This window comes from Copidosoma floridanum, unplaced genomic scaffold, assembly GCF_036245765.1.
Source record: "Copidosoma floridanum isolate Cflo_tuat_1 unplaced genomic scaffold, Cflo_Japanese_pri ptg000016l, whole genome shotgun sequence".
NCBI classification, from domain to species: Eukaryota; Metazoa; Arthropoda; class Insecta; order Hymenoptera; family Encyrtidae; genus Copidosoma; species Copidosoma floridanum.
Window position 1 is genome coordinate 4126530 of NW_028321893.1, and position 987630 is coordinate 5114159.

The window sequence follows — 987630 nt, forward strand, 5'->3', positions numbered from 1 at the left end:
GTTTTGCTCGGCTATCGAATAATTGCATGCCTTTATTAACACATTATCCTCTATCTTATACCACTGTAAGCTATGGCTTTGGTAACATTGATACGCCCTAGTGACCCCCTTTTTTCTTATCTTCTCACGTGCAAAGACAAACCTCTGCTCATCAATCAGTTTATTTACCTCCACCGCTGGCAAATACTTACACCAAAACCAAGTTGGTTTAATAACTAAATGTAAATTCTATGAAAGTGCATGCAATCGTATTATGATACGTTTCGTTCATAATGGTCTGAATAAACCGAACATGTGATACCCAACATAAATGTTTTCCCTCATATAACTCATGAATTTAATTGACTAACATTTTCATGACATCCCCGGGTATTTAAACTTTCACTGAAGAACCAAATTTTTTTTATACATTATTATTGTGAATCTCGTAGCCATTCATGATGCTCTTTTGTACGTTAGTTTCAAACAACGCGATTTTAAGATCCAAATCCTGTATATTCTCTGGTTTTGAGAAGACTTGAATTATTCCAAAATTGCGTCTTTATAAATTTTCAAATATATTCAAACCGTTTTTCTAATTAATTTTCTACGTCTATTGACTTAGACCATCTGCCCCTTCGTTGTCACTGCCATTTATATAAGTAATCTTTAAATGGTAATTCTGAATAGCAAGCATCCAACGCTCCAAACGGTCACTGAGTATTACGCATGAAAATAATTATGACAGTGCTTAATGGTCTGACTTCACCACTACCTTTGCTCCTTATACAAAAGATCAAAATTTTTCTAAAGCCCAAACTATTGCTAATAACTCTAATTCGGTTGTGAAGTAGTTAACCTCTCCCCCTTTCGAAGTCTGACTTGCCATGCAAGCAACCCGTTCTTCACTCATTTTGTTCTCTTGACATAAAATAGCGCTTAAACCCAAGCTACTTGTATCTATATATTAAATAAAAGGCTTATTTAATTTTGGGTGGGTCAGAATTATTTCCTCAACGAATATAGATTTCACTTTTTGAAAGGCTTCTTTTTTTTGGCACCCCAAGACTATATAGTTACTGGATTAAGGAGTGACAATAACTGCTGCATTTTCTTTATAATGTTGGTGGAGTTATTTGAACAAAAGTTAATTAAGCCATGAAATGTCTGTCATTATTTAGTATTATTAGGTTTAGGGAAATCACGAACCGCTGCGACTTTGTCCGGGTAGATTCGGATACCCTTCGGTAACGTCTTCTTCTTGAAGTTAATAAAAAAGTCAGTCTGAATGAGCAATATGTTCTTTAAAAATTTTTGAATTACGTATCCAGTCATTTACAAAGTCGTGAACAGATCCCGTGACTTGGTTAAGAATATTTTCGGCTGCCCAGGATAATGCTGCACGGCTCATTTTTAATCTAAACGGCATTCATGTGTAATGATATATTTTTTCCTCATGTAAAAAAGCAGTAAACTTTCTTGATTTTTTATCTAGAATGACCTGCCAAAAACTAGCTATCAAATCGATACTTGACAGTGTCCCAATGTTTTGACATTCCTAAAACAGGTTCTCAACGTCAAGGCAACTATTATGGTTATCTTATACACGTTTATTTAGCATCTAGACAGAGGTGAAAAGTCCCGTTGCTTTTATTAACTGGTCGTAATGGGTTGATAAGCTAGCAATTTGAGCATTTGATTTTGCCTAACGCAAATTAAACGCAAGCATGCGTTTAACATCGTCACAAACTTGACCCCTTAGACGTATTGGAAACGGGTACAAATTTTTGTTTTTTGAAATGTATCGTCATTCATGACAAGACTGTTACTATGAACAAAAAATTCTAGAATTTTTATTTAAGGTAAGGCAATATTTTATAAGTAAGGTCCAGAAAGAATCGTTATCTTCCCTAAATAATCCCCGAACATCCCTTGATTTCTCTTGAATTCCGATTTTTGACCATTCTGTATCTTTAAATTTTGTTATAACAATATGTAGGATACTATCTACTTCATTGTTTAAGGATTAATTAAAAAATTGCACTATTCTAATGTAATGTCCTTTGTAAGAGTATTATTTCCCATATCAATAGTTAATTTCTATGGAGCAATCACGTATAAATTGTGGGAAAAAAAATAGAATTAAACGTAAATTCATAATTCCTGACTAGAACAGTGCTGTGGAGTTGTTGATTCATTCAGGCTTATTTTTGTCTGACAAAACCAACTGTCTGTATACCAACCGTGGAAAAAGATAAATAATTCTCAAATACTCCCTCATACTTTCCGAAAAAATTGTGTTGATATACACGTCACCTTACAACCTGTGTCAATTAAAACTTCAACCGGTATATTTGCTACTTTTATTTCGCTTTCTGGGCATTTTGATAATATTTGACGCGTATTGCAGTTAAGTAAAAGTGACGAAAACTGACTTTCATTAAGCAGTTTATCACGTGTTGCCAAGGAAAATAAGTTAATTACAACATTATCGAATGGCCCCCTTATTCCCTTATTAAGACGGAGAGGCTGAGCAGAATAATTAATCTTAACCCCATGACTTTGCGTTGTAGAGTGGAAACATACATCCTTGACAACACCGTTTAGTTTTCCGAACTAACAATTTTAATTTCCTGTATTTGATGCCGATTTCTCCAATTTGCGCTATGGCCTTATCTAAAAATAAAACATTATTTAAGACCCTTCTACCATGTATTTAAAGATCATAGTTTTAGTACACTGAGAGTAAAAGGTCTCACAATAACTATTAATCGTATGAAAAAAAAATTTCGTACTTTCAGTTCATGTATAACAGCTCACGACTTTAATAGTGATACTCGAAACTTATTTTACAAGTCCATGTTCAATTACCACGAAACGTCACTTTTAAACAAAAAAGTCACACTTACTAAAGTATAAGTATATTTTTTTTCAACACTAAATCACTGTTTGTACATAAAAATAAGAGGTTAAATGGTATGACATCAAAATTGGCATAGATGAAGTTAAATTTATAATTAAAAATCATTTAAAAGATGGTTGAGAAGAGCTTCTCATTATCACAAAAAATTAAAGTAATAAGGCCATTAAAAAAATAGTTGTTTGTTCGTTTATAAAGCTTTTTTGTGACAAATAATTGTTTGTAGGGCTGTAGATTGTCAAAATTTCATAAATTTTATGTTCAATGGTCGAAAGTCTTTTAAAAGTGCTAATTAAAATAAGTTTTTTTTTACAAGATTATTTCTGGACTTTATTTATTAATTACATGTATGGAAGAATAACTGTGGTATATTATTAATACATCGTTGGAGATACCAAAACTATCGAACTCTTCCTGATGGAGAACGAAGATGTGATTTAATGTATCCAGTTCTATAATCTATAACATCTCTTGAGTCAGCTCCTGATATACCATGTCTATGTCTCTGGCTCCATCTGTAAGAAAACATCCAGTTGTTACAAGTGGCAATAAATCTTGTATTAATAAGTTCAGATCAGAAAAAGACTTTTCTCGCTTGTAGATAAATTAAGATATAAGAAGTCTTATTTTTATTTTACCAATGGTAACAAGCAATAATTATGATACGTCTGTATTATCAAATTTATAGGCTCATAGATAGATTGAAATATTGCTCTAAGCACTCTTATCCCATACATGTCATTTCATGATGGTAAATAATTTTTCAACTGAATCTTGAAAAGTTGAAATATACAAATGTGATAAAAATTTCAGCTATTTGCTAGAACTAAAGAAATCTTTCCCTGTATGTAGATCGAACACACAACCTCATATATTCTAGACAGTTGGTCTACCACTCAAGCTACCGAGAAGTCGTGCACTCTCACACACTGTAGGTGATGATATACTTCATTCTTGGTTTTAATCTGCTTTAACCATGGCTAAAAAATTTTAACTCAATGAGGTATGATGGAAGAATAATTTTTCGCACTTGTAGATAAATTAGTTATGGTTAAAACAGCTCAAAACTAAGAATGAAATCTATCAGAACCTACACAGTGAGAGTGCAGAACTCTTCAGTAGCTCAAGTGACAGAGCAACTGTCTAGAATACATAAGATTATGAGCTTGATCCTTACCTGGGGAAAGATTTTTTTTCATTTTTGCGGATAGTTCAAAGTTTCGTCAAACTTATATCTTTTGACTTTTAAAGATTGGATTAAAGAATCATTTACCATCATAACAGAACATTAGTGGGCTGGAAGTGCTTGGAGCAGTACCTCTATTAATATAAGAGCCCATAAATTTGATAATAAACACGAATCACAAATATAGCTTGTTATACCAGTAATAAAGTCACAGTGAAACTTCTCATATTTGAATGTATCTACAAGCAAGGATAATTATTTTCCCATTATACCCTCTTAAGATAAGAATTTGAGCTATGATTTAAACAGCTTAAAACCACGAATATAATCTATCAAAACGTACAGTGTGTGAGAGTGCACAACTCCTTAGTAGCTCAAGTGGTAGAGCAATTGTCTAGAAAACAGTAAGTTGTGTGTTTGATCTACATCCGGGAAAGATTTCTTTTGCTCTAGTATGTAGTTTGAACCTTTGTCGAACTTATATCTTGCAACTTTTCAAGATTAAGTTGAAAAATTATGTACTATTATAAAAGAAGATGGATGGACTAAAAGTGCTTGGAGCAATACCTCTATCTATCCATGAGCCTATAAATTTGATAATGCAGAAGTATCATAAATTTTGCTTTTTACCAGTGATAAAGTCACACTAAAACTTCTTATAAATGTTGTAGTTGCCCTTATTTTATTACCCCCCTTAAATATGAATGAAGCAAACATAAATGTACTGTATATAATCTATAGTCTTATTCTAAATATTTTATAAAAAATTTAACTAATTAATAGATGAAATATAACAAACAAAGCGTGTAGGACTCGAAGTCCCCTGGTAGCAACGAAATTCTCGCATATATATATAGAAGTCACATATGTACTATGAAATATAAGGTTCGTAAATAGATGTGAATTTAATAATTTTTTTTTTGTAGGTTACGGTGGCATATGTCTTTCAATATATTTGTCATGAATAAAAGGCTCGGGAATCCATCAGCCAAAGTGCATTGCTTTTTAATTTTTAAACTAAGTTATAATTCTAATTACTTTAAATCAATGAAGTAAACCGTTTACTAAAATGAGTTCCCTGGTAGTACTCGTTTCTTTGCGAGCAAGTGCGTAAGAATATACGCACACTGCATTGTAACGTTTACGCAGCAAACAAACATTCACATGTTCAGTCTCCTGGAACAAGTTTTTGCGGGTCATTTGGTGTGTGCGTGCACGCATATTCAATGTTTGCTCTCTCTATAATATTTTTAAGTGTTGAAATTTTAATTTGACAGTAATTTCTTACTGGTTATGTGGTTGTGGCGTCTGGGCTTAGATGGTTATGAGGGGCATGTGAGAGGCTTTCATTTATTCGTATAACATTGGTATGAAAAAAACTTTCGTTGCAGTCGATTCGTTATCAAATTCTATTTTATGAAGCTTTTTTTTTTTTTTTTTTTTTTCTCTTTTGAAGCCAGTGAAAATGGTAGTGCACGCTTCTTTCTTACGTTTTCTGTCTGATAGGTCCCTGTGCTGACTGGCTGGTTTTTTCTACTCTCTCACTACGACTCCAAAGCTACTCTGTCCTCTTCTTTCTCCCTAAAGTTCACGGCTTTTTTTCACACTTCTTGGCTGATGGGAAACGATACGCGTCAGGCACTTCTAATTGATTAGGAAGCCCAGTCAAATTGCCGAAAGAATTTTATCATCAACACAAGAAAGACCTATCGATCAACTATCAACCTTTGATTTGAAGAATAAGATGGAACTTCTTCTAGGTTATTCAACCAAATAACAATCAACCTTACATTAAGAACAACATGCTCCGAAAAACCCTTGCAGCGATTATGGATGACCTGGCTCATCCTTAAGAAAACTCAGTATGCCTTAAAAATCCTGCACCCACATAGATCTGCAAGAATACAGGGCTGTTTTTTACTCACAGCTGGAGAAAGTGAAGTTCCCCTCTTTCAACAGGGATCAACGAGACTGATAAAGTTTTTTCAATAAGTTCATGGCCCTGGTGATCTATTTATTTAACTATCTTACGAACTCACTCACTAGCAAACCAGCAAGCATTTGATGCAGCATTAGGATAGAAGGCGATAATTTCAACACCACTTGGTAAAGACTACTAAAGCTCTATGATATCAAATTTCTGCATTGTAATACTCACTCTAAAGCAGTATACAGATGCCAGTGGCTAACGAAGCATCCATGACCCATCTTAATAAGCAGTTGACAACCACTAACAAGAGTCTGAACGTCTTCAGCGCTCTCGTTTCTACAGTAAACAACTAAGATGTTTGCTTGGTGTACTGTATCACCAGTAATTTGCTTCCAGATACTTAACTCGGCTAGGTCAAGGAGTGTGAATTAAAACAGACCAAGTTTTCCGTAAATCAAGCTCTCCAGATCTTTTTTAAGATCAGAATCCAAGCTCTGGACCGTCTCTAAGGCAACGTAAGGGAAGCTAGTAGTATCTTATCAACTACGAGCAGCCAAGCCAAAGACCAGGATACATCTCAGGGGAAGCAGCTCACATCCTTTCCTCTTCTGACATAACAGCAGCCAATATACATACAGCAATGTATCGAGGGTACTAAGGTTAATAATACTAAGGTACATTATACTAATTTCTGAAAGCAGCATATAAAAAAATAAGTACCAGAGCAACGAGCCTTTATTCAAAGCCACATACTCTTTCTCAACTGCTTGGTATTGTCTTATCTCAAGAACAATTACCTTTCTAAATACTTGTGTACTACAAATCAGGAGACGCACTGCACCGTCCTTTATAGAGAATAAGCAGAGCAGCCAGTATCTTTAAAATCTGGAAGACTAACAGCAATCTACATTAGTGATCAGCACTAATCCATTGTCCACGGCTATTGTATTATTAAAATCGAGTCCTGGCACGAATTTCTAAGTCAGGGCACTTTTGGACTCATGTTCAAAAGAGTCTTACGTGTCTTACCGTATTGTCCATGCACTTGCTCTAAGGGTCACCCTGACCTAGGCAGTCAATAGTCTGGCTGACTCAATTTTAATAGCCAGGAGTTGGATAACTTTCTATGTCTTTCTCCCTCTCTCTCTCTCTCTCTCTCTCTCTCTCTCTTGCTGTTTCTCTGTTTTTCATGGGTCAAAGTCAACCAAAGCAGCTGGAACCATCTAAGAGACTGAAATTTGGACAATTCTTTCTGCGGCCTCCAAGGTCTCAGTGATTGCTGCGCTCTAAAGTCTTCGCAGCTGTTCAATGTACTGGTCTTACCTTAGAACCGTCTTGAATGCCTTTAGCAATCTTCATGGTATTTTGTTGGATTCTTTCTAGAAATTTAAAGCTGTTTACCAAGTAAAAATGAACTCCACTCAGTTGTTCACTTTGGTTGTCGACCAACAATTGTTTGTGGCACTACAAAAATTCTGGGACGTTGAACAGTCTTTAGAAGTTGATTATAAGATCCCAGATGATAGAGTATGCTACGTACGTGTATATAAGAATTTTAAGTGAGATAATTTAAGCCATTTTGTTAATAGTGTTCCGTTTTGCAATAAAAAGTCTATTTTAGGTAACCAAGAAGCAGCCGTGGGTTCCTTCAGAAGGATGGAGTGATGGTTGGTGGATAACCTTGCTTTTTGTAATTCCCATTCTCGTTTCAGTCTTTCAACCCAGACTAGAACAGGTAGCCTACGTAATCCTATGGTTTATAATAATTCCTCTAAGAAAATAACTATTGTCTTTAATACATCAAGCATGGATTGTGATAGTCACTCGCTCAATCGCTTCATGCTCCTCAGCCCTAACTATCGTTACGCGTTTTGATGTGACAAATTAAGGAGGTTTTGCCAATTTCTTGTAGATTACAACGATTATGATTAGGAAAGAATCTTGTGACGCAGGTCCCTAGACGTCTTAATAAATTCCAGTTGGCTAAATACTGCTAGTTCTGGCACTGTTTCGGCCCTGTTTCTTGCAAATGTTCCATACTTGAACTTTGTATGCTAAAACATTTACATTTTTCTCTCGTAGCTCCAATAATTTAAACCAGTCAATATGATCACAATTTTTTTATTGGAGCTAAAATGGAATCAGATCCCTGTTAAAGAGTTCAAGAACTCTAGAGTGTTTTATTGTTAGCAGCCATGGAATAAAAGTGCTGGATGTCTAACTTATTTTTGCTTTTGAGCCAATTTAGCACCAAGTCTATACCATCTGTTGAACTTGTTACGCTTGTGGATACATTTGCATTAGCTTCAGGCATACTCTGGGCTTCTGTTTTGGATACTATGCTGTCTCAAGTCCCAGTTTATGATAGCGAGAAGCTTGTCCCCAAGCACCACGTGTATGAAGTGTTGCTGGGCTCTATAATACTTTTGGATATCTTACAATACAATTAGATCTATGATACAATTGGATTAGCCATTATCTCTGACCATTACGCTACTCTGATATGAGTTCTAGTCAGTAGTTTTAGGAGTTAGCCTGACACCTATTTCACTATGGCTCTAAAGTCTCTTCATCCCAGCTACATAGATTTTGTGATTCTAAAAAAGCTTAAGCAGCTACAGTTTTTGCCATTGTGTACCACGAGTCCTCCTCCCATTTGAACGTTACTATCACAAAATCACGTGTCCTACCCCTTAAGACTCTGAGCATACCATGTCTAGAGTTTGGCGCAGCTTACTTTCTAGCACAACTTATCCAATTTTTTAAAAAGAGCATTGAGAGATCTCCTTTGCCCCTACATTCCTAGTCCAATTCAGAGATCATCTTGGTATGGCTTTGTAGCCACCTATTGAGTTGGAAAACCTATGCTACCAACCACACTAGGGACAGTCATAAATCGGCGTCTCAGGTGACCTGGCATTACGTTGTATTAAAGGATAACTTAGCTAATTCGGCTCTTAGACATATCTTAATGGAGATGCTTTGGCAGTCTGCTGGAATGGTCCTTACTGGATTACAGGGCCGCCCATAGACATATAAAAAATAGACTGTTTGTTCTCATGTACGGCGTTAAAGGACAAGTAGAAAGAGACACAACATGCAACGCATATATTTGTCTCGCTTGCACGTTGCTAACGGTGAAGGGGCCACTGGCAAAGAAGATTTTTGCATACACGGAAAATTTTTGTTACCAGAAAACCAGGTTCTGTATGTTAGTACAAGTATTTTCGATATTCTGTACAAGAAAAATGTGTACTGGTACAGCTATATTTGGTACGGTAGTATACTTTAAAGTACCTTATTGAGTGTAGCTAAACCTTATGCTTATTACGTCAAAATCCGATACGTGGTACGGGTTTTACCTGTACCAGTACAGAAAGTTAGTCAGCCAGTGGGAGCATTCAGAATGTCAGTATATATATATATACATACGTAGCTGTATACTTTTTTTTTGTCGTCATTGCCCCTTACAAGGGGCTCAGACAAATTCCACTCAGAAAAAAACCTTATTTATTAATACATATTTTTGTCCAGAGTGGGATTTAAACTCTGGCCATCAAGATCTATAGACAGACACGCTATCAACAGAGCCATCATGTGGCTGGGAGCTGTATATACAAAAGTATACTTGTAACGAATATTCATCAACATGTTCAGATATATTAATGCATGCATATAATTTTTCACTCGCAAAGAACAATTTACATATTGAGCCAAAATAACAATGACAATCCTATCCATGTATGCATGTATATACATACATATCTCCATTACACATAAGCGCACGGTCTATGCACCGTACAGTAGAAGGCCATGCGCAGTATACAAATTTAATAGACTATCCATGGTACAGAAAAATCCTCCACCAAAGCTATTGAAAAACTTGTACTAGTATAGTTACAAGACCGATTATTCACAGGTTTTTTGGTGATCTAGATAAGTATGCAAAAATGTAAGACTGGTTGCAAAAATCTCAAGACCTGTACGTTATTTTTCTATGCTCATCACTTTTGGTATAGCTTATTCTGGTAACAACAATTTTCCGTGTACCCCCACCGCTATCGGAACTTTTGGTTAGAAAAGTTCCAAAGCCAATCAGAGCAGAGCTACAGCAGAAGTGTCGGGGAATACTTATTTTTCCCGTGAGTAATAACGCAAGCACCTATTCCCACACAACCCAGGACGCTTACTGGCTGCTTTAATTATTTACGATTAATAAAATAATAACGCAAGCGCATATCCCTACATAACCAGGGGTGCTTTTTGGCTGCTTTGAATATTTATAATAAAGAGAATAACCAAGGCGCCCCAGAAAGTGTTGGGGTTTGCGCTTGCGTTATTATTTTACCTATTATAAATAATCAAGGTAACCAGTAAGTTCTTTGGGTTATGTGGGGCTATTGGGTTATTAGGTATTAATAATGTATCTGTCTTCCTAATTATCTAGACATGTAGCTGGCTATGCCCTACAGTTACCTACATAATTAAATAAAAGAAGTTCTGAAACGTTTTGCGTAATGAAGGTTGAAGATTAAGTTAACCAAAATAAGGAGCTTAGTCAATTTTTTTTATCCATACTCACATCCGTATTTCTTTATACATGCTTTAACTTAAAACAAACACCCATTAAGATCACAACTGGCTATGGATGTTTGAGACATTTAGTTTAAAGACTTAGTTTTCTCGACAAAAATATATATCTGTGAGAGGTGTAAACGAGGCAAAATCATCAAGTTGTTTAAGAAAATTCTACAACTTCCTAAACATAGATAGTTAAATTATAGTACGTAATGGTCTTCATAGGACCATTCTGACAGAAACAAAGAAACACCTCATTGCGCTACCTGCAACTCATCAAGTTGTTCACCCGCTCGTCCAACATACTTCTCGTCAGATTCTTTATGGAGATCTTTTACAAGCATATAACACTGAGCCATTAGTGTTGGATCATGTATGTAAGGAATATAGTTGAAAAAATAGGTCAGGCCTGTTATGCACGTGCTCACTTTAAGGAGCAAGCTCTATTGCAATACATGGGTGCCCTTCTTGCGTCTTGATCATAATCTTGATGACCTTGATGCACATGAGCGTTAACTATGCCAGACTGCGTTGCCATCGTTAATTTGACACGTTTTTTAAATAAATATTTGTTAATAAAATAGGTATGACATTTGTTAAAAGAGATAATAAAATTTTTTAATATTTTATTAAAAAAATTTTTTTTCTTAAAACCGTATTATAAACATGTTTTATTTTTGTTAAGCGCTCCTTTCACACTTTCTTATGTCGTGGATGATAAAGAGATTCTAGCTATGGCTGAGGACACTGGGCTTACGTAAGTAAAACAACGAAACAATGGGATGCACAAAATAGATAGAAGTCAACAATAGTTTTGTTATTTTTGTAATAAAAATATTATGACATGGTGATTGTTTTCTGCCACTACCTAAATGTAAAAAAGCCACGCTATCGGGAGCCATCTTCGAACTTCTTAGCTTCTGAACAAAGAAAAAGAAAAAGCGTCAGAGCCGCTTACGCAGCTTAAAAAGAAAATACGAAAATTTGACAATACTAATGATGTGTAAAAAATCTTATGTATTGACTGCTCCGTAAAATAAACAAGAGAGACAAAGAGAGCACTAAAAAAAAGAACAAGAAAGCACAAAAACAACAACAACAGTAATTTTTTTTATTTTGTAATCAAAAAAATAATAGTTATACTTTAAAGAGGGGTGACATCAAAATTCTGATAAAGAGTTAAATTATAGAAACTGTTAATATCAAGGATGCTACATATAGTTTCTAACAGTCACAACATCAATAAGATATAGGAAATCTGCAACTAAAGATATATGTACAAAAGATATTGAAATGCTTACATTGGTGGTAACGTGCATGTTATTACTTGTGTAATTAAATTTGGGTCATTGTACTGAGGCCAAAATGATTGTACGTGCTTGTATCTGACAATTTCTTAAAAACAGAGCACAATGCAGATGCTCTTGCAAATTCATCGTAAGTGTATAAAAGCTGTTTGATACGTGTATTATTAACTTATTTACATATGACGCTTTTGAATGTATTACAGGATTTTCGGATAATTGTACTACGTTTCAGTTGTGTGCTCCTACATATACTAATAATTTACAAAATAGCATATTGATGGTGTGACATCCAATGTCCTGTACATTATATTTATTACTCCAAAACACCTAGCTCCATCGTAAGATTATAAAATTCAAATACTTAGCAGATATTAAACATCAAGCTGTATGCCTGCTTTTCAAATTGCGTGATATGTCACTCACTTTACTTGAAAAGAGCTACCGTCGCAAAACAGACTCTTGGTGCAATCTCCATTAATCTTTTGAATTCATCATTTTATATCATTAATTTACTCCGATGCTCGCAAAAATGTAAACAACTAACAATTTCATACCTACACCTGACGTGTCCTTCTTAAATGTTCGAGCTTAATAGGTCCTTGTATGTACTGATGTTTGCCTTTTATCTTTTACTAAGTGCTCTAAAGGTACTATCAAAGTCGGAGATTTAGTTTAACTGCGTCGTTAAAGTGAATGGAAGACTTAATTTTATAATTAATCTGCGTATTGAGAGCATGCATTTCAAGCAAATCTCAAACGCAGTTCATTGACTAAGATGTGTAAAGAAAGCTCAAGTAAAGTAGGTTGCTGTAGATTCATCTTAAAATCAAATATAGAGGCTTAAGAAACAAAGAACTGCTGATGTGGATTCTGATTCAAAAAGCAGCACCCAAGTTATCATTATCACTACAAGTAATTTTGCGAAGGATCAAAATCATCATTGCAGATGAACTTATGAGGTCTTACAATTGCGATCACGGTTTCAGGGATAACTAACCATCATAGAGGTTGGTTAGGTTGAGAAAAATTAAAACTATTTAAAACATTGTTAGTGCAGGGTTAAAAATTTATAATTTATATTCTTGTAAATTCCAATATTATGTTCTGTACTATTAAACCAACAGATGAAACATAACTTAGTTGTTGACTAAGACCCATTTCATTATACCTTGGTCGTAAGTACTTACTTTCTGCATTGACACCAATGCCGAGGCTTGGAGATTTTAACGTTGATAGACCAACAAGCACACCCTCTATAATATAGGGACTAGAAAAAATCTTGAGCATTGCTAGATTTGCATGCAGACAGTTAAGTATATTAAAAAACTACACTCATTATTTTAATTATGCATTTCTCTTCAAGTAACAATAAAAACACAAATAACTTTTATTTTTACATTAAAAAACAATTCCATTGCTTATTTTTATTTTTAAGATTGTCAACTACAATAATAATAGAAGTTGTTAGTAATATTCCTGTTAAACACAATTTCTAAAAATAGTGAATCCTCATCAATACTTTGAAAGTTTAATTTTTCATTTTCAGACTCATCAGATGAAGCCTATAGCTTTACGTTAAATGCAGTTGATAAAATAATAATTAATTGATTTACAAACATTTATTCACTTAGACCAAAAAGAGGCAATACGTGATTATGAACCAGAGACTTCGTTAAAAAAGAAGTGAACACTGATAAAATAAAACTGATGTGCTAAGTAAAAACTAAATGTCTCATCGGTAAGAGAACAAGCGTTGGGGTGTACATTAAACAAAAGAACAAGTTTTTTTCTACCTATAAAAGAGCGAGAGATACATATGAAACCACAGAGCTTTACGAGTCTTCATCATCTCTATAGATGAAGCCTTAGGGAGGATGAAATTAAAACATAGTCGCAGCTGACCTCATCTAATAAAACTCACTTCAATTGTTAACATTATAAAATAAACGAGAATTTGGAATGTAAAGAGCCGTTCAGAAGGGTCGCGGGTAACACTCGAAAAAGGTGAAAACATACTCAAGGTATGACTGATATCTTATGCACACTGATGAGCTAATATTTTAACCTTGAAAATAAAAATGAAAATGATCATCTGTAGCAATTATAATAAGCACTTGCACAAGCTTAATGGTTGTGCCTATATATAAAGCCCTATATTCAAGAACTCACAAACAAGAAGAAAAATTGCTCTAACAGCTCAGGTTTTGACATCAGGGCTAGAAGTTATAAAACTGTTAAGTATTAGATGCTACCTTGATAACCTATTTTAAAAATCCTCCAATGATTAAGAACACCTGTTGCCGATGCTAATAAAGCCGGTGATATATATAAAATCAAACTGTTAACTGTTAGCTCAAATCCAGAACGAAACAGGTAATAAAAAAAAGAAAAAGGCTCTAAAGTTTCTCTTCTTACTACACGGCTTGTAACGTAAGAAGGGCAAGGTGATCTCGCTAAAATTTCAATAGCCCAAAGGTTACTTTAGCGTCAAATTCAAGAAAAACGAAGTTTGCCCACTCCCGACAGGAGCAACCTTAAACGCTCACGTTGCAGAAATTTTGGAGACATCGGAAGAGGAAGAAAATTAGCAGGCACATATACTCTAAAGAACTATATCTCAACTTTCTAGCCTCTAAAATATTAAACTAGATTTTCACTCTACCTTAAACCCATCAGATACTGAACTCAAACAAGGAGCTACAACTCAAACTAGTGATTAGGAAGGAAAACTCAACGTTCCAGCCCAATAACAAACTGCCAGAATTTTTACAAATGAGATAATCGAAACTGTATCTTGTAAATCAGTAGGATTTAGGTTAGACAGTGAGTCATCAAGTTGATCAGAAGATAAAATGATTGCTAACATCAAACAAAGTCCTAAACTGCAATCCACTGCCTGCAGATCAACGCATTAACATACTATGAAAGGCAGTCTCGATAAGAATGATGATGAAAAATTTTCTTCCACTTATAGTTTGCAAACTTTAAATTTTAACTGTTCTCTCTCTATACAAGACATAGTATAAGCAACCTAAAATAATAAATACAGTGCAAAAACAGAAATATGTAAGCCAGAGCTGGACAAAGTCAATTTTTGAAATTCTTAAACTCCATCTTATTTTTTACTCAACCATTCTGAAAATTTTGAAGAAGGCATGTACCAATTTTGCAGAAGCTTACCGACAAGATCAAAATCACCCATATGACGCTCGAAGGCTTCATCTACGTAGTAACGAGGCAAAATAGCCTCTATATTCTAAAATGCTCTCGCTGATGCAACGTGTATACAAAGAGCATTAATTGGACGCTTCTCCAAACTGTTTGTTTTTCGGGAGCTGTATACATGCTGAGAGGAGGGGACGAGGACACCAACGGATAAACAGTTGAGATGCAGAGACACAGCAGCGCCAGCAGAAAATGACAAGGAAAGTGCGAACGCGACTACCGAGACACAGCAGCTGCTAAGTATGAGAGTGACTGCGAGAGGAGATACGTGGTGGCAGCAGTGGTGGTGGCCATTGCTTGAGCAAGAGATAGTGAGTGAGTCGGGAGTAGAGACTCGAGCTGCACGCTTGAGCGCGAGCAGCGAGAGTTTCAGTGACTTGACGGGTTTTCGTGGCAAGAGTTGAGAGAGAGAGAGAGAGAGAGAGAGAGAGAGAGAGAGAGACAGAGAGAGAGAGAGAGTTTTCGAGAAGGTGCGTTGAGTGTTGAGAGAAGAGAGAGGAGTGGACGTGCGAGACGAGAAGCTGCTGTGTTCTCCCAGGACGACAAGGTCTCCAGGTTGAGAGAGAGAAGAGAAAGGGTGAAGCCGCAGGACGAACGACCCGCTCGAGGACGCCGGACGACATCACGCCGGGTTGGACTCGCGGACGTTTGGACCAGGAGGTGAGGCTAGAGAAAGAGAGAGAGAGATATTGAGAGAGAGAGAGAAGTAGTGAGTAGCGTAGACAGTGTGTGAGAGAGATTATAGTGTAGACACTGCGAGAGAGAGAGAGAGAGAGTTTGGGTTGACGAGACGAGGTGTACGAGAGACCGCGAGGTGCATGGGAGGGCTGCCATTTTTCATGCGTGTTGTCGTGTATTAGGGTAGAAAGTGGAGTAGAGAGAGAAAAAGAGAGTGTGTATAGTTAAGTAGAGAGAGAGAGAGAGAGAGAGAGTGTACAGCAGTGTGAGAGATTGGGACGGAGCATGAGTGTGCGTAGTAGCGTGGGTCGAGGACGAGTAGGAGCCTCTCCTGGTCCCGGACCAGCAGGACGTGGTGGACGAGCGCTCGCGGCTTACAGGTTGTGAGGCGGAGTCGCTGTAGCGCCGTCCAGTGGACGAGGTGAAGCATTGTGTCGTGTATTGCGAAGAGAGGGAGACGTGTATTAGTGTTAAGTGTTTAATAAAAGAAACAGTGAAAGGTATTTGTTGTGTGTAAATTAATAGTTCTTCCCGTAGAACGGGAGAACTCCCACGCCAATCCTCCTTTTTCAGGAGCTGAAACCCAAGAGGTGAGAGGGATAACGGTGACGAACGCGATCGAGATTTGCTAACGCTGCGTGAGCGCCTCTTTTCGTTTTAGGTCAAGAAGCAGTGTTACAACGTAAAAAACGATAATGTCGATTCAACATAAGTAGAGTCTACTGTTTATACTATTCAACAAAAAGATAATGAGAAAGCCAAAAACAAAAGAAAAATGCATGCTATATTATTAGATACATCTCCTTGTTTACGTGCTAGCCAGCATATGCGTATTTAAATCAGTATTACACTTTGAAGCAGAGTAACATGATGCCGTCTACTCAATCTTAGTCTTCAAAACGTTAGAACAACCATGAAACACTCAACGTGATGAAATATTGACCCGTAAAAATAGCATGATCATAAAATCTACAATACGAATAAATACGAATCACTTTGAAATATCGAGTATACAAGAATGTTCAACATAAACAAAAGACAAAGTTGCAACGTATATTACGGCTGGCTAAACACAAAATTCTGTTAACAGTAAATTGTTGTTAAATCAGAATAGTATTTTTAATTATGAATGGAATAAGACACAACTATAACCAACAGGTGAAACGCTAGAATTAGCTAAAAAATAAGATATCTACTGAAGGCACTACCATCATTTAACAAATACATTAGAAATTTAGTAGGTATTTTGTCAGAAAAACAAAGGGCTATAGATTATGAGAAACTACGAATATAAGGAGAAGAATAATTTTATATAAGTAAGCAAGAAAAAAATTAATTAGTACGTTCTCTGCAAAAATCAAAGGCAATATTATACCTGTGGGAAAACTGGACGTAAGGCAACATTATTGGTAAAGCCACTCATCCAAAAAAAGGCAAGCAGGACAATACTTAAGCAAGAATAGCACAACGAAGCAGATGTCAAGAAAAAATACAACATATGGGCAGCAGCAAAGGCATGGGCTGAGGCAGTTATCAAAACAAACTGAGGAAAGCTTCGAGCGAATATAAACAGTTAAGGTTAACTTAGAAGTAAGTATTACGTAAAAAAAATGATGTAAACAAAATAAATAATTGCAACACTTAAAAGATGTTAAATAAATTATAAGATAGTGGTTGTACGGATAATATTATAAATATGGATAGTTACTTTAAAGGATTAATTGTTTTGAAAAAGTCAGGAAAAATAGGTCTGCTTAATAGTAGTAAAGTGAAATTGTCAAAATTAGAGAAATTAAATTAATATTTTCTGACTTATTAAAACGAAGTTCAAGAAGAACTAAATAATGTTTATTGTGTCAAAAACATTGATTGGAGTTTCCATGGTTTTTTGAAAACAATCAGAATAAGTTTAAGAGTATCAGTTAATGAATCAGTGAAAATAAATAATAAAGCTACTTATGCATGTAGACTAGTCAATAGAGCAAGTTCGATAGTGGTATACAAAAAATGTTTAAAAAAGTTTGACTACTCTAATTTTTAATCTTTTATACGAACATTGAATGTTTTAACTTTCCAACAAAAGTGATTTGTTTTTGTTTCTTGGTCGTGCAGTTTTCATCAAAAGTGTTACGACAGTATTTTTATAAATAAGTCAAAGGTATTGTAAATATCTAGTCAATAAGCCACAAAAACAATAAATTGATTGTTTGGTTGTTTACAAAAATCTAAAAAGCTGCAAAAAACGCAGTTTTTAAGTGGATCAAGAAATTTGAAAAGTAAGAACTCTAAAGATTTCTAACTTTCTCTTAATTCTGATTTAGTAGCAAAAAAACGTCAGGTGAAAAATTGTTTATTTCAAAATAATAGAAAAAAGACTTAAAAACTATAAGATGTTATCCACACTGATTTAAGTAGACTGCATAGTACAAAACGTATTCATACTGATACAGGCGTAGGGAAAGAATAACCTTTTAAGTTAAAATAAAAGAAAAAAAATTCAATATAAACTTAGATAACTTTCAGAACAGGTCCACTGTTTTGAGTGCAGTTATTTGCTCAGAAATCTGCCAAGAAAAAGAGAGCCAATCAGGAGGCAGCATTTATAAATCGTGTAGCTCAAGATCCCACTACTACTAGCTACCCGAGGTAAAATGCGCTAAAGATGCCCGAGATAAGGTATATGGTCTCTACTGAGAGTTACTACTGTATTGATTCTATATAAATGCGTATACAACCATTACAATTTTTCATTTCTCATTAAATTGTTAAAAATAAATAATTCGGTAGTTTGAAGAACGTTCGATTGTTTCACAACATTCGTTCAAGGAAAATTGTAGTAGTCACTAAAAGAACCTTGTTTCAGTACACATTCAGTGTTCAGATACAGGAATTATAAATCAAGATCTGCAGCTTAAAAAAAAATTTCATTCATTCGAGTAAATACCCAGAAAACTGTAAGCACGTGATATCTTAAGATTTATTATTCTTGAACACAAGTATTATATTTGATTTTCAAAGGAACAGAAAATTATATATCAGTTACAATTGATAACATACATCATGAAACTCAAGTGCTCTCTAAGGTACCAATGAGTTTAGACGTGTTCCTGTAAGTTCTGTTAAACAAGTGTAACTCATTTAGATAGTGACTGCAAGTTCCAATGATTTTTATCTAGGTGCGTGGGCTTGGGATGGCTTAATTCTAGTACTCGTCATAATGAGCTCACTTTTCTCAAGAAGCTCTGTGCCCGTATTTTCTGTAGGTGACAACTTTGTTCTCAAAGCAATGATCTGTACAGTAAAATGTCGTCTCTTGTAGATGTCACTGTCAATAACGACTTGCCTAATCACATAAGTAGCTCGTCACGAAATTAATTCTATACAGGCACAACACAAAATGCAACCAGACTCAGTGACGTCCAAACACTGTTTCACAAATAAAAAACGTATGCTTCAATGGCTTCCGATGATATAAACTACACTGTACATATGGCTGTTATAGTTGATGTAATTAAGGGTGTTCCTTACTTGGATTTTGTTTGTAAAATTTAAAATCATGTAGATCCACTAAAAATGAAGTTCGCTTCTTGCATATCCAATTATCAAATTCTTGTGTATCTCAACAGTGTTCAGTCAGTCAAATATCTGTGTAAAAAAGTCAAATCAGTTAAAGTAGCGAATTAAGAAAACAGTATACAGCCTTGAAGATGAAAAAACAAATAGTTATTGTCTCTAACATTGGCCCTGTCATTTCAAGCGCTATCCTTAATAAAAAACTAAAAAAGAGGGCAGAAAGTCAGTCTTTTACATCAATTACCTAAGAATTAGTAACAGCAAACCTAAATTTGGTTACTTCAAAAGTTTTATATAACAGATTTAGATCAGAGACGAGAACGAAATCAAGCTTGCTTAATCATTGCAATAATGTTTATCATGTATATTTTTCGACAAGTAAGCCACTCGTTGTTTGTGTAGAAAAAAATAGTTGATTTGAAAAAAAATAGCAAATAGCATAAGATTATTATTTGGCAGGAAAACTTTTCTCCCTCACAAGACTTTGTAAGACTTTCTTTTAATTATTAACGCTTTCCATGGTACGAAAACTAATCTAGCAAATAAAGTTTATGTATACAACCCTAACAATCTGAAAAATATGCGCTTTTGAGCTACTTCCACTGATGGAAAAAGAAACTTGTTGAGTCCAACTTCATTTAAGAAACGGGTATCTGAAATTAAATGTATCTAATATTGTCACTCTACGAAATTGTAGTGAATGTAATACAGACAAATCTCTTCTAATAGAAAAAAAGTATACTCAATGAGAACAATCTAATTCACTGAAAGTTTCAATCTAAGTCAATGAATCTCTAGAAGAAAAAACAAATTAATTCAACCCTTCTTGATACTAATTTAGGCTTCACTTGTAATAAGTAAGGCTTGTGTAAGGAGCTTGGCTAATTTTTAATTTATCCATGCAAATTTTTTTGTTCATTACATAAAAAAATTAAAAAAAACTTTTCAATTCTCTAAAGCTTGATGTAAAAATTGTTTATTAAAATTGTGGAAGTCTCAGGAACAACGTAAAAGTCTTTAAATATGTCTATAAAAAACGTGAAATTTTTATTTTTATTAAATCTTCGTTACCTAAAAGTGACAGCATTATTTTTTACTGATATTTAACCCATTAAAAGACGGAACCCGTTGTACAAAAGACAGAATCATCTTTGTTATACATAAGAACGTGTGCTACAAGCAAAACATGGTTATTGCCTTGTTTGTAAAACCAACAAAGACTTTTGGTATTACTATAATTAATACTAATCCAAATTTTAATGAAATTTTTAGTTGATATAGAGTTATGTAAATTGCTTTAATACAAAGATTATGGAATGTTATCTTATCTTGTGTGAACGAAGTCAATAAGGTGATTTTAATGTGCATACTAAAGACTTAAATAACATCTGTCCCTATTGTAACATTGGTAGAATAAAATTACTTATATCTTTTTTCCCCCGCTCGTTTTTTCGGATATTTCCATATTGATTTAAAAGTACTTTTAAGCAGAGACTAACGTACATCTGAAAAGAGACGAATCACCTTCAAGCTCTAGTCATAGCTGCAGCACATTGACAAACTATGATTGATGCAAACGCACGTTGGCCCTTACTGACCGGAAACGAAATGCAAATAAGATAGTAAAATACTCTTCAGTGCAGAGAAACGAAACAACTTCAAAAACTAAAAGAGGCAAAGAGCTCAACTGGTAATAGCTGAACTGGAGTGCAATACTAAATACTGGCACAACTTAATACGATGTTAATAATCAGAATAACGTAGAGTTAGTACGTATAGACAAATAAAAATGCATACTACACTCCTAGCAAAGCAATATCATTAACTTTTCATTTGGTTCTTATAGATGCATAAATCACCGAGCTATCCTTTTTTCTATTACATTCCCGAATTTTTTCATGTACTATTCGCAATAGCCTAAATTTTTGAACTCATTTAACATGTAAAAGAAAACGGTAAAACCGAGCTAATCATTAACAATAGCTCTTTCCCCTTTTGTTGACTCGTATGTGTTGGAAGGGAGTCCATGCGGCTGCTCTAATATAGGTAACGGAATTTCGAAATTCCCAGAGCACTACGTGCCATTTGCCTCTCGAATGACTAGAAGCAAAAAATATATAAACTTAAATTCTACCGAAATTCCGAATTATTTTTGCAGTATCATAATCAGTCAAAACTATCTGTGAGTTTAATTATGTTAACTCACGAAAGGCGAAGTACTTCTAGTGTTACCACTTTCCTTACTTTCATAACTATAATTACTGTTACAACAAGTATAATTGTTATTATTACTATTGTTATTATTATCATACTGTTGCACTTATGTTATTAATACAAGTTGTTATTACAACGGTCATCATTATTTCTCTTTAAGTATTTGTTGATGTACCGTAACATACTGATTGTTTATTCATTCAAGCATTAATTCGAATAGTAAGCGATTCTCTCTGCCCTTTGTGCAACAAGTTAAGTTGAATAAATGAACAGTATCTAGCATTAGTAAATACTTATAATACTATATCTTAATATTAATATTAATTTGAATTGAAGTTTCAAAAAAATTGGATGTAAAACAGAAAGGAAGGGCAGGAGTGAATAAATCACTTTTCCTTCTCTTGACGCATAAAAGAGAATGAGCTAAATGTGGGATCTGCCAATTTTTAAGTGGCTAAACTAGAGCATCTCTAGCCAATTAGATCTTTGGCTTTTGTCTTCCCCCTTCAAGATTTTTCCAGCAAATTTTCCCGCGTCGTCTCAAACCAGCACATCGCAGAGGTCCGCTACTCCTTATAAAAAGGCCTGGAGGCCCCGAGAAAGAAACTTGACAATAGCCCTTCCAGATAAACTGAGTAGTAAGAGTTCGCCTCTGCTACCTCCCAGTCTAACATGAGGTGAGGACACAGTACAGTTTGAATTTCACCCTCGAACGGTCAACTGGATGGTTAGAGTCTACCTCTGCTATCTTACGGTTCTCCACAAGTGCGGTTTGTAAACTTTAACATCGGACACTTCGCATTCGTTTGGCACTTGTACGCTCAAATATCCAGAAATAAAAGTAAGTCGATTTGAAATAGTAAAGTGATTAACTCTGCCTTCCCACTCTGTTTCAACGCAAACGTGTTCTTGGAGCTCATATTACGGTGTTGATTAAAGACCACACTACGATGATAAATAACAGAATTCTTCATTATGTAAAGTCTAGATTAATTACCTTTACTTCGGATGGTATTAATGGCTCCTATACTGGTGGCAAATTTAAACCATTTTACCCTTTGTGTAACTTCTACAGCGTAACTACCTTTACTCGTTACGGTATTGGTAACCTCTAGATCGCGGACGGAATACTACTTTGACACGTAGCACCAGATATTTTTAACAAATCAGAGGTGCACTGCAAACGAGTGTCTCACACTACTGCTCGAAAACCGCTTTAATTCGATCAGAACAGTTGGGCTCTCCCCCTTCTGAGCACCTGGTCAAGGAATTTAGCTACTTTTTTATCTCACGTTCCACCTACGTGCCCAGTACCAATCCCAAGTTATGAAGCGCAAGCTTGGACTCGAATAATACGTCATGCCGACGTAATACTATGTTAGTAGAAATTTTTTATTAAAATGTATTAAGTTACATACTTTACAAATTCACAATACTTCAACTGTTTCTCATGTAAATTCCCAGACAATAAAAAATGTCAAATCGATCACATGCTAACCTCCCTTAGTTTCTCAGGTAAAGTACACTTTACGGTAAATAACAAGACCTGTGGTACAGGTCACCCTACCTTTTATATACATATAAGCGTAAAAAAGTAGGAAGACCAACAGCAGCCTTTAAATTTAAATCTAAAAAACTGACTGAAAGTTCCTTATTGAAAAGGTAAAAGATACTTTCTCGAAGTTCTTCACAACTTACTGTGACTGTGTTTCCCGTAGAGACAAGTATGATCTTTTCTTTTAAAGTATTGCTAACGCACTTAAATTCTCTTCTCCTCAATCCAACTTAAATAATAAATTTAACAAAAACAGAGAATATGCACATTACCCTCATTCTGCAAGTGCAATAAATTTGAGAAAAGTGACTATAAAAAAAGTTGTGCCATAGCCAAAACAATCCTCAAGCAAAAGTATAGTACATTCATTGAACGATGAACAAAATCTTTTAATTTTGACACGTATTCTATCTGTGTATGAATAAAATCACGATTTGCACAAGTCGTCAGATTCCAATTAAACCTAAACATGTCAAACCAAACTTCAATCGTCAGGATCTAGTCAACAAAGCTCTTAAGGAGCTTACTCTTCTAGTTAGTAAATTATTATAATTTTTCTCCCAAATTGGTAATAATAATTAGTTTCTTTAAGCTCTCTTTAGACTTTAGAGGTGGATAGGATAAAATAATTTTATGTCTCCTTTACAAAATATTTTCCACAAAGAAAAATCCTGTCTAGACTATGTAACCTAACTTCTGTTAAAAGTTGATAAGACCTTTACGGAAAAAAAAGTTCTAGTTGTTTTTCTAGATATCAAAGAAGCTTTTGACAACAATTATGTTGCCTTTTTTTGCAGCAAGCTATCAGAATTGGGCTATCCATCCAACCTAGTCTGTTTTATAAATTTTGTCTCCCAATTCACCAATGATTTTGTCATATACATTTTTTTCTCGTCTTTAACATTTAACATGGTCTCTTAAATTATAAAAAACTTTTAAAAAAGTGTAAAAAATAACATACTTAAAATTGGGCTACTCCTTTCTCCTCTTAACACTAGTCCTCTTCACTACAATAGACAAATGATTACTTCTGGAAATGCACAATTCAGAATATAAAATATTTTGATTCTTTTTAGCTCCTCAGCTCGATTTTTGGGTATCATTTTGCATTACAGACTCTTATTTCTCTTGACTATTGGAAAAAAAAACGTGAAAAAACTGCTTCAAAGCTATTAACATACTCAAATATCTTTGTGTAACTAGGTAGGGTACAGAGCCACTCCTAACTTTGTACAAAAGTATGATCAAGCCCATTATTGACTACGGTAGTGTTATAAATCATTTTTCGTTCCCTACAGTAATTAAGGACATTAGAAAACATCAGTATCCAGCTACTCATTTATCTCATGTCTATTGCAGGTTCACCCCAACTAATTTTTTGCTAGCTCAATCTTATTTAACTAGCATTAAGGATTATTTTGTCTAGTTGGGCTACCATTTTATAAAAAAATCTTATTTACGTCAAACTTTTCTTATAGTTGCCCTAATAAGAAGTCACAACAAAATCTTTCAAAAAATTACAAGTTTAGAATGTATGAAACAACATTCTAAGTTTTAACAATCTCTGCTTATATGAATATGATTATCAAACTCTTTTCACATCGATTAAATATAACTTAAACTTTAGAAAAACTCTTGAAAACTCAGATTCCTCTTACAAACTGTTTATCAAATTCCATTGTAATAACCAAACCCTCACGGTTTTACTAATGTCTGCAAGTTTTAAACGAACAATAGTTTAGTCTGTGTCTGACATAGCCTTATTCTATGAACCAGTCCTAAACTTCATCCTCAAACCTTAATTTTTTTATCCAAAGATATTCTTATCAACAATGTTCCGCATGTTTCTCTTCATCACTTAGATAACAACACTTTTATTTCAAATGACTCTGAATAGTTTTTTCCAATCAGTGTAAGTGCGTGGAGAACGTATATTTTTTTATCTTTGAGATAAGACACATAAGCTATGCTTGCTAACTTATTTTTAGCACTATTGATAGCGTAAATAACTAAAGTTAAGTTTTTCCAAGTCTTGTAAGGGAGACTTGTTCCCCCGTGAAACATTTGTCTATTGCTGGTTGCTATCTTTTGCCAAATAAATACTGTTTTGTTAACAACAAGCAAGCAACTCTGTTTATCAAATAATATTCATGGTAAACAATGTTGCCATTGTGAACTGGAGCATAGGGAGCCAGCCAGTTTTATCCTTGTCTCTTTTATGAATATTTTCTCAGAAACTGTTTAAGTGACTAAATTTAAGTTGGTTGCTACTTATTGTTAAGTAGTTAATGTAAAAACCGGGCTCATGCTTATTTTTCAAGTTCTTATATTAGGGTAGCGTTAGAAATAACAGAGCTAGTGTTAGAGATGATAATTGTTATGTTTCTTGATCCTTAAGGTCATGTACTAAATTCTTGATTTGCTTCTTTTACTAACTTAAATTTTTGACAAAAACATTTAACTGGCGTAATACTATCAAGATACGCACAAATTTCTTGGTTGGATATGTGAGAAGCAAATTTCATTTTAAGTTGATCTGTATGATTTCTAATGACTCGAACAAAATCAACATGAGGGACACCTGTACTCACATGTTCATCATACCCTGATTAGGCAACGAATATTAGTTAAATGTTGAGCTACGCGTGCTGCCTTGTTGCTGCCTTAATACTTATTTCAAAGTATGCCTTGAAATAGATCCCATCTGTCACTAACAGAGTTGTTAAAATTCAATCCTTATTACCAGGCAAATATTGGTACCATGTTCTATCTGCTTGAAAAACTATTAACGCTACTACTGATGGCATAACACCAGTGCAGTTAAAAAATCGAGAACTATGGTAGCAAAGTACTACCTGGTTTATAAGTCCAACACTTGACTTATCGTCGTTTGTTTTAGAATTTTCTGATTTTCTTCCAGAAACCTACACAAAAATGACAGTGCCAATCTCTAAACTAGATATTTAACTTGATTTACTTCTGAAATTAACCATTTTTTAATGGTAAGTTAAAGTTACGGATTCTATTCTTAAATTTTATCAAAGAATTTAAAATCCTGTCTTTTGTTGCACTAGCAGTCTGTATGCCCTAGAACTTGATGGAGTTAAGAATGTTATAATTGTACGTTTTTAACTACGGATTTTCCTCAGAAGATTCCTGATTAAATACCTGGATAGAGTTTAGAAATATACTCTAACCTACTGACTTTCAAACTTTTTTGAGCTGAGGGCGAAGTACTTGTTTTAGGCAGATGCATATACAATACTCTATTACTTTCTTATAGCTAACAACACCTATTTTTATTAAATAGAGCTTATCTAATATTTACTTTGCTTGTTACTTAGGCTTACTATCAGACACTTCATAAAGGTCCGTTACAAACTTGAAACTTCTTGGATTCTAAGCTTTATATTATTCACTCGCAAGGACTTGTCTATGGAATCGTTAAAAAATGTATGCACTGTTCTTAATATGCTGCTACACCTGTGCACTTTGTAATAAGTGCTTTACTAACATACAGAGTGACACATGTTAGGCCTTTTTAACTGATGGTATAGACTACGCAAGACCTATCCACGTACAAGCATATTAAGGGTGCTATCAAAAATCACATAAATCTTACATTTGCTTATCTGTATGCACATCAACTAAAGCACTCCACCGGAAATTGATCTTTGATCTTACTTGTTTGCCTTTGGCTGTGGCCTTGACATAATTTGTTACGTGAAGGGGGTTACTACCAGATCATTTCGAGTGATAATGGTACTTACTTTTACGGTGCTGACAAGAAACTCCACTAGAAAATTACTAAGGCCTTAAATGTAAACTTACAAACAGGTTAATTTCTGGCTAATAATGAAGTCGAATGCTTATTTATATCTCCATCTGCACCTAACTTCGGTAGTCTGTTGAAAGCTACACTGAAAAAAAGTTGAAAGTGCTAGCTTCTCAAAACCGACATGTGCAGCGCTCCTAATGCGTTGGTGCAATTGCTCTCTTATTTTAGGTGGCCAAGCTCCCCAAAGTAGGAAAATAGCGGCACCAAGCATTAGGGAGATTTTTATAAAAAGAGATGAATAGATTAGTACAATATGAATGTTGCGGTTACAGCAGAGGAATCTACTAAAGGTGAATGCAAATGTTAATATACTTATTGTAAGAGGTACAGTCATGTGTATGAGTTACACTGGTCATTGTTTCCTCGATCAGATTTATGCATGCAGTATAACCTCAAAATTTAAAATGTGTCTTAATGGATATTGTTACCATACAGTCGTTGATGTGTGTTCTATTATTTAAGCTTATTTACATTCACATTTACATTTGCACTCACCTTTAGTAGTTTTCCCTGCTGTAACCACAAGATCCATTTTGTACTAATCTATTTATTTCTTTACATAAAAAAACTTCATTTATTACAGTATCAGGATGTCTTATTATAAGCTGGTTCGCAAGCCTACACCTACTGAGAGTATCAAGCTCTGAACGTGCTGCCGTCCCATATAATCAGACGGCAGATCTCCCTAACTCTTGGTGCTGCTATTTTCCTACTTTGGGGATCCTGGACACCCTAAATAAGAGAGCAACCACACCATTGCATTGGGAGCACTACACGTATCACTTTGGAGATGCTAGCCCTCCCAACTTTTTTTCAGTGTAGGGTGTGACCTGTAAAACACCATATTTGTCGTACCATAGAAGATACAACGCTTACAATCAAAGTATTGAGATCTTTGCTTTGCTAAATGAAGTCCAGCTTGAACTTGCGGCCTCTAACTTATTTAAGCTATTAATAAAATGATTCAATACCGGTTTTACTTTGTCATTTCTTAAGAAGGTTAAGAAGAAAAACTTAAAATGTATAATCTTGCCAAAAAAAATGTGTGTTATATTTGATCATATCAGAAGTGTACATAAACTTTTTCAGACTTCTCACCAGGGAAATTTTCGAGAAAGAAATTATTAATTATTATCAGTCCAACACGGTCTTTTATGAAAAACAAGGTTGGGTAGCCTTTTCGTTAAAAATTACGGTACATTATAAATGTGTTAAATTTAATACAACGTTTTTATAGGTACCGTATCACAAGAGAAAGATGCTTAAGGTAGTTCATCCACACAAGTGTCTCTCATTCTTTTCATGTGGCTCTCTGTATGAGAACATTCACAACCGAAAATCTAAACTTTGAGCACTACTGGCTATCACACAGGTTAAGATGTGTGCATGTGTACACTAACATAGTCTCATAAGAAGTACTGGAATGGTTTGGCAAGATTGTAAGTATGCGCGTATATTGAGTAATACTACTATCCTAAAGTAGACGTCTACAAGGTTATGTTTTTGTGATGCCAAAGGCAAAGATGCAATAATTGATCTTCTATCAGAACAGTCCTTTAATTGTTAGCCAAAAGTCACCAAAGACAAAAAAGTATTGAAAAAAATTATTGCAGCATTGTAAATGTGTTATTTATTAATAAATTTTCTATTTATAATTATTTGTCAATGTAGTATTCATTGTATATATCACAATAAAAATTGTATGTACCAAACAGAAAGTAAATTCGAGCTCGATAACATAGGTCACAGCTGCAGGGAAATTATCGACATAGTGGGCTGTGGCCACTCTCCTATTCTTTATTTCAGCTTATTATGTATTTCATACAAAATTAATTACTTTGCTTTATGATTACTCAAAAACGGTACGTCAGATTTGAAAATTCTTGGTTTTATTTTGATCGGCAAGACATTACCTTCTGAATTAATACTAGTTTTCAATATTCTGTAGATAGAATTTTTTTTAATCAGTAGGAGAGTTTGTTTACCTATGCTACACGTTCTAAAAAGGATACTTTTGAAGCAGTACAGTTATAAAACGGAACGTCAAAAATAAATAAAATTTTAGCTACGTATCAACTCAATCATTAGGTACCATTTAGGCATAAATTTCAATTTTTCTGTCGACATCGCGTTTTTGGATGAACTACCTTAACAAAAAAAATCACGACTCACCCGGCATTTTTCAAAAATATAACCAATTACATTCGTACATACGTTTAAGTTTGTAGAGTGCAAGAGGAGATGCACGGTAAAGGGGATACATCTGCGAGGGAAAGGGGGACTCCCCGTTCCTCGCCTCTCTAAGAGATACTCCCAAACCTTCTGAATTGTTGAGCTGCTTTTTTCAGTTTCAGGGCCAAACATTACGCGAAAACACCTATCTCCCACTGCCCACTTAAAACTGCTATCCCAGTGAGAAGGCCACTTCTAAAATTACTTCTGGGACTGATGGTGAACCAAGTACTTTCGCTCTCTACAACTGAGAATAAAATGTCGTCTTTCCGAAGCCATTCTGGAGGTTACGTTCCATATTTTAAGTGTTTTTTATTTTGAATAGTCTTCTGCGGTCTGTGTTTATTTAGCTATTTCGAACATTTTAATTTACACTGTTATTGAGTAGAACATTTTTACATACTCAAACTGTATGTTTTTTTTTTTAAAGACATAAGTACACCATACTTGAGCATTCATTATATTATTTTTCTTGTTATAATAGCTAAAAGAAAGTTTTTCAATTGATTTGATAAAAGAGATCAGATTATTGCCGAAGCATAGAATACGTTTCTTTCTTCACTTTTATATTGAGACTAAATTTTTATTCCGAATGTGGCCTTATAACTGAAGAAAAAAATTTTTTGATCCTTCGTTCATGGCTCACACATCTCTGACAGGATCAGTGGTATGTATGCGCATTCATACAGAATCCGTATGTTCGTAACTCTCAGTGTAGTATGCCCTATATACCTTAGCTCGTGCACCTTCGGCCCGAGTTACCTCAAGTAGATAGTACTAGTAGTAGATTCTTGCTCTACACGAAAAAGAGACTGGCACCACAGTGTGCCCCGCAGGAACACTGTCCCGCCCAAACACACTGAACGCAGTACGCCTGTTGCTTGAGTGCGCCACTCACCACTTCAGGGCTCACAGCGAGCCCTGACAAGGCGAGCTGACTGGCTCAGCTGACTGCCAAGTCTGCCACTACTATTATTAGTGGTGTATACATATATACATAGATCAGCTCCCGCTCACTTATTCAGAGATTACTGTGAGCCCTGAGCTTGGATGAGCAGCGATCCAATCGAAAGGGTGCGCTGTCTTCTTTCTCAATGGCAAGCCACTGTGCAAGTCTTTTTTCCGTATACGCATGCTATGCATGCCACCTGATCATCAGCTTACTCTTTCTTGCTACAATCGCTAAATGAATAATTACACACGACACAATGGATCAGTACTCGATGCAATCCGAGTATTCATTAAATTTCAACCTTTTTTTCTAGTTTAGTTTTATTTTTTTCCCTACGCCTGTTTTTCGACATCGTTTGCATCTTAAAAAGAAATTGCAAACAGTTAGTATAGATAAAAATATGTTACAAAAGTATTCAGTGATAAAAATCAACGATAGTTCTTAGGTTCATGACCTAATTTTTTAAGAAGTAAGAAAATTAATTATTTTATCAATAAATATTAGCATACCTCCTGTAAGGTATTGATGTGGTGCGCTAGGTTTCTCTTTATTTTAAGTTTTTATTATTGAAAAGAAAATTATTTACAAAAAAATAAGACTCAATTTTTTTTCGGTCGCACATTTGTGCTTCCTTTTTTATTATTAAAAAAGTCCAATGTCAATATTCTAAGTCACAAACTTTTATTTTAAAAGCTCTTGGAGTAACTTCGGAATAAATTTAACGAAGGAACTTTTTTGCATATATTTTTAACACAGAGTAAGTAGAAAAAATTACTAAGTTATATGTAATAGTATATGTTATTGAAATAATAAATTTTAAAGGTAAAAATTAAAGTATAAAACTTAAACTGCTTAGCTCATAACCTAATTCCAAATTGAGAGAGCATCTGAGTTCAAATCATAATTTCATATAATTTCAGAAGACTGAAAAAGTTTTTTTTAATGTCTTTTTAATATTAATGCTTGCAACATAATCACAAGCAGCTTCAAAAACCACAATGCAGATGATCTGATAATTTAGAATGTAAAAAATGAGCAACAAAGAAAAGAAAACATTTGTTTAAAAAAAATATTTAAAAAAAATATTGTTAAATTTCTGCAAGTTATAAATGATGTGATAATACAGAACCTTCTTTTACAATATATTAACTTGTTATTAATTTGTAACTTCTATTAAAATAAATACTGTTATTAAACTTTTTAACAACTAGATAGTGTAACACATAGTTGTCCAGAGCCAAAAAAAATTTATATTTAAAAAGTATAGTTTTACAGATTTAAAACTTGGATGTCAGTATTTGTTAATAGTTATTTGATAAGCTGAATTAAATATTTATCATATTCTATACAAAACAGAAGGTAACAATGTTAAGTAACCTGTGTTTAATATTTTTCTATTAAATGAAAACCATGTCTGCTATTGAGCAGTGCTAATATCTGCCTTTAAAGTTCTACCTAAGTAATTTTGTAGTTTCTAAGTGTATATTTATGTGATCTTATAATTGAGACGTAACTAAATTGACCCAAACATATAATAAAAAGTAAAAGGCGGAAAAAGCGTCATTTATCAATAAATAAAATGTCTAATAATAAACAAAATTTAACGAAAATCGTCGTAGTGTGAAGTGTGTACAAACAAATTAAATTTTACAGACGAAGTAAATCTAATATATTATGTGTTAGGATCCTTCCCTTCAGACAAAATCTTTGGAACTACTCATACTGCACTCTGTATCACATTGACACTTTTCTGCAGAAGATAATTCAGATTAATTTGATAACACACTAAGAAGGCTCCATGCTCTACTCGCAAATAAGCTGCTTATGGCTAAAATTGAGCTTCTCTTAAACAAATCCACTTATCAAGAAGTCGAACCTTTTAAATTTAACACATCAATTTCTAATAATTCACGCTGAGCAATGTCAACCAAAGAAAAAAATATTTTGGATAAGTTGTTAGTAATAAAAGTTTAAACTCACGGGCGATCTTCGCATCGGTCAAAATAATATAACCCAAGTATAAAATAAATCTAACTCTCTTTAAGTCACTCCAAAAACCTTCCCGTTCCCTCTCGTGATTATAGACTATTTTTTACGCTCAATTGATCCAACTCATCGCCTTGATACCCCTGGATAAATAAACTTTTCTGAAATTCGCTTGTATTAGCTATTTAATCATTCGATACAAAAATTAAGCTATAGTCGCAAGATAAAAGTAATTTGTATCGGTATAGCCCTAGTGAACTTAAAATTAAAGAGTTGACCTAAGATGTGGCTTAGCATTTGGAGTGAAAAATCAAGATGACCACAACGTTTGGAGTACCCTAAAAGCACAAAAAAATACAATTTAAAACTTGCTAGAGTTCTCCATGAAAATTAAGAAGTGATATAGGTAATCTTGCATTTTTATCCCCAGATTAAGTTAAATTTGACACTAATTTTTAATTAGCAACAATTATAAAATCGCCAGTGATAAAGCGATTCTGGATTGTTGGGTACTGTAGATTTATGTTGAACTCCAAAAGTAAAGAAAACTTAAAAAATAAATATTTAAAAAGTACTTATTTCTAATGACGAATGATTTAATAATTTTTAATTATATATAAAAATGCTGTTTGGACTTAGATACCAATAATAATAAATCTAGTGCACTACTTATCAGCCTATGAAATATTTTGAGTTATAAATTAAACCTAATGCAAAGAAAATTATACTGAATCTCTTAAAAAATGCCATGAGAAATGTATCTTAAAAAAACGGGGTTCTTTGAATATCACATGCTAAAGAAGCAAGAACTTCAAGAATAATCCAAATATGTTTGAACTGATAGAAAGAGTAAGAGTTTGTAAATAAGAATGTAAAGGGGTTAGAAGATATCCATGTTTATAAACCTGTTTGTTGATGTTGTTTGCTCTTGCTTGTCCAGATAGTGTACAGTTGTAATACTGGCCATAAGGGCTTAGTTTTCTGGTAAGTACACAGATGTAATGCTTATTAGAAATAAAATCGCTTCATTAATTGTACATATCTATCATGCCATTAGCTATTTTGTATTTTTTAAATAGTTTTTAAAGGTACGTTTGGTAAAAAAACAGGAACATATATTTAACATGTGTGTAATAACTTTACAAACATGCTTTAACTTTTTTGTAAATATTTCCCTTTGTTTTTAAACAGAAATATCCAAGACACTGAAATTTGAGGTAATGTTTTTACGAAACTCAACACCTCTTAATGAAAGTGCTGCAAAGTTTATCCCTTTTGGACGGACGTAAAAATTGATGTTTTTAGTCCATCTTGCTTTTTTTAAAGATATGGCGCATTTTTCGTATTTAGAGGTTTTGTGCATACATAACAATAACAAACTGTTTTTGTTCTTTTGTTACTCTGTACTAAAAATAATTTCTTTTTTTCTAAACAAGTCCCTCTTTATTCTATAAAGCTACATTATAAACTAAGGTTATGTTTTAACATAATTTTATGCCTCTGTTTTTGTATGCCATATTGTTTTTTTCCTTTCTAGAAAACTGATAAGGATCATAATTTTTTATCTATCTTGCTTTTTTTTAACGTATGGAAAGTGTATTCATATTTAGGGGTTACGTTACGTTATAAAAACCCATTAAATCAGTGTTGGCTGTCTAAATCAACCTACTACGCATACAAATTTTTTTGGGTGAAGTAATTTATTTAAATAAATACACTAATGATCGTAGGTATGTATAATGTACAAAATGTCTTAAAGCTGAATTTAGACGTATATCATAGCAAGGTATTGTATGTCGTCTGCTCAAACTTGTATGTACTGTGACCATGCTTTTTAATAAATAACAACTCAAACATCTTCTAAGCAATTTTGTTTTTTTTATATTACAGTATGATTCTTTGGGAGAAGTTATTTCAGTTGTGTACTGTTACACAAACTATCCAATGACATTAATTTTGTGTAACTGTACACAACTGGAATAACTTAACTATATACATATCATATAGAAGAAGATATGATTTTTTTAGAGTTACTATATCACCTTCGATATTATATTAATATAGTTAAGTAAATATTTCTAGTTTATAATTAGTGGATGAGATGGTAAGCCTTCATTGTTATTTTTCAGAATTTTCACTGTATAATTTGAATATTTTGTTGGTCAATAGACAATTTAGATGGTTTGCTAACTTTCTAGACTGTTGATCCACATACTCAGTTGTCTTAATATTTATTATGCATGTATTTCAAGTTCTAAACTATTTATGTCGAAACCTTTTTTATCATCTTATATCATTTCACATTCAATAGCAAATCATACATTTACTTTCAACTTTTCATAACCTTTAAGGTATTCTTAGTGATATTTAAAAAACCGTTCTTCATTAACTTTCCGAAATTTCTGACTAATTCATGTTTAAAGTTTATATTTGATGCAGTCCTTCTTTAATTTGCAAAAACAATTTTCACGTCTTTCCAACTAAGAGATACATTTTTATCAGAATTACTTTTTTCTAATTCCAGAATTTTGTTTGTTTTTACATAATATTATCTTGATTCCTGTACCTTAAACTATTTTAATGATGTTTTGTTCATTTTTAATCAAATCTTAAAGGTAGAGCACAGTTGACTGAGACTATTAGTTTTAGTAAGAAGTACGTTCTCTATCTATTATCTTTTTAACCAGCGTCTTATCTTTTGTTTCTGAAATATGTGTATTAAAATAGTATGCGAATACCAAATTTTCTTAGCTGTATCTTAGGAGTGAAAGACCTGAACTGTTAAAATAGGAGATTTTTGCATAGTGGTGGAACACTTCAAGCAATGCGTGTAGATTAAAAAATGACTCACTTAATTAATAAAGAAAAAAAAATGCTTTCTTCTATTGAGATCGATGGGTAAGGCTTGCTTTTTATTTATTTTGACAGTGTACTAACACTGACAGTGCGCAGTGAAATAGCTCATGTGAAGGTTCACAGAGGTACTTGCACGAAAAAAATGCACTGACCAGGATTCGAGCCACAGTTCCCCGTATACTATTCCACAACTTAGCCGTCTGAGAAACCACGTGCTTAACAACAATATACATACATATAATGTAAATTTTAGGTTGTTTCTAAAGTCTGCATTTCAGTTCTTAACTTATCAAATAAATCAAAATTTGAAACACACACTTAGAAAAGTAGTGTTCGAAAAAGTGTTACAACTCTCATAAAAACTACTATGTTTCATAGGAAAGCTGAGATGTACTCGTCATATTATAAAAATTACTATGCTTTATAAAAACACCAGATTATATTTAAATTAGCTATTTTGACGTAGTAATTTTTTCTTTTATTCAGAAAGAATTTTGATATTCAAGTAAGAGAAGAGAAATGTATTATATGTATGTAAAGAGTGGGAATAAAGTACATGTGAGAACGTGTACTATTTATTATTTACAAACAAAGTTAATAAATCAAAGGGTTTTATATAGACCAAGGTGTCAATAACGGATAATTAGTCGATTTAAAATTAATTGTCAGCACGTATTAATTTTTAATACTGATAAACAAAATAACATGTTTCTCTTAATATTTACATTTGTCAAACCTCTTATTTGAAACTCAATAGGCATATATACCTATGGGCATATTACGAAAATACTTTCGAACACAGTAATTCTTACTATACTGAATAGCAATCCAGTAGAACGATAAATTTTAGTACGTCACATAGCAAATTCTACTTTAGATTGTGGTACGTTTTAAAATGATTACAATAAAACTTACTATGTTGTGTAGCAAAAACTCTACTATCACGATTCTTACTATGTTAGACTGAGTAATTTTAATTATGCCGTGAAATAGTTTTTGGAGGGCTACTGCATGATTAAAATTACTTAGAATATAATAAAAATTATTTTAAACGTCATAATTTTGCGTCATCAGGTGAGTACAGCTCAGCTTTCCTAACAATATAGTAATCTTTAGTACAGTTATAATAATTTTTTTAACACTACTTTTCTAAGTGCAAATTACCACTCTACTTAAAGCGTCCTTAACACGTCAACGTTCTTTTTTAGGCCCACTAGATTTTCAGTTGTGTTATTCAATTAAATTTTAAATAATAGTACTTTGTTGGCCATAATTAAAGTACCGTCTAAAAAAACATTTCTTTGTAAAATCATTTTACTGTTGAGTACCAGGTACCTTTAAAAAGAATCACTTTTTTCTGATCTGGAAAAGTAATTAGTTTCGAAATAATCCGATCAAGTACAGTGCAAATATGTATATTAGATTTTATCCTATCTGTTAATATAAAGTTAGACACCTTAAAATATCATGTATAGATTTTTGCAATATTTAAAGTCTGCCTGCTGTATGTATTAAATTTCTTAGGTTAGATAGGTGATAATTTATCGTTTTTATTATATCGTGTATCGAGCATCTAAGAATAGAAATTTTCTCTGATAAGCGTATATTAAAATTAACTAACATTAAAATTTTTTAAATGTCAAGATCTTCGTCAGCAAAACAGTCTTCTTGTTAAAAGCCATGTATAAAACGATTAACGATTAAAGTCCTGGAGTAGGTAAACTTGGCCAGGTCTGGCTTAAACGTAAAGGGGCGACTACGTGAAGCGCATACCGAATAGGTGGCTTTTTTTTCTTTGTTTTTTTACAGAAAAATAAAAGTATCCATAAAAATACTCATCATTTCGTTTGTGGACGCTGCTCACAATAAAAAATGGATGGCACGTACTTTGTGTCGTCTGCCATTCCAAGATTTTTTTTTTAAAAAAGTCATATTTTGCTTTGTATGGGAATCAGGCTCCTAACCACTCCCGTTTGACGAGCTATGTGGCAAAAAGTCTCCCAGAACCAGTAACCAGAGTATTGAGGAGATATTCTACAACCGTTGCATACTAAGCGTTCTTCTAAATGTTGTTTTGGAAAGAATGAAAATAATTTGTCTTTCTTTCTCACTTAAACATTACTTTTTCTTTAAAAATTTGTGGTGAGCGATCTACTACCAACATCTACTCACATACTAAATAGAGTGGACTGTACTAAATGAAAAGAAGTCTTATAATTTTTCTATATATATTTGACTCATAAGATTTGTCTGTATAAACAGCATGTACTTTTCTTTCTCTACTAAATACATATGATGAGACCCCTATGACAGTTCGGACACATGCTGTAGATACATTGAGAATCAGATATACTAATTATAAATAGATGAATTGTTTGGACTTTTTTGATCTTACAGAGTGAAACAAGAACTTTATATGAAGTAAAAACGAGAAAAATAAAAAATAAAGCTAGATGTAAGAACAGCTAACATAAGGAGCAACAACTTATCCAATCTATGGTGTGAGTAAATGTACGGTTCCGCGGTAGCTCAAGTTGTAGAGCAACTGTCTAATAAACAGAAAGTTGTGCGTTCAATCCGCACTTAATGAGAATATTTTTCTCGTATTCACTTAATATTTAATTTTGTTTCAACCTATAAAATCAACGAAGTACAAACAATTTATTTATTTAAGTTCATGATACATGATAAAAGTTTAATTGATGTAAGTAAAAAGCCGCTGTAATAAATATATTTATTTCTAACTTTAAAAGAAAATGTTTGATTAAAAAAATTAGTAAATTACTCAATGATGAATTATTTTTCCATTAATATCTTTTCTCATCAATCCAAATTAATTAATAAACAGTCAAATCAAACTTACACTTAAAATATGTAATGAATCACACCATAAAAAGAAGGAATCGGATTTCTAGTATTGGGACCGCTACTAATAGAGTGAGTAAGGTACTTAGCTCGTTTGTAAGACATCGAGGGTTCGAATCTCTCTGTAAACTGTTTTTCTTTTTTTTTTTTTTTTTAGAATTGGTGTAAAGAAATAAAATTTAAAACTGTGTAATATGGTGGCGTTGTGTGATGTACCAGGGAGCAGAAGTACATCAAGTGGGTGGGGAGAAGAGTAAAAAATCAAGCAAAATCTACTTTTGTTACATTTTTTCGCAGTCACCAATCTGAAATCGTTTATTTATTCTGTAAAGCAGAACGCACCTATTAAAGTAAGACTTTTAAAACTTATGTATGCGTTTTGCAAAAAAATTTTAGTGCACTGTCAAAATAAATAAAAAGCAAGCCTTACCCATCAATCTCAATGGAAGAAAGCATTTTCTTTTTTCTTTATTAATTAAGTGAGTCATTTTTTAATCCACACGCATTGCTTGAAGTGTTCCACCACTATGCAAAAATCTCCTATTTTAACAGTTCAGGTCTTTCACTCCTAAAATACAGCTAAGAAAATTTGGTATTCGCATACTATTTTAATACACATATTTCAGAAACAAAAGATAAGACGCTGGTTAAAAAGATAATAGATAGAGAACGTACTTCTTACTAAAACTAATAGTCTCAAGTTTGGGCAGATGACATACAATACCTTGCTATGATATACGTCTAAGTTAAGCTTTAAGACATTTTGTACATTATACATACATACGATCATTAGTGTAATTATTTAAATGAATTACTTTTCCCAAAAAAATTTGTATACGTAGTAGGATGATTTAGACAGCCAACACTGATTTAATGGGTTTTTAAAACGTAACGTAACCCCTAAATATGAATACACTTTTCATACGTTAAAAAAAAGCAAGATAGATAAAAAATTATGATCCTTATCAGTTTTCTAGAAAGGAAAAAAACAATATGGCATACAAAAACAAAGGCATAAAATTATGTTAAAACATAATCTCAGTTTATAATGTAGCTTTATAGAATAAAGAGGGACTTGTTTAGAAAAAAAGAAATTGTTTTTAGTACAGAGTAACAAAAGAACAGAAACAGTTTGTTGTAGTCATGTATGCACAAAACCTCTAAATACAGAAAAATACGCCATATCTTCAAAAAAAGCAAGATGGACTAAAAACAACAATTTTTACGTCTGTCCAAAAGGGATAAACTTTGCAGCACTTAAATTGAGAGGTGTTGAGTTTCGTAAAAAAATTACCTCAAATTTCAGTGTCTTGGATATTTCTGTTTAACAACAAAGGGAAAGATTTACAAAAAAGTTATAGCATGTTTGTGAAATCATTACACACATGTTAAATATATGTTCCATTTCTTTTCCCAAACGTACCCTTAAAAACTATTTAAAAAATACAAAATAGCTAATGGCATGATACATATGTACAATTGATGAAGCAATTTTATTTCTAATGATCATTATGTCTGTGTACTTACCAGAAAACTAAGCCCTTATGGCCAGTATTAGAATTATACACTATCTGGACAAGCAAGAGCAAACAACATCAACAAACAGGTTTATAAGCATGCATATCTTCTAAGCCCTTTACATTCTTATTCACAAACTCCTAATCTCTATATCAATTCATACATATTTAGATTCTTTTAAAGTTCTTGCTTCTTCAGTATGTGATATTCAAAGAACCTCGTTTTTTTATTTTACATTTCTCATGGCATGTTGTACGAGATTCAATATAATTATTTTTGCATAAGGTTCAATTTATAATTCAATAAAATTTCATAGGCTGATAAGTAGTGCACTAGATTTATTATTATTGGTATCTAAGTCCAAACAGTATTTTCATAAATAATTGAAAATTATTAAATCATTTTTTTTTAGAAATTAGTACTTTTTTATTATTTATTTTTAAAGTTTACTTTACTTTTGGAGTTCAACATAAATCTACAGTACCCTACAATTCGGAATCACTTTATTACTGGCGATTTCATAATTGTTGCTAATTAAAATTTAGTGTTAAATGTAACCTAATCTGGGGATAAAAATGCAAGATTACCTATATTACTTTTTAATTTTCACGGAGAACTCTAGCAAGTTTTAAAATGCATTTTTTTGTGCTTTTAGGGTACTCCAAACGTTGTGGTCATCTTGATTTCTCACTTCAAATGCTAAGCCACATCTTAGGTCAAATTGTCAATTTTAAGTGCACTTGGACAACACTGATATACAATATGTTTATTTTGTGACCATAGTTTTATCTTGTACCTAAAGATTAAGTAGCTTATATAAGCGAATTTCATCAAATTTTTTAGAATAAAATAACTTTACAGTAACATTAAATGATACCTTATATCGAAGAAGTTTTTTATTGCTGCGGATCGATCAAAAACTGGTTTTTAAGGTAATTCAGATCTTACAGTAAAAGATTAAGAGTACTAACAAGTAAAGGGAATTTGAATACACCTTGTAAGTTTATGTTGACACCTCCAAAAGCAAGATGTTCAAAGAGTTCCTATCCTTAGTAGTTGCGTATGGGCAAATTTTTTTTAATTCACAAATTTTTATCGTCACTTAGTTATTTCTTACCTTACATCGTATTTTATACTAAATTTATTACTTTTTGAAATGTATACCAAAAATACAAAAATTATACTGTGAAATTAGTATAGATATACGTGTCGAAAGAAAGAAATGATTCTCCACCTTAGTTTAACATGAAAGATTACCAAATTGTGATTAACAAAAGTAGCCAGCCAGTTCACCGCTATTGAGATTGGAGAAACTAAAAGACTTGATACTGAAAGTTTTAACAAGTATGAATATAAATTCGCCAAATTTATTTAAATCTTCTGAGTTTAAGCGTAGTCTAATTTTTTTTTTTTTTTTTTTTTTTTTTTACTAGGTCACACTTGAGGTGATATCTTTTCACCTGAAGAAATTATTAGATAAGTAGCAAAAAGTGATTCCTGAACATTTAGTTCTATAGCTTGATTTAACACTTAAAAAAAAATAAAAATTGTTGAAATAAGTCATTTTAAATGAGTTAACAATTGTTTAGTCGCGATCTTTTTGAAAAATCGGCAGCAAAAACAAAAAAACTATCGTGTAAAGGGGTTTAAGAATAAAAAACAAGCACTATTTGCATAGGGACAAGAAAAGAGAAAAACGATTCAGTAAAAATGAAATGCAGATGCAGAGCTTGTTAAATTGAACTGATAGCAGAAGCAATTGGTGGAAATCACTAGTTTCTGACTTTTAGATGACAATAAAAAGCTCTCACGATCACATGATATTGATTAAAAAACGAAGAAAAAACTTGCCGCACAATATAAACAGAAATAAATAAACACGTTGACATTGCTTCTGTGAAAAGTGGAAATAAAAACAAGGCAAACCAATGATTAAACACTACCTGTGAAGATGTGCGCATGCCTTGGTGTTGTTAGTTTATTCCTCAGTATTGCAAAAACAAAATGTTTTTATCACTGCACATAACATATATTTATTTCTTATGATAAAAAGACTCATGTAGATGGAGAGTTGTGCAATGTCTGTCCATGTTAATTTGAATTTTTCTCATTTTTCTGATACTGATGGCTAAGCACATGATACTGATATTGTAAAAGATATGTGGAGTTAAGTAAATGTTTTGAACATTTTAGCAAAACAGTATGTTTTACAGAATCATCTTAAAGAAATAGTTATATAATAATAATGGAGTGTCATGTATAATTCTTGGCTTTATAATTTAACTTCCTTGATAATTGTCTTCGAGGTAAGACGCAACTACTTGTGTCAAAGAGTCTGTGCAAAATAAATAAAGGGAGCAAAGTTAAAAGTAAAACCTGTACTATTTGACTTGTTTAAAAGCGCCAATTTAGCGCCATTGTTTAATGTGAAACAGTATCATGCGACAATAACGCATACTAAAACCTATCATATGAGTATTACCTCGAATAGTTAAATGCTTTTCGGAAGTTTCATCATTCGTTAAAGTTTGTGTAATAGAACTAAGTTGTTACTTTTAAAACTACGTAGTAATGTAGCAAATTATGAGTTTTCAATCGATGACCAAACAGTATTGAGTGTATTTTGCAATTAAATTCTAATACATTTCTAAGAAACTGTTTTGTTAAAAAAAAACCGATTTTAGTTAACTTGGCTTTTACGATTCAAAAAAAAAATATGCAAGGAGAGACTTTTTATGAAATTGGTCTTGACAAGGGCTTTCGGTAATTTAGCAAGAGCTTATACCTCATCCACAGCTTGACAACAGTGCCTTTTTACGACTTATTATTTCTTTAGCTTATTTTGTGTGAAATAATGGAAACAGGCCAGCTAAATCATGATATTTAAGGAATAACACTTTAGCCTAAATTTATCAGAATCCAGTAAAAAATGAAGCTTAATAGTTTCAGTATACGATTATTAAAGTGAGACATCTTACTCTATCTAAAGAAAATAAGTATTGAAATACATCCTAAATAACATCTTTACGTACATCTTTAAAGAACGTGACCTTAATTTTGACATTCACAAGGATAAAAAATTTTTAAAAATACCAAGATATTGAAAATAACCTAAACATAAGTTAAATAATTATTGTTTTATTATTTAGTGAGAAAAATTTTAAGGTATGTTGTAGTTAATTTTGTACAATGCCAACATCAAATAGAAGTAAGATATTAAGTTTTTTGGGTGCAAGAAGAGGTACATAGTAAAGGGGTCTAAGCAGCGTGGGCAGAAGAAAATCCCCTTTCTGGACCTCTTTAAATGATTCTCCTGAACCTCCTTAAGTTTGTTTAGTACTTTTGAGGGAGCAAGACTCCCAAAGTCAGGCATGAGCCTGCACATGTATACGTTAAGGTAGGCTTAACCTACAAGCAAAATAATTTTTAAGGTTTTTGCACTTAGCGTATACTTACATACCTTACAATTATATAACCAGGAAGTAATGTATCAGCTAGATACAGTGGACTTTTAATAGATACAAAGAAATTAAGGGCAAGCTAGCGTGGCGTTAAAATGAACGTTCGAAGACAACCTGCTGGACTCTTCAACAGGTCAAGGAAAATCTTATGTTGTTAGATTAGAAAAGACGGGCAGCAAATAAGGAGCAAAAAAATACTTGCCTGCACGTTGTCATCCAATAGATGTCTACTTCGTCAGTGTATCGAGTCTTTTGGCTGGTGTATCTTTGTTACCTAGTGAATGTCAGGCCTACTAATATGGAAATAGAACTTCTGCAGTAGCTAAATAATATAAATTAATAGTATTTACGATGCTGTATTTGTTCATCAATAAATTATTACGAAAAGGTCAAAATGCAAGGAAACTGTTTAGCTCAAACAAAAATTTAAAATTCATTATTTAGAACAGAGAATTACAATGTGCCTAATAATCACAAGTTACACATTTATTGCTTGAAAGTCGTTTGTACAAGTAATAAGCTCTAACTGGTAAATTCAATTCAGCTGAATCAAAATTATAGCATCAAAGAAGGAAAGCCCTTTTTTGTTAAGGAAAAGAGATCCACTGCAAGAAAATAATTTTTTTTTAATTTGAAATTGTTGATCTTCGAAACGAATAAATAGTCACCTAGTTTCTAATATAAAAAATTCTGAAAATTGTTAAAAAGGGATTATTTCTGTTAAAATCTTATGACTAAAAAAAATGAAGAATACACTTTACCAAATAAGAGTTCAGTTATGAAGAGTGAATGATATGAAAAATTGTAAAGAACATAATAGAGAGTTTTCAAGAATAAGTTTCTTCCAAATAACATCTTCTTGACTCTTACCTTGGCTTGTCACTTAACAATTTTAGAGATCTCAGAGAAGCGTTATCTAAACAATTGTATTAGAATTTTCAAGGGATGAAGAGATTTTATCAAGGAAAATATAATTATTAACCTTAACTAGACATAAAAAAAATATACATACTAAACTAGACGTATAAAACCTAAGGGGAATTTTATACGTAGCTCTTTTGAGAATAAAACTATACACAAACAGGCACAAAATAAAATAGAATGTTTATAAATGCTGTAATATAGTGAGTCCTACTCACCTGGCTGTAAACAGCCGGGCACAATATATAAAGTTATATTACCAAGAAAATAAAGGGATAACGTAGGTAGTAACCGGCATTACATCCATTATTAATAGGCACTATTATTTTCTTATATGAGTGCCACTCACATTATTATATCATAAGAAATAAAAATTATAGGGTTACATACAACGATGCTATCTGACTCTGTATAAATTGACCAGGTTAACCTTCAGTCCTGTGGCTGTTGGTCAGGCAATCGATCATCTGGGCATCACATCAGGGATGCAACATAAGAAAGTAGGCCTACCATGTTAATGTAGCCGTGCAAATTAGTTGTGGTAGTTGAGTGGAGAACCTGGAGATCTGATGGGCCAATAGTTAGCACCTGGACGTAGTAGTCCTATATGGTGATCGAATACGGACCGATACAGAAGCCACATACGTCTACAGATAGGTGTTTCTTACTCTCCTGTAGTTGCTCTATGTTGTACGCACTCTACCGACTTTTACAGACGCAAGCGCGCACAAAGGACACTATTCTTTGAGAAATTTGTCATGACAGCAAGCAGAAAAAATTAAGAGTGCTTCCTTTGCCAGCTCCCTTATCCCTGTTTTCCCAGTGCCCTAACTACACGTGCATTAGTACGTATCTATAATAGCTGCAGCGCACGGTCAAGTATTAGCTATACTGTCAATAGTAGAAATGGGTGTGAATGTATACGTATAAGATAAAGTAGGGCTCGTAGGCATTGTAGTGCCTTTATTTTGACCTGCAAGAATAGAGATAATATAATAAAGGGAGCGAACTGTATACTCTTATGTAAGTGGTAGCGTACGGCTCGTAGACAAAGAAAGAAAATTGTTCTGGTCTTTTATCTCTGTTTGCTCTGTGTACTGATTAGCTGTTGCTTTACCCTGTATATATGGTTGTAGTTTGTATACACAGAAATGATTAGTTAGAAAGATGTAAGCAGGGTTGCGGTGCAAAAGACGTCTGATTTATTTTAAGAGAAATAAGAAGCGTTATGTATTATTCTAACATAAATTCTAGCTTAACAAAAAAGATTAAGAACAAAACATTGGGTAAGTTTTACTAATACAATGAATAATATGTCTTGGAATACATTTGATGAACTATATATGGCAATATAAACGTAAAGGAAAGAAATTTTTGTATTCAAATATTTACACAATACTGAAGTATAAGTGCAAAGTAAACGCATGATGAGATATATTCACCTTTAAATAGGATTATTTTTGTGTGATGCGTTTGGATGCAGTTTTTCACATCACGAAATGTTTTACTTTCATGTTTTATCTTTTTATTAACATAATTTTGCACTATGAGGTTCATAAGTTGCTGATGATGATCATTTAAAGGTTCCTGCTCATAATAGTAATTATTTTTTTGAATAATTGTTCTTGGTAAAATTTGGAGGGTTTCTGTGACAAGAATAAAATTGATATTTGGTTTGAAAAGTACCTCCTTGTGCTACCGCAAAATTTTCCCTGTACAGACATATCGTGAAAATGTCGTCAGAACCAAACTGCAAGTTACCCATATTTTTAAGTATTGTCAACTTTTACTTTTAAGACAAATTATTCTCTATTATTTAAAAATGTGTAGCACAATGAATTTTTTTCTTTACATTGAGTAGACTGTAGCTCCAGCCGAAGGCCCGATTACGTCGTACAACTACTTCGATGTCATCCAGGCGTCTTGATGTGCCTAATCATGATTCAGCCAATTAAAGTTTGTATGTAGGAAAGTTCCAACCAGAAACCATGAAGTAAAATTAAATTTTGCATTTTTTTTTCTGATGACGATTTAACAGAAGCACTGGCTCTTGTTTCTGTCTAGAAAAATTCTCTTCAGTTTTAGGGATAAATATTTTGTCAGTACTATCAGATACTAATGACGTCTGATATTTTTAAGTACAATTACCTGACGTAAGAACTGTAACAGTAGTGTTGTTCAATAGTCAGATTATTGCAAAAACCGTTTATTCTCCTTATTAATGCGAATAGCATTTCGACATGATCTTGTAACAGCTTTTAGAATAAAAGATAAAAAATGTAATTCTTACTAAAGAGTTCTTCACACAAATCCATCCCATAAATATATGTTGTCCATTTGGTTCTGATCATTAGAACAAAAACCTCTAATCTTTTGATGTATTCTATCCAACCATTAATTTTCGATTGTAGTTCTAATAAATTCTCTATTGTAACGGCCTTACATCCCAGCGTTTCACAAAAAATATTCATAGTATGAAGAATGTCAAAAATATCATTAAATAATTTGCAAAACTGTGTGGTTGGCGAGGCTCCAAGAAAATTTGAATTTTGTCAATCTTTTCCAAGATGTTGCAATGCTAAGGACTTAAAACTTGTGCTGCCAAGAACACCTTAATTTTCTTGTTCTAGAATTCAATATGTCTATATTTAATTATACATGCACAGTGCATTTCCTCAGAATATTGAAAGTCATTTAATTTTTTTACGTAATGCCATTAGATGTATTTTTATAAATTCTTGGACTCTTTGCAGTAAAACCATTTTGGAGTAGTTTAAGCAGGTAGCAGGGGTAAAAAAAACATAAACGTTGTCACAAGTAGTAGGGTGTAAAAAAATGGCCTTAAAATTTGATTGTTAGAGTAATTAAATAAAGCTCCTAATACTTTGCATGAACTCTGATTTGAGTCATTACCACCAAAAGTTACACTAACAACTTCAATAAAATACTTATCAAGTTCTACTTACATGTTTTGTAAAAGAATACATTATTATACATTTTTCTGAACCTGATAATGAGTTGGTAGGATAGTACACCATTAGCATTTTAAAATGTTCATTAATGTCTACAAGCATAAATACCAAAGCTTTACTGGCTCAGATTTCTGTTTTTTACCGACTTCCTCCAATTGACCACCTAAATCTACCAAGCTCCTCCATTTCCGCCTATTTTTACAAAATAAATCCACGTGTTGATGTATATTTCATTAAAGGTTATATTAGAGATGAGCTGTTGGCCATTATCTGAGTTGTCGTTGACCCATTATTGAAATAAAATCGACTACTCCGTGACGTATTCCAGGGGTATAGTTTTTGAAGCAGTTCTAACTGTTCAATGTCTGAACGTAGAGTAAACATTCTATAAAACAACCTCTTACCATCTTGTATGCTTCAGGAAAATGAGAATGCAAATTTCTTGTAAAGTTTTTTAGATTGATGGGAAAAGTAGCTGTGAGATGATTATTTTTCATTCCAGTTATCAACTCCTTTACATGACCAGGTAAGCTCTAGTACAACAAAAAAAGAAAGATAATATATAGTAAAAGATTAGCTCATCAAAATTTGAATGACTTATTTAAAATTTTTCATGAGATTTTAAACATTTTTGAAAAATTCTTACAAAGCAAATAACATATTGCTGACCAGGTATATACATTTATAAAAATGACATTTTACAGAATCAGTTCCTAAAAATGCGTAGAAATGTATTGAAAAAGCAGTAAACATGAATACATAAATTATTTGACAATCGGTCTATACTCTAAGTACCAGATAACTTGTTATTGAAAATTATCCAGACAGTAGTTCATCAAAAAATTAAAAAAAATTTAAAACAAAAATTAACATAAGCTCATGCATTAATATCGGAAATAATATGTAAAAAATCACTTCACATGCAAAAATTATGTAACTTATTTCACAATTAATACATTGACGTATTTCCTTTAAAAAAAAATGTTACTAAAAAAGTATTAATGTTAAACCTCTAAGTACTCTGCTGCAGCGTGTGTCTTTTCTTCTTTTAAAATCATAGCTATTTCCAGAAAGTTGTTTATTTCTTTCTGGAATCTAATTTTCTGTTGACGAACTGCCTCATTCCTTAAGTTACTGCATGTTTTGAGCCTTAGAAATCGTTGCCAAGCTTCATGAGATTTAAGCTCCTCTACTAATTTTTTTTTTTATAAAGCCATCCATAAAATCTATTCTACTTTATCCTTCTTCTGAATCTGGTTCCTCTTTCATTTTTTGACATGGCACCTCAAGACTTGTTTCAGCTGACAAACGTTTTCTGAAATGATTTTGTGAACTTTATTTCTTAATAACATTTTTATAAACGTTAAATAAAAGAAATTCACGTATCTGTTGCAGTTATCTTCACTATCATCGTAATATATACATTTATTTTCATTTAGAATCATCGATTGCAAACATACATTTTCTGTATGCATGATAAGCAGTATTGAAGATTTTGCATGTACGTTATTTGAATTTTAATTTCTTTCACCCACATTTATATCAATTAGACCAGTGATAGTGGGATTGGTAACAAGATCAAGAGAGTAGACTATCGAGTTGTGAGAATCAATTCCACTATACACCTTTGTAATGTTTTTATCATCGTCTTGGATTGTATCGAATGCTTTTTTTCCTGCACAAAGAAATACTTTTTTCGATGTTGATGGAACAGCCTTTGTAAATGATAACTGTACTCTTGTGCATTCATCTGTCTAATTAAATGATTTCTCATCGAAGGAATCTACTCTTGTGCATTCATCTGTCTAATTAAATGATTTCTCGTCGAAACGATCACTGCACAACGTAGCAGTTTTTAAAATTTCCAGAAAACTTAATACAGAAATCCATTTTTGTCGTAAAATACTGTCACAAAAAACCTACAAAAGTAATACAACGCTATCACTTTGGTACAATATAAACATATACAAATATAAACATTCATACAAAAAACGTCTTATTCTTAGATAGACGTACGTACACATGTATTTAGCTTAACTTACTTCAGAAAACTCTGGATGTTAATGCCAGTGATGGCCAACTTGTTACAGACTACACATGTAACCATCATTTAAAAAAAAATTTTTCTCACATGACTAAAATTCAGATGAAAATAGTTTTTTTACAAGTACCTTTTCCTCCATAGGTTATGTATGTACATCGTAGTTTTTATCCGTGACTATGTATCTGATATATTCTTTTTCTCTCTTTTTTATGGTTCTTCTGATCTTCGTACAACATCATAACTTTAAAATTTAACAACACCATACACCGTTAACCGTAAATAAGTTATTTTATATCCCAATGACTGTGAGGAGCATATGCCTGTAATTCTTAAAATGTGATTTGGATGAGCAGATTGATAGAATCTAGGCTGTCATATTTAACTATCAGTATCTTATTGATATATCTTCGAAAAAATATTTCTTGGCTTACGTGCGCCTGCCATGACGGCATTGAAGCCATGATCCATGGACTCAGCCAGATAACGGGCATACTCCGTCGCCCACCGCCACCGCGTGGAGGTGCCCTGGATGCAGACGCACGAAAAAATAGCTGTGTTATTTATTTTTTACCATATATCAGAGCCTATTTAAAACAGTGTTCTTTCGTGATGATCTGTTGTATGCGGCTCGCGGCCATGAGCTTATTTTGTTGAGAGGGACTAGAGTCTTGTAAAAAGGGAAGTCATGATGTACTTTAAATCTGACAGTACTGCTAAAATTTTTTGAATAAATGGCATCTGAGTCTGAGTCATGATGTTTTGCTTATCTGAAAATACCACCCAAGTTATCAAAATTTTTGACAGACGAGACTCAATGGGTCTCCAAGTTAAGGAGGTATATGATTAATGAGTTAAAAAAATAAAGACAAAATAATTTCTGGCTTTTTTTAATTTATAGAGAAATGAGAGACTGTAGAGATAACTATAGTTGGTGGACTAAATGTTTGTGATTATGTACATTTCTAAAGAATTGGAGCTAAATAGACCTCAGGTTTGGATTCAGTGACTTTAAAAATATGTGATAAGTATAGTTATACTTTAGATCAAATTAGTTGGATTGATTGGATTGATGATTGTTAGTTAATTGATGATGAAGTTAAAAAGACCTTGGATTCGGATCAAATGACCTCAAAAACATATAGTAGGTATGGTCAGATGTCAGATGAAATTTTTTCGATCTATTTTGTGGATTATTCATACTTTTATGCTAAAATTTTGAGATTTAAAAAAGTACTGACGTGATAGAGTTAAAGAGACCTTGAATTTGGATTAAGTGACCTTAAAAACATATAGTAGATATGGTCACAAGTCAGATCAAGTTTTTTCAATTTTTTAAATAGCTGACTTCTTTACCACTAGTGTTGGAAGTGTAATCAATATTCATTGATGTATCTCGAGGAAAAAGGCCAAGTAATCCAAACACAACGATAAGTCCCATGTTTTATCTTAACACAACAGGGTAAGAGTTTCGTAAAGTTTTGATAAATAGCTAGGAAGAAAGACAGTTTTACCACTCAGGGGTACAGAAATAATAGGTACCGAAGTAACCCTTTATGCTTTAGAGTACTATTGCAGCTCATAGACGTAACAGAAGTGGTCTTTTGCTAACAAAACAGCTGTTTTTAATAATTAGTATAAGAAAAAAAGAATTTTTCTTACCTGTATGAGTAACAGAGCGTTATCACCAGGGAGGGACAAAAGTGACAAAAACTTTTGTACACACGAAAATTCAAAATTAAAATATGTGACAATTGAAGAGATGAAAATTTTTTATGGCTTTGGCGTGTGCATTTGTCTTGTCACAATGTAAAAGTAGAAAAGTAAATACTAAAAGGTTTGCTAAAACACAAAAGTGCGGTTTTCAACGTGATTTCCACCATAACCAATATTTTCGATGGAATCGTGGGACATTTAAAATTTAATGGAAACTTGCTTAAAGATTAAAAATAAATGTCATTATGGCATGAATACAACATACAATATCCATACTTAACAATGTATGTTTAAGGGCATGGCAAACAGATCTCTTTTTTCCTAGTAGGAGCTTTTAGATTCGAAATTAAGATTAGCACAGAGTACCGAGTAACTTCACGCAATTTAAACAATCAACTGTATTTTCTTCTAGTATCATGGGCTATGGACATGAAATAGGCTACTTACGGCCGAATCACTCATATATATGTAATTAATAACTGTGTGAGTAAAATATACTTTTGTTTGTTTTCCTTTTACAGATAGCAGCATTTTATTCTGTCCGTATAGTTGTTAAACATTTTTCCATTTTCTCATTTTAATAAGACGTTATTGTTGCTATGTATTTCTATAATTCTAAAAATTTCATTATGAAATCTATCTCATTTTATTTTCCAGAATTCTTTGAGCACATAGACCGTCATTGCAACTTTCTAGTTTTGTAGCTTTGACTTATCGTTGTAACGTAATTTTGTATTTTTTTTTGATATTTAAAGTCTGCCACAAGCCATATTTTAGATTTTATGTAGGCAAAGGGCAAGGTCGCTAGCATAGGAACTGTCGGCTTCTAGTTGGAATTTGTCTGGAAGTGGATCTGTGGAATGTGCCTGTTTACCAAAGATACCTACAAAAGCTGTAATACCTACTGCTAAATTAACTAAGGGATTTTACTTATGCATAGCAAAGGGAAGCATTTTATCCTGATCATTTTCATTTTTAGCGTGAGGTCTCCAGAAATCGTTTAACATAGCGTGATTTCTCTGTATTAAACCGTTTCGTTGTGGGTGGTATACACTTGTGAGAGCGAAATGGAATCTTAAAACGTTTAAGAATTCTGTCAATACTTGATTAATAAGACTTTTCGATCTGTTGCTGAAAGTAGTTCTAGGAATGTTAAAAGTTAAAATTAAATATCTTGACATAATATTGGCAATAGTTATTGCCTGTATAAGAAATTGGTAAGTAAGCACTGCATTATTAAAATGTGATGATTTTCATGTCTTCTTAGGCTTGATAAGAACATGTGCCGAAACAAGTTTTTACTGTAAAAGAAAAGTAATATCATTCTTCATATAAAAATAATAGCATTTTCACTCTAGGGAGATTATCTGTGAGTTGACCTTATCTAGAAGAATGTGCAGTGCTAACTTTCTTTCCTGATATTCAATCTGTGCATAACTAGCAAAAGTTGGAGCATCGACACCATACGTACATTCAAAATACGTCTATATGTCACCACTAGCACCAAACTTACGGATGTTTTCCGGTTGTGCTCAGACTGAAAAGCATTTGTAAGATTTTTAGAGCATGCTCGTGAAATGCTAGGATTTATTTCGTATTTAAACTTTTTACTCATGACTAGTAAAAGAATGCATGAACAGTTAGATTTAGTGTGACTTATTGTAGTTATATATGTAATAACTCTTCTTTTGAAATTAGTCCTATTTATGTAAGTCATTTATAGTTTATTAATTCTAAATTTACAGTTTCTGATGTAAAATAAGTGTAACTGTTCTTAGTGTTAGTAAAATTTTCCCGGGTACTTAAAAATGTTAGTTTATTTGCTGTATAAGTTGTACGAGATGAATTTTGAACTCAGCTTATTAATCTTGTTATCTTTACACTCTGAGCAAAGTTGATATTTCGGTGTATGGGTTCTAGGGCTTCTATATGGCTTGATTGGGCTAAAATATTTTAATTGAAAGCTTTCTTGGTTTGGTAGATATTTTTGTTTTCTGTGTTTTCTAATTAAGGTTGGCAATCGTACCTATCTTCACTACTTTTTTATTAAATAGATGATAAGGTTTTTCTGCAGTATTTTGCTTTCATGTGGTTTTCGTTTGCCATAAAATTTCTTATTGCTTCATCAATCGAATTATTGACTACAGTAGGTCATGTTGGAACTTAAAGAGACGATAGAAATAAATTTATTTATTTTTGATTTAAGTAAATCCCATTACGATGTTCTGAAAAAGATCCCAGTCCCATATATAGTCCCATTATAGTAATAGATTTGTTACCTTATTCATTTTATCGTAATTGTCCCACCATAATAAGTTTAGATTGCATTCATCAATAAAACTCTTTTTGTTGCAATCTTTGTTACTCTTAATATAAATTTTTGTGTCAGGTAACTGCTCTTTATTTTTTTTAACTTCATATTGTACGAAACATCAAAAAGTTAATAAGAATTTTGGTTTCATTGTAATAAAACTAAAAAATTTTTTATCTTGAAATGTATAAACTCCATTTTTTAAAATATAACGGATTTTTCATTGACCTCAGATTCCGTATCAGATCTTAGTATCAGATAATTGATTGACGATGAGACCCAGGTACTGCCAAGTAACCTGATTTGATGTGGCTGCATACCTAGTTAACAAAAAAACGTGGTGGGCCGACTGATCTAGGCTTAATACAGGCGTAAGAAGGCTACATGGTGGCACTTTTCAGTGCATTGTTTACGCCAGTTCGTTCAAGTGGGTCTTCTGATCCGTTTAGGTGTTTGTATGCCTATATCTAGTCCTTCTGAAGTACTTATGATTTGCCTGCAAAGACATTCACTACACATAATCACTACTTTTACACTTTGTATTTATCGCTAGGGCAGTCTTCGCCAGTCTACGCCAGTCTTCACCCTCTAGGGGCTGCAAGACCTTGTCGTTAGTGAGGGTTCCTGGCTTTTGTCAAGACTTTGAGACTGAATAGCCAAGAGCCAAAAGTAGCTCTCTAAGACCTTAATATCAGAGGACAGAGGCTGGCAATAGTAACGGTAGACGAAGCAACTGCTATACAAGTAGAGAGTGAAGGCAGGTTAAATGCCAGCTTCGTAAGCTGCTAAATCTGAGGAAGAATTGAAGTAACAAGATGTTATCAATACCTGGAATATAAATATGTCTCAGGCAGCTGTAACAAAGAAAGTTGGTCCAAGCTTTGCTTTCAGTGTGAAAGCTGCAAACAACTGTAAGAAAGAGTGTATAGGCCTAGCACGGTGCTTTCTCTGTCTAACGATGAACAACACCCTTAAAGCTGGCAGTGAAAGCTGCCCTCTATTTAGACGAGTGCTAGAAGAGGCCAAGAAAAATCCCCAAACAAAACCCAAATGAGACAAAAAGGCCTTGAGTTGGAAGGCAGGCTAATGTGAACCAACGCTGTGCTAGGTACTTTTTACCTATCAGCAAGAAAAAGCATCAATCTTGTTGTGGTGCTTGTTAAGTAAGTAGCCTACTATTAAACGCTAGACATAGTGCTGGTCCTCAGGGACTCCGAGTCTTTTTTGGGACTTGAGAGGATTGGCACCTCTAGCTAATGGTGGTGAGCGTGCTCGTTGATGCTGTGAGATGCGATGGTCTTCCTGGTAGCAGCATCCTGAAGTAATGCTAACGCGGTTCCAGGGTAGTTCTAAGGCTAAGCAGCATGGGAGGGGAGGTTTTAGTGAGTGTGGGTAATATGATAAAAAAAACTTACTGAGTCTAACACTAACGCTGTTTCTGCGGTAAGCCGCAATACATTCTCCCTTTCTCCAAAAAAAAATAACTACTACTAACACTATTACTTTAACTACTACTATCTCCACTACTAATACTACTACTACTACTACTACTACTACCCCGGGTGGGAATTTTGCTAGTTTCTCCATACCGGGCGCTTCCCCGGGAGGCGAATAGGGGCATCCTCTTAAAATATGAGGTAACGATGGGCAGCTGGGGTGGCTCTCTGTGGTGGTGGTTGGGGGCATGGATTGGAAGGCGTGTGTGGTATTGGCGTGTGGATCTGCATCGATGTGGACGGGGGACGAGTGCCCCATGCCTCTATCGGTGTGGATCCATGGGCCAGCTCTGCTTGTGCTCCTTGTTCTTCGCTTTTTGCTGCTTCCGTGGAAGGCACTCCATTGCTTGATGCGGGCCAACATAAACTAGCACCCATTGTGTATAGGAGTAAGTGGCGGTTGAAACATTTTTTTCAGATACATTCATCACACACTCTCACTAAAAAAACACAGGGACACTTACAGATTGTTCTGAGTTGCGTGTGGCAGGTCCTTTTCCGGGCTTGCGTTTGAGGCCTGGTGACAGGTAAAGCAGGACAATAAGGCCCAGGCACGTCTGATTGAACCACATCTAATATGGCTGTACGCCTCATGAACAAAAAAGACGTGGTGGGCCGACTAATCTAGGCTTACTACCACTGAGGAGGCTAAATGGCGGCACCTTATTGCCTTACGCTAGCCCGTTTTGTAAGGTTGTCTGCGTGGTCTTGGGACTGTACACCAGCCGCTCGTCTCACTCGAATGACCGTTGTGTACCAACAAATACATACATTACACACGAACACCATTCTTACACTTGTTACTCAACGCCAGGGCAGTCTCCAGGGCTGGGACTGAGGGAGAGTGGCGATTCCCAGCTAGCCCGAGCAAGTAGCAGTTCTCTCTGGTAACAGAGAGGGCTGCTGCCTTGGTTTAAACTCTTTCTAAATACTTATTCCTAGAAAAAAGGATAATGCTGGCCTTCGCAGGTCAGTACGACACTAAAATGATGCAAAAATAAAAAACGTTGAAAAAAAACTAGTTTCCTTAGGCGGTAACCTCTCTGAGGGAATCCACCGGCAGTTCCAATCAGGTGAAAGCCCGTGTGACTGACGCAGGCCCCACGGATTCTAGGGAGGGGCCACAAAGACGTGTCTTATGGCCAACAGGGACTGCTAAATGTTCCATGGCCTTTCCTTAGAGACAAAAGACGAAGAGAAAGCCTGTTAAGTATAGGCACTAACGACACCGAGGACAGCAACGTGTCGGTATTTAGCCACCAGACCCAGGAGGAGCTTGCCTCTTTAGAAGAAAGTGTCACTAGGCTCGGAGTGAGGCGACAGCAAGTTGCCGATAAAGTCCAATCAGCAACGAATGACATTACAGAGACACTACAACTGATTAACGATAAGTATGGCAACACAGCAAACGCTGTTAAAAATGGGCTTAAAGGGGCGCTTAAGTATTTTCAAGAGGCAGAGGTGCTAAGAAAAGGCTGTCTTCCTGAAAAAGATTTGTGTATCAACACTTGAAAGTCGTCATTTGAATCCCTGCAGTGGAGGGAAAAAAGGCGAGATAATTTCTGATGGCATGTACAGAAACGAACCCTTAATACTGCCTTAAAGAAAATAGATCGTAGTAAAAGAAACAGGAGCCTATTAGACAGCCCTGAGAAACGCCAGAAAATCATGCCTTTAAAGAAAAAGAAAACAGGCAGTGGCAAACAAGAAGAAATTCTCCTGAACGAAAAAACAAGCCAGAAGAAAAAAGTGAATGCGACAACAACAGTAGTAGTGAAGATGGCCGAAGGGCTGACCTTTGCAAAGGTGCTAAGGACGGTGAAGGCGAACTTTGACCCTGATAAGGGTAATGTAGCAGTCCAAAGTTTGTCACTACAAGAAAAAGAGATATACTTATTAAGGCCAAAGGTGTGGAGAATGCTTCTGCATTCTCACAGCAAATTGAAAAGTCCGTAGCCGGACAGGGTACTGTCATAATTAGCAACAGAAAAATTAAATTAGAGGTCTGAAACCTAAATGCCATTGTAGATGAGATCAAAGAGGCTTTCACTAGAACTTTTAAACATAAGAGCCGGGAGCCAGAAGTAGCTCTCTTAAAGCCAAATGCCAGGGGACAGAGGCTTGTGTTGATAAAGCTGGACGAAGCAACTGCCAGACAAGTAGAAAAGGAAGGTAGGTTATGAGTTGGTTTTGTAAGCTGCCGAATTCGAAGAAGAATTGAAGTAACAAGATGTTTTGAATGCCTGGGATATGGACACGTCTAAGGCAACTGTAGAGAAAAAAACAGATCCAAGCTTTGCTTCCGGTGTGGAAGCTCAAACCACCAGAAGAAAGAGTGCCCAGGCCCATCACGGTGCTTCCTTTGCCCAACAACGGACAACAAGCACGAAGCAGGCAGCGGGAGCTGCCTTTTATCAAGAAGAGCCCTGAAAGAGGCCAGGGATAAGGCCTTAGCAGGATCAGAATAAGGCAAAAAGGCCTTGTGTTAAAAGACAGGCTTATGTGGACCCACGCTGCTATGTACTTTTTACCTATCAGCAAAAGAAAGCATTAAGCTTATAGTGGTGCTGGCTGAGTAGGCAGCCTACTATAAAGCGCTAGACAAGGTGCTGGTCTTCAGAGACCCCAAGTCCCTTTTAGGACTCAAGAGCATTAGCACCTCTAGCAAATGGTGGCGAGTTAGCTTGTTAATGCTGTGAGACGCGATTGTCTCCCTGGTGGCTCCACCCTGAAGTAATGCTAACACGGTTTCGGGTTTGATCAAAAGCCATGCGTCATGGGGGAGGTTTTTTGGGTATGGGTAGTCTAATAAAAAAAATCCACCGAGTCCGACACTACCACTTTCCCTGCGGTGTGCCTCAATGCATTTCCCCTCCCTCCACAAAAAAAAAAAAAAAAACTACTACTACTATTACTACTACTACTACTACTACTGCTACTACTACTACTACTACTACTACTACTACTACTACTACTACTACTACTACTACTACTACTACTACTACTACTACTACTACTACTACTACTACTACTACTACTACTACTACATCTACTACTACTACTACTACAAGTACCACTACTTCCGGGTGGGGTTTTCGCTAGTTTCTCCATACTGGGCGCTTTCCAGGGTGGCGGATAGGGGCATCCCCTAAAGACATGAGGTGACCATGGGCAGCTGGGGTTCCTCTCTGTGGTGATGGTCGGGGTCGTGGGTGGGGGGGGCACGTGTGGCGTTGGCACGTGTATCTGTGGTGGTGTGGACAGGAGACTAGTGCCCTTTGTCTTAACCGGTGTGGATGCATGGGCTGGCTTTGCTTGTGCTTCTCGTTCTTCACTTTCTGCTGCCGCCGTGAGTGGCACTCCATTGCTTGATGCGGGTCATCAAAAACTAGCACCCGTCGTGTATAGAAGTAAGCGGCGGTTAAAACCTTCTTCTAAGATACATGCACCACACTCTTACCTAACAAACACAGGGTTACTTACAGATTGTTCCAGGTTGCGTCTGGTGGGTCCTTTCCTGGGCTTGCGTTGGAGACCCGGCGACGGGTGAAGCCAGATGATGAGGCCCGGGTAAGTCTGGGTAACCACATCTGATATGGCTGTACGCCTTATGAACAAAAAAGACGTGGTGGGCCGACTAATCTAGGCTTACTACCACTGAGGAGGCTATATGGCGGCACCTAAGTGCCTTACGCCAGCCCGTTTTGTTGGGTTGTCTGCAGGTCGTGGGGCTGTACACCTGCCGCTCATCTCACTGGGATGACCGTTGTGTACCAACATATACATACATTACACATGAACACCATTCTTAGACTTGTTACTTAACGCCAGGACAGTCTCCGTTGGTGGGACTGAGGGAGAGTGGCGACACCCAGCCAGCCCGAGCAAGTAGCGGTCCTGTCTGGTAACGAATAGGGCCGCTGCCCCGGTTTAAACTCTTTTCAAATACTTATTTCTAGAAAAAAAGGTAGTGCTGGCTTTTGTCAGTTAGTATGACACTTAGAAAGATGCCAAAATGAAAAACATCGATGCAAAACTTGTACCCCAGGTAGTAACCTCTTTGAGGGAATCTGCTGGCTGTTTCGATGCGGTGAAAGCCTGGGTGACTGTCGCAGGCCCCATAAATCCTGGGGTGGGGGCCACAAAGACGTGTCTTATGGCCATCAGGGACTGCTTGATGTTCCATGGCCCTTCCTAACAGACAAAGGTCGAAAAGGAAGCCTGTTGAGCATAGGCACCAACGACGCTAAGGACAGCAACGTGTCAGTATTTAGCAACCAGATCCAGAAGGAGCTTGCCTCTTTCGAAGAAAGTGGTGCTAAGCTTAGAGTTACAGCAAGTGGCTGATAAAGTCCAATCAGTAACGAAAGATTCTACAGAGACGCTACAATTAATTAACGATTAGTATGGCAACACAGCGAACGTTATTAAAAATAGGCCTAAAGCCGCTCTTAAGCACCTTCAAGAGGCAGAGGTGCTAAGAAAAGACTATCTTTGTGAAGAAGAAGTGTATGCAAACATTTGAAAGTTGTCATTCAAATCCCTGCAGTGGAGGGAACTAAGGTGAGATAATTTCTGACGGCATGTACAGAAAAGAACCCTGAACACTGCCCTAAAGGAAATAGAACAAAGTAAAAGAAAAAGGAGTCCATCGGACAGCCCTGAGAAACGCCAGCAAACCATGCTATTAAAGAAAAAGAAGACAGGCAGTGGCAAACAAGAAAAAATTCTCCTGAATGAAAAAACAAACCAGAAGAAAAAAGTGAATGTGACAACAACAGTAGTAGTGAAGATGGCTGAAGGGGAGACCTTTGCAAACGTGCTGAGGGCGATGAAGGCGACTCTTGACCCTGATAAGGCTTATGTGTCAGTCCAAAGGGTTGGAGGGCATGGGGGGGTTTTAGTGGGTATGGGTGGTCTAATAAACAAAATTTACTGAGTCCAACATTACCGCTGTGTGCCTCAATGCATTTTTCCTCCCTCCACAAAAAAAAAAAAAAAAAAACTACCACTTGCTCTGCCCAATGCCAAAAAAAGCATAAAGTCAACAGGGGACACTGCCTAACACAAGGCCTACAAAATTATTAAATTTTGTGCTTTCTACGAAAACTTATACAATGAAAGCGTTTTTGAACTCATTTCGTTCGTAAAATAATAACCTAACAAATTACAATTCTTGAAAACGTACAACGATTTCGTAAACATATTCAGGTTAAGTACATATTGAATAAATTTAGATAGTCAACATACTATGGATTTATAATACGTTAGTCAAGTGTACCAAATGTAAAAAATTGTGTACATTTTTTGTAAAAAAAATTGTGGGATTTTTTAACTCACGGATCATGAGTGTGTGGTCAAATAATCTAATTTCAAGAGTGTAGATTTGAAATGGCGACCAAAACTTACAAAAACTAACTGATTTTCTTTAACTTTCTATCTTAATTTTTTGGGTCACTGATCACGAATCTGAAGTCAGATTCAAAAATCAATATATAGCGAAAATAAGATAACAAATAACATTATTTAAAATCAGTTGATCTGCACCACCTTTGCCATATACATAGTTTTGGGTCACTGATTACTAATAAACGATGGGATTTACTAGTTTTAACATGGCCAATCTAAGATGGCCGCCAAAAACTTGGAGAATTCTTCGATTGGCTTCAAATTAAATTCACGGTTTTTTATCACTGATTACAAATCAGAGGTCAGATTTCTTGATATCGAAATGGCTGATGCCAGATGGTGTACACAATTATTAAAAACTAACCAACTTGTACCAAGCTTTATTTGCGGGCAGCTAAATGGAAAAAAGGCCTAAGACTTGTGCACTTTCTGAGTTTTTACTCATAGTGAATAATTTTTGGATTATTTTGTTCGTAAGATAACTACTCACAAAAATCTGAGTTTTTTATACAAATAGTAATATGCTGTGATTTTGTATCTACATGATCAATTTTACAAAAAATTTAATTTTCTAAGTATCAAACTAAAACACAAATAAAAATGATACAACTCGAATAAGAAACATGTGAGTTACTCGTTTTCATCTTGAATGATAAAAATATGTTTGTGTCATTCATATTTAAGTTAGAAAGAATGTCAACAAATGAAATATGTATATTAATACAGGCACATATCTATACATACACAATACATGTTGACAAATATAAAGAATCCTAAATCCCACTTATCTATTTTCAACGTCATCTTAAATGTATTAATCTTAATTTTTTTTAACCTCTAGTAATAATTTTGTTTTATACCTTGTAAACGTTGTATATGCACATATATGTTAACGTATACATATCTATCCATACACGTATTTTCGTAAATATACAAAACCATATTTATTCATTTACATATGTATGGTTGACTTTACGTTAAAGTAACTAGTCAGGTGTATCTCAAGTCATTTTATTAATATATCATACACACACACATGCCCACACATGCATATTTTTAATTTATATGTATGTATGTGTAAGTGCATGTATGTATGTGAATGTAAAGTATTGCACGATTTACTAACCAGTCAAAAACTTTTGTTTAAACTATTTCTACAGTATAAGTCAACTTTTATTATTTATTCAAAGTTTTTCAGAATACTATATAAATGTTTGCTTATACATTTAGTATGTTTTTATATACATATTTAATTCGCATATGCATACATATATACACATATAAATGTATATATATATGTACACATATATATATATGTACAAATTCATAAAGTAATTTTGATTAAATTAGTCAATAATTTTATGAAGAAAATTTGTTCTACATCATAATTTCAATTCTAGAAATCATTCTGTGACATACTTACTATACATATTAATGTGTGTGTGTATAAGTGGGGCTTCACCCTCCTGCTCGCTTTGCACGCTAATCCTCCATTTTAAATGAGGTTTGCCTAGAGTTTAACAAATTCCCAGGTGGTCTATCTCAGGGTCAGTTGGTTGAAGTCTATTATGATTTGACTTCTTTCTTTGATCCAATCCGCAATTTGCAGATTTTTCACTGCTTTTCTACAATCGTATGATTGCAGCATGAGAAAAAGTCCTCGATTTGTTGCTGTCATACCAGTTCAAGAATAGCAGATAAGAGATTGTATGTCCTGTGACGTTTTTTTCAAATATTTATGGTTAAGTTTTAGATAACATTTTTTCCTGAAGCTGAGCATTTTAAAACTTTTTAAGCAGAGGTGGCACATTGGTGCTGTTACAAGCGGTTGTGATTGTTGTTTTGTGGTTGCGTAAAAAAATTATTTAGCTAACTTTACCTGATTTGGATAATGCTAGATAACAAGTCTGTATTTCTAAATGAAAATTAATTATTATGTAAGAAGTCTGATATAACACGCAATTTTCTGTGATTGTTGTATTATAAAATTTTTACGCTAAAACGTAGATATTGAGGTACTATTCAAAGCAGAAAAAGCGTGTTGTGAGTCCAAAAGAAAAATAAAACATACATAATTTAGGAATTTACCAATGTATTTTAATACTATAAGAATTTTACGGCATACATTTAAATTTCGTATGATTAAAGGATAAATGACGCTACTAGTAAAGAAACGTCTCGTTACAATATAACTTACAATGCAGAAGGATGTGCACAGATATAATATGCTTTTAAAAATTTTGAGTGTTTATGAAAGAGGACTGAATAAAAATGAAACTATAAGGCAACATAATATTTATATAGTTAATTAAATTATCCAAGCAATATTTATTAACGTTTTAAATAAAACACGAAAATCGTTATCAACATAATACGAAATCATCTTAAAAGTACTTCATGTAGATTACGTGCTCCAGAATGATCTTAAAAGATTTGTTTGATTTTTAATACTTATTTACAGCTCATAGATCGGCAGAAAATATAAAGCATGCCAACGGAATATTAAACATTTATTATTAACTAATGAAATATACACACTTTAACGTTAAGAGTCATTAATTTTAGTATCAAATAGATGTGACTTAGTTATTTGTAAGCTAGATAGGACTAAAAGTGGTTATTATGGTCTGTCAGCTGTCAGATACAAACTAACGACAGATGGACGGCATAATTTAAATAGTATAAGATTGTGCTACTTTGCAGTCTCGTAATAACCTAAAGATGCTGTTAGTTTTTCTTACTTAAGGGGGTAGTGTCACAAAATCCAAAAATTTAAGAGCGCCTTGAAAAAATTTGTACAAGGAAGCAATTATATGTAGTCTAATGAATTAAAATTTTAGACCCCCTTGTTTCACTATTTTCGAGAAATAAATTATTTATTTAACAAGTACTTTTATCGGAAAAAAATTATTTTACAGATTGCGATTTGAAAAAATTTTAGACTTTGCTGAAATTAAAGTATCATGTAAAGAAGTATGTTTTTAACATTATTTTGAAAAAACAGCACCCGTGCTCTACTGTTGTTTCGTTATAATAAATTAAAAGTGTGTATTTAAGGATCCGTGAAGATGTTGCAACAGAGATTTCACCACCAACTTAATGTTGACTTACAATATAACCTTCGAACTTATCTATACTTATACGTATAGATATACAAAAGATTTTCGCCTCATGCGACGTTGTCACATTTATTTTTACTTTTCTGTTTCGGAACACATAAAATATTTCAGAACTTGCATTGACGATACATTGTGACACTACCCCCTAAAGTGAAAAAACTGTTATGTACAATGTACTACAAAAATATTAGTTTATTTAAGCTGAGCCATCAAAAATAAATTAAGACATTTAACATATGGAATATGTTGTTATGGAGCTGAAGACGAAAGAAAGACGTAACTATCCTCGTCAAAAATTTGACCCTGCGAAAGTGCAACCTCACGCTAGTAAAAACAAAGGTTATAGGTACAAATTTACTATTGTATATGTCCTTTCTAAGTGTGCATGGGATATACCAATAAGAAATTAAAAAAAACTGGTTAAATAGTGTTAACAGCGATGCAATCTATATAAAACGACATAAGTATACCAGTAAATTTTCAAACTGACTAGGGCAAGAAATTTTATAATTTGAAATTTCGAAATCTTATGCAATAATACAAAATAAACTCTTATCCAACTTACAGCAACTTCAAAGCATTTATATTGCAAGGTGTAGGTGCGTACCCGCACGGGCTGAATCACGTGGGACCTCTTGCTCTATTTTTCCTTTTTTTTAAAAAGGGGAATTGTGCATTTTGTAAGTGCGCAGGTTGGCCGCAGGTACACCACCAAAAAGAAAAGAGAGGCAAAGGGGGAAGCAAAAGAAAAGGGGTTGAGGCGGAGCCGGAAACAGTTAGGTAGTCACGGGACCCCCGAGCGGAACCAAGTAGAATCGGGAGCCAAGCATCGGATAGGAGTGAGTAGGAGCTACCCATCGGAGAGCGAGGCAGTGAGTCCAGCACTCACATGATCGAAGGGGTAATCCTTGGCCCATGGTTGTCTAATGATCAACCAAGTGGTGCCCTTCGATCTGCTTAGCTCGAACGACGGAGCCTTCCTTGGTTTTTTTATCACGTCTTGTCTGTTGTTTTCTTTTTTAAAGTTACGGGCTTGCAATTGTTTCTTTCTCTGCGTTCTTTCGGTGCGATTCTTGCCCCGTGTCTAGTTTTTTCGTCGACGCGCTTGTTAACTGTGTGTCTCTACGCCCGTGTGGTTCCGATCTGGCGATTATTTTGTGTGCGCTCCTTAATTTAGCTAGTCTACTTGATTTATTTTATTCTAAGGGCCGCCCTGCTTTGTAATTGTGTTATAACAATTTATTTTTTTTTTGCATTGCCAAAACGGCCAAGAATTTAATTTTTTGTTAAGACCTTATGTGATCTTCCTTTTGTTTGTTTACGAATATATAAAAGGCACTGACGCGCCAGAGCGCCGGGTTATTCTATAAGGATCGAATTCCCATGAGTTAAGACGTAAATGCGGCGCGTATTGGGTTTGATTTTTTTTTTGTTTTGGTATCGCGTAGACGTCGTTACGCATTTTTTCATCATTTTCTTTTAGTTGATTTAAGAGCTGCGGCGCTGACCTTGTACGTATTACTTTGGTATACGCCAGATCATAACAGTTGTTGTCATACGCGAGCGGTGATACTTAAATTCTCGGAATTTACCTCCAACGGTTGTTATTATTTTCTTTTGCGTTCGGCCATGCGACTTACTCGAAACTAGTCCCATGCCGTATTAACTATAATATTTTGCATTCAACATATTCTTCTTTCCTTTTGCGTGTAGGTACATTTTTTACCACACTTTATTATGCGTTACCGGCCATATGCCGCTTGTTTTTCACCAGCGCGGCAATTTTGTTAATTATTCATCTCATGTCGATATTTGTAAGCGATTTACCCAATTGACGGATTAATACACATTGTTGCCATTATTTTTGTATTTTTATAATAAATCATATTTTAACAGCATTTATTCCTTGTTGTTGTGATACTGTATGTTAACCTCTGTCCTTACCACCCACACTACTTTTTGATATATAAAAAAACCCCTTTTAATATACATACATATCATTCATACAAACGACTCAATCGTACTTTCAAAGACCTGATGTGAAGACAGTTTAAATTACAAGGCAATTATAAATAGTGCAATGTATTAAAAAGTTAATTAAATTATATTATTACCAAAAATATCAAACAATTGATATTAGGCCAATAGATGTTACTGCTGAAAACGAAATTCAAGTCCTGACAAAAAGTTTTAAAAAATGTGAGCTTAGCAGCAAATCAAAACAAAAATCATAAGCTGGTTATAAGTAACTTGTAAACAAGATGAAACAATCAGTTACAAAAGGTTATACTCCTAATCAGCTAACAGGATTATTTAAAAACACTTATGTAGCAGAAACAAATCTAACTACGTATCATTGAAATATTTTTTAAATATGATCTATGAAATTGAATGATCTATTTAATGTTATAAGAAGTGTATTTGAGAAATAAATGCTTAAAATTTAAAAGAAATTGTGATTATTTTTACTTATTCTCAGTCACAAGAAAACACATTATGTCTTTTACTCTTCATCAAAAATAATTGAAGCTTATTGAAGGCTTCCAATAGTTATTTGTCATAGCTATTATTATCATACAGAGCTACGCATATTTTAAATGATAAGAAAATTTTGAAACCATCTGCCAATTAAGCTACTACCTATGACTCAAACCTAGTGTTGACCCTCCTCAGTTAGGTCACCATGCATTCTTTGTACGGAATCATCTCAGAAATTTTTTTCATTGGCAGAAAGCCTTTGCTAGCGATATTCATGTGTTTGGAAAAATCCATGCGTAACTTTTAGCATAAATAATAGGTTTTCCAGCTTCTTAATTTTCTTCTTTTTTTTTTAATGTAAGAAAAATCTTGCAAACCTGCGAAAACTCAAGACCTTTCACTCAGTGTAAAATTGTTATAAATGACTACTAATAACAATAGAAGCTCTTGTTGTCTCTTTAGTCCAGTCCTTAGGACAATTTTTTGCTTTCGAGTTATACTGGTATTTTAGCATAGGCACTTGATGTAATCATCAAAGTTTGTCGTAGCCTTAACTATTGAGCTCTTGACACCTTTGGCCTTCTTAAATGGATTTTGGTCTGGAATCTTTACACTATACATTTGGCTTCTTAACCCTACAAATTGCAAAGCTCCATGAATTTTTGTTATGCGAAGACCATGGCTAATGGATAGCTTGAGCGTATGATAGTGAATCACATAGAGTTGCTTATTTTTAGTGTAGTCATCAATTATTTTAGCTTGGACGCTGGAAATGCAATGTGCTCAGCACACAAAGGTAAACCATTATGGACGTCGTGAAGAGTCTTAGGATAGTTAAAATTCATTTGAAGCATGTAACCTATTTCTCTGTTACCTACCACGTTTAAAATACCTATTGGACTAATATTTTTAATCCATTTACAGTTTGCATAAGGCCACAATTTTATTCAAACCCAACCATACAAATTATTAACATTATATATCATAATACGTTAAAGGATTATCACTTTCATTAGCTTTATAGCCTTCTGTTATAAATGGATAGATAGATTATTGGCCTATGCATATCAACTGCAACATTGGAATATACAACCACAAATTCTACACTTGCTAAACATTACTATATCTATTTGAGTCAACAATTCTAATTTTACTTGTCAGTTTACGTATGAAAATCTATATTTATTCACATATTATACTCATATGTACATATTTACGAGTATTACATATATTTCTTTATTCTATAAATAGTTTTACTAAACCATAAGATTTGCTTCCCCACTTTGCCTCATTTTTTCTTATTCTGCCCTACCCTTTTCCATAATGACCCCTCCCTACCACAAATAACGTTTTATTTCTTCAATTTTTTACCTTAGTCTAAACGTTAAAAACTTCTCCACCCTGCCCAATTCTTCCTCACTCCTTTCTTACCTTATACATCGCACTCATATCTGAACAAACTATTGTAACTCGTTACATATTTCTTTTTTTTTAATACCAAATAATAACATGAAACAGTTTTCTGATCCTAAATTATTTTTGATTTTTAATAATTTATTTTTGAAATTGGGACAATGAACTATGAAAGTTAAATAGCAACAATGAGATTTTAGGGAATACAGGTATGTAGATTTTTTAAGAGTGCTTTTATAAATATCGACGGTTTTTCTACAGAAAAAAAAAATAGCAAGTGAGTTCTATAATGAAACAAATTGAGCTATTTTAAGAAAATGTATTTATCAAATAACTAAATTGTATTGTTTAATAATCAGTTTTTTAAATGTGTGGGTTCTAATGTCATTGCAGAACATTTGTTCTGAATAATATTCTTTCGCATTATCGACAAATACTTTCGTTGATGAGTTTTGTTAATGAGTTTTTTATGTATAAAGTAGCATTTTTAAAAGTGACGAATTCTTTTGCAACTGATGTTGCTTGTATTCAATAAAACATATTTTTCCTAGTTTTTGCTTGTTTAAGTGTTCCGTAAAACTTTCCATATGTTTTACTATTTTTTTACAATAGTGAGGAGTATAACTTTCTTCTGTATTGATTTTGATGTGTTCAATTATAAAAAAGTAGTTTTTGTATATTAAAATGCAGTATAGCAATTAAAACCTTCATTTCTTAAAAATAAAGTAGTTTGAAATATTCAAAGGCTACAATATATTCTAATAAACATATTTTTATGTTAATAATACTTTTTTTTATAAGTTTACGATTACAATAAAGATATAATGACAACGTTAGAATTGATTTTCAATATTGTTTAATTTAAGAATATGCTGACCAGACAATATTTTTCATTTTTAATTCAGCTTCCCAATCATTGTAAATAAAAATGTTTTGTTCAAATGGGAAAAACAAATGTTTTCTTAAATACAATCTTATAAAATTAAAACTTGGCCTCTGTAATTTATTTATTGCTATATGAAATCTAAGATCAATGGAAATTGTTTTCTAGGTAACATAAACAGTAAAAAATTATCCCTGGTATTAAAAGTAAAGTTATGTATCAGTACTATTTGTCCTTTATTTTCAGCTGTAATAATTTCAGTTTTAACGTTGTATTTAAGTAATTAATTCTATTACATGATTTGTCAAGTATACTTAAATTCCTGATCAAAACTATTGTTAAATAATCAATTGTAATTGTTCAACTTCATTATCCAGTGAAAGCTGGATGTTTGTAGACTCAAGTCTCACGCTCCCTGATGGGCTGTGGAATCAGCAGTATGTCCATCGTTTGCATATAAGCAAAAAGAAAAAAAAAGTATTATTTTTAGTGAAATGTATACTTCTAAACATACCCTTTCTGTTTTCAGGCAAGTTTCGACATGTTCCTTTAGCACCGCTTGCATTTGTAATCTTCTTAATTTTATTTAGATTCAATTAATAAAATTTTTTAACATTGATGTGAATTTATTCTCTGTATTTAATTCACAATAATTCACTAAAGATTTATAAAAAAATTGTAACAACGTTGATCAAAATATTTAACTTCTTAATGGAATTCCCGAATAAAACTAATAATGAGGGACCACGCTCGATAAGCAGTGGCAGGCTACTAACTAAAACGCCACGTAAAAAAATGCACTCTTCACGAAGTTTTGGTTAAAACTTCCTTATCTTACTTACTATGGAGATGGTACTTGCTGACTTTATGTGCTTAGGCTTAATGGCTCGCTTTAGTTGTCATTTGACTCTTCCGAGAGCCACGAAGTACACAGATAGCTCTGTTAGTTGATGACTTTTATTCAATACGGCTCTTCTAAGAGTCTTAAAATTTTATTATGGAGGGTATAAATATATTATAAAATTAAATCAAAAATAGAAAATTTTCTCATTTATGCAGTAGATCATGGTAAACTGAAAACTTGAAGAAAACAATTTTCGACTTTTGACTTTTTTTCTTATTTAAGCCTTACAAATAAAAATTAATCAGTAACAATCTTACACATGTTAGCATATGAAGAAAAAAAAAGTAACGATTTATACATCTTATCGTGCAGCTTATCGTGCCTATCGTATTTTACTAGATTGATGTCTTTCTAGCATGATGGACAAAATTTTTTCAACTTCAATTTGCAATTTGTACAAAAGGTTGTGCACTTTTAAGTCGCTTTCACATATTAAATCCCCACACGGTAAGTGTGTAGTTATTTTGCGATTTTTTGACAGTCTTTGTGGGAACATCTCGCCCCATTCATTTCAAGTCCATCGAAGGCTTTTTTTGTTGATACTTTGTTACAGATTGTAGTAAAGCTTAGGTACAGTTGTATTCTATTATCGGACACGATATCTAATGGATGGCAGTTCAGATGGTTTAGGAGTCCAAAAGTCATTAGCAACTTGGTGTACTCATCCAGTCTTATAATGTCCGTCACCTTAGATACAACTTTCCACCGTGGAAGGGTTACGGTCTTTCAGAAAAATTATTTTCATCGTCTGTGTTTTTGTTCTTTGTACTTTTAACCTTTACTTGTTTTGGCTGCTGGGTTATAAAATATACTATTGTACGGTGCATGTCTTCTGCCAACTCAGCTGTTCCATATATTATATGAATGGGAATTACATCTTCCCATGTCTGATTCTTAGTGAAAAAATGTATAGTCTTGAAAGTAATCATAGAGATAGTTAGCTTTGTAGAGTTTCCGATAAGGACGCTTATTTTAGTCCTGGTGCGACTCACTCTCACAAATTGTAATTTTGGAGTATTACTTTCTTCGCTATCTATTGTAGGAGTCTCCGTTATTACAGGCAGTCTTATTTTCCCACTTGGTATTGTAGTTTTGACATCCATTGGCGTTGGTACGTTCTGTGCTAGTGATTTATTTACTTCGTCTATTTCAAAGGTCAGTGCTGCATTTAGTATTAATGCCACAACTGCTGCATCACATATTTTATAGTACTCAGTATTGTACATAGTGTACAGTGTGATGCACGGCTGTTCCTTTTGAGAAGCCACCAGACCAAAACTATTTAGGAATTTCTTCATTTTATCCTCCTCGACCAGATCTTCAATCATTACATCTAGCCAACGCTCATTCTCCGATATGTTACGAATTCTAATCAATTTTTATTGATGAGGGATTTAGGTGCCGTTGACGTTGCCTGATCCTCACATTATCCGATGAATTAAATAGTAAAACCAGTACCAGTAACTCCTGTAGTGTTGGCACTGCATTTGAACTGCCAGCCACCATTTCTACCTCTGGTGGTATACGAAGCACCACCTCATAGCTTGAACAATCCATTTATACCTACCTATTCACCTTTAGTCCACCTACCTATCCTTTCAACAGTTTTTTTATGTATTTTTAGTGTCATTTTTTAATATACTTGGTCAAGATGTAGATGATGTCTGTGGTTGTGAAAATATTTTTGTTTTAGTTCTTTGAGCGATTGCACAATGATCTTACATTAGCTGTTTCTTATTTGTTTTTAAGCTAAGGGGTTATCCAGGGACCCTAGCCAGTTTAGGTTAATTTGCTTATGATTTAGTCATACTTCTAGATTTTGTTACTTTTACTGTCTCCTTTAACTTTGATGGCAATGCTTTAGGTTTGATCGTCGTTAAATTGAATGTTTTTGCTATTCCTTTTGTCTGACTTTGTAATTTTGTTTTCTTCTTTTCCTTATTTTTTTTTTTTATCCATCATCATAACTCTTGGTAATGGTAATTCGTGTTCATATTCTGTTTTGCATGAAAAAATGGCCCTACTAGATTTCTAGACAACACATTGGTATCGAGTGTTCTTGGTGTGCATTTATAAGCGTATTTATAATCGGTCAATTTAAACATCCACCGCACTTATCACTGTCTCCCATTTTTTCTTGTATGCATACAGTTTCTTGTATACAGTTCAATGGCTCATAATCAGCTACGAAAACAAACTATTTTTCTAATAAATACGAACAAAAACGATGCATTGCGTATAGTGCAGCTGAGCATTCTTTTTTAGTCGTATCATAATTTATTTCGGCTTTACTTGAAGTTTTTGAAAGATAGGCTACAGGATAGTCAAGCCCAACTTTTTCTTGACTTAATACTGCTCCAATAGCGTAGTCAGATGCATCTATTATTAACTTGAATAATTAACCAAAGTCAGAAAACTGTTAAATAGGGTTTTGACATAGATGATCTTTTAGTATTTGAAAACTTTGTTCTTGCTCCTCAGTCTATTTAAATTTTTCTTCCTTTTTTGAATAAATCTGACAATGGCTTAGCTGATTTAAAAATGTCTTTAATTAAGCGTCTATTGTATCCTAGTGCTTTAACTTTTCTAAAAATTTTTATAGGTTTTGATTGGTGAAATTCTCTAACGACCTGTATTTTTTAGGGTCTGGTCAAATTCCCCTTTGACTTACATTATGCTCAAGAAATATTACTTCTTTTCACGAAACTTCAACTGTATCTGACTGGAGTTCTATATTTGCTGATTTTAAACGGTTGAAAAATAACCTTACTCTACGATCATAATCTGCTAGATCTTTTGCGAAAAATAATAATATCATCTTAATTTACTAACATTTTAACATTTAATAAATCGCTCAATATTAAATCCATTGGTCACTGGAGCGTGGCAAGTGCATTTTTCAAACCTTTAGGCACCTGCATGTATTGGTAAAGTTCACAGGGTATCGTAAATGTTGTTTTATGCTAATTATGTTGAGCCATGGGAATTTATCGAGATCTACTCGCCAAATCAAACGAAAAATGTATACGGATCCTCCTAACTGGCCCATAACATCTGCGATATTAGGCAATGGATATGCATCACCAATGATTTTTTATTGAGTTCTCGAAAATCGATCACAACCTTCCATCTTGGGTTTCCATGGCCATTAGGTTTCTCAGGAATGGTCTAGAGGGATAAATTATACGGTGATGACAATGATTTAGTTATTTTATCTTTAAGTTTTTTGGCTACATGTTGTTTTAAAACTTTTCTATGTATCGGTGGGTGACGTCATTGCTTAGTGTTAATAGGGATATTATTTTCCGTCAAAATTGCGTGTGCAACAAAATTAGTACAAGGTATTGGATCTCCCAACAACAAAAAAATTTCTGGAAACTCAAAATTCAATCGATAAACTCGGTCTCGTTCTATCACGTTCAAGTGACTAGTACGCATAGTTCCTTTTAGGTCTCTTCTTCCATCTTCTGTATTTTTATTAGCTGGTTGCTTATATTTGGTACTATTATCAAGGTCAAGTTCAGATGCAATGTATTTAAAGAGTAGAATTTCTCTTGGATCTATGTCGTAACATCATCTTCATTGGTCTTTATCGACATAATGTTAGATTAACGGTTCTTATTTTTCACTATTTTTTCTCCTAAATATACGTAATCTCACCCTACGTCAACTCACAGTAAGTATTCTGTAGTTGAATTAGTATTACTCAAATTAATTCTTACTACCTGACGTGTTTGAGCCTTGATCATATATTTAGTTGGCTTATTAGTATTTTTTTGTTCCTTATTAAGGCAAGGTTATTTTATACTAGGAGTATTTTTACTTTGTTTGATGGAATCGGGTTAGAGTGTCGTTTAATTTATAATTTTTACTGTATATCCCACTTTTATCAGTTTTATTATTAGTAGGCTTTATAAAATTATAACTCCTTTCTGATACAATCAATTGGTCAAATTTATCTCAAAAATAAAAATCAGCTTTTATGTCTTCAAATTCTCCGTACTTAGAAGTATTTGGCCTTTCAGACAGACCTAGCATGTATTTGTCATCAAATTGTTGTAAGTCATCTTCATCCTTAAGGCACTCTGTCTTTTTGTTAGTATTGAGGATGGTAGCTGAAACTTGACTTTCCTGTGCTTGTTTCTTAAGTTTTATTGCTTTTTTGCTCTTTTTCATCTCTTTCCAATCACTCTATTTCTTCAAGAGTTCTTAACGAAATAATAAGGCTTATTAAGTTATCATTTAAAACTATAGCATCGTGATAAAACGATAATGTGGCTTGTCGTTCTTTACAAAATTTTGGATTTAGTAAACCAACGTCTTTAATCAAAAAATTGTTATGGATCACATAAAAAATTGTAAATTTTTCTTGTACAGTCATTTTAATTGCTTTTTTAGTTAAAATTGGGTCTGGTATAATTCCGGTGACATTAATAATTTCACTAGTCTCTACACGTTAATATGGGTGCATCTGATCAAATTTAATTAGTAATATGGTGGCGCCATTACTGAGCATAAGTGTGATAAAGTGATCTTCCTCTTCTGGGATTGCCACTGTTATGCTTGTAGGTTCATCATCTACGCCAAGTTTCTGGCACGTACCGATGAAGACGGTTTTAATGATGTTGCCATGTTCATTACTTGCGCTGGAACATTCAGTGTAGAGGTTGAGTTCTGTTTTTGGGGCTCACCTCTGAACGTTGATCGGGGTGAGTTGCCTATGGGCTGAAATGATGTGGCAAACAGTAATTTCTTGGTTAGTACTGATTTTGAGAATTCTAGTTCTGATAATTAGGATTAGGACTTCATAGGTTATAATTATAATAATTATTATTTTGGGGGTATCTATCATGATTCTAACCTCTGCCCGGTATCTTTGATTATTCTTTGGGTTGAAATTAGCATTTATTTGAGTGTTGTAATCGTTAGAATTTTTGTTACTTTATCGTCCAAAATTATTATGATAATAAGTAGTGTTCCTCGACTGATATTAGAAACTCTTGATTCCTCCCCTGATTTTGATAATTTTCACGGTAATTATGTCCAGTACCATATTTTTGATATTGTCTTTTATTATTTTAATCATTATTATACAGCCTATTAGCGTGATTATTCTAATTGTCGATCTGTTGTCCTTGTGCTATTTATTGTGATGAAAATAGCTGATTAGGGTACCTATTTTACTTTTAATATGAGTTATTTAAATTATTTCTAAAATAACTACGAGGTTGTCCTTTGCATCGTGTATCCAGGATAATACCCACTCTCATTCAGCTCTACAATCTCAACGCATATTCGAAGGCTTTGGCTAGAAAAGCAAGTTCTTACGCATCTATCTACTGGCTTATCATAGGTGCTAGTTCTTTTTTGAACATGTTTAATGCCATGTCTTTTATAGAGGTTATCATATGCACGTTGTATAAATTGGCGATATTTTCCGTCAAGGCCTTTTCAGCACCGCTCAGCAGTAGGCTTATATAATCATAATATTTACCAACCGATTAGCCTTGTTGGGGACACACTTTCTGGAGCTGAGTTTGATAATAAACAACGATTTTTCCCGTCATATGTTTTGTTTTTAAATGGGTTATAAATGCTTCGAAGTTTTTGAAATCTTGGCCGCTTACGCTTATGCATGTGGCATCTTGTAAATTCTGCAATACTGCTCTTTTATGTAAATCTTTTTAATCATCTCTGACCCAGATTACTCCGTTTCTAACATCTTGTATGTAATTCTTGAGTGAAATACTTTCCTCATTAAATAAAGGAATGGATTTAATCGCATGCCAAAATAAGAAGTTGCCCTGAGAGACTCTATCAACGCTTCAGCTACTGTCATAACAGCATCATCTTTCTCATCGACCGTTTTCTCAGTAGTGTAATTTGCTTGACGTACGTTTTTTTCGTTTCCTTTTTATTCATTTTCAGCCTATATTCTATATGTATGTGTAATAAAAAAAAGGAATTATACTATCGTTTTGTTTTGTTTATTAGTTTCTTAAAAATATTCTATTAAACCCTTTACATTCATTGCAGAAGACATAAGTAATGAGAAAATAATTCTCTGTGTACATATGTGTGTGTGCTTATGTATATGTCTCTAGTATGCGCGTTTATAAATTTGCTTTGATTTTTTACAGGTATACGTCTACCGATGGAACGATAAGTGTACTATGTATGTGCCCAGAAACTAAAGTGGAAGAGTGTAGACAAGCGTGCTTATATGATATCATCTCCTTTAAGCAAAGGAATACACGGCACAGGGATCTTTTATATCGCTTGCGCAGCTATATATCCTAATTGCTACGACACCGTGATGTAGGGCGTGATTTTAAACTCTCTCTCTCTCTGCGTTAAATGAAAGTATTTACCTTCTGGCGCGCTTAACTATGCTATCGCTGTATCTACTGTCAGCCACTGACTATTATACGTACTGTTAACAGTGTATGAACCTTCGTTTGTATTTCTACGCATTTATGCAAGTATGTAACAAATGACACAATGCTAATTATGCTGTTTGTATCAACATAGTACTTATATGCTTGCTCATATAAGACGTTTGGTCCTGTTTGTTTACTCTGCCTGGGTCTTATATGAATTTATTATATGTACATGCGCTAGGGGCGCAGATTTTGTGTATCATGTATAAAAGTACATATACTTAATAGTCCGTTATAGCCAAGAGTGGGTGCTTGAATAGCGGGCAGAGTATAAATGCTGCGCACTAAAACTATATTTACTGCTACGTGCAGTCCGTTGCATACAACGACTCTAATCCTACAGCTACAGTTTCTCTGACTTAATTAAGGAGTGAGAGTTTTTTTCCAACACTGAATACTGACGCACACCTGTATCTCTGGGAATCTGGAAGTGATCCGACAGACCCAACACTGATTTTCCTGAAGTACAGTTGTCTGTACCTTGTTTTTTTCCGTTTTCTATGGTTATAAATTCCTAAGATTATATGCACTGCAACCTTATACGATGAATAATATTACTATACCCATGTGAGTGTTCTATATGTGCAACTCACAATTTATGTGCCTATGAATTATGAACAAGGCAAGGGAAGATAATAATAAGTTTCAAATTATTAGTAAATTTTTGAGTTGTTTATTTGTAAATTTTAAGACTTTTAATGATTATTTTTTTTCTTTGAATTTTAAGAGTTGCCTTTCCGTGAAGCTGACCAAACTGTCAAATTGTTTGTTAATTTCTGCTTTAAAATTATTGATTTCATTTTCAGATAATCTAGTATTTAGCTCGTGCAAGTTAAAGCAGTTTTATATTTGATCATTAATCAATTCCAATCTTTTTTCTAAGATGTTTGTCATTTTTATAAGCTTCTGTACAAACAATTTCTTACCACTTCTTTAACTTTTCTTATTAGTCGCAAAATTATGTGTCAATGGTTTTATTAAATATCATTTTATGAATAAGTGTGTGTATAAAAGTGTTATTGTTAGATCTTATCAAATCACTACTTTATTTCTAAGAATTCTTCATCTACAACTCACAATATTAATTGCGGATATGCTTGTGTATGTATTTTTGTTATTTTGATAGATAGCTTTCAGTAGAAGATTAAGGGTAAAGAGTGTCCACTATTTTAGCAGGACTAATGGGGATGAACCGCTCTGGTAAGCAGATTCAGGGTAGGAATAAAAAGACCCCTCTGGTTAGCAGATCTTAGGTATAGAATATCCACTACTCAAGTGAGACTAAAGTGAAGAATTACTGTGATGAGTAGGTTCTGGATAGAAATAGTGTATTTGTTATGTCTCGTAAGTGTGTATCTGTGTGTGTAATATAAGAAATTACCAATTTTCAATTTTCTACTGTTATTTAAAACACAGTATTATGTTATTTTGCACCCTTTTCATTTTTATTTTATAACAGTAAGCTTTTTCTGTTTATTTTATTGTTATTTTATTAATGCATTATTATTTATTATTATTTATTTACTTCCATTTTTTTCCACTGTCACAAAGTACTGCATATACCATGCTCTACACAAAGGCACAGTATGTACGTGTCAACGTACACTGCACTATATTACACAATATGAGTTCCCTGATGGACCATGGAACAGTATGTCCAACTATTTGTCTGTATATCAGCGAAACAAAATTGAAACTGTTATTATTTGTAAAATATATATGTGTAAACTTACCTTTTCTGTTTTCCAGCTAGATCCTACATGCTTCTTTAGCACTGCTTCCTTTTGTAATCTTCTTAATTCTAGTTGGATATAATTTATGAAATATTTGCTACTATTATGTAGATTTATTCTTTCCATTTTATTCACGATGGTTCACTCCAGATTCACAAAAAAATTATAACAACGTAGGTTAACATAGTAATCTTAATAACGGAATTTCAGAATTAAGTTAATAATGAGGGACCACACTTGATGAGCGGAGGAAGGATACTAACTAAAACTACGCCCAAAAAAGTGCTTCTTGGATGATGTTGTGGCTAAAACTTTATTGTTTTACTTGCTATGGGGCTGATACTTGACTTAATGTGTTTGGGCCTAGCAGCTCGCTTCGTTTGTCGGTTGACACTTAGTCTGAGAGCTACGAAGTACACAGTCAGCTTTGTTAGGTGACAACTTTTTTTTAGTACAACTCTTTAAAGAGTCTTAGAGTTTTATCAGGGAGGAAATAAATATAATATAAAATAGAATAAAAATAGCTCATTTATTTATGTATGCAAGTCGTCACTTATTAATAACTATTGAATTTATTTTTAACTTTAGGTGATAAGGTGGTGAGCTTTCACAAATCGTATCTAATACTTCAACTTGAAAATTCCACTTAATACTTTTATCAGTTTTATCTGTTAATTTAACTAATGCATAATAAGTACTATAGTAGGATGTAGCAGCTTCTCTGTGAAAAAAGGGTTTGTTTTAAAAATGCTAGAAATTATAAATCAGCAGCATGCTTTAAAGATGAATGCAGTTTTTAAAGCAAAATTTATCTTCGTGAAAATTGACACAGAGACCATTAAATTTAAGTGCTTTGACACGATATTATAATGTCTCTTTTATACAACTGATTTGCATGAATGGTTTAAAAGTAATTTTTAGAAACCTATTGCCACTAAAATTGATGAGTTTCAGAAACGACATTCTGGGTAGGCTCTGGCCTTTATCTTAAATCTAGTAGTAAATACGATGAATAGTGGTTTTTACATAGAACTACCCAGTTTGTTCAATTTTAAAGTGAACTTGTGCTTAAATGTACGGTACATTTTATTGCTATGCGAAATTGCTGTAATATTTAAATGTCTGTTTCTTCTTCACGAGCTTCTTAGAATTGAATATCTTATGTTTCATACCTTACTACTTGGATTAAAACAATACTTTAGAGACTGTGCTACATTTATACTTTTTTACGTTGTAATATATTCAATAGTTGTTATCTGCAGAACGAAATATTCTCAAACATTCACATATAAGCATATAAATACACCGTGCTCTGCGTAGCACTAGTCAGTCCAAGCAAGCGCCGTGGCTGAGTTGAACGCTTCACTCAGTTCGCACCTGTACATAGTATACCAATTGATTGAAAATAAATGTTGCTGTTAGTTTACAATTACAAGTCTCGCGTTAATCCTTTTTCCTGTATCTGTCTTCGACGTGGTCTGGGCTTTAGCCCACGACGGTAACGGCCCTTCCACAAACAGTTCTTTTATTGAAAAAAAGCTCACACTACTGTTAAAAATTCAAATCACTAATCTGTTAAACGGGCCATTTTGTCGGCACTACATCCTACATGTAAAAATATAAATCGAGTAACAAATTATAAAAAATGTACGAACTATGACTACTTCACTGGAATGACATTTTCAATACAAATCCAAGCAAGTATCAAACTTTGAAAAACAAAGTGGTATTTAGGTTAATGTATATGTTTATAAAAAAGTAAAATATGTTAGTATGTTACTTATAGAAAGTAAGTATATAAAGATAAACGATAAGGGAAAAACAAATTAAAAAAAAAAAAATTAATAACAAAGATAATACTGATGATGATTTTAATGATTCTCAAACGAGACGATATGTAGAAGTAAAAGAAAAAAGTGACGATAGTGTAGAAAGAGATGATATGAAAGAGAGTGAGGAGACAGGTTATGATCTCAACCTTGCTCATAAGTAGATTATAGACGAGATATAGGAAGAAAAAGAGGCATTCAAAGAAGAAGATGGTAAGTCAGAATAAAGCTAGCGCAGGGTCAGTCGTACGCATGATGATGGACATTTTTGTAAGTAGTTGGTGGTTACAGATTTGTCTGAGCTTTTGAGAAAGCTCCCTACTAAATTTAAACATAATATACACATATACGATCGTTATTTGCATCACTTCAGAACTAATACAAAGCTTACAATACACAAAGTTGATTGTGTTAAAGCCAATAAATGTAAAGTTATCTTGCCAGTATGTGGTGAAAATATTTTGAAACTTAAAGATTATAAGAACAAGAAATGAGGTGCTATTAAAAGTATATTCCAACCTTGAGTATTTATTAAAACCTATACACAATAGTGAGCCAGTAATACAACACCATGAAGCTTTAAGTGTGGGTTACTACGTAAAATACAGTTTTATCGATACTGAATCACGATACGTTTGCTAAACAAAAGAAACTAAAAGCTGTGATAATCTAGGCACCTAGTTTGTTAAAGACATGCGAGATTTTGTCAAAAATTTGTAAAGTGTTTCCATCCGATGACAAGATGATGAGATTATCAACTGAAGAAGAGGGCCTTAATTTTTTTAACGCTGACCAATATTATGTATGTAAGAAGTATATTGCAAACGATAAAAAAAACTGAGAATTACTGCTATTTTACTGGGAAAGAAATATTTTTCACAACACTCCTCTAATAAATCTTATTTTCACATCAAACTCATTTATAAATATTTTTTATAGTCTTAGCTATCTCGACCCTGCACATTATGAACGTAATCTTAAATACTGTAACTCAAAAACGTTATCATAGTTTTCCTGAACCTAAGTAATTCATATGCCTATTTATTTATACAAAGTATTGTTACTTGCCCTCCTACAATAGTTGAAATAATACCATAGACACAATAGAAGAAAATTTCTGTGAAAAAATTTATTAATTAAACGAGAATCAAGTTACGCTTTATAGACTCTTATCAATTTTTGCCTTTATTGCTTGAGGAGTTGGCATCCTATTAAGAAGAGTATAATATTTTAGAGACTACTTTTAGTCAAGACGATGCATACACCATTGATCAAATTGAATTGTTAAGAAAAATGGTATTTGCGTATGATTTTGTAATATCATTTAAAAAACTCTAAAAACCTGTGCTTTCATCAAAAACCGATATTTATAGCAAATTATATAATGCCTACATAAGTACTGAGGATTAAACACATGCTTAAACTATATGAAAAATATTTAATATAGCAAGTTTTGAACAGTATTCAGATTTATACTTCAAGATAGATGTGCTTCTAATAGGAGAAGTTTTTTGAAAACCTGAGAAGTAAGTGTCTTGAGGTATACAAACTAGATGCTGCGCACATTTTACAATACCAGGTTTTACTTGGAATGCTATGTTAAAAAAACCGAAGACAGTTAAAATATGCAGACACGCAAAGAGTTTTACTAGAAAATAAAAAAGTAAATTTGTGCTTTTTTTTACAGATCTCACCAAAACTTATTTTCGATATTAGCATGCTTACGTTTATTAAAAAAGGCATAAAAAAGAAGCAAGTCAATGGCGCAACAGCTATCCTGAAGCCAATAATCCCTATATAAATGATAACAGAAAAATGATTTAAAAAAATATATTTTCTATTTGGACGTGAACTATTAATATGGTTGGGGCTATAACTTAATGACTTTTGTATGGTAGACTTGGTGTGTTAGGAACTTTGACAAGCAATCTCACGATTTTCATTCATTTTTAATAAAAACGATTATAGATATATTTTAAAAAAAAGATTGGAATATTCAAAGGTGCTTCATGATTCTCATAAAGAGTTACCACTCTGCACTGAACACACTTTAACTTCAAAAAGTGTCTCGACAAAGTTGTAAAAACCACCATTCATTTCAATGACCACATTTATTGCTAACGTGATCAGAACATAATTATAAATTAAGAGCCAATTGATATTTAATCTCATCTGCACAAGACTTAAATGGAAAAATCAACAAAAATAGCTTTTAGCTCTCATGATGATAAGCAATACATTTTTCCCAACGCCACTGACACAGTACCTTAGGGCCATTATGGAGTAAATCACAAACGGCCAGATAGAGTGGTAGAGGAAGTAAAAGCTAAGGAGGATGCAGGAAACGTAACAAGTTCAAGAAATAAAGGTCTTGCTGATATACCACCGAGGGACCAGAAAATAACAAATAGGACACTAAGATTTACAACTGATAAAGACGAAAAACACAAAAATGACAAGGATGTACGTCAAACAGCTTGTATACGAGAAAGAATGCGTAACATGATTAACATGGTGACATCACGAAAATGAATAAAAGAATGTTATATAAATTATGGGCTTTGAGGTCTCACTAATTTGTTTTTTAAAGCTTTCTTTCCTAATTTTAACAATTAATGCTTACGTTTAATAGCTTCTCTTGCCTTTCTTGTTTGTTGAAGAACGTATTTTTCCTTATAAAATGCATGCTTGCTAACCGGTTGATACTTAACAAAAGATTGATGCATACTAAATGAAAATAAGTAATATTTGTTGCTTAAAATTTTTCTCTGTGTACATTTGGCGTAAGAAAGTTCTTTAAAGATATATCTGGTAATTTTCTAGTAAAACTGTACATACTACGTCATTAGTATTGTGAATTAGGCAATAAGCTATCTAAAAGATTAGCCTGTAAGGATCCAGGCATTCACCTATTGGATAATGCTTGTAAGCATTATAATGTAGATTATTCTTAAATTCCTGATAACATTACAGCTAGAAACGCAACAAATAAGATTCGTTCAGAAAAGGCATGACAACGCTCAAAAGTTTATGATTTAATAATTGGTGAAAAAGCTTTTACTTTTGCTGTGAGCAGTGCAATAGAAGTAAAATTAAAATCAGGAATGGGTTTATCAAAGTATAAGAAGTTAAAAGATTCGAAAAATAAGCTAGAAAGATAGTGACCCTTAAAATCCCTAATAAAACTGCTAAAAAGTCTATGGTTACAAGTAACTGTGGTCACAAAGTTGTGAGTCCGGCTTTAAAGGAAGCTCGAGGGGCCAAGAAAAAAGGTAAAAAAAATAATAGAACACTACGCATGTTATGCACACCTCTGGAGATTAGAGATTTTTTACCATACATAATACCCGCATTTACAGATATAGGCGCTATGGGGGTTGTTGCTTATGGTGTGGCTATTACATATCAAATGATAAATGAAGCAAACAAAGCCAAGAAGCCTCTTCAAGAAAATGCGAGACATAATAAAAAAATTGATGCTATTTTACTCAGTAAAGGCGTTTTTTTAAAACCCTATGAAAAAGATGAAAGTCTATACTTGAAATCAGGAAGGGGATTGAAAAATAACAGTTTAAAGTAATAGTGACGAGAGTAATAATCAATTTTACGTGGGTAAAGAGGCAGTAGCTTTACCAACAGGCAGCTATGAAATTTAAGATATAAAACAATTTACTATCGACGTATAACACCTAAAGATATTTCGATAAGTATATAGCCAAACAATTACACGCTTTGTATTGTAACTCCGTATGGCCATCTTATTGTTTCTGACCAGAAAGCTCGTTGGGTTCAGTAATGAATACTCAGATCAAACGTGACTCATTAGTGGTATAAACCTGTAGCAGTACATTAAATCAATACATTCTAAGTATAATCCAACATAGCTATTAAAGCATTTATAAATTAACATAAAGTTTATAAGATTCATGAATCTTTTTTCTTAGCAGTTCCACCAGGCTTTAAAATATTTGAAGGTTTAGCACAGATAATTAACTTATCTCTTGCAGTGAAGACAAGAAATCATATCCAAGCTCAGATTATGGATGAGGAAGGAAAATTAATAAATTTTTGAGGAGAAGTCGTAGCAATAAGGGTCACGTGCAAAAATAAAATTGAAGGAATAGGCATTTTATACATTGAGAATAAAAGACGAAAAATTTGCTAGAAGATACGTATGTTAACCGACATAAGGAAGACAAATCAGTTATCAACGAGTAACCACAGCACTGATACGTCAGAACGTACAGTTTTTAAAAAGCCTAGGCCTTAAAGTAATTGCTGGTTTAAGTTTGTTTGCATATTTCCTGCTATTTAATAGATAGAAGAAATCACATGAATATAGTAAGGTGTCACATTTGACGAATTAATGGGCCACTAAAAAGTAAAATAGACTCAATGATTCTTAAATTGAGGCACTTCTACTTTTACTACATCAAATTCATAGATCGATTAAGAACTGTTTTCTTTACTGCTATTTCTGTTCTGGATAACGTTTATATGTTGTGTTTTTTCTTAAAATAAATTTTTTGTTTTCTGTGTTCCTCCTTAGACTTATTGGTTTTTTAATGCTGTTATAGAAGTTAGTAAGCATTAAGAAAATTGAAATCATAATTTGATTACAACTACACACAAGTATGAATTAGGTAGAAGTATTTTAAATACCCGGTGCAATTTTCCTTCTATTGTGAATTTATCCTCAAACATGTTCTAATTAGAGCAAATTGCAGCTTCCCTTACTCAAGAATTTCTACTCGCATAATGGTATTTGTATTTAAAAAGGGTTATAGAAGCAGTCATTATTGTATGATTCCTAATACAATTCTCCTATTTCTGGATTTCTGCTTAGTAATGGTCTTATAGATGCAAAACGCAGTTTTTTTTCCAGGCATAGTAGCAGTTATGTTACTCATATATAAGGCAAAGTTGCTAAGCCTATTGTAATCACTAACCACGAAGATTACTTAACCGATTATGCTGAAATTTTGCATACTGACTCTTGACACTTCCTAGATGGTTTTATTGTAGTTGTTATCTTAAAAAAATTAATAGTTATAGCAAAAAATAAGCTGAAAATTTTGTAAAAAAAATGCTAGATTTTCACTTTAGTTTAGTAGGGTCCACTAGATGGCGTAGAAGTAGAATCAATGTGGGGACCCTCACTACCACATGGTCACTACTGCTCTCCGTCTTTCTCCAACCATCCGCTAGGTGTCCAACCATTGAAGTTAACCTACTCGCAAGTGCCCGGATTTTCATGTTGGTTAATATATAAGGGCGTTTAAGATTGAGCTAGGGTATCCCAATCGATATAGGTGTCTAAGGCAGGGAGCACGTCATCAGCCTTACTGATGAGTCCTGGCGTGCTCCCAGGACGAAACATCAAATAATCTTTTCTCTCTTATCATGGCATCACTTGATCGCCATATCAAAGCTACCTGTAATGAAATTAATGAATTCTGGTTGGTATATGCCCAAACAAAGTACCGAATACCAGTGGTGCTTTACCAAGCGTATTACGTGCATGGCTTATGACTGAAGAATCAGAGCACCACGCAACTGCAGCATCAGTGTTAGCGTAAAAACTTTATGAGTTACTGCCGTTATCATAACGTAATAAGTAATTTCTGATAAAAATTGCTTAACAAATATATTCATGTAATAATAAATTAATAAAAAATTTTTTTTTAAATAGTTTTTGACATTATCATTGCGCATACGCTGACACTACCATTGCACGGCACTTTAGTTTTTTAACCATAGGCATGGGCGTGATACACTTGGCAAAAGAACGCTGCCAAATACCACAGTCGATCATCGAAAGGGCATGCAGCATACAGCTGGGAGTGGTGCAGCTGGATATCCTGGCTACCAACTACACTGTTCTCTATAATAGACAAGCAAGTTAAGCCATAATCTATCCCAAACCACCATGACGGATGAGTGCCATCAATAAAATGGTTAAAAGTGCAAACGTCTCTGGTGAAATATCAGGAGACGTGTCTAACAAGAGCACAACTTGCCTTATAGCATTTTGGGGTTTCGTAGCCTTTTTTCCAACCATCCTGGGGCTATCGAAACAGGTTTTACTACAAAAACAAGCCAGGAAAAGTAGACCTAAGAAGTTCGGGCAGCTACAACAGCCTCCTTCTCAGAGGTCGTCTCAACAGCATACATACGAAGAAGGGAATTTTCAAGCCCACTTTCCCGACTAACGATTAGTGGTTGGTTATCTGGGGAAGAATCTCAAGATAAGATGCTCTTTGGTCAACGGCAAACCTCTCTCTTGCACGGTCTTCGTACGCAGGGTCTCGGAAGGTAAGAGTAAAGCTACTTGTACCTGGCTCTATCATCAAGAATAATAATAAGAATGGTAAGGAGTATTATTACTGACCCTTAGGGCCATTATAATATAATAACTATTTTCGTAATATAATTAACCATCAATCTTATTAGTTCTCTTTAGGGTCATCTAACGTTAAAATACCTTGCCAACAAATGCACTTCTACTACCACTTCTAAAAACGATTTGTTGACAAAAAACTATATAAATATAAGGCCAGCCACTATTAAACCAAGTTAGTCATTCACTAGCAGACATCATAAGTAGAGTCGTTAATCGTGAGGCTGGGAGCCCCGGAGATCTATGACCCTATGTCACCCTCTTGACTCTAAACATTCAACCAAAAATCACTGATCCTCTCCAAAATCTGTGCTGGGCCAACTTAACAGCTATGAAGAAAAAATAAACTTCATAAAACGAGACAGTCTCCAATGGGCAAGCATCACGAACCAATCTTCTTATCTTAGATCACCAAAACTACTGAGCTCTGCAAAAAAGAAGGAGCTTCAGACAATAATGTCTCTGACGTAACACCACAAATTATTGAGAAAGAGCTCTACAACGAGCTCCAACGTCTTAAATGTTTAACTTTTCTCCTGATCAGAGTGATGCTACAAGAACAGTCTAGAGAATATTATTGTAGTCTTATTTATATTATTAACCTGAGGTATATAGGCAATCACGTTTGCTAGAAGCTTCAATCAAAAAAGAGTCTACTTAAGGAGCTCACTGGTCTTTTTTAGGGCCATCAGCTGTCAAACTACTTTGCCTTCAGGGCTCTTAAAAGTTATAACCATGCCGAAAATTGCAAGAGAGCAAATCAGAAGAAAAACTTTAAATGTATCTATTGCTTACATTTTTAGGCTTTCAGGAACTAACGTAGATTATTTATTGAAATTGAAGCAGCAGCACTAAAATTGACAAACAAAGAATTTATTGAGTAAAAGATAATCTCTCTATTTCACTCCTTACAGTCATCTCTTAAATCTTTCAGATTTTTCGATGGATAAAGTATGTCTTTGTATTGTTATGGCGATAAAAATGTAGAGGTACAGCTTCAGGACTTTGTTGTTCTGGCAATAGAGTTGTGAAATAGGAAAAAGAAACTTATTTTATTATATATTTTTTGTTAGTTTTGAATTCTTATAGCTTTAAAAAAAGCCCTTTTCGTAGGTTACACGAAAAAAACTGCAAATCATGGCCTGTCAGTGCCATCAATTATTTTATTGCATTAAGAATGCACGGTACTTTGCAGCATAGTTATATTTTCTAGTTTTTTAGCTTACTATTCGACAAAGCTGACTGCATTGATTCTAAACAAATATGTTTTTAATAATAAGACTTTTGCTTTGAAAAGTTTAACTGAAAACGTTTCACATTACATGTCAACAAATTATGGTGTTTCATTTAGTGAGTCTCAGGCGAGATGGGTAGGCTGCTAGTAATTACATATTTTTATAATACTACAATTTTTTTGTGTAGCTGTTTGACTACCTTCAATGACTTAATTCATTAACTTAGATTCACGCGAAGTATCTCATACACTGACAGAGCGTTTGAAAATGCACATCTGCAAGCGGTCGTGTGACTTTTTGTCAGTCACTAGCATTCAGGGTGTAGGTCAACTCGTCGCCGACCATCTATTGCCACTACCACTATATAATTCTCAGGATACGGGGCCACTTACCACTGACTGCTTTCTGCCACTGCTGCCAGTTGTAAAAGAGCTCGATAAGTAATTTAAATATTTTTGAGGTAGTGACAAAAACGATGATAATGTGTTTTGTGAGACGTTGACCACTCATTTTATACCACATTAATTACTTGGGAAACCTTTTCTGGCGATAACATCATGAAGTCCTTCACACCACCCACTGCAGTGCGTCCTATAATAGATTTCACATAGTTATACATTCAGCGATATCAGAGGCAATATCATCTATAGGGCCAAGCAAGGTGCTATATGCTAAAGTTTTGTCAACGAAAAATCTTCATTAAAAGGATGATATGCTATTGCTACTAATGAAACATAGAAGCTTGATAATCGTCAACAAAAAATAAAAACGGAAGAGTGGCATTAATGGATGAAATTTTTTCTTATAGAACTTGAGCGTTTCTATCATACTTTTTTATACCATTGGTAGTGAAAGGGTATCGCATCGTATGTCAGTACTCACATTAATGTAAATGAGCATGTAAATGTGTATACATATTAGCTTGGAGACCAAACACTTATTCATCATGCTTCACATCAATACAACATATCAACGTTTGGTTAAGGCTGTCATCTACGAATAAGAAGACCACCTTTTTACTGGCTGACTTAAAAGAAAACAGCCATGTACAACTCCTGAGCGTTTCATGTAGTGCCGTCGCTTTCCGTGTACAGTTGGGTACGGGTGGAGAGGTGGAATAGTGCTGCATTTGGCGTGTACTGCTTCTAGCCTAGTTTATCTACTACCATCGAAAAAAAAGATGTTATATACAACAACAAAGTGTGAACATTTATTTTCAGACTTGTTCACAGGCTTTATATACTCCAAATTTACTATACAACCATCTATGATCACACGTATATGACTAGTCGGTTTACGAAATATATGGAGTGGCTTACAAGCTGCGGCTGCACTTCAATAGAATTATAATCGATTTGAATAATTTATTTCAATGATATTTTGTAGATTAATATTTGCAGATATTTGCTTATTGAGCTCGCAACATTACCATAGTTATTTTTATACCTTTTTAAAGTTTACCAGGTCTTTTACAGCTCTGAACTTTTAGTATTTCAAATGTGTATTGATACCCACTTTTCAAAAAGCCCTTTATAGTTATCTTTAGTAAAACACCTTCTTTATACGTAGCAAAATAAGCGACGTTTTCTATTAGAAATAATTCTGCTGGATATAAGTGCATGATTAGAGAAATGTTGCAATAAAAGCGTTCCTTAGCTGTGATAATTCATGAGATTTAAAATGACTTATAAGGAAAAACACTAGACAAAGGGGATCACCATATAGCAGGTCATCTTTTTCATTTACTAGAAGGCTTAGGGTTTAAATCATTGGTTCACGCTAAAACTTGTAACTTAATCTCCTATGATGCATCAACTAACTTAACAATAATTATCACCTGAATTACTTTAATTAAAAAATTCTTGCCATCATCTTTTTCCTTAGCCCATAACCTTCGTACGGTTTGAATTTTACATAGGTGTTTTAAAGACCTAAGAAAAAAAAAATAAAGAAAAAAAAAGTAATAAAACAAAATCAGTGATACAAAATTATAGTTCTATCACGCATGATCTTAGAAGCTTGTTCACCTTAGAAGTAGCAGGTGCTAGTATTCTGACAAGGCGAGTGTTATCATATTCCTTTTATATGCTTTAAAGGAAACTTACACACTAACATTAATTTCTTTGTGTCTCAAAGCAACGGCTAATAAATGTGTAGCCCTTTAAGTGTCAGTTTCCCCACTGCCTACTTTTCCACCAGCTTAAGCCTACGAGCCGAGTGCTCTGCTCGAGCTCGGCCTACTCCTTACTCGGCCGCAAACTAGTACGTAGCTCTTCGCAGCACCAATTCCACGACGCGTCGACGTCGACAAGTAGCACATCTCAAGGCCCTTTCGCCATTTTCTTCTCGCCTCGTCAAAGTCCACCTGCGACTTATGTTTCTTCAACAGTCAGGTTTTACTTTTGTATTAGTTTCATTTAATTTAAATTCTTTCTTTTGTTTTTATTTTCGACAGTCATTATACAGTTTAGCTGTCAGATTCAAAGTTTATAATTTTATATCCTTTCAAAGCAATTCTTTAATAGTTTTATTCGCACATTACATATTGCTCACGTGGTTTTACTTTCCTCGTTTAAATATTAAACTCTGCATTACTGTTATTTTACCGTTTTATTTAATAAAATACTCAAGTCTGTTTAAGCACTTTTATTACTCGTTTTGTTTTAATTAATTAACTCCAAGAAATCGTTTATCAAATATTATTGTTTATGTATGCACAACAATTTAATATTTGTTACATGACTAATTTGGCATTTTAAACATCATACAAATTTATCCACGTAATAATATAAGTTTTATTTTTTTTAAACTCTACGTAAACTCGAGGCTCAAAATTGAAAATAATTACAATTTTTTGAGCGAGTTAAGTAGAAATAATCATTGGTAGCAGAGCGTGGTTTAGAAAGCCAAGAGGTCGTTGAATGGGCAACGTGTCATTGGTGACGTCACAGTCAGCGATTGCCGATCAGCATTGAGGAAGGGAGAGAGATAATCGCCGAGCAAGGAAGCTATCGGTCTCTTCTTTGTGCGGTGCTTCGCAACAAGGAGCCGAGCCGTAGGCTGGGCCCTTCTTCTCCTTCTTAGCCCCGCGGAACTCGTAACTCAAGCCATTGTCTTCGGCTAAAATTACATCGAGAGCGGGAGGAGAGACAGGTATTCTCAGATCTACTGGTAAGCTAACATACATCACTCTCTCTTCTTTTTCTTTTTCTCACATTTGCTTACGAGCTCGCTGGGTGACACGCACGTTGATAGCCGTTTCGTTAATTTTGCAGCACATTAGTATAGTGATTGATTTTATACTTGGATTTTCTTTTCATCTTTTTTTTTCTTTTCTTCTCTTTTTTTCTTTTCTTCTTTGAATTTATTGATATTTGTATCCATTTCGCATTTATATAATTTAAATATTCCAATATAGATAAATTACTGAAATCTCAGATTAAATTATCGCAAATGGTGACAAATTTTTATATTAATTCCACCGATAAGGTTAATGTAGAAAGTCAAACATTATTACATTTTAAGACGAGATTAGACTTACTCGAACAATATTGGAAATCTTTTAACCAACGTCATGATGAGTTGCTTGAATTTGAGGACGATTTAAAGAAATATGATTACTTTAAAAACGATGCTCATACGAGAATTGAGGCTGAGTATGTTAAAACAAAGGTGCTTATCATAACAAAAATTTAAACTTTACAAGGCCCGGCCCCACCTCCCCGCGATGATCCGCGTCCCATACCTATTATTCAAGATAGCCAAGCTTCTCTTCCCCCTCTGTCATTGCCAACATTTTCGGGCAAACAGGACGAGTGGGAGAGCTTTAAACAGCGTTTCACTTCGCTTATAATAAATAAGCCTTTTATTCCCCGTATCACAAAAATGCAGCATTTATTTAGTGCAGTTCAAGGTGTTGCAGCACAACGGCTACAAGGTTTGGAATTAAGGGAGGATAATTTTGATGTCGCGTGGGATAAATTGGTAAGACGTTATGATAACAAAAGGAGAAGATTAAACAACGCTTTAGATAACCCTTTAAATCTTGCGGTAGTTCGCGCTCGCAACGTACAAGACTTTAATGATATTCTTGATCGCGCTGAAGCTTCAGTCCGCACACTTGAAGATCTTGAATGCCCCATTGATCAAACTAATTATCTTATAGTTTTTCACGTTGTACGTAAGCTCGATGCAGCTACTCAAGAAGCTTGGGAGATTGCAGAAGAAAATACGGAGGGATTTTCCGTGTATAAAAATTTAGTTAGATTCCTTGAGCGTCGCATACACTCTTTACAGCAAGCGCGAACGTCGGGAGATTCGAGTGACCATCGCTTAAAACCTCAATCTACCCAAAATTCACGCGTGAATACTAAAGTAGTTTCAGTTAATACTACTTAAACCAGTTGCGACCCAATATCTCCAACTATTTGCATACTTTGCAACGGTAAGCATCCACTTAACCGTGGCTATAAATTTAAAAGGATGAGCCAAGCTCAATGCTGGGTTGCTTAGTTATGCAAGCGTGAAAAGATCTGCGTGAATTGCCTAAAAAATACACATTTTGCAGATAAATGCCCTTCGACTAATCGATGTTTTACGTGTCAAGGTATGCACCATACACGTTTACACTATGATAGTGCTCGACCTAAAACTCCTCAAAATAATTCAACTAAGCCACAATTGATCCTAGACGCTAACGTTGGTTCAGCTGTCAGTAGTCATTCGCAAACCCATCCTCAGGAGATAATACATTCACACTGTGCTTCGGTAGGCTCTTCGATCTTATTAGCGACAGCTTCAATTAAAATATATAACGATCATGGTGATTCTCTGATTATAAGAGCCTTAATCGATCCAGCTTCAGAGAGATCGTTTATATCTCAACGCGTCGTATCACAGTTGAGTCTTGTTACAAGGAGGGTTGATTTATTGGTCACGGGAGTAGGAGGTGCAGTAGGATCGAAGGCTCGTAGCGAGGCTAGTTTCATTATTGGGTCGAATAAACTAGATAACTTTCAACATGCAATTTCCGCTTTGATTTTATCGGAGCTTAGCCAGTTTTTGCCGAAAAATAAAGTGACCAATACTAATTGGCCCCATGGCTGATCCTCGCTTCTCTGAGCCAACACGAGTAGATTGCATATTGGGGGCTGATGTGTATCCTTTGATCATACTCAGTGGATTAATTAATGGCCCAGCCGGCACTCCGTTAGCACAACACTTAGTTTTTTGTTGGTTGTTGACGGGCCCTATTGCAGTTACTCAATGTTCCAATAGTAATTTTATTTAAACTTTCCATACTTATACTGAACATTCGGTCTAGGATCCTTTATTGAAATTTTGGGAAATTGAGGAAGTTCCCCGCAAGTCTCTTTTTAATCAGGATGAACAACTTTGCGAGGATCACTTCTGTCAAACACACTCTCGAAACTCAGAAGGCAGATTCGTTGTTCGTTTACCTATGAAAGATAACCCAAATTTTAAAAACACTCGTGAAATATCTGCTGCTTGCTTATTGCGCTCCGAGAGAAGGCTAAAACGCAACCCGGACCTTGCAGCAGCTTATGATAATTTTATGCGAGAATATGTTGATTTAGGTCGTATGCAACTTGTACCTTATGATCAGTTACATCGATCTGCATATTATATGCCGCATCATGCTGTCACGAAACCCGATAATCCTAGAAAGGTGCGCGTAGTCTTCAACGCGTCGCAAAGGGACTCTAATGATATTTCTTTGAATGATTCGCTGTTGCCAGGACCCAAACTGCATTCTGATATTCTGATGGTCTTGACTAGGTGGCGATTTAATAAATATGTATTTACCACAGATGTGAAAGAAATTAGACAGATACTTGTAAGCCTTGAAGACTGTGACTGGCAGAGGATCCTATGGCGCTACAGTGACGATCAACCAATCATAGATTACAAATGCCTTACCGTGACCTACGGTACAGCAGCTGCTCCTTTCCTGGCACTTCGTGTTATGCAGCAGCTGGCAACACACGGCGCGGCCTCATATCCACTTGCTGCAGAGATAGTAAATAATCAGCTTTATGTTAATGATTTTTTCTCTGGAGGGGATACCATCGAGCTCGCTTTGGAGCGCCGAAATCAGCTGATCGGCCTGCTAGCTACAGCTGGAATGTCATTGGGAAAGTGGGCAGCTAACGCGACCGAGCTTTTGGAAGGTATAGGGCTGTCGGACTCCGACGAGTTTGAATTAAGATTAAACGAGGTAGTATCAACTCTAGGCATCAAGTGGCTCCCTGCTGACGATATATTTATTTTTAAGTTTTTAAATAAAGAGTCAGAAATTGACTATACGAAAAGATCAGTCCTTTCAGAAATTGCTCGGTTGTTTGACCTGCTTGGCTGGATTGTCCCTGTCATTATTACTGCAAAAATTTTATTACAGGACATCTGGCTTCTCGACTTGGGTTGGGACTCAACGTTACCAACTGAGCTGTCACAACGCTGGTCGCAGTTTCAACATGACATGAAAGATATCTCGATACTTCGAATTCCAAGGTGGATTGGCTTTAAAGAGCATGATGATTGGTACCTGCACGGTTTCTCTGACGCTTAAAAAAGGGCATACGCTGCGGCTGTCTACGTGGTAAAACCAGGTACCTCAGTGTCTCTCATATTGTCCAAATCGAAACTCTCTCCGACGAAAGTGTAAACGCTACCCAGGCTGGAGCTTTGTGGCGCAACATTATTGGTTCGATTAATTAAGCACGTCGTCAAGAGCATAGGACACCAACCTGCCACGATCAACTGCTGGACTGACTCCAACGTGGTGCTTGAGTGGCTGAAAAGTCATCCATCGCGATGGCAAACTTTCATCGCCAATCGGACGAGTGAGATCATGTCTACAGTTCCTACGGCAAAGTGGCGACATGTTCGATCCGCTGATAATTCAGCCGACTGCGCTACGAGGGGATTGTCACCGTCGGAGCTGTCTAAACATGACCTGTGGTGGCATGGACCTCCCTGGTTGATGTTAGAAGAGCAAAATTGGCCTTCAAATTCTTTGCTTAAATCCACCGAGGAGGAACAAGTACAAGCCTTTGTCTGTCAGGAGGAGCAAGCATCAATTGGCAAGGATAAGGCATCTCGATCTAGTTGCCTTCCAGCTCTAGAAAAACATTCAAGTTACGCTAAGATTCTCTGAATATTGGGTTACTGTTATCAGTGGCGTTTATTAGTTTCAAAAAAGACCATGGAAAGACAAGGTAACTCTTTAAATATTCTAGAATGGAGAATGTCGCGAATTGTATGTTTCAGAGCAATTCAGAGTTATCATTTTGCAGTGGAGATGAAGAACTTGCTTGATGGCAGGGCTATACAAGCTTGCAGTCCACTCAAGCGTCTCAACCCGTTCATTGACAATCAGGGACTTTTACGTGTGGGTGGTAGACTCGAGCACTCATACCTGCCATATAACGAACGTCATCCAATAATCCTCCCCGGTCGCTGCATATTCGTTAAACGTTTATTGAAAGAAACGCACAAGCTTACAATGCACGGGGGAGTGCAGCTCATGCTTTCGCACCTACGTCGATATGCTTGGATTATACGGGAACAAAGAGTAGCTTCAAGTGTCTTTCATCGCTGCGTAACTTGTCAGAGATTTAATTCAAAGAGTTCAACTCAGTTGATGGGACAGCTGCCAGCTATCAGGTTAAATCCAATTTGTCCTTTTACGCATACAGGTCTGGACTACGCTGGCTCTGTACCTATTTTATTTTCGAAGGGCAGTGGTGCAAAAACCACAAAAGGATATATAGTTATATTTATTTGTATGGTCGTTAAAGCTGTACATATTAAAATTGCGTCAGATTTAAGTACCGAGGTTTTTTTGGCTGCTTTTGCTCGATTTTCAGCTCGACGGGGACTACCTACCGTGATGTATTCTGATAACGCGACTAACTTCAAAGGCGCCGCCACTGAGCTGAAAGGGCTGTTCAATCAAACATCAAAATCCGCAAAAACCATCGCTGACACTATTGCTATGCAGGGAGTAGAATGGTCATTTATTCCCCCGCGAGCCCCTCACTTTGAAGGGCTCTGGGAGTCAGCTGTTCGTTGCTTTAAATATCATTTTTACAGAGTCATCGGACAGGCTAAGCTTACCTACGAAGAAATGTCAACTCTCGCAGCAAAGATTGAGGCCTGTCTAAACTCTAGACCTCTTTGCCCTATCACCAATGAGGCGAGTGGAGACTTGGTGTTGACACCAGCGCACTTTCTGGTGGGATCGTCGCTATTAACGCATCTTGAACCGTACGACGAAACCAAGCAGATGGTTAACTTGAGCAACCGCTGGAGGCTACTCACAGGTCTACGCAACTCTTTCTGGTCCAGGTGGAGAAAAGAAGTCCTACACCATCATTTACAACTCAATAAATGGTTAAAGCCTCAATCAAATATACAAAAGGGTGACGTAGTTTTGCTGAAGGACGAAGCAACTCCGCCAGCTACCTGGCCTCTCGGATTAATCGTTGACACGCATCCGGGTTCCGATGGGCTAGTAAGAGTTGTGTCCGTCAAGACTGCCACCTCCACATTTAAGAAACCCATTGTAAAGGTCATTAAGTTGCTCACTGAACCCGAGCTCGAACAGTGTTATAAGAATCAGTGTAAAAAGGACTCGAATCAATCCGATGTAATAGTGAAAGGCAATTAGTGGCTTATTGACATTTATTTTATTGCGAATTTTATCTTTTGATAATTCAATTTAATTGTTCTAAGCTTATTAATTATTATGTTACTAATTAAAGACATTATACTTGTGTTCAGATTTCGGTTTAGATACCACGAGTAAAAAAAAAAAAAAAAAAAAAAAGGATGGAATTAGTTTGTTTGTAAAAGGATAAGCGATCCTTCTAGATTATAAGTGTAATACAGTCTCAAGTTAAAGAACTGTTAGGATAGACTCTAATCGAAGTTAGGCTTTTCTATCTTTTGATTTTGATGCCATTGCATCAAAGTGAGCGGTATGTTCACCTTAGAAGTAGCAGGTGCTAGTATTCTGACGAGGCGAGCGTTATCATATTCCTTTTATATGCTTTGAAGGAAACATACACACTTACATTAATTTCTTTGTGTCTCAAAGCAACGGCTAATAAATGTGTAGCCCTTTAAGTGTCAGTTTCCCCACTGCCTACTTTTCCACCAGCTTAAGCCTACGAGCCGAGTGCTCTGCTCGAGCTCGGCCTACTCCTTACTCGGCCGCAAACTAGTACGTAGCTCTTCGCAGCACCAATTCCACGACGCGTCGACGTCGACAAGTAGCACATCTCAAGGCCCTTTCGCCATTTTCTTCTCGCCTCGTCAAAGTCCACCTGCGACTTATGTTTCTTCAACAGTCAGGTTTTACTTTTGTATTAGTTTCATTTAATTTAAATTCTTTCTTTTGTTTTTATTTTCGACAGTCATTATACAGTTTAGTAGTCAGATTCAAAGTTTATAATTTTATATCCTTTCAGAGCAATTCTTTAATAGTTTCATTCGCACATTACATATTGCTCACGTGGTTTTACTTTCCTCGTTTAAATATTAAACTCTGCATTACTGTTATTTTACCGTTTTATTTAATAAAATACTCAAGTCTTTTTAAGCACTATTATTACTCGTTTTGTTTTAGTTAATCAACTCCAAGAAATCGTTTATCAAATATCATTGTTTATGTATGCACAACAATTTAATATTTGTTATATGACTAATTTGGCATTCTAAACATCATACAAATTTATATCCACGTAATAATATAAGTTTTTTTTTTTTTAAACTCTACGTAAATTCGAGGCTCGAAATTGAAAATAATTACAATTTTTTGAGCGTGTTAAGTAGAAATAATCAAACCTATTGAACTATTTCTTAGCGCTGCAGCCACTAAACATACTGAAGCTTCTAACTTACTGACAACTCCTGGATACTCTGGTGCTCACGTTTGATAGGCACCTGCTGTTGACGAAAGAATCACTAGAATTATATCAGAGAAAAATCAAAGCGATTTGATCCTTGAGCAAACCATGATTTAGTGCTTTTAACAAAGTTTTTTTTTTATACATTTTTCACAGATAGAAGTGTATGGCACCGTATCTTCTTTACAGAAATAAATTCTTACGAATTCAATAGATTTACAACTTTTAGCAAATTGATATACCTTCTGTACTTCAACAGTGAGTTAAAATCAGACGCAACTCTTAGGTGTACTTCTTTACATTTATTTTCCACGTGCTAAAGTCTTGTAACTGTTTTTGTTACATTCGTGCTTTCTAGAAATTGTCTGTCCTCTCCCGAATAGATTTTTGTTATACAACTAACAGCAAGTAGCTTTGGATTATTAGAGTTGAATGAGGTCCTATCATCATTATGTGGGTATTGATGTAAAAAGGTTGTCCTGGACAACAATGCAAAGTTTTCTACCCTAAATTCTTAGTGTTGCATTATTAATGCTTGGTTTGTATTGGCTTCTTTTTGCCGTCATCCAATGTTTCTGCGAACATCTTTAGAGTAAACTTGCTTATATATGTAGTATTACAAGTACATACTTCCAAAATCAATTTTCAGCGAACACCCAGTAAAATCAGACTGAAGATTATACTGCTTATAATAGAAAAAACACAGTTAACTTAAACTGTGGTCTGTATCTGCAAAACAAAAAAAAAATAACTTTAAAACATATTATTTAACAAAGACAGTCTTTAACTTCTTATAAGCCACTAATTTTATACTTTTAAAGTTTAAAAACCTACTAGTGTTTTTATACATAAGAGAAATTTATAGATGCATGCATTTCATAGGCATATCCTGATAGTGGAATTGCTTATAATTGATTTTTCTTCCCCACTTTACCAAGGGCTGTCTCAGTGGCTCTGTAAAACCACCCAACATAAATCGTTTTATCACCCACCTTATTTTCCCGTATACATTAAATACAATAGGTATAGGTGCTGCTAAATACATTGGTTCGATGAAAACAAAACAATTTGTACAAAATTTTTCATCTTGTAATCTAAGAGCATGAAAAAATCTTTCCATATGTTGTGTTGAGTCAGCGTGACATACTATTTAAGTCTAAGCTTTCACTTAATAACTCGGGACACACGCTAGGCACGTTAATGAGACACGGAGCTAAGGGGACAGTTGTAACTAACGACACGATATTTGCATAGGAGCTACGACTGTTTTAACACAACTTGAAGCGATTATTATGCAAGGAATATCCTGATGCACTTAACATGCACGCGGTACGCCTAAGGTTAGTCGATTTTATCTAGAGCGGTGTACCGAAGGGTATCTCATCCACGATCTAGACGATGCTGGCACTGTTACGGGAAGAAGTTTTGTTTTTCGCAAGTGGGCTCGAATGTATTAATACCGTCGCGAGTACAGATTTTCGCTTAAATTCTGTTAGTTGTTGCTCCGATAGTACCAATACCCTGGCAGATAGAGGCGTGTACGAAAAACAAGTTAACAATTTTGAAGGGGCCACGGATACCAATACCGTGGTGGATATTGGTGCGCGCGTAAACTGACTTTAATAATTTTCAAGGATCCTCGGGTACTAACACCGTAGTGGATATTGGTGTGCGCGTAAACAGCTTTAGTAATGGACTCGGACGAAAAAGATTACAAGCGGAAAAAAAAAAAAAGTACTAAAAAATTATGACTTTTACACTTACATTTATTTAAGTATAACTGGAGTACATGGCGAGCCAGTACGAGCCGAGGTAAGTAAAGAGGTTTCTGCTACGCGCTCGTGGAGGACAGAGTGATAGTAGAGTCAGCCTCTAACTATTCAGTCAACCGTTTGAGGGTTAAAAACAATAATTTACAGGGTCCTTACCTCGTGGTAGACTGGGAGGGGGTAAAAGCGAACTCTTACTTCTCAGTTTACCGCTCGAGGGGTCCGAGTTAGGAGAGTCTCTGGGCCTTTTTATAAGAAGTAGCAGACGTCGGTGACGCGCTGGTTCGATAACAACGCAGGAGAGCTTGCCGGGGAAAAATCTTGCAAAAATGACGATAGCCAAAAATCCTATTGGCTAGAACTGCTCTAGTATAGCCACTCAAAAATTGGCACTTTCCACATCCAGTTCACTCTGCTCTTTGCGCTAAGAGAAGAGAAGGAGATTCACTTGCTCATGCCCTTCCTTGCTCTTTTACATACAAAGTTAACAGGATATTAATATAATTTAACGTTAACAATATGACAGCATTTTATTAACATTCACTAATGCTAAACGCTGGTCGTTTGTGGAACGAAACTCGTTGCTAAAAGAGCGGCAAAAATTGCTTAACAATTTGGTCGATGCTTGGGTGAACAAACGATTGGTGATTTATTAATTAATACTACCACTTAACGCCAAAACGGTGGCTACTGCCGTAAAAACTTATAATTATAATATTAGTGGTGTTATTTATAATAATAATAGTAATAATAATGATTATAATAATAGTAATAATAATAATAATAATGATAATTGTAATAATAATTGTAATAATAATAATAAGAATAGTGGTTGTTAGAATAATAGTGCTTTGCCTGTCGTTAGTTAACACAATTTGTTTCACCGATAGTTTGAATGTTTATAATGTTCCAAAAATAATACAGAATTTTGGTAGAATTTTAGTCAACATGTTTTTCTGCTGCTAGTAGTTGGAGAGAAAGTCATATTGTGGTACCCTTGAAAATCAGAAACTTTTTTACCCCTATTGGAGGCAGGCGTACGGACTTTCTTTCCGGGTCAAGAAAAGGGAAAGGGTTACTTTCCGTTTTCCTTTACACTTGGGAAAAAGTGTTAGCAATCAACTAGATGACAAATTAGACTATTGCAGTATGCTTATGAAATGATTATTGCGATGCAAAAAGGGTTACTCTGTAAATCATGAGCTTGTGACCTTGAATGGTAAAAATCGGGTTACCCCTTGAAGGTTACTAATGTTGTGTATCAGGCTTGTTATGGTTAATATGTAATGTAGCGTTTGTTAGTGGTGTAGTGTGTACTACTGGTTGTTTGTGACGATTCTGGCTTTTACTAATGTTTTCGCTTATTTCTATGTATTAATTCTAAGCTATCCTAATGTTTAACTTTATACTAATCTAAAAATATATTTGCATTTAGTATTTCAGCTTAACTGTTTACAGTTAAACTTTTGCATCTATGGTTGTCAAATAATATTTTGTTCGTCATTTCTGGTCAGCATAGGCCAGCGTGCATGTACATCATTGTCATTGTACCGCAGGTATTAGTAACTTGCAGTTGATTCACCTCTTTTTAGATGCACGGTGGTCCTTGCTCAAGTGCTTTTAAAACAACATTCCTAGGGAATGAGCAGGGTAAAAATTATTGGTAATTATTAGTTCACCAACGTTACAGTTGAATGGAAAATGGGTCAATCCACTACATACAAGCAACACTTTAATTCCAGACCATTAATCACAAATGCTTATAACTTTAGGTTATGTCTGTTGAGCTATTTTCTTGACTGGACTTTTAATAACTGATGGTAAACGATTGTATACAAATAATTATATTTTCACATATAATACTACATTGTTTATAAAATCACTGACACTACTGTAGACATTTTAAAAAATTCATAAAAATGTGAAAAAAGCTTTATGAAATAGGTCCTGCACCAATTAAGTGCATGTTACGTTGGCCTTACTTCATGCAGAATCCAAGTGCAGTTGAGACTTTATTAATTTACCTTAAGCTTTAATAAATATTTATGATGAAGGTAGTATTATTTGAATAGCTGGAATTACAATGGCAACTGAACAATAAACAAAATCAGAATTTTTGTAAACACGTAATTGTATATTTCTACAATAACCTTGCACATTGCATCTTTTGCTAATGAAGATTCTAGAATATAATTTTCACTACACTCATCACTTTGCTGCTAAACGTACATTTTTGTTTGTCGAAGAGACGCTTATGTTTCAAACTACAATCATTATTATGACTATACTCATCATTATATTGTTTATATTAGCTGCATTTATATTTACTGGAAACGCACACTTCTAACACATAGCTTAATCACAGATCATAATAGATCATAATTATTAATCATCATTTTTACATCTACTTAAAAATAGCCACAGATCTCACTCTCCAATCTTTATAGTAACTTTAGAGCTTTTGGTCAAAGAAAAAAGGCTTATTTTATTATGAGTCAGAGCAACAGAGCAAAAAATCCAGAAAAATGGCGGTCCTTCATGAAAATATAAAGTTTAAGAAAAAAATGTAACATAACACTTTAGGTAGTTGGCTTCGATAAATCAACAAGTTATTGTTCTTTTTTCTGCAAAATAATTGAAAAGAGGCTTTTTTTCAGTTTCTATTAAATATCATGAAAAATGTTGGTTTTGGAGAAAAATGTAACGTACAAAAAATGTTTATCTGATTATTTAAGATAAAGGCTGAGTATAAGAAGAAATTAGAAAATTATTTCTATTGTTTTAACAAGCAAGAAAGCTAAAACGCAGAAAAATTAAAGTGCATAAAAGTGCATGCTGCAATATTAAAAATTAAAAAAAGTCAAATAATTTAGAGCGATTAGTATGGTTTTTCTTGCACCCCATATCTCATCGCAAAATTTCCAAAGAGCGGACTGCTGGAGAATTGTGACTTAAAAACTTTGATTGTGTACAAAATGTGTAACGAGCATGGCATCGGTGTTTAACTTTTTGGAATCAGTGAGTAATAACATTATCCATACATCCTTAGAAAGAAGATTTCTGAATAAACAAATAAAAATGTTATTAACAAAAGACAAAAAACACAAGGCCACATTTTCTTTAATTTTTAACTTAGATAACAATAACTTATTGCAATTGATTACGCTTATTGTTACACGAATTTAAAGGAAAAAGTTGCTGTAGGACTAATACAAGCCAAGACACAATGCTCTTTATTTTTACGCATTTCAGCAGTTATATTCAAATAAATTGTGTATATACCCTTGCGGATTAATGCACTTTAATATGAAAAAAAGGCATTTTAAGTTAAAATTTGTATTACAATTCGTTTTGTTCAAATTCAAACTAACTATGTAAAAAAAGATACAGTGAAACTATATGCAATTTTTTTTGGGTATTTGTCAAAAAAATCTATGTGTGATGAACATCCTGAAAGGACGTTCACTGGCATGTAATACTATGTCCTTGAAAAAAGCAGTACTATAGGATGGTTTGTCTTAATTTTTTGAATACAATTAGATCTTACGTATAAAGTATTGAGTAGGAATAAGTATGTGAGCGTAAAGTTAGAGATGTAATCAGAGTAGGTGGTAGGAGGTTGTTTTTAAATCATCAGAAGATTTGATCAAATTTTATAATATTACACTGGACCTTCTTTATATTGTTTATTAAGTATTAAGATATTTATTGAAACCACACTTTAACTAACGTAGGTATAAACGATAATGTTTTATAAACGATATATTTATATGTATAATTACATTATTTGCCATATAATTTGATAGAAGCAGAACTTTTAACTTGGGTACCTAAGCATCCACTGTCCACTGGTTTATTCCTAATCCTTAAATCAGTTAGCTTAAGGGTAGTAATAAGTGGCCGACCCAGTACGAGATGTGGACAAAAGTTACACTTTCATGACCACGGGAAAATGCAGGCAGAAAAAAACCACAGAAATTTTCACTGTAAAAAACAACTGTAATTCTGAGATAATTTAACCTTATGTACATTTTTAATGCAATGGTATATAGATTTAAACCATAGTTGGCACTAATTTTTATGGTAAATGGAAAAATTTTTCCAAATTCAATATTATTTTTACCATACGGCCACAGTGACATTTTCACCAAAAGAGTACATATAGCTATAGGTAACTCTTCACGTGGGCTGAAGGAAAAAGCCGACCACCTGACTAGTTATCTGCTGCAGCATGGACTAACCTACAAATTTTGAACCTGTGTGGATATTTGCATTACTAGAACTGGTACTTGACGCATTATTAAAAACATGATGTAGTCCTCTTTTACTCTATAAGCTACCCAAATAAGATACCCTTACTTTCATCTATACGTGTACTGATTTCTGTAATAAAGATGTTACGTCTATTCCTATCTCTCAGCAGATATCTGGCTAGTCCTTCCCTTCAGCTCACGTACGACCCTACAATTTATAGCTATGTGCTCTTTCAAGGGAAATTTTACCGTTACCGTACAGTAAAAATTATACTGAATTTAGGATAAATCTTACAGTTATCATAAAAAATTGTCGTTTATTACGGTAGATGTTAATGTACCATTATGGTACAAATTTGCGTAATGATAAATAATATCAGGATTTCTGTTGCTTGTATGGTAAGAACTCCTGTGGCTCTTTTTTGCAAGAATAATACTCAGAATGTTTTAATTGAATAAGCAAGTGTACCATTTAACCCATGATTGCAGGTGAATACAAATTTATTACCAAATAGCCTATCTACAGGAGGAAAAGATTTGTGCAAAGTACTTAGAATATCTGTTTTTACGAATAGCATTAAACTCAAAAACAAAGCATTGTCACAGTTTGTCTGAAATTAAAGTGATTTTATTTTTAAACTTAAAAATAAAGTGTAGTACCTGGTACAAAATACCTGTCTGACCATATGAAAAATACATGAAATGCGTAAATTCGATGAGCAAGTGTACCGTTTACATGCACAATTTCAGGTTTCTAAAAAATATATATGTCAAAATTACTTATCCAAAGAAATAAATTTTTTGTGTATAATCATAAAAACATACGTTTTTATAGATGGCATGAAAAGAAAATCATGTATTAATATTTTACATATGAAATTAAAATATTCTTTTAAAGAAGAAGAACGAGCCATTAGTTACTTGTACAAGATACCTGTCTGACTGTGTGTCAATTGAATATTTTAAATCACAGTAAAAGTACCTAAATTAAATGAGCGAGCTTAGAGTTTGAACACATGATTGCAGGTCAGTAGAAATTTAGATTTAATAAGTCAAAGAAAAGAGTTAAAATTGCTCAAACAATTACAAATGTATTGGAAAAAATTAGTATGCATTTTTCTTATACTCTTTATTTATAGTTAATGGTTAAAGTACAAAGATTTCATGTGTTCTTTAATCCAAGAGGCTTTGAGGTCTTTTTTAGTAATGTTTTCCAAGGTTTTAAGATATTTTCTAAGACTCTCACAAATTTAAGAAATTCAACAATTAATTTGCAATGTCTTTTTAGTACGTGGGGATAGTAACGAACATCGTTAATCAATCATTGTAACTCTTCGATATTTGATATTACGGTGGCTATAAGCGCTTATTCTTAATACAGATGGACGTATTTTTAATTAGAAAAACTCAAGATCACACCCAGAAAAGCTGTTATGCGTCTGTTTTTTGATTTAATTGTTTTTTAGAACATAGTTTCTTTTTCGCGCTATGACTGTTGGGCGAATGGGGGCTCGACTGAAATAAGTGTAACAAGACTCTTTTTCAACCTCACTATAGTATGACAGTCGTCCATAAGGCTATATACATTCCCACACACAGCTCTTTTTCTCTCTCTTTCTCTTCATGCACTCTTACTGGAGGACCTGACGGCTCTGTTTTGTTAGGCCTCCGTCGGTTGTACTCGGCCGGTATCTCCTCCCCCCCGCGTCACGTACCGTCAGCATTACCAAAAAACTTACAGCGGCCACTGTAAGTATATAAGTATAGTTTGACTTGACATACAAAGTATTAGTCTCTTCCCACTTTCCACACCTTACGCTATTGCACATGTTACACTGGCTCTAAGACTAGCTGTTTAGTTCATTGGCCGGAAATAAAAATACGATACAATCTTACATTTTTTAGTTGATGAAAATTGAACATTTCCCGACAAAATTTCCCCAAAAATATAGGAAAAACAGTTTTTTCCAAATCAGAAATTGACTTCATTTATTTACTTGAAAATTTATGGTGAATTGCAAACTTTTTATTTGAGTTTTGTTTTTATCTCCACTTCTATTACTCATAGAGTAATTTTATAACTGTCAATCTTGTTGTCACCAAGTTTCCGATAAAACTGTCTTTGTCAAGAATTCATTATTTATTGTTATAACAACTAATGATAACAAAGGATGAAAAAAAAACCAGTGAACAGTTGTTGCTTTGGTACTCAAGTAAGAAGTTATACTTTTTATTATTATAAGGCAAATAATGTGATTATAAATATAAGTATACCTCGTATGAAACGATATTTTGTACAAACGTAGTGCAACTATCGTTGGAATGTGTATACCTGCGTTAGTTTGGTGTGATTTCCATATATATTTTAATGTGCAATAACAGAACAGTTACAAACAATATTTTGTGGCACAATACAAAATAAACAAAATGGCAGCTGGCCAGTACAAGACTGTGATCTTTTATCAAGTCTTACGATGGTTTCAAAACAACTTTCTAAGAAAATAAGAAATACCCCTGTAAAATAACAGATCGTTTAACTGTACTTTTTTTCACATGTTTAATTTAAAAAATTTGCAATTTAACATGTAACCTTAAGCGAAAATCCCTTTAAATTGGATCTTAAAAATCTATTTTTGTTTGTATGAAAGATTACTATTGGATAAACCTGTTTCATTATCGAATGGATCTGTAATTTTTAATTTATTTTTTTTTAAATAACACAAAACAAGAAGGGTTCAAGTATGCGTTAAAGCATGAGTTCATCCTTATGAAAAAATGACTTCAAACGTTGTAGCATATTTATATTTGCGCTCCTCCCACCTCTCTGAATTTTGTTATCAATTACAAAGGAAGAACTGCTATAGAAGATTATGTAATAAACACTAATTATTGTATTCATACAATACGGAATCTTTTTATTTTGTTTCTGAAAATTCTGCAAAAACGTCAAAAAAGTTGTATAAATAATAATTCAATTATCTTAAAAGTAACAAATTACTGATAAGTAAATAAATCTTCTTAATTAAAAAAAAGCATGTACGAAAAAAAATCATTTTATTAAATAACTTATTTATTTAATGCATAATAAAACTAAGTGAATAAAAACACAACAAATGAGAACTTAGACTGAAAATAATTTACATTGAAAATAATAAACACTGAAATTGAGTTACAAACTGTAAAATAAAGTGACGTAATCAATTTTTTTATGTTGGGCTCTTGGTTAAAAGAAAATATCATTAAAATTAGGAATGTGTCATGCAATGATGTTTTGTGGCGTGATGTGGTGCTATGACATTGTGTGGTGTACTGGAGACCAGAAGTACGTCAACAGGGGCTAGGCAAAGGGGGAGAATCAAGAAAAATCCACTTCTGTCACACTTTTTTTTCAAGGTCACTAAACTGAAATCGGTTATTTACTCTGTGGAGTAGAACGCATTTGTAGAAATATAACTTTAAAAATTTTCAAACCAAAAAACTTTTTATCGGGGTAGAAAAAAAACTACCATGTCAATTAGAATGTAACATGGATATAAGGTTGCACAATAAGCTATTTTTATAGGTTATTGTAATTAATTTTTTGTAGTGATATTTTTAAGTATTAATGCGAGCTTAATTGTTTGTTTACAAGAATAATTGTGCTAATATGTTGACACAGTCACAATTTATTTTTTTCTGATCCCGGAGGACAGGTGCAAACACCAAACAAAATTTGTAACTGTACTCGAACCTAATACATACTCAAACTACCAATTTACTTGGTCAGTTTACTCTTAATGAAATGTTGTTTTTTTTTTTTTTAAATGTTTCTGTAAGGTACTGTTAATCATTATATACATTATAATTATATTTTATCATTGGTTTTTTAATTGTATTAACTTGGTATTGTATTCTATACATTATGACTCCATATAGCCAACGTCTACAAAAAAGCATATGGATTCACGTTCTAACCAGGGGTTCGTAGACCCTTCAAAACTGGTTTTTTTTTTTGTGTAACTTTATCAGTTTTTTGAATAAAAGACTGAAAAGTATTTTAATTTAATCGTTTCATTGAGCGTATCAGCTATGGTAGGTATGATATAAATAAAGTCACATATCACGTCATAAACTTTTATAATGTACATACTTTCATACTTCATACATGTAGTATTCCTAAAATTTGTGTTATTCCTAGTCATTCTTTTTTAAATATCTTACTATGGATTCTTACTTAACTAAAATTTTCTGGATTTTTCACTTTGTAAGGCTATATGCTCTGATACGTAGGAAAACTCCTTTTATGTTATGTGATCTGAAAAAGCTCCTATAGCTTTGTATGATATTTTTTTTCGGAATTTTTTTTAAAACGCTTTGAGGTACAAAATAATTATCATGTTAATCATATAGTTGATAGGATGAGGTGCAATACACCCTTAGAGTTATTTTTTATCTTAACAACTACAAATAAAACTCTTATTCACCGCTAATACATGACTTATGAATATAATGTCCAACAGAAGAAATATGTTGGCAAATTACTGTTTAAAATACGTATATAGTATGTTGTTGTGGTAATGTTTCATGATTCATTGAACATCGTTTTATTATATGATTGTTAAAATTTTTCTTACCGTAAGAATCTTGTAATATAATCTGGCCAATTGTTTGGAAACATTACTAAAAAAAATCCGTTGGCAATTAAAATCATTCCTGCAAGCTTCATACCTACGAAATGGGCTCCATAAAGGATTACATCTAACGCTAAAAAACGTCATTTCAGAATAAAAAAGTTGTACTTCAGTACAATCTTTGATAAAAGTCAAATTCAAAATTTATTTGTCAAAATATTTTTTTAAGATAAAATGTCTTTGAGGACACTCTTCGATAACTTTAAAAGGAATATTATGTGGTTATATGTAGCAATGCTTTACAATATTAATTGTTAAATAATTCAAGCTAATTTGTTAAAGTAGGCTTGTGGTATTGTAGTTTTTGATATCATTACTCCGTATTTAGCAAAAGTTTGATACCTTGAAAGTGATAATATACATTAGGAAAAGCTTGTTGGAAGGTGTCAGATTATTATAAATTGAGTACATTTTCTTAAAAACAATGAAATTATTAGGGAGTGTCAAAGAACTACTGTTGATAAACACAGAATTGAATAAATTAGTATTAAAAACTAAAAAGTCTACAATAGTTCTAGAATTTCTTAAAATATGTATGTTTTAATCCGGAATGTTTTCTTATACACTTTTTCTCTTAAACATAAATCATCAGTGTTACTTTACTGCATATATAAATGCATTTTTGCACTGTATTCAACTACAAATTTTCAAAATTAGCGAGTACAATATGTGCTTACGTATTTAGAATAGCATTCATCAAAAAAGTATTAAATGGCATAAGTACTTAATGCAAAGAACTAACGAAAGCATGGTATAAGACGATAAAGAATTTTATGACACAAGTATGTGTCACGTCCAGTGACGGCTACCCATAGTTGGTAGCAAATACTATATGGCATCTCTTGGCTTAAGAGCCACACCCCTGGATCAATACCATTGCACGATCGTTAGATCACCTGCTCACTAACAATTCCCGTTCCCCAACTCCATGCCCACCAAATTCTACATCTGGCCTAGGCCTTTAGCTGCACTTTCTTTTAGGAATAGGTTAATAAAATTTATCTCTACTCCTTGACTTACCCTAGGTGTTACCCCCGATTATTGATCCGATTGAATGTTTAAACAGGACCGTGTCCTGCGGGTTTGCTTGCTTTCTTTGAAAAGTAGCTGATCGGTAAGCAAGTAGCTGGTAATAATAAAGCAAGTTATGTTATTTAACGTTCGTCTTATTGTTTTATTTATTGTTATAATGTTTATGATTAAGCAAAACAATTTTGACTAAGTACTTATTTCTTATAATAAATTACTGACTTAACACGCAATATACTTCATCGGCCATCGCAGGAGAACTGTTAACTTCTGATCGTCCATTATTCGTAAAGGTACTGGTAAATTTCTTTTAATATTTAAGTTGGATAACAACACTGTTAAAGACAAATACATTTGCTGTGCGCTGCATGCTACATTTAAATACTGGTGCGCTAAAGTTACGTCAAAGAGCCATGACGTAACAATTAAAGGCTCGTCCTAAAAAAACTACAACTTTTTACATAGTTACAATGGACAAACACTGTCTTGATGAATTCAAAACTTTAATAACTCACATCAGTAGAGTTAAACCTTTTTTCACACCAAAAAACCAGCCAATTTTACGAGAATGTTTGACTTAGTCACAAATGAGGCAAAAAAAAAAAAAAAACTTACCTGACACTATAAAACTCATAAACGCTCACAAGATCAAGAAAATAGTTGCATTTTTATCAAACTTAAACACAAAAGTCATTACAAGTGTTTGTCAAAACACAATACTACTTGACATTTTAAAAGATTTGCTAATTTAAAACATAAGTTCCTTAGAAATAATGACTACAATTCAGAAAAAAGAAGCCATCGCCAACTTTAACGAAGAAACTAGTAAATTGTTATCAAATCACATTGAAATGACTGAAAATTTTTCAAAATTAGACCTCAACACCCCACTTAATTCAAACATGAAAGCACAGCTTATCAACCCTAATGAAACAAATTATGATTTTACAGGACAATAATGCAACCAAATCGATTAAAACAAAATGACTAACACTTTAAGTACTGGTACAATATCCAACATTATCAAAACACCTAGAGTCAACTCAGTTTTCAACACAATAATCACTCCAGTTTTCATAAAAAAAAAACCTCCAGCACCCCTTTCCAAGCAATTAACAGCTTGTTTAACATAAATAATTGAACTGTGGCAGCCATTTGCAATCCTTCTATAAAAAACGATTAAAAATGATACCCACATACAATTGATCAAACATCCCTTTATCAACCTTTCAAAACGGGTGCAGAGAATCATACCACATAATTCCAAGAAAAAATGAATCTGATTTAGCAAAATTAATTAAAATGCAACTCTGAAAAAAAGCAGTCTTCTTCACAAAAAATAAGACTTTTGACAGCATCTAAGAAATAGCAATAATTTGTACAAACATTTTTGAATCCGCAAAAACATGGCATAATAGAGTTAAAGGCACTGCGTAAAAGTTTGTTGAAGCAACTGTCCACAACAGTTGAGTAAATTAATTAGGAATCCTGTACTAAATTAGAACAAAATGAAGTTAAATATTTCATCAGAGGGCTACACTGGGTACTTAAAGCACAGATATGCCACGCGAACAACCATAAAACTGCCACACCTTAAGCTATAGAGATCGAAAGCGACTTCACGTGCTACGAACCCAAAAATTAACAAGAATCAGTGAAAATCAAAACTAATAGACAAAGTCAAGATGCACGAATAAACTTAATCTCAACTCCAGAAAAGTGCCAAATGTGTGAAAGACGAGGGCACTCAGCAGGCAATGGCTAGTATCGCTATAATACTAGTAAAGCTGACTTACGCCAAGTCACGCCTATGTACAACTCTACACCAACCATAACTGAACGTCATTTAAGCCACTTCCATACATAAATATACACACAGTAACCAAAAAAGGTTTGGTCATAGAATCAATCATAACATAAAAATATTGTACCAACATTTTAAGCTAACAACCATGCACCAAACAAATTTACACAACAACAAACTTCAAACTCTATTAAAAACGATTGAAACAATTAATAAGCATACAACTATTGCAAAAAAATTACGTCACTAAAAAAGTAGACGTAAAAAAGGCCTACAACGATAAAATTAAGCAAGAGGCATCAGGAAATGATTCAGGTTTCTTTTAGAGAGGAAGCTTGAAGGAACGCAACGATGTAACACAAACATCTTCCCAAAACAGACAATAGTCAACAAACCTATATTACTAAATATTAAAACACAAAAAGCTTTGGTGATAGCTAAATGTTGTGAGATCAATGGCCCTTCGTCACTGATTCTCGACACCACTGCAGAGGCGCCACTTATTAAAAAATCCATTATCCTACCTACCATCATAATTTTTTTAGATACCATGCTGCACCTAAAAGTCATCATGAATGGAAAAATTAAAAGCGAAGAGTATATCAGTTGAAGCTTTTATCAATGCTTCTTCGAATTTCACATCATAACAGATGATTTTTCTATAGAAACAAACGGCCTTACAGGGAACAAGATATTTTATACTTATTAACTACAAATTAATTACTATAAAAACTATTAAAAAATACGAAACAATATGATACCTATCGGAACCAGAATAAATAACAATAAGCCTTAACAAAAACACCGTAAAAATTTCGTTATACATGCAAAGATTTCATACAACTACGTACTCGTTAAAAAAACAGAGCACTCTTACTCAGAACCTCTAAAAACTGAAAAACCTGAACTCAGTAGTAATTAAGTAAACAAAAATCCTGAATTATCAAACATCTTTGAAATCCAAAATCACGAAACAAATAGCTGTTTTACAAACAACAAAATAAAAAATCAAAAAACAAAAAGTTGTTCTGCAAACTTCCAAATCCGAAATCAAGATATAAAAACTCTTGTTACAAACTCCAATACCTAAAATCCAAAAAATCAGAAAACAAACAACCATGGAACAAAAATCCAGAACCTTAAACTTATGAATAATTAAGTATCCGTAATCGAAAATCGAAAAATTTAAACTTTAATAAAAATATTACAAATTGCCAATGTGGTTGAAACAACACCGTCCCAAGACCCAAATTAAAAATCATAACTACAATCCATCTCAAAAACCACTTATAGCTGTATACGTGCAGTATTGTAATAGAAATGAAAGTGGGATAAAAAAAGAACTACTTAAAAAGCTTAAAAGTGGAAAATAATCCTCAAAACACCAAAATATAGATTTCGACTATACCTAATAATTAAAACTATCTCAAAAATATTCCAACACTAAATAGCAAAAAGGTCTGTAAATATTGCACAAATGGATGGAAACATATTTAAAAAAAAGAACTTCTCAGAACATTATACAAGCGAAGGAATACACCAACAATTGCATAAAAAATCTTAAATTACAAACAGAAGAAAAATATTCTCTAAACATTAAAATTTAAAGATCTTGAACAAATAAGTGCACTTGAAAATAACACCATGTGAGATAAGGATTCTAGACTTATCACACCTTGAACACATTAAGCATAAAAACACAGAAAAGAAATAATAATAGAACATGCCAACTAATTTTACCTTGAAGGTGAAAGTCTACCTGTGACGGACCTTATGAAGCTGAATATCCCGACAGTAACTAGTACCCTCATTAAAACTAAATCTTCCCAGCAACCTTCCGTTTTACGAGAAGAAATAAACAAACAAGTCAAAGAATTGCTTGACAACAAAGTAATTGAGCTTTCCATTAGCCCTTACGTAGTGCCTGTTTTCTGCGGGCCAAAAAAGCCAAGACCAGACGGACAAAAAAGTTGCAGAGTCATAATGGACTTTACAAAACGCAATGACGTAAAAATTCTAATTTATTGACACATAATTCTTACCTTAATAAATAAATTAAATATTCAGGAAAAATAAAATAGACACTGTATGACAAAGATCGTTACAAGGACGCGAGATAAAAAGACGAATAAGATACGCTACTACCGTGTCACATGAGACATAAGCTCTAACAGTAAGTCAACGACAGTTCAGCGTATACCGCTCCATATATATCACTCGGTGAACTTAACACTGCAACGCCGAGGCAACAATTTCAAAGAAAAATATACTGTAAGTAAAATACTTTGGGCCGATGGCTGACGAATAAAAGTTAAATTTATTTGTTCGTAGAACGAATCTATGAGTTCCGCCCTTCAAATATAGAAGTTCGGACGTAACAAATTAGCATTGCTTCGAGAACTAAGCATTTTGTTTCACTTGGAGTATGCTTCAACCAAATCGAAATTTTTTTTTTTATTCATTTTTCTAAATTACTTTATTGTCTTTCTTTAACTATTTTCAAAATTTTTTTTTTTGATATATATAATGGATCAGACACTTAAGAACGCAAACAAAATAACAGATGTAGCTACAAGGGTACAGTTACTTGAACAATATCATAGGGAAGGAGGCTAAATAATCACTGGAATTTGTTGAGTTATAACGCAACGTAGCCCTAAATAATTTAGCTTTACGTATAAGTCAAGCTGCCTTACACATACTAATATATAGTGGTTAAAAATTACCTCTTAGAGATTTTTTATAAGATGTTGAAAATAGTAAGTCCCTTATCTCATATGCGGAAGATCCTATATTTTTAAAAATAGTCATTTCCAGACTAAAGGAAAGAGCAAGAAGTTGTCGAGATGGATTTACAATAAATACATTAGACGATCGTATACGCTATTTAAAGGCATACTTTGCTCCTTCTAAAACTTACAATCAATACATTACCAACATTAATAATATTCAATTAAAATAGGAGAAAAGGGCTCACGATTTTCCCGAGAAAATTTCCCAACTCACTGATCAAGGCACTAGAGCAGCTAAAATAGGCCGATGGATTCAAGGCCAACATGATATCAAACCTACTAAAAATGATGGCCAGTGTTTTATAAGTAGTCTTAGAAGCAGAAGTTGGAAAAATATTATACCCCAATACTCAGGCTACCATGTACCATCAGAATTCACATATGTACCTTGCTCAGCAGTTACACCCTACAGTAAGACAGAATTTGTTAGTATACCAACAAAATAGACAAGGAAATTTTTCATATTTTTAGTCTAATCAAAACGATATACAACAAGTTGACTATAACGATCCCAACATGTACAATCGCGGTAATATATTTTATTACTACAACCCTAATGACACAAAAATTTTCCCGACTACGTTTAATTCAGACGGGAGTACACTACCAGAGCCAGTTCCTTAATATTAAAATAATGACTCAAACAATCAATCAGGAAAATTTTTGCAAAAATCCAATAAAACGCATTTCTATCAGCCTTAGAACGATTCCTGGAAAAACCATTAAAATTTTGATCCCACACAACCAACGGAGCACCAAAATCAACTATTAGCCTACTTAAATTGCCTCTTTCACACAAGCTTACTACAGTGTGTATTTAGTAAATCGTCTACTTTTCCAATAAAAAATCACTCCTCCACTTGCAATAACGTTCAGATACCACTTGAATTGCAAAACAACACATGTTTTCGCTCAAGGTCGAACTCTTTTAATAATCAGCAAAATTTCAGACCCAGTTTCCCTAATCCAGGCCATTCTTGGAACATGAATGGTGCTCGACAGCCAGACGCAGTGGCAAGCAAAAACCTGAATCAGCGTTTACTGACGAGCCAATTTGTGCAATCGTCCGAGTGTCCGTCGCAAAAAACATTGGCAATGCACCAACAAAATTTTACAATTAAATAAAAGTAAGGCCACTTTTATAATAGATACAAAAGCTGACGTCAATGCTATAAAAATACTTTCATTGCAACCAAATATTATAATAAATACTGATACAAAAAATGCTCTTGTTAGATTAACTTCTTAAAATATCATAACATTAGGAACAGTACCGTTGAAAATATTTCATAAAAATTACGTTTTTCACGTCTTAGCACAAGAAACACTCCTCAGTAAGACAGGAATATTAGGCAATTCATTTCTAGCTGAAGAATGGGCCAGGCATTGTTATGATACAAGAGCTTTGATACTTAAAAGAAGACCTAAAAGTCCCATTCCATTTATAGGGTGAGTTATAACAATAAGCAACGAAGAACGTGGACTCAGATTGCTTGATACACTGACAGAATATATAAAGAATAAAAATTATTTTTACGAAATTATAGATGATATTAGCATGAATAAAGAAAACTCGAAATCTCTTTCAACTTCTTAACGTTTTAAACCTACACGAGTAACCTTTAGTTAAAACCGTGTACGTAAAATACCAGCAAGAATGAGAGTTTCCATGAAGATTCGTGTAACGCAAACTAACAGCCACGGACAAGCATACTTGTGCTTGATAAAAACTATTCCTGGTATATTAGTACGGACATTACGAGTATACTGGTGAGGCATTTCACGTCAAATCGCACAGGCTGCGCGCGAGACCACTTTTTATGCTTTGATTACAGTATCAAATTAATGAGGAAGATAAGTCGGAGTCAGCATTTCCGACGTATTTTAACCTCAGCTTTTCAATGAAATTATTAAAATTACAAAAAAAAGTCAACATAACCTCAAAAAATATAAAACATGTTATATCTTCAAAAGGGTGTCTCAAATCTTTTTTTTTATTATCTAAAACAAAAGAGGAGGTTTTTTTTACGTTGGTATAGTGATTTTCAGAGTGTCAACTATTATATTATTCGAGAAATCTAACGTCAAAGTCTATGCTCTCGTACCGCCGCGACGGACGGCCTGGCGGCGGACGTAGCGCCGCATTTGTACCATATCTTACGTTTGAAAACAACGCAATATTCCTAATAAATGTTTTATAATAAAATAAAGTATTAACATGTTTACATAATAATAAATAATTTGTATTTATTTAAACTTTAATTCAAACTTTAATACTGTGCACTATGCAATATATTATTGTATCGTATAAAAACAATTAAATATTTTTCTTTACCTTTGCAGTTTTCTTGAGAGTAGATTTTTTAATTTTTATAATGTAAACAAACAAACTAACCTTAAAATCAAATAAGTTACTTTTTATTAAAAAGACAACTTCTGAACCTTCAGTTGTACTTACCAAATTTTTTCGAAATTCAATAAACTCTACAAAGAATAGCAAATTCACAAAATACATTATTTAAGCAAACAAATCTCAGAATTATTCGATGCCGTAACCTTTATCACGATTAATAGAGTAATAAAATTTTGCTACTGTAAATGAACTCAGAGGAAGAGAACCATGCCTGATATCAACACTATTATTGATATGTCTAAATAATTATTGTAAAAAATAATACTGTATCAACATCAACTAATAATTTAAGGCTAAAGAAGCAGACTTCTCGGTTCGGTGGGTCACAAATTGCTCTATATAGCACACATGCAGCGCCGCACCGCGCCCCACCGGCCAGGCCATCCGTCGCGGCGGCACGAGAGTATAGACTTTGACGTTAGATTTCTCGAATAATATAATAGTGGACACTCTGAAAATCACTATACCAACGTAAAAAAACCTCCTCTTTCGTTTTAGATAATAAAAAAAAAGATTCGAGATACCATTCTGAAGATATAACATGTTTTATATTTTTTTGAGGTTATGTTGACTTTTTCTTGTAATTTTAATAATTTTATTAAAAAGCTTAGGTTAAAATACGTCGGAAATGCTTACTCCAATTTATCTTCCTCATTAATTTGATACTGTAATCAAAGCATGAAAAGTGGTCTCGCGCGCAGCCTGTGCGATTTGACGTGAAATGCCTCTAGTATGTCATTTAGATTATGCAAGGTACCAGCTGCACTCAAAAAACTCATGGATTCTGTATTATTGGGATAGCAAGGCACAAGACTATTTATATTTTTAGATGATATTCTAATGTGTGCCAAAAATTTAGAAACACATGAAATAAAGTAAGAAAATTATTTGATAGACCATCAGATGCTACGTTAGAATTACAGCTATGTGAATGCGAGTTTTGTACTCCTAACGTCATATATTGAGGACATAAAATAGGTGGTTATGGAGTAAAATCCGATCCCAAGAAACTTTAAGCAGTTAAAAATTTCCCAACACCAACAAATTGTACGAAAATTCGAGAATTTTTAGATCTCACAGGATATTATAGACAATTAATTCAAAATTATGCTAAAATGACAGAGCCGTTAACCCTATGATAATGAAAAAATCAAAATTTTGATTGGACTGAGACTCAGGAAGAGAGCTTTGAAAGATTGAAATCAGCCCTGTACGAGGCCCTGGTACTTGTATGTGTCGATCTCAACACACCATTTATTCTAACTACCAACGCATCCAACTAAGCTCTCGGCGCTTTTTTAAGTCAAGGAAAACCAGGAGAAGACCATCCCATAGCGTACATACCTCGCACTCTTAATAAATGCGAAAGAAATTACTCTACTACTAAAAAATAGTGTTAAGCAGTAATAGCCGCCGTACAACATCTTTGACACTATTTATATGGACGAAAATTAACAGTTTACGGTGACCATGACCCTTTGACATGAATTGAATCAATAAAAGATCCCATACGTTGCCTTAATCGATGGAGAGCAAAACTCCGTGGGTACAACTACGCTTATAAGTATAAACTTGGACGGTTAAATTCAAATTCTGACGCTTTATTGCGTAACCCTGCGGATTCTTATAAAATAAATATTGTTTAAAATAATATAGGCTTGAAGGGGAAGCGTAAAAGGGTCAGAAAAATTGTAACATCGAGCAGTCATAAAAGCAGTAGTCGCTCTAACAGTTTGAGCTCTGGCAGCGAGTCTAGTAATCATGGAACATTACAGTCCCGTATGTTACCCTTAAAACCTGATTTAAAAATCCCTCGACAAACAAAAACATCTATTGCATGTGCTAATAGAGCCTGTGATATAGACAGTCAAAGCTCAGGTAAGCTTGAAACTACTACTACAGTAAAGCAAGCAATGAAAGGAAGAAATAAAGGCTCTAAAAATTATCCTCTCATTATACTGCCAGAAATTAAAGGAGGGCAAGGAGAGCTCACTGAACCATCAATAGCTTAAAGGTTACTTGAGCACTGAGCTCAAGAAAAATGAAGTTCACCTTCTCCTGACAGACCCACGGCCACCTCAGACTCTGATGCTGCAGAAATTCTAGATAAATCAGAAGATAAAGAGAACCAGCAAGCACCGATACCCCAAAGAGATAAATCTCTACTTCATAGTCTCTTAAACACTAAACCTGATTCATCATCCATTTCAACCCCAATAGATACTGAGTCACAACAAAAAGCTGTTACTGGAGCTGGTGACTACGAAAAAATATTGAACCCTTCAGCACAACCGTCAATTTCTACGACTTCTACAAATAAAGGAATCGAGACTGCACATCGATGATCAGTAGGATTTAAGTTTAACACTGACTCATCAAGTTCATCAGAAGATGAAATGGTTGCTGAAACAAAACACAATCCACCGTCTGCAGATCAACGCATGAAGGTGCTTCGGGAAGCAGTTTGGATACAAATAATGATAAATCATATCTTTTAACTAATAGTTTGCAAAATGTAAATTTTGATGATTCATCTTTATATTGGGATTATTACATACTATCAGGAACAACGAAAAAAAACGAGCCAGCATTAACCAAAACAAATTTTTAGAATTTAATAACTTCATTTTATAATGCACAAGACTATTTCGATGACTCTAAAAATTCTATAGAAGAAGGAAGATTTCTTATAAGATTAAAATGACCTGTAAGACGCTTCAAAGCTGCATCTATAGTAATAGGAGCAATGTCGATACTGTATGGAAAAAGCATGATGTTTCTACCATCTAACAAGAAGATAGCAAAGAAACTAGAGAGAAAGAAAAAACATATGGTAGTATACCCAATACACCTTCTTATTCAAGAGCTAAACAGCAAGACACATTCATAAAACAGCAGTATGCCTTGATGCAGAGTAACTTGACACCATCTACTTATCTTACAGCCAAATTCGAAATGTTAAAGCAGCAAAAAAATGCCAAGCGCAATGACCAAGTCACTCGTTAAAAAAGCGCTATAATTAGACCTTTGATAAGAACAAAAATGGATCACCTTGAAATATGAGGTACACGAAAATTTTTAACATATACAAAAGACAACATTGCAATGTAATAACAATAAATTATTATTAAATTTAAATTATTTTTCAAATCTAAATGAGATAAGACGCAACCACAAGTAGGTGATTTGATAATAACCAATTATAAAAATAAACAAGTATTCTGTTTGGTTATCGAAGAAAGAGTAGAAGATGAAACATTGCTTCAAGGTCTTTACTCATGCTTAGCAGGTTTAGCCAAAGCAATAAAAAATAAAAATATAGAAACATTGGGAATATCTAGAGAAGTTGAAATAACCGATAATTTATCCTGAGAAATATTGCCTAAAGCAATTCATCAAGAACTGAGTCATGTAAACATTAAAATAATTGTATGTTTTGGTGAATGTGTTTAGTTATCAAATCGAATGAGACAACAAAAATCGATAGAATGCCACAGCAGTCTCTTCGATGGGCAAAGACGCACGAATAAAACCTCCAGAATAGTACGAGAATTGTATTACTGAGGAGGTATGCGAAAATATATTAAAAATTTTGTACAAAAATGAAAAAATTGCCAAGAATAGAAACTAACACGTATAAAAACAAAAAACCTATGATCATAACTGATACTCCAGCTTAAGTTTCATCAAAAATAGCCATCGATTATGTAGGACCGTTAATAACAACATCATCTGGTAAAAAACGTGTATTAACTATACTATGTTTATTTTAAAAATACTGTGTAGCAGTAGCTATACCCGACATCTGAGCTATCACAGTCGCAGACGCTGTGGCAAGACACTTCATAGCGTCGTATGGAGTGCCTAAAATAGTACTCAGCGATAATGGAAAGAGTTTTCAGAATAATATATTAACAAATTCAGCTCAAATTTACGGTTTTAGCCTTAAAACCACTACACCTTACTATAGACAATTTAACGGTTTACTATAATGTAGTCATGCCATGCTTGCAAGCTTTTTAATAACAAAAGCTATAACTTAATAGGACTGGAAAGAAATTTTACCTCTTGCTATACATAAATACAATATATCACTGCATACAGCTACCTTACTTACACCATATGAATTAGTATACGGCAGTAAAACTCGTCCACCACATTCATTTCTAACCGAAAATCAAACGCAGCCTCATGATAATTATCTCATTGATTTAATTCGTTATTTAAGAGATATGCATTAAAAAGCCCACGGTGAACTTATCAAATGTTAACATAAAAGTAAGTTAAATTATGATCAGAATTTAGAAGTTGGTGTGAAAGTTTACGCGATAAAAGAACTTTGGAGAGGAAAAATAAGATAAAAATTTTATCAGAATTCTTAAAATTACGAGTATAAATAAATATAATAAGTACTTAACACTTAAAGCAAAGATTAAAAAATTATTATCAAACATTAGGATAGAGTAAAGGGTTGTTACGAATAAGACTTTGCCAACGAGACTTACTTCAATTTAAGTACAGATAAGACAAAAATAAGGATTTCTTTCTTTTAACACTTGCAACTGACTATTTGTGCGTTTAAAGTTATTTTTATACAGTTTGTTTTTAATTAACAGCCAAGTTTTGCTAATACAATCCATTGATATTTCACACTTTATTTTAAACTTTGTTCAAAATTTACATTTGCTCATAAGTTTGTAATATATGATGAATTAGAATTAAGATTCATGACAAGATCAAACCTTAATAGTTTTGTAAGGTAATAATTTTAGTAGTTAAAATATACATATCTAAGTTTCAGGTTATTAGTTTCCAAACTGAAATTCTTTCCCAAATATATTAATGTAAGCAACGTCCAAAATATATTACCAATAATACCCGAAAGTTTAAACCATAAGAAAAAGAAAAAAAAAAAAAAAAAAGAAAAAAATTGAGAATATTTTTTAATCAAATAAGATTTCACAAAATTTTTTTCTTACAAGTTAACGTTTACTACTTGTTCAAATTATCCTTTTTTATTGCACTACGTACAACTTGTAAACATAAAACAAATTATGTGCACGTGCAAAACCATCTACGGAAAATTTCAGGTTCTGAAGATGTATTTACAACTACTGACCTGCAACAACATTTTGTTTAACACTAATGCATTGTAAAATTTTAACAAAAATCTATAGTAGATTTTATGTCTTGTAGATTGCAAAAAGCTTTCTAAATATGTAAAACATCAATAAAAATGAACCTCATAGTGTTATAACACATTTTAACGCAGGATTAAAAACGATGTAATAAAGGCTTGACAGCAACACTGCAGTATCTCCTATCACTCAATTGGAATCGAGCAATGGAGCAAGATTAGTAGAGCATTACGGATCCCACGGAAATCTTGCGTAAAAAATCAACACTATTAGTATACTTCGTAAATTGCAAAACATCCACGCCTACTGCATATCACTACTAATTAAAGCTGCAATCAAGAAATAAGAGATATTAACCAACCTTATCTTATGTTACAGTTACAGTACACTACAATACCATATAATGACTTAAGAAAAGAGAAAAGTAAAGAGAAAAAAAAGAAGAACTGACCAACAACTTCAAATCCCCTTGTTCATTAAACAAGTGCAAACATCAAGCAAATTGTGACCATCAAGCTACCATTTCTTAATGACAATCCATTCTACAATCATAACTGTAGCATAACATCACCTACAATGAAATGAACATGGAAGACTTGCAACAACAAAATCTCAAAAAATAATGATTCATCTTATCAATGACATTAATTCATATGTGAAACATAGTTCTCATGTCTTCTTTGTTTAATTTGATATTTTATACTACAAGAAATACGTAAACATGTTTTAATTGTAATTCAATACGTCCAATAGGTATACAAGCGAACGTCGATACACTTTAATCATTGTATCAATAGGCGCATATGTATAGATGGCGGTACTCTTCATACAAGCACTCTCTATTACCATCCATACATGCCCTTTCTCAATATATAAGATATAGAAATTACTTGACAATACAAATCCACATAATTTCTTTTTCAAGAAATTTTCCTTTGGAGAAAATAATTCAGAACGAGAAAAAATCCTCACCGGGTGCGGATCGAACACACAACCTCCTGTTTACTAGACAGTTGCTCTACCACTTGAGCTACCGAGGAGCTGTGCATTCACTCGCACCGTAAGTTTAGATAAGCTCTCGTTTTCCATTCTTAAGCTGTCTTTCACCTAAGCTCGATAATGTAGGCATGTGACTCTAATGCTTGTTGGTAAATTAGAATTCAATACGTCCAATAGGTATACAAGTGAACGTCGATACACTTTAATCATTGTATCAATAGGCGCATATGTATAGATGGCGGTACTCTTCATACAAGCACTCTCTAATACCATCCATACATGCCCTTTCTCAATATATAAGATATAGAAATTACTTGACAATACAAATCCACATAACTTATTTTTCAAGAAATTTTCCTTTGGAGAAAATAATTCAAAACGAGAAAAAATCCTCCCCGGGTGCGGATCGAACACACAACCTCCTGTTTACTAGACAGTTGCTCTACCACTTGAGCTACCAATGTTTTAATTGTGTTTGTATTTTAAGTGCTTGACATGAGTTCAACCATTTTCACTCTTATGATTGCCAGAAACAGCAATCAGCTAAGAGATGGTGTGTGACATCCCATGTCTTATACTTAATTTTTATAACTTCAAAGCACAGGGTTTCATTTTAAATTATAAAAAACATAAGCTCAACGATCTCAAACCACCAAGTGGTATACCTGCTTCTGCAATCTCGTGACATATAACTTATTTCTTTTGAAACAAGCAACCGTCGCAAAACTCGAGCTACGCGTGCAACCACAAACAATTTTATCAAACGCTCATTTTATAACATCAATTCGCAGTGGTACATTTAAGAATGTAAATGCTCAATAATTTTTATATTCTTTACTACAAAGGTCCACAAAAAACTTCATACACAACAGCTGATCAGTCACTTTGTTACATCCAAACTTTTATAAATGAAGTTTGGAGCTCGTAGATTTGTTTTACAAACAAATAAAGTTAATTATTGTTCGTCAGGAACCAGCCATCGGCACTACGGCCTTATTTGCTTTTACTTCCAGTATACCTATCTTATCTATACGTAGACTGAAAGCATTTCCTATCCTTATTAAGATGTCACTTATCCACAGCAAATTTATTTAATACGACCTATTGTATGGTAGTGCACCCTCCTTAAGCTTACAATGGAAATACTTGAATGGGCCTGACAGAGTTTACCAATTCTTTCTTATTTATGAGTAAGTTGCATTATGCAATTAGAAATTATTTCATCGTAGCATGGAATTAAAACAAAAATATTTTTTATTTTTCAATACAAAAGCTCATTCAATCATTACTTTTTTTAAGTCAATATTAAGCCAGTATAATTTTAATTATTTATTTTTCGGCGTTAAACCAACTTATCAACTTGTCAGCAAGAAGTCACATTTATTTTGTATAAGCCAGTACGAAATCACTTTCACTGTATGTTACTCAGATTCAATGCCATATTATTAGGAAATAACTGTCAACAAAATTTCTTCTTCTTAATTAATTCTCAGTGAAAAATATGTAAACTGATCAACATAAGATTCAATAGGCTTACAGTTTCTGAATCAACTTTCATATTAAAAAGAATTTTTCCCAATTATAACTTAATTGTATAGTTACTCAGTAGTGCTTATTTGGGAATTCGTAGTTTGTCAGGGTTAAACTGAATAATTTAATAATCAATTTTTTGGCAGTAAATTAAGGCTTTTAAAAAATATTGAGCAATTACAATAACTCTAAAGAAACATATAATTCCTAAGTCTCAAGGTAATTGTTGCGTGAATTCTTTTTTTTATAAAGTGTTCAGAATACGTCGCTGATGTGGAAGCTTAAGCAGTTCACATAGGAGGCTAAAGAAAAAAATTTCTGGGTAAGCATTAGCCTCAAGTGATAAGATAAGCAGCTGTTTGAGAATACAAATTCTTGTGGACCTTCTAACGCCCTAAATGCCATCAATATAGTCCATGATCATAAAAGTCTAGTTTCTTGACTAGCTCGTTGTCAACTAAGCTTGCCAGCTGTAGCAGACTCTTATATTTACTCCTTCTACACTTTTTCTAAATGACTTTTCCTCTTTATCCCCAACACCTATATAGGGTAGTGGTAAGAAACCTAGAGGATTCAGTCATTGTCTCACATGTGCGCAACGCACATAACTCGAGACAGGGACTGGTATGTTTATTTACTTAACCAACTTGCTGTTGACTGAGCTCTTTGCCTTCTTCCAAGTTTCTTATATTCTCTTTATTCCCCACTTATGGTGAATAAAAGGCACATAGAATCGGCTAAGAGCATAATTTCTTACTTTGCTGTGTTAAATGGCTCTCGTTAGTTCAAACTCTCAACGCTTGCTGTTAAGAACTTTGTATGTACACTTTACCTTTTATATTTGAATTTACATTTTATTTTAATCTTAATAATCTATCATGATTTTAGGGTAACAGTGGGGAAAAAGCTTCCACGTAATCCATGGTGAAAATGATAATGAAGTTTTGTTTAATGCTCGTCAACTCCCCCCCCTCCTCCAGTTCAGAAGGACTGTAAGAGGGAAATTTCACTATGGAACAAGGAGTTTCTTAACACCATGTTCCTAAGGGGATTGTCACAACCACCACTTTCATCACCACCAGTATGATCACCAACAGTCACACCCCCCCCCCCCAAGGCTCCCGCTCGTTCTACCTCAACTTTGACTTCTTTAAATAGAGTAAGACGTCGTCTTTCTTATGAAGAAGAGGAGGAGAAAGAAGATGACATATAGTATGGTGCTCACTCACTTCAATCTCTCTTGGATGGCACATCTGCTTGATTTATAAAGCTGAAAAAGGGATAGAGGAGCAGAAGAAGGTTTGTGTGGAAGAAGTGAAAGAGAGGGAAAAAGTAAATGTAGAGTTTCAACAATAGCTATACCCCCTCGAAAATATATGAATTTTAATACATATAACACGTGTAATACGTCGATGAAAAAAAAAAAAAAGTTAATGGGGCAGTTGAAAACTATGGTTGGACTGCACAGTATGAGAAGTGATGTTTAAAATCGCCCACTAACTTAAAAAAAAAAATATTTTATTGAATAAGATATGACCTCATTATTACTATATATTTTTATTTAGTAGCTTTCCCCACCTCTATGACTTAATTATAGTTTGAAAGCAAAAATTGCATACAAAGAGCACTAACAGTACATTCGAAGTATTCAGTGTTTTGAACTCGAAGAGTAAACATTGAATAGTGTATTGTTTATATAATACTTTAAACACGCCACAGATTTATGCAAAAAGCTCTCAAGCAGATTACACTCAAGCGTATGATGATCTACGAAGAACGTTAGAACTGACAACCCAGTCTTTTGAAATGCTTAAGAAATGCGTCATATTATCAGCAATATTATCCGGAGGAGAGATGCAATCCTATGAGTCCATCTTGGCTACTTTGCTATGCATTAAAGAGAAGTTTAGCAGTTGACTGAGAAAGATTGAAGGGGAATTATATTCCTAGTGCATCGAACAATGTTAATAGGCAAAATATTGCAAATGATCCTAACAGTATTCATAGGCAAAATAATGTAAATAGTCCCAGTGTGTAGAAGTAAAGAAATTTTCCATCAGAATTTAAAAATCGCATAGCAACTGGTGTGATAATCAATGGTGGATACATAAATGTTGCTTCTTTTCTAGATGATGCTAAAGTTTTTATTGTGTCAAAAGTTAAAAGTTATCTACAACAATACAATACTTGAAGAATTAGTTTTGAGCTTGCCGCAGTGTACATGTTAAAAAAAATGATGCAGAAGTCATTGATCAAAAGCATTTGAATACTAAAAATCTTCAAGAGTTAAGATCAACGAACGTGAATGACGATGGGTTTAATTTAAATATGAAACAGCTTTTAATACAATAGATAAGGTCATACATTCCATTGCCAGATAAAGGAAGAAAGATGCTTCTGTTAATAAGTTAAACAATGATGACGAGTGTTTTAAGTGAGCAGTTTTATTTACTTTGCATCCCGTTTCAAATTGCAAATTCATAGATTTAAGAAGAAAAATTATGTTCTTATTAACGTATTTTTATCTAAAAAATGTGGTAAGAATACAGTTTCACTCTGCTACATAACCTTTATGAAGAAAAAAATTCACATTACTTTTACCACAAAATTTTTACACCGTCAAAATAAAAATGAAGATCAGAATGCTCCAAAGTTGAAAAACCAATATAAATCAATTAAAAATCTGTCAAGATTAGTGGCAAGCCAGGTATCAAAAAAAAAATGAGGTGTTGTGTTTGTAACAGCCGTTTGCACTTTTTTTACTCCAAAGATAAGCTCAAGACGCATGAACTGGATTGTGCTAACGTGAACAAGTGTCGGATAAAGTTATCAAGTGAAGAAAATAGTATTATAAAGCTTAAAAACTTAAATTTAGATAAACAAATCCCTTACGTCATCTATGTGGACTTCAAGTGCTTACTTCAGCCTGTAGAAAATGACGTACGTGCATTTCAAAAGCATCTAGCCTACAGTATGAGCTATTACATGAAGTACAGCTTCAACAACAGCCAATCAGTTTACAAGAGTTATCAAAGAAAAAATGATGAAATGGAGACTCCAGCAGAGTAATTAACTCGAGAACTAAAAGCTATCGCAGAACATCTGCTACAGTTATATGAAAGTCAAAAGCTTATTAGTTTGACTAATGCAGAAGAGAATAATTTAGAAAATCTCAAACTTGTTATATTTGTGGTGACTCATTGAAAAAATTATTGAAAAATAGTATGGGATCATTGTCACTGACTAAAAAGTTCAGAGGTGCTGCTCACGACAGTTGCAACATCAGTTATCGGAATTCAAGATTCATTCCAGGAATATTCCATAGTTTTACTGACTATGTCTTATACTTTATCACTAAAGTGAAGGTTTAGAGAAAAAAGTCAATCTTAAAGCTTAGAATAAGTAAAAGTACATTTCATTTACGAACCATGTGGAAGGTAGTGACATTAACTTTTAATGTATTGATTCCTTTTGATTTATGCCCTTCTTGTCAGAAAAATGAGCGTCATATCTATACATGTGTAATATCACTAGCAGTGAATTTCAACGTGTATATTGTGAGAAGCAGACAAGACTTTTTCTGAGAAAAGTGGGCATTACCTTATGACTATGTAAGTTCTCTAGAGAAGTTAAAAGAAAAAGTGCTGCCGTCTAAAGGGAAATTTCACAGCAAGTTACATGATTGCGAAACTTCTGATGCAAACTATGAGCATGCACAGAACGTTTGGAGAACATTCAAGCTTTAAAAACTAGGAAGTACTTTAGTCTGTACTTGAAAAACAGCGTTTTGCTCTCCGCAGACCTCTTTGAGAACGATCACTCTACATGCTTGATGGAGCCACATCCTCCAGCAGAGCTCATTCTATCGCCTAATAAGCTTAAAAGCTTAATCACCCCCTAGGAGTATACCTTCAAGCAAGAACGCAAGCATTTTTTGAGGTACGCTAGAACTTTTTTACTCTTGTTTGTTATATACCAATATTTATTTATTTATGTCTCAAAGAAATAAACTTTGCTACTTTGAATCTTATCACCAACAATAACTACCTTCCAACTATGATGTATACAATCAGTTAGGAGAGAAATTTAAAAAATATGGTTTATTTAGTGTACATCATGGTGATAATAAGTTTAAATTTGGTAATTTGTAAATAAATAAAAGAGAAAATTTGGTGACAGTGATGATTCATGAAAGGTTCTTCATTACAGGATTGGGCTATTAACGTGGCCCCCTCCAATGTATCTCTCTTTCTTAAATGTCTGACTTGGCAATCCATTTGTTATGTGGTTCATCGAACTCTTACCACTTAATATAAACCATGATACCACGTTTTTTCATGACTTTTACCACAAGATATATTTGGATGTGTCTGGATTTTTAGATTTTAGAAGGTCTTGTTCGTAAAATCTACCAGAGACTCGCTGATCCAGATAATATTTTAAATAATAAGGAACGGGATTGACTTTAAATACTTGACGAACTGTGAATGTTTTAGTTATTGAGCTTGGTGAGTAGCCATATAATATTTAACTTTTCTCACACGCACTTTACCGTGAACTCTGAATTTCAGTTTTTTTATCATTTCGCTACTAACCATGAATTTTCGTAATACTTGAGCTCAATTGCCGGCTGTGACATCGATAGGCTTTATACCGATTGTTCAATGCTTGCAAGCGTTGTGACTTTTAATTAAAACTGGTCAGATATTAGGCTGTTTGTCATTTTCACCAAGACTAAACTTTGTTTACATTTTGTTTTTCAAAGTGCGATTAAATTGTTCTTATATTGATGCCTTGTAATTACTGTGTATTAAATAGGGTTGATGTTATGTTGTCACACAAGTTCTTAAAAACTTTTTTTTTTAATTCTTGACCACTGTCAGTATGCTAAGTTTTCGATACTCGACCATCTCGTAATTCAAACTTAATTGCTACTATAACATCTTCTCCAGGTTCTCTTTTCACAGGTGCAGTTCATGCATACTTTGAAAATACATCTATTACAGTTATTATGTACCTTTGACCTTTGTTTCAACAAGTATAGGGTATGATTTCTTTAAGTTCAGTTTGCCATGTCTCATGCAAACCTTGGGTATCATTTATTCATCGTGTATAGTTAAGACGAGCTGATTTGTGGAGCACTTCCACAACCAGTTTCTTCATACAATTTATCCTGATTGACGGCTGGTAAGCAAATAATACTCAAATCTTTCGATCATTGGTTTTATGAATCTAGTTTAATTATTTTCTGGAGTAATATAAAAGATCTGAGACAATACATTATTTTTTGTATTTACTTTCCACTCTAAGTTTGCAATTTTTTTTTATAGTACGCACTTCACTGTAATTGCTTAAGTCTTTATTTTGCTCATCCTAAATGATTTTTATTTCTTTTTGAAAAGTGTTGAGATTTACTGGATTATTTGAGTAGATAGCTACTACAATACTGCATAGTCTTTTATGTTTAATATCATATTGTGCATCTGTAGTGAGTGTTTAGCCAACACTTGAAGGATGAGGAGGACCTTGGCTACCGCCTCCACTCTTACGTCAATGCGTTGATGCTCATTTTGCTAGTAACGTGAATGATGACCAGCTGTAGTATATATACCCAGCTTTATGCAACTAGTTAATAATTGATATTACCTAATTTTCATGGCTAGGGTTCCCTGCAGGTGTTTTTGCTATGAGAATTCGAAGACAATCGACAAGCTTATTCGGATCATCTCAGTATACACAATCTACTTTCTGCTGCACTGTTTTAGCAATTTTGCAATAAAGTAATAATGATCCTTGATTTTTGCTAGGAATACAACCAAACATAATAGCTCTGATTTTTCTAAATTTATCACTTAAATACGTTCAAATGGGTTTATTCTTTTCGAACTCTTTTGGTGCGCACTTAAAATTCCGAAGTAATGTAATATTTTTTCATATCATCCTTAACTATTAAAATTATGTCAGGATGTTTTATCAGCAATAGTTGAATCAATCATACAATAAGAATCGAACGATTTTATTTATTTTGATCAACTTTTTGTAGATATGTTTCTTTTAAGGACTCTTATTAGTGTAATTTTTAAAGATAACATTTATTTCATTTTCATTATTTTGACTAACAGCAGATTTAAACGTTGACTTCTTATCATTGTAATTTTCTCCTTTAATTTGTTTGATTCAAAGTGGATCTTGATTTTTCGAAGAAGATAAGTAATTAGTTTACAAGTATTGTTAAGTACTTTTTTAACCTTATCCTTTCCAAATTTCAATATTTGATATTTTTTTTTGATGGCTTTTCTAGCCTTCCACAGCTAAAAAGGAGCATTCTTTTATCCTTTGTACATGTTGCTACTTCAATGTCTCAGAGTAGACTAAATGTAGTATACTATTAGTACTGTACTAATATTACCCCATATGCAATGTATATTTATGGATAAATTTTCAAGACTTTTGTGTTATCTACCACTGCTTAACTGTCTGTCCTTTTCAATTACAACGAATCGATACTTATTATATAATGTTAGATATAGTTTGAACAGAATGATCAGAAATCCTCGAACTGAGTAAACGGCATCTTAGATATCACGTGATCATCGTAGAGATGCTTTAAGTTCTGCTTATCTTGACAAAAAGGTGTTAAAAGATTACCATTGTCTCTCACAAGGTGTTTTGGTACTTGTGCGTATGACTGGCATGGATAGAAACAACCCAAATTTTTATGTTTTTCTATACAGTAGAAAGCTCCTACATTATCCTGCTCTCCACAAGCTATGTCATCAAAAATCATAATAGAGTTGAGTAGTGCATTATCTGGAGATACTACTGCTTAATGTAAGCAATTATATGTCATCTATGGGCTCCAACAGATATTTCGAAAAATAATACTTTTGCTGATTAGGCATTTTTGAATACAAATAGACGTTTTTAAACCTTAGTCAATTCAGGTCTACAATGAGTGCTAGACTGTTTGTTTCTTAACGCTTGGATTGGCCACAGAATATGGATTTAATACTATCTGAGAGTAATTACCCATGTTGAGTAGAACGCTTTTCTTGTCTTGTAACAGCGTAAAATCTTGGAACTTGCAAATTTAAATTTACCCTTTTAAACTGCATGTCTGCAGGGTATAATGGCTAGATAGGAACTAATGTGATAATGAAATGCGTAGTGCTTTTATACCCTATAAATACCATGATTTCAGACGAAGATGCTCAGTTATGGTTTAACCACAGTAAAGTGATAATCATTCATGGTGCAAGAGAACGTGATCTTTTGTATAGGGTTATAAAAACTTCACCTGTACAATTACATATACCAGACTACCAGTACTGCAGTCCAGGTACTAAGCTTGATAAATATCTGGCAAGAGGTAATAAGGGGATAAATCCACTAGATGCAGAGTGCAAAAAACAGGATATAGCTTATTCTCAGAATCGAAAAACCATCTAGGCTAAAAACTTAGTAGATTGAGCCTTATCCAAAAAAGCTTGGCAAAAAGTCAAGGCTAGATATTTAAATATTAGGGAAAAAGCTGCTGTTCTAGCAATAGCAAGTACCATCGAGCTTAAAAGTTAATTAGATGTGGGTGTGAAAACTGAGAGGAGACCGTGCACTTTTTTGAGTACAGTCATTAAGCATAGAAAATAAATAGCAAAGACGCCCCCAATGTTATTCTTAAGCTAAAGAGAGCACGTTGTACAGTTAAGGAAGCAGATGGTAATACAAAAGTGAGAACACCACGTATCTCACCGCTCGCTGCTTAAACTGGCAGGGCTCTACTTTTACTAACCTTATTTGCTGGCTTAAGTGCAACTGTTGCACTTGCTAATGGTGTGGCAAGAATATGGAAAAGTATTAGTGCAAGTGAGGCTGCTATGCAGTAGCTTCAAGAAAGCTAAAGACTTAATAAAACTATAGCTATTGCTCTTAAGAAACGTCTTAGATTTCAATCGTATAAAACTGGATTAAGTGTCTACTTAAAGCCATACACAGAAACAGGTTTGAAAAATAGCTTAAAGTAAGACTACCTGCTAAGGCTCTGACAAATTTTGATTTATTAAAATACGCTAAGAAATTAGAAATCTCCGAATATCAGGGGGTATTCATGCAAAGTGGCTTACCTGTTGATGGACCTTGTTATTGTAAAACTGCTGTAGTTAATCTGAATGATGAAGATGGCCCTGGAACACACCAGGTGGTGTAGTAATAATGCTTTCTATTTTGATGGATTTGGTTATATACAACTATTCATCGATTTAATTCCGTATTTGGAAGTTCCCCATACCAAATATAACTATATAAAATATCAATAATACAATTTTCATACTTTTAGTTATTCATGCTTAAAATTTTTCTTAAAAAGTATATAAGATAATGTCATAGCGAAAAACCATTAATTCGCTTTTAAGTAGTCATGTAAGAAGCATTGACACTAAGTTTGTCTGGAACTTCTTCTGTATTGGAAGCATAATATTTTCCACCCATCGAGTTATCATCAAAATATAACTACGTTCTTGGCTTAGTAGAGCTCCTAACATTTAATTCGATGACAAATACTGATGAAGGTAATAATAAATTTCACATTGCCAATCAAGTGGTTATTTTTCTTACAGGTAGCTACAAAATTTGAGATTTTAAGTCATTTTTAGTGGACGTAATGCAGTCCATCGACAGAACTATTGATATGAAACCTAATAACAATACACTTCGTAGTGTCATCACTTGTAGACATCCAATTGATTGTAGACCGAAAGATTCTATAGGCCGTCTTTTAGGTTTATTTGAACGCGTTTTTAAAAATAGTATAACTCACAGCTCAGATTTATCTGTAGCTATTCTTAAAGTTAACTCACTGAGAGTTAAGTGTAATATTACTACTAGAGCCTATAAAAATGGGGAAAAAGCTCATATCGTACTATTCACGAATTTCTTTCATCTATATTACTATGTTGTAAAATCATCGAAGTACCATCACAAATTATCTACTTGCGAATTGTTTCATGTATCATTGGCTACATTGACTACATACAACCACGCATTGTCAATCAGGATGGTAATCTAGTCAACTCTTATGAAGAAGCCATAATCGTGAGGTAACATATAAAACCTTTATCAGAATAAGGATAGCATATAACACTAAAAACTATGTAAATAGTTTAACATGCACTCCAGCAGTTGGACTACAATCAACAGTCAAACTGTTAATATGTCAAAGAGAACTAATACATTAAACATTCAGTTTTCCAAAAGTTCAGGATTAAAAATAAAGACCGTGGTGAAAACTAACTTAAATATTCTTATTTTGTTGCGTAAGACATGAAAAGAATTCTAAGCGTTTAGTCTCCCGGACACTTTAATGAGTACATAGCGCACTATAAGATTCATATTCGTCAGCCACACGCATTTACAACTTACGGTAACAGCAATTAAATCCGTATATCGTTTAACATCAGGATCTATATCTGCTACCATCTCGCAACTCGTTACATATTCATGAAAAACTAGTAAAATCTGATGAAAATACAGTTACTACAAGTACTGAGTTGGTAAAGAACGCCATCTGCCACCTATTCAAAGAAATTAGTTATGAGATCATTGGTAATTGAGATGGATGAATGTATAAAAGTGGGTCTAACAATCCTCATAAGAAATTGGTCAACATTCAGTTCAAATCAAGACGTATTGAGTCAGAATGCAGGATGGAAGGGAACTCATGCCTTAAGTCTAACAGAGAGCAGTTGCTTTGATGTCTTGATTCCCATCAGCATAGTTTTAGGTTTTGCTAAATATTAGAGAAAGATAATTGTCAATGTGAAACATGTGCTCACACTTACGAGATCGAAAAATTATTTAAGGGAGCTGGAACGCAATGCACTTAACAATAAAAACATTTTTTTTTTAATGTGTTGTAAAGAAACATTGCATAAACGTTGTCACCAAATTTGAGCACAATTGCATCTACCCATTACGAGAAAAAAATTCATAAAGTTTCCCTTTTTTGTCATTTTTATCATATGCTCAAATGTAAGTTGTCAAAAAAGTCGTAGAAAAATACCTATTACGTTTGACGTAGCAATGAGAATATTTTGAAAAACTCATATGTTATTTGTGACAACTTCATTGATACACTAACAAAGTTTCAACAAAACATTCCTGTGGGAGACAAGGACGCACTCAGTACACTTTCTGCCGTCAGCTTAACTTTTGACGTAGCACGATGATTTTCTACGAAATCACTTTAAGCCTTTAATTAAAAATCATGATCTAAAACTTAGTATAGGCCTTAATAAGACGCTTTAATGCTATATTATTAAATTTTCTTATTTCAAAAATTCATAGCACACTTTTATAAAAAAAAAAATTAGATCGACTATAAAATTTTCTCCTTATTATGTAGCTCCCATACAAAAAGAACTTAATCTTTCCAATTTACTCCATAAGAAACTGCATACCTTGAAAAATAATCTTTTTTTTAATAGTACAATTTTTTTTAAGTGTACTATCAATACAATAACAAGTACTAGTAAGTTAAACACAAATGCATCTCCCGTAATCAAGAGAGCGGACTTTTTTGTGCTTAGGTTTGGACAACAGAGTTTGTTATGGCGCCTTATGTACATACACGTTATATTCTTTACCTTCTCACGGGAGTGACCACATTCCCTTAAATGCAGTTATTCAAGGCACTATTTTTGCTATGAATGCTACCAACAACCGACTTGGGAAAAATTTAAAATAGTGATACTGAAGCTTAAATGGCTCATGATGTATGTAATAATGTCAGATTCTCATTAATTTCTTTTGCTCAATTATTTGCAAATAGACAAATTAATATTTATAAAATTTTCGTACTTAAGAGCTCTATAAATATCTACTTTTGCCCACAACATCAAAGAATATTTGGACAGTGAAGACGTCTAATTAGTGGAAAAAGCCACGTTATGTTATAGTGGTTTTCTAAACAAACCGTAAGAATCAGAAAGCTGCTAGTACTAGTAAGTTTGATCACTGTAATATAAGAAATGTAAGACTTTATTTAAATTTAGAATAGTATCCTTATGATGTTCTTAATCTTGATATGACAAACAATCAGTATGCACTGTTGCATGACATGTAGGCTCATTTTTAGTATTATTATTATAGTTAAGCTAATTTTTTCGTCAATATGTCAGTCTTTTACTCGATTTCACAGAATCGTATTGTTCAATACAGTTGAATGAGCGAGAACGTAAAAAAAATTCATGTAAAACTATAAAAGCCGTGCGCACGGCTCTATCAATATCATTCGTCTTTTAACTGTTATAAAGAAAAGTCAGAGCAGCATCTGGAGCAGAGAAAAGAACAAGTGAAGACAAAAAGAGGGGGATGAAATACTTAGGAAAAAATCTGAGTGGGTAGAAGAAAAAGAATCTGTAAAAACATCTATTGAAAAGGACAAGAAAAATTTTTTCCATTAATTATTATGTCGCATAAGCCAACTAAAAAAAAAATTTACTAAAGACGTAAAGTGAGAAATTCAAGGTGATCAGTGATCCGTTGGGGGCAAGATGTGAGAAATAAATAAATACAACTAAAGTGTGTGTAAATTTTTTTCTTACTTTGCGTTTGACGTAGCAATGAGAATGTTTTGAAAAACATGTATGTTATTTGTGACAACTCCATTGATAAACTAACAAAGTTTTAACAAAAAATTCATGGGGGAGACAAGGACGCACTCAGTACACTGTCTGCCGTCAGCTTAATTTTTGTAGCACGATGATTTTCTACGAAATCACTCGACGTGAGAATTCGTAAGTGTATTAACTTACGTGTGCCTGCGCCTGATGAGGCTGACACATATGTCAGTGAAACGTTGCGCATTATTAAAACAAAGTGAGGAAAAATTTTAAATACACTCTAGTTGTGTTTATTTGTTTCTCACATCTAGTCCCCAACGGATCACTGATTACCTTGAATTTCCAATTTCTTTGGAGGGCACTGATAAAATTTTAACAAACCAAAGACGTGAAGTATCAAAACTTTTAGCCAAAGATGGTGATGAAGAAAGATCTTGGTTGAAAAATGTAAGAGAAAAATTTTGAACTAATTGATTATCGTTTTATCAACGTTAAGCTTACAAGTGATTGTAATCAACTAATTACATAGTTAATATTATGTTGGTAGAGGTAAAGCTATAATGGTTACAGCACAATTTTGCTTACATCATTCGCCTTCTAATCGTCATGGGACAAAGTCAGAGTACAAAGAATAAAGAGTAGGATAGTAGATACAAAGAGCGTAAAAAATTCATTGACGGGAATGTCAAGTGAACTGAATAGAAAAAAAAAGAATCAAAAAAAAGTCTTAAAAATAGTGATGCAATAGGGAAAAGACTATCTGACGGTAAGATAGTGAGAAAGTTGTAAGTAATTATTGGATTACACAGTTAATATGAGAAGCTTTCAACAGCCTGTCAACGATTTAGCTCTCAAAGAATAAGCTGTACTACTCCATTCTGATAATGAAGCTATAATATCTCTCTCCAAAGAGCAACTTCCATGATAACGACTCTCAGACAAATACAGAAGATACATTTTAAGGTTTGAATGCTGTTTTTGCTGTATACCATGATAGTCAAAAAGTTTTCGTACAATACTATAGGAACAATTATTTGAGAACACCTACACAACGCAAGAAAAGTGCATGTGTTTGGCTCATTGAAAAAACAATTGTTGAAGAGTTTAAAATTTGAAGTTCACGATGTTGCAGATTCAGGCTGTACTTCGACTGATAAAATAAAACTAGCCACTTTTTGTTTTTTAAATTTACGAACGCTACCTAGCAGTCAACAGGCAAACTTAAATGTTTGGCTACACTTGTTTTAAAGAGGTAAGATTCAATTGCTATACCTCACAGATAAGAGCGCTTGGTTAGGGCTCTTATCAAGCGTACGGGTATAAGCATGAACAATTTCATTAAATCACCTTACAGGCATAAACTGAGTAGTCTCTAAGTTATTTTTAAGTAACTTTCAAGTCAAATTTTAGTTATCTTTAATAAACTTTAAGCTATCTTTATGTCATCTTTAAAGTGGTGACAAATACCCTAAAAAGTTCTCTTTAAATTATGTTCATGATAATGTTAGATAATCCTGAGCTCATCTTTAAGTTATTCTTGAGGCATTTCCCCTTTATGTCAATAAACCAGGGTGGTACTATCTTTTAAACATATCTGTATTAGTACAGGCAATTTTCACCTCTTTAATAGCACAGGTGGTGGCGTATATTTTTATAATCCTTGAGACTGCGGTTTAAATCCACGTGAAGTGAAAATTTTTATTTTTTAGTTTATTTTGTTATACTACAAATAATTTTAAGATACATTTTAAAATGCGTTCTTATTCAAATGGGGTACTAATCTGGGCACGAGAGTGGGACGAGCACATGGGCGAATAAGGCAACCATGGGCGCTATGGGCACACCCTGTGTTCATAGCCAAGTGGGAACAAGCTCATGCTTTATAATTAATATAAATACTTTTTACGTCAATTAGGTTTTAGTTATTTTAATAAGATAAGTTTTTTCGTTATATAACAAAGTATAACATAACCATGGTGATTTACTCTTTACCTATAAAATACTCGTTATTCTAAAAAACATGACTACACAGTCGACAAAATAAGTCTCAACTACGCTGTAGCCTATATACTAAAAACAATAAAATTTTTTTAGCAAGAAGCACAAGCATAATAACACAGTAGTGCTAAAAGCTTTAGTAATGTTTATACCACAAATATTACACTTTCTATTTAAAAGCAAAGTTGAGTACTGATTATAAAAATAAGTAAAACAGCTCGTACATAAATTTAAATAGACTTTTTTATTTTATTATTAGTCACAATTTATACATTAAGCCAAACAGTACTTTATTAATATGCTTTGATATTTCTTAACGTTAACGTATTCACTTATATTTTGTCAGAACTATTACTAAAGCCAGTAGTCGTATAGTTGATTTCCAGGCTAAGTTTTCTTTGTAACATATAGAAATGATAATAATTTTAAAATTACAAAATCATACTATGATATTTTTTCTGTAGGTAATTAAATGGTTCATATTTAACAGGTTTCTTGTGTTTTGCTAAAATAAACAAAATTTTTAAGACATAAAGCTTATGACGTACAAAATAAAAGTTTTTTTTTTTTTGTGTAAAAATACTTGTAATATGAGTCTACTTATAAAATAACGCACTATCTGTTGACATAAAAAACGTTCCCTAGCTTATCATTTGTATGACTCTTTATCAAATATAGTGGTTATATATAGTGGATGTTTTATCAAACATCATCTTCCACGTGTAACTAGCTCCTAAAAATCTACGGCTCCCATGTTAAGTTGGCTCTCAAGAATCATTGGCTTCCATGTTAAATTGGCTCCCAAGATTTATTGGCTCCCATGAGTAACTAGCTCCCAAAATCTACAGCTCCCATGTTGAATTGACCCCCAAGAATCATTGGCTCCCATGTGTAACTAGCTCCCAAAAAAATATGGCTTGTATGTTAAGTTGTCTCCCAAGAAACATAGGCTCGCATGTGTATTTAGCTCCCAAAAATCTACGACTCCCATGTTAAGTTGGCTCCCAAAAATCATTGGCTCCCATGTGTAACTAGCTCCCAAGAATTATTGGCTCCCATGTGTAACTAGCTCCCAAAATCTACGGCTCACATGTTAAGTTGGCTCCCAAGAATCATTCGCTCCCATGTGTAACTAGCTCAAAAAAATCGACGGCTCTCATGTTAAATTGGCTCCCAAGAATCATTGGCTCCCATGTGTAACTAGCTTCCAAAATCTACGGCTGCCATGTTTAATTGGCTTCCAAAAATCATTGGCTCACATGTGTAAATAGCTACGAAAAATCGACGGCTCCCATGTTAAATTGAATCCCAACAATTATTGGCTCCCATGTGTAACTAGCTCCCAAAATCTACGGCTCTCATGTTAAGTTGGCTTCCAAGCATAATTGGCTCCCATGTGTAACAAGCTCAAAAAAATCGACGGCTCTCATGTTAAATTGCCTCCCAAGAATTATTGGCTCCCATGTTTAACTAGCTGCTAAAATTCACGGCTTCAATGTTAAAATGGCTTTCAAGAATCATTGGCTCGACTTGGACTTTATTCAATTGTAATTTGAAAATACTACTTAAAGATAAATCAAAAGCACGTTACCAATATCACACATTTACGTCTTAAAAGTTCTATGTTTATCGTTGTATGTACATACAATTTTAAGTTGGTTTCTAGCTTTCAGCAAGATAAACTCAAGTTAGTTTTTTTTTAATAGTCATCAAACAGTTAACGTTCAAAATCAACCTAGTTATTATATCAAGCTAGTTACTCATCAGATATATCAAATCAGTATCAATAACATACTGTTCAAGTTGATATATTCATAGAGTAAGTTTCATACAAAAACTATTCAAGTAAAGCACGTGCTGTAAGGTTAACATAACCTAATAATAACAGAAAGTCTCATAACACAGTGGATAAGGCTCAATCAGAAGCAGTTATGTTTTGTTTGTACCTTTGTTGCAACAGTGTTGTAATGAAGTGTTGTACTATTTAAGAAGTTTAAATTCAATGAACCTCTTCCTTAGTTCAAGCTCTTTCACACAGATACACTCTCTACACTTATACACACACGCACACGCGTGCGCTCGCACAATCAAGTGCACACAGACAATTTCACTACTACATTTGCTCTTGTGTGTACAGTCATACTCAGTAGTTGTAAATTCATTAGAGATACTCAGTGACAACTGACATATTATTACTCTATTATCATTTTTTTATAGATTTAGTGTAACTATTTACTTGAAGTTGATTGAATATATTGTTTTGCATGAGTTTATAGATTATTCATGATTTTTATTATTTTGTTAAAAACTCCATGTAAATATTGTGTACAAAATTAGAGATTCCTTTGGTATTTAAAATATACTAGTTCTTATTCAAGTTTCTTATTATTATCAGCATTTTATTGCTCATTTGCGTTGGATGCTCACACATACCTGATCTATCATCTTAGTAGTGCATTAACGTCAGCACTCAATAATCCAACATTTTGGTCCATTGAGCCGCATTAGGTAATGATTTGGGTGTGCACACAGTGAACAGTGGCACTCTTTAGAAGCTCAATAGTTGCTTGTGTAATGTATGGTGCTATTAACAATGCCTTTAAACTCAGCACAAGATAGAGAGGCTTCTAACGTGGCCCTTGACGAGCAGCAATTACTGGACACTGCGGGCTTTGGTCTTGTGGGGCCTGATGTTGTGGAAGTGCCAGTGTGTAAAAGTGTGGAAGTGTCAGATGGTATGTCCGCCAGATTTTCAAGATTAGCTGCTGCGGTTATCCCAGTTGGGCTGCTTGCTAAAGTGACTTCTTAACGAGCAAAAAGCACTAGCATAACAGAGCTGAGACAGATAGCTATGCAGAATGAAAAAGAAGCTTTGCAGTATGAGGTGCAGCAGTGGAACAAGGACTATGACTCAATGTATAAGGCCTTCAAGAAGAAACACAGCATTATTGAGGCCTCATGTCCTGCAATTATGCTCACACACGAGTATTTTACTACTAGTGCATATTTGTCAGCATATTAGGCTTATTTTAAGTCAATAAATTGCATCAACTGTCAGCTCATTCCTGTTGATCCGGATCAGTCAGGCTAAACTAGTAACGCTCAATTTATCCAAGCTAAGCTACCAGAACTCAAGTTACTGGACTTTAGTGGTGACTATACTGACTTGATGGGTCTCACAGATGTACATAGGCCTTATTACCTTCGCACTTCCTTCACTGGCAAAGCTGCCAGATTAATAGAAGGCTACTCGTTATCAGGTGATCTTTTGCGGTGTTATGGAATGCCTTGTTGGAGAGGTTTAACAGCAAACATTTTGTGCTGGCTCATGATTTTGAGTCTATGAAATTTCTTCAGCTTGCTCAGCCTCACGATGCTGGCTCATTATTGAGTTTGACAACTGAGCGAAGAATTTTTAATAACGTACAAACTTTCCCTCTAAATGGGCCACATAGTTCAACTTCGTACGCATATTCAACTGTTGAAATTATAGATGACTCTACAAAGCCCTTAGAAACAGACAATACTTCTTATTATATTCCTATAATTTACAAAGGTTTGTAATACTAATTTTTTTACGCACAATTTTTATTTATTTTTGTTTTTCAAACTTTTTTTCCAACAGTTTTGTTAACTATTCTTGGATAGTTCAACGTATATTCTCACGAACTTTTGTATACTAAAAGGCACAATTTATAATGGATTGAAGCTATCTTTTATTTTGTAGGCCATGATGATATATATATATAATTTGATAACTAATTATTAAGTACTAAGTAAAAGCTGTGATAGAGTATTGATTTTGGAATGCTTTGAGAATAATGAAAGAAAGTTGAATAAAGCAAAAGAAAATAACTCTGATGGGCGTATGAAAGTCACTTTTAATCGAAATTTAGTAATTTTTTGTGCATAAATATAAGTTATATTTATTATAATTTTTCTAAAAAAACTTATAATAATCAATAATTTAAATATGAAGACGATATTATCTAAAAGATGGCTCTTTTTTTTACCGAAAATATGCTTGAATTCTTTTGAAGTAGCAACAAATCTTCTTTAATTTAGCAATAGCGACAAATAAATATATGAATAAATAAGAATAAAATCGAAGTCATACATTTTTGTCGCTTTTTATAAATTCCAAAATAGATGGTACAGTATAGTCTCATAAAAATGAAACATTGAAATAAAATTTGAAAGCTTGATGGCTGAATTTATCATATAAAGTTTTTCTCAGAATTTTGTATAGAATACGTATAGTAATTTCGTAAAATGATCGTGGTAGAACTTACTTACATAATAAATAATACAAAATTCTTGTTAAAAATGATGACTGTAAAACGAGTATTACAAAGCCAAATTGAAACAAAAATCAACGTTAATGGTTTGTTAGGATATATCAGTGCCCTCCGGTGAATTTGGAAATTCAAAGTGAACAGTGATCTGTTGGGGGCGAAATGTGAGAAAATTATGGCGCGTTGGGCACTTTTTTGGGTGAGCATTTTTAGGTGCGCTCGTGACATAAGAAATTCTACCTAAGAAATCAAGTTTATCAAAGCAATGTGGGCACTTTTTGAATGGACATGGAGTATAATAATATAGAAACTATATTCGAAGGAAGTGGTTTTATTTAAATGAGTAAATGTTAGTAAATAGTAAATACAAAATATATCAATTTTTTTAACACAATACCATAGCAGCAACACAAGTCAAATGAAATATTTAAATAAATAAATTTTCCGTTTAATATTCATTTATAAAAAAAATATAAAAAAACTCTCAATCTCGTCTGTCGAGAGGGCACGAACAAATGCCCATGCAAAGACTGCGTATCAGCGTTGGTCTAAGCATTATTCCACGCTCACAATTAATGCTTGATCGCCTTTAGCGCCGCTGACTGCATCTCACTGAGAACTACTTCGCGCAAGAATTTGAATTCAAAATCGTATGATTTTTTCAACAGACAGTAGGCGCGGAAATTCGAATTCGAAAGAATTCTTGGTATACTATTTATGTATGTAATCATGTGGCGTCTCACATTTCTCGTGCTTCAGGCTCTACTCGCCAGGTGGCCAAGCCCCTGATATTCGCTCCCGTCAAGCGGCGAAATTCTCGCACGATTAATATATAAGCGCGATCGAGTCACTCTAAGCCCACACCTCTTCTGTGTCTAAGGCAGGGAGCACGTCATCAGCCTTACTGATGAGTCCTGGCGTGCTTTCGGGAAGAAACACCTTTTTTCTTTCTTATAGACGACCTCTTGATCTCTATAATCATACAACATTATCCAATATTTTCAGGCATTAATTAACCAATACATACAAAGATTTCTTTCGAATTTGAATTTCTGCGCCTACTGTCTGCTGAAAAAATCATACGATTTTGAATTTGAATGTTCGCGCCAAGTAGTTCGCAGTAAGATCCAGGCAGTGGCGCTATGTGCAATCAAGCATGAACTGTGAGCGTGGAATAAGGAATAATGCCCAGAGTGCCCAGACCAAAGACCAACGCTGCTGCGTATAGCATGCAGCGCACTCGCACACCTATACACTCTGAGTATACATATAGGTATGTAATCTCGTCTGTCGCAAGAGCACGAACAAATGCCCATGCAAAGAGCGCGTACAGTATACATATACACGCGGAGTATATCTGTGTAAAATCTCGTCTGTCACGAAAACGGCTGAAAATGCTCACCCACAAAAGTGCCCAACGCGCCATAAGAAGTTTTCACTTCAATAAATAAATACAAGTAAAGTGTATTTAAATTTTCTTGCATTGATTTATTAATGCGCAACGTTTCGCTGACAATATGCGTCAGCCTCATAGCACGACAGGTGACAAGTAAGTAAACCAAACTTACGAATTCTTGCGTACCTGCCCCTGATGAGGCTGACGCATATTGTCAGCGAAACGTTGCGCATTAATAAATCAACGCAAGAAAATTTAAATACACTTCACTTGTATTTATTTATTTTCTCACATTTTGCCCCCAACAGATCACTGATCACTTTGAATTTCCAAAAATCAACGTTAATATAAATTCAAAGTTAAATGACGATAAAAAGAAACGCTCCATGTATTACTTTTTAGGATCGACAATGAAAGGTTCCACTGTTTGGTTTAAAGCATCGTAGAATTATTACCTAATAAAATTGAGTGTTATTGGTACTCTGAGAGTTGTAGAGATTCAAGCGGTATAAAAAGTGCGACTGAAGCTCTTTACTATCAGTTTAAAAAAATTCAAGAAGAAGCAAGAGACGTAGGTCGTGACATTGGTCGCAAAACAGCAAGTAAAAGAAAATTTGTTGATACAGGTCAATTGGCATCTTTATTTCATACGACTCGTGCAATTTTTCTTTTCCCTCAAGTAAATATATAATTTCAATATTATTTATGTGATAAATAATTTTGTTCATATTAAAGTTCAGTGCATAATTTTGTTTCAATTATTACAAAGATCGTTTAAATATTATTAGCTTTCTGTATCAAATAGTATCTGCTTTGTACAAAACCGAAAATTTTATTTCTAACGCATTACTGTAGGTCTAGTAGATGAACTTCAACAATTGAACAGTAATTTTTAATTGATTGATAAAGAATATTTGATCAACTAGACGAGATTGTACATTAAGAGAAAAAAGATATGGCATAAATCAACAGTAGAGAAATGGGTTATAAATTTGTAAGCAATTATTTGATTTATAAGAATTATAATTTTGATGTCAGTATGTGTTACCATTTCATACAGAATTACCAAATTACCAAAACAATTATTACGTACTATGAAATGTTTCAGATTGAGTCAGATTTTAAAACGTTATACGCGAGTCATGTTGATAAGCTTACCACCAAGAGGCCAGTTTTTGCAGAGAAGATTATTAAAGTTGGTGTACTGAGAAAAAAATACGCTGCTTTAGCAAATTTTTTAGAGGAGAATCCAAGTGAAGCTACCTCAAAAATTGTAGATACAAATTAGAGTGGAACAATTTCACAAGTTGTAGATAACAATCAACTATAAATCACTACAAAACTTACAGAGGAAGACGTTACTAAGACTACTAAAGGCAAGAATATCATATAATTAATTATAATTGTAAATCGTATTGCTTCTTACGATAGCATGGCTATAAGTTCGTGCATCCTCCTTTCTTTTGTCTCTTGAAACCATTACTGTTTGTTGGAAAAGAGGAAGGTTATGCACATATTAAGCGTCTTACTGTTACAAATAAATTTTTGTTAGTGAATTAGATAACACACGCTTTTACGAAGATTCAATTTCAAAATTATGTCCTATAAATATTTAAGTGAGATAGTTACAGAAATGAAATAATCATTTATTGTCGATAAATTAACGTACAAGATTTTTCTGTAATAGTTAGACGGGTTACTATAAAATAGAGGTTTTCGTTACAGAAGCGCCATCGCCACTGGATCCATAAACTAGCCCTGGTTAAATGGCGCTTATATGCCGAACATCATTTATCCTACCAAGGGCACAGTCAAAAATTGGACGTTGACTGCGCCATCGGTAGGAAAAATAGTGTTCGGTACATAAGCGCCATCCAACCAAGGCTCCCCTACAGAATTTCGGGTCCTGCTTCGCAAGTCCATTGGGCCGCAAAATAGCCCTGGTGGCAATGACGCTTCTGTGACGAAAACTACTAATAATTTCGTGCCCATTCCCAAAAAGTTTTTATTTTTTATAATATTATTTACAGTTAAAGATTATCAAGAAGCTCTTGCGTCATTATAATTACCCAAAATTCTGGCTTCTTTAACAAAAAGTAGATCGACAGTTGGTGATGGATGGATACCTACTGTTGACGAAATTGGACGAAATTTTATTTTGCATATCAAGATAAGGTGTAATTAAAATGTACGAAACGAAGAGATTTTTCCTAAGTTCGTAATTTACATTCAAATTTTATTGGATAATTTCAAAGTACCGTATAACCCTGGTGGTTCCCCAGAGATAAACTTAGGAAAAATCACTCTGCATTAGGTATAAGCTTATACCTACACTGATATCCATCCAACCGATTCTACGTCGTAGTATGGAAAGATCTCAGTGTAGGCAAGTGTACTTATAATTCTCATCATAATGCTATTTTTAAGAGTAAGTTTAACTGTTTAACACTAAAAAATAATTTTGCAGAATGAATCCATGTTGGAACAAAGTATACAAGCGATGAAAGCTACATCAGCGTTGCATAAAATTAATCTTCAACCGCATGCTGTAATTGGTGGGAAACTAGAAACAATGGCTGCTGCTTCAGCTGTGATTGATAACACAAGTAACAAATTTGATTCTGTTCTACAAGCCATGGATATTTGTTTTCAAAGTGTCAAAGTATTTAACACTCATTTTTCTAAACTATTTTCTAGTACTTGACAGTACATGGAGCAACAAGCTTATCAATTTGATATTAAGAGTGTTAATATGTGTGTGAGCACATGAGATAGAGAATTAAACAAATTATAACTTATCGATACTACGTTACATCAAAAAGCTTTAATGTTAGATAACTTCGAAATTCGAAAGATTCGAATAAATATTTTTGTCAAAAATATTTAAGTTGTATTACAAACATCAAAATCAACTGTGTAGATAATTATAAATTTGGAGACATAATTAATCGACCTAAGTTGGAAAAAGAAAAGTTGATATTTATATTAAAACTTTACAACACTGCAAATCTTGAAAGTTCAGCGCAAAAATTAATCGAAAAAGTTAATTCTTATGTCTGATGTATTATTACCACATTTAAACACCGAAATAAGATTCCATATAAAAGATAATCAAGTTTTACGGTTGATATGTACAATTTTTAAAGAAAATAAAAAACAATTTAAAAATTACAGTACGGAACATCGCAGATTTAAAATGTTTAGAAAACACAGCACATATGTTGATCCTATTGAATTCAAAATTGGAGAGATTAGCTTGGAGAAAATAGAAAAATATGTGGTTTTAGACTTACAAACAAAACCAAGCACATGCTGTACCAACTAAGCCAGTATTTGCTGTGCAAATTCTGATAGCTCACACCTAAAAAACTTACATTGAACAACCAGGAATGTTCGACGCGATACAAAAATACGTGACATAACTTAAAAGCGAAAAAAAAAATTATTTTGGGGTTATAGAGATATGATTCCAGTGGGAAATATATTTTGGAGCTTATTGTACATTTTAGAAAATTATTTGCTATTATAATATCTCCTAGAATGGTCAAGTGCAAAGCTTACATTTTACAAGAACACATCCATCAACACAACTCTTCATACATAAAGTTACACGGAACGTTAAAAGTTGAAATGAACATCCTTATCCACCATCCCAGATTATTGTTGGAAAATGGGCCTACAACTAATTTTTGGTGTATGTCAAGAAAATCACAAGTTGAAAGAAATAGCGGTTGCAATTAAATCACTCAAGAACTAACCGTTAACAATAGGTATAAATAATCAGTTAAATTTATGTTACTTAAAAAAATGCATAAGAAAAATAAAAAATGATTATAAAGTAGGACCAGTTTAAATGGAAAATGTCGATGATGAAGTGCAACGTTTAAATCCAGCTTTAGAGGGGCAACGGGATTTGAAAAGTCTAAAATTTATTTAAATACTTGCAAAGAAATACAGTAAGGGTACTTTTATTGAGTTAATATTGAAGGTATAAAAGATTTTACATTTGGAATGGTGTGTAACATATGTAACGTTAAAAAAATATATACATTTTAGCAACCCTTTTCACAGTTAATAAGTTTAATGACCATTTGCATACTTACCAAGTGTCTGAAACGTGTGATAAGTTTGGTAATAGTAAAAAGTCGTTAATACATATCAATAAAATTCCCAGATTTAGTCTATTTTTGTCATTAGAAAAAGAAAACAACTATTACGTTATAACTCGTCATGAGTTGTAAGTGTATAATAAATTTGTATGTCATATAAATATTGTAAGAAATGTGTATGTAATAAAAGGTATTCTAGAACTTTTAGTTGTTGAAGACTTTTGAACGTTTTGTCAAAAATGAATCATTATTATACAACCAATGATTTTAATTTTTTATATTTTGATGTACAAATGATGTAAAATTAAACATATAACTAAACTATACTGTCTTTCTAATCTTACCAATATTTCAATGCCTCAATCCAAATTTTTAAAGATCCAATTTTTAGTTTTCCCATTTTTTCTTTTCTATCGTCGTAAAAAACTTCAACGGCATTGATTTTAAAGCATTTTTTAATCTTTTTTTGAAATCTTAAGCTCAAAATTATAATTATAAAATTATAAATTATATATATATATGTATATATATGTATATATATATATATATATATATACACTACGGTACCACGGATGGTGCAGTAAACAGCTCACTGCGATTTGTTAGCCAATAGTGGTCGAGATTCGGGACCACGGTGGTTCTACTTTCAATAACTCAGCTGCGTGATGTCTACTATGCACCACCTGTGGCGCCACTAGTGAGCCAGGCGTAAGCATAAATGCGCCTCATCAAACTATGATACCTCCAGCAGACCGAATTTTTTTCAGTGTGCCTGTAATGTATTAGAGGATTTTTATTTGAAAAGAGCATAGGCCCTTGAGTTGATAGGTCAACACAAGGTACAGCAAGCAAATAAATGTCATAACAAGTCAGCAAGGGCTCACACTGTATCCAGCAGGCAGAATTCAAGTCAGACTCAACAAGCTCGACAAGTTCAAGCCCAACAGAAACCATAACCTAAGAATTCTGCAAGAGTTCACTCTTGCACTTACTGTGTACAATCTTATTTTGTTGTTGCGTGTCCAGGCTTTACTTTATTAACAGTGGATCAAACGTATGAATTTGTTGATGAAAAAACCATTGTGTTTTAATTGCCTGGGACGTCATCTTGCATCAAGGTGTTTGAAAACTAATAAATTTTTAAATTGTGGTTGGATTCACCCTACAATTATTTATGGTGCGAAGTTGTTGTAGCCTGAGTCTCGGTAGGCTTCTCAACCAGATTAAAATCGATTTTAATAAGTAGTCAGCGCAGTTATCAAGAAATCGAAGTCAATTTAATCATACTCGGTATCAAAAAATAGTCATACTCATCAAACTTTGTTACCAATTGCCGTTGCCAAAGTGCAGTCTTCAACATTTGCTTACAATTTTTAAATTTTAATAGACCAAGGGTCAGAGATATTATTTATTTTAAAAAAATTAGTGTCTCTTTTACAGCTAAAACACAAACAATTAAAACTAAACATCAAGGGCATCGGTGGTAGCACAATTAGTCAAACTTAAGGCTAAGTGTCAGTCACATAGTTTTAGATACAGAAGAAGTTACCTTATAAGTCAAGTTTACACTTAACACCAGATTAAAGGGAGTGTAAGCCGTATTTTAGATCTACTTACTTAAAAACCAGCTCTGGCAGACATGGGGTTAGGATTCTTCTTAATCAATCAGCCTTAGTTCCTAACAATTTAGTTATCAAGGCTTAAAAGTGCTCTGCAAGCACGCTAACTAAGATTTAGAGGACTAAATAATTTGGCTAACTTTACATGGAATTCCTGCAAGAGTACTTTGACCTAGGACAAATGAGGCAGATTCCTCAGTATAAGCCCCATTCTCAACCACATTATTATTAACCTCATCATGGAGTTTTCAAACATCATGATGGCACCTCTACGATCCGAGTTGTACTCAACGGATCATCAACTAATTTATCAGGTCACTCAATCAACAGTATAACTTATTCAGGACCGAATCTTTTACTCAACATCACAGATGTCTTACTTTGGTTACGATCTTTTAAATATGAATTCTCAACAGACAAATCAAAGATGTATAGGCAAATGAATATGCATCCAGATCATTGGGATTTACAACGAATTATCTGGCAGAATAATTCTCGTTAAGAATAGCATTTTTATCTAACTACTGTCACTTATGGCACTCGCTTAGCTCCTTTTTTAGCCACACGTGTCTTGTTGCAACTAATTAAGGATAGAGGTGATAAGTTTCCTCAAGCTATAAAATAACTTAAAAAGGAACGATGCGTGGGTGATATATTTGGAATGTCAGAGGATCTGGACTTACTCAACATTTATCAGATCTCTGCATGGAAGGCAGTATGTCGCTGGCTAAGTGGCAATCAAACTCTTCAGATTCTTATTTTTTAACTGCAAGTAATACTTGGCAAAATTCACTTGATATCTGCAATGTTCAGTTTCTTGGTTTGGACTAGACACCCAGAGTCGATTGTTTAACATTTTATTGTTTTTTGACTCCAGTCTACCACCATCCAACAAAAAAAATCATACTGTTAGAAATTTCTTAAATGTTGAATCGGCTAGGCATCATTCCACCAGTAATTATCTAAGTAAAAATTGTCCTTCAGTATCTTTGGTTATTTAAAATTTATTAGGATTAGCCAGTGCCTGATATGATTGCCAACAAGTGGCTTTGAATCAGACAGAATCTAGAAAATCTCGACAAGATATCCTTGCCACGATGAATTGGAATACAGGAAGACTTAATAGTACAGTTACATAGATTTTCAGACGCATCTCAACATGTTATAGGTGCAGTAATTCATTTATTGATAATCTCAGGTTTAACATCAAAGACGGTATCATTCATTTGCTCAAAAACAAAAGTGGTGCCACTCAAGAGAATGTCAATAGTCAATACCGAGGTGAAGGTTAACATCATCACTTGTCTTACCTAAATTAACAAGCTACGTAGTTTAACTGCTGAGTTTCATTAGTAAAATTCACTTATGGACAGATTCGTTAGTCAAACTTTGTTAGATTTCTTTACACCCAAGCAAATAAAAAGAATTTGTGCGAAACTAAGTGGCTGCTATTCAGGATTTGGTTCCGAAGGTTCAATAAAGACACGTTCCTAGAAAAAGTAATCCTGTTGATTGTGCTTCTAGATGTATGGTAATGTCACAACTTATTGATTTTAAGGTCTGGTGGCATGGTCCTAGCTAGTTGGTATTGGATGAGCTGGACTGGCCTGCGCAGCCTAACATTTTGGAAATGGATGATTAGTTAGTAGTAAGACCCGTCCATCTGTAGCAATGGTTGCTGTACCTTATGAGGTTGGGTTTGCAAGTTGACTTTAGAGTTTGTGCTCAACGTTGTCAAAGTTATACAAACTCACAGCTACACTCCTGTTTGTTTGTGCTTAATTCAGGGCTTTGTCTAGGACTCAAGAATCACTTAAGTAAACTCATCCAATTTTATTTACAAGCCAAGTTCTCTTAAGTTTAAAGCACTCAACAGCAATTTTTCAAAGAAAAAATACATCAATTTAAGAATTACGCATGACCAAAGGGTCATGTTTAATGATTTTGATTGATCATAAAGGCATTTGAAGAGGAGTCAGCCGATTTCGCAACGCTAAAATTGGACTACACTTAACTTATTTAGCAATATTACCTCGTTAATTATATTTTACTACACTAATTAATAGTTATGCTCACCGTCAAACTTTTTATAAAGGAAATCAACTAACGCTCAGCAAAACTCGTCAAAAATTTTGGATCATCGGCAAAAGAGCTCTTATTTGATCTTTAATCCTCCGTTGTGTTACTTGTGCTGGACATCGAGCACAGAGAGCACAACAAATGATAGGTCAGTTTCCAGAGGCCAGGGTAACAATCTAGACGATTTTTCCATGTTGGTGTGGGTTATACTGGTCTTCTCCTTATTAATTCATGGAACGGTCTAGGTTCGAAGATTCACAAAGACTGGACTTGTGTTTTCGTTTGCTTTTTAACTTCAGTAACTTATCTTGAGGTAGTAACAGATTATGCAAGAGATGGATTTTTGGCCACTTATAGACATTTTATTTTTTGACGTGGACTTCCATCTAAGTTATATTTAGATTCTAACACCAACTTTATTGATGCAGACAAGGCTCTTCAACAGTTATTTTTACAAGCCCAACGTGAAAACTTAAGTCTTTTAACTATACTAACACAGGATAGTGCTACTTAGCATTTTAATTCACATAGGAGGTTCATGGGAGTCAGTAGTAAAATCAATAAAATTTATTTGTGACGTACCATTGGTAAGACTCTATATAAACTTGAAATGCTTTCATTTTTACTTACTAAGATTAAAACAATCTTTAACTTACCACCACAAGAACCACTTACCAACGATCCAGAAGATTTGGATGTTCTTACTCTATTACATTTTTAACAGGTTCAGTCCTTACAGCTTTTTCACCAGAGCTGAATTAGCTTCATATTCCTATGAAAAAACTCGTAACTCTTAAGGTGGCAGCTAATATAAGCTCAATCTCATAAAATTTGAAAACTCAGTATATTTAACGTCTGCAATAAATATCAAAGTGTAAATCCAGTAAAACTCTTTCTTAGTTCAAACTCTTTCACACAGATACACCCTCTACACTAACACACACATACAAAATCAAGTGCTTGCAAACAATTTCACTGTTATATTTACTCTTGTAAGTATAAGTGTACTCCAGTGGTTGTAAACTCAATAGTGATACTCAGTGACAACTGACTTCTTGTGACTGTGTTATAATTTTTATATAGATTTAGTGTTACTATTTCATTTGGGTTAATTAAATATCATATTTTACACAAGCTTACAGAGTATTTAAAATTCTTAGTATTTTGGTAAAAACTCCGTATTAATATTGTGTATAAGAATAAAGATTTCTTAGTTATTTTTAATACACCAGCTGTAGTTATAGTTTCTTATTATTATAAACATTTTATGGTTTATTTGTGTTGCATGGTCACATCCACCTCACCTAGCATCTTTGCAGTGTATAAACATCATTACTTAATAACCAAACACCAACGTTATTAAGACTCGACATATTCTATTGTTTGTGCAATCATGTTTAACAAAACAGAATATGCTTTGTCAATTAACGATAAACTACCACGCGATAACATAACTTCTAACTAAATAAAAAAAGAATGAATAAATTTTACAATACAATAGAACTCTACATGCCTAAAACACAATTTCCGTTTTTGTTAATGGTATACCAACAGTGTGAAACAAGCGATTGCATTTTCTTTATCTACTAAAACGACTCTTGACTAATATTTCATAATCACTTTAGACAAATTATGTCTTTCTTGGTATTGGGTATCGAACTCTGAAGTTAAAATAATAAAGCTTCTGATACAAGACACTCATAGAGATTATTTCGTTTTTTTATGTTGATACAGCTACCCTGGTGAGAATTAACTACAATTTTTGGCCAGCATTTCACAGTATTATGGGCAATTTACGAGATACTAACTGTAATCGTGGCATATTTTATTACACTATATCTCGACATATTGGCGATAAACTTGACAACAAGCTTGACAAGGAACGGTACTGTCATCTGCTTGCTTGTTCTTAATGTATGTCTCACTACCTCCCTCGATCAATAGCTCTACAGCTGCAACAGTGCAGTAACAAAAAGCTTACAAGCAGAGTACACATATTCACTGATTTTGTAAACTGAAGTTTAATTGCTTTTGAGAACCACTTCTTCATGTATGTAAGATCATAATATAAACATATTTTGCTTTACTCAAGCAAATACATCTCTGAGCATTACAACGAGAACTTTTAAGAAGGACTTAATAATCTTTGATTCAAGGGGTAATTACTTACTTTACTGGATAACATTAATTAAATCTTTAAGTTAAACATCTCTTATCCTGCAAGTTAAAATAATGTTATCTTCTTACCATGAGAAATTGTTAAATTAACGTATTTTGTTCCTCTTTATGGCAATCAAGGAATGACTATGAATAACAAATATTCAATTCCACTACACTAAATACATCCCTTAGTATTACCTCTGAGAGTTAATAAGACGGTTTTAATGAACTTTTATTTAAGGGGTTATTTTGTACAATACAAAATAATCCTAACAACATCTTTAAAATAGCTATCCTCACTTTTGGTAACTAAAAGCAAAAGTGTATTGGAAATCTTGTAATGTTGGTTTTATTTGTGTCTCTAGTAATGACTGAGCTTTACTTTTAGAGAAAAAGCCATACATTGATAGTATGGACGTTGCTGATATTTTCAACAGCTGCACCTTATAAATGTTTCTAGGCGTTCTTCTGTAGTAATGTTAATCTTTGTAGTTGACAAGCTAAAGCGATGTAAGAACTCATTTTTACGTTAGTATAGTCATGTTTGAGAAGACAACATATGTTCCAGAATTAAAAAAATTGATAATCGCATAAGACATATTCATGTAACCTTGTGTAAGTCTCAGTTATAGTATCTTTAACAATGTAATCAAGATAATTAAACGGGTTATACAATATGTACTTTGGCAAGTTATTAAAGAAAAAAAACTATTTACAAAATGCCGAAAGTTTTAAATTGTTAATAAAATTACTATTCGATGTAACCATAAGGCACACGAACTTTTTAAAAAAGAAACTTTTTGTACCCTCTGATGTATCAGTAAGTGTTAATTATTTACAATTCATAAGTTGATTTTCCTTAGCTCAAAAAATTTTAAGTGGTTAAGTGAGTATAAACTCAAATTTTATTCAAACAACTTTGTCTAATACTTCTAAGTCATTTCAAAATTAAACATTTTGCATGATGTAATGACAACAGATTTTTTTTACTAAGACCAGTAGAAAATTGTATGGCAAGTTAATCTAAAGTCATTTAGGGTTCAATTTTATTTTTTTATTATCTTCAAGTGATAAAACCCTTATAAATAATAAAATCATAAAGATTAAAACTTTTTTTTCTGTTGATACATCATTTACCAAATATTAAATATAATACATTCAACAAAACAAAATTTTACTAATATAATGATATCTACGAGTGTAACAAATAGTTATTGACGTAACAAGTGCGGAAAAAACAATTTCCCGCCCGAGTTGTAATTGACTCGCATGAGTGGCCGAAGTTGACGAGAACGAGTGCCAGTTGAGCACACAAGTGCGTAGCACGTCATATTTCTTAGTAACGATTTTTAAACATGCATTATACATTGTAACAATAGATTTCTAGCCTCGTTATAAACAGACACAACATTTTATTTTGTTTGGTTTATAGATTTAAAGTATGATTTTACTATTATTTTGCTAGAACATCAACGAAACCGTCATTATAAGTATTGAGAAAAAACAAAAGAAATAAAACTGTCCACCACTTGATTTTGTTCATACCATAAACAAAATTTTGTACGATAGAGTATATTTTGCTTATAAAATGATCTTACATTAAATGTCTAGAATCCAATTTTATTCAAGTTACAAGTTAGCCTAAGCATAAATAAAACTGCAATAAAAGGTCCTAAGAGATGAGAAACATTAAATCGTTTGTTTTCACATCGTTTTTAAATCACTAACAAGTGGTGTTGCAATCCACATCTAGCGTGGTTTATCGTGTTAATCCATCCACAAGCTCGCTGAAAAATCTTATGTCGCATAATTTTTTGGAAATTGCACCCATTATTATGTGGTTCTACGAATACTCATGAGACCTGTCTAATACATTGTTAGGACACAACAAGAGTATGTCCAAATAATAGTGATATAATTTTCTTTATTTTATATATATATATATATTTTGTTTTATAAGCAGTCTTATATCATCCATATCACGATAACAGTTCAGATTTTTTTCAATTGTTCGTAGTTGTACAGACAATTTTGGATCTGACGTCAAAATCAAACGTATCACGAGATCCTCGTCAGTATCAGTTCTGTGAAGAAAAGTAATAAAGGCAAATACATTCTTGCAATGTTAACAACTTATTTTTGAATTAGATTATGTAACTGACCATTACAGAAAAATAACTTATGCAATTAGATAATTTTATGACAAATAGTCTAATTATTTCGAAATGTAGCTATTTAGAATAAATGTTTAAACTTTTCTTCAACAATTTTAGAAAGAAAATATACGTTTTTGGGTATATTGTTAATATAAACCCACTCAAGAAAGAAGTTTCGATCTTAAATCTATGTATACATATATATGTGACAAGGCATAATGAGTCACATTGAACTGGATACAATATTTTCCTAAGTAATGTCGTATAGAATTTATAAATTTTTCATTTACTAACTTTTAGATTTTGGAATATGATAAGATACCCCATTTTGGACCCACAATTTTTAATTTCACATGCCATAATCATAAACAATAATTTAAAATTTCAGAGAACATTAATTAAGCACCGTAAGTGCATATATTATTTGGACTAATACATACTATTATTATAACATAACTTAAAGATACTTTTCCGCAGCTTATGACTTTCATGAATTTTTTTGGAAAACTCAGCATCGTAGCAAAAATTGACAAGATAATTTTTTAACTTTCTTTTTCACTTATAATATCAAGAAAATTCTTCCTCTCCAAGATTTTTTATTTTCTTACTTGGCATACGCCATTTTAAATTACCCACTTTTAATTTTCGAAAGTAAACGTCAGATTCGTAATCAGTGATCTCAAATATCCCTTAGCCACCATAAAATTGTCCATGATATGTCACAATTATTTATACTTTTACAAAAGGTTGACCTTATCCCTAAATTGGGGTGGTTGAGAGTTTCCAATTTTCCGATCGCAGCATCGAATTAAATAATATGGGTAACAAGGAGTAATTTTCATCCAAAATAGTCTATATTGCGCTTAAATTGGAGTGAAGTTTTCAGATAAGATTTTTTTCTATGTTTTCAACCACTGGGGCAGCCGTGATCACTAGACCATGGCCTCTCTTGCATTTGGCAATAAGAACTGGGGAGGAATATATTGTGTGCACATTCTCTATATAGCTATAGAAAGTTCATGTAATTACCAACCTATATTTGTAACTTGCGTGTACCTATTTTACTTGTGTACATGTAGAAAATGTATAACAATGTAGTAGTAAGGCTGGTACCTTAATGCCAACTGCAAGGGAGGCCATGGTCTGAAGACAAAGGCTGCCTTGCGATTTATCCATGGTGATGTGTCATGCAATGAATGTATGGAACGCTCGAGCTTAGCGCACAACCTTCGGGCTATGTAGCCAATAAATGTTTTCGTAGGCTATTCGCACGAAGAATTCTGAGCGTGAAGTCCATGATCTACCTCTCCATGTTGGCGCACATATGGGGTGGCACGCAAAAGGGGTGAAACAAATGTGCGCTTCAGAGAAGATAAGTTGTAATATTGGCTATAGCTATATATCCGAGCACATAAGAAAAGCAAACTGTGACGATTACAACGAGTCTTATTTCATACTCATACTTAAACTAAGTAAGTATGAGTATAATATAATATTAAACTGATTTGCTTTAACCTTATAATTCAGCATTTTAAAAATGAAGGTGGCGTATTTTGTAAACAACAAGATTTGGCAGATTGACAGAAGAAAAGCACATTATTTTTCTTGAAAATTTCTAAGAACATATGGAAATGTTAAAGAAGCTAGCCAAATAATTAACGAAAATAAGCTTGTAAAATTAGGTACTAATACTTAAATATTAGTATTTAATACGCACAAGCATTTCTTTTTAAGACAATCCTTTTTTATTTCTTAAAAACATTTAATAGTCTCAAATCAAGTAATACTATAACAAAAAAATATTAAACTTTTACTGTTTGTTAAGGCTATAGTATAACTGCAACCATTAATTTATTACTTTTACTTACCGTAACTGCTATAAACTGTAGGAGAAGCTCCGAAGGATATCAATGAATATATGTGACTTCAAATAATATAGCCTATATCTTTTGGATAGCTAAGATAATAAGGATTTGTGCTTATTCGTGTATTGTTTTGCAGTCTTAAATTTGATTCCGTATCCCCACAGATTTTTTTGTTTTGTTTTTAACTTTAGTTATTATTTTAAGAATTTTTTTACTCATACTTTGTTAAAAAATATAAGTGTCATCAACATTTCTTCTTTGGATACGTGAAAATGAATATTTTTTTAATATTTATGCTATAAAGTAAGTTGTTACTTTTATACTACTTGTTAGCAAGGCCATTTCATCATTTTACAGTACTCAAAGAACTTTTAAGGATATAAACATAACTTATACGTTTAAAAGCTTTTAAATATTATTATTATCCTATTACTATTAGAAACAAACTAAAGACAGAAAAAGAGCATTTAAGTAGGATCAGCCAAGTTCACCTTATGTCCAATTATACTTTAATATTTATCTTCATACATACACTATACTTTTTGGTATATATTTACATTCCTAATTAATACCATGTGCTTATTACTTGACAAAATTATACATACTTATACAAAAAATAATTCAGCTTTTCTAGTCTTTTCAAACAGTGCATATTTCAGACTAAAGATTCTTACAGCGACTGCATAAAACTTTTTTTGTTTAATACACAGTAGCCTACTACTAATGTAGCATAGTAGCACCTATACATAGTAGCATTACTACTTAAATTGTACTACAACATTTTTCCGAAATGTTTTTACAGCATAGGAACTATACAAACATAAAAACGTGTTAAACAAATTATTCGTAAGCTCAGACATAACTTTGATTTATTAATTAAAAATAAACTGTTCTAAGCAAGGGTATTTTTATTTTATTGTACAATGCTTATAATTTTTTGATTTACGGTCACATTTTGTAGCTATATATCTTAATCGTTGAAAACACACATTTGTAAACATTAAGAAATAAAAGTCCAAACAGTAATTAAGTATAATTGTTTGAGATTGGTTCACCATTGCTCAGTTGAAGTTATGCTTGTTTCTTTCTCAGTGGTCTAGATAACAGCTGCTTATCTACACTTTAAAGATAACCTAAGCTTATTATTGGTCCTGATTAGAGTCAAATCATCAGCAACTGATTACTGCACATTAATAAATATTAAAATTCTTATTAGTAACAGGTTCTTATATGCAAAATATGGAGCAGCTTAATAAAAATGAAAAATCGATATTTAATTAGAACATTAAAGTTTCATATCTTATTATAATTGACATAATTTTCTAATTTTGAATTAATATTTTTCTTTATACATGATTTTATTTTATACAGCACAAAAAGGCTACAGTTACTTCTAACCTTGCCTTACGAGAGCATTCTTGTGTTCTTTGATAAATCCAATGACGTTTGTTAAAATAAAAAGTACAATAAATTGACAGGAATATTTGCAATTGTTTAAGTTGCAAAATGTAATTTTTTCTGGCAAAACTTCAAAATTTACAAAAATCGATTTCTTAAAATTTTTTACTATTATGAACACTATAAACAGTGTTTTTATTGAAATGAAATGTTAGTACGCCAATCATAAAGTTTTTAATATCACTTTAAAGTTTTACTTTAAAAAATTAATAACCAAAAAATGAACATTTATTTTGCAATTTAACAAATAGCTATTGTTATGCAACTTGATGTCTATATTTTCTTACCGTTGTGTTTGAATTAACATTATAGTTTTTTTCACATCGTTCTCAAGTTTTTTGGCATAAAAAACTTTTCCGCACTTTTTTGCCCATCAAATTTATTATAAATTTTATAACAGAAACATTAATGGTTGAAAATTTTCTCCAAGAGCAAGAGAAGTGGAGATATAAGCAAAAAAACTAAATAAAAAATGGGCATTTTTTTTATAAATTGTAAAACCAATAGATAAAGCCTACATTAAATCTGGACAAAACTTTTCCTGGGAAAATTCTGAAGAAAAAAAAAACAATTTTTTTTCTACGAGAAACCATGTGATTAAATCATATTTTTTTGTCTCTGGGCAATGGATGATAAAAAAATTTTCTTGTACGTATTCTTATCTAGCCCTAGAGGACATACGAGAATACTGAATTAAATGTCATACAAGATTATTTGGTGGTCATAAAAAAGTAATAAGAACTTATAGACAAAAGAAAAAACAATATTACTCGACGGAAATGCGCAATGACATTGCTTAATACGTACAAAAATATAAAAGTTCTCAGAAATGAAAATAAGCCGGCACAAAAATCACAGAACCCATGGTACTAATAGACACAACATCAGAAGTATCATACAAAGTCCCTACAGTTACAGTAAGACCTTTTTGTTCAAGTTCATTTGGAAGTAACTATATTTTTGCAAAGCAATGCTTACTTACATAATTTTTATTACAGTTCCTGTTAGTTATATACATGAAATAACTATTGCCGATGTATTGTCAAAATGTTTTATTTTAACCTTCGACATTCCTAGAATTATTCTCCACAAGAAATCAATAAGATTTAATAATCAAGTATTGACAAAAATTTGAAGCATTTTTGGATTTCCTTTAGCATTCACTGGTGCATACCAACCCTAATCAAGTAGTTTGTTAGAGAGGAAACACGCTAAGTTTAACGATTTTCTAATAATTAACGCTGGAAATGAAAATGATTGGGATGAAATCGTTCTCTTTGCAAAGTATAAGTACAACACTTGTGTTTATTTTGCTGCAGGCTTTATAACTTTTAAACTTGTCTTTAGTGACCCACCACGTTCTCCAAATCCACTTCCAGAGGAACTCTAACTAGAAACCTACAACTCATATGGTAGTGACCTTGCCTTTTATCTACGTATAATCCCAGAAGAAGCTCGTAATAGAATTTAAATATTTAAAAAAAATACAAAATCACGTTACAAAAATGAATTTAAGCTACATAACTTAAAAGTTAAAATAAAAGCATATGTACTTTAAGAACCCCAAAAAAGAAGATCGAATAAATTTTGTAACAGAACTTTCTAAAATTGAAGAAATACGTTACAATATTTACGTCATACATAGAAGAGTGGCGTTGGCTCAGAGGTAAGCATGCTTGTTACTGATACAACATAGTTCTAGGGGTCGTGGGTTCAATTCCCGGTGAATGCAGATTTGTTTAAAAACTGTTTTCATCGGAAAAAGTTCCTATGTAACCTCAGCTATTTCAGGGCGGGTTTTTCCGTAGAATTTTCCTTCAGAGTAATTCCAGGGTTTTTTCCTTGCCCCACAGGTTTTCGGACCTGGGTGAATGCGAAACATTGTTAGGGCTATAGGTAGGGATTAGCGGACCCGATGCCAGACGGGTAGGGATCGCCAGCCTTACCGGTGAGGAGTGGTCTTTGAAACATGGGACTTCTCTGGGGATGCCAATTAGCCTGGATCCGATGCTTCGGCAGAGAGCGCTGGCTTAACCAGGCGAGGAGTGGAGGTCCTGGAATTATGGAGTCTTCTCCGAGAAAAGGCTACACAGTGGCGAGTGGACCCGATGTACCATTAGTGATTTAGCAAAACCACTGCGAAGCATGTTCTACGTTGTAGCTTTGGTAAGGGCCTAACCTGATGTCTCCGCGTGATGCTGAATAGTAACGTCACGAGTTCCAGCAGTGAAGGGACTCGCAATGGCGTCGAAATCAGAATTAGCTTTACCTAGTTTAAGCCTGAGTGACCCTGAGCCAGGAAAAATGAGCGCCGTTTTCTCTTAATGGCGGTGATTAAACCTCATGCTTCAACGACTTCAGCTAAGGCGTGAACAGGAGAATGTTGCATGAAAGGAGACCCGAAACCAGAATTTGACCACCTGGTTGAGAGTCTAAGGCTCTTCAACCTTTCCAAAAAGAAACGAAGCGCATGAAAAACACTGCGATTGGGGGCAGCGGGTTGTTCTGGTAAAACACCCGATACTTCGCGCGACTCTTGCTTCCATGAGAGGAGATAAATAAAGATCTGCCAGTGGTAACAAGCAGGAGCGAGCGGCAAATAAAAATGAGAAAGCGCAAGGAGCAGCTGACTGACTCTCGCATGGACCCCAACGAGAGTAGCATTGCCCTTCGCAAGACTAGAAGAGCGGATGACCCTCCTGATGACAAATAAGGACCACAGTCCAATGGCGATCAGAGCTGGGCTTGTCTCAGCTCAAGACCTGAAGCGCAGAAGCGCCAGGCAAAGGCATGTGTCGCCTTAAGTACACCACGGCCAGTCAAGTTACTTCGTCAAGATTGCTTCGAAAGCGGATGATACGAAAAGCCTCTCTCCACTGAGATTGGTTGACCTGACAACGAGTCCAAAGTAAGGGATCGAACACGGGGCAAAACTTGACCAGCAGGCTGAGTGCCAAAATTTTGAAAGCTCGGTGAATGGATGTGTAACGTATTCGTTTATCAAAAATATCAAAGACCGACTTGATACGAGGTGGTTAGAATTAAACCACGCAAGCGCTCAGGTGCTTACTGTCCATAGAAATTTTAAAGCAAAGGTGTACTGGTTTAGCTTAACGGACAGTGATGCCTGCGGTTGTGGGGAAGAGGATACCTCTGACCATATACATATGAGCTGCTCCAAAACGCATGATAATCCAAAGCAATTCATGCAAAAGGTAGGACTCGACAAGTGGCTGGAGAGCAACGAATACTTCGTATCAAGTCAAGAAATCTTTTCCTCTTTCTCGGAGCTCAGCAAATTTTTTGTGAAGAATACAAGCCCTGCGTGAGTGGAGAGAGAAAATCAATCAAAACGAAACTATTAAAAGACGAGTATGAGAGACCAAATGAAAATTGGCCTTAGAGATTTGCGCCACTACTCACTCATAGCAGACGATGCGGCTCCGGGCGGGAGCCGATGGACACGCCGCCTCGAGGTGTCCCCATGGATGTAGCCATCATCAAAGCTGTCTGCAAACGGTTGGATCTGGAATGACTAATCAAGAGTCGGGGCAGCTGATGGCTGTAACGAAAGTGTCTATCCCAGACTCCAGCTGTATCGATCATTGAGACTCGATAATATTTACCTTCGGGTCTCCTTGGAGATACAGCTGGTACAAACCAACGGGCATCTAGATTTTTCCGAAGTCAGACCCAAGGTGGGTCTCACGCAATTGCGGATGGGTAGTCTTTCAGATTCCTTGAGTACTTCTCAAGAGACTGCGAACCCTAATTGGTGGCGATCAGTTGGAAAAAGGGAGCAGCGCCAGCCAAATGTTCGGAGAACATCGCTGTACACTACTTCGTGTGTCGCTAATCCTTCTATACTATTCGTGCAGAGAGTGTCAGCTTAACTGACAAGGTGCTCCATCAGACATACTCACACTGTGCCCATGAATTCAGGTACGATATGAGGAAAAAGATTTGGAAATGGGTGTGGCAAAACCCCCACACATAGGTGGTAGGGAGGGGGCATCCACGACTAAGCCAGTAGGCTGTACCCGGTAGAAAAAAAAAACCTGATACATAAATCAAAAGATAAGAAAATAATAAACAAATATATGGACAAAATAACAATGGTACTAAAAAAAAGTTCACCCTTATATTCAGAAATTATGTATATATATATATATATATATATATATATATATATATATATATTTCTTATGTAACATTTGATTTTGAGGATTGTTTCACATTTTTGATACTAAGCCATAAAAACTTACAAGAAAAGTGGCAAGAAAAAACTTCATAACATCCATTCTCTTCTATTTCTTTACTTTTTCTTTAGTAGTGGTGCATGAACCACAACCCAACGGTATAAGCAAAAGTTATAAACACTTTATTGACTGCATATCACTGGAAATAATTCTAATTAAACCAGAATTTAAAACTTTAATCACTAAACTAACAGTTACAAAAAGTAAACAGAAAAAACACGCCACGTAATTAATATGTAACGCATGAATTTTTACTTAACGACTATATCTCTGTATGTAATTGTTTAACTATACTGCTTTACAATAAAAGCAGGAGTAAAACAATTTATCAATTATTTTCCCGAAATTGAAGAAGAAAAAAGAAGATTACGTCTAAAATAATCTCGTAATAGCTTGTTCCCTCTACTTGCATAAATTCGCGTTCAATCTATGGTTGCCGATGGCAGCAACATTCTAAGTAGGGGGTGATATATCCCAAGTTGATACAGACAAATTATACTATGAATAAAACCACAATTAATTTGTCAAATTTATACAAGATACAATGTGTATATACACAAGCTTATATGCCGAGTAGGGATTATACATATACATATCTATGCATAAATTGTGTTATATGTATGAATAAATGAATAATTTGTGCTCTGATTGTCTTTTTTAAATAATGTACACCCATTAAAAAATTAAAATTAACAAATTTTTATTATGCTTAAAATTAATTATAAAACTTCTAAGAAAATTATTTTTACAAGGACTTTATAAACGTATGGCATAACATGTTAGCTAAGGTCACTTGGGTGTGAGTACTTTCACAGTTGTAAGAACACTACGATCTAATGAGAAACCGCGTAAAAACTTCGTGTGTATGCCACACTGTGGTAAAGAAGCTAGTATCGAACAAAAAATCCATTTTATGAGATATAAGAGATTATTTAATAGAATTTTTTCAGCTCTAGGACGATTTATCAAACTCTATTTCTGTTACTAACTGCCAATTATAGCAGTCCCAAACTTAAAAAACGTTAAAGTTTGATTGAGATCCCTAAGCTTACAGAAATATCATTGTAAAATGTAGTTAATAGTTTAAGACTCGCTCAAACATGATCTGACTGGCGGTGCCTAATATAAATACGTATGTGAACAGTATACTATATACTATTAAGCAGCAATAAAGTGTTGACGACAGTTGAGTGTGAGATAGAAGCAAGATCTATACAGGAAGACTCGAGTGCTCGTATTGATATTGTGCAACAAAGTAGCCACTACGGCTGCATTGCGCTGTACACTGGTCCCCAAGCCAAGCGCCAAGCATTTGCAGGCTATAGTGTTATCATGCTAGGCTATGTGATGGTAGCCCAACTCCCCTGCACTGCGCAGTGCACCAGTCCTCAAGTCGAGTTCTAAGCATATAGCGGCTACGCTGCAATGCCAGTTAATTTTCCGTCCCTATCGTGGTCGTGGGACGCTATGCGGCACTCGACTATGCTGCTACGCCACGCAGTGCATTGGTTTCCGAGAAAAACAATTATTAAATTATTTCTCGTAAGCTTTTTCCTTCTTTCAATTACTAGAGAGGGACCAAAAAGCTTAACTATATTGTCAATTGACAACCTGTTTTCTTTTGTTACTGTTGGGCTTTTTTCGTGACTCACGCAAATCTGAAAGCCCTGAATGAAAAAACTTAAGGGTAAATTTCGAGTCATTTTATAGACTTAATAAATGACACTTTCGTAAAATAAATCGTTTGTGTTAACGCCGAAAATAATTTCCTGCTCAATAATAAACTTAAGAAGAATTCATACTTATATCAATTTTTAAACTAATTAGGTATTTATTTACCAAAAAAAAAAATATGCAAAAAAAAAATATCCAATGAAAATTCGCGAAAAGAAAAAAAATATAACTATTTCGTAATAACAAAATCAAAACTGAACAAATGCCAAGTCTAGTACGATACGATGACTCATTATGTTGCTCGTACAGAGGATCAATTGTGACTTGAAAAAAAGAGTGTGTTGAAGCTTTAGAATATAATTTAAAGTAAGTCAACACTCTTGCGAAACTCCAGCGAGAGGCAAACTTTTCTGCTAAACTGCTTTTGAGGACATGTCTTTAACGCCAACGAACAACAAAATGGCTACAGCTAAATTATTGCTAATTAGACTTGAGCAGCGAAGAAACGACCACTGCGCGAGTGCTCTTTACTGCTGCAAAGGTCGAAAGCTAGAGAGCTAGCTGGTGGCTGACACTGGGTGCAGGAGCAACGAAAGAAAAAAAAGCTAAAGGATTATGCGAAGAGGGGGAACTGAACACGAATGCCAAAGAGTTTATAACGCTTTATGCGTGCGTGCGAGTATCTCCGCCCTCCCAGCAGTCCATTCCTACCGCAAATTAAAAGGCCAGCAGCCAGTGTGCAGAAAAGTTCGCTTTACACATTTACACTCAAGTAAACATAACCCTTGGAACCCTTTTAAATACATCCCAATAATTCATACAACTTATGTAATATTATATTCATTACAGTTTCTTCCAATATCTCGTTATGGTTTAAATAAGAATCCAATAAATCGCAAAATAAAGTTACGTAAAACAATTTGCGTACAAAAAATTGTGAAATTGAATTTTAATTGGTTGCAAAAGCAGTACGAGTGCACTATATGAGCCGCTTAATTTCAAGACATTTTCTGGTCTAACTTATAAGGTATATGATCTCATAAAAAAAGTAGTAGTCATTTTTGTTTTGAGAAATTTGCTTGAAAATAGTGCATAGTTTAATGAGAGTAGTTAAACAACATTTTGTGACTTTTCTTGGCGCAACCGCACTTGATCTCTGAATAAGAATAGTTAAAATAAAAATATTAATGACCAGCCAGAACATAATAATACAAGTTCACGTTCTCAAACTACATGGTGCTGTTAAATTTACGATAGTATTATTTTTTATTAATAACTTTTATGTTTCTTTAAAGTTACTAAGATACTGGCCTGCTAAAGGAATTTGTAGGTCTAAATATGGTTTACGAAACAAAAAACAACAAAATTTACGTGAAAAAAAGCTAAAAGCAGTGTAAAACTGTTTTTCAGTTATATATTAATACAGTCACTTGAATTTATCTACAGCTCACAAATTCATATTATGTTTACAATAATACACAAATAAACATGTATACGTTAATCCTTAACTTTTTTTTACATTTTTTGCATTGCAAAAGTTATATTAAAAAACTTTTTTCTAATCACTTTATATACAAGTAGTATTTAATAAACGAAAAGATCGCATGATATAAAACATATAATAAAAATTGAAAAAATATTTTCATTTTTAACTATTTAAGCTCCGTTTAGTTTTATACACAAAATGTATGAATAGTATTATCATATTTCTAATAATTTTTGCCCTTCCAGAAAATAAAAATAATAGATCATTATTTAAAAAACATAAATAACCATTTCTGGAATCCACTCCAGGGCTCTGAATCTTTTATCAGTCCATATTATCAATACATATCCGTATATTTAACCGTAATTATTGCGACTAACTTTCTTTCAATTTGCCATTACGATCTTAAATAGTACAGTATAAAAGTATTGAAGTAATATCTTTTATTTTTTAACCTTACATACATTTTTAATTAACATTAATTAAATTATTCATAAAAGTACGTATTAGAGAGGATTGTAAAAACAGTGAAATACGTATTTTCTTTCTTAAATAAATAATAAAGAATAGATCTGATTAAATTTTGGTTTACTATAACATAAGTTAACGGATACAGTGATTAAAATATAAGAAATTTTTATAATAAGTTATATAGGTTATTGAAAATTAAAATATAATAAAAATTTTAAGAATTTTGCGCACATCTTACATCCCCAGTAAGTACAGACGAAACATGTTATGAGTAAGAACTTAATGCATCTATTGAATTCATACAAGACATGTGGTGTTTATATACAAGCTAATATGGCAAGCTCGTACGTCACTTATATGCGTATGTGTGAATTAGCTTCAAGGTGAATATTTAATAAAGTGCTGCCTTATAATACGACTAGCCTTGTAATAAGAATGCATGTATGTGTTAAAATCGTACGTTACGTGTATGAATCAATAGATTAGATTGTATACATAAGCAGGGAGTTTACTTGTGCATTAATTGTCTATTTAGAATACTGCATACTAACTTAAAAATTGTAATGAACATATTATTTAATAGAATTTACAACTGGTTGTGAAATCTCCAAAAAGATTAATTGCAGTATTTAGAAACTTATTGCAACTTGTATTTGGCGTTTCTTTCATTGCTGATGCTTTCATCATCACTGATTCCAAAATTTTAATCGCACCTGTCAGAAAAATGTGATTGGTACTGTTGCATTATTATTTCCTAATACATATAATAATAACATGAAAAATCATCGTAAGAGCCTACTGTTGTGCTATCAACGCAGTCTGCAAGAAAATTGCTGATTTGTCAACCTTATTTACCTCAAGATCCCTTTTACTTGCTCTGATACTATAAAAACGTACCATCGAGAGAAAAAACCACTTTTTCACGTCTGTCACCTTTTCTTTAAAGGCTCAGCCTACTTTTGACTCCCGTGATTGACGAGTACCTTATACACGTAAGGCAAATCGTTTTGGCTGAGGCAACTTGGGTGTATTTAGAAAATATTAATAGTATCGGACTACGCTAAGAAGCAAGGTACAACGGAGGAGGCCCACTTAAAATGGTTTCATCGATAGCAAAGAAAGCAAAAACCGCAATACCTTACCAGCCACGAACTCATTAGTGTATTTTAAGAAAACACTGAAAATTACTGCACGACGCATCAGGAAACTCTGAAACAGCCGTAATAGAAATCAGTGACTAATGTGAGTCATTAATCAGTAATATAATTACCACAAAAACCTTGTTAAGGTGATCTAAGTAGATTTTATAGGTATAACAGAATAACTATTTTAAATTATTTAAAGAAGGGAATCGAACATTAAAAATCAAATAAAATTATCCATATTATCTAAATAAAGATTTTCACTGTACTAAAAAAAAACAATCTAAGCTCGTAAGCTGAATTCTAAGAGACCCACTTATGACACGAAAATGAAATGGTGAAGACCTGACTTTAAACAAGTGTGGTCATAACATACACAAACTGCACAATCTTTCATATTTGTATAATTAAAGGTTGGATGGTCGTTTTAATGATAGACTCAATAATAGGACAATCTACTCCTATGAATATACATATAATACACCTTAAACAGACTTGATAATAGAACTATCTATCTCTCTAAATATACGTTTAATACACCTTAAGGGGCTTGATAATAGTATCATCAAACCTTACAAATATCTACATAATTCACCTAAAACAAACTTGACAATGAAATTATCCACCCCTATAAATATACATATAATGCTCCTAAAACAAGCATTACGTACCCTCCCTGGAGGTGTCTGTATCGCCAAACAGATCCTTCTAATACTTCACACATCTAAAAAGAATTCTGACACGTCTCCGGTTACAAACTATAAATACGCATAATTTTAAATACATTTATTTAAGAAATAATATACATATTACTTTAAATCGTTTAAGAAAAGCACTCGTTTGGTGACATTGGAACGTCCAAATTTTTATCAGTAAAGGGAAAAACTCGTAGATTTTTTCCATAAACAAACAAATTTAATTTTTCTTCGTCAGGAACCAGCCGTCAGCCCAAAGGCCTTATTTGCTTTAACTTACAGAATACTTTTTTTTTAAGTCATTGACTTGGCCTTGTCGTGTTAGGTTTCAACGAGCGATATGTACGGAGTGGTGTTTGCTGAGCTGGCGTTGACCTGCTGTTTAAATTTACATATTATGTCATACAGTAGAAGCATATCTTATTCATCTTTTTATCTCACGTCCTTGTGAAAGTTTTTGTCATACGTTATCTATTTGAATATTCCTTAACATTCAATTTATTCATTAGGGTAAGAATTGTGTGTCAATCAATTAATATTTCGTGTTTTTAAATGTTTCGTATAATTGAGTGAATAAAATGATGTTGAATTAGGAAGTTAATTAAATCAACAACAATATTTTAATTCTTATCTGATAATTTAATAAATTTTTAAAAGTCGAAAACAGTCGATTTTATAAGTAATATAAATTATCAAGTTTTAGATTTCCATTTACAATGTTCATACAATTTATAGTTTCCTTAACTTAACTTACTTCTATGATCGTTGATGAGCTGTAGCTTGCATGCACGCAGTCACAAGATCTTACTAGGTTGACCGCAACGATGATCCTAATCCTACAAGAGAGTACTAGTGGCGATGTCGATAATTAGGCTGCTGATTTTAACGTTGGAACACAAGTTAACCATCTTTTCTCTCTGGTTCATCCTTGATGATTCTTGGCTGAGCTTTTGGTTTTTGTAATTTAAAAGTGAAACTCTGTGTTTTGAAGTAATAAATATTAAGTTTATTACATGGGATGTCACAGACCCCTTTATTTGATTGCCGCCTTAGTAATCATAAGAGCGAAAACAGTCGAACCCATGTCAAGTTCTTAATATATTATATTGATTTACATATATTTATATGTTCATATATTCCTAGTGATATAAAGTTTTAACTTAAAAGAATAAGACATAAAAGTCATATTTTACACAGGAATCAAGGCAATGTCTATTATAAATCATTTCCTTAGGGTTTAATGTTGCAAATCTTTCGTGTTGAATTCATTGTAGGTGGTATTGTGCTACCATTATGATTGTACAATAGTTCCCTGTTTAGGAATGGCAGCATAACGGTCACAATTTTTGCGTTTGGTAGTAATGATTTTCGCACTTTAATGTATCGTATCTATGAGTAAGGTAATTTTGAATTGTTGGTCAGTTCTTTCTTTTTTATTTTTTCTTTTCTTTTTCTAAGTCATAACATGGTATAGTGGTGCGCCTATACTGTAACTGGAGTATATAATAAGGTTTACATACATCTCTTATCTTGAGCGAATTGCTACAAATTGGTCACTGGGTGTCTTGATTAAAGTCATTAGAGAGGTTTCGGGTCCTCAACTTCTTGATAGGAGTTTTAATTGATACTGTTATGCAGTAGACGTGGATAATTTCACTTTCATTAAGTATCCTAATAGCGTTGCTGTTTTATGTGACGCTTCTGTTGGATCCGTAACGCTTCATCGAAATGAAGTGAGAGGAGATACTGTAGTATTCTTGTCATACTTTTGGTATATCATGTTTATCTTGCGTAAGATCGTGTTGTAACACTATAAGGTTTATTGTCATTGGTGTTTAACATGTTGATAGAATTTTTAAAAGCTATTAGACATTGTTTTTACTGTAGATTTTCGTTACAACCTTACATTGCACTAGTCTGAAGCTAAACATTGTTGAAAATCAGTAGCTGGAAGTACATCTTCAACATAAAATCTTCCAATGATGGTCTTGTATGCAGGTATCATTCATTTAATACTTATACGTTAAATAAAATACAATCAAAGAATACGACCTTAGTGATAATTGTACATAAGAAAAAAAAAATTTGCTAAAATTTAATTGATGATTTATATAGATTGTTATAAATGTAGATCAACAAGAAAAATTTGGATTTTAATTAGTTATAAGTTTGGACACTTTTTATATTCAACTGTTGAAAAAAGAATTTTAAATTTTGAAGCCCATTCATCAAAGTGTGTTCATTTATATTTTGTCTTCTTAGGTTCTCCTCTTAAAAAAATATCATCAAGGTTGTTATGATTTGATCTTATTATTGATTTTATGTCTAATTAGTCGTATACTATGAATTAATAAACAAACATAAATTTCTAACGGAGATCATATTGTAGTAATAAACACCAATTAATTGTGTTGGCCAAACTCGGCTGTTGAGTCAGAAAAAAATTATATGAAAATAACTCCTCAATTTCGAGCAGTAAATCGCAAGTGTTAAAAAAAAGGAATTCTTATGTTAATGTCTCATGCGGACTCGAATTGGGGTTAGTCTCGTTGGGGATTTCTGGTTCGTAATAGAGCTTTACTTCATTAAAAAATTAGATTTTTTTTTATTGTCTGCTTTAAGTGATATCTTGTTATCATATCTTACTAGTGTATAAAGCAAAGTTGCTAAGACCGTTGTAATCGCTAACCGCGAAAAGTACTGAACCGATTTTGCTGAAATTTTGCACACTAATTCATGATACTTCTTAGATAGTTTTAGTATAGTTTTTATCTTACAAAATTTGATAACATTAGCAATAAATGAGCTCAAAGTTTTGCAAAAATATGCCAGCTTTTCACTTTAGTTTAGTATAATCCGCTAGGTGGCGTTGACATTAAATCAAAGCTATCTGCAACATAATTAAATAAGTGTGGTTATAACACGCCAGAGCGTCTCGATAGTTATGTAGTCGAGCTTCGGCAGTTCAATGAGCTGTATAGATAATGCTGATGATAGTCTTGCAGCTGGGTATCCCAGTTACGGACGACACTCTTCTTTAAGGGGGAACGGACCTAGGTGTCTATTCACCCTGAATCTCAACGAGTGCGATAAAAAAAAAAAAAAATTAATTCCCACCGATGCCGTCTCTGCCACAATACCAGGAGACATATCTAGCCAGAGCACAATCTGCACCAACTCTTCAGAGTTGTGTGGTAGTCCCACCATTTCACCTGGTGCAGTTAGAGAATTTGTGGCTACAACTATAGACAAGGAAAAACAGCTCTGAGGGATACGGGCAGCCACAACGGCTACCTTCATGGTCGTCGCATCCCCAACGCGCTTACCCACATGTTCCCGTCTAACGATAAGCGGTTGGTTATCCGGGGAATGACCCGAGACGAGATATTCTTTGGTCAGCGGCGTACCTCCCTCCATCACAGTCTCCGTACATCGAGACTCCCAGGGTAAGAATCAAGCAACCTGTAGCCAGCTTTTTATCATCAGGAATAATAATAAAGAAAAGCCTGGAAGTTTCACCACTGGCGCTTTTTATGGCTATTATAAGTATTTTCGTTCCCTACTTAACCATCGATTTCATCGGTTTTTTTAGGATCCACCTAAGTGTAAACTACCTTGCGAAAAAATACATTTTTATTACCATTTCCGGAAGCGATTCGTCATCTAAAAGACTATATTAACTGTAGACGGGCACTATTAAACCAAGTCAGCCATTCACTAGCAGACGTCACCTGCGGAGTTGTTCTTCGCAAGGCTGGAAAACCCGGTGACCGACGACCCTATTTCACCCTCTCGACGCTAAGCATTCAACCAGGAACTACTGATCCTCTCCAAGGTCTGCGTTGGGCAAACCTATAACAACTATGAAGGAAAAAAAACTTGAGCCAACGGGACAGCCTCCACTGAACAAGTATCACTAACCAATCTCCCCATCTAAGATCACCAAAACAACTAAATCTGCAAATAAATAAGGTGCTTTAGACACCAACGTCTTCAACGTTATACCGGGATACGTTGGGAAAGAGCACTACAACTAGCCCCAAAGCTTCAGACTTTAGACTTAGTATTTTTTCTCCTGATCAGTCTGGGTCTTCAACAGCAAGCCAGAGAAGATCACCCTGATGTATCCAGGCAGTCACAATTTATGTTAACTGCAGTCAAGAAAGAGTTAAATTTAGAAGCTCACTGGTGTTTTTTAGAGTCATTGGACGTCAAACTACCTTGCCAACAAATATATTAGAACTTAACAAAGTTGAGAGAAAACGGCTTTTAGAGGTCACAAAAATTCTAAGCTTGCCAAAAGTCGTAAGAGGGTGAATTGAAAGAAAAACTTCAAGTGTATCTAATAAATAAAATTTTACTCAGGCGTCAAGAATCTGACGCAGAAAATTTATCGAAATTGAAACAGCAGCGTCAAAATCGACAACTGAAGAGTCCATTACGTGAGAGATCAGCTTTTCATTGTACCCTCACAGCAATCTCTAAAATCTTTAAAGATCCTACTTCAGATTTTTTAATGAGTAGAAAATGTATTTGTGTTTTTGTGGCACTAAAAATGTAGGGTTTAAGGTCCAGGACTTTGTTGCTCTGGTAATAAAGTTGTGAGATATGAGATAAAAAATTTTTTTTTAATATAAATTTTTTGGGGGTTGAAAATCTTAACAGCTTAAAAAAATAGCCCTTTTCCTGAATTATACAGAAGAAACTGTCAATCAACAACTTCTTATAGCCTTCGGTTATTTTATGCCATAAACAATGCACGGTACTTTTTAGCATAGTTATTTTTTTAAATTTTTACACCTTATTATTTGACCAAATAAACTATATGGATTCTGAAAAAGTATGTTTTCAATAAAAAGATTTTTGTTCTGAGATGTATCCGGAATATGTGTAAAATTTCTAACTAACAATGTTTCACATTACATGTCAACACACTACGGTGTTTTATTTAGTAAGTCTCGGGCAAAGCCGAGACGGGGGGCTGCTAGTTTATTTATATTAGTGATTTTGAAAATTTCATTGTAATATGTAACTTATTTTTCTCTTAAAGGCTCTTTCATTGCGTACACTTTCATACCAATTTCTAAATTCTCAGATCTGACATGTTTATCATAATTTGTTTACTTTTATGTTTTTACTGATAAGCTCATTATAAACTTTTTCATGCATGTCTCTTAAACAACGGATCAAATCAATAAAATAATTATTTTACGACTATATTTGTTTTTCAGTTGGATATGAATTTAGTGACGAGCTTTTCTGCTGTATACTAATTAATATAGTGTGCATTGGATAGCTATATTCAGTGATGTATTATATCTATGTGTAACATTGGGTAACATTTTGTTGTAGTCCTGTTAAATTGTAGCTTTTGTTTTTAAAACGCTTCTTGCAAGCATGGCATGACTCTGTTCCAGTAAAATGTTAGATTGGGGATGGTACGGTGTAGTGGTCTTATGGTTGAAGCTGAAAATTTGGGCTGAATTTGTTAGTATATTATTTAGAAAACTCTTTCCATCATCGTTGAGTACTATTTTAGGCACTCCGTACAACGCTAGAAAGTGTATTGCCAGAGCGTTTGCAACTTTGATAGCTCGGATGTCGGGTATAGCTACTGCTACACAGTATTTTAAAAATAAACATTGTATAGTTAATATATGTCTATTACAAGATGATGTTGTTAACGGTCCTAGTATCAGTTATGATCATAGGTTTTTTTGTTTTTATACGTGTTCGTTCCTATTCTTGGCAAGTTTTTCATTTTCGTACAAAATTTTTAATATCTATTTGCATACCTCCTCAGTATTACAATTCTCGTACTATTCTAGAGGTTTTATTCATGCGTCTTTGCCCATCGAAGAGACTGCTGTGGCATTCTATCGATTTTTGTTGTCTCATTTGATTTGATAAATAAACACATTCACTAAGGCATACAATTTTTTTAATGCTTACACGATTGAGTTTTTCATAAATTGCTTTTGGCAATATTCCTCTGGGCAAATTGTCGGTTATTTTACCCTTTTCGGATATTGACAATGTTTCTATTTTTTTTTTTTTTCTATTTCTTTTTCTAAACCTGCTAACCACAAGTGATCATTTTAGAGTATTATTTTTTTTTTCTCTTTCTTTTATAACCAAGTAGAAAACTATCTTATTTTGATAAATGGGTATTATTGCGTCACTTACTTAAAGTTTTATTGTGTTCAATTCGTTTTTTAAAACATAGTTTAAATCTAATTCCAATTCATTGCTTGTAGAGTCAAGTGTCAAATCGGCTAAAATAAGCGTTGCAATGTTGTTTTTTGTATATGTTAAACATTCTCGTGTGCCTAATATTTCGAAGTAATTGGTTTCTATTCTTATCAAAGGTCTAATTATAGTTCTTTTTAACGAGCAACTTAGTCATCGGATTTCGCATTCTATTGCTGCTCTAACATTTCGAATGCAGCTGTAGGACAAGTCGATGGTATAAACTTACTTTGCTTCGTGGTGTTATGCTGTCTTATGAATGTGTCTTGCTGCTTAGCACTTGAACAAAAAGGTGTATGAAGTATACTACCATGCGTTTTTTCTTTTTCTCTGGTTTCTTTACTATCTTGTTGTTCAATAGTAGAAACATTAGACTCGTTCCATGTAGTATAAACATCGTCTCTGATTTCTGTAGACAATGCTTTAAAGCGTCTTATAGGTGATTTTGTTCTTTTTGGAAAACTTTTTTTTATGTAGAATTCTCAAAATCTTTGGAATAGTCTAGCGAAATATTAGATGAAGTTTTTAAATTTTAGAAATTTGCTTTAGTTGACCCTAGTTCACTATTTTCTGTTGTTCCTATTGTGTTTATCAGTTCTGTTGGTATGTAATAATCTCAATACAAAGATGGGTCAGCGAAATTTATATTTTTTAAACTTTTAGTTGAAGTGTATTGTTTATCATAATTTTCATCGGAACTGATTTTCAAGCATCTTTACAATCTGATCTGCAAGCAGTGAATAGCAGCTTCAGTTTTTGTTCTATTTTAGCAAGCATTTTATTTTCTGATGTAGTTGATGAGTCAGTGTCAAACTTGAATCCTACTGATTTTCGAGGTGCAGTTTCGATTTTTTCATTTGCTGAAGTCATGGCAGTTGGTGGTTGCGCTAGTGGGTTAAATACACATTTTAAGTCACTGGCTCTAGTAATAGTTTCCGATGTATCTCCAATTTCTGTGTCATCAGAGTCTGAAGTGTTCGTTAGTCTGTCAGCAGGAGGTGAACTCCAATTTTCCTGAGCTTGGCACCTAGTAACCTTTAAGGTATTGGTAGTCCAGTAAGATCTTTTTGCCCATCTTCTGTTTCCTGGTGATATAGTGAAAGGAGAATTTTAAGAGACCTTATTTCTTTCTCTCGTTATCTGCTTCGCTGTAATACTGGATTTAAGCTTATTTAAGCTTCAACCATTTGTATCACTAGCTTGATTAGCACGTGCAATAGATGTTCTTATCTTTTGGGGGATTAAAAAAAAAGATTTTAAAGGTAGCATACAGGACTGTAATGTTTTATGATTACTAGACTCACTGTCGTAGCTCAAGCTATTAAAGCGACTACTACATTTGTTACTGCTAGATGTTAAAATTTTTTTAGGTCTTTCACATCCCCTCTCAAAATCTATGTAATTTTTTACGGTATTTATTTCATGAGAATTTGCGAGGTTACACGATAAAGCGTCATCATTTAAGTTTAAACGTCCAGTTTTGTACTCATAGGTGTAGTTGTACCTGCAGAGTTCCGCTCTCTGTGGATGTAGGCGACTCATAGGGTCCTTTTTAATCTATCTGAGTTAAAGGCTCGTGGATTCCGTAAACTGTAAATTTTCGTTCGTATAAATAGTGTCGAAGATGTTGTACGGCGGATTTTACTTCTAAACACTTTTTTACAGTAGTGGAGTTGTTTCTTTCGCATTTATTAGGAGTGCAAGGTATTTGGGTTATAGGATGATCTTCTCCATGCTTTCTTTGACTTAAAGCAGCACTGAGAGCTCAGTTAGATGCGGTGGTAGTTAGAATAAATGGCTTATCAAGATCGGTACATGCAAGATCTGGGGCCACAGGACTGGTTTACATTTTTAAAAGCTCTTTTTCTGAAGCTTAGTCCAATCACTATGTATGGATATGTGTGAGACAGCTTGGTTTATATGTAAAGTAGAATTACTTAGGGCTTAGTTTCGTGATAATTCAAGGAATTTGTGTATCTGTATGTGATTTTTGGGCTTCCCTTGTCCTATGGTATTATTTGATAAACTGCACCCTTGAACCTAAGTCTGCTACCTTACTTACATCGTTAACTGTCTGATCCACTATAAAAAAAATTGTTTAAAAAAGATTAAGGTAGACAGAAAAGAAATTAAAAAAACTAAAACAAAAATGATTTAAAATAATGAAAAAAGTAAATGAATAATAATTTTAATTTGGTCAAAACATACTCTAAGTGAAACAAAAGGCTTTAAAATATGACAATTTGTTTCGTCCGAACTTCTATAAGTAAAGCACGGAACCTAAAGATTCGCTCTATAAACAAATGAATTTAATTTTTGTTCGTCAGAAACCACCTGTGGGCCTAGAGGTCTTCTGTTTTTTTAATTACTGAAAACTTTTCTTTTAAATTGTTGACTTGGTGTTATGGTGTTAGGTTTCACCAAGTGATATGTATGGAGAGGTGTACGCTGAGCTGGCGTCTACTTACTGTTAGAGTTCATGTCTTATGTCATACAATAGTCGTGTATCTTATTCGTCTTTTTGTCTTACTTTTGTGTAAAAATTATTGGCATAGTTATGTATTTAAGTATTCCTTGACATTTAATTCATTTAATTCATTTATCAAGGTAAGTATTATGTGTCAAAAAATTGGAATAATGAGTTTTGAAATGTTTTATACAATTTAGTAAATAGAATATTGTTGAATTAAGAATGTAAATTTAATCAACAACCAAGTTAGGTCTTATCTTATGATGTAATAAATTCTGACATGCCAGAAATAGTTGGTTTATAAATAATATGAATCATGAGGTTTTAAATTTGCATTCACAATGTTCATGCAATTTATAGTTTTCTTAACTTAACTTACTTCTATAATCGTTGATAAGCTGTAGCTTGCACGCACGCAGTCACAAGATCTTACAAGGTTGACCGCGACGATGATCCTAATCCTATAGAAAATTACTATTGGCGATGACGATTATTAGGCTACTGATTTTGACGTTGGAACCCAAGTTGACCATCCTTTCTTTCTTATTTCACCTTGATTCACTTTTAAGGCGAGTCTGCAGTGGTCTGGTTTGCTCGAAATTTTCTCACGGAGCTTAGTCACTGAACTAAGTTTTACATTTGCTTGAAATGCACGCTTTTAACAGGTAGCTTAATCACGGAACAAGGTCTTCCATTCGATTAAAAGACGCAACAAATTCTATTCTCCAACCTCTATAGTAACTTTGGAGCACTTGATCAAAGAAAAAAGGTAAAAATTCTTATGTGACAGTTTTTATGCTCTTGAACTTAAGTAAGACGCGTCAGATTGAAGATCAAAACAACCAATCAGGGCTCAACCTAATTACTGTCGATTGACATAAGCATCGTTGTGGTGCAATAATTACACAGTAATTGTTGGTTAAAACTGCTGAATTCTGGGATTTTACATTAAGTACAAGTTGCTGTTGAAATTGTGTATGATCTTTTTTTGTGGACGTACGCAGTAAAGAAAATTGAATTTGTTGATTATTCACATTCTTAGATATAGCACTGCAAATTGATGTTGTAAGATAAGTGCTTTAAAGAATTGTTGGAGATTGCATGCGTAGTTTAAGTTTTACGATGGTAGCTTTAGAATTTGTCACGTAATTATGAAAATATGTATACTTCTCAATGGTTTGAGATCGCTGAGCTTTTGCTTTTTACAATTAAAAAACAAAACCATGTATTTCGGAGCAATAAATGTTAAGTATATGAGATGTGATGTCACAACATTAAAAAATCAAGAGTTTCTGAAAAATTCGGAAATATAACGTAAAGGAAAGAATCTCTAAAAAAATCTTACGGTCCTTTTTACTCAGGCAATATAAGCTTAGAAAATATATATTTCTTCGATCCTTTGTACATTTTAGTAGCAGCTGTATGTTATGAGAATAGTTTCCATTTAATTTTAAGGGTACTTGAAAAGCAATATGTGCGTAAAAAACTGTATTTGAAATATTCATGTTTTTTTTTGTTTCTGGTTCAGATAATGTTTTATTTATCGAGCTTAAGGGCTCTGTGTTGTTCTGGAAATTAATAGTCATAGTTATAGGTATACGAACGATAAACTTGCTAAATAAGGTATGTTTCATCAAAATATTTGTTGATGCATATGTTCAGGGGGGAGGAGGGCTATTAAGTGGTCTTTGTTCCTTGTGAGATTATACTTAGCCTTCTGGAAATATGTATAACTTTAACAAAAAATTAGAATTTTAACATTTTCCACAGTAAGCAACTTACGATTATTAGTTTTCATATTTTTTTGTCTCTGCTTTCCGTTTCCAATTTTTTCTAGAGTAGTTTTGAAAACTTTCACTATCAACAAAATGTTTAAAGCTTCTACTTAATTTTCGTAATACGTACTACTTTTTTCACACCACTGAGGAAAGTTGTTATTTGTTTGTTTTTCTGCCACATTTGTTAAACATCTTATTAGTTTTTTTTTATGCCAAATACTTGTATAATATATTTGAGAACCTTGCAAGTAACAAGAAATGATTTTCGAAAAAAATTTAGTTGGTCTTCTTAAATAAGCTATTTTTATTTAAATCGTCTTTTCTGGCAGCATCGTCAGCAGTTCTCATCGCTACAGCCATTCACCCAGTCAAAAGTATGTAAATTTTAACTTATTTCCATACCGTCACAATTGTTTGGGTTATTATAAGTATCACTAAAAAATACGCGTAAATTTAAGGTATGGTTTCTTTAAACTTTTTTTTTACACGCCATATATTTGAATAACTTACGAACAAATAAAAAAATTTTTTGTTTTTTTACCTGCCCTTATTAATATTACAATAACGTGTAAAATCGAAGTGACCGCCAGGTTGGAAATTGGGGCAACCGGGGCAGTTTGCATGGGATATTAGAAGCAGTTTTATAGTTAATTTTTTTTTCTACTACCTCAAAAGAAATCCTTTATTACTGAATCACAAATAATTTGGTGAATAAATAATACAGACACAATTTTTATAAGTAAGAAATGAGTTGTTTTGTATCACAGCTGCATTCCTTCTTTCTGACGATAAAGCAGTCAAATTAACTTGTTTCCATTGGAAAAACATGGTTGCCTGTTGTTATATTCGAATGTAAAAAAGGGGTTAGTGTGAGAACTTAACACTTTTGTTTAACTTACCAGTACTTATTAGTGTATTAACAATGAGCCTTAAAAATATTGTAGAAAATTTTTCAAGATATGTAGTTTTATGCATTATAAATTAAATAGCAGAAATATTTTTGTATGGGAGACAAAAGTAAGGAGTTAACGGTATAGTCAATCTGGCTTTTTTTGTAAAAAAGTGTGCTTTAAAGTTTTAAATTAAGAGAACTTAATGTAACAGTTAATATGGCAATAAAGCACCAGGTTTCATAAAAAGCTACACCAAGTTTTGGATTATAATTTAGAGAAGAACGACTTCTAGGAGTAATTTTGCGAAAAGCCATCGCGCTTCATAAACAGTCAAGCTAACGGCTGATAGTGTACTAAGTGCGTTCTGTACCCCACATAAATATAGCATACGAGCCAGAAACAAATTTTCTTACGTTTATGCAAATATCTCTATAAGTACAGACGCGATTTTCTTAAAACTCTGCACGCACATCAACTTGTCATAAACAACGTATCACTTTTTCAAAACATTAATATTACTACGTCAAACGAAGCAACATTTTTTCGTCACCTAAAAGCCCTTAACTCTACAGAATGTCTCGTATCTTTTTGAAGCATTAGACTGTCGACTTATAAAAAGTTTGTTGAAAATTTTAGCTGTTTTTGTGTTTTTTCAGTGTAGTAGTGAGGTTTAATTTTTATTCAGTAAGTTTCAATCTCGATTTTCAGACACATGTTAAAAAGCCACTAGTGCCCCTTTTTTTGAACTATAGTAAGAAATTCGTTGTGCAAACTTTTTTTGTACAAATTTAGCAGGGCCCCAAAAAAAATGTAACTTATTTACGGTTTTTTAAGCAGGTGAAATTAGGTGTATAACGCTATATTGACACTGATCAGAACTTTTTTGACTACGTTTTTCTCAATGCATTTATGTTGAAATAACAGATATCAATTTTTATAATAAACTTTGTCAGCTAAAAAACAAAACAAAATTGAGGTTATAAATACCGCGACTTTTGAACATATTTTTCTCTAACTCTACCAAAATAATTTTTTTAAACCAACTTCATAGTAAACATAAGTTGATTTACACTTACCCGTATGTAAAACCAACGTGTTATGATGATCTTTTTGGTTAGTGGAATCTGGATATCTGTAGAACTTATTACCAAAAAGCTTAGACTTTGTGCAGCCCCTGTATTGACAGAAGTTGCTCGATCTTCTTGCTGCTTTGACATAAATGCTAAATAAAACAGTAAAGACTATGTAGCACTCGCCGTCAAATAGCCAAGCCAATATATCAATGACGAGAAAGCGTTACTTCTTACCAAAGGACTCTGTGTAAAAAAACTGTAGCAGGAAGCTGCCACAACAGCGAATTTAAACTTGCTAATGTAACCTCTGACCAAAAAAACATCTCTGTATATTCTCTGAAAAAAAATTTACATTCAAAAAACCTATTTGCTGTTACTCATTTTTATTTTGCTTAGCCACAGAGTTTTATTGAGGTTCAACTTAATCAGGCATAACATCATTCTTACTTGAACGAACATTATAAGCAATTTTATAATTTAAATAGACCTCATTTAATTAACTTTTTTTAATTTTCAATAATACATCTTTTCCAGAAGGGCATGATGACTCATTAAAATGTTTCATCACACTAAACGATGCATTGTTTTCAACAACATTGTAATCATTGCATTGCATTACATTGCGTGCGCTTCATTACATTGTTCTGTGATGGTTTCAACCGATACGCTCTTACAATCTGTAATCTCTTGCTATCCTCCAAAATCACTTTTCATTTTTGGCTCTTGTGCATTGGCGACTGGTTTTTTTTGACTTTGACTTTCTTGAAGTTTGTTGTTTTCTGTAGGATCCGTAACACATACTAATGTGGTTTGCTAAGGTGTTTGTTAAATAATCTGAGGTTTAGCTGATCGCCCAACAATTGGAACAGTGGTTGCACGCAAGTGAATTATTTCATCGATGTTTTGTACGAAATCATCATTTGCGAAATGACTTGCACACAGCTTAGCATATAGTATTAAAGATGCCACCCAATCCAAAAGATTGTTGTTACCTATATACGCAAATAATATCTTACATTATTTGCGTATAAAAAACAAACTAAAGTGTTAAGAAACCACTGCCAAATTATTTTCAAAATGTTTTTGCAAAATTTACTTTCTGGTTTTGTGTTAACTATAATCATTTTGAAATAAATTAAACATTTCACAAGCTTACTATTACCATATTTTTCTTATGCGCCTCCAAAATGAGCACCTACATGCAAATTTCTACTAAAATTTGTAAGCGCACACTTGGCGTGCGTCTTTAAAGTGTATGCCAACACGCACATTTCTATGCGAATCCGTTGACACAAACTTGTCGTACCCCCTCCATGCTTCTCAAATAACAAAAAAAAATTCGCTCCTGGATAGGCTGCTTAGCTGTAATAGGACGTTTGAAATAGTAGCAAAAAGCAAACTCCCATCGTAGCATTAAAGTCAGCAATCTCTCTACAAATCTGTGATGATATATTTACCAAAAACCGTTAAACATAATCTCTACTTACTACGTCCCCGTTTATAACTTTATTAAGGCTTTAAAAACCAATTTCATACTCTACAATTTGATAATCTCGTTGCTGTACCTTCATATTAAAAATAAAAAAAAAATTATTCTCACGTTTCACGAATCGTGTGAAACTGGATACCTGTGGATAATGCCTTAATTTTGCTTTTCCGTATAGTTATTTTTTATAACACGTTAAAGCGTAACACTTTTCCTTGCCCCCTTTGTCCCTGTTAGTCTCCTCACCACTGCATGCTGTCTCTACAGCGAGTAGTACAATATACCGTACAATACATGCATGCAGTGGCGCAAGCACGATCTCATTGTCTCTCTTTTTCTTTCTTTCTTTTTCTCTCTTTCCAATATTATTGTTTCTCAATCATAAATAAATAGTAGTTCGTAATTGTCATAAGATATTTAAAAAATTTAGTATAAATTGAGTGACGTAACTGGAGTTCGAAAATTTGAAAGTAAAACCAAACTCAAGAAGCTCTAAAATCAAAAACGGGTCAAGTAGAAATTTTCAAGGTAAAACATCGAAAAAATATATGCCACCGTGTGAGTTGTTACCAAATGGTACAAAAATTTAAACAGTTGAAAAATTTACGCATTTCAAATATATCAAGTATTCATGTTGGTGAGAGTTCGATAGGAGAAATTTGTCAATGTAAATGCCTTGTACAATGAGACAATGACATAATTGTTATTGCTGTTTATACATCACTTAATACTTTTGTTAACATAAAAAAAATCCAGCATAAGGGGTCTATTGACCTCCAGTTGGAACAAAGTTCCATTCGCTTTTATTCGCTTTTTTGTAGACGTTTGATACATACAGCGATTATGTGTAGGATAAAATGTCAAGTTTAGAAAATAAAAAACTTTATGATAAAATGTATTTATCACGTACATAATAAATAACAATAATTTACAAGAACAGTTAAAAGCGAGTACGGTATTAAGAGTGAATCAACTTAGTAAATCAGTAAATAATAAAACAAAGAATTCACAAAGACGTTTATTGAGTAAAAAATTTAATTATAAAAAGAAACTGGTGGTAAAATTTCTCCACGAGCAATGAAAGAAGAGATAAAAGTGAAAATTCAAACAAAAAATTGGCAACTCATTATAAATTTTTAAATGAATAAATAAAGTTAACTTCTAATTTGGACAGAACTGTTTGTCTTATACTCCTGGGGAAATTCTGTAGGTAAATAACTGATTTCTTCTTTACAATAAAATATGAGATTAAATTTTGTTTTTTTGTTTTCGGGCAATAAACAAAACAGCCATTTTTAGAGCCAGTGAAATCAGTGCAATAGCACGGGGTGCGGAATACGGGAAGAGACTAATAAATTATGTCGATTTAAGTTATACATGTATACCTACAGCAGCCGCTGTAAATATGTAGAAAGTACTGACAGTACGCGGTGCAGGGAGAAGAAGCTACTGGCAGAGCACAATCAAATACACCAGAGAGCCTTCAGGGCGCGTGCATCAAGAGAAAGAGAGAGAGAGAGAGAGAGAAAGAAAGAGAGCCGCGTGTGGCAATGCATATAGCTTCACACACGGCTGTATTTCTATAGCGGGGTTGGAAAAAAGTCTTGTAACATTTTTTTCGGTCGAGCACCCATGGACCTTAAATTTAGAATGCGAGAAAAGGAGCTTCGTTCCAATAATTGAATTCATTAACGAACAACTATTAATAAATATGGACAAGGGTTTTGCAATACTTAAAAAAGATTATAATAAGATGTCTTTCGTGGTAAGCGGAGATTATAATGATCACTTTTCTTTTGAAGCTGCTGTACCATTAGTTTAATTTTTGAAAGAAAAATTCAACTTTAATATAATCAACCACTAAATATAAAAAAATCATACCGTCTTTGCTTTCTCGTTAGATAAAGTCAAATCATTGACTTATATTTTATATTTTTAGTACCACAAGCCTATGGTTACTATTGTTAAAAGACAATATGAGTTTTCAATGTCAGTAACAGAATGTAATGATGAATAAACATAAGTCAATCTTGTATTTATCAAGTAAAATAATGTAAACAAACAATTACCAAAAATTATGTAATTAAAATGAAGAGCTGCTCAATAAAGAAACTCAATGAGGCTTTGCTTCTTCTATAGATCTTGCGACCCATAGTTTTTTTTAAGTCCATCCCACTGACCAGACTCTCTATTAACCTGATGAAGTAATAATATCAAAAAGAGCTAGTAAACGTAACTCATATCTTCCAACATCATGAAAATAATTATTTTTTGTACTTGGCAAAAGCTTCTGTTTTGTTTCATGTAGACGTTAATCAGTTTAAGTTATTTAACTGGAGAATAATCAGAAATACCACAGATAAGTTGAGCTATCATTTTATGAGCTCATTTGAATGAACAAGATTCCTTCTAAGATTTTACTGTGAGGGTTAACTTGTACCTTACAATTTTTTGTGTGCTTCATTTATAGCTTTCATTCTTTGTTCATCAAGCAACACTGCTTTCTATTGTTATGTACATTATAAACATTTTATCATAACTCATTTTATACTCATCATGTGTACCTTTCTTTTCATTGTAGAAAAAATTTGACAAACAAGTTGAAAGTCATTGGTGAGGCATTGGCAAAAAGAGTGTCATAAAACAGAAGCAGCTAAATCTGGGGACGGATTAGAAGAATGCTTGGTTCCAGAGTGAAGACATTGGAGCTATCTAAGTTTTTCTACTTGCGTTTACCTGCCTGCGAAATTGTTTAGAAATAAAATTAGTCTCCTTGCTACGTTTGACAGCGACGATCACCTTATTTCATCTTCTTTATACAGTCAATTTTCGAAAATAGTTGCAATGGCTTAAGAAACTAAAAAAACAGATACTGGTACTCCTGACAAGTGAGGTCCATCATTTACGTCACCCAATATCACTCCACCTTCTAATGCAATTGCAGAAGACATGTCAACGTTAAATAGTAAATACAATAAAGATATGCTATACTTCAAAAATCTTCTACTGTTCGTAAAAATGTTCGATACACCGAAGAAGCTAACTTTTTAAAATGTTGACAACAAAATTGTTTATAAATATGCTTTTCCTCTTGGTGACTGTAAGCCATTCGATGTTTCTCGAGAAACTTAAAATTTTGGTAGTAAGCATCAAAAATAAGATGACATTGACTAGGAGTAAGATGGTAACAAATTATTACTCTTTATTTATTTAATCAGGCTTTAGATAATCCTAAATTTTCTTGATTCTTAGACTGCACCGTTACAAGTGCTTATTTTCCTAATTGTTAAGCAACTAAGAAAAAGCTTGATTGCTGTTAAAATTGAACAAATCAACAAAGAGATAGTTGATTAAAAAGAAATGGGTGATAATACTTGTATATGTGCTACATTCCGCAAAAGTAAGTAATATCTTAGATAATGAGATATCCGTAGTGCTTAAGTAGTTTCGCAGAAGTAAAAATAGAATGTCAACTTTTTCAAAATAATTTGATACTTTGAAGTTTTACTTAGCACATCTTATAAAATAAATATGTTTTATACAATGATGGTTTATTTAGTGAATAGCCCAGTGCAAGCTTACTTAAGTAGCAGTCAGCAGCAGTTCTCTAATTTCAGTAAGGATATTACGACGAACATATCGTAGATACAGCAACAAAACTGCAATATCTCGTACTAAAAAACTGAACAACGTAAAGTAGATATTAAAAACAGTTCTCAATATGGAGTTGCTCCATAACATTTAACACCTTAAGGAAGCTCCTTCATAAATGTTCCTAAAAAGAGATATACCATTTCTAATAGAAAAAATTGGTTGAATTTAATGCTAGCCTCATTTGTACCATACATGAATCAAACCAATAAGATAATAAAGCTCAAAGTTGTAAGTATATTTATAGGGCTGCGTGAAAAACGAGTTGTTTTACGTTTACAATAAGTGAAAATAAACTGTCCAAGGAGAATGAGTACATACGTTTTGTAGATGAAGTCTCTATTCTTCATGTGCCCTAATAGCCTAGACATTTAGGGGAATTGAACAATTTAGCGATAAATTTATAATAGAAATACATAAATAATCGTGTCCAGAATTTCATGAGGTTACATGAGTAGCAGACATACTGACTCTCTTTCACGCACAATATTTGAAAAAGTTAAAATTCGTACGGATTAAAGTTTGTACCTGTTATTATTTTTAATGAAGGAGTATGTAATTAGAAAAATTATATGATAGCAATTTTTGTTGTTGCAGGATTTTCATGGCATGCTGAAAGACTGTACATCCGAGGTACAGCAGGAACGTGATATGTAAGCAAGACACATACATAGTTACTGCTATATTGACCGACACACTGCTGTATTTATCTGCACTGAACTGATGAAAACAGAAATTCTTTTTTCATAAAAAGTAAAACTAAATATTAGCAAAAATATTATTCTTCTACTTTATATTTCATACAATATAGCATAACATTTTGGACACATGAAAAACAAAACTTGATTTTTTGTTTGCATTTGATCTCAGTGGTAGTTCACAGGAGCCCCCTTAAGTTAGAATCCTCGTACTGAAAATGTCCCCATAAATAGCATTTGTATAAGTGGTCCCATTGATAAAACTTGCATTAATTCTTTCATGAATATTACTCGTTTGCTGTTCATGTAGTATAACAATGAGCCAGAAGATCTTCACGTAGATGAAAGCAACTATGGTGATTTCCAAGCAAGCATTTGAATTGTTCCAAATTTTACGGAAAACCAAAAAATGTAGTATCATATTGTTTGATTTTTGTACAGGTCCACGTAAACACAAAGTTTTCAACTTCCACGAGTATCCTTATTCCCACGAAAGAGCAAAGAAAGAACATGTCTACATTTATGCTTTTCTATGCTTTTCACTCGTTCAATTAGGCTTACGTCTACTCATAAAGGTTTAAGGCTCCACGTACATTTTTTCAGTTTCATTAATTTAAAGTACATATAATATCTTATTTGTTCCGTTTTTAATATGCATACTTATTTTGGTCTCATATTCAAGCACTTAATTTATTTTTCCAAAATTATTTGATATTACTTCCGTGTCTCAAGATGGTTAGGTTTTTATCATACTAATAAGATACTTGTGAGACCGTTATACTATTCATTTCATTTAAAAACCACCTTGCGTATATGTGGTAGTATCTTGTTTGTAAGACTATTTGTGGATGCATAAAGCATATAAGTAGGTAAACAGAAATTTTTTTTAATTCACACGAAGTATTCCTGCTATAATAAAATCATATTATTATTATTATGATGATTATTATTATTGTTATTATTATAATTATTATTATTATTATTATTATTATTATTACTATTATTATTAATCTTAGAATTAAAAAGAAAAACTATTAACACTTATTACTTATTACGTTTTGCTTCAGATTGTCAAGTTTAAAAGACTTATGATCAGTAACTGTTAACATCTGTTACAACAGTTTGAATGGTAATCTAAATTAGTCTCTTGTTTCAATGACTTTTTTAACATTTAACCATGCTGTTATCAGAGCTTTTTATGTAATTAACGTATAGTTGGTGATTATTATAAGCTGCTCTTTAATTGTCCCTGAACCTGCCGGAAGCCAATAACGTTAAAGCCAACACGGTATTTGTATCAGCATCACACTTATCCACGCTACTGCATCCATAGCTAGTCACGAACTCTGTTATGAGGCACTGCTACTCTCAAACTTGCTTAGAGCTCTCCATTTGCATAGAGCATATATTATGTACTCTTTCGGGTACCCAAGCATTTCATTATACTTGACCCTTGCTCGTAGCTTGACTATGAAGGTTCTAGGCACACCCTAGCTCTCATGGAGGAGGGGGTACAATAAGACGAGATATTTTACGGAGTCCGAGCTTTACATATAGTGCTTCTGAAGTGCTCTCTCTTTCACTTTGTGCTATAAGACGAGAGTACGTACGATATCTTTCTCTCTTTCTCTTTCTCTCTTACTCTCTCTCTCTCTTTCCGGATATTTAATATTCCGGGTTATACCCTCGTTCGTCATGGATGGATGATTTTAAGCGTAACCTTATGTCGGTTGACTGGCATTTTACTGCTCGTATGAGTCATGTTGACGAGAAAGTTGAATTTTTTATGACTACTCTTACAAACCTCTTTAACATCCATGCTCCTTTCCGTGCTTTCATTCCTCGGCACTGCCCTTGCCCATGGATGACGGAAGAAAATTCATTCTCTCATTTAAGAGCGTAATAGGGAGGGGAGATTGTATAGGAGAACCAGGCATGATATACATGGGGTGGCTTTTTGTCGTCTGCGTAACAGGGTGCAAGTGTTTTCTGGAAATGCTCTCTACGCTTATAATAGAGATAGGCTTTTGTTCTGTAGGCATCCTGCGGACATGTGAAAATTTCTTCGTAATATTGGAGCATCTTTGAGTGCGAGTGCATCACCTGCTATCGTATTCGATGGTGACGCCCTTAATCGACATTTTGCGGGAGCTCCGTTGGTGACTGGTTCCTTTGCTGGCCGATCATGTGATGTGCCATTTGAGGATAGATTTTTTTTCGGCCATATTAATTAGTTGAGTTTGCTTGAGGCTTTTAGTGGATCAAAGACCAATGCCTGTGGAGTAGATGGGATCACGTTGCAGATGTTGAGGCTCGCCAAGCCATTCATGACGTCCATCCTTTTAAACATATTTGATTGTTCCCTTCAGTCAGGTATATCTCCGACTGTTTGGAAGAAAGCACTTATGACCCCTTTACCTTCTCTTGGTTTTTCCGATTCTGCTTGCAGCTAGATCAAGTCTTTTCTTTCTGGGCGTTCACAGGCGGTTAAGATGCGGGGTGGTTTGACCTCTGGTTGGCTTGATCATTGTTCGAGTGCTCTTACGGGTACTTTATGTGGACCCCTACTATTTTCTTTATATATTAATGATTTGCCCTCAGCTCTTACATCTTGCTCGTGCCATCTCTACGCTGATGACTTCGTCCTAAAAGTCTCCGGCCCAGTTGGCTGGATTCGCCGTATTGTTGCGGTCGTGAACGATGATCTGGACCATGTTTTGGGTTTGGGTAGTGACAATTGTCTTTCTCCTTACTGGCGCAAATCTTTTGCCATGTAATTTGCTTCTAGAGTTAATTTGTCCACTATTCTCAGTGAGGCTAACCATGTCCCTACCCTTGACGGCCAACTACTCCAGATCAGTGATACAATAAGGCTGCTTGGTGTCACTCTTGACTCTACCCTTTTTTGGGGCCCTTTTGCTACTGAAACCTTTCGAAAGAGTTATGCTGCCCTCGCTCGTCTTTGGAGATGCCGCGATGCCTTGCCCCGATTAATTCGCCTGAATATAGTTAGTGCCCTCGTGTTCCCCTATTTTGATTTCTGTTTCGGCATTTGCGTTGGACCTATCAGGTGTTTTGGTCACTAAGTTGTCTCGTTGCAGAAATGCTGCTTTAAAATTTGTCACCGATGTTGGTCGTTCTGCACACATCACCCCTGTATATAGAGCACTTCGTATATTGCCTTTCACTGAGCGACGAGTGTACCTCTCGTTATGCCTCTTGGTCTCAGTCTTGCGGAATGGTCTACCTGAGTACCTTGCTTATCAACTCCAGTTTAGTCCTCTTGGAGAGGGTGGCTCTCTTTGTCACTCCCAATTTGATTTGGTGATTCCATATGCTAGCACCTCTTACTATCGAAATTCGTTCCGCGTAGCTGGTCCACGACTATGGAATACTCTTCCGCATGATCTACGCCGATGCTATGATCGGCCCTGTTTTAGGGTGCTCTTTTACAGTTACTTTATTGATAAGACGTTTGGTCACCTATAGTTTGCAAGTGTTCTGCTTATAACGCGTTACTATGTACTAAATTGTCATGTATTTGTATTTGATTTTTTTCGCTTCCTTTTCTTATATATATATATATATATATATATATATATATATATATATATATATATATATATATATATATATATATATATATTATTTTAGGATGTATATATGTGTGTATGCATATGTATGTGTGGGCGTATGTATGTATAAATATATGTATATTTTCTTCCTTTTAAGTTTGTTTCTTTATTTTTGTTATATCTTTTTTTATGATTTATTAATGCGAATTTTGTTAGGCTGATGCCATTGTATTAGCTCAGTCATTTTGTTCTTTTTATAATATATACTCTATGCCTCGGCGTTGTAGGACCTTGAGTCTATTGTCAACTAAATGAATTTAACTCAACTCAACTCAACTCTCTCTCTCTAACACTCTCATCATGGTAGTGGGGAGCGCCAGTGTTGGAGAGGGTACTTAAAGACAAAATATTAGATGAGTTCCAAGTAATATATGAATATCCTGCTTCCTGCGTGCTCCCCCTTTCTCCTTGTGCAAGTACAAAAGTGTCCATGCCTTATCTCTCACTCTTTCCCTCTCTCTCTCTCTTATCTCTCTCTCTCTCTCTCTCTCTTTAATACTCCCAGCATAGTAGGGGGGATAGTGCGATACTTCATCAATGGTGGAGCCTTGTGCCATAAGACGGGGCTTATGCGTTGTTTGTGTACGTTGTATATATATAAACATAAAAGGCTTTACCACTGACGCAGTATCGCACTATCCCCACTACAATGCTGAGAGTATTAGAGAAAGAGAGATAGAGAGAGAAATAACACATGGATTTATATGAACTTACACACACACACACACACACATAATGGGTGTGTCATCTTTTGTTTAGTATGCTATTATTTTATTTTATTTGAACTAGTTCATGAAAAATGTATGGGGAGATGCGTGGGGTTTCGGAAAAAAATAGAATGTGTCGAAATTCGAGAAAACATAACGGGTTTTTGCCTTATTTTGTGAGGGGAACAGTGGGGGGCAGTAGAGTGAGTGGGTGTCTGTAAGGGGTTCTGTGAAATTTTTCACTAAGATAACTATATAACGACATAGATTTACATCTTGCTCCACAGAATGCTCTTTTTTTTCCTCCTGATAAATGCAAGGGTTACGCTACTCTATTTTTAAGTATATACCTATATATATACTAGTGGGGCTCCACCCTGCGCTCTCCCCCTGAACTCAGTCATGATCAACGTCAAACTTTTCAAGAAATAATAAAATTTAAAAAAAAAAATTTTTTATCGATGGTCCTGGTGACTCTGGAAAAAGTTTTCTATACAAAACTTTAATTTATTGTTTCATATCAATTAAAAAAAATTCTAACAATGGCTTAAACAGGTATTGCTTCTATTCTGCTCTTAAAGGGAATGACCACTTAGAGAACTTTCCGACTTGCTTTAGACTTTAGCACTATAGTAAGTGCATTCTTTCAGTTTGAGCCAGATAAACAAAAATTACGTAATGTAGAAATAATTATTTAGGATGAAGCTTCTATGATACCGAAAAAAGCGTTGGAAATTGTTAATAGGACTTTAAAAGATTTATCCAGTAGTAATGAGCCTTTTGGAAACAAAATAATAACTTTAGGTGGAGACTTTCGTCAAATTCTCCTAGTAGTAAAAAACGGAAGCAAATTTACTATTGTTCAAAAAATCATAAAGTTTTCCAATTTTTGACTTTTATTTAATATTTTTTATTTAAAAAATAATATACGTTCAATTCATAAAAAATTTTCTTCATTGCTACTGGATATACGAGAAGGCAAAATTAAAACTATTATAATTCCTCAGACATGGAGAACAAATAATATATGTTCTAAAATTTTTGATAATGATGATGATTCTTTTATAAGTACAGCTATATTAACATCTCACAATAAATACACTCACTTTTTGAACAATAACATTTTAAATAATGTAGTAGGAACATTAGTAACGTACTATATATAATGTATTGATAAAGCAACTGAAAAAGGAGTAGACAAATCAGACGATAATATTTCTACTAATTTCTCTACAGAACATTTAAATAGTAGTTAAGAAGGTGTTTTTTCACACGAATTAGATTTAAAAATCAACGCTATTGTTATGTTGATGCGCAACTAAAACATTTCTGAAGGACTTTGCAATGGTACAAGATTACGAATTACAAAATTATTTAAATACAATATCGAAGCTGAAATAATCACAGGTGAAAAATAAGGAAATAAAGTCTTTTTTCCAAGAATAATACTACAAACAACCAATTCTTCTTCGCTACCATTTATATTTTACAGAAAACAAATTCCATTTACCTTAACTTTTTCTATGACTATCAATAAATCTCAAAGTCAAAGTTTTGCTGCCTCAGGAGAATACCTTAGAAAACTATTATTCTCTTATGGGTAATTATATGTTGCATTGTCTAGATGTAGAAAACCAAAAAAATTTGTATCCAAATTGAATCAGAAAACAAATTTGAAATTAAAAATGTTGTTTGGAATTAAATTTTAGAGTAACAAAAAAACTATTTTATAGTTTATTACTATTTTTATACTTTCTTGCACGAGTTACATATACTATTCTTTGAAATAGTGTGTGAGAAGATCGACTTAATCTAATCAAAATATTTTTATAGCGTCTTCATCTATTTTTTGTTGTCATTATCGATGTTTATTGTAACATGACAATTTATAAAATTCATTTTAATTTTCTTATTTTTGTTTGAGATTTCCATTGTTTTACAATTTTCCTTTTCATTACTTCTCTTTCTTTTCTTCAATGGCAGTCTAAATGTAGCATTTTGCGTTATAGTTGGAACGTAGTCCACCCTTTGATATTGTGAATTGTCCTTCGACTTATCATCGACATTATTTATCTCTATAGTTGCGTTGTCAGATCTTATAATAGACGTAGAAGGAATTTGACTTTCAACTGCATGGGAGTTGGCAAGCGGTGTTGTTAAGTTGATTACATCTGTAATATTTTTACTGATTTTTTTTTGGTTGTAAAGTGACTTTTCGACGTAGCTTCTAGCTACTGTCACCAATTTTCAACCTCCGTGCCTCATTAGATCCTTTTCATTACCTCCGCCGTCTGCAACCAACGTTGCCGAAGTCCTTCTCAAACTATGGCTTGTATATAGTTTAGGATCTGGTAACTTAAACCATGTGGCTACCATTTTCGGAACTTTACCAATTTAATTCAGTTTGACTGGCTGACGCTTACTTTTTTCTTTATCGTAGAACAAAAGAGAAACGATCGTGTGACACATCTTTAGGCCTTAAGATTGTGTACATTTTGCAGTTTTTATAATACTCTTTGGCAATAGTGAATGGCCGGTCGATGTCATTCTTCGTCTCTTTGATATTGACAATAAAGCTGTCTAAGGTGTCTTTAACATCGTTTGAAGTTAGACTTGCTAGCTCGCTTCGTCGACATGCACCACTAATACCAAAAATAAGAATAACTTGAAAATAAAATTATTATGATCGTATTACTTAAAAAGCGTAATTACAAGTAGGAAAAAAAGCCAAATTCAATAATTTACTTTCTTACATAAATACACTTCATTTGGAGCTTCATTGATGAATTTACGGATTTCACCAGGCTCGAAATTCTTGGCTTTTTCTTCTTGTATCTCGCATTTTTTTTCTTTATAAAAGCAATCAAGGTTTGACAATAGCTCAGATCGATGTGATCAAAATTTTTGACGCACGTTTTAATCATAGAATATTGTGTCCATAAAGTTGGTGGAGCATGTTTTTCAGAGAGCTCTTTGGAATACGCTATAAATACTTCTTCAAGGAACGATGTTGTCTTGTTTTCTGATTACCATTTCTTGAATGCTTTGTAAGTTGCAGTATACTACCGTTTTAATTTTTCAGGCAACAAATTCATAGCCACTTTTTTAACCACTTTAACAATACCAGTCGGTTACTCATCTCCATAATCAGTATCATTTGATTCACTGTCCGAGCTCATGTTAAAAATTAATATTGTTAACACACAATCATAAAGCACTAATAATGCATATAAGCTAGTATAACGCAGCACAAGAATAAATTTGATAAGCAGAGGTGTAGGGTTATGCTAAATAATTGATGCGCTATTGCAAGTCACTGCTATTTGTTATAGCTAGGTTACGAAATTTTCTCGCGCACCGGTGCCGATTTCTTCGTGTACGACTTGAAGCTGTGCGCGAATGACGATTCTTGCGAACTCTATAAGTGCATGCAAAGTTGATCTTTGCACACACTATTTTAAAAACAATTTTTACAGTGTCCGAAAAATTTTTTTGATAAAGTGATTTTGAAGTAAAACTAACTATGTCATACAAATCTGTAAGAATGGATGGTGTTGAAAAATGCACTTTTTACAGCGTGATAGCGGTAAACCTTCAGCAGATTTCACTAGTCATATGAAAAATTTGAAAGACAATAAAAGTGGTAAACATCCAGCAGATTTTATTAATCTTACGAAAAATTAAAAAGAGAATAAAAGCGGTATAATATCTACTGCAAAGGTATGGCTGCATTCGTATCCATTCAACAAGACGGATACAAAAAATTGTTGTTAGGCTTTATTATAATGTCAATCGCCAGTGTCTTAAGCCTCCGTTGCAGCTTACCATATGACACTTACCAGGAGGTGTAATCGATACACATGTATGGAGCGAGCTTGAAGACAATTTTGCTTCTATAAATGATTAGTTTAACGATGAAATGATTATATATTCACATCAACTTACAAAACAAAATAAGTAATTTTTGATGAAAATGAAATTATCAACAGACAACAGGGAAATAGGAAGAAGAAAAAAAAATGAAAACGTACAGTTCAACCAGTGTCATGCAACACCGTACCTTTTTAGGACTCACTTAAGCTGTCATATGTGTCAAGAGACTACATCATATTGAGTGTGCAGCAACGCTAGTTAATGTGTGCAAAGAATTTATAGTGAATGAGTTAACTGTTTTATTGCAAAGTATTACTCTAGTGATTAAAAACAATGTAACGAATTCCGAAAAGCTGATTAAAGAACATTACTTAACTATATGAAAAAAATGTTAAAGAAAATATTTATTCTGCAATGGATGATTTCTTTTTAGAGCAAAATTTTAACATTGTATTATTAGAGTTAACTAAGAACTGCTTAGAAATACTTTTAAATGACATAAATTTTTAATTGAAGAATGAATAATATTGTAGAATATTAAAACATTGTGTTTGACGTTTCATTCCAAAATATTGCTTGTTTTACGATATTGTTTTGCTAATTATTTTCTCAATTCTCAAATCACCTCTAAGACTTACACATATTGTTAGGCAGTGCGAGTTGTACGACTCCTTTATTTTCACCTACGCTCTTAGCTTAATGGTTAATCCACCTTAATAACGCTAGAGCCTAATAAGTAATAAACTGTTTTTAAAATTGTCGACACATTTAAAAATTTAATTTAATTTTCTTTAACATTATTTCCTCGACCCTAGGGCTCAGCCTTACTTCGACCCAGCCAGTGTTCAGTTATGTAAAAAATGTATTTTAATACTGATTCTACACACTTATATTTTGCTAGTTTTTTAATCGGAATAACGAAATTTTGTAACTGTTAGTTGGACAAATGTTTTAAGCACAAGGACGTAGAGAGTGTCGATTTACGCAAGTGCATGCTTGTAGAAGAGAGAATTCGGAAAAAGAAGTGTAATAATTTCATAAATAATAAAATTAAGATTAGGAAAGTGTTTTGTGCAATTTTCGTGATATAATGTGGAGTCCCACCCAACAGTGTAACAACTTCGCTACATTCTGCAAACTGTATGTTAAACACAGATAATTCATTAGATAATCAAAGGGAAATATGGGCCACCTTTATAAAATTGGCGAGAATACAGAAGAATTCACGCTAAGACATAAAAGTATTCTAGTCTTTTTTGAACTACTGTTATGGAAACAGTTTTTATTTATGTTCACATTATCAACAAATATTGGACGTACAGTTTAAGAGGCTATTTTTAAAGTTTCAGCCACCACTTCCGTCTTCATAACGGAAATATACTGGAAGTGAATTATGAATTAAAGGGGTGTGAAGAAAAGTGTCACGAACCTTAAGAGTACTTGACGGCAGATAGTGAACTTTTTAGGTTTCCAAAAATGTGTTAGAAGTATGACTTTTTTTAGTAAAATAAGTAAGCTTAGGAGTGGATATAAAATAACACATTTCTAAAATTTAATTATGCTAGTGTAATTCTTTTTTTTTCAAATGCAAAAACTATTCTTAGGCATTGTTCAACATGCTCTTTTGTTACCTTCATAATAATAATTGATGAAAAAAATTGTTACAGGCCAAGCAACGTCAGTAATTATATTTGAATTACGCAGGACGCCTCATCACGCTTCATCTGTGCACCGCTTATTGGATTACTGGCTCGCCAGGTTACGTAATGTCTACGCAAAAAAAATCATTGTTACTGACCAAGCTTCGTTGGTTACTATATTAAAATTACACACTAAACCTGTCACCACTATTTCCGAATTCTTAACGTTATTGGGTTAATGGTTTGAATCCCCCACCTCTCCGGTTACGTGACGTCTGCGAAAAAGGGGCCCCAGGCCACGCCTCTGGCACCAGCCATATGACATATACCTATGAAAGTGTCTGAAAAATGCTTTATTGAGGACTTGCATATTACAGAGCAAGAATGTCATCTATATTTCGCAACAACGGCATGTATATACCCAAATTTTTTTTACGTTAAGCTAGGTCGCTGTCTGTTTCATAATTCACGATTATTAATACAAGAATCTAACTTCATGTGAAAGCTCATGTGATTGTGCGTGCATGCGTACGCTCACGCATGTGCGCATGTGCTTGTACAAAAGTAATGTGTAAACATACACGCTGTTCCATATCAGTGTGCAGGATTATGCGCAAGCGTGTGCATGAGAGGTCGAACATATGTACCTTCATACACATGCATAGAGCGCTTGAATCCTTGTCTAATGGGAGGAGAAAAAAAAAGAGCACTCTGCAGAGCAAGATATACGTATATACTAGTGGAGATTCCCCCTTGCGTGCTCCGCGAGCCAACCCCCCAGTTTTTGAGTTAACAAATATTTTTTTATAAATTCACAAGACAATTTTTTCCTTCTTTCTAACTACGGAAGATATCTAAGAAGATAAACATCCAAGCATGAGCTTCATTTAAAAGTTAGAGCAACTGTTACGTTGATACGAAATTTAAGTATAGTTGATGGCTTATGTAACGGTACAAGATTACTTATTAAAAATAACTTAAATATAATATTGAAGCAAAAATTATAACTGGTGAAAACATAGAAAAAAGAATTTTTTTATTTAAAATAACTCTTAATAGCGTAAATTCGTTATTGTTACCTTTTATTTTATACAAAATAAATTATTTTCAGTCTTTGCGCTTTTAGTGATTATCAATTAGTTTTTATAATAATAAATTATTTTTTTTAAAACCACCGTTTTTACATGGTCAATTATACTACTCGTTATCTTTATGCAAAAATTAAAATGGTATTTATATTCAAATAGAACGTGATAATAATTTAAGTATAGCAAATATTGTTAAGGAACAAACTTTTGACGTTAACTAATCTCAAGTCAATACAAAAAAGTTTGATTTCTTTACTGTAGCAAAAGTATGAAGTTGTACGAAGTATTCTTGTCCAATTTATTTGAATCATAAATAAATGTATTATGTCAAAGAAATTATTATTTAAATACTTTTCCATAACGATGCGCATTATTCAACATATTTTAATAAATGTGGTTTCTATGGTTTTGTGGTAAATAGGGCTATGAGCAAGGTCTACGGTTTGAATATTCCATCACTTTATATGTTGTTATTATCCAAGTATGAAAATATAATGTCATATTCTTAAGCATATTCAATAATGCACTTAATAAGCTTTTAAAGAATTGAAGGAAAAAAATCAGAGCGCCGTGGCACAACCTCAATAGTGGTGTTTAATGGGCTAATGTGCTAGAAATAAAGGGCTTTCTTTAAACTGTAAGCAGAGCTGAGACAGAAGGTGCAAACAGTCACTTAACTAAGAATGACATGAAAACTGATACGATCTTACCTCATTTAAGGATGCGGCTAAACATTGACTCGAAGAAGTTCTTTAAAATGAGGTTGGATTATCCGCTTTTTAGGTTACAAAATCCTAAGAAAAGGCAGGAAGGAACTAAACAAAAATTAAACTTAATAATAATAAGGTAGAAACTGACAGTACGAAAATGTGCAAATAAATTATACAGCTAAAATAATTATTACATTTGAATGAAAAATAATAAAATAAAGCTAAGAAGTGGTAACTAGTTAATGTATAGAAATTTCAAAAAGTTTGACAGGTTTCCTTAAAAAAAGTTAGGAAAGTTGAGAGTAGGGGTACAAAAAAAAATAAAACTAAAAGTTATATAATTACCAATATAATTGTACTACATTTAGAGATGCTGTTGATGGAAAGCTAAAGAGAGGTCTTCTCAATTATTAGAAAGGCTGATTGGGTTATCCAGTTATTAGCTTGAATAATTATCCGGGAGGGCTCGGGGGAGGGTAAAGAAGAGACTAAAGAGAGGCTTAAGAGGGGTTGAAGAGTGGTGGAGGGGCATCAACTAACTAAGAAATTTTATTCAAGGAAAACTACGTTGAGTCTGCTTAAATTTTACGTTTTCAAAAGGGTGACTGAGGGGTGGCCAGGAAGAGTAAAGGGGCGTCGTGTAATTACCCTCTTAAATCACTTTATAATGTAAAAAGATATACACATATATTTATATATATATGTATCTCTTTATATACCATTTAGTTATCTTGGGGAGCCATTTTTCACAACCCTCTACAGACCCCCCACACCCTACTATTCACCCCTAACCACCCCCCACAAAATTGGGTAAGAACTTATCATTTTCTCTCTTATTGAGACCCATCACAGTTTTTTCTAAGACCCTCACAGACCCCCCATATTCACACACGTAATTTTTCGTGACCCCCCACCACCTCCCCACCACCCCTCATGCTACTGTTGGGGAATCTGACAGGAATCCGCACCGTGGAAGTTTCGCATTAAGATTACTAATAATATGTGTCAACTTATAAAGCCCTATTAAACCATGGAGACTTAGGTTTCTTCCTATTATGTTTTAAATTAATGTTAAAATAGTTACAATAAATAAACGAAATAAGCATTTACGAGATATGTTGTAAAAAAACACATTTTGTCTTTGCATGTAAGAATATTAAGATGATGTTTTTATTATGAGAAACGTTGTAACTTTTAACTAAAAATTTATTCAACTATATTTCCAATATTTAAAATGCTTTCTCTATTCATTTGAACAGAAATTCCATTTTTTTGCATCTTGGTAAATCCACGTACAATTGAGATAGTTAGAAATAAAGCAAATTTAAAAAAAGTTTTCTTAAGGTACCACTCCGAATGATATACTGAATATAACTGTTAAAGTATTCCATACAAAATTGAAATTCATTTTAGACGATTTAACTAAGCACAATATTTTCGGAAAAGTTATTGCTTACGTTTATACCACTATATTTAAAAAAAAAGGATTACCTCATTGTCATATTATAGTAATGTTGTTACTTATCAATAAATTATTTACTACTACAGACATAGACAAATATATTCAAGCAAAAATTTCACTTAATTTACAAATATAAAAATTAGTTACTAAAGACATGCTTCATAGACCTCATGGTAAAGATATTTGATGCCTCACCAGCCATCAAAAAACTTGTACAAAAAAAATTTACAAAAAAGATTACTAATGATACTTCTTCCACACAAATGGATACCCAAGTTACGAAAGAAGTAACAATCGATGTGATAATCACATATGTACAATAAAAAATACCAAACAAAAAGTTTTACATGATCGTTTTAAGGTAGAACTATACAATCCATTTTTGTTAACCAAATATAATTGCCACATTTGAAATGAGTACCATGTGTCAATTCAAAGTACGAAGTATATTTTTGATTATATTTTATGAAAAGGAGATAGAGCATCACATTAAATAACGAGAACAGATACGAGTGATGAAAGAGACAATGCAGAAATTTTTGATAAAACATCAAAGTATGTAGATGGCCACTATTTAAGTTTCATGGAAGCAGCCTGGTGATTGTAAGAGCTCCCTCTCTGTAGACGTATGCATTCTGTATGTAATTTACCAGTAATATTGAAAATTAAAAAAAAACAGGTTCTCAAGAAAATAAAATATTAAAACTCTTGCACGGCTTGGTTTCAATAGAATAAAATGAATAGTCTCGCAAAAAAGTTAGGGACGTAAATATTCCAGAATATAACTGTTTTAACTCGATGGTAGGAACTTTGGTTAGAAGAAAAAGAGTCAGACGTAATTTTACAACAGGGTGACTAAAAAAAGTATGACATAAAGACTTAGAGCTTTTTTTTTAAATTAATTTGAAATCGGATGAGTAGAGCTTAATTTTTTTAAAGTTAAAAAACAGTTAATAACATACATTACAGTACGTTTAGAGTGACAGTCAAAATAAGTTGATTACGACTCTCAAATATATAAAATATTTGAAGAAGATTGTAACGTTGTGCTGCCATATAAACTGAACAATATTTTCATATGTTTTTTGATATCTGAAGACGTTTGTGGTAAGTCTATTTGGAAATTACTCTAAAAAATTTTTTATTGAAAACTTAAAAAATGATAATCAAAACATTGCTTTATTAAACTTAAATGAAATCTTAAAATTTAAAGAAAAATCATGTAAACATTATAAACTACCAGAATCAAATGGAACAGTAAGATCTAAAAATATTGAACTTAGTTAAACTGCAATTGATTTAGAAACAAATTTTAAGAATGTATTTGTTAAATTTAATAGTGATTAAAAAGATTTTTTAATGAAATTATTAACAGTGATACAAAATTATTATATATTGATGGTTCCGAAAAGTTCCAGAAAGGTAAAAAACTTTTTTATAAATAGCTGCTAAACGAAGTAATTCTAACAACTCATGACAAAATTTAGTACATTTAAAATAATAAAATTTTGAATTATACTGAAGAAAAACAACATACTTATTACAGCATAGATTATGCAAAATATAAGGGTAGTGATCGCACTAATGAAAATATACACATAAATTTTTCTATTGAAACTCTAAAAAATGTATCAACAGGATTACCGCCACATTTTCTAAATTCAAGAGAAGATGCCATTATTACGTTAGTAAAAAACTTGAGTACATTCCATGGATTGTGCAAAGGTACTAGACAACGTATACTAAATTACTTAAACATAACTTATAAGCAGGAATAAAAATTAGTGAAAAATCTGGTATTAAAGCTCTTATTCCAAGAATTACGTTAAATTTCAGTAATAATTCATCTTTACCATTTATTACATACAGAAAACAGTTTTCAGAGGTTCTTGCTTTTTCGATAACAATTTATAAATCGCACGGTTGAATATTTAATTAATCAGGATTTCAGTATAAAAGATCTTTGTTTCCTCATAGTGAACTACAAGTAAATGTAGTTCACTATGAGTAGTGAACACGTATTCGTATCAAGATGTGAAAATCCTGAGAATATATTCCTACAAAATAATTTGGAGAATTATGTAGGCAGTGGAAACATTGTATGGCTAGAGACTTTTGATCGTTAACAATTTTATGATTTGTTTGTCAAAGATAATTTCTTATAATTTTTTGTTTTTTCATCTAAGAAACTTGGTTTTTTAAATATATAGAATACATCCTGAAAATAGACTTTTAACAAGTTAAAACATAATAAAACCTTGTACATTAAGACACAGTATTTTCTAATTCTTACATTAAAAAAAAAGAAATGCTTGCATTACGAAACTTTTCATGCGTATAATAACTCTGACAATAATCTTTAAATTTTTTATTTCGGTAAAAAATTAATTTTACGAAATTTATAAAGAGGACAACTTTTAGTTTCGTACTAGAATTTGTGTAATTACAAAAATTGTCGTATATTTTATAACGCCAATTTTGTGATCTTGAAAATTTCATACTTTCATTTTTGGTGCCAAATACCATACTGCTGCTACGTTTTAATAATTTTAAATATTTGTTACAAAATATTTTAATATATACGATTACACAGAAATGTATATTTTTTTGTTCTTACAAAAAAGCCCTTACAATAAAGCTTCCATCTCTGAATACTTCAATTCTAAATACAAATTGTATTTGTCGCAAAAAAATTTTGTAATACGAAGCTATATGTTGTATGTATATTGTAAGTACATTAAAATATTAGAAACATCATTAAGAAAAGAAAGCAAACTAAGTAACAATTAATCATGCTTTTAACAAGTCTATTATTTTGTAGATTTTAATTTTAAATCATATTAGGTTATTGAATTTTTCAGTTTTCAATTCTTGACCACTGACGCAGTATCGCACTGTCCACACTACCATGCTAGAAGTGTTAGAGAGAGAGATGAAGAGAGAAAGAGAGAAATGACGATTAACCCTTGTCTCATAGCACGAGAAGAAGCAGAGGTCACACCAGAAACAGAATACATACATAAAATTTGGACCACATGTAATAGCTTGTTTTATAGTATCACCTCCACCACTGGTGCAATGTCACTTTTCCCTACCATCATGGCCTGATACTCCCATACAACAACGTGAGCAGAGCTCTCCCAGCCACCCTGGGGAGAGCTAGGGTTGGTTCAGAAACCTTATAGTCTAACTGCTCCTACTTGACAGGAGCTGCTTGCTTTGAGCCCACGTTAGCAATTACCATTATTTGAGCATTTCTCACTACAGAAAGAGATAAATATGCTGTTTAGTGCGTCTACCACTGCCCACTAACGCATAGTAAAATGTAAATTGCTGTATATTAACTGATTTAATAAATCTTATATTATTTTCAGTATTTGAATACTGTGTCAAATTGATTACCCGGTACACTGTGATGAATTTCAGTATCTAACATAAACTTAACACAGGTTGTTAATGTTTTGGTGCCCTGCGTAAGGATTTCATTCCTTAAGAACGTACTGACTTTTTAAAGTGTACCGGGCACGTGCAAGCAAATTTCCTTGACGAGGTAAGCTGGCTGACAAAACGAAGTTCGTTCTTTCCTCACCTTTCGAGGCTATACAGTTTAAATTGAAGCCCAATGCATTACTGACAGTTGCTTCGTAAGCTACGATTAAGATTTTCCAAGGCCATTTACCGATGTTGACATAACGGTGCCTTTTGCATCAAAAATGCTGCTCCTGCTACAGGATGCCTGATTTTCCCAAATCAATCAAATAAGAAAGTGATACAAAGCAGTTAACCGAGAGTCTTTTAAAAAAAAATATGATCTCTCCGTGTATTACGACTATTGAGCGCGTATGGGATGAAGCTTAATTGGCCAATGGGGACATAATCGTCCGTGATGATGTACAGTCAGACCAGTCTATTGTCAACAAAGTATTTGCGTACTCTCTGTGAAGAGTTTGTCGATGACCTCTTGACTATGCTCACCGAGCTGGAAGCACCTGAAGCACGCGACCGCTCTTTATTAAATGATTCTAATGTATCGATTAACATACATCACCAACTAGCAAAACTGCTTAAGTTAGCTCTCCCTAACTTTTTAGGAAAATATGAAGAGTAGAAAAGTGTTTAAGAACTGTTTGTATTCCTCGTACATGATGTTTTTTCTACACCTGATGTTAATAAGCTACAATACCTTAAATTGTGACTCACAGGGGTGGCTGCAGATCTTGTAAAGGACGTATCGCATAAAGGAGATAACTACGCCTTGACTTGGACGGCTTTGCAGAAACGCTTTTGTAACCCTCGACTAACCATAAGCAATCGTTTGAATGCCTTAAACACACTGCCATATTTGACGCATAAGTCTGCCACCAGCTTCCGCTCCTTTATCTACGAAGCCTAACACATTACCGAAGCCTTGGAAAACTTAATGCCTCATGGCAAGCCTCCGAAGATCAAATCCTTTTGTGGCCCTTGATACAGTTTACGTGCTTGTAACCGGCTCTTTAGGACACACCTCGAAAGCAAGAGCCATATTAGTTCAAGGGGCTGAGACCTCTTTCATCACGAAGTCTTTGGCTCAGTTGTTTAATTTACCGAGACCTCTGATTAAAGTGACACTTCAAGGGATCACAGCATCTTGAGCTGCAGTGGCCAGAGCGTTTGTGACAATTAAAGTGAAGTTTATCATTTTTTCCTGATTTTCAGATTGAGACCACGGCCTCATTCCTCCCTTATCTCCTATCTTATCTCCTGAAACAAGATCTTCCCAATCATCCTTCACAGAGTTTTAACGGGCTGGATCTGGCAGATCCAGAACTTATGCGTAGACAAATAATAGATCTCATTATTCGAGCTGATGTCTACGACCGTTTGCTTGGATCAGATCTAAAGCAACCCCGTGTCACACATCTGACAGCTCAGAATACTGGTCAAGGATGGATCATTTAAGTACCATTACAGCCTGAGTTGGTAACGTGGGCAGTATCCCCCTTTGTTTACCACATCCAAGTGTTATACGCTTCTTATAAGTTACAACTGTTACAACTCGAGATGTAATACTGCCAGCAGCTCTACAGCAATAACGCAACTTTTTTCCATGAGGCGGACATTGACTTGAAGGCCATGTTTTATGGAGATTCGGATTTCTACTGGACGTATATGAAGACATTAGCCAATCTCTCCATCCTAGTCCCTAACAAGGATCATTTAAATCTACCAGAAAATTGTCACAGTTGGTTTCAGCTGATTTAACGGCTTAATAATATCTTCTAATGACGCTGGTCTAATAAGTATTAACAACAACTGCAGGAACGCCATAAGTAAAGATCTCCCGCTGACAATGTAGCCATGGACAGTATGGTCCTGTAGGGGTAAGAGAAAGAGAGAAGCAAAGAGTGGTGGAGGTGAGATGGAAGGTAGGAGAAAAATAGTTGAAGCGGAGAGAGTGGACAAGACCCAAAGGCAAACTCGTTTTGATCGCGCTAGGAGGCAAAGCTACTGAACGCAATTGCGTTTTTAGGACTCGAGCAGTCATCTTAGTGCTTTCATACCGTTGTCACGTACAAGAAAAAGTGAAAGTGATGATCGTAGATTGGGAGCTGACCTCCTTGCCAAATCCACGATGGCATTTTTCATTATACACGCATTTTTTACTACAGAATGACAATGGTATGTTGCTTGTTGAGTCCACCACTGTGCATTGAAATATAGTAGAGTGTGATTCACCGTAATGATGAAGCCCAATGTCTAAGCTCACAGTAGGTCTTCAGAGTACAGTATATATGAACCGTTCTTTAAAAATTAAATAAATCAAATTATGCATAACAAAGATTGTCAGAAGTAAAGACTGAATTGGCTTAAACATAGAAAACAGCAAAAATTAGTTAATAATAAGCATTTTCGAATGAAAAGTAAATTGTTTTCATTTTTTCATATTTATTTTTAATGACTTCTTTTGGTGGTTCATTCTTATTCTTAACAAATTTATTTGTCGCTTTAGGCAAAGATAAGACTCTTGTACATTAACATCTAATTTTTTTTTTATCTAAATCAATTGATTAAATAATTGTTAACTAAACATTGATAAAAAAAGTAAAATTTTTTTATCAATTGATTTGTAAACTAAATAGCAAAATCAACTTACAATTAAATTCTCAAATAAGTTTTAAATAAAAGTAGAACTTACAATGACCTATGGATTAGCGAATTTAAGTAAAGAAGTACACTTGATTCGTTTATTTCTTCAATTTTTTCAATTTTATTACAATAAAAGAATTGCGTTTAATTACAACAGCGTTCACGTATGGTTATTTAGATGACAAGCACAATTTCAAACTAGTGAACGATTTTATCGACTTTAATTTCCACCAAACTCTGAATAAAGGAATCTTAAACTTTTGTCCACATAAACTTTCTTCTACGCGTACGTGTTTAAGCTAGGGTCAAATATTAAGACAATCGTAAAGAGTTAGTCATAAATGCTATGCCTATTCTAAAAAAGTTACTTAGGGCTAGGTTGTCCTCAGTGCCCCTGAATGTCTTGAGAACAGCTCTAATAATCAACCCAGGTACTTTGCCAATGGAGTGTCGTCGTTATTCCTAGTATCTCTACTACTCAGTCGTTCACTATTTTTGCTCGTGTAAATCACGGTTAGTACCAGTACACGGGAGAGTTACAAGTCTGGGTAGGCAGTGGATATCCGTGTCCCAGGCTCGCTAGGAAAGAAAAATGTTTCCTTGCACGTCAGCGCCTTTCATAGCTAGTTTGCAGATCATTCGCAGTTTTAATCTGCACTGTCTATCTGCGCACTATCAATTATACATATTTGCTGATAGTTCTTGCGCATATGTTATCTTGCTTTCTGCACATAATTGCCAGTGCATTTTGTATCTTTCACGCCAAGTTTTTAAATTTCAACTTGTCGAATTTCATATATTTATTAGTTATTTTAGAAAAAGGTAAAAAATGTAAAACAATAATAACATAAATGAAAAGTGTGAATTACAAGTTTCTAGGTAATAAAGAGTGCCCCTTTATAAAAGATAAGTTTCCATTCTTCTTGATCTTACTGCAGCCATAAAAATTAAGGTAGATACTGATTTTTCTTCAGTTATAACAAGTTCAGAAATTTAGCACAAGAGAAGCTAGTAGTTAGCGCTTACGTAAGCTTTTTTTCCCAAAACTTCAAAAAAACCCAGCTATAATTTTGGTACATTATAAAAATATTTTTACTGAGTTCACCTAAATTTCTTAAGAATTTCAATTCATCCGGAACAAAAATAAATGTTATTCATAGCGTGCAGATAAAGGTGAGCCAGATAACGGTTTTTCAAATCCCACTTGAGTAAATCCTAAAATATCCAGAAATGGTTTTAGTATTTTATTAAATTTTTTTAGTGAGTTTGCATGAATCCTTTAAGAATTAAAAATCATCCAGAACCGAGGTAAATGTTGATAAAATCATGTAGGTAAAAGTGATATGGGAAACGATTTTTTTGGTTGCCATTTGAGCAAATCCTGAGAATCTCGTCTTTAATATGAGTGTGTTGAAAAGATGTTTATAGTTAGTTGATCTGAGCTTTTTTAAGAATCTAAAATCATCTAAAATTCAGATAAATGTTAACAAAACCATGTAGGTGTATTGAAAAAAATTATTTAAATAGCGTGTTTTTTGTCTTCTTGGCAAGTGGGTTGACTTTTGGTCTTAAAAGTCAAAAACTTTGAGTGAAAAAATTAATAAGACTTGTGAGACCAATCCGACAATTTTAAATTTTAAATGTATTTTTGTTTTCGCTTTTCACAGGTAACATGCACTTTAATATCAATTGAACATCCATCGAGTGATACTTTGGAGAGTGGGACAATACTTTGACATAGATTCCAATGTGGGTGCGATAGCTCGACCTTCAAGAAAGTGACGACACACCTTATTGTCTCATATTTTAGATGCTTACATAACCCGCAATTGACTCAAAAATAAAATTAGTTTAATTAAATTAGACGTCCAATGACAGTTGATTAATAATTTAAAGTAACGTTTGATTGTGGTACTATAAAATTTTGTATTTATTGCAAAACAAGACGACGTTTTGGCCATTTCGACAATGTCCCGACCGTCATCAGGTACACAAATCTCTGACTCTTACGAAAGGGATGTAATATCGATATGATTTTACATCCCTTTTGTGATTTTACATCACTTTCGTAAGAGTCAGAGATTTTTGTACCTGATGAGGGCTGGGACATTGTCCAAACGGCCAAATCGTCATTTTGTTTCTTAATAAGAACAAAATTTAACATTACCACTATTGGACGTTATTTTAAATTCAAAAAATAGTTTAACTGGATTTAAAAAAAACGCCTATTAAGCACCATTTCATAATGTATGATAGCACTATACAGCGGTAACTGAAACTAGAACCTTAGCCATGCGTCTCACCTTGAATATAGTTAGCTCTACTAGGAATTAGCATAAAAAAAGGTTCTTAGCGTAGGCCTAGTAATCGAAGACTGTGCCAGGGTTACAGACAGTCTTACGCCACAGCAGAAGTTTTGTGACAAGCAATTCACCAAGGCTCTATATTCTACGCACTCAGACCTTATAGTTTACTTGCAAAGCAGGGCTACTCCACAATACAGAAGAATGCTAGGAACAAGAGATTAACTGGTGTGTTATAGTAGGAGGTGAGCTCGTCAATTTACTCGGAAACCAGTGTATAGCGTGGCATAGCAGCATCGTCGAGCACCGCATAGCGTCGCACGACTGTGCTATAGACGGGCAACTAACTGTCACCACAGCGTAGCCCTTATATGCTTGACACTTGACTTTAGGACCAGCGTACTGCACAGCACAGAAGTATTGCACCAGCGCCACGTAGCGTAGCACGATAGCGCTATAGCCTGTGTGTGCTTGGTACTGGACTTGGGGACCAGTGTATGGTGCAACACAGCCACATCGGCTACATCGTGACGCAATAACAATGCAAGTACTTAGGTCTCTCTGTACAGATCTTGCCCTCATCTCATGCTAAACTATCATCAACACCTTTTTGCTGCTTAAGAGTAAATAGTTCTATACTGTTCACCTAAGTATTCATATTAGGCACAGCCAGTCAGTTTATAATTGAGCATGTCTCAAAGTATTCACATGATATTTATTCAAAATAACGCTGCAAAACAAGCATCATACAGCTTAAACACGTAAAAAAGATAATCAAAACACGTGCTCAAACGCAGCACTGCCGAAAAAGTTTTCACTAAGTTACTTCCTTAATTTTTTTTTTTTTTTAATACTCCATTCTGCAATTTTGTATACACATTTTGTAAAGGCTCGTTAATTATTTAGTACTTTAATTTTTCATAATTCATATTATACTCATGGTGTATGCATATAGCCTCATTGTTAATGTGCACGTGTCATTTCTGTAAGTAAACGTAGGCTTAGCACAATATTAATTCTACTTAAAGTTTAATAATAAAAAAAAAGTTTGTGTGAATAAATATTAAAAGAAAGTATACAAAGCTTAGTTTTTTATTCCACAGTGCATATACGAAAGGTATTTCTAAATCTCTATATTATGCTAGACTCTATCTTCCTGTAGGTATACGTCTATTACAAAAACAAAAGTTTTATAAATTTTTTTTCTCGACAATGGTGTTACGTACAGTATGGAACATACTGCGTGGGATAGCGCTTAGATAATAGTAGAAGGAAAAAGGATGAGTAGGGATGGAGAGAGCATAAAAAGGCCTACAGCAGTGAGAACAGGGTTCTAGAATGCTGAGACTAGAAAGAGAAAAGTTGGAATAAGTAACTCAGGATCGTCAAGCGCCTTCCTTCAGAGAATAGCGATAAAGTGACTGACTAAACTTAACTGCCATTTTGTTAAGCACTCCAAGCCTTTGGAGTCCCACATAATAGTTCTCGTGATACGTGTGGGGTAGGCTTTGTCGCGAAAATAAATTCTTTTTCTTATCTTTAACCATGTCACAAGGCATAAAACTCTATCGATAATAAAAGAAAAAAAATTATAATAATTTCTGACTAAGGGGAAGAAATAGACAACGCAGGGAATGGCTTAAGCAATAAGATTTAGATACAATGACAGTTATGCTTGAACATGACCCCGAATCGTATGCACTCTGGAGAAAGATGAATAAAAAAAAACAAGCCCTTATGCTAACGATATTTTAAAATATAAAATAAAAAATTTTTTTAAGAAAAATCTTAATACGAAATCAGGAGAGGCAAAAAATAAAATAGCAGAGATAGAGGTGTTGGAAACTAAACTAGAAAAGTTAAAACCGAAAGAGAATGCAATTTAAAAAAAATGGTTGTAGAAAAGAGACGCGATCAAGTTCATATGGAAGAGCTAGGCAATACAAATTAGCAGGAAAAATATAACAAAGCGCTAGAACAAGAAAATACAAATGGTGAACAACTTTTTGTCCCATTCTGCAACTGGTAACCTTTGCATCCAAATGAAAAAAAATATCACTGCCATACATCAAACAGTAGGACAGATGAGCTCAGGTTAGCATACGAAGAAAATCATCATAACATGAGCGCAAATAGAGAATACTTTTTCCTTTGTTTGATCTACTAACCGAGTCACCGATAGATAAACAGTTAGAACTTTTTCATAGGATACAGGGTAATATACGGGATGACCCTCAGCATCAAACTATGAAATTTTCTTCTAGTACTAGGCAGCAAGCAGATTTACCGTTGGCTTCTGGCACGAATTCAAACATGTAAAACTAACTAAACAACGCAGTAAACAGCATACTGCTGTTTAAGGCAGACCCAGTGAAATGTCAACAGGAATGACGTAGAAGCATTACAGAGAGCCTTTATACGAACATTTAAAGGGGCTGGAAACCTTGGAGAAAATGTAAAGCTAGGTGATGAACATGTGCGAGGGCTTATAGAAGTTAACCCGTATGTTTTTAGACTTGACGGGGAACAACTAAAAGCGACAAATCTTCTAAAACATAGGATAAATACAATTAGAGATAAGACCACAAAAAAAAATGGTACAGATATTTGCCAGCTGTGAGAGAGAAAATAAAAGTTGAGATTAAAAAGTTTTTCGAACAAGGCATAATAGAGATCCTTCAGAAGAGCCTTCAGAAATGCCATACAGCTTGAACATGTGGATGATACCAAAAAACGTAGGAGCAGACGGCAAAAAACGCTGCCAGGTTGTAACGAATTTTAGGCAACTCGACAAGGTGACAGTAAGTAGTTGTCACCCACTTTTTTTCCAGAGTGATATACTGGAACATCTGGTGACAGCATGTTAAATTACAGTGGTGGACTTAAAGCAGGAAGTTTTTCAGATAAAAATACATGAAAACAATGCCCATAAAACATCGTTTTCTGGATTGAATGGGCACTACCAGTAAAAAAGAATGCCTATGGGTTGCACAGACTCACCGAACTCGTTTTTACAATCAGTAACTCTAGCACTGGCAGGGCTGCAAGGCCATGAGGTAGAGGTATATCTAGACGATGTAATAGTGTTTGCATCAAGTTTCAACGAGCATTGCAAATGATTCATAAAATTGTTAGAGCGATTGTCTAGAGCAAACCTTACAATTGTGCCAAAGAAGTGCCAATTCTTTAAACGTGAGACAAAAGTGTTAGGCCATATTGTAGGATATGGTAAAATAAAAACAGATCGAAAGAAAATCAAAGCTGCAAGAAAATATCCAACGCTTACAAACGCCAAAAAAGTCAAACAATTTCTTGGACTCTTTACAGGACATTAATTAAGGGTTATTCATAAATCGCACAACTGCTGTCTAAACTCCTAAAGAAGTGTACAGAGTTTAAATGGGAAGAGCAGCACGAACAGACAGTCAAAACGCTCGTAGACGTACTTTGCTGTACACCTGTACTTAAAACACCTAACCTAGGAAAACCAATTGTAGTGACGACGAATACATTGGACTATGGTATTGAGGCAATTTTGAGTCAGGGAAAAATAGGGAAAGATAGCCCATGCAAGTTTGCCTCTAGATGTTTAAAGAGCAGCGAACTTCGAGACCCCACGTATGATAAAGAATTGCTCGCCCAAAAAATGGCTCCAACCCTATGAATTCATCCGAAAGTTTACGGTGTTTACAGACCATGAGCCCCTTATACATTTTCACTAATTAAGAAAACTATCTATAAGTTTTAACAAGCTCAAATCTGAATTAAGGGGCTATGAGTTTGATGTTGTTTATAGACCAGGAATAACTAATAAGGCACTGGACGCACTGTCCAAAAATCCTATTATAGAGAATGAAGAGAAAACTCTGAACTGCCATGACAAGAGCTATATGAACTTGCAAGAGTGCAGGAGAAGGATGCTTGTGGTGACATAAATGCGCCACCCACACGAATATTCAAGGTCAGGACAAGAAGAGAGAAAAACATAATAAGAAAGAATAAGAAATGGCAGATAAGAACATCTGATTCAAACGAGACAAACAAAAGAGTAGAGAGAAATTAGCCACGCGAGATGGTAAATTCAGAGAAGTTAACAGTCAGTGAGCACAGTGATACAGATTTAGAGTCAGAATGGCTGGTGGTGAGTAAAACTATAAAGAATTAAAAATTCGAACCACGTTAGGAACAGGAGAAAAGAGACAGGCCTCGTGAACGAATTGTGCAGATTAAAAAAGAAAATTAGAGGGAAAATATTTAAATAGGACCTTTAAGAGGTGACTAGATACGTTGTTTTGATGCCTGCCAAATCGTTCAGTAACACCGCAAAAAGGTAGTGTGTCAGAGGAAATTGTCATAGCAAACTGTGACTTACTGGTGGTCTCGAACGGAATTTTGAGCCAGCAAAACATTTGAAATTTTAACTAGCCATAGCTAGCATAGTTAACGAGAACGGTAAAGTATGCCAAAAGTAGCAAATACAGATATCACAAAAGTAAACTAGAATAATGATAAACACTGGGGTCACCTGTGTAAAAGAGAGAAAGAATCCTTGATTCTGTAGGTACCAGAGAAAAGATGTGTTTGGACGCAGATATGTCAAACAAGAATGATACTAAAAGAGAGAAGGGTAACGACTGATGAGCAAAAGCTCACGTGCAAGGTGTGCTCCAAGAAAATAACAAGCAACAACTAAAAATACCAAATATGGTCAAGGGGAGCCAACCGACGCTGAAGAGAAGAAATAAATGAATCATGACAACAAACACAGACAAAAAAAAGTTCAGGAAAAGGCACGGGATTAAACAAAAAGATTAGAGCAATACTTGGTGACTCTACAGATAGCTTCTTAGTGAAAGTTAGACTAGATGTCAAGCACTGAGACTATGAAGGTAAGTCGGGTATCAAAATAGATGCTTGGAATTCCAATACTACCATTTATCGACCTCTGAGTGATCCAAAGAAAAGTATGGATAATGTCACAAACATACCTCGACAGCCATTGAAGGAGAGAATACGCTCAAGAGATAGAAATAAATATATAAGCAAGGAAGATACTCCACGTGGGTCACCACAGATAATTGAAAACCCATTAGAAAATGAAAGAACAATAAAAAAGATAATAAGCGATTGTGCTTATAAAGATAATAAAAGTAAAAATCAAACAGGAAGCAGAAATATAACCAAAAATAGTTTAGAATAAAACTGCAGAGAGCCAAATAAAATATTAAAACTTATGGAGGACCTCCCGATAGAAATACCAGGTAACTGCCTATTTGACTAACTTATTTTTTTCTGTAAGTTGCAATTGACAGAACAGAAGCTATGTAAGATACTACAGCGTTTAAAGTGGAAGAATATGTGTTTTGAGTCAAAAAAAGTAGAAGAAATCCTGCGATCTGATACAGAATATGGTAATAACGACTGCGTATTTTTGTTTGTACAAGAATTCAGGAAGAACGTTTGTATACAACTACAGGGCACTAAAAAGGAAATAAAGAGTGAAATTTTCGTAACTTTCACGATAAAAGACAATGAGGAGTATATACATGCATCTTGTTAATAACCACTGCAGGCTACTCGTTGCGGTAAACCATCAAAATTAAAAAGAACAAAACTGAGTAAAAAAGGGGCCACTGGTCAGTGACGAATCAAATGCTGATATCAATTAGACAAATTAGGTAAGCGAGTCATTGGGGAAAAAGAAAAATGGGATAGAGGAACGGAGCATGATAAAAATGAATCCATAACTGAAGGACTCATTCATGATGATAGGGACACGCCCCCACCCGATCTACCACCACCCCCCGATACTTCACGTACCTCAGACTCGCCAAATAATGAGAGTGAAGACTTATGAATACTATAATCATAGACGAATAAGGGGAGAAACAGACGTCAAAATAATCACTTCTTCTCTCAAAAACTTTTTTTTTTCGTGACCCCTAGATACGCTACGTAAAATACAAGAAGGTCAATTAAAATTAAAATATGCTTATTATACACATAGGAAACGTGTAAATAAAAATTGATAATTTTTATACGGAAAAATTTAATATTATAGCTTCGCACATCAGAAAAAAAGAAAAAAAAAAATTTTTAGTCAAAATTTGTGTACGGCAAATGGCTATACACCCAACTTTTGGGAAAACAAATCATTGTATAAATAAGAAGTTTATTTTATTTTGCAACCCTTAGGAATAAATTGTCAGAAACAATTAAGAATACTATTTATACGAGGCGTATGCGTTAGCACACACTAGGCCCTAAAAGGGTGATTAGGAAGACACAATAAAACACAACAAAATTAAACAGCATAAAAATAACAACTTTCAATGTCACTCAAAGGCCAAGAAAACACAGTTAGTATTCACAAAAATTGTGAAGGTCAAAATTATACAGGAGAAAATAAATACTGTCTATAGTCTTAAAGCAACGAACTATTGAAATATATAAAGGTGAAGAATATAGAAAGAAAAGAGTCAAGTTGAATAACACAATATGTAAACACGCACTGGCCTTGAGCTCGCAAGAGAGTTTGAAAGTTACACGAAATAAATGTGAAAATAAAAGCACTGATAAAGTATAACTGATTGAAATATTGGTTAACTATAAACCACTGTCTGTTAAAAAATGCACAATTACTGTCTGTGGAAATACACAAGAGTTTTACTGAGTCTTGCTGTTGATAATCACTGGTAGTTCGATGAGATTAACTATTTAAGCTGGTCTGCAAATTATGCAATGAGCAACTTAAACAAAGCACTAAGTGCACTGCACTGCACAACTGAGTTTTGTCCACTGTATTGCGAGAGTTAATCAGAAGATTTACAGTATCATTTAAGGTGATGTATGCACCTTTGAATTCTAGAGTTTGGCAACGTAAATTAAGAGAGTCCTTCTTCGACGAGAGCTAAGTATAATCTCGCTTACAGTATACAAAACTTGCCACGTGAATACGCACACACACACCTGCAGCGCGCCAAGTCGACCAAGCGCACACGCATAGAACGTTGAGCCGACAGAGACTACAGATGTACACAATTTATACAGAAGCCGGGCCTACTGTCGGTCGCTCTCATTTCCAACACTATTCATAATAACAAAATTATGTGTTACATTTAAAGCTGTAGGCAAAAAAACTATTGTGTTTTTATGTAAACAAAAAAATGACATGTTGGAGAACATAACGAAAAAAAGATAAAAAGGTAAGTAATAATAGAAGAAAAATTGAGCAACATATTAACAAATACACTCACGGGTAAGTTTAACCCACCTTAGGTCTGTGTAATTAGTAGATTTTGAATGATGGAAAATATGTGAATTAAAAATAAATAAATGAATATTTTTATTTTAACTTAAAAGATGAAGAAATACAGTTCCAATTTAAAATCTTTATCGATTGGTCACTCAGCTGTGATTCTTAAGTCACTTTATAAACATTACTATACTTCTTACCTACTAATAAAATCAATGAAAGAAATAAATGAGTTGTTGTTAAACTTAAGCAATCGTCTGACTTGCAGTCACAGAGTAAAAGTTATGGTTGTGAATATGATCACAATATTAAACTGAAGGGTGATCAACGAATAACATGTACTGATATTTTTGGAAAAAAAACTCGTTTCATGCAATAGAACTTCAGTACATTAAAACAATAAATATATTTGCACACATACATACGTATCTGTGTGATTAAAAACAGCACTCAAAAAAACAGAACATCTGTCTCATAACCGAATTTAGAACAACCTAAGCAGATATGCCTGAGGTATGATTCATAAGAATCCACTACAGTCATAAGACATAAGTTGCTAAAATAATTAAGCAACCTGCAACTGAAACAGCAAATTCTGTTACAGGGAAATTTTAGCCCTACTATGTCAGAAAAAATAAACTCACTAGTAAAAGACCAAAAAGTTTTCGACTGAAAATTCTAACGAACTTTTTATGAATTCCCCGTCCAAAAGTTTACACAGTCTTAAAAAAAAAGTGTTTGAAATAGCTGTAAGGGTACCATCAATTTATATCTAGAAAAAAAAACGAATGTGACTTTATTACTCATGCAACTAAGGCATTCTTTATGGTCTGGTAGACTTTGGTAAAGTAAGTAACGCAAAAAATGGTGTTACAATAATGTAAAATGAGAAAGCTAGTATAATCATTGGGAGAAGTCAGTGATAGAAATATAAGAATTTAATACATGTAAAGAAAAAATATGTGTACCAGAAGATTAAATATGATTATTTAATAAGAGACATTAAATGACATAATAAAAAATTAATAGATCATTTTAACCCTGGTATGTTAAGTGTAAGGATTCAAGTATAGTTACTCTACACACCTTCTGTTTCTTCATTACAACGTTTCGTATCAAGATGTCCTTTAAAAACGGAGGGCCCCACTAATACTGAATTTGTCTAAACTGTTTGCAGGAGGAAGAAGCAGGAACAACGGCATGAGAAATAAGAATACAGGAAATCCTATGGCACTGCAACCGATACTAATTCAAGGACGGGGTTAGCGGTGACAGGGAGATCAACCGACCACCAGTAGCAAACAATTATCTTAAGAAATAGAGATACGTTAGCTGGGTTACACATAGGACCTTAACACCTTAGCATAAATAAGGCTTTGATAAAAGAAAATAAAAAAAAAATTAATAAAGAAAAAGCCCTTTTTAAAAGAAATATACATTCATGAGTAGAAAAAAGAAATAAGTAGGAAACAAAAACTAGTCAGTAAATACGTCAAAAATAACTGTTGACATACCTTTCGTTTGTTAGGTGATGGGTTAAATGGATTAACACTTGAAAAATAATCCGTATGTAATGATAATCATCAAACAAGAGAGATTTTTATTACGTTGTGTGAAAGATGCTGCATCCAATGTAATGAATAGAGTAGTATAAAAAAAAAAAAAAATACCAATAAAGTAATCCAAAAAAACAATACGTGAGTAAATATGAAGGTAAAATAAAAACAAACGTGGTATTAAGAAAGTTATAAAAAAAAGTTAAGACCCACAAAGATATATTTTTGAAGTCATTACGTTACAGGAAAAAGTGCCAAAACGAACAATATGTGTAATAACTTATAATAAACTTGCAGAAAACTAACCAGAACCTGCAAAAGGAAAAGAAACGGGAATGTCCTAAGAACACCTTTTTAATTTTTTTTTAGTGACTAGTATACATTAAATCACAAATAACATGATACAGACATTAATCAAACAATCAAAGCTGAGCTGAAAAAGAAAAGAACGCCATCAAGGATGACGACATAGCGGCATCGGACGTGTCACGTACAGTATGAAACATACTGCCTTGGATGGGCCCCAGCTATAAGAAGAACAGAAAAGGACAGCTAGGGGAGGAGAGAGTAGAAAAAGGTCAGCAGCAGTGGCCAGAGGGCTCCAAAGCACCAAGACTGGAAAGAGAGTAATCGCAACAAGAAATAGTAATAAAGTAAATGACTGAATTTAACTGCCACTTTAATATTAAGCACCCTGAGCCTTTGAAATTCCATGTACCAGTGTTGACTTTAAAAAATGTCCTTTAAAAATATTTCTTATTTAAAATTCAGTATAGATTATATTTTTTTCTTCATCCAACAAAGCAAGGGCTTGAAAGGAAATGGATGTATATCCCATTAAAATTGTATTGCCTATGCTTTCTTTTCTCTACTGGGCCCATAATTATTTAAAAATTTTTTTTTTTTATATGTTATAAACTTATAATCTTGGCGTAAATTACAATAGTATTCTTAAACTTTCATAAGTACTCAGTTTTAAATGAAAAAGTCACCATTTAAGATCTGTTATTTTGTTTTTTGAAAATCTAACACTAGATTTGTAATCAGCAACCTTAAAAACTGTTAACAAGATTATTAGTTTTTATAATAAATACTTTTAGCCTCTCTGACAATGAATAAAGCTGATCAACCTATACTTATAAGTGTATCGTAACATGAAAATTTCATAAATTCTTTTTCTTAATGATGCTAGCTTGAAAAAAATTTTTTAAGTATGTTTTTGACGTTAAACTTTTCGTAAAACAAGATGAAAATTTTTAGATTCGTAAATTCAAGCATCTGTAAAGAAATGGTCACCATATTGCGTAAGCCATTTTTTTTTTAGAAATCCAACTTCAAAGTCGTAATTAGTGACCTCAAAAACACACAAATTTATTATAAACTCGTTTTTTCATTTTTTGCACGGAGATATAAGAGTGGTTTTATAAATTTTCTACTTTAACTCTCATTTTGGGCAAGTAACCGGGTGATACCCATAATGAGACTTTTACTAATTGAAAGTGGATGAAAAAAGCCAGATAATTTTAAAAAAAAGTTGGTAGAACCGCTAAAAGTCACCGTTTTCAGCTCATTTTCTTGGCCTCATTTCTATCCCCAGAAGTTGTTGCAAACAGCATTTTCGATGTATTTATTAGTCAGCTTCCCGATGATATGGTTTAATTTCTGAAAAAATTTATTTTCACTGAAGAAAAACACAAAACATGCTGTATCTCGCAAAAGAAATTAAAAAATGTTTTTTGTTAGGCTACATGAAAAGCTAAAGGTTTTGTTATAACTAGAACGTGTTTTTGCACAGGGTGTTTTCATTGAAAAATATGAGTAAAACAGTACCAAAGAGTACCGTTTGGCCGTCTGAACGCGCTCCAAGGCCTGGTGCGGCACCGCACCGCGCTTAAGTTAACTATGAAAATTTTTAATTTAGAAATAATTTCTAAATAAATATTGTCTATTATTTTTTAGTTTTAGATGAAGTTTGAGATGTAGACTTTTTGGTTTTATTATTTTGTCTTGGAAAAAATTGATGCTCAGAGCTCATAGACGTTTTTTTATATTTCAATGTTTTATCATCGATCGGAATGACAGCATGGAATTGCAAGTATCTGGTACTAATTTTGCTGTATCAAATCGAGATTCAAATTTAATTTTATATTTCTTATACGAAGCCTTACTTAAATAAAAAAATTTTATTTCCTTGCAATAGTTCTTTGCCTAGTCGTACAAGTTTTCTGCTGTTAAAATTCAGTTATTAGAGGAAACTTCAAGACTGGCACGTCTTGCACCTCTCTTTGAGTTGGCTCAAATACCATCACACGCTCATTTTCCATGAGCAGTAGCAAAAAATATTAATTCACGATCAATTTTAAAATCCCTTGTGTGGAAAAGTAGGTTTCTACAATTGCTCTTACTTTTGTGAAATGTTGACTGGCCCCATTAGTTATGTAAACAATTTCCTTTACTACAAACTTGGATTTCAAATAATTTATTATAACTTTTTGATACTTATATACAGCAATTGTATCAGGATTTAGGCTATCAGAAATAACAGCAATATTTATGTGTTTAAGCTCATCTTCTTCTTTATAATAAATTTTTTCTTTATAAAAGTTATTGTTTCGTAGCAAAGTAATCATGAGTTTTGAGTTTTAATAATTTTTCTCCTAGAAAGTCGACGATAAGAAGAATTCAGAATTTGTGTAGCAATGGTACATCTGTCTCACTGAAACCACAATTTATATTTGATTTCAAAAATAATATGTTTTTCGAAACAATCAAAAAAATGTGGACATAACGTTAATATATTGAAACAATCTAGACATTCTGCACCTAAAAAGCATAGAGTTACTGCTCACTTCTGCTTTAATACAGTCATGGTAGTTTTTAAGAGGCAGTTCAGTATTCTGCATTAAATGTTCCAGATCTATAGGTTTAAAAATTAGTTGAAAATTTTAATGATGTACACATACGCATACATTATGTGTACCACTAGTTCCATCTAAAACGCAGTGTGATGGCCTTAAGTGTGAGAATTTAGTACACCTTACTTTATAATTACTATACTCTTTTTAGAATAAACAATAAATTTCATAAATGTTTCTAAGCAGTAATTTTTTCTGAACATGTTTTCGTTCACCGTTTTCCTGCTTGACCGATACGAAATCTTTCATACCTGGTAATTATCGACTTATATCGTCCCTTTTATAAGAATTCTTAACTAAAACTATCAGTTCTTCCAACAATGAATTGCCTTTTTGTTTAGGTGGTATCAAGAGTACGCAGCTTTTTTCTTCTTATATTCTCGCTGCTCGAGCTTCTCTCTTACTGCAACCATACTCTATCATCAAATCGTTACGACTCCAAAAATCAGGAGCAAGAGTGAGTAGCTATATTTTTTCTTGCTTCTCTATAGACTCTGAAAACTTTTTTTTTATTTTTTCGAGAACTACTTACAACTACTGCTTTATGATAATCATCCCCATGTTTAAATTTAAATTTTTTCCCATCATCATTACCTGAATCAGATTTCTACTTATCAATTAAACGATGACAACTCGCCCACATTTTTAAAATTTCTTGGACAAACAGATAAATATTTCTTATAGAGTTTAAGAAAGAAATTAAATCTTTAGAAGATGAGTAATTGATAAGTCTTGAAGGATTAATACATTTTTTAGCAATCATAAACAGATACATACACTAGTGGGACATCCACGCCTGCGTGCTCCACGCGCCAAATAACCATTTTTAAGAATCAGATAAGTACTTCGTTTTTTCAGTTTGCCTTTTAAAGTTAAATAGATACAAAAATCATGCATGTTTACATACAAATGAAATGAGAAGACAAATCATGTAAAAATTTAAATTTACAAACCCCAACAAAAACAAATACTAAAAAAATAGTACCATGGAAAAAAACATTTTTTGTACTTTAATGCTTAATTCAATGTATTATTATTCAAATACGGATCAAATCACGATTATATATATATAAATATATATATATATATATATATATATATATATATATATATATATATTCTTTCACTTTAAAAATGATTAGCTTTTTTTTCAATCACTTTTTTACTTCGATTACTTATGACATTGGCATTGAATAATATTCGCTATGCGCCTATGTCAGGTGGTGTCATTAAGTGAGAGAAATTGTCCTTTGCTAAGATTGCCAGAATGCATGGAGTCTTATAGGAAAGTTTTTAAATAAATTAAAAAGAAGGTCATTAAGAGTAAATGGACCAAATGAATCAGTGATTTGAGTGTGTCTTATGTCAGTGTACAGTAATAAATTTTGTTTGGTGTTGTCATGTGTACTACAAGATTGGAAGAAATGAAAATATGCATTGCGACTATGAGAACACAGCATATTTGAGTGCATATGCATGCTCACACTTGTGTAAAGCTAAAAAAACACAAGTAATCCATGGAAACGTAGTATAAATGTGTAAAAGTTAACCTAACCTGTCATTAGTATTAATTTTTATTGTACACTGTGTTGTGAGAAATAGATAAATGTAAGCAGTACTTATGTTTCTCAAGCTCCATACAAGTAAAAGCATGTGTACACACATATATATGTTGTGTTAGCACAGTAGCAATCCATGTTTTTATTTTTTCCAATCTTGTAGTACATATGACAACACCAACCAAAACTTATTACTGTCCATTAACATAATACACACTTAAATAACTGATTTATTTGGTCTATTTATTTTTAATAAACTTTTTTTTAACTTATTAAAAAGTTTTCCTATAAGGCTTCATGCATTCTGGGGATTTTAGCGAGGGACAATTTCTCTCACTCGACGGCGCCACCTGACATAGGCGCATGGCGAATAAAAGAGAGAAGATTCTCGTTATATAAAATAATACATCTAAAATTATTATCGTTTAAATAGTTGCTTATATTTATTATAATACTAACTGAAAGTTTGTAAGAATATTCCAAAATTCAACTTTATAAAAATAAGGAATAACCCGGTAAAATTTTATCTCATAAGGGGGGTGCTAGATGGAGTCAGTGGGGGTTTGAGGTAAAACTTTTAAAATCGATTGGGAGGCTGAGTGAATAAAGGGGGATTAACATAATTATACCTAACTAAAATAAGATAAAACCAATAGAATTCTTCCTCTTTCAGAGGAGCAGTGAAGGGGGGCGGGGGTGGTTGAGAGGGATAGAGAGGGGTTGGTAGGAGGTTTGTGTGGAATGACCCTCTTACATTACTATAGAATATAGAACGGTATGTGTCTTTTTTGACGTACAAGGACAATATTTTTTCAGCCCCCATTAAGCAATATTGTAGCAAAAAGTAACCTTAGTTATTTTATCATGACAGTTGCTAAACTTGCTTGATTTACAGCACCTTATAATTCAAAGAAAAATAGTCTTTATCCATTTTTTCATATCAATTTTAATTTTTTAATTCGAATTTTACATCATTTCCCATTAATATTTGTTTGTCTTTCGAGAAAACTTTGTCACAAACAATATTCTAAATTGTATTTTTATAATTTGGCTGTAACTAGTTAAACATATTATTTGTACTTTTGTATGGGGACAACGCTACACGTCATAATTCGTAAAAAAATTACAGTTTACATTAGTAAATATCAATTTTTAAGAACTGAGTCCTTAGGATTTACATATTATTATTCAGAATACTAAGAATACTCTAGAAAAATAATTTATTGAAAAGAATCAAAAGAACAATGAATATTTGATCAGAAATTTGAAAACCTTAGGTCCAATTTTTCTACTCATTCATTAAAAACAATCGGTTTTTTTTTAAATTAAGTTTGTGAGAAGGATGATCTTATCTATCGTTATTTATAACTTTCATTCGAAAATGCATATAATTTTATCTGAATATTCATTAATTAGCTTACGTAAATACGTAAAGCCTTGTTAATACTGTTATAAATTACATTTTTTTCATTTAAATAAAAACTTTGTACTAAAAAAAAAAAGAATGTTTTTCTCATACATGGTAAATATCGCTTTTTTTCAAAAAATAAAAATTTTTCCAAATTTAAAACAAAGAATTAAATTTGACTCACTAATCGAATAGAAGTGTAATATTTAAAAATACATAATAATACTTATGAATGTAATGATTATTGCGGTTTAATAACTGGTTATATATGACACAAATCTTTTCCTAAATCTGTTTATTTTTTTCCAAAAGATTTGGCATCATTACGTAAATCTTGTAAAGTTTCATCAGCTACTTCTTATACTTTTCAAGGAATTATGAAAACTTGTTGCCATGTAATAATATCAATTTGTTTTAACAATTTCTATTTAATTTAAAATATAAAAATGAACTTTTGATGTTGTTGTATTCAATCGTAAATTGAAATACTTAAGAAAAACTCACGCAGATTTGTCTTTTACTCTAAATATGCATTTATGTAATTCACTAGATATTAAAAAGCTATCCATTTCAATAAACTAATTTTAAAGCTTATAAGCACTTCATTTTTTAGATGGTTTTTTAAATTTATAACAGAACTTTTATCATAATATAAAGATATTAGACACGATAGTTGTGTTGTCAAATGCCGAAAAAAATTTTTATTTTCAAGTTACATTTTTGGTGAGTAAGAATTTTTAGGTCAGATAAATTTTGTGGTTTTTTTTTCGGTTAAGGAAATTGTTAATCTTAGCTCTTTCATAACTACTTACCTTGGAGTTACAAAGTTAAAATAAACATGTATTCATAATTACTTGAATGATTTGGTATTTCACACTGTAAGTCTTCAACTGTTACTCATAAGTAATTTGAATGAGGCATTGATGAAAAATTTTTAATAATAAATACCATTTTTCTGCCCTTTTCTCTATTCGCTAGAGAATCAAGTTTCATTAGATAAAGGAGGGTTGAAGATACTTACAGTGGGGGATAAGTAAGTAAGCATAAAAGTAACCTGTATTGCATGTACGACACAAAATAGAATGTACTTTAACTCTATTTTGTAAGACAAAGAAATTACTACAGAGACTCTAGCTCCCTGTATACCACGTGCGTCGTTCCCCTAAGAATAAATATTGTAATTTCCGAAATGAGGCGCAAATAAGTTCTGTTTCTATGTGGTACTTACGGGCAAGTTGGTTTTTTTACTAGCATAAAAAGATGCCCTGCGTAGGAAATACAAAAAAATTTTACAGAAAATATACTAACTATTAAAACCATGTACGTGTACACGTTAAATTAATTTTTATCTTACTTATATATAAAGCAGAGTCACAGAAACCTTCATAATCGCTAACCACGAAAACTTCTGAACCGATTCTGCTGAAATTTTGCATACCGATTCTTAATATTTCCTAGATGATTTTAGTAAAGTTTTTATCTTGAAAAATTTAATAACAATAGCAATAAATAAGCTCAAAGTTTTTGCAAAAATACGAGAACTTTTTACTTTAGTTCAGTAGAATCCACTAGGTGGCGTCGACTTAAAATTGAAGCTACCTGCAACAGAATTCAAAAAGTGTGATTATAATAGGCTGGAGCGTCTCAAAAATCTCTTTTCTCATCAACCGGCAGTTCATCGAGCTGCATCGAGAGAGTAGATGATAGTCGTGCAGCTGGGCATGCCGGTTACTGTCGACACTCTTCTCCAATGGACAAGTGACCTTAGTCTACTTCCACCCTGAACCTCCAGGATTGATGGTTGCAACCAATAAATAATGAGTAAAACCGATAATGTCTCCGGCGAAATACCAAAAGACGTGTCTATCCAGAGCACAACACATCAGAGTCATGTGACCGTCACCATCTGGTCTGGTACAGTCAGAGAATATTTTACTACAAATGTAAGCCAGGGGAGATGGCCCTGAGGAGCACGGGTCACAGCTTCCTTCTCAGTGGTTCTTCCTACGGCATACCCACAGAGAAGGTATTCTCTATACCCACTTTCCTGACTAACGATGAGTGGTTGGTTATCCAAAAAACGACCCGAAGACGAGATTTTCTCTGGTCAGCAGTGTACTTTCCGCCATCATGGTCCCCGTACACAGAGACTTTAAGGGTAAGAGTCAAGCTACCCATAGCCAGCTCTTCATCATCAAAAATAATAATAAGGAATAGCTGGAAGTTTCACCACTGGCCCTTTTCAGGGCCACTATAAGTATTTATGTTCCCTACTTCACCATCAATCTCATCAGTTCTTCTGAGGGCCACCTAAGTTTTAACTATCTTGCGGACAAATACATTCCTACTACCATTTACGGAAGTGATGCGTCGACTAAAATTCTATGTTAACTAAAGACGGCCACTATTAAACCAAGTCAGTCATTTACTGGCAGTCGTCACGAGTAGAGTTCTTCTCCGCAAGGCTGGGAACCACAGTGATTGATGACCCTACATTATATTACTCTTCATGTTAGCATTTTAGCAGGAATCACCGATCCTCTCTAAGGTCTGCGTTGGGTAAAACCAACAGTTATAAAAAGAAAAAAAAACTGAGCCAACGGGATAGTCTTCAACGGGCAAGCATCACGAATCAATCTCCATACCAGGAGACGTTGGGAAAAAGCTCTACAACTAGCTCCAAAGCTTCGGACTTTGTAATTTTTCTCCTGATCAGCCTGGAACTTTGACAGCAGGCAAGAGAAGATCACCGTGAGGGGGTGATCATCTAGGCAGTCACAATTGCTGTAAACTTCAGTCAAGGAAGAATTTACTTAAGAAGCTCACCGGTCTTTTTTAGGGCAATCGGACGTCAAACTGCCTTGCCAACAAATATATTAAAACTTCAAAAAGTTGACAGAAAACAGCCTTCAGGGATCACAAAAGTCTGAAGCGTGCCAAAAGTCTTAATAGGGTGAATAAAAAAAAAACTTCAAATTTATCTAATAAATTAATTTTTAGGCGTCAAGAAACTGACGCAGAAAATGTATCGAGATTGAAACAGCAGCATCTAAATCGACAAATAAAGAATTTATTACGTGAGAGATCAGCTTTTGATAATATTCTTACAGTAACCTCTTAAATAATTTAGATTCTTAAATAAGAAGGAAATGTAATTGTGTTTTTAAGCCCATAAAAAAGGTAGAGATTTAGCTCCAGGACTTTGTTGCTCTGGTAATTAATTTGTGAGATAAGAGAAAAAAAACTTTTTTTTCAACACATATTTTTTGGGAGTTTCAAATTCTAACAGCTTCAAAGAATAGCTCTTTTCGTTAACTATACGGGAGAAACTGCAAATCAACGGTCCCTGATGGCCAACGATTATTTTATGGCATAAGGAACGCATGGTACTGTTTAGCATGATTATTTTGTTTTTTAATTTTTAAAGCTTATTATTTGACCAAATAAACTGTATGGATTTCGAACAAATATGTTTTTAATAAGAAGGTTTTTGTTCTGAGAAGTGTCAGTAATAGATATAAAATTTCTCACTGAAAACGTTTCAAATTACATGTTAACACCCTACGGTGTTCCATTTAGTAAGTCTCGAGCGAAGCCGAGACGGGGGGCTTCTGGTAGTGTATATAATAAAGTTTTTGTAAATTTTTGAAGAGAGTTGTATTATGTTCTTACAATAACTTTTAAGGCTTTTGAAGGGGGCCAGTAAGAACCTAAAAATTTTTAAAATTTTGAGGGAGAATGATAGAGGGCTAAATTTATCGCAGAAAATTTTATAAGTTTTAGAAGGGTCAACTGAAAAATTTGACTCTGAATGAATTATCATTTACAGACTTCCTTTTGTCTTAACTTGATGCTTATAAAATTTGCAAAGCTAGGATGATTACCATAAAATCAACAAGCATTCTTAAATTTTTAGTATTAAATAGAACGATTATTCAGTTTTTGTCAGACCTACGTAAGGGACTTATCCGAATTTTTTCATAATAACAAATCGATTTAACTTTTATTATTCTAAGACACTGCTTAATACATCTGACATTTATAATTTATTTAACTAAAGTTGGATGGTCTTAAGACTAATTTTTATTTCTTTTGCTTCCAAAATTAACAGTCCATCAAATAGCAAAAAGTTAAGTTGCGTTAAAATAATGCCCAAGCTGTATTGTGTGCATGAATGAATTGTGAGATGCATAAATTGTATTGTATGTATATAAATAAATAAATAAGTGATTTGTGCATTGATTGTTTATTTCTAATTATGTATACAAATTCAAAAATTGTAATTATCCAATTTCGCTATGATATTTAAAATTAATTGTAATGTTCCCTAAGAGATTCATTGCAAAATTTGCAAACTTAGTTGTCACACTTTTTTTGTTGCTGATGCAAGCTTGCATCACCACTGATCTAAAAATTGCAATCGCACCTGTCAGAAAAATGTGACTGAAACTGTTGTATTGTTATTTTTTGATACATGAAACATCATCGTACATCCCTATTATTTTTTTGTCTCTGTCTTTTGCATTAATATCACTTATTAGTTGACCTCATTCGACCAAAGGCCTCTGATGCTATAAAAAAGAAGAAAATTGCTCTTTTCAAATCTGTCACCTGTCCTTTAAGGTCTTAGTCAACTCTTGACTCCTACATCTTGCGAGTACCTTACACACATAAGGCATAGGGTGTTGGCTAAGGGCATTTAGGTGCCTTTGGAGGACATCAATAGTTTTGAACTATAAGCCGAGGAAAGGGTACAGCAATAGAGGCCTGCTAAAAGTGATTCTGGGGGTAGCAGAGAAAGTAGAAATCGCCACATCTTCTTACCGGCCACAAACTCATTCGTATAGTTTAATGGACCACTGAGAAATACTGCACGAAGTATTCAGGAACTTTAGAGCAGCAGTAACAACCATTAGTGATAAGTGTTAGTTAGTTTTAAGTAATATAATTAATACCAAACCTTTTTAGAGTGACCCGAATGAGTTCTGTTTGAAAGAACTGTCTCAATAAAAGAAATACAGTAACTAAAATGGTCCATGTCGTTTACATAAAACATTTCATTTAACTTAAAGAAACAAATAAGGCTCACGAGCTCAATTCTAAGAGAACCACGAACAACACTAAAACAAGACGGTTAAGACTTAACTCTAAACAAGTCTGGTCGTAACAGTCTCAAAGGTGCTCTGAGTATAACCTGGGGTATATACAGGTGTATGGGCCCTACATTTGTGTGGAGGGCAGTAGCGAGGGCAGGAAGCCTACAAAAAGTTGGAGAATATTATTGGACTGAAATAATGGAAAAAATAACGGAATTTTTTTTATATGCCGTGAAGGTAAAGGAAATCAACTGGAGGGCTTATAGAATCGTGTCGGGTGCCAGGAAGACTTGGCTAAATCCTGATATTGTATTATTTGATTAAATAAGTATTAGTAGCAATAAAATTTTTTGGTTTTTGATGGGATGGTTAAGTGAAAGCAGGGGCTCAAGGTTAGTCATAACGCTGTAATACAGAAATGTGTGTGTGTTTGCGTATAAGAGAAAGTGTGTATGAGATAGAATGTTTGTGCTTGTGCATGTATGCTTTACCATGTATGTGTATGTGCACATCCACACAAGTAAGGGGTAAAAGAGTTAAAGTAATGTTCGTTTACGATAACGTTTCGTTGCCACATGTATGAAGCAGTGTCACTTCTGTCAGAATGTCCGAGACCCCTCACGATTGTCTTATTCATACTCTCTGCTAGTGCCAACGGTAAATACTCTTGGCTGGAGATTTTATTGATTTTTGAAGATTTGACATCTGGTTGATCTTAGAAACCTTCCTGGATACGATGTATATGAAGCCACATCACTTTTTTAGCTTGGATGTTTATCCCTTATTGCGCTGTTTTATAGTATTAATTTTATCATCGCATCGCTTTCGTAACATTTTTGAGTTGAGGTTGTATAGGACACCCATTTTATGCTAGAGTGCTCGTTTTCAACAAATTTTCTTATCAAACCTTTTTAATACGTAACGATAACATTGTTAATAAATTATACATATATAGTGTAGGTAAATAAAGAAAGAAATTTGTTTGAACAAATTGTTTAACTATTTATAACAATAAGGCCATTAACAAATAATCTACTTGTCGCTTGTTAACTTATATCACTGTTATCTGATTTTAATCTACAACCTCTTAGTCTCTTACAAAATGGCTTATCTATAGTCGTAACTTTTTTAGTTGTAAAATAATGATTATTTATAATAAAAAGATCATTGTTTATGATAATTTTTCTAAAAACTTTTCTTTTGACATAAATAATCATTATTTTAGAATAGAAAAAGGTACGATTATAGACAACTCATTTTTAAGAGGCAGAGAGGTTATGGATTGGAATCAGAAAGCAATTATTAAGTTAACAAGTATTAATATTTTTTTTAAGAGGTTATATTGTTTTCAAGAACTAAGCAATTTGTTCAAACAAATTTATTTTTTTATTTAGCTACACTATATGTGTATAATTTATTAACAATGTTATCGTTAGGTATTAAAAAGGTTTGATAAGAAAATTTGTTTAAAACGTGCACTCTAGCGTAAAATAGGTGTCCTATACAATCTTAAAGCCAGTCAATGTGTTAGAGGTATATCAGCTATTGAAGTACTATTATTGTATATCTAGGAGTTATAGCAGTGATAATCTACTAATAGGTTTTATTACGAGAGTATTTAGTAAGCTGGCTCATTATATAGTCAAGTTCTTTAATTGGACCTAAATAATTTTTGTTCACCCCTTGATGAAAAACTTGTTACCATAGCAGCCATATTTAATGTGCTAGAATCTCAAAGCTGACAAATATTAGGTTTATAAAAGGAGTTGATGCTTTGTAACAAAAAGATTCATATTGAGAAAAGTATTTTTAAAAGAATAATTAGCAAAGAACTAACTACAACAGGGCCTTAGCATTGCAAAATCCATTTGTGCGTATAGTACTTAACAAGCACTTCTTTTCTCTTTTGTTGCCTACACTGAGAAGCTCGTTCCCATTTTATACCAGAATGATAAAAAATAGAATAAGTGTTTGAAGATGCTCTTTAGGAACACTTAAACACTAAGTCATAGCTTAAGTCATGGTTTGCACGATGATGTGAGGTGGTGGTGTTACAAACTATAGACATAATAACTCTTAATTGCTGTGTTATTTTGCATGTATACGATATCGTTATTAGAATTTGAAAAATATTGTGGCAATCAATAACTTGCTACCAAGCTTCTGAGCTACAAGAACTGAAGTTTTAGGCACTGTGCTACTGTTCCTGCTAGTTTTCAATTATCTATGTATCTATCTAACTTTTTCATCTAAGATTACAAACTGATAACTAGAAAACGTGTGTGCAAACATTTTATGATCTTGTTATAAAATTTTTTTATTGTATAAAGATGTTCGAATATCTTTATTTTGATCTGTATGTTCTTACTATTTAGGTAACATTTTATTATTTACTTATTGTAAAGTAAGTACTTATCATATATGTCGATCACTTTCAATTGATTTAATTCTTAAACATCGCTTGCAGTTTCTGCTCTCAACTTCACTCTTAATGATACTGTCTCCAAGTCGCTAGGTTGTCAACGCTCAGTACAACCTTTTAGTATATAAAAGGTACTGCGTGACTACTTGAAAGCATTCTACTGGATCGCCGTACATTAAAACAATATCCTCGATGTATACTTTCGTTTCTGCCCTAATGACATCATATTATCGCATTACGTCTAAGAGCTATTAAGGTGCTTTTCACTTGCACTCATAACGCTTACTTTGATCTGCGTGGCGACCGCTTACTATCATGGTAAGATTAAAGATTAAATGGACTGTCATTTGCAGGCTTCCCTGAGTCCTCCACTTTTTTTATGCCGCTCTTGACAAACCTACTTAACTTATTACTCCAAACGTGCACCTACGCTATGTTTTGAAAAAAGCCCGTAATTCTAAAATGCCATGCTGAAGTGCTCATTTAGATATTCTTCCCGTAGCAAACCTCTTCTATTTTGCCAAGGTGCTTAATTTGATGATCGCACAAGTGTATATAAGTATCTAGAAACCAATCACTTGCCCTCATCCATACAATAGGGTTCTGAGACTAGCAACAACATACTGGCAGCGCTATTGCAGATTATAGAATATGTGCGTTTGGGCATGGAGTATAAGTTGGTAACGATCAAGGTTTGTTTGATTTCTGTTAAGCTTGCTACTCAATTTCTCATGAAATTTCACTACGAGTATAAATTGGATCAGGATTTTAGCCAAAACTTTCAAGCTATTTCATTTGTATTTATTAGGTCAATTTCAGGCAGTGCCCACAGTTCGAGGAGGACAAGGCACTGAATTTTTGCCAACTATATCAGAGGTGAAACAACTAGGAGACTGGGTACTGCATCTTCAAGTGGTGGCATCAGTTCTGATATAAACTTAAGTAATAAACCTACACAAGTTAGTGACATAAATAATCGTAAACGTACTGCTGTTACCACCTTGGATGTTAAGCTTGGCGATGAAAGTGTTCCTGTAGGTTCAGATTCGGTTCTGATGTTGGAACAGTTTAATGTGCTTTTTAAGACTATTAGTAGATCAAAGATAATAACTAAAGAGCATCTGTTAAATGTTAAGAGAATTGTCAATTTGCACGTAGAACTTCTAATGCTAAACTGGAGTGGATTAGAGACTTGCAGATTACAGGCGTAATGTACCACTGGTTACTTGGCGCTGTGATGACCAATGACCTTACATGTAGCACGCACATCTCTGAGATCTGTTCGTGGATTTATTGGGTATCATATCAACTAAGATACAAGGGCTACTGTCTGAAGTAAACTTAAGACTAGACTTAATTCGTTTTATTCTACAGTATTTTGACTATACGTGCCTGGTCTATGCTGAACCCTCAGGTTACTTATAATTAAAGCTGAATCTCCTATTTTGCACTATTATTTTATTTATCTCTTATCTGTGGAGTGACGTGTCCATTTTACCTTAATACACAAAATTAGGTTGTTTGCGGCTTTTCTAATTTTTATCATGCTAAGACCAAGTTTCTGAAAATAATAAGGTGCAAGTTTTTGACTGTTAATAAGCCAGAGTACTCATTCGTCCTGTGTTTTGCAGTCTTGGAGAAGTTGCACAGATTGACGCATCATACACTGCTGTCATTTGCGGTCCCATAGGTTAGTCTCTCATGTTATGCCATTTCTCTTTCTTTTCTGCTATCAAATTTTGAGCAACTATAACAGGGGCAAAATAACTTAACTATTTTCTTAACTGATTTAAAGCTGCATTCTACGATTACTTGCTTTTACGACTATGATTCACCGCTTAACCTCACTATATAATACATTATCATAACACTGATTTAAAAAAATGCATATAGTGTAAATACATTATTTTATCACTCATTGGTGCCTAAAACGTGTTAAATGTTCTCATACTTTTTCAGTATAAGCGTTTGTAATATTTTTTTCTCAAATCTGTAAATTGGTATTAAATTTCATTTTTGTAACATATTCATATATTTCATGATAAGTTGATATCCCATATATATTGTAAATTTAACGTTTTACTGTTACTTAGATGCCACGTCCTTGCGACATATAATTTTCGTTTAAAATTTTAACTCTCTCTTGTTGAAGTTAAGGTTGGTTTGAGTTAAGGTTGCTCTTAGTTAAGGTTGGTTTTAGTTAAGATTAGTAAGCTTGAATCACTATTTTTCTTACTTTGTTTTTTGAACCCTTAACGTCACTGGCTGCTTAAGAATATTTTTGTTGCAAACTGGTTGTACGCCACTAGCAACTTTTTGCGTTGGTGTTGTCTCTTACACGGATTAATACTTTCTGCATATTATTTCTTCTATTATCATGTGGTATTCTCCATGATATTTGTAGGCTTTTGTGTGTTCAAGAGGAACTGCGTTGATACCCACTATTTATTAATATTGGTAGACTATGATTGACAGCTACGAATGGAGAGCTCATAACTGTTTTCTAAACAGTTCAGCTAATATTAGTGTTCACCTAATAGTGAAAAGTCTTAGATATACGTTAACTTGTAAAGATAAATGTATAAGCATATTTCCATATTAACAACAGCTCTCAGAGAATAACATAATTTTCTAATGTATTTTTCTTGAGATCTAAAATGATTGCGTGTTAGTAACAATTTGACAGCATGCAACATAGAAGTATTCCTTTTAATTTAGAAAAATTATTTACAGTGGTCAAAAAAAAGTTTTCGATGATAAAAGAAAATTCTCTATACAATTATTTTAATATCAAATTATTTTATAAGAGAGTTTAAATGTGGCTTGTAGCATACCATAACTTTAAAATTTATTACATTTTAGAGTATAAATTTTCATAAATGACGTAAATATTAAATACGGTATATTATTAAAAATTAAAAAATGGAAAGTAAATATAACTATACACTGGTGTGTTTGGATTTAGTTGTAAGATTTAAACTTATTGATAACTGTTCTGTAAAAGGACTTATCGTATTATCTAAAAAGTGAGTTATAGTTAGCGGTACTAGGGTTCTTATAATCGACAAGCGATTATTATGGGCATGATACCCCCATCACACGTGTGTTTACACTTTGTATATTTAATTTGCGTTAGTTATACAATGGCATTATGTTAGTATAACTTACATATAAAAAGTGAATAGCTGCATAATACTCACTTGGTTAACATTTATCAACATCAACCATCAAGTTTTTACCATGCAGTGTAATTTCCTGTGATGTATATGGCAAATAGCAACGTACGATTGAAAAACATTTTTGATGAGCTATATGAGCTGTATATGTTTTTTTGTCACCGAATGAAAATTCATAACTTACTTGACTCTATTACCTGACAATTTCTTGTAACCTTAAAGAAACTAATATTATGACACAAAAGAAAAGATTTTCAGGCCTACTTGGAAGAGAATGTTTCTTAAATGTTTTTGGATCACTGAATAAGAGTCGAAGTTCTATTTAGTGATAGCACACAATTTAAACTTTCAAGACTGTATTTGGCTTCCTAAATACATACATAGTAATGATATTTGAACGTGATAAGACCATGAACTATACCATTTTTAACTCCATTAAACCATAAATTCATATCTACTAGTGTAGGAGATGTTTTTTTACTAATTGAGGACCTGCATCGAATAACTCGCCCGACGCTTGAAACGGAATTTAAGTTCGCGACCGAGGGGCCGATTTTCAAAAGTCCTTAAATCGCTTTTAAAAAAATACTAGCTTATAGACAGTAAAAAGCCGCATCTTTTTTGTTTATATAAATTTTTTATCACGTTAATACTTTGCGAGAAAAAAAATAAATACCGTACTTTCTGAAAACTCAAATCCAATGGATTTTAAAAACATATATCGCTGTTTCTCAGCCAATTATTATCGAAATCGTTTGAAACTTGGTATGGGATCGGGGAATACCTTATCGTTGCTGATAAGCTGATTAGAATTTGTTTTACTTGTCATGAATTATAAATATCTAATCTAATGACAACGTGGTAGTGCAATAATTTCCAAACTTGTAAACTTTAATGAAAAAAAGTATGCGGGGAAGTTTCAGCTTGACAAAACTTCCAGCGACAAAGTTGTTCCTTAAGACTCGAAGAAGTTTTCCTCAAAGTTTCAACTCGATTATTCAAGAAACAGCTGAGATACGGAACTTTTTGTACCTACGTGGACAGCTGGTAGTAACTGCGCCACGTCGGCTGTGGACCAGCTCCTGCATCAGGTTAGGTCGTCTGCTGCATACTGGTGACAGCTTTTCGCCTGCCGTCTGTCATACATGCATTGTTTACACTTTATCCATGAGACAGGGGCAGGATATTTATATTGAATTAATATTAAATAGTTTTGTAGTATCACTTTATATTTACACAATTCGAAGTACGTATATACATGTGATGCATATAAAACATTTCTTAAATCAAACTTATACATTTTTCTATTTGGAATCCGTTTATTGCAATGAACATTTTTTTTTTTTTTTTTACTACCTATAAACACGATATTCATGAAAGAGTTAACAGAAAAGCTCACTTCATTCCTTGCACGTTTCCTTTTATTAAACTCCCAATCACTTTCGTTTCTTTTTCTTTTCCTACTTCCTTCAGAATACTGATTGCTCGACATTTTTCACTTGTACAATAATCTCAACGTTTCTAGATAGTGAATAGCAATCCTCTTACAAGCTCAATCGACACATCCAGCTCCTGTCTCATGGATAAAGTGTAAACAATGCACGTATGACCGACAGCAGGCGAAAAGCTGTCACCAGTATGCAACAGACGACCTAACCTGATGCAGGAGCTGGTCCACAGCCGACGTGGCGCAGTTACTACCAGCTTCGCACGTAGTTACAAAAAGTTCCGTATCTCAGCTGTTTCTTGAATAATCGAGTTGAAAATTTGAGGAATACTTCTTCGAGTCTTAAGGAACAACTTTGTCGCTGGAAGTTTCGTAAAGCTGAAACTTCCCCGCATACTTTTTTTCGTTAAAGTTTACAAGTTTGGAAATTATTGCACTACCACGTTGTCATCAAATATTTATAATTCATCACAAGTAAAACAAATTCTAATCGGCTTATCAGCAACGCTAAGGTATTCCCCGATCCCATACCAAGTTTCAAACGATTTTAATAATAATTGGCTGAGAAACAGCGATATATGTTTTTAAAATCTATTGGATTTGACTTTTCAGAAAGTTCGGTATTTATTTTTTTTCTCGCAAAGTATTAACCGGATAAAAAATTTATGTAAACAAAAAAGATGCGGTTTTTTACTGTCTATAAGCTAGTATTTTTTTAAAAGCAATTTAAGGACTTTTGAAAATCGGCCCCTCGGTCGCGAACTTAAATTCCATTTCGAGCGTCGGGCGAGTTATTCGATCCGGGTCCTCAACTATTAACTATTTAAACAACAACAATTTATAAATTTCAATCTTTTTACAAAAATTTAATTTTTAACATTGTGCGCAGTTTAAATTCCAAACTTTGTACCTAGCAGTACCACCTTCTGATCTCTAGTTGGTGACAACTAGTTATTAAAGAACATGACAAGTATTATTACGACTTATTATACAAGATGGATTGCGTGACAACTTAACGTCATTCACCTGGATTACTCTATCCTTCGCAAAGTACAGATGCTTGCTCGCTCGATGTTACCTACGCTGTGGCAGTGATAATGACGCAAGAGCATTAATTACATGCTATAAGCACCACCACATAATACCTCTCAAAATTTACTGTGGTAACATTTTTTGATCCACTCTCGTCTACGATCGTCTACACTCCATAACTCTACTGTTCAAATACCGAGAAAATCAGGCATCAAGCACATAAGCTACGGGCTCATCTTGAATGATTTACATTACCATCCAACCATCCACCAGCAGCACTAGCTCCAGTAGCAGGTTGAAATTCAGTGGAAGAGCTGTCTCATCATACCTAGAGCCTCCTGCACAGGGTGCTTATTGTTGGTCAATGTCAAAAATCGATTCAACATCCTTGAAGGCGACTCATGCCTACCCCCTACTTATTCTTTTTGTTTTAAGCCGTTCACCCCAACTGGTTAGTTTTAATAAGAGTTTTAAAAGACAGCCAATTTATATCCATAAGAAAACATTTTAAAGCTGAGAATATTTTTGATTTAAAGTTCTAAGACCCCAGATATCTCATTACCTAAGAACTCTAAAAGCTAATATTCTTATAATATCATGACTCTTTAACTGAGACAAAAAAAGCACTGAAAATGTATTAATTTAAACTTCAACACAAATTTGAATTCCACAAGAACCTGTGTGATCAAACCATACCAATTGTATAGGTCTATAAATCCATAACACTGGAACCGGGAAAAAATTTTATAGTTATTCTGTCGTACTAGACCAAGTTTTAATTATCAAGTGAACCCCATTTGCAAGTGTCTGAATGAAGGCCACAATCTAGTGGTAACAGTGGGCAATAGTTAATAGTAGCAAGATCAACAAAATAGTTAATTAGCAGTTTATGTAGAAAGATCCAAGTACATTTGAAAAATTGCACGTGATCAGAATAATTGTTACTATTGTACACACAAAGATTCTTTCCCTTTACAAACATGGTGTACGTTCGGCCTTCACTCGCGTGGTGGAGCGCGCGGTGGCTCGGTCGGCTAGGTCGGGGATTGGCACGCGGGAGACCGTGGTTCAATTCCCGGCCAGTGCGACTTTTTTGGGCAAGTACCTCTGTGTCTTTCACATGTGCTTTTTCACCACGCAATGCTCCTCGAGGAGGGTTTAGGCGACCTTCTCGCAGCATCATTGCCTAATTCCCCCTACCCCCCTCCCAGTAATGGGAGGCCTCCCATCCCTTTCCTTGTCCCTTTCCCAAGTGCTAAGTGCCCATAGTAGTGCCCTTATTAAAAAGGAGCCGGACGTAGAGCACTATAATATAAAAAAAAAAAAAAAAAAAAAAAAACTCGCGTGGTGGCGTGACATCACTCGCTTAGCCGAGTGAACTTCGAGCGTTCATCGAAAATTCGGGGGAAGAAACTATGTTCTCTGGGATTTTCTAGTGAACGCACTCGTACAGCCGAGTGAACTTCGAGCGTTCATCTAGAATTAGGAGGAATGAATTGCGTTCACTAAGATTTCCAGTGAACGCATTCGTAGAGTCAAGTGACAGCCTAACCTTCACTGAAATCATCGATGTTTGTATTATTATAGCTCACTCATGACTACATTGTTGTGTAGCTATAGCGATCATGGGAGATTAGAATTTGTAGCTAGGAAGTAAAATTTTATGTCCTTTCTTATGATGACAGTAACTGTCATACTATTTTGATAGTTGGGATAAGGTAAAAAGAATTCGAGTGTAAAAATTAAGTCACAAAATTTCAATTTTTTTCAAGTCCTTGATCCGAGAGTCCTGCAAAATATCACAGTGACCAAATACATGTATTCCATGGGAGTGATCACAACAGCTACATCCAGTGCGGCTAAAATTTTGTGCAGGCAAGTTGACAAAAAGTTTTAAAGTGCTTAATTAACTTGTGGTACCCAGATAAGAGTACACAAAATGATTTTAGAGCTGCCAAAATCAGTTTGCGAGACCACCCACAACCTCCCTCATCACTGTATTAGCCAGTTGTAGGCATCTGAATATTTATACCCATGCATCACACCAAACTGGTTACTGCAATTTTTTCTAGCATTATCTTTAGGAAAGCAGTGTTAATGCATTTTCAATTCATGACAATGTAGGTTTTGGACCAGTAAAGTTAATTAAATAGTTGCTGTATTCAGTTTGGTTTTGTATTCTAGGGTCTAGATGAGTATGACATTCAGATACCTACAACTGGCTTATACGGTGATTAGTGAGATTGTGGATAGTCCCACAAACCAATGTTGACAGCTCTAAAATCCTTTTGTGCACTCTTGTCTGGGTACCACAAGTTAATTGAGCACTTAAAAACTTTTTGTCAACTTACCTGCACAAAATTTCAGCCACACTGGCTGTAGTAGTTGTAATCATTCTCATCGAGTACCTGTATTTGGTCACTGTGATATTTTGCTCTTAGGCCAAGGACTAAAAAAAAATTTTAAATGTCATGACTTTTTACACTCAAGTTCTCTTTGCCTTGTAATAGCAATAATGTAGTTAGTCAAATAAAATATTAAAATTTTTTATAAATAAACATTTTTCACTGCTGACCCAAAATTGTATTTTTAAATAGTGCTTATTGTTCTGAAATAATAAATGTATTTGTATTAAGCTGATCCAATCTTTAATAAACTACTATTTATTTAGTACCATGATTATTTCATTTATTGACATTTTACCCAATAATGTTGTATTAGTACTTTCTCCATTAGTAGAATAGTAATAAATATTATATATACGAGATAAAACTTTTTCATAACTAGTATATTATTAAGTAGCTGTTAACCTCAAAATATTTATACCATGCAAGTTCAACATTCTTACTTATATACCCACATAAATACACACATACCAATATCTAATTAGGTATCACTCGGCTCTACGAGTGCGTTCACTAGAAAATCCCAGTGAACGTAGTTCCTTCCCCCGAATTTTCGATGAACGCTCGAAGTTCGCTCGGCTAAGCGAGTGATGTCACGCCACCACGCGAGTGAAGGCCGAACGTACACCATGTTTGTAAAGGGAAAGAATCTTTGTGTGTATGAATGATATCTCTGGCCAGAGTTCTAAGAATAAGCACAAGTTGAATCGTAAAAGTGTTTGTACGATTATAGCTTCTATTTCAACTGAATGCAACATAGGCAACTTAAGGTTTGCACTTTAAAAAATTTTTTAACTGCCTGATGGTAGTGAACTGTCATGTAATAAAAACAGTTTTTATAAATAAGAAAGTAATTTATACAAAACATAATTTACAGTTTCATTATGAGTATGTCAAACTAAGTTGAATTGTCTCTTGACAGAAAGTGGTTCAGAATTTTTAGCATCGTTTTATGAGGAAAAAATATTTCAATCAACTTTTATTTGTGTTACAAAGTATTAAATAGTATCGGTGTGGATGTCAAATGCTACAGACTTTTGTCTATTAACTTAAAATGTGTGTAATTTATGAGGAGTGCTTTAACGTAAGTTTAAGTCATGAGAAATTATTATAACTCTTTTGTTATGAATGATTGCAAAGCTTTACTTACTACTTTATCATGCTTGCACATGCAAAAATAAATAAGTTTAGCTACCTGTTATTTGAAACAAGATGGTTAGGTTTTCATGATGTTATAAGATAATATTTTACATTGATGTTATAAGTTCGGTACTTTTTTTTAGTTATAGATTCATGTAATTTAACTCGCAACGACTTGTTTTTGCATTTATTATAAAATAATAGAAAAATTTTTTTAGGTGCTTTAAGACTTTTTGAACAGTTTTATTTTTTATTGACTAGACCTAACTGTTCTTCTCTGATCTACTTTTTTCAAAAATCCAGTCCAGCTCAAGTAGCCACTTAAAACTTGAAATTGTACTGTCAGTTGCTTGATCATACATATGTACATGTTCCATAGTTATGCTCATATTATTTTAAAATTAACCATATTTTATTGTTAACTAAAAATTCAAGTTACGCAAGGATCAAATACAAGATTTTGAAATCTTACAATGTTTTCTGTTTACAATTTTATTTAATGTTTAGTAAAAGAAAAAAGTAAGAATAATACATTCATAAAAAAAAGTAACAGTATCTCAAGTATACAGAACAGTAAAAGTGTCTAGAATAATTATTTTAAAACAATCGCTTTGTAACATCCCATATCCTATACTTACTATTTATCACTTCGTAATATTAAGTTTTGTTTCAAAATTTTAAAAAGCAAAAGCTCAGCAAACTCTGAACATCGTATGGTACACCTGCTTCTGCAATTGTATCATTCTTTACTACGTACATACACAAGAAATGTTATACATAATTTTGACAGCAATTTGTACCTAATGTTAAATCCAAGAGATTAGCAGTTATAACCATCAATTACTGTGTAATTATTGTAACACAACTGTGTTCATGTCAATCGAGAGGAATTAGGGTTAACTCTGATTGGTCGTTTGGATCCCTAACGTGACGTGCTCTCCTAAAATGCAGGAGTATAAAAACTCCTTGCTCACACCAATATTTGCCTTTTCTCTTGCATCAAGTTCTCTTAGGGAACTGCAAAGGTTGGAGAGTAAGTTCTATTGAGTCTTTTATACGAATGTTGAGTGACTAAGCTACGCGTGAAAAGCGTGCATTTTAAACGAATGTAAGACTTACTTTGGCGACTAAGCTATGAAAGAAAGTTTAAGAAAATCATGCCACTGTAGACTCACCTAAAAAGATCAAAGCGAATCAACAAAGGAAGGACCGTTGACTTGGGTTCTGACGTTAAAAAAAGCAATTACATTGCCACAAGTACTTTTATGTACGGTTAGGATCATTGTTGTGGTCAACCTTGTAAGATCTTGTGACTGCCTTGAGGCAAGCAGTGGCTAACTAACGATTATAGAAGTGAATTAAGTTAACAAAAACAATAAATTACGAAATCATTGTAAATGTGAATCTGAAATTTTGTTATTTATATTGTTCGTAAAATCAGTTATTTCCGGTCTTACAAAATCTCTTAAACTATCAGATAAGACTCATCTGGGCTAATAATTTAATTTATTTTTCTTATTCAAACATTTTAATTACTTGAACATATAAAATACGTTAGGATTCAGATTCTTATTAATAGGAACATAATTCTTACTTTGATGAATAAATTGAATACCAAAAAAATTTTAAGCAGATAACGTATGACAAACACTTTTAAAAGAACATGAGATAAGAAGACAAAGAAGATATGCTTCTTCTGTTTTACATAATGTATGAATCGAAACAGAAGGTCAACGCCAGTTTGGTGTACTACACATTAACTCTACTGTATCCTCATCGCTCGGTGATACCTAACACCGCAATGCCGAGTCAACTATTTAAAGAAAAAGTATATTGTTAGTATGAGTTAGTAAAGCTTTTTGGCCAACAGCTGGTTACTATCGAACAAAATTTAAACTTATTTATTTGTAGAATGAATTTAGGATTTCCACCCTTTACTTACAGAAATTCAGACGTAACAGCTTTGATTACTAAAATAATGACGTGACTGTTTTAAAGATACTTTTTAAATTTCTTGTTAATCAACATCTCTATTCTATTTCTAGTCAAAACAAGTGTTAGACATAAAGTAAATGTATTTTTACGTTTTTTTTGTAAGATTTTTCTTCTTTCTAACCATTATCGTGCACGCTAGGACACCTACAGCACCATATTATCGTAACTATCAAAGCAAATAAGTGGCTTTTCACACTAGCTGCATTGTGATGGCTACTACAAGAAACTTAAAACTTTACATAAAAATTGGCCTTGTCATTGTACGATAGTACATTAAGAGCTACAGTAGAATTAATTTTTAAAGCGTGCGGGTTTTCTTGCTTGTATATATATTTATATGTGTTGGTATGTGTGATGGGAGATGTCCATGAGAAAGGTTGCTTAGCGTACTAGTAGTTTTTTTCCAAATAAGAATGTAAAATAACCAAATTGTTTATTTTACAGTGACGTATTTCTTTGACATGGAAGTACAGCAAACAAAAAACTTCTACGTACGTAACAGAAACATCTTTTACAGGGAAATGTTAGTATTTTTATTTTTTTAATAATGTCAATCAAGTAAGGGTGACTGATCATTATTGTGATCATTGAGCTGCCCATTTATATTAGAAGAGAAGTTATTTTGGCATTAAGTAACATCTTATTACTAACAATAAGTAATGGGTGAAAAGTAAAGCGTGATGCTGATAAGATGATGTACATAAAGAGGACACAGTCTACAACAAAGAAATGCAAAAAACTTTTATTCTACTCAAGATAGCTAAGCACCCACAATGGTTTGTCAGTTGTTTTACTATGGAAGCTGATTGTTCAGTGGTCTAGGGGTGTGAGCCTATGTAAAATTAGGTGACACATAAGGTTTCATCTCACTTTCTGCACAATAAAGTATATACATATGTGTATTATCTACTAACACATTTTAAGTGGTGCTGAAAGAAACTTTTTAAGTCTTTTTGGATATCATTGCTTGTTAAATTAATATAGTTGTATTATGAAAAAAGTAAACACTATTAATACAATATTGTACCTGCTGAAACAGGAACAGCTGTTATCAACCCTAAAGTAGTGAAAAGGTTGTACGTCAGAGCAATACTGAAGTTTCCTAACATGTTAGCAACTAAAATAAAAAATATTCCTTAAAAAACAATAATAATAAACAAGTACAAAATAAAAAATATATTACCTAAATGAAGAATGCTTGCTGTTAGTAGGACGATCCAGGGTATTTTCTCTAATCTTATGAATTCCACTCCCGAAAAGTACAGAATGAGGCCTATTGGCCATAACAAGGTGGCATTACATACACCAATCATTGATAGAAAAAGAGATATCTGTCCAAATGTTGTATCACCAACAACTTTCTTATAAAGTACCTAAGATTAGAACAAAAAAGAACTCTTATCATTAGTTTTAAATGATTTAATTGTCAGGAAATAAGCTTTAAAAAATGTAATTTAATATAAACATGCTTACGAAAACAACAGTGACTATTATTACAATTTTCATGAAAACAATTTTTTACTCCTTAGACTGCTGCTACTCTTAATAGACAAAAGCAGAAAAGAGCTTAACACTTATTATAGTTGTCCTAGAAACTATTCGGCGTGTCAAAAATGATTAGGAAAGCTGAGACTTAAGCTTTATAATTCTTGCTTTATACCAGTCCTAAAAATGTAAGTTATCTTACATGCTTTTAGAAGGCAAGACAAATTTAAAAAAAAAGTGAGAACAATGTCAGCCCTCGACAAAATTATATAAATTATCTTGGACAACAAAAAAGTGCCATTATCCGTGACCACTTATTTTTTGTGTTAACTTATATGTGAAAGCTACTATTGTGTAAGATAGTTTTTTATCTATAACTGTTAAATGAGTGGTATGTATTAATGCATTAATATTGGTGTTATGGAGCAGTGTAGCCTTCAAAATTATCTTTTAAATATTAATTATTAGTCCTAATTCATGTTTCTGTTACAGAATATGTATTTCTCTTTCAATATAAGACATGATTCTTATTAAGTGATCCCAGAAACTTAAAAATGAAGATTTTGTTTTGCCCATGACAATTTTTACTTATTTGATCTTAGAGTAACTTCAACCCTGAACTGGTAGTACTTGACAAACTCTAGATTTAGGTTTTGTAACTTCAAAAATATATAGGTTTAATGAGCCAGTCTGCCAGACCCAAATTTTGTTGTAGGGTTGTGTAATGGTTATAGCCTTTACCTAGATTTTGTCAAATTTTTTAGAATAAATGCCACTATCATATGAACTACTTTGCCTTATATACTTCAGATGCAGTAATGTATAATTTAAATGACAACTTTTAAAAAAAAGTTCAAAAAAGAGGATTAGTATAACTTTGATATGCGTACGATCTACAAAATCCCATACTTAATGATAACAGAGGTCATGTACGTAAACCACTGACGGATAAAAGATGCACTACATAAAGCAGAAAGTAAGGAATGACCTATCTTAAAAAACTGCTTGTGATTTTATTTAAATGCACCCATAATAAACTTGCTAAATAAAAAAAAAAAGAGAGTAAAAGTGAATGTTAACAAAAAAAAAAAAAAAAAGGAATTTTACTAGAAAACGACTTAAAGATATTTAATTCTTTTTTCTTCATTGTTAGGAAAATAATTAGTATCTTCGTGTTAACTATGACATATTTAGTGTGATATTCAAATGAAATTAGAATTTACTGTGAAATCAAGATAAAAAGGATCACATTGGTGAACGGAAGTGCGTTATTTTTCATACAAATACAAAAAAAAATTACTGTAAAATTAAAAAAAAAATCCCTTAAAGTTAATTTAGCGTTGTCCTCTAGTCTTACTCTGTAAGATAAAATATTCTCTGAATAAGTTTATTTTTTATTCAAAGAAAAGTCACAAAAAAACAACACAAAAAAAAATTATTTATACGCATATAATGTTTTTCTTATATTTAAAAAAATGTACGTTTTAAAAATATTCGAAATATACAGCCAATAACTTATATCATAGTGTATGGTGACACAAATGTCTTTATTGTATGAAAAGTACAAATCTGATGACAAATTAAAGTTGTATGAACATTTTTTATGCAGACTATAAATTACACAATAGGAAAAGTAGAAACATTACAGATAAGTATTATCTGATTATATCCAACCTTCAAAATCGAAAAAAGACTAGGGATTTCATCTCAAAAACTCAATATTTCTTGTAATGCTTTTATAATTTAACAAGCTGAAGTTTAAAATATTTTCAGTTTAAAAATCCACAGATTATCATATTGTTAGTAAAATATTTATTACTAAAGATATGAGGTGACAGTCCTTCGAATCGTTATTACCGGCAGAACTTTAATTTTTATGTGGTTACACGTACAATAATTCTCAGCATATAAGTAACATAAGCAATAAAAACTATCTACAACTCAAAAATTTCTTATCATTTGCATTAGAAACTGGGCCAAATTATTATCAAGCATTTCTAGTAACTTCGTCGTCTCCAGAAATTAGTGAAATAATTAATTTTCCTCTAAGTTTCCATGTTTCTCGTTGGGCTTTTCATGAAAAACATACGCTTATAGCTTAAAAAATCGTTATTGACTGATAAAACTGATTTTAACATGTTGAGAATTAAATACTTGTATAAAAATAAGATGAATAAAACATCTAGAACTTGAAAGTCACCAAAACCAAAACAATATCTTCATTAAAAAATGAAGTTTTATCTGAAGTAAAAGGTTAGGCAAGTCTAATGTGATTTAGATATCTATGCAAGAAAAGGACAGCAAAACTACATTCAAATACAGTGATGTCTACTGCAGCAGTTATTTAAGTAACAGAAGCTAGAAAAATTTAAAGTGCTTTTTATCAAACATGTATAGTAGTGCTAATGCTACTCGTTCCAAAGAATTAAACGAAATCAAAAATTTTCTAAGTTAATAGATCAACAAAAAAAGGTCAAGTTTGTCGCTTTATCAAACATCTGTTATTTTACATAAGTAATTAAATAATAAGATGAATGTCTTTGTTACACTATGAAAGGAAAAAAAGTTAAGAGAAGGAGCATAAAGGTTGAAAAAGTTATAAAATAAATTATTAACTGTCGAAGAATCTTCGATATCTTCATCAAAATATCAAAGAAATGAGAAATTTTCTATTAAAACGTCAGAGACTTACAATATGATGAGATCAACAAAAAAATTTACGTTTTTGAAAATCATTGTAAATCTACAAATAAATACTGCAATACTTTGTTACGATGCATATTTTATTAGCTTTATCCAGTGTAATTTTAACAGCTTTCGTGTTTTTTTAAGGATGAGAAAAACTTTTTATGCTTTTGACAAAAGACAGCTAATATTTGTTTATTTTAACTAAACTAGGGCATTTATTCATACAATTTGTATTCCAGATTATCAATTAATTATTTTAAACTTAAAAGATTTTAATAATTGTATGATATTGATTATTGATTTTCATAGTAATAAATAAAAAATTTTTCCTTTTTTCACAAAATAATTACTTCTGAAGATTTGAGTTTGTACAGTTAAACAGTTCAAAAATTGGTCTAAATGCAGTCAGAATTTTCTCACTATTTGCAGTAGATGTCAAAGCAGTATAAAACAAGTTAAGAAAGTTACACAAAACAGCTTTACAATGAACATGTTACTATGATTCCACTATATGTAGGACAACATATTTGTATATTTATTAGCAGGGTAATTAGCACATAATAATAGCAGTACTTTTTTAAATAGGCACCCTTAGACCAATCTATATCCTTATTATGTAACAAATTTAGAAACTGTAATAAAAAACTTAATCGTGTTTATTTAAATAAATGTTTAACAGTAAATAATATTGAAAAAAATGTCTTCCCTAGGTGCATTTTTAATCCACAACCTCCTATTTACTAGACAGTTGATCTACCAACTGAGCCATCGGGGTATCCTGCAAGTATGTGGAAAGTAGGCTCAGATAGAGTCCTATTCTTAGTCTTTAACCAATCTTTTACCTAAACCTTAATGTTTAATAAGTACAACGGAAGTGATAATAATGCTTGTTGATACTTACATAACTCCATGGAACATACAAGAAAATATTCATGTATTTATCGCTATATAAATTGGCACATCAAAATGGTGGTACTTTTTATAAACTAGCACTATCAGAATAATCTATGACCAAATATTAAAAAAGTAAATAATAACAATTAGAAAAGTTTCTTCCACAGGTGCTGAATAATTAAACAACTTTCTGATTGCTTAATAGTGGCTCTACTAATGGAGCTATTGAAGCGTTTTGTAATTACCCGTAAAGTTAGTTCAAATTTATTTTTATTCTAAGGTTGTCAGCTAGTTTTTACCTAAATCTACAACTTATATACCTACAATGAAAATTGATTTTAACACTAGTTCTAAATACTAGATATTAATCTGATTCTACTGGATGTATAAACAAATATTGCCATGTATTCATCATCATATTGAGTAGCAAATGGACATGGTGTTACTTTTTTCAAATAAGCACTCTCGGAACCATTGACGTCTGCTCTGATAGCGAATATTTTGGAATCTTAAACTAAAAATTTAATTATATTTATGTAATTTTCATAGAATACAGAGGAGTTAGAAAAACATTTTATCTAGGTACTGACTTATCACATAATCTTGTATTTACAAGAGAGTAGCTTCGCCCATGAAGCTACCCAGGAAATTCTATTGGCATTTCCTACATCTCTGACGTAGCTATCTACATTTGATAAACGTATGTTCATTCTAATCTAACGGGCTTTTTTTTCTACAAATGTAAAAGAATTTATTTCTTATTTTTGTATGGTTTGCTTAGTACAACAATTCATTATAAAAATGATAAAATAGGGAACATTACTTATATTAATCTAACCAAATGTCAGTGATTTTTGTCCTACTACTAAGACTGTCAACTTTGTTAAATAATTGCTCTTAAGATTCATAATAATTAACGAAAACGGAACTATTGCTGTAAACAAGTTTGTACATCTTTCATGTCTTTTTAACAAAATTTTAATAAGAATAATTATTATGACGTATGACCTTTATTACTACATAATAGCTCTCTAACGTATCAATAAATAAGAAGAGATTACATAACAAATGATATTGCTTTTTAAATCTTTATTTTTTTTTCTTACAATTTTATTTAAACTCACATTCCGTAGTCAAGCTATATTTTTTATTATTAAATTAGTTATGGAGGATAATAGCTTTTTAACGTAGCAACAAACTTGACCTTTTTTTGTTTATCTTATAACTTTCAAAATGTTAATGTTGCCGAATTCTTTGAAGTAAATAGCATTAAGAAGGTCGTGTATGGTTAAAAAAAAACAACCTAAAATTATTATACTTTTCTCCATTTAAATAACCATCGTAGGAGATACCAGTTTAACAGGATATAAGTTTCTACTTTGATATCATCGATATTGAACCACTGATTTTGCTGATGTATGAGAATTGTGTAATGACCTCTTGATGTATTACCATGATCTTAACGCTTTATTAAAAATCTGATACTTTTTTCCATTAGTTTTTTTATATTTTTGTATGCCATTTATTCTGAAATGGATAATTTTAATGATACCCTGATCAGTACTTTCAGATATTATTAACTTCACCCGAGCTACATCAATAACGGAGATTTAAGCCGGTTTTTTATTTTTTTAATCAAAAATAGTTATTAACAGAAATTTTAGTTCCTTGCTAATTTTTAATATCATTATCTATTATTTCATAAGCTGTACAGCTTCTAGAATTTTCCTTGCAGGTAATTAGTAACAGTATTTTTATCTACATTATGAAGCTTTAGCTCTTTGCAACCAGAATATCTAGTTTATACTTTAAGTTAATTTTCAAAACGAGTCTATTTTGATTTGGCCTCAAAATACTTACAACATAAGGAACAAAATTTTTAATCTACAAAAGTGTTAACAAAGCCTTTTTTTTTTTTTTTTTTTTGCATAAGTGGCTGGACTGGTAATACAGCTTTATATGGTAACATTGATCACTGTTATAAGCAAGATAACAAAGTATGTATATTAAGAAAGCTTTTTTACATCCACTACAATATCAATCGTCTGCGTCACACCATCAAATTTCTTATTTTGTTTTTAGGTCATGGTGGCGCAGTGATAAAGCTTCAGTTCCTTCGATCTCTGGAGTTAAGTAGCATTTTATGCGGTTCGGACTCAAATGGGTGACCGTTAAAGTTTTCCAGTTTTACCTGTACTGTCGATTTTTGAGAGTCTATTAACTATTCCTCCTTAGTCTCATCAACATCACGATAAGTATAATTGAATAAGTCCTGGTGCTTACCGAAGTTTATATTGGTCATGGATTAAGTTTGCTCCAGAGAATTTAAGAATTTCGGTTGAAACGTTTTATACTTTGCAAATGTCAAGAATGTTGCTAGAGTTTTCCTGATTCTTCCATTACGCCAAGCAGTGACACAAGTTAACAAATTTGTGAATTCAGTCTTCCCAAATAAAAAATAAGAGCCTTCAATGCTAACCAATCTTGCGTAACTTTGTGAGTTGTTAGAATGTCTATTTAAAAGGTAGTAAACTGAAGTATAATAGTTTTGTATTTAATATAAGTGCAGTGGCTAGATTTAATATTTATTTGAGTAAAAATTATTTAGGTTAAAATTAGTATAAAACTATTTAGGTTCAAATATAAAACTACCTGCCATATATCAGTAAAGGACTATTGGTTTATGTACCTATGATTATTTCGAGTAGAAGCTGTTTATGCAGTCTTCAAATAATAATACACTTTCTAAGCTTATGCACAATCTTAGAAATAAAAAGGTTAAGGACGCATAAAAAATGGTGTAAACAATTATTGCTGAAACATTAAGAATAAATTAGGACACCAAAAATAAATTTAAAAAACCGCTTATCTCAAGACTTCTATGTCAATATTTTTCATCTTTTCTACAAGTACCTTAGTGTCAATAAAGAATTTCAACTTTATCCCATCACAGGTTATATGCTTTTTATATGCTTTTTATATGCATTACATATTATATGCTTACAAGTGCTTTGATGATACTCATAGAAAATATTTTTTATAGTTTAAATTTTATACTATTTTTCAATGTAAATTAAACGACGCACAGTGGGCGATTTTAATTTTTTTTCCTCAAATCAAAATATCTCGTGAACATCAATAGATATATAAAAAATTTTATTTTTATTCTCTTTGTTTAATGATAAGGAATAAAGAAAAAGTATAGAGAGGTCAGTAAAATTTAAATCCAACCAACAAACTTGTGGTAAACTTTAATTTTTCATCATTTTCTGTCTGTTTGTTTGTTTTTAACTCTAATTGGAATGAATTTTCGCTGATTCATGACTAACTTTAATGATTCTATTTTTTATTCAATATATACTTTATAATGATATTAAAATTTATTTATTCCTGTGTGTATGTATACAGATGTATGTAAACTTAGTACAAATTATTAATGTATACAATTATCATTATACTCACAATGATAAAAGGACAAAATTTCTTATTCCGTACAAAAAATCATACGGAGCAGAGTTATACGGATATATTTTGTTTTACTTGTGTGTATATGTATATATACTTACAAAGTGACAATTTACAATTTTTCACCCATTTTTTTCTCGTCCTAAGCTGTGTAACGGTTCGAGAGTTGCATCCAGTAGGTAAAATTTTACAAGGTTTTTATTGGTGCTGTTAAATTGATTGTAGGATAAACCGTATTCAAGATAACTTTTTGTTCTTACCGAAATCAAATTTTTTGGTTAGATTTGACGTAACGTAGCTGTTTTGCGTTTTTTTTTTATAGCCACTGACACTATATCAAATGGATTTTATCAATATATTTGGTCTCAAATATCGATTTAAAATTGAGTTAATTTGTATTTCCACCCTGTATAGTGATCATCGTTCTTGGATCACTCACAAGATCACTAATGATAACTTCACTCGATTACTAGCGATAATGCTCACAAGGACTATTTTATCAAAGTTTACCGTATGGTAAACTTGGATGTTAGCTTGCTGAATCAAGTTTGTGAAGATATCTACTTGCGTGTTGAAGACTCGTTATACTCGTCAATTTTGCTCATAACTTTGAACAGTAATGCTCACATAGATATTTTATCAATGATTACCGTATGGCCAATGTTGATAATGGTCTGCCAAATCATGATTGTCAATAAATCTGTTGGCGTGTACATGATTTATTATCCTTGTCACTTTTTCCCAAGACATACAGCGGTGTTGCTTACAAAAATTGTTTTATCAAAGTTGACCGCGCAGTAAGCTTGGATAATTGTCTGCCGATTCGAGCTTGTGAGGAAATTCCCTTGCGTTTTTATAATTACATGTACTAGACATTCTTTTGCCAAATACATTGATGGGTGTTGCTTATAAAAAAAAAAAAAAAATTTATCATAGTTTACCGTGTGGTAAACTTAGACAATGATCTGCCGAATCGAGCTTGTAAATAAATCTACTTGCATCTGCATAATTTCTTGTTCCTATCATTTTTCCCCAAGACATACAGCGGTGTTGCTTACAAAAATTGCTTCATCAAAGTTTACCGCGTGGTAAACTTAGATAATGGTCTGCTGATTTGAGATTGTGAAGAAATATTCTCGCATGTTTATTATCTCTTTTGTTGGTCATTCATTTGTGCAAAACATTAAGAAGAGTTGCTCACCATAAATATTGCATCATAGTTTACCACGTGGTAAATTTAGATAATAGGCTGTCGATTTAAGCTTGTGAGGAAATTAACTTGCGTTTTTATAATTTTTTTTTCCTTGACATTCTTTTGGCAAATACATTCATGAGTGTTGTTTATGATAAGAGAAAGTATTTTATTATAGTTTACCGTTTGGTAAAGTTAAATAATGATCTGCCGAATAGAGCTTTTAAATAAATCTACTTGCGTCTGCATAATTTCTTGTTCCTATCATTTTTTCCTCAAATCATTCATTCATTTGCGCAAGACTTTTAAAAGAGTTGCTCACCATGAATATTTTATCATAGTTCACTGCATTGTAAACTTAGATAATGCTCCGTTGGATGGAGCTTGTAAATAAATCTAAGGTCAGTGTCTCTATTTTCGATCGCTTAAGTCCTATTTTTGTTCGTCTTTTTTTATGCTAAAATAGCGGAATGTGTTATTTTTTGTATACATGCAATACATTTAAATACATTTTAAAATTATTTTTTCTTGTTTTTTTTTTTAAAGTTGGATATATTTTAAGATTATGAAACCTAGTAAAATATGAAGTGAACGAATATAGGGACTCTAAAAAAAAAGGGACACTGACATTACTTGCGCCTGCATAATTTCTTATCCCTATCATTTTTTTTTTTACACTGAAAAAAAAATCAAGCAGCTGTAGCATGAGAATCTATACTGCGTTAGTATGACTATCGATTCATGCGTGCAATGCTTGGATTTCAAGTATAGATCGTATGAGATGCGCTCAAAGTAATATAGTATGGTCTGCTAGCGTATACACTATGACACACATCGGGCCAGCGCGTGAAGCCCACGCGCAAAGTGTTTCGCGTGTACGCACGCTGAATTCGAGTGGGAGCTATAGGCATACCCTATACATAACATACGCAGTCTGCAATACGCATCCATTACAGCTGATATACTGATGTGATATGTGTGATGCTCGTGTGATTTTAAGTGTATAATGATGAATAACCAAGGTAATAGTTATTTCTTTAATGAGTACTAAATTAATGTGGCGGTTGTTCATCATTAATTACTAATATTTTGTTCAAGTGTACTACATGTGAATTGTGCTCAACTTTATTTGTCAACACCCTGCGCTGAGTGCATTATATATATATATATAGAGAGAGAGAGCGGAGACAATCACCGAAACAACATCAGTATACATTACAATTTTGAAGGTTATACGGCAAAAGGTAAATTAATAAACAATAAGTTCTTGGTTATGCAGCATGAACTATGATTCCACTCAGTTCATTTTTGTATAAGTAGAGGTAACAAGTGTTGTGTTTGTGTTACCTATTGAACTACACTAATAGTAGTAAAAGTTAGGAATGAAGTAGCATGAAATCAGTGGATTAACTGTCTCACTCATTTACTGCATGTTTATTTCCATTTATTTGTAACTACTAATTTATACTAAAGCATTAATGGTTCAAATGAAGCATGTACAACATTTATAAATCGACAGATTAAACATGTACAGGATATTCATAATTTTTAAAACCCTTTTTTATGTACTATGTTCATTCGGCGAAAACAGGCCTCATCGATTATTTTTACCCATATGTGGTATCTCAACTTTTATAAGATTTAGAGTGCTCAAAATCAATACTTAGTTTTGCTTAGTAAAGTTGGAAAATTGTACAGAGTTTCAGCTCTTTAGCTATAACAGAACTGAGTAAGCTTGAGTAGTATTCATTGTTGATACTCGAAAAGTGCGAACAGCCCTAATTTTTGAATTTAGTTTACATTCCAACTTTTTAGTTCTGTTACAGCTAAAGAGTTTAAACTTTGTACAATTTCCTGACTTTATTAAACAAAATTAAATATCGATTTTCAATATTTCTACTCTTACAAAAGCTGAGATACAACATTTGGGTAAAAATCACCGATGAGGCCTTTTTGTCAAATGAAGAGTTTGCGTCTTAAATGTTGCTGATCTGTTCACTCAGAATGTAGATTATTAAGTTTTGATGTTTAAGAATAATTTCAAGCAAAATATAAGGATTTGAGTACATTTTTTTCTGTGATTCAAATGTCTCATGTAGCTCTATTGTTAGTATGTGTAGGTCTTAATATGACAGTCTCAGTTTTTAAATTTTATTGATGTTTGGGTAACTTGATAACATTATTGTGATATATATTAAATCTTGTATTCACCCAGAAATTATTTTTAACATTATTTTACATTGATAAAGCATTATTACCAACCATTTGATACCTTCTTTTTTTTTAACATAGCATATTGTCATCGTCTATACTAAAAAAATGAATCACACACATTTTGGAATGAGCCAAAATGCTTCGTCCGCAACATCAGAACAGTATGAAAATAACGAAGTTTTGAAATTTGTTTCGACAGCTGATGGTGAGACATTTCTTACACATTTTCCCAAATACCTACTAATAAATTTTTTAAATAACAGCAATTGAACAAAACGTATATATAAGTTATTGCTCTCAAGTTTCTATTCATAATGAGAGATACACAATTCTAGTCCATACTCTTAATGTGATTGAACCATACTCTCTCTCGCGAATACTGGCTCCACTTAGATATTCCCATTTGGTTCTTTAGTAATTAAAATTTTATAATATTACAGTAAAGGGGCAAATCTGAGTTGTGCTACTATTCATGTGATTAACCAGAAATTTTTTCTATCTTTTACGAATAAATTACCTTTTATTACGATAAAGATTTTTGCTACTTGAATTTGATTGTATCTGAGGTGGAAATAAAAATCTAAATTATTTTTATCGTAGGTACATCAAGAGCTATACAATATTATAATAGTCCGGTTACTGATGCGGCCGTTGAAATAATCAATGTTCCTTATTTAACGGAGCACTCTAAAATCAGTAAATTACCATCAGCAGTCTCAGAAGCTATTATAATTGATCCTCAAGGTTTTTTAATTGGAAATAGTTGTATTGAAGAAGTTAGAAACGGAGAAAAAGGTTTATTTATAAGCATCTTTATAATATCTATGGGAAACTAAAATGTTGCTAACGGTCAAACTAAAATACGTTTGTTTAGATACTAAAAACTATGGCGAAAATTACGTCTATCAGATTTTAAGAGAGTGCTGTGTTGGAGATTTTTTACTGAAAAATTATAACTATGAAAAGATACATGAAAATCGGGAGTCACTGAAGCTTTCCAAAAAAAGCGAATATTGCACACCGAGTAGAATCGCTTATCACATCATTCAACATGAGCACAACAGGACTGATTCATTCGAGTATTAATATTTTTTTTTCGTAAAATTTTTTTCATTTTATAGACTTGTATACTCATAACATACTTATACATTCTCTCCACACTGTTTGTTTTGGTAGACTACGATACAAGTGCGCAAAGTAGGTCGTTCCCACACGAGCGAAGCAAGTGTGGGATTACCTACGTGCGCACTTGTATCGTATACTATTTTTCCTATTAGTGCGCAAAGTTCGACATGTTTGGATAGTGTTGGGTAAGTGTGAGATCGTTCAAACACACCACCTGAACGTATATGTTTATGTGAGTAACAGCAACGCACTGTCTTCTGCTACTCGTACATTCCCGCACGCTAAGTTACTTTCAGGCACGCTCAGTTTAGCATACGGAAAAGTGATACCTTGCGCACGTAAATAGGAAAACTAAGTTAAACGTTATGTGCGAACATTTTTTCTTCATACAATTTTTTTACTTTAGAAATCCAAACTTTATATCGATTTATTCGATACTTGAATAATTACTACTAAATTAATTATAACTGTCTTTTTTTTTTTTTGCAGCATTACTTCTGATCGTTTAGATTACTTAGCACAAAGTGCACACGAATTATTCCCAAGGTTTCTAAGAGAAAGTTTTTATTCAAAAGCATCTTCAAATAAAAACGCTCACGGAGCCTTACAAAATCATTACAATACTCTTCGGGAACGAGGACTTTTGACCGGATATCTCAAAGCAACTCCTTCACGAAAAAGAAAGTTAGATGAAGGTAATATTATCTAATATACTATGATTGAAGCATTATGATTATACGTCTGTGCGCATAATTATTGGGTTTTTTTTTTTTTTTTTTTAAAGACACGACTGGTGCGTTACCTGATTTTGAAAATATCCCCACTGTCATTGACAACGAATACCGACTAAAATGGACTAGTAATGGAAGAAACCACGCAATTATCTTCTGTTTAGTGGCACTTTCTTATCTTTTTAAAAGGATAACTAAACAAACAGCAAGATCGCAAGCAAAAAAAAGTTGGGCCCTCAGTGAAGCGGACATAGCCAAGTCCTTTGTGTATCATATACAGGTAATTTCAATATTGATTATTTTTACATAGTCATGCCTTACGTCGGGTGGAAACAATTGTTACTCTTGCGTTTCGAAATTAATTGTTTCGTTATTACTTTCTTATAAACATATTTTCAAGAAACCTTATCAATTTTTACTTTTTTTTCTTTTTGATCTTACTAGTATGAAAAGTGCTTATTAGTAATATTAAAATGTTACACTACTTGGAAGATATGCAAGTACATTATACGACGTATAAAAATTTTTTTATTTTAGGAGCGTAAAAATGTCCAAGAAGTTCTAAAGCAATTGAGTCTTGATATTCAATCTATTCATGCAGAATTCCAACGGTTATTTTCCTATCCTTACGTAGTTTTTCAGGGCGATAGCCTGACAACAATAAAATGCGCTTATGTTGTATTGCATGACTTTACGTATCAAATCGCATCTGTGACCGATGCTGTAAACGCATGTTTTATGATAGGTACCGTTTTGAGAAATGCTGCCCCAATAATTAATAACCATATTTGGAATCTCATTGAAAAACTTATTTTCAATTTCAATGTACCTGACAAAAACTCTGCCGTCACAACTTTGCGTCAAGAATTAATAGACTTGGAATCTGGAGAGCAAGAAAAAAAAAGAAAATAAAAAAACAAACAATTTTTTCTCCAAATTTAATAATGGGTGTTTTTACGGTTATTCTTTAGATATAAATTATAAATTTTCTATTTATTCGTGTTGTTAAAGTATTGTGACTGACACAATATTTGTTAAACCATTTATTAATCGTTGATTACTAATCTGTGATTAATATTGTCATGAAAATCATTCCAATGGTTAAAGCTACAGTTGTCTAGAATTTAAAACGGAAATAAGTGTCTTGACTATTAAAAAATTAAGATAAGAATTTTTTAAGTGAGATCTCATAGATTAGATATAATAAGTTGGTTGTTTTGAACGTTGAGCATACTAATAAGCTTATTAATAAAACATTTTTTTTGTCAGCATTTCTGGTTATATAATAATTAATTTAAATCCCTTATGCCCCTTTTATTTTATTGTATTGTATTGTATAACGAATTTATTACATAAAAGAATACAATTTTTGTTCATCGTGAGTATGATTTTTTACAGATTTTGATAAATAAAACTCAGAAAAATGGACTTTTCGCAAATACTTGGAGGTCAGATAACCATTGAGTCCATGCAAAAGGCAACGATGGAGTTTACCCTATTTTTATACAGCAATCCACTCATTTCTCGAAAGGCCGTAGATGAAATATTAAACCACATCAATACTTCCATAACAGCAGCTTTTATACCATTTATTCTACAACAAATGCAAAACGAGTTACTTCTATCAACGACGGACACGACAAATTCGGTTATTGCAAAAGTTAGATTTATTTTAGAAAAAAATAAAAATCTGTTTACAGAATATTCAACAGAAAGTCGTAGGTTTAAAAAGTATGAGTTGGAGAGTTTATACGTACCCCCCGAAACAGTAAAAATCGGTAGATCGTATGAAATTGTGCAAGCCGTCTCTGGAGTTAATAGTCTATCTGAAAAGCCTGCCTACATTGTCAGAACATCTTTAAAAAGATGTTTCAAATCATTCTTAGAGAAGCCAGGAGTATTTAATAAAATGCTAAGTTACGTACAGAAGCTGTCAGTAGAAAACACTCTAATTTCAAATATAATTCAAGGAGATTTATGGAAAGAAAAATATGTAGATCAAAGCAAACTCGTTTTTCCAGTATTTCTTTTTTTTGATGAATTTGAAACTGGAAATGCCCTAGGGAGCCATGCTGGATGTCAGAAATTGGGTGGGGTGTATGCTTCTATAGCTACTGTGCCTCCTGAATTAATTGCAAAGTTAGAAAATGTTTTTATTGCTAGTGTTTTTTATTCAAAGCATTTGAAACGATTTGGAAATAAGGCAGTGTTTTCAAATATTATAGAGGAACTTAACGATTTATCAAAGAATGGAATAAATATTTGCATTGATGACAAAGATTACAAAATACATTTTGAATGTGTTTTAATTTTAGGTGATAACTTAGGCCTTAACTGTATTTGTGGGTTTTCCGAAAGTTTCTCTGCCAAAATCTACTGTAGATTTTGTGTTGCTAATAAAGATCAATGTTAAATAATGAGTGCTGAGAATTAACAACTTCTTAGAACAAGAAATATTTATGATACCGCGAAAATGAATGGTAATTTGTCAAGCATTGGGATGAAAGAGCCATGCGTTTTCGATGAACTCGATAAATTTAATATCACTGAAAATTTAACAGTTGATATTATGCATGATTTATGCGAGGGGGTAGTATGTTATACATTAGCCAAAGTTCTCGAAGGTTTGATGAATACTGGAGTCATCAGTCTAGATGTTATAAATAGTAGAATAAAAAATTTCGAGTATGGTGAAATCGAGTCTAGAAATAAACCTCAGGAATAACGCCTCGTTACTAGCAAGAAAGGTGCTCAGAAATTGAAAATAAAACAATCAGCTTCTGAATCTCTTTGCTTAGCTAGAAATTTGACATTAATAATAGGAGATCTTATCCCTGAAAATAACGAACATTGAAAGCTGTATATCTATTTAAAAAGAATAGTTTCAATTTTAACATCTCCAGTTTTAACAAGAGGTCAAATAAAGAAAGTAGAAAAACTTATTACGAAACATAATGATCTTTATCATAAAATATATGGAAAATTAAAGCCTAAAATGCATTTACTACTACATTATGCAACAATTATGTTAAAATATGGTCCGCCGGTACATTACTCCGCAATGAAATTCGAAAGGAAAAATAAAAAGTTAAAGGAGATTGCTGCAGGAACTTCATCAAACATAAACTTGCCATTAACTATCGCGATTAGACACCAACTGCAATTATGCCACGCATGGGAATTTAAAAATTACAATGACAACGACGTTGAATATGGTACTATTTATCTTGTAAATGCGTACGACTTGTTAACAAGTATATTTCCTGGTGTTAAAAAGGAACTATCGGTTAATACATTAAATTATATGTATATTAGTGTAAAGCCGTTTAGGCGCAGAACTGTTTTTATATTTTGTATTTCGGATATTGGTCCACATTTTGGAATTATACAAAATATTTTTAAATGCGAAAAAAAAATTTATTTTCATGCTCTCAAACTTGAAACTCTTTATTTTGATACTCACTATTATACATATTGTGTTAGTTATAGTAATAAAGATTCTATTTTAGTTGATGTTGATAAAGTACTTCGAACTTCTCCCTGTTTAAAAGTAAGAAAAGATAATAGAGATCTGATTGCAATGCGATTTGATTTGTAAGACAATTTATTGTGAATATCGGGATTGTAACCTTGAAAAAATTTGAGATATAAGTGATAATGCTAATTTTTTAAAAATAAAAAAGTTACAATACAAAACTTATTACTGTTACATAAATAGTTCCCTATTATTTATGACCTTTCAAATCCCAAAAAATTATGTAAGTATTTTCATTGAATCCTGCCACAAAAAAATTCTATTTGGCCTATTAGATATATTATTACACAATTTAGTCATTATTTTAACTATTTTGATTATTTTATTAACTTTGTACCCTCCTAATCACTTTCTGCCCACGGGAAAAATACTTTTGGCGGGCCGAAAGTAAGTAGCGAGCACAAAGTGCGCCCACGGACATAAAACTGCACTTTCGGCCCTCAGTTCGATTAACAATTTTCGGGACTCGGGCAGAAACATACAATAACCTGAAGGGCGCGGTAGTTGTACTCTCTGCCTTAGTGTCGAAATGTATTATGTATATCTATTAAAGTATGCGTAATAATCGAAATAAACACCTGTGCCAGCGTGAAAAGATTAAACAGTATGACAATGCCAATAGAAATATTCCTCATAGTTTTTGTAAAGATTTTTAAAATTACTTTAGGTAAATACAAAGATCATTTTTTGTTACCACTATGTGTTAAAATGATGGATTTAACTAATTATGTACTATGATGTCAATCACATCGGTTAATATCAGTAGAAGTTGAAACTACGTATTTATATCCAAAAAACTGTCTATTATTGAGTCTTAATTATATTAAATTATTAGGATTTTTCTGCCATATAAATATATAAAAAAATTTTTTTTACATAATATTTCATCATAGGACAGCCCTTGAATTTACAGTAATGTGTATTCTAATAGATTAAGTATACCTTAGTAAGCACAGTGAAAAAGACCAACCCCATGATATAGGCACGTAGAATACCTGAGATGCCTGTGCATCTCATGCATGTCTCTCATTCAAAATCAGTATGAGTACACACGAAACACTTTGCGCGTGGGCTCCACGCGCTACGACCGTGTGTGTCACAGTGCATACGCTAGCAGACCATACTACATTCGTTTGAGCGCATCTTATACCGTCTATACCTGTATCGCACAGTGTTGCTATGTGAACCGATGCGTTTAACCCAATGCTTCTCTCACACTGTCGATATATGGATGGTATTCATGCTACAGATGCTTAATTTCTTTTTCCGTGTACACATACAGCCGTGTTGCTAAAAAAATTTATTTTATCAATGTTTACCGCGTGGTAATCTTGGATTATGGTCTGCCGAATCGAGTTTGTAAAAGAATTATACTTGCATGTTGTTTAAGTCATATGCTGGTAATTCTTTTGCTTAAGACTTCAAGAAGAGTTGCTCATCATAAATATTTTATCATAGTTCACCGCTAGGTAAACTTAGATAAAAGGCTGCCGATTTGAGCTTGTGAAGAAATTCACTTGCGTTTTTATAATTTTTTGTCCTTGACATACTTTCGCCAAATACATTGATGGGTGTTGTTCATGATGAAAAAAATATTTCATCAAATATAACCGTGTGATAAACTTTAATGTTATCTTGCAAAACGAGTCTGTAAAAAATGCCACTTAGGTGCCTGTGATTTTGTATACTTTTGATTTTTTGTACAAGAAAACGGTGTTGCTTACGAGAATTGTTTTATCAATGTTTACCACGTGGTAAGCTTAGGTGATTATCTGCTGAATCAAGCTTGTAAATAAATTTACTTGCGTGTTTATGATTCCTTATCCATGTCATTTTTTTTCGTAGGACATGCTGCGTTGTTCCTTACAAAAATTGCTTTATCAAAGTTTACCACGTGATAAACTTAGATAATGGTCAGCCTATGCGAGCTTGTGAAAAGAAATTCTCTTGTGTTTATTAACTCTTATGTCGGTCATTTTTTTGTGCAAGACTTTTAGATGAGTTACTCACCATATATATTTTATTATTGCTTACCGTGTGTTAAACTTAGAGAATGGTACACCGAATCGAGCTTGTGAACCAATCTATTGGCTTGTATGTGATTTCTTATTCTTTGTCATTTTTTTTGTCCTAGACTTACAGTGGCGTTGCTTACAAAAAATATTTAATCAATGTTTACCGCATGGTAAACTTGGATAATTGTCTGCCGTTTCAAGCTTGTGAGGGAATTTCCTTGCGTTTTTATAATTTTTTGTCCTTGACATTCTTTAGCTAAATACATTGATGGGTGTAGTTTATGATAAAAAAAAATATTTTATCATAGTTTACCGTAAGGTAAACTTAGATAATGGTTTGCCAAATCGAGCTTGTAAATCATGAGTACCTGAAGACGGCGGAGGGGTTAAGTTGAGATTTCACAAAGGGAGCTGGCTACGTTATAAAACACCAGCTCGTAAAATCTCTCAACGAACTCGTGGGCACAGCCGATGCACCGGAGATAAAAAAAAATATTTAGGTTAAGTGACTTGATAAAAAATATAGAGTAGCAGAAGATAAAGTCGGCAACGCTATACCATACTGATAACACGTGTGCAATCGAGTGAAGTTGTCATTAGTGATCTTGTTAGTAGTCCAAGAACGATGATCACTACACAGGGTGGAAATACAAATAAACTTAATTTTTAATCGACATTTGAGACTTAATCTATTGATAAAATCCATTTGATATAGTATTAGTGGCTATGAAAAGCAACGCAAAACAGCTATGTTACGTCAAATCTAACCAAAAAATTTGATTTCGGTAAAAACAAAAATTTATCTTGAATACGGGTAATCCTACAATCAATTTAACAGCACTAATAAAAACTTTGTAAAATTTTACCTACTGGATGCAACTCTCGAACCGTTACACAGCTTAGGACGAGAAAAAAATGGGTGAATAATTATAAATTGTCACTTGGTATATAAATATATATATATATATATATATATATATGCTTTGCGATCCAATATCTTAGATTACAGTGTATCGTATAGTTTTTATAAATATTATTTATTAAAAACTGCTGATAGAACACGTAACGTGTCTATATAAATGAAAATATATGAACGTATATTTTGGTAAATATTCAAATGTATATATGTGTGTATATGTATATCATATATATGTAACTCTTTACTTTTGGTTATTTGGCTTTTAAACATAGCAAGTTTTATGTACGTTCAGTTTCTCTTGTACAGAAAGTCCTCACTTATTATATATATGCTTGTAATCCTTCACTTTGAAATACTCGGCTTTAAACATAGTAAGTTTTTATACACGGTAGGTTTCTTTTACACAGAGTCCTCTTTTCTTAAATATATATATATATATATATATATATATATATATATATATGCATATATTTACAGATAATTTGCTACGAGAATATTTTTTTTTGTGACAAGCTAGTTATGACTAATTCCCATTAAGTAATATCTTATTTATCTACTTTATCCTGGTCTCCTAATAAAGATGACCATGTATACATTGGTACAAGTCAGATATATATACAGTTCTATAGTCAAATTAAGTAAATGAAATATGAATAAATTTTCAATAAAAGACAATAGTTAGACTCATAACCTGTTAGTGGGAGGTTGGTGCACGGAGCGCGCAGGAAGCGAAGCCTAACTAGTGTACACAAATACATACATGTTTATGAGTGTATGTATTTATACTTGTGGGATACATGTATGTGAGTAATCATGTGATTTTTTTTAATTAGGGTACCAGGATAAAAAAAATATATAAAATTTTACCTAATGAGCATTAGTTATAACTAGCTTGTCACAAAAGAAACATGCTAGTAACAAAACCTCTGTAAATATATCTTAAAACATACACACACATATATATAAATGTATACTTATAAGAAGTCAGGACTCTCTGCATAAGAGAAATTAAGTGTTCATAAAACTTGTTATGCTTAAAGCCAAGTTACCCAAAGTAAAGGGTTATATACATGTATATTGAGAGGAATATACGTACGTATATTTTTATTTATGTAGAAACGTTATGTGTTCTGTCAACTGTTTTTAATGAATAATATTTATAAAAACGATATGATATACTGTAACCTGGCATATTGGATCGCAAAGCATATAAATATATACATATACATACAAGTATAACAAAATACTTCCGTATACCTCTGCTCCATATGATTTCTTGTCTGGAAGAAGAAAGATTGTTCTTTTATCATTGTGAGTATAATAATACTTGTATATATTAATAATTTGTACTAAGTTTACATACATGTATACATATATATATATATATATATATATATATATATATATATATATATATATATATATATGCAAATGAAAAAATTTTAACGGTAGTATGAAGTATATACTAAATAGAAAATAAAATTATCAAAGTTAGTCATGAATCAGTGAAAGTTCATTCCAATTGGAGTTAAAAACAAAAAAACAGACGGAAAAACATGAAATATTGATGTTTACCATGAATTTGTAGGTTAGATTTAAATTTTACTGACCTTTCTATAGTTTTTCTTCATTTATTATTTTTAAAGGAAGAAAATAAAAAAAAAAATTTCTATATATCTATTGATGCTCGCGAGATATTAGGTTCTGAGGAAAAAAAGTCACCTACTGTGTGACGTAGTTATTTTTTTTTTAATTAAACTATTTTAATGTAATATTCAACCAAGAACTTAACAAGACTTTTTAGAAAAAGAGAATGAATATTTTATTTCGATACTATAATAGCTAGGAATTTTTCGATACTATTAGAATCGCTTCACATAAAGATCTGCAGAAAAACTCTTCACTTACTTGAGAAAAAGAGAACTTTTTCGTCTTTACTGTCATAAAAACAAAGTTTTTTACGCTTGAAAATGTACAATCACCCGTGAAATTCTAATGACAAAAGGCACTTGAATAATTTCCATGATGATAGAAACAATAGGAGAATCACTGTTTACCATCAAGTTTTTTCATTCAAAGAACTTACTCTCGGCCCACCGTTGACAAGAAGGCCCCTCTGCACTTTTGTTCCATACTCTTTATTTTTATCGAACTATCAGTATGTTGAGTAAGGGAAAATAAATGCCCCTGACTAGCCTTTATTCTTCTGGCTGTAGAATGGCCTTTCCAGATAACTAGCTTTATGCTAGAGCAGCTTCTAAGATAAGAAAACCAAAACTAATTTCTTAGCTGTCAAACGTACTACAAAATAAGAATAGTTTATTGTAACGATAACTTTATGCAAATTTTTTTTTTGTAAAAGTATATACAGAGATTTTGTTATTTAGTGAAATATTACAATCTGGGCACAGTTCAATAAAATCAGTGGCGGTTTTGGTATAGCTCGTACTATTAGACAAGTTGTATCTTGTGCTACTGGATGACATTTCTGGCACAGTTGACGCTACAGGATGAGCTATATAGTATACTATTAGGTGGTAGTTCTGGTACACTCTCTTGCTATCAAATGAGCCCCTCTGACGCTGTTAAATGGCATTTTTAGGATACTCTTGTGTTATTTAAAGATGGCAACCGATGGCAACTGACCGTATAGATAATTCTGCCCTCTCCCCCTTACTATGCTGGAACGAGATTACGTTAGCAGAAACACCTTCGACCTGACTATCACACTATAACTTTTATCTGGATCATCCGGTTCAGATAAATGTTCAATTACATGGTACTCTTCAAAGTCTTTTTTGTTTTATGAAGATAAATAGAGAGGGAGAATTTTAAATTCAACCAATTTTTTTCTTCTGACCAAATTCCAATCTTATTCACCAAGTTTATAGTTAAGTGCCATGCTGAATGTGATATCAGGGAACAGGGATGCACTTGTGTTAATACAGATATGTTTAAAAAAATTGTGACACAGTAGTATATTGTCTCATGAGTAATTACCGCTTTTCTTTGGCTTATATTGTATCATGCTACTTTATTTTGTGTGGCTACACTATTTGCGCAGTTGTTATGTACGCTCAAGTGCCGATAAAAATAGAATTTGCAGCTATAGTTTGTCAGTATAAAACATTAAAATGTAGTTTACGATTGAATACTTATGACTCTAAAATAATCTGGTTGGATTTTAACCAACTTATTTCAAGAAAGGCTTCTTGATAAAAGAAGGTCTTTGATTTTTGAGACTGTGTAGCAATCGTGCATCGTGGCAGCATTCGAACGTCAATAGCCACCTATGGAGCACCACCTGACGTTGAGCTTGGAGACCAGGTCAAAATCTATTAAACTAGCATTCTTAGGTAATGAGCTCTTACTAAGAGAGAAAGATATTCTCTTTTTTAATAAAGTTATTAATCTAATATATCTATACTTGTTAACTTCTTTACCATTTAGTTTGTATCGAATTTTTTCAAATAAATGGCAGATGCTGTACACTTATCAATTTTTTTACTGCTGCTCACTCTCTCTATGTTTCTCTTTCAAACAAACAAAAAATAGGAAGTAGCAAGGCACCCTACAGTAGCATTCAAAGTAGCGTCTAATTAACATTGGCTACATGGAGCAATACATAAAACCTTTATAACTCAACAGCATCCATAAATAATAAATTAATAAGTCAGCCCATAGCTGCTTAAACCAATAACCCAACGTGCCCATTAAAGCTTACTAATTATTTTATTTATTGATAAAATAAATAAAATAAGGCAAGCGCTTACCACCACACAACCCAGGGCGTTTACTGATCGCTTTGTTTATGAATTAAATTAATTTAATAATGTCACAAGCGCCAATCAACTTACTGGTCACGTGAGAAACTTAAAAAGGGCAAAAGGGAGCATTAACTGTAAATAAACACTATCACTTCTCTTAATTTTCACGGCACGTCCACGCTATTTATTGGCCTTCGTACTCACTCTCCACAATTTCACGCCTCTCTCACTCTTTTACTCTCCCTACATATATAGGTATACTAGGGACTATGTATTTATACGTATATATTTATTGGCACACTGCTCTCGAGCTAAGTATCCTGTTATGGACGCCTTCTGGTCTTCCTCCATTGGTCTTCACCTCGGCTTGGTTGACAGTGGCTCATAACTAGGTCTCCCATCCATACGCCCACTCATACACACGATCTCATGTACAGCTCGTATCCCTTACCCTCTGCAAACGCAATCTTGGCCCCAAAACTCTGTCAACACCTCTTTTCGTGCCTATACCACTTGTTGCGTCCTCACACACTTACTTGCGCTCACTCGGATCATCCTAACACTTTATCTCGTATACCACCTAGTGCACTGTTCATATCACACCTATCTCCTTGTTATACTCGCTGTTGTACGCGTTACCTGGAATCGTATAAGTAATTTGCGTGTGAGTGGTCTATTTAAGATTCGTGCAGACCATCAACGCTCCAGTAGTGTGTATTTAAAAGTGAAGAGTAGCATTTCTTGATTAATGCACAAAACATATACGAAGAGATCACAGTTAGAAAGTCACTCGCATGGTGATAGTAAAGTGGGTGAACTAACTGTTTGTTGTTGCTACAATGGTCAGGGACATACAAAACTAAACGTCATGTTTACTAAAGCTTCTGCATGATGAGGTTACGTGAGATTACTTTTTTAAGATCGTGTTACTTATGCAAGCAGAGAAATTCGTTAGTATATCGAACCATGTGGAATGTTTACATTATGTTACAGTTCTCATAATAATTTTTGATAAAAAGTTTATATTAATATTTTTTAGGTTGAATCTTCTGGGTATCGAGAATTGCTTTGCTTATATTGCAAGAAAATCCCTTCTTAGCTCTTATGGTCTTCACGCTCTCAGCGAACATTGTATAAAAAATAAACTATTACATTTGTAAATGTATTTGATAACAAGAAGAGGGTTCTTAAGTGTACGCAAAACTGTAGGAAAATTGTGATGGCAATTTATGTCGGTTGCAATACTTATAATGTAGTTATGTTATCCCGTTTTATTGATCGATACAATTATTTATGTTGCTAAACATACAAAGGGATCAATAAAGTGCTGCTTAGATAATAATGAAGCACACGTTTTGATGAAAATAATAAAACTAGTATACGTAGCTATGAATCAATTTTGATATTTTATCTTATTGCCATCTAAAGATTATTAGAGAATTACAAATTGGACCGATATGGTTCGGTGGTATAGCAATAAAGTTGCAATCTAATTGCTTTCTAATTATAAGCACCGCTTGGCTAAGTAAGTTCTAAGTGATCACATTTGCTCAACTTTCACTGTTTTTGCTTTTGCTGCTTTTTTCAAGGAATACATATTTACTTGTAAGCTATTTTGCACTATGTAAGGCACTTATAGTATTAATTTCAGCACTTTGCGTTATCTAAAAAGACGTAAGTGGCACCTGGTAGGGGTTTTGGCAATACACTGGATCGTTCCAGGTCAGGTTTGAAAAAATTTTGTCTTAAGAGAAGTTCCTTAAAGTTTCCCTGGATAACAGAAAATTATGTCTGTGGTCAATGCAAAGTAGTTTCTAGATATATGTAATTAGTTACACCTTTAACTCAACCAATGTTAATTTAACATTTTATCGCGGGGCTATGCTCTCATAGTTTCTGACATTAGGACGGTAGTGCCACTTAATAACGGCCAGGAGCCGAGCTATACAGTATCGTGATGGCACTTTTTTTGTTGTTTTTAAGCGGTACCACCATTCTTACATCATGAACTATGAGAGAGTAGCCACAGGGTAAAATTAACACTGAACTGAACCCAACACAATTTTCTTTAATTTTCTCAGTTTTTTATGTAGTATTGTTAAGTACGAGATGCATAGCTCTACGATATAAAAAAAATTATACATATGCCTATATACATTTGACGAAAAAAGTGCGCAACTTTGGAGCCTCTATGCCATTATAAATGACGTATAAATTCATGTGACTTAAAAATATGTAGTACATAATGGTAAGGCCTTATAATGGTATGATAAGTACTTAGTGTGCTTGTAACTGTAAAAAACGAGGAACATTAATACTGTAAATAAAATAGTGGACAAATCTTGTAAGCAGTTATACTACAAATTAAAATAAAGAAGGCTTACAAATCTCAAAAATATATATCCATATTGTACTTGTGTCTCGTAATACGCGTTACACGAGATAGTGATAATAATTTTTTTTTATACCTTAATTCCAATATACCTTTTATACTATTTGAATAAAAAATTTCTTTGCACGGCGAAGCGCTTGAGAGTAAAACAAACAAGTGCCAACACTATGTTACAGATGACGTTGAAACTGTCATCGTGAAAATTAGAAAAGGTAACATTCGTTTACAACTAATTTATTGTATTATTATAATTGTTTAAAAATAAGTTTTCTTACAGAGAATAAAAAAATCACCAAGTCAAAAGTCACGTTGTAAAATAAAAATAAAAGAACTCAAAAAATTGAAAGTCTGGACATAACAATTTTGTATTTTACGTTAAACAACGATTATAAGGAGAATGAGCATGATTTTGTAGTAAAGCGTTTGTCAATAAATTTTTTTTTACAACATTATTAGGCTATTTCTGTTAAATACTATCAAAATATTAAATTAAAAATTTTTCTTATGCTTTGTATTTATAACAATCCCACAGGGCTCTATTAACTAATTTAAGCACGTACTCATTTTAGTTCGTCGTTTGTCTGATTTAAAAACATGAGATCATAACAACAAAATTGTAACCTAATTCGTATCTGATACAGCACCTGATTCGTAACTGCTAATAATCAGCTTTTTTCAACGAATTTTTAACCTCAACAAGCTCATTACCATGTGATTTTCTCAGTTTTCAAACACAATTCACAGTGGAAAAGTATACTTGTTAATAATATTGAGTTATCATTATTATTATTATTATAATTATTATTATTATTATCATGATTATTATTCTTATTACTATCATCACTTTTTGAGGACTGCTACTCAAAAGTTTTAAAGTGTCTTAAATCCCGTACACGCATTCCTCATCCAAGCCTTGAAAATTCCCATGCACGTAATGCCTAGTGTTGGTTTTGAAATTCTTTTATTCTTATTCTAGTGGCTTCTACATTTGCGTAGTTAATAGTTATGATGTGTACTCCCACCATCATGTGGCTCATGCAAAAATGAGTTCAAGTCAAATCAGCAAAAATTAATACAAATAATATACACATAATCCACATGATGGTGGCACTGTAAGTCACAACCATGAACTAAGCAAACGTATGAGAAGAATCCTAAGACAAACAATGGTAATACCGATGCAATTTGAATTGGGGTTACCAACTAATTATACTTTTATGCTATCCAAAACTTCAAGCAAAGATTCATATACCAGACCTTATCCTATTTTTAGCCTATTTTTGTCCAACAGCCTGTTCTATTTTAGCGTTTTGTACGAAATAAGAAATTGCCAGGTTCTCTCGAGTAGTTTATTTATATTAAGACTTTGATACACATAATAATGAACGTATGTACTTTTCAAGCCGATGTATGATCTTAATTTAGAATTGACATATAAATTGACATAGACAATTACATAGATATAATAGAAGATGGTGGTGCATCCACTGAATTTGTATCAGAAATGGCTAAAAAACCACCATTATTAACCAAAAATTCTCGTCCATCAGCTGGAGAATCCAGTTAGCCCAGACAAAAAGTTCATCTCGATAGACTAGTTATCCAGCTGTAAATAAATGGAAGATCCAGCTAGATTGCTCTGCTGATCCATCCCAAGTGGGTAAAAATTTTAAGTAGATCTTCTGGAAAGTCTATCTGCACTAGCTAGGTAATTCATGTAGAGCGGCTGAAAATCAACTTTAACTGGCTCGATAGTATAAGTGGTTTGACTGAATAACTCCTGCAAATTGGCAGGGAGAGACTTATTGATTGGCTAGAAAATTCACATGGATTAGCTATTTGCATGCAAGTGAAAAAATTCGCATGCATCAACAGTAACATTACATATATTGACCTAAGATATCCACATGAACTGACTGAAAAAGCTTACTGGATCACCTAAAATGTCAAGACAGTCTGACAAAAAAATCACATCGAAAAGCGAGAAAAACTAAATGGACTTGCTGGAAAAGCTACGTTAATCTGTCAGAATATGTATGTGAACTGGCTGGGAAATGAACTTATGTCAGATGGAATATACACGTGAATTGGATAGAAAATCTAACTAAGTGACTAGAAAATCAACTCGTATGAACTTGAAAGAAGATCTACTTAGACTGGTTAAATACGCTCTCACCTTACGTGATAAATCCATTTGTTAAACCTGCTAAATCTACGCAAATTATCTGGAAAAGTCACAAAAAGAAGCTAAAGTATCATAATAGTTAGTTACAACTAAAATATCTACACAGAGTATCTAGAAAAGTCTAGAAAATTGACCTGTGTGTGTGAGAAAATCAACTTAAGCTTGCTAAATTGTATATCTGGATTAATTGAAGGATCTTCCTAGACCAGCTAAAAAATTATATCCTCAAAAGGCTGAAAAATCCACAAAAATTACCTGAAAAATCATAAATCAGCTTAAATATCTACTAAACCCGGCTAAAAATTAACTCCAATTCCCAAAAACATCCGCCTAAATAAAATTAAAAATTCACCTAAATTAATTCTCAGATTAACATATCTTAAACTGAAAATCCATGTGAATTTAATCTGTCTGCGTCAAATCGAGAAACGACATAGTTAACTGGAAGATCCACCTGGATCATCTAGAAAATCAGTCTGGAGCAATGAAAAAGTCTACCTAGATAAATCTCAAATTCAACCTGGATTAAGTAGAAAATGCACTTGGATTGCAGAAAATCCACAAGAATTTACTGTAAAATCGACTTAGATTGATAAAGAATCAACTTGGATAAACTAAAAAATCTATCTGTACAAATTGGAAATTTCTCCTGAATTGACTGAAAGTTCCAGCTGGTATCACTGAAAAATCCACCTAGATTGACTATAATTTCAAGCTTCATTTAAGTAATTTAGCCAGAATTAACAACGTGTTCTCCCTCAATCAACTGAAATCTTTAGCTGGATTCACTGAAAGTTCTAGCTAGATTGACTAGGAAATCCACCGATATTGACTGTAAATTTAAACTAGATTAACTAAAAATTTGACCTGGATTGACTGGTAATTCCACTTCAAATGACTGGAAATTTAACCTGGATTGACTGGAAACTTTACCTGGATCGACTAAGAATTCCACTTTAATGGACAAGAAAATGCACGTGGATGAATTAAAAATTGCACCTGGATTGACTAGAAATTCAACATGGATTGACTGGGAATTCCACCCGAATTAGCTGGACAATTAATAAAAATGAACTGTAAATTACACATAAATAAATGTGAAATTCTACGAGGATTGACTGAATAATTTCACATGGATCAACTAGAAAATTCACTTGGATCAAAACAATCTACAAAGATTAAGTGTAAAATTCACCTAGATAAATGAAAGATCGACTTTACTAAACTAGAAATTCTACCTGCACAAACTAAGAATTTTACCTAAATTAACAGAAGGTTCAAGCTAGAATCACTGGATAATCCACCAAGATTGACTATTAATTCCGCTTTAACTATCTAGTAATTTATCTAGAATTAACAGGATATTTCACCTCATATTGGCTGGAATATTTACCCAAATAGTCTGAAAAATCTAACTGGATCGACTAATACTTTCACCTAGATTAACTACGAAATTCCCCTGGATTAACTGAAAAATTGACCTAGGTTAACTAAAAATTCCCCTTGAATTAAATGCAAAATCCACCTTGACTGACTGAAAAATTTACCTGGATTAACTAGAAAATCTACTTAGATCGAATGTAAATTCTACCTGAATTCATTAAAAATTCCACGTGGATTGACACAAAATGTTGCCCAGGTTTACTTGAAAATTAACCTGGATTAACTTAAAATTTTACCTTGATTAAAAAGAAAATTTACCTAGATTAACTGAAAAATTAACCTGGATCAACTGGATATTTCACCTAGATCAACTGGAATTTCTACCTGAGTAAACAAGATATTTTACATGCATTGACTGGAAATTTCACATTAATAAACTAGAAAACTCTTTTGGATTGACTGGAACACTAACCTGGATTGACTAAAAATTCCTCCTGGATTGAATGATAAATTCACCAGGTTTGACAAGACAATCTACCTTAACACACTGCAAATTACACATGGATTAATAAAAAATGCAACCTGGATTGTCTGAATTTTTCACCTGGATTTCCTAAAAATTCACTTGGATCACAAAAAAACGACGAAGATGACTGTAAAATCCACCTACATTGATAAGAAATCCACTTTGATAAACTTGAAATTGTACCTGTACAAGCTGAAAATTTCACCTAAATTAAGAGCAAGTTTAAGCTAAAACGACTGGAGAATCCACCTACATTGACGATATTCCATTTAAAATTTTAAGTAATTTATTTAGGACTAACAGGATATTTCACCTTATATTAACTGAAATATTTACCTAAATCGTCTGAAACATCTACTTGGATTGACTGATGCTTTTATCTGGATTGACTGGAAAATTCACCTGGATTGACTGAAAAAATGACGTAGATTGACTGGATATTCCAATCAGATTAACTGAAAATTTCACCTGGATTGACAACAAAATTTGCCTTGATTAACTAGAAAATTGTCCGGGATTGACTGGATATTCCACCTGGGTTGACTGGAATTTCTACCTGAGTGAACTAGACATTTCACCTGTGTGAACTAGAAATTTCACCTAGATTGACTGAAAAATCCACCCGGTTTGACAGGAAAATTTATCTGGATCAACTGAGAATTCAATCTGGATTGACTGGTAAATTTACCTGGATTCACTGAAAATATTGTCTGAAAATTTCACCTAGATTGACTAGATAGTCTTTCTTAACGGAATTGTCGTTCCACGTAAATCAGCTTGAAATCCACCTGGAAACAACTAAATTTTTTTGTAGTAGTCCATCTGCAACTAGAAATTTAAATGAATCTTCTTATTGGGCTAAAAAACACGTTGAAACATGGTGGAATTAACTTTGTTTATGTAAGAGAACTTTTTCAATGTTTTCAAAACACACGATCCAGAAAAAATCCATCATACGTTTTCATATGTAAACAATATGGTCCATGAAAATAAGTCTGCAAAGGTGTGAAAAATTTATGAGAATGCCTCACAGTTAAAATTATCTTTCCCTGTACTGTAGTTATGGATCTTTCTTTGAGGTATCAAGTTTGAATGCAGTTTCAGAGTACAGTGGTGGTTTAAAGTGAAAAACTGCATGAGCAAGGCAATAATGCTAAATGATGATGATTATTACGGCAACGATGACGACAACGATGATGATATTGATAATTATATTGATAGCAATAGAGGTAATAGCTGTTTTAAGAGACTGCAAGTGCATTATAGTAAGTCTGTCGGCTATTTTTTTTAAGGAATGATATGCATAAGGAAACAAATAATAATTACTCAGAAGACGACATACTCTTACTACTGCAAGAGCGTCTTGTAAGTACTACTAAAACTTCTTTAAGTTAAGTGATTGCTCGAGAATTTTTTTTCCTGATTTTAAATACCGATTTAAATGGTAAAAATACGTTGAAAGGTTCATGAGTATAGGAAACACGAACCAAATACCTTTTTTATTAGGCTGAAACTTATAGCGATGCATGCTTAAAAATGAATTTAAATGTTTTCAACCAACAAATGTAAGAAAAATATGTACCTGCAAAAAAATTTATAATTGTTTAATCTTACACAATAATTAATTTGATACTTTACAAATATAACACACAGTTTAAAATTGATATAAGAACGTTTGTTAGGACTCTGATGTATCGTGTTGTTACATGAATCAAATATCGATCAAGTAAAAGGCAAATTAGATAACAATGATGGCTCAAAGGCACAGCAGCAAAATTTCCAAAAAAATTTCTTATCGAAGGAGAGTAATAATTGTATTGTGAAAGCATCGTTTGCCGTAAGTAGATGTGAAATACTACTTTGTATACTGAAGTATTCAATAAAACATGTACTGTCAGTAAGTGCTATAAGAGATTTATCTAAAATATCAAATAGTTTTGTAGATGGCCCAATCATCCCGGATACAACATATTGTTTTGGTAAACTGTTCAACTATTTTAATTATGTTTGATTTTATGCTGTGTGCATTAATTGTAAGATTTACCTCAATGAATTTATTAAAAAAGAAGTGCCCGTCAAATGTTTATTGTGTGACAAGAATGTTCAACTAAAGAAGTCAAATACAAAATTTTCTTGTTACGTTTGACATCAGCAATGAAGTAAAGTTCTTACTATAAATAAATCAAGAATATTATCATAATGTGGTACATAACAGCAAAACAGTCATACTTAAATGAACGACACTTATGATGGCAAGGCCTGGAGCATATTACATTTATTAATAAGCTTACGTTACCAGCTGATGAGTTGCATGCTACATGCATATTCAACAGTGATGGCTCACCAGTCTTCAAAAGCTTAAAATATTCCATTTGGCCAATGCGAATTATAATTAATAAATTATCTGAACATATACAAGCTTCAAACCCAATAACGTAGGCCTTATGGTTTGGCAAAAATAAGCTAATCATGCACGTGTATCGTTGAACATTAGTAAATAATATAAATAGTATATCGAACATGAGGCTTACATGCAGCATTCAAAATCAGACTTACAAGGGAAAACTGAATGCATTACTTTTATGTGTTGACTTAGTTGTCAGATTTCTCATGCAGGGAATGCATTAATACAACGGAAGGTATGAATATTCCTGGTGCCTTCACCAAGATGAGTTTGTAATGTCTAACAGTCAAATAAGTATAAAGTATCTGTTAGTTATTTATCTTCCTGACCAGAGAAATAAGTTGACAAGAATGTCTCAGATAGTTTAAGCTGTAGAAGCTGGTACTCCAGTGCAGAGTACCAAGATTTACTCCTCTTTAGTTGAAATAGATGGTTTTTATATTGTTGTCAATTTCCCTCCAGATGATCTTCGTAACTTATGTCTTGGAGTTTGCAGATAGTTTGCTAACTATTAGTTCTTAACAACTCACCAAGCAGTTTCTAGTAGAAAAGATCATATTTAATTACTATACATAGTGCTGGGGACTTTTTGCAAGTGCCAACTTAAATAGCTCACCTTACTGATCTTATATCAGACCATAAGTATTCGAAGAGTAAGGAAAATAACAACTGGTTACTTTATCATAGTTCAGTGGTCTCACAACTCATACAAGATTTTAAAATATACAGTAAGCACTGGGAACTTCTTGTGGAAGCCTCCCCGTACTTTTTCAAAACACACTTTTGGCCATGAAAATTCTATTTTAGCTACTTAAATTATAAAATAGTTTTGTTGTAATGAAGAATTATTTTATGGTAAAAAACCAATGAGTAGCTGTTTGCATCAAATGCTACACCAACCCCAAAGTATAGCTAAGTGGGGACCATTAGTTTATCATAATGGGTAAGTTTACCATAATTGCAGGTCTGTCGATTTCTAAGCTACAAGTATAGTAATCCAATTTTAGAGACACATGTTAAAAAAAACTGATTCTCCAGCGATAGCTTTTCTAGAGACTATTAGTAGGCAGAATACTAAAAAATCGGTTACAATTTTATCAAATGGATACTTAAGTAAACTATATTACAAATATATTACAGATATATTGATTTAAGTTTATTTACACAACCACAACTTTTCTCTAGATTTCTAAAAGACTCAGTGTTAGTCATATCATTTAAAAGGTCCACTGTAAGATCTAGAAATTTATTTGCGACTATAAAAAGTGGTAAATTTATTTATATTTTAGCATTCGCTGTAGCTGATAATAAAAATTAAGAGGATACATTTTCTGAAAGTTTCTTATACAAGATGTATTTAAAATATGCACATCTATTAAAAAAATTGTTTTTATTCAAATCATTATTCATAATCTTGAAACATCATGTCTGAAAAATATTTCTGTTTATTTCAAAATTAACCAAGAATGTAAGATTATTGAGGTTCCTTAGATAATTCATAACTCATAAGGTTAAATTTATGCTTATCGTATACCTAGTGTAACCAAATCGTGTATTCTGTTATGAATGCCGATAGTTGTATGAATTATAGTTTTCGTAAAAATCATGTAAATAACGATACTTGACATACAAGTCCATAAGAAGCGTCTAAACGACTCAACAACCATAGAAATACTGATTTTAATATATGCTATTGTTGCGACGCGAAGTTTTAATAACATTGCTTCACTTTGTACTCATGCGTAAATAGTTCTAATAAGATTTATTGTAAAAACAAAGCCAATCAAATACAGTGACGTGGCAGAATCAATACGAAATCAAAAATATTTTCATTCTGATTTAATACAGAATTCATATTGGATCAAAACTAAAAGTTCGTCCACTGCTGAATCAACACTGACTCAGCACTAATTCAACTTTGAGATATTTTGCAGAAAATTTTATCAGCCTATGTTTATATTAAATTTACCATTTTTTTTGTCTTGACTCACTAGAAGAAAAGATGAAACTGTTTCATAGCTATTACGAAAAAAATTTTGCTTAACTATAGCATACCTTTTGTTATCCTTATATTTACGATTAAAATACCTAATGAATAAGTTTGCCGTTTGGTTAAATGGCAAACTTTTGTATGTAGTTCATTGAATTTGCACTCTGTAAGATCCAAGTGCGTTAAAAAGTATGTTAAAGTAAACTTATTTATGTATACACATATGTATCAGTAAGTGAAAGAGTGGTTTCCGTTTCTGGTAGTGCATGTCGCCAGCGCAAGGCACTATGCAGGTCCTTGTTCTTGCCCTGGCTAAATGCGCACTAGGTGTGAGCTCTATTTTTTGTACTGACCCAGTCAGAAATTTTTTTAGTGATGAAGTAACAAAAAAACAGTTGTAACAATTTTTTTATAAGGTCCACATTCAGGACTATAAAAAAGTATACTGTGTATTTAAACCACAAAAATAGACAGGGGAAAGGCCTATGCATGTAGACCAAAAAATCCCAACACCCAAACCCTAAACAGGCCAAATGCCTGTGCATCAGAACCACAGAATTTCAAATCCCTTATCCCCAGAAAATCTGGAGGACTGTGCATATAAACCGCAAAATCACAAGCCCTAAAGCCTCAGACTGTTCAGAGATGTGTGTTTCTTAGTTGATGCATCCCAAACCCCAGAACTTCAGACGGGCCAAAGGCCTTCGTTCCTTAAATGATAAGTCCCAAACACCTTAGCCTTAAACAGGCCATAGTTCTGTATATTTAAACCACAAAAAGTCCTAAGCTCTAGACAGGCTAGAGGCCTATACATTTTAACTGCAAATTTCCAACCTCCAAAGCCCCAAAGTGGCTAGAAGACTATGTATGTAAGCCGCAATATTTAAAATTCCTAAGCCCAAGACAGTCTGGAGGCCTGTGTTCCTTAATGAATAGATTCCAAATCATTAAAAACTAGGTAAGTCACAGGCCTGTGTATTTAGGCTGCAAAATCCCAAAATCCTAAGCCCCAGACAAGCCAGATGCCAGTGCATGTAAACCGTGAGATTTCAAACACCTAGTCCTCAGACAGGCCATAAATCTATCTATTTAAGCTGCAATCTCCCTAATTCTTTAACTTAAGACGTACTATTGGCTTCTGTATTCAAAGCACAGAATCTCTAGCTCCTAAATGCCAGACATTCTGGACCCCTGTGCACATGAACCGCAAAATCGCGAACCCCAAAGCCCCAGAAAAGCCAGGGGTCTGTGCTCCTTAATTATTAAATCCCGTATTCATAATTTCTGGACAGGTCAAAGGGCTTTGTTCCTCAATTTATAAATCTCAAGCCATTAAAGCCTAGGCAGGCCATAAACTTGTACATTTAAAGTGCAAAATTCCAAACTTTAAGACCCTAGACAGGCTTGTGTATGTTAACCGCAAGATTCCAAACTTTTTAATCTCAGACAGGCTGGAGAACTGTGCAATGTGCATGTAATCCGCATAATCCTAAGCTCCTAAGCCACTTACAGTCCAAAGATCTGTGTTTCTCTATTAATGAATACCAAACCATTAAACCCCATAGGCCTGTGTATTTAGAACATAAGATCCGGAATAGGCTAAAAGCCTGTACTCTCGAGTAAATCAATTCCAGACAATAAAACCCTATGTATTAAAACTGCAAAATTCCAAATCCCCAATCCCCTGTTGGGCAAAGGCCTGTGTCTCTCAAATAATAATAAATAAATTTCCTCACAGTGCTGGTGACCGACATTCTAACTATATTTTGAGCTTTTAATGGACAGAAAAGGCAGGAGTAGTTTAGTATGGAATAAATTTGATTTGTGAAAATTTTTGTAGTCGCTCAAAATCTAAGTTTATTACGCAATACTGCAAAAACAGTTGTACAAACGATGAAGATGTATTTAATATTAGGAGCAGTTCTTGCATTGAGACAAATACTGCAACACATCATTACATGCATACATAGTTTGGTTGACGCAAAAAGTAAGCTGTAATACTTATAACGACAGTGTAGTAAGTTCTGGGCATATTTCTTTTTTTAATTTACACTATTTATGATCTAATTTGATTCCGTAATAGTTGTTTTAGTCTTTGCCAAAGTGCAATAGTTTTCCATTAATTACACAGACTTATAAAAAAAAAAAAATTTGTATGATTTATATGTCATATTGTCTGATTTGGAGCGCTGAAATCGAATCTGCCGTCTGAATCCTTACACTACGATTTTTTTTAGTTATACTATGACCAATGTTTAAACAGCAGTTTATAAGTTTTTTTTTAGAGCTGATGCGTTATCTCAAGCTTTTTACATTAATTTTACAGTACCACCGTTTGTGGAACATATTACCAACAATATTTAATTTTCAGTTACAATTTTTTTTCTACTGAGTTATGCAGGTATAAACCTTTTAATAGACTTACATGTAAAATAATTATTTCACTTGTAACAGTCTGAAAATGCTCGTATCCTAAGCAACTCAGCAAGACTGGATTTTACTCTAAAAAATGTATATTATGTCATAATTATGAGCTATCCTAACCTTTATCTTGACCTACGATAATACGAATAAGAGAAATATTCAGCTTTTGCTGGCTATTGTCCTACGCTGAGAGAAAAGTGGAACGCTATCTGTTATAGCATGGTTCGTAAGAGTACCAATGTAAAGAGTGGTTTTTACCCTCAGAATTGCGTAGGGACCGATAAAAACGAACGCGTGCCTCATTTTTTTTCATACTTCACCATGTATCAAGATGTCCTCAAAGTCGTCGCCAGACAACTCGGATACTCTATGTGTGGACTTGTAAACTAAAATATTCAATAATTTGGTGCCTATTATTTATTTTGATCAGTTATTGTGCTAATACATGTTAATACGTCAGTGCGTTAGGTTGGTGCATGGTGACAATTAAAATTCATTCATTTTTCGTATAAGCGGAAATACCATCGTAAAAAAAATAACAAATGAATTTAAAAAACTGCACGAAAATTTAATCCCTTGATTTTTGCTACCATACCAGATAACTTAGCACTGAGAGCTGTGAACACTTGAAGGTTATTCGAAAACTATACTATACAGGTTTATTAGCGTACACCTACTCTTATTTTACTTTTTTGGGCCTACTTTGATTAAAGCAATTAATTATCAAAATTTTTCAAACTTTACTGATAAAATAAGTTTCAAGGAAATTTACTTATAAAATGTGTTATGTATACTTCTGCATGATTATTTTATTTTGTCTTATTTTCAGTAGTTTATCCATAGTATTCTTTAGATATTATTATTATGCCCTTGAAAAACCAGTAACAAATTATTACACTTAAAAAATTTTTTACCAAGTTACCATACGTAAGACAGCCAAAGCCTCAAAATTTATCATAAATTAAAAAAATATTAGTTGTAACAAACAAGCAACAGTTGGAATGTGATTTAATATTGTTAAATGACATATCTTAAACATTCGAAGAATTAGGTTGTTACTAAAAGAAAAAGTTTCTGTGGCTGAAGCTTCAACAGCTTACTCTAAAAGCAATAATTCAAACTAACTCAATACTACATGCCAGTAGTTGCTAAATTTGGTGCAGTGATAGACTTTCCTGTATTCATCAATTAATTGCTATACTTTTTCTGTAAGAAGGTACATATTTTTAGTCCTGTACTCTCTATGTCATAAGCCGTTTGGTTATTGTTTTTATGCTGAATACTTGGTCTCAAAGCTAGAATAATCTGCTTGCTGCAATTTTGCAACGCTGCAATAGTTAACAAAATCTTTAGTAACACTTTTGGAACTCTTTTTAGTGGATTTTTTAAGTCCACTTCATTTGTATAACTTTATTTTCTGAATTCTTTTACATTACAAAATAATTTTTACTGATCTCTGATATAAAATGAAAATAAAGTATTGCAATAAATGTTTAGAAGAAAAAAAGTTAATTTTGAGATTTCTTAGACTGGAAGCCATCTTAGAACGACGGGGGTGAGAGACAAGTGTGATGAGCCAAGGGGTAGTAAGGGGATGGCTTTATCAAAATTTTATGGGGCTATTTTTACAAGAAAACGAAGCAAATTTTTTTTTTTTTTAAGAGTAGAAGTGGGTATGGACAGGCCCTTCTAAGTAACTGTGTAGTTAATGAATGCATATAAACTTTACGATATTATTTATTATAAAAAATTAAACAAATTGTTGTGTGAATTTGAAAAAAAAGTTTATACAAAATTGCATAAAAATTATCTTTCTATTTTGAAAATAAATGAAATAAAAATACAATTAATAATGATTTACACAAAAATGTAATTATAAATTGCTAAAACATTTTGTGACAGGATCATTTATCATTGTGAATATAACTGACTAGAACTTCGTTTGAAAGCAAACTTTAATACATGGTCGAAAAACAAAGTATACTCTCGATAGGAATTCAATAATTTTTTTATAAACTTTTGAAATTATTTAAATTTAATTGTGGCTTGAACTACAAGAAAAAAAATTAAAATTTTTAACGCTCTGTTAACAAGATACAGTTTTATCATATTAAATGTAATGACTGAAGTGGTAATGCTATCAAATATTTATTAATATAGATAACTTTCAGTTTTATCATTGACTTATCTACATTTAAATTGTTTTATGTCTTCTGGAAGTATTGTACTCAATTTAGAAAACATAAGAACGTTTATAGCGTTTTAGGTAAAATCTTCCAAAAATTTTAACAGGGTTTTTATAATGATGTTACAAAGTCACATCTTAAATTTCAGACCATTAAAAAATACCTTTTTTTAGATATTTAATGTTAAAAAAACTTCAATTTAACGTGTAACTTTGAAATTCATCAGAAACTGGTTGGTGGAATTCGTCCAATCCTTATTGTATGACGCAATGCCATAATACTTGTATTATATTCAATTTTCAGAGGGATTTAATAGTTATTATTGCAATTAAATAAAGAAAAACAGTGTCAGGTGCCTATACATAGCTATACAAATGCATGTAAAACAGTTGCCGGTGTTGCGGCATACTTGTTCTCCGCTCATTGCACTCTCTACATTTCCTTTCTTTCTATAATAAACGTCCTTAAATTAATTTCAATGCCACCAAGTTTATAGTTACAGTCTCCCTCATTAGGGATGTATAAAACAATTTTAATGTTTCATAAAAGACAAGATTGCTATCAAAGCTCCACTTGAATTTAAATAATTGCAAAAATTCACATTAAATTAGTTAAATTATGAAATGTATCAAAGCTTATTTTCTGACAATATCATAACTGTATTGAATATTGAAATTAAAGTCATGTTTATAAATTTAAGTAAAGCTTGTGCGAAACTTTTTTAACTATTTTCAAAACTCTTACTTTGATATTTTGCATGAAGAATACATGTGTTGTGATGAAAACATGTTTTGAAAACTCTATCATACAAGGAATTAACAAGATTATTACTTTTCAGATTAGTCTCAATATGTTTAAAAATGTATATATTAATATACAATGAGTTAAATGTTCAGTTTCGTTTAATCCAAACTATTTAACACTAAAAACTTGATGTATCTCATTTTACATATTTATGACACATTTCTACTAGTTAATGGAAAATATCTAAGAAAGAAGTATTTCATTCGTAATGTTAAATGAAAAAAATGGCAAAAGGTTTTTTCAATAATTAGACGATATGTTGGATAGACCATTTCTTTAATAGTTATTTTATTCTATTATTATTTCAAATAATTGAAAATCTTAATAAACTTTTTATTACTAGATAAAATATTTTAGCTTTTCTGTTATAGAAATCACTAACAAGATTGTGGACTATCAAAACGTATCTTTATGCATATTTATAAATGTGTAGGAAATAAACTTTACGTATTCCTCCGCAGAATTTAATTCCTGACAAATTTTGGTACGAAATTATAAACAGCTTATTATTTAACAGTGTATTAACGTTGGTCAAAGAATATTAATAAATTTTATTCTATTTTTATAAAATAAAAAGGCTGTATAAGAAGACTATAAAAGAAGGCTGTGGAGAGTCAAACATATTTCTCGTGGATTTTACACACTATTAGCATGTTAATTAAACTTGTTGACCACTTCGTGCACAATTCATTTAGTGACTCTTTAAATTCGTATCCACGCTACCACTGTGTATTTTATAAATAACAAAAATTTCAACTACACATTTAAAGCATGTACTATAAAACGGACTTTGATTCACATTGCCTTTTTTTTATCGATTTAATATCATTGAAGCACTCAAAACACTTTTATAACTCATTATGTCAGGTTTTTTCTCCCTCATAAAAAAGGTTTATTATAGACGAAATGTTACACATAAAGAAAACATACTAGAAAAGTGTTTTCTGAAAATTGGAATTAAAATTTACTTTTCTGGTAAAAATGTTAATTAGTCTCTGTGTGTGAACTCAGTTTTATATAAAGACTCATTTTACGGGTCTTAAAACCCTACAAACCCTTTTTTTTCTTTTATGACCTTGACCATGTCTCAAAAAATTTTTTTGTTTTACTGTCATTATTTTTTGCATGTCAACTTTATCGATTTAAAAAAAAATTGTGGGCATAAATTGATGTACGCACAAAAATAATCATAACTAATCATCCCTTCCACCCATTTAAATTAAACAAAGCTCTTTCCCAAAAGTCTCATTACCACTAAAAAACGTAATTCAAAAAAGTGGGTAATCTGGGCCGGTTCTGCCTTAAATGTGACGGTAAAAACCACGTAGAGCGTATAGCGGGTAAGTGATTTTTTTTTTTTTTTTTTAATTGAAGAAGGTGTGGAAATACTTCTTTCTTCTATCTGCGCGCACTGCTTGCTCTCACGAATGTAGAGCACATACTTTGTTTCGTATTGTTACGTAGGATTCTAAAGGTTCGGGGTGCTTAATAACAACGCGGCAGTTAAACTCAATCAATCACTTTATTGCTATATTCCTTGAGGGAAGGCGCTTTGCGGTCCCGGGTGACTTATCGTGACTATCCTCCTTCTAGTCCCGACGTTCAAGAGCCCTGTGGCCACTGCTGCGGGCCTTTTTATGCTCTCTCTCTCCCCACTTGTGCTCCTTTCTAATACTAATAGCTGAAGCTCATCCCACGTAGTATGATCCATACATACTGTACGTGACACGTCCGAGGCCGCTTCGTTTTCGCCCTCGACAACGTTCTTTTCTGTACCACCTCGGGAAAGATTGTTTAATTAGTGTTTGTACCATAATGTTCGTGTTGTAATGTATACTAATCATATAAGAAAAATTAATGAGGTGTTCCTATGAACAACCTCGTTAATTTCTCTTTTACACGCTTTGATTAGTTTTCCGCAAGTTTATAATTGTGTTATTACATATATTGTTCGTGTTTGCGCTCTTCCCTCTTACATAATAAATTCATAAATATGCCCTTGTGGGTCTTACTTTCATTGATGATTATTCAATTACCATTTATTGCTTATTACCTAATTTAATATTTACTTATTTACTTACATATTTTTTTTTCTGAGTTGTTTCATACATATTTATTATTCTCATTATGATTATTGTTGTCCTTCTTTCGGTTTTATTTTACTTACAACTTTTGTTTTGTGTATTCATTTTCCTTTTTTTTTATTTCCTTTTTTTTGTGTTATACTATATTCATTACATTTAACGCAGCGTCTTCCACACAACATGACAAAAATCTTTTTATTTTTTATTTTATTATCATCATTATTACGTACGTATTTTTTTTTTTTTTTTTTTTTTTTTTTTTTTTTTTTTTTTTTTTACTAGACATCGTCAATGCTGAGGTATTAAGGCTCTACTTTTAACTTAGCTAAGGTTTGTTTGTTTCTTACGGTAACTGTTTGTTACTGCCCGTCGGTTGATCTTCTTGTCGCCGCTCACCCCATACTTGGATAAGTATTGGCTGTAGTGCCCTAGAATTCCCCGGATTTTCATTTCTTGCGACGTTGTTTCTGGTTCTTTTTTCTGCAAACATTCTATATAGATTAAGTATAAGTGGGGCCCCCCATTTTAAAATATCGACCGATCCTGCAGCCGCCCCCAACGCTATTTCACCCCTAAAACATGAAATAGTTATCTTTTTTTCCCGTTTTCACTCCTATTTATCGTAAGCTCCTAGGTTCCAAGGTTACCCTTGATTAAGAAAAGAGAGAACAACTACGAGAGAGAGAGAAAATTTTCACCTTCCTTCTTATTTTATTTTTATTTCTTTATTTTTATTTTGTTTTAACGTTCTGTGTAAATACAAATGCCTATGCCATACAATTCATTATACATATTTTCCTAATAATCATTAAATGCAATCTAGTATTAGGGCTTGACTGGTTATTACGGTAAGTAGCGAGTGTGGCTCCGTCTTTACATTCAGGGTATATCGTTGCATATAATATTCATGTTATACTTATGTACATCTATATTTGTTACACTATGTATGTGTATGCTATAAACATAAGGTACAAAATTCTGTTTTCTTTCCCACGTCGCGGGTTAGGTATATGCGTGTCTGTATGTTTACAGCGTTGTTTTCACCGATTCTTGCGACATTTGTGTATGTATTTGTTTATTGTACCTTTAGAAGGTACCGCTTTGTATTACAGTCTGTCCCTATTTTATTTATTTATGAATTTACGGGACCAAGTCCCATAACATATAATTGTATAACTTAAACAATAAAGTAATGTAAGGCGAGAGATCAATATTAAAATAAGTGCTATGATGGACAGTGCTCGGGTATCGCAGTATGAATAGTACAAAACAGTCAACATAATATACCACTGTCATCAGGCAACATAAAAACGCCATTTCAATAGAGAAAATGAAAAATGAGAACTTAAAATTATTTTGGTTGGGATGAGCCTGGAGGAGTAGATGATTTTATGATCGCGCCTTTCCGTAGTGAGCAGTATGTCATGTTGGTACCAATACTTCACTCATTTTCCCTAATTATACCTTATCTCCTTTCGTCTCTTTTTTTTTTTTTTTTTTTTTCTTTTTTTTCGTGTGACACAATTCAAGGAGGGAATGTCTAAGGGATTCTGTTGGGTTTTCCTTTTTTCATTGCTGCTCTCCCGGCTGTATACTCGCTGATTTTTTCCGGTACTCTTCCTTGTTGTTTCCACACAACGCAAAAAAATTTTACTATGACTGGTGCAAGTGCGACTTTTGATATTTTTGTGCGGTTGCCCGAGTTTTTAAAGTTTAAGAAAAAATTTGTTTTAGTTGGGTACACGGCTCGTTGTTGATCCGTACGCTTATTTCGGCATACCGAGGCCTCTGTGTGAGCAAGGGTGGTCTTACAACGTGGCCCCTTTGCCCTTGCGGCGGTACCCATATTGTGGAGGTGTTGGAACCTGTGAGGTTCGGTGCCCCTTAGGGGTACCGTTTCTCCTTGTTTTCCAGGACCACGAGAAAGCGGTGGCGTGCACGTCATTCGACGGCCACGTGCTGAAAAAATACTGTCAGGTCTTGAGTCCGGGGCGACTTATACTATTGTTATCGGGTGTACTTGCCACTGGGCCTTCATGGTGGTGGTAGTCGACGTGCAGTTCAACGCTGCTTCCTATCCTCTCGACAGCTGACTGATAATCCAGGTGCGCTATCAGTTGATTTACTTCTCGTCATAGTTGCCAGTTAAATACTTTTGTAAAGAAAAATTACCTTAGGTGGACGGTCCAGTGGACGGTCTGTTCGTCGCCAAGGACGTGACCGCCGATCCAGTGTTGTCTCATGACGACTGCGTGCGCCGTTCACGGGCGCTGTTATTATCCAAGAGTGACTATGGCGGGGGCAGGATAGTCCCTGACGGCGGGCGAAAGAAGAAGAGAGAAAGAGGGAAGAGGAAGATCTGTCCTAGTTCGCGAACTTGTGGCCCACGATAAAAGTGTGATAAAAAATTTTTTTTTGCGGTTACCCCCCATTATTTTTATTTACCGTTTCTCCATGCTCCTCCCGGCCGTACAAATATGTAACTCAAAAAGGTTTTTTTTTTATACATATATATATGCCTATATTCTGCACATGTCTCCTTAGTGTATACTTATGTGATAATTGTATTGACATGGTTTTAACGCTAGTTAGATGGAGCCACACGCACTTTTTACCCACCGCAATCATCGTTTATAAAAAGAGTAACAAAGAAAATAAAAATAGAATATCGCTTTATTATACAAGTTATTTATTCATTCCCTATCATTATTATGATTGTTATTATTATTCTTATATTGCATATTTCTCTCTTCTCTTTAATTCCTCAGTCTGTGCTAATTTTGAACGTAATATATTTCCCTTCCTTCTGTGTCTTCTCCCGTATGCCTGTATTTAATGAATCTTCGCGGCGCGTCCGGGGGCCGCTAAAGAAAAGGAGTTCCCGAGAAAAGTGGTATTTATTTTCACGTCTATTTCTACCCCCTATTCGTCTATAATGCTATTATTCGTAAGTAACTATTGGGGTGGGGAGCAAGTTGCCGCTTGGTCCCTTTCATTTTTCTTCTTCTCCTCTTCTTATCATATCATCCTTTGGACACGGAGATTTCAATACACAAGCTTTTTTTATTTTGTCCACATGTGAGACCTGTATTTCTTCATTTCTCTGTAACTTCATATTATGGTTCCTGTAATCTTTGTCAACTATTTCGTAAGGGCCCTCGTATTGGTCATCAAATTTCTCTTTAGATGGCTCTTTTAGTACATACACCATCTCACCTTCCATAAAAAAATTCGTGCTCAGCGCCCTATCATAATAGTACTTTGATCTGTATTTGTTTTGTGTTTGGGTCATTGCTGCCTACGATCGTAATTACGCGAGTGTCCCCGTTATTTGCAGCAGTAACTCTGTATATGTTTGACCCACCTCTGGCCTCTTGAAGCTTGACGGGAGATTTGCCTGTTGACCAAATATAAGCTCGTAGGGTGTGTAGCCTCGCTAATGTAGGCTTTTAAGTATTCTGTTAAAACGTGGTGCATGCGTTCAATTGCCCTGCTGCTCTGAGGATGAAATGCCGTGCTCCCAAGTTTTTTAATTTTGAATAATCGCGTAAACTCGTCCATCGTTTTGTTCATAAAATGCGTTCCTCGTTCTGACAATAATTTTTCTGGCGCTCTTTTTTTCATTATTTAGAGCTATTGGATCATGCATTTGTAGGCTTTGGATATTTTCTAGCAGCCTCTATTTTCTTTGGATCCGTTTTTATTTCACCATTCCCTACAATATGGCCTAACACTTTTGCTTCACGTTTTAAGAATTGGCACTTCTTTGGCTCAATTGTAAGATTTGCCCTTGACAATCGCTCTAACAATCTTGTAAAGCGTTTGCGATGTTCTTTAAGATTCGACGCGAACACCATTATATCGTCTAAATATACCTCTTCCTCATGGCCCTGCAGCCCTGCCAGTGCAAGAGTTATTGCTCTTAGAAACGTGTTCGGAGAATGCGTGCAACCCATTGGCATTCTTTTGTACTGGTAATGCCCATCTGGTCCCGAAAACGCTAATTTATGAGCATCGTCTTCATGTATTTCGACTTGAAAAAATCCCTGCTTCAAGTCTACCACTGTAATATAGCGTGCTGTCGCCAAATGTTCCAGTATATCGCTCTGGAAGGGAAATGGATGACAACTGCCCATTGTTATCTCGTTGAGTTGCCTGAAATCCGTTACTACCCGCCAGCGCTTTTCGCCATCTGGTCCTGCGTTTTTAGGTACAATCCACATGTTTGAGCTGTACGGTGACTCTGAAGGCTCTATTATACCTTGTTCGAGTAATTTCTTAATTTCAACTTTCATTTGCTCTCTCACAGCTGGCGGATATCTATACCGTTTCGTTACTATCGGTTTATCCGTAGTCGTGTTTATTTTATGTTTTAAAAGATTTTTCGCTTTCAGTTGTTCCCTGTCGAGTCCAAAAACGTACAGGTCAATCTCTATAAGCCCTCGCACATGTTTGTTCTCTTCTTCGTTGCACCCCGATATGTCAACTAACTCCATTATTTTGTCGACTCGCTCTTTCCTGCAACTTAGGACGTCTGTTTTAATGTTGTCCTCAAGTATTTGAGTATTCTCGTTGTCCCGGCCATCTTTATCACAACCCACGTTTCCCACGATATTTTTCTTCGAACATGTGCAGCTGGCGTCGTTTCTTATCTCATTGCCTAGTTTTTCATTCTCTTCAGGGTTTCCAGTTTTTCTAAACATCCGTACAAAGGCTCTTTCTAATGCTTCTACGTCATCCCCATTGACGTCCGATGAGTCAGCTTTCTTCGTCGTCTCACACTCTAAAAGGTCCACGACTGGGACTGGTACATTTATTATTTCATTTGATATATTTAGACATTCAGCATACACCCTACCATTATTGTTCGCTGCGATAAAATAACCGAACAAAATACCCTCTGTAAGCTTTTGTAGTGGGACCCAGCCCACTTTAATTTTCCTGTGCGACTCTTTTATATACGCATATATAACTTGCCTCGTTTTCGGCACTATTTCAAAACTTTTTGATTCTCGTAGCGGAATTCTCCTTCCATTCAACTTAAGTGTGTTGTCTTCAGCATTTATCTGACCGTTATACAACTCAAAAATATCCCATCCTATGATTCCTTCCACCTCTATGGGAAAGTCATGGGGGACTACGTGTAGGGTACACATAAAGTTTTCTAGGGGTAATCTTATATATCCCAAAGTTTTGCAAGCTCCATGCGTTGCGCCTTTTATTTTTAATTTTTCCCTACTATTTACCGCTACTCCAATATCGAGACAATTTTCTTTAATTATTGAAATTTCCGCCCCCGTATCGGCATAAAATGTCGCACCTTCGTTTATATAAGGGCTTTTTAGAATTACTGTGGGTGGTGTGTATCCTATTTTCGATAAATTTATTTTCACTGTGCGAGATAGCTGCTGCTCATCTTTTCCTTCAGTTTTAGAATTTTCACGCGTCGTGGCATAAGTCTCCGATACCTTATGCTTTTTATTATCCATACCCTCCTTTAACACTCCTATTTTCCACTCATAAATTTCTTTATTTATTGCTTTGTCATGCCCGACGATTGGGGATCGCGTCAAACATCCTGCGAGTTTAAATGCCCGGTTTTCGAGCTGTTTACCCTCGCACTTTGACTATTAAGATTATCTCTCCTATAATCATCCCTGCGATTATCCTGATTGGAGTATTGGTTATTTTGCCTGTCACGATAGTCGTCCTTTCTGTGGTCATATCTATTATAATTATGACCTACTTTTCTGTAATTGTAACTATTTCCATCATAATTATTACTGTTATTATTATTGTTATTATAACTATTGCTATCGTAGTTATATTTTCTTCCCTGGTAGCGATTCCCTTGTTTGTAAGGCCTTTTACCATTATGCCCTTGTTGTCTATCAAAAATCCTATCGTTTTCATACCGACGGTGATAATCATTATACGCCACCTTCCTATCATACCATCCTTCTTCTTCTTTTGTTTTTTTTTTGGTTCTTCATGAACGTTAGGATTTTTTAGTATTTCTTTTTTTGCATCTTGCCACAATTTTTCACATCCCCTAGTATAATGGGTGCCGTGCTCTCGACAATACGAACAGTACTTTACATCAGCCACACCGTCCCACTCGTCCGTATCTGACTTCCCCACGGGTGCGTCGCTACCGATAAGGCCCACCATGGCGTCATACCGTCTCTTGGCGTTATTTGCTCTCAATCTGCTCTTTTGCACTATCATTGAGCGGCGGAGGCTTAATTTATTATCTACAGTAATGGCAGCTTTAATAGCCTCCTCTAGCGTTTTTGGTTGGAACCCTGCGACGTTCCAGTTATACGGTGCCTTTAATCCGTACAGAAACTGCCTCACTGCTTCACCGTCTGATCTCTTTTTTGACGCGTCTTTCTCGGCCCACGTCAAGTATGGGTTCGCCTCATGTGCCATCATGATACCATTGTGTAGTCGCTGGACTCGCCCGCAAAATTCCATAATTAATTCGTTATTCCATTGCGTGACAGTTTTAAGCTCCACTGCAAGTGTCTCTATTCCTCCTATTTTATTGAATCTTCGTGATAGCGCCAACAGAAGCTCGTCAATCGAATTAAATAACGATAATCTCGTGCAGAATTGATCGTCCGCTATGCCTCGCAATTTATTTCCCAAAAGTCCTATGAAATATTTTTCATACTGGGCAGGTATTGTTCCCTTTTCATCCTTACCATTTGCTCAAATAAGGGGAACTGCACGAAGTCTCCATTATACAGTGGTAAACCATTTACTGCGTTCTTTAGATAGCCTAATATATTAAGATTCGAGCCTAAGGCTAACGGTACCCCTGTTTGTTGCTTATAACTAGGAAAAAATTGCATGGTTTGATAATGAGGATTATCGCGTATGTTACTTTGTGTCTTTTGAAAAGATTCTGCCTGATTATTTATTGGCAGCTCTATTGGTCGGTCACATGCAGGGAAAAGGTATTCTGTATTTGTATACACGTCATTATGATTTTCTTCGTATCCAAACCTTAGTCTATCTGTCCTATTGTTTGATGTATAGTAGTTATAATTTTTGTCATTTGAATGCAGAGGTGGCCAATCGCAGAATGGTATAAAAGGTTGTTCACTGTTTGTATTTTCATAGAGTGCATACGATTCGGGGTCGTGTTCAAGCATAACCGTTATTGTATCTGAATCTTCCTGTGTCATGGAAAAAGCTTCGTTTAAACCATCCCTACCGTTATCAATCTTTTCCCCGTAGTTGGACATCATTATTTCCTTCCCCTTTTTTTTTTATATTAGAGTGATGTGAGCCTAATTATATTAGTTGATTTCAGTCCACGCACGAAGAAATAATAGAGAAAAAAGGATTCCTAATTTATTTCCGATTCTGTATTTCTATTTTACTGGCTTCTAAATCGAGCAGAGCTAGCCGTATTCGGGTTAAGTATTATTTTTTGTACGTCGTTTCCTTAGCTAAACAACAATAAGTATATATATTTGGGAGGATAAAAAGAATTATTACTTACTTTGACAGAAGGCACAAGACGATGAGCGCCAATATACTCCAAGTCATCCTCTTTACGATGGTTCCTTTTGAAACTGGATGTTGACTCTTGTCCTTTCTTACTCGAAAGCAGCTGCAGGTGACTGCCTTGAATTTTCTGCGCCTGTTGTTGCACTGCACTATGTGTGCTTCCCGATTGTTGCCTGAAAATTCCGAAATATTACGTGTGAAAAAAATTTTATTTCGCGACAAAACCTACCCCATACCTAGCACCAAAACTGTTACGTAGGATTCTAAAGGTTCGGGGTGCTTAATAACAACGCGGCAGTTAAACTCAATCAATCACTTTATTGCTATATTCTTTGAGGGAAGGCGCTTTGCGGTCCTGGGTGACTTATCGCGACTATCCTCCTTCTAGTCCCGACGTTCAAGAGCCCTGTGGCTACTGCTGCGGGCCTTTTTATGCTCTCTCTTTCCCCACTTGTGCTCCTTCCTAATACTAATAGCTGAAGCTCATCCCACGTAGTATGTTCCATACATACTGTACGTGACAGTATGCAAGTTTGCTTTTTTTTTTTTTTTTTTACTCATGCTTGACAAGCTCATCTAATACTCTTACTTAACAAGCTGTGCAGCAAATAGTCCCTCAGAGCCAGTAACCGGAGTTTTAAAGGACTGAGTCTTCAGTATAGCATACTAGGAGTTTACCAGTCTTTTTGTTAAAAAAATTTTTTAAAAATTTACACAAATCATAACGAGTTTCTTACTAGTCTAGTATAAAAGGCTGACTATACACACTGTTATAAAATAATTTTTCAAAATTTAAATTATAACTAAAAATTTAAATATACAGTATAAAATACAACAAACCGTGTATTTTATGCATACATTCTACTTTTGGTGCGGAAATAATTTTAAATTATTTGATAAGCTTATCTTTTTTATCGAACAGTGAATGAGGAAAAACTTTGAAAAAGTGGTTGAGATAAAAGCAGAAGTCTTAATAAAAAATTGGCAACTTATCATAAATTTTTAAGTAAATAAATGGAGTTAACTACTCATTCAGACAAAACAATTTTTTCTGTATTCCTGGGAAAATTCTGAAGGAAAGTAAGAAATTTTTTTTTACTGAAAAACATGAGATTGAATCGTATTTTTCGATTTCAAGCCATAAACTATGCAGCAACTTCTACCACCTGTGAAATCGCGCGCAGTGCAACAACGTAGGATGCGGGATGCTGGAAAAAAATAATACAGTATATTTTGATTTAAGCTATACGTGAACATTTTTTTTATGTATATATTACTACACCTTACGTCCGGCTCTCTGGTAGAGGTACTACTGAGGGCAATTAGCACTTGGGATTGGGGAGAAATTGGGATGGAATTGGAAGGGCGAAAGGGCTCTAACAAGTGCTCTGCATTCGCTCATGACGATGGTCATGTAGATCAGGAAGCTAAGCTGCAGATTTAGACAACGGGGCAGAAATTTGGCACACCTCCTGCTTACGATGTTGAAGAGACAGAAAAACAGTCACTTTATCCATGAAGTGAACAGCAGAAGCTAAACAGCGAAACTTGAATGGTCACCAATTTTAGTACTAACAACGCCTAATGCTGCTCAACCTCAGTGATGAACGGGACTGCAACTCTATCGCTGAGCCATATCGTGTTGGTGAAACGTATATACTTACATTGGATGCTATAAATATGTAGGTAGCTCTGACGATACGTGACGTGAGAAGAAGTGATTAAGTACAACCAAAGGAGGCTGAACAAAAGAGAACCGTCGGGTCCTTTGGTGCATACGCATGAAGGAAGAGAGAGAGAGGGACCTGCCAGAAGCAATCTATGTAGCTTCATATATGGCTATATTACTATAGCGGGGTAAGAAAAAAAGTCTTGTTACCTTTTTTTGGTCTAGCCCCTACGCACCCAAAACTCATGACGCGAAAAAAGGAGCTTCTTTCAAAAAATCTGCTTATGTCCAGACTGCGTATTTGTGCGTACAGGTAAGAGATGAAGAATAGATATTCAGTAACCAGTGGTATGCGTCTGCGTGTATGTATTTTAGTATGCGTGTGTCTGCGGATGGCTAAGAATGTAAAGGTTCTTATACTATATTGGACACAAAGATCCACGTAAAAGAGAATGGACTGCTGACAGTGCTGGCTGCTGGTATACTGACCAATTACATCACGACACACCTGTTGCTATTAAGATATACATAGCATGATGCAATGTATGATGTGATGAAAGCCACAAAATTATTCGTATATAAAATCGCCAAAGGTGGCTAGGGAAGTTTTTACATAAAAAAACACAGTGTGGCTGGGTAAAGCTTTACAAATATTATAGCCTTCAAAATAGTGAAATTTATTGAATTCTCGTATCAGAGAGAGATAGAGGGAGATTTGATTTAATTTGAAAGCTATTTATTTATGCCAAGGGCATTACACCCGAATGGTAATTAATTATGTACAAAGATTTTATAACATTGATATTTTCTATAGTATTAAACAATGGTTGCAGAAATTTTACAGATTTTAATTTAATTTAGACGGCGACAGTTTAACATAGCAATCTATACATATATATATATATGTTCGTTAAATTACATTAGATTGCACTTAATTTTAGTTTCATTTATAGTATGCCCTAGATTTAAGAAAGACAAGTAATAATTAATAACAATAAAATATTTTCAGTCTTGCCATAATGACTTAATAGAGCTTACAATCATAAACATAAGCGTGCTTCGTAGTCAGTCCCCCTGTTTTTCTAAATAAAAACGGTAAAGAGTCGTCTTAAAAACGTTCAGCGAATCAACCTGCCTAATACTTAGTGGGACAGTATCCCACAACCGCATAAGTCTCTGTGAAAAGGCTGATGTGTATGACGATAGCGATGCAGTGGGAATCATAAATGTCAGCCAATCACGACGCGTGGAACGACGGAGCCCATCCGCAAATCGGGGGAGTAAGTTGAACAAGTACGAAGGCTCACCCGAGGCCAATAGTTTATAGCCAAACACAGCAAGAAAGTACTCCCTTCTAAAACTTAGCCGTAACCAACCCAACCTTTTATAGTACTGAGAGAGTGATGCATCCCTCTTCAACCAAAAGATGGACCTAACAACAGTATTAGACAGACGATCGAGCTTGGTGGCCAGGTACCCTGAAAGACCCATGTAGACTAAGCAGGCATAATCGAAGTGGGGAACAACAAGACTCACAGCAAGAGCAGCTCTAAGTTGAGGTGACAGGGTGCCACCCCGATACTGGAGACAATACAAGACACCACGCACCCTTGAGCATATTGTTGCAACGTGGGCGTTCAAAGAAAGGTCACTCGACAACGTCACCCCTAAGTCCTTAACCGAACTAACAAGTGGGATCACCTTCCCATCAGCCAGCAAGGGAGGTATGGCGTCAACGTCGATTCGCATAAAATTCTGACAAGTGGTCAGAAGCATAGCACGCAACTTTCCAAAATGAAGCTGAAGACCAAACTCAGACGCCCAGGCTACAACCCTACCGATATCCTCATTGAACCTGCCCACAGCTCCAGCAATCTCCAAAGGCCTGCACTGCATGTACACCTGCAAATCATCTGCAAAAAGTATTCTAGTACTATATGACAGTACCACCCAAATAGAATCTATCACAATTAAAAACAGAATTGGTCCCAGAGAAGAGCCCTGAGGCACACCCGACGTACACGGCAGAAAATCAGTCTGCACCCCATCCAGTATGACCCAGGAAGAATATAGTTGATCGAACTCTACTTCCCCTGCTGCCCCAGTTCATGATTTTGTATAGTATGGCCCTCTGATGGGTGGTTTTCTACAAAGTTGTATGATTTTAAAGCAATAACTAGCTATTTTCTTGAGTAAAGGAATTTCCTTATTTTCATCGATTAAACTTTATATGTATAATTTAATATATATGTTTTAAATGAATAAATTTAAATAGATGTAATAGAGTTTTGGGAGTGCTTCGATCAATTATTTTTAATATAGTTTATAAGCCCTGCATTCATAAGTGGTTACACTAGCACCTATTAAGTACGAATCATACGCAGGTACAATGTTAGATTTTAATAATTTAATTAAATCTACGAATGAAACCTTAAAAAATGTGCAGACTGCGATTTCAACCACGTAAATATATTATCACTTCTCAACATAATTAATGTTAGATGCAGTATAAAAATAAAGAATGATACATACGTAAAAACTTTTATTTCTATTTGCTTTATATACTATGGCTGCAGGCATGTGGATAAATTTTAACGTAGTTTAAAGGAGTTGGGAAGGAAACCAGTTAACGATAAAAATGTCTTTAAAAAATTAATGTTACAGTTTAACTTCTTGTTAATGCGTTGACTAACTTTGAACAGAATTATGTCTACTGGCTGCCCACAATGCAAATGTTAAATCAGAGTCATAATAGTCACCTACTCACTGAGCGTTATTATTTAGATACATAAAGATACATTGCTTTCATGCAAGGAATTTAAATACATGTTATATGCACCTTGTTTGTCGATTAGCCTGGAATTTTTTTTGTAACTCAGATACTTTCAAAAACCTTTAAAAGTAATAGTTCTAATCCAAGTGCTAATTTTTTTACAAAAATATCTTCTTATAAATTAAAAGTTGTTGCCTTTTAAGCTTGTCCGTAGATCATTTCTTTTGGAACAATTCATTTTAAAGTGCGAACTTAAGTTTTGCTCGTTATTGCAGATACTAAATTTTTTTAAACTCTTAAGAAACATACTTATGCACAGATTTTGTATGTCAATAATATGCCAATACTCCATAACCAAAAAGGTTAATGTTTCTGGTGCATTTTCTTACTTTATTTGTTCTGCCTCGTTCATATTCATATTTCTCTAAGATTCACGTTGCTATTATCTTAAATAAAAATTTACTGCGAGACATCGTAATCCCCGTATTAATGGATTTTTTGTTGAACCAAATTAATTTTCTACCGAAATCTTTCTTGAATAATAACAAAGTATTTGCGCATGCTGCACATACTGCTACACAGACAAACTCATACATATGTCAATCAGATCCACCAACAACTTCGACTTGAAAAAAGTACATCACAGCGTTGCAAGACTACCTGACGTCAATAAGCTCTGGGTAAATCATGAAATAACAAGCTTATTAAATGAAAAATAAGCATTTATAAGAGTATAATTACTATCATCTACATACTATTGCACATTTTTTATCTTTTATTCTTTACAAGTATGTGACAAACACTTTTATCAATGTGTTCTTCTACATTTGGTGCTAGCAGACGATTAGTATAAGACAGCTTCTGCTTCCCTTATCATGGCAAGAGTCACATAACTACCTTAATTTATGGACGGCTGAAAGCAACGGTTGAAAGATAAGGAGATTTGTTTACTGAACAAACTCATTTCTGAACTGTCTATAGACTGCTAGTACCGTTTAAAAATATAAAAATTGAATTAAAACCATAAGAAAGATAAAAAAACTAAATTACAGTCCATGCAAACGAAGTTAATCAAACGAAAGAGTCAACAAAGTATAGACAACAAACAAACTTTATATGTACACTCTGCTAAATGTTATTACCTTGTGCTGTTAACAATAAAGCCCTATTCACGTTATTGTATTGTTGCATAATTTGACCCATGAACATAATGTAAAGCCAATAGAAAACCAGGTACGCCCTTGACAATGACCATGGGCATATAAAGGATGGACTACTAATTCTAGACAGGCTTGCTTAATCACAAAGAAGGTAGAAGGCCGATTTATTTTTCTACATGAGCTTTACTATCTATATTTAGAACAAGCAATCTGCCCTTTATATGTGTCTAAGAGCAGCACCGTAATCTTATCTCAGTCCTTAATACGGATGATCACTCTCCAATTATTTCCAAAAAAGACTGTAGTTTTAATTTTGTTAGATTCACTTTACCATAGTTTTTAGTACACAAAACAATCATGGCGAAAATTTTCTAGATTTAGTAAAAAAATGCAATCTTGTATGCAAAAGATTTGTAACGTTGCATTTTCGGCCCCGAATCGACGTTTTCACGTCGACGCAAAACCGTCCCGATACAACGCACTAAAACACATTATATCACGTACAACACCTAAGACAACAAAACTCTGCGACCCAATACTCTCTCGAACGCCTTGACTTGGCTCAGCTCTGCTCTCTCGATGTAGACTCCTTACTTAGAGGAGGCCCCGCCGTGGACTGTCCGTTGGGAGGCAGACAGTTCCCGAGGGAAATGATCAGGATGTGGCGTACTATTATTTTTTTATTTTCAGTTATCATAGGCTGGCGTGCAGGTGCGTAAATTATAGTTCGTTATTGTGCCGCAGCTACAAGCAAATTGCAGGTGATTTTTTTTTTCAAATGCACGTTGGTCCCTGCTTTATATACATTCGAATCAACACAAGAAATTTGGAAGGAATGAGCAGAAAAAAATATTGATAATTGTTGTTTACTGACATTACACTTACATGTATGCATGTAAGTATTAGTTTATTTTTAAAGCTGATGTCTCATTGAAGTTTGCTAGTAACGGAAGTTTAAAATAAAATAATATAAACTTATATGTGTGCGTATAGGTAGGTATTGAAGTAGTGTTTATTAGTGTGTTAGTAGGATTCTACAAAAATGGTGGGGGAGTGCGTTGAGGTATTAAAAATAATTCCGCAGGGGATGTGACGGCATTATTAAGAGCTTGCTAGGGTAAAAGATGATATTCTTGAAGGTTAAAGTGAAATGCCGCTCACACACAATTTAATGTAAGAAGATATCTATACGTTCAGGAGTAAATAATTTCAACGATAAATTGCTGTTGATTTATTATGTAAAATGACTTTTTTTTCATATTTATAGATGTTCACCAATAACATAGCATTTGCTCACACCAACACAAACTTCTTGTTCATTAACTAAATATGATTTTAGCGAAAAAACTTGAACAACCTTGTAGAGTGAGCGTAAACACAGAGTGCACACATGTGGTGTAGAGTCATGATGGCTAGACTGTTGCTGCTGCGCGTCAGCGAAAATTTTTGTTTAATAAAATTGGTCTCGATGTTCATGTCTACCGTATTCGCTTACATGTGTTCATATATGTATGCATATCGTATTTGTATCGTCCATTCTAGAATACGTACATAACATAATAAGTATTTATGTACAAATATGATTATTAGGACATTCCTTAACAACTAATCGAAAGTTTTTCATGGTCAACCCTATGAAATCTCTTCATTGTATCCCAAAATAAGAATTTCCACGATAAATGGCACAAATGATTGAGTTAATACGTATCCAGACACAAAATTATAACCCATTTAAAGAACATTAGATCTTCAAATTTTATCTTTCTTTAATTTTTTTTAGAAACTGTTAGTATTTTTTCTGGATTTTTAAATAATGTTGTTCAATTTCATATGAACCTAAACTTCATGAAGCAGTTTTTCTTTAGTTCAAACTAAGTAAGTTAAAAAAAAATTGGTTTATGAAGTCAAAGTCATATAACGTTAAGTATTATTTATTATTACTTGTAAATCCGGAAAAATACTTAAAACTTTTAAGAAATTAAACAATAATAATTATCAAATACAATACTATTCGAAAGGAAAATTGGAGATTACACTTTTTTTTTATTCGTATTCAAGTATTACTTAGTGAAAAATATGTTTAACTAGAATTTTTTTGATAGCAATCTGAGTTATAATTTACTCCAGTAACTAATAAAAAGTTGGCTTCGTATATCAAAGAATACTTATCATTTATATTGATAGTAGTATTTTGCTTTCATACGTTTTTACTTATTTATCAATAACTTATTCTTCTTTATTAAATACAAAGCTATTTTGAAAAATCTTCTGACCTCAATAATTTTCACGAACAGTATACTACTATTTTTTTAAATCATAGTTCATAGTTTCATTACTGTAAAAAAATGACAAATGGAAAAAATTAAATCACATCAATATTAACTTTGGCTACCTGAAAAATAATGATTTAAAAAAATACAAATGCTGCTTCCAAACTTTTTCAAGTTGATAGTAAAAAAAACGTCAAAGGACTTCAGAGATTTCAATATTTTTACACGTAACACAAGCTGTTAACTACACAAAATCTACATTTTTAATATAAAATCTGCTATGAAAAAGCACAAAGAAAATTTTTTATTAAAAATATTTTAATAATTGATTAATACACCTTATTTGATTAAAGGCGTGAAACCTCAATTCATGTAAGCACTTTTCATTATGTAGGAGCATTCCAAAATTTGGGAATATTTGCACTCATGCGTTAGTTTACATATTAGCCTGTACCTATCACACCCCTATCAAAAAAGTCATAGCTGCTACCCGGCATGCTGGCACAGACACGCTACCGCCCATGACTGTTATGCTCCAAAAATTATTAGACTGCGTGCACCACAGTGTAACTCCAGTATACTGCTGCTGCTATTATTAATGCAGCTGTACCGACGCACAGTGAGCCCAAACTGACTTTTTTGGTTCAAAATTATTTAAAGACCACAAATTTTTAACAATTTGGATAGTTTGTTTTTATTTTTTAAGGTTAAGTTATTTACAAGACATCTGTCAAGGCCAATTTTTTATTTCCAAAATTAAATTCGATTGACATAACCTCAAATGTTAAAAATAAGCAAAACCTGCTAAAAAACATAATTATTTTAATGAACAAGTCATTCATTTTACAGAAAGAAATGAGGCAATAATAATTTTATATTTTACTATAAGAAATTTTATGACAAATGCGTTATCATAATAATTAAATTCAAGATGGCGGATCCAATATAGTGGATAGAAATCTAATCAAGTGCTTAAATCTAAACCAAAATCTCACTGAGGAATATTTGAGGTCACTAATTACAAATCGAAAATTTATAAACTATATTACATTAAATAAATACTTAGTGATTGAGATAATATGATCTATATTTAGGCTCTTAAGTACGTAAAAACACATAAGATAAATGTAAAGATAGTCTAGTCATAGGCAAGCCACGAAAAAAGGCAGGTTTAATATGTTTTTTATTTTTACAAATGATTATTTTAGATTTCAATAAAGTATTTTTTTTTTACTAAAAATATGTTTGAATTTTAAAATAGTGTATTAATCGAATTTCCCAAAAGATTTGAGTTCTAGTCAGACATCAAAACTCATTTTTTTTTAAATATTAAATTTTCAGTCACGTATATTAATTAGCTGACCGTATAATTACAGGTAAAATATTTGAGTATGATCATGCGTGAAACATAATAAGCACGTTCTATAACATCATATCACACGTATCGTAATAATTTAGTGGATCCTGATAAATAATTTGGTACTGTAATTAATCTTATACGACATGATACAATTTTGTATCAGCTCTATCCTCTCCCTAAAAAAACCTATAAACAGATGTAAGTCGTATATTTGAATCGGAAAAAATTTATATATCTTACAATATTGTTTAAAACTTGTATAATCCTATACAGTTGATATAAAATTATCCTGGGATATTCATATGAAAACACTGATCAATATATCAGGTTTTGGTGCAAAGACACACATCTATCCTGATATAATTTTTTTTATCGTGTTTTATCGGAACCATTCAACAGGGTAAGTTTCTTAAACGTTGAGAGTATACAATTAATTGAAACAATACTTCAAAGATGAAAATACGTTACATGAAATTGTTACTCTTACTACTCTTACAAAAAACAATTTTTAAAAATATCTTATTCCGTTTCAACTAAAGTGGAATTAAAATGTATGTCAGAATATATATTTGTAATTTAACAATGCCATTCATACCCACATCGTACGGAAAAAAAGCAGTACGGTCGTCTGAAAAGATGAAAAAATAATAAAACAAATCTTAGTAGAACTGAGGGTTTTAGATAAAATTATAAGAGTATTGCTTATATGAATGCTCCACGCAAGGCATGACTCACATAATAAGTAGTTTAAATATGTTAATGTAATACCTTGTACACGGCAGATCCAGCTGCTGCTGAGGCAGCTAAAACTACACCACCTAATGTTGGACTACCTGTTATACCATCCATATATGCCAAAAGTGCTATGCCAGTATCACATAATATAACAGCAACAATCTACAACAATATAAATATACATAACTTTTAAGTCACATTAATGTTTCTTACTTAGTTGTGACTAGATTATACTTGTATAAGATAGTTAGAGCACACATTACAATATAGAACTTTTTCTTATTCTTCATTCATAAGGATACATTTTTTTTTATTCGGAAGAGACATAATTATTAAGCCTAGATAAATGTAAATATAAGTATAAATATAATAGTAACAATTAGATCAGTTATAATAATAACAACAATAATAATATATTTGATAATAATTAACAATAAGAATACTAATAATAAGACTAAAAAGAGTGATAACTGAACTTAAACGGTGGAGAATGTCTTTTACCTAAGAGGGTCGAAATTTATTTGGTTTCACTAATCAATATCGGTTATTCTCTAGAAACTTTTAACAGAAATAGCATTTATGTTAATAAACTAATAAAAAAACTCTTCCTGGATACAGTTCTGGGCATCACGTTACGTTTGTTTATCGATACGGCACGATAGTTAAACCAAATGTCAAAATAGGAAGGGTTGTACCTTACATTTTAAAACTTTTTCAGACTATTATACCGTATTCTGATTTGCATTTTAGAATGTTCTGTGGATACCTGTATACATACATACATACATACATACACACATACATACACATATATATACATAGAACCGGCAGCTTGAGGATTTTCATACATTATGATATGTAGAGAATTCGATAATGTATAGGAAAATCGTGTAAATATATTGCAGTAGAGATGCGCTTTATATCCTTAAAAGTATAAAAATAATTAATATTATAAAATAGGTTGAGAAATTGTGATTTCGTATCGACCGCTGAAAACATGTATTAACACATTATAAGGTTTCAAAACATACTAAGATTTAAGTTCAGAACTTTTTTTATGTAGACGAAATTTTAAAGTTTTCATTTGGTTTCATTAGTGTACATAAAAGTTAAAGAATGTTCAGTGTGACTACACATGGTAGGTTACATACACTTTTTGTAATTTTAAAAATTTTTAGATAAGTGGTGTCATAACAAGACTTTAATCGTTAAATTATTTGCGAAATTTTTCAATATTATTGTTAACTTATAATTCAAGTCCAATAATATGTTGTTACTTATTGCTTCAAAAATTTTTGAGTTTTACCCATGTATTAGAAAGATAAGTGCAAGAGATCTGAAAAACAACGTACGTCGATAAGTAATGTAAGCGTTAAGAAACAGATTTTCAAAATAACTTTTATGTTTTGAATTGCAATTTTTAAGCAAAATTATAGTTAATGTTGCAAATGTTTCTACAAGAATAAAAGTTTTTGCTTGATGAGATTCTGGTAACCGTATACTGAAAATTAAAAAGAAGACGCAACCATTTTTATTTTATATGTTTTTGATGAATATTGTGAGAATAATGCAGTATATAGATGATAGTTTGTTGTCATATAGAAAACTTGTTCGGTTATGAATTGTCTGCAAACAATTTTCTTGAATATAAAACCATACTGAGATGTAAGTTTGGGGCTTATCCTATATAGATATAGTTTTATGGGATATACCTAAATTTATGAAAAAAATATTAAAGCTTAGAATTATTTCGTATAGTTTTAAAAGTTTAAAGATGATTTTTGTAATTTTATGCATTTCAAGAAAATAGATACACTAACATAGAATTATAAATCCCAACGAAATTTGTAGAATAGTATTACAATAGTGTTAAATTTTAATTCGAAAACAAACATATCTAGTTATTTATCGTATTCATATAAGTATTTGTTTTACCCTTCTCTCAAGATACAGTGTGACAGAAATCTAAAATGCAACATACCTGATTGAGTTATGTGAATCTTTAAGCAATAAAAACGTAAGAGAAACACGTTAAAGACACTTATTGCAATTCTTTGGAAAAATTATCAGTGACAACGCAAATGTTACAAGAATAAATTTCACTGGCTCTTGAGATTGCGGCAACCATCTGTTAAAAATTTAAACGGGAAATTTTTTTTTTTCTTTTTTTTTTAAATTATATATACTTTTCACTCTCTTTTTACCTTCTCATTTGTTAGTAAAACAAATTGGTTTTGAGTTATGTTGTTAAGAATACAACTGTACTGGAATGTAAGTTTGACAATTTTTTATATAGATGAAGGTTTGAGGATTATATTTGAAATAATTGATCAAAATAAAGGCTTAAGCATGTACAGTGGGATTTAGTAGATATTTGTAACTTTGTCTTGAGGATATGAGGGCAAGGTATCTAAAAGATTGGTAAAAAGGTGGAAAAAGTATTGGTTTTACTCGTGTCTTAAGATGATCAGCGCTAAAATTATGGAAGACAGCATATCTTTCAAATAATAAATAAGATTGCAAATATTACAAAAAGAAATTTCTACTGGTTCTTTAGACTAAGACGACCGTCGAGCAAAATTTAAAAACGATCCTGATTATTTTTCATTTAACATATTTTTTAAAACACAGTGAAATTATTACATTATAATAATAAGAATGTATTCGTATACCCATAAATTTGTTAGTTAACTAAATGTTTGCAAATCACAATATTAAGTATAGTACTATACTGGAATGTATAATAACAAACATAGAAGTTTGAAAATATTTGATGTGATTATAAAAATTATAAGTAGCTTAAAAAACATGTAAAACATTTCCACAATACTGTTAAATTTCACTTTGACTTGACAAATGACTAGTGAATTATTGTATTTTGATAAGTATTAGTTTTCTCATCTTAAAACGATGAGGGCAAAATATCAAGTGACCGGCATCTGTTAACGAGGACTGTAAGCTTTAAAGATGATCTCCGGGAATTAATGTAAGTTGAGAATCTCTTTTTTGTTGCATGAGGAGACGATGCGCAGATACATAACAAACTTGGCGACATTGCAATATATCGCCACCGATCTTACTATATATGTGTACTCTAGCCGTTAGGGTTAAGTGCCGCGAGGCGAGTATAGAGACTTTCTGCTTGTGTTTACATTTACAATCAAGTTATGTATACGACAACAGAAATGCCGAATAAAGTAAGAAATTTAAAAAACGGTAAATTTGTGGAAAAAAAACAGCAATAAATAACGCTAAAGCTTATCAAACAATGCTCCTCTCTCAGTGGAGGCCAGATGAGGTATTATTAAAATTATTGTTACTCAATAATTAATATGCAAAGGCCTATAAGACTTGAACTGATTTTTTTCCTTAGAAATTTATTTATTACATCAATTTTTTTGGGGAAAATATTGCGAAAATTCGTTGCGAAAGTTGTGCTCGAAAATGTGCGTTTTTTTTCGCCAAAATTATAGCTATAGATATACTGCACTGTTAAATCGACAACCTTTAAAACTGAATAGTTCGCAATTTAGTAAGGAAACACCTGTTAAAATTTTGCACATGTGTAAATAACACTTTTATTTCACACACATTTCAATTTTAGCAAATTCTTACGAAACTACTATACCCGGAGATCGTCCTTAAAAAAATGAGAATGTGAAAATATACCAGTAAGTATTTTATAAGAATTCTGAAACAAATTTATAAGTAAAATTCTGAATATTACTACAAAAAGAATTTTTTGTGATTATTAAGATGACAGCAACCACCGATCTGAAATCAAAAAAAGACAAAAGCTCTTTATTTTACATGTTTTTTTACACATACTGCAGAATTGATTTAATTAGTTGATAACGATGTACAATTCATAACTATGTATGTTTTAGTTCATAAATTTTCTGAAATCTATGTTTTTAAATATCTAACCAAACAGAGATGTAAGCTTACGTAATTTTTTTACGTAATCAAAGGTTTAAGGAATAAACACGGATTTGTATGTTAATTCTTTTTCTTTTCCATACTTAGAAAAAAAAAATTTTAGATTAACACAATATAGAGACTGAAATGATTTTTTGTATCCCTATATTTGTTAGTTAGTTAATTGTTTGAAAATTATATTATCAAGTATCGAATCATACTGAGATGTAAGTGTAAACGAAGGTTGAAAAGTAACATTCGAATTTACAGGTGAATATAGAAGCTTGAGGAGATTCTTGTAATTTTGGGAGTTTAGAGAATTTGTGTGCTAACAAAGAATAATAAATCGCTAGAAGCTTGTGAAATATATCTACAATATTATCAAATGAAAATTTAGGTACATAAACCTCTAGTTACCTAGTGCATTGAAATAAGTGTATATTTTACCCATCTCATAGGACAAAGAATGAGAAAATCTTAAATAACACACGCTTATGAGTTACGTGAAAGTTTGAATATAAATAACATGATTTTCTGTTTAAATGTTTACGTTTTTTAAGAAAACCATACGATTATTATAATACATATATGATAATGTTATCCCGATTACTTAACATTAGTTAGTTAATGAATGATCTGTAAGTTAGAAAATAAAGTATTAATCCAAACTAAAATGTAAGATTTACAAATTAATGTGAATATTTAGAAAAGTTCTTTGTGATTTTATACGTTTAAAGATAATTTTAGTAATGTAAGTAATTTTAAAATAATTAATAAACTCACACCAAACTACAACTTGCTACAAAATTCCTGAATAATTTCTACAATACTGTTAAACTTTTATTCAAACACAGAACCGCTAAATTACTTATCGTTAACCAAAGAGTATTGGTTGAGCCTTTGTTTTAAAACAATGAGTGCTAAAAATCTTACATGCAAGATAACTTTATGATAAACCTCTGCGTTTTAATAATAAAGAAAGCAAGTAAAATACCTTTATGTCGCTCTTTGCAATTATTAAGCGTAATAATTAGTAATGTGGCAAATATCACAAAAAAAGTTCTGACTTATTCTTGTAATTACGTTAACCATGAACTGAAAGTTAAAAAAGAAACTAAATTTTTTTTATTTTATGTAATTTTTTAAACCACTGTAGAATTGTTATACTATACAGCTCAAAATGTAATAACATACGTATATACTCGTATTTGTTATTAGTTATCTGTACGCAAACTATATTATTAAGTATATCATACTGAAATGAAAGTTTCAGACTTTTTTTATATAGATGAAGGTTTAAATGTTATAATTAGATTTATTGGTGAATATAAAAATTTGAGGACATTCGGTGTCATTTTTAAAGTTTAAAGATAATTCTTAAAATTTTGGCAATTTTAAAAAGATTCGTCCACTAACATGAGATTACAAGGTTTTAAACACTGTACAAAAATTTTTTACAATTATGTCAAACTTTTTTTCAAGTAAAAAAATGTCTGGTTCCTTATTGTGTTTGAATTTGTGTTGCTTTCACCCTTGCCTTGGAATGCTTGGTGTGCCAGAAATCTTCAAAACAACATACATTAATGAGTTCTGAGAGCGTTTAAATAATAAGAATGCAAGAAAATGTTTTCTATTCATTTAATTTGGCAAATTCTCAGGCAAGAATATACGTAAAGCTGCAAATATTAGGACAAAAAAATTTTTGGTTACACTCAAAATAACAGTGACAGTCTGTCAGAGATTTAAAACGATACTAAGTTTTTAGATTTCACATATTTTTACAAAAACTATAAGATTAAATAAATGTTAAGATAAAAATTCTACTTATATACCTGTTTGTATTCACGAGTTAATGAATTGTTTGCAAATGAAATTATTAAGTATCAAACCATACTAAGATTTAAATTTAAAAATTATTTTATGTAGACAGAGGCTTCGAGACTATAATAAAATTTTTGAGTGAATATAATGAATTTGAAATTTACAGTATAACTTTACATCCTTAAAGATATTTTGTGTAATTATAAAATTTTTAACAATAATGGTGTAATAAAAAAAAATTGTAAGTATTTAATATACTTACAATATTGTTACCTTTTGGATTATAACTTTCACTATGATCATACTTTTTTTATACCCATACGTTTGTTAGTTAATTAATTGTTTGCAAATTATATTATTTAGTATAAAACTATACTCAGATGCAAGTTTAATAATTTTCTTATGTAGACGGAGGTTTGAAATTTAAATTTAAATTTGTGGGTTAATATAGAAATGTGAGAATATTCTATGTGATTTAAAAGAGTTTAAAAATAATTCTTAGAGTTCGAGAAATTTTAGAAGAATGAGTCTGCTAACATAAGACTTTAAATTTTTAGACTCTTGTAAAATTTTTTTACAATTTCATCCAATTTCACTAAGGGTAGAAGAATGTATGTAACATTGTATACAAATGTGCGTTGGTTTTCCCCTTGTTTTAAAACGATGAGTGCTAGAAATCTAAAAGACAACAAAATTCCATGAGTAGCAAGAGAGCTCTTAAAATAAAGATGTAAGAAAACTACTCGTGCGTCCCATATTGCAAATTTAATGTGGAAGTCTAAGGAACGTTGCAATTATTACTACGAGAAGAACGTTTTAAAGGTCCTTAAAATTTTGGCAACCGTGTACTAAAAATATACAACAACACTGAACATTTTAAATATCTCTAAAAAAGACTGTAAATAGATTAGTTATAATGATCTTAACTTTTTTTTATCTATGTGTTTGTCACTCGATTAATTGTTTGCAATGTATAATATTAGGTATCAAACCATACTCAAACGTGAGTGTAAGGTTTTTTTTTATACACACGGAAGTTTGAGGGTTTTATTTCAATTGAGAGGTGAAAATAAAACCTTCAGAAAATTCTAAGTGTTTTAAAAAGTTTAGAGATAGTTTTCGGAATCAACAAGATTGTATGTAGATTTTTCTGCTATCATAGGATTATGAATTTCCTAAGGTCTGGTTTAGTTATGTCACAATAATGTCGAATTTTACTACTAGTAGAGAAACATCTAGTTGATTATTGTACTTAAAAGTGTTGGTTTTATTCTTGCCGAGAAGTGATGAGAGCTATAAATCTTAATGACAACATAGTTTTATGAGTAATGTGAGAGATTAGTAAATGAAGACGTAAGAAAAGTACTCCTGCGTCGTGATGAAGTTTTGAACCAGGAGTATAACCAATATTTCATACACACACATTACTCAATAAGACACTCTTAACGGTTCCTAAAATTATGATGACCCTTGGTCAAAATAAAAAAAAACCAAACTAAATTTGGTTTATGTTACATATTTCTTAATATAACTAAAAAGTTAAGTTTTTTAATGGAGAACAATAATTCAATAAACCTGTATATGTTTCTGTTAATTGATTGTTTGCAAATTGTATTATTAAATATCACACTATACTAAAATGAAAGATTAAGGTTTCTCTCATATACACAGAGGTTTAAGAGCTATATGTCATTTGGTAGACGAATATAGAAGTTTGAGGATATTCTATGCAATTACGAAAGTTTGAAGATGATTTTTATTATTTGGAGAATTTTTTGAAGTTTCCTACTAACGTAAAATAACAAATTTTCTGAAATCTTGAAAAATTTTGGACTACATTTTCAAATTTTACTTGGAGTAAAAAAAATGTATATAATACATATAGATGATTGCATATAGATATGTGGCATCCCAGCCTTGCGCACAAGCAGCGCGTTCGAGGCGCAAACAGACGCTTGTCCCGCGCGTTGTGTTTTAACCACGAGCTCTGCTGATTTCGTCCAATCAGCGAGCCTCGCGCCCCTCTCGAGCCTACCAATCCACGAGCTGCCACAGCTGTAGCGGGACGACAAGGAGAAGAAGCTAGAGTCTCTCTTAAGTACTGCCGAGTCAGGCAGTTATGTTTTGCCTCTTGTAACTAATAAAAGCTAAATGTACAGTTCATGCGTTGAGCATCATTTCTCGCTCCCGTGCTCCGTGTCCTTGTCCTGTCGTTGAGGCGCCTTGTTGTTTCGCCGAGCCTCACCTTCGCGATCCCCAAAGTGGTGACCCTGAACTAAAAATTTTGTGGGGACGTGAACAAACAGTAAGCACACGGTAAGCACGTGGTGCAGTACACAGCACTCACGCTAACGGCCATCTTGGGCCGGGCATGTTCAACGGGCAAAAGACAAGCCGAGGTCGCTCAACGTCGAGAAGTGACGAACATCGGAGACAATCTGAAAGGCTCCAAGGTATACCCGGGCGCTCTTTCGAGGACAGTGCAGCCATTCTCGCAGCAGCTTCATCTCTGCAACATCCCTTCTCTGCACCTACATCGAGCGTCGGTTTCTTCACGCCGACATCAACATCGTCCTCCGGCTTTTCTCTCGACTCAGAGCAGCCCGAACACAACAACACAACCTCGCCGGACGACTCCGACCTCGAGGTCGACAAAACAATCGTGAGTACAAACCACGACACTTCTATCGACACACCTGCCCCACCTACAAGCATGAACAACACAAAATGCGATTTGCCGCGTTTTTGGCGAAATGCAGCCAAAGCGTGGTTCACTCAGGCAGAGTGTCTAATGGCAACGAGCAACCTCGCCGACGACAATGCAAAATTCAACGTGCTTGTCGGCGCGCTCGATCAAACGACGGCCATGGAGGTGATGGACGTCATCGACCCGCCTCCTGTTAACGATAAATATAAAACGCTCAAGGAAGCCATTTTGAGTCGCACTACAGACTCAACGGAGGAAATGCTACATACGCTGCTTACAGGTATTTCTCTTGGAGACGACAAACCGTCAACCTTATGGCGTAGAATGAAGGCTCTAGCAGGCAATAAAGTCACTGAGGACGCACTCAAGGTCAAGTGGCTCGATACCTTACCCCAAGCCGCGGCAATGTTTTTAAGCATCCTAAAAACAGCCTCCATGAACGAGCTCACCGAGGCAGCCGACAAGCTTGTCGAAACAAGCGGCTCAGTGATGGCTGTTTCCAAGCCGTACACCCCTCCGCCTGCAGCCGCGCATCAGGATCTCGTCCAAGAGTTGGCAGCTCTCAGAGCAGCCATAACCCAGCTCACGACGCAGCACCCACCAGCCGCTCAAAATCAACAAAGAGGCCGCAGCCGAGGGCGCGGCAGAGCCAACAACCGCCAGCGCAGCCGCTCAGCCACCCCTACCGCCCCAGGCATCTGCTGGTACCATAGGAAATACGGCACTGAAGCTGAGCACTGCACATCCCCGTGCAATTTCGTCCCACAACAACAGGGAAACCGCTAACCCCCCCTCTGGAGCAGGCGCCAGAGGCCCGGCTGGGTTTGGATGCACGCCTGCATATTTACGATACGCGCTCCCGTATCAAATTTTTAATTGACTCTGGTTCCTCAGTCTCTTTGCTGCCTAAGGCCAACTCCACGGAGCCGCTCACGCTGCAGCCACTCACGCTGCATGCCGCAAACCACGCTCCTATCGCCACCTTCGGCAAACGCCAGATGACCCTCAACCTCGGACTTCGTCGGGACCTACCATGCGACTTCATCCTGGCTGAAGTACCTCTCGCCATCCTAGGCGCCGATTTTCTCGCACGGCACGAACTCCTTCCCGACTGCAGGCACCATCGAATCATCGACTCACTTACCGGCCTATCCTCCAATGGTTTCAAGGAGAAGGCGCCGCTGCACTCGGTGTCCACCCTATCGCCTCTGCTAGACAACCCGACCGCAGAGCGATACATGGCCCTTCTAGAGGAGTTCGCCGACCTTTTCGAAACCTCCGGCAGCCCAGTGCAGATCCCAGGCCTGCCAGTGAAGCACAGCATAATCACCACTGGCCCACCAGTCGCAGAACGCCCTCGAAGGTTAACCGGCGATCGCCTTGCAGCAGCTAAACAAGCATTTGATGACCTCCTAGACAAGGGCATCATTCGACCGTCCAACAGTCAATGAGCAAGCCCTTTGCATCTTGTGCCCAAGAAGGACGGCGCTTGGAGAGTCACAGGGGATTACAGGCGACTAAACGCATGCACTACGCCCGATATGTATCCCTTACCGCTCATCGAAGATTTGTTACAGGAGAGCCCAGGCAATGTTTTCTCAACTGTAGATCTACAAAAGGCCTTTTATCAAATTCCTGTGGCGAAAGAAGACGTCGAAAAAACGGCAGTCACTACTCCTTTTGGTCTCTTTGAGTTTCTTGGCACATCTTTAGGACTCAGAAACTCAGCCCAATCAATGCAACGAACGATGAACCACCTACTTCGAAAACTTCCGTTTGCCAAGGCATATATAGACGACATTTTCGTCGCTTCATCGAACCATGAAGAACATCTGGCACAGTTAAGGCAACTTTTCTCAACCTTCAGAGAAGCCAACCTCAAAATCAACAGGAAAAAGTGCACCTTTGGTAAACCGCAGGTCCTATATTTAGGCTACGAAGTTTCTAGCGAAGGTTTTAGGCCTCCAGAAACCAAAAGCACCGCTATTAAAGAGTTTCCAACGCCGACCAACGTCACGGAATTACGCCGTTTCCTCGGCATGCTAAACTACTACCGGCCCTGCATTCCGCAAGCAGCTGACATCCAGGCGCCGCTTCACGAGTTGCTTCGAGGCCAACCAAAGAAAAAGAAAAAACTCGCCTGGACGCCAACAGCCAACGAAGCTTTCCAACGCTGCAAAAACTCAATCATCGAAGCAGTCGGTGCCACCTTCCTCAAACCAAACGCTCCACTTGCGCTTCGAACAGACGCATCGAACGAGGCCATTGGCGCGGTGTTAGAGCAACAGGAACCGGACGGCACCTGGCGCCCGCTAGGTTTTTTCTCACGAAAGCTCAGCCTTACCCAACGTCGCTACAGCACGTACGACCGAGAGCTCTTGGCCATTAGCTCTGCAATCAAGCACTTTCAAAGGATCCTAGAGGGGCGCAGCTTCACAACGTACACAGATCATCGCCCGCTCATTTTCGCCTCACGCCAACGATCGGATAAAGCCTCTCCCAGGCAAGTCCGCTGCCTGGAGTTCATAGCTCGTTTCAACACGACACTCAAGCATTCCCGAGGCAAGGAAAACGTCGTCGCTGACGCCCTCTCGCGCACGGACACTAAAGATGAGGACCTTCCAGAGCCCAACACGCAAAACGATGCCGCACCAGCTCACAAGGACCTTTCTTCTCCAGACGTGTCCACAATCTCGATGCCATGTAAGCTCAATGCAGCTGCAATCGCCGCAGCGCAAACACTTGACGAACAGCTACCGGATGTACTCAACCACCCAAGCCTCGATCTACAACACCTAGTGCTCGACGGCCATGCAGTTTGGTGTGACGTGTCACACAACGTCGTGCGGCCATACCTTCCGTCACAGCTGCGCAGAACAGCCTTCGAAGCAGCACACAATCTGTCGCACCCAAGCATCAAAACAACCACTCGCTCAGTCGCCCAAAAATACGTCTGGCCCGGTATGCGAAAGGAAGTTGCCTCTTGGTCCAAGTGCTGCGCACCGTGCCAAACAGCAAAGGTCAGCAGGCACAACAGGTCAGCTCTCGGTCGTTTCACCGAACCTGACAACAGATTCGAGCACATACACATCGATCTCATCAAACTACCACTTTTACAAGGGATGCAATACTGCCTCACAATCATCGACCGTTTCTCTCGCTGGCCAATGGCAGTCCCTTTACCCAACATACAAGCCAACACAGTCGCCAAGGCGATGCTTCACTGGATCAGCGCTCATGGCACTCCAATTTTCATCACTTCAGACAGAGGTGCACAGTTTAAATCTGCACTGTTTCAAGAACTGGCTAAGATGTTCGGAGTGACCCACGTCAAAACGACGTCGTACCACCCGCAGTCTAACGGTATCGTCGAACGCCTCCACCGAACACTAAAAGCCGCACTCAAGTGCACTCCTCAGCCTTGGGTAGACGCTTTGCCCTCAGTCTTACTTGGCCTCAGGACAACTTTTAAGGACGACCTCAAAGCTTCACCAGCAGAAATGGTATACGGCACTACACTCCGTATCCCAGGAGAATTTTTCACGTCGTCAACGCCTGTAGCCGACAAATCGACCTTCGTCAGAAGCCTCCGTCACCTGTTCAAAGCTCTTCAAGCAGTGCCAGCCTCCCGTCATACCATGCAACGACCTTTCGTTTTCAAGGATCTGTCAACATGCACACATGTTTTCAAGCGGGTAGACAGCATCAAAAAACCGCTGGAACCTCCTTACACGGGACCACACCGAGTGCTCAACAGGAACGACCCAAGGACCTTCACAATCGAAGTCGAAGGAGAAGCCAAAGTTGTTTCAACCGATCAACTAAAACCAGCACACTTGGAGGAATTGGAGACGGTCCAGGAATTTTCCCAGCAACTATCTTCCAGGGCACCTCCAACCAAATCCGATTCAGCAACTCCTCCTCGAGTTTAACCAACGCCTCCACCGGTAAGCCGAGCTCGCCACGTCACGTTTGCAGATTCCCCCAAGCTGCTCACTGGCGGGGGAGTGGATGTGGCGTCCCAGCCTTGCGCACAAGCAGCGCGTTCGAGGCACAAACAGACGCTTGTCCCGCGCGTTGTGTTTTAACCGCGAGCTCTGCTGATTTCGTCCAATCAGCGAGCCTCGCGCCCCTCTCGAGCCTACCAATCCACGAGCTGCCACAGCTGTAGCGGGACGACAAGGAGAAGAAGCTAGAGTCTCTCTTAAGTACTGCCGAGTCAGGCAGTTATGTTTTGCCTCTTGTAACTAATAAAAGCTAAATGTACAGTTCATGCGTTGAGCATCATTTCTCGCTCCCGTGCTCCGTGTCCTTGTCCTGTCGTTGAGGCGCCTTGTTGTTTCGCCGAGCCTCACCTTCGCGATCCCCAAAGATAGGCGTTGGTTCTTTCCTTGTTTTGAGACGATAAGTGCTAGTAAAATTTATGATAACATACTCTCATGATTGATGGAAGGGCTTATAAAATAAAGATATTAGAAAAGTCTTTGTGCGTTTAATATTGCAATTGTTAATCGGAAGTATAAGTATTAATGCAATAGTAAGTAAAAAAAAAGTTTGAGGATCCTCAAGATAATGACGATTGTCTACTAAAAATGTTAGATGATACTTAGTATTTAAAATAATCTTAGAAAGGACTGTTAAATAAACTGGTTATAGTGAAATCAACTTACATGAATCTATGTATTTGTAAGTTGATCGATTGTTTGCAATGTTTAACCTTAAGTATCTAACCATACTCAAACGTAAGTTTATGTTGTTTTTATATAAACAGAGGTTTGAGGTATTTATTTTCATTGACAGGTAAGTATAGAAGTTTGAGGATATTCTATGTAATTTGAAAAGTTTAGAGATAGATTTTGGAATTAACAAGATTGTATGTAGATTTTTCCGCTTTCATAGGATTATAAATTTCCTAAGGTCTTGTTAAGGAGGCTCCATCGCCTACTGTGGTAGTCAATTCAGTGACGATCGATGCGATGTCACAAGACGAAAGCTTCCTTTTATACTAGTAGTATGTTTTCCAAATTTTCCATGGCCAATGCCTATAAAGTCACCCAGTTTCTTAAAGATGATAGTGTCAGGCTTACGGTAAGTATATTTTTTTGCTTGTACATTCCATTTTGGTAGTTTAGTTAATAGTCAAAAGTTTACCTCAGACCTTCAGCTATAAGTGACTGTGTTAAGCGAGCTTGAAAAAGGCTGATTTTGAATTGAATTATCTCTGGATTTTGATCGTCAACCCATCAAAATAAAGATACTATTAGATTCAGCGTGATCTCAACTTTAATAATATATCAGTCAAAGTTTTTGTACATTTGGTAACGGAGCCTTCTTAAGTTGTGTCACAGTAATGTTGAATTTTACTACTAGCAGAGAAACATCTAGTTAATTATTTTACTCAAAAGAGTTTTATTCTTGCCAAGAGGTGATGAGTGCCGAAAATGTCAGAGGCAACATACCTTCATAAATAGTGAGAGAGCTTAATAAATATAGAAGTAAAAAAGTACTCCTGTGTTCTATTGCAGTTCTGAAGTGGAAGTATGAGTAACGTTTTATACACATATATAATTCAAGAAGATACTTTCGACGATTGCTGAAATCATAGTGACTGTCTGCCAAAATAAGAAAATAAAACTAAATTCTGTTTATGTAACATATTTTTAAATTCAACTATACGGTTTATTTTGAGTAACGATAATAATCATCTCATGAAGCTGTTAATTTGTCTGTTAGTTAACTGTTTGCATATTGTATTTTCAATAATGAAACCGTTCTTTCACAAAAATTGAAGGTTTTTTCTGTGTACAAGAAGGTTTGTAGTTTATTTTTAAACTTAACGATAAATTTCCAAGGTTACGGATGTATAGAGCGATTTCTGAATTTCAAACATAACCTTTGTTGACCGAGGAACTTTAAAAAAATTAGTCGACTATAATGAATTTATAAATTTCTAAAATGCTTGTTAGGTTTTTAACGATAATGCTAAATTTTACTACAAGTAGAGAAATGTTTTCTTAATTATCGTATTCAAATGAGTGCTGGTTTACGTTTGTCTTGAGACGATAAGTGCTAGAAGTGTTAAAGACAACTTCTCACAATGAGTTAAAAGAGAGCTTGCAAAATTAAAACATAAGAACAATACTCATACGTCTTATCCGGAAACTCTAAAGTAGATTCATAAGCAACGCTGCAAAGATAACAACGATGAGAAAGTTTCAAAGTACCTTGAGATTATTACGACTGTCTCGCAAAAACGTAACATGACACTAAATTTTGTATTTTTTCGAATTTCTAGATGGTACTGTAAAAATAATTTCTTATAAAAATTATAATTGTTCTTTGTTACCATGTATTTGTTACTTTATTAATTTTTTTCAAATTGGAACACTAAGTATCACACCATACAAGATCCTACGTTTGAGGTTTTTCTTATGTACACGGAGGTTAGAGGTTTATATTTAAATACATAAACGAATAAAGAAGTTTAAGGATATTTTATACAATTATACAAGATCAAGATAATAAGAGTTTCCAAAAGATTCGTCTGCTTTTGAGAGATTATGAATTTTTGAAAATCTTCTAAAATTATTTCAAAAAATTTCTGATTTTTCCCTTGGTTAGAAACATATATATATATATATAAATAAATATATATATATATATATATATATATATATATTGTAGGATAATAAACGTTGGTTTTGTCCTTGCCTGAAGATGATAAGTGCTAGAAATCTTAAAAACAACGTACCTTTATAAGTAATAAGAGAGTTTAATAAATGTAGACATAAAAAAAGTACTCCTGCGTCCTATTGCAGTTCTAAAGTTGGAGTATGAGTAATGTTCCATACACATACATTACTCGAAAAGATAGTTACAACGGTTTCTAAATTTACGGTGACCATCTGCCCAACTAAAAGAACAAAACTAAATTTGAATCAGTTAACATATTGTTGAATACCACTATACGGTTAATTTTTAAAGTAGAGATCAATAATTTCGTAGAGCCGTCAATTTGTCCGTTAATTAATTGTTTGCAAATTATGTTATTACGTATTTAACTATACTTGAATGAAAATTTGAGGTTTCTCTTGTATACATGGAGGTTTGGAGTTCATTTTCGAATTTATACGTAAATTATCAAGTTTAAAGATAAATGGAGCGGTTTTTAAATTTTAAACATTACCTTTTTTATCCAGGAAAACTTAAAAGAATTAGTCAACTATAATAAATTTAAAATTTTTTAAAAGCTTGTTAGATTTTTAATGATAATACCAACTTTTACTACGAGAAAAGAAATGTTTATAGTATCATCGTATTTAAATGAGTATTGGTCTTACCTTTCTCTGGAGACGATGAGTGCAAGAAGTATTAAAGCCAATTTAACGCAATAAGTTATTAAAGATCTTAAAAATAAAAACGTAAGATAAATACTCCTTTATCCTATCTTGCAAGTCTAGAGTGGAATTATAGCAATTGTGGAATTTGAATTGCTTGTTGTTACCATATATTTGTTAGTTTATGAATTCTTCTTTTAAATTATAATAATTAGTATCAAACTACATAAAATCCTATGTTCAAGGTTTTTTTGATGTACACGAAGGTTTAAGGATCATATGTCATTTCTTAGACAAATATAGAAATTTAAGGATATTCTATATAATTACGGAAGTTCAAAAATAATGTTTGTTACTTGGGGTATTTTTTGAAGTTTTCTGCTAACATCAGATGATAAATTTTTAAAAATCTTGTAACGTTTCTTACAATTTTTTCAAATATTACTTAAGTAACAAAATGTATATTATATTGCGTATAAAGTGGAGCTGGTTTTTTTCTTGTTTTGAGACGATGAGTGCAAGTAATGTAAATGACAACATACTTTCATGAGTAATAAAGAAGCTTATAGAATGAAGATGTCAGAAAAGTCTTTATGCGCTCAATTTTGCAATTTTTAATCGTAAGTATATGTATTGATGCAATAGTAACTACAAGAAAAAAGTTTTAAGGGTCCTTAAGATAATGACAACTCTCTACAAAAATTGTCAAACAATACTTAATATTAAACATATTCTTAGAAAGGACTGTAAGATAAACTGGTTAGAATGGAATCAACTTTCTTGTATCTATGTGTTTGTTACTCGATTAATTGTTTGCAATGTATAAATATTCCCTGTTGTTGCGGTCCAATAAAAACCAATAAAATTTTACAATGGGATTTTTCTATTAGTTTCTTATCGGTATTTGCACCCGTAAATCTAAATAAAATCCGAAATGGTTAAAAATAGATTTTCTATATCATTTATTATAACTAGGACATGATTGAACGAAAATAAATTGACAAATTCATGTCATACCATCCGGATGGTAACATCAAAACGGGGGGATTAGAGTATTTTATATGTAAATTGAAAGAAAAGTTAGTTATTAATTTTTATTAGAATTTTGTAAAAAATACTTTAGTCCCCCCGTTTTGGTGTTACCATCCGGATGGTATGACATAAATTTGTCAATTTATTTTTGTTCAATCATGTCCTAGTTATAATAAATGATACAGAAAATCTATTTTTGACCATTTTGGATTTTATTTGGATTTACGGGTGCAAATACCGATAACAAACCAATAGAAAAATCCTATGGTAAAATCAATGAATTTTTTATTGGTTTTTATTGGACCGCAACAATAGGGTTAGGTATCAAACTATACTTGAACGTGAGTGTAAGGCTTTTTTTTATACACATGGAGGTTTGAGGGTTTTACTTTAATTTTTACGTGAATATAGAAGTTTGAGGATATTTTATGTAACATCAGATCAGCAACAGACAGACAGTCCACAGTCAATGTCTATGACTATACATTAAAGGGTGGGTTCGCTGCACAGTGTAGGAGAGCAAAGTTGCTCGGATTACCAATTCTATGAACAAAAAATATCTCAAGATAGCTGTTTTTGATTGTTGCATTATTAATGCTCCTTTTTTTTAAGTTAGTTAAACTATTTTTTTAAATTTCTTTTCAAATAATTTGATGTAACTACTTTTTTTTCCAAAAAATTTATTTACGTTTTCTTTCGGCAAAGATAAAATTCTTATACACTAAAACTTTACTTTTTATATGAATCAATTTCTTAGCTATTATAAAGTAAAGCTGCACAACAAAAAATAGAAATATTCAAATAAGTTGTTTTTTTGAACTTAAAATAACATGACAACTTGAAAAATGTCTAATAAACAACAACTTAGGGATGTGTCGTTGCCACGCTTTAAGCGGTCAAGCACTGAAAGTCTAAGTTGACACTAGTTAGTATTAGTTATACTCACGAGTAATGTTTAAACTAATTTTTACCATCTTGCCCTTCGTACTGAATCTTTTTCTCTATCAATTTGTGTGCGTTGCAGTTAGTACCGGTACACAGAAATATTCCCACTCTGAGTAGGCAGTGGATTTCCACGTCCCAGATTGGCTGGAGAAAGATGTATTTCCTTACACGGAAGCACCTTTTATAGCTGATTCGCAGATAATTCACCAGCGTTATCTATGCTATCTTTCTGCGTATTATCGTTAAAAAAAGGTGATTTTTTATCCTTTATATTATAAAGAATACCTCCTCACATTTGCCCCCTCTATTTCATGAAAGTGAACTTATTTTGAATAAATTATTATAAAGTAATAGTCTTTTATTTATTATTATTATTATCTCTTATTTTTAAGTGTCTACCAATTTTTTTTATTTAGCAGGATTCTTTTTACAGAAGTGATGAATTCCTTTGCAAAGCATGTTGGTCAAAGAATTTTCTTTCTATGATTACATAATTGGTTGAGGTTTTTTTTTTAGCTTATAAGTATATTTATCTTCAGTTTTCGTATTTTGTTTGATAATGAGTAATTTTTTATCCTTTGGTTGTAAGCTTGATATCTCTTTTAATTGATTGAATATGCTGTTATTTGGTTTTCTTTATATTTTAGTAAGTATTTTAAAATCTTCTGTACGACCTTTGTCTTCTTTAAAGACGTATCGCCTTTCTAAATCGGTTGCCATATTTTCGCACTTTTTAATGTAAGTTATTTCAAAAGTACAATCTTGAATTAAAAGCATCTCTATCATTAGTTGTTCATTAAAAAATTGACATGACATTGAATATATTGAATATATATGTGTAATATGAATGGTTTAAATTTGGGTGATTTAAGCATAAATCATTGTAAAACAACTCTTTAACGAGGTTCAAAAAGCCTCTAAATGACTGTTATCCCACTTTCATCCCTTCCAGATTCAGACTAATTAAAGCAGTTGTTCTATTTTGTCTCACATGTTATGTGAGAATCTTACGCAAAAAGTGACTAACACTTAAAAACCTATTATTTCTACGGATCAGAAAATTTTTGATTTTTTTGATTTTTTTAGGTTCATTTTAATACCGTGTGGAGAAAATGTATGACCTTGAAATTTAATTTCTTCCTGACAAAATTTAACTTTTTGAAAGTTAATTGTCATGTTATACATTAAAATTTTTTAAAAAGCATTTTTAAATGGTTGAAATGTTTAGAGAATGTCTTGGACACGCATAGGTTATCCTTAATGGAATCTGTTCACAAAGTTTTAGATACCATTAAGTAAAAAATTGGATATTCTAAGAAAATCGGCACTATTTGTTTTTAATCTTAACGGTTCTACCCTAGAATAGTATGTCCTTTTTTTATGTAAGAGTACCATGTACTTTCGTGACTCCTCATGTAACGGTATTTGCCAAAAACTAATCGTTAAATCTACCGTTGTCATGACACTAATGTCACTATATTGTTTTAACACCTCATCCATTTCGTCAGCTCTGTCGTGATCACTAAATAATCGTTCGTTTAACTTTTGTGCATCAAGGTATATCTGTACCAAACCATCGAATTTTGAAACTATAGTCAGTGGATTGACATACTGTGACATACAGTATAATACACACTGTCTGAACCTTTGATTATAATTAAGTTTAAGCATTTTCTTGATTCCGTTATCGATTTTTTTTTTTTAAAGTTTTGCGGATATTGGATATAGATATAAAAAGTAAGGTAACTCGTTAGTAAATTTTAAATTGTCAGTATATAACCTAAATTATCCTGGTTCTTTACGAGAAATATGTCTCTTATTTTTGTTAAACACTCAGGCTTGTTTTTTTGTGTATTACTAAACATTTTTTAAACTTTCATAGTTTCTTATTAAACTTTCATAGTTTCTTAAATATCTGATTATCATATATTTGTAAATCTGTGACTACAATCTCATCATTTGTTAAGCGGATAAATCAACTTCACTCGCCCTTGTGTCTTTTTTTTTCTAAAGTCAGTTTATTTAATTTGGTACAAGTAGAGTATCAAGTGAAAGAACACTGTGTAGACGAGACAAAAGGTAGGAGAGGAAAAAACGATGATGCCGAGTTGACTCTTCAAAGACGACTCACTCCAGACGCGCCTACCGCTCGGAGGGTGCCACACACCCTGCTCCCGCTAGAGACCTCTCCAAATGCAGGACGGGCGATTGGTTGGTGAGAGCGGGCAATTCAAATACCAGCGAAGACAGTGGTCCAGACGGGGGTCAAACATCTCGCCCGCCTTGTTCCTGAAACAAAACAGTAGTCCCGCCCGCCATACATGTGTCATCTGAAGCACTGAGGATGGGTGATAAAGGACGCCCACTCGTGGTCTCGACCGGCAGAAGTGCGAGCTTGATGACTGGCCTAAGGTACTCGCCAGTAAAGGTTCTGATGACGGCAGCTCAAATTAGCCCGTCGTGGCCCGGGTGCACACGGAGGATCCATCCAAGAGGCCAGCGGCCAACCACGGAAAGGAGGGTAGGAGCGATGACAGCTACGACGTCTCCAACGGCGAAATTTTAGTGTGGCGTGGCCCACTAAGGGTGCTGCTGGAAGGTGTTAAGGTATTCCCGGCTCCAGCGCGTCCGAAACTGAGCTCGAAGGCTGCGCACAAGCCAGTGTTAAAGTATAGTCCCAGCCAGACTTGAAATTCTCTAGGACCCAACCTATCTGACGTGGGAAATCACTAGATCGAAAAGAAAAATAGTACCAAAGGCGACGCGCAAGATTCAAATAAGGTCCAATAACACGAGCATCCATCACCTGATAAACCAGTGTGCTGACTGGCCAATCTGTTCAAAAATTAATTTTTAATAACACAAGCGCCTATCACCCAATGACACGGAGCGCTTACTGGAAACTCGAATAGATAAATAATTATTAACAACACAAGCGCCTATCACCCGATAACCCGGGGCGCTTACTGGCCACTCTGTTGAATAAATAATTTTTAATAACATAAGCGCCTATCACCCAAAGACCCAAGGCACTTGCTGAAAACTCCGTTAAATAAATAATTAATAAAATAGCACAAGCACCTATCAACTCGTGACCCGAGGCGCTTACTGGCCACTCTGTTATATAAATAATTTTTAAAATAACACAAGCGCCTATCACCCAAAGACCAGGAAAGCTTACTGGCCATTTTGTTCAATGAATAATTTTTAAAATAAGACAAGCGCTCACCACCTGAAGACCCGGGGCGCTTACTGGCCACTCTGTTATATGGATAATTTTTAATAACACAAGCACCTATCACCCAAAGACCCAAGGCGCTTGCTGAAAACTCCGTTAAATGAATAATTAATAAAATGGCAAAAGCACCTATCGACTCATGACCCAAAGCGCTTACTAGCCACTCTGTTGTATAAATAATTTTTGAAATAACACAAGTGCCTATCACCCAATGACCAGGAAAGCTTACTGGCCATTTTGTTCAATGAATAATTTTTAAAATAAGACAAGCGCCCACCACCTAAAGACCCGGGGCGCTTACTGGCCACTCTGTTATATAAATAATTTTTAAAATAACACAAGTGCCTACCACCCCATGACCCGGGGTTATTACTGGAAACGCCGTTAAATAAATAATTATAAAAATAACACTAGCACCTATCTTATCATGACCCATAGCACTTACTGGCCACTCTGTTATATAAATAATTTTTAAGATAACAAAAGCGCCTATCACCCAATGACCAGAAATGCTTACTGGCCATTTTGTTCAATAAATGATTTTGAAATAAACACAAGCGCCCAACACCTGATGACCCGGGGCGCTGACTGGCCACTCTGTTATATAAATAATTTTCGAAATAACACAAGTGCCTATCACCCAATAATCTGGAGCGCTTACTAGCCACTCTGTTAAATAAATAATTATTAAAAATAACAGAAGCACCTATCATCTCATGACCACAGGCGCTTACTGGCTACTGTGTTCAATAAATAATTTTTGAAATAACTAACGTGCGTATCACCCAATGATCCAGTGCGCTTACTGGTCACTCTATTATATTAATAATTTTTTAAATAACACAAGTGCCTATCACCCAATAATTCAAAGCGCTTACTGGCCACCCTGTTCAATAAATAATTTGTAAAATAACACAAGCACCTATCACCTCATGACCTGGGGCACTTACTAGCCACTCTGTCGTATTAATAATTTTAAAAATAACACAAGCGCCTATCACCCAATGACCTGGAGCACTTACTGGCCACTCTGTTTAATGAATAATTTTCAAAATAACACAAGCACCTATCACCCTATCACCCAGGGCGCTTACTGGCCACTCTATTATATAAAAAATTTTTAAAATAACAAAAGCGCTTATCACCCAATAATCCGAAGCGCTTACTAGCCACTTTGTTAAATAAATAATTATTAATAAATAACACAAGCACCTATCATCTTATGACCACAGGCGCTTGCTGGCCACTTTATTATATAAATAATTTTTAAAATAACAAAAGCGCCTATCACCCAATAACCAGGGGTGCTTACTGGCCATTTAGTTCAATAAATTATTTTTAAATTAACACAAGCGCCCATCACCTGATGACCCGGGGCACTGACTGGCCACTCTGTTGTATTAATAATTTTCAAAATAACACAAGTGCCTATCACCCAATAATCCGGAGCGCTTACTAGCCACTTTGTTAAATAAATAATTATTAATAAATTACACAAGCACCTATCATCTTATGACCACAGGCGCTTACTGGCCACTGTGTACAATAAATAGATTTTGAAATAACACAAGCACCTATCACCTCATGACCTGGGGCGCTTACTAGCAACTGTGTTATATAAATAATTATTAGAATAACACGAGCGCCTATCACTTTATGATCCGAAGCGCTGACTAGCCACTCTGTTATATAAATAATTTTTAAAATAACGCTAGCGCCTATCACCCAATGACCAGGGGTGCTTACTGGCCATTTAGTTTAATAAATTATTTTTAAATTAACGCAAGCGCCCATCACCTGATGACCCGGGGCACTGACTGCCCACTCTGATATATAAATGATTTTTAAAATAACACAAGCGCCTATCACCCAATGACCTGGACCACTTACTGGCCACTCTGTTCGATAAATAATTTTTAAAATAACACAAGCACCTATTATTTCATGACCTAAGGCGCTAACTGGCCACTCTGTTGAATCAATAATTATTAATAAATAACACATGCACCTATCATCTCATGACCACAGGTGCTAACTGGCCACTCTGTTCAATAAATAATTTTTTAAATTACACAACACCTATTATTTCATGACCTTAAGCCCTTACTGGCAGCTCTGTTGAATAAATAATTATTAATGAATAACAGAAGCACCTATAATCTCATGACCACAGGCGCTAACTGGCCACTGTGTTCAATAAATAATTTTTTAAATAACAAAACACCTTTTACCTCATGACCTAGGGCGCTTACAAATGACTCTGTTATATAAATATTTAATAAAGTAACACGAGCACCATTACCTCATGACTTGGGGCGCTTACTGGCCACTCTGTTATATACATATTTTTAATAAAATTTAGGTGCCTATCACCCAATGATCTAGAGCGCTTACTGGCTACTCTGTTAAAAAAATAATTTTTAAAATAATACAAGCGCCTATTACCTAAAGATCCGGGGCACTTACTGAAAACTCCGTATAATGAATAATTATTAAAATAACGCTAGCGCCTTTCACCCAATGATCCGGGGCGCTTACTGAAAACTCCGTTAAATAAATAAGTAATAATAAATAACACAAGCACTTATCACAAAATGATCCAGAGCGCTCACTGGTTACTTAGTTAAATAAATAATATTTAAACTAACACAAGCGCTTTTTAACCAATGACCAGGGTCGCTTACTTGCCACTCTGTTCATCAAATAATTTCTAGAATAACAGAAGTGCCTACCACCAAATGATTCAAAGTGCTAACTGGCCAATCTGTTTAATAAATAATTTGTAAAATAACACAAAAACCTATCACGTTATGACCTGGGGCGCTTACTAGCCACTCTGTTATATAAATAATTTTTAAAATAAAACAAGTGCCTATAACCCAATAATTCGAAGCGCTAACTGGCCACTCTGTTCAATAAAGAATTTGTAGAATAACACAAAAACCTATCACCTTATGACCCGGGGCGCTTACTGGCCTTTCTGTTATAAAAATATTTATTAAAATAACGCTCCCTTCTATCACCTGATAACCCAGGGAGTGCACTGTCTACTCTGTTTGATAAATAATTTTTAAAACAACACAAGCGCTTATCACCTTATAACCTGGGGTGCTTACGGGCCACTCTGATATAGAAACAATTATTAAAATAACACAAGCACCTATCACCTGATGACCCGGAGCGCTTACTAGCCACTCTGTTAAATAAATAATTTTTATAATAACACAAGTGCCTATCACCTGATGACCCGGGGCGCTTACTGGCCACTCTGTTATATAAATAATTTTTAAAATAACACAAGCGCCTATTATTTTATGACCCGGCGCGCTTACTGGCCACTCTGTTATATAAATAATTGTTTAAATAACACGAGTGCCTATCACCTGATGACCTGGGGCGCTTACTGGCCACTCTGTTCAATAAATAATTATTAGAATAACACAAGCGCCTATTACCTGATGATTTGGGGCGCTTACTGGCCATTCTGTTAAATTAATTTATATTGATTAATAACACTAGCACTTATCACCTCATGACCCTAGGCGCTTACTGGCCACTTTGTTTAATACATAGTTTTTAATTACACAAGCGCCTATCACCTCAATAACCCAGAGCACTGACTGGCCACTCTGTTAAATAAATAATTATCAACAACACAACACTTTTAACCGTATAATCTGGGGCACTTATTGCAAATCTTGTACATAAACAATTATTAATAAATATTCCATGCACCTTTTTCTGATGATTCAGGACATTTATTTGCAACACTATTAAATAATAAAAATTTGATCGATAACATATGCAAACATATCACAATTCTAATCGCTTATCTAGTACGACAAAGATTTTCTTAATTGGCGCTCTTGTGAATACTAGATATTTTATTATTGAAGAGTAGCCAGCAAGTATCTTGGGTCACAAGGTGATAAGCGCTTGTGTTATTAAAAACTATTTATTGAACAAAGTGGCCAGTAAGCACCCCATGTCATTGATTGATAGGCACTTGTGTTATTTGAATAATTATTTAAATAACAGAGTGGCTATTAGGCGCCATGGGTCATCAGGTGATAGGCACTTGTGTTATTTTAAAAATTATTCATTGAACAGAGTGGCCAGTCAGCACCCCGTGTCATTGGGTGATAGGCACTTGTGTTATCCTAATAATTATTTATATAACAGAGTGGCCAGTAAGCGCCCCGGGTCATAAGGTTATAGGTTCTTGAGTTATTTATCAATAATTATTTATTTACCAGAGTGGCCAGTAAGTGCTCCGGATCATTGGGTAATAGGCGCTAGTGTTATTAATAATTATTTATCCATCCGAATTGCCAGTAAGTGCCTCGTGTCATTAGGTGATAGGCGCTTGTGTTATAAAAAATTATTTTTTTAACAGAGTGGCCAGTAAGCGCTTCGGGTCATCAGGTGATAGGCGCTTGTGTTATTTCAAAAATTATTTATCGAACAGAGTGGCCAGTCAGCGCCCCGTGGCATTGGGTGATGGGCACTTGTGTTATTTTGATAATTATCTATATAACAGAGTGGCCAGTAAGCACCCCGGTTCATGGGGTGATAGGTGTTTGTGTTATAAATGAATAATTATTTATTGATCAGAGTGGCTAGTAAGTGCCCTGGGTCATCAGGTGATAGGCGCTCGTGTTAATAATAATTATTTATTCATCTGAGTTGCCAGTAAGCGCCCCGTGTCATTGGTTGATAGGCGCTTGTGTTATTAAAAATTATTTATGTAACAGAGTGGCCAGTAAGCACACTGGGTCATTAGGTGATTTATGCTCGTGTTATTGGACCTCATTCGAATTTTGCGCATCGCCTTCGGTACTATATTTTTTTTTGATCTAGTTATTTCCTACGTCAGATAGGTTGGGCCCAAGAGAATTCCCAAGTCTGGCCGGAACTATATCCTAACACTGGCACAAGCTCCCAATGGGCAAGCTTGTCGGGGCACTGCTCTGCAGGAGGGGCCTTGATGATAGAGTTTAGAGGGGCTTCGATAATGAAATGTTGGGGCGTAAGCACTTCGAGGTCATCGACCTCTCCAGAGAGTGGGACCAAGGGTCGACTATTGAGCACCATTTTGATGCTAACTAACACTGTTGAGAGCTCCTTGTTAGTGAGGTGTTGGCTGCCAATGACACGTCGGAGGTGTCCCTTGACGGACTTAACGCCGGCTTCTCAGAGACCACCAAAGTGAGGAGCTCTAGGCGGAATGAAGCGCCAATCGATACCTTGGTTAGCCAGGGTCCCAGCGATGAGCTCGCCCCCCAGCTTGACCTGCTGCATTGCTTTCCGGAGTTCGTGGTCAGCTTGACGAAAACAGGTAGCGTTGTCGCTCCATAGCTTGGACGGACGGCCTCGGCGACCAGAGAAGCGCGTGAAAGCAGCCAAGAACGAGGGAGCAGAGAGAACTTCAACTAGTTCGAGGTGCACGGCCTTCGTGGTCAAGCACACAACGAGGGTGATGTACCCCTTTGAAGTGCGGATCCCTCGTCCTCTGGTGGCGAGTATGTCAAAGGGGACTGCATATTAAACACCAGTACGACCGAAGCCGCGAAAGGGTGTGACCCTGAACCGAGGAAGGGGGGCCATCTGTTGAGACACAGGTCGTGCTTGCAAGCGAGCGCACAGGAGACTATGCCGCCAAAAAGTCTTGATTCGACGGGTACCACCAATGATCCAGGCGCATCTTGCAAAGTAAGCGCTGGTGACCCTGAAACCTCCATGCAACGAGCGAGAATGCGCCCAGGACAAGACGAGGCGAGATAGGTTGCAGGAGCTGTGGATGATCGGAGGATGCTGTTTGTCGTAGGTCAGCGCAGAGTGCTGAATCCGCCCCACAACCCGGAGGACTCCATGAGTGTGGATAAACGCAGCAACGGAAGCTATTGGATGATTCTTTGGTAGGGGACGCCCGAGTCGAAGGAGCGAAAGCTTCCTTGCGAAGGCGCGCTCTTGACTTAGACGAACACAGGCCAGGAACGCATTTCTCAGCTCGATCGCGGTCACTGGCCAGTCACGTGTCCGACCGAGGCAAGCACGAACCCATCGGCGCAAATGGGCAAGAACCCGGAGCAAGGTGCCAAGGTCGGAGAATCGATCGAACAGATGGGCTTCGGGCCACTGGACGACGCAGCAGGTTACAGGAGTTGATGGCTGTGCAACCAAATGCTCGTGCAGCCAGCACTCCGGGCCATTCGACAGCCAGGCTGGACCATGCCACCACAAGCTCTGTAGATGAAGTTGGCCGGCATCAGCGCCACGGGACGCGACATCAGCTGGATTTGATGAGGTTGGCACGTAGCGCCAGATGTTAGACGGTAGTAGCTCCTGGATGTGGGCAACATAGTTGTCGACCAAGGCATTCCCTGTGGGCTCCACAGAACGAATCCAGCGCAGGACAATTTGAGAGTCAGTCCACGCACGGCAGTTTTCGATAGGGACACCAAGCTCCGTTGATGTTAATTGAAGCAGCTTGGCTGCGAGCAGTGCGGCTCGGAGCTCAAGACGAGGTATCGTCATCCGAGGCTGGGGCGAAGAAGCTGGCTTTAGAGTTCGGATTGGAACAAGCTTGGTTTTAGCCAAAAGAATGTGGCAGTGCACTAAGCCTGTAGAGTCAGTAAGTCGAGAAAAAGTTACAGCTGCCATGGCACGGTGGCTTGCATTGGAGATGGCGTGAAGCTGCTGATCCAAATCGGGTGACCATCCAATCCAGCGTGGGATATTATGCCATGGCAAACCCATGGATGGACCATGGACCCAGTGAAGTTCAGCGCGCCATAAATCCTGGAGCAGAAACTTGGCGTTCAGGATGGTAGGGGCCAGCCAGCCACACGGATCAAAAAGCCGTGCCAAAGCCGCGAGAATTGTCCGCTTCGTGTCTTGAGCCTGAACTTGGGGAGGAGTAAGACGGAAATGGTCTGAGGCTGGATCCCAGCTAATAACGAGTTCACTTACAAAACCATCAGTGGCTAGCTCTTGCCAAGTGGAGCGAAGGCGCTCTTCTTCTGGGAGGTCGTCTAAAAGCTCAGGCACGTTTGCAACCCATTTCCTCAACGGAAACCCTCCAGCTTGCAACAGGCAGATAAGCTGGTTTCGGAGTTTACGTGCGGCATCGAGGTTGTCAGCGCCGGATAGAATGTCATCTGCATAGTGATCACGCATGGCAGCAGTTGCAGCTCCAGGCCACCTGTGGCCTTCATCCTCACACAATTGCTGGATGACCCACAGTAACAAATAAGGCTAGCAAGAAACGCCGTAAGTGACTGTGAGCAGCTGATGGTGTGTAGGCGGAATGCTTGGGTCGGGACTCCACACAATGCGTTGCAGGTCAACGTCCTGAGGGTTAACTTGAATTTGGCAAGACATCATGCGGGCGTCGGTGCAGAACGTGAAGCGATGTCGACGCCAGCGTAGCAGGACCGTTGGCAAGGCTGCCTGGAGCCTCGGCCCGGTGTGCAGGACATTGTTGAGACTGTAGCCACTCGAGGTCGCGTGCGAGGCATTAAAGACGACGCGCAGCCTTGATCCTTGATCCCCGCGCTGCCAGATTCCATGATGCGGGATGTAGTACACGGGACGAGTCGGCGCGGAGACCAGAGCATCGGACAATGGCCTCATTTGGCCCAGCGCGACGTACTCATCCATGAATCGAGAGTACTCGATGGCCATATCTGGGTTCCGATGAAGGCGAGCTTGCAGGGACCTCAAGGATGCTCGGGCACTCTGTAGACTGTCACCGAGGAGATGGAGGGCGTCCTGCTTCGAGGGAAGCCTCACTATGTAGTGACCATCCTCATCGCGCCGATGGTCGGAGAAAGTCCGCTCGCATTCAATGTCAGCGGGCGCCTGACGGCGTGCCTGTGGGAGGTCTTCGAGCTCCCAAAAGCGTTGCAGCAGGGAGACAAGTTCCTTAAGCCAGGCTGGGGCAGCTTCGTCTCGTAGGGTTGAGCAGGAGAGGACGGAGCTTGATGAGCGTCTGGGCGCCCGGCCCGTGAGAATCCAGCCCACGACTGTACGCTGACCAAAGATCTCACCATGCTGCATGGACGCGGGTTTGAGCAGACGAGGATAGACGTCAGTGCCGAGGAGAAGTTCAACCTCGCTCGGCTGATCGAAGGTGGGATCTGCGAGGTCAATGGATTCCCAAAGCTGCCGGACTGATGGATCCAAAGACATTGCAGGGGTGTAGAGCCCGAGGCGTTTCAGACACAGGGCTGACAGCGTGATCAAAGTAGTGTTGTCTCGTGGCACGAGGTTGAGCTGCACTCTCGCCGTTGACCGGGCAACAGGATGGCCCCCGAGTCCGGAAAGGCTGATGGTAGACGCCTCTATTGGCGCCTCAAGTCGGCGGGACACTCGCGCTGACACTACGGTGACCTCAGAACACGGATCAAGGAGCGCTCTGACAATTACTGTGCACCCGGTGGGGCCACTGAGCTAAACAAGGGCGGTTGGGAGCACCGCTAGTCATTGTTGGGGCTTCAGGTTGCCATCGCCGGCTTCGGAGCAAGCCTTGTCCTCGCGTTTGGCGTGCTTCGCTGGGGTAGTATCGTTTTTGCGCTCCGCGTGACGCTTCTGCCCGTCATGCAGAAGGCTGTGGTGGGTGGCACGGCAGTGTTGGCAGACGGATTTGGACGGACAATCTTTGACGGAATGCCTCCACTTCAATCAAATAAAACAGAGCCTTTCGCGGAACACGACGTTTTTCTTGGCAGTCGCGTTTAAGCCCTGGAACTCGATGCAGTGGCCTAGATAGTGAGCACCATGACAGGTAGGGTAGCGAGCTTTCTTGAGTTGCAAGGGTGCGGAAGCTCCGGGTGGCTTACGAGGGTGCCGTAGTACGTGAGCTGGAGGGCACAGGAGCGTGTGTTACGCGAGAGGCTTCAACAGAGCGGAGAGCGCAACACTCGCGACGAAGGAAAGACGCCAAGACAGAAAACGTGGCTATGTTAACTTCAAGCTCCGGGCTGGATGCCTCAAGCTTCTCCAACTTATCCTCCCAGGCCCGTCTAGTCGATGGATCCAAGCTCGTGGCGGCGAGTGAGACGAACCAATCGTCCCAGTGGTCCACAGAGCGATCTAGAGCGCAGAGTTGGTCTCGATGGTGCTCGAGGGTGTCCAGCAGTGTCTGTAGACCTTCAGCGGACTCTTCCCGCATGGGTTTAATGCTGCACAACGCCGAGAGATGATCGTGCACAAGCAACCGGCGGTGCTCATACCACGTCTCGAGGAGGCTCCATGCAAATGCTGTAGTTGGTACCAACAGTCTGAACGGTGTCGAGAGCAGCCTTGGCGTCCCCTTGCACGAGCGACTTCAAATAGTAGAGGCGCTCGACGTCGGTCAGTTGAGGCTCGTTGTGGACCAGGGCTTTGAACAGGTAGCGGGAGGACTCCCAGTCCTCCCGCTGACCAGAAAACTGAGGGATGCTGATGGATGGCAGTATTGGCCCACGACGCTGAGTGAGATCGGTTGAAAGAGCCGGGAAATTAGGCGGCTTCGGCTGTAGACGGCTGCGGTGGTCGTGGATGCGAGACCGTGCAGCAATATAGTCGGTCTCAGCTGAGGCGTACATGTTACCCGCAGCATCGGCCGTGGTGGATGTGGCCGCTTCCAGCAGGGCTACATGGTTAGCCTGGAAGTCACGCCAATACTCGTCAAGAAGCTCGAGCCAAGCTTCGACAAGACCTAGGGTCCACTGATTATCCTGGGTGTCAATGGCGGTCTGCGAGAATTGGGCGATGACGGTCCTGAGTGATCGCTGCGTCGCAAGCAAAGACGTAGTGCGGTCGTCCCTGTAAACGACAGAGAGTTCGATATATACTCCGTTTAACGTATATGGCGCGTACCAATACAGAGTGGCATGCGGCGCGGGCACGTGGCGGTCGCGGCAGTTCATGACCTACACAGCGTGCCTTGACGCGAGCCTGGTATGCGACGCGGGCTCATGGCGGCCGCAGCATCCCCTAACCAACATACACGGTTCTGTGCATGAGGTGTGGGCACACGGCGACCATGGCCACTACATAGAGAGGACTCTCTCGAGTTTATGGGTGATACGACCTCGACGAGATCATAACCCAGCAGCACCTGGCACACGCCGCTTCCCGAGCAATCATCAACCTCGTGGCATCACTTGCTGCCAAGAGCTTCTTGCTCCCAAGGCAATGGTGGAGAGGTGCGCCCTAATGCTAATGCATACATGTACTCACATGATAACGATCAGCGTTGCACCCAGACGATCCTCGCACTGTTGTGACGCGCGATCCAGCGCGAAGGACCAGATGTTGGGCGGATAAATCAACTTCACTTGCCCTTGTGTCTTTTCTTTTCTAAAGTCAGTTTATTCAATTTGGTACAAGTAGAGTATCAAGTAAAATAACACTGTGTAGACGAGACAAGACGTAGGAGAGGAAAAAACGATGATGCCGTGTTGACTCTTCAAAGACGACTCACTCCAGACGCGCCCACCGCTCGGAGGGTGCCAAACACCCTGCTCCCGCTAGAGACCTCTCCAAATGCAGGACGGGCGATTGGTTGTTGAGACCGGGCAATTCAAATACCGGCCAAGACAGTGATCCGGACGGGGGTCAAACATCATTAAAATAACTAAGCTTTAACTCGTTTATGATACTTTAAATCAATTTTTTTATGCCACATGTTTAGGCATGTGTTAAGTTTTATTACTTTGAGTCCATGTTTATAAGACAAAATAATTTTAATGTGGTTTAGGTGAATATTTACCTTACTTTTTAAAAAAAAAAAAATTCCTTGTATATAATTATTACTAAGTTTTGGTATTACAAGGAAATTAATCTTAAAATTAGTATGATCTATTTTTACTCTGGTCCTAAATGGTTTCTTGACCTTAAATTGTGTACTCAAAAATTTACATACTTAATCCAATTACTAAAAAGGTAGGTAACTTTACTCATTCATAATATTTTGTATGAATGTACTTGGATACCCATGTTAATTTACTCTCCGTATTTATTAATGCTTCTAGTGTGACACGTTTTTTTAAATACTTATTTTTAGACATAAAAAAAGGTAATTAATTAAAAAATAACCGTTAGTTGGTTCTTCCAGCAGTGTCTATCTTAAGTTCGTTAATACTGTATTTAATTCTAGATTTGTTAAGGAAAAATTTTTGATTTGATTTTCATGGAAAATAGGATATTTTAATTTGCATTTATCTACGTTAAAATCAGAATTATCACAAGCCACTTTCTCCTTCAACGGATTTTTAAACGAAAGCACTACTGGATATGCCATCGGTATTACATACTCTTGGGCCTTGACAGGTAATTCCCTTCAGACATCTATGCAACTGTTTTGTTCAAGTTTGGTTTGACGATGCTTTGATTGATTGGTGTTTGTAATGTTCCCTCCTGTCATTGTATTATTTCGTAAGATATCTGCTTCGGAATCTCTTGGGGTTTTGAATACAACGCTTATTCGTTTTTCTAATTTATGACTTCTTCGGTTGAGTTGATCTTAGCTCTCTAATTTCCTCGATTATATGAGTTAGTTTATGGTCTCTCGACAATCGGCTTATTAAAAGTATTATTGCTGCTATGAGTATTTTGGCCTAAGTCCGTATTACAGTTAGCATTACTAATGGTGTTATTATACTTCGGGTTGTTTCCGCTGTCACGCCAGTTTACATTTGGAGGGTTAAGTATTAAATCCTAAAAGTTACTAAAATTTTACGTAGGGCTAGAGTTTACTTGTCTTCTGTTATCTACGTATGAGCTTTCTTTGATCGTGATAAAACTATTTAATGTGCCCACTGCATCCATTGAACGAAAAAGTTTGAAAGGTCATCGATTTTGCTGATTCTTCGAAGAATAATGAATTTTTGTATTACTCTTTTGAAATGATTCGCGAATTTTTCAACGGCTTCTGTCTTGGTTGGCAGTCCTGTCAAAATTTTTACATAGCTGTGTAGATTAAAGCGCGCGGTGGCTCAGTCAGCTAGGTCGTGGATTGGCACGCCAGAGACCGTGGTTTGATTCCCGGCCAGTGCGACTTATCGGGCAACTACCTCTGTGATTTTTCATATGTGCTTTTTCACCACGCAATGCTCCTCGAGGAGGGCTTAGGCGACCTCTTCGCAGCATAATTGCTTAATTTCCCCCTACCCGCCTCCCAGTAATGGATGGCCTCCCATCCCTCTTCCCTTTCTTCTCCAAAGTGCTAAGTGCCCATAGTAGTGCCTTTATTAAAGGAGCCGGACGTAGAGCACTATAATATTAAAAAAAAAGCTGTATAGATTAATTACGTATTCGCTACAACTTATGTTATTTCTGTCATCATACATATTCCGTCCAAGGGCCCGATGAACCGTAGCTTGTACCATAGCGTTATTGTCAAGTTTGTTCAAATTCGTCCTACATCTGTTCAAAAAGTTTTAAAATTATAAATCAAATGTTTTTTTTTTTCTTTCATGGACTTAAACCAACCAAGGACCGGTCCTTTTAATGCTTCAGATAAAATAAGTTTGATAGTATGTAATTTGATGGAGGTAATTTTAATATATGTTTAAAGAGCTTTCGAAACTTTATGGGTTCATCACTTGTTGCTGCGCTAAAGATTGGCAAATCTATCTTTCAGTTGGATGATTCCCTTTTCTGTACAGTATGAATTTTTTGTACTATTAAAGATTCTACTTTTTGCTTATGTTTAGCAATAGCTGAATATATTGGGTCATCTTCTTGTTCAAAATCTACAATTGCTTGCGTTTGCACCATGACCGTTTGACTTAGTTTTTTAAAGGTTTGTGTTGTGTTTCTGATGTTAAGTTCTAATTGGTCCAATTGTTTTTTTTAATTATCAAGTATATCAGATTGTTTAATAAGTTCAGATTGGCATTGTGTTGCGGCCGTTCCCATAGGATTTTGTGTTCGTGTGTCATTTAATGTATGTATCTAATGCATCTTACGTGTACGTGAGCTTATTCGATTTCTCTTTCAACGTGTTAGTGTTTGTTATAATTTAATTAACTATTTTTATTACTGGTTAATTATTGTTTTTAGAGGTAATTGGTACGATCTCAGCTATCAGCTGCTTTTAAATTCCTATTACGTCAAGAACGTTCTTATTACTTCTATGCGGTGAATTCTGCTTGGGTGTATCATTTAATGGTAAAATTTCATTCATATTCTCATTATATTTTCCGTGGATTTGTGCTGTTAATTGTTTATTATTAGTACCCCCTCGTCATGTTTCAACCACTTTTCATGAAAAGATCAATAGTCTGACAATGTATTTATTTACTATATTATACAAAGTGACACTAAACTTTCTTACGACTTTATGCTCGCTCTTTAAGTTTTCTGCACATTTAAAGTTGTTTGGTAAATCTATCAATGCTCGATATTTCGGGAGGCTTTTTTAAATTTGTGTGATATACGAATCGAGAAAAGTAAAGAAGCAGTTATAATTACAATTAGTTAAACAAAGCTTATTAAATTCACGATTTATCTTTCTTGGATCAATTTTTCAAAGTGAGATACGTTAGTTAATTTATCCGTTAGTTTAAACTATCAATAAATCGTTCTAGGAAATGTATATGTGTAACTTTTGCCTTAAGTTGAATTAGACTTTTTTGAAGTTATACCTGTATAGGTGCATTATGCATAAGAGAAAATAAACGATTTCTGATTGATTACCTTGAGAAAAAGTGTGACGGAAGTGGATTTTGCAGGTTACTCTTCCATTACCCCACTTTCCTTGCTATACTTTCAGTCCCCTCCATACTGCAAAACGCCACCACACCACCCATAACATTTTCAATTTTATGAATTGTATTTTTTTTTTAATTTAACTAATTCTAAACTTAAAAAAATGAAAACAGTTTCCAAAGAGATTTAAACCCTCAAGCTTCTGCATACTAGCCAAGGCATTTATCCACTCATTGAATCAAATGTTTTTACTGTATACATACAGTAATTGATTTTTATTGCATTTTATTTTTTTACAATATTGTTATTCGTAGTGAAGGAAATTCTTCGACTTAAGAACGTTCTTCACATAGTTACCCCGGAAAAAAATTCCAAGACGTGTGAGGAGCGCAAATATATGCGGCAACGCCAGCAATTGCTTTTCTTTCGTGAATGTGCTTACGTGTATGGTTTTACACATGCTTGATCCTCTCTTCTTAAGTTTATTTTAAAATCAATTTGTGAATCTATTGAAAGATTAAATATTTTTATCTAAAAGTAATAGCTTATACTAAAAAAGTTGAGAGATTTCTACATAAGATATAAATACAATTTTACGTTATTTTTTCTTAAGGTTACACATGAAATTGGAATTATTAAAATTTAATTATATAAAAACAGGTACAGTTTAACAATCTACTGTTTTTTGGGGTATTTTCATGCTATTCTGAATTTATGTTTGATGTGAATAATATATATCTAAAAAGTCTACATGTGGTAAGTGTCTTAAAGAACATTCACTGGCATGTAATACTACCCTTTTAAAAAAGGGCTACCATAGGATGGTTTTTCATAATTTTTTGGATACAATTACATTTTCGATATTTAATATGGACTGGAAATGGGTGTGTGAGGATATGTGCCAAATTTGAGCGTGACATTAGAGATGTAATCAGCGTAGGCAGTAGGAAGTTGTTATAAATTCATCGGTAGATTTGATGGAAGTGCACAGGCTTGTACTGGCCAGCCTATATGTCATTTACATTGTATTGTGCCATTATATATTATTAATTATCTTTGATGTAATAACTATTATAATTTCTATTCAAACCATACCCTATTATAGTTGCTATGGTCAATTCTACTGCTTTTGCACTACTTTCATACAGATGATTATTTTACAAAAAGTATTTTTAGTCTCATAACTATATTGTTTGACATATAGTTTTATAAAAGAAGGTGTGTAGTTAGCTTGTCATTTTCTTTTAGCTTCGGCATCTATGAAACACCCCATGGTTTGACAACATAATTTAATGTAAATTTATGTCAGATATCACTATAAATAACCCCTCTCATCATTGTGGGTCCCACCAATGGTACTATTTACGACTTCCCTTACTTTTTGTATAACCTCAATGAATTAAAGATAGTCAAAAATAGTTAAGAATTTTGTCCATACCAAGGAAACTCAAAGATCGAGAACCAATACACAGTCAACGGCTGTGGCTATATGTTAGAAGGTGGGCTCGTTGCCCAGTGCAAAAGAGCGAAGTTGGATGAGTTGAGACTGATATAATTATCAAAATTTTAGTTGACTTGTGAAATAATATCTTACTCCTGCAGTATCTACAGCGATTATTCTTAATCGTTGCTTTAATAATTTTTTTTTTTTTTTTCAATGTTTTTTCAGAGTAAATAACATTAATTTTCTTACACTTTTAAAAATGATTTGCTGTAGTAGTTCTTTTTCATAGTAAACAAATTTATTTATATTGTGTTGGAAGAGGTATAATTATTTAAATAAGTACAAACTTGGTAAAAACGAAGCATTGTTATTTATTGTTTAATATCTGACGTTTTGTCCAACCACGTCGATGTCTTTAGATAACAATAACTAGTATTAACAAGGAACATTTCTCATAATATAAAGCTGTGCTAATCAACAAACATAGTCACAAATACGCATGCACGCATATAAATTTTGTTATAAGAAGCGCCTTTCCAACCACTTCATGACAATAACAAAGTTGTATATAAACTTACAAATGAAATTTATCAAGTAGAAGCAAAGAGTATTCAATCAAAATAAACATCGTCAGACCTCTTACTTAGAACGCAGACCAAAAAATAAGTAAGAAAAAGGGAGGGTCACTAAGCATACAGTTATACATATACTTGTATTGATTCTCAGCAATAGACTGGGAAAACTATATAGTAGTGAGAAGAGATAAATTGGGTCGGGAAAACAAAATAAAATGGATGAAGGGAACGGTGATTAAATCTTGAAACCCAAGATATGACGTATACAAAAAAAACTTGAGAAATAAGACATCCTTATTAGGGTTATTAACGAAATTTCCTACAGGCATGTTAATTGAAGTCTGTATAAAAACATTAAATTCATTAATGTCCGTTTTTTATTTAATGTAAGTTTTATACTAAATTATATCTAGCATCTTGGAAAATTTTCGTTTGAACGTATTTTTCCTGTCTAAAATTCTAACTTTTTAAAAATTAAAAGTGTAAAAAACGCGAGGTTTCGCAGCAGAGTCTAGTCAAAACCGATTGTAATCTTTTTTTCTCTTCTATGTCCTATTCACGTTTCCTTATTCAAGTTACTAAATAAGTTCATATAATATACAAGTTCCACATTCAACTTCCTATCCTGTTAGTCTTTACGTAACCCAATAAAAGCTGAAAATTTGTTAATATTAGAAATAATTGTTTGAAAATGAAATTTTTTTAAAATTCTATTCGACACACCCGCAGAAACAAAGTGGTATGGTAGAATTGCCAATGTTACAATGCCTTATTATGTTAAAACAGAAAGTCCTTTAAAACGTTTGTTAGAGCTTGACATTGAATTAAGAAAAGATAGCCTGGATTTTTATACCTTATTTGTTAAAGATTCTGGATATCCATTCGTTTCTGATAGATTTTTTACAAATTTTAAATTCTTAGGTTGAAATTGTATGTCGTGTTGTGAAAAATTTAATAAACTTATAAGTGATCGGAAATGTGCTACAAAATCAGAAAAATATTTTAATGTTTACAGAAGTGCAGATAGGTTAACTATAAGATTTTTTATTTTGTAAGAATTCTAATCCAGTAAAGATTCAAATCCAGTAAGGATTCTTATCCAGTCAGGATTTTTATCCAGTCAGGATTTTTATCCAGTAAGAGTTCTAATCTACTAACGTTGGTTATTCTTTTTATTAGATTACAATCCTTACCAGATTTAAATCCTTACTGGATTAGGTTCCTAATAGGGGTTTTTGGCTTGGTGACCGCAATGCTACTGGGTTAAAAGTGCTACAGCGTTGAGACCCATTACCCTACTATCTTCACTCCTTACTGCCCACGTTACTGTGCAGTGGGGGTCCCTACTACCTCTCACTGGGGCACTCTAATACCTCCACTCTTTTTTGAGCATATTACTGCGCAGTAGCCGAAAACAGCTCGTAGATGCTGTTGTTATACAGCAGTTCCGCTACTAAACTTGCTGTTCTCGGTTGTCCGCCTATTCGCTTTTGCCCGTTGTAGTCGTGCTGCCATCAAGTGTGTGCATTGCTGTTATACTGCTACTATTTCCGTCAGTGCTGCTCTTGGAAGTTCTTGGGGCTACTTTTAATTGCTGCTGCTGCTGCTGTTGTTGGCCTCGATCGCTACTCCACTCGAACACATCATCAGCCTGGTATCAAGTACGAGCATCATCCTCAAGTATGGGTATTTTCATTTAGTTTTTAGTATAGAGTTACAATGAACGTAATACATACGTTTATTTCTCTCTCTCTCTCTCTTTCTCCCTGCTCATGATGGTTGAGTGACGAAGTGGTACGCTCTCCACTGCAGCCAATGACGCTGCTTTCTACTCTCGGTGACGACGTGGTTCTCTCTCTGAAGTCAGCGATGATGATGATGTGGTGCTCTCTGCTCTTGATGATGATGTTGTGCTTCCTCTGCTTTTAATGATGATGCTGCTCTCTGCTCTCAATAATGACGCTGCTATCGTAGAAGTAATAGATGGTTTAATGAAGTGGGTATTGTAGAGAACTAAGTGTATATGAATGGATTATATAGTTATTTAAAAAAATATAAGTAGTAAGAGCTCTATTAAACGCCCTCACTTGTGAAAACAACCTTGTATCATTTTCTCCCCATAAATTCTGTCTCTTTTCATTAGTTATCAGTTTATTAGAAATGAATTATAAAATCACTCATAAGAATCGGTGCTATCTTCTCCTTTTATATGATAATATAGTAGTAATCGGTAGTTTACAAGCTATTTTTTCAGTGTGAATACATTTTTTTTCGCTTTCACTGGATTTTTCTTTAGTGAATGATTTTAGCAAAAACTTTTTCACCATTGTTCAAGCTTTTTATTAAAGAACATTTCATCTCATCAATATTGAAGATCACTTGGAGACGTAAGCTGTCATGTGAATTAGGTTAAAAGCATCATAAATGTATACTTACTTATCATACACAATTTCTTTAAGCCACTTTTTCTTCTTCAATCTTTTTACAAATATCTTTCTAGTGTTTTTCATAAGACTTTGTAGGGTAAAGATCACCTTATTATTAGAGATGGAACCGGATACCCATGGAATCCCACGATAGTGGAATTCTAATTGTTGATTAGACCAGCATCCACCAGGTAATAGCTTTGACCACTTGCAAGGTGCTTGAAATTGGTAAACTATTGGTGTAGCACCTTCTTTATATGCTATGATTGCTGCCTCCTCAAAAATAAAAATATTGTAACACTTTTTAAGACCCTGCAGATCAAGAACTCAGTCCATCAGGCTCCGATCATCTCTTGTCATGTTAACGACTTGATAATTAAGCTGTTCTTTATACGTTATATTGAAGGTCAACACGGTGCTCTCAAGCGAATATGTGCTACAAGAAAATGACTCTGAGAGTAGTGAAGTCGAATACTTAGTGGGTGGTTTCATTACCGTGTGAGTGAGCCTTTGAAATAATAGATGAAAAAATTTAAAGAAAGAGACTCTGGTTAGTCATGGCAACTGATTTTACATTTAATGATAAATATTGATAAGCTTAATCAAATGAAAGGGAGTTCATTTATTGAACTACCGCATGTTGATTAGAATAAGAGAACTTGTGTTAATGTGAAAAAGGATAGTAATAAACGTGTTATGTGAGTAGTATTGTCTATTGCTATTCATCCAGCAGAAGCATACACCGAACATATTACTCCATACATGCAGTATGTAAATGACGTTAACTTTAGTAGTATAAGGTTTCCAGAATAAGTGAAAGATATTGTAAGATTTGAAAAACTAAATCCTGTATCCATGAACCTATACATCTTTAAAAAAAATTGGTAATAATTACTAAGTTGCTCTATGCCATGGGGAAGAAAGAAAAGCATGCTAATTTATTACTCGTTAAGAATTACTATACTGATGGAGATGAGAAAAAAATAGAAGAACTTAATGAGGCTGCTATAGAAATAAGTGTTCCAGAACTTAAGATCTACTATATGTGGATCACAACTTTATCATGTTTCGTAAAAAGTCAATTAACAAGTCATTAACGTAAGTGCTTTATGTATGATAGATGCTTGAATTTCTTTGACACTGAATATAAACTATAAAAACACAAAATTAGCTGTGTAGTGGTTATTAGGTATAAACTAAGACTTCCAACTAAAGTTCACAGTTGGATCAAAATAAATAATTTTATTTATAAAAAAGAATAACCTTATGTTATGTATGCTAATTTTAAGTGCCTTTTGACACCAGCAGAAAAAATGATTCGGAAATTTAAAAAATGCCAAGCTCACAGTATTGAATATTATGTTTAGTGTATTTTTCATGGTTCACGCTTAATTTATCATAGCTACAGGCAAGAGGAAGATATTGATGGAGCTAAGACTCCTGTAGAGGGGTTTGTAGATAACCTCAAAGCACTTGCAGATGAACTAGATACCAACTACCAAATGTATAGGGAGTTGAAGCCAATCAATATTACGAATGGAGAAATCCTAAGCTTTGCATTATCAAAATCAAACATTTGTAGAAAACCTTTAACAAAAAAAACAAAAAAAATTAATACAATTTATTAGAAAAATTTAGAGGAGCTGCTCATAAATGATGTTACATTAACTATCAAAATTAAAAATACATACCTGTTTTATTTCATAATCTGACTGGATATGACTCTTATTTTATAATAAAGGAAATAGCGACAGCTGCAGACTTCAGAGGTCATGTCACACAAATTGCTTAGAATAAAGGAAAGTACATATCTTTACCAAATATATTCGTCAGAGTGATATTGACTTCAGGTTTATCGATTCATTCAGATTTATGCTGTCATCGTTGAAAAAGCTAGCATTTTACTTGGACCCCTATGATATAACTTAGAGCGCATTTCTGCAACATTGTTTGCCCTCAAAATCAAATAAAGTTATTATTAGGGAAAGGCGTTTTTCCACATGACTATGTCAGTTCTTTTAAGAAGCTCAAAGATGCTCAATTTCTGAGTAAAGAAGACTTTTATAGCAAACCTACCAAGAGCGACATCTCTGATAACGACTATTATCAATCTTTAAACGTATGGAAAATAGTATTGGTTGCGGATGTTTTCAAAAATTTACATACAACTTGTATTAACGTGTACAGACTGCACACTCCTACACGGCACCTGATTCAACATGGTATGCCATGTTGAAATATATGCAAGTTGAATCGGAGTTTCTTGCCGATATAAAAATGTTATTATTTATCAAGAGAGGTATTAGAGAAGGTACCATGGGATTCAGCGGGATCTCAACTTCAACAATATATCATTTAAAGTTCTTGTACATACCGTCATGGGGCCTCCTTAAACCAAGTCAGTCACTCACTGACAGACGTCAAGAGCGGAGTTGTTCGTCAGAAGGCTGAGAATCCCGACAAACAAAAATCCTATATTACCCTCGCGATTCTAAGCATTCAACCAGGCATTGCCGATCCTGTCCAAGGTCTGCGCTGGGTGAACCTTACAGCTATGAAGAATACATAAATTTTAGCAAATAGGACAGTTTCCAACGGGCAAGCATTACCAACCAATCTTCCAAACTTAGATCACCAAAACAACTGAGTCTGCAAAAAAAAAAGGTACCTTAGACACCAACGTCTCCAGCGTCATACCAAAAGACGTGAGAAAAGAGCTCTACAACTAGCTTTAACGCTTTAGACGATATGATTTACCTCCTGACCAGTCTGATGCTACAACAACAGGTCAGAAAAGATTATCCTGAGGTATAGAGACAGTCTCGTTCACTGGAAACTTTACTGAAGAAAGAGTTCAGCTCATCGGTTCTTTTTAGGAGCATTGGACATTCAGCTACCTCACCAACAAATACATAAGAACCTAACAAAGTTGATGAAAAACGGCATTTAAGGCTCATCAAAATCCTCATCATGCTAAAAGTCGCAAAAAGGAAGAATTTGATGGAAAAATTCAAACGCATCGAATCCATACAATTTTAGGTATCAAGAAACTGACGCAGGATATTTATTGAGATTGAAACAGTAGCATAAAAATCGACAAGTAAAGAATATATAACGTGAAAAATCAGTTTTATAACCCTGTTTGTCATTACTTAATCCTACCAGAGTTCTTAGTAGTAAGAATAATATGTATTTTTATTTATTGTGGTGATCAACAATGTTGATTTTAACCTCCAGGACCTTGTTGCTTTGATTATAATGTTGTGAAATTAGAACAAAAATTTTGAATGATGTATTTTTTGTGAGTTTTAAAACTTTACAGCTTTGAAAAATAGCCCTTTTCGTTTATCATACGGGAGAAACTGCAAATCAACGGCCTTTAAGAGCCAGTAATTATTTAATGGCATAAGGGATGCACGGTATTTTTCAGCAAAATTCCATTTTTTTCACGTTATACAGCTTACTGTTTGACTAAATATACTGTATGGATTTCTAATAAATATAATTTTAATAATAATATTTGTATTTTAATAAGTGTCAGAAGTAGATGTAGAATTTTTAACTGAAAACGTTTTACATCACATGTCAACACACTACGGTGTTTCATTTAGTAAGTCTCGAGCGAAGTCAAGACTGGGGGGGGCTCTATCTCTAAAAACAGCAAGAACTGAAAAATATGACTTGGAATAGGGGAACATTGGGTAAAATAGGCACCTTTCGTAATTTAAATTATAGTGAAGTATAATATATGTGCAAAACGGTATTTTGTTAACAAAAGCCCTAACTGTACTTTATTATTGGTAAGACGCCGCAAACTTAACCTAATTTTTTTTATCAAATAACAAACGAGTGCATCCATAAAAATTCACTTGTACCCCACTGAAGGGACTGAACAGGGGATAGGGCACAATGATCACGGGGAGCCTGCCTAAAAACACTTTGTAAGCAGAGAAGTAGGTATGCATAAGAAAAAAAATTATTTTTTATAAATTTTAAGCAAAGTATTCAAAATACATTTCTCATTCGTAAGCTTACAGTTTGATAATCTTATTTACAAATTCTTATCACAGTGCATTTAACTTGTTTGAACAATACGATTATAACACTAAATAATTCCTGGAACTCTTACTTTTATTAGCTAATTTGGTCATTTTTAATCTCATATAATTTTATAACTTAAAATAGTATTACAAGTTTTTTTAAAAAAGAGGAATTCAATATAATCATTTTTGAAAAAAATAGGCAGGCTTTCTATCGATAGATTATTTTTCTCCATACAATCATCAATGTTGTTGAAACTTGATATAACTTCTTTAATGGTAAATCCAATACTATCATCCTTATTAATCATAAGATTAACTTGATATGTCTACTTTTCTTTTTGGAGGGAGTTAGCTGACTTCATCGGTATAGATAATTTAACAGTAGACTTTAGTCTCACTTTGAATGCTTCTTTTCAGAAGATTCGTTATTCTTTTTTTTAATTTTGGAAGCAATTAATTGTTTGGTGTAGTCATCAGATGTAATTACAGCAGATCTTCCTGTCCCTAATTTGGCCATAGTAAGTGGCGTTTTATTTATTAGTATCTTACTATTCTCATACTGATTAGTCAAATCAACTAGATAGTTCATCTATGAACTTCCTGGAGGTTGAATAAAGTCTGTCAGTATTAACTGACCTCCCAGCACTAAATTAGTAGATGAAATGCCATTCGTTGACAAATCGTTACGTGTATGAACAACATCCATGGGCTCGATGGATGATTCTTGTATGCACTGCGCTGCAAGAGTAAACATTGTTTTGACTGTTTTGCGGAAAAACATTAAAAGCACTTACTGTTAAGTTACTGGTCAGCAGGAGTCCTGCAGAGGGAAAAATTAAAAGCACCGAAAATTTTAATCAGTATGATTATAAATCAAGAGAGATAGATTTTTATTAGAAATTAAATAATGGTGCTGCACTTTTGATGTATGAAAGCGGGATAATGACAGTTTTCTCTTTAGTTTTCTTCGGTGGTCGCATCATGAGCTCATTACGTTTGCTTAGATTCATATCATATAGCTAGTAATTTTCCAAACCATTCACCAACGATTGAATTACTTCGAAATACTGTAATATACCTGTGAGAAATTTATTTTTTAATTATGTAAGTACAAAATTCAGGAATTGACGCAACATATGTTTGAAAGATTTAACTCTGTAAAATGTTTAAAAACTCATAAAATGAGAGTGCAGTGTACCTTCATTACTTGCAGCTGATGTTTCGAAGCTTGATGAACTACTTTCATGATTTGATAGAGCAAAATCGGAAGGAGTAAGCGCAGACAAATTATACGAGTATATACCTGTTTTGCAGAATGCATTAACAGCCGTCTTTATTTTAGCTGCTTTGAAAAATGCTTTTCCAAACAAATAGAAATTTTTTTTTAACGTTACTTTGTGGCCTTTTCTTTAGAACGAATTTACTTCATCAGTATAATTCTGACTTAAAGGCTTCATGAAGCCAACGTTGAGAGGTTGCAATCGATGGGTACAGTGTGGAAAAAAACAAATAATAACACCTTTTTGATGTGCCAGACTTACTATTTCCAAATTCCTTACGTGAAAAAAATGTTTATCGAGAAGAAGAAGTACTGAATTATCCTTTAAAGCATGAGAAAAATTGACGAATTTCTGGTACCAGTGGTACCAGCGAGTGAAGATATTTAGCTGCATCCATTCACTTTTCTGGGACTCATTCCAAGCTCCTGTAGGCTTTTTTCCGAAATTCTGGATTTTTCTTCACTCTGGGGAAGACTAACATTAGAGGCATGAACACACATGTGGCTGACATATATATCTCTGCAGTAACCATTCCGCCTCTTTCTGCAGCAACAGCAAATCAGGTCACTGTAAAATCACCTAAAAAGTAAATCAAAGAGAATCAAGAAAGGAAGGACAGTCGCCTTGTGTTTCATTGTTAAAGGCAGCAGTCTAATTATTATCAACGCCTTGAGTACTCTCGTCTAGAATTAGAATAATCGTTGTGATTAAAGTTACAAGGTCTTGCGACTGCGTGCGCGTAAGAAGTGGCTAACCATTGATAATAGAATTAAGTTAAGTTAGCAATGAGTACAAACTATTCAAATACTGTAAGCGCAAACTGATAATTTATATTATTTGTACAAATTCATTAATTCTGGCTTTACTTAATGCATCAAATTATCAGGTACGACATAACTTGGTTCTTCATTGAATTAATTTTCTTAATTTAAATGTTTCGAGGTTTGAAATTCCAATTAACAGAACCATCATTTTTAGCTTTGATAAATGAATAAAATATTAAGCAAAAAATTAACAGATAATGTAAAACCTTTACAAAGACGTACGATAAAAAGACAAATAAAAATGCTACTACTGCATTACATAAGATATAAATTTAACGGCGTACAACACACTAACACCACTTCCTATATATCATTCAGTGAAACCTAACATCACAACGCCGAGTCAATGATTTAAAAGAAAACTGTGCTGTTAATAAGAGCAAATGAGGCCTCTGGGCCAACGTCTGGTTTCTGACCAACAAAAATAAAATTTATCTGTTTGTCAAACAAGCGTACCTATGCTGCTCTTCACTTAAATTTTTGGGCATAGTAGTTATATGCATTAGATTAAACATAAATAAGTTATCTTGTATTGATAAAGGTTACTATCATAGATCAGATTACTTGCTTAAATAAACAGTAACTTTTCATGCTTTACGCAATAAATAAAACAATGATTGCATCATTGTTACATCATAACGGTAGGGTATTAATTTGTGATGATAAGCGATTGTATTTCTTAAAGTATCTTACAGAATGGGGGATGAGCCAGAGAGTATAGGTAAATTTAATTAAGATATACCTAGAATAAAGGTGCAGCTTAAAGGCCTAGACTGGACGTTGAATTAGATGGAAGTAAAGTTAGGAAAGGAAATTGCTGGTGAGTAGGTAACTGATCGATCGTGAGATGGTATTGATCCGTGAGTGTGGACACTAGAAAATAGGTTCGTGTACATAAGCCCCTTGTAAAGTTTAAATTTTCTAACTTAATTAAAGTTAATGCTATGTACCCTATCAATTAAAAAAAAAATTTTTCCATTTAGTGCCTTTGTTCTAAAGTTATATATGTTTAAAGAAGATTCATAAAAATTACTAAAATCAGATTTCGTAAATTTTTCCAGAAATTCTTAATTTTTTCAAAAACTCCTATAACTTTCGATTGCTGGCATCAAATTAGAATGATTTTCAACAATCGATAAAGCTCCATTTTGGCAGTCATTTGAGCGTATTTAGGATGACCTAAAAAAGTGACTCCTTTGTCACTAGTATTAAAGAGTCGAATCAATATTCAGTAAAAAAGGCCAATGAGACTAAACACTGAGACACGCGTCTCATGTCTTATCTTAACATTACTGGAGAAAACCAAGTACAAGTTGCACTCCGGGAGTGCAGGCAGAAGTGAAAACTTGAACGTATGGCGCATTAGGCACTTTTTTGGGTGAGCATTCTTAGGTGCGCTCGCGACATAAGAAATTGTACATAAAAAATCAAGTTTATCAAAGCAACGTGGGCACTTTTTGAATGGACATGAAGTATAATAATATAGAAACTATATTTGAAGGAAGTGGTTTCATTTAAATGAGTAAATATTAGTAAATAGTAAATACATAATTTATCAATTTTTTTAACACAATACCATAGCAGCAACACAAGTTAAATGAAATATTTAAATGAATAAATTTTCCGTTCAATATTCATTTATAAAATAAATATAAAAAACTCTCAATCTCGTCTGTCGCGAGGGCACGAACGGATGCCCATGCAAAGACTGCATATTTGCGTTGGTCTGAGCATTATTCCACGATCACAATTCATGCTTGATCGCATATAGCGCCGCTGACTGGATCCCACCGAGAACTATTTCGCACGAGAATTCGAATTCAAAATCATATGATTTTTTCAACAGACAGTAGGCGCGGAAATTCAAATACAAAAGAATTCTTAATATACTATTTATGTATGTAATCATACAACATTATCCAATATTTTTAGGCATTAATTAGCCAATACATACAAAGATTTCTTTCGAATTTGAATTTCTGCGCCTACTGTCTGCCGAAAAAATCTTACGATTTTGAATTTGAATTCTCGTGCCAAGTAGTTCGTGGTGAGATCCAGGCAGCGGCGCTATGTGCGATCAAGCATGAACTGTGAGCGTGGAATAATGCTCAGACCAACGCTGCTGCGTATAGCATGCAGCGCTCTCGCATACCTATACACTCTGAGTATACATAAAGGTATGTTATCTCGTCTGTCGCGAGAGCACGAACGAATGCCCATGCAAAGAGCGCGTAAAGTATACATATATTATAAAAATACACGCGGAGTATATCTGTGTAAAATCTCGTCTGTCGCGAGAACGGCTGAAAATGCTTACCCACAAAAGTGCCCAACGCGCCATGAGAAGTTTTCACTTCAAAAATTTAGAAAGCTTTGATGTATGAAAGCTATTTTTTGTTTGGTTAAAACTCTTGCTGATGAATTAAAAATAAATGTATCAATGGCATGAATGTAACATACAACATCGATACTCGACAATGTATATAAGGGCATGATAGAAAAGCTAATTTTTTGCTAGTGGTAGCTTTTCTGTGTGAATTTTAATTGTAACTGGGTGCGGAAGTGACAATTTGATCATATAGTTATCTGATTAAGGAGTCCATGTACCAACTTGAATACTTTTTTCAAGGAAGTTTAACATTTTTAACATAACACGCAACTATATACTCAATTTTTGTTTCGTGTAGTATATGGTCGTAGCATCATCTTAGGACTCAAAATTGACCACTTACGGTAGTATCACCCATATATATTTTTACATAATTTGAATACCATTGTGTCTTTTTTTCTAAAGGTCTAACAAGGCAAGTATTGTATAAAGACATGCTCGTATTTCATAATAAATATACGAGAGCTATGTAATTTCTGAGCCTTATACTGTTATTTATTAAAAATTTACCTATTTTTTGAGAAAAAGATGAGCCAATGCTAACTCTCGAAATTTTTAAGAATAATTCAGGCCTTACACTCAGCGAGATTTATTAAACATTGGATGAGAAAGACGTAAAATTAGATGTCAAAAGAACGACACATGATTTAATCATTCATCTTTTGTTACCAAATCATAATTAATCTCATTATAATCTGGCTTCATTCATTCTGTAGAGCATAAAAAATGTCTGATAACTCTCTTTTTTCTAACAAACTGTAGTAAAAAAATTGTAATGAAAATAACGTGATTTCCTGCTAAATTCTCCTATTATTTTACAGTACATGTATCGGCTTTTTACCCTACCAATCTTTAACTAATTACTTTTACTTAGTGTAATAATATTTTTCTTCTTATTTTTACCTTAACAAAAGGCTGGATGCATATTCTTTTTATATTGTAGCATGATTCTAAATTAATATTAGTACAATTCACCAAAGTTTAAGGAAGAAATAAGAAAAATCAGATCAAGCATAGTTCGCTTGATATCTGTATAATAATCATAATCATAACGTCTTTCTCTTCCAATTTTTTGTAAATTTTGCCAAGTTTAGATTTCAATTCTTGTTTGAAATGGCTAGAGTGTGCGTCAATCATTTTCTTTCAAAAAAATAGCTAGGTATTTGATAAATAATGTTATTAGCTAAGCAATGACATTAACCCTATTGATAAGCTAGGAAGCTTCAATTTTTCTTAGACCACCCTCTAAAATGATATCTAAGCGTTCTATTCACTTTCTTGGAAGAAAGACTTACACTGTGTCCTGGAAGCTTATGCTTTTTTTTAATCGATGGATTAATAATAATTCATAAAAATGCTAGGTTATTGAGATAGTTAAGTGCTAACTATGACTTTTGGGTAGTAATTTAGATAGGATCGTAGTAAAGAAAAAAAAGAAAAATAATTACCACTGGACTACCATATGAAAGTCAAAATTGCTTGAAGTTGATTCACAATGACGGCAAATACTACTACATGTGGTCTGAAAATGAACCAGGTTGTGGCACTTAAGCTGGCACCTTATGGTTATATCATCTCCATTATCTTGGAAATAGTAAACGGTCCATGAACAGCAATTTTTACACATTTTAATGTCTAGGAGACAAAATTTTTATCGATAAAAAAATAAGTGTCATTCAGAACCTTTTTTTCCTAATGGCAATCGCTACAAAAGATTGGCATATAAAATGCCAGCTGTACTAAATCAGAATTACTGTCGTTCGCAAATTTTAGCTTCATCTGATTTAAAATGGTTTATTAACTTTCTTACTTCTCAATGCTAAAGATCATTGCTAAGGTTTCTAAGGGTTACCTTAAAAGCTCACGTTGCTTGGTGTTTGGTTGTGATTTGAGAAATAAATTCGGAATTGTCTTGTAGCATATTATCACCACGTCTTCGATCAAGCTGTCCAAGTAGCAATTGCGAGTGCTGGCTGATGTATGTAGATGTCAAACATTGTTGGTATAGAAAGCTAATTCAAAAGAGATCTGTCTCACTTCCAGCTTTTGTGCGAAGGTTGGTTTCGTACTTGCATGTGAGTGGGATTGTTTGCGTATGGGTTGGTACATGATAAACAATAACAGATAGCCCCCTTTGGTTAAGAAAGTTATCCTAGGTGTAAACATCTTTTTAATCATATTTTTGGCGTGTTTTCTGAATAAATACCTAAAACTTCGCATTAATGTTCTGGTGCAATTATCTATAGATGCCATTCTAATTGGATCAAGAGATTGAGTTTGGTTATCGATAAGTCGATAATCAGTTTAAAGTGGTGTATAAAAAGAAGTGTCTTAGCAACTGTAAAAAGGTTATATAGTTTATTGGTGTTCATAATTCTAGCATGCTCATTTTATAATTTTCAAGTCTGAAATTTGCAATAGTGTTATAAAAAAGTCATGATATACTTCATGTAAGTTAATAATGTTAATTTATTTGTATTTAGGTTTTTTGTTGAGGTTTTCCTTATGTGTTAAGACTTTTCTGTTTTTGTTTTTTTTGTGCTATTTGAGTTTTAATTTTTTAATTTTGTAAGTGTATGTACTTTTTGTTTTTTTCATTTTGATTGTTGTTTTTTTTGTTTTAGTTACATTGCATGAATTTCATAATTATGTGTTTTATTGTATTTTTTTCTTGTCTTAGTACTTTTTGTGTTTGCATGTGTGTTGTTTGTCTTTCACTTCATATAAAAAAAGGAGAGGCGTCCATTTTAGTCAAGTTCTAGTGGAATTCTAATCATTGCGTAGTAAGGTAGACTAGTGATGTTGTATTTTGACCCAAAATTGAGTCTTTCTAGAAGTTAGGCGTCAGTCACCTCACATATGTCTGCTGCAGTTTTCTGGTGAAAACAAAGTTCATAGGCATTGTTTCTAGGATGGCTAAATAACGCATCAATCTTGTGCTGTAGTTCCTAAATATTCTGACCTTTCCACATTGCCTCGTGAAGTGCTAGGTCTCAGCTGGCTTACTGGATGTTGTATTGGAAATACTCGTTTTCTAACAGTCTTTCATTTATAATGAAACGCATGCTGTTTTTGAATGCTTCTCATGGCAGCTTTCATTGTCCACGGTGTAAACGAGCCAAACCGTAGTTAAGCACCCAAAGTAATTTTTCTCCAGAATACTTCTTTTTAGTCTTCTTAACTTTAGTTAGAGCGGTACTTTATAACTTGCCAACTTTCTTGTTCACTTTTGGCATTTTTTTAGTTCCGTTACATGTGTAAAAAACAAAAATACTAATACTGACTGGGTGAGACTTTTTTGTTCATAAACGATTGGAGCCATCCTTTTCTGTACGGAAAATATTCAAGGTGAGAAAAAAAATGTGCGTTTAAGAGGCTCGAAAATAATAAGAAAAATTTGCTGCGCTCGCGTTTTAATACCATTAGTTATTTCCATGTTGAGATGTTGAAAAATATCAACAGGCGTGACAAGCTATGATTTCTTTCTTTCAATTGGAGCTGTGCAAAAAATTGGTCTTGGATTCAAGAAAATTTGAGATGAATGGCTTTGTAGCTTAAAAATTTAATAAAACGATGAGGTTATTGGGTATGCTTTTGACATCTTGTGTTGATAATATTATTATAGAGTTACTAGATCGTCTTAAGGAACGTTTCAATATTGCACCACATTTCTTGTACTTGCTTCTGTAACTGTGAATCATTTTCTGTCGCTATTTATCGATATATATACATTGATCCTACGCTGTAAGATACTATTATTGGAAAATGTTCAGGACAACATAAATTTGCTTAGTCCTTGTGGCTGCAGGGTTCACATTGTTTTCTGGAGTGAGCATCTGGCCTTTGAAATTGCAATAAACATCACGGTCAATACTACTGATATGTGTATAGCTGATGCTGGCTTGGTCTACGTTTGTTATTAGGATGAATATGTATAAGTATCGTTCAGAATTTTTTTTTATTGGTATATCATGAGAGTTAGAGGTTAGACGATTATATTGCTCCTTACGTATTTATTAGCTTCAGGGACAAAGCTTTTTTCTGCGTCTCCTATCGTACATCTCAAATCTTCTTTCATGATGCCGTATACAATGGATGGTGGATATTATTTACTTTCTCTGCCAAGGACTGTAATACTGGATATATTTTTTGTTGAAAAAAGCTAATAATAAAAGCTAATAGATCTAGTAATGTATGACAGCTTACTGTTTAGTACGTTTAGATTACATTTTTAGGGAGATTGATATTTTTAGGGTTTTGAAATATTTCCACTTTGCAAGAGTTCGGTTTGATATTAAATGTGTTACGTGGGATTCTCGGTGCGGGAATGAATAGGAGCATGACTTGTTGTTACTTATGCTTTATTAGAATTACTTATCATTGAGGGAAGTTGTGCATGTATTATCGTTTCGCGGACTTCGTCCTTACCCTCTCGCGTCTCTAGCTGATCTCCCCTCTTCTCTCTTCCTTTCCTATCACCTAACTTCTCTATTCCCCTACCTTTCAGGCCCAAGCCAGCAGAGGCGCACGCACGCATAGCTATATGCTATCGTACGTAACACGTCCGAGGCCGCGACGCCGACGTCCTCGGCGGCGATTTTCTTTTTGATGTGTACTTATGTCTGTGTTATGTTGTTTGTGTTGTAAAGCATTTTCCGGTTAGAGGAAAGAGGGTGGTTTGAAGCGCTCTATCCCTATTTCCTCTACTGGTTTAATTCACTGTATTTTATGTGTATACATTTTTTTGTTTATTGTTTGCACGCTTCCCTTGTACAAAAAATTTATCCTAGAATTCGCTTAGTTACTTGTATTATATAATCGCTTACTTACAGTTTTTTTGCTTATTATTTATGTACATATATGCACTATACAAGGTAATTAAACAGTTTTTTCTCGCATTGGATAAAAATTAATATAATGGTAAGTTTCAAATTTTTTTTTTTTTTTTTTTTTTGTATCAAGGATGTCGAGGGTCAAGGTCTTACTGCGTTCATTAATTTTATTAATAATGCATTTTTTCTTCGTTTTGGTTGATTAGACAATTATTGCCCTTGTATTAGTACGCCACTTAGATTTGTTTTGATACCTTTCTGTAAAACTAATTCTGGTTTCAATGCCAAACTATTGTCCAGTGACGTTTCGTTGGCTCTCTGACTGGTGTTCTTTCGCTTGTAACCTGAAATCATTCTACAACAAGTAAATAGCGGGGCCTCCCGTGGGAATGGCACTTAAATTTGACTATTGCTATAAGAAAGAGAAGGCAAGCTGAGTCAATATGCTGAATCTTTGCACCTAACGTAACAGGATAAAAACGATTTGTCTATTACTTATTATGTGCTAATAGATTTTTCTATTAGGTACTTATTTGTTTTGCACCCCTTTTACACATTATATTTTTCTGGCCTCATGTTCAATTCTTATGTTTATGTTTTTTGTGTACAAAATGCTTATTCTAAATTTTTTTTTATTAAATATAACAATTTTTTTTTTTTTTTTTTTTTTTTTTTTTTTTTTTTTTTTTTTCTTTTTTTCGCTTACATTAGTGGACTCTGAAGGATGTGTTAATTGCAGACGCGATTCAACTATATGTGAAATGTGTTTTTTTTTTTTTTGGTCCGATGTCAATTTAAAATATTTCTCAGCTATAATACATGTTTGTTTCTTTCTTTGATTGGTGACCATGAACGTTGTTGGAAGGGAAATTTATAGGAAATTCGTTGGTATTTTGGCGGTAATTTGTTGGTTTTTTTTTTTTTTCATTTTCGTATGATTCGCGAATGTTGATTTTTTTTTTTCTGGATACATGTATCTGGGTCAGACAATACGAGGGTTTTTGACTTTCCTTTACGTTGTCATAATTGAGTTGTTGTTTTTTTTTTTCTCTGGTGTGTGTCTCTTCTGCCCTGGTAGTACTAGAATTCACTAATAGTATTGTGTAGTGTTTCTGTAGCAGGGTTGCTCCATTGTTCTGGCAATTAATGTTTTATGTTTACTGTGGGTTTTAAAGAATTTTCATCACAGGTGTCCGCTTAGAATGTTCTGGCTTCGTTTATGAGACTAATAACTTGTATTATAGGGTTTTTCCCATATAACACGTATGTGTATACACATGTAAAGTATGTATATATTTTTTTTTTTGTTATTTTGTTGAGAACTACCCCCTGTAGGCTCTGCTATGTTGTATGACCATGCATGTAGATGCCACTGTTATTGTCATGGTGAAATGCTGTTTCAGATTTAATTGTAATTTTGATCCCTTATACAGTGGCGAAAATCTTATCTTATCTGACTTCCAACTAAATGTGTGTGACTATTTCCCTTGTTCAGTTTTATTTTAGTCTTGTTATGTAACCGAATTTCCAGAATTTTCAGTAGTTGTTGTCATCCTCTGATAACCGTTGATTTTGATAGTAGGTAAGGAATCTCAGGATTGACTATGAATAGAGTACTTGACGGATTATAGCTGAGTGCGCAATTGGTAAAAATTTTTCAATTGCAGATGTATTTCTTGATAATTAAAATCAAAACAATTTGAAAATGATACTTTTTTTTTTGTTAAAACTTTGCATGTCTCACGTCCTTTAAAATCCACTTATAACACTGTTCTGAAGTGCGTCACATGTAATCGTAATTGTACTTGTAATTATTTTGTTATTAAATCCCTTTTTTTTTGTTGTATTGTTAACAATGTTTTACTTTTGATTGTTTCTTTTCTTATGGGAAACAATAATAATTAATATTATTTACCTATTTATTATTATTCTTATTATATTTTTTCTATGGTTTCGAGTATAAACACATAATATTCTTATTATTAACAATATTTCATATACGTTTTTTTTTTGACAATGCCTGTTATTTTTAAGGGTTGCAAAATACAATAACTCTATCTTTTATCCTATTACTCATTTTTCTATAAGTTGGATGTTGTACAGCAAAAAATTTTACATAAGTATACTCTTCTCTTTCTTAATTTTTTTTTTCTTCGCCTTTATTTTGCGCGTGCATCCGAAGGTCATAACGAAAAAAAGTTTTTTATTTTATTTACTTATTTATTTTTTTTAATTTATCGATATTATTCCTTAAGATAAGGGGGGTGCTAAATGTCTAAATGTCCGTTGGTTACGTAGTTATTAGTTATTTTATATTATCTCTTTATATAATTTGTCGCTTTCTCTCGCGGCTCGTCCGAGGGCTACGAATAAATAAAAATCAACGCTTTTCCCTATATATATTTATACATGTACGTTTCTGTGTATCCTGTCTTCCTATAAAATATACTATAAAGGTATACTATCTTTATTACTCTTATACTCAGTATTGCTTCTGACATTATTATAATTAGTATATTACTATTATTATTATTATTAAAATTATTGATATTGTTATAACTATCGTCGTTGTATTCTCTTTAGTTAATGGCTCACAGTCGCTTTAAGGTCTAGTGGGGGTGGTGGTTCAGGTAGGGGCCTTGTGCGCTTTTTTTTGGGCTCCCACACTCCTACTTGCTCCCTCTCACTCTTTTTCTCACTCTCTGTATCCCATACACCCTCTTCATCGTTCTCTTCGTTTTGTTCGTTTACGGCGTGGTCGTTGCTATCTCCTTCAAAATTTCCCTTTATGTTATCTCGAGGTTCCTGAGTATCGGAATCGTCGTTTTGACTCTCATTATTATATTTGGGTAAGTGATCGCCGCTAGTTCCTTCTACGAGGGCTTGATAGTGTTGGTTTCTAAGATGCATGTGTTTAAATCCTTCGTCTTTCCCCCCCATGAATTGTTGGTATACTATCTTATCGGGTGATACTTGTAGGTGTATACATATGTTTGCTTCATATTCTTGTGAAAATATAAAAGCACATTCTCCGTCGCTGAATTCATGGCTGCTGTTTACTATTTGTTTGGTTCCTTTTGAGTCCTTACATTTATTTATTCATTCTGACCCGCGTAGAATTTTTCTGAACTCGTCTGTTGATTCTGTCAATCCCTATGGAAGTTTTAGGCAATAGAACAGACAACTTCCGTCTCTTGGGACATCGATCATTATTAGCTGTATGTAAGGTTCTGCGCATTGGGTCCCCGATACTCGAATCTTTGCATCCTCTTCTTCGTTCATTGCGGTTGGTGTGCTATCGCTTTCCCATACATCGATTCTTATGCCCTCTTTTCCTTTGATGTCTTTCTTCTCAACGTCGATTGAGACCTTTGCTCGGAATCGATTGGTTGATTCATTAAATATTGACCTTAAATTGGTAATTTGATCTTTGTTATTATTATCCTTATCGTTTCCGCCGTTGGGTACCTGTGTATCTGGTGGTTGTTGGCTTTCATGTTTGTTCGGTGCCGTTCAGCTTCGTTCGGTCATTTCCGTCCCCCGCTTATTTACTTGCTGTCTACCTTTGGCTCTACTCTCTCTCTGGTCATGTACCTCTCCTTTATTTTCCGATTTCCCTTCGCTTTTTTTGTCTCTGTCAGGTGTTTTTGCTGCTTCCCCTATTGCTTTCCTAGCTTTCCACTCTCTCTCTTTCTTCGCTCTTTCTGCTGCCTCGCTATTCCGCGCTAGTTGGTAACCCCAATGTTTTTCTTGCTTGTAATCCCTCTGCGTTACTGCTGGTGTTTCACAATGCGCGATAATAATTTCCTTTGAGTTGTGCGATTGCTCGGCAGTGATACAAAAATCTGCGATTTTCCTATGTAAAGTATCTAACTGTCGTTTACGGGTTCTGTGTTGTGTTTTCTCTGTTACACCCTTGTTAATAAATGGTGTGCTCGTTGTTTTTACCCCTTTTTCCATATTTTTTTCTTTGCACATGTACGCCAGTTTATCGTCCGCTGGTCCTTGCGACAGAATTTTTTCTTTATCGTTTACCTTTGTAAGGGTGTTTTTATCTGCCTTATCTATTAGTTTTTCCGTCCTTTCCCGTTCTGATCCTGTGTCTGTACTACTGTAGTTGTGGGTACCTGATACCTGTTCACTTTCTCTAAGTTTTCTGGGCTTCTTTTTAATTGCCTTCTCGTCTGACTCGTCTGAGTCAGACGTTTCGATTTTTACTTTCCTGTTCTTTCGTATTAGATTCCTCTGTCTCTTTGTACGCATTTTGTATATTCAAGCTGGTGGTGCATTTGTGTCTTCGTATTTGTCCCTTTCCTGTTTTTCCGCAAGCTCATACAGCTCCCGGCGTGGTAGTTCTGGGTTTTCTTCCCCTTCTTTGAGTACTGGATTGCGACAAAGAGCATCCGGTGCTTTATTTTTCTGTCTAGGTCTATAAACAATATCGAACTCATATGCACGGAGTTCTGCCTTAAATCTTGTGAATCTTAAGTCCGGTTTCTTTGATGTGTGGAAATGTTTGAGTGGTTCATGGTCAGTTATGACTGTAAATTTACGACCGAACAAATATGGCCTGAATTGCTCCTTGGCGTACACTATCGCCAATAATTCCTTGTCGTATGTCGGATATAGTAATTCACTGCCCTTCAAGCATCTGAATGCATATTCGCAAGGGTGATCTTTGCCTATCTCTCCCTGGCTTGAAATTGCTCCGATAGCGTAGTCGGATGCGTCGGTTGTTACGATAAAGGGTTCGTTTATGTCTGAAGCTCTCAGCACTGGCTCACTGCACAGAGCGTTTTTAAGTTTTGTAAATGCATGTTCTTGTTCCTCTTCCCATTTAAATTCGGCTGTTTTTCTTGTAAGCTTTGAGAGAGGTTGGGCTATCTTTGCGTAATCCTTGATGAAGCCCCGATAGTACCCCGCCAACCAGAAAAATTGTTTCATTTTCCTCACATTTGTTGGTTTAGGAAAACTTTTTACTGCTTCAATTTTTTCCGGATTTGTTTTGATCTGGCCGTTGCCTACAATATGACCGAGCACTTTCGCTTCTTTTCTAAGGAATTGGCATTTTCTTGGCTCTATTGTGAGGTTTGCATCGGCTAGCCGTTTTAAGAGCCTTTTGAATCTTATCTCGTGTTGTTCCAAGTTTTCTGCGAATACCATGATGTCATCCAAATATACCTCTATCTTCCGTCCTTGTAAGCCTGCTAGTGCCAGTGTTATCACTCGCATGAATGTACTTGGCGAGTCTATGCATCCCATCGGCATTCGTTTATATTAGTAATGTCCGTTTGGTCCTGAGAACGCAGTTTTATGAGCGTCCTCCTCGTGAATCTCTACTTGGAAAAACCCGCTCTTCAGATCTACCACGGTTATATATTTTGCAGCCGCTAAATTTTCCAAAATTTCATTCTGGAATAGCAGTGGATAGCACGTACCGACTGTTATTTCGTTCAATAGCCGGAAATCTGTTACGACCCTCCAGCGTTTTTCTTCGTTTGGTCCCACGTTTTTCGGGACAATCCACATATTTGAGTTATATGGGGATGTCGATGGCTCAATTATTTGTTGCTGCAGTAGTTTATCTATTTCTACTTGCATCCGTTCTTTTATTTTTATTGAAAAGCGTACCCTTTTGGCGACTATTGGCTTTTCTGTTGCTGTTGTTATTCGATGCTTAAGTAAGTTTGTAGCTTTTAGTGGCTTACCGTCGAGGCCAAATACGAATGGATTGTACTCTATGAGGCTCCAAATGTGGTTTAATTCTTCCATGTTACAGCCAGATGTATCGACGATTTCCATTATTTTGCTTACTCGAGCCGCTATATCCGATTTCTTAATATCTTTGAAATTTCCGCTGTTGTGCTTTATATCCTCATTATTTCTACCGCTTACGGCATTTCTTTCTTTTATAATTTCATTATTTTGTACCTTTCCATCTGAATTCTTAGCGTTAGAAAGCCCAATCATGGCTTTGTTTAACTCTTCAGCGTCGTCCCCAGCGATGCTGAATGGTTCCGCCTTTCGTCTGGTTTCACATTCGGAAACATTTACTTCTGGTACTGGAACGTCAATTTTTTTGTCTGATATGTTTATAATTTCCGCATATATCTTTAAGTTTTTAATATCTCCTATAAAATTTCCGAATAAGATTCCCTCCTTTATATTTTGTAGAGGGACCCAGCCGACTTGTACGTGGCTGCTCTCATCTTTTATACGCGCAAATATTATTTTCCTCGATTTTGCGGGGATTTTAAAATATTATGGTTTTAGTAATGGGATTCTGATGCCTTTTGATTCTAAATAATTTTCTTTGGCACTTATGAGGCCATTATACAACTTAAAAGCGTCCCAGCTAATAATGCCTTCCATTTCTATCGGAAAGGTATCGGAGACTTCGTGCAGATTCATTATTATACCGTTAAAAGGTATTTTAGTCGTCCCTAACGTGCAGCGTGCTCCGTGTGTGACGCCAGTTATTAGGACTTTTTCTCTGCTCTCTATATGCGTGTCTGTAGTGAGACAGCATTCTTTTATAATTGATACTTCAGCACCAGTATCCGCGTAAAATTTTGCGCTATAAGATTGCAGCTGATTGCTGTTTAATATTACTGATGGTGTGCTTCCAGTACTCGATATATTTACCCTGCGGAGAGGTAGGTTCATGTTTTCATGGATTTTTTCTTTACCAGCTAAAAGGCTACTAGTTATAAATTCTGTTTCAATTTTTTTTTCTTTGTGAGAATTCTCAGCCTTTTGAGGAGCCTGTTCGGAGTCTGTTTCTAACGATACTTTAATTGTTTGATTTTTCATATACTTTTCTTTGCGTGATGTCTCGCTATCTTTACCTCCGATGTGTATTTTATTTGACTCTGTTTTCTCCTCTACTTCAGCTGACTTCGTTTCGTTTTTATACTCTATCTCCTTCTCTATTCTCGGGGCCCGTTTGGCGCTTGGGGAGCACGACGAGCGTCCTGCGAGTTTAAATGTTCCGTACTACGCGTGGATATTTTTTCATCAAGTGCATCATTTGTTCCATTCGGAGGTCCTCTGTCGTTATAATTTTTATCCCTATTATAATTTCTGTTATAATTATAATTTCCTCTATAATTTTTGTTGTTACCGTACTGGTTGTTGTAATTGTTATTATTATTTCTTAAGTAATCAGCGTTTCTGTTGTAGTTATTATATCTGTTGTAGCCTGTATTCGTAAAGGGGTTCCTTCTATAATCGCTGTTATAGTTTTGGCTATACGTGTTAGGGGAGTAATTATAATTATTCTGGTAGTTTAAATTTCCTTCCGTATTTTCCTTGTTATTATTGTTAAATTGTTCGCGTCCGTCGCTCCAATTTATTCTCCCATTCTCTGCGTCTTTTACTAGTGTACGGCATTCGCTTGTATAGTGCCCCCTGCGTTTGCAGTAAGCGCAATTTTTATCCCTTACGTTTTGTTTATCCTGAGATACCTGCACTGGTGAATCATTTGTTTTTATGTCTGGGTTTTGAATTCTCTTATTCGCTGCGTCTGCTACTAATTTCATACATACTTTTGTAGCATGCTCCCCGTATTTATTGCAATATGAGCAATATTGATAGTCCCCTGTTATTTTATTTTTATCTGTTGTGTCGCGTATTTCTGCCTGCTCGTGGCTGCTCACACGATCGTCCGTATCTCTTGTTTCTGCTCTCGCTTGGTATATTTGGGCCTCGATTCGTGCCGGCATTATTTCTCGTAGGCTTAAGTCGCTATCCATTTTCAGCGCGGCTACTATAGCTTTGCCTAACGTTTTCGGGTTAAGGCATGTTACCCTGTAGTGGTAAGGTGATTGTATCCCGTACGTATATTGCTTTATAGCTTCTTTTTCAGCGCTCTCCTTTAATGCGTGTCGTTGCCCGGGTGATAGTGTCGTGTCCGAATCGTATAGAGTTGTTATTCTATCGTATAATTTTTGAACGTGCCTGCTGTATTTCTCTACTAATTTCCCTCTGTACTGTTTCACTACTTTTAATTTTGCTAATAACGTGTCAACGCTTCCGATGCTTTTGTACCTATTTTTCAATTCTACCAAGAGTTCATCTACAGATGAGAACTGTGCCAGGCGCGGTATAAATTTGGCGGCTGCTTCTTTTAGCTTATTCGCTAGTGAGCCTATAAAAAATTTTTCACATACGGGGCTTACCGTCCACGATACCACTCTTACCATTTGTTCGAAAAGGGGTAGTTTAACGGAATCGCCGTCAAATATCGGTATGTTTGCTGCTAGGTGACTTAGTGACGACAGTGTGTTCTGAATTGGGCGTTCGTAATTAGGATTTCCTGTGTAATGTGGGGGTACTGTAAATCGGTCTTGGGCATTTAAGTAATCTCTATTTGCCCAACCTAACTCGTCCTCTCCTGCAGGATAAAGTGGTGCCGCTGTGTTCTGTCTATAATAATTATTGTCGTGGTTTGTATTGTGGGTGATGCCGTAGTTCCCGATTTTTTGCTCACCTTGAGCTACTGGGGTTTGCATTTGTGTTTGACGCCGTGTAACTTCTCCGTACGTCTGTTGTGATGATTAATGTTTTGGTTGTGTAGAAGTAGGTATTCGATTTGTATATTGTTGCACCGCTTGTGCCGCTGCTTCTCTTATTATATCGTGTAAATTAGTGTCGTGTTTGGCTTGTGTTTTATTGCTATGTGGATTAGTGACTCGTCGATTCATGTCAGTTGTCACGTTTTCACGTTCGGTAAATGAAGTTAATTTTTCAAATACGGGGGGTCTATGTGTTTCTGTGTGGGATGGCGCATCAGTTTCGTTATCGCTTATGTCCTGTCTATGAGATAACTGTCCGCGTTTAATGCTTGGCGTTACTTTCCTTAACATTTTCATCATAAAAAGTCTCTGTTTTTTGCTGGCCTTCTGCCACTCTGTCTATGTTTCCGGATCATCTTCTAAATAAATCTGTATTACTTCGTCATCTGTGTCAATTGGTCCTGTTTCGTGTATATCTGTGCACCTCACGGCTTCTTGTACTCCCCTTCCCAGTGTACCGTTTGTTTCTACGTCACTCATATTGTTGCTCTTAAGTCTTTTTTTTCTGTAGTTTGTCTTGTGCTTTTTTAGTTCATATTTATATTTTTCTAATCGTAAAATGCCGTCTTTTCTGTGTACTTTGTGTTAACCTGATAGATACGCGCGCTCTATCGAGTGTTAGCCGATAGTCTTTTTTTTTCGTTTTTGTTTTCGATTGGCTCCTTGTATTTATTAACTAATTTAAAAGATTTTGTATGGGGTGTTTGTCGTTTGTATCGGTTATATGCTTGTGCATGCAATTATGGGTTGCCACTAAGGTCTGAGGATATTGCGATTTAGAAATAATATCGATATTTAAGTTTTTTCTTTTAGGTGCGTATTTCCCTCGGGGGTTATGGGTAAAGTATATACGAGTAGTGAAAATTCACTTACCAGATCGCCGTGACGATGGTCAGCATGACGATGATCCCGTGGGTACTTATGGGTTCCTTCTTTGATCCTTCCTGAAGTTGCTCAGCTTCTGCCTTCGCTCGTTGTTCCCTTTTCCTGTGCCGTGTATCCCGTGTTCTGTGGCTGTAGTCCGGGCTTGGCGTACCGTGCTTTCTTCTCTTTGTCTGTATTTTTTCGGGTTGAGTGAATAGTAGCTGCCTCTAGTGTCCTGGTATGTTGGTCCACTGGCTTGATATGCAGTTTTTCCTTGTCTGGTATCCTTGCAGTATCGAAGATTTTTACGATTATATCTTCTGTTCTCCCTTACTTTTCCAATTTCCTTATATTGTGGCACTTGACACACTAAATTTGGCGTCTGGCACTTTTGACACTTTTTTTTTGCGGCGAGAGATATATTATTTTTCTTTCTTTTATTTATTACGTTAATTAAGACAAGAAAAAATTAATTAGAAAAATTTTTTTTTGTTTCGCGAGACTAAGTGATTTCCGCACACGCGACAAACCGTAAAAAATTTTATCTCTATCCCACTTCTGACACCAGCTGTTACGTGGGATTCTTGGTGCGGGAATAAATAGAAGCGTGACTTGTTGTTACTTATGCTTTATTAGAATACCTTATCATTGAGGGAAGTTATGCATGTATTCGTTTCGCGGACTTCGTCCTTACCCTCTCGCGTCTCTAGCTGATCTCCCCCCTTTCTCTCTTCTTTTCCTATCACCTCTCTTCTCTATTCCCCTACCTTTCAGGCCCAAGCCAGCAGAGGCGCACGCATGCATAGCTATATGCTATCGTACGTAACATATGTTAGTGATTGGTACAAATACACGCGAATAAAAACTTTTTTTTTAATTCTGACTGGTTAAAAATATAATGTTTGAAATTGCCATCTGATAGCGTTAAGCAATCTACGGTGAGTATTATGCAAGCAGCGATAGTGTTATTAGGTTTACTTGTTTTTTGATACACGGGCCACTTGAAAAGCTTAAAATTCATATGCTGTACGAATAAGAACATAAATTGTTTCATGATTTAACTATAAATTGTATTAAATCATAGTTGACTGTATTTGTATAAAAATTTGGTATTCATTGCATCAACTAGAATTGGCCTTTCCTATTTACAAATAGGATTAATGGAAAAACATACATAATAGGTTAGACTTACTAAAAGTATGAATTTGTTTTGGTATTTTGTTTCTGTTGCTTTTTTTGGCTTGCTATATAAATTTTTGTTTTTCGATTTTGTGTGTGTCTGTGTATCTTATTCTTTGTCTTGTTATTTTGATTGTTTTTTTTTTGTTACGGTAACATTTTGTAAATTTTGTAATTATGTGTTCTGTTGTAATGTTTTCTTATCTCAGTACTTATTGCGTTAGTATGTGTGCTGTTTTTTAGGTCTTTTTTTGTAGATTTTATGATTCTGTCTTTTATTGTATTGTTTTTTTTGTAGCTGTATATTTGTTGTTTGGTTTGGGGTCATCCACTTAAGTCAAGTTCTAGTAGAATTATGATCATTGCGTAGTAGAATAGATAAGTGAGGTAGTGTTTTGATCCACAATTGGATCTTGCTAGAAATTAGGTGTAAGTCACCTCACATATGTCGGCTGCCGCTTTCTGGTGGAAACAGAGTTCTTAGGCGCTGCTTTTAGATTCATATGGAGAGGAGGTATCAAAATTTTGGACGGATTCACGAGAGGTTCCTTAAAAATATTCTGTTTTCCAAGTTCTAATGATTTTCTTGGTGGCCACATTTTTTTATATAGTGATTTGTTCTTTCTCTACTATCAAACATATACAAATAACATGGATACTTTGTGAGTCCAGATTAATGTCCAAGTATCATAGATAGAACTTTTAAGTCCCTACATATTTTCCAGTTGTGGTCCTCATATTTTATTTTTGTCAAGGGCAATTTAAGATCACAATTTTTCTCTTTTAGTACAGTTAAATGTGCTAATGGGATAGGGGCATACTTGTTTGTGATGTAAAGAAGAACATCTTTAAGGCTGCGCTCTGATGAATCAATAAATAGTCACCAATTCTCAGATTTGTAAATGTTTGGTTTAAATTTATCTATAAGTCCTTTTCCATTAGTGCAGTATACTAGATTTGAATCTTCCTTAAAATTTTTACGGAAGTTTTCCTCTCGATTACGGTATGAGCTTACTTTTGTACCCTTTGTGAACATATTTTATCTCTTGAACTCTGATGCTAGTAGTTCTGACTGTTCTTTGCATAAACCAATCTTTCTTATTAGATTATCGAGACTCTTTTAATCAAATTTTTCAGCAGCTTGCTATTTACTAACAGGAACATACTTTTCATCGCTGTCTAAGGAATCCTTATCATCGGTTGCGTTATTATTGTTACCAGATTCTTTTTCGTTAATTTGATTTATCAAATTAACAAATAGGCATGTATTCTATGTCTCTAGACTTTTTTCAAGCTTCTTTTGAATATATTGTTCCAATAAACTTTTTCAAAATCTTATTTTATTAAACAAAGAAGTCAATAGCTTTAATTTTTTTGTTCTTTCTATGTTGTTAGAGTCGTAAAATTTAATTATTGCCAAATATGCTACCTCATTATTATGAGCCCAACCTATGCTTGAATTTGGGTGTGAAAAACCTAATCACCATTGTCACTTGCATTTGGGGCATTTTGTCTGAAGGAAGTATTAGTACTCTTTTGTGGTAGTTATAAAAACCTGCTGCTACGAATTATGTTGGCCACGATGATAGCTGCCCTGAAAATGGGATGTGTAGAATGATTCGCTTGGTCCAACTATTTGTAGTAACAAAACCAGTGATGGCGCACTGCCTTGCAAGGAGCGCGAGGATCTGAGGATGATGCCCTAGTATGTCTGCCAACGAGTTGACATTGTCCTCGTCAAAGTCAGAAAGCTCTCATATTTAGGCCTTGGGAGGTATGAGTCATCATATGGCACATGACAATATTCAACCTTCAATAAACTCTGCTAGTACGTCTGGCAAACAATTAAGTTGTAGGTGCGCAGGAAATCCAGATAACTTCTGTTACGTATGTTCTTTATACATCAAGATCAAATGCAGAAAAAAAATTACAGAGTCAATAAAACATTTCTGTAGGATATGCTTTGATAGTGACATTTCACAGCAAGACAAAACATGGGTCCCTCATGTTTTTTGTGGTCCATATGACATGATGATGAATCGAGTAAGTTTAAATCAGAGCAAGGCTAGATAAAAGTTTACGGTACCTACAAATTACAAAGAAACAGAAGATAAAAGCGATTGCTACTTTTCTTTAACAAATAAAGAAGGTATTAGTAAAATTAAGAAAAAAAACTACAGTTTATTCTAGTCTTCGGAGCGTTGAGATTCCACAAAAAGTATTCCTGGAAGCCTACGAGAATGAAGAGTCATGAGATATTTTACAAAAGGTTTAGGCGCTTTAAATGTAGATGAAGACTCGTCAAACCGAATAAAAGTATAAGAATCTGGCAATAATGGTAACGCAACAAATGAGAAGGTTTCGTAAGAACCCAAGTAAAGAAAATCTTTCGTTAAACAGCAATGAAGAGTATGTTCCTGTTGGTAAGGAGTGAGCTGTTAAAACATTCGATCAAAAAAGTCTCAATGATTTAATTAGAAAAATTGGTTTATCCAAAGAACAGTCAGAACTACCATCATCAGAACTCTAGAGATGAAATATGTTGACAAAGGGTACAAAAGTAAGCGCATACCGTAATCGAAAGGAAAACTTCCGTAAATATTTTAAAGAAGATTCAAATCTAGTATACTGCACTGATGTAAAAGGACTTATGGATAAATTTAAACCAAACGTTCACAAATCTGAGAATTAGTGACTATTCATTGATTCATCAAAGCGCTGCCTTAAAGATGTTCTTCTTCACATCACAAACAAGTATGCCCCTATTCCATTAGCACATTCAACTGTACTGAAAGAGGAATATTGTAATCTTAAATTGCTCTTGACGAAAATAAAGTCCGAGGACCACAACTGGAAAATATGTAGGGACTTGAAAATTCTATCTATGATACTTGGACAACAATCTGGATGCATAAAGTATCCATGTTATTTGTATATGTTTGATAGTAGAGATAGAACAAATCACTATAGAAAAAAATGTAGCCACCAACAAAATCATTAGAACCCGGAAAACAGAATATTTTTAATGAACTTCTCGTGGATCCGTCCAAAATTTCGATACCTCCTCTCCATATAAAACTTGTTTTGATGGAACAATTAGTCAAGGCATTAGATAAAGATGGCCAATGTTTAAAATACGTAAAAAAAGTATTTCATCAGAAATCAGATGCTAAGTAAAAGGAAAGAATTTTTGACGATCCTGAAATTCGTACTTCATTTAGAGATGAAAACTTTGACTCAACTATGAATGATATCGAGAAAACGGCATGATCAAGCTTAAAAGAGGTGTAAACATAAGTTTTGAGCAACACAAATTACGTGGATTACATAAATATTGCGAAAAAAATGGTACGTAACCTCCAAAGATTAGGCTGCCTAATGAACTTAGAACTTTATTTTTTGATTAACATATTGATAAATTTCCTAAATATAACGGTGACTTTAGTGAAGAGTAAGGTGAAAGGTTTTACCAAGACTTACAAGGATTCGAACGCAGATTTCAAGGAAAGAGGGAAATGAATATGTTAGCAGATTACTGCTGGATAATGAAAAGAAGTGTCACTCCAAGAAGGAGACAAGTACGTGGCAGAAACCCTTTATATCGAAGCTTTGATGAAAAACACGTACGTAAACGAAAATCAATTTAATATGACAATATCTTAATAATAACCAAAATGACTTACTGCGGGCTTGTTCGAGTCACTGATGTTTAATTTCAAGCTTAATTTATACTTTACATTTGAAGTTAATCTTGTTTTTATATCTCAAGTGGTGAAAAAACTTCAAAACGATATTTGAAACAAAAATTTTTACGAAAATCACTAAATTTATTCCATACCTTTCTCATTAACGTTTTCTAGGAGTAATTTTTGAAAAATCTGACATAAAATTTGTGATTACCCACCACGAAATCTTTTCGTATAGTATTTTTAATAAATATGAACTCATTTAAAAGCATAAGACTAAATTTTAATGTCATGTTAACCAAATTTAAAGCCACTTGTTACTTTTTACGGTTTTTTAGACGTATCAACGCTGGATGGTGTACTGAAATTTGATGAAAAAAAAACCATAACATAATTTTCAATGTATTTTTTTCTGTAGAATTTAATTCTAAAGTCGAAATAGTTGTATTTTCACTTTGTTTATTTTTAAATTTCGAAAAACCCTCAAAAAATTAGGTTCTTTTTTCATAAACCTAAAGATATCTTGCGGAAGGCTTTTTTTATTGCATATTCGGATTTAGTGTCCAAAAATACGTCAGACAAAGTGTGTCTAGTCAAAAGTACTGACATTCTTTTTTGTGGGCCTGTTTAATTTGTAGAATATAAAGTTAAGATGACCCTTTTTCTTGAACTTTTATTGTTAATTATTACATTATGTAGAACAAAGTGTTATTATTAATGTTACTTTCTTGTGAAGTCATGTTAAGGTTCGTTCATATTTCTGTTTAGTCATAGTGAGCTTTTTTTAAAATGTCTGGTATTAATGTGAGATATTATTGACTAATATTTGCAAATTTTTCTCAGATCTTGTGTTTGTTCAACAGCAATTTGTTGGTGAAAATTGGATTAAGGAAATCCCGGTATTTCCTTTTTACTTGCGCAGGTCGTTATCAGCCACAATTATTGTGATGGTGCATTTGATACGATTAAAGAATGTTGCCAATGCCCTCTTTAAGAGTTGACTAATATACGAGTGGACGCGTGTATATATCTACTAAGGTTTCAAACTCTCTCACGAAGCGAGCTATTGCTAGTTTTTCGAGCTCTTAAAAGTCCATCTTATTTTCGAATAGTTGTATTGGGCTATTCTAGCAGCTCTAATATATAACTGTAGAACACAAACATTTCTTTAGGAGTAATGTATTGTAGATTTGTTGTTTTCTCTTAATTATTATGTCATTTATGTCAATAAAGTAGTTAAGAAAACTTCGTAATAGTGTTGAGGTTAAGCAATTGTTTATCTCTTGTTACACGTTGAAAAATTTTTTTAAAAATGTTAATGAGATTCCTGGTGTTAATAAAGTTTTTTGCCTCATTTGCAAGTAAGTCTAATATTTCAATAAAAATGGTTGTCTTCTGCTTTAATAGTAGGTTTAATTCTGCAAATGTGGGTCAGTAGAATTTTAAGTGTGTCAGCGTTGCAGTTGTTTATTGTGATGATCTAAAAGGTAGTGGTTTTTTAGGACAAGCCACCAATTTTTACGTGGTAGCTCTGCAACGCAACTTTTACACACAAATATTGAATAATAGTGGAAAACATTTGAAAAGTAAATACGTTTGTGCTTAGCAGTATTTTAATGCAACAAAAATATTAAATAAAATTTACCGCTATCTTTACGTATAATGAACGATCCAACATCAACAGCTCTCCTGCAGTGGCAGATGTAGTAGATTAAGTTGTTGTAAACTAATTTATTTCACAAGATCACAAGAAAAAAAGCATGAGTTCAATAATTAGTGAACCATTATTGTGATTAGTTACAAATATGCAGGGCACAGTCCTGTTTAAACCTTAAATCATATCAATAATCAAAGGTGACTGAGGGGGGGGGGGTCAGGCAGTGGAGGTCAATTTAATTTACATCTTGCTGGTAACAAGTGCAGCTTGCAGGCCTAGATAAGATATTAAATTTAGTGAGGGTAAAGCTAGAAAACGAACATTGTTAAATCAGGTGAGCAGGCAATCGATCGATCGTGCGTTGACATTTGTCAGTGGGTGCAGCCACTAGACGAAAGATGCTATAATATGGTATTTGTTACTAACAGTGGATGATGGCACTAGACATGACATATAATCGTGATACATAATTGACCACTTGATCTTTTCCCAATTTGAAAAATGAAGAGTACTTGTCTATATATTAAAAAACAATCATATAATTATTTTTTCCCGCTGTTCCTTGATCATCATAATTAAATGTTATGGAAGATGGCAAAACGATTAAATAATTGTTAATTACTACTAGATTAAAGGCTTGTTGATCAATTATTTTATTTTATGTTTTATTTATGTATTTATAAAAACAGTAAGATGGGTAGCTGTTAGATGATAAGAATTTCTTTGTGGTTTGTAAATGTTTATACTGGAATTTACTGTAACGTAGTTTAATGCTATAATCTACTAACGTCTATATCATAACTACTTTGTGATATGAGGGGTGGTCTGAATCATACTTTACATACCTCCTTAAATAAAGAGGTATTATGAGCTAGTAAGTTATTATGGAATTGTTATTTTAAATTTTTGTCATAACTATTAAAAGTTCTCAATGCTTTTTCAATTAAATGTATTATAACATACATTTATGTATTGTCAACATATTGCACATATAAAGAAACGTCAAACTTTCCAAAAGTCTTGTTGCAAAACTACACAAAACTGGACTTGAAGAACTATTACTTACAGAACTAGTTTTCTTTAAATTAAAAAAAATGAAATTTAGTACAATGTTAATGCCATCGTTAAACTAATTACAAGACAAATTAATTTTTTTGCGTAAATATTTTTAGTTGTTCTCTATGGGCTTGAAAATTATCTCTTCACTGGTATTGACAAATGAACAGATGACATCTGAACTTTTTAAGGTTAAACCTGGTAGTATAGTGGATTAATTATTTTTTTTTTAATAAAACTATTTCTTACGAATAAATAAGTTTCCCGAATAATATCATTTAAGAATTTTGTTAAGAACTTTTATATATTATCGGTAGAAGAATTAATAGCAAAAATTATAATACACAATGGGTCACTTACCTTGTGTATCTTGACCAAGCCACAACACCTTGCCAGACTCATCTGGCTCACGTCTTGAGAATTTAAATTAAATTTCCAATTTGGTTTTAGAAATTTGTGAGTTAGTACAATCTTGAGAATTTAAATTAAATTTTTAATTTGGTTTTAGAAATTCGTGAGTTAGTACATTTTTTTTTATAATTATCTAGTCATCAAATCTTTGTTTGGCAGTAACATTTTTTCAAAGGTTTTTTAGAATTCTTCTCTCAATTTTATAAGCATTGGAAAGAAAAAAACATGGTCCAGCGTCTAGTAGTTCAAAAAACTCAAATTTTGATTTAAATTTAATGTTACTTGTTAAATTAAATATTTACCTTATTTTAAAATATCAATGGCTTCTGAAATATTCACTTGAGTATGGTTATGAAGTCTTTTTTTCTAATTTTACAATACAACTTGTAACAGTTGTCTAATTTATTATTATTTTTGAAAAAATGTGATTTTTAAAAACTGTAATTGTGTTCCAAGTGACATAACTTCTAATAAGCATATTTCAAAATTTCGTTATTGTATTAGCTAAACAACGTACGTGGGCATTTGCAACAGCAGTTGCATTATTAATAATGGCTTTATTAATAATAAGTTTAATTTTGTAACTCTTGGATATTGCAGATTCACTTTTAAATAGTGATAGTTTAGAAATGTGTCATGATGTTTTTTTTGAATAAGAAACTTACACTGTGAACTGATTTTTTTTATTTTCGTTGAATAGTATAAAATTTAAGAAACAGACTTTTAACATAACCTCCCAAGAAATGGTGTATTAAGCGTAAAATAAAGCGATCAAGTGGTCTTTCCTTGTTTAAAGAGTATGAGTCAGGCAAGTTGTGGCAGACTCCAATCCAGTGACTATATGCAGCAAGCAAGATGGTAAGGTGGTTGAAAAATTTACGTTCTTATACAACAGCAATATATTTCCTTAGTTATTATAGATTGATTGGTTATGTTAAGAAAATAGAATAATGTGCAGTCTGCCACACCTCACCTAATCCATATTCTTCAAACAAAGAAGATTCCAAAATCAGACTCATTACTATGAAAACCAGTCTTTCTAATGAAATTTATGATGCGAATCCCCATGCATACACGTTATTAAACTAATACGGATTGTATAAGCTGTACAAGATTCCACTTCATTCATGTTTCTCAACTTGTACAAGCCCAAAAGAGACAATTAAAAATATTTACGTTAAAAAAACCAATTTTTTTTGTAATGAGTTTTGGGATGGCATAAACTTATTTTACTTTTTTTTTAATTTGATGAAAATTTTCTAAACAAATTTACGGTTGATAAATGGATAGTTCTGTAAGTCCAGTTTTTTGTGATTGAGCCATGAAACTTTTAGAAGAGTCTTATCTCTGAAAACTAAGGTTTAACGTTACTTTATATGTGCGATATGTTGTTGATGTATTGATGTATGTTTCTTTAAGTTCAATTGATGAAATGGTGAAGGCTTCAAATAGCTATGATGAAAATTTAAAATTGACGTTTGAAAAAGGAAATGAAAAAAAAATCTATTTACTTGATTTGAAACTCATCATTTAAGATAATAATTTCATAATAACTAACTGGTTCAGAGAACCTATTCATTGTAGAAGGCTTGTTACTTTTGATTCAGACGACCCCTCATATCCTCAAATAGTCCTGATGTATGTGTTAATAGATTATAGTATAAAATTATGTCGCAGTAAATTGCATGATAAATATTTACAAATCACAAAGAAATTCTTATTATCTAACAGCTACCTTCCTAACTAAAATAATAAATACATCGATAAAAGATTACGTAAAATTAACAATAACTAAGTACCAAATCCAGTAGTTAATAACAAGTATTTTATCGTTTTGCCGTTTTTTAAGACATTTGATCATGCAGTTAAAAGAAATGCGTGAAAAAATAATTATAAGTTTGTTTTTAAATGTATAGACAAGTACTCTGCGTTTTTTAAACTAGGAATAGATCGAAAGATTACTTATGCTAAATGAAATGTTTTTTAAAATGTAATACATCGATGTAAACTCCAACAATATTAACAGAATATTAGATATGAATAGGTTGATTTTTTTTTTAAATCTTATGATCATGATTTTTTAATATACTTGAATTTTTATTTTATAATCTCACGTTATAAGTTTTAAGCTTTTAAGGTGAGTTGCGGTATTGTTATTATTTTATTCAAATGTTAAGAGCATTCAGTATATTGGCTAGAGTTTCTACTTTTACTGATCTCCCTATTTGGAGACATTATGGCTAATAAATAAGTACTTAGCTATTTAACTCTAAAATAACAAGAACAGACACTTTGCTGGTTCGTTAAGAAATTAATCAAGCTTCAATTTAATGCAGTCTGCTATGAATTAAGAGAGAAAAGTAACATTGCGTGATTATGAAAGAGCTTTATCGTGTGTATAATATAAAATGCACCTTTTTTCAAACAGTATTGCATTTATTTCCCTGGAATTTTTTTAAGACCTCTTAAATAAAAAAACAAATGCGACTTTTTTCATAGTTTCGCACTAATTCAATTGAAAAAATTCATTTTTATCTTTGATAGTACTGCATAACCCATAAATCTGCACGCTTTAAGTACGTACATATTTTTAATTGTATATTCTCAAAAACTATGAGGGGACCTGTGTTTGCCTTTTTATTTAAGAAGCCCTGTCCGAATTTTGGGTAATGTAATGCATTATTCTTTAAAAAAAGTTACATTTTAAATTTTGCACACTAAAACACATTTTCATGATCACGAAATGTAACTCTTCTCTCTTAATTTGCAACGGGTTGTATTATATTTGGGCTTGATTTATTTCTCAAAGTATTAGCTTAAGGATTTTACTTGTTATTTTAAGTTCAAGCAGCTAGATAATTAGTTATGACCAATAATTTTTTTAAAAAGGAAAATCGCTCAAGTAAAAGCTTCATCCCATGTACTGAATGACCTGATAAGCACCTTGTTATCTGTATAACTATACGGTTCGTAACGTAAAAAGTTGTTTATTTCAATTCTCCTTGGAATTTCATTCAAGTATTAAAAATTTGATGTATTAAATAGATGATTATAACAAAAATTGCAATAATGCTGAAACGTTGTTTTAATTTAAACGTTACCTCCAATAAGTGAGGGTACGATGGGTGAAAAAAACAATGGAGAATTTTGTTAGAATAAAATAACGAACAAATTAATGGAATCTTCTCTTATTTTGCAAAGTAACGTCAGGGGCCGGAAGAAGGCGGAAAAAACGCGTGGAGGTATAGTAAAAGTTGCGATCCTAATAACTACGTAGCAAATAAGTATGTGTGTGTGTTTGTGTGTGTGTGTGTGTGTGTGTGTGTGTGTGAGTGTGTGTATGTTAGCTTTAAGGTGCATTTTAACGTGTGCATTCATTCATACATCTAGTGGCTCGTTAATATCATAACCGTATAAGTTTGACGGCGTCTCTACTTGAAGTTGCCGCATATTATGCTACCATGTAATGCATCTAGCTTTGTTGTTAAATACATGTTTGTTCTATGCATGGATGTAAAATTAAATTGTCTTGTATGTTTAAATGAATAAATTTATTTTCTCATTACTTATAAAATTTGAAGAACGTATACCACTATTAAAACTGTGACCAACAAATCGGTTTATTTTATCACGAATCAGCTCGTATGCTTTTCAAAAGACTGAATTTGTAAATTTATTAACTAATAAGACACACTTAAATTTCTATTTGACATTTTTTGCTAAGGCAGGCCTACATCATCACTGATTCAAAATCTTCATCGCACTCGTCAGAATAATGGAAACGATTCTATTGTATTACTGTTTTTTTAACTTGCTAAGTCTTAGTATGAACCATTATTATTACAACCCACTGTATAATTGTCAACACAGTTAGACAAAAATACCACTTGTTGGTGGACTTAATTTCTCGTTTACTTGCTCCGATGCTATAAAAATGCTCCGTTAGAGAAAAATCACTCTTTTTACACCTGTCACCTATCCTCTAAAATTTTAGTCAACTCTTGGCTCTCTCATTCTGCGAGAGCATTACACACGTAAGGCCTAACGTTTTCGCTAAAGCCAATTAGGTGCATTTTACGGACCTTAATTTCCTAGGACTACGATAAGAAGTGAGAGGTAACCAAACAGGCCTACCAAAAGTGAGGCCCGGGACAGCAAGGAGAACAGAAACGGCAACATTTTTTTTCTGGCCAGTAATTTACTTTTGTGGTTTTAAAAAGCTTCACGAAGTACTGCGCAGAGCACTAAGAAACTTTAAAGCAACAGTAGAAGTCATCAGTAATAGATATCAGTCAGTTTTAAGTAACACAATGAATATCTAACCTTGTTAGTCTATCTTAACGGATTGTGTTAAAACCAATACAGCTTATTTAAATCACGATCTTCCATTAAAATAGAAGAAATAAATGAAGCTCATGGTCTTCATATTAGGAGACCACCAAACGTTATTACTTAAAAATATTAAAATACCTTAAATTAATGTTCAATGATGACTTGCATAAATAAATTTACTTTTTTCTTTTTCAATAATACAATTTGAAGGCTCTTAAAACAGCCATTATTAAAGAAAATCAACCCCAACAAAGCTGGCTGTGTGCTTCATGCTCCTAAGAAGTGTTAAGTGACAACCAAAGCAAGCTTCTAAGTCTAAACACATCAAGTCAGCAAGTGCCAACCCAATAATATATAATACAAAGAAGTTTTTGCCTAAAATTTCGTGCAAAATGTATTTCTTTATACGACGTTTAAGTTGGAAGCCTGCTGCTGCTCATCGAGTGCAGTACTTAACTACTCAAGTAACTTGCTAAAGAGTGACTTACTGTTTTGTTAAAGTTATACTTCTATAAGTCCGTTATGCATGAGATCAAATCAATGATTTCAGATTGGTGGCCTTAAGAAAAAGTGAGACAGAAATGGATTTTGCATATTACTTCCTCTTCGCCCCACCCCCTTTATCCTACTTCTAGTTCCCTATACACAACACAGCACTACAACACCACACTACATCGCATCATACAATTTAAATTTTATGAACTGTATCTCTTTTTCTTTTAATCAATGCTTTAAAACAAAAAAAAAAGTTTCCAAAGAAATTAGAACCCCCGACCTTTACTACACTAGTCGTGGCCCCTATCCACTCTGCTATAAGCAGCCCCGAGATTGGAATTCAATTAATGCATGTTATCGTATGGTTGGTAACTAATTTTAAATATAAATTTGTATTTACTGTGTACTCATTCATTTGATTCAATGGCAAATTAAATTATTGAATAAACTATAGCAAACTAACTTTATAAATTAAAGGTTTTTTTCAAAAACTCACAAATTAGTATATTGTAGCAGTGCAGCTTTCCTATGTATTTTTTTTTATTCCTATATAATTAATTTGTCACTTTAACAGTAGAGAAATAATAGTTTATACAATTTTTTAATGTTTTTTCAAAATTCTCAAAGATTAAATAAAAATTTTTTAGTATTGTACAAACACAACAATTGATTTTTATTGTGTTTCATTCTTTATAATTTATAATTTTTCAATTTCTGATTAAGGTGATTTATTTAATTAAAGACATTCTCCACGTAGTTAGTGGGAAAAAGGTTCAGAGAGAAACACTTATGTGTGCAGCAAATCAAGTAATTGTTTTTCTAACGTGGATGTACTCACATAAACGCTCTTACACATACTTAACCCCGTCTTTCTTAAGTTATTTAAAGACCGACTTGTAAATTTATTTTAACACTCAACAGATTTGTCTCAGAGTAATCTTTGCAACCAAAAAAATTGGGAGATCTCTACAGATCATATAGCTGTAATTTTACGTGATTTTTGCATGAGGCTACATGCAATTTTTTAAAACTAAACATACATAAAATAGTAGTATAGTGTAACGAGCTGCAGTTTTTGTGGGTATTCTATATGCCATTTTAAATACACAATTGAGATTTAAATTATATCTGTCAAAAAAATCTGTGTGATAAGCGTCCTGATGGGACGTGCACTGACATGCAATACTAACCTATTCAAGAAAGCAATAATGCAGGATAGTTTTTCTCAATTTTCTAGATACAATTATATTTTGGGTATAAAATATAGACTTAAAATAAATGTGTTAGCGTATGTGATAGATGTAAGCGTGATCTTACAGATGTAGTCAGCGTAGGAAGTAGAAAGCTGTTTTGTAACCATCGTAAGATTCGAGGAAAGCATTCAGTTTTGTACTGGTCAGCCTGTATATTATTTTTAATGTATTGCGCCGAAATAACTTTTTTTTTTATAATCGTTAAGCCATTGAATATTAATTAAAATCATACAAAATTAACGTAGGTATAGTTTTTCCCACGATAATTGCAGAACCTCAATATTATTTGATAGAAGGTATTTTTATGCTCACAATTGTATTGTTTCCCATATAGTTTCTTAGAAGCATAACTTTACCCTTGCGTACTCAGAGAGAAACTAATAACTCCATTTCATTTTTAGATATATTAATCACACGTATTTCTGATTCTCCATGTGTAATATGTGTGCATAATATATGTAATATAATAAATGTGCAATAAATAGACTTATATAAAAAACCATCTTTCTTTGGACACCTGTTACATGTTTTTTTGCAGAATCCAAAAAAGAGCAATTATTAATTATTTAACTGATAAAGTTTTTGAGCTGGTGGATCCTAAGTTGAGGTCACAAAACATCCAGAAAGATAAAAGGATTTTTGCCAATAACGCATACTCCTGTTATTTTGTTGAAAAATGTATCAAAGCAAGAATCAGCTTACCTAATAGACTTAATCGTAAATTAAACAGCACAACACTTGATGAGGCCTGTTACTGTTCCAAAAAACGTAACTACAGTCCTAAAACTCCATTTATTGTACTCCCGTACTTCCAGCCTTTAGAAAGTTCTTTACGTAAGATTTTTTCTAAATTTAACATTAAGGTAATTTTTTTTAATTCATATAAGTTTACGGATATTATAAAATTGGATGAAGATAAAATTCCTACACTTAAAAAGGGGGCCATAGTTTACTTAATTTTTTGTGAATGTGGTATTTGCTATGTGGGTCAGAGTAAGAGAGTTCTTGACATTCGTATGAGTAAGCACTTACGGATGATTAAAAAACAAGATAATAAATCTGCCATTGCTCTCTATCCACAAAAATTTAAACATACTTTTAATTTTGATAATGTTAAAATTTTAGACCAGGAAAAGAACAAGTTTAAACGCAAATTTTCTGAAATGGTTTAAATTTCTGTTTATGATAACAATGTAAATAGAAAACTAGATACTAGTAAAGTAGTTGTATCTTATACAAATTTCTTGCGCGATATTAACTAAAAAATCAGTCGTTATTACTTTTAATTAATTTCTTACATGTATATTATACATTTTTATGCGTCTTTTCTGTGTCGTAACGTCGTATACGTTATATACAGTTTAATATGTTTCTTGGTTTTTCAACATCCTCGAATGTTTTGCCTAATTTCTATGTACACACACCTTTGTGATACTTAGTTTTATTTTCCGTTTACTTTATTATATACAGTCTTTTGCTTTTAACCTATGGACATTTTACAATGTTACTTTTGAATGAAAAAAAAAAAAAATTTTACTAAACAATTATTTTTGTAAATTTGTACTTATGCAATAAGTTTTCATCGCTCCACTTGCAGTGTTATGTTGTATTCTAACACTTGCATTAGTATTCGTTCATAACTTATTATATTAAGCTATTTGTTACTTTTAATGTTGTAATTTATTTCTTTGTGCATTGTTATTAGTTGCCCTGAGAATGGCATTAGCATGACGTCCAAATGTTGGCAGTTTTATGAATTATTGAAATAAAGTAATGCTAAAACTACCACTTCGTATACTGTCTCATTATTAATTTAATAGTTGGACTGTCTGCTGGTTCCACAGCCCGTTAAAGAGCGTAAGACTCCAGTCCACAATCCTTAATTCTATATTAAAGGCAGGGTTGAACGATAATCATAATTATTTAACATAAATAATAGCAGACCACATTTATTGATCTTTAGTTACTTGTTAGTTTATTCTATGTTCCATGATTATTATTCAAAAAAAGCAATAAGCAAACGCCCTGTACAATGCATTGTACGTGAACGCATTGTACGTGAACGCATATGTACTGTGCCACGACAAAAAAAATAGTTTATGCAGTATTTTGTTATAATTATAAAATAGAAAAAATTTTACAATTTTAAGCAAACAAAAAAATAAACAAAAAATGTGTCTTACTGTCATAAAAAAAAAAAACAATATACAAGGTAACATTGTGTATCAAATAACAGTAGAGACATTAAAATTAGAAACCTCTTATACTACACATACCGGTGTACTTTTTAACGTAAAATGTACTAGCTAAACTGATCCATCAAATCCTTCTACCTTAAATCTGCTCGTCAAAGCAATTCTTTTCCTTTAATAGCAAACATTCTACATCCAGGATTTGTTTATTAGAGTGATCTTTTCCTAATTTACAATTACTTTGCTATCAACTGGTCCTTTTGTGATCTTTGCGTTCCACTTCTGAGATAAGATTCCTCGCAACATATGTTAGATCAACTCACTGTCAGGCTTTGAGGAGGCTATATATAATTACTTATTTTTGCGTGACTAAATACTAGTTTAATTGAGGTTTAGTAGTGTTACTCAATTGTTTTTATTTTTGCAGTTGTGTAAATTTTTGCATGTACCATTCTTCTATTATACTCTATTTAATGTCAACTTATTTTAATTGAGTGCACGAAGAGCGAGCACCAAGCACTAAGCATTAAGCGTTCAAACATTCCAAAAATTGTAAGTGGTAAATATTTAAGACTAATTAATCTTATATGTTTTTTATTGTAATAATATTAGAAATGTACACATTGCAATTCGCCATATGGATTTTGGTCTTTGGCGTAAAATAAACTAATATCTGTCTAGCTATCTCTTTTTGCACAAAGAGCATTTAATCGTACACCGCGCCCTAGATGATGCTTGCGTAGCAATTCAGGTGCATAGCCGTCCATGCTATGTGAGAGATCCCCGCACCGTGTACTCTCTTTCTCACTTCAAGTGAAGGTTATATGAAAAACGATTTGGCACTAAATCAACCCGAGTGATTAAAGTATTCAAGTTAAACCACATACAAGGAAGCCAAGCCCTTCGAATATGCTGGAATGGTCCAATTACTTGAACTCGTGGGTTTTCCTCCTTTAGGTCCTGAACGTTCAGTGCTACCACTGAACTGTAGAGAGCCTACCATAAAAGTTTAGTGGCGCCAACGATTGACATGTCATCGTTCCATGCTGCATTTAACGCATGCAGCATAACTTCTGCCTGTGAAAAGTCAAGCTTAAAACTCGTATACTTTCAAAATGTGGTTGAACTCAAATACTTTAATCACCTAGATTGTTTCCGTGCCAAACCGTTTTCCATGTATCATATGCGTATGCTTGGTTGTGCTCTTTCACTTTAATTTCCAAAAATAACGCATAAAACACCTACGGTTTCGTCGGCAAGCGTACACCTATAAAATGTATTGCACACTTACGGCACATGCATGCGCCAAATAAAGATTCACACTAGACCATGTTTCTAGTTGTGTGTGGCATGTCATTTGCACTATTATCGTTATTATTTATACGTATTGTATGTGTAGTCATGTAAATATCTTTTTGTCCCTTGTATATTCTAAAACGCATGTTAAGAATCTAATGCAACATTTTTTCGGAACAAATAAACAAGGTAAAATAAAAATAAAATAAAAAATTCTTATTGTTCACTTGAACATAATTTAATCTTGTTTTGAAAAAAAAGTCGTTAAACTTTTCGAAATTGTATTAAAACAGTTCATATGCAGATAGAATATAGCATAAAAATAAGTAAGAAGACAAAGAGAAAAAAACACACAAAATGAATTATGCAAAAAAGATAATAATAAAATGGTGATAATGGTAAATGAGCATGATAGTCCAGATGATGACAGTAGCTGAAGCACTGATAAAGTCCCTTAACGCAAACTTCTTTTTTCAACATACAATTAAGTCTATTCCCATATATAATGAAAAATGTATTTGATTTAAGGACTATATTCAAGATATAAGGAACAGAGAGATTTTAAATGAAGGTTTGTAATGGAATAAGCCGTCATTGACTGTGAAGACCTCGTCCTAGCAGACTAGAAAGTAGGGAAAGTCGGCCCTCTCCTATTGGACAGCGTTCGCTTGCTACTGCACCGATAGTCAGTTAACCTGCTCGTGTCCTGCATGACACCTTGTACAAAGTACCATATTGTGTAAAACACGTAGCAGTACTGGGACTGCTGCGCAAAGCAGATACTTAGAAACAGACCTTTCGGTACACCTAACCCCATGTTACTTTAAAACTGGGCGGCAGAAAGTGCATTAATGACAAGGCCAATGGGTTGGCAAATATTGTAATTATATAAATCTACTGCTGAGCAGTGCTTAACAGACTCTGATTTAAGATAATTTCAATGCATACAATGTGTGTATCATGACCCAAATAAGAAACATGGTGCTAGACATGTTTGTAAAAGGACTAGCACCTATGATAAACCAGCTGGTAGATGCAAAAGAACCTACTACTCTAGCAGATGCCGTCGATTATGCGTTGAGATTGGAGAACATAATGAGAACAGGTATAATCCTGGATGTATGATACTAAGGACTACGTGCCAGGGATCTTAGAAATAATTAAAATAATTTACATCAACTACAGACTGGAGAACCTAATAAGCGATTCTCATCGCATCCAGTGGGACAAGTTAATGAGCACAAAATCAACCATCCGAATCACAATGCTAATAGGCAATATAATCATTATCAGATTATCAATTATGATAATAATAGTAATAATAATGATGGACTATATAAACATTATAGTAATGGACGGAATGAGCAAAAAAAATTTCAGAGCCAGAGAAATGATCGAAACTTTTATGACTAGTCAAGGAACTTAGGGTATTATTAGAACAATTTCAGACGATATAATAACAAAAATCATCACAATTACTATCCTCGAAGGAATGCTAATTATAATCCTAGGAATAATAATCAAGGATGTCAGAGAAAAAGTCAGAATTATAACAAATACTCCTGAGATCATAATCATAACCAACAGAGTTTACACCTAATGATTACAATCAGAGTTTTCAAAATCAGTACCACTCAGCAGATGACCATTTGCCACATTATTGAAACTATTAGACGGCTCACCCCAATCATCGTTCGAAGGTGAGCTTCCAAAGAAAAAAATTTAACCTACAAGATAGAAAACATAAATAAAACTGTCAATATCGGTACATGCCAGGCACTTGGCATGAACAGAGTAAAAATAATAATCCTTGTGAAACAATGTAACCTCAATAAGAAGTAAAAAAACACAAAAAAACTTACTAAATATACGATTGTGGCTGGAACGTGTCAAATTATAAGCATTAATTTAAATAATACCAATTCAATTGGAAAATGCCTGCCACTTGTCAACTTACGACGTAATGATAAAGACAAACAAATTAAAACAAGAGACCTCTAAGAATTTGGGCGGACCGGTCACCTAAACCTAGAAAAATGAGACCAAATTAATTGACGGATTTCCAAAATCCAATTTTGGAAACTTTATTAATACAGATGAACGCCTGAAAAATTGAAAAACACGCTTCTCTAGTAGGACCATTTTGCATGCAAGAAACAATATTAATAATGGATTAAAATTCTTTAATATGATAATGAGGAGTCAGAAAAACATAAAGAAAAAAAAAAGAATAACAAAGTCAGATAAAACAAACAGTGAGAACATCTAATTTAACAAATATTATATCTTAAACATTGCCAACAACATTGAAGAAGGCAGTAGGAGTAAAAAAACTCAAAAGCACGAACAATTTAGAAACAGATGTACCTTAATTGCCCAGGGCTTCTGGACGACTCCTTGGTTCAAAAACAAAAAAAAAACATTTAAAGTTGCATCATAGTTTGATTGGTCAAAGGACACGGACAAAAACATTTTCACAGCCACAGATGTCATCTGCAGAGATGAGTGGAGAGATTGCCAACGCCAATGCTACGATGCAAGATGACTTTTTGGCACTGATCGGAGCGCCCAGCCGCAGCGCGCCGTCGAACCAGGCGCACATCTCAGTACTCGTATAAGATAGCATACGCCTACGAGAATAGTAGTGGATTTGCGTGGAAATGGTCATATAGGCGCACAGTTACGAGAGACGTGGAAGGGGTACACTGAATGTGTGTCTACGAGGAGAGGAGTGGAAATGTTGACTATAGCTATATATCTGAACGCACAGCCAAGGCAAGCGATGACACGAGTTTTTTTCTTTTGACTGCGACCGAGAGTATCGTATATATATTAAACTAATTTCCGCTCTCGCTCTTTTTTCTTTTTCCCCTACTGTTTATGCTTATTTTGAAATTCAGTATTATTTTAAAAAAATATTTAGCTATTTTTTTAAGGATGGCAGTTATAATTCCTAATTTCTCATTTTTTCTCTTAATTGTTATGAACTGTAGGACCGAAGTTTTGGGAGCTAAGTTGCATGATGTTTATGCTGCCGCTTGAATTGTTTTGCTATCACGGGATCGATTCCAACTTTCTGCAGATTTTTTTTTTTTTTCTAATGCAGCTCATCGTTTTGTTTTGATTTCTTTCATTTATGTTTTATTTAAATTTATAAATAATGTTGACTACCTTTTTTTTTTTTTTTTGATACGTTAAAATAAATATATTTTTTATACTCAATCTATTTAATAATTAAGTAAGTTGATACTTCTCGTTAAAAAGGCCATTTCGCAATTTCATAATAACAAAAAAAAATTCTTAAGATGTAAGTGTAATTCATACATCTTAAAACGTAAAAGACATTATAAACATTTAATATATTAGGAGAGAAAAAATTCGAAGGCACAAGAAAACTTACACAAAAATGCCTAAACATTTTGATTTGCGTCTTTTGTTGTAAAATGTAATAAATCACATCAGCAGTCATCTACTGCAATTACTGCAGGTTGAAATTTTAATCGGTGAAAACATGCAATAAACAAATAAGAGAATAAATCCGAAGGCACAAAAAACTGCTCCGATCACTAATATTTTATACGATGATTTATTATGTATGAAAATCGTTTAAAATACGTAATAACCAAAAAACACCAATCTTAACGTTTTAATTGAAAAAATAAAATCTTCATTATTCTGCATTACCCTGATAAGTTATAGTTTCTTTTTTTCATTAACTAATTAATAATATATTTTAAAAAATTCGTTAAGTCTTAGAAGCATGCCAAATTATTTTTTTAAATTATTGTTTATTAAAATTTACATTAGATGTTTATAATGTCTTTTAAGTTTAAAGGTGTAAGAATCACACTTACATCTTAAGAATTGTATTTTATTATTACGAAATATCAAAATCGCCTTGCCAACGAAAAGTATTAACTTTCTAAGTTATTAAATAGATTTAGTATAAAAAATATATTTATTTCAACGTATCAAAAAAAAAAAAAAAGAAAAAGTGGTCAACATTACTTAAAAATTCAAATAAAAAAAAATTAAAGAAATCCAAACCAAACGATGAACTGCATTAAAAAAAAAAAAAATCTGCAGAAAGTTGGAATCCATCCCGTGATAGCAAAACTATTCGAGCAGCAGCATAAGCATCATGCAACTAAGCTACCGAAACTTCGGTTTTTAGACATCTGAAAACCACTTATATTCATTAATAACTTTCGGAGCTTGTCCTACAGTTCATAACAGTTATGAGAAAAAATAATAAATTGGGGATTATAACTGCCATCCTTAAAAAAATAGATAAACATTTTTTCAAAATAATACTGAATTTTTAAATAAGTATTAAAAAAAGGGGAAAAGGAAAAAAAAGTGGGAGCAAAAATCAGTTGAATATTTATACGATGTACTCGGTTGCAGTCAAAACAGAAAAACTCGTGTCGTTGCTTGCTTTGGCTGTGCGTATAGATATATAGCTATAGTTAACATTTCCACTCCTCTCCTTGTAGACAGACATTCGGTATACCCCTCCCACGTCTCTCCAAAATGTGTGCCTATATGACCATTTCCACGCGAATCCACTACTCTTCTTGTAGGCGCATGCTGTCCGATACGAGTAGTAAGATGTGCGCCCGGTTCGACGGCTGGCCACGGTGGGGCGCTCCAATCAGTGCTAAAAAGTCGTCTCGCATCGTAGCATTGGCGTTAGCAATCTCTCCACTCATCTTTATCACCCGTACCTCTGTCAAGTATATGTAGAAGTGTTACTAAAAATACATAAAAATAATGGTTTATGAAATGTAAATTTTTTTAAATCCATAGCCTCATCGTGCCTCAAGCAACACACGATAGATATAGAAATACAACAATCAACAGAATACAATCAAATTGTTCTGAAAACGCTTATAAAAACATTTGAAATACTCTTAGTTAAGCGAACCATTTGATAAAATGTAAACATATTTACAATAAAAATTTTAAAAATTCACAAACATGTTATTAGAATATAAAATTAAATTTATTCAAAGCAGTAGATATTATTGGATTAAAAAATTTAGGCATATTATTAAATAATATGTTAAATGTTATTAATTAACCATTATTAAATTTATATTGTATGTAATTGCACCTACTATTTTCCGTTGTTGTGGAACTTAACCGATAAGTGCATATATTTTAAATATATACGTAGTAGCTTATTAAGTCTTGTTATACACACGTAAGAAGAAGGTGATGTGATACCAAAAGAGCCATATCGTTTCTAAAAAACGAATAAAGTAAAGATCAATTAATTTATTGACAGCCTTTTTATTTAATCAACCTGACATGGATCTTGATCGAGTAGCGACCACTACTATCATAAATAGTTAATTTTGTCAGCAAAGATTGTCAACCAGTCACATTTGTCTCAAGACTGTTGAGATAGATAGTTGCACTGGACTTCAATTATTCAAAATCGCAGGAACTAAAAGTTGCCAAAAATTATTAATACCTTACGGATACCAAATTAAACTGACATTTATTATTCGTGGAATCCCTACCAGTTTGATGATTTTAGAAAATCTAACGAAAACTTTAAAATTTCCAAGAAAAATATTATGGAGTCAAAGTCTTAACCCTTCTTAAATTTCAAGAAAAAGATATGTTACAGACAAATATGAACCTAAATTAAAAATAATAATGTTATTAAAATCACTTGATAAAACATCTACTGCCAGTTAAGGTGAGGTTAATTTACCAAAAATTTAAAAACACAACAGAAAAATACAAATGCTACATCACAGCTCTTAAAAAGAATATTAGGGAATAATCCATACTTATTGGAAAATAAGAAAACGGTTGTATTGGCCAGGTATAAAAAATTACATTTTTAATCACATCTGGGAATGCAGTAAATCATAAAAAAAAAATATTAAACTGAGAAAAACAAAATAACCCTTAGTACTTACAGATACACTCATTAAAGCTTTTGATATAGTTTCTAATGCAAATTGCAGTAGAAAATTAACTTATAAAATTTTAAAAAATGAAAAACTAAGATAGGGTATGATAGAAAAATAAAGCTTTCACCTGTGGATAAAGAAAAAAGGCCGTTTTTTGTATATAAACGTAGTAGCTTATTAAGTCTTGTTATACACACGTTAGAAGAAGGTGATGTGATACCAAAAAGGCCATATCGTTTCTAAAAAATGAATAAAGTGAAGATCAATTAATTTATTGACAGTCTTTTTATTAAATTAACCTGACATGGATCTTGATCAAGTAGCAACCACTACTATCATAAATAGTTAATTTTGTCAGCAAAGATTGTCAACCAGTCACATTTGTCTCAAGACTGTTGAGATAGATAGTTGCACTGGACTTCAATTATTCGAAATCGCAGGAACTAAAAGTTGCCAAATATTATTAATACCTGACGGATACCAAATTATACTGTCATTTATTATTCGTAAAATCCCTACCAGTTTGCTGATTTTAGAAGTTCTAACAAAAACTTTAAAATTTCCAAGAAAAATATTATGAAGTCGAAGTCTTAACCATTCTTGAATTTCTAGAAAAAAATATGTTACAGACAAATATGAACCTAAATTAATAATAATAATGTAATTAACATCCTTTGGTAAAACATCTACTGCCAGTTAAGGTGAGGTTAATTTACCAAAAATTTAAGATAACAACGGAAAAATACAAATGCTACATCACAGCTCTTAAAGAGAATATTAGGGATTAATCCATACTTATCGGAAAATAAGAAAACGGTTGTATTGGCCAGGTATGAAAGATTACATTTTAAATCACATCTGGAAATGCAGTAAATCATAAGAAAAGAATATTAAACTGAGAAAAACAAAAGAACCCTTAGTAGTTACAGATACACTCATTGAAGCTTTTGATAAATTTTCTAATGCAAATTGCAGTAGAAAATAAACTTATAAAAATTTAAAAAATGAAAAACTAAGATAGGGTATGATAGAAAAATAAAGCTTTCACCTGTGGATTAAGAAAAAAGGCCGTTTCTTGTATATAAACGTAGAAGCTTATTAAGTCTTGTTATACAAACGTTAGAAGAAGGTGATGTGATACCAAAAAGGCCATATCGTTTCTCAAAAACGAATAAAGTGAAGATCGATTAATTGATTGACAGCCTTTTTATTTAATCAACCTGACATGGATCTTGATCAAGTAGCGACCACTACTATCATAAATAGTTAATTTTGTCAGCAAAGATTGTCAACCAGTCACATTTGTCTCAAGACTGTTGAGATAGATAGTTGCACTGGACTTCAATTATTCGAAATCGCAGGAACTAAAAGTTGCCAAATATTATTAATACCTGACGGATACCAAATTATACTGTTATTTATTATTCGTAGAATCCCTACCAGTTTGATGATTTTAGAAAATCTAACAAAAACTTTAAAATTTCCAAGAAAAATATTATGGAGTCAAAGTCTTAACCCTTCTTAAATTTCAAGAAAAAGATATGTTACAGACAAATATGAACCTAAATTATAAATAATAATGTTATTAAAATCACTTGATAAAACATCTACTGCCAGTTAAGGTGAGGTTAATTTACCAAAAATTTAAAAACACAACAGAAAAATACAAATGCTACATCACAGCTCTTAAAAAGAATATTAGGGAATAATCCATACTTACTGGAAAAAAAGAAAACGGTTGTATTGGCCAGGTATAAAAGATTACATTTTTAATCACATTTGGGAATGCAGTAAATCATAAAAAAAAAATATTAAACTGAGAAAAACAAAATAACCCTGAGTACTTACAGATACACTCATTAAAGCTTTTGATATAGTTTCTAATGCAAATTGCAGTAGAAAATTAACTTATAAAAATTTAAAAAATGAAAAACTAAGATAGGGTATGATAGAAAAATAAAGCTTTCACCTGTGGATAAAGAAAAAAGGCCGTTTTTTGTATATAAACGTAGTAGCTTATTAAGTCTTGTTATACACACGTTAGAAGAAGGTGATGTGATACCAAAAAGGCCATATCGTTTCTAAAAAATGAATAAAGTGAAGATCAATTAATTTATTGACAGTCTTTTTATTAAATTAACCTGACATGGATCTTGATCAAGTAGCAACCACTACTATCATAAATAGTTAATTTTGTCAGCAAAGATTGTCAACCAGTCACATTTGTCTCAAGACTGTTGAGATAGATAGTTGCACTGGACTTCAATTATTCGAAATCGCAGGAACTAAAAGTTGCCAAATATTATTAATACCTGACGGATACCAAATTATACTGTCATTTATTATTCGTAAAATCCCTACCAGTTTGCTGATTTTAGAAGTTCTAACAAAAACTTTAAAATTTCCAAGAAAAATATTATGAAGTCGAAGTCTTAACCATTCTTGAATTTCTAGAAAAAAATATGTTACAGACAAATATGAACCTAAATTAATAATAATAATGTAATTAACATCCTTTGATATAACATCTACTGCCAGTTAAGGTGAGGTTAATTTACCAAAAATTTAAGATAACAACGGAAAAATACAAATGCTACATCACAGCTCTTAAAGAGAATATTAGGGATTAATCCATACTTATCGGAAAATAAGAAAACGGTTGTATTGGCCAGGTATGAAAGATTACATTTTAAATCACATCTGGGAATGCAGTAAATCATAAGAAAAGAATATTAAACTGAGAAAAACAAAAGAACCCTTAGTACTTACAGATACACTCATTGAAGCTTTTGATAAATTTTCTAATGCAAATTGCAGTAGAAAATAAACTTATAAAAATTTAAAAAATGAAAAACTAAGATAGGGTATGATAGAAAAATAAAGCTTTCACCTGTGGATTAAGAAAAAAGGCCGTTTCTTGTATATAAACGTAGTAGCTTATTAAGTCTTGTTATACAAACGTTAGAAGAAGGTGATGTGATACCAAAAAGGCCATATCGTTTCTCAAAAACGAATAAAGTGAAGATCGATTAATTGATTGACAGTCTTTTTATTTAATCAACCTGACATGGATCTTGATCAAGTAGCGACCACTACTATCATAAATAGTTAATTTTGTCAGCAAAGATTGTCAACCAGTCACATTTGTCTCAAGACTGTTGAGATAGATAGTTGCACTGGACTTCAATTATTCGAAACCGCAGGAACTAAAAGTTGCCAAATATTATTAATACCTGACGGATACCAAAGTATACTGTTATTTATTATTCGTAGAATCCCTACCAGTTTGATGATTTTAGAAGTTCTAACAAAAACTTTAAGATTTCCAAGAAAAATATCATGGAGTCGAAGTCTTAACCCTTCTTGAATTTCTAGAAAAAAATATGTTACAGACAAATATGCACCTAAATTCATAATAATAATGTTATTAATATCACTTGATAAAACATCTACTGCCAGTTAAGGTGAGGTTAATTTACCGAAAATTTAAAAACACAACAGAGAAATACAAATGCTACATCACAGCTCTTAAAGAGAATATTAGGGAATAATCCATACTTATCGGAAAATAAGAAAACGGTTGTATTGGCAAGGTATAAAAGATTACATTTTTAATCACATCTGGAAATGCAGTAAATCATAAGATAAAAATATTAAACTGAGAAAAACAAAAGAACCCTTAGTACTTACAGACACACTCATTGAAGTTTTTGATATAGTTTCTAATGCAAATTGCAGTAGAAAATCAACTTATAAAAATTTAAAAAATGAAAAACTAAGATAGGGTATGATAGAAAAATAAAGCTTTTACCTTTGAATAGAAAAAAAAGGCCGTTTTTTGTATATAAACGTAGTAGCTTATTAAGTCTTGTTATACACACGTTAGAAGAAGGTGATGTGATACCAAAAAGGCCATATCGTTTCTAAAAAACGAATAAAGTGAAGATCAATTAATTTATTGACAGTCTTTGAATTTAATTAACCTGACATGGATCTTGATCAAGTAGCAACCACTACTATCATAAATAGTTAATTTTGTCAGCAAAGATTGTCAACCAGTCACATTTGTCTCAAGACTGTTGAGATAGATAGTTGCACTGGACTTCAATTATTCAAAATCGCAGGAACTAAAAGTTGCCAAATATTATTAATACGTGATGGATACCAACTTATACTGTCATTTATTATTCGTAAAATCTCTACCAGTTTGATGATTTTAGAAGTTCTAACAAAAACTTTAAAATTTCCAAGAAAAATATTATGGAGTCGAAGTCTTAACCCTTCTTGAATTTCTAGAAAAAAATATGTTACAGACAAATATGAACCTAAATTAATAATAATAATGTTATTAACATCACTTGATAAAACATCTACTGCCAGTTAAGGTGAGGTTAATTTCCCAAAAATTTAAGAACACAACGGAGAAATACAAATGCTACATTACAGCTCTGAAAGAGAATATTAGGGAATAGTCCATACTTATCAGAAAATAAGAAAACGGTTGTATTGGCCAGGTATAAAAGATTACATTTTTAATCACATCTGGAAATGAAGTTAATTTTAAAAAAAAAATATTAATTTGACAAAAACAAAAGAACCCTTAGTACTTACAGATACACTCATTGAAGCTTTTTATATAGTTTCTAATGCAAATTGCAGTAGAAAATCAACTTATAAGAATTTAAAAAATGAAAAACTAAGATAGGGTATGATAGAAAAATAAAGCTTTCACTCGTGGATAAAGAAAAAAGGGCGTTTCCGTGAAGTTGATCTTTACTGTAATAAGTCCCTAAAACTAAGAACAGTTCTATTTTATATTGCAACACATACCTACTGAAAAATTGAAGAAAACCCTTTGGTATTGTATTGTACAATTTTGTTATTAGATTTTTTTAATCATATTAAAATAGATCTTTTAAATTGAAAGATAATGCGATTGAAATATCTTGAAGCAGTATTCATTGGACTCGATAAATACTGCGGGATCCTATGTAGGAGATATTATTCAAGCTCCCAGCATAATAATAAAAAAGTTGACACTCTTTAAAACTATTAAAAGTATTTCCTGAAGGACTTTCCAGCTTAGTCACAGAAGACGATGTACATATTATGAACACTACATCAACAATACGTATACCTATCAAAAAGAATATATTAAATGGTATAAACGAAATAGCCATATTTTTGCTGCTGCATTCAAAATACTATAGAACAATACATAACGCTATAAGTATATTTGAGAACAAGTCACTTACATAGTAATGTCAGGTTAAGATCTTACTCTTGACAGATATCTAATAAATTCTTTATTAACTCACCTTAGAAAAATTAAGGCTACCTAATTTTACATTACTTTTTCCAAGAAGATCTGATTGACATCTTAAATAATTTACAAAGGTGTCAAGCGTATCCAAAGTTATTATCCTTCAAACTATGTAGAATTGTAGTCCAGGATGTATAAAACCTAGCAAAAAAACTGTTATTTGTAGCAGCAAAAGAGAATTTTGTGTAAATAGATGAAAAAATTGCTCTTGCTTTTTCTCGTGGCTCTAATTTTCTAAGTCACAAATCAAAATCAGCAGTTTTTTTTCATATCTCTTTTTTTATCCTTTGAGGATCTTTTACTCACATGAGGAAATGTTTCTTCTTCGAGAATTATAATTTCCCTGTTTTTTTTTTTTTTTTTTAAACAAAGGAGATTGAAAATAAATATCAATGACAGTATTTTTAACGAACCAAAATTGTTTATTAGTCAGAATATAACTTTAAATTACCAAGAGAATGTCTCGAGGAAATTTGAGACGCGTATGCGAATGAAAACAATAAACAGCTAACTGCCACGAAACAAAGATTGAAAGCGTTGTTCGAGGAGTATATGCTTTAAATAACAAATAACAAAATATTACCTCAAACAAAGAGGACAATTGAAAAGATCTTACTAAATTCACTCTAGTGGGGGAGAGGATTCCCTGCTCGATGGAGAGTTTGATTAACAAGCTTCCTTGATAAAGTAGGGAACGGAAACTGTTGACAAAATGCCGTCTGCGTGAAAAGATCTAGTTTTGCTTGTTCTGTGTTCAATGGTCGACTTTTTAACTGAACTACGAGAGCCTGGCTGCCACGCGGGAGCTTTCCGACCTTCTTTAAGAGCACACGAAAGCCGACAAAAAACCTGGTGCGAGCTCAGCGGAGCGATTGCAAGAGAGCCCCGAAGATTGGGAATTAATAGGAGTGGGGGTCGAGCACACCAATACAAGCTCAGATGGAGCAGTTTACACTACCTTACTTGTGTGCGTGAGCCCCTTTCACGTTTACCAGCCAGTCTTTAGTATAAGGTAATATAGTTTGTGCACTGATCAGTAAGTCCCCTACAAATATTAACTTATAAGTGAAAATTCCGCCCACTATGATGCATTTGCGTCAACAAAACAATCATGCACTACTAAGGAATAGGAAAGCCTAATAAGCTATTAGAAACTGTTCCTAGACTACCAACGCTGGTTAGGTATTTTTACAACAATATTTAAAATCCTGTATAATTGAATAACAGGCACATTGTTTCAAAGAAAATAAATTAAATCATAAAATTTCAAAACTAAATTAAGATTAATTAGAATGAATAGAAAAATATACTTTTAGCTACCCTATCAAAGCTACCGAACTCTTGGATTTTTCTTTTAACAAAATCTTACAATGGTTTACTTAATGCAACTAGACTTTTAGTTGCTGATAGAGCTGCTTCAATTCAGGCTCGGTAGGGAGTTTAATCAACTTTACGATGGGGCGCTTGAATGACGAATTTGCAGTTTTTACTGTGACGACCCGTACGAGTCCATCATCACCTGGATGGGTCTCAGTCACCAGACCAAGTCGCCACTGGGTCGGGAGGGAGAGTTCATTAGTCAGCAGTACTACGTCACCTTGCCGCAAATTAGGCTTTGGGTTTAGCCATTTGTTGTGACGTTGTAGATGATGAAGCACTTCTTTCCTCCATGGTGCTCAGAATGACTCCCGTAGAAGGCTGAGCAACCTCCAGCGACTGTTGAGGGATGCTGGTTGTTTTGTATCATCGTAGGGCTCGGGATGGGCGAGCAATGAGGTGCCCACCAGAAAGTGCAACGGTGTCAGTGCAACTGCTTCGTTGGTATCGGTGCTGAGTGGACAGAGTGACCTGGAATTCAGGCAGGCTTCGATCTTAGTGGCCAATGTAGTAAGCTCTACGAAGGTTAGCTTGAGCTCTCCAATCACTCTATGGAAATGATGTTCAAAGCTCCGAATGGCAGCCTCCCACAGATCACCAAAGTGAGGAGCTCGTGGAGGGATAAAGGACCACTTGGTGCCACGACTAGCCAGTGTAGAGGCAATGATTCGAAGAAAGGCGACGCCGAGTTGAACAGAGCTTTTAGCTCCTTCGCTGCTTTTGTGAACGTGGTGGCGTTGTCTGAATAAATGGTGTGGCACACACTTTGACGAGCTGTGAAATGAGTAAAAGCTGCAATGAAACAATCAGTGGAAAGGTCAGACACCACTTCAATATGTACTGCTTGAGTAACAAGACAAATAAATATAGCGATGTAGCGCTTTGTCGTTTTTGCTCCTCTGCCTCTTGAGAACAGCACAGGAAACGGACCAGCATGGTCCAACCTAGTAACCGTGGAGGCACGAGAAGGCGTTGTGCGTGTAATCGGCAACGGTCCCATCTGCTGGGTCAGGCGTGGTACGTTGAAATGAGCACATCGTACGCAGCGTCGACAAACTCCTATGGCCACAGCAGATTCCCTTGTTATTAACAGGGATTGGTACAAGTGCGACAGCATGAGTTGGATGCCACCGTGGAGTGTCAATTCATGGGTCTCTTCTACTAGGCGTTTCACGAAGATACACGCACCAGGTAGAATTACAGGGTACTTCTCGTTGTAAGGAAGTGCTGAGAGGTGTAAACGTCCTCCAACCTGAATGAGACCTTGACTGCGTACAAACGGGCTGAGACGTGCGAGCAGGCTTCGCTTGGAGAGTGGCTTCCCAGAGAGTAACTGAGCGTGCTCTTCTTTGAAATGTTGGAGTTGAATGGCTCTGAAACAGTAGATACGAGCCATGGCCCAGTCTCTTTGAGACAACATTCGATTTGAGTCTTGGGTTTTTGCAGTGGCTTTAAAACGCCAAGCACAGCAGTAAGCTAAAATATGGATTATCTTGCTAAAATTTAAGAACTGCTGAAGGGATGGTAAGCAGTTACATCCAGAAGTTGTTTTGTCATCGTCGGTTTTCACTTCCGTGGCTGCAAAAACGTGAACCTCTTCATCTATCTGGGGTTTAAAGGGGCCTAAAGTCGGCCAAGCAGACTCTGGCAGTGGCAGTCAAGCTGGTTCATGCCACCACAACTGATAATCGGCGAGTACGGATGGAGTGAGGCCTCTAGTCACGCAGTCTGCTGCATTATTGGTGGACCTCACGTGCCTCCAAGTCGCAGTTGGCAACCAAGTTCTTATTTCGCTAGTCCGGTTGGCCACGAAGGTCTGCCACCTTGATGGATGACTCTTTAGCCATTCCAAAACAACCCTAGAGTTCGACCAAGCATGGATGTTAACAGGCAGTTTTAGCGGCGATTCAAGCAGATGATTGATAAGTCGTGCCAGAAGGGCAGCAGCGCAGAGCTCCAACCTCGGCAGTGACTGAACCTTCGTTGGTGCGGCCTTAGTCTTCACCAATAGAAGCATAGGCTGACGACCTGATACGACAGAGTAAAGAGCAGCTGCATATTCTCTCTGCGATGCGTCAGCAAACCCATGGAGATGCCACTCTTCCTTCGCAGTTGTGTTAAGCCACCTTGGGATCCGAATGAGAGAGATATTTGGAAGCTCAGCCCTGAACTGCAGCCACCTTTCCTGTAAAGATTTCAGCTCTGGCGTGTCCCAATCGAGGTTATTAAGCCATAAGTCTTGCATTAAAACTTAAACTACAATAACTGTGCCAGCCAGCCAAGTAGGTCAAAGAATCTGGCTATTTAAGATAAAACCAAACGCTTAGTGATCTGTAGAGCTTGAGATGCAGTATGAACTGAAAAAGTAAAGGTATCCCCGCCTGGCAACCATTAAAGACCCAAAGTTGAGATTACCTCGGTGTTTTTTACCGTTACCTCCGTCTTGTAAGCATTGGATTGTAAGCCTGACAATAATTGATCCTTGTTAGCCGCCCACTTGCTAAGTGCCATGCCAGCCGTTCCGAGTAACGCCACCAGCTGATCTTGCTTACGAAGAGCATCGTCCACGGAGTCTGCGTCGGCGAAAATGTCAACAACATACAGCATCTGTTAAAGGATGACAGCTGCCTTAGGATAATCATGGGCACCGTCGAGCGAAAGCTGCTCTATGACCTGAAGCGAGATATATGGGGCTGAATCAGTGCCGTAGGTCACCGTGACATACCGATAATCTTACATTGTTTGCGATTCATCCTGCCTCCACAGAACTCTTTGCCAGTTGGAATCAGCTGGATGAATCCCTATCTGTCGAAACATCTTGATCATGTCAGCTGTAAACACAAACTTGAACCGTCACCAAAGCGTTAATACGATTAAGATATTAGCCTGCAATTTCGGTCCAGGCAAGAGTACATCATTCAAGGAAAGACCATTTTTAGCCTTCTGAGAAGCTTTGAAAACGACACGTAATTTTTCAAGATTGTCTGGCTTAACAACTGCATGATGGGGCAGGTAATACAAATGGTTCGGAACTTGCTGAGGAGAAACTAACTCCATGTGCCCTAACTTGATGTACTCGAGCATAAATGCTTGATAACAAGCAGCGAGTTAAGGATTCTTCTGCAATCGTCACTCAAAATGACGCAAACAGGCTGCAGCTAGGTCGCGGGAACCAACCAAATTAGGACGCTTGGCAAATGGCAAACGGACCACAAAACGCCCGTTCTCATCGCGAAAATGCGTGTTCGAAAAATGCATCTCACAAAAGACCTCGTCTGGGGATAAAGGAACCTTGCGAGGCACCTCTTCAATCTCCCAAAACGTTGCAAGCTGCTGTAAAAGTGATGGTTCCGCAACCACATGAAATGAGCGAACCAACTTGGACGAATCTTTTGCAGGCGAAGGTGATACGGCTCCAGTCAATAACCAGCCGAAGAGAGACTGTTGAGCTAGTGGTGAACCGATCGGACCCCTTTTCATGCCATCCAGAATCAAAGTGGAATATACGTCGGCTCCTAAAATACGATCTACTCTCGCGGGCACTGCGAATTGGGGATCGGCTAAAGTCAGACCATTAATATGAGGCCAATGCCCTTGAGTAAATTTCTCCTTAGGTAAACAACCCGTTAGCTCATTCAGGACTAGAGCGGAAAACCCCATCGCAAAATTCTGATCTGAACTAGATTCCAAAATACCCTGCGCAACCGTGTTGCATCTGGCCGGTGCCTCAGTTCCGACGCCAATTACTGAAAATGAGGTTTTTTCAGTATCTTAACTTAAATGCTGCACGGTACGTCACGTGATGAAACATCTCTCTGCGCAAGGATCAATCAAAGCACGAACCGTTAGCGATTTTCCAAATGAATTAGAGATTTTTATGCGAGCAGTCGCTAATAAGACTGAAGCACCGACAAAAACACTATGCGAAGTTACCTGAGAACCTTCACCGTCTAAATTAACATCAAGACCGGATGTGTTCGGACCATTGTCTCTGGATTTATTTTCGCAGTTGCTTGACGATTTATTCGATGAGCTGCCAACGATATGCAATTTTGTATAGTGCGCGGCGTGGCAAGTAAAACAGCAGTTAGGTTAAGAACATTTACTTGAAAAATGCCCCTTCCTCAAACAATTCAAACAGAGCTTCAAACTTTTACATAATTCACATCTCTGAGCTGGGGTTTTTGCGTTGAATTGACGGCAACGATTCAACCAATGATTACCTTGGCAAAGGTCACATGACGGTGTAGCTTTTGAGCTCAATGAATCAACCATTTGCGTGTTATGAGCCGTGACACGATTAGAAGAACGAGACGACAAACCCCGCTTATTCTACGACCCCTTATTGTTGTTTGAAGAATAAGCCTGCTCTAAGGTTTGAATCCGTTTGTCTAAAAATTTTAAAATTGAATCATAAGTCGAAAACCCTTCGATGGCTCCCTGAGATATCTCCCTAGCCTCTTGTGTGTTAACGTCTAGCTTGCGGACTATGCAATGCACTATCCAATTGTCGTTCTGATCGATAGGACAATTCAAATCACGCAACGCGCGAACAGCTTCCTCGGTTCGGTCTATGATCTCATTAAGATCCTGTACATTACGAGATTTAACCTCCGGGAGTTTCATTAAATTCTCTAGCGTGGACGAGAGACAGATACGCGGATTATCGTAACGGCGTAAGAGTTTTCCCCACGCAACGTCAAAGTTGGTCTCGGTCACGTCAAGTCCCTTTAATCGTTGAGCGGCCGGACCCTGTACCACGGTTAGTAAGTGTTGTAACTTCTCTACGGGAGATATACTGGCCTTATCTTTAATAAGGAAGCAAAAACGCACTTTAGTCCCTGTACTCCTCTACCTCGTGCGAACGCCGAAGAACTGGCCTGCATGTAAACAAGTTGAGTCGAACGGGTGATGACAACGCATAGGTCGTAGGGATTGAAGCCTCTCTGCCCTTCGAAGAACCGCACAAGGAAGAAGCGGCGATAACTGAGGCGATAACAGAAGAGACCACCACTGCTATTGTCGACGCTCCCTTCCACACTCGATCGTTTCCTCTTCTTCACTCTCGCATCTCACTTCACTCCGGGTGGCTGATGTTGTGTTTGAATTCATGAACTCACTCTATGAAAATATTTTTCAAAAGGAAAACTGTTTCTTATAATGAGAAACCACGCTCTGCAACCATGTAAATAGTTGAAAAATTGCTCTAGCTTTTTCTCGTGGCTCTAATTTTCCAAGTCACGAATGGAAATCACCAGTTTTTTTTTATGTCTTTTTTTGTATCCTTTGAGGATCTTCTACTCACATCAGGAAATGTTTCTCCTTCGAAAATTATAATTTCCCTGTTTTTTTTTTTATACAAAGGAAATTAAAACTAAATATCAACGATAATATTTTAAACGAACCAAAATTGTTTATTAGTCAGAATATAACTTACAATCACCAAGAGAATGACTCGAGGAAATTTGAGACGCGTATGCGAATGAAATTAATAAACAGCTAACTGCCACAAAACAACGATTGAAAGCCTATATTCAAGGAGTTTAAGCTTTTCATAACAAATAACAAAATACTACCTCAAATAAACAGGACAATTGAGAAGATCTTACTGAATTCACTCTTGTGGGAGAGAGAATTCACTGCTCGATGACGAGTTCGATTAACAAGCTTCCTTGATCCAGCAGGGAACGGAAACTGTTGACAAAATTCCGTCTGCGTGGAAAGATTTTAAACTGAACTATGAGAGCCTGGCTGCCACGCGGGGGCTTTCCGACCTTCTTCGAGAGCACACGAAAGTCGACTTTTCAACTGAACTACGAGAGCCTGGCTGCCATGCGGGAGCTTTCTGACCTTTTTCGAGAGCACACGAAAGCCGACAAAAAACCCGGCGCGAGCTCAGTGAAGCGATCGCAAGAGAGCCCCGAAGATTGGGAATTAATAGGAGCAGGGGTCGAGCACACCAATACAAGCTCAGACAGAGCAGTTTACACTACCTTACTTGTGTGCGCGAGCCCCTTCCACTTTTACCAGCCAGTCTCTAGTATAAGGTGATACAGTTCGTGCACCAAGCAGTAAGTCCCCTACAAATATTTACTTATAAGTGAACACTTTGTGCTGGCAGAACAAGCGCTTCAGGAAAATTAGATGTTGCATGCAACATAATAGAACAATGGTTATAGAACATCTGCCATTCTAGGATCAAACGGCTCATTATTCCCATAGAATACATCTAGTAATGATACCTTAACCTTGACAAAATGGATCTGCCAACATTAAATCATTGTATCCTCACTCAGCAGTAGCAGCAGACCATAATTCGTACGTACGGTTAAATGAAGTGATGTTTAATTACTTTAATAAAACGGTATATCCTTATACATGCTTAACTATAGAACCATTAATAGAATCCTCTTCTATAAATGAAAGTTAAACTTTTATGCTATTACAACATGTATTAGAATTATTGAAACACTGTAAAATTAAATTTACACAGAAAACGGAAAGTTAATGGATTTATTTACCAGGTCATAATTCATGATTATCTTTGACACCTAACGAAGAAAAAATAAGCATTTTTTGTCGAAGTATTTTACAAATAAAGGATGAGTGCACGAAAAAAGTACACAAACTAAGCTAAGCTAGTTATCATAAGATCATCATTAAAACACAACATACCTATAAAGTAGAAGTAACCCTGAACTCATCTGTATTACATGAACTCTTAAAAGACACTTATGCTTTCTAGAACTCTATAAAATTAATTTGAGAACTGAATTTCCATCAACAAGCATGGAAACAACAAAATTGAATGTACAAAACATTATAAACCAAATGGAGAAAATACGAACCCGCAAATGAGAGGAAAAATGAGCTTCTGATTTTATTTCAATCAACAAAGCAAGAAGTTGTGTTAAGGAGAAAATGAAAGGCAATGTGTTGGAAATGTCTATAAAATGCATCGTTAATTCACTGAACCCCAAATTTCAAGTAATTATAAAACAAAAATCAAAAGAACACAAACCAACTGAGCTTTATGTCAAAATTGATGAGAAACTAAAAATACCATAATCATTTAGTAAGTGACTTATAATGCAGACACCAAGTTTGATACTCAAACGCCATACATCCCAAAAATTGGAAGAAGACTTTCAAATCAGTATTTATTTGAAACTAGAAATGGGAGCTTATAAACGATCACTTGAGAACTAAATAAATAGCGATCACAAGATTTATTTAGAAATGCTACGTTTCACTGGCCAGGGGTTTGCCAGCCATTAGGAAAATTTAATTTTCTGTCTAGTTACCTACTATTGCTAAAAAAAATTAATTTATAATTTAGTTGATAGCACAATATTACTGTCACACAAATATTTCTATAGTGAAATTCTTTTAATTGTGAGACAGTCCCTGAATGATAATGACTATTCTATTTATTGTATTATGAAACATATTAAATCTAGGATCTCAATTTGATCTAACAAATTATCTTCAAGACGATTGCCTAATTATAAGTCAACATTCAATACTTTACGTGTTAATTTCTTTTATCATAAAAATTTTTTTATAAAGAATTAAAAATAGTTTAAAACCGTATAATATAATACGTCCATTTTACCATGGATTGAAAGACCCCTCAACAAAATTGTAAAATAAGGTAAAGATAAAGCTCATACTTTTAACAATACCAAGACAGTATACAAGTTCTTATGCAGGGACTGTTCATATATATATATGTCGGCGTAACTAAACGTTTCTTAATTCATCGCATCAGAAAGCGCAATAATATGCATGATAAAAGTTACCTAACATCTCAACGTACATTAAATTTAAAAAATAACTTCGATAGGACATAAGTTAAAATATGTGATAAGGAACCTAATTTTACAAAAAGAATCACTTCTAAAATCGCTTTTACCAATTTACGTAAGAATAAACTACATAGAAAGGAAGACCTTGATTTGCTCAGTAAATTTTATTCATCTTTTAGGCCAGTTTTGAAATTTTGAAATTTCATAAAAAGTTTTGAATCATTGACTGTCCCACATGATACACATATGTACACTTTATCATTAGAAGCGTTTTGACCATCGTACTATCCAAATTTACAAGATTGATATGAGTGCCCTTTCCACTCTAAAATTCTATTGCGTTTCTTTTCTGCTAATTTAGGTTTTAGAGTTATAGTTGTAAAAATTTTTTTCTTGTTTTTTTTTGTTTTTTATGTTATGCAGTAATGCTGTAGTGGTTTTAAAACTAGATAAATTTGCCTTATTAGCCTGGCAAGCCCATGGCCAGGGAAACGTTGCATTTATAAGTAGATCCTGTATTAGCTTTTAATTTAGTCCTCAAGTAAATGTATGTAAAATCTCACTTTTTGTAAAATATCGAGAGCATTTATCACTCCTTTTATTCAAAGTAATTTGATACTATTTCTCTTCCAGGCCTTATGATGGACTCCAACAATGAAATACCAAATACAGGCTGAAGTAAACATGGATCATTCTTAACATAAAGTTATTGAACAGTTAGAGAATGCAAGAAAAATCAGAGAAATTTACGTACGAGAGACTTCTTTAACCATTTCTTTCAATTTGGAACCGTAGAATATTGTTATGCCATTAGAGATCGACGAAGAAAACCATTCCATGGATAGATACAATATATAGATCCTAAAAGTGCTAGTTTAGCATTGCAGAATGACGAACCCAAATATCAAACGAAATATACCAAACCCATTAAAAAAAGCACAAAATACAGAAGGAATACGAAATTAATTTACTCTTTTTTGTCAGCAATAAGTTGAGTTAATAACATATCAGAGACATTTTGTCACATGCAAAAGACAACGATGTATACGAATCTTAGAAACAAGGCTGACTTATAAAAAAATCATCGATTTACGAGAGAAAATCAACAATAGGAAAAAAGGAGCCCAACAAATAAATCGTAACAGTAAACAAGCTACATTTTACGTCCAGAGAGTAAATTACTTTATTTGAAGATTTTATTTGAAGCTTTATAAAAATAATGAGCAAATATATTTAAAAAACCATCATTAACATCACGTACTAAAAACAAAAACAATGGAAACACATGATATCACATATCTAGATTCTATAATATTTGGAAGTCCTAATTTTGTTTGAATTACTTTAAATATTCAAAGTAACAACGAAAGCTTAAATTACGTATACATCGTACATTTTATCAAAAATTACACATATAAAAGAAAAACATGTATCCATATGTACCAACCCAAGCATGACTTTTATTTAGTAGCATGTATGTACGGAATAAGCTTGAATGGCATGATCTTACGTATTAAAAGTATACGTACACACTCTCACAATCAAACCCATAAGATAGTCTACTGTTACACTTGCAGATTAAATATAGATAGCCAATCATGAATACTTGAAGTTATGAATGAAAGACACTGTCTTAGCGTACTCATACAGGGATTGTATACTAGGTTAACGTTAAAGAATATTCTGCAGGCCTATATAACAGTGCAAGCTGGGCAGGAAGAACCTTGTGCATTAGATTTTCTAGTTATGAGGTAGTAGTCAGTTTACCACAGGAGGCCAAAGTTGCAGCAAACAGCTTGAAATTAGCACCAACATTTCAGGTGCTAATTGATTCGCAAATTCCAACACCAGATAATATGGTTAATCAAGCAACACCACAAAGGTTCACAATGCACGTAAAGCAAGCAACACTTAAAAATAACAAAGAATGTATTTTTCGAAAATCCATTGGAATCAAGAAAACAAAAAACCTGTTCATACATTGTATAAGTATATAGATTTTGCAGAAGATATGAAACAAACAGTAATATAATGCATGGACGAACAGACTCCAGAAGTGAGAGATTTGGGGGTAGTTTGAAATAGGAATATCAATGACAATAAAATTCTTGAAGACTCACTTCCTTGAAAAAAGTATCAAAGGTGCTGGCTGTCATAAATCTGGATTAGAACACACGGTTATAAATAGCGTTTGGTCCTTTCAGCCATTTTAACTATGGTCCACTATGTATTGTGCGTGATAATGAGAAAAAACTATATCTAAATTTTTACACTTTTTGTTAAAAAAATATACAGCTAGAGCCCTTGGTAGACTTCAAATTTATGCAGCAAGACTTTTCAATAAGAATACTCCAGAAAAATGTTGACACAATAGCTTATTCATTGTGTAAGAACTTTTTTGCTTAAGTCTTGTGTGCAAAACACACATAAATTTAAAAAAAAGGCCCACTATGCAAAAAGAATGCCAGTCTAGTAAAGTACGATTGGCACTATAAGCTATGCCTTGAGACAGGCTTTATAACTCATCTTGAAGCCCTTAACAAACTAACCATTAACAGAAAAAAAATTAAGGAGTGAGGAAAGATTAAAAACAGAAGAAAGGGGACATCAACCAATAATTAACTATCATTCATTCTACTATCCTTTCCTCTTGCACAATTCTAAATTAGTGTAATAATTTTATCGATTAATTTTAACTTACCTAACAACATTACATTATGCTACTTTTTTTCAATAATACTTCAATGCTACAAAAAAAGCCATAACTATTGCAAAAAAAGCCAAAAGCTATTGTAACATGTTTATTTTTGTATTACTAACAAGTAAAAGCAGGATTATTTTACACATATTCCTACGTATAAGGTGAGAATGGTTTACAGAAAGAAAGGGTTGAAAGTGGAAACTTTTAAAAAAATTTTTAAAGTAGTCGATTCACCATGATCTACTTCTTACCTTAAAACAGATTGCTTCAATACATATATATTAACCGAGGATGGCAACAGTTTTAAAAAGCGAAAACTGTTTAGTAACGACTTGCACGAATAGAATTATGTTTCTCTTTTTCAATATTAAAGTTGCAAGGCTCTCAAAACAGTCGTCCATAACGAAATTCGTCCCCTAATAAAGCTGGCTGTATACTCTATTGGCGATCCTCTGTGACTAAGCATATAAAATCAGCAAATGTTGACCCCATAGCACGTAATACAAAGAAGTTTTGACTAAAACTTCGTGCAAGATGCATTTCTTCCCACGGCGTTTTAGTCAGGAGCCTGCTACCACTCGTCGAGTGCAGTATTTATTAACACATTAACTTGCTAAAAAGTGACTTACTGTTTTTTTCTCTTCTTGGTCTTTTTGTCCAAGTAATTTGAAATAAATAAATTGAAGACAAGTCAAGAAAATAAAAAGCTATTGTAACTATCAAACCAACTTGCGCAAAGCTGCTAGAAAAAAGACTGGTACGTTAACATGCATATTTTATAAACTTTTTTTTTCTTTTTTATAAACAAATAAATGAATAGGTTAACTGTCTACTCTTCTGACAGCCTGTAAAAAAGCGTGAGACTGCAGTCCACAGCCTTAAGTTGTGAATTGAAGGCAGTATTAAATGATAATCATAATCAGTTAACAATTAGTTAAAGCCAGAACTTTTTCAATATGATACACGTATCTACAGTCATTTGCATAAATATTGATGTTTCTCATTGAATGTCGAGAACCTTAACTCAGGCTTATGGAAGAAAATTAAATTAAAAATTAATAAGAATCCGCATGCACTTGAACAAAAATTAACTTTGCTGCTGCATTAGTACTAGATTTTTACCAGTTACTTTTTGACTAGTTACCATCCATATCATTCACCTAACCGTTTGCAATCACATACTGTACTTTTTTGGTAGTAGAAAATACTGCATTTTCTCAGGTTATTAACTTTCAAATTGGAGCACCCTAAATGTAATTGCATTAATTGGGGGAGAAATCTTTCGTAGGAGAGTTAACTTGTTGTGATACTATAGTTATACGTAAATAGCATAGAAGTATTACAATAAACTACCTCTAGTTTTCAAATATATTTACAAATAACTATTACGTTAAGAACTTCACGATTTTATGTTATAAAAAAAGAAGCCTTATATTGCTTCTAGCCACCACAAGAAATCAAAATTTTGTACTTATAATTAGTATCTCATAAAATTTATCGTTATGTGTATGTGTACCATCAAATCTCTGATTGTGTTCGAAATTGTAGCCTGATGAAGCTGACACAAATGGTCAGCGAAAGGTTGCAACAGTTAACCAACACGTAAAAAAATATAAATACACCTAGTACTTATTTATTTCTCATACCTCGCCCCCAACGGATGCCTGAGCATTTTCGATTTATAATTAGTACTGTATCTTTAATGCATGTACATAAAAAAATTGTTATTTATCTTTACAAACTAGATGACTTTAAAAGACTACTTACCCTTACGCCAACGAATTGTTCATGTAAAATCACCCAAGAAAGTAAATAAACACAAGCAACATTTGTAGCAAAAAGAATCATTACATCTGTGGCCAATAATATTCGAAGCGAGTGAATATACATATAGTTTGTTGCTACCCACAGTGCACAAAAAAGGCTGCACTTCATTAAAAATCTTCCTCCTGTAAGGCCTTTTTCTCGGAAACCTCTTAAACATTCAGCTAGAATTTCTGACGGTGTTAAACATTTGGTTCTTATACTTTGGCTGATGAAATATAAAGGAAAGTACAAAACCATCCAGTTAGTACAAAACCACGTAGTAAAAAATGGTGCATTATACAACATTATTTGCTGTAAATCATATAAAAATTATTTCCAATAAAAAGAGGAGAAAATAAATATGGACTTGGTTTTTATTATAAGATATAATGTTAGTCATATTAATATTTATATGAATGATTATATTAGTATTTGTAGCAGTGACTGTATGCTATCGGATCTTTTTTTGTTAACTATTCAATGGGCATACAAACCGTGCCTTGAATTTGAAAAATACACTGAGAAAGATTTGGCACCGTGAGAGTACCACCAGTAGTACAGTGCTAGTTCGAAAGTTTAGTGCGTCAGTGATACCAGTTGAGACGAGAGCTGCACAATACCTGTACATGCGGTGCACCTAACCTATGATACATACGTCGAACCACACTATAGGTAACGCTACTATACGTGGGCTTGTACGTACGCTGTTCCGACTGGGATACTTGCTATACCAGTAGTCAGAGACAGCAGACTAATCGTGATTTGCTAAAGCTACTGTAGGGGGTGGGACAACTGCAACACCAAATCTTTCTTAGGGTAGAACCTTAACTATTCATATAATTATCAAGAAAAAATAATGTTATTGTATGAGTATAGAAGTTTGTATCAAACTTTTAAATTACAAGTTTTTTCAACTGATGATAATATAAATTCGATGAAAATTGGCTCTAGAACTTACTAGTATTATAACATAACATAATTCGCCTTACTACCAACCTTTTATCAAATGCAATTCTACTGGTCACGTACGTATACTTTATTTACATAAATACGTTGAAAATGACGAAAAAAGGAGCTGTTTCAATCTTCTTTGAGGTTTAGCTAGAAGGATCTTCAAGGTCTCTAAAATTAAGTACCCATACCATGCAGCATATACTTACTTTGGAAATAATGAAATTCTTAAGGCGCATATAAGTTACGAAAACGTAGGAATTTCCGACCTATTATCACAAGAATTCGGACTTAAATCAATGCACCTCTACCAGAATTCTTATCACTTCAGTATCGTTTTCTCTCTTAACATTGTGCAAGCTGCAAATGGCTTAGTAGTACAGTAAATTTGAATCTGACTTCTTATCTTAATAAAATAAAATCCTTATTATTCAATCGCTACGTTCCGTATTAACTTCAATCTTTTAAGTATTTGTGTCTATGATTTTCTAGTTTTGACTTAAAAAATATGTACCTTTTCAGTTAACTTACGCTTTGTAAGACCTGTACTTGTTTTGAATTCTTATGTACAGGTATTACCTTGAATTTTTTTTTGTTTAATATTAATTAACATGATTTTCTATTCGACTATAAATCTAAAAGCTTTCAACCACAAATTAAAATGTATTCGTTGTCTTTTATATTTTTTAAACTTTATTTGCCTAATTTTCGCTAAGAACGCATTATAGATTAGTATTATAATCTGTCTTTTTATTGGAACATTTTTCAACATTCAAATGCTCACAAATGTTTAAAATATTTATTAAGACCTTTTTACTATTGGAATCTCCAGCAAGTTTGATTAGATCTGATTTATCTATTGATCCTACGCAATACATTCTCATATTTTTTTTTTAGTTTTAATAAAGTTACTTAAAAAATAAAGCTCATAATTAATACAAGCCTTGGGAAAGATAATTATTGGCCTTATAGAATAGTCTTACCATAGCAAATAGAATATAATTAGACTTACGTCGCTTGCCCCTTACAGAAGAATGTCGTCGGTATCCGGGATACCCAGCTGCTCAACTACGACTGTACGCTTAATGTACTGCTAGTAGACGACTATAGAAATTCCTCAGATGCCCTAGCTTATTGTAACCACACTTATTTAATTCTATTTTAGGTAGCTTTAATTTTATGTCCACGCCACGTAGCGGATTATATTGAACTAACATGACAAACTAGCGTATTTTTGCAAAACTTTGAGCTTATTGATTGCTATTGTTATTTACTTTTTCAAAATAAAAACTGTACTCAAACAATCTGGAAAATATCAATAATCATTATCCGAAATTTTAGCCAGTGTGGTTAAGTAGTTTTTTTAATTAGCGATTACAGTGGCTTTAGCAGCTTTGCTTTATATGTTAGTGAGACATAGTGTAACGGGGTGCAGCCAATGCAAATTAACAAGAAAGAATGATTGACATTGACTGGGCTTGTGTTGTCTAATTACCCGTGGCAAAAATCTCCGTAAATGTTGTACCCTTCACTCAAGCATAATATAGCGGTAACCTGGGTTGGCACCACTTATCGCGACTATCGGAAACATGGCTCAAGTGGATGTGGAGTTCACTCACAATAAACACTTGCGAGGATTATTTTATAATTTAATAAATATATATTTAATAAAATATAATAAGATACAGTAAGTTTTTACAAGCTTAGGAGAATGTGTATGTGTGTTTGATGGCTCGTCGAGCGCGATTGCTCGACGTGCTCGTGATAAAAAGTAGCGAAACAAGCAGATTACGTAAGCTGTCAAGAGCTGCTACTCTTTACAAAGGCCTACTGTCTGGCAGATACTTACGATAACGCTGATTCTACGTTGCTGTTATTAGGACGCTCTTTTCTTTGGTGCAGTGCGGTATTGTCTGGAAGCACCAGCTTGAATCAGCAGGCGTCCCTGCTGACAAGCATATAGAGCGGCTGTTCGTGGCTCGTTGCCTTAGTGACCTTTAGTTCGTCGTCACATTCTCTGTTAGCACGCTAACAAGAACAGAATCAAAACACCTGTACTGCACCAGGACATCACATCAAGCAAAATATCGAGAACCGTCAACCAACATGAAATACAAGGAAAAACTCTTTCCACATAAAAACACCGATTTATTCCTAGACATTCAGAGGCTTAAGCTAATCTAAGCTCTCTTTACTTTCCTCTCACTATTTTTTCTCCTTAGCCTCCTTATGCCTTTAACTCCTTTCTCCTCTTTTCCTACCTGTCCTAGACTACATACAATAGCCTATTGGTATCCTACCACCACAACGATTAGGCATTGGGTGCTAAATACGATAAATTTTTGTATCTACATAGCAGCTTGCGTTAAAGTATCTCATACTTCGCTTCGTATACAAATCTAGATTTATTTATATTTTTTTTTTCCTCAAAAAATTAAATGTGGCTTCACATGCGAATCGGGATGCTAACCACTTTTACTTGACAACGTGCAGCGAATAGTCCATCAGTGCCAGTAACCAGAGTATTAAGAGACTGATTTTTTATTTGAAAAAACTTTTGAGAAACTTCATCCTTTTGACTTAAAAATTACACTATCTCTTAAAATAAGATAGATCATCTACTACCAACAACAGAAAATGATATGCCTTGCTCATTATTTACCTGCATGTGCATGTCATACGTACTGTACAGGATGGATTAAAATTTCAAATCCGTATTAAACAATTACTGCCAATCACTTATAAATATATGCCAGATACATTTAACTCTTATTGATAAGTCAAAATAGTTCAGTCGTAGCAAAAATTATTTGTTAGAATGCTTTAGATTAGACTCTGCATGCTAAGCCCTTTAGTACAACGTACATGTAAAATGCATTTCGATTTTTACGAAGCTTGGACACTTGCGCATACATTAATTTTTTAAGTTTTGTGTTTTTAAAAAATGCAAGCCTCAAACTTCTGAGTTTAATATTCATCTTATTGGTAGAAAAAAGTTGGTTTAATCTGAAAATCTTGAAAACTTGCGCTTTCATTTTAATTATGATTTTTTATGCGCAATAATGTAATCTTGTAAGTCAGTAAAAATAAATAGTTTTAAATTAAAAAAAAAAAAACTCATTTTTACTAATCAAGCAGTGTTGATAATTAAATTGAAACTACGCATGAAACCTTACTCCATTACTACAAATTTTTAAGCTGAACAGTTATTGGCCTAATGGGTTAAATCACTACTTCGCCGAGTTATGTGCCGTTTTTGGAAAAGCGGACCCGAGCCATGCCTCTCATGCCAGCCGTATAACACACGTATGTATACGTACTCACGTGCAGACACGCATGCACGTGTGTGTGTGGGTGTGTATGTGTGTGTGTGTGAGTGTCTATGTGTATCTGAAAAACACTGATAGTTTAAAAAATTGACTGATACCTTGTATAGAGGATGCATTGTTAGATAACATGGAAATTTAGTTAGAAAAACAGTACAAGTACCAAGCAGACGTTGTCAACTTCTCTCGTCAACTATGGAGTCATCTAGATCATTGGCAGTCATAGTGCTGCTATCATTACATAGTAAGTTTCCAATTATTTTTAGCTAAATTCTTACATAATGGCAAAAATGAAAAAAGTATTTTATGTGTAATGTTGCACCCTCATATACTTCAAATTTTGATCACATTAAAAACTTTAATTTTTTAAAAATCAAATACAGAGAAAAATATAAAAAAGTCTTTTGACTATGTCTATCTGTTGTTAAAGCATGTTGCCTCTTATTATTTTTAAACTAAATGAGTTATTACAATTATCTATAAACTTTCAGCTTTTGCTACTGCATAAATTTTGTATTCTGAATATAGCCCATGTACATAACAATATGAAAAGTCGATATTTATATTTTTTTGAAGTAAAACTTCTTATGGCACGTTGTGAATTTTTTCGAGCCACACGAAATTTCTGTCGAAATAAAAAAAATCGTCATATCTCGACGGAGAAGCAAAATAGGCCAAAAATACCGGTTTCTTCCGGGTATTCTAAAGGGGAAATAAAGTATCAAGACGCACAAGTAGAGGTGTCATTTGTTGTGATTACATAACCTCAAATTAGTATTTTCGCTCTATCTTTATGAAATTGTAGGTCAATCTTAACTCGTAGCTATAACACATATGATTGCTTCTCATATAATTTTCTGTATAAAATGAGTTCAATATTTGATACTTGAAGTTTCACTTCTATCGTGGGTCCCACGACCCAAAGGGACTAAAAGTGTGCATGTATATAATCTGTTGTACTTTCTACACTTTGATAATGAAAGTCTTTTCACTTAGGCATAAAAATGCATCTCAAAGCTTTTTAATATACGTATTTAAAAAAGACTTTTTAACTTCGTTTTTAATTTTTTTCTTCTAAATCTTAAATTATTGGAGTTAATTCTAATTAATCTATTACTTTATTTGCAAATATATCTGGCATATAAGTGGTTGAAACGTTTCAAGATATTGTATACAGATTTTTGACTACAATATTGAGTGGAGCAAGCTTAACAACTAACAATAGCAGCGAAATCACAGTAACAGAAAGAAAAAAAAGGAAAAAAAAGCTGCAACGGCTCTCACACTACCACGTTGCACTGCAGGTAAATGCAATTTTTCACTATCAGCAGCAACAGCAGCAGCACCGCCTTTAATAGCAGGAGGGGTGCTACCACTGATCGCAGCACCACAGATTGCAGCAGGGCCACCACCAATAGTAGCAGTGATTACAGCAGTACTATCACAAACAGCAATAGCAGCACCTTTAGCAGCAGCAGTGACAATGGCAGCACCACAACTTAAAGCTGTACCACTGCCTCCATAATCACTGCTGCCATAATCACTGCTACTATTGGTGGTAGCCCTGCTGATATCTGTGCTGCTGCAATTAGTGGTAGCGCTTGTGCTGCTATTGGCTGCAGCGCTGCTGCTGTTGCTGCTGATAGTCAATAAAAGTAGATTACGCACTAAGGGAGCCAAGTATAGCATTCCCTCTCGAAAGTTAATGTTAATCTTTGTTCCTGGGGCCAGTATACGATTTTTTTTCTTCTTTCGCTGAAAATACGACGTTTTTCCGTGATTTGACGGAGAAAAGTGCAACGTAACCTCTCAGATAAAAATTGAATTTCCTGCTTACTAGACAAAGTATTTATACATCTTCTGCAAGGAAATTACCTCACGAGCTGTGGGCAAGGGTGGCAACCACGCAGAGGATGGCCCAATGATTTTTTTGTGAGCAGTAAATGCAATTTTTTACCTGGGAGGAATGTGGCACTTTGCTCCACGATATCGAAGAACAAAGTCTTACTTTCAGTGAGGGTATGAAAAAAATTATCTTTACGTGCGGTGCATTGCAGTAGTGTAGATTTTATCTTAAAAGCGTAGTAAGTACAACAGCTTACATGTGTGCACATCTTTAGTCTAGATTAACAAAAAAAAATTTTGACTTTTTATATTGTTATGTACATGGGCTATATTCAAAATAAACAATTTACACAGAAGCAAGCGCCAGGAGTTCATAAATATTTATTATAAGTTATCTAGTTAAAAAATGATTAGAAAAAACATTTTTGGACAATGGATAAACATAGTCAAGAGACCTTCTTATATTTTTTTTGTTTTTAATTTTTATATAATTGGAGTTTTTAATGTGATCAGAATTCATAGTATAGAAAGGTGTAACTTTACACATAAAATACTGTTCTCGTTTTTGCCATAATGCAAAAATTAAGGCGCCTTGTCAGTCACGTTCTAGGATCCCACGTGGTGTTGATACATGGTTTGAGGACATCCAATTATCTTTACCACGGGTATTTCATCTTACGTATTCTTATGCTCAGAGATTGAGTTATGATACGGCTATTTTTGAAGATGGGGAAAGATCGAAGGAAAATGGTTGTTTATCGAGAAGTACAGCTTGTGATTGGTATAATTATTGTCATGAAGTTGTGGTCTTGTACCAAATCGATAAACAAGAGAAAATTAGACAAATTGGTAGACCTGGAAAAATTTTACAGATAGACGAGAGCAAGTTTGGAATAAGATAGTAAAACAAAGGTAATTATAAAGTAAACAAATTATATACATAGTTTGGTACTGTATACTGCTGGCAACTCTACTGTGAGTACTTATAGGGTCCAAGTTTATTTCTTTTCCGAGCGAGCGTAGTGAGCAAGGCACGCCTTATTTTAAGTTAGATGATGTGATATCATTTGACTTAATTTCAAAAATGTTTCTTTATTTTTTACTGGCCGTAGAATCGAAGAGCATTGGGTATTAGGGACGATCAAGGATGGCAGTGAGGATCTTCGTCTAGAGGTTTGTCCAGAAAATATTAGGGATGCTGATGTCTTGATACTCTTAATAAAGAAGCATGTAGCAGAAAGTTCTTTAATACATACTGACTACTGGCGTGCATGTGATTGCTTACAAGATCATGAATACATCCATAAGAAAGTTAATCATTCTCATCCAGGAAATCCCTTTGTGGCCAGTGACGGAATACATACACAGCAAATCGAATCACAATGGCGAGTAGTAGAATCTTTTTTCCTGAAAGATAATCTTTAAGCTCCTAGAAATTTTGCTGACTTTATTTTTGAATAAACGTGGAGACGCTCTGTTGCTGCATTAAAAAAGATCCTTTTTTTGCACTTGTTGAAGCAATCCAACATGTTTACAAACTTAAATAATAATCTTATTTCATTTTACTTTTTTATTTGTACTTTTATTTCTGCTTACATTCGCGTGGATAGTAATTAAAAACTTCAATGCTGAATCAACGCTGAATCAACGCTGAATGACGGAACACTGAAATCAGTCGTAATTTACATAGTTGATTCAACACTGATTCAACATTGAATCAGCGTTGATTCAGCGTTGATTAAAACGTTAAAATGAAATTTTTAAATATTAAAAAGTAGTATAATAACATTTTGAGCATACATATTGACGTATAAAGAGGTACTATCTGTATGCTAGCACCAGAACAGGGGGGCTCAGTTATTTTATGTAAAACTAAATTGAATACGCATAACATTTTTCTTATATTAAATTTACGTTTAAATCAACGCTGATTCAACGCTGATTCAACGCTGATTCAACGTTGAATCAGTGTTCATTTAACGTTGAATCATTATTGAATTAACAATGTAAATTACGACTGATTTCGGTGTTCCGTCATTCATGGAATCAACGTTGATTCAACGTTGGTTCAGCGTTGATTTATCGCTGAAATCAAAGTTGATTCAGCATTAAGGTTTTTGATTATTTCACGTGACATAAGGGTCTATTACACAATGTTCTGTACAAAAATTAATAATTAGATTTTTTTTTAATTTTACATTTTTGCACCCCTACAATCCATAGGGATGTCATTTAATAACATTCCCCCTTCCCCCTCGACAATTGTGCGGTCGAATACTGAACCGTAACCTGTTTTGATACCTTGCAGTATTGATTTTCGAAGAATAATTCTTCTGGCGTGACAATAGTGATTTATAAAGTGGGTTGTAATCGACGCTGAAGAAAAAAAAAAAAAACGTTAAAAGTAGTAACATTTGTCAATGCTGATTAATCTGGTCAGCCTTCAGTGATTCATAGTGACTTATATACTTTATTTAAGATCCCAGCAATACGTACAAGTGGTCCAGAATGGCTTGTGCTATGCAAGGCAGCTGCAGTGCATGAGTAAACAAAAACATGGTTTTATTATTAGGTGATCTTATACAATACATATCTTTACAAATAATAACTTATGCAGACATTACTATGTAAAAAAGGTTATTATAAGGACAAAATCGTACTTATGTGGACCCTTATTAAGTCCTCATAAGTCACCCTATATATGAGACGTTCCAGGTCAACTAAAACACTGCTCTAGACATTTTTGTTAGTTATGAAAAAAAACGGCTGAGGGCTTAAGCTTTTCGTTTTTACAAGAGCTTTTGAAAGCCGTGTAGCAGATTACAAAATTTCTAAATGGTGACCCCAAAATGGCCGCTGTTTTGTTAAAATCGTAGAACAAACTATGCAATGTATCTGCAAATACAAATTTAAGATTTAAAATTAAGCTTTCTTGGGCCTTAAATGTCGGCCATAATATGTTGTTTAAAATGCCGTGTGATGCTTAATTTTCTTTCAAAATATAGGCTTGGAAATATGGAAAATGGCATTTTTTTCTGCAATTTCGCGATATTTTGCACTTGTTTTCGCAGCTAACACAAATTCAAGATCTGAAAATACGCATTCAGAGGCATAAAATGTTAGTAATAATATATTATATATATATATATTATATATGGTGCTAAGAATGCCGTAAAGTACTCAATTTTTTTTTTCAAAATGGCAGCTTAGAAATATGAAAAATGGCGCTTTATGTCTGCAATTTCAAAATATTTCAGGCTTATTTTTGCAGCTAATCATACAGTGAAATTTATTTTTCATAATGTTTTATTGTTACAACAATTGAATCCTGATTAGATACTTTCGCATAACATTTATTCACAAAATTCAATGTCATATGTGCATGAATAATATAGTAATGTTAGAAATACTTGATAAGTATATCACATCCAACAGCTGTACAAACTTCTCTAAGAGGATCCAAAAGTAGATTTCAAATTCAAATTTTGCGCCATTGGCCTCTGTCGGTAACTATACAGTTTTTCATTTTTTATTGAAACACGGATGCAAAATCAGCAAAACCGAAGATCATATGCCTTAGATACCATTATTATTATATTTTTGCTAATTGTGCATCCATTTTTAAAAAAAAATAAAAAAATGTATAGTTACCGACAGAGGCCGATGGCATGAAATTAAAATTTGAAATCTGCTTCTGGATCCCCTTAAAATTTAAAATTCGAATAAGAGAAATTTTGTAAAATTTGATCTTACTCTGTTAGCGTGGAGTCAGTTCAGGTACATGGTTCTTGATGAAAGTAAAAATAATTATACCTTATCTAATGTTTAATGGACTTCATCCGTCTATTATTTTTTTTTGTGTGTATTCATACTTATAATAAAAATTGTAAAATATTGGTTCAAGTAAAAAATTTTTTTTTCTCATCAAGAACCATGTACCTGAACTGACACCAGGCTTACAGAGTAAAATTCAATTTTACAAAGTTTTTAGGTTTTCTAATTGACTTGGATAGTCGTGCTTGTTATTAATTAGCACTTTTCCGTTTGCGGCATCTATTATCAAAGTTTAATGTCTTACATATATTATCAGAATAAGTACATTCTAAATACATACTCATTTGTGTGTAATAGCGATACTGTTATAACGTAAGTTGAAGTAACCATTTACCGGCGTAAACAAAATCCGAAAGATGTGCATTACTCATTTTTGTAACCAAGTGATTTCTTTTAGATATTAACTAAGAGCAATTTTTGCACACAAAAATGAGTCTATTGTTATTTTTTTGGTTATCAAATTTGTAAATAATTATCTTTACTAGGCATACTTAACATCATATTATATCATCTGTTCAGGAGAAATTTGCGCAACAACAACAACAACAACATTACTCAGACAGATGCTCAAATCCTTATGGAATTAGTAGTCATGTCGCCAAAAGTTTGAGAAAAATTACTTAGAATATGCTAATTATACTCCCACATTGCTCTCACATGTCTTTGATTTGTTCAAGTTGCAGAAATAGGTATTATAAAAATAGTAGTAAATTTGAGTGTGAGAACAGTATGAATTCTGAAATAACAGATAACTTTATGAAAATTGTTTCAGAACAAGGATGTGATATAGATTCTGATGACTGTCCAGCAAAAATAAAATGCGTTTTGAGAGAATCTGAGTGAAAAGAGTTACTTGATGGACTAAAAATAAAACTTGAAAGTTTACCGTCAAATGTTCTCTTACGTTTAACAATACTCACTATAGCACCAGATTTTCGGTCTGCTCGAAAAGTTGCAGAAGAGTTCAAAACTCCTATACATATGGATTGTCAAGCCAAAACAATAAAAAAAGAGGCAGGTATTTTAGCCACACCTACATTTAAAGCGGGTAAAAAATTGTTTGAAGACACAGCTAACAAAGTCATAAGTTTTCATGAATCAGATGTAAATAGTCGTATAATGCCAAACAGAAAAGATTTCGTGATAATAAGAAGAAATGGGGATAAAGAAAAAAAGCAGAAACGCTTACTCTAAGCTGATGTGTGCAATTTCTGTCAGCAATTTTAAGAAAAAAATCCGGTGAATCCAATCGGCTGAAGTAAATTTGCTGAGCTCTGACCAGCGTGGTGTGTACTTGCAGGTGCCAAAGGCACTCATAGTGTATGCGTCTATACAATACATGAAAACTTAAAAAATATGATCGATCATTCAAACTTACATAAATTTACCGATGGTACCAAAATCGTTTTACAAAATTCTAATGATTCTTTTAAATTCTTTATCGGCAAAAATCCACAGACAAAGTGTTTTTTTAAAAAATGCCAAGGGTGTCCTAAAAATAAACATTTTACTGATAATTTTTCCAGAATTTTTGAATATCGAGGTGTCACAAAAAAATTTTTTTAACTTGGAAATTACTTGGTGACACAAATAAATAACGCACATCTATTGGATTTTGTTGACACTGGTAAATGGTTACTTTGACTTACGTTATAACAGTATCGCTATTACACACAAAGTAAGTATGTATTTATAATGTACTTATTCTCGTAATATAGGTTTTTTTTTTTTATTATAGTGCTCTACGTCCAGCTCCTTTAATAACGGATCTACTATGGGCACTTAGCACTTAGGAAAAAGACATGAAAAGGGATAGGAGGCCACGCATAACTGGAAGGGGGAGGGGGAAATTAGGCAATTTTTTGCTGCGAGAAGGTTGCCTCGACCCTCCTCGAGGAGCATTGCATGGTGAAAAAGCACATGTGAGACTCAAAGAGGTACTTGCCTGAAAGTCGCACTGGCCAGGAATTAAACCTCGGTCTCCCGCATGCCAATCCACGACCTAGCCAACCGAGCCACCACGCACTCTCTTATAATATATGTAAAACATGAAACTTTGATAAAAGTTGCCGCAAACGGAAAAGTGCGAATTAATAACAAGCACGACTATCCAAGTCAATTAGAAAACCTAGAAACTTTGTAAAATTGAATTTTACTCTGTAAGCGTGGTGTCAGTTTAGGTACATGGTTCTTGATAAAAGAAAAAAAATTTTTACTTGACCCAATATTTTATAATTTTAATTATTAGTATGAATACACACAAAAAAAAATAATAGACGGATAAAGTCAATTAATTATTAGGTAAGGTATAATAATCTTTATTTTCTTCAAGAACCATGTACCTGAACTGACTCCACACTAACAGAGTAAAATCAAATTTTATAAAATTTCTCTTTTTCGAATTTTAAATTTTAAGGGGATCCAGAAGCAGATTTCAAATTAAAATTTCACGCCATCGGCCTCTGTCGGTAACAATACAGTTTTTTATTTTTTATTAAAAAACGGATGCACAATTAACAAAACCCAAGATCATGTGCCCTAGATAACATCATTATCTATTACCATAAACAATTTGGAGTGAATTCGTAAATGACAACTTGAAGAATTTTTGCACCGAAAAAAAGGTAGGTGCAAAAATTTTTTAAGCTGTTGTTTATGTATTAATTTAAAATTTTGCACAGTTATAAATAATACTAGTATATAAAACCTGTATAGTTACCGACAGAGGCTAATAGCGCGAAATTTAAATTTGAAATCTACTTTTGGATCCTCTTAGAGAAGTTTGTACAGCTGTTGGATGTGATATACTTATCAAGTATTTCTAACATTACTATATTATTCATGTACATATGGCATTGAATTTTGTGAATAAATGTCATACGAAAGTATCTAATCAGGATTCAATTGTTTTAACAACAAAACATTTCAAAACATATAAATTATACTATATGGTTAGCTGCAAAAATAAGCCTAAAATATCTCGAAATTGCAGAAATGAAGCGCCATTTTCCATATTTCTAAGCTGCCATTTTAAAAAAAAAAATTGAGTCCTTTACAGCATTTTAAGCATCATATTATTACAAACATTTTATGCCTCTGAATGCGTATTTTCAGATCTTGAATTTGTGTTGGCTGCAAAAACAAGCGCAAAATATCGCGAAATTGCAGAAAAAAACGTCATTTTCCATATTTTCAAACCGACATTTTGAAAGAAAATTAAGCACTACACGGCATTAATAACAACATATAATGACTAACATTTCATGCCTATGAATGCTTATTTTCAGATCCCAAACTTGTGTTGGCTGCAAAAACAAGCCTAAAATATCGCGAAATCGCAGAAAAAAGCGCCCTTTCTCATATTTTTAAGCCGCCATTTCGAAAAAAATAAATCACTACACGGCATTTTAAAAAACATATCATGGCCGACATTTAAGGCCCAAAAAAGCCTAATTTTAAATCTTAAATTTGTGTTTGTAGATACGTTGCATAGTTTGTTCTACGATTTCAACAAAAACAGCAGCCATTTTGGGGTCACCATTTAGCAATTTTTTAACTCACTACACGGCTTCCGAAAGCTCTTGTAAAAACGAAAAGTTTAAGCCCATAGCCGTTTGTTATCGTAACTATAAAAAATGTCTAGAGCAGTGTTTCAGTTGACATGAAACGTCTCATATATATACGAGTATATCAAGAGAAGACTTGTGCAGACAATCACATGTATGTAAGGGTTTTTATGAAGACAAAAGTATAATTATGTGAACTTTCCCATAATAATACCTATACAGTCAACTATAAAGTCACTATTTAATATCTTTATTTTGACGCTGGATATATTATGCATCTGTAACGTGAACGAATCGTTATTTTGCTTCTGGGATGAATGATAACGACCACCTTGTATGATAAGGGGTTTTGGGTGTAAGCGTAGGCATCGGTTTCATAGTTGGTGGAACTACTTAGGTGTTTTTTGTCGTGTTTATGTTTGTTAGCAAGTTACATTTAGTACTACTACAAAAGGTATCTATACTTGCTATAAGTATTTACAAGATTTTGTAATTGTTTGGTGACTTTATCGAGGTCTTGATTCATAGTTGTATAGCTCATCTTAAGATTGGATTCTATTCTACGTTTGGGTTAGCATCGACACTTACATAGACACATTACATATCTTCTGATTTTTTAGGTGTTGGATTGGCACTTTTGCTTGAATCCGTAGTAGTTGATCATTTCGAGGCGCCGAAGCAACACGTGACGATAAAAAAAATGGGTCACGGGACCCACGATAGAAGTGAAACTTCAAGTATCAAATATTAAATTCATTTTACACCGAAAATTATATGAGAAGCAATCATATGTGTTATTGCTACGAGTTAAATAAGTGAATTTCTTTCAATAACATTCAACAAGTTAACGAAATTTCGTATTTGAAATGGCTGAAAATCATATTTTCATCAAACCGAATTGTACGCTTCGATTATTTTTTCCCCTTTAGTAAGCCCATGAAAATTGGTATTTTCAACTTATGTTGCTTCTCCTTCGAAATATTGTGTTTTTTCTAATTTTTTGAGGTTATGTTGTCATGTAAACACTTTAAATTTCTTCGCGCACATCTGCATTAATGTTTAAAGTATACTGCAAGTTTTTCATAATTTATAACTCTAATTTCATAAAGATAGGCCGCAAATACGAATTTGAGGTCTTGTAATCATAACAAATGACACCTCAATTTGTGCGTCTCAATATTTTATTTCCCTTTTAGGATACCCATACTTGCTTGGTATTTTTGGCCTGTATTGCTTCTCTGTCGAGATGTGACGATTTTTCTTATTTTATGAGGCTATGGTGTCATGAAAACACTTCAACCGGCCCAGTCAACGTCGATCATTCTGCTCGTAAATCCGCATTAGCTGCACTATGTTACATAATTTCTTACCAATATATAAAACAAAGTTGCTGAAACTGTTGTAATCAGTAATTACAAAAACTACTCAGCCACTCTGGCTAAAGTTTTGCATACTGATTATTAATACTACCTAGATAGTTTGACTATAGTTTCTATCTTTAAAAAGTTAATAACAGTAGTAATCAATGAGCTTAAAGTTTTGCAAAAATACGCTAGTTTTTAACGATGGTTCAGGATAATCCACTAGGCAGCGTAGACATAAAATTTAAGTTACCTGCAGTAGAACTAAATAAGTATGATTATAATAAACCGGTGCATCTCAGAGATTTGAATAGTCGTCTACTGTCAGTACATGAAGCACACAGTCGTAGTTAAGCAGCTTGACATCTTGGCTACCGACAACACTCTTATACATGAGGCACGTGACGTACGTCTAATTATTTTCTGAATCACCAGAATTGACGAGTGCTACCAATAATAAAACTTGCTTATTGATAACGTCCCCAGCGTAATACTAGTAAAAGTGTCTAACAAGCTGCTCTTAGACTTTAAAGTTGGGTGGACGTTCAACCATCTGACCTTGTACCATCAGAGAATTTATTTCTACAAATGCAAGCCAGAAAATACAGCCCTAAGAAATTTGGGAAAACACAACGGCTTTTTTTAAGTTGTTTATCGGCAAACCAACAAAGAAGGTATTCTCCAGGCCCACTTTCTCGACTGACGATAAGTGATTAGTTATTCGGGGAACGACTCAAAGATGAGATATCCTCTAGTTAGTGGCTTACCTATCTCTAGCACGGTCTCCGTACACAGAGACTCTGAGGGTGAAAGTAAAGCTACCTGCTGCTAGCTCTCTATCATCAGAAATAATGATAATGATAAGGATTAGCTGAAAGTATCACCACTGGCCTTTTTTAGGCCGTCATTAGTATTTATGTTCTCTACTTAACCACGAATCTCATAAGTTATTTTAAGGACCATCTATGTTTCAACTATCTTGCCATTAAAAACAGTAATATTACCATTTTTAGAAAAATTTGCCAAGTATTCGATTGTATGAAGCCAGCCACTATTAAATCAAGTCAGTCATTTACTGGCAGACGTCACGAAAGTCGTTGTTCGTTGCAAGGCTTGGAATCCTCTTGACTGACGATCCTTTATTACTCTCTTGTGTTACATCGGCGCAACGTATTATTTGAACCTAAGCTTTCGCTGAATAGCTCGGGATTCACACTGGGCGCGTAGGTGGGACGCGGGGTTAAAAAAGGGTAATTCGGCTTAAAGACGCGTTACTCAAAAAGGGGTACAATTGCTTTCACACGACTAGGACTGACTGCTGTGCAATATTCCGATGCACTTGCTCACGGCCTTTTTTTGTCAAGAGCGGTGTACACCTCGTTCACGATCTAAAAACTGTTAACACCGTCACGAGTAAGGATATCGTACGTTATTTGACCTTGACACACTAATATCACAGTAGGTATTTGCCTTAATCCGATCGTTCGTTGTTATTCTGGTAGTATTATTACCACGGAGGGCAACGGATTGTCCGTGGCTAATTTGCTATTACCGGTGACCGAAGGGTGCCAATACTGTGGCGAGTAATGGCGTTCGCGAAAAACACTTTATACTGGAGATTAATTTGCTATTACCGGTGACCGAAGGGTGCCAATACTGTGGCGAGTAGTGGCATTCGCGAAAAACACTTTATACTTCCCGATGATCCGCGGGTATTAATATGGCATTCGCGCAAACAAAACACTTTATACTTCCCGGTGATCCACGGGTGCCAATACTATAGCGAGTAATGGCGTTCGCGCAAACAATCACGTTATACTTCCCAGTGATCCACGGGTGCCAATACTATAGCGAGTAATGGCGTTCGCGCAAACAAAAACACTTTATACTTCCTGGTGATCCGCGGGTATTAATATGGCGTTCGCGCAAACAAAAAGACTTTACACTTCCCGGTGATCCATGGGTACCAATACTATGGCGAGTAATGGTATTCGCGCAAAAGGAAACACTTGATCAAAAGAAAGAATATGATATTTGGTCACTTACTTTTATTTAAACGTGAAAGTTGCTACAGACGTTGAACCAGCGTGGATGTAAGTCGCTCTCGAAGAAGATCAAGTGGCAGTAGAGACGGACTCTGGCAACCAGTTGATCCTTCGAGGGTGGTAGCAAAATTCAACTGTGTCCTCACTTCCCAGGAGACTGGGTTGTAGCAGAGTCGGGCTCTCACTTCTCAGTCTACTTTAAAGGGTATCGTCGAATTCCGCGTGCCGAACTGAATTGCTTTACCTCGCTTCGCAGTAGACTGGGTTGTAGCAGAGGCGGACTCTTACTACTCAGTCCACTTTGAAGGGCTATCGTCGAGCCGAGTCGAGTCGAGTCAAACTCTGAACTACGAACTGCAAAACTGATTTTCCTCTGGGCCTACGGACCTTTTTATTGCGAGAAGCGGACCTCGGTCACGCGCTGGCTCAAAAAACGCAGGAAAACTTGCCGGGGGAAAATTTTGAAGAAAAGACAATAGCCGAAAATCTAATTGGCTAGAACTGCTCTAGTTTAGCCACTCAGAAATTGGCACATCCCACATCCTGCTTGTTCTCCTCTGTGCGTCAAGAGAAGGGAAGGTGATTTACTTACTCATGCCCTTCTTTTCTCTTTTACATCAAAAGTTGACAGAATTTCAATATATTTTAATCTTAACATTACGACCAGGTATTGTTAATATTTACTAATTCTACACATTGGTTGTCCGTTCAGCTAAGTTCATTGCAAAAAGAGCGGTGAAAATCGCTTAACAATTCGGTTGATGCTAGGGTGAACAAACGATCGGTGAGTTGTTAGTTAATACTACTACTTAAGCGCCAAAACGGTGGCTGCGGCCGTACTAACTTATAATTAGCGGTGGTAATTATAATAATAGTAATAACGATAATAACAACAATAATAACAACAATATTAATAATAATAATAATAATAATAATAATCATAATAATGATTATAAGAATAGCAGTTGTTAGAATACTAGTGCTTTGCTTGTTGTGAGTTAACATAATTTGTTTTACCGGTAGTTTGAATGTTTATAATGTTACGAAAATAATGCGGAATTTTGGTATAATTTTGGTAAACATGTTTTTCTGCTGCTAGTAGTTGGAGAGGGAGTCGTCTCGTGGTACCCTGGGGAATCAGAACTCTGTTACCCCTATTGGAGGCAGGCATACGGACTCTCTCTCCGAGTCAAGAAAAAGGGAAGGGTTATTTTTCGTTTTTCCTTTAAATTCAGGAAAAAGTGTTAGCAATAAACTAGATTACAAATTAGAGTATTGCAGTATGTTAATAAAATTATTAATTCGATGAAAAAAATGGTCACTCTGTAAATTATGAGTTTGCTAACTTGAATGGTAAAAATTGGATAGTTCTTTGAAGGTTACTAAAGTTGTGTACCAAATTTGTTATAGTTAATATGTAATGTAGTTGTTTGCTAGTGGTGTAGTACGTACTGGTTGTTTGTGACGATTCTGGCTTGTAATAATATTTCCACTTATTTCTATGCATTAATTTAAAGCTATCTTAATGTTTAACCTTATGTTTATCTAACATTATATCTGCATTTAATATTTCAGGGGGAACAGTTAAACTTTTGTATCTATGGTTGTAGAAAAATATTTTATTTTGCATTTCCGGTCAGCGTGGGCCAGCGTGCATATAAGTGAGTTATGTATGGTCGTAGTACCTGAGCTACGAGCATTCTTGTAGGTGATTCACCTCTTTGCAGATGCACATTGGCTCCTGCGTTTTGTCTTTTAAAATCGGCACCGAAAGATTTGAAGCAAGAGGGAAAAAAATTAATGTGGATACACCGATGTTACACTTGACTCTAAGCATTTAACCAGAAATCACCGATCGTTCCCAAGGTCTGTGCTGGGAGAACCTTTGGCCATAAAGAAAAAATAAACTTTAGCAAACGGGACTGTTGTTAACGGGCAAGCATTACAAACCAATCTTCCTATATTAGATCACCAAAATAACTGAGTCTGCGAAAACAAGAGGTGATTTAGAGACCAACATTTTCAGCATAACACTGGGAAACGGTGGAAAAGAGCTCTACAACTAGCTCCAAAGCTCCAAACGTGGTAGGTTATGTTTTAATGAGTGTGGTGCTACAGTAATAACTCAGAGAATATCACCGCGAGGTAAAAAAGCAATCACGGTTGCCGGAAACTTTAGTCAAAAAAGAGTTTAGCCCACTGGTCCTTTTTATGGCCATCAGATGTCTAGTTATCTTGACAACAAATACATTAGAACCTAACAAACTTTAAAAAAAGAAGCCTTTAAGGCTTACAAAGTCCTCACCATGCCAAAAATCGTAATAAAAACTTTAAATGCATCTAATCAATACGATTTGAGGGGTTAAGAAACTGAAAAATTTGTTGAGATTGGGCGAGAAATCAGATTTTTACTGTACCCTCACGGTCATCTCCTTAACTTGCCAGACTTGTAACAAGGTAAAACATGTATTTGTATTTTCGTGGCCATAAAAAATGTAGAAATTCAACTCCAGCACCTTGTTCCTTTAGTAATAAAGTTGCGACATAGTAGAAAACTAATATTTTATTTGTATATTTTTGTAAGATTCAAATCCTTACAGCTTCTAAAACTAGCCTTTTGTCGTAACTGCAAATTAATGGCCCTTTAGAGACAACGATTATTTTGTGGCACATGGAACGCACGGTACTTCTCAGCATGATTATATTATTTGAACTTTCGACCAAACAAAATGTATGAATTACGATTAAATATGTTCCTAGTAAAAAGATTTTTAAGTTAAAACTACAGTTTGAAAAAACTTTGTCATACGTAGCAATTGAAAAAAAGTGCCACCTCGACCAGGACTTGAACCAGGAACTTTTTTTTTGCCGAGGCAGTTTGTTACCAATTTCGCCATCAAGCTCTTGGCGACTTTTTTTATTAATTGCCACACTTCATACTTTTTCGGCGATTTATTCAGTCCGACGCCTTGCTCATATGGTTTGTAAGAATATCAGAATTTACTTTAATTTATGGATGGGTAAGATTTAATTGCTACGTATGACAATGTATCTACAAACTGTAGTTTTAGCCAAAAAATTCAAATTGCCTTGGCAACCGTGTGTTAGATGAAAAATATCAATAAATTCAATTACTAGCATTCAATACTTAACCATCGATAAAAAGGAGTAAAATCTAATATTCTTACAAACCACATCGCAAGGTGTCAAACTAAAAAAATCGGTGAAAAAGTATAAAGTGTAGCAATTGAGAAGAAGAGTCACTAAGACCTCAATGGCCAAATTGGTAACGCACTTTCATGGCAAGAAAAGAGTTCTAAGTTTAAGTCCTGGTCGAGCTGGCACTTTTTTTTTATTGCTACGTATAAGAATGTTTCTACAAACTGTAGTTTTAACTTAAAAATTTAAGTTGCCTTGGCAATCGTGTATTAGACGGAAAATATTAATAATCACAATTACTTGCATTTTATACTTACCCATCGATAAATAGGAGTAAAATCTAGTATTCTTACAAAACACGTGGCAAGGTATCAAACTAAAAGAATCGCTAGAAAAGTATAAAGTGCAGCAATTGAGAAGAAGAGTCGCTGAGACCTTGATGGCCAAATTGGTAACGCACTTTAGTGGCAAGAAAAGAGTTCTAGTTTCAAGTCCTGGTCGAGGTGGCACTTTTTTGAATTGCTACGTATAAGAATGTTTCTACAAACTGTAGTTTTAACTTAAAAATTTAAGTTGCCTTGGCAATCGTGTGTTAGACGGGAAATATGAATAATCTTAATTACTTGCATTTTATACTTACCCATCGATAAATAGGAGTAAAATCTAATATTCTTACAAACCACATGGCAAGTCGTCAAACTAAAAAAATTGCTGAAAAAGTATAAAGTGTAGCAATTGAGAAAAGGAGTCACTCAGACCTTGATGGCCAAATTGGTAACGCACTTTCATGGCAAGAAAAGAGTTCCAGGTTTGAGTCCATGTCAAGGTGGCACTTTCTTTTAATAGTAACGTATTTCTATAAACTGTAGTTTAAACTGAAAAATTTAAGTTGCTTTGGCAAGCGCGTGTTGGATGGAAAATGTCGATTAATTCAATTGCTTACATTTAATATTTACACATCGATAAATTGGAGTTAATACTTATATTCTTACAAACCATAAGAAGATTTTTATTTTAAGAAGTGTCAAAAATAGATAGAAAACTTTTGACTGAAAACATTTTACATTATACGTCAACACACTACAGTGTTTCATTTAGTAAGTCTCAGGAACAGCCGTGACGCAAGGGGCCGCTAGTTTGATGATAAATTTAAAGATTGTAACTAATTTGTATTAAAAATTTATAGAAAACAAGTGTTATTAAGTGTAATTTTTTGCAAATATCTAAGTTATAAGTTAAAAAATTTACGATGGAAAATACCACGTATGTTAAAACTAATTTTTTAACATTTTTATGTAAAGTTAACACCCGACGATTCCAGCAATATAGATCAAGGTTAGGAACAATCGTGATTATAACTTACTAATTTTTTAATAGGTTGTCATACTTCATTATAATATGGATCTTGGTACTTTATCATGATGTGGATTATCTCGCAAAGTCAGCTAAGGTTAAGTCGTCATTTTTGATTACGTAAATGTTGAATTGTTAAGTTTGGGTTGGATTCAACTGACTTTTCTGTATAGTGCATGTCATGATCAGACTTTTAAGGCATTTATAAAAGACCACATAACACTTTAATTTTACTTAATTTGATGCACGTACCGCAGATTAAAACCCTGCAAGTATCATTATTTTCTTGTACTTTAAAACTTTTTTTGTGATCTTTTCAACATTTTATTTTAATGTTCAGCTCATATGGTAACTGTGGGTATTGATGAGACTGTTCTAATTACTGGCAGTCAATAGAAATAAATACGTACAAAATTATCTTACAATGATGAATATGCAAAAGAAATTTTGGCGTAAAGTAGATAACTGCACAAATATTATTTAATCGCGTATCAGTACGGAACATAAATTTGAATTATTTTATGAATGATAACACAGACAGGTGAGTGATTTTTTCTCGAAAAATTAAATTTTACAGCAAAAAGCGTGAAACTTGCTTTCAATGTTATTTTTATTAATAAATATGTCAAAATTACACAAGAAATAGTTATTGGAATTAAGAAAAACCTCAATTTTTCGATACATTCAAAGAAAATTAATTTTGAACGTTTTTTCTTTTTAAAATTTTGATGCTAATGTTTGGTATAATATTTGTTGCTACTATCAAATTACTGGTAGTAATTCAGTAAGGTACATCCATTTAACCTAACAAAATCATCAACCACTAAAGCCTCTTGCTCATTATTTTTGTCTTGGCCTTCTGAAAATATTTTTCAATTAGTAAACAAAAAGAAGAGTGTAACTGAAACTCCATCAGTTATGTCAGGTCCTCTGTGGCAAAAAATCAGTAATTAAAAAAAAAAAAATAAAGTTGCTAAATTGGAAACAGCAGCAGAAAAAAGAATGAGATCAGAGAAAAAAAAAATCTTACAAAAAAAAAAAAGAAAACGACAAATTGATGAAGCAAGAAAAAAATTCTACAAAACAACAAACTAGAATCGAAAAAGAAAAGGCCAAATTTTTTGCACACCAAAAAAAAATGAAATCAAACAAAAAATAAGTCCCAAGAAGAAATTTTCGTAAAGATAAAATTAGAAAAAAATTTGAAGAAGCAAATAAGCGAATCGCAAACAAAATTAAAGCACATTGATAGCTAAATCATAAATTTTTTTTTAATCATCATATATTTTTCATTAAATTAGGAAGATTTTATTGTGATATTACGTGATAAGGGTTAACAAACTATATTTGGCAGTAATACACGGCCATAATTCGAATTCAGACACTATTGGGGGGGGGGGGCAGTAATACGTGCAAGGTGTCAGTCATAGAAGAATGTTGACTATGTGTAGAAATACTTATTATTAATAATATAATCTTAATTATGTCTATTTTAAAAATCGTTTTTTGTTTTTTATTAAATAAAGTTAGAGATAAAAAAAATCTATTAGATTGATACATTTTTTTTCATACCATACATTAAAGTAGCCTAAGTCAAAAAGTGTCATTAATATCCAGTTACCCTATGCATCATTATTACCCGAATAACTCTTACTTATAACATTTTTTTTCATACAGAACTTTTAAAAATATCAAAGAAAAGCCAAAATAAAACATTTTGCTATAAAACTATAATTATTTCGTTTACTTCTTGCCAAGACTTTTAGATGGAATTACATAACATTTGACATTTATACCCCTCTTACAATTTTATACTTAATTTTGTAACGATGGAGCAGTTCTCGATGTTTGACTATTGATACTTTGACTATCGATCTTCAAGGTGACATCGAAAATCCCAGCAAGGTCAACTAGATCCTAAAAGCTTACGGCTCTGACATTACCCTCCTTCAACGCTCTAAACTTCGATGAAGCCAGCGTACCCACTGCACCTACGACGTCAGGGCGATACCACCTTCATCGTTTGTCCACGAGGGGACCATTTGGCTCTCTTGAAGTGACAGTAGTTGCATTTAACTACACCCCCCTTGATCAAAGTTGCCCACCCCCAAAGGCCTCTTTTAACAATTTGGCGCTCGACGTGGGGCCTCCTCTAAGGAATTCTCTGCTGCTGCAGGGAGGTATCTGCGAGCCTCTGAGTCAATCATCACCACCGACTGACACACGCCTATCAGCAACCAACAACACTTTTTCTAGGTGGGGAGAAACACCTACTGGCGCTTGACACACCTAACCTACAAACCCAGCATCAAGCACGGGGAGAATATGAACCTGAATGACCAACCAACTTAGAAACTCGTGAGCATCAGTTACACAGCAGATTCTTACATCTTGCAACGAGCCTCCGTAGAAGATGGAAACAGGTATCAGCCTTTGTAGTAATCGGTGGTAACATTGCCACTGAAGTCTCTCGGGCCCAACTTAGGTTGGAAAGCAACTTCTTTACTCAAGAAGCAGAAAGTCGACAGAGGGCATGGTCATCCTTTGAGAAATAGGCAGAGGCCATTATCCGCCCAGGTCAACGAACTCTTCAGACACTTCGGTCCACAAGCCGAACTGACTTAAAACTCCACCACCTCTACCTAAGCTTGCCCAGGTAGAGGTCACCGTTTATGCTCGAAATCCCGCTTCGACATCAAGCCGATGCTTCTCTACGGGCCTTACGCTCCATCTCCACCTCAGACAACACACCACCTAGATGTGCCCGAAACGGAGGAGATTGATCGATGTCCACCCTCGAACAGCTACTTCGACACACCGGCCCCAGTACTACGCATCACGTCGATACTTCTCTTCGGGATTCAAGCTCCAACCACACGTCAGACGCTACACCGCCCTGGAAAGCCAGGACTGAAGAGATTGATCGCTGTCTATGCTTAAACCCCGTTTCGATACACTGGCATCAGTACTTCGCATCACGCTGATGCTTTTCTTCGGGCCTCACGCCCCAACCGCACATCGGACATTACACCATTTACGCTTGCTTGAACTGAGAAGACTGACTGCCAACAATGGTTAAACACCTGCTTCAACCCCCAGCATCAGTACTTCACATCATGCCAGTGCTCTTCTTCAGAACACATGCTGGAAATCAACACCATCTAAGCTCGCCCACACAGAGAAAACTGATCGCCATCCACGCTCGAACACTCACTTCGACTCACCGGCATCAGTGCTTCGCACCACGTCAATGCTCCTTTTCAGGACTTTCGCAGCAACTCCATGCAAAGACGCACCACCCAAGCTCGCCCAAACAGAGAACATGGATCGTCATCTGTGCTCGAACACCCGACTCGTCACACCAGCATCAGTGCTTCGCATCACGCCGATGCTCCTCTTCGAGACTCACGTTTCAACTACACGCCAGACGTCATGTCACTTAAGCTTGCCCGCTCGGAGGAGACTGATCGTCGTCCGTGCTCGAACACCCGCTTTGACTCACCAGCATCAATGTCTCGCATCACCCCGATGCTCCTCTTCAGGATTCGCGCTCCGATTTCACGTTAGATTATAGTACAAAAAAAAAGAAAAAAAAAAAAAAAAAAAAAAAAAATTAGATTAGATTAGAAGATTAATTCCACCATTACGCAATTATCAGAATGCTGCTACCAGGATATCTCCGGCTCAACTTCTGTTGGGTCACAAACAATACCTCTCAACCAAGGGAATGGAGAATCCATAGCCAGTAACTCAACTCCTACCAAAGGAATACATTCAGGTTTTGGATCATCAAGCACGATGCCAGAAACAACACCACTCGACTGGTCAACCCAGCCCTACCTACCTACCAACCTCCACGGGCCGAGCCACCACGAAAACTCTACGTTTCCAAACTCGCCCACACGGAGGCAATCGATCGCCGCTGACGTCCGAATGCACACTTCGACCTGCCGGCATCGACAACTTCACAGCACACCGCAGGCCCATAGCCCTCTACAAGGTCCAATCAGAAGATCGTGACAACCAATGCTAACGAAATAAGCAGAGCGGATAAGTCCACTAGACCGTTCCGAAACAATTCAGAAGAATTAGGTGACGTCTCAGTACCACCAACCAGAGGTCCTGATGGGCCAAGCCAACGTTACGATTTGCGTCCACAAAATAATAAGTGAAGTGTAGTGAAAATAGATGTACCTAATGAAAAGACACTGAATAAAGTAGTATGAATGTGAGTGTGCATGAAACCGCGGACCTTTGTCAATCGAGAATGAATGAATGAATGACCGTGAGCATGTATATCGAGAGTGATAACTTCTCCGACTCCTGTAGCTCTGCCACTGCTTTCTCAAATTTATTATAAACTCTTTAAAACGGGGGGTTTGTTACCGTCTAGGGTATTGATTTAATAATTATTATATATTAAAATAACTATTTTTCTTTAAATTCGATTGTTTTACATAAATTTGAAATTTTGAAATATCGCGCGCAGCTCCGACTTCAAACTTTACACTTTATAGTACAGTCTACCGCTTGTCAGGTGGCAACTACTGATCTTTAGTGAACATCGCAAGTAAAAAGGCAACGTAAAGTATATAAGAAGGACTGCGTGACGACCATCAACATCGCCTCAGATCATGAATATACGTGCAATGCATGAATCACTCACTTAGTATAATTTAAATATACGAAGCAGTGGTAGTAGAAAAGGACATATTCAATAAAAATCACTGTACACTAAACCACTCTATTACTTTCTTTAAACCTCACCATGTGCCCCTCCTATCTCTCTCTCACGCCTCATAAGTATATATGTACATATATTTATATTGCCTTCGGTCCAAGACCCTCCCAATCTTTCAACATCGGGACGATCTTCAAGGTGACATCGAAAACCCCAGCAAGGTCAACTAGATCGTCAAAGATTATGGCTCTGACATAACCCTCCTTCAACGCTCTAAGCTTCGATGAAGCCAGCGTACCCACTGCACCTACGACGTCAGGGCGATACCACCTTCATTGTTTGTCCGCGAGGAGACGACTTGGCTCTCCCGAAGTAACAGCGGTTGCATTGAACTACACCCCCCTTGATCAAAGTCGCCCACCTCCAAAGGCTACTTTTAACAAGTTGTCCGGATGTTGTAGACTGTGGCAGATGGTACTATCTTATACTACTAATTTCGAAAGTAAAAAAATATTAATTGTTTCATAAAATCCTACGAGTTCATATAGTTGGCTTTTATATAAAAATGGCTCTACTTGATACAAACTAAATAAACTGTTCTCCATTACTGGAAAATAATTGAACACAGTCAAATCCAGAAAAACTTATTAAAAATCAACCAGATAATAATGTAATATCTAGTATGAAGTTAATATATCTTATCTAGTTGCTGAACAAGTTGGCTACAAAAAAATCACAATAGGGCTGCACTACAGTACTAGCCACATATGTTTTAAACCTTTATTCCAGATTTCTAAAAGGTATCTTTGAAAATAAAATTTTTTTTAAACTAACATGCATGGAGTTGACTAAATAATTAGTCCAATTCAATAAATAATTGTTTACAATGGGCTAGACGTATACATGGAAGAATTTGACATATTGAGCATCTAACCATATTAGTCGATAAATGCAAAAATTGTATTGTGGACGAGTTTTTAATATTGACAAAGCTGACTGTTGAAAATAAAATTGAAGTTTTAAGTGTAGAAAAAATACTTAGAGAAAATTTGTATTCCATACAAAAAAAAGTCGAAGAAAATCTTTCTTCTTTCATCACTAACGTATTTTTAAATGAATATTTCGATACCGTTATATTAATATTAACTACTTTTTGCTTAGAAATATTTGTTAAAAAATTTTACATGAAATTAAGAAGGAAAAATAAATTAACTTAAGTATGGATTCTCAAGAACTTGGAAATATATCGTTTGTAGCACTTTTTAAAACATTTCCTTCCATTTAATGTGAAATATATTACAAATAGCTACATCCACGTAAAACAAAGACGGAAAAATAATATACTTATACTAGCGGCCCCCCGTCTCGGCTTTGCCAAAAACTTACTAAATATATAATGTGAAACGTTTTCTGTAAGATATTTTAAACATATTCCTAACACATCTCAGAACAAAAATCTTCTTATTGAAAACATAATTTTTCGGAATCAATTGAGTTTATTTAGTCAAATAATAAGTTGTAAGAATTTAAAAAAAAAATAATTATGCTAAAAAGCACCGTACGTTCTTTATGCCATAAAATAATCGTTAGCCATAAGAAGCCGTTGATTTGCAGTTTTCCCCGAATAATTCACAAAAAGGACTACTTTTTAAAGCTGTTATAAATTTAAACTCCCCAAGATACATATTTAAAAAAAAATTTTTTTCTCTTATCTCACAACTTCATTACCGGAGCAACAAAGTCCTGGACCTCAAACCATACATTTTTTTGCCACAAAAACACAAATACATTTTCTACTTATTTAAAAATCTGAATAAGGATCTTTAAAGATTTCAGAGATCGATGTGAGGGTACAATGAAAAGCTAATCTCTCACGCAATGAATTCTTTATTTGTCGATTTTGACGCTGCTGTTCCAATCTCAATAAATTTTTTGCGTTAGTTTCTTGACGCCTAAAGTTGTATTTATTAGATGCATTAAAAGTTTTTTTTCCAACTCCTCTTCTTGTGACTTTTGGCATGCTTGAAATTTTTTGACCCCTAAAGGCTGTTTTCTGTCAACTTTGTTAAGTTCTAATATATTTGTTGGCGAGGCAGTTCGACGTCCGATGGCCCTAAAAAAAAACGGTGAGATTATTGAGTAAACTCTTTCTTGACTTCAGTTAACAGCAATTGTGACTGCCTGGATACCTCAGGATGATCTTCTCTGGCCTGCTGTTGAAGCCCCAGACTGATCGGGAGAAAAATTACAAAGTCCGAAGCTTTGGAGCTAGTTGCAAGAATCTTTCTTAACATCTCCTGGTATAACGTCGAAGAAGGTAGTGTCTAAAGCACCTTTTTTATTTCCAGATTCAGTTGTTTTGGTGATCTGAGATGAGGAGATTGGTTAGTAAAACTTGCCCGGTGGAGACTGTCCCATTGGCTCAAGTTTTTCTTTCTTTCTTAGCTGTTATAGGTTTGCCCAGCGCAGACCTTGGAGAGGATCAGTGATTCCTGGTTGAATGCTTAAAGTCGAGAGGGTAATATAGGGTCGTCGGTCACCGGGTTTCCCAGCCTTGCGAAGAACAACTCCACAGGTGACGTCTGCTAGTGAATGACTGACTTGGTTTAGTAGTGCCCGTCTTTAGTTTATATAGTCTTTTAGTCGACGAATCGCTTCCGGAAATAATAGTGAAAATTTATTTGCTGGCAAGGTAGTTTACACTCAAGTGGCTCCTAAAAAGAACCGATGAAATTGATGGTTAAGTAGGACACGTAAGTAATTGTAATGGCCCTAAAACGCGACAGTGGTGAAACTTCCAGCTATTCTTTATTATTATTCCTGATAATGAAGAGCTGGCTACGGGTAGTTTGACTCTTACCCTGGAAGTCTCTATGTACGGAGACTATAATGAAGGGAGGTATGCCGCTGACCAAAGAATATCTCATCGTCATTCCCCGGATAACCAACCGCTCATCGTCAGACGGGAACATGTGGGTATGCACGTTGGGGATTCGACCACTAAGAAGGTAGCCGTTGTGGCTGTCCGAGCCCCTCAGAGCTGTGTTCCCTGGCTTACGTTTGTAGCCAAAAATTCTCTGACTGCACCAGGCGGGATGGTGGGACTGCCACACAACTCTGAAGGGTTGGAGCAGGTCGTGCTCTGGCTATATATGTCTCCTGGTATTTCGCCAAAGACGTCATTGGCTAAAATAATTTTTTATTGGTGGCACTCATGGAGATTGAGAGTGAATGTAGATCTAGGTCCCTTCCCCCTTAGAGAAGAGTGTCGTCCGTAACTGATATATCCAGCTGCACGACTATCATCTACATTCTCTATGCAGCTTGATGAACTGCCAGAGGACGACTGCATCAATTCTCGAGACACTCACTCGTATTATAACCACACCTATTTTATTCTGTTGCAGGTAGCCTTGATTTTCTGTCGACGCAACCTAGCAGATTCTACTTAACTAAAGTAAAAAGCTTGCGTATTTTTGCAAAACTTTAAGCTTATTTATCGCTATTGTTATTAAATTTTTCAGGATTAAAACTACACTAAAGCCATCTAGGAAGTGACATGAATGAGTATGCAAAATTTCAGCAAAATCAGTTTTAGCGACATTGCTATATATTAGTAAGATATATGAGACGTTGTTTTAGAAACCGAATAGATTTGGACAAAAATTTACCGACACATTTTCGATTTAACTGAAACTTTTTTTTCGGGTTCTATATCAAAAATAAAAAGATACGTGTAAGAGGATTTCTTTTTAATTTAGATACTTTGAAAAATAAACAACATCAAAAATTCGTCAATTTGATGATTCATCGATAGTAGCCTATTTTTTAAAAATTCATAACTCCGGTTCTATTAGAGCTAAAAAATTTATTTTCTTTTATTTTTAAGGTAGAAATACAAGCTTCAAGAAAAAAGTACTTACAAAATAAATTGTCAAAAAATTCAAATTATAATTAACAATTTATTTGTTTAAATTGGTTTTTAACAGTGGCACCACCCATTAGTCCACTTTTTACTATTTTTATCATACTCTACGTCGAATTTTTTTATTGAAAACGCTTTTAAACATGATGAGGAAGTTATTTTTACTATGAGAAAAAAATTAATTAATTTAGCGTGGTACGTCACATCGACACGTGGGTCACATTTTACGGCTCATATTTTTGTTTTACAACGTTTATCTCTTAAATACAAATAATTTTTTTATTTTTTAAATTAAAAAACATATTTTATCAGCTAAGAAGATAGAAAAAATAGAAAAATTACATAAATAACAATAAATAAAAAATATTGTTGAAAATAAAACTTTTTTATTAAGATTTCGATAGTGCATTAGTTAATACAAACAATATTTAGAACATAATTATAAGTAAAATATTTAAAAGTAAAACGATGTTTGCATTTTCAGTTCAAAAATTTTTAAAATATCTTTTGTTTCGCTCGATGAAAACCGTTTCGCTTCCAATTGCTGTAAAGAAATCGGATTAATACAATGACGCCTTAAAGTTTCTTTTAATATTAAAGCTTTTTGAAAACGTTCGGACAATTGTTTTTTTTCAAAATAAATGTTCATTAACTGTCGAACAACAATACGTTATATTTGGCAATGCTTCAGTAGCCCAGTCGAATATTTCTTTTGGTGTTCGGATAGGGTTATTAACCCTTTGCATGCTAGTTCTAGCTGCAAGTCTTTTTAAAGTACCCCCAAGTCCATTACATGGCCCTTTTTCATGTGAAGTCGGAAAAAAGTGCCACTCAGCTGGTAATTTAAAATCTCTTTGGTGGTGTGAAACGTTAATAAAATTTTTCTTATTTTTGTATTGCGCACTGGCACTGTCCAAAAAATGTATTATTTTGTTAACCCTCTTTAGATTTAATTTTATACATCTTACTAATTTTTTTTTTGAAAAATATAGACTGCAGAAGTATCATGTCATAAACAATAAGACATACTTACTAAACTTTTTAGCTGCAATTTGTTTTCATCATCTTTGTAATAAGTAGGAAATGGATGTATCGTCACTTGATCGTTATCCCAGTGAATACCTTGTACAGAATTTTGAATAATAAAAGAAAAATTCTCAGAAAAATTACAAATGATAATCCATTCATTTTTGAGTAATTTATTGTTCATTTTTTTTCATTCAAAAACTGTCTCTATTTATTTACTAGAAATGAATGTATGAATAATTTGAACAAACCGTTACTTAAGTTTTGTAAAAATTCATCAACAGATGATATTAGTTTTTGTAAAATTGTTCTTTCGGTTGTAATGCACTGTCTGTATGTAATATTTTTAACTATTTTGTCTTAAAAAGTTTGTTCGAGTTGATAAATAATATTAGTTATGCCAGGACATTTACCACATTCTCCTAAAAAGCAATTAGTAGATTTACTAGGACAAATCATGCGATCCAAACAATCATGGTAATTATTTATAGGTTGCGGCAAATCATCAGTGATTGATTTTAAATTTTCTCCGTCAATCAATAATTTAACATTTTCATGTATTGCACACACACAGACAGAATGAGTACCAAAAGCTCCAGCTAACACGCAATGTTTGGGACTAAAACTAGCAAACTTTGAAAAACCACATTTAGTTGTTGGATGTTTAATTTTGAAATGATCATATAATTCTTTTAAGTTATTTAAGATTCGTCTTTTTTGCATATAAATTTGCGTTTCACCTACTTCAACAGAAACGTAATCTTTTTGGCCTGGCATCAGTTGAGTATAATCATCAGACTGATAAAACATGAATATAGTACTAACAACATCTGCTTCTGAAGATAGATGATATGTAGGGTTTGGATCATTTAAAATACCTTTTTCTTTAGCAATTGTTTTTGCAATAGAAATCATGTGACGAGTTGCTGTTGGAAAATTAATTAATATTTTGTCGTAAGACCAATGTCTGAAAATGGTTAAAATCTCTATTTTGTGAACTCGGTCTTGCGAAGTATATAAAAGTATATAAAGTATATAAAACTTTCTTGTAAAGTTCTTAAAATTGTAATGTCATCATCCTCGTCATCAAGATCATCTGGACCATCGTCTGTCACGTTAAACACTTTTTTCTAAATTACTTCTGTAATTTTTTTAATTTTTTCGTCGGAGTACCTTTTTCGCGTCATTTTTTTTTTTTTAATTGGTGAGGATCCTAAGGCAGTTAATCCTTTATTCAAGTATTAAATACGATCGTTCAGCAACGCTGTATTTTCTCCAGCCACCCCAGAGGTAGATCTACTTCCACTTTTATTGTCAGATTCTTCACTGCTTAATGCTTCCTTGTTTTCCTGCTGTAAATAATGTAAAAACTTATTATTTATATTATTTAAAATAGTGGAAGTCTAATAAATTCTATTGAATTGAAATACAATTAAATGAATTTTAGTAATTTATTTTAACATTTAATTTAAAATATAATAATCTTCCAAGAAATTGATTTGATTGACTTGAAGAAGTTAACGGCCTAAAAGAATTAAGGGCACATACTACACTGTTTGAAGCTGTACGTAAGAGTTAGATTCCAGTAAAAATTATTAATATTATAATACAGTGACATGCAATATCAATACACTGATACATACCATTTTGACTTGATAGTTTCCAATATCTTCATTTTTTTTTTCTTTGATACTTTTGAAACGCAGACGACACAAATCGCCAATCCTTTGTTGCAGTGTCTCAGCAGTAATTGACACATTTAAGGTTTAAAGCTGGCTTTCTTTTACTTTTCGTAAATTCAACACATTTTTTTTTGGATGACTAATTTTTTTAAATGAATTAAAACATACATCAGTATGAACGTTTACAGATAATGATTTTTTTAACACTGTTTTAAGCATTGTTGTATGTTTTCAGCTACAATTTGCTTTTAATTTCTTACTGTACTCAAACAACGAAAGGCCACTTTCACTAATAGATAAAGAACAAGATGGTGCAAACTGTTTAAAGTAGTAAAATTTGAAATGTTAGACAGAAGCTATTAACAAACACGTGGAGCACTGAATGCGTAAGCGTCAAACGGTCACTGCACAGCTGATACACATAATAATAGTTTACTGTTTCTCCCTTCTACTGTCCCTACTCCTTAGAATTGAATCCCTGTCAGTGCTGCCACAGCTACCAACAGTATTTACCAAACGTGTAAGAAATATGAGATCTTTAAGAAATATAAGATAATATTTTCATTGCTTGAAATAATATTAAACATTAAAATTCTATACTATTTGATTCAAAATATTTTGTCATTATTAATTTATTTATTTTTATTTATGTATTATTTCTATTTTTTTCCTCCTTCTTGGCTTATATATTAATGTTTAAAAAAAAAAATAAATAAACAATTTTTTGTATTTAAGAGATAAACGGTGTAGAACAAGAATATGAGCCATAAAATATGACCCACGTGTTGATGTGACGTACCACGTTAAATTAATTAATTTTTTTCTCACAGTAAAAATAACTTCTTCATCGTTTTTAAAAGCGTTTTCAATAAAAAATTCGACGCGAAATATGATAAAAATAGTAAAAAGTTGATTCATGGGTTGTGCCACTGTTAAAAATTAATTTAAACATGTGAATTGTTAATTATAATTTGAATTTCTTGACAATTTGTTTTGTAAGTTTTTTTTCTCAAAGCTTGTCTTTTTACCTTGAAAATAAAAAAAAATCAATTTTTTAGCTTGCATAGAACCAGAGTTATGAATTTTAAAAAAATAGGCTACCATCAATAAATCATCAAATTTACGAATTTTCGATGCTGCTTATTTTTCAAAATATCAAAAATTAAGAAAAATCCTCTTATATGTATCTTTTTTTTTCGATATAGAACCCAAAAAAAAAAGTTTCAGTTAAATCCAAAATGTGTCGGTCAATTTTTGTCCAAATCTGTTCGGTTTGTAAAAGAACGTCCTATGTATGGGTTATTGGGAGCATGATCGCATGGCACGAGTTTCCGTCACCGGCCACTCATGCGAGTCAATCACGACTCGTGTGGGAAATCGTCTCTTTCGCATTTGTTGCGTAAATGACTATTATTCGTAAATAAACTTACTCTTCGATTAAAAAAACTTTTTTATGCTGATAATACATGATTGTGCAGCGAATGATATGATACTGTTTTTACTACACCTTGCTGTAAGTATCTCTGGGCATTAAAAAAAAAAAAAATTAAAATCCCTTAACAATATTTCAATAAAAAAAAAACTTAATATTGTTACTAGAACTTATTGAAATTTGATAGAAATTATGTGTAGCACTACTACAGTAGCTACCTTTTTTGTGTGCCGTGTCTGTTAGTCACATACGTAATTAGTTACATACATAATAGTAGTTACATGAATAACGAAAAATGTTAAGTCTAAAAAATGAAATGAAATGAAGACAAAATTATTAAATTTGTTTTGTAAGGTCTTATTATTCAACTCGAGTCAGTACAGCTTTAAATTTTAAAATATCTAAAAATCAACTTCATTTGTTTAACTCAAAAAGTGTATAAGGATAAGTCCCGAATTACTTCAAAGTTTAGTCTCAGAGTACTTAACGACCTATGTATTTGCATTGTAAAGTATGATAGATGTTATTTGCTTTTTACATATAAACAATTATTATTATGCACATGTTTGTATTCAAATACAAAATACTGCAACCATGTTCATGAGCTAGTCCCTTACTCGTTAGCAATTCTTTTGATTTATTAATTTATTAACTAAGTAACACAGACATTATGTGTGAATTAATAGTGAGCTTAGAATGACTTGACTTTTTAATCTTTTTCATTTACAGTAAACTTAAAAAAAATTCATAAATATTTTTACTTTAAATTAGTCTTCTTTAGTAATAAACATAATTATCTTATAAATAATTGACTCTAGCATTACGAGTGGAATAGGCCAACGTGGGAATCCACTCGCAGAAAAAGCTATATAAGTAAAAATAATTATATTACTAAGTAACTTTCTATTAAATTGTACTAAATTCTAGTCACATTATCTAGTTTTTTTTTTTTTTAATATTGTTGAGAGATTTTAACTTTTTCTTAAAAAAAAATGCACTAAAATACTTACCACGAGGTGTTGCAGAACCAGTATTATATTATTTGCGTCACAATCATGTAAGTACATTATATAAAAGTTTTTTTTACTTTTAAAGTAAAACAATGCAACAGCTTAATATATTAACAGAGTTTGCCTCAACAGATTAGCAATTTTATTTAATACTGATCTGAGATTATTTTTGATTGTGATTGATTTTTATTTTTGTTTTTTGTACATTTATTAAGGTTTTTATTTAATACTTTTATGATTGGAATTTAATTTCTTTTATTATATGAAAGTTAGGTACAACACTATGCTATAAATTCATAATTCACACAACTTCAACTACTTATTCAAATATGATATACCATGTATGATACTATTAAATTTAAATGTTCACATTTTTTATTTTACAGCTGAGCTACAAGAACATATTAGATCAGAATCCAACTCACAACCATTGCAATTGACACCACCTGTAAAGAGGAGAGGCACCTTATTAGTATTGACTTTAAGACTCCCATCAGCGCTTGATAAGTGCAAAATAAGCAAAAGATATGTTATTCATATAGTAATGGTTGCTACAGAAGCATTTGAGGTTGATACTACTAATTCAATTTTTAATGCGACTTTAATACGTGATTCTCGCCAGAAATTACAAAAAGACAAGTAGATAACTGCACAAATATTATTCAATCGCGTATCACTACGATACATAAATTTGGATTATTTTATCAATAAAAACACGACTTTTTCATACCATACATTAAAGTAGCCTCAGTCAAAAAAGTGCCAGAAATACCCACAGTTACGCTTTTCACATTACATTTACGAGCTTATTTTACAAGGTGCTTTCGAAGTGAAGTTTGGAAAAATGTATGTACCTGAAGTAGGACTTTTTAAAGAATTTGACATTTTTTGGAAATCTGCTGATCAAAATATATATGATCCAGACATAACTGATGATTTAATATCTGAGTTTCTGCTAGATAAAAAAAATACACTTTAGAACTTCTGTTTGAAAAAATTAGAAAAAAACACATTTATGTTGATTATAAGAAATTTATTGAGGATTTTATAATTTTTCTGGGAGGACGATCTCGAGATGAAGTAAAATGTTACAGATCCGATGCTCTTTATCAAGCAGATTTTTGTAATTCGTCAAAATTTTTTTTTTCTTAGATAAATGAGAGTACTGTAACAATTATTGGTATATTTGTATACTTATAGTTAAAATTTGCGTTCAAGCGTGGTTCCGACTTCTGTAGCAGAAGGGCCGTAATAAAATTTATACATTTTAAAAAATCAATATGACTACAAAATAATTGATAAGGAAATATCAGAGGATACAGTGTCTTTATAATAATTTAAGATAACGGATAAACTAATCCAACCTCGTGTGAGAGTTCATACGCTTGTGCGTGCATGCTTACGCTCACCTGTGGTGCAAACGTATGCTCGCTCATGGTGCACACGCACGAGCGTACGTGTGCATAAGAGGTTTAACATATATACATACATACATGCACACATGTAAGACGTTTGAACACTTGTATAAAAGCAGGAGGAAGAAAGAGAGAGAGCACTATGGAGAGCAAGATATATATTAGTGGGGCTAACGTCCCCCTGCACGCTCCACGCACTAATCCCCCACTAACAAATTGAGTAAACAAAATAACGACATTACTCACTTTTAACATGATAAAATATTTGTAAATAACTTTAAATTTATTGCTATAAATATTGCCGATATATCTTTACAAAGTATTAAGTAACGTCAATAAATTATGTAAAAATCTCATTTCAAACAATATGTACTATGTTTGTATTTTTTTGCTTTCCAATTAAATAAATAAATTATTTTTATCTTTGCATATTAATGAGGCTACATATAATTGACCATGAGGAAAAGAGGGTTTTTTTTTAATACAAACCTACATTTTTGAAACTTTGACCTTGGGATTTGTTTATTGTCAGAGCAAATCCCACAACAATTGATAATTGTTTACGATACGAAATGAAAAGTAATGTTCAGGAGTTTTCTGTGTCTAAAATTATTCTTAGGATAAAACTCTATTTCCAATTTTTTCTCCAGTTACATATTTCAAATATTTATTTCCAACGATAAAATTATTATAAAAAATCTATTATCTTATGACATTTGTAACTATTATTAATCTTGTTTTGTAATAAAAAAAAAAAAACAATTCAAAAACTCACTAGATAATAGTTCATGTCAAACAGATGTAAATGGATTGTTCAAAATTTTTCCTTTTTTTTGTATAAGAAAGACTAACTTTAAGTTATCATAAGACTTTTTTTTTCATGTTCAACGTATAACTTATTAAATTTTCATCATTTATCATTATTACGATGGATTTCTTTTTGTTTTTCGAATGACTTTCGTAGAATATCATCAATTAAATGTTTTGAAGGATTCTGAAAATCTAATATATTATAATGACCAGAATCAATGTTTCAAAAAAATAGTAAATTTAGTTTAAGATTACTATTTGAATTTGCACATGTTTGAATATCATTTGTCAAGAAATGAACTATAACGTGAACATTCAATAAGTCTGAGAAGCTTTTAATTTTAATACTTGTACCATGAGTCCCATTTTTTGACATTATGTTAATATATTTATTAATACTTTTTACATTTTAATAAGACCGTGTCCTACTATAAGTTAATAATAATTTTACTAATTATTTACAATATTTTTAATAAGTAGAGAACGAGCTCTCATATAAAACTCTTCATCATTATACTCAAATTATTCCAGAATTCTTACGAAATCAATTTTTTTTTTTAAATGAAACCACAAGCAGATTTTGTAATATTTTTTGAAATTTATAAATAATGATATTACATGTGCATAACAATTTTAAATATTTATTACTGTACATAGTGAGCAATACGGAAATAAATTAATTTTTAGCCTTGCAGTTTTTTAATATTCTTAAAAAAATAAGATAAAAGTAATACGGATAAATTTTAAGTAATTTAAGATTAACAAAAAAAACTTACAAAATTTTATACCAGGGATGGCGCGCGAAGTGCGCAGAGGAGTGCAGCTACTAGGAAATATATAACCTGTAAGCCCCATCTTACGGCACAAGGCTTTACCACTAACGCAGTATTGGAATACTCTCTCTACCATGCTGGAAGTGTTGGAGGGACAGAATGAGAGAGAGAGAGAGAGAGCGAGAGAGAAAGAACTAACATGTAGACCTTTGTCTTATAACACAAGGAGAAAGAGAAAGCATTTGAGAGGTAATATATAGCTCTTGGACCCCGTTTCGTACTTTGTCTTATAGCCCCCTTTCCCCTGATGCAGTATCGTATTATTCCTACCTTCAACCTATGGCAGATGGAGGGGGGGGGGCGAGCCGCCATAGTTTATCTACTTACGTGCACGGAAGAAACCTTAGTAAACGATTGCAGCAACAATAAAATTAAGTTTTTATCCCCCGAAAACATCTGCACAGTACCTCCATCCTTTAAGAACTTCTTAAATTTCTCTGAAATAAAAGTTCTACCATCATCTGAGAAAAAAGAATTTTGGATTCCCAAACTGTGCAAAAATCTCGTTGGATTTTTTTATAACCATGTCCACTAGGAAATCATTCACTATATGTCTTTTGGGCTATTTAGAATACGCATTGATTATTACGAAGAAATATTTTACCTATAAATAGGCCCGAAAAATCAACGTGTACCCTCTCAAACGGTTCTATCACTGGCTTCTCAACGTGTGTAGGTAACTTTACAGGATTATTTTTACAGGCAAACAATTCTTACACAAGTTTAACATGTTCTCTATATCTCTATTAATTCTAGGCTACCAGCAATAGCCCGACGCCAAACTCTCCATTTTAACAATGCCAAGGTTTCCCATATGCTCGCAACGTTTCTGAAATTACGACTTGATGTGAATGAATTGAAACATCGTTATAAATTGAAAACTCTCTTGGATCTATATTCCATATTATTTTATTTTTTAAGACCTGACCAGCTGACAGATTATTCCTAATAAATCTTATTTTTGCATCATTGTATTCTAATTTACGCAGGCTAAAAAATCGATATTCCATAATCGAATATCTCGGTATAGAAAACATCAATTACATTTTAAGTAGTATTACACACATTCAACGGCAATCTAAAAAGACAGTCAGCATTACAACTTTCTTCAGGTCGTCGGTATTTGATAGTATAGTTAAAACCGCGTAAAAATAAAGTGTAGTGCTGTATATGCATAGGACTTTAAGTTGGTAATGATTAATCTGGGTTAAAAATTTGAACAAAAGTTTGATTATAACATAAAAGTGTGTATCTATGACCGTCAAAATATTGATGAAGTTTTTTTTACAGCAAATATTATGTCATATGCTTCCCGATCAGTCTGACTGTATTTCTGTCTCACTTGACCCAATTTTTGCGAAATAAAGCAAATAGGTATCTCTGTACCATCCTTATACATCTGTGATAATACAGCACCTAAACTGGGATAGCATCAGTTGCTAATATAAGAGGTCATTTTGAATCAAAGAAAGCCAAACATTTATCTTATGTAAATAAGCTTTTAACGGAGTTGAAAGCATGTTGACATTCTTTAGACCACAAAAATTTAACTTTTTTACTCAAAAGCTGATGCAATAGATTGAACACTGTACAAATATCTCGCATGAAATGATTAAAATTCGTAATCATTCTAATAAATGAATGCAACTCACTGACAATTGTAGGTGTCTGCATATTCTTATCTGCTTCCAATTTTGCAGCATCTTTATAAAAACCATCTGAATCAAAAATAAATGTATAGTACGTTATCTTGTTGTCAAAGAAAATAAAATTTTCGCAATGGATTTTAATATTAATAATATTTAAAACTTTCAAAACCGTATGTAATAATTTAATGAAACCTTTTTTTGTATCTGCCAACAATCTCAAATCATCTTGAAAAACAGGAACTTTCTTAATTTTACCAAATAATGAGATCATCTTTTCTCCCCAAATATCAAATGCAGCTGCTGTACTAAACATTGAATGCCACACTTGAAATAAGCTGCACTGCGTTTTAATCGTGAGTAAATCGGCTATCTTCTCATCAACAGGGAGTTGTAAATACGCCTGAGTACAATCAATCTTAGCAAAAAAATTTCAGCCAGCCAACTTCACTAAGAGTTCATCTATAGTTGGCAACGGGTACTTGTTTACTATAAGCTGCAAATTTATCGTCGCGCTTTAATCACCGCAGACACAGATAGTGCGATCCTTTTCAAGCACTTGTACGATAGGTGTAGCATATTGTGGTAAGTCCACCCACTCTAAAATGCTTTGCTTCTCCAAAGATTCCAAAGTTTGGTTGACCAAAGGTGTAACTCAGAACGGTACCCAACGTGACCTGACGAAAACAGGTCTAGTGTATGGCTTCAATGTTAAGACTACAGCACCAAAAGTCGTAATCGATAAAAGAACTTGCCAAATTAAATTTTTGTATCTTTTAGTTAGTTTTCGTACTTGTCAATCTTTATCAAACGTCTTGCATTTACAAACATCGACCACTAAAACCGAAGTAAACAAACCGTGAGCACCATTGCTCTATATAAAGTATCTAATCCATTTACAACCACATAAAGGTGAGCGGTTTATATCAGTTACAAACAAATTCAAATTAAATTCTATATTTTAGTACAAAATAATAAGTTATCAACTGCATTCGTTTTACAATAAATTATCAACTGCAAAGACAAACGCCGCAATCTTGTTTCTGGAAAAAGCTTCTTAGCCAAGTCGATCCACATGATTACAACAGCTGCTCCCATATCCACTTCAAAAACCACCTTTTTATAGTTTACAATGTACTCCTTAAACGAATTTTTCACGGTATTGCATTCTCTCCAACGAATCAATGTTCAAAATTTCAGTCACTTCCACACTGCCAGTGACTTTTTTCGTGTCCTCTTTTAACTGATATATTTTTCTCTTTTTCGTGCACATCTTCACAAGGTATTCAGGCTTACTGTAGGTATTACAAACAATAGTTTTAGGCAACTTACAATCATTTACCTTGTGGCTTATATTACCACACATATAACAGTGTGTCTTACTGCTCAACTGAACACTAACTTGCTGGTTCTTGAAGACTATCCTTACTTTTCAAGCACGATCCATTAAGTCATGAACATAAATTGCAATGCCATATAGATACATTAACATTTTAACATTAAAGAATCCTTTAATTATGAAATTCAATAACCGCTGGAAAGTAGCAGGCATTTTTTCAACTTTCTGCCGTACGATAATATTGGTAGTGTCTTTGTGGTGTTGTAGATCTTATTTAGAATGAACCATACTAGGTCATAGAAACTTTTGAAAATCCACTAGCTAAAACAAACATTGAAAATCATACGGGTACGCCTCATGGATTCATAATATTAGCTGTATTAGGCAATTGATATATGCATCACCAATAGATTTTATAATATCTCAAGAATCAATAATACTCTGAACCTTAGATTTTTGTGACTACCTGGATCTTCTAGTGCAACGAGAAGTAGTAAATTATATGCCAATGACGATGGTTCAATAATTTTTAATAATAAGTGATTCTCTAACACTTTTCAATATTTGCAAATGGCGATATTATTTGGTGTTACTAGGAATATTATTATCCGTTAGTATTTCATGTGCAATAGTATTCGTGCATTTTGAGTAGTCTTCTGGAAATAAGAGAATATTTAAAAATTTTCTTACTAGTTGATGTATGATGTTTATTCTTTAAGGTTTTTTGTGCGTAATTAAATTTTTTTTTCTTTTTTTAATTACCACTAAGTGCCATTTTTTTTGGATCTCCTTTAATAGTCACATTCTTATTTTTTGTGTGAAGTGATATTAAATATTAATAACTATAATTTGTTATTTCCCTTTTTATTTCGTACTTCTTGTTCTTAATTAAACAATATCGTTCTCTAAAATTACTCATTGTTAATAACCTTTAGTTTAATCGGTATCCATGAATTTATTTTTACTACTTAATTTGTTTGGGTTTTACTCTTGTACTAAATAAGATTGTTACTATGTTGCTTTAGATGAGATACCTGTTGGTTCTTATTAGAAATAGTTTTATTATTCTCTGCTCTGTCATATAAGGATATATTTCTTAGAGTTTCACTATGCTCCTAATGCTCATTCATTTTATTATTATTATTACCAAAGCCATTTTTAAATTTACATTATTTGCATTAGTTACGAAAATGTATTTAGCCTTATTACTTGGCTCTGTTTTTTAGGGCTTAATTCCCAATGATAACTGAAATGAGTTTTTTGAGTTTAATTGGCGCAGCGTATAATCTTTAAGCTGCAATCACTGTGTGTTAATAAGAAATAGCACGGTGAAGTACGCAGAATGTATAACTTCCTGCATTATGAAGTTTATTAGGTAAAACTTTTTACATCCCCCCACCAAATTTCCTTAGCCCCTTCATCACCCCTTTACGAAGTAAGGAAAACTTTTTTCATACTTTCCTTAAGTTATGTAGACTGTAATTTATTTTAAGACCGACTAATCCTCCCAACAAATTTCCAGGAGCCCCCTCACCCCCTCTGTTTTTTTTAATGCACCCTTAATCATGACCAGAAATTAGTAAAGAGATTCTTAATGCTATTTTGAACATACGTGCCGACTTGACGCCACTGATTCGAGCGTCCGGTCATGGCCAGCTGTCGAAGCAGGAACACATTTTTAGAAAGAGCGAGAGTCGTACCAGAGAACGTGTGCCTGTGAAAAGAGTAGCAGATTCACGTGGAAATGTTCACAACATAGGTACACATTAAAGAGATGTGTGGGAAGGATGTACAGAATGTGCACCTACGAAGAGAAAAGAAGAAATGTTAACTTCTCATAGCAAGAATGATCGATATGATCGCTATTTTAATGTTTCGGATTTTTTCTAAACATAAGATTTTGCAAACTAGTAATTCCTTATCAAAGAGTGCCTAACGCGCTTAACGTTTGCTTAATTCTTTCATTATATATACATTTTTTTGTGTTGAACTTATACGTTTGCTTTTTTTTGTATAAGGTGAATCATAGTATTATCAATGAATTATATTTGCTTGCTTTAACTGTGCCTTAAACTTATGTTACTAAATATCCAAAAATATTTTAAAAATTCGTAAAAGATCACAAAATTCAAGAAATATAAATACTATCTAGCCATGCTGGAATCATTGTAATTTTACAAAAAGCACGGTATTTAAAGATCATAAGTCGGATTAATTTGAAGTATTAATGATTGCAATACTTCTTATGGTGTGTTCAGGGGCTACGAAAATTAGACAAAACCCTTATTATATTTGTTTATTTGTTACAACAACACTAACATTTTAACTTATTTTCTCCTTACTAATCTACACGTAGTGATACGCCAACGCTAAGTTGCATATTTGCCTGTAGGTAACTGCATAATTATACACTATATAAGTCCCGTCCCTTATGGTACAACTATACTTTCGTATTGAACATATGCTTAGACTTTGGCATTTGCGTGAGTCCCACTTACGAATAGGCCTGGTTGCTATTTATTTATTTCTTAATTCCCTCCGTCTTCGCTTCTTGCACTTTATATTTTTAATTTAGGCATGTATCCTGTACTTTTATGCTCGGATGTATTATGTGCGAGCATGCCTCAAGATATTAACTCGTCCTATAAATAGTTTTTTTAACATACACCTTTAAATATTCACACAAAACATGGTAAATTATCTCGATTGCCTCGTTTCTCTGTGGATGAAATGCTGTGCTGCCAATTGTATTAATGCTAAATAATTCTGCGAATTCTTCCATTAATTTATTCGTAAGAAACGTTTCTTTGTCATAAAGTAATTTTTTTGGGGCGCCAAAGCATGCGATAAATCTATCCAATAATGATCTTACAGTCTCTTGTGCCGTTGTGCGTTGTATTAGTGCTAATACAAAGTATTTTGTCAACTTGTCTTGAGTTGACACAATATGCGTATATACGTGATCCAATGGATTGTTTAGGGGTCCATAAAAATCTACAGATATCTTCTTAAATAGCCTACTCAGTGTATTGGTATTAACCATTGCTTATTAAGTTTTAACTCGAACGATTTTCTTTATTTGACATGAGTCACATCTAAGAACAAACTGCCTGACCTCTGGCCTCATGGTTTTCCTCTAGTTAAAATCTTTCTAGATTCTATCGTACATTTTGTTGATTTCTCTATGGCCTTCTACTGTAGACTTATGGTACTCTGGGTCCTTGAACTTGTATATCTATCCCGAAGTGAGAAGCGTTTTCTTCAGCCTGTTTTGTGACATGTTCAGATTATATAAATTATATAGCAGTGAGAGAGACAGCCTCCGTCTTAAGGTACATTGGATAATATGATCTGCTTATGTGACTCTAAGCAATAATGTCCAACTTAACGAGTCTTCATATCTTTCTCTTTGTTTATTTTGCTCACTGTTGTACTGTCTCTTAAATCATCAGTCAGAATAGAATTATCCCCAATAAATTTTGTATCTCCATTTTCTTCTTGGTTTCCTCTATCTACTGAATTTTTTATTTTTTCTAAGCTAGATACGTCATTTTTATCTTCCCATAAATCAATTCCTTATGTTTTTTTCCCTTCAACTTCTCATTTTTCCATATCGATTAGAACTTTTCCTCGAAATCTATCAGTAAGACCGTCTGGGAAGTCGTAAACGTATGCGTTATGTCGGATTTTCTCGTTTGTATATTCAATATTAATATATCTATTGGTACCATCAGTGAAGGGCTTGCTTAGTATATGCTCATTCCATAGTGGCTTTTCTTCGCCCTCTTGTTCCTTTGATCTATTTCGTGCTTGATCAGCTCTCTCTGGTGCTTTGAGGTCCTTAAATTTGAAAACACGTTTTCCAGAAGTCTTGGTACTTCCTGCTACCTCGTCTGCTTCTGTCAATTATCGAACATTTTTAATTTTTTTATTACCTTCCTCTTTCTTTGCCACTTTGTCCACTAAGATTACTTGTATCAGCTGCCAACCAAAATTATCGAGTCTTGAATCATGATCTTCTAACTAACCATTTATTATAACTGGTGTCCCAAGATTCGTACTAATAATATCCTTTGGCGGATTTTCGTCGTGTTCTGTAGTAGAGAACAGTACTTGCTTTTTTCTTAGTGTCTATAACTGACCCTTACGAGTTCTCCATCCTTTTCGCACAACCTAATTTTTCTCGATCACTGGTGTGCTTGTAGATTTCATTTCATGCTGTAGTCAGTCCTTCCTTTATATATAGGCTAATTCATCGTTCACTAGCCCCTGTGAAATAATTTCGTCTATTTCTTTCATGTCTGTCTTCGTTTTTAGGTTGCTAACTATTATATTCTCCTTTGGGGGATCTTGTTCTCTTACAATTTTTCTCATTTTTAAAGCCGCTCATTCTAAAAACGCGTGCTGCAGGTTCATTGCTATCAGCCAGTCTTTGTTTCTTCTGTTTGTCCACCAGCTGATACAATTCCAAGCATAATAGTGTTTTAGCGGCTCATGATCTGTAATGATCGAAAATTCTTAACACAGGGTTGACTTATTCTTGCATCTTGAGAATCTAAAGTGCGTGATCTCATTTCTTCGTTGTTGGCCCTGGTTATCATAACCCATTTGATACACCTTTTTTTTAACACACAAACACACACATGCATGCGCGCGTGCACATATGTATCTTCCTATATTATGCAACTGTTTGTGTGTAGAATGCTATAAGAACCGCCATCACCACCACAACCACTATATCCTCCTATAGATCTCCATTGAGGCCCTAAGACATTTCCCATCTGCTATCTCCTAATAAAAGTAAAATTCTATGTTTTTCTCCTTATTTCAGCTCATATAACTTTTTTTCTAGGCCCCTCACAGCTTCTAAGTGTCCCACTACATACGTTTTATTGCCCACCGCAAAATTTTTCTTAATCCCTTACGGCCCCTCACACCTTCTTCGTGGAATCTTACTGACACCCTGTAAACCATTACTGACCCTGGAACCTGCCCACTTACATATATCTAAATATACCATATAATTTTTAAAACTTCCTTTATTATAAATCTATTATCACCACCCTACTTTAAGCTCATACGCGCCTAAAAATTTACTTTAAAATAAATATTTTCATACATTTTTTCCGGCAGCCTAGGATGCAGATGACTACTTATTAAGCCATGTGTAACAAAGAAAAATAATGTCATTCATAACTTCCTATACTTATACATGTATATATACACATAGAAGTTTGTACTAGTTTGTGTGTAACTATAAAATTCTTGGTGTGGTACTGTGTTAAGCATTTTTTGGTAATATTGGTTATAAACCACGTAAAAAAGTGTTGATTTTCCATTGGTCTTTGTATGATATACTAATACGCGCATGAATCAAAATGGTAACTATAAAATAATAGCAACCATGGAAGTAAAGCCCTTTTCAAAAAGTTAACTTAAACAACTGGTCATGGTATTTGGATAAAATTGATTGTTCTGTAACATGTAAACAAATTCATAAATCAATTCTTTGTAGTTGATTATATTTTACGGAAAAGGTAATTGAATTGAAATAGTCTTCAAAGGTTTTAAATTTAAAAAAACATGTAGATAAGGTATGGAGCAGTAGGTTTATTTAAAAACATTTTGCTATTCTTCTTCAGAATTATATCTAGGGGAAAATAATTCTTTGTACTGGGTACATTATTAAATTTGAAAATAGAATGGAATTAAAGAATGCTTCTTAAACTGTTGTGAAAAAAATATCAGGATCTAATAAAATACAAAAATGGTAGATCCACGGAATAAGATTCATATTATTGCACATATTCCGAGAAAGGAGTCTCCCATATTGCAGAAATATACTTTTTAAGTAAATGTATTTTTACTGCCCTAAACAAGTACGAAATAACAAATCAATGTATTAATTGGTATCTGAATCGAAGAGGGGGAGGTAAGGCTACACTAGTGTGTATGTATACTCCTAGCAGCTCTAACGTCTCTTCTATTTTTTGCCTGCTGCTCTACGAAAGCCTTCGGATTAAAACAAGCACAAAATTAACGGCCTCACCTGGGACTCATTAAAAGGAGCACCACAGTATGTTGATACGTAACGTAAAATTTTTTCAGTTAACAATTTTAAAAACTATTCCTAACACTTCTTAAAACAAAAAACTACTTCGTGAAGACATTTTTAATCAGAATCCATGCAAATTATTCGGTCAAATAATGACCTGTAAAAAGTAAAAATAATGTAATTGTGCTGATAAGTACCATGCATTCTTTACGCCGCAAAACGATTGTTGACCCTTAAGAGCCGTTACTTTGCACTTTCTTACGTTACAATAAATGAAAAAATGTATTTGTTAAAACCGTCAAAATTTATAACTGACGAGAAATACGTAGTTTGAAAATGGTTTTTCAGATCTCACAATTTTGTCACCATAGCAACAAAGTCCTGGAGCTTGATCTCTTTCTTTTATCACCACAATAAGTACAAATACATGGTATTCTACCAGTTGGGAAGTCTAAAATATTTGAAAGCTTACTGTCAGAGTTATAATGAAAAGCTGATCTTTCACATAATAGATTATATATTTGACAATTTTGATGCTACTGTTTCAATCTTAATGATTGTCCTGAGTCAGTTTCTTGATGCCTATAATTATTTGAATTTAAGGTACTTAATATTATCTTTTTAATTCACCCTCTTGGGAATATAGGCATACTTAAAATTTTTGAAAGTTCTATAGGCTGTTTTTTTAACTCCGTTAATTCGTTTGATGGCCCTAAAAACGACCGATGAACTAAGCTCGTTTTTGACTGTAGTTTTCAGTATACATAACTGCCTGAAGACGTTATGGTGGTCTTCTCTAGCCTGCTATGGTAGCAACAGACCGATTGGGAGGAAAATCACAACGTCTAAAGTGTTGGAGCTAGTTATAGAGCTCTTTTTTATCGTTTCCTGTCGTCACACCAGGAACCTTAATGTCTAAGGCACTTTTTTTTTGAATGCTTAGTCATTTTGGTGATCTAAGGTAGAATGATAAGTTTGTAATACTTGCCCATTAGAGACTGTCCCGTTTGCTCAAATTTATTTTTCCTTTGTAGCTTAACTCTTAAGTTTGTCTATGCAGACCTGCAGACCTTGAAAAGGATTAGTGATTCCTGGTTAATCACTTAGAATTAAGAGGGTAATTTTGGGTCGTCAGTGGCCCGACTTCCACGCCTCATGATAAACAACTCCACTTGCGATGTTTGTCAGTAAATAATAACTGGATTTAATAGTGATTAAATTTACACAGCATAATAATAGACGCATTATTGCAAAAAATGGTTGTAAGAATGTATTTGTTGTCAGTAGATGAACTAGGCCGACACCAGCGCCCGTCCCCCCCCCCCTTCCCACGTGTGGGACCATGCGCAGACAGCCATGACTCTACTTGAAGCGCTAGGGGTTGTGCACAGCTTCCTTTTCTCTGGTTAGCCTGTAGGAGAGAGTATTGTTCTGTATGTATGGATAAGAGTTCCAACCACACGCTCATGTCTGTGAGGTATGACGAATAAGTGTTACCTCTCCAAGGTAATATATATTCTTATGTTACACATCTACATGTTCATCTACATATATAGATAAATACTCACGTACAATGCGTGTATGTATGTGTTTTTATACAGATTTTTAATTTAAAATGTATAATGTATGATAACAGTTGGTAGGATAGGAGTGGATTTTTTTTTCAGGAAAATAATATTAAATCTTGAAACATTCATCTTATTTTTTAGAAAATTTTTTTTTGAACCACAACTTACAAATAATGAATTACATTGTTCTTCAATATTTATGTGTACAGCTTCTTATTATCATCAGTATCATCTTATTAGTCTGTATATAAGTAGAACTTTTTCATGCGCTTGACATTGTGAAGAGCACACATGGTTTTGTAAGCTCCATTATGATGAGGGCAACTGGTAACCTGTTATGGGAACTCAAACAAAAGATAATCTGTCATATCAGTAACTTTGAATGCAATCCTTTCAAGCCATTTTTGCTTTAGCTTTGCATTCAGAAAAATTTTGGTGGCATCTGTAAGGTTCTCTCGTAGAATATTCCCAATCTCAATGTGCTTTATATTGCCTGAATTCCCGGCTAGTCCATGACAGTTAAGTTTAAGGTATAAATTTTGATCTTTATATATTTGTAATAATTCACGCTAAGCAAAGGGTGCTTTGAAAAGATACATTTGTGCTTTAGCATCGTCCGGATGGAGCGGTAAAATAGCTTATTTTTTAAGCACGTAACAATTATCAGGCTGTTTAAAGTCTTGCAAGTCTACGATATATTTGATTTTATCCTTTTTAATACAAAAACCTTAAATTATTGTTTGAATTGTTCTTAATTTTGACATTAATAAAATGATGATTTATTAGTTAAGAACTTTTTTGTTAAATTTTTCAGCCAAGATCTTTTTTTCTGTCATCATTATCATCTTTGGTTAAAAGTTTTTAATATTTAACATCAGTAGTAAATTTGCTAATGGTTGGCTTATAAGACATGTTGGTTAATAAATATCTTTTTCAGCAATTTGATTTTTTTTTTTATTTTAAAGGATTTTACAACATGTATGATCTTTTAATTTTTGCCTAGCTTCTCTTTCTTTCCATTCCTCAGCGTGTCTCTTCTCAAATTTTCTCCACTCTTCTTGCCGTCACCTATTCTCTTCTTTTTCTCTTGTTCAACTGCTCTGACCTTTTTCAATGGTGGTTAACAGAATAATAATGTTTGTAGTGTTATGCATCGGGTTTTATAGCCTCAAATAAGTTTTTTGATATCCCCACTCAGAGGACTGTACTGAACGATACGATCATGTAAAATTAAGCAGAAAGCTGATGTATTATTAGGAAAATTTTCGTGAGATTCAAATTCTAATCGCACATCTACGGGAGCATTCTTTAACGACTCATTTTGTTTAGAACAGTCAAGAACAATCAAAGGTACAACATGTTAAAATTGATATTTTCTTAACGAAGGTGCACCATTTTTACCATAAAATTAATTTTGAAAGCTTGCATACATGTCATATAACAGTGTAAAATGATTGTTTATTATATTGATATTCAGATCTCCATAAGGATAACATTGTAAATTCAAATACAGTTTTACATTTCTTATATAACAGTGATCAAACTGGCTAGCATTATTAATAATAATACCTCTCTGATTGTTACAATTAGTCTGAAAGGGTAGTATAACATAGCGTGGCTTTCCAACTGGTTGAACGTCTTGACCATCCACATATGTTTCAGTTGCAGTTAAATGAATAAATTACCATCTTGATCAACTACGCGTAGTTGTAAGTGATCTATGACTTGTCCAATGACAGATAAGTAGATTATTTGTGATGGAACTTCAATTATTCTATATCCTGGTGGTACTGCAGGAGAAAATTCATGAATTGTACGAACTTTTTTTCCGTTTCTATAAGCTCCACTAGTGATGCTGCACTCAACTCGTTATGCGTTAATCTTGAGAACAGATACAGGTAAGTCAGAGTCATGAGTTAAGTTATCTTGTAGTAATCGTTCAGTAAAACGTAGTATTCACCCTATAGAATGTTTTGGTCTGAAATCAATAGTATGACTTTACCTAACCATACTCCGTAGTGTATTATAATTTGGCTAGATACTGATACTTGTATTTTTCGGTTGTAACGCATTGACTAAAAATGACTCAATATCTTCAATTCCATAACTGAGAGTTAGAATAACTACTTCTTGATCACGCACGTAAAATTTATCGTTATTAACGTCAATATTAGAAATTCAATTAAACGTTAGGAGTTCTACTAAACCAAGAACATATTTGTGTTTTGGTAATAATTCAATTGGTTAGAATAATAATTCATTAAATTCATATTTTCGATACGCCACCCAGTGAGTTCCAGGTCCATTCTTGTCGTCAAGATTTACTATAGCAGTTTCACGATACCATGGCCCATCACTTAGTAAGTCATTTCGCATTAACACTCCACGAAAAAAAAAAGTTTTTTAACTCTTAGAGAATTTTATAAAATCTACGTTTGTTAAGGCTCTTAAAAGAAATTTTACTTTCTTAGAAATTTGTTTTTTTTCAGATCTTTACCATATGGCTTTAAATAAACTCCCAATTCAGTTTTTTGAGGCTAAGGATGGAAACTTTTTCTTAACGCAATAGCTTTCATAGTTTTATTATGTCTTCGATTTTCTTCTAGTTGTTTTTTTGCAGACTTTGCCGCGTTAACGCTCGTTATCATTCCTGCAATACCATTTGTCAAAGCACCAGCTGCACTGAAGCCAGCAAATAAAGGAATCAGAGATAAAACTCCACGAATTTGAGCAGAAATGCATATAATACGAGTAATTTTAATACTTTTTTTACCTCCACACATTTTAACTGCACTGCAAGCACCTTTTAAAGCATAACTGATTACTTAATATTCATTTGATGCGAAGCAGCCTGAATAACTGCGTTCATACTAGTTTTTAGTTTCTTTTTCATCCTGCATTTCTTTTTTCAACCTCTTCTCTTTTTCTTTTTCTGTTCCAAACCCATACTTAATTTACTCTTAATCTTCACTGCACTTGTTACTGGAACAGCAGCTGTTTTTGTACCAATACTTGAATCTGAAGCCTTAACTCTTTGCCAAGCTCGCTCAGCTGAAATCTTATCTGCTTCGTTTCTAGTCTCAAGATCGTATCGATTTTTCGAATAAGCTATATCATGCTGTTTCCATCCTACATCCAGAGCATTTACTCCAAGATCACCTTTAGCAAGGCATTCCGTAAATTTAGTATCTGGACCACAGTACTGATAACCTGGCAAATGAATTTCTACGGGTAAAAATTAATGATTTTATTTACAAGACCATATTCTTGCTTACGATATATGATCATTTCACTTTGAAGGTTGGGCTGTGACTGAGTATTGCAAAAAAAATATGTATGCTTATGGTCATCAGATCAGTTGCAATGTAGCCATAGTACACCATAAAAATGCAAGAGTATAAAGGGCGGTATCATTTTATCTCACAGTTAAGTTGTAACTACAACGTTATACAGTACATATATGAAATTTGAAGAACAGTCTGTTACATTGCAAGTACCAAATTTTAATACTATTGTAAAAAAAAGCGTGTAAATCTACATGGCAAGCTCCTTCCAGATAGTACTCGTACTATAAATTGTTGTCCATCTAACTGTGGTAAAACTAATAGCTTATTAACAATTAAAGGACATCCTAACAAACTAGAATTGGAAAATGTATACGTATATTCAAAGTCATTAAATTAACCTAAATACAAATTTTTAAAAGAGCTACTAGAACCTATAGATAAAGTGAAATACTTACCTTTCAGTGAACTCAAAGCAGTAGTCTCACCACATTATGACTTACCAAATTCTATTATGATTTTCGATGATACAGCTTGTAAAAAATAAGATAATGTAAAAGCCTTTTTTTGCATGGAAAGGCATAAAAATGTAGACTATCTCTATCTTTGTCAGTCACATGCTCAAGTACCAAAACATCTTGTAAGAGACAACGTAAATTTTTTATTTTTATTTTGTCAGGATGAAGTTGATTTGAGACACGTGTACAATTATCATGTAAATTCAGATATGCCATATACTAAATTAAAAGAATTATGCTGTAGGTGTTAAAATGATAATCAGTATGGATATAATATGGATATAAACAAGAATATACAGATAAAAATTAATCGATACATAAAAGGTTTCGACAATTTTGCTTTAAATATAAAAGATACGTAGCAAAAATCTATAGTCCAAGTAAAGGCTGTACCCAAGGTCCTCTTGGCATCGGATACAAATTTACTGCAAATTGACAGTATCACTTAGATGATAAAAGATTGTGCAAAGTTGTAGCACCGAAACAACCTTGAGACGCTGTAAATCGTGCTTACTTTACTCAAAGAATTATAAGTATTAAAAAAGAAATCGATAGCATTCAAATTTTGATATTAAATTTACCAAAAAAATTTTCATTCATTTAAGCTAATATAACAAAAAAAAATTTTAACATTTAACGCATGGAATGAGTTGTCGAGGAACTTCAGAAGGCAGCAAGACATAATTATCCCTTATCGAAAATTTGACGTGCGTGGCTTAGATAGCACTTAGCAAGCAGACCTTGTTGAGATGCAGCCTTAAGCTAGTAAAAATAAAGGTTATAGGTATATACTTACTGTAATAGATGTTTTTCAAAGTATACATGGGCTGTACCAATAAAAAAAAAAAGGTGAAATGGTGTCAACAGCGATGCAGTCTATATTAAAGGACGGAAGGGTGTCAGTAAACTTGCAAACTGACAATGGCAAGGAATTTTATAATTCAAAGTTTTAAAATCTAATGCAAAAATATATAATAAACTTACAGTCAACTATTAGCAACTTCAAAGCATCTATATGCAAACGATTCAATCGTACTTTAAAAGACCTTATGTGAAAATAATTTAGCTTACAAGGCAATAACAAATGGTTTAATGTTTTACAAATGCTGAGTTAATTATATAATAATAGAAAACATCAAACAATTGGTATGAAACCAAAAGATGTAAACTACTGAAAATGAAATTCAAGTCCTGACAAAATTAAAAAAAAGATGCAAACATAGCAGCAAATTAAAACCAAAGTTCAAAGTTGGTGATAAAGTACGCGTGAGCAGAATAAAACAAGTATTTAAAAAAGGCTATACTCTTAATTGGTCGACAGAATTATTTACAATCTTTCATTTAGCAGGAACAAATCCAACTATGTATCGTTTCAAAAAATATCGAGATCAACTTATCCTCAGAGGTTTTTATGAGCAGGAACTGCAAAAACTAAAAATCCTGATATGTACCTGGTGGAAGAAATTTTTTGACGACGTGGACAACAAGTTTTTGTAAGTTGGTTGGGTTTCAACAACACTTACAATAGTTGAATTGATAAGCGAACATTATAAGAAATTCTTTTTCCTGTTTTCCACAATAAGTAAGAAAATATTTTTTGTATATAAATGATTTCATAAATTATTAATATAAAACTTTTTCATTTAAAAAAAAAAATTTGCTAACGTAACTTTGTTCAATATGATGTAATTAATTAAATGTTATATTAAGAAGAAAATTTCTCTAAATGTAATAGGAAGTGTATTTAAGAAATAAATACGTTAAATTTAAAAAAAATCGTCATTTTATTTATTTATTCTTAATCATAAGAAAATACAATATGTTTTCCGTTGTACATTCAAAATAATCGGAACTCATTAACAGCATCCAGCAGTTAAATATAAAAATCATTATTATCATATAGAGCTATTTATATTTTAAGCGGTAGAAATATTTGAAGATCGCCAACTCAGCTACTACTGTTGGCCCAAATCTAGTGTTGACCTTCCTCAGTTTGGTCACCATATATTTCTTATGTGACATATCGGAAATCTTTTCCATTATTAGCGATGTTACTAAGCTCTGCAAGATCCATCTGTAACATTTTTCATGAATAATTTTTATTGTAGCTGTTAAAGAACTTTTTTTCTTTTTTGAAGAAAAAAATTTCAAAAAACTATGCTAACCTGTGTGAAGTCTAGGCTTTTTACTTGAAGTAACCTTGTCAGAAACGATTACTGATGGTGATAGGGGCTCTTGTTGTCTTTTCAGTCCAGTCCTGTTTGAACCTCTGGCTTGTAGTATAATGAGCTCTGCTGACTGTGACACTTCCTTATATGGAGCTAGCCCCTCCACTGTGGCTTGCCCCTCCACTACAACTTCCCCCTCTAGTTTAGATGGCTTTAGATGAGCAGTATTCTCTCTTCCTGTTTCTTTATTCTGATTTGCTGTTTCGATCCCTACTTCTTCATTTTCGATCAGATTAGCTGTCTTTCCCCCTTCTAGCTTTTTACCCTGGTTTACTAATCCCCTCTCCACTATGCTGTAATGACCCCATGGTAGGGTGTCAGTAGAACCAGATTGAAAATAGCGTTTGTCATCATGTGCACTGAGCGCAATTTTTATTTCTTTTTCAGTAAAGAGCTGATGATGTCGTGACCTGATACTTTTTTGCTCTCGAGTCATACTAGAATTTTCGCATAAGCACTTGATGTAATCATCAAAGTCTATCGTAGCATTTACTACTGAGCTCTTCACACCCTTGGCTTTCTTCAATGGCTTTTGGTCTTGAATCCTTACACTATACATTTTGCTCCTCAATCCTACGAATTCCAACATGACTTTTCCATTGCACTCATCCTTCATAAGGCCAACAATTTTTTTTATTACTACGAGGCATGTTAAAATCTTTATTGATAGGATAGTCCCATGTGTCGAATTCTATGATATTTTCACGCATCACATTGTAGATATTGTTATTTGATATTTCATACAGAAGACTGTCGGTGTCTGTGTATAAAAGTTTGCGTTAATCTGCCATTTGAATTTGCATAAAGTCATAATGAAATTGATATACAAGTGTCTTAGATAGGTCCAAGACACTCAATCCAACATATATTGGCTTCTTGATGGTGATTTCAGTGCGTAATAATTGTATAGCCACTAACTGATCATCAAATATGTCACAGCTGTGGAAATTTGGTCGAGCGATATAACTCTCTGCACCGTGACGTCCTTCCCATTTGTTAATAAGCTTGACATCAATACGTTTGCGCTCATTCTCCATCGTTTTTCCACACACAGCATTATTAAATAATTTATATAACATTTTCTCAAAGTCATTCGTTGCATTCTTACGCTTTTCACTCTTAAAGTCTATATATTCCTTTAACCATGAACTTTGGTTAAACTGTAAAACTCTATGAACTTTTTTTATGCGAAGACCATGGCTCACGGCTTGTTTGAGCGCGCGATAGTGGATCACATATCGTTGTTTATCGTATAGTGTAGTCATCAATTTTTTTTGCTTGGACGCTGGAGGTGCGATGTGCTCAGCACAGAAAGGTAGATCCTTATGGGCATCGTGAAGAGTCTTAGGATATTCAAGGTCCACTTCAAGTATGTAACCTATTTCTCCATCATCTGCCACGTTCAAAATACCAACTGGACTAACATTTTGAATCCATTTAAAGCCTCCATAAGGCAATGGTTTGGTCATAGCCCATCCATACAAATTATTAACATCATAATACATCAAATATTTATCACTTTTATTAGCTTCAAAGCCTTCTTTCATGTACGAATTATTGGCCTTGGCATACCGATTGCAACATTGGCTTATACCACTACGAATTCCACGCTCGATGAACATAACCATATCCATGTCAGTCAGCAGTTCCAATTATATTTGTAATTATAATTTTATTTATATAAATTATATATGCGTAACGATCTTAATACTTTGCACATATTACGCACATTTGTAAATTTCAACATCGCGTCCCATGTTAGGCCAGGCGTTGTGTAATAATGAGCTGGATCTAAATAATATGCCTCAAGACAATTATTTCTAAAGTTTTTTAATATTTTAACTAGTAACAATACATCTGTCTTTAAATATAAGTCGGAATACTGCCAAAGTGTTTGTATGTTCAAAGTATTCCAAATATTTATAGCATGTTCATATTCTTCATCACTGATATGGGCTTCGAGTAAGCTGCTGTAGAAACTTTCTTTTGATGGCAGCCTACGTTCCTTAAGTTTTTGAAAAGAAGATGTATAATCGTAAGGGTACACACCTTTTTTTTAAATAAATTTATTTGATCTGTAGTGTAATGATCATCATTTGAAAATACTGTTTCCAATATTTTTAATTCCTTTAAATAAGATGACAATTTATCAAGAGATGAAGTCATAAACTTGAAGGAATCAATAAATCGAAGACTGACATCAGTCCCTTCCACATACTTTGTAAATGAAATGTTTTTTTCTTTTGTTTGTGGTAGAAGTTGGATTCTTCCCGAGAAGCATGTAGCAAGTTCTTTTACAAACAAATGTGAATCATATCCGCTCAAGTTGTGAAAAATTACGGGTATCATTTTTGAGTCTTGATAATTAAGATTGCATTTGTTATGAGCGGGACCATGGTATCTAAAATAAAAAAATATTGTACGCTTTATGATATAATATGTTAAAAAAGTACACTTACTTTCCAGTGAGATGACAGTGATCTCTAACTCTTATATCATCCAAGCTAAATGGTTGGTTGCATATGTGACACAAAGAAGCTTCATTATATTTAAACTGTTCTTCAAGTGTCAAATTTGTCATTTTTATAGGGTTTTTATCTAATTCTTCTAGTTTTAGAGCAAAAAGATAAAAGGAACGAATAAACCACTTAGCAGATGTTTCATCATTGTTTTCTTCACTTTTTCTACAACTCTTATATTCTTATTTGTTATCATCGTGAGAGCACTTAACAAAGTAACTAATACCGAATGCTCTATGACTTTGATAGGCACGACTGCTTTTCGTAGGTTTTAGCAAACACTTAAAGTCTGCATATACAGCGAAACGTACTTTGTTTTTATACGTAAAATTTTTGAATTGTAGTATATCATCTTCCTGATTTCTATGGGGCAGTATAATTTTACACTTATTTAGAATTTTGCAGTCAACTTGATCCTTTTCTAACTTTTATTTTAACGAAAAATCGTAAAAACAACGATCACATATATGTACTGCATGTCCAAGTTTAGATAATTGTTTACATACCAAGTAGGATAAATTTTTTATCCAAACGTAATGATACTTGTATTCTTCGTTTAAATGATTATTATTGTTATTTAAACTATCATCTTTTTCATGATCTACATAGAACCTTTCACGTAGTAAAAAATTCACATAGACTTTTATTTATTTATTGTTAAGGAACTGGAAAAACATTATATACATCATTCCTCCTTTAAAAAAAATATAAATTTACCGATACTTTGTTTTGGTTCTCGAAATTTCTAATTTGCTTTGGCTTAACAGGAAAATCAATTCCATCAAAGTTTAACTCGTTTTCATACTGAGCATAGTTCGGGACCCGATTTTGATTTCTGTTTGTTAGATGTATTGCTGACAGAATAGCCCATTTAAAATACTGAACATCTCTGTTCACTACATTTACTCAAGTATTTTTGTTTTTTATGTAACCTGGAAAATCTTTAAAAGAACTATCTCGCATATTATTCAGTTTATTAATATTCACAACTAAATTCAAAATTGAAAGTAAAGACCAGCCTGATTCTTTGTCACTAAAATCATCCATATTTCTTTCTATTGGTTATTGTATATTCACATCAAACCACTCATTCGAGTTTGTTGTCTAGAATATAGCTTGTGATTTTGTATAAAAGTATTTTCAATCTACATTTTTAAAGTTATCTTTAACTATAATATATTCAGCAGCCAACACTGTATTTACTTTTAACGCTTCATATTCACAAAGAGATCGATGGATCCGTTTTATAAACTGATGATTTGACAAACTTTAGCGTCTTATAGAAACTTTTTCAGATCTAGGTGATTTCAATTTACGATCAAAGCTGTCGTGGTGTATTTTTCAAATGCACTATGAACGTCATTTAAATTTACTGATCTATCATTCTAAAGAGCTGGAGCTGCTGTCACTTCTATCATACCTTCATCTTGAATGCTTGTTGTAGGGTCCGTTTCTGTCACACCTTTACCTTGGACGCTTATTGCAATACCTGTTTCCATCATACTTTCTAGTATAAGGATTGCAGGTTTATTTTCAAATGCCTTGACTGCTGTTATCACTTCTTGGTCTTTGTCTGCCACAAAAACTTAAGGTTCATCTGTAAAAATTCTCTCTGACTCTACTATTTCCAAATGGTCATAAAAAAATTGTCCGGTAGTTTTGAGTAAGGCCACAGCTGCCTGAAATTTTGGTTTTTTAGAGGTTGTTAACTTACAACTCTTACTAAAAGTATCAGCATCCTTCAATGTTACAAGACTAAAATCTTACAGTCTTTAAATTTGAGTATCATTAACTTTACTTTCAACAACTTGTTGGTATGATTTCCGCAGGCAGGTAGCTGAATCCTTGAAATGCTGTACAGTAACCATGACTTCTTGCAGGGGTAACCTTAGTAATTGAGTAACTGGGTTATAATAAAATGCTCTGTCAACGTTAACTCTCTTAAATACCTTCAGAGTTTAGCAAAGAGCATATTTACATAGGGGTGGTAAGCATGTGTGTATGTATGTGCGTATGCATGTGTGTGAATTAGAGTAAGAGATGATTTAGGGTCGTGGTAAGTACCTTAAAAGGAGTCAGTATTACATGTATGATAATATAAAAAATAACAAAAAGATATCAGTTAAAGTTAATTATAACGAAACAACAAAAAGTTAATTAATTATTGTGGTAAAACTTTAAAAGAAGAAAAACAATATTTGTAAAAGATTTTTTTCTCATCTTAAAAAAAAGTTTAACATTATGTTATAATGAAAGACTTGATAATAAGAAATACAAATAACGTTTATTATATGTAATAATACAGTTGTATTCTTACACATGTTAACATTGTACTTACAAAATTACGAATACACTGTTCATTATTTAACTATAACTTTTTTTTAACATTTAAATTTTTTTCCTCATTTTCAAGAGTTTCTCTTTCCATTTCATCGCTTTTTTTTAGCTGGGCAGCTTGACACTTCTCTTTTTTATCCAATTTTTTTCAATTATTTTTAATTATTTTTAACTGTTTCTTCATCATTTTTATAATTTAACCTGCCCTCATTTTTAACTTCTGCTGCTTTGGCAAGATTTGGACTTTTATATCCAGTTCTTGTTTATCATCTTCTGCCCATTCCTCAATATTCTCTGACAGCGATCGAATCGACAAAGGTGATTGCTGCTGCTGCTGCTGATATGATGATATAGGTGGTAATATTAGTGATAATGGTAGTGGTAGCGATTCTTTTAATGGTGATGATAGTGTCGGAGCTTGTGGTAATGGCGGTGTTAATGATGAAAGAGGTGGCAGTGGTTGCTTGTATAGCTCCATCCACTCGCTCTATGATGTAGGAGATGGTAGTGCTATATCTCTTACTTCTATTTTTTCCATTGTAGGTAGTGTTAAAGGTGCATCCACATCTTTCATTGCTGCAGATGCTGGCACTACTAATTTTTCTGATTATATTAGATTCTGATGAATTAATTCGTCGTCTTCCTCTTCATCACAGAGCCACTATGAAGGACCATCTAATTAAATCGGTAAAACTGGTGGTGGCAGTGGGATGAAATTTTTGCATATTTGGTCGAAGACATCTTCAAATAATACTGGCATTGGCTCTGTAAAACATTTTTTGAGTTTGTAAGTGATGTTACATTATGAACAAATAAAATTGGAACAACTAAAAAATATCTAAAGATATTTTTTTTTATCTTTTTTATTCTTTTTTCTTGTGCTGATGCATCTTGTGCTGAGCGATCTTAAGACCTTGATGTTGAATTTTGCTTCGGCAGCTGATATTGTTCCGAATGATAATTCGATATTGTCTTGACCCTCATAATGCTTAAAAAAACTGGAGTACGTTAGTTAACACTATGTTATCAATAGTAACTTAGTATATTATGCATTATTTGGAAAACTAAAATACTGTTTTTCTATATGAAAAAAGGTTAAAATTTATAGTAAGAAGATCATTACCGCAGTAGAAAGTGAAAACATTCTTTCACGGTACGACGCAAAAAAAGAAAATGAAAGAAATCATTGTAATACAAATAACTTACCTTTGATGCTGCTAGATAGATCTCGTAAAATACTTTAGTACTTCTAAATAAATGGCACACTGCCTGCTACTACTTATTGTCATAGCTATTTCTTTTCTAATGCTGATACAGGTAAAAGAGTTGTGCTGAGCTAAAACGAAAAAAAATTATTTAATTTAAAAAATTTTCAATGGTGGTACTGTGAAATTTTGTATTTTTTAAAAAACAAAACGACGTTTCGGCGGTTTGGACAAAGTCCCAACCCTCATCAGGTACAAAAATCTATGAGTAATAAAAAATTCTTTACAATACGAGTTTTGATAAATACAATTAACGCAAATGAAGTAAAGTGTATTATATACCTCTGACTTTAAAAAAGGAGATGTGAAATCGTAATGTAGTCAGAGTTGCAAGTTTTGTTGCTTTCATACCCTGCACATATAAAAATGACACAATATACGAAAACCATACAATCAAATAAAAATCACGAGCAGTTCCTTGTGAGACATACAAAACCAGATCATCTTTTTCTAATACCGTAAATGAAAGAAGCCCTCAAATTATGCACATAGAGTAAGCCTCCTCTCTTAATTGACTTAACGAGAGGCTTGTAACAATTTTTTTATTTTTCTGTACTTTCTCATCTACTAATATTATTATTGAAATAATGTATATTTAGCATTTCGGAAAACAGGCTCTTCTTATAATTTTGTTCAGTGTCTATAATTTTTATTTTATCAAAATTGAAGTTGTGTGTAAATTCAATGCTATGTTGTGATAGTACAGATGTATCTTTTTTTTTTCTTCATGTCTCGTTTATGTTCTGCCATTTTTAATTTTAGGGCTCTTGATGTTAGACCAACATAACAGCAGTTGCAATTTGCACACGATACGTGGTAAACGACATTATTTTGATCGAGTGGCTTGGTTACATATTTTCCAAGTGAAAAGATTGAGCTCAACTTATTGTTTAAACGGTACACAAGACCAAGGTGAAGCTTCTTACAAAAATATTTGATAGGACCGTGCAAGCGGGGAATATACGGTAATGACAATATTACCTTATAACTATTATTGTTTCTATTGCAAATGTCAATCATGTTTATGTTTTTAAAGGTATTTATTCTTTTGTTTAAATATATATCAATAAAACTTTAAGGGTAGCTGTTAGCTAGTAAAAAATTATTGATTTATTTCAAATTATCGTTATGAACTTAAGTGTCTGCTAACTTAATGGAAAAGTCTACTAATGTGTAAATGATACCTATTTTATGTTGTATTGGATGGGTGGGAGAGAAAATTTAAGTATCAGCCAGCATGTGTGAATTTTTTGGTACCAATTAGTAAGCACTGTGTTATTTTGTCAAGTGATAATTTTTGAATCTAAGAAACTAACGCAGTTGCTTTTGCATGTCTCAGCAGTGGATTGTAATTCCGGACAATGGCTTTTAAAAATGTTTTTACTATAGTTAATATATTTAGTAGGCACACATATAAGAATATTATTCACATACCGCACATACAGTGCAACATCAAAACATAACTTCTCTAAGCATGAAATTTCAAGTAAACTCATCACAAGATCACACAGAACTGGACTACAGGGACTGCCTATGGGAAAGCCGAAAATTTGTTTATAAAATTTGTTGTTGAAATGAAAAAGAGTAGAATTCAAAATCATAGATACATTTGTGCAATATTTATTTAGAGAAACATTAATTTTTCCATTCAAGAATTTTCCAAAGTGTCTTATTGCATTTATAATTAAGGTTTCTCTAGTATTTTTAAACAAACTAACAACATCTAGACTAATAAGAGTATAACTAGGTAAAATGATAATATCTCTTAATTCATTCTTCAACCCATAACTATTTTTTACGTGTGATTTTGCAAGTCAAATATTCTTAATTGTTAAATAAGCAAGAAATTTTGGGAAAATATAAGTAGGTGAATTCAGTGTCAAGATCATGATACGGATAGCAAAAATTTTTTTGTGTATTTTTATTAGTCCGTAGAATTTAGATAAGTTTTTTTTATAAATATCTCCATGAGACTTATTTAATTCATTAAAAAAACCGTATTAATACTATTTGCTCACAATCACACGTGAAAAATAGATATGAGTTAAAGAATTAATTTAAAGACAATATCTTTTTACCTAGTTATACTCTTATCAGTCTGGTTGTTGGTTTGTTTACAAATACTAGTGAAACCTTCATCATCATGAATGCCGTTGATATCACCATTAAGCCTAACTCCTTCATTTACAGAGGAGTTCGAAAAGCAGCATACTAGTCATCGGGTAACATTACCGTCACCGCCACATGCATCGCCACCAATAATTGGTTTTACATGGTCACTGATCAAACAATTGGTATTGTCTGAGGCAACGTTGCAAATAGTTTGTAGCCTCTGGATTTATCAACTAAAAAGCTCAGTCGGCAGGATAATATGCCATCATCACTACCACCACCACCAGTTGAAATCAAAAACTCGACAACCGTCAATAAAAAAGGAAAAGGCAGAGTAGCATAAATGGAGGAAAGAAGAAAAAAAGATTATGTCGAAGTATTATATGAAAAAAATATGTCGAAGTATTATAAAGAAATTTAATTATAACAAAATGCTGTGAAACAAATATTTTTATTACTTAAAAAATAAATAGTAAAAAAGTTGAATAAATAAAATTTGTTTCAACGAAACTTATTACCTAATAATTTAGAGATTTCATTATATATACATATAATTCTGACATAATTAGCAATTGTATATATGCTGACAGTACAGGAATTATTTTAACAGTCAGCATAATTTTTTCATGTTTCTTGTGTGTAGCCTTAAAGCATGTAATGTCAGCATAAGCTCTATTCTGTGAATACGAAAATTTTTTTTTTTTTTTAATAAATACCTACTAACGTATTTTATTTTATTTTACACTGTATTTTGAGCAAGTACATACAGCCTGGTTTCATTAAGGATAATTGTCACAGTATTAGTAGCATTATACATTATTGGTAAAACATTTTTACATCGTTGATACAGTATTTAATATGTTGGTACTGTAATGATGTAACAGAACACCTCAAAATTTAAGGACCTAAGTGGTAGGCAATTTTGCTTTGGAAGGTCACCAATTTTCTTTTCGGGGAGCATTACGTGGTGAAAAAGCACATGTGAAAACTCACAGAGGTACTTGCTCAAAAGAGCTGCACTTGGCTGGGATCGAGCCGCGGTCTCCCACGTTTTAATGTGCAACCAAGCTGACGAAGCGACCATGAGCCCCCTAAATAAATATATAAATGTATATACATATATACATGTCTGCACATCTCTTTCTTATGTATGTGTGCTTGGTGCATGCATGTTTTATAATTTAAAAACAAAATATAGATTCATGACCAAAAGCGCTATTAATGTGGTGTTTAAAAATGTATGCGATGCTCCGTGCTTTTTCATACGCCTACCATTGGATAAACGTATGAAGTCTGGTACATAAATCAAAAGTAACTGAACGCGATTGTCGTATGCTTATTTGTATAATATTTGCCATACTATGGACTACACGACTTTTTCAGCTCCCACCTAGTATGTCGTAAGGCCTGGTGGTTTCCCTATAAATGCGGGCGCTATAACTGTATGTACGCCTACCCGTGAGATAATACTAGTGACACGTGGATAAACAAATACTCTGCAGCATATAAAACGTAGCAACTGTGGTATATTTGCTTTTGTCTGTACAAAGATAATTCACATATGTATTACTTCAGTATGCGGGTTACTGTTCCAACGACAAGGCAGACACACGCTTGTCTCGCCTCTTTGGATCGCACAAGTGCCCGAAACCTTTTCGTCTTCCCTTTTTTTTTGTTCGTCTCTTTATTGTGTGTGTCAGATGTTTTTTGGGATAGCATTGCTCAAGTGTCACGTAATTTTTTAAAATGTTAATTAGGAGTCTCTCAGTAGCTTTATATTAACGGTAACAAACGACAAGTTGGTGTTTTAACCGATTTTCTCTCTCTACGTATAACGAATTGGTTGAAAATCTTTGAGCAGCCCATTCCATGTTTTGTATCAATGCATTCGTGAATGTAGAAACCACGAGTGTTATCTGATAAAATTAGCTTCAATACTTCCCGTAGTTACTTCATCCAACAAACCCCTCAATTTAAAGGAAAACTCATGATTTCAAGAATTGGAAAAGAATTTCTAACAACTCTGCCATCCAAAAGAAGTTAATAAGAATTTAGAAAAGAAAAATGACTCTTAATATAATTAGCAGTGAATAATAATACGAAGGACTCTTAAAATATATGAGAGAGAGAGAGAACAACCATCGAGAAAATCGATTTTGCACGACGTGACCTCGATTCTGGTCCTCTTGGCTCTCTTGAGTACTTCTCTCGAGTTCTTACTTTAATTTTCCGATATCTCCGAATCGATAACCCTTTTCCTTTGCCAATTCCCACCTCCTCTTCCCGTCTCTCTAACGTTTTACTCACCACAACTGGTTGCTTCGTACTTTTCATATGTTTACCCACACAACAATTTTCTTCTTTTTGCGTGTTTCTTCCTCTATATTGCTGGATCGAAGATCCGATACATAATGATAAATTTACAATTAATTCACAATAACTCAATCAAAACAGCTGATACCATCACTTCTTTCATCGTTATAAATCGGGAGCATCCCAATAAATTTTGGGACAAGCCCATCACACCCCCACTGGAATAGAATTGATTAAAAGGATAGATGATAAGGGAGCCTGTGATAAGTATATACACTAAAGATAGTAAAAAATCACTGTCTGTCATGAGATTGATGAGTAAAACTGTTTTCTCATAATGTAAGATATTACGCAAAAGAAATCCACAATTTCAGCTATTTATTTGATAATTTCAGGTCAATGAGCTTACTTACATGTTAACGTTGCCCATATCTTTTTGGAATTACAAAAAAATTAAGAATTTATAAAAAAACATAACAAATTTTTTGTATGAAGTGTTTGCGATGTATAAGAAAAACCACTACTCCATGTAAAAGAACGTGCGTACGGTAAAATTATACGTTGGCTTATCTGTGACCAAAAATTTAAAAGGCAACACATTAACGGCTTTATCAACATGTAGATAACCCAGAGCACAATGAAATTTGTTAATATTGCGGAAAAAATTATTACAAAAAGATGCATTCAAAAAGCATTACAATGAAATCGATAGAAGAGTACGTAAAGAATTTTTATAGTACGTGAATGATTTTCTTACTTTTTTCAGAATACAGATCAAACTAATTTGAATGGAAGATTACATATCCATGTGGACTCATCAATGTATTGATGTTTGATTGGTGAGTTACAAGTTGATTGGTTCCATTAAAGTCAGAGATCTAAAGAAATAGATTTTCTCTTTTTTTCTATGTACATGTGGTATAAAAAATTATGACATATTGTACTACGATTCCTAGTATACCAGCAGAGTTCTTACGTATCCTTTGTCCCTAATCTCTACCTTCCTTATTTGTTTTCCGTAATGACCATCCTATTTTCCCAAAAATCCGAGTCTTTCGTGCGGTGACCTTGCAAAGTTCCCCTCAGACAACTCGGTCATCCATCCCACTGGATACTATTTATAGGATGCAGCAATTGTCTCAAACACACCCTGGCTATTGTTAAGTTAAATGGAAAAATAATTTTCAATAAGCTATCTAACTCGCTGTACTGAAACTTTTTATAACCAATAGTGACTTTACTCGATGAGCTGGCCAGGTGTTGGCTTTCCTTCGGAAAAAAGCCCCTGGAGGTCTAGACATTACTAGAAAAGTTGAATCTTTCTTTTGATAATAAAATTAAAATATGTGCACCTTAATAGTTATAAGAGCACAAAATAACTATAGACCAAAATTCAACAGATAAGATTAAGATATTTTGACATATTGTAGTCTACATTTATATCCCAGGAATGTAGATGTACTAAGTAAGGTCTAAAAGTTTCTGGCCTGAACCATATAATTAAGGAAAAATTTCTAATCACTTACATTATTTCTTAACATCATCACCTTTTAACTTACCACATACGTGTTAATAGTGCATACATGGAGTGGGGCTTAAAGCGCATATTGAAATTAAGTTTCACATGTATGCGTTATCCCTTTGCAGAATAAAAAATTTAATACAAAATCACATAACTTTTGTACAAGCTGCAGATTCTTCATCCACAGACAAAATAATTAACACAGTGAAAATAACAATTAAAGGGGAAGAAAGTATGTGAACAAAATAACTAAGGTCATGTTAATACAACAGTGCCTAAGACGCTAATTGAGTCACTCGACACAAATTTTTCTTGTAAACATGCTGTAACGTCTAGTGATGTCCTTTTACTGTCTAATATCCCACGGATTAATACTACTGCTTGATTGATAGGTTGCCTACTCACCAACAACTTCTGCTCCCTAAGCTTTACCCCCAGACCTACCTACAGTTATTTAATTGATTTAGAGCTTCAATAGAATAGCGCCCTACGGGCTTGGCCTTTTTTCTGGAGAAGCAGCCAATCAGTGGGCAAGTAGCCTATAATAAGCAAGTTAATCGTATTCATAAGGTTTCATCTAAGTATCTAAATTTTAGTATAATATTTTAAATTAAATAAATTAAGTTCTTTTAACTATACAATAAAAAATTTTCTTCTCACAAAATTCATTACCAACGTAACACTTTATATACTTTACTGGTCACAGCAGCAAAATTGTTGGTGTTAAATCATTTGTTGTACATCAAAGTACCAGAAAATTACTTTAACTGTTAAATTCTGCTTTACAGAAACATACTTGTTATTCACGTACTGCACGCCGCATTTAAATATCAGTGCACAAAAGTTGCATTGCTGAGCCATGAAGTAATAATTAAGGCCTCATCCTGAAAAATCAGAAGCTTTCACATAAATACAATAAACAGATGTAGCATTGACGCACTAAAAATTCTACTAACGCGAATAGACAAGATAAAACTATTTAACAAGGCGATTACAAGTATTTACCAAGGCGAAGTAATGCTGAAAAATTTAAAAGATTTATTAACTCATAAAATGAATCCTTCTGATACAAAACTATCATCCAGTAAAATAAAGCCATAGCCGACTTCTACCAAAAAACAAATAAGCTTTTAACTGACAACATAAAAATAACCAAAGACTTTTTCCACATCCCACCTCCGCCCTACTTATACATAAGAGCACGAAATTTACCCAATGCTTATAAAACAACTTACAAATTACAATTTTAACACAACAATAACACAAACAAATTAACTGAAAACAAAAACATGTACACTCTGGCACTGGTTAAATACCAAAAACGAGACAGATTACCAAAATATCTGAATATCACAACTCCAACAACTCCACACATAATGACTACTTCTATTTTTTTTAAAAACCCTTTTCTTGTACTCCTTTTAGAACTATAAGCAGCCTGTATTACAAAAAAAATTTAACTTTGGCACCTATGCAAAATTTTCTTATAAAAGATGAAATTAAAGTGATACCTGTCTACAACAGTTCAAACATTTCACTTTACACCTTTCAAGGGGGCTCATCACCTTTTTGAAAGTCAAGCCACTGCACCCAAATGGAAATTCATAGTAATGAATTACTTAACAGACATACAGTTCAAATTTTAGAGCACGTTGCTGATAAAAAAAAAAAAAATACGTTTAAAACATGAAATTTTAGCATTGGTCTTACAAGGTATTTGATTATTTTACCAAAAGTTTTAGCATTTTAAGGCCGAAAGTTGAGCCATTTGTTACAAAAACTTGAAGCAAGTTGTTTAAATCTCAGAAAGAATCAGAAAACAAAAAATCACGAAATTTCAAAAATCAACAAAAATTCAAAATCAAGACATAAAAAATTTTGGCAACAGACTTTAAAATCCACTGGTCCACAATATAAGAAGACAAACAATCACGAAAAAAAATCTGAAACTCGAAAATCAGTGATTACAAATTATCTGTATTTAAAAATCAAAAACATTCGAACTTTGGTAGGAAAAATCGCGAAACTACCAACAATTGCCATTACAGTTAAATAAAAAATTAACGATTCTGTATCCAAAACATATGCATAGAATTAAATTGACACAATATTAAAACACAAATGTCAATGGTACAGAAAACTAGCTCCTCAAGAGCCTTAAAAGTTTTTAAAAACTTAAAAATTAAATTCAAGCACACTCAATATTTAGATGACTCTTAAATATTTTCTCACACTTGGTACCACAAGGACTTCTAATTATGCAACAAAACATATATATATATAAAGAACGAAACTTTGAAAAACGCTCACAAGTAAAGGATGCACTAGCCACTATATTTTAGCATCGGTTAACTAAAATTACTAATAATTTTTTTCCGCTTATTCTTTAGGAATTTTTCATATTGTTTTAAAAGTATTTTAAGCAAGGAACAACGTGAGTCTAGAAAGAAGTGAATCACTGGCAAGTTACTTACATCTGCAGTACAATGATGATTTATGTCCATGCACGCTGGCCTATACTAACCGAGGATGAAAAATAAACAAAATATTTTTCGATGCATTGAAATGAAGTAACCATTGATGCAAAAGTTTAACTGGAAACAGTTAAACTGAGGGGTAATATTACATGCAAATTCAATTTTAGATTGGAAGTAAACAACATGAAGCTAAATATTAGAATAACTCAGAGTTAATACATATAAATAAGCGAAAATGCCAAAATTGTCACATACAGTTAGAAGCAACCCGTACACCCTACACTGTCAGCAAGCAACAAAATTACACATTAACTATGGTAAACTTAGTGAAGCAACCTTATTAAATTTCAAAGAATTATCAAATTTTTACCATTCATGTTCACAGGTTCAAGATTTAGCGAGTAATCCTTTTGTATCACATCAACAACCTTATAAACATACTGCAATAGTCTAGTTTGTAACTTAGTTAAATTCCATCACTTTTTTAAATGTAAGGGTGAACTGCTTCTGTATGGTTTTCGTACAGAAAAATCAGCAGATAGAACCGACTATAGGCTTAAAAATCATGGAATCCGAAATTTCAATAAAACTAGAATGGGTTAAAACGTCATCGTCCACCATAGTTGCGACAACACTATATACCGTGAAGATCAGGAAGTACACAATTTTTTGAGATAAATACAAACTTATATTGTTAGAATGTGCCAAAATTTTCAAACAAATATTAGCCTAGTTAATTACAACTGGCACCACAAACTATGTCATAAAATACCGTAGATCTCAAGGTGAAAAGTGAATTAACAATAAGCCAGCAAAGGATCAAGAAGTATTAAACAAACTCACCATCATCATCCACAGAAAACACAAACTAAAAAGGGTTCTTTAGTATATACAATAAAACATTAATCTACATGATTCAATTTATTTGTTTGGTTTTGTTTTTTCTTATAACAACTCTACAAATATGTATATACATGTGGGAAATTACATGTCAACTTCCCTAAAAAGAGAAGATTTTTCTGAAACTTTGCACACACGTAGCTCGTGGTCAGACAAACTTATCATTTAAGTTCTAGAGCCTAAGTTACATTGCGCTTTTGTCACATACAGTCACAAAATATAGATTTTTCAAAAATGCCAACACTATGGACTTTGCAAGAAATTATAAATAGAAAAAGCCGTAAATATGGTTTTGTTAGTTTTTTTCCCGTTGATTATAATTAAAATATTTTTTAACTTTTTGAGGGTTGTTTTCACCGTTCTTAAGGCGTTGGAAGTTTGAAAAATAAAACTTGCAAAGTATGAACTTCTTACTAATGCTTTTTTCCAATCATATGTCTGATACTCTCAAAAAATGTATCTTTTATAACGAGATAAACATGGGTCTAATCACTAGAAAGCTCTAGCTGTTAAAATTTTTATTTATCAAACAACATAATAATAAAACGACAACTTTATGCATGTATAATGAAATACAGTAGAAAATAGCCATTCCTCAAAAATCCACTATTAGACTTGTACAAGTGCTAGACATGTCTTTTAACATGTACCAAAAGCTAAAAATGTAGGGTTCTGAGTCCACTGCCATTAGTTTTTTTTTTTTCTCACACCTGAAACCTTTTCAAGAAAAGTTATAAGGTGTATCAATAGGTGCAGTAGAAAAATGTTTGCCAATAGACGAAAATTAATCGTATAAATGTTTAAACATCAGTGTAATAAGGAATATTCACTCTAAAATCTGTTAAAAAATTTGATTGGCAATATCATTCAATATCATTAAATAAACTTTTTATAAAAGCATCTAAAACATCCTTCATGTTTCATCTAGGTCCGTTTGGGGACTAAGCGTTGTAAAACGATACTATGGTAAACGTAAAACATTACACTATTAGCCAAGAACTGAGTACGGCTTGTTTTTATTTGAAAATAATGCGTCTTATATAAAATAAAGAGTTTTAAGATTAAAAAATTGTAAAACTTAAAATAAAAATCAACCATCTTGAACCCCTCGTTTTAAAGATCATTGTTCTAACTTTACAGAAAAATATAGTGAGCATATTTATCCCTTCATACAAAGTTTTTTTTACAAATTTATATGAACCTGTCAGACAAAACGTTTAAATATTCCATTTCCATAGTTAGAGAACTCTAGTGACCAGATTTTTTCTCATTCTATTCTTCAACAAAATTTTTTTTGAAATTATAGGACACGTTAAGAAAAAAGCATAGAAAAAACGTCATGTTTTACAAAATTTTATTTTTTGAAGTGGAGTTACTACTAGTTCATGGGTGCTGTTAAAGGCATTGATCCAAAAAAAGACATTAAAGAAGGAGGTATTATAATATATACATTTCACAGACATAACATTATCATTCTCTTTAAATATACGCATGTTACTAGTATGTAAAACTGTCTGTAAGTTAAATTGTCTCCTGGTTCCACGGCCTGGAAAGAAGCGTGAGAGAAGAATCCACAACTAAGATTAGTTTTAAGTTAAGGTAAAATTACATAATTGCTTCAGAAGTTACTTAACACATTAATTTGTATAATTCCCTACTACAAAATATAAAAGTTTATCTAAAGTGTGGACCCTGATGAGATATACGCCTACAGTAAGAAATGAGTTATAATTACTATAACTAAGCTTAATGCGGTTAGCCGGCTTTTCAAAGGTTTCCTAATATAATAAATCTCTGATTTAATGCAGGGTTTACAAAAATTAGTTGCACGGTAAACTCTGACTATAAAAAACTATCTCTAATAAAAACTAGTCCTATTCCATTAAAATTTATCTTTTTTTTTATGTATTCTTATTAAAAATCAAGTCTCGTCACCGGCTACTACAAAAAACTCTGGGAGGCTTATGCTTTTTAAACTTGCAATGTTATACATTGTCTATAAAATTAACGATTTAGATAACTCTTGGCATTCTGACAATTAGGTCACAAGGAACATTAAAAATATTTTTTACTGCCCTTACGGTACACATAAATTAAAGACAAAAGTATCCCTTTATTTTCTCGTTACAATACGTGAGAGAATTAATGCTATTCATGAGGCTCAATAAAATTAGCTAGGTCATAGTATACACAGTAAGGCACAGTACTTGCCAAGGTCACATTAACTCACATGCATCTAAGATATATTCTGCGTAAACCAAGTCTGAAGCTTCCCAAATATAAGTTCTTACCATAGTAAGGATCAACTTGTTTAATTAATAGAACTATGCTTTCAATATTGGTTTATCTAATGCCTTTCAACTAGTAAAACTCACAGAAAATGAAATTATCTTAACATTGCTACTTCCTAAGATTATCTTCACAAAATTTTATCTGCCAAAAGTCAGTAATTCTGACAGCATATTTATCACAATGCTTGTCAACTAAAAAATTTGAATCTGAGTGAAAGTACCACAGCTAATACCACAATGATAGTACAGTAAAAAAGTACGACAGATATTCTTACTAACAGTCGACGTACTAATATTCGTCGTGAAATAGTTTACATAAAATTTAAAACTACCTATAAGAAAAATTGAACGATAAGAAAAGTTTTTTTAACCTAATACCTTAAAATATGTAGTTCTAAAAATTGTTTTTGCGCACGTGCGTTTAAACGTTTATGTATATTTGTAAGCTAGCTTTTTGTTGAGTGAAACATGTCTTTTTTTAGGAATATCGATTTTAAAAAACTTTTTGCTGTATGATTGATGTATCACCGTGTTTTAATAAGAGACTTTGACGTTGCCGTGAACATTCATGGCTTAAAATTAGGTTTTTGTAACGATTAAACAATTCATTATTTTTCTTCTTTATTTTTTATCATTATTTTCTTAACGATAAAACTGTTTTGTGAGTAAGATATTCAATTACAAGACAAAATCAATAAAATAAGACAATCCGAGCCCCCTTTACTATAAGTAACAGTAAATATTTAGTTCTGACTACTTTAGAATTTAAAAAAGTTATTTTTTTATTTTCTACAAGATACTTTCTTGAAATGACAAGGACTTGGACATTTTCTGTATGCAACGGCTCATTTTTGCTTTATTTACACTAGAACTTTTTTTATAACTTTAACTTCTTTAAAAAACCTGTAAACTTATTTATTATTAACTTTCATTCTTGTCCTATTTTATAACTAGTAGGAAAACAACTAAATGTAAAATTCCTTCCTAAGATGAAATCACACGTATATTACTGGTAATTTATTTTAAAACCATACAAATAGATACTTCATGTGTATACTGTATTTTCTGATCGTAGCATAATTATTTTTACAGATATGGTTATCAAATACATCGTAAAAAACTACTTTGGTAATAAAAGCTTTGTTGTGCTTCAAAACCATAATATAACAAATATCTTCATGAAATTTTTCTCACAAACAAGTATCACTAGTAGTAAAGTTTCTGTTTCATCAAAGTTACTTTTATAACACATGTTCTTAAGATTATGACTATCATTCGTGCAGCTCAAGCATTAGATTTTTTATGAAAATAACATTATTTTTGACTTGCTTCAAAATATTTGTACTTGAGTTATGCACAAAAGTAATTTTAAGGAGTTATTAAAATGTACGAAATCTGTTTTAAATTAAACAAACTCCAACACACTAAACAAATTAATCAATAAGTTTTAATATTTTTCTAACAATTTATTTTTAAGCCAGCGGATGTTTAAGTAACCGTTAGGATCATAAACCAACTATTTAAGTTATAGAAAAGAAAGTGCTTTATTGTCTAGGGTTTTATGTTCTCAAAGTGGAACTTGTGGCCTAAAATAACATTATTATAGGACCTTATTATTAACTATAAAAATGTTTCTAACAAGCAATAGTAGTAATTTTAATTACATGAATACTAAAATGATTGCAGGTAAAGTTACGATAAAGACTAAAATAGAAGCAGAGCTTATTCTTCTTAACGTAATTAACAAAAAAAAAGTATATACTTGATGAGAATACCTGTTTTTGAGAGCGCTCGATCGTTGTATAGTTATTACTTGCATTAATTACTGTAAAGTCTTTTTCAAAGTATAAATATTTAATGCAATGTGTAGCACCAACCCAAGAAGCAGTCAGGCAGATTGTCACGCAAATGCCAAAATAAATCTACAAAAAGTAAGGTTATTATTTATTAAGTTTCGAAATAAGATTATCTTAAGAACACAAAAGAAAACATTTAACAATATAAGTTTCCTTTATAGCTTTCATTTTGTTATCCTTTTCTTTTATGATTCATGAAAAGAAAAACTTCTTCTAACAAAGCAGCTAAGAGATTAAAAATAATTCCATACAAAGAACAATAAAGTATAAATAAAACTTTATCTGAAACAAAAAAAGTAGTAACTTGTGCTTTTTCTCTTTAACTCTACAGGGTATGGTATAACTTAACATTTAGATTACCATGCGTTTCGGGCTGGTAAGAGACAACTGAGATATTTAATGTATAGAAGAATCATTTTTAAGCAGCAATAAAATACTTACAGAAATTTATTTTGCACTTGATGAAATACATTCAATACATACAATCATATACATTTTATGAATCATTTAACAACTCAAAAACTTTTAACTTTACTGTAAACAACATTCAATTAAACGAAATAAAAATAATAGTCCTTTGGTAAGTCCAAAAATATTTGTCTTAAGATAATTTGATTGGATGTACAACAATTACTTGTTTACTTACTTTTACTAACTTAGTTACTGCCATCAGACTTTTTTTGGGTCACTCAAATAGAGCGCTTTGTAAAGGAAAAGAAGTTACTTATCAAAGAAATTTGCCAGAAATGTTATTTCTTAAAATTTCATGAATTAAAAATTCACTACGCTGCCAAAAAAGCAATATTTCAGGATTCTTTCAACTAGTTTTCTTTAGCCAAGATTTTTTTCTTCTACAGTGCTTAGGACCACTAAAACGATTTTGGTATGCATGTGGGTGAGTATATTTTTATAAGCGTATGCACATCAAGTCTTATCTCACAATCAAGGGCTCATTCTCTGTTAAAATTTCTTACTAACTTAGATAGAGAGTGTAATTATTTACGATCCTACTCTCGTTATGTTGACAATGTATAAAGTAAAGTCGCAAAAACCGTTGCAACCACTAACCACTAAAACTGCTCAACCAATCTTGCTAAAATTTTGCATACTGATTCTTGACACTTCCTAAATAGTTTTGGAAAAGTTTTTATCTTAAAAAAATTAATAACAATAGAAAAAAAGTTAAGTAAGCCTGCTTATAACATGCTCGAAAAAATTGCCGAATATTACAGACGTTCACTGCACCAACAACACTATTATCTAATGGACAAGCAACGAATGCCAACAAAAAATAAACGTTCTTATTACTAACATCTCCAGCATAATAATAGGAGACATCTAGGTAGAGCACAATCTGCTCTAGCTATTGAGGATTTCATGGCCATTCTTCTAATCTACCTGGTACCACTAAAGCAGATTGTGGTACGTTACCATGGCAGGGAGAACAACCCTTGAGGAGTTTGGGCAGCCATAACGGCTTGTTTCTAAAGTCCTCAGTGGTTCGTTGCAACAGCAAACCCACACAGAAGGTATATTCTTCAGGCCCACTTCTTCGACTAACGATGAGCGAGTGGTTATAAGAGGAATGACCCAAAGACGAGATAGTTTTTAGCCAACGGAGTACATCCCTCCAGCACGGTCTTTGCACCCAGAGACTCTACGAGTGAGAGTTAAACTACCCACAGCTGGCCTTGAACTACTTGAACCAACTTTCTGGCTCTTAATCATCCAGAATGATATTAAGAAATGACTGGAAGTATTACTACTAGTGCTTTTCAGGGCCGTTATAAGTATTAACATTTCCTAACTAAACATTATTATCACGGTTCTTCTTAAGGCCATGTGACGTTCAACTACCTTGCCAAAAACACATTTTTACCACCATTTCTAGCAACGATTCGTTAACTGAATGATTACATAAAGCTGGCCACTATAAAATCAAATTAGTTATTCACTGGTGGACATCACAAATGGAGTTCTTCGTCACGAGGCTAAGAACCCTGGCCATCGATGATGCTGCATTATCCTCTTGACTCTAAGTATTAAACCAGGAATCACCGATTCTCTCCGAGGTCTGCGCTGGGCAAAACTAACAGCTATGAAGAAAAAAAGAAACTTGAGCAAACAGAACAGTCTATAACGAGCAAATATTACGAACGAATATTTCCAACTTTAATCACCAAAACGTTTGAGCTCTGCAAAAAAAGAAGGTGCTTTGGACACCAACGTCTTCAACGTTATATTAGGGGATATTGGGAGAGATCTATACGACTAGAACGCTTCAGACGTTGTTTTTTTACCGATCAGCCTGGTGCTACAGCAGCAGGCCAGAAAAGATCACTTGGAGGTATCTAGGCAGTCACGTTTGATGGAAACTTCAGTCAAAAAAGAGCTTAGCTTACCAATCCTTTTTAGGGCCGTCAGACATTGAACTATCTTGTCAACAAATATGTTACAACTCAATAAAATTAAAAAAAAAAACAGTCTTTTCATATCCTAAAAGTTTTAACCATGCCTATAGTCGCAAGAAAGAGAACTTCAAAAGCATCTCATGTATCCAATTTAAGGTGTTAAGAAACTCACGCAGAACATTTATTGAGATTGAATCAGCAGCATCAAAATTATAACATTATATAACAAATAAAGAATTTATTAAGTGAAAGATCAGCTTTCCATTAAAACCTTTACAGTAATCCCTTATATTTTCTAGATTTTTTAGTAGCTAAAATAGTATGTATTTGTAGTGGCGATAAAAAAACATAGAGATTTAGCTCCGGCACTTTGTTGCTCTCGTAGCAAAGTTGTAAGATTGGAAAAAACAACCTTTTCACTCATATATTTTTGTCAGTTTGAAATCTTAACAGTTTGAACAAAAAGACCAATTCATCTATTATAACGTGAGAAAGTGAAAATCAATGACCCTTTAGGGCCGATTACTATTTTATGGCGTAATCAGCGCACGGTACTTTTCACCATTATTATATTTTTTTTATTTTTTATAGCTTATAATTTTACCAAATAAACTACATGAACATATAAAAGAAATGTTTTTGATAAAAAGTTTTAGGTTCTGAGAAGTGTCAGGAATAGATGTAAAATTTTTTACTAAATTTTTTACTTTACGTGTCAACTCACTGCAGTGTTCTCTTCAGTAAGTCTCGGACAAAGATAAGACAGGTTTGCCGCTAGTATTTAATAAAATCAATTTAACAAAGCCCATTTTCTCTCAAATATAGTGTTATCCAGAAGACTGGCTTTGGGGTGCTCACAAAATAAATACAAGGAACTTTATATTTAGTCGTTTTATAATTAATCATTCGTGGTAAAAGCGTCATCGTACATGGCTGTCGTTCTTATCAGTTTTATATCCCTTCTTACATTGTCTATGTATATATTCCTAATTATACTATTTTTATATTCAGAGTTTGACAATTATTTTCCATTATTTGAGTCGTTTCTCGATCGGAATTGCATAAGTTTTAACAAGGACTGTTCCAATGCTGGTTTCTTATTAACATATCCCTTGAAATTGTAATCATTAAGTGTAGTATAATTTTTTTATGTTTGAGAAACTTCTTGCTAATGCATTTATAAGTGTATCAATATTAATTGTTATTCTATATTTCTGTCATATAATTGTTGCTTCTACTTGTGCATATATGTGTTGACATTATTGGAAAAAAAATTACAATAGTTACTATCAGGACAAATTCGGAATTGTGCTGATAGTTCACATAATTTTCTGATGTTATAAGTGCATATCTTAAATAAACGTAGAATCTGCATAAGGCACATTTCATTAACTATAAATATAGATATACTTTTTTTAGATCTTATTAATACATCAAAATCTGTTAAATTTTGAACAATTAATATATTCCTCGAGTATTTTCAATTCATCATTTTAGTAATTTTTCTACAAAAAGCTATTTCGTTTATTCTAGATGTTAAAGATAGACAATATGAAAACAGTTTTTTACAAAAAAATTAACTTAAAGCAAAGCAAGCTCTTTTCTTACAAAATTTCTAATTTACAAATAATTTTATGACTCTAAACAAACGGAAGCATTGTTTCAATGTTTACAATCTAAAAAAAAGCTGCTTGAAAATGATTATAAAGGAATTAAGGATTTTTAACAAAAAAGACGAGAATAGTAAGAACGTTCAATTATACATGTCAATAGTGTTGTACGTGTTTTTTATGTACAATTATGTATAGTTTTCCTGATTTCTTATCAGTTGTAAGTAATGCTTAAATGTTTTACTTTGATAATAATGTCGTTTCTACCTTTGTTTTATCACACACCCTATTTACTTTTCTGACTAACTTCACTACTGATGAAATTTTTAAACGTAGTCCTTGAGGTGAGGATCTTTACAAATACTATGTAAGACTTGTAGTGTCAAATAAAGAAAAAATTTCATTATCAATAAGAACGTTTTTCTTTATTGCTTTATTCATACTACACTGAGTAACAATACCTCTTTTAAAAAAAGGCAAAATTTGATTCTTTCAATAGTTGGTGAATTTATGATGTGACAAAAAATTCCTCTATCGCACTTTGAATTCGACTAATCATAAAATTTTTTGAAGCATATAATATCTGTTCATAACTTCTTTGGATCAATGAAGCCTTTTACATTTTCGTACTCTTTTTTTTATAATTTTTCAAATTTAGCTTAATTTAAACGAAAACTTTCATTTAATCTTAACATTTTAAGTAATAACCATAGGTACAAAAATTTTATTTTTTTTTAAATAATATTCTGCTTCTGTTACTCTTTAATAATATACGAAATTTTTCAGAAATCAACACCTAAAAAAATTTACATGATTCCAGATGGTTCATAACTATTGATTAGGGATTTAAATAACTGTTTCCAAATCTATTTTGAGGACCATTTAAGCCTTATCCTGATTAGTTTAATTAACTTTTTTCAACTTCTTATTTCAAAATCAGAGTTCTAAGGATACACTACACGTAGCTGTGTAACTCTCATAGTTATCTGAATGTTTGATGACACGCCATTTGCTTAAGGAGTTAAATAAAGAAAATACTAGTCTACGGCATAAATACATTTTTTTAAATTAGAACATAGTTTTTATGACTTTATTTATTTCAGGCTTATAAAAAAATGTCTATGACATAATACTTATATTCAAGCACATATACATTTGAATTAAAAATAATTCATTTAAGAAGCTGACTTATTTTTTATGTAACTCTTCGAGTCATATGTGCAATACAGCAACCTGTTAAAAATTTTTTTTTGTATCAAATAAGTATAGAAATATATTAAGTACGTTAAATGAAAGTTTCATGAAAGTTACATTTAAACATATTTTTACAATAGGTCTTCTAAATAATCTTATAAAATTTTAATTATGTTAAAAACGAATTTGTAATTATTCATAGTAAATTACTACACCCCATGTTATGTATTTAATATTTATTACTTTGAAACACATAGTTGCTTTCTGAAATTATGAAAAGCGAATACTCAACGGTCTTCTTCTATAACAAGCTGCTGTCAAAAAACCTAAACTAGGCGTTTAATCTCCAAACAATATTAGAAAGCGCTCATCTTTCAACATCCACTCGCACTACTACATCCAAGATAAAGGACAATCTACAATTTCTTATATTCTTTACTACGTATATTCACCGTATATTCTTACGTATAGTCAACCTTGTGAGATAGTATGACTGCGTACACACAAGCATCAAGTAATAGATAACATGGATGTTGCTTAAATTTATTTCGGTAACTTAAATATTTTAACATTTAACACTCCAATTAATAGAAACAAAATTTTAGCTTTAGGAAATAAATTAAATACTAAGTAAAAATCAAGCAGTTTATTTATGACATAGACCTTAACAAGAATGTGAGATAAAGAGATTAAAAGTGCAATACGACACTACTGCATTATACATAAGATATAAATTGAAACAGTAGATCAATGCCAGCTCGGCATATGACAAACTAATGCCACTCCATACATACCGTTTCTGAAATCTAACACCAAAGCGCCAAGTCAACGATTTTAAAGAACAGTAACCGCTACGTGTAATTATTTTTGCAGTAACCCTATTGGAAACCTGTGGGAGTAACTTAATGTATGTAAACAAAGCAAAGTTATATTGCAGAGGTAGAGGCAAAATTATTTGAATAAAATATTACTTAGTGTGTATTTACGTAAGAGCGATGAAACTGATAATACTATAGAGAAAATTGTATGGTAAATGAAAAAGAAGTATTATTTTTCTCAATTGTATCTTATAATTAAGATAAAAATAAAATATCTTCGTTTTATTAGGATTGTATGTTTTCATGTCTAAGCTAAATAAGATGAAAATTATATAAACCATGTAAAAAATTCCAAGAAATGACTTCTTGTATATGCATACAAACCTTTTTCACAATATAACGGTAATCTACATCGTATTCAGCTTAGCACTAAGAGCATGCAACCTCCAAAAAAAGGCAAAACTATACTTCTATTTCATTGCACATACAATTTCCTTTACCGTAATATAAGTGTAATAGCTCATTACGTTATACGCTTTTTATATAAATACACAATAATTAATCTCATTTAAATAATCTTGCTCCTACCTCTACAACATGACTTGGCTTTGTTTACATAAACTCAGTCATCTTCGCAGGTAGCCACATTGGTGGTGACACATAGCAGATAGTGTAAGAGTAAATAAAGCCCTAGAGCTGACGGCTGGTTCCTGACGAACAAAAATTGAATTTATTCGTTTGTCGAACGAATCTACGAGTTCTGCTCTTCACCTTAAAGTCTGGACGAAACATAACTATTTACTATAATAGTCGTTATAACTAAATGAAACAGTCTTTTTATCATGATAATTCGCATAGTTGTAATTTCCTGACAAAGTTAGGGCATTATAAGAAAATACTACATCATATTATGTATTGAATCAAGTATAAAATATTGTATTAATATGGTAACTAGGAGTATACTATTATGGCACTTATAAATGAGATTAATAAATTGTCATTGACAATTCGTCAACAACAAATTTTATTAAAAAATCTTTTTTGTAAGATAGTCCGTGTGGGCAGTGAATGAGCTGATGAAGGTTTGATTTAACAGTAACTGGGTTCAAGTAACATAGAAATAACACAAATTTTTCTTTTAATTTGCAGGAAAGTAGTAAGAAGTATTTTTCAGTTTCAGAAAAGTTATGTGGAGTGCTCCACACATTGAAGTATGGAGCATAGAAAGATTCACATTTTTTACTATCCAAAAATTGACATTACTACAATTATGTATATGATTATTACAGAAATATTTAATTATGCCTTATTCGTATGCAATATATGTATTCCTATGTCATATAGTTGTTTGTATGGATAATTTCACACAACCTAACACCATCCCCAATCATCTCTATAAAAAAATGAAAAATTTAGTCATTTTTTCTGTTATTTCGTCTCATAAAATTTTTTACCCAGACTCTTCACAATAGGCACCCACAGGTCCCTCCCAGTTTTTGAGATTCCCCACCATCCTTCGAAATCACTTTTTGTTTTGAAAGACTACAATTCATAACTAATTTTTATAACTTGTTGATTTATCTCAAAGGAATATAATTTGTGAAACATCTGTAAAGGTTAATTTTCAAATTTACTTTACCGTACTTCAAAAGTTAAAAGATAGTTAAACCTACTAGTTTAAACATGAATATAATTTATTAAGTAACTAAGAAAGCAACAAAATTGTTAAATATTCTAGATATAGTATATATAGTAATATCTGTTGATAATTAGTATACTATAAGAAAATAAATCTAGATATCTGATCCAACAGTTGTACAACATTCAAAGAGTTATCGAATCTTGGGAAGCATTTCTTCTGAAGGCTTTTTGAAATCGCTTATTACGAATCTGTCATAAAAATTGTAAGCTTTATGTGGCTGGTCCAATATGGCAAAAAAAATGAAGAAAGTACTAGAATATACGGAAAAATGCCTACTAGGAATTTTTAGGGTCAATGATTGACTTAAGATGATTGACTTTAAATTAGTGGTATTTTAAAAAATTTGCGAAATTGTTACATGGTAATTCCAATGAGAATTTTTTTTACTGAACTACAATTTAACGTCTTTATTTTCTCTTACTATCAGTATTGAACTGGTAATATCTAGGTCAATAAAAAAGTGCTTTCGTGAAAAGTAGCAGTACATTAATATTTTGAGACATTCTGATTTATATAGAAAAGATTCTTCATTCCATTTTTTTCTATTATACATAAACAGAACTGCTCCTTTTAAGTCAAATGCAAGAAAGCTATGTCTAAATTTCTTATATTTCTAATTATTACACATTTTTTGTTTACGTGACATTCTAAAAAATATAGAACTTAGTACTAAGATGGTACAATTATGTATAAAAAACCATGAAAACTGTAAGAATAAAGTATTTATGTAAGTTTTTTCGAGTTGGCACAAAATTACGTAGATTTCACAAATAGCTCTGCCACACCTGGGTAAAGTTCATGTTTTTTATTACTAATTTAATTCCAAATACCAAAATTATAAGGATTTGTTAAGTGATAAGCATAAAATATTAAATGAAAAATGTATAAATTAAAACATACACATTTTTCCAGTTAACAATTCTCTCTTCTGATCCATGCAAAACCTACTTAATGTAAAAATTATTGTGCTTCTTATTTATTTACAAAAAGCCAACGTGATTGACGTAATATGTGGTACTTGAGTTATATAATACGGATGTTTACCCAATCAAGTAAAAGTTCTTCTTGAACTTCTACAGTGATCATACAATTCGATAGCTGTAAATAGCTGTAAAGAGCCTTAGTAAAAAGAAGGTATCTTAAGTATTCATGACATCTTTAACTAAGATTTTTAGTTTCTTAGAAGGAAAAACAACCAGGAACTTAAGTAAGATTAATTTTAACTGAAAATCTATTCATCTACAAATGTAAGCAGAAAACTTAACAATAGTAACTACTGCAATCATTGAAAATTAAGATAAACTAACATCAACGCGACGGAAATGTACCATCTGCTCTTTGTGAAAATCAAGAGTTTAAGGGCTTTGTGCTTATAATCATCCTTAATGCTCACAACATATTCTTTTTTAAAAGCCATAAAGTCACTCATTAATGAGTAGCATCAAGTAAATGGATTCCAATTAATTTTTTTTTGTATGAGTATTGAATTAAATACTTAAGGTCACTCTACACATGAGGCTATGTCAAACTAAATATTTTATGATATAATAATAATAATAAGTAACTTTAAAAGGCATTGAAGAGAAACGATTTCAAAGATGAAAAAACTTTTTAAATGTTTGTCCACCATATTAAATTTATCCTTTTAAATATACATGTGGTAATGACAGGTTCGTGATCAGTGACCCTCAGAACCCCTACTCCTAATTAGTTTTAATTATAATTTTATCTAAATCACACACAAGTAGATAAGCTATGGCGATTCCAGCCCAGGTGGGCTCGAGTTACCAGGCAATTTCGGCCCACTCCTTCTCCATGTAGAGCGGCTCCTCTTTTCGGGTGGAGTAGTCGCTGCTGCAGCCAATGGGCGAGCAGGAGCTGAGGTTTTCTCGCATTTCTTGAGCGTGTGCTGCTTGAGGTTGCGTACGCCACCTGCTGGGCTGCTTGAGTTTCCGCGCGATGCAATGTGCATAAGTTGTCTGCAGCGCTGATTTGTGCGTGCTGTTTGAATGTGTGGAATCATGTGCAGCTTGTGCACGTGGTAGTTATATGCATACAAAAACTTTTTTGTGTTAGCGAGAGCGTTACATACTAATGTAAGATGTGAAGTGGTAGGAAAATAATTGTCAAACATTTTTTGTTTGATTTTTAAAATCAGTTTATATTAAATAAAAAATGTACATGATTTACAAAACGATTTTGTAACAAATGTTGTTCTGAAAATACAATACAACGCATTCTTACAGCTCTATATTATTATTATTACCATCATCTTCATCAACATTGACCCATTTTATATTGAAGTAAAATTTTTTCATTAACTTCACATTATGAAGAGCACACATGGTTTTGTAGGCTCCGTTGTGATGTGTGCAACTAGTAACCAATCTTGGAAGTTTGAACGGTGGATAGTCTGTCATATCAGTGACCTTAAAGCCAAATCTTTCAGCATTTTCCAATGACTTGTTTTGTTGGGAACAATCGGAAACGATTAAAGGTATTCGATTGAGAAAATGGTGTTTGCCCAGTGAAGGTGTTCAATTAATGCCATAGTATGAATTTTGAAAATAAGCATACATATGATATAGCAATGCTTACTGATTACGCGATTTTTCAGATAATTTAATAAACAAGTTTTATGAGAATGTGACATTACCACATAGAGCATAAGCCACTTAAGCTTCAATATTCCTATTTTGAAGTCTTCTTAAGTTGATACGGCTGTGGGATCAGCAGCATTAGCATGACCTGGAGTTTGCAACACGGCATTTATATCATTTCTTGCTCTTGTAAGCATAAGCTTATGTTTTAAATTAACAACTATCTTACGATAGTCTTCAGCAAAACCCGAAATCATATTCAGTGGAAGCATGATATCAAAGTAGCCGTTATCATTAGTGAGATCATCAGCTTCTTCTCCAACACCAAGCCAACTGGCGTTTATCATAAATGCTTGGTCAGGAAAAAGTGATAAGCAATTTTTATTAGAGTTGTTAATCCAACATTTTTGTACTTGTTGACCTCTATGGCATTTATCTCATAACTTATTTATTTAAATAAGTGGCAGATTGCATTTTTTATCAAAGCAGTATTTGTTACTGCTGTATTTTCATCTGATTTGACCAATCTTCGATAAGCGTGTAAAGAACTTCTGGATGGTAAAAGACACAAATCTTGATGTTGAATTAAAATTAAAATTTCATCGCTGTTACCAGATGTTGAAAATGCATACGGCTGATAAGCATAAATCTCGTAGTGCGCAATAGATTCATCAAATGCGACTGGAGACTTGTTACCATCCAGGGCATTATTTTATTGATTATTGTATATTAAAATAATCATTTTTCTTAAATAAAATCGTTTCTACATAAATTTGAATTTTGAAACTTCGCGTGCAGCACCGACTTCCAACTAGTACTTGATAGTACCACCTATCGCTCGCCAGGTGGCAACCACTAGTCATTAACGAAAATCGCAAGTAAGAAAGCGACGTAAAGTATATAAGAAGGACTGTGTGACGACTGATTGATATCGATCCAAGTTATGCAAATACGTGTAATGCATACCTCTTAAGCCACTCAATTGCTTAAACGTATATATTTAATAAATATCACTGTACTAATATAAGACAATCATCTACACCTTCTTCTCCCTCAAAAGCCCCTTCCTAAGTCCTATCGACGGCTCTGGGTGCTCATGACCTCCCCCCCTGTAACTCAGGAATGGAGACAGTTGACCCTGGGCCAACAAATAGAAGATTGTAACACCAAGGAATATGCAATTGTCACCTCCATAGAGTTCCAACCCAGGAAGGCAACTCGGGATGTGGCGATCCAATTCCCGGAGGATTTTTTCGAAGGTATAACCCTTCCTTCCGACGGTCAGCATAGAAGTGATCCCACCCAGAGGATTCGGACCACCCCGCTAAAGCCGAGTACCTTTGTTCTTCGACGACCACCTCCACCCAGTACACCCTCGCCTGCTACGAGCCTGGAGGTTGTGGAGGACTCCAAATCACTTATCCGGAGGGTCGCTCAGGTTTTACCCCCACTTCAAAACCCCGAGACCTCTCGATCTAGAGAAGATCACCGAGGCGATTCCAAGAGACCTCGGCGAGGGTAGGAGAGATGGTGACATGTTATGTGTTAAATTTGTAATATAAAAAAAAAAAAAAAAAAAAAAAAAAAAAAATACCCATTGATCAACCTGGTGACCGATCCATCGAGGCCTCTACGCATCACTGCTTAAACGACACATCTCTCCGATGAGTTGGATTCCGAGGAATCAAACGGAGCCACTACACCAACAACATCGGACATGGTACCACCATCGTTGTTTAACCTAAAGGGAAGGCTTGAGACACTTGAGAGTGACTCCGATCTCTTCCCACCACACTTCCCTACACAAGGTTGTCCAACCCCAACCTCCACTTTTAACAATTTGGCACTCGACGTGGGGCCATCTCCTAAGAACTCTAAGCTGCTGCTGGGGGGTACCCGCGAGCAGTGTGCCCACGAGACACCGAGTCCAACAGCACCGCTGACTGATAAAAGCCTAACTCGCCATCAAGCAAAACTCCTTCTAGGTGGGAAGAAACACCAAGTGGCGCTCGAAAATAAAAAAACAAAAAAGAAAAGAACACACTATACAATGCCTGCCACAGATACTACCGGCCTCGAGGAACTACTAGCTAAACTCCTGCAAAGGACTCAGGAGCAGTTACCCGAGCTACCTTTATATGGAGCTTGCAACCATAAAGACCCGGAGGACTTTCTCGCCCAATGTGAACTCTATTTTAAGGCTCATCAGGAACCCTGGATACCCAAAAGACTTTGCTAGCAACAAAGGGGCTTCGAGGCGATGCCGAAAAATGGTGGCAGGTTTATAAATATCTGTCTTTGACCTTCAAACAATTTGGGGAGCTTCTTCGGGCACGTTTCGACAGTCCGGCGATCCAGGAAAAACTACATTCCAAGCTATATTCCAAACATCAAACCGAGAAGGAACCAGTAGCAGCATTTCTGCAGGAGAAGAATCTTCTGTATAAAAGAATGAACCCTACAGCCGAGGAAGAAGTAATAATCACCACGGTCGTCGAGCTCATTCGTCCATCTATTCGTCAGTTTCTCCGAAGCCACACATTCAAGACCTACGCGGATCTTCTCACTATGGCAGTCCAGTTGGAAAAAGACGAAGAAGACCTCACGAAGACACGGGGCAAGAAGTCTGGTACAGACGCCAAGCAAGCCCCAGTGACTAAAAGAGCCAACCTAAACCGTTGGCCACCCAAGTGCCACTTCTGTCCCGATTACCACCTTCGCAAGGACTGTTCCATTCGAATTGCTCGAGCTTCAACTATCCCCGGAAACGAAATCGGAGTGTCAGGAGAACCGTCAACAGGCGCTCTGGAGGGACGCTGGCAATAAATGTCACCAGCATGCCCCACCAACCACTACAAAAAATTATGGTTGGACTGGGTCAGCGCGAAGTAGCTGCCCTGGTCGACCAAGCGTCTACCGACAATTTTGTACATCCCTCACTACTTTCGGGACAAAAGAAGATTACACCCGATACTCAACAGTGTGACTTGGCCTGTGGTAGCACAACTCTCACGACCTCCGGCAGTGTTTGTCTTGACCTACGGATTCAGGAAAAGTCATTCAAATTCAGCTTCCTCGTAAGCACCAGACCTACGACATCAAATGGTCCTGGGCCTAACAATACTGAACGCAGAGAAATCTATCTTGGATTTGACGAGGGGAGTGCTATACTTCGGAAGTAGCCAGCGAATAACGATCCCATTGGTGTCACATCCATCTCGGGAGAGTTAGCAAACAGCTCTAAACTTAGATCAAGTTCAACATGGATTCACTGGAGAAGAACGTACTGGCCTCTTAAAATTGTTGCAGGGACATGCCGAAGTCTTTGGACCTTTAACGGAAAAGTTACGTCAAACCCGCACCATACAACATGAGATCCGGGTCAGACCACACCAACCTTTCCGGTTAGCACCATATCCTTGCTCAGACAAGCGCAGGGAACTCATTGAGGAGCAAGTTCAAGAGATGCTAGCTGGTGGCATTATCGAGACATCTTTCTCATCATATAGCTCCCCTGTCGTCTTGACATCCAAAAAAGATGGTACCATGCGATTCTGTGTGGATTGTAGTCGGCTAAATTCGATTACCGAAGACACCTCTCAACGGGTACCCCACATACATCATGCCTTAAAGGATATAGGTGGAGCGATCTGGTTCTCAAAGTTGGATCTCAAAAGCGGCTACTAGCAAACAGCGATGGCACCCGAGTCTATGCAATACACAACTTTCTCTACGCACACCGGCAGTTGCTACTAATTCCAAGTTATGCCATTCGGGCTGAAAGGGGCACCTGGAACCTTTCAAAGGCTAATGAGTCAGGAAGTCCTAACCAGATACCTGGGAAAGTTCTGTCTTGTCTACCTAGACGATATCATCATCTATTCCAACACACAGGAAGAACACCTCAGATATATCGCTCTTGTCTTGGAGAGGTTGCAAATCCATGGACTCACACTAGCCATCGGAAAACGTGTCTTTGGGGTGTCAGAGTTGACATACCTAGGACATCAAGTCACTGCCGAGGGGAACAAAGCCTTACCCAAGCATGTCGAGAAGCTATGCAGTTTACCAGTACCAAAAACTCGAAAACAGCTTCAGTCCTTCCTTGGCACAAGTGGATGGCTCCGGGAATACGTGCCTCGTTATTCCGAAAGAACAGCGCCTCTCTTGGACCTCATTAGAAAAAAATGGCCATACAAATGGACACCAGAAGCTCAAGAAGCCGTGGAGCGGCTCGAAAAAAAACTCTCAAAACCTCTACATTTGGCTCGACCACATGAGGGTTGGCCATATGTCTTGCACAGTACAATCCCATCATCGTCACTGTCCAGGTTGAGGAGATCAGCTGGCGGACTTCCTCTCACGGAATCCAGTAAAAGAGGAGCCGGATAACCTAGATGATGTGGACCAGATACTGCCTCCAACAAATTCTCGGGAAACGCCAACTATACCTGTCTGTTGCGCGATCGAAACACCTTTGTTACTGAATAAAATTAAAAATGCACAGCTCCAGGACCCATCAAGATCATCCAGGCAGCAGAGAGCCCGACTCTCTCACCATCAGATACCCAGTTTTTGTCTTGTCATGGACTCGTCAACGACTTGATATGGCAGCGACCAACGAAGGACTCAAGTTGGAAGGTCTATGTGCCCCAAAGCATGGTACCCCTAATGCTCTATGAGTTCCACGACACTCACCACGCGGGACATCCAGGAATGGAGGAAACGGCTCGCAGTATTAAAGGTTACCACTATTGGGCTGGGATGAACGTCGAAATCAAGAAATATGTCCAGGACTGTAGGCTGTGCGCATACTATAAAAAGGCAATCACTACTCCAAGTACCATGCGACCACATCAGCCCAAACACCCATGGGAGATCATAGCCATTGATCTAATGGGTCCATATCCAAAGAGCTCTAGGGGACGGCATTCCATACTGGTTGTCACGGATCTCTTCAGTCGATGGGTCAAGGCCTTTCCTCTGGGTTTATTAGAGGCCCCCAGGCTCACCCAGCTCCTGGAAGATGAAGTTTTCGGTCGGTGGGGATATCCTCGAATCATCCTAACGGACAATGGTCGACAATTAATCGGTAAATTTTGGCAAGATGCTTGTATGCGTTGGGAAATTCAACATTGGACTACTCCCATTTATCATCCTCGAGCAAACCCTACGGAGCGCCGAAACCAGGAGATAAAGAAGGGCCTTCGTCTACATTTGCACGGGCAATCCCACAACAAATGGGACGTATACATACCAAAAATATTATACTAATTAAGAAATCGCCGCAACGCCGCCACCGGGGCATCTCTGGCTCAACTGCTGTTGGGTCATGATACCTCTCAACCAGGGGAATGGAGAACCCGTCAAATGGCAGAACAGTGCCCACAAAATAAGCATATTGGTGCCATAGAACATCAGAAGCAGTACCAGAAGCAACACTACCCGACTGGTCAACCCAGTCCTATCTACCCACCAGGTACCTTGGTCTACATACGTAACCACCCACTCTCAAGGGCTCCAGAACAGTTTTGTGCCGGCTTCGCACAGAAATGGAAAGGTCCCTGTCCTATCACGGCTCATATGGCAGGGGATGTCTACCTCATCTCTACGGGTCGAGCTACTACGAAACTTCACGTTTCTCAACTCAAACTCGCCCACACGGAGGCCATCGATCGCCGCCAACGTCTGAATACACACTTCGACCTGCTAGCATCGACAACTCCACAGCACACCACAGGCCCAGAGCCCTCTACAAGGTCCGATCAGAAGATCGTGACAACCAAGGCTAGCGAAACAAGTAGAGCAGATAGGTCCACAAGGCTGTTCCAAAACAATTCAGAAGAATTAGGTGACGTCTCAGTGCCACCACCCGGAGGTCCTAAAGGGCCAAACCAACATTACAATTTGCATCCACGAAATAATAAGTGAAGTGAAGTGAAACATGTGTACATACTGAAAAGACACTGAATAAAGCAGTATGAGTGTGAGTGTGTATGAAACCGCGGACATTTGTCAATCGAGAATGGATAACTGACTGACCGTGAAAACTTATATCGAGAGTGATAACTTCTCCAATTCCTATAACTCTACCACTGCTTTCTCAAATTTATTATAAACTCTTCTAGACAGTGGGGGTTTCTTACCATCCAGGGCATTATTTTATTAATTATTGTATATTAAAATAATCATTTTTCTTAAATTAGATCGTTTCTACATAAATTTGAACTTTGAAACTTCGCATGCAGCACCGACTTTCAACTAGTACTTGATAGTACCACCTATCGCTCGCCAGGTGGCAACCACTAGTCTTAAACGAAAATTGCAAGTGAGAAAGCGATGTAAAGTATATAAGAAGGACTGTGTGACGACTGATTGATATCGATCCGACTTATGCAAATACGTGTAATGCATACCTCTTAAGCCACTCAATTGCTTAAACGTACATATTCAGTAAATATCACTGTACCAATATAAGACAATTATCTACACCGTCTTTTCCCTCAAAAGTCTCTTCCTAAGTCCTATCTCCGGCTCTGGGTGCTCATGACCTCCCCCCCTGTAACTCAGGAGTGGAGACAGTTGACCCCGGGCCAACAAATAGACGATTGTATCACCCAGGCATATGCAGTTGTCACCTCCATAGAGTTCCAATCCAGGAAGGCAACTCAGGATGTGGCGATCCAGTTCCTGGAGGATTTCTTCAAAGGTATAACCCTCCCATCCACCAGTCAGCATAGAAGTGATCCCACCCAGAGGATTCAGACCACCCCGCTAAAGCCAAGTATCTTTGTTCTTCGACGACCACCTCCACCCAGTACACCCTCGCCTGCTACGAGCCTGGAGGTTGTGGAGGACTCCAAATCACTTATCCGGAGGGTCGTTCAGGTTTTACCCCCACTTCAAAACCCCGAGACCTCTCGATCTAGAGAAGATCACCGAGGCGATTCCAAGAGACCTCGGCGAGGGTAGGAGAGATGGTGACATGTTATGTGTTAAATTTGTAATATAAAAAAAAAAAAAAAAAAAAAAAAAAAAAAAAATACCCATTGATCAACCTGGTGACCGATCCATCGAGGCCTCTACGCATCACTGCTTAAACGACACATCTCTCCGATGAGTTGGATTCCGAGGAATCAAACGGAGCCACTACACCAACAACATCGGACATGGTACCACCATCGTTGTTTATTCTAAAGGGAAGGCTTGAGACACTTGAGAGTGACTCTGATCTCTTTCCATCACACTTCCCTTCACAAGGTCGTCCAGCCCCAACCTCCACCTGTAACAGACTGAATACTTAGAATCTCTTCCATTTTGTATACAACAAAAAAGTATTCAACTTTTTTTCCACCAGTGTTTCTTATTTTTAAACCGAGACTTGTTTTAAGCTGTATGATTTGATGAGTTAGTTTTTGACGTGTTGGCTGTTTTCTTAGATGTCTTTACGCTTTAATGGACTATTTTTTCTGACGTCTCAACAGTTTGACAGCTCGTTGTTGGCTGAGTGCTGGAGTGCATATTGAACTACCTATATAATTTGTTTAATTATAAACGGTACCCGTTATAAAGAGGGTTTTATATCTAATCTTATAGTTTTGACTCCACCACGAAAATTAACTAAATCACCGTCGTGATGTACCATACGCAGTTTAATATGATCAATAATACCTCCAATAATCGGTAAATAAATTTTTTGTGAAGGAACTTTAATAATTTTATATCCTGGTGGTACAGCTGGAAAAAAATTATGAATCATGTACAGTTTGTTGCTATATATGTAAGCTCCTCCCGTAATGTTACATTTATTTCTTGATGCATTTATCTTTAGAATTGATACAATTAAGTCTGAAGTATGAGTGGTGTTACTGTTTAGAACTCGCTAAGTGAAACATACTAAACATACTAGATGACCTATAGAATCCTTAAGTCTAGGGTCAATCGTATGGCTGAACTTGATAACACTTCGAAGTGTATTATTGTTCGGCGTAATGTCAAGAGTTATATTGCGAGGTTGTAATACTTCAATTAAAAATGACTTAATATCTTTGATCTCATAACTACCGGTTGGTAATACAATAACTTGATTGTTGACGTAAAATTTATTACAATTTTCATCAATATTTGGAATTGAGTTAAATGACAAAAGTTCTACTAAGCTAAGAACGTAGCTGTGCTTTGGCGATAATTCAAGAGATAAAAAATACTGTGCTTCTGAAACAGAAGAAGTACCAAAAAGGCTTAGTGTTAATGTTTCTCTTATTGTTGTCAAAGCATGTTTAAGAAATTTCTCTTAACGTAAGAAGGTTATATTCGTTTTGAAAGAAGCTTTAAGCACAAATGACCGGATTTTTAAGAGTTAAATTTTTGATAACGCTTATGATTGTATCTCACCTTATTAACTACCTCATGGTATAACGCAAAAAAGACAGCTTGTTATTACCTCATTATAAAACTGATCAAATAACGCAACCAGTGGATTATGTACATTGGGATGATCCTAATAAGTTAGTATACCGTTTACGATTATTAAAAATTGAAAAAAGCAGGAAATACAAGTCTTGACAATAGAATTTCATCTATCATTGAAGAGCTTCGTGTGATATATATATATATATATATATATATATATATATATATATACATACATATCTATGCGAAAAATTTTCGCTTTAGTATCAAAATGAGTGTCCATGTATTCGGTCGAAAACTAGGTAAAACCGAAGGTGGCAGCCAAGGCCCTCCTGATATTAAATATAAACTTTCAATAGATGGGCAGGATGACTTCAATAACAAAAGACTATGCAATGTTGGAACACTGAAACAGCCTCAAGATGCAATAAATTATGCTTACTTGATTGAAGTATTTAAAAAGCTTGAAAAAGAAATAGATAGCTTTCAAATTCTTATATTCAACTTACAAAGAAAATTCCCATTTATTCAAGCTGATTCAGAAAACTTAAACTTAGACAATTAATACATGGAGCAAATCGTTCAGAAACTGCATAAGGCAGCAAGGCGTAATTATCCTCGCCAAAAATTAAACATACGTGGTTAACATGAGATTTGGCAAGCAGACCTTGTAGAGATGTAGCCTTACGCTTACGAAAACAAAGGATATCGGTATGTGCTCACTGTAATAGATATTTTCTCCAAGTACACACGGGCTGTACCCATCAAGAAAAAACTGATAAAGAAGTAACTGCAGCAATGCATTCGATATTGAAAAAAGGATGGGTGCCAGTAAACATGCAAGCTAATCGTGGCAAAGAATTCTATAATGCAAACTTCCAAAATCTCATGCAAAAATGTAAAATAAATTTATACTCAACTTACAGCAATCTTAAAGCTTTAATATGCGAGCGATTCAATCGTACTTTAAAAGATTTGATGTGAAAAAAGTTTAGTTTGCAAGACAATCATAAGTGGTTGAATTTGATACAAACGTTAGTTAAATTATATAACAATAGGAAGCATCAAACCATTGGTTTAAAACCGAAAGACGTAACTGCTGAAAATGAAGTTCAAGTCTTAAAAAAATTTTTAAAAAAATGTTAAAATAGCTGTGAGCCAAAATTCAAAATTGGTGATAAAGTATGCGTGAGCAAGACGAAACAAACATTTAAAAAAGGTTATACACCGAATAGGTCGACAGAAATGTTTACAATCACACGAGTAGCAGCAACAAATCCAACGACGTATCATCTGAAAGATTATCAAAATGAACCTATTTCTGAAGGTTTCTACGATCATAAACTGCAAAAAACAAAACGTCCTAATATATACCTCGTAGAGAAGGTTCTTCAAAGGCGTGGCAATCGAGTTTTTGTTAAATGGTTGGGTTTTGACAGTATTCACAATAGTTGAACGAATGAATAACTAAGATAATCGAATTACTTTAACGAACATAATCATAAGATTATAATATGTATCAAGTAACAATGAAAACGTTAAATAGAAAGAATGTTTTAAATAAACAGTCAAATTTTAGAATCAATTTTAATTTAGTGTTTCACTTTTTTTTATATTACACATAAAAAAAATTATGTTTTTTCCCTTGTATACTATAAATAATTTGAATTTATTTACAGCATCCAATAATTTATTATAAAATCATAACTTAATAACCTTTGTTTTTAAACAGATTAAACAAACCTGCACTTACTTTAGTCTGCGGAGAAATTTGAAAGTAATCGTTGAGTTCTGCAACTATCTTGGGTCTGAATTAAGTATAAACTTTTCTTAGTTTTGACACTATGTTGCTTTGTTATTCCGTTCTGCCGTTGGCAGAAAATCACGGTCAGCCATTTTGTTGAGTGTTGCAAGATCCATATTTAATAAAACAAAAAAAAAAAAAAAGTGAAAAGCATAAATTATTTATATACTACGTATGCTGTGGGAATATGCACAGATATTTACTATAAAAAAAATAATACCTTGACTGTATTTAGATTTTTTACGAGGTGGTTCACTTAAAGGTGATGTCAGCTTCTGCTGGGTTACACCTTACTTGAACCTCTGCTGGAGTGTAAAATGAGCTTGCCTAGTCGAAACAACTCCTTATATAGTACCAACCCCCCCACTGTAGGCTCATGTGCTAGTTTTCTGTCTATTTTTGAGGGATCTAATACAGGAACAGTCCTTACAGCTTCTCCTACTTGATTGGCTACTCCTTCTATCGATCCTTCCCTATTATTGGATGATTAATCTCCCACTATGCTATAATGACCCCATGTAGAGTATCTATACAACCAGGTTGCAAAAATCGTTTGTTGTCGCCTGCACTTAAAGCAATTCTCGTATCTTTTTCAGTGAATAGTTAATGATGACGCGATTTAATAATTTTCTGTTCTCGAGTGATGCTAGAACTTTCAGTCAGATACTTAATGTAATCTTTAAAGGTGATTGTAGCTCTTATAATAAAACTTATTATACCTTTAGCTTTTTTAAAAGGTTTTCCATTTTAAATTTTCACGCTATACGTTTTACTTCGCAATCCTACAAATTCCAACATAGCATTACCATTGCATTCATTTTTCATATGACCAACAATTTTTTTGTTTGCATATTAAAGTCATTGTTGATAAAATAGTCCCACGTGTCAAATCCTCTGATATTCTCACGCATTATATTACAGATATTTTAATTTGTTATTTTATATATAAGACTATCAGTGTCGGTATACAACAGTTTGCACTGATCCTCAATTTAATTTTTCATAAAATCATAATGAAATTGATACACAAGTATTTTGGACAGGTCCAAGATACTTAATCCTATATATATTGGTTTTTTAATAAACATGTCGGTGCGCATAAATTGGATAGTAACAAGCTGCTCGTCAGATATGTCCCATTTATAAAAATTGGGACGTGCAATATATGCTTCTACCCCGAATCTTCGAGCCCACTTGTTGATAAGCTTAACGTCAATTTAGTTATACTCATTTTCCATTATTTTTCCATATACTGCATTATTAAATAATTTGTACAACATATTATCAAAGTCATTTTTTGCATTTGGATGTTTTTGACTGTCTAAGTCGATGTATGTTTTTAACCAGGAACTTTGATTAAACTGTGTGGCTCTATAGATTTTTGTTATACAGAGACCATGACTCACAGCTTGTTTGAGTGCCCGATAGTGTATTACATATCGTTTTTTGTCGTACACGGTAGTCACTAACTTTTTTGTTTGGATCCTGGAGATATCATGTGCCCAGCACAGAATGGCAAATCCTTGTCTGTGTTATGGAAAGTTTCGCGGTAAGCAAGATCTATGAGTATATACCTGATTTCAGCATCATATCTCTACATTTGAAATACCTGTTGTGGTAATATTCTTAATCCATTTGAAACCAGCGTAAGGCAACAGTTGGGTCATGGCCTAACCGTAAAAATTATTGACATCATAATACATGAGACATTTTTCATCCATATCATTGCGTTTGCCTTCTTCCATGTATGCATGATTTGCTTTAGCATAGCGATTACAACATTAACTGATGCCACCTCATATGCCACGCTCTATAAACATAAGCATGTCAACATCAGTTAACAAGTCATGTTTTATCTTACAACCATTAACATCATTAATACTATTATTTCATAATAAATTATAATTTGAAAAAATATTTTTAAACCTTTGTATGCTTCAACATAGCATCCTAAGTTAAACCAGGTGTTGTATACTAATGAGCCGTGTCTAACTCATATCCTTCGCGACAATTGTTTCGAAAATTTGTGAAAACTTTGGCAAGTAGTAGCACATCAGTCTTCAAGTGTAAATCTGAGTACTGCCCAAGTGTTGGAATGTCAAAAGTATTCCAGATACTTTAAGCATGCTTGTACTCTTCATCAGTTATATGATTAGATGAGCTTCGTATAAGCTACCATAAAAATCTTGTTTTGTTGGTATCTTTTTTTCCTCTAGTTTTTTAAGTGAAAAAACATAATCATACAGAAATATGCCTCTTCTTTTTAATAAATTTATTTAATTTATATCGTAGTTATCGTCATTTGAGAACCTACTTTCGATAATTTTCATGTCATCTAAATATGATGACAGTTTATCGAGTGATGAAGACATAAATTTGAAGGTATCCATGAATCGTAGATTCATATCAGTTCTTTAACATATTTTGTAAAGGAACTGTACTTTTCTTTTCTCTGAAATAAAAGTTAGGCTCTTCCTGGAAAATTAATAGCAGGTTCTTTTATAAACACATGAAAATCATAACCACTTATGTTATGAAAAATTATTAGTATCATTCGTGAGTCATGATAATTATATGAAACTTGCTATGCGTTGAACCTCGAACCTCGTTTTTGTTTGGTTTATGAAATAAAAATAATTATTATTACGGGAAAAAAATGCGTACTTTCCAGTCAGATAACAATGATCTATTACTTTTTTATCAACTAAACTACAGGGATGTTTAAATATATTATGTAAAGAAGCTTGATCATACATGACTTTTTATGCTGTTGTCAAATCAGTCATCTTGATAGAATTATTATACAATTCTTCTAGTTTTAAAGCAAGAACGTAAAGAATATTAACAAACCATTTAGCAGGTGTCTCATCATTATTTATATCATTTTGCCTATAACTTTTATACTCTTATTTACTATTATCATAACTGTATTTGATAATATATACAATAGTATATGCTACATGATGTTGGTCCTAACGTTTATTTTCAACAGATTCCAATAAACATTCAAAGTCCACATAAACAGCAAAATGCACTCGGTTCTTGTATGTAGAATTTTTCAATTAAAGTATGTGCTAATTCTTCTCTTTTTTAGGTAGAATAATTTTGCAACCATTGATATTTTTGCAATCTTCTCCATGGGCTTTCAATTTATCTTTAGACCAAAAGTAATGAAGGCATCGGTCACACATGTTGGCGGCATGCTGATGTTCAGATAACTATTTGCGTATAAAACGTGAAAATGTTTTAATCCAAACATAATGATGTATATATTTGGTATTCGAATCGTTCTCAATATTTATTTTATTATCATCCTCCTCATCAATAATATAAGAACTTTCAACAAGTAAAAGGTTAACATGATTTTCTTTTTTGTTTTCTGATTAATGACTAGGACAAACATTGTAAGTATTACCTTTCTTTTTTAAAAAATAAAAATTAACTAAAACGTTATTCCGTTTTCCAAATTTCGAAATTTTTATAGGCGTAACCAAGAACTCAATATCATTAAAATTCAACTCGTTTTCATATCTTCTGTAATTCGAAACACATTAATTGTCCGTATTCACAATATTTACACAAGCTTTTTTTTAAATAGTCTGGTAAATTTATAAATGAACTATCTCACATAGGATTTAATTTATTTATGTTAATGATTTAATTTAATATTAAACGTAAAAACCAGCCAGAACCGGCATCTTCAATGTCATACATACTTTGCTCAATTGGTTGTTGCACATTCTTATCCAACCAATCGTCTAAATCAGTTGCTCGAAAAATGGATTGTGACTTTGTGTTAAAGAATTTTATATCGGTACTTTCAATGTTATCTTTTACTATAACATATTCAGATGACAACACTGTGTTAACTTTTAGTGCTTCATGCTTGCTAAGAGATTGTTGTATTCAGTTAAAAAACTGCTTCTTTACGTCTTTAAAAAAATTTCTCAAATTTAAATGTTTTAAGTTAATAATGAATGCTGTCATGATTCGTCTTTCGAAAGCACTATTAACATCTTTGAGACTTACTGTTTTATTGTTCTCAGCAACTAAAGGTGTTGTTGACGGTATTACTGCTGCTGTAGATACCCCTTTACCTTGAACGTATTTTGTGGAGTTATTTTCAAATTTGCTCCTTGGCGCAAATTCTATATTATTTTCCGGTTCAAACACTTCAGGCTCATTTTCATATGCTTTAACTGCTGCCTCAACTTTACGACCACTGTCTGATACAAAAACTTTGGACTCATTAACAAATATTTTCGCTGCTTCCACTATTTCTAAGCGATCATAAAGCAGTTGTATTAAAGTAACTCAAAACTGTAAGTTTACTTACTCATAGACTGCATAAAAATGAGTTGTTTAAGCAGCTCCAATTTTATTACAATACAAAATTTTTTGGAAAATAGTGGGAGATACTGTGGAAGAGGGCGAGGGGGGGGGGTTAATTTGTTGGGTATTTAGTATACTGCGCTTTACTGTAAAATTTATTCGTTAGCATACCCTCAACTGAACAACATATATTTCTTCTTTTAATGATGGAGTATATTGTAGATATTGAAGGTTTTAAGAGCGCACATAAAATTATTTTCAAAGAAATTTCTTATGTTAAACTTGGAAAAAATAAGGATTCCATGGCAGTTGTAATAGTGCTCAAGCCACCTTACGAGTGGGAAAATTCATCACATGCGGACACAAAACAAAATCGTTGGTTGATAACCAATTTCCATGGTATAAGCTGAAATGTTGGAAACATGTCCTATGAAAGAGCACTTAATATATTTAAAACTGAGCTTGTTGACGCGGAAACGGTTTTTGTCCAGGGTCTTGAAAAAAAAAAATACCTGGAAGAAATACTAACTTGTAAGTATGAACATATGCACACATCTGATAAAATATAATAAAGGTGAAAGTCATTCATGCTTTCTACACTTTTGGAGTTGTAAATATTGAGAAGTATAAGCAGAGAAAGCTGGGCAGTCATTGCCCAGCGCTTGCAAGACTCAACAAAGCCCATTTGCCATGCAAATACCATGCCTCGCTCAGCTAAATCACACTTTATTAGAAAAATCAAAGTTCTTATAAGTTTTTCTGCCTTAAAAAGTTTTCTATAGCAATTTTCATTGTCTTCATCTATTTTGCATTTAAGTGTCTTAAAAAAAAAAAAAAATACATTGAGACATCTTATTTCTTAATCTTATTTCCTTAAAGAGTTATTGATTTTTTAAAAAAATCCATAATCTGACACTTATTAAGTTAACTCGAAAAAATATTTTGAGGTTATGCTCACACTCTTTAGTGGAAAAATATATTTTTGATTTATATTTAACGAGGATGCGTGGCAACATAGATAAAATACTGTTTTATTTATAAAAATCCTAATTTGAAAATGTAATTTTATCCTTTGGACCCTTAGACGCTTACTATTAGTAAAGGTCATCGTGACATTACGAATACAGGAACAGCCTTTTATTAGCCTCGAAGGGACACAAAAAATGTAACTTTTTAACTAACATTTTCTGTATTCTTGGAATCTTTTTTCCAAAACTTGATTGCGAGTTCAAAATACTTATCAGATGTGTATCCCTTTTTTTGGCAAGTTTCCGGTATAAAGACTAGTCTGACTATTTTGAGCCTCATGTTAAGCCTCATTTTAATAACTTACTTCTAAAAGCAAGTACTTAAAAATATGTGAAATTGTCTGAAGTATTTGATGCTCTATGACCACATCGAAAATAAAGGCTTAAGTTGCAAATTTTTTTTTTTTTTGGTTAAATAAAAGAAAAACATTTTATTAAGAAAAGTATTATTTTAAAGTTGTAAAATATTAATAACTAATCGATCTAGTCACGTAAGAATTTAAAATATAAACACACAGGTTCAATGTAAAACTGAGTTTTTGTAAAAGAAGATGATTTTTTCAACCTGGATGGCTCAGACACCCTTTAGTTTTTCTGAAAGATCTAGAACTTCAAACTTTTTAAAAAGATTACTTCAACGTGCAGATGTACTGCAGGCTTTTTAAGTTGTAATTTCTCCTAACAAAAAAATTTTTTGCCAACAATAATAAAGAACTGTTAGAATATTTAAATTATAATTCAAGAATAAGATTTAAAAATGATTTTTAAATGTAAAGTTGTGCTTCTAAGCTATTCACTCGGAGAGAAGAAAAGCTGCATCTAATACTCGCTCATACAGAGAGAGAGATTACGCAATCTTACGCAGTGCTAAGGGTAGGCAGATGTCACTAGCTCTGATAAAGAAAAGTTATAAATATAGGTTGTATATTATTATTGACTCAGTTGTACCCATGTGACACAAGTAGTAACAGCAACGGTGAAAAAGAGAGCCTTGTCAAATAAAGAATACATTAGGAAAAATAATTTTTAACTTTAATATTCACAATTTTAAAATACTCATTGAGCACATCATGTATTTTATCATTAGTATCCACGGCTTTTATAATGCTGACAGATACTTCATGCCGAAAGAAGTTTCCGAATTTTTCGTGGTTTCCTTGCAAAGAAACGTTGTTGATCATTAGATAATCTAGCCACCTTGCAATTTCAATGATTTACCGCCAGATATAAAAAAGCATAATTGTCATCAGACAGTAGAAGTCCACGGAATCGAATGGTTTGAGGGTGATGTTACTTTAAATGACTTAAAATATCATATAATAACTATTGCCAAGAACCTCAAAAGAATTTATACTGACGGAAACGATGAAGCTAAGTTCATAAGCTCAATCCTGACGCGTGAAGTACACGATTTGTCCCAAATGCATCGTTCTTTCAAAGACTTTGAAGACAAAGTCTCTTCTCCAATATGCCTTACACACAGACAAAACCTGTTTTCTGACTAGCATTTCATATTTTGTGAATTATGTACATTTTTATTTAATATAAACTGATTTTAAAAATGAAACAAAAAATGTTTAACAACTATTTCCCTACCACTCCACATACTACATTATCATGCAACGCGCTTGCTAACACAAAAAAGTTTTTGTATGCATATAACTACCACGTGCACAAGCTACACACGATTTCGCACATTTAAACAGCGCGCGCAAATCAGCGCTGCAGACGACTTATGCACATTGTATCGCACGCAAACTCAAACTGCGTTGCACGTCACCAGCTGGCGCACGTGGAGCTACAGGCGCTAATGCACATTCCGCATAAACTCTAACAGCATGCGCAGACTCAAGCAGCGCTGCAGGTGACGCACGCAACCTCAAGCAGCTCACGCACAAAAAATGCAAGGAAGCCACAGCTCCTGCTCGCCCATTGGCTGCAGCAAGGACTACTCCACCCAAAAAAAGGGGCCGCTCGCCGTGAAGTGAGAGTGGGCTGAAATCGCCTGGCGACTCGAGCCCATCTGGGCTGTAATCACCTTAGCGTATCTATGTACACTAGTAGGGCTCCAACTCCCTGAGCACTTTGCATGCCAATCCCCTAGACGTCGATTATGACATTAAGTTCTTAAAAACTTTTCAAAAAAATTCTTTTTTTGATGGATGTGGATGACCTTTTCACAATTTCTTAAGTGTTCTAATAATAATAATTATTAATTATACATTTATAGAATTGGATGAGAATAAAATGTTTAGCTATACACTCCTCTTTTAAGATTAAAATGCATCTGAGCTTTATTACTTTTAATTATACTAAATCTTATATCTTGATACGTGCTGTATTTTCCTGGTAAAAGTCTCAAAGTAGTAAATCCAGCACTAAGCCGTGAAAATAAGAAAAAATTAATAGTCGAAAGATATGATTTAAAAAAAAAACTAAGAAGTAGCTATCACTGTAAGTATCTAAAATTATTTGGTGTTTCAAAAACTATACTTCAATAATAACCTTAAAATAAAAGATAAAAAAACGTGGAAAAGAGTACGTAAATAGCAGATTATATTTATTATATCCTGAAGACCATAAGAAATTTAACTTTAAACAAGTTATTAGTAAGTCTTAAGCTTTAACGAATAAAAAAACATTGTACAAAAATGAAATTTCAAACAATTTTTTATTCAGAAAATGGTGATGATTTTTAAAAAAAATATGACTTCTTTTACAAACAACTTTATTAATAGTAAAAAAACTATACTCTTCTAAACATGAATCAAATTTTATGAATCCGACGACAGTTGGGGCTCCTAGTATTAATTTACCCATTCTAAAAAATTTAAACCAAACCGAAGACACTCAAATATTTACGCTCCGTAAACACACGAATATATCAATGTATCTTTAGTTGGATGACAATAAGGAGGAACAGGAAAAGTTCTTCGTATACAAAACAGATCTATTAGCTTATTTTTTGAGGTAGAACAATTTTAGCAATGGCTTGAATAAACGGTAATATGTAAATGTTGTTTTTAAATAGAATTACGATTCACTGAACCTTTCGTTTACCATTGTACTTAAGGAAGCTCCCTTGTGACAGCTTCTGAACCAAGACCAGATGAATGAATAGTTAAAAATCTACTGAAGCCAATGATATAATTATTCATATTGCTTACCCTGCCAAATTTCGAGATATTATTAATTCAATGTAGTGCTTTCTAACACGTATTCTTATGGTGGAGCTCGCACACACGATAAAAAGAACTGAAAAACTTGAATAAATCAACAGTTTCTGTAATAAGAACGCACACGTTTTGTAGAAAAAAACCTCCTTTTTAAAATGACGCCTAGCAAAGTAAGTGTTACCCCGAAAAATTTCAACACATTCTATTAAACATTAATTAACTCATTGTATTTCCACAGGTTAGTCTGTCTTCCCTTGCACCAGTGATGCCAACTGTACCTGAGTTTGCGAGCAAATTCGAGACCTACGACGAGGGTTGGCATTTCTGTACGAGGGAGTCTCCTTAAACAATACGGAAAGGGTATTCTTTCTGGAATCTGAGTAAAGTTATCACGCAAAATTAAATCAATAATTCAGGAGGCCTTGAGTATCTTACAAAGCATTAAAAATTGTGAGCAAGAATTTGCATAATGAATGTAATACAAACACTTGCTCCAGAAACAAATAAATTGTGTTAGAAAAGAATTTTCGCATATGATGCCAGTCATACAAAATTATAATAGAAGTATGGTAGTAGCTCAAACTGTGTAGTAATTTTTTTATACACAAACTTTTTCATACATTATAACAATCTATAATATACGTTTGACTAACATAAATTTTGGTAGATTATTACTAGAGATAAGAAAAGGGAGAAGTGGTTTTTGGTGTAAGAATTTTAGTTCTTAGTTTTCACATACTTATTGTTTATGCTTCAATATCTAGATATTTTATTAATTTCTGCCAGTGGACAGGTACATTGACTCAACTTGGTGACCAAGTTTCGCAATTTAAGGTCAAATTACTGATTTTTTCTTTTCTGTCAATTATATTTCCAAATAAGGCGAGCGGTGATTTTCCGGCGATTTTCTAAATCATAATTAACGATGCAGGCCATTTTACTTATGTAAAATAAAGTTTCTATATACGGTATATTCGTGATATATAATTCTATATTTTATATGTTTTATTATCTCAAAACAAGCTCATATAAATATGTTGTTAACGTATGTGTATACATAGATACATTCGAGAGTGCGTCGAAGCACGTTGGCCTGGTCTGACATATATAGTTAGGTTCATATGGCGATACTATACATATGCGCCCTTGATTGGGTACTCTCGCTGCTTGAGGTACGATATACAGTCACTCCGAGCTTGTCTATGCTAACACGTGCATTTACTCTGTTGTACATTCCTGTCAACTTTAATTTTGTCTTAACTATAATGTAAATAAACATTTAAACAGAAAGTCATTTCGATAAAATTTATTTGCCTGCCACTAACCTCTGCAACAAAGAAATATTGACAGGTTATGGGCCTAGCACGCTTCTACTGCGCATTTTTCTTCGGTGGCAGAACTTTTAGTTGTTTTTTAGTATTATCTTGTGTGTGCTCGCCCGTTCAGTTGTTCGGTGTTCTCTTGTCCGTGAGCGTAAACAAAAATGACTGAGGAGCAGTAGCAGGGAGAGGCCATTAAGATAATGTTTCTGAACGAGAACAAGAAGGCGCCGGCTACTGCTGACTAGCGATCAAGGATGAGATCAATGACGGGCCTATCTGCGAGCACCAGGAGGCACAGACAGCAGAGCTGGCCGAAAGTGCCACAAGTGATCGAGACAATCGTACATTCAACATATTCATCAAATACGTCAACACAACGTTTCACATGAGTGAAGTACATAAGGACGAAGTCGTAAGGATTTCCGAAGAGAATGATAAAATCTTTCTGCAGACACAGTGCGAAGCCATTTACAAATTACGTTCGTTGCATGGTTTGTGTTTCCGTAAATTTTATTTTGTGTTCAACCAAATTCCAAATTTCAATGTAAAATCCATAGATAACAGCCGCGTTTTCTGTCTGCATTGTGTTTATGCATTGAGGAGACGCATGCTGCCTGTATGTGTGGGCATGCATTGCGTTCGTGTCTGCTCACACGTGCCGGTTTCTCGGAAAGAGAAAAAAAAAATATGCAGACATATCCTTGGCCAACCAAAAAGTTTTTGTTTTTCTGCTTTCTTCCTTATAAGTTACTTTCCATTTCCAGGATTAAAGTCAGGAATGACAGCAGATGAATTTCGAGTGATGTCCAGCATCGTTGGACATGCAAACCAAAAATTACCTGTTGTTTTTAACAAAATGGTTGATAAAATTAACATGTCCAGTTTGGTAAGTAAAGCCTTGCCTGTGCAGATGGTAGAGGAAAAACGTTCGTTGATCGATAAGAGTCTTTTTTGTTTGGAGGCTGAAAACAAAACCTGGAAGAAAAGTTCGAAAAAATGGAAAATCTTGGTTTTAAATCCATTGATGCTCTTTGTGAGAGCAACACAGAAAACCAGCAACTCAGAGAAGAACTCAAAAGAAAGTAGGAGAAGCATTACAAATATGTTCGTGGTACTATTGCTAGTCTGAGGAGTCAATCGAAAGATATTCAGTCTCTATCTAATGATCAGGATGAGTTTTTGAGAGAAACCCAAGAGCGACAGAAAAAATTTCTGAAAAATATTAGTGATGAGATGTTTGGCTCGAGATATAACATACGTTCGCCCCTTCCTCCTTCTCCTCAACAGTTGGCTGCAACATTTAAGGTAAGCTCGGAACGTAAAAACTTACTTAGCTTGACCCGCATTCATGAAACTGAAAATAACCGTAGACATTCTAAATTTTGTTCGGGTGATCGAGATAAATTTTCTGGAGGATTTTCAAACAACATTAATTCGTGAGCTGATAGTAGAGTGGTAGTAGAAAATTAATTATTCGTGCGAAAATTTCTTGATTAAGACTTTAATGTTCATTTGGATAATAAAAAAATAGATATCTTAGAACCCGGCTCAAACGAGTCAATTACACCGGGGTATACAAAGGGCCGTTTTGGTTAATCGTCTTAGAAATTAATAAAAATACAAGATCACGAGATATAAGTCCAATTTCGACGAAAGAAACAATATGTTGTCTGACTTCGGCTGCCCAAGGTTCGAACCCGAGATACTTGACCCATCGGGCCACAGCAAGCCTGGATCTGAATACACAGATAAGTCCCAAAACTTCAAATAAAAACTCAAATAGTCCAAACGTTAGAGTTAGCTGTGATCGCGAGAAATCTGATATTCCAAATTTTGAGTCTACTGTATGTGATCGCAAAATCAGTCAAAGTGAGGAATTAGAAATTTCAGATACTCCCTTTGGCTCTGGAGAAAAATAGTCCTAAACCAAATGCAGCTATGCTCTGGAACTATAGATTAGAACACGCCTCTCTCTTTTATTTGATAGCTTTTCAAAAACGTTTTCCTGAAAATAAAAGTCTGACGAATGCTATGTTCGATAGTTCGATACTTGATCGTAAAATTTGTAACATCTCAAAAATGACTAAGCTACCTTTTAGATCGATCCAAACTCGTGCCACAAATCCGTTACAGATTATACATTCGGACTTAATAGAAAAAATAAATCTAAAATCGTATCCTAAGGGATACAGATTTATCTTAGTTTTTATCGACGACTTCTCGCGACTAGTATTGGCATACCCGATGAAATCTAAAAGTGAAACCGGCAAGTATCTAGAAACGCTTGTAAAATTCGCCCGTAAAATTTTAGGTTATGATGCCAAAGTTTACTATCTGTGTTCGGACCAAGGTACAAAATTTACTGGTGGTCATACGCCCGTAATATTTTAGGTTATGATGCCAAAGTTTATTATCTGTGTTTGGACCAAGGTACAGAATTTACTGGTGGTCATACGTTAAAAGACTTAGTTAGCTTAGAAGCTAAACTACAGTTGGTAGCTCCTGATACCCCTGAGCTTAATGGAGGATCAGAGCAACGTAATCGAACTGTCCAAGACAAAACTCGATCACTCATGTTCGATTCTGGTTTACCAGAAAATATATGGGATTTGGCACTGAGAGCGGCTGTATATGCATACAATAGAACCCCTCATGCATAAAACAATATGATCACTCCTCTAGAAATTTTTGCTCCAGGTTATAGTTTCAATATAAATCAAATTAAGAGATTCTGTTCGATCGCATACATTAAAGTTCAAAGAAAAACAGGACCTAAGTTCGGATGCATAGGGAAAAGAGTAGTTTTGATAGGATATACAAGAACAGGTTATACTTTCCTAAGACCAGAAGAAGGGAAATATTACGAGAGTCGTGATGTTCGCTTTAATGCAAACCTGGTTTATAGAGATGTATACACAAAATCTGGGATCGATAACTGAGATAATTCTTTTGATCCCGTAAACAAGAATAAATGTTCGATCGAGTTTAAAAAAGAATCTCCAGATGAAACAACACTGTTAAAAATGGATGGAGTAAAACTGAAACGAGGTAGACCGAGGAAAAATGCTGTAGCAAAAGTAGGTGACTTGAATCTTGTAAATATTGAACTTGGATCGAATTGTGAAAATTATTATGCTCTGCTGGCAAAAATAAACTGTGACCCCTTATCATACAAAGAAGCTATGACTTCTGGAGATAAAGATCGATGGCATGAAGTCGTTCGGCAGGTGCTGAATTCTATGGACAAAAATGATGTTTCGACCATAGGCAAAAGACCACTAAGCTCAGAAAAAGGTCAAAGACCAAACATCATTGATTTGCGATGGAATCTTAAACGTAAAGTTAATCAAGAAGGGGAAATTGAATTTAAAGCTTGGTTAGTAATAAGGGGATTCAAGGACAGAAACGTGTATGACCTGATCGCCACTTATGCACCGGTGTCGTGATTGGCTTTAGTTCGTGCGGTACTTACAATGATAAATCAGTACGATTTAGAAACATGTCATCTCAATGTGAATACTGCGTTCTCAAACAGAAACATTACTGATGACATATACATGGAGATGCCAGATGGTACTGATTATTCAAATGAATTCAAGAAAGGTAATGTTTGCAAACTAAACAGATCGCTTTACGGTTTAAAAATCAGTCCAAAGAAATGGAACAAACGATTTACAGAACCAAATCTGAAGATCGAGCTGACATCGCACTCATCGGAACCTTGATTGTTTACCTGGCGTACCAACGAGAGATTCTTAGTTCTTTTGCTGTATGTTAATGACATAATAAGAGCTAGTAACTATTGTTTGAAGCTAAAAAAAGTTGAAACTAAACTGACAAATGAGCTCGAAATGACAGACCTTCGAGAAGTTAAAACTTTGCTGGATATTAACATAAAAAGAGATAGAATAAAAGGAACCATGATTCTCTCGCAAACCAAATACATTGAATTCTCGATAGGATTGGCTTATCGAACCTAAGCCCACAAAGATCACCTATGATGACAAATCAAGTGGCTGTTAAAAATTAAAAGGATCGTGAAGAATCAGCTGATGATTCAAAAATAAGTTCACCTGTATCTAAGCTAGACACCCCGTACAGAGAAGCTATAGGAAGTTTGTTATATTTCGCTTATACTATTGGTCCAGACATCACCAATGCAGTGAATGTCTTGAGCCGACATCAAATCAATCCTACTGGTGATGATTGGCACGTGGTCGAAAGAGTCTTTCGCTACTTGAAGGGCACTAAAGACGTGCTACTCACATTCAAACTAAACTTAGACGTGCTTGAAACTTTCTCTGACTCTAGCTTTGCCGACTGCAAAGGATCGTTGACCACCAGTAGTTATGATATTCGTTTGTTTGGAAATACAATTACGTGGCAAACACATAAACAAACTTACGTTGCTCTTTTGACCTGTTAGGCTGAGTATGTAGCTATGAGTGAGGCCTGTCAGGAGCTTGTTGGATTAAATAATTCAATCAGTTTAATTTTGAATAGATCGTTGGCTCCTATGACTCTCTGGTGTGACAACCAAGCAGCTATATCAGCTACTGAGACCGGAGGGGGAAACAAATTATACCACATGACTGAGGCTCGAGAGCACTATGTTCAAGAGTGCATGAATAGTTTGTTAGTCAATATTAATTGTATTAAGTCAAGGCTGCAGATTGCAGACATCTTTATAAAACCCTTGTTTTTCGAACTCCATAAATCATTGGCAAACTCCATTATGAATAATCACTAAAATAATCTATAATAAGTATTAACATTTCTATTCCATTTGTTAAGGAAACTGATCGACCTGTTCCTTCCAGATGTGGGATCGAGTTCGAGAAAGTCCGAGACTGAAGTTCAAAAGTCTCATGAAGCTGTCTACTTGTTTTACTCTTGATTCTCTAATGAACATTATTAACGATTTCATCTGTTACCCAGTCCATAAATTGTACCATCCTTCAATGGGAGAGAGTGCTAACGTAGGCGTATATATAGATACATTAGAGAGTGTGTCGAAGCACGTTGGCCTGGTCTGGCATATATAGTTAGGTTCGTGTGGCAAGACTATACCTATGCGCGCCTTGATCGCGTACTCTCGCTGCTTGGCAGTACGATATGCACTTACTTCGAGTTTGTCTGTACTAACGCGCACATCTGCTCTGTTGTACGTTCCCGTCAACCTTTGTTTTGTCTTCACTGTAACGTAAATAAGCATTTAAACAAAAAGTCAGTTTGATAAAATTTATTTGCCTGCCACCATGTGCTAACCGTAGAAACATTGTGTATCAACAAATTTCCACTAATGGTATTGTAGATTTATGTTTTAAGGGTAATGTTTTAATTACCAACAAACCTATTGCCTTTTAGAAATCGACTTTTTTGAACTTGGTGCTTTAAGATTGCAAGCTTTTGCTTGTTTTGATCACGGTTGACATGATTTGTTTTTTAATACAAATTCACTGTATCAGCCAGCATCATCTATCAAGTTGATTTAATCCATTTTCTTGTGACGTGCGTTTTTGTTCACTTTTACGTGTGTATTATTCAACCTACCAAGTTATAAAATGTTGAGTACATTACAAAAAAGAAGCTGCAGAAGAAAAAAAGTGAGAATGTATAAATGTAAACTTTAATGGGAAAAAGGACCTTGGGTAAACGGTAAGTTTTAGCATAGTTTAATAACTGCTGTCAAGTAAAAATTTCTGCAGCTGTTGTTTTCAGTAACTTTTTTTTTTTTTAATACTGCTGCTATTATATGTCTAAATACGATACGTATTTTATATAAAGTTACCATTCATGAGACGAAGGATGATAAGAGAAGTACCGGTGGAAGCGCACTAGGCAGCAATGGCCTCTTTAAGAGCCTGCGTGTTTTTGCTGTTAAACTGTTTATCATGTACGCAAAATTTTAATGTGTAGTTTCAAAACTAATTGAAAAACGGCCCTGCACTTTGAGTAAGTTTTACTTCACCTCTTATGGTGCAAAAAGCAGAAATTTCTCTCGCAGAAACGACTGCTCCTCAGCTCACTGAAAACATAACGTCACCAACACGTGGCAACCAACTTTACTCTGCTGTAGCAGATCAAAACCACTTTTCCACCAAAGAAAATGCTATTATACTCGACTCTATCGATGGAACTTCGATTTACTTATATAAAGTAGCTATAGGTCAATTAGTTGAACCAAAAAATGTTAAATTTTCGTCTCGTAAATCACAAAATCGAGTGTGTTTATACCTCAGCTCTAAAAGTATCGTTAATGAGTTAACTGGTAAAAAAGTAAATGTTGAAGGGCATGATCTTATAGTGAGGCTCCTAGTGTCTCAGGCGCGACGCATCTGGATCTCAAATGTCTGTCCGATAATAACTCACAGTGTAGTGATTCAACAATTCATCAAACTCGATATCAGCCCTGCATCTCAACTGACTTTATTAAAAGCTGGCGATAAGCAGCCTGGGTACGATCACGTTTGTTGTTTCAGACGACAGGTATATATGAAACCGTAAGATTTTAACAAGCTCCCCCCAATCTTCCAATTCGCTTCGACGACGCCAATTATTAAATATGTTTCACTACTGGAAAATGAATTTGTTTTAAATGCAAAGAAGAAGGGCATATAGCTTAATATTGTAAGTCTGAGCTCTCTCTACCTGCTTTTGCAAATTTATCAGATCACATAGCCTCTGCGGGTAACTCAAAAGTTACCGGCAACCAGTCTGCTGATATCGACAAAAATGAAGATGTTAGTTCAGAAAATACTGTAAATAATGAATCTCCAGGTGCAGTTGGCTTAAACTTTACCACTTTTCCTGTACCAATATACAAGAAAAGACCCGCTCATACCTTTGATACGTCATTGCAAATTAATAAAAAGAAATTTTCATTAGATATGAATAACATTACATTTAAACCTACAAAAAAAAAACTAAAATCACCGTTCAACAAGCTAACGTTACTTAAATTCAGAAACAACTGGAGCCTACTAGGATCTACGTTGAAACGAGTAATGCAGAGTACCCAATAAACATCTCAGAGTTATCTGAGTTTTTGGTAAAATGCTATGGTTCCAGTAAACCTTGTGATGTCGCTTTCCAGCTCACTAATAACATTCCAGGCCTTATTCACATGCTTTTGGATGTTAAGAAAAACATCCTAGGAAATAATCTGAAGTCACTCATTTTTAGAATTCTTAAAAAATTATCTAACCAAGACGAGAAATGCAGTGAAAGTTCTTGTTTTTGTGAAGAAGACTTTTAATTTCTTTTCTTATTAAGAGAAAAGAGAGAGAGAAAAAAAAAGAAGAAGCTTATTCGTTTGTTCCTTATTGTAAACTGTTAATGTGTACAACAATTTTGAAAATATTATATTGGAACACCAAAAGTATTACACGAAGACAGTGAAACATTCTATATATCTCGAGGAAATTCGATATTATTATTTGTGTTGAATCCTGGCTCAATCCAAAGGACCGTATCCACGTACCTGGTTTTCTGACTCCCAAAAAAGACCAGCTTACGGACAAAGGAGGAGGCATCATATTTTTCATACGCAAGAACATCAAGTACTTCAAGCTATGCGACTTGGTCTCCCCTGATCCATCAGTTGAACTCTGTGGCATTCATCTTGGTGATCTACAACCCCTGCTTGACATTTTAGCGTGTTACAGATCACGTACTACTCTGACTCAAACTCAATGGGACAGTATTTTTAATAATATTTCAAATACACACTGCCTTGTTGTTGGTCATTTTAACTCACATAATATTTAGTGGAATTTTGACAAAACTTACTGTAATAGTCAGTTCTTAGAAAATTCTATGGATAAATTTGATTTATTTCTACATAACAAAAATACTTATACGTACATTGATATTCACCGAAACTATAAATCCAACTTCGACTTAATTTTGTCCACTTTGATTTAAATTGACAGAGTAAATTTAAAAGTTTTGGATGAGACTTATGGTTCTGATCATTATCCGAAATCTATTTCTTACTCAACTGAAAAGTACGAGTACTCAAGAAAAACTTCTAAAGCTTACACTAAGCGTACAAATTGGGATAAATTTACTAAAGTACTAAAAGAATCTATTGTCAATTTTTAACACAACTCATTATTCAATGCTAGTCCTACTGAAAAGTATTTTTTTTTTTAGTTGTACAATTTTGGATTCAATTAAGGACTGTACACCTATTTCTTCCAAAAATTCTATGGTAAATAAAAATCGTAAAACAAATCCCGTTCTGTGGTGCGATAATGAATGCGACAAACTCGGAAGCTTAAGACAAGCTGCTTTTAAAAAATAGGAAATTACAAGTGACCTCGAAGATCTTCCTTAGGAATTAAGCTACCCATTCAAACTTTTTCCTTATCATAAATACATCGTTTGCCTCATAATTTGTGCAACAAAGGCTGAATAAGCACTGTTTTATATTAGAGCAATGTTAGATAATGTGATTTTGGGAACTTGTTTCTCAGAGATTTGGTTGGTAAAAAATTTTGAAAAAATTAATGTGTACTTTAAGCAAGTTGAAGTACAACATTATTGTTTTTCAAGTAGTGAATACATCTTAATCAATAATTTATTTTTAATTTTGTTTATTGTAGGGAATTTTCCATTTTTTCCTGGATAAAACGCTCACTATTCGTTCAAAACATTAAAAAATATCTCACAAAAAAATATTTATAAATTAAATAAGAAAAGCTATTAATCGAAAAAAGTCGCGTTGATGCTGCAAGAAGAAAGAGATATGTACCTCAGATAAGAACAAAAGGAAAAATAACCCAGAATCTTGTTGAATAAATAAAAAAAGGCAAACGAAAAAGTATTATCTAAAGATTGACTGAATAAAGGTAAAATTAAAAGTGTGAGTTTGCAGACAGAAAAAAAGTAAAGATGTTAATTAATTTTCAAAACTTAAAAAAAAAAAACAAATACAATTAAATGACTGCTTTTCTAGTAAAGACATTGCACAACCACTACAGAAGTAACAGAAAGCTAAAACACAGATAAAAAAAGTTGTTTTCTTAGTATGGCCAAGATAACTCTTCATTTTTTAAATGAAACACTCTGCTACAAGACAAATCAAAGTAACATGAAAAAATGTTGAAAACCTTCATAAATGTCTTAAAATAATAATTTTTAATTTGGGTATGCTTTGTCACAGATATAAAATATAATACAAAAGGAAATTAATAATGTTGATAATGAAATATTTTTAGCTAACTTTTGAGTGTTAAAAAAATTTTTTTCCGGAAATTGACTTTTAGTGAATTGCTTAGTTTAAGAAGAACGTAACATTAAATAAAATATGTACATGTATAACATTTGCTTAGCTGCGAGAGTTTTCTTCCTCAGCTTTCTTCTACTATCCTACTACAACAAAAAATCACAAAATTACAAATACTTCATCAGTAATTGCTAAAATAAACTTACAGTATAATATTATACAATAATCATATAAAAATCTTAGAGTAATATTTGGTTATACGTATGAGTATATAAAAAGAGTATTCCAATAATTGTCGATAGTAATGTTTCGATAACAAAATTCCATAAGAAATCCATAATTTCTGCAACTGACTGTCCCATTAAAAATTTTGAAAACTTAGCAGTTATAAACAATTAAATCAATGAAAAAATAAGTTGTCTTATCCCGTGACTTCTTTAAAGATAAACCATTGATTTTTTCATTTCAAATGTGGTTAAAAAATTGATAATATATGATTAATTTTATGAGCATTTGACTCACAGTAGAGTAATGACTTCATTGAACGAGTACGAAAAAGTAATTGTTTAACAAAAGAAATGTTTTAAGCTATTTAGTTATAAATTAAATGTACCTTCTTTGCTGACGCAGCACAGCATGACTCACAAAATGAAGATAAAGATTGTCGATAAATCTGGGTATGACAGTTTTGATTATTTCTTGTATGACAGTTTGGTTGATTTTGTACAATGCATTGCGTCATGTTCATTACATTTTCTGATGGCATAGCATTTGATGTATTTGATACACTAGCTATGAAATTTGATGAAGAGAAACCATTTTTCTCAATAATCCTTGGATTATTTAGGCAGTCATCACATTCAGAGCTTGAGTTGCACTCTCTGATGTCATCTGAAATAAAAGTCAGTTGTGTATTCATGCATATAGAATAATTACCATCCTATAAATTGATATTACATTATACTATCTATTTAATCAGCGTGGTGAGAATAACTAAATGGTACACCGAAATGTATTGACACGTAACGTAAAAAATTTTTAGTTGGAAATATTACATTTGTTTATGACACTTCTCAGAAAAAAAAAATCTTCTTATTAAAAACATATTTTTTCAGAATCCACGCAGTTTATTTTGTCACATAAAAAGCTATAGAAAGTTTTAAAAAAAATAACTACGCTGAGAAGTGATGTGCGTTCCTTACGCCATTAAAAAATTGCAGGTTCTGAAAAGCCGTTGATTGGCACTTCCTTATATTCATAAATAAAAAGGGCTATTTGTTAAAACTATTAATATATACCACTGACAAAAAATAAATGATAAAAAAATTGTGTTTTCTAAACTTACAACTTTGTTACCAGAGAAAAAAAATTCTGAAGCTTAATCCCTTTATTTTTTACTGCCACAATACATACAAACATACATCATTCTACCTATTTAAAAATCTGGAGGATTTAGGTGATTACTGTCAGAGTTATAATATGAAACTGATCTCTCACGTAATGAATTTGTTATTTATCGTTTTTGACGCTGCTGTTTCAATCTCAATAAATTTTCTGCGACAGTTTCTTGATGCTTAAAATTGTATACACTTAAAACATTTAAGATTTTTTTTCTTATTCATTCTCTTGCGACTATTGGCACAGTTGAGACTTTTGTGAGCCCTAAAGGCTGTTTTTCGTCAACTTTGTTAAGTTGTAATATATTTGTTGGAGAGGTAGTTTGACGTTCAATGGCCCTAAAAAAGACCATTGAGCTAAACACTTTTTTTACTTAAGTTTACAACAAACGTGACTGCCTGTTAACCTTAGGGTGAGATTTTTAGTCTAATGTTGTAGCACCAGACAGACCCTTTTTCTCAAGTTAATTTTTTCTTCATTGTTGTAAAGTTTGTCTAGTGCAGACCTCATAGATAGTAGGTGATTCCTGATTGGATGTTTAGAGTCAAGAGGATAATGGAGAGTAGCTGGTGATTGATATGCCCAACCTGATGGCACACAACTTTGTTCGTGACGTCTGCCAGTGAATAACTGACTAAGTTTTACTGTGGCTGGCTTTATGTAGTCTTTTAGTCAACGAATCGTTGCCAGAAGTAATAGTCAAAATATTTCTGTTGACAAGGTAGTTTAACGTTTTATGGCCCTAAAAAAAAAACCAATAAAATTGATGGTTAATTAGAAAGTGTCAATACTTATGATGATCCTGAAAAGGGCCAGTGGTGATTTTTAGCCGTTACTTATTATTGCAGCAAATAGCTTGAGTCTTACCCTTGGAATCTCTGCGTAAGGATACTGTTCTGGAAGGAGGTACGCCGCTGACCAAAAAATATCTCGTCCTTAGGTCGCTTCTCTGAATAACCAACTACTCATCGTTAGTTGGAAAATTGGGCTGGGAGAATACCTTTTATATCAGCATGCTGTAGGGACGAACCGCTGAGGAGGAAGCCGTTATGGCCGCTTGAAGTCCTCATGGTTATTTTCCCTTGCTTGAGAGTGTAGTAAAATCTTCTCTAATAGCACTAGGTCAATAGAAAAATTACCATGAAACCCTTAACTTGCTAGTTCAGACTGTGCTCTGGCTAGACATTTCCTGGTATTTCACTGGAGACGTTAGCGGTCAGAATGCCGTTTTGTCGGTGGTACTTGTCAATTTTGGTGGTTTAAAAAGAAGATTGACGTTAGTCGCTTGTCCATTAGAGAGCCATATTGTCAGTGGATGGAATATCCAGCTGCACGACTCCCAGCTCAATGCTTTGTATACTGCCGGTGAACGACTGTGGTATTCGGTACTTTGCTCAGGAATATCTTATAACTCTTGTTTGTTAAAAGTTCATCTATACAATCTCCAAATGCCGCTTCATTTAACGAATACTTTATAGATGAACCCTTGACGAACAAGAGCTTTTTAAAAAAATGAAGCTACGTGACGCCAAAACTTTTTTATGACCGTTTAACAAAAGGACCTTTTTTTAATTTTCTTAACGGTTTGCGAAATGTTTACAACTGATCCTTCTAATATATGGTGTATATGTCGAGATTATTAATACCTACCTTGTGTATAAATTTTAGCTCTTAGTATTCATTAGAACGCGAGTTCTTGAATTTTTAAAAATGGCCGAAAATGACAAGTTTTTGAAATTTTTGAGAAAATGGCTAAACTGATAAGAGCTCAACGTTACTTAATCTTTTTGTCTTAGAATTATGCAATTTTTTTGTATGATACGTTTTTTTAACGATTTTTTTTTTTTTCTAGGCATGAAAAAACTGTTTTGGCTACTTTTACCATTTTTTGTGACCCTTTCCTGAACTCTTTGAGTGTTTGAAAAAAGCAAAATTTGTTATAAATTCAAAAAACTGGCGATGATAATTTTTTCATGCTACTATTAATTTTCCGAAATTTCAATAAATTTGAAGCTAATTCTATTACATTGTAGACAAAATTCTCAGATCCACGTGTGCTTAAGAACAAACCCCCTTTTTAGAACGTAACGTGAGTCGACAGAAGTAGTCAGAAAAAGCTTTTTCTAGACACTTTCACAGATATATATCATACGGCTGACGCCAGAGGCGTGTCCCACAAACCCTTTTTTCGCAGACGTCACGTAACCAGAGAGGTGGGGGTGCCAAACCAAAAACACAATAACCTTGAGAATTTGTTGGTACCAGGTTTCATGCGTAATTTAAATATAACTACCGACATTGTTCGGCCAGTAACAATAGGTTTTTTTAAATTAGAGTGAAAAGATTAAACTCAATTTATTGTTTAAATTGCATACAAGACCAATGTGGAGCTCCTTACAATAATATTAAATAGGACCGTGCAAGTGAGGAAAATACGGTAATGATAATATCAGCTTATAATTATTATTGTTTCTAATGCCAATGTCAATTATATTCATGTTTTTTTAAGGTATTTATTTTTTTGTTTAAAAATTTATTAATTAGTTTTTGAGGACAGTTGTAAGCTAGTAAAAATTTATTGAATAATTTCAAATTTCTGTTATGGAATTGAACGTCTGTTAATTTAGTGGAAAAGTCTACTAATTTGTAAATGATACTTTTTTTATGTTGTATTGGATGGTGAGAGAGAAAATTCTAGTATTAACCTGAGTGTGTGAGTTTTTGGTACTAATAAGTCAGTGCTATGTTATTTTCTTGAATGATAATTTCTAAATCTAGGAAACTAATGCTGTTGTTATTAAATGCCTCAACAGTGAATTTTAATTCCGGACAACAGCTATTAAAAATGTTTTAAGTGTAGTTAATGTATTAAGTAGGCACACATATGAGAATATCATCAACATACCGCACATACAATGGAACATCAAAACATAACTTCTCTAAGCATGAAATTTCAAGCAAATGCATAACAAGATCACACAGTACTGGACTACAGGGACTGCCCATTAGAGAGCCAAATACTTCTTTATAAAATTTGTTGTTAAAATGGAGAGAAGTTGAATTAAAAATTAAAGATACACTTGTGCAAAATTCAGTGAGAAAAACATTCATTTTACCATTCAAGAATTTCCAAAAATGTCTTATTGCATTTATGATTAAGGCTTCACTAGTATTAGTAAATAAACTAACAACATCTAGACTAATAAAAGTGTAACCAGGTAAAATAATAATATCTTTTAATTTATTTTTCAACTCATAACTATTTTTAACGTGCAATTTCACCAGCACAACATTTTTAATCAAAAACTTAGAAAGAAATTTTGAAAAAATATAAGTAGGTAAATTCAGTGTCTAAATAATGATACGGATAGGTATGTCTTTCTTGTGTATTTTTGTAAGTCTGTAGCATTTAGATAAGATTTTGTAATGAATATCTTTATCAAGCTTATTTATTTTATCAAAAATACCGTATAAAATACTTATAAAACATGAATATGATTGACATTGGCATTAGAAACAATAATAATTATAAACTGACATTATCTCTACCGTATTTTCCTCACTTGCATGGTCCTATTTAATATTATTGTAAGGAGCTCCACATTGGTCTTGTATGCAGTTCAAACAATAAATTAAGTTTAATCTTTTTACTTGGAAAATATGTAACCGAGCCACTCGTTAAAAATAATGTCGTTTACCACATTCCATGTGCGAATTGCAACTGCTGTTATGTGGATCAATCATCGAGAGCTGTTAAATTAAGAGTGGCAGAACATAAAAGATATATAGAGAAAAAAGGGATATATTTGTATTATTACAACATAGCATTGAATCTACAAACAATTTTAAAATTGATAAAATAGAAATTTTAGACACAGAAAAAAATTATAAAAAGCGCCTGTTTTCTGAAATGTTAAATGTACATTATTTCAATAATAATATTAATAGACAACACGATAGACAGAAATTGAAAAATTGTTACAAGCCTCTTGTTAAGTCAATTAAGAAAGGAGGCTACCTTGATGTACATGATTTGAGGGCCCCTTTTATTTATGGTATTAGGAAAACATGATCTGTTTACGTATGTCTTACAAGGAACTGCTTGCAATCCTTATTTGATTGTATTGTGTGCGTATATTGTGTCATTTTTATATGCGCAGAGTATGAAAGCAACAAAACTTGTAACTCTGACTACATTTCGATTTTACATCTCCTTCGTAAGAGTCAGAGGTATATTATACACTTTACTTAATTTGCGTTTATTGCATTCACGAAAATTTGTATTGTAAAGAATTTTTTTATTACTCATAGATTTTTGTACCTGATGAGGGCCGGGACATTGTCCAAATAGCCCAAACTTCGTTTTGTTTTTTAATAAATACAAAATTTCACAGTACCATGATTGGACGTTATTTTAATTAAAAAGAAAAGTATTTAGTTCTGTGTAAATACAATGATTTTTTTTAATTGCATTTTCTTTTCTTATAAGATTCAGAGAGGTGGGAGAAATGTAAGCAGCAATGCTGGAAATTCTTTGCTCATATGGATAAGCTTACATACAAGCTTTCAAACATACTTAATTCCTTTTTTCTAGTATTATTTAAGAAAAAATATTTGTAGATGTATTTAAAAATGTTACAGGTTCATCTAAAAGTTAAATTTTATACAAACAAAAATTGGGGGGCTTATACAGATCTAATAAATGTAATTTTAAGTGATTTTTTATAAGGTTACAAGTTAAATTACAAATTTTTAAAATTAAACATATGAAAGAGGGTACAGTTGAATGATCTGTAACTTTTTTTTGGATATTTCTTATGGTATTTTTAGTATACTTTTGATGCTTGAATAATATTGGTCAAAAAACCTATGTGTGATAAACGTCCTGAAGGGACATTTACTGGCATATACTACGTTGCTATTGAAAAATGTTATCAAAATGTTATGAATGTGAGCGTAATGTTACAGATGCAATTAGCGTAGGCAGTATAGAAGATTGTTTTGAAACCATCGGACGATACGATAAAAGTGCTAAGTATTGTTTTGGCCAGCTACCATTTTGTTTATATTGTATGGTGCTACAATATGTTGTTAAAAACTTTTCAGGGGACAAATATTAAAGCATTTATTAAAACCACACCCAACTAACGTAGGTATACGCACTCCAACGATAATCGCACCACCTTCGTACATAGTATCGTTTCATGGAAGGTATATTTCTATTTATAATTATATTATTTGCCATATAATTTTAAAGAAGTATAACTTCTTACTTGGGTACCCAAGTACTCACTGTCCACTGGTTGAGTTGCCCAAATATGTTTTGAAGATTCCGATACTCTTCCAAACATTGATGATACACTAAAAAGGAAGCAAGAGGACCCCTTGAACGATGATATGCCTGGGCCGTCAAGGGTGGAACTTTCATCCAAGAAAAAAAATCATCTTTAAGTAAATGAAAATTCTTTCGTACATGTTTCTTTTTCTATCATTTATTTTCAAATTGTATTTATTTAAAAATATTACGTAGAAACACAGTCTGACTACCCACTGGAAGAGGTATCCGAACCAACACCAAGTCCGTCGGGAGTAACTATGACGTGCTACACCAACACAGGTAACTAATAAATTTTATATTAATATTTTTCAAAAGCCTTAGATTACATTTTAATATAAACTGCTTTTCAATTTCACAAGAAGAGTTGATAAGATTGAGAGTCCATTTGTTTGGGATTGAAAACCCAATGATTGTGGACTGTATGATTTGATTTACCGGTTGTAAGGGAAAAGAGTGGGAGCCAAATTGCTTGGGTTTATTGAAAGATTAACACTCTCACCTTTTTAAAAATAACAAAATAATACAGTATATTAACAGCTAAAATTACAACACTTGATGAGAAAAAATTGAAAAACTGTGGTAAATAACAAAATTACGTTTTATGTGCACTAGTTTAAGGATATTGAACGAAGTTGAAGAACAGTTATTTTACTAATATAATTAACTAAAAATGATGTTGTTTGAGTCACGCGAGTAAATTGAACAAGACATTTTCTTTTTCTATTTAAAATGATTTACTCGAGAAAATGTCTACTTTGTTAGTGTACACAGTGACCACACTGTGGTTCACTGGACGAGCGATCGGTGCGGACTGACTAAATGCTCACAGGCGAGCAGTCGTAAGCAGCCAAAATAACTTAAACGTGGAGCGCTATGATTGGTGGTCACGCAGGACCATCGTACGCACGCTATAGGTCACAAAATACTAAAGTTAATTGCTAGCGCGCGAATATATAAATTCTGTATAGTTAATGTTTGTAATACTAATTTGATGTTGAACACTATTTATTAAACAATCCCAGGAGCATCCCCCGTGCCATCACGGGCATCTAGATGGAGGAGACGTTGCAAGCATCACTGTGCAAACCGAGGATGGACCGGACATATCAAGACCTACAAAATATATTATTCAAGAAAGCGAAAAAAAAAAATCATGAAACCATTCAAAACAACTTTTCGCGCGACAAAATTTAAAATTACCAAGCAAATAAATACAGCGAATATTTTGGAATGGCTTAAGAACGCTTTTTGGGAATTTGTTACAGTTATTAAAAAAAATTACACTACGAGAAATTATCTTGCGGGGATAAAATTGCTCTTAAAAGCGTTAACTAAAGGATCAGCAAGTATCTATTTTAAATTATTAAATCAAATACATTTTCAACATATCTAGGATCCATGCAAAAAAAATTAAACAAAGTTAACGAATTATTTAAATCGCGAGAACTTTAGTAGTTTAGGTTACATATGTCAAAGTTCCTGACATATGTCAACTTAAAGGGTGAAGTGCATGGGAAGATGTATTGAATGATTTAAGTAGAAAAGACATTTTAGTAATAGGTAATAAAGATACTCTTTACTTAGCTTTGGTACTTATATGTGGTAAAGTTTTGGCCGCAAAAAATTGGTGCGTGATTGGTCCCAACAATGGAAGAAATAAAAACTGAGAGTAAGAAAAATTAAGAGGCTGTAAAACTAATGCAAAAGTGTGACATCGAAGTAAATTATAAACAAACGTATGGATGTGTAGAGTTTTCTAAATTTCAACGATATTTCAAACAACATAACATACGTATTCGGGTATTTGATTACGACACTTTTGGCGATGAATCTTCTTTAATTTATGATGGTAATGACGATGTGGCAGATAGTGTTTCTTTATAGATAAATGTTATGTATTACGATAATATAGGTCACTCTTATCTAATTAAAAATATACAAGCTGTAAAGTTAAGTTGTTTTTGCAGTAGATGTAACAAATCATATAATTATGTAGGATGTCATGAATGTGTTTCTGTCTATTTTGCGTGCAATGTTAATCTCAATTGCAGTATTATAAATTGTTTTAAAAAAATACTCTGTACAGATTGTGGGAAAAAGTTTTATGGTCAGAAATGTTTTAATAGTCATAAAGCTTAAGGTTCTCGTTCGAGAACGTAATCTCCTAAACACGAAATAAAAATCATTTGGGAGACAACAAAAATATGAAATACCTGTAACAAATTTATAAATTTGTCAAATATTCGCATGATTGTGAAAAAAATATTGCAGAGAGTGTAAAAGTGTTTATAAGCTTAACATGTTATTTAGTATGCAACCTATTACATAAAAGTATAATTTAAATATTAAAATGAATTGTTTTAATTTTTATGACTTTGAAAAGGGCGTCAAAATGTAGAATAACATGATACTGTCATCACGTGTGTACACAAACCGATCTCTTGCATAGTGCAAGTACGATACGATGAATGTATAGACGAGATATAAGAAAATTTCCACGCAATTTGTCTCCTGTGTAAACTTGAACAGCTTATTTTCAACGGTGAGGAGTGCCATAAAATTTTGTTGATTTTGTAGTGAGATTTGAAAGTAAGACTTTTATTTTTTTTACATGTAGATCATATAACTCTAAGACTTTTGATGGTCAGTTTATATTAATATATACTGTAAAAAATGCATCCATTTGCTTTTGTGGGAAAAAAAAGTAAGATATGTAGAGATCATACATGCAGGTAGATCGCAATAATATCATTTAATAGATAGCCCTCTTGTTGATGTTTATTTAAAACGTCAAGTAGAAAAAAACTAGTGGACATTGGGTGCTCAGGTACCCAATAAGAAGTAATACTTCTATAAAACTGTATGTCATAATATATAATGATAAATATAAGCATACCTCGTATGAAACGATATTATGTACAAAGGTGGTGCAATTATAGTTGGAATGAGCAACTAACCTACGTTAGTTGGGTGTGGTTTCAGTAAACACTACAATGTCTTATAATAGAACAATTATAAGTAAAATTTCATGGCACAAGACAATATAAAGAATATAGCGGCTGGCCAGTTCAAGACTGTGCTTTTTTATAAAATCTTCCAATGGATTCAAAACAACTTCCTAAGTAAATAAGAAACACCCTTATAGAATAGCAGATCATTCAACTGTACCCTTTTTTACATGTTGAATTTAAAAAATTTGCTATTTAACATATAAACATATAGGAAAATCATATTAAATTGGATTTATAAGATCTATATAAAACTCTCATTTTTTGTTTGTGTAAAAGATTACTATGAGATAAACCTGTTTTTTTCAAATACATCTACAATTTTTCTTTCTAATAACACAAAAAAAAGGGGTTACGTATGCGTAAAATCGTGTTTGTAAATTCATCCTGATGACAAAAATAATTTCCAGTAATGCAGCATATACTTGCACTTCTCCCACCTCTCTGAATTTTGCTCTCAGTCGCAAAGGAAAAATTGTGAAAGCAAAAAATGCTATAAAAATTAATTATTGTATTTATACAGTACAAACATTTTTTTTTTCATTCATGTAAATTCTGAAAAAATGTAAGAAATTGTATAAACAATAATTTATTTATTTTAAAAGTAACAAATTAGTAACAAATAAATGAATGCTTCAAAGTTTATAAAAAAACATGTACCAAAAAAATTTATTTTATGAAATAACTTATTTATTTAATGTAAAATAAAACCAGATAAATAAATACACAATAAATACAAATTTACATTAAAAATAATTTATATTAAAAATAAGTTTCGAACTATGAGATAAAATAAAGTAATCGTTTTTCCATTGTCTCATAGCAGAGTGGGTAGGGAGCTCGCCCTGTGTGCAAGAGGATGGGGGTTCCAACCTCTTTGAGAACTATTGTTTGTTTTTTTTTTTAAGAAATCGGTTGAAAGAAAAAAATAAGTGGAATTCAAAATGTGTGGTGTAGTGTAGTGCAATGATGTTGGATGTTGGGTGGTGTAGGGGGACCGTAAATACGTCAAGAGGGACGGAGCGAAGACGGAGAATCAATCAAAATCCACTCCCGTTACACTTTTTCTCAAGGTCACCAATCTGAAACCGTTGATTTACTCTATAGGATAGAACGCGCTAAAATAAGTATAACTTTAAAAATTCCAAAAAAATCATGTTTCAGTTTTATGGGTGTTAATTTTATGGTTGTATCTGCTATTTCTCTAACGATCAATCTCAAAAATTGAATAATAACAAATTTTTCACTAAACAATACGAAAATACAGTGAAAAAAAGTTAAAAAATAAAAGAACACGTCCATAAAGTAATTCAGTTGTGGAAGTATCATTATGATGAATTTATAAGTAATAAAAATAATGAGTAATTAGAATATAGTAAAAATTACCAAATTGCTAAAATCTGTGCGTTGAACCCTCGAGATGCTTTTTACGGTGGTCGTACGAAAAATATTGTTACTCATCACATGGTCGAAGATAGCAAAGGGTCAACTATTTAGATGTTTGCTCACTATACCCTTATATTTGTGAGACAGGTACATTTCCACTTAGACATTTAAAAATTTATACCGGTAATGACTATTTATAATTATCAAGAAAAAAACTTAGAAAATTTTTCAGAAAAACTTGAGGGCCTTGAAAAATTCACAATTATACTGCCGCGAAATTTATTTCAACCTATACTTCCAATAAAAATGAATAGTCGTTTACTTTTTGAATTCTGCCACATGTGTATGGTAGTATCCTCTTAGGGAGAATGTATCTACGAATCAGTATCACATAGGGCTTAATCAGGTACGCATAGGTATTCGTCGAAATAAAGAAAGCTCTAGAACTTGGGGATAAGGTATTAAAAATTGATGTCATTTGGCAATATTAGGTAGCTAAATACGATCCTGTTTCCCAAAGCAATTGGTTATTTACAGAGTATATAGACACTTCTTTAAAAACTAAACAAGAAGCGAATTGATGGCCCAGTACAGCTAAGACGGAAGAAGACAAGTTACAATACATTAATAATTATAAACATAAACAAGGTATTAAGTTGGATATCCACAAAATTAAAAAAAATTTGGGTGTGTGTTCTGTCGCAAAACTATGTTTAAATTCGTTTTGAAGAGAATTCGGTCAAAGGAGAAATTTATCTTAAACTTGTATAGTTAATGATTATAAGGAGTTCCTAAAAGTATCATGAGATGGTGAAAAGTCTGTAGAAAATTTTCTACTAGCGAATGATATTGTTATGTATGTAAAGTGGTGATATAAAGAGGAAGTGGCACTTTCTCCCCCGTGTACAAACGTTGCTGTAGCTGCATATTCGCTATTTGCAAATCCTTAAAGGAGGTAAAAAAAAGCAATCAAAGGGCCCATGGTGAGAGAAATGTTCAAAATTTCAGGACTCATGAGGACTCATAACATTGTTGACTGTGCCTTATTGAGTTTTTCAACATTTCTAATCAACGAAGGTAAATATAATTATAACCATGATAAACTCATGGCTCACATTCTTTTTACTGAAAAGATATTGAATGTAATTTACATCTACATCTAATAGTGATAATGAGTGGGACAAAAATGCCGATTTAACTATTGATAGTGCTTGTATCAAAATAAAAATAGTGTCATTTCTGTCAGAAATGACGAATTCGTCATCTATGGTGATTTTGATTATGTGGTGCATATAAATAATGTGTCTAGTAATAATAAAAATGATTTCATTCCGTCTGTGATTTCCGTTGGTAGAGAAATACCTTACAATAGTGAAGAGTACGGTAGTGACAGTGACAGGGACAGTCAAAATAATTCTAAAGGATTTAGCAATGCTCGATATGATTGTGAAATATGTGAACAAAACTTAATCTCAGTTATATACGAATGTTCGGAAAAAATTAAAGTTAGATGTGGTGACAAGTGTATGTGGTGTTATAAAATTAATTACAGAGAGAACAAAAAAGGTAAATATGTGTGGGGATTCTATAAAAGTGTTAATGGTTGGTTGTGACAAAAATGCCAATCCAAGTTGAATGACCATTAAAACCATGTATTTGCTTCGCATTGCAGCTACCAATCGTCGTCATCATGGATAAAGGTACGTATTTGATAACTTTTTTGTGGCATAAGAATTTTCGATCAAGTAAAAGCTAAGCCAGAAATATGACGAGAACTCTTATACTTTTTCTTTCTCTCACTCCATCTTCATACGGTAATTTCTACTACCTCCAATCAATTTAATAGAATAAAACACATACATGTATGCAAACAGGACTCCTGTAATCTTAGCAGAGGTGGGAAAAGGCAGGTGAAAGAAGGGGGTCGTTGTAATCCCTCCTAGTAAGTGTACAGTGATACAGTGCTTCGTTAGCAAAGTCTCTAGGTGGTGGGGGTTTGTTGTGACGGGCCACTGTGTCGCAATAACTACTACGATTACTTCTAGAATTCTTATGCCTAGTGATACGATTAAACACGTTACAGCTATTTTATTGTTCCTGAGAGTATCTGATAAAAAAAGTTACAAAATATGTCTAAAGAATAGTTGTTTCACATAAAAAATATAAAATCGACACAGTAGTTGTTGCAAACGCTAGACTTCATATTTTGAAGCTGTTATAAATTCCAATGGTAAGTAACACAATTTTATTTGAGTCCATGGATATGATGTGATACTATGGGGGCAGACACTCAAAGTACACTCCATGAACTTCTATATTAACATATACAGCTACCCAATGTAAATTTAGCCTAAAACTTTCATTGGTACTCACTATAAGAGCACACAGCCTTGCCTTCATAAAAGGTAACTGTTCTGCAGGGAATACGCCGGCCGTCTTTGCAGGTATATTGCAAAAAGTTTTATCGAGCCCACAATAAAAGATGTGCGGACTTTTATGGGTTGAAATCTACAATTACTTAATGATTTAAGTCTGTTTCCAATATGGTGTCAAATTCAGCACATAAAATGCAATTTAGTTTCCGTGAGAGCTGCTTTGAAGCGTACTTTTATTCATAGTGTACCATTATTAACAAAATTTCAATGGATTTATCTTTTGATTCTCATTTAAGGCTTTGTTATCAGCAAAACCTCAAATGATTCTTTTCGAAAGTTGTCTCAGGATAACACTATCTAAGCAGTAATGGCTTATACTACTATGTAGGGTAAAAGATTTGACTTTAACGAGCGTTATTGGATATTTTGCCGTAGTATTTGCAAGAGTTTTTGCGTGGGTGATCAAAACTGTATGGCTAACTTTCCCTTACTGAATGAAAAGCGTAGCCTCGGTAATGCTGACAGAGTAATTTTTTGCTAAAGCATCCATAAGAAAAAAAGCATATTTTGAGCGTTCTAGACGTAAACAAACTTTGACGGCATTTAATAATAATTTATTCTGATTGAATATGTCACAGTGTAAATGACCTATGAAGTCTGTGACTTTCCGTTCGTTGTGGTCTTTCCGTCTTTTAAATATTCTTGACACTTCGTAAGAGCTAATTTTTTTCCGGATAATTTGTTCATTTTACCAGTGGCATCTGTTTCCCACAGATTTGTTGACAAATGCGATGATTTAGCAGCAGGTCCGTAATTTAAAAGAGTTTTAGTATATGCTCTGTATCAGTAAGCATTATTTTAAGGAGTCTCGAGTTATTAATTCAAATATACTTCAATCTGGTTAAATATCGAGTGAAAAAAATTGTTTATTGGACCTAAAAGTGCATCCCCATCCTTGCCGTAAGGTGTCAATTTGACATTCACTCCAAGCATCGCATGCGTTAAGTCAATGTAATCCTTGGTTTGAGAACTGATAACGAATTCTATGGAACTCTAGTTGCTTGATGACAAAACAGGTTTGTGATGCAACGATCAGTTAGTTTCTAGTGCTGTCTGTGTGAGAGGAACAGAAAATAAATCCAATTCGCCTTCAGGCAAGGGTTCGTGCGACTATGTAGGAAAGACATTACTATCTAAAAATTTCTACAGGTCTTGATGTTTTATTTCTTATCCCCTTTTTCTTTGTTTTACGACCAACTTTCTTACTTTTTTTGTTAGGATTTTTCTTCTTACTATTTTTTTCATTTTTCTCACGCGTACCTATTTTTCACTTGGCTACTCTTGATCAACGTTTTTTTTTTTTTTTCAAGTTTTTTGACGAGATATTTACACCACTACGTCTACGCTTGGACTGTGCTCTTCTTTTAAATGGTGAAACATTATATCCTGAGCTTTCTATCAACTTTACAGTTTTTTGTGTAGCTTTACATTTTGAATTTTTACCAGATTCGCTTATCGGATTCTTGAATACGTCCTTACACAGAATATTACTCTCTCCATTATCGCCAATTATATTGACCCCTGCTCATAACCATCTCACTGGTCTCCTGTGTTTATATCAATCGTATGAAATCTATTATTTTGCAATCCCCCCTTATTTCAGCATGGTCGCGTTCAATCTCTATCAACCCTTCCTTAAACCCAATAACGCGTTTTACTGTAGTTGATATAGCAGGAGTATGTCCAAATGTTTTTGTATGTCCTGGTCATGTTATTGGAAAACCAATAAATGTAAATTTACCTCGATGATCATAAATTAGCTACTGACATTTCTTATCGTTATGATAATATTCCAACCATTTTCTGTTTATTTCCTTACATAAGTGATGTACGAGGTCGTAGGTAGTGTGCTAAATACAACAGTCTTTCTTCACTCGGTTCGCTTATCACTGCCTCTTCTCATTGAATATGTAAAATAGTAAATGGTACGTGAATGATGGAAATTCCAACCTTCCGTTTCCCGCTTGGCTCGATTTCCTTCGTTAACTGAGTAAAAAAATTTGTTGTAGTGTTTTTCGGAAAAAACTATATATACTACTCCTTGGTAGAGTTACCGTCAAGTCGTTATGATACATTTTTTTTTAAATCTCTTGAGTTTACCCATAAGTTTAAATTTTCAGGGTATCTTACCCAACTAACGAAGTGTTGTTTATTTTTTCCTTCTCCTTTGGTTTTTAAGATCTTATCAGCTTTATACTCCTGCTCTGAAACACGCTCTTTGTAAACAGGGTTAAGTTCTTAAGAGTAAAAAAAATCCGTCAGTTTTTTCACTATCTAAATTATTAGGCTCATGCACATATAAATTTAATCTTTTCGAAGTACGTGTAACTTTAAATATCTCTTCATTCCAGGTTTTTATTGCACTTTTTTCAAACACATTTTTCATCGTGGCTTATGCGTATATAATCACCTACTTTATATTTATCTTTACTTTGGCTGTGGCCTTGTTTTCTTCGAGGTTGTCTCAAATTTACTAAATTTTGTCTTGCTACATGTGCATTCTATATTGTTAGACATCTTGGTGCTAACGCGATTGTAGAGGGGAAGAATTAGTTTTATAATTACCAATTAAATTTTGTATAATGTCTACGTAACAGTACGTATTTTTGTATGTAAAATATCTGTACAAACGATCTTTCAACGTTCGAATGACACGCTCTACTAAGACAGCTTTACCATTAGGATTTTTGGCAACTTGAAATTTTATAGCATTGTTTTTCAAAAAACATTGAAGTCCACTGCCTAAGAATTCCGTTCCTCAGTTAATTTGTAAGATAAAAGGAGAACGAGGTTTAATATTTTAACTAATTTTTTTTAAATCTATTGTTATACTATGACAGCTTTTATCTTTTAAAAGTTGCAACCATATAAACTTGCTTAATACTTCAATTACTATTAAAATAAACAACACTCCATTGTTGTAGTTTTTTAATGACGTCAGTTGAATTAGATCAGCAATTTTTAACACTGCTTGACTTTGGAGCAGGTAATTGTAGCTCATCATCATTAGATTTGTTATTGTATACAGTTTTTTTTCAAAAGTGATGAATAACTCTCGTTTTCGAATGTCTCTTCGTTTTCATTGAGCGATTTTATATTACTGGTCCCGTCCAACAGCAAACTTGAACTGTCGTGGTCTATGATTTTTAAGAGGTCAGTGTTTCCCTCAAGTTCTTAAAGAGTGTTAATCTCTTGAAATACTGTAGCAAATGTCCTTCTATCCACTGATTTAACATTTTTCCTACGCCTTGCAGCGTCATTAATTAAATTGATAGTATTCGACCCTCCAACGTTTTAGTGTACGATTGTACGATCCCACTTAATATTATTTTTGTATACTTTTTAATGTTTAAACATTAACACAGATTTTTGTTGGTTTACTTTAGGTACAGTACTAATAATTATTTCATCATTTATTTCATAATCGTCTGTAGTGTTTATATTTTCAATCTTGTTTTCTGCAATATGTAATGGTTCACGGTTTTCATCGAAAAATATAAATGCCTGTGTTGAACTCTTAAGTTTTTCTTAATTTATCGTATTTATTACTATAGGATCTTGGATCTAAAATTTTTTTCTTATGCGTCTAATCACTTCAAGTTATTTCCAACTGTCAGCGTAGTTTGTGAAACAGGTTTTGTTAAAAAATTATTTGCGGCTGCAGGGGTAGAAGAACCGTCCTTGCACTTATAAGAGCGCTTTCTCTTTTCATTCTTTTGAGCTGGTCTTTATAGAGAAAAGTTATTTTATTTCCTCTTTCTATTTTATTATTCTTTACAATATCCTTGATAATAATTCACTTAGAATAGGTGGCAATATGAATGGTAAAAAAACCGTTGCTTTTTGAAACTATAACTTTCCCTTTTCTTCCACGAATTTTAACCTCTACTTTTTGCAATCAATTATCTTAAAATACTTTTGAATTTTTTAAAACTTTTTTTTTCGACTGTTTTTTCGAGAAGCAACTCTTTTAAAAATGTTAAAAACACACTCGTACTAGCAGTCGATTAATTTTTTGTCTCCTTTTAACAATGCAGCTCTCTGTTCTCTGTTATGATAAGCAAAAGCTTCTAGAATTGTAATGTACTTTCTATCAAACAGAGCTTTGCAAAATTTGTCTACGCGACAAGGGGCTTGATTAACACGCTCGTTTTTCGATTTTGGTGGGTTCATAGTAAGAAAAAAAAAAGTAAGAGCTGAAAGTTACCACTAACTATTTTATCTGTTAATTTAACTCACTAGTGCGAATGTACTCGTAGCATATTTTAGCAGGTAAACGTACTGATACTCGTCGTCGGAAAATATACCTGCATGGAATCATAGCTCGTCCAAAGTTTCTTGCTTGCAATCAATCATTGGATAAACATGACCTTTAGCCGTTGCGTCTTGATACGCCTCTTACACAAATTTTGGATATTTTAGATGTATCTGTCTCACCAAACGTTGTATTTACGCACGATCGTTAAAGTTTTTCAATTCCACGATACACGAAGCGTTTAAAAATAACCAATTAACAAACATTACACCAATATTTTTATGGTGCCTCCCTTTTGTAAAAAGATCTACCACCACATGATTCAACGACTCACACATCACATTGTCAATGATTGAAATTTTTTAATGATGAGGATCGTTTGAATAATCCGAAGGTTTTGGCAACCCTCGTAAAATTTAATTTGCTATCCGTTTTTGAAAAAATTTTCCCTTTTATAACTATCCTACCACTCTGCGTAGTAAAATAAAATACGGTTAAATGTAACGTTACAAATTAGGTCCAAATTATTCAAAAATCTTTTAACAAAAATTATTTTTCCACAGACAATTGAACCGCAAATCAAACTTGTCCATGGGTGTTCCCAGTGGGTATCTATTATGACAATATTTTTCATACTAATTATATTTTAAACAGCTTGTAAGTTACACACTTTTCCTAAATGCATACCTACAAGGCAGTGCAGATTGCGGAAGGCAATCTGCACGTGTAGCCATGCGTAGGGAAAATCGATTAATAAACGCGTGCATTGAACACGTGTGAAAGTTCTTACTACTAAGTAAACCTTACACATAAAAAGGATTCTACATCTGAAGGTAAGTTCAATACTTAAAAAAATTTCTGCTTATAAAATACTAAATAGTAAATTGTCAAAAAAACATATGCCAAGACTGTTTTATTATTTTTTTTTTTTTTTGTTATCTACGTAGTCGTGTGAAAACTTTTTTATCTTGATAGATCCTGCTCTCTAAGTAATTGAAAGTTGTTCATTATATTAGTATGTATCAAAAGAAAAAAAAAAATTAGCTGCCTGTAGCTGCCCGTTGAGATTTTTTTGTATATTTATTCACAAGAATGAGCAAGTTAGATGGCGCATATATGCACCTGAAACTTTCTAATATAACTGTTATGTGCGTGTGCATACGTGTTACGACTTCCCTTTCTTTGAGTATAACCCCGGTTAATTGGTGGTGGTAACAATCGGCTAAGAATATTATCTGTACCGAGGAAACTCTAAGATTAGAAACCAACACACAAACAATAATAGTGTTTATATGTCGGAGGGCGGGTTCGTTGCCCTGTGAAAAAGAGCGAAATTGCTCAGATTGCCGATTATATACAATACTTGAAAATAATTATTATCAAATTTCAAAATTTATCTGTTGAATAATCAATTAATTCCTGCACCATATACAGCAATTGTTTATTGATTATTACTTTATTCAATTCTCCTGAATATTCTCTTAATTTAATTAATTTAATAATTTAATATCTTTTTCAACATATTCAATATTTTTCTAATCTAATATCTTTTTTATTTAATTCCTGTCCCTTTTTGGGGTCCAGATAATATTCTCAGTTTATATAAATGATTTCGAATCTTAACAGCTATTTTTCTAGTTTTTATCTTAAACTATAAAAAGGAACTCGCAATCTTACGTGGAGGGGAAGGTTTGCTTAAATAAGTACAATCGATTTATTTTTAATTATCTTATATTTATTCAATCATATGATTCTAAGGAAATTATGTCTTCAATTTTTACATGCATTAATTGTATTTGGGTAATCGCAATTATTTACGTTAATAATAAAAAAAAATATATAATATACTCGATAACTTACTTAAAATTTATCCGCCCTTTTAATAGAGAATTTTACATAAATGACAATTTGAATTTTCCCTCCTTAATGTCTGTGCTTAAACACGTTAGGTTAGACTAATACGAATTTTTATTACAACCGCGGAAAGTTAGTGTTAGGTAACTACCTATCCGACCAAATCACGTAGGGTCAGGTCGTTCTCAGGGCCCTTGGGTGTCTTGAGCACTGCTTAAGTTGTCGACCCAGGAACTTCGCCTCAGAACGTGGTCGCTAACCCTAGTGCCTCGACTACTTGGGGATGCGTCGTCTCCACGCTTAAAGTGGTCAAGCACCGAAAGTCCAAGTAGATACCGGTTAGTGGAAGTGTTACTTGTTGGTCGTGTACACACTTACTTTTCAGCTATCGGCCTTCGTACTTCGTCTCTTTCTCTCCCTTCGTGCTCGTCGCGGTATTGTACTGGTGCACGGGAAAGTTCCAGGTCTGGGTGAGCAACGGATTTTCCGCGTCCTAGGTTCGCTGGAAGAGGACTCTTTTACATTGCATGCTGGTGCCTTTTATGCTAACGTTGTTTTCTTTTGAGTAGCAGGTTTTTCCTTCTTTGGGTGAACGCGCTCTAGCGTTTTCTTAACGTACTAGACGCACATTCCCTGCGCGCGGCATTCAAATTTGAATTTTCGTGTTTTACATAGGAATTTTTTTTGTATCAAAAAAAATGTGTACCCTTGAATTGTCTATTGGACGGATTTTTTACTACAAGAAAATAAATATAAATGTAAAGCGTATATTATAAATTCTAGGTGATAGAAGTGCCCCCTTGCAGTGTGTATGTATGTGTATGTATAAGACATTCTGATTTTTCGTGCGCGCGCCACGCCAGGAACTTACACACTCACACACACACACACACACACACACACACACACACACACACACACATACCCTATGTACAGTTGCAATAACACAAAAGATCAGAAGTGCCTCATGTTTGAAACGAATTTACTGTAAATATTCATTGTGAATATTTAATGTAAAAGTTTTATTTGCTTTTTTAGGATCCAGTACTTCAACGGAAGATGAAATAACAAGGTTTAAACTGTTCAATATAATAAATAAAGAAATTAGAAAAGACAAATGAAAATAGCAAAATTGATATCTGAGATGAAAAAGAAGTAGGACGATGGTAATTAAACAGAAGAAAATTTCCAAAAGAAAAATCAAGATTGGCTGTCAAAACCAGTAGATTTACACAAACCAGAAAAAAAAATCTGTTACAAAGCAATCTACCCCAGGTCATCCAGGAGTGAGTTTTTCAGAGTTTTCTGATCGTAGTAAACGAAGAAAAACTGGAAATTTACGAGCAGCAGTATCGACAGACGAACTTTTGTATTCTGCAAAAAGTAAATTGTGGGCTGAAGGTAAAACAGGTTTTGCTATGGTAGTAGATGTTATTACAAAAAGTTATCCTACGAAAGCTAAAAAATATAGAAAAAGTGTGGAATCCGTGGGTAATACGAATATTTCTTTTACAAGTTACAAAGCTATATCTCTGTTTATTGAACTTGAATTATCATAAAGTAAATACCAACAGTTGCGTAACGCTCATTTGGAAAATAAATCAAATATCATACCTTCATACAAAAAGCTACAAAAGTCAAAATTGCAATGCTACCCAACTTTGGGACTCTCTTTTACCATAGTTAAAGCTGAAGTAAAATAACAACCTCTATTAGATCATACATTGGATCGTATTCTTTCAAGTTTAATGGAAGTAGTGAAAACTTTATCAGAGGATGAACTGAAAAATTTAACTTTATTTTGTAAATGGGGCTTCGGTGGTAGTTTGGGATACTCTGCGTACAAACAAAAAGTTTGACGAGAACAGAAATAGCAATGAGAGTATTTCTTTTACATCTGTAGCTCCACTACAACTTTTTTACACTAATACTTTGACAAAAGAAATAACTGTTGTATCGAAAAATCCAAGAACACCGTCTTCGACAAGATATTGTCGGCCTGTTTCAATTGGATGTGCTGCAAGGGGGCACTTCTATCACCTAGAATTTATAATACACGCTTTACATTTATATTTATTTTCTTGTAATAAAAAATCCGTCCAATAAACAATTCAAAGGTACACATTTATTTTTTATATATGCATATATTTCATTTATAAAAATTCCTATTTGAAACACGAAAATTCAAATTTGAATGCCGCGCGCAGGGAATGTGCGTCTAGTACGTTAAGAAAACGCTAGAGCGCGTTCACCCAAAGAAGGGAAAACCTGCTACTCAAAAGAAAACAACGTTAGCATAAAAGGCACCAGCATGCAATGTAAAAGAGTCCTCTTCCAGCGAACCTAGGACGCGGAAAATCCGTTGCTCACCCAGACCTGGAACTTTCCCGTGCACCGGTACATTACTGTGACGAGCACAAAGGGAGAGAAAGAGACGAAGTACGAAAGCCGAGAGCTGCAAAGTAAGTTTGTACACCACCTACAGGTAACACTTCCACTAACCAGTTTCTACTTGAACTTTCAGTGCTCGACCGCTTTAAGCGTGGAGACGACGCATCCCCAAGTAGTCAGAGCACTAGGGTTAGCGACCACATTCTTAGGCGAAGTTCCTGGGTCAAGACACCCAAGCAGTGCTCAAGACACCCAAGAGCCCTGAGAATGACCTAACCTTAGGTGACTTGATAGGATAGGTAGTTACCTAACGTAAACCTTCCGTGGTTGTAATAAAAATTCGTATTAGTCTAACCTAACGTGTTTAAGCAGAGATATTAAGGAGGAAAAATTTAAATTGTCATTTAAGTAAAATTTTCTATTAAAAAGGCAGATAAATTTTAAGTAAATTCTAAATTATCGAGTATATTATATATTTCCTTTTTTCATTATTAACGTAAATAATCGTGATTACTTAAATATAATTAATACATGTAGAAATTGAAGATACAATTTTCTTAGAATCATATGATTGAATAAATATAAGATAATTAAAAATAAATTGATTGTACTTATTTAAGCAAACCTTTTCCTCTACGTATGATCGTGAGTTCCTTTTTTATAGTTTAAGATAAAAACTAGACTAATAGCTGTTAAGATATTTATGAAATTATTTATATGAACTGAGAATATTGGCTGTACCCAAAAAAGGGCTGGAATAAATTAAAAAAAGATATTAGATTTAGAAAAAGATTGAATAAGTTAAAAAAGACATTAAATTAATTAATTTAAGGGAATATTCAGGGAACGATGAGAATTCAATAAAGTAATAATCAAAAAACAATTGCTGTAAATTTTGCAGGAATTAATTGATTATTTAACAGATGAATTTTGAAACTTGATAATAATTATTTTAAATATTTTATATAATCGGCAATCAAAGCAACTTCGCTTTTTCACACAGGGCCACGAACCCACCCTCCGACATATAAATACTAACATTGTTTGTGTGTTGGTTCCTAATCTTAGAGTTTCCTTGGTACAGATAATATTCTTAGCCAATTGTTACCACCACCAATTAACCGGGGTTATACTCAAAGAAAGGGAAGTCGTAGTGCTAAAGAATCAGTAGATTTTACAAAAAAAAAACAACAAATAACGTTGAGCGGCAAATACGAGAGTTGATTCTATTAACTACTACTATTTCTGGGAAAGAAGTATCTATTAAATATGATTTGAGTTTGACGATGATCGAAACTAAAGTTTGTAATTTAATAACTGATACAACATCCACGATGCGTTGCTATTTATGTAATTGTACATCTAGTCAATTTGACGATAAGTATAAAATGTTAGAACAGAAAATTGAAGAAGCTTATTCACAATTTGGCCTGTCAACTTTACATTGTTGGATTCGATACTTTGAGTTCTTATTACATTTATCTTACAAACTTGACATTAAAAAATGGCAAGCTCGAACAAAAGAAGAAAAAGAATCACTATCAAAAAAAAAAGTAATATGCAAACTGCTTTCAAAAAAGAATTAGGCTTAACTGTTGACATACCAAAAGCCGATAGTATAAATTCAAACGCCAGAAATACGGCTCGAGGTTTTTTTGAGAACTGTCAAAAATCTGCAAAAATAACAGGAATTGATCAAGACATCATACATCAATTTTATATTATTTTATAAACTATCGCCTGCGCTCATGGTTTACACGAACAAACTTTCCCAGAGGATGCTGTCAAATTAGCAAGAGATATTGTACAAAAATATCCCTGGTATTACATGCCCACATTACTTTACAAACTTTAGATTCATGGCCCAATAATTATAAAATATTTAGTGTTGCCTATTGGTCAAACGTCTGAAGATGCACAGGAAGCCTGCAACAAATTTTTGAAAATTTATCGCGCAAATTTTGCAAGAAAACATTTTTGTCAAACGACAATAGAGGATGTCTTCAAACGATTCTTGATTGCATCTGATCCACAAATATTTAGTTGCCGAAAATTACCTTTAGAACCACTCAAATCTTTATCGTAAAATTGTATGAATTTGCTAGCACCTCTAAATGTGAATAATAGAATAGAAAATGAACAATCTTATGACAATTCTTTCACTTCTGAAATAGACATGGATGAAGATGACAGTGACCGATTTGAGATACGCAATGAAAATTTTTTCATGTAATATCTAATAAATTATGCATATTTTATTAACTCAAATTGAATACTGCACTTCTAAACTAAAAATTTTGCAAATTACTCTTTGATTTCAATAAAAATATATCAATACATGCAAAAAAAAAAATTTTCATTATATAACATCACCTTACTGCTTTTCACCATTTTAAATTTGTTAATTTTTTATAAATTTTGAGCTACTTAGCTTAAAAATCTCAAAAAAAAATTTTTATTCAATTGTCAAAGTTCTGTGATTTTTATGAGTTTTTTCAAATGACATGACGCCATATGAGGTCGACCATGTGGAATTCACTTTTTTTGATAACTGATTTATAATAAACGACCCTAGAAGCCCCTATATACCAATTTATAGATCATTATAAGTTACAGATCATCATCAAATTCGTAATCAGCGACCCCTAAAACCTATAAATTGACATGCATCTTGATTATGTTAAATAATATACGCTATTTTACGCGAGGTGGTAGTCAATAGAAGAGAAAGGGGATGGCTTCTCAAATTTTTAATATCAAATTCGTCATCAGCAACCCTAAAAACCTCCGAGTAAGAAATTTTAAGTCAATTACTTGATTTTTCGACTTTTGGCCGCACAAACCAGCCTTTGGCCGCACTGTAAATCTACGCATTGGCTGACTCATTGTGTCAGAGTAATCTAATTTGTCTCAGCGTACACGTACTCTCTCCTTTTATCAGCTACTCCCGAGGATAAATGAAATGAGCATGCAGCAAAAACCATTATCTGCCTTGGTATCTAACAACACACATGATTGAGTAGTATATTTTTATTACTTACAAGTTGTTGTACCTTGTTTGGATTTCGGAAGATGCTAGTTCTGAATGGTTCAGTTGATTAATGATTTTTTTAGTATGGAACGTTGATTCATTTCAAACTCTTCAAAATTTGTATATTGTTATTTTTTTTTAAGTAAAACTACTTATGTTGGGCTGTGAACAAACGCGTGAGGGGAAATGCCTTACAAAAAAACGTAGCCACCCAGCTTGCAGCCCAAGCCCTCTGCTTAATCGCCTTTCTAACACACTCCCACTTACTTCGTCGTTTTCTCTTGCATGTACGCCACACGCTCTCTTCTACTCACGCTACTACTATACCTATATATGTATACATATGTTACGGTTATAAAGTATGTATGCTTCTATGCTATGACTATACTGATGCGCTTGCTCAAGCTGAGGTATAAGTATGGAGGAAACATAATGGAAAAGAAAAACAGCTGTACATACCTATACTACAGGCAAACTATACGTATGCATGTTGAATACATGTATACGTGTTGCATAACTTGACCGCGTTACATACGTGTTCCTATCCATACATGTGTGTAAAAAACCGCGCGTAACATATTAAATATGTACAATACGATAACCTTACCTTTGAAAATAAGAAAAAATGCTGTATCTCTAAAGGAAAGCAAAGTAGGGTAAAAATAACAATTTTTACGGATTTCCTGAAGGAGACTCCATCATTGAGGTGCACAAATGTAGAGGGGTTAGACTATGCATAAACATAACCTCAATTATTTTGTTGTTTGACTGTATCTTAAAAAGAACGAGTAAAAATATAATTTCTTTTGTATGCCATGTTTAAAAAATTAGCATGGACATTCACAAAATCTTGAAATCTGAATGATTTTTTGTACAACATTACCTTTTAAAATTTTTAAAATAGTCAAATTTTGAAAAGGAAGCTAGATAGACCAAAAATAGCCATTTTTACGAATTATCTATGCACGAAGAGTAATTTTTAAATAAAAGGAAGTTCTGCCCCACGTAACTAGACAAAAGTACCTTTTTCTGGGGTAGTATGGTCAAAATTATTGTTTCGTTTTACATTACATGACCAACAATTCATGAATGTATTAATACGTATATCACAGCAAACATGACTGTACTGAGAATGCACGAATCACGTGTTACATAAGTAGTATGTATAAGGATATGTATTTCATGAACTCGTGGGATCAAATACGTTATAATAGTAGAATTTTTACTATTTCAATACCAGATTTTTTTTAAACTATTAAAATTAGGGTATAATATTTTTTTCTAAGATTCTGTTATACCGAGTTTAATGACATTTGATTTGGGTTTCACTTCTGCCGGGGGTCCTGAGTCTGACACTTGATTTTTTTTTAATTTTTTCTTATATTTTTCTATTTTTTACCATTCTTAATATTTCTTAGTATGAAATTTTGTAACAAGGGACTTTTAGTTAGGGTACTACTTTAGAAAAAGCAAAAATATTAGTTGGACGGTTTTATTTTGCAATAAAATTTTTTCGAAAACGTACAGAAAATAATAAACTATTTTTTAATTTTTTTTTTAATTATATCTAACCCTATTCATAACGTCTGAACATCTGGGGAATGGTGGTAGCGGACTTAGATGTTTAAGATTCTGGAAGACGTTATAATATGCTCGACTTTCCTGCGATGATGCTTTTTTTAGAGATAAAATCTCTATAATCCACTTTTTTAACATGCTCGCTCTATACAGTATACAAAATGACTGTTTGTCTCCGAAATGTTTTTGTGCATGCGTTAGACAAATTGGCAAACCAATTTTTTTATTTTCATGGTTTTTAAATGAGGTACAAATTTGCAAAGTCGTGGACCTCGCGTGCTAGTATTAAACTGATGAGTTTGGCTCCATCATCAACATACATGTGAATTCTTTTGAGATTCTTAGAAAGTGTTATAAAACAATATTTGGAATAGTTTGTTGTGATACCTCCGTCAACCACTCACCGTGAATTTCTAGCGTGCGGTAATTATTATACTTTCTTATATCGTAAGGTAAACCGATGGATGGGTAGGGTGGTTTCATTAACCATTGACCGATGGATATCTATTACAAGTTTCGTGATGGTGAACTACTACACACTCTTGTAATATTTATTCTCTGGACAAGATTTTTTGTTACTGGAAAATCTATCAGTCTTGAACTTTTTTACTGATGAAAATAGAGATCCTCGTGTAAAGGAGAAGGATTTTTTCTTCTAAAGAACCCTTTTCCTTCTTACTACTCAACGTCATGAAATACTAAGTAAGTTGCAACGTGTTTGCAACATCAGTAACATTGTACTGATGTAAATAGAAAATTTAGTTTATGAGATTTGAAATCTCGCGCTTTAAGATATTCTCTTACCTATAAGGGCCAATCATAAGCGTGCGCGCGTCTATTAATACACCAATAGACTCTGTTTATACTTACCTTTGTCCAGCAGCTTGCTGCTGCTGCGGTTATCGTTAGTCAGCCTCAAACGCCCTTTTCGGTAAGTCACTTTGCGCTCGTGTTTATAATTTTCACGTGTATCGTTTTTATTTAAGATTTATGTAACTAAAACGATTCACATTTTCGATTGACACGTAATTTCTCCGTCTGACTCAAAAATTAGTTCTTCCTTTTTTTTATCTTGCAAGTAAGCGAGTATTATGACTTGTTAAAGTAAAATTAAATAGAGAGATTGTTTTCTCATAATAAACGGCTAAGGTTTTTAAAAGTGTGTTGTGCATTTATTATTGTGCCCTTTTTATTTACATCCTTTTTCACGCTCCCCCAAATCCAGCGTGCGATATAAAATTATACAGTCCACTTTCTTACTGAGTTCAATTTCGAACATGGTCCTTCGAGCCGGATGTGGGGAGGTGAAATTATCGGCCATTTTGGCTTCTTTTTGCGTTCTTCTCCGGCAACGAGGCTGACGTGGTCAACGTGCCGGCGCGTAGTCCGTACGCACACACACACACATATAGCCATATCTCTTTCTCTCTTTTCTTTATTCGTTTGTCGTCGGGTGCGAGCGAGTCCATTGCTTAAATAGGGACTCGCTGCTACTGCTCGTGCTTTGGTCATCGTCAGCGTGTGTTGCTGCCTGCCTCTGCAGGCTATTGTGACAACACCGCTGCTGCTGCTGGCTCCACGGGTCCTTTCGTCGTCAGCGTGTGCTGCTGCCTGCCTCTGCAGGCTATTGTGACAACACCGCTGCTGCTGCTGGCTCCACGGGTCCATTCGTCGTCAACGTGTGCTGCTGCCTGTCTCTGCAGGCTATTGTGACAACACCGCTGCTACTGCTCGTGCTTTGGTTGTCGTCAGCGTGTGCTGCTGCCTGCCTCCGATTTTAACGATTTTTTCAATTCGCTTCATGATCATTCGAATCCAAGAGGCACCTTACCTCCTGCCAATGCCAATGTTCGTTTGTTTCAGAGTTTCTCTTCTTTACCTCCAATAGACTTGCCATCCCTTGATGGTAATTTTGCTAGTTGGGAGAATTTTCGCGATGTTTCTAGGGCTATAGTCCATAGGAAGCCAGAATTACCAGCTATTATTAAATATCAACATCTTAGGGCGCATCTAAAGGGTGAAGCTTTAGACCTCATTAAAAATATACCCTTGTCTGAAGAAAGTTATATACAGGCCTAGGATACCATAACCAAGTATTATGATAATAAACGTCGTCTCATTAATACGTATACAACTACTATTCTCAGTTGTCAAGCTATGAGAGGCAGTTCTTGCTCTGAAATGAAGCGCATATCTAAGGAGATGATAAGTTCTGTTGATTCCTTGATACCTTTAGAGAGATCAGTAGGAGATGCTGACATATTTATCGCTCTTGTAGTTAGTAGATTTGATTTTCAAACGAACAAGGATTGGCAAAAAATGTTAGGTAGTAGCAGTAATCCTCCTACTTTAGGTCAACTACGAGATTTTATTTCGGCACAAATCATTACAATGAAATCGTTTCCTTGTAAACCTGTAAATAAGATTGTTACCATTCGCGCAACTACTCCTTTTAAAAATATGGGATCTTCTAGTGGTAAGCCTATATCTGGTGTTACTGCACATCAGACAGTTGTTTCAGATTCCATTGTTGGCCAATTTTGTAATCAAAAACATCATCTTGTCTCTTGTGGTTCATTTAAATCACAGGAGTGGAGCGATAAATGGAAATTTCTGAAGTCCCATCGTCTCTGTGTTAATTGTTTTGGTCCTCACCTTAATCGGGAGAGCTCTGTTAATAGTAAGTGTTCACACTGCAACCAAAAGCATCACACCATTATGCACAGAGGGGACAAGTCCAGCTCTACATCTGTCTCTGCTAAAAGTAAGCAAACAAAATCTGTAAATAACTTGACGAACTCTTTTACTGTACAAAACCAAGCTCAGATTTCTTCAGAGTCTAGTGTAAATGTACAGTCATGTAGTAGTAATAGAATCGTCTCATCCAAGGTGCTTTTAGCTACTGCTCGTGTTTTCGTGTATGCCACTGATGGATCTCGCATATTGGTACGAGCTCTCATTGATCAGTGCTCACAGAGTTATCTTATTACTAAATCTCTCTGTGATATGCTGCATTTAAAACCGAGATCAGTTAGTACGACTCTGTGAGGAGTGGGTGGACTGATTTCCATGGACGCTAGTAAATCTGTTGCTTTCAACGTGCATTGATAATATCTTTTTACAGAGTGTAGTGCCATCTCTCTTATATATTTAAGAAAGTCATCAACAATACAAATATAAGATTAACTGTGTTAGAACAATGTGCAAGCAAATTTTTCTTATAACATTGCTTTTCTTATCTCTCTTTTTTCTCTCTCTCTCTTTCTCTCTCTCTCTCTTCTCTCTCTCTTTTCTCTCTCTCTCTCTCTCTCTCTCTCTTTCTCTTTCTCTCTCTCTAGAGTCTTGAATCAAGATTCTCGTTTTCACCAGTGACATGCGTTGAGGTGGCACAGGCCATAATGCACTGTACTACTAGGGCACGAGGTCATAGTTTTGGTGGACTATCTTTGGCTTATTTTCGTGGACTCTCTTCTTCACTAAAACTTTACGTAGTTAAATTTTTTAATCTCTCATTTTTTAAAAATACTTAACCAACGTCTTGGAGGAACTTAGTCATAATCCCGCTTTCAAGTGTGGCAAATCCAACATCCCCTGCTGATACTAGCCCTGTTACTAACCTTGTCCATCTGGCAAGAATTTTTGACACTACAGCTACCGAAAGAGTGTCAGTGTACTTAAAGAAAAATGCCTTGATTTCGGAAATGCAGTCCAATTTCCGGAAAAATCGCAACACTCAATCAGCGCTTTTAAAGGTAACTGAAAATGTAAGGGTATAAATGGAGCAGGATATGGTAATAATTTGGGTATTATTTAATTTAAAAGGCACATTTGATTAAATAATTCATGGCCTACTGTTCACAATTATGAAAGACCAGAGTTTTTCATCGGATGCACTTATGTCGTATCATTCCTACTTAACAAACCGTCAGAAAGCCATTCTACGGTTGGATGGGAGTAGGACTGAATTTTTTGATACGGCTTCGAGTTTACCTCAGGGTTTTTCGATCGGTCCAGTGTTTTTTCTACTGTTTATGAATTTAGTACTAACAGTCCTGTTTGACAGTGTTAGAGTCCTATTGAAAGGCAACCAACAGGCTTACATGCAGTGTAAGCTATCATATCTTCCTCGTATTATAAGTCTATTGTTTTGTTATTATTATATTGAATAAGAATATTAAGTGAGTTGTTGCCTGGGCCAAAGAACATGGACTGAACCTGAATTCTAACAGAACTATTGCTTTATTGTTGGGCACGTGTCAACATTCGATGTGTATTGACACCGGATGATTGCCGCCGTTGTTGGCTAATGGAAATGTGATAAAATTTGTACATATGGTGGAAGACCTTGGCGTGTGGGTTTCAGGTGACTTTGACTGTAATAGTCATGTATCAAATATATGCTGGCGTATTCATGGCGTTCTCTATAGGCTGAGACAAGGGGCTTTTTCTCTCGAGTGCCATTAAGGTAAGATTAGCCAGTGCCTCAGTGATGCTTCACTTGGACTACACCTGCTTGGTATATGCTGGATTATCAGGTTATATGCCCTCAAAGATGAATCGTCTTCGTAATACTGTGATTAGATTTATATTCAATCTTAGAAGTGATACAGCCATGTTACCTTAGAAGCTTGTATGGTTACGTCCTAGTTGTAGTAGAGATCATTTCCTAGGGGATACTATCTGTAAAATTCTTACTACAAAGGAGCCTCAGTTTCTATTTGAATTTTTTCATTCCCTGCACAAGATGTGCGTAGATCTTCACGTTAAGTACCCTCTGGTTCTTGTTTTAGAATGCCGAGTGCTACTCTTTCATCATATGCTTCATCCTTTGCCCTGCGTGGTATATGGCTGTAGAACGTAATATCGAAGGATACATGTTTGAAGGGTTTAAGCCTTTAAAACAGATTTTTATAAGTATTTATTATCTTGCTCAAATAATTAAAGGTACTTGGGAATATTTTATCTTCACTCAAGATGAGTCGTAAGATGCGTAGCTAAGCTGTACTACTGCACCATCCTATGTATTATTATTTCTTATTGTAACAATATTTTCTTTGTAGTTTTTAATTACGTATTGGCTAAATCGTTGTAAGCTTATTGTATATTAGGAATACGAAAATAATGTTGTGAATTATTACCAGAATTATTTATTGTAGATATATCTATATTTTTTTTTTATATGTATGTATGTTTTATAAATATATATATATATATATATATATATTTATATATATTTATAAATATGCGAATTACAGGTACAAATATAATTTTGCCATTCGGATCATAGATCCTTGCTATAAATAAATTTTGATTTCAATCTAAAAAATCTTTCTTTCTGTCCTTCATCTTAACAAGCCCTTTTAAAAATTTCATGAAAAATGATCATGCCATGAGTAAAAGGGATAAAAAAAGCAACTGACTTACCTTTCAAAACTTGAACCGTCGTTGTTTTATTTTCTTCTAAAGCGTTGGTATATAATATATGTTTAGTATCAAAGTTTCATAAGAAAATATGAAATTAAAAAAAAAAACAGAAGGTTTCAGATTTATGTTGGGAAAGAACTTTATTTATAAAAAAATTTCTTAAATTATTATAGATATATATTTTGTCTTTATTTTTTTTAAATGCATACCAACAGAGGCACACCAGCTATTGTGACAATCGTCATCATGTATTGCTATAATAGAAATATCTATTATTATAATTTTATTTATTACAAATAAAATTTTAGTATTTGTAATGAATTAGATGAAGAGCATCATCACGCTGCTCTTCATCTAAACATCAAACTTTATGGAAATAAATTCTTATGATTCGATTAGATGAAACAGTTTCGATGTTCTAATACTAAAAAAAATATGCACATCTAATAGCTTATTATACGATACAGTGTTAAATTGATCTTCGAGTTCCAAATTTTCAACGGGTTTTTGAAACCTCTATATAACGTTTGACTCATTTAAATACCCCAACACTCTGACATATTCAAAGGACATCTCAATAAAATTAAGCTTAAAAAGATTTTCATACATTTCAAGATATGCTTTAACTTCTGCATCTGCTTTGAGTTTAACAAGCGTATGTCAAAGGGAATGCCGTGCTAAAATCCTTTTAAAGAGGATTTATAGGGTGGATAATACTTGTACGTTGGTACGCGACAACAGTATCAATGTCTATTTGTAGATCATACCAGAACATTGATTCATCAATATTAGAACCTTATTAGACGCGATTATAGGCCAACGCAAAAAAAATCAGCTAATGATTAAGTTAGAGAGGCGAACACACAGCAAGCGAGTGACATCATTCGTCATTATGAATGGGTCTCAAATTATTTCGATGGAGCTTATGAAGATAAAATTTATCGATAGTCTTAATTATTTTCACATGCCTTTGAGTAGTCTACCCAAGGCATATGGTCTGACTGGTATTGCTAAGGGCGTTTTCCCACATTTTTTCAACACACCCGAAAATCAATCATACATACGTCCTCTACCACCATTGGATGTGTATTCGCCCGATAGTATCTCTGTAAAAGAAAGAGAAATTTTTTTTCAAATGGTACAACGAACAAGTAGCAAATAATTATATACTTGATTTTTAACAGGAATTCGTCAAATACTGTAAATAAGATGTCAATTATTTTAAGACTTGTGTGGCTTATCGAAAAAATTTCGCAAAATTCGAAGTAGATCTTTTCATCAAATGTGTGATAATAGGCTCGACAGGTATTCGTATCTACAAGAAAAAATTTTTAAGAAAAAATCAAAGTGGTATTATACCCCCAATAGGTTACAGATTAGTAAATAATAAGTCTGAAGTAGCGCTGAAGTGGCTGTGTTAGATGGAGAAGCGTGTTCTCGGTTGACTTATCGGACATGCTGGACGATGCAAAGAGAAACGCTTACCAGAAGGTATCGTTATTGATGGCTATGGAACTCCAAAAATTGGTGTGGATAACCATCGAGGCAGCGTATTACAGTTTCATGGTTATTTCTGGCATGATTTTTCACGATGTTTCAGGATAAACAGATATTTTTCGTTCACAACTGGTGATACAATAGACGACAGACATAAGAGAACCTGTCCCATCAGTACAAAAATAGTGGCGTGCAATTACCAGCTGATCGAAAAATGGGATGTGTTTTTAATGAAAAAATTCGTGACAACGAGGACCTCAAAAGTCCCTAAAAGTTTTTTATTTAAGTAAAGAGTCGTATAAACAGTGTAAAATTAAACTCAAATCTCAATATGATAAAGCAAATTTAATACCAGGTACTTTGCAATCCCATGCTGTCATTCCAATCGATGATAAAACATTAAAATTAAAAAAAACATCTATAAGCTCTGAGTATCAACTTTTTCCAGTACAAAATAATACAAAAAGCCTACATCTCGAACTTTATCCAAAACTAAAAAACAATAGAAAATATTTGTTTGGAAATTATTTGTACATTATATATTTATAGTTAACTTGAGCGTGGCGCGGCGCTGCGCAGGGCCTTGGCATGCGTTCAGACTGCCGAACGTCTTTTCTTTGGTATTATTCTACTGGAATTTTTCAGTGAGAGCACACGGTGCAAAAAGACGTTTTCAATGTAAGAAAACCTCAGCTTTCCATCTTAAAAGATATTAAAAATGCCTTTTTCGAGATATAGCATATTTTATGTTTTTTTTCAGTGAAAATAAAATTTTTTCAGAAAAGTAACCACACCATTGGAAAACTGACTAAAAAATTCATCGATAATGCTATTTGCAACATTTTTTTAGGATAGAAATAAGGCTGAGAAAATAAGCTGAAAACAGTGACTTTTAGCGCTCGCGTGGCGGTCCTGTGACGTTTCGCGTGAAACGCCCCACGTATGCAAACAATAACTTTCCACCCATCATCCATTAATATAGGTAAGACAAGTAGAGGGTCAAAAAATTATTGGAGACAACAATGACTCATCCCTTGTAAACGGCTTAATCATATGTAACCTGCTACCACCGCGAAAATATACCATCCCATGTTATCAGTAAAAATGCATAACAAGTTGATTTTTCCACTGTGTCGTACATGTTGCAAAAATATGATTCAAGAAGATTGTCCGCACAAAGATGTAAATTACCGTATTTTAAAGGGTACATGGACATCTGACAAAGTCAAGATACCTGTTAAGTAGGTTATGTAGTAAAAAATGTTTATGAAATATGGCAGTATAGAATGACACAATTCAATCAAAAAACGAATGAAAGAGGTGAATTACATTGACGAGTTTTTTAAGCAAAAATACAGGCCTCCAGTTCCCCCGCCCCCCCCTCCCAAGTGTCTTCCAAATGAAGACAAGGATACGTATATTGATGAAATACGAGAGGCTAAAGGATTAGACCTCGATAAAATTTAAATAAATTTAAATTTTGGATTAAGATCAGTTGCTTAGTTGTGTCTGAATTGTTTGTGAGGTAAATTTCGCTAACGCGAAAATTAAAAAAAAAAATCAGAAGTCGTAACGACCGCTGAATGATTGATGAAATTACTTACCCGTACAGAAATACATGTTAACGGTATTTTGGCAGTAAACGATGATATGTTGTACGTAAACTGCAGCTATAAAATGGAGGCTTTAACACCAACTGCGTCAATTAGCGTAGTTACAGCAGCTTCTGTTGCGGCCTAAGCTCGGTTAAAATTATTTAGCTATTTACATGTATTGGGACTGCGTGCACTATATTATGATATGGATTCTGTTTTTTACGTGAGTCGAGAAGGAGAACCCAATTTACGTCTCGGTACAACACTTGGCTGTCTTATGGATTAATTGTCCGATAAAGGTATCGGTACATACATAACATCGTTTTTATCTGGTGGACCAAAGTTTTATGCGTACAAATGTAAAAAATTGAATTGCAATGATAAAGAGTACGTTCGCAAGGTTTACCTTAAAAAATTAAATTATACTAACAGTTAAAAGATAAATTTTGACACAGTTCACGAATTGATTACATCGGATGTATCAGAAATCACCTTGTCAAATAATAATGTTATACGGTGAATAGCTTTTCATCATGTGATAACACAACCTGACACAAAAACTTGCAAGCAAGTTTACGAAAAAAAAGATTTGTAACTACAGATGCAAGTTACCCATAAGTATAAAAAAAACACGACTGAGAAGTAAGTCTATGGATGCTTTTTGCATTGTGATGACTTAATCATTTTACGGCAAAAGGCATTTTGTAGAGTATAATAATGGAATAGAGGGAGGGGAAATGCTTGGCAGCCCAAAGTACGACCGTGGTCTTTGGTTTGATCATTTTTCCTCCAACGGTATACGCTTTAACAACAAACTGATAAGATGGGTCCAAAGCTAAGTAAATCAAATTTTATCGCATCTTGCTCAAAGAGCGATAATGATGAATTCCACTTTTAGAAAAATCAAATGACAAAAAAATTAAAAATATGATACTTAGAATGTTTTCCACAACCCTTAAAAAAATGGGTACAAACTTATAAAAAAATTAATAATTGAAAAAAACGGCCCTTTTAAGGGCCAACAAATTACTTATTAAAAAATAAAAAATTTCAAGCGAGAATGTTCTGCGTGTTTTTAGTTATATAAACGTATCTAATTACCGTATGTTAGAATATTCTTAAAACTGTTGCGGTGAATCATTTACAATAAACGTCAACTTAAACCTTGCAACAGATGTTTCTACTTTATTGTTTAGTGAAACTGGTTAGTCGTGCAAGCCGCTTTTGAGTAAATCCTAGCTGTATGTTTGAGCAACAGCGGCGGCGGCAGCAGCAACAAGAGCTCGATTGGTGGTTGAATCCACAAAATAAGCTGATTGGCTACGTGACCCAACTTTGCGCTAGCTTTTCAACAGCACTCGTGGTCCCGCGAGTGGTCCGCGGAGGCCCCCACCGTGGTCAACCAGCTTTTTCGACTGAATTTAGTTTGACAGTATGGACACTTGATGGCAACACCCGTGGACGTGCACTCTGAGTGGACCTACGGGTTATAGTAAAAGCGTGTTTGACAAACGTTTTTTCCAACATACTGATTGTATGAGTGATACTCGCTTCGAACAGATCATTTTTTGATCTTCACGCTAAAGAGAAAAGCCGAAAAAAATTTAGAAAAAAAAAAAAAAAAAAAAGAAAACACACCAACAAAATAAACGGAAAAAGAGATTTATAAAAAGAAAAAGGAGAGTAAGGAAATAAACTGCAAGAGACATTTTTGAAAGTTAAATTTTTTTAAAATGGCTTTTTCACGCAGTTACTCGTGCGAGTGCTTAAAGTCTGACCTTCTTTTGATTGATACTTTACCACACTAGATTCAATTCAAGCCAATATCATCGCTCATGGATGATTTAACGATCGAATTTGTCGTACCAGGTAATGGTGACGAATATACTGATCTTGCTCACACGATGCTCAGTCTTTGTGTCAAGTTGGCCGTCAATGAAAATGAAGAAATGAATGCTGACGTAGCATCTACAATCGCAAAGATGGGGCCGATAAATAATTTTATGCGTTCGTTGTTCAATCAAGTCGATATGTTTTTCAATCAGAAGCCTGCATCACCTCCTAACAGTGCGTACGTTTACATATCGTATTTGAAAACTTTATTAAATTACGAACCTGCAGCAAAATCATCACACTCAACGAGTACTGCCACGATACGGCGACTAAGATGGACGATGTGTTGGTTGCAAACGCGGGGCTCGTCAAGCGACAAGCATTACTACCAGCAAAGAAATCATTTGATCGGATTGGTTATCTTCATTGCGATGTATGCAATAAGAAAAAATTACTCATTAATGGTGTTGAGGTGAGAATGCGATAATTAAGATCTCGCGATGCATTTTGTCTCATAGACACTTCGAACTTGGTTTCGGTTCGTATGGAAGAAGCAAATCTTTTAGTGCGACTCGCTAAAAGAAGCCCATCTGTGTTGCTAGCCTATACCAAAGCTTTGTCAAAGAGAACGGCAAAACATCCGCTCACACGTGTCACAGTAAAAGCTGTGGCGATGCACAAGTGGTATTCGTGGCAAAACTTTGGATAATATCATTTTGGTTACCTAGTCAAATAATCGTCGGTTTCGTTAAAAATCATTTAGTATTTAAAGGTGGAAAAAAACGTAACGGTGCCAAAAGAAATTGCTATCGTTGCTTTGAAAAATGACTTTTCCGCACATTGGGTAGTAACACCTCCTTATCGCTTGCAAAAATTGAGTAAGGAGGTGCAACGAAAAAATATTTGGTTGTCCCAACATCATCATGGACTTTATTTCTTTGAGGGTGAAGTATCTTTAAAAGCAATTTTTATACATATATATAATATCGAGATTGAAGAAATAAGACGACTATGTGCAGACGAGAGAGCTGCAAAGAAGTATCATCGAAGTTTAGTGTTGGAAAAAGTAACGTTCGATCATTTAAGCAAATTTATTGTTCAAAGCATCGATTATAATTCATACACATTCATAAAAATATTAAATTATATGCTTATCGTAGCGCAGGAGTTAATAAACATTGTTTTAGAAAAAAAGTAGTTGTGTGCATGAAGCGCAAATTGATGACTACACACCAAACATTGTAAAAAAGTATTGTAAGCGATGTGAATGATGACAATGTGCAGAGTATGTACGAAAAAATTGTAGCACACGACATTGTAAAACATGAAACTTTGATGAAAGATCTTATGTGTGATATTGTGTACAATATTGCATCTTTTCATAGAAGTGCCCTTGTTTAGGTTATGAATCACAGAAATAAACAAAATAAATTTGTTCATTTTGTTGATATTTATAAACCTTAAACTTACTCTTTTTCCTCATAAGAATGCTAATGAAAATATAAAATAAAAGTAAAAGGTGGAATACCCTTTCGGTATACAAGCTTATTAATAATTAATACAAACACATACACGAAGAGAGTTTAGGCAATCTTATTAGTGGATTAGTAAGAAAATGTGAGGAGAGGGAATGTACGGTGGCCTGCCCTGGACAGTCTCTCAAGTTCAGGTGGAGGAGATACCCCCTCCTATAGAAACTTTACGGCAGCACAGTGGCTTTATTCAAGAACTCAGTCATAAAAATAGCGTCACACCTGTTTCTTTCGCTCTCCTAAGTAGTAAAATGTTTGTCATAATATATGTCTCTCTCTTTCTTAGTATGTTAAATATAGTTAGCCCCTATACTGTCACCACCGGTCATACCATCTTTCATAATGCAACACTTTGACCCCGTCAAAGCAACACACTAAGTATGTAATAGGATACCTATAGTATCCAAGATTTTGCACGACCTCCCTGCCCATCATACCGCCTCCTTTATTTAAGTTTCAGGTAATCATGGACAGAGAAGGGGTAAGGATAGTCCTCCCTATTTTCTAGTAGGTGAGCGCTGGCACAGTGGCTCCGTTCGGAAACTCTCACCAGGTGGTGGGGGTTTGTTGTGACGGGCTACTGAGTCGCAATAACTACTAATCATATTGTTAGCAAATATATGTACTTAAACTGGCAAGCCTGAGTGTAATCATAGAATAGGCCATTTTCCAAATTTAGATGCCCTCATATGTAAGCTTATAGTGTGTTTTCTAACAATATATGCACTAAATCAATTTTGAATGGAATTCATTCAGAAAAACTTCGCTTACCACCCAATCCTGTTACCTTGATAATAATTTCAAATTTTTAGCATGGAAAAAAAATAAAAAAGAAGAAAGAAGATATTTACTGACCAGGCACAGCCCATAATTAGAAGAGAGGGGGCTCTTTACCTAACTCCCCACTGGAGAGAAAAGATGTATTGTTACTGGCCGAGCAAGGTTGGTAATTATATTAAAATTACGCGCAAAACCTGGCGTCATTATTCACAAATTCTCAGGGTTATTGGATTATTGGTTTGAATCCCCCACCTCTCCAGTAAAGTGACGTCTGCGAAAAAAAAGGCCTCAGGCCACGCCTCTTGTGCCAGCCGTATAACATACATTTATAAAAGTGTCTGGAAAAACCTTTCCTTTGCTACTGGCAGTCTCAGCCTATACTGCAAGTAGCTTAAGTCCCCGCAGTGTTAACCCCAGGCAATTAGGCGGAAGCCTTGGCCCTGAATTCACGTATCGTGACGTAACAACCAAATAAGAACAATGGAGAGGCTCAAAAACTTTTTCTTTTAATGTTTTGCATCATACATTTTTTAACTGTACATTCTAGAACATCTGATACATTTGCAAAATTAGTACGAATATTAGTGATAAGTGGATTTTCTATTAAACATATATGAAAAAACTTTATCGACGACTTGTACCAGTAGAACGTAAGAAGGTTATATTTACTTTTTAGGTTAGTTTTGTGTAAAAGAATATAGTAGGCACAGTGTCTTTAGAAAATTATTACATTTTTTTCATCTAAGGAAAAAGATCTGCAGTAGATACTAAATAATATATTAAGATGACACAATAAACATATGTTTCATACTATATGAGATCATAATCGAGTGTTTTGTCTTAACTGTCTATCTATATGTGTAAATATAAGTGCATGGGCAAAAAGTGCAGATATTTGTGTATATCTATGTGTAATCGGTAATGTCTCAAGATTGCTATGACTAATGATGATAAATGCTAGTCTATTGTTTTACTCCTTTATACGTTTAAGATAAACGAAATTTTGAAAAAAGTATTAATTTTGTAGTTTTTCTCGTCGTACTGAAATATATTATGCTAAAATAGTTTAAACGTCTTTATACTTTGTAAAAAATATATTAGCAAGATGATGGTTTTTGATAATAAATAAAGGTATGTGTACATGACAATGTGGGTTTTTCTCCGAATAACAGAATTTTCCATGGCCTAATTTACTTAAAAACCATTAATAGGAATGTGGGTATTGAGACAGTTTGAATATGGTTCATGCAAAAATTAAAAACTTGGTTATCAAGGTAAAACTTGAAGAAGTTGTTTATGAATCTTTTCATATCTCTTTGCAAAATTTTAGGTAGTCTTATAAAATAAAATCACGAGAATGAGTCATTTAAAAATCGTCGTTGAGCACTTATATAACACGAGCTCATATGGACGTAAAAAATTTTGATACTGTTTGTCGTGCGATTATTTTTAGACCAGGATAACCAAATACCAGAGTAATGAGCTAGAAGTTGTCCTCTTTGAAGTGTTAGGTTAAAAATTGTACCTCATAAGACAAAGTCCGAAGATATTGACTTGAACGCTTCTAAAAACTTTTGTATTGGATATTGTGATCTATAATGTAACACGGGTGCCTAATTTCTTTTAATAAAGAATATTTAATAACACCTGTATTATAATTTTCAAGTTTTACAAATATTATCTATTCAGTTGCACAATTGACTTGGACGTTATGCATTAACCCGCTAAAATAGTAGAAAAGACTTTCTGCTAGAGTTAATAAAAATCAGTTGCAAAAAGCTTTTGCTCATGTTGAAAACAAAAAAAGGGTGCTTAAATCATATTTATATTTGAAGTCTTATTCAAAGTTCTTAGTTTGAACGATGTTTGGAAATTACGGTTTTTTAGTATGTTTAATGTCACAGTAATTTCAATCCGCTAGTATTATTATAATGTTAAAACAATTTAAACAACCAAAAAAACTTTTTTTAAAGTCTTATACTGTAAAACTTGTGGCTCAAAAGTCTATTTTCAAGAAGGTAGTTTGAGTGCTCAAGTCATAAGCACTGGTACGTTTGCTTTGATGCTAGATTTCCTTCAACGTTAGAAAGATTTAAAAAATGTATGATAGTTAAAGAATTAAATTATACATAACACTATACACTATTGTTGCCTCAAAATTTAATGATTTTCAAGTTAACTGTAAGGTAGCATAAATACATAAAAATCTTTAATAGACAAACTACAAAGCTTTGAGCCAAAATCCTGACAGGTATGTCTGCTGTTAAGTTAAGGAGAACAACAATAATCTGTTGATTAGCTCATACATATTTCAAAAGCTGGTATAAATAAATCAGTTTCTAGAAGTTTGGTAGTTAGTAAAAAAAAATTCATACATGTTAAGAGAGTTCTATCGGTGAACGAATTGACAATGAGAATTAGATGAAAATTTGTTTACAAATGAACGAAGTCATAACAATGACACTGTCAAAATTTTCAGGTACGAGGATTCCTAGAAGTCAAGTAAGTAATATTCATATTTAGCTTATTTTTACACATAGACTTATGGCCTGTCGTCTTTTTAAGCGCTTTTATTGTACTTACCTCGTTTGTTAACAATGAACTTTAGATAAAAATCTTATCAACGATAAAAAAATATCTAATGATCGTATTTAATTTTATTAAACATCTTGAGGGTATAAGTGAGATAGGAAATTAATTATTAACCAAGGTGAAAATTACAAAAGGTTATGTTGTCACAGGAAAGCGAGGAAGATAGAGGTCTAAAGGACATACCAAACTATTGAGAGCGTTGCATGGAGTGTATTGAGGGATTGAACCAAATAACTATTATATTAATAAAGTTTATGCAACATTACCCAATTTATTGATTTAAACAATAGCAAAATTAACATACTCACGTAACATGAAAATAATACTCACTAACAGGTTAGACATCAAGTAAGCACAAAAATACCATTAGAATAATAAATAAACGTACCTTGAGCGTAATCAGCTTGCGTCAAATAATGCTGATTCAAATTGAGGCTCAACTGTCTATATTAAGTACGAAAGACGAGCACCTAAATGACTCATCATATCATCATAATACAGTAGAAGTAACAGACATACCAAAATATGATGAGGCATATAACGATTATTAAGTTTGCTTGTACTGCACTAAATGTATAAAAATTATTTAGTTTTTATTGACACTAGAATCCTCCTATAAAACACAAATTTTTTCAAACTCCCGATCGATCAAGAAAAATTATTTTTGCAACAAAGTCAAAGATTACGAAAAAAGTTCGCCAATAGAAAAAAAAGCACCAGTTGATAAGATAATGGATTTAGTTGACACATTCGGTTGTAATGACAAATAATTAAATAACGTGTAAAAACTCATGAAAAGCAATCTTTACGTATAAGGTCTTGATGAAGAACCACTACAGGCCACGAACTTCCCAGCAAACACATTTTCTCAAGATTTCTTGTAGAAGTCTTGTAGACTTCTCATGTCCATCTGAAATACATCTTTGGGGAGTTTTTAGGGTGAAATTCCATAAGGATATTTTTTTGATGGACATTAGAATTCTACAAAACACCTACAAGTAATCTTGAGAAAATTTGTTTGCTGGGTTACTAAAACACAAAATGGAAACATCAATGAATAAATCTACCGTCGTAAAAAGAATAAGATACTTTAATAAATCAAAAAAACAAATCCAAGTAGAACTAAATGAATTGATTAATCAAGATGTATACGAGTCCTCAAAATTGCCATACAATGCAAATAAATGAATTGTCGCAAAGCACACGGACCCTCATAGTGAAAAAGATGGAGAATCATCAGTGACTTTACGAATTAAATAAAGCATTTTAACTAATATTTAACAATCTCCAAATACCCAAAACCACTGCTGTTACCTGATAAATTACTGCAAGCGCTCCTTAGGTTTTGCGGAATCTTATGCAGCATGTGCAACAAAAAAGACAATTTTAATTGAGTTATAAGAAAAAAAAAATTTTACGTTACAAGAATAATACATCTTACTAATACATAAAGCAAAGTCGCTAAAACCATTGTAGTCGCTAACCATGAGAACTACTGCACCGATTTTACTAAAATTTTGCATACCCATTTTTTACACTGCCTAGATGGTCCTAGTATAGTTTTTATCTTGAAAAATTAAATAACAATAGCAATAAATACGCTCAAAGTTTTGCAAAAATACGCCAGCTTTTCCCGTTAGTTCAGTAGGATCCACTAGGTGACGTTGACATAAAATCGAAGCTACCTCCAACATAATTGAATAAGTGTGGTTATTATAGGCCAGAGTGTCTCGAAAAATTTCTGCCGTCGTTTACTAGCAAGTTATCCAGCTGCATTAAAAATTTACATGATAGTCGTACATCAGCGTATCCCGGTTACGGCCAACGCTCTTCTCCAATAAGCAGATGACCTAGGTCTAGCTTCGTCCTGAACCTCCAGGATTGACAAGTGCAACCAAAAAAAATTTGTTCTAACCGATAACGTCTCCACGAAATACCACGAGACGTGTCTAGCCAGAGCACAATCTGCCCCAACACTTCAGAGTTATGTAGCCGTACCTGACAGAATACAGCCCTTAGGGGTCACAAAAGTCGTAAGCATGCTAATAGTCGCAAGAGGGTGAGTGGGAAAGAAAACTTCAAATGTATCTAATGAACACAATTTTAGGTGTCAAGAAACTGACGCAGAAAATTTATCGAGATTGGAACAGCAGCGTCAAAATCGACAAATAAAGAAACCATTACTTGAGAGATCAGCTTTTCATTTTACCCTCATAGTAATCTCCTTAATTTTCAAATATCTAAACTCAGATTTTTAAATAAGTTGAAAATGTATTTATGTTTTTGTGGCAATAAAAAATGTAGGAATTGAGCTCCAGGACTTTGTTGCTCTGGTAATAAAGTTGTGAGATAAGAGAAAAAAATTTTTTTTTTAATATATATTTTTTGGGAGTTTAAAATCTTAACAGCTTTAAAAAATAGCCCTTTTCGTAAATTATACAGAAGAAACTGCAAATCAAAGGCTCCTTATGGCTAACAATTATATTGTAGTATAAGGAACGCACGGTACTTTGCAGCATAATAATATTTTTATTAATTTTTACAGCTTACTATTTCACCAAATAAACTATATAGACTTCGAGCAAATATGTTTTTAATATGAAGGTTTTTGTTCTAAGAAGTATCAGAAATAGATGTAAAATTTCTAACTGAAAACGTTTCACATTACATGTCAACACACTACGGTGTTCGATTGGGTAAAGCTTGGGCAAAGCCAAGACGGGGGGTGGCTTGTCTTGAAATAACTTCAAACGTGAATTGAAAAAAAGATTTTTTTTTTTCATTTAAGAGAATTCAACTTCTGCCATGCCTACCTTATTATGTACATAGCAAATGCGCAAAAATCGATTATACAAAAAATAAGTCAAACAGTGGGATGCCTTACTAATAATGTAAATTAGATAAAAAATAAATTCGACAAAAGTGTTTCACAGATACAATTTGATAGTACAAAATAAAATTGAAAGAACATTTTTTTTTATTTTTATTAAATTTGAAGGTATCGAACTGTTGACATGCCCACCTTATGTACCTAAACTACATTTTATCATGGAAAAATGCAACAAATTAGCTGTGAATAAAAGTTGGTGTTTCTAATGGAAAAGTTCAGTTAGGTATATCGTGTGGCATACTGCACTATGAAGTATGCATAGGTTATGCAGCCTTTACTGTACAGCTGTTATTGTCCTTCTTACGCAACTACGCGATAGTTTTTAACTTTGGAAAGCTGAAATGCAAAAACTGTACGGCTAGGCTTCTTGAGACTTGGTATTTAGTTTATTTATGATATCAATCATAACATATCGTTTTTTGAAAGGATTGATCGTTTCGTTTAGGAGTTATGAATGATTTTGTTTAGAGTCCTACCCCAAACCAGGCGCTTTCTCATCTCTCACGTGTTAAGAGATCAACAGTAAAACTTTAATATCTCCGAAACTACACGGCTAGGCATTTCCAAATTTAGTCCAAATTCAGCAAACTTAAGCCACACGCAATATTTTGGAAAAATTTATCGTGTAGTCACTTTACTGAACTATTACCTTAAAATAAGTGAATACAAATTTGAAATTTTTGCCCAAAGTAATAGAAACTTATGTGAAGAATCAAACAATGGGGATGATGACCTAGCAAACTAATCTTGAATGGCACAATTGGGACTTAGACTCTAGCCAATGAGATGTGACAATGGCTTATGTACAAAAGTATGCATATATATGCAGCCTATAGTTCAATGTATCCTCTCATGCATAAACTGCTTTCACATCTCACTGGCTACAGTCTAAGTAACAGTTGCGCCATCTGTGTTGAGATTTCTATGTTAACATCCCCATAGAAAGCCCAATTCAAAATAAATTACTATACTTAATTCTTTCGGGTTCAAAGCCTAACGTAAAACAACAGAAATTTCTTACTGTAAAATAATGTTCGATATTCCTTATTCACAACTGTCGACGAAGTTTGGCTGGAATATTTTCATGAAAAACAATAATATATTTTTTTATCTTAAAAGAAAGAAAAATTATATATTTGGCATGGACATAAGGTCAATGTACCAAATGTTGGCAATCTTAGTAGACCAATTTCGAAAGTACTCCATAAATATAAAAAAAAAGTAAAATTTCAAGTCCTAGTAGGTATTTTATAGTTATAACACTATTCTAAGCTGTACCAAAAAGAAATAATTTTTTGCATACACAGAAAAAAAGCTTTTATTCATTATTGGACATAATGGAATATCCCAAATTTTTGGCCACTGTAGAAAAAACTTGTCCCTGTAGCTGAAACTTTAAGTCCCAATAACTGGCCAGTCATATGAATTGCACACAGTTAACATTGGCCAGTTAATAGGACACACTAAAAGTGAGGTTATGTTGACAGATGTCCCAAAGCCTGGCCTGCCAACCAAAATCACTTTCTAAAAACACTTTTTTCTAATTTTTTGGTCAAAGTATCATCAAGATAACTATTAACAATTAAATTTATATAAATTTTAATCATTAATATTAATAAAAATATTTTTTACAGCTGAAAAAATTCGTGCGAATCGTAAAATTGTGATTGTGGCCAGTCTTTAGGATCAATTTTTTGGTGGCCAAGCATTGGTACATTTACCTTAAATAGCATCTGTATTACTATCAGAAGGGGTGACAAGTTATAAAACATTTTGAGTACCATATTAGACTAACATAATATAAAAAGTGCCTTTTTAGCAATTAATTCTTATGAAACAAGATTACAAAAAATTTATTGAATTATTAAAAATGAATCTTTGACTATTCCAAAAAAGCTTGACAAACTGTTGATAAAAAAAGACGTGAATTATAAAAAGAAGCCCCAAATACCAGATAACCTGGGGCACTTACTGGCAACTTTATTAATTAATAAAACACTAAATAATAACACAAGCCCTAATCACCGGGTTCACTAAAGTACTTACCAGTTACTCTATTAAATAGTGGATATCAAATAATCACACAAGTACCTTTCACTAGGTAACTAGAAGCACTAACTAGCCAGTTTATAAATTAACAAAACAAACGTAATAACAGAAGTGCTTTTTTACAATTAATAAGTTAATAAAGTTACCTATAAAATACAAAAAAATGTATCTATGAAGTTTTCGCCTAAAAAGTCATAAAGTTGATAAAAAACAGAAGTCACTTTAATAACTCCCTAAAATTCACTGAGAAATAGTATAATGACAGTTATCTGCATAGCAGACGTTCAGTAAGATAAATGTCCCTATCATGACCAGAAATTTTATCATACTTGCTTCTTTTTAATTTTTTTCTTAATTGTGAGCTAGAGTGGTAGAATTGGTGGTTCTCACTTTTGTGCTATAAATTTATTATTGTTATTCTAATTTTTATGTATAGTTCTTAACTGTTAAATTATTTTGTTTATAAAAAAATTATAAGACAAAAATACACATAATTATAGAATATTATACCTACTGTTTCAGAGTTCTGTTTTGATTTAAAAATCTTTTTCAAAAACACTATTTAAATATAACGTTTTAATGCAATTAAAAATTATTTTACTCGAACAATACATTCGTATTCAAGAAAAATAATTTTAACGCTTATTTGTTAATTAGAATTGTATAAATTACTCGTTGAAATTTGGTAACATAATATGAACAGTTCTAAACATAGTTTATGTTTGACTTTGTCCCTATTTATGAAACCATCCTTAAAATTGGTTGTTTATTATATGCATCATAAAATGTTTCTTTATTATTGTACAGGTACTACGAATACGTTTACATGTAACTGTCCGTGCTTGCACGCGATTGACGACGCATCAGGATACTTATTTCAGTACTTCTACTACGGATTTCTCTCCTTGTAGACTCTTCATCAGTAAAAATAAGCAATAACTGCAGTAGCTGTTGTTACATGTATATGTTGACATGTATGCCCTTGTCAGCTGAATTATTAACGTAAGTGTCTCATATATATTGTATAGAAGCCAGCTCAGCGAGCTACTTGCCAGCCAGCATCAGCAGCCCTGTAACGTATTTGTATAGGTATAATTGACAGCCCCTAGAGGTAGAAGAGAAACAACGTGATCACGTCGCAAAATTTACTCAGTATGTAGAAAGTCACTCCACAAACCGAGATCCCAAACGTCCCATAAATGCCTTCGCTTCAAAAACCATTAGGTATCGTAAAGAGTAAAAATGTTTCTTGAGCTTACGATTGCTTATGCACATTTTTATCGTTAAAAAAGCTTACAGTTATTTAGTTAGAAAAAATAAAAAATATACCAAAAATGTATCTATAAGATACTTGGTTATTAAACCGTTAAAATCAGTAGAAAACCAACAAGATTCATTTTTTTTAAATTTAATCGTAGAAATCATAATAATAACTAACTATTATATTTAAATACAAATACTTAATAACGTTATTTTGTCAAAGTAACAAATATGTTAACTCATAACGTTTAAGGTGGCTCCGGTGGCCTCAATGTTAAAATTATAAATAACCCAACCGAGGTTAATAAAGTTGAATTATATTCTTTAAATTCCCATCTTTTTATTCGTATAAAAAAAAATTAAGGTTGACGATGAAAATTGTAAGAAATCATGCTTACAAAATCGTAGTTTTAAGACGGGTTAGATAGGAAATGCAAGCTTACGCGATATACAACCTACTGCTGCACTTATAAAGGGCGTTCTGATTTTGAGCCCGGAAAACTATATCACGAGATAAAGCTCATCAAAAGCTCTCGAAAAGCTCTTTACAAAATTTGGATTTGATGGATAATTAACGAGATATTGTTGATTTAATAATTGATCAACTCCTCCAATCACAGAGCAGTTAGCCTTAGGAGGCGGGGCCTAAGCATTGTGGAGGGCCGACTACGCATAAACTCTTTAACGGGGAAGGTGGTAATAGGTATGCCAGGAGACAAGGTTACCGACTGCAGAGATTTGATCAGTTACCGTACCAGCGCAAAATTCCAATAGCAAGGCCAAAGTATTCTCACCAGAGATCTGATTTTTAAGGAATGATTACGCACATCCTAGCTTATACAGTGCATATTCTTTTCTCAGTAAATTTTACAGAAAAAAAATTCAATTCAAATTTTTTTGAACATGCATCGCCTGATGAAAAAAAAACATAATGTGAAAAGGTCTCATGCGTTAAGCTTGAATACTCAGTAAAACTCTTGATCTTTTGACGTTAAACTACTTGGAAATGAAATTTTAATTATTTAAATACTGTAAAAGAAGCTTATTTCACGCATTTACTTGGTCAAATTTTTTTATTTCATCAAACTTTTTAGTCTGATTAACGAAAGTAAAAAAATTAAAAATAATAAATAAAATTACGATTAAACGCGTCAAGTGCGTATATGCAGCAAACCTCTCTAACGTGTAAGATTTTACTAAAAAAGGATCAGCATTTGATCCATACAAAGCTCTATCAACCAAAAAATTAAAAGTAATTTTAGAAACGCATGAAAAATCTCACGCGTTGAACGCGATGGCTCAGCGCGGATGATTATGCTTGTTTTTCAATCAGCGTTCCGATAGGTCTTGAACCTCTTGATCACTGTAGTACCACATGACGAATGAATGGAAAAAAAATTAAAAATACTGTGCATCGAGCTCGTTTATTTATCGCAAAGCTCTTACGTTGATCGCATTATTATCTGAGATGACAACATAATTATTCTAAATTCCTCCAACGTCCACAACAGTAAAAGTTAAAAAAGGCAGTGAGGTTTAGCATGGTAAGCATGTTAGATAGGCAGAAGCCCTAATTTTATTTTTGTTAACCTTTTTTTTTTATCTATGAAGCAACATCTACTAAATTTTTATACTATTTTAAGATAAAAATAAAATTTTCAGAAAAAAGAAGGGCATCTCATGCATTTAATTGGTCTAATTTATTTATCTCTTCAAACGTTATAGTTTCATTAACTTCAATGAATAAGAATTAACCAATAAAAACAAGATTAATCGCGTCAAGTGCGTTTATGTGGCACACCTCTTTAACGTGTAATATTTTACTGAAAAAGAATCAGCATTTAATCCATACTAAGTTCTATCAACCAAAAAATTAAAAGTAATTTTAGAAACGCAAGAAAATCTCACTTGTTTAGCGCGATGGCTCAGCGCGAATGATTATGCTTGTTTTTCCAATCTGCGTGTCGATAGGTCTTAAACCTCTAGGTACCTGTTATTTTTATAAGATTTTTTATCCGTCACACTTTCTCCAGGCTTCGGACTGGCAGTATATTGTTAAATATCCCTGGCGTGTTTGAAGAAAAATTAATTCCATTGCTGGTCCTACAAGACTCTTCGACTGCCTGATTTTTTATTTACCCTTTTAAAGCTGCAACAGGTCGTAAAAAATCATTTCAATGGTCTGCAAAATAGTTACAATAACATTTTAAATTTTCTTATACCTTTACTCTCTTGTACCTCATCGAATGCCTGAACTATTCTCAGTCTGCAATCCTCAGCATCTACAGGTTCAGTTTTGTACACTAATTTCTTGATGCAGCCCCACAGAAAATAGTCCAGCGGGTTCAGGTCAGGGGAACGGGCTGGCCACGCTATTGGACCTCCTCGACCTATCCAACTCTCTGGGAAGGTGTCGTCCAGGTACCTCGTGACATTGCGTGTAAAATGGGCAGGGGCTTCATCATGCTAGTAGATGAGCCGCAGTCGTGTTGCAAGTGGGACGTCCTCTAAAAGCTTAGGCAACTGATTTTGTAAGAAATCGAGATACGCTGAACCGTTTGACGAGAAAGCAAAAACATGGGACCAATCTACAAATCAAGTAAATCGAAGAGTTAATATTAAAATGTAAATTAATCCTAATCAGATTTCTTTATTTAAAAAAAAATGAAGAAGTAAAATGGTAATGAGTACTTACGACGATATTTCCTATGATTCCACCCCAAGCGTTTATGCTCCATCGATACTGGAAACTCGTCGCCCGCGGGAGGTGAGGATTTTCATGAGCCCAGAAATGATAATTATGTTGATTGAGCATGCCATTCCCAGTGAATGTACACTTATCAGTCCACAAGATCGTATTAATGAAATGAGCATCAGCACGAGCTTGGGCCAAAAAACCGCCACAAAAATTGACACGGCTCTGGTGATCACGAAGTAGCAACTCTTGCACGCGCCGATAGTGGTACGGGTGCTTTCCGGTATCCGCTATAACAGCGTAGACTCTGCAAGGGGTAACATTCAGCTGGCGTCCGACAGCACGAACTGATGTTCGAGGGTCATTCTCAAACATGTCCTCAATCAACTTTTCCATTTCTGGCACTAAAACCTCACGTCAACAACCAGCATCCCCGCGAAATGGTAAAACGTTGCCCATTTCCATAAAACGACGGTGACAAGCACCAATCGTTTCTGGATTCGGATGACGACGAAGAGGCCAACGAGCACGGTATTGGCAAACAGCTTCTTCAAGATTTTCTCTGGCAAGATAAAAGAAATGAACCATCTGCGTGTACTCCTCGATTGCGTAGTTTTGCACAGCACGATTCATCACGACACTTACAAACAAACACAATAGACCAAGGCAACCTTCTTGCGCGGAATGATAAATAAGAGAACGATCGTTTTTTCACGAAAAACAATGTCCTAATGAGCCTAGCAGATTCTTAAGAAAGTTATTTTTTGTAAGCATGTCAGTCTGACCTGCACGAACATAAACGCCCGCTTAAAGGATAATTCGAATGCAGGCACTTCGTGTACCAAATGAAAAAAATTGACATCCAACGGATTTGATCATGAGATATAAAAATCCAGAGTTTTCGTCTTACCAATGTAGCTAAACCATGGTCTTCATTCGATTCCACAAAATACAACCATAACTAACTTCTTGATAACGAATTTGATGTGATAATTGATTTAAAACCTCCTCTTCCTTAAATAATAAAAGATCTTTTTTTTTCAAAGTAAAAAAAAAAAAAAATGAAGGTTTTTAATTATCTAACACGCTAACCATGCTAAACCTTACCGCCTACTTTATTTTTTAATGCTGAGGACGTTGGAGGAATTAGGAATAATTATGTTGTCATCTCAGATAATAATGCAATCAACGTAAGAGCTTTGCAATAAATGAACGAGCTCGATGCACGGTATATTTAATTTTTTTTCCATTCATTTGTCATGTGGTACTACAGTGATCAAGAGGTTCAAGACCTATCGGAACGCTGATTGAAAAACAAGCATAATCATCCGCGCTGAAACATCACGTTCAACGCGTGAGATTTTTCATGCGTTTCTAAAATTACTTTTAATTTTTTGGTTGATAGAGCTTTGTATGGATCAAATGCTAATCCTTTTTTAGTAAAATCTTACACGTTAGAGAGGTTTGCCGCATATACGCACTTGACGCGTTTAATCGTAATTTTGTTTATTATTTTTTATTTTTTTATTTTCGTTAATCAGACTAAAAAGTTAACGTTATGAGTTAACATATTTGTTACTTTGACAAAATAACGTTATTAAGTATTTGTATTTAAATATAATAGTTAGTTATTATTATGATTTCTACGATTAAATTTAAAAAAAATGAATCTTGTTGGTTTTCTACTGATTTTAACGGTTTAATAACCAAGTATCTTATAGATACATTTTTGGTATATTTTTTATTTTTTCTAACTAAATAACTGTAAGCTTTTTTAACGATAAAAATGTGCATAAGCAATCGTAAGCTCAAGAAACATTTTTACTCTTTACGATACCTAATGGTTTTTGAAGCGAAGGCATTTATGGGACGTTTGGGATCTCGGTTTGTGGAGTGACTTTCTACATACTGAGTAAATTTTGCGACGTGATCACGTTGTTTCTCTTCTACCTCTAGGGGCTGTCAATTATACCTATACAAATACGTTACAGGGCTGCTGATGCTGGCTGGCAAGTAGCTCGCTGAGCTGGCTTCTATACAATATATATGAGACACTTACGTTAATAATTCAGCTGACAAGGGCATACATGTCAACATATACATGTAACAACAGCTACTGCAGTTATTGCTTATTTTTACTGATGAAGAGTCTACAAGGAGAGAAATCCGTAGTAGAAGTACTGAAATAAGTATCCTGATGCGTCGTCAATCGCGTGCAAGCACGGACAGTTACATGTAAACGTATTCGTAGTACCTGTACAATAATAAAGAAACATTTTATGATGCATATAATAAACAACCAATTTTAAGGATGGTTTCATAAATAGGGACAAAGTCAAACATAAACTATGTTTAGAACTGTTCATATTATGTTACCAAATTTCAACGAGTAATTTATACAATTCTAATTAACAAATAAGCGTTAAAATTATTTTTCTTGAATACGAATGTATTGTTCGAGTAAAATAATTTTTAATTGCATTAAAACGTTATATTTAAATAGTGTTTTTGAAAAAGATTTTTAAATCAAAACAGAACTCTGAAACAGTAGGTATAATATTCTATAATTATGTGTATTTTTGTCTTATAATTTTTTTATAAACAAAATAATTTAACAGTTAAGAACTATACATAAAAATTAGAATAACAATAATAAATTTATAGCACAAAAGTGAGAACCACCAATTCTACCACTCTAGCTCACAATTAAGAAAAAAATTAAAAAGAAGCAAGTATGATAAAATTTCTGGTCATGATAGGGACATTTATCTTACTGAACGTCTGCTATGCAGATAACTGTCATTATACTATTTCTCAGTGAATTTTAGGGAGTTATTAAAGTGACTTCTGTTTTTTATCAACTTTATGACTTTTTAGGCGAAAACTTCATAGATACATTTTTTTGTATTTTATAGGTAACTTTATTAACTTATTAATTGTAAAAAAGCACTTCTGTTATTACGTTTGTTTTGTTAATTTATAAACTGGCTAGTTAGTGCTTCTAGTTACCTAGTGAAAGGTACTTGTGTGATTATTTGATATCCACTATTTAATAGAGTAACTGGTAAGTACTTTAGTGAACCCGGTGATTAGGGCTTGTGTTATTATTTAGTGTTTTATTAATTAATAAAGTTGCCAGTAAGTGCCCCAGGTTATCTGGTATTTGGGGCTTCTTTTTATAATTCACGTCTTTTTTTATCAACAGTTTGTCAAGCTTTTTTGGAATAGTCAAAGATTCATTTTTAATAATTCAATAAATTTTTTGTAATCTTGTTTCATAAGAATTAATTGCTAAAAAGGCACTTTTTATATTATGTTAGTCTAATATGGTACTCAAAATGTTTTATAACTTGTCACCCCTTCTGATAGTAATACAGATGCTATTTAAGGTAAATGTACCAATGCTTGGCCACCAAAAAATTGATCCTAAAGACTGGCCACAATCACAATTTTACGATTCGCACGAATTTTTTCAGCTGTAAAAAATATTTTTATTAATATTAATGATTAAAATTTATATAAATTTAATTGTTAATAGTTATCTTGATGATACTTTGACCAAAAAATTAGAAAAAAGTGTTTTTAGAAAGTGATTTTGGTTGGCAGGCCAGGCTTTGGGACATCTGTCAACATAACCTCACTTTTAGTGTGTCCTATTAACTGGCCAATGTTAACTGTGTGCAATTCATATGACTGGCCAGTTATTGGGACTTAAAGTTTCAGCTACAGGGACAAGTTTTTTCTACAGTGGCCAAAAATTTGGGATATTCCATTATGTCCAATAATGAATAAAAGCTTTTTTTCTGTGTATGCAAAAAATTATTTCTTTTTGGTACAGCTTAGAATAGTGTTATAACTATAAAATACCTACTAGGACTTGAAATTTTACTTTTTTTTTATATTTATGGAGTACTTTCGAAATTGGTCTACTAAGATTGCCAACATTTGGTACATTGACCTTATGTCCATGCCAAATATATAATTTTTCTTTCTTTTAAGATAAAAAAATATATTATTGTTTTTCATGAAAATATTCCAGCCAAACTTCGTCGACAGTTGTGAATAAGGAATATCGAACATTATTTTACAGTAAGAAATTTCTGTTGTTTTACGTTAGGCTTTGAACCCGAAAGAATTAAGTATAGTAATTTATTTTGAATTGGGCTTTCTATGGGGATGTTAACATAGAAATCTCAACACAGATGGCGCAACTGTTACTTAGACTGTAGCCAGTGAGATGTGAAAGCAGTTTATGCATGAGAGGATACATTGAACTATAGGCTGCATATATATGCATACTTTTGTACATAAGCCATTGTCACATCTCATTGGCTAGAGTCTAAGTCCCAATTGTGCCATTCAAGATTAGTTTGCTAGGTCATCATCCCCATTGTTTGATTCTTCACATAAGTTTCTATTACTTTGGGCAAAAATTTCAAATTTGTATTCACTTATTTTAAGGTAATAGTTCAGTAAAGTGACTACACGATAAATTTTTCCAAAATATTGCGTGTGGCTTAAGTTTGCTGAATTTGGACTAAATTTGGAAATGCCTAGCCGTGTAGTTTCGGAGATATTAAAGTTTTACTGTTGATCTCTTAACACGTGAGAGATGAGAAAGCGCCTGGTTTGGGGTAGGACTCTAAACAAAATCATTCATAACTCCTAAACGAAACGATCAATCCTTTCAAAAAACGATATGTTATGATTGATATCATAAATAAACTAAATACCAAGTCTCAAGAAGCCTAGCCGTACAGTTTTTGCATTTCAGCTTTCCAAAGTTAAAAACTATCGCGTAGTTGCGTAAGAAGGACAATAACAGCTGTACAGTAAAGGCTGCATAACCTATGCATACTTCATAGTGCAGTATGCCACACGATATACCTAACTGAACTTTTCCATTAGAAACACCAACTTTTATTCACAGCTAATTTGTTGCATTTTTCCATGATAAAATGTAGTTTAGGTACATAAGGTGGGCATGTCAACAGTTCGATACCTTCAAATTTAATAAAAATAAAAAAAAATGTTCTTTCAATTTTATTTTGTACTATCAAATTGTATCTGTGAAACACTTTTGTCGAATTTATTTTTTATCTAATTTACATTATTAGTAAGGCATCCCACTGTTTGACTTATTTTTTGTATAATCGATTTTTGCGCATTTGCTATGTACATAATAAGGTAGGCATGGCAGAAGTTGAATTCTCTTAAATGAAAAAAAAAAATCTTTTTTTCAATTCACGTTTGAAGTTATTTCAAGACAAGCCACCCCCCGTCTTGGCTTTGCCCAAGCTTTACCCAATCGAACACCGTAGTGTGTTGACATGTAATGTGAAACGTTTTCAGTTAGAAATTTTACATCTATTTCTGATACTTCTTAGAACAAAAACCTTCATATTAAAAACATATTTGCTCGAAGTCTATATAGTTTATTTGGTGAAATAGTAAGCTGTAAAAATTAATAAAAATATTATTATGCTGCAAAGTACCGTGCGTTCCTTATACTATAATATAATTGTTAGCCATAAGGAGCCTTTGATTTGCAGTTTCTTCTGTATAATTTACGAAAAGGGCTATTTTTTAAAGCTGTTAAGATTTTAAACTCCCAAAAAATATATATTAAAAAAAAAATTTTTTTCTCTTATCTCACAACTTTATTACCAGAGCAACAAAGTCCTGGAGCTCAATTCCTACATTTTTTATTGCCACAAAAACATAAATACATTTTCAACTTATTTAAAAATCTGAGTTTAGATATTTGAAAATTAAGGAGATTACTATGAGGGTAAAATGAAAAGCTGATCTCTCAAGTAATGGTTTCTTTATTTGTCGATTTTGACGCTGCTGTTCCAATCTCGATAAATTTTCTGCGTCAGTTTCTTGACACCTAAAATTGTGTTCATTAGATACATTTGAAGTTTTCTTTCCCACTCACCCTCTTGCGACTATTAGCATGCTTACGACTTTTGTGACCCCTAAGGGCTGTATTCTGTCAGGTACGGCTACATAACTCTGAAGTGTTGGGGCAGATTGTGCTCTGGCTAGACACGTCTCGTGGTATTTCGTGGAGACGTTATCGGTTAGAACAAATTTTTTTTGGTTGCACTTGTCAATCCTGGAGGTTCAGGACGAAGCTAGACCTAGGTCATCTGCTTATTGGAGAAGAGCGTTGGCCGTAACCGGGATACGCTGATGTACGACTATCATGTAAATTTTTAATGCAGCTGGATAACTTGCTAGTAAACGACGGCAGAAATTTTTCGAGACACTCTGGCCTATAATAACCACACTTATTCAATTATGTTGGAGGTAGCTTCGATTTTATGTCAACGTCACCTAGTGGATCCTACTGAACTAACGGGAAAAGCTGGCGTATTTTTGCAAAACTTTGAGCGTATTTATTGCTATTGTTATTTAATTTTTCAAGATAAAAACTATACTAGGACCATCTAGGCAGTGTAAAAAATGGGTATGCAAAATTTTAGTAAAATCGGTGCAGTAGTTCTCATGGTTAGCGACTACAATGGTTTTAGCGACTTTGCTTTATGTATTAGTAAGATGTATTATTCTTGTAACGTAAAATTTTTTTTTTCTTATAACTCAATTAAAATTGTCTTTTTTGTTGCACATGCTGCATAAGATTCCGCAAAACCTAAGGAGCGCTTGCAGTAATTTATCAGGTAACAGCAGTGGTTTTGGGTATTTGGAGATTGTTAAATATTAGTTAAAATGCTTTATTTAATTCGTAAAGTCACTGATGATTCTCCATCTTTTTCACTATGAGGGTCCGTGTGCTTTGCGACAATTCATTTATTTGCATTGTATGGCAATTTTGAGGACTCGTATACATCTTGATTAATCAATTCATTTAGTTCTACTTGGATTTGTTTTTTTGATTTATTAAAGTATCTTATTCTTTTTACGACGGTAGATTTATTCATTGATGTTTCCATTTTGTGTTTTAGTAACCCAGCAAACAAATTTTCTCAAGATTACTTGTAGGTGTTTTGTAGAATTCTAATGTCCATCAAAAAAATATCCTTATGGAATTTCACCCTAAAAACTCCCCAAAGATGTATTTCAGATGGACATGAGAAGTCTACAAGACTTCTACAAGAAATCTTGAGAAAATGTGTTTGCTGGGAAGTTCGTGGCCTGTAGTGGTTCTTCATCAAGACCTTATACGTAAAGATTGCTTTTCATGAGTTTTTACACGTTATTTAATTATTTGTCATTACAACCGAATGTGTCAACTAAATCCATTATCTTATCAACTGGTGCTTTTTTTTCTATTGGCGAACTATTTTCGTAATCTTTGACTTTGTTGCAAAAATAATTTTTCTTGATCGATCGGGAGTTTGAAAAAATTTGTGTTTTATAGGAGGATTCTAGTGTCAATAAAAACTAAATAATTTTTATACATTTAGTGCAGTACAAGCAAACTTAATAATCGTTATATGCCTCATCATATTTTGGTATGTCTGTTACTTCTACTGTATTATGATGATATGATGAGTCATTTAGGTGCTCGTCTTTCGTACTTAATATAGACAGTTGAGCCTCAATTTGAATCAGCATTATTTGACGCAAGCTGATTACGCTCAAGGTACGTTTATTTATTATTCTAATGGTATTTTTGTGCTTACTTGATGTCTAACCTGTTAGTGAGTATTATTTCCATGTTACGTGAGTATGTTAATTTTGCTATTGTTTAAATCAATAAATTGGGTAATGTTGCATAAACTTTATTAATATAATAGTTATTTGGTTCAATCCCTCAATACACTCCATGCAACGCTCTCAATAGTTTGGTATGTCCTTTAGACCTCTATCTTCCTCGCTTTCCTGTGACAACATAACCTTTTGTAATTTTCACCTTGGTTAATAATTAATTTCCTATCTCACTTATACCCTCAAGATGTTTAATAAAATTAAATACGATCATTAGATATTTTTTTATCGTTGATAAGATTTTTATCTAAAGTTCATTGTTAACAAACGAGGTAAGTACAATAAAAGCGCTTAAAAAGACGACAGGCCATAAGTCTATGTGTAAAAATAAGCTAAATATGAATATTACTTACTTGACTTCTAGGAATCCTCGTACCTGAAAATTTTGACAGTGTCATTGTTATGACTTCGTTCATTTGTAAACAAATTTTCATCTAATTCTCATTGTCAATTCGTTCACCGATAGAACTCTCTTAACATGTATGAATTTTTTTTTACTAACTACCAAACTTCTAGAAACTGATTTATTTATACCAGCTTTTGAAATATGTATGAGCTAATCAACAGATTATTGTTGTTCTCCTTAACTTAACAGCAGACATACCTGTCAGGATTTTGGCTCAAAGCTTTGTAGTTTGTCTATTAAAGATTTTTATGTATTTATGCTACCTTACAGTTAACTTGAAAATCATTAAATTTTGAGGCAACAATAGTGTATAGTGTTATGTATAATTTAATTCTTTAACTATCATACATTTTTTAAATCTTTCTAACGTTGAAGGAAATCTAGTATCAAAGCAAACGTACCAGTGCTTATGACTTGAGCACTCAAACTACCTTCTTGAAAATAGACTTTTGAGCCACAAGTTTTACAGTATAAGACTTTAAAAAAAGTTTTTTTGGTTGTTTAAATTGTTTTAACATTATAATAATACTAGCGGATTGAAATTACTGTGACATTAAACATACTAAAAAACCGTAATTTCCAAACATCGTTCAAACTAAGAACTTTGAATAAGACTTCAAATATAAATATGATTTAAGCACCCTTTTTTTGTTTTCAACATGAGCAAAAGCTTTTTGCAACTGATTTTTATTAACTCTAGCAGAAAGTCTTTTCTACTATTTTAGCGGGTTAATGCATAACGTCCAAGTCAATTGTGCAACTGAATAGATAATATTTGTAAAACTTGAAAATTATAATACAGGTGTTATTAAATATTCTTTATTAAAAGAAATTAGGCACCCGTGTTACATTATAGATCACAATATCCAATACAAAAGTTTTTAGAAGCGTTCAAGTCAATATCTTCGGACTTTGTCTTATGAGGTACAATTTTTAACCTAACACTTCAAAGAGGACAACTTCTAGCTCATTACTCTGGTATTTGGTTATCCTGGTCTAAAAATAATCGCACGACAAACAGTATCAAAATTTTTTACGTCCATATGAGCTCGTGTTATATAAGTGCTCAACGACGATTTTTAAATGACTCATTCTCGTGATTTTATTTTATAAGACTACCTAAAATTTTGCAAAGAGATATGAAAAGATTCATAAACAACTTCTTCAAGTTTTACCTTGATAACCAAGTTTTTAATTTTTGCATGAACCATATTCAAACTGTCTCAATACCCACATTCCTATTAATGGTTTTTAAGTAAATTAGGCCATGGAAAATTCTGTTATTCGGAGAAAAACCCACATTGTCATGTACACATACCTTTATTTATTATCAAAAACCATCATCTTGCTAATATATTTTTTACAAAGTATAAAGACGTTTAAACTATTTTAGCATAATATATTTCAGTACGACGAGAAAAACTACAAAATTAATACTTTTTTCAAAATTTCGTTTATCTTAAACGTATAAAGGAGTAAAACAATAGACTAGCATTTATCATCATTAGTCATAGCAATCTTGAGACATCATACGATGTCTTGTGATTATTATGGAAATATGCTATGTTAGTGAGGAGATTGGTTCGTAATGCTTGCCCATTGGAGACTATCCCGTTGGCTTAAGTTTTTTTTTCCTTTTCATAGCTGTTAGGTTCGCCCAGTGCAGACCTTAGTGAGGATCGGTGATTCCTGGTTGAATGCTTAGAGTCAAAAGGGTAATGAAGGGTCGTCAGTCCTTGGGGCTTCCAGCCTTACGAAGAACAACTGCGCTCGTGACGCCTGCCAGTGAATGACTGACTTGATTTAATAGTAGCCGTTTTTAGTTAACATAGTCTTTTAGTCGACAAATTATTTATAGAAATGGTAGTAAAAATGTATTTCTTTGTAAGGTAGTTTATACTTAGGTGGCCCTTAAAATAACTGATGGGATTGATGATTAAGTAGGTAACGTTAATACTTATTATGACCCTGAAAAGGGCCAGTGGTGAAACTTCCAGCTATTCCTTATTATTATTCTTGATGATGAAGAGCTGGCTGCGGGTAGCTTTACTCTTATCCTTGAAGTCTCTGTGTATGTATGCCGTGATGCAGAGAAGAACGCCAGTGACCAGAGAATATCTCATCTTTAGGTAGTTTCCCGGATAACCAACCACTCATCGTTAGTCAGGAAAGTGGGACTAGAGAATACCTTCTCTGTTGATATGCTATTGGGATGACCACTAAGAAGGAAGTCGTTGGGGATGCCTGTGCTCCTTAGGGCTGTCTTTCCTGACTAAAATTAGCAGTAAAAAGTTTCTGACAACACCAGGCTGGATGGTGGAACGGCCAAATAACTCTGAAGTGATTGAGGAGGTTGTGCTCTGGCTAGACCGTCTCTTGGTATTCCGCTGAAGATGTTATTGGTTTGAATAATTTTTTATTGGTGGCACTCGTCAATCCTGAAGGATCAGGGTGGAAGTAGACCTAGATCACTTGCCTATTGAAGAAGAGTGTCGTCGGTAACCGTGATACCCAGCTTTACGACTATCATCTACATTCTCGATGCAGCTCGATGAACTATGGTAGTAGAGTGCAGAAGTTTTCAAGACGCTCCAGCGTATTATAACCACACTTGTTTAATTATGTTTCAGGTAGCTTCCATTTTATGTCGATGCCACCTAGCGGATCCTACTGAACTAATGTGAAAAGCTGGCGTATTTTTACAAAATTTTAAGTTTATTTATTGCTACTGTTATTAAGTTTTTCAAGATAAAAACTATACTAAAACCATCTAGGAAGTGTCAAGAATCGGTATGCAAAATTTTAGCAAAATCAGCTTAGTAGTTTTCGCGGTTCAGCGATTACAACGGTTTTATCGACTTTGCTCTGTTTATTGGTAACATTTATTTTTATTTACTATGAATGTGCATTTAAATTTCTTGACCATACCACTTTGATTAGCTCTTTAATTGCGTTTACCCAATCTTATAGGACCGGGAGAGCTTAGACGGTGATTAGCCTGGATGTTGCTCCATCAGATTTTTAGCCAAAACTTCAAGATGACTCCAAGTTTCTGTGCCCGTTCAAATACTTTTTCTTATTTATATAAGTTACCAAATGTTCCACTATCCACATACGCAATTTTCGCATGCTGTTCACTGACGACCTCTAAAGTATCTTTAGTGGCAATTCAAAGAAGTACCTAAAAGAGTTAAGCGTCTAAACAAGAATGCAACAGCTGTTATTCAATAGTCTGTTAAAAGTGGTACGGAGGCCAGAGCGCCTAATACCAAGGTTATTGTTCTAGCATAATACGAGAATGTTTTCGGTTTTGATTTGACTGCCATGCCTCAGATCGTTATGGGTTATGCGCTGATCCCTTACGTGACAGCTCATAGAGACCTAGTAATTAGTCTAATTGTTATCCCCAACCTATTCCAGATTGCTCGTGTTTCCTCAAATATTCATAGAATGTTGTACAGATTGTTCTATGGGGGCCACAGTTTCACCCCCTCCCTTACGTAAAAGCTGAACTTATTGGTACTCTGGCCTTACCCTATTTTGATTATTTTTACTAGATCTTTCATCTTGTGTCTTGGCTCTTCCTAGGTACTTGAACTTATTGTTAAATAAATATATTAGAAGATAGTAGATTAATAACACTCATCAATAATCAAAACTACAAGATCTCCTCTCTCACTGTACCAAGAGACCCGATAAGAGCGTGAGTGCGAGGCAACGGCCATGTTTTGTCTGCCTCAACTGTATTACTCTACAAAGTACATATACATATCATCTTGCACTTATAGTGTTTATGCCGCATAATAGATGTCACTATAATTTATATATATATATATATATATATATATATATATATATATATATATATATATATATATATATATATATATAAATTAACTCAGTAATTGTGGAGGGCGACGGTGATTGTGCATCTGATGAGCTGATCGAGTTATTTTTAATCTGCTGTCTAAATCGAAATTACTTTTTGGGGCTTTTGATGAGCCTCGTCTGTTCGGCCATCAGGCTGGACGCTGATTCAAATATCCGTATGGACATCAAATTAACTCGTGTAAGTCGAAAACTTTCGTACGTATCTACCTCCGGGAGGTCAGATCAATAAAACATGGCGGGTGATACCGTAAAAGACTGAAAAAGAAAAAGACAGTGATTCGTTTTTATTTGACGACATAACGGATTGTGAGATTGTACAGAGTAGTGGATGTGTTAATGACGAACGAAAAATTTTGCAACATCACGGATTGAGGGCGATGTAAACAGCAATATTACGAACAAGACAAATGGGCCCAGCAAAAGCATGAAAGTAACGAAAAATATAATCACTTTTAATTTACCCTTTCCTTTACCATCTAAAGAAAACGAAACAACAAAATTCTTCCATTTGAACTGCAAAGGTCCCTTTGGCATATAAGTTAGACCTGTCAAAGAGAACATAGAAATTTTTGTACTTCATGTTAGTTAAGCTATCGATAAAAAGATATATCCAAGTGTAACAAGTTATACCAAAAAGGGTAGATCAAAGATATAAATAATTTAAACCGATCGATAAGAGGCAAATAAACTGAAAAATGATTAAAATATTCTCAAACACAGGTTTGAGACTTATGTCCCTAGCTTTCGCAAATCAAGAAAATAAATTATTCATGGAGTAGATACCGATGTTAGGAAGAAAACTACAATAAACAAAATTCAATTTACTCAAGAATTAAAACTAATTAAAATAAAACGTCTTGACCTGAAAAGCAGGACATCAACAAGTGAAGAAAATAGGGGGACCCTCAGCAAATCGATTCTTCTGACTTTCAATAGCCGAGAGTTACCTTGAGAAATATTTATTGCAAAAGTAAGATTTTTAGTTGAACCATATGCTTCCGAGCTATTACAATGCTTTAAATACTTAAAATTTGGCCACAAACAACAAGTATGTAGATATAAAGCTAAGTGCATTATGTGTGGAAAAAAAAGCACAAAGAAAATTGTCTTACAAAAGATCTTAAATGTGTAAACTGTCCTGAAAATGAAAACGACCACAAGAATATAGATTCTAGATGTAAGTTTTACTAGAAATATACTGAAATAAATGTCAGCAATGGCACATGACAATATACCTTTTAAGGAAATGAAGGTTCAAGTGTTAGGCCAAAGAGAAGTACCTTACAAAACAATAGAAAATTTTCCTGATCCAAAGAAAATCATGTGCATCTGTCACTACTGCTACTCTTACTTCTGCAGCTATAACCTTCAACAGCCATAAACAAAACAAATATCCAAAAAACACGAGCAACATGAACGGGCCAAACAAAGAGAATCTTAGTCATTGACTGGAGAAGGCATGTTCTGACTAGCATAAACAAAGTCAAACACAGTTCCATCTTCAAGTTAGCAATTAGACAACTCTCGAAAATGAATTTTATACACAAATCTGAATAATTTTAATGGTAGTAAATATGAACTTATTTTAATAAATCAAAATGATAATGAATTATCACAAAAATAAAAATTGAAGGGGGCTGAAAGTCTGTTGAAATCGTATCAATCTACAAAATCTTCTACCCTTCCCTGATAAAGTTTCTCATACTTTATTTTAATTAACGTAACTTAAGTATAACCTCGTTTTAATAAATTTTTTAATGCTTCTAATAGATATAATGATAAATGTTAATATTAATGGTTTCATAATACTGCAGTCGAATTATCGCAGTATTAAAAATAAGTTGGAACCAATGAACCAGGTTTAAATATACAATGTTATCATAGCCATCGAAACCTGGCTAGGACTGGACGATATGTTCCAAATAAGAGGATTTAAAGTCTCGCTAATTAAGAGGCTAGATAATAGAGGAGAAGGACCAACCTTTTTTATCAGAGACAATATCATTTATCACCACCTTGCGCTCAATAATGTTTTTTCTTACATTGAATCAGATAGTATAATGATTGATACACAATTTGGTAGCATTGCGATAATAGCTGTCTACAGACCCCCCACACAATAGCCGCAATATCCAAAATAATAGTTGGAAAAACTTTATAATTAAAATCATTGATATTGACTCCTTCATTATACTAGATGATTTTATTCCATGTCACCTGCTATGAAAAAGTTTGAAATACTGTTCCAAAGGAAATTTTGTAGCAGAAATTTTGGACCCAGAAAAAATCTTTATTTTGAACGACGGTGGTCCAACTCATTTTTATTTCTTTAACGGCAAATATAAAACTTCTTGCATAGACTTGTCTTTGATCTCCCCTTACATAGTTCTGATTACTAAATGAAATCTTGATCCAGAAGCCACCTCCTAGTTAACGCGAAAGTAAGTATTACTCTAAAGTTAATACCAGTATTTGATTATAGGTTTAATATAAGAAAATTAGCTGGTAACTCCTTCAGGATATATTATGCGAAGCAGAATGCATGTTTACCAGCCTCGAATTCACGAACGCAGATGTTTTGGAAAGATATGGTAATTTTATTGACTCTATATCAATGGCTCTTGCAGGTTCTCGGCTACCTGGAGCTCGTCCTCCAGAGATGCCGGCTTATTGAAATACAAATAACTTTAATAAAAAATTCACAAAAAAAAATAACAATTATAAAATAACTGCATTTGGTGGAATGAGACATGTCAAAGAGCAGTCAGACTTAGAAGAGCAAAGCTTAAACCACTAAAAGATCGTTGTAATTTGTCCAATGTTATTTGTCCAAGATTCATACTCTTCACAATGTAAATATGAACTCTTTACTCGGGGTTGATAAAATTACATGCAAAATTCTAAGCTATCATCCTGAATTTAACAAACGGATACTCTTAGATATTCTTAACGACTTATATAACAGTGGAAATTTTCCATCTCAATGGAACATATACATTATTTCTTTTATTCCTAAGGCTAACGGAAAAGTTAGACCAATTACATTATCTTCCTGTATTTGAAAAATTCTTGAAGAAATCATAAATGGCAGATTAGTCTGGTCGTTAGAAGACAATAAAATATTTTTATCTACACAGTTTGGCTTAAGGAATGGAAAGTTCTGTCTTGATGATCTTAACTTACTTACCTGATACATCCAAAAAAACTTCTGATATATCAAAAACAGTAAATAATCTCTTTATTTACAGACATTAAAATAGCGTTTGACCATATTGTTCCTTTACTATTACTTAAGAATCTGATTCACTTGAATATTCCCAGACAACTCATACTTTTTGTCCAAAACTTGATAACCGAAAGGAGGTTTACTCTCCTAAATTTGACAGACACTTACAGCTCAAGTTTTATAGTGACTAAAGGCCTCTTACAAGGTAGTGCAGCAAGCCCTATACTTTACACTACTTATACTAAAAATATTAATAAAATCCCAAATAAAGACACAATATTCTTAGAGTTTGCACACGACTGTGTCATCTCAGTTGAGGGCCCTAACATGAATAATATGATTCAGAAATAAGAACCGGACGTGCACAAATTATCAGCTACTCTTTAAACCAGGGGTCTATTTATACAATTAGTTAATTGTGGATTAATAATCTTCAGTAAAGGAGACATCAAACAAGATCAATACTCTATCACAATAGACAAAATTAAAATTTTCCCATCTAATTCAATAAAATTTCTGAAAGTGCACGTGGACAAACTGTTACATTTGTAAAATCGTATTAAAAACGTATTTAAAAAATCTGATCTTCCCATAAAAGTTATCTCATGTTTGCGTAAAACTTAGGAGGGTGATTATCCAAGAACCCTAATTCTGCTACATGATTCAATGGTCAGATCAAGGCTTAAGTACCGTGGATTTCTTCTCTTCGTTCCTTCAATCACTTATCAACAAAAAATTTCAGTCAATACAAAACTGTACTTTGAGAATGGCTATGGGATATAGATTGACTACGTCTTTAAATGTTATACATGGAGAGACTGAAACTCAATACCTTTAAACAAGAATTTTAATCACTAGGCCTGAAGTATATACTAAAAAATTTGCCAATTATTAATAATCAGATAATAAAAAATATCGAAAAACTCATGGAAGTATCACAAACCATTAACTACAAAAATATCTGTAGGAAGCTCTTGCTTCTTACCTGCTACCAAAAAACTTGGTACCTTAATGGACTAGTTCAGTCCAGAAAAGTGCACCACAAAAACGTAGGTCAATACAAAAACTTATTTTGCAATAGTCCATTAGACCTTGACAAATGTAAGCCCATAGCGCATTGTCAAACAACAAATTACGACTTTAATGAAAAATACAACAATCAAACAGCGTTAAGCGTTTGGAGCCCTCAAGAATCCTTGAGATATGCTCGCAATATTCCAGATCATTCATACATATTGACAGCTGAATGTATGCTTTTAGTCAAGCACTCAAACTCATAAGTAAGAAACGTAGTGTACATTTAAAAATCTTCTCAGACTTACTTAGCATCCTTGCAGCATTAAAACATAGTTCTTCCCTACTTGTTGTAGAACTAAGACCCTTATACATGTTACTAATTAACTTAAGTAAAATAATTGATCTTGTTTGGATCCCAGCCCATAAAAGTATTCATGGAAATGACATGACAGACCAAATTTTAAACATGCCGCTAAAAATGGTCAAATTATTAATACGAGAATTCCCTTCACTAATGTTGTGTGCCTTTAAATCGGTGATCAAATCCAATAATACAACAAAATTTTTTAGAAATTCATACGACCAATAGTATACATACGAATGTTGATACATCTAAATCATTATGATCTAAATCATTATTGTATCAAGAGGTGCATATGCATAGATGGCGGCACTTTGAATACAAGCACTCTATGTACTCCATACGTGCCCTTTTTTCAATATCCAATATACTTAAGACTCATAATACTAAACTACATAGTTTCTTTTTCAAGAAAATATTTTGAAGAAATAAATAAGAATGAGAAAAATATCCTCCCTGGGTGCGGATCGACCACACAACCTCCTGCTTACTAGACAGTTACTCTACCACTTGAGCTACTGAGAAGCTGTACATTCACTCGCACCATAAGTTAAGATAATTTTCTCGTTCTTAATTTTTAGAGCTGTCTTTCACCTAAGCTCGATAAAGTAGTTATGTGACTCTAGTGCCGCCATCTATGCATATGCACCTCTTGATACAATGATTTAGATGTATTAACACTCGCTTGTGTACTATTGATCGTATAAATTTCTAATTTACCGACAAGCATTAGAGTCACATAACAACAAAACTTTTTGCTGAATCAGAAACTAAAGGTACTGCTTACTTGCAAAACTTTTACAAAAACTAACAAAAGCCTTGGTTCATTAAATTCAGCTTGCCGAAGAAAGCCATAGTCTCTATAAATAAAACCAGTGCTGATTCTCGGAACCCTCAGCATAAGGGAGACTTCTAACTAAAATGTCATTAAACTGGGTTTAACAAAAACTGAGAAAATTATAATACGCCGAATTTCAATAGGTCTTTGAGAATCCAATATTAAAATAGTAAAAATTTTACTACTATTAAATATTTGAGCACGTGGGTGCATCGAATACAAGTACTCATACATGTTACTTGTGTCACACGTGATTCGCGCATTCTAAGTACTTCCATGTTTGCTATGATTTATGAATTAATAATGTACTAATGGTTAATCATGTATTACGGAGCAAAATAAAAATTTTCACCATACTGCCCTCAATAAAGATAATTAATATTCATGCATTTGATATGACATCTCACATGTACAATCAATTCATGTTGGAAGCATTGTATCCAACAAATAAAATTTTTTTTTAATTTTGGCTACCACAAAAGTAAAATAATCCACTTCATCCGATTAAAATTAAGAAAAACAGTTGACATATAGCTATGTTCTATTGTAAGGTTGTTATTTTTTATTCAATTCATTTCCTATGATTATTTACAACTTAATATTAAAATTAACCCGTGCTTATAACTGATTTCTATTAATATTAAAATTCATAATAAGAGTACATGTTTTGGTCACTTGAAAAATATTCTAACAATACATGATAGAGAATAAAAAGTCAATAAATTTAAAGGTAGGATATGAAAAATATAGCTTTGCCTTTGAGATATGACTTAACAGTTTTAGAATCATCCCAATTGTTTGTATAAATCCGTGTAACACATATTTTTGCACCTGTGTGTGTACAGTAGGGCCTTGTTTCCCTGCGTTCTTCACACGCCAACCCCTGGCATGAAAAGTTAAAAGCTTATTTTTGAAAATCTTAAACTGAAAAAAAAAATTTTAACCAATTAGTAAACAATACTATAACTCCAAGACACGAATTTAACGGAAAAACACGAATTTAAAGTAATAAACATGAAACAAAAAAAAAAGTCTCATGATAACTTTATAGTTAATGATGGTTAAAAATGTTATGAAAAAATGTAATAGCTATGTTGATTATTTGTTGTTTATAATTCTGTTAACGTGTTATATTACGGTGATTATTCAAATGATTTAAAATTGAATACTTAATTCTCAGCAACTATGAATTCAGGTATATTTACTTTTAATACTACTATTTTAATAACGCAATAACTTAAAGTGTCACGTCGGTATCATAGCTACACGTACGTGCACTCCCTATTTTTGGGGCGTACTACAGATGAGTGTAGTGGAAGAGAGCTAGGGTCAAGCAAATAGGATACTGGAGGGAGCTCTCTCTGGCTGGAACTGGCAAGGACGAAGGTCGTACACACGTGACGGGCTCTTCTCTCGGTTTTTGCATAAATAAAGACGTTAATACTAGTTCCTTGACTATTTACTTCGTGCGCCCTCTAAGACCATTGAATCCTACGCAATTGTTTTGGTGTCAGAAGTAGAATGGTCATCGCGATTAAATAATAATAAATTTTTTTTTCAGTTTTTGTCGAAGGTAAAGTATCGACTCTCACAATTTTTGGAAAACACACATAGTGTCGTGCCATGAAGTGAACAAAGAACTGCTACGAGAGAAATCAGTGAAATAAGGAAGGGTCAGAGTACGAAGAAAAGTAACTTCAAACCAAGGACCAAGGTGACGAATACCCGGGACTGCGACAGGGGATCAAGCAAACAAGAATGATAAAGATCTTGGTTGCCATTATTCTAGCCAGGAGCATATGGTGAATACTTGAGATTTATAAATAAACAATTATATTTAACTGTCCCAGGGGTTCTGCTAAAAATTTTAGTGCGTTATAAGTTTAGTTTTTGGCTGTATCGATTTTGCGTTCGGTATATCCTCATAGTATCAGTGGTGCGTCACTAGGGTAATTTATCGTGTGTCGGAAAGATTTTGGGTCGTAAAAATAAATTGGTCAGGTAGAAAGTGAAGAAATAATAAATAAATAAATCATAAAATAGACACACAATAAATGTTCAAGTAAAGCGGGTTTATCATCGTGAAATAGAAACGAAAAGAATGGTACAGAAACTTACTTATAAGTGTTTAAGCGCTCTTATACAGACAGGAAATAAAGAAAAAAAATAATAATAATAAAGAATATATGATGGAGAACTTCGATAAAGCACAAAGTCTTAAGCATGCCAACAGTCGCAAGAGGGTGAATTGGAAAGAAAACTGTTAATGTGATTATTGAATACAATTTTAGGTGTCAAGAAACTGACGCAGAAAATTTATCGAGATTAGAACAACAGTGTCAAAATCGACAAATAAAGAATCCATTAGGTGAGGGATCAGCGTTTCATTGCACCCTCTTAAATCTTTTAGATCTTTAAATAAGGAAGAAATGTATTTGTGTTTTTGTGGTGATAAAAAATGCTGAGATTAAGCTCTAGGACTCTTTTGCTCTGGTAATAAGGTTGTGAGATAAGAGAAAAAAATTTTTTCTTGATATATTTCTTGGGAGTTTTAAATCTTCACAGCTTTATAAAATAGCCTTTTTCGTGAATTATACGGGAGAAACTGCAAATCAACGGCCCCTTATGGCCAACGATTATTTTATGGCATAAGGAATGCACGATACTTTTCAGCATAATTACATTTTTTTTAATTTTTACAGCTTTTAATTTGACCAAATAATCTGTATGGATTCCAAACAAATATGTTTTTAATAAGAAGATTTATTTTCTGAGAAGTGTCACATTACATGTTAACACTCTATGCTTGTCTTTCAATAACTTCGAGTATTAATTGAAAAAAGATTTTATGTTTTTTTTTTTAATTTAAGGGTATTAAACTTCTGCCATGCCTACCTTATGTACATAGCAAATGCTCAAAAATTGATTTTACAAAAAATAAGTCGGGGGGCCACTAGTGTAGTAATGAGGCTCTGTTTGATACCTCTCCAAACATCGTCGATTATTTTATTATTTCCAGATCAAAGATAAAAAAAATGTTACTAGACTCAAGGTATGTAGTAATTTAAAACGTTAAACTGCTGTCAAAAATCTAGGCTAAATAGGACGAATTGGTTTCTGATATTTTTTCTGCTGGTGTTCTTTGGGTTGCAGCTTTGTGAAGAGAAAAGGTGTAAGCATATGAGTGTTAAAATAATGTAGTGGTAGTAGAGATTTTTATTTTGCAAGGTTGTATCGACAGAGAGTTAATCAGCATCTATTTCTGCCAGGCAATGTTGAAAGTAAATTCATCATAAAATTTTCAGGTTTTTTTATTTGTTTTAGTTAACACAGGCAGAAGAAGCTGATAATAGAAAAGTTAAGAGTCACTCAACTGTACCGCATGCTTGTACATTGCATTTCGTCGTCCCACTCCGATTTTGAGTCTAGCAGTTAACCAAGGTGCAGAGTGCGAGCACATAAGGTAGTTAAATAACAACGCAAAGCTATTGAGCATATCAGTCATAATTTTTTGAAGGGCTGAGAAGGTTTGGTTGGCCATCATAATTAAAAAAGAAAATCTAGCTGAAAATGCATCTGCCAAATTTTCTAAGCTTAATTGTTCTACTTTAAACACGCTATTTATCAATAATTACGTCAACTATACCTTGTTAGCCCTTCCAAAAATTGTGACTGATACTTTTAATTGCTTTGAACCTTTACGTAACTACTCGATCTGTTCGCTCCCTGCACCTTGGTTAACGGCTCTTCTTAAAATCAAAGAGGAACAATATGATGCAAGACACAAACATGCAGTGTTGTCGTCCCTTAACTTTGACTAATAATCGTTAGCTTTGTCTGCCTGTAATATCTGAAATGAATAAAAAATGTGAAGATTTAATAATGAATTCACATTCAACATCAACTGACAGAAATTAATGCTGTTAAACTCTCCACTAATGCAACCTAGCAACCTTAAAATTCCAATCACCACTACATCATTGTAACCCTCTTATGCTTATTGATTTCTGTTGTCTGTATCAAGTCTCTCACTTCGTTAATATATTACATCTTATCATGACTGAGACAAACTCGATCCACTGCTCTACATTTTATTATAAGGAGGTACTGCTCCAACTACGTAAGTCAAGGCAAGTGTACGAAAGAGAGAGAGAGAGAGAGAGAGAGAGAGAGAGAAAGAGAGAAAGAGACCGAGAGGGAGAGATATTGGAGTTTTGTTGGCACTTTGGAATTTCTATTAATCTTTTGACAAGAACCAACTAATCGTTATATTTTTTTTTTGGGACGTGTTAAACAGGTTATATAGCAGTTGTGGTTGGAATTTTATGAAATTTGTCTAATAAACAGTTAAAAATTTAGTAATAAAAAATAAATCTTTTACGGTTTTTCATAAAAAGGCCTGTGAAAGTTTCAAAAAATGTTTTATCAATTTTTTGACCCAAAACCATTCAGAGGTCTTGTAACTTTGCATGTTCTCTATTAAATAGCTTAGTGACTTGTGGAATAAATTAAATAAAAACTCTTTCATTAATTTTTTATTCTACGTTACCCCCTTTAAACAATTAATGCCATCACAGTCTATTTAATAGTACCCACATACTCCACTTATTCCCTAGGTCGTAGTCCTAAAATCCAATCTTTTAATACAGCACCTAACACGTTTTATAGCATTTCTCGGTTGCTACCTCGTTTCGTTATTGAACTTATCCCTCTCATTCTGTACATATCCTGCAGTCTGAAAAAATCTAACATCATCCTTCTTAGCAAAACCGCAATCCCAAAAATACCACGAAAAACAGGTAGCTTATTTGTCCTATTTATCCGAGGTTATTGATTTAACATCTCAAATCACCACATACCTTGAGATTAGTGACTATCTTATTCATCTTTTACCTGGTCTTAGTACGCATTTTAACATTTCATCAACTTACCTTAAAATAATCAACAACTTTTTAAAAGGTATCAAGAAGACCCATACATCACACTCACTTTCTTTGACTTTAAATGCGCATTTATCACTTTTAACCAAACCATTATACAGCGTCAACTTCCATAACATATTTTTTGAGCCCTGCAATTGCATTTGCCCGAAATTATTTGATCGGAAGATCTCAGACGGTGACAAGCCCAGATGTTACCTAATCATATTATCTGCCATGCACTTCAGGAGTACACCAAACTTCTGCGCCTGGTCCAATACTTTTTTTTTACATAGCTTCCTTTATTCTCAATCTCCACCATACGTGTAATTCTGGTATACAGTTCGCTGCTAAACTCTAAATATTTCTTCAATGTTAGTGCCAAGAAGAAACTAAAACAGCTTAGGGTCTAAACAAGGACATAGCAGCTGTTATTTGATGGTCCACTAAAAGTAATCATGTGATCAGACCACTGAATACCAAGGTTATTTTTCTTGGACAATACAAGGATGTCCCCAGATTTGATTTCACTACTATGCCTCAGATGGTTATAGGTGGTGTGCTGGTCTCTTACGTGACGGCTCGCAGGAACCTAGGAGTGTTCTCGTTGTTACCACCATCCCAATCTAAAATGCCCAAGTTTCCACAAACATGCATGGAGTACTTTACACGTGGCACCATAAAGGCTACTGATCATCCCTCTTTTCATGTAAAAGCTGAACTTGTTGGTACTCTGGTATAACCGTATTGTGATTATTCTTAAATTATTTATTGTTTTGATAAAAAAAAACTTATACTTGTTATTACGGATTTAGATTAACGTCAGATTTTTGTTTACATTGATGTTAACGATTTTTTTAAAATGATCTTGATCAGTAACATCAACACCAAATTCTTTAAAATTACTTCTTTATTTATCTCCTTATTAAAGCCATTAATCAGAAATAAAGCTTGTGCAAATGTTGTGAGAAAAATTCTTTTTAAAATCAAATCCTCAAAAAATAAAGATAATATTCAAGCAGAAGTTGACAATTTAATAAGTAATACACTTCAAACAAAAATACAACTTATGATAACTTAATAGTTAATCATACTAAACATAAATAATTCAAAAACTCATTAGATAATAGTTTATATCAGACAGATGGAAATGGAATATTCAAAGTTTTTCTCTTTTTTTGTATGATAAAGACTACTTCCATTTTAGAATAAGATTAATGATGTCACATAAATGTCACTAAAAAATAAGACGGTTATGTCGATTTTATTGTTGAAAATGAATATTTAAAAAATGTAAAAAATTCTGAAAATTATTTGAAAGTAATGATTAACTCAATAACTTATGATACGTTCATTAAAATACAAAGTTGTGAAGATAAAATAAATCTACACATTACAATTGTTGCTTGCAATTCTGTTAACGTGTTATATTTCGGTAATTATTCAAGTGATTTAAAATCGAATATTTAATTCTCAGCAACTGTGGATTCAGATATATTTAAGTTATTGCGTTATGAAAATATTAGTATTGAAAGTAATGTACGAAATCTTATATACGTGTATATATATATATATATATATATACAGAATCTAAAATAAAAAAAGAATCTGAATATAAATTAATGAATAATACATTTAATAATGAAAATTTAAACTGAATTTCGAATAGTACTCTAGATGGAAACAATGATTTATTAGTAAATTCTGGGTTTTATGTTGAAATGATTTGTAAGTATAGGTATTATTTAGCAGTATTTCGACCAGAAAAAAGAAAAAAGTTTACGTGTTGTCATAAGGGAAGAGTACGTCTTAGTCCGTTAAGTAAATAAAATTTATAATTAAAAAAACTTTTACTTCATGATAAAAATTTTAGAATATTTATAAGGTGCTACAATAATGTGTTTAGTTTTGAATCTTTAATAAGTAGAGAAATAGAACAAAAAAAATGTATTTATAATATCAAAATTCAAGGACAAATTTCTCATGTTGCGCAAAATATATTGAATTCTAATCTTAACGAAAAACCAAGAAACAGTCAACTGTATACACATGAAGATAATGAAATCGCTATTGATCTAAGGTTAAAATCTATAAATAACAGTAAGATTCTTAAGAAAGATATAAAAACTTTGACAGAAATTATAAAGGGAAATCTAAAAGCGAAAAAGTAAAAACATTTACATCAAATCACAAATGTAGAAAAACTACCAAATTTTAAAATGATTTTTTTTAAGAAAAATCGGCCAGCAAAAACATACATACAATAAACCATTGACTGCATAATACCCTGCTTTTATAGTTTTAAACTCTTGAAATCTTCGATCTTTGTGTATACCCAAAAGAATTACCCGATAATTATCTGAAAAACATTTTTAAATAAGCAACTTCATTTTATTGATGGCATCTCCATCATTTTATCCCTTAGGAGATTTACGATAAAGTACTGGTTTTCTTTTTAATTACTTAAATAAGAGTAAAAAACTATGTTACTACATTATTCTTACTGACTGCCTTACAGACCAAAAAAATACACTTTTATGCATTATTATATAGGGGACGACTGATACAACAATTTTTTATTCATTCTCGCATTCTGATTGAATACAACTGTTTAAATTATTCTAGATATAATCGAAAAAATTAAAGAATTAAACGTTATCAAGCTTTATTATACGCAATTGTTAATAGTGCAATCAACATTTTTTAAAATTTTGAGACAAAGGAAAAAATTGGAAATATTCTTATACTTTCATCTAGATACATTGGAAGTTCAAAATACATGCAAAAACATTATCAAGATGCAATGTCTATGATAAGAAAATGTGGTAGACCAGATTTATTTGTAACAGTTACATTTAATCCTAAATAAAAAGAATTAAAGTTAATTTAATTAAAATTTCTTAAAAACACGACATCAAATGATATTCCAAACACAACTGTTGGACTATTTCACTCGAAATTAATGTCTACCTCAAGCACACATTTTGATAAATTTGCATCCTGAAAAAAAATTTGTACACCTGAACAAATTGATAGAATTATTTTACCTAAAATTCCTTGTGGTAATACAAAACTTACAAAATTAGTGATTAAACACACGCTTTATGGACGTCATACAGAAAAAGTCCTTGTATGTGTTACATCGGGTGCGTGTATTGAGGGCATTGTCCCTTACCATTTTATTTCGTCGGACACTGCCAGAGCTTCGGTACTGATAATACAGCCCGTAATAGCCCGCAACAGTGCCAGCCACTACGGAAGCGCCTATACGCCATCTGTATGCGATGTCGAAAGCACGCATCTTTTCACATAAAAGTTGCGTGGTTGCGAGCAAGCAAACTAGCATGCATGCACTGCAAGGTACTGCTCTGCATAAGCTGTAAAATCCAAAAACTGTTATTGTTAGTCATGGCAAGTTAAAAAATAATAAACTTGGACGTACTATAAGCGTTAAATAATACTTAGTCTATTTTAATAATTTAATACGAATATAAACATTAATTAAGTAACTTTAAGGTTTGTAAAAGTCATCATAATTGACTAAGAGGTTACATTTACAATCAAAATATCAGGTTTTTCTGCCTTTGCTGTCGTGTAATGAATAATTTAAAATTATTAAAAACAAAACAAAACAAAAATATTTTTAAATTTTACGGTTGGTGCAGTGCAGTACCTTGCCATGCATGCATGTTGTACTATAAAACTTGAAAACAATGTACTTGGTATTACTACAAACATTAAGCATACTGGGTTGAGTATTTAATTAAGTACCAATATGAACTTTATCAAAGTAAATGTAAGGTAAGTACACGTAGTGATACTGACTTTATACGTTATTTTTAATGAAAAGTAAGTAAAGACTATTGAAAAAAGCAAATGCAACATTTTATGTATAAACTTATTTTAGTACTTGACATTAATATGTATTTCTAATTTTATGTTCTTAAATGTTTTCTATTTTTTTAGCGCCAAGTTTATTATTTGTACATATTTTACCAGAATAAAAAGTTTGTCTTTTTTTATAGTTTAATAATTTTAAATTATTCATTACACGACAGCAACAGCCGAAAAACCTGATATTTTGATTGTAAACATAACCTCTTGGTCAATTATGATGACTTTTACAAACCTTAAAGTTACTTCATTAATGTTTATATTCGTATCAAATTATTAGAATAGACTAAGTATTATTTAACATTTATAGTACGTCCAAGTTTATTATTTTTTAACTTGCCATGACTAACAATTACAGTTTTTGGATTTTACAGCTTATGCAGTGCAGTACCTTGCAGTGCATGCATGCTAGCTTGCTTGCTCGCAACCACGCAACTTTTATGTGAAAAGATGCGTGCTTTCGACATCGCATACAGATGGCGTATAGGCGCTTCCGTAAGCCACAGAATAATTAATTTCTTTACTATAGCTTCTATAATACAGCTCCTACTTCGTAACTTTATCAGTTTCGTTCAGCATTTACTTATAGGTCAAATGTTACTACTTATACGTTGCATGAGTAAATTTTGTTTATAATTTCATAGTCATTCTACCGTATGTATTTAATTTGTTTAAAGAATCTCAATTTTGGAAACTTTCTTTATTCAGCATATACGTGCAATAAAATTTTTTTTCACTGTTTTCAAACTTTTTATCTTTGAACGATTTGATGCCTTTAAAGATGATAATCTTTAATATAAGTACTTGCCTATTGAGTTATGAATTTTATCAGATTTATCCTGCAATTAATATGATTTTAATTTTATACAATTTATTTAAAATTCTACAAGTACTTTTCATATTAGTTTCATGGTCCTTCTTCAATACAACTGAACTTCCCTGTTTTCTTTGAAAGTTTACAGAACACTTCATTTATACGTTTGCCACACAACAAATCTTTTTTATATACAACTATTACGCGCATTTTTTTCTTAACATATACATTTACGTATGCTTATGCGATATGGATAGTGTTTTATAAAATTTTATTTGATATTTATCAGCAAATGTATTATTAGTTTTTTAAAAAAATTCTCTTACTTTCCAAAACCTTAAAATTAATGTTAATCACTTTATTCACGTACTTTAGTCTTATTATTCTACATATGTGTAAGTGTGTGTGTGTGTTTGTGTGTGTCAGTGTATATTTGTGTGTGTACATATATATATATAGATAAAATATTACATTCCATCATTTCATCTTTGGAATATAATAAAATCTTTTTTTAAATGATTTTAAAATTTTTTAGTCTTGTTCTGCACTTTTCAGCTTATTTTTTATGAGAGTACTATTATTAATTATGTATCATTTCAATAGCTGTTCTCTCGGGTATTTTAAATTTATTAAATGGTTTTGGATTTTTGAAATAGTATATTTCGTACCAGGCGATCTTAGTACAACTTGCGTGCCTGAAGGGCGTGGATGTTGTATGTTTGTGCCCGAGGTTGAAACGCTATTTTTTTTAGAGATTATACTAAGTACTGTATTGTACCTATGGGCACACCTCCCCCCCCCCTACCTTTACACCCAATGGGCCAGTAAGTACTTTCCGCCCATGAGCGCAAAATGATTGAAGTGCAAAAAACAAGGCAAAAAGTGCGGCCCTAGCGTGAAAAGGCCTTGTCTACCACAGTTCATACCCATAGTAAGACCAACAAATCGTATAATGTAACGTGATGCCGTTAAATTATTCGCCTCTGCTGCAGTGTACAATTGCAATGTTATATAAATTTCACAGATATTCAATAACATTTACAATCATAAATAAACGGAGTTCTATAGGTTTTTATGAAATATTAATTACGAAAAATTTTTTTTTTAGTTTCATACAACTACTTTATTTTTATTTCGACGCACTTTCTTACATGGGCATACTATCGCCATCTCGTGGCAGAATTATCCTCAATGCCATTCTCCACATTACTATTTTTTTCATCACATAAAAAAAATATCAACCTAACTCTTGTAATGTTAAAATTATGTGCTCCGATGACTTTTTGCGTTAAAAACCTTTTCCACCACGAAAAAAACAAAACTTAATTTTTCCTACAAGGCTTGTAGTATTTTTCCACTATGGGTGATATATATATGGCATGGTCACGTGGTACAGGCATATTCCTAATACTAGGACTGGGCACAGTCATATCGATACATCGAATATTTTAATGTACTTTGGCGGCAAATTTTAAAATTATTTCTTTTAATTTTTTTCATTCGACAATTCTTAGCTTCAATCACAATGCTATATCGTGAAATGAAATTTCAGAGTTTTTCTTGTTTTATAGATATTATGTATGTAACATTCATTTTAATCTGAAATAATTACTGCGAGCGCTGATTCGCAAACAAATTAACTTCGAACAGACAATAATTGTACTTATGTTGATTGATCCCGAATACATGGTGATCTAGTGTACTAATCGTCCAAATGATAATTTTGGTAGCCTAGGGTTCAAATCTCCAGATTGACGAAAATTTTTTATCAAGCGAATTATTTTATAATGAGTCAGATACTATCTGTGGATAATATAGAAAACAAAAAGGAAAAATAGAAATACCTAAATTATAGAATGTCAGCCCAGCGCTCTAAATATTAAATTATAAGTGTGAATCGGTGTATGAAGTTTTGTCTTTTTTGTTATTTCATGAAATCTAAGTATTCCAAAGAATATGATACAAGACAAGATATTCCGATGATGTAAAGCGGGAACTGAAGCTTCATTATTACATCAGAAGATCATTTTATGTACCAGATGGAAATGAAATGTATTTAACTTCAAAATAGACAAAAAAAATTTTTAATTAAACAATCAATATAACAATCTTATTAAGGTATTAAATCTTACATTTTTTATTGACATAACTACGAGAATTTATAATCAATCATTTCAAGCCCTGGACAGTAGAAATCTACCAGTAATGAGTGTATATGATTTACATCTTATGCTGTATTTTTGCTGTATAAAATAAATCTCCATAAAAATTTTAACAGAAATTATTGTACGCTATAACCAGCGAAGAACTAAACTAATTTTACAAATTAAAAAAATATTTATAAATAACTATGTACTTTTAAACCCGAACAAGCGGTAGACTGCATGAGAAATTCTGTACATCGATTAAGGATGTACAATAAAAATCAGTATTAAAGAAAGAAAAAAAAACTGTCGAACTACTATAAACCACGTAACTGTTTTACAAATTTATACATGAACTAAAAAAAGAATATGAAATCGGAAACAGGCTTCAAAAGATCTTGTGTAATTAGTGTTTTCATTTCATTTTCCAGTGTTTTTTTCATGGGTGGTCGTTGATGAACACTTGGAGGGACAACACTGCAAGTAGTACAGTGGATTTATTGTACATTCAAAATCAAATAATTGTATAAAATAGTCTATTCAATTTTGGTCATAAACTGAAACTTCTCGTAATAAAAATTACATTCAGTACATATATTTTTATTTTTATTTCAAGGCTTTCGATAAAAAGTAAGTTTTAAAATGGATGATAGTAGTAATAAAAGGACACATCGTGTAATCTTAAATAAAAATTACAATCCCAGAAAAGTTACGAAATGGACGCGAAGTAAATGGACCAAAATAATTGCTGGTTACACTGATGCATCAAAATGTGAGTTCTCTTCTATTTCGAAAATATTAAAAGTAAAACAGCTTACAGCAAAATAATTATCAATGAAATTGGGAATAATTCCTTTTAATTTTACTTTTATTCTGGTTTTTCACATCCAGATTCGTAGATAGTAAGGAAATCATTCTAATAATACATTTTCGTTCGGCTCACTGAATGTGGCGAATAAAAATAACTAAAAAACAATTAGCTAGCTAGGTAGAAGAAGGCACTTTCTATTTCGAGATCCAAAATGGTGCCATCTAGATTTTTTCATTAGTGCCTTAAGCTCAGCAAGCAATTTCTCGTGTTTTATTATAGATTGATCTAAAAATATCGTTATAGTATTTTCAAACGAAATATCACAAAGTAACTGAGTTGAGCTCAATGTTAAACTATGTAATGAAATTACATTCTTAATATTGAATAATAAATATCCAGGTATCGTGTTATGTAGTACATGTAAAAAAATTGAAAAAACTATGTTGTTGCTTATTAATAAAAAAAAATTATGCTAAATATCGTAAATTCAGTAATGTTCATAGCAATAATGTTGTTCAAGTAATGAAAAATGCGAATAAGTTAGTTAATTTTACTTACTAAAGTGTAATAGCGCAGTACTACAAACAATAATTTTATGGTGCCCAAGCATTTTTGCATTTATATGAAAAAAGGAAGGGTGAGCAGTATGTAATAGTTGTCCATATGAAGTTACTGTGCTTAATTAACTTTTTTTTATGTACAAAGTAAATCTTGTAATTAGCGGCTTTTATGTGGTAAAATAATAATTTATTCTTAAACTTTCTTTACTTATTATCTGTTTCTAGTAACAAAAATTGTAAGATCATCTGGACATGTGACTGAAAACAACGGCCCATCACGTAGTACTGATCAACATATAAATTATAGTGATGGACATTCACCAAAATCAGATTATGTAGATAATAATTTGGAAGATAGTGATCATACTATAGGATCTGATGACTTTATTGATACTAATTTTAGAGATGATCTTACAAACAAAAAGGGAGCTGTATCTAATTCTGATCCAGAAAAAAAGACGAATTGTGATTATATCATTCAAGATCGATTGTATCAGATGATATGTGCAACAGATAACTAGAACGAAGACGAATCTGAAGATGAAGAAAAGGAAGAAGAAAATGTACCTTCTGATGAATTAAAACCTTCATATGCAGATTATAAATTCACAGCAATTAGTAGGGACAATCGCATCATGTTTCATGAATCGAATACATCAGTTGCCGATGTTATATTGATTATAAAGTGTATCACGATACAATTTGGTGTTACTAGAGACATGCGAAAAGCTCTCTTAAATTTAATGAAATTATTAGCAGGTCCTCTATTTGAAACTTGGATTTTCTCTCCATATTTACTTTCCAAAGTATTAGCGCCACCACCTGACAAGATATCGAAGTATTATTACTAAGACACATATTTTCTCCTATTAGTAAGTGTTAATTTGAATAAAAACCTAACTACTTCGATAAATTCTTCAAAATGTCAAGAATTAATATTTTTATGTACGCAGACAACAAATTATTTTATAACTTTTGATATAAGATATCAATTTCAATTATTATTAAATCAACCTGACTTATAAAAGCACGTCGAACAGTTCGCTGAAAAACGTAAAATCGCTATAGAGAATGGAGAAGTTATATCTGATGTACATGACGGTGAAAAATACAAGAGACTCCAAAAGTTAATACCTGGAGTGTTCACCTTCAATTATGGTTCAGATGGTGCAAATTTATTTCATGGAGCGAAAAAAAGTTACTGGCCTTTACACCTGTACTTAAACGAACTGCCACCAGATATTCGCTTTCATCATTCCTACCTTATTTTATGTGCTTTACGGCAAACCGAACATGAGCCAAGTCCAAAGTTTATGAATTTGTACATGTCAGTTCTTGTACAGCAATCCCAAGAGCTGGAAAAAAATGGTGTTCAAATAACCGATAATCAGACAGGACAAACTTACGAACAAAAAATTGTGGCTTTTTTTTCTTGTGATGATAGTGTAGCAAGACCAAAAATACAGAACAGGTTCCAATTTAATGGAAAGTTCGGCTGCAGTTGATGCTATCATGCTGGTGTGTGGGAAGCGGGTTCATGGCGATATTAATTACAAAAAGATGAGTCCCCAATTCCGACCCATGAAGATCATTTGAAAGATGTACAGTATTGCCTTAAATACAATAAAGTGTGCAGAGGTATCAAAGGCGATTCGATTTTCACTCTAGTGAAACACATTGACATGGCTTGGTATTTTCCGCCGGATTATATGCATGGGGTACTGTTGGGAATAGTTCGGCAACTTGTAAATTTTTGGCTATCGTTTTACTTAAGCAAGAAAGATTTGAATGAAAAAAAGAAAAGGATGGGAAATATTCAACTAACATATATAAGCAAATACAAAGCGCTCGAATGGAAGATTTTGCTTTTATTTATAATTCCATGTTGTATGCATGATATTTTACCGGCTCATTTGTTCAAGTCTTGTTTGTATTTTGTACAAAGTATCTACACTTTATTACAAAATGAGATTAGAGTGTCTGATTTAATTGTTTGCGAATACAATCTTTTAAAGTTTACTGGAGAGTGTGAATTATATTATGGCGTTCCGTTTATCACTTTCTAAGAGAAAAGAATGCTCCGAATGGTTGTTTGAAACAGCTATCTGATAAATGGATAGGGTGGCTAATTGTTAACAGTTACATTGTCAGTATTAAAGAAAAATGGCGTGTGGTACAATATTGTCATTCTTCATTAAAAAATAAAGAACAAATACAAAATGTTTTAGTTGTTGATAAAACAACTGTCATAGGAACTGCCACATTCAACGAAAAAGCTCAATGCCTTTTACGAAACATTTTGAACGAATGCTCTGAAGTGAAAGTCTTTCATTAAAGATTAAACGTAAGGTCTGACAACGGAGATCAAAAATATATTTCGTTTCTTCCAAACTCTTACGAAAGTCACTGACAGTGTAAAAAATAGATACCACAAAACATCTTATGTATTCAGATAGATTAACATCATCTTTATGTCGCTTGCTATACTGTTACTTACTTGCAACTATGAAAAAAATGTCCTGTAATGCACCTAATCAAAATAAATATGTTGCTAATAGCGAATGCAGTTACTGGATCATTATTGTACTCTATCATATACACAGTTTATATTTTTGGAACAAAAAATAAGATGCGTCTAAAGTACTAGTATATCTTGGGTGCTACCGAAAATAGTGGGTATAATATTTTTTAAATACTTTCCAGTAGAGTACGTAAGAAAAACAAAAGAAAAATAAAATAAATTTTCTAAAACCACTGCCAATTTTTTGGCGTGGTCGTTTATTTCAAAACGATGAATTACTTAAAAGCTTTTCATATTAAAAAAAAAACCAATTAACTTTGTCTTTGTAAAGGTATTAGCTCTTCTAACTTGATTTCCATTTTTATTGAATTTTTAATTTTTTACTATTTATATGCAGATGGAGAGACTCTGGGTATCGAACATATAAAAACACAAATTGGTAATTCCTCACCAGGATAATGTGACAGGGTTTTCGGACTAGTCTTGCTATTTTTGAAGAAATACTTTAAAAAATTAATTATCAAGAGGCTTTGAAATGGAATGTAAGACTATTTTTATGATTTATTGGATATAAATATTTTCGTACATTTGGATTTGATTTTTTCACTCCTAAAGTAAAAATAATTTTTTTTTACCGTGAAAAAACGTTATCTCAACCTTAATGTATACAACTGTTTTGGACTGCCCCAAGGATAAAGAAAAAATCATTAAAGTCTTTGGTTTCTGAAACATGTCCATTCATTACACATATATAAATATTTCTTCCGAAGTATCTTTGTACAACTTAAATAAAACCTGAACAACATACCAAGACCTTGCAAATGGGAAATAAAAGTATTGTCATACCCTATCAGATGCTAGTATTTAAAAAATTGCGTAATAAATTTGTAACCTATAAGAAGGCGTAAAACAAGTTTGTGGATATCAAAAAACGTTGTAACATACTAAATGAGACATAAAACTTAAATTTTTTTTCCGAGCCACCATATGAGTTATGAAGGATAAAGTGTCCTTTGAAATCCACGGACTCTATATTAACATTAAATGTTTGACATAACTTTTTCATTATCAGTGACACTATATATTAGTTTAAGATAATTTAAAAGTTGCAAAATATCGAAGATTTTCTTTGTCTCTTACTGCGAAACATTTATCTCAAATCACAAACTTTATTTTCTAACATTTCTTTGAAAATCCAAATTTTTTTGCTTACAATACATTAGTGTTGCAATTCTCATATTATGTTCGTTACGTATGAAGAATATTACAATTTCCCTAGTAAGGTTTTAATTATTTTTCTTTTTTTTTTTAGATGAACGTTCAAGAAAATCAAAGTACTGCCCCAAGCGTACTAGAAGTCTTATACACAGTTATGCCACAAAAAATTTTCTGCAGTGATTCAGAGCGCGAGTCAAGCGATACTGAAAATCAAACAAAACTTCGGGAGAAAATAGTTGTAGTGAAAAAAGAAAAGGCTAACAATTCCGTAAAGCTATTAAGTGGTACATCACGTTGCAAGGAACAAAGTATAGTATCCCCCCCCCCACCTCGTGCATAATCACCTCCCGAGAAGATACTGTGTATACTTTCGTACCGTGTAGCGTAATATAATATGACGCATTTGGGGTGAAAAACTAAAGAATGATTTTCATCGCACGTATCAAAATAAAAATAAAACGATCATAATTATAACATAGGTATAACAGCAAAAATATGGTATTTCAGAAATTGCATGATAATAGTGGATCTCATTCTGACGATAAGGAAAAAACAAATAAAAAGAAAAGCAAGCGCAGTAGTCAAGGAACAAAGGATAACGTGGACGTATCATCCAACGAGGTACTATTGAAAGCACATGTGATATTATTATTATTTCCATTTTATTCACGATGTTCCACATGAATGCAAAAAAATTTTGTTTTCGTTAAGCTCGCGATTTTACGCGTACGAAAGCTATAAAGGTATCCACCAATTCAAGTCTTTTATACGTTGTGATTAAAAAAATTTTATCTTTCATGCTTGATAAAATACTGAGTTTCCCTGCATCATGATACTATATTGAACCTCACACGCAAAAAATTAAATTGTACACTCATCAACATAAAGACGTGAGCGCAATATGAATCAGTAATGCACTGCCTGACCCTCATTTAGATAATGAGGGCTTAAATCTTACTTTTAAATTACACGAGTTCACATAAATCGGTATATTTAACGAAATTTTACATAAATGTTTTATAATGTAGGTAACTGCTTCTAAAAAACGAAAAAAGTGCGTCACGGGTACCTCCAAATAAGAAACGAAAGGGTACAGGTCCTAAAATAAAAAGTACAAAAAGGATAAGTAAAAGTTTCAAGATCGTACTGCAATCAAGACAGACATTTGCACTGACCTCTTTTGAAAAGCCTAAGGTATGATACGGAAATTGGGACGACGTTATTGAGCCTAACAGAAATTACACCTAATATCGAAGTTTCGCCAAAGTTCTAAATTTTTAAAAAAATTTATGAAGTTTCAGAACTTAGGCAAAACTTCGGTATTAGGCATAATTAACAATAAGCAGGTGTCTGGCAGGGAAAAATTAAAGCCACACTTTACAACTGACGATAGAGGAGAAGTCCAAGAGTACAACAATAATAAAGTTAAGAAGAGTGATAAAGATCCAAATACAAAAGAAATTGAGAAAAGCAAGGAAACCAAAATAAGAAACAAAAAGAAGCTAAAACATAACAATAAAGAAAAAGATAAATGTGCTAACTGTATTGAAATAAAAAAATCTCTTGACGAAGTTAAAAAAGCTCTTGATAACTAAACGAACGAACTTGAAATGCTGAAATAAGAAAATAAAGTTATTCTGACATTGAACGTCACTTTGCAAGACAAAATATTGAATAAAATAGACAAATATGGTAAGTTTTTAAGGATCAGTATTTAAAACAAAATAAATATTATGTTTTAAATCAAAATTAAATTCAAAAAAGCGCCAACTCGGAGATTTTTTTTCTTTTAATTTTGTAGTGACAGCACTGCTTATATTTTTATTTTATCAAAAAAAAATTCTAAATTTTATACTTTACTTTCGTTTATTTTATTTGTAAAATACAAAAATAAACTGTGTTATCAGTACAAAACGTAAATTAAAAAAATGTCCGAGTTGGCGCTTTTTTGGAATTCAATTTTAAGTTGGCGTTTTTTTACCAAAATTAGGCTGCGTATACATGGAGTCTTTAACTTCCAGGATCAGCTTATATGCTCATGTAAGTGCGAGAAAGGGAGTAATATGTTCTTGCTTCTCACTCGCACTCACACGGGCTTATAGCTGGTCCTGGAAGTTCAAGACTCCATGCATACGCAGCCTTATGAGATAGCGCTTTTTTGAACCAAATTCTCAGTAAGCGCTGTTTTGAATGCTTTTTTGAGTTAGCACTTTCTTTTACCGAGCCATCGATGGCTTCCTCCAAATAAACTGTTTCTGCCGAAACAATGTTGCTTAGTTCAATGATTTTTAAAATAAAGGCAGCTGTAAGATGAAGTAAATAACATACCGAAATACATCCCATATTAAAATAAATATTCTTATAATATTTTTGAACAAGCCCTATCTTATGACCCACACGAGCCTAACGTAAAAGTTTCGTGGTTACAAAATGATCATAACCTAAAAATATTTAAAAATATCATCTTCTATAGCCTCCTTGTTTGTAAAAAAATGAATTAAGACCATTATTGAATAAATCAGACGTAAGACATTTCCGTGATGCAAAAAAACTCGCACACAGTTTTATTTGAATATAAGTTGTCTATTTCCCCCAATAGTAACAAAAGTCGCACATCTAAAAAGAAAACAGCTTTAATGATTATTATATTTTTATAATGTAGCTTCCAAAAACCTTTGACCATTTGCTTTAGAAAATCTTGGAGATATTTCCGTCGGATTTCTCGACAAAGAGAGGGATCAGGTAAATTTTAACATTTATATGCGTGGAAACAAATTTGTAAAAGTTACTTTTAATGCAGTTTTTAATTGTACTTTGAAATTGTTATAGTACTATTGCGGAAATGATATACATATATACCAACACACGCGTACTACGCAGCTGTAAATGCGTCAATGACAGAAAAAAAATTAGCATCGAAAGATGGAGGCTACTCGGTTTTTGTCAAAAAAGTCGCTAAAACGATAATAGGCAAAGATACCTTGAAAACAAGCAGCGTTAAAGGCCGACGGTGTAATCGATTGAAGGACTCTGTTGCAAAAAAGAAAATCAATCCAAAATTGTTAGTAGCTGTCAGTGGTATGCATTTTAATTGTAATGATAGTTTCGTTTTTTCTGAAATTGAAACATAAATTATTCTATTTTGTTATGGAAGATACATTTAAATATTAATTTAAACTATATTGTAGATTATAGGAATTTTTCAATTTTATTTACAAGACAAACGTGGCTTGATATCATAAGAAGCTGAAATGGAGCTGTCCTACGTGAACACTTGTATTGCTAGTAAAATTTCAGACTTAAATAAAAAACCAAGGTAGCCTGGCAATAAAACGTCCAAACCTGAAAAAAAAAAATCAAAAGAAGTCAGGAAGCAAAAAATTTGAACATACAGAAAAGTCGAGCAATGATGAAAGTAGTGGTGAGAGTAGTGGTGAAAGTACAGCAGAAGAGAATTCTGATGCTTCAGAATCTGGAAAGTCTGATAACGGCAGCGGTGACGATAATGACTCAGAGGAAAAATCCGTCACAGATGGCAGCAGTGACAATAATTAAGCTGGTTTTGTATTTGTACCGCTTCTCTTCATTTCAACGATTTATCTAAACTCAATTATTGATTAATGGCTTTAAAACCAAACATACTGTTCGCCAAAAATTGTCGAAGTCACTAGTAGAAATGTAAAAACTTGTTTTACATGTATAAGTATACGCTTGCAAATATATATGAAATCAAATGTAAAAATAATTGTAACTGAAAAACGATAGAGTACATTTCTAAATTTGCGTGCATTTTTACTGAGACATTAATGTATCAAATACAATAAAAAAAGGGATAGGAAAGAAGTAGATTTATCTCGTTGTATATTTATTTATTGTGAACATAGTCTTGCATAATTCAGGTTTAGCGAATTATATACTTTATTCGTACTGCAATCCGTTTAAAAAAACCACTGCCAATAAATTAGCACAAAGCTTACTTGAACAATAATCCGTTTTTTTTCCTGTATTTGATATTTTTGCCCTACTGATATCATTTCAACCTCAATTTTAATTTTGTGTTTTAAATTCGGAAAACATGAAAATGCATAAAAAATTAGGTGCTATTATTCATACGTTTTACAATATTTTGTATAAACAATGGTATCTAACTTCATATGCGTTGCATATTTTATAAAAATTCTTGCAGTGATTTTTTTTGAAATCTTTTAAGAAAGAATCCAAGCCTTGAGAATAATAATCGAAAAATAAACGAAAAAGTTTCTCGATTTTTATTGAGTTTGTCCAGAATTATTTAAAATGGAAAAGAATGGCAGTGTTTCATCCTACGAAATAAAACCGTTTCTGAAATTGGTTTATAAAATTTTCATGAAAAAAACAAAGAAATTGTTATAACAACCTTAATAAGGTATAAAAATTTAATTTTTCGTTTAAACCATTATAAAGTTACAAAAAGCAAAAACGTAAGCCCTAGATTATCCAGATCTATCAATAGGACAGCAAGTTATAACTGGTTTAAAAAAGAGTCAGTATTTTGTTCCTAGAACCAGAACGAAATAAGGTTTCAGGGTGATTGAAGATTATAAGTAAAAGTAATATTAAATCTTAATAAATGGAGCCGATTCTAAATTTGATTTGAAAATGTCATTTAAGAAATACCAAAGAATCGTTTTTAAAACTTAAAAAAATTGTTATACCATACTTATATGAAAACGGAACAAGAGTTGATCAACAATTGTTAAAATTTGCGATCTACGACTTATGAATATTGAGTATTTTTTTTAAAGATAAATTAAATGTTCGTATTATACGAATAAAAGCACGCATAATCTTTTTAACATGATAAAAATCTTTCGATGCCTACAACATCCGTGATAAAATATTCGTTAAATAATATAGTTAAAACACCCTCAATTCTATTAGAATTTTTATGAAAATAATCATTAATAACTTATAAAATCATGTTGGACTGACAACATTATTTCCTTCTACAATACCTATAACATCAGCGAGGGAAACTTTGATTAAACAATGCTGCTGAGACACCCTTAATTCTATTAAAATTTTTTATAAAAATTATAAATAACTTATAAGATCTTGTTGTGTAACATGTTAAATTGTGATTTGCAAGAACCGATAAAAACAAATATAATCAATTACTTATAAAGTCTTTTAAAAAAATTAATTAAAATGGTAATAATTGTCATATTTTATCAAGAAAAGCGAGTACAGTCTTATTAGAATGACAAAATTATTTCCTTGTACTACACCTACAACATCAGTGAGGAAAATTTTGATTGTACAGTGCTCCTGAGACACCCTGAATTCTATAAGAGTTTTTATAAAAATTATCATAATTAACTTATAAAATCTTGATTTGTAATATAAAAAATTGTTATGTGTAAAAACTCATAAAAGCAAATATGCTTGAGCACACTTATAAAGTCTTGTAAAAAGAAAAAATGTCTAATACATTCTAGTAAAATATCACACTTGTCGAACAAATTTCTTTTAAAATAATGTTACATAATAAATTCCTTATATAATCTGATAAACATAATTAGGACACTATTATTAAATTTTACGAGATTGTAATAGAAATTTCTGGTGCAAATATCTGGTAAATACAAATACAAGTATTTTTTAATGAGATTCTATGAGGTGGTATCAACAGGATAGGCTTGTGCTGGTGTCGGCCTAGTTTATCTAAGTGCAATTAAGATTTTTCTTTTAAATGTCTTGTTTTTAATCTTATATTACCCGTAGAGTTCTTAAAAAAAAGTAACGTGTTCGTCTTAGGACCTCCAGCTTACGTTAAACTTTTCAACAGTTTGTCACAGAATTCAATAGAATTTGTAGAATTTGAAAATTTGCAGCTACACGAATATCAAGATTTTTATACTGAAAAATTCTATTTTATCTACAAATGAGTATATATCATAGTTTGTTAACAATTACAAAAAAAAAAAAAAAATAAAGAAAAAAAAAATAAGTTTGGGATTTGTTATAATTAACATCTACTTTGTTCCCAAACACAAATATCACACACACTATGGAGTTATTTGTGTTAACATTTTCTAAACATGTTATAACTTTGAAGCACAAACTATACGTTAATTTCAAGTGGATACAGCTCAATTACAGAGATATTAGAGTCATATTTTTACATGACGTAACTTTTCTTTACTTAAGTTCCTCAATAATTTCTTCAAAAACGTACACATAATAATACACAGTTAGGATCAAAAACGTCACAAGACCTTTATGTTGGGCCGATAGCGAAGCTCTGGACTTTCGTTTATCTCCAATACGTGCATATTTGTCGACACTAAGTGCACTTGTGTTTAATGAGATAAATTGCATCTTTTCAAATATCTATTAAAAATAAATAAAAAGTTGTATCTCATTTGTCATAGATTGCATGTTTTATTACTTTAAATAAACAATTTGTTAAATAAGGAATTGTGCATGTTAGAAATGTCAAAAATTAAATTGAATGCTTTCTGAAAAATATTAAATTCAAAACAAGATATAGGTAACCTCATATTTATTAAAAGGAAAAAAATATTTATTTTGAATAATGAAAAATAAAAATACTCCAGACCCGATGTACTTTTCTGTCCTAGGGCCCAAAGTGATTTACTAGGCACAAAGTGTGCCTACATGCGTGAAATTTTACTTTGCATCCTTGGAAAGAAAAACATTATACGGGACTCGGTCACCAACACACAACAGCGCCCTTCGGGTGCTCATGTTTGTAGTTTGTGCCCTCGTGACGTAATGTACCAATTTTATTATTTTAAATTAAAATTTTGTTAAATAAGAAATAGTGCACATTTAGAATGTCGAAAACTGAATGAAATTCTTCTATAAAATAAAAAAATATTCATTTAAAACAAGATATAAGTTATCTCTTGTTTTTAAGAAGGAAAAAACTTTTCTTTCGATTAATTTAATGTGAAAATAATTTAAATATCACTGCTTTTTCGATTAAAATAAATGATTTTATGGTTTGTATTCTTAAAAGTGATTTTTTTAAGTTCCACAAATATTTATGTGAATTTATTTAAAGAAATATTACATAGTTCTAAGTTTATACACTTAGATGAAAGAAGAAATATTCATCAAAAACTTTCGAAAAGCGATGGTGTATTTATAAAGTAGTTTATTTAATTAAAATAATTAAATGCTTTGTTTTAAGCAAACATTTTTTATTTGAAACACAATCTTTTTTCTTAATTCTTTGGCGTAGTTCCGACTAGTTTCCACTAGAAATCCAATCACTTTTGAGAGGAGGTACAGTTACTTCATTCAGAGATACCACGTCTTCATTGTGTTTTAAAGCCACAGAAATGATAATCACCAGAAAATACGAATTTTTTTAGTGTAGAAGGAGTCACACATAAAAATTTTCCAAAGTTATGATCTTTTGTGCCTGCCGACTTATTTAATTTTTCTAGTATACATCAGTTATATTTAATGCAGTGAACTTCATTTAAAAATAATCAGACCCATCGTACTTATTGTAAGAAGTATGATGATAAAATATTCTATAAGAGCTCATTTTTTTATGTATAGATGAATTTCATTAAATGAAACATTGATTTCTGAGACCTTCTTCAACTTCAAAAATTAGTTTAAAATTAGTTAAATTGATAAAATTAATACCATCATTGACTTCCTCTGCGCAGTTAGCATTATTAGAATTATTCTCATTCTCATCAAATCCGTAGCCCTCGCTTTTTGCCTTCAAAATTCTTAAACTAAGTTTTCCCTTATACTTTTTGTCAAGAAAGTGAGCTTTGAGCAATCAAAGTTCCCGTCTTGCTCACACATGCGCCGCCTTATGGATACATCGGGCACTACAGTCACTTGAGCTCTTCGTGGTCGTCTGGCGACACTCACTTCTTCTCCGGCAGCCGACCGATACACTCTCTCTCTTCTTGATCGCCACTTTACCGCTGTTAAACTACTTTTACTGTATCAGCCTAAAGCTGACCTTGCTGTAATACGTTTTTATAATACATTGTGAGATTAAATCTTTTGTGCCTTTTTCCTTCGCGAGTGCCTACCGTCATCTCCGAGCCACCTACTCTGACAGGTTATGGACCCCACCTTTTTTTTCTCGAGAGGACGAGCCGGCCTTGCCATGAAGGGCTTCAGAGGAGGAAAGCAGTGAGTACTTTTTCAGAGTGTCTTGCTTCAGAGGTTCCATATCGTGTTTCCTGTGTCAGGGTGATAATGTGCGTGAGCGAATGGTGCAGGGCACAGTGCTGTTAAAGTTTTTTTTACTGTCCACGTGCGGCCAGCGTAGTTCAAAGTAGAAGCGCGTGCTGGTGGTTGATATAATAAAAGCCCGCGCGAACACCACGATCACGCAGACCTGAGTGAGGCCGCCATTTTTTGGCGCGCACGGGCCTCGAGAGCTACATTCACGTGAACAACATACGCGAATTCTTGCTTGAAGAGGCTAAATTTTTTTTCACTACTTTCTTTCTTATTCAGAGTACGTTTTTTTTTTCCTATTAATTTGGTGCTGTCAGTTTGATAAATCTACATCCTTCGAATAGGTGTATGTACCTATAGGTACGTAACTTGCAAGCGGTGCTGCAAGTTGATAAACTCCCGCAGCAGTTGACCTTCTTAACCATTGCGGAGAGGGGCTGTTAGTTTTTTCTCGCGAAGCTTCGGTTTTACATGCGCGAGTGCACCTCTTTCCCACGTTTTTTTCGAGTTACACGCAGTGCGGTGACACGAGTTGGGAGGGAGCGCGTGTGTGAGATTTGAGGTTAGCGGGGCTAACAAGCCAGGTGTTGATTCCAACCGGGCAGGCAGTGCCGTCCGTGTACGAGAACACGCCCACATAATAAATGCATGCATGCATATTAATTTCTTGTGTTTGGTATATTCAGATGTGTGTCAACAATAACAACGAGGGCTGTTTCTCAGAAGAATGAACAAGACCAAGAGTCCCAAATAAACGTAGAGTCCAACTTTACTGAAACACCTCCAAGGGACAGTCCTCAAGATTTACCAGTTGTCAACTCAGAGAAAGGTAAGAATATTTTTTCTCCTACTTGTTCTTTCCAGAGTATCAGAGTGTGAATCATTTATATCAGAGAGGCCTATCGAGGTGCTGGCAATATAAAACCAGCAGCTTCAACTTCTGCAAAATCCAAACAATCTAGAGACATGATTCACAATTTCAGAGTTGTCGGAGAACACGACTACCCCTTAACTAAGATCAGAGGACACTTACAACACCATTCAGCAACCAGAGATTGTTGAAATTAGGAACGTTGGAGTCAAACAAGCAGAAGTAATCCAATCTTGGGATACGGCGGTTGACAAGCTTCTAACACTGTCAACAAAGATGGAAAGGGCGGCAGACGCCATGTCCAGTGCAACAGAAAAGATTCCGGAGTTTGTTTAGGCTGCCAACCTCATGACCAAAGCTCTCAATCTAGTATCCACTAAGATTGACAGCTTGACACGTGCCACAGAGTCCATCCAGGACTCTCAGAGAGCCCATAGAAACTCAGAGGTACCACCTTTATTTAACTCTACCATTAACGATCAGAGGTTTCAAAGAAACACGAATATGAGTGACTTTACTCTCCATAATAATCCTCTCCCAACCCCCTTCGGTAACATTAATCAGAGACCATATAATCGAGATAGCTTAGATAACACCGATAGACTGGATAATCTAAATAATTCACTAGACAATCTCAGAAAATCAATTGATTCAAATAAGAATACTTCTAAACTTTTTTTTAAGAAAAACTACATTCTGACTTAAAAAGGATCTTTCAATGTTTGGTTTGATCACTTAACTTCAGAATTAAAAACTAATGATCTTTCAGATTTCATAGAAAATAGTAACTTAATTGATAAATACACTTCAGATGAAATCGAATTTAAGAAGAGTCTAGTTAGAGAATTGCTAATTAATCACTTAGATGAATACTATCACAAGAAGGTACTAAACATTGTAGACCCTAGAGAAATTATAAATAAATTAAAATCCTTTAGAATGGCTGAAGCCAATATAACAGCCTCGTCAGTCAGAGCCAAACTATATCGTCTTAAAATTACAACGAAAGAGAAAGTCAATGACTTTATTGACAGGTTTGATCATATAGTAAGAGAGTATGAAAACTCAGACGGTATGGTACCTCTGACTGAGGAGGAAAAGAGGTCAGCCTTTTACCAAGCCGTGGCAGACAAATTCTCAGAGCTGCGTACAGCCAACATGGTTAGGCGACAGACCACAAATACTGAGATGAGTCTTGAAGACATGAAGACAAGTCTAATACAATTGCAGGCTGAAAGAAATCAATCAGAGTTGAATTCAGAGCAGGCCAGGGCCAACATGGCTACAGGCAGTCAGAGAGTCAACGACCAGGCGAATAAGGACACTAAGTGTTTCCGATGCAACAAACTCGGTCACAGACTCATTAACTGTCCTCTAAGCCAGTATGGACTCTGGTACTGTTTTTACTGCCAGGATCTCGAGTACCACAAGGGAGATGCATGCCCAAACAGGAATCATCCTAAAGATGGATATGTTAAAAATAATTCTAATGACAATAATAATAATAAAGGTAAAAACAATAGCAAGCTCAGAGGTAATGGTAGAGGCAAAGGCAACGGTAATTTTAAATTCAGATGTAATGGCCGTGTAAATAAAAAGCAAGGTAACATGAGTACACAAGCCAAACAACAAGAGGCAACCAAATTAAAGGCTATGTTAACAGGTAATCATAAAGATAACTACAGAGGTAAAACTAAATTATCTTTTATTGCTGATTCCGGAGCAACTCATCACGTTGTTAACAAAGGAATTATCCTAACAAATTTTAAAAAATGCAACAATGAATTCATCAGAAGTGCAAATAAAAACGACTCAGCCAACATCATTATTGATGGGAAAGGCGACTTAATTTTTATACTAAATTTAAATGAACAGTTTAAATTAACAAACGTGATAGCTGCGAAGGACATCTCCAACAACTTGATCTCCTTAAGACAATTTGCCGATGCCGGTTTAGGCATCTATTTAGATGACAAATATCTAGAAATCTTTGACAAGGAAACGGGAAAAATATATATCTCAGGCGTATATGAGAAACCGAACTGGATAATAGAGTTAGAAGTTGAAAATCAAACCACTGTAAAAACTAGAAATTGGAATAAATATCCAATAGTAAGTATTCAATGATCGACTTACATTTACACGAATCGCACATTGTAACTACTTATATTCATTTCAGATATGTCAAACCAGGAAGACAATGATTCCATTGAGACCACCGAATCATAACTTCAGAGTAAAATCAATCTTCAGATGTAACTTTCAGAGTTGATTGGATCTCAGACGAAACTCTAGATTGACTCAAAGGGAGGGAGTGTCAAGAAAGTGAGCTTTGAGCAATCAAAGTTCCCGTCTTGCTCACACATGCGCCGCCTTATGGATACATCGGGTACTACAGTCACTTGAGCTCTTCGTGGTCGTCTGGCGACACTCACTTCTTCTCCGGCAGCCGACCGATACACTCTCTCTTCTTGATCGCCACTTTACCGCTGTTAAACTACTTTTACTGTATCAGCCTAAAGCTGACCTTGCTGTAATACGTTTTTATAATACATTGTGAGATTAAATCTTTTGTGCCTTTTTCCTTCGCGAGTGCCTACCGTCATCTCCGAGCCACCTACTCTGACACTTTTTTAAATACTTCAATTTTTCTCTGGATTAATAAGAGTGAGGTTATGCATGTCAACGTTTGTAAGTTTTTGTAACAATAAATTTGTTGACTACATAGTAGCCTATAACTCAAAACTTTGTGAAGTTTGCTTATATACCTTGTAATTAAATATTGTATAGCCAAAGTAGCTCAGAATAAGAACCAAACATGACACTTATTATAAGAAACATAAGACACTAAATATGATAAAGTAAATTGCAGGTGCCTAGTAACTATAAAGCCAACGGAAATAATGTTCATACATTAAGAAAAGATGGCGTAAGGCAGGTATGTTAACGTTTAAGGTCCAGAAAATATAGTATTTTTATGATAATACATTCGTTTTTAATAAAAGCAATATTGTATCGTTGTCAATGAAATTATGATTTCTTACTAAAAATAATAAAAACTTCAAAAAACCACTATATGCTACAGGGGGGCCTAAAGTCAGTAGGAACCGCAATAAAGGGAAAAATGTTTTGTTTAGTTATTTAAATAATAATTTTAGTGTGATTTAATTAGTCTACAAAAGCTTATAGGACAGGCTGATAAAAACATAGCTATTTTCAAATTTTAATGACTATGAAATCAGTAACTGAAATATTTTTAATCAGTAAAAAACATACATTTAAATTATAGCACATGTCTTATTCGTGACATAAACTGCTTTGTTTGCCTCTTATACTTACTCACCATGTAAAAAATATTTTTAAAATTTGTAAAATAGGATTTCAGGGTAAATTGGATACTTTTATTTGGCATCAGTCAAACTTCAACACTCTTAAATTAATGTAAAATTATCAACGATACAACGATATAACGTTTATACGTTTTTGACTAAACACAAAATACATACCTTTAACTTTTTTTAACAAATTATTAATTTTTTTTTAAGTACGTGAAAGTGCGCCATACCACTGAATTCGGCTTGCTTGGGACTGAGCGAAGCTTGGAAGTACCCGTGTTACCTTAACATATACACACTTTACCCCTCGCGTTTCATGCGCCAAACACAAGCACCTACCCATTTTAGGAGGGTTACCGACTTTGGGCCACCTTTTCCTATACGTGTTACGCACCATAAAAGTGACAAATCGTTGAAGGCACCTGTAGTTCTTAATAAAATTTTTTAAATTAATGTATTTTCGAGTAAGTTTGTAATAATGGTTGACTGTAATGATTTGTATCCCATGTTATTTATGTCTCCGAAATTCGGTTTGGTCTGAATTGTGAAACTGTAAAATATACAATTAAATCATTATTTCCTTTATTTATTAACCATAGAACATAAAAATAGAATACATTACTGAGAAAAGTATTGAAATATTATTACTATATTTTTTACTTGTTACAGAAGTTTTTACATTACTACTGTGAAATGAATCAAAATTAAATTTTTTATCATACAAATTTTAATATAGCTGGGTAACTTTTTTTTATGCTTATGACTAAATAGTCCATGAATGCTAAATTTTATTTTTCAGAAAAAATTTTCATCTAAATATGTCGGCGAGTTTTATGATATTTTCATATAACGCCACTGTAACAGTTTGAAGTAAGAAAATTCATACTAATATTTAAATTATGTAGAGAATTTAGTAGAAAAAGTAAATATTTTGCAAACAGCAATTGATTTGCCTAAAAAGTCTTAAAATTTTAACTCAATTGTCTATGCCAGTATACTGTCTTTAAGTTTTTTTAGCAATCTATGTACACTTTGAAAACTATAATTCAATTTACTTACTGTTTAAAATATAGTCTTATTTTGGGTAACGCTTGCACTGTTGTACTAGGCTACGGTTAATGTAGAAATATATGGTGACTTACAATTTAAATATTACGTAAATACTTGTCGTTATTTGGAGCAATTGTTCGTATTCTTTTGGAAAATTGTAATTGATTTAAATTTTTGTATTAAGTAATTAAATCCGCTTATATCTAAGACATTATTTTCCCGGAATAAAATTGCACGCATAAATACGCTAAAACAATCGTTCAAACGATTGTCAAAGTATCGGAAAACTTGCAAAATTGAACAGAATTTCATAAAATGTCGTATTTACACTACACAAAATTTCTCTATTTAAATCAATTCGGTTATTTAAATTTAACTAATCAAATCCAAAAAAATATTAATTAGTTTTATTTTATAACTATAAGTAGTAATTAAACAATTACTTGGTAATATAGTACTTTCTGGTATCGCCGAATACACAAAAAAATTGTATTTAAAATAAAAAAGTGTTTTCTTAAGACAAATCATTTAATTATTTTAATTTAATAAATTACTATATAAACACACCATCACTTGTTTCGAAAGTTTTTGATAAATATTTTTCCTTTCATCTAAGTCTAAACATAGAATTATGTAATATTTCTTCAAATAAATTTACATGAATATTTGTTGAAATTAAAGAAATCACTTTTAAGAATACAAATCATAAAATCATTAACTTCCACGAAACAAGCAGTGATATTTAAAGTATTTTCCTATTAAATTGATCAAAAGAGATATTTTTTTCCTTCTTAAAAACATGAGATAACTTATATCTTGTTTTAAATGAGTATTTTTTTATTTTATAGAAGAATTTCACTCAGTTTGCGACATTCTAAATGTGCACTATTTCTTATTTAAAAAAATTTTAATTTAAAATAATTGAATTGGTACATTACGTCACGAGGGCACAAACTACAAGCATGAGCGTTGGTGACCGAGTTCCGTATAATGTTTTTCTTTCCAAGGACGCAAAGTAAAATTTCACGCCTGTAGGCACACTTTGTGCCCAATAAATCACTTTGGGCCCTACGACAGAAAAGTGCATTGGGTCTGGAGTATTTTTATTTTTAATTATTCAAAATTTTCCTTCTAACAAATATGAAATTACTTATATCTTGTTTTGAATGAATCTTTTTCAGAAAGCATTTAATTTACTTTTTGACATTTCTAACACGAACAATTTCTTATTCAACAAAATGTTTATTTAAAATAATAAAACATGTAATTCATGACAAATGAGAGACAACTTATTGCTTGTTTTTAAAATATATTTTAAAAGATGCAATTTATCTCATTAAACACAAGTGTACATTATGCACATATTTGAGACGAATGAAAGTCCAGAGCTTTGCAGAGCGTGCAGAGCATTAAGATCTTGTGACGCTTTTGATCTCAACTGTGTTTTATCATGTATACGTTTTTGAAGAAATTATTTAGGGGCATACGTCACTGTAATTAGTTAAGTAAGTGAACATCCTAATAACATGGTCTGCTACACTTGATTATAAAATAGTTATACATAATTACTATAATCTGCTTAATTGTGCTTTTAAATTTACTGTTAAATTAAAATTAATATCATTTAGTTTTGCCTGCAGTTTAAAATCGAATATTGTGGACTACAGTCTCTCGCTTTTTCACAGGCTGTGAAGCAGCAGATAGTCTAACTATTTGTTTGTTTAAAAAAAAAAAGAGAAAGAAATTGTATAAAATATCCGTATTAACTAACCCTTCTTTCTGCTAGGAACTTGATTACTGGCCTCGAATACTGGCACCTCTACTTTAATTATTAATGCAGATGACTTACGCTCTTTTTTTCTGTTTGGTTTGTATTTATTTATTTGAAAATAACTGAAACATTTGCTCATAGCTTTTATACCGATTCATTTTATATTGGTTGTATACAAAAAAAACAGAGAAAAGATAGAACGTTTGGTTGCTCTTTTCAAAATAGTTATTAATTTCTGCATCCGATGAGCGGCAGCGGGCTGCTAACTAAAATACCGCTCAAAGAAATGCACCTTGTACGAAGTTTTAGTTAAGAAGGTTTGAGAGTAATAATAAAATGCAGAGATCACAATAATACAAATTTTTTTTGATAGTCTAGAATAGGTAGAAATTATTTGAATTTTTAAATATTTGTTACAAGACAATTTTCAAAGAATTATACAAACGAAAATCATGTGATTAACATAGGCTCTTGTGGAAAGTAACATTTTTGTCTCGCTTAAATAAACAAAACTTTTCGAAAAATGTAAAGATATTAGTAGTTGTTGCAACACTTTGGCCCATGAAAACAAACCCCCACCACTCGGGTGGGGGTTTGCTTCGACGAAGTCAAAGTGTCGTATGAAAGTATTTGTGAGGTGGGAGTATCAAAAACTGTTGAGCGGAGGGGAAAGCATGCGAAATCTAAACGTTGCGGAAAGAGAGACAGAGAGAGATGTGGAGAAAGAGAGAGAGAGAGAGATATACGAAATCTTGGAGACGTGGAGAGCGATGATGTGCAATATAATAAGTATTCTATTACATACGAAGTATATTGTTTTGACGGGCGCAAATTTATCTCACGATTTGTCTCTTTGTATTAATTTAGTGAAAATGAACGAAGACACACCGTGGGTATTTTAAATTTTATAAAAGTTTTTGAAATTTTTATAACTACAATTTATCAACAAGTATTGTGGGTTATAAGAATAATTTTACACAGTTTCTATTTTATCATATATATTATATATTTAGTATCATACATTATAATACATAATCATAATCAATATACATTAAAAATTTACATAATACTTAACGGTTTCTATTTTAATTTTTACACGTCGCACTGTATGTCTCGTCCACAAAATTATTAATCACTTACTTTATTGATGCTGCTAATACTACAGCTCTAATTTATTGCCGATAATGTTTTCGTAATATTCCAACCTTGCAGCGTAAATATTTGTCCATCGGTTTTCTTCAAAATACAGAAACATTAAATGCTGGTCACTCCGAGTTACATCCACAGCATAGTTATACGTGCACCACGTTAGATTTTCATATATTAACTCTCGTGGCCTCATTGTTTGCTAATCGGGGAACGAAATGACGTACCCCTGAAAATAGCGGTATTGATTTTCATATACTATCACTTTCATTAGCACATTAATCAGTGATGGTCGAGTAAACGGGCATTCCTAAAATCGACGTAAATGTTTTAAGTGGAAAAACGCCGGCACAGATGGTTGTACGTAGGCTTCTTGAATTACCACCTGATCTTGTTCATCACTCACAGTTGCACCTTCAAAGAGGTCCATCGATTTAGTTGGAAGCATTTTAGTAACTGACTTGTTTTTCTTCAAGTTCGTAAATCATTTTTTACACAATGTTGCAGAATCTCCCTACCTAACACCCCTCCCTCCTATTACAGACATGTGCAAAAACGCTAGGTATGAGAACAATTATACATAGATATGAGATCAGAGGTATATTGCGCGAGTAATGAGATCGTTTTTTATCGAGCCACGCATCGACATAGTATATCGACACTCTATGAACAAAAGTCAGCACAGTCCTAAAAGTAAGATGTCGAACAGCCACTATGTAATATAAGGTAACGATTGTTTTATAACTGTTCTTCTCAAATTCTTGAGAAATCAAGGTGATGGATACTCTGTACAAAACAATCAGCGCATTCCTAAAAAAAAAAGGAGGCGACTAATTATTCCGTGATATAGGACAACTTTCGTTTTATAATTTTTAAAACAAAGCGTTTAGTTTATTGTATACAAGAGTCAACACATTCATTAAAGTAAAACAACGATTCTTTCGATGATTAATAAAGAAAGACGTCTTCTGGCTCACGAGGGAAAAAGCCGAACAGTTACAATTTCTTGCAAAAATATTATATTAATAGCACAAAAAAGAGGTTCAGCCCTCAGTATCACTTCACCATTAACAAAAGAACCTATTACTAAAGCTCATTTGATAAGCGTGCTCAGATATTTGCTACTCCTTGCACTGGTTCGTGAACCACACATTCGTACTATGTGTAGTAGTAGCGCCTGGAGTAGTCATTTTCAATCATTATCAATCAATACATTACTTTAATAGTTGTATTTTCTTGTTTTACATTGTCAAATACAAACCATGAACAACATGCTTAAACGTAGTCATTTCAATAATACAGTCCTTCCCAAAACTGTTGTAAAAGATGTTCAAAAATTTGTCTATCATAATCACCCATTGTCAAGAAATATCGTGCGCTATTACCATAAGTATATCTTAAAATGATTGCTTTTGTTGACTTTTAGTCATTCACAATTTAGTCAAATCGAGTGATAAGGCAAATGCGTGATAATACACTTGGGGACGAATTACTTTTCAATGATGATACAATCACGAAATGTACACCAACCACTATTAGTAGTAAGCAGACTGTGTAACTATATTAATTAATCAGGTATAGTTTTTACATTTTTATTTGCAGTGGAAGATCCACAACCAACGACTAGCGGTTTGAATCGACCGATATACGGAGACATTAGTGATGATGGAGAAAAACATTCGGATACGAAAAAAGCTAGCGGAAAAAAAGATTAAGATGACGAAAATACAGTAGTAGTAAGAGTAGTAATAGTAGTAGTAGAAGTAGTAGTAGTAGTAGTAGAAGTAGTAGTAGTTTTTGGTTTTTTTGTGGAGGTAGTGAAAATGAATTAAGGCACACCACAGGAACAGTGGTAGTATGGGACTCAATAGATTTTTTTTTTAGACCTTCCATACCCACTGAAACACCCACCATGCCACGTGGCTTTTGATCCACCCCGGAACCACGTTAGCATAACTTCAGGGTGGAGCCACCAGAAAGACCATCGCAACTCACTGCATTAACGAGCTACAAGATAACTCACCACCATTTCCTATAGGTGCTGTTCCTCTCGAGTCCTGAAAAAGACTCGGGGTCCATGAGGACCACCACCACGCGTCTAGCGCTTCACAGTAGGCCGCTGACATAGTTAACCACTTGGGCCTTCTTTTTAGCGTCTTCTAGGGCTCTTCTAAATAAAAGGCAGCTTCCACTACCTGCTTCGTGCTTGTTGTCCGTTGTTGGGCAAAAGGAGCACGGTGCTGGGCCTGAACACTCTTTTTCCGGTGGTTTGAGCTTCCACACCGGAAACAAAGCTTAGATATGTTTTCTTTTTTACAGTTGCCTAAGACGTCTCCATATCCGAGGCATTTGTAACATCTTGTCACTTCAATTCTTCTTCAAGTTTGGCAGCTTACGAAGCCGACTCGTAATCTGCCTTCCTCTTCTGCTTGTCTAGCAGTTTTTTTGTCCACTGTTATCAACGCTAGCCTCTGTCCTCTGGCATTTGGCTTTAAGAGAGCTACTTCTGGCTTCTGGCTCTGATGTCCAAAAGTCCTAGCGAAAGCCTCTTCAGACTCATCTTCCTCTACAATGGCATCTAGGTCTCGGACCTCTAGTGTCACTTCTTTGTTGCTCATTTTGACAATACCCTGTCCAGCTACCGACTGTTTAATTTGCTGTAAGAATGCGATAGCATTCTCTACACCCTTGGCCTTGATAAGTATGTCTCCTTTTTTTGTAGTGACAACACTTTAGACTGCTACATTAGCCTTATAAGGGTCAAAGATCGCCTTCATCGTCTTCAGCAACTTTACAAAGGTCTACCGTTCGGCTATTTCCACTACTAGTATTGTTATCACATCCACTTTTTTTTCTAGCTTGTTTTGTCATTCAGAAAAATCTCCTCTTGCTGTCCACTGCCTGTTCCCGTTTTCTTCAAAGACATGGTTTCCTGGCGTTTGTCAGGGCAGTCCGATAGGCTGCTGTTTCTTTTACTATGTTCTATTTCCTTCGGGGCAGTGTTCAGGGACTTTTTTTTGTACATGCCATCGAAAATTAGATCGCTTTTGTTCCCTCCACTTCAGGGATTTAAATAAGGCTTTTCAAGAGTTTTTGAACACTTCTTCTTCAGAGAAAAAACCCATTCTCATCGCTTCTGCCTCCTTAAGGTGTTCAAGCGCAGCTTTGAACCCATTTTTAACAGCGTTCACTGTGTTACCGTACTTATCGTTAATTATTTGTAGCGTCTCTGTATTGTCTTTCGTTGCTGATTAGACTTTATCATAAACTTGCTGTCGCTTTACTCTGAGCTTAGCGACACTTTCTTCTAAATAGGCATGCTCCTCCCGGGTCTGGTTGCTAAATACTGACACGTTGCTGTCCTCGGTGTCGTAAGTGCCTATACTTGGCAGGCTTCCACTTCAACCTTTGTCTGTAAGAAAAGGCCATCGAACAGTCATCCGGGATTTCACCGGATCAGAACTGCCGGTAGATTTCCTCAGAGAGGTTACCGCCTGGAATACTAGTTTTGCATCGACGTTTTTGATTTTGGCATCTTTTTAAGTGTCATACTGACCCGCGAAGGCTAGCACTATCTTTTTTTTCTAGAAATAAGTATTTGGAAAGGGTTCAAACCAGGGCAGCAGCCTTTTCTGTCATTAAAGAGGACCACTACATGCTCGGGCCGGCCGGGAGTCGCCACTCTCCCTCAGTACCACCCGCGGAGACTGCCCTGGTGTTAAATAACAAGTCTAAAATAGGTGTTCATGTGTGATGCATGTATATGTTGGTACACAACGGTCATCCTAGCAAGACGAGTAAAAGGTGTACAGTCCCACGACCACGCAGACAACCAAACAAAACGGGCTGGTGTAAGTCACTAGGGTGCCGCCATATAGCCTTCTCAGTGGTAGTTAGCCTAGATTAGTCGGCACCCCACGTCTTTGATGTTTATGAGGAGTAGAGCTTCATCAGATGTGGTTACCCAGACTTACCTAGGCCTGATCGTCCGGCTTCACTCACCGCAAGGCCACCAACGCAAGCCCGAAAAAAGACCAACCACACGCAACCCATAACAATTCGTAAGTAAACCTGTGCTTGTTTAGTGAGAGTTTGAAATGCATGTATCTGAGAAGCTTGTTTTAACTGCCGCTTACTTCTATACACGATGGTTGCTAGTTTTTGTTGGCCCGCGTCAAGCAATGAAGTGCCACCTATGGAAGCAGCAAAAAGCGAATAACAAGGAGCACAAGCAGAGCCGGCCCATGCATCTACACCGATGGAGACATGGGGCACTAGTCCCCCGTCAACATCGCCGCAGATACACACGCCAACGCCACACACGCCCCCTGATCCACGCCCCCGACCACCACCACAGAGAGCCACCCCAGCTGCCCATCGTCACCTCATATTTTAAGAGGATGCCCCTATCCACCACCCAAGAAACCGCCCGGTATGGAAAAACTAGCAAAAACCCTACCCGGGGCTCCTACTACTACTACTACTACTACTACTACTACTTGTACTACTACTTTTACTACTACTACTACTACTACTACTCCTACTACTACTACTACTCCACTTGGATGCATGGGCCGGCTCTGCTTGTGCTCCTTGTTCTTCGCTTTTTGCTGCTTCCGTAGGTGGCACTCCATTGCTTGATGCGAGCCAACAAAAACTAGCACCCATCGTGTATAGAAGTAATCGGCGGTTAAAACATTCTTCTCAGATACATGCATCACACACTCTCACCATACTAACACAGGGTCACTTACGGATTGTTCTGGGTTACGTGTGGCAAGTCCTTTTCCGGGCATGCGTTGGAGGCCTGGCGACAGGTGAAGACGGATAATGAGGCCCGGGTAAGTCTGGGTAACATCATCTGATATAGTTGTACGCCTCATAAGCAAAAAAGACGTGGTGGGCCGACTAATCTAGGCTTAGTACCACTGAGAAATCTATAAAGCGGCACCTTAGTGCCTCACGCCAGCCCGTTTTGCTGGGTTGTCTGCGCGGTCGTGGGACCGTACACCTGCCACTCGTCTAGCTAAGATGACCATTGTGTACCAGCATATACGTACATTACACACGAACACCATTCTTACACTTGTTTCTCAATGCCAGGGCAGTCTCTGTGGGTGGAACTGAGGAAGAGTGGCAACTCCCGGCCAGCCCGATCAAGTAACGGCTCTCTCTTGTAACAGAGAGAGATGCTGCCCTGGTTTTATCCCTTTCCAAATACTCATTCCTAGAAGAAAGGGTAGTGCTGGCCCTCGCGGGTCAGTACGACATTAAAAAAGATGCCAATATGAAAAACGTCGATGCAAAACTTGTTTCCCAGGCAGTAACCTCTCTGATCAAATCCGCCGGCAGTTCCGATCCAGTGAAAGCCCGGGTGACTGACGCAGGCCCTACGGAATCTGAGTGGGGGCCACAAAGACGTGTCTCATGGCCAACAGGGACTGCTAAATATTCCATGACCCTCTCTAACGAACAAAGGACGAAGAGGAAGCCTGTCGAGCACAGGCACTAACGACACCGTGGACAGCAACGTGTCAGTATTTAGCCACCAGAACCAGGAAGAGCTTGCCTTTCTAGAATAAGATGGTGCTAAACTCAGAGTAAAGCGACAGAAATTGGCTGATAAATTTCAATCAGCAACGAATGACATTACAGAGACGCTACAACTGATTAATGATAAGTACGGCAACACAGCGAACGCTGTTAAAAATGGGCTCAAAGCGGCGCCTAAGCATCTTCAAGAGGCAGCGGTGCTAAGAACAGGCTGTATCATTAAAGTAGATTCGTATACCAACGCTTGAAAGTCGTCATTTGAATCCCTGCAGTGGAGGGAAAAAAGGCGAGTTAATTTCCGACGGCATGTACACAAATGAACCCTGAACACTGCCTTAAAGGAAATAGAACGAAGTAAGAGAAACAGGAGCCCATCGGACAGCCCTGAGAAACGCCAGCAGGCTATGTCTTCAAAAAAAAAGAAAACAGGCAGTGGCAAACAAGAAAAAATATCACTGAATAATAAAACAAGCCGGAAGAAAAAAGTGGACGCCACAACAACAGTAGTAGTGAAAATGGCTGAAGGACAGACCTTTGCAACGGTGCTAAAGACTATGAAGGCGAACTTTGACCCCGATAAGGCTAAAGTGGCAGTCCAAAGTGTTGTCACTAAAAAAAAAGGAGACATACTTATTAAAGCCAAAGGTGTAGAAAATGCTACTGCATTCTCACAGCAAATTGAAAAGTCGGTAGCCGGACAGGGTACCGTAAAAATAAACGACAGAAAAGTGACATTAGAGGTCCGAGATCTTGATGCCATTGTAGAGGAAGATAAGGTTAAAGAAGCCTTCGCTAGGACTTTTGGACATCAGAGCCAGAAGCCAGAAGTTGCTCTCTTAAAGCAAAATGCCAGAGGACAGAGGCTGGCTTTAATGAAGGTGGACGAAGCATCTGCCAGACAAGTAGAAAAGGAAGGCAGGTTACGAGTTGGCTTTGTAAGCTGCCGAATTCGAAGAAGAATCGAAGTAACAAGATGTTATCAACGCCTGGGGTATGGACACGTCTCGCGTAACTGTGAGAACGAAAACAGATCTAACCTGTTCTTCCGGTGTGTCAGCTCAAACCACCGGAAGATAGAGTGTCCAGGCCCAGCACGGTGCTTCCTTTGTCTAACAACGGAAAACAAGCACGAAGCAGGCAGCGGGAGCTGCCTTTTATTCAGAAGAGCCCTGAAAGAGGCCAGGAATAAGGCCTAAGCAGGTTTAGAATAGGGAAAAAAGGCTTTGAGTTGAAAGACAGGTTATGTGGACCCACGCTGCGCTGAGTACTTTTTACCTATCAGCAAGGGAAAGCATTAAGCTTATAGTGGTGCTGGCTAAGTGAGCGGCCTACTATGAAGTGCTAGACAAGGTGCTGTCCTCAGGGACCCCGAGGACTCCAGAGCATCAGCACCTCTAGCAAATGGTGGCGAGTTCGCTCGTTAATGCTGTGAGACGCGATGGTCTCACTGGTGGCTCCACCCTGAAGTAATGCTAACGTGGTTCCGGGGTGGATCAAAAACCACGCGGCATGGGGGGAAGGGTTTTGTGGGTATGGGTGGTCTAATAAAAAAAATCCACCGAGTCCCAAACTACCACTGTTCCTGCGGTGTGCCTTAATGCATTTGCCCTTTCTCCACAAAAAAAAAAAAAAAAAAACTTTTTTCTTCTGGCTTGATTTGTCAATCAGGAGAATCTATTCTTGTTTGCTACTACCTGTTTTTTTTTTATTTGAAGAAATGGTTACGCTGGCGTTTCTCAGGACTGTCCGATGGGCTCCTGTTTCTTTTACTTCATTCTATTTTCTTTAGGGCAGTGTTCGGATTTTTTTTCTGTACATGCAGTCAGTAATTATCTCGCCTTTGTTCCCTCTACTTCAGGAATTTAAATGACGTCATGTAAAAGTTTGCGAACAGTTCTTCTTCAGAAAGAAAGCCTATTGTTATCGCTTCTGACACTTCAAGGTGCTTAAGCTCAGCATTGAGCCCATTCTCAACAGCGTTCGCTGTGTTACCATATTACTCGTTGATTGCTTGTAGCGTCTCTGTGATATCTTTTGTTGCTAATTGGACTTTATCAGCCACTTGCTGTCACTTGACTATGACCTTAGCACCATTCTCTTTAAAAGAGGCAAGCTTCTCATGGGTCTGGTGGCTAAATACTGACACGTTGCTGTCCTTCATGTCATTGGTGCTGTGAAGAACAAGGAGCGCAAGCTGGGCCGGCCTATGTATCCACACTGATGAAGACAAAGGGCACGAGTCTCTTATTCACACCGATACAGAAACACACACCAACGCTGCACACGCCCCCTAATTAATGCCCATGACCACCACGATGAGCCACCCCAACTGCCCATCGTCACCTCCTAACTTAAGAGGATGCTCCTATTTGCCACCTGGGGAAGCGTCTGATATAAAGAAACTAGCAAAACCTCACTCAGTAGTAGTAGTAGTAGTTTTTTTTTTTTTTTTTGTGGAGGGAGGGGAAATGCATTGAGGCACACCGCAGGGACAGCGGTAGTGTGGAACTCGGTGGATTTTTTTTATTAGACCAACCATACCCACTAAAACCCCCCCATGTCGCGTGGCGTTTGATCCACCCCGAAACTGCGTTAGCATTACTTCAGGGTGGAGCCACCAGAGAGACCATCGCGTCTCACAGCATTAATGAGCTAGCTCGCCACCATTTGCTAGAGGTGCTGATGCTCTCGAGTCCTGAAAAGGACTCGGGGTCCCTGAGTACCAGCGCATTGTCAAGCACTTTATAGTAGGCCACCTAGTTAGCCAGCACCACTATAAGCTTAATGCTTTCCCTTGCTGATAGGTAAAAAGTACCCAGGGCAGCGTGGGTCCACATAAGCCTGTCTCTTAACTTAAGGCCTTTCTGCCTTATTTTGATCCTGCTTGGGCCTTATCCCTGGCCTCTTTTAAGGCTCTTCTAAATAGAGGGCAGCTCCCGCTGCCTGCTTCGTGCTTGTTGTCCGTTGTTGGGCAAAGGAAGCACCGTGCTGGACCTAGTCACTCTTTCTTCCGGTGGTTTGTGCTTCCACACCCGAAGCAAAGCTTGGATCTGTTTTCTTCCTTTCAGTTGCCCGAGACGTGTCCATATCCCAGGCATTTAAAACATCTTGTTACTTCGATTCTTCTTCAAATTCGGCAGCTTACAAAGCCAACTCGTAACCTGCCTTCCTTTTCTACTTGTCTGGCAGATGCTTCGTCCACCTTCATTAAAGCCAGCCTCTGTCCTCTGGCATTTAGCTTTAAGAGAGCAACTTCTGGCTTCTGGCTCTGATGTCCAAAAGTCCTAGCGAAGGCTTCTTTGACCTTATCTTCCTCTACAATGGCATCAAGATCTCGGACCTCTAATGTCACTTTTCTGTCGTTTATTTTTACGGTACCCTGTCTGGCTACCGACTTTTCAATTTGCTGTGAGAATGCAGTAGCATTCTCTACACCTTTGGCTTTAATAAGTATGTCTCCTTTTTTTTTAGTGACAACACTTTGGACTGCCACTTTAGCCTTATCGGGATCAAAGTTCGCCTTCATAGTCTTTAGCACCGTTGCAAAGGTCTGTCCTTCAGCCATTTTCACTACTACTGTTGTTGTGGCGTCCACTTTTTTCTTCTGGCTTGTTTTGTAATTGAGGGGAATTTCTTCTTGTTTGCCACTACCTGTCCCCTTTTTCTTTAAAGACATAGTATGTTGGCGTTTTTCAGGGCTGTCCGATGGGCTCCTGTTTCTCTTACTTCGTTCTATTTCCTTTAAGGCAGTGTAGTAGTAGTAGTAGTAGTAGTAGTAGTAGTAGTAGTAGTAGTAGTAGTAGTAGTAGTAGTAGTAGTAGTAGTAGTAGTAGTAGTAGTAGTAGTAGTAGTAGTAGTAGTAGTAGTAGTAGTAGTAGTAGTAGTAGTAGTAGTAGTAGTAGTAGTAGTAGTAGTAGTAGTAGTAGTAGTAGTAGCAGTTTTTTTTTTTTTTTTTTTTTTTTGTGGAGGGAGGGGAAATGCATTGAGGCACACCGCAGGGACAGCGGTAGTGTGGGACTCGGTGGATTTTTTTTATTAGACCACCCATACCCACTAAAACCCCCCCCATGCCGCGTGGCTTTTGATCCACCCCGGAACCGCGTTAGCATTACTTCGGGGTGGAGCCACCAGGGAGACCATCGCGTCTCACAGCATTAACGAGCTAACTCGCCACCATTTGCTAGAGGTGCTGATGCTCTCGAGTCCTGAAAAGGACTCGGGGTCCCTGAGGACCAGCACCCTGTCTAGCGCTTCATAGTAGGCTACCTATTAAGCCAGCACCACTATAAGCTTAATGCTTTCCCTTGCTGATAGGTAAAAAGTACCCAGCGCAGCGTGGGTCCACATAAGCCTGTCTTTCCACTGAAGGCCTTTCTGCCTTATTTTGACCCTGCTTGGGCCTTATCCCTGGCCTCTTTCAGGGCTCTTCTAAATAAAGGGCAGCTTCCGCTGCCTGCTTCGTGCTTGTTGTCCGTTGTTGGGCAAAGGAAGCACCGTGCTGGACCTAGGCACTCTTTCTTCCGGTGGTTTGAGCTCCCACACCCGAAGCAAAGCTTGGATCTGTTTTCTTCCCTACAGTTGCCCGAGACGTGTCCATATCCCAGGCATTTAAAACATCTCGTTACTTCGATTCTTCTTCGAATTCGGCAGCTTACAAAGCCAACTCGTAACCTGCCTTCCTTTTCTACTTGTCTGGCAGTTGTTTCGTCCACCTTGATTAAAGCCAGCCTCTGTCCTCTGGCATTTGGCTTTAAGAGAGCAACTTCTAGCTCCTGGCTCTGATGTCCAAAAGTCCTAGCGAAAGCCTCTTTGACCTCATCTTCCTCTACAATGGCATCCAGGTCTCGGACCTCTAATGTCACTTTTCTGTCGCTCATTTTCACGGTACCCTGTCCAGCTACCGACTTTTCAATTTGCTGTGAGAATGCAGTAGCATTCTCTACACCTTTGGCTTTAATAAGTATGTCTCCTTTTTTTGTAGTGACAACACTTTGGACTGCCACTTTAGCCTTATCGGGGTCAAAGTTCGCCTTCATAGTCTTCAGCACCGTTGCAAAGGTCTGCCCTTCAGCCATCTTTACTACTACTGTTGTTGTGGGGTCCACTTTTTTCTTCTGGCTTGTTTTGTCATTCAGGGGAATTTCCTCTTGTTTGCTACTATCTGTCTTCTTTTTCTTTAAAGACATAGTATGCTGGCGTTTTTCAGGGCTGTCCGATGGGCTCCTGTTTCTCTTACTTCGTTCTATTTCCTTTAAGGCAGTGTAGTAGTAGTTTTTTTTTTTTTTTTTTTTTTTTGTGGAGGGAGGGGAAATGCATTGAGGCACACCGCAGGGACAGCGGTAGTGTGGGACTCGGTGGATTTTTTTATTAGACCACCCATACCCACTAAAACCCCCCCCATGCCGCGTGGCTTTTGATCCACCCCGGAACCGCGTTAGCATTACTTCGGGGTGGAGCCACCAGGGAGACCATCGCGTCTCACAGCATTAACGAGCTAACTCGCCACCATTTGCTAGAGGTGCTGATGCTCTCGAGTCCTGAAAAGAACTCGGGGTCCCTGAGGACCAGCACCCTGTCTAGCGCTTCATAGTAGGCCGCCTACTCAGCCAGCACCACTATAAGCTTAATGCTTTCCTTTGCTGATAGGTAAAAAGTACCCAGCGCAGCGTGGGTCCACATAAGCCTGTCTTTCCACTGAAGGCCTTTCTGCCTTATTTTGACCCTGCTTGGGCCTTATCCCTGGCCTTTTTCAGGGCTCTTCTAAATAAAGGGCAGCTTCCGCTGCCTGCTTCGTGCTTGTTGTCCGTTGTTGGGCAAAGGAAGCACCGTGCTGGACCTAGGCACTCTTTCTTCCGGTGGTTTGAGCTTCCACACCGGAAGCAAAGCTTGGATCTGTTTTCTTCCCTACAGTTGCCCGAGACGTGTCCATATCCCAGGCATTTAAAACATCTTGTTACTTCGATTCTTCTTCGAATTCGGCAGCTTACAAAGCCAACTCGTAACCTGCCTTCCTTTTCTACTTGTCTGGCAGTTGTTTCGTCCACCTTGATTAAAGCCAGCCTCTGTCCTCTGGCATTTGGCTTTAAGAGAGCAACTTCTAGCTCCTGGCTCTGATGTCCAAAAGTCCTAGCGAAAGCCTCTTTGACCTCATCTTCCTCTACAATAGCATCCAGGTCTCGGACCTCTAATGTCACTTTTCTGTCGCTCATTTTTACGGTACCCTGTCCGGCTACCGACTTTTCAATTTGCTGTAGGAATGCAGTAGCATTCTCTACACCTTTGGCTTTAATAAGTATGTCTCTTTTTTTTGTAGTGACAACACTTTGGACTGCCACTTTAGCCTTATCGGGGTCAAAGTTCGCCTTCATAGTCTTCCGCACCGTTGCAAAGGTCTGCCCTTCAGCCATCTTTACTACTACTGTTGTTGTGGGGTCCACTTTTTTCTTCTGGCTTGTTTTGTCATTCAGGGGAATTTCCTCTTGTTTGCCACTACCTGTCTTCTTTTTCTTTAAAGACATAGTATGCTGGCGTTTTTCAGGGCTGTCCGATGGGCTCCTGTTTCTCTTACTTCGTTCTATTTCCTTTAAGGCAGTGTTCAGGGTTCGATTCTGTACATGCCGACGGAAATTATCTCGCCTTTTTTCCCTCCACTGCAGGGATTCAAATGACGACTTCCAAGCGTTCATGTACAAATCTTCTTCAGTTAGACAGCGTTCTCTTAGCACCTCTGCCTCTTGAAGATGCTTAAGCGCCGCTTTGAGCCCATTTTTAACAGCGTTCGCTGTGTTGCCGTACTTATCATTAATCAGTTTTAGCGTCTCTGTAATGTCATTCGTTGCTGATTGGACTTTATCAGCAACTTGCTGTCGCTTTTTTCCGAGCCTAGTGGCACTTTCTTCTAAAGAGGCAAGCTCTTCCTGGGTCTGGTTGCTAAATACCGACACCTTGCTAACCTCGGTGTCGTTAGTGCCTATACTCGACAGGCTTCCTCGTCGTCCTTTGTCTGAAAAGAAAGGCCATGGAACATTTAGCAGTCCCTGTTGGCCATGAGACACGTCTTTGTGGCCCCCCCCAGAATCCGTGGGGCCTGCGTCAGTCACCCGGGCTTTCACCGGATCGGAACTGACGGCGGATTCCCTCAGAGAGGTTACCGCCTGGGGTACCTGTTTTACATCGACGTTTTTCATTTTGGCATCTTTTTAGTTTCGTACTGACCCGCGAAGGCCAGCACTACCCTTTTTTTCCTAAAAATAAGCATTTGGAAAGGGTAAAAACCAGGGCAGCAGCCCTCTCTGTTACCAGAGAGAGATGCTACTTGCTCGGGCCGGCCGGGAGTCGCCACTCTCCCTCAGTCCCACCTGCGGAGACTGCCCTGGCGTTGAGTAACCAGTGTAAGAAGGGTGTTCGTGTGTAATGTATGTATTTGTTGGTACACAACGATCATCCCAGCGAGACGAGCGGCAGGCGTACAGTCCCGAGACCACGCAGACAACCCAACAAAACGGGCTGGCGTAAGGCACTAAGGTGCCGCCATATAGCCTCCTCAGTGGTAGTAAGCCTAGATTAGTCGGCCCACCACGTCTTTTTTGTTCATGAGGCATACAGCCATATCAGATGTGGTTACCCAGACTTACCCGGGCCTCATCATCCGGCTTCACCCGTGGCCGGGCCCCCAACGCAAGCCCGGAAAAGGACCCGCCACACGCAACCCAGAACAATCCGTAAGTGTCCCTGTGTTTGTTTAGTAAGAGTGTGTGATGCATGTATCTGAGAAGAATGTTTTAACCGCCACTTACTTCTATACACGACGGGTGCTAGTTTTTGTTGGCCCGCATCAAGCAATGGAGTGCCACCCACGGAAGCAGCAAAAAGCGAAGAACAAGGAGCACAAGCAGAGCCGGCCCATACATCCACACCGATGGAGGCATGGGGCACTAGTCCCCCGCCCACACCGCCGCAGATACACACGCCAGCGCCACACACGCCCTCCGATCCACGCCCCCGACCACCACCATAGAGAGCCACCCCAGCTGCCCATCGTCACCTCTTATTTCAAGAGGATGCCCCTATCCGCCACCCGGGGAAGCGCCCGGTATGGAGAAACTAGCGAAAACCCCACCCGGGAGTGTAGTAGTAGTAGTAGTAGTAGTAGTATTAGTAGTAGTAGTAGTAGTAGTAGTAGTAGTAGTAGTAGTAGTAGTAGTAGTAGTAGTAGTAGTAGTAGTAGTAGTAGTAGTAGCAGTAGTAGTAGTAGTAGTAGTAGTAGTAGTAGTAGTAGTAGTAGTAGTAGTAGTAGTAGTAGTAGCAGTAGTAGCAGTAGTAGCAGTTACAGTAGCGAGGATGATAATAAATGTTGTGAGATACATCTTTTGCTTTTGTTATTTTAAAATATTTAAAATGTTTTCTAAGAATTACCGTTGCAGAATAGCGAAGGGGAACGTCCACGTTTTCTCATCGAAAACATAACAACGAGACGATGGTCTCCATTTAATTATGAAGGACGAGAGATTCAAGGTAGACTGGCGAGACCAGATCCAAATGTTAGTATGTATGCATGGCTTGAGGATTGTATGAATAATTTACATAATTATTTAGTCGAAAAAAGTAATCCTGAAGACAATGTAGATTTTACTATAAATTTTTAAATGTTTTATTTCGGGCTATTGTGGATATTTTTTAGGACCACTCAAAATTATATCGTTAAAAATTTATGGGACATTTTGTTTAACTCCGTGCAGAGCTCGAGTGACTTTGAAATTGATGACAGTTTGTCAATTAATTGTGCCATTATAAGTGGTATCAGTGTGGTATCAGTGGAATATGACGTGCAGCCTTGACTGAGAACAACGAACGGAGAAAATCAATATCAACCTTTAATAGCAATGATGATCTTTGTTTACCACGTGCTCTAGCAGCAGCTTACGCTTACGTCGTCCGGGGACAAATACGCACAGGTAGGCTATATAACTATTGAAACCTTATAAGACGCGATAACGGGCCCACTCAAAAGAGAACTGCTGAGGAGTTTTTGCGATTGACAACAATTTGTGTGCCTGATACAGGGTTTGGCCTCGCAGAAGTTCATGAGTTTCAAAATTTTTTCTTCTACAAAACTGTGACATCAGCATATTTTTTACCACGAATCTTTAACCTAGAAAAAAAAGATTATCTTGATGTCAGTTACTCGTGTGACTTGAACCTTAAAACTGCCATGAATAAAGAGGAAACTGTTATAAGGTAATCTTAATCATGCGCAGTAAGTGCTCCAACCACCACGACGTTACAAGCCGATTGGTCGCCATCCATGAGCGATAGTAGAATGCGGCGGTGGCGGCGAGGAGAGCTCGATTGGCAGTTGACCATGACGAAACGAGCTGATTGGTAGTGCTAGCCGACTTTCCTTTAGCCTTTCGAAAGTGCTTGCGGTCTTGCAAGCGGTTCGTGGAGCCCCCCCCCCTGCAGTCAATCAGCTTTTAGACAGAGTTTAGTTGGGCAGTATGGATACGCGATGGCACCACCCATGGACGTGTACACTGAGTTGACCCTCAGGTTGCGGAAAAACCGTGTTTGTCAGACGGTTTTTACGAAACATTGACCAAATGAGTGATACTCGATTCAAGCCGTTTATTTTTTGTTACGGTTAGTGGCAGCCTTGTTACCACGATCTCAGGTGTAATATTGAGTTTGCAAGTGTGCATTGAGCACTTTCAAAGAAAACGTTTCGCTGACTGCGGCGCACAAAAAACGCTTGCGAGGACACGCTAGCGTTCTCAAAAAGCTCGCGAATGCAAAAATTCATCCGTCGTCAAAGAAAAATGTCATCGCACAACAGAGAGGAAGTTTCTTAACTGCTTTGTTGGGTCCACTTCTCGGAACGGTGTTGTTAATGCTATAACAAATATGGAGCACGCAAGAAAAATGATTATTCGGTCTCAAGAAAGCGTGGATTGATTGCAAAGCGCATTCCTCAACGATGGTCTGAAGTCTGTGCAAATGCCGAGCACAACAATGAGTTGGCTCGACGCAGAAATGAACGACATCTTGAATTTTCCATTTACTGATGAACAAATAAAATGGAAGAAATACCATCAAATTTTACAACGATATTTGCACCTTAGGAAATTGGACAGTGAAAGAAAACGACATGCTGACACAATTACAGAGAACACCAAGGTATCACAAGATAACGATCTCTCTGACGACGACATCAACAAGGACAAAATAAAGAGTGAAGAGGAGGAAAGGCAGGATACCAAAGTTATCGAAAGCGTACCGAAAAAGTTTCGTCAAAAAGCTGCACTTATCATACGACGATTGTGCGCTACTGTGTTACCATCTGGGGTATTATTTTAATAATAACACATTATAAAAAATTGGTTATTGGTGCTGTAAAATTATACTGTGTTATTATTGATTTTTGACTGTGGAACAAGTGTTTGGAAGTTTCACCTTTAATATTAGTATTATTTTAATAATTATTATGTATTAAAATAATCATTTTCCGATCGTTTTACATAAATTTAAATTTTGAAATATCGCGCGCAGCTCCGACTTCAAACTTTTCACTTGATAGTACCATCTACCGCTCGCCAGGTGGCAACAACTGGTCCTTAGTGAACATCGCAAGTAAGAAGGCAACGTAAAGTATATAAGAAGGACTGCGTGACGACCATCGAGATCGATCCAAGATATGCAAATACGTACCTTTTAAGCCACTACAACTTGCTTAAAGTACATATTCAATAAATATCACTGTACGATACAAGACACTTGTATACACCTTCTTTTCCCTCAAGCCTCTTCCTAAGTCCTAGCTTCGGTTCTGGGTGCTCATGACCTCCCCCCCTGTTACTCAGGAGTGGAGACAGTTGACCCCGGACCAACAAATAGACGATTGTATCACCCAGGGATATAATATGCAGTAGTCACCTCCATAGAGTTCCTTCCAAGGAAGGCTACTCGGGACGTGGCTGTCCAGTTCCCGGAAGATTTCTTCGAAGGTATAACCCTACCTTCCACTCGTCACCCTAGAAGTGATCCCACCCAGAGGGCATGGACCACCCTGCTAAAGCCGAGCACCTTTGTTCCCCGACGACCACCTCCACCCAGTACTCCCTCGCCTGCTACGAGCCCGGAAGTGGTAAAGGCTCCCAAGCCACTCATCCGGAGTGTCGTCCAAGTATTACCCCCATTCCAAAACCCCGAGACCTCTCGACCTAGAGAAGATCACCGACGCAAGTCCAAGAGACCTCGGCGAGGGTAGGAGAGTAATATCGTAATATCGTAATATCGTAAACTTGTAATATAATAAATGAAGTAAAAAAAAAAAACAAAAACACAAACACCCACTGGTCAACCTGGCGACCAACCCATCAAGGCCTCTACGCATTACTGCTCAAACGCCGCACCTCTCCGATGAGTTGGAGTCCAACGAATCAAACAGAGCTACAACGCCCGCAACATCGGAATTAGTGCCACCATCGTTGTTCAACTTAAAGGGAAGGCTTGAGACAATCGAGAGTGACTCTGATCTCTTCCCACTGCACTTCCCTATACAAGGTCATCTAACCCCAACGTCCACTTTTAACAATTTGGCGCTCGACGTAGGGCATCCTCTAAGGAATTCTCTGCTGCTGCAGGGAGATATCTGCGAGTCTCTGAGTCAATCATCACCGCCGACTGACACACACCTATCAGCAACCAACAACACTCCTTCTAGGTGGGGAGAAACACCTAGTGGCGCTTGACACACCTAACCTACAAACCCAGCATCAAGCACGGGAAACACATGGACCTGAAGGACCAACCAACTTAGAAACTCGTGAGCACCAGTTACACAGCAGGTTCTTACATCTTGGAACGAGCCTCTGTAAAAGATGGGAACGGATATCAGCCTTTGTAGTAATCGGTGGTCACAATGCCACTGAAGTCTCTCGGGCCCAACTTAGGTTGGAAGGCAACTTCTTTACTCAAGAAGCAGAGAACGACAGAGGGCATGGTCATCCTTTAAGAAATAGACAGAGACCATTATCCGCCCAGGTCAACGAACTCTTCAGACACTTCGATCCACAAGCCGAACTGACTTAAAACTACACCACCTCTACCTAAGCTTGCCTGGATAGAGGTCGCCGTTTATGCTCGAACACCCGCTTCAACATCACGCCGATGCTCTTCTACGGGCCTCACGCTCCAACACCAGCTTGGACGTTCCACCATCCGAGCTCACGCAAATGAGGAAACTGATCGTCGTCCACGCTCAAACACCACTCTTCGACAAACCGGCCTCAGTGCTTCGTATCACACCAAAGCTTCTCTACAAGTCTCTTGCTCAAACTGCACGTCGGACGTCACACCATCCACGCTAACTCGAACTGAGAAGACTGACCACCATCGACGCTTAAACACCTGCCTCGACCCCCGGCATCAGTACTTCGCATCATGCCAGCGCTCTTCTTCAGGAAACATTCTGGAAATCAACACCATCTAAGCTCACCCACACAGAGGAAACTGATCGCTATCCACGCTCGAACACCCGCTTCGACTCACTGGCATCAGTGCTTCGCACCACGTCGATGCTCCTTTTCAGGACTTTTGCTGCAACTCCACGCATATGACGTGCCACCCGAGCTCGCCCGAACAGAGAAGATGTATCGTCGTCCGTGCTCAAACACCCGACTTGTCACACCAGCATTAGTGCTCCGCATCACGCCGATGCTCCTCTTCGAGACTCACGTTTCAACTACACACCAGACGTCATGTCACTTAAGCTTGCCCACTCGGAGGGAGTGATCGTCGTCCGTGCTCGAACACCCGCTTTGACTCACCAGCATCAATGTCTCGCATCACCCCGATGCTCCTCTTCAGGATTCGCGCTCCGATTTCACGTTAGATTATAGTACAAAAAAAAAAAAAAAAAAAAAAAAAAAAATTAGACTAGATTAGAAGATTAAGTCCACCATTACACAATCATCAGAATGCTGCTACCAGGGTATCTCCGGCTCAACTGCTACTGCACCTACGTGCATACCCACTGCACCTACGACGTCAGGGCGATACGACCTTTATCGTTTGTCCACGAAAGGACGACTTGGCTCTCCCGAAGTGACAGCGGTTGCGTTTAACTACACCCCCCTTGTTCAAAGTCGCCCACCCCCAAAGGCCTCTTTTAACAACTGGTAACTTTGAGTGGAGCAATGGACATGCCGTCATCATAGGTGGCGTTCGCATACCACCATCAAACATTGTCGATCTGGTGAATGATGCCTTGAGGAACAGGAAAAAATGCACATCGGTGGGCCGTGATCAATTTACAGTGGCACTTCGTATGGCAAACATTCCGCAAGAGTGTGTCGGAAACGCTCAAGTATTAAAATTACTGATCGACGACGATGACGACGACGACGACGACGATAAATCAAAATCGCCAAATATGAGTCCGAGATCTACGACAAATAGTGCAAGTTTTCTTGATAAAAGTGGTACTGAATCAGCGACGTCACCAAAAAATAGAAAAAAAATTTAAATCCTCCGTCGAGTACAAACATGTTGTCGATTAAGCGGAAAAGTGACCAAGACGAAGAAATAGAAGTAAAACTCGAGGAGGAGGAAAAAAATAGTGCTCTCGACGCTTTAATCGACTTGCTACCGTTTGAGATGCATGTACCTGGATACAAATTTTGCGGTCCTGGAACGAAGCTATCAAAGCGTATCGAGCATGGTGATGTAGGTATACATCCCTTAGATGAAGCATGTCGTCAGCACGATCTTGCTTACGCTACGGAGAAAAAGGGTCAACGTCTAAAAGCTGATCGGGCGTTGGATGAATTCGCTTTTTCGCGTATCCTTGCCAGAGAAACAACGCCGGATGAGCAAACAGTCGTTTTATTGACAGCATGCTGGATGTGTATCAAGGTTACATTTAAGAAGTTTTTTTCACGCATCAAGAGAGCCATTGGACTGAAGTCTTAAAAGAAAAAGAAAAAAAAAATGCATAAGACTTTGCAAAAACTTTAGTACAAAGCGGTGGAACCAACTGCAAACGCTGGTAATAACAAACTTGTAAGTGCTGTGAAAAATAAATTTTTGTGATCAAACTTTATTAGTTGGCTAGAGATTCAAGATAACTATAATTTACATAGGCTTATAAGAAATCGCTTTCCCAGAAGAAGCTATAACGTGCGTAACTTTAATGACGTGTGGGAAACTGATTTAATGGACTTGAGAACCTTAAAAACGTACAATGATGGCTACGCTTACGTTCTTGTTGGCATCAATATCGTCAGCAAATACGCTTGAGGGGTACCTTTTAAGAACCTTTTACACTTTGAAAAACTTTACCAAAGCATTTCAACATATCTTATCAAGAAGTTACGATCGTGCACCAATGTGTCCCCAAACGGATAAAGGTAAAGAATTTGTAGGTCATGAAATGCAATCTGTTTTACGAGAAAATAAAATTAAATACAGAGTAGCACGTAGCTCACAGACAAAGGCTGCAATAGCCGAACCTTTTATAAGAACTATCAAAGAAAGAATGTAGCAATACTTTAGACACACAAACAATCGACGCTTTGTAGACATTCTTCCAAGTATAATAGAGTCATACAATCGCACAAAGCAATCGTCAACAAAAATGATGCCAGCTGACGTGACTTTGCACAATGTGGCACGAGCACGAGGAAACATAAAGCAACGTTATGACAGGCATATTTATAAGAATCCAAAGTACAACGTTGGAGATTTAGTTCGTATCAGTAAGACGAGAAGTTCCTTCGCCAAAGGTTACGAAAGCAGTTAGAGTTTAGAGTTGTTTAAAATTGTACGTATCTCTTGCACGCGACAACCTCCAGTTTATTTCCTCAGAGATTTGGCTGACGAAGACATTGACGGTTTCTTTTACGAGGAAGAGTTAAGCAGAGTGCTAAAGAAATTAAACGAGAGCTTCTTCAAGGTTAACAAGATATTGAAAAGTCGAGGTAAAGGCCGATCTCAAGAATATTTTGTTAGCTGGAAGGAATATCCCGAAAAATTTCATTTTTAGGTGAAAAGTAATTATTTAAAACATACAAAATAAAGGACGAATTGACGTTGTATTGCTTTGCAACAGTAGCATGCAGCAAGGCTCCCAGATTTTTGGGAGTTCACCGCATGCGCAATGAGCAGTCACCCTCTCCTCTCTCAAGTAGACCGAGTTGGGAGCTCCCTCTATACCTATACTTTAACTTAAACGCGGCTCACTTCCTGCAACTAAAATACGAGTTCTGATACACTGCAGGTAAGAGCACCGATGGTCGAGTGGACTAAACCTTTTGTTTCTACCAGGCTAACTGGCCAGGTTATCGATTCTTGCCGATGTCATATTTTTTTTCTTACATGTTTGTTAATAATTAATATTTACCCATTAAACAATGTTAACAAATAATAATTTTTTTTACATACACCACATTTTTTACATACACCACAGTAAGTATAAGTACTTTACATTATAAATCGTTTTTGTGAATGTTGCTCAATAAAGTCCAAAATAATTCTTTAAATTACTTTTTATAAAAAAAGTGTTGGCATGTACGACTTTTCAATAGGCAGTATATATAGTGTGTAAGACAGCGCCACAGACAAGGTGATACTTTCGGGCCCTATAGTCAGTACAGTGTAAGCTACCGTGCCTTCTACACCTCTCGTTAGCTGTCTTTATTGTCTTTGTCAGTTTTGTCAGTAGTAAGTTTGTAAACTGTATCAAGTCAGTTGTGTGTTACATCGGCAGTCAAATAAAATAAACGTTTTGTTCTTTTATAAAATACTCGTTTTTATTTCGCGCACCCTCTTTACTCACACCTCTTCTAAAAGTAATGGTAAAATTATTTAAAAAAAAAATTTTAAAGTCCAGAAAATATATTTTGCATATTTACAGTTCTTCATTTCTAGTAACGATGGAAGAAATACCTGACAACTTCTCCTTTTTGTAACTGACATAATTATTTTTTGCCATAAATTATTTAATGTATTATTAAAAAACTATAGAATTTAAGAAGTTAATATCTCTGGTACTGCATTAACTTAATATAAAATAATAAACATATATACGTATTATTCCCCTTGCTTGTTTTTTATAACTTCAACATCACTGACCAATAAAAAACATTTTTCTATCAATGCTTGTAAGTGTGGTAAATCTCTTTTACCTAACGGTTTTGTCAATTGAGTATTGTCTTGATCAAATCATTAAAAAACAAGCATTTGCAACCAAATTTAGTGAAATTCAGTGGAATAACTTAAAAAATGTGTAAAACTGTAATGATTAATAGTTTTAACCTTATCGTGAGAAATAAAAAGTGTGAGAGAACTCAGTAGAAAATTGTCAATAATTGTACGACCTCAATTTATTATAACAAGTGAATAATCCGTAAATGTATACGCAAAATTTCGTAAAAATATAATTAAAAAACAAATTTTCTACCACAAGCGTTAAAACATTTGAATGTTTATTGTACCCTTGATAAATAAAAAATATCGTTTGCTATTAGTACGCATTCGAACGGTATACGCACCAATGACAAAAACAATATTATTTAATTGTAAATATACGAGCTTCTTATTCTTCAACAAACTGACATGGTTTTTTTTTCATAAGCCAATAAATTGTCTCTTCACATTTCCATTAAAATCTTTAAAAATTGGTAGTAAACCAATATTTTGTGGGATAACAATTGGTTCTGAATTTTAGAAATTTTTTTGCAATAGTTGCATTGTCGACTCTATCGACTATGGATTCAGAAATCACTTAATAAAGTTCGATGATATGTGCAAAAAAAAGCACAACTAAAATGTTTCAATTTTATTTTAAAAGAGGAAATTTGACTTGTGTAATAAGTTCGCCCAATTTTTTGTTTTTAATTATTGAACATAAAATTAAATAAAAAAACGCGGGCATAATGTAACCAAATTTGAAAAGCCGGTCTCAAGCCCGGAAAAACTACAGAGAAAGCGTATATTTGTAATAAAATATTTTTATTAATTTACCTTTTTATTATAACTTTCTGGTAAAAAGTTATTCTGTAGTTCTTAAATATTACATTAAATAGTTTATGGCAGAAAATAATTATGTCAGCTAAAAAAAGGAGAAGTCGTCATGTATTTCTTCCATTGTTACTGAAAATAAAGAACTGTAAATGTGCAAAATATATTTTCTAGGCTTTTCAATTTTTTTTTCATTAATTTTACCATTACTTTTCTTATAAAAAGTAATTTAAAGAATTGTATTGGACTTTATTGAGCAACATTCACACGAAGGATTTATAATGTAAAGTACTTATACTTACTGTGGTGTGTGTAAAAAAAATAATTATTTGTGAACATTGGTTAATAGGTAAATAGTAATTTTTAACAAACATGTAAGAAAAATAAAAAAATATGACATCGGTGAGAGTCGATAACCTGTTTAGTTCACTCGACCATCAGCGCTCTTACCTGCAGTGTATAAAAACTCGTATTTAAGTTTCAAGAAGTTGGCGGGGCTTAAGTTTAAGTATAGATATAGAGGGAGCTTCTCACTCGGTCTACTTGAGAGAGGAGAGGGTGACTGCGCACTGCGCATGCGGTGAACTTCCGAAAATCTGGGAGCCTTGGCATGCAGTATTATCCTGGTAGTACTACTGCGCACTACGTGACAAGATTACTTCAGCAAATAAGTTTGCAAAGTCAGTGGAGTGCTGATATAACAAAGATTCAATTACCATTGACGTTTCAACATGCGATAAAAGATAACAGAAGAAAAATTACCGTCAAATATATACCACGGCTACACAATAATGTACACATGGAACGTCCTGTGATTCATGTAGATAATTACATACGACCCGGTCTATACACAAATTTCGAAGAAATGATACAAGAAATCAATAGATTCGATACCACACGATATCACGTGGTTTTCAGTTTGGAAAGAGGCAGTTACGTAGTGGCTTAGTTAGTCTGTTACGAAACAGCGCGCAGTGAATACATGTATCGCTATTTACTATTGTCTGAAAAATTACGTAAGACCTTGGGCTTAGAAAGTGCAACGAGTCTTTTCTTAAAAAATAATGACATTCGATCCGTTCATCCAGCAAATCTTGCCAATGCTTTGCCGTCAATACTCATGATTTACAGCGACATCTGTGAACCATACATTGTAGGAGACGTTCAATCTTTTTTGTTGCGGGCGGTGTCGTTGGACCTTCAAGTACGCGTACGATTGTGTCAAAAATAAAATTTTCTCACTGCCTATGTAGATACCATTATTGTTTAACTTGTTTCACAACCTCGAAATCGATATAAGGGACCCGATTGGTGCCCCCATACCATTCGATTTTGGGACGCTGATGGTAACGCTTTACTTTAAACGAATCGATTAAAAATTGTAGGTCCCTACGAGGACTACTTTATTGCACAAATTTGTGGTGGTGGTGGTGGAAGTCTGACCACAATTTATGGAAACAGTGGAGGTGTTGGACTCATTTCCGGTGGGACCCCCTATCAACGAGGGCATGGGGTATCGGATCGTTTCTTTCTGGAATATTTTGACGAGTTTTACCGCTCATTAAACGAGGTGCCAAAGCTGTTGGCAAAGAAACTGTTCGTGCAGGTATAAACATTACGTCTGAAGTCACTGCTAAAAATATACCTTTCAAAGAGACATTCCGTACTCGTGTGATGGAGTCTGGTAATGGACTGAAGAGAAAAGCCGAGAAAAAATTGGACAAGCTTATGGAACGTTCGGGATACAAACTTGGACAACTCGATGAACCATTTCAGTTGCAATTGCTTCGTAGAACTATGCAGTCAAGGCATGGTTAGCGTAAGAGTAAATAAAAGAAAACTAAGAAAACACATAAGCAAGATAAAAAGAAGAAAAAGAGAACAATGAAAAGAAAAAAGAAGAAGGGACAGAGAACTGCAAGAGATATTTTTGAAAGTTTAATTTTTTTTAAATGGCTTTTTTACACAGTCACTCATGCGAGTGCTTAAAGTCTGAGCTTCTTTTGTTTGATACTCCACCGACACAAACAACTATCGAGGGATCGCACTGGATTCAATACAAGCCAATATCATCGCTCACGGATGATTCACCGATCGAATTTGTCGTACCAAGTAATGGTGACGAATACATCGATCTCGCACACACAATGCTCATTCATAGTGTCAAGTTGGCCGTCAATGATGATGAAGAATTAAATACTGACGTAATATCTAAAATCTCAAAGACGAGACCAATCAATAATTTTATGCATTCGTTGTTCAATCAAGTCGATGTGTTTTACAATCAGAAACCTGTATCGCCTCCAAACAACGCGTGTGCTTACAGAACGTATTTGAAAACTTTATTGAATTACGGTCCTGCGGCAAAACCATCCCATTTAACGAGTGCATTATGGTGCAACGATACGGCGACAAAGATGGACGATGTGTTGGATCCCAACGCGAGACTCGTCAAGCGACGTACACTACTACCAGCAAAGAAATCGATTGATCTGATTGGTCATCTTCACTGCGATGTATGCAATCGGGAAAAATTACTCATCAATGGCGTTGAGGTGAGAATGCGATTAGTAAGATCTTGCGATACATTTTGTTTCATAGACACTTCAAACTTGGTTTCCGTTCGTATCGAAGAAGCAAATCTTTTAGAAAGACGCGTTAAAATAAGTTCATCTGTTTTATTAGCCTATACCAAAGCTCCGTCAAAGAGTATAGCAAAATATCCGCTCACGCGTATCGAAGTAAAAGCTGTGACGATGCATAGTGGTATTCATGGCAAAACTTTAGATAGTATTATTTTGGGCCAGTTACCTAAGCGAATAATTGTCGGTTTCGTTAAAAATCAAGCTTACAATTGCGATCATACTATGAATCCGCTTAGTTTATATCATTTCAATACAAATTTTCTTTGTTTGTACATTGACGGTATTCAAGTTCCTTCCAAACCATTACAGCCAGACTTTAAAACAAATAATTTATATGTAGATGCTCTTCATACCTTGTTCTCGGGTACGGGCGTTTACTTTCTCACTCTATCGTTGCTTTGAACAAAGACTTTTCCACACATTGGGTAGTGACACCACCTTATCGCTTGCAAAAATTGAGTAAGGAGGGGCAACGACAAAATATTTGGTTGTCTCGACGTCATCATGGACTGGAATTCTTTGAAGGTGAAGTACGCAATATCGTCGTAGTTTAGTTCTAAAAAAGGTGACCTTTAATCATTTAAGCGAATTTATTGACAAATGTATTGGTTGAGATTTACGTGTATTGAGTGATTTGTCGAATTTGATGCCTACTGTTGTGCAGAAATTTGTAGATTATATTTCAGAAAAAGGTAGTTATATATATGAAGCGCAAATTGATTATGATAGACCCAATATTGTAAAGAAAATTGTAAGAGATATGACTGGAGAAACCTATTAATATTATAAAAAGAATACCCATACTAAACGAGAGGGAGAATTTTTAACCTCTCTAGTAACTCAAAAGTGGGGGAGCCCTCTCTCCACACTTAAGGTTGGGGACCTAACCGTGGTGGGCTCACGTCTCCCACCCCGTATGCCTCGTCTTTGCTCATCATGGAAAGTTCCTACGTAGGTGGTGGGAGTTTGTTGTGACGGGCCATAGTGTTGCAACAACTACTGGTATTGAAGAAAATCTACCTACGAGTTAATTATTGTTAACTTATTTGGTGAGCAAAATTTAGAGGCATGTTATAGTGCATTTTAAACAATGCAAACGTTAAACGTAAGGAAAATGTTGAGTTTGTGGGATGCAAGAGGGGGTGCGTGGTACAGGTGGCCAAGCTGCGCAGACAGAGGGGACTCCCCTTTCCTCGTCCCTTTTGAACGATACTCCCGAACCTCCTTAAACTTCTTTGTCCTACTTGCTATAAGGCCGGTACTTGCTGACGTTATGTGTTTAGGCTTTGTGGCTCACTTCGGTTGTCACTTGACATTTCTGAGAGCCACAAGGTACGCAGTCAATTTTGTTAGGGGATGACTTTTGTTCAGTACGACTCTTTTAACAGTCTTAAAATTTTATCATGGAGGGAATAAATATAATATAAAATGGTATAAAAATGTAAAATTTATTTATTTACGCAAGTCATCACTTAACACTAACATTCTGCTTCTCTACCTTAGAAAAGACAATGTTACAAATGTAACTGCCAATATTAACTAATTCTTAATCATTTATTTTGTTAGAAGTGTTTTGAGATAACGTTTTAGCTTTGTCAGGCATTGAACACATATATCTTTTTTTTTCATACTTAAGATGGATAGCTTAATATTCTTATTTGATTTAAATAATTGAAAATATTCATATATATATATATATATATATATATATATAAAAGACAATTATAAGTCTATTTATGATAATATTAAAAAAGCTTTGATACAGTCTTATTTATTTTCATCGAACGTTATACCTATAGAATAAACATGATTTTTTAAATAACATGAATTGATCCTTTTATAATTAGACAATTAACTGAAATGAAAAGACAGTTTCTTCATTTAAATAAATTGTTTACTAGAAGATATTCATTGATTTTAATTGTATATCTTACTTGTATACTTTACAGATATTGTATGAGTTCTTTTATTTTTATAGCCTCAACGGGTCTTAGGTCAACGGTCTACGAGTCAGTGTGTCAACCAAAAGATCAGACGGTTTGATCTCACGAAGCATTTTATTTTTCTATAAATTTTTCAGTTTCTTAAAATTTTCTACTCTAAGATAAATTAAGTAACACGTATTACTACTAAAAATAATTGCTATTATAACATAACAATACTAACCTCCAAATTTATCACATACTGTATGATATATTATTAATTAAAATTAGGAGTTTTAAATACACAAATTATCAAACCAAATAATGTAATTAAACAAACAATATATACATATATATGTGCTAATAATAATCAAACTTTTGTAACAAATCTTAACTTTTTTCTAAAAAGTTTAATTTTATCCAACCAAAAATAATATTTGTAATTTCTATCGTACGTGTATGAAAAATGGATAAACATTTATCAAAATTTGTTACATATATATTTAGAGTTTACCATTATTCATTCAGTCAAATTATTATTGCTTTAGATCAAACAAATATTTTTTAATCTTTGAGAAACATTTTGTAAAGGGTGATGAACATATATTCATTTTTAATTGAAACGTTTTTAATTTAATCTGTTTACGATCGAATGCGTTTTCATTTATTTAAATGAATTAACTAAGTAATTTAATAAATATCCATGCAAATTTGATAAGCGTTTATTCATATTAAATAATATTTAATTTTTTTGCAGTGAATAAATATTTATTTATCAATATATAATTTGGTGGCGAAACACATAAATATTTTCTTAACCCAAAAGGGTCGTTGTCAAAACGTATTTTAAAATAGATTTTTTTAACATAACTCAATTAAAAAAAAAAAAACGATTTAATTGAGCTACTTTTTCATTTGTGCTGATAAATAGTGTATGAAATTAAATTAAAAAATTTTCGAAAGTAGTACATCTTCCTTCGGTGTACGAATCATTATCACATATATTTGAGCCTTATAAGCATCTGTATGTATGAATAAAACTATTTATTGCTATTCAACGAATATAGCTCATCGTTAAATAAGTAAATTCTATATTTTAATGTCCCTATAATGATACTGTATAGATATTTTGTACTATCGATAATGCATGATAGTTTTCCAGACAGTGATTTCTATTGTACAAGCCGTAAAAATTACTGTACTTACAACAAAAATTATTGTTCAAATAGTAAAAAGTCTCTAGACAACCGAACATTACCAGATTACTATTCTAGCACAGTAATTTTCATTATATTTTTCTCTCCGTGTGGGTACAGTGTACAAGGGGTAGCAGTTGGCTTAGGAATACTCCTAATATCATCAAGAACTGAATAACATGCCTGACGCATACTATTATTTCACTGCATGTTAGGAAGCGAACAGGTGAATTACTATCTTCAACACCACCTACACTATTGTACGCTAGATATGAAACTAATTTTAGCCACGAGTATAGTGATATAAAAATGCTTAATTGTATATTCAATCAAGTTCTTAATTATTTCTAGATTAGTAGTATAAATGTTAAAATAACATTAAATCTTAGAACATATTTCTAAGGCCCCGGAAGTGCTTCAAATCATAGGGACACACACTAAGGAAAGTCTGGAACACTTTATCGCCCAAGAAATACCTTTTTTTATCACAAAGCCAAAAAGCACCAAATTCAATTGGAGTGCTTAGAGCCAATGCTTACTCGCCATTTGATAATTTTATCATAAAAAAGTACTTGAATCAGTTAAGTGACTCAACACCGATGTTTGCTGGTTGCATAGATGTTTTTATGAGCAAATGTTAAAAACAATTGGGTTACACATCGCTAATGACTACGATGCTTTAAAAAAAATGGGTTAATTACTTATTGTTATCGTTTGCTCACCTAGTGAACAATTTATTGGTAAATCCAAGCTTAAAAAGAATTGAGTTTCCCTGATCGTCTTAAAATCGTATAATATGAAATTTATTAATAAAGTTATCGACGTAACGAATTCGATAAGAATAAGGGATTCAAGTTTTGTATTTTTGAATGACAAACAGCAAACAATTTTAAGTAGGTCCTAGTTACTACCATTGTGCCTTGAACTGTACTGACTCTTGTTCCTTTTAAGCTGATCTAACAAATTTTACGGTTTATAGTTTTATTTTACTTTGTTAATTTTGTTACGTGATGTCTTGATGTCTATTTTTATCTGTTACGTACAAAAACTTTCTAACTTTTTTAAAAATAAGACTTGATAAACAATATCTGTAACAGATTTTGTATCACGTAAGTGAGTGAACTCCATTATTATATTATATGAAAAATTGTGATACTAAATACCTTATGAGTCTCATCTTCGGATTAATTTTCGCTAGTTATCCCGCACTTACAAGAGCATCTCCATTCCTCCTTTATTTGACTTGGTGAGAAAGGCCACACTTTTGAGCTTGATCACAATGTTTGAGAAAGGTCAAGGTAAAGCTTTTGGTCCGTACCCACCAGTACTTAATGTTTCGGAACTTTTGCTTGTTTTCTTGGTTTTCAGCAGCGCCACAAAACACTAATGCAACAATCAGCTAATATTCACTATGTACTGAGTCCCGGGATGGGTTTACTACGTTACTTTGAATATGTTTCGTTACATACGTAAGTAATGTAACAATGTATAAAATACATATATAATTTATAAAACTATTGCAGACGACACTCGAATGACCATAGGGCGGTTGGTAAATAGCTGAGTAACAAAAAAAAACAAATCAATATTAACACTATATGACTAAATCTAATATTTTAAAGATAAGTTTTCTTAATTGAATAATATTAGTCTATTAACCAGTAAAACAGCAAGATGCCTCAGTTCTACGTACACAGCCTTTGACCATCATTCGGTAGTGTGCTGGAGATTAGCTTAAAGGCTGTCAATTAATATTTCATTGTTTTTTTTAAGGAGGTACTGACTTGTCTGCTTCAGTTTTTAAAATAACTTTATGTTTAGTTTTGACGTTTAATTAGAGTGGAAAAAAATTGAATTTGTTGCTATTAAAAATGGGCACTGACAGGTGAAGATAAAAATTTTTCTTACTTTGAGAATTTGTAAAAATGGGCTTTAAACATTTAATGTTTTTGCATTTAGGAAAAGGATTATTGACGAAGCTCTTGCAACGCAATTTTTTGCTTGCAATATTCCATTTGTGAATGTTTTATCAGAATTTTTTGTAAACTTATTAAGAGCTCTGACCTAAACTATACACCACCAACAAGAAAAACATTGTCAGGCCCAATGTTAAATAGAATGTACGATGAGCACAGGGGTTCTATTTGATTAGAAAGAGTAAAAACTGGAATATTAATGATCGATGGATGGAAGAATTCTGCTGCAAATACTAAAAATATTGTAGCAATTTTATGAACAATGAACAGAAAAAATACATTTTTGATGCCTGGAATTTTAGTGAAATGAGGGAAACAGTCAACTCACTTAGTAACATTGTTAACGAATGTATTGCTACGTCTCTTGATGATTTTAACGTAAATCTTCAAATTGTACTTACAGGTAATGCCTCAAATATGGTAAATATGGGAAGGCGAGTTAATTTATGGCATTTAACTTGTAACAGTCACTCAGGAAACTTGCTTTTCAAATCATTAACCGATGATTAATTTAATAAAAAAAGTTGATAGTATAGTTAAAGATTTTAAGACCGCAAACTTGGAGGCTGAATTAAAAAATCTAGGTGGTTCAAAAATGGTACTCCCTGGAGTGACACGTGGATGCAGTAAAAGAGACTCGTATCGAAGATGTCTCCAAAATTTTGATGCTCTATGTGAGATAATTAGATTAAACCAATTAAAAGAGCCTGCGGATAAATTTATTTTCAATGACAATGTAATCAAGACAATTTTAGATCAGCAGTTTCAAATGCAGTTAACAGCAGCACTATAAAACTTAGATCCAATATGCCAACTAGTTAATTTATGACAAAAGAGTAACTGTAACATTGCCTGTGCCACCGAAAAATGGCTAAATCTTGAATTATCATACATAGCTGATAACACAGGCCTGCAAAGTTTTTTTCTTTTCAGTCCAATAGTCATATCCTATATATCATAAGTATTTTTTCGCGCTGAATCCGAATCCATTGGCCACATTGCCCTATCACGTCAGGATTTTGAGCAATCCTAACCTAAAAGTGCCAAAAAGCGTGTTTTTTGCCCTTTTGTGCGTTGAATATCTCAAAACTATGGAATGATAATGCAAATTGGACAACGGGATTGTTTTTATCATGCCAAAATCTAGAGAAAACGATACCGAAAGCGTGAAATTCGAAAAAACTTTTTTTGTAATACTGAAAAGAAAAACTTCGTGGCTTAAAATCGACAATTTTTATTAACACATGATATCATGGTTGCACCTCGTTTTTTAATAATTTAAATCGATAAAATTTATGTAATTGATATGAATAAAGTCACCCATTACGAGCACATAAAGTTATGCTATGAAAATTCAAAATGGTGGACACAAAATGGCGTTTAATAACATGGGAAAGTGATTGTTTCCAGCTGTAAGAAACACAGATATCATTCTTTTGTTAAGGTCATTTTTTAATAGGTGGCGCCTCTGGCAAAATATTTAGATGCATAGATTAAAATGGCCCACCGTGTATATACACAATTCATTTTACAATTAGGAGCTATACCACAACAATTGTCATTTTCGTATGCTATTGTCAGATGACATCGCTGCTTTGATCAAAGTGAAAACTAATTTTGAATGACTCAATTTGTCCAAATTTCGACTTATTTTATTTTACTGTCTTTTTTCGTAAATGTGTCTTAGCATATGTGTTTTTTAGCTCATGAAGTTGGCTGCTAACGACGAAATAACACAGCACAATACTTATTTTGTTACAAACTGGTTTACTGATGGAGTTCACATTAGGTATACATAAATATACCACTGAATTTTTCTCCATTGAGTAAATCGTGCTGTGTTCTTATGAAAAAGACTAAAGGTTGTTAATATAAAATAGAAATAAAAGAAATAAGCGAAAGAGTAGTATTGTCAATTGGGAACAGTAAGGTTCTGTTTCGGTGGAAGACTGTGACAGATGATGAAGAAATGATGAAATTTGATGATTTCAACCAACCAAATTGCTGTTATTATCATCATCATCATCATTATTATTATTATTATTATTATTATTATTATTCTTATTATTATTGCTAATCAATTAGAAAGATGAAATACATTTCAAGCGACAAGAAACAAATTTCAAAAGAAACGCCTATTTGTGTCCACAATTATGAATTTTTATAGCATAACCTTATGTACTCATAAAGGGTGACTTTATAAACATCAATCACATGAATTTCATTGATTTAAACAATTAAAAAACGAGGTGCAACGATGATATCATATGTTAATAAAAATCGTCAATTTCGCGCTAAGAACTTTTTCTTTTCAGCATTACAAAAAAAGTTTTTTCAAACCTCACGCTTTTAATATGGTTTTCTGTAGATTTTGGCATGCTGAAAACGATCCCGTTGTCCGATTTGCCCTATCATTTTATAGTTTTGAGATATTCAATGCGCAAAAGCGCAAAAAACACGCTTTTTGGCACTTTTAGGTTAGGATTACTCAAAATCCTGACGTGATAGGGTAATTTGGCCAACGGATTCGGATTTAGTGCGAAAAAATACTTAGGATACGACTATCAAATTAAAAAGAAAAAAAAATAACCCGTTCTTTGCAGGCCTGTGTAATCAATATGACAGAATTAAACGTGATCGGTTAAAATAGTCATTAACAAATACGGGCTTGCAGCAAATTTCTTGAACTCTCAGTTAAAAGAACGCAGATTTGCAAACAAAGCCGATTACACAGAAATATGCAGGCAATTTTTTATGAAAATTTAAGTCAAGAAGGCAAAGCACAGCTGCAAAAATACACTGATCAAACAGGTACTTTTCAAATATTATTTTAACAACACTATCAGTCATGGCAGATTTTTCGGAATGCTGCTGAGCCTTTTTATCTGGAATTATCAAACTTGTCAAAAAAACTGCTCAGCATTCCGACATCAACTGGAGATTTGGAAAGATTGCTTAGTGAGTGGTCACTTGTCCATAGTAAAATTAGAAATTGACTGAAAGGAGAAAGATCAATGAAATCAATTGCCCTCTACTACAAATTTAGACTTAAATTTGCAAACTTACTAGAAAATGAAAATGTTGACTTAGATGATGTTAACGAGTGACGATGAAGATGAATAAACTAAGGTTTGGTTTAAATACTCATATGTTTGAATCTACAAAAATTTAGTTAAAAATCATTAATATGTTCATTTCTGTATTTCATTTTTATTTTGAGTGATGCATCTCAAATAAGGCCTGCGTTTACATAGTTATAATTTCTTTACGTTTATCTTATTTACTTTTCAAATTTAACTACTCTGGTTTTTGTACATTTATTTTCTGATAAACAGAATTTTCAGTAAAAAAAAATTAAACTCTTGTTGAATATTTTTTCATACGTGAGTTTGAAACTTTGAAAAAAGTTTGAAAATAAGGAAACTTCTTTAAGTCTGCTCTCTTATGCAGAAAATGTCTTCAGATTCGTAAGAATGATTAAAAATGTATGGGTAACGTAGGGTTAAATAATAAAAATAACACTATAAGTAGATTAATAATTTTTGAAGTTTTATTCTATTATTCTTCTTTAATAAAAATATTAATATTCTTACATTGTACTTATATTTTGTTTAGTGATTAAATTTTATAAGTTCTTAACAATTAAAATCACAGTTAAAATAAAAAATAACAATGTGGGTAAAAATACTTTTTATAGAATCGCACTCTGTGTATTGAAATATATTTTTAAAACTAATTTTTAGATTAAATCCTCATAATTTTCTTATACTGAATTTTTTTTTTTAACCCCAAATAGATTGTTGAACATCAAATTTTGGTATTTAATATTAAGCATACTAACTGAATCCTTCAAATCAATTCTTATTTGTTACACTTATTTACTCGTTCAACTTTAAGAAGTACGATAACTTACTGTAACAATTACCTTCTAAATTAAAAGATTACTGGGATTAAAACTTGATATTTTAATATCACTCGCAGACGCAGGTATTTTCAATAGTTTTATAGCTAAAGTAGCCAAAGTACTGTGAAGTTTTTTAATAAGTTTCCAGAATATTCTCCACGATTGATATTGTTTTGCAAATAAAGTTGTAAAATAACCTTCTGAGTTAATGTACTCGAAGTAACTAGACAAACAAAATTTCATCTACAGATTCAACCAGATAAAACATATAACTTTTTTAATGTTTTATTGCTCCTGAAAACTTTTGCCTTGATACAGTGGGTGTAAAAAATTGACTTTTAAAGGTAAATTTTGATGTATTAAATTATAAGAAGAACTTTTTAAAATCATTTTCAAGTTTTGGTTTTCGATGTCATTTTCCATTTTTTCCCGTCTTGAGCTGCATCAGTTATGTTGTGAGATATATTTTTTTTATTCAGTATTTCGTTTATATTCTTAAACAAATTATTTAATTCGTTCAGTTTTTGATCAAAAATTTTGCTTCATAATAATCGGCTACAAGATGCACTGAAACAGTTTTCATCTCTTATCAAAAATTATTTTGGAAAAAGCAAATTATTTTTGCAAGAAGAAATGGCTTTATAATAACTGTCTTTTTTTTTTTTTTGATGACTTCAATATTTATTGAAGATAACGCATAAATATCTTTATTAAAGACTATGCACTCTTCATACAGTTTAAAAAAATTGCTTATACTCATCGGTGTAACGTGTTTTGTCAATTAAACTTGTCAAGTGTTCAGACAAAGACAAAAAAATGAGTATCAGTGTTAGATGTATCTGAAACATTAAAGTCAGATACAATTGCATATGGATTAAACTTATGTTAATCTTTAATCAAACAAATGGAATCACTAATTAAAGTGTCGACGTTCCTTGATAAGTCTTGGCTTATAAACATAAATTGTCCAATACCGTTAAAAATAAGACTAGTCACACAACCGTCGTCCGATGCAGAAGCTATCAAAATTTGTGTTAATTTCAAGAGTGAAATACTATTTTTATGCTTTTCATAAACCGCAGGAAGTACATTTTGTATCAACTCTTCCTTTTCTGGTATTTCATACGCAGGCGCCTTAGACCTTTCAACAGTAATTTTAAATATTTACTGTCCACAAATTCAAAACCCAGATCTGAAATTATCAGAAACTCAATAAATCTTTGATTAAATTTTTTGATCTCATCTGGACTCATTATATCCACAAAATTTTCAACTTTCATACGATTTGACGTTGGTTTCACCTGATTCAATCGAGTCCTGGATTTTGTAAGGTCTTTGTTACCAATTTGTCTGTTAGGATTTAATGAAACAGAGACAGTGTACTGATACTAGTCTGACTTGAATGAGGATTAGATGAAGTCGCACCAACTATATTGCTTGCAGTTGCAGTATGGAGCTAAGAAAGATTTACTTTATTTTTCGCATAGGTACATAAACAGTCTTGGAAGGATAAACTGCTGTCTGACAAACTGATTTGGGACTCATTCTTATCGGTTTTGATATTGTTTTGACAAGAGTAGTCACTTCTTTCTTTACGTTTTTTAGAATTTCTCACAAATTTAGCTGATTTACTAACATTTTTTTCCTTGCAATGTTTCCTTTTTAGAAATGAAAACAGATTTCTCCTTTCCGTAAAAACCATTCTCATAGTTTTGTTATTTAGATAAATAAACATAAATAAATAAATGTACTTACCTGTGAGTTTCTAACCTACTTTCACTAGTATTGTATAGGGGAGTCTCACAAACTAAACGCAGAGCAGTTATCTTAACTGATCCGTTTTTGTTTCAAGTTATTTTTTCAAACTTCAACGTTGCCCAACAAGCACCTACTGGTCTACCACGTTTAATGCATTTTTGTAAAGAAAAAAGAAAACGATATGAAAAAGCTCTAAAAATCTTCGACAATGACCATGTGCCGGATCTAGAATGATAAAATTGTTTAAGCTGTCAGCTGTTGGTTATTTAATACATTTTATACATTTTTGACGTCAAAAAACTTTAATTTATTACATACATATGTTACTGTAACATATATAATTACTTACACTGTGTAAGATAAATATACCCATCCCTAACTGAGTACCCGAGACTATACGATACAAGACATATTTAACTTTTAAACCACTATCGTAGCAGACGACGCAACAACACTATTGGCAGCAAGTACAAACTTTGAAGTTGGCTTTGGAACAAAATAGGCACTAAACCGGCACCATGTACCCACCCGTAATCACCAAATATTTCACTTCTCTCATTCAGGTATGATATAGTGGGGAAACTGCTTTTTTCCATGTTTGAATTTTTTGTGCCCTAACTTTACACATACATACAGATATTTTTTTTAGATGCATAATTCCATTTAAGTTATTCGAGGTGAGACCGTGAGACGCGACTACTAGCACCGAAGAGCCTGTACAAAAACAACTACTATAGCCTGTACAATTACACTTACTAAAATCTCCCTTACGAGTATCACCTCGAATAACTATTACGCCACTTGCAAAATATTGACTACACTGTATTAATAAAATGAAATTCATTTTTTAAAACCCATTATATTTTGAAGGCGCACTGTTGCATTCATTCTTAGTCTTTATATAGTTTCTTCCTAATTTGTATTAACTTAAGAGTCATGCACATCAGCCACGTCGAAACTTAACACAACTTTATAAGTATTGTTATTGACAACTGGTCAGGCTTCCTACGAAGCTGAACTAAGGTTAAAACATACTTGTGTTTTTATTAGAAGAAGAATACTAAAGCATGTAGTTATAATTTATTTAAATTTTATTTGTAGGATACTTCAGAAATATTTTTTTATTAATTGGTAGCACCTTTTATTTATATTTTTACGTTCTCATCTTCCGTACAAAACTATACACAATTGACTGGAAATATTCAATCTACTGTAATGGTATACTTTGACCAGATTTGAAAACTGAAAAGGTAAACGTTTTAAGAAAATGTAACAATTTGATCAAAAAACTACTTTATTTCATTCCTTAAATTAGACATTTATTATTATTATTACTTTCTAAACTCTATCGTTTGGCCATGAAGGAAATAATTTTCGTTAACCTGATGTACCATTCATAGAGTAGACCTCTAAAATACTTGAATACAGCTTCAACTGAGCTTAAGACATATTGTAATGAATTTCTATTTAGTACAAATATAGACCTTTCGAAAAGAGAATGTGATGGGAATTTCAGAAATCAGCTTGCTACGAATAAATAATAAACAATTTGCTGTTGCAAATTAATCATAAACAGTCGAACTAGACCTCTATAGCTTTTTCAAACTATTGTATTTACATAAAATTTAACAATTTTTTTCCCTGAATTGTTTCTTTGGATCTTGAAAGTAGTTTTTACGTAAAAAATCAAAAAAATCTCATTGCTTTTAATTTGGAGTGATTACACTGCCTAGGAAGATCCAATAGTAGGAAATAATTGTACAAGATATGCTGGCTTTATTGAGGTACAACGCCAAGTTTGTTTATTAGTAACATATCCAAATTTGACCTACCAGCAGATACTAAATTTTAAGATACATTATGTAGTAACAACTTGTAAGGCACAACTAATTATTGTTGAGATTTTCTAGATTTGTAAAATAAATGTACTTACCTTTTATTTTAGCAATTTTTTGTAAGGAATCCTCATTGGATAATTGATGATCTTTGTATAAAGTAACGGATGCTTGGTATTTTTGAAGGTGGAAAATTGTCGACACTTCGTTAGATTTAGATTTTTTCATAGCTAACAGAAAACCAAAAGTTATAGAAACACCATCTTAACTTTATTATTTTAATTCTCCCGTTGTTTGGTAATCTACTGTGTTTTCTATTCAATAAAATAAAATAAGTAAAAGTTCTATGTTAGAATTATTAGAGCAGTAAGTAACAAATAAGATGTTTATTTTGTTGTTATTTCAAGTTTTAAAAAAAGAATAAGAACAGCAACTTTTTTGATAAATTACATTTCAATACAATACTTACGGACTTTGATGTGTTTTCTTTTTAACATATATATATTTGTATCCACAAGTATACATACATGTACTTATGTGTTTTAATAACTTTTTATTTATACAGTTCCACAAATTTATTTGTACTTGGAAGTGTATATTTATGTTGAAGATTATATTCTAAATATATGAAACGACAAAAAAAACTTACACTATCTTCAATAGTATTTTCGATTAGACTTGTACGACGCAGGCGCATGCAAGCTATGCAAACAGTTTGTGCTATATTTTTTTACAAAATTTTTACGGTTGTTAATATTACTATATTTCAACTTTCTAATGGTAATTTATTGTATATTACTTGTGCACTTTATCTAAATACACGTAGAAGTATCCACTTCCATCGTAGAAACTTAAAAGAATCCACAAAATTGAACGTGTGGAATATACATGAATAGGAGAGAAAAACTAAATTTGTAAGAAAGAAAATAAAACTATACAATTAATTACATCACCAGTCATGCAGTTAGTTAATACTACTTTAATCATTTTTTTAAGTACCAAGCAAACTTTTTTTTTTTCTAAGTTAAAAAAATGCATAAAATACTTTTTTGGTAAATTTTTTTGTATAAATGTCCACAATCTTTGTGTTGTCAATTTTTCAGAAAGTTTTATAATCTTATTTTATTAACACGGTAGTAACTTTTTTTACTTTATGGAAAATTATGTTAATACGTATGGAAAAACCGAAAGATGCAGTCCAATTTATGCCACATATTTTTGGCAAAATGTCAGTATCTATATCAAACGTGTATCTGCAAAAAACTGTGTCTTTGACTATTATTTTATCATTAAATATCTACTCATATACACGTATTTTTTACATATCCGTCACGAATTTATCCAATACATTTATATACGAGCACAAGCACACAGAAATACTCATGCAAAATGAATCACAGACACACACAGGCACGCGCGTGGTCTTCGATATCCTAAGAGCATTAACACTAGCTTACAGGGCAGTCTGGAAATAAAGTTAAAGTTTTCGACTTTATTGAGAATGTTATTTTGATTTCAAAGCTATACAATTTTATTCACTTAAAAACTATCCATTTTATTACACAACGAATTGTTGGGCTTGATATACTTCTTAAAATTTAAAAGAGTTAATCGAGCCCAAACTTGCAGCGATAATTAATTGTGTTTCACGTATATAAGTTTCATGTTAGCTATATGCATACTAGGAGTCATTTCAAATCCGTGGCAGAATTTTATTCATACTGAAGTAAACAATAACTTGATTAAATATTGTATAATAATTACTCGTGGATACAAAATTTTTTGTTTCGTTAATTTAAAAATTATGATCTGTTTTTAAATACGAAATATAATAATACAAATTGTAGGGTATGTTTAAAAGACGTTCTTGGACATCTGTCTAAGCAAAATACGTTTCCATAAAAGATAACGATTACAATAAATTTTTAAACAGTTTATTTTTCAGAATTTACCAAACAATCCTGGTAAAAATTTTTGAAATAATTTTTTTTTTCATTTCCCTAAACATTCTTAGTGTTGTTTGGAGTTCTAGAAATTGAAATTCGCATTTAGTCACTTTATAATCTGAATGCATGCCTTTTAATGAAAACTGTTTTTCTAAATGTATTAAATAATTAACATTTCTACGATTTAAAACATAACCACTAAAATATCTCAAGGTTCCAAAGTATTTCTTATTGGTATTGCACCAGTGCTGATAAAACATGGAATATCCAACTTATTTAGAATTTCAACCAACTTTTAGCAACAGTTGAGAAATTTTTAATAAATGAGAAAGCATGCATTAGTAATATAACAGCTATTTTGTTTTTCTATTTGAGTAATAAAACAATACTTTCTAGACATTGTAATATTTGTTTAAAAAATATAATAAGATTTTTATAATTTAAGATAAAGTAAGTTGATCGAAACAAATATTTTCTGAGTAGTGTTTGTTACCTTTAAACGCGGTATATAAAAACCTTATGAATTTTGTAAAAATTATTCTTTGTAGTGAAAGTTGTTGATAGAACTAGTCATGTCTATAAATACATGCATACAAAAAAATTTTCTATAAAATAGATTATTATTTTTAGTTTGCATCAGAAACTATTTAACTTGTATTAAACAAACATCCAACTTGAATGAACAAAGAATTTTTAGAACTATTGAATACTAGCAGCCCCCCGTCTCAACTTTGCCCGAGACTTACTAAATAAAACACTGTAGTGTGTTGACATGTAATGTGAAACGTTTTCACATAGAAATTTTATACATATTCCTGACACATCTCAGAACAAAAATCTTCTTATTAAAAACATATTTTTTCGCAATTCATATAGTTTATTTGGTCAAGTAATGAGGTGTAAAAATTCAAAAAAATAATTATGCTGAAAAGTACCGTGCGTTCTTTATGCCATAAAATAATGGCTAGCCATAAGGAGCCGTTGATTTGCAGTTTCTCCCGTGTAATTCACAAAAAAGGCTATTTTTGAAAGCTGTTAAGATTTTAAACTCCCAAAAAATTTTTATTAAAAAAAAATGTTTTTCTCTTATCTCACATCTTTATTACTAGAGCAACAAAGTCCTGGACCTTAAACCCTACATTTTTTATTGACACAAAAACACAAATACATTTTCTACTTATTTAAAAATCTGAAATAGGATCTTTAAAGATTTCAGAGATTGCTGTGAGGGTACAATGAAAAGCTCATCTCTCACGTAATGAATTCTTTATTTGTCGATTTTTACGCTGCTGTTGCAATCTCGATAAATTTTCTGCATCAGTTTCTTGACGCATAAGTAAAATTGTATTTATTAGATACATTTAAAGTTTTTCTTCCAATTCACCCTCTTGCGACTTTTGGCATGCTTCAAATTTTTGTGACCCCTAAAGGCTGTTTTCTGTCAACTTCTGCCCTAAAAAAGACCTGTGAGCTTCTTAAGTTAACTCTTTCTTAACTTCAGTTAACAGCAATTGTGACTGCCTGGATACTTCAGGGTGATCTTCTCTGGCTTGCTGTTGAAGACCCAGACTGATCGGGAGAAAAATTACTAAGTCCGAAGGTTTGGGGCTAGTTATAGTGCTCTTTCCCAACGTCTTCCGGTATAACGTCCAATACGTTGGTGTTTGAAGCACCTTTTTTGTTTGCGGATTCAGTTGTTTTGGTGATCTTAAATGGGGAGATTGGTTAGTGATACTTGTCCAATGGAGGCTGTCCCGTTGGCTCAAGTGTTTATTCCTTTAAAGCTGTTATAGGTTTGCCCAGTGCAGACCTTGGAGAGGATCAGTAATTCCTGGTTGAATGCTTAGCGTCGAGAGGGTAAAATAGGGTCGTCGGTCACCGGGTTTTCCAGCCTTGCGAAGAACAACTCCGAAGGTGACGTCTGCCAGTGAATGGCTGACTTGGTTTAATAGTGCCCCTCTTTAGTTAATACAGTCTTTTAGTCGACGAATCGCTTTCAGAAATAGTGGTAAAAATGTATTTGTTGGCAAGGTAGTTTACACTTAGGTGGCCCCTAAAAAGAACCGATGAAACTGATGGTGAAGTAGGGAACGTTAATACTTATAATGGCCCTAAAAAGCGCCAGTGGTGAAACTTCCAGGCTATTTTTTTTTTATTATTCCTGATAATGAAGAGCTGGATACAGATAGCTTGATTCCTACACTGGGAGTCTCGATGTATGGAGACTGTGATGGAGGGAGGTATGCCGCTGACCAAAGAATATCTCGTCTTCGGGTCGTTCCCCGGATAACCAACCGCTCATGGTTAGACGGGGACATGTGGGTAAGCGCGTTGGGGACGCGATGACTAAGAAGGTAGCCGTTGTGGCTGCCCATGCCCCTCAGAGCTGTTTTCCCTGGCTTACATTTTTAGCCAAAAATTCTCTGACTACACCAGGCGGGATGTTGGAACTGACACACAACTCTAAAAAGTTGGTGCAGATGGATGCTCTGGCTAGATGTGTCTCCTGGTATTATGCCAGAGATGTCATTGATTGGAATAACAGTTTTTTTTATCGCACTTGTCGAGATTCAGGGTGAATGGAAACCTAGGTCATTTCCCCCTTAGAGAAGAGTGTCCTCTATAACCAGGATATCCAGCTGCAAGACTATCATCTACATTCTCCATGCAGCTTGTTGAACTGCCAAAGCCCGACTGCATCAGTTACCGAAATGCTCCAGCGTATTATAACCACACTTATTTAATTCTGTTGCAGGTAGCCTCGATTTTATTTCGACGCCACCTAGCGGATTTTACTGAACTAAAGTGAAAAGCTGTCGTATTTTTGCAAAACTTTGAGCTCATTGATTGCTATTAATATTAAGTTTTTTAAGATAAAAACTATACCAAAACCATCTAGGAAGTATTATGAATCAGTGTGCAAAATTTCAGCAAAATCGGTTCAGTAGTTTTCGTGGTTACCAATTACAACGGTTTTAGCGACTTTGCTTTATATATTAGTAAGATTTGTTACTACTTCGAAGACAAGGAATGATTAAAATAAGTTTTTGATTAGAACTTAGTTTCTTATGCAAAATCGTCAAAATTTAGTTTTAACTATTAATTAAACTCCAAGATTTAAGTAAATGTGCGGCCAATGATGAAAGAAACGTTAAAAAATGTGTACTTATAAGATCTTAAGAGATTAAATAGCTGTACAGAACGCTATAAATTAATGTTGACAAGAGATAAAATTACAGTTATGTCAATATATTTCAGATTTATGACCCTAAAGTCAGATTTTTCTCGCACCTCATCCTTACTTCCCAATCAGAAATCAACTGTCAACAATTGTTCGGGCCATCGCTCGCTGCCAACCAGCCATCTAAGGGTTTAGATTGTCTAGTGTAGTGTACCGAGATTGTGCTAAGAACTTGCACACGTTTGTGCGTAGCCAACCTCTAATTGGCCGAAAATCTGCGCGTCGTTCAAACACCCAAAACTCGAAGACACCAGCGCTCTAACCCAAACACCTAATCCCCGACAACCTAGTGCGCTTACTTCCACGCACTTTTGCATATTTATAATAATAAAAAAACCCCAACGGCCAATTCCCAATGACCCAGTTCACTTACCTGTCCACACTTTCATTTCATTATAAAATAAACGAAATCCCAAGTAGCCCATCCCCAATATACCAGTGCGCTTACTTGTCCGCACTTTCGTTTCATTATAAAATAAATAAAATCCCAAGCAGCCAATCCCCGACGACCCAGTGCGCTTACTTATCTGCACTTTAGTTTATATATGGAATAAACGAAATCCTAAGCAGCTGATCCCCAATGACCTTAGGCGCTTGACTGTCCGCTCTTTTGTTGATTCATTACATGAATACAATCCTGAGCCACTGATTCCCAATGACCTAGTGCACTTACTTGTCTGCCCTTTCGTTGATTTACATAATTAACAGAATTGCAAGGAAGCCAAAGAACACAGTACGCTGATGAGTCCACACTTTTGTACTTAAATAATGAAAGAAAGCCAATGCGGCCGGTTCCTAATGACCCAGTAAGCTTACTTGTCCGCACTTTTATTTATTGAGATAATGAACAAGATATCAAGTGACCCATCCCTAACGACCCAGTGCGCCTACTTGTCCACACTTTCGTTTGTTTATATAATAAACGAAATTCCAAGCATCGAATCCCCATTAAATTAGTGCACTTCCTTGTCCACACTTTTACTTTTTTATAAATCAAACAAAATCTTAAGCCGCCTAGCTACAATGACCATGTGCACTTACTTGCCTGCACTTTTCTTTATTAATATTACAAACGAAGTTCAAGCAGCTGATCCCTTATAATCCAGAGCACTTACTGATCTGCACTTCGATTTATTTATTATATAAACAAAGTTCCAAGTGGGCAATCTCCAATGACCCAGTGCACCATCTTGTCCACATTTTCGATTAATCATATAACAAACGAAATCTCAAGTGGCCAATCCCCAGTGACCCAGTGCGCCTACTTGTCTGTACTTTGATTTGTTCATATTTTAAACAAAAACCCAACCAGCCGATTACAAACGAGACAGTTTGCTAACTTATTACAAGCAGCCGATCTCAAATGACCCAGTGTGCTAACTTGTGCGTACTTCCGTTGATTTATATAATAAACAAACTCAAAAGTGGCTGATCCCTAATGATTTAGAGTGCTTACTTGTCAGCATTACTATTTGTTAATTACATGAGCAAAATCCCAAGCTGCCGTTTCCCAATAACCCAGTACATTTACTTGTCTACACTTTAATGTATTTATATAAGAAACTAAGTTCCAAACAGCCAATTCATAATCAAACAGTGCGTTTTCTTGTCCAAATTTTTATTTATTAATCAAATAAACAGGATCCCAAGCCACCAATCCACAATTACTTAGTGCATTTACTTGTCCACACTTTCGTTTATTTATATAATAAACGAAATCCTAAGCATTCAATTCCTAATGACCCAGTGCACCTACTTGTCTGCACTTTAGTTTGTTTATACTTCAAACAAAATTTCAAGCAGCCGATCCCAAACGAGACAGTTTGCTTACTTGTCTGCACTTTCGTTTATTTATTTACTGAACAAAATTCAAAGCGGCCAATTCACAATGACTCAGTGCACTTACCTATTCGCAATCATATAAATCAACGAAATATCGTGTTATATTATGAATAACGCGTTAACATATGAATAAACAAGTATGAGGACAAGTAGGCGCACTTGATCATCGGAAGTGGGCTGTTTGGGATTTTGTTCATTGTATAAATAAACAAAAGTGTGGACAAATAAGTGCACCAGGTCATTAGAAGAGGTCCGTTTCGGACTTTGTTTATTTAATATATGAAAAAAGTTTGGACAAGTAGGCATTAATAAACGAAAGTGCTGACAAAAAAGCGCACTCAGTCACTAGGAATCAGCCACGTGGGATTTTTTTTATGAAATGAATAGAAAAAAGTGCAGACAAGCAAGCACACTGGGTCATAGGGATTGGCCACTTGTGATTTTATTCATTTCATAAATAAACAAAAAAAGACAAGTAGGTGTATGGTCATCGGGGATTAAGTAGCTGCTTGGAATTTCGTTTATTTAATAAATAAATAAATATAAGTGGGGACAAGTAAGCGCAATAGGTCATTGGAGATTGGCTGCTTAAGATTTTATACATTATATAAATGAACAAAAGTGCAAAAAAGTAAGCGTACTGGGTCATTCGAGATTAGCTACTTGAAATCTCGTTTATTTAATAAATAAATCAAAGTGTGGACAAGTAGGCACACTATGTCATTTGGAATCATGCACTTGAAATTTCGTTCCTCTAATAAATACATAAAAGTGCGTGCAAGTAAGCGCACTGGTTCATTGGCGATTGGCCGTAAAGATTTTATTTGTATAAGTAAACGAAAGTGCGGTTAAGTAAGGGAACTGGGTCATTTGAGATTGTCTACATGAGATTTCGTTTATTGTATAAAGGAACAAATGTGTAGATTTTGTTGATTATATAAATAACCAAAATCGAGGATAAGTTAACGCACTGGATTATTCGCGATTGGTAGTTCAGGATTTTGTTATTTATGTAAATACACAATAGTGCGGTCAAGTAAGTGAACTGGGCCATTAAAGATTAACCGCTAGAAATTTCGTTTATTTAATAAAGAATAAAAGGTGGCACAAATAGGCACACTGTGTCTTGAAAATTAGCCTCTTAGAAATACGTTTATCATATAAATAAGCAAAAGTGCAGACAAGTAAGCACACTAAGTGATTGGGCATTTGCTCGGGATTTTGTTCCTCATGAAATCAACGAAAGTGCGGACAGGTAGACGAACTAGGTCCATCAAAGTTAGCTGCTTAGGATTTCGTTTATTTAATAAAAGAATAAAAGCGTGAACAAGTTCCGACTCCAACTGCTCCAGCACTGTGTCATTGCAAATAAGCTTTTCTGGAATTCGTTCATACAATTAATAAATATAAGTGGAGACAAGTAAGCGCACTTGGTCACTGGGGATTGGCTGCTTGAGAATTTTTTCATTTAATATTTAAATAAAAATTCAGACAAGTAAGTGCACTGAGTCATCAGGCATTGGCTGCTTGGGATTTCGTTCGCTTAATAATTGAATAAAAGTACAGACAAGTAGGCACACTGAGTCATTGGGGATTGGCTGATTGGGATTTTGTTTGTTATGTAAACAAATGAAAGTGCGGACAAGTAGGCATACTGGATCATTCGGGATTATCTGCTTCGAATTTCATTCAGTTTATTTATAAACAAAAGTGCTGACAGGTAAGCGTACTTGGTCATTGGGGATTAGCCGCGTCGGATTTCTTTTATTATATCAATAGAAGGAAGTGCAGACAAGTAAGCACTCTGGGTCATAGGGATTGGCCACTTGTGATTTTATTCATTTCATAAATAAACAAAAAAAGACAAGTAGGTGCATTTGGTCATCGGGGATTAAGTAGCTGCTTGGAACTTCGTTTTTTAAGAAATAAATAAAAGTGCGGATAAGTAAGCGCACTAGATCTTTGGAAATTGGCCGCTTAATATTTTGCTCATTATATGAATAGACAAAAGATCGGACAAGTAAGCGCACTGGGGCATTGGTTATTACCTGCTTGGAATTTCGTTTAGTTTGAAAATAAATAAAAGTGCAGATATGTTAGCGCACTGGCTGGTTAGGGATCGATTTCCTAGGATTTCGTTTATTATATTAATAAACGGAAGTGCGGACTCGTAACCGTACTGTGCTATTGGGGATTGGCTGCTTGGGATTCCGTTTATTATATGAAAAACAAAAAGGCAGATAAGTAAGCGCACTGGATCGTAGGGATCAGCCGTTCAGGATTCTGTTTTTATATAAGTAAACGAAATTTTTGACAAGTAAGCGCACTAAACGGAAAGACCGAGGTCATTAAAAATCCCCTACTATAATGTTTGATCGTAAGAAATACTAATCCACCGTTATATTTATTGCTTACTAATAAGAATTTTTAGTAGCACCTTAAGTGGTATTGAATTGTGCATCGAGTACATAGGTTTTAAGATATTAGTACAAGTATTTAGTGACAGTGGTACGGTTTTTTTCCTCACCAACAGTAGCTATGAAAAATAAAATAAAAGACAGTTAATTAGGATACTAGTGCAGTGATGAATTGTTAATGCTGTTACTATAACTATCAAAAGTAACCTCAAAACGAATCACGGATGACTTTGTTGAAAATGTTTTAGGGAGCTAGAAATTACAACATCTAACTAATATTTTTTAATGTAAGTAAAATTATTCAATTACTTATTTATTTACATGAGATAATACCGTACCTAGTGTTTTTATAAACTTACCTAACAGTAAAAGGAGATTTTACATGGCTATCATATTTGGGCGTTGGTTTTAGACAGACGAGATACAGGAAAAAACCGTACCAAGCTATGAAAAACTCATAACCAAGTGTAGTAGGGATTTTCAATGAACTCGGTCTTTCCATGTAGGTCATTTGGGATTGGCTGCGTGAGATTTCTTTTATTTTACAAATAAAAGGAAGTGTGAACAAGTAAGCACACTAGGTCATTAGAAATTGGTCGCTTGAAATTTTGCTCATTTTGTAAATAAAGGAGAGTGCCAACAAGTAAGTGCTCTTGGTCATCGGGGATTGGCTGCTTGTGATTTTATTTATTTAAGAAATAAATAAAAAAATCAAACAAGAAGGCGCACTCAGTCATCGGGAAATGGCTGCGTGGGATTTCTTTTGCTACATAAAAAAAAGGAAGTGTGGACAAGTAAGCACACTGGGTCATTAGGGATTGGTCGCTTAGAATTTTGTTCATCTAATAAATAAATTAAACAAAAACAAGTAAGCGCACTGTTTTACTGGTGATTGGCTGCGTTGGATTTTGTTTAACAAATAAATGAACCAAAGTCCAGACAAGTAGGAGCACTTGGTCATTAGGGATTGGCCACTATGGACTTCGTTTATTTGAAAAATATATGAAAGTGCAGACAAGTAAACGCACTATGTCATAGAGGATGGGCCGCTGGGGATTTCGTTCAATGTATGAATTAACGAAAGTCTGGACAAGTAGGCGCACTGGGTCGTTGAGGATTGGCCACTTGGGACTTCGTTTATTTAATAAATAAACAAATGAGCTGACAAGTAAGCGCAGTGTGTCATATATGGGGATTCTGGTTTATTGGAGATTGGCCGCTTAAAATTTCGTTTATTCAATTAATGAATAAATATGCGGACAAGTAGGCACACTGTTTCATTAGGGATTATCTGCTTGAGGTTTCGTTTATTTGATAATTAACCGAAAGTACGGATGGGTAGGCGCACTGTGTCCTTGGGGATTGGGCGATTGTGATTCTTTTTTTTATATAAATTAATGAAATTGCGAACTAGTAAGCGCGTTTGGTCATTAGAATTGGTACGCTTGGGATTTCGTTTATTTATTATATAAGTAAAAAGTCGAACAAGTAGGCACACTGTGTCATTGATCCAGGGGATTGGCCACTTAAGATTTCGTTTATTTAATAAATAAATATAGTTGCAGACAAATGAGTGCACAGAGTCTATGGGGAATGGCCACTAAATATTTTGTTTATTATATAAATAAACGAAGGTGCAGTCAAGTAAATGAACTGGATCTTTGTAGATTGGCTGTTTGAGATTTCGTTTATTATATAAATGACAAAAGCGCTAACAAGAAGGTGCACTGACTCATTGGAGATTGGATGCTTGATATTTCGTTCATTTAATACGAAAATAAAAATGTGGTCTACTAAGCGCACTGGGCCATAGGAAATTGACTGCTTAGGATATCTTTTATTACATAAATAAATGAAAGTGCAAACAAGTAAACGCTCTGGGTCAAAAGAAGTGTTACGCTTAGGATTTCATTAATTCAATGAAAAATCGAAAGTACGGATGAGTAGGCGCACTGTGTCATAGGGGATTGGCCGATTGGAATTTTTTTTTTTAATGTAAATTAACGAAAGTGCGGACAAGTAAACGCGTTGGGTCATTAGAAATGGTACGCTTATGTTAAATATAGAGAGTATGCGAGTGGACTGGAGAGAATAAATATAACGTAACTCGGGAACTACGATCTGTAATGTGAATATTTATTACGACGAATCTGGAAGGGCTTACAATATCTCGTACTTAGGGCTCCAATGCTCATGACGAACTAACTCGCGTAGGCACTTACATCATCCATATACCTATACATTTGTTTCGCTTGTAAAGCAGATGTCGCTACTACCAGCTCGTAATGAGAAACAACATTGATACTTCGGCCGTTTCTTGACCAGTCAAACTTTAATCTAACATTAACTTGGTTAAGCCTAAATCTTGGCATAATTTTTCAAACAAACATCGAGGCAGTGGCTTAGTCAAAATATCAGCCCTTTGTTTTTTTGACGGTACATAACAAATACTGATTTCTTTTTCTTCTACCCTTTCTCTTATAAAATGATAACGAGTGTCGACATTTAAAGTAATTGCATAATCACATCCACACTCGAGATCTCTCAGTAGCTTTCTTAGCCACAAAGCCTCTCTTGCCGCAGCGTCAGCAGCGACATACTCTGACTCAACAGTGCTATGAGTAACGAGTTCCTGTCGTCTGGATGCCCAAGTGACAGCAGCACTAGACTTTAAAAATACATATCCTGTTGTGGAGCGTCTTGTCTCCAAACATGCAGCATAATCAGAGTCAGAGTATCCCACTATTTGACTCACACTTACATTTGACCTGAACTCTAAACCTAAATCATTAGTACCTTTTAAGTAAGCTAATACACGCTTGGCCGCCTGCCAGTGGTTCTTATTAAAATTATTTTGAAATCTGCTCAAGAAACTAACAATGAAAGAAATATCGGGCCTGGATGCCATAGATACATACATGAGTGCTCCAATGAGCTGTCGATATGGATAACACACCATGCTTTCATTCTGTTCATTCTGTTCATTCAACTTTGCCGTTTGCAAATATACAGTTGAGTCAGCAGGCTCATAGACAGGTTTAACATCAGTCATTCCAAACTTATTAATAACTTGAGTAATATAGAATTTTTGATTAATAAACAAAACTTTCTTTTATCTCACACGCTCTATTTCTAGCCCGACGAAATAACTGGCATCACCGACTGTGATATCAAAATTTTCGCTTAACTTAGACAAAATAAAACTGAGCACTTCACTGGATTTACATGCTAAGAAACCATCGTCAACAAACAATGCTAAAAATACTTTGTAATCATTACATTTACCTATAAAAATACATTGATCGCCTTTACTCTCGACAAAATTAAATTTCTTCAAAAAATTCTTAAATTTAGTGTTCCAACATCTTGGTGCTTGTTTCAGCCCATACAATGACTTACGCAACTTACAAACTACACCACTACTGTCACTCTTTTTACAGGCCATGTCACTCACTTTTACACCTTCTGGCACTTCCATATAAATTTCCTCTTGAAGATCGCCGTATAAAAATGCTGACTTGACGTCAAAGGTGACAGCTTCTAGATCCTCCTGAGTCACATGAGCAAGTAGCATTCGTAGGGAGTCATACCTCACAACAGGTGAGTAGGTTTCAGCAAAATCTTGTCCTTCCCTCTGCAGAAAACCTCTGGCACAGAGACGAGCTTTAAGCACAAGTGGATCATTCTCACTTCCAGGATTGACCTTGAATACCCACTTGGAGTCTATCGTTGTTATGTTTGGAATTCTGGGTACAAACGTCCAGGTTCCATTTTTCTTATGCTGACTCAGCTCGTACTCGATCGCCTTCCGCCAGTTTACTGAATCAGGTCCATTAACTAACTCCTGGTACGTGCAGGGCAGCTGAAATACAGCAACGTTTACCTCGTATCTGCTTGGCTTGCTCAGCTTAACCCTGTCACGCAGCCACATGCCAAATGACGGCTTATGAGCTCTCTCATCAGCTGCTGGAGCTTCTTCTTCTTCTTATTGTTGATCCTCTGGTACATCTGGTTAATTATTCGGTACGTCCTCTACTTGTTGATTGTTCTCCTGAACTGGCGCTGTAATCCCAGGTAACGATAAGTAATTATCATGATCATCAGTCACAGTGCGTATATTCTTTTCTTCATTAAAAGTTACATCTCTGGATACTTGCACTTTTCTTGACACAGGATCATAAAGCCGATAATTACTTGAGTTTTCCTCGTAACCAACCATCACAACCTTCTTAGCCCTGGAATCCAACTTTTTGGTTAGTTTCTTGGGAACATTCATAAAAGCTTCACAGCCAAAAATTCTAACGTGACTTAAGTTGGGCTTTTTCTTGAAATACTCTTCATAAGCTGTTTTATTTTTATTCAATGGGCTGACAGACGTTCTGTTAAGCAAGTACACAACAGTACCTACTGCCTCAGCCCAGAGAAAATCTGGCAAATCTCTAGCCTTGAGCATTGTACGAACAGCTTCCATGATTGTGCGATTGTCCCTCTCTGCCTTTCTATTCTGCTGTGGTGTGTATGGTGTAGTACATTCATGCACGATCCCAGACGCTTTGAGATACTCCTTCATCTTACTGCACACGTACTCTTTGCCATTGTCTGAGCGCAAAGTCTTCATCAACGTACTGTGGAGATTCTTCACAAGCTTTTCCACTTCGATAAACTTTTCAACTACATCTGACTTGTGCTTCATGAAGTAAATATATCTGTACCCCGTAGCATCATCCTTGAACAAAACATAATACCTAGCACCACCAATGGATTCAACTGGCATAGGCCCACACACATCGCTATGAAAGAATTCACCAGGCTTACTAGCACGATCCACCGACTTGTTAAACGTCAGCCTGTGCGACTTACCGTACTGGCAAGGCTTGCAGAAAAATTCGTCTGCTTTTGTTAACTTGATACCGTCGATGAGTCCTCCGGTGACTAATCCCTTGATAGCACGCTGATTCAAATGAGCCAATCTCTCATGCCACAGTTTTAAATCAAGTTCACACATGTTCACCTCCTGTCGATCGGACGCTGCAACCCGGAAAAATAACCAATAAATCGAGTTGCTTTGTTTTACTCCAACAGCCAAAATTTCACCATTCTTAAGTAACTGAACTTCTTCTCCCGTGAAATTTACTGACATTCCTTTTGCAGCACACTGTCCAATCGACAACAAATACTTTTTCAGTTCCGGTACATATAGCACATTGTTGATTCGAGCCTCAAGCCACTCGCCGTTCAACAATCTGTTGACAAACACGGTACCCTCCCCTGCTACAGCGCATTTGCCGTTGTCACCCAGCACTATCGTAACGCCGTTTACACTTGGTAGGTAATCAACTATCCAGTCCTTGCGATGAGTCACATGCGCTGAAGCACCACTGTCGGCAAACCAAACTTCTTCCATACCGGCTTCTAGAAGTCTTCTTGTTTGCACTGGGGTAGGTTTCCATGAATTTTCTACGGTTCTCTGCTTGTTCTCAGATGCCAAGCCTACTTCGACAACAAATGCTACGTTAGACTTATTTCCAACAGACGAACGCTTTTCCACGACAAACGCCACATTCTGCGAAGAATATGAGGCTTGTGTTTTTCCTTCCTTATTCTTGCGCTGTGGACACTGCGGTCTGTAGTGGCCTTTTTCATGACAATGATAACACTCCATGTCACTTTTATCCAGCTTCGTACCTGACTTTTTCTCTGTACTTTGTTTACCTGAAGCACCTGGTTCCTTTCGTCCCATCGTGGCTGCCAATGCGACTGCTTCCTTTTCATCCTCTCCTAACAGACTTTCGTCCTCGATGAGCCGTTCCAACAGAAGCTCAACTGTCTGTTTCTCTGAATCGACACTGCTCCATGCTGTACGTAAATTTCTGTACTTGGAGAGCAAACTAGTCAGGATTTTTGACATGATAACTAGATCCGGCAGACTCTCTCCTAAATCAAGCAACTGCATAGCCATATTTTGCACTTTGGAAACATGCTGCACACTATCCGATGCATTCATTTTATACTCATGAAATCTTTGCATCAGAATCAGCTTATTTGTTGCTGACTTGCGCTCATGTATGGCACTCAGCTTGCTCCACATTTCCTTTGAACTGGAACACGCAAGGAGACAATGTACTCGTAGTTGTTTTTCCTCTATGGATGATGAAATGAGAAACATTGCTTGCGCATTGCCTTTAATTCAAGCCTTGCCTTCGTTAGATGGACTGTCTTCTGGCTTTACTCTACTGCCATTCACAATGTCTAACAGATCGTGCGCGATCAAAACAGCCTTCAGCTGAAACTTCCAAGCAAGAAAGTTCTTTCCATCAAACTTGGTTACATGCCTCGTGGACAGTTCAGCGGCCATTTTTACTCACTTCACGCACTCCCAGTAATACCACGCAAAAACTAATTTAAACTCTCACACTAAAATAAACTGGGCCCATAACCTGTTAAATATAGAGAGTATGCGAGTAGACTGGAGAGAATAAATATAACGTAACTCGGGAACAACGATCTGTAATGTGAATATTTATTACGACGAATCTGGAAGGGCTTACAATATCTCGTACACAGGGCTCCAATGCTCGTGACGAACTAACTCGCGTAGGCACTTACATCATCCATATACCTAAACATTTGTTTTGCTGGTAAAGCTACTACCAGCTCATAATGAGAAACAACATTGACAGCTTGGGATCTCGTTTATCTAATATATAAGTAAAAAGTCGAACAAGTAGGCACACTGCGTCATTGGGGATTGGGATTTCGTTTGTTTATTATATAAATATAGGTGCAGACAAATAAGCGCACTGAGTCTATGAGGAATGGCCGCTTAGGATTTTTTTCATTGTATAAAGAAACGAAAGTGCGGACAAATAAGAACACTTGGTCATTAGAGAATGGCTGCTTAAGATTATGTTCAGTATATAAACAAATGAAAGATCATACAAGTAGGCGCACTTTATCTCTCGGGATTGCCGAATCAGTGATTGGCTGCTTGGGATTTTTTTTTATTTAAAAATAAAATAAAAGAGCAGACAAGTGAGCACACTGGGTCTTTGGAGATTGACCGCTTGGGATTTCGACTATCATATAAATTAACAAGAGTTTGGACAAGTAAGCACACTCGGTCATTGAAGATTGGCCGCTTATGAGTTTGATCCCTGTATCATAAAACGAAAGTGCTGATATTTTAGCGCACTCAGTTATTAAGGATTGGGCTTATAGGATTTCTTTTATTATACAATTAAAAGAAAGTTCTGACAAATAAGCACACTTGTACGTTAGAGATTGACCGTTTAAGATTTTGTTCCTTATATAAATAAACAAAACGTTCGACAAGGAGGCGTACTGGGTTATGCGGAACTGCCAAATTAAGAATTGGCTGCTAAGGATTTATTTATTTAAAAAATTAACAAAAGATTGGACAAGTAGGCAGATTGGGGCATTGGGAATTGGCTGCTTGAAATTTCGTTGAGTTAAAAAATAAACAGAAGTGCACACACGTTAGCGTACTAGGTTATTGGATATCAGCTTTTTAGAATTTTGTTTATTATATTAATAAACGAAAGTGCAAACTCGTAAGTATACTGTGTTATTAGGGATTGGCTTCTAAGGATTTTGTTCATTTACAGATAAATAAAAGTGTGGTCAAGTAAGCACACTTGGTCATTGGAAATCAGCCAGTTTGGAAATTTGTTAATCATGCAAATGGAAACTGCGACGTTGGAAACTGGCCCCTTGAGATTTTGTTCGTTCAACGAATAAACGAAAGGACAAACAAGTAAACTCACTGGGTCATTGGCTTGTAAGCTTGAAATTTTATTTATCAAAAAAATAAGTAAATAAAAGTTTTGACAAGTACGCGCACGGCGTCATTGGGGATCGACTGTTTGAGATTTTGTTAAATATTATTGGTCATTAAATATTAGCTGCTTAAGATTCCGTCCACTTAAAATACAAGTATAAAAGCAGACAAGTAAGCGTACTGCATAATTGGGACTATTTTGCTTGAGATTTTGTTGATTTTATAAATAAACGGAAGTGTGGACGGGTAAACGTACTTGGTCATTGAGGATTGGCCGCTTGTAGTTGCGTTTATTAAAAAACAAAATAAAAGTAGGGACAAGTAAGCGCACTCAGTCATCGAGAAATGGCTGCGTGGAAGTTCTTTTGTTGTATATGAAAAAAGAAGTGCGGACAAGTAAGCACACTGGGACTTTGGAGATCGGCTGTTTGAAATTTCGTTTATTTTATACATAAACTGAAGCGTAGACTGGTAGGTGCCCTGTGCCATTGGCGATTGACTGCTTAGGTATTTGTTTATTTGATTAATAAATAAAAAGTTTAGACACGTAAGAGCACGGGATCGTCTGGCATTGGCCGCTTATACTTTCGTTCATCTAATAAATAAATAAATAAAGTAGGGACAAGTAAACAAACCGGGTCATTAGTGATTTGCCTCTTTGGGAATTTGTTGATTGTAATAATAAGCAAAAGTGCTGACAAGTAAGCGCACTCGTTAATTAGGGATTAGCCACGTGGAATTTTTTTTTTTTTAATATATTTATAAAAGAAAGTGTGGACAAGTAAAAACACTCGATCACTGGAGATTGGCAGCTTGAGATTTTGTTCATTTCGTAAATAAATGAAGGTGCGGACAAGTAGGCGCACTTGGACTTCGGGGATTGGTTGCTTGAGATGTTGTTCTTTTAAAAAATGAAACAATGCAGGAAAGTGTGCGCACTCGGTCTTTGAGAATTTTCCGCTTTCAATTTTGTTTTCTAGATCACTATACGAAATTTTAGACAAGTAAGCGCACTAGCTCATTGGGGATTGGCCGCTTGAGATTTTGTTTATTATATTAATAAACGAAAATGCTAACAAGTGAGCGCACTTGGACATTAAGGATTGGCTGCATGGAGTAATTTTATTATATAAATGAAGGGAAGTGAGGAGAAGTAAGCGCACTGGAACTTTGGGGGTAGGCCACTCAGGATTTTATTTTTTGGTTGACTAAACGAATTTTTGGACAAGTAAGCGCAATAGGTTATTAGGATTGGCAGCTTAAGATTTTAACTATTAAATTGATAAACAGAAGTGCTGATAAGTAAGCTAACTCAGGCATTGGAGATCGGTAGCTTAGGATTTATTTTATCATATGAATAAGGGTAGTGCAATCAAGTAAGCGCACTGGGTTCTTGGGGATTGGCCGCTTGAGATTTTGTTTATTTTATAAATGAATGCGGACAAATAGGTGCACTTCGTCATCGAGGATTGGCTGCTTGGGATTTTGTTCATTTAAGTAAGAAATAAAAATGTAGACAATTAAGCGTAGTGGGTCTTTGAGAATTGTCTGCTTGGAATTATTTTTTTTTTTATAACTAAACGAAATTTTAGACAAGTAAGCGTTTTAGGTATTTAGAGATATGCTGCTCTGGATTTCGTTTATTATGTGAATTACCGAAAAATTGGATTAGTAAGCACACTCGGTCTTTTAATATTCGCTGCTCAAGATTTTGTTCACTTAAAATTCAAGTATAGGGGCAGACAAGTAAGCACACTGCAAAATTGAGACTCTTTTGCTTGAGATTTTGTTCATTTTATAAATAAACGAAAGTGTATACGAGTAAACGCACTGGGTCATTGGTGATTGGCCGCTTGGGGTTTCGTTTATTAAAAAACGAAATAAAAGTAGGGACAAGTAAGCGTACTGAGTTCATGGGAACTGACCGCTTGAAATTCTGTTTTCTAAATAACTAAACGGAATTTCAGACAAGTTAGTGCACTAGGTTATTGAGAATTGGCCACTTGGGATCATGTTTATTATATTAATAAACAAAAGTGCTGACAAGTAAGCGCACTCTGACAATGGGAATCGGCCACATAGGTTTCTTTTCATTGTATAAACAAAAAAAGTGCAGACAAATAAGAACATTTGGTTATTGGGGATTGGCCGCTTAAGGTTTCGTTTATTATATCAATAAACAAAAGTATGAACTTGTAAGCGCCCTGTGTCTTTAGGAATTGGCTGCGTGGGATTTTGTTCATTCAATAAATAAATAAAAGTGCGGACAAATGAGCACACTAGCTTATTGGGGATTAGCCGCTTGGAATTTTGTTTAATATATTAATAAACAAACGTGCTGACAAGTAAGCACACTGGATCATCGGGCATTGGCCTTTTGAAGTTTCGTTTATCCAACAAATAAATGAAATAGGGTCAAGTAAGCGCACTGGGTCATGGGGTATTGGCTGCTTGAATTTTCGTTTATCATACAAATCAACGGAAGTGCGGATAAGTTGGCACACTAGGGCGTTAGAGATTGAACGCTCAAGACTTTGTTCAGTTAAGAAATAGGTATAAGTGTGGATAACTTAACGCACTGCATCATTGGCAATTGTCTGCTTGAGGTTTTCGTTATTTGATAAATAAACCCCGCTTGTAAATTTTTTTATTTAATTAATAAGTAAAAGTTTAAACAAGTCAGCACACTGGGTCACAAGGCATCGGCCGCTTGGGATTTTTTCACTTAATTAATAAATAAAGGTGCAGACAATTAAGCACACGATGTCATTAAGAATTGGCCGACTTAAGAAAGTGCAGACCAGTTGGCAAACTGGGTCATTGGGAATTGGCTACTTGGGACTTTGTTTGTTTGATAAATAAATATAAGTGTGAAAAGTAAGCGTTCTGGACCATTAGAGATTGGCCGCTGAAGATTTTGTTTATTTTGTAAACAAATGAAAATGCGGACAAGTTTGGCTGCTTGGGGTTTGGTTTATTTAAGAAATAAGTAGAAGTGTGAACAAGTAAGCGTACTATGTTATTATATTTTGGCTGCTTAGGATTTTACTTATTATGTAAATGATTGAAAGTGAAGATTAGTAAGAGCACTCGATCATTGGTGACTGGCCGCCCGGGATTTTCTATTTTATATAAAAGAACGGTAGTTTGAACAAGTGAGCGCTCTAGGTCATTTGAGATTGGCTGCTTGGGATTTTGTTTATTATGTTAGTTGACGAAATCTTGGTCAACTAAGTGCACTGGATCATCAGAGACTGGCTGCTTGGAATTTCGTTTATTATATAAATTAACAAAAGCAAAGATTAGTAGAAGGATTGCTGACTGCTATTCTCCGAAGTGATCTTTTTTTTCACAGTGGTGCGAGCACGCCACCGTGGCCATGACGCCGAACCAGGCACTCAATTTTTTTTTACTTGAAAAGCATTGTAGGGGTATGCGCCTACGAGGAGAGGAGTGGATTCGCTTGGAAATGTCCATATATCTTGGTGACCCGTTGAAGGGGTATACTTTAGCTGCGCCTAAGAGGAGAGGAGTGAAAATGTCGGTTATATAGCTGTATAGCTAAACACACAGCCAGGGCAAGCGATGACACGAGTTGTTTTCTTTTGAGTCTGTTGACTGTGCAACCAAGTATACGCTATGCATATATTGAACTGATTTGCTCTCGCTCTGACTTTAATGTTATCTATAAATCTGATTTAATTAAATTGTAGAACTTAATGCTCATTAATAATATGCAACAGCTTTTGATTTCAATACATTATTTTTAAATTTTTTCGTACTCTTAACATTCCTAAATCCATTTAAGTTTTAGAAAAATATACAGCTTAAACTTAATCTTTTAAGGTTTTTAGTACAGCTTTAACAACTAATTTATTAATTTAACATGTCCTAACTGCTGCGAACTGTAGGACAAACTCCGGAGGATATCTATGAACATATGTGGATAGCTGATATGAAAAAGGCTTATACCGCTTCGTGGATTTTTCAGAACTTAAGGGTTTAAGTCCACATTATTGTAAATTTTTTTCTTCTTTTTTTTTTTTTTAATTCGAATAATCATTTTGTTTTCCTTTTTTTTATTTATGTTCCATTCAAAAATATATATGTGTTGTCAACATTTTTTTTCGCATACATCAAAATAACTTTTGTTACTTTGATACTTCTTGTTATCAAGGCCGTTCCATAATTTTTAATACTAAAATAACTTTTTAGGATTTGAACATAATTTGTGGATTTTAAAACATTTTGAAGAAATTATGAACATCCTATTTACGACAAAAATAAGCCAAAGGCAGAAGAACATCCATTTTTTTACTACGATTATATCAAACATGTACAGTCAACAAATTTTTTTTTCCTTGTTTTGAGGGTGTCACTATATATATTCTTATTCATTTATTACTATAAAAAATATGAGAATTTTACAACTTAAGTTGCACTTTTAATCTTCGTGATCAGTTAATTAATTTTACATTTTATTCAACGAACAATTATTTGCATAAATTTATTCGATTGTTTGTAGTTGATAACATAGACCATCAAAAAACACCTCTAGGCATATAACGCAAGGCGTCTAATTTTTTTTTTTTAGTTACAGTAACATAGTCGTATTATCGATGTATTCAACCACGTGACACGGGTTGCTTTTATAAAAAAGCTCGCGGAATTCTTACGACGAGAAGCTTAACTTTAAAATCTTTAAAATGCCTGGTTTATAGTTCTACATATTTATTTTCGAGAATCATAGCTTAATTAATTTATTGTAAAGAAGTAGGCACTTGAATCCAGGGAACTATAGTTTGAATACTTCACGATTTGAAGGAAAAAATGGATAACTAGAATTTATAATTAATCAATTTTTTTAGAAAACTGTAGGTTTTTTAAGGATTTTAAACTACAAATGTATATACTGATACTATTTCAAGGGGGTTGTCGAGGTACATTCAATTTTAAAATTGAATTTTCGTATTAAAAATGTCTTTGTTATGACTTTTCTTAACAAAACAGGTAAACAATTTGAAAATTAGATGTATAGGACAGAAAAATGCCAAGGAAAGCTAACACAAACGTTAAAAACACAATTAACCTAACTTTCGTCACAGACTGTACTACTACATAGGTATTCTAGTAACGTTCTAATTAGACTTTAAACTGTTATATTTTGAAAATAGTGAAGCTAGGTTTCCCCAATTTTTTATACTTATTTAAACTATAATAAACCTTAACATATTGGTTTTTTTAAAGATTCTTAAGAAAAATTTAAGAGTTCTGAGTAAAAACATGCATTTTCCGATAAGTCTTTCATAAGAGCATGTGTATAAGTGGCCAACTTCGCGATTTCATTTCTCAAAAATGGTGAGGCTAGGCTCTTCAAAATTTCAACATGTTATTTAAAGTACTAAAACATACCTATACAATTTTTTTTAGAAATTTCTTAAGAAAATTAAACATCTACCTAAACTCTCAATCAAAGCTTTTACTAGCAGAAACAGACTCACGCTCCGTTTTTATTAATACATGAAATCATTTGTCATGTTAGTATAATGAAAAGTCTTTTCAGAGTAATAGGAAAAAGAAAACCTTTTCAAACTGAATACAAGAAAAAGCCAGTAATTTTATTTCTCCGATTTTAAATTAGTACTACATTTATGTATACAAAGTGACCATTTTCATGCTGCCCTCCCCTTTAAAATTTTTGTTTATTGACAAAACAAGTTGTCAGACGCATGTAGTTAGCGAAAATTTACAAGGATTCTCGTAGTGTTATCAGAAATAGGGTAAGTTTCCTCGTTTTAAAGATAAAATTTCAATTTTAACTAAAAGAAAATTATTGGTTAGATTTGATGACATAATTGTAATCTCCATCACTTTTTACGTTGATTAGTACCATTTCTAGATGAATTTATAATTACTTCATTAAGTTGATTATGATAACTGTAATTAATATCATCAATAATTTGAAAAGTACTTGAGTACTTGGACTTAGCGTTCTTTAATCTCAGTTGCCAACTTCGCTCAAAGATGTAGAACGATGTGTTGTCAGTATGTTTGTATTCATATTTCTAAGGTTATGCCTTCTCCGCAATTGTTTGCATTGTCACCGCGTGTAATTAATTTTAACATTAAGTTAAACTGTTAAAATAAAAAAAATTAAAAATGCAATTGCTTTTTTCAAGGCTTTGAGGGGGGTGCGAGAGTGAGAGGTGCGATGTTTTACGTTATGTATGCGTGGCATGCGCGCGCACACCCTACCTTTTTCCGTTGCGGTCTTAATTACTCTAGCAAATATTTATTAACACTATTTTTCACAGCAAATCGACTGACTTAAACTTTGTATATAACGATTCCTAAGTTACTATTTTATGGTTAGTAAGAATTTCATTAAACATTGTCTGTTCATTCTAGTTAAGTTTTCTATTGTAAAAGTGATTTTCGACAGTTCTCCGTAAGAGCTCTCGTAAAAGTACGAGAATTCATTTTATTTATAACTCATCTCTGAACCAACAAAAGGTCTTATATAAATGATGCTAATGCATTCGTAGAATTATACCTAATTTCATCAAAAACTGACTATTAATTCCTTATGGAATTTAACATGTTTATAGGCATCTTAGTCGTAGAGAAAATTATAAAATTTCAAAGAAAGCACTCGTCGGGAAATTTTCTTCCCGCTCTGCGTTTATTAAAAATAATGTTTCGCTTAATTCTTAGTGAACCCTTGTGTTTTACCTAGGAATAATTAATTAGATGTTTAACTATTTGAAAAGTACAAGACAAATTATCTTAGGTCATATTATAGTTATCATTACTATTAATCAGCATAATTTATGGACACTAATTCTCTTTTGAATAATTAATATGAGGAGTAAAAAATAAAATGAAAAATGTAAAAGCAACCTTGATTTTATTCGTTGATAAAATCTTAACACAAATACAAATTTGCATATATCTTACAAATCGAAAATCGAAATTTTGAACTTACGATAACTTATATTCCCATTTTTTAACATATTGAGATGTCGGAAATAATTAAGGTGCAGATTAATAAGAATTAAGGGTAAATTTTTACCTGCGGAAATGGATGAATGATAATTGCGAGGACGACGGTCCATTGCACAATTACTGATTGACCCTGTTGGGCTGATGCGTGTTACATTTGCACGTGCGAGCAAATGTTAATATCGTGTAGATTAGTGGTTAATCTCGAATGTACAATGACCCTGATGAGTAAAAAATAGCCTCCTGACGGATTTTCTCTGACTAGTGTCATACGTCCCTGATTCAAAGAATCCTGCATCACAGCTGTATATTCATCGCAACAACCAGGGTCTACCTTTAATTTTTGTTCTAAAGCCTTAAAGCGTTGAAATGCCTGGGACTGGGAATTACCAAGGTCTGTTTTTGGTTGTATGTATGGCAGTTTGACCACGTACCGTCCCTCGTTGTTGCGTCAAACATTTGCAACGTAGTGCCTTCACAGTCTATTTCTTCCTGAGATTTTTTTTTTTTCACCCGATTTCCTATATCTCCCAAAATTTAGTGAATTGCCCATTAAGATCCAATAAATTGCACATTCCTGATTTCTGTACATTAGGATTGATGCCGCCCGCGACTGCATGGAGGCATTTTTCATGAAAACAGTGCACATGCTAGATAAAAATTACGAAAAATTACATACAAACTTCGAACAGGTCACAGAATAAATATTAAAGTCAGATTTAAATAAGTTGCAAAAATAAGTATTAAAATTATTTTCAATGTCAGTCACATTTTAAATTTATATTAAAGATTAAGATACGTCAAATAATTATAATTTAAAATTGCTGGAACACAAATCTTAAAAAAGATTTTAAAATTTCATTGGATGTCAAAATTTTGCAGCTTGGCGCACTAGGACCCTTGGGCAGGCTTGACAAAAAAGGTACTCTTAGACAAATAAATATACATTAACTGCGCGTAGGCATTTTCCATGAAAACAGTGCGTATGCGAGATAAAAATTACGAAAAATTACATATCAAACTCAGAACAGGTCACAGAATAAGTATAGAAGTCAGCCTAAAAATAAGTCGCAAAAATAAGTATTAAATTTATTCTCAATGTCAATCACATTTCAAACTAATATTTGGTCTCGAAATACGCTTTACAATTAGTCTCTACACGGAGAGAACTCTGGTACTACGGTAGTATGTATAGCCGCGTGCAACAGTAGTATAGTGCATCGTATACGACTGTAGTGCCCGCGCGCCACAACGAACGTATATGGCTTCTGCTACCGTAGTAAACAGGCCTCCGTGCAACTGTAGTGTGTGAACTATACTACCGTTGCTTCTGCCTTATACTACAGTTGCAACGCTGATATACTGAATTGGTATATTACCCCGCTTACCAACTTTGCTCGGGAGCCATACCAAATCGGTATTGACCCCAAGCAAATGTGCACACACACACACACACACATACGTGTATATATATGTATATGTACGTCGTTTGATGCAGCGGCGGCGGCGGCGGCGGTGCTGCACTATACATATATATCGATAACCTCGTGTTTGCCGCTCGTTGGAATGTAGATGTATGTATTCATTTTTTTTACATATATACTTATGCGTTTACATCATATACACGATATTTTTTGTATAGTTTTATATGTATACGCATATATATGGAATGTGCATATAAAAAATTATCTCGTGTGGACAACACGGCGCGGTGGCGTAAGCTTTGTTTTTATACATTTTGTGACAAGAAAAAGGATTATTTTGAAGTTTTATAGATATTTTGGACGTTCAATCAACGTCCACTCGAATTTTAGTGGACGCATCCACTGTACCGATTCTACCACCTTGTCAGTATCTTATTAAAGGTGACGAAGAAATAATTATGACGAGATACAATTTGTAAGCGAATAATTTTAAAACTGTGCTTTCATTTTTAAGAAAAGAATATTTTATGTTCCACTAATCATGTTATATCTGTAAGCTCGAACTTTTAATTGATTTAAATATTAGGCTCGTAATGAAACAATTACAGAATTTTTTTAGTTACCTTACAGTGATTATAAGTACTGATACGGTAAAAGATTAATTACATTGGGATTGACGAAAACAACTTGTTAAAAAATACACGTTGCCGTTTGTATGAGATTCATTAGATTGTAATTGACAAAAACAAATGATTGCAAAATACGTACTGCTATTTGTACGACATTAATTTTATTGTAATTGACAAAAATAAATAATTAAAATATATACGTTGCTATTTGTAAATAAAAATTTTCAAATATTTTATCGTTAAAATACATGTTTTTCATTATGATTATCTTTCATTCATTTGCCTTATACAATACAAGTCCTTTTTCGCGAAACAGAGGCTATCAGCATGAACCTTATTTTTGCAATATACTATTGAGGGCTATTTTAGAACGCGTAAAGCTGTTGAAAACGATGTATATGTAGTTAATTACTATTTCATTTCGGATAAAATTACCTATTGTATACATTATTTTCAGCAGCGCATATATATGCGTTTATTAGATCCCATCCAGTGTATAGTAGTATGCTATACTGTATGAAGCTCAAGAAAATATTATATTGTTTATTACATACATATATATGTACATTCCAACGAGCGGAAAACACGAGGTTATCGAAATATATGTATAGTGCAGCACCGCCACCGCCGCCGCCGCTGCATCAAACGACGTACATATACATGTATATACACTTATGTGTGTGTGCGTGTGTGTGCACATTTGCTTGGGTTCAATACCGATTTGGTATAGCTCCCGAGCAAAGTTGGTAAGCGGGGTAATATACCAATTCAGTATATCAGCATTGCAACTGTAGTATAAGGCAGAAGCAACGGTAGTATAGTTCACACACTACAGTTGCACGGAGGCCTGTTTACTACGGTAGCAGAAGCCATATACGTTCGTTGTGGCGCGCGGGCACCACAGTCGTATACGACGCACTATACTACTGTTGCACGCGGCTAAACATACTACCGTAGTACCAGAGTTCTCTCCGTGTAAAGACTAATTATGAAGCGTATTTCGAGACCAAATATTAGTTTGAAATGTGATTGACATTGAGAATAAATTTAATACTTATTTTTGCGACTTATTTTTAGGCTGACTCCTATACTTATTCTGTGACCTGTTCTGAGTTTGATATGTAATATTTCGTAATTTTTATCTCGCAAACGCACTGTTTTCATGGAAAATGCCTACGCGCAGTTAATGTATATTTATTTGTCTAAGAGTACCTTTTTTGTCAAGCCTGCCCGAGGGTCCTAGTGCGCCAAGCTGCACAATTTTGACATCCAATGCAATTTTAAAATCTTTTTTAAGATTTGTGTTCCAGCTATTTTAAATTATAATTATTTGACGTATCTTAATCTTTAATATAAATTTGAAATGTGACGACATTGAAAATAATTTTAATACTTATTTTTGCAACTTATTTAAATCTGACTTTAATATTCATTCTGTGACCTGTTCAAAGTTTGTATGTCATTTTTCGTAATTTTTATCTAGCATGCGCACTGTTTTCATGAACAATGCCTCCGAGCAGTTCATGTATATTATTCGTCTAAGAGTACCTTTTTTTGTCACAACTGCCCAAGCGTCCTAGCACGCCAAGCTGCAAAATTTTGGCATCCATCGCAATTTTAACATTGTTTTTAAGATTTGTGTTCCAGCTTATATAAAGAATAATTATTAGACGTATCTTAAGACTAAACATAAGTTTTAAATGTGGCCTACATTAAGAAAAATCTTAATTTTTCGTGCATAGATAATAACTAAGTTAAGAGCAGGAAGTGAATTTCCCGATGAGTACCTTTTTTGTCGCGCCAGCCCAAGGCTCATTGCGTGTCGAGCTGCTTTATTCCGTCAAGTAAATCAGCCACAAACTGCATATGCGTGGAAAATACCTAAACGCAAAGCGGAAAGTAAATTTCCCGACGAGTGCCTTTTTTGAAATTTCATAATTTTCTCCACGACTAAGATGCCTATTAAAATGTTAACTACCAATAGGAATAAATAATCAGTTTTTGATGAAATTATTGACTTTATTTTCGCGTTATTGGATACTTGCGCCACTGCCATCTTCGTTACAGAAAACTTGGTGCAGCGCCTTGGCTGAGCGATAAAGAGCCACAAAATATCAATTAGCGCAATCGAAGGAGTACAAGTAAAGTCGAGGGGGAGTGTCAAATTAACCCTGCAGTCTAGGATTAATGAATTTCAAAGCGTTCTTACCTTGTTGGTGGTCAATGTCATCGTAGACAGGGTCTCCAATGATATTTTCCCACGTGAAACCTTACAAATTCCGCCCAAATTTCGGTTGGCCGATCTCGCTTTTTACAGCCCAGGCCCCATAGATCCATTAATTGCCTGGTACTACCTTATCCTTGTTCTCAATAGGTCAAATTAATTTGACGAGAGAAAATTGCGACCTATATATTTAAAAGACATTATTAGGGTGAGTAATCGCGGGCGGCATTAATCCTAATGTACAGAAATCAGGAATGTGCAATTTATTGGATCTTAATGGGCCATTCACTAAATTTTGGGAGATATAGGAAATTGGGTGAAAAAAAAAAGAAATCTCAGGAAGAAATAGACTGTGAAGGCACTACGTTGCAAATGTTTGACGCAACAACGAGGGACGGTACGTGGTCAAACTGCCATACATACAACCAAAAACAGACCTTGGTAATTCCCAGTCCCAGGCATTTCAACGCTTTAAGGCTTTAGAACAAAAATTAAAGGTAGACCCTGGTTGTTGCGATGAATATACAGCTGTGATGCAGGATTCTTTGAATCAGGGACGTATGACACTAGTCAGAGAAAATCCGTCAGGAGGCTATTTTTTACTCATCAGGGTCATTGTACATTCGAGATTAACCACTAATCTACACGATATTAACATTTGCTCGCACGTGCAAATGTAACACGCATCAGCCCAACAGGGTCAATCAGTAATTGTGCAATGGACCGTCGTCCTCGCAATTATCATTCATCCATTCTCGCAGGTAAAAATTTACCCTTAATTCTTATTAATCTGCACCTTAATTATTTACGACACCTCAATATGTTAAAAAATGGGAATATCAGTTATCGTAAGTTCAAAATTTCGATTTTCGATTTGTAAGATACATGCAAATTTGTATTTGTGTTAAGATTTTATCAACGAATAAAATCAAGGTTGCTTTTACATTTTTCATTTTATTTTTTACTCCTCATATTAATTATTTAAAAGAGAATTAGTGTCCATAAATTATGCTGATTAAAAAGTAGTAATAATAACTTTAATATGACCTAAGATAATTTGTCTTGTTTTTTTTCAAGTAGTTAAACATCTAATTAATTATTCCTAGGTAAAACACAGGGGTTCACTAAGAATTAAGCGAAACATTATTTTTAATAAACGCAGAGCGGGAAGAAAATTTCCCGACGAGTGCTTTCTTTGAAATTTTATAATTTTCTCTACGACGAAGATGCCTATAAACATGTTAAATTCCATAAAGAATAAATAGTCAGTTTTTGATGAAATTAAGTATAATTCTACGAATGCATTAGCATCATTTATATAAGATCTTTGTTGGTTCAGAGATGAGTTATAAATAAAACGAGTTCTCGTACTTTTACAAGAGCTCTTACGGAGAACTGTCGAAAATCACTTTTACAATGAAAAACTTAACTAGAATGAACAGACAATGTCTGATAAAATTCTAACCTGTGACGAGGTGAAATTAGTAGTACTAAATTTCCCTTCAACCCAGGGACGCCTCCTTGCTCTCTTCTATTTTTTAGGCCTACTTGTTATTAACCAACTAATTATTTTTATGTATTTGTATTTGGGAGCCTGCGCAAGCCGGGCGGGACGATGAAGGCACTAAGTCGGATTGGTGGAGACAACAGCGGCTGCGGTGGAAGAAGCCAAAAAGGCGCAGGAAATCAGTGGAGTGCAGCGGAAGTCAGCGAGAGGAAGGCCTCCAGAAGCCGGAGAGGGGAGTCAGTCTGGCTCTATCCGTGCAGCGTAGCAGTCGAAGCGCGAGCGTGTCGAGGCTTTTTTTTTCCGCGGTCCCTTTGTTGGTAGCAAGAGCTTTTCTTTTGAGATCGTTGAGTGTTGAACGAGAAAGAGTGAAATAAGAGAAGAAGCGGAGGAATCGAGGTGCGAAAGTTGAAGCGTGGTAAGAAACGTGAGTTGGGAATAGAGGCCGGGGTCGTCATCGAAGCGAGAAATAGCTGGATCGAAGTCACGGGACCCAAGCCGAGGCGTTTGAGAGAGAAAGGAGAGAACCTGCCAGCAGCTGAGGATCGAGGAGCCACCCTAGGGGTCAGGCAACGTCGGGACGAGGTAGGGTGTTTGGGGGCTAGTTGCATGCAGGTGATAGTGGAGGGATTGAATGTTCCGGGGCTAGGACGGTTCGAGGAGACGTGCCGGATAGTGGGAGTAAGTAGAGCTGGGAGACTTAAGGAGCCGGTCCGAGTATCATGGACGCGTGTGTGAGAGCTGTAAGAGAGGGATAGAGAAAGGAAAGTGCGAAGCTGGGCACGAGCTGGGGAGGGCATAGTGACTAGGTGTAGGTGAGGAGAACCCGGATGCGGAAGCAGGGAGATCGAGAGAGACAGACTGTTGACCTAAGGGCAGAGTGCGATGGTGGTGGGACTAAAGGCGTGTGGACTTTTTCTGTAGGACGCGGGTGTCAGCCCAGTCAGAAAGTGTACGTGCTCGCGCGATCGCGGTCGACGTCGGTGCCGTTGCCGCTGAATTGCCGCATCCTCGATTTGTGTTCCTCCCGGAGCCGGGGGAGCTCGGCGTGGACCTCTTTTTGGTTAAGAGACGGCGGTAAGGAGAGGGATAACAGCGAGAGATCAGGAGAGAAAACTCAGTCTCCTGTTTCCCGGCCGTGGAACTCCTTCACGGAAAGTAGTTCGTGACAATTGGCATCTCGTGTGGGGAGGAGCGACTAGCACATCGGAATCAGGGAGTGCGTCAAGGTTAAGGAGACAAAGTTTAGTTGTGTCAACAGTCAATTTGCGCTAATAACGCGCGGTAGTGGGTTTATTTTATTTGCATGGATGAGAGGGCGCATGCGCAGAGAGTAAATTATAAGTGGAAGGACGCCGAGTGACTGTAAGGGATGCTCGTGTGTGGTTGGTCAATGCTTTAGCCGTAGCGTGCGTGAACGATAGGGTGCAAGTCAGTTGCTCCTAACCAGGGCAGACAGGATTCTTGTGAGTGCGGGATAGTGACTGAATTATCCGAGAGAGATTGTGCTAGTCCCCTGGTAGTAGTCAATCGGGTCAGAAGGTGTCGAACGAAGTTCCAGCCCGTCTAGTATAGCGTAAAAGTATACGTGTGTGATATTTACATAGTAAGTTTACCTGTGGGTCTTGGTACGGGGAAAGCGCATTGCCCGCGCATAGGACAGTTAAATAATAAGGTTAGGAGTTGCATACTACGCGATTGTGTCGCCTTTAGTGCTGTGTCGCATCGGAGTACTGCAGTGAAATAGTAAGTATCCGTAACACTATTAGTAGTAGTAAATTGTGACAACTGGCATTCTTCGTGACATAACGTGAGCTCGGGTTGCATCTACGCTGTGCCACAGCGGATCCCCTAGAAGCTCTGGGAGATAGACGATTGTAAAGAAAGAAAGTGAGCTCGTGTGGCGTGCCTTAGCCGCTTACGCTGTAGCTCTTGAGAGACTCGTATCGTGAGCCCGGGGAAGATTCGTGTTGTCTACCCAGCTGGGCCTTGGAAGGCTCTGTGGCTAGAAAGGCAAACCGTGAGCTCGTACTGGGTTAATGGCCAACACCTGTTCTGTAGCTCTGTAGAAAGTCAAACTTATGATGGCCACAAAATCTGACGAAGTGGAGACGCTGTTAAGAGGGTCTCGACAGGGCTGTGACGTCAAACGTTCGGTCAAGAACCTGCCAAGAGACGAGTTGGACCAAGAGTTGATAATCAGAAAATTGAGTGTCCAAGGAGACGAGGGAGTACGGAGAGACCGGTTACCTCGCTACTGCCTCATAGAGGCGTATCCGGACAATGACGAAATACCCCTAGAAGAAGAAGACTTAGTTCTTTCTCGACTGCAAGTTAGCCTTGAGGAGGAGATAAATGAAGAGGAGAAACAACCATCCGGAGCTGCTGGATATAGCTGGGGAGAAGCACTGGAGGGAAACGTGACCTCCAAGATGACATCGGGGTTCCAGTTACCTTATAGTGCTGTGACTGCTGAGGAAGTGGAGCGTCAGGTTCAAGCTGAACGCACTCACACGTTTTTGGAGGCTTTGGCTAAAGCTAAGGAACGGAGCGAAGAAGAGAGATGAAAGGAATCCTGGAGGGAGGCTTCTCAGACGTGGGCGGGTGGAACGTCGGATCCCAGCCAGCATCTGCCCCCTCAGTCAGTTGAGTCACGGCCCTTGACTTCCTGCACTACCTCGACTATGACCACTACATCCACCCATCCACAACCCCTTCCGCGGGAGCCATGGCATTCGGATTTTGCGGGGACCTAGTGAATAAAATGGGCCACTCGACGCCGTATCCAAAGCCCTGGGTGCTCACTAATTTACCCCTATTCCCGCAGCAGATGGCATACTACTCTGAGCAGCATATCCATGCCCTGTTGCCCAACCAGCGTACACAAGGACAGATGTTTTTGTTCCTTAACTCTCTGGTACCGCAGCACAGTGCGGCCAAAAGTCCAAAAAAAAAGTTCTATTTAGGGTCTTTCACCCTTGAGTTGGTTGCAATGATCTTTCAAGAAACTAAAATCGTTAATAGTGATGACTCATTCGTCATGCCCCTTTCTTAGGTTCAGTTGGAATGTGGCCTTCGCTCGAGCGTCACTCTACAGATAATACACTGAGAACTGTTGTACAGGTGAAAAATTTAATGTAATAAAGAAAATCAAATAAGACCAAATGGAATCCACTTCTGAAGGTGAGTAGAACATGTAAAAAAAGTACTAATTATCAATTGTTAAGTAGTGAATTAGGGAAAACATAAGCCATAGTGTCATTTTTTCACATAATTTCTCCGAAAATTAGACTTTTCAAATGATAATGCATTAAAACGCTGCAAAACGCTGCTTTGAAACCTTATTGAAATGATAATTAAATATATTATCTACCAAATAAATCAATTTTCAGCTGCCAAGAGCTGCCTATTCATCTTTTATGCCCTTTTTTCGAAATCAAATTGATAGAGAGCGAGTGAGAGAGAGAGAAACGAAATATACACATGGTGCGTTTCTCTTTTATCTGAGACTCATAATTCACAGCTCAGACATCGTTAAACAATTAATACTACCCATAAGCTAAATGTCCAAGGATGCCCAAGAGGCATGTCATAAATTTTTCAACATTTACCGCGATGCTCATGCAAAAAAAAGCTATTGGCAAAAAACGATGGAGGACGTTTTCAAAAGATTTCTGATTTCATCCGATCCTTACATTTCTACTGGCCGAAAATTACCAGTAAAACCACTTAAGTTTTTATCACCTGATACAATCGATTTATTATCAGCTCCATCTGTACATAACGAAGAACAAGAGCCAGAAAGATTAAACTGTTCCTCTGCCTCAGAGTCAAAAGAAAACGTAGATGTGGATTCCTACGAAACTAATTTTTTATTATAACATAATTGACCTACCAATTATTTGTAATTAAAAATTTTTTTTATATTTTTATGCTGAATAGATTGTTATAACAATATTCAAAAATTTTTCTTTCCTTATAACATAAAAACTCAAACCACGAATTTTCTTCGATTACAACTTTTTCTTCAAAGCAATAGCACAAAATATTTCGGAATACAATTTTTAAAATATTTATTTTTGTAACTGTAAATGTTGTGAATTTACAAAATCTCTATTTTACAATCAACTTTTATTTACAATAAACAAAAATACATATTCTACATTCTACGATGTATACATACAGATCGTTTTTTTAATTTCTCCATTTTTAACTGTATTAGGTGTGGCGATATTCCGCCATCTTGAATTTTGTAATTCTGACAATGAATTCGTAATCAGCGACCCCAAAAACCCCCGAGTACAAGATTTCAGGTCGATCGTTAAAGTTTTCGAGTTTTGGCCGCAAAGTGCGGCCTTCGACCGCACTGCGCGCAGTCCAATCAACTTGTGGGGTTGCTGAGGGAGGACGCGGGGTTGAGAACGACGGGAGCCCCCAACCACGATAGTAATTCGGGACACAAAACGGAGGCCCGGATACCTTCGCTGATCCCTAAATCCCGAACACAGATAAACGTAGTTCCACAAGAGGAAATAGAGGAAGACGACTTCAAGACTGCTCAAAACTGGAGTAAATTTCATCATGACTCGAAGGCACCAAACAGTATGAGGAATAAAGACAGAGAGACGGTGGGGCGAGACCCCAAATGGAGAGTATGAGTGGAGAAGGGAACTCCAAACCCTCCACCGTTTCCCCATTTGTCATTAGTTGACGATTCGAAATCATCAGACGAAGAGACTAACTACATCTCACCTCCCCCGTTGAGACCTACTCATAAGGTATGAGAACATCAGAGGCATGAGGGGATCGGACACGCAAGGGGAACTTGGGTTGAGGACCACCCTGATGTAAAATCCGTTAGAGACCACGGAGGCATCGGAAAGGGACTTCTGGGTCAGGCAGCGCGAGGATCAGCGAGAGATCAACCGTTGTCCTCTTTCTCTAGGACGAAACGAACTCCAAGAGACCGAGACAATTAGGCGGACTCCAATAGCGAAGATGACCTGCGAGAAGGTAGAGGGAAGCCCCGACGGACAAATGAGCCTCGTAATAGACATGGTCTGGAGGGGACGAAAGGTCCAAATAGACATGAAGCGGGACGTTCGAATCGATCCCTAGGAAGCAGGCAAGCCCAAGCCGTCAAGCTCTTGAAGAGCTGGGGCTCACAATATACTGGGGAGGAGCGAAAGGAGGACCCAGAAGACTTCCTTGACCGACTGGGGGATTGTTGACCCAGTTCTGGTATGACCGACCGGACTCTTTTAGGGGCACTACCGAGCGTACTGCTCCAACGGGCAGCGCGCTGGTTCCACACCGTGAAACACGACTTCGTAACGTGGGAGGACTTCTATCAGGCCTTTAAAAGGCAGTTTGAAGGAGAGTATTAGGAGGAAGACCTGGTACAAGATCTAAACGCCCGGACCCAGGGAAAAACGGAGAAAATCTCGGTCTTCCTTACGAATTTTCGGTACATTGCCTCTAAGTTCCGTACGCCATTACCTGACAGAACTCTGGCTGATGGAGCCTATCGGAACCTCTTGCCAGAGTACCAATGGGCGATGGCCGACAAGGTTATCTGCTCACTAGAAGATAAAGAGACCTATGGAAGGAGATGGGAGAGCCAGAAAGACTTAGATGGACGCTACTGGCCGCCTCCAATAGCTGACGCCATGCATGTACCAGGCGCGGCTTACTCGAATCCTCCGGGGCGAATTCGCTTCACGGAAGTACGAGAATTGGCCGAGCGACAAGGAGAGGAGCATGAGAGATGGAGAAGTGCTCAGCTTGGTAACGGGGGTGCCCTTTATGATGAGCCGCGCTCACCAGCTCTATCCCCAGAACCTCCTACCGCCTTAGTGCTGCTAACCCCTGCAGCGGACGAGCCAGCCTTTCAATTCGCCGCAGTGACTATGGGTGTTAAATCGGGTGGCCCCTGACCATATCAGGGAGGGGCGATGCAACCGGGACCACCGAGGGGAATGGACCGACCGAATTGGAGGCAGCAGGCTGATGTCGCCCCCACCGAACCCCGTCGGACGGCGTCCCCGGAACGAAATGAAGCTTTTGACGGAGCTTGCTTTACGTGTCAGGGAGTAGGACACCGGGTGGTAGAATGTGCTATGGCAGAATGTTTCGCTTGTGGGAAGAAGGGAAATTTAGCCCGACACTGCCCAACCATGCCAGTATCTGAACAGCTCCGTTCTCAGAACTGTGACACACTAGGGTGCACGTTCAAAACATGCCAGAGCTGTAGTGAGCTGCGAGAGAAGTTAGAAAACGGACTAGTGGGGGACCAGAGACGCTAAACGTATCTGTGTTCCCTGGGACGGCGTTTCGGCCATTAACGCGGTCTGATCTTAACGCGGATGACGATAAATCGTTATCCGACTCATGGGATGAATACCCGTTACCTCTCACCCCACTCGACATGGAAGATTCTACGTTTGACTGAGCGTTAGAAGGCTTAGCTAACCTCTGAAGAGAGGAGATAGCCACAACGATGGATAGAGACCACGTGGAAGAATTTACGCCAGAACCCCGGAACTATCTGACAGTGACCTTGGGAGGACGGAATTTTAGAGCCCTGTTCGATTGCGGTACGCAATCCTTACTTGGAGGAACCCCGCTTGCTGAGAGATACCACAATCACCTAGTAGTTAACCATCATAAATGGAGGGATCACACCCATCCTCGGTCTACTGGCTAATTTCGAGCTAGGTGGTGTAACACGGCCGATTCATCTCCGTATTGTTCCCAATATCAAGGAAGACCTGATACTGGGAACGGATTTCATCCGAGCCTTCAAATTGGAGACCAAACTGGCCAAAGGGAAGTAGAGGTTGGAAGATGGGACTTGGTACCTTTTTGATGGGGAAACTAGGGGAAAAGTGCCCTCTATTGTCGCGGAGTGCGCTGGTATTTGCGAATTAAGACAAGACGAAAGAACAAAGGTCAAAGAGCTCGTGAGACGCATCTCGACCAGGGGAGAGGCGATAGTGGGGCACACCTCACTGACCGAGCACGTTATTGAAGTCACAGGTGACACACCGATTAAGCAACGCCTGCGACGCATGTCCCCAAAAATGCTTGAGATCGCGGCGGCAGAGGTCAAGCAACTAGAGGAAAGAGGAGTGATCGAGAGATCGGCCAGTGATTACTGCAGCGCTCCTTTAATGACTCGCAAATCTAACGGTACCTACCGGTTTTGCATCGATTACGGAGATCTAAATAAATTGACGAAACGGGACGCGTACCCACTCCCCAGCATGGATTCGATCCTCGATCGTTTACGAGAAGCCAAGTACCTTTCGAAAATCGATCTGAAGCAGGCGTATTAACAGATCCCCATGGAAGACTCCAGCCAGCGATATACCGCTTTTTCCATGCCGGGCTCCGGACTTTGGCAGTTCACGCGCATGCCAATTGGGTGGACTAACGCGCTGATGATGTTCCAACGGCTGATAGATGCGCTTTTCGGGCCGGAGCTTCAACCTAATGTTTTCGGATACTTGGACGACATAGTCATCGAGACCAACACATTCGAGGACCATCTGCACTACCTTGAGCTGGTATTGACACGACTAAGGGAGGCAGGACTAAGAGTAAGCTTGGAAAATGCGAGTTCTGCGTACCACAGATCGCGTACCTGGGATTTATCTTGGATAAGGATGGACTTCGGCCAGACCCGGATAAGGTAGCACCGATCTTCAACTACCCGGCGCCTACTAACCTGAGGCAATTACGCCGATTCATCGGCATGGTAGGATGGTACGCACGATTTATTGAAGGGGACTCTGACCTTAAAATCCCGCTAGTAAAATTGCTACGTAAGGGGCAAGGATGAACTTGGGGAGACCAGCAGCAGGAGGCATTTGAGGAGCTCCGGAGGGCTCTCACCCCGGCTCCAGTGTTAGCCCGACCGGACTTCAATAGGCCCTTTATCGTGCAGACTGATGCGAGTGGCCACGCCCTTGAGGCCGTGCTTACCCTTGAAGGAGGCGACGGGGAATATCCGATTGTGTACGTGAGTCGGGCTCTGACACAAGCGGAATGAAATTACTCGACGACAGAGAAAGAATGTCTGGCCATTGTATGGTCTTTCAAGAAGCTCTGACCATATTTGGAGAAGTACAAGTTCACCGTCGTCACGGACCACGGTGCACTCAAGTGGCTATTCAAAATGCCTGAGCCATCTGGGCGGGTGGCACGCTGGATATTGGAACTCCAACAGTGGACGTTTAAAATAGTTAACCGAAAAGGTGCGTTAAATCATGTGCCGGACGCCTTATCTCGTTTATACGAGAACGAGCCAGACGAGATTTGTGCCGTAACCTTCACTACTATTAATGACCCGTGGTATCTACGAATGCTAGAGGAGGTGACTCAGTTCCCAGTCAAATATCAGAACTGGATGATAGAGGATGGGCGACTCTATAGGTTCCGAAACGACCCACTACTGGACCCGATAACCTTTAGAGAGGAAGGTTGGAGGCTTGTGATTCCCGCAGGATACCGTGAACAAGTGATGGGGGAGGCTCACTGTCCGCCCTCCGCAGGACACCTGGGGGTAGCCAAAACATATGACCGAGTAGCTCGCGAGTACTACTGGAAAGGCGTCTACTATGATGTACGCGAGTTTGTTCACAGCTTTGATACCTGCCAGCGTTACAAAGTACAACAAACGGGACCACAAGGGCTGATGGGAACTTGAATAGTAGAAAGACCTTGGGCCGTGGTGGCAGCGGACTGTATGGAGTTCTCGCCCAGTAAGAACGGGTTTAAATATGTAATCCTATTCCAGGATTTATTCACTCGCTGGGTAGAAGTCTAACCCTTGTGAAAAATTGATGGAAAGAGCATAACCCAAGCGTTTGAGGAACTCACACTGTTCTGCTGGAAGACTCCAGACTATTTGCTGACTGACAACGGGCGAGAATTTGAAAATAAGTTTCTCAACGAGACGTTGGCAGAATATGAAATAAAACATGTTACGACTCCCACATGCTATTAATACAATAGTGCAGGCAACCACCAAAGTATCACCGGCTTTCCTAAACTTTGGACGATATCCGCGACCGGTGAAGTGCTGGCGGAGAATCGTCGAGGGAGAACGGCCTGTACAGCGGATTGACCCGGGAATCTGGGAGGACCGTATGACGCGCTTGGACGCTCTGCGAGATTTAGTGGCAAAGCATATTGATGAGGCCAAAAGCAGACAGGCACGACAATACAAAAAGGGCAAAAGGGTCGTGCAATTTCCAGTCAGAACGTGGGTGATGAGGTGGACCCATCCCCTATCTGACGCATCGAAAAGGTTCTCAGCCAAGCTTGCGCCGAAGTACGAGGGACCCTACACGATCGTAGAGATAAAGTCTCTGACCGTGTATCTATTAGATGATGGAGAGGGAGCAAGTAGGAGACTTAACAAAGCTCATGTATCTGAGCTAAAGAGATATATGCCGCCTAGGAAATGACGGGGGGGAGGAGATTAGGTAAACACCCTACTTGGTCGTTAGACTAACACCTCTTTCTGAGTTACAGATGATCCGATCGGAGATCCAGCCAAACCCTGGCATGACGGAGGATCAGGGACAGACCCTGGAAGGAGCCAACGGATCCTCTACACCAGGAGAGTTGTCTGTGGGACCAGGGGACAGTATTGCGGACGTGGTAGTGCCAGCTCACACTCTGCTGAGCGTTCCCTCTGACGGACAGTGCGGGCTGCACGCGTTGCGAGCCTCGACAAGGGAATTAGGCGTTGAGGTGGAAATAGAAGGCGCTCTGGTACGGCTGAGTTGGACCAACGTGCCCCACCAGTGTCAATAGACGGACGAGGCTCTAGAAACCGTGGCAATTGAGGCTGGACAGCGCTTTGTTATCTATAGCACGTCCCTTGGTAGTGGGTCAAGCTTCAGGCCAGTGGATGCACCAAGATTACTGGTGTTGTACCATTCAGGATCGGGAATGAAGGGACACTACCAGGGCTTACGTATCGGAGGTAGTCGCGCGAGTTTGCGGTTCAAGACGCTCCATACCACCACCCTGGACCCCAAGGAGACGATGGCCATGATGGAGTAATTGAGCCTCATTTCACGACGGTGCAGGGGCCGTAAAAGTCCCGTGAGGACAACCGCTCCGCTTAAGGCCGTGTCCGAGACGACGGAGGAGGCAGGAGATGAAGAACAGGAGCAAGAAGTTCGATGCAGAGAGGTGAACTGCTGTTTTCGGAGGATGACGATAAAGTATCCACCCTTGGAGCGAGTGAAAGAGACGAGATCGAGGCAATGGTGAATAGAGGCAACCTTGGGATACTGTCCAACTCTCCCAGGAAGGAGCTGATACAATTTGCAGATCCAATGGCCGCCCCAAAGGAGATTATTGAGATGACCGGTCTAACATTGAGCGAGTCGCCTATCCCGATGGGAATAAATGCCATAACCACTTATGAAGCACCGAAAGCGCCCCAGTTAGATCTCCCTATCGATCGAGCCTGCTCTATCCCGTGGGCAGACACCCGAACGCCACGTGATATTGAAGTGCCGATCGATGGGTCGAAGATCCTGGAGACTGCTACACTTTCCCTGAGCTGCACTACTGGTAGATTGCTGGAGGTCCAAACGGAGCCCGAGAACCACGGTGGGCTAGTAGATCTATACGCGCAGCGAGCGGCCGATTGGAGACGCAAAGAACAACGCCTTGAGGCGGAAGAAAGCCAGCGCCCCGACCTCAGTACTCAACCCAGACGACGAGACCGCTCGCGCAGGCGGCCCTAATAAGACGATCAGAAAATCAGGATCCAGGCCTCCAAACACCGCCAATGAGAGTGAACTCTGCCAGGCCACGCCCCATCAACCATACACTGAGAGCGCCTCCCGTACCTAACTGGGAACCTGTCACCGGGCTGAGTATACGAAGCGTCGCCCCTCAAGGTGATGGAAATTGGGATGAGGAGAGACCTCCCAGAGAGGAAGAACCTACCGAAGAAGTTTGACAGAAAATAGTGGCCACTAACGTTGGAGCACTGGGCCAAGGATCGAGGCTGGAAGGCGGGCACTACCCAAAGTGCAGTAAGGCCTATACGAACTATTTAGAAAGACAACAAACCCGAGACCAGGACCCCGAGACCCACGTTCAGCTAAGAAGAATATCAGTGGCGTCGTAGGATCGGCCAACAGGATCGCGGCCTGCCATCAAGCATTTGATTTGATTTGATTTGAAAGCTAATTTATTTATGCCAAGGGCATTACACCCGAATGGCAATTTTTGAAGTACAAAGATTTTATAATATTGATATTTTCGACAGTATTAAACAAAAGTTACAGAATTTTAACAGATTTTGATTTTAATTTGAACGGCGACAATTTGACACAGCAATCTATACATATATATATATATATATATATATATATATTTATATATATTCGTTAATTTACATTAGGTTGCACTTAATTTTAGTTTCATTTACAGTATGCCTTAGATTTGAAAAAGACAAGTAATAATTAATCATAACAAAATATTTTCAGTCTTGCCATAATGACTTAGTAGAGCTAACAATCTTTAGCATAAGCGTGCTTAGTAGTCAGTCCTCCTGTTTTTCTAAATAAAAACGGTAAAGAGTCGTCTTAAAAACGTTCAACGAATTAACTTGCCTAATAACTAGTGGGATAGTATCCCACAACCGCATAAGTCTCTGCGAAAAGGCTGATGCGTATGACGATAGCGATGCAGTGGGAATCATAAATGTCGGCCGATCACGATGCGCTGAACAACCGAGCCCATCTGCAAATCGGTGGAGTAAGTTGAACAAGTACGAAGGCTCACCTGAGGCCAAGAGTTTATAGGCAAACACAGCAAGAAAGTACTCCCTTCTAAAGCGTGGCCATAACTAACCCAGCCTTTTATAGTACTGAGAGAGTGATGCATCCCTCCTCAACCGAAAGATGTACCTAACAACAGTATTAGACAGACGATCGAGCTTGGTGGCCAGGTACCCTGAAAGACCCATGTAGACTAAGCAGGCATAATCGAAGTGGGGAACAACAAGACTCACAGCAAGAGCAGCTCTAAGTCGGGATGACAGAGTGCCACCCCGATACCGTAGACGATACAACAAACCATGCACCCTTGAACATATTGCTGCAACGTGGGCATTCCATGAAAGGTCACTCGACAATGTCACCCCTAAGTCGTTAACCGAACTAACAAGTGGAATCACCTTCCCATCAGCCAGCAAGGGAGGTATGGCGTCAACGCCAATTCGCATTAAATTCTGACAAGTGGTCAGAAGCATAGCACGCAACTTTCCAAAATGGAGCTGAAGACCAAACTCAGATGCCCAGGCTACAACCCTCCCGATATCCTCATTGAACCTGCCTACAGCTCCAGCAATCTCTGAAGGCCTGCATTGCATATACGCCTGCAAATCATCAGCAAAAAGTATTCCCGTACTATGAGACAGCACCGCCAAAATAGAATCTATTACAATTAAAAACAAAATTGGTCCCAAAGAAGAGCCCTGAGGAACACCCGACGTACACAGCAGAAAATCAGTCTGCACCCCATCCAGCCCAACGACGGCCTGCGATCAGTCAGACAAGTACGAGTGGAACCACCTAATAGCGTCCGGAGAGAAGTTCATCCTGCTCATAGCCTTTAGCAGGACCACATGGCTGATGGAATCGAATGCACGCCTGAAATCAAACAGCACCAAAATCGTGACCTTTCCGGCCTCCATCCCAACGCGAACATCCTCCGTCAACTTAAGTAGAGCTGACTGCGTGCTATGGCCCCTTCGGAAACCCGATTGCATGGGCGAAAGGCTGAAATGGGTGAAAGGGCGAAAAGCATTGAGAGAACTAGAGCCGAGAGAGAGGGAAAGCGAGTTTCGACACCAGAGACAGATACCCAATCCAGCTGATCGAACCAAGACGGGAAACGATGTTATCGAATCCTGACCTACAAATCCTCCTTAACCGCCGGACGAGCTCACCTATTACGAACTCCGCTCATCAGGAGAGATCATCAGCAAGTGGCCCTCAATCAGAGACACAAAGAGAGCGGGAGAGGTCCCAATGAGCGAACCGCACAAGAAGTTGGCCGACCCTGCGTTTCGAGCAAATGGAGCGGGTCCTGAATCAGCTCCAAGACTTGCCACGAAACCTTCGCGAAGAGGTCATGCACCGAGCTTTCCATACCGAGGATAATTAAGGATTGAGGATCCAGACCAGGAAGCTAGTCCGCCGTTGACAAGGGTAAAGAAGTAACCGAACTAGATGAGACCAGACCAGGGCACAGGAGGAGCAGACCTGACTAGGAGAGAGGAGACTGGGGCCAAGGGTGGCACGTACGAAAGAGAATTCGGACAGCCACTGATAGAGGAACGAGGACACTCACCCCCCCCCCCACGGCTATCCGGTCGTCGTGATACATCTAAGCTGGGGGGAGGGGCACACGTAAGTGTTTTCTGAAGTGCTAAAATAAGATGGGAGCGAGGGCGCCAAACTGCGGTAGGCTCAGCGATAACAGGTTATCTCCGACTTAGGGGGGGAAGGTTTGTGACGAGGTGAAATTAGAGGCACTAAATTTCCCTTCGACCCAGTGACACCTCCTTGCTCTCTTCTATTTTTTAGGCCTACTTGTTATCAACCACCTCATTGTTTTTATGTATTTGTGTTTAAGGGCCTGCGCAAGCCGGGCGGGACGATAATGGCGCTAAGTTGGATTGGTGGAGACGACAGCGGCTGCGGCAGAAGAAGCCAAAAAGGCGCAGGAAATCAGTGGAGTGCAGTGGAAGTCAGCGAGAGGACGGCCCCCAGAAGCCGGAGAGGGGAGTCAGTCTGGCTCGAGCCGTGCAGCGTAGCAGTCGAAGCGCGAGCGTGTCGAGGCTTTTTCTTTTTCCGCGGTCCCTTTGTTGGTAGCAAGAGCTTTTCTTTTGAGATCGTTGAGTGTTGAACGAGAAAGAGTGAAATAAGAGAAGAAGCGGAGGAATCGAGGTGCGAAAGTTGAAGCGTGGTAAGGAACGTGAGTTGGGAATGGAGGCCGGGGTCGTCATCGAAGCGAGAAATAGCTGGATCGAAGTCACGGGACCCAAGCCGAGGCGTTTGAGAGAGAAAGGAGAGAACCTGCCAGCAGCTGAGGATCGAGGAGCCACCCTAGGGGTCAGGCAACGTCGGGACGAGGTAGGGTGTTTGGGGGCTAGTTGCATGCAGGTGATAGTGGAGGGATTGAGTGTTCCGGGGCTAGGACGGTTCGAGAAGACGTGCCAGATAGTGGGAGTAAGTAGAGCTGGGGGACTTGAGGAGCCGGTCCGAGTAGCGTGGACGCGTGTGTGAGAGCTGTGAGAGAGGGATAGAGAAAGGAAAGTGCGAAGCTGGGCATGAGCTGGGGAGGGCATAGTGACTAGGTGAAGGCGAGGAGAACCTGGATGCGGAAGCAGGGAGATCGAGAGAGACAGACTGTTGACCTAAGGGCAGAGTGCGATGGTGGTGGGACTAAAGGCGTGTGGACTTATACTGTAGGACGCGGGTGTCAGTCCAGTGAAAAAGTCTACGTGCTCGCGCGATCGCGGTCGACGTCAGTGCCGTGGCTACTGAATCGACGCACCCTCGATAGGTGTATTGTGTAACAAAAGAAAAGGAGAATATAGTGCTTGATTAAACCTTGATCATGCGTAAAATCTATTAATCCTAACTGTTTTTCCCCCTTTCTTCCAGAGCCGGGGGAGCCTAGCATGGACCTTTTTTTGGTTAAGAGATGGCGGTAAGAAGAGGTATAACAGCGAGAGAGCAGGAGAGAAAACTCAGTCGCCTGTTTTTGGGCCGTGGAACTCCTTTACGAAAAGCAGTTCGTGACAAACCAACCATAAAATAGTAACTTAGGAATCGTAATATACAAAGCTTAAGTCAGTGGGTTTGCTGTAAAAAAAAATGTTAATAAATATTTGATAGAGTAATTAAGACCACAATGTAAAAAGGTAGGGTGTGCGCGCGCATACCACGCGTACATAACGTAAAACATCGCACCTCTCTCTTTCACACCCCCCTCAAAGCCTTGAAAAAAGCAATTGCATGTTGAGTTTTTTTTATTTTAACAGTTCAACCTAATGTTGAAATTAATTATACGTGGCGACAATGCAAACAATTGCGGAAAAGGCATAACCTCAGAAATACCCATACAAACATACTGACAACACATCGTTCAACATCTTCGATCGAAGTTGGCAACTGAGATTAAAGAACGCTAAGTCCCAGTATTTGAGTACTTTTAAAATTATTAATTATTTTAATTACAGTTATCTTAATCAACTTAATCAAGTCATTATAAATTCATCAAGAGATGGTACTAATCAACGTAAAAAGTGATGGAGATAACGATTGTGTCATCAAATCTAACCAATAATTTTTTTTAGTTGAAAATAACAATTTATCTTTAAAACGAGAAAACTTATCCTAATTCTGATAACACCACGAGAATTCTCGTAAATTGTTACCAACTAGATGCGTCCGACAACTCGTTTCGCCAATAAACAAAAATTTTAAAGGGGGGGGGGCAACATGAAAATGGTCACTTTGTGTACTAGCAGGCCCCTGTCTTGGCTTCACCCGAGACTAACTAAATCAAACACCGTAGCGTGTTGACATGTAATGTAAAAAGTTTCTAGTTAGAAATTTTACATCTATTCCTGACACTTCTCAGAATAAAAATCTTTTTATTAAAAACATATTTGTTTGGAATCCATACAGTTTATTTGGTCAACTAATAAGCTGTAAAAATTAAAAAAAATAATATTATGCAGAAAAGTGCCGTGTGTTTTTATGCCATAAAATAATCGTTAGCCATAATGGTGCCGTTAATTTGCACTTTCTGTCGTATAATTTACAAAAAGTACTATTTTTTTAAGCTGTTGAGATCTAAAGCTCTCAAAAAATAGACATTAAAAAAAAATTTTTTTCGCTTATTTTACAACTTTATTACCAGAGCAAAAAAGTCCTAGAGCTTAATCTCAACATTTTTCATAGCCAAAAAAATACAAATACATTTTTTACTTATTTAAAAATCTGAAATTTAGGAGATTACTGTGAGGGTACTGATTTAAAAGCTAATCTCTCACGCAATGGAATGTTTATTTGTCAATTTTGACGCTGCTGTTTTGATCTTGACGAATGTTCTGCGTCAGTTCTTGACACCTAAAATTGTATTCATTAGATACATTTAAAGTTTTCCTTCCAATTCACCCTTTTGCGACTTTTGGGTCCCCTAAAGGCTAATTTTTGTCACTTTGTTACGTTCTAATATATTTGTTGGCAAGGTAGTTCAACGTCCGATTGCCCTAAAAAACACCGGTGAGCTTCTTAAGTAAACTCTTTCTTGACTGAAGTTAACAGCAATTGTGACTGCCTGGATACCCCAGGGTGATCTTCTCTGGACTGCTGTCGAAGGCCTAGACTGATCAGGAGAAAAATTACAAAGTCCGAAGCTTTGGAGCTAGTTGTAGAGATCTTTTTCAACATCTTTTAGTATAACGTCGAAGACGTTGGTGTCTAAAGCATCTTCTTTTTGCAGACTCAGTTGTTTCGGTGATCTAAAGTGGAGAGATTGGTTCGTGATGCTTGCCCGTTGGAGACTATCCCATTGGCTCAAGTTTTTTTTTTTTATAGCTGTTGGGTTTACCCAGAGCAGACCTTAGTGAGGATCGGTGATTCCTGGTTGAATGCTCAGAGTCAAAAGGGTAATATAGGGTCGTTGGTCATTGGGGCTCCTAGCTTTGCGAAGAACAACTCCACTGGAGACGACTGCTAGTACATGAATGACTTGGTTTAATATTTACCATTTTTAGTTAACATAATCTTTTTGTTGACGAATCGCTTCCAGAAATGGTAGTAAAAATGTATTCGTTGGAAAAGTAGTTTAAACTTAGGTGGCCCTTAAAAGAACTGATGAAATTGATGGTAAAATAAGGAACGAAAATACTTATAATGGCCCTGAAAAGAGCCAAAAGGTAAAATTTTCAGTTATTTCTTATTATTATTCTTGATGATGGAAAGCCAGCTGCGGATTACTTGACTCTTTTTCTTAGAGTCTCTGGGTACAGAGACCTTACAGGAGGAAAGTACGCTGCTGACCGAAGAATATCTCGTTTTTAGGTCTTCCCCGGATAACCAACCACTAATCGTTAGTCAGTAAAGTGGGCCTAAAGAATACCTTCTCTGTAGGTATGCCATTGGAACGACTACTGAGAAGGAAGCCGTTGGGGCTGTCCATGCTCCTAAGGGCTGCCTTCACCGGCCTAAATCAGTTGTGTAAATTCTCTGACGGCACCAGACCTGATGGTGCAACAGCCACATAACTTTAAAGTTCTGGAGCAGGTTGTGCTGTGGCTAAACACATCTCCTGGTATTTCGCCGGAGACGTAATCGGTTAAAATAATTTTTTATTGGTGGCACTCGTCCATCGTGGAGGATCAGGGTTGAAGTAGACCTAGGGCACTTGCCCACTGGAGAAGATTGTCGTCGGTAACCGGGATACCCAGCTGCACGACTATCATCTATATATTCTTGATGCAGCTCGATGAACTGATGGTAGACGACTGCAGAAATTCATGAGACGCTCCGGCATAACATAACCACACTAATTTAATTATGTTGCAAGTGGCTTTGATTTTATTTTGACGCCACCTAGTGGATTCTATTGAACTAAAGTGAAAAGATGGCGTATTTTTAAAAAACTTTGAGCTTATTTGTTGCTATTGTTATTTAATTTTTTAAGATAAAAACTATACTAAAACCATCTAGGAAGTGTCAAGAATTGGTATGCAAAATTTCAGCAAAATTGGTTCAGTAGTTTTCGCGGTTAGATTACAACGGTTTTAGTGACTTTGCTTTATATATTAGTAAGATATACATCAATAAATGAAGCATTAAATCATAACATTATCGTTAGTCATTAGGTATAATGGGAGTCTTACTGAGCATCTTAATGATTAATAAAGTATTAGTTGATAACAGAAGCGCTAATCACCAATTAACATGGGGTACTTACTGGCCACCACAATTATATTGGTCAGTAATTGGTCTACGGTACCTGGCATCTTGCGCTTGTGTTATTAATTAATGCTTGTTACATTAAATCATTGGCCAATGAGCACCCCGTGATTTCTTGTGATTGACGATAATGTTGTAAGCTAATGCTTCAGTAATCTATAAAAATTTATACACTATCACCTTAAAATAGAAGTAAAAAAATTGTTAAAAAGTCGATAATCTCTTTTTGTTAATTTTCTTGTTTTGCTCTCCAGTGTATAATACATGTGTGGATTTGTGCAGAGGTATCTGACCAATCAAGAGCTGGATGGGGAGCGAATAAGAACTCAAAAATGTCGGTGAATAATCTTGAGCAACGTTTCGTTGGGCTTAATTGTACCAATCGACGCCGGCTTAATACACCTCAGTGCAAGTGTACTTCTGTATAAAAAGACTTTTTCTTTTAGTTCAAGAAGACTCTTTTCTGCACGAAAATCTAAAAAGGCTCTTTCTTGAGTTTTACTCTGAAGTGACTCTTTCTTTCACTCACCCTATGGTGACATTGTTAAACGTATCACGATGCTTTTTCTGCATTTAACATAAATTATTAAAAATCCTTGATAATCTACAGCCTAAAAATAGCTTTATTTTAATCATCACCCTAAAAGGTAATTCATTTTTTTTTTCAAACAAAATACTGCGGTATTTTGAAAAATAGTTTGTCTCAGAATCTTAAAAAATAATTTTAATTGCTCATTCATCAAACTGTTTCGAACATTTTTATTCTTCTAGCAGTCTAAAAATAAATAAAAGTAGCACACCTTATTAAAGATTTGCAAACAATTTTAAGATTTTTATAAAACTATTTTCTATTGTGTTTATCAAATTCATTTACTGATTAAAATTTCAACATTACGTAAGTAGCAGTAGATGCGCACTGATAATTGTACTATAGTTGAAACTTCTGCCTTCGGTTTTTTTTGTCGCAAATAGAATGTTCATAATTACTGAGAAGTTTTAAGATGCATAAATTATGTTAAAATCCTTAAAAGTTATTTTAGTATTATGAAATTATAGAATGGCCTTGCTAACAAAAAGTATCAAAGTAACAATAATTGTTTTAATGTATCTGAAAAAAAATGTTGACAACACACATATATTTTTAAATGAAATACAAATAAAAGAAATAAAAACAAAATGATAAATTGAATTAAAAAAAAAAAAAAAAAAAAAAAAGTACATAACAATCCACGAAGCGGCAAAAGCCTAATCCATCTCAGCTATCCAAAGGACACATAAATCTTCTTTCAAAGTCACATATGTTCATGAATATTCTCCCGAGCTTTTCCTACAGTTAATAGCAATAGGGATGTGTAAAATTAATAAATTAGTGGTTAAAGTTGTACTGAAGACCACAAAAAATAGTTGAAGCTGTATATTTTTTGAAGACATAAATGGATTTGGGAATGTTAACAATACGGGAGAATTAAAAAATAATGTATTCAAATCAAAAGTCTGTGCATATAATTAATGAGCATTTAGTTTCACGATTTAATTAAATAAGATTTATAGAATACATTGAAGCTGGAGCGAGAGCAAGTCAGTTAAATATATAGCATATACTCGATTGCAGAGTCAAAAGACTCAAAAGAAAAGAGCTCGTGTCGTCGCTTGCTCTGGCAGTGCACTTAGCTATACAGCTACATAGCCGACATTTCCACTCCTCTCCTTGTAGGCGCACGTTCGGTATACCCTTTCCACGATTCTCCAAATTTATGCGCCTATATGGACATTTCCACGCGAATCCACTCCTCTCCTCGTTGACACACGCCCCAACCGTGCTTCTCAAATAAAAAAAAAATGTGCGCCTGGTTCGGCCGCTTGGCTGCAGTGGGGCGCTCGAACCACTGAAAAAAAATCAGCACTTTCTGCAGCATGGCAGTCAGCAATTTGCCGGACAAGTAAGTGTACTGAGTCATTGGGGATAGGCTGTTTGAAATTTTGTTTATCAAATAAATAAACGAAAGTGCAAACATGTAAGTGCACTGAGTCGTTGAGGATTAGCCGCTCAAGATTACGTTTTTTGTATAAGTAAACAGAAGTTTGGACAAGTAAGCGCACTAGGTCATTGAGGATTGGGCAATGGGGATTTTTTTCAGTATTTGCTGCAAGGATGAAGACCAGCAGCACTCCAGCGGATTTTTTCCAAGACCTGAACATGTCATGGGCAGATTGTTGTGCCGTGATCCATACCGACTCAGTGACATCAATTTTCATTGCAATTAATTGAGAGCTCGTGGTACTATTCACTTATAATGTTAAAAGTTTGTGTAATGAATTATCCATATAAAGTTTTTTAACCTATCCCAGTGCTGTGCATCGCCAGCAAATATGAAGGGCGATGATGCAGATGGCACAAAAAGGTTATGGATATATACATGTGTATGTACCTGTGTGTCTCTTTGTGTGTGGTTGTTGACTGCAGCCACTGTGCTGACGACAGTGACGACTATACGCAGTGTACACTTAGCTTTTGTCACTAAAACAAAGGCATACTAGAGTAACTGTCAGCCAATTATTGAATTTTTCATAAATAACTTATCGCACTAATTTTCATATTTTAAAAGTGCAGAGAACCACGAGCTCTCAATTAATGCAATAAATATTTATGTCACCAAGTCCATATGCATCACGGCACAACAATTGGCTCTCAATGCGATCAGATCTTACGAAAAATCCACTGGAGCGCTGCTGGTCTTCAACCTCACAGCGTATCTGAGAAAACAAAACTGCTGACAAGTAAAAGCACTCCATCATTGAGGTATGACTGCTTGGGATTTCTTTTATTGAATGAATAAAAGAAAGTGCAGACAAGTAAGCACACTATGTCATTGTATAAACGGTCATTACATAAATAAACGAAAGTGCTGACGAGAAGGTGCACTAGGTATTGAAAATTGACTACTTAGGATCTCATTTATTTAGGAAATAAATAAAATTGCGGACAAGTAAGTACGCTGTGTCATTGGCGATAGGCTGTTTGGGATTTTGTTTATTATATGAATAAACAAAAGTGTTGGTCGGTCAAGTAAATGCACTGGGTTTTTGGAGATTAACCACTTGAGATTTCGTTTATTATCTAAATAAACAAGGGTGCTGATAAGAAGGTGCACGGGGTTGAGGATAGGCTACTTAGGATGTCATTTATTTAAGAAATTAATAAAATTGCAGGCAAGTAAGCACACTGGGTCAATGGCGATTGGCCGTTTGAGATTATGTTTAATATATAAATAAACAATAAGGCAGTCAAGTAAGTGCACTGGGTCATTAGAGATTGTCCGCTTAAGATTTAATTCATTTAATAAATTAACAAAAAATCAGAATAATAAGGGCACTAGGTCATTGGGAATCAGCTGCTTGAGGTTTTGTTTATTACATACGTAAACGATAGTGCGGACAAGTAAGCGCACTGGGTCATTAGGGATCAGCCGCTTAAGAATTCGTCTATAACATAAATAAACGAAAGTGCGGTTAAGTAAGCGCACTGGGTCATTGAGGACTGGCCACATAGGATTTCGTTTAATATATAAATTAACGAAAGTGAAGACAAGTAAGCACACTGGGTTATTGGGATTGGCCATTTACAATCATTCTGATTAAATAAATAATTAAATAACAGGACAAGTAGTCAAACTTTGTCATAAGTGATTGTCCTCTTGGTATTTTGTTAATTATATAAACAAACGAAAGTGTGGACCAGAAGGCGCACTGGGTCTTCGGAAATTCGACGCTTGAGATTTTGTTTACTCTATGAATAAACAAAAGTGTTGACAAGTAAGCCTACTGGGTCGTTGTAGATTGGTGACTTCAGATTTCGTTCAACTATCAAATAAATAAAAGCACGACTAAGTAATCGCACGGGGTCATTTGGGATTGGCCGCTTAGTATTTCGTTCATTTAATAAAAAAGTCAAAATACGAACAAGTAGGTGCAATTTGTCATTGCGAACTGGCCACTTAGGATTGCGATTATCATACAAATAAACGAAAAGGCAGGCAAGAAAGCGCACTGGGTCATCGGGGATTGGCCACAAGGGATTTTTTTTTATACAAGTATACGGAATGTCGGACAAGTTAGCGCAGTAGGTCATTGGGGATTGGCCGATTGGAATTTTGTTTATTACATAATTAACCGAAAGTGCAAATAAGTAGGCGCACTAGGTCGATAGGAATTGGGCGCTAGACATTGTATACATAAAAAAAAGTGCGGACAAGTAAGCGCACTGTAACATTGGGGATTGGCTGCTTTGTATTTAGGTATGAAATAAATAAAGGTGCAGACACGTAAGCGCACTGGGACATTAGAGATCGGTTGTTTAAAGTTTTGTTTATTATAAAAATAACTGAAAGTGCAGACAAGTAGGCACACTGGGTTATTCAGAAATAGCTGAATAAGATTTCGTTTATTTAAAACACAAATAAAAGTGTGGTCAAACATTGGGACTGGCTCATTGGCGATTAGCCACGTAAAAATTCGTTAATTTGATAAATAAATAAAAGTGCGGACCAGTAGGCGCACTGTGTCATTTAAAATTGTTTGCTTGGGATTTTGCTTATTACATTAATAATCAAATGATTGGACTAGTAGGTGCACTGGGTCATCGGGCATTGGCTCGTTAAAATTTCGTTCGTACAATAAATACATAAAACTGCGGGCAAGTAAGCGCTCTTAGTCATTAAAGAATAGCTGCTTGTGATTTTATTTTTTATACAAATGAACAAAAAATGTGAGCTTCGTTTATTATTTAAGTAAACAAAGGTGCGGACAAGTAAACGGACTGAGGCATTAGGAATCGGCATTTTAGGATTTTTCTTTCTATGTAAATAAACGAGAGTGTTGATTAGTAAGCGCGTTGGGTCTTTAAGGATTGGCTGTTTGAGTTTTATTTTTTATACAAATCACCGAAGGTGTGGACAAGAAGGCACACTGGGTCATTCAAAAATAGCTGAATAAGACTTCGTTTATTTAAAACTAAATTAAAGTGTAAGCGAATAAGCGCATTAGGTCATTGGGGATAAGCCACGTAAGAATTCGTTAATTTGATAAAAAAATAAAAGTGTAGACCAGTAGGCGCACTGTGTCATTGATGATTGATTGCTTGGGATTCCGTTTATTACATGAATAAACGAATGATAAGACAAGTAGGCGCACTGGGTCATCATGCATTGGCTGCTTGAAATTTTGTTCGTTCAATAAATACATAAACACTGCAGGCAAGTAGGCGCTCTCGGTCATTGAGGATTGGCTGCTTAGGATTTCGTTTATTATATAAATTAACGAAAGTGTGGATTTTGTCTATAATATTGATAAACAAAAGTACGGACAAGTAAACGGACAGGGTCATTAAAGATTGGCTTTTTGAGATTAAGTTTATTATATTAATAAATGAAAGTGCAGATTAGTAAGCACACTGGGTAATGGGAGATTGGCCGTTTAATTTTTTGTTTATTATATAAATAAACACAAGTAGGCGCCCTGAGTCATTCAGGATCGGCTGCTTGGGATTCCGTTTATTAAAAAAAAAAAATAAACGTGCACACAAGTAGGTGCGCTGTGCCATTAAGGATTGGCTGCTTGATATTTGAATAATTTAAGACATCACGAAAGTGCTAGCAAGTAAGCCTACTGGGTCGTTGGAGATTGGCCACAGAAGATTTTTTTTTTTGTACAAGTATTCGGAATGTCGGACAAGTAAGCGCAGTAGGTCATGAGGGGTTGGCCGCTTGAGATTTTGTTTATTAAATAATTAAACAAAAGTGCAGACAAGTTGGCGCACTGGGTCATTCGGGATTGGCCACTTAGGATTTAGTTTATGATATAAATAAACGTAAGTGCGAACAAGTAGGCGCACTAGGGAATTGGGGATTGGCCGCTTGAAATTTTTTTCAGTCGATAAATTATAAAAGTGCAGACATGTTAGTGCACTGTGTCATTGAGGATCGACGTTTTAGAATTTTGTTTACTTAGTTAGTAAACGATAGTGCGGACTTATAAACGCACTGTGTCATTGGGAATTAGGTGCTCAGAATTTTGTTTATTTAAAAAAAAATAAAAGCTTAGACACGTCAGCGTTGTGGGTCATTGGGCATTGGCCGCTTACGATTTTCTTTATTATACAAATAAACGAAAGTGCGAACAAGTAGACGCACTAGGGCATTGGGGATCAGCTGCTTGAAATTTTGTTCATTTAATAAATCAATAAAAGTGCAGACAAGTGGGCGCACTGGGTCATTGAAGATTGGCCGCTTAGAACTTTGTTTATTTAAGAAATAAATAAAAGTGCAGACAAAAAAGCCCACTATGTCATTAGGGATTAGTCGCTTAAAATTTTTTTGATTAAATTAATAAACGAAAGAGCAGGCACACAGGCATACTAGGTCATTTAGAATTGGTCTCTTAAAATTTGGTTTATAATATGAATAAACAAAAGTGCGGACTAGTAGGCGCACTGGGGCATTGGGGATCGGCTGTTTAAAATTTTGTTTATTATAAAAACAATGGAAAGTGCTGACAAGTAAGCACACAGGGTCATTCAGAAATAGCTGAATATGATTTCAGTTATTTGTAAAAAAAATAAAAGTGTGGTCAAATAAGCGCACTGTGTCATTGGGGATCAGCTTCGTAAGAATTCGTTAATTGGATAAAACAATAATAGTGCGGACTAGTAGGCACACTGTGTCATTAATGATTGTCTGCTTGGAATTCCGTTTATTTCATGAATCAACGGATAATTAGACAAGAAGGTGCCCTGGGCCATCATGCATTGGGTGCTTTAAATTTTGTTCGTCTTATAAATACATTAAACTGCAAGCAAGTAAGTGCTTTCGGTCATTGAGGATTGGCTGCTCATGATTTAAATTGTTCTATGAATAAACGAAATTGTAGACCTTGTTTATTATATAAATAAACAAAAGTGCGTATAAGTAAGTTCATTGTGTCTTTGTAGATTGGCTGCTTGAGATTTCGTTTACTTAATAAATAAATGAAAGTGTAGACATGTACGCACACTAGGTCATTGGAAATTACCGCTTGAGATTTTGTTTACTTTATAGTTTACGAAAGTCCGGACAAGTAGACACACCAAGTTATTGGGGATTGGCCGCTCCGGGATGTTTTTATTTAATAATTAAATATAAGCTTAGACAAGTAAGCTTACAGCGTCATCGGGCATCGGATGCTTAAGATTACTTTTATTTGAAAAATAAATTGAAGTGCGGACATGTAAGAACGTTGCGTTATTCGAGATTGGCTGTTCGGGATTTCGTTTATTATATAAACAAACAAAAGTGCAAACAACTGAGTGCACTGCGTCATTGGAAATCGTCCGCTTGAGATTTTGTTCCTTTTATAAATAATCGAAAAAGTGGACAAGTAGATGCATTGGATCATTGATATTTGGTTGCTTGTGGATGTTTATATTTAATAAATAAATAAAAGCATAGACTAGTAAGCGCATTCGGTGATCAGGCATGGGACACTGGGGACTTCGATCATTCAATTTATAAATAAATATGCGGACAAGTAAGCGCACTGTGTCATTGGGGACTGTCCGCTTGGGATTTTGTTTATTTTATAAATAAACGGATGTGTGGACAAGTAAGCGTAGGGGGTCATTGGTGATGGGCCGTTTGAGATGTTTTTCATTTTATTAATAAACGAAAGTGTGGTCAAGTAAGTGCACTGGGGCTTTCGAGATGGGCCGTTTAATATTTTGTTCATTACATAAATATTCGAAAGTGCTGACAAGTTGATGCACGGGGTCACTGTATATTGGCCGCTTAAGATTTTATTTATTTAAGAAGTAAATTAAAGTGCCGATAAATAAGCGCATTGAGTCATTGGGGATTGGCTGTTTGGGATCTGTCGGTCAGAAAAAATGCCGGTCGGAACTTTCTACGTAAGTACCATATCTAGCATAAATTGGTCCTCACGTGAAAAATATGTTGCGTTAGATGTTTTTATGATGTTTCGGGGAAGAGCTTCACCCCATATAGGCATCCTAGTTTGTCTACATATACATGTAGTAATTGCATATACCTAGAAAAGTACAATTTACAGAATAATTTTCCAGAATACTTCGAAATTTAAGGAAAAGATCTATCAGTTTAGAAAATTGAATGATTTGTTGTATAATGGACGGATAAAACTTGAATCTGTCTGAAAAATATCTACATCAAAAACACTTTAATTGTCCTTATGGACTTTAGTAACTTTTTCAGCACGATATATTTATGCACTTTTTGCTAGTTAAAGACGTTGCCTATCCATATAAAATAATAACAAAATTTTACAAAAATTAAGGATAGTAATATTTAGACTATTCCAAATCTCCTCATTCTTTTTCAAGCATCTGTTGTCATATCAAATATTGAAAACTAACACGATGAAAAATCGTGTTTAACATGATTTTTATAAGATGGTTGCCAAATTGGCATTACAAACTATGATAGCAATAATACGTGTAAAAAAATTTTTGAGTAGTAATGGTGCGAAGTTTTAACCCAAGTTATAATTATAAGTTTTTACGGAATTAAACATTAAAATAATTAAAATCCCTTTTAAAATCACTGATTAGGTTAGTATTTTGCTATGCTTATCAATTTAATGCAAGGTATCGGTTATTTAGTTACCAACCAAAAATACATTTACTAGTCCTTAAGGACATTACCCTGTTTATGCAAATAATAACAATACTACTTGAAACTTAAAAGTATGGAGGATTAGAGTATTTTGCAGTTAGTTCTCGACGAGAAATTTTTTATTCTTTTTCAACTTGTATTTCTATGTGTTTCTCCATACGCCATTAGGTATAGCATCACCAATCCCAAACCCCTTGCGTGCTTTCCTTTCGCACTTTATGCCGTCAGTGATTAAGTAGTGCTAGTTAGGGCTCAGCATGCTCGGTTTAGGCAGATAAAACAGCAGGGCAAACGTACGCGTGAAAAATACAAGTCGCCAGCAGTTAAATATTAAAATCAAACTTTATCAACACCAACTTCTTCTTCCACTAATCTGAGGTAAAAACAAGGCTATGCTTTAGTGGGGGTCACGTCTCTACATTCGCAATGTTCGGCTTCTGAACTTCAAAGAGGGAGAGGGAGCAGTGGAGAAGCTCACACAGCTAGTAAGCAGTGGCAGGAAGCGTCCCAGCGATATTCTACTGGTTCTGCTCTACTGCGTACAGACGACAGCATGGCAACGTAATTAGGATATGAAGGGCCATTGGCCTCAAATAATAAACAGCCGAAACATGCTGCCCGCCAAACGTCGCGTACAGCACGTTTAGTCTTAAAAAGCTATGTCCCAGTTGAGGCTGCAAGGCTTACATGAGAATCTAAAGAGGATACTTTAACGCGGCTTATAATTGCAAAAAAAGTGCCTCAACAGGCCTCTGCTAGGCTAAAGGGGTTTTATTTTTTTAGTAATAGTTTTCAAATAATAATTATGTGGGCTTAAGGCCGTTGACGATTATTATCTAATTTTCGGCGACGACGTGACGTAGGGCACGCCGCCCGCCACTTGGTTTTCTGGGGATGAAGCTCTTGACGTCGTAGTAAGGCACACTAGCTTATTGATAGGTCGTCAAAGCTCTGTTGTTGCGACTCTGCATAGACCGTCATCGCCAAGAAATGTTCGGGAGATTCGACCCATGAGCCACTTAGTGGCGGGCTGGAGCTCGTTTTTTATTAGTACTATGTCACCCACCTGGACGTTGTATTGGGCCTTCGTCTACTTGGTACGCTGGTGTAGTTGGACCCGGTAATCCTGGCTCCACCTGTGCCAAAAGTGATCTCTAATTTGTCACACCAGCTTCCACCTGGAAGTAAGGCAAGTTTTGAGCCTGGCTCCGAGGAGCTGGGAGGAGAAATAAGAGCAGCTCCTATTAAAAAATGTCCAGGGGTCAAGATGATCAGGTTTTCCTCGTTTGAGCTGAGGTATCTCAGTGGTCTTGAATTTAGTCAAACTTCATTCTGGATCATGAGTGTAGTAAGCTCTTCGTATATCAAAAGCGTCTCTCCAATCACATACTTAAGGTGATGCTTGCACACTTTGACGGTGGTCTCCCTAAGTCTACCAAAATTTGGTGCATAAGGAGGTATGAAATGCCCATATACTCCTTTGCCAGCCAGAGACGAAGCCACTTGCTGACCTACGACTGAATTTTCGGCAAATAAGCGGCTTAGTTCGATATCTGCACCCTGGAAGGTGGTACTGTTGTCACTGTAGATACGCAGACAAAATCCTTGTCGCGATACAAAACAGCAAAATGCTGCTAAAAACGTCGCTGTAGAGTAGTCAGAGACTACTTCAGGATGTACGCCTTTTGTAGCAAGACATACAAATACCGCAAGGTAATCTTTCATAACTTTTCGCCCACTGGGGGAGGCCTTAAACCAAGAGGGTCTAGCATAACCAACACCCTTGTGCGAAAGGTCGAGAGGTTTGTTATTGGTGTGCTAGCAGATCACCCATCATTTGAGACAGTGTTTTTGCCTTAAAATGAGCACATGTGTTGAACCCTTGTACTATTCCTTGAACGAGATTCCTCGCATGCAATATCCAAGATTAAAGATTCAACGTGCTATGGGTCAGTAAAGGACCTCCATGAAGGGTTTAAGTATGTGTATCTTGGGCGAGCAGGCTAACAACATGATATATTGTTGGTGGGACGTTTGGGGATTCACGCCATAAAACTCTTGCCAATCACGGTCATGGCAAACTACTAAAAACTTTCAAAACATCCTAACTACGTCACATAAAAACACGAAACGTTTAAATCTCCATCTACTTAGAACTGCGCGAATGTCTTCGAGGAGATTAGAGCCTGGGAGCATGAAGCTATTGAGCAAACAACCATGACGATCCTTGCTTGACGCATTTAAGACGTGCGTATTTTTTTGTAGGAGTCATCACGAACCACTGGATAATGCAGAAGGTAGGCTACCTGCTCTAGTTCAGAACAGCTGACGGAGACGCGTGACATGTGGCCAAGTCTCTCATAATCTGTCATGAACGCATTGTAGGCCTGTTAGAGGGCCGGATTACCCACCAATCATCGCTCCATGCTTCTCAAAAAGCCCATGGCTGCATCTTGAGGACCTGAAAGAGATGGCGTATTGGGAAACGGGAGACGAATAATAAAACAACCTGAACTATCACGTTGCAAGTTTTCACAGAAGTGCGCATAGCATTTCTTGTCATCTGAGGTTTGATAATCAGCATCGAAAGTCTCTTCAACCTCCCAGGATTCGCGTATCGTGACAGACAACTGTTGGTCCACGATCAATGTAAAAGACTAAGTAGAGTTTACCTGGGAGCTGGCTGATATCTTATAGTCTCCAAGAAGTCTCCAACTTAATACCGTAGAGATTGCTGAAGGCCTTCCAGACAGTCCTGAGATGAGGACAGAACGCAGAGCAGCAGCGAAGACTTAAGAATCCGGCAGACAGTCAATGCGACTTGGGATGCCGCAGGAAGGATCAGCTTTATTTTCTGAGGTGGTTCAAGCTCCTGAGGTTGATATTGCAAGAAGGTAGTTTTGATGGAAGCTTGGCCATTGCTAAAGCCTTAATCTGAAAACCAAAATTGTCATCAGACGGAGATTTAACAGAGAGATTAACCCAACCCTTAGCTATTGAGGTTGAGTCACCCAAACTGTTGACAACTATGCAGGTTGGGGTGATCCTTAGACTAAGTGCATTGACAATATGTTCAGACAGATAAGACTCTTCTAAGCACAAGTCCAGGTCTTAGTCTAGGTTGATCTTGGTCTTTCCAATTCTGAAGATGTTGGATGTTCTGCTTGATCCATGCGCAGGGCAGTATTATGCTTGCTCTGGTATGTGCAACACGAGTATTTAGAAGGGCACTTGTTTACGAGCTGAGACGATTCTAAACAACTAAAGCAGAGTTTGCAGCTCCAAACGAAGGCTCGTTGCTCCGGCACCGACTTTCCCGTGAGCTATTTACATGCACTAGTGGAATGTATCTCTGAGCAAAGGAAACACTTTGCCTTGGTGCTCTTGACCAACTGCTGCGTAGTTGTAGGCTGCTGCGATGTCGAAAGAGAAGCAGATGTAGACTGGTTCCCAAAAGATTTTCCTTTGTCTTTTGGCTTGCTGCCTTTGGTTCACGAAGTGGCAGCAGCTTTCTTTGTGCTGCTATCGAGCCGATCTAGGGTACGGAGCCTGGTCTCGAGGAAGGACTGGAGAGCTTTGTATGGGGCAAAAAATGTGATCTCTTTCGACTCAAATTTCTTGGCTCAGTCGAGTTAAGTATCTGGAAACAGCTTGCTGGTGATGCAGTATACCAATAGAGCATCACAGTTGGCCAATGTAGGTACGAGAGCTCTACAGACGTTCAAACTCTCGTTTTTGGGTGACAACATCTGATTGAAATGTATCAGAGATTATTTATTGGCCACTAGTAAACTGCATTGTGGCCTTCAGATGGGTGTTACAACGCAGAAACTTGTCACCATAATGCTTCATCAGGACTTGCCAGGCGGTGTTGAAATTATCACCCTTATCTTTCATGCCGTGCAGAAGGCTAGCTGGTTAACCCTTAAGCGAGTTGATAAGATGCTGAAACTTAATCACTGGCATAACAGTGGTATCATTATTCATTGGGGCCGTGAGTTTATCGGAAAAGTTCTGCCAATCTCGTTGATTTCCGTTAAACGTGGGTAACTTGACGTATTCCAGCTGTGAATGAGTAGCAGGTCTGTTTTCTTGAAGATCTCTCCTTGGGGTGAGTGTAGCGTCCTCACGACGCGCTACGCATTTTTAAAGAAGCGCAAGGTTTTCAGTGCGTTTATTTTTACGTACGTATTGCTGTAATACTACAGCAACAACGAAAGAGTAGATGTGTGTCCGTGTGTATGAACGAGAGTACACAGCAGCAATAACGAGTAGTATGTGCATGGGTGGCGTGTTTGTAAACGGTGGCACACAGCAGCAACAACAAGGAGTATGTGTGTGTGAGTGTTTAAGATCGGCACATAGCAGCAACAGCGAGTAGTGTGTCTGTATGCATGGGTATAAACGATGGCGCACAGCAGCAATAACAAGCACTTGGCGTAACGACACTGTAAACTTGTAAATCCAAGATGGCGCACTCAACTCACCATCTCTCTCATACCTTGTACCACTTAAGATAGCCACCATACTGATGGACCTCGAGGCTGCCTAGAATGAAGCCCCGTTGCCCATGCGTCCGCTGTCTCCTAGGCTGCCTGAAATCCGGCTTGAAGGACCAAGAAATATGTGCTTTCCTTTTACACTTTATTTCGTCAGTGATGAAATAGTGTTAGCTAGGGCTGAGCATGATGGATTCAGGCAGATGAAGTAACAAAACCAAGGTACGAGCGAGAAATACAAGTCACCGGCAGTTAAATGTTAAAATCAAATTTTATTAACACCAATTTTTCCTGCCACTAATCTAAAGTAAAAACAAAGCTACGCTATAGTGGGGGGCACGTATCTACGTCCGCACTGTTCGGCTTTCTAACTAATGAGAAGGAGAGCGAGTAGCGAAGAAGCTCAAACAGCCAGCAAGCAGCGGCAGGGAGTGACCCAGCGACATTATATTGGCTCTGCTCTGCTGCGTATAGACGACAGCGCAGTAACGTAATTAAGACATCAAGGGCCATCGAATTAAAATAATAAACGGCTAAAACACCATACGTAAAGTCACATGTAAAACCACGTGGAATGCCGTATGGCTTTCTCGAAGTAATTACACGTGGAACTTTGTCATCCATTTTTTAGGTGGGTAGCCTAGTTAAAATTTCTGATCGGGAAGATGTGTAAACCTGACGATCCCAAACAGCGCAAGAATCTGAAAGTGTAAAATTGAAAGTATTTAAAACAAGATGGCAAAAGTACGCGCGATAAATTTTTATAAATATTAAACAATGAATGAGTATTAATAAATTTTATAGTTAATAAATGAAATCATGTTCAAATGCTAAAAAATTATGTAAATAAAAAAATAGTTTTTTTATAAAAATCTTCTCTAAGCTTCACTTCTTCCATGGGTCCCGTGACCCATTGTTTTTTTTTTTTTTTTTTTTCAAACTAAGCTTATTATTTTTCAGTACCATTTTTTCTGCAATGCTTTCATCATCTTTTTTGAGCGTTCTCTATTTCAGTCATAACTATTTCTAATGAAATTTCAAAGGGCTTGTTGGAGCTATTTATCAATCAGGTTATTTTTCTGCTCTGTATATTTCATAATCATCATTTCTGAAACAATTCAGATAAGGATAACTATAAAATATTTATAATGATAAATTTAAAGTGATGAAACGTTTACCTCGAATGGATTCAAAGAAGCTTGTTTTTGACATTATTTTCTCTTTAGCATTATTAGCTTGTTGATCTGTGTAGTGGTGTAAAAGTTCTCAACTTCATATGCTTTTCAGAATGCTCGTAACATTTATTGTAGCTGATAAGGTAGTTACTTTGATAGAACAGGTCACAAATGTTTTCTGAAAGTAGTTTAGGTTCATACAACAGATTATTTTGAAAAAGTAAAATAACCGTGAAATTGATAAACATACGAAGTCAATTTTTAATGCTTTCTCAGCAGTTATTCTTGAACAAAAGGATTTCAAATTTTTGACTATTTTCATTGGAAAAACTGAGTGGTGCCTATTTTAAAAAATATCTAGTGTTACCATATCTTCTTTATTTATTTTGACTATTGAGGTACTCATTACTTCTTCCAAACGAGTGCATCGTTTGGAAGTGCACCTCCGTGGAGATATTAGATATTTTGTTTTATATATTAGTCTGTTTTTTAAATAGTTTAAATAAATCAATAGCTGAAATTTGACATTAATTTAAAAATTAAATTAACTTATGTCTCGTGTTAAGTATTCAACTAATCTTTATTTCGTTTATTTCCATCGAGTAACTTATCAAAGTATTCTACAAAATTAAATAAACATTTACTCATTACTACATTTACAGTGCATGAAAATTTACTCAACGATCAATAAAAATCGTCTACTGAAAAAAATTTCAAAGAAAATAATCTCTCTATGTTACCATCATCAGTAGTGATACCCTCATCCTTAGAGAATGTAGATTCACAGTTATCACGATCTATAAAGCCTACTGTTCATTAATTTCCAAATTACTATAACTTACGATATTAATCTGGTTTTACTAGATAGTAAGACTTACGTAAGCTAGCTTTGGTAGAACTTAATTCTGAACTTCTGAGAGATGGATTCAGCGAAGCTGACTTTATCAAAGATGGCTCAACCTATTTAGAATCATTGGATACAATCACGTTTGGATTTGTAGTCAAATGATTGAAAGCAGAGTCACTGATAATCTGATTCATCACTTTTTCATCCAGTTAAGGTTCTTTAATACAAGACTTCAGACGTTTTCTGGTAGGCTTTATTATTGTATTTTTTGTTGTAATATTTAACTGCTTACTTATGTATACTTCAGCTTCTTGGAAAGAATTTGTTTAACGGTTAATATGTAATTAATTAGACAAAAGTCGTTCCATCTTGAATATACAAATTCATTTACTTCTGAAAAGAATACAGTTTATACACTTATACTTCCCCCAGCTGTTGGGTGGTTCTGCGTGGTGGATAACAAAATTATTTATTAGTTGTACATTATCATTTGAATAAGGTGGATTCAAGTAACAAATAAAGTATTTATCTAATAAAAGAGAATTAAGTTTCAAGGGCACGATAAGAATCTTGTTTATTAAATGTGAGCATTCTGTTCCAGTTATTTGAATCACAGAAAAGTTCCCTTCTGACACAATACTTATCTGAAAATTACAGTCAAATTATTTTTCCTACTTTGGGCATTTTTATCTTTGGACATTTACTCCACCCTCAGTAGCAAAATTATTACCTTAGTGTTACTCCCAGGAAACTAATTAATTTGCAAAATAGGTACCAAGGAGTTAACCGTCAAATGCTGACTTAATAAGAAGCAGAGTTGAACAAGCTACTGAATAAAATGACTGACTGTGACAAGTAGCAGACTTCTGCACGTAGATATCTAAGAGAGTTATACTTATTTATGCTTTTCCGATAAGTTTTTTTACCAGCTAACTATGAACGCAATTTTTAGAGCTTAAGTTCACTGGAGTGATTTTTCTTAATTTGAACAAATAATTATTAATAGTTCATAGACATATTCAATGCCGTTAGATATTTTGAAAAAAAACTACTTAATGTTTTTAAAAAATTTTAGTTTTTATAGAAAATTTTACAAATATGTGTATGCAGTGGCAAAGCATGCGTTAGAGACGCCTGGGGTAGACTAATAATTTTCTACAAGTGTGTAAAGCATTAAAACATTATTACCATCATTATCATTGTTATTAGTGTTCTTACTATTGTTACTATAAGTGTTATTATCATGGTTACAATTATTGTTGTTATTACTATTATTATTATTATTATTATTATTATTATTATCTCTATTATTATTATTATTTTTATTATCATTATTACAAGAAAATCGATACAAGTTAAATCATGTTGAAAAATCTTGGTAAAAATAATACATTATAATTTAAGGGCAATATAATGCGGTAATGTATTCTAATTTACAGAAAATAATGAAAATCATAAATAAGTTTGACTCTATAGATATAAGTATAAAATATGCTTAAACAAAAATTACGTTGACATTAATTAAATTTTTAGGCTTAACGCACAGCAAAATAATTAATAACTTTCTTAAAATCAATTTCATTAAAACATCGTTAAAACTTTATTTGATTTAAAAAATGGCCAAGTCATTTTAGCATGTAAAACCTACGTTCATATGCAACATTGCTGATTGCGGTAGTCAAAAAAATTCGAAGCATAATTACAATGTTGAGGACTCAAATACTGTATCCATACTCTTGAATAAATATTGGCAGCTAAAGTGGTCCTTCCAGTAGAGTGTGTTAAAAGTGGCCTTTGAAGGTGGGTGACTTTGAACAAGAGGGGTGTAGTTAAACGCAACCGCTGTCACTTCGGGATAGCCAAGTCGTCCTTTCGTGGACAAACGATGAAGGTAGTATCGCCCTGACGTCGTAGGTGCAGTGGGTACGCTGGCTTCGTCGAAGTTTAGAGCGTTGAAGGAGGGTAATGTCAGAGCAGCAATTCTTCACGACCTAGTTGACCTTGCTGGGGTTTTCGATGTCACCTTGAAGATCGTCCCGATGTTGAGAGATTTCTAGGTCTTGGACCGAAGGCAACGCCTGGTCCACACCTCGAGCAAAGGGTTTTTAACCTCCCTCTCCATTATGGGCTAGCAGCCGTCGACAAGGTAGTGGAAGTTGCGACCTTCGGAGAGAGGAGGCACTAGTATTGAGGGTGCCCCAAGTAGACTTACGGAGAGTCGTCGATGGTCGAGCGAGGTCCACTCAGTCCAAGTATGTTTTCGTCGTCCGAGTGGCTCATATATATATATTGAATATATTATAAAGACATATTGAAATCACACACAAAATATTTTTTTTCTTATAGAAAATGGACAACAAAATTAAGTCTACTGTGAATAAAAAGACAAAAGTTTACAACCAGGAAGACATATATAAAGCACTAAATGCCATCAAAAAGGGAATGACTAGTCGTAAAGCATCCAGTATGTTTAACATTCCAAGAAGTACTCTTGAAGTTAAATTTGATTATAATATCCCAGTTAAATGCAAGGGTGGACGAAGTACATATTTAACAACAGAGGAAGAGCAAATGAAATGAGCAAATATATGAAAAGTGTATGTACTCCTCTTGGATTTTTGATGTAGGAATTTAGTTACAATATTGGTGTCAGTAGATGTACAGTACCTCATAGTTATGTGACATTTATACTTTAAGTACTGTTATCTATAATTGGAGCAGAAAGAGGGCTAATTTTCACGTACATATTGCATTTTTTATTCATTTATTCCACTTCATTACGTGCATACGAACCAAGGATATCATATGAGTCAGTTATGGTGAAATTCGCCATATGCGTATACGTATAACGCCTAAATAATATATTGAAATATAACATCGATTTATTATACACAGTAGAGTAGCAAAAAAAGAGAGCTGTGAACCGCTCTGGGCAGCACTATTAAGGTGGCTCCTCACTAAATCAAAACACTGGAGTATTAAATGATATTTTAAAGGATGATTCTTAAAGGTGCAAGGAGTCTTTTCCCAAAATTTTAGACCTCGTCACCACCAAAATTGTTGAAAAAAACTAACTGGAAAATAGATTCTGTAACATATAGCCTCTTATGAAGGGTCGTCAAATTGGTGGCGCAGGTTGTATGATATCTCAGCAAAGATACTGTAGTTCTTAATAGAAAATTATGTAGCAGATAGAAGAAATCAGAATCTTTCCAACGACATTCAGGTACTTGGACATTACCATGGATTTTATAGGATATTTTGTGAAAATAGTAGATAACTGTGCAAGTCACGGAACAGATGAAAAGTGTGGGGTGTCTGCTACACCGAAGAGCGGTAGCCCGCGTAGTTTGAATTGGTCAGAAAGTTGTACGTAAAATGAATAGGAGTTGTGGGAAATCGTAATTATAATAAAAATAAATGAGACACTGAACTAAGAAAATAATTTAACGCGGGGCTGACTTATGTACTTTTTTGACTAATAGATAAAATTAATAGAATATATCACGATAAAGTTAGGACATGGTTGTATTTACTCGTCACTAATAAATAAGTTGTAGATTTTTTCTAAAGTTTTTTTGTCTTTGGTCACCCGTGGCTTATTATAAGGTACTTATCGTCAGCTTATTATTATTTACATACAAGGGTTATGTTGTCAGATTTGTATACATACGTCTGCTCGGGTCACTGTATTGTACGATATAGGTCAATGGTGTAGATATGACTAAACTTTTTTTGAAGGGACTATAGGTACCTATCTATTTTTAGTCAAGAACCTCCACAGCCAATGAAAAGCTGTGTTACAGTATGCTTACTCTTCTTGTGGGATTTATAGTGAGGAGCCACCTTAAGAGGGTGGCACAATTTTTTTTGTACTTGGTTTAAAAAATTATTCTTATATTTTTAAGTATTCTGTATATTATATATTTAAGCGTATTTTTGAATAGACCAAATACTTTTAAATAAACTGCCAATACTAGAGATATTGTAGCCACAAATTTTTTACTTCTGACTCTGGCCGCTACACTATACTATACCTAAGCTTAGTCTGTTTCTACGCTTACTGGAGTATTACCAATTCTTACTAGAGACTTACTGGATTTGCAATAAATGTTTATGCTACACAACTGCCATTGCCGAGCTTTTAATCTATGATGTTAATCAGGTATTGTATTGACATTTTTTTTTGTATTATACTCTTGTTCTTGATTACATTCGTATTTTAGGAATGTGTATGTATAGTCACATTTAGTCTGTTGTTATGCTATAGAGATAACAATTTTTCATTTTTCCTGAAAGCAACTTTATTATTAATTTTGGCGTGACTGACTTGTTGTTAAATGTGTGAAGAAGCCACAGAAAAACCAATATTTCGGTTTTGTGTCGTTTCAATTACTTTCAGATAGTAATGGGATCAAAAAAATGTAAATTCTTATAAAATGTAAAAAAGGCTACGAAAGAGCAGTACGTAAAAATATAGTTATAGTTATATACTTTGCAAAAAAAAAGTATGTCTGAATGCGATACAAAAACCAGTATCACTACATGTCAAATATCTGCTAAGACATCTAGTAGAGTTTTTCTATTTTTTTGGAGTTTACGCGATAAGAATCTATGATATCCTTTATATGGTTGAAGTAAAACTATATGTTTAACTTATCTCCAGTCACTTTGTCTGATAAAAATACAGTGTACCAAAACATCTTATACTATAGTTAATAAAGAAAATTTTATGAAAATCAAGTATGACTTCTACATTTAGTTTTACGACCTAAAGTAGTAGCAAATTGATTGATTTTGAAATTTTGGGTAATATACTAGTTATTAATGGTGAACAAACAAATCTATTGGTAGAAGTTAAAAGTTCTAACGCAGTCAACACTGTTCGAGGCATGGTTTTAGTTGATGCCACATGGTCTACAGGTGCACCTAAATTGAAAATATTCGCATTCTCGTTGTAACCCAAAATTATAAAACAGTGCAGCACTTTCACTGCAAATTTTCTTTATTAATTATTCCTGGGCCAAGAGATTCTATCAAGGGACCCAAGGGAGCTTATTAAAAATTGAACAACGCTATGTTCTCCCGAGTTATGCGATGTATTGAAAAAATTTTAGAACATAGGTAGCTTATTTTTCTTTTTAAAAAGCATTGTTTTGTTTCTGATTTTAATTATTTGTAGTTATTGTCACTGGGAAATGTTGGATTAGAAGAATTATTATTAAACAATCGAAGTAGCTCCTGATGAAAAAAGGATTTTTAAAAACCAGGTGTGGGTCTCAGGACCCCCGGTAGAAGTAAAACTTTCAACTCAAATGTTATTAAGCTCGGTATATAACACAAAAGGATAAAATGAGATTACGACTTTTAGGGTCCTTAAAAATCCAATATTAAAATAGTGAAAATTTCGTTATTTATACGTTCTCGAGCACGCGCGTGCATAGAATACATATACTTATGTAACATGTGACTCAAACATTTTAAGTCCTTCCATGTTTGCTATGATATACGTATTAACATATTTACGAATTTATGGTCATTTAATGCAGAACAATGGTACATTACGTCACTAGAGCACAAAGTGCAAACATGAGCGCCCGAAGGGCGTGCTTGTTGTAGGTTGGTGCCCGAGTCGCGTATAATGTTTTTCCTACCGAGGGCGCAAAGTGCAATTTTGCGCCCGTGGGCACACTTTGCGCCCAGTAAATCACTTTGAGCCCTAGGGCAGAAAAGTACTTTGGGCCCGGAGGGCGCAGAAAACTTTTCTGCCCGTGGGCCTAAAGTGATTACAAGGGCGCAAAGTGTGACCCGAGGATGCAAAGCGGCAGTTGCCCTTTGGGCCCATGGTAAGAAAATTAATTAATTTATAGCTAGAATATGTAGGATGTAGCTTTGCCTTTGAGATATAGCTTACTATTTTTATAATTACTACGATTGTTTGTATGAATCCGTTTAACATATATTTTTGCACATACGGCATGGAAAATAAAATTTATTTTACCCGTTCTTTCCAAGATTCAGTCACAAAAAGAAATAATTAAGGTTATTTTTTGTGAATAGTCCAACTCCTTTATATTTGTGCACTTCGATCATGTAGTTTCCCTTTGGGTAACTCGTAAAAATTGTTATTTTTCGCCAATTTTGTTTCTCTATCAAGATACAGCGTTTTTTCTTGTTTTCAAAAGTAAAGTTGTCACATAATACATACTTAATACTCTATGCTCGTTTTTTTATATACCGTATAACGTCAAAGATGGTGTCTAAAGCGCTTAAAACAAGACACGACAACACGACTTACTTGACTATTGACTACTTATTTATTCTTGTCGATAACTGTTATTGAAATTACAATTATATCGCGGCACACCACAAAGGCGACGATTCCTGAGTTGTGGCTTGCTGTTGTCACTAATTAATATCTAGTGATGTGGTTTAATTACCTGGTACTATCGGTAAGGGACTTGGACTGACTCTATATGGCATCCGAGAAGGGTAAGTAGGGACGAGTATTATTTTTTTCACGCACATGATACACAGCACCAACTCTATATATATTCACATACCAGGATATTGCTCCAGTAGAGTGCTTGGTGATGCTCCGGGCAATGCTACGAGCGTCGAGGGCACCGGGGAACGTGGGTGACCGTGTGAGGGCTGGATCATGTGTGTGTGTGTGTGTGTGTGTGTGTATGTATGACACCGGGGTCACGGCTTCCCAATGTCGCAGAAGCTTGGCAGGTGAGAGTCTGCTGATGCCGCACCGTGATGCTTCGGTGCCAGCCTCGCAGCGAGCTCAAGTGTATATCCTTGTCTCGCCACGTAGGTGCACCGTATACTATGCGGCCCAACACAACACTACGTCCGCTCCCAAGCCACCGACCTACCGATAGCTGCTGTTCACAGATACACTGAATAAAATAACTACTAGTTCCAAGTGATATTACTTGATTTAAGAGAATTCCATACTAGAATAGTTCCAAGATAATGTTTTCTAGAATCAAAATATATAATTACTCTTATTTAGTAAACATATTTTCAACGAAAATGTATTTGTTCTTGAAATAAAAATGTGTTTACTAAATTTAAAAACACATTTAATTGTTTGGAAACTTAGTTTTCTTATTGCAAAAGAAATTTCCTACAACTAGTGAATATTTGTGGATTCTAACTAACGTATGCTGCAGTCAAAACTATATTACCTTGCAACAAGAGATTATTCAATACTTTTGACCAAATTTACAAAAATATTGTTTAGTCTCGAGTAAAGATTTTTTTAAGTCTAGAAACCTTATGCACAATTCAAAAATATGTTTTTTTGTTCCTAGTATACATTTACTAGAAGATATAGAGTCAAAGACATATTAACTGTTTCTTACTGTAGGTACACTTTATACAAGAAAACATTTACTAATTTCTAATAAAATTTAACTTAAAAAATTCAGAAAAGTAAAGAAGTATTGTTTAGAATATTGTATATATATACATATATGTAAGGTTAAAGTTATTCTATGTTCATTTACACGCAATGTCACATTACTATTATTAATGTATATTACACATGTATTATGTATTGATATATTATTATTAAATGCTGACATGGGTAATATTTTCATGTGTAATGAGAAGTGAGTAAATATTCAAAGAAAATATTCATTAGAAGATATTATAAATTTATCAACCATAATATTGTTGGTACCAACGTTTAATATCTATTAGAATATATTTAAGAATGAGTATACATATAATTATAAGATACTTATGACGTTTAAATCCTAGAGGGGAATCCTTAAACAGAAAATTGTTCTGAAAAAATCTGCATTTGAAGAGTCTCGAGCCTGGAACCTGCTGCACCGAAGTCCGCCGCTGTATCTACTGCGCTAGAACGACCTATACATGACGAAAATTAAAATGTATATTTCTGGCTATTAAGGATGGTCAGGAGTTATATAAAAATGAAGACATCAGTATAAACAGTTGTGAATTTGTATTTTAAAAAGTTTTGAATACCTATTAATTTTTTCAATATGTTATATACATATTTTTTTGAAATCAATTAGAGTCAGAAAGTTTAGCTCTTCAATATACTTTTTTGTAAGAGTTAGTCTCAATTTATTTTTGGATATAGACAAAAACGTTCAAAAATATTGCAGAGCTTAACAAATATATATCTGTTCACAAATTATTGTTTTTACAATCGGTGAGAAAAACTTCGAGGCACATAATGGCACATTTTAAAGTTAATCAATGTAAAACGTGAACGAAATATCAAGTTCGTTGAATATCTAAGGACGCCCCTCTCTTCACCACTCAGAAATGATTCTCCCGACCATCCTTAAGCGGTTTACTAAAATGTATTTACCCAAGTTTACAACTACTTACCAGTTTCCTATCCATGGCTCAAAATTATTTTTTGTGTCTAGGACGAACGGGAAGGGAGTCAGACCGAGCTCTATAGCTACTCTTACTGCTATGACCTCTAGGCCTGATACCGGGATTTCGTATTCTTCAGCAAACCACATCTTGGGGAGAAAGCTACCTACGAGACTCTCGCCACTTATTACCAGTAACAAGGGCTCTGTGACGTGTTTGGATGTATCTCCAATTCACCGCGTCACAATGTCTACATACATAGGTATAGTAGCAGCGTGAGGGTAAGGTAGCAAGTGGAGTACATGCAAGAGAGAGAGAGAGAGAGAGAGACGGAGCTGTAGACAGTAGTAGAGTATACGCGCTGTGAAAGAGAGAGACCAAGCAGAGAAGATGGATCGTCGTCCGTGCTCGAACACCCGACTCGTCACACCAGCATCAGTGCTTCGTATCACGCCGATACTCCTCTTCGAGACTCACGTTTCAACTACACGCCAGACGTCATATCCCTTAAGCTTGCCCGTTCGGAGGAGACTGATCGTCGTCCGTGCTCGAACACCCGCTTCGACTCACCGGTATCAATGTCTCGCATCACCCTGATGCTCCTCTTCAGGATTCGCGCTCCCATTTCACGTTAGATTATAGTACAAAAAAAAAATGAGACTAGATTAGAAGATTAAATCCACCATTACGCACTCATCAGAACGCTGCTACCAGGGTATCTCCAGCTCAACTGCTGTTGGGTCACAATACCTCTCAACCAAAGGAATGGAGAACCCATAGCCGGCAACTCAACTCCTATCAAAGGAATACATTCAGGTTCTGGATCATCAAGCACGATGCCAGGAACAACACCACTTGACTGGTCAATCCAGCCCTACCTACCTACCAACCTCCACGGGCCGAGCTACCACGAAACTACGTTTCTAAACTCGCCCACACGGAGGCCATCGATCGCCGCTAACATCCGAATGCACACTTCGACCTGCTGGCATCGACAACTCCACAGCACACCGCAGGCCCAGAGCTCTCTACAAGGTCCGATCAGAAGATCGTGACAACCAATGCTAGCAAAATAAGCAGAGCGGATAAGTCCACTAGACCGTTTCGAAACAATTCAGAAGAATTAAGTGACGTCTCAGTACCACCACCCGGAGGTCCTGATGGGCCAAACCAACGTTACAATTTGCGTCCACGAAATAATAAGTGAAGTGTAGTGAAAATATATGTACATAATAAAAAGACACTGAATATAGTAGTATTAGTTTGAGTGTGCATGAAATCGCGGACCTTTGTCAATCGAAAATGGATGAATGAATGACCGTGAACATTTATATCGAGAGTGATAACTTTTCTGACTCCTGTAGCTCTGCCACTGCTTTCTCAAATTTATTATAAACTCTTTAAAACGGGGGGGTTTGTTAGCGTCTGTGGTATTGATTTAATAATTATCATATGTTAAAATAACTATTTTTCTTCAAATTCGATCGTTTTACATAAATTTAAATTTTGAAATATCGCGCGCAGCTCCGACTTCAAACTTTGCACTTTATAGTACCGTCTACCACTCGCCAGGTGGCAACTACTGGTCTTTAGTGAACATCGCAAGTAAGAAGGCAACGTAAAGTATATAAGAAGGACTGCGTGACGACCATCGAGATCGCCTCAGATCATGCATCTACGTGCAATGCATGAATCACTCACTTTATATAATTAAAATATACGAAGCAGTGGTAGTAGAAAAGTATATATTTAATAAAAATCACTGTATACTACTTATTTTTTTCTTCAAACCTCGCCATACGCCCCTCCTATCCCTTTCGCACGACTCATAAGTATATATATATATATATATATAGTTTGTTAGTTTGATCATTGAAGTTCTTAATTCATGGTGTAGTTAGAATATCTTTCAATGACACACAGTAAATATAGCGATGATAACTTTTGCTAATACTATAGGTATTGTGGTTCATACAATACCAAAGAGAAAACAAAAAAAAAAGCGGAGCAATATTATTGAGTTTTTCATTACTGATTTTCTTGTAGACTTCCTTGGCTTAGTATCAAACACTTAAAGTAGTATAAAAAACTAAATATAGTATTAATGACATGTGTAAGTACTAAATGTGTGAGTACCTTTTTTTTCTTACGGAATATATATATACATATAAATATACAATGTTTGTACAAAAGTTGATGTAATACTCTTGACGAGGGTATTGTTTTTAGTTAAATATTCGATGAATTAGTAGTGACTTTGGACCGCCAAGAAGTCATCTATTGTATTGTCGGGAATTAGTGGTGCTGGATTTATTATAATTTTTCGTACTTTTTCAGAAGTATTATATTGTGTTATGAAAATTTAGATAGCATTTGATGTACTTAATTGAGCTCTATATACAAATTGTGGTAGATGAGTGGACTTCTTTTTTAATTTTAAAATGCATGGTAATGAAACTGGAAAAATGACTATTATAACAGTTAAATTTAATACTGGGCTTCCAAGAACTAATGGTTTGCTTCAATAATTTACCTGCTTTTTTATTGCAATATCTTTTAAGGCTTCCCCCATTTTAATTTACGCTAATGCCTCATTTGACTCTGCCCATTCATTTATTTTGGTTTTTCTTTCTCTTGTAGGTCAAGAGTGAAGTTATTATTGCCGATTTCGATTGTTTTGATACCAGAAAGGTGTAATAAATTTGCTCAGCTGTAGAGAAGCTCCGATCTATGGTCGTAAGTCTCTGTCAATTTTATTGTCATTACTCCATTCAGGGTGTATCAAACAGGGTGTAACAGCGAGAACCATGAGCGATACAATTACTGTTGATCGTTAGTATTCCCGTACCTTGTAATTTAATTTCAGTTGATTGTACGGTTAAAGTATTATTTCTACACAATACTCGTGTTGTGGTAGTATTGTGTGCGGAGTATAACCATTGTTCGGTATTTTTTAGTCTTATCCAATAAATTTCTGTTGACTTATATTATGCTTTTTGACAAGTTTTCAATGCTTTGCTGATGGGTTTATAAATTAAGAGAATTTGCAAGGATTATTTATAATTTCTTTAAAAATAGGCATATCTGGTCGGCAGTATGGAATCCTCTCTAATGCAATTATTTAGAAAATTGTCGTCGGTAAGGAAATAATTTTAAAGATTATTGCTTACAGTCAGGTTACTATGTTGGGGCTCAATGCTGACTTATGCTTTCAAATCTGAGTGTAAATTTTTCGGAACTGGAATCGAGTGCACGGCATAATCACTGAACTTTTCTTTACCTTCTTTGCAGGGAACTACGTTTAAATACTAATCCATCTTCTATTACTACTGTATTTGTTTTGGACAGCGTGTAAAGGGGGCCAAGTATTGCCGTTAAATCGTCTCAAAATAGCGTATGCTCTCTTTTGTATGAATTAATTTCATTACAAATTTTTAATGGTTGTTCGTTTTATATTGTTAGTGGATGTAGGTGTCCTTGTGACGTGCTTTCCACTGCACTGATTAGCGTTTTGTAAAAATTTATTATGAAAAATAGGAGTTTTTTAAAAGAGTTAGTCTATTTTCATACTTCTATTTTATATTCAATTTTTGTTATTATCACTATGCAATCGGCATGCTTCTTCAGTTAAACTTTCCATTATTGTTATTACTTTTTCATTTTGTCTTTCATTTTTCCTAATTTTATATGTATTTTTTTGAGATTTAAGCGTACAATAAGAGTTTGTTTTGCTTCTAAATATGTTATTGTTTGTGTTGAGTTGTAAAAATTATTTTTTCCGTATTTTTTAAATCTCAATCATCCGCATGCACAGATACGAATAATTTTTTCGAAATTCACCCCACGAATTCTAGTAAAGCTCTTCTTATTATCAAGCGGCTAGGAATAACTTATTATATTGTTGGAGTTTGTTTTCTCACTATGAATTTGTATTTCAGGTGCAAAAAATAGTTTTAAATCTTTGTATGTTGATGATGTTAAACGAATTATATTATTTAACGTGTATCAGGTACTAAGCTTTTGCATTCTTGATTTTTAAAATTAAACGTTACAGTAACGTGCTATTCTGTATGAATTAATCTGACTACATTCGTGTACTCATAATATTAACCTGGATTATTTACTAAAAGCATGTTGTCGTAAAGTTTTGCATGTATCTCTTCCTCTCTATGTGTAACACTAGGCCTTAGCGTTAGCAATAGCAGAAAGGCAATGTTTTTAGTCATTATATTAATCGAATCAATTTAAAACAACAAAATAATTATTATTCAATTTTTTTTTTTATAGGAAGCAGCATTTTACTTTGTTAATACGTTTGTTAATTATTCTATCATTTCTTGATTCTATTATGACGTTATTATTATTATGTATTCCTTCAATCTTGGAAATTCTGTTATAAAATCTATCTAATTTTTCTTTCCGAAGTTGTTTGAGTACATAAACTCTCATTCCAACTTTCAAGTTAGGTGGCTTTGACTTATTGTCATAACGTGAATTTTTATTTTGTTTTAGTATTTTAAGTCTATCACAAGCTACTTCTTGGATTATACGTAAACAGCGGACAAGGTCACTAGCATTTGAGCTGTATGTTTCTAGTGCGAATTCATCTGGAAGTGGATTTGGAGAACTTTCCTGTCAACCAAAGACAAGTTCGAAAGGTATAAAACCTATTGCTAAGTAAACTGAAGTGTTGTACTCACGCATTGCAAAGGGAACCATTTCACCCCAGTCGTTTTATTTTTAGTGTTAGTTCTTGAAAAATCGTTTAACATAGCGTGGCTTATCACTAACGAACCATTTGATTGTGAGTGATAGGCACTAGTGAGAGCTAAACGGAATCCATAAATTTTTAATACTTCTGTCAATACTTGATAATTAAAACTTTCTGATCTGTCACTGATAATAATCCTAGGAATGTCAAAAGATGAAATAAAATATTTTGACAACACAGTGGCAAAATTTATTGCCTGTATATTAGGAACAGAAACTGCAATAAAAAATTTTGTAAGTAAGCATTGCATTGTTAAAATGTGCGTATTTCCAGATGTACTTTGTAAAAAAGAGCCTTCTGTATCTATAGCAACTTTGTAAAATTCTTCTAACGGTGTACCTGTAATTACCATAGGTTCTCTGGTTTTTGTGTGGGCTAATGTATGTATTCAGCAACATCGTTACGCAATCCCTTCCAATTATATTTGTTTCTCTTTTGTTCATAAATTTTTTACTATTGCTCTATGACCTCTGAAAAAACTAATATGACATTCAATTTTTTTTTCCTTCTACCTTCTAGAGTTAGATAAGAGCATGCTCTAAAACAAATTTTTACTGTAAGAGGAAGGTAACGTAATTCTTCGTATAAAATTAATGAGATTTTTTCTCTAGAGAGACTATCAGTGTGTTCACCTTTACTAGAAATACGGGCAGTCTCAACTTCCTTTACTAATATAGCATTTGCAAGATATTTGAAGCATGATCGTTAAATGCGTAACATTCGTTTGACTCTTTGGTTTTGGAAAATTTTTAACGGCTTTTATTTTTTTTTAACCTGTTTTAACTCCGTAACTACCTATTTTATGTCGTTAATAAATAACTTTAGGCATTAACAACTCACGTTTGTCGAGTTGTAATTTTAAATTAGATTTTGAAAGTTTATTAAGTAAATGAGTGATATTTGTCTTATGATCTTTTAAAGTTTTTAAACATACAATTATGTCATCAAAAAACATAAATAACTCTATGCCTTGCAGTCCTGACAAAATTACGTCGATTAAACGTCGAAATATTTCAGGTGCATTGCATAGTCCAAACAGCATTCCTACGTATTCATTCTGACCGTCAGGTGTGCTAAAAGCAGTGTTATGTTTATCTGCAGGGTCAACTTTTATTTGATGGAATCCACTAGCTTGATCAAAAAGGGAAAAGTAATAGGAGCCTCCGTTTTTCCCTGATATTCCAGTAACGTATGATAGTGGATAGGCATCAGGGATGGTTTTTTTGTTTAGTTTACGGTAATCTACTACTAATCTGTATCACTTCGTTCCATCAGGTCCTTATTTCTTGAATACTATCTAGAGCGGACTATTGTAAGGGCTATTTGATTTTATGGTTGTATTGTCTACTAATAATTTTTTTATTTGAGTTTTAGTTTTTTGTTGCAACGATAAGAGATAGCGTATTGTTTGACATGTACAGAACGATCGTTTGTCTTAAGTATTTCATGTATCACCATAGAAGTACGAGGAGCAGCGTCGCCTTGAATGTAAGATAAGTGAGCGTAATTTTTTACAATTTTTCTTATTTCTGATAGACAAGCTTGTGAGTAATGAGATCTTTTCAGCTTATAAATTAAAAATTCAATGCGATCTTTTCTGTTGTTTAAATAGTTTTCTTCAAAAACAGTGCCAAAAAAATTTTACGATTCCATGACATGAAAAGGCTCAAGTTCTTGTGTAGGTACCTTGATTTTTGTCAGCTCATCTCTTGTGTTTACAGCTATTGTATAACAGTGATCTTCTTTGCAATCTACTACCACCTTGTCTATAAACATTTCAAGTATGATACCAGTTGATAAGCATGACCGGTGATCTTGTTTTCAGTCGGTTATTTAATAGCTACTCTTTTTCTCACTGGTAAATTGTAACTCCTGTTCTTATTTACTTAGATTTCTTAAGAATTATGATACATGGTATCGTGTGGGGGTGTAGGTATTTAATCCTTATCGTGAAATAAAAAAATTAATTTTTCAAAAGTTGATTCGAAATTTTGTTTAGTTTTCAGTCTCAAGTGTTATTCGTGTTTTCTAATTATTTTTGTGTAGTTGACATCATTATTTCAATGTAAAAAAAGGAATAGGTTTAATAAGTCTGCTTTCTACTATTAATGCATAAAATCTGTATTTAGTTCTAGCGTTTTCTTGCATAAAAAACGGATCTCCTAAGATATATACATTATTTATTGGCGATTCAAGACTTACAGCGTGAAATTCGTGATCTAAATTGAATGAATTTACCGTAAAAGTATTTAAAGTATGTATTAGCTGTAGAGCTATTCCTTTAAATTTAATGGTATTACCACAATTAATTTCTGTGAGATTCTTCAATGCGTCCAAACGGCGAGTCTCGTTTTCGTATTTTGGAGAGTTAAGGTGAGTCTCTTGGTATCATTATCTTACTAATATATAAAGCAAAGTCGCTAAAACCGTTGTAATCGCTAACCGCGAAAACTACTGAACCAATTTTGCTAAAATTTTGCACACTGATTCATGATACTTCCTAGATGGTTTAAGTATAGTTTTTATCTTGAAAAATTTAATAACAATAGCAATAAATGAGCTCAAAGTTTTGCAAAAATACACCAGCTTTTCTCTTTAGTTCAGTAAAATCCTCTAGGTGGCGTCGACATAAAATCAAAGCTACCTGCAACATAATTAAATAAGTGTGGTTATAATAGGCCAGAGTGTCTCGATAGTGATGTACTCGAGCTTCGGCAGTTCAACGAGCTGTATAGAGAATGCTGATAATAGTCTTGCAGCTGGGTATCCCGGCTACGGACGACACTTTTCTCTGAGGGGAAAGGGACCTAGGTGTCCATTCACCATGAATCTCGACGAGTGCAATAAAAAAAAAAATTAATTACAACCGATACCATCTCTGCCACAATACCAGGAGACATATCTAGCCAGAGCACAATCTGCATCAACTCTTCAGAGTTGTGTGGCAGTCCCACCATCCTACCTGGTGTAGTTAGAGAATTTGTGGCTACAAATGTAAGCAAGGGAAAACAGCACTGAGGGGCACAGGCAGCCACAACGGCTACCTTCTTGGTCGTCACGTCCCCAACGCGCTTATCCACATGTTCCCGTCTAACGATGAGCAGTTTGATATCTGGGGAACGACCCAAGACGAGATATTCTTTGGTCAGCAGCGTACCTTCCTCCATCACAGTCTCCGTACATCGAGACTCCCAGGGTAAGACTCAAACAACCCGTAGCCAGCTCTTCATCATCAGGAATAATAATAAAGGATAGCCTGGAAGTTCCACCACTGGAGCTTTTTAGGGCCATTAAAAGTATTTACGTTCCCTACTTAACCATCAACTTCATCGGTTCTTTTTAGGAAGTCTAAACTACCTTGCCAACAAATACATTATTATTATCATTTCCGGAAGCGATTCGTCGACTAAAAGACTATATTAACCAAAGAAGGGCACTATTAAACCAAGTCAGCCGTTCACTAGCAGACGTCACCTGCGGAGTTGTTCTTCGCAAGGCTGGGACCCCTGGTAATTGACAATCCTACATGACCCTATCAACTCTAAGCATTCAACCAGTAATCACTGATCCTCTCCAAGGTCTGCGTTGGGCAAACCTATAACAGCTATGAAGGAAAAAAAACTTGACAGCTAACGGGACAGCCTCCACTGGACAAGTACCACTAACCAATCTCCCCATCTAAGATCACAAAAAACAACTGAATCTGCAAATAAAAAAGGTGTTTTAGACATTAACGTCTTAGACGTTATACCGGGAGACATTGGGAAAGAGCACTACAACTAGCCCCAAAGCTTCGGACTTTGTAATCTTTCTCCCAATCAGTCTGGGTCTTCAACAGTAAGCAAGAGAAGATCACCCTGAGGTATCCAGGCAGTCACAATTGCTGTTAACTGCAGTCAAGAAAGAGTTAACTAAAGAAGCTCACCAGTCTTTTTTAGGTCCATCGGACGTCGAACTACCTAGCCAACAAATATAGTAAAATTAACAAAGTTGACTGAAAATAGCCTTTAGGGGTCATAAAAGTCGTAAGCATGCCAATGGTCGCAAAAGGGTAAATTGGAAAGAAAACTTCAAGTGTATCTAATTAAAACAATTTTACTTAGGCGTCAAGAAATTGACGCAGAAAATTCATCCAGATTGAAACAGCAGCGTCAAAATCGACAACGAAAGAGTCAATTACGTAAGAAATCAGCTTTTCATTGTACCCTAACAGCAATCTCTGAAATCTTTAAAGACCTCACTTCAGATTTTTTAATGAGTAGAAAATGTATTTGTGTTTTTGTGGCAATAAAAATGTAGGGTTTAAGGCCCAGGACTTTGTTGCTCTGGTAATAAAGTTGTGAAATATAAGAAAAAAAATTTTTTTTTTAATATAAATTTTTTGGAGGTTTAAAATCTTAACAGCTTTCAAAAATAGCCGTTTTCGTGAATTACACGGGAAAAACTGTCAATCAACGGCTTTTTATGGCCACAGATTATTTTATGGCATAAAGAACGCACGGTACTTTTCAGCATAATTATTTTTTTGAATTTCTACACCTTATTATTTGGCCAAATAAACTATATGGATTCCGAAAAAATATGTTTTTAATAAGAAGATTATTGTTCTGAGATGTATCAGGAATATGTAAAAAATTTCTAACTAAAATTTTTTACATTACATGTCAACACACTACGGTGTTTCATTTAGTAAGTCTCGGGCAAAGCCGAGACGGGGGGCTGCTAGTTAATTATAATTTTAATATTGTTTTCGCTTGTCGTATTAAAATGAGGCTTGCAATACATTTGTAGGTAAAAAGGTGGGTAAAAAGGTGGTGATAGAAAATATGAAAATTTTTGAAAGTTTGGAGGGAAGTAAGAGTAACAAGGTTAATAACTCCAGGGTAATAGTTGGGTACGGCTTGGTGGCAAAATGCTTGATCGACGTTAAGGTGCGTAGCTAAGAGCAAGATGTACAACTTTTCAACCATACTCGTCGAATTTTGGTTTAGTCATCATGACATCATTTTAGTTGTAAATATGTGAGAAAGAATTCTTATTGTGGGTTAACAGATCATAAAAACTGACGATTTTTTCTTGGAGGTTAAACCAAGTAGTAAGAGGAACAGGAATTTCAATAATATTTGGTACCAAAGATTCAGTATTCGCAGAAGTTTAGGTCGTGGGTACGGCGTTGTAAACGTACTTGGTCTGATTGTATACTGGTGGGCAAGTTCGTTCAGTAAGTATAGCAGCTTGTAAAGCTTCGTAAAAATCTTTAGGTTTTTAAAGTGCTATACTTAATTTCCACGAGACACGTAAACCGTTGATAAAAAATTGTAGGGCTAATTTTTCAAATTGTGGTTTTTCTGCTGTTTTCAGTGAGTCATCATTCAATTCAGTTAAAAGGGCTGTTGAGGTAGTTTCGGTAAGAAAAATTATTCTGTAATAAAAATTCCAAGCTGCTTCGTTTTGTTTTATTGAATAACTTTAAAATTCTGCCATGTATTCATTATACGATTTGGTTATCAAAAACTCTTGTTTTATATGTTTTTTCATCTGATCAGTTGATGCAAGATTTCAACATATTAAACTATCTTAAGCTTTGCCTCTAATTCTAAAAATAATTGTGCAAATTTACATAGGTTCTTGAGTGGTTGTAATTAAAGTTTGTCCATTTCCTAATTTTTGTACAAGTCTGTAAAGAGAGTCAAGTATTCGTCATCGAAAGGTATTTGTTATGATGCTTGATTAATGCACTCCAATGAATTAGTCCCATTTAATACTTGTAAAACATTAAAAAACTGTTATATAATAGAGTCACTAACAAGTTTGTTTAATTTTATTAAAAAGCGAGTTTATTAATAACAATCACAAAATTTAAATTTGTTTTACGATTAATTTTTAACGCTAAGTTATGCTGATAGCTGTTTTGGCAGTTACGCCATTGTCAAAGGTTCGACATACACCGAATAAATGAGCGGTATAATCAACAACATAAACATACAAAATTTATATGGTGAATATTGATAAATGATTACTAGCGAACGGTAAGATGTAGACTGTAAATATAAGAAGTGTCAAATAACTTATAGTTACTAACAGCATTATCGATTATCAGTGACAGAGAAAAATTAAGTTAATCGTTATTTGTAAATGTGTTGTATCTATGTGCTTTTACAATCTCAATTATTTCTAATGAATTTAATTTTTGGCTGGTACGTACATGACGTAACAGTTTTATATTACTACGATCTGGAAAAAGTGCATGTGGGCTACAACGTTCACTAAAACCAGTTGACTCCTTATTATTGTAAATCAATTGAAAATATTCTTCAATAAGTGTAGATAGGGTGCGTCCTGTTTGTCCTATACACGTAGCGTCACAATCTGAACATATAATTAAATATTCTCTACTTTTCTCTGAAATGATGATTTTTTCTTATTATTTACTGAAATGGTTTGATCTTTTAAAGGTATTGACAATATTATATGTATAAAGGAAAAAAAAGACTTGTTTAAAGTTTGATTGTCTGTTTTAAATCATGTGGCACTATTGTGTCAGTAAAAATTGATTTTCTATAAATTTCTTATACAAATCCGTCATTATTTTGTGTTATTTTGAAATCTAGAAAGATTAGACTATTTATTATTATTTTTTATTTTAATCATAAAGTTAATACTGGGTACACGGGTATTTATGTAACTAAAAAAACCTCGAACTTTCTCTCTGTTCCTCTTCAAACACAAAAGATATCATCTACACATCGTGCCCAATATAAAACACTATCTACTTAAGGTAAGGAAAAGTTGAAAATGAGATTTTCTACATGCGACATCAAGACCTCGCTAAGGAGGGGAGAAAATGGAGAGCCTATCGGTAGACTGTTAAGTTTATGAAATTGCTTACTAAATTTGAAGTAACTTTGTTCAAGACAAATATTAACTAAATCTAAAATTTTTTGCTTGGAAGTTAAACATACAGAATTGTTATTACTGATCAAGTTTTTTAACTATGGTTTTGAGTTAATCTATTTTTAATAATCATAATTAAGAAAAAACAATGTTTTCATTAATTTTTGTTGAACGAAGCTTGATCTCGCCTCTGGGAGTCGTATTTATTGACACAAGAACAGATTAAGGATAAAGCAGGATGTACAATTTGAGAGACTAGGTATGCGTACAGGTGTCTATCGCCAATTTGAATTTAATCTGATACCCCTTAAAACTGTCTATCCGGTTTATTAGAATGTGAATACATAAAATAAATTTAATAGCGCCTGTTACATGACTATATGGAATACTTATGGGTATACCGAAAAACACAATAGTTGCAAATTGCGAAAAATGCAAGTCATTCGGGCCGCCTAATAGAAGCTGCCAAAGCTGCTGCTTCTCTGAGGGTATAAAAGGCCCATGCAAGACCATGTTAATCACTTTTGCAATCAGCAACGAGTCCGCTGCTTTAACTAGGGAGCTCTGCTCTTCATAGCACTGTTGTAATTTCACATATGGCAATAAATAGCGAATTGATATATATATGTCTACTTCTTCTTATATTATATTATTCACTTTTAATATTACTCTGGCTACACGGGCGACGAAGAAGCTATTACGGTTTCCAAGTTTTTCCCGTACACCAGTGAATCCTTCCTTGTGTTCCTCGAAGAAGGAGCAGATCTCCGGGGCAGTACAAACTGGAGCTATCCTCTGAGTGAAGGAGTTAATGTACGTGCAAATCTTCAGGGCAATACAAACTGAAGAGACCCCGGGGTATCAGTGACTTACCGCACCCAACAGGAGCAGAAGAGACTCAATAAATTCTTATTAAGTAATATCGTAATACCACGGGCGTTGTGTGCCACGAGTCAGAGACACTACGAACCTGATAACGTCCCTACACACTGCCTCTGAGGTATCTCGTAATATGAATTGGGGGCAACACAAACCCAACTTGGTACCTACGGGTCCTCCTTGCTTCCCATCCCTCTTGAAGATGAACCTCATAATAATAACACACATAAATATATGACGTCACGTGCAAGAACTGGAAAGTAATATTGATTCAATTAACAGTAGAAATATTTCTGTATAATCACGACCCTCACAACAAATAGTAGGTTTTAAAAACTGTACGAGAAAGTAGTGCTAAAATCATGATCTAAGCTCGCTGTATCTGTAAGCAAGAGCGCAAATAAAATACTTTAAGGACATGAAATGTAAAATATGTTCTTTATCAGCAAATGATTCCTCTAATTATGAATAACTACAGCATAGTTTAGAGCATAGTTACGCTTAAACTAATGTTGTTAAATAATGTTAGGGTTGTTAAGTAGGGTCAGTTTATCTATTTGAATAAGAATAATTGGGACAGCTTATATTAACAAACCTAATTGATTTTTTTTTTTACTATCTATACTTATAAAATTAAGAAGTTAGTTATTTATCGGTTAATTACGATACCCACTTTCCCATACTAAAGGCTATTTTTTATTACTTCGACATAGATCTACCATACAAGATAATCATGCCGATGAGCTACGGTACTACCGACTAAACGAGAATAATCTTAAATCGCGCTTATTGATAGTCAAGAATGGTAGGTGCGCTCGACATAACTCTTTCCGATCATATCACTATACATCAAACGAGTTATATCCACTGGCTATACTGAACTGCGCTGCCTGTTAAACTAACCTTTTCCAAAATCAGAGACTGACGTAATTGTTTTCTCAAAAAAACGGTTTATTATCAAGACTTATAACTATGATAACTTTAGTTCAAAAAGGCGCAAGCTACAAAATATTTTAATTTGAGACCATTTCATTGGGAACCACAATCTCATTGGGTTGGTGTGGAATATTTTGTTACTTACAAGTCAAAATTATAAAAATAAACCGAAGATTTAAAAAAAAGAAAATAAAATTATTAACGACGATTTTTTAATTTTGACTTTGGCTCCTACTAAATTCTTTCAAATAGCTACTAAGTCCATTATCAAGAAGTGCCATAGTGCTTGAGGTAATGACAGAATAAGTGTTTTAACTGTTATAAATCCTGTGGCACCGAAATTATACAGCTTACCAAAGATACACAAAAAACATGTAATCATAAGACCCATCATATCTTACACTAATAAACCAACAGATCTACTAGAAAATGAACTTGAAATACTTTCTTCTCTTCTAAGACTTCAACAAAAATACAGTACAAAAAATACAAGCCTGTAAGTTAATAGTAGAAAGAATATAAAAATACCCCACATCACAAATATAGTGTCATTCAATGAAGTAAATTTGTTTCCTTCTATCTCCATAGATTAACTCAAAACCATAGTTAAAAAACTAAATCAGTAATAACAATTCTGTATGTTTAACTTCCAAGCAAAAAATTTTAGATTTAGTTAATATTTGTCTTGAACAAAGTTACTTCAAATTTAGTAAGCAATTTCATAAACTTAACAGTCTACCGATAGGCTCTCCATTTTCTCCCCTCCTTAGCGAGGTCTTGATGTCGCATGTAGAAAATCTCATTTTCAACTTTTCCTTACCTTAAGTAGATAGTGTTTTATATTAAGCACGATGCGTAGATGATATCTTTTGTGTTTGAAGAGGAACAGAGAGAAAGTTCGAGGTTTTTTTAATTACATAAATACCTGTGTACCCAGTATTAACTTTCTGATTAAAATAAAAAATAATAATAAATAGTCTGATCATCCTAGATTTCAAAATAACACAAAATAATGATGGATTTGTATAAGAAATTTATAGAAAACCAATTTTTACTGACACAATAGTGCCACATGATTTAAAACAGACAATCAAACTCAAAACAAGTCTTTTTTTTCTTTTATACATAGATTATTGTCAATACCTTTAAAAGATCAATAAAAGATCACTACGACCAAAGGTAAAATTACTAAAATGCCTAGCAACAAAAAATAGATACAACGTAACTATTACAGATAGTTTGACAAAAAAAACACGCCAAAAATCTTACTTAAATACTTTTATTCAATATTGCCAGAAAACAAAAAGTTTCACAGATTAATCTCTGTTATTGTTGTTTTAGAGAAAATTTGTAAATTATTAAAAATACACAAAATTAATTTAATTTTAGTCAATAAACTTAATCTTAAAACCATTTCGGTAAATAATAAGAAAAATTTATTATTTCAGAGAAAAGTAGAGTATATTCAATTATATGTTCAGATTGTGACGCTATGTGTATAGGACAAACAGGACGCGCCCTATCTACACTTATTGAAGAATATTTTTAATTGATTTACAATAATAAGGAGTCAACTAGTTTTAGTGAACGTTGTAGCTCACATGCACTTTTTCCAGATCGTAGTAATATAAAACTGTTACGTCATGTACGTACCAGCCAAAAATTAAATTCATTAGAAATAATTGAGATTGTAAAAGCACATAGATACAACACATTTACAAATAACAATTAACTTAATTTTTCTCTTTCACTGATAATCGATAATTCTGTTCGTAACTATAAGTTATTTGACACTTCTTATATTTACAGTCTACATCTTACCGTTCGCTAGTAAATATTTATTAATATTCACCTCATAAATTTTGTATGTTTATGTTGTTGATTATACCGCTCATTTATTCGGTGTATGTCGAACCTTTGATAATGGCGTAACTGCCAAAACAGCTGTCAGCATAACTAAGAGTTAAAAATTAATCGTAAAACAAATTAATATTTTGTGATTATTATTAATAAACTCACTTTTTAATAACATTAAACAAACTTGTTGGTGACTCTATTATATAACAGTTTTCAAATGTTTTACAAGTATTAAATGCGACTAATTCATTGGAGTGCATTAATCAAGCATCATAACAAATACCTTTCGATGACGAATACTTGACTCTCTTTATGGACTTGTACAAAAATCAGGAAATGGACAAACTTTCATTACAACCACTCAAGAACCGATGTAATTTTGTACAATTATTTCTAGAATTAGAGGCAAAGCTTGAGAGAGTTTAATATGTTGAAATCTTGCATCAACTGTTCATATCAAATAACATTTACAACACTAAACTAAGATCAGAAGAACAAGGGACGCCACTTTGTTATAACTGGATTTGTTGGGAATATGGTCACAACCGATTTATTTTAATGTCATTTGTGGTGTAGCTTGTGAGCTTTATTCGGTTTTTTTAGTTGCGTACAAATCTTTTACGCAAATGATATGAATAATTCTTATCGATGTATTTTTTCATTTAAACAATTCAAAATAATTCATTCTTTTAAATACAACAGACACGGGTCACTTTCACAAGGTTTAGTGTTAATTGTATTGCTGTTAAATAACTTACATCTATCACTTATTGTTCAGTTTTTTACCTGAATATTTGCTGACAAACCTTTTCTAAATTTAAATTGCGTCACGTTCGTTATTCTTATATTAAAGTTGAAGTAATTTTCCGATCATACGCCTTTATCATCGCGTACATTTGCAATGCCCAAGAGACCGTTTTACCTTTACTCTTGTACCTTTATTTATCAATGTACAAGAAGATTCTACTTTAACTTTTGTCTCTATAAACTTTGCTCTGCGAGCATAGTAAGTTAGTTAGCGCGCCGCGGCGGCAGAGAAAGCTTATCTCCGCTTGCCTTCATTCGAGCACATTTTCATAATTTAAGCACTGTAAATATATTGTATAAATTTTTATTGCACATTTGCGTTACATTTATTTTCCACCGTAAACCACTTCCACCTCTACACGACTGAACTGGATTGGGAGCAGCATAAAACCCCTTCCCTCGTGAACATTTTTGGCAGCAGAGCGTGGTTCCAGGGACCGACGGTCAGTGCAGGAGTGGATATGTGCTAGTGCTCAGTGAAGCCTTGAATTTTGCCTTGACCATTTGATGCCGTGTAGGTGAACGCGCTCTCGCGAAGCTGCAGTAGTGAGTCATTTAAGGAATCAGAGTGTGTGCATGCTCTCCGTGCTTGAATTTGCCAAGGCGGGCGGTAGTTAGCTGCCATCACTCAGCCCTATTATCAAGCGCTTCATCGCGACATCGACTGCTTCATGGCAGACGTCAAGGAACTCAAAATTTTATTTAAGCGTCAACAGGAGTTTTACAAAAGCATCAGCAATGCTTACGAAAACCTCAAGAAGCGCGGCAAGGATAAGTTCACTCGTGCAATCATCGAGAGCCGTATACAGCAACTACGAATAAACTGGGATGACTTCAAGGACACTCATCTCAGGATTCTCAACATTGCTCCAGACGATACTAAGGACATCGGCTATTTCAATGAAGACAGCTACGAAATTGCCGAAGAAGCTTACCTCGATTCGGCAGCTAATTTGGCTGAACAGCTCGGAAAACTTCCTGCATCGCCCGCATCAGACCCAGCTCCTGTTCCACCAGCTAACTCTCGCAACCTGCCGTCCATTGCTGTGCCCACATTTTCCGGACATTTCAACGACTGGCTCGAGTTTAAGGATCTGTTCTCTGCGATCATAGTCAACGATTCTCGACTTTCCAACGTCGAGAAGCTTCAGCACCTCAAGACGCATGTGCAAGGCGAGGCGGCTGAATTGTTGAGGACGATCCAGGTAATCGACGCCAACTTCGAGGCTGCATGGAACAGGTTGGATGATCATTATGCAAACAAGCGGCGCTTGGTTGCCGCGCTAACTCGCGATTTGCTAGCCACGCCGGCTGTAAGCAACGAATCGCCACTCGAACTCAAGGCATTGCTCAGTGTCACTGTAAATTCCTTGGCTGCACTTAAACAGCTTAAGCGTCCGACGGACCAGTGGGATGACTTGGTGGTCGCTGTTACAGCTCGAAAACTCGACGCTCGAACTTTCCGAAAATGGAAGTCATCGCTCAGCAGTACCCACGAGCCTCCTGCACTTGAAACGCTCGTGCGTTTCATTGAACAACGCATCTCGATGCTCGAGATCGTCGCGTCTTCTACAGAGAAGGCAACACGGAAGAAGGACAAGGACAACATGTGCTATAATTGCCTTGGTGCTCACAAACTTGCAAGCTGCAAATCAAGCAAACGATGCCTAACTTGCAACGGGCATCACCATACGCTGCTGCACGAGAATCCTGCCACCACAGTGCATCTTGCATCTTCTGCATGGCCTGCTACACTCACGAAAGGGAATCGCGTATCCTGTCATTGGATGGCGTCGCCAGACACTTCAAACACTACGCTGTTGCCTACTGCGCTCGTCCGAATTCAAGGCCCGGACGGACGCACACTCACCGCTCGTGCTATGCTCGACAACTGCTCTCAACGATCCTTTGTTGCAAAGAGCCTGCTAAGTAAACTTCGCCAGGAATATGAAGAGGCCAGCATGGAGGTCATTGGCATCGGTGGCATCAAGACTCCACGAGTTCATGGAAAAACTTACCTTACTCTCGCCTCCATGGTTAGCGAGGGGAAGCTCACGTGCGAAGCTCTAGTGCTCTCGCTCATATCCAGCTACAGGTCAGGAAACTTCAAGCTTCCAGGCGACTGGAAGTATCTACAGGGTTTGGAGCTTGCAGACGACTTTCGAGCCGATCTGACGGAAATCGAGTTGCTGCTAGGAGCTGATGTGCTTCCACGAGTTCTTCAAGAGGGCTTACGCATCGGACTACCTGGGACACCCATGGCCCAGCGCACCATATTCGGCTGGACGCTTTCTGGTCCATTACATTATTGACATTTTCAAAATACAGACTCTAAGTTTGTTTTACATAAGTGCAGTGCTAATTGTTAATACTCAGTTTACCCCGAACCGTAGTATGGCGGGCGGTATGTTCAGTTTTGTACCTGAATATTTTCCAACAAACTTTTTCTAAATTCAAATTGCGTCGCGTTCGTTATTCTTATATTAAAGTTAGAGTAATTTTCCGATCATACGCCTTTATCATCGCGTACATTTGCAATGCCCAAGAGACCGTTTTACCTTTACTCTTGTACCTTTATTTATCAATGTACTAGAAGATTCTACTTTAACTTTTGTCTCTATAAATTTTGCTCTGCGAGCATAGTAAGTTAGTTAGCGCGCCGCGGCGGCAGAGAAAGCTTATCTCCGCTTGCCTTCACTTGAGCACATTTTCATAATTTAAGCATTGTAAATATATTGTAAAAATTTTTATTGCACATTTGCGTTACTTTTATTTTCCGCCGTAAACCACTTCCACCTCTACACGACTGAACTGGATTGGGAGCAGCATAAAACCCCTTCCCTCGTGAACACTTATTGTTGTTATTACTGTTCGTGGCCAGTAACATGTTGCGGTCTCTGCTTTCTCTGCTCCCACCGGAACTAGTGTAGGCGGGCTTTCTTCGTTATACTTTGCTCCATAGCGTAGTCCGATTCCATTGATGTTCTCGAAACGCACCCGAGTTGTCTCAGCCAACACGTTATGCCTTACGTGTATAAGGTACTCACGAGTCGCTGGAGTCGAAAGTAGACTAAAACTTCAGATGACAGGTGACATACGTAAAAAAAGCGATTTTTCCTCTTGGTGGTGATTTTTTATAGCGTCAGAGACGGTAAAAGAAGCCTTTGGTGGAATCCGGTCAACCACTGACCGATGTTTTTGCAGACTGTGTTGACAGCAACACAACAGGCTTGCACGATGATGTTTTCATCTATTAGCAAATAAAAATACGACAGTATCAATCACATTCTTCTGACAAGTGCGATTGAGTTTTTAGGATCAGTGATAATGAAAGCTCGTATCAGCAATTAAAGAAACACCAAATACAAGTTGAAGTGTGACGAATAAGTTTACAAATTATGCAATTAATCCTTCTGGAGATTTTACAATTAATTTTGAATATAATAAAATAGTGTGTTGATTAAAATTTTTGAGTTTGTGTACACTATTAGAAATGAACGGTTTATTCGCAAGTAAACTATTCATTCATACATACAATATAATTTATGCATTCATACGTGTAACGCTCAATTTCAATACATGCATACATTTGTACAACAAGCCTGGTTGTATAATATGTCAGCTTATTATAAAACATTTACCTTAAAGCTTATACGCACACGCGCATATTGTAGCCGTATGAGCTCCACTTGTTATATGAGCTTGTGTATACACACAATTTGTCTTGTATTAATTTTACAGATGAATTGCGGTTTTACTCATAATATGGTTCGTCTGTATTAACTCGGAGGTTAGAGAAGCAATATAGCGGCTTTAAAAGTTTTTTTTCTCTCTGTAGTAGGAGTCATTTAGTATTCTTCCATTTAGTTGCTAACATCGAGAACAAAAAAAAATTGTTTTTAAGTAATGTAAATAGAATAAATAGAAAATTCAAAACTTTGATAACTGCATGGTTTGAGTTAAACAAAATTTATTTTTTTCAACTCAATTAAATACATTAATATCTCGTAATAAGCGTTTAACACAAAATACTGTAAGATAAAATATTTTTTACAGATTTAAAAACTGTTACTAACGTAGTCTATGGTGCTTTTAACGAAGCTGCTATTAATATGAGGTTAATTCTTTCGTCCCACGGAAAAAGACCGTTAACTGACATTTTTTTCGAAAATGAGTTTTTAGTATCTATCGATTCGTTAGACAATTTTACGTGTAATGACATTTTTAGAAATTAAATATACATTATTGGTTTTAACTAATGATTCAATTAAAATTGCAAAAACTAGTGATAATTTTCGTTAGCGACCAAAAAGGACCGTTAAGTGACATAAACTTGAGGATTCGCGCTGATTTACAGCGGAAAAAGACCGTCAGCAGTACTTAAGTCTTTTTTTAATATGTAAAGTCGATAAAAAATACCTTAAACATCAAATTAAAAAGACCGTTTTGCAATTACACCTTTTTTTATATAGAAAAGCGAATGAGGCCGAGCCTGCTGTCCCACGGAAAAAACCGTTATCTGCATTATTGCAGCACAGTATCACAATATCTAGCGATAAAAATATGTCATAGCAAAATTTAATAATTAAATTTTAAATAATATATTTGTTTATTAAACTAATGTAAAATAAATAGGTTGACTCGAAATTTAGTATGTAAATATAGCTAAAGCTCATTTTTTTTAAAGTTTTTTCGCATCTAAACTACATAAATTTTTAACTCATTGAACTTAACAATTTTCAAAAAGTTCGACAAATCGACTAAGTATTTAGCAACTAATTTACTGAAGAAAAACTGAAAAATTAAAAATGTTACCAGTGGCACATCAGCTGTTTTCTGCAATCACTGCCATTAGGGTACTTAAGCAGAATTCAAATTTATCATCAAATTTTATAACAAAACTCGACATGCTTTAGTACATTTTATCCCACAGGTTTACATTTAAATGATAAGAAATTTCCACCCATTTAAAAAAACGATTTTTTTTTTAAATAATGATTCATGTTTTAATAATTAATAATAATTTTTTGATAGTTTTATATTCATTAATCGTTTTACGAATAAAAATTATATTTATTAATTGCAGACCTTCCATTCTCTTGCTCCCTTGCCATATTAAATCAGGAATCAATAGAAGACGTTGAAATAAAAAAGTATGGCTAAGTTAGTAAAGACCGTTTTTTTATTGATTCCTGAAAAATTTAGTGATCTTTATCAATTTTTTTTTCTACTACTGACTGTACTTAACGGTCTTTTTCTGTGAGACAACAGTTTATGTCTGGATATACTTACAAGCAAAATGACCGTTATGTGCATTTAACGGTCTTTTTGCTTGTAAAGTGTGCGAAATAAAAACCGTAAGTGTAGTTTTCAGGGTTTTCATCGGAAAATTGGATTTTTTTTTTGTGAAAAATGAATTAATCATTGCCTTATCACCTTATAACAAGTTTTTCGCCATTAAAAAATGTCAATACCATCACTTTTTTGTAATTCCAGTTTTTTGCTATTTTATCCGATTCCATCTGACTGCACTTAACGGTCTTTTTCCGTGAGGCGGCAGAATTGAACATGACTCTTAACTTGACATTATTTCTGAAGAAGCTCGCAACGTTATGTTGCCTTTCCAATTTCGTAGACTTTTTGTACAGTTTATACTGTCGGAAAATTTCGATAGTAATATCATTTGGGAAGAAATAAAAAATATTTTGTGTAAGATTGTGAAAACCAAACTGAAAATAAAGCCCTCGCACATTTAAACAAAGTGATTAAGTCTTATTACATGACTGGTAAAGATTTTGTTTTACCGAATCCAACAGAATATTTAGAACAAAATTCTATTAACATCGATATTAGTATTATAATATGCAAAATTAAATTTAATAATATATTTTGACTATTTAATAAAGATAAAAAGGCTATTTTCCAACAAATAATTGAATTTAAAAACAAATTTTTTTTTTTTTTTGATGTCCTGGTAGTTGTAGAAAAACTTTGTCAAACGAAACATTAATTTATTACCTTATTTCAATAGACAAAACGTTTTATCTATGGCTTGGACAGATATTGCTTTTGTTTTACTACCCAAAGAAATGAGAAGCCACAGAACTTTGAGACTGCCATTAGATTTAGGCTCTCTGTTAAGTGCACTTTTAGACGTTTTACCAGATAAAAAAAATTACGGAAAGCAAATATTTTTATTTAGCATAAAGCTTCTAGGATACCTAAAAAAGTATTCTAATTTATTAACGGATTTATAAGAAATATGTGAAATAGCAATCAACCATTTGGTCACAAATTGATAACTTAAGGGGAGGACTTTCGTCAAATTCCTTTAGTTATGAAAAATTCAAACAAAATTTATACTGTAGAAGATACTATTAAATATTTAAATGTTTAAGGAGGTTTGGGAGAAAAGTTGAAAATATAGCACCGTGACAAAAAAAATATGTGCTATACTTGAGCATGTCAGGACTGCACATCAGTTATTTCAGATTTTTCATCGCGGGAGATTTCTGAGAAAATGATTATTAAATATTGGCAGTTTAACACAGTCTCTTGCGAGAGAACAAGGTTAAGTTGCCTTTTAATGAAAAATTAGGACACATTATAAATAGTCGAGTAGATAAAGCCTGATAAAATGGCCGAACAGAAATTTTTTTATCACGACGAAAACTGTTTGAATCACTTTGTAATATGACCCTATAATATGGAAAAATAGTTTTGTCTGAAAAAGTTAACCGCTCTATTTGTGATTCAACAAACAGTGAAAAGTGACCAATTTTTTTCCTAGAATTTCGCTTATAACTTTTTTGTGGTGGTTAAATTCAATAAAAATTTGTTCCTTATTTATTAATCTATCGATGGGCACTGGTTAGAAGATCTAAAAAAATTTTTTTGTCAAGTTATAGTGCAAAGAAGTACAAAAATCGTGATTTGAAATTTGAACTTTGATACACTCATAACTTTTACATTTTTCAATGAAAATGCTTCAAAATTTAGTATGTTATAGCCCTTATAACCATTTTCAGCTACGCCTAAGGATTTCATTGTAATACAAGAAATGACGTCGAAAAAGCGATAAATCATTCTAAAATTCATTAGGCTGTCCTAATTCTAAAAACGCCTGCAGACCAATAATTCCGAATATATTATATTAAGGATTCAAAAGACTTCGATACTAAAAAAAAAACTTTTTTTTTCAATTTTGACCCCTATTTTACATAAAATTCGAATTTGCAATATAAACAAATTATTATGTATTTTTTATTTTTGCATGTAGCAGAACAAGACCAAGATTACGGAAATGTGTATATTTAGTGTGTGTTTTTTTACAAATTAAAAAAAAAGGTTCTGATCCGATGGTTTTTGCAATAGTTATTAGCAAATTAGTGTTTTTCCAATTGCTTTAATTTTAATTTATGTTTTGACAAGGACAAATTTTTTTATGGTTTACGAACGTATCTTTCATCACATTACGTATCTTTTAGATTTTCAAACGCATAAATAACAATTTAAAAAAAATTTTGTCTTATACACTTCAACATGCGATTCCGGTCCCTGAACGTTGGGTTGCATGCATTCAGGCATCACGTCGTAGCATGTGAATAATCTGTTTTCTGTTTCATATACGATGATTTGGAAATCCCTGTCATTTACTTTACGATTTGTATTTTCAGAGAACCTCTGTTTAAGGCGCTCTACCTTCCAACGTATCATTTTAAAAAAAGCCGTTACAGTCATCGGTTGTGTTAACACGCTTAAGTCACGTTTCTCGTCACTTCCTTCTCGAGTATTCCACTGTTAAGAGTGTCTTGCGATTCAATTATTATTATTGAAATTTCCCGAATCGGGCTTTTCTTACTCAGCATTAAGGTAGGTTTTACTTTTTTCATTCGTTAATTGTATACCTACACACATCATCTGTTAATACTAAGTTATATAATAGTCCATACCATACAATATTGCAGTTGGCACGTATTGAAAATTTTACCACGTGTTAGTTGTAATCAATCTATCTGAACGTTTTTTGATCATTCAACATACACGCATTCGTTTTTTTTTATTAACTGTTATTAATATTTATTAATGTACATCTCCATAATATTGTGTTATTGTGCCAAAATACCCTCGGTATACTACATTTCCTGTAAAGGTACGCATGAAGTGTACATGTAGTGTAATCGTATTTGCTGCCATGCATCATACTGAATTAATTCATTATATGTTTAGAATAACATTCAAGGAGGATATGGATATTTCACTCATACCTAATAAAATTTTAATAAAAATTGCTTGTAAGTGAAAAAAAGGCTGTGGGGGACAATGTAGTTTTAAAAAAACGGTATCAAACGTTGTGGAATGTGTAAATATGGCGAAGGAAAGAATTATGCTAATGACAAAGAAACACGAATATCTGTTAGTAACGAAGAGGAAGATGAGACTACTCTCAAATTGGAGTTTAAGAATACTGTAATCCCGAATGTCGATGTTATAGAAAATGATTCAGATGATGTTTTATTTTCTGACGTAGCTGCTGCTACTGATAGCGATAAAGACTATATGCTCCGACACCAAAAAAAGGGAAAATGTAAAATATTGGTTATTATTTATGTTGATTTGTATTCTACACCTGCTACCATCCCGCCCTCTCAGCAACTTTCTGGAGGCACAGCATGCTGCTGCGGCTGCTAATCAACGGTCAGGCAGAAGTGTGGAAGAAAAACACCGAGTGATGCCCTGAGAGGGAACCGTCCAGGCAACTGCCATGTAGTTTGTGACGCAATTACCCAGCTCAGACTGTCAACTGTTTAATGTGTGGTCAGGCTCCACTCGAGAGACGAGTGTCAAGTCTAACATATGATCTCTTTAGGGTGAACTAAGGCTGGTTAGATGTTTTTGTCATCAGCAAGCTCTTTTTGAAGTGCTCGACCAGTTCGCATAATCCGTCCAAGGCATCGAAGCTTAAAGCATGGGTCTCGTCGAGGCCATACTAGAGCTGCTTGGCAGCTATTGGGCCGATTTTCAGACCAACCAGCCCGACTTGGTTAAAGGTGCTCCCGAGGATAAAATCTCCCCCCTCAGACTCCTATATAGTTGCAGAGAGCAACATTACCTCGGCACCAAGGCATGTCTTTGAGAAGCCAGGAGCGCGCTAGCACCCTCCCTCCCAGGAAATGGTGACTCATCATCACTCGCTGGAGCGCACCCTGGCCTTCATCTGCCAAGCATCAACATTCCACTTTTTTCGGGGCGCCGGGAAGATTGGCAGTTCTTCCGTGACTTACTTCAGGCGCTCATCCACCAAGACACTCGTCTCTCCGACGCAGAGAGATTGTTATACCTCACAGCAAGCGCCCGTAGCGAGGCAAAGGCAGTCCTGGACACCATCCAGCTGGTCAGGTCCAATTACATGACGGCCTGGAACCTCCTCTCTTAACGGTTTGAGCACCACCACCTCCTCGTACAGGATCATGTCATGGCACTCAGGGCACTCAAGTCACTCCGCGACGAATCCGCTGAGGGTCTGCAGGGCCTACTCGACACGTTGGAGAAGCACCGGGACCAACTGCGAGCACTAAAGCAGCCCGTCGAGCACTGGAATGTGTGGCTGTTCTCCTTCGCATCAACTACCATGGACTCATCCACTCGAAGGGCATGGAAAGACGAGCTCGAGAAATTGGAAGCGACTCCCTCGGCACCTGGGAGAGTAGCTACGTTCGCCGCGCTGTCTAGCTTTCTCAGAAGGCGCGGCCGATCGTTGACTTCGGTGGAGCCCTCGCCCGCTCCACCTACATCTAGCAGTCGTCATCACCGGACTTTGGCCACCCACGCAGCCAAAGTGCACTGCCCCGCTTGCCATGTGCCTCATTACATGGGCCACTGCAGCCAGTTTCTAGCACTGAACGTACCTGTGCGACACGCCCTGGCAGCTCAGGCCAAGCTCTGCTTCAGTTGCCTGAGACCGGTACACCCGGCACACTCGTGCCCGTCCCAGGGCGTATGTCAGTACTGTCGTGCACCACACCATAGCCTCATCCACGATGACAGCTGAAAGCGTTGGGCTGTGTCGAATGCCGGGTCGGCTCCCGTCAAGCAGCCGCTCCGTGATTCGGACTGCCAGAACGATCCTGTAGGCCAATCGCAGTTGTGACTAGCTGTCCTCCCTACACTCAAAATTCAACTGGCGCGAGCAGGGGGGCGATCAATCACAGCACAAGCTCTCGTTGACGTCTGCTCAGAGATCACCATCACCTCGGACAGGGTCATTTTATCAGGCTTTATCTACTCGACTATTTATAATGTGTCCTAATTTTTAATTAAAAGGCAACTTAACCTTGTTCTCCCGCAAGAGACTGTGTTAAACTGCTAATATTTAATAATCATTTTCTCAGAAATCTCCCACGATGAAAAATCTGAAATAACTGATGTGCAGTCCTGACATGCTCAAGTATAACATTTTTTTTTGTCACGGTTATACGTTTTCAACTTTTCTCCCAAACCTCCTTAAACATTTAAATATTTAATAGTATCTTCTACAGTATAAATTTTGTTTGAATTTTTCATAACTGGAGGAATTTGATGAAAGTCCTCCCCTTAAGTTATCAATTTGTGACCAAATGGTTGATTGCTATTACACGTATCTCTTATAAACTATCCGTCTAGTTAGATTAGAAAAAAAAAATTTTTAGAACAAAGTTCTGTATCACCGGTTATTATAGGATATATACTATGTATACTATACATGTATTTTCTGTGTATAAGGACAGTTAGCAACGGTGACCTATCAGCCAGAAAGTATAAGAAAAAAGCAGTAAAAAAAAAAAGCTGAATTGAAGAGAATGAAATTACGAATTGAACACAAAAATAAATTTTGCAAACGGATGTTATTCAAACAAATAGAAGCACTTTTTTGGTCTACATGCATATACACGACTCTCACACTCATCTAAGCTCAAGTGCCACAAGCCACAATCACATAACTAGTAGGAAATTGGTGGCTTTGAATACTAAAATTAAAAAACTAAATAGATAGAGCAAGCATGTACGCGCATGCCAAGTGTAGTGTCAGACATATTCGTATTGCCGTGTCGTAGTGTGTTACTGTGTGCAGTGTCTTCGTATACAATGTATATATTTACATACGTATTAAAGTGTAACTTGTTTATAGAATTATAGATGTAACCATGAAAATGTGCATGTATGATGAGTGTGTGTGTGTGTGTACTTTCTACTGGTACTGTGCAAATGTGTACATGTTTGCCTGCACGCATGTGTATAGAACATGGTAGTTAATATTAATACTACATACACTAGTTAATGTTATTATTTTAATAAAGCACATTAACAAATAATTTTTGCATGTATGGCAGATTGATGCAGATAGCCAGTATTGATTAAATGGGTATTTACAGTATGGTATTACCTCCAAATATTACAAAATACACCATATCTTAGTATTATCTAAGTATTATGCTGCACAAAAACAGAGGCGTTGAGTTATGAAAAAATGTAACCTCAGTTTTTGATGTACCTTCATGAAATTAAAAGAAAAAGTCATAGGAAATGTTACATGAAGTTTAGTATGGGATACTAATAATGCAGAAATGATTTTCCCTGGTCAAACGTGTACATAACCTTCAAATATTTAAAATATGCTATATCTTTCAAAGGAAGCAAGATATAGAAAAATGGCAAGTTTTACAGGTTTCCTAAAGAGGAAAAAAACAGCGTGGCACACAAACATACATAAAGAGAGGTGTGGAGTTACGTATAGACATAATTTCAAATGTCAGTATTTTTAATTTTTTTCTATGAAAGCAAGGTGGAAAATTTGTGGAAAAATGATAGTATTTTTGCAAAATTATTACAAATATGTTGGATATATTTTTCGTTTTTTGCATAACAATAACCTTAAAAATTATTTTCAAAAGTTTTCAAGTCTTTCATACATGAAAAATGTACAGGGACGACGTAAATATACCGCTGTAACCCACGAAAAAAATACATATTTAGCTCACATGTATTTTACAGTATACATGTGATTTCTACATACATGCGAGAACTTCGTTCTTATTATAGATGCTTTAGTACAAAAGAAAGATGCTCAAAAAAACAAAAAATACAACTTGCCAGGGATTATTTATTAACATAATCATTAACAATCGTACAGTTTAAAGTTTGTAGAGTGCAAGAGGAGAGGCGCGGTCAAGGAGGCACATCTGCGCGATCAGGGGGAACTTCCCGTTCCTCAACTCTCTGAATGATACTCCCAAACCTCCTTAATACGCATGTTATGTATTACATTCAAACATAAACATTCGTTCAATTTATAAGAAATTTTTATATTTGCTATTAGATATTGAAGATGGAAAAGTTCAATCTTTGAGAATACCTGACGAACGGAGAACACATAATGAATGTTGAAAAATTTTGAAAGAAACTGATACTTTCTCGGTCAATAATGTTATATTAACGTCCCACAATAAGTACATTTGCTGTTTTGAGCAATATTTAAAATAATGTGAGAGGAGAAACCAAATTTGACGACACAATTGATTACGCGACTTATAAAGAAGTAAAAAAACTAACGATAACATTAACGTTAACTAATTAATAAATTTTTTAAATAATGTTAAGAAAGTCTTACGCCACATCAACTTTATTTAAAAATTAACTTTGTTGTCATGTTAATACTAATTTCAAGTTTATATTAGGATCTTTGCAATGGTGCACTTTAATCATTTCAGTAAAATATTAAAGGATGAGTTATTAGTGGTGACAGACAAAAAAAGGTTCTATCCCACGAGTTACAATAAATATAGGCAACTCAAAATAATTACCTTTTATTTTGTATAAGAACCAATTTTCATTAAACTTTGCTTTAAGAATGCCTGTCAATAAATCTGAAGGTCAAGTACACACTTGTAATGTATCATTATCTATACGATACTGCGTATTCTTGTTGGTTGGTATCAAAATCTTTTTCCCTGCAGATGGCGTTGTTTCAAATGGCTGCACAATGCGAATAAGCAATCTCTCTTTTACTTATTCATGGACACTTCTAACATAAGTTTGTGAAGTAAGGAAAACTGACTGTTTTTTTAAACATTTTTTCTCGCTTTACGTGGGTTAAGGACGATTTCCGGGACCAGTGATTCTCAATAAAATTGGATGTAAGTTGAGAATCTCTTTTTCGTTGCATGAGCAGACGATGCGCAGACACATAAGAAGCTTGGTGACATTGCAACATATCGCCACCCATCTTACTATGTATGTACTCTGGCCGTTATGGTTAGGTGCCGCGAGGCGAGTAATCGCTACGTGCACAATTTTGAAGCAGCGCTACCGAGGGAAAAACGAGAACTATTGGTTGGGCACAGCAGCAGGCAATATTCGCGATATGTGCTTGATACCTATAGGAACACAGCACCTCGATAGATTCACGAAAGGTTCTGTGTTTATTATACCACGAATTAATACAATGTCTCAAGTGGTACAATCCTACGTGAATAACTGAAGACAAAATTTGTACTACAAGCACTATAAGCGCTTGAGTATTACTTCAACACAAATCCGTGTACTGTATGATACGAGATATGTTTTACTAGTTTGCCCCAGCTCAAAACTCTAAGAAATACACAGTATACGATGTATTTCATTGCGTTTTTAAAATGAACATGCGTAAGTAAAATATGTACATACTACTCATAATTTTATTAAAAAATTTAACCCTTAGAATGGTTGTCGATATATAAACACATAACTTTCTGATGATAGTAATGCTTAGTAGTCTGCTAGCAGAAGACAAACATATCGTTTAGTTTCACATATTAGCACAGGTATTGCTGCAATCGCTTTTTCAGCTTGTGCACGTAGCGAATATATACTATATATAAGCCTATAGAGACTTTCTACTTATGTTTACATTTACAATCAGGTTATGTATATGACAACAGAAATGCCAAACAAAGTAAGAAATTTAAAAAACGGTAGATTTGTGAAGAAAAAGTAGCAATTAAAAACGCTAAAGCTGATTAAACTATGACAGAAGCGGAAATACAATACTTAAACAAATTATATGTAATAATGTTTTGCTATTAATGCTGCTACTAATGTCTTCCTTGAATATTTGAAAGTTCAAGAATTTCACCGAAATTATTTTGATAGTTTTATCATATGCATCCTGTTTTGTTAAATTATTTAATTTTCAAAAATAGAGCAAAAGTTATCGTACATGCATATTGATTTATCATAGAAGTCGATGATCCCTACAAACAAAATACCAACACGATTTTTTTGCCATATAATTATATATTTATTAGCATGTATTAATTATTTTATTTATTTACTTATTAATGCAAGTTTACTTGTACAAATTTGAGTCAGGCTTTTTTTCGTGACCGTCGTCTGACTGTTCTGTACTCAGTAAGTGACAGGATGTTGCAGTGTTGTTAAGTTGCTTGGGCGTCTGCTTCTTTCTCGGCGGAGGCCAGATGAGATGTTATTAAAATTGTTGTTAATCAATAATTAATATGAAAAGGCCTATAAGACTTGTACTCATTTTTTTCCTTAAGAATTTGTTTATTACATAAAATTTATTGGGAAAAATACTGCAAAAATTCGTTAAGTTGTGCTCGAAAGTGTACGTTTTTTTTCGCCAAGATTATAGCTATAGATATACTGCACTATTAAATCGACAATCTTTAAAACTGAATAGTTCGCAATTTAGTAAGGAAACACCTGTTGAAATTTTGCACACGTGTAAATAACACTTTCATTTTACACATATTTCAACTTCAGCAAATTTCTACGGAAACTACTATACCCGGAGATCGTCCTTAAACTATGTAAAAACATATTTACGTGATTGCAGCCGGAATGAATGTTGTATATAGAAGTAAAGTATACAACAAAGTATGTATAAAAACGTGCATATGTTCGTATATCATTATTTATGTCTACCTTGCACCCAACATCTTGTATAATCAAAGGTAATAATGTACTTGTGAAGTCCTAATTGCAGTCTTTACATAATTTTTTCAAGTTTCACTTGCAGTTTCAACTTTATTATTGCATTTTAATATAGTACTAGCAGTGATGTGCTAAGTTAAAAGTGCTATTGCTGCCACTTACTTATCCAGAAGTTACTTTATTCAATTTCCACTGCGTTAAATTAAATGGGCAAAAAGAGCAAAATTAGTTTACTTAAGGTGATTTGGACGATTAGTGCCGTACCTACACTGAAAGAAGGTCGCGACTGCAGGTACCTACACAACAGCAACCTCATGCGTGCTCTCAATTAGCGGCAGCAGAGCTCGCGGATTTTGCACGCACGACGTCCCGTGCCAGGTGGTACCTACAACCTCGAAGGCCGCGTGCTCTGCTATCCCTTAAAGCACGTAATATAGCGTTGCCCCATGCCTATAGTCTCGTAGTAGCAGCAGCATTGCATCAGCAACTTGTATAAGCTCGTGCATGCTTTCGCGCACATACGTATTTACTGCGTTTGATAATATATATTGGTGTGTACAGACAAAAGAGCAGCAGTCGTTGATTACTCTTCGTACCATCGATTGTGTTGAAATAAAATTGATCTTCTTTTCTAGCATTAAACAAGTGTGTACGAGACACATTCTACTTACGTAAAATGCGCCTGACGCGATTTTATTGTTCATAAAACTACTGCAGGTATAATTATTTGTAATATTTTAATGATTTATGTATTTTGTATTCCGCATAACGCTTAAAAAACAGTCAGGTTCATGATAATCAATATTCTAAGATATGCATAGCACGTAATATGTATGATGTTGTTATGATTATGAATTGTAAATTATTTCTGATATCAATATAAACTTCGTTAGTTTTCTTTAATTTATTATTCCCCCCCCCCCATTATTGCCTTAGGCAGCAAAAACAGAGAAACAAAAAACTTTTGTTATAAAAAAAGTATACTTTCATTTTCATAACATATTCAAGTGAGGATGTATACATAGAGCAACTTTGTGGTTTAAAAAAATCATACCGTAAAACAGAAGATTATTCACATGAAATCATAATATTGCAGAGCTTCAAGCAGTAAAGAGTGAATAGATATACAGGTACCCCTTGACTTGGTTCATCGCGCGTGTTAAAGTCGCGAGCTATGCTGTCGCTAATCGAGTGCACGCATTAAGCCGCTGGTGTATGGGTATCTCATAACGCGACTTTCTTATCGGCTGTGCGGTAGCTGGTACTATTGAGTATGTAGGCATTGTACGTGCGCCCATCGTACAGCATGGGCTCATAATCCGCGGTAGCTGCTGCCGCTAGAGACTTGACAAGTGATGCCACAGTATAAGAAGCAGACTACGTGCGCTCAGAGGCAGCGGAGCTCGCGACCCTCTTTCAGTGCAGGGTAAGGTGCCGTAAGGGCCGCTAAAAAATCAACGCTTTTTGACGGTAAATTTTTCAATAAATATAGTTACTTCGATAAAATTACAGTACAAAATCCAGAAATTTCTAGAAAAGTACAGTGAAATTACAATTGTAAAAATTAGGTGATGTTGCGAGGCAAGCCAGATTAATATGTCATACTTTTCTTCTGATTTTCTTGTGATTTTCTTGAGTTAAGCTGTTGACCCAATATTTTAAAGAATTTAATAGATTCTATTAAAAAGAAACACAAGAACTATTTAAAATTTTTGAGGTTAATCAAAGATTTCTGAAGATATAGTCGATTTTGTGACCACTGTCCATAAGAGTAGGTGTTAAATTGGTGAATTTTCAGTAGCGATATGCAAAAAAATTAAGTCGTTGATCCTAGTATTTTCTTATCGCAAATGGATTCGGCATACTTTATTTACAGAATTTCAGAATTTCTGAGGTTTCGATCAAGCCGATAAAAATCGCCGAAGCCACTTTAAGGAGAGCTATTTAGCTTTGAAACCTCACAACTACTTAACATAAACAGATATAAAGTCACGTGGGAGCGCAACAAGGCAAGTTTGAGAAAGCAGACAAAACCTTAGCGATCTCGCTACTATTTACTTGCTATTTGCATACTCAAATTTTCAAATAGCAAAAAATAGTTTGTATATACACCTTCAGTTTGCGCGCCAACACATTCCCTCGCTTCAGGCATGAATTGTGAGTTGGTTCTTTTAAAACTTTTTTAAAAGGTATTTCTTCTGATTCTTCAATACCTTTTTTAAGTACTATTACTAGACATCCTTAAAATCTTAGATTTTATTAAATAAAATCAATAATGTTTTAAAATTATTAAAGAATATTCGAGTTCCCGATGAAATATTTATTTACAAGTACCATCTAGATTCTAGAAAAAAAGAATAAAGTGAAAGAAAGTACAGTAATTACCAGGCAGATTAAATAAAGTATTTTCTTAAGATCGTGAACGATACTATTTTCAAGTTATTATTAAATACAAAGCATGCAGCAACATAATTTGGGAATAAAAAAAATATTTGACAACATTTGAGGCGATACTATATGGAAAAAAAAGTTTCTTCACTAAGTATTTTGTTAATAATAATAAAAATCGTCTTCTTCTATACATAAACCAAATGTTGGAATATAATGGTCAATTATGCTTATTACTTAACTTTGTATTTCCAAAAAATAATTAACTTGAACTAAAATCAAAACTTTAAAAGTTGCACTCAAACGCGGAAACTAATATTTCATTCAATGTGTCTTTATGTAATTATGTAAGAGCAAACTAATGAAAGTTTTGTATTGTCTGGAGGTTCCGAAAAATCTTTCTTGAGGTGAAAAATTATATCGATGGCCTAAACTGGTATTGCATCCATATTACATCCGAAGAAAATTAAAAGTCGTTATTTCGTTTACCCTCCGATACAAACAATATTTAGTACTTTATTTTAAGCTTTTAAAATAATATTCATTCAGTAGAAATATTAATCGTTCAACGAAAAGCGTTGTTACATCTCATAACAAATACATGTACATTTTTAATAAAAAAATTATCAACTATTTAATAGAAGATGTAAGAACTTGTAACAGCATAGATCATTTAACATGTCAAGGTGTTGATAGGTCTTATGAAATGATTTAAATAAATTTTCCTATTAAAATTTTAAACGGTCTCACTCAAGGCCTTTTACCCCATAAGCTTCATTTGAAAATTGCACTAACAGTTACGTTGATAGGAAATTTAAGTATGGGTGATGGTTTATGCAACGGTATAAGGTTAAAAGTAACGAAATTGTTAAAATATAATATTGAAGTAGAAATCATACGAAAAGATAAAGTAGACATGAAGTATTTATTCTAAAAATAATTATTAATACAGGAAATGCATTGTCATTACAATTAAATTCATACAGTTAGGTGTTTCCTTTTGTTTTATCAGTTTTAATGACTATTAATAAGTCTCATGATCAAAATTTTGACACCGTAGGTTTATACTTAAACAAAACTTTATTCTCTCACGGTCAACTTTATGTGTAATGTGTTATATTATATATATTCTAGATGCTTGTCCGGAAAACAAGAAAAATTGTATTTTATACGGGAACCAAATTTCTATAGTCCAAGCGTTTTCCACAGCTATAAATAAATCTCAAAGTCAGAGTTTTGATAAAATTGAATTATATTTAAAAAAAGCCACTGTTTTCGCATAATTAAATATACGTCAAGGCAAATATGAAAGTAGAATTTATATTTAAATACAACGGGATAATAATTTGGGAATAAAAAATATTGTTCGAAAATAAACTGTTGACATTAACTATTTTGAGGTAAATAAAAATAGTAGTTTTCGTCAGATAAGTGCCATCGTCTCCGGGGCTATTTTGCGGCTCAAGGGACTAGCGAAGCAGGGCCCGAGGGACTTAAGGTAGCCATGGAGCGATGGCGCTTATGTGGCGAATGCTATTTTTCCTACCGAGGGCATACCAGCCTCTCAAAAACGCCCGAGGTAGGAAATTCAATTTTCTTACCATAGGCCCAAAGTGCAACTGCCGCTTTGCGCGCTTGGGCCATACTTTGCGCCTTTGAAATCACTTTGGGCCCACGGGTAGAAAAGTTTTTTGCACCCTCTGAGCCCAAAGCACTTTTCTGCCCTAAGGCCCAAAGTTATTTACCGGGCGCAAAGTGTACCCACGGGCGTAAAATTGTACTTTGCACCCTCGGTAAGAAAAACATTATACGTGACTCGGGCACCAACATACAACAATCGCGCCCTTCAGGCGCTCATGTGTGTACTTTGTGCCTTAGTGACGTAATGTACCATTTTTGTTGTTGCAAAAGTTCATTTGATTGAATCAAAAACATGAATACATATGTATAAAAATAATATATACATTAAGTATTTAAACAATGTGGAGTTTAAATTGCAGATATTTTTTTGTTCTAAGCGTTTCGCATTATTTAGGTTAAAGACAAAAGGGTAACCTTTATTGAAATATCCAACATATTTTCATTAAACGAAACAGCTGATTTCTCCCTTTTTAGTGATAAATAGGGTTACGAGCGAGGTCCACGATTTGAATGTATATAATTATTTATTATTTTTTGATTTAGTATAAAAATATCATGTTATGCTTTCTATATAAATTCAATAACGCAAGTATCAAACATATTGAGAATTTGAGAGAGAAAAACCAGTGTGGTATAGTACTACCTCAAGGGTGGTACGGAAATGTGTTAACAAATTATACCGATAACAGAATTATGAAGGAAGTGGTAGAAAATGTCTGAAGAGGGCTAGAACGAATATTAAGGCGTTGCTTGTATTATTCTCTTGATAAATTATAATCCTTTACATAGGCTATGAGGTAAAAGGTAAAAGATTTTACTCAAAATCTTTTACTCTATTACAAAATAAGAACTGTGTGCTTTAACATAATTACTTTATTTTTAGTCCTAAATTATTAGTCACGTGATTTTATACTTTAAAAAATAATAACTAATTTTAAATTGTATGAATGGAGCAGAATCTTCTAAATTTTTAAGAACAGTTGACATAATTCTCTGAAGTACACTTAATGATGCTGTTCTTACTTGAGGTCAAGTGAAACACGATTACCAAATTCATATTATTTTTGAAAAAGTACGGAACGTTATGCTGCCTCGCCAATGGAAAAATTTTTATTTGTGTCGTTTTTAATGTCTAATGATATTTAAGGCCAAAAGTTATGGAACAAATTTAAATAAGTTGTATTAAAAATTTGAAAAACGGAAAAGAAAATAATGCTTTATTGCAGCTAAATTTAGTATTTAAATTGAAAGAAAACTTCATAAAATTTCCAAAAAAGTCTTTGGTTGGCAAAACATTTTTAAAATTATTGTTAGATATTAAAGAAAGAAAAATTAAATTATTGCAAGTAACAAATGAATGGAAAACAACTAATGTTTGTTCTGATACTTTTGGCAAAGACATTAACTTTCTAACACATTACGTTATATTTACTTCTTGGAACATATATACTTATTTTTTAAATAATTAAATTAAAAATCATGTAAAAAATGATATGAGGAAATATAATAGCATATATCATGCTATTTACAAAAGGGATGATAAACCTAATAGTGTTATTTATATAAATTATTAATTGAATTCATAAACAATATTAATAAGGGTTTACCCACGCAAAAACTTCATTTACAAATTGGAACAATTTTTATGTTGATATGAAATGATGCAATTAATAAATTTATTGAGAATAAAAGATGAGACAAACCAGAGCTCCATAGCACTATCTCAAGGGTGGTGTGAAAATGTGTTTCCAAATTATATGGATAAAATAATTTTTAAGGAAGAGGTGGAAACTGTCTGAAAAGCGCTACAACAAATATTCGAGCGTTGCTTGGACAATGTGTTTAAAAACTATGAAGAGGCTGAGGTCGTTTTCTAGAGGAGTGTAGCAAAAACTGAGCGGAAGGGTGGAAAAAGTAGTTTAACTAAAAATGACACGATAACCCACATACTTTCACCTTATTTAAGGTTGCAGCTGAAGGGTGTCTGGAGATAGTTCTTCAAATTAGTGAGGTAAGCTAGTTGGGTTATCCATTTACAGCGTTATATAACAGAAAGGGGGGGGGGGTGGAGGGAGACGATACAAAAATTTAACCCAACAGAAATAAGGTAAAAGCCAATAGAATTTTACGTAACTTAGAGGGGGGCCAAGGGGATCCAAGGGGATGGTGGGGCTTGTGTTGAATAACCCTCCAAAATAACTATATAATATAGGAAAGTATGTATACACTTTTTTAATTATTCATACGTTCATTCTAGTCGGTGAATACTACTAGAACAAGTGTGTATATTTATATGTATTACTAATATGACCGTTTGAACTTTTACAATAGGCCATACATAAGGAGATTATGGGATCTTTTCGGATCCTAACAAAATTCTATGTATAAGTTTTTGTGGAATCAACAAAAAAAAAAAATTAAGACTATTTCATGTTGAAAACATAACAATAAAATCACCTAATATACAAAGTTACACAATAATAACATAACCTGACAAAACTAGACAAAACACTGCTATAATTATTTTTTAACATTTTTTTTTTCTTATTGAATTGAATAGCCGATTCATTTAGAGTTTTACTTTTGCCAGGGGTTCTAAAACTAACTCTTTTTTTAGTCTCCAGTACCTGCAGCAATAAGGGCATATATTGCTTGATATTCTCTCTTTAGATGCATCAATGACCTAATGCTTAGCATGCTGGCCTCTTAGCCTGATAAGTTTTACAAGGATTCTATTTTTGTGCTTTTGTAGATACGAAAAGTCGACATAACGCCGGAAACATATTTTCCTGATTTTATTGGGCAGACTGTAATTTTTCTTGATGCTGTCTCGACTTGGGGAGCCAATTTCTCTAGGGAATTTCAGGAGTATGTCTCGATTCGGTTATTGAGTTTCCGTTGGTAACATAATTCAACAAATTTTCTGTCTTCATATTCTAGCTATTTTACTGCAGCAGAAATAAAAAAAGCCTGATTTCCTTACCAATCAGTTGATAGTAGGGCCCACACCTGGTTATATCCATCTAAATAAGTTAACATTAGTCTTACTAATATCAGCATGCCTGATTATCAAATAAGTACTGCTAGATTTTTCCTGGGATTTTTCATTTCTCATTAAATCGCAACCATTGTTCTGTTATTTTTTTTTCATCCTTTATTCTGTTCCAAGGATCAGAATTTTTTTAGTTGAAACGCTTGGAAGGACAGTTTTTGTCAGTATTCACCCGTGTAGTGCATGTGCACTTCCACTATACATCAGGCTAAATCCAACACTACCCATATAATAGCTCCGTTTACGTATAGATGTTTGTAAGAAGATTACCTTTTTCCACTATAAAAATAGAGAAAAAAAATATTTCTCTTTGGCGATTTTTTCTCCTTTACTTAGGACTGGGTGTACACTTTCCATTTTATCGTTTCCTTTTGGCATTAGCTCTTTTCTTCAGTAGCCTAAAAATACTATCGACGACTTGGCTGCGATCTTTACATTGGCTGTGATACCATTCTACGCATTTCCATATGTTTTTACCAGGGCCTTTAGATTTGTTACAATGCTATTCAGGGTATTAATCAGGTTCCTTTCCTGAGTTGCGTACAGGCTTGCTCTGTAAAGTTACATACGACTCCACGCCAGAGTCAAAGCGCCACCAATGAAATTCACCTACCTTGATTGGTATACTCTTGTCCCAATTTGCTTACACAGCAATTGTGTCCCAAATCCACGTTAACTCATCTCACAACGTTTTTTTAGTTTATGAAGGCACTCAATGATGTCTTCCCATTCTATATCTATAAGAAACGACGCCATATTTGGTGCTTATTGTAGGAAAATAGCACTTCTACACTCTTAAGTTTCACACCTCAATCAAGGAGTGATTAACTTTATAAAGAATTTTTAGTAGTCATTACACAAGATAAACTAGTTGACTAGAATTAGCTAGGTATTTAGCCTACCGTTTTATAGTCAGTAACAGCCAAAGACAGATGGGATCACATTTGCACACAGCTTCAGTATTCCCTCAATGCTCATAATCTGCTTTTAGCCGCTCAGCCAGGGCCATTTTCATATTCGGTTCATACCAGAAATGGTAAACTGAATAATAAAATGACGTAAGTATGTATGTGTAAATTTCTGTCTATATGGATTCCACGTTTATCTAATATTGGCATCAGGTAATTGTCCATATTGACAACCAAACTTTAATACGTTACGAGGCTAAGGGTTGGTTTTCAACACATGTACCCTTCATATAGTCTGCTCTTGACTTTTTCCTGAGTGAACAGGGCCGTTACGTCTTTTTATTTCTTAACATACAACCATGTCAGTAAAAGAAATTTTCTCAAAAGATTAAGTTATCAAATATAGGAAAGCCTTTAACATTATTTTAAATGTCATAAGTTGAATTAGATTTTATTAAATAATGATCTAAATACGTCCTTCATACAAAAGTACTAAGAATAAAGCACACTTTCATTTATTGACACAAAAAAAGGTTTCTATATTTAATAAGTAAACTAACAAAGCAAATTAAAATATTATAAAATTGCCATTTTACTGAAAAGTAATAGTACTAAAAAATACTTGTCAGAACAAAATAAGAAAAATAAAAAGTAAATAAAAGATAAAACAAATTGTGATACTTATTAATTAACTGATCAGATAAGCTACCAAGTATATTTAAAGGAATGAAAATATTCGCATTCTGAATGTGACTGTGTTTAAAAAAAAAATTTTCACTTAAACGTCAGTATTTATTAGTCTGTTCATAGTACTAGTCATTATAAAATTTTCAGGCCAAAAAATTAAATACCTGCTATAATCTTTAGAAGCAAGCCTTTTTTACTTAGTTATAAGTTCTAAACACAAGGTATTAAGCAAAGACAGAGTATGCTATTGTTGAGTATAATGACTACGAGATGGTAGATCAATAATGTTATTACATTTATTAACACTAAAAAAAATTATTCAAAAACAGAAACAAGGATAACTTTATTTCACGATAAAAATACCGTCCACAGACTTTATCCAATTTTCATCACTATTTATCGCATCGTTATAAGAAACAGGTCTAAGAGAATATCAATGTGCCTAGCTACTATAATTGTATTATTAATCAAAACTTTGAAACCAACATTTTCAGGACCCAACAAAGTTCCTAAGCCTGCCTTTTTGTCCTATTTTTAATTTCTCTTTTCTTCTGGTATTCTCACGAAAATTCTACTGTCATTTATTTCTGGCCAAAATGTATTATGTACCCTCACTTTTTTCAGGAAACATCTAGACATATTCATTGTATCCCTGATATACTTTTCTGCCAATCCATTTAATTCATGCATTTAACGTGTACACGGTATAATAAAGATACCTCTCTCACTTGAAAAATTACTCGTATCTTTATTCATATATTCCTTACCATTGTCACATCTTGACCTTTTTATCTTTTCTTCTGTCTTACTTTTACATAGGTAACAATACAATGACGTACCTGATCTTTTTATTAAATACAATATACTTGGGTTTCTGTACTCAAATCACCAATGAAACTTGAAAAATATTTCTCACCATTTGAACCATTACACAAATAGTACTATGGAGTCCATTTAAATTAGTATGTACAATTTCAAACACTTTTTTTACCCTTGTTCTTTCATTCTAAACAGCAAATTAAGTATTTTTCTTTCCAAGCAAATTCCACTTTCAAAAAAATATGATTTTCATTCTTTGGGTAAACCATAATGCATTTGTTCATCAAATATCATTTTCAAATAGTTAAAATTTACATAACCTAGTATTCTATGTCATTTTTCATTGTTTGGTAATTTGCTTCTTGTCATTTAATTTAACTCATTTTTTATCATCTCACTTGTCATATGATAAACATTATTATTTTAAATAGTTAATGCGACTGAATTTTCATTTAGATTAAAAATTTCTGACATGTTTCCTAGTCAAACAATTTATCAATTTAAGTTACTTTTCTGTAACTTACTAAATTGCTATCCATCTCTTTTACGTAAAAAACATTTTTCATAGTATTTACTTTACTTTTTTACTAAATATTATGATTTTGTTTTATATTACCAACTTTAGTTGCTTTTAAAAAATGACGTTCATTTATTTATACATTTATAGAACCTTCTAATTCAATAGATTTATAAAAATGTTGATTGTCATTTACAACATAATCTGAGCAACTACTATCGAGTAACCATTCAACCTCAATAGCATGGCTGTTTACTTTAACACGCAACTCATTAGGTCATTCTTCAAATTCTGCATGAAAACTACTTACATTATCATTTTTGTTTTAATGCCCTTGATTATTCTGCTGCTAATCATATCCTCAACCATTTTGAATAGAGTCTCTGCCAGATCAACGACTCTGGCCTCAGCCACCGCCAGTGCTACTTTCATGCTGCCACTGCTGCTGTAGTTGTTGGTGTTGTTGTTGTTTTTGATGGCACCTACCTCGTTTCTGCTGCTCACCACCTTGTTCCTATGAATCATCACTTTGTCTCATCCTCGTACATTATGCCTTGAAGTATCCATATTTTACGCACTTGAAACATGCTCCATCTGTTTTTCTTTCACTTAAACTGTTTTTGCTTTAATTTTTATTTTTTACGTAGTTAACTGTTTAACCAGATTCTTTTAACACATCTATTAAGTCACTTATATAAATTAACGAACTTGGAGGCATTTCCATTAAGTAGCTTAATTATTATTTTTCAGTCACATTTGCACCAGCACTTTTCAACTCAATTAATACTTTGAAGTTAGTTAAATACGCTTTTAAATTTTGAAAATCTTTTAATTTCAATTTTTCTAATTTATTCCCTGGTCAAATTTGTAGTGCAGTAGACTATTTCATGTACGTTTCATCAAATTTCTTTATTATTTTGTACACCGTTCCTTTGTCTTTCACTAACATAACTGTAACTGATCATTCGAAATTTTACTATATATATTACATTCATCACCGTCAAGTTCTTTTCGATCCACTCTTCTTTATCCGTCATTGACCCGGCTCGAGTTACTACTACGTCACACTTCTTCAATTTTAGAATCATCGTGATTCTCTTTTTCTAACTTTCATAATCTTTTCTATCAAACACCGGAATTTTTACTTCATCCGTCATTTTGGCTTGTTTTATGAAATTTTCTTCGTCTTAGAAAATAAATCGTTTCAATATGAGAATATCAATTAGAACTCTCTTGAAAACTTTTATTAGTCCTTTCACTTTTGTATTTTCACTTTAAAATTTTTCCGTCTTTTTCATGCGTATGCTAATTAACAATGTTTACGTCCCTTAAAAGAACACGTAAAATAAAAAAAATTTTTTAAAAACGCAATGCTACCATGTTAGATTCATTGACTACGAGGTAGTGGATCAATAATGTTACACTTATTAACACTTGAAAAAATATATTTAATAACAGAGATAGGAACAACTGGAGATTACAACTCCTTTTATTATGCCAAGTGAAAAACTATGAGAGCGTGCGAAAAAATCTGGTCTTGTAGTCACTTATTTAGTTTTATTTTATTCAAGTTCTTAACTAAATCATTGTATGCCATAAGAATTTTATGGGGTATGATAAAAAAAAGCAACAAAAATAAAAGTTAATAGTAAAAATCGTAAGTGTGACCAAAGTTATGAAAACTATGTTAAAAAACGGAAAATAAAAACTGCAATACAACACTCACTTATGTTTATTTCTTGTTATAATTAAAATTGATTTCTGAAGATATTTCTCTTCAAATTTTGCTTCTAATGCTGCCCTGCTAGTTAAAAATTGACCATGATTATTTTTTGATAGTGATACAAAAAAGCGAGCACTTGCATAAGTGAGAAGTACAGTTGTTTTCTATTCAAAATAATTATTGCGCTTAACCCGTTGCCCAAACAAACGATTCCGTGCTTTATTAGGCATTTATTATAATAGACACTGGGGATGAAAACTTAATTTCTTGTTAGTTTACAATCTCAAAGTATTATTTCTTTAAGAATAGTACAATAACCAGTAAGAATTCAAAAACTAATCAACCGTAAGAGTTTCAGTACTATCATATTTAATTATACTAAATAACTCGTTCTCACTTAATGGTAGTTCACTACGATACTAAAGAGAGCAAGAGGCAACATCTTGGCTGCTTTCCTGTACATAAAATTATAGATTCCACGGCTCTTAGATTAATGGCGAATCAGCAAAGTGCAAGAAATATAGAAGAAGCCAAGCAAAATTTAATTAAAGTAATTTATAAATAAATCTTAATTTTTTTCATGAATACTAATAAATTTTTTCATGTTTTTTTATGCAGTTGAAAAACCAATAACTAAAAATTCAAGTACGGATTCTCACAGAATGCCAAATAAGTATGAGGATGGATACAGGTAATGGCAATCATAAGTGGAAACTTACCTTTATTGATTTAGCTACTAGTTACGAGGAAGCTCTCTTTGATCCTAACAATCAAGAATACTTTTGATGCAGTAATTTTATGTACAAAAATTATTAGAAAGTTATAAGCACACTTTATTACATACAATTGAGCCCTGCTTATTCGTACAAGTGAATGTGCACATTCTCATATGCTAATATGCATATGGGGGAATAAATAATAAAAGATAATTCAATAATAATCATCAAAACATTAACGTAACAGCTTACAAGCAGATGGCGCTCGTAAGAATAATATACTTTTAACAATAACTTATGATTAAGAGATAAAATTCATGTATTGATACTTTCAGTATACATGCTTTTACAATATGTTTGCTGCTCTTCTTGTTGTCTGTTTAACTTCTATTATGTCGGTTACCCCATCCTCGACGATAAACATCTTTGTATTCATCGGTTCTTCTAGTTCGTTCTAACGCAACAAAATCATCTTTTTCTATTTTTTCTTCATTTTCTTCATCCTCCTTATCTTTTTTTGAGCATTCGTCAAGAATAATACCAGCTGATTCTTGAGAAGTACTGGAAGAAGGCAAGCACTCTTGTTTTGCCCATCTAGAATAAAAAAAACGTCGTTGTTATAGTTTACCAATAGTTTCACAAATGTCATATAAATATCACTTATATGTTTACTGAACTTAAAACAAGTAGTAATTAGATCTACAAAATGCTTTTGTAAGTACAAAAAATTAAAAAAAAAAGATTCATATCTCATAAAGCAATTCAAAAGTTGTTTTTATTAACTAGAAAAGTAATATGTTTAATGATAATGTATGTATAAAATAATTGATGGTAAATATCAGTATTTTTTCTTTTTTTTCATCGAACTATATTCCACACATAAAATTTGTTACAAAACAAGCACTGTTTTAATACGCCCCATATAATATAGGCTTTTAACTTACAACATACAATTATAAAATTTTGTGTATAAGTTTACCCTCTAAATCCACACTACTACTTACTCCTTCATAAACTTAGATTAGTGTACAAAAGAATAGAGATCTAGAATTCAGATACATTTGACATATTCTACATGAGAAAGATTTCATAGTTCTTATGCCTGCATGAAGAGAAAAACAATAAAAAGCCTTTATGGAAAAATCGAATACATTAAACTTTGTAAGGTCATACAATTACATGCAATGATAGTACAAAAACACAAGCTCTTGCACCACCAGTTTTAAAATCAAGCTCTGTCCAATGCTATCATTGCTTTTTATATCTATAATAACATCAGTACTTAAAAAGTTTATAGGATTTTTAGGCGATAGTTATGACTGTACGACCTTTAAACTAAGATTAAGGACATAAAAACAAAACTTACTATTTATGATAATTCTCAAAATAAATAAACTCGAATTGACCAATAATACTATTAATGTAATATTGTTATTATAAAATTAGAAAATTACTCTTTACATGAGTTTGTTAATGTCATTTCAATTTTTTACTTATCCTACATTTATAAAGACACAATAGCTTGAAAATTTAATCAATTCATGGACAGTTGACTACGCAATGAATTTTTCGTTTACGTGAAATTTTGGCCACGTGTACAGCTCAGTTGATAACTAAACATCCAATATGAAACATCCAGTTAAATGTTTCAAAGCATACAAAAAAATTTTCCTACACATCTCTTTGTGTCTTTCATTATTCATTTTGTGAATTCTGTACTTTAAACAAGGGGGTTCACATGAGAATTCTAACGTACCACAAAAAAAAAAAAAAAAACGAATGACTGACCCACGAAGAATATGCAGATATTTTTATCTCTACACTGAGAGACATTTGAAGCAGGTCCTGGTCCTGTAGATATATGGATCTATAGGTACTGTAGCTGTGCACCCATCAGAAATCTAATGAATTGGACACTTTAGTTAATGAGATCCCCACTAAACTTCCCAGTTAGTCCCAACCCAGCGCATCACTGAAAAAATCGGAGATTTCACGTGGGCTGCCGGAGTAATCCAGCTGAAGCTATTGAAAACAGAATTCCAGAATTTGGAGCAGAAGGAGCAAACGGTTATTGTTTGTATTGATGACTCGCGTCAATCAATGTTGTTGTTACAGTAACAGTAAATTCAACTTTAACCTTGGAAAAAACTATTATCTAAATATTTAATTAAAAAATATACCATTTAAAGAATTAGACCTGGAAAACTACTTTTTAAATAAAACTCAAATGTACCCTATGATCTTAGATAAGAAATTTTAAAGTATTTTTACAAATAAATATTTCTAATTGCAGTATTCACTTTTAACTTTCTGGATACATTTGTTCAATTTTCTAATGCTCATTTACCACATGGTGAAATCAATGAAAAAATCATTCTGGTTGTTCTGGGTGGTATTGAGTAGTTCCTAACAATAGAAAGGTACACGCTGAGCTAGTAAATACAAACACAGTAAAAAAATATATCAGTTTTAAAATTGAAAATAAGATCCAGTAGCGTGGGAATTTTACGTAATAAGTATGAGAAACAGATGAAACCTTAGCAACCACGCTACTATTTACTTCAGGTTCACATACTCGAATTTTTAAATAGCAAAAAATAAGTATTTTTGTTGGTATGCCTCATATATTTTGATTTAATTTAGTCTTTGTGATTGTGATTTTATTCTACAATGTTACCGACAAATATCGATTAAAAAGTCGAAAAAATAAGGAAAATAAGAATGTGTATCTCCAAACGCTCAATTCAAGATTTTTTCAACTTCATTTGTGTTTTTACCATCAAGTTGGTTGAGAGTCTCGTACGATTAGGATAGGCGGGTTCTAAAAATTGAAAAGTGCTATCAGAATCGTGTGATGTTAACTACAGATACTTCCTGGCTTTCACTGATTGTAGCAGGCAGCACGTAGCAGTAGTAGCTTTTAGTGGCTAAGTGGTAAAGTCCTTGCTTTCTGTCAGAATGACTCAGGTTTGAGACCCTGCTGCGAAAATTTTAACAAGTTCTTCTGAAGTAATTTTTATATATCCTCATCACTGTGATAGCTCGTAGGCAACTGGTGTAATGCTTTCCATGTCATGCTAATAATAAATATAATATAACAAAAACAATAATAAAATTTTCGGATACCACAGGAATCAACAGTGCCCCAAGTTAAGTTAAGCGGGGACAACCCTCACATCGTGAAATCGTTCTCTACATTATCTGAAAAATATTATTATATGGGGTACATCAGAGTCTTAGTTTGACCCAAAGCCACTAAATGAAGACAGAAAAAATGTACCGTGGATTAAGTTCGATACTTACTCGGTGAAAATTTACAATGTGTATAAAAATTAAGTATCTCAACAACAATGAAAATTCTCTTTCAACTTAGTACTATGCGCGTCCTGAACGTTAAGATTTTTGATAACTTCCTTATATATATTTTCTATCAATAGTAAGTATTCAAAGGCATCCTACTATTTTTATAGCTGAAAACAACTAGTGCGCTACAATTTATCATGCATAGTATTTAAAAAATCAGTGCCACCGCAATTAGGCCTCAAACCTGGATCTCTATCTCGCCAAGAAAGAGCGTTACCAATTTTGCTAACAAGGTTTCAGTGATTTGAGGTGCAAAGACTTGAGGTCAGTATTAAAGATAAGGTTTATTAGTAATTGAATTTGTATATTAGAAACTTATCAGTGCCTTCTAATAGATGTAGTTATCCGTTGGAGACCAATTGGCAGGGAGTTAATAAATACATGCAAAAATGTACCTAAGATTCACTACTTCTTTATTGTTGTAACGTTTCGCTGGCCATTTGTACTAGTCTCATCAGGCTGAACAAAATTATTACACATTTTTTAAAGACTTACTGAAAATGTACTCACAACAAAGTTAATAAAGAACACAAATATGTCTGTTTCTCTCATGTACGCAAAAGAATTAAGATTTTGTGAGTATGTTGGCTCACTCGTCGAAAAACGAATGATAGACTAAAAGTACACAGTTCCAATTATCATGCTTGTATAGATGGCAGAGCAAAAGTACGCGAAGAAAATTAAGTGCGTTCAACTCTATTCGGACTTTTAAACTGTCGTAGTAAAGGGATGGATGCATCATTTCCCAAATATTATATATATTATACTGCGACTTTTTGCCAAGGATTCTTGTACTATTCCAATCGAACTCATGGTTATATGTACTATGGTATGGCATAAACGACAGAGTCAGGTTTAGTATTTTTTTTGTGCTCGTTTATGCGAACTTCTGTAGCACACTTAGTCTCACCTACACACGACGAAGAACAATTTTTGCAGTAAATTTTATAGACGACATTTGCCTCCGTGAGTTAACCAGCTCTGTCTTTACCCAAAGAGACGACGTAATTTTTTATTGTTGATAAGTGGATGAGTGCAAATATACTAAGGTTTTAACATTGTTGATATTTTTTCAAACTGTTTTTATGGTATGCCAACATTGAAAAGAGGGTAAGTATTGTGTAACCTTTTTTTATGACTATTGTGTTTTTAAGTTTTAAATTTATATTTATATTTTTATGAATAAAACTTGATAGACAGTTATTGATGATAAAAATATTCTTGACTCCAAAAACATTTGCACTGTGAAACCTTGAACTTGATAATAACGTCACTCTGTCATTTAAATTAAAAACAATGTTTCTTTTGAGACTTATTGAACGACTTGAAAAATAATTGAAAATTTGTCCAGATAAAGAAGGATTTTCAAAGCAGTCAAAGATAAAATGGTAAGGGTTTCTAGCTATTGTCAAATCTAAAAAATTAATTTTATCGTCAACTTCAATTTCATGAGTAAACTGTAGTTAAAATTGGGAATAGTTAAAAATTTGTCAATGAGATGTTCTTTTATCAAGAGTTATATGCGGTTCACCTAACGAAAATAAAAAGTTAAAAGAACGTTATATCTATTTTTTAAAGTGTTATAACAATCACTTTTCAGGTGATCCATTACAAAGTCTGCAAATGGGGGGAAAATACGGGATGTGGGAGTGCCGAAAATTTGTTGGTAAAACTCATTGTCAAAAGTAAAAAAAGAGTTATTAAATAACATCTTAATACATTTATAAGTTTTATGAATATAAATCTTACATTTGTTAATTAGAATTGACGTTCTTCAGCCAATACTCCTTAACACTAATTCTAATGGAATGTAGGTGAACGACGTAAAGTCTAGCGGTATTCATTTATAATCAGTAGGAAGTTATTCATATTATAATTTATTCTTTAATTTAAAACTGATATTTACGAGTAATTGTATTGAAGAAACAATCGGACGCAAGGAAGTATTGACCTCACGAATTGTTGTAAATTCGTAACATTTATCCGAAGTAGTGTCTGTGAGAGACAAAGCGTTGCTATGGAAATTACTAAAAAGGAAACCGTTATCATTGAGATTATTTAAAATAGCTGATGTTTTTTTTTGTAGAAAATTCAAAAGATTTTTTATAATAATTTCATAAGTAGATAAATCTGATACAAGTTTACGCATTTTAGTTAGATATTCAGTTTTTTAAATATATTTAAGAGTTAGTAAAACCAAAACACCACTTAATATTTACACACGTCTTTCTATATTATATAGTTCTTTTTGGGACGGCTTTTTCTACCCTCCACTACCAAATTTTTTTGCATGACATAACAATTGCTTTAACTTTTAAACAAAGTTAATAAAGTAGGGAACTTTTGCGAATACTACGTAACACTTAAGTAAAAATGTGTATAAATATACGTCAATAAATTAATTGTCTTCATGAGTTTCACGATATAGTAACTAAATATATTCTTGTTTAGTTAATTTGAAATTTTATCAAGGAAATAAGTTTATATATATGTAATGAGAAGTTAGTATGATACTACTCATGACAAATATTGATATTAGTTTTTTACTGTCCCATAATTTTAAATATTTTAATTTTTCCGTTTCCAATCTCTAATAATAGTGCAGCCAAATTTAGACTTAACAAACAAATACGGATACTGAGGGCATCAACTTAAAATTTTTAATCGTTTTTATTTGATTTTTTATGTCTTTTAGATTCAGAAAATTTGACTTACGTGAAGAAGTATAGTTTTATTAACATAAACCAGATCTTATTTCAAATAAGTTCAATACTTTGGTATGAATAATTGCCATAAATATTTTCCTAAATTCAAAATAACGGAAAAAAATATCGGGATTCCATAGGAAACATAATTGGGCTAGCTTTACTGAAAGCTTTGTCGTTTTAAGGAGGCTCAACACACGTATCAAAGTACTTGTGAAATGGATGAAATTGAAATCTACGGTCAATGAGTATGTTTTTTACCTCTGTGCAAAATTTTAGCATAGGTTGCTCCAGAAAATTATTAGTAAAACGTGTTACAAGTGAGCGTCTTATACATAGCTTCTTATGGAGACGGCACTTTTTTCACCGGTTATATTTACGTAAACATCAACCACCACATGGAGCAGACGGAGCTTTTGTTGATTTTTTCTGCTCTGGAGTGAAAGTAATAATATATATGGCTATGATCATGACTATACCTGTATATGTTGACTACATATGGTGTGTTGAGCCTCCTTAAGAGTTATATTTAATTTTTTCTAAATAAACCTATAGCGATTGCAGTATTTTTGAGCACTTCATATATCCTGTTGTTATGTAATATTTTGCTTTTATTTTTTTCTTTAATCTTGAGCTTATTATAAAAAAGCAGTCTGTTAAACATGCACGTCGTTTAATAATTTCGTAAAATAATAAATATTATTTTATTAAAACCAAGCTATTAAGGTAGGGTTCTCCAACATATAGGTCAATCATATAAATAGATGTAAAATATACATACATCATCCCGTATTCAAAATATCAAAGTGAAATATAAACGTCTTTGCGTATACTTATACATACATAATGTTCTATATGTCGAATAGAATAAAGTGACAAGGTAAATAACAATGTGTCTCTTTGATGGTTCAGGATGGACTGACTTTATTCCATTTCCTTACATCTTGTTGATAGCCAGAGTGCCCATACAAGCATATACAGAGCATTATCAGTGTATACAAATATACTTACATATTCGCAGTTGTATATATACGCATTGTCTATGTGTATATAATATACACATACACTACATCCTTCCCCCTTTTGTATTTTTTATATTTGTATTCCATAAATAATTGGTTTAAATTAATAATATTAATTATTACAGCAAATAGAATTAAGAGCTACGCAATGACGCTGGCTTCTTCGTTCTAGTCGAGCGTCTTACAAATTTCTCGGGTATTGGATTGTTTACACTTTCAACTTTCTCATTTCCGACCTCATGTGCATCTGTGCCTGCCCAAGCTTGCAATTGATCATAGTGTCTCTTGTGTGTACCACCATCTTCGAATTCAACTATACTGCTACGAGGTGACAACTTTTTAACAATTCGAGCTTTTGATATACGTGGATAATTTTTACGGAAGTCTTTAGCCATCACGATATCCCCCGTTTCAAATCTCACCTTCCTTCCCCCTTTGAAATTGTGAACTTGGTCATGCTGCTTATTTTCGATGCATTCTCGAATATCTGGTCGAAGTAAATACAACGGTGTGCGTATTTCTCGATTAAATAACAATTTTGCCGGTGTTTCGCTAGTTGTTACATGTGCTGTGTTCCGGTACCCGAATAAAGATTGCCGTATTGCTACTTTTACACTTACATTTTCGCTAACTATTGCTTTTAATTTCCTTTTAAAAGTTTTTACAAAATTTTCGGCGGCGCCGTTTGTTGCTGGATGATTCGGTGCAGTATATGTATGTTTGATGCCTAATTTTTTAAAATAATTTTGGCACATTTACTTTTGAATTGCGTACCCGAGTCACTCACTACCTGCACTGGTAACCCATGAATAGTGAATATTTCATTAAATATATCAATTGTCGCTTCTGTGGACATGTTTTTAACAATAAATACTTCTGGCCATTTGGAATGCGCGTCTATCAGTACAAAATATGTGTGTCCTAAAAACGGCCCGGCGAAATCAACATATACTCTTTGCCAGGGTCGGCTGGGCCATGGCCATGGCATGAGCTCCATTTTCTTTGGGTTGTCTTTACATTCTAAACAATATTTACAAAATTTCACCGTTTTCTCTAGGTCATTGTCAATTCCCGGCCACCACACAACCGACCTTGCCAAGCTTTTCATCTTCACGATTCCAAAATGGCATTTATGTAATTCTGTGATGAAATTTTCGCGTAGTTTTGGTGGAATTACGACACGCTGTCCCAACATTAGGCATCCCTTTTCAATTGATAATTCGTCTTGGCGCATTGAGTAAGGTTTTAGATTTTCTGGCCAGTTCTTTTGTTTACGCTCGGGCCAGCCAGTTTCCACTAAACGCTTAACCAATGATAAAATTTTATCTCTCGTGATTTCGCGCGCTACAGCTTTATAATCTAGACAACTTATGTTGCTTTGTATAATGTGATGCAAATATGTGTATTCAAATTTTTTAACATTTGTTACATTTTGATATTCGTTTTTAATTGGTAGTCTGGACAAAGTGTCTGCAACAACATTTTCCTTGATACGTATACATTAAATTTTGTAGTCGAATGCCGATAAGAAAAATGTCCAGTTTTGCAAACGACTCGGTGCAATTCGAGGTATTCCTTTCATCGGACCAAAATTCTTGATAACGGCTTATTATCCGTTTTGAAAACAAATTGCCTGCCGTATAAATAATCGTAAAATCGCGTGATACCGAAAATTATTGCTGCAGCCTCCTTATCTATTTGTACGTAATTTTCTTGGGCCTTTGTAAGTCTTTTTGAAGCGAATGCTATTGGCTTTTCGCCATCTGTGGTTGGTTGACTAAGGTATGCACCTAATCCTAATGGTGAAGCATCACACGTTAAATATAATGGTAAATTCGGATCATAATTTATTACAATTTGTTTTAATGCATTCTTGGCCTCTTCGAACGCGGTTCTACAATTATCATCCCATATGAATTCAATGCTGTTTACACATTTATATAATGGCGCTAACTTCCCAGCACGATCTTTGAATGGACGACCGTAGTAATTTATGTTTCCTAACAGTAACTGAATTTCTGCGATATTTGACGGCTCTTGCATGTTTGCGATTGCTTCATATTTACTTTGGTCGACACTAATTGTATTTTCTTTGATTTTATAACCTAAATATGTTATCTCATTTTTAAAAAAATGACATTTATTTTCACGAACTTTCAAACCACATTCGTTTAAAATGCTTAAGGCTTTATCAAGGTTTTGTAAATGTTCTTTTATGGTTTTGCCTGTTATTACTATATCGTCGGCTACAATAACTATTCCCGAAATCCCTTTAAAGATTTCTTCCATTTTCATTTGAAATATACCAGGGGCTGAACTAATGCCATATGCCATGTATTTATAGCGAAATAAACCCTTGTGCGTGTTTATTGTTAATAAAGGCTGCGAATCGATATCTACTGGCATTTCCAAATATGCATCTTTTAGATCAATTTTTGTGTATCACTGCCCGCTTACTAGTTCCGCGACAGCATGATCAAAATTTGGTGGCAAATGCCTGACTGTAATTAGTTGTGGATTTAATGTTACTTTGAAATCAGCGCAAATTCGGACATTGCCATGGTTTAAGAACCGGCACAATCGGCGTTGCCCACTCACTAGTTTCCACTGCCTCGATTATACCTTCGCAAACCAAACGTTCTAATTCTTTACTGACTTTCTCTTTGAGCGAAAATGGTACCGTGCGAGCCAGTAAATACTTCGGGCTATTGTTTTCCTTTAATTGTAATTTGATTACACCTTTAGTAAATGATCCTTTCTTTCGCGTAAATATTTCTCGGTGTTTTTTAAAAATCTCTTCCAATTTTTGCGTCGGATTTTTTTTTTTTTTTGAATTACATGCAATTTTATACCCGAATACAAAGGCCATAACTTGAGAGCTTTTAGCCACGGTCGACCTATGATAGGCGGACTTTCAGCGTTTGATACATATACATCTGATATTATTTTCATATTATTAGCTTCTATGCTTACGTACCGTAACATTCCGACAAATTTTGACACAGTGTTGTCATGATTCATAGCTTCAATGTCAGCGTTATACATCATTATATTTTCAAAATGTTTTTCTTTGAAACTCATGGTTATAATGGATAGTGCCGCTCCCAAATCGATTTCCATTTCAATCTTTTTTCCATTTATTTTTACTTTTATAAATTGAGCATTTACTTCAATTTTTTCCGGGAATATACGCTTTCAAACAGTGTACATCGCGCGATTCAGTTTTCGAAAACATTTTATTTATTTCATGAGTGACACTATCACTGTCGCTATAACTACTGTCGGTATCGCTCCCGTCGTGTGTGTTGGCATATCCTACACGCTTATTGTTTGGTGCCACTACTTTATTTTCACGATGAAAACACACACGACCGAGGTGCCCGCGGCGATTACATACATTACAAATTTCTCTTTGATACTTACAGTCACGCGCTAAATGGTTTGCCTTGCCCCAACAATAACATAAGTACTCTGTTTGCTGTTTTGGTGTTGAATCCTGTTCTTGTGATGATTCCGGCCTCTGGGATTTCCTTTGGATCGTAGATTCTTGTTTTCCAATTTGTTGTTGTTTTCTGCCTTTTTGATGCATGGAACCAGAGTTCCTTTTTATTGATATATTAATTTTATGCATGTCCACATAACTAGGATCATTACTATTGCTGTTATTGGTTTTCAAATTTTCGACTCCTTCATTTGCCGCTTCTGTTGCCAGTGATTTTTGCAGAGCCTCCTTTAATGTTGGTGTTTCTAATTTCAAAATCTCTGCTTTTATAGAGGCACTTTGCAGTCCAACTACTAGTTGATCGAGTACTTGCTCATCGAGATTGGTACTAAATTTACAGTCATTAGCTAAATTTTTCAGAGTCGCTACATATTCACTGACTGATTCATTATCTTTTTGCATACGTTGTCGAAAATTCGACCGGTGCACCAAATACGAAACTGTTGGTTTCAGATAATCCTTCACTAGCTTCACTATTTCATCGTACGTTTTTGCTCCAGGCTTCTCTGGCTTACAGATTTTGTCAATAACATCGTAGGTTTCGGCATTTACCTTGCTTAGTAAAATCGCTCTTTTTTTTCTTTGGTCTTCCACATTATTTGCTATGAAGTATTGCTCCATTCTGTCCGTAAACTTTTCCCAATCATTTTCCTTAATGTCAAAATCTTAGTTAGATAAAATTTCCATTTTTGATTTCCTTTCAGTGTCGTTTTTTACCTCAGTTTCTTTTTGTTCTTCTTTAGCTTCAGTTTCTTCCTTTTCTTGTTCTTGTAAATCCTGCCAAGTTTTTACAACAATACTTGGATCATCTTTTGCACTTTTCACGAATTGCCGTAAAGCCTGCCGTAATTGTTCTATAGTATTATTCTCCGATGCAACTATGCCATTGGCTTTACAAACTTCTATTAATTGTTGTTTATTTAAGTTTTGGATTCACGATGTTTGACTCATTTAATCACGATTACATTCGTATACAGGTTTATCCTCGTCGCCACTGTTCTATATGTCGAATAGAATAAAGTGATAAGGTAAATAACAATGTGTCTCTTTGATGGTTCAGGATGGACTGACTTTATTCCGTTTCCTTACATCTTGTCAATAGCCAGAGTGCCCATACAAGCATATACAGAGCATTATCAGTGTATACAAATCTACTTACATATTCGCAGTTGTACATATACGCATTGTCTATGTGTATATAATATACATACGAGTATACACTACACATAAACATATACATCTACTTGTATTCATGTGACAATGTGACGTTGCAACAAACGCGATACTAGGCTATCTTTCAAAATCAAACCAAGAGTATTTTTTTAATTACTGTTACTTTAAAACAATGTGGTAAAAAATTCTCAAAAAAAATTATGTGATTCTTTGCTGTCTAAGGTAGTTGTTAGTAGTTGTTCTATTGTTTATAGATGTGCGTTAAGTTGCACTTTTTAAAATAATGGGGCTATGTAGTGTTTGCACCATTACTCCAATGTTAAAAGAGTGATTTTTGACGATGATATTCCAATAACGACGGGGTAAATCGGTCTCAAGTTTTTTTACACATATTTATCGACGCTTGTATTAGTTTTGCTGACAATTTCGTACCTTTTTAGATACTTTTGATTTAGAAATCAACTACCTTAACAGTTGCAGTTATTTTTTATCGTATTTTATATTTTATTTTCTTCGAATGTTAACTTTTGCCAAAATTCAAGGCTTACAGCTAGAATTACTATTTTAAGACTTCCAACAGAAAAATACAGCATATAGAAAGTGACAAGTACTTTTATAATAAAATATATTAAAAATTTTATAAATTTTATTTTTATGCAATTCTTGTAATGTATCATTTACTATTGTTATAGTAGAACACTATATAGTAGAACACTACAACGATAATACATAAGGTAATAATAATTTAAAAAAGATGCTTTTTTAAAAAGTTTTAAGAAACTTAAAATTATAAACAATTTTCGAAGATCTGGCGCAAGGAAAGTGCAAGAGGACAGATGGTCACTAACACACTCACTCTCTCTCTCTCTCTCTCTCACCGCACACAATTAGTGATTTAGGTGAAGATTACCACATTTTCCTACCAAAAATAAGGGAGTATTCACTTGTTTTCTGCCTTATTTTTATAGGCTTGGTTTTAATTAGGCCCCCCATAGTCTCCCTAAGGTCCCTTTAAAGCCCTTTGCGGCCACCTAATTTGTACATTTAAAGTTAAAACTTTTTCATTTTAATAAAGGAATGATAAACGTTGTAGCCATCACCAATAGCCCTAACAATCACAAAGAATTTTGATAATATCTAAGGTTAAAGTACTAATCATGGAACAAAATCTGAGTACTTCTTGCCCAGCCTCATAATCAAAATTTAACTATTTTTCTACACTAAAGTATTCTGTACGGGTAATTTGGACAATCCTTAATTTAATCATTTCCAAGTTGCAAATTTAGATAAATATATGATATTTTTATATAACTACACAAAATCGGAACAACTAACTAGTCCGTATTGTAAAACAAACTTTTGAGCTACGTCCCAATGTTTTATAAGTTATGTTATAATCATGGAACAAGATAAAAATACACATTAAAGTAAATTTATTCAGACTACAGGCTGTGGGCTAAGTTTAAATCTTATGTTAGAGTAATCAATTATACAATTTACCACTTTTATTATAAAAATTAGGGAAACAGCGACAGTAATGAGAAATTATATTTAGAAAAATTTGAATTCAACAAAAATGCAATTTTTAAGTGAGAATTCAAAAAATGCTAGTGTTATGAAAAAAAACGGTCGTTTGGAAAATTTCAGATCTCTTGTTTTATCAATTGCAGCTGTTCTTTCATTTTGTTTTGATCTAATTTTTTTCCTCGGTTAATTGTTTTTTTTCTGATTCAAATACTTTTTTCTGTACAAGTTTCAATTCTTTTAGTTGTTTTTCCACTCTTTCGAGACTTTCCATATACCACTTATCTGAAGTACCAGCTGTAAAAAACTTGGGCTTTCCTATCTTTGTGATAGTATTTATCTTATGGATAATAAGAAGATGGTATTCATCTTATTTTTAGTTAAGTATTTTTTTTGGTGGATAAAATGCTTTAGCAAAACTATTTTCACGTGTTTCTAATTTAGTTGTAATACAAATTATCAGTTTTAACATTGTTGAAATGGTAAATATGTGGAGACAAAAAGTTGGATACACACTACTTTTATTGACAGAATCTGTAACATCTTGATCGGAATTTTTCCGTAATAATTTAAGTTTTTAATTGTTTTGGAGGTAATTTTGTTATATTTACATCTTGACATTTAACAACAACAGCATCCATAGGCACAAATAGTTAGAATCTATTTATGAATGCAGAAATTAAAAATTATCATTTAGCTGAAACAATAGTCGACAACCAATAAATAAATATGAGCCAAGTTACGTAATCGTCATTTGTGATGATCCAACATAACTTTATTCTCAACGCTTTTCTCTTCTTCATTAATGAATTATATGATAACTAAAAACTATCCGTCCATCAAAATTCAGATAAGACGTATTGTGAATATAAAGCAAGCTCATATGACAAGAGGAGCTTGTGTGTAGTTTATGTGCGCGCGTGTGTGTATTAGCTTTAAGGTGAATGCTTCATAATATGCTGACATAGAATACGGCCAGCCTCATTGTAAAAATGCATGTATGTATAAATGAATAGTTACCTGCTCTTAATTGTTTAATTCTGATAATGTATACTAATAAAAATTTGTAATTTACGTATTACTTCATTATATTCAAAATTGATTGTAAAATCCTCAGAAGGATTAATTTCAAAATTGTGAACTTACTGTCACAAATAAACTTGTATTTAGCGTTCTTACGTTGCTGATACGAGCTTTCATCATCATTGACCCAAAAAGTACTCCTCAGATTTTCTGTTTGCACATTTGTAGAGGCCTCCTTCGTCTGAGATTGAGTGTAAGATTTATCATAGTGTCCGAAATGTGTCAATTCATTCGGTGCAATACTTTTCATTTCAATGGATTCTGTTTACTCAGCAGAAGGTTGCTGGACCATCTTAAGACTATAATTGTTTATGGTTTCAATAATTTTCATAACAGGCTTAGAAGCAATTCATTATCTCAATAGAAACATAACCTATCATCTAAATTAGAAAAATTCAAATAAATCAGTGATAATAAAAAACAAAGTTATTTAAAAATTTAAAAATAATAAAATAAATTGTTGTTGCCGAACTGCTGGACAACTTATTAAAAAAATCTCAATTTTAATAGTTATTCTTATTATTATTATTATTATTATTATTAATTTTAGTACTACAGAAACTTCCACGTAACTTATTCAGTAATCAATATAAAAGTATAAATATTTATAAAGAATTGAAAAATTATGATACGTTAACTGTTCATTTTTCGTTTCTTTGTTATGCAGTACTCAAACGATTCTCCATTACTGAAATAACCTGTCTACTCAATCGTATTTTCACACATTTTAAATTTATTTACTAACTTAAATTTTATAAAAACTGATCATTCTTTTGAACATAAGTATCCAATATTTGTAAATTTCCAAGGCCTGCATTAAAATTGGATTCTCTTTTTCTTTCATTCAAAACGTTGGAATTAACAGCTTTATGATGGAATGGCCAGAGCCCGAAAGATCAGAATTAATTTATGAATGTTGTTTTTTCATCCTTCATACATTCCAAAACTTGAAGTAGAATAAATGAAAACTCAACTATTTTCAGTTTCTTCTTGTAGTTATCTATGATCCACTAAGCAACTGGCTTTTTTGACGTAACTTTAAAGGATTGGATAAATGCAATGTTTAAAGGTTACAATATAAGTACACAGTTAAGATACAGAGTTATTTATTTAATTTTTTTTCCTACAGAAAGAAACAAGTGTTCACGTCATATGTAACAAATGGCTATCAAAGTACACAATTACTGCAAAACTGATGTTCTGCTTTACAAGCCAGGGATAGAAAACATCTGTCATATTTTCATAAATTTTTTTTTATGTTATCCGACTTGAATCCGATGCACCCATACCCTAGCTTTTTGGACATACTTCTGATACCATTTTTGGTTTACCTTCTTTATGTTTGTATACTGTCATAAGAGGTATCCTTACTATTTTGCACTGTACACAAATAGTAGTGCAAGACAATCTTTGTCTCTCCTATCAACTACTTTATACGCTGTCTTAGCCTAGTTTGGTCAGAACTTTTTTCAGTCTTTGGACAAAGTTGAATGGTACTCTCATTAAAATTGAATACTCTGCAATACTCAATATTGAGCAAGTTTGTGATGTTGAATAAGTCTTCACTTCTGAAAATTAGGGCATAAGATTTTCTATTGTCACTGAATCTCTAACAACAATCAGATTATGTGTAGATCTGAGCGAGATGTCTGGATAACGTTTGGAAAAACTCGTACCAGTGCCGACCTGGTCTGTCCTACTATGACGGGGTCATTTTTCTTTTTCGAGCCAAAGCAGACCAAAACTTGACTCGATACGATTTTTGTGCTGGAGGCCCGTTTTAATGCCCACGTGAGTTTTTTTTGCGATGTTTCATGCGAGAGAGATGGAAAGGGAATAGAGGAATACCGCCGGCGAGTCAAGCCCCGAGACGAGCAAGAAAGACGACGAGTAAGAAAAAGAAATATGTAATAAGGACGATAAGTGACAATCACGCGTGTACCCTAATGTGAATCAGCGCCTTCGACAATGTATGAGGAATGAGTATGAGTGAGACGCGAGAGGGCTTGAAACGAGAGTCAATTAAGAGTGATTTCGGGCTTTTAAAGGAGTGTGAGTGAGATGGATGAAAGGTGGAAGGCGAGCGGTGAGAGCCGAAAGCCCCACGGCGCTGCTTTTTCGCTAGCCTTCGAAGCCAAAGATACATTTTGCGCGCGTACTTTTCTTGGGACCAAGAATAGTATTTTTCCAAGATCCAGAAGCCAACCAATTGACGCCCGGCAGGGATTTTCTCCATTAACCCGACTTTTATGGCCACCACTCCAGGAAAAAGGGAAGATTTTGCAGCTTAAGGTACGAGTTAGGGGCTGAATGTCCCGGACCGACAATGATTAGGTAGTACGGGCTAGTGCACGAGAGGATATGGGGAGGAAGACAATTGGTGGGACATAGGCGACGGTGTGAGAGCAAAGGAATGAGGGCGTATGCGAAAAGAGTGACCGGGAAGCATGAAGAGACGATGTAAGGACATAAGTGTGCGAGCGTGTGCGGAAAGAGTGACTGGGAAGCATGAATGGATGATGTGCGGGTAGTGGAGTGCGGGTACGAGTGTGTTAGAGAGAGAGGGAGAGAGAGAGAACGAGACCAGTGATGCGGACCGTCCGAGGCACCGACGCCGGTTCTAGGATAGGAGCCGACGTGCCTGATCGCCACGCCCGTGGGCGTCCCGGGGACCCTGAGGGGCCGACTGTCCGTTGCGAGAGAATGAAGTGTATGTGCGGTTATTTTGAAACGTCGCCTGAGCCTCGGTAGCCGGCGCACGGCCGTTTGTCCAGCTACAGGGCGCAATTAGATAAGTCTTAGGTGCTCTCGACGCTGGGATAACACCGGAGTGACGCACGGTTACGGGTGCTACGGTACGATGGAGAATTCTCGCAGACGAGCCAGATATCTGTTACTTCGGCGCTGGTCTTCCTTTGGGGTCCGTGTGTGTGGAGTTCTGGGTGCGGGAGGAAGATGTGTACGTGTGGGGGGGGCGGGAGCAGGCCTGAGAATGAGGGTGTGTGAATCGCTGGTCGTATGCGAAGGATGTCACGCGGGTAAAATGTGTGGATGAATACATATGTAAGCATAGCTGTGAGAGGTGGCTTAGCGACTAGCGTAGCGACGAATCTCGTTGATTTCATCTTTTGTAAATGAAATAAATAAATCTTAAGGGTTAAATTTGTGTTGGGTGTATTCATTTGTGTAGTTACGTAATGTGTTTCCTGGTCATTTCCCTCGGGAATTGTCCACCTCCGCGACGGGGCCCTCTCTAGGTGAAGAATCTAAAAGGTGAAGAATCTAAAAGGCGAAGCTTCCGTAGTTTGGTGGTGGGGGGCTGCGGGGGGCTCAAAATGCGACTATAGGGAGAATGCCGCAAAATTATTACTAAATTTTTTTAAATTTCTTTACGTTTTAAAATGAAAAAGTTAATTTTAATAATGATGTAATAATACTTTTACCTAGTCTAATAATTTGTTATTTCTTGTTTCTGATTTATTCCAAAATTCCTAAATTTCTGAATTTCAAAAATGATGTCTCATTACTGTTGTTGTTTGTATGCATGTGAGGCACGTGCTCAATTGTAAGTAAATATATTATTATATCATTTTTATAATTGCCTTATCCGTTTTTAAAATGTAAAGATAAAAAAAATTTTAGTCAAAATTTTTGTGGAAATCTTACTCTAACCGCATTGCGAGCTCAGCGGCCCCCAACACTGGACCACGAAAGCTCCCTTTTTACCCTTTGGCTGGGTATAATGGTACGGAATTGCAGGATATTGTAAAGCAACTTTTGATCAACAAAAACACCTTTGAAAAATTGTTCTACGTTGGCCAAAAACTTTTTTATAGACATTTTTTGGAAGGACCTTTTTTCAGTTTTTTCAAAAAGTATAACATCGATTTAGGCCTATAAAACACATTCTGTCAAAGTTTTAAATCTTACCCGAACGTTTTTGAGTATTAAGGAAATTTAAATGAAAAAACTTGAAATCTTGGAGCATGGCTATTTATTTCATATATTAGTTGGACAATATGATCCAATATTTCGGAGTCATCCTGACTCCTTCTTCAGGGAACTATGCAGATGCGAACATGAAAATGCCAAACGCAGCATGACTGATAAGGACTAGTCAGTCATAACCATGGCAATGGAGTACTAATAATTAAATAAACTCAATATTATAAACTTTACCAGTCAAAATGTATATACAGTTAAGTTATCTACAATGTAAGTCACATCCTGACTCAGCACATGTAACTGAAAGATATTAAATATTTTTTTGAGTATTATTCAATAAGTTAACGTGACTTGGGCAAACAAACATCAGCGATCAGAAATCTAATAACTTTGACTATTAATTATTCTTTAAATGTGCCTTTAGGTGAACAAGCATTTCTAGATAGAAACCCATGAGTTTTTCAGTATTATTTATCATAAAAACATGCTCTAAAAAGAGCAAGACTCAGAAATTAAAAACAAAACATTTTTTTAGCGTAAGTGGTTAACTGGGGATACCTTCAAGCAGACAACCATCAGTGATTAGACACCTAACAATTTCGTAGCAAAATTTATTGGTAAAATGTTTCCTTGGGTGAAAGATTATCCGTGACCTTAAAGTTAATAGCTTCTTAGCATTATTAATTAATAAAAGTGTACCGAAACAGAAGCAATAATGAACGATGATAAACCAAACAGCTACGTAGTATTTTTTTTATTTATTTATTTCATACTCTGTCCCTTACGGGTTTGGAGGGGTTCCGTAACATTTTGTACATTTAATACATACTTAATCTACGCTATATAATATATTGAATTTTACTTCAACTGTTCTTAATATTCTACTTTGTCTTTTTTTAAAATAATATTGAAATAAAACAAATTTAATATTACTACAATTCCAATTATACAAAACTCAATTCTCAAAATTCAAAATTAAACACATGCCTATCAAAAATTCAAAAATTTCCAACTTAAATTATCAAAATTATCAAAATTTCCAATATTTAACTTAGTAAACAAATTTTCTAATACTACTTAACTATCAAAAATTTCAAAAATCAACAACTCCTTTCTTTAAATTGTCCATATATTTTTTGTATTCTTCATTCTTCCTTGCATTTCTTTTTCTCTCTTCTTTATTGTCCTACTAATCCGTCTTCTCTCTTTACTACCTTAACTTTCTGCATACTTTCTTTTATCTTTTAGATCTTTTCTGACTCCTTCTTTTTTCTGATTACTTTTCTAAGCGCTTCTATCTCTTTTGCATCATGGCTTAATATTTTTTCCATTTCTTCCTCATCTCTCGTATCTCCGCAAATCTTTAGTATGTGTCTAAGATCTTTTTCCTCCTCCTTGCATAATCTACACTTCTTATCCTCCTCTCCTTTCCAGTATTCTCTACTTCTGCATTCATTTCCGCATCTAAACCTTGCTACTAACTTTCTATCCTTTAATGGCATATCCTTTTTCAAGTATTCTGGTTCATCTTCTGTTCTTATACCTTTATATGTTCTGTTGTACCGTGAATTCTCTATCTTTTCTATTCTCTTCTCTTTTTCTTTTCTTTCCTTGTTCATTAATAATTTTTCTCTTACTTTCTCCCTAAATTCTACTCTTTTCATAAATCTTCTTTCTTTTACTTTCTCTTCCCGTAGTAATTCAGCTCTCTTTTTTGAATCCTTTCCTATTTTCTCTCTTTCCTTGTCCTTATCCTTTCCTCTTATGCATTCTTTTACTAATTTTATTTCTGACTCCCTAATTTTCTCTTCAAACTTTAACGCTCTCCTTAACGCTTTTATACTCATCCTTTCTAATCTACACTCCTCCTCCACTATATTATTGGGTGTATTGCTGTCTAATCCTAATATCCATTTCATATATCTTCTCTGTACACTTTCTAGTCTTTCTTCTTCTTCTCAGCCCCACACTTCCGCACCAAATAGCGTTATACTTTCTACTAGGGCTGTAAATAATTTTCTTCTTCTTTTATAGCTATTCTTAAATATTCTTTCTCCTATGCTCCATGCATTTTTCATAGCTATCACTGCTTTCCTTTTCCTTTCTTCTATATGCCTATCGTTTCTCCCATTTTTCTGTAGTATATATCCTAAATATCTTATTTCATTTACTTCTTCTAATTCCTTACTCCCCCACTTCCACCTTCTATCATTCCTCTTTCTTTTTTCGAACACTAAAATTTTCGTTTTTTCCTCACTTAAAATCATCTTCTTTTTATTTATGTACTTTTTAAATCTTTTTAACATCTCTTTCAATTCTTCTTCTCTATCTGCTATCAATACATATATCATCCGCGTAAGATAGACTCCATACTTTTTCATTACCAACTCTGCATCCTCCCACCTGCCCTTTCTTTAATTCCTGCTCCAGATCCGCTAAGTACACGTTAAACAGCGTCGGGCTGAGTGGGCAGCCTTGCCTCACACCTTTCTCTGTCCAAAATTCCTTGGATTTCTCTTCTCCAACTTCAACTACATTTCTCGTTTCTTTATAAATATCCATAATCCTATTTCTTAGCTTTTCACTCACTTCCATTTCTATTAATCTTTCTTTTAAAACTTTCCTATCCACTCGATCAAATGCTTTCTTTAAATCAATAAAACATGTAAATAATTTCCCTCTTTCTTTGCTTAATTTTTCCTCAACAATGTGTATCAATGTATATATAGCTTCTATTACTCCTCTCTTTTCTCTAAAACTAAACTGGCTTTTTGATAATTCACCTTCAATTTCTTTTTTTAACATCTCATTTAACATACTCGCATAAATCTTATATGCTGTACATGTCAATGTAACTCCTCTATAATTTTCTAACATATCTTTATTACCTTTTTTGTGAATCAAACAAATCGTACCTTGCCTCCACTGATCCGGTAATTCTCCTTTTTTTCCATACTTTTTTCAGCAATTCCCACAGAGCTGCATCCACTTCTCCCGGTATGTACTTCCATACTTCATTTTCCAGCTTGTCTTCTCCTGGTGCTTTTCCTACTTTTAATCTGGCTATCTGCCTCTCGAACTCTTTCTTGCTCATTTCTTCCTGATCCTCTGCATTTGTTCTTGCCTCATCCTTTCTTGTCTCTTCCCTTACAATTCCTTCTTCATTCTTCCCATCTAGCTTTTCCATAAAATACCTTCTCCACTCTTCTACTGTGAACTTTTTAGATATTTCTCTCCTTCGTTTTTTCCTGTACTTGTTTATATATTTCCACACTTCGCCTTCCAATGTTGCATTTTTTATCTCTTCTTCTTCTAATCTTTCAAACCTTTTCCTTTTTGCCTCACACCAGTTCCTATACTCTCTTTTTTATCTATATAATAACTTCTTTCTATTTTCTTTTTCCTCCACCTTATCATTATTCTTCTTAAATCCTTCTTTTTCTCCTTCCATTCTTTATCGTGCCATTTTTGATACCCCATCTTCCACACTCTACACTGTTTTTCCACCTTAGGTACTGCACTATCTATTTTTTTTTTCAATTCACTCCATCTTTCTTCAATCTCTTTTCCCTTTCGCTCCCAGTCTTTACACCTTTCTCCATACTGATCAATCAATTCTTGAGTCCAATCCCTTCTTGCCTTTATTCTCTCTTCTTTCTCTACGATTCCTACCTCTACTTCCTTTTCTAGGTATACTTCTAGCGGCATATGATCTGATTCCGTTCTTTGTCCTATCTTCATTTCCTTAATCTGATCTAACGCTTCTTGACATCCTATGGCGTAATCTATTGCCAACTCTCCTCTGCTACCAACGTATGTGAATTCTCCTTCTTTTCCTTTTTGCCCATTTACTATACACCATCCTTCTTCTGTTATTTCTTTTATTAGTCTTCTACCTTCCTCATTGATCTTTTCGTCTTTCGACTTTCTTAACCTTACGTCCTTGTCGTCACTCTCACTCTCACTATCACTTTCATTAATCCAACCTCCTTCTCTCCCAGTTATTGCATTCCAGTCTTCTAGTATAAGTACGCATCCACTTTTCTTCGTTTTTACTTTTTCCTTTATAATTCCCATAGTCTCTGCTACATTTTGACTATATGCTCCTATGATCTTCCAGTTCTGATTTCCGTGTTTAAACTCCTGCATTACTATATTATCGCTCCATACTTTATGATTTCTACTCTCTAATTTTTTGCTTATTCCTAATATTACTTCTCCTTTCGCTCTACCTTTTTTATACTCTCTAGTCGCTGCTATACACTTCCACTCATAGCTTTTTGGCAACTTACTTTCTACATTCGTCCACTTATCCTTTTCCAACCATGTCTCTACTAACATTATCACATCAAATTCACTTAAATACTTCCACACTTCACTGTCCTTATTTAGCACTCCTGCAATGTTCCACGCACAAACACTAACATTTTTTCTTCTTACTCCCTCCTCCTCTACATCTTCTTGTTCTCTTCATTCTTGGCTCCATCTTTTTTTCTCTGTAAAATCTCCTTTCCTTTCATCAAATCTAAGCCATTTACCATCGATCAAAATCTTCATATATCCAACTTTTGTATTTTTTCCTTTGTTCCTGTGCTCTTTTAAATTGTTTAAAATAAATCTTTGGATCTGTCTTTCTCTCTCTGTTAGATCGCTTTCTATGTAAACTTCTCTCTCCAGATGTTTTTTATTTCTCATTACTTCTTCTTTCATTTCTTTACTTGCCAGCCTTACTACCACCAACTTCCTCACATTTTGCCCAGCGTTTACACTTATCACTTTAGCCTTCTCTATCTTGACTTTTATTTTTATCTTTTGTTCAATATATTCTTCGACCTTCTTCTCCAGATTCTCTTCTTCGATATTTGCTCTTTTTATAACAATGTTCGGTCTCCTTTTCTCTCTCTCAGCTTTTTTTGTTTCCCATTTCAACTTGCTTATTCTTTCTTCTAACGCCTTCTTTTTTTCTGTCCACTGTTGCCTTTCTTTTATCCACATCTGTTTTTCCTCTTTCCAATCTTCTTCTCTTCTTTCTAGACTACTAATCATGCTGTCCAACTTCCTTTTCGACCTGCTCATCTTATCGTTTAATTCTTTATTCTCCTGATTTTCTTTTGTAAAATTCAATAGAGTCTGTTCCTTTAATTTTGTATTTGTATTATTTCGTGTATTAATACTTGCTACAGGCGGCTTTCCAGCCATTTTTAAATTTTGCCGATAATGCAGTTTTCTACTTTACTGATATCAACTTCTACCGGCTAGAAATTCTATTTTCCAGCCTTACTCAACAAAGTAGTGATCTTACTTACCGACCTCAATATTGCTTTATTTTTTTTTTTTAATTTTTCTTTTTCCAGGGATCTTTCTTGTCTACCTCTCAGATTACCCCTTTTATCAACCTCTTTCTCCAATTGCCGCTTCTTTCTTCCTGTAATATCTTTTCTAACCTCACTTTCTTTTGAACTTCGCTGCACTTTTTCTTTTACTATCACCACTTTAACACTGTTTTCCTGTCCTCTTGTCTCTCGTTTTTCCGCTCACTAATACCTTTCTTTATTATCCCCTATTCTTACTACCCACTCCTTACTTGCCTTACACGTGTTCTCTTTACCCTGACACTACCACACTAATCTCACTTCATCCTTTCAAACTTTCATAATTATTTACTTTACCCTTTTTTCTCTGCTGCTTCTTCACTTTTTACACTTCCTCGTACTTTTTATTTCTTTTATTTTTACTTTAATTACTTTTTAATTACTCTTTCCTACAGAGCGCTCTCTCGACACGTCCGCACTCTCTCGCATGCACAACGGAACTCCACAGCTACGTAGTATTATTAACAAATAAAATGTGATCAAAGGCAAGCAAGCATTGGCGATTAGAAACTCAAAACGTACCTAGAATTATTTATGAATGGAATGTGCTCTCGAAAAAGCAAACAGAATTAACTATAAATCGAAGTTTTTTTTAACATCGTTAATTAGAAAAAGGTGCAAGTGGGCGAGCAAGCATTAATGGTTAAAAATCATTATTCAGGAATCAGACGTGCCCACAGACAAGCAGTCATTGGCAGTAAGACATGTAACTTTTTTTTACTACTATTTATTCTTTGAATGTGTCCCTAGGCGAGCAAGTATTAATAAATAGAAACCTTAAGAGTTTTAAGTATTATTTATTATTAAAACATGCTCTCAGACGAGCAAGCAAAAACTCAACAATTTTTTAGTATAGTCAGGGTGTCCAGCGATACACGGTAAAAAAATTCCATGACTTTTCCATGACCTTTCTATGACCAAACTCAAATTTTCCAGGTTGAAAGAAAAATATCGTGATAAAAATCAAGTGTTAATATCGAATCAATTCTTTTATAGAAAAATATTTTCTTTATTTTTAATCATTTATACAAAGCAATTGCATTAAAAACGCCGACTAGAAATAAATTTTTTAAAACTTTGTTTACATTTATAGACTTTAACAAAAGGTTTTATCTTTAAGGCAATAAATTACGCATGTTACATATATGTTTTCTATAGATATTTAAGCTCAACTCCAAACAATTTTTCAAATTTAAATTTGTTTTTTTTTCATTTCCAATATTTTTTCATTTAACAACGCAGTTTTTTTGGCACAGTCTTCTAGTACTTTTTGTCTTTCATTTTCTAACTCTCGAATTTGCTTGGTGTCTTCAGCTTTCTTTCTTTTTTATTCTTCTTTTTCTACATTCTCTTTTTTTTCTTTTTTTACAGCTTCTTTATACAAACTATGAGCATTTTTATCTGCATGAATCATATCCTTATCAATGAGGCCTAAATCTATTTGACCTTTGTAATCAAACATTGCATCACAAATGGCTCTCTGAGCGATTAAAGATCTGTTTAATTGGTTTTCTACTAGGCAGTATTTATTTACACTGAAACCTCTTTCAAGAGACGCATTACCATGTGACAAAATGAAAACGATTTTTATAAATTTTAACAAATTTAAAAAGTTTTGATCGTCATTTGAATAAATTGTTATTAAATTAACCCAAAAGTTATCCAACCGCTCATTTTTTTTCGTAAATTTTTTAAATCGATCTTGAATATCTTTGTTATTGCAAAAAAAAAGATATTCAGTCTTGACACGATCTGCTTCTATCCCAGAAATTATTTTATTCTCAACGAAAATAGTTAAAGTTAAATTCAAACGTGACTTTCTTCGGGATGACATGGAAATACTCGGATCAAGGCAAGAAATTCCTCGAACTAATGGAAATTTTATGGGTGATCTGTCAAACATTTTTTATTAAAAACTTTTGAATGCAAGCTTTGCATTGTTCTTTAAATTGTAATATTTCAAGTTTCGTCAAATTTTTAGAAGATCTTAAAGCATCTTTTGTTGTAAAACCCACATCAATTTTATCAGATACCAGAAGATTAGCTTTGTTTTCAACATCAATTTTATAAAACTTGGTACCACTTATGACTTCTGGCTTTATGATTCTGTTCATAAAAAGCTCAATTATTAGTTTTAAAGAGTTGTATAAAAAGGGTGCATATGGTTTGTCAGTCTGAAATTCTGTTAAAAATCCCTCTATCTCTGAAGCGATGGACTGAAAAAAAGCTAATTTAGCATCAAACAGTGAATCTTTTAACATCCCTTTCACAACTGAGAAATCATTACTTTTGGGAATTTTTTTATTAGTAATACAGTAATCGACGTATTTTTTCATTGGTTTGAGAACTTTTCTTGCTTGACTAACAACATCAACATTTTCTAGCCAACGCACAGAGCAGAATTTTTTAGGCAACATAGTGCTTTCAGTAACATTACAATAATCTGTTATGCGAGCAGGTGAATATTTGAATAATTTATAAAGCGCATATAAAAACGTGGAGATATTCCATTGGGTACTTTCTATACCTCCTTTAAAAGCACAGTTAAGCGTATGTAATCCGCATGTACCTAAATCTAACAAAGTGTTGCTATTAGGATCCTTATTAAGATGAGTCTGAAGATCTCTTAAAAACTTTAAATTTACATTGGGGCCATTCATAGAAATCTGAATAAGTTTACTTAAAATTTGTTGCGAAATATTACTCCTTAATGCATCTAATAATAAAGCAGCATTTGTATGTCCCAAAAATATAGATGTGAAATATCGTGTACTTACTTCATTTTTACGTTCGTCCCAAAACCTTATAACTACATCCATTTGCTGTTGCAGGGTGATTTTATTAAGACTTTCATCAAATCCTATAACTACGAAATCACACTTCTCAACTGTAGATAACACCTTTTTTTGAAAATATGGACCAAGACCAAAAACAATGGTGTATCCAGCCTTTGATTTTTTTAATTGTAATTTTTGTACGACCTCATCATTAGGAAAAATTGTTTTCAAATTATCAACTAATGTTTCAATGTCTCTGAGGGATTGGTGATGAGTAGTACTATAGAGACACCAAAAAATTTCCATTTGGGTCACCTTATCATTAAAAACAAACTGTTCAATGGTCACTCGTTTATTAACCGAAATCTGTGAATTTAAAACTTCCTGCCCAGAATTACCAATGCCGCTCGACGGAGTTGACGATAAAACTATATAGTCAAAAAAGTTGGTTAGATAGCGTCACCATAAATACGTACGGCAGCGTATACATACACCCTCATACTGCTGCGCACCTAACCTGTTTTAAACGCAATCTGCACGGTCTGAACCTAAAGTACACACGAAAATTTTTGATACAGGGTTGCTTTCTGACAGCTGAAAACGCCGCGCTGTAGCACCAAGAGTAATGCGAGCACGCTAGTCTACGTATTTTTGGTATCGCTGTCACTGCCAAATCAACTTAACAACTTTTTTGGTGTATACGAACTGTAATACGCATAGAAGGTGCAAGAAACAGCATATCTATGACTATATTTCATACACGACGACACATACTCAACAGTTTGATCAACTTAAAGTGAATAAGCACTCATACTTACTAATTTTTGTGTCTCTATGAACTACTGGGAAGAATCGATGAAACCATCAACTTTCCGTTTATCTGCGGGACAAAGGCAGATGCTAAGTACTGTCTGCTGTATACATACATGTATATAGATCCGAGAAAAAATATCTCTTACCTTACATCACGAGATCACACTTGGCTGTCTCTCCTACGGGTAGTGTTATAACCCAGTAACCCAAAAGAAAAATATCCCAGACAAAAACGACCCAGGGTTACTGGATAATTTAATCTAATCTTTACTGTATCTCTCTTAAACGAATCTTACGCTGTACTGTCCACCTCAACACTTCGTAACGAAGTGCTCACTGAGTCCGCTCTTGACTTGTTCTCGGCCTCGTTCGTCCTATTTGTGTATGTATTTTTATATCGGCATTCACTACACAGCGATACTCGCGTCGGCTTCGCTCGGCTCTTTATCGAGTCTTCCTGACTACTCATTTTTTCTCTTCCTTTTTATACTATAGGTATGTTCGTAAAGCAAATTTCTAGCGAACGCGGGCTGCCTGCGTCTGCCCGAACTCGACCCAGCAATCGAAGAACGAGCGTTCTTTGGCCGAGTTCGGGCGACCTCGGACTAACGCGGGTCACCCGCGTTCGCCCAATTTTCTCTATCGAACATACCTTATATACCTTATATATATATATATATATATATATATATATATATATATATATATATATATATATTTGTTGTACACATAGTGAGTAACAATAGTGAGGAAGGTGGGAGAGTATATGAGACAGCAGGAGAGCAGACGGCCCAAGATTTAGCAGCGCCATGCACTTACAGTTCCAGTGTGACTACTTTAGTTACTCAACTAATCAGTCAATTAGGAGGCATATATTTATACCGATGGTTAAGTTCTAATTGAACGATTTTTTTTTTAATATATACAATCGTAATTAATTTTCCTGGTTCATAATGTGATTCCATGACTTTTCATGACCTTTCCAGGTAAAAAAAAATTTCGTGACTTTTCCATGACTTCCAGGTTTCCATGACCGTTGGACACCCTGTATAGTTAGTTAACTATGAATATCTTCAGGCGAATAAGCATCGGTGATTACAAACTAGATAGTTTCTTAGCAGAATTTATTGATAAAATGTTTCTTTAGGTAAGAGATCATTGGCGATCTTAAAATTAATAATTTCTTAGTATTCTTATATAATAAAATATACTCGTAGGGGAACAACGATCAGCGATAAGAAACCCAACAGCTATTTAGCATTATTAATAATTAAAATGTGACCTTAAGCAAGCAAGTATGATAATTTAAAACTATAAAATTTTTAAAAATATTTCCCTAAGGCAACAAGCATCGGCAATTGAAAATAGAAAAGTTTCTTAGTCTATATTTATTCGTTTTATGAATAAGCATCAGCGATCAAAAACACTACAAGTTCTTCCTGTTCGTTATTAATAAAGTTTGCCTTTAAGTAAACAAACATCTGTAATTAAAATACAGAAGTTTTCAAGTATTTACTACTTCTAAAACGCGAACTTAGTCGAACAAGTATTAACAAATAAAAATATAACAAAAGCATTAATGGATACATATTTAACAGATTTTAATATTATTTATTAACAAAATGATCCCTTACGCGAGTTAGTATCAACAACCTTAAAACCAAGAATTTCTTCGTTCATCGTTCGTTCGTTCGTCATTAATTAAATGAGCTCGTAATCGAGCGAGTAACCAGCGACTAGAAACTTAACAGATTTTCAGTAATAATAATTTAAATGTACCTTCAAGCGAGCAAGCATCAAGAATTAATAATTTAACTTTTTTTTAAATTGATTATTAACGATACATGACAGTAAACAAGAAGCATCAGAAATTGAAAATCCAATAGTTTCTCAGTCTTTATTGACAACTAATAACATAATAAGACGGAAAAGCATCGGTAGTTAAGCTGATAAGTTCTTAGCATTGATTATTACCAAAATTTACCTTTAGAAAAAACTATTGGCCATTGTATATGTAAACAGTATTTCAAAATTAACTTCAATAAAATCTGCTTTTAGGCAAGCAAGCATCAACGATTTGGGATTCAACTGTATGCAAGTATTATTCTTTGAAACACAATGCTTTTAAACAAGTCTACTTTGGCAATTAGAAGCTAAACTTTAAAAAAATATTATTTATCATCTAAACGTGCCCTTAAACAAGCAAGCATCAGCGATGAGAAACCCAACAGTTTGTCAGTTCAGTTAACTAAAAAAATATTTTATTAGGCCAGCAAGTACTATCAGTTAAATATTTAACAGCAAGCATAGGAAAGTAGGAACATAACAGTTTTGCAGTATAAATTATTCATGAAATGTGCTAACAGGCAAACCAATATTTGCGATCAACAACGCAATTGTTTTTAATGGGTCTCAAGACCAGCAAACATTGGCAAACAAAAACACAACAGATATTCAGTATTATTTAATTTTAAGACGTGCCTTTAGGAAAACAGCATTGCCGATAAAGAACCAAATACTTTTACAGTATAGTTAATTGACGAAAAGCAGTAGTGAACGAACAAGCATCGGAGATTATAAACCTAATAATTTAAAAGTATCATTTATTAATGAGTTTTACCATTTTAGCTTAGCTTATTAATAAAATGTACCTTTAGGCGAGCAATCATGAGCGATCAACAACTCAATGCATTCTTAAAAATATTTATTAATTAAATGTAACCTTATGCAAACAAGCAACAACGATTAGCAATCGAAGTTTGATAGCACACTTCATTAACAAAAAGTTCTTTAAGGCAAGCAATAGTTTGTAATAACCCATTGGTTTCTTAGAATTACTTATTGGCTTAATGTGCCCTTCAACGAGCAACCATTAGCAAATAGAAGCATAACAGTTATTTAATCGTCATTAGAGATACAATGATCACTTAGGCAAAAAGCATCGGAGAATGTTTGAAAACAAAACAGTTTTCTTGTGAAGTTAGATAATGTTATTTAGGAAACAATATTTTTCTAGAAATAACTTCGCACAGCGTTTTAGTTAGTAGCTTCCAACCGCTCATCGAGTGTAGTTATTAATTCATTAAACCAATTCACAGATACACTATTCGATTTTTAAGAAATATGTTGAAATTACAATTGTAATATTAAAATAAAAATCTAAGTACAGCGAAATTATATAAAGTGCCTCATTGAATAAATTAATAATACCAAAAGAAGAGTATTACAGAAAGGTTATACCGAGTTACAGTGCAGATATTATTATTTGATTGCACGTCATTAGTCGAGGTCACATATTGCCTGGAGTTACGAGTTGATGGGTGACATTGAAGACAGAGACTAAAAAGAAAAAAAAATATAGATAAAGGTATTAAAATGTATACATTTTACAAACATAAGATTTTCTTTCTCTTTTTTCACAAACATCTAGTTTTTACCGGATAATAAAGTTAAATAATTACGATTAATTATTTAACAAAAATAATAGCTGACCGTGGTTGAGTCTCTAACTATTTGTTTGCTTATTAAATGTTACTGTCTTACTATTTTTTTTAAAGAAACAATCAACACTATTTAAAGAAACATGTTACTGAATGACATGTAACACCCCATATATATGCTGTACCTTAGCAAAGAGCATAATATGTGCAGTACTTCGTTACAACTAAAAAAAAATATATAATTAAACAACAATACATTAATAAATAAACGGTAAAATAAACAAGAAAAGTTTACCCTTATTCAATTAAAAATTAAAAAGTAAGATAACATAATGTATGAAATAATAGTAGAAAAAAATAAAAGTTAGTGATCCATTAAACTACACGCACAGATCTGCTAATGTAAGCGATTCATCCCTAACCTGAATCTGCTAGCCAAAGCAATTCGTTCATTTCTTAGTCCTGCTTCAGTAGCGGAAATTTTAACACTAGGATATGCTTATTAGAGCAATTTTTTTTCCACTTGACAAAAATACAATAATACAGTAAATAAATAGAAAAAAAATGAAAATATATATATATATATAAATAGAATTGAAGTACAAATAATGCAAGCACATAAATTATCTAACGTGGAAGGGTTCAAAAAAAAACAAAAGAAGTGGCAAAAAACTTAACTTACAAAAATAATTAGCTGAGAAAATTTTTCTAGAAAAAAAATAAGATTCTATTTATAACCAATTACAAAATTACTATAATTCTCGCTAATCGATCACTAACTCAACAGAAAACAATAAATACAAAAAACAAGTAGTATGTATGCATCAGAAAAATAATTTTTACAATTCAAAATTCAACGTTCAGCAAAAAAGCAATAATTTTAAGATTCAACTTAATACACAATTTGATGAATTAATTGTTTTTGCGGAAAAAAGTTTCTTAAAGGTTTCTTAAAATTGTGCAATGAAGGCTGAATAGTCACTCTCGCCCATAAAAGCAATATTAAATCATGCAATTTCGGGAATTTTATTCTTGAAAATTCAGCTGATAAAATATATTGAAAAAAGTCATATGTACTTCCAGCATGTTAAAGTAAAACATTTATTTTTTCAGCGGATAAATAAATCTCCTCAAAAACGACTAAGCCTCGTTAAACATGCATGCACCAAACAAGCATTTACACGCATGTGTTCAGCTGCATTTGGCGCGGTTAGTGCTTGGATGGGTAATCGTCTAGTCACCATTCAAGTCTCGCCCTTTCGCCTGTGCTCTTAATTCTCGAAGGTTGATTAACTGTTTTTCTGACGCTTCGTCTACGTGATCATAGGTGTGACTGAGTTTTTCCAGATGTTTATATACGTATATAAACATCTGGTCATAACTCAGCTGCACCGATGGCTAATTCAAACTATGCTGGTGTAAGAAAATGACATGTTTGATCCTCTACGGGCGATGATGAATAGAAAAAATTTATATGTAAATATGTGTATGTATGTATGTATGTATGTTGTAATTTGCTTAGAGTGCTCATTTTTCTAGCATAAAGATTCTGTGTTGGTGATACAAATTCTAGATTTTCTGCTAGGTTATAAATTTATTTTACTAATATATAGAGCAAAGTCGCTAAAACCGTTGTAATCGCTAACCACGAAAACTACTGAACCAAATTTGCTAAAATTTTGCACACTGATTTATGACACTTCCTAGATGGTTTTAGTATGGTTTTTATCTTAAAAAATTTAATAACAATAGCAATAAATAAGCTTAAAAATTTGCAAAAATACGCCAGCTTTTTTTTCACTTTAGTTCAGTAGGATCCGCTAGGTGGCGTCGTCATAAAATTGAAGCTACCTGCAACAGAATTGAATAAGTGTGGTTATAACAGGCCAGAGCGTCGCAGAATTTTATGTAATCGTCTACTGGCAGTTCATTAAGCTGCATCAAGAATGCCGATGATAGTCGTGCAGTTGGGTATCCCGGTTACCGATGACGCTCCTCTCCCATGGGCAAGTGATCTAGGTCTACTTTCACCCTGCACCTCCAGGGATGACGAGTGCCACCAATAAAAAATTTATTCTAACCAATGACGTCTCCAGCAGAATACCCGGGGACGTGTCTAGCCAGTGTATATCTCGCTCCAACCCTTCATAGTTATGTGGCTGTACTACAATCTCGCCTGGTACCGTCAAAGAAATTTATACTACAAATGTAAGCCAGGTAAAACAGCCCTGAAGGGCATGGGCAGCCATAACGGCTTTCTTTTCAGTGGCTGTGTCCCCAGCGGCATCCCCACATTTTTCCGACTAACGATGAGCGGTTGGTGATCCAGGAAACAACCCAAAGACGAGATATTTTTTGATCAGCGGCGCGGGCGTACGTCCCTCATGTACGATCTCCGTCCACAAAGACTCCAAGGGTAAGAGTCAAGCTACCCGCAGCTGGCTATCCATCATCAAGAATAATGATAATGCCTGGAAATTTTACCACTGGCCCTTTTCAGGGCCAATGTGAGCATTTATGTTCCCTACTTAACCATTAATCTCATCGGTCCTTTTAAGGGCTACCTAAGTTTAAATTACCTTTCCAACAACTACATTTTTACAACGATTTCTAGAGACTGTTCGTCAACTGAAAGGCTATGCAAAGCCGGCCACTATTAAACTTAGTCAGTCATTAACTGGCGGACGTCGCCAGCAGAGTTGTTCATTGCAAGGCTAGAAATCCCGGTAACCAACGACCCTAAATTACCCTCTCGACTCTAAGCATTCAACCAGGAATCACCGATCCTTTCCAAGGTCTGTACTGGGCAAACCTAACAGCTATGAAGGAAAAAAAAACTTGAACCAACGAGAGTTTCCAACGAGCAAGCATCACGAATCAATCTGTACTAATCTCTCCACCTTAGATCATCAAAACAACTGAGTCTGCCAAAAAAAGGTGCTTTAGACACCAACGTCTTTGACGTTATACCAGGAGACGTTAGGAAAGAGCACTACAACTAGCCCAAAAGCTTTAGACTTTATAATTTTTCTTCCGATCAGTCTGGGTCTTCAACAGCAGGCCAGAGGAGATCACCCTGAGGTATCTAGACAGTCACAATTGCTGTAAACTTTAGTCAAGAAAGAGTTTACTTAAGAAGCTCACCGGTCTTTTTTAGGGCAATCGCACGTCGACCTACCTTGCCAACAAATATATTAGAACGTAACAAAGTCACAGAAAATAGCCTTTAGGGGTCACAAAAGTTGCAAAAGGGTGAATTGGAAGAAAAACTTTAAATGCATCTAATAACTACAATTTTAGACTTCAAGAAACTGACGCAGAAAATTTATCGAGATAGGAACAGCAGCCTCGAAGCCGACATATAAGGAATCCATTACGTGAGACATTAGCTTTTCATTTTACCCTCACAGTAATCTCTTCAATCTTTAAAAATCTAAATTTAGGTTTTGAAATGAGAAGAAAAGATAATAGTATTTTTGTAGCAAAAAAACGTAGAGATTAAGCTCCAGGACTTTGTTGCTCTGGCAATAAAGTAGTGAGATAAGAGAGAAAAATTTTTTTTGAATATATATTTTTGGGAGTTTAAGATTTTAACATCTTTCAAAAATGGCTCTTTTCGTAAATTAGACGGGAGAAACTGCAAATCAACCACTCCTTATGCCTAACGATTATTTTATGACAAAAGGAACGCACGGTTTTTTTTAGCATAATTATATGTTATTTAATTTTTACAGCTTATTATTTGACTAAATAAACTGCATGGATTGCGAATAAATATCTTTTTAGTAAGAAGATTTTTGTTCTAAGAAGTGACAGGAATAAATGTAAAATTTCTAACTGAAAACGTTTCTTACTACACGGCAACACACTACGGTGTTCCGTTTAGTAAGTCTCGGGCGAAGCCGAGGCGGGGGGCTGCTAGTATATATATATATATATATATATATATATATAAGCGTATCTATGTATATATGTATGTTGTAATTAGCTTAGAGTGCTCATTTTGCCAGCATAAAGATTCTGTATTGGTGGTACACATTCTAGATTTCCTACTAGGTTCTTTAAATCGTGGGTTACGGTTCTAAATATATTTGAAGAAAAAAGCTTTCGACATGCTTAACCTCTTTATAAAATCCGCAAGATGTCAATCAGACCTTTATGGGAACGAATAATATGATGTAAGATAGGCTTAGTTCTTCTACGGTAAGTTGATAAGTGTATCAGATATCTGTTGAGAGTAAAATCTTGTCCTGATGTCGATATATCAGCAACTTATTTGAGGATATGCTCATGGCGTTTCGTAGTACTATGTAGTTCTCTGAATGCAGCTGTAAAAATATGGCTATTTTGTTCATACAATTTAATATGTTTTTTTTCGATGGGTATGCAAATTGATGATGTTAGTGTTCATGACTCTGATACCATCTTGTGTGACTAAGCTAAAAAGTCTTTTAGCAATACTTACAATAATTTTTAAAGGCGTCAGTCTATTTGTTCGTATCCTAGAAGATGGAATAATGTAATCTCTCGCATAGGTTCCCATAGTATTTATCATGTTTATTAGTGTTGCTTTGGAATTTTTCAATCGCATTATATTTAAAGTCAGAAGGTCTATTTTCATATATTTAGTACAATAAGGATGACCAAACTAATACAATATCGAAAGATTTCATTTCCTCCTTGAGTAGGTGTGTGTTCCAATATGAATCTATTAATGTCAAGACATATCTTGCAGTCAGCTCATTTAACTTTTGTAATAACGATTCGTTCATAGTACATGCCGGGTTTCGTTTTCAGCGGTTCTATGTTATAGTTGCCATGATTATAATGGCACTATTGTCATTAGGATGCCCAATATAATTTACATTGTTGTTTTAATTCTCTGGAAGACATGTAGAATATGATTCTTACAAGGATATTATTATTATTGGGGATCTTGTTCAAATTTATCTGTGTGTTTCCGTATGATTTTACCATCGTTTTTTTCAAGTAATACATTATTTTCCTCTAAAACTGTTTTTGTTTTTAATGGTTCATTATAGTAGCAATCAAAATTTACGGAAACGTACTTCTTTCTTTATCCCAACGTAATCTCCTGCTTTAACATTTAGAGTTTCACATGTCCGGTGCTTCGGATCGTCTGTTTTTTGCAATAATAGAAGTACTCGTGTGCAACGGTGTACTAGAACTAAAGACTGTATTTTTCTTAATTCGAGATGTAATTGATAATTTGCCACTCGTTCTTAAGATGTCATGTTCATTTAATAGGAGTTTAAAGTCTGTTGTACGTTTTGATAAATCTGCAATTTTTTTAGTTAATACAGAATAATAAAAATTATCGGGGTCATAGACTGTGATGCCAAAGACCCAAGACTTTTTTTAGATGCTTATAGCTATCCACACAAGCACAGAACAACCACTTTTTCTCCAAGCAGGTAGGCCGGGGTAGGGAAGAGTCCCTCCCTGTCCTTTAACGGATCCCCGCCCACTTCACACAACTTAAATACATTCTTTAAATCCCCTACAGCATATCTGAATATGGTCAAGTGGACTATGTCTTTTGCTAGCGCTTCGAATCTGTTAACATTACCTATTCTGTACTTTTGTGAATCTATATTATCAGTAACTTAAAATAAATATTGACCTTTTTTTTCAAATAATTACTTAAGTAAATGCACTGCAACTGTGACTAAAATAACTGAATCAATAATCCTCCCTTTGCCAATTAAATCGCATAAGTTAGAACATATCTCCTAAAGGCATACTATAATAACAATACTTCTGTTCGCTATGCTTAATCTTTTAAAAATTAATTCCAACATTTTATGAGTGGAATAGGTCTACTGGGGATACCAAAAGGAAAAAATTGCAGGAATATTTTATATACTTTGTTAATTCGTTATTTTCGCGAATATTTTCTTCTCTTTCATAACTTGAAAGTAATTTCATGCTGGCTTATTTTTTAATAATATACAAATTTTATTTTTTCTTTATTTTTTCTTTTTTAAAAAAAAAAGCGGAGATACTTACCGAGAGGTAGTATCAAAAAAGTATCGATTAACTTTACAATAAAAAAAAAAAAAAAAAAAAAAAAAAAAAAAAAAAAAAAATCACATTTGCTTGGAATCGAACTGTCTTTGAAAAGATTCGAAGCACGAGCAAATGACACAGTGCACTCAACCATCGTCAGATATGCTGTAGGGAAATCAAAGAATGTAATTAAGTTGTGAGAAGTGGGCGGGGCTTCAGTTAAAGGACAGGGAGATAGTCTCCCCTACCCATACCTGCTTGAAGAAAAAGTAGTTATTCTACGCTTGCATAACGAGCTAGGAGCACCCAAAAAAAGTCTTGGGTCTCTGGCATCACAGCCTATGACCCCAATAATTTTTATGATTCTGTATTAACTGAAAAAATTGCAGATTTATCAAAACGTACAACAGACTTTGAACCCCTATTTAATGAACATCATATTATTCGTTCCCACGAAGGTCTGATTGACATCTTGCGGAACTTGTAAAGAGGTTAAGCATGTCGAAAGCTATTTTCTTCAAATATATTTAGAACCGTAACCCACGATTTAAATAACGTAGCAGGAAATCTAGAATTTGTAGCACCAACACTTTCTTCGTCTTAAAATTTCCTTTTTTACTTACAACTTTTTATGTACGATTCTTTGGTTATTTTCTAGACGTAAAAACTGTGACGTGGTAGCTAAAGCTAACACGTCACTGTTTACCTATATTTTTGGGCAAGTCGTAGGCAGCTACCGGATCCTATAATAATGTATATATTTGCTATACATACATTTTATTGAAATATTATTTAATGTGTGTGCTCAGTGCTGCGGACTACGAGCCAAGAGGAGGGAGAATGACCGAAAGCAATGAGAAAGGTTGAATGTGTGAGAGGTGTAAGAGAGAAGAGAGGTGAATAAGCTCACAACGCGTCAGGAACAAACCAAGGCCCAGTTCGTCGCGTCGAGGAATTAGTTTTGGAAACCTCCAACGATTTATGCAAAGGGAGAGGCGTGCGCACCTATGCAGACTTACTGCATAGCGCAGTCAGTATCGTACGAGGCGTCATAGAGAGCAGAGCGTGGAGATCAGAGTCGTGAGTTACCAGGAAAGTGACAGGTTAAAAGGATCGAGAGAGAAAGAGAAAGAGAGACGATAACCAAAGGATCAGACTTGGGGAAAGATACGAGAAGGGAGCAGCCGCCAAGCGATCTGTCAAGAGTCGACCGTGCAGCCGGATTACCGCGACGACCGGAACGAGCTCCAGGTAGCATCAGGTGGCCGTGAGGATAGTGAGAAGGTAGATGTACTGTACGCTAGGTGGTACACCGAGTCAGAGCGTTGGAGATGATCCTCATGTGTGGGAGTGACTGTGTGAGGGATTATTAAAGGATGGGGTAATGAAATTAAGTACGAGGTGTGGATGAGGTTGCGTGTGTAAGTGTATGTATGACATAGGTACCAGCCGCTGTTCGCCAGCCCAAGAAGAGTTTGGCGAAGAGAACGACCGGAAGGTGTCTGTACGAGGACGTTGACTCCGATATCAGTGTGCTAATAAATAATATATAGAGAGAGAGGAAGTGTAGAATTTGAGTGTGAGGAGGAAAATAAATAGCGCGGGTGCGCTGTTAAGGTTATAAAAGTGATAGTATTTAGTTATAGATGGTGCACCCCCTTTCGCCTTTTTAATTTCCTTTTATGAGTATTCGGCGTTCCCAAGCCGGAAACCTTAAAGACCTCCCGGAGGAGAGGTATCCAGTGGGTAGGGACAAGGTAAGCAAAGTACGAGAAGAGATTTTGTGAGAAGATACGGGACGGCTGTTTATCGGCTGAAAAATCTTTACAAAACATGTTTTGGAAATGTTTGCCAGTTTTGTGGGGGCTCTTGCTGACATTTTTACTTGTTGAATTCTGTTTTAATTTGTTGTAAAACAGTAAAACTACTACCCTATCTTTTCCGAGCAAGTCAGAATTTTTTGGACCGAAAAACTAATTCTACCAGACTACAGACCATAATTCGTATTAATGATTAAACAAAGTTACATTGAACCAATGCGATATAACAGTGTATGGTTATGTATGCTCTGCTATGGAACCGTCCAAATAGCCCTTCTCTACAAACGAATGTGACATTATTATGCTATTGCGATCTGAAATAGAAAAATTTTAATACTGTGGAATTATATGAACACTGAAGACCCAAAGTCAATGAACTAACTTATTAGCTAAAAATTGATGGTTATTCTCGACACCTTATGAAGAAGAATTAAGCATTATCTGCCCTTACAAAATAAATCGACAAGAAAGAATAAAAGGTATAGGTCTTTTAGGAATGAATGATGGATGTACAAGAAAAACACACTAACTAACTTTAACCAGTAAATACAAGATAATCACTCAAATACAATATACCTATCAAGTAGAAGTGAATTTAAACTTAACTGTACTGCATGAACCCTTAAAAGGTACTCATGATTTCCATGATGCTATAAAATTGATTCGAGAACTAAACTTTAATAAACAAGCATAGACAGATGAAGAATTAAATGTACAAAATATAATCATTAAAATGGAAAAAATACGAACTCAAAAGTTGGAGGAAAAACAAGCTTCTCTCTTTTTATTTTAATACGTCATATCATAAAAGCTATTATAATTATATTAGCAATACTTATCAGCAAAGCAAGAAGCTGCTTTAAGAAAACTATAAAACATCAATTCACTGAACGCAGAATCCCAAGTAACCATAAAACAAGAACAAAAAGAACGAACCAACTAAACCTCATGTCGAAATGGAAGAGTATTAAAAAAATACCTCAATCATCAAAAACTAGACCTATAATGAAGACACAGAGTTTGATACTCTCACGCCATAAGCCCCAAAAATTAGAAATGGACTCATAAATCAATAGTAATTTGATACTATTTGATACAATAATGATTAATTTAATACAAAACCTGATGAAAAACTCAAAATTAGTGAGAAAAATCAGACATTTTTTACTTTTAAGATGAAATCTACTATTTCTGACACAGAAATTATTTCTTTACCAACTTCACCGAAGAGCAACAATCATATACCAAACATCGATCTAAAAAGACTTATGTGTCTTCTACCGTGGGATATACAAGTAACAAAAAGAGAAAGCGATTTCTTTAATAATTTTTCTGAATTTAGGACGTTACAATATTGTTAAGCCGTTGGAGATTGGCGGGGATAATTATTTCCAGGATACATAAAATACATGGATCCCGAAAGCGCTATTCTAGCGTTGCAGAACGATGAACTATAGTATCGCACGAGCTACGCATAACCAATTAAAAGGAGTACAAAACACAAAATGAACAAGAAATTTACTTATCCTTCACGTAAACAACAAGTTGAGTTAATAACATATCAAATACATGTCATTACACGCAGAAGACAACGATGTACACAAACTTAAGAATCAAAGCCAACCTTTGCTTATATCATTGATTTACGGAATAAAATTAACAGTAGCAGCAAATGAACCCAGTAATTTAACCCTAACATTTTACTAGCTACATCCTACATCAAGTAAATACATCGCTCAAAAATAAGAACCTTACGGCTTTGAGCTTAAAACGCATATTGTATTTCATCACAGTTGCATGTGACTCTATTGTAAATTTTTGTTTTTCTAGTATTAAGCTTTAGCATGTATTAATATTATTTATTCTATTGTATTGTGAATCCACAAATATTTCGACGTAGCATGATAAGTGATGATTGTATCCATCTATGTATTCTCTACTTATCATTTAACCGTTTCGTAAACTTGATCTTATTTTCATATTTATATTCCACATACAACCTATGAATCATTAGAATTTTTAACAGCACGGAATACACTTAAACAGTACTCATACATATACAGTATCAATCAATAATCATTATAACACCCATCATACTTACACTAACAGATTACATAAAATGACTAAGATAATGAACACCATCGACAGTGGACGTTCCTTGAACCTTATGATGAAGGGCCCTATAAACAAACTACAACAAAAACAGTACGGCACGGTTAAAGCCTTACAAGAGCAGCCCTGTATTCTCCATACACAAGCTACGAGGCCATATACTACACACGATTAGAGGCTGCCAATGCAGCTACATCATTGATGATGAGTCCCCAATTAATACCGATTAATACCATAAGAGAGGAGATGCCAATATGGTGTCTCCTAAAGCTTTTGCAAATGAAGCACCCTGTAATGTGCCTATGACAGAACAAGTGTTAATTAAACGACAGTCACCTATATCTAGACCATTACAGTCTAGATTAGATAAAAATACCACGGTCAAAGCATGCTACGAAGATAAAGAAATACCTATTCTTCACTTTGTATGAGTAAAACGTACAAATAGGGAAATTTATGTCCTGATAAAGAAACCGTATAATTCTACATACCTGAAAAAGTTATTTGAATATCCGTACGGTACACAAGATATTTATTGTTCCAACAAACCCCAGAACAGGAAGAACATGGTACTTTTTCATATGAAGCATGGTACGAAATAGGAAGCTAAGGTAATGCGAAAGATAGTTATACTTTGCATTATAACCTAACAAAAGATGCCTAACGCCATCGCCAACACAACATCAACCAAAACTACAATAAATATTTCACAAGTTGCAGACACTTCAAGCTGCACGATTGGAAAATTACCACTACGTCTGATGATGAAAGGATCGGTCATAATAACGACCAACAAGTGGACCAAATATCTGATGACTTTTGGCCCACTCTAATTAACTATGAAACTCCAAACCACGAGAGAAGATGAAAAGGATTTATATATGGCATTTGCCACGTATTTAATCGAAGGAGCAAACATCAGGGCGTATAATGAACTTCAAAATCACGGAGTTCTGTATACCAACCATGAATGGACACGCAACCAAGAACAAGGCACATCAATACATACGGCATGCGGAAATCATGTATATAAATACGATTTACAACTGCATAGTATTTTGAGCACAATCCAACTTAAAATAGAAATAAAATACAATATTTGTAATAAGAATGTCGGCCTCGTCGAATACTGGCACCACGACCTGTGTAGTAGAACAGGGCACACACTAATCTTCAACGGTAACGCAAACTAACGTTGAGAGGTATCGAAAATAAAAACACATCAGAGGAAAAAAGACAAACGACAAAGGTAGAAAATAAAAAAAGAATCAAACTTTTTTTTTTACGGAAGCATAAAGATACTTTAACTCACATAACTGTCATCAAACATATAAAAATCTTCCGTCATCCGATGCCTAAACCATCAACCCAGTACGGATCATATTTCCAAAGAAAAAAAAGAAAAATCAGAAACAAGAACATACATATGAACACACACACACATATTTATTAAAGATGCATATGAACATATATATTTATCGTAACACATTTTTTTTATAATCCTAACATGTATATTAAAGATTATTGCCAATCTGGAAAGTGTCAAGTGACAACTAAAGCGAGCCGAATGTGGTTATTAATTCATTTAATCAATTCACAGATACACTATTCAATTTTTAAGAAACATGTTAAAATTACAATTGTAATATTAAAATAAAAATCCAAGTACAAAGAAATTGAATGGAGTGCATCATTGAATAAATTAATAATACCAAAAGAAAAGTAATACAGAAGGGTTATACCGAGTTAAAGTGCAGATATTATAATTTGATTGCACGTCATTAGTCGAAGTCACATATTGCCTGGAGTTACGAGTTGATGGGTGACATTAAAGGCGGAGACTAAAATGAAGGAAACAAAGATAAAAGTATTAAAATATATACATTTCACAATTATAACATCTTCTCTCTCTTTTTTCTTAAAAACTGGGAAACAGTTGGACAGTCTGCCATTCCCGCGGCTTGTCAGGGAGCATAAGAATCAAAGCCACAAACATCTAGTTTTTTAGTCGATTAGAAAACCGACTAGTTTATAGCAAGAACTTTTATCAAATTTTATTCGGAAGAAAAAATATTGGCTATTATGAATTCAAACGGTTTTTTTAGTAAATGATGTTTTTGAATATTATTTATTTATATAACTTGAACTTAGGCAAGCCAGCATCAGCAAATAAAAACTTTTTTTAACATTATTCATTATTCAACCGTGTCTTTTGACGAGCATCACCGATGAAAAATCTAATAAATTTGGTATTGTTTATTAACAGAACCTGCTCTTAGGTAAGAAATCGTTGGCGATCAACAACAAAATAGTATCCCAGCATTATTTGTCATCAGAATAAACCATTATGCAAGCAAGCATCGATAAATAAAAACACGATAGTTTTCAATTATGATTCATTTAAAATCGTGCCTTAAAGTGACAAAGCATCAGCGATAAGTTAAAAAAACTGTTTTTTAGCATAATTTATCCATAAATTAGGATGTTAGAAGAGCAATCATTTGCAATCAGCATTGTAATAGTTTATTAGGATAATTCATTAGCCGAATGTGACATTAGTCAAACAAACATCGGCGAATTGAAATACAACAGTGATTTAGTATTGTGTATTTATCAAATTTGCTTTAAGGTAAGAAGTATCAGCAATGAAAAACAAAATAGTTTCTTAGTTAACTTGGGTAGGTAAAATTAGTATTAGATGAACAAGCATTGGCGATCCAAGACCCAATATGAATAAAATGTGATCTTGGCAAAAAGGCATCAGCGGTTAGAAATTTGATTTTTAGTATCATTAATAATTAAAATGTGCCCATATACCAGCAAGCATTGAGAATTAGAAACATAATTTTTTTCAATATTATTTAAATGTGCTTTTAAACAAGCAAGCGCTGGCAGATATAAACATAACAGTTTTTAAGTATAGATAGATTACAAAATACGTCGTAAAGCCAGCAATCATCAGCAATTAGGAACCTAACAGCTTTAAAGTATAATTTAGTTTTAAATTGACCCTACAGGCTAGCAGTTATCTGCGATTAGAAACCTAACAGTTTCTTAGTAGTATTTATCAAAATTGAATGTGCTTTTAGATAAGTAAATATTACCAAATAAAAACCCAACAGTTACTTAGTATTAATTATTAATAAGGTATACTCGCAGGCAAAAAGCATCAGATATTACGAATCCAACAGTCACTTAGTATTAATTAATAAAAAAGTGTACTCGTAAGCGAGAAGCATTGGATATTACGAACCAAACACAGTTACGAACTACAGTTTTGTAGCACTTAAAAATAACAAAAAAACTTAGTGAACTAGAAGGTATAAGTGATTAAAAACGAAATAGTTTTTGGCATGATTTGTTGATGAAATAAGCCCTTAGACAAGAAATTATTTGCAATTAGCAACCATTTTGTTTTATCACTATTTATTAGTAGAATGTGTATTCAAGCGACCAAGCGTTGGCGGTGACAAACCTTACAGTTTGTTAGCATAATTTGCTACTAAAATGTACCTTTAGGCAACAAATTATTTATGATTAGCAGCAGTCCTTTGTAATATTCATTAAATAAATGTGTCCTTAGACAACTAAGCATCAGTGATAAGAGATCTTACAAGTTTCTTCGTACTATATATGAACAAAATGTTACCTTTAGTGAGCGACTTGTTGATTAGAAACCCAACAGCTGTTGATTAAAGTTGGATAAAAAATTTATTTCTGTAGGCCACCAAGAATGGGCAATTAGAAACATTACTGATATTCAGTAAAATGTATCAATAAAATGTGCCCTTCAGCGAGAAATTATTTGCGACCAGCACCTTATTAGTTTCTTATTATTCTTTTTTAATTTGAATGTGCTCTTGGACAAGCAAGCATCAGTGATTAGCGACCTTACTGTATCAAATACCAATACTTGCTTGCTCATGAGCAATTTTATTTGAAATTAAAATGAATAGTAGTTGACTAGCCCATTACTGATGCATACTCTCCTAATAATATATTTTGTTAACTAACTATACCAGATATTTGTTGCTGAAAATTGATTGCTGATGATTGCTCGCTTAACGGCACATTTTATTAATAAGGAATATTTAAAAACTGTTAGGATTTTTATCGTTGATGCTTAACGCCAAAGGGCACTTTTTATTAATATACAATATTTTAAAATAGTAAGGTTCCTAATTACTAATTTTTGCCAGCCTAAGGCCATTTATCCAAAAATGATACAACTAAACTATTGGATTTTTGATTGACAATGCCCGCTTGTAAAAGACCGCGTTTCATTAATAAGTTATACTAAAAAACTGTTGGATTTTTTACTGTTGATTCTTGCTTGCCTAAAGGCAAGTTTTATAAATGAAAGATACTAATTAACTGTTGGGTTGCTGATTACCGATGTTTGCTCACTCAATAATATTTCTTGTCAACTAACTAAGCTAAGAATCTGGCCTTGTTTTATAATCACTAGTCTATTTCAGACTAAGGTCGATTTTTATAAATGAACAATATTAAGAAAAAGTTAGATCTTTAATTGCCGATGCTTGTTAACCTATGAGTACATTCTTTTAATAAATAATACTAAAAAACTGTTAGGTTTCTAATTGCCTTAGACTGTTTGCCTAAGGGCACACTTTTAAAATAACATATTTTTTGTGTTTTCTATCTTTACTGCTTGCTCGTTTTTATCAATAAATTATACTAAAAAATTATCAGGTTTTTTTATCACCGATGTTTGCTCCTTTCCTGATGTTTTTTGATAACTAATTATACGATAAAATTCTTAAATTTCTTAGCGTCTTCGCTTCTTAAGGCATATTTTATAGATGAAAAATATTCTAGAAAATTAAATTTCTAATCCTTAATGCTTGCTTGCGTAAGGGCACACTGAATTCATAAATGACAGTCTAAAAAGAGTTGAGTTCATAATTATCGATGCTTGCTCGCCCAAGAGCATGTTTTATTTGTAAATAATACTTAAAAACTGTTAGATTTCCTAACATTGATGATTGCTTGTCTAAGAGCATAATGAACTAATAAATAATGATGAAAAGATGTAGCTTTCTTATTTCCAATGCTTGCTTGCCTAAGGTCACGTTTTATTTATGAATATAAGTGAAAAACTGTTGGGGTTTTTAATCATTGATGCTTGCTTTTTTAACGGCACATTTTAGTAAAAGTAATAATAAAAAATACGTGTGCTTCTTATTGCAGATGCTTGCTCAGCTAAAGGAATATTTCATCAATAAATGTCGTGTGATCTCTGGCAATGTAAGAGATGTAGGGATTCTTCTTGTCACAGCGTATCACGCTGAAATTTTTTTCCTCACAACACAGGGTAACAGGATTGTCTTTGTAAAAGTATTAAATTAGGATAATTCTTTCGACAGTTCAAGGGGCTGGGAGTATCTATAATTACAAAAAAGTGTAACTTGTTCGAATGCAACTTTTACTTAAAGAAAAAAATTAATACCCAAATAATTGTAATTTGTCAACTGATTCGTTTATCGATTTTCTCCATATAACATGTATTGTGATCAATACTTTGTATTTAATTTTGAATTTCTTTATAGAGAACAATTATCATTTTATGATTATAATTACTTTTAATTTGTTTCAATATACCGTTTTTAGCTTAGCATTGTAATAATATTACTATTAAGTATCTACGAAAAAAAAAGATTTTGAAAACATAATTCAACACTGTCAAAACTTTGTCGTTCTGATTTATTAATTGTCATGGTAAATGCTAAAACTTGTAAGAAGTTGCTTTCTGTAGTGTATAAAAGGTAACGATGTGAATTATAAGTATTTGAAATTATTTATCTACAGAATTTTAATATAACTTAATTTTAGCATAAAGATATTTTTAATTTTAACATAAAGTGTTATAGATATTTATTAATGATGAACACCGTTGGTTTGTTCAACTGAACTCACTGCAGAAACAGCGATAAAAATCGCTTAATATTTTAATTAATGCTTAAGTGAATAAACGATAGGTGTGTTACGATATATTAATTAACACTGAGACTTGAACAGCAGTAGCGATGCCCGGAACTATAATAGCTTATAATCATAATATGAGCAATAGTAATAATAATAATTTTTATAATAACAAAAATAATAATAATTATAATAATAAAAATGATAAGAATAATTGTAATAATAATAATAATTATAATAATTATTATTATAATAACAATTTCCTGGGCCAAGGCCGTCAGCCTATGGGGCGTGTTTCTCTGAGTGGTACATAGAGGAGACCTTTCCATGGCTGTATGATTCTGGGTTGCTGCGGTGAATAAAGCGTGTGCCCGAGGATTGGTGGAACGAAGCAAAATAGTTTCTGTGGACCAAAACGTCGAGGAAAAAGCTTTTTGAAAAATCTAGGGTAGATTCTCTTTGAAACATACAATGGGTGACGCTGATGAAAACTTAGTATCCCATGCAAGTAATCTCTCAGAGGGAATCTGCCACCAGTTTCAACCTGGTAAAAGTCTAAGAGACGTGTTGGCCTCACGAATTTCAGAGGAGGCCACAAAGGCGTTCAGGACGAAAGTGGAAAGACAACCTCCGATAAAAAACACTGTTAGAAGGGCTTTAAATTCTTGTCTAGCTATGGACGAGATAGCCTGCTAAGCACTGGAAGCAGAACAAGTGACATCAGTGCTGCCAGCTTTTTCAGCAACAATGTCAAACAATGGATCTGAAATATACCAGAAACTTAAGACTAGGGCTAACGTTAGAGTAGACAAAAAAGGATCTTGTATTCACAGAATTCGAAAAAACAATTAAAGGTATGGTAGAAGCAGCAACAACAACTTCTACAAAAACAGCGATGCCGATAAAAGAAGGTATGAAAAAGGCGTTGAACCTACTTTTCAAGTGTAAGAATAGCAGTAAAGGGATAAGGAAGGAGATGGAAAATCATTCTCCCAGAAAAAAGAACAAGGTGATTATAATTTGATGAGAAAGACGTACAGGTCAGAAAAAAGGAAGAGAATCACACGCTCTATTCAACCTAAGTTAGCGAAAAGCATGCTGACAGGCAAGCGGAACAAGAGTCCAGGAGCTCTAAAGGAGACCTCTAATCCCCCTTCTAAGGAAAGGGAAAAGACCCGGGGCAATCAAGAGACTATCCTAAAGATAAGAATCAATGGCAGTGACAGCAGCAAACGTGGTAATGCCAGAAAAAAGGGGAAAATTTTCATTTAGGTCACAGAAGGGCAGAGCTGTGCCGAGGTCCTAAAGAAGATGAGGACCAATTTCAAGCAAGAAAAGGGTGAGATTACAGTAAAAGGAGTCAGTACGACTAAAAAGGAAGATCTTCTTAAAGTTAACGAAGCAAAGGATGGAGTGGTTCTTGTTAGCAGTATAGCTAAGATCATAGAAGGGCTAGGATCTGTTAAAGCTAATGAGAAAAAGGTAATGCTCAAAATGCGAGATCTGGTACCAATTACCGAGAAGGCTGACGTTGAACTTGGATTCAATAAAATCCCTAGTTATTTGCCACAGATAAGAAACAGTAAAGCAGCTAAGAGCAAGTAAGACAGGATAGAAGGTAGGTCTGGTGATCACTGTAGAGACCGATGCTTAAACTATAGAAAAACGAAGAGGTTGTTAATAGTTTTTACATGCTGCCAAGTGAGGAGACCGATTGAAGTCTTTAAATGCTACCGATGTCTGGGGTATAGATACATAGCCCAAAACTTCAATAAAGAGGACTAGTCTAAGCTATGCTTCCGATGCGGCAGCTGCAATCACTGAAAGAAAGATTGCAAGAAGAAAGCCCGATATTTCGCTTGCGGAATAGACGGTGCCAAACACGAAGAAGGTAGTGGCAGCTGTTCAACATTCAGAAAGGCACTAGAAGAGGCTAACAGTAGGGTGTCTACAAGGCTTAAATATAATTTAAAAGGATGAAAACGGGATGACCATTGCAGATCCAAGCTGCGCTGACTTACCCGAGCCATCAGCAAGGGAAAGCAACGAACATCGATGTTTCCGCAAAACAGCAGGCAACCAGATAGAATAAAGAGAAGGCAACATCACGATGGTTACGAAACGCCGATGGAAGGTCACGTCAATGGTCAACACTCCGTGGCCCTGACTTAAAGTATTAATGCGAAAGCAGATTCCGAGCTAGGTGTCCCAGTAAGATAGGTCTTGCCAGTTTAATGGGTACTCAGTTAATATCACTAAGAACATCGTGGCAAGAAATAAGCATTTTTAGGCTGACAGCGAGTCCCATACAGGAAAGGGGTTCGTACCCACTCCTATCGTGCATCAAGGAACTCTGGACGACTGCGGATAAAAGAAAAAAAAAGAATAATAATAATAACAATAATGATAATAGTTGTGATAGTAAAGATAAAGATGGAGATAATAGTACTGCGCCTATCTTGTTTTTTGTTTTTCACTGCTAGTCGTAGAAGGGAAAATCAGCACGCATACCTTGGAAAATAATTAATTCCGTTACCTGTATTCGAGGCAGATATGCGGACTTTCTTTTGACACATCTAACTCAGGAAAACAAGAAAGAATCATGAACTTTTTTTTTTTTTTTTAAATTTAAAAAAATAATAGAACTTAACTTGTTTGAAAAATAGGCTATTGCAGTTGGTTCGTAGAATTGTTAGTGTGATAAATAGGGGTAACTCGGTAAATCTTGAGTCTGCAAACATGAACGACAAAAATCGGATGATTTTTTAAAAGTTAAAGTTGCTTGGCTAGGTTTACCGTAGTTAAAGCTTCTGTATGTTGTATATAGATGTTGCTTACTATAGGTATAGCATAACTGTAAATTATATTAGCATTTTATCTTAGTACAGCTGTTCCGAGTTAAACTTTTGCGTTTATTGGTTTTTTAAAAATGTTTATAGTTATTTGTGTATAGATTAATATTACTTTTTTATTTCCGATCAGCATAGGCCAGCGTGCATGTACATTAATCATTATCAGTAATTATGCCACAGCTATGAGCAAATTGCAATTGATTCGCTTTTTTTCCAATGCACGTTTGCCCCTGATTTGCATACTTTTGAATCAGCATGGGAAATTCCGAGGGAATGAGCAAAAAAAAAGATTAATAGTTTTAGTTCATCAACATTACAATATACTTAAATTTCTTAGTAACCCAACTATTGTTTTAACTTTTGAATCAAGTTTCTTGGTAACATATATACATACACGTTTTTTAAAACTTTAGTTGGAAAACTTATATAATTGTTACGGTCAAATTAAATAACACCGTTGTTAGTTGCACGATCTATGCTATAGTAAGTCCAAAAGTAAACAAACAATTTTATGATTTGAGATCCCTCGTAGAAAAAATACTTATGCGAGGACGGTCCAAGCAATTAATAAAAATGTTTACCTCTAGAAATAAAGTAATGAATAAATGTTTTGTACGATAAAGTTTAATTTTTGAAAATATTTTTTTAAAAGATTGTTTAGCTGCCGATACATTAAATTAAATGTAAATCAACAAAAAACATTTTCTTCGCTGTCATCATTTTATTTTGAATTTGTTTTTTTTTAAACTGATTTAACTACTTGCTTCTACCACAAATTAGAATCTCGTGCAATCTCCATGCTGCTTTGACTGGATTGAATATCTACCATCAACAAGAAATTTTAATTTCGTCAAGGATTTTATTTTCAGAGCTACTTAATCTTTTACTTTTTACAAATTTTCTATCACCTCCCTTCTAAAAGTTTTTCTATATGTATTTAATGTTGTGTAAGAATGTTTTTTGCGGAGGGACTCTTTTCTGCTTTTGGCAGCAGTTTGCAAAATGTGTACAACCAATTTTTTTTAATTTAATGTTAACGTTAAGGGACCCACAATCTACCTTGTATTTTATTTTCAAGTCTTAATATTTAAAGCAACGCAGGTAATAAATTTTTCAAAAGACGGTCAAAAACAGTCCTTTTTTGGAAATTGCGAGAAAATAGCTAGACCGATTTTGTCCCCCTGGAGCTCATTTTCTTTCTCTTGAAACTGCGAATCTTTTTAATTAGTATAATTCTTTGTCCGACTCTCTAATTTATTCCAAAACGCGAAAAATCATTTTTGACCATTGTCACCATTTTTTTTTAACCGTTGGCTAACACAATTTAGAGTCCTAAACTATAAAAATTTCTACTGCAATAACTCAACTGCCACCCAGATTTTTTTCGCGTTAGAAGCAATTTTTAGTTAAAAAACCTAATTCTATCTCACTGTAGGTGTTGTAACTAATTCTGCAAAATTACTATTGCTTTAAAATAACTCAGCTGATATTATTTTGTTGATGTGTTCAGGGGTAATTATATTGTTCAGATGCGATGTTATAAGAAGATGTGTACGTGATGAACAACATTCCTGCAATTCTATAGCATTATCATAATCTAATTCTTTACTAATAATAAGTTCACGAGTTATATCATTTAAAAAACATTAAAATTTAGTATAAATTAATCTCACATTTTAAATATCATTTGGTGTTGTTTTTTTGGAGTTTGGATAATACAACTTTTTAGTCCTTTTATTATGAATCTGGTGTACCACATTTTCTAATTATAGCAATGGCATCTTGGTAATAATGCTGCAAATTGCCAGGACATTTACAGCATATTGAGGGCAAAAAATTAAGATCAATAGTTTTTCCTAAATTTTCAAAATTTTTCGAAATATTTAAAGCACCTTTAATAACTGCATCTAATCGGCCTTTGTGACATACAAATCATAATTTTTTTATTGTTTCTCAAATAATTCAAACGATTTTTACTTATGACGTAAGCATGTATAAAAAATTGTTGGGTTTATCTATAGGTATATTTTAACAAAGTTAGAACAGCGTCAGGGAGGCAGAGCCCCACTGACACGCGCACACGCACACACACACACACACACACACACACACACACACACACACACACACACACACACACACACACACACATACATATATATATATATATATATATATATATATATATATATATATATATATATATATATATATATATATATATATATATATATATATATATATATTTATATATATATATAAAACGTTAAACATACAGTTGAATTGCATAAATTAATTTAAATGTTATTTCACGTGTGATTTACAGTCATTTATAAGTACTGTACATAAGCTTGAAAGGCTAAAATAATTATTTTTTCTGTATGCGTTTGTTGGAAAGTACAGAATATTTAAGGTGTCTCAGAATTTTCTTCTAGATCCAGATTTTTAAATGTCCCATATTTTTGCGTTGCCAAAATTAAATAAGTGACCATCCTCTAACATATGTCTAGTCAAAACAAATTTTTATGTTTTTTTCTGTATTCGGAATGTTTATTTATTCTAGTATTTAGTTTTTGTTATGTTTGTTTAATATAATCTATGTTTCGATTATCATAACCAATTTTAGAGATTACTAATCTCTAAATTTTCTTTAATACTCTATCTTTACCTTATTTTATTTTGTTTATTTCTTTATCAGGTACAGTCAAAATGACGAAAAAAGTGTTTTTGACTAGCAGATTTCATAAATCATCATAAGTTTGTTTATTAAATAGTTCAACTATTTAAGGTTTATTTACTGTAGCTGTTACTATTACTAAGATCATCTTTATTGTGATGGTTGTAAGAAAAATCCTACTATTTTTGACGATTTTGTATGAAAAACTTGTGAGTAGCGATTTTTCAGAATATCTTTTAAATTCTTAGTGAATTGTCACCTCTGAATTTTGCGTTAATTAGTTTAAAATAATTGTCAATCAATCATGTAATAGTGCTTCTAAAAAATGATGTTTTTTAATACTAACTTTATGTACCAACTTTGTTTGAAATTCTGGTAATTAGTTAATATAGGAACGAACAAGAAGTTTGGGTTATTAAATGGTAAATTGTATAAATGTACAATGTTGATGATACACATCCAGGATACGACTTATACAGAAGTCACAAACAATCTAAAATCAATTATCTACGTAACATCTAATAATCAAACACTGGAGTCAAAAAACGGTAGTGTTTCTTCGTAAAAAAAGCCGAATACAATATTTGCCAATATTAAACTACTGCAACCTACAATGGGACAGCCAATATTTTGCTCATAAAATTTTTTATAAAAAAAAAAATCATTGATTGTTACAAAAAACAGACATCATCAAAGAATACTTGTCTTAACAACTGCAAATTATTTGTAAGTCTGTTATAAATTTTTCAACACCTTTTAAAACTAAGCCATGGGACAAGTTAGAGTGTAAAGAATTAATGTTAAGAGATATGCGTAAGTGAGCAAAATTTTAGATACAAAATTTGTAAGAACCAAGCGTGAGAGGTCTTGGGACCCCTGACAGAAGTAAAGCTGCCTTATACATGTGTGGCAGCAAAACATTATCTGACATTAATTGTTCCCATAATGTCTGTAGATACATACATACATATAAATGCCAAAGTATACGCGAGCGCCCACACACTAACTCACGCACACATATATTTTTAGCACAAATATCTAACAATTTAATGTCAAATATGTAAGTAAAGATTGTTTGCCAAATGAAAATAAATAATAATAAAATAAAAAATGAATAACATGGAAAAAAATGAACAAACTGAATATAGGTAAAGAAATAGTATTTTTTCAGACAGAGTATAGCAGTATATTCAAAGTATGGACACAATTGGTATGAATATATATTATAACATCAGCTGATAAATAATAAAATTTTTTTGTTAGAATTGTAAAAATAATTACAAAGTACGTTTAGCACTATTAAGAGTACTTTGGCTCTTTTCTGATCCGCATTTTGACTGGTTCCAACTATAGTTGAACATTCGTGTGTATTTGTATGATCATCTAATTCAAAAAAATGAAAATATAAGTTTATGATAACTGAAATATGATGCGTATACTATCGATATAACGTTATCTAAAAGTCTTGCAAAAACTGCATCAGTAGTTGTCCCTAATCGTGTTGTAGAAATGTGTGGATCTGTAACTAATTTTGAATAAAAATTTATTAAAATGTGTGTGTGTGTCACACACACACACAAAACACAAAATAATGTACATGGAACATGCAGCCGCATAAGTATACAGTATGACGTAGCAATACGAATACGAAGTTACGGTAAGAGATCAGAGAAGGCCTTCGAGACAGCAAAACTCGACCGCTTCCAAGCTCATACGACCAATTCCGAATACTATAATAGCAGCAGCAGCTGCAGTACAGCAGCAGCAATAACAGCAGATATATATATGTATAGACAAGTCCCACTATTGCGGTACTGAGCGGAAAGGGGGAAGCATGTCAGTCGTTTCAAATCTGTCACTTTTTTCTAGTTCACTCCTAGCCCCAGAACGCCCCATTAAAAAAAACAAATAAAACAGAGATTCAATGCTAGATCCTATAATTTTAACCGGTAGATCTTCTTCAAGGCTCCAATTAGTTCTAGCTAGAATACTGCTATCCATTTCATATATGAAACTAGTATTTATTTCGATTTCAATATAATCAAACGCAGTCCACCTATTCCATTCATGAACTAATTTTACTATCTTTTTTTAATACAAAAGACAATGAAAAAGGGGAGGCTTATTGAATTCTTGATTATCCAAAAAACTGTGTACTTTGCATGTATATTGACACTTACTGATTTCGAACACAGCATCACCCTTATCTGCTCTGCTAGCCGTCATATATGGACCACAATTTCATAGCCACTATAAATGGACCATTTCTAAGATATTCTTCAGAAAGTCTTATCTCTCTTTTAACAGTGTAAGCAACATAAGGTGGCTTAACAGGATTGTTAACATAACTTTTAGTAACTTCTGAAAGATTTTGTTAGATAGTGTATCGGCCAGACTACAGTTAATTGTATTAAACGTTGATGTACATTCTACAGTACAAAATATTTAAAAAACAATGTTTTTGTTTAATTTTTTAAATAAAATTTAATTGAGGCCAGATTCTCTGGTGTTAATAACATAATCTGGTAAATAAAGATTTCTTACAATAGTATTATTTTTAACTTTGAACTTACTGAAGCTGTGCAATTTATCGATAGTAAACTCTTGTAGTCTAATTATATTTTTATTTTGCTTGAAGTTACTATGTCTAACGTCATTGTTTTATAACTCGTTACATTTTTTTTCAAGACTTGTGGAGTTTTTCCTTACTAAAACTTTTATACTTCATTAGAAAAATCAACAAATGATATTTATTTTGCGAAAACTAACATATTTTTAAAAAACGTAAACAGAAGAAAAGATATTTTTACCCTTTTAAACTTACATCAAGACACTTTTCAACAATGTAAAATTTAAATTTAAATGAAATTCGAATAAATTAATGCAATTGAACACTCAATAGAATGTTACATAATATTAGCGGGGCTGCGCCGTCCTGCTATATTTTGAAATCTTGCTTGCATCTGGACTCTAAACTGGACTCTAAAAGGACAAAGAAGTCTTTTATGAAAATTATCATAGAAGGTTTTAAGTAATTATTACCAAATTATTAATTTTTTATTTCGTTTATTCGAATGTTTTCGGATGTCTTATGAATGCATCTTAAACAAAAACTTTTTTACCACATTCAGAACCAAATTTATGATCTTCTAAATCTGTTTTGCAATGACTTTTTATGTGACATCATGAATCTGCCACTTTTAAAAGTTTTATTTTACACATAATACTGTTACGTGGAAAACATACTGAAAAGAGAGTGCGTCGCGAGAATGACCAACCTTTATTACGTTAAAGATCTCTATTCAAGATATTGCAATTATAAGGCAAAGTCGCGCGTGTGTTTCCTTGAAGACTCGCCATGTACTCCCCTAGTTATCGCCCCGTCTCTTGCCCGGATAGCGCTTGAGTGCCCTAATTTGTGGCTCACTGCGTCTTATATAATATTGTTTCTCTCCGGTCAGTGCCCTCTGATAGAATAGCCTCGTTGTTACCAGGGTGAGTGAGTATGATGTGCCCAGCATATCATACGTAACACGTCCAAAGCCGCGACGTCGCGTCGTCACCCTCGATGACGCTGACTTTTTAATTTATACAGTGTTCAGTCTGTAGACTTGCTTGCAATTATTCGTGTCTGTGCTGTACTGCATTCTGTTGTCTGTGTTATTAATGTAGTTGAGTATTTAACTTTAATCTTTTCTTCCAATTAAAGAGAGCCGCTGTTCTCTTTACATTAATGTTTTTGCTCTTCAAATTATCTCAACTCCTTTCCTTTAATGTAAGGTGAGTGTGTAACAATATTTATTGTGTATGCACTTTGCCTTATACTACAATTATTATTACATATTTTATATGAAGTATACTTCACCTTACCTTATACTTCACATGAAGTTTCCATTTTATGATTTTACATCTGCTTATTAATCGTTTGTTTATTTGTCAAAAAAACATTTCTTTACGAGTTTCTTACAATCAGTGTTAAAGAGAAAAGAAAATTCTGCCTTGCCTTGGTCCTACGGAATGCCCTCCCCAATACAGTCCATGGACTTCGGGCCCTCATTTTTCTCTGCTCATTGATGTTTTTTTTTTTTTTTTTTTTTTTTTTTTTTTTTTTTTTTTTTTTTTTTTTTTTTTTTTTTTTTCTAACCAAAGAACTGTGGGGCAAGGAAAAACTATGAAATTACTGTGAGGGAAGATTCCACGGAAAAACTCACCTCGAAATAGCCGGGATCACATAGGAATGGTTCCCGATGAAAACAGTTTTTTTGAAATCTGCATTCATCGGGAATCGAACCCACGACCCCTAGAACAGCGTTAAATCAGTAATAAGCACGCTTACCACTGAGCCAATACCACTCTTTCATTATTGTTATTATTGATATTACCATTCTTGTAAGTATTATTATTACTATTGTTACTATTATTTTTGTTGTTGTAGTCGTTGTTGTTGTTATTGTCGTTGTTATTGTTATTGTTATTGATATTATTATAATTATTGATATTATTTTTAAGATAGCTACAATAATTTATAATAGCTTAAATTTAAAAAACGGTATATTCCGCACTTAGGTTTTGACCTATGTCGTACATTTTTCTAGTATTTTTCATCCTTACATTTGTAAATACTATGGTTTCCTACTACTTCTCCTCTTTCGTCTCTTATGGGGTCAAACTAAGGGAAGAGATCATATTAGAAATTTTTTCATTTACTTCCACTGTTAATGCCGTGGACGCACTTATGTGATTACAAGCACCTTTTGTTTGTTTGAGTTAAGCATGAGGGTTATTGTAAATCCGTATGGCTTCTCTCCAGTATCAACGCCCCTGTTCGAACGAAGATAGCGTGGTAACGTGGTTCTGCAATGGCCAAGTTCTGAGGAAACACTGCCACACAATAGATGGGGTCGATTACTCCTTTCGACATTCGACCGGTAATTTAAGTACGTAATTATCAATTTTCCTAATACGAACGATTAAGTACTGATCCATGTAGTTTTTGCAAAATTATACTTTCTTTAAGGTGGAAGGTCCATCCAACGGTCTATTCATTACATTGGACGTGTCAGTTGGTTTGATATTTTATGACGACTGTGTGTGTCGTCTCAGGAATTCTGATTGTAAGCAGGTCATGATGGCAGTAGGATTGTTTCTGATGTAGGATGAGATAAGGGGGAAAGAAAAGGAGGTTGAACCTCTTGTACTCGACATGGGCTCATGGACTTTTAAAAAAAAAAAATTAATTTTTCCTGTGATTGCTTTATTTATTTTACTTTTATTTCTTCATGCGCCTCTCTACCCAACAATAATTGGTAAAATGATTTCTTTTAAAACATTAATGACGTTAATGGGTTACAAAAAAAATTGTTATTCACCCATACTGTTATGTTTGCTAATTTTACATAAACTTATCAGTGTGCACTTCTAGCATCAACTTATTCAAAATAACATAAATATCTCAGCCTATACGTATATATGTATTTTTTATTATTTGTATCTTTTACTATCTATAATACGTACATTTGGCCTATGAGTTACTTCTGCGTCTAATCAAGTATGTCTTCTCACTAGAGAGTGTCACACGCGACCCTTAATCGCTTTGCATTTTTTCCATTTATAATAGATTGAAGATCCCTAGGTTTTTAACAATCACAATCGTTTTTATTTCACTTGCTACTATTACCTCTTTCAAGGCTTCGTACGCTTTTTAATGTTCAATTTAAGCACCGTTTCTTTTGAATACTCCTTCACACATATGTGCATAACTTTTGCTCTTCTTGCATTTGTCATTTGAGATTTTCCTACGGTTCTCTCTTTGTTGTTCATGTGTGCCGGATTAATCTATCCTTTTTCGTGCAGTGCATCTATGACCTCTGTGTTGGGTACTTCTTCTGTTATTGTAATAAATACTAGATTGTCTCAGTTCTTAAATAGGTGATCCTCGATCTTGTTCAGTTTTTATACTAGGGGTAGATATTCCCCTTCCCTTGGTACCCTCGGTGGAATATGAGATGGTAACCGCGTCTTACATACTTTATACTTTCCCATCGACGGTGGGTGTGAGACCGTGTTACCTTCTAAACTTTAGTTTTCGCTATTCGTTTCACAAGGCAATGTATTTCAATCATTGGCTTCTTTCTTATCCTGTACTTCGACGTAGCCAAAGCCGTCTTTGTGCTTTGCTGCCGGTTGTATCATTTCCTCTATTGGTTTTTTAATATGCTCATCTGGGCTCGTTTCTTCTTTACTTAGTTCCTCTATCACTTTTAGTGGCCTCTTGACATTTTTGCCTCACTTTCCCGGCCTTCATCTAGCTTGGACCCATGGTAACGCTCCCCACTTCTTTTCTGCTGCAGCCTCTCCGTAGTGGCTGTACCCCTTCCTCATATTCTGTATTTATTGCGCTGGGGACTCGTTTGAGAGGCATATGATGTACATTTACACCTACACTTTCTAAATGTAAATGGCCAAGTTCACTTTATGTCGTTACAATATAATAAGTATGAAAATAATTTCCGTTGGTTAATGCAAAATACACGCAAATGATTTTCTTGGATTCTTGAGGTAATCGATAAGTATAATCGCTGTTTTCATACAATGTTTGTGACTCCAAAGTGTGTTTTGTTTCTTCCAGCTCTTTTAATTTTAGTAGAAAATTGGAGTTGCACAGAATTGTTCGTAACTCAGCAGTTGAGATATCGAGTTATGTGGAAAAAACAGTTCCCGGGTGGGTTAGATCGTATTTTCGATATTTTATTTCAGGTCACGCTAGATAGGGTGCATTTGCAAGTTTCTACTTTGAGTGTTTTTTTTTTAAATATTCTAGCCACTTATCTGGGAGTGCAACTTTCTTAAAAAGCTCATTGTGTTCGTTTCGTACCGCATTCTTATTTTCCTCCGACTGAACCATACTCCCCCATTACGTGCGTTTTTGTTTACTTCTTCTCTTAGCACTGTTTTAACACTCTTCTTCTGCGCAGCACTGTTTTTTCTATCGTTATTATTTCTCTAGGCTCCCACATATCTATCCTTGTTTCTGGTCTGCCTTCTACATATCGCCTTTTAATGTCAATCAATACTTGAGCCCGCAATTCATCAGACCTTTCCTCTAATAAGTCATACATATTTGGCTTTTTCTGTTTATTTTTTGAAAATTCCGTAGCTTGTTTAATGTTCTCTTCTTTTTTTTATATAAGCTCTCTGTTCCTCTGTAATTAAATCTTGATTTTTACTTGTGGCGCTAGGTAGTGGTGTGTCACAATTAGCTATTACTATTTTTATCGATGGGTCTCTCGTTAGTTGCGTAGTTGAAAAATACGATTTCTTTTAATGCAAAGTGTCAAATTATCGTTTACGTGCTATTCATAATTTTGCTATATTACTGGCGTGCTCATAGCTGTTATTTCCTTTCGAAAACCTGGTTCATAATGTAGCCTAAATTTCCATCTGCTGGCCACTGTAAAGCAAGCCTTTCTTTCCCTGTAACAGCTTGTATTTTTAACATGTTTTCATCCCTTAGTGCTTGTTGCAGCAGTGGATTTTTTTCCGTTAGGCTCCTCTGATTAAGAGTCCGCATCGCCGTTTTCATAACCTTCTGTACCCATTTTCAATACTCAATTTCGTATCAGAACCTTTTTCAATATTCTCACCAAAATATCGTTTCTTTTTCTTTGAATTAGCACAACGGATTTGTATTTTTTTCAGATTACCTAGAACTCTCTTCTTGAGAGTTTCTCGTACTTTAAATATGAGCGCCAGTGGTATGTTGTTATCGGTCAGTCCTTCATTCTTTTGTTCGTCCACTAGCTGATACCGCTCTTGGGATGGCCGTTTGAGATTCACTTAGCCGTATGGTAGTATTGGGTTTCGTGATAATACGTCAGGTGATCCGTTGTTTACGACTAGGCGGTATATAACTTTGAACTGGTACCCTTTTAATTCCGCTTTGAGCCTGTTAAAACGAATGTATGATTTTTTACATGAATAAAAGTGCTTAAATAGCTCGTGATCTGTAACCTCCATAAACTTGCATCTATATAGATATGGCCTAAATTGCTCTTGTGCAAATACATCGTCAATAATTCCTTGTCATATGTCAGGTAGCAGAGTTCGCTCCCTTTCAGGCAGCGAGACGCGTACTCGCACGGTCTATCTTTTCCGATCCCTCTCTAAGAGATCTCTAACTATGGATCGCTCCAATCGCATAATCTGATACGTCCGTCATGATAATAAAGGATTTTTCCAAATCTGAGGCGATGAGTACAGATCCACTGCACAGTGTATCTACAAAGACTTTGAACGCCTGTTCCTGTTGATGAGTCTTGATAGAGGTTTTACAGGAACTGTTCCACTTTCTTAATGTTTGTCAGTCAAGATTACTTTCTGGCCACTTCAAGTTTTTTTAGGTCAGTCATTATCTGTTTGTTGTCTACAATGTGATTGAGCACTTTCGGTCCTTTTTTTAAAAATTGATATTTCTTAGGTTCAACCGTAAGATTCGCAGTTTCTAGACATCTTAATAGTTTAATATATTGTCCCCTGTGTTCCTGAATGTCGGGGGCAAAGTCCATCATGTCGTCAAGACACACTTATAATTCATGGCCTCGTAACCGTTAGAGTGCTAGTGCGATTGCCCTCAAAAATGTGTTATGCGAGTCCTCGTTCCCCATTGGCATCCTTTTGTATTGGTAATGTCTATCTGGACCCAAAAATGCCGTTTTATTTGCATTATATTCGTATATTTTCACCTAATAAAGTTCCAATTTAAGGTCCACTACGGTGATGTAACATGCTGACGCTAGGTTCTTTAAGATGTCACTCTGAAACGGTTGTAGGTAACATGAACCCGTTGTCACTTCGATTAGTAGTCGAAAATAAATGACTTCTCTCACCCTTTTTATTATTAGGCCCCGGTTTATTATTTTGCCACTGTCCAAGTGTTCGAACTATATAGGGAGGTAGAGAGTCAATAATTAATCGATCGAGTATTTTCTTTGTTTGATTTTTATTTGATCATTTATCTGTATCTTTTTACCACGATAAATTTATCTGACGTCGTTATGATTCGATGCTTTATCAGGTGTGTTACCTTAAAAGGTTTTCCTTTAAGGCCAAATACGTAAGGGTTTGACTCAATCAATCTTCTCACATGTTCTTTTTTTATGGTTGCAACCGGCTGTGTCTACAAAGGGCATTATTTTGTCCACTGATTTTTGTTTTTCTAGCTTTTTTCTTAGTCTTTTGTAAAATTTTTCGTTTTTTCTTTGTCGTCACATATTTCTTCATTAAATAACTATACCACTGCCTCCACCAAGCTTTCGACATTGTCCCGTTTAACGTCTTCTGAGGGGTTCCGATAAATTTCTTCGTATTCTAGCAGCTCCACTTCTGGAACAGGCACATATTTTGTTTCGCTATTCATATTCATACTTTCTGGGACTATTATTCTGTTAATATTACTGACTTTAAAACTTCTAAACAATATTCCTTTCTCTATCTCTTAGAAGAGTATCCAGCCATTTTCTGATTTGTCTCTTCTTTTTTTTTGCACGTAAATTATTTGTCTCGATTTTGCAGATATTTTAAAACACTTCAGCTTCAACAGTGGTATCTTTACGTCGTCTCATCTCATCATACCGTCAGCGGCGCTTATTTAGCCCCAGTATCGCTTAAAAGTATCCCACCCTATGATTCCTCTTGTGTCAATTGGGAAGTTATGGAAATATCAGGGAGTAAATTAAGCCTTAATATAATGTACTCCGTGGTGAATTGAGAGAGAAAAGTTACATTTCATGATCATAAAAGAGTGTGTCAGTGTTCATAATTTAGAACATAACTTTTTTCAAAACGTAATGCGTTAAATTAGCTGAAATTCAGATAGGCCTTCTAAAATAATAGGACAAACACTGATCCTCTTTTAGTTTTTGAAAATATGTAGTTTACAATGTGAACTTACTCAACATGTGCAGATTTTACGGTGATGTTAAAGATAAAAATCAATTTTTTGAACTTAATAACTGCAAAACTATGTGAAAAGACAAGTTTGCCTTTTTATTTTAGTGATCGCGTCAAAATTTCTAATAATTTAATGCACTACCTCTTAAGAAAAGTAACATTTCACATTATGTACACTGACACACTCTTTTATGATCACGAAATATAACTTTTCTCTCTCAATTCGCAACTCATAGCATTACATTTGGACTTGGTTGTTTGGTCAAAGTACCAGCTAGAGGGCTCTATTTGTTATTTTTTATTTAAACGGCTAGATATTCGATTGCAAACAATAATTTATGAAAATAATAAAATTGGTTAAGTAGAAACTTCGGCCGATGTACTGAATGCCTTTAAGCCTACGGACAACCACGGTGACTACTACCAGATAAGATACTACTAATTTTATTACTGATTGGGTTTTAAAGTGAAAGAAAATGTTTAAGGAACAATTTTTGGAAAATAAAGGCAAGTTGAGTGTGAATAATAATATAAAAGTGTCAAACAAATCTATGGTAAAGAGTAATTGTGAATACATGCAATGTTCAAGTAATAACGCATGTAATCAAAGTGACATTCGCGTAGAAAGAAGAGTTCATTAAATAATGTTAGTCATGTGACAGTGTAAACGTACAACAAGGAAGACCATGATATTTGCGTATAATATAATCTTTAAAGTCATAGAGGTAGTGATAGTGATAACACTATTGACAGAATTTTTTATAGGCAAGAAAAATGTTTCGATCAGTGAAAACTTTTGTTCAAAGAATTTTCAGATAATGTTTTGAATGAAAGTAAGCAGCCGTCCAAATAAAAGAAAAGAGCTGAATGGATAAGTACGGAAAAAAATGCTAGCTAGAGAGCAAAAAAATGTAGCTAAAAGAAAAATGGCATCACTGACACACTATTAACATAAGTGACGACAATATACGATAATGTGGACTTACTTATGTGATAACATATCTATCACATTGACGTCAGAAGATCACGGATAGTCCATTTTTGTCAATCTGACGCCATTTTTCTCTTAGCTACAGTACGCCAACTATGCTGAGTTAGCGGACCGTAGGGACCTCATACAATAAAGGTGGGCGTAGTCTAATGATTTTCTCCTACATGAATCATTACACTACGCCAGAATCAATGTTTCCATACAATTCCGATCCTATCGACGACCAGTTGAAACAGCACTCGAAGTTAAATTAGATATCTAATTTATCATAATGCAGTTCGATGGTTTCAGTAATACATATGAGAAATGGCATTTCAGGGTGACCCCGATTAGTCACCTAGAAAATTTGAAAATTTGATGGTCATCATTCTATGCTATTTCTTACAAAGGAGGTTCTGATAAAGTTTGAATTTAAAGGAACTTAGGGTCTCTATCTAACATGATTCATCCGTCAGTTGATTAAAATTATGCACTACTTTTAAAATATTTCAAGAACACCACTTTTCGAGTGATTGGCATAAAAATCATCAATACAGCAGTCTTCGTTGAGCGATGTACTTTAATGATATTCGGGAAGAGACTTTTCAAATATTCGGGGAGACCAGTTAGTAAAATTCGATACATAACAAGACCCAGACAATAAATGCTACGCACAAGTACAGTAAGCCAACCCAGTCAATCATAACACGGTTGAAGCACTACGTCGAACACTAAACGAAAAATGTAATGCACAACAGAGTTCATAAGCCTAGTTAACTTCAACTCAAGGTAACCAGAGAAGTCAGTGTAAACTGAACAGCAATACTTCAATAATTAAGCGGGGCAACACGAAGGCACTAATCAACAACTTGCGTAACCGATTTGACAGCAGACTACCCCTGTAACGCAAACGATGTAGAACTTTATGCACCCTAGAGCAAACACTAGAAATATGTATTCCACAAGAAGTCTCTACATACAGTTACACCCAGCGACTTAATACAACTCAAAAGTGTACATGGGGATCCCTAGAGAGAAAGGTACTAATGGTGGGGAGAGCACTCACTCCATTCATTTTTCTACTAATTTCAGATTTTGCATGTCCTTTTTTGCCCATTAATATTTTTTATACTTTCCCCACTTGTTGTACCTCCTCACAAACACTTACATGTAATACTTTGGCCCCGTCAGAGCGGGCTTTTAACCAGGTGGCGAGAGTTTATTTTTCGGGCCAAAGAGTTATAATAACAATTTCTGGTACATTTTTAATGGTAATTTCATTGAACATTGCTATAATCATTGGAAATTCGTTTCAAAATAGGTTTGTGTTAAATGCAAGAGTAGTTGTGGCAACGTTCTGGCCCATCGAAAACAATCCTACCTATCTGAGTACGAGTCTGCTTTGATGGAGCCAAAGTGTTGCATGTCAGTGTTTATGAGGTGGTACGACAGGTGACGAGAGTATAAAAAATGTTGTCGAGAAGAGGAGAATATGCAGAGAATAGAAAGAGAGGAAGAGAGAGAGAGAGAGAAGAGGAGAATATGCAGAGAATAGAAAGAGAGGAAGAGAGAGAGAGAAAGAGAGACAGGCTTTTCCACCTGCACCACCACACCTCTACCTACTACCATTACATACACAATAAATCTAGAGACAAGGGCACTTACAAGGGCTATATGGTAGTTTTCATCTGTGAGGTCACCAAAGCCGTTCACTTGCAAACGACAGAGAATCATTTGGCTAAACTCCTAATGGCGGAATTTGATCGATTCACGTCTCGTCTAGGATATTGTCGCAAACTTTAAGCCTTGAAGCAAGTTTCTCTTTTCCAATAAAATTTATCAAAAATTCCTAAACTTGGGTACAGATTAGTTCTTTAATCAACCATCAGTCTTTTATTTTGAGGTCTCTGGGAAGCAGCCGTGCAGTCTGATGAATTCTGAACTAAGAGAATTGTTGGCAAAAGAGTTACTCTCGTAAGAACAACAAAAATCAAGAAATGAGGGTGGGCATGTTAAGACAAACACCTTAATGCTTATTGAAAACGTAAATGTCCCTTCTAGTCAATAACCTTTCGGTAGTGTTGTTAGAATTTTCTTAGGAGAAGATAATTTAGCTAGAGTCACAGAAGTGCGTACTAAACACGCTATCCTGGTCTGCCTGATAGGCAAATAAGTGTTAATTATTCCTAACAAACCTAGATATGTATGATTGAGTGGGTCATTTCATAAAATAATTGCATTAGTTGAGTCAGGATGCATACATTTTCATTTTATTTTCTTAAAATGTAAATTTTAGTAAATACTATAATGTGTAAGCCATTCCAGTAGAGAGCCAATCTAAACTTTTTGATGTCTTTAATTTTAAGATAATTATTGCTTTTTTTGGTTGAATTTATTATTATTTTTTTTTTTTTTTTTACAAAACAATTAAATTTTTTAAGTTATATTTTACAAGTTTACTTAGGACAACGACGTAAAATCACTAAAATATAGTTTTAACTAAAGAGAATATCCAGACTGTCATGTTCATTCAAATTTGTAGCTCAAAGCTTAACGAAACTGATAAGGAAGAACATACTCCTAATGGCTGAGGAAACCTTCACCCATTCACTTTAGTGGAAAGTTTAAGATTCTAAGTATTAGCCTTACAAAAACACTTTGATGTACATGCACTAGCGTGATTGGTTTGTTTAACATGGTACGTCACATTCGTATGATGTGTCTGCGAGTGCGCTGCCGTACTTAGCTTAGTTGTGCTGTTACTTTGCTGCTGGCAGTTTGCATGATAATAAGACATAGTCTACATGCACTGATTAGAGAAAGAGAGAGAAAGAGAGGGAGAGTGAGAGGAAGTGTTCAGGTTTATCTTTTGCATTTTAAAATATACTTAATTGTTTCAACATAACCTGTTTCTTTATTTTTCTCGACGTTAAAGAAAAAATTGTTCTCCAATATTTTTTATTCAGTAGCTATATTCAATTTAATCATGCTTCTGTTATATCCCTCAATTCTACTTTAACTAATATGGTTTACCATTTATATGTATGTATTTCAGTGTGGCTGACTTTGTCATGTCAATTTTTATCAACCTGCTTCTCTTAGATCTACATTTCCAATCCTTCTGCCAGAGATCTCAGCGATCTCTTAGCTTAAATATTGAAAAACTTATTTAAATTCAAACAGTATTCATTTGAAAACGTAGATTAAGAAAGCTGACTCTAAATAGAAATTAAAAATAACTATATGGAGTAGTATTTGGATACAAATTTATGAGAGAAGCTTAAATCATGTGATAATAACAAATTCTAACGAAATTCTTTCAGTGATAATAATATTATTTAGGGTAACGTTTATATTAAAATATCTGTTGTGGCATCTTATGTAAAAAATAATGGCACAATACACATTCATTACAAATACTTAATGTAAACAATACAGTTGCAACAATAGATTTAGCAAATATGTACTTACTCTCCATCTTTTATTTTTTTATCATAAAACTCTTCAACACTCATAACAGGAAGACTTGGGTAACCAACACCATAGACTTTTTTTTGCATAGCGTTACGAGTAATAATGACGGTTTTAAAATTATTTGATGAATCACTTGATTTTCTGTTATAATTTTTAACCATAGTAGAATCATTTTCAGTTTTTGCTTTATGTTGAATAATAGTTTTTTCAGAAGCTATCAAATTTAGTTCATCAATGGCTTTATTAGCAAATATTTTAAGAAGGGTAATAAAGTATTCCCTTTTAGACTCTTCATCAGTGCAAGGATCATCTAAAGCTTTTTTTAATAAAGCTAATTTTTTTTCCAGTTCTTTTTGATACTTATACCGCTCTACTTTTTCGTTTCTTGTACTGACCTGAAAGTACAAATAAATTTTTCTACGATCGTGTATAGGATGTATGAAAATTAAATATGAAAAAATAAGAAATTATAAGATTTTAAATAAGTTACTCAGACATCTACATCGGTTAATTAAAAATGTACACAATTACAGGGTACTTCTGAAGGCTATCAAGGATTATAACGATACTTCACATGATTTTAATTGCTTGATTAAAAAATTTCTAGACAAAGATGGGAAATACGATTTTTCATCAATAATCTAAAATCGTCCTTCGCATATTTCTCTACAAGTATCGGGTTGATTAACTTGGATTTGGGCTTGATTGATTTCTTTAAATGTAAAGAATCGTATTTAACTACTCATTTTTCAGTAGAATAGCTATTTATTTGATTAGCAATGTTACATAGCTATAAACCTAAATCAATCTTGTCGATGAGGTAAGAAACTTTAATCATTTCCTGACTGCCTGAATTCTTAATCGTAAGAGTTTGTTGTACTAAAAAATATTTATGTTGCGTAAGAATTTTACTTACTTAACAAATAAACATTAATTGAATGTACATAAGTTAGTTATTAGATTTTTTATAACTTTCTTCGTTTCACTTGCATCATAAATGTGCAAACAATATTTAGATGAGTGGACTTATTTTCAACAGATGCCTTAATCAATTATCTTGAACAAACAATACAAAAATTGAAAACAACCAGAAATTTTTTCCTCGTACGCGTTTACTCGGAAGACTTGCACTCAAAATACTTTCACCAAAATTAACAAGAAAGTGTTTAAGACTTCTAACGTTGTACCCAGCAGGCTTGGCATACACATACAACTACCTCGAGCACAATACTACGAACACAGCTAGGCTGCTCTAGCTTCTTTGGTACGACCGCCGTAATCCAGCACCATAGCCTTAAGTACTCTGCACAGCTGTTAATTTTCTACTCACTATTTTACTGACTCATCTTCAATAAGCCACTATAATGCCCTCTAAGGAGACACTACCTGTGAGTCCCAGAGCTACCACCCAGTTTACTTAAGGAAGGCCCGAAGTGCACCTCACGACCCAAGTCACAACTAGCCACGTGTTGCGTAGCCACTAACATGTCTCTAACAGCAAGGAGAGCACTTATGTATTGCAACATTTTCCTCAATAATAGCAATGGTAAGATAAAAGATAAAGGCGCTCTCACTTGAAATGCTCCAACTTTTTCGTCGTCTGTCTGCACTAAAGTCCTGTGGCAGTCAAGAATCAAGAACAAGTGAGGAAGTTCAGTAGCGGTAGAGGGAAGAAATATTAGCGAGGCAAGGAAAAAAAGAACATCTGGCAACGCTATGAACTTTTTCAGCTGCTAACAGGTGTTCTTTACTGTTGACATGGTAATTATTTATTTGATTAAAAATAGTGTTGGTTAATGGATTACAAATTCAAGACTTCAATAAGAAAGTAATGTATTAGTTATGTTTTAATAAATGTACTTGTTCAAATTATGTGACTAAAATGAGTTAAGAAAAAAAAAAAAAAAAAACAAGAACCTGTAAATCACCACGGATGCTGCTGGCAAAAAAAAATTGTTTTCTGGAAAAGATTATTGACAAATAAAAAATAGATAGACACTCCCAAAGCAAAATTTTAAGTAAAAAGACAAAAAAGCTCGAAGTCTTAAAAATCTCACAAGTGAAATAAGAAAAGTCGATACTCTTGTTGATAATGACGAAGTTATGGATATAAATTGTATTTTTAGAAAATGTTTTGCAGGAGGTGTGATTGTGAACTACATTTGAGTAATATTATTGCCAAATGTGTTCAGAAATAAGGATCCATTGAAATTCTTAATAAAACATTCTAAATTACACAAAAAAAGATGTCTTCACTATTCATTAAATTTTAAAGAATGCAAAAAACAGCGTTTTTCAAGTTGTCTGCTGCAACCACATTTTTAACTACTTTTTAATAGACATTTGTAATGAGACTCGTTTACACTTTGATAAAATGTTATTAAATAATATTTTATAAAATGTCGTTTTTTTGCATTTTTGTAGTATTGTAAAGCCTTTAAGAAAAGCAGTAATATAATATTATACTTATGAGTACTATACTAAAATTTCAAAAATTTTCATCACGAGGAAACGTTACTATCGAACCTCCTTTGTATACCTTAAACATGCCATTGATCAACCACGATGAACGATAAGGCAGCAACGCTGAATAACGACTTTTCTCGACTAAACGTATACGTTATCATCAACAAGAAATTTTGTGTCCACAATAGTAGCCACAATGATGAAGTTACTATTCTGAAATAGTATTTACAAAAATTAACTTTAAATTGCAGCGCATTTTTGAGGGAAAAGGATTTATAGGGTAAGATTCAAGCTACTTTCTATTAAGACATCTGTCCATTAAAAATAATGGATTCGAGCATGTAACCAGTAAAAGCATTTTACAGATACTGACTCTTGAGCTCTTGATTAAAATTATTTTAATTTTTTTTCAGGATTACTAAATTCTCTTAGCTAAGCTTTTCATTTGGCAAAAAATTAAATGAGAATCCAAAATCAGTGTTTGTTTGCTGTTTATAACGACATGTTAAAATGCTTAAATTATGTTAAGCAAAAGAAACAAAACAAACAAGATTGTTTCATAAAAATCAAACTGAAGTTTTTAAAATCTGAATAAGGGAAGAAGATATTTTTTTCTGTAACAAGAATAAGTTAGCTAAAATAAAACTTGCAACTTGTAAATCTCAACAGGTAGATATAAAAAAAGTGTTTTGTATAATCAAAAAATCATTTGAAAAAATTGATTCAGCTTGAAACTAGATTTATGTTTTGAAACTACAACTCGTGTAAAAAAATATGTATTCTAGGCCTTGGATCATTAAAGTTGGGGAGCACGAGATTCAAGGTGACAGCGGGTAATAGAAAAAAGGTAGAACATCCACTGGTAAAGAAAGATGGGAAAAAGTGCGCAAAGCCGAAGAAGATATGGCAGGAAAGATATACAGAAAAAGAGGGTGATAGAAAAGAAAAATCAAGGTGCCAAGCGTAAAGCAAAAAGGCGAAGATACACGAAAGAAAAATAAGGTATAGAAGTTGAGAGAAAAAGGAGGATAGCAAGAGTAAACGGTGCATATGCAAAAAATAAGGAGCTTAATTAACAGCAACAAGGTGCACATAGTACAAATCGTTGCGAAGACAAGAGGCAAGGCGTCAGTATTGTCAAAAACAACAGAAGTCAACATGACCGTAGAGCAACACAAGAAAGTACGAGATATGGTATCTAATGCAAAGCACAAGACGCAGGAAAAAATACAAAAACAGAGGGGCATGTTGGAAAACCAGATAGGTGATTAAAAAAAACGAAGGAATGGTAGAGTAGAAGGGTAGTAAATGCGTTACTGATACGTGCACTAGGTGTTGAGTAACGTGACCACATACATGTAATTAATTAGTCGATGATTCGATTAATCGATTTTAATATTAGTGGAGATTCACCGCCTGCGCACTTCGCACACCAACTCCCTACAACTCCATCTCTAAATAAGAGTTGTGTAATGGAATATAACTACTTTATTTTCAGTCTTAAATTATATTTTATGTGATTTCATACCTTGAAAAGTAACATACATTGCATATAAGATAAGATGATAATGCTTAAATGTCTACGTGTTGATCTATCTCGGATCTGATACACTAAGCATGGATCCGGAATAGATCCTGTACTGATGATTCTTTTCATTCAGGACAGTATAAGGAACTAATACAGATGCCTCACTTAAGATTAAATTCAACTTCTTCAATGAACAGCCAATACAATAGAAAAACACAGTCAAAAACGTCAATGCACAGTAGCTGGGTCATTTTTATTCACTATGATTAACTAAGACAATGTACTTTATCTCTTAGGCGATTTGAGACAATTCTCTCGTGTTTAATAAATTAATCGTTATTATTAAATAGGCGCTCATTACATGCTTATTCAAGGCTTTTATTTAATGTATGAATAATTATACATCCACTAGATGACCCAATCTTGCAAAAGATACTTACGAATGTCTTGCACCAAAGATGCTTTTACATAGCATATTCTATCCATCGTCATATGCAATCACCCGAATGAAAATTAACGCAGTCATTTTTTTTTACAACTCATTTTATATCGCGCTAATGGAGCAGAATCTTATGAAATATTGAAAAAGTTAAGGAAAAACTTTATAGTACATTTAAAGATGCTTCCCGACTCCCAAATTTATAATATTTTTGAAGGAGCATATAACGTTATGCTTCCATATTTTTTGCAAGATTTTTTATCTCTGAAGATATTTGTGGAAAAAATTAATGGCAACAATTAGAAAAAAAATCTGATTGAAAATTAAAAAAAAAAATAGAAAAAATAATGCTTCATTACAGATAAATTAAGTTTTCAAATCTTAAGAAAAATCACGCAATGATAATGGACTACCAGAACCAACTTTATCGATAGTTTGCGAAGATCATAAAGAAAACAAAACAGTTATAATTTTAGAAACACACTTTAAAGAATAATTCGTTAAGCTCATTAGTAATGAAAAAAAATTCCCAATGAAATATTAAAAGTTGTTTTTCAGAATATAAATCCGATAAAAAAAATTACGTAAAGGAGATATAATTATTCGGAATGAAGCTTAACTAATTCCTAAAAAAGCTTTGAAAATTTTTGACAAAGCATTAATGACTTAAATAATAATGACTTGCCTTGTGATGGTACATTATTTTTATTTTGGAGGCGATTTTAGGCAAATACTTCCAGTGGTCAAGTATGGGTGTAAAACCTTCATGATAAACAATACTTTAAAATACATATTCGTATGGAAAGATTTTAAAATTTTTAAATTAGAAAATAAAATGCGTTGCAATGAATGAAAAATTTGCTCCATTGTTAGTAAGGATTAGAAACGAAACAATAAACCATTTAATATTCCTCAGGAATGAAAAATTGATAACATTTGTTAGATGTATGAAAATGAAGATAGTATGAATGATGACCTTAAAAAAGTAATTTTAACAACACGCAATGAATTATCTCACATCCTAAGAACGAAATTTTAAGTTTAATTAAAGAAATCTAACTTACATATCACAGTATATAGATTATGCAAAATCTAAAAGTATTTATTGCACAGATAATAACATAGATATAAATTTTTCAGTCGAAACTCTAAATAGTATACGTGAAGGCTTACCACTATATATTTAAACAAAAAACTTAAGTATAATTGATGGTTTATGCAATGGAACTACTTCACATAAACAAATTATTATTATGTATGAAGCAGATACAATAACTGAAAAAAAATTAAGCAATTAAGTTTTCATACCAAGAATCACAGTAAATGCGGGTAATATTTTTTACTGTGTTTACATTATACAAAAAACAATTTCCTTGGGTTCTAGCTTTTTCTATGACAATTAATAAATCACAGGACCAAAGTTTTGATGAATTAGGATTTATTATAAAACACCATCATTATCTCACGGTCAAGTTTATGTACTGCTTTCAATACGTAAGAATCTATATACGTAACAATACATTTATACAAAATAATTCCATAAATTAAGAAACCATTGAAAATATAGTATAGAAAAAAATACAGTATATATAGAAATTAAAAAAAATTTTTTTTTAACAAACAGTCATAGATTATACTAATAAAGTTTCTTCTTACAAACGATTAAATGGAATATGTCATTTTCTTTGTATTCTTCACATTATTCTCTACACCGAGTGTATTCATTACAAATTTTACCATCGTATAAAATATGTTATCATTCACACAAGTAGTAAAAAAATTACTGACACTTACGTACATTTTTAGAACTAACACAATTCATCATATTATTAAAGTATACACTTAAGTGATAATGTTACTGTATATTGTTTCGTACTTTTATTATGTAGTCATAAATTACGATTAATAATTTGATTTCAACAACTACAATAAAGGGTTTCGAAGGAGGGCCAGAGGAAGGAGCGAAAGGAAACCACTGGAAATATGAGGGCGGTTCAAGGCGGCGAGAGTCTTTATTTTCGAAGCATATTTTTTGTTATGTTAATGTGACACAAAAATTTTTTGTTTTTTCCCTTATTTAGAGAAAAAGCTAAAGGAAAAATTAAAAATTTTGTAAGGGGACAAGGGGGACTGGTGGCTGATAAATATATAAGGTGGGTGGGTGGGTGTGTGTGCGTGCGCGCAAACAAGAGAAGGAGAAAGTATTACAATAAAAAAGGGTTATTATTTTTGTGAGCTTATTAAGAGGTTTATTCAACAAAAGGATGATATTTGTGAACAGCCAAATAATACTAAAGAATTTTTTGAAAAAGGAGCTAAACTAAATAATTAAATTTTTTCTGACAAACATATTTATTTTCATAAAGATGGTGATAATTTTAACTAACAATAAAGTTATTGACAAATCTTCTCTTTTTAAAATTCACTCTTTCTATCAAGATGGTTTTTTAGAACACATACTTATAGCTAGTTTTTCGGATGTTCACAACGATTTATAAAAGAGAAGACTAAAAAGAGGAGAAATGAAAGATGATAGGTGGTCCCAAATTTGTTTAAAAAAGCAAGAAAAGGGCATGCTTCAAATTAAGAAAAACTAATAGGCGAAACTGAGGATAGACCCGTAAGTTATTAATACGTTGTTAATACACTTTAAAAAAGTTGTAGCATAAATAAATAATAAGAAAATAACGATAAAAAGATTATATTTAAGAGATTTATTTCTTTTTTATCGTCCTTTCTATCTATTTAAAATGCAGCGATTCTTCAGTTTTTGAAACGTTGTTTTGTCAATAATACCCCTTGTCCTTCCTTAGCCCTCCATTTTCTGTATGACACTTAGCGCCCGCCCATTTTTACAAAATCTATCTGCCATTCTCAACACTCTTTATTTTCTTCATACGTCTTTGTCTTTTCCTAGCAAACACTCTTAATATTATTATAAATTAATCTAGTTTATTTACTGTAGTAATTTTTGGCTCATCTTTTGGAGCAAACTTAAGAATAAAAACCCACACAACATATTTTCTAAATAATTTGATAGCAAACACAAAAACCAACAAATAATAGATGTAAACGCAAACACTCTGATTATCTTTACTACAAACGCTGAAGGAAATGATTTAACGTAACGATATTCGTTCGCAGGCAAGTAAAACAGGCAGAAGTATCAACATCACGCAAAGAGGTCAATATAAAGTACAGCACAGATATTCAAACAGATACATCATTAGGCCAGTGTAATAAATTAATAGACAGTCAGTAATGTAAATCAAAAAAAAAAAATTTTCTACGTGTGACTTAATGTATATGCGTCCTCCTTATTTATATTATTGTCGTCTAAAAAGATATGAAGCATTCCTAAAATCAGTCGTTACTTGTAATTCGGAGTTATTTGTCAGTCAAGCTTAGTGCATAGATTTGTGAATTTGCGTTTTAGTAAATAATTTACTAATTTTTTTGTCGTAATATACTTTTTATCTACATCCATAGAAAATATAGTTAGTTGAAATTCATCGATTTTTAAATTCTTTATACATTCTTTTCAGTTCTTAACAGCATTCTTAATAAACTTATAAATAAACATAAATTCTTTATACATTCTTTTCAGTTCTTAACAGCATTCTTAATAAACTTTATGTACAAAAAAGTCTTTTTAACTTCAGCTTTAAACCACGCACGAATTATATCAAAAACAATTGAGACTAGTTTATTGCACAAACTACTCCTAAAAGAATAGTTACAAAAATTCTGACTTACATTGTTTATGACCACTGTAACGATGTCATGTTGTCCAAATAGAAGAATAAATATACTACGTAGAACTGCCTCCGCAAGTTTCGATTTCAGATCCATTCATTGTTTAGTTTAGATTAGTTAATAATTTAGTTTGTTAATTATGTAATCGAATAAAATTTCCATTAATAAGTGATTTTTGTATTTATAGTCATTTATAATTGAGAAAATTGAGTTTTTATTTTTTTATTATTATTAATTTGTGATAAATATGTAAACAATTAAAAATGATTTAAATCGTATGATAATGAGTGGTTCGAAGAAATTTTCAGATTAAGTACGTAGATAATGATAATTTCTTTTTATTTTTATTTTTTTATTAAGATAAGTGCTTATCTAAATACTTAAGAAACTAACTTTATAGTTATACTAACGGCACCCCCATTTTAGCTTCGCCCGAGATTCACTAAATAGAACACTTATGTGTGTTGACACGTAATGTAAAACGTTTTCAGTTAAAAATTTTACATCTATTCGTGACACTTCTCACAACAAAATTCTTCTCCTTAAAAACGTATTTATTCGAAATCCATGCAATTTATTTTGTCAAGTAATAAGCTGTGAAAAGTGAAAAAAATATAATTATGCTGAGAAGTACCATGCATTCCTTACACCATAAAATAATTTCTGGCTATACAGGGCTATTTATGTATACTGTCTCAAGTTATTAAAAATGAAAAGGGCTATTTATTAAAACTTCAAAACATTTAAAACTGATAAAAAATGTCTAGTTAAAAAATTGTTTTTTCTAATTTTGTAACTTTGTTGCCAAAGTAACAAAGTCCTGGAGCTTAATGTCTGCATTTTTTAGTGCCACAATGAATACAAATACATATTATTCTACCTATTTAAAAATCTGAAAGATTTAAATAATCACTGTCAGGGTTATAATACAAATCTAATACCTCACATAATGAATTCTTTATTTATTGATTTTGATGCTGCTGTTCAATCTCAATAAATGTTCTGGGTCAGTTTCTTGACACCAAAATATTAAAACATTTGAAGTTTTCCTTCCAATTCGTTCTCCTGTAACTACAGATACTGCTGAAACTTTCATGATCCCTAAAGGCTGTTTTTTGGCAACTTTGTTAGGTTGTAATGTGTTTGTTGGTTAGGTAGTTCGACATCCGATGGCCCTAAAAAGGATCAATGAGCTAAACTCTTTCTTGACTGAAGTTTCACGCAAACGTGACGGCCTTGATTCCTCAGGGTGATCTTGTCTGGCCTGTTGTAGCGCTAGACTGATCCGGAGGAAAACTACAACGTCTACAGCGTTAGAGCTAGTTGTAAAGCTCTTTACCAACGTTTCCTGGTGTTACGCCAGAGACGTTGGTGTCTAAAGCACCTTCTTTTTTTGCAGAGCTCAGTCGTTTTGGTGTTTTGAGGTGGGGAGATTAGTTCGTGATGCTTGTCCATTGGAGACTGTTCCGCTTGCTGAAGCGTATTTTTCTTTTACAGCTGTTAGGTTCACCTAGCGAAGACCTCAGAGAGCATCAGTGAGTCCTGGTTGAATGCTGATAGAGTCGAGAGAGTAACGTAATGGAGGGTCATCAGTTGCTAAGATTTACAGCCTTGCGATAAACAACTCCGCTCGTAAAGTCGCCAGTGAGTGACTGACTTGATTTAATAGTGGCTGGCTTTATACAGTCTTTTAGTCAACGAATCATTGTCGGAAATGGTAGGCTGCGTTCATAGTAAAGATATTTTATAAGATTGTCGATAGAAGCGCCCATGTAGTCTTTTGGCAAGTTTTTACGTTTAGAACACATAAGATATTGAACAGTTTATAGAACAACAAGTGAAAAAATTGTATCAACTTCGTCATTATCTGTCAGTACGGCAGATAAGTTAGGTAAAGCAAACCTAGAAAATAGCTGTGTTATGAATGTGAGAAGGCAATTTTAGTGAGGTCTCGTGTATTATTGTCTTGTGTGCCCTATATTCACCGATTCTAGCATTTTGATATGGCTTGTCTCGTAAACCTCTTGCAAAAGCACTCTATGACATACCCACTCATTGTTCTTGAACTTGAGGCAGTGTACGATTGCATTGTTAGAATTATCATTAAGAATCACGCTTTCAGGGGTGCACTTTCTTCATTCCACATTAGAACTAGGTAACTTTTTCCACCGTACAACGTAAATTTAATTTGTTCTCACTATCTATTCAGTCACAACAAAGGGGTGTGATAAGACATGTGCGTACAAACATGTTTATACAAAAATAATTATTACGTTTTAGAATACTGTGTGTTACCAACAACTTAAGCTACAAGCAAAGGTCTGTGATACATGCAACACTCTACAAAGATAATTCAATAAGTTGTCATACAATAATGTCAGAGTAATATGTATGCCACTCGATGTTACCAGTTTTGAAGTACATTTTGAAAACTTAATACTGCTCTCTCAAAAACACACCGTCATAGTGTCGTAAATAAGGTACTATGACTGCTCTACATAAACCCAGTCCGAGTACTCAAAAAGTACTCGATACTTTTTCAGAACTTCTCGATACTTCAGAATACTTAATACTCTGGGTAACAGTACTAATTTTAATGAGTAGTGAATAATTTTCATATAAATAATTGTAGTATCAAAAAATATTTAAAAAAAAAATCTCGTACGTCTTTACAGAATTATGCGCTTGCTACATGTAACTTGTACTTTTAGTAAGATAAATATGTTTTTTTGAGCAGTTGATGGTTGGTCGCTTCGTCTATATCCTGTCTATAGACATAGATCACAAGTATATTGTATCACTTAGCAAAATGAACAAGGACATAAATAATCCAGAACAAGTCATACGTTGAAGAAGACAGTCACTCGAGTTAAAACAGGTGGGGATTAAATGAGAGAAAAATTAATATTATTGATCCTTCAGCTGCTCTAGCACAGTCCATTGAGTATCACCATGTATAAACTTACCGTATTGTTTGATTCAGAAGTGTGTTGTAAATAAGATAGGGTCGATATGTAGTATGCTTTTTCTTGACAAGAAGCAGTTGATTGATCGACTTAGTTTGTTGCTCACTTCCAAATCGTTGGCTTTTAACAATAGCGGGTATTCAAACCTGTAGCTCGTTGGTGTTTGTTCCTTACCGTGGCTTGCTTACACAGTCTTTAAAGCATTGTAAACACATATTTTCTTCTACGGTAAACTTGTTAAGCTGTATTAAAGATATACAGATGATTTTTTTGTCATTAAGTCTGACTCTGTTTCTTTTGTTTTGGTTGAATTTAATAATTTTTTTTTTTCATTTAATTTACACGTCCAAAATTTTTTAAGTGAATCAGACTTACATAAAAAAACCTGTTGTTTTGGACTTTTTATCTAATTTATTCTCACATAATCCTATCTGACGAAAAATTGTCATGGTTATTTTATTATTCGATAAATAATTTAATCTTACTGACTCAAAATTCAGATTTAAAAATGTAAATGACGTTAAGGATCTACTCCAGAAAAATGCCTATTTATTGAAAGATAGGGGATGGAAGGGCAGGTGTGGCACTCTAACTTTAGTTGCAATTTGCATTAAGAAACTGTAAGTATTAAAAAATAGAAATGAATAGAAGCAATTGTTTAAAACTAGTAGACGTACAAAAAAAAATTTTTTTTAATTCATTATTAACGGAAAAAATTGCTCAAAATAAGTTTAAAAACTGATCCAGTTACCCCATCGAAGGGCACGAGGTGGCATAGGGTAGGGCGCACGTAGCACAGTGGTTATGAAGTGCTAAGTGTGCAGTTTAGTTGTAAGTATTTTCATAATAAAACTAATATTATTTTTATCACAATAAAATAATTGAGAATTCTCCGATTAGGCAACTTTACATTTTTCAGTTAATAAACAATTACACAGAACAAAGTTCACATACTTTTTTTAATTTTTACGAATGAATAAATATAATGACGTCATGTATTTAATGTATATATACATATATTAAATGCTACTAAATAATTATAAAACCAATATATATATACATTAAACACTACAATGGTGTGAAAAATAAAACAAAGTGTATATATGTAAGTATGAGTGCATGTATGTATGTATATATATATATTATAAAACTGTCATGTATCAACATATTATAATTTTTATAGACACACTTGATACAATTTACAAAGTGTAATCAACTACGTAAATCACTAAACATCGCAAGTCAGCACTCAAAGCATCTTGTATTGTTTACATACGGATAAGGTTAGGTATAAAATCAGCAGACGATCCACGCAGCCAACTTACGAACCTTACGGCTGTTCACCGAGCTACGCCTACCCTATCCGAGGTGCCTCATTTTAATATATTTTCATATTATTTATTACGGTACTGACATAACTTTTAGAATAAAAAAAATCGTTGGACGAAAAAGTTAAGGACCTGAGCTATCAAATTGACCTATTTTTGTTTACAAAATATAACACTTTCGACCAGCTTCAAGCTATTGAGAAATGAAGGAAACCTTTTTTCAGTACACTACATTTAAAAGTTATAAAATCAATAGAAAACATTATTCCACGACATTCAAAACTCAGAGGATAATAGTAAGAGCTTTTTTTATTTAATTTCTATAAAAATCTTAGTTTTAAAATGCATGAATATTAATATTATTAAGATGCCACGCTTTGTAGACCTGCTCACCATACCCTCCCCTCCTCTACATTAGAGCTAGAATAAGTATAATTATTAGATTAAAGGAAAACCTAGGCCTGATAAAACAGATAATGGTCCTACTGGATTTCTATCTCATGACTCAGATAGAAATCCTAATCAAAATCTGAGGCCTCAAATTTTAGTCGTTTTTTCATTTTTTTCGTCTATTAAGTGATCAATCAGGGCTATTTTGTGTTTTTTTAAATGCTAAGTTTGGTGTTAAGGTAATTCTCTGAGATGTTAAATACTGTGGCTTCTGATAAATCTGTCAATAAAAAAACTGACATTTACAGTCTTACTGGTTAATAGAGTGATTTTTTTTTTAATATTTAACATGAAATAACTAAGCAATAAATATTTTAAATTTTGAAACTTGTACAAGTTTCACACGTGCGTGATGCCTTTACAACGTTTTGTTTCACTTAAGTTTGAAACCACGCTCGTTCGTGTCTTTAGTACTACAGACACTGTAGCTATTGACTTGTAACCAAGACAAATTCATGTCTTTGTTAATGCTTACTCTGTGGCTGTGGTCTTACAACTGAGATGGATTCCTGTCTGTGTTACTACATACACCGTGGCTATAGATTTATGCATTTACTGCAATCGTATGGTAAATAATTCTTTCAACTGAGTTGAGGTTAGTTGATTGATTTATATTATTAATGATTTTGTTTTTGTTTCTTTTTTTAGTAACCATCCTTTATACAAGTGCGAAAAAGTACTGTAATATTAAACCATGATAAACTACAACTTTAACGAAAAGTTATGCTCAAACTTAATTTAAAATGTATTTAAAAAAAAAAAAAACTATTACACAAACAATTTATTGCATCACCTATAGTACTGTGACAACAGTGTTATCACTACGTGGGAGTAACGTTAAATACAAATTGAGCGTTGCATTATATTCATATTTTATACTGTAATAGTAAAAGTATTTAAATTTGGTCAGAAGTTTATTTATAGTGAATGGACTCTTATACTAAAAAAAAGCGTTTCTAATCATCTATAAGTTTATCTGAATCAAAGATTCGAGTTATTGTGTTTTTATTAACAACGTCTATTGTTACTACAGAATTCAATTTACAATTATTTTTCTGGGATACTTCACAGAATCTAATTTTCATGAGCATTTAGGTAATCTCGTGTGTTCTAAATTTCAAATCTTCTTAAAGTTTGGCCAGAATACTCTGCAGATTATGTCTCTTCTAAGCATATACGAAACTGTCTCGACGCTAATGGTAAATCGACTTTTATAGAACGTTGCTAAGATAGTAATAAGAGTAAAAGAATAAATAATAAGTTAACAAACTTGTCATCAAATTTACACTTTTACACTGTCACATTATACAATATAAATGAATGCGCAACGCTTACTTATATAAAGTAACATCGATGTTGTGATATTTATTAGATGATTTTAAACTCATTAGTCCTATTATTATTCAATTGTATTAAATTTTACCTAATAAGGGCTGTAGTTTACACTGTTATGGTCAGAACGTTGTAATAGAACTATACTTAAATTTTATAAAGGGATCATAATAAATTTGTTGTCGTCAATGGTTATGGGGTGCGCACACAATGCGGATAAACGAGGCGGATCGTTCGATCTCAACCAGGCCAGTGTATTCCGGATACGCTCGACAATACCTCTAATAATCTATAACGCGGGTCTCGTCCGTCGAGACACCGACGGGGCCAAGTATCGCAGCGACCGGTATTGTCGCTTCTCACGCTCGGTGAGATCCCGAGGCCGGCGGCAATTTTTATAAACGTCGTACGGCAATTTGGGACCGTGCAATAATCTGGCTTCCCGAAGAAAACCGGATCACCTAGTAATAATAAGTGTCACATAGTTAGGGGACACACTTAACTAATGCACTCACGAGTAATTTTACAATAAAACAAGAAGTATATCCAGAGAAAAATATAAACTACAAAACATTACTCGCTGGTCTAGGTGTGTATGTGAGCGCGGATGCTTAGCATAACTGTAGCACAAATATCGCGGCAAAGGCAGACGCACGTGGGCTAACGAGGGCTGCTGCCCTTTACAAAAGACTACCTATAAGCAGGAAGTCACGGCGACGCTGATGTGGACTCTGAATGTCGCAGAGGTTGCAAAAGTTGACGCTGAGATTAGTAGCCGTCCCTACTGGCAACGATATAAGATCGCAGTCCACGGCGACGCGACGGCACGGGCTCGACCACGTGGCAGGGGGAGTCCTCTGCCTTTCACGCCTTGCAGCAGGCAGATCAAACGAGGGTAAACTCTCCAAACCAACACACAACAAGGAAAATGCAGGAGGAAGCACGCACCCAACAAAATCCGCAACATCAACAACAAAAACTAAAACAAAGCGATTCTCGTGGTCACGAAAAATTCCTCATGCACGGTCGCAGGTCCAAGCTAATCTGGAGCTCTCTCGGCCTTTTCTTATTCTCTTCTCTTTTAACTTACCCCTTTCTAATGTATTCCCTTTAACTAAATTCCCTCTTTTCCCTAGTTACCTATACTACCCAAGGTAGCCTCACAGTGTCTCACTATGATACATATCTATATTTTTATGCATTATTAGAATTATACTATTTTAAGATATTCTTCGTTAAAGGATACAGCAGTTGCCATAAGTTTTATTACTGATGAGAACTATACCGAAAATTGAAAGGAGCAAATCTTATTTGGGTACCTTCTTAATTACGAATATTTTCTTGATGGTTTATAACATCGACCTACCATAAAATCTATGTTTCTTCTGATGCCGTACTACATTTACTTACTATGGTTTACAACATAAATCCACAAAAAAAAAAAGAAAAAAAAACATGATCTGACGTCGTACCACATAGACTTATTATATGTATTACAGTCATTGAATATAAATTCTCTGAAGTCAGAATTTTTTTAAACCCAAGAACTGTATCCCTCAATAATTTATCAAAAAATTGAAAACATTTTATCTGATCTTTGATTATACTTACAGTATACGTTTCCTATCTTCTTGAGGTCGCTAAATACTAATCTAAGGTGTATTTAACTTCAGTACATTAGATTTTTTCATAAGTTTAAAAATTCAGCCAAAAATTCTGACATGACACTAGTATATAGAGATATGGTAAAAAGAAGATCAGGAAACATAAGGCGTGAATATGAAGGGCAAGGGGAACACACTAAAGTAAAACACCCTGAAAAATATAAGTCAGAAAATAAATAATCAAACTTTCATAAAATTCCTTGGAAAGTACGAAGCTCGGAAAACACACTTTAAAGAAGGATCATAAAGAAAAAACATAAGCTTGCTATGTAGACTACGTCGTTGTTTCCAGGTTTGGCATCGAGATGTCGAAAAATAGAAAAATTTTATATGAATCGTAAGTAATGCTTACAAATTACGTGTAAAGGTCGGGCTTCTTTAATAAGGGCAGTGGAAGGGGAGCCCTTCTATTACTGGGAGAGGGGTAGGGGGAAATTAGGCAATTATGCTGCGATGAGGTCGCCTAAACCCTCCTTGAGAAGCATTGCGTGGTGAAAAAGCACATGTGAAAAATCACAGAGGTATTTGCCCGAAAAAGTCACACTGGCCGGGAATCGAACCACGGTCTCCCACGTGCCGTTCTACGACCTAGCCGACTGAGCCACCGCGCGCTTATATATACATATGTTCAGTGAAATTTATGATACATTTTAACTACAGAGTTCTTACGCGTGAGGTCATATGTTTATGTATGTTAGTATTGTTTTAACCTTGTCTCCTCATAAAAGATCGTGTTAAATTGTCAATATTCAATAATTAATTTTTCAAAAATCTCCCACGGTGAAAAATCTAAAAAAATTCATGTGCAGTCCTGATATCCTTAAATATAGCATACCTTTTTTTTGTTATGATTCTACATTTTGAACTTTTCCCTAAACCTCCGTCAACATTGCAACGTTACGGTTTCATTGTCAGGTTTGTCAACCATCGAAAGCAGTAAGTCCTGTGACTATAAAAGATAAACAGTGAACAGCTAATTAGTAATTATCTTTAACCACCAATAGCTGAGTAAAAAAAGTGTATATTTATAATGATGACGGCCATACTAAGATAATGTCATGTTTCATGCATAGTAAGATTTTTGTTATTGTTTTGAAAACAAAGTATTTTAGCAATAAGTAGTCAAAGAAACAAATAGTTGGAATTCTGTTGGTTCCGCAGTACATTAGAGGGAACGAAGAACTTAAATTAAGTAGTTGGAAAAGAACTAACGTAATTTAAATCATGTAATAATTGTAATGATCTTAAAAACTGAGTGCAAAGCGAGCTTATTAGTCTGATACAGCCTGAGCCGTCAATCATTGACAGACAATAACAAAATTCAAAGATAACATCACCTTTCTGCTTTAACAGAGACATAAAAACAAAATGAATATTCCAAACGTTTTCCTATGGCAGTGATGTTCCTGCACTACACACACACGCACACAACCACCCGCACGCAACCATATTTACATATGGTTGTAAGTGTGTTTTCTATATTATAGAGTTGTTTTTTGGTCCATGTCTACTAGCCGCTCCCCTCGGCCCCACCCCATCCCTCAGCCACCCTGCACCGCCCCACAGAGATGTATGCCGGTAATAAGGTATAGCTGCCCTATAGTAGGCAGGTATACTAAAAATGCATATGATACTTGGGTCTGATAAGTCTGGTAAGCCTGTTAGAAACATCAAACATCTTATTGGACCTGTGTCTGATTAGTTGAGTAAATCTGTTGAAAAGCCCCAAGTATTAAGGATTATTGGATTTTAATTTCTTTGAGCTTCTCTTTTGTTGTTTGGATTATATTTATTAGTTGTAGTAGTATTATTCTTGGAGCATAATATTTGCAATACTTATTTTCAAATCAAAAATTCATTTTAAATATTGACGCACTTTCTTACATGAGCATACTACCGCCACCTCACGGTGAAATAACCCTTATAGTCATACGATACAGATATAATATTTCGGGAAGGTATAATTGAGTGTCGAATCGTCTGTTAGCAGTGTAACGTACGATAGCATATGGCTATGCGTGCGTGCGCCTCTGCTGGCTTGGGCCTGAAAGGTAGGGGAATAGAGAAAAGAGGTGATAGGAAAGGTAGAAAGAAGGGACAGGGAGATCAGCTAGAGACGCGAGAGGGTGAGGACGAAGTCCGCGAGACGATAATACACGCACAACTTCCCTCAATGATAAGTAATTCTAATAAAGCATAAGTAACAACAAGTCACGCTTCTATTTATTCCCGCACCGAGAATCCCACGTAACAGCTGGTGTCAGAAGTGGAATACAGATAAAATTTTTACGGTCTGTCGAGTGCGCGGAAATCACTTAGTCTCGCGGAACAAAAAAAAAATTTTTTTATTATGTTTTCTCGACTTAAATGACGTAATAAATAAAAGAAATAAAAAGAATATATCTCTCGTCGCAAAGAAAAAAAAAGTGTCAAAAGTGCCAGACGACAAATTTAGCGTGCCAAGTGCCGCAATATAAGGGAAATTGGAAAAGTAGAGGAGAACAGGAAGATATAATCGGAAAAATCTTCGATACCGCAAGCATACCAGACAAGGAAAAACTGCATGTCAAGCCAGTGGACCAATATACCAGGACACTAGAGGCAGCTACCGTTCACTAAACCCAGGAAAATACAAACAAAGAGAAGAAAGCACAGTACGCCAAGCCCGGACTAAGCAGAGGAAACACGGGATACACGGCACAGGGGAAGGGAACAACGAGCGGAAGCAGAAGCTGAGCAACTCCAGGAAGGATCAAAGAAGGGACCCATAAGTATGCACGGGATTATCGTCATGCTGACCATCGTCACGGCGATCTGGTAATTGAATTTTCATTACTTGTATATACTATACTCATAACCCCCGAGGGAAATACGCACCTAGAAGAAAAAACTTAAATATCGATATTGTTTATAAATCGCAATATTCTAAGACCTTAGTGGCGGACCATAATTGCATGCACAAGCATATAACCGATACAAACGACAAACACCCCATACAAAATTTTTTAAATTAGTTAATAAATACAAGGAGCCAATCGAAAACAAAAACGAAAAAAAAAGACTATCGGCTAACACTTGATAGAGCGCGCGTATCTATCAGGTTAACACAAAGTACACAGAAACGACGGCGTTTTACGATTAGAAAAATGTAAATACGAACTAGAAAAGCACAAGACAAACTACAGAAAAAAAAAAGACTTAAGAGCAACAATATGAGTGACGTAGAAACAAATGATACACTGGGAAAAGGAGTACAAGAAGCCGTGAGGTGCACAGATATACACGAAACAGGACCAATTGACACAGATGACAAAGTAATACAGATTAATTTAGAAGATGATCCGGAAACATGGACAGAGTGGCAGAAGGCCAGCAAAAAACAGAGGCTTTTTATGATAAAAATGTTAAGGAAACTAACGCCAAGCATCAAACGCGGACAGTTATCTCATAGACAGGACATAAGCTATAACGAAACTGATGCGCCATCCCACACAGAAACACATAGACCCCCCGTACCTGAAAAATTAACTTCATATACCGAACGGGAAAATGCGACAACCGACATGAATCGACGAGTCACTAATCCACATAGCGATAAAACACAAGCTAAATACGACACTAATTTACACGATATAATAAGAGAAGCAGCGGCACAAGCGGTGCGACAATATACAAATCGAATACCTACACCTACACAACCAAAACATCCATTATTACAACAGACGTATGGAGAAGTTACACGGCGTCGAACACAAATGCGAACCCCAGTAGCTCAAGGCGAGCAAGAAATCGGAAACGATGGCATCACCCACAATACAAACCATGACAATAATTATTATAGACAGGACACAGCGGCACCACTTTATTTTGCAGGAGAAGACGAGTTCGAAGTCACCTAGCAGCAAACATACCGATATTTGACGGCGATTTCGTTAAACTACCCCTTTTCGAACAAATGGTAAGAGTGGTATCGTGGACGGTAAGCCCCGTATATGAAAAATTTTTTATAGGCTAACTAGCGAATAAGCTGAAAGAAGCAGCCGCCGAATTTGTACCGCACCTGGCACAGTTCTCATCTGTAGATGGATTCTTGGTAGAATTGAAAAAAAGGTACAGCAGCATCGGAAGCGTCGACACGTTATTAGCAAAATTAAAAGTAGTGAAACAGTACAGAGGGAAATTAGTGGAGGAATACAGCAGGCGTGTTCAAAAATTATACAATAGAATAATAACCCTATACGATTCGGACACGACACTATCGCCCAGGCAACGACACGCATTAAAGGAGAGCGCGGAAAAGAAGCTATAAAGCAATATACGTACGGGATACAATCACCTTACAACTACAGGGTAACATGCCTTAATCCGAAAACGTTAGGCGAAGCCATAGTAGCCGCGCTGAAAATGGAAAGCGACTTAAGCCTACAAGAAATAATGCCGGCACGAATCGAGACTCAAATATATCGAGCGAGAGCAGAAACAAGAGATGTGGACGATCTTGCGAGCAGCCATGAGCAGGCAGAAGTACACGACACAACAGACAAAAATAAAATAACAGGGGACTATCAATATTGCTCATATTGCAATGAATACGGGGAGCATGCTACAAAAGTATGTATAAAATTAGTAGCAGATGCAGCGAATAAGAGAATTCAAAACTCAGACATAAAAACAAATGATTCACCAGTGCAGGTATCACAAGATAAACAAAACGTAAGGGATAAAAATTGCGCTTACTGCAAGCGCAGGGGGCACTATACAAGCGAATGCCGTACACTAGTAAGAGACGCAGAGAATGGGAGAATAAATCGGAGCGACGGACGCGAACAATTTAACAATAATAACAGGGAAAATACGAAAGGAAATTTTTAACTACCGGAATAATTATAATTACCCCCCTAATACGTATAGCCAAAACTATAACAACGATTATAGAAGGAACCCCTATAACAATACAGGCTACAACAGATATAATAACTACAACAGAAACGCTGATTATTCAAGAAATAATAATAACAATTCCAACAACCAGTACGGTAACTACAATAATTATGGAGGAATTTATAATTATAACAGAAATTGTAATAGGGATGAAAATTATAACGACAGAGGACCTTCGAATGGAACAAATGATGCACCTGATGAAAAAATATCTACGCGTAGCACGGAACATTTAAACTCGCAGGACGCTTGTCGTGCTCCCCAAGCGCCGAGCGGGCCCCGAAAATAAAGAAGGAGATAGAGCATGAAAACGGAACGGAGTCAGCTGAAGGAAAGGAGCAAGCAGAGTCAGATAAAATACACATTGGAGGTAAAGAAAGCAAGACATCACGCAAAGAAAAGTATACGAGAAATGAAACAATTAAAGTATCGCTAGAAACAGACTCCAAACAGGCTCCTCAAACGGCTGAGAATTCTCACAAAGAAAAAAGAATTGAAACAGAATTTATAACTAGTAACTCTTTAGCTGGTAAAGAAAAAATATATGAAAACATGAACCTACCTCTCCGCAGGGTAAATATATCGAGTACTGGAAGCACATCACCATCAGTAATATTAAACAGCAATCAGCTGCAATCTTATAGCGCAAAATTTTACGCGGATACTGGTGCCGAAGTATCAATTATAAAAGAATGCTGTCTCACTACAGACACGCATATAGAGAGCAGAGAAAAAGTCCTAATAACTGGCGTCACAAACGGAGCACGCTGCACGTTAGGGACGACTGAAATACCTCTTAACGGCATAATAATGAATCTGCACGTAGTCCCCGATACCTTTCCGATAGAAATGGAAGGAATTATTGCCTGGGACGCTTTTAAGTTGTATAATGGCCTCATAAGCGCCAAAGAAAATTGTTTAGAGTTAAAAGGCATCAGAATCCCATTACTAAAACCAGAATATTTTAAAATCCCCGCAAAATCGAGGAAAATAATAGTTGCGCGTATAAAAGATGAGAGCAGCCACGTACAAGTCGGCTGGGTCCCTCTACAAAATATAAAGGAGGGAATCTTATTTGTAAATTTTATAGGAAAGAATAAAAACTTAAAGATATATGCGGAAACTATAAATATAACAGACAAACAAATTGACGTGCCAGTACGAGAAGTAAATGTTTTCGAATGTGAAACCAGATAAGGGGCGGAACCATTTAGCATCGCTGGGGACGACGCTGAAGGGTTAAACGAAGCCATGATTGGGCTTTTTAACATTAAAAATTCAGACGGAAAGGTGAAAAATAATGAAATCATAAAAGAAAGAAATTCCGTAAGCGGTAAAAATAATGATGATACAAAGAACAACATCGAAAATTTCAAAGATATTAAGAAATCGGATATAGCGGCTCGAGTAAGCAAAATAATGGAAATCGTCGATACATCTGGCTGCAACATGGAAGAATTAAACCACATCCAGAGCCTCATAGAGTACAATCCGTTCTGGCCTCGACGGCGAGCCACTAAAAGCTACAAACTTACTTAAGCATCGAATAACAACGGCACCAGAGAAGCCAATAGTCGCCTAAAGGGTACGCTATCCAATAAAACTAAAAGAACAGATGCAAGTAGAAATAGATAAACTACTGCAGCAACAAATAATTTAGCCATCGACATCCCCATATAACTTAAATATGTGGATTGTCCCGAAAAACGTGGGACCAAACGAAGAAAAACGCTGGAGGGTCGTAACAGATTTCCGGCTATTGAACGAAATAACAGTCGGTACGTGCTATCCACTGCTATTCCAGAATGAAATTTTGGAAAATTTAGCAGCTGCAAAATATATAACCGTAGTAGATCTGAAGAGCGGATTTTTTCAAGTAGAGATTCACGAGGACGCTCATAAAACTGCGTTCTCAGGACCAAACGGACATTACCAATATAAACGAATGCCGACGGGATGCATAGACTCGCCAAGTACATTTATGCGAGTGATAACACTGGCACTAGCAGGCTTACAAGGACGGGAGATAGAGGTTTATATGGATGACATTATGGTATTCGCAGAAAACTTGGAACAACACGAGATAAGATTCAAAAGGCTCTAAAAACGGCTAGCCGATGCAAGCCTCACAATAGAGCCAAAAAAATGCCAATTCCTTAGAAAAAAAGCGAAAGTGCTCGGTCATATTGTGGGCAACGGCCAGATTGAAACAAATCCGGAAAAATTGAAGCAGTAAAAAGTTTTCCCAAGCCAACAAATGCAAGGAAAATGAAACAATCCCTCGGGTAGGCGGGGTACTATCGACGCTCCATCAAGGATTACGCAAAAATAGCCCAACCTCTCTCAAAGCTTACAAGTAAAACAGCCGAATTTAAATGGGAAGAGGAACAAGAACATGCATTTACAAAACTTAAAAACGCTCTGTGCAGTGAGCCAGTGCGGAGAGCTCCAGACATAAACGAACCCTTTATCGTAACAACCGACGCATCTGACTACGCTATCGGAGCAATTTTAAGCCAGGGAGAGATAGGCAAAGATCACCCTTGCGAATATGCATCCAGATGCTTGAAGGGCAGTGAATTACGATATCCGACATACGACAAGGAATTATTGGCGATAGTGTACGCCAAGGAGCAATTCAGGCCATATTTGTTCGGTCGTAAATTTACAGTCATAACTGACCATAAACCACTCAAACATTTCCACACATCAAGAAACCGGACTTAAGATTCACAAGATTGAAGGCAGAACTCCATGGATATGAGTTCGATATTGTTTATTGACCTGGACAGAAAAATAAAGCACCGGATGCTCTTTCTCGCAATCCAGTACTCAAAGAAGGGGAAGAAAACCCAGAACTACCACGCCGGGAGCTATACGAGCTTGCGGAGAAACAGGAAAGGGACAATTACGAAGACATAAATGCATCACCAGCACGAATATATAAAATGCGTACAAAGAGACAGAGGAATCTTATACGAAAAAACAGGAAAGTAAAAATCGAAACGTCTGACTCAGACGAGCCAGATTTTACAGCGGTATACGATAAAGAAAAAATTCTGTCGCAAGGACCAGCAGACGATAAACTGGCGTACATGTGCAAACAGAAAAACATTGAACAAGGGGTAAAAACGACTAGTACACCATTTATCAACAAGGGTGTAACAGAGAAAAGACAACACAGAACCCGTAAACGACAGTTAGATACTCTACATAGGAAAATTGCAGATTTTTCTAACACCGTCGAGCAACCACACAACTCAAAGGAAATTATTATCGCACATTGTGATACACCAGCAGCAATGCAGAGGAATACCGAGCAAGAAAAACATTGGGGTTACCAACTAGCGCGGAATAGCGAGGCAGCAGAAAGAGCGGAGAAAGAAAGAGAGCGGGAAGCTAGGAAAGCAATAGGGGAAACAGCAGCAACAAAAACACCTGACAGAGACAGAGAAAGCGAAGGGAAATCGGAAAATAAAGGAGGGGTACATGACCAGAGAGAGAGGAGACAAAGGTAGACAGCAAGTAGATGAGCGGGAGACGGAAATGACTGAACAAAGCCGAACGGCACCGAACGAACAAGAGAGCCAACAGCCGCCAGATACACAGGTACCCAACGGCGGAAACGATAAGTATAATAATAACAAAAGTCAAATTACCAATTTAAGGTCAATATTTAATGAATCAACCAACCGATTCCGAGCAAAGGTCTCAATCGACGTTGAGAAGAAATACATCAAAGGAAAAGAGGGCATAAGAATAGATGTATGGGAAAGCGATAGCACACCAACCACAATAAACGAAGAAGAGGATGCAAAGATTCGAGTATCGGGGACCCAATGCGCAGAACCTTACAGACAGCTAATAATGATCGATGTCCCTAGAGACAAAAGTTGTCTGTTCCATTGCCAAAAACTTATATACGGATTGACAGAATCAACAGACGAGCTCAGATAAATTCTACGCAGGTCAGAATGGATAAATAAATGTAAGGACCCAAAAGGAACCAAACAAATATTGAATAACAGCCATGAATTCGGCGACGGAGAATGTGCTTTTATATTTTCACAAGAATATGAAGCAAACATATGTGTACACCTACAAGTATCACCCGATAAGATAGTATACCAACAATTCAGGGGGGGGGGAAGACGAAGAATTTAAACACATGCATTTCAGAAACCAACACTATCAAGCCCTCGTAGAAGGAACTAGCGGCGATCACTCACCCAAATATAATAATGAGAATCAAAACGATGATTCCGATACCCAGGAACCTCGAGATAACACAGAAGGAAATTTTGAAGGAGATAGCAACGACGAAGCCGTAAACAAACAAGACGAAGAGAACGATGAAGAGGACGCATGGGATATGGAGAGTGAGGAAAAGAGTGAGAGAGAGGAAGAAGGAGTGTGGGAGCCTAACGAAAAGCGCATAAGACCCCCACCTGAACCACCACCCTTAAAGCGACTGTAAGCCATTAACTGAAGAGAATACAACGACGATAGTTATAACAATATTAATAATGTTAATAATAATAATAGTAATATAATAATAATAATAATGTCAGAAGCAATACTGAGTATAAGAGTAATAAAGATAGTATACCGATATAGTATATTGTATAGGAAGACAGGATACACAGAAACGTACATGTATAAATATATATAGGGAAAAGCGTTGCTTTTCATAAATTCGCGGCCCTCAGACGAGCCGCGAGAGAAAGCAACAAATTATACGGAAAGAAAGTATAAAATAACTAATAACTACGTAACCAACAGACATTCAGACAATTAACACCCCTCTTTTTTAAAGGAATAATATTGATAAAATACAAAAAAAAAAAAAAAAAAAAAAACTTTTTCTCGTTGTGACCTTCGGACGCACGCGCAAAATAAAGGCGAAGAAAAAAATAAGAAAGAGAAGAGTACACTTATGTGAAATTTTTGGCGGTACAACATCCAACTTACAGAAAAATGAGTAATAGGATAAAAGATAGAGTTATCGTATTTTGCAACCCTTAAAAATAACAGGCATTGTCAAAAAAAAAAACCAATAAGAAATATTGTTTATAATAAGAATATTATATGTTTGTGCTCAAAACCATAGAAAAAAAATACAATAAGAATAATAATGAATAGGTAGATAATAATAATTATTGGTTTCTATAAGAAAAAAAAACAATCAAAAAAAAAACGTTGTTAACAATACAAAAAAAAAAGGATTTAATAACAAAATAATTACAAGTACAATTACGATTAAATGTGACGCTCTTCAGAACAGTGTTATTAGTAGATTTTAAAGAACGTGAGACATGCAAAGTTTTAACAAAAAAAAAAGATCTTATTTTCAAATGATTTTGATTTTAATTATCAAGAAATACAGCTGCAATTGAAAAATTTTCACCAATTGCGCACTCAGCTATAATCCGTCAAGTACTCTATCAATAGCCAATCCTGATATTCCTTACCTACTATCAAAATCAACGGTTATCAGAGGATGACAACAACTACAGAAAATTCTGGAAATTCGGTTACATAACAAGATTAAAATAAAACTGAACAAGGGAAATAGTCACACACATTTAGTATGGAAGCCATGTTAGATAAGATTCCCGCCACTGTATAAGGGATCAAAATCACAATTAAATCTGAAACAGCATTTCACTATGACAATAACAGTAGCATCTGCATGCATAGTCATGCAACATAGCAGAGCCTACAGGGGGTAGTTCTCAAAAAAATAACAAAAAAAAAATATATACATACTTTACATGTGTATACACATACGTGTTATATGGGAAAAACCCTATAATACAAGTCATCAGTCTCATAAACGAAGCCAGAACATCCTAAGCAGACACCTGTGATGAAAATTCCTCAAAACCCACAGTTAACATAAAACATAAATTGCCAGAACAATGGAGCAACCCTGCTACAGAACCACTACACAATACTATTAGTGAATGCTAGTACTACCAGGGCAGAAGAGATACACACCAGAGAAAAAAAAAAACCACTCGATTATGACAACGTAAAGGGAAGTCAAAAACCCTCGTATTGTCTGACCCAGATACATGTATCTAGATAAAATAAAACCAAACATTTACGAATCATACGGAAATGAAAAAAAAAACCAACAAATTACCGCCCAAATACCAACGAATTTCCTATAAAATTTTTTTCCAACAACGTACGTGGTCACCAATCAAAGAAAGAAACAAACATGTATTATAGCTGAGAAACATTTTAAATTGACATCAGACGAAAAAAAAAAAAAACATTCCATATATAATTGAATCGCGTATGCAATCAACACATCCTTTAGAGTCCACTAATATATTTAAAAAAAAAAAAAAAAAAAAAAAAAAAAAAAAAAAAAAAAAAAAAAAAAAACTGTTATATTTAATAAGAAAATTAGAATAAGCATTTTGTACACGAAAAACATAAAAATAAGAATTTAACATGAGGCCAGAAAAATATAATGTGTAAAAAGGGTGCAAAACAAATAAGTACCTAATAGCAAAATCAATTAGCACATAATAAATAATAAAGAAATCGTTTTTATCCTGTCACGTTGGGTGCAAAGATTCAGCATATTGACTCAGCTTGCCTTCTCTTTCTTATAGCAATAGTCGAATTTAAGTGCTATTCCCACGGGGGGCCCCACTATTTACTTGTTATAGAATGATTTCAGGTAACAAGCGGAAGAACACCAGTCAGAGAGCCAACGAAACGTCACTGGACAATAGTTTGGCATTGAAACCAGCAATAATTTTACAGGAAGGTATCAAGACAAACCTAAGTGGCGTACTGTTACAAGGGTTATAATTGTCCAAGCAACCAAAACGAAGAAAAAATGGATTATTAATAAAATTAATGAACGCAGTAAGACCTTGACCCTCGACATCCTTGACACAAAAAAAAAAAAAAAAAAAAATTTGAAACTTACCATTATATTAATTTTTATCCAATGCGAGAATAAACTGTTTAATAACCCTGTATAGTGCATATGTACAAAAATAATAAACAAGAAAACTGTAAGTAAGCGATTATATAATATAAGTAACTAAGCGAATTCTAGAATAAATTTATACAACACAAACAACATAACACAGACATACACATCGAAAAGAAAATCGCCGCCAAGGACGTCGGCGTCGCAGCCTCGGACGTGTTACGTACGATAGCATATAGCTATGCGTGCGTGCGCCTCTGCTGGCTTGGGCCTGAAAGGTAGGGGAATAGAGAAGAGAGATGATAGGAAAGGTAGAGAGAAGGGACAGGGAGATCAGCTAGAGACGCGAGAGGGTAAGGACGAAGTCCGCAAAACGATAATACACGCACAACTTCCCTCAATGATAAGTAATTCTAATAAAGCATAAGTAACAACAAGTCACCCTTCTATTTATTCCCGCACCGTGAATCCTACGTAACAACAGCATTAAGTGCCTTATATTGTACATTTTAGGTAAAAAAAAATTATTTTTTTAATGAAGCATTAATCATTTTTTAATAATTGTCAATCCTACTTTACTTTTATAAGTATAAAAAAATTGTTATTTAGAAAACCAAAATAAAACTTGAAATCATTGAGTGTATCAGCCTAGTCGTATTTCTTACGTGTCGTAAATTCTAATGTATTCAAATTAATTCTGTCATTTATTACAATATAAGATATGGAAATAGCCAGTGGAACGTCACAGCGAAAAGAGAAAAGAGTTCCCCTACCGCTATTTTAATAAGTTACGCGTTCTATCCCGACAACAATGTGATGCAAAGGCTAAGATCAGGGCCTCGCCAAGGTATATGTATAAATGTATAGTAACATATATCTACTGTACATAGTACTATACAGTAGGGGTTAGGTAAGTATAAGTATATTCAACGCTTTTGGATCAAAAACAATGATAAATAATTTTAGCAAATGATAAGAAAACATCTTCTACACGAATTACCGCTACTTTATTGAACACTTTTTAGTGACTTACAATGTTAAATTTTTAAGAACATACAAGAAAATGATGATTGAATTTTTACAAATTAAAGATTTTAGTTTTTCAATTGCTTCATCGTTATGACCAGCTACAAACTCAAAAGTACTGTCTTGATCGTCAAATGATTCATAATCCACTTGAAAATCAGTCGAACGTTGGTTATTTGTTTTACTCGTATTCGTAGTAATCATGCTACATTAAAGTTAATTTTTTTTTCTCAAAGTTTTCGCCCTCAGTATTTTCCTTTTAGTCTTTCAATTTTCTTACTCATATTTTGTTTAATTTTTATTAAGAAAACGAATGAACAAGCATAAACATACAGAAAAATAATAGAAGTGTGTGTGTATGTGCATGTATATATCACGTCTCGAAGATCTAAGGTTATATAGTATATATACCATAAGGGGTACGTTTTTTTTGTAGGTGATTGGTCGATCAGTCGGTCCGAGTCCTTTCGAATGTATGCTAATGTATACTGCAGCATCAACAACAAAAAATTTTTTCTTTTAATAAGGGAAAAAAATAATAATACTTTACAGTGAAGTAAAAATATAGCCTAATGCGTTACTGTGATTGCCTAGTGAATAGTGCATTTTTATAGTGAAAAGCTGATCATCGTTTCAATCTATCCGTTTTTTTTTCAATTCATTCTCAGATTGAAGTAATTTGTCTTGATACGAGTTTCTCCTTGCAGACTTCTGGGACAGCATTAAGTTACGTCGTCAGCATCACAGTTTCAACATTTTTTCTGATTGAATTAAAAAAAAAGTATTAATATAGCACTTACAACTTGGAAAATTTAAAGTGCAGTAAATTGAATCTGTTGACAACTGGTTTTGAGTCAGATACTTACTATATATATTAACCTAGCTAGCGTATATAACATTTTACTACTTCTACTAACTTAGGAATTTTTTTTAAATCGTTTTATTTTCTATTGCAGAATGCTTCGTCGGAAAGTACAACTGGAAAAAGACTTACGTCTTTGATCTGCCGCTGACATGCTCTTAAGAGAACTTTTGCGAATAGATATTGGATTGCACTAATCACCTCCAAAGTTGGGCATCCTGCGTTTTTAAACTAGAGACAGTGACGCGTCGAATTTGCTGCTAGACAGTCAAGAGGGTGTGCTGTTAGAGTCAGATTCTGACTTGGATCAAGAGCAGACGAATTTTTAATCGATGACACTTTGAACCTCAAGCAATTTCTGTTTGCATAATTTGAATTTTATAAAGAATATGAAAAAACATAGATTATTATATTTAATTAAATAATTGATCATTTTATGAATAGGTATAAGGGTGCTGTTTTTTTCCTCTACCAAAAATATCTCTTCATGAAAAAAATACCTCTAGTTGATTTATCCAATCCATCCAACCTAGCTTATTCAATGCGTTGGGTTATTGGTTTGTTGAAGGACTTTAACTCACGTGCTTAGTGTCAAATTATTATAACTGATGGGAATCTGAGCATTACAATACATAGTGTTCGTGAATTTAATATTATTTGAAGTTTGTTGTTATTGTTATTTGAAATTGTACGAACAATAGTGCAAAAATACGATTAATATGTACAATAATTAGAAAAGATTAGTTTTTAAAACTTATTTGAATGTATTTTCAAATGTCTTTTCAATACATCAGATCTTGTATAACCTTTTTTACAAACGTAACAAATTTTTTTCTGAAAATCATCTTGAGGTGACTACATGTGTCTATTTACATGGGTTTGTCTAATATATGTCTTATGACATGCTAAAAAATTATATTTCTTTTTTTTAATTTTCTTCTATATGTTTGACATCATGTTTTTTATTTTTATTACTACTCCACACTTTTTGAAATCAAAATTGATTTTCTTATGAAATTCTCTATGTTGATTCAAAAAGTCTGACGTGAAAAAATTTTTATAACAAACATCACATGTATAGGTATTCGAAAAGGTTTTTTATTTTTTACGCAAACATTCTATTTAAAAATTCATTAATAATAAAAAATCTTTTGATGCTTCTGTCTTTGTTTGACTTGATAAAAAAAAACTACTTACTTACTTTATGTTTATTTAATTAAATGTTTAATCACCAAATTTTATCATTTTCAGTTCTTCACTGATATTTTATATTAGTATACTGTTTCTTAGCAATTGAAGAAAATTCATGTGTTGAAAAATTTTTAAACAAAAAATGTCTTGTAAGGAAAGACACAAAAATGATTACTCGGAAAGTGTTTCAAAAAATTAAAAACAACACCACCATCAACAACAGAGTTTTTGAAAAATAAACAGAAACTGGTGATAAATCAGCGTGAATAAAATATTAAATCTAATGTATTATGCTTACAAGTCTATTTGAAAAAAAAAGGATTTCCTGAATCAAATTAAGTTATTAAATTATAGTACGTGAGAGAGAAGGGGCTGTATTTTTTATACACAGATACTGCTTAATTCATTGATTTACATACATATATATCATTGATGCCAACTTGTTAATTTTTTGTATTATTCAAGAGACAGGATTATTTTAGTAAAATCCTGCTTTTGGTTACTTTTCTATCATAAATATAACAAAATGTGTGATATTCAAGCTTTGTCATTAATTTTGTTACTTTTTAAACTCACAGATAATAAGAATTTACAGAGTTAAGAGATAAAAATAACTTAATACCTTATGAATAAGTGGTATTTCAGAACAATAGTATAATACGTGAAAGAAGTAATCAAAGAAAAAACATATTTTAACAACAACAAAAAATGATTTTCAAGTTTTCGAATTTATATTAAACAATAATGATGGAATTGAAATTCAATGCAACATCTACAATGAAGACATTAGTAATTTTGTATCTAAAATAAAATCAGATGACGTAAGGATTAAAACTACTTTCAACATTTTACATATTATTCCTCTTGAATTTCATCAATTGTTTTCAAAAAATTATAATTCAAAATGCATGTACTGTTAAATCTAACAGTTTTTCAGAAAGTAACAAAGGATACGACTTAACCATTAGAAACTACACATCCTTGATATCTTTGGGAAAGTTCGAGGAAATAAATATTTTTAATGCTGCAATCATTAACTTTACAGAAATACAAAAAAAAAAGATTAATGAATTACATCTTTCTTAAATTTACACTATTTTTTTACCAATAAGAAATTCAAGTATTTGAAAAATAACATACGTTTTTAGAAATTTGTGATTATTTAAATAATATTCTGATTAACAGAAACAAAAATTTGGAAAACGAGTTATCTGGGTCACAAACACATAAAAAAAAAAAATTATAAATGGTTGTATGAAAAAAAGATAATGAAGAAATATCTTCAGACTTGGGAGTGAAGTGATAAATTATTGGAGACTGACAAGAAGAGGATAAAACCACTAATATTTTCTTCGAATATTTTGAATTATTATTTGATGATGATTTAATTTTTATTAGGCAATAGTTATGTATTAAAAGTACGAAACACTAAACTCATTCGGGTTTTACCAGGAGAAAAACTTTCATTCGAGGAATGCATTCTTGGAAATAAAATTTATTTGGTAAGTATATAAATAAATTTAATATCACCAAACTTATACTTTTGAAAACAAAAATTAAAAATTTTATTTTTTTTCATTTTCAGAACGATGAATAACATTCACTCATATTTATCTGTTAGATTGTTTTCTTCAACAAAGTTTTGTCAAAATTAAAGAATTCTTTAAAAAAATTTATTAAAAAATTGTTTTGTCTTATGATTCTCAGTAAATTATAAATCAGATGTATATTAGGTATAGATCATGCAGTTATTTAAAAAAAATATTCATCAGATAAATACTATTACATCTTATTCACATGAATTGTTTTTTTTAACATTCTTTATACATCTCTAGTTTTGTAAATAATACTCTTCATAAGCACTACGTATTTTATAATCAAAATTTAGAAGTACAGCACATATTAAGACCATGTATAACAATGTGCCACTGAGGCAAATTCGATGTGAACTCTAACATCTATCTATGAAGTATCTTGGGGCCGCATTTTTCAAGGTGATACGGATACATAGCTGACAATATGAGTTTATTTCTTGTGGTGCTACATTCGTAGGCTTACTAGAGTTAGCTATACAAACAAACTTTTACATCACAATGGCTTAAAAACTTCAGTAACTATTAAAACAATGCTGTAGGTTATTTTATGGCAAGCTTTTTAAAGTTTGTTCAATTCTATCTAGTGACTAGAGTTTTATGGCTTATTGAAAAAATTAATGTAAATGTTATTTTAAATTGAAGAACTCTATTGGAAAGTTGCTATACTCATAGCTTACAAAAAATCTTTAGCAGTATTTTACAATTTTTCGTATCATCTGTATATAAATTTTTAACGGAAAATTTTTTTAAAATTATATGCGATTCATGATTAAAAAAGACAATTGGTGATTATTAAATTGCTTATGCTTATTTGTAAGAGCAGTGTAGAGAAATGTCATTTGATTTTTTGGGATTACCATATTGATACTGTTGAAAATTAATTCAAGTGGAAGTCACTAGTGAATTGATGTCATATTTCCATTACAGTAGAAGAGTGAAAAATTGAAGAAGAGTAATTATTTATCAACTTAACCATTCGAGGGAAGTTAATAGTGTTTTACGAATTAACATACATGCATCATTTTAAAAAGTATGTAGGGATATCTATGTATTATGAATTTTTCCATCCCATCTTTAATTTGAAATTTTTTTATCAAATAACAGATTTACATTCCAAGAATGTTACAGAATATAGTGTCTACTTAATTGTTTAATTAATATATTTATCAGTAAGCAGTTTATCGCTTAAAAAATTTATTTTAATAGTTTTTTTTAAATGGACATACTTTTTTACTGTATTTTATCTACTAACAGCTCGTCCAGATTGATCTCTCAAACTCCGTTATGGAAAAAGTAAAAGTTAAAATATTAGGAGATGGAAATTGTTTGTTTCGATGCTTTTCGTTTATTTTGTTTGACACTCAAAATTTCTACATAAAAGTACATCACAGTATAATTAACATTATTGTTTTGAATTGGAACCAGTTTGAACCATTTATAATAGGAAATGAATATTATAGACAAGTTCAAGGTAGCAGTGATTATTTTAATTTGATGTCTAAATCTGGAACATATGGTACTGATGTTGAAATTAAAAGTTTGGTTATTATACATAATATATATATATATATATATATATATATATATATATATATATATATATATATATATACACATCAAAGTTATTAATAATGACACCAATAATCAATACTTTTATGGAAATCGTTCAACTAATTTAAAATTAACACTAATTATAAGTGGTAATCCTAACTCTGGACCTTATGATATTAAAGAATTCTATGATAATAATGTTAAAGTAGATCTTGAAAAAACTATACCAAAAAAACAAGAACCTCGAAAGAAAACAGATAAATGACGATGAAGTGAATCCATCAAAAAGATTAAAATTAATTGGTTCTCAAAAAATGGATAGTTTAATCAAATCATCTTGTTTTAGTGAAATAGACTACATATGTTCAAATCAATCTGCCATATTTTGGAAAGAATGAAAAAAATTAAAGTGTTGCAAGCAAGGGAAAATTCGATCATCTCCTTTGAGTCAATATCATATTGATTTGAAAAATTTATTTTTATATGACAAAAATTTTAGAAAATGTTTAAGATATTATAATAACTTTTCTCTTTCACATCATTCCGTGCAAATGTAGTGCATGAAAAGAAAAAGGCTGTGTATGATTAAAACACTTAAGGTCAGATTTGTCACATAATACCGAATAGTTTAATTCAAATTTAAAAAGACTCAAATGGGCAATTATACATCTATGATAATTCTTTAGCGGTAAGAAAACGCATACAACAAAACCTTAATTTGCATGAAAAACACATTAATAGTTTGACAAAAATTATAAATAAAAATCCTTTGGCGAAAAATACAAACATTTATATCATATTTCTAATGTAGAAAAATCAAAAAATTACAAATTATATATTATTCGAAAAAGCAATAAACATATATATTAATATAATAAACCATAGACATCTGAATGTGGATTAATTATTGTATCTAAAACAAGAATATATAACGATTATGACCTATAAATTTATTCAAATAAATTACCTAATAGTACACCAACTTATACATACTTGAATAAATTGTCTCAATAAGTGGATCCAATGGTATTTCCAATATTATTCCCCTTAGGTAATGTGGCTTGGAGTACATATTATAAAAATGAAAAGAATTCTAATTTTACTATGTTACAGCATTACATGTATGGATTGTCTTATAGATTAAATGAAAAATATTTCAGCCCATTATTATACTCAGGAAAACTAACTTACATGCTTACGTCATGATAAAAAATAATAGAATAAACTTTTTTCGAAATAATCAAAAACAATTACGAATCAAAAATTATCAAGTGTATTAATATGCATCTAACAAATCTAAAAATTTTGAAAACAAAGCTCAATTGGAAAGTTTATATTACCTGCTACGTACATTGGCAGTCCCAAATATATGCAGCAACATTATTAAGACGCTATGCCGTCATGAGAAAATGTGGAAGACCAGATCTTTTCATAACTTTGACGTGTAATCCTGAACGAAAGGAAATTAAACAGATACTATTGAAATTTCCACCAAACACTACTTCAAACGATATTCTTAACTAAATCGTTAGATTATTAAAAACAAAATTGGAACTTATATTGGATGACATAATATAAAGTGAGATATTTGGTAAAGTAGTAACTCATGTTTATACAATAAAATTTCAAAAACGTGATTTACCTCATGCACATATAATTATAACATTAAATCCCAATTATAAACTACACACAAATGAACACATTGACAAATGCATATCTGCTGAAATCCTATCGAATGATAGATATTTAAAAAAATTAGTTTTAAAACGTATGCTTCACGGTCCACATACAAACAGTATTCTATGTATTCGAAGAAATCAGAAACTTTGCAAAAAAAATTTCGGAAGGCGTTAACTAAGAATACTGTCTTAAAATCAAATGGTTATGCGGAGTATGACAGAAGAGATAATAGCTAGAAATTAAAGAATTTATTGATGGTCGCTACATTAGTTCTATGGATTTTCTATACGTGGTAGAAGTCATAGTGTAATTCATTTAGCAGTTCATACTGAAAATCAACAAAAATTAGTTTTTGATAAAAATAACGTCGATGAATATTTAAACAATTGGATGAAATCTAACAAGTTGGTTCAAATTAAACAAAGTAGATGAATTTGCACGAAAAATTAAATTCGTTAATATTCCAGAATATTACGTTTATGATTTACAAAAAAAAAAATGTGGAAAAAACGTAAGAATAAAAAAAAATATTCGTATTGATCGTTTGAATGTTGTATCACTAAAAGATCAAGAACGTTTTTTTAAAATTAATTTTAAATAAAGTAAGAGGTGCTACTTCGTTTCAAGATTTAAGATTACATGATAACATATAACATAATTCATATAAAGAAGCAGCCGTTAGCTTAGAATTATTCGAACATGATTCTTAAGTGTTGAAAATTTTTGAAGAAGCATGCAACGTCATGCTATAGCATACCTTTCAAATTAAGAAAATATTTTGCGTGGTTCATTCTGTCTGAAAATTTAGAGAGTCTTACAATTTCAAACGCATTTAAAAATTATTTCATGGAAGACTTTAATGTTGACAAGGTGAATAAAACTTTAACAAATTACAAATGAAATTTTGAAAAAAGATGATAGGTCTTGTTAAGATTTCGATTTACCAGAACCAACAAGTGACAGTTTTGAAATAGATTGTGAAATAAATGAGAAAACTATAAGATTCCATGAAAAGGAGTTTAGTTCAATTTTTCTGACATTAAATAAAGATTAAAAAGAAATATTCAAAAGACTAATGACAAACGAAAAAACAACATACCATATTGATGAACCAGGAGGATCTGGAAAAACATATTTATACAAGACACGAATTTACTATTCTATTACAATAAAAAAAAAGTTTTATTCATGGCGTGGACAGGTATAGCTTTAATATTATAACTAAAAGGAATGACAAGTCATAGAACGTTAAGGTTGCTTTTAGATTTGAGTAGTATTGAAAATTTTTTTTTTAATAGAAATTCTGATAAAATAAAATTACGTGAAGTAGATGTAATCGGTGGAGATAAAACATCTGTGATTCCCAAAAACGCATTGGAAATAGTAGACACAACTTCACAAGATTTATGCGACAACAAATTATTAGTCGGTGGGAAGATGATATTTTTAGGTGGTAATTTTAGACAAATTCTCTCTATTATTAAAAATAGTTACATAACAGCAGTAATTGAAGAAACAATGAAATGGTTACATCTTTGGACTTATTTCACAGTATTAGGATTAAAAACAAATGTACGGACAAAAAAATTATAATTTGGAGAAGGTAAAATTAAATAATTTAAAATACCAGAGAGTTGGTTAATGAACGATGTTTGTTCAAAAATTTATAATGATAATAATAATGTCATCAACAGTCTTTTTTTAACAACTCATAATGAGTATACTTTATATTTGAATAATAAAGTTTTAAATAAAGTTCCTGGTATTTCTGTGACTTATTATAGTACAGATTATGCTACTTATAAGGGTATATATCCGACAAATAATAATATACATTTAAATTTTCCGGTAGAAATATTTAATAACATAAATAAAGAGCTTCCACTTCACGAACTGAAATTAAAAGTTGGAGCAATCTTTATGCTAATCCAAAATTTAAGTATATCAAATGGTTTATGCAATAGTACAAGACTACGCATTAATAAGCTATTGAAATACAACATTAAAGCAGAAATTATGACAGGAGAGAAAATAGGAGACAAAGTTTTTATACCAAGAATAACTATGAACACAGGAAATTCTTCTTTACTACCATTTATACTTCACCGAAACTAATTTCCTTTGACACTGGCATTTTCCATGACAATTAATAAGGCTCAGGGTCAAAGTTTTGTTAATGTTGGGATATATTTAAAAAAATCATTTTTTACGCGTTCAAGCATATGGAGCTTTTTCAAGAGTTCGAAATCCGAACAATATTTTTATTTAAAATGAATCAGATAAAAAATTTCAAATTCAAAATGTAGTTGGAAAGAAGTTTTTAACTCATAAAAAAATTATTATAAAACTAGCCTATACTTGTGATGTAAATTGCATTAAATCATTATATTTCGTTAAATACTATTTTTTTAGTTCAATTCATTGAGTGATTAAATTATAAGGGCGTATATGGCTATTTTAGAGAAAAAATGTTATTCTTTGACTATTTTTCTTTACAATACAGAAATTTATTGTTTAAATTACGTAACTTATTAAGCTTTATTGAGTTATAAGTGTTTTTTTTACGATTCAAAAAATATTGTGACATATAATGATATTTTTTATTGATAAAATAACTTGGTATTTCATGGTAGTATTTACATCCAACATAAAAGTTAAAAGATTGTTTTTTCCAATCATATTCAAATGAAATGGAAGCTCTCAAAATTAACTAAGCTTGACATACCTTTTTTCTCTAAACATAGCAAAAAGTTCCAAAAAAAAAACTCTCAACGCACCACAGTAATACCTCCTGAGTAGTGTGAAAATTTACTGATAAATACATAACTAATGCTTTAAGATGTAGATCAAATATACACAAAATTTATAACAAAACTTATTCTTCTCGAAATCCCGGGCACAAACCTTCCTCCACGAACAGATAAAATTTAAAGACGTTTCTTTTAAGTTAAGGTAGCGGGAGGTTGGTGTGCAGATGGCGCAGGGGGCGAATCTCATCTAGTATACATATACATATATACATATACTAGCATGGCTCCGGCCCCCTAGGCGCTTTGACCATCAACTCCTATTTTCAGTTTAAAATTAATTAGTGAAATAAAAAAGGTTCTCATTTTTCGTTTTTTTATACAATCTTTTATCGAAAAGTAACCTAAAAAAAAATATTAGCATATTAAATTTCAACATGAAATATTAAAATATAATAATTTTTATTATTTAAAAGTGAGTCAGATAATCAAAAACACGAAAAAATTAGCAATACTTTTGACAAATTCATAACTTATAATAAGCTGGTCTTTTCGCTTTATTCGCGTTCTTACCATTTACAGAGATTTGTATAAAGTAACTTGAAAACTTTCATTGTTTTTTTTCATAAATTTTCAGTGCATCTTTTCAAAACAATAAGAAGCATTATTTGCACTTGACAAGAAATGAAGAGATAAAAAAAGCCTAACCCCACCCCGTGCCGCTGAACTGCTCCGAAACCGCCCCACCGAATTGAGACTCCTATCACTCAAAATCTTGAATGCTACTTCATTTCTTTGAAATTCGATTGAAGATCAGCAAATAAAATTTTTTTAAATGACCAACTATATTGCTGTTCAACTAAAAAAATCATAGTACTGGATACTCTTGTTTGATATACATCATTGAGTATTAGTTATATATTTATAAGAAAATTTTTACACCACTTAAGAGGCACTACTGCATCACATTAAGCGTTTTTTTTTTCTTTGGAGAAGGACACATAGATCAAAGATGTCACCTTCTCCAATGAAAAAAAAAACGCTTAATGTGATGCAGTAGTGCCTCTTAAGTGGTGTAAAAATTTTCTTATAAATATATAACTAATGCTTAATGATGTATATTAAACAAGAGTATCCAGTACTATGATTTTTTTAGTTGAACAGCAATATAGTTGGTCATTTAAAAAAATTTTATTTGCTGATCTTCAATCGAATTTCAAAGAAATGAAGTAGCATTCAAGATTTTGAGTGATAGGAGTCTCAATTCGGTGGGGCGGTTTCGGAGCAGTTCAGCGGCACGGGGTGGGGTTAGGCTTTTTTTATCTCTTCATTTCTTGTCAAGTGCAAATAATGCTTCTTATTGTTTTGAAAAGATGCACTGAAAATTTATGAAAAAAAACAATGAAAGTTTTCAAGTTACTTTATACAAATCTCTGTAAATGGTAAGAACGCGAATAAAGCGAAAAGACCAGCTTATTATAAGTTATGAATTTGTCAAAAGTATTGCTAATTTTTTCGTGTTTTTGATTATCTGACTCACTTTTAAATAATAAAAATTATTATATTTTAATATTTCATGTTGAAATTTAATATGCTAATATTTTTTTTTAGGTTACTTTTCGATAAAAGATTGTATAAAAAAACGAAAAATGAGAACCTTTTTTATTTCACTAATTAATTTTAAACTGAAAATAGGAGTTGATGGTCAAAGCGCCTAGGGGGCCGGAGCCATGCTAGTATATGTATATATGTATATGTATACTAGATGAGATTCGCCCCCTGCGCCATCTGCACACCAACCTCCCGCTACCTTAACTTAAAAGAAACGTCTTTAAATTTTATCTGTTCGTGGAGGAAGGTTTGTGCCCGGGATTTCGAGAAGAATAAGTTTTGTTATAAATTTTGTGTATATTTGATCTAATCTAAGATAATGCAAATGTAAGAAGGGAGATCTGAGGGGGAGCAGGGAAAGCTGAGACTGACTTTTGTACATACAACCATATTTTATACATTTATATATACTGGTTAGGCTCCTACCCTGCGCGCTTCGCGCGCTAACCTCCTATTAATGAATTATAATGCTTTACATAAGGTTCAAGGTAAGAGGCAGAAGATTTTAAATTATTAATACAGAATATTTTTAAATGAAAAAACACGAATTGTATAAGTAATAATAACAACTACCTAAAAAGATATAATAAATACCTTTTACAAAAATTCGGTATGGTTGTTTTAAAAAAAAAACAGTTATAGTTAGTTCGCAGTAAACAATAAAGAAAGGTTCATAACAAATGCGAATTAAAAATAATGATTCAACTTCAAAAAAAAAAAAAAAAAGTTCTAGCATAGTACTTCAGATACTTTTACAATAAATATTGTTATTTATCAGTTTTATTTGTTACTTTTTTCTTTTCCATTTACATAAATATCATAATATATAATGGGTACACATATACATTTGACCTTCCGTTTAATAGTAGTTTTCCTACGAGTTTGAAAAGTCTTTGTTTGCGAACCAAGAGGTTTGCGGCCCGAGCCGAAGGCGAGATCCGTAACGAGGTTTGTAAAGGAGACTTTTCGAACGAGTATCGGAAAACTGCTTTTTTGCCCGAGGAAGTACCAGCTTCCCAAAACCACCCGAGGGCGGAAAAATAGGTTAATCTATATTATTAAAGAATAAAAAAAAATACATAAAACATTACTTTAGTGGTTAATAATGATTAACATGCTATTAAAAGTCTTATATACTTTTTTTATAAGCTGTGTTGCAAAGCCTATTTAATGCATTTTTTCTTGAAAATTTTTTTTCTTTAATGTTTAAAAATTTTATTGTGCTTCAAATTATGTATGAATAAATGTCTACATAAATGTGTTGCTCTTGAAAATTTTCGGTCAGAGATGAAACAACATACGATTTTTTCCTTGGGTATGCTCTGAAACGCGGAGTACGACATAATTATTTTCATTAGAACTGTATTGCAACCACTACATTTACAAAATTGGTTATGTTTTTTTTTTTTGACAAATATTTAACTTTTTAACAGTTCCAAAAACAAATGGACAATATGTATACTCAAGTAAACTTATTGGTCTGAAATTGTTAAATCAATAGCTGAATTTTTTAATTTTTTTCGTTTAATATATTCGTACAGTTTAAAAAAATATTTTTAGTAATCTATTTTAGCACAGAAAGCGCCCCTTTATTATTACTGAAACTATCTTTAGTACATATATATATATATATATATATATATATATATACACATATTTACTCACTTATCATCCATTGTCATGCTCCAATTCATTTTACTGCGTTAAATTTTATCCAATAATTAGTATTTTTTTTATACTACTTTGAATTGATACAGAAAATAGTTATAGACCATTGCTCAGGAGATACTATAGCCAGTAATAGTTTAACGCAGAATTTATCTGTCCAAGAACCTACGGTGAAGAATAAAAAGATGACAGCGATACGACAACAATAATACAAAACCTCATGTTGGTGGAAATTGTATGTATATACATGATAGCCTCTGAAAGAGATTAGAAGTTTTAAATACTTAATTAGTTAGATAACTATGTTTTAATTTAAAACTACAAAAATAATATTAAAACAAACATTTTGATCGAAAAAAAGTTACGGTTATTTGGCACGTTGTTAGACTTTAGGATCTTTGAATTTTTTCCCTTTTATTGTATGTTGGAAATGTTGATTTGTTCTAGTAAACTGTGACTTTACCATTATTATTAAAATTTTCAAATATAATTGTTAATTTTATAGTTATCTTGTCTTATGAAAAAATTATAGGATAAAAATGTACATAATTTTTAAATATACTACCTATTGTTTTATAATAAAGTCCCTGTTATAAAACTTTTCTGAAAAATGTGCCACTGGTTTGGTCACTTAGCTGCGACAGGGCGCTTGAATCAATAGAAAAAACTGGACGTAACTTGTAGCATGAAAGTCAGCAATCATTCTACTAATTTCTGCCTCTGACCTGAACTTAATTACGAACTATTTTAATGCTTTAAGTCACTATATAATTTAATTATTATATTTTTGTTATCATTTTTTAACAATTTGAATTAATTTTAAAAGGTTTGATATGATCCTATGCAGTCAATATAAACTCTCATATTTTAATAAAATTTAATCATCTGAAGCAGTATATAAATAAATAGAAGTTACAATAAAGCAAACTCTAGGAGTTTTCAGTTATAAAACGTCAATTTCTGAAACACAACATTTATATTCTTGTACGTTATGAATGGATCTGAAACAATAATAATTTTCTCCTACGATTGAAACTTGTAGTAATAATTTATTGGTGTTGGTACGATGACTAACTAAAGCACTTTTAATTTTCTTTTAAAAACTGAAGTAGGCACCATTTATTTTGTTTATTAATATCGTAAACAATTTTCAATACGCTTTTTTCGTTCTCGAAGTTTTTTACATTGGCATTTTTAAATTACATTTGTGGCATGTATTACACGTAACGTTGCATTTTCAGCCTCGAATCGACGTTTTCACGTCGACGCAAAGCCGTCCCGATACAACGCACTTAAACACGTCAGATCACATACGACACCTTAAACAACAAAACTCTGCGACCCAATACTCTCTCGAACGCCTTGGCTTGGCTCAGCTCTGCTCCCGATGTAGACTCCTTACCTAGAGGAGGCCCCGCCGCGGACTGTCCGTCAGGAGGCGGACAGTTCCCAAGGGAAATGATCAGGATGTGAATATTTTATGCTTATACAAATAAATACACTAACACGAATTTTACCTTTAGACGACTATTTATTTCATTTACAATAGATGAACACTTCTAAAAAATTGACGCTACCTCCGGTGCTAACTCACAATTTACAGTACGCACACACACTGTAGCTCTCATCCCCCCGCATTCGAACACCTACCTACACCTACATGCACACGCAAACCCAAAGTTCCCGCACCCGGAACTTCGCACTTTTAGAGTCCAACGGAAGACCAGCGCCGAAGCAACGAACATCCGGCTCGCCCACGAAAATTCCCGATCGTAATGTAGCACCTCTACCCGCGAGTCACCCCGGGGTTATCCCGGCGTCGAGAGCACCCTACACCTGTTGAATTGCGCCCTGTGGCCGGACAGGCGGCTGCACGCCGACTGCCGAGGCCCAGGTGACGCATCGAAAGTATGCACACACCGCTTTACAAATCCCAATTCATGCACACACACGATTGGCCCGCTTTACGAATTCCGCTTCCCACACACACGATTGGTCCCTCACTTCGAAGGCTGCTCTCTACTGGTCTGGGTCCCCCGGGACGACCGCGGGCGCGGCGATCAGGCACGTCGGGCTCTCATCCTGGAACTGGGATCATCACCTCGGGCGGTCCCAACTACTGGTCTCATTCCCCCTCTCTCTCTCTCTCTCTCTCTCTCTCTCTCTCTCTCTCATACGTATCAGCCTTTTCGCAGAGACTTATGCGGTTGTGGGATGCTATCCCACTAAGTATTAGGCAGGTTGATTCGCTGAACGTTTTTAAGACGACTCTTTACCGCTTTTATTTAGAAAAACAAGGGGACTGACTACCGAGCACGCTTACGTTTATGATTGTAAGCTCTATTAAGTCATTATGGCAAGACTGAAAATATTCTGTTGTTATTAATTATTACTTGTCTTTCTCAAATCTAGGGCATACTGTAAATGAAACTAAAATTAAGTGCAATCAAATGTAAATTAACGAATATATATGTATGCATAGATAGCCATGTTAAACTGTCACCGTTTAAATTAAATTAAAATTTGTAAAAATTCTGTAACCATTGCTAAATACTATAGAAACTATCAATATTATAAAATCTTTGTATATCAATAATTGCCATTCGGGTGTAATGCCCTTGGCATAAATAAATAGCTTTCAAATCAAATCAAAATCCCTCTACCGCACTCGTATCCACTCTCCATTACCCACACATCATCCCTTCAGCTTCCCAGTCCCTCTTCCCCGACCCAAACGTATTCCTCTTGAACAACTAATTCTCGCTCTCTCACTCTTTTAGCAATCTCGACCCCTCGTTTACACTTCTTACTCTTCTCCACAACCCCAGTGACATCCCTAGTACCTTCAACCACACACACTCATCCATACGCCCGCCTTTTACCCTTATTCTCGAAACATCCTACACTCGCACAACCTCACCTCGGCGCCTCATACTATGTCCCTTGCCCTCACTTTCCCATTAGTCGTTAACCTTACCACGCACTACGCGAAATACCTCCAGGCCACCATCTCCAGGAAGTTGCCGGCGTCGTGTCCTCTTGAGGTCACCCATTGCCACCCTGCTTCTCATGATTGCGTAGTCTTTAGCCAGGCTGCAGATGAGGCCTCCCGTAGATCGCCAAGAGCTGGTGACGGACGTAGGTTGGACGACGTCTCGATGGCACACACGCTCTACATCCTTCCTACTTGAAGATCCGTCAAGGAGTCCTCTCAGTCTCGCTGCTCGCGTCCTACTGCTTCGAAATCTCTCCTATCTCTTTCTTTCCCCTACTTCTCTCATACGACCTAGCTCGCACACGTCTCGTTTTTCCCTTTAACTACACGTATATACATAAACACTCCTTATTTTCCCAGCGCATTACAATTTTACTAAAGACACATAAAAAATACAATCAATAATTACAATAATCGCAACGAATCGACAACCCATCTATTTTCCCACAAACCTACTGATTCACACTAATAGGTACACGTATAGATATTTCTGCGCACACAGTATTAACGTTAACATCACTTATAGTCCTTTAATTACACATTACTTTTTATTATTCTTGCTTTTCCCGCTCGCGCTCCTCTTTGCTCGTCTCACTGGCTATATGTCTCCGCCGTCCTCTCCTCTTTCCTCGCATAAAACATAACAAAACACAAACACACGTACACAGGGCATTAAAACGAGCCTAAAACCTCAAATGTTACATCGAGTTGAGTTTTCGTGTTAAAAATGACCCCGTCATGTGCATATTATATCTGAGAAAAATTCAACAGTAGATTGCAGATTTTTCGAAGAAAAACTAAACTATCATTGTAGAAACATATGAACTTAGTAACTTTGTAAGACTTTATGAAGTTACTACTGTATTATACTTACTGTTTCTCCATTTTGAATAAGAATACTGAAAATTCAGAAACTGATGAATTTGAAAGATTTCGACTAAACTTGTGCATTTGACACACTAAAATATTTGAAAAAAGTGGTCTTATAATTTATCAAGTTTTCAAATGACCAGAAAAAGTAATAGAAATGGCTTTTGGGAGGTGTGGTAGGATCGAAAAACAAATTTTTAACGCTAGAAAAACTTTTCCTAACAAAATAAAAAATTTATTTCGAAAAACCAAATTTTTTTTGTAAAAATGTAAACGAATATTTTCTCAATGAAGCACTACGGCTTAAGGTCGTATTCTATAGTCAGAAAACAAAAAAAATTCTACGCAGACAATGGAAGTACGTTGAAATACATGAAAAATCGAGTAGGGGAGAAGTGAGGGGGGGGGGGCTGAATCCAATATTTATTGCGATGAAATAATGTACAAATAGGACAAATTTTCTTTTATTTGTCAGAGTACGGTGATGTTTTCGTTTTTTTCTAATAATGATTTAGTCATACAAGGTTTTATTAATACACTGATTAACTTTTATTTTGTTTAATTCTTTCACAATCTTTTATTCAGAACCAACGTGATTTTTTTACTCAAAGACGTTTATAACAGTTAGGAGGGTAAACGTTCAAAGAGGTGAGAGAAGCACAAATATGGAGCAAATCTAGCAAGATACATTTCTTACATGAAAGTACCTACATTTACGCTTTTATGGATAATCAGCCCCTTCTTTGTTATTTTATTAATATAACTACCTGTATCTATTTTAAAGTTTAAAAAGTTTATTTCACAGTGACCTATTACACAAAAAAATAGACAATTTTTACAGATCTTTTGCTTCTAAATGCAACTTTATGTGATTCTATGATAAGGGTGCATGTTGAATGAGGATTTTTTTAAATTAAACGTATAAAAAACAGTACAGCTAAACACTCTACAATTTTTTATCGGTAATTTTAATGCTACACCAAATATAGTATGGATGTTCCAATAATATCTATCGAAAACCTATGCGTGAAGAGCGTCCTGAAATGACATTTACTAGCATGTATTACTATTCTATTGGAAACTCAGTGGCACTGCAAAAAGTATTTTTGAAGCCTTTTGTACATATGCATAATCTCCCTTCTAAATGCTAACAGAAGACGTATTAAATCCAAGTATCCTAGGCATTTTTAACATGTCTGCCTACTATAGGGCATAAATCTTTCTTTATAGACATACGTCTCAGCAGGGCAACAGCGAGGTGGCACGGAGCGGCTGAAGGGTAACACAGGGCGGTCTGGGAAGGCGCGGCTTTTATTTTATTTCTTATTTTTTTTTGGAATCACGTAGAAACGAGTAAAATTTTAGGTGATTACAACTACATGATATGGAAATTTGTATTTATACATATATATCATTTGTTTGAAACTGAATGATAGTTGAATTGAAGAGTCGATTATAAATGTTGAGATAAGTTTTGAGGCACATAGACATATTTGTTTATGTATACATCCACAGGCATATTAATGAGACACACAATTAATTTATTTTGATTATAACCAAAATTGCGTCAATAAATTATTCAAATAGCTGATATATATATTAAAGGACCAGTCATTGTGTATACTCATGTTAGAGTTTATATATTATTAATATTTGTAAATTTATGTATGTTTTGTTTTCATTGCCATACGGTTTATTAAACCTTGGCATTAATAAAACTGTTTTCTTCATCATTATCTCTCTCTCTCTCTATATATATATATATATATATATATATATATATATATATATATATATATATATATATGTAAAGAAAAGCACTACATTAGTATTATCGCTTTCCTTAACCATTTGAATTTGCCGCCTAAACCACAGAGTTTTATAGACGTCAAAAGGGACAGTGACATCTTCAGGACGGTCACTGTCATGGAGTGTCAATTCGTTTAAATAGCGGGAATGTGAGGTTATGTGGCATATGTCAAATAGAAGATTGAAAAGAGTTGATTTCCACTAAAATAAATATTCAGACCTGAGTAAAGGCTTTAAATGTTGTTTTTTTGTCTTTACAGGTTTGTAATTTCAGTAATAATTATATTATAATAAGGTAATGACTGTACATAGTTTGTTATTAATAAAATTTTTGTCTTTACAGAAAAACGCAATTTAGTCTTTATTTCACTCATTAGAGTAGAATACTATTATAAAACAACATTTTCTGCAATATTATCAAGAAATATGGAGAAGTTGAGGTTTGATTTCGCTGTGAAAACTTCGCCAGATGGAAAATCAAACATTATTTGCATAACCTCAATAGGTATGACTGATGAAAAAAATTTTGATATACCGGTCGAATATCAACCTGCAAGTTTACATCAAGCAATTACAAAAACTCCAAACTATGCCAAGGTGAGGAAAACATTAATTAAAAGGCATCAAACAAGGAAAATATGGATAACATTAACGGAGGACATAACAAAAATATATTTGGACGAAGAACAAAATTTACAATTCAATGATATCTACCTAGAAGAGATTACGGAAAATACAAATGATTATAAAACTTCACCCAGTGAATCAAATCAAAATTTGGAAAAACTACTGGAAAAGTTACTCGAAGAAAAACAGGTTAAATCTGAAACTCAGAATTTAGGGAAAATTTCAAAGGATTTTATGATCGAGAAATTCTCTGGTAGAAATGCAAATGCTCACCAATGGATCAAGGAATTCAACAAGGAGTGTCAACGTTTCCATTTTGATGATGACAAAAAGAAAATTGAGATTTTAAAAAATTTCTTGGAATACTCCAGTTTAGATTGGTACAGCTGTATGATATTGAAATTTACAATTGAATCAGAGTGGAATAAATGGGAGAAAAATTTCTGTGATACATTTGGAAACAAAGGTTGGTCACCTATCAGATATGCGCTTGCTTTCAAATATCAAACAGGCTCGCTGCTTGAGTATGCACTAAAAAAAGAAAAATTATTATTAGAAGTGAGGAAGTCAATAGATACTGGAACACTTATAGACCTCATAGCATCAGGCCTACCTAATTATCTGACCGATAAGATTGACCGAGAAACATTACAAGAAACAGAAGATCTCTACAATGAGTTAGGAAAGTTGGAACATCTTGTTGTGAAGAATAAATATGAAAGAAAAACCTACACACATTCTGATACAAAGAACAAAAAAATTGAAGAAAAAAAACCTTGCCAAATCTGTATGACAGAGAAAAAAGGGAAACGCTTCCATTCTGAGGAAAATTGCTGGTTTAAAGATGAAAATCAAAAAGCTGTAGTGAGAAGTATTAATAACTCTGAATTAGAAGTTGAATTAAATAATGAGAATCCAAAAAACTTGAAGTAGCACCATTAATACAAGTAAGATTGCTATTAAATGATACTTTACAAGTTTCTGGAATTTATGATTCTGGATCAAATGTGTCATTAATTAATGCAAAATTATTAAAAATCCAAGAAAAAGAGAAAATATATGAGAAACAAACAGCAAAATTGAAAACTATAAATGGTGCGAAAAAAACAAAAGGTATGGTAACCCTAAAAATAAAAATATTTAATATTGAAAGAATGATGGATGTTTTCGTTGTTGACAATGAGAATTTTCATTATGATTTTCTGATTGGCTTAGATTGCATTAAAAAATTCAAACTAATGCAGAATGAAGAATTGGAGATCCAACAATGTCACAATGCAGAAGAAGAGAAGTCCCTAAATGGTGACAAGAGAGAGAAATATGTTTCATCGAATAATTTTAACACATGTGAAGTGAACTTCAATGAACATATAAATTTAGATGAATTTGAAATAAAAAAAAACCACCTGGACAATGAACAAAGAATGGAAATAGATAAATTAATAGAAAAATACAACCCAGTTTTTGCTAAGAATAAATACGACGTCGGCACAGTACGAGACTATGAAGCCCACATAGACTTGATGGTGGATAAATATTGTTACAAACGTCCATACAGGTGTTCCGCTGAGGATAGAAAAGAAATAGAAAATCAGGTATCAAAATTATTGAAGAAAAATTTGATTGAAGAATCCTATAGCCCATTCGCTGCTCCGGTTACCCTGGCATATAAGAAGGAAGACGAGAGAAAAACAAGACTTTGTATCGATTTCAGAGAGTTGAACAAAATTGTTATACCACAATCGCAGCCATTTCCCTTAATTGAGGATTTAATGGTGAAAACTGTCAACTGCAAATACTTTTCTACATTTGATGTAAACTCAGCATTCTGGTCAATTCCTTTGAAAATTCGAGATAGGTGTAAAACTGCATTTGTTACACAGGAAGGACATTTTCAGTGGACTTGCCTTCCATTTGGCTTAAAGACAGCACCAGCTATCTTTCAAAGAATTTTGAGTAATATAATAAGAAAGTACAAACTCTCAGAATTTGCAGTAAATTTTATAGATGACATCCTGATTTTTTCCAGAACTTTTGATGAACACATGCAACATTTATCCAGACTGCTTGAAGCTATACTAATAGAAGGGTTTAGACTGAAATTTACGAAATGTATTTTTGCAAAGAATTACGCCAAATATTTAGGACACGTAATAGAAAATAATTCAGTTCGACCTCTCAAAGATTATTTAACAGCTGTTAAAAACTTCCCAGTTCCAGAAACAAGAAAAAACATACGCCAGTTCTTGGGAAAAGTCAACTTTCACCATAAGTTTGTACCACACAGTGCAATTATATTAGACCCGTTACACAACTTATTACGGAAAGATGTAAAGTTTACATGGTCCACAGAATGTCAAGAATCATTTAAGAAAATAAAAGAATTACTATGTTCGAAACCAATTCTAAGAATATTTGACCCTGAACAACCGATTTTAATCTACACAGACGCTAGTATTAAAGGAGTAGGAGCTGTCTTGAAACAAAAAGATAATAACGGAGTCTGTAAACCTGTAGCTTATTTCTCTAAAAAGTTGACAGAAACTCAAAAGAAAAAGAAGGCCATATACCTAGAATGTCTGGCGATAAAAGAAGCCGTGAAATACTGGCAACACTGGCTTATGGGAAAAGAATTTGTGGTATATTCAGATCATAAACCATTAGAAAATATGAACGTCAAGGCTAGAACTGATGAAGAACTTGGCGATCTGACGTATTACTTATCCCAATACAATTTTAAGATAAAATATAATCCAGGACAATCGAATCAAGAAGCAGACTGCTTAAGCAGAAATCCAGTCCTAGAATCTGGTGATAATATGGATGATTTTTTAAAAGTTGTGAATCTAATATACCTAGAAGATATCAAAAATGACCAACACTCAAATTTAGATGTACAAAATGAAAAATCCAAATACCTACTGGAGAATGGAGTTTACTACAAAAAGAATAAGAAAAGAAATAAAATCATATTATCAGAAGAACTTAGCAAAACATTAATTAAGGATGTCCATGACACGTATAGTCATATTGGAAGAACCCAAATGATAAATAAAATTTCACCATTCTACACAGCAAAGAATATCATCAAAAATATTAAGCAAATATGTGATGCATGTGAAATTTGTATAAAAAACAAATCAAGATGAAAACCGAAGTTTGGCTTGATGTCACAATTGGGTCCAGCAACACGCCCATTTGAAATTATATCAATTGACACCATTGGAGGCTTTGGAGGTACCCGGTCAACAAAAAAATACTTGCATCTTCTGGTTGATCATTTCACAAGATATGCTTACATTCTGACATCAAGAAATCAAAGCTCAAATGACTTTATTAAGCTAGTAAAGAATGTTACACAGAGCTATGATATTGACATGATATTATCAGATCAATACCCTGGCATAAATTCCAAGGAATTTAAAGAATTTCTAAAACAGAATAACATTACAATAGTCTTCACAGCTGTAGATGCACCTTTTTCAAACGGACTTAATAAAAGGCTAAATCAAACATTAGTCAACAGGATAAGATGTAAAATAAATGAAGGAGACAAGAAGATAGCATGGACAACAGCTGCACAAAGATGTGTAGAAAAATATAACGAGACTGAACATACAGTTACAAAGTTTACTCCAAAATACCTTTTAGAAGGTGAATCCGTGGATATTCTGCCACCTGAATTGAAATCAAGATGCACAAACGTGGATTTGGAACGAGATAGAAAATTAGCCCTCGAAAATTCAATCAAGTCACACAAATATAATAAAACAATTTATGATCAACATAGGGAGGAATATAAATTCGAAGTCGGAGATAGTGTTTATGTCGAAAATGGAAATCGATTAAATCGGAAGAAAATGGATGAACTGAGGATTGGACCGTATAAAATCTTAAAGAGGATTTCCACTTCAATTTATGAAGTTGAGGCCGGACACAAAAAGGCAGAATCTAATCTCTACCATGTTACGAAGCTATCTCCCGTATCTCCGAGTGTTAATGTATAATCGAACAACAGCTTGCAATTGTTCTCTCCAACGGTGGGAGATGTAAAGAAAAGCACTACATTAGTATTATCGCTTTCCTTAACCATTTGAATTTGCCGCCTAAACCACAGAGTTTTATAGACGTCAAAAGGGACAGTGACATCTTCAGGACGGTCACTGTCATGGAGTGTCAATTCGTTAAAATAGCGGGAATGTGAGGTTATGTGGCATATGTCAAATAGAAGATTGAAAAGAGTTGATTTCCACTAAAATAAATATTCAGACCTGAGTAAAGGCTTTAAATGTTGTTTTTTTGTCTTTACAGGTTTGTAATTTCAGTAATAATTATATTATAATAAGGTAATGACTGTACATAGTTTGTTATTAATAAAATTTTTGTCTTTACAGAAAAACGCAATTTAGTCTTTATTTCACTCATTAGAGTAGAATACTATTATATATATATATATATATACTCTATATATATCTATATATACTCTATATATATATCGAAAAGTGCAGCCTTAAAAGATTCGTAGTTGACCCTCTGTCTCACAGACCCAGGAATCTCCACCCAAAATTTCAAAGCACTTATGACAAAAGATCGCTCATACGTGACCATCCGTGCAAAAGGGATAAACAGGCCCGCAGTGTCACGCCTGGCAGATCGCCTCAAGCTCTCTGTCTGCGCAAAAAGGTCTGCCAAATATTCTGGTTTCCCGGAGGTAAGCAACCGATGAACCATACAACCCAGAAAGTACCTTCCCCGAGCCCCAACAGTCAGCGTCGCAGCCTACCCTGAAAATAAATCTTACCGCTGTATTAAACAGTCGGTGTAACTTAAGTTGTAAATACTTTGAAAGATCGAGATAAGCCAACGACGCATAATAGAAATGAGGCAACACAAGCGCGGCCAACAGCATTTTTTAATCGACAACGACAACGAGCCCACCCTAAACCAGAGCCAATGCAATGCATCGTGGACAACTGAACAGACCCGAGAAACCTGAGCGTTCCAAGTAAGATCGTCTGCAAAAATGAGGCCCAAATTCTTAACCGTTTTAACGAAAGGCGCCACGATATCATGGACAACTATTGGTGGTATAGCTGAGCGATCGATCGTCCTCAGCAACTGAGGCGTCACTAACAATTGTGTCTTAATTTTAGAAAAACTAAACGACAGTCCGTGATTTACAGTCCAACAATCGACGGCACTAATATCCAAATTAAATTTCCTAATAGTATCTGGGATATCTTTATGCAGGCACTGAATGTATAACTGCAGGTCGTCTGCAAAGAGCATAGCTTTACTGTATTGAAGGCACGGAATGACTAAATTAATGTAATCGAGAAACAGTACCGGGCCAGGCGACAACCCCTGAGGGATTCCTGAGGTAACGCCACAGGGCCCAGCCATGCCCCTGCCACCACTTATTACCGATAGAGAACGTCCCAATATAAAAGAATGTACGAAGCGAATTGAGTCACAATAAAATTTAACTGTTTAAGCGCTAATAAGAGTCTACGATGGTCCAAAGTATCGAAGGCCTTCCTGAAATCAAAGTATACGGAAAAGGTTTTCATCTCCCTATCCATACCCTAACGGATGTGATCCGACACTCACAGCAGAGCCGCCTGGGTGCTGAACCCACGCCGAAAGCCCGATTGAAAAGGTGACAGAAGTGAAGCACCTTCCACGTAATTATAAATTTTCTCGGCGATCAAGTGGTCCAGCGCTCTACCAAAATGAGGCAGGTTGGCCACTGGGCGAGTTTCCAAGGGACTAGAGGATTTTTAACCTTCGAAAATAGCACAGTACTGGAAATCTTCCATAGATCTGGATATGTATGGGTGGTCAATGAGGTATTATATATATAAACAAAAAAAGGTAACATAACGGAAAGTACATCATTAAAATAACACAGCGATAAGCCATCATTACTCAGACTTTTTGCCTTTAAAAGACAATGCAACATCGCCTGCCAGACCTCAATCTCGGTAAATCAGCGAAACCCGAAACCATCACATGAAGCATCACCCACAATACAATCGAGATCTTCTATAGAGCACGGGGCATGAGCACGCACGACAGAAGAATATAATCTCGTCAATAAATTGGGTGAAAAATTGCCCGCCTGCGAGAAGGGCTCCCCAGCAGCAAGACCAAAGCGGCGCAGAATATGCCACGATGATTGCGGAAAAGCAGCCACAATGCTTGGCGAAGATAGGTCTCCCTAGCGCGCCGAATTTTGGCCTTCACAAGCCTGCGAAGCGCTCTATATTCCCGCAGCAAATCGGCATCGCCAGTGCGCCTCGCACTCCTATACATGTGATCGCGAGGCCTACAACGATTTCTCAAGTCATACGTAAACCAGGGCGCAGGAGGCCTGTGGTAATGACAATCACAAATAGGAGCCATAGAGTCCAAAAGACCCAGTGCGGTTTCCCGGAATCTTGCAAGAGCGCTGTTTACGACGCCGCTGTACAAAACGTCTGACGCTTGGTCTATAGCCGCGGAGAGCTAAGTCGAGAACCGTTCAGATGAAAAATGTCGGAAATCGCGCAGCCTTCTAACCACCCTGATCTCGCGCGCCACCTAAATTCTGTAGTCTACATAGATAAAATCGTTCTCACATATAAACGGTGCCGTCGACTGCCCAACCGACACTATCTTATCTTGGGAATCAACAACGATGTGGTCTATTCAAGTGTTCACGACCCCCCTAATGATGCGTAGCTGTAAACTCCACCAAAACCAATGAACGATCCGTAATGAGCCCACAAAGATGAGACGAATAAAAATCTGTACTCAACATATCGGTGTTCAAATCACCTGCAATGACCACATTCGAATGACATCTTTCGAAAGCTTAAAAAAATTTTGAGAGCACTTCCCCCTTAGGGCGCCTATATACCACTGCTAACAAGAGCTTCCGTGACAATAGTTAAGACAACTCGACAAACATAAATTCGTTTTCATTTACCGATGATATAACTGAGAAGTCCAACACTTTGCAACGAATTGTATCTCTGACATAGCAGGCCACACCACCACCCTGAACATACTCTCTCTTACCAGTGTTTGATTTTAGAGAGCGGTCATTACGCAATAGGCGATACGATGGAGTTAAGTATAATGAAGTGTCGCGTGCCAGGGTAAGCCACGACTCGGATATAGCCAATACATCAAGATCTAACTTATTAAGCAGCCATCTAATCTCATCCATCTGTGGTATATATCTCCATATATCTCATCCCCCAGGGAGTTCGCATTTACATGTGCAATACGCAAGCTAGAAGCGCACGCAACACGGGGTGCCGAGGAAGGTCTGCCATGCGGTCAACTTGACAATTTTAGGTCTGAATCCGAGAAAACAGCAATAATATCTGACTTATTATCCCTACGCCCGAAAATCTCACCCCCACGTGCCCAAACATACTTATAACTGCGATTTTTTGCAACATCCTTAGTCCACATGTAGAGCTTGTGTACCGAGGGGAAAGCATCTCATATAATTTTATAACAGCGCTAGTATTGAAATCCGAAAATAAACTTAAGTACTTTATTTCACCGAAAGACTTTTTCTTAGACAATACAAAATCACGTGTAGTGGTCCATTTAAATGATACAATGAACGAATTATACGCAGAAGCTGTTGCAGGTCCGGCTGCCCCCGCCAAGGTCTTAGCACTTTTTGGTTGCATGGGTTTTATATTTGATATAGCACTCTCTAAGTGTTGTAAGCCAAGTAGAACTAACACAGATGCCATAATCTCAGCCAATCAGCGGCCAGACCCACAAGGCACTCCAGTCACTCTTAGATCGACCGTAGCCCTTTCCATGGTCTTACGCGCGCACACCTCCGCCTTTAGTTCGGTCATCTGGGATGCAAGCTCACAGACTTGCGCCCGCAGAGCAGTATTCTAGGATACAAGCTCCTTGATGCGCCCGTCATGCTCTGACGCCCAGCTGGTCACAGAGTTCAGTCGCTCATCAATAGCGTCAAAGCAACCGACACTATACGACCTTATGCTGTTTATAGACGTCATTAGTTCTAAAAAACGGCGGTTCTCATCGAAACTTTCTCAGCCCAACGGCATTGGAGCCGCCTGGTCAGCCAAACCAACCGACACGCTATGATCAATTTCAGTAGGCAATTTGGTGGCCCCCTCCGGGCTCGATGTGCCAAGTGACGAAACGTCCAAAGCAGCAACGCCGACGAGGCCACGATTTATATCATGCCACTCGGCTCACGAAGCAATCTGATCAACGGTCTTATCACCTCTTTTTGTCGCAACGATGCATGCGGGCACAACAATCCTTCTCGGGTCTGGACACTAAATAATTCGCGATACAACCCGGGTGAAATGAATTACGGCATACCGTGCAGCTCCACGCATCGTCCACAATTTTCTTTGTGCACTTTTTGCATTTATTCATCACGATAGCGTCCGAGTATGACTCGCAAAATTTTTAAGCGACCACAATAACGCTAAGCCGGACGAACTATCCCAAAATTAGTGGTAGTTATGTAAAACAGATAATTTAAATGTCCATAACACTACAATCACACACAATACAGAATCGAACAGGTAAATTTGATAAATATAAGTTCGCCTACACTGTATAACAAAATAACTGTCGCAAAATTAAAGTAATAAAGTATTGATTTTCATCCTGAAGCACATATAACATTAAAAACAATAGCATATATAAAATTAATAGTGTTGCGTCTCTCAATACAAATAAAAACGATATAAAATAAGAGTAAAATGTAAGAACACCAAAGATGAAGTTAAACAGTCCCTCGGTAATAACATATGTATAATATCACTACGCAGCGCTGAATACGAAGTAAATGTAAAATTGGTACCCTGATGCCACCTCCCGGGGACAACACACCACAGAAGCATCCCCAACCATCAAAATGCGTACCTGACCACACACCAACCAGCAATATTCACCGCCAGGACAAGTTGCAGGCCGGAGACATGACGGTGGAACCAATGTTCAGTATCACTTTTGCAGCACTTTGAGGTTAGGAGCAACCCATGGATCGTTCAACTTTACCCTGAGACTCCAGAAGGCCAAGAACACCGACACGCTTGGTGAGACCCGGGTCCCAAGAGGACGGTGCGTCTAAAAGACAAAACTCCAACGGAGGTATAAGTAATCTCACAAAGCAGAAAATAAACAAGAGCACTAATAGGTAAATGTTCTTCTATGCACCGCAAGAGAGAGAGAGAGAGAGAGAGAGAGAGAGAGAGAGAGTTATTTTGAGTTCTATTTTAATATATTTAAGTCTGACCACACATCCCCCCACACCCCCATGATATCTTCACAACCCCCCCCCCTACAGCCCCCACAATGTAAGGGAAAATTCTTTTTATTTATCTGTGAATTTTGCCTAATAAAAATTGTGTTCATCTCCTCACGCTTTCCTACTACTCCCTCACGGCCATCCAAATAAATAAAGTAGCCACAACTTCCCCACAGAAACTTAAAATATTTTGAGAAAATGAAGGATACATATGGATAACTTGCCTAACCCACTGCCCTTCCCTATATCTTTTCACAAAAACTCAGTTTGTTTTGTAAAGATACTTTATCGTAGGGTCATTATGGAATACTTACACCCACAGCTCTTTCACAACCTCTAAATTAATTTTCAGTTTTTTGTGAGATTAGTTTATGATGGGGACAAGAAAAGCTAATCCCCCACTTCCTTTATCAAAAAATTAGAATTATTCTTAGATACTTGTTATTTTTATATTTGTCAGCATTTTACATCCACCGTACAATAACTTTAATATATGTTTCTTCTGTTTTATCAATTTTTGTCTAAATAACAATAAATTTGATTATAAAAACAATAGCTTTTGAAACAAAGGTAGATTATGATGAGTTAAGTCTCATTGGTATATCGAATTACAAAACGTTTTAATCTTTCTATATTATATACTTATTTTGGTGGGTATGGCTTTATCCCCCATTCATACCCTATTCTAAAAACATCTTATTGTACTGTTTTTTGATGCCCACCATAACATAAGGAAAAAAATATAATTTTTGTTGGATTTTTTTTTTTCTTCATGTTAGAGACGCTGGTCTATTTCATTTTAACTAAACCTTCATTTTTGTTATTGCCTGTCATCTTTCGCAATTGTATGGTCATATATGTATTGATGCTTAAAATATTATGATTTACATTAACCTTAATAATAATAAATTATAAGATTTATTTAGTTGTTTCAAGAACCACATGTTCTCTCGTCGGCGAATAAGTATAAACTTATTTGTACTTATATGTATAAACAGTTTATACTTATTCGCCGACGAGAGAACATGTGGTTCTCGAAACAACTAAATAAGTCTTAAATGTATTGTACTTGCGAATTTTGTCAATTTAAATGTTAGTATTCGTCTAAAATAGCTTTAGCCTGACAAGGCTTGCACACCGGCCAGCAAAAGGTCGTCAAAATATACATTAATAAGAAAAATGTAATACTGTGTTGTATTTATTTTTCACATTCGCTTCCAACAGAACGCTGTTTCCTTTTCTACATATCGACCATTGATAACGGAAGGCGCTCAAAACATTGAATTTCCTCGATTGCTTTATGTCATCGTGTGGTTCATAACTTATTTTTAATGTAAATTTTTATTTCCTGTTTATAAATTCATTTGGTTGAACTATAAATTACATTAGGAAATAAATTATTTGTTAAATAAACTAATACTATTTGTTAATTGTTTTTTTTCCTAGGAATAAGTATGTTATAGCAGAGCAGCTTCACTATGTAATAATATTTATTTATTAACTTATGATGAATCTTCTACTTTTTCAATAAATGATTTGTTAAGCAATTTTTTTATATTTTTTCAAAATTTTTGTACTGTTTAATATAACATGGATTTTTATTGTGTTTTATTCTTTCACAACTTTTTCATTCGTGATTTTGTATCTTGAAGACGTTTTGCACATAGTAACCGGCGAAAACGTTCAGAGAGGTAAAAGGAGCATCAATATATACAGCGACACTGGCAATTGTTTTTCTCATATTAATGTACTTGCATATACGCCTTTACGCATACATAACCCCTTCAATCTTAAGTTATTAAAAAAAAGACAACTTGTGGACCTATTTGCATTTATATGATCTGTAGAAATCTTTTGATTTTTGTATAAAAGAGTTCCTTAAAATTACCGATAAAACTTTTGAATTGAAAATTTTATGTGATTTTCTATAAGGTAATACGTTAAATTGCTTTAAAACGAAGCATATAAAAAAGGGTACAGTAAGACAATCTGCAAATTCTTTTGTTATTTTATGTTATTTTGCATGTACGTTTGATGTTTAGATAATATATGTGGAATAATCTCTGTGTGATAAGCATCCTAAAAGGAAATTCACTGACTGAAATACTACCCTATTAAAGGAAGCGAGAATGTAGGATGATTTTTCTTAATTTATGAGATACAATTATATTTTTAGGTATTTAATATGGAGTAGGAATAGGTATATGAGCCTTTGTTATAGATATGAGCGTGAAGTCGGCTTCGCCCGAGACTTACTAAGTAGAACAACGTGGTGTGTTGTTATGTAATGTGAAACGTTTTCAGTGAAAAATTTTACATATGTTCTTGACACTTCTCAGAACAAAATTTTCTTATTAAAAACATATTTGTTCGGAATCCATACAGTTTATTTGGTCAATTAATAAGCTGTAAAAATTAATAAAAATATAACTATGCTGAATAGTAACGTGCGTTCCTTATGCCATAAAATAATCGTTGGCCATAGGGGGCCATTGATTTGCAGTTTTTCCCGTATAATTTACAAAAAGGGCTATTTTTTAAAGCTGTTAAGATTCAAAACCCCCAAAAAATATGGACTAAAAGTTTTTTTTTCTCTTATCTCACAACTTTATTACCAGAGCAACAAAATCCTGGAGCGTAATCAGTACATTTTTTATCGCCACAAAAATACAAATACATTTTCTACTTATTTAAAAAACTGAAAAATTTAAGAGATCAGTGTGAGGGTACAATAAAAATCTGATCACTTACGTAATGGATTCTCTAATTGTCGATTTTAACACTACTGTTCCAATCTCAATGAATTTTCTGCGTCAGTTTCTTGACGCCTGAAATTGTATTTATTAGATACATTTAATAAATTTTCCTTCCAATTCACTCTCTTGCGACTTTTGGCCGGCTTAGGACTTTAGTGACCCCTTAAGTCTGTTTTCAGTCAAATTTGTTTAGTACTAGTATATTTGTTGGCAAGGTAGTTCGACGTCCGATGGCCCTAAAAAAGACCGGTGAGCTTCTTCAGTGATCTCTTTTTTGACTGAAATTGACAACAATTGTGACTGCCTGGATATTTCAGGGTTATCTTTTCGGGCCTGCTGTTGAAGTCCCAGACTAATCGGGAGAAAAATTACAAAGTCCAAAGCTTTGGATCTAGTTGTAGAGATCTTTCCCAACGTCTCTTGTTATAACGCCGAAGACGTCGGTGTCTAAAGTACCTTTCTTTTGCAGACTCAGTTGTTTTGGTGATCTGAGGTGGAGAGATTGGTTTGTTATGTTTGCCCATTTTTTACCCTTCGTAGCTGTGATGTTCTCCCAGCACAGACCTTGGAGAGGATCGGTGATTCGTGGTTAAATGCATGGAGTCAAGAGGGTTACATAGGGTCGTCGGTTACCAGGGTTCTTAGCTTTGCGACGAACAACTCCGCTCGTGACGACTGCAAGTAAATAACTAACTTGGTTTAGTAGTAGCCGTCTTTAGTTAACATTGTCTTTTAGTCGACGAATCGCTTCCGGAAATGGTAGTAAAAATGTATTTGTTGGCAAGGTAGTTTAAACTCAGGTGGTCCTTAAAAGAACCAATGAGATTGATGGTTAAGTAGGAAACGTAAGTACTTATAATGGCCCTGAAAAGGTCCAGTGGTGAAACTTCTAACTATTCTTTTTTATTATTCCTAATGATGAAGAGCTGGCTCCGGGTAGCTTGACTCTGACCCCCAAAGTCTTTATGTACGGAGACTGTGATGGAGGGAGGTACGCCGCTGACCAAAGAATATCTCGTCTTCGGGTCGTTATCTGGATAACCAACCGCTCATCGTGAGTCGGGAAAATGTGGGTATGCCGTTGGGGAGACGACCACTGAGAAGGAAGCCGTTGGGGCTGCCCGTGCTCCTCAGGGCTGTCTTCTCTAGCTTACATTTGTAGCTAAAAATTCTCTGACGGCACCAGGCGGGATGGTGGAACGGCCACTTAACTCTAAAGTATTAGAGCAGGTTGTACTCTTGCTAGATTTGTATCCTGGTATTTCGCCGGAGACGTTATCGGTTATGATAATTTGTTATTAGTGGCACTCGTCAATCCTGGAGATTCAGGGTGGATGTAGACCTAGGTCACTTGCCCATTAGAGAAGAGTGTCATCGGTAACCGGGATACCCAGCTGCACAACTATCACCTACATTCCTGATGCAGCTTGACGAATAACCGGTAGATGACTACAGACATTTTCGAGACGCTCCAGCGTATTATAACCACACTTATCAAATTCTGTTGCAGGTAGCCTTGATTTTATGTTGACACCACCTAGCGCATCCTACTGAACTAAGGGAAAAGCTAGCGTATTTTTGCAAAACTGTGAGGCTATTTATTGCTATTCTTATTAAATTATTTAAGATTTAAGATATACTAAAACCATCTAGGAAGTGTCAAGAATCGGTATGCGAAATTCCAGCAAAATCTGTTCAGTAGTTTTCACGGGTAGCTATTATAACGGTTATAGCGACTTTGCTTTATATATTCATCAGATCCGATGAAAGTGCACAGTCTTGTACTGGCCAGCCCATATATTGCTTATATTGTATTGTGTTGCAATATATTTTTTTTTATCGTTAATTTATTAGATATAAAAATATTAATTGAAATTACGCATAATTAACATAAGTATACTCATCCTCACGATGATTGCATTACCCTCGAACACAATATTGTTTCATAGAAGGTATTTTTATACTCATTGTATAACTTCAGACTTGGGTATCCTAGCATCTACTGTCAACTGGTTTTTTATTGGAAGTATTACTTCAATTTAACAAAATTGATATCCAAAATAATTTTTTCTAAGTAACCATTGGAACTATGTTAATGAAAAGTATTAATTACTTAGTTATCTTAAATTATAAAATTTTAATTGTTTTAAATACAGGCTTTATAAGCTGTTTTGTAATACTCATTTTTCAATTGACCCACTCTTTGTGAGTCTTGTCCAATTACAAAACAAATAAAAAGGCTTCTGTCGTTACGTTTAATTTTCTAAGGTAGGGTTAAATATATTTGCAATAGTAGTGTTAAGTGATGTGCATTAATAAAAAGTATTAAATTCGTTTTTGTTTGTATTCAGAAAGGAGGTCATTATTATATCGTTAATTCAAGAAGGAAGATGTAAGTTTAAATAATTACAATTCATGTTAAAACGGTCTGTCAGTTGTAAGACAAGACTTATAAAAATTCCACTATACCTATACATTTCAATAATTTAAAAATAACCAAAGTGATACAGTAAAAGAATATTTTAAAAATTGTATCGTATTACGAAAGATAAATACGTGAGAAGAAACAAAAAAATTATTTTGGATGATGGTTCAAGTGTTGAGGGTAAGACTTTTAATATGAAGTTTTAGTTCATAATTTTATTTTAATTTAACTCTTCAAGGGAATGGCAGGTCATTAAAAATTTAAATTACCATTAGACTGACAATGAGACAATATTAAAAGTAGATCATTTAAAGTGCATTTTAGAATTAGAAAATACAAAGTTGGAAAAAACTAATTGTCAATATTCTAAGAAAAGCCTTGAAAGAAGTTGATCAAAATAAACAATAATTATGCAATAATACTAAGCTGTTTAGAAAGAAAAAAATTGGTCAAGGTGTTCAATCTTTAAATTCTTGCGGTTAAAAAAAGCAATAAAAGAAGAACAATGAAAGGGACAATTAAATTTTAACATGTATGTTAATTATTTAATACACAAAGTTTCAAAAAAAGTTTTTCTTTAAGTAACCCTTGAAAACTTTACATTTAGTTTGAGTGTACGTAAGGTAACTAAGGTAAATTCAGGTAATTCGGGACACTTTTCAGTAGCAAAATTTTCATCTCCACTTTTTTTAATGTCCCTTATTTTTTAGAATTTTTTAAAAAGATTTTCCCTGTAGTCGGACGTTATTTTAAGTAAAAAAAAAAAAAAAATCTTGTAGTGCTTTTCTAAATGTTGAAAAATATGTTATTTTAAATTCTTTTGTAATTAAGCCTTTGCGGGACATATGTACGCCAGATTTCAGCTTATTCTGGACACCTATTAAGTTAAATCGGGACACATGTAAGATCTTTGTTTTAAGAGAGTGTATTTTATATTTTGAACAGTTTTAAAATTATTAAGTAGTCTAACAAATCGACTTTTTTCAAGAAATATAAAAACCAACGAAAAGTCATTTTGTACAAGATTTTAATCTTGATTTTATTCACTTAAACGTCCAATAAGTGACAAAATATGAAAAAAAATTAGTTAGGCAAAACTTCTTGTTATATTTTAAGTTTTGATTGTAAAACTTTCATTTCGTGAATAACCAAGGTTCGTCCTATTTCATCAACTTGTTTTTCGTAACTATGTTTATCTGTTCTCAACTTTTGTCTGTTTTCTTCATTTTCTTCCAATTTTATTGCGTTCTTAATTTCTTTTATTTTTTTAAAAATGTCTTTTTTTTTGTTTTGATTAGAGACTTTTTTTTTTCTTGTAAACTTTTATTAAAAATTGATTCTTTTTTTTTTCATATTTCTAGCTTTTGCTCTTTTTTGTTTATTCTGTAATACTTTTTGTTCCTTTTATTTCTTTTCCGTTTTTTTCTTTTCTAATTATTAGTTTCTTTAATTTCTAATTTTCTTATTAGTCTGTAGCAAATACTTTTGTACAGAATCCAACAGCAAACCTTTGGTTACTGAAAATCCTGTAGTAGCACAATAAATAATCCAGTTAACAATTTGATCTTCGTCATCTTTTGAAAAAAAAAATTGGATGTCCTGCTTTACTGTCTATTGGTGATAAGCCCTTATATATTTTGCAAACAACGTTGATTTTGGAATATCAAAAACCCTAGAAGCCTCCCTCACTGTGAATTCCCTTACAATAAGTAAATACTTATATAAGTTGAGATTACTTACTGTTTACAGTAGTATTAAGGTTATGATGTTTGTTTACATGTCGCATATACCTTCAATTGACTAAGTACACTTGAATTTTACGTGAAAACTGTTCCCCTTGATCTAATAATACACTTAACTGTTTAATTAAAGTGAAAAAAGTTAATTAACTAGTACTTTTTTACTGTATTGACTAAAAAATGAAAGTTGTGCCTAGCGAAGATATGATGTGTCCAATAATACCTTAAGGAGTGAAAAACGTTAAGGTAAGTCGGGACACACCGTCCAGAATTGGCTCATCAGTATCTTACTTGTGAGGTAATGTGGGACGCGCAATTTTAAATTATCAAAGTTGTTTTCATGACACTATTTATGAATAAATTATTTCAGGAAACACTACACTAATCGTTGGAACATTTTCCGCCTACTTTCCATCTTATAAATCTTTTTTTAATCATATATGAGTATACACGGTCATCTCCCCGGCACGGAAGAAAACTTGGTTGTTTACAGCTGCCGTCAGAACACCTTACAACATTTTTTTTCGCATTACTCTTTGCTATTAATTATTTTACTTTTTCGTTGCTTTAGATAAATAAAGGCTTGAAGAATATTGGGATTTTTTTTTTTTTTCTTTAAGACTTGTTTATCATTTATAAATACAGTTTTTAGTCTGTGTCCCGAATTAGCTTAAGAATTTGAAGTGTCCCGAATTACCTGAATTTACCTTATTGTTTCTTACCATGGACACTAAAAGCAATTGCACATTTTAAGCTTATGGGCAGAAAAGTTTCTTGCGTCCTTCGAGCCGAAAATACTTTTCTGTTTTAAGGTGGCTCCAGCGCCTAGTGCCGTATCAAAATGGGGAGATTCAAAATTAATCATTATTTTCTTTAAAATATGGTATAAAATTATCGTAGAGACTGTTGTAAGCCATATTCTACATTTTATTTGTTACTTTAGTGAGCAAGTATAAATAAACAAAAAAGTTTTATGGTGCCCTAATTGATAAACTGTTACGGTACGCTCTTAAGTTCAAGAATGTGGCAACATTGCTCAGCTGTAGTTATACCTATATATAATACTCTGCAGAATGCGGACAGCTGAGAGCTGACTTGCACTCGCAACTGTACACTTAGTCTCCGATTATTTAAAGATTTTGTTTGATAACAAGACACTTTTCTCATGTCATCGAAAACTGCGTAATAATATACACAAGATAGTATATTTTTTACACCTTACGGGTTATTTATATAAGTGCAGCAGTAGGTTGTTTATCGCGTAAGCTTGCATTTCCTATCCAACCCGTCTTAAAACTACGATTTTGTAAGCATGATTTCTTACAATTTTCATCGTCAACCTTAATTTTTTTTATACGAATCGAAAGATGGGAATTCAAAGAATATAATTCAATTTTATTAACCTCGGTTGGGTTATTTATAATTTTAACATTGAGGCCACTGTAGCCACCTTAAGGCCTATTACTTTACTGGGTGCAAAGTTTGTCAACGGGTGCAACATTGCACTTTGCACCCTTGGGAAAAAAAAATAATACATATAAATAATTTGATTTTATTTAGTCCTCAAGTGATCGTTGATATATTATTACTACATATTCATTGATTATGAAGGAAGATTATAATTCTTCTACAGAAGTACTTGGAGTTAACCGAACAACAATTGCAGAGGCAAGAAAGTGGGTTCAACACTAGATACGTGAAAAAAAATAAAAACGAACGAATCGATACATGCCATTCTTTCCTTGTTAAACATCATAAAAAGTCGTTTTCAAGGAATCATAACCAAATATAAAAAGTGGATTAATTTCAAGGGGAAAAAAATCACATAAGGCATTTTACGTTAAATCGCATAGGCGGCACACAAGACCACTTATTATAGACTAATAAAAGTATCAAATTTACGAGTAAGATAAACTGGAGAAGCATTTCCGACATACATAACTTGTAGATATTTAAAAAATCTACAAAATGAGACCAATTGAGTTAAAATTGGCTATTTTTATTTTCTTAGAAAATGCAAAAAACCGCTAAAAATCGATGTTTTTTGAATAATATTTTAAACAAAAAATTTTATACGTAGAATTTGGTAGGTAATAGAATATTGTGTTTGGATTTATTCTCTTTCTGAAGAGTTTTACTATAAGTCTTTTTCATAGCTACGTGGTTTTTGCAACTAGGGTCTTGCAAATCGAAGTGTAAAAACTGCTAAGGTGCAAAATAAAATATCTATAAACTAACTAAGACACATATCAAATTTGACTTAACAACTATTAAAAAGAAAAAAAAAAAACCTTACTTTTGGCCATTTGACGAAATGTTATAGCCAAAAGAATATAAATGCTACACATGTTCGATCATTACAAAACGAGAAACGTAGAAGTGTGTCTGAATTCGTAACATTATTCTTTTAAAAAAATTATTATATATAAGACAAACAATTAATACAAATTGTCATGTAAGATGTCTGCTAATTTCAAGAATTTATATGACAGTAAAAACCATGCACCTTAAACAAATATAAAAATTTTTTATTCTGCATTAAAAATGCATTGAGATAAAATATATTATGATAAGAATTTTGTTGCCCTCGATCAAATTTGAACTATGATCTACAGGGTAATCAAAAGATACACTATCTGTGTAACTAAAAATGTAAAATGTACTTATACTAATATGTTTAGAAGATGGTAGCGCACTGTCTTCTTGACAAGAAGCGTTACACAAAATGTCTACAATATAACTTACAGGGAACTTCAGAAATTAATGACACTGTTTTAAAGATTACTACTAGATAACTTCAAGATCTCTAAAAATTACCTCAAAGATGTCCTAAAGATAACTTTAGGATGGCTTACTAATAACTTTAACAATTATTTACTACTTCTAAAACTCATTTCAAGTAGATTATCAAGGCTGATTTTCAAGTAATTTATTATGTCAATTTAGTACGCTTGTTAGGAGCTTCAATTGATCACTCTTTTGTGTGGGGTAAAATCATTCAATCTCACCTGTCCAAAACAAGCATAGCCAAAAAATCGATGTAATCTAATTAGATCACCTATGGATCGACAGACGGCGTATTAAAAGTAAAAATTGACGTCATAAATATTGAATAGAACAATTTAACACTACAAACAATGTTTCAACTCTTTTCTTGAACTCAGGAAAATCTAGAAGAAACTTTTTGTAAAGTCTAACGTTATGATAAGCACAGTTTGCTTTGTACGCCCTATTATGATAGGAGCAAACAGTGGCCAGTTTTAGTTTATTAGTCAGAAGATGGACCAAAACTGTAATATCACGAACGTTGATTGTAAACTTTTTTAACTATTATTTTTTCATGAGCCAAATACATACGCTTCTCTTGCATTATACAGCTGCCCTTGAAGGAAAACTTCCCGACGCTCAAGGTACAACATAGAAACAGCGTTTCTACTGTAGGTTCTTCTTCTGTATTTGTCTGAAAGTCATTGCCATAAAAATGGTTCTTTGAAGAGAAATGTAGCACTGCTTCTTGACCTGAACTAAAACAAGGCGCCGACGCAGCGTTAGCAAATCTCGATCGCGTTCGTCACCGTTGTCCCTCTCACCTCTTGGGTTTCTGCTCCTGAAAAAGGGGGATAGGCGCGGGATTTCTCCAGTTCTACGGGAAGAACTATTAATTTACATACAACAAATACCTTTCACTGTTTTTTTTAATTAAACCCTCAACACTAATACACAGTCTCCCTCTCTTCACAATACACGACACAATGCTTCACTTCGACTTCTGGACGGCGCTACAGCGACTCCGCCTCACAACCTGCGAACCGCGAGCGCTCGTCCACCACGTCCGTCTGGTCCGGGACCAGGAGGGGCTCCTGCTCGTCCTCGACCTACACTACTACGCACACTCTCACACTCCGTCCCCAATCTCTCACACTGCTATACACTCTCTCCCTCTCTCTCTCTCTCTACTCGACCACACACTCTCTCTCTCTCTCTCTCTCTCTCTCTACTATCTACCCTAATACACGACAACACGCACGAAAAATGGCGGCCCTCCCATGCACCTCGCGGTCTCTCGTACACCTCGTCTCGTCAACCCAAACTCTCTCTCTCTCTCTCGGTCGCACTGTCTACACTACAATCTCTCTCTCTCGCACTGTCTACGCTACACACTACTTCTCTCTCTCTCAATATTTCTCTCTCTCCCTAGCCTCACCTCCTGGTCAAACGTCCGCGAGTCCAACCCGGCGTGATGTCGTCCGGCGTCCTCGAGCGGGTCGTTCGTCCTGCGGCTTGACCCAAACTCTTCTCTCTCTCTCTCTCACTTCTCTTTCTTCTTCTTCTCTCAGCGGCCGTAGTCTTTGACCTGGAGACCTCGTCGTCCTGGGAGAACACAGCAGCTTCTCGTCTCGCACGTACACTCCTCTCTCTTCTCTCAACACTCAACGCACCTTCTCGAAAACTCTCTCTCTCTCTCTCTCTCTCTCTCTCTCTCTCTCTCTCTCAACTCTCGCCACAAAAACCCGTCAAGTCACCGAAGCTCTCGCTGCTCGCGCTTAAGCGTGCAGCTCGAGGCTCTACTCCCGACTCCCTCACGATCTCTTGCTCAAGCAATGGCCGCCGCCACTGCTGCCACCACGTATCTCCTCTCGCAGTCACTCTCATCCTTAGCAGCTGCTGTGTCTCGGTAGTCGCGTTCGCACTTTCCTTGTCTTTTTCTGCTGGCGCTGCTGTGTCTCTGCATCTTAACTGTTTGTCCGTTGGCGTCCTCGTCCCCTCCTCTCAGCGTGTATACAGCTCCCGAAAAACAAACAGTTCGAAGAAGCGTCAAATTAATGCTCTTTGTATACACGTTGCATCAGCGAGAGCATTTTGGAATATAGAGGCCATTTTGCCTCGTTACAGAAATACTATAGGTTACCTATTAGGACAGGGTGATAGTTTAGCTAATTCCTTAGGAACTTTATCATCAATGAGCTGCTTAAGGACTTGCATGTCAGCTGTTATTTATTAATTATAATTTTGTATAACCTTTACATTGAGATAACAATAATTTGTTGGTTAAAAATTTGTGAATTAAGTTCTTCAATGAAGTTTAGTTATCATCACTATCTTTAGTAGAAAGTTTTTGATACTTCACGTTGTTGGTAAATTTTTTAATAGTCAGTCAATATGGTTGAATCTCTGGCTTTGTCTCTTTGACAAGCTTTTTCAGTTAAGACACTATCTGTTTAGTTTAAGACACTATGCTTTTACTGTTTTCTTAATTCAGAAAACAGGCTGTATCATGTTCGTTGTACGCTAAGTCTAGTGAAATTATTTTCTTATCACCTGTAGCTAGACGGTTAATAAGTGTAGTGCCAGGACCGCAGTACTTATAGCCTGATATGTGTAGCTTTACACGTTAAGTATTCATAACCCTACTCAAAAAATCGAGCATTAACGTCTAGAAGCCCACTATTTATAACTTGCAGTTTATAGGAGCACTTTGTATTCAATCATCACATCGATTGTTATCCAGCTATCATACTATGTGGACATGTAGTTCAAAAAGCTATCTGTAAAATTGCAAGTATTGAACTTTGACGCTGTCATGGACCATGAAAAACGTTCGAATCAACATGGAAAATTACTCCCAGATGGTATTGAAGCTGTATTATGTGGTCCAATCAACCGTGGTAAAACAGTCTACTAGCACTAATGTTAGACCCCAGTGGCAACAGGTTGAAAAACGTCTATTTGTACTCAAAGTCGCTTGGTTAGCTACAATGTAAGTTTTTGAAAAACTTTCATAACCCATAGACAACGTACAATTCTTTACATTCAGTGTGTGACGTGGTAGCTAAAGCTATCAAGTCACTGTATACCTGTATTTTGAGCAAGTCATCGACAGCTACCGATTCCCATAATGGTATGTATATTTCTATATATTGAGCACTTATGACACATTCTTTTTTGTGTATTCTCGGTGACACGGACTACAAGCCAAGGGGAGAAAGAAGGACCGAAAACAAGGAGAGAGGTTGAATGTGTGTGAGGTACAGTTGAGTGAGTGTATGTGTAAAAGGAAGAAGAGAGAGGGATAAGCTCGCAAAGCGACGGGAACAAACCGAGGGCCAGATCGCCACATTGAGGACTGAGTTTTTGAAACCACCAACAATTTACCGGTTTTTAGGAGCGTTGAAGCCTTTGAGATGCAAAGGGAGGGGCACGCTCAACTATGTAGACTTACTGCATAACATAGTCAGTATGGTACGAGGCATCAGAGAGAGCAGAGCATAGAGTCAAGAATTAGAGGGAAAGTGACAGGTGATATAAGAGAGAGAAAGAGAGAGTAGGAGAGTATCCAGCTAAACGAGAGAGGACAGCTGTCACAAAGGGAATCACCTGAAGCAAGCGGTGTGACCAAGCAACTGCCGAGACTAGGACGAGCCCTAAGTAGCAAAGCGTAATCGTGAGGATATTATAAGGGTACTAGACATAGTGTACTATAGTGAGGTACGGGCATAGAGGTATCCGGGTGATCCGAACGAATGAGTGTATGAGTACATACGGGGATAAGGAAAATGTTAAAAACGCATGAGGGTATGCGTGTGTATGTAAGGCAGGTGTGGGTCTCCGATAGCTAAGCCAAGCAGAAGTTCGACAGCGAGGACGACCAGAACACATACATCAAGTATCATACAGACCTTGAAGGCACCGTGTATTAATGTTCATATTTTTAGAGAATAGAGAGAGAACAAGTGTGTAATATTCAAGAGTGTGTAGAGGATAAATAAGTAGCGTAAGCGCGCTGTGAAATGTATGTCAGTGATAGTGTTTATTCGTAATTAGTGCCCCCTTTCCCCCTTTTTCATTTCCTTTTAGGAGTGTTTGGCGTTCCTTGCCCAACACCTGTGGCAGACCTCCTGGAGAAGAGGAATCCAGTGTGTAGGGACTAGGTAAGTGACGTACGAGAAAATTTTTGTGACAGCAAACAGGCAGCTGTTTATCAGCTGAAAAATCCTCGTTACAAGTGAAAATAAAGCAGTATTTTCAGATGATGCACTACCCGAGTTGGATTAAGTTTATAATGATTATTGCCGATAAAGCTTATAAAAAGCAGCACAATATAAAATCTATTTACTGTGTGAAAAGACTAAAAATACAGACTGTTTTTATCTATGCCAGCCATACGCACAAGTACCAAAATACCTTGTAAGTGACAACATTAATCTTTTAGCTCAATTCAGCAAAATAAGCTGAATTCAGGACAGGCAAAGACCAAGCTTACAGGAACCAAAATTTGTCACTAATTTGTCGCTAAAAGATAGTTCTCTTGCCCATTACATCGCGAGCCTAGCATTCACCTAAACAGCAATAAACGTCTTCAAAAATATCAAGCTAGCACTAAACTCTACATATATCCTTGTAAAAGAGGTTCAAGGCAAACTTGAAGGCACCAAAATTTTTCACAGAAAGATAGCTCTATCCTACATTTTGTTGGGAGTCCAGTGTTTGGCTGTTCAGTGATATGGGAGGGGAGCAGAGCGAACTAACAGGCACCAAAATTGGTCACTAAAAGTTGCTGTTAATAAAAAGCCCGATTTCCAGTTTTGCCATGCGCCCAGCGCTTTGCTGCCTGGAGATACACACTTTAAATACGTCAAACTAGCACTACACTCTACGTTTCTTATTTTAGGAGGAGTGCAGAGAAAATTTGCAGGCGAAAACTCCATGATTCGTCGCTAAAAGATGCCAAATTTGTTGCGAGCTCATATTCACCTGTCCAGTGGAAAAAGTTTTCAAGTACGTCATGCTAGCACAATACTCTACGTATCGTATCGTCGGAGTGGCACAACGATAACTTAAAGGCACCGAAAATAAATGATTTAATACAACTTATGTAAGTAATACAGGTGACAAAGAATATAATTATTTTATTTCCTTCATAGAATGCTACTTTTTCATTTTTTGTTAAAGAATGACTAATTACAATTGTTGATAAAACAACTGAGATCAAAATAATGCATAAGCCCTTCTAACTTATTGGTATAAAGGTTATCCATAAAATTTTTAAAGTTTTTTTTTGATGCTACGTTAATTTTTTTGTACAGTCATTGTAACCTTCATCTGCTTAATAATTCCATCTATAAACATCACCGATATAAGTTACTGAGCTTTTTAAGACTGCTAATAACCGTATATTGTGAACTTGAATAGGATTTTGATTTGCGTTCTTAGTAACATAACATAAAAAATAACGAAAGTTTCAGATTAATTGATTGTTACATACCTGTGATATTAGGTTTTATCTCTTCACGAGAGTAGTAAACTATTTAATCATAACTAAATAAGTGATTTAAAAAATTTTTATTGTACGTATTTTTAATTCATTACGTTTTTAACGTAAAAAGTTAAATATTTCTCAAATAAAGTAACCTTTATTTCAGAAAAATAAGACGTTAAAACTCCCCTAATGACTTGGTATACATACGTCTCAGTAAAAAATCATAACATTTTTAATTTAAGTCATGCATAATATAAACGCGTTACCATAAATCGTCAAGTTAAATATTTACGGCCTCAAGTATTAGAATCATATAGACGTATCTTGCAGATTGGGTTATTGATGACATAATAATTATCGAAACTTTTAAAACTACAAATATTTTAGGCTATACGATTGATAACGCTAAATGAACACAAGGACTAAACTGTTAAATGTATTGGATTTTTTTTGTTCTAAGTAGATGGTCGGGAAAGTACTACGGCCATTAATAAACTATATTTATAAGATTGTAATGAAATAACAATATCATATTTAATATAAATAATTTTTTAGCTCATCTCTTGAGCAAAAACAAAGCCTCCTAGTATCAAAAATTAACTAAATTTCTAGTAGTAGAGCGTACTGATTTTTAGTAATTGAGCGCTTAAGATATACGATATTTATTAACGGAACAAAAGGTTTAGAGTACCAATGCACAAACGAAGTATTGCGTTGGGTAATATTTAATTAATAAATTAATAAATACTGCAGACAGTGGTAAGTATTGTTTCTAGGGATTAAGCGCTTAGAATCCCATTTATTTATATTTATTTATTTATTGAAGAAGCGGTCAAGCACACTGCAGTACTGGCAATGAAAAAATTAATTAATAAGTTAACAACCAACGCATACAGTAGAGCGTACTGGGTCTTTGAAGATTGGGCACTTAGGGTCTTATGTATTTAATTGTTTATTCAACAAGTGGTCCAGTACTGGCTCACCGTCGGATAGTTAACTAATTGATCCATTAATAAATTGTACATACAGAGCATAGGGTTTCTTGGGATTAAAAGTTAAAGAAGTAATTTATTTTCTTTTGATTGAGGGTATGTATTAATTTAGTCATTACCGGCGCAGGCAATAGAGCGCATTTAGGTTATTGGGGATTAGGTGCTTGGGATATTGATAACTGAATTGTTAATAGTAAAAGGTATTCAGTTACTAGATATAAATCCATAAACATACCGGGTTAATAGGTTAAAGTTCTTCGTTTTTTGTGAATTTGGGAGAATAGTATGTTTAAACTGGACTGCCCACGGCAGTTTTCGCATACTCGTTTTCTGGATGCATTCTGAGCAGTTTCGGGTCATTTAACGTTTTCAGTTCGGTTGACGCTACCTCAAAATTTTGCTATCAGGGTTCCAAAAGAAACTACGAGCACGGTCTCGTGAGATTTTCCGCAAACTGAGGGAAGGGGCTGTGCACATACCATTACATTGCTGCATATGAAAAAATCTGCAAATTAAATTTTGTTTCATTAAATCAGAAGTTCATTATATTGGGTCTTATGTTAGTACAAAATTATGAAAAGGTACGCAGTAAGATAAGAAAGGACTTTGTACACACAATTACTTAACTAGGGTTAGATTATGAATTAATATAAGCGTAATTAGTACATGTTCAAATCTTTAGAATTCTTTATTCGCGATTGATAAATTTGACACATATTAATAAAAAAAATTTTTTTGAGTAAATTGTAATATTTTTAACAAAAAATAATGCTGTATGTATTTGTCAAAACATAAATATTATAGATCATACCTAACTAGACAATTTCATAAATTGCAAAAGAAAAATTCTAAAACTTGTAGCACTTAACAGTTACGCTACTTTTCTTTTATAATTTAAACCAACTGAGATGATTGTGTGTACTAAGTCTTTTTTGATGATACTGCAAACCACTTGTTTATTTTCTATAACAATGACACACTTTTTAAATCACTTGAAATTTGATTTATTAACATTTTTCCGACAGGTTTTCTCCATGTTTAATAGTGTAAAGACGCGCACAGAGCCTCCACTTCTGGTTTGTGAAAATTTTTACCTGACCACGCTTATAGCGTTGTTCAAAACAAAGGCATATTTTATAGACCAGGCACCTTTGAGGAGATGTCTGAATCACGTACTGAAAGAGACTGCAACAGTTTGGAAGTAATAGTAGGGTATCTATCTCTCTCTAATGAGACGTATAAAAAGGGTAGGTCCTTAGGTAATCTGTATATCCTTATAAAAATCATGTATTTATAGTAAATTTTCAAAGCAATCAATCAACAGTATAATATCTAATTCTTACGAGAAAAATATTAGTTAAATTATTGAACTACTTTTTTTCAACACAATCCCAGTACATTATGCAAATTATGCAAATAAATTGGAGCCTGTTAATCTTTTTTATTTAAAATATCAAAATTGTCTTCCATTTTTATATCATCAATAAAAATTAAGTTCAGATAAAAGTACGGAATAATATTAAACAACATTGTAAAAATAAGAAAAAAAGAACTTAAAACTCGATTGTTATTAGATTAAGCTTATGAGACTGATTTATACAAATTGAATTCTACGAAACTGTTTTTCTGTAGCCTTAAAAGATTTTAAAACGCGAGTTTTGTTAGTTAGAAATTTTCTGTCCTTATGGATTTTAGAAAATAAATATTTTGTGTTGCTTTGAAGTCACCACAAATATTTTTATTTAAAAATGTTATTAAATAAAAGAACAGTTGCCAGAATAATCCTATTTAACGGCTTTGCTCTCATTTCTACACATAGCATCACTAAGTGCAGTTAGAACAAGCTCTGCTCCCTAAATTCGTAGCATAGGGGATGACGTTGCAAGTAGTGCTCACATTTTTCTGTAGTAAGATAAAGAAACGGTCTCATCACAAGGCTGTGCTATCGGAAGGACAGGCATCGTCACTATAAAAAAAAAACTCTCACAGAAGGACTCTAGATTTTGGCCCAGCTATAAACAAGACAGGCAGCTAAGCACTAGAAGAGCAACGAGCGACGTCAGAGGTGTCAGCTTTTTCAGTGACATCTCTGACATAGATCTAGAATATACCAGCAACCTAAAATCAGAGCTAACTCTTCAACAGACAAAGGAGGATTTTGTATCCACAGAACTCGAAAAAATAATTGAAAACATGGTGTTCAACAACCACAACGTACAACAAAACAGCTATACCCATAAAAAAAGGTATAAAAATAGCATCGAATTGACGGTATAAGTTCTACGAAAGCTGTAAAGAGATAAGGAAGAAGATGGAAAATCTCCTAGAACAAACCGATAACATAAGTTGCCAAGAAAGACGTACAGATCAAAAGAAGAAAAAGAATCACACGTACTATTCAATCCAGATTCGTTAAGAGCGTGCTAGCAGGCAAGTGAAACAGGAGTCCAAGAGCTCCGAAGGAAGCCCTTTATCCCCCTTTTAAGGGAGGGAAAAAGACCCGGGGCAATCAAGAGATTATCCCAAAGATAAGAATCAATGGCAGTGACAGCTGCAAACGTGGTAATGCCAGAAAAAGAGGGGAAAATTTTCATTTAGGTCACGGAAGGGCAGAGCTGTGCTGAAGCTCTAAAGAAAATGGGAACTGATTTCAAGCCAGAGCAGGCTGACATTACAGTGAAAGAAGTCACTACGACTAAAAAGAGACATCTTTTTCTCAGAGTCAAAGGAGTAAAGGACAGAGGAGCCATTGCTAGCAGTATAACTAAAACGGTGGAAGGACTAGGATCCATTAAAGCAGGTGAGTAAATCGTAACGCTTTAAATCCAGAATCTAGATCCGAGTACCAAGAAGGCTGACGTCAAACTTGCATAGAGTAGAATCCCTCGCCGTTTGCCACAGACGAGAACAGTGACGCTGCTAGCAGTGAATAACAAAATTCAGAAGGAGGAGCGGCGTTGGCTCAGTGGTAAGCGTGCTTGCTACTGATACAACGCTGTTCTAGGGGTCGTGGGTTCGATTCCCGGTGAGTGCAGATTTTTTCAAAAAACTGTTTTCACCGGAAAAAAGTTTCTATGTAATCCCGGCTGTTTCGGGGCGGGTTTTTCCGTGGAATTTTCCTTCAGAGTAATTCCAGGGTTTTTTCCTTGCTCCACAGGTCTTCGGGCCTGGGTGAATGCGAAACAGTGTTAGGGCCTAGTAGGTAGGGATTAGCCGGCCCGATGCCAGGCAGGGATCGCCGGCCTTACCGGCGAGGAGTGGCCCCTGAAACATGGGGCTTCTCCGGGGATGCTAATTAGCCTGGATCCGATGCTTCGGACCCAGGCTACACAGTGGCGAGTTGACCCGATGCACTTCCCTCCGGAGCAGAGAGTGTCAGCTTAACTGACAAGGTGTTTTACACCGGAGATACTTCCACTGTGCCCATGGTATGATTTGTATGGTATCAATTAAAAAGAGAGGATTTAATGGGTGTGGCAATACACCCCCACACATATGTGGTGAGTGGGTGGCCCCGGCGACTGGGCCAATAGGCTGTCGCGGTAACCCGATATAAAAAAAAAAAAAAAAAAAAAAAAAAAAAAAAAAAAAAAAAAAAAAATTCAGAAGGTAGCTCTGGTAAACATTGGAGAGACCGATGCCAAAACTATAGAAGGAACGAAGAGGTAGTCAATAGGATTTACAAGCTGCCAAGTAAGGATAAAGGTCAAAGCCATGAGATGGTTTTGGTGTCTGGGGTATGGATACATAGCCCGAAACTACAATAAGGAGGATCGGTTGAAGCCATGCTTCCAGTGCACCAACTGCAATCACCGCAAAAAATATCGCAAGGAGGAGGCCCAATGTTTCGCTTGCGGAACAGAAAGTGCCAAACACAGAGCAGGTAGCAGCAGCTGCCCAGCATTTAGAAAGGCATGAGAAGAGGCCACGAGTAGGGTGTCTACAAGGCTTAGATATACTTTAAAAGGATGAAAACGGGATCACCATTGCAGATCCAAGTTACGCTGACTTACCCGAGCCATCAGCAAAGAGAAGCAACAGATATTAATGTTTCTGTAAAACAGCAGATGAGCAGACGAAATAAAAAGAAGGCAACATCACGATGGTCACGACATTCCGATAGAAAGCAACGTTTAAAATGCGAAAGCAGAGTCCAAGCCGAGTGTCCCAGGAGTGGGTCGTAACAGTTTAGTAGGCATTCAGTTTGTATTGTTAAAAACATCATAATAAAAAACAACACCATGTTCATCCAGCAAAGATGTTCATGAACCCTTCTACTGTGCATCAAGGCGTTCTGGATGACCTCAGACAAAAAAAAAAAAAAAAAAAAAAAACCAAGCGGATTCGGAGCCGGGTGTTCCAGGAGATAGGTCTTGTCAGTTTAGTGGGTATTTATTCAGTATCGCTAAAAACATCGTAGCGAGAAATAAACATTTTTAGGCTGACTGCGAGTCTTACGAAGCGAAGGATTTGTTACCCTCTTTAATCGTGCATCTTGGCATTTTGAATGACCTTGGACAAAGATAAAAAAAAATAATAATAATAATAATATAAATAATAATAATAATATTAACAGAACTTATAAGAATAACGATAATAACAATAATCATGATAATGATAACAACGATTATAATAATAATGATGATAATAATAACAATAATGATTATAATCATAATAACAACAATAATAATATTTAAAACAGTAATCATAAAGTATAGTGAATGACAATAATAATAAAGATGATAAATATTGTTTTAAGAGGTACATGTTTTAACAATTTACACAAAGCAAAAAAAATTATAATTTATTCTATAATTAAAAAAGACCGTCAGAAAAATCGTAATCAACATATTTCAATCGACAATCCATAGTTACAAACGGTCTCAATAAGTGGTATGTAAGAAAATCTTGATGACGTTAACGGATAAACTAAATAGGCAGATAAAGGTGACACTAACTGTAGTTGACGTAGCATCAACTAAAACTTTTTAAAAATTTCCAAAGTTATCTCTGTGCTACCAAATTGGAGAGATTTTTTTATTATATCTTGAGATACTACTTGAGATAAAAAAGTATAATAATTATCAGACGCTAGAAGTGCATGGAATCGAATAGTTTGAGGATGATATTTTATTAAATGACTATAGTTAAGAACCTCAAAAAAATCTATATGCATGGAAGTGATGAAGCCAAGTTTGTTAGTTTAATCCTGAAGTGTGAAGTTCACGATTTATCTAAAATATGTCAACCCTTCAACCATCTTTAGAATGAACCTTATTCTTTGGTATGTCTTACACATGGGCAAAATCATTCGGGAAATAAAAAGCTGTTTTGTGCCCTACATAAAGTGCACTTATCAAAACAATGGTTTATTCAGAAGACATCATTCAAGTTATCAATGCAAGACAGCGATTCATTTTACGCAGCATACAAATATCTAGGACGTGAAACGAAGATGTGGTAAATAAAGTGTAACATATGATAAAAGCAAATAATTAAATTTTTAACTTTATGTTCTTAAGAACAGTTGTAAGATAAATTTCTAAAACTGATACATACTGTTAATTTTTTTTTAAATCACTTTTCCCTTCAAGTAGGCGGACAGGCGGAATAAAAATTGGGGCTTCTGCCAGTCAATTACTCTCACCATGTTGGATCTTTCCGCCTACTTGAACTTTTAGTGCTTACAACGTTGAAGGGCATAATAATAGTTATGTTTTAAAATTAGATAATCAAAGCTTTAGATTTAGAAGATTTTTGATACACGAACTAGCTCGATGCACGGTTTTTTAAGCTTTTTTTCATTTATTCATCATGTGGTACTCCAGTGACCAAGAGGTTCAAGACTTATCGACACGCTGATTGAAAAACAAGCATAATTATTCGCGCTGAGCAATCGCGCTTGACGCGTGAGATTTTCTTGCGTTTCTAAATTTACTTGTAATTTTTCAGACTACAGAGCTTTGTATGGATTAAATGCTGATCCTTTTTTAGTAAGATCTAACACGTTAGAGAGGTGTACCCCATAAACGCGCATGTCTTGCTTAATCGTAATTTTATATATTATTTTTATTTTTTTTTATTTTCGTAAATCAGACTAAAAAGTTTGATAAAATAAAAAAATTTGACCAAGCAAATGCGTGAAATAAGCTTCTTCTACAGTATACAAGAAATTAAAATTTTATCTCCAAGTAGTTCAACGTTAAAAGATCAAGAGTTTTACTGAGCATTCGAGCTCAACGCATAAGACCCTCTTACATTCTGGTTTTTTTTATCAGGCGATGCATGTTCAAAAAAATTTGAATTGAATTGTTTCTCTGTGAAATTTACTGAGAAAAAAATATGCACTGAATAAGCGTAGTGGACGTGCGTAATCATTTCTCAAAAATCAGATCTCCGGTTAAAACACTTCGGCCTTGCTATTTCAATTTTGCGCTGGTACGGTAACTGATCAAATCTCTGCAGTCAGTAACCTTGTCTCCTAGCATACCTATTACTACCTTCTCCGTAAAAGAGTTTAGCTATGCGTAGTCGCCCCTCCACAATGCTTAGGCCCCACCTCCAGAGGCTAAGTGCTCTGTGATTGGAGTAGTTGATCGATTATTGAATCAACAATATCTCGTTAATGATCCATCGAATCCAAATTATGTAAAAAGCTTTTCGAGAGCTTTTGATGAGCTTTATCTCGTTTATCTGGTTTTTTGGGCTCAAAATCAGAACACCCCGTATATAAACATACACATTCATCAAGTACGCAGTATGCGCTCTACGTGGTATCTCACTCCAAGTTTGAGCCAGAACTAGCCTAGTCTACCTACTTTGCCGTACTCCCACGAACAAGTCACATTTATGCAAAGTGAGAAAACCTGTATAAACAGGGCATGATAAATCAACACATTCACATGGATGAAGTAAAATTTTACAACGGGGACACTTCACAGTTGGTCGTAATAATACATTTTGGTCAGTAGTTTTCCCTTATATAGAAATTTCTAATGAGAGCTAAACACTCTCTAGAGGCGATGACTTACTCACTATGGACGTACTTAAGTTCACACTAACATGTAGATCGTTCCTGTAAAAGGATAAATCGCGAAATTTTAGATATTGATTTAATTCAAAACTTCTTCGCAGTTCACGACTTTTCCTCAGACACACCAAAACTCATAGTATGATAAAATTAGCTTTAAATCAATTGAAACTTCGGAAAGTTAATAGTAGTATTAAAAAAGTATTATCGCTAGTTTTTCGTGTTTATAGCAAATTGTACCGCTTTCGAACAACTGGAAAATTTAGCACAAGCCCAAAAAACAGATTTTTTGCGCCTAGACAAGAAACTAAAAATCGTACGCAGAAAAGTTAAATGAAAAAAAGTTGCGCTATTCTAAGACGAGAAGAATAAGCTACGTTGAACTTCAATCGATTGAGCTGATTTCTCGAAAATTGTAAGAAACTGTCGCTTTTAGCCATTTGTTAAAATTCAACCACGTGTGTTCTAATGCATATTTCGAGTTCAAATTTGAAACAAGGTAAGTATCATAGCCCTTAACAGCGAGTATTTCAAACTTTATTGAAAAGTAGTTTTTCGCGTTCGGCGCACTTAGCTGGGTAGTAAGGTGGGGGCGGCTCACTTAAGTGGCTTAGTTGGGTAAGCCGTCACCACCCCACTATAACCCAGCCAAGTGCGCCCAGCATGAAGGACCACTTTTTACCGATAAAGTTTAACATACTCACTTCTGGTTAAATGAAGCGGCATTTGGTTCACGAAAAGTTTACAACCAATCTTGCTAAAATTAAATGTGTATGTTAAAGGCTATGATATCTACCTTGTGTCTTAATTTAAGCTCTTAATATTTATTAGAATGCGAGTTATTACATTTTTTTAAGTGGCTAAAAAAGACAGTTTTTTGCAATTTTCGAGAAAACGGCCTAATGAATCGGAGCTTAACGTGGCTTTTTTTTTCGTCTTAGAATCACGTAACTTTTTGTATTTAGCTTATTTGAAGGATCTTCGTATCGCTCTTCTTTCTTATTACGATCTCTAGCCAACTAAAGAGACACCTTTGCAATACTGTTATTCGCTTCGTGCAGCAATTGCAAACAACGCTACCTGCAAGGGAAAAGTTGCCGATGCTAACTAACAAGAATACACAGAATGTTATGGACAATGATCTGTTACAGGCGTTCAATTTAACAGTAATGTATATTCAAGAACTGACGTAATTTTTTGGATGTTGAGTATACTTTTAAGCCGAGAAATACTTATTTAATAGTACTTTCATAAAAAAATTTTTTTTTCCTTTCATGGTTGTATTTTGTTAGTGACTATTACGATTTTTCTCGAATATTAATTTACTTCGTGAAAAACTTTCAAATCAGCACATTAAAAAGTAGTATTTCTTGTGTTTACTTGTATATTATATCCAGTTCATACTAGAAATTTACTTTTTTTTCATGAAATTAAAAAAAAAGTATTATTTGCTATTAATATGCTACTTGGAACTGAAAAACTTATTTTAGTAGTCAAATATTTATTATTGTTGATATAAGCACTTGTAATCTATCATTGTCTATCTGATGCTGTGTATTCTTATTAGTTAGCATCGACATCTTTCCCCTGCAGGTACCGTTGTTTTAAATAACTGCACGAAGCAAATAGGATTGACTTACAAGTTCAAAGGTGATTAGGTATTAAAAAAAATAATAATAATAATAATTGGGGCTGGAGAACTACGTCCATAGATAAAGGCTAGTATACTCTTCCAAAATGGTACTGCCGTCTTATATTCTAAAAAAAAAAAAATTATGCCGTTGCATTAATGGTTGCAAGTCGGTGTGGCTGTAAAAAAGCATAGTTTACATTTAATGCACTTGTGTCTCTCATGCTATTAAAAAACTTGTACAAATGTACAAACAATTACTGTTTTAACAAATCAAAACATAACTTTTTCGAAACTCGGAAAATCACTTGAAGAAAGTACTGCGCAAAAAGTGTCGCTAAAATTTTTTTTTTTCTTAAAACCATTTTTTTTGCGCATACGCATTGTTTAAAGTAACGAATTATTTTCTCGAGGAGAATTTATAGAAAAAAATCTAAGTGCTCCGACCAGGAATCGAACTGACGACCCTTTGAACGGAGTTCTTTTTGAAGGTAGCATGCTAACCACTGAGCCAACGACTGCTTTTTACACGGTCAATTTCTTTTGATGTGACTCACGCCATCTGTAGGTCAGTTGGTGAACTAAGAACATACACAATTCGAATAACATGTAGAATTAAAACTTTTCATTAGTATGAAATTTTTTTTAGCATTTTATTAGTATTAACTAACAATTTTTCATCGATTGAGAAAAGATGGGCACGTAATTAGGCTGATTAACATGTATGCAAGTGCTTGTTATTCAGATAATTATATCATTAAAAAAAAATAACAGATACTTGAGAACGCTAAAACTGAGTTATATGGTACCAATTGCTTAATTCACAGGGTCACTCTATGTATCATCTTAAATTATTTTTATTGATTAAAATGTTGTGCGCACTGGGTTATATAGGTCCACGGGCTTCGATTTAATATTACTGGGCGTAAGCTATGGGTACCTAAGTTCCAGACATTTGAAAGGCGCACTTTCCGTTCCGCTAATGAGCTCTTTAACGCTACTCTTGCACAGCAGCCCATCTGCTGTTCTCTTTTTAAGACTACATGTATTTCTACACAATGCAAAACTTGTACATAAAAGAAAAAGAGAGACAGAAAAAATACAAACTCCTATACAGCGGCGAGTATCAATGCTAGAAAAACAAAAAAGAGAAAAAAGAGGGATGTCCTCTCTTTCTTATTGTAACTGTATATCAGTAATGCGCTGACGCTAATTCTCAATTATACTGTCATGCTAATTCCAACTTACTCTTTACAAATCTTTCAATTTAATCGCGAATTCATTCTATATCAAGTTTTTTTTATAATTTAACTTAAACTCTTACTGGCATAAAAAAAAAGTGTAAATCAAGTTGTATTTTGAAACGTTTTTTTTAAATTTAATTTTCGATTTTAATAAGAAAGAATGACTAAACAATACTGTTCAGATATATTTGAGAGTAAAGAAAATGCGACGAAAAAGTCCATAATTAATTTACAAAGAAGATCGTTTACTAGCTGAATATAAGACTTGGAAGTATAACCATAATCACTGATTCAACTTAATCTTTCTTAGAAATTGGTTCCATTTTATTGTTAAAAATATATTCAGTAAATTGAGTAATTTCTATTTTAAAAATACAATAATTATATAACCAAGAATTTTAAAGTGTACTTAAAAATACACAAATCAATATCGAAACCCACCTACAAATTTTTAATGGCAACTGCATTAAACTTATGCCATGATTTGTGAGAATCGCACTAAAATCACATGTAGATTCTAGAGTTTATGTACAAAGTTTAGTGTATTTTTCTTTATTTGTTACAAATATACTGAGCCTTTTTATAGTTACAAATATAATATGTACAAAATTCATTTATGCAAACAATAATAAATACTTACCATGTGGGTAATACATTCCAAATTAGAGATTCTGCGTGATTCTTGTTCATCTTCATTGTTTTGACAATTTTCTAATTTTGAAAAGTTTATATCATTAAGTTGGTATGACTTTAACCTTTTCAAGAAATCAATGAAATAAATTTCTGCTGCACTTAAATTGCTTAAGCGATTTTCAAAATCAGTGATTTTTGTTGAAAGACTTCCTAGCAGCGCTGGTAATAAGAAATATTTTAAATTATCCGTAGCTACTTCTTCAAAACATTCATTATCACTAAATATGTTGGCTAAAGATACCAGCTGAGTCGCATTTTCAAATATTGCTATAATGCGCCTACAAGTAGACTGTAAAAATAAAATAAAAAAAATATTAAAATTCTAAAAGCTTTAACCAAAAGAATTATACCATTTTTTATGAACTATTCAATTATTATTAAAAATTTTCTTTTGGAGGACAAATCAAGAACAGGTTTTGATACGCACAAGAGTAAATTAATGATTTAAAACTTTTCAGCCTCAAAAAATATGCAACGAAAATACATTTTTTAATTTTAATTTTCTGCAAAAGAAAAAGAAAAAAAAATACTTTTAATTAGACCTAACTCACAACCTCATGCTTGCCAATATAGCACCGTACTCATTTATTCACGAGCTATCTTAAAGAGGTAGTCTACTCTCATTTCCTTTTATAATATCGTTTGAATCTTGTTTTTAATTCTAATATTTATTAACTATACATTTATTGATTTCGTTATTCTTCTGATCAAAACTTTCAAAAATAATGTTAAAAATTTAATATGTATTTTTTATTAATTTGTTAATTTGAAAATCAATCATTTGATTATTCACTTTGATCAGAATATACAAGGGATATAAAAAAAAAGTCATGATGATAAATTAACAATTATAATTCTGCAAAGGTCATGCCTTTACCTGTTTGCAGGCCGATGCAATGTAGGAAAAAAATAAAATTCAATTTGAAAAAAAAAAATTAAATTTACTTTCTAATTTTTCAATACGTATCTCCATACTAAGTTGAGATTACACTTTTCATTTTGTTTCGATTATTTTTACCGATAAAGACTCAATCTAGAATACATCGCAGTAGTTTTATCTGAAAAATGAGTGACCCTGGTAAAACTTGTCATGGATGGTGTTCAACATGTTTGTCTCATATTTAGTTGTAATTAAAAATTAATCCTAAGTACTTAGGATATTCTACTCTTTTTACGATCTTTTATTATAATCTTAATAATTCTTGGTGGATAATCAGAGTAGTTCTCAAAAGTCGTAAATATTGTTTTTTCTATGTTTTAAAATAGTTCGTTAAATGCTAGTCAGTTAGCTGTAAGGTTAAGGTGTTGATTCATTTTATTTTCAACTTCATCCCAAGTAACTTTTATTAAAATAATAGCCGTATCGTCAGTGTAACACAAAATAGAGCCATGTGTCATAAAGATGAAAAATTAATAATTGTAAATAGTAATTATTAATGAACTTAAAATAGTTCCTTGCGGAGCCCTAAAACTTAATGTGTTGAGGCACTTATGGCTCGCTTTATTCTTCCTTTTTATTCCTGTTCCTTAAGAAGCTTCTTATAAGTATTAGTGCCAGGCGTACCTCTAATACCATAGCTGTATGAATTTTCTAACATGGTGTTATAACTAACCATATCAAAAGTTTTTGCCAGATTTATAAACGATATTGCTGTGCCTTACTTTTGTCTAACTTATCGTAAAAAATTTAACAATATTTTCAAATGCATCTTTGGTTACTTCAGTTTTTATAAATCTAAATTGGTAACAAGTTAATGCCTCATTTTTCAATAAACAAGTTGAAAAACTGCAATGAAATGTAATTTTTCAAATATCCATGCAAAGTTTGATATCGTGTAATTGGTATACACTTCGCAGCGTCTTGCTAGCTTTCAGATTTGCAATTAGGTGTAACTTCAAATTCTTTTGAGGCACAAGGCCATGTTAATTGTTTAATACATTAATTAAAAATATGAGCTATAAGAATATTTGAGTCTTTCTCGCCCTCCATATTATATATTTATATAAGTTTATTTTGTTGATCTTCTGAGGCAAATGACAACACTTAGTTTAAGCGACGTTTCGTCGACTGGTGTGCCGACCTCTTCAGGCTTAATTTAAACCGTGAAAGACAATTTATTTAACGTATCGAGCAAATGGCTCACACGCAAGTCAAACTGGCAAAGGCCTGCTTGACGAAACGTCGCTTAAACTAAGTGTTTTTATTTACCCCAGAAGATCAACGAAATAAACTTATATATATATGAGCTATAAGGTTACCATTTCTAATCTGACAGTAATTTTAGTACCTTACAATTTATTCCATCTACCTCAATATTTCTATTAGTTTGCGTATTACAGTTTGTACTATATGTGTATTGGCAGGTATTGTAAAAATTGTTTTTTTGTTCATTGGAGGTAGATATCTTATTAAATACAACAGTTTAAAGATCTTATCGCTTAAATCTTTACCTGTGTTACGGAAGTATTTATTGAAATGTTTGCTTTTTCTGTTCTATGGTGTAATCGATTTCTGTTATTGTCATAGTTACTCTTCATTGCGCTATTGTTATCTGTTAATTTTTTTGCTGACTTTTGAATTTATAGATTCCATGATTGTTTTGTATTCTTTCAATTTAAATCAATATTTTTTTTTAAGTTTGATTTTTGCGTCATTTGATGTTTAGTTCATGACTTCAACATAATTTTTGTACTCTATTTTAAAATGTTTATTGTCTTTGTTATTTCTTATTTTATTGTACAATATCTATTTTCATTGGCAAAATGTCATTATTGTTCAAGTAGTCCTTGTTTTTCTTTGTATAACACTGTGCTTTTTCTCTTTCGTTTTAACTATACGCTTTATATTTGATAGTTTTAGCTTTTGAAGTAAGGTTATTATAATTTTAATGAAATGCATGGTTTTTGACATTTAATTTCGATCTCTGTTTATTTCAACAAATCATGGAAAATGATTGAGTGTAGGAATGTCAAATGAATGAATTATAGCTTTTACAGTGTCAGTTTTTATGAAATTATTATTACTGCATGATACAGTTTTATTAAAATTTGATGGCCTGATCGTACTAGTGAAACCCGAATAGTATCTACTTTGCTTTAAGCTGTTAAGAAAATTTTTAGTTTGGGCATTAGATTTTCTTATATTTTTATTAAAATCTGTCAAGAATAAATGGTTTCCTGCATATTTTTTTTGCAAATATTTTTTTAAAATTTAGAATAAATTCAGTGTCTAGAAAATCGTAATATCTGTATACTGCGGAGATTTTGATCATAGTACTATCATGAAGTTTTAAGCATGTGTGTAATACCTTAAGTTAATCTATTTCAATTATTGTGGTATGATTTTGGATATTGTCTTTAATATATACAATTACGCCATCAAAATTATTGATTTTGTTTGACTTATTACAAAGAGTGTATTATTATTCTCTTTATTTTGAAATATTGATAATCATTAAGATTCCACGATTTAGCGCCAACTATCAATAATAGTTCTATCTTAAGTCTTTTGATAAGAAATTCTATTTCTTCATGTTTTCCATCGACGCTTCTTATATTAATACATAGTATTAGGTCACTTATTTCTCTATCCTCATTGAAAGTCTCAAGATAAAAAATGACGCTTATACTTTGACGCTTTATAATAGTTTAATATATGTCCTAGCTAGTATTCGTGTGTTGATCTATGTCGTTGCCGGATTGTGCTATTATCAGCGTAGGAAATTTTTTAAAAATGATTGAAAGATTTATTTGACTATTTTTGGTTGATCTTTTGAATCAAACTTCCAAACAAAAAACGACACGTTTTTTATAAAGCGACCTTTCGTCAACTCGAGCGTCGACCTCTTCAAATCAACAAATCATAAATATTAATTAAAGCGTACATATAACCTTCAATAAAAACGCTGAAGGGACATATTCAACATAGCAAGATTCACTCACGTGTAAATTAAACACGTAAAAGCATCCATGCTACATGAAGTTGTCAATTTATAACGAGGCATACATGTCCACGCAAATCAGTTACACGAATAAAACATACATAACTGTAACGAAGGTTGAAAATATCTGCCTTATGTTAGATACATAAAAAATGCTTTTGACGGGCAAAAGGTTGTATTTAGAAAAAAAAATTAAATTTTGAATTATGTTGATAAACTAATAATTAGTATTTCAAGTCATCATGTGTAAACTAATGAATTGACTAATCTGTCATTCATCTAAGTCTTTGATAGTTATAAATAAGTGGTCAAAAAATATCATTTGACTTAAACACTGACAGAGGTAAGCGTGCACAGTGAGTAGCCCCACCTACATGTGCTCTAGTAGGTCAGTTCTCAGGGATTAAAAGGCAAACTTTTGAGGTATAGTTTTATTTTCTACGGATTTTTATGTATTTTTTGTCGTAGAATATTATTATTGAGATCCGTCCACTAGAAAAGGTGTGCTAAATTTTATAATTAACATTTGGTAAAAAACGCTCTTTGCAGTTTTTGCCGTAACTGGTTTTTTGAGAACATATATCATATACATATGTTCCGACAAGTTACTCCTTATGAAATTCGCAAAAAATGTGCTCTGGCAATAAGTACAAGGCATTTTTTCTAATACCACGTTAAAAATTAACAAAATAATTTTTTTTTGTACATTTTTTTAAAAACTGTGAAGCTTCGGGGGTGAAAATTCATGGCGAAAAGTATCTTTGCTAACCATAACATGGTTATGAAATTTCTGCCAGATCAGTGTTTTATCTTACGAGTAATTAATTCTAAGATTTTTCTTCGTTGCCTTGATTGCAAAATAAGCCAACTTTCTCACAGATGGCTTTCGCTGGTCACACCAAGTCAAAAAAATTAAAAAAGTATTTGAACTGAACGTCCCGTTCAAATTTTATGTAAAACATTAATTATAACTGTTTTTACAACAATTTTTTCAGATATACTAGTTATAGACTGACGTATAAAACTAGACAACTTTCTCGAAAATCAATATTGATTAATGCATTCTGTACGACTGTAACGGTAAAATTGCTTTTATATGTTAAGAGAAAAGTTGTCCTAGCATGTGCGGGAACCAAAATGATTTTTTTTTTTTTGTTTTTCAAAAAGTTTGTTACGATGTAGTGTACGAAGTACAGGAGTGAAAATTAAACAAATTTAAGATTACAACTTGCACTTTCCATAAATAAATATATTGTCACGTACCGCATAAAATAGTACGTAATATAAATTATTTAAGTTAACAGTGGGCAAGCTGAGTGCGCCAGCAGGCGTGAACTGTAGAGAGTGCAGGAGAGACGAGTACTCGCAGAAAGGTTTCAGCAGCACTGAACTCGAGCACTCTAAATTGTGAGTGATTGCAAAACAAAATTTATCTTGGCTTTTACAACACCTACAAAAATTCTTAGTAAATGTATTTAGGGTTGCTCGAGGAGACAAATACGATTAATCAATAAATTTTATTGACCGATTTTAATTAACAATTTAAAGTTTAATATTACATTTCTGAATAGAACTTCGTTACTGTTACTCTTCTGAAAAACATTATCATACTTCAGTTTCATAAGCTACGATACGATTTAAGTTGATCTTATGAAATAAAACATATTAGTCATTAAAAATTACTGTTTTTAAATAATGATACATTACAACAAAGATTTACACATTTAACAAAGATTTATAAGAGAAGTGATTTATACATAATGCGTTTTATTTTACAACATTCACTTCAACCGTATCTTAGTTTACGAAAATAAAGTATTTTAACGTTTTTTTCTAAAGAGTATTAGTAACAAAGTTTTACTAGGAAATAAAATATTAATATTTTCTTTGTTATTTAAAATCAGATGATAATATATCAATGGTTTAATTGTATTAGTCTCCTCCAGCTACCTCTAATTCATTACAAAAGAAGTTTTGTGAGAAGAAATGTCTGGTATTGCAAGCGCATACTATTTGGAGATCTCGAGTTCAGTTATATCGAAGCCACTCTCCAAGCGCTTGTCCCCATCCAGCCCCTCCAGCTTGCGCCTGCTGGCACACTCGGCTCACGCACTGTTAACTTTAATAATTGTTATTACGTACTATTTCATGCGGTAAAGGGGAAATACATTTTCTATTTAAAGTACAAGTCGTGAATTAAAAAAATTTTTGCAATTATATTCCATCTTAAGTCAAACAATAGCATCCTCCGCAATACATGAAAAAAATTTAGAATAAAAAGTAACAAAAAAATTAAATTATTGAACCATCGCCATCGTTATATAGTATTTCACTTTGGATTATACTAACAAAATTTGACAGTCACGGAAACCTAAAATCGAGAATTGTCAAAATTTTTGAGAATTTAACGAGAAAGACCACCAGCGATACGTATACATTGCAAAATACGGCTGATATTATGAATCAATTAGGTGGGTCCATGGATTTTTCAGTACTTGATTTAGCAAGTGGATTTCAGTTAATTTATATGGCTAAGTGTGATTAATTAAAAACAGCGTTGAGTAAATCACATAGAGACTATCGATGTTACCATATTCCAGAAATAATATTATAAGAGGAAAGATACAATAATCTATTAAAGAGTACATAACGTAAGAGAGATATTGATTGAAATTAACAGAAAATTTAAAAGAAGACTAAAGAAGATAACGAACTAAAAAAACAAATCAAGATTTCTATCCTGCAACCAGATTCCATAATAGAGATAAACCAGACCCTATAAAATTTCCGAAGAGACAAGACACACTTTTTTTAAACTCTTTTTTGTAGGAGTAATACCAACGATCAAAGGGATACAAATAAGCCCAAGTTTCTCAATAATGTGATAACGAATAATGTCTTACATATAAAAGAGACAGTATAATTATTTCATTAGCAGATAATGTCAATATATTACACCTGTCTCAACGTTGTTGAGACGGAACGCTTCACTGGACTTCAAATATTAAAATTCAAAAAAATCAGAAGCAAACCGAATACTAGTAAATCGTTGGAGAGGACAGAACATTTTTTTAAATTCCATCTGCAAAACACCTGCTAAGCCAATAAATCCAGGGAACTTTTAAATAGCACATCAAAATTGATAAGGCAGGATTTTAATAATAATTTCTATGTCTATTTCTTAATGATAATATATTACTTAATTGATAATAGATTAACACTAAGATTTTTTACAAGATTATCACTAAATACGCACACTGTGCATACTACGGCCCAATGATAATTTTGCTACAAGCGTGAAAAGAATGATTTTACCACCAACACATCCTAACAGCAGCTGCATCTTGTACACCTATGACTTGATTATAATATACTTTAGCCCTGTTAGTCAGACTAAGCAAAATGTTAATGTTGTAAACACTGATCTTGGTCATAGTCTGAAATGAACGAGTCTTATAAGATGTTACTTCAGATCTTATCCCAGTGCTCGATGATAAGCCTATTGAGTTGTATAATTTACGTCGTTATCGTTGTCGTCGTCGTTATCATCGTCAACGTTATTGTCATTGTCATCGTTATTGTTATCGTTATCGTCATCATCATCATCATTGTAACCGTCATTGTGCATAAGTCTCATTACCCACCTGTTCAACTTCTATCACTCTCCTATTGAGGTATGTTGACGACTAATATCGCTGTCAACGGTAGTTACCTGGCGTATATTGTGTTTATAGTATTTATACTACGTCAAGCTTAATTTTTTTTCTCGAAATTTGTGCACTCAGAATTGAATTCGTTTAGTCGTTCAACTTTATTATCCATGGTTCGTTTAATATAAGAATAAAAAAAAGACTGAATTAGAATAAACAGAACGAATTATTTTTTTATTATTATAATTAAAATTATTGTTATTATTGTTGTTATTTTTATTATTATTACTATTACTATTATTATTATTCTTACTATTGTGATTATTATTATTATTATTATTATTATTATTATTATTATCATTATTATTATTATTATGCTCTGTTATTTATTATTCTTTTACGTAATGTAATATTATTAGACTAAATTTTCAGCGTGAGTCTAGCCCCTAACTGATATTTGTATTGCGCTCTAGCACTTTTGGACCTCAAGTCTGTTGTCGTAAATAAAGTTTTCTTTTCCTGATCAGCCATAAAATATTCTATGATCTTAAGGGCCATATTATGTTTAGTAGGCCGAGCTGTTAAAAACTCTGTGTGCTTATAATAAAAAATAAATGAAAAATTTTACCATCGAGACGTTTCACTCTGAAATTTGTTGTTCTCATGCTAACTGCACCCTAAACAGTTTTTACTTCAACATATTCTAAATACGTGTGATAATGTAAAGAAAAAAAGAATCCGAGTCCTTAAGTACACCAATTTTTTTTGACTAACGATTAAGGTATACGTCATTTATTATTTGTGTTGAAGGTGTTCAAAAAATAAACAAAATAGATAGATATTCAGAGGATGGTACTTTATAGGTACACAACGTATTTTATCAAAATACAACTTTAACTTGGATACTTAGAGATATTTAAAAAATTATTGCAAAAGTTTAATATTCTCAAGCTCCCGTTCATTACGTATATGGTATTGACACGCACTGTATCATGAAAGAGCTTAAAGAGGCTTGGGCGATTTTGAATAAAATGCTGGCTAGCTCTGAAATTTAGCGATTATGCAAATAAATTAGGCTAAATTTTTTTATGAAAAAAAGTAGATTGGTCAACACATTTATTGTCGAAAAAATCGATTGTGAAAATTCGTCATTTTAACATGCAACCTTACGAAACCAAAAATTCAATTGACTACCATACCACAATAAAAAGCTGAGGGCCCAGAAATTAAATTGGTAAATATACTTTTAATTATAAAGAATCTATTAATTTAAAAAAAGATAGGGTCAACACGTTACATTTCAACAAAATGGTCAGAAAAACGTTGAACGTGAGAATCGTTTTGTTCAGGTACTGTTTACGCATGTGCCATAAAAGTTGCAACAGTATATCAATGAGATGGCGCGCCATTTAAATAGACAGCACACGTTAACGCGAATAATAGTACATTGTATATACTAGTTATTAAAGAATAATTTGAATAAACTAAAAATAAAATGATGTAGTTTTTAAATAATAACTAATCAAGTATGATTACCTTGAGAAATTCATACGACTTATAGTAAACAAGCGAATGTTAATACATATAAATCTTTGTATCAAAAGGTGCATGTGCATACATAGTAGCACTTTCAAAACAAGCACTCTACATCCTCCGTACATGCCTTTTTTTTAATATCCAATATACTTAAGACACATAATACTAAATCAGTTTTTTTTCAAGAAAATTTTCTTAAGAAATAAATAAGAATGAGAAAAATATTCTCCCACGGTGCGGATCGAACACACAACCTCCTGTTTCCTAGACAGTTGCTTTACCACTTGAGCTACCGAGGAGCTGTATAGTCACTCGCACCGAAGGTTAAGATAAGTTTCTCATTCTTGATTTTTAGAGCTATCTTTTACCTAAGCTCGAAAAAGTAGTTATGTGACTCTAACTAATACTATACGTGTATAAATTGACCGGTTTTAATAAATTGAATATTTTATTCTATTCTATTCTATTCTAATGCTTGTCAGTAAATTAGAAATCCATACGACCAACAGTGTTCAAGCGAATGTTGATACATCTAAATCATTGTATCGAGAGGTGCATATGCACAGACGGCGGCACTTTCAATACAAGCACTCTATATCCTCTATACATGCCCTACTAGTAAACTGGAGGTTGTGTATTCGATCCGCACCCGGGAAGGATATTTTTCTCATTCTTATTTATTTCTTAAGAAAATTTTCTTGAGAAAGAAACTATGTGATTGAGTATTCTGAGTCGTAAAAATATTATATATTAAAAAAAGGGCATGTATGGAAAATAAAGAGTGCTTGTATTGAAAGTGCCGCCATCTATGCATATGCACCTATTGATACAATGATTTAGATGTATCAACATTTGCTTGTATACTGTTGGTTGTATGAATTTCTAGTTTACTGACAAGCAGGTGCTGTGTTGTCAGTTTTGTAGTGGCAGGGCAGTCAACTTTACGAACGGTACCTCGGGAAAACTAATACATTTTTTAATATCGATTTTCCCGATGACTTTTTCGCGTATTATTGCTATTTCGTTGACATATGTGTATAATTAATATGATTGTTAAAAAATAATACAAAGAATCATTTGTATGATAAGTACCCCACAAGGGCCCCTCAATAGATATGACAGCAGACGCAAAAAGCCTTCTTAAACAAAAGTTTTAAAATCTTTTTTAATTTTTTCCTTTTTACTGTTTGGATTGGTAGATGACTGCAACCATAAGCACTGGTTGAATTCAAGCACTTAATGTACTTTGAAGCGCTAGCCATACTTGAGAGCCTGTCTAAAGCTTCGATAGTTACTTTTTCTGTCAAGAGATACGAGGTGCTCGATGTTCTAGACAGCACTAGCATGTTCAGCATTCCATTTCAAATGAAACTTGAAGTAGAATAATAATAAGAAGGATTTGACCCGTAAGTCTCAAGCGAACTGTCTCAAATGTTCTCGAAAACGTTAGCTAAGACAAGTACATAAGTAGTTAGGAAGCAATCACTCGTAGTTTTCTACAGTTTTTATGCTTAACACATCTAATACTCTTTAAGCATGTGCATAACCTACTTTTCGGACGTACTCTGCAATAAGATTACTGTAAAATCCTATCTTAGTAGGAATATCCAGCGCTTCAAGTCATTCAAATGATGTAAGAGATTCGTTGGGGAACACTTTCTTTCTTGCTAGTAATTTTATTCGTTAAGACGAGTAATCCTGAAACTCCATCTTAATTATTTCGAGCTCTTTTAGATATTAAGCTAGCTTTTCAAGAGAGGATAGAAAGGAAAGTTAATGAAGTGAAAGCTGACAAAACTCTCATTAATTTATTTTGTAAAGGAGATATATCACCTCTTTTTTTGTATTATAAGCGAGATTGATCCATCAGAACTCAATTATAGCTCTTTGAAGAGTGAATGTAAGTCATTCCCGCTCATGTTGTAAGACACTACGGGAATAATAATACATCCTGATAATTAAGACTGCAAGTGTTATGAGCTGCTCCTAGATAGCTGAAACATAAAAGTCATTAATTGGTATCTGATAACATTTTAATATTCCTCATGACACTGCATTTTGTCCATGTATAGGATCCTATTTAAATAAAACTCGATAAATTTACATAGTGTCTGTTATCGATAAGATCTACGTAAAATTTGAAAACATACATGTTTATAAATAAACATTTGGTGTATTTAACAATTAAAAAAATTATCGTATGTGTATATCAAATAAGCAAGCGTCGACTACAGAATCGCCAGATAGTATAGATGTAGCGATTGAGAAAAGGGAGTTCCCGAGACCTCGGTGGCAAAATTGGTAACAAGTTTTTTTGGCAACAAAGAGTTCCAGGTTCGAGGCCTGTTTGAGGTGGGATTTTTTCCTGAATTTAAAACAGTATGTTGTTATTGCGACTGTCATGAGCCAATTTCCGTGTGATTTATTTATTTTTTTTGTCTTTCGTAATAAAAATTTCCTGTATGTAAATTAAGCTCGTAAACTCTAAAAGTTTCACTTTTTATTGAATACTTACTTCCATTGTGAAAAAGAAGCTTTGTTTTCAAGATACGTCTTTCTACTTTTATTTAATACATATGCAACTCTGTTGTTCACATCAGAAAATAAACCATTTGATAAATTATTAGAAAATAACATACTACGGACTACCTATACACCTGTTTGATTTTTTTGTTCGGCTTTGCCATTCTGTTGTGAAGTATGCACTATTGTACGATTGTGTTTCATGCCTTTTTAAAACAAATATTATCTCGTTTCTTTGTTTACATATTCAAGACTGTTATTCGTTTGTAATGTATCAATTTCGTCGTTTTTTTTTTGCACATACTGTTGAGTGACAACTTGCGTAAATAAATAAATTTTTTATTTTTGTTTTATTTTCTATTATATTTATTCTCCATGATGAAATTTAAATACTCTTAAAAGAGTTGTACTTAACAAAAGTCGTCACTTAACAAAGCTGATTGTGTACTTCATGGCTCTCGGAAGTGTCAAGTGACAACTGAAGCAAGCCACTAAGCCTAAACACATAAAGTCAGCAAGTACCGGCTCCATAGCAAGTAAGACAAGGATATTTAAATTAAAACTTCGTGCAAGGTACATTTCTTTGCGCAGCGTTTTAATCAGTAGCTTTCCATCGCTTATCAAGTGTGGTTCCTAACTATTAGTTCTAAATTTTAATTTAACTTGTTATAATTGCTAGATAAATTCATAGTTATAACTGCTCGATAAGTTTACAGTTATTATTGTAATTTATTGTAAAAGTAAATAAAATTAAAAGAAGAAGTATACCTGACTGTGTAGAATATTTTATTAGTTGAAATTCAATAAACCTAATATTATTGAAAGAAGCAGAACTGAGGAATCATGTAAAATAAAATAAAAAAGAAAGAAAAAGTATGTGGACATTTATATTTTACAAAGCTTAATACTTTCTCTCTCTTTATTTACATTTTCTGTTTTTCCTTTCTCCAATATACAAACGAACAAATAGTTGGATTATCTGCTGTCCCACAACCTGTGAAGGAGCGTAAGACTGTAGTATACAATCTTTGGTTTTAAACCAAAGGCAAAATTAAATGATACTTATTATCATTTAACACATACACGTTGCTAGAAATTATCACAGTAATTTTCAACTTCAATTATTTTTTAAATACAAAAATACGTACATTTGGAAATCGTCTTTAAACGATAAGAAGTACTTTAACTAAATTTACTTCTGTTAGATCACAAAGATACGAGTCGGTAGTTTTACCTATTCTTGTAACGTGATTTTGGCTTAGCAAAAAAGCATTTTACCTAGAGTGCAAATTGCCTCTTTTTACACGCTTAAACTGAGAGAAAAAACAACTTTAAACTTAACCCACATCGGTTGCTTTGGCCTATGACTGATAAAAACGAGACAGTTACAATACCTATATCGAACAGTCGAAGGCCCGTGTAAGTCACACCGGTCCTAGATAACAAGCATTGAGATGTAGGAGTGCTAGCAGCATCTAGATAGCGAACTAAAAGGTATTAACTGCTGTTATATTCGTAAATATGGAAATAATACTGCAAGATATTTTTAAAATACGTTGTTAAGGTACTTACAAAAAAAAAAACAATTTTTTTATTGCAAAAAAAGTATACGTAACTGTTAATGATAAAAAATGAACTATATTAGTTACTTTCATTAAACTTAACTTAATTATTGTCATTATTTCTAAGATTTTTACTTTCTAAAAACTTGTGTCTTTCTAAGATGAGAATACATCATATCATGTATTGTTTTCAAATCGTAAATGATTTATTAATACGATTACATGAATATTATAGTATGATCTCACATCATATTATCAAGCCTTTGACCTTGAGACATATTTATAGTCATAGCAAATGCTGTAACTAATAAAAATAGTATTTCATATAAACACAAGGGTTGTAATTAAGGACTTTCAAAATTGATAATCGAGTTATAATAAGTGTTACTCAGTTTTTTCTACTTTACTATATGATGTTTCTAATATTTTAATATACTTGAAATATACATACAACACATAGTTTTGTATAACAATGTTTTGTTACATAAACATATACACAACATATACTTGAAAGTAGAGTAATCAGAGAAAGAAATTTTATTGTAAAGGCTTTTTTGTAAAAGAAAAATGTACATATCTGTATAAAAGTATAAGTTAAAATATTCATAAAACAATATTTAATATTTTTATATTATTATTACATAGTAGCGATATGGTATTAGGCACAGAAAATAAAATTATTAAATTTTTATGATTATAAAATTGGCGTTTGAAAATATGCAACGACTCTTTTACTCATTAAATTTCTAGAAATTTTATGATTACATAAATTAAGAGCTGTCTTAATTTTCAACTTTGTAAAATTAATTTTTTGACAAAATTTTAGATTTTCAAGATAAAGGTCAAAGTTATAATATGCATGAAAAATTTTTTAATATGAGTATTTCTATTTGTTTCAATGTGAGAATTTGAAAATACAGTGTCTTACTTAATATATAAGTAAGTTTTTTCTATGTTTTAACTTGTTAAAAGTTTAATTTTTAAGATACATTTTATATATTTCAAAAACTAAATTTCTCACAGAAGAAAAGGAAAAATTATAAGGAATAAATCCAATTTATTGATTGTCAAGAAAAAAGCTAGAACTAATTTAAACTGTTTTCTATATATAATAAACGGTAAAGAGGAATTATCACCGTTATTTAACGGGATTTTTCAAATGAAAACTTAATTACCAAATTTTTCACCAGATATTTCTGCTTCTAAATTATATTTAAATGATTTTGTTATACGTAGTTGCGAGGTCTCGCTTAAAGGTATGTACTGGAATCATTGTATACGTACGTATTGTAGCGCTTTTACTTTGTTTATGTATGGAAAAGTGATTTTCGGAGGAAATCCAACTCAGGCAGCTTCGACGCAGAGTGTATATATAGGGTTTTTGCGCAATATAGTTTTGGGGGATAAAGTCGCGAAGTTCAAGTATCTGGGGGTACCGAAGTGATGAGTCAGATCAAGTGAACAGGGAGGCAGTTTTTAATGACACAAGGAAACAGCAAGGTTCTCCCAGTGATCTAAGGAGCCTTGGACTTTTTCTATAATCAGGCTTTATTACTTATAGGACAGTGTGAGTAGATATCCCGTCTGAACCACGAAACCGTTTAACTCGTTCTCGAGTTGATTAAGGCGAGCGGGTGGTAAGACCCCAGTTGTTTAAAATACTAACTGTGTGGTGGGCCCAGTGCCAGCTGTGTGGTGTAAACGGAGTTCCTCCCTTTTTTAAATAATCGATGAATTTGTGTTGTAATTTTTTCTCCTGAATTTAGGGCCTTTGTATTTCCGGACGTATGTATCAGTGGTTTCCTTCTTTCGTCGAACCTTTATGTTTTTTCCCGGCAATCTGATTTTTTAATTTAAACCAAATTGTTCCGACCGACGCAAAGACCGTTCGTGATCAGCAAGTTTAGTGCTAATCATTATTAATTCAAAAGATTTTTTCCTTCATTTTAAAACGCTAAGCGTGAATTATAAATATTGTTCTGTTGGCTCCAAAAAGTGTGCATTCCTTACAAGTGACTTTGTTTTATTGAAATTAAATTAAAGCTATAAGTAGTGAATCATACGACTATCGTGTTGTAATCAAATAGGTGTGCATTGTCCCTTGCGAAACAGTTTCAACGCGATACAGGGGACAATATTTGTAGTTCTGAGAACTTAGTCTCATGGGAATAATGCCCACGAAGAATGTATTATATTAACTGCGCCTGTAAAATAAGCTTTCTTTAGATATATACTCTACATCCCAGGAGTCTAGTTTCATTTTCTTAATTGTAAACACTCGAGCTATTGATAGATTAAAGTTTCCTTTCACTTAATGCCTTTTCTTAAATGTTCGTATCAATTTTATTACGCTCCTACCATAAATTCATTTAATATAAGTATGTCTATAGTTAGTTCAAGTATTTGAAAGTCGATTGCCACGCAGTAACAAACGGTAAGCGCAAATAATACTTGTTGGCCCCACCACACGTTCTCCTCAAAAATACGAGAGCTTGCATGGTCTAGTGCCATTGCACAATCCATCGCATATGCTCAAGTTCTTTATCAACGTAACAATAGCATCTACTTTTAAATTTAAAACATGCGACGGTCATCCGTTAAGTGTATTATTTAGAGTTTTAATAGGAAAATTCATGTTTATATTTTCGTCAGTGCGATCACTACCTTTATATTTTGCATAATCTATGCTGTAATAAGTATGTTCTTTTCTTTTAATAAAATTCCTAATTTAATTATTTGAAGTATACGAAAGTTTTTTATTAGTTGTCAGAATTACATTGTTTAGACAGCTGTTTATACCATCTCCATAAATTTGTTTACAAACGTCATCAGTTTTCCATTCCTGTGGAATTTCAAAAGACGTTGTGGTTCCATTTCCAATATTTAATAACAATAATAAAAATTTTTAATCCGTAAATCGCATATTATTTTTCAATTTCATAATTTTGAAGTGTTTCCATAGAAATGATTACTTTATAGTTTCACTAATTATAGAACTTTCACACCCGTGCTTCGTCCGAAATAATTACATTTACTACTTGTAACTTCTTTTTATCAGTTTCGTATTCTAAAACAGAACTTTCAATGTTATTTAAATCTAATGGTGATCGAAATGTTTAATGACTTGTCATTTCTTTAGGTAATAAAATTGAAACAGTTTCTATTCAATCTATAAATATAACCTTTTTTTTTTTTGAACAAAAAATTAAAAAATCAATGTTTTACATAAAAATGTGTTTTCAGAACCTCTAGGACCATCAATAAAATATAATTTTGTATCACTATTGATAAATTCATTGAAAAATTTTTTTTGATTACTATTCAGTTTTAGAAGTAAATCCTTAAAATTTGTTTCTAAATCAATTACAGTTTTATTTTCCTGAATATTTTCAGATATAACTGTTTCATTTTGTTCTGATAATCTGTAATCTTTACATGATTTCTCTTTAAATTTGAAGATTTCATTTTAATGTACTAAAGCATTATTTTGCTAATCGCGTTTTAAATCTTTAATAAAAAGATTTTTTTTAAACTAAATATATACAACTAAATACAAATAGAAGATTTATTAGATGTGATTGAATCATAGGGGGTAGCCTGAGGGGGGACCGGAGTGGGCCCCAAAATTATGAGGGAATTAAAGGGGGCGTGGAGGATCTGGAAAAAACAGGATGTTTTTTGTAAGTTAAAATAAGAGAAAAAAATATAGATATTTTTACCTTATTTTGAGGGGAGGCTCGAAAGATATTCAAAAATTTTGAGGAAGGGGGTGAGGGAGGCTGGAGACTGAATTTGGTATTTGAACTATATAATATAAAATATACATGTACGCTGAGCGCGCGGTGGCTGTCAGCTGGGTCGTGGATTGGCACGCGGGAGACCGTAGTTCGATTCCCGGCCAGTGCTACTTTTTCGAGAAAGTACCTCTGTGACTTTCAGATGTGCTTTTTTACCTCACAATGCTCCTCGAGGAGGGTTTAGGCGACCTTCTCGCAGCAAAAATTGCCTAATTTCCTTCTACCCCCATCCCAGTAATGGGAGTGCTCCCATCCCTCTTCCCTTCCTTTCCTTCCTTCTCCCAAGTGCTAAGTGCCCATAGTAGTGCCCTTATTAAAGGAGCCGCACGTAGAGTACTCTAATATATATATACATATGTATATACATATATATATATATATATATATATATATATATAATACATGTATACTAGTGGGGTACTGTCTTCTGCACGCTCCACGTGACATCTCCCATGACATCGTCCGTGAATAAATTATGACCCTAGGTTTTTCTTTACATTAAAAAAAAATCCAATTTCTAAAAATAACGACAGCTTACTTCAAACTTTAAACGTAAAGAAATTTAAAAAATACGAAATGATTTCCGTGTGTCAAAACGATCAACAAAAACAAAGGTAAAATAAACCAGTAATAACAAAGAGTGAAACTATTAAAGCTTCAAATTTTTGTTTACCAGAAAATGATGGTCTTTGCATTAACACAAAAAACTTATAAATGTGGTGGATATACTGAAATCCTAACCTCTTGAACTTTTACAGCTACGTACATATATACTGACATTCTACATGCTCCCACTGGCCGACTAACTTTCTGTACTGGTACAGGAAAAACCCGTACCACGTATCGGATTTTGACGTACTAAGTATAAGGTTTATCTATACTCACTAAGGTACTTTAAAGTATACTACCGTACCAAATATACCTGTACCAGTACACATTTTTCTTGTATAGAGTATCGAAAATACTTGTACTAACATATAGTACCTGTTTTTCTGGTAACAATAATCTTCCGTGTACTCGAGGGGCTGGAATTTTAAAACCGACAGATTTTTTTTTTTTCAAACGAAAGTGGTTTCACCCGAAGTCTCTTCCTCTCAAGTTTCCCCCCTTACCATACCCCGTCCCCCTCACCTACTGTTCTCTATACACTTCCCCTCTCCCCACTATATATGTATATCTGCCAACTGTGCCGTGTTACTCTTCTGCACACCTTTACCCACCATTCCCCCTCACACTCCCAAGCAATTAACTTTTAAACAAATTTTAATTTTATTTTCCCACAATAATTTTTATTTCACTTTAAATTTTTTTCTTTTACAATTCTAAAAAAAAAAAAAAAAAAACACTTTCCAATTAAGAGATTTGAACCCTCGACCTCCTGCATATGAGTCCAGTACCTTACCTACTCTGCTACGAGCGCTGCCGACTAGGGAAACTCGGTTTCTTGTATTTATCATGTGGTTCGTAACTATAATATTCCATTTTTATATGCATTCACTGATAATACATTCAATTCATGATAAATTATGTATTTGTTTTTTAAATAAGACATCTAAAAAAAAAAAATAATTAAAAAAAAATAAAAAAAAAGTAAAAAAATAAAAAAAAATAATAAAAAAATAAAAATAAATATGTAGAATTGAGTTGAAGAACGTATCAACTGAAAAACGTATCAATGGTTTTTAAAGGCACTTATTTCGAATTCGACAAACAAATTATGTTACATTATCACATAATTATATAAATAAAGTAATTCATTAAACCAATTATAAATGAATTATGTAAGATCAGTATGTAAATATATTTCGAGTTTCATATCATTTTAATGGTTTTTAAGGACACTTATTTTGAATTTGATAAACAAATAACGGCACAATGTCATTGAGTAATTATATAAAAATAAAATAAAAATTGCATTAATGAGCTACAAAATCGCAAAAAAATAAGTGAAAAAAAAAAAAATTTTTTTTAAAATTAATGAAATGAAATAAAATTACAAGAGACATGAATAAATACAATGGAATGAAAAAAAATGAAAAAAAAAAGGGAATGAAAAAAAATATCAAATATGAAAATAAAAAAAGAGATTCAATAAAGGAAATACAAAAAAATGAAAAAAAATGTAATAAAATGAAATATGAAAAAAAATAAAACAAGAAATGAAAAAAAAATAAATAAAACAAGAAACAAAGAAAAAAATAAAACAAGAAATTAAAAAAAAAAAAAAAAAAAAAAAAAATTTATAAAGGAAATTAAAACAACAAACCAGGGGGTATAAATGGGTCATGGGACCCACGGTAAGAACGAAGTTCTTTAAACATGAGATGACTATAGACACAATTTCTCAGGTAACAAGGGGGTCGCTAGACCCACAGGAAGAACGAAGCTCTGTAAACGTTAGTACTGTATTCATGTTGTTAACTAAAACAAAAACTTGAAAAACGAATAAAAAAAGAAAATTAAAAAAATAGTTTACTATTCACGATGGTTGAACTTCGTGAGAACGTCGTGCATAAATACAGTACTCACGAAGTTCAACCATAATGAGTAGTAAACTATTTTTTTAATTTTTTTTTTATTCGTTTTTCAAGTTTTTGTTTTAGTTAACAACATGAATACAGTACTAACGTTTACAGAGCTTCGTTCTTCCTGTGGGTCTGGCGACCCCCTTGTTACCTGAGAAATTGTGTCCATACCCATCTCATGTTTAAAGAACTTCGTTCTTACCGTGGGTCCCATGACCCATCAATACCCCCTGGTTTTTTTTTTATCTTACTTATATACAAAGAAAAGTCGCTAAGACCGTTGAAATCGCCAACCGCGAAAACTACTGAACCGATCTTGCTGAAATTTTGCATACTCATTCTCGACACTTCCTAGATGATTTTAGTATAGTTTTTAACGTAAAAAAATAACAACAATAGTAATAAATTAACTCAAAGTTATGTAAAAATGCACTAACTTTTCACTTCAGTTCAGTAGGATTCGCTAGGTGGCGTGGAAGTAAAGCCGAAGCTACAGAATTAAGTAAGTATGGTTATTATATCCTCAAGCAATGTGCCAAATATCACAGTCCCGTGTTCCCGTGCTTAAGGAGGTTAACTACCTTAAGCAATTAACAGTCAGTTTTTAACTAATGTTCGTGCAGAGCTTCAAAAATAAATAAAAAAAATTTATGCTAAGTTTCAATAACTCTGGGTGCTTATGAAATGAGAAATTAATGAATTAATTTTGTGAATTTTACATGCGTTCTTATGAGAGGTTCTCAGAAGTGACTCTTATAATAAAAAATTGTAATACAATTAACAGTCAGATTTGGAAAAAACTGTAGTCAACCATAAATCAACATCTGCCTTTTTATTATGCAATATAATCACGTCAATCAAGCCCTTGTAAAAATAGTTATCAATGTATATCCTGGCGCGTAAATACAATTTACAAATAAATTACGGGATACGCGCACGCATTTCTAACCTAAAAACGGCGCAAGGTAAGACTTCTTTTTCGCACTCCTCTCCAAAGTTAGTCAACCTCCTCAAAGACGGCACGGAATAGTGTGCTATAGTGTATTACTACTACAGTGTACTGTTTTCGGAATAAACAAAGCATACATAAAAACTCACTTTCTACATCTGTTGTGCTTAATATAAAATAAGTCACATTTTACGTAGGTTCGGGCTCCATTGCAAAGCTTTTCAAATGGTGTTGCAACACATGCTTCATTAACTTTTTGTTTATTATGGCTTAAATGCTACTTCAAATCTGTACAACCCAATTGCTCTTCAGTGTCCTTTATTTTTCTATCAATATCAATTTTAAAAATCGTAGAGTACCCTATTAATTAATATTAAATACCTACCTGTTTAAAAATAAACATGCACCTAAAATCCCACAATACGTTTACAAGAACCAGAATTCCCTGCCTTACAACTGCACATTGCATTAATTTCTTTCTTATTATGCAGGGTTCGTACAAATTTTTTGTTATGAAATTCCAGGAGTTTTCCAGGATTTTTCAAGGATTTTTTCATGATTTCCATGAGTCAACTTTACAGAAATTTCAAATTTTTTGGTACAAAATTATAATAAATTATAGGATTTCAAATAAATTATTTTTTACATTATAATAATTAAGAAACATTTATTTACAACGCTTTCACACAATTGCACTTACTACAATGAATAAATTAGAAATATTTATGAAAATTATAAAACTATTACATTTAATACTGTTTTTTCAAAAGATTCAGTTCATGCTCTATGCTTTGTAATTCTTTTTCTTTTTCCTCTGCAATCTTTTTTTTTTTAATTCTAACTCAGAAATCTGTTTGAGCTTCCGTTTCTTTTCATTTGTTCATAACAACTCCAGAGCTTTCGATTGTTTTTGCTTTTTCAGTTCTTCTTCATACATGCTTCGCGAGTTCCTCACTGATCAATATTTATATTTCTTATTCCACCAGCATCATTAACAGCGTGCCAGACGTGTCTTACAGCTATTAGTGATTGTTCTTTTTGATTTTCAAATAAACATTCTTTGTTTGCCGAAAAACCTCTTTCTACGTTTGCATTACCGTGGAATAAAATAAAAATCATTTGTAAAAATTTTGATAATTCGATAGCCGAACTTTTATATTTTTCAATTGATTCAATCCAGAAACTGTCTACACGATTCTTGTAACGATCAAATGCTTTTGCATCCAGTAAAAACTTTTTATTTTGTAAAATTTCTCTAAAATCATTTTCAATTTTATCTGCTTTAAGTGGACTTAAACGATTTGAGTGGACAAAAATTTTTAAAGCTTCAGTGATACGTTTTAAAGATAATTTTTTTTGTCTACCTATTAGTGCTGGATCAGAAATACTTATGTGCTTAACAAATTAATATTTTAGTGGCGATTTATCGAGAATTTTTTGAATCATAGTCTTCAAAATTGAACGACAGTCTCTTTGAAATTTTTTATGGTCATCTTGAGGTAAGATTTTACATTGGGAAAGAGCTTGCATAGTCTTGTGACCCCAATTCATTTTTCCGAAAGGCAAAAGATTATCATCTTTCGTAAAATCTATTTTGCAAAAATCTGTCTGTTGTTCAAGGACATCACTTTTTATAAATCTCAGAAGTAAATTGCTCACGACGATTCTAAGTTCGGTGTACAGAAAAGGCATTTTTGGTTCGTCAGATTGAAATTCTCTCAAAAAGGGTTCTACGTCGTGAGAGATCGTAATGAAAAATGCTAATTTTGGTCCAAGTAATTTATCTCTAAGATGAGATGCTATTGTTATAAATTTTTGTTAGATTTTGTAGAAGCTACAGAGTTACCTTTACTTTTTTCGATGAAATCCACATACTTGAATAAATTTTCAATATCTTTTTCTGTTTTTTCAGCTACCTGAGAATTTTCTACCCATCTTGTTGGACAAAATTTCTTTGGTACATACTCAGTTCCATTGCATTTTAAATAATCACCTCTTTTGGCAGGAGATTTATTAAATAAGTAGTAAAGTGAAGATAAAAATCCACATATTTCCCACTGACTAACTTTAAATCCACACTTAAATGCATTATGAACTGTGTGCAAGCCGCACGACCCAACCTCAAATAATTTGTAATTTTCTTCTTTTTCTATTAAATTTTTCTTTAAATCTTCAAAAAACTTAAAATTTACTGTTGGACCATCCATAGACACTTGAATCATTTTCATTATATCAAGAGAGTTCAGTTGATTTTCAAACTCTATCAACAAATCAGCTGCTCGAGTGTGTGTAAGAAAAGTGGAGCCTAAATATTTAGTCTCCGCTTGATTTCTTACATCATTCCAAAATCGGACGAACAAGTCCATTTGTTCCTTTTTTGATATACTGTTATAGGATTCATCAAACGAAATACTGTAAGCGTCGCAACTCAAAACTTTTTCTTGAGTTTTTTTAGAAAAATACGGCCCCAAGCCATAAGTAATCATGTATGCCAATTTATTTGAACCCAATTGAATTTTTTCAGTTGAACTAGGATTGAAAATTTCTAGTATCAATTTAATGGAATCAACACATTTAGCACTAGTGTTCATAGACAAGTGGTTATAAACGCTAGTCAACGCCCATATTATTTCTGCTTTTGTGGTATCATCTTTTGTCAAATAAGGAATGAGGCTTAATGAGCTTGAAGCAACTGGCTTTTGAGTACCTGCAGCAATGTCAGAGGGATTTTTGTCCGGTATTTCAGTTACCTTGTTTTCTGTGTTGGCTTTGGATTTTAAATACGAACGAATATCTTGTATCGGCCCTTGAGCATTTTGTTTACTAATATGTTTACTTTCTTTGGCATGACTATGAACGACCTTAATACCCATGTTACTTAAAGAAAATGTCGAATTACAGATCTCACAATCAGCATTGTACTTATTTTTACTTTCTTTTAGCCAAGGATGATTTTTCATCCATTCAGGATTAAATATAACCCTATTACCGACCGACATCTTTCAATTTTTATATTAATAAATATTTCTGACTACACATAGAAATATGTGCGTGAATCACATAAATATGACTAAAATTTATTTTATTTTTCTTCACAGTGCATCGGTCGCCTTTTTAATTGCATTTTATTACTAATAAATTAAAAATTTTATACCTGAAATATATATTGGTTATCAATTTAAAATTATAACTACAATTTTTTAAAAATTAATATTACTTTCATACGTTTTTTTCAAATATGTATAATAGGCGTCATTTTAAAGAGACCTTATTTTCTACTATACACTTGAATGCAACAACAAATTTTATTATCTAGACCTTGTTTATCTATTTATTGAAATAACCTCCTTACGACGGATATCTATTAAATAATATACAATTGATTATATACTCAAGCAGAATTAATTAATTAAAGCATATTTCTGACCAATGGTAGCGTTGTACATTGTGGTATAATTTCAAGACAATGCGCAGAGAAACATAAATAACGCTGATTGACTTAGTGGTATGCGTAATTGAAACGAGCAAGTGCATACGCTTTCTCGGTCTAAATAAGAGTACAGTGAATATGCACTGCAGTGAATCAAATAAATTTAATAAAAACAAAATAAATCACCTGGCAAGCGCGAGCTCTATACCAAGTGAACGCAGGATATAGCGAGTTTATGCAGCTGTGTACTGATTACATAAAAATTAATCAGTTTATTTTGTTTGGTACAATAAAAAAACTATATTTATCAACGCACCAAATGTACAAAACTGTCTCTGACGGTAAATTTAATATTTGATTTACCTTTTACTCGGGCGACGAAAATTATCTGTGTCCACTCGCGCAATCTGGCTTCTGAGACTTTTTTCATCCTTCGGCTGAAAGTAACGAACGAAAAAAAACACTACTTTGGGCTAGACAGAAAAAACTACTATTCTTTCAGTGATAAACTCATTAAACACAAACAACTATCTACAAGGTACCTGCAGTTTGACATACGAGCTTAACTTTTAACAACCGTTCGTACGTAGAGAAAAACAGATACTTAAGTATTGTGTTGCGGTTAAAAAGTTAGCCAGCGCGAGTTGATATACGTATAAGTATACCGCGGTGTATACTTTGGCCGCACCGGAACAAATATGTCGCTTTCGTTTGTTTACATTTCGGTAGTAACCTTAAGACGCATTTACATGCAGTCGCCAGATGACTAAAGCCAATGCACTGGTTGGACAAAAAGTTCTTTTAAGAAAGCTGACCGCAAATTTTCGTGAGGATAATCGTTTCGGCTTCGATTTTAAGGAGAGATGTAATTGATCACGAGGATTCGAAAAGTATATTTGACTTAGGTGAGAATCCGGGGTGTTTTTGCAATAAATACGTATTACTAACCATTTACCGACGCAAACCGCAAGGCAGCAGAAACGCACGAAACTCGTATATACCGTCGATAACGTAGAATCCTCGTTGACCCGTTCGAGTCATCTAGAGTGATCTACACAGCCAGTGCACATTTAAAAATATAAAATATTATAAGCTGTCTTACTCAAATGGGTCTGCCTCGCGGTTTGCGTCGGTAAATAGTTAGTAATACGTATTTATAGCAAAAACGCCCCGGATTTGCACCTAAGTCATAAATACTTTTCGAATCTTCGTGATCAATTACATCCATCTTCAAAATCACAACCGAAACGGTTATTCTCACGAAAATTTGCGGCCAACTCTCGGTCTATAAGCCAAGCATGGCGTACTTGGTATACTTATTTTAGGAGCGTAGCCATAATTTTTTTCGGGGGTGGGGGTAATAATTTGTGTATGGATATACACACACATATATGTATTTTTCGCTACGCCCCTGCTGACTCAGTGCTGAGTATACTATTTTAATGTACCTCCACACTAACGCGACTTAATCTATACAATATACCGTGTACAGGAGTGGTATTGCGTAACTTTGCCAGCTTTTTGGTAAGGATTTGCACAAACTTTTTTTCATCTCAAAGGTATTTTCAGACGTCTTTACGATGAAAATTAGTTTGTCCAGAACTGCATGTAGAAGCTAGCAAAGTTACGCAATACCACCCCTGGCGGCTATAAGGGCTCATGAGAGCGAGAGATGGAAAGCATACTTTCCTCTTTTTCCTCTCTGATACGCATATAGACTCATGATCGCCGGCATATACACAATATACAGTGTAAACGAACACCTACACGTGAAAACAGACATAGTATCTATGCATAAAAACTTGCTAGAACATAATATATTTTCATGATTTATAATGATTTTCGCCTTGGCAACGTGAAAAACATTTAAACCAATAAAATGAAAATCATGAAACTTAAATAACATAAAAATCGAACTAAAAATTACTTATTATATGACACAGAGTGAAGTTTCAAAAATTTCCAGGATCAAAAGAAAAATTCCAGGAGTTTTCAAGGATTCCAGGAGGTAAAATTAAATTCCAGGAGTTTTCCAGGATTTCCAGGTTTTCCAGGATCTGTACGAACCCTGTTATGGTCAGTTTTAATATCAACGATTTCGTGGGGGTAACTATTGAAAAAAGACGATTGCAAACACAGAGCAAAGTATTTATCTAATCCTGTTTTAATTTTTTTTAACGACCACATAGTAGAATATAATTCGAATTTAAAATTAAAATTCGAATTAAACTTTTGTAGGGGCTATCCCCGCCCCTTATTCTAGTCAAGCGTGTAACCGCTTACCGATGACTTCAGTCCTTGCTGAGCTCGAATACGAGCTACACTAGTAATCACTGTTAATAAAGCATACACACACATACATAGAAGTCTCTCTGCTCATTCCAGCCAGCGCTCCCAAAAGTGGCTACCGAACTTGGGGGGAAATTCAAATTGGCTATATGGAGCAAGACGCAAAACCTCAGATAACTCGACAACATTCCATACACCATAACTTGATCAATTAATCCTAAGCTATTTAACCCAATAACCCAACGCGCCAATACGCAGTATCACGAACATCAATAATTAATAAAATAAATTAAACAATAACGCAAGCGCCAATCCCCACACAACCCGGGGCGCTTACTGGTCACTTTAATTATTAAGAAAATTAATAAAGTAGAGCAAGCGCCAATCCCCACACAACCCGGGGCGCTTTCTGGTCGCTTTAATTATTATTAAAATAAGTAAAAAAATAACACAAAAGCCAATTCCCACACGACCCGGGGCACTTACTGGTCACTTTGTTAATTAATATAAAAAAAATAACACAAGTGCCAATCACCACACAACCTAAGGCACTTACTGGTCACTTTAATTTTTAACAAAATTAATAAAGTAGAGCAAGCGCCAATCCCCACATAACCCGGGGTGCCTTCTGGTTACTTTGTTAATTGGTGTAATAAATAAAATAACACAAGCGCCAATCCTCACACAACCCAGGGCGCTTACTGGTTACTTTAATTATTAACAAACTTAATAATGTAGAGCAAGCGCCGATCCCCACATAACCCAGGGCGCTTACTGGTCACTTTAATTATTAACAAAGTTAATAAAGTAGAGCAAGCGCCAATTTCCACACAACCTGCGACGCTTTCTGGTCGCTTTAATTATAAACAAAGTTGATAAAGTAGAGCAATCGCCAATCCCCACACAACCAGTAAGCGCCCTGGGTTGTGTGGGGATTGGCGCTGATGTTATTTTATTAATTATATCAATTAACAAAGTGACCAGAAAGTGCCCCGGGTTGTGTGGGGATTTGTACTTGTGCTATTTTATTAATAATTAAAGTGACGAGTAGGCGCCATGGGTTGTGTGTGGATCGGGGCTTGTGTTATTTTATTTATTATATTAATTAACAAAATGATCAGAAAGCGCCCTGGTTGTGTGAGGATTGGCGCTTGTGTTATTTTATTAATAATTAAAGCGACCAGTAGGCGTCCCGGGTTGTGTGGGGATTAGCACTTATGATATTTTATTTGATATATTCATTAACAAAGTGATCAGAAAGCGCCCCGGGTTGTGTGAGGATTGGCGCTATTGTTATTTTACTTATTTTATTAATAATTAAAGCGACCAGAAAGCGCCCGGGTTCTATGGGGCTTGGCGCTTGTGTTATTTTAATTATTTTATTAATAATTAAAGCGACCAGAAAGCGCCCCGGGTTGTGTGGAGATTGGCGTTTGCTCTACTTTATTAATTTTCTTAATAATTAAAGTGACCAGTAAGCGCCCCGGGTTGTGTGGGGATTGGCGCTTGCGTTATTGTTTAATTTATTTTATTAATTATTAATGCTCGTGATACTGCGTATGGGCGCGTTGGGTTAAATAGCTTAGGATTAATTGATCAAGTTATGGTGTATGGAATGTTGTCGAGTTATCTGAGGTTTTGCGTCTTGCTCCATATAACCAATTTGAATTTCCCCCCAAGTTCGGTAGCCACTTTTGGGAGCGCTGATTCCAGCACCTTCGGATACGACGTATATATACAGGGCTTTATTCCCTACACTTTGAAAGCATTGTAGAGTTCATCTATTTTTAGCAGATAATTTGATTTCATGTTTACTTAACCCAAGCTCATTTTTTTGGTAAGTTGTTACTTTATAAGCATAAATGTTAAAGAATTAAATACTGTCTTTCAATGTGATTTGAATTTGATATTGCAACAATTTTATGCATTTGATTTTTTGAAAACACCGCCCTACAAACCATGTAGCTAGTCTCAACCAATCTCGCAACACATAAAAAAGGCTTCAGGCCGCGGTTACATGGGGCGAAAATTGCCAGCGGAACGTCACAGCAGAAAGAGAAAAGAGTTTTCCCACCATCATTTTAACGAGTTACGCGTTCCGCTCCCTCTGGGGAAAAATGTCCATTGTTCACATGGAGCGTTACAAAACGGAGCACAACGGTGGAAGCCGACTAAATTATGAAATAACCTTATTTTTTGACTATTATTAAATTATTCAGATATCTGAGAATGATTATAGTTATGATAGTAATACGTCTATCATAATTTATCATAGGTAAGCATTAATAACTTATATCAAATACATAACATTGGATGTTTGCCGCTAGAAAGCTATGCCCTCATTGGCTGCTGTCATGACGCGGCTTTTAAAACTGACGTATTAATAAATCATTTATCAATCAAAAGTATAACCACTTGTTTTTATTAATACTTGGTGTCGCATATTTACATTTTACTAAGTTGGCTGCCTTTCATCTGATACTGACTTTACCAACAAGCTGGCCAGATGTAGTCATATCTTTAAAAAATAAGCGCCTCTCACAGTGCATACATCACTGAGGCAATCTGTTATTCATTTTGAAAAATTATTTATACCATTAAAAAAACCAGAGAACATCTTGATAACTTTCAATGAGATTTAAACGTACAACCTCTCGTGTTACTCCAACGACTAAGCAATCTATCAGTATAATCAGTAAGGCATTGAAGCTCTTTGCCAAGTAATACTACTTAAGGTTTATGGATGCAAGGCACTAATTAACTGTAGAAATTGAATAAAAATATGAAATAAAGCCACTATGTTTAAGCAGGCATTATATTATGCTTTGACAACTTCTGAACAATAAAATTCTTATCTTAAAAATATTTAGTTAAACCATCTCACATTTTTTAAGAAAAACTTCATATAAAAAACTATGTTGTTGTGAAAGAAGAGTACTAGAATATACTTGAAAAATGTTTTATACGAATTAATTTTTATCAAAATCTATCTGCTGGATACAATAAAATGTAATTGAATTAGCAGCATCAACTTTTTTAACAATTGCTGGTTCCTTACACATCAAATCCATCTCAATACATGGATTTAATACAGTACAGTTATCACCCTAAGAGGTGTGTCATAGCATGCTAGTCTCATAGCATAAATGGATATTATAAGCCCTACATCCACGTAAACGTGGATACATCTTTACTTATAGCGACATATTGATGATTTAGTGAAAATAGACATGGAGATTACAATTTAGTAAGGCAATTTTTCTAAATACTTTGTTCTGTGCTGATGATTAGTATGTATTACAAAAACGCTACAGAATTCTAGAGCATTTGTAATGAAAAGTGTTGCAACTAACCTGCACTTCAGGGGTATTTATTGATTTTTCGATTTTATCAATACTGTCATACATTTTAAATCCAAAATCAAACATATCCGATAGGCTCTCAACATCAGTTACACGAGTGGTATTGCAAGTATCTTGAATTGTCATATTTTCTATATTCTGATTATCTTGAAACTCCATTTTTCACCAAATACAAATAAAAATGTGAGTTTAAAAATGTTAGTTCTTAATATTATTGAGCTGATAAAATTACAATTGCGGTACGAAGAAAACTACGGAAACTGAAATGATTCAATCAACTACGTTTAAAAATTTTCGACCCTTTCCTACTACTATAAGGCCGTTCAAACCATAGACATATAAAAAATAGAGTGCTAGTTCTTTTGTACGGTGCTGAAGAACTAGTAGACAAAGACACAACATCGAACGTGCAAATCTGTCTCTCTCGCACGGTGCCAACGGTGGGGGCCAGGCTAGCTGATAAGCTGGTGCGATCAGTGCTCGCGAAAGTATAGCATCCAAAGTAGCACGAAATTCAAACTAGCTATATGGAGCAGAACGCAAAAACCCTCATAACTTGACAGAATTTCTAGCATAATCTTACTAATATATAAAGCAAAGTCGCTAAAACCGTTGTAATCGCTAATCGCGAAAACTACTAGACCGATTTTGATGAAATTTTGCACACTAATTCGTGACACTTCCTAGATCGTTTTAGTATAGTTTGTATCTTGAAAAATTTAATAACAATAGCAATAAATAAGCTCAAAGTTTTGCAAAAATACGCCAGCTTTTCACTTCAGTTCAGAAGGATCCGCCGGGTGGCGTCGACATAAAATCGAGGCTACCTACAACAGGATTAAATAAGCGCGGTTATAATACGCCGGGGAGTCTCCAAATCTTCTGCAGGGGCCTACTGGCAGTTCATCGAGCTGCATTAAGAATGTAGATGATAGACGTGCAGCTGGGAAACCCGGTTACTGATGACACTCATCTCTGAAGGGCAAGTGACCCACGTCTACTTCCACCCTAAATCTCAAGGATTGACGAGTGTGACCAACAAAAAATTAGTCTACTCAACAAAGTCTCCGGAGGAATACCAGATACCAGGAGACAATCTAGCCAGAGCATAACGTGCTCCAACACTTAAGAGTTATGTGTTCGTACCACCATCCCGCCTGGTTCCGTCAGAGAATTTTTGGCTACAAATGAAAACCAGGGAAGACAGCCCTGAGCAGCACAAGCAGCCATAATGGCTCCATTCTGAATCGTATCCCCCCTACTGATTGATATTTTGTAATCACATATTTAATTCTATCTGTATTTACACTTGTAAAGTCACTTGGAATTCAAGCGGTTTAATGGCCTCAGTAGTTGTTATCATCCATATAGTAACACCAAAACAGAGGGGTTCAAGTCATTTCAAGAAAATTTGAACAAAAAACAAAAAAATCCATTTTTTCGAAATCTAAGAACAAATACTTCAACCCCTCTGATTTGGTGTTACTATATGGATGATAACATCTAACATGGCTATTGTACTGCTTAAAATTTCAATTTTAACTATTTAAAAAAAGGAAAAAATGTATCTTCAGTGGTCATTTGTAATTCCACTTGGAATGCCACTTGGATTGACTCTTGGAGTTTCCAATCCTAAATCCCATGTGGAATTCCAAGTGGAATTCCAAGTAGAATTCCAACTCATTCCAAGTGACTTTACAAGTGTAAATACAGTTGAAACTACATATGTGATATCTGATCACAAAATATCAATCAGTAAGTCCCCAACGGCCTACCTACTTTTTTCCGACTAACGATGAGCGGTTGGTTATCCGGGAAACGACTCCAACACAAGATATTCTTTGGTCAGCGGTGTACCTCCCTCCATCACAGTCTCCATACCTTAGAGAATATATACATGGAGGAAGCATTGTATGCTCCGACCGCGAGACGAGAAGAGAGAGACAAAAGACAAATAGCAGTACAACCTTTCTCTCTCTTACACGCCTCTGATTGGTTGGCTCCCTCCCGTATATATAGGTATAGTCGTGTCCACGAGTGGCGGTCGTGGGGGAACAGAGCAGATATATATAGCCAATACCTTACCTCTCCTCCTCTCCAGCAGACGCGCAGGGACTCCCGCCAAATTATACCAATGATATAGGGAAATATATGTAACCTAAGCTCTGATGAAAAAGAACTTATATATTACATCTGTAGCATGCCTGGCACTTTGTGACCATGGCCGAGTGGGCTAAGTACCGTTCACAGAAAAATAATTTTTGGTCGGCTTTGTTATCGAATCTTGGGAAAAAAATTTTTTTTTTTCACAGTACACCTTTTTATCACAAATTAATGTGAATACATTTGGAAAAATAAAATTACAATTTATTTACGGTTATTGAGGATGAGAATATAATGTATGTATAATAAATCAATGTACAATATTTTACATTAGTCGCTGTTTATTAACGAAATAACTTTTAAAAAATTGACAAAAATTAGAAGAAAAGTAGTAAAGGATGATATTACTAAAAAACTCACTAAATAATGTGCGAATACATGTGTATATAAGTAAATAATTAAAGTAATCGATACAATACATGGACCAAAGACTTTTAAGTAAACGTTAAACATCAACAGTTTTATGAAAAATATTTCAATTATCAAAGGATATAAGAATGCTTTCAATTTTGACAATAGAATGTTTTTATTCATTTCTAAATAAAATTAACTTAGTGTAAACTCTGCGGACTTTCTTTTTTGATTTACTGACTTGAGATTCGTAATGATGTACCCTAATTCTTAAATAAGTAAAAATTATTTGTTTAAGTAAGTTACGTCGGTGTTTACCAGGATCGTTTGTGTGTAAGATTTCCAAAAAATGTGCTGGAATGGATCGTTCAACAATTTTAGAGAGCTCTATGAAGATACCCTTTTTTTTCTTATAAAAAAATCGAAAAGATCTTTCAATGATCTTGCAGACGTCAATAACATCTTTCGACGGTAAAATTAACCTGCCACGATTTTTTCTCTCTGTTAAAGCAGAGTAAGTTTCATCAGAGGTCAAGGTCAAAGGGCACTGAAAGCATTTACTTTTTTTTAATATATAACGCACAGTGAATCCAGCTAAATGCCCGACCACGTTATCTATGTATTTTTTATTTGTCCGCTGACCATAAAAATCGTGCGACTGAAGATCAAACGTACTATCGGAGTTACAATCTACATCTTCACTACACTCAGTATCGTTGTCAATCGGATTATTAGATTCTACAGTAACACGAAGAAGCTCGGTGCTATCTTGGCTTAAACAATTAGATTTTACTGATTCTTTAACATCTGCATGAATCAATAATTTTTTATAAATAGAAATGAATTGATGGCAGGTAGGATTGTTGTTAAATCCACCTTTGGATCGCACAGCACTAAAAAAATTTTCAAGGTGGTCCTGTGATAATTTATATGTAAGAAGAAATGAATCCGATCCAGTAAAATAAATATCATAAATATGAGCAACATTGTGTAGGGACGCTATCATACCGACAAATCCAGCTTTTCTTTTAGAGTGAATGACAAGCGATCCGTCCTGCATTTTGAGGCATTGAAGGTATGTTACAATTTTAGTAATTTTTTCCTTTATTTCTTTAATATTACTACGCGAAATTGCATTTTTTGATTTACTCTTATCAAACAAGCTTCTCGAGTTTAAGATATCGAATGCTTCGTTTATAATCGAACAAAACTTAGCAGTACCCTCGCACTGTGTAAAGTCGTTTTCGTTTTCATCATCTTTTAAATACAATAAGGCAGTTGAGACACTTTCACTTAAAGTTTGAGCTGCAAGTTTGACGTTCATTTTGTTTTCTGTGAAGTTAATGTGTTGCCTTCGGATTTTCGTACCTGGATGCACTCCTTGAGCTTCTTGAAAATCCACTAATTTGCGTAAAAAATCCCAGGAAATCACTTGACCCTCATCATCATAAAAATTGTACTTGCCCAGAGCATTTCTAATTAATTTCAAAACGTGACAACCGTCAAATATTAGATGCACAAGATTACCATCAGTAGGATGTACAAAAAAATTCTCGGTATAATTTTCTGTACCAGGCGCTACACCTAGATATAAGCCCATACTAATGTTGGATTGCAAATTATCAAAAGTTAGGGACACAACAGTAACACCAGTAGGACTTAAAGCTGTTAAAATATCTTTTACAATCTCAGCTTTTTCTTCTCCTCCCAACGAATTTACAAAATAGTACGCAACTGGTATTTTCCAATTACCATTAACTGCTACAAGCATAAAAACCAAAGCATTTTCGGCTGCTGGTACATTTTCGGAGTCTACATTTTTTCCTACATCTATGTAGCCATATTCCTTACCACTGATATTGTCAATGTGTTTTTTTATTTTCATTTCATCAAACATTAAACTGCATAAAATTTTTTTATCAGCGTTTTTCTCTCTCTCTGCTTGGACCTTCCTCGAAACCGCGTCAATACTTAGTTTACTTATACCTGATGTACATGGCAAGTTTGCATGCCATTTAGTAATCGTATTGGGATGCGGTAAGTGTTTCATAAATTTTTCACGTACGTAATTATAAGCATTAGGCGAGTAAAAGTGCAACGTTGTTGCAAAAGATCGTAATTCCAACGGAAATTTTGATTTGCGCTTTGGCCTATCCAACACTCTCTTGATGATGCTTCTCGCTTCAATAGATAACGTATCCTGCAATATGTATAAGAAATGAGAAATAAAATTGGAGGTCTAAATTAAACTTTACTTATTATTTAGCATAAGGTAAAAAAAAATTTTTAATGAGTCTGATACATATTTTAAAATCAAAAAAAGTTTACTTTTAAATAAATTGTCGTGATGCACACGTTCCAGCGTAACAAATACTTATTTCCACTCTACTTGAGATGGAATAAGTTAATTTTAACATTTTTTAACGTCTCAGGGCGTGTTCAGCAATAATTAAAAGAGGAATCACAGGAATTATGTTTGGGAAAATTTTATTTTGTAAGAAATTTCCAATGCAAAGTACAGTGCATAAATCATAATACTTTTTCATTACATTTAAAAATAAACAGCGAAAACCTCTACTGTTCAGAAAAAAATCGATTTGTAAAAAAGAAAACAATTGACATAAAAGAAATAGACAGTCATACTCCAGTTTTTATCATTGGTAATATGGATCTTACACGAGAAAAAAAAAAAAAAAAAGCTCAATACGCACTTTTTTTCATCCTAATTTTCAATGGAACGAAATTCAAGCTTATTGACGGTCAATTTGTAAAAAATGATGTTTGTATAAAAAATCTAGTTATAATACTGTTACAGTGGGGTGCCAGATCATGATTTTAAATTTATACCAAAAAATATGTATTACGGGAACGAATTTTGAATTATAGGACTTACTTTAAGAATGCTAGACACTTTATCACAAATATAGTTCTTATTTTGTATGTGGCGAAGTAAAGACTGTGAGTCTTTCACTTTTTTCTGTGACCGGTACAACCTGTTGCTCAAAATTCGGTTCCTTCTTTGCGACATCGATACCTCCCTTTGAGCCTTCAACAACAACCGTTTCATTTTTTTTTCATTATCTGTAGTAGCTTCTATAGAATTACTATTGAAATTAGCTATTGACTTCACTGGACTCTTCGAAGCCACAGCCTTCACACTGAAACAACGAAAAAAGTTGAAATATAAGTTCCAGTATGCGCATTGACAATTTTTTAAAAATAAACATTCATCTGAGTACTTATGCTTGCTAGAAGTTTCATCAATAGTATCTTCAGAGCAATGAGGGCTTTTACATAATATCTCCGTAGAAGCAAAATCCACCGATTCATGTTCAACATATGAATTGTTCAATTTTTTATCCAAAGAAGTATGCTCAGCCGGAGAATCATTGGCGGACACTTCAATGGTATTAATTTCATCAATCTGACTGGTACTGCTTGATATTTTATTTTTTGTAACATTCTTCTGGAAAGTATCGTTAGCAAAAGAGCTGCTGCAGGCACTTATCTCTGCGGCATTTAATCTAAGTGTATAAAAAATTTATTAGCTAGAAAATACAAACATTATGTACAACAGAGCATATAATATAAGACAAGATCCATTACTGGTTATCTGCAAAAACTGTTGGAACACAGCCTTTTTTAATTCTTAGCCTTTTTCCTGTTCCAGAACTAAAACAGTTTGATTCAAAATGTTGGGAGCAAACGTATAAATAAGATTTCTCTTCAACAGTGAAAAAACGATTCAACTCGTACAGCCATTTTCCTCTGTCTTCTTGATTTTTTGGTAACCTTCAATAATACATATTTTCTACATTTTAAAAGACTGTTCTCGTAAAAACTCGAATAAGCAAACTTGTTAACTTACTGATGAAATGATAAACTCCTGGCTCCAGGATCATCACTTTGAACCTTACATGTAGGCACACAACATTTCACAGGCATTTTTTATTATTTTCAATAGCAACTAAGTTTGAATTACATTCAAATGAACAAATAGCAAAATGTAACGAGAAATGTAATCGTATACGTCTTCTCTGCAATATTTACATCATCTTTTTATATATATAACATACGATCAGCTGTGAGCTGTCTGCAATTATCTCAGAGAATATGTATATATATACATATATATATATATGTATATACAGCTCTTCTGCTCCGTTCTCCTCGAGTCCCGAGTCCCCCACTTCTACCGCATCATAGCAGAACTATACCTATATATACGGAAGGGGGCCAACCAATCAGAGGCGTGTAAGAGAGAGAAAGGTTGTACTGCTATTTGTCTTTTGTCTCTCTCTTCTCGTCTCGCGGTCGGAGCATACAATGCTTCCTCCATGTATATATTCTCTAAGCTCCATACCTACATAGAGACTTCGAGGGTAAGAGTCAATTAAGCTACCCGCAGCCAGCTCTTTATTATCAGGAATAATAATAAGGAATAGCTGGAAGTTTCACCACTGGCCCTTTTTAGGGCCATAATAAATATTCACGTTCCCTATACTTAACCATCAATCTCATCGGTTCTTTTAAGGACCACTTAAGTTTAAACTGCCTTGCGAACAAATACACTACCATTTCCGGAAGCGATTTTTCGACTAAAAGACTATATCAACTAAAGACGGCCACTATTAAAACAAGTCAGTCATTCACTGGCAGTCATCACGAGCGGAGTTGTTTTTCGCAAAGCTGAGAATCCCGCTGTCCAACGACCCTATAAGACCCTCTCGACTCTAAGCATTCAATCAGGAATCATCGATCCTCTCCAAGGTCTGCGCTGGGCAAACCTAACATCTACAAAGGTAATCAAAAACTTAAGCCAACGGGACAGTCTCCAACGGGCAAGCATCAAGAACCAATCTCCCCATCTTAGATCACCCAAAACAACTTAGTCTGCAAAAAAAGGTGCTTTAGACACCAACGTCTTCGACGTTATACCGGGAGACGTTGGGAAAAATCTCTACAACTAGCTCCGAAGCTTCGGACTTTGTAATTTTTTTCCTGATCAGTCTAGGGCTTGCCAACAAATATATAAGAACTTAACAAAGTTGTCAGAAAACAGCCTCTAGGGGTCACAAGTCTTAAGCATGCCAAAAGTCACAAGAGAGTGAATTGGAAGAAAAACTTCAAATGTATCTAATAAATACAATTTCAGGCGTCAAGAAACCAACGCAGAAAATTTATCGAGATTGGAACAGCAGCATCAAAATCGACAAATAAAGAATTCATTACGTGGGAGATCAGCTTTTTATTGTACCCTGACAGTAATCTCTCAAATCTTTAAAGATCTAAATTAAGTTTTTTAAATAAGTAAAAAATATATTTGTGTTGTTGAGGCAATAAAAAATGTAAAGATTAAGCTCCAGGACTTTGTTGCTCTGGTAATATAGTTGTGAGATGAGAGAAAAAAAATGTTTTTTAATATATATTTTTTGGGAGTTTAAAATCTTAACAGCTTTAAAAAATAGCCCTTTTCGTAAATTATACGGGAGAAACTGCAAATCAACGGCTTTTTATGGCCAACAACCATTTTATGGCATAAGGAACGCACTGTACTTTTTAGCATACTTACATTTTTTTTTAATTTTTACAGTTTATTATTTGACCAAATAAACTGTATGGATTCCAAACAAACATGTTTTTAATCAGAAGATTTTTGTTCTGATAAACGTCAGGAGTAGGGGTCAATGATCCAATTACTGCGCAGGCACCAAATACTGCGCACTCGACGGTAACTAAAAATAAGAAGAACAGACTGAAAAATTTGGGTGCTTGGATATTGTAACACGTACGGACATTAATAACGTTAAATCCCGAATCATACTTTACATCATTACATTTGTAATTGTTTAACTGAGTGACTCTAAACGAATCTAACCTACAAAATTTTGTAGCCGTGCGTAGTGATTGGTGCGCAGCAATTGGGTCTAGGGCTTCAGCATGAAAACCTTATGGGATTCAACGTTGAATCAGTGTTGATTTAGCGTCGATCAAAACGTTAAAATTAAATTTAAAAAAATTACAAAGTAGCAGCAATAATAGCAAAACATTACTATGTGTAATTTGTTTAAGTATTGTATTTATGCTTGTGTCATAGTTTGATAAGCCTTAGCGTTCTTAGTTGCTACTTTTTTCTTTACAAATCTACCGTTTTTTAAACTTCTTACTTTATTCGGCATTTCTGTTGCCGTATACGTAATACGGCAACGTATACGTAACCTGATTGTACATGTAAACATAAGCAGAAAGTCTCTATAGACTTATATATAGTATACATACAATATACTCGCCTCGCGGCACCTAATCATAACGGCCAGAGTACATATATAATAATATTGGTGGCGAGTGGCGATATGTTGCAGTGTTGCCAAGTTTCTCATGTGTCTGTGCATCGTCTTCTCAGAAAACGAAAAAGAGATTCTTAACTTACATCAATTTTGATTGAGAACCACTGGTCTCAGAGATCGTTCTTAAATAATAACACGTGTACTAACCACCACACAACCCAAGGCGCTTACTGGCTGCTTTGTTAATTAATAAAATACATAAAATAACACAGGTGCCAATCACCACACAACTCGAGGCGCTTACTGGACACTTCATTAACTAATAAAATAAATAAAATAACACAAACGCCAATCACCGCACAACCCGGGGCGCTTACTGGCCGCTTGGTTAATTAATAAAATAATTAAATTAACACAAGCGCTAATCACCACACAACCCGAGGTGCCTACTGGTATCTTTATAATTTAATAAATATTTAGATAACAACAAAAGCACTTTTTATAATGTACATTTGAAAGGAAGATGGAAAGGACTGGTAAGAGCATACGGGTCGAATGAGTTAAACTTAGTTAAATTTTCATCAAAATCATAACATATTTGTTTGCTGACATTTTATCGTGAAATGAGATGACCGCACGTTTATCGGGTTAATGGTAACGACAGCTATTAATAGAGCCGACGTAGGAACAGACGCCAAAGAAAAAAAGTACAATATAGTGGGCAAAACAATATAAGGCACAATTTAATTGAAAAAAAATAACGCAGCGCATTCGAACGCAACATACCATCGGCACACAGACAAAATCACTCCAATAGTGATATAATAAACGCTCCATCACCGGTCACAATGCACACCTTTGGAGCACAAGGCGGAAATACAACAATAAGTTAAAAGCGCAATACATGTATATAAATGTATGTTTGCAAAATGGTGGCAAATCACGCGAGATGAAGGAACGCATACCTGGGCATGCGCTGTGGCGATGCGGCGAGAAATATGGCGTCGACTTGTACCTTGAATACGAAGGTCTTGTGCGTGGATGACGATGATGGCCGGTGCTCGGGGCTCGGGTTGACTTGAGAGCTCTGCTTGGCCAAGGGACTGATGGACGTTGCTCGTCAATTCACTTGGGCTCGAGAGTGGAGTAATATGGTGGGTCTCAACCGTGTAGCTTTGGAAGCTTTAAGCCCTAGAAGAACATCTAAGGCGTCACTTATGCAGCACAAGTAGTGTCACCCGGAAGGACAGCTCCAGTAGCACCTGCGAAGAGGGACAACCTCTGGAAGCGGCACCTTGGGAGGACAGCTCCTAATCAACGCCAAGAGTTCAACTCTTTATTTTTGAGGAAAAAATGGCAGAGGAGAGTTCGATCGATCGCGCGTGATACGTTTTCGTTCGCGTCGACTGGTGGACTTCGCTACACGGCTACAGCTCTTGCTTCGGGCTTCGGGTCGGTACTATCGCAGCCCCCTCACGCATTCTCCCCTCTCTCTCTCCTCCTTCTCTCTCTTCTCAGCCCTACCTAACTCCTCCTACCTATTCGCTTTGTCGCCTGCTCTTCCTTCTCTAACCTGAACAAGCATTTATTACTTAATAGCAATCGAGGGTGCTTGCAGGTAGCTTCCTGAATCAGGTAAGCTATAAATAACAGTTTTAACATTCTTGGTTAAATAGTAAATAGCGCACACATCATAACATAATACTTTCTAATTTAATAAAGTAACATGTCAGTGCCTTGGATTTACTGGCAATTAGCACTTACGTTATTTTTTTATTTTTTATAAATTAATAAAGTGTCCAGTAAGCATCCCGGGTTGTGTGGTGATTGGCTTTTGTGTTATTGTATTTATTTTGATACTTAATAAATTGGCCAGTAAGGACCCTGAGTTGTGTGGTGATTGGCGCTTGTAGTATTTTGTTAATTTTATTCATTAACTTAGTGTCCAGTACGCTTTCCAGGTCACTGGGTTAAAAAGCATTGGGTTATTGGGTTTAATAGCTGGGGGTTTAATTTATTATATCAGAAATTCTGTCAAGTTATCTGGGTTTTTGCGTTTTGCTCCATATAGCCTTTTGAATTTCGCGCTACTTTGGATGCCACTTTCGGGAGCACTGATCTCCACCGTTGGCATCGTGCAAGAAAGACGGATTTACACGTTCGATGTTGTGTCTCTTTCTACTTGTGCTTCAGCTTCAGAGTTCAGTTCAGCGCCGCATATAAGATGGAGCAGTCTATTCTTTATTTGTCTACGGTTTAGAATGTATAATTGTATACACTTGAGTACTTGTATAGAGGTACAATATATAATAGACATAGAGATAAAATAATAGAGGAAGCGAACTGTATATTCTTCTGTAAGTAGAAACGTATGGTCAGTAGACAGAGGAAGATGACTGTTTTGGTCTTGCATCTCTCTCTGCTCTCTGCATTGATTGATTGCTGCTTGACAGTATAATATATAGTAGTAATTACGATGTAATATAAGGTGTGGCGTTGCGCAACCGATTTGATTGACCAATCAGGAACGCTTCCATCGCGCCGCTATGTCTGTCTGCGAATTTCAAAAGTTTTAACTTATTAAGCATATTAACATTAAAAAAACACGTGAAACAATATATGTTGTTTATTTCAATATTTTTGTTTCAGTTGTTTCAGTGACTAAACGAACAATTCGTAAATATTCACACAGAAAAACCATAGAGGTAATAATAGTAGAGTGCGCGACCAAGGCAGAGGGAGAGGGGACGTCAGAAGGTGCGAGAGAGAACGCATTCTATGCCACCACTGACTCATGATAGCAATGCTTAGTAGTCTGCTAGCAGAAGTCAAACATATCGTTTAATTTCACATATTAGCACAGGTATTGCTGCGATCGCTTTTTCAGCTTGTGCACGTAGCGAATATGGCTCGAGCCGATTATCTTGGCAAGCTCGGTGAAGAGTGCTGACTTGAACTGAGCTCCCTGGTATGAAGTGATGGTTAGGGGCGTTCCGTAGAAAGCAATCCAGCTGTCGTATAGGGCCTTGGCAACGGTCGTTGTTTGTTGGTTCGTAGCGGAAACGGCGACCGGCCACCTGGTGAACCTGTGTATTATCGTGAGACAGTACTAAAAGCCCTTGATCAAGGAAAGCTTTACCAGGTCGACGTGGATGTGTTCGAAGCGTCCGTCAGGCATGTTGAAGTTGCCAATTAGAGCTGAGCGATTGTGCCTGTGGACTTTAGAGCTCTGACAGGCTACGCACTGTTGAGCCCAGCGGGTTACGTCCTTCCGCAGCTTGGGCCACATGAACTTCTCGGAGACGAGACGTGCTGTGGACTTGATGCCAGGATGCGAGAGGTTGTGCAGAACTTCGAACGCCGTCTTACGAAGAGCCTCTGAGAGATATGGCCTCACGTTCCCAGTCGAGATGTCGCAGAGGATCTGTTTTGGCTGTCAATCTTCAGAGCTTAAAGGTCAAGACGAGGGTCATCGAGCAGATGTCCGAGTTCGGAGTCGTTGGCTTGAGCTTTTGCAATGACCTCTGGCTCCAGGATGTATGGCATGGCGACGGTGTTAATACGTGACAGTGCATCGGCCACCACGTTTTCCTCTCCTTTGACGTGGGAGAGGGTCACCTGATGCTGCAGAATGTAGTCGATCTGTCGGGCCTGTCTTGCCGAAGCCTCGTCCGAGCGTTGTCGGCCTGCGAAGACAAGAGGCTTGTGGTCCGTGTAGACTGTGAAAGGGTGTCCTTCGAGGACTCGCTCGAAGGTCTTGACGGCCACGTAGATAGCTAGTAGCTCCTTCTCGTAGGCGCTGTAGTTAGCCTCGGCTTTAAAGAGCTTTCTAGAAAAGCAGCCGAGTGGTCTCAAGGTGCTACGTGGGTACTCCTGCTCCAGGGTGGCACTGATTGCGATGTCCGACGCGTCTGTCCTTAAGGCGATTGGGGCGTCTGGCCTGAGGGAGGTAGTCGTGACCGCTTTTTTTAGGGCATCCTTGCACCGCTGGAAGGCGAGATCCGCCTCGTTGTTCCAAGCGAGTGGGGCCATTTTACTTTTGGGTGGAAGGTTCTTCAGCAGATCGTTGAGTGGGACCATGACGTGGGCTACTCCAGGCATGCATCGCCTGTAGAAGTTTAACATACCCAGGAATCGTCGAAGCTCAGATGAGTATTCTGGTCTCGAGCAGTCCTGGATGTCCTGGACCTTGTCCGCTGGGGCGCAGACATCCTCAGAGAAGACAGTGTACCCCAGGTAGTCCACTTCGAGTTAGCCAAGTACGCACTTCTGTGGGTTTATGCGCAGCTTTGCCTTGCGCAGGACGCTGAAGAGCTGGTGTAGGTGTTGGAAGTGCTGCTCGTGTTTCTCGGAAGCGACGAAGATGCCATCGAGATAGCACCTGGCGAACGGCAAGCCACGTAGAACATGGTCCATGGTCCGTTGGAGCGATTGGGTGGCGTTTCGTTGACCCATAGGGGACCTTGTGAACTTGTAGAGTTCAAACGGAGTAGTTATTGCTGTCTTCGGGATGTCCTTCTCGGTGATGCTTGGTAAAAGGCCTTCCTCGGGTCTATAACCGAGAAAACCTTGCTAGTCGCCTCCTGGAGCAGATCGTCGATGATCAGCAGGGGGTAGTGGTCCGAGGAGGTACAGGCGTTAAGGTGCCGGTAGTCCCCTGTGACTTTCCAGCTTTCACCGGACTTCTCCACGTGGTGAAGAGGGTTTGCCCACTGGCTAGATGATGGCCGGACGGTGCCTTGGTGGAGGAGTCACCCAATATCCTGCTTGGCTGCCTGTAGATGGGGTCCGAGCAGGCGTCGAGGCCGCTTGAAGACAGGAGGTCCAGCGGTGTGGATGGTGTGGTGCACTGGGAGGTCTGGGAGCGCTACGGTGGTAGCCTCCGGAAAGCAGAAATCCGCGTATTCTACGAGGAGATCTGCGTAGCGTTGACCCAGCTCTTCCGGGGGCATGCGCTCTGGTGTCGTGACGACCGATACGCTAAAGATGGCTGCTGGCGCTAAAGAGCCGAGCGTCGAGAGGTTAAATGTAGGGTCAATAAGACGCTGGTTTCCCGGTCTGGGCGAGGTGTAGGTACAGGGTGCGCGGCAGTTCCTGGCAGCTGCTCCAAACTCCTGATAAAAATAGCACCAGTTTGAGTTGGCTGCAGGGTTGGATGCTCGGCTTCGAGAGCGTGACCTAGACCGGTTATGGCTGCGTGACCGTTGCCTATCTAAAAGCATCTCGTTGAGGAGCTTCCGCATCTCGGCAACCTTTTGTGCCAAACTGGATCCAACAGTGGTGACGGGTGGTGCTGGTGGTACTGGTGGGTGTCGTGGTGAGGTTACGGCGTTTACGGCTGGGGGGCTATCGAAAACAAGGCTCCCAGATTTTAGGGAGTTCGCCGCATGCGCAGTGCGCAATCACCCTCTCTCTACAGAGCAAGCTGGAGCGAAAGAGTCCCCCTACGCAGACCTTTAACCTAAGCCCCGCCCACTTTTCACAACTTAAGTATGACATCTTGTCTAGTAGGAGTACCATCGTCGATAGCCGCGCGGGCTAAGTCTTTTGCCCCAGCTAAACTTGCCAGCTTTCGAATCTCTGTGATTATTTTTTTTTTTTTCTTTTAATGTACGTTATACATAAAGTGTTATGACACGTTTATGTAAATAATTGTATGTCTAACGTTTTAATACTAAGACATAATTTAAAAAAATACTATGTACAAGACAAGGTAAGTAAAATTATAAAACAAAATATTCGTTACTTATTAAGGAAATAAAAACATTAATATTTAGTGAGTTAAGTGTCGAGTTATGATAATTAAAGTATTATTTAGTATTTAAAAATTACCGAACGACACGTCTTGATTATTGTTAATGTAATTCACTATTACATTATTATTATGGTCGGTAAGCAATACTGTTTAATACATTAATCTGTCCCGAATTGCACGACCTTTTTTTTTGATTCGTGTATCATTAACAACTTACTTCGCTACAAGTATTTATTCTTGGAAATACGTCTCATCGAAAAATATGGATTGCCATAAAAGCTCATGCTGCAATTTCTTAATATTTTTCTATGTGTATCCTAAAATCACTCAACAAAAAATGGTGAAAAAATTCATGCTGATTCCAGACAGTATAATTAATAAAATCTATGAATTTTTAGTTGTTGTTTAATAAATAAACAACGTTTTTTGAGCTCAGAGTATGTTTATTACAGCACGCTCTCTCTGTAGTTTCTCCGGGCTTGAGACCGGCACATTTACTGTGGCCACATTACGCGCGTGGTAATTTATTTACATTCACGTTCAAAATTAAGAAAAAAATAAATAAATAAAAATAAAGAAAACAAGGACTAGGCAACAAAATTGGGAAAGTCATTTAACATAAGTTGCAAGGTTAATTGACGTCAAGGTAGCAACGTTAGAACCATTATTCTTTTCGTAAACATTTTAAAACTGTACGCTGTAACGTATTCTGCAGATGCGAAACTTCAACGCATATACTTTGTTTTCAAGTCTGTAAACTACTGGTCTTGTTTACTTTTTGCGCGTATTCAGCGTGAATCCTTAGCTCGTGGACTCGCGCGCACTTGTTTTTTTTAAATGGGTATACAAGACCTATTTTGTGCATTCGTTACAAACAAGCTGCATTTCTCTTTCATTTGCATCGTTGCTGCAAGCTCGCGTGGGTCTCTGGGCAGAAACTTCCATTAGCAGTAGCAAGGTAAGAGTTTGTTGTTGATATGTCGTGAAATTCGCATAACAGAACAGGTCGTGTGCGCGAACGTGAAAGTTCCAAGGCATTACATTCTGAGAAGTCCAAAAAACTGAAGACTTTTAATGTAGATTGGTTGCGTGACGAAAGATTTCACTGTTGCTTTGAATCATCTGACACTGATGGTAAAGTTAAATGCTTAGCTTGTAAAGTAGATATTTGTGTGAGTACAAAAAATGATTTGTTGAAGCACGCTTGTACACAGTATCGTGGCAAAGCAATGGTAAATTTTGTTGCACCTGCGGTAACATTCTTATCGAAAAAAGAACAGTGTCAACTGTCTGAGCTCAGCTTAAGCCTTTTTTTCGCTCAGCATAACATTAGTATTGACATTATAAATGACTTGCTTCCTTTAATTAAAAAAGTGTCTGAGAATCCTGAAGCCACGCAGTCTATGTTAGTTGGTAGTACGAAATGCTCGGGACTTATTGTTAATGTTTTAGCTCGTGACATTGAATTAAAAGTGGTAGAAATCTTAAAAAAAGTACCTTTTTCTTTACTGATAGACGAAAGTACAGATCGCAGCAATAAAAAAATTTTGTGTGTTGCAGTTCAATATTATGATTTTGAATTAAACAAAATCGTGGGTCATCATTTAACTTTCATTGAGTTGGACGCAACTTAGGCTTCAGCAGAAAAAATTTTTGAGTCTTTTAAAAATAAATTTGAAACGTTTGGAATTCCGTGGAATAATGTTGTTGGGTTAGCATGTGACAATGCAAATATCATGATCGGTCGTTGTAATTCATTCGCTAGTCATTTGAGAGAACTGTCACCTAATTTTATGCTTATGAATTGTATTTGTCATTTATCCGCCCTCGTCGCGAAGCACAGTTATGCGTGTCTTTCTACAGATGTAGACTTTTTTTTACGAAGGATAGCAAGTTACTTATCGAAAAGTCCAAAACGATCTACAGTTTTTAAAGAATTTCAGACAGACGCAAAGGTAAAGACAAACCAAATATTAAAAATATGTGGAAGTAGATGGCTTGAAGTATTTGAATGTATTCAACGCGTTGTAGAAAATTGGGTTCCATTGCGGCAATTTTTAATCGTAGAAGTTTTTGAGTCATCTGAAAAGGTGAAGACTGTTGACAAGTTGCTTTTGTTGATGAAGTCTGACACATTTCAATGTATTATTTTATTTTTGCTGTACGTCTTGCAAGACTTCAATAATTTTAGTAAAAAGTTTCTAACATCGAAAGTAGTTTTGCACGTTCTTTCAAATAATTGCAACATGATGCTTAAAAAATGCGCGTTAAACTTTTTAAATCCCAAACTTTTTCAAAACCTTCGTTCTGTTGATCCTTATGATGCATCAAATTTATTGCCCCTTAATACAGTTTATTGCGGACCAGAGTGTGAGGCCAAGCTAAGGGAAATGGATTCCGAAAGTGTTAATTTTGTGAAAAATACTTGTTTGCAGTATTATCAAAAACTGTTTAAAGAAATAAAAAAGCTTTTTTTTTATTAACGACGATTTTTTGAGCAAATTAGATTTTTAAAGCCAAAAAACGCTTTAGATCCATCAGTTAGAGCAACGATTCCCGATTTGTATGATCTTTGCAACAAGTATTTTCCAAATATTAATAAATCAGTTGCTAGTATTGAATGGAGAAATTTACCGTTATACTTTTCTGAAAAAGAAGTTGTAGAATTAAGATCTCTTGAAATCGATCAATTTTGAGGTAAAATCTTTCGCAAAAAACAGGATGTGGGTGAAATTTTACAGTTCCCTGAGCTCACAAAATTAGTTTTGCGTATTTTAACTTTACCACATTCAAACGCGTTGCCAGAGAGAATTTTTTCAATTGTTAATGACATCAAATCTATAAAGAAAACGGCAATGGGAACACCGCTTATAAACGCGTATTGTTTAATCAGAAACTACTGCACTGTCAAAGGTATAAACTCTCTAAAGTTTGAAGCGTCTCAACAACACTTTCAATTATTTAACGCAGAAAATGTTTTTGCAAGCAAAAAGTTGAAAAATTCATAAGTTATATTTCTTTATTTAATACTACAAAACAAAAAAACTGTAATAATACCAATAATAATACTTTTTTGTACTTTTAGCGGGAAGCGGCAGTACCGTGTTTGTGACCCTTTTTTAAACTAATTTTTTGTTAACTAACTTCAATTCCAGTTTTAAAATGTTTACAAAAAGAATAATGGTTCTAACGTTGCTACCTTGACGTCAATTAACCTTGCAACTTATGTTAAATGATTTTCCTAATTTTGTTGCCTAGTCCTTGTTTTCTTTATTTTTATTTATTTTTTTTTTTTTTAATTTTGAACGTGAATGTAAATAAATTACCACGCGCGTAATGTGGCCACAGTAAATGTGCCGGTCTCAAGCCCGGAGAAAGTACAGAAAGAGCGTGCTGTAATAGACATAATCTGAGCTCAAAAAACGTTGTTTATTTATTAAACAACAACTAAAAATTTATAGATTTTATTAATTATACTGTATGAAATCAGCATGAATTTTTTCACTATTTTTTGTCGAGTGATTTTAGGATACACATAGAAAAATATTAAGAAATTGCAGCATGAGCTTTTATGGCAATCCATATTTTTTGACGAGACGTATTTCTAAGAATTAATACTTGTAGCGAAGTAAGCTGTTAATGATACACAAATCAAAAAAAAGGTCGTGCAATTCGGGACAGATTAATGTATTAAACAGTATTGCTGACCGACCATAATAATAATGTAATAGTGAATTACATTAACAATGATCAAGACGTGTCGTTTGGTAATTTTTAAATACTAAATAATACTTTAATTATCATAACTCGACACTTAACTCACTAAATATTAATGTTTTTATTTCCTTAATAAGTAACAAATATTTTGTTTTATAATTTTACTTACCTTGTCTTGTACATAGTATTTTTTTAGATTATGTCTTAGTATTAAAACGTTATACATACAATTATCTACATAAACGTGTCATAACACTTTATGTATAACGTACATTAAAAGAAAAAAAAAAAAAAATCACAGAGATTCGAAAGCTCGCAAGTTTAGCTGGGGCAAAAGACTTAGCCCGCGCGGCTATCGACGATGGTACTCCTACTAGACAAGATATAATACTTAAGTTGTGAAAAGTGGGCGGGGCTTAGGTTAAAGGTCTGGGTAGGGGGACTCTTTCGCTCCAGCTTGCTCTGTAGAGAGAGGGTGATTGCGCACTGCGCATGCGGCGAACTCCCTAAAATCTGGGAGCCTTGATCGAAACAACTAACGCGGGCGCGTGAGCGAGTGAGTGAGGAAGAAAGCGCACGGTAGTGTTGATTCAACGTTGATTCCATGAATGACGAAACACTAAAATCAGTCGTAATTTACATTGTTGATTTAACACTGATTCAACGTTAAATCAGCGTTGATTTAGCGTCGATTAAAATGTTAAAATTAAATTTTAAAAAATTACAAAGTAGTATAGTAACATTTGGGGTAGATATATTGACGTTTATGGAGGTACTGACCGTATGGTAACACCAAAACAGGGGGGTTTAGTTATTTGATGTTAAACTGTTTTGAATACGCATTTAAATTTTTTATTATTAAATTAACGTTTAAATCAACCCTGATTCAACGCTGATTCAATGTTGAATCAGTGTTCATTCAACGTTGAATCATTGTTGAATCAACAATGTAAATTACGACTGATTTCAGTGTTCCATCATTCATGGAATCAACGTTGATTCAACGTTGGTTCAGCGTTGATGTATCGCTAAAATCAACGTTGATTCAGCATTAATTCAGCATTGAAGTTTTTGATCGGGTACGATTAAGCAAGCCATGCGCGTTTATGGGGCAAACCTCTCTAACGTGTTAGTTTTTACTAAAAAAGGATCAGCATTTAATCGATACACAGCTCTCATCGTCTGAAAAATTACAAGTTAATTTAGAAACGCAAGAAAATCTCACGCGTTAAGCGCGATTGCTCAGCGCGAATGATTGTGCTTGTTTTTCAATCAGCATGTCGATAGGTCTTAAACCTCTTGGTCACTGAAGTACCACATGACAAAAAAAAAAAAAAAGCTTAAATAACCGTGCATCGAGCTAGTTCATTTGTAAAAAATCTTCTAAATCTAGAGCTTTGATTATCTAATTTTAAAACATATCTGTTTTTATACCCTCCAACGTTATAAGCACTAAAAGTTCTAGTAGGCGAAAAGGTCCAACATGGTGAGAGTAATTGACTGGCAGAAGCCCCAATTTTTATTCCATCTTTCCGCCTACTTAAACTTTTAGTGCTCATAACGTTAGAGGGCATGAGAATAGTTATGTTTTAAAATTAGAAAATCAAAGCTCTAGATTTAGAAGATTTTTGATAGATGAACTAGGTCGATGCACGGTTTTTCAAGCTTTTTTTCATTTACTCGTCATGCGGTACTCCAGTGACCAAGAGGTTCAAGACCTATCGACACGCTGATTGAAAAACAAGCATAATCATTCGCGCTGAGCAATCGCGCTTAACGCGTGAGATTTTCTTGCGTTTCTAAATTTACTTGTAATTTTTCAGACGATAGAGCTGTGTATTGATTAAATGCTGATCCTTTTTTAGTAAAATCTAACACGTTAGAGAGGTTTGCCCCATAAACGCGCATGGTATGCTTAATCGTAATTTTGTTTATTATTTTTTATTTTTTTTATTTTCATAAATCAGACTAAAAAGTTTAATGAAATAAAAAAATTTGACCAAGTAAATGAGAGAAATGAGCTTCTTCTACTGTTTACAAAAAATGAAAATTTTATCTCCAAGTAGTATCAAGAGTTAAAACGTTAAAAGATCAAGAGTTTTACTGAGTATTTGAGCTCAACGCATGAGATCCTCTCACTTTCTGGTTTTTTTTATCAGGCGATGCATGTTAAAAAAAATTTGAATTGAATTGTTTGTCTGGGAAATTTACTGAGAAAAAAATGTACACTGAATAAGCGTAGTGGACATTTCTCAAAAATCAGATCTCCGGTCAATATACTTCGCCCTTGCTATTTCAATTTTGCGCTGGTACGGTAACTGATCAAATCTCTGCAGTCGGTAACCTTGTCTCCTAGCATACCTATTACTACCTTCTCCGTAAAAGAGTTTAGCTATGCGTAGTCGCCCCTCCACAATGCTTTGGCCTCGCCTCCTGAGGCTAAGTGCTCTGTGATTGGAGGACTTAATCGATTATTGAATCAACAATATCTCGTTAATTATCTATCGAATCCAAATTTTGTAAAAAGCTTTTCGAGAGCTTTTGATGAGCTTTATCTCGTGCTATAGTTTTCCGAGCTCATAAAATTATGAAAGCACACAATAAATTGTTTGTTGCTCAAAAAAAAATTTGAATATCTCTGATGAATAAGTGAGTCGATTTTTGTATGTACCGGTGGCTACAGATTATTACTCGTACTACCAACACCTTATGCCAGAACAGAGCTGAATACACCAGAAAATCTATTCAACGGAGCTCTGAAAGCTGCTAGAAGTGTAATTGAAAGGATGTTTGGCATATTAAAAAACAAGTGGAGGAGTATACTATCTGATATGGTATTACACTATACGCCACGAACTGCAGCGGTCATAGTAACAGCCACCGTCATTTTTGACGATTCCGTTCGACAAAATGGGTGAAAAATGCAATATTTTAATAATGTATTTGTGTTGAAGATCATGCCAATTATATTGCAAAAATATAACTTCACGTTTTTTAGAATGAACGAGCCCACGCAGAACATCAAAACGATGATCATTCACGTAGTAAATGATGTACCCAACGATGACGATGACAATAAAAAGGCTGAAGTACATGACCATTACGTAGAAGTAGGTGTAAGGATTCGGGATGATTTCACTCGATTATATTTTTAGTAGTAAACCTGTATTCAGTAGTCAACCTGTACTTAAAAAATCTACCAATGTTCACTATAACTTTTTTCATTACAATTGTTCGTACTTCATTGATCTTAAAAATATGATTGCTGCAAGAAAAAACGTAGTATTTGTAAAATTAGTATACAAATCCTTATATGAAAAGTAAATGTGTATTAAAAATGTTATCATTTTAATCTATAGTATGGTAGATTAGAGAATACGAAAAAAAACATACATCAAAAGGTATTAATCCAATACCGGGCCTGCCATGAGCAAAAAACTGTACAAATGGAGTACAACGCACCAAAAAAAAAAATTAATAAATAATGTATAAACGATTAACCAGCAAGCTTGTAAGCTCAGCAGTTTTGTGTATAGATTTTCAGAACTGAGCTTATAAAGTTCTGTTATATTTGCAGCTTTGAATATGAAACCTGGCTTTTGGAGTCTTTATCCATAGCATTAATAATAACTTACAGTGAAAATGTTACTTACCACCTAAAAAATAATAAGATCAATTTACAAGTAAAACAACTTACTATTAAAACTTCTAAAACTCTTATGATATTATTTGTTTATATTGCATATTATTTGAAAATATTTTATTAATAATTGACTGTACGGCTGTCCCCTGCATTAGGTTAAAATCTATTGGTTCAGGAGTATTAAGAGTTATATAGACAGGATTTCATGCAGGTACGTATTATTCGCTCTTGAATGACAAAAATACAAATAAGTTTTGTTGTTGCTTTTAAAAAATCTGAACATGAGTTTGTAGTATTAATAATTGTAAATACTTATTATGAGAACTACAAGACAAATTCAATGTCAGTCGTTCATCCAGATAATCATGTGTGCAGTTAAAGAGTTATTAAAAAAATAGATAATGTATTTAGCCTGCCTTTCATCTGAGTAATTAGAATATATACTTTATTAGGTTAGAAGGTTTGGGAGATTTGGTAGTAGTATGGGAGACATTTTTGTATTTTTTTAATTTTCGCGCCTTGTGAGTAGTCGGTGGAAGTGTAGTGGTACTCAACGCTACCGTGCGCTTCCTTCCTCACTCACTCGCTCACGCGCGCGCGTTAGTTGCTTCGATAGCCCCCCCTAGGACTGCGCTACTGAGCTCGTCTGCCATGGTGCTGAGCTCGTCCAAGGTAGCTGTCTTCATGATCCGGAGGATAGCGTTAATCTGTGAAGGGAGAAGGTCAAGCCACCTGATTTTGAGGATCTCGGCCGTGACCTCGCCAGCCGCGAGGCTCTTCATTTGGCGCAGGAGTTGGGATGGCTTAGCATCTGCCAGCTGTAGCTGCCCGAAGAGCTTCCGCAGTTGAGTATCCACAGAGTCTTGAAAGCGTTACAGGATCGCTGTCTTAACTGTTGAGATTATGCTATATTTATGGCCTATACAGTCTCGAAACCGACTGTCGGTAACTTGCGCTACCTATATATAAGCAGATGTCACTACCGTTCTTCTTTCGTCTCCTTCCTTCTGTTATATACATAGTTTCTGTTTTTAGTATATATGCGTATGGCTTCAGAGGCACGCATCTATCTTTCCTGTACTTTTTCACATATCAGTAATGCAATAAATAATTCTTTGTTCAATTACAAGCCTGCTTCAATTGTTGCTTATTTACCGCTCACGCACATCATAATAAAATCACAACAGGTTATGGGCCCAGTGCCTAATCAACTGCGTGGAGTGTGGAGTACAAGAGAGAAGATAGCAAAAGGTTAAGTGTCGTAAAAATCCTTGCGAGAGATGGATTCTACGAAGCACATAAAACCTCTGGCCGGTGAGACAGATTGGCCGGTATGGAAAAGAAAAATGCGAGATCTGCTCGACTATCATGAGGGTGCGCTTGACGTAATCGAGAACAGGATGGTTAAGTCCGAGCCTCTTGCTGCAGACGCAGAGGATGACGACGTCAAAAAGCACAAGCGCGATAGTGATCTCTACAGAAAAGCGAATAGTTACGCCAAGTCCATGATAACAAGTGCTGTGACCGACGAAGTTTATCAGAAAATCATGGACAAAGAGTCTGCTCATGAAACTTGGGAGGCCTTGAAGTCTCAGTTCGAGGCTACGTCGGAGGATCAGCTGTTTAGAATTTGCCGAGAGTTTTTCGCATTTGACTGGAAACAAGGAGAGGACGTTTCAACCCACACAGCTAAGCTAAGGAGTCTCTGGACGGAGCTGAACGCTGGCTTGAGAAACAAGGGCAAAACAGAGCTGCCAGACTTGCTACTGACATGCAAGGCCCTGTATATCCTATTCAGTCAGTTCGACTCATTCAAATCAAGTTGGATGATGATTACCAAAAATAAAGAAAAGACCTTTGACGATCTGGCCCTACAGTTGTGTGTCTTTGAGAGAAACTCAACCAAGAAATCCGACGTTGATGTCTCTCATACGGCCCTGGCAGCGGACACAGAGGGTGCAAAGAAAGTCAAGGAAAAACAAAAGGACTCAACGTGTAACTACTGCAAGAAGAAAGGACACTGGGTGCGTAACTGTCCCAAGTGGAAAGCCGATGGTAAGCCTCCTAAAAAGGAAAAGCCAGGAGAAAAAGCAACAGTAACGGCTGTCACGCTACTGGCAGATGCAGGCGAGACCAACGCCACGAGCGTCTCGTCGTTAGGTTGGTGGATAGACAACGGCGCCACAAAGCACATTACAAGCAGTGTTGAATACTTCAAGGATTTTGCACAGTTTGATAGTCCTCGTACGGTGAATGCCGCAGGCAGAGAGGTCCTGACAGCAGTTGGTCAAGGCAGTATAGATTTCCTGTCAGAGATTGGCAACAAAAGCATAAAGGTCACCTTGAGCAACGTATGGTATGTGCCGGGCGCGTCGAAGAACTTGTTCTCGGTACTCGCGGCACAGGACAGCAACCCGCTAAGCACTTTTCATGCAACGGTCACCGAGTGCCAACTAGTAGTTGACAGCAGGCCAGTTCTTCAAGGAACTCGTCAAGTAAATGGATCCTTGTGCAGAGCAAAAATGACGCCGCTCAATCCAGACAAGAAAGTAGAGGTTAACTCCGTAACTGACGACAGGGAGCTGCTGCAACTTTACCATGAGAGATGGGGGCACCAGGACAAAAGGCATATAAAGGATTTGCTCAAACGAGAGCTAAACATTGAGGTTAGGTTGGACAGAGGTCTCTGTGAGCCGTGTGTGTACGGCAAGGCGCACTGTTTGCCATTCGGAACAAGAAGGCAGTCTAACTCGCCAGGTGAGCTCATCTCGTGTGACTTGGTGGGTCCCTTTGACTGCTCGTTCGGAAAGAAGCGATGGTTCCTTGAATTCAAAGATAGCTTTACAAAGTTCAGGTACAGCTATTTCCTCAAGGAAAAGTCAGAAGCAAAAAAAGCTCTGGAGAACATGCTAGCACACGCTAATCAACAGGGACATGTAGTCAAGGAGCTCCTCAGCGATGGAGGCGGGGAGTTCGACAACCTGGACTTCAGAAGAGTACTGGCAAAACACGGAGTCACGCAGAGACTCACAGCTCCATATACACCTCAGCAAAATGGTGGAAGCGAAAGAGACAACAGAACAGTAATAGAAATGGCTAGAACATTCAAGTATTCTAACCAAAATATCAAGCTTCCAGAAGCGCTGTGGGCTAAACTGGTCAGCACAGCCGTCTACACTCTAAATAGAGTTGGCAAGTCATCCGTGGAAGGCAAAAGTCCCTATGAACTTTGGCTAAGAAAGAAGCCAAGAATCAAGCATCTGAGAGTAATCGGCTCAACCTGTTTCGTGCACGTGCCATCACAAAGAAGAAGAAGATGGACCAGAAGGCCGTTAAAGGCATCTTAATTGGATACGACGGAGATGAACGATACAGAATCTATCTACAAAGCGATTCCAAGGTCATCACGTCAAGAGATATTAAGTTCGATGAAGTAACCATCGACTGTTCCAGCAGCAAGATGTCATTCCCCAAAGAGTCAGAGATCCAAGACCCAGAAGATCTCACAGATGAAACCTCGAGCAATCCAGGCAGTGATTCGGGCAGTGATCTTCACAGTGGCTCAGGTAACGACTGTGATTCCAGCAAAACGCAAGATAAAGACAGCGAAGAAGTGCCAAGGCTAGAGGGAAGATCACTGAGAGAGCGATCAGAGCTGAGAACACCCGCACGATACAAGGATTTCATCATGAGCGCAGAAACTCTCCTCTGCGACGGTGGCGATCCAGAGACCTACAAGGAAGCCATGAACAGCGAAAACCACAAGGACTGGGAAGAAGCAATGGCCCAAGAGATAAAGTCGCTTCACGAAAAAAAAACCTGGGATTTAGTTAATTTGCCAGAAGGTGCTAAAGCGATACCCTGCAAGTGGACTTTTCGCACCAAGAGAAATCCAGACGGATCCATAGACAAACACAAAGCCAGGTTAGTAATCAAGGGCTTCAAACAACAAAAAGGAGTAGACTACAATCAGACCTTTAGTCCAGTGGCAAAGCTAACAACAATACGTGCAGTGCTAAGCTTGGCAGCAGCAGAGAGTATGGATCTGACTCAGTTCGACGTCTCAACGGCCTTCTTGTACGGTAACCTCGAAGAAAGAATATATATGACTTAGCCACAGGGAGACGAAGATGGAACGTCAAGGGTCTGTTTGCTCAAGAGAAGTCTGTACGGACTTAAGCAGGCTCCAAGATGCTGGTTCAGTAGGCTTGAGCAGTATCTCCTTAAGCTAGGATTTAAAGCAAGCGACGCTGATCCCTGTCTGCACATTCAAGAGGAAGGCAAGGAAAAATTAATCTTAGTTTTATACGTTGACGATGGACTAATCGGATCAACAAATCAAAAGAAGCTGGAGTCATTTCTCAAGGATCTCCAAAAGGAATTCAAGATCGTCTATAGGAAGGCCACTTACTTCCTGGGCTTGGAGATCAGTCAAACACGCGAGGAAGTCAAAATAAGTCAGAGTGCTTACTCATAAAAGATTCTCAGTCGTTTCAACTTCTCTGAATGTAAACCTGTATCCACTCCTATGACGAAAGGCACCGAGACTTTTGAACCAGGGAAAGACGACAAGGAAGTAGATTTTCCATACAGACAAGCAATAGGTGCCCTGATGTATTTGACGGTTGGAACGAGGCCTGACCTAGCATTCAGCGTAGGTTTTTTGTCAAGATACCTGGAAAAACCATCACCCGAGAATATCCAGCAAGTGAAAAGAGTTCTGAGATATATATCAGGAACACTTGACCTAGGGATAGTTTACAAACGCTCCACAGAAAAACTTGTACTCAAATGCTATAGTGACTCGGACTTTGGAGGATGTGTACAAACAAGCCGTTCGACCTCTGGAGTCGTCATAATGCATGCAGAAGGAGCAATAGCATGGTTGAGCCAGCGACAAGGAATGGTAGCAACCTCAACGACAGAGGCCAAAATAATCGCTGCAACCGAAGCCACCAAGGAGATTATATGGCTCTCACGACTATTCAAGGGAGTATCGCAGCTGAAACAGCTACCAGTACTTCAGGTCGACAACTCAGCTGCTGTGAGGCTCTCACAAAACCCAGAGTTCCACAGGAGAACCAAACACATAGCAGTGAAGAACCTTTTCGTTAGGGAAAAGGTTCTGGAAGGAGAAATCCTAGTAAAGCAAATTTCTACGGAGGACCAGGTCGCCGACATCATGACAAAGCCGCTATCCTCAGTGCGTCTTAAGTTTTTACGTGATAAAATGGGACTGTGTGCTTAGTGCAAAAGACTATTTTTCTTTCTACCATAAAGTAACAAGGGAAAGTGTTAAGATTATGCTATATTTATGGCCTATACAGTCTCGCAACCGACTGTCGGTAACTTGCGCTATCTATATATAAGCAGATGTCACTACCGTACTTCTTTCGTCTCCTTCCTTCTGTTATATACATAGTTTCTGTTTTTAGTATATATGCGTATGGCTTCAGAGGCACGCATCTATCTTTCCTGTACTTTTTCACATATCCCCTATCAAAAACTTAAATGCTGAATCAATGCTGAATCAACATTGATTTTAGCGTTGAATCAACGCTGAACCAACGTTGAATCAATGTTGATTCAACGTTGGTTTCATGAATGACGGAACACTGAAATCAGTCATAATTTACATTGTTGATTCAACACTGATTCAACGTTGAATCAGTGTTGATTCAGCGTCGATCAAAACGTCAAAATTAAATTTTAAAAAATTACAAAGTAGTATAGTAACATTTGGGGCAGATATATTGACGTTTATGGAGGTACTGTCCGTATGGTAACACCAAAACAGGGGGGTTCAGTTATTTGATGTAAAACTGTATTGAATTCGCATTAAATTTTTTTAATATTAAATTAACGTTTAAATCAACACTGATTCAACGCTGATTCAATGTTGAATCAGTGTTCATTCAACGTTGAATCATTGTTGAATCAACAATGTAAATTACGACTGATTTCAGTGTTAGGTCATTCATGGAATCAACGTTGATTTAACGTTGGTTCAGCGTTTATGTATCGCTGAAATCAACGTTGATTCAGCATTGATTCAGCATTGAAGTTTTTGATTGGGCAGTAATGCAATAAATAATTCTTTGTTCAATTACAAGCCAGCTTCAATTGTTGCTTATTTACCGCTCACGCACATCATAATAAAATCACAACATTAACTGCCTTGAAACGCTCTGTAGCCGGGGGGTTGGCGATGATGTCCGAGAGCTCGGACACTGGGTGCCGATGAGTTCGATGTATCGCTGACTGTCGTCTGTGAGGGCGGAGGCCTCGAGGATGGTCTCCACCTGGGCAACCCATGCCGCGGGCGCCACGGTTCAGAAGCGAGAAATTTTTGGGTCGGACATGGTGTTTGTACGCTTCTGCTGTTGTTGGGCCAACAGCTGCTGCTGCTGTTGTTCGACGGCAGCGAGGGCCGACTGTATTTGGCCTTCCTCTTGCCGCTCCACACGGAAAGACCGAGATCATTGAAAATCCCCTACTACAATATTTGATCGTAAGAAACACTACACCAACGTTATATTTGTTGCTTACTAACACAAGAATTTTTAGTGTCACCTTAAGTGGTCTTAAATTTCGTGCCAAGTATAAAGGTTTTAAGATATCAGTACAAATATTTAGTGACGGTGGTACGGTTTTTTCCCTTACCAACTGTAGCTATGAAAAATAGATGTATCTAGTAGGTGTTTACGACGTACGATAGTGCGCAGAGCAGTTTTTTTTTCTTGTGGTATGCATTTTTAATATACCTGTAGGTACATTAAAAATTATCCATATTAATTATAATATTATTTTTATCATAATAAATATATGTACCAGCGTTAAAAAAATAAGTAACAGTTAATTAGGATACTGGTGCAGTGATGAATTGTTAATGTTGTTACTATAAATATCAAAAGTAACCTCAAAGTGGATCATGGATGACTTTGTTAAGAATATTTTAGTGAGTTGGAAATTACAATGCCTCACTAATATTTTTTCATGAGAGTAAAATTATTCAATTACTTATTTATTTACATGAGATAATACCGTACTTAGTGTTCATATAAACTTATACCTAACGCAGTAGAAGGAGATTTTACATAACATACTTGAGCGTAGGTTTTAGACAGACGTGGTACGGGAAAAAACCGTACCAAGCTATGAAAAACTCATAACTAAGTATAGTAGAGGATTTTCAATGAACTCGGTCTTTCCGTGTAGGTTTTAGACGGACCTGGTACGGGAAAAAACCTTACCAAGCTATTAAAAACTCGTAACTGAATGTAGTAGGGGATTTTCAATGATCTCGGTCTTTCCGTGGCAAGCGACGCTGGTAGCGATCGTCGCATCGTGTCATTTCGTGGTCCGTGTCTGCCAGCGTTGCGAACGCCGAGGTGCCGGCTAAGTGGGTGTCGCCTAGCAGGTCAGGGAGCGTTGGTGCGAAGGAGATGGCGCGATAGCACGTGGGTGGCTGTCCAGGCGTGTCCCGGCCCGTATGGCTTGACTCGCAAAAATTCACTTACACTCACGCACCAAATAGTATTTAGAAGGTTGTGGGCTGGGCGAGCTAAGGCTCAGCCGCAGCGGCCGCGACAAGAAAATGACTACATAAAAGTTAGGGTACGGCACACCACTTCGTTGCACTTGAGTGCGTGTGGCACCAAGTAGTGCGAGGGACGACCTCTTGCTTCTCGTGAACCAAAATGGCCGACCTCGGCGTGCCCGCCTTTGTTGCGTTTGTTGACGTGCAGCACTATAGTCATGCGTAGCGGTAACGTGAGAGGGGGGGGGAGAGGCAAAATCGTTGGCTTGCCTCTTTTTCACAAACTCCCTCACGAGAACCACAAAAAAAAAAAAAAAAAATCGTCACTGGGGCGAGAGGGAAAAAGGCCGTGGAGCCGCTGATGGTTGTTCTCTCTCGCTCTTGAAGCACTTTTCTGTCGTCTCTCACACGGCACTGCTTACCTTGACGAAGAATCCTGGCAAGATCGCCACTTTGAGAAAGAGGGCTCGCTGTTCGTAGACGAGGCGCGTGCTGTCGTTGTTGCTGCCTTCGAGCATCGTCTCTCTTGATTTTCCACAGAGAAGCTTGATTAGAGCTTCGGCTGGTGGGGGCGCCACATATATATTGCATTAGAGGCAGAAGAGCATAGAGGTATAAGAATAGAGGAAGTGATCAGGCTACCAGTGTGTTAATAGAAGCGAGAGAGAAAGGTACAAGAAGGCCCCTTCTTGCTATCTCTCTCCAACCAAATGGTTTCGAAAGGGAGAAGGATTTCTCAGTATCGAGAGTCGAGACGAGAGATGAGAATGAGAGCCTTACTGCGCATGCTCACCCAATTAGAGAAGGATAATAGAAGGGGCCTTCTTGCAGCTTTCTCTCTCGCACGTGGAAACATCTCACACAGGGCTCCCGAAAGTGGCACCCAAAGTAGCGCGAAATTCAAATGGGCTATATGGAGCAAAACGCAAAAACCCACATAACTCAACAGAATTATCTAACATAATAAATAAATAAACCCCAAGCTATTAAACCCAAAAACCCAATGCTAAATAACCCAGTAACACAGAACGCCTACTGGCCACTTTTAAATTTAATGCTTTAAATAATAACAAAAGCGCCAATCACCACACAACCCGGGGCGCTTACTGGCCGCTTTGTTTATTAATTGAATAAATAAAATAACACAAGCGCCAATCACCACACAACCGGGGGCGCTTACTGGCCGCTTTGTTTATTAATTGAATAAATAAAATAACACAAGCGCCAATCACCACACAACCCAGGGCGCTTACTGGCCGCTTTGTTAATTAATATAATAAATAAAATAACAAAAGCGCCAATCACCACACAACTTGAGGCGCTTACTGGTCGCTTTGTTAATTAATATGATAAATAAAATAACACAAGCGCTAATCACCACACAACCCGGGGCGCTTACTGACCGATTTGTTTATTAATTCAACAAATAAAATAACACACCAATTAATAACTTTGAATTCATTATATTATTAATCAAAGTGGCCAGTAAGCGCACTGGGTTGTGTGGTGATTGGCGCTTTTGTTATTTTATTTATTATATTAATTAACAAAGTGGCCAGTAAGCGCCCCGGGTTGTGTGGTGATCGGTGCTTGTGTTGTTTTATTTATTTAATAAATAAACAAAGCGGCCAGTAAGCCCCCCGGGTTGTGTGGTGATTGGCGCTTTTGTTATTTTATTTATTATATTAATTAACAAAGTGGCCAGTAAGCGCCCCGGGTTGTGTGGTGATCGGTGCTTGTGTTGTTTTATTTATTTAATAAATAAACAAAGCGGCCAGTAAGCGCCCCGGGTTGTGTGGTGATTAGCGCTTGTGTTATTTTATTTATCATATTAATTAACAAAGCGACCAGTAAGCGCCTCAAGTTGTGTGTTGATTGGCGCTTTTGTTATTTCATTTATTATATTAATTAACAAAGTGGCCAGTAAGCGCCCCGGGTTGTGTGGTGATTGGCGCTTTTGTTATTTTATTTATTATATTAATTAACAAAGTGGTAGGTAGGCGCTCCGGGTTGTGTGGTGATCGGTGCTTGTGTTGTTTTATTTATTTAATTAATAAACGAAGCGGTCAGTAAGCGCCCTGGGTTGTGTGGTGATCGGTGCTTGTGTTGTTTTATTTATTTAATTAATAAAAAAAGCGGCCAGTAAGCGCCCTGGGTTGTGTGGTGATTGGCGCTTGTGTTATTTTATTTATCATATTAATTAACAAAGCGACCAGTAAGCGCCCCGGGTTGTGTGTTGATTGGCGCTTTTTTTATTTCATTTATTATATTAATTAACAAAGCGACCAGTAAGTGCCCCGGGTTGTGTGTTGATTGGCGCTTTTGTTATTTCATTTATTATATTAAGTTACAAAGTGGCCAGTAAGCGCCCCGGGTTGTGTGGTGATTGGCGCTTTTGTTATTTTATTTATTATATTAATTAACAAAGTGGCCAGTAAGCGCCCCGGGTTGTGTGGTGATCGGTGCTTGTGTTGTTTTATTTATTTAATTAATAAACGAAGTGGTCAGTAAGCGCCCCGGGTTGTGTGGTGATTGGCGCTTGTGTTATTTTATTTATCATATTAATTAACAAAGTGGCCAGTAAGCGCCCCGGGTTGTGTGGTGATTGGCGCTTTTGTTATTATTTAAAGCATTAAATTCAAAAGTGGCCAGTAGGCGTTCCGTGTTACTGGGTTATTTAGCATTGGGTTTTGGGGTTTAATAGCTTGGGGTTTATTTATTCATCATGTTAGATAATTCTGTTGAGTTATGTGGGTTTTTGCGTTTTGCTCCATATAGCTAATTTGAATTTCGCGCTACTTTGGGTGCCACTTTCGGGAGCCCTGGTGGAGATTCTCACAGTACAAAGTTACATGGGAATATCTCCCTCTATTCTTATACCTCTATGCAGAAGAGCGAAGAGGGCATTTAAAATAGCCAATCAGGATAAGAGTAGAGAGAGATGCAAGACCAACACAATCTTTCTTCTCTGTCTAGCATCTATATGCGGTCACGGCTTGTTCGCTTTCTCTATTATTTTATCTCTATGATAGTAGACCAAGAGCTATGGCCGAAAAGTGGTCAAAATTTTGACCAGCCATTACTCTCATTACAATTAAGGAACCTTATGATTCGTCAAAATCTGAAATATTGTGGTCATATTTTATAGTGGTGAAGAGTTATGTAGTAATTATAGTAGTGCTGTGTGGTATTTTTCATTAACCAGCCACAACTTACACCAATAGGTAGAAATTAAAAAGTTTCTAAACGGACGTACCATTTGCGTCAAGATTAGAATGCATCTTGTACCTTAAAATCAACCCCCAAAAATATAGATTTTTTGTTCTTATTTATGGTGTTATCTATAATGCATTATCCATTATCTCAGATGAGTATTATAGATACGATCGGGTAGGGAGTCTATATTTTTGAAGATCGATTTTCGGGTACAAGATACATTCCAATCTTGCCGCAAATGGCGCTATTAAACTTTTTAATTTCTATCTATTTGGATAAGTTGCGGCTGGTAAATAAAAAAAACTATACGGCACTCTTATAATTACCACATAACTCTTTACCACTATAAATTATGACTGAAATATTTCGGATCTCTTCGAATTATAAGGTCGCTTAATTTTGGTGATAGTGGCGGCTGGTTAAAGTTTCGACCGTTCTTTGGCCTCAGTTCTTGGTCTATAAGAACTATTCTATATCGATTCATATACACAATAATATAATAGAGGAAGCGAACAAGCCGTGACCGCATACAGATGGTAGACAGAGAAAGAAGATTGTGTTGGTCTTGCATCTTTCTCTGCTCTTATCCTGATTGGCTATTATAAATGCCCTTGTTTGCCTCTAATTCAATATATATACCTACTGCTCTACAATAACTACTACTATATACAGTCAAGCAGCATCCAATTGATGCAGAGAGCAGAGAGAGAAGCAAGACCAAAACAGTCACCTTCCTCTGTCTACTGACCGTACGCTTTCACTTACAGAAGAATATACAATTCGCTTTCTCTATTAAATTATCTTTATGTTATTATCATAGAGGTATAAGAATAGAGGGGGAAAGTGCTATACTAGCCAATTAGCGGCAGTGACCAGTGATAGCATAATTAAGGGTAACGGGTCATCTGTCCTTGTTACCAAAGCCACGTTATTGGCTACTTCTTCATCCTGGATCCTGCACTGTCCTACAGTTGATTCAATCTCATGTAGGACTCGACCAATAACATAACTGCCAGACAAATACAGATGCCCCGTTACCTAGCGAATTCTGCTGTCGCATATGACGCCCCCTTTTCTCCTCTATTCTTATTACTTCTATGGTTCTTATACCTCTATCGGTGTGTTCCAAGAGTCGTTCACCTTACAATCCAGGGACGGTCGGGGACAGTGTGGGCGAGTCGGAGACGAAAGTGAACAAGTGCTCTTCTCCGATCGTCCCCGATCGTCCTTGACCGTACGCGATGCGCAGTTGTACACGTTAGGTTAGGTTAATGCTGTATGTAAACAATAGTTTGTAAATAAAAAAGTGCAAATACAAAAAAGTTTGTTTAATTTTTGCATTAACCTAACCTAACATGTACAACTGCGCATCGCGTACGGTCAGGGACGATTAAGGACGATCGGAGAAGAGCACTTGTTTACTTTCGTCTCCGACTCGCCCAGACTGTCCCCA

The 987630-nt window shown here is 34.4% G+C and overlaps 3 protein-coding genes across 4 annotated transcripts; 1 reads left to right on the forward strand and 2 right to left on the reverse strand.

Annotated features, from left to right (window-relative positions):
• Nucleotides 1–3196: 3196 nt before the first annotated feature.
• Nucleotides 3197–519502, reverse strand: LOC106640732 (solute carrier family 35 member F3). The gene is made up of 11 exons (XM_089592356.1): nucleotides 519299–519502; nucleotides 479002–479110; nucleotides 441448–441460; nucleotides 431123–431143; nucleotides 407656–407665; nucleotides 404522–404872; nucleotides 300140–300268; nucleotides 241394–241583; nucleotides 241238–241327; nucleotides 106721–106850; nucleotides 3197–3414 (listed from the first exon to the last, which is right to left on the reverse strand). The coding sequence occupies exons 1-11, from the start codon at nucleotides 519449–519451 to the stop codon at nucleotides 3300–3302; spliced, it is 1311 nt and encodes a 436-aa protein (XP_089448482.1). The 5' UTR covers nucleotides 519452–519502; the 3' UTR covers nucleotides 3197–3299.
• Nucleotides 519503–773356: 253854 nt separating this feature from the next.
• Tap42 (immunoglobulin binding protein Tap42) lies at nucleotides 773357–953790 on the reverse strand. 2 transcript variants are annotated; one of them, XM_014353515.2, is made up of 4 exons: nucleotides 953497–953790; nucleotides 923889–924230; nucleotides 839806–840203; nucleotides 773357–773857 (listed from the first exon to the last, which is right to left on the reverse strand). In XM_014353515.2, exons 1-4 carry the CDS (start codon nucleotides 953662–953664, stop codon nucleotides 773644–773646), a joined length of 1122 nt encoding a protein of 373 aa, XP_014209001.2. In that variant the 5' UTR covers nucleotides 953665–953790; the 3' UTR covers nucleotides 773357–773643. The 2 variants fall into 2 exon arrangements, with proteins under 2 accessions (XP_014209001.2, XP_089448449.1); XM_089592323.1 differs by lacking the exon at nucleotides 923889–924230.
• On the forward strand, nucleotides 887668–888801 carry LOC149374654 (uncharacterized). The gene has a single exon (XM_089592386.1). The coding sequence runs from the start codon at nucleotides 887668–887670 to the stop codon at nucleotides 888799–888801; it is 1134 nt and encodes a 377-aa protein (XP_089448512.1).
• Nucleotides 953791–987630: the final 33840 nt, after the last annotated feature.

Coding starts and splice junctions, on each gene's coding strand:
- LOC106640732 (XM_089592356.1), bottom strand. CDS start 519,451: ATGCCATCAGAAAATGTAATGAACATGACGCAATGCATTGTACAAAAT. Junction 479,111..519,298: donor GTGCTGCGTCAGCAAAGAAG/GTACATTTAATT, acceptor TACTTTTTGTAG/ATTTATTTTGGCATTTGCGT. Junction 300,269..404,521: donor AACAATTCGTTGGCGTAAGG/GTAAGTAGTCTT, acceptor ATATTGTTGTAG/ATTGTTGCTGTTATATTATG.
- LOC149374654 (XM_089592386.1), top strand. CDS start 887,668: ATGGAGAAGTTGAGGTTTGATTTCGCTGTGAAAACTTCGCCAGATGGA.
- Tap42 (XM_014353515.2), bottom strand. CDS start 953,664: ATGGAGTTTCAAGATAATCAGAATATAGAAAATATGACAATTCAAGAT. Junction 924,231..953,496: donor TAAATACCCCTGAAGTGCAG/GTTAGTTGCAAC, acceptor TTATTTTTACAG/TCTACTTGTAGGCGCATTAT. Junction 773,858..839,805: donor AAAAAAATAAAAGATGGAGA/GTAAGTACATAT, acceptor TTTTTATTCTAG/ATGGGCAAAACAAGAGTGCT.